Source organism: Scyliorhinus torazame, chromosome 20, assembly GCF_047496885.1.
Source record: "Scyliorhinus torazame isolate Kashiwa2021f chromosome 20, sScyTor2.1, whole genome shotgun sequence".
In the NCBI taxonomy this organism is placed as follows: domain Eukaryota; kingdom Metazoa; phylum Chordata; class Chondrichthyes; order Carcharhiniformes; family Scyliorhinidae; genus Scyliorhinus; species Scyliorhinus torazame.
In genome coordinates this window covers 5,716,224-6,869,656 of record NC_092726.1, presented here as the reverse complement: position 1 = coordinate 6,869,656, position 1,153,433 = coordinate 5,716,224, and the positions used below count along the sequence as shown (strand labels likewise).

At 50.9% G+C, this 1,153,433-nt stretch overlaps 5 protein-coding genes across 7 annotated transcripts; 3 read left to right on the top strand and 2 right to left on the bottom strand.

The window, feature by feature from the left end:
* Positions 1 to 196,549: 196,549 nt before the first annotated feature.
* Positions 196,550 to 205,439, top strand: LOC140396729 (nodal homolog). Of its 2 annotated transcripts, none has more exons than XM_072485476.1 (3): positions 196,550 to 196,883; positions 201,613 to 202,406; positions 205,169 to 205,439. In XM_072485476.1, the coding sequence occupies exons 1-3, from the start codon at positions 196,781 to 196,783 to the stop codon at positions 205,319 to 205,321; spliced, it is 1,050 nt and encodes a 349-aa protein (XP_072341577.1). In that variant the 5' UTR covers positions 196,550 to 196,780; the 3' UTR covers positions 205,322 to 205,439. The 2 variants fall into 2 exon arrangements, with proteins under 2 accessions (XP_072341577.1, XP_072341576.1); XM_072485475.1 differs by lacking the exon at positions 196,550 to 196,883 and adding an exon at positions 199,443 to 199,792.
* A 31,733-nt stretch (positions 205,440 to 237,172) lies between these two features.
* On the bottom strand, positions 237,173 to 254,697 carry LOC140396835 (eukaryotic translation initiation factor 4E-binding protein 1-like). Its single transcript, XM_072485592.1, has 3 exons — positions 254,416 to 254,697; positions 241,649 to 241,822; positions 237,173 to 237,614 (listed from the first exon to the last, which is right to left on the bottom strand). Exons 1-3 carry the CDS (start codon positions 254,546 to 254,548, stop codon positions 237,583 to 237,585), a joined length of 339 nt encoding a protein of 112 aa, XP_072341693.1. The 5' UTR covers positions 254,549 to 254,697; the 3' UTR covers positions 237,173 to 237,582.
* A 13,746-nt stretch (positions 254,698 to 268,443) lies between these two features.
* On the bottom strand, positions 268,444 to 329,212 carry LOC140396834 (rho-related BTB domain-containing protein 2-like). 2 transcript variants are annotated; one of them, XM_072485590.1, is made up of 10 exons: positions 329,033 to 329,212; positions 316,416 to 316,617; positions 311,168 to 311,271; positions 309,312 to 309,497; positions 304,063 to 305,054; positions 298,894 to 299,012; positions 290,248 to 290,398; positions 287,081 to 287,169; positions 278,045 to 278,150; positions 268,444 to 275,588 (listed from the first exon to the last, which is right to left on the bottom strand). In XM_072485590.1, exons 2-10 carry the CDS (start codon positions 316,605 to 316,607, stop codon positions 275,395 to 275,397), a joined length of 2,133 nt encoding a protein of 710 aa, XP_072341691.1. In that variant the 5' UTR covers positions 316,608 to 316,617; positions 329,033 to 329,212; the 3' UTR covers positions 268,444 to 275,394. The 2 variants fall into 2 exon arrangements, with proteins under 2 accessions (XP_072341691.1, XP_072341692.1); XM_072485591.1 differs by lacking the exon at positions 329,033 to 329,212 and adding an exon at positions 316,847 to 317,055.
* A 21,839-nt stretch (positions 329,213 to 351,051) lies between these two features.
* On the top strand, positions 351,052 to 997,509 carry LOC140396833 (phosphatidylethanolamine-binding protein 4). Its single transcript, XM_072485589.1, has 7 exons — positions 351,052 to 351,395; positions 396,945 to 397,076; positions 424,346 to 424,478; positions 565,426 to 565,524; positions 765,267 to 765,312; positions 791,696 to 791,812; positions 995,327 to 997,509. Exons 1-7 carry the CDS (start codon positions 351,304 to 351,306, stop codon positions 995,416 to 995,418), a joined length of 711 nt encoding a protein of 236 aa, XP_072341690.1. The 5' UTR covers positions 351,052 to 351,303; the 3' UTR covers positions 995,419 to 997,509.
* Positions 997,510 to 1,127,488: 129,979 nt separating this feature from the next.
* Positions 1,127,489 to 1,131,409, top strand: egr3 (early growth response 3). Its single transcript, XM_072485587.1, has 2 exons — positions 1,127,489 to 1,127,976; positions 1,128,975 to 1,131,409. The coding sequence occupies exons 1-2, from the start codon at positions 1,127,811 to 1,127,813 to the stop codon at positions 1,129,964 to 1,129,966; spliced, it is 1,158 nt and encodes a 385-aa protein (XP_072341688.1). The 5' UTR covers positions 1,127,489 to 1,127,810; the 3' UTR covers positions 1,129,967 to 1,131,409.
* The last annotated feature ends 22,024 nt before the right edge of the window (positions 1,131,410 to 1,153,433 follow it).

Sequence of the window (1,153,433 nt, the reverse complement as noted above, 5' to 3'; positions counted from 1 at the left end):
TCACACCCCCCAAACTAATCCCTCACATGTGCACAGATGGATCCCACCCTCAAACTAATCCCTCACATGTGCACAGTCCGATCCCACCCGCAAACTAAGCCGTCAGATGTGCACAGTCCGATCCCACCCCCCAAACTAATCCCTCACATGTGCATAGTCCGATCCCACCCCCAAACTAACCCCTCCCATGTGCACAGTCCGATCCCACCCCCGAAACTAATCCCTCACATGTGCACAGTCCGATTCCACCCTCAAACAAATCTCTCACATGTGCACAGTCCGATCCCACCCAACAAACTAATCCCTCACATGTGCACAGTCCGATCCCACCCCCAAACTAATCCGTCAGATGTGCACAGTCCGATCCCACCCCCCAAACTAACCCCTCACATGTGCACAGTCCGATCCAACCCCCAAACTAATCCGTCAGATGTGCACAGTCCGATCCCACCCCCCAAACTAACCCCTCACATGTGCACAGTCCGATCCCACCCACCAAACTAACCCCTCACAGGTGCACAGTCCGATCCCACCCCCAAGATTATCACTCACATGTGCACAGTCCGATCCCACCCCCAAACTAATCCCTCACATGTGCACAGTCCGATCCCACCCCCAAACTAATCCCTCACATGTGCACAGTCCGATCCCACGCCTCAAAATAATCCCTCACATTTGCACAGTCCGATCCCACCCGCAAACTAATTCCTCGCATGTGCATAGTCCGATCCCACCTCCAAACTAACCCCTCACATGTGCACAGTCCGATCCCACCCCTCAAACTAATCCCTCACATGTGCACAGTCCGATCCCACCCCTCAAACTAACCCCTCACATGTGCACAGTCCGATCCCACCCCCAAACTAACCCCTCACATGTACACAGTCCGATCCCACCCCCAAACTAATCCCTCACATGTGCACAGTCCGAAGCCACCCCCAAACTAACCACTCACATGTGCACAGTCCGATCCCACCCCCAAACGAATCCCTCAGATGTGCACAGTCCGATCACACCCCCCAAATTAATCCCTCACATGTGCACAGATGGATCCCACCCTCAAACTAATCCCTCACATGTGCACAGTCCGATCCCACCCTCAAACATTTCTCTCACATGTGCACAGTCCGATCCCACCCCCAAACTAATCCCTCGCATGTGCACAGTCCGATCCCACCCTCAAACTAATCCCTCACATGTGCACAGTCCGATCCCACCCTCAAACTAACCCCGCACATGTGCATAGTCCGATCCCACCCCAAACTAACCCCTCACATGTGCACAGTCCGAAACCCCCCAAACTAACCCCTCACATGTGCACAGTCCGATCCCTCCCCTCAAACTAATCCCTCAGATGTCCACAGTCCAATCCCGCCCCCCAAACTAACCCCTCACATGTGCACAGCCCGATTCCACCCTCAAACTAACGTCTCAGATGTGCACAGTCCGGTCCCACCCCCAAACTAATCTCTCACATGTGCACAGTCCGATCCCACCCCCAAACTAACCCCTCACATGTGCACAGCCCGATCCCACCACGCAAACTAATCCCTCACATGTGCACAGTCCGATCCCATCCCCAAACTAACTCCTTACATGTGCACAGTCCGATCCCCCCCCAAACTAATCCCTCACATGTGCACAGTCCGATCCACACCCAAACTAACCCCTCACATGTGCACAGTCCGATCGTACCCACAAACTAACCCCTCACAGGTGCACAGTCCGATCCCACCCCCGAACTAACGCCTCAGATATGCACAGTCCGATCCCACTGCCAAACTAATCCCTCACATGTGCACAGTCCAATCCCACCCCCCAAACTAACCCCTCACATGTGCACAGCCCGATTCCACCCTCAAACTAACACCTCACATGTGCACAGTCCGATCCCACCCCCAAACTAATCCCTGACATGTGCACAGTCCGATCCCACCCCCTCAAACTAACCCCTCACATGTGCACAGTCCGATCCCACCCTCAAACTAACCCCGCACATGTGCAGAGTCCGATCCCCCCCAAACTAACCCCCCACATGTGCACAGTCCGATCCCCCCCCGAACTAACCCCTCACATGTGCACAGTCCGATCCCACCCCTCAAACTAACCCCGCACATGTGCACAGTCCGATCCCCCCCAAACTAACCCCCCACATGTGCACAGTCCAATTCCACCCCCAAACTAATTCCTCACATGTGCACAGTCCGATCCCACCCCCAAACTAATCTCTCACATGTGCACAGTCCGATCCCACCCCTCAAACTAATCCCTCACATGTGCACAGTCCGATCCCACCCCCCAAACTAACCCCTCACATGTGCACAGCCCGATTCCACGCTCAAACTAACCCCTCACATGTGCACAGTCCGATCCCACCCCCAAACTAATCCCTGACATGCGCACAGTCTAATCCCACCCCCCCAAACTAATCCCTCACATATGCACAGTCCGATCCCACCCCCAAACTAATCCCTGACATGCGCACAGTCTAATCCCACCCCCCCGAACTAACCCCTCACATGTGCACAGTCCGATCGCACCCCTCAAACTAATCCCTCACATGTGCACAGTCCGATCCCACCCCCAAACTAATCCCTCACATGTGCACAGTCCGATCCCTCCCCCCAAACTAACCCCTCACATGTGCACAGTCCGATCCCACCCTCAAACTAACCCCTCACATGTGCACAGTCCGATCCCACCCTCAAAATAACCCCGCACATGTGCACAGTCCGATCCCACCCCTCATACTAACCCCTCAAATGTGCACAGTCCGATCCCACCCTCAAACTAACCCCGCACATGTGCACAGTCCAATCCCCCCCAAACTAACCCCCCACATGTGCACAGTCCGATCCCACCCCCAAACTAATCCCTCACATGTGCACAGTCCGATCCCCCCCCAAACTAACCCCTCACATGTGCACAGTCCGATCCCACTACCAAACTAATCTCTCACATGTGCACAGTCCGATCCCACCATAAAACTAACCCCGCACATGTGCACAGTCCGATCCCACTCCTCATACTAACCCCTCACATGTGCACAGTCCGATCCCACCCTCAAACTAACCCCGCACATGTGCACAGTCCGATCCCCCCCAAACTAACCCCCCACATGTGCACAGTCCGATCCCACCCCCAAAGTAATCCCTCACATGTGCACAGTCCGATCCCCCCCAAACTAACCCCTCACATGTGCACAGTCCGATACCACCACCAAACTAATCTCTCACATGTGCACAGTCCGATCCCACCCCTCAAACTAATCCCTCACATGTGCACAGTCCGATCCCACCCCTCAAACTAATCCCTCACATGTGCACAGTCCAATCCCACCCACCAAACTAACCCCTCACATGTGCACAGCCCAATTCCACCCTCAAACTGACCCCTCACATGTGCACAGTCCGATCCCACCACCAAACTAATCTCTCACATGTGCACAGTCCGATCCCACCCCTCAAACTAATCCCTCACATGTGCACAGTCCAATCCCACCCACCAAACTAATCTCTCACATGTGCACAGTCCAATCCCACCCCCCAAACTAACCCCTCACATGTGCACAGTCCGATCCCACCCTCAAACTAACCCCGCACATGTGCAGAGTCCGATCCCACCCCTCAAACTAATCCCTCACATGTGCACAGTCCGATCCCAGCCCCGAACTAATCCCTGACATGTGCACAGTCCAATCCCACCCCCCAAACTAACCCCTAACATGTGCACAGACCGATCCCACACCCAAACTAACCCCTCACATGTGCACAGTCCGATCCCACCCCCAAACTAACCCCTCACATGTGCACAGTCCGATCCCACCCCTCAAACTAATCCCTCACATGTGCACAGTCCGATCCCACCCCCCAAACTAACCCCTCACATGTGCACAGTCCGATCCCACCCACCAAACTAACCCCTCACAGGTGCACAGTCCGATCCCACCCCCAAGATTATCACTCACATGTGCACAGTCCGATCCCACCCCCAAACTAATCCCTCACATGTGCACAGTCCGATGCCACCCCCAAACTAATCCCTGACATGTGCACAGTCCAATCCCACCCCCCAAACTAACCCCTCACATGTGCACAGCCCGGTTCCTCCCTCAAACTAACCCCTCACATGTGCGCAGTCCGATCCCACCCTCAAACTAACGTCTCAGATGTGCACAGTCCGATGCCACCCCCAAAATAATCCCTCACATGTGCACAGTCCGATCCCACCCCCAAACTAATCCCTCACATTTGCACAGTCCGATCCCACCCCCAAACTAATCCCTGACATGTGCACAGTCCAATCCCACACCCCAAACTAACCCCTCACATGTGCACAGTCCGATCACACCACCAAACTAATCCCTCACATGTGCACAGCCCGATCCCACTCCAAACAAATCTCTCACATGTGCACAGTCCAATCCCACCCCCAAACAAATCTCTCAAATGTGCACAGTCCGATCCCACCCCCAAACTAATCCCTCAGATGTGCACAGTCCGATCCAACCCCCAAACTAATCCCTCACATGTGCACAGCCCGATTCCACCCTCAAACTCACCCCTCACATGTGCACAGTTCGATCCCACCCCCAAACAAATCTCTCACATGTGCACAGACCGATCCCAACCTCAAACTATCCCCTCACATGTGCACAGTCCGACCCCAACCCCAAACAAATCTCTCACATGTGCACAGTCCGATCCCAACCCCAAACTAATCTCTCACATGTGCACAGTCCGATCGCACCCACAAACTAACCCGTCACATGTGCACAGTCCGATCCCACCCCCAAACTAACCCCTTACATGTGCACAGTCCGATCCCAACCCCAAACTAATCTCTCACATGTGCACAGTCCGATCGCACCCACAAACTAACCCGTCACATGTGCACAGTCCGATCCCACCCCCAAACTAACCCCTTACATGTGCACAGTCCGATCCCACCCCCAAACTAACCCCTCACATGTGTACAGCCCGATCCCACTCCCAAACAAATCTCTCACATGTGCACAGACCGATCCCACCCTCAAACTAACCTCTCACATGTGCACAGTCCGATCCCAACCCCAAACAAATCTCTCACATGTGCACAGTCCGTTCCCACACTCCAACTAACCCCTCCCATGTGCACAGACCGATCCCACCCTCAAACTAACCTCTCACATGTGCACGGTCCGATCCCACCCCCAAACAAATCTCTCACATGTGCACAGTCCGATTACACCCCCAAACTAATCCCTCACATGTGCACAGCCCGATCCCACTCCAAACAAATCTCTCACATGTGCACAGTCCAATCCCACCCCCAAACAAATCTCTCAAATGTGCACAGTCCGATCCCACCCTCAAACTAACCCTGCACATGTGCACAGTCCGATCCCCCCCAAACTAACCCCCCACATGTGCACAGTCCGATCCCACCCCCAAACTAATCCCTCACATGTGCACAGTCCGATCGCCCCCCAAACTAACCCCTCACATGTGCACAGTCTGATCCCACCCCAAACTAATCTCTCACATGTGCACAGTCCGATCCCACCCCTCAAACTAATCCCTCACATGTGCACAGTCCAATCCCACCCCCCAAACTAACCCCTCACATGTGCACAGTCCGATCCCGCCCCCAAACTAATCACTCACATGTGCACAGGCCGATCCCACCCCCAAACTAACCCCTCACATGTGCACAGTCCGATCCCACCCCCCAAACTAATCCCTCACATGTGCACAGTCCGATCCCACCCTCAAACAAATCCCTCACATGTGCACAGTCCGATCCCACCCTCAAACATATCTCTCACATGTGCACACTCCGATCCCTCCCACCAAACTAACCCCTCACATGTGCACAGTCCGATCCCACCCCCAAAATAATCCCTCACATGTGCACAGTCCAATCCCACCCCCAAACTAATCCCTCACATGTACACAGTCCGATCCCACCCACAAACTAACCCCTCACATGTGCAGAGTCCGATCCCACCCCTCAAACTAATCCCTCACATGTGTACAGTCCGATCCCACCCCCAAACTAACCCCTCCCATGTGCACAGTCCGTTCCCATCCCTCAAACTAATCCCTCCCATGTGCACAGTCCGATCCCACCCTCAAACTAATCCCTCACATGTGCACAGTCCGATCCCACCCACAATCTAATCCATCATATGTGCATAGTCCGATCCCACCCGCAAACTAATCCCTCACATGTGCATAGTCCGATCCCACCCCCAAACTAACGCCTCAGATGTGCACAGTCCGATCCCCCCAAACTAACACCCCACATGTGCACAGTCCGATCCCACCCCCAAACTAATTCCTCACATGTGCACAGTCCGATCCCCCCCAAACTAACCCCTCACATGTGCACAGTCCGATCCCACCCCCAAACTAACCCCTCACATGTGCACAGTCCGATCCCCCCCAAACTAATCCCTCACATGTGCAGTCCAATCCCACCCCCCAAACTAACCCCTCAGATGTGCACATTCCGAACCCACCCCTCAAACTAACCCCTCACATGTGCACAGTCCGATCCCCCCCAAACTAACATCCCACATGTGCACAGTCCGATCCCCCCCCAAACTAACCCCTCACATGTGCACAGTCCGATCCCACCCCTCAAACTAATCCCTCACATGTGCACAGTCCGATCCCACCCCACAAACTAACCCCTCACATGTGCACAGTCTGATCCCACCCCCAAACTAATCCCTCACATGTGCACATTCCGATCGCACCCACAAACTAACCCGTCACATGTGCACAGTCCAATCCCACACCCAAACTAACCCCTCACATGTGCACAGTCCGATCCCACCTCCAAACTAATCCCTCACATGTGCACAGTCCGATCCCACCCCCAAACTAACCCCTCACATGTGCACAGTCCGATCCCACCCCCAAACTAACCCCTCACATGTGCACAGTCCGATCCCACCCCCAAACTAACCCCTCACATGTGCACAGTCCGATCCCACCCCCAAACTAATCCCTCACATGTGCACAGTCCAATCCCACCCCCAAACTAACCCCTCACATGTGCACAGTCCGATCCCACCCCCAAACTAATCCCTCACATGTGCACAGTCCGATCCGACCCCCAAACTAATCCCTCACATGTGCACAGCCCGATTCCACGCTCAAACTAACCTCTCACATGTGCACAGTCCGATCCCACCCTCAAACTAACGTCTCACATGTGCACAGTCCGATCCCACACCCAAACTAATCCCTGACATGTGCACAGTCCGATCCCACCCTCAAACTAACCCCGCACATGTGCACAGTCCGATCCCACCCTCAAACTAACCTCTCACATGTGCACAGTCCGATCCCACCCTCAAACTAACGTCTCACATGTGCACAGTCCAATCCCACCCCCAAACTAATCCCTCACATGTGCACAGTCCGATCCCACCCTCAAACTAACCCCGCACATGTGCACAGTCCGAACCCCCCCAAACTAACCCCTCACATGTGCACAGTCCGATCCCACCCCTCAAACTAATGCCTCACATGTGCACAGTCCGATCCCACCCTCTAACAAATCTCTCACATGTGTACAGTACGATCCCACCCTCAAACTAACCCCTCACATGTGCACAGCCCGATTCCACCCTCAAACTAACCCCTCACATGTGTACAGTCCGACCCCACCCTCAAACTAACGTCTCAGATGTGCACAGTCCGATCCCACACCCAAACTAATCCCTCACATGTGCACAGTCCGATCCCACCCCCAAACTAATCCCTGACATGTGCACAGACCGATCCCACCCCCCAAACTAACCCCTCACGTGCACAGTCCGATCCCACCCCTCAAACTAATATCTCACATGTGCACAGTCCGATCCCACCCTCAAACAAATCTCTCACATGTGTACAGTACGATCCCACCCCCAAACTAATCCCTCACATGTGCACAGTCCAATCCCAACCCCCAAACTAACCCCTCACATGTGCACAGCCCGATCCCACCCACAAACTAACCCCTCACATGTGCACAGTCCAATCCCACCCCCAAACTAATCCCTCAAATGTGCACAGTCCGATCCCACCCCCAAACTAACCCCTCACATGTGCACAGCCCGATCCCACCACCTAAACTAATCCCTCACATGTGCACAGTCCGATCCCACCCCCAAACTAACCCCTTACATGTGCACAGTCCGATCCAACCCCAAACTAATCACTCACATGTGCACAGTCCGATCGCATCCACAAACTAACCCCTCACAGGTGCACCGTCCGATCCCACCCCCAAACTAATCCCTCACATTTGCACAGACCGATCCCACCTCCAAACTAATCCGTCAGATGTGCACAGTCCGATCCCACCCCCCAAACTAACCCCTTATATGTGCACAGTCCGATCCCACCCCCAAACTAAGCCGTCAGATGTGCACAGTCCGATCCCACCCCCCAAACTAATCCCTCACATGTGCATAGTCCGATCCCACCCCCAAACTAACCCCTCCCATGTGCACAGTCCGATCCCACCCCCGAAACTAATCCCTCACATGTGCACAGTCCGATTCCACCCTCAAACAAATCTCTCACATGTGCACAGTCCGATCCCACCCAACAAACTAATCCCTCACATGTGCACAGTCCGATCCCACCCCCAAACTAATCCGTCAGATGTGCACAGTCCGATCCCACCCCCCAAACTAACCCCTCACATGTGCACAGTCCGATCCAACCCCCAAACTAATCCGTCAGATGTGCACAGTCCGATCCCACCCCCCAAACTAACCCCTCACATGTGCACAGTCCGATCCCACCCACCAAACTAACCCCTCACAGGTGCACAGTCCGATCCCACCCCCAAGATTATCACTCACATGTGCACAGTCCGATCCCACCCCCAAACTAATCCCTCACATGTGCACAGTCCGATCCCACCCCCAAACTAATCCCTCACATGTGCACAGTCCGATCCCACGCCTCAAACTAATCCCTCACATTTGCACAGTCCGATCCCACCCGCAAACTAATTCCTCACATGTGCATAGTCCGATCCCACCTCCAAACTAACCCCTCACATGTGCACAGTCCGATCCCACCCCTCAAACTAATCCCTCACATGTGCACAGTCCGATCCCACCCCCAAACTAACCCCTCACATGTACACAGTCCGATCCCACCCCCAAACTAATCCCTCACATGTGCACAGTCCGATCCCACCCCCAAACTAATCGCTCACATTTGCACAGTCCGATCCCACCCCTCAAACTAATCCCTCACGTGTGCACAGTCCAATCCCACCCCCCAAACTAATCCCTCAGATGTGCACAGTCGGATCCCTCCCCTCAAACTAATCCCTCACATGTGCACAGCCCGATTCCACCCCTCAAACTAACCCCTCACATGTGCACAGTCCGATCCCATCCTCAAACAAATCTCTCACATGTGCACAGACCGATCCCACCCCCAAACTAATCCCTCACATGTGCTCAGTCCGAAGCCACCCCCAAACTAACCACTCACATGTGCACAGTCCGATCCCACCCCCAAACGAATCCCTCAGATGTGCACAGTCCGATCACACCCCCCAAACTAATCCCTCACATGTGCACAGATGGATCCCACCCTCAAACTAATCCCTCACATGTGCACAGTCCGATCCCACCCTCAAACATTTCTCTCACATGTGCACAGTCCGATCCCACCCCCAAACTAATCCCTCGCATGTGCACAGTCCGATCCCACCCTCAAACTAATCCCTCACATGTGCACAGTCCGATCCCACCCTCAAACTAACCCCGCACATGTGCACAGTCCGAAACCCCCCAAACTAACCCCTCACATGTGCACAGTCCGATCCCTCCCCTCAAACTAATCCCTCAGATGTCCACAGTCCAATCCCGCCCCCCAAACTAACCCCTCAAATGTGCACAGCCCGATTCCACCCTCAAACTAACCCCTCACATGTGCACAGTGCGATCCCACCCCCAAACTAACCCCTCACATGTGCACAGTCCGATCCCACCCCCAAACTAACCCCTCACATGTGCACAGTCCGATCCCACACCCTCAAACTAACGTCTCAGATGTGCACAGTCCGATCCCACCCCCAAACTAACCCCTCACATGTACACAGTCCGATCCCACCCCCAAACTAATCCCTCACATGTGCACAGTCCGATCCGACCCCCAAACTAATCGCTCACATTTGCACAGTCCGATCCCACCCCTCAAACTAATCCCTCACGTGTGCACAGTCCAATCCCACCCCCCAAACTAATGCCTCAGATGTGCACAGTCGGATCCCTCCCCTCAAACTAATCCCTCACATGTGCACAGCCCGATTCCACCCCTCAAACTAACCCCTCACATGTGCACAGTCCGATCCCATCCCCAAACAAAACTCTCACATGTGCACAGTCCGATCCCACCCCCAAACTAATCCCTCACATGTGCACAGTCCGAAGCCACCCCCAAACTAACCACTCACATGTGCACAGTCCGATCCCACCCCCAAACGAATCCCTCAGATGTGCACAGTCCGATCACACCCCCCAAACTAATCCCTCACATGTGCACAGATGGATCCCACCCTCAAACTAATCCCTCACATGTGCACAGTCCGATCCCACCCTCAAACTAAGCCGTCAGATGTGCACAGTCCGATCCCACCCCCCAAACTAATCCCTCGCATGTGCATAGTCCGATCCCACCCCCAAACTAACCCCTCCCATGTGCACAGTCCGATCCCACCCCCGAAACTAATCCCTCACATGTGCACAGTCCGATTCCACCCTCAAACAAATCTCTCACATGTGCACAGTCCGATCCCACCCAACAAACTAATCCCTCACATGTGCGCAGTCCGATCCCACCCCCAAACTAATCCGTCAGATGTGCACAGTCCGATCCCACCCCCCAAACTAACCCCTCACATGTGCACAGTCCGATCCAACCCCCAAACTAATCCGTCAGATGTGCACAGTCCGATCCCACCCCCCAAACTAACCTCTCACATGTGCACAGTCCGATCCCACCCACCAAACTAACCCCTCACAGGTGCACAGTCCGATCCCACCCCCAAGATTATCACTCACATGTGCACAGTCCGATCCCACCCCCAAACTAATCCCTCACATGTGCACAGTCCGATCCCACCCCCAAACTAATCCCTCACATGTGCACAGTCCGATCCCACGCCTCAAAATAATCCCTCACATTTGCACAGTCCGATCCCACCCGCAAACTAATTCCTCGCATGTGCATAGTCCGATCCCACCTCCAAACTAACCCCTCACATGTGCACAGTCCGATCCCACCCCTCAAACTAATCCCTCACATGTGCACAGTCCGATCCCACCCCTCAAACTAACCCCTCACATGTGCACAGTCCGATCCCACCCCCAAACTAACCCCTCACATGTACACAGTCCGATCCCACCCCCAAACTAATCCCTCACATGTGCACAGTCCGATCCCACACCCAAACTAATCGCTCACATTTGCACAGTCCGATCCCACCCCTCAAACTAATCCCTCACGTGTGCACAGTCCAATCCCACCCCCCAAACTAATCCCTCAGATGTGCACAGTCGGATCCCTCCCCTCAAACTAACCCCTCACGTGTGCACAGTCCGATCCCATCCCCAAACAAAACTCTCACATGTGCACAGTCCGATCCCACCCCCAAACTAATCCCTCACATGTGCACAGTCCGAAGCCACCCCCAAACTAACCACTCACATGTGCACAGTCCGATCCCACCCCCAAACGAATCCCTCAGATGTGCACAGTCCGAACACACCCCCCAAACTAATCCCTCACATGTGCACAGATGGATCCCACCCTCAAACTAATCCCTCACATGTGCACAGTCCGATCCCACCCTCAAACATTTCTCTCACATGTGCACAGTCCGATCCCACCCCCAAACTAATCCCTCGCATGTGCACAGTCCGATCCCACCCTCAAACTAATCCCTCACATGTGCACAGTCCGATCCCACCCTCAAACTAACCCCGCACATGTGCATAGTCCGATCCCACCCCAAACTAACCCCTCACATGTGCACAGTCCGAAACCCCCCAAACTAACCCCTCACATGTCCACAGTCCAATCCGGCCCCCCAAACTAACCCCTCACATGTGCACAGCCCGATTCCACCCTCAAACTAACGTCTCAGATGTGCACAGTCCGGTACCACCCCCAAACTAATCTCTCACATGTGCACAGTCCGATCCCACCCCCAAACTAACCCCTCACATGTGCACAGCCCGATCCCACCACCCAAACTAATCCCTCACATGTGCACAGTCCGATCCCATCCCCAAACTAACCCCTTACATGTGCACAGTCCGATCCCCCCCCAAACTAATCCCTCACATGTGCACAGTCCGATCCACACCCAAACTAACCCCTCACATGTGCACAGTCCGATCGTACCCACAAACTAACCCCTCACAGGTGCACAGTCCGATCCCACCCCCGAACTAACGCCTCAAATATGCACAGTCCGATCCCACTGCCAAACTAATCCCTCACATGTGCACAGTCCAATCCCACCCCCCAAACTAACCCCTCACATGTGCACAGCCCGATTCCACCCTCAAACTAACACCTCACATGTGCACAGTCCGATCCCACCCCCAAACTAATCCCTGACATGTGCACAGTCCGATCCCACCCCCTCAAACTAACCCCTCACATGTGCACAGTCCGATCCCACCCTCAAACTAACCCCGCACATGTGCAGAGTCCGATCCCCCCCAAACTAACCCCCCACATGTGCACAGTCCGATCCCCCCCCGAACTAACCCCTCACATGTGCACAGTCCGATCCCACCCCTCAAACTAACCCCGCACATGTGCACAGTCCGATCCCCCCCAAACTAACCCCCCACATGTGCACAGTCCAATTCCACCCCCAAACTAATTCCTCACATGTGCACAGTCCGATCCCACCACCAAACTAATCTCTCACATGTGCACAGTCCGATCCCACCCCTCAAACTAATCCCTCACATGTGCACAGTCCGATCCCACCCCCCAAACTAACCCCTCACATGTGCACAGCCCGATTCCACGCTCAAACTAACCCCTCACATGTGCACAGTCCGATCCCACCCCCAAACTAATCCCTGACATGCGCACAGTCTAATCCCACCCCCCCAAACTAATCCCTCACATGTGCACAGTCCGATCCCACCCCCAAACTAATCCCTGACATGCGCACAGTCTAATCCCACCCCCCCGAACTAACCCCTCACATGTGCACAGTCCGATCGCACCCCTCAAACTAATCCCTCACATGTGCACAGTCCGATCCCACCCCCAAACTAATCCCTCACATGTGCACAGTCCGATCCCTCCCCCCAAACTAACCCCTCACATGTGCACAGTCCGATCCCACCCTCAAACTAACCCCTCACATGTGCACAGTCCGATCCCACCCTCAAAATAACCCCGCACATGTGCACAGTCCGATCCCACCCCTCATACTAACCCCTCAAATGTGCACAGTCCGATCCCACCCTCAAACTAACCCCGCACATGTGCACAGTCCAATCCCCCCCAAACTAACCCCCCACATGTGCACAGTCCGATCCCACCCCCAAACTAATCCCTCACATGTGCACAGTCCGATCCCCCCCCAAACTAACCCCTCACATGTGCACAGTCCGATCCCACTACCAAACTAATCTCTCACATGTGCACAGTCCGATCCCACCATCAAACTAACCCCGCACATGTGCACAGTCCGATCCCACTCCTCATACTAACCCCTCACATGTGCACAGTCCGATCCCACCCTCAAACTAACCCCGCACATGTGCACAGTCCGATCCCCCCCAAACTAACCCCCCACCTGTGCACAGTCCGATCCCACCCCCAAAGTAATCCCTCACATGTGCACAGTCCGATCCCCCCCAAACTAACCCCTCACATGTGCACAGTCCGATCCCACCACCAAACTAATCTCTCACATGTGCACAGTCCGATCCCACCCCTCAAACTAATCCCTCACATGTGCACAGTCCGATCCCACCCCTCAAACTAATCCCTCACATGTGCACAGTCCAATCCCACCCCCCAAACTAACCCCTCACATGTGCACAGTCCGATCCCACCCTCAAACTAACCCCGCACATGTGCACAGTCCGATCCCACCCCTCAAACTAATCCCTCACATGTGCACGGTCCGATCCCAGCCCCAAACTAATCCCTGACATGTGCACAGTCCAATCCCACCCCCCAAACTAACCCCTCACATGTGCACAGTCCGATCCCACCCTCAAACTAACCCCGCACATGTGCAGAGTCCGATCCCACCCCTCAAACTAATCCCTCACATGTGCACAGTCCGATCCCAGCCCCGAACTAATCCCTGACATGTGCACAGTCCAATCCCACCCCCCAAACTAACCCCTAACATGTGCACAGACCGATCCCACACCCAAACTAACCCCTCACATGTGCACAGTCCGATCCCACCCCCAAACTAACCCCTCACATGTGCACAGTCCGATCCCACCCCTCAAACTAATCCCTCACATGTGCACAGTCCGATCCCACCCCCCAAACTAACCCCTCACATGTGCACAGTCCGATCCCACCCACCAAACTAACCCCTCACAGGTGCACAGTCCGATCCCACCCCCAAGATTATCACTCACATGTGCACAGTCCGATCCCACCCCCAAACTAATCCCTCACATGTGCACAGTCCAATGCCACCCCCAAACTAATCCCTGACATGTGCACAGTCCAATCCCACCCCCCAAACTAACCCCTCACATGTGCACAGCCCGGTTCCTCCCTCAAACTAACCCCTCACATGTGCGCAGTCCGATCCCACCCTCAAACTAACGTCTCAGATGTGCACAGTCCGATGCCACCCCCAAAATAATTCCTCACATGTGCACAGTCCGATCCCACCCCCAAACTAATCCCTCACATTTGCACAGTCCGATCCCACCCCCAAACTAATCCCTGACATGTGCACAGTCCAATCCCACCCCCCAAACTAACCCCTCACATGTGCACAGTCCGATCCCACCCTCAAACTAACCCCGCACATGTGCACAGTCCGTTCCCACCCCTCAAACTAATCCCTCACATGTGCACAGTCCGATCCCACGCCCAAACTAATCCCTGACATGTGCACAGTCCAATCCCACCCCCACACTAATTTCTCACATTTGCACAGTCCGATCCCACCCTCAAACTAATCCCTCACGTGTGCACAGTCCAATCCCACCCCCAAACTAATCCCTCAGATGTGCACAGTCCGATCCCACCCCTCAAACTAATCCCTCACATGTGCACAGCCCAATTCCACCCCCAAAACTAACCCCTCACTTGTGCACAGTCTGATCCCACCCCCAAACTAACCCCTCACATGTGCACAGTCCGATCCCACCCCCAAACTATCCCCTCACATGTGCACAGTCTGATCCCACCCCAAACTAATCTCTCACATGTGCACAGTCCGATCCCACTGCCAAACTAATCCCTCAGATGTGCACAGTCTGATCCCACCCCAAACTAATCCCTGACATGTGTACAGTCCGATCCCATCCCCCAAACCAATCCCTCAGATGTGCACAGTCCGTTCCCACCACTCAAACTTATCCCTCACATGTGCACAGTCCAATCCCACCCCCCAAACTAACCCCTCACATGTGCACAGTCCGATCCCACCCTCAAACTAACCCCTCACATGTGCACAGCCCGATTCCACCCTCAAACTAACCCATCACATGTGCACAGTCCAATTCGACCCTCAAACTAACGTATCACATGTGCACAGTCCGATCCCACCCCCAAACTAATCCCTCACATGTGCACAGTCCGATCCCACCCCCAAACAAATCCCTGACATGTGCACAGTCCAATCCCCCCCCAAACTAACCCCTCACATGTGCACAGTCCGATCCCACCATCAAACTAATCTCTCACATGTGCACAGTCCGATCCCACCCTTCAAACTAATCCCTCACATGTGCACAGTCCAATCCCACCCACCAAACTAACCCCGCACATGTGCACAGTCCGATCCCCCCCAAACTAACACCCCACATGTGCACAGTCCGATCCCCCCCCAAACTAACCCCGCACATGTGCACAGTCCGATGCCACCCCAAACTAATCCCTCACATGTGCACAGTCCGATCCCACCCCCAAATTAATCCCTGACATGTGCACAGTCCAATCCCAACCCCCAAACTAACCCCTCACATGTGCACAGTCCGATCCCACCCTCAAACTAACCCCGCACATGTGCACAGTCCGATCCCACCCCTCAAACTAATCCCTCACATGTGCACAGACCGATCCCAGCCCCAAACTAATCCCTGACATGTGCATAGTCCAATCCCACACCCCAAACTAACCCCTCACATGTGCACAGCCAGATTCCACCCTCAAACTTACCCCTCACATGTGCACAGTCCGATCCCACCCTCAAACTAACGTCTCAGATGTGCACAGAACGATCCCACCCCCAAACTAATCCCTCACATGTGCACAGTCCGATCCCACCCCCGAACTAACCCCGTACATGTGCACAGTCCGATCCCACCCTCAAACTAACCCCTCACATGTGCACAGTCCGATCCCACCCCCAAACTAACCCCTCACATGTGCACAGTTCGATCCCACCCTCAAACTAATCTCTCACATTTGCACAGTCCGATCCCACCCCCACACTAATTTCTCACATTTACACAGTCCGATCTAACCCTCAAACTAATCCCTCACGTGTGCACAGTCCGATCCCACCCCCAAACTGACCCCTCACATGTGCACAGTCCGAACCCCCCCAAACTAACCCCTCACATGTGCACAGTCCGATCCCACCCTCCAAACTAATTCCTCAGATGTGCACAGCCCAATTCACCCCCCAAACTAACCCCTCAGTTGTGCACAGTCTGATCCCACCCCGAAACAAATCTCTCACATGTGCACAGTCCGATCCCACCCCAAAATAACCCCTCACATGTGCACAGTCCGATTCCACCCCCAAACAAATCTCTCACATGTGCACAGTCGGATCCCACCCCAAAATAACCCCTCACATGTGCACAGTCCGATCCCACTCCCAAACTATCCCCTCACATGTGCACAGTCCGATCCCACCCCAAACTAATCCCTCACATGTGCACAGTCCAATCCCACTGCCAAACTAATCTCTCACATGTGCACAGTCCGATCCCATCCCCCAAACTAATCCCTCAGATGTGCACAGTCCGTTCCCACCACTAAAACGTATCCCTCACATGTGCACAGTCCAAACCCGCCCCCCAAACTAACCCCTCACACGTGCACAGTCCGATCCCACCCCCAAACTAATCCCTGACATGTGCACAGTCCAATCCCACCCTCAAACTAATGTCTCACATGTGCACCGTCCGATCCCACCCCCAAACTAATCCCTCACATGTGCACAGTCCGATCCCCCCCAAACTAACCCCTCACATGTGCGCAGTCCGATCCCACACTCAAACTAATCCCTGACATGTGCACATCCAATCCCACCCCCCAAACTAACCCCTCACATGTGCACAGTCCGATCCCACCCTCAAACTAACCCCTCACATTTGCACAGTCCGATCCCACCCCCCAAACTAACCCCTCACATGTGCACAGCCCGATTCCACCCTCAAACTAACCCCTCACATGTGCACAGTCCGATCCCACCCTCAAACTAACGTCTCAGATGTGCACAGTCCGATCCCACCCTCAATCTAACCCCTCACATGTGCACAGTCCGATCCCACCCACAAACTAATCCCTCACATGTGCACAGTCCGATCCCACCCACAAACAAACCCCTCACATGTGCACAGCCCGATTCCACCCTCAAACGAACCCCTCACATGTGCACAGTCCGATCCCACCCACAAACTAATCCCTCACATGTGCACAGTCCGATCCCACCCCCAAACTAACCCCTTGCATGTGCAGTCCGATCCCACGCCCAAACTAATCCCTCACATGTGCACCGTCCGATCCGACCCCCAAACTAACCCCTCACATGTGCACAGTCCGATCGCACCCACAAACTAACCCGTCACATGTGCACAGTCCAATCCCACACCCAAACTAACCACTCACATGCGCACAGTCCAATCCCACCCCCAAACTAATCCCTCACATGTGCACAGTCCGATCCGACCCCCAAACTAACCCATCACATGTCCACAGTCCGATCCCACCCCTCAAACTATTCCCTCACATGTGCACAGTCCGATCCCACCCCCAAACTAATCCCTCACATGTGCACAGTCCGATCCCAACCCCAAACTAACCCCTCACATGTGCACAGTCCGATCCCGCCCCCAAACTAACCCCTCACATTTCCACAGTCCGATTCCACCCCCAAACTAATCCCTCACATGTGCACAGACCGATCCCACCGCCAAACTAACCCCTCACATGTGCACAGTCCGATCCCACCCCCAAACTAATCCCTGACATGTGCACAGTCCGATCCCACCCCCAAACTAACCCCTCACATGTGCACAGTCCGATCCCACCCCCAAACTAATCCCTCACATGTGCACAGACCGATCCCACCCCCAAACTAACCGCTCACATGTGCACAGTCCGATCCCACCCCCAAACTAATCCCTCACATGTGCACAGACCGATCCCACCCCCAAACTAATCCCTCACATGTGCACAAACCGATCCCACCCCCAAATTAACCCATCACATGTGGACAGTCCGATTCCACCCCCAAACGAATCCCTCACATGTGCACAGTCCGATCCCACCCCTCAAACTAATCCCTCACGTGTGCACAGTCCGATCCCACCCGCTAAACTAAGCCCTCACATGTGCACAGGCCGATCCCACCCCCAAACTAACCCCTCACATGTGCACAGTCCGATCCCACCCCCCAAACAAATCCCTCACATGTGCACAGTCCGATCCCACCCTCAAACTAATCCCTCACATGTGCACAGTCCGATCCCACCCCCAAACTAACCCGTCACATGTGCACAGTCCTATCCCACCCCCAAACTAATCCCTCACATGTGCACAGTCCGATCCCACCCCTCAAACTAATCCCTCACATGTGCACAGTCCGATCCCACCCCCAAACTAACCCCTCCCATGTGCACAGTCCGTTCCCATCCCTCAAACTAATCCCTCACATGTGCATAGTCCGATCCCATACCCAAAATAATCCATCATGTGCACAGTCCAATCCGACCCACCAAACTAACGCCTCAGATGTGCACAGTCCGATCCCACCCCCAAACTAATCCCTCACATGTGCACAGACCGATACCACCCCCACACTAATCTCTCACATTTGCACAGTCCGATCCCACCCTCAAACTAATCCCTCACGTGTGCACAGTCCGAGCCCACCCCCCAAACTAATCCCGCAGATGTGCACAGTCCGATCCCACCCCTCAAACTAATCACTCACATGTGCACAGCCCAATTCCACCCCCCAAACTAACCCCTCACATGTGCACAGTCCGATCCCACCCCCAAACTAATCCCTGACATGTGCACAGTCCAATCCCACCCCCCAAAGTAGCCCCTCACATGTGCACAGTCCGATCCCACCCTCAAACTAATCCCTCACATGTGCACAGTCCGATCCCCCCCAAACTAACACCCCACATGTGCACAGTCCGATCCCCCCCCAAACTAACCCCTCACATGTGCACAGTCCGATCCCACCCTCAAACTAACCCCGCACATGTGCACAGTCCGATCCCCCCCAAACTAACCCCCCACATGTGCACAGTCCGATCCCACCCCCAAACAAATCCCTCACATGTGCACAGTCCAATCCCCCCCCAACATAACCCCTCACGTGTGCACAGTCCGATCCCACCCCAAACTAATCCCTCACATGTGCACAGTCCAATTCCACCCCCCAAACTAACCCCTCACATGTGCACAGTCCAATCCCACCCCCAAACTAACCCCTCACTTGTGCACAGTCCGATCCCACCCCCAAACAAATCTCTCACATGTGCACAGTCCGATCCCACCCCCAAACTAATCCCTCACATGTGCACAGTCCAATCCCACCCCCAAACTAACCCCTCACATGTGCACAGTCCGATCCCACCCTCAAACTATTCCCTCACATTTCCACAGTCCGATCCCACCCCCCAAACTAATCCCTCACATGTGCACAGACCGATCCCACCCCCAAACTAACCCCTCACATGTGCACAGTCCGTTTCCACCCCCAAACTAACCCCTCACATGTGCACAGTCCGATCCCACCCCCCAAACTTATCCCTCACATGTGCACAGACCGATCCCACCCCCAAACTAACCCCTCACATTTCCACAGTCCGATCCCACCCCCAAACTAATCCCTCACATGTGCACAGACCGATCCCACCCCCAAACTAACCCCTCACATGTGCACAGTCCGATCCCACCCCCAAACTAACCCCTGACATGTGCACAGTCCGATCCCACCCACAAACTAACCCCTCACATGTGCACAGTCCGATCCCACCCCCAAACTAATCCCTCACATGTGCACAGACCGATCCCACCCCCAAAATAACCCCTCACATGTGCACAGTCCGATCCCCCCTCATACAAATCCCTGACATGTGCACAGTCCGATCCCACCCCCAAACTAACCCCTCACATGTGCACAGTCCGATCCCCCCTCAAACTAACCCCTGACATGTGCACAGTCCGATCCCACCCACAAACTAAGCCCCCACATTTCCACAGTCCGATCCCACCACCCAAACTAATCCCTCACATGTGCACAGACCGATCCCACCCCCAAACTAACCCATCACATGTGCACAGTCCGATTCCACCCCCAAACGAATCCCTCACATGTGCACAGTCCGATCCCACCCCCCAAACTAACCCCTCACATGTGCACAGGCCGATCCCACCCCCAAACTAACCCCTCACATGTGCACAGTCCGATCCCACCCCCCAAACAAATCACTCACATGTGCGCAGTCCGATCCCACCCTCAAACATATCACTCACATGTGCACAGCCCGATCCCACCCACCAAACTAACCCCTCACATGTGCACAGTCCGATCCCTCCCACGAAACTAACCCCTCACATGTGCACAGTCCGATCCCACCCCCAAAATAATCCCTCACATGTGCACAGTCCGATCCCACCCCCAAACTAATCCCTCACATGTGCACAGTCCGATCCCATCCCCAAACTAACCCCTCACATGTGCACAGTCCGATCCCAGCCTCAAACTAATCCCTCACATGTGCACAGTCCGATCCCACCCACAATCTAATCCATCACATGTGCATAGTTCGATCCCACCCGCAAACTAATCCCTCACATGTGCACAGTCCGATCCCACCCACAATCTAATCCATCACATGTGCATAGTTCGATCCCACCCGCAAACTAATCCCTCACATGTGCAGAGTCCGATCCCACCCCCAAACTAATCCCTCACATGTGCACAGTCCGATCCCACCTCCAAACTAACCCCTGACATGTGCACAGTCCGATCCCACCCACAAACTAACGCCTCAGATGTTCACAGTCCAATCCGACCCCCCAAACTAACGCCTCAGATGTGCACAGTCCGATCCCACCCCCACACTAATCTCTCACATTTGCACAGTCCGATCCCACCCTCAAACTAATCCCTCACGTGTGCACAGTCGGAGCCCACTCCCCAAACTAATCCCTCAGATGTGCACAGTCCGATCCCACCCCTCAAACGAATCCCTCACATGTGCACAGTCCAATTCCACCCCCCAAACTAACCCCTCACATGTGCACAGTCCGATCCCACCCCCAAACGAATCTCTCACATGTGCACAGTCCGATCCCACCCTCAAACTAATCCCTCACATGTGCACAGTCCGATCCCACCCCCAAACTCACCCCTCACATGTGCACAGTCCGATCCCACCCCCCAAACAAATCACTCACATGTGCGCAGTCCGATCCCACCCTCAAACATATCACTCACATGTGCACAGCCCGATCCCACCCACCAAACTAACCCCTCACATGTGCACAGTCCGATCCCTCCCACGAAACTAACCCCTCACATGTGCACAGTCCGATCCCACCCCCAAAATAATCCCTCACATGTGCACAGTCCGATCCCACCCCCAAACTAATCCCTCACATGTGCACAGTCCGATCCCATCCCCAAACTAACCCCTCACATGTGCACAGTCCGATCCCACCCCTCAAACTAATCCCTCACATGTGCACAGTCCGATCCCAGCCTCAAACTAATCCCTCACATGTGCACAGTCCGATCCCACCCACAATCTAATCCATCACATGTGCATAGTTCGATCCCACCCGCAAACTAATCCCTCACATGTGCACAGTCCGATCCCACCCACAATCTAATCCATCACATGTGCATAGTTCGATCCCACCCGCAAACTAATCCCTCACATGTGCACAGTCTTATCCCACCCCCAAACTAACCCCTGACATGTGCACAGTCCGATCCCACCCACAAACTAACGCCTCAGATGTTCACAGTCCAATCCGACCCCCCAAACTAACGCCTCAGATGTGCACAGTCCGATCCCACCCCCACACTAATCTCTCACATTTGCACAGTCCGATCCCACCCCCAAACTAATCCCTCAGATGTGCACAGTCCGATCCCACCCCTCAAACGAATCCCTCACATGTGCACAGCCCAATTCCACCCCCCAAACTAACCCCTCACATGTGCACAGTCCGATCCCACCCCCAAACGAATCTCTCACATGTGCACAGTCCGATCCCACCCTCAAACTAATCCCTCACATGTGCACAGTCCGATCCCACCCCCAAACTAACCCCTCACATGTGCACAGTCCGATCCCACCCCCAAACTAATCCCTCACATGTGCACAGTCCGATCCCACCCCTCAAACTAATCCCTCACATGTGCTCCGTCCGATCCCACCCCCAAACTAAGACCTCACATGTGCACAGTCCGATCCCACCCCCCAAACTAATCCCTCACATGTGCACAGACCGATCCCACCCCCAAACTAACCCCTCACATGTGCACAGTCCGATCCCAGCCCCAACATAACCCCTCACGTGTGCACAGTCCGATCCCACCCCAAACTCATCTCTCACATGTGCACAGTCCGATCCCACCCCTCAAACTAATCCCTCACATGTGCACAGTCCAATCCCACCCCCAAACTAACCCCTCACATGTGCACAGCCCGATTCCACCCTCAAACTAACCCCTCACATGTGCACAGTCCGATCCCACCCCCAAACTAATCCCTCACATGTGCACAGACCGATTCCACCCCCAAACTAACCCCTCACATGTGCACAGTTGGATCCCACCCCCAAACTATTCCCTCACATTTCCACAGTCCGATCCCACCCCCCAAACGAATCCCTCACATGTGCACAGTCCGGTCCCACCCACAAACTAACCCCTCACATGTGCACAGTACGATCCCACCCCCAAACTAATCCCTCACATGTGCACAGTCCGATCCCAACCCCAAACTAACCCCTCCCATGTGCACAGTCCGTTCCCATCCCTCAAACTAATCCCTCCCATATGCACAGTCCGATCCCACCCTCAATCTAATCCATCACATGTGCATAGTCCGATCCCACCCGCAAACTAATCCCTCACATGTGCATATTCCGATCACATACCCAAAATAATCCCTCATGTGCACAGTCCAATCCCACCCCCTAAACTAACGCCTCAGATCTGCACAGTCCGATCCCACCCCCAAACTAATCCCTCACATGTGCACAGTCCGATCCCACCCTCAAACTAATCCCTCACATGTGCACAGTCCGATCCCACCCCAAAACAAATCCCTCACATGTGCACAGTCCGATCCCACACCCAAACTAACCCCTCACATGTGCGCAGTCCGATCCCACCCCCAAACTAATCCCTCACATGTGCACAGTCCGATCCCACCCTCAAACTAATCCCTCACATGTGCACAGTCCGATCCCACCCTCAAACTAATCCCTCACATGTGCACATTCCGATCCCACCCCCAAACAAATCCCTCACATGTGCACAGTCCGATCCCACCCTCAAACTAATCCCTCACATGTGCACATTCCGATCCCACCCCCAAACAAATCCCTCACATGTGCACAGTCCGATCCCACCCACAAACCAGTCCCTCACATGTGCACAGTCCGATCCCACCCCCACACTAATCTCTCACATTTGCACAGTCCGATCCCACCCTCAAACGAATCCCTCACGTGTGCACAGTCCGATCCCACCCCCCAAACTAATCCCTCAGAAGTGCACAGTCCGATCCCACCCCCAAACAAATCTCTCACTTGTGCACAGTCCGATCCCACCCCAAACTAATCCCTCACATGTGCACAGTCCAATCCCACCCCCAAACTAACCCCTCACATGTGCACAGTCCGATCCCACCCTCAAACTATTCCCTCACATTTCCACAGTCCGATCCCACCCCACAAACTAATCCCTCACATGTGCACAGACCGATCCCACCCCCAAACTAACCCCTCACATGTGCACATTCCGTTTCCACCCCCAAACTAACCCGTCACATGTGCACAGTCTAATCCCACCCCCTAACAAATCTCTTACATGTGCACAGACCAATCCCACCCCCAAACAAACCCCTCACATGTGAACAGTCCGATCCCACCCCCCAAACTAATCCCTCACATGTGCACAGACCGATCCCACCCCCAAACTAACCCCTCACATGTGCACAGTCCGATGCCAGCCCCAAACTAACCCCTCACATGTGCACAGTCCGATCCCAGCCCCAAACTAACCCCTCACATTTCCACAGTCCGATCCCACCCCCCAAACTAATCCCTCACATGTGCACAGACCGATCCCACCCCCAAACTAACCCATTACATTTCCACAGTCCGATCCCACCCCCAAACTAATCCCTCACATGTGCACAGACCGATCCCACCCCCAAACTAACCCCTCACATGTGCACAGTCCGATCCCACCCCCAAACTAACCCCTGACATGTGCACAGTCCGATCCCACCCACAAACTAACCCCTCACATGTGCACAGTCCGATCCCACCCCCAAACTAATCCCTCACATGTGCACAGACCGATCCCACCCCCAAACTAACCCCTCACATTTCCACAGTCCGATCCCACCCCTCAAACTAATCCCTCACATGTGCACAGTCCGATCCCACCCCAAACTAATCCCTCACATGTGCACAGACCGATCCCACCCCGAAACTAACCCCTCACATGTGCACAGTCCGATCCCACCCCCAAACTAATCCCTCACATGTGCACAGACCGATTCCACCCCCAAACTAACCCCTCACATGTGCACAGTTGGATCCCACCCCCAAACTATTCCCTCACATTTCCACAGTCCGATCCCACCCCCCAAACGAATCCCTCACATGTGCACAGTCCGGTCCCACCCACAAACTAACCCCTCACATGTGCACAGACGGATCCCACCCTCAAACTAACAAATCACATGTGCACAGTACGATTCCAACCCCAAACTAACCCCTCACATGTGCACAGTCCGATCCCACCCCCAAACAAATCCCTCACATGTGCACAGTCCGATCCCACCCTCAAACTAATCCCTCACATGTGCACAGTCCGATCCCACCCCCAAACAAATCCCTCACATGTGCACAGTCCGATCCCACCCCCAAACAAATCCCTCACATGTGCACAGTCCGATCCCACCCCCAAACTAATCCCTCACATGTGCACAGTCCGATCCCACCCCCAAACTAAACCCTCCCATGTGCACAGTCCTGTCCCACCCCTCAAACTAACCCCTCACATGTGCACAGTCAGTTCCCATCCCTCAAACTTATCCCTCCCATGTGCACAGTCCGATCCCATACCCAAAATAATCCATCATGTGCACAGTCCAATCCGACCCCCCAAACTAACGCCTCAGATGTGCACAGTCCGATCCCACCCCCAAACTAATCCCTCACATGTGCACAGACCGATCCCACCCCCACACTAATCTCTCACATTTGCACAGTCCGATCCCACCCTCAAACTAATCCCTCACGTGTGCACAGACCGAGCCCACCCCCCAAACTAATCCCTCAGATGTGCACAGTCCGATCCCACCTCTCAAACTAATCCCTCACATGTGCACAGCCCAATTCCTACCCCCCAAACTAACCCCTCACTTGTGCACAGTCCGATCCCACCCTCAAACTAACCCCTCACATGTGCACCGTCCGATCCCACCCCCAAACTAAGCCCTCATATGTGCACAGTCCGATCCCACCCCCCAAACTAATCCCTCACATGTGTACAGACCGATCCCACCCACAAACTAATCCCTCACATGTGCACAGTCCGATCCCCCCCAAACTAATCCCTCACATGTGCACAGTCCGATCCCACCCCTCAAACTAATCCCTCACATGTGCACCGTCCGATCCCACCCCCAAATAAAGCCCTCACATGTGCACAGTCCGATCCCACCCCCCAAACTAATCCCTCACATGTGCACAGACCGATCCCACCCTAAAACTAACCCCTCACATATGCACAGCCCGATCCCAGCCCCAAACTAATCCCTCACATGTGCACAGTCCGATCCCACCCCCAAACTAACCCCTGACATGTGCACAGTCCGATTCCACCCCCAAACTAACCCCTCACATGTGCACAGTCCGATCCCACCCCCAAACTAATCCCTCACATGTGCACAGACCGATCCCACCCCCAAACTAACCCCTCACATGTGCACAGTCCGATCCCACCCCCAAACTAATCTCTCACATGTGCACAGTCCGATCCCGCCCCCAAACTAATCCCTCACATTTCCACAGTCCGATCCCACCCCCCAAACTAATCCCTCACATGTGCACAGACCGATCCCACCCCCAAACTAATCCCTCACATTTGCAGAGTCCGATCCCACCCCAAACTAATCTCTCACTTGTGCACAGTCCGATCCCACCCCCGAACTAACGCCTCAGATATGCACAGTCCGATCCCACTGCCATACTAATCCCTCACATGTGCACAGTCCAATCCCACCCCCCAAACTAACCCCTCACATGTGCACAGCCCGATTTCACACTCAAACTAACACCTCACATGTGCACAGTCCGATCCCACCCTCAAACTAATCCCTCAAATGTGCACAGTCCGATCCCACCCCCCAAACTAATCCCTGACATGTGCACAGTCCAATCCCACCCCCCAAACTAACCCCTCACATGTGCACAGTCCGATCCCACCCTCAAACTAACCCCGCACATGTGCAGAGTCCGATCCCCCCCAAACTAACCCCCCACATGTGCACAGGCCGATCCCACCCCCAAACTAACCCCTCACATGTGCACAGTCCGATCCCACCCTCAAACTAACCCCGCACATGTGCAGAGTCCGATCCCCCCCAAACTAACCCCCCACATGTGCACAGTCCGATCCCCCCCGAACTAACCCCTCACATGTGCACAGTCTGATCGCACCCCTCAAACTAATCCCTCACATGTGCACAGTCCGATCCCACCCTCAAATTAACCCCGCACATGTGCACAGTCCGATCCCACCCTGAAACTAACCCCGCACATGTGCACAGTCCGATCCCCCCCAAACTAACCCCCCACATGTGCACAGTCCGATCCCACCCCCAAACTAATCCCTCACATGTGCACAGTCCGATCCCCCCCCAAACTAACCCCTCACATGTGCACAGTCCGATCCCACCACCAAACTAATCTCTCACATGTGCACAGTCCGATCCCACCCTCAAACTAACCCCGCACATGTGCACAGTCCGATCCCACCCCCCAAACTAATCCCTCACATGTGCACAGACCGATCCCACCCCCAAACTAACCCCTCACATTTGCAGAGTCCGATCCCACCCCAAACTAATCTCTCACTTGTGCACAGTCCGATCCCACCCCCGAACTAACGCCTCAGATATGCACAGTCCGATCCCACTGCCAAACTAATCCCTCACATGTGCACAGTCCAATCCCACCCCCCAAACTAACCCCTCACATGTGCACAGCCCGATTCCACACTCAAACTAACACCTCACATGTGCACAGTCCGATCCCACCCTCAAACTAATCCCTCAAATGTGCACAGTCCGATCCCACCCCCCAAACTAATCCCTGACATGTGCACAGTCCAATCCCACCCCCCAAACTAACCCCTCACATGTGCACAGTCCGATCCCATCCTCAAACTAACCCCGCACATGTGCAGAGTCCGATCCCCCCCAAACTAACCCCCCACATGTGCACAGGCCGATCCCACCCCCAAACTAACCCCTCACATGTGCACAGTCCGATCCCACCCTCAAACTAACCCCGCACATGTGCAGAGTCCGATCCCCCCCAAACTAACCCCCCACATGTGCACAGTCCGATCCCACCCCCAAACTAATCCCTCACATGTGCACAGCCCGATTCCACCCTCAAACTAACCCCGCACATGTGCACAGTCCGATCCCACCCCTCAAACTAATCCCTCACATGTGCACAGTCCAATCCCACCCCCCAAAGTAACCCCTCACATGTGCACAGTCCGATCCCACCCTCAAACTTACCCCGCCCATGTGCACAGTCCGATCCCCCCCAAACTAACCCCCCACATGTGCACAGTCCGATCCCCCCCGAACTAACCCCTCACATGTGCACAGTCTGATCGCACCCCTCAAACTAATCCCTCACATGTGCACAGTCCGATCCCACCCTCAAATTAACCCCGCACATGTGCACAGTCCGATCCCACCCTGAAACTAACCCCGCACATGTGCACAGTCCGATCCCCCCCAAACTAACCCCCCACATGTGCACAGTCCGATCCCCCCCAAACTAATCCCTCACATGTGCACAGCCCGATCCCACCCCCAAACTAATCCCTCACATGTGCACAGTCCGATCCCCCCCCAAACTAACCCCTCACATGTGCACAGTCCGATCCCACCACCAAACTAATCTCTCACATGTGCACAGTCCGATCCCACCCTCAAACTAACCCCGCACATGTGCACAGTCCGATCCCACCCCTCATACTAACCCCTCACATGTGCACAGTCCGATCCCACCCTCAAACTAACCCCGCACATGTGCACAGTCCGATCCCCCCAAACTAACCCCCCACATGTGCACAGTCCGATCCCACCCCCAAACTAATCCCTCACATGTGCACAGTCCGATCCCCCCCAAACTAACCCCTCACATGTGCACAGTCCGATCCCACCACCAAACTAATCTCTCACATGTGCACAGTCCGATCCCACCCCTCAAACTAATCCCTCACATGTGCACAGTCCAATCCCACCCACCAAACTAACCCCTCACATGTGCACAGCCCAATTCCACCCTCAAACTAACCCCTCACATGTGCACAGTCCGATCCCACCCTCAAAGTAACGTCTCAGATGTGCACAGTCCGATCCCACCCCCAAACTAACCCCACAAATGTGCACAGTCCGATCCCACCCTCAAACTAACCCCGCACATGTGCACAGTCCGATCCCACCCCTCAAACTAATCACTCACATGTGCATGGTCCGATCCCAGCCCCAAACTAATCCCTCACATGTGCACAGTCCAATCCCACCCCCCAAACTAACCCCTCACATGTGCACAGTCTGATCCCACCCTCAGACTAACCCCGCACATGTGCAGAGTCCGAGCCCACCCCTCAAACTAATCCCTCACATGTGCACAGTCCGATCCCAGCCCCGAACTAATCCCTCACAAGTGCACAGCCCGATTCCACCCTCAAACTAACCCCTCACATGTGCACAGTCCGATCCCACCCCCAAACTATTCCCTCACATGTGCACAGTCCGATCCCACCCCCAAACTAACCCCGCAAATGTGCACAGTCCAATCCCACCCCTCAAACTAATCCCTCACATGTGCACAGTTCAATCCCACCCCCAAACTAACCCCTCACATGTGCACAGCCCGGTTCCACCCTCAAACTAACCCCTCACATGTGCGCAGTCCGATCCCACCCTCAAACTAACGTCTCAGATGTGCACAGTCCGATCCCACCCCCAAGCTAACCCCTCACATGTGCACAGTCCGATCCCACCCCCAAACTAACCCCTCACATGTGCACAGCCCGGTTCCACCCCCAAACTAATCCCTCACATTTGCACAGTCCGATCCCACCCCCACACTAATTTCTCACATTTGCACAGTCCGTTCCCACCCCCAAACTAATCCCTAACATGTGCACAGTCCGATCCCACGCCCAAACTAATCCCTGACATGTGCACAGTCCAATCCCAACCCCACACTAATTTCTCACATTTGCACGGTCCGATCCCACCCTCAAACTAATCCCTCACGTGTGCACAGTCCAATCCCACCCCCAAACTAACCCCTCACATGTGCACAGCCCAATTCCACCCCCCAAACTAACCCCTCCCTTGTGCACAGTCCGATCCCACCCCCAAACTAACCCCTCACATGTGCACAGTCCGATCCCACCCCCAAACTATCCCCTCACATGTGCACAGTCCGATCCCACATCAAACTAATCTCTCACATGTGCACAGTCCGATCCCACTGCCAAACTAATCCCTCACATGTGCACAGTCCGATCCCATCACCCAAACTAATCCCTCAGATGTGCACAGTCCGTTCCCACCACTCAAACTTATCCCTAACATGTGCACAGTCCAATCCCACCCCCCAAACTAAACCCTCACATATGCACAGTCCGATCCCACCCCCAAACTAACCCCTCTCATGTGCACAGACCGATCCCACCCCCAAACTAATCCCTCACATGTGCACAGCCCGATTCCACCCTCAAACTAACCCCTCTCATGTGCACAGTCCAATTCCACCCTCAAACTAACGTATCACATGTGCACAGTCCGATCCCACCCCCAAACAAATCCCTGACATGTGCACAGTCCAATCCCCCCCAAAACTAACCCCTCACATGTGCACAGTCCGATCCCACCACCAAACTAATCTCTCACATGTGCACAGTCCGATCCCATCCCCCAAACTAATCCCTCACATGTGCACAGTCTGATCCCACCCACCAAACTAACCCCGCACATGTGCACAGTCTGATCCCACCCCCAAACTAACAGCCCGCATGTGCACAGTCCGATCCCCCCCCCAAACTAACCCCTCACATGTGCACAGTCCGATCCCACCCCCAAACTAATCCCTCACATGTGCACAGTCCGATCCCACCCCCAAACTAATCCCTGACATGTGCATAGTCCAATCACAGCCCCCAAACTAACCCCTCACATGTGCACAGCCAGATTCCACCCTCAAACTAACCCCTCACATGTGCACAGTCCGATCCCACCCTCAAACTAACGTCTCAGATGTGCACAGAACGATCCCACCCCCAAACTAATCCCTCACATGTGCACAGTCCGATCCCACCCCCGAACTAACCCCACACATGTGCACAGTCCGATCCCACCCCTCAAACTAATCACTCACATGTGCACAGTCCGATCCCACCCCCAAACTAATCCATGACATGTGCACAGTCCGATCCCCCCCCAAACTAATCCCTCAGAAGTGCACAGTCCAATCCCACCCCCCAAACTAACCCCTCACATGTGCACAGTCCGGTCCCACCCTCAAACTAACCCCTCACATGTGCACAGTCCGATCCCACCCCCAAACTAATCCCTCACATGTGCACAGTCCGATCCCACCCTCAAACTAATCTCTCACATTTGCACAGTCCGATCCCACCCTCAAACTAACCCCTCACATGTGCACAGTCCGATCCCACCCCCAATCTAATCCTTCACATGTGCACAGTCCGATCCCACCCTCAAACTAATCTCTCACATTTGCACAGTCCGATCCCACCCTCAAACTAACCCCTCACATGTGCACAGTCCGATCCCACCCCCAAACTAATCCTTCACATTTGCACAGTCCGATCCCACCCCCGAACTAACCCCACACATGTGCACAGTCCGATCCCACCCCTCAAACTAATCACTCACATGTGCACAGTCCGATCCCACCCCCAAACTAATCCATGACATGTGCACAGTCCGATCCCCCCCCAAACTAATCCCTCACATGTGCACAGTCCGATCCCACCCTCAAACTAACCCCGCACATGTGCACAGTCCGAACCCCCCAAAACTAACACCCCACATGTGCACAGTCCGATCCCACCCTCAAACTAATCCCTCACATGTGCACAGTCCGATCCCACCCTCAAACTAACCACTCACATGTGCACAGTCCGATCCCACCCTCAAATTAACCCCTCACATGTGCACAGTCCGTTCCCATCCCTCAAACTAATCCCTCACATGTGCACAGTCCGATCCCACCCTCAAACTAACCCCTCACATGTGCACAGTCCGATCCCACCCTCAAACTAATCCCTCACATGTGCACAGTCCAATCCCACCCCCCAAACTAATCCCTCAGAGGTGCACAGTCCGATCCCACCCCTCAAACTAACCCCTCGCATGTGCACAGCCCGGTCCCACCCCCCAAACTAACCCCTCACATGTGCACAGTCCGATCCCACCCCCAAACGAATCCCTCAGATGTGTACAGTCCGATCCCACCCCCAAATTAATCCCTGACATGTGCACAGTCCAATCCCACCCCCCAAACTAACCCCTCACATATGCACAGTCCGATCCCACCCTCAAACTAACCCCGCACATGTGCACAGTCCGAACCCCCCCAAACTAACACCCCACATGTGCACAGTCCGATCCCACCCTCAAACTAATCCCTCACATGTGCACAGTCCGAACCCCCCCAAACTAACCACTCACATGTGCACAGTCCGATCCCACCCTCAAACTAACCCCTCACATGTGCACAGCCCGATTCCACCCTCAAACTAACCCCTCATGTGCACAGTCCGATCCCACACCCAAACTAATCCCTCACATTGCACAGTCCGATCCCACCCCCAAACTAACCCGTCACATGTGCACAGTCCGATCCCACACCCAAACTAACCCCTCACATGTGCACAGTCCGATCCCACCCCCAAACTAATCCCTCACATGTGCACAGTCCGATCCCACCCCCAAACTAACCCCTTACATGTGCATAGTCCGATCTCCCCCCCAAACTAATCCCTCACATGTGCACAGTCCGATCCCACGCCCAAACTAACCCCTCACATGTGCACAGTCCGATCCCACCCTCAAACTAATCTCTCACATTTGCACAGTCCGATCCCACCCTCAAACTAACCCCTCACATGTGCACAGTCCGATCCCACCCCCAAACTAATCCTTCACATTTGCACAGTCCGATCCCACCCCCGAACTAACCCCACACATGTGCACAGTCCGATCCCACCCCTCAAACTAATCACTCACATGTGCACAGTCCGATCCCACCCCCAAACTAATCCACGACATGTGCACAGTCCGATCCCCCCCCAAACTAATCCCTCACATGTGCACAGTCCGATCCCACCCTCAAACTAACCCCGCACATGTGCACAGTCCGAACCCCCCAAAACTAACACCCCACATGTGCACAGTCCGATCCCACCCTCAAACTAATCCCTCACATGTGCACAGTCCGATCCCACCCTCAAACTAACCCCTCACATGTGCACAGTCCGATCCCACCCTCAAATTAACCCCTCACATGTGCACAGTCCGTTCCCATCCCTCAAACTAATCCCTCACATGTGCACAGTCCGATCCCACCCTCAAACTAACCCCTCACATGTGCACAGTCCGATCCCACCCTCAAACTAATCCCTCACATGTGCACAGTCCAATCCCACCCCCCAAACTAATCCCTCAGAGGTGCACAGTCCGATCCCACCCCTCAAACTAACCCCTCGCATGTGCACAGCCCGGTCCCACCCCCCAAACTAACCCCTCACATGTGCACAGTCCGATCCCACCCCCAAACGAATCCCTCAGATGTGTACAGTCCGATCCCACCCCCAAATTAATCCCTGACATGTGCACAGTCCAATCCCACCCCCCAAACTAACCCCTCACATATGCACAGTCCGATCCCACCCTCTAACTAACCCCGCACATGTGCACAGTCCGAACCCCCCCAAACTAACACCCCACATGTGCACAGTCCGATCCCCCCCCAAACTAATCCCTCACATGTGCACAGTCCGATCCCACCCTCAAACTAACCCCGCACATGTGCACAGTCCGAACCCCCCAAAACTAACACCCCACATGTGCACAGTCCGATCCCACCCTCAAACTAATCCCTCACATGTGCACAGTCCGATCCCACCCTCAAACTAACCCCTCACATGTGCACAGTCCGATCCCACCCTCAAATTAACCCCTCACATGTGCACAGTCCGTTCCCATCCCTCAAACTAATCCCTCACATGTGCACAGTCCGATCCCACCCTCAAACTAACCCCTCACATGTGCACAGTCCGATCCCACCCTCAAACTAATCCCTCACATGTGCACAGTCCAATCCCACCCCCCAAACTAATCCCTCAGAGGTGCACAGTCCGATCCCACCCCTCAAACTAACCCCTCGCATGTGCACAGCCCGGTCCCACCCCCCAAACTAACCCCTCACATGTGCACAGTCCGATCCCACCCCCAAACGAATCCCTCAGATGTGTACAGTCCGATCCCACCCCCAAATTAATCCCTGACATGTGCACAGTCCAATCCCACCCCCCAAACTAACCCCTCACATATGCACAGTCCGATCCCACCCTCAAACTAACCCCGCACATGTGCACAGTCCGAACCCCCCCAAACTAACACCCCACATGTGCACAGTCCGATCCCACCCTCAAACTAATCCCTCACATGTGCACAGTCCGAACCCCCCCAAACTAACCACTCACATGTGCACAGTCCGATCCCACCCTCAAACTAACCCCTCACATGTGCACAGCCCGATTCCACCCTCAAACTAACCCCTCACATGTGCACAGTCCGATCCCACACCCAAACTAATCCCTCACATTGCACAGTCCGATCCCACCCCCAAACTAACCCGTCACATGTGCACAGTCCGATCCCACACCCAAACTAACCCCTCACATGTGCACAGTCCGATCCCACCCCCAAACTAATCCCTCACATGTGCACAGTCCGATCCCACCCCCAAACTAACCCCTTACATGTGCATAGTCCGATCTCCCCCTCAAACTAATCCCTCACATGTGCACAGTCCGATCCCACGCCCAAACTAACCCCTCACATGTGCACAGTCCGATCGCACCCCCCAAACTAATCCCTCACATGTGCACAGTCCGATCCCACACCCAAACTAATCCCTCACATGTGCACAGTCCGATCCCACCCCTCAAACTAATCCCTCACATGTGCACAGTCCGGTCCCACACCCAAACTAATCCCTCACATGTGCACAGTCCGATCGCACCCACAAACTAACCCGTCACATGTGCACTGTCCGATCCCACACCCAAACTAACCCCTCACATGTGCACAGTCCGATCCCACCCCCAAACTAACCCCTTACATGTGCACAGTCCGATCCTCCCCCAAACTAATCCCTCACATGTGCACAGTCCGATCCCACCCCCAAACTAATCCCTCACATGTGCACAGTCCGATCGCACCCACAAACTAACCCGTCACATGTGCACAGTCCGATCCCACACCCAAACTAACGCCTCACATGTGCACAGTCCGATCCCACCCCCAAACTAACCCCTTACATGTGCACAGTCCGATCCCCCCCCAAACTAATCCCTCACATGTGCACAGTCCGATCCCAACCCCACACTAATTTCTCACATTTGCAAAGTCCGATCCCACCCTCAAACTAATCCCTCACGTGTGCACAGTCCAATCCCACCCCCAAACTAACCCCTCACATGTGCACAGCCCAATTCCACCCCCCAAACTAACCCCTCCCTTGTGCACAGTCCGATCCCACCCCCAAACTAACCCCTCACATGTGCACAGTCCGATCCCACACCCAAACTATCCCCTCACATGTGCACAGTCCGATCCCACCCCAAACTAATCTCTCACATGTGCACAGTCCGATCCCACTGCCAAACTAATCCCTCACATGTGCACAGTCCGATCCCATCACCCAAACTAATCCCTCAGATGTGCACAGTCCGTTCCCACCACTCAAACTTATCCCTCACATGTGCACAGTCCAATCCCACCCCCCAAACTAAACCCTCACATATGCACAGTCCGATCCCACCCCCAAACTAACCCCTCTCATGTGCACAGACCGATCCCACCCCCAAACTAATCCCTCACATGTGCACAGCCCGATTCCACCCTCAAACTAACCCCTCTCATGTGCACAGTCCAATTCCACCCTCAAACTAACGTATCACATGTGCACAGTCCGATCCCACCCCCAAACAAATCCCTGACATGTGCACAGTCCAATCCCCCCCAAAACTAACCCCTCACATGTGCACAGTCCGATCCCACCACCAAACTAATCTCTCACATGTGCGCAGTCCGATCCCATCCCCCAAACTAATCCCTCACATGTGCACAGTCTGATCCCACCCACCAAACTAACCCCGCACATGTGCACAGTCTGATCCCACCCCCAAACTAACAGCCCGCATGTGCACAGTCCGATCCCCCCCCCAAACTAACCCCTCACATGTGCACAGTCCGATCCCACCCCCAAACTAATCCCTCACATGTGCACAGTCCGATCCCACCCCCAAACTAATCCCTGACATGTGCATAGTCCAATCACAGCCCCCAAACTAACCCCTCACATGTGCACAGCCAGATTCCACCCTCAAACTAACCCCTCACATGTGTACAGTCCGATCCCACCCTCAAACTAACGTCTCAGATGTGCACAGAACGATCCCACCCCCAAACTAATCCCTCACATGTGCACAGTCCGATCCCACCCCCGAACTAACCCCACACATGTGCACAGTCCGATCCCACCCCTCAAACTAATCACTCACATGTGCACAGTCCGATCCCACCCCCAAACTAATCCATGACATGTGCACAGTCCGATCCCCCCCCAAACTAATCCCTCAGAAGTGCACAGTCCAATCCCACCCCCCAAACTAACCCCTCACATGTGCACAGTCCGGTCCCACCCTCAAACTAACCCCTCACATGTGCACAGTCCGATCCCACCCCCAAACTAATCCCTCACATGTGCACAGTCCGATCCCACCCTCAAACTAATCTCTCACATTTGCACAGTCCGATCCCACCCTCAAACTAACCCCTCACATGTGCACAGTCCGATCCCACCCCCAAACTAATCCTTCACATGTGCACAGTCCGATCCCACCCTCAAACTAATCTCTCACATTTGCACAGTCCGATCCCACCCTCAAACTAACCCCTCACATGTGCACAGTCCGATCCCACCCCCAAACTAATCCTTCACATTTGCACAGTCCGATCCCACCCCCGAACTAACCCCACACATGTGCACAGTCCGATCCCACCCCTCAAACTAATCACTCACATGTGCACAGTCCGATCCCACCCCCAAACTAATCCATGACATGTGCACAGTCCGATCCCCCCCAAACTAATCCCTCACATGTGCACAGTCCGATCCCACCCTCAAACTAACCCCGCACATGTGCACAGTCCGAACCCCCCAAAACTAACACCCCACATGTGCACAGTCCGATCCCACCCTCAAACTAATCCCTCACATGTGCACAGTCCGATCCCACCCTCAAACTAACCCCTCACATGTGCACAGTCCGATCCCACCCTCAAATTAACCCCTCACATGTGCACAGTCCGTTCCCATCCCTCAAACTAATCCCTCACATGTGCACAGTCCGATCCCACCCTCAAACTAACCCCTCACATGTGCACAGTCCGATCCCACCCTCAAACTAATCCCTCACATGTGCACAGTCCAATCCCACCCCCCAAACTAATCCCTCAGAGGTGCACAGTCCGATCCCACCCCTCAAACTAACCCCTCGCATGTGCACAGCCCGGTCCCACCCCCCAAACTAACCCCTCACATGTGCACAGTCCGATCCCACCCCCAAACGAATCCCTCAGATGTGTACAGTCCGATCCCACCCCCAAATTAATCCCTGACATGTGCACAGTCCAATCCCACCCCCCAAACTAACCCCTCACATATGCACAGTCCGATCCCACCCTCAAACTAACCCCGCACATGTGCACAGTCCGAACCCCCCCAAACTAACACCCCACATGTGCACAGTCCGATCCCACCCTCAAACTAATCCCTCACATGTGCACAGTCCGAACCCCCCCAAACTAACCACTCACATGTGCACAGTCCGATCCCACCCTCAAACTAACCCCTCACATGTGCACAGCCCGATTCCACCCTCAAACTAACCCCTCACATGTGCACAGTCCGATCCCACACCCAAACTAATCCCTCACATTGCACAGTCCGATCCCACCCCCAAACTAACCCGTCACATGTGCACAGTCCGATCCCACACCCAAACTAACCCCTCACATGTGCACAGTCCGATCCCACCCCCAAACTAATCCCTCACATGTGCACAGTCCGATCCCACCCCCAAACTAACCCCTTACATGTGCATAGTCCGATCTCCCCCCCAAACTAATCCCTCACATGTGCACAGTCCGATCCCACGCCCAAACTAACCCCTCACATGTGCACAGTCCGATCGCACCCCCCAAACTAATCCCTCACATGTGCACAGTCCGATCCCACACCCAAACTAATCCCTCACATGTGCACAGTCCGATCCCACCCCTCAAACTAATCCCTCACATGTGCACAGTCCGATCCCACACCCAAACTAATCCCTCACATGTGCACAGTCCGATCGCACCCACAAACTAACCCGTCACATGTGCACAGTCCGATCCCACACCCAAACTAACCCCTCACATGTGCACAGTCCGATCCCACCCCCAAACTAACCCCTTACATGTGCACAGTCCGATCCTCCCCCAAACTAATCCCTCACATGTGCACAGTCCGATCCCACCCCCAAACTAATCCCTCACATGTGCACAGTCCGATCGCACCCACAAACTAACCCGTCACATGTGCACAGTCCGATCCCACACCCAAACTAACGCCTCACATGTGCACAGTCCGATCCCACCCCCAAACTAACCCCTTACATGTGCACAGTCCGATCCCCCCCCAAACTAATCCCTCACATGTGCACAGTCCGATCCCACCTCCAAACTAATCTCTCACATGTGCACAGTCCTATCCCACCCCCAAACTAACCCCTCACATGTGCACAGTCCGATCCCCCCCCAAACTAATCCCTCACATGTGCACAGTCCGATCCCACCCCCAAACTAATCCCTCACATGTGCACAGTCCGATCCCACCCTCAAACAAATCTCTCACATGTGCACAGTCCAATCCCACCCTCAAACTAACGCCTCACATGTGCACAGTCCGATCCCACCCCCAAACTAATCCCTCACATGTGCACAGTCCGATCCCACCCGCAAACTAATCCAGCACATGTGCACAGTCCGATCACGTACCCAAAATAATCCATCATGTGCACAGTTCGATCCCACCCCCCAAACTAATCCCTCATATGTGCACAGTCCGATCCCACCCCCCAAACTAACCCCTCACATGTGCACAGTCCGATCCCACCCCAAACTAATCCCTCACATGTGCACAGTCCGATCCCACCCGCAAACTAATCCCTCACATGTACACAGTCCGATCCCACCCCCAAATTAATCCCTGACATGTGCATAGTCCAATCCCACCCCCCAAACTAACCCCTCACATATGCACAGTCCGATCCCACCCTCAAACTAACCCCGCAGATGTGCACAGTCCGAATCCCCCCAAACTAACACCCCACATGTGCACAGTCCGATCCCACCCTCAAACTAATCCCTCACATGTGCACAGTCCGAACCACCCCAAACTAACCACTCACATGTGCACAGTCCGATCCCACCCTCAAACTAACCCCTCACATGTGCACAGCCCGATTCCACCCTCAAACTAACCCCTCACATGTGCACAGTCCGATCCCACACCCAAACTAATCCCTCACATTGCACAGTCCGATCCCACCCCCAAACTAACCCGTCACATGTGCACAGTCCGATCCCACACCCAAAGTAACCCCTCACATGTGCACAGTCCGATCCCACCCCCAAACTAATCCCTCACATGTGCACAGTCCGATCCCACCCCCAAACTAACCCCTTACATGTGCATAGTCCGATCTCCCCCCCAAACTAATCCCTCACATGTGCACAGTCCGATCCCACGCCCAAACTAACCCCTCACATGTGCACCGTCCATTCCGACCACCAAACTAACCCCTCACATGTGCACAGTCCGATCCCACCCCCAAACTAATCCCTCACATGTGCACAGTCTGATCCCACACTCAAACTAACCCCTCACATGTGCAGCGTCCATTCCGACCACCAAACTAACCCCTCACATGTGCACAGCCCGATCCCACCCCCCAAACTAATCCCTCACATGTGCACAGTCCGATCCCGCACCTAAAAACTAATCCCTCACATGTGCACAGTCCGATCGCACCCACAAACTAACCCCTCACATGTGCACAGTCCGATCGCACCCACAAACTAACCCGTCACATGTGAACAGTCCGATCCCACACCGAAACTAACCCCTCACATGTGCACAGTCCGATCCCACCCCCAAACTAACCCCTTACATGTGCACAGTCCGATCCCCCCCCAAACTAATCCCTCACATGTGCACAGTCCGATCCCACCCCCAAACTAATCCCTCACATGTGCGCAGTCCGATCGCACCCACAAACTAACCCGTCACATGTGCACAGTCCGATCCCGCACCCAAACTAACCCCTCACATGTGCACAGTCCGATCCCACCCCCAAACTAACCCCTTACATGTGCACAGTCGGATCCCCCCCAAACTAATCCCTCACATGTGCACAGTCCGATCCCACCTCCAAACTATTCTCTCACATGTGCACCGTCCTATCCCACCCCCAAACTAATCCCTCACATGTGCACAGTCCGATCCCACCCTCAAACTAACCCCTCACATGTGCACAGTCCGATCCCACCCTCAAACTAATCCCTCACATGTGCACAGTCCAATCCCACCCCCCAAACTAATCCCTCAGAGGTGCACAGTCCGATCCCACCCCTCAAACTAACCCCTCGCATGTGCACAGCCCGGTCCCACCCCCCAAACTAACCCCTCACATGTGCACAGTCCGATCCCACCCCCAAACGAATCCCTCAGATGTGTACAGTCCGATCCCACCCCCAAATTAATCCCTGACATGTGCACAGTCCAATCCCACCCCCAAACTAACCCCTCACATATGCACAGTCCGATCCCACCCTCAAACTAACCCCGCACATGTGCACAGTCCGAACCCCCCCAAACTAACACCCCACATGTGCACAGTCCGATCCCACCCTCAAACTAATCCCTCACATGTGCACAGTCCGAACCCCCCCAAACTAACCACTCACATGTGCACAGTCCGATCCCACCCTCAAACTAACCCCTCACATGTGCACAGCCCGATTCCACCCTCAAACTAACCCCTCACATGTGCACAGTCCGATCCCACACCCAAACTAATCCCTCACATTGCACAGTCCGATCCCACCCCCAAACTAACCCGTCACATGTGCACAGTCCGATCCCACACCCAAACTAACCCCTCACATGTGCACAGTCCGATCCCACCCCCAAACTAATCCCTCACATGTGCACAGTCCGATCCCACCCCCAAACTAACCCCTTACATGTGCATAGTCCGATCTCCCCCCCAAACTAATCCCTCACATGTGCACAGTCCGATCCCACGCCCAAACTAACCCCTCACATGTGCACAGTCCGATCGCACCCCCCAAACTAATCCCTCACATGTGCACAGTCCGATCCCACACCCAATCTAATCCCTCACATGTGCACAGTCCGATCCCACCCCTCAAACTAATCCCTCACATGTGCACAGTCCGATCCCACACCCAAACTAATCCCTCACATGTGCACAGTCCGATCGCACCCACAAACTAACCCGTCACATGTGCACAGTCCGATCCCACACCCAAACTAACCCCTCACATGTGCACAGTCCGATCCCACCCCCAAACTAACCCCTTACATGTGCACAGTCCGATCCTCCCCCAAACTAATCCCTCACATGTGCACAGTCCGATCCCACCCCCAAACTAATCCCTCACATGTGCACAGTCCGATCGCACCCACAAACTAACCCGTCACATGTGCACAGTCCGATCCCACACCCAAACTAACGCCTCACATGTGCACAGTCCGATCCCACCCCCAAACTAACCCCTTACATGTGCACAGTCCGATCCCCCCCCAAACTAATCCCTCACATGTGCACAGTCCGATCCCACCTCCAAACTAATCTCTCACATGTGCACAGTCCTATCCCACCCCCAAACTAACCCCTCACATGTGCACAGTCCGATCCCCCCCCAAACTAATCCCTCACATGTGCACAGTCTGATCCCACCCCCAAACTAATCCCTCACATGTGCACAGTCCGATCCCACCCTCAAACAAATCTCTCACATGTGCACAGTCCAATCCCACCCTCAAACTAACGCCTCACATGTGCACAGTCCGATCCCACCCCCAAACTAATCCCTCACATGTGCACAGTCCGATCCCACCCGCAAACTAATCCAGCACATGTGCACAGTCCGATCACGTACCCAAAATAATCCATCATGTGCACAGTTCGATCCCACCCCCCAAACTAATCCCTCATATGTGCACAGTCCGATCCCACCCCCCAAACTAACCCCTCACATGTGCACAGTCCGATCCCACCCCAAACTAATCCCTCACATGTGCACAGTCCGATCCCACCCGCAAACTAATCCCTCACATGTACACAGTCCGATCCCACCCCCAAATTAATCCCTGACATGTGCACAGTCCAATCCCACCCCCCAAACTAACCCCTCACATATGCACAGTCCGATCCCACCCTCAAACTAACCCCGCAGATGTGCACAGTCCGAATCCCCCCAAACTAACACCCCACATGTGCACAGTCCGATCCCACCCTCAAACTAATCCCTCACATGTGCACAGTCCGAACCCCCCCAAACTAACCACTCACATGTGCACAGTCCGATCCCACCCTCAAACTAACCCCTCACATGTGCACAGCCCGATTCCACCCTCAAACTAACCCCTCACATGTGCACAGTCCGATCCCACACCCAAACTAATCCCTCACATTGCACAGTCCGATCCCACCCCCAAACTAACCCGTCACATGTGCACAGTCCGATCCCACACCCAAAGTAACCCCTCACATGTGCACAGTCCGATCCCACCCCCAAACTAATCCCTCACATGTGCACAGTCCGATCCCACCCCCAAACTAACCCCTTACATGTGCATAGTCCGATCTCCCCCCCAAACTAATCCCTCACATGTGCACAGTCCGATCCCACGCCCAAACTAACCCCTCACATGTGCACCGTCCATTCCGACCACCAAACTAACCCCTCACATGTGCACAGTCCGATCCCACCCCCAAACTAATCCCTCACATGTGCACAGTCTGATCCCACACTCAAACTAACCCCTCACATGTGCACCGTCCATTCCGACCACCAAACTAACCCCTCACATGTGCACAGCCCGATCCCACCCCCCAAACTAATCCCTCACATGTGCACAGTCCGATCCCGCACCTAAAAACTAATCCCTCACATGTGCACAGTCCGATCGCACCCACAAACTAACCCCTCACATGTGCACAGTCCGATCGCACCCACAAACTAACCCGTCACATGTGCACAGTCCGATCCCACACCCAAACTAACCCCTCACATGTGCACAGTCCGATCCCACCCCCAAACTAACCCCTTACATGTGCACAGTCCGATCCCCCCCCAAACTAATCCCTCACATGTGCACAGTCCGATCCCACCCCCAAACTAATCCCTCACATGTGCGCAGTCCGATCGCACCCACAAACTAACCCGTCACATGTGCACAGTCCGATCCCGCACCCAAACTAACCCCTCACATGTGCACAGTCCGATCCCACCCCCAAACTAACCCCTTACATGTGCACAGTCGGATCCCCCCCAAACTAATCCCTCACATGTGCACAGTCCGATCCCACCTCCAAACTATTCTCTCATATGTGCACCGTCCTATCCCACCCCCAAACTAATCCCTCACATGTGCACAGCCCGATTCCACCCTCAAACTAACCCCTCACATGTGCACAGTCCGATCCCACACCCAAACTAATCCCTCACATTGCACAGTCCGATCCCACCCCCAAACTAACCCGTCACATGTGCACAGTCCGATCCCACACCCAAACTAACCCCTCACATGTGCACAGTCCGATCCCACCCCCAAACTAATCCCTCACATGTGCATAGTCCGATCTCCCCCCCAAACTAATCCCTCACATGTGCACAGTCCGATCCCACGCCCAAACTAACTCCTCACATGTGCACAGTCCGATCCCACCCCCCAAACTAACCCCTCACATGTGCACAGTCCGATCACGCCCCTAAAAACTAATCCCTCACATGTGCACAGTCCGATCGCACCCACAAACTAACCCGTCACATGTGCACAGTCCGATCCCACACCCAAACTAACCCCTCACATGTGCACAGTCCGATCCCACCCCCAAACTAACTCCTTACATGTGCATAGTCCGATCTCCCCCCCAAACTAATCCCTCACATGTGCACAGTCCGATCACGTACCCAAAATAATCCATCATGTGCACAGTTCGATCCCACCCCCCAAACTAATCCCTCATATGTGCACAGTCCGATCCCACCCCCCAAACTAACCCCTCACATGTGCACAGTCCGATCCCACCCCAAACTAATCCCTCACATGTGCACAGTCCGATCCCACCCGCAAACTAATCCCTCACATGTACACAGTCCGATCCCACCCCCAAATTAATCCCTGACATGTGCACAGTCCAATCCCACCCCCCAAACTAACCCCTCACATATGCACAGTCCGATCCCACCCTCAAACTAACCCCGCAGATGTGCACAGTCCGAATCCCCCCAAACTAACACCCCACATGTGCACAGTCCGATCCCACCCTCAAACTAATCCCTCACATGTGCACAGTCCGAACCCCCCCAAACTAACCACTCACATGTGCACAGTCCGATCCCACCCTCAAACTAACCCCTCACATGTGCACAGCCCGATTCCACCCTCAAACTAACCCCTCACATGTGCACAGTCCGATCCCACACCCAAACTAATCCCTCACATTGCACAGTCCGATCCCACCCCCAAACTAACCCGTCACATGTGCACAGTCCGATCCCACACCCAAAGTAACCCCTCACATGTGCACAGTCCGATCCCACCCCCAAACTAATCCCTCACATGTGCACAGTCCGATCCCACCCCCAAACTAACCCCTTACATGTGCATAGTCCGATCTCCCCCCCAAACTAATCCCTCACATGTGCACAGTCCGATCCCACGCCCAAACTAACCCCTCACATGTGCACCGTCCATTCCGACCACCAAACTAACCCCTCACATGTGCACAGTCCGATCCCACCCCCAAACTAATCCCTCACATGTGCACAGTCTGATCCCACACTCAAACTAACCCCTCACATGTGCACCGTCCATTCCGACCACCAAACTAACCCCTCACATGTGCACAGCCCGATCCCACCCCCCAAACTAATCCCTCACATGTGCACAGTCCGATCCCGCACCTAAAAACTAATCCCTCACATGTGCACAGTCCGATCGCACCCACAAACTAACCCCTCACATGTGCACAGTCCGATCGCACCCACAAACTAACCCGTCACATGTGCACAGTCCGATCCCACACCCAAACTAACCCCTCACATGTGCACAGTCCGATCCCACCCCCAAACTAACCCCTTACATGTGCACAGTCCGATCCCCCCCCAAACTAATCCCTCACATGTGCACAGTCCGATCCCACCCCCAAACTAATCCCTCACATGTGCGCAGTCCGATCGCACCCACAAACTAACCCGTCACATGTGCACAGTCCGATCCCGCACCCAAACTAACCCCTCACATGTGCACAGTCCGATCCCACCCCCAAACTAACCCCTTACATGTGCACAGTCGGATCCCCCCCAAACTAATCCCTCACATGTGCACAGTCCGATCCCACCTCCAAACTATTCTCTCATATGTGCACCGTCCTATCCCACCCCCAAACTAATCCCTCACATGTGCACAGCCCGATTCCACCCTCAAACTAACCCCTCACATGTGCACAGTCCGATCCCACACCCAAACTAATCCCTCACATTGCACAGTCCGATCCCACCCCCAAACTAACCCGTCACATGTGCACAGTCCGATCCCACACCCAAACTAACCCCTCACATGTGCACAGTCCGATCCCACCCCCAAACTAATCCCTCACATGTGCATAGTCCGATCTCCCCCCCAAACTAATCCCTCACATGTGCACAGTCCGATCCCACGCCCAAACTAACTCCTCACATGTGCACAGTCCGATCCCACCCCCCAAACTAACCCCTCACATGTGCACAGTCCGATCACGCCCCTAAAAACTAATCCCTCACATGTGCACAGTCCGATCGCACCCACAAACTAACCCGTCACATGTGCACAGTCCGATCCCACACCCAAACTAACCCCTCACATGTGCACAGTCCGATCCCACCCCCAAACTAACTCCTTACATGTGCATAGTCCGATCTCCCCCCCAAACTAATCCCTCACATGTGCACAGTCCGATCCCACGCCCAAACTAACCCCTCACATGTGCACAGTCCGATCCCACCCCCCAAACTAACCCCTCACATGTGCACAGTCCGATCACGCCCCTAAAAACTAATCCCGCACATGTGCACAGTCCGATCGCACCCACAAACTAACCCGTCACATGTGCACAGTCCGATCCCACACCCAAACTAACCCCTCACATGTGCACAGTCCGATCCCACCCCCAAACTAACCCCTTACATGTGCACAGTCCGATCCTCCCCCAAACTAATCCCTCACATGTGCACAGTCCGATCCCACCCCCAAACTAACCCCTCACATGTGCACAGTCTGATCCCACCCCCAAACTAATCCCTCACATGTGCACAGTCCGATCGCACCCACAAACTAACCCGTCACATGTGCACAGTCCGATCCCACACCCAAACTAACGCCTCACATGTGCACAGTCCGATCCCACCCCCAAACTAACCCCTTACATGTGCACAGTCCGATCCCCCCCCAACTAATCCCTCACATGTGCACAGTCCGATCCCACCTCCAAACTAATCTCTCACATGTGCACAGTCCTATCCCACCCCCAAACTAACCCCTCACATGTGCACAGTCCGATCCCCCCCAAACTAATCCCTCACGTGTGCACAGTCCTATCCCACCCCCAAACTAATCCCTCACATGTGCACAGTCCGATCCCACCCTCAAACAAGTCTCTCACATGTGCACAGTCCAATCCCACCCTCAAACTAACGCCTCACATGTGCACAGTCCGATCCCACCCGCAAACTAATCCAGCACATGTGCACAGTCCGATCATGTACCCAAAATAATCCATCATGTGCACAGTTCGATCCCACCCCCCAAACTAATCCCTCATATGTGCACAGTCCGATCCCACCCCCCAAACTAACCCCTCACATGTGCACAGTCCGATCCCACCCCAAACTAATCCCTGACATGTGCACAGTCCGATCCCACCCGCAAACTAATCCCTCACATGTACACAGTCCGATCCCACCCCCAAACTAATCCCTCACATGTACACAGTCCGATCCCACCCCCAAACTAATCTCTCACATTTGCACAGTCCGATCCCACCCCCAAACTAATCCCTCACGTGTGCAGTCCAATCCCACCCCCCAAACTAATCCCTCAGAGGTGCACAGTCCGATCCCAACCCCAAACTAATCTCTCACATGTGCACAGTCCGATCCCACACCCAAACTAACCCCGCACATGTGCACAGTCCGATCCCACGCCTCAAACTAATCCCTCACATTTGCACAGTCCGATCTCACCTCCAAACTAACGCCGCGCATGTGCACAGTCCGATCCCACCCCCAAACTAACCCCTCACATGTGCACCGTCCGATCCCACCTCCAAACTAACCCCGCACATGTGCACAGTCCGATTCCACCTCCAAACTAATCCCTCACATGTGCACAGTCCGATCACACTACTCAAACTAATCCCTCACATGTGCACAGTCCGATCCCACCCGCAAACTAATCCAGCACATGTGCACAGTCCGATCCCACACCCCAAACTAACCCCTCACATGTACACAGTCCGATCCCACCCCCAAACTAATCCCTCACAGGTGCACAGTCCAATCCCACCCCCAAACTAACCCCTTACATGTGCATAGTCCGATCTCCCCCTCAAACTAATCCCTCACATGTGCACAGTCCGATCCCACCCTCAAACTAACCCCTCACATGTGCACAGTCCGATCCCACCCTCAAACTAACCCCTCACATGTGCACAGTCCGTTCCCATCCCTCAAACTAATCCCTCACATGTGCACAGTCCGATCCCACCCTCAAACTAATCCCTCACATGTGCACAGTCCGATCCCACCCTCAAACTAACCCCTCACATGTGCACAGTCCGATCCCACCCTCAAACTAATCTCTCACATGTGCACAGTCCGATCCCACCCCCAAACGAATCCCTCACATGTGTACAGTCCGATCCCACCCCCAAATTAATCCCTGACATGTGCACAGTCCAATCCCACCCCCCAAACTAACCCCTCACATATGCACAGTCCGATCCCACCCTCAAACTAACCCCGCACATGTGCACAGTCCGAATCCCCCCAAACTAACACCCCACATGTGCACAGTCCGATCCCACCCTCAAACTAATCCCTCACATGTGCACAGTCCGAACCCCCCCAAACTAACCACTCACATGTGCACAGTCCGATCCCACGCTCAAACTAACCCCTCACATGTGCACAGCCCGATTCCACCCTCAAACTAACCCCTCACATGTGCACAGTCCGATCCCACACCCAAACTAATCCCTCACATTGCACAGTCCGATCCCACCCCCAAACTAACCCGTCACATGTGCACAGTCCGATCCCACACCCAAAGTAACCCCTCACATGTGCACAGTCCGATCCCACCCCCAAACTAATCCCTCACATGTGCACAGTCCGATCCCACCCCCAAACTAACCCCTTACATGTGCATAGTCCGATCTCCCCCCCAAACTAATCCCTCACATGTGCACAGTCCGATCCCACGCCCAAACTAACCCCTCACATGTGCACCGTCCATTCCGACCACCAAACTAACCCCTCACATGTGCACAGTTCGATCCCACCCCCCAAACTAATCCCTCATATGTGCACAGTCCGATCCCACCCTCAAACTAACCCCTCACATGTGCACCGTCCATTCCGACCACCAAACTAACCCCTCACATGTGCACAGCCCGATCCCACCCCCCAAACTAATCCCTCACATGTGCACAGTCCGATCGCACCCACAAACTAACCCCTCACATGTGCACAGTCCGATCGCACCCACAAACTAACCCGTCACATGTGCACAGTTCGATCCCACACCCAAACTAACCCCTCACATGTGCACAGTCCGATCCCACCCCCAAACTAACCCCTTACATGTGCACAGTCCGATCCCCCCCCAAACTATTCCCTCACATGTGCACAGTCCGATCCCACCCCCAAACTAATCCCTCACATGTGCACAGTCCGATCGCACCCACAAACTAACCCGTCACATGTGCACAGTCCGATCCCACCCCCCAAACTAACCCCTTACATGTGCACAGTCCGATCCCCCCCCAAACTAATCCCTCACATGTGCACAGTCCGATCCCACCCCCAAACTAATCCCTCACATGTGCACAGTCCGATCGCACACCCAAACTAACCCCTCACATGTGCACAGTCCGATCCCACCCCCAAACTAACCCCTTACATGTGCACAGTCGGATCCCCCCCAAACTAATCCCTCACATGTGCACAGTCCGATCCCACCTCCAAACTATTCTCTCACATGTGCACCGTCCTATCCCACCCCCAAACTAATCCCTCACATGTGCACAGTCCGATCCCACCCTCAAACAAATCTCTCACATGTGCACAGTCCAATCCCACCCTCAAACTAACGCCTCACATGTGCTCAGTCCGATCCCACCCCCAAACTAATCCCTCACATGTGCACAGTCCGATCCCACCCGCAAACTAATCCAGCACATGTGCACAGTCCGATCACGTACCCAAAATAATCCATCATGTGCACAGTCCGATCCCACCCCCCAAACTAATCCCTCATATGTGCACAGTCCGATCCCACCCACCAAACTAACCCCTCACATGTGCACAGTCCGATCCCACCCCAAACTAATCGCTCACATGTGCACAGTCCGATCCCACCCGCAAACTAATCCCTCACATGTACACAGTCCGATCCCACCCGCAAACTAATCTCTCACATTTGCACAGTCCGATCCCACCCCTCAAACTAATCCCTCACGTGTGCACAGACCGATCCCACCCCCCAAACTAATCCCTCAGAGGTGCAGAGTCCGATCCCAACCCCAAACTAATCTCTCACATGTGCACAGTCCGATCCCACACCCAAACTAACCCCGCACATGTGCACAGTCCGATTCCACGCCTCAAACTAATCCCTCACATTTGCACAGTCCGATCCCACCTCCAAACTAACGCCGCACATGTGCACAGTCCGATCCCACGCCTCAAACTAATCCCTCACAATTGCACAGTCCGATCCCACCTCCAAACTAACCCCGCACATGTGCACAGTCCGATCCCACCTCCAAACTAATCCCTCACATGTGCACAGTCCGATCCCACTACTCAAACTAATCCCTCACATGTGCACAGTCCGATCCCACCCCCAAACTAATCCCTCACATGTGCACAGTCCGATCACATACCCAAAATAATCCCTCATGTGCACAGTCCGATCCCACCCCCCAAACTAACCCCTCACATGTGCACAGTCCGATCCCACGCCTCAAACTAATCCCTCACATTTGCACAGTCCGATCCCACCCGCAAACTAATTCCTCACATGTGCATAGTCCGATCCCACCTCCAAACTAACCCCTCACATGTGCACAGTCCGATCCCACCCCTCAAACTAATCCCTCACATGTGCACAGTCCGATCCCACCCCTCAAACTAACCCCTCACATGTGCACAGTCCAATCCCACCCCCAAACTAACCCCTCACATGTACACAGTCCGATCCCACCCCCAAACTAATCCCTCACATGTGCACAGTCCGATCCCACCCCCAAACTAATCGCTCACATTTGCACAGTCCGATCCCACCCCTCAAACTAATCCCTCACATGTGCACAGTCCGATCCCACCCCCAAACTAATCGCTCACATTTGCACAGTCCGATCCCACCCCTCAAACTAACCCCTCACATGTACACAGTCCGATCCCACCCCCAAACTAATCCCTCACATGTGCACAGTCCGATCCCACCCCCAAACTAATCCCTCACGTGTGCACAGTCCAATCCCACCCCCCAAACTAATCCCTCAGATGTGCACAGTCGGATCCCTCCCCTCAAACTAATCCCTCACATGTGCACAGCCCGATTCCACCCCTCAAACTAACCCCTCACATGTGCACAGTCCGATCCCATCCCCAAACAAAACTCTCACATGTGCACAGTCCGATCCCACCCCCAAACTAATCCCTCACATGTGCACAGTCCGAAGCCACCCCCAAACTAACCACTCACATGTGCACAGTCCGATCCCACCCCCAAACGAATCCCTCAGATGTGCACAGTCCGATCACACCCCCCAAACTAATCCCTCACATGTGCACAGATGGATCCCACCCTCAAACTAATCCCTCACATGTGCACAGTCCGATCCCACCCTCAAACTAAGCCGTCAGATGTGCACAGTCCGATCCCACCCCCCAAACTAATCCCTCGCATGTGCATAGTCCGATCCCACCCCCAAACTAACCCCTCCCATGTGCACAGTCCGATCCCACCCCCGAAACTAATCCCTCACATGTGCACAGTCCGATTCCACCCTCAAACAAATCTCTCACATGTGCACAGTCCGATCCCACCCAACAAACTAATCCCTCACATGTGCACAGTCCGATCCCACCCCCAAACTAATCCGTCAGATGTGCACAGTCCGATCCCACCCCCCAAACTAACCCCTCACATGTGCACAGTCCGATCCAACCCCCAAACTAATCCGTCAGATGTGCACAGTCCGATCCCACCCCCCAAACTAACCCCTCACATGTGCACAGTCCGATCCCACCCACCAAACTAACCCCTCACAGGTGCACAGTCCGATCCCACCCCCAAGATTATCACTCACATGTGCACAGTCCGATCCCACCCCCAAACTAATCCCTCACATGTGCACAGTCCGATCCCACCCCCAAACTAATCCCTCACATGTGCACAGTCCGATCCCACGTCTCAAAATAATCCCTCACATTTGCACAGTCCGATCCCACCCGCAAACTAATTCCTCGCATGTGCATAGTCCGATCCCACCTCCAAACTAAGCCCTCACATGTGCACAGTCCGATCCCACCCCTCAAACTAATCCCTCACATGTGCACAGTCCGATCCCACCCCTCAAACTAACCCCTCACATGTGCACAGTCCGATCCCACCCCCAAACTAACCCCTCACATGTACACAGTCCGATCCCACCCCCAAACTAATCCCTCACATGTGCACAGTCCGATCCCACACCCAAACTAATCGCTCACATTTGCACAGTCCGATCCCACCCCTCAAACTAATCCCTCACGTGTGCACAGTCCAATCCCACCCCCCAAACTAATCCCTCAGATGTGCACAGTCGGATCCCTCCCCTCAAACTAACCCCTCACATGTGCACAGCCCGATTCCACCCCTCAAACTAACCCCTCACGTGTGCACAGTCCGATCCCATCCCCAAACAAAACTCTCACATGTGCACAGTCCGATCCCACCCCCAAACTAATCCCTCACATGTGCACAGTCCGAAGCCACCCCCAAACTAACCACTCACATGTGCACAGTCCGATCCCACCCCCAAACGAATCCCTCAGATGTGCACAGTCCGATCACACCCCCCAAACTAATCCCTCACATGTGCACAGATGGATCCCACCCTCAAACTAATCCCTCACATGTGCACAGTCCGATCCCACCCTCAAACATTTCTCTCACATGTGCTCAGTCCGATCCCACCCCCAAACTAATCCCTCGCATGTGCACAGTCCGATCCCACCCTCAAACTAATCCCTCACATGTGCACAGTCCGATCCCACCCTCAAACTAACCCCGCACATGTGCATAGTCCGATCCCACCCCAAACTAACCCCTCACATGTGCACAGTCCGAAACCCCCCAAACTAACCCCTCACATGTGCACAGTCCGATCCCTCCCCTCAAACTAACGTCTCAGATGTGCACAGTCCGGTCCCACCCCCAAACTAATCTCTCACATGTGCACAGTCCGATCCCACCCCCAAACTAACCCCTCACATGTGCACAGCCCGATCCCACCACCCAAACTAATCCCTCACATGTGCACAGTCCGATCCCATCCCCAAACTAACCCCTTACATGTGCACAGTCCGATCCCCCCCCAAACTAATCCCTCACATGTGCACAGTCCGATCCACACCCAAACTAACCCCTCACATGTGCACAGTCCGATCGTACCCACAAACTAACCCCTCACAGGTGCACAGTCCGATCCCACCCCCGAACTAACGCCTCAGATATGCACAGTCCGATCCCACTGCCAAACTAATCCCTCACATGTGCACAGTCCAATCCCACCCCCCAAACTAACCCCTCACATGTGCACAGCCCGATTCCACCCTCAAACTAACACCTCACATGTGCACAGTCCGATCCCACCCCCAAACTAATCCCTGACATGTGCACAGTCCGATCCCACCCCCTCAAACTAACCCCTCACATGTGCACAGTCCGATCCCACCCTCAAACTAACCCCGCACATGTGCAGAGTCCGATCCCCCCCAAACTAACCCCCCACATGTGCACAGTCCGATCCCCCCCCGAACTAACCCCTCACATGTGCACAGTCCGATCCCACCCCTCAAACTAACCCCGCACATGTGCACAGTCCGATCCCCCCCAAACTAACCCCCCACATGTGCACAGTCCAATTCCACCCCCAAACTAATTCCTCACATGTGCACAGTCCGATCCCACCCCCAAACTAATCTCTCACATGTGCACAGTCCGATCCCACCCCTCAAACTAATCCCTCACATGTGCACAGTCCGATCCCACCCCCCAAACTAACCCCTCACATGTGCACAGCCCGATTCCACGCTCAAACTAACCCCTCACATGTGCACAGTCCGATCCCACCCCCAAACTAATCCCTGACATGCGCACAGTCTAATCCCACCCCCCCAAACTAATCCCTCACATGTGCACAGTCCGATCCCACCCCCAAACTAATCCCTGACATGCGCACAGTCTAATCCCACCCCCCCGAACTAACCCCTCACATGTGCACAGTCCGATCGCACCCCTCAAACTAATCCCTCACATGTGCACAGTCCGATCCCACCCCCAAACTAATCCCTCACATGTGCACAGTCCGATCCCTCCCCCCAAACTAACCCCTCACATGTGCACAGTCCGATCCCACCCTCAAACTAACCCCTCACATGTGCACAGTCCGATCCCACCCTCAAAATAACCCCGCACATGTGCACAGTCCGATCCCACCCCTCATACTAACCCCTCAAATGTGCACAGTCCGATCCCACCCTCAAACTAACCCCGCACATGTGCACAGTCCAATCCCCCCCAAACTAACCCCCCACATGTGCACAGTCCGATCCCACCCCCAAACTAATCCCTCACATGTGCACAGTCCGATCCCCCCCCAAACTAACCCCTCACATGTGCACAGTCCGATCCCACTACCAAACTAATCTCTCACATGTGCACAGTCCGATCCCACCATCAAACTAACCCCGCACATGTGCACAGTCCGATCCCACTCCTCATACTAACCCCTCACATGTGCACAGTCCGATCCCACCCTCAAACTAACCCCGCACATGTGCACAGTCCGATCCCCCCCAAACTAACCCCCCACATGTGCACAGTCCGATCCCACCCCCAAAGTAATCCCTCACATGTGCACAGTCCGATCCCCCCAAACTAACCCCTCACATGTGCACAGTCCGATCCCACCACCAAACTAATCTCTCACATGTGCACAGTCCGATCCCACCCCTCAAACTAATCCCTCACATGTGCACAGTCCGATCCCACCCCTCAAACTAATCCCTCACATGTGCACAGTCCAATCCCACCCACCAAACTAACCCCTCACATGTGCACAGCCCAATTCCACCCTCAAACTGACCCCTCACATGTGCACAGTCCGATCCCACCACCAAACTAATCTCTCACATGTGCACAGTCCGATCCCAACCCTCAAACTAATCCCTCACATGTGCACAGTCCAATCCCACCCACCAAACTAATCTCTCACATGTGCACAGTCCGATCCCACCCCTCAAACTAACCCCTCACATGTGCACAGCCCAATTCCACCCTCAAACTGACCCCTCACATGTGCACAGTCGGATCCCACCCTCAAACTAACGTCTCAGATGTGCACAGTCCGATCCCACCCCCAAACTAATCCCTCACATGTGCACAGTCCGATCCTACCCCCAAACTAATCCCTGACATGTGCACAGTCCAATCCCACCCCCCAAACTAACCCCTCACATGTGCACAGTCCGATCCCACCCTCAAACTAACCCCGCACATGTGCACAGTCCGATCCCACCCCCAAACTAATCCCTCACATGTGCACGGTCCGATCCCAGCCCCAAACTAATCCCTGACATGTGCACAGTCCAATCCCACCCCCCAAACTAACCCCTAACATGTGCACAGACCGATCCCACACCCAAACTAACCCCTCACATGTGCACAGTCCGATCCCACCCCCAAACTAACCCCTCACATGTGCACAGTCCGATCCCACCCCTCAAACTAATCCCTCACATGTGCACAGTCCGATCCCACCCCCCAAACTAACCCCTCACATGTGCACAGTCCGATCCCACCCACCAAACTAACCCCTCACAGGTGCACAGTCCGATCCCACCCCCAAGATTATCACTCACATGTGCACAGTCCGATCCCACCCCCAAACTAATCCCTCACATGTGCACAGTCCGATGCCACCCCCAAACTAATCCCTGACATGTGCACAGTCCAATCCCACCCCCCAAACTAACCCCTCACATGTGCACAGCCCGGTTCCTCCCTCAAACTAACCCCTCACATGTGCGCAGTCCGATCCCACCCTCAAACTAACGTCTCAGATGTGCACAGTCCGATGCCACCCCCAAAATAATCCCTCACATGTGCACAGTCCGATCCCACCCCCAAACTAATCCCTCACATTTGCACAGTCCGATCCCACCCCCAAACTAATCCCTGACATGTGCACAGTCCAATCCCACCCCCCAAACTAACCCCTCACATGTGCACAGTCCGATCCCACCCTCAAACTAACCCCGCACATGTGCACAGTCCGTTCCCACCCCTCAAACTAATCCCTCACATGTGCACAGTCCGATCCCACGCCCAAACTAATCCCTGACATGTGCACAGTCCAATCCCACCCCCACACTAATTTCTCACATTTGCACAGTCCGATCCCACCCTCAAACTAATCCCTCACGTGTGCACAGTCCAATCCCACCCCCAAACTAATCCCTCAGATGTGCACAGTCCGATCCCACCCCTCAAACTAATCCCTCACATGTGCACAGCCCAATTCCACCCCCAAAACTAACCCCTCACTTGTGCACAGTCTGATCCCACCCCCAAACTAACCCCTCACATGTGCACAGTCCGATCCCACCCCCAAACTATCCCCTCACATGTGCACAGTCCGATCCCACCCCAAACTAATCTCTCACATGTGCACAGTCCGATCCCACTGCCAAACTAATCCCTCACATGTGTACAGTCCGATCCCATCCCCCAAACTAATCCCTCAGATGTGCACAGTCCGTTCCCACCACTCAAACTTATCCCTCACATGTGCACAGTCCAATCCCACCCGCCAAACTAACCCCTCACATGTGCACAGTCCGATCCCACCCTCAAACTAACCCCTCACATGTGCACAGCCCGATTCCACCCTCAAACTAACCCATCACATGTGCACAGTCCAATTCGACCCTCAAACTAACGTATCACATGTGCACAGTCCGATCCCACCCCCAAACTAATCCCTCACATGTGCACAGTCCGATCCCACCCCCAAACAAATCCCTGACATGTGCACAGTCCAATCCCCCCCAAACTAACCCCTCACATGTGCACAGTCCGATCCCACCATCAAACTAATCTCTCACATGTGCACAGTCCGATCCCACCCTTCAAACTAATCCCTCACATGTGCACAGTCCAATCCCACCCACCAAACTAACCCCGCACATGTGCACAGTCCGATCCCACCCTCAAACTAACGTCTCAGATGTGCACAGTCCGATCCCACCCTTCAAACTAATCCCTCACATGTGCACAGTCCAATCCCACCCACCAAACTAACCCCGCACATGTGCACAGTCCGATCCCCCCCAAACTAACACCCCACATGTGCACAGTCCGATCCCCCCCAAACTAACCCCGCACATGTGCACAGTCCGATGCCACCCCCAAACTAATCCCTCACATGTGCACAGTCCGATCCCACCCCCAAACTAATCCCTGACATGTGCACAGTCCAATCCCAACCCCCAAACTAACCCCTCACATGTGCACAGTCCGATCCCACCCTCAAACTAACCCCGCACATGTGCACAGTCCGATCCCACCCCTCAAACTAATCCCTCACATGTGCACAGACCGATCCCAGCCCCAAACTAATCCCTGACATGTGCATAGTTCAATCCCACACCCCAAACTAACCCCTCACATGTGCACAGCCAGATTCCACCCTCAAACTTACCCCTCACATGTGCACAGTCCGATCCCACCCTCAAACTAACGTCTCAGATGTGCACAGAACGATCCCACCCCCAAACTAATCCCTCACATGTGCACAGTCCGATCCCACCCCCGAACTAACCCCGTACATGTGCACAGTCCGATCCCACCCTCAAACTAACCCCTCACATGTGCACAGTCCGATCCCACCCCCAAACTAACCCCTCACATGTGCACAGTTCGCTCCCACCCTCAAACTAATCTCTCACATTTGCACAGTCCGATCCCACCCCCACACTAATTTCTCACATTTACACAGTCCGATCTAACCCTCAAACTAATCCCTCACGTGTGCACAGTCCGATCCCACCCCCAAACTGACCCCTCACATGTGCACAGTCCGAACCCCCCCAAACTAACCCCTCACATGTGCACAGTCCGATCCCACCCTCCAAACTAATTCCTCAGATGTGCACAGCCCAATTCACCCCCCAAACTAACCCCTCAGTTGTGCACAGTCTGATCCCACCCCGAAACAAATCTCTCACATGTGCACAGTCCGATCCCACCCCAAAATAACCCCTCACATGTGCACAGTCCGATTCCACCCGCAAACAAATCTCTCACATGTCCACAGTCGGATCCCACCCCAAAATAACCCCTCACATGTGCACAGTCCGATCCCACTCCCAAACTATCCCCTCACATGTGCACAGTCCGATCCCACCCCAAATTAATCCCTCACATGTGCACAGTCCGATCCCACTCCCAAACTATCCCCTCACATGTGCACAGTCCGATCCCACCCCAAACTAATCCCTCACATGTGCACAGTCCAATCCCACTGCCAAACTAATCTCTCACATGTGCACAGTCCGATCCCATCCCCCAAACTAATGCCTCAGATGTGCACAGTCAATTCCCACCACTAAAACGTATCCCTCACATGTGCACAGTCCAACCCCGCCCCCCAAACTAACCCCTCACACGTGCACAGTCCGATCCCACCCCCAAACTAATCCCTGACATGTGCACAGGCCAATCCCACCCTCAAACTAATGTCTCACATGTGCACCGTCCGATCCCACCCCCAAACTAATCCCTCACATGTGCACAGTCCGATCCCCCCCAAACTAACCCCTCACATGTGCGCAGTCCGATCCCACACTCAAACTAATCCCTGACATGTGCACATCCAATCCCACCCCCCAAACTAACCCCTCACATGTGCACAGTCCGATCCCACCCTCAAACTAACCCCTCACATGTGCACAGTCCGATCCCACCCCCCAAACTAACCCCTCACATGTGCACAGCCCGATTCCACCCTCAAACTAACCCCTCACATGTGCACAGTCCGATCCCACCCTCAAACTAACGTCTCAGATGTGCACAGTCCGATCCCACCCTCAATCTAACCCCTCACATGTGCACAGTCCGATCCCACCCACAAACTAATCCCTCACATGTGCACAGTCCGATCCCACCCACAAACAAACCCCTCACATGTGCACAGCCCGATTCCACCCTCAAACGAACCCCTCACATGTGCACAGTCCGATCCCACCCACAAACTAATCCCTCACATGTGCACAGTCCGATCCCACCCCCAAACTAACCCCTTGCATGTGCAGTCCGATCCCACGCCCAAACTAATCCCTCACATGTGCACCGTCCGATCCGACCCCCAAACTAACCCCTCACATGTGCACAGTCCGATCGCACCCACAAACTAACCCCTCACATGTGCACATTCCAATCGCACCCGCAAACTAACCCGTCACATGTGCACAGTCCAATCCCACACCCAAACTAACCACTCACATGCGCACAGTCCAATCCCACCCCCAAACTAATCCCTCACATGTGCACAGTCCGATCCGACCCCCAAACTAACCCATCACATGTGCACAGTCCGATCCCACCCCTCAAACTATTCCCTCACATGTGCACAGTCCGATCCCACCCCCAAACTAATCCCTCACATGTGCACAGTCCGATCCCAACCCCAAACTAATCTCTCACATGTGCACAGTCCGATCCCACCCCCAAACTAACCCCTCCCATGTGCACAGTCCGATCCCACCCCCAAACTAATCCCTGACATGTGCACAGTCCGATCCCACCCCCAAACTAACCCCTCACATGTGCACAGTCCGATCCCACCCCCAAACTAATCCCTCACATGTGCACAGACCGATCCCACCCCCAAACTAACCGCTCACATGTGCACAGTCCGATCCCACCCCCAAACTAATCCCTCACATGTGCACAGACCGATCCCACCCCCAAACTAATCCCTCACATGTGCACAGTCCGATCCCACCCTCAAACTAATCCCTCACATGTGCACAGACCGATCCCACCCCCAAATTAACCCATCACATGTGGACAGTCCGATCCCACCCCCAAATTAATCCCTCACATTTCCACAGTCCGATTCCACCCCCAAACTAATCCCTCACATGTGCACAGACCGATCCCACCGCCAAACTAACCCCTCACATGTGCACAGTCCGATTCCACCCCCAAACTAATCCCTGACATGTGCACAGTCCGATCCCACCCCCAAACTAACCCCTCACATGTGCACAGTCCGATCCCACCCCCAAACTAATCCCTCACATGTGCACAGACCGATCCCACCCCCAAACTAACCGCTCACATGTGCACAGTCCGATCCCACCCCCAAACTAATCCCTCACATGTGCACAGACCGATCCCACCCCCAAACTAATCCCTCACATGTGCACAGTCCGATCCCACCCTCAAACTAATCCCTCACATGTGCACAGACCGATCCCACCCCCAAATTAACCCATCACATGTGGACAGTCCGATTCCACCCCCAAACGAATCCCTCACATGTGCACAGTCCGATCCCACCCCTCAAACTAATCCCTCACGTGTGCACAGTCCGATCCCACCCGCTAAACTAAGCCCTCACATGTGCACAGGCCGATCCCACCCCCAAACTAACCCCTCACATGTGCACAGTCCGATCCCACCCCCCAAACAAATCCCTCACATGTGCACAGTCCGATCCCACCCTCAAACTAATCCCTCACATGTGCACAGTCCGATCCCACCCCCAAACTAACCCGTCACATGTGCACAGTCCTATCCCACCCCCAAACTAATCCCTCACATGTGCACAGTCCGATCCCACCCCTCAAACTAATCCCTCACATGTGCACAGTCCGATCCCACCCCCAAACTAACCCCTCCCATGTGCACAGTCCGTTCCCATCCCTCAAACTAATCCCTCACATGTGCATAGTCCGATCCCATACCCAAAATAATCCATCATGTGCACAGTCCAATCCGACCCACCAAACTAACGCCTCAGATGTGCACAGTCCGATCCCACCCCCAAACTAATCCCTCACATGTGCACAGACCGATACCACCCCCACACTAATCTCTCACATTTGCACAGTCCGATCCCACCCTCAAACTAATCCCTCACGTGTGCACAGTCCGAGCCCACCCCCCAAACTAATCCCGCAGATGTGCACAGTCCGATCCCACCCCTCAAACTAATCACTCACATGTGCACAGCCCAATTCCACCCCCCAAACTAACCCCTCACATGTGCACAGTCCGATCCCACCCCCAAACTAATCCCTGACATGTGCACAGTCCAATCCCACCCCCCAAAGTAGCCCCTCACATGTGCACAGTCCGATCCCACCCTCAAACTAATCCCTCACATGTGCACAGTCCGATCCCCCCCAAACTAACACCCCACATGTGCACAGTCCGATCCCCCCCCAAACTAACCCCTCACATGTGCACAGTCCGATCACACCCTCAAACTAACCCCGCACATGTGCACAGTCCGATCCCCCCCAAACTAACCCCCCACATGTGCACAGTCCGATCCCACCCCCAAACAAATCCCTCACATGTGCACAGTCCAATCCCCCCCCAACATAACCCCTCACGTGTGCACAGTCCGATCCCACCCCAAACTAATCCCTCACATGTGCACAGTCCAATTCCACCCCCCAAACTAACCCCTCACATGTGCACAGTCCAATCCCACCCCCAAACTAACCCCTCACTTGTGCACAGTCCGATCCCACCCCCAAACAAATCTCTCACATGTGCACAGTCCGATCCCACCCCCAAACTAATCCCTCACATGTGCACAGTCCAATCCCACCCCCAAACTAACCCCTCACATGTGCACAGTCCGATCCCACCCTCAAACTATTCCCTCACATTTCCACAGTCCGATCCCACCCCCCAAACTAATCCCTCACATGTACACAGACCGATCCCACCCCCAAACTAACCCCTCACATGTGCACAGTCCGTTTCCACCCCCAAACTAACCCCTCACATGTGCACAGTCCGATCCCACCCCCCAAACTTATCCCTCACATGTGCACAGACCGATCCCACCCCCAAACTAACCCCTCACATTTCCACAGTCCGATCCCACCCCCAAACTAATCCCTCACATGTGCACAGACCGATCCCACCCCCAAACTAACCCCTCACATGTGCACAGTCCGATCCCACCCCCAAACTAACCCCTGACATGTGCACAGTCCGATCCCACCCACAAACTAACCCCTCACATGTGCACAGTCCGATCCCACCCCCAAACTAATCCCTCACATGTGCACAGACCGATCCCACCCCCAAAATAACCCCTCACATGTGCACAGTCCGATCCCCCCTCAAACAAATCCCTGACATTTGCACAGTCCGATCCCACCCCCAAACTAACCCCTCACATGTGCACAGTCCGATCCCCCCTCAAACTAACCCCTGACATGTGCACAGTCCGATCCCACCCACAAACTAAGCCCCCACATTTCCACAGTCCGATCCCACCCCCCAAACTAATCCCTCACATGTGCACAGACCGATCCCACCCCCAAACTAACCCATCACATGTGCACAGTCCGATTCCACCCCCAAACGAATCCCTCACATGTGCACAGTCCGATCCCACCCCCCAAACTAACCCCTCACATGTGCACAGGCCGATCCCACCCCCAAACTAACCCCTCACATGTGCACAGTCCGATCCCACCCCCCAAACAAATCACTCACATGTGCGCAGTCCGATCCCACCCTCAAACATATCACTCACATGTGCACAGCCCGATCCCACCCACCAAACTAACCCCTCACATGTGCACAGTCCGATCCCTCCCACGAAACTAACCCCTCACATGTGCACAGTCCGATCCCACCCCCAAAATAATCCCTCACATGTGCACAGTCCGATCCCACCCCCAAACTAATCCCTCACATGTGCACAGTCCGATCCCATCCCCAAACTAACCCCTCACATGTGCACAGTCCGATCCCAGCCTCAAACTAATCCCTCACATGTGCACAGTCCGATCCCACCCACAATCTAATCCATCACATGTGCATAGTTCGATCCCACCCGCAAACTAATCCCTCACATGTGCACAGTCCGATCCCACCCACAATCTAATCCATCACATGTGCATAGTTCGATCCCACCCGCAAACTAATCCCTCACATGTGCAGAGTCCGATCCCACCCCCAAACTAATCCCTCACATGTGCACAGTCCGATCCCACCTCCAAACTAACCCCTGACATGTGCACAGTCCGATCCCACCCACAAACTAACGCCTCAGATGTTCACAGTCCAATCCGACCCCCCAAACTAACGCCTCAGATGTGCACAGTCCGATCCCACCCCCACACTAATCTCTCACATTTGCACAGTCCGATCCCACCCTCAAACTAATCCCTCACGTGTGCACAGTCGGAGCCCACTCCCCAAACTAATCCCTCAGATGTGCACAGTCCGATCCCACCCCTCAAACGAATCCCTCACATGTGCACAGCCCAATTCCACCCCCCAAACTAACCCCTCACATGTGCACAGTCCGATCCCACCACCAAACGAATCTCTCACATGTGCACAGTCCGATCCCACCCTCAAACTAATCCCTCACATGTGCACAGTCCGATCCCACCCTCAAACTAACCCCTCACATGTGCACAGTCCGATCCCACCCCCCGATCCCACCCCCCAAACAAATCACTCACATGTGCACAGCCCGATCCCACCCACCAAACTAACCCCTCACATGTGCACAGTCCGATCCCTCCCACGAAACTAACCCCTCACATGTGCACAGTCCGATCCCTCCCCCAAACTAATCCCTCACATGTGCACAGTCCGATCCCATCCCCAAACTAACCCCTCACATGTGCACAGTCCGATCCCAGCCTCAAACTAATCCCTCACATGTGCACAGTCCGATCCCACCCACAATCTAATCCATCACATGTGCATAGTTCGATCCCACCCGCAAACTAATCCCTCACATGTGCACAGTCCGATCCCACCCACAATCTAATCCATCACATGTGCATAGTTCGATCCCACCCGCAAACTAATCCCTCACATGTGCACAGTCCGATCCCACCCCCAAACTAATCCCTCACATGTGCACAGTCCGATCCCACCCCCAAACTAACCCCTGACATGTGCACAGTGCGATCCCACCCACAAACTAACGCCTCAGATGTTCACAGTCCAATCCGACCCCCCAAACTAACGCCTCAGTTGTGCACAGTCCGATCCCACCCCCACACTAATCTCTCACATTTGCACAGTCCGATCCCACCCTCAAACTAATCCCTCACGTGTGCACAGTCGGAGCCCACCCCCCAAACTAATCCCTCAGATGTGCACAGTCCGATCCCACCCCTCAAACGAATCCCTCACATGTGCACAGCCCAATTCCACCCCCCAAACTAACCCCTCACATGTGCACAGTCCGATCCCACCCCCAAACGAATCTCTCACATGTGCACAGTCCGATCCCACCCTCAAACTAATCCCTCACATGTGCACAGTCCGATCCCACCCCCAAACTAACCCCTCACATGTGCACAGTCCGATCCCACCCCCAAACTAATCCCTCACATGTGCACAGTCCGATCCCACCCCTCAAACTAATCCCTCACATGTGCTCCGTCCGATCCCGCCCCCAAACTAAGACCTCACATGTGCACAGTCCGATCCCACCCCCCAAACTAATCCCTCACATGTGCACAGTCCGATCCCACCCCCAAACGAATCTCTCACATGTGCACAGTCCGATCCCACCCCCAAACTAATCCCTCACATGTGCACAGTCCGATCCCACCCCTCAAACTAATGCCTCACATGTGCTCCGTCCGATCCCACCCCCAAACTAACCCCTCACATGTGCACAGTCCGATCCCACCCCCAAACTAATCCCTCACATGTGCACAGTCCGATCCCACCCCTCAAACTAATCCCTCACATGTGCTCCGTCCGATCCCACCCCCAAACTAAGACCTCACATGTGCACAGTCCGATCCCACCCCCCAAACTAATCCCTCACATGTGCACAGACCGATCCCACCCCCAAACTAACCCCTCACATGTGCACAGTCCGATCCCAGCCCCAACATAACCCCTCACGTGTGCACAGTCCGATCCCACCCCAAACTCATCTCTCACATGTGCACAGTCCGATCCCACCCCTCAAACTAATCCCTCACATGTGCACAGTCCAATCCCACCCCCAAACTAACCCCTCACATGTGCACAGCCCGATTCCACCCTCAAACTAACCCCTCACATGTGCACAGTCCGATCCCAGCCTCAAACTAAAGTCTCAGATGTGCACAGTACGATCCCACCCCCAAACTAATCCCTCACATGTGCACAGTCCGATCCCAACCCCAAACTAACCCCTCCCATGTGCACAGTCCGTTCCCATCCCTCAAACTAATCCCTCCCATATGCACAGTCCGATCCCACCCTCAATCTAATCCATCACATGTGCATAGTCCGATCCCACCCGCAAACTAATCCCTCACATGTGCATATTCCGATCACATACCCAAAATAATCCCTCATGTGCACAGTCCAATCCCACCCCCTAAACTAACGCCTCAGATCTGCACAGTCCGATCCCACCCCCAAACTAATCCCTCACATGTGCACAGTCCGATCCCACCCTCAAACTAATCCCTCACATGTGCACAGTCCGATCCCACCCCCAAACAAATCCCTCACATGTGCACAGTCCGATCCCACACCCAAACTAACCCCTCACATGTGCACAGTCCGATCCCACCCCCAAACTAATCCCTCACATGTGCACAGTCCGATCCCACCCTCAAACTAATCCCTCACATGTGCACAGTCCGATCCCACCCTCAAACTAATCCCTCACATGTGCACATTCCGATCCCACCCCCAAACAAATCCCTCACATGTGCACAGTCCGATCCCACCCTCAAACTAATCCCTCACATGTGCACATTCCGATCCCACCCCCAAACAAATCCCTCACATGTGCACAGTCCGATCCCACCCCCAAACCAGTCCCTCACATGTGCACAGTCCGATCCCACCCCCACACTAATCTCTCACATTTGCACAGTCCGATCCCACCCTCAAACGAATCCCTCACGTGTGCACAGTCCGATCCCACCCCCCAAACTAATCCCTCACAAGTGCACAGTCCGATCCCACCCCCACACTAATCTCTCACATTTGCACAGTCCGATCCCACCCTCAAACGAATCCCTCACATGCGCACAGTCCGATCCCACCCCCAAACTAACCCCTCACTTGTGCACAGTCCGATCCCACCCCCAAACAAATCTCTCACTTGTGCACAGTCCGATCCCACCCCAAACTAATCCCTCACATGTGCACAGTCCAATCCCACCCCCAAACTAACCCCTCACATGTGCACAGTCCGATCCCACCCTCAAACTATTCCCTCACATTTCCACAGTCCGATCCCACCCCACAAACTAATCCCTCACATGTGCACAGACCGATCCCACCCCCAAACTAACCCCTCACATGTGCACAGTCCGTTTCCACCCCCAAACTAACCCCTCACATGTGCACAGTCTAATCCCACCCCCTAACAAATCTCTTACATGTGCACAGACCAATCCCACCCCCAAACAAACCCCTCACATGTGAACAGTCCGATCCCACCCCCCAAACTAATCCCTCACATGTGCACAGACCGATCCCACCCCCAAACTAACCCCTCACATGTGCACAGTCCGATGCCAGCCCCAAACTAACCCCTCACATGTGCACAGTCCGATCCCAGCCCCAAACTAACCCCTCACATTTCCACAGTCCGATCCCACCCCCCAAACTAATCCCTCACATGTGCACAGACCGATCCCACCCCCAAACTAACCCATTACATTTCCACAGTCCGATCCCACCCCCAAACTAATCCCTCACATGTGCACAGACCGATCCCACCCCCAAACTAACCCCTCACATGTGCACAGTCCGATCCCACCCCCAAACTAACCCCTGACATGTGCACAGTCCGATCCCACCCACAAACTAACCCCTCACATGTGCACAGTCCGATCCCACCCCCAAACTAATCCCTCACATGTGCACAGACCGATCCCACCCCCAAACTAACCCCTCACATTTCCACAGTCCGATCCCACCCCTCAAACTAATCCCTCACATGTGCACAGTCCGATCCCACACCAAACTAATCCCTCACATGTGCACAGACCGATCCCACCCCCAAACTAACCCCTCACATGTGCACAGTCCGATCCCACCCCCAAACTAATCCCTCACATGTGCACAGACCGATTCCACCCCCAAACTAACCCCTCACATGTGCACAGTTGGATCCCACCCCCAAACTATTCCCTCACATTTCCACAGTCCGATCCCACCCCCCAAACGAATCCCTCACATGTGCACAGTCCGGTCCCACCCACAAACTAACCCCTCACATGTGCACAGACGGATCCCACCCTCAAACTAACAAATCACATGTGCACAGTACGATTCCAACCCCAAACTAACCCCTCACATGTGCACAGTCCGATCCCACCCCCAAACAAATCCCTCACATGTGCACAGTCCGATCCCACCCTCAAACTAATCCCTCACATGTGCACAGTCCGATCCCACCCCCAAACAAATCCCTCACATGTGCACAGTCCGATCCCACCCCCAAACAAATCCCTCACATGTGCACAGTCCGATCCCACCCCCAAACTAATCCCTCACATGTGCACAGTCCGATCCCACCCCCAAACTAAACCCTCCCATGTGCACAGTCCTGTCCCACCCCTCAAACTAACCCCTCACATGTGCACAGTCAGTTCCCATCCCTCAAACTTATCCCTCCCATGTGCACAGTCCGATCCCATACCCAAAATAATCCATCATGTGCACAGTCCAATCCGACCCCCCAAACTAACGCCTCAGATGTGCACAGTCCGATCCCACCCCCAAAATAATCCCTCACATGTGCACAGACCGATCCCACCCCCACACTAATCTCTCACATTTGCACAGTCCGATCCCACCCTCAAACTAATCCCTCACGTGTGCACAGACCGAGCCCACCCCCCAAACTAATCCCTCAGATGTGCACAGTCCGATCCCACCTCTCAAACTAATCCCTCACATGTGCACAGCCCAACTCCTACCCCCCAAACTAACCCCTCACTTGTGCACAGTCCGATCCCACCCTCAAACTAACCCCTCACATGTGCACCGTCCGATCCCACCCCCAAACTAAGCCCTCATATGTGCACAGTCCGATCCCACCCCCCAAACTAATCCCTCACATGTGTACAGACCGATCCCACCCACAAACTAATCCCTCACATGTGCACAGTCCGATCCCCCCCAAACTAATCCCTCACATGTGCACAGTCCGATCCCACCCCTCAAACTAATCCCTCACATGTGCACCGTCCGATCCCACCCCCAAATAAAGCCCTCACATGTGCACAGTCCGATCCCACCCCCCAAACTAATCCCTCACATGTGCACAGACCGATCCCACCCTAAAACTAACCCCTCACATATGCACAGCCCGATCCCAGCCCCAAACTAATCCCTCACATGTGCACAGTCCGATCCCACCCCCAAACTAACCCCTGACATGTGCACAGTCCGATTCCACCCCCAAACTAACCCCTCACATGTGCACAGTCCGATCCCACCCCCAAACTAATCCCTCACATGTGCACAGACCGATCCCACCCCCAAACTAACCCCTCACATGTGCACAGTCCGATCCCACCCCCAAACTAATCTCTCACATGTGCACAGTCCGATCCCGCCCCCAAACTAATCCCTCACATTTCCACAGTCCGATCCCACCCCCAAACTAATCCCTGACATGCGCACAGTCTAATCCCACCCCCCCGAACTAACCCCTCACATGTGCACAGTCCGATCGCACCCCTCAAACTAATCCCTCACATGTGCACAGTCCGATCCCACCCCCAAACTAATCCCTCACATGTGCACAGTCCGATCCCTCCCCCCAAACTAACCCCTCACATGTGCACAGTCCGATCCCACCCTCAAACTAACCCCTCACATGTGCACAGTCCGATCCCACCCTCAAAATAACCCCGCACATGTGCACAGTCCGATCCCACCCCTCATACTAACCCCTCAAATGTGCACAGTCCGATCCCACCCTCAAACTAACCCCGCACATGTGCACAGTCCAATCCCCCCCAAACTAACCCCCCACATGTGCACAGTCCGATCCCACCCCCAAACTAATCCCTCACATGTGCACAGTCCGATCCCCCCCCAAACTAACCCCTCACATGTGCACAGTCCGATCCCACTACCAAACTAATCTCTCACATGTGCACAGTCCGATCCCACCATCAAACTAACCCCGCACATGTGCACAGTCCGATCCCACTCCTCATACTAACCCCTCACATGTGCACAGTCCGATCCCACCCTCAAACTAACCCCGCACATGTGCACAGTCCGATCCCCCCCAAACTAACCCCCCACATGTGCACAGTCCGATCCCACCCCCAAAGTAATCCCTCACATGTGCACAGTCCGATCCCCCCAAACTAACCCCTCACATGTGCACAGTCCGATCCCACCACCAAACTAATCTCTCACATGTGCACAGTCCGATCCCACCCCTCAAACTAATCCCTCACATGTGCACAGTCCGATCCCACCCCTCAAACTAATCCCTCACATGTGCACAGTCCAATCCCACCCACCAAACTAACCCCTCACATGTGCACAGCCCAATTCCACCCTCAAACTGACCCCTCACATGTGCACAGTCCGATCCCACCACCAAACTAATCTCTCACATGTGCACAGTCCGATCCCAACCCTCAAACTAATCCCTCACATGTGCACAGTCCAATCCCACCCACCAAACTAATCTCTCACATGTGCACAGTCCGATCCCACCCCTCAAACTAACCCCTCACATGTGCACAGCCCAATTCCACCCTCAAACTGACCCCTCACATGTGCACAGTCGGATCCCACCCTCAAACTAACGTCTCAGATGTGCACAGTCCGATCCCACCCCCAAACTAATCCCTCACATGTGCACAGTCCGATCCTACCCCCAAACTAATCCCTGACATGTGCACAGTCCAATCCCACCCCCCAAACTAACCCCTCACATGTGCACAGTCCGATCCCACCCTCAAACTAACCCCGCACATGTGCACAGTCCGATCCCACCCCCAAACTAATCCCTCACATGTGCACGGTCCGATCCCAGCCCCAAACTAATCCCTGACATGTGCACAGTCCAATCCCACCCCCCAAACTAACCCCTAACATGTGCACAGACCGATCCCACACCCAAACTAACCCCTCACATGTGCACAGTCCGATCCCACCCCCAAACTAACCCCTCACATGTGCACAGTCCGATCCCACCCCTCAAACTAATCCCTCACATGTGCACAGTCCGATCCCACCCCCCAAACTAACCCCTCACATGTGCACAGTCCGATCCCACCCACCAAACTAACCCCTCACAGGTGCACAGTCCGATCCCACCCCCAAGATTATCACTCACATGTGCACAGTCCGATCCCACCCCCAAACTAATCCCTCACATGTGCACAGTCCGATGCCACCCCCAAACTAATCCCTGACATGTGCACAGTCCAATCCCACCCCCCAAACTAACCCCTCACATGTGCACAGCCCGGTTCCTCCCTCAAACTAACCCCTCACATGTGCGCAGTCCGATCCCACCCTCAAACTAACGTCTCAGATGTGCACAGTCCGATGCCACCCCCAAAATAATCCCTCACATGTGCACAGTCCGATCCCACCCCCAAACTAATCCCTCACATTTGCACAGTCCGATCCCACCCCCAAACTAATCCCTGACATGTGCACAGTCCAATCCCACCCCCCAAACTAACCCCTCACATGTGCACAGTCCGATCCCACCCTCAAACTAACCCCGCACATGTGCACAGTCCGTTCCCACCCCTCAAACTAATCCCTCACATGTGCACAGTCCGATCCCACGCCCAAACTAATCCCTGACATGTGCACAGTCCAATCCCACCCCCACACTAATTTCTCACATTTGCACAGTCCGATCCCACCCTCAAACTAATCCCTCACGTGTGCACAGTCCAATCCCACCCCCAAACTAATCCCTCAGATGTGCACAGTCCGATCCCACCCCTCAAACTAATCCCTCACATGTGCACAGCCCAATTCCACCCCCAAAACTAACCCCTCACTTGTGCACAGTCTGATCCCACCCCCAAACTAACCCCTCACATGTGCACAGTCCGATCCCACCCCCAAACTATCCCCTCACATGTGCACAGTCCGATCCCACCCCAAACTAATCTCTCACATGTGCACAGTCCGATCCCACTGCCAAACTAATCCCTCACATGTGTACAGTCCGATCCCATCCCCCAAACTAATCCCTCAGATGTGCACAGTCCGTTCCCACCACTCAAACTTATCCCTCACATGTGCACAGTCCAATCCCACCCGCCAAACTAACCCCTCACATGTGCACAGTCCGATCCCACCCTCAAACTAACCCCTCACATGTGCACAGCCCGATTCCACCCTCAAACTAACCCATCACATGTGCACAGTCCAATTCGACCCTCAAACTAACGTATCACATGTGCACAGTCCGATCCCACCCCCAAACTAATCCCTCACATGTGCACAGTCCGATCCCACCCCCAAACAAATCCCTGACATGTGCACAGTCCAATCCCCCCCAAACTAACCCCTCACATGTGCACAGTCCGATCCCACCATCAAACTAATCTCTCACATGTGCACAGTCCGATCCCACCCTTCAAACTAATCCCTCACATGTGCACAGTCCAATCCCACCCACCAAACTAACCCCGCACATGTGCACAGTCCGATCCCACCCTCAAACTAACGTCTCAGATGTGCACAGTCCGATCCCACCCTTCAAACTAATCCCTCACATGTGCACAGTCCAATCCCACCCACCAAACTAACCCCGCACATGTGCACAGTCCGATCCCCCCCAAACTAACACCCCACATGTGCACAGTCCGATCCCCCCCAAACTAACCCCGCACATGTGCACAGTCCGATGCCACCCCCAAACTAATCCCTCACATGTGCACAGTCCGATCCCACCCCCAAACTAATCCCTGACATGTGCACAGTCCAATCCCAACCCCCAAACTAACCCCTCACATGTGCACAGTCCGATCCCACCCTCAAACTAACCCCGCACATGTGCACAGTCCGATCCCACCCCTCAAACTAATCCCTCACATGTGCACAGACCGATCCCAGCCCCAAACTAATCCCTGACATGTGCATAGTTCAATCCCACACCCCAAACTAACCCCTCACATGTGCACAGCCAGATTCCACCCTCAAACTTACCCCTCACATGTGCACAGTCCGATCCCACCCTCAAACTAACGTCTCAGATGTGCACAGAACGATCCCACCCCCAAACTAATCCCTCACATGTGCACAGTCCGATCCCACCCCCGAACTAACCCCGTACATGTGCACAGTCCGATCCCACCCTCAAACTAACCCCTCACATGTGCACAGTCCGATCCCACCCCCAAACTAACCCCTCACATGTGCACAGTTCGCTCCCACCCTCAAACTAATCTCTCACATTTGCACAGTCCGATCCCACCCCCACACTAATTTCTCACATTTACACAGTCCGATCTAACCCTCAAACTAATCCCTCACGTGTGCACAGTCCGATCCCACCCCCAAACTGACCCCTCACATGTGCACAGTCCGAACCCCCCCAAACTAACCCCTCACATGTGCACAGTCCGATCCCACCCTCCAAACTAATTCCTCAGATGTGCACAGCCCAATTCACCCCCCAAACTAACCCCTCAGTTGTGCACAGTCTGATCCCACCCCGAAACAAATCTCTCACATGTGCACAGTCCGATCCCACCCCAAAATAACCCCTCACATGTGCACAGTCCGATTCCACCCGCAAACAAATCTCTCACATGTCCACAGTCGGATCCCACCCCAAAATAACCCCTCACATGTGCACAGTCCGATCCCACTCCCAAACTATCCCCTCACATGTGCACAGTCCGATCCCACCCCAAATTAATCCCTCACATGTGCACAGTCCGATCCCACTCCCAAACTATCCCCTCACATGTGCACAGTCCGATCCCACCCCAAACTAATCCCTCACATGTGCACAGTCCAATCCCACTGCCAAACTAATCTCTCACATGTGCACAGTCCGATCCCATCCCCCAAACTAATGCCTCAGATGTGCACAGTCAATTCCCACCACTAAAACGTATCCCTCACATGTGCACAGTCCAACCCCGCCCCCCAAACTAACCCCTCACACGTGCACAGTCCGATCCCACCCCCAAACTAATCCCTGACATGTGCACAGGCCAATCCCACCCTCAAACTAATGTCTCACATGTGCACCGTCCGATCCCACCCCCAAACTAATCCCTCACATGTGCACAGTCCGATCCCCCCCAAACTAACCCCTCACATGTGCGCAGTCCGATCCCACACTCAAACTAATCCCTGACATGTGCACATCCAATCCCACCCCCCAAACTAACCCCTCACATGTGCACAGTCCGATCCCACCCTCAAACTAACCCCTCACATGTGCACAGTCCGATCCCACCCCCCAAACTAACCCCTCACATGTGCACAGCCCGATTCCACCCTCAAACTAACCCCTCACATGTGCACAGTCCGATCCCACCCTCAAACTAACGTCTCAGATGTGCACAGTCCGATCCCACCCTCAATCTAACCCCTCACATGTGCACAGTCCGATCCCACCCACAAACTAATCCCTCACATGTGCACAGTCCGATCCCACCCACAAACAAACCCCTCACATGTGCACAGCCCGATTCCACCCTCAAACGAACCCCTCACATGTGCACAGTCCGATCCCACCCACAAACTAATCCCTCACATGTGCACAGTCCGATCCCACCCCCAAACTAACCCCTTGCATGTGCAGTCCGATCCCACGCCCAAACTAATCCCTCACATGTGCACCGTCCGATCCGACCCCCAAACTAACCCCTCACATGTGCACAGTCCGATCGCACCCACAAACTAACCCCTCACATGTGCACATTCCAATCGCACCCGCAAACTAACCCGTCACATGTGCACAGTCCAATCCCACACCCAAACTAACCACTCACATGCGCACAGTCCAATCCCACCCCCAAACTAATCCCTCACATGTGCACAGTCCGATCCGACCCCCAAACTAACCCATCACATGTGCACAGTCCGATCCCACCCCTCAAACTATTCCCTCACATGTGCACAGTCCGATCCCACCCCCAAACTAATCCCTCACATGTGCACAGTCCGATCCCAACCCCAAACTAATCTCTCACATGTGCACAGTCCGATCCCACCCCCAAACTAACCCCTCCCATGTGCACAGTCCGATCCCACCCCCAAACTAATCCCTGACATGTGCACAGTCCGATCCCACCCCCAAACTAACCCCTCACATGTGCACAGTCCGATCCCACCCCCAAACTAATCCCTCACATGTGCACAGACCGATCCCACCCCCAAACTAACCGCTCACATGTGCACAGTCCGATCCCACCCCCAAACTAATCCCTCACATGTGCACAGACCGATCCCACCCCCAAACTAATCCCTCACATGTGCACAGTCCGATCCCACCCTCAAACTAATCCCTCACATGTGCACAGACCGATCCCACCCCCAAATTAACCCATCACATGTGGACAGTCCGATCCCACCCCCAAATTAATCCCTCACATTTCCACAGTCCGATTCCACCCCCAAACTAATCCCTCACATGTGCACAGACCGATCCCACCGCCAAACTAACCCCTCACATGTGCACAGTCCGATTCCACCCCCAAACTAATCCCTGACATGTGCACAGTCCGATCCCACCCCCAAACTAACCCCTCACATGTGCACAGTCCGATCCCACCCCCAAACTAATCCCTCACATGTGCACAGACCGATCCCACCCCCAAACTAACCGCTCACATGTGCACAGTCCGATCCCACCCCCAAACTAATCCCTCACATGTGCACAGACCGATCCCACCCCCAAACTAATCCCTCACATGTGCACAGTCCGATCCCACCCTCAAACTAATCCCTCACATGTGCACAGACCGATCCCACCCCCAAATTAACCCATCACATGTGGACAGTCCGATTCCACCCCCAAACGAATCCCTCACATGTGCACAGTCCGATCCCACCCCTCAAACTAATCCCTCACGTGTGCACAGTCCGATCCCACCCGCTAAACTAAGCCCTCACATGTGCACAGGCCGATCCCACCCCCAAACTAACCCCTCACATGTGCACAGTCCGATCCCACCCCCCAAACAAATCCCTCACATGTGCACAGTCCGATCCCACCCTCAAACTAATCCCTCACATGTGCACAGTCCGATCCCACCCCCAAACTAACCCGTCACATGTGCACAGTCCTATCCCACCCCCAAACTAATCCCTCACATGTGCACAGTCCGATCCCACCCCTCAAACTAATCCCTCACATGTGCACAGTCCGATCCCACCCCCAAACTAACCCCTCCCATGTGCACAGTCCGTTCCCATCCCTCAAACTAATCCCTCACATGTGCATAGTCCGATCCCATACCCAAAATAATCCATCATGTGCACAGTCCAATCCGACCCACCAAACTAACGCCTCAGATGTGCACAGTCCGATCCCACCCCCAAACTAATCCCTCACATGTGCACAGACCGATACCACCCCCACACTAATCTCTCACATTTGCACAGTCCGATCCCACCCTCAAACTAATCCCTCACGTGTGCACAGTCCGAGCCCACCCCCCAAACTAATCCCGCAGATGTGCACAGTCCGATCCCACCCCTCAAACTAATCACTCACATGTGCACAGCCCAATTCCACCCCCCAAACTAACCCCTCACATGTGCACAGTCCGATCCCACCCCCAAACTAATCCCTGACATGTGCACAGTCCAATCCCACCCCCCAAAGTAGCCCCTCACATGTGCACAGTCCGATCCCACCCTCAAACTAATCCCTCACATGTGCACAGTCCGATCCCCCCCAAACTAACACCCCACATGTGCACAGTCCGATCCCCCCCCAAACTAACCCCTCACATGTGCACAGTCCGATCACACCCTCAAACTAACCCCGCACATGTGCACAGTCCGATCCCCCCCAAACTAACCCCCCACATGTGCACAGTCCGATCCCACCCCCAAACAAATCCCTCACATGTGCACAGTCCAATCCCCCCCCAACATAACCCCTCACGTGTGCACAGTCCGATCCCACCCCAAACTAATCCCTCACATGTGCACAGTCCAATTCCACCCCCCAAACTAACCCCTCACATGTGCACAGTCCAATCCCACCCCCAAACTAACCCCTCACTTGTGCACAGTCCGATCCCACCCCCAAACAAATCTCTCACATGTGCACAGTCCGATCCCACCCCCAAACTAATCCCTCACATGTGCACAGTCCAATCCCACCCCCAAACTAACCCCTCACATGTGCACAGTCCGATCCCACCCTCAAACTATTCCCTCACATTTCCACAGTCCGATCCCACCCCCCAAACTAATCCCTCACATGTACACAGACCGATCCCACCCCCAAACTAACCCCTCACATGTGCACAGTCCGTTTCCACCCCCAAACTAACCCCTCACATGTGCACAGTCCGATCCCACCCCCCAAACTTATCCCTCACATGTGCACAGACCGATCCCACCCCCAAACTAACCCCTCACATTTCCACAGTCCGATCCCACCCCCAAACTAATCCCTCACATGTGCACAGACCGATCCCACCCCCAAACTAACCCCTCACATGTGCACAGTCCGATCCCACCCCCAAACTAACCCCTGACATGTGCACAGTCCGATCCCACCCACAAACTAACCCCTCACATGTGCACAGTCCGATCCCACCCCCAAACTAATCCCTCACATGTGCACAGACCGATCCCACCCCCAAAATAACCCCTCACATGTGCACAGTCCGATCCCCCCTCAAACAAATCCCTGACATTTGCACAGTCCGATCCCACCCCCAAACTAACCCCTCACATGTGCACAGTCCGATCCCCCCTCAAACTAACCCCTGACATGTGCACAGTCCGATCCCACCCACAAACTAAGCCCCCACATTTCCACAGTCCGATCCCACCCCCCAAACTAATCCCTCACATGTGCACAGACCGATCCCACCCCCAAACTAACCCATCACATGTGCACAGTCCGATTCCACCCCCAAACGAATCCCTCACATGTGCACAGTCCGATCCCACCCCCCAAACTAACCCCTCACATGTGCACAGGCCGATCCCACCCCCAAACTAACCCCTCACATGTGCACAGTCCGATCCCACCCCCCAAACAAATCACTCACATGTGCGCAGTCCGATCCCACCCTCAAACATATCACTCACATGTGCACAGCCCGATCCCACCCACCAAACTAACCCCTCACATGTGCACAGTCCGATCCCTCCCACGAAACTAACCCCTCACATGTGCACAGTCCGATCCCACCCCCAAAATAATCCCTCACATGTGCACAGTCCGATCCCACCCCCAAACTAATCCCTCACATGTGCACAGTCCGATCCCATCCCCAAACTAACCCCTCACATGTGCACAGTCCGATCCCAGCCTCAAACTAATCCCTCACATGTGCACAGTCCGATCCCACCCACAATCTAATCCATCACATGTGCATAGTTCGATCCCACCCGCAAACTAATCCCTCACATGTGCACAGTCCGATCCCACCCACAATCTAATCCATCACATGTGCATAGTTCGATCCCACCCGCAAACTAATCCCTCACATGTGCAGAGTCCGATCCCACCCCCAAACTAATCCCTCACATGTGCACAGTCCGATCCCACCTCCAAACTAACCCCTGACATGTGCACAGTCCGATCCCACCCACAAACTAACGCCTCAGATGTTCACAGTCCAATCCGACCCCCCAAACTAACGCCTCAGATGTGCACAGTCCGATCCCACCCCCACACTAATCTCTCACATTTGCACAGTCCGATCCCACCCTCAAACTAATCCCTCACGTGTGCACAGTCGGAGCCCACTCCCCAAACTAATCCCTCAGATGTGCACAGTCCGATCCCACCCCTCAAACGAATCCCTCACATGTGCACAGCCCAATTCCACCCCCCAAACTAACCCCTCACATGTGCACAGTCCGATCCCACCACCAAACGAATCTCTCACATGTGCACAGTCCGATCCCACCCTCAAACTAATCCCTCACATGTGCACAGTCCGATCCCACCCTCAAACTAACCCCTCACATGTGCACAGTCCGATCCCACCCCCCGATCCCACCCCCCAAACAAATCACTCACATGTGCACAGCCCGATCCCACCCACCAAACTAACCCCTCACATGTGCACAGTCCGATCCCTCCCACGAAACTAACCCCTCACATGTGCACAGTCCGATCCCTCCCCCAAACTAATCCCTCACATGTGCACAGTCCGATCCCATCCCCAAACTAACCCCTCACATGTGCACAGTCCGATCCCAGCCTCAAACTAATCCCTCACATGTGCACAGTCCGATCCCACCCACAATCTAATCCATCACATGTGCATAGTTCGATCCCACCCGCAAACTAATCCCTCACATGTGCACAGTCCGATCCCACCCACAATCTAATCCATCACATGTGCATAGTTCGATCCCACCCGCAAACTAATCCCTCACATGTGCACAGTCCGATCCCACCCCCAAACTAATCCCTCACATGTGCACAGTCCGATCCCACCCCCAAACTAACCCCTGACATGTGCACAGTGCGATCCCACCCACAAACTAACGCCTCAGATGTTCACAGTCCAATCCGACCCCCCAAACTAACGCCTCAGTTGTGCACAGTCCGATCCCACCCCCACACTAATCTCTCACATTTGCACAGTCCGATCCCACCCTCAAACTAATCCCTCACGTGTGCACAGTCGGAGCCCACCCCCCAAACTAATCCCTCAGATGTGCACAGTCCGATCCCACCCCTCAAACGAATCCCTCACATGTGCACAGCCCAATTCCACCCCCCAAACTAACCCCTCACATGTGCACAGTCCGATCCCACCCCCAAACGAATCTCTCACATGTGCACAGTCCGATCCCACCCTCAAACTAATCCCTCACATGTGCACAGTCCGATCCCACCCCCAAACTAACCCCTCACATGTGCACAGTCCGATCCCACCCCCAAACTAATCCCTCACATGTGCACAGTCCGATCCCACCCCTCAAACTAATCCCTCACATGTGCTCCGTCCGATCCCGCCCCCAAACTAAGACCTCACATGTGCACAGTCCGATCCCACCCCCCAAACTAATCCCTCACATGTGCACAGTCCGATCCCACCCCCAAACGAATCTCTCACATGTGCACAGTCCGATCCCACCCCCAAACTAATCCCTCACATGTGCACAGTCCGATCCCACCCCTCAAACTAATGCCTCACATGTGCTCCGTCCGATCCCACCCCCAAACTAACCCCTCACATGTGCACAGTCCGATCCCACCCCCAAACTAATCCCTCACATGTGCACAGTCCGATCCCACCCCTCAAACTAATCCCTCACATGTGCTCCGTCCGATCCCACCCCCAAACTAAGACCTCACATGTGCACAGTCCGATCCCACCCCCCAAACTAATCCCTCACATGTGCACAGACCGATCCCACCCCCAAACTAACCCCTCACATGTGCACAGTCCGATCCCAGCCCCAACATAACCCCTCACGTGTGCACAGTCCGATCCCACCCCAAACTCATCTCTCACATGTGCACAGTCCGATCCCACCCCTCAAACTAATCCCTCACATGTGCACAGTCCAATCCCACCCCCAAACTAACCCCTCACATGTGCACAGCCCGATTCCACCCTCAAACTAACCCCTCACATGTGCACAGTCCGATCCCAGCCTCAAACTAAAGTCTCAGATGTGCACAGTACGATCCCACCCCCAAACTAATCCCTCACATGTGCACAGTCCGATCCCAACCCCAAACTAACCCCTCCCATGTGCACAGTCCGTTCCCATCCCTCAAACTAATCCCTCCCATATGCACAGTCCGATCCCACCCTCAATCTAATCCATCACATGTGCATAGTCCGATCCCACCCGCAAACTAATCCCTCACATGTGCATATTCCGATCACATACCCAAAATAATCCCTCATGTGCACAGTCCAATCCCACCCCCTAAACTAACGCCTCAGATCTGCACAGTCCGATCCCACCCCCAAACTAATCCCTCACATGTGCACAGTCCGATCCCACCCTCAAACTAATCCCTCACATGTGCACAGTCCGATCCCACCCCCAAACAAATCCCTCACATGTGCACAGTCCGATCCCACACCCAAACTAACCCCTCACATGTGCACAGTCCGATCCCACCCCCAAACTAATCCCTCACATGTGCACAGTCCGATCCCACCCTCAAACTAATCCCTCACATGTGCACAGTCCGATCCCACCCTCAAACTAATCCCTCACATGTGCACATTCCGATCCCACCCCCAAACAAATCCCTCACATGTGCACAGTCCGATCCCACCCTCAAACTAATCCCTCACATGTGCACATTCCGATCCCACCCCCAAACAAATCCCTCACATGTGCACAGTCCGATCCCACCCCCAAACCAGTCCCTCACATGTGCACAGTCCGATCCCACCCCCACACTAATCTCTCACATTTGCACAGTCCGATCCCACCCTCAAACGAATCCCTCACGTGTGCACAGTCCGATCCCACCCCCCAAACTAATCCCTCACAAGTGCACAGTCCGATCCCACCCCCACACTAATCTCTCACATTTGCACAGTCCGATCCCACCCTCAAACGAATCCCTCACATGCGCACAGTCCGATCCCACCCCCAAACTAACCCCTCACTTGTGCACAGTCCGATCCCACCCCCAAACAAATCTCTCACTTGTGCACAGTCCGATCCCACCCCAAACTAATCCCTCACATGTGCACAGTCCAATCCCACCCCCAAACTAACCCCTCACATGTGCACAGTCCGATCCCACCCTCAAACTATTCCCTCACATTTCCACAGTCCGATCCCACCCCACAAACTAATCCCTCACATGTGCACAGACCGATCCCACCCCCAAACTAACCCCTCACATGTGCACAGTCCGTTTCCACCCCCAAACTAACCCCTCACATGTGCACAGTCTAATCCCACCCCCTAACAAATCTCTTACATGTGCACAGACCAATCCCACCCCCAAACAAACCCCTCACATGTGAACAGTCCGATCCCACCCCCCAAACTAATCCCTCACATGTGCACAGACCGATCCCACCCCCAAACTAACCCCTCACATGTGCACAGTCCGATGCCAGCCCCAAACTAACCCCTCACATGTGCACAGTCCGATCCCAGCCCCAAACTAACCCCTCACATTTCCACAGTCCGATCCCACCCCCCAAACTAATCCCTCACATGTGCACAGACCGATCCCACCCCCAAACTAACCCATTACATTTCCACAGTCCGATCCCACCCCCAAACTAATCCCTCACATGTGCACAGACCGATCCCACCCCCAAACTAACCCCTCACATGTGCACAGTCCGATCCCACCCCCAAACTAACCCCTGACATGTGCACAGTCCGATCCCACCCACAAACTAACCCCTCACATGTGCACAGTCCGATCCCACCCCCAAACTAATCCCTCACATGTGCACAGACCGATCCCACCCCCAAACTAACCCCTCACATTTCCACAGTCCGATCCCACCCCTCAAACTAATCCCTCACATGTGCACAGTCCGATCCCACACCAAACTAATCCCTCACATGTGCACAGACCGATCCCACCCCCAAACTAACCCCTCACATGTGCACAGTCCGATCCCACCCCCAAACTAATCCCTCACATGTGCACAGACCGATTCCACCCCCAAACTAACCCCTCACATGTGCACAGTTGGATCCCACCCCCAAACTATTCCCTCACATTTCCACAGTCCGATCCCACCCCCCAAACGAATCCCTCACATGTGCACAGTCCGGTCCCACCCACAAACTAACCCCTCACATGTGCACAGACGGATCCCACCCTCAAACTAACAAATCACATGTGCACAGTACGATTCCAACCCCAAACTAACCCCTCACATGTGCACAGTCCGATCCCACCCCCAAACAAATCCCTCACATGTGCACAGTCCGATCCCACCCTCAAACTAATCCCTCACATGTGCACAGTCCGATCCCACCCCCAAACAAATCCCTCACATGTGCACAGTCCGATCCCACCCCCAAACAAATCCCTCACATGTGCACAGTCCGATCCCACCCCCAAACTAATCCCTCACATGTGCACAGTCCGATCCCACCCCCAAACTAAACCCTCCCATGTGCACAGTCCTGTCCCACCCCTCAAACTAACCCCTCACATGTGCACAGTCAGTTCCCATCCCTCAAACTTATCCCTCCCATGTGCACAGTCCGATCCCATACCCAAAATAATCCATCATGTGCACAGTCCAATCCGACCCCCCAAACTAACGCCTCAGATGTGCACAGTCCGATCCCACCCCCAAAATAATCCCTCACATGTGCACAGACCGATCCCACCCCCACACTAATCTCTCACATTTGCACAGTCCGATCCCACCCTCAAACTAATCCCTCACGTGTGCACAGACCGAGCCCACCCCCCAAACTAATCCCTCAGATGTGCACAGTCCGATCCCACCTCTCAAACTAATCCCTCACATGTGCACAGCCCAACTCCTACCCCCCAAACTAACCCCTCACTTGTGCACAGTCCGATCCCACCCTCAAACTAACCCCTCACATGTGCACCGTCCGATCCCACCCCCAAACTAAGCCCTCATATGTGCACAGTCCGATCCCACCCCCCAAACTAATCCCTCACATGTGTACAGACCGATCCCACCCACAAACTAATCCCTCACATGTGCACAGTCCGATCCCCCCCAAACTAATCCCTCACATGTGCACAGTCCGATCCCACCCCTCAAACTAATCCCTCACATGTGCACCGTCCGATCCCACCCCCAAATAAAGCCCTCACATGTGCACAGTCCGATCCCACCCCCCAAACTAATCCCTCACATGTGCACAGACCGATCCCACCCTAAAACTAACCCCTCACATATGCACAGCCCGATCCCAGCCCCAAACTAATCCCTCACATGTGCACAGTCCGATCCCACCCCCAAACTAACCCCTGACATGTGCACAGTCCGATTCCACCCCCAAACTAACCCCTCACATGTGCACAGTCCGATCCCACCCCCAAACTAATCCCTCACATGTGCACAGACCGATCCCACCCCCAAACTAACCCCTCACATGTGCACAGTCCGATCCCACCCCCAAACTAATCTCTCACATGTGCACAGTCCGATCCCGCCCCCAAACTAATCCCTCACATTTCCACAGTCCGATCCCACCCCCCAAACTAATCCCTCACATGTGCACAGACCGATCCCACCCCCAAACTAACCCCTCACATTTGCAGAGTCCGATCCCACCCCAAACTAATCTCTCACTTGTGCACAGTCCGATCCCACCCCCGAACTAACGCCTCAGATATGCACAGTCCGATCCCACTGCCAAACTAATCCCTCACATGTGCACAGTCCAATCCCACCCCCCAAACTAACCCCTCACATGTGCACAGCCCGATTTCACACTCAAACTAACACCTCACATGTGCACAGTCCGATCCCACCCTCAAACTAATCCCTCAAATGTGCACAGTCCGATCCCACCCCCCAAACTAATCCCTGACATGTGCACAGTCCAATCCCACCCCCCAAACTAACCCCTCACATGTGCACAGTCCGATCCCACCCTCAAACTATCCCCGCACATGTGCAGAGTCCGATCCCCCCCAAACTAACCCCCCACATGTGCACAGTCCGATCCCACCCCCAAACTAATCCCTCACGTGTGCACAGTCCGATCCCACCCCCAAACTAACCCCCCACATGTGCACAGTCCGATCCCACCCCCAAACTAACCCCTCACATGTGCACAGTCCGATCCCACCCCTCAAACTAATCCCTCACATGTGCACAGTCCAATCCCACCCCCCAAAGTAACCCCTCACATGTGCACAGTCCGATCCCACCCTCAAACTTACCCCGCCCATGTGCACAGTCCGATCCCCCCCAAACTAACCCCCCACATGTGCACAGTCCGATCCCCCCCGAACTAACCCCTCACATGTGCACAGTCTGATCGCACCCCTCAAACTAATCCCTCACATGTGCACAGTCCGATCCCACCCTCAAATTAACCCCGCACATGTGCACAGTCCGATCCCACCCTGAAACTAACCCCGCACATGTGCACAGTCCGATGCCCCCCAAACTAACCCCCCACATGTGCACAGTCCGATCCCACCCCCAAACTAATCCCTCACATGTGCACAGTCCGATCCCCCCCCAAACTAACCCCTCACATGTGCACAGTCCGATCCCACCACCAAACTAATCTCTCACATGTGCACAGTCCGATCCCACCCTCAAACTAATCCCGCACATGTGCACAGTCCGATCCCACCCCCCAAACTAATCCCTCACATGTGCACAGACCGATCCCACCCCCAAACTAACCCCTCACATTTGCAGAGTCCGATCCCACCCCAAACTAATCTCTCACTTGTGCACAGTCCGATCCCACCCCCGAACTAACGCCTCAGATATGCACAGTCCGATCCCACTGCCAAACTAATCCCTCACATGTGCACAGTCCAATCCCACCCCCCAAACTAACCCCTCACATGTGCACAGCCCGATTCCACACTCAAACTAACACCTCACATGTGCACAGTCCGATCCCACCCTCAAACTAATCCCTCAAATGTGCACAGTCCGATCCCACCCCCCAAACTAATCCCTGACATGTGCACAGTCCAATCCCACCCCCCAAACTAACCCCTCACATGTGCACAGTCCGATCCCACCCTCAAACTAACCCCGCACATGTGCAGAGTCCGATCCCCCCCAAACTAACCCCCCACATGTGCACAGGCCGATCCCACCCCCAAACTAACCCCTCACATGTGCACAGTCCGATCCCACCCTCAAACTAACCCCGCACATGTGCAGAGTACGATCCCCCCCAAACTAACCCCCCACATGTGCACAGTCCGATCCCACCCCCAAACTAATCCCTCACATGTGCACAGCCCGATTCCACCCTCAAACTAACCCCGCACATGTGCACAGTCCGATCCCACCCCTCAAACTAATCCCTCACATGTGCACAGTCCAATCCCACCCCCCAAAGTAACCCCTCACATGTGCACAGTCCGATCCCACCCTCAAACTTACCCCGCCCATGTGCACAGTCCGATCCCCCCCAAACTAACCCCCCACATGTGCACAGTCCGATCCCCCCCGAACTAACCCCTCACATGTGCACAGTCTGATCGCACCCCTCAAACTAATCCCTCACATGTGCACAGTCCGATCCCACCCTCAAATTAACCCCGCACATGTGCACAGTCCGATCCCACCCTGAAACTAACCCCGCACATGTGCACAGTCCGATCCCCCCCAAACTAACCCCCCACATGTGCACAGTCCGATCCCCCCCCAAACTAATCCCTCACATGTGCACAGCCCGATCCCACCCCCAAACTAATCCCTCACATGTGCACAGTCCGATCCCCCCCCAAACTAACCCCTCACATGTGCACAGTCCGATCCCACCACCAAACTAATCTCTCACATGTGCACAGTCCGATCCCACCCTCAAACTAACCCCGCACATGTGCACAGTCCGATCCCACCCCTCATACTAACCCCTCACATGTGCACAGTCCGATCCCACCCTCAAACTAACCCCGCACATGTGCACAGTCCGATCCCCCCAAACTAACCCCCCACATGTGCACAGTCCGATCCCACCCCCAAACTAATCCCTCACATGTGCACAGTCCGATCCCCCCCAAACTAACCCCTCACATGTGCACAGTCCGATCCCACCACCAAACTAATCTCTCACATGTGCACAGTCCAATCCCACCCCTCAAACTAATCCCTCACATGTGCACAGTCCAATCCCACCCACCAAACTAACCCCTCACATGTGCACAGCCCAATTCCACCCTCAAACTAACCCCTCACATGTGCACAGTCCGATCCCACCCTCAAAGTAACGTCTCAGATGTGCACAGTCCGATCCCACCCCCAAACTAACCCCACACATGTGCACAGTCCGATCCCACCCCCAAGCTAACCCCTCACATGTGCACAGTCCGATCCCACCCCCAAACTAACCCCTCACATGTGCACAGCCCGGTTCCACCCCCAAACTAATCCCTCACATTTGCACAGTCCGATCCCACCCCCAAACTAATCCCTCACATGTGCACAGTCCGATCCCACGCCCAAACTAATCCCTGACATGTGCACAGTCCAATCCCAACCCCACACTAATTTCTCACATTTGCACAGTCCGATCCCACCCTCAAACTAATCCCTCACGTGTGCACAGTCCAATTCCACCCCCCAAACTAACCCCTCCCTTGTGCACAGTCCGATCCCACCCCCAAACTAACCCCTCACATGTGCACAGTCCGATCCCACCCCCAAACTATCCCCTCACATGTGCACAGTCCGATCCCACCCCAAACTAATCTCTCACATGTGCACAGTCCGATCCCACTGCCAAACTAATCCCTCACATGTGCACAGTCCGATCCCATCACCCAAACTAATCCCTCAGATGTGCACAGTCCGTTCCCACCACTCAAACTTATCCCTCACATGTGCACAGTCCAATCCCACCCCCCAAACTAAACCCTCACATATGCACAGTCCGATCCCACCCCCAAACTAACCCCTCTCATGTGCACAGACCGATCCCACCCCCAAACTAATCCCTCACATGTGCACAGCCCGATTCCACCCTCAAACTAACCCCTCTCATGTGCACAGTCCAATTCCACCCTCAAACTAACGTATCACATGTGCACAGTCCGATCCCACCCCCAAACAAATCCCTGACATGTGCACAGTCCAATCCCCCCCAAAACTAACCCCTCACATGTGCACAGTCCGATCCCACCACCAAACTAATCTCTCACATGTGCACAGTCCGATCCCATCCCCCAAACTAATCCCTCACATGTGCACAGTCTGATCCCACCCACCAAACTAACCCCGCACATGTGCACAGTCTGATCCCACCCCCAAACTAACAGCCCGCATGTGCACAGTCCGATCCCCCCCCCAAACTAACGCCTCACATGTGCACAGTCCGATCCCACCCCCAAACTAATCCCTCACATGTGCACAGCCCGATCCCACCCCCAAACTAATCCCTGACATGTGCATCGTCCAATCACAGCCCCCAAACTAACCCCTCACATGTGCACAGCCAGATTCCACCCTCAAACTAACCCCTCACATGTGCACAGTCCGATCCCACCCTCAAACTAACGTCTCAGATGTGCACAGAACGATCCCACCCCCAAACTAATCCCTCACATGTGCACAGTCCGATCCCACCCCCAAACTAACCCCACACATGTGCACAGTCCGATCCCACCCCTCAAATAATCACTCACATGTGCACAGTCCGATCCCACCCCCAAACTAATCCATGACATGTGCACAGTCCGATCCCCCCCCAAACTAATCCCTCAGAAGTGCACAGTCCAATCCCACCCCCCAAACTAACCCCTCACATGTGCACAGTCCGGTCCCACCCTCAAACTAACCCCTCACATGTGCACAGTCCGATCCCACCCCCAAACTAATCCCTCACATGTGCACAGTCCGATCCCACCCTCAAACTAATCTCTCACATTTGCACAGTCCGATCCCACCCTCAAACTAACCCCTCACATGTGCACAGTCCGATCCCACCCCCAAACTAATCCTTCACATGTGCACAGTCCGATCCCACCCTCAAACTAATCTCTCACATTTGCACAGTCCGATCCCACCCTCAAACTAACCCCTCACATGTGCACAGTCCGATCCCACCCCCAAACTAATCCTTCACATTTGCACAGTCCGATCCCACCCCCGAACTAACCCCACACATGTGCACAGTCCGATCCCACCCCTCAAACTAATCACTCACATGTGCACAGTCCGATCCCACCCCCAAACTAATCCATGACATGTGCACAGTCCGATCCCCCCCCAAACTAATCCCTCACATGTGCACAGTCCGATCCCACCCTCAAACTAACCCCGCACATGTGCACAGTCCGATCCCACCCCCAAACTAATCCCTCACATGTGCACAGTCCGATCCCACCCTCAAACTAATCTCTCACATTTGCACAGTCCGATCCCACCCTCAAACTAACCCCTCACATGTGCACAGTCCGATCCCACCCCCAAACTAATCCTTCACATGTGCACAGTCCGATCCCACCCTCAAACTAATCTCTCACATTTGCACAGTCCGATCCCACCCCTCAAACTAATCACTCACATGTGCACAGTCCGATCCCACCCCCAAACTAATCCATGACATGTGCACAGTCCGATCCCACCCTCAAACTAATCCCTCACATGTGCACAGTCCGATCCCACCCTCAAACTAACCCCTCACATGTGCACAGTCCGATCCCACCCTCAAATTAACCCCTCACATGTGCACAGTCCGTTCCCATCCCTCAAACTAATCCCTCACATGTGCACAGTCCGATCCCACCCTCAAACTAACCCCTCACATGTGCACAGTCCGATCCCACCCTCAAACTAATCCCTCACATGTGCACAGTCCAATCCCACCCCCCAAACTAATCCCTCAGAGGTGCACAGTCCGATCCCACCCCTCAAACTAACCCCTCGCATGTGCACAGCCCGGTCCCACCCCCCAAACTAACCCCTCACATGTGCACAGTCCGATCCCACCCCCAAACGAATCCCTCAGATGTGTACAGTCCGATCCCACCCCCAAATTAATCCCTGACATGTGCACAGTCCAATCCCACCCCCCAAACTAACCCCTCACATATGCACAGTCCGATCCCACCCTCAAACTAACCCCGCACATGTGCACAGTCCGAACCCCCCCAAACTAACACCCCACATGTGCACAGTCCGATCCCACCCTCAAACTAATCCCTCACATGTGCACAGTCCGAACCCCCCCAAACTAACCACTCACATGTGCACAGTCCGTTCCCACCCTCAAACTAACCCCTCACATGTGCACAGCCCGATTCCACCCTCAAACTAACCCCTCACATGTGCACAGTCCGATCCCACACCCAAACTAATCCCTCACATTGCACAGTCCGATCCCACCCCCAAACTAACCCGTCACATGTGCACAGTCCGATCCCACACCCAAACTAACCCCTCACATGTGCACAGTCCGATCCCACCCCCAAACTAATCCCTCACATGTGCACAGTCCGATCCCACCCCCAAACTAACCCCTTACATGTGCATAGTCCGATCTCCCCCCCAAACTAATCCCTCACATGTGCACAGTCCGATCCCACGCCCAAACTAACCCCTCACATGTGCACTGTCCGATCGCACCCCCCAAACTAATCCCTCACATGTGCACAGTCCGATCCCACACCCAAACTAATCCCTCACATGTGCACAGTCCGATCGCACCCACAAACTAACCCGTCACATGTGCACAGTCCGATCCCACACCCAAACTAACCCCTCACATGTGCACAGTCCGATCCCACCCCCAAACTAACCCCTTACATGTGCACAGTCCGATCCTCCCCCAAACTAATCCCTCACATGTGCACAGTCCGATCCCACCCCCAAACTAATCCCTCACATGTGCACAGTCCGATCGCACCCACAAACTAACCCGTCACATGTGCACAGTCCGATCCCACACCCAAACTAACGCCTCACATGTGCACAGTCCGATCCCACCCCCAAACTAACCCCTTACATGTGCACAGTCCGATCCCCCCCCAAACTAATCCCTCACATGTGCACAGTCCGATCCCACCTTCAAACTAATCTCTCACATGTGCACAGTCCTATCCCACCCCCAAACTAACCCCTCACATGTGCACAGTCCAATCCCCCCCCAAACTAATCCCTCACATGTGCACAGTCCGATCCCACCCCCAAACTAATCCCTCACATGTGCACAGTCCGATCCCACCCTCAAACAAATCTCTCACATGTGCACAGTCAAATCCCACCCTCAAACTAACGCCTCACATGTGCACAGTCCGATCCCACCCCCAAACTAATCCCTCACATGTGCACAGTCCGATCCCACCCGCAAACTAATCCAGCACATGTGCACAGTCCGATCACGTACCCAAAATAATCCATCATGTGCACAGTTCGATCCCACCCCCCAAACTAATCCCTCATATGTGCACAGTCCGATCCCACCCCCCAAACTAACCCCTCACATGTGCACAGTCCCATCCCACCCCAAACTAATCCCTCACATGTGCACAGTCCGATCCCACCCGCAAACTAATCCCTCACATGTACACAGTCCGATCCCACCGCCAAATTAATCCCTGACATGTGCACAGTCCAATCCCACCCCCCAAACTAACCCCTCACATATGAACAGTCCGATCCCACCCTCAAACTAACCCCGCAGATGTGCACAGTCCGAATCCCCCCAAACTAACACCCCACATGTGCACAGTCCGATCCCACCCTCAAACTAATCCCTCACATGTGCACAGTCCGAACCCCCCCAAACTAACCACTCACATGTGCACAGTCCGATCCCACCCTCAAACTAACCCCTCACATGTGCACAGCCCGATTCCACCCTCAAACTAACCCCTCACATGTGCACAGTCCGATCCCACACCCAAACTAATCCCTCACATTGCACAGTCCGATCCCACCCCCAAACTAACCCGTCACATGTGCACAGTCCGATCCCACACCCAAAGTAACCCCTCACATGTGCACAGTCCGATCCCACCCCCAAACTAATCCCTCACATGTGCACAGTCCGATCCCACCCCCAAACTAACCCCTTACATGTGCATAGTCCGATCTCCCCCCCAAACTAATCCCTCACATGTGCACAGTCCGATCCCACGCCCAAACTAACCCCTCACATGTGCACCGTCCATTCCGACCACCAAACTAACCCCTCACATGTGCACAGTCCGATCCCACCCCCAAACTAATCCCTCACATGTGCACAGTCTGATCCCACACTCAAACTAACCCCTCACATGTGCACCGTCCATTCCGACCACCAAACTAACCCCTCACATGTGCACAGCCCGATCCCACCCCCCAAACTAATCCCTCACATGTGCACAGTCCGATCCCGCACCTAAAAACTATTCCCTCACATGTGCACAGTCCGATCGCACCCACAAACTAACCCCTCACATGTGCACAGTCCGATCGCACCCACAAACTAACCCGTCACATGTGAACAGTCCGATCCCACACCCAAACTAACCCCTCACATGTGCACAGTCCGATCCCACCCCCAAACTAACCCCTTACATGTGCACAGTCCGATCCCCCCCCAAACTAATCCCTCACATGTGCACAGCCCGATCCCACCCCCAAACTAATCCCTCACATGTGCGCAGTCCGATCGCACCCACAAACTAACCCGTCACATGTGCACAGTCCGATCCCGCACCCAAACTAACCCCTCACATGTGCACAGTCCGATCCCACCCACAAACTAACCCCTTACATGTGCACAGTCGGATCCCCCCCAAACTAATCCCTCACATGTGCACAGTCCGATCCCACCTCCAAACTATTCTCTCACATGTGCACCGTCCTATCCCACCCCCAAACTAATCCCTCACATGTGCACAGTCCGATCCCACCCTCAAACTAACCCCTCACATGTGCACAGTCCGATCCCACCCTCAAACTAATCCCTCACATGTGCACAGTCCAATCCCACCCCCCAAACTAATCCCTCAGAGGTGCACAGTCCGATCCCACCCCTCAAACTAACCCCTCGCATGTGCACAGCCCGGTCCCACCCCCCAAACTAACCCCTCACATGTGCACAGTCCGATCCCACCCCCAAACGAATCCCTCAGATGTGTACAGTCCGATCCCACCCCCAAATTAATCCCTGACATGTGCACAGTCCAATCCCACCCCCCAAACTAACCCCTCACATATGCACAGTCCGATCCCACCCTCAAACTAACCCCGCACATGTGCACAGTCCGAACACCCCCAAACTAACACCCCACATGTGCACAGTCCGATCCCACCCTCAAACTAATCCCTCACATGTGCACAGTCCGAACCCCCCCAAACTAACCACTCACATGTGCACAGTCCGATCCCACCCTCAAACTAACCCCTCACATGTGCACAGCCCGATTCCACCCTCAAACTAACCCCTCACATGTGCACAGTCCGATCCCACACCCAAACTAATCCCTCACATTGCACAGTCCGATCCCACCCCCAAACTAACCCGTCACATGTGCACAGTCCGATCCCACACCCAAACTAACCCCTCACATGTGCACAGTCCGATCCCACCCCCAAACTAATCCCTCACATGTGCACAGTCCGATCCCACCCCCAAACTAACCCCTTACATGTGCATAGTCCGATCTCCCCCCCAAACTAATCCCTCACATGTGCACAGTCCGATCCCACGCCCAAACTAACCCCTCACATGTGCACAGTCCGATCGCACCCCCCAAACTAATCCCTCACATGTGCACAGTCCGATCCCACACCCAAACTAATCCCTCACATGTGCACTGTCCGATCCCACCCCTCAAACTAATCCCTCACATGTGCACAGTCCGATCCCACACCCAAACTAATCCCTCACATGTGCACAGTCCGATCGCACCCACAAACTAACCCGTCACATGTGCACAGTCCGATCCCACACCCAAACTAACCCCTCACATGTGCACAGTCCGATCCCACCCCCAAACTAACCCCTTACATGTGCACAGTCCGATCCTCCCCCAAACTAATCCCTCACATGTGCACAGTCCGATCCCACCCCCAAACTAATCCCTCACATGTGCACAGTCCGATCGCACCCACAAACTAACCCGTCACATGTGCACAGTCCGATCCCACACCCAAACTAACGCCTCACATGTGCACAGTCCGATCCCACCCCCAAACTAACCCCTTACATGTGCACAGTCCGATCCCCCCCCAAACTAATCCCTCACATGTGCACAGTCCGATCCCACCTCCAAACTAATCTCTCACATGTGCACAGTCCTATCCCACCCCCAAACTAACCCCTCACATGTGCACAGTCCGATCCCCCCCCAAACTAATCCCTCACATGTGCACAGTCCGATCCCACCCTCAAACAAATCTCTCACATGTGCACAGTCCAATCCCACCCTCAAACTAACGCCTCACATGTGCACAGTCCGATCCCACCCCCAAACTAATCCCTCACATGTGCACAGTCCGATCCCACCCGCAAACTAATCCAGCACATGTGCACAGTCCGATCACGTACCCAAAATAATCCATCATGTGCACAGTTCGATCCCACCCCCCAAACTAATCCCTCATATGTGCACAGTCCGATCCCACCCCCCAAACTAACCCCTCACATGTGCACAGTCCGATCCCACCCCAAACTAATCCCTCACATGTGCACAGTCCGATCCCACCCGCAAACTAATCCCTCACATGTACACAGTCCGATCCCACCCCCAAATTAATCCCTGACATGTGCACAGTCCAATCCCACCCCCCAAACTAACCCCTCACATATGCGCAGTCCGATCCCACCCTCAAACTAACCCCGCAGATGTGCACAGTCCGAATCCCCCCAAACTAACACCCCACATGTGCACAGTCCGATCCCACCCTCAAACTAATCCCTCACATGTGCACAGTCCGAACCCCCCCAAACTAACCACTCACATGTGCACAGTCCGATCCCACCCTCAAACTAACCCCTCACCTGTGCACAGCCCGATTCCACCCTCAAACTAACCCCTCACATGTGCACAGTCCGATCCCACACCCAAACTAATCCCTCACATTGCACAGTCCGATCCCACCCCCAAACTAACCCGTCACATGTGCACAGTCCGATCCCACACCCAAAGTAACCCCTCACATGTGCACAGTCCGATCCCACCCCCAAACTAATCCCTCACATGTGCACAGTCCGATCCCACCCCCAAACTAACCCCTTACATGTGCATAGTCCGATCTCCCCCCCAAACTAATCCCTCACATGTGCACAGTCCGATCCCACGCCCAAACTAACCCCTCACATGTGCACCGTCCATTCCGACCACCAAACTAACCCCTCACATGTGCACAGTCCGATCCCACCCCCAAACTAATCCCTCACATGTGCACAGTCTGATCCCACACTCAAACTAACCCCTCACATGTGCACCGTCCATTCCGACCACCAAACTAACCCCTCACATGTGCACAGCCCGATCCCACCCCCCAAACTAATCCCTCACATGTGCACAGTCCGATCCCGCACCTAAAAACTAATCCCTCACATGTGCACAGTCCGATCGCACCCACAAACTAACCCCTCACATGTGCACAGTCCGATCGCACCCACAAACTAACCCGTCACATGTGCACAGTCCGATCCCACACCCAAACTAACCCCTCACATGTGCACAGTCCGATCCCACCCCCAAACTAACCCCTTACATGTGCACAGTCCGATCCCCCCCCAAACTAATCCCTCACATGTGCACAGTCCGATCCCACCCCCAAACTAATCCCTCACATGTGCGCAGTCCGATCGCACCCACAAACTAACCCGTCACATGTGCACAGTCCGATCCCGCACCCAAACTAACCCCTCACATGTGCACAGTCCGATCCCACCCCCAAACTAACCCCTTACATGTGCACAGTCGGATCCCCCCCAAACTAATCCCTCACATGTGCACAGTCCGGTCCCACCTCCAAACTATTCTCTCACATGTGCACCGTCCTATACCACCCCCAAAATAATCCCTCACATGTGCACAGCCCGATTCCACCCTCAAACTAACCCCTCACATGTGCACAGTCCGATCCCACACCCAAACTAATCCCTCACATTGCACAGTCCGATCCCACCCCCAAACTAACCCGTCACATGTGCACAGTCCGATCCCACACCCAAACTAACCCCTCACATGTGCACAGTCCGATCCCACCCCCAAACTAATCCCTCACATGTGCATAGTCCGATCTCCCCCCCAAACTAATCCCTCACATGTGCACAGTCCGATCCCACGCCCAAACTAACTCCTCACATGTGCACAGTCCGATCCCACCCCCCAAACTAACCCCTCACATGTGCACAGTCCGATCACGCCCCTAAAAACTAATCCCTCACATGTGCACAGTCCGATCGCACCCACAAACTAACCCGTCACATGTGCACAGTCCGATCCCACACCCAAACTAACCCCTCACATGTGCACAGTCCGATCCCACCCCCAAACTAACCCCTTACATGTGCATAGTCCGATCTCCCCCCCAAACTAATCCCTCACATGTGCACAGTCCGATCCCACGCCCAAACTAACCCCTCACATGTGCACAGTCCGATCCCACCCCCCAAACTAACCCCTCACATGTGCACAGTCCGATCACGCCCCTAAAAACTAATCCCGCACATGTGCACAGTCCGATCGCACCCACAAACTAACCCGTCACATGTGCACAGTCCGATCCCACACCCAAACTAACCCCTCACATGTGCACAGTCCGATCCCACCCCCAAACTAAACTAACCCCTTACATGTGCACAGTCCGATCCTCCCCCAAACTAATCCCTCACATGTGCACAGTCCGATCCCACCCCCAAACTAACCCCTCACATGTGCACAGTCTGATCCCACCCCCAAACTAACCCCTCACATGTGCACAGTCCGATCCCACCCCCAAACTAATCCCTCACATGTGCACAGTCCGATCGCACCCACAAACTAACCCGTCACATGTGCACAGTCCGATCCCACACCCAAACTAACCCCTCACATGTGCACAGTCCTATCCCACCCCCAAACTAACCCCTCACATGTGCACAGTCCGATCCCCCCCAAACTAATCCCTCACGTGTGCACAGTCCTATCCCACCCCCAAACTAATCCCTCACATGTGCACAGTCCGATCCCACCCTCAAACAAATCTCTCACATGTGCACAGTCCAATCCCACCCTCAAACTAACGCCTCACATGTGCACAGTCCGATCCCACCCGCAAACTAATCCAGCACATGTGCACAGTCCGATCATGTACCCAAAATAATCCATCATGTGCACAGTTCGATCCCACCCCCCAAACTAATCCCTCATATGTGCACAGTCCGATCCCACCCCCCAAACTAACCCCTCACATGTGCACAGTCCGATCCCACCCCAAACTAATCCCTGACATGTGCACAGTCCGATCCCACCCGCAAACTAATCCCTCACATGTACACAGTCCGATCCCACCCCCAAACTAATCCCTCACATGTACACAGTCCGATCCCACCCCCAAACTAATCACTCACATTTGCACAGTCCGATCCCACCCCCAAACTAATCCCTCACGTGTGCAGTCCAATCCCACCCCCCAAACTAATCCCTCAGAGGTGCACAGTCCGATCCGAACCCCAAACTAATCTCTCACATGTGCACAGTCCGATCCCACACCCAAACTAACCCCGCACATGTGCACAGTCCGATCCCACGCCTCAAACTAATCCCTCACATTTGCACAGTCCGATCTCACCTCCAAACTAACGCCGCGCATGTGCACAGTCCGATCCCACGCCTCAAACTAATCCCTCACAATTGCACAGTCCGATCCCACCTCCAAACTAACCCCGCACATGTGCACAGTCCGATTCCACCTCCAAACTAATCCCTCACATGTGCACAGTCCGATCACACTACTCAAACTAATCCCTCACATGTGCACAGTCCGATCCCACCCGCAAACTAATCCAGCACATGTGCACAGTCCGATCCCACACCCCAAACTAACCCCTCACATGTACACAGTCCGATCCCACCTCCAAACTAATCCCTCACAGGTGCACAGTCCAATCCCACCCCCAAACTAACCCCTTACATGTGCATAGTCCGATCTCCCCCTCAAACTAATCCCTCACATGTGCACAGTCCGATCCCACCCTCAAACTAACCCCTCACATGTGCACAGTCCGATCCCACCCTCAAACTAACCCCTCACATGTGCACAGTCCGTTCCCATCCCTCAAACTAATCCCTCACATGTGCACAGTCCGATCCCACCCTCAAACTAATCCCTCACATGTGCACAGTCCGATCCCACCCTCAAACTAACCCCTCACATGTGCACAGTCCGATCCCACCCTCAAACTAATCTCTCACATGTGCACAGTCCGATCCCACCCCCAAACGAATCCCTCAGATGTGTACAGTCCGATCCCACCCCCAAATTAATCCCTGACATGTGCACAGTCCAATCCCACCCCCCAAACTAACCCCTCACATATGCACAGTCCGATCCCACCCTCAAACTAACCCCGCACATGTGCACAGTCCGAATCCCCCCAAACTAACACCCCACATGTGCACAGTCCGATCCCACCCTCAAACTAATCCCTCACATGTGCACAGTCCGAACCCCCCCAAACTAACCACTCACATGTGCACAGTCCGATCCCACGCTCAAACTAACCCCTCACATGTGCACAGCCCGATTCCACCCTCAAACTAACCCCTCACATGTGCACAGTCCGATCCCACACCCAAACTAATCCCTCACATTGCACAGTCCGATCCCACCCCCAAACTAACCCGTCACATGTGCACAGTCCGATCCCACACCCAAAGTAACCCCTCACATGTGCACAGTCCGATCCCACCCCCAAACTAATCCCTCACATGTGCACAGTCCGATCCCACCCCCAAACTAACCCCTTACATGTGCATAGTCCGATCTCCCCCCCAAACTAATCCCTCACATGTGCACAGTCCGATCCCACGCCCAAACTAACCCCTCACATGTGCACCGTCCATTCCGACCACCAAACTAACCCCTCACATGTGCACAGTCCGATCCCACCCCCAAACTAATCCCTCACATGTGCACAGTCTGATCCCACACTCAAACTAACCCCTCACATGTGCACCGTCCATTCCGACCACCAAACTAACCCCTCACATGTGCACAGCCCGATCCCACCCCCCCAAACTAATCCCTCACATGTGCACAGTCCGATCGCACCCACAAACTAACCCCTCACATGTGCACAGTCCGATCGCACCCACAAACTAACCCGTCACATGTGCACAGTTCGATCCCACACCCAAACTAACCCCTCACATGTGCACAGTCCGATCCCACCCCCAAACTAACCCCTTACATGTGCACAGTCCGATCCCCCCCCAAACTAATCCCTCACATGTGCACAGTCCGATCCCACCCCCAAACTAATCCCTCACATGTGCACAGTCCGATCGCACCCACAAACTAACCCGTCACATGTGCACAGTCCGATCCCACCCCCCAAACTAACCCCTTACATGTGCACAGTCCGATCCCCCCCCAAACTAATCCCTCACATGTGCACAGTCCGATCCCACCCCCAAACTAATCCCTCACATGTGCACAGTCCGATCGCACACCCAAACTAACCCCTCACATGTGCACAGTCCGATCCCACCCCCAAACTAACCCCTTACATGTGCACAGTCGGATCCCCCCCAAACTAATCCCTCACATGTGAACAGTCCGATCCCACCTCCAAACTATTCTCTCACATGTGCACCGTCCTATCCCACCCCCAAACTAATCCCTCACATGTGCACAGTCCGATCCCACCCTCAAACAAATCTCTCACATGTGCACAGTCCAATCCCACCCTCAAACTAACGCCTCACATGTGCTCAGTCCGATCCCACCCCCAAACTAATCCCTCACATGTGCACAGTCCGATCCCACCCGCAAACTAATCCAGCACATGTGCACAGTCCGATCACGTACCCAAAATAATCCATCATGTGCACAGTCCGATCCCACCCCCCAAACTAATCCCTCATATGTGCACAGTCCGATCCCACCCACCAAACTAACCCCTCACATGTGCACAGTCCGATCCCACCCCAAACTAATCGCTCACATGTGCACAGTCCGATCCCACCCGCAAACTAATCCCTCACATGTACACAGTCCGATCCCACCCGCAAACTAATCTCTCACATTTGCACAGTCCGATCCCACCCCTCAAACTAATCCCTCACGTGTGCACAGACCGATCCCACCCCCCAAACTAATCCCTCAGAGGTGCAGAGTCCGATCCCAACCCCAAATTAATCTCTCACATGTGCACAGTCCGATCCCACACCCAAACTAACCCCGCACATGTGCACAGTCCGATTCCACGCCTCAAACTAATCCCTCACATTTGCACAGTCCGATCCCACCTCCAAACTAACGCCGCACATGTGCACAGTCCGATCCCACGCCTCAAACTAATCCCTCACAATTGCACAGTCCGATCCCACCTCCAAACTAACCCCGCACATGTGCACAGTCCGATCCCACCTCCAAACTAATCCCTCACATGTGCACAGTCCGATCCCACTACTCAAACTAATCCCTCACATGTGCACAGTCCGATCCCACCCCCAAACTAATCCCTCACATGTGCACAGTCCGATCACATACCAAAAATAATCCCTCATGTGCACAGTCCGATCCCACCCCCCAAACTAACCCCTCACATGTACACAGTCCGATCCCACCCCCAAACTAATCCCTCACATGTGCACAGTCCGATCCCACCCCCAAACTAATCTCTCACATTTGCACAGTCCGATCCCACCCTCAAACTAATCCCTCATGGGTGCACAGTCCTATCCCACCCCCCAAACTAACCCTTCACATGTGCACAGTCCGATCCCACCCCCCAAACTAATCCCTCAGAGGTGCACAGTCCTATCCCACCCCTCAAACTAATCCCTCACATGTGCACAGCCCGATTCCACCCCTCAAACTAACCCCCCACATGTGCACAGTCCGATCCCACCCCCAAACAAATCTCTCACATGTGCACAGTCCGATCCCACCACCAAACTAATCCCTCACATGTAAACAGTCCGATGCCACCCCCAAACTAACCCCTCACATGTGCACAGTCCGATCCCACCCCCAAACGAATCCCTCAGATGTGTACAGTCCGATCCCACCCCCAAACTAATCCCTGACATGTGCACAGTCCGATCCCCCCCAAACTAACCCCTCACATGTGCACAGTCCGATCCCACCCTCAAACTAACCCCGCACATGTGCACAGTCCGAATCCCCCCAAACTAACACCCCACATGTGCACAGTCCGATCCCACCCTCAAACAAATCCCTCACATGTGCACAGTCCGAACCCCCCGAAACTAACCACTCACATGTGCACAGTCCGATCCCACCCCACAAACTAATCCCTCACATGTGCACAGTCCAATACCACCCCCCAAACTAACCCCTCACATGTGCACAGTCCGATCCCACCCTCAAACTAACGTCTCAGATGTGCACAGTCCGATCCCACCCCCAAACTAACCCCTCACATGTGCACAGTCCGATCGCACACATAAACTAACCCGTCACATGTGCACAGTCCAATCCCACACCCAAACTAACCCCTCACATGTGCACAGTCCGATCCCACCCCCAAACTAACCCCTCACACGTGCACAGTCCGATCCGACCCCCAAACTAATCCCTCACATGTGCACAGTCCGATCCCACCCCAAACTAATCCCTCACATGTGCACAGTCCGATCCCACCCCCAAACTAACCTCTCACATGTGCACAGTCCGATCCCACCCGCAAACTAACCCCCCACATGTGCACAGTCCGATCCCACCCCAAAACTAATCCCTTACATGTGCACAGTCCGATCCCACCCGCAAACTAATCCCTCACATGTGCACAGTCCGATCGCACCCACAAACTAACCCGTCACATGTGCACAGTCCGATCCCACATCCAAACAAATCTCTCACATGTGCACAGTCCGATCCCACCCCCAAACTAATCCCTCACGTGTGCACAGTCCGATCCCACCCTCAAACTAATCCCTCAAATGGGCACAGTCCGATCCCACCCTCAAACTAATCCCTCATGGGTGCACAGTCCTATCCCACCCCTCAAACTAATCCCTCACATGTGCACAGTCCAATCCCACCCACAAACTAACCCGTCACATGTGCACAGTCCGATCCCACACCCAAACTAACCCCTTATATGTGCACAGTCCAATCCCACCCGCAAACTAACCCGTCACATGTGCACAGCCCGATCCCACCCCCACACTAATCTCTCACATGTGCACAGTCCGATCCGACCCGCAAACTAATCTCTCACATGTGCACAGTCCGATCCCACCCCCAAACTTATCCCTCAGATGTGCACAGTCCGATCCCACACCTCAAACTAATCCCTCACATGTGCACAGTCCGATCCCACCCTCAAACTAATCCTTCACATGTGCACAGGCCGATCCCACCCTCAAACTATCCCCTCACATGTGCACAGTCCGATCCTATCCCTCAAACTAATCCCTCACATGTGCACAGTCCGATCCCACCCCCAAACTAATCCCTCACATGTGCACAGTCCGATCCCACCCCAAACAAATCTCTCACACGTGCACAGTCCAATCCCACCCTCAAACTAATCCCTCACATGTGCACAGTCAGGTCCCACCCAACAAACTAAACCCTCACATGTGCACAGTCCGATCCCACCCCCAAACATATCTCTCACATGTGCACAGTCAGATCCCACCCAACAAACTAAACCCTCACATGTGCACAGTCCGATCCCACCCCCAAACATATCTCTCACATGTGCACAGTCAGATCCCACCCAACAAACTAAACCCTCACATGTGCACAGTCCGATCCCACCCCCAAACATATCTCTCACATGTGCACAGTCAGAACCCACCCATCAAACTCACCCCTCACATGTGCACAGTCCGATCCCACCCCCAAACAAATCACTCACATGTGCACAGTCCGATCCCACCCAACAAACTAAACCCTCACATGTGCACAGTCCGATCCCACCCCCCAATCTAACCCCTCACATGTGCACAGTCCGATCCCACCCCCAAGCTAACACCTCACATGTGCACAGTCCGATCCCACCCGCAAACTAATCCCTCACATGTGCACAGTCCGATCCCACCCTCAAACTAATCCCTCACATGTGCACAGTCCGATCCCACCCCCAAACTAATCCCTCACATATGCACAGTCCGATCCCACCCGCAAACTAATCCCTCACATGTGCACAGTCCGATCCCACACCCCAAACTAACACCTCACATGTGAACAGTCCGATCCCAACCCCAAACTAATCCCTCACATGTGCACAGTCCGATCCCACCCCTCAAATTTATCCCTCACATGTGCACAGTCCGATCCCACCCCCAAACTAACACCTCACATGTGCACAGTCCGATCCCACCCCTCAAACTAATGCCTCACATGTGCACAGTCCGATCCCACCCTCAAACTAATCCCTCACATGTGCACAGTCCGATCCCACACCCAAACTAATCCCTCACATGTGCACAGTCCGATCCCACCCCCAAACTATCCTCTCACATGTGCACAGTCCGATCACACCCGCAAACTAATCCCTCACATGTGCACAGTCCGATCCCACCGCAAACTAATCCTTCATATGTGCACAGTCCGATCCAACCCCCAAACTAATCCCTCACATGTGCACAGTCCGATCCCACCCCCAAACTAACCCCTCACATGTGCACAGACCGATCCCAATCCCAAACTAATCCCTCACATGGGCACAGTCCGATCCCACCCTCAAACTAATCCTTCACATGTGCACAGGCCGATCCCACCCTCAAACTAATCCTTCACATGTGCACAGGCCGATCCCACCCTCAAACTATCCCCTCACATGTGCACAGTCCGATCCCACCCCCAAACATATCTCTCACATGTGCACAGTCAGAACCCACCCATCAAACTCACCCCTCACATGTGCACATTCCGATCCCACCCCCAAACATATCTCTCACCTGTGCACAGTCCGATCCCACCCAACAAACTAAACCCTCACATGTGCACAGTCCGATCCCACCCCCAAACAAATCACTCACATGTGCACAGTCCGATCCCACCCAACAAACTAAACCCTCACATGTGCACAGTCCGATCCCACCCCCCAATCTAACCCCTCACATGTGCACAGTCCGATCCCACCCCCAAGCTAACCCCTCACATGTGCACAGTCCGATCCCACCCCCCAAACTAATCCCTCACATGTGCACAGTCCGATCCCACCCGCAAACTAATCCCTCACATGTGCACAGTCCGATCCCACCCCCAAACTAATCCCTCACATGTGCACAGTCCGATCCCACGCCCCAAACTAATCCCTCACATGTGCACAGTCCGATCCCACCCGCAAACTAATCCCTCACATGTGCACAGTCCGATCCCACACCCCAAACTAACACCTCACATGTGCACAGTCCGATCCCACCCCCAAACTAACCCCTCACATGTGCACAGTCCGATCCCTCCCCTCAAATTTATCCCTCACATGTGCACAGTCCGATCCCACCCCCAAACTAACACCTCACATGTGCACAGTCCGATCCCACCCTCAAACTAATCCCTCACATGTGCACAGTTCGATCCCACACCCAAACTAATCCCTCACATGTGGACAGTCCGATCCCACCCCCAAACTAATCCTTCACATGTGCACTGGCCGATCCCTCCCCCAAACTATCCTCTCACATGTGCACAGTCCGATCACACCCGCAAACTAATCCCTCACATGTGCACAGTCCGATCCCACCGCAAACTAATCCTTCATATGTGCACAGTCCGATCCAACCCCCAAACTAATCCCTCACATGTGCACAGTCCGATCCCACCCCCAAACTAACCCCTCACATGTGCACAGACCGATCCCAAACCCAAACTAATCCCTCACATGTGCACAGTCCGATCCCACCCTCAAACTAATCCTTCACATGTGCACAGGACGATCCCACCCTCAAACTAATCCTTCACATGTGCACAGGCCGATCCCACCCCCAAACTAACCCCGCACATGTGCACAGTCCGATCCCACCCCCAAACTAATCCCTCACATGTGCACAGTCCGATCCCACCCCAAACAAATCTCTCACACGTGCACAGTCCAATCCCACCCTCAAACTAATCCCTCACATGTGCACAGTCAGATCCCACCCAACAAACTAAACCCTCACATGTGCACAGTCCGATCCCACCCCCAAACTAATGCCTCACATATGCATAGTCCGATCCCACCCGCAAACTAATCCCTCACATGTGCACAGTCCGATCCCACACCCCAAACTAACACCTCACATGTGAACAGTCCGATCCCAACCCCAAACTAATCCCTCACATGTGCAAAGTCCGATCCCACCCCTCAAATTTATCCCTCACATGTGCACAGTCCGATCCCACCCCCAAACTAACACCTCACATGTGCACAGTCCGATCCCACCCTTCAAACTAATGCCTCACATGTGCACAGTCCGATCCCACCCTCAAACTAATCCCTCACATGTGCACAGTCCGATCCCACACGCAAACTAATCCCTCACATGTGCACAGTCCGATCCCACCCCCAAACTATCCTCTCACATGTGCACAGTCCGATCACACCCGCAAACTAATCCCTCACATGTGCACAGTCCGATCCCACCGCAAACTAATCCTTCATGTGTGCACAGTCCGATCCAACCCCCAAACTAATCCCTCACATGTGCACAGTCCGATCCCACCCCCAAACTAACCCCTCACATGTGCACAGACCGATCCCAATCCCAAACTAATCCCTCACATGGGCACAGTCCGATCCCACCCTCAAACTAATCCTTCACATGTGCACAGGCCGATCCCACCCTCAAACTAATCCTTCACATGTGCACAGGCCGATCCCACCCTCAAACTATCCCCTCACATGTGCACAGTCCGATCCCACCCCCAAACATATCTCTCACATGTGCACAGTCAGAACCCACCCATCAAACTCACCCCTCACATGTGCACATTCCGATCCCACCCCCAAACATATCTCTCACCTGTGCACAGTCCGATCCCACCCAACAAACTAAACCCTCACATGTGCACAGTCCGATCCCACCCCCAAACAAATCACTCACATGTGCACAGTCCGATCCCACCCAACAAACTAAACCCTCACATGTGCACAGTCCGATCCCACCCCCCAATCTAACCCCTCACATGTGCACAGTCCGATCCCACCCCCAAGCTAACCCCTCACATGTGCACAGTCCGATCCCACCCCCCAAACTAATCCCTCACATGTGCACAGTCCGATCCCACCCGCAAACTAATCCCTCACATGTGACAGTCCGATCCCACCCCCAAACTAATCCCTCACATGTGCACAGTCCGATCCCACCCCCCAAACTAATCCCTCACATGTGCACAGTCCGATCCCACCCGCAAACTAATCCCTCACATGTGCACAGTCCGATCCCACACCCCAAACTAACACCTCACATGTGCACAGTCCGATCCCACCCCCAAACTAACCCCTCACATGTGCACAGTCCGATCCCACCCCTCAAATTTATCCCTCACATGTGCACAGTCCGATCCCACCCCCAAACTAACACCTCACATGTGCACAGTCCGATCCCACCCTCAAACTAATCCCTCACATGTGCACAGTTCGATCCCACACCCAAACTAATCCCTCACATGTGGACAGTCCGATCCCACCCCCAAACTAATCCTTCACATGTGCACTGGCCGATCCCTCCCCCAAACTATCCTCTCACATGTGCACAGTCCGATCACGCCCGCAAACTAATCCCTCACATGTGCACAGTCCGATCCCACCGCAAACTAATCCTTCATATGTGCACAGTCCGATCCAACCCCCAAACTAATCCCTCACATGTGCACAGTCCGATCCCACCCCCAAACTAACCCCTCACATGTGCACAGACCGATCCCAAACCCAAACTAATCCCTCACATGTGCACAGTCCGATCCCACCCTCAAACTAATCCTTCACATGTGCACAGGCCGATCCCACCCTCAAACTAATCCTTCACATGTGTACAGGCCGATCCCACCCCCAAACTAACCCCGCACATGTGCACAGTCCGATCCCACCCCCAAACTAATCCCTCACATGTGCACAGTCCGATCCCACCCCAAACAAATCTCTCACACGTGCACAGTCCAATCCCACCCTCAAACTAATCCCTCACATGTGCACAGTCAGATCCCACCCAACAAACTAAACCCTCACATGTGCACAGTCCGATCCCACCCCCAAACATATCTCTCACATGTGCACAGTCAGATCGCACCCAACAAACTAAACCCTCACATGTGCACAGTCCGATCCCACCCCCAAACATATCTCTCACATGTGCACAGTCAGATCCCACCCATCAAACTCACCCCTCACATGTGCACAGTCCGATCCCACCCCCAAACATATCTCTCACCTGTGCACAGTCCGATCCCACCCAAGAAACTAAACCCTCACATGTGCACATTCCGATCCCACCCCCCAATCTAACCCCTCACATGTGCACAGTCCGATCCCACCCCCAAGCTAACCCCTCACAGGTGCACAGTCCGATCCCACCCCCCAAACTAATCCCTCACATGTGCACAGTCCGATCCCACCCGCAAACTAATCCCTCACATGTGCACAGTCCGATCCCACCCCCAAACTAATCCCTCACATGTGCACAGTCCGATCCCACCCCCCAAACTAATCCCTCACATGTGCACAGTCCGATCCCACCCGCAAACTAATCCCTCACATGTGCACAGTCCGATCCCACACCCCAAACTAACACCTCACATGTGAACAGTCCGATCCCAACCCCAAACTAATCCCTCACATGTGCACAGTCCGATCCCACCCCTCAAATTTATCCCTCACATGTGCACAGTCCGATCCCACCCCCAAACTAACACCTCACATGTGCACAGTCCGATCCCACCCCTCAAACTAATCCCTCACATGTGCACAGTCCGATCCCACCCTCAAACTAATCCCTCACATGTGCACAGTCCGATCCCACACCCAAACGAGTCCCTCACATGTGCACAGTCCGATCCCACCCCCAAACTAATCCTTCACATGTGCACTGGCCGATCCCTCCCCCAAACTATCCTCTCACATGTGCACAGTCCGATCCCACCCGCAAACTAATCCCTCACATGTGCACAGTCCGATCCCACCGCAAACTAATCCTTCATATGTGCACAGTCCGATCCAACCCCCAAACTAATCCCTCACATGTGCACAGTCCGATCCCACCCGCAAACTAACCCCTCACATGTGCACAGTCCGATCCCACCCCCAAACTAATGCCTCACATGTGCACAGTCCGATCCCAACTCCAAACTAAACCCTCACATGTGCACAGTCCGATCCCACCCCCAAACTAATCCTTCACATGTGCACAGGCCGATCCCACCCCCAAACTATCCCCTCACATGTGCACAGTCCGATCCTACCCCTCAAACTAATCCCTCACATGTGCACAATCCGATCCCACCCCCAAACTAACTCCTCACATGTGCACAGTCCGATCCCACACCCCAAACTAACACCTCACATGTGAACAGTCCGATCCCAACCCCAAACTAATCCCTCACATGTGCACAGTCCGATCCCACCCCTCACATTTATCCCTCACATGTGAACAGTCCGATCCCACCCCCAAACTAATCCCTCACATGTGCACAGTCCGATCCCACCCCCAAACTAATCTCTCACATTTGCACAGTCCGATCCCACCCTCAAACTAATCCCTCATGGGTGCACAGTCCGATCCCACCCCCAAACAAATCTCTCACATGTGCACAGTCCGATCCCACCACCAAACTAATCCCTCACATGTACACAGTCCGATGCCACCCCCAAACTAACCCCTCACATGTGCACAGTCCGATCCCTCTCCCCAAACGAATCCCTCAGATGTGTACAGTCCGATCCCACCCCCAAACTAATCCCTGACATGTGCACAGTCCGATCCCCCCCAAACTAACCCCTCACATGTGCACAGTCCGATCCCACCCTCAAACTAACCCCGCACATGTGCACAGTCCGAATCCCCCCAAACTAACACCCCACATGTGCACAGTCCGATCCCACCCTCAAACTAATCACTCACATGTGCACAGTCCGAACCCCCCGAAACTAACCACTCACATGTGCACAGTCCGATCCCACCCCTCAAACTAATCCCTCACATGTGCACCGTCCGATCCCACCCCCAAACTAACCCCTGACATGTGCACAGTCCGATCCCACCCTCAAACTAACGTCTCAGATGTGCACAGTCCGATCCCACCCCCAAACTAACCCCTCACATGTGCACAGTCCGATCGCACCCATAAACTAACCCGTCACATGTGCACAGTCCGATCCCACACCCAAACTAACCCCTCACAAGTGCACAGTCCGATCCCACCCCCAAACTAACCCCTCACACGTGCACAGTCCGATCCGACCCCCAAACTAATCCCTCACATGTGCACAGTCCGATCCCACCCCCAAAATAATCCCTCACATGTGCACAGACCGATCCCACCCCCAAACTAACCTCTCACATGTGCACAGTCCGATCCCACCCGCAAACTAACGCCCCACATGTGCACAGTCCGATCCCACCCCCAAACTAACCCCTTACATGTGCACAGTCCGATCCCACCCGCAAACTAATCCCTCACATGTGCACAGTCCGATCGCACCCACAAACTAACCCGTCACATGTGCACAGTCCGATCCCACACCCAAACTAACCCCTCACATGTGCACAGTCCGATCCCACCCCCAAACAAACCCCTCACACGTGCACAGTCCGATCCCACCCCCAAACTAATCCCTCACATTTGCACAGTCCGATCCCACCTCTAAACTAACCCCGCACATGTGCACAGTCCGATCCCACCCATCAAACTAATCCCTCACATGTGCACAGTCCGATCCCACTACTCAAACTAATCCCTCACATGTGCACAGTCCGATCCCACCCGCAAACTAATCCAGCACATGTGCACAGTCCGATCACATACCCAAAATAATCCCTCATGTGCACAGTCCGATCCCACCCCCCAAACTAACCCCTCACAGGTACACAGTCCGATCCCACCCCCAAACTAATCGCTCACATGTGCACAGCCCGATCCCACCCCCACACTAATCTCTCACATGTGCACAGCCCGATCCCACCCTCAAACTAATCTCTCACATGTGCACAGTCCGATCCCACCCCCAAACAAATCTCTCACATGTGCACAGTCCGATCCCACCCCCAAACTAACCCCTCACATGTGCACAGTCCGATCCCACCCCCAAACAAACCCCTCACACGTGCACAGTCCGAACCCACCCCCAAACTAATCCCTCACATTTGCACAGTCCGATCCCACCTCTAAACTAACCCCGCACATGTGCACAGTCCGATCCCACCCATCAAACTAATCCCTCACATGTGCACAGTCCGATCCCACTACTCAAACTAATCCCTCACATGTGCACAGTCCGATCCCACCCGCAAACTAATCCAGCACATGTGCACAGTCCGATCACATACCCAAAATAATCCCTCATGTGCACAGTCCGATCCCACCCCCCAAACTAACCCCTCACAGGTACACAGTCCGATCCCACCCCCAAACTAATCGCTCACATGTGCACAGCCCGATCCCACCCCCACACTAATCTCTCACATGTGCACAGCCCGATCCCACCCCCAAACTAATCTCTCACATGTGCACAGTCCGATCCCACCCCCAAACAAATCTCTCACATGTGCACAGTCCGATCCCACCCCCAAACTAATCCCTCACGTGTGCACAGTCCGATCCCACCCGCAAACTAATCCCTCACGTGTGCACAGTCCGATCCCACCCTCAAACTAATCCCTCAAATGTGCACAGTCCGATCCCACCCTCAAACTAATCCCTCATGGGTGCACAGTCCTATCCCACCCCTCAAACTAACCCCTCACATGTGCACAGTCCGATCCCACCCCCAAACATATCTCTCACCTGTGCACAGTCCGATCCAACCCAACAAACTAAACCCTCACATGTGCACAGTCCGATCCCACCCCCAAACAAATCACTCACATGTGCACAGTCCGATCCCACCCAACAAACTAAACCCTCACATGTGCACAGTCCGATCCCACCCCCCAATCTAACCCCTCACATGTGCACAGTCCGATCCCACCCCCAAGCTAACCCCTCACATGTGCACAGTCCGATCCCACCCCCAAGCTAACCCCTCAAATGTGCACAGTCCGATCCCACCCCCAAACTAATCCCTCACATGTGCACAGTCCGATCCCACCCGCAAACTAATCCCTCACATGTGCACAGTCCGATCCCAGCCACAAACTATTCCCTCACATGTGCACAGTCCGATCCCACCCCCCAAACTAATCCCTCACATGTGCACAGTCCGATCCCACCCGCAAACTAATCCCTCACATGTGCACAGTCCGATCCCACACCCCAAACTAACACCTCACATGTGAACAGTCCGATCCCAACCCCAAACTAATCCCTCACACGTGCACAGTCCGATCCCACCCCTCAAATTTATCCCTCACATGTGCACAGTCCGATCCCACCCCCAAACTAACACCTCACATGTGCACAGTCCGATCCCACCCCTCAAACTAATCCCTCACATGTGCACAGTCCGATCCCACCCTCAAACTAATCCCTCACATGTGCACAGTCCGATCCCACCCTCAAACTAATCCCTCAAATATGCACAGTCCGATCCCACCCTCAAACTAATCCCTCATGGGTGCACAGTCCTATCCCACCCCTCAAACTAATCCCTCACATGTGCACAGTCCAATCCCACCCACAAACTAACCCGTCACATGTGCACAGTCCGATCCCACACCCAAACTAACCCCTTATATGTGCACAGTCCAATCCCACCCACAAACTAACCCGTCACATGTGCACAGCCCGATCCCACCCCCACACTAATCTCTCACATGTGCACAGTCCGATCCGACCCGCAAACTAATCTCTCACATGTGCACAGTCCGATCCCACCCCCAAACTTATCCCTCAGATGTGCACAGTCCGATCCCACCCCTCAAACTAATCCCTCACATGTGCCCAGTTCGATCCCACCCTCAAACTAATCCTTCACATGTGCACAGGCCGATCCCACCCTCAAACTACCCCCTCACATGTGCACAGTCCGATCCTACCCCTCAAACTAATCCCTCACATGTGCACAGTCCGATCCCACCCCAAACTAATCCCTCACATGTGCACAGTCCGATCCCACCCCAAACAAATCTCTCACACGTGCACAGTCCAATCCCACCCTCAAACTAATCCCTCACATGTGCACAGTAAGATCCCACCCAACAAACTAAACCCTCACATGTGCACAGTCCGATCGCACCCCCAAACATATCTCTCACATGTGCACAGTCAGATCCCACCCAACAAACTAAACCCTCACATGTGCACAGTCCGATCCCACCCCCAAACATATCTCTCACATGTGCACAGTCAGATCCCACCCATCAAACTAACCCCTCACATGTGCACAGTCCGATCCCACCCCCAAACATATCTCTCACCTGTGCACAGTCCGATCCCACCCAACAAACTAAACCCTCACATGTGCACAGTCCGATCCCACCCCAAACTATTCCCTCACATGTGCACAGTCCGATCCCACCCCCCAAACTAATCCCTCACATGTGCACAGTCCGATCCCACCCGCAAACTAATCCCTCACATGTGCACAGTCCGATCCCACACCCCAAACTAACACCTCACATGTGAACAGTCCGATCCCAACCCCAAACTAATCCCTCACATGTGCACAGTCCGATCCCACCCCTCAAATTTATCCCTCACATGTGCACAGTCCGATCCCACCCCCAAACTAACACCTCACATGTGCACAGTCCGATCCCACCCCTCAAACTAATCCCTCACATGTGCACAGTCCGATCCCACCCTCAAACTAATCCCTCACATGTGCACAGTCCGATCCCACACCCAAACTAATCCCTCACATGTGCACAGTCCGATCCCCCCCCAAACTAACACCTCACATGTGAACAGTCCGATCCCAACCCCAAACTAATCCCTCACATGTGCACAGTCCGATCCCACCCCTCAAATTTATCCCTCACATGTGCACAGTCCGATCCCACCCCCAAACTAATCCTTCATATGTGCACAGTCCGATCCCACCCCCAAACTAATCCCTCACATGTGCACAGTCCGATCCCACCCCCAAACTAACCCCTCACATGTGCACAGTCCGATCCCAATCCCAAACTAATCCCTCACATGGGCACAGTCCGATCCCACCCTCAAACTAATCCTTCACATGTGCACAGGCCGATCCCACCCCCAAACTATCCCCTCACATGTGCACAGTCCGATTCCAACCCCAAACTAATCCCTCACATGTGCACAGGCCGATCCCACCCCCAAACTAATGCCTCACATGTGCACAGTCCGATCCCAACTCCAAACTAAACCCTCACATGTGCACAGTCCGATCCCACCCCCAAACTAATCCTTCATATGTGCACAGTCCGATCCCACCCCGAAACTAATCCCTCACATGTGCACAGTCCGATCCCACCCCCAAACTAACCTCTCACATGTGCACAGTCCGATCCCACACGCAAACTAACCCCTCACATGTGCACAGTCCGATCCCACCCCCAAACTAACCCCTTACATGTGCACAGTCCGATCCCACCCGCAAACTAATCCCTCACATGTGCACAGTCCGATCGCACCCACAAACTAACCCGTCACATGTGCACAGTCCGATCCCACACCCAAACTAACCCCTCACATGTGCACAGTCCGATCCCACCCCCAAACAAACCCCTCACACGTGCACAGTCCGATCCCACCCCCAAACTAATCCCTCACAATTGCACAGTCCGATCCCACCTCTAAACTAACCCCGCACATGTGCACAGTCCGATCCCACCCATCAAACTAATCCCTCACATGTGCACAGTCCGATCCCACTACTCAAACTAATCCCTCACATGTGCACAGTCCGATCCCACCCGCAAACTAATCCAGCACATGTGCACAGTCCGATCACATACCCAAAATACTCCCTCATGTGCACAGTCCGATCCCACCCCCCAAACTAACCCCTCACAGGTACACAGTCCTATCCCACCCCCAAACTAATCCCTCACATGTGCACAGCCCGATCCCACCCCCACACTAATCTCTCACATGTGCACAGCCCGATCCCACCCCCAAACTAATCTCTCACATGTGCACAGTCCGATCCCACCCCCAAACTAATCTCTCACATTTGCACAGTCCGATCCCACCCTCAAACTAATCCCTCATGGGTGCACAGTCCGATCCCACCCCCAAACAAATCTCTCACATGTGCACAGTCCGATCCCACCACCAAACTAATCCCTCACATGTACACAGTCCGATGCCACCCCCAAACTAACCCCTCACATGTGCACAGTCCGATCCCTCTCCCCAAACGAATCCCTCAGATGTGTACAGTCCGATCCCACCCCCAAACTAATCCCTGACATGTGCACAGTCCGATCCCCCCCAAACTAACCCCTCACATGTGCACAGTCCGATCCCACCCTCAAACTAACCCCGCACATGTGCACAGTCCGAATCCCCCCAAACTAACACCCCACATGTGCACAGTCCGATCCCACCCTCAAACTAATCACTCACATGTGCACAGTCCGAACCCCCCGAAACTAACCACTCACATGTGCACAGTCCGATCCCACCCCTCAAACTAATCCCTCACATGTGCACCGTCCGATCCCACCCCCAAACTAACCCCTGACATGTGCACAGTCCGATCCCACCCTCAAACTAACGTCTCAGATGTGCACAGTCCGATCCCACCCCCAAACTAACCCCTCACATGTGCACAGTCCGATCGCACCCATAAACTAACCCGTCACATGTGCACAGTCCGATCCCACACCCAAACTAACCCCTCACAAGTGCACAGTCCGATCCCACCCCCAAACTAACCCCTCACACGTGCACAGTCCGATCCGACCCCCAAACTAATCCCTCACATGTGCACAGTCCGATCCCACCCCCAAAATAATCCCTCACATGTGCACAGACCGATCCCACCCCCAAACTAACCTCTCACATGTGCACAGTCCGATCCCACCCGCAAACTAACGCCCCACATGTGCACAGTCCGATCCCACCCCCAAACTAACCCCTTACATGTGCACAGTCCGATCCCACCCGCAAACTAATCCCTCACATGTGCACAGTCCGATCGCACCCACAAACTAACCCGTCACATGTGCACAGTCCGATCCCACACCCAAACTAACCCCTCACATGTGCACAGTCCGATCCCACCCCCAAACAAACCCCTCACACGTGCACAGTCCGATCCCACCCCCAAACTAATCCCTCACATTTGCACAGTCCGATCCCACCTCTAAACTAACCCCGCACATGTGCACAGTCCGATCCCACCCATCAAACTAATCCCTCACATGTGCACAGTCCGATCCCACTACTCAAACTAATCCCTCACATGTGCACAGTCCGATCCCACCCGCAAACTAATCCAGCACATGTGCACAGTCCGATCACATACCCAAAATAATCCCTCATGTGCACAGTCCGATCCCACCCCCCAAACTAACCCCTCACAGGTACACAGTCCGATCCCACCCCCAAACTAATCGCTCACATGTGCACAGCCCGATCCCACCCCCACACTAATCTCTCACATGTGCACAGCCCGATCCCACCCTCAAACTAATCTCTCACATGTGCACAGTCCGATCCCACCCCCAAACAAATCTCTCACATGTGCACAGTCCGATCCCACCCCCAAACTAACCCCTCACATGTGCACAGTCCGATCCCACCCCCAAACAAACCCCTCACACGTGCACAGTCCGAACCCACCCCCAAACTAATCCCTCACATTTGCACAGTCCGATCCCACCTCTAAACTAACCCCGCACATGTGCACAGTCCGATCCCACCCATCAAACTAATCCCTCACATGTGCACAGTCCGATCCCACTACTCAAACTAATCCCTCACATGTGCACAGTCCGATCCCACCCGCAAACTAATCCAGCACATGTGCACAGTCCGATCACATACCCAAAATAATCCCTCATGTGCACAGTCCGATCCCACCCCCCAAACTAACCCCTCACAGGTACACAGTCCGATCCCACCCCCAAACTAATCGCTCACATGTGCACAGCCCGATCCCACCCCCACACTAATCTCTCACATGTGCACAGCCCGATCCCACCCCCAAACTAATCTCTCACATGTGCACAGTCCGATCCCACCCCCAAACAAATCTCTCACATGTGCACAGTCCGATCCCACCCCCAAACTAATCCCTCACGTGTGCACAGTCCGATCCCACCCGCAAACTAATCCCTCACGTGTGCACAGTCCGATCCCACCCTCAAACTAATCCCTCAAATGTGCACAGTCCGATCCCACCCTCAAACTAATCCCTCATGGGTGCACAGTCCTATCCCACCCCTCAAACTAACCCCTCACATGTGCACAGTCCGATCCCACCCCCAAACATATCTCTCACCTGTGCACAGTCCGATCCAACCCAACAAACTAAACCCTCACATGTGCACAGTCCGATCCCACCCCCAAACAAATCACTCACATGTGCACAGTCCGATCCCACCCAACAAACTAAACCCTCACATGTGCACAGTCCGATCCCACCCCCCAATCTAACCCCTCACATGTGCACAGTCCGATCCCACCCCCAAGCTAACCCCTCACATGTGCACAGTCCGATCCCACCCCCAAGCTAACCCCTCAAATGTGCACAGTCCGATCCCACCCCCAAACTAATCCCTCACATGTGCACAGTCCGATCCCACCCGCAAACTAATCCCTCACATGTGCACAGTCCGATCCCAGCCACAAACTATTCCCTCACATGTGCACAGTCCGATCCCACCCCCCAAACTAATCCCTCACATGTGCACAGTCCGATCCCACCCGCAAACTAATCCCTCACATGTGCACAGTCCGATCCCACACCCCAAACTAACACCTCACATGTGAACAGTCCGATCCCAACCCCAAACTAATCCCTCACACGTGCACAGTCCGATCCCACCCCTCAAATTTATCCCTCACATGTGCACAGTCCGATCCCACCCCCAAACTAACACCTCACATGTGCACAGTCCGATCCCACCCCTCAAACTAATCCCTCACATGTGCACAGTCCGATCCCACCCTCAAACTAATCCCTCACATGTGCACAGTCCGATCCCACCCTCAAACTAATCCCTCAAATATGCACAGTCCGATCCCACCCTCAAACTAATCCCTCATGGGTGCACAGTCCTATCCCACCCCTCAAACTAATCCCTCACATGTGCACAGTCCAATCCCACCCACAAACTAACCCGTCACATGTGCACAGTCCGATCCCACACCCAAACTAACCCCTTATATGTGCACAGTCCAATCCCACCCACAAACTAACCCGTCACATGTGCACAGCCCGATCCCACCCCCACACTAATCTCTCACATGTGCACAGTCCGATCCGACCCGCAAACTAATCTCTCACATGTGCACAGTCCGATCCCACCCCCAAACTTATCCCTCAGATGTGCACAGTCCGATCCCACCCCTCAAACTAATCCCTCACATGTGCCCAGTTCGATCCCACCCTCAAACTAATCCTTCACATGTGCACAGGCCGATCCCACCCTCAAACTACCCCCTCACATGTGCACAGTCCGATCCTACCCCTCAAACTAATCCCTCACATGTGCACAGTCCGATCCCACCCCAAACTAATCCCTCACATGTGCACAGTCCGATCCCACCCCAAACAAATCTCTCACACGTGCACAGTCCAATCCCACCCTCAAACTAATCCCTCACATGTGCACAGTAAGATCCCACCCAACAAACTAAACCCTCACATGTGCACAGTCCGATCGCACCCCCAAACATATCTCTCACATGTGCACAGTCAGATCCCACCCAACAAACTAAACCCTCACATGTGCACAGTCCGATCCCACCCCCAAACATATCTCTCACATGTGCACAGTCAGATCCCACCCATCAAACTAACCCCTCACATGTGCACAGTCCGATCCCACCCCCAAACATATCTCTCACCTGTGCACAGTCCGATCCCACCCAACAAACTAAACCCTCACATGTGCACAGTTCGATCCCACCCCAAACTATTCCCTCACATGTGCACAGTCCGATCCCACCCCCCAAACTAATCCCTCACATGTGCACAGTCCGATCCCACCCGCAAACTAATCCCTCACATGTGCACAGTCCGATCCCACACCCCAAACTAACACCTCACATGTGAACAGTCCGATCCCAACCCCAAACTAATCCCTCACATGTGCACAGTCCGATCCCACCCCTCAAATTTATCCCTCACATGTGCACAGTCCGATCCCACCCCCAAACTAACACCTCACATGTGCACAGTCCGATCCCACCCCTCAAACTAATCCCTCACATGTGCACAGTCCGATCCCACCCTCAAACTAATCCCTCACATGTGCACAGTCCGATCCCACACCCAAACTAATCCCTCACATGTGCACAGTCCGATCCCCCCCCAAACTAACACCTCACATGTGAACAGTCCGATCCCAACCCCAAACTAATCCCTCACATGTGCACAGTCCGATCCCACCCCTCAAATTTATCCCTCACATGTGCACAGTCCGATCCCACCCCCAAACTAATCCTTCATATGTGCACAGTCCGATCCCACCCCCAAACTAATCCCTCACATGTGCACAGTCCGATCCCACCCCCAAACTAACCCCTCACATGTGCACAGTCCGATCCCAATCCCAAACTAATCCCTCACATGGGCACAGTCCGATCCCACCCTCAAACTAATCCTTCACATGTGCACAGGCCGATCCCACCCCCAAACTATCCCCTCACATGTGCACAGTCCGATTCCAACCCCAAACTAATCCCTCACATGTGCACAGGCCGATCCCACCCCCAAACTAATGCCTCACATGTGCACAGTCCGATCCCAACTCCAAACTAAACCCTCACATGTGCACAGTCCGATCCCACCCCCAAACTAATCCTTCATATGTGCACAGTCCGATCCCACCCCGAAACTAATCCCTCACATGTGCACAGTCCGATCCCACCCCCAAACTAACCTCTCACATGTGCACAGTCCGATCCCACACGCAAACTAACCCCTCACATGTGCACAGTCCGATCCCACCCCCAAACTAACCCCTTACATGTGCACAGTCCGATCCCACCCGCAAACTAATCCCTCACATGTGCACAGTCCGATCGCACCCACAAACTAACCCGTCACATGTGCACAGTCCGATCCCACACCCAAACTAACCCCTCACATGTGCACAGTCCGATCCCACCCCCAAACAAACCCCTCACACGTGCACAGTCCGATCCCACCCCCAAACTAATCCCTCACAATTGCACAGTCCGATCCCACCTCTAAACTAACCCCGCACATGTGCACAGTCCGATCCCACCCTCAAACTAATCCCTCACATGTGCACAGTCCGATCCCACACGCAAACTAATCCCTCACATGTGCACAGTCCGATCCCACCCCCAAACTATCCTCTCACATGTGCACAGTCCGATCACACCCGCAAACTAATCCCTCACATGTGCACAGTCCGATCCCACCGCAAACTAATCCTTCATGTGTGCACAGTCCGATCCAACCCCCAAACTAATCCCTCACATGTGCACAGTCCGATCCCACCCCCAAACTAACCCCTCACATGTGCACAGACCGATCCCAATCCCAAACTAATCCCTCACATGGGCACAGTCCGATCCCACCCTCAAACTAATCCTTCACATGTGCACAGGCCGATCCCACCCTCAAACTAATCCTTCACATGTGCACAGGCCGATCCCACCCTCAAACTATCCCCTCACATGTGCACAGTCCGATCCCACCCCCAAACATATCTCTCACATGTGCACAGTCAGAACCCACCCATCAAACTCACCCCTCACATGTGCACATTCCGATCCCACCCCCAAACATATCTCTCACCTGTGCACAGTCCGATCCCACCCAACAAACTAAACCCTCACATGTGCACAGTCCGATCCCACCCCCAAACAAATCACTCACATGTGCACAGTCCGATCCCACCCAACAAACTAAACCCTCACATGTGCACAGTCCGATCCCACCCCCCAATCTAACCCCTCACATGTGCACAGTCCGATCCCACCCCCAAGCTAACCCCTCACATGTGCACAGTCCGATCCCACCCCCCAAACTAATCCCTCACATGTGCACAGTCCGATCCCACCCGCAAACTAATCCCTCACATGTGCACAGTCCGATCCCACCCCCAAACTAATCCCTCACATGTGCACAGTCCGATCCCACCCCCCAAACTAATCCCTCACATGTGCACAGTCCGATCCCACCCGCAAACTAATCCCTCACATGTGCACAGTCCGATCCCACACCCCAAACTAACACCTCACATGTGCACAGTCCGATCCCACCCCCAAACTAACCCCTCACATGTGCACAGTCCGATCCCACCCCTCAAATTTATCCCTCACATGTGCACAGTCCGATCCCACCCCCAAACTAACACCTCACATGTGCACAGTCCGATCCCACCCTCAAACTAATCCCTCACATGTGCACAGTTCGATCCCACACCCAAACTAATCCCTCACATGTGGACAGTCCGATCCCACCCCCAAACTAATCCTTCACATGTGCACTGGCCGATCCCTCCCCCAAACTATCCTCTCACATGTGCACAGTCCGATCACGCCCGCAAACTAATCCCTCACATGTGCACAGTCCGATCCCACCGCAAACTAATCCTTCATATGTGCACAGTCCGATCCAACCCCCAAACTAATCCCTCACATGTGCACAGTCCGATCCCACCCCCAAACTAACCCCTCACATGTGCACAGACCGATCCCAAACCCAAACTAATCCCTCACATGTGCACAGTCCGATCCCACCCTCAAACTAATCCTTCACATGTGCACAGGCCGATCCCACCCTCAAACTAATCCTTCACATGTGTACAGGCCGATCCCACCCCCAAACTAACCCCGCACATGTGCACAGTCCGATCCCACCCCCAAACTAATCCCTCACATGTGCACAGTCCGATCCCACCCCAAACAAATCTCTCACACGTGCACAGTCCAATCCCACCCTCAAACTAATCCCTCACATGTGCACAGTCAGATCCCACCCAACAAACTAAACCCTCACATGTGCACAGTCCGATCCCACCCCCAAACATATCTCTCACATGTGCACAGTCAGATCGAACCCAACAAACTAAACCCTCACATGTGCACAGTCCGATCCCACCCCCAAACATATCTCTCACATGTGCACAGTCAGATCCCACCCATCAAACTCACCCCTCACATGTGCACAGTCCGATCCCACCCCCAAACATATCTCTCACCTGTGCACAGTCCGATCCCACCCAAGAAACTAAACCCTCACATGTGCACATTCCGATCCCACCCCCCAATCTAACCCCTCACATGTGCACAGTCCGATCCCACCCCCAAGCTAACCCCTCACAGGTGCACAGTCCGATCCCACCCCCCAAACTAATCCCTCACATGTGCACAGTCCGATCCCACCCGCAAACTAATCCCTCACATGTGCACAGTCCGATCCCACCCCCAAACTAATCCCTCACATGTGCACAGTCCGATCCCACCCCCCAAACTAATCCCTCACATGTGCACAGTCCGATCCCACCCGCAAACTAATCCCTCACATGTGCACAGTCCGATCCCACACCCCAAACTAACACCTCACATGTGAACAGTCCGATCCCAACCCCAAACTAATCCCTCACATGTGCACAGTCCGATCCCACCCCTCAAATTTATCCCTCACATGTGCACAGTCCGATCCCACCCCCAAACTAACACCTCACATGTGCACAGTCCGATCCCACCCCTCAAACTAATCCCTCACATGTGCACAGTCCGATCCCACCCTCAAACTAATCCCTCACATGTGCACAGTCCGATCCCACACCCAAACGAGTCCCTCACATGTGCACAGTCCGATCCCACCCCCAAACTAATCCTTCACATGTGCACTTGCCGATCCCTCCCCCAAACTATCCTCTCACATGTGCACAGTCCGATCCCACCCGCAAACTAATCCCTCACATGTGCACAGTCCGATCCCACCGCAAACTAATCCTTCATATGTGCACAGTCCGATCCAACCCCCAAACTAATCCCTCACATGTGCACAGTCCGATCCCACCCGCAAACTAACCCCTCACATGTGCACAGTCCGATCCCACCCCCAAACTAATGCCTCACATGTGCACAGTCCGATCCCAACTCCAAACTAAACCCTCACATGTGCACAGTCCGATCCCACCCCCAAACTAATCCTTCACATGTGCACAGGCCGATCCCACCCCCAAACTATCCCCTCACATGTGCACAGTCCGATCCTACCCCTCAAACTAATCCCTCACATGTGCACAATCCGATCCCACCCCCAAACTAACTCCTCACATGTGCACAGTCCGATCCCACACCCCAAACTAACACCTCACATGTGAACAGTCCGATCCCAACCCCAAACTAATCCCTCACATGTGCACAGTCCGATCCCACCCCTCACATTTATCCCTCACATGTGAACAGTCCGATCCCACCCCCAAACTAATCCCTCACATGTGCACAGTCCGATCCCACCCCCAAACTAATCTCTCACATTTGCACAGTCCGATCCCACCCTCAAACTAATCCCTCATGGGTGCACAGTCCGATCCCACCCCCAAACAAATCTCTCACATGTGCACAGTCCGATCCCACCACCAAACTAATCCCTCACATGTACACAGTCCGATGCCACCCCCAAACTAACCCCTCACATGTGCACAGTCCGATCCCTCTCCCCAAACGAATCCCTCAGATGTGTACAGTCCGATCCCACCCCCAAACTAATCCCTGACATGTGCACAGTCCGATCCCCCCCAAACTAACCCCTCACATGTGCACAGTCCGATCCCACCCTCAAACTAACCCCGCACATGTGCACAGTCCGAATCCCCCCAAACTAACACCCCACATGTGCACAGTCCGATCCCACCCTCAAACTAATCACTCACATGTGCACAGTCCGAACCCCCCGAAACTAACCACTCACATGTGCACAGTCCGATCCCACCCCTCAAACTAATCCCTCACATGTGCACCGTCCGATCCCACCCCCAAACTAACCCCTGACATGTGCACAGTCCGATCCCACCCTCAAACTAACGTCTCAGATGTGCACAGTCCGATCCCACCCCCAAACTAACCCCTCACATGTGCACAGTCCGATCGCACCCATAAACTAACCCGTCACATGTGCACAGTCCGATCCCACACCCAAACTAACCCCTCACAAGTGCACAGTCCGATCCCACCCCCAAACTAACCCCTCACACGTGCACAGTCCGATCCGACCCCCAAACTAATCCCTCACATGTGCACAGTCCGATCCCACCCCCAAAATAATCCCTCACATGTGCACAGACCGATCCCACCCCCAAACTAACCTCTCACATGTGCACAGTCCGATCCCACCCGCAAACTAACGCCCCACATGTGCACAGTCCGATCCCACCCCCAAACTAACCCCTTACATGTGCACAGTCCGATCCCACCCGCAAACTAATCCCTCACATGTGCACAGTCCGATCGCACCCACAAACTAACCCGTCACATGTGCACAGTCCGATCCCACACCCAAACTAACCCCTCACATGTGCACAGTCCGATCCCACCCCCAAACAAACCCCTCACACGTGCACAGTCCGATCCCACCCCCAAACTAATCCCTCACATTTGCACAGTCCGATCCCACCTCTAAACTAACCCCGCACATGTGCACAGTCCGATCCCACCCATCAAACTAATCCCTCACATGTGCACAGTCCGATCCCACTACTCAAACTAATCCCTCACATGTGCACAGTCCGATCCCACCCGCAAACTAATCCAGCACATGTGCACAGTCCGATCACATACCCAAAATAATCCCTCATGTGCACAGTCCGATCCCACCCCCCAAACTAACCCCTCACAGGTACACAGTCCGATCCCACCCCCAAACTAATCGCTCACATGTGCACAGCCCGATCCCACCCCCACACTAATCTCTCACATGTGCACAGCCCGATCCCACCCTCAAACTAATCTCTCACATGTGCACAGTCCGATCCCACCCCCAAACAAATCTCTCACATGTGCACAGTCCGATCCCACCCCCAAACTAACCCCTCACATGTGCACAGTCCGATCCCACCCCCAAACAAACCCCTCACACGTGCACAGTCCGAACCCACCCCCAAACTAATCCCTCACATTTGCACAGTCCGATCCCACCTCTAAACTAACCCCGCACATGTGCACAGTCCGATCCCACCCATCAAACTAATCCCTCACATGTGCACAGTCCGATCCCACTACTCAAACTAATCCCTCACATGTGCACAGTCCGATCCCACCCGCAAACTAATCCAGCACATGTGCACAGTCCGATCACATACCCAAAATAATCCCTCATGTGCACAGTCCGATCCCACCCCCCAAACTAACCCCTCACAGGTACACAGTCCGATCCCACCCCCAAACTAATCGCTCACATGTGCACAGCCCGATCCCACCCCCACACTAATCTCTCACATGTGCACAGCCCGATCCCACCCCCAAACTAATCTCTCACATGTGCACAGTCCGATCCCACCCCCAAACAAATCTCTCACATGTGCACAGTCCGATCCCACCCCCAAACTAATCCCTCACGTGTGCACAGTCCGATCCCACCCGCAAACTAATCCCTCACGTGTGCACAGTCCGATCCCACCCTCAAACTAATCCCTCAAATGTGCACAGTCCGATCCCACCCTCAAACTAATCCCTCATGGGTGCACAGTCCTATCCCACCCCTCAAACTAACCCCTCACATGTGCACAGTCCGATCCCACCCCCAAACATATCTCTCACCTGTGCACAGTCCGATCCAACCCAACAAACTAAACCCTCACATGTGCACAGTCCGATCCCACCCCCAAACAAATCACTCACATGTGCACAGTCCGATCCCACCCAACAAACTAAACCCTCACATGTGCACAGTCCGATCCCACCCCCCAATCTAACCCCTCACATGTGCACAGTCCGATCCCACCCCCAAGCTAACCCCTCACATGTGCACAGTCCGATCCCACCCCCAAGCTAACCCCTCAAATGTGCACAGTCCGATCCCACCCCCAAACTAATCCCTCACATGTGCACAGTCCGATCCCACCCGCAAACTAATCCCTCACATGTGCACAGTCCGATCCCAGCCACAAACTATTCCCTCACATGTGCACAGTCCGATCCCACCCCCCAAACTAATCCCTCACATGTGCACAGTCCGATCCCACCCGCAAACTAATCCCTCACATGTGCACAGTCCGATCCCACACCCCAAACTAACACCTCACATGTGAACAGTCCGATCCCAACCCCAAACTAATCCCTCACACGTGCACAGTCCGATCCCACCCCTCAAATTTATCCCTCACATGTGCACAGTCCGATCCCACCCCCAAACTAACACCTCACATGTGCACAGTCCGATCCCACCCCTCAAACTAATCCCTCACATGTGCACAGTCCGATCCCACCCTCAAACTAATCCCTCACATGTGCACAGTCCGATCCCACCCTCAAACTAATCCCTCAAATATGCACAGTCCGATCCCACCCTCAAACTAATCCCTCATGGGTGCACAGTCCTATCCCACCCCTCAAACTAATCCCTCACATGTGCACAGTCCAATCCCACCCACAAACTAACCCGTCACATGTGCACAGTCCGATCCCACACCCAAACTAACCCCTTATATGTGCACAGTCCAATCCCACCCACAAACTAACCCGTCACATGTGCACAGCCCGATCCCACCCCCACACTAATCTCTCACATGTGCACAGTCCGATCCGACCCGCAAACTAATCTCTCACATGTGCACAGTCCGATCCCACCCCCAAACTTATCCCTCAGATGTGCACAGTCCGATCCCACCCCTCAAACTAATCCCTCACATGTGCCCAGTTCGATCCCACCCTCAAACTAATCCTTCACATGTGCACAGGCCGATCCCACCCTCAAACTACCCCCTCACATGTGCACAGTCCGATCCTACCCCTCAAACTAATCCCTCACATGTGCACAGTCCGATCCCACCCCAAACTAATCCCTCACATGTGCACAGTCCGATCCCACCCCAAACAAATCTCTCACACGTGCACAGTCCAATCCCACCCTCAAACTAATCCCTCACATGTGCACAGTAAGATCCCACCCAACAAACTAAACCCTCACATGTGCACAGTCCGATCGCACCCCCAAACATATCTCTCACATGTGCACAGTCAGATCCCACCCAACAAACTAAACCCTCACATGTGCACAGTCCGATCCCACCCCCAAACATATCTCTCACATGTGCACAGTCAGATCCCACCCATCAAACTAACCCCTCACATGTGCACAGTCCGATCCCACCCCCAAACATATCTCTCACCTGTGCACAGTCCGATCCCACCCAACAAACTAAACCCTCACATGTGCACAGTCCGATCCCACCCCAAACTATTCCCTCACATGTGCACAGTCCGATCCCACCCCCCAAACTAATCCCTCACATGTGCACAGTCCGATCCCACCCGCAAACTAATCCCTCACATGTGCACAGTCCGATCCCACACCCCAAACTAACACCTCACATGTGAACAGTCCGATCCCAACCCCAAACTAATCCCTCACATGTGCACAGTCCGATCCCACCCCTCAAATTTATCCCTCACATGTGCACAGTCCGATCCCACCCCCAAACTAACACCTCACATGTGCACAGTCCGATCCCACCCCTCAAACTAATCCCTCACATGTGCACAGTCCGATCCCACCCTCAAACTAATCCCTCACATGTGCACAGTCCGATCCCACACCCAAACTAATCCCTCACATGTGCACAGTCCGATCCCCCCCCAAACTAACACCTCACATGTGAACAGTCCGATCCCAACCCCAAACTAATCCCTCACATGTGCACAGTCCGATCCCACCCCTCAAATTTATCCCTCACATGTGCACAGTCCGATCCCACCCCCAAACTAATCCTTCATATGTGCACAGTCCGATCCCACCCCCAAACTAATCCCTCACATGTGCACAGTCCGATCCCACCCCCAAACTAACCCCTCACATGTGCACAGTCCGATCCCAATCCCAAACTAATCCCTCACATGGGCACAGTCCGATCCCACCCTCAAACTAATCCTTCACATGTGCACAGGCCGATCCCACCCCCAAACTATCCCCTCACATGTGCACAGTCCGATTCCAACCCCAAACTAATCCCTCACATGTGCACAGGCCGATCCCACCCCCAAACTAATGCCTCACATGTGCACAGTCCGATCCCAACTCCAAACTAAACCCTCACATGTGCACAGTCCGATCCCACCCCCAAACTAATCCTTCATATGTGCACAGTCCGATCCCACCCCGAAACTAATCCCTCACATGTGCACAGTCCGATCCCACCCCCAAACTAACCTCTCACATGTGCACAGTCCGATCCCACACGCAAACTAACCCCTCACATGTGCACAGTCCGATCCCACCCCCAAACTAACCCCTTACATGTGCACAGTCCGATCCCACCCGCAAACTAATCCCTCACATGTGCACAGTCCGATCGCACCCACAAACTAACCCGTCACATGTGCACAGTCCGATCCCACACCCAAACTAACCCCTCACATGTGCACAGTCCGATCCCACCCCCAAACAAACCCCTCACACGTGCACAGTCCGATCCCACCCCCAAACTAATCCCTCACAATTGCACAGTCCGATCCCACCTCTAAACTAACCCCGCACATGTGCACAGTCCGATCCCACCCATCAAACTAATCCCTCACATGTGCACAGTCCGATCCCACTACTCAAACTAATCCCTCACATGTGCACAGTCCGATCCCACCCGCAAACTAATCCAGCACATGTGCACAGTCCGATCACATACCCAAAATACTCCCTCATGTGCACAGTCCGATCCCACCCCCCAAACTAACCCCTCACAGGTACACAGTCCTATCCCACCCCCAAACTAATCCCTCACATGTGCACAGCCCGATCCCACCCCCACACTAATCTCTCACATGTGCACAGCCCGATCCCACCCCCAAACTAATCTCTCACATGTGCACAGTCCGATCCCACCCCCAAACTAATCTCTCACATTTGCACAGTCCGATCCCACCCTCAAACTAATCCCTCATGGGTGCACAGTCCGATCCCACCCCCAAACAAATCTCTCACATGTGCACAGTCCGATCCCACCACCAAACTAATCCCTCACATGTACACAGTCCGATGCCACCCCCAAACTAACCCCTCACATGTGCACAGTCCGATCCCTCTCCCCAAACGAATCCCTCAGATGTGTACAGTCCGATCCCACCCCCAAACTAATCCCTGACATGTGCACAGTCCGATCCCCCCCAAACTAACCCCTCACATGTGCACAGTCCGATCCCACCCTCAAACTAACCCCGCACATGTGCACAGTCCGAATCCCCCCAAACTAACACCCCACATGTGCACAGTCCGATCCCACCCTCAAACTAATCACTCACATGTGCACAGTCCGAACCCCCCGAAACTAACCACTCACATGTGCACAGTCCGATCCCACCCCTCAAACTAATCCCTCACATGTGCACCGTCCGATCCCACCCCCAAACTAACCCCTGACATGTGCACAGTCCGATCCCACCCTCAAACTAACGTCTCAGATGTGCACAGTCCGATCCCACCCCCAAACTAACCCCTCACATGTGCACAGTCCGATCGCACCCATAAACTAACCCGTCACATGTGCACAGTCCGATCCCACACCCAAACTAACCCCTCACAAGTGCACAGTCCGATCCCACCCCCAAACTAACCCCTCACACGTGCACAGTCCGATCCGACCCCCAAACTAATCCCTCACATGTGCACAGTCCGATCCCACCCCCAAAATAATCCCTCACATGTGCACAGACCGATCCCACCCCCAAACTAACCTCTCACATGTGCACAGTCCGATCCCACCCGCAAACTAACGCCCCACATGTGCACAGTCCGATCCCACCCCCAAACTAACCCCTTACATGTGCACAGTCCGATCCCACCCGCAAACTAATCCCTCACATGTGCACAGTCCGATCGCACCCACAAACTAACCCGTCACATGTGCACAGTCCGATCCCACACCCAAACTAACCCCTCACATGTGCACAGTCCGATCCCACCCCCAAACAAACCCCTCACACGTGCACAGTCCGATCCCACCCCCAAACTAATCCCTCACATTTGCACAGTCCGATCCCACCTCTAAACTAACCCCGCACATGTGCACAGTCCGATCCCACCCATCAAACTAATCCCTCACATGTGCACAGTCCGATCCCACTACTCAAACTAATCCCTCACATGTGCACAGTCCGATCCCACCCGCAAACTAATCCAGCACATGTGCACAGTCCGATCACATACCCAAAATAATCCCTCATGTGCACAGTCCGATCCCACCCCCCAAACTAACCCCTCACAGGTACACAGTCCGATCCCACCCCCAAACTAATCGCTCACATGTGCACAGCCCGATCCCACCCCCACACTAATCTCTCACATGTGCACAGCCCGATCCCACCCTCAAACTAATCTCTCACATGTGCACAGTCCGATCCCACCCCCAAACAAATCTCTCACATGTGCACAGTCCGATCCCACCCCCAAACTAACCCCTCACATGTGCACAGTCCGATCCCACCCCCAAACAAACCCCTCACACGTGCACAGTCCGAACCCACCCCCAAACTAATCCCTCACATTTGCACAGTCCGATCCCACCTCTAAACTAACCCCGCACATGTGCACAGTCCGATCCCACCCATCAAACTAATCCCTCACATGTGCACAGTCCGATCCCACTACTCAAACTAATCCCTCACATGTGCACAGTCCGATCCCACCCGCAAACTAATCCAGCACATGTGCACAGTCCGATCACATACCCAAAATAATCCCTCATGTGCACAGTCCGATCCCACCCCCCAAACTAACCCCTCACAGGTACACAGTCCGATCCCACCCCCAAACTAATCGCTCACATGTGCACAGCCCGATCCCACCCCCACACTAATCTCTCACATGTGCACAGCCCGATCCCACCCCCAAACTAATCTCTCACATGTGCACAGTCCGATCCCACCCCCAAACAAATCTCTCACATGTGCACAGTCCGATCCCACCCCCAAACTAATCCCTCACGTGTGCACAGTCCGATCCCACCCGCAAACTAATCCCTCACGTGTGCACAGTCCGATCCCACCCTCAAACTAATCCCTCAAATGTGCACAGTCCGATCCCACCCTCAAACTAATCCCTCATGGGTGCACAGTCCTATCCCACCCCTCAAACTAACCCCTCACATGTGCACAGTCCGATCCCACCCCCAAACATATCTCTCACCTGTGCACAGTCCGATCCAACCCAACAAACTAAACCCTCACATGTGCACAGTCCGATCCCACCCCCAAACAAATCACTCACATGTGCACAGTCCGATCCCACCCAACAAACTAAACCCTCACATGTGCACAGTCCGATCCCACCCCCCAATCTAACCCCTCACATGTGCACAGTCCGATCCCACCCCCAAGCTAACCCCTCACATGTGCACAGTCCGATCCCACCCCCAAGCTAACCCCTCAAATGTGCACAGTCCGATCCCACCCCCAAACTAATCCCTCACATGTGCACAGTCCGATCCCACCCGCAAACTAATCCCTCACATGTGCACAGTCCGATCCCAGCCACAAACTATTCCCTCACATGTGCACAGTCCGATCCCACCCCCCAAACTAATCCCTCACATGTGCACAGTCCGATCCCACCCGCAAACTAATCCCTCACATGTGCACAGTCCGATCCCACACCCCAAACTAACACCTCACATGTGAACAGTCCGATCCCAACCCCAAACTAATCCCTCACACGTGCACAGTCCGATCCCACCCCTCAAATTTATCCCTCACATGTGCACAGTCCGATCCCACCCCCAAACTAACACCTCACATGTGCACAGTCCGATCCCACCCCTCAAACTAATCCCTCACATGTGCACAGTCCGATCCCACCCTCAAACTAATCCCTCACATGTGCACAGTCCGATCCCACCCTCAAACTAATCCCTCAAATATGCACAGTCCGATCCCACCCTCAAACTAATCCCTCATGGGTGCACAGTCCTATCCCACCCCTCAAACTAATCCCTCACATGTGCACAGTCCAATCCCACCCACAAACTAACCCGTCACATGTGCACAGTCCGATCCCACACCCAAACTAACCCCTTATATGTGCACAGTCCAATCCCACCCACAAACTAACCCGTCACATGTGCACAGCCCGATCCCACCCCCACACTAATCTCTCACATGTGCACAGTCCGATCCGACCCGCAAACTAATCTCTCACATGTGCACAGTCCGATCCCACCCCCAAACTTATCCCTCAGATGTGCACAGTCCGATCCCACCCCTCAAACTAATCCCTCACATGTGCCCAGTTCGATCCCACCCTCAAACTAATCCTTCACATGTGCACAGGCCGATCCCACCCTCAAACTACCCCCTCACATGTGCACAGTCCGATCCTACCCCTCAAACTAATCCCTCACATGTGCACAGTCCGATCCCACCCCAAACTAATCCCTCACATGTGCACAGTCCGATCCCACCCCAAACAAACTCTCACACGTGCACAGTCCAATCCCACCCTCAAACTAATCCCTCACATGTGCACAGTAAGATCCCACCCAACAAACTAAACCCTCACATGTGCACAGTCCGATCGCACCCCCAAACATATCTCTCACATGTGCACAGTCAGATCCCACCCAACAAACTAAACCCTCACATGTGCACAGTCCGATCCCACCCCCAAACATATCTCTCACATGTGCACAGTCAGATCCCACCCATCAAACTAACCCCTCACATGTGCACAGTCCGATCCCACCCCCAAACATATCTCTCACCTGTGCACAGTCCGATCCCACCCAACAAACTAAACCCTCACATGTGCACAGTCCGATCCCACCCCAAACTATTCCCTCACATGTGCACAGTCCGATCCCACCCCCCAAACTAATCCCTCACATGTGCACAGTCCGATCCCACCCGCAAACTAATCCCTCACATGTGCACAGTCCGATCCCACACCCCAAACTAACACCTCACATGTGAACAGTCCGATCCCAACCCCAAACTAATCCCTCACATGTGCACAGTCCGATCCCACCCCTCAAATTTATCCCTCACATGTGCACAGTCCGATCCCACCCCCAAACTAACACCTCACATGTGCACAGTCCGATCCCACCCCTCAAACTAATCCCTCACATGTGCACAGTCCGATCCCACCCTCAAACTAATCCCTCACATGTGCACAGTCCGATCCCACACCCAAACTAATCCCTCACATGTGCACAGTCCGATCCCCCCCCAAACTAACACCTCACATGTGAACAGTCCGATCCCAACCCCAAACTAATCCCTCACATGTGCACAGTCCGATCCCACCCCTCAAATTTATCCCTCACATGTGCACAGTCCGATCCCACCCCCAAACTAATCCTTCATATGTGCACAGTCCGATCCCACCCCCAAACTAATCCCTCACATGTGCACAGTCCGATCCCACCCCCAAACTAACCCCTCACATGTGCACAGTCCGATCCCAATCCCAAACTAATCCCTCACATGGGCACAGTCCGATCCCACCCTCAAACTAATCCTTCACATGTGCACAGGCCGATCCCACCCCCAAACTATCCCCTCACATGTGCACAGTCCGATTCCAACCCCAAACTAATCCCTCACATGTGCACAGGCCGATCCCACCCCCAAACTAATGCCTCACATGTGCACAGTCCGATCCCAACTCCAAACTAAACCCTCACATGTGCACAGTCCGATCCCACCCCCAAACTAATCCTTCATATGTGCACAGTCCGATCCCACCCCGAAACTAATCCCTCACATGTGCACAGTCCGATCCCACCCCCAAACTAACCTCTCACATGTGCACAGTCCGATCCCACACGCAAACTAACCCCTCACATGTGCACAGTCCGATCCCACCCCCAAACTAACCCCTTACATGTGCACAGTCCGATCCCACCCGCAAACTAATCCCTCACATGTGCACAGTCCGATCGCACCCACAAACTAACCCGTCACATGTGCACAGTCCGATCCCACACCCAAACTAACCCCTCACATGTGCACAGTCCGATCCCACCCCCAAACAAACCCCTCACACGTGCACAGTCCGATCCCACCCCCAAACTAATCCCTCACAATTGCACAGTCCGATCCCACCTCTAAACTAACCCCGCACATGTGCACAGTCCGATCCCACCCATCAAACTAATCCCTCACATGTGCACAGTCCGATCCCACTACTCAAACTAATCCCTCACATGTGCACAGTCCGATCCCACCCGCAAACTAATCCAGCACATGTGCACAGTCCGATCACACACCCAAAATACTCCCTCATGTGCACAGTCCGATCCCACCCCCCAAACTAACCCCTCACAGGTACACAGTCCTATCCCACCCCCAAACTAATCCCTCACATGTGCACAGCCCGATCCCACCCCCACACTAATCTCTCACATGTGCACAGCCCGATCCCACCCCCAAACTAATCTCTCACATGTGCACAGTCCGATCCCACCCCCAAACAAATCTCTCACATGTGCACAGTCCGATCCCACCCCCAAACTAATCCCTCACGTGTGCACAGTCCGATCCCACCCTCAAACTAATCCCTCAAATGTGCACAGTCCGATCCCACCCTCAAACTAATCCCTCATGGGTGCACAGTCCTATCCCACCCCTCAAACTAATCCCTCACATGTGCACAGTCCAATCCCACCCACAAACTAACCCGTCACATGTGCACAGTCCGATCCCACACCCAAACTAACCCCTTATATGTGCACAGTCCAATCCCACCCACAAACTAACCCGTCACATGTGCACAGCCCGATCCCACCCCCACACTAATCTCTCACATGTGCACAGTCCGATCCGACCCGCAAACTAATCTCTCACATGTGCACAGTCCGATCCCACCCCCAAACTTATCCCTCAGATGTGCACAGTCCGATCCCACCCCTCAAACTAATCCCTCACATGTGCACAGTCCGATCCCACACTCAAACTAATCCTTCACATGTGCACAGGCCGATCCCACCCTCAAACTAACCCCTCACATGTGCACAGTCCGATCCTACCCCTCAAACTAATCCCTCACATGTGCACAGTCCGATCCCACCCCCAAACTAATCCCTCACATGTGCACAGTCCGATCCCACCCCAAACAAATCTCTCACACGTGCACAGTCCAATCCCACCCTCAAACTAATCCCTCACATGTGCACAGTCAGATCCCACCCAACAAACCACACCCTCACATGTGCACAGTCCGATCCCACCCCCAAACATATCTCTCACATGTGCACAGTCAGATCCCACCCAACAAACTAAAACCTCACATGTGCACAGTCCGATCCCACCCCCAAACATATCTCTCACATGTGCACAGTCAGATCCCACCCATCAAACTCACCCCTCACATGTGCACAGTCCGATCCCACCCCCAAACATATCTCTCACCTGTGCACAGTCCGATCCCACCCAACAAACTAAACCCTCACATGTGCACAGTCCGATCCCACCCCCCAATCTAACCCCTCACATGTGCACAGTCCGATCGCACCCCCAAGCTAACCCCTCACATGTGCACAGTCCGATCCCACCCCCCAAACTAATCCCTCACATGTGCACAGTCCGATCCCACCCGCAAACTAATCCCTCACATGTGCACAGTCCGATCCCACCCCCAAACTAATCCCTCACATGTGCACAGTCCGATCCCACCCCCCAAACTAATCCCTCACATGTGCACAGTCCGATCCCACCCGCAAACTAATCCCTCACATGTGCACAGTCCGATCCCACACCCCAAACTAACACCTCACATGTGAACAGTCCGATCCCAACCCCAAACTAATCCCTCACATGTGCACAGTCCGATCCCACCCCTCAAATTTATCCCTCAGATGTGCACAGTCCGATCCCACCCCCAAACTAACACCTCACATGTGCACAGTCCGATCCCACCCCTCAAACTAATCCCTCACATGTGCACAGTCCGATCCCACCCTCAAACTAATCCCTCACATGTGCACAGTCCGATCCCACACCCAAACTAATCCCTCACATGTGCACAGTCCGATCCCACCCCAAACTAATCCTTCACATGTGCACTGGCCGATGCCACCCCCAAACTATCCTCTCACATGTGCACAGTCCGATCCCACCCGCAAACTAATCCCTCACATGTGCACAGTCCGATCCCACCGCAAACTAATCCTTCATATGTGCACAGTCCGATCCCACCCCCAAACTAATCCCTCACATGTGCACAGTCCGATCCCACCCCCAAACTAACCCCTCACATGTGCACAGTCCGATCCCAATCCCAAACTAATCCCTCATATGGGCACAGTCCGATCCCACCCTCAAACTAATCCTTCACATGTGCACAGGCCGATCCCACCCCCAAACTATCCCCTCACATGTGCACAGTCCGATTCCAACCCCAAACTAATCCCTCACATGTGCACAGCCCGATCCCACCCCCAAACTAATGCCTCACATGTGCACGGTCCGATCCCAACTCCAAACTAAACCCTCACATGTGCACAGTCCGATCCCACCCCCAAACTAATCCTTCACATGTGCACAGGCCGATCCCACCCCCAAACTATCCCCTCACATGTGCACAGTCCGATCCTACCCCTCAAACTAATCCCTCACATGTGCACAATCCGATCCCACCCCCAAACTAACTCCTCACATGTGCACAGTCCGATCCCACACCCCAAACTAACACCTCACATGTGAACAGTCCGATCCCAACCCCAAACTAATCCCTCACATGTGCACAGTCCGATCCCACCCCTCACATTTATCCCTCACATGTGCACAGTCCGATCCCACCCTCAAACTAACACCTCACATGTGCACAGTCCGATCCCACCCCTCAAACTAATCCCTCACATGTGCACAGTCCGATCCCACCCTCAAACTAACCTCTCACATGTGCACAGTCCGATCCCACACGCAAACTAATCCCTCACATGTGCACAGTCCGATCCCCCCCCAAACTAACACCTCACATGTGAACAGTCCGATCCCAACCCCAAACTAATCCCTCACATGTGCACAGTCCGATCCCACCCCTCAAATTTATCCCTCACATGTGCACAGTCCGATCCCACCCCCAAACTAATCCTTCATATGTGCACAGTCCGATCCCACCCCCAAACTAATCCCTCACATGTGCACAGTCCGATCCCACCCCCAAACTAACCCCTCACATGTGCACAGTCCGATCCCAATCCCAAACTAATCCCTCACATGGGCACAGTCCGATCCCACCCTCAAACTAATCCTTCACATGTGCACAGGCCGATCCCACCCCCAAACTATCCCCTCACATGTGCACAGTCCGATTCCAACCCCAAACTAATCCCTCACATGTGCACAGGCCGATCCCACCCCCAAACTAATGCCTCACATGTGCACAGTCCGATCCCAACTCCAAACTAAACCCTCACATGTGCACAGTCCGATCCCACCCCCAAACTAATCCTTCATATGTGCACAGTCCGATCCCACCCCGAAACTAATCCCTCACATGTGCACAGTCCGATCCCACCCCCAAACTAACCTCTCACATGTGCACAGTCCGATCCCACACGCAAACTAACCCCTCACATGTGCACAGTCCGATCCCACCCCCAAACTAACCCCTTACATGTGCACAGTCCGATCCCACCCGCAAACTAATCCCTCACATGTGCACAGTCCGATCGCACCCACAAACTAACCCGTCACATGTGCACAGTCCGATCCCACACCCAAACTAACCCCTCACATGTGCACAGTCCGATCCCACCCCCAAACAAACCCCTCACACGTGCACAGTCCGATCCCACCCCCAAACTAATCCCTCACAATTGCACAGTCCGATCCCACCTCTAAACTAACCCCGCACATGTGCACAGTCCGATCCCACCCATCAAACTAATCCCTCACATGTGCACAGTCCGATCCCACTACTCAAACTAATCCCTCACATGTGCACAGTCCGATCCCACCCGCAAACTAATCCAGCACATGTGCACAGTCCGATCACACACCCAAAATACTCCCTCATGTGCACAGTCCGATCCCACCCCCCAAACTAACCCCTCACAGGTACACAGTCCTATCCCACCCCCAAACTAATCCCTCACATGTGCACAGCCCGATCCCACCCCCACACTAATCTCTCACATGTGCACAGCCCGATCCCACCCCCAAACTAATCTCTCACATGTGCACAGTCCGATCCCACCCCCAAACAAATCTCTCACATGTGCACAGTCCGATCCCACCCCCAAACTAATCCCTCACGTGTGCACAGTCCGATCCCACCCTCAAACTAATCCCTCAAATGTGCACAGTCCGATCCCACCCTCAAACTAATCCCTCATGGGTGCACAGTCCTATCCCACCCCTCAAACTAATCCCTCACATGTGCACAGTCCAATCCCACCCACAAACTAACCCGTCACATGTGCACAGTCCGATCCCACACCCAAACTAACCCCTTATATGTGCACAGTCCAATCCCACCCACAAACTAACCCGTCACATGTGCACAGCCCGATCCCACCCCCACACTAATCTCTCACATGTGCACAGTCCGATCCGACCCGCAAACTAATCTCTCACATGTGCACAGTCCGATCCCACCCCCAAACTTATCCCTCAGATGTGCACAGTCCGATCCCACCCCTCAAACTAATCCCTCACATGTGCACAGTCCGATCCCACACTCAAACTAATCCTTCACATGTGCACAGGCCGATCCCACCCTCAAACTAACCCCTCACATGTGCACAGTCCGATCCTACCCCTCAAACTAATCCCTCACATGTGCACAGTCCGATCCCACCCCCAAACTAATCCCTCACATGTGCACAGTCCGATCCCACCCCAAACAAATCTCTCACACGTGCACAGTCCAATCCCACCCTCAAACTAATCCCTCACATGTGCACAGTCAGATCCCACCCAACAAACCACACCCTCACATGTGCACAGTCCGATCCCACCCCCAAACATATCTCTCACATGTGCACAGTCAGATCCCACCCAACAAACTAAAACCTCACATGTGCACAGTCCGATCCCACCCCCAAACATATCTCTCACATGTGCACAGTCAGATCCCACCCATCAAACTCACCCCTCACATGTGCACAGTCCGATCCCACCCCCAAACATATCTCTCACCTGTGCACAGTCCGATCCCACCCAACAAACTAAACCCTCACATGTGCACAGTCCGATCCCACCCCCCAATCTAACCCCTCACATGTGCACAGTCCGATCGCACCCCCAAGCTAACCCCTCACATGTGCACAGTCCGATCCCACCCCCCAAACTAATCCCTCACATGTGCACAGTCCGATCCCACCCGCAAACTAATCCCTCACATGTGCACAGTCCGATCCCACCCCCAAACTAATCCCTCACATGTGCACAGTCCGATCCCACCCCCCAAACTAATCCCTCACATGTGCACAGTCCGATCCCACCCGCAAACTAATCCCTCACATGTGCACAGTCCGATCCCACACCCCAAACTAACACCTCACATGTGAACAGTCCGATCCCAACCCCAAACTAATCCCTCACATGTGCACAGTCCGATCCCACCCCTCAAATTTATCCCTCAGATGTGCACAGTCCGATCCCACCCCCAAACTAACACCTCACATGTGCACAGTCCGATCCCACCCCTCAAACTAATCCCTCACATGTGCACAGTCCGATCCCACCCTCAAACTAATCCCTCACATGTGCACAGTCCGATCCCACACCCAAACTAATCCCTCACATGTGCACAGTCCGATCCCACCCCAAACTAATCCTTCACATGTGCACTGGCCGATGCCACCCCCAAACTATCCTCTCACATGTGCACAGTCCGATCCCACCCGCAAACTAATCCCTCACATGTGCACAGTCCGATCCCACCGCAAACTAATCCTTCATATGTGCACAGTCCGATCCCACCCCCAAACTAATCCCTCACATGTGCACAGTCCGATCCCACCCCCAAACTAACCCCTCACATGTGCACAGTCCGATCCCAATCCCAAACTAATCCCTCATATGGGCACAGTCCGATCCCACCCTCAAACTAATCCTTCACATGTGCACAGGCCGATCCCACCCCCAAACTATCCCCTCACATGTGCACAGTCCGATTCCAACCCCAAACTAATCCCTCACATGTGCACAGCCCGATCCCACCCCCAAACTAATGCCTCACATGTGCACGGTCCGATCCCAACTCCAAACTAAACCCTCACATGTGCACAGTCCGATCCCACCCCCAAACTAATCCTTCACATGTGCACAGGCCGATCCCACCCCCAAACTATCCCCTCACATGTGCACAGTCCGATCCTACCCCTCAAACTAATCCCTCACATGTGCACAATCCGATCCCACCCCCAAACTAACTCCTCACATGTGCACAGTCCGATCCCACACCCCAAACTAACACCTCACATGTGAACAGTCCGATCCCAACCCCAAACTAATCCCTCACATGTGCACAGTCCGATCCCACCCCTCACATTTATCCCTCACATGTGCACAGTCCGATCCCACCCTCAAACTAACACCTCACATGTGCACAGTCCGATCCCACCCCTCAAACTAATCCCTCACATGTGCACAGTCCGATCCCACCCTCAAACTAATCCCTCACATGTGCACAGTCCGATCCCACACCCAAACTAACCCCTCACATGTGCACAGTCCGATCCCACCCCTCAAATTAATCCCTCACACGTGCACATTCCGATTCCACCCCCAAACTAAAACCTCACATGTGCACAGTCCGATCCCACCCCTCAAACTAATCCCGCACATGTGCACAGTCCGATCCCACCCTCAAACTAATCCCTCACATGTGCACAGTCCGATCCGACCCACAATCTAATCCATCACATGTGCATAGTCCGATCCCACCCGCAACTAATCCCTCACATGTGCACAGCACGAACCCACCCCCAAACTAATCCCTCACGTGCACAGTCCGATCCCACCCCCAAACTAATCCGTCACATGTGCACAGGCCAGTCCCACCCCCAAACTATCCCCTCACATGTGCACAGTCCGATCCTACCCCTCAAACTAATCCCTCACATGTGCACAGTCCGAACCCACCCCCAAACTATCCCCTCACATGTGCACAGTCCGATCCCATCCCCAAACAAATCTCTCACATGTGCACAGAACAATCACAACCCCCAAACTAATCCCTCAGAGGTGCACAGTCCGATCCTACCCCTCAAATTAATCCCTCACATGTGCACAGACCGATCCCACCCTCAAACTAACCCCTCACATGTGCACAGTCCGATCCCCCCCAAACTAATCCCTCACATGTGCACAGTCCGATCCTACCCCCAAACATATCTCTCACATGTGCACATTCCGATCCCACCCCCAAACTATCCCCTCACATGTGCACAGTCCGATCCCACCCCTCAAACTAATCCCTCACATGTGCACAGCCCGATTCCACCCCTCAAACTAACCCCTCACATGTGCACAGTTCGATCCCACCCAAACTAATCCCTCACATGTGCACAGTCCGATCCTACCCCCAAACATATCTCTCACATGTGCACAGTCCAATCCCACCCTGAAACAAATCTCTCACATCTGCACAGTCCGATCCCTCCCCCAAACATATCTCTCACATGTGCACAGTCAGATCCCACCCATCAAACTAACCCCTCACATGTGCACAGTCCGATCCCACCACCAAACATATCTCTCACCTGTGCACAGTCCGATCCCACCCAACAAACTAAACCCTCACATGTGCACAGTCCGATACCACCCCCAAACTAATCCCTCACATTTCCACAGTCCAATCCCACCCACAAACTAACCCGTCACATGTGCACAGTCCGATCCCACACCCAAACTAACCCCTTATATGTGCACAGTCCGATCCCACCCCCAAACTAATCCCTCACATTTCCACAGTCCGATCCCACCCCCAAACTAACCCGTCACTTGTGCACAGTCCGATCCCACCCCCAAACTAACCCCTCACATGTGCACAGTCCGATCGCACCCCCCAATCTAACCCCTCACATGTGCACAGTCCGATCCCACACCCAAGCTAACCCCTCACATGTGCACAGTCCGATCCCCCCCCCAAACTAACCCCTCACATGTGCACAGTCCGATCCCACCCTCAAACTAATCCCTCACATGTGCACAGTCCGATCCCACCAGCAAACTAATCCCTCACATGTGCACAGTCCGATCCCACCCGCAAACTAATCCCTCACATGTGCACAGTCCGATCCCACCCCCAAACTAATCCATCACATGTGCACAGTTCGATCCCACCCCCAAACTAACCCCTCACATGTGCACAGTCCGATCCCAACCCCAAACTAATCCCTCACATGTGCACAGTCCGATCCCACCCCGAAACTAATCCTTCACATGGGCACAGGCCGATCCCACCCCCAAACTATCCCCTCACATGTGCACAGTCCGATTCCAACCCCAAACTAATCCCTCACATGTGCACATGCCGATCCCACCCCCAAACTAACCCGTCACATGTGCACAGTCCGATCCCACGCCCAAACTAACCCCTTATATGTGCACAGTCCGATCCCACACCCAAACTAACCCCTAATATGTGCACAGTCCGATCCCACCCCCAAACTAATCCCTCACATTTCCACAGTCCGATCCCACCCACAAACTAATCCCTCACATGTGCACAGTTCGATCCCACCCCCAAACTAATCTCTCACATGTGCACAGTCCGATCCCACCCCCAAACTAACCCGTCACATGTGCACAGTCCGATCCCACACCCAAACTAACCCCTTATATGTGCACAGTCCGATCCGACCCCCAAACTAATCCCTCACATGTGCACAGTCCGATCCCACCCACAAACTAATCCCTCACATGTGCATAGTTCGATCCCACCCCCAAACTAATCCCTCACATTTCCACAGTCCGATCCCACCCACAAACTAATCCCTCACATGTGCATAGTTCGATCCCACCCCCAAACTAATCTCTCACATGTGCACAGTCCGATCCCACCCCCAAACTTATCCCTCAGATGTGCACAGTCCGATCCCACCCTCAAACTAATCCCTCACATGTGCACAGTCCGATCCCACCCCCAAACTAATCCCTCACATGTGCACAGTCCGATCCCACCCAAACAAATCTCTCACATCTGCACAGTCCGATCCCACCCAACAAACTAAACCCTCACATGTGCACAGTCCGATCCCACCCACAAACATATCTCTCACATGTGCACAGTCAGATCCCACCCAACAAACTAACCCCTCACATGTGCACAGTCCGATCCCACCCCCAAACATATCTCTCACCTGTGCACAGTCCGATCCCACCCCCAAAACTAATCCCTCACATGTGCACAGTCCGATCCCACCCTCAAACTAACGCCTCACATGTGCACAATCTGATCCCACCCCCAAACTAATCCCTCACATGTGCACAGTCCGATCCCACCCACCAAACTAACCCCTCACATGTGCACAGTCCGATCGCACCCCCCAATCTAACCCCTCACATGTGCACAGTCCGATCCCACACCCAAGCTAACCCCTCACATGTGCACAGTCCGATCCCACCCCCCAAACTAATCCCTCACATGTGCACAGTCCGATCCCACCCTCAAACTAATCCCTCACATGTGCACAGTCCGATCCCACCAGCAAACTAATCCCTCACATGTGCACAGTCCGATCCCACCCGCAAACTAATCCCTCACATGTGCACAGTCCGATCCCAACTAAACCCTCACATGTGCACAGTCCGATCCCACCCCCAAACTAATCCTTCACATGTGCACAGGCCGATCCCACCCCCAAACTATCCCCTCACATGTGCACAGTCCGATCCCACCCCCAAACTAATTCCTCACATGTGCACAGTCCGATCCCACACCCCAAACTAACACCTCACATGTGCACAGTGCGATCCCACACCCCAAACTAACACCTCACATGTGAACAGTCCGATCCCAACCCCAAACTATTCCCTCACATGTGCACAGTCCGATCCCACACACAAACTAACCCCTCACATGTGCACAGTCCGATCCCACCCCTCAAACTAATCCCTCACATGTGCACAGCCCGATTCCACCCCTCAAACTAACCCCTCACATGTGCACAGTCCGATCCCACCCAAACTAATCCCTCACATGTGCACAGTCCGATCCCACCCCGAAACTAATCCTTCACATGGGCACAGGCCGATCCCACCCCCAAACTATCCCCTCACATGTGCACAGTCCGATTCCAACCCCAAACTAATCCCTCACATGTGCACATGCCGATCCCACCCCCAAACTAACACCTCACATGTGAACAGTCCGATCCCAACCCCAAACTATTCCCTCACATGTGCACAGTCCGATCCCACACACAAACTAACCCCTCACATGTGCCCAGTTTGATCCCACCCCTCAAATTAATCCCTCACATGTGCACAGTCCGATCCCAGCCCCAAAGTAACCCCTCACATTTCCACAGTCCGATCCCCCCCAAACTAATCCCTCACATGTGCACAGTCCGATCCTACCCCCAAACATATCTCTCACATGTGCACAGTCCGATCCCACCCCCAAACTATCCCCTCACATGTGCACAGTCCGATCCCACCCCTCAAACTAATCCCTCACATGTGCACAGCCCGATTCCACCCCTCAAACTAACCCCTCACATGTGCACAGTCCGATCCCACCCAAACTAATCCCTCACATGTGCACAGTCCGATCCCACCCCGAAACTAATCCTTCACATGGGCACAGGCCGATCCCACCCCCAAACTATCCCCTCACATGTGCACAGTCCGATTCCAACCCCAAACTAATCCCTCACATGTGCACATGCCGATCCCACCCCCAAACTAACCCGTCACATGTGCACAGTCCGATCCCACGCCCAAACTAACCCCTTATATGTGCACAGTCCGATCCCACCCCCAAACTAACCCCTAATATGTGCACAGTCCGATCCCACCCCCAAACTAATCCCTCACATTTCCACAGTCCGATCCCACCCACAAACTAACCCCTCACATGTGCACAGTCCGATCCCACCCTCAAACTAATCCCTCACATGTGCACAGTCCGATCCCACCAGCAAACTAATCCCTCACATGTGCACAGTCCGATCCCACCCGCAAACTAATCCCTCACATGTGCACAGTCCGATCCCAACTAAACCCTCACATGTGCACAGTCCGATCCCACCCCCAAACTAATCCTTCACATGTGCACAGGCCGATCCCACCCCCAAACTATCCCCTCACATGTGCACAGTCCGATCCCACCCCCAAACTAATTCCTCACATGTGCACAGTCCGATCCCACACCCCAAACTAACACCTCACATGTGCACAGTGCGATCCCACACCCCAAACTAACACCTCACATGTGAACAGTCCGATCCCAACCCCAAACTATTCCCTCACATGTGCACAGTCCGATCCCACACACAAACTAACCCCTCACATGTGCCCAGTCCGATCCCACCCCTCAAATTAATCCCTCACATGTGCACAGTCCGATCCCAGCCCCAAAGTAACCCCTCACATTTCCACAGTCCGATGCCCCCCAAACTAATCCCTCACATGTGCACAGTCCGATCCTACCCCCAAACATATCTCTCACATGTGCACAGTCCGATCCCACCCCCAAACTATCCCCTCACATGTGCACAGTCCGATCCCACCCCTCAAACTAATCCCTCACATGTGCACAGCCCGATTCCACCCCTCAAACTAACCCCTCACATGTGCACAGTCCGATCCCACCCAAACTAATCCCTCACATGTGCACAGTCCGATCCCACCCCGAAACTAATCCTTCACATGGGCACAGGCCGATCCCACCCCCAAACTATCCCCTCACATGTGCACAGTCCGATTCCAACCCCAAACTAATCCCTCACATGTGCACATGCCGATCCCACCCCCAAACTAACACCTCACATGTGAACAGTCCGATCCCAACCCCAAACTATTCCCTCACATGTGCACAGTCCGATCCCACACACAAACTAACCCCTCACATGTGCCCAGTTTGATCCCACCCCTCAAATTAATCCCTCACATGTGCACAGTCCGATCCCAGCCCCAAAGTAACCCCTCACATTTCCACAGTCCGATCCCCCCCAAACTAATCCCTCACATGTGCACAGTCCGATCCTACCCCCAAACATATCTCTCACATGTGCACAGTCCGATCCCACCCCCAAACTATCCCCTCACATGTGCACAGTCCGATCCCACCCCTCAAACTAATCCCTCACATGTGCACAGCCCGATTCCACCCCTCAAACTAACCCCTCACATGTGCACAATCCGATCCCACCCAAACTAATCCCTCACATGTGCACAGTCCGATCCCACCCCGAAACTAATCCTTCACATGGGCACAGGCCGATCCCACCCCCAAACTATCCCCTCACATGTGCACAGTCCGATTCCAACCCCAAACTAATCCCTCACATGTGCACATGCCGATCCCACCCCCAAACTAACCCGTCACATGTGCACAGTCCGATCCCACGCCCAAACTAACCCCTTATATGTGCACAGTCCGATCCCACCCCCAAACTAACCCCTAATATGTGCACAGTCCGATCCCACCCCCAAACTAATCCCTCACATTTCCACAGTCCGATCCCACCCACAAACTAACCCCTCACATGTGCACAGTCCGATCCCACCCCCAAACTAACCCGTCACATGTGCACAGTCCGATCCCACACCCAAACTAACCCCTTATATGTGCACAGTCCGGTCCGACCCCCAAACTAATCCCTCACATGTGCACAGTTCGATCCCACCCCCAAACTAATCTCTCTCATGTGCACAGTCCGATCCCTCCCCCAAACTTATCCCTCAGATGTGCACAGTCCGATCCCACCCTCAAACTAATCCCTCACATGTGCACAGTCCGATCCCACCCCCAAACTAATCCCTCACATGTGCACAGTCCGATCCCACCCCAAACAAATCTCTCACATCTGCACAGTCCGATCCCACCCAACAAACTAAACCCTCACATGTGCACAGTCCGATCCCACCCACAAACATATCTCTCACATGTGCACAGTCAGATCCCACCCAACAAACTAACCCCTCACATGTGCACAGTCCGATCCCACCCCCAAACATATCTCTCACCTGTGCACAGTCCGATCCCACCCACAAAACTAATCCCTCACATGTGCACAGTCCGATCCCACCCTCAAACTAACGCCTCACATGTGCACAATCTGATCCCACCCCCAAACTAATCCCTCACATGTGCACAGTCCGATCCCACCCACCAAACTAATCTCTCACATGTGCACAGTCCGATCCCACCCCCAAACTAACCCCTCACATGTGCACAGTCCGATCGCACCTCCCAATCTAACCCCTCACATGTGCACAGTCCGATCCCACACCCAAGCTAACCCCTCACATGTGCACAGTCCGATCCCACCCCCCAAACTAATCCCTCACATGTGCACAGTCCGATCCCACCCGCAAACTAATCCCTCACATGTGCACAGTCCGATCCCACCAGCAAACTAATCCCTCACATGTGCACAGTCCGATCCCACCCGCAAACTAATCCCTCACATGTGCACAGTCCGATCCCACCCCAAACTAATCCCTCACATGTGCACAGTTCGATCCCACCCCCAAACTAACCCCTCACATGTGCACATCCGATCCCAACCCCAAACTAATCCCTCACATGTGCACAGTCCGATCCCACCCCGAAACTAATCCTTCACATGTGCACAGGCCAATCCCACCCCCAAACTATCCCCTCACATGTGCACAGTCCGATTCCAACCCCAAACTAATCACTCACATGTGCACATGCCGATCCCACCCCCAAACTAATCCCTCACATGTGCACAGTCCGATCCCAACTCCAAACTAAACCCACACATGTGCACAGTCCGATCCCACCCCCAAACTAATCCTTCACATGTGCACAGGCCGATCCCACCCCCAAACTATCCCCTCACATGTGCACAGTCCGATCCCACCCCCAAACTAATTCCTCACATGTGCACAGTCCGATCCCACGCCCCAAACTAACACCTCACATGTGCACAGTGCGATCCCACACCCCAAACTAACACCTCACATGTGAACAGTCCGATCCCAACCCCAAACTATTCCCTCACATGTGCACAGTCCGATCCCACACCCAAACTAACCCCTCACATGTGCCCAGTCCGATCCCACCCCTCAAATTAATCCCTCACATGTGCACAGTCCGATCCCAGCCCCAAACTAACCCCTCACATTTCCACAGTCCGATCCCCCCCAAACTAATCCCTCACATGTGCACAGTCCGATCCTACCCCCAAACATATCTCTCACATGTGCACAGTCCGATCCCACCCCCAAACTATCCCCTCACATGTGCACAGTCCGATCCCACCCCTCAAACTAATCCCTCACATGTGCACAGCCCGATTCCACCCCTCAAACTAACCCCTCACATGTGCACAGTCCGATCCCACCCCCAAACATATCTCTCACATGTGCACAGTCAGATCCCACCCATCAAACTAACCCCTCACATGTGCACAGTCCGATCCCACCACCAAACATATCTCTCACCTGTGCACAGTCCGATCCCACCCAACAAACTAAACCCTCACATGTGCACAGTCCGATCCCACCCCCAAACTAATCCCTCACATTTCCACAGTCCAATCCCACCCACAAACTAACCCGTCACATGTGCACAGTCCGATCCCACACCCAAACTAACCCCTTATATGTGCTCAGTCCGATCCCACCCCCAAACTAATCCCTCACATTTCCACAGTCCGATCCCACCCACAAACTAACCCCTCACATGTGCACAGTCCGATCCCACCCCCAAACTAATCCATCACATGTGCACAGTCCGATCGCACCCCCCAATCTAACCCCTCACATGTGCACAGTCCGATCCCACACCCAAGCTAACCCCTCACATGTGCACAGTCCGGTCCCCCCCCCAAACTAACCCCTCACATGTGCACAGTCCGATCCCACCCTCAAACTAATCCCTCACATGTGCACAGTCCGATCCCACCAGCAAACTAATCCCTCACATGTGCACAGTCCGATCCCACCCGCAAACTAATCCCTCACATGTGCACAGTCCGATCCCACCCCCAAACTAATCCCTCACATGTGCACAGTTCGATCCCACCCCCAAACTAACCCCTCACATGTGCACAGTCCGATCCCAACCCCAAACTAATCCCTCACATGTGCACAGTCCGATCCCACCCCGAAACTAATCCCTCACATGTGCACAGTCCGATTCCAACCCCAAACTAATCCCTCACATGTGCACATGCCGATCCCACCCCCAAACTAACCCGTCACATGTGCACAGTCCGATCCCACGCCCAAACTAACCCCTTATATGTGCACAGTCCGATCCCACACCCAAACTAACCCCTAATATGTGCACAGTCCGATCCCACCCCCAAACTAATCCCTCACATTTCCACAGTCCGATCCCACCCACAAACTAACCCCTCACATGTGCACAGTCCGATCCCACCCCCAAACTAACCCGTCACATGTGCACAGTCCGATCCCACACCCAAACTAACCCCTCACATGTGCACAGTCCGGTCCCCCCCCCAAACTAACCCCTCACATGTGCACAGTCCGATCCCACCCTCAAACTAATCCCTCACATGTGCACAGTCCGATCCCACCAGCAAACTAATCCCTCACATGTGCACAGTCCGATCCCACCCGCAAACTAATCCCTCACATGTGCACAGTCCGATCCCACCCCCAAACTAATCCCTCACATGTGCACAGTTCGATCCCACCCCCAAACTAACCCCTCACATGTGCACAGTCCGATCCCACCCCGAAACTAATCCTTCACATGGGCACAGGCCGATCCCACCCCCAAACTATCCCCTCACATGTGCACAGTCCGATTCCAACCCCAAACTAATCCCTCACATGTGCACATGCCGATCCCACCCCCAAACTAACCCGTCACATGTGCACAGTCCGATCCCACGCCCAAACTAACCCCTTATATGTGCACAGTCCGATCCCACACCCAAACTAACCCCTAATATGTGCACAGTCCGATCCCACCCCCAAACTAATCCCTCACATTTCCACAGTCCGATCCCACCCACAAACTAACCCCTCACATGTGCACAGTCCGATCCCACCCCCAAACTAACCCGTCACATGTGCACAGTCCGATCCCACACCCAAACTAACCCCTTATATGTGCACAGTCCGATCCGACCCCCAAACTAATCCCTCACATGTGCACAGTTCGATCCCACCCCCAAACTAATCTCTCACATGTGCACAGTCCGATCCGACCCCCAAACTAATCCCTCACATGTGCACAGTCCGATCCCACCCTCAAACTAATCCCTCACATGTGCACAGTCCGATCCAACCCCCAAACTAATCCCTCACATGTGCACAGTCCGATCCCACCCCAAACAAATCTCTCACATCTGCACAGTCCGATCCCACCCAACAAACTAAACCGTCACATGTGCACAGTCCGATCCCACCCACAAACATATCTCTCACATGTGCACAGTCAGATCCCACCCAACAAACTAACCCCTCACATGTGCACAGTCCGATCCCACCCCCAAACATATCTCTCACCTGTGCACAGTCCGATCCCACCCCCAAAACTAATCCCTCACATGTGCACAGTCCGATCCCACCCTCAAACTAACGCCTCACATGTGCACAATCTGATCCCACCCCCAAACTAATCCCTCACATGTGCACAGTCCGATCCCACCCTCCAAACTAATCTCTCACATGTGCACAGTCCGATCCCACCCCCAAACTAACCCCTCACATGTGCACAGTCCGATCGCACCCCCCAATCTAACCCCTCACATGTGCACAGTCCGATCCCACACCCAAGCTAACCCCTCACATGTGCACAGTCCGATCCCACCCCCCAAACTAATCCCTCACATGTGCACAGTCCGATCCCACCCTCAAACTAATCCCTCACATGTGCACAGTCCGATCCCACCAGCAAACTAATCCCTCACATGTGCACAGTCCGATCCCACCCGCAAACTAATCCCTCACATGTGCACAGTCCGATCCCACCCCCAAACTAATCCCTCACATGTGCACAGTTCGATCCCACCCCCAAACTAACCCCTCACATGTGCACATCCGATCCCAACCCCAAACTAATCCCTCACATGTGCACAGTCCGATCCCACCCCGAAACTAATCCTTCACATGTGCACAGGCCGATCCCACCCCCAAACTATCCCCTCACATGTGCACAGTCCGATTCCAACCCCAAACTAATCCCTCACATGTGCACATGCCGATCCCACCCCCAAACTAATCCCTCACATGTGCACAGTCCGATCCCAACTCCAAACTAAACCCTCACATGTGCACAGTCCGATCCCACCCCAAAACTAACCCCTCACATGTGCACAGTCCGATCCCACCCCCAAACTAATCCTTCACATGTGCACAGGCCGATCCCACCCCCAAACTATCCCCTCACATGTGCACAGTCCGATCCCACCCCCAAACTAATTCCTCACATGTGCACAGTCCGATCCCACACCCGAAACTAACACCTCACATGTGCACAGTGCGATCCCACACCCCAAACTAACACCTCACATGTGAACAGTCCGATCCCAACCCCAAACTATTCCCTCACATGTGCACAGTCCGATCCCACACTCAAACTAACCCCTCACATGTGCCCAGTCCGATCCCACCCCTCAAATTAATCCCTCACATGTGCACAGTCCGATCCCTGGCACAAACTAACACCTCACATGTGCACAGTCCGATCCCACCCCTCAAACTAATCCCGCACATGTGCACAGTCCGATCCCACCCTCAAACTAATACCTCACATGTGCACAGTCCGTTCCCACACCCAAACTAACCCCTCACATGTGCACAGTCCGATCCCACCCCTCAAATTAATCCCTCACATGTGCACAGTCCGATTCCACCCCCAAACTAACACCTCACATGTGCACAGTCCGATCCCACCCCTCAAACTAATCCCTCACATGTGCACAGTCCGATCCCACCCTCAAACTAATCCCTCACATGTGCACAGTCCGATCCGACCCACAATCTAATCCATCACATGTGCATAGTCCGATCCCACCCGCAAACTAATCCCTCACATGTGCACAGCCCGATCCCACCCCCAAACTAATCCCTCACATGTGCACAGTCCGATTCCACCCCCAAACTAAACCTTCACATGTGCACAGGCCGGTCCCACCCCCAAACTATCCCCTTACATGTGCACAGTCCAATCCTACCCCTCAAACTAATCCCTCACATGTGCACAGTCCGATCCCACCCTCAAACTATCCCCTCACATGTGCACAGTCCGATCCCACCCCCAAACAAATCTCTCACATGTGCACAGTCTGTTCCCACCCCCAAACTAACCCCTCACATGTGCACAGTCCGATCCCACCCTCAAACTATCCCCTCACATGTGCACAGTCCGATCCCACCCCCAAACTAATCCCTCACATGTGCACAGTCTGATCCCACCCCCAAACTAACCCCTCACATGTGCACAGTCCGTTCCCATCCCTCAAACTAATCCCTCCCATGTGCACAGTCCGATCCCACCCCCAAACTAATCCCTCACATGTGCACAGTCCGTTCCCATCCCTCAAACTAACCCCTCCCATGTGCACAGTCTGATCCCACCCCCAAACTAACCCCTCACATGTGCACAGTCCGTTCCCATCCCTCAAACTAATCCCTCCCATGTGCACAGTCCGATCCCACCCTCAAACTAATCCCTCACATGTGCACAGTCCGATCCCACCCACAATCTAATCCATCACATGTGCACAGTCCGATCCCACCCCCAAACTAACCCCTCACATGTGCACAGTCCGATCCCACCTGCAAACTAACCCCTCACTTGTGCACAGTCCGTTCCCATCCCTCAAACTAATCCCTCCCATGTGCACAGTCCGATCCCACCCCCAAACTAACCCCTCACATGTGCACAGTCCGATCCCACCTGCAAACTAACCCCTCACTTGTGCACAGTCCGTTCCCATCCCTCAAACTAACCCCTCACATGTGCACAGTCCGATCCCACCTGCAAACTAACCCCTCACTTGTGCACAGTCCGTTCCCATCCCTCAAACTAATCCCTCACATGTGCACAGTCCGATCCCACCCACAATCTAATCCATCACATGTGCACAGTCCGATCCCACCCCCAAACTAACCCCTCACATGTGCACAGTCCGATCCCACCTGCAAACTAACCCCTCACTTGTGCACAGTCCGTTCCCATCCCTCAACCTAATCCCTCACATGTGCACAGTCCGATCCCACCCACAATCTATCCATCACATGTGCACAGTCCGATCCCACCCTCAAACTAACCCCTCACATGTGCACAGTCCGATCCCACCCCCCAAACTAACGCCTCAGATGTGCACAGTCCGATCCCACCCCCAAACTAATCCCTCACATGTGCACAGTCCGATCGCACCCACAAACTAACCCCTCACATGTGCACAGTCCGATCCCACCCCCAAACTAATCCCTCACATGTGCACAGCCCGATCCCACCCCCAAACTAATCCCTCACATGTGCACAGTCCGATCCCACCCCCAAACTAATCCCTCACATGTGCACAGTCCGATCCCACCCCCACACTAATCCCCAGATGTGCACAGTCCGATCCCACCCCCAAACTAACCCCTGACATGCGCACAGCCCAATTCCACCCCCCAAACTAATCCCTCACATGTGCACAGTCCGATCCCACCCGCAAACTAATCCCTCACATGTGCACAGTCCGATCCCAACTAAACCCTCACATGTGCACAGTCCGATCCCACCCCCAAACTAATCCTTCACATGTGCACAGGCCGATCCCACCCCCAAACTATCCCCTCACATGTGCACAGTCCGATCCCACCCCCAAACTAATTCCTCACATGTGCACAGTCCGATCCCACACCCCAAACTAACACCTCACATGTGCACAGTGAGATCCCACACCCCAAACTAACACCTCACATGTGAACAGTCCGATCCCAACCCCAAACTATTCCCTCACATGTGCACAGTCCGATCCCACACACAAACTAACCCCTCACATGTGCCCAGTCCGATCCCACCCCTCAAATTAATCCCTCACATGTGCACAGTCCGATCCCAGCCCCAAAGTAACCCCTCACATTTCCACAGTCCGATCCCCCCCAAACTAATCCCTCACATGTGCACAGTCCGATCCTACCCCCAAACATATCTCTCACATGTGCACAGTCCGATCCCACCCCCAAACTATCCCCTCACATGTGCACAGTCCGATCCCACCCCTCAAACTAATCCCTCACATGTGCACAGCCCGATTCCACCCCTCAAACTAACCCCTCACATGTGCACAGTCCGATCCCACCCAAACTAATCCCTCACATGTGCACAGTCCGATCCCACTCCGAAACTAATCCTTCACATGGGCACAGGCCGATCCCACCCCCAAACTATCCCCTCACATGTGCACAGTCCGATTCCAACCCCAAACTAATCCCTCACATGTGCACATGCCGATCCCACCCCCAAACTAACCCGTCACATGTGCACAGTCCGATCCCACGCCCAAACTAACCCCTTATATGTGCACAGTCCGATCCCACCCCCAAACTAACCCCTAATATGTGCACAGTCCGATCCCACCCCCAAACTAATCCCTCACATTTCCACAGTCCGATCCCACCCACAAACTAACCCCTCACATGTGCACAGTCCGATCCCACCCCCAAACTAACCCGTCACATGTGCACAGTCCGATCCCACACCCAAACTAACCCCTTATATGTGCACAGTCCGGTCCGACCCCCAAACTAATCCCTCACATGTGCACAGTTCGATCCCACCCCCAAACTAATCTCTCTCATGTGCACAGTCCGATCCCTCCCCCAAACTTATCCCTCAGATGTGCACAGTCCGATCCCACCCTCAAACTAATCCCTCACATGTGCACAGTCCGATCCCACCCCCAAACTAATCCCTCACATGTGCACAGTCCGATCCCACCCCAAACAAATCTCTCACATCTGCACAGTCCGATCCCACCCAACAAACTAAACCCTCACATGTGCACAGTCCGATCCCACCCACAAACATATCTCTCACATGTGCACAGTCAGATCCCACCCAACAAACTAACCCCTCACATGTGCACAGTCCGATCCCACCCCCAAACATATCTCTCACCTGTGCACAGTCCGATCCCACCCACAAAACTAATCCCTCACATGTGCACAGTCCGATCCCACCCTCAAACTAACGCCTCACATGTGCACAATCTGATCCCACCCCCAAACTAATCCCTCACATGTGCACAGTCCGATCCCACCCACCAAACTAATCTCTCACATGTGCACAGTCCGATCCCACCCCCAAACTAACCCCTCACATGTGCACAGTCCGATCGCACCTCCCAATCTAACCCCTCACATGTGCACAGTCCGATCCCACACCCAAGCTAACCCCTCACATGTGCACAATCCGATCCCACCCCCCAAACTAATCCCTCACATGTGCACAGTCCGATCCCACCCGCAAACTAATCCCTCACATGTGCACAGTCCGATCCCACCAGCAAACTAATCCCTCACATGTGCACAGTCCGATCCCACCCGCAAACTAATCCCTCACATGTGCACAGTCCGATCCCACCCCAAACTAATCCCTCACATGTGCACAGTTCGATCCCACCCCCAAACTAACCCCTCACATGTGCACATCCGATCCCAACCCCAAACTAATCCCTCACATGTGCACAGTCCGATCCCACCCCGAAACTAATCCTTCACATGTGCACAGGCCGATCCCACCCCCAAACTATCCCCTCACATGTGCACAGTCCGATTCCAACCCCAAACTAATCACTCACATGTGCACATGCCGATCCCACCCCCAAACTAATCCCTCACATGTGCACAGTCCGATCCCAACTCCAAACTAAACCCTCACATGTGCACAGTCCGATCCCACCCCCAAACTAATCCTTCACATGTGCACAGGCCGATCCCACCCCCAAACTATCCCCTCACATGTGCACAGTCCGATCCCACCCCCAAACTAATTCCTCACATGTGCACAGTCCGATCCCACACCCCAAACTAACACCTCACATGTGCACAGTGCGATCCCACACCCCAAACTAACACCTCACATGTGAACAGTCCGATCCCAACCCCAAACTATTCCCTCACATGTGCACAGTCCGATCCCACACCCAAACTAACCCCTCACATGTGCCCAGTCCGATCCCACCCCTCAAATTAATCCCTCACATGTGCACAGTCCGATCCCAGCCCCAAACTAACCCCTCACATTTCCACAGTCCGATCCCCCCCAAACTAATCCCTCACATGTGCACAGTCCGATCCTACCCCCAAACATATCTCTCACATGTGCACAGTCCGATCCCACCCCCAAACTATCCCCTCACATGTGCACAGTCCGATCCCACCCCTCAAACTAATCCCTCACATGTGCACAGCCCGATTCCACCCCTCAAACTAACCCCTCACATGTGCACAGTCCGATCCCACCCAAACTAATCCCTCACATGTGCACAGTCCGATCCTACCCCCAAACATATCTCTCACATGTGCACAGTCCAATCCCATCCTGAAACAAATCTCTCACATCTGCACAGTCCGATCCCACCCCCAAACATATCTCTCACATGTGCACAGTCAGATCCCACCCATCAAACTAACCCCTCACATGTGCACAGTCCGATCCCACCACCAAACATATCTCTCACCTGTGCACAGTCCGATCCCACCCAACAAACTAAACCCTCACATGTGCACAGTCCGATCCCACCCCCAAACTAATCCCTCACATTTCCACAGTCCAATCCCACCCACAAACTAACCCGTCACATGTGCACAGTCCGATCCCACACCCAAACTAACCCCTTATATGTGCTCAGTCCGATCCCACCCCCAAACTAATCCCTCACATTTCCACAGTCCGATCCCACCCACAAACTAACCCCTCACATGTGCACAGTCCGATCCCACCCCCAAACTAATCCATCACATGTGCACAGTCCGATCGCACCCCCCAATCTAACCCCTCACATGTGCACAGTCCGATCCCACACCCAAGCTAACCCCTCACATGTGCACAGTCCGGTCCCCCCCCCAAACTAACCCCTCACATGTGCACAGTCCGATCCCACCCTCAAACTAATCCCTCACATGTGCACAGTCCGATCCCACCAGCAAACTAATCCCTCACATGTGCACAGTCCGATCCCACCCGCAAACTAATCCCTCACATGTGCACAGTCCGATCCCACCCCCAAACTAATCCCTCACATGTGCACAGTTCGATCCCACCCCCAAACTAACCCCTCACATGTGCACAGTCCGATCCCAACCCCAAACTAATCCCTCACATGTGCACAGTCCGATCCCACCCCGAAACTAATCCTTCACATGGGCACAGGCCGATCCCACCCCCAAACTATCCCCTCACATGTGCACAGTCCGATTCCAACCCCAAACTAATCCCTCACATGTGCACATGCCGATCCCACCCCCAAACTAACCCGTCACATGTGCACAGTCCGATCCCACGCCCAAACTAACCCCTTATATGTGCACAGTCCGATCCCACACCCAAACTAACCCCTAATATGTGCACAGTCCGATCCCACCCCCAAACTAATCCCTCACATTTCCACAGTCCGATCCCACCCACAAACTAACCCCTCACATGTGCACAGTCCGATCCCACCCCCAAACTAACCCGTCACATGTGCACAGTCCGATCCCACACCCAAACTAACCCCTCACATGTGCACAGTCCGGTCCCCCCCCCAAACTAACCCCTCACATGTGCACAGTCCGATCCCACCCTCAAACTAATCCCTCACATGTGCACAGTCCGATCCCACCAGCAAACTAATCCCTCACATGTGCACAGTCCGATCCCACCCGCAAACTAATCCCTCACATGTGCACAGTCCGATCCCACCCCCAAACTAATCCCTCACATGTGCACAGTTCGATCCCACCCCCAAACTAACCCCTCACATGTGCACAGTCCGATCCCAACCCCAAACTAATCCCTCACATGTGCACAGTCCGATCCCACCCCGAAACTAATCCTTCACATGGGCACAGGCCGATCCCACCCCCAAACTATCCCCTCACATGTGCACAGTCCGATTCCAACCCCAAACTAATCCCTCACATGTGCACATGCCGATCCCACCCCCAAACTAACCCGTCACATGTGCACAGTCCGATCCCACGCCCAAACTAACCCCTTATATGTGCACAGTCCGATCCCACACCCAAACTAACCCCTAATATGTGCACAGTCCGATCCCACCCCCAAACTAATCCCTCACATTTCCACAGTCCGATCCCACCCACAAACTAACCCCTCACATGTGCACAGTCCGATCCCACCCCCAAACTAACCCGTCACATGTGCACAGTCCGATCCCACACCCAAACTAACCCCTTATATGTGCACAGTCCGATCCGACCCCCAAACTAATCCCTCACATGTGCACAGTTCGATCCCACCCCCAAACTAATCTCTCACATGTGCACAGTCCGATCCGACCCCCAAACTAATCCCTCACATGTGCACAGTCCGATCCCACCCTCAAACTAATCCCTCACATGTGCACAGTCCGATCCAACCCCCAAACTAATCCCTCACATGTGCACAGTCCGATCCCACCCCAAACAAATCTCTCACATCTGCACAGTCCGATCCCACCCAACAAACTAAACTGTCACATGTGCACAGTCCGATCCCACCCACAAACATATCTCTCACATGTGCACAGTCAGATCCCACCCAACAAACTAACCCCTCACATGTGCACAGTCCGATCCCACCCCCAAACATATCTCTCACCTGTGCACAGTCCGATCCCACCCACAAAACTAATCGCTCACATGTGCACAGTCCGATCCCACCCTCAAACTAACGCCTCACATGTGCACAATCTGATCCCACCCCCCAAACTAATCCCTCACATGTGCACAGTCCGATCCCACCCTCCAAACTAATCTCTCACATGTGCACAGTCCGATCCCACCCCCAAACTAACCCCTCACATGTGCACAGTCCGATCGCACCCCCCAATCTAACCCCTCACATGTGCACAGTCCGATCCCACACCCAAGCTAAGCCCTCACATGTGCACAGTCCGATCCCACCCCCAAACTAATCCCTCACATGTGCACAGTCCGATCCCACCCTCAAACTAATCCCTCACATGTGCACAGTCCGATCCCACCAGCAAACTAATCCCTCACATGTGCACAGTCCGATCCCACCCGCAAACTAATCCCTCACATGTGCACAGTCCGATCCCACCCCCAAACTAATCCCTCACATGTGCACAGTTCGATCCCACCCCCAAACTAACCCCTCACATGTGCACATCCGATCCCAACCCCAAACTAATCCCTCACATGTGCACAGTCCGATCCCACCCCGAAACTAATCCTTCACATGTGCACAGGCCGATCCCACCCCCAAACTATCCCCTCACATGTGCACAGTCCGATTCCAACCCCAAACTAATCCCTCACATGTGCACATGCCGATCCCACCCCCAAACGAATCCCTCACATGTGCACAGTCCGATCCCAACTCCAAACTAAACCCTCACATGTGCACAGTCCGATCCCACCCCAAAACTAACCCCTCACATGTGCACAGTCCGATCCCACCCCCAAACTAATCCTTCACATGTGCACAGGCCGATCCCACCCCCAAACTATCCCCTCACATGTGCACAGTCCGATCCCACCCCCAAACTAATTCCTCACATGTGCACAGTCCGATCCCACACCCCAAACTAACACCTCACATGTGCACAGTGCGATCCCACACCCCAAACTAACACCTCACATGTGAACAGTCCGATCCCAACCCCAAACTATTCCCTCACATGTGCACAGTCCGATCCCACACTCAAACTAACCCCTCACATGTGCCCAGTCCGATCCCACCCCTCAAATTAATCCCTCACATGTGCACAGTCCGATCCCTGGCACAAACTAACACCTCACATGTGCACAGTCCGATCCCACCCCTCAAACTAATCCCGCACATGTGCACAGTCCGATCCCACCCTCAAACTAATACCTCACATGTGCACAGTCCGTTCCCACACCCAAACTAACCCCTCACATGTGCACAGTCCGATCCCACCCCTCAAATTAATCCCTCACATGTGCACAGTCCGATTCCACCCCCAAACTAACACCTCACATGTGCACAGTCCGATCCCACCCCTCAAACTAATCCCTCACATGTGCACAGTCCGATCCCACCCTCAAACTAATCCCTCACATGTGCACAGTCCGATCCGACCCACAATCTAATCCATCACATGTGCATAGTCCGATCCCACCCGCAAACTAATCCCTCACATGTGCACAGCCCGATCCCACCCCCAAACTAATCCCTCACATGTGCACAGTCCGATTCCACCCCCAAACTAAACCTTCACATGTGCACAGGCCGGTCCCACCCCCAAACTATCCCCTTACATGTGCACAGTCCAATCCTACCCCTCAAACTAATCCCTCACATGTGCACAGTCCGATCCCACCCTCAAACTATCCCCTCACATGTGCACAGTCCGATCCCACCCCCAAACAAATCTCTCACATGTGCACAGTCTGTTCCCACCCCCAAACTAACCCCTCACATGTGCACAGTCCGATCCCACCCTCAAACTATCCCCTCACATGTGCACAGTCCGATCCCACCCCCAAACTAATCCCTCACATGTGCACAGTCTGATCCCACCCCCAAACTAACCCCTCACATGTGCACAGTCCGTTCCCATCCCTCAAACTAATCCCTCCCATGTGCACAGTCCGATCCCACCCCCAAACTAATCCCTCACATGTGCACAGTCCGTTCCCATCCCTCAAACTAACCCCTCCCATGTGCACAGTCTGATCCCACCCCCAAACTAACCCCTCACATGTGCACAGTCCGTTCCCATCCCTCAAACTAATCCCTCCCATGTGCACAGTCCGATCCCACCCTCAAACTAATCCCTCACATGTGCACAGTCCGATCCCACCCACAATCTAATCCATCACATGTGCACAGTCCGATCCCACCCCTCAAACTAATCCCGCACATGTGCACAGTCCGATCCCACCCTCAAACTAATACCTCACATGTGCACAGTCCGTTCCCACACCCAAACTAACCCCTCACATGTGCACAGTCCGATCCCACCCCTCAAATTAATCCCTCACATGTGCACAGTCCGATTCCACCCCCAAACTAACACCTCACATGTGCACAGTCCGATCCCACCCCTCAAACTAATCCCTCACATGTGCACAGTCCGATCCCACCCTCAAACTAATCCCTCACATGTGCACAGTCCGATCCGACCCACAATCTAATCCATCACATGTGCATAGTCCGATCCCACCCGCAAACTAATCCCTCACATGTGCACAGCCCGATCCCACCCCCAAACTAATCCCTCACATGTGCACAGTCCGATTCCACCCCCAAACTAAACCTTCACATGTGCACAGGCCGGTCCCACCCCCAAACTATCCCCTTACATGTGCACAGTCCAATCCTACCCCTCAAACTAATCCCTCACATGTGCACAGTCCGATCCCACCCTCAAACTATCCCCTCACATGTGCACAGTCCGATCCCACCCCCAAACAAATCTCTCACATGTGCACAGTCTGTTCCCACCCCCAAACTAACCCCTCACATGTGCACAGTCCGATCCCACCCTCAAACTATCCCCTCACATGTGCACAGTCCGATCCCACCCCCAAACTAATCCCTCACATGTGCACAGTCTGATCCCACCCCCAAACTAACCCCTCACATGTGCACAGTCCGTTCCCATCCCTCAAACTAATCCCTCCCATGTGCACAGTCCGATCCCACCCCCAAACTAATCCCTCACATGTGCACAGTCCGTTCCCATCCCTCAAACTAACCCCTCCCATGTGCACAGTCTGATCCCACCCCCAAACTAACCCCTCACATGTGCACAGTCCGTTCCCATCCCTCAAACTAATCCCTCCCATGTGCACAGTCCGATCCCACCCTCAAACTAATCCCTCACATGTGCACAGTCCGATCCCACCCACAATCTAATCCATCACATGTGCACAGTCCGATCCCACCCCCAAACTAACCCCTCACATGTGCACAGTCCGATCCCACCTGCAAACTAACCCCTCACTTGTGCACAGTCCGTTCCCATCCCTCAAACTAATCCCTCCCATGTGCACAGTCCGATCCCACCCCCAAACTAACCCCTCACATGTGCACAGTCCGATCCCACCTGCAAACTAACCCCTCACTTGTGCACAGTCCGTTCCCATCCCTCAAACTAACCCCTCACATGTGCACAGTCCGATCCCACCTGCAAACTAACCCCTCACTTGTGCACAGTCCGTTCCCATCCCTCAAACTAATCCCTCACATGTGCACAGTCCGATCCCACCCACAATCTAATCCATCACATGTGCACAGTCCGATCCCACCCCCAAACTAACCCCTCACATGTGCACAGTCCGATCCCACCTGCAAACTAACCCCTCACTTGTGCACAGTCCGTTCCCATCCCTCAAACTAATCCCTCACATGTGCACAGTCCGATCCCACCCACAATCTATCCATCACATGTGCACAGTCCGATCCCACCCTCAAACTAACCCCTCACATGTGCACAGTCCGATCCCACCCCCCAAACTAACGCGTCAGATGTGCACAGTCCGATCCCACCCCCAAACTAATCCCTCACATGTGCACAGTCCGATCGCACCCACAAACTAACCCCTCACATGTGCACAGTCCGATCCCACCCCCAAACTAATCCCTCACATGTGCACAGCCCGATCCCACCCCCAAACTAATCCCTCACATGTGCACAGTCCGATCCCACCCCCAAACTAATCCCTCACATGTGCACAGTCCGATCCCACCCCCACACTAATCCCTCAGATGTGCACAGTCCGATCCCACCCCCAAACTAACCCCTGACATGCGCACAGCCCAATTCCACCCCCCAAACTAATCCCTCACTTGTGCACAGTCCGATCCCACACCCAAACAAATCTCTCACATGTGCACAGTCCGATCCCCCCCCCAAGTTCACCCCTCACATGTGCACAGTCCGATCCCCCCCCAAACAAATCTCTCACATGTGCACAGTCCGATCCCACCCCAAACTAATCCCTCACATGTGCACAGCCCGATCCCACCCCTCAAACTAATCCCTCACATGTGCACAGTCCGCTCACCCCCCAAACTAATCCCTCACATGTGCACAGTCCGATCCCACCCCAAACTAATCCTTCACATGTGCACAGTCAGATCCCACCCATCAAACTAATCCCTCACATGTGCACAGCCCGATCCCACCACCAAACATATCTCTCACCTGTGCACAGTCCGATCCCACCCAACAAACTAAACCCTCACATGTGCACAGTCCGATCCCACCCCCAAACTAATCCCTCACATGTGCACAGTCCGTTCCCCCCCCAAACTAATCCCTCACATGTGCACAGTCCGATCCCACACCCAAACTAACCCCTTATATGTGCACAGTCCGTTCCCACCCCCAAACTAACCCGTCACATGTGCACAGTCCGATCCCACACCCAAACTAACCCCTTATATGTGCACAGTCCGTTCCCACCCCCAAACTAACCCGTCACATGTGCACAGTCCGATCCCACACCCAAACTAACCCCTCACATGTGCACAGTCCGATCCGACCCCCAAACTAATCCCTCACATGTGCACAGTTCGATCCCACCCCCAAACTAATCTCTCACATGTGCACAGTCCGATCCCACCCTCAAACTAATCCCTCACATGTGCACAGTCCGATCCCACCCCCAAACTAATCCCTCACATGTGCACAGTCAGATCCCACCCAACAAACTAACCCCTCACATGTGCACAGTCCGATCCCACCCTCAAACTAATCCCTCACATGTGCACAGTCCGATCCCACCCTCAAACTAATCCCTCACATGTGCACAGTCAGATCCCACCCAACAAACTAACCCCTCACACGTGCACAGTCCGATCCCACCCACCAAACTAATCTCTCACATGTGCACAGTCCGATCCCACCCTCAAACTAATCCCTCACATGTGCAGAGTCCGATCCCACCCACAAACATATCTCTCACCTGTGCACAGTCCGATCCCACCCCCAAAACTAATCCCTCACATGTGCACAGCCCGATCCCACCCTCAAACTAACGCCTCACATGTGCACAATCTGATCCCACCCCCAAACTAATCCCTCACACGTGCACAGTCCGATCCCACCCACCAAACTAATCTCTCACATGTGCACAGTCCGATCCCACATCCAAACTAATCCCTCACATGTGCACAGTCCGATCGCACCCCCCAATCTAACCCCTCACATGTGCACAGTCCGATCCCACACCCAAGCTAACCCCTCACATGTGCACAGTCCGATCCCACCCCCCAAACTAATCCCTCACATGTGCACAGTCCGATCCCACCCTCAAACTAATCCCTCACATGTGCACAGTCCGATCCCACCAGCAAACTAATCCCTCACATGTGCACAGTCCGATCCCACCCGCAAACTAATCCCTCACATGTGCACAGTCCGATCACACCCCCAAACTAATCCCTCACATGTGCACAGTTCGATCCCACCCACAAACTAACCCCTCACATGTGCACAGTCCGATCCCAACCCCAAACTAATCCCTCACATGTGCACAGTCCGATCCCACTCCGAAACTAATCCTTCACATGTGCACAGGCCGATCCCACCCCCAAACGATCCCCTCACATGTGCACAGTCCGATTCCAACCCCAAACTAATCCCTCACATGTGCACATGCCGATCCCACCCCCAAACTAATCCCTCACGTGTGCACAGTCCGATCCCAACTCCAAACTAAACCCTCACATGTGCACAGTCCGATCCCACTCCCAAACTAATCCTTCACATGTGCACAGGCCGATCCCACCCCCAAACTATCCCCTCACATGTGCACAGTCCGATCCCACACCCCAACCTAACACCTCACATGTGCACAGTGCGATCCCACACCCCAAACTAACACCTCACATGTGAACAGTCCGATCCCAACCCCAAACTATTCCCTCACATGTGCACAGTCCGATCCCACACCCAAACTAACCCCTCACATGTGCACAGTCCGATCCCACCCCTCAAATTAATCCCTCACATGTGCACAGTCCGATCCCACGCACAAACTAACACCTCACATGTGCACAGTCCGATCCCACTCCTCAAACTAATCCCTCACATGTGCACAGTCCGATCCCACCCTCAAACTAATCCCTCACATGTGCACAGTCCGATCCCACACCCAAACTAACCCCTCACATGTGCACAGTCCGATCCCACCCCTCAAATTAATCCCTCACATGTGCACAGTCCGATTCCACCCCCAAACTAACACCTCACATGTGCACAGTCCGATCCCACCCCTCAAACTAATCCCTCACATGTGCACAGTCCGATCCCACCCTCAAACTATCCACTCACATGTGCACAGTCCGATCCCACCCCCAAACAAATTTCTCACATGTGCACAGTCTGTTCCCATCCCTCAAACTAATCCCTCCCATGTGCACAGTCCGATCCCACCCCCAAACTAATCCCTCACATGTGCACAGTCCGTTCCCATCCCTCAAACTAACCCCTCCCATGTGCACAGTCTGATCCCACCCCCAAACTAACCCCTCCCATGTGCACAGTCCGTTCCCATCCCTCAAACTAATCCCTCCCATGTGCACAGTCCGATCCCACCCTCAAACTAATCCCTCACATGTGCACAGTCCGATCCCACCCTCAAACTAACCCCTCACATGTGCACAGTCCGATCCCACCTGCAAACTAACCCCTCACATGTGCACAGTCCGATCCCACCTGCAAACTAATCCCTCACATGTGCATAGACCGATCCCATACCCAAAATAATCCCTCATGTGCACAGTCCAATCCGACCCCCCAAACTAACGCCTCAGATGTGCACAGTCCGATCCCACCCCCAAACTAATCCCTCACATGTGCACAGCCCGATCCCACCCCCAAACTAATCCCTCACATGTGCACAGTCCGATCCCACCCCCAAACTAATCCCTCACATGTGCACAGTCCGATCCCACCCCCAAACTAACCCCTCAGATGTGCACAGTCCGATCCCACCCCCAAACTAACCCCTCAGATGTGCACAGTCCGATCCCACCCCCAAACTAATCCCTCACATGTGCACAGCCCAATTCCACCCCCCAAACTAATCCCTCACGTGTGCACAGTCCGATCCCACCCCCAAACTAATCCCTCAGATGTGCACAGTCCGATCCCACCCCCAAACTAATCCCTCACATGTGCACAGTCCGATCCCACCCCAAACTAATCCCTCACATGTGCACAGCCCGATTCCACCCCCCAAACTAATCCCTCACTTGTGCACAGTCCGATCATCCCCCAAACAAATCTCTCACATGTGCACAGTCCGATCCCACCCCAAACTAATCCCTCACATGTGCACAGTCCGATCCCCCCCCAAACTAATCCCTCACATGTGCACAGTCCGATCCCACCCCAAACTAATCCCTCACATGTGCACAGCCCGATCCCACCCCTCAAACTAATCCCTCACATGTGCACAGTCCGATCACCCCCCAAACTAATCCCTCACATGTGCACAGTCCGATCCCACCCCCAAACTAACCCCTCACATGTGCACAGTCTGATCCCACCCCAAACTAATCCCTCACATGTGCACAGTCCGATCCCACCCCAAACTAATCCCTCACATGTGCACAGCCCGATCCCACCCCTCAAACTAACCCCTCACATGTGCACAGTCCGATCCCACCCCCAAACTAACCCCTCACATGTGCACAGTCCGATCCCACCCTCAAATTAATCCCTCACATGTGCACAGTCCGATCCCACCCCCAAACTAATCCCTCACATGTGCACAGTCCGATCCCACACCCAAACTAATCCCTGACATGTGCACAGTCCAATCCCACCCCCCAAACTAATCCCTCACATGTGCACAGTCCGATCCCCCCCAAACTAACACCCCACATGTGCACAGTCCGATCCCACCCCCCAAACTCATCCCTCACATGTGCACAGCCCGATCCCCCCCCAAACTAATCCCTTACATGTGCACAGTCCGATCCCACCCCCAAACTAACCCCTCACATGTGCACAGTCCGATCCCACCCGCAAACTAACCCCTCACATGTGCACAGTCCGATCCCCCCCAAACTAACACCCCACATGTGCACAGCCCGATCCCACCCCTCAAACTAATCCCTCACATGTGCACAGTCCGATCCCACCCCCAAACTAACCCCTCACATGTGCACAGTCCGATCCCAGCCTCGAACTAACCCCTCACATGTGCACAGTCCGATCCCCCCCAAACTAATCCCTCACATGTGCACAGCCCGATCCCCCCCCAAACAAATCCCTTACATGTGCACAGTCCGATCCCAGCCTCAAACTAACCCCTCACATGTGCACAGTCCGATCCCCCCCAAACTAATCCCTCACATGTGCATAGTCCGATCCCACCCCCAAACTAATCCCTCACATGCGCACAGTCCGATCCCACCCCCACACTAATCCCTCACATGAGCACAGCCCGATCCCACCCCCAAACTAATCCCTCACATGTGCACAGTCCGATCCCACCCCCAAACTAATCCCTCACATGAGCACAGCCCGATCCCACCCCCAAACTAATCCCTCACATGTGCATAGTCCGATCCCACCCCCAAACTAATCCCTCACATGTGCACAGTCCGATCCAACCCCCAAACTATCCCCTCACATGTGCACAGTCCGATCCTACCCCTCAAACTAATCCCTCACATGTGCACAGTCCGATCCCACCCACAAACTAATTCCTCACATGTGCACAGTCCGATCCCACACCCCAAACTAATACCTCACATGTGCACAGTCCGATCCCACACCCCAAACTAACACCTCACATGTGAACAGTCCGATCCCAACCCCAAACTATTCCCTCACATGTGCACAGTCCGATCCCACACCCAAACTAACGCCTCACATGTGCACAGTCTGATCCCACCCCCAAACTAATCCCTCACATGTGCACAGTCCGATCCCACCCACCAAACTAATCTCTCACATGTGCACAGTCCGATCCCACCCCCAAACTAACCCCTCACATGTGCACAGTCAGATCCCACCCCCCAATCTAACCCCTCACATGTGCACAGTCCGATCCCACCCCCCAAACTAATCCCTCACATGTGCACAGTCCGATCCCACCCTCAAACTAATCCCTCACGTGTGCACAGTCCGATCCCACCCACAAACTAATCCCTCACATGTGCACAGTCCGATCCCACCCGCAAACTAATCCCTCACATGTGCACAGTCCGATCCCACCCCCAAACTAATCCCTCACATGTGCACAGTTCGATCCCACCCCCAAACTAACCCCTCACATGTGCACAGTCCGATCCCAACCCCAAACTAATCCCTCACATGTGCACAGTCCGATCCCACCCCGAAACTAATCCTTCACATGTGCACAGGCCGATCCCACCCCCAAACTATCTCCTCACATGTGCACAGTCCGATTCCAACCCCAAACTAATCCCTCACATGTGCACAGGCCGATCCCACCCCCAAACTAATCCCTCACATGTGCACAGTCCGATCCCAACTCCAAACTAAACCCTCACATGTGCACAGTCCGATCCCACCCCCAAACTAATCCTTCACATGTGCACAGGCCGATCCCACCCCCAAACTATCCCCTCACATGTGCACAGTCCGATCCTACCCCTCAAACTAATCCCTCACATGTGCACAGTCCGATCCCACCCATAAAATAATTCCTCACATGTGCACAGTCCGATCCCACACCCCAAACTAACACCTCACATGTGCACAGTCCGATCCCACACCCCAAACTAACACCTCACATGTGAACAGTCCGATCCCAACCCCAAACTATTCCCTCACATGTGCACAGTCCGATCCCACACCCAAACTAACCCCTCACATGTGCACAGTCCGATCCCACCCCCAAACTAATCCCTCACATGTGCACAGTCCGATCCCACCCCCAAAATAATCCCTCACATGTACACAGTCCGATCCCACCCCCAAACTAATCCCTCACATGTGCACAGTCCGATCCCACCCCCGAACTAACCCCTCACATGTGCACTGTACGATCCCACCCCTCAAACTAATCCGTCACATGTGCACAGTCCGATCCCACCCCCAAACTAACCCCTCCCATGTGCACGGTGCGATCCCACCCCCAAACTAACCCCTCACATGTGCACAGTCCGTTCCCATCCCTCAAACTAATCCCTCCCATGTGCACAGTCCGATCCCACCCTCAAACTAATCCCTCACATGTGCACAGTCGGATCCCACCCACAATCTAATCCATCACATGTGCACAGTCCGATCCCACCTGCAAACTAATCCCTCACATGTGCATAGTCCGATCCCACCTGCAAACTAACGCCTCAGATGTGCACAGTCCGATCCCACCCCCAAACGAATCCCTCACATGAGCACAGCCCGATCCCACCCCCAAACTAATCCCTCACATGAGCACAGCCCGATCCCACCCCCAAACTAATCCCTCACATGTGCACAGTCCGATCCCACCCCCAAACTAATCCCTCACATGAGCACAGCCCGATCCCACCCCCAAACTAATCCCTCACATGTGCATAGTCCGATCCCACCCCCAAACTAATCCCTCACATGCGCACAGTCCGATCCCACCCCCACACTAATCCCTCACATGAGCACAGCCCGATCCCACCCCCAAACTAATCCCTCACATGTGCACAGTCCGATCCCAGCCCCAAACTAATCCCTCACATGAGCACAGCCCGATCCCACCCCCAAACTAATCCCTCACATGTGCATAGTCCGATCCCACCCCCAAACTAATCCCTCACATGCGCACAGTCCGATCCCACCCCCACACTAATCTCTCACGTGTGCAGTCCGATCCCACCCCCAAACTAAACCCTCACATGTGCACAGTCCGATCCCACCCCCAAACTAACCCCTCACATGTGCACAGTCCGATCCCACACCCAAACAAATCTCTCACATGTGCACAGTCCGATCCCCCCCCGAAGCTCACCCCTCACATGTGCACAGTCCAATCCCACCCCCAAACTAAACCCTCACATGTGCACAGTCCGATCCCACCCCCAAACTAACCCCTCACATGTGCACAGTCCGATCCCACCCCCAAACTAACCCCTCAAATGTGCACAGTCCGATCCCACCCCCAAACTAATCCCTCACATGTGCACAGTCCGATCCGACCCCCAAACTAATCCCTCAGATGTGCACAGTCCGATCCCACCCTCAAACTAATCCCTCACATGTGCACAGTCCCATCCCATCCCCAAACTAATCCCTCACATGTGCACAGTCCGATCCCACCCCCAAACTTATCCCTCAGATGTGCACAGTCCGATCCCACCCTCAAACTAACCCCTCACATGTGCACAGTCCGATCCCACCCCCAAACTAACACCTCACATGTGCACAGTCCGATCCCACCCCTCAAACTAATCCCTCACATGTGCACAGGCCGATCCCCCCACAAACTAATCCCTCACATGTGCACAGTCTGATCCCATCCCCCAAACTAATCCCTCATATGTGCACAGTCCGATCCCACCCCCAAACTAATCCCTCACATGTGCACAGTCCGATCCCCCCCGAAACTAATCCCTCAAATGTGCACAGTCCGATCCCACCCCCAAACTAATCCCTCACATGTGCACAGTCCGATCCCCCCCGAAACTAATCCCTCACATGTGCACAGTCCGATCCCACCCTCAAACTAATCCCTCACATGTGCGCAGTCCGATCCCACCCCCAAACTAATCCCTCACGTGTGCACAGTCCGATCCCCCCGAAACTAATCCCTCACATGTGCACAGTCCGATCCCACCCCCAAACTAATCCCTCACGTGTGCACAGTCCGATCCCCCCCGAAACTAATCCCTCACATGTGCACAGTCCGATCCCACCCTCAAACTAATCCCTCACATGTGCACAGTCCGATCCCACCCCCCAAACTAATCCCTCAGATGTGCACAGTCCGATCCCACTCGCAAACTAACCCCTCACATGTGCACCGTCCGATCCCACCCCAAACTAATCCCTCACATGTGCACAGTCCGATCCCACCCCCCAAACTAATCCCTCAGATGTGCACAGTCCGATCCCACCCTCAAACTAACATCCCACATGTGCACAGTCCGATCCCACCCCAAATAATCTCTCACATGTGCACAGTCCGATCCCACCCCCAAACTAATCTCTCAAATGTGCACAGTCCGATCCCACCCCCAAACTAATCCCTCACATGTGCACAGTCCGATCCCACCCCAAACTAATCCCTCACATGTGCACAGTCCGATCCCACCCCCCAAACTAATCCCTCAGATGTGCACAGTCCGATCCCACCCCCAAACTAACATCCCACATGTGCACAGTCCGATCCCACCCTCAAACTAACCCCTCACATGTGCACCGTCCGATCCCACCCCAAACAAATCTCTCACGTGCACAGTCCGATCCCACCCCCAAACTAATCCCTCAGATGTGCACAGTCCGATCCCACCCCCAAACTAATCCCTCAGATGTGCACAGTCCGATCCCACCCCCAAACTAACATCCCACATGTGCACAGTCCGATCCCACCCTCAAACTAACCCCTCACATGTGCACCGTCCGATCCCACCCCAAACTAATCCCTCACATGTGCACAGTCCGATCCCACCCCCAAACTAATCCCTCACATGTGCACAGTCCGATCCCACCCCCCAAACTAATCCCTCAGATGTGCACAGTCCGATCCCACCCCCAAACTAACATCCCACATGTGCACAGTCCGATCCCACCCTCAAACTAACCCCTCACATGTGCACCGTCCGATCCCACCCCAAACAAATCTCTCACATGTGCACAGTCCGATCCCACCCTCAAACTAATCCCTCACATGTGCACAGTCCGATCCCACCCCCAAACTAATCCCTCACATGTGCACAGTCCGATCCCGCCCCCAAACTAATCCCTCACATGTGCACAGTCCGATCCCACCCGCAAACTAACCCCTCACATGTGCACAGTCTGATCCCACCCACCCGCCAAACTAATCCCACACATGTGCACAGTCCGATCCCACCCCCAAACTAATCTCTCACATGTGCACAGTCCGATCCCACCCCCAAACTAACCCCTCATGTGTGCACAGTACGATCACACCCCTCAAACTAATCCCTCACATGTGCACAGTCCCATCCCACCCCCAAACTAACCACTTGCATGTGCACAGTCCGATCCCACCCTCAAACAAATCTCTCAAATGTGCACAGTCCGATCCCACCCACCAAACTAACCCCTCACATGTGCATAGTCCGATCCCACCCCCAAACTAATCCCTCACATGTGCACAGTCCGATCCCAACCACAAACTACTCCCTCACGTGTGCACAGTCCGATCCCACACCCAAACTAACCCCGCACATGTGCACAGTCCGATCCCAACCCCAAACTAACCCCTCACATTCGCACAGTCCAATCCCACCTCCAAACTAACCCCTCACATGTGCACAGTCCGATCCCACCCCTCAAACTAATCCCTCACATGTGCACAGTCCGATCCCACCCGCAAACTAATCCAGCACATGTGCACAGTCCGATCCCACCCCAAAATAATCCCTCATGTGCAGAGTCCGATCCCACCCCTCAAACTAACCCCTCACATGTACACAGTCCGATCCCACCCCCAAACTAATCCCTCACATGTGCACAGTCCCATCCCACCCCCAAACTAATCCCTCACATGTGCACAGTCCGATCCCACCCCTCAAACTAACCCCTCACATGTACACATTCCGATCACCCCCCCAAACTAATCCCTCACATGTGCACAGTCCGATACCACCCCCAAACTAATCCCTCATGGGTGCACAGTCCGATCCCACCCCTCAAACTAACCCTTCACATGTGCACAGTCCGATCCCACCCACAAACAAATCTCTCACATGTGCACAGTCCAATCCCACCCACAAACTAATCCCTCAGAGGTGCACAGTCCGATCCCACCCCCAAACTAATCCCTCACATGTGCACAGTCCGATCCCACCCCCAAACATATCTCTCACATGTGCACAGTCCGATCCCACCCTCAAAAATATCTCTCACATGTGCACAGTCCGATCCCACCCCTCAAACTAATCCCTCACATGTTCACAGCCCGATTCCACCTACCAAACTAACCCCTCACATGTGCACAGTCCGATCCCCCCCAAACTAATCCCTCACATGTGCACAATCCGATCCCACCCACAAACATATCTCTCACATGTGCACAGTCCGATCCCACCCTCAAACATATCTCTCACATGTGCACAGTCCGATCCCACCCCCAAAGTAATCCCTCACATGTGCACAGTCCGATCCCACCCACAATCTAATCCATCACATGTGCACAGTCCGATCCCACCCTCAAACTAGCCCCTCTTATGTGCACAGTCCGATCCCACCTGCAAACTAACCCCTCACATGTGCACAGTCCGTTCCCATCCCTCAAACTAATCCCTCCCATGTGCACAGTCCGATCCCACCCTCAAACTAATCCCTCACATGTGCACAGTCCGATCCCACCCACAATCTAATCCATCACATGTGCACAGTCCGATCCCACCCTCAAACTAATCCCTCACATGTGCACAGCCCGATCCCACCCCCAAACTAATCCCTCACATGTGCACAGCCCGATCCCACCCCCAAACTAATCCCTCACATGTGCACAGTCCGATCCCACCCCCACACTAATCTCTCACGTGTGCAGTCCAATCCCACCCCACAAACTAATGCCTCAGATGTGCACAGTCCGATCCCACCCCCAAACTAACCCCTCACATGTGCACAGCCCAATTCCACCCCCCAAACTAATCCCTCACTTGTGCACAGTCCGATCCCACACCCAAACAAATCTCTCACATGTGCACAGTCCGATCCCCCCCCCAAGTTCACCCCTCACATGTGCACAGTCCGATCCCCCCGCAAACAAATCTCTCACATGTGCACAGTCCGATCCCACCTCAAACTAATCCCTCACATGTGCACAGCCCGATCCCACCCCTCAAACTAATCCCTCACATGTGCACAGTCCGATCACCCCCCAAACTAATCCCTCACATGTGCACAGTCCGATCCCCCCCCCAAACTAATCCCTCACATGTGCACAGTCCGTTCCCCCCCCAAACTAATCCCTCACATGTGCACAGTCCGATCCCCCCCCAAACTAATCCCTCACATGTGAACAGTCCGATCCCCCCCCCAAACTAATCCCTCACATGTGCACAGCCCGATTCCCCCCCAAACTAACCCCTCACATGTGCACAGTCCGATCTCCCCCAAACTAACACCTCACATGTGCACAGTCCGATCCCACCCTCAAACTAATCCCTCACATGTGCACAGTCCGATCCCACCCCCAAACTAATCCCTCACATGTGCACAGTCCGATCCCACACCCAAACTAATCCCTGACATGTGCACAGCCCGATCCCACCCTCAAACTAATCCCTCACATGTGCACAGTCCGATCCCACCCGCAAACTAATCCCTCACATGTGCACAGTCCAATCCCACCCCCCAAACTAACCCCTCACATGTGCACAGTCCGATCCCACCCCAAACTAACCCCTCACATGTGCACAGTCCGATCCCACCCGCAAACTAACCCCTCACGTGTGCACAGTCCGATCCCCCCCAAACTAACACCCCACATGTGCACAGTCCGATCCCACCCCCCAAACTCATCCTTCACGTGCACAGCCCGATCCCCCCCCAAACTAATCCCTTACATGTGCACAGTCCGATCCCACCGCCCAAACTAACCCCTCACATGTGCACAGTCCGATCCCACCCGCAAACTAACCCCTCACATGTGCACAGTCCGATCCCCCCCAAACTAACACCCCACATGTGCACAGCCCGATCCCACCCCTCAAACTAATCCCTCACATGTGCACAGTCCGATCCCACCCCTCAAACTAATCCCTCACATGTGCACAGTCCGATCCCACCCTCAAACTAACCCCTCACATGTGCACAGTCCGATCCCCCCCAAACTAATCCCTCACATGTGCACAGCCCGATCCCACCCCCAAACTAATCCCTCACATGTGCACAGTCCGATCCCACCCTCAAACTAACCCCGCACATGTGCACAGTCCGATCCCACCCCTCAAAATAATCCCTCACATGTGCACAGCCCGATCCCACCCCCAAACTAATCCCTCACATGTGCACAGTCCGATCCCACCCTCAAACTAACCCCGCACATGTGCACAGTCCGATCCCACCCCTCAAAATAATCCCTCACATGTGCACAGTCCGATCCCACCCCTCAAACTAATCCCTCACATGTGCACAGTCCGATCCCACCCTCAAAATAACCCCTCACATGTGCACCGTCCGATCCCACCCCAAACAAACCTCTCACATGTGCACAGTCCGATCCCACCCCAAACTAATCCCTCACATGTGCACAGTCCGATCCCCCCCAAACTAACCCCCCACATGTGCACAGTCCGATCCCACCCCAAACAAACCTCTCACATGTGCACAGTCCGATCCCACCCCAAACTAATCCCTCACATGTGCACAGTCCGATCCCCCCCAAACTAACCCCCCACATGTGCACAGTCCGATCCCACCCCAAACAAACCTCTCACATGTGCACAGTCCGATCCCACCCCAAACTAATCCCTCACATGTGCACAGTCCGATCCCCCCCAAACTAACCCCCCACATGTGCACAGTCCGATCCCACCCTGAAACTAATCCCTCACATGTGCACAGTCCGTTCCCACCCCTCAAACAAATCCCTCACATGTGCACAGTCCGATCGCACCCCTCAAACTAATCCCTCATGTGCACAGTCCGATCCCACCCACAAACTAACGCCTCAGATGTGCACAGTCCGATCCCACCCCCAAACTAATCCCTCACATGTGCACAGTCTGATCCCACCCCCAAACTAATCCCTCAAATGTGCACAGTCCGATCCCACCCCCAAACTAATCCCTCACATGTGCACAGTGCGATCCCACCCCCCAAACTAATCCCTCAGATGTGCACAGTCCGATCCCACCCTCAAACTAACCCCTCACATGTGCACCGTCCAATCCCACCCCAAACAAATCTCTCACGTGCACAGTCCGATCCCACCCCCATACTAATCCCTCAGATGTGCACAGTCCGATCCCACCCCCCAAACTAATCCCTCAGATGTGCACAGTCCGATCCCACCCCCAAACTAACATCCCACATGTGCACAGTCCGATCCCACCCCAAACTATTCCCTCACATGTGCACAGTCCGATCCCACCCCCAATCTAACCCCTCACATGTGCACCGTCCGATCCCACCCCAAATTATTCCCTCACATGTGCACAGTCCGATCCCACCCCCAAACTAATCCCTCACATGTGCACAGTCCGATCCCACCCCCAAACTAACATCCCACATGTGCACAGTCCGATCCCACCCTCAAACTAACCCCTCACATGTGCACCGTCCGATCCCACCCCAAACAAATCTCTCACATGTGCACAGTCCGATCCCACCCCCCAAACTAATCCCTCAGATGTGCACAGTCCGATCCCACCCCCAAACTAACATCCCACATGTGCACAGTCCGATCCCACCCTCAAACTAACCCCTCACATGTGCACCGTCCGATCCCACCCCAAACAAATCTCTCACATGTGCACAGTCCGATCCCACCCTCAAACTAATCCCTCACATGTGCATAGCCCGATCCCACCCCAAATAATCTCTCACATGTGCATAGTCCGATCCCACCCCAAACTAATCCCTCACATGTGCACAGTCCGATCCCACCCCAAACTAATCTCTCACATGTGCACAGTCCGATCCCGCCCCCAAACTAATCCCTCACATGTGCACAGTCCGATCCCACCCGCAAACTAACCCCTCACATGTGCACAGTCTGATCCCACCCACCCGCCAAACTAATCCCACACATGTGCACAGTCCGATCCCACCCCCAAACTAATCTCTCACATGTGCACAGTCCGATCCCACCCCAAACTAACCCCTCATGTGTGCACAGTACGATCACACCCCTCAAACTAATCCCTCACATGTGCACAGTCCGATCCCACCCGCAAACTAATCCAGCACATGTGCACAGTCCGATCACATACCCAAAATAATCCCTCATGTGCACAGTCCGATCCCACCCCCCAAACTAACCCCTCACATGTACACAGTCCGATCCCACCCCCAAACTAATCCCTCACATGTGCACAGTCCGATCCCACCCCCAAACTAATCCCTCACATGTGCACAGTCCGATCCCACACCTCAAACTAACCCCTCACATTTCCACATTCCGATCACCCCCCCAAACTAATCCCTCACATGTGCACAGTCCGATCCCACCCCCAAACTAATCCCTCATGGGTGCACAGTCCGATCCCACCCCTCAAACTAACCCTTCACATGTGCACAGTCCGATCCCACCCCCAAACAAATCTCTCACATGTGCACAGTCCAATCCCTCCCCCCAAACTAACCCCTCACATGTGCACAGTCCGATCCCACCCCCAAACTAATCCCTCAGAGGTGCACAGTCCGATCCCACCCCCAAACTAACCCCTCACATGTGCACAGTCCGATCACCCCCAAACTAATCCCTCACATGTGCACAGTCCGATCCCACCCCCAAACAGATCTCTCACATGTGCACAGTCCGATCCCACCCTCAAACATATCTCTCACATGTGCACAGTCCGATCCCACCACCCAAACTAATCCCTCACATGTTCACAGCCCGATTCCACCCCCCAAACTAACCCCTCACATGTGCACAGTCTGATCCCACCCTCAAACATATCTCTCACATGTGCACAGTCCGATCCCACCCCCAAAGTAATCCCTCACATGTGCACAGTCCGATCCCACCCCCAAAATAATCACTCACATATGCACAGTCCGATCCCACCCACAAACTAATCCCTCACATGTGCACAGTCCGATCCCACCCCCGAACTCACCCCTCACATGTGCACAGTCCGATCCCACCCCTCAAACTAATCCGTCATATGTGCACAGTCCGATCCCACCCCCAAACTAACCCCTCCCATGTGCACAGTCCAATCCCACCCCCAAACTAACCCCTCACAAGTGCACAGTCCGATCCCACCCCCAAACTAATCCCTCACATGTGCACAGTCCGATCCCACCCCCAAACTAACCCCTCACATGTGCACAGCCCAATTCCACCCCCCAAACTAATCCCTCACTTGTGCACAGTCCGATCCCACACCCAAACAAATCTCTCACATGTGCACAGTCCGATCCCCCCCCCAAGTTCACCCCTCACATGTGCACAGTCCGATCCCCCCCCAAACAAATCTCTCACATGTGCACAGTCCGATCCCACCTCAAACTAATCCCTCACATGTGCACAGCCCGATCCCACCCCTCAAACTAATCCCTCACATGTGCACAGTCCGATCACCCCCCAAACTAATCCCTCACATGTGCACAGTCCGATCCCCCCCCCCAAACTAATCCCTCACATGTGCACAGTCCGTTCCCCCCCCAAACTAATCCCTCACATGTGCACAGTCCGATCCCCCCCCAAACTAATCCCTCACATGTGAACAGTCCGATCCCCCCCCCAAACTAATCCCTCACATGTGCACAGCCCGATTCCCCCCCAAACTAACCCCTCACATGTGCACAGTCCGATCTCCCCCAAACTAACACCTCACATGTGCACAGTCCGATCCCACCCTCAAACTAATCCCTCACATGTGCACAGTCCGATCCCACCCCCAAACTAATCCCTCACATGTGCACAGTCCGATCCCACACCCAAACTAATCCCTGACATGTGCACAGCCCGATCCCACCCTCAAACTAATCCCTCACATGTGCACAGTCCGATCCCACCCGCAAACTAATCCCTCACATGTGCACAGTCCAATCCCACCCCCCAAACTAACCCCTCACATGTGCACAGTCCGATCCCACCCCAAACTAACCCCTCACATGTGCACAGTCCGATCCCACCCGCAAACTAACCCCTCACGTGTGCACAGTCCGATCCCCCCCAAACTAACACCCCACATGTGCACAGTCCGATCCCACCCCCCAAACTCATCCTTCACGTGCACAGCCCGATCCCCCCCCAAACTAATCCCTTACATGTGCACAGTCCGATCCCACCCCCCAAACTAACCCCTCACATGTGCACAGTCCGATCCCACCCGCAAACTAAACCCTCACATGTGCACAGTCCGATCCCCCCCAAACTAACACCCCACATGTGCACAGCCCGATCCCACCCCTCAAACTAATCCCTCACATGTGCACAGTCCGATCCCACCCCTCAAACTAATCCCTCACATGTGCACAGTCCGATCCCACCCTCAAACTAACCCCTCACATGTGCACAGTCCGATCCCCCCCAAACTAATCCCTCACATGTGCACAGCCCGATCCCACCCCCAAACTAATCCCTCACATGTGCACAGTCCGATCCCACCCTCAAACTAACCCCGCACATGTGCACAGTCCGATCCCACCCCTCAAAATAATCCCTCACATGTGCACAGCCCGATCCCACCCCCAAACTAATCCCTCACATGTGCACATTCCGATCCCACCCTCAAACTAACCCCGCACATGTGCACAGTCCGATCCCACCCCTCAAAATAAACCCTCACATGTGCACAGTCCGATCCCACCCCTCAAACTAATCCCTCACATGTGCACAGTCCGATCCCACCCTCAAAATAACCCCTCACATGTGCACCGTCCGATCCCACCCCAAACAAACCTCTCACATGTGCACAGTCCGATCCCACCCCAAACTAATCCCTCACATGTGCACAGTCCGATCCCCCCCAAACTAACCCCCGACATGTGCACAGTCCGATCCCACCCCAAACAAACCTCTCACATGTGCACAGTCCGATCCCACCCCAAACTAATCCCTCACATGTGCACAGTCCGATCCCCCCCAAACTAACCCCCCACATGTGCACAGTCCGATCCCACCCCAAACAAACCTCTCACATGTGCACAGTCCGATCCCACCCCAAACTAATCCCTCACATGTGCACAGTCCGATCCCCCCCAAACTAACCCCCCACATGTGCACAGTCCGATCCCACCCTGAAACTAATCCCTCACATGTGCACAGTCCGTTCCCACCCCTCAAACAAATCCCTCACATGTGCACAGTCCGATCGCACCCCTCAAACTAATCCCTCATGTGCACAGTCCGATCCCACCCACAAACTAACGCCTCAGATGTGCACAGTCCGATCCCACCCCCAAACTAATCCCTCACATGTGCACAGTCCGATCCCACCCCCAAACTAATCCCTCAAATGTGCACAGTCCGATCCCACCCCCAAACTAATCCCTCACATGTGCACAGTGCGATCCCACCCCCCAAACTAATCCCTCAGATGTGCACAGTCCGATCCCACCCTCAAACTAACCCCTCACATGTGCACCGTCCAATCCCACCCCAAACAAATCTCTCACGTGCACAGTCCGATCCCACCCCCATACTAATCCCTCAGATGTGCACAGTCCGATCCCACCCCCCAAACTAATCCCTCAGATGTGCACAGTCCGATCCCACCCCCAAACTAACATCCCACATGTGCACAGTCCGATCCCACCCCAAACTATTCCCTCACATGTGCACAGTCCGATCCCACCCCCAATCTAACCCCTCACATGTGCACCGTCCGATCCCACCCCAAATTATTCCCTCACATGTGCACAGTCCGATCCCACCCCCAAACTAATCCCTCACATGTGCACAGTCCGATCCCACCCCCAAACTAACATCCCACATGTGCACAGTCCGATCCCACCCTCAAACTAACCCCTCACATGTGCACCGTCCGATCCCACCCCAAACAAATCTCTCACATGTGCACAGTCCGATCCCACCCCCCAAACTAATCCCTCAGATGTGCACAGTCCGATCCCACCCCCAAACTAACATCCCACATGTGCACAGTCCGATCCCACCCTCAAACTAACCCCTCACATGTGCACCGTCCGATCCCACCCCAAACAAATCTCTCACATGTGCACAGTCCGATCCCACCCTCAAACTAATCCCTCACATGTGCATAGCCCGATCCCACCCCAAATAATCTCTCACATGTGCATAGTCCGATCCCACCCCAAACTAATCCCTCACATGTGCACAGTCCGATCCCACCCCAAACTAATCTCTCACATGTGCACAGTCCGATCCCGCCCCCAAACTAATCCCTCACATGTGCACAGTCCGATCCCACCCGCAAACTAACCCCTCACATGTGCACAGTCTGATCCCACCCACCCGCCAAACTAATCCCACACATGTGCACAGTCCGATCCCACCCCCAAACTAATCTCTCACATGTGCACAGTCCGATCCCACCCCAAACTAACCCCTCATGTGTGCACAGTACGATCACACCCCTCAAACTAATCCCTCACATGTGCACAGTCCGATCCCACCCGCAAACTAATCCAGCACATGTGCACAGTCCGATCACATACCCAAAATAATCCCTCATGTGCACAGTCCGATCCCACCCCCCAAACTAACCCCTCACATGTACACAGTCCGATCCCACCCCCAAACTAATCCCTCACATGTGCACAGTCCGATCCCACCCCCAAACTAATCCCTCACATGTGCACAGTCCGATCCCACACCTCAAACTAACCCCTCACATTTCCACATTCCGATCACCCCCCCAAACTAATCCCTCACATGTGCACAGTCCGATCCCACCCCCAAACTAATCCCTCATGGGTGCACAGTCCGATCCCACCCCTCAAACTAACCCTTCACATGTGCACAGTCCGATCCCACCCCCAAACAAATCTCTCACATGTGCACAGTCCAATCCCTCCCCCCAAACTAACCCCTCACATGTGCACAGTCCGATCCCACCCCCAAACTAATCCCTCAGAGGTGCACAGTCCGATCCCACCCCCAAACTAACCCCTCACATGTGCACAGTCCGATCACCCCCAAACTAATCCCTCACATGTGCACAGTCCGATCCCACCCCCAAACAGATCTCTCACATGTGCACAGTCCGATCCCACCCTCAAACATATCTCTCACATGTGCACAGTCCGATCCCACCACCCAAACTAATCCCTCACATGTTCACAGCCCGATTCCACCCCCCAAACTAACCCCTCACATGTGCACAGTCTGATCCCACCCTCAAACATATCTCTCACATGTGCACAGTCCGATCCCACCCCCAAAGTAATCCCTCACATGTGCACAGTCCGATCCCACCCCCAAAATAATCACTCACATATGCACAGTCCGATCCCACCACAAACTAATCCCTCACATGTGCACAGTCCGATCCCACCCCCGAACTCACCCCTCACATGTGCACAGTCCGATCCCACCCCTCAAACTAATCCGTCACATGTGCACAGTCCGATCCCACCCCCAAACTAACCCCTCCCATGTGCACAGTCCAACCCCACCCCCAAACTAACCCCTCACATGTGCACAGTCCGTTCCCATCCCTCAAACTAATCCCTCCCATGTGCACAGTCTGATCCCACCCTCAAACTAATCCCTCACATGTGCACAGTCCGATCCCACCCACAATCTAATCCATCACATGTGCACAGTCCGATTCACCTGCAAACTAATCCCTCACATGTGCACAGTCCGATCCCACCCCAAACTAATCCCTCACATGTGCACAGTCCGATCCCACCTGCAAACTAATCCCTCACATGTGCACAGTCCGATCCCACCTGCAAACTAATCCCTCACATGTGCATAGACCGATCCCACCCCCAAACTAATCCCTCACATGTGCATAGACCGATCCCATACCCAAAATAATCCCTCACGTGCACAGTCCAATCCGACCCCCCAACCTAACGCCTCAGATGTGCACAGCCCGATCCCACCCCCAAACTAATCCCTCACATGTGCACAGTCCGATCCCACCCCCCAAACTAACCCCTCACATGTGCACAGTCCGATCCTACCCCCAAACTAACCCCTCACATGTGCACAGTCCGATCCCACCCCCAAACTAACCCGTCACATGTGCACAGTCCGATCCGACCCCCAAACTAATCCCTCACATGTGCACAGTCCGATCCCACCCCCAAACTTATCCCTCAGATGTGCACAGTCCGATCCCACCCTCAAACTAATCCCTCACATGTGCACAGTCCCATCCCATCCCCAAACTAATCCCTCACATGTGCACAGTTCGATCCCACCCCCAAACTAATCTCTCACATGTGCACAGTCCGATCCCATCCCCAAACTTATCCCTCAGATGTGCACAGTCCGATCCCACCCTCAAACTAATCCCTCACATGTGCACAGTCCGATCCCACCCCCAAACAAATCTCTCACATCTGCACAGTCCGATCCCACCCAACAAACTAAACCCTCACATGTGCACAGTCCGATCCCACCCCCAAACATATCTCTCACATGTGCACAGTCAGATCCCACCCAACAAACTAACCCCTCACATGTGCACATTCCGATCCCACCCCCAAACATATCTCTCACCTGTGCACAGTCCGATCCCACCCCCCAAACTAATCCCTCACATGTGCACAGTCCGATCCCACCCTCAAACTAACGCCGCACATGTGCACAGTCTGATCCCACCCCCAAACTAAACCCTCACATGTGCACAGTCCGATCCCACCCACCAAACCAATCTCTCACATGTGCACAGTCTGATCCCACCCCCAAACTAATCCCTCACATGTGCACAGTCCGATCCCACCCCAAAACTAATCCCTCACATGTGCACAGTCCGATCCCACCCCAAAACTAATCCCTCACATGTGCACAGTCCGATCCCACCCACCAAACCAATCTCTCACATGTGCACAGTCCGATCCCACCCCCCAAACTAATCCCTCAGATGTGCACAGTCCGATCCCACCCCCAAACTAACATCCCACATGTGCACAGTCCGATCCCACCCTCAAACTAACCCCTCACATGTGCACCGTCCGATCCCACCCCAAACAAATCTCTCACATGTGCACAGTCCGATCCCACCCTCAAACTAATCCCTCACATGTGCATAGCCCGATCCCACCCCAAATAATCTCTCACATGTGCATAGTCCGATCCCACCCCAAACTAATCCCTCACATGTGCACAGTCCGATCCCACCCCCAAACTAATCTCTCACATGTGCACAGTCCGATCCCGCCCCCAAACTAATCACTCACATGTGCACAGTCCGATCCCACCCGCAAACTAACCCCTCACATGTGCACAGTCTGATCCCACCCACCCGCCAAACTAATCCCACACATGTGCACAGTCCGATCCCACCCCCAAACTAATCTCTCACATGTGCACAGTCCGATCCCCCCCCAAACTAACCCCTCATGTGTGCACAGTACGATCACACCCCTCAAACTAATCTCTCACATGTGCACAGTCCGATCCCACCCGCAAACTAATCCAGCACATGTGCACAGTCCGATCACATACCCAAAATAATTCCTCATGTGCACAGTCCGATCCCACCCCCCAAACTAACCCCTCACATGTACACAGTCCGATCCCACCCCCAAACTAATCCCTCACATGTGCACAGTCCGATCCCACCTCCAAACTAATCCCTCACATGTGCACAGTCCAATCCCACCCCTCAAACTAACCCCTCACATGTCCACATTCTGATCACCCCCCCAAACTAATCCCTCACATGTGCACAGTCCGATCCCACCCCCAAACTAATCCCTCATGGGTGCACAGTCCGATCCCACCCCTCAAACTAACCCTTCACATGTGCACAGTCCGATCCCACCCCCAAACTAATCCCTCAGAGGTGCACAGTCCGATCCCACCCCCAAACTAACCCCTCACATGTGCACAGTCCGATCACCCCCAAACTAATCCCTCACATGTGCACAGTCCGATCCCACCCCCAAACAGATCTCTCACATGTGCACAGTCCGATCCCACCCTCAAACATATCTCTCACATGTGCACAGTCCGATCCCACCACTCAAACTAATCCCTCACATGTTCACAGCCCGATTCCACCCCCCAAACTAACCCCTCACATGTGCACAGTCCGATCCCACCCTCAAACATATCTCTCACATGTGCACAGTCCGATCCCACCCCAAAAGTAATCCCTCACATGTGCACAGACCGATCCCACCCCCAAAATAATCACTCACATATGCACAGTCCGATCCCACCCACAAACTAATCCCTCACATGTGCACAGTCCGATCCCACCCCCGAACTCACCCCTCACATGTGCACAGTCCGATCCCACCCCTCAAACTAATCCGTCACATGTGCACAGTCCGATCCCACCCCCAAACTAACCCCTCCCATGTGCACAGTCCAATCCCACCCCCAAACTAACCCCTCACATGTGCACAGTCCGTTCCCATCCCTCAAACTAATCCCTCCCATGTGCACAGTCTGATCCCACCCTCAAACTAATCCCTCACATGTGCACAGTCCGATCCCACCCACAATCTAATCCATCACATGTGCACAGTCCGATTCACCTGCAAACTAATCCCTCACATGTGCACAGTCCGATCCCACCCCAAACTAATCCCTCACATGTGCACAGTCCGATCCCACCTGCAAACTAATCCCTCACATGTGCACAGTCCGATCCCACCTGCAAACTAATCCCTCACATGTGCATAGACCGATCCCATACCCAAAATAATCCCTCACGTGCACAGTCCAATCCGACCCCCCAACCTAACGCCTCAGATGTGCACAGTCCGATCCCACCCCCAAACTAATCCCTCAGATGTGCACAGCCCGATCCCACCCACCGAACTAATCCCTCAGATGTGCACAGTCCGATCCCACCCCCAAACTAACCCCTCACATGTGCACAGCCCAATTCCACCCCCCAAACTAACCCCTCACTTGTGCACAGACCGATCCCACACCCAAACAAATCTCTCACATGTGCACAGCCCAATTCCACCCCCCAAACTAACCCCTCACATGTGCACAGTCCGATCCCCCCCCAAACAAATCTCTCACATGTGCACAGTCCGATCCGACCCCCAAACTAATCCCTCACATGTGCACAGTCCGATCCCACCACCAAACTAACCCCTCACATGTGCAGAGTCCGATCCCACCCCCAAACTAACCCCTCACCTGTGCACAGTCCGATCCCATCACCTCAAACTAACCCCTCACATGTGCACAGTCCGATCCCACCCTGAAACTAACCCCTCACATGTGCACAGCCCGATTCCACCCCTCAAACTAATCCCTCACATGTGCACAGTCCGATCCCACCCCCCAAACTAACCCCTCACATGTGCACAGTCCGATCCCACCCTGAAACTAACCCCTCACATGTGCACAGCCCGATTCCACCCCTCAAACTAATCCCTCACATGTGCACAGTCCGATCCCACCCACCAAACTAACCCCTCACATGTGCACAGTCCGTTCCCACCCTGAAACTAACCCCTCACATGTGCACAGTCCGATCCCACCCCCTCAAACTAACCCCTCACATGTGCACAGTCCGATCCCACCCCCTCAAACTAACCCCTCACATGTGCACAGTCCGATTCCACCCTGAAACTAACCACTCACATGTGCACAGCCCGATTCCACCCCTCAAACTAACCCCTCACATGTGCACAGTCCGATCCCACCCTGAAACTAACCACTCACATGTGCACAGCCCGATTCCACCCCTCAAACGAACCCCTCACATGTGCACAGTCCGATCCCATCCCCTCAAACTAACCCCTCACATGTGCACAGTCCGATCCCACCCCCAAACTAACCCCTCACATGTGCACAGCCCGATTCCACCCCTCAAACGAACCCCTCACATGTGCACAGTCTGATCCCACCCCCCAAACTAACCCCTCACATGTGCACAGTCCGATCCTACCCCCAAACTAACCCCTCACATGTGCACAGTCCGATCCCACCCCCAAACTAACCCGTCACATGTGCACAGACCGATCCCACCCCCAAACTAATCCCTCACATGTGCACAGTCCGATCCGACCCCCAAACTAATCCCTCAGATGTGCACAGTCCGATCCCACCCTCAAACTAATCCCTCACATGTGCACAGTCCCATCCCATCCCCAAACTAATCCCTCACATGTGCACAGTCCGATCCCACCCCCAAACTTATCCCTCAGATGTGCACAGTCCGATCCCACCCTCAAACTAATCCCTCACATGTGCACAGTCCCATCCCATCCCCAAACTAATCCCTCACATGTGCACAGTTCGATCCCACCCCCAAACTAATCTCTCACATGTGCACAGTCCGATCCCAGCCCCAAACTTATCCCTCAGATGTGCACAGTCCGATCCCACCCTCAAACTAATCCCTCACATGTGCACAGTCCGATCCACCCCCAAACAAATCTCTCACATCTGCACAGTCCGATCCCACCCAACAAACTAAACCCTCACATGTGCACAGTCCGATCCCACCCCCAAACATATCTCTCACATGTGCACAGTCAGATCCCACCCAACAAACTAACCCCTCACATGTGCACAGTCCGATCCCACCCCCAAACATATCTCTCACCTGTGCACAGTCCGATCCCACCCCCCAAACTAATTCCTCACATGTGCACAGTCCGATCCCACCCTCAAACTAACGCCGCACATGTGCACAGTCTGATCCCACCCCCAAACTAATCCCTCACATGTGCACAGTCCGATCCCACCCACCAAACCAATCTCTCACATGTGCACAGTCTGATCCCACCCCCAAACTAATCCCTCACATGTGCACAGTCCGATCCCACCCCAAAACTAATCCCTCACATGTGCACAGTCCGATCCCACCCCAAAACTAATCCATCACATGTGCACAGTCCGATCCCACCCACCAAACTAATCTCTCACATGTGCACAGTCTGATCCCACCCCCAAACTAATCCCTCACATGTGCACAGTCCGATCCCACCCCCAAACTAATCCCTCACATGTGCACAGTCCGATCCCACCCCCAAACTAATCCCTCACATGTGCACAGTCCGATCGCACCCCCCAATCTAACCCGTCACATGTGCACAGTCCGATCCCACCCCCAAACTAACCCCTCACATGTGCACAGTCCGATCCCACCCCCAAACTAATCCCTCACATGTGCACAGTCCGATCCCACCCCCAAACTAATCCCTCACATGTGCACAGTCCGATCGCACCCCCCAATCTAACCCGTCACATGTGCACAGTCCGATCCCACCCCCAAACTAACCCCTCACATGTGCACAGTCCGATCGCACCCCCCAATCTAACCCCTCACATGTGCACAGTCCGATCCCACCCGCAAACTAATCCCTCACATGTGCACAGTCCGATCCCACCCTCAAACTAACCCCGCACATGTGCACAGTCCGATCCCACCCCCAAACTAATCCCTCACATGTGCACAGTTCGATCCCACCCCCAAACTAACCCCTCACATGTGGACAGTCCGATCCCACCCAACAAACTAATCCCTCACATGTGCACAGTACGATCCCACCCCCAAACTAACCCCTCACATGTGCACAGTCCGATCCCAACCCCAAACTAATCCCTCACATGTGCACAGTCCGATCCCACCCTGAAACTAATCCTTCACATGTGCACAGGCCGATCCCACCCCCAAACTATCCCCTCACATGTGCACAGTCCGATTCCAACCCCAAACTAACCCGTCACATGTGCACAGGCCGATCCCACCCCCAAACTAATCCCTCACATGTGCACAATCCGATCCCAACTCCAAACCAAATCCTCACATGTGCACAGTCCGATCCCACCCCCAAACTAATCCTTCACATGTGCACAGGCCGATCCCATCCACAAACTATCCCCTCACATGTGCACAGTCCGATCGCACCCCCAATCTAACCCCTCACATGTGCACAGTCCGATCCCACCCCCAAGCTAACCCCTCACATGTGCACAGTGCGATCCCACACCCCAAACTAACACCTCACATGTGAACAGTCCGATCCCAACCCCAAACTATTCCCTCACATGTGCACAGTCCGATCCCACACCCAAACTAACCCCTCACATGTGCACAGTCCGATCCCACCCCTCAAATTAATCCCTCACATGTGCACAGTCCGATCCCACCCACAAACTAACACCTCACATGTGCACAGTCCGATCCCACCCCTCAAACTAATCCCTCACATGTGCACAGTCCGATCCCACCCTCAAACTAATCCCTCACATGTGCACAGTCCGATCCCACCCCTCAAATTAATCCCTCACATGTGCACAGTCCGATTCCACCCCCAAACTAACACCTCACATGTGCACAGTGCGATCCCACCCCTCAAACTAATCCCTCACATGTGCACAGTCCGATCCCACCCCTCAAATTAATCCCTCACATGTGCACAATCCGATTCCACCCCCAAACTAACACCTCACATGTCCACAGTCCGATCCTACCCCTCAAACTAATCCCTCACATGTGCACAGTCCAATCCCACCTTCAAACTAATCCCTCACATGTGCACAGTCCGATCCGACCCACAATCTAATCCATCACATGTGCATAGTCCGATCCCACCCGCAAACTAATCCCTCACATGTGCACAGCCCGATCCCACCCCCAAACTAATCCCTCACATGTGCACAGTCCGATCCCACCCCCAAACTAATCCTTCACATGTGCACAGGCCGGTCCCACCCCCAAACTATCCCCTCACATGTGCACAGTCCGATCCTACCCCTCAAACTAATCCCTCACATGTGCACAGTCCGATCCCACCCTCAAACTATCCCCTCACATGTGCACAGTCCGATCCCACCCCCAAACAAATCTCTCACATGTGCACAGTCTGTTCCCATCCCTCAAACTAATCCCTCCCATGTGCACAGTCCGATCCCACCCCCAAACTATCCCCTCACATGTGCACAGTCCGATCCCACCCCCAAACAAATCTCTCACATGTGCACAGTCTGTTCCCATCCCTCAAACTAACCCCTCCCATGTGCACAGTCCGATCCCACCCCCAAACCCACCCCTCACATGTGCACAGTCCGATCCCACTCCTCAAACTAATCCCTCACATGTGCACAGTCCGATCCCACACCCAAACTAACCCCTCACATGTGCAGTCCGATCCCACCCCTCAAATTAATCCCTCACATGTGCACAGTCCGATCCCACCCCCAAACTAACACCTCACATGTGCACAGTCCGATCCCACCCGCAAACTAATCCCTCACATGTGCACAGTCCGATTCCACCCTCAAACTAATCCCTCACATGTGCACAGTCCGATGCGACCCACAATCTAATCCATCACATGTGCACAGTCCGATCTCACCCCCAAATTAACCCCTCACATGTGCACAGTCCGATCCCACCCCCAAACTAACCCCCCACTTGTGCACAGTCCGATCCCACCCGCAAACTAATGCCTCACATGGGCACAGTCCGATCCCAGCCCCCAAACTAATCCCTCACATGTGCACAGTCCGATCCCACCCCCAAACTAATCCCTCACATGTGCACAGTTTGATCCCACCCCCCAAACTAACCCCTCACATGTGCACAGTCCAATCCCACCCCCAAATTAATCCCTCACATGTGCACAGTCCGATCCCACCGCCAAACAATTCCCTCACATGTGCACAGTTTGTTCCCACCCCCCAAACTAACCCCTCACATGTGCACAGTCCAATCCCACCCCCAAATTAATCCCTCACATGTGCACAGTCCGATCCCACCACCAAACAAATCCCTCACATGTGCACAGTCCGATCCCCCCCCAAACTAACCCCTCACATGTGCACAGTCCGATCCCACCCCCAAACTAACCCCTCACATGTGCACAGTCCGATCCCACCCCCAAACTAATCCCTCACATGTGCACAGTCCGATCCCACCCCCAAACTAACCCCTCACATGTGCACAGTCTGATCCCACCCCCAAACTAATCCCTCACATGTGCACAGTCCGATCCCACCCCTCAAACTAATCCCTCACATGTGCACCGTCCGATCCCACCCTCAAACTAATCCCTCACATGTGCACAGTCTGATCCCACCCCCAAACTAACCCCTCACATGTGCACAGTCCAATCCCACCCCCAAACTAACCCCTCTCATGTGCACAGTCCGATCCCACCCCCAAACTAATCCCTCACATGTGCACAGTCCGATCCCACCCCCAAACTAACCCCTCAGATGTGCACAGTCTGATCCCATACCCAAAGTAACCCCTCACATGTGCACAATCCGATTCCACCCCCAAACTAACACCTCACATGTCCACAGTCCGATCCTACCCCTCAAACTAATCCCTCACATGTGCACAGTCCAATCCCACCCTCAAACTAATCCCTCACATGTGCACAGTCCGATCCGACCCACAATCTAATCCATCACATGTGCATAGTCCGATCCCACCCGCAAACTAATCCCTCACATGTGCACAGCCCGATCCCACCCCCAAACTAATCCCTCACATGTGCACAGTCCGATCCCACCCCCAAACTAATCCTTCACATGTGCACAGGCCGGTCCCACCCCCAAACTATCCCCTCACATGTGCACAGTCCGATCCTACCCCTCAAACTAATCCCTCACATGTGCACAGTCCGATCCCACCCTCAAACTATCCCCTCACATGTGCACAGTCCGATCCCACCCCCAAACAAATCTCTCACATGTGCACAGTCTGTTCCCATCCCTCAAACTAATCCCTCCCATGTGCACAGTCCGATCCCACCCCCAAACTATCCCCTCACATGTGCACAGTCCGATCCCACCCCCAAACAAATCTCTCACATGTGCACAGTCTGTTCCCATCCCTCAAACTAACCCCTCCCATGTGCACAGTCCGATCCCACCCCCAAACCCACCCCTCACATGTGCACAGTCCGATCCCACCCCTCAAACTAATCCCTCACATGTGCACAGTCCGATCCCACACCCAAACTAACCCCTCACATGTGCAGTCCGATCCCACCCCTCAAATTAATCCCTCACATGTGCACAGTCCGATCCCACCACCAAACTAACACCTCACATGTGCACAGTCCGATCCCACCCGCAAACTAATCCCTCACATGTGCACAGTCCGATCCCACCCCTCAAACTAATCCCTCACATGTGCACAGTCCGATCCCACACCCAAACTAACCCCTCACATGTGCAGTCCGATCCCACCCCTCAAATTAATCCCTCACATGTGCACAGTCCGATCCCACCCCCAAACTAATCCCTCACATGTGCACAGTCCGATCCCACCCGCAAACTAATCCCTCACATGTGCACAGTCCGATCCCACCCCCAAACTAATCCCTCACATGTGCACAGTCCGATCCCACCCGCAAACTAATCCCTCACATGTGCACAGTCCGATTCCACCCTCAAACTAACCCCTCACATGTGCACAGTCCGATCTCACCCCCAAATTAACCCCTCACATGTGCACAGTCCGATCCCACCCCCAAACTAACCCCCCACTTGTGCACAGTCCGATCCTACCCCTCAAACTAATCCCTCACATGTGCACAGTCCGATCCCACCCTCAAACTATCCCCTCACATGTGCACAGTACGATCCCACCCCCAAACAAATCTCTCACATGTGCACAGTCTGTTCCCATCCCTCAAACTAATCCCTCCCATGTGCACAGTCCGATCCCACCCCCAAACTAATCCCTCCCATGTGCACAGTCCGATCCCACCCCTCAAACTAATCCCTCCCATGTGCACAGTCCGATCCCACCCTTCAAACTAATCCCTCACATGTGCACAGTCCGATCCCACACCCAAACTAACCCCTCACATGTGCTGTCCGATCCCACCCCTCAAATTAATCCCTCACATGTGCACAGTTCGATCCCACCACCAAACTAACACCTCACATGTGCACAGTCCGATCCCACCCGCAAACTAATCCCTCACATGTGCACAGTCCGATCCCACCCCTCAAACTAATCCCTCACATGTGCACAGTCCGATCCCACACCCAAACTAACCCCTCACATGTGCAGTCCGATCCCACCCCTCAAATTAATCCCTCACATGTGCACAGTCCGATCCCACCCCCAAACTAACACCTCACATGTGCACAGTCCGATCCCACCCGCAAACTAATCCCTCACATGTGCACAGTCCGATTCCACCCTCAAACTAATCCCTCACATGTGCACAGTCCGATGCGACCCACAATCTAATCCATCACATGTGCACAGTCCGATCTCACCCCCAAATTAACCCCTCACATGTGCACAGTCCGATCCCACCCCCAAACTAACCCCCCACTTGTGCACAGTCCGATCCCACCCGCAAACTAATGCCTCACATGGGCACAGTCCGATCCCAGCCCCCAAACTAATCCCTCACATGTGCACAGTCCGATCCCACCCCCAAACTAATCCCTCACATGTGCACAGTTTGATCCCACCCCCCAAACTAACCCCTCACATGTCCACAGTCCAATCCCACCCCCAAATTAATCCCTCACATGTGCACAGTCCGATCCCACCGCCAAACAATTCCCTCACATGTGCACAGTTTGATCCCACCCCCCAAACTAACCCCTCACATGTGCACAGTCCAATCCCACCCCCAAATTAATCCCTCACATGTGCACAGTCCGATCCCACCACCAAACAAATCCCTCACATGTGCACAGTCCGATCCCCCCCCAAACTAACCCCTCACATGTGCACAGTCCGATCCCACCCCCAAACTAACCCCTCACATGTGCACAGTCTGATCCCACCCCCAAACTAATCCCTCACATGTGCACAGTCCGATCCCACCCCCAAACTAACCCCTCACATGTGCACAGTCTGATCCCACCCCCAAACTAATCCCTCACATGTGCACAGTCCGATCCCACCCTCAAACTAATCCCTCACATGTGCACAGTCCGATCCCACCCCCAAACTAACCCCTCAGATGTGCACAGTCTGATCCCCCCCCAAACTAACCCCTCACATGTGCACAGTCCGATCCCACCCCCCAAACTAACCCCTCACATGTGCACAGTCCGATCCCACCCCTCAAACTAACCCCTCACATGTGCACAGTCCGATCCCACCCCCCAAACTAACCCCTCACATGTGCACAGTCCGATCCCACCCCTCAAACTAACCCCTCACATGTGCACAGTCCGATCCCCCCCCCAAACTAATCTCTCACATGTGCACAGACCGATCCCACCCCCCAAACTAACCCCTCACATGTGCACAGTCCGATCCCACCCCCCAAACTAACCCCTCACATGTGCACAGTCCGATCCCACCCCCCAAACTAACCCCTCACATGTGCACAGTCCGATCCCACCCCTCAAACTAACCCCTCACATGTGCACAGTCCGATCCCACCCTCAAACTAATTCCTCACATGTGTACAGTCCGATCCCACCCTCAAACTAACCCCTCACATGTGCACAGTCCGATCCCACCCCCAAACTAACCCCTCACATGTGCACAGTCCGATCACACCCCAAACTAATCCCTCACATGTGCACAGTCCGATCCCACCCCCCAAACTAACCCCTCACATGTGCACAGTCCGATCCCACCCCTCAAAATAACCCCTCACATGTGCACAGTCCGATCCCACCCCTCAAACTAACCCCTCACATGTGCACAGTCCGATCCCAAGCAAGCTGGACAGCTGGTGTGTCCTGTTCAACAACGTTTCTTTCGGTGCCATATCTCCTGACCAGCCACCCCCCCCCCACCACCCCAACCCCGCCCCAGCTCACACTCTTTCGTAAAACTGGGATTGAGGACGAAGGAATCCCCCCCCCCATTACCCCCACCCCCCCCCCCTCCACTGCACCCACCCACCTTCTGTTTCCTTCTCCCCTCCATACCCACTCAGAATTCCACATGCATGGGGCAGCACGGCGGCACAGTGGTTAGCACTGTTGCTTCACAGTGCCAGGGTCCCGGGTTCAATCCCCGGCTTGGGTCACTGTCTGCGGAGTCTGCACGTTCCCCCCGTGTCTGCGTGGGTTTCCTCCGGGTGCTCCGGTTTCCTCCCACAAGTCCCGAAAGACGTGCTGTTAGGTGAATTGGACATTCTGAATTCTCCCTCCGTGTACCCGAACAGGCGCCGGAATGTGGCGACTGGGGGCTTTTCACAGTAACTTCATTGCAGTGTTAATGTAAGGATGCTTGTGACATTAAAGATTATTTTAAAAATTATTAAAACGATGTCTTTCCATTTTTCCTGGAATATTAAGGTCCCAACGCACACTTCCTGAGACCTGAAAGAGACATTGTGGCGGTGACGTTCGACCTGGGCCAGGAGGCCAGGCCGTGTCCTATCTCATGGCATCTCCATTGCAGTAACCCACCCCAATGTTCGGTGCCTTTCGGACTGAGTGTCAGCTGGGGTTCAGAACTGGCAGCAACAATAATATCTCATGTTGATATTTCACTAAATTTCTGAAGCACTTGTCATGAATACTGAGCATCTCAAAGCACTGTGCACGCCCGATGAAGGGCCGTTGAAGTACAGCCACTGATATCGAACATTTAGTTGGACAAAATGTGCAAAGAAATGAAATGAAAATGAAAATCGCTTATTGTCACAAGTAGGCTTCAAATGAAGTTCCTGTGAAAAGCCCCTAGTCGCCACATTCCTGCGCCTGTTCGGGGAGGCTGGTACGGGAATTGAACCGTGCTGCTGGCCTGCCTTGGTCTGCTTTCAAAGCCAGCGATTTAGCCCAGTGTGCTAAACCATTATTCAAGAGAGTTTAACACTGAGTCACATGAGGCGATATTAGAAGAGCTGACAAAATGCTCGCTCAAACAGGCGGTTTGAAGGAATGTAGCAGAAGGAAAGAGCGGTGGAGAGTCAGAGGGGTTCGCGGAACAAATCCCAGTGCTTTGGAAACAATGCAGTTGATACACAAACACACACACACACACAAACAAACACACACACACACAAACAAACACACACACACACATATGCACAAACACATACACAAACAAGTACACACACATATGCACAAACACACACATACGCAAACAAACAGACAAACAAGCACAGACACAAACACATGCATGCACACACAAACACGCACACAACCACACACGTATACAAGCACACACATATGCAAACACATGTAAACACACACACATCCAAGTTCTGATGAAAGGTCATTGACCACAATGCTAACTCTGTTTCTCTCTCTGACCTGCTAAGTATTTGCAGTATCTCCTATTCTTGGTCCGGATTCTCCCAGTCACGTGTTCCTCGGCAGCGTGCCGTTCGCTGGCGGCGGGATCCTCTGTTCCCACCACCTGTCAAAATGATAGTTCCCATTGAGGTCACCCCCACGCTGCCGGGAAACCCACGGGCGGGGTGTGTACTGCCGGTGGGAAAAGGGAATCCCGAAGGCCGGAGAATTCAAGCCCTAACTTCAGATCTCCAGCACCTGCAGCGCGTGGCTTTTGCAATGGCAAGCAGGACCGGGAAGGTATGTGGAAATGTGAAAGAATGGGCAGTACGGTGGTTAGCGCTGCTGCCTCACAGCTCCAGGGGCCCGGGTTCGATTTCCGGCTTGGGTCACTGTCTGCGCGGAGTCTGCACGTCCTCCCCGTGTCTGCGTGGGTTTCCTCCGAGCGCTCCGGTTTCCCCCCACAAGTCCCGAAATACGTGCAGGTGAGGTGGATTGGCCGTGATGAATTGTCCCTTCGTGTCCAAAAAGGACAAGTAGGTGTGTGGGTCTGGGCAAGACTCTCTTTCAGAAGGTCGGTGTCGACCCAATGGGCCAAATTACCTCCTTCTGCACTGCAGCGATTCTGTGATTCTGAATTGGGTGTGGGAATGATGATCTGAGTCCAGACTCAACAGGGTACTGGAAAAGGGGCATTTCCAGCATTCGGCTCTCGGAATGAGCAGCTCAGCATTACAGGCTTTTATCTCCCCTGCCAGTGGTGCCTGTTAAAATGACAATTGTGTCAGGTCTGAATTTTCACTCTTTCTTGTGGGAATCGCTGTTCCTGCTGTTCACCAGATGGTGGCAGCGGGTAACCTGGCTTCAAAGAAATGGTGCATTTTGACGGCAACTTTCGGAACTTCAGCGTGTCCCCAGAGTGCTTCACAGGCAGTGAAACAATGTCTGAGGCGCGGTCGATGTATATTTGTGTATGTTTAGATGTTTTTGGTCTGTTCCTGTCGCTGTGTGTGTGCCTGTATGCATGTGTGTGTGAAAACACTGTACGAGGACAGAATTGGACCCCCCCCCCCCTCACCACCCCAGCAAACACCCAGTCAGCTGCCAGCCCAAAGACAAAGAGACCAAAATTAAGGGTATCGACTCCCAACAATAACTGGCATTTACACAGTGTCTTCGACATCATCAAACAGCATTACACAGCAAATTGCAAAGCAAAAAATTGGCACTGCGCCTCAGAAGGAGATGCCTGGACGGGTGGCCAAAACTTTGACCCAACGTGCAGATCTTACTGGGAGTCTTAAAAGAGATGAACGGGATAAAGAGTTTTGGGTAGGGAATCCCAGAGCCTGAGGGATTTAGAGTGAGCTTCTTGGGGGATATTGCTCAGAGGAAGTGTATTGGAATAAACATGCCTCAACATAAATGAGCAGACCGGATTGACTCACCGATTGTGAGTGACAATGGCAGCAGAGGATGGTGGTTTGAGCTCGGGGATCGACTGCTGTGCAACAAGTGGACCGTCGCTGACAAATTAAGTGACGGAAATGGCAGAAGGACGGTGGGAAGTTGCAAGTTTTGACTGTCCACCCCAGTTTTTTCTGACTCTGAATGTGATCAGCAATGGAAAACTGGAGCTGCCACACGGATCCGGGGGATTCCTTACCCCGAAAGAAGCAAGGTGTGGAATGGGCACTCTCGTTACCATCCACAAGTCAGCAGTCAGGTATTCTCTGGGTGGAAGGTGGATGTCTGGATTAAGAAGGGGGACTGGACCTTCTATCACAATCTTTGGGTGGGGTTTCACAAAAAGCTCGAGTTGTTGGAAGGATACGAAGCCTCGGTAATGTTCCATAGATTTAGGAAATAGGAGGATCATTTCATGGAAGAATCTGTCAGGGATTTTGATAAATAGAATTCCTACAGGGCATGAGTCTGGGAGAGCAACGAGCAAGGCCCACTCCCCTGCCCGGCCCCGTAACCCCACAACCCATCAATGCAGCACACCCCTGCACAGTAAAGCAGCAATTTAGCATGGCATGCCTTGTAATACCATTGATTTTTTGTAGAAACGTGTTGTGAACTGTTTGACTAATCAGAGTATCCACCCCCCTCCCCGGACGTTGGTACTGAGGGGAGGGCACCCTGTTTCTCCAACGGGAAATTAGTCTTTGTACCCTTTGGCCTTGTGTATCTTTTTCACTGTTTAGATAAGGAGATATGGCCAATCCCCCTGACCTGCACATCTCTGGACTGGAGCCCCCCCTGCTGAGCTAGAGCGCCCCCTGCACCCGGAGGAACCCCCACGCCGACACGGGGAGAACGTGCAGACTCCGCACAGTGACCCAAGCCGGGATCGAACCCGCGTTGTCGGCGCTGCGAGGCAGCAGTGCTAACCACTATGCCACCGCGCCGCCCTCCAGACTACAGAGATTTGCACTTGCACAGCAGGAGGCGCCCCAGCACAGCAGGGGGCGCCCCAGCACAGCAGGGGGCGCCCCAGCACAGCAGGGGGCGCTCCAGCACAGCAGGGGGCACCCCAGCACAGCAGGGGGCGCTCTAGCTCAGCAGCTTGGGAGGCCAAGATAATAAGGAGTTGTAGAAACACATTAGCTGCTGAGATATTAACATTGGTAGATGCACTGGTTTTCTTGTCCAATATAGAAACAAAGAAAACAGGAGCAGGGGCAGGCCATTCGGCCCTTTGAACCTGCTCTGCCATTCACTATGATCATGGCTGATCAGGTGGCGCAGTGGTTAGCACTGCTGCCTCACAGCGCCGAGGTCCCAGATTCGATCCCGGCTCCCGGTCACTGTCCGTGTGGAGTTTGCACATTCTCCCCGCGTCTGCGTGGGTCTCACCCCCACAACACAAAGATGTGCAGGGTAGGTGGATTGGCCGCGCTAAATTACCCCTTAATTGGTAAAACGAATTGGGTACTCTAAATTTAACAAAAATTGATCATGGCTAATCATCCAGTTGATTTACCTAATCCCACTCTCCCCCACCCCATACCCTTTGACCCCCCTCTCCCTAAGTGCTGTATCTAACTACTTCTTGAAAACATACAATGTTTGGTCCTCAACTGCTTGAAGACACCTTTTGTGGATGAGCATGGACTGCTGAAGCAACACCACTTCCCCACACATGAGTGAGCCATGAGGGGCTTTGACAACATTGACAGGAAGGCAGTCCCTGTTAAAGCACTGGACTGGGTCTCTGAAACCCCCATTGGGGGGGGGGGGGTGCAGCTATTTCCTCGTCCCACTGCTGACTGGGGGAATTCTATAGTGTGGCTGACCTCAGCTCCAACACAGAGAGCTGAGTGGATAATTAAATGAAGCCTCCTGCTATTGAAGCCATTAGCAGTTAGTTTGCAGTGCTGTTTTCAATGGGAGGCGGTGATTGACTGATCTGAAATCTACCCCGACCCCCCTCCTCTTCCAGCAAGTGTCTGGGCTGGGACCTGCAATCCACTCTGCACCATTCCAAAATTCTGTCCCCTCCCCCGGCAGTTTTGTGGCTCGAGAGGAAAAAGGTCACTCCCGGTTTCCCAATGTCACACCGTTTCAATCTCTTGTCCAATGCAATGTGTGTGTATCTGTGAATGTCACATCAGAGAGAAACGTTCAGAGGGAAAGGGGAAACCGGTTGTCTGGGACGGGATTATCCACTCGGTTGAATGAGGGGCTCCTTTTTTTTGTAAATTTCTCTGATGTGATGCAAAGCTGATGTGATCACAGCCCCAACATAGGCGAGGGGACAGCCTGTGAATCTCTCTCTCTCTCTCTCTCTGTCCCTCTCCAGCACTCTGGGCTCAGAGATCCTGAATAATCAGGGTTGGGAACGGGGAGCCCCAGGTCAATATCACCCCCACACACCCCACAAAAAGAAACATTTCCACAGTGATTAAAGTCACACGCCTCTCATCTCACGCCCTGCTCTCTGCAATTTCGCTCGGAATGGTTCCCAGGTCCAATTTGGAGGTCGACTTTTTTACGGGGGGGGGGATTTCTCAGGAAATCCTCTCCCTGGAGGATTCCTTCTTGATCCCAGGCTCTCCCACATTGAATGATTTCCTCTCCCAGTGAGGGGGAGCTTTGTTTTGTTGTCTGTTTACTGGGAGGGAGATATTTATTGGGGGGGGGGGTAAATATTGGGGAGTTTCTGTGATAAGGGATGTGTTGCATTCAGATTGGGGACACCCACCCTGAGCCTGTGGTGTGTGTATTGAGGTCTGTGCCTATCAGGGGCCAGTGGGGAGGCGGAGAGATGAGAGGGACAGTTGTGGTGGATATAAAGAGCAGCCCTGTCACTCTCGCAGTCCAGTGTCTTGCCCACTGCTATCAGCCTCTCGATGATGTCTGGCTGGGTCTCAGCCAGGGCGCCTGCCCTGCTCACGGTGCTCCTCTGTGCCTCTGTCCGGGGGGCACCGAGTTGGGAGAGGAGCCGGCCAGGGGAGCGCCCCCCCGCAGGAGCACAGGAGGATCCCAGCAGCCGGGGGCCCGGCTGGTACCCTGTGTACATGATCCAGCTGTACCGGGCAGTGACAGGCAGAGGAGCCAGGGACATCTCTGACCCCCAGCAGGCAGCCATCCAGCAGGCGGATGAAGTGGTCAGTCTCCGAGCCAGAGGTAAGGCCAGTGGTCCCTGTGACACTCTGTGTGCTTCCCTCCCCCCCCCCCCCCCCCCCCCCCCCCCAACCCTGCAGGGGTCCTGAGTTTGTTACAAGGGGGGAGGCATACCTTTACAGTGAGGGGCAGGAGGTTTGGAGGGGAACATAGAGTTTACAGTGCAGAAGGAGGCCACTCAGCCCATGGAGTCCGCCTCTTACTTCAGCCCACACCTCCAACCTATCCCCAGAACCCAGTCACCCCCACCTCACCTTTTTGGACACTGAGGGGCAATTTAACACGGCCACTTCACCTAACCTGCACATCTTTGGACTGTGGGAGGAAACCCGGGGAGAGCGTGCAGACTCCGCACAGTCACCCGAGGCCGGAATTGAACCCGGGTCCACGGAGCTGTGAGGCAGCAGTGCTCACCACCCCGGTAAAGGATGCGAGGAAAACCCTTTTCACCCAGAGTGGGGGGTGGGGGTCTGGGACTCGCTGCCTGAGAGGGGGGTGGAGGCGGAGACCCTCAGAACATTTAAGAAGCATTTAGACGTTCACTTGCGATGCCAGGGCAGACACGGCTCTGGGGAGCGTGGTGGTCAGCTCCGCTGCCGCGGCAACTCTTCTACCTGCCTGACCGGTCGCACTGCTCTTTTAGTGGAATGTTTGCATCCTGTGAGCACTGCCAGGGTCACAGCCTGGATGGTGGGCAGCGCCAGTATAAATCTGGCGGGCACTCGCACCCCGAATCATTCTCAAATCTGTCCAGAGACCCATTCAAAAGTGAGAGTGAGACCAGAGCTGAGCAGAGGAACAAGAGGCCATTCAGCCCCTCCAGACTGTTCTGCCATGATGTTGGATTCCCCCCCCCCCTCCCGATAGAGTCAATTATTTACCAATCGCTTACCTTCTCATGGCCTGTCGAGCACCTCGGTCCCATCATCCCCCCCCCCACCCTTCACGACTCAGTTTATCCAACCCTGCCCGCACCTTTAAAGCCCCGGGACAATAAATTGAACCCACGCTGATGTGAAAGGTATGACTGATTTCCAGCCATTTCAGTTCTGACATCTCTCATCGGCTGATTTGCATTGGGTGAGGCAGCTTCAAGGAGCTCTCCATTCTCCCGTCCATCGGCTCAATTTCCACCCCCCCCCCCCTCATCTTCCTCCGTCGCTGGTTCTTTAATGTTGACCATTCACCTGACCGCCCACCTGGATGGGGAGGCCAGTCCTGGCGGAAGAATAATAATAATAACAAACGCTTATTGTCACGAGTAGGCTTCAAGTGAAGTTTCTGTGAAAAGCCCCTAGTCGCCACATTCCGGCGCCTGTTCGGGGAGGCCGGTACGGGAATTGAACCCGCGCTGCTGGCCTTGTTCTGCATTACAAGCCAGCTGTTTAGCCCACTGTGCTAAACCAGCCCCTGCAGGTTAATTCTGGGCCCGGGTTGTAAGTCCCTCCTCTGTGGGGGGGGGGGCAGTTCTGTTGCGGGCTAATTGCCTGGGATTGGGTGTAATAAGGTAGCGGTCGACTCTGTCACCTTCATGAGATGGCAGGAAGTGACCGAGGATGACCTTTTGAGACCATAAGGCGTAGGAGCAGAAGTAGGCCATTCAGCCCATCGAGTCTGCTCCGCCATTCAACGAGATCATGACTGGCCTGTTGAACCCATCGCTCTGTTCATCCCACTTGGGGTATTGCAGGATAAGGAGTTTCAGAGCTTCGATCACAACGTTGGGATATGGGTCCAAGCATGACGAGTCTTCCAAGGGGCCAGCAGAGGCTGAAAGGGCTCCTCCTGTCCTGTTGCTAACTCTCACACTTTCCCTCTGTCAGGCTGGAATCACAGTGGAGACAGTTGGGTCATTGACTTCGACATGACCTCCATCGCTCACCGTGCCTCGGTGCAGTTTGCCGAGCTCCGGATCCAGCTGCCCCCGTTCTCCGCCTGTCGCAACACCACGGTTCTCATCAACCACAGCCACGGCTACCGATGCGGCGGCAGCAGGACGTGCCAGGGTCGCTCGCCTCTCGGTTCCTTCACCGCCAACCCTTCCGCCGCCGGCTCGAACTGGAGGGTATTCAACATCACTGCCCTCCTCAACAGCTGGCTGAGCCAGGAGTCCCCTCCGCACGAGGTGCCCGGGAGGCAGGATCTCCGCCCACCCCCTTCCGGAGGCTGCCAGGAGGGTGAGGGGCACCAGCAGCGCCTGCGGGAGAGGTTCGCCAAGCTGGCAGTGGGCAGCCGGAGGCAGCCCCTTCACGGCAGCGCAGAGCAAATCATGATGGTGGTGTTTTTCAGGAGGAACAGGACGGAGGCAGGAGGGATCTCCTCCACCCTCATGAGGACCGTGGGACGCTCAAAGTTCCAAGCGGCGGCCAGGGGCGGCGAGGATGCCAACAGCAAGAGGCACAAACGAAACAGGAAGGAAAGACTGACTATGGGCAACAGTACCGCAGGGGGCGACCAGTCCCTGTGTCGACGGATGGACATGGACGTCAACTTTGACCAGATCGGCTGGGGAGGATGGGTCATCTATCCCAAAACCTTCAATGCCTACAGGTGTGGGGGAGAATGCCCCTCACCCTTGGACGAGACTTTCATGCCAACCAACCATGCCTACATGCAGGTGAGAAAGAAGAGGCTTCCCTGTCGGAGAGTTTCACCCACAATTATTAGAAAGGAGGTCGATTTCAGGGGCAATTGCGATTTTGACCCTGTGAACTGGACAATGTCAAGTCAGCTGACATTAACACATGTCATAATTAACCCTCGCGAAATATTTGGCCCGACCACTGTGAAAATGAAACTAATGTCACCGGACTAACACTGCTCGGGTGTTAGAAATAACTTAGTAATTTGGAGACCATTCCTTGGATGGGGTCCGGAATGCGCTGGCCGCAAGTCGGGTGGAGGCAGGTTCAAGCGAGGCGCTCAGGAGAGCATTCATTTGAATAGAAACTGGGTGTAGGGGTGTGGGGAAAAGACAGGGGAGTGGCACTAAGTCATGATGCTCATTCAGAGAGGCAGGGCAGACACGATGGGCAGGAAAACCTCCTTCGGCACCGTAACAATTCCGTGGTTTGTTTTAAAATGAAGGTTAAGGAGGATGATCTCTGCCTTCCCACATTCCCATGTCTCTTCACATTTTGATGCTTTACATTAACGTTTGCTGATAAATGATTCCTCCAACCTCTGTTTCGGAATCTCACACACTCCAAAAGGTTCAGACACCTCACCTCCAACCCCTCACAGCACCCGTTTCACTTTGCGTTGCACCTTGCCCCCGAATGCAATCATTTGTTGCTGGCTGGAGTTTAGGGTGCATTGGCAGCTTGAGGGCGAGGTGATCCCTCACCTTGATCACTGAATGCTCCTGTGCCTGAAGCTCGGAGAGGCGAGCAGAGCTGACAGGGAGGAGTCCTTCCCTGGACTGGGCTACATGTACCTCCAGCTGGTGTCTCTGTCCTCCTCGAGTGGCCGAGTCACCGAGTTGTCCCAAACTGCTGCCAACGGTTCACCACCGCCCGAGGTTGGGCAATAAATGCTGGACCCTCCAGCAATGCCATGAAAGATACTTTTTCAAATGTTCCTGAGTGATACTGCTTCACTCATTGTCTGTCCAGTGACTCCAAACCTTACCCCGGCTCCCAGTGACGATTAAGGGTGGAGGAAGTCATCCAGCCCATGGTTTAGGTGTAAACATTCCCACCTGGGAGATTATTCCAAACTTTCGCCAATCTGCCAATGACCAGCTCCTCCTCCATCTCCAATTTGGAACCATTTCCCCAACAATTTAATTGCAGATGCGCAAGTCATGCAAACCAGATGTATTTCTCACTCCGGGATCTGGCACAGGCCCGTGAGAAATTGGATCCATGATTCTATTTCTGGGGTTAGGGAGCTGGAATCACCTCTGTGTAGATCATCTCGTCAACAGATGTCAATCTCCCAGAATCACAAATTAAGCCCGGGATCTATCTCAACTTCATCCTGTCCATCGCATTCATTCACAGGACTTGTGTGTCGCTGGGCTAGGTCAGCAGATTTACCCCATCCCTTATTGCCCCTTGAGAAGGTGGAGGTGAGCCGCCGCCTTGGCCCGCGAGTCCATGTGTAGGTACACCCACTGTGCTGCTGGGGAGGGAGTTCCAGGAGTTTGACCCAGCGACAGTGAAGGAAAGGCCAATATATTTCCAAGTCAGCTTCTGGTCTCCGCCGCGGCCTTCCTCGCCAATCTGAGACCCACCGCTGCAGCTCTTGCACCTGAAGCCTTTCACATTCCCTGAACCTGGCTGCCCCCAACGCTCTGCCGTCTGCTTGTCCATTCTTCACCCGCCATCAACTCGCAACCTGGCCAAGACTGGTATCCTGCCCCACACAAAGCCCTGCTTTGCTCCTCGTCTGCCGTTGTCCCCCACAGCCATGCCCGACCTTTGTTCAACAGTCCAACGCGGCCCGACAATCTTTCCAAACACTCCGATCTTCACATTCCCCGCTCTGGTGCTTCCTCAGCACACCTCTGCCCCAACACCAGCCTTGTCTTCCCTCGATCCCTTCGCTGGGATTTTATTCATGAATCTCTTTCCGCCCCACCCCGCCAATCCATACCCGCCTCTCGCTCCTCCCCCCTCAAAACGCACCTCTTCAATCAAACTCCTACTCTCGCTGTCCCGCTCCCTCACTACTTTGTCAATGGTACAACACTGGCAAAGGCCATTTGGTCCATCCCACTCGTGCTGGCCGTTTGAAAGAGCTATACCGTGATCGGCACTTCTCCCCCACCCCTCTGACTTTCCCCCCTATCGTTGCGACATTTCCTTTTTCAGAATGTTTATCCATTCCATTTGAAAGTCACAACTCATCTGATACCACCACCTTTTCCCGGCCTGAACTACACAATGTGTACAATTAAAAGTAAACACATTTCCCCAACGTCCCTCTGGTTATTTTGCCGATGACCTGAAACCTATCCTCCCCGGCTCCTTTTTTTTCTTTCTTTTAAAAAAAAATTAAGAGTGCCCAATTCATTTTTTCCAATTCAGGGGCAATTCGCCTGCACATCTTTGGGTTGTGGGGGCGAGACCCACGCAGACACAAGGAGAACGTGCAAACTCCACACAGACAGTGACCCAGAGCCGGGATCGAGCCCGGGTCCTCGGCGCCGTGAGGCAGCAGTGCTAACCCACTGTCCCACCGTGCCGCCCCTAGGTTTTTGGTCATTCTGAACACCCCGAGTAAATCTCCCGCTGGAAGGAAGTGTCTTCTCGGGGGTTTGCGCTGACTGTCTCGTCGCTCGATCCCGACTGCTGCTTGCCACCTTTCACATTCTGCCCTCGGTGCCACAGTGACTTGTTCTGACTCTCTCTCTCTCTCTTTTTAAAATTGCAGAGTTTGATGAAGTCCCTGCAGCCGGAACGTGTGCCCTGCACCTCGTGTGTGCCAGTGAGGATGAGCCCCTTGTCCATGCTCTACTACAAGGACTGGGAGGTGGTTCTCAGTCATCACAAGGACATGATTGTGGAGGAGTGTGGCTGTCATTGATCGAAGCCCCAGAACGGAAGCACCCCTCTTTTGAAATGTCATGTAAAGTAAATAATTAAATGCAGTATATAGACTATAAAATGATATATTTTTATATAAATGTTGAATAAAGGTGGCATAAAACTGTATCGAGTGGACCACTGCTCATCAATAAGTCAGGTTTGATCCCGGCCCCGGGTCACTGTCCGTGTGGAGTTTGCACATTCTCCCCGTGTCTGCGTGGGTCTCACTCCGACAACCCAGAGATGTGCAGGGTAGGTGGACTGGCCACGCTAAATTGCCCCTTAATTGGAACAAAATAATTGGGTACTCTAAATTTAAAACAATCAGTGAGTCAGCATATAGAACATAGAAAAATACAGCACAGAACAGGCCCTTCGGCCCACGATGTTGTGCCGAACCTTTGTCCTAGATTAATCATAGATTATCATTGAATTTACAGTGCAGAAGGAGGCCATTCGGCCCATCGAGTCTGCACCGGCTCTTGGAAAGAGCACCCTACCCAAGGTCAACCCCTCCACCCTATCCCCATAACCCAGTAACCCCACCCCAAAACTAAGGGCAATTTTGGACACTAAGGGCAATTTATCATGGCCAATCCACCGAACCTGCACATCTTTGGTCTAATGATGACCATGAAACCATTGTTGATTGTCGTAAAAAGCCATCTGGTTCACTGATGTCCTTCAGGGAAGGAAATCTGCCGTCCTTACACCGACCTGGAAAACTCACTCGCACACACTCGCCTCGGACACGAGGGAACGTCACACGTCTTGGGGCGAGAACATATTGGCATCTGTTGTGCCCATCAAATTGGCACTGTGAGATCTCTCATCGCCGATGGCTGCTCGGTGACACCGCAGAGTCCGAGCGAATCAGGTTGTGGGTTAGAGCAGGCCCAGCGATCACAGTTAATGATTGGGTTCCCCGTCTGCGGTCTCAGACTGGCAGAGGTCGGAGTGCTCTGGACTGGCGGGGAGGAAAGGGGCAGGAAGAGGCCAGCTGAACTTGCGCTCAAGGTGAGAACATGCCAGAGCTGAAGCCTCCCAGGGCCGAACAGCCTGCTGCTGTCGACTAGCTGCACTGGCCCCCGGAGAGCTCTTGGTTGGGGTTGGGGAGAGTTGATCGGTCAGGCTAGAGAAAATGAGGATGTGGAGCGAGTTGCTGTTCCCACCAGTGACTGAGCCACCGTGCCAACTCCGAACCCTGCCATTCGAATGTTCTCCCGGCGAGCTTCCCTTCTCCCACCCTCAGTCTGCACACTGCGGATTATCCACCAGGTCCCAGGCAGCAATTCCTAGGTCTTTACTCACCGGCTCTGCATCCCTTGCCCCCCGCAGGAAAAACACATCAAGTTGAAAACTCTCATTGCAACAGTGCAAGGACAACACTGAACTGGTTGGAAAGTGGTTCATGGGGCATTCCCTGAGGTTGTGAAAGGTTAAAATGCGTGCATCTCTGTCTTTGCCCCCTCCCCTTCTCACTGACCTCTCCTTTCTCCCTCTGATTCTGACACCCTCTGCCTCTCTTCGCCCCAAAGCCATGTCTTCAACCACCAAGACCTCATCTGCATTCCCTTTAAGAGCCTCCCTCAAACCCGTTCCAGCATCAACTCAAAGGACCAAATGGCATCCACCTCGACTCCATCACCACGTTATGTTGCTTGGGTCGGTGTCCATTTTTCTTCTTGGAACCTGGGGCTATTTTTACTGATGTTAAAGGAGCCATAGGCAAGTTTTAAATTATTCGTGGGAAGCTTTTCAGAAGCAGTGTCCCTCAGTCGGATCAGAAAGAGTTGGTTGAGGAGCTCCAGGTCGTTAATGTGCGAGCAGGTGGTGTCTGCTCCGACCACTTGCTCCAGGGGTCAGCCGTGATGGTCATGTGCCAGGGGTCATGTCCTTTGCCCCCTCCCTGGCCCGTCTGCTTCTCCGGGGAGAGCGTGTTTGTTTAGCTGGAACAACAGGAATCCCTGAAAAGGGACCGAATCGAATTCCTTGAGAAAAAGAAAAGCCCCAGGCGGTTATTCCCGGGAAGGTGCCCGTGGTGGGAAAGGGGGAGGTAAAACGTTCCGTTGTACACGTGTCTGCGTACGCCAATACGCGGGATGCACATGCGCGTCGTTGCCTGCACCATCTCAGAATGTCCCAAGCGTCTCCAGACAGCTGAGTACTTTTTGAACGGCCGTCACTGTTGCCAGGCAGAAAATGTGGCAGCTCAATGAGTTGCACAGCAAGATCCCACAGCAGTAACGTGATCGTGACCATGTTCACGGCTTGGTGCCAGTCAGGGGATGCCCAAGGTGAGGGCACGGCTGACTTGAAGCTGCTTTCTCAATGCCCCGGTGCCTCTCTGGAACTGACTGGGAGGAAGTGCGCGCGATGTCAGTGAGGAACGATGCCCTGCTGTACTGGAGTGGCTGTGTGAGGAGAAGGTGTGGGGAGAGTCAGCATTGAACAGTTAATGGCAGTGGAGAGGTTGCCATCATCGTAGTTGGACTTGTCACAGCTCCCCCCCCCCGCTTTGCTGTCAGGTACAGCGCAGCGCTCGGCACTGCGGGATTCCAGCTTTTGGGAATGATCGGATTCACTCTATAGGAGCTCCCATTCCTCCTCCACCCCTCAACAGCACTGCCGCAGCAGTGTCAAAGTCAGGCGTATCCAAGTCCTCGACAGCCTGGCCAAAAGTCTCTCCTTGCCAGCGAAGGGCAACGTAGGACACCGGGTCGCTGTCCGTGCGGAGTCTGCACGTTCTCCCCGTGTCTGCGTGGGTCTCCTCCGGGTGCTCCGGTTTCCTCCCACAGTCCAGAGACGTGCAGGTTAGGTGGGGTTATGGGATCTGGGCTTGGGGCAAGGGAGTGGGCCCAGGTGGGAGGCTTGATGGCCCACAAGGCCTCCTTTGGCACTGGAGAGGTTTTATGGTTTCTATAGCATTTCATCATATCACATCGCTCTGCCTGAGCCCGGACAACCCAGTTATCTGTGTTAAAGGGCAGGGCAACCCAGTCCCCCATTCAAGTTAACTTGCATCAGACACCTCAGTGAGAACTAACAGCTGTGAGTGAGGGAGAACTGAGAAGGGATCAGTGTGACTATCTCTTTTTCTGTCTGCTGATCAGTGTCCTGCGGAGAGGTAACACTTCCATTCGCTGCTTGTGTCTCTTCCCCTGTACGCTGACCGCTTCAGGAACCCTGCATAATGACAGCGACAAAGACCCCACTCTGCTTTGCATCTGGGACTGTCTGCCCCACAGAGAAATGGTGCTTTATGTCGGAGATACACGTCCAGCCATTAGCCTCTGAAAGGGGAGACCTGGTCCTCGGGGGGTGTCACTGAGGTCGAGAGTGGAGGTGATGTCAGCAAATGTGTGGACGACTGCGTGCCAAAGAAAGCAGTACGTGCGTTCCCCAACCGGAAACCATGGCTCAATCGCGAGACTGACTCCCTACTGAAATGAAATGAAATGAAAATCGCTTATTGTCACAAGTAGGCTTCAAATGAAGTTACTGTGAAAAGCCCCTAGTCGCCACATTCCGGTGCCTGTTAGCAGAGGCTGTTACGGGAATTGAACCGTGCTGCTGGCCTGCCTTGGTCTGCTTTCAAAGCCAGCGATTTGGCCCTGTGCTAAACAGCCCTGAAGGACAGATCTGAGGTGTTCAAGTCAGACGACCCTGACCTACACAAGAAATCCAGGTACGACCTCCGCAAAGCCATCCGGAATGCCAAGAGAGAATATCAAACCAAGCTGGAGTCACAGACAGACTCTCGGCGGTTGTGGCAAGGACTAAACAACATAACGGGCTACAAAGCGAAGCCGAACAGTATCTCTGACAGCAGCGCACCCCTCCCCGATGAACTCAATGCATTCTACGCTCGGTTCGAGCAGGTAACCAACAATCCGCTGGCGAGTGCCCCAGCAGCCCATAATTCACTCATACCCACCATCACAGCTTCCGAAGTCAGATTGGCCTTCCTGAAAGTGAACCCTCGGAAGGCGACGGACCCAGACGGGATCCCTGGTCGTGCACTCAGAGCCTGCGCGGACCAGCTGGCAGAGGTATTCACGGTCATCTTTAACCTGTCCCTACTCCACTCCGAGATCCCCACCTGCTTCAAGAAGACCACCATCATACCGGTGCCAAAGAAGAACCAGGCAACGTGCCTCAATGAATACCGTCCCGTGGCCCTGACTTCAGTCGTAATGAAGTGCTTCGAGAGGTTGATCATGAAGCGCATCACCTCCATACTCCCAGAACGCCTTGATCCACTGCAATTCGCATACCGCTGCAACCGGTACACATCAGACACCATTTCCCTGGCCCGACATTCATCCCTAGAGCATCTCGAAAACAAGGACTCCTACATTAGACTCCTATTTATTAACTACAGCTCCGCTTCAACACCATAATCCCAGCCAAGCTCATATCAAAGCTCCAAAACCTAGGACTTCGCTCCCCACTCTGCAACTGGATCCTCGGGCTTCTGACCAACAGACCACAATCAGTAAGAATGAACAACAACAGCTCCTCCACAATAGTCCTCAACACCGGGGCCCCGCAAGGCTGCGTACTTAGCCCCCTACTCTACTCCCTGTACACACACGACTGCGTGGCAAAACTTGGTTCCATCTCCATCTACAAGTTTGCTGACGATACGGCCATATTGGGCCGGATCTCGAATAACGATGAGTCCGAATACAGGAGGGAGATAGAGAACCTAGTGGAGTGGTGTAGCGACAACAATCTCTCCCTCAATGCCAGCAAAACTAAAGAGCTGGTAATTGACTTCAGGAAGCAAAGTACTGTACACACCCCTGTCAGCATCAACGGGACCGAGGTGGAGATAGTTAGCAGTTTCAAATTCCTAGGGGTGCACATCTCCAAAAATCTGTCCTGGTCCACCCACGTCGACGCTACCACCAAGAAAGCACAACAGCGCCTATACTTCCTCAGGAAACAAAGGAAATTCGGCATGTCCACATTGACTCTTACCAACTTTTACAGATGCACCATAGAAAGCATCCTATCAGGCTGCAACACAGCCTGGTATGGCAACTGCTCGGCCCTGGACCGCAAGAAACTTCAGAGAGTCGTGAACACAGCCCAGTCCATCACACGAACCTGCCTCTCATCCATTGACTCCATCTACACCTCCCGCTGCCTGGGGAAAGCGGGCAGCATAATCAAAGACCCCTCCCCACCCAGCTTACTCACTCTTCCAACTTCTTCCATCGGGCAGGAGATACAGAAGTCTGAGAACACGCACGAACAGACTCAAAAACAGCTTCTTCCCCACTGTCACCAGACTCCTAAATGACCCTCTTATGGACGGACCTCATTAACACTACACCCTGTCTGCTTCATCCGATGCCGGTGTTTATGTAGTTACATTGTATACCTTGTGTTGCCCTATTATGTATTTTCTTTTATTCCCTTTTCTTCCCATGTACTTAATGATCTGTTGAGCTGCTCGCAGAAAAATACTTTTCCCTGTACCTCGGTACGCGTGACAGTAAACAAATCCAATCCAATCCAATTCAATGTGAGGGTTGGAGGGTCGGCTTTACTCTGCAATCCCACCCGTCCTCAGTCCAATATCTCCTTCTGTGGCTCAGTGGAAAATTGTTATTGCAGAAGCCCCCATGAAGCGGGTTGGGAATGTGGTGCAGCTTCAGTGGCAGAATTCGTCAATCCGGATGCACCTGGATGTGTTTGCTAAAGCGTGGGTATGTGTGTGTGTGTGTGTGTGTGCGCCTACCTGTGAGACATCTGTACGTGGGACATGGGTGGCTACATGTGTCAGTGTGGGCCAGTGATTGTGCGTTAGTGTGAGTGCTGGCATGGGCATGCCTATGTGTGGTTGTGTGTAAGTGCAAATGTGTGTGACGGATAGCGGTCCGATAAAACGTTTCCCTTTCCTGTTTCTGCCCACAGGCTGGAAACACGGCCGACCTCTTTCCTAAGAACCACAGAATTCCTACAGTGCAGGAGGGGGCCATTCGGCCCATTGAGTCTGCACCGGCCCTCTGAAAGAGCACCCTACCACTTCCCCGCCCCTATCCCCGTAATCCCGCCTAACCTGCGCATCTTTGGACTGTGGGAGGAAACCAGAGCACCCGGGGGAAACCCACGCAGACACGGGGAGAAGGTGCAGACCCCCGCACGGACAGTCACACCCACTTGAGGGGGCATCACATTCCATCTGAAAGGTGGCCCCTCTGACAGCGCCGCTCTCTCCCTCAGCACTGTCGCGGAGCGACAGCAACATTTCACGCTCAAGCACCTTGAGCGGGATTTGGAGTCAGGGCCCTCTGACGTCAGGGCTGGAGTGTGACCCACTGAGCCCACTAACGTCTCTTGTGACTGTGTCCAGCTGCCGTGAACTGTCTCACGTTGAGGCGGGGGGGGGGGGGGGGGGAGGCGACGGACCGTGCAATCCCAAACAACTGCCTCCCCCCACACGCAACCTGGCAGCATTGATCAAATGGTGTGCAGACAGTTCCGGCTTCATTTGGAGCCCGTCCCCAAATCCAGAAGGATTGTGCGTCGACCCTTCAACCGTTTGCGACCAGGAGGCTGTGGACTCGAACCCTGATTCCGGAATGCAGCACCTGCCCAGTTTGACACTTGTGCTCAGCACTGAGGCTCCATTGGTCCATTCAGATCCTGCAGAAGATCTCAAAGCGGCAATCAATGATGAGCATCCAAGTTCCCTGAATCCAAACATACTGTCTGACTTGCTGATTGCCCGTGCTCAGCGCAGGCAACTCATGGGGTTTGAAACAAGTTGTTTTCAAACAACTTTGCACCCGTTGTATGGCGGGAGAGGATAGTTTCAAAATAAAAGCAAATTACCGCGGACGCTGGAATCTGAAACCAAAAGAGAAAACGCTGGAAAATCTCAGCAGGTCTGGCAGTCTCTGTGGGGAGAGAAAAGAGCGACCGTTTCGAGTCCAGCTCTGACAAAGGGTCACCTGGACTCGAAACGCGAGCTCTTCTCTCTCCTTACAGATGGTGCCAGGCCTGCTGAGGTTTTCCCAGCATTTTCTCGTTTGGTTTGAGGAACCTTTCTCACCTTGATTGAAATGGAACCGGCATTTCCAACCAGACTATTCGGCATGATTCAGTCCTCAACATGTGTGGACAGACACCAAGAGGTGAGAGTGAGCAAGGTATTGATCGCCTGCACCATTTCGTTGTGTTACTGTTACAAATGCACATTGGAGCCATTTACTGTCTTCAGGGGGATACATAAATGCAATTTGTTGTTGCTCTGAATAAACCTTGTGTTCACTGTGGAAATGACGACTTATTTGAGCTGTCGGGCTCTGAGCGCCTCCCTCCCCATTGCCCCCCTTGCCGTCCCTTTCACCACCCTTTGAACCCACCCTTCAACCCTACCATTCACTCACTCCCCTGCAACTTGCCCTTCCTCACTACCCCGTCCCATTGCCTTGCACCCTCGCCCTGTCATCTCTTTCACCAACTCCCCCCTCTCTCCCCATAATCCGGTGTCAATCCCAAACTAATCCCACTTCCCACTCTCTCCCCATCGCCCTGTGTTAATCCCCAAACGAGTCCCACTGCTTCAACTATTTATTCTGTTTTCCCCAGACATCCGGCCTCTGGTTTATCCGACCCTCTTGTGTCAGCGAATGACAGATAACCCTTGACTTCACTCCCCGATGGGCGCCTGTGTCACCCACTCTCCGATCAGCCTGCCCCAGATCCCCCTGTCGAGACACTTGATCATTCGAAATCTCTGCCCAAGTCTCCCCTGCCACCTTGTCCCTTCCTTCACCTTGTTTTTCCCATCACTGGCAGTGTTGCAAGTTGGGATGGAATGAGCAGGTCGGTGATTCTCTGACGCTGGGAGAATTCCCCCTCTATTTTTACATTGTGAAGCCGCACTGATGGACCAGCTCCGACACTCTGCACCTGTCTGCTCACACTCGGTGCGGGGGGGGTCCCTCGGAGTGAACACTCTGTGAGCCCTTCAATCCCTGGCAGCATTGAACACAATCTTGTTTTCAACTCTGCCACACATCACAAGCCCATTCCTCAATAGCAGCGACGAAAGCATTCAACCAAAGCCAGTCGGGGTATAAACATCCCTTTCAGCTCTGCTCCCAAGCCAGACACCTATTTATTTGTTCAGCCTAATGAAGATTAGTTCAATCCACATCAGCATCTGCAGGAGTAGCTGCCACTTGCCCTCTGTGTGTTTGCCGCCTGCGTCTGTTTTTGTTACAAGATCAGCAGCAACATTTTAAATTCTCGATCCGTGCCTTTGTCACCTCCAGGCTCGTCCATTCCCAGCTGGCCGGCACTCCCACCCTCCACAGACCTCAGCTCGTCCGAACCTCCCCTGATTCAGACCAAATGCCTGACAACCACCACCTCCTGAGCTCGCAGACCTCCCAAAGCCTCAAAGTTGAAATGTTCTTGCCAGTAAAAAGCGAGAGAAGAGAAAGCTCTGTGTCTCTTCTGCACCTTCATAGAGTCGCTACAGTGCAGAAGGAGGCCATTCAGTCCATCGAGTCTGCACCAGCCCTTGGAAAGAGCGCCCTGCTTGAGCCCCACGCCTCCACCCTATCCCTGTAACCGTGCCGAACCTTTAGACACTAAGGGGCAATTTAGCGTGGCCAGTCCGCCTAACCTGACATCTTTGGACTGTGGAAGGAAAGCCACGCAGATAGCTGCAGCCGGAATCAAACCTGGGTCCCTGGCGCTGTGAGGCAGCAGTGCTAACCACTGTGCCAACGTGCAGCCCTCAGGATGACCGTGGGCGCCTTTTTAAAAAATTTATAAAGGCAATTTTATTGAGGTATTTTTGGCATATAAAACAAAGACCTTGTATAGTACCGTACACAAGCAAGTGACGCAGAGTACAGGCCACAATTCCGTTCTCACAAGGACCTGCCTAAACCCCCCCCGCTGACGATTAATTCTCCGCGAAGAAGTCAATGAATGGCTGCCACCGCCGGGAGAACCCCGATAGTGAACCTCTCGAGGCGAACTTAACTTTCTCCAGACCGAGAAAGCTCGCCATGTCCGATAGCCATTCTTCGGTCTTCGGGGGCTTTGAGTCCCTCCGTGCCAACAGTATTCGGCGCCGGGCTACCAGGGAAGCAAAGGACATCACCAGCAACCCGGGGGGGGGGGGGGGGGGGGGGGGGAGGGGGACATCCTGTGAGGGGGGGGAGGAGGGGGGAGGAGGGCTTGCCTGGGGGGGGGGGGGGGACATCCTGTGAGGGGGGGGGGAGGAGGGGTTGCCTGGGGGGGGGGGGGTTTGAGCAAGAGAAAACATGAAGGATTTGGGAAACTGGCACGTGCGGGAGAGAGCCAGTGTACAAAGCTATGTAACATATCGTTTTACCACGTATATATCTTGCTGTGTGCGATTTCTTGCTATTTTGTTACGAGGCGGAGGGGGGTTATTGTTTGTAAGGGTGAAAAATTGTGTTCAAAAACTTTAATAAATATATATATTTTTTTAAAATGGAAGTAAAGGCCAGAACGTCGGCCTCCTTCTACTCCTGGACTCCCGGGTCCTCCGAAACCCCAAAGATTGCCACCTCCGGGCTCATTACCACCCCAGTTTTCAAAGCCCTGGTCGTGATGTCCGCGAATCCCTGCCAGTAACCCCCTGAGTCTAGGGCACGACCAGAACATGCGAATCTAGCGCACTTGTCCTCCAGCCCGAAGAATCTGCTCATCCGGGGCCCGGTGCACAACCTTAAACTGGATCAGGCTGAGCCTGGCGCATGTTGCGGTCGTGTTTTCTCTGCTCAGGGCTTCCACCCAGATACCGTCCTCCAGCTCCCCGCCCCCCCCGAGCTCCTCCTCCCACTTAAGCTTCAGGTCCTCGATCTGCGTATCCTCAGCTCCCATTAGCTCTTTGTAAATATCTGAGACTCTACCCTCACCTACCTCTCCCCTAGACACTACCCTGTCCTGCCTCCCCTTCAGCGGGAGGCGTGGGAAGGACGGCACCAGTCTGCGTACAAAATCCCGCACCTGTAAGTATCTAAAGTCACGTGGGCACTTTTGAGCTGCAGTTCATTTCTGCACAGCAAGCTCCCACAGACAGCAATGTGATCACAGGCAGATCATCTCAGAAAGATTGAGGGCTAAATATTGGTCCAGGAGATGCGTTCTTCTTCGAAATACTGGGAGGGAACTTTTGCATCCACCTGAATGTATGTTGGGATCCCTCGGTTTAACACCTCATTCAAGCCATGGGAACCTGCTACGGTGCAGCACTTCATCCATGTGCTCAAGACCCCCTGAGGCGGGACTTGATCCGACAACCTTTCAACGGGATGAGGCTGCGACCGGGTTACAGCTGTCACCCCAAAGTACCTGACCAGGGATGTGGGTGTCACTGAGCAATCCCCATTCATTTCCCATCACAGGGAATCACATCCAATTCTCAGTCTTACACCATGAGCATGGAGCTCCAGAACTCCAGAACTTCCCGTACCAGCCTCCGCGAACAGGTGCCAGAATGTGGCAACTAGGGGCTTTTCACAGTAACTTCATTTGAAGCCTACTTGTGACGAGAAGTGATTTTCATTTTCATTTCAACTCCCACTCATTCACATCGCAGTGATTGAAATGAAACTGCAGGTTTCTCGATTTGTGAAAGATCCAAGCTCATTCCACAGCAAGGGCAATGGCCATTCTGCCCATTGATACCGGGTTCAGAAAGAATGCTGCCACTCCCCTCACTATCCAACAGGTGCTTGGTGCAGGGTGTGGTTGGGGTGCGGAGTGCGCTGTCTGGAGGTATGCTGGAGGCAGGTTCCATCGAGACATTCAGGAGGGTGTGATATCGGGCAGCACGGTGGCGCAGTGGTTAGCCCTGCTGCCTCACGGCGCTGAGGTCCCAGGTTCGATCCTGTCCCTGGGTCACTGTCCGTGTGGAGTTTGCACATTCTCCCCGTGTCTGCGTGGGTTTCGCCCCCACAACCCAAAGATGTGCAGGTCAGGTGGATTGGCCACGCTAAATTGCCCCTTAATTGGAAAAAAAGAATTGGGTACTCTAAATTTATTAAAATGATCATGACCCTCCCTGTGTTTGCGTGGGTTTCGCCCCCACAACCCAAAGATGTGCAGGGTAGGTGGATTGACCACGTTAAATTGCCCCTCAATTGTAAAAAAATGAATTGGGTACTCTAAATTTATTAGAAAAAAAAGGAGGGTGTGAGATGATTGCTTGAATATAGGCAATGAGCAGGGGTTGGGGGCACAATGTCATTGTGCTGGTTGCTGGAAAGCTGGTGCAGACACAATGCGCTGTAACAATTGTGTGGTATGACATGTATTGCAGTTAGCTTTGAAAGTTCCTCTTGAATCTGTTGCTCCTGCCCTTTCAGGCAGACACAACAATTCACTTTGTTTTAAAAAGAAAAGTCCTTGCCAGCTGGCTGATATCTGTGTCCTTTGCTCACTGGTCCTCCCGTCAGTGAAGGCATTTTCTCCCCAGTCACTCGAATCAAGACCCTTGCATCATTCTGAGCCGGTCTTGTTAAACCTCCCCTCGTCTGGGTGTCCTTTTCATTGTGAATTGCTTCCATTCTAACTCCACAGCAGGTAGCACAAAGTGGGGATGATTACAGGCTCCATTTCTGTCTGCTGTGTGGAGATCTCCTGTCCTGGATTAACCGTTGTGACTCATTGGATGGAGTTTCAGCGACTGACACCCAACAGCTCGTCCCCAGGAGAGAAGGTAGTACGTGACAGGTTCCGTAACAAACACCCCCCCGCATGTCACTCGTTGAAATATGTGTGGCTAACACAACAAGAACCACACTCCTGTATGCTTCACCCGATGCCGGTGTCTATGTAGTTACATTGTGTACCTTGTGTTGCCCTATTATGTATTTTCTTTTCTTTGCATGTACCTTGGTACACGTGACAATAAACAAGACACTCAAACATACTTATGTTTACACCGCACCTTTGAGATGTTGCACGATAAAGCTGAGCATGACATGGAGTGCGATCACATGAGGAGCATGTGAAAGGGGAAGAGTGAGGCGGGGAGGCGCCACCCACGGGGCAGGGTGGGGGGGGAGGGGGTAGGACCAGAGGGTACGGTCACAGAATAATGGGGCGCTTATTTCAGATGGATTTGAGGAAGGATTTCTTCTCTCCAAGAGCAGTGCATCTTCGGAATTCTTTGCCCCAGGAAGCTATGGAGGCCGAGTCCTTGAACATTTTACGAGGCCGAGATCGATGGGTTTTAAAATCGGTCGGGGAATTGAGGGTCACAGAGAGAAGGCACGAGAGGGGGCTTGGTGACCGTTCGATCAGCCATGATCTTCTTAAATGGCGGAGCAGGCTTTTCACAGTAACTTCATTTCAGTGTCAATGTCAGCCTACTTGTGACACTAATAAAGATGATCAGATGATTATTATTATTAAATGGGTGTTGACAAGACACATGTTGAGCTCAGCCCAACAGGATGTGAAGATCAGGAGGATTTGCAAAACAGAACGTTCTCCAGAGTGAGTTATCAGTGCCGGGGAACGTGGTATGTTATGTCTTAGATATCCAGTGTCAACATGAGGCACAGGGAGTGACAGTGAGGAGCAAAACAAAGCTCCCACTTCTGTCATCTAACTTTAGGTTGGCAGTGCTGTCGCCATCAATCTGCCATTCTCCCCATTTGCTTCTCTCGGGCTGATTTTACAGTCTGTCCCTGCCCCAGAGGATTCCTACACCCTCAACCCACACAGATCCCGAAAGCCAGCGGGTACAGGAAGCTTTCCTGCCTTCGGTCTGTGCTGCATTAAAGATTTAGAGTACCCAAATCATTCTTTCCAACGAAGGGGCAATTTAGCGTGGCCAATCTTTGGGTCGTGGGGGCGGAACCGGGGAGAATGTGCAAACTCCACACGGACAGTGACCCAGAGCCGGGATCGAACCCGGGACCTCGGCGCCGCGAGGCCGCAGTGCTCACCGCAGATCTTAAAGTAGAGGGCTGCTCCCCAACCCACAGCCCATCGTAAAAGAGAGACGTGCGTTTATACAGAGTGTCTCGCGATCAACGGTAGCCGTGAAGTTTGATGGAGAATGAAGCAGTTTCCAATTTGTGCACATGTTCCCCACCAAGAGCTGTGTGGTATCGAGCAGTGATGTTAGTGGGGGGATACTGGGGATACGTAACCGCACTGTTTTTCTTTAAAATAGTGGCAGGGTACCTCCAGCGGAGAGAGCAGAGCGTGGGCTGGACTCTGTGTCTCCCCAGCCGCCTGTTTCCCGGCAATGCGCCACTCGCTGGCGGGGAGATTCACCACTGCCTGCCGCTTGTCTATGGGATTGCCCAATGCAGCCAACTCACTCCGTCGAGAAACCTGCAGGCAGGGCTGCACCCACAGCGGGAAACGAAAATCCCAAAGGCCGGAGTATTCCGGCCAGTATCCCATATGCATCTCCAAGAGCGCGGCATCGACACTCAAGTCCTGGATTGGGGGCTTTGCGACCCCCAACGTCCTGACAGAGGTCACAATGCCACCCACTGAGCTCAGCTGACCCCTAATGGAAGAGTGGCCAAACTAAAAGCACCTCATTGGCCCGCAAAGTTCTTTCAGACACCCTGAAGTTGTGAAATCTCTATTTCTCTTTCACCCATCAACATAATAACAATAATAATCTTTATTATTGTCACAAGTAGGCGTACATTAACACTGCAATGAAGTTACTGTGAAAAGCCCCTAGTCGCCACGTTCCGGCGCCTGTTCGGGTACACAGAGGGAGAATTCAGAATGTCCAATTCACCTAACAGCACGTCTTTCGGGACTTGTGGGAGAAAACCAGAGCGCCCGGAGGAAACCCACGCAGACACGGGGAGAACGTGCCGTCTCCGCACAGACAGTGACCCAGCAGGGAATCGAAGCTGGGACCCTGGAGCTGTGAAGCCACAGTGCTAGCCACTGTGCCACCATGCCGCCTTCGAATAGAAAAGGCTGGAGGTTATGGGAACATGGCGGCGCTGCGCTAATATCTTTGGACTGCCGTCCAGAGACCCAGGCCCACACTCCAGGGACATTGGAATTCAAGTAATAAATCTGGAATATAAAACTAGGGTTCGGGTTAGGTGAACGTGAAACTATCACCGATTGAAAAATACACCTAGTTCACTCATGTCCCTTCAGGTCCTTACCCGGTCTGGCCTACACGTGACTCCAGACCCACAGCAATGTGGTTGACTCTGAACTGCTCCCTCTGAAATTGCCCAGCAGGTCCAGGGCACCAGGGATGGGCATCAAATGCTGGTCTTGCCAGCGATGCCCCCATCCCATCAAAGAATGAAGAATGCAGCTATCCCAAAAACCTTTCCTCAGCCAACAAAGTCAAGATTTAACATCTTACAAAGGTTTGCTTGGCAGCAACTGTGTGCAGTCATGTGGGAGGATGGATTCGAGGGGGTGTCTCTCTCTCTCTCTCTCTCTGTCTGTCTGTCTGTCTCTCTCTCTGTCTGTCTCTCTCTCTCTGTCTCTTTCTGTCTCTCTCTCTCTCTCTCTGTCTCTTTCTGTCTCTCTCTCTGGCTCTGTCTCTCTCTCTCTCTCTCTGTCTGTCTGTCTCTCTCTCTCTCTATCTGTCTCTCTCTCTCTGTCTCTTTCTGTCTCTCTCTCTCTCTCTCTGTCTCTTTCTGTCTCTCTCTCTGGCTCTGTCTCTCTCTCTCTGTCTCTCTCTCTCTGTCTCTCTCTGTCTGTCTCTGTCTGTCTCTCTCTGTCTGTTTCTCTCTGTCTGTCTCTCTCTCTCTGTCTCTCTCTCTTTGTCTCTCTCTCTGTCTCCCTCTGTGTGTCTCTCTCTCTGTCTCTCTCACGGTCTCTCTCTCTCTGTCTCTCTCTCTCGGTCTCTCTCTCTCTCTGTCTCTCTCTCGCTCTCTCTGTCTCTCTCTCTCTCTGTCTCTCTCACGGTCTCTCTCTCTCTGTCTCTCTCTCTCTCGGTCTCTCTCTCTCTCGGTCTCTCTCTCTCTCTGTCTCTCTCTCGCTCTCTCTGTCTCTCTCTCTCTCTGTCTCTCTCTCTCTCACTCTCTTGGTCTCTCTGTGTCTGTCTCTCTCTCTGTCTCCCTCTGTGTCTCTCTCTCTCAGTCTCCCTCTGTGTCTCTCGTTCTGTCTCCCTCTGTGTGTCTCTCTCTCTGTCCCCCTCGGTCTCGCTCTCTCCTTGTCACAATATGATACACTGTCAGTCCAGGTCCATGGCTCAAAGTCTGAATGTGAGTCAAACATGACTGTTCAAGGGCAGCGCGGTGGCGCAGTGGGTTAGCACTGCTGCCTCACGGCGTCGACGTCCCAGGTTCGATCCCGGCTCTGGGTCACTGACCGTGTGGAGTTTGCACATTCTCCCCGTGTTTGCGTGGGTCTCACCCCCACAACCCAAAGATGTGCAGTGTAGGTGGATTGACCACGCTAAATTGCCCCTTAATTGGAAAAAATGAAATGGGTACTCTAAATTTATTTTTAAAAACATCAGCGTTCAGCGGCTGTGCGAAAGCTGCAATATAAACGGGGCTCAGCGGAGGCTGTCCATCTGAATCCCAGCGGTTAGAGCAGCAAGAGATCGAGAGAGGGAATGGGAAAGGGCAGTTTGACTGGAGAAATCGGATCAGAGGTGTCAAAGCCAGCAGCACCTTCAGAGACCTCACATCGCCCTGCTGCCAGCCAGCAGCGGAGGGAGATGTTCACTCAGCCTGGTTCAGGCTGATTAGCTCCAATCCACATCTTCAGACCATCAGCGAATAAACAAATGTCTCAGATTCTCCCACAGCAGCAAGAAGCCAAATGAGGCAGGCAAAAGATAACAACCTGCTCAGCCCAGGCCAAATATTCAGGCGGCAAACAAGGCCAGGGACCATTCGGGGACAATGTGGAACGAGCGCACAATCTCTGTACAATCTATCGACAGTGGGATAAGCCAGCACCTTCTGCCTTTCATTGGCGATTTACACAGTCGTTCACATTTAATTACCCGCTTTCACGTTAATCCACCGATTACTCCAGGTATTGTGAAAACACTCGGCAAATGTCTCCTCACTGGTCAGTCGGTTTGAGGGCGAGAGTGAACAGTGTTGTGTCTTATGCCTCAGAAATAATGCGTTCCAGGTTATGCGCCTGAAGAGGAGTTGTATTCGACAGGGCGGCACGGGGGCACAGTGGTTCGCACTCACAGCGCTGAGGAACCGGGTTCGATCCCAACCCCGGGTCACTGTCTGTGCGGAGTCTGCACGTTCTCCCCGTGCCTGCGTGGGTTTCCTCCGGGTGCTCCGGTTTCCTCCCACAGTCCAAAGATGTGCAGGTGAGGTGGATTGGCCACGATAAATTGCCCCTTGGTGGGGTTACAGGGATAGGGTGAGGGATTGGGCCTAGGTGGGGTCTTCTTTCGGAGGGCCAGTGCAGACTCAATGGGCCGAATGGCCTCCGTCTGCACTGTAGGGATTCTATGATTCTGCTGTTTTAAAACATCTCCTCTGAGACTTCCAGTTGCTTGCCTGCCGATAAATTTCTTTCTCTGCCACCTCCTCCAGGCTGAACTAATCATCAGGGAGCAGTCGAGGGCCAAACATAATCGAACGCCGAACAGTTGAGCGACAAATAGCAGCAGTTTACCGACAAAATGTTTCTGGCCTGGGTGAGTTTGAAAACTCACCGTTTGCATGTCTTTACTGGGCCCGACCCGGTATCCTCCGGCTCTTCCGTGAGTGAGTTTGATATCTTGCTCTGTCCAAGGGGGTGTCTTGTGTTGACAGCTACTCGTCACATTGCGATTGGGGCACGTGTGCCATATTCATAGAATTCCTATCGTGCAGAAGGAGGCCATTCGGCCCATTGAGTCAGCACCGACCCCCCCCCCCCCCCCCCCGTCCTATCCCCTTAATCCCACCTAAGGTGCACATCTTTGGACTGCGGGAGGAGACCGGAGCACCCGGAGGAAACCCGCGCAGACACGGGGAGGATATGCAGACTCCACACGGATAGTGACCAGGGGTCGGGATCGAACCCGGGTCCTCGGCGCTGTGAGGCAGCAGTGCTAACCGCTGCGCCACCGTGTCGCCCCAACAGGAACAAACATAAGCAGCGTTTGAGAGCTGGGGAGGGAATCCCGGAGCCCCCTCCCCCCCACGTCGGAAGCAGGGAGTCCAGCTGACTTGGGTGCATTTAAAATCCCATGATGTATCAAAGACGAGGAGGGGAGTTCCCCTGGTGTCACCACCAATACCTGTCCCTCAACTGACACAGCAGAGACTATCAGGTAACTTTGCTGATTGCGGGATCTTGCTGTGTAATCCGTTGACTGTAAACCTCTTTGAAAGAGTCTGAGCTTGTCAAGGCGGCTGGATAAATACAGGCCGGGCTGTCCTGGTCTAACTCAGAGCCTCGAGCAATGTGTCAGGAGGATGGCATTGGCCAAAGTAATAGCTGCCAGGTCTGCCCTTCTCTGGGCGTGCAGCCGAACATTGCGTTCAGTGAATGTTCAGGGGAGGAGAGAAAGGACGCAGCCACCAGCAGAGGGCAGCTGGACGCCATTCTTCAGCAGGAGCCGTTCCAGTCATTCGAGCCACACTGTTTGTACAAAGCAAAAGAATCTGCCTTCCCCAATCACCACATGCTTCTTGTCAATAGACACCTTGGGCGGATTCTCCGTCTCTGAGACTAAGCGTTGACACCAACGTGGACTGGAATGCTGGAAAAACTGGTGCCCTACCTGCGCCGTTTCCGCTACCATTGAGGGGCGAGTGTCACCGGAACACAATCGATGGCTGCGGCAATGTTGTTCCGTGCCTGTCCACACCCTGACCCCACCTCCTGGCCACCCGCCGCCACTCCCCCCAGCCCTGGCAGAAGCCTCCCCGGCCAGCGGCTCGACTGTCAGCGAACGAGAGCGATGTTGGACACTTTCCGTGACCCCCCCCCCCCATCTCCCTCTCCCACAGCAGCCACGGTACCAGTTTCACCATTTTTTAAAAAGCACAAGCGAGCCGCGCCGCCGGGAACTCGGCCCATCGGAGGCGCAGAATGGCGGAGGCCCCGGAGAATACCGGGTCGGGCCCGCTAATGGCAGGCAAACGGTGCCCACAGTACGTGCGGAGTGAAATGCACTGAGGCTGCTATCGAGGTGACGGAGAAGCACGATTTGGCATCAAAGCAGCGCCTGCTGCAATTATGGCGGGGGGCGCTATTCTCCGCCCAAACGCATTTCCCGATTTCGGCTTCGGCTAACGGAGAATCCTACCTCTTGTTTCGCACACCCTGTCTGGCAGGAATGGCTACAGCCGCTTCACCCGTGGTCCATGATCACTTTGACACATCAGGTACAAAGATGCACGGCGCGTCCCTGTGAAAATCCTTGTGAGTGAATAAACGCGGGTTTAGCCAGATAGACAACGACTGCGCCGGTGGCTCCGGTGATGTGCACACACAGTAAGTCCCCATCAGGAGGACCAGGATGCCAGTCCCTGTCCAGGCCGGCTTTTCCATAGCCCGCTGGCCAAGCCTCCGCCCACGAGCAGGAAATCTCATATTCCACGGGTTGCACGGGGAGATCAAATAGGATATTCACCAAAGAGAAGGAATTGGTGGATGTCGAGTCTGGAGAAGGGTGTGCAGATAGCCTGGGTCACATTGAGATCCAAAAAGACGAGGTGTTGGGCGTCTTGAAAAATATTACGGTAGATAAGTTATCAAAGAGCTTATTGGTGTTGGTCTGGTTACTGCACTGAAAAGCCCACGAGGACACCCAGGTCGAAAGCGTTATAGACGTCTACAGCACAGAAAAGGCCCTCCAGACCATCGCTTCACAACCACTTAACTATTCTAACCCCGTTTCCCAGCGCTTGGCCTTGCCTGCCCTGGGACCGCACATCTAAATACTTCTTCATGTTCTGAGGGTCTCTGCCTCCACCCCCCTTTCAGGCAGCGAGTCCCAGACTCCCACCCCCCACTCTGGGTAAAAAGGTTTTTCCTCACATCCCCTCTAACCCTCCTGCCCCTCACCTTAAATCTCTGCCCCCTGGTCATTGATCCCTCCACCAAGGGGAAACATTTCTTCCTGTCTACTCAATCTGTGCCCCTGATAATTTTATGCATCTCAATCCTGTCGCCCCTCAGTCTCCTCTGCTCCGAGGAAAACAACCCCAGTCTATCCAATCTCTGTTCATAGCTAAAACTCTCCAGCCCCGGCAACGTCCTGGTAACTCTCCTCTGCACCCTTTCCAGTGGCTATCACATCCTTCCAGGTCTCGTTGCACATTCCCCTCTCTGAATCTATCGCCATTCAATTAATGATCTGCCTTCCTGTTTTTGCTACCAAAGTGGATCGCCTCACATTTATCCACATTTTACAGCATCTGCCTTTCATTTGCCCACTCACTCAACTTGTCCAAATCACACTGAAGCATCTCTGCATCCTCCTCACAGCTCACCCTCCCAGACAGCTTGGTGTCACCAGCAAATCTGGAGATATTACATTTTGTTCCCTCATCTAAATCATTAATATATAGTGAATAGCTGGGGTCCCCCGGCACTGATTCCTGCGGTACCCAACTAGTCAATGCCTGCCATTTTGAAAATGTCCCGTTAATTCCTACTCTTGGTTTCCTGTCTGCCAACCAGTTTCTATTCATTTCAATACACTACCTCCAATCCTTTAATTTTACACGCTAATCTCTTATACAGTTTAAGGTGGTGACTCGGGCCCGGATGAGTGGGTTTAACCGGAGGTAGTGGACAGGTACGAGAGGTGTTGGGAAGGGGGCAGGTGAACCACACCCACATATTTTTGGGGGGGTGAGGAGTCGGAGAAGTGTTTAGGACCCAATTGAGGATTGGAGGAGCTGAGACGAAGCTGGACCCTATGGTGACGATCTTTGGGTGTGGGAGGTGCCGGAGTTGCTGGAGGGGCAGGAGGGCCGATGTCATGGCCTTGGCCCCACTGATTGCCCGGCGATGGGAAATTGGAGGTCGCCAAGTCACCGTGGGTCGCAGCGTGGCTGGGAGACTTGTGCGAGCTGGGCAGGGGGGTGGGGGGGGGGGAGAGAAAGAGAGAGAGAGAGAGGAGGAGGGCTTCGGAGGAGGTAAGGTGGAGGCCGTACATGACCATATTTGAGGAGCTGTTTGTCACGGGGGGGGGGGGGGGGGGGGAAGAGAAGAGGGAAGGGTCGGGGGAGTAAACGGGGAAAATGTACAAACTCTGTTGGATGTTAAACTTGTGTTATTATGTTGAACATGTTTGGAATAAAATACATTTAACAGAAAACAATTGAAATTTCTGAACTGTATGTTCCATGTTAACTATTCATTCTTCAGGGCAGCACGGCGGCACAGTGGTTAGCACTGCGGCCTCACGGCGCCGAGGTCCCAGGTTCGATCCCGGCTCTGGGTCACTGTCCGTGTGGAGTTTGCACATTCTCCCCGTGTTTGCGTGGGTTTCGCCCCCACAACCCAAAAGTGTGCAAGCTAGGTGGATTGGCCACGTTAAATTGCCCTTAATTGGAAAAAAATGAATTGGGGTCTCTAAATTTTAAAAAGAAAAAAAAAGAAAACTATTCATTCTTAGAAAATACCCCAAGTCTTTGACTGTTCAATAATTACAGTCACCAGGTTTGTAAGTTTAATTAATTTTTATGAATAACAATAACTATAATTAAATATGATGTGGAGATGCCAGCATTGGACTGGGGTGGGCACAGGAAGACGTTTTACAACACCAGGTTAAAGTCCAACAGGTTTGTTTCGAATCACAAGCTTTCGGAGCGCTGCTCCTTCATCAGATGAATCCTTTAACCTGGTGTTGTAAGACTTCTTACTGTGAATAAATAGCCAGCAAATACAACAGGTTAACTATTATCTAATTCCTACCCCCCCCCCACCCTCTCTTTAACTCACCCCTACCCTCTACACACACAGGATAGACAAACACAGAGGGGAAAGAGGGGTGTGAATAAAAATAAAAAGAATAGAAGTCCCCGTTGGCGGTTTTTGCTTCCAGGCTGTAATGGGTTTCGCTTTAGATTCAACAAGGTCTCAAAAACGTCTCTGCAGGTTCGGAAAACAGCAGTCAGGCAGTGGAGAAAGAGGGAGACTGGAGTTTACAGTCTCTTCTCTCTGCTTCCAGGACCCGACTGTCCCCTCCTGGGTTCTCTGATAACCACCCAACGCGGGGAGGACCAATCACCGCCTGTCGCCGGGCAGAATACAGTCTTTGGCCAATCCATTGGCTACCTGCCAACAAATCAAACTGAATCGCTCTGATCTCTCGGGTGCCATAAAGTCTGAGTTCTTCTGTTCTAAATCTCCAATAGCACAGTGCGCTATTTTGCAACTTTTGAGTTCCTCACTTCCTCTGCTCGACTGAAAGGTACATGTCCATTAAACATGGATCAAAAATTAGAATAACAAACTAAAAGAAATGGTAAATGAGGGAATCAACAGGAAGGGTCCTTAAACTGTACACAATATTCCAGCTGAGGTCTAACTAGTGTCTTGTATACGTTCAGCATGGCCCCCTTGCTCCAGTACTCTATGCCCCTATGAATAAAGCCCAGAATACAAAAAACTTTATTAACTGTTCTCCCCACCTGTCCTGCCACCTTCAGTGATCTGTGCACATCTGCACGCATGTCCCTCTGCTCCTGCATCTCCTTTAAGAACTTTACCCGTTATTTTATATTGTCTCTCCATCTTCTTCTGCCAAAATGCATCACCTCCCACTTCTCCGCATTGAACTTCATTCGCCCCCTATCTGCCCACCCCAACAACTTGTCTCTGTCCTCGTCACAGTTTACAATACTTACAAGTTTTGCATCATCCTCAAAACTTTGAAAGCCCCCCGCACTCCAAGATCTAGCTCATTAATATATATCAGTGAAAACAATGGTCCTTTTTGGTGTTGCTACAGGGTGTACGTTGACTTGGAGAATTCCCTGCTCTTTAAGACAATTCAATCTGAACATGCAGCAAAGGCCTCACTGGATCCGTCCGGATGTATATTCTCCTTTCCGTCTGCCCTCTGCATTTTCCACATGGAGCTGAAAACCCCATGTGATCGGGCTTGCAGGATTTGGGGAGGGGTGGGGCGGTGGTAACATTCTGTGCGTTGATCCCTGCCCAGGCAGCGGAGATGGGTCTCCAATCATCTCAGATATGTCTGCCACTGGACAAAGGCCTTGCTCCGTCTGCACCGTGCGGCAGCTGCTGTGCAATGGCCACCTTCCATTACCCACGCCCACGGGCATCTTCCACCCCCTTAGAATGAACTTCGTAGGGGCATCGGAATTAGGGGCAGAAGTTGGCAGTTCGGTCCTTGGAGCCTGCTCCGCCATCCAATCAGATCAGGGGTGATCTCGTCCTGGTCTCAAATCCACCTCCCCACCTGGTCCCCATATCCCTGGAACCGTTTCATATCAGAAATATATCGATGTCCTTCTTGAAACAATTTAATGACGTGCTGTTAGGTGAATTGGACATTCTGAATTCTCCCTCGGTGTACCCGAACTGGCGCCGGAATGTGGCGACTAGGGGCTTTTCACAGTAACTTCATTGCAGTGTGAATGTAAGCCTACTTGTGACAAGAAAGATTATGATTCAGATTCCAACGCACTGTGGGGCGGCGAACTTTGAGACCTGGAATATCAGGACTCTCGCGGACAGTCCCTGCAGCGGCCGACCAGGAAGTCGCACCGCCAAACCAGCCCGGGAACTCGGGCGCTACGACACCCGCCCCACCTTTGCCAGAGTGGAGGAAAGTCACCCTGTCTGGAGGGACTGGCTAAGAAATTTCCAACTGGTTGTAAAGCATTCTGTGCCAGCCTTACATATACGAAGTAACTCAGTCCAGATTTTCACCATTAAACAGCCTCTGCACTTCACTAACTACTCAATTGGCTGCGAAGCAGTTTGAGACGTCCCGAATGTTGTGAAACCTGGCAAATAAATGCAAATGCTCTCCTTCTGTGAGCACAGTTTTGTCCCTCCCTTCCCCTGCTGTCTTGCACACAGCAGGCCCCCCCTTTTATGTGAGGCTTTTCGTTAATTGTTGCAGCAGCATCTTCCAAGTTGAATGTTCAAACGCATGAGTCGCAAATCTGCAGGGCTGCTTCAAGCGTGGAAACAGCTCCTCAAATACTCGTTCGAAACAAATTATTTTGACACACGTGGGCTCGTCTGAAGTCGCAAGCCAGGCCCTCCGAGCAGCGCTTCTGGTAGCGCAGCGTCAGGATGGTTCAGCCACACTGCGAGAGAACAATCTCCCCAAACATCTCTGATCTGGTTCATGCTGCTCAGAATCATCGGAAGGCACAACAGGAAACGTTGCAGTGCACGGACAGCACGTCGCACACCAATACAGGCAGAATGCAAGACAGGAAACGATAAAAAATAAAATAAGCCAAACACTGCCCGCAATGATAAATCTCCCTGCTGCTTTCCACGTGGACACGAGCTGCTCCAGCACGGCACTGCTGTTTTATCAGAATGACTGCATCAAACCATAGAATACATCAGCGCACCCCTTCAGGGGAACTTGCTGCAAAGTCAACTTTACAAACGGTCCTTCAGAGTTCAAGGAATTTGGCAGATTAGAAACTCTTTTGTGAATTTTGGCCGCGAGTCAAAATAATATTTTTTTCAGAAAATGTTGCACCCGCAGTGTGACAGAATGCAAAGCCTGCAATGTGTTGAAAGTCGACAGATATACCAGGTCAGCATGTGCTCATGTTGGCACAGAGCCACTTTGTGTGCCCAGAATGGGGGATTTGAATGTGAGGGAAATGTAAGAGACCCTGGAGTTGTGGGCTTATTTTAACTGTTCTAACTTTTTATTATAACGGGGCAATTTAGCGCGGCCAATCCACCCACCCTGAACATCTTTGGGCTGTGGGGCTGAGACCCGCGCAGACACGGGGAGATTGTGCAAACTCCGCACGGACAGTGACCCAGGGCCGGGATTGAACCTGGGACCTCGGCGCAGTGAGGCAGCAGTGCTAACCACTGTTTAAAATTTCTTTTTTTTTTGTTAAGCATTTTATTGAGGTATTTTTGATATTGTAACAACAAAATAAACAATGTACATGAAACTATAAACAGTGCAAAAGCCGTCGTCCTCCCTTCCAGGTCCCACCTTTATTAACCCCTACTCGAAGCTAAACTACCCCCCCCCCCCCCCCCCCTTCTGCTGACGATTAATTTTTCACGAAGAAGTCGACGAACGGTTGCCACCTCCGGGCGAACCCTAACAGTGACCTTGAGGCGAACTTGATTTTCTCCAAACAGAGAAAGCTAGCCATGTCCGATAGCCAGGTCTCCGACTTCGGGGCTTTGAGTCCCTCCAAGCTAATGGTATCCGTCTCCGGGCTACCAGGGAAGCAAAGGCCAGAACGTCTGCCTCTTTCCCCTCCTGGATTCCCGGGTCTTCCGACACCCCGAAGATCGCCACCTCTGGACTCGGTGCCACCCTTGTTTTTAACACCGTGGACATGACATCTGCAAACCCCTGCCAGAATCCCCTAAGCTTCGGACATGTCCAGAACATGTGGACATGGTTCGCTGGTCCTCCCGCACACTTTGCACACCTGTCTTCCACCCCAAAGAATCTGCTCATCCGGGCCACTGTCACGCGGGCCCGATGAACAACCTTGAATTGTATCAGGCTGAGCTTGACACATGACATGGACGCGTTGACTCTACTCAACGCGTCTGCCCATAGACCATCCTCTATCTCTCCTCCCAGCACCTCCTCCCACTTGCACTTCAGCTCCTCGGTCTGCTTCTCCTCTGACCCCATAAGTTCCTTGTAAATGTCAGAGACGCTCTCTTCGCCGACCCACCCTCTGGAAACTACCCTGTCCTGAATCCCCCTCAGCGGTAGGAGTGGGAAGGTTGACACCTGTTTACGTAGGAAGTCCCGCACCTGCAGATACCGGAATTTGTTTCCCCTCGCCAACCCAAACTTCTCCTCCAGCGCCCTCATACTCGGAAAGCTCCCCTCTCTGAACATATCCCCCATCCTCTCAATTCCCGCTCTCTGCCATATCCAGAACCACCCCCATCAATACTTCCCGGGGCAAACCGGTGATTATTACAGATTGGGGACCAGACCGATGCTCCCTCTGCTCCCACCTGTCTCCTCCATTGCCCTCAGACTCTCAGGGCCACCACCACCACGGGGCTGGTGGAGTATCGTGCCTGCGGGAACAGCAGAGGCGCCGTTACCAATGCCCCCAGACTGGTGCCCTTGCATGAAGCCGCCTCCTTAAGCTCCCATGCCGACCCCTCCCCCACCACCCACTTCCTGATCATGGCTATATTCGCCGCCCAGTAATAGTTACTAAAATCTGGCAGCGCCAGCCTGCCCTCTCCCCGACTCCGCTCAAGCATCACCTTCCTTACTCGCGGGGTCTTGCCCGCCCAGACGAAGCCAGTGATCACTTTGTTGACCCGTTTTAAAAAGGACCGCGGAATAAAGATGGGGGACACTGAAATACAAACAGGAATCTCGGGAGGACCGTCATCTTCACCGTCTGCACCCTCCCAGCCAGAGACAATGGAAGCGCGTCCCATCTCTGAAAATCGTCCTTCGTTTGGTTTACTAGTCGGGTCAGATTTAATTTATGCAGCCGGTCCCATTCCCGCACCACTTGAATGCCTCGGTACCGAAAGCTTCCCCCTACTAATCTAAACAGCAGCTCCCCCAATTGCCTCTCCTGTCGCCTCGGCTGGACCACAAACATCTCACTTTTCCCCATATTTAGCTTATACCCCGAAAACCGGCCAAATTCCCCTCGAATCCTCATGATTTCTTCCATCCCCTCTATTGGGTCCGATACACACAGAAGCAGGTCGTCTGCATACAGCGAGACTGTGCTCCTATCCCCCACCCTTCCACCCCCGGACCAGCCCTTGAGGCTCTCAGGCCAATTGGCAACGGCTCCATAGCTAGCGCGAACAACAGTGGGGAGAGGGGGCATCCGTCTCGTCCCCTGGTACAGTCTAAAATAGTCCGATGTTGTCCTATTCGTCCGTACACCTGCCACAGGAGCCTGATACAGCAACCTGACCGCGTCAATAAAGCCCCGCCCAAATCCGAACCGTCCCAGTACCTCCCACAGATAATCCCATTCTACCCGATCAAAAGCCTTTTCTGCGATCACTACCTCCATCTCCCTACCTTCCGGGGGCACCATGATCACGTTTAACAACCTTCTTACATTGGCCACCAACTGCCTACCCTTAACAAACCCCGTCTGGTCCTCCCCAATAACGTCCGGAACACAATCCTCAATCCTGGAGGACAAATTTTGGGCCAGCAATTTAGCATCCACATTCAACAGGGATATCGGCCTGTAGGACCCACACAGCTCCGGGTTCTTGTCCCGCTTCAGAATCAGCGAAATCATGGCCTGTGACCTTGTCGGGGGCAGCACCCCTCTTTACCTTGCCTCATTGAACATCCTCATCAACACCAGCCCCAATATCCCAGAGAACATTTTATAAAACTCCACTGGGTACCCGTCCGGCCCCGGGGCTTTACCCGACTGCAAGGCCTTCAGACCCTCCACTACCTCTTCCAACCCGATAGGGGCCCCCAGCCCTTCTACCAGCTCCTCGTCCACCTTTGGGAAATTCCGCCTTCTTCACCCCTGCTGAATCTCCAACCAGGTTCCCATCTCCGTCATTTACTTTCCCTATCTCCCTGGCTGCCTCCCTCTTCCTAAGCTGCTGTGCAAGCATTCTGCTGGCCTTCTCTCCATGCTCATAGATCGCCCCCCTCGCCTTTCTCAGCTGCTCCACCGCCCTCCCTGTGGTTAAAAAGCCGAACTCCGCTTGTAGCCTCCGCCGTTCCCTTAAATAACCCTGCCTCTGGGGTCTCCGCATACCTCCTATCGATCTGTAACACCTCCTTTACCAGTCGGTCCATCTCTGCCCTGTCCCCCTTCTCCCTATGGGCCCGTATCGAGATCAGCTCCCCTCTGACCACCGCCTTCAGTGCTTCCCAGACCACGGCTGGTGAAATTTCACCCGTGTCGCTGACCTGCAGATAGTTCTGAATACATTTCCTCAGCCGCCCGCACACCCCTTCGTCAGCCAAAAGTCCCACATCTAACCTCCAGTGCGGGCGCTGGTTACTGTCTTTACTAACCTGCAGGTCAACCAAATGCGGGGCATGGTCTGAGATTGTGATCGCCGAGTACCCCGTGCCCACCACCCATGCCAGTAAGGCCCTGCTCAAAATAAAGAAATCAATCCGGGAATACACTTTATACATGTGTGAGTAGAAGAACTCCTTCACCCTCGGCTGCCCAAATCTCCATGGATCCACCCCCACCTACTCCATGAACTCTTTTAGTTCCCTTGCCATTGCTGGCACCCTGCCCGTTTTCGAGCTTGACCGGTCCAAGCCAGGGTCAATAACTGTGTTGAAGTCCCCTCCCATGACCAACCTGTGCGAGTCCAGGTCCGGTATCTTCCCCAGCATCCTCTTTATAAACTCCACATCATCACAATTTGGTGCATACACATTTACTAATACCAGCTGCTCCCCCTCCAGCTTCCCACTGACCATAATGTACCAATCTCCCACATCCAAGACTATTCTACCCGCCTCAAACACCACCCGCTGATTGATCAAGATCGCCACCCCTCTCGTCTTTGAATCCAGTCCCGAGTGAAAGACCTGACTGACCCAGCCTGTCCTCAATCTAATCTGGTCAGTTACTCTTAAGTGCGTCTCCTGCAACATTACCACATCCGCCTTCAGTCCCCTAAGATGGGCGAACATACGTATCCTCTTGACCGGCCCATTTAACCCTCGAACATTCCAGGTGATCAGCCTAGTTGAGGGGCTCATTGTCCCCCCCCCCCGCCCTTCATCGGTCCGCCCCCCAGGCAGCCTCCGACCCAACCTCCTCTCTGTCCCTCTCCCCCCCCCCCCACCCCCCGCCCGCCAGTAACAACACTCTGTAACCCAACCCCTTTAATAAACCCAACATATGCACACCCCCTACTGTGCTTCCATGAGCTAGCCCGCCCAGTTAGCTTGGTGGCCCCCATCCCTGGCGCCGGATAGTCTCCCACCTATTGTTTCCTCCCCACCGCTCATACAAACATACTCCAATAACAAACAATCCCAACACAATTGCCCGACAGAAAAACACCAAGATCTAACCAAGCACACCTCCATCCCCCAACAGTGCAAATGAAAACCTTAACTTACTCAGCTCTAACGCTGGTCTCAAATCAATGGAAAAGGCATTACAGACAGCTTCCACAAAACGAAAAAGAGAAACCTTTTTTGAAAAAAAAGAACAGAAAAACAAAAAACAAGAACGTTGCAGCAAAGGTCAAAAGTTCTCAGTCCAACACCAGTCCTTTCCTTTTCGCTAAGTCCAGCGCGTCCTCAGGCGACTCAAAATAAAAGTGCTGTTCCTCCTGCGTGACCATACAACAGTCTGAATTTCACTTTTTTCTTAAAAGGATCGACCTAATCTGGTTGAAGCTGCTCTTCTCCTGGCCACCTCCACACTCAGGTCTTGGTCAACCCGCAGGATACTGTTGGCCCACTTACAGTTCTGTCTGCTTGGCCCATTGTAGAATACGCTCCATATCCACCATTGCCCTCGGGGGCGGGGGGGGGGGGGGGTCTCCAATTCGCGGCTTCCTGAGTGCTCTGTGAGCCCTGTCCACCTCCAAGGGTCGGGAGAATGCCCCATCCCCCAGCAGCTTCTCAAACATGTCTGCGATGTATGCCCCAGCGCCCGCTCCTTCGGACCCCTCCGGGAGCCCAACAATTCTCAAGTTCTGCCGGCGGACCTACTCTCTAGGTCCTCCACCTTCTCCAGAAGCTCCTTCTGCTGGTCTCCCAGCATCCCCACCTCCAACTCCACCGCAGTTTGATGTTCCTCCTGCTCAGCCAGCGCCTTCTCTACCTTCTGGGTCGCCCGATCTTGGGCGTCCAATCTAAGCTCCAGCCGCTCACTTGACTGTTTTATTGGATCCAAGCAGACCCGTTTCTGCTTAGCAAAGCCTTCCTGAATAACTTGCATCAGCTGCTCCGCTGACCGCTGGGTCGACAAACCAGAGGCCCGGTCCTCCGCCATGCTGTCTCCCGCTGCAGCTTCAGCCCAAGCCTTCTCTGTCTTTCTATTTCTGCCTTTACAAGTACTTCTAGTCCTTCTCTCCATGCACCGATGTGGGAATTCAGTACACAATTGCCTCGGTCATCAGTTTTACAATTCAAGTCCGGTAGAAAATCAGGAGAAAAGATCCAAAAGTCCGACCAGAGCGGGAGCCACCAAATGTGTGACTTACTCCTTCATAGCCACCTCCAAGATTGACTGTTTAAAATTTCTGACCACTGCCCCTACCCCTGCCATTGACGATCTTGCTGATAGTCACAGTGCTGAGGCCCAACTCGACACTGCACCATTGCTTTGGTATACCTCACACCATCCCACATGCTGAACAGCAAGGGCAACAAATGCTTCCCCTGTATTCCATACTCCAGTCCATAACACCTGTACCAACGCATCAAGAGGTGTCAATTTTCCCTTGCGCAGGAACAGTGGGCAGCATAGTGATTTGGGTAGCACAGTGGTTAGCACAGTTGCTTCACAGCGCCAGGGCCCCGGGTTCAATTCCGGCCTCGGGTCACTGTCTGTGTGGAGTCTGCACGTTCTCCCCGTGTCTGCGTGGGTTTCCGGTTTCCTCCCACAGTCTAAAGATGCGCAGGTTGGGTGGGGTTACGGGGATAGAGTGGGGGATTGGGCTCAGGTGGGGGGCTCCTTTTGGAGGGCTGATGTCGACTCGATGGGCTGAATGGCCTCCTTCTGCACTGTCGGAATTGTATGAACGGATGCTTGAAGCTGGGAAAAATCTTGAGTCTCAGAAACTCTTGCCATCAATAAACTTACAGGGGTGCAGGGATAGATTTGGGGAATGAGATTGCCCTGAAGTGGCAAACTCGATGTGTACGAATGGCCTCCGCCTGTGACATTAATACTCTCTGATCTGATTAACTGACATGTTTTCGCACTGCTCCAGCAGCTTCCGGGACTCCTGATCACTGTTCGTCCCCACTTCAATGTCAGACAAAGAAACAGAGTGGTGACGGTGAAATGTTTATATCGCGAGCTCTGCTGCGTCGTTACTCATCTCTTCCCAAACATGGAACACAAGCAAAAAATCCCACTGATCAATACCCAGCTCCACTTCGAAAGATTTGTTTTGGGACACTGCGGCCAACTTGGGCATTGCCGTTATCACGGGGGTGGAGTATAACCAAGGATTGAACATGGAATCTCCCGCATCTTAGTACATCAGCATGCTCCGCATTCAGCTTCTGAACTGTGATGAGGGGACACATCTTACATCAGTAGACTGTGCATTTGGAGTGTGACCATGATCTTGAATGCTCAATTTTCTCTCCGTTTCACAGCCTGGAGGTGTACTTCACAGAATCCCTCCGGAGCAGAAAGAGGCCATTTGGTGCATCGAGGCTGCACCGTCCCCTGCCCTATACCCGGAACCCCGCCTAAGCTGCACATCTTTGTAGGCGAAGACGCAATTTTATCACCGCCAATCCATCCAACCAGCAAATTTTTGGGTTGTGGGAGGAAACCCGACAGTGTGGGGGGGGGGGGGGGGGGGGGGGGGGGGGGGAGTGCAAACTCCACGTAGACAGTGACCCGAGGCCGGGATTGAACCCGGGTCCCTGGCTCTGTGAGGCAAGGTGCTAACCACTCTGCCACCGTTAGGGTAGCATGGTAGCACAAGTGATTAGCACTGTGGCTTCACAGCGCCAGGTTCGATTCCCGGCTTGGGTCAGTGTCTGCGCGGAGTCTGCACGTTCTCCCCGTGTGGGCGTGGGTTTCCTCCGGGTGCTCCGGTTTCCTCCCACAGTCCAAAGACGTGCAAGTTAGGTGGATTGGCCATGATAAATTGCCCTTCGTGACCAAAAAGGTTAGGAGCGGTTATTGGGTTACGGGGATAGGGCTTAAGTGGGTCGGTGCAGACTCGATGGGCCGAATGGCCTCCTTCTACACTGTATGTTCTATGTTCTAGTTCAAACTGTCCCTCCACTTCTGCACTGGCCCAGTATACTGAGCGGCACTGCTGTCAACAGTATCACTGGAGAAATTTAGCCCTGGTTGAAAAGCACACAAAATATTTCAGAATGGAGCTCGGGAGAGATAGTTCGAACTGACAAATCACACCGAGATTATTCAGTTAGCCAGAGTAACCTTTTGGCATTGTGGCAACGCTCGTATCCGAGTCAGAAGGTTTGAAACCCGCCCCAGGCCGTCCGGCCGACTAAAGGCCGCCTCCAAATTCTGGGACGACATCCAACAGGACGCGGTGGTCTAGTTGGTTTGGGTGGCTCGACCTGGTTGTATGGGTGGTGGGAGCGGATAAATCCTCCGTGCCATGACAGGACTGGCCAATGTCTTAGCTGGTATGAAGTCAGTTCATCGACGTCAGCCTGCTCATCGGACTGCAGATCCCTTCCGCACTCCGAGCTGTTTCTCTCAGAGGGAAGAACAAATACATGTCCTGGCTGGATTATTCTGGAGCATAGAGTCGGTCAGATTACCCCAACACTTGAGAAGCTAATCTCAGAGTTGGGGGGCAAAGTCAGGAAGATACGGTCACGGGGCAGCAAAGGTCAGTCGCCCCCTACAACAAGGGGTAAGGGTCAGTTTTAACTCCCATCAGCCCTGTTTGTCTTAATTAGCATGTGTACAATGGACGAGAGCGATAGACGACAGAAGTACGTGACTGTCAGACCCTGAATGAGACGACATTCTGGTAATGTTGTGAATTGTTTTGAGGCCAGACACGACGACTTGAAGCGACTTCATTTTGCTTTATTTTTTTTGATTCTCTCTCTCTCTCCCACCAAGAATTACATGTCTGAAAAGTGAACCTTTAGCTTCGATCACCAAAAGCGTACAAATTTTGAAACCGGATTAAACAGATTAAGAACCCGAGAGGGCCCCCCCCCCCGCCCTCTCGACAATGCCCATCACCAACTCGATCAGTCTACCACGTACATGCGGCACTTTGACTTTTCACAGCAGGAGGTGTCGTCGGTAGCCAGGTCGAAGAGGATGGACTCAGTCACTGGCAGGAAATGTTTGCAGTATTTTGTTTTTGAAAGTAGAGCTGGTGGCTTGGAGAAGACACCTGGGCTGACCGTCGAGCCCAGCTGGAGGTCCAGGGTCGAAGTTCCTCACTCTGGAGGAAACTACGAGGCGCGACTTAAATGTCCATCTCAAATTGGGCGTCGTCTCCTGTTAAGGCAAAACAAGAACGGTGTTCAGCGACCTGCTCATTACGGCAAGGTTGAGCATCAATCAGAGAAAACAGGAGCAGGAGGAGGCCATTCGGCCCTTCCAGCCAGCGCCACCATTCATTATGATCATGGCTGATCATTCAAACCAGTAGCCTGTTCCCGCTTTTACCCCATATCCTCAGACTGTGACCCCATGGTTCTGGACCCCGCCCCCCCCCCCTCCCACCATCGGGAACATCCTTCCTGCATCTGCCCTCTCCAGTCCTGTGAGAATTTTAGGTTTCTGTAAGATCCCCCTCGCATTCTTCTGAACTCCAGCGAATACAATCCTAACCGACTCAATCTCTCCTCGTACGTCAGTCCCGTCACCCCCGGAATCAGCCTGGTAAACCTTCACTGCATTCACTCTCGGACTAGAACATCCATCCTCAGGTAAGGAGACCACAACTGGACACACTATTCCACGCGTGGCCTCACCAAGGCCCTGTGTAATTGCAGCAAGACATCCCTGCTCCTGTACTCGAATCCTCTCGCTGTGAAGGCCAACATACCATTTACCTTCTTTACCACCTGCTGCACCTGCACGCTTACCTTCAGCGACTGGTCTACGAGGACACCCAGGTCTCGGTGCACATTCCCCTCTCTCAATCTATCGCCATTCAGATAATAGTCTGCCTTCCCGTTTTTGCTACCAAAGTCGACAATTTCACATTTACCCACATGATACCGCATCTGCCATTCATTTGCCCTCTCACTCAACTTGTCCAAATCATACTGAATCATCTCTGCATCCTCCTCACAGCTCACCCTTCTAACCAGCTTCCTGTCATCTGTAAATTTGGAGATATTACATTTAGTTCCCTCATCTAAATCATTAATATATCGTGGCATGGTTAACACTGCTGCCACACGGCGCCAAGGACTCGGGTTCGATCCCAGCCCCGGGTCACTGTCCGTGTGGAGTTTGCACATTTTTGCTCTGTCTGCGTGGGTCTCACCCCCACAACCCAAAGATGTGGAGGGGAGGTGGATTGGCCATGCTAAATGACCTCTTAATTGGAATTTTAAATATATATATATATATATATATATATATATCGTGAATAGCTGGGGTCCCAGCACTGATTACTGTGGTACTCCACTAGTCTCTGCTTGCCATTTGGAAAAGACCGGTTTATTCGTACTCCTGGTTTCCTGTCTGCAACCAGTTTTCTATCCACCTCAATACACTGTCCCCAAACCCAAACCCATGCATTTTAATTTTACACGCTAATCATGTGTGTGGGACTTTATCGAAAGCCTTCTGAAAATCTAAATAAACCACATCCACTGGCTCTCTCTCGTCAACTCTGCTAGTTACGCACGGTGGCGCAGTGGTTAGGACTGCGGCCTACGGCACTGAGGAGCCAGCTTCGATCCGGCTCCGGGTCACTGCCTGTGTGGAGATTACACATTCTCCCCGTGTCTGCGTGGGTTTCACCCCCACAACCCAAAGATGTGCAGAGTAGGTGGATTGGCCGCGCTAAATTGGCCTTTCACTGGAAAAAAACCAATTGGGTAATGTCAATTTAAAAAAATAAAAAAAAACTCTGCTAGTTACATCCTTGATGAATTGCAGGAAATTTGTCAGGCATGATTTCCCCATCATAAATCCACGCCGACTCGGTCCGATCCTGCCACTGTTTTCCAGTTGCTCTGCTATTAAATCTTTTATAATGGACTCTAGAATTTTCCCCACTACCGACAGGCTTACTGATCTGTAATCCCCGTTTTCTCTCTACCTCCCTTTTTATTTTATTTTTTTAAAACGCATTTTGTTCAAACGTGTATCGAAGTAGGTTACAGCAAATAAACACCCCGGGAAACATTCTTCCCAACAATCAACTGTACAGTTTGTACAGATTTTTCTCCTTTTTCACCCCATCCCCATCACCCCCCCCACCCGCGACAAACAGCTCCTCAATCACGGTCACAAACATCGCCCACCTTTTCTCAAACTCCCCCTTCTCTAACCGCAGGAAGTCGTACAGGTCACCCTTTTTAAACAGTGGGGTTACATTAGCTACCCTCTAATCTGTAGGAAAGGCCCCAGAGTCTATAGAATCCCGGAAGATGACCATTAACACATCCACCATTTCTCGGCCCACTTCCTTAAATTCTCTGGGATGTAGATTATCAGGCCCTGGGGACTTATCAGCCTTCAATCCCAACAACTTCCCCAACACCATTTCCTACGTTTATTGATTTCCTTCAGTTCCGTCCTCTCACTAAACCCTCTGGTCCTCAACATTTCTGGTGTATTAGTTGCGTCCTCCATTGTGAAGACAGAACCAAAGTATGTATCGAGTTGGTTAACCATTTCTTTGTCCCCAGTTATAAATTTCTGTTTCTGACATTTGTCTTCACCAGTCTTCATCTCTTCAGACACTTTTAGAAACATTTTAGTCAGTTTTGGTGTTCCCCACCAGCTTACTCTCATACCCTATTTTCTCATTCTGAATCAACCCTTTTGTCCTCCTTTGCTGAATTCTAAACTGCTCCCAATCCTCAGGGCTGCTGTTTTCCCTGGCCAATTTGTATGCCTCCTCCTTGGATCTAATACTATCTCTAATTTCCCTCATGGCTCCCTTGTGAGTCATGCTTTGGCCAGCTCCCCCTGTTTTATTTTGGGGCGAGACAGGAATGAACAACTGTTGCCCCATGTGCTCTTTGAATGTTTGCTATTGACTATTCACCACCATCCCTTCAGGTAACGTTCCCCAATCTGTCATAGCCACCTCATGCCTCAGATCATCCTGGTCTCCTTTATTTATATTCAGGATACCAGTCTCAGAATCAACCACATCGCTCTCCACCTTGATGAAGAATTCTATCGTATTATGGTCTCATATTATGGTCGTTCATCCCCAAAGGGACCTCGCACAACTAGATTGCCAATTATTCCTTTCTCATTGCACAATACCCAGTCTAGGATGGCCGGTTTTCTTTTTTTTTGGTAAATTTGGAGTAGCCAATTATTTTTCTTTTCCAATTAAGGGGCAATTTAGCGTGGCCAATCCACCGAACCTGCACATCTTTAGATTGTAGGGGTGAAACCCACGCAGACAGGGGGAGAATGTGCAAACTCCACACGGACAGTGACCCGGGGCCGGGATCGAACCTGGGACCTCGGCGCCGTGAGGCCACAGTGCTAACCACTGCGCAACATGCCGCCCCGATGGCCTGTTTTCGAGTAGGTTCCTCAACATATTGGTCCAGAAAACCATCCGGTATACAATCCTGGAATTCCACCACTAAAGTATTCTGACTAATTTGAATTGCCCAATCTATATGCAGATTAAAGATATAATATGCTGGGAACAAATAAGGTGGCTCATTGGACCAGGTATAAGGTAGCACAACACAGTAAGATCCCGTGTTTCTCACATGCACAGGTTTTACTGGATGGTCAACAGGATTGAGATTACCACCTTCATTCGCCCATTAATACTGAAGCCAAGAGTCATGCCCTCGCTGATTTCCCATGTATAAAGCAGTTTCCGTCCCAATCCTCCTCAACTCCCCAATGGCCAACGTTTAAGGGGAGGATAAAAAGAGCACTTGCAGACTCGCCTTGACATACAACTGAATTGGCATCAATGACTGGGAGGAAGCTCTTACCAATTGTTCAAAATGTACATAACACAAAGCCTGAAGGAGGAGGCAGAACAACAGCACAGAAGAAAAGGGAGCAACTGCTGCATTGCGGATCCCACTACCCCGCAGGGCGTCCCACCCCATATATCCAAAGATCCCTGGGTCGTGAATCGGCCAGTTCAGTCACCTGAAAACCCATGGCAGAACCCCGAGTCAGCATTATTCTCGATTCTCGGAAGGTGACAGAGGCGCGGATCAAAGTGGATACTCTGGTTTGGACAAACTACATCCATGATGGCACTCCGGGTGTTAAGTGGACAACACAAACTAACGCCCGTCTCCTCCGCTGTGTGCCCCGCGCTCCAATCGCACCGACACTCTGGCTCCGTGACTTACCGCCAGCTGCCTTCCCCTCGTGGCTGATAATGTGATTTGTCGCTGGCTTCACCTTCTCTGCTGTATTCGGGCTTGTGACACCCGGAATGTTTGGAAGGTCACGCGGAGGAGTCCGAGCAACAGAGGAATTGCGGCAATCCATGAGGAATTTGCGGTCATAAATAATCCGGGTGCCTGCAACATAAAAGCAATGCAGTGATGAGAAGAGGAGGGAGTAAACGCTGTTTATTAAAGTGGCGACGGTTTTACAGACCTGGATCATGTTTAGTCAGGTTGTGCTGCCATGACAGGAGGTTGTTTTTAAACTATTTCCGTCCACAGGAAAGCAGTAACCTTCCAGACTCGCTGCCGTGGCAGACTGAGAATGAGGGAATATTCATCAGTTCCCGAAATGCCGTACGTGTTTGAAAATTGACTCGTTCTCTCCAAGACACAGAACTTGAAATGCTTCAATTAGCACCTCAACCTCTTTGTGATCCTGTGCTCAACTCCCTACCTCCAGTGGCCACGTTACTTTTCTGTTGCCTCTTCTCTACTCTTTCAATCTTTCTTCAAGTGTCTGACTCTTGTGGGAACCTTACCCCGCAGGTCGGGACCACACACACACACACACACACACACAAGAGGGAACTATGTCACGGGATGAATAGAGAGTCAGATATCTGAAAGGCAAGGCTGGTTAATGTTAAGTAATGAGTTAAGAGACATTGCAATCAGTTGTCTCATTTATGTTAAGTATCCATTAATTGACACTGATATGTAAAGGGGCTTCAGGTGGCCTCTGTCAGGTGATGTACAGTTAGAGTTTTGGGCAAAGGCTGTTGGAAGGAAATAAATGTGTGTTTGTGAAAAAGGAACAGAACCTTAGACTCTTCATATCACAGCAACTAAAACGTCTAACAGTTAATACTGCCCCATAAACACAAATCAAGCACCCTGTTTCCAGCGATGACGCAGGAGAAGTTTTCTTTTGAGGTTCCTCACTAGGCCAGGCATGCATTCTCTCACAGACACCCGCTTCGCCAGTGTTATCAGCTGAGGATACAAAGCGTTTTTAAAAGATTCATGGGAAGGATACGCCGCTGGCTAGGCGAGCATTTGCTCATCTCTAATTACCCTGGTGGACTGCTTTCGCGAATGGCTGCAGTCCGTGTGGTGTAGGTACACCCACAGCGCTCTCGCGAGAGATTTTGACGGAGCAACGATGAAGGAACAGGGATGGAGGGCAGGATCTTCCGCTCTCACTGCGGACAGGTTTGTAAGTAAGAACAGCATGTAATTAGGTGGAATAGTTTCCAGACGCCCCTCCACCAAGTGACGCCCTTCTGTGCCCAATGAACGACCACTAATGGCCTCATTGTGCCATCACTGCTATTAAACCGGGATGCCCACTTGCCACCTCCGGTAGTGGTGGTGGGAGGGGTCACACTGAGGTACAACCCCTGCCCTTGCTGCCCCTACACCGCTCTCCCAGAGACACCCCAGTCTCCCCTGCACTGACCTGTGGCCAGAGTGGTTGGCCTCTGGTTAGCTGACAGCTCTGGGTAATGTGGGGGTCTCGATTCCGGGGGAAGGCTCGTTGATAGCCACACCCCGGCCTGAGTGACCTGAAATGAGGCAGCACTGGTCTCTCCAGTCCAGCGGCCAATGGGGCTCCGCCCTTCGTTCCAAGGCAGGATGGTGTGGGGCTCGGGAGGAATACTTGCAGGTGGTGACGGTCTCACACCCCTGCTGGGCCTTGCGCTTCTAGGTAGCAAGTCTGGAAGGTGAAAGAACTTCAGTGAGCTGCTGCAGTGTGCCTTGTGTACTGGACACACTGCTACTGTGCACTGCTGGTGGAGAGAGTGCATGCTTAAGGTGGTGAACGGGGTGCCAATCAAGCGGGGCTTTGTCCTGGATGGTGTTGAACTTCTTGAGTGTTGTTGGAGCTTGTAGATGATGGATAGGCTTCAGGGGAGTCAGGAGCTTAAGTTACTTACCACAGAATTCCAGGCCTCTGAATTGCTCTGGTAGCCACAGAATGAATATCGTTGATCCATTTAACTACCTGCTCAATAGTGGCCCCAGGGCTTTGATGGTGGGGGATTTGAAAAAAGAGTGAAGCAGGTGGTTAAGACTCTCTCTCCTGTTGGAGATGGTCAATGTCTGGATACATGCCCACAAAAGACCCTCGTCACTTCACAATCCAAGCCTAAATGTTGTCCAGATCTTGATGCCGTACAGACAATATAGTTTCAAAGTTTTCCACAAACAGGAACGCGATTCCTCTTTCTCACGGAACCCATCTGCTTTCAAATCCTCAATCAGCTGCAGCCATACAGCACGATCTGCTTCTAGCTGTACTCTCAGTAACATGTAGAAAGTAACATTCTGCCAAATGCAATGCTGCACGATCAAGGCCTTTTGCAGCATAACAATTTCCGCTATGGAGTCCACTGATGGGTAATGATCTTTGGTATGACACAGGATTACTTTAGGCTGGAAGATAAATGTGAGACAAAGTATGCCTGGAGCTGCTTGTTCACGCGAGGCATTTTTCCCCGTCCAGGAAGGTGGAAAATGAATGCCTGTGCAACACATTACTTTTCAGAGGCTGTGTATGTTCCACTTTGTCCATCTCCTGAGGTTCGGCTCCGCTAGTCCATAAGGTGGGTGTGAGAGGTAAACTGCGTGTAGAGTGGCAGGTGGAGTGCTTGGCCGGGAAGGGGGCAGGGGCAGTGGGAGGGAGGACCTTACGATCACTCCCGTTATCAGCATGGATGACTGTGTACAATGCACCCAATCCCTTCTCACTCTGTCCTCAGGATTTTGGAGCACGTTTGGATATAGGACAGTGAGCGATTCACACGGGCGAGGAACGGGGCCGAATTCTGATCTAAAAAGCCACTTGCAGCACGTGTCCAATCAGCCAGTGATGAGGTCTGTTCCATATGCTCATTAAGATTTGGTGTCCGGGATCCAAGAGCTATTTGAAAACTGGGCACCCATTCAAACTAATGTTGAACCAAAAAACTCAAGGTTACCAGAAACATTATCAACTTGAAGGTAATATTCAAAGACATCACTTAACCTCTTATGGAAAAGGAGGAATATTTCTCTGAACGAGTTGATCATCCCAAGATCGCGAGACGTCCTCCAAAAAGTTTTCACTGGAAATTGAGCAGTCTCCCATCTTAGTGTTGTCGATGCTGTAAAGTTGCAGATCCTGGTCTCATTCATTCTCCACCTGGAGGAAGCCCATTTAAACCTGCTCAGTCTGTGCCAATACTTGGCCAGAACACACCGAGGTCACAAAGGCAGCGTTTATTGTGGGACTGTCAGCACCTGGAGGAGACAGACCTCGAATGGTCACGTCTGACAAGAAAAGGGCTCACACGTGAGTGAAGAACATCATGGAGGAATCACAAGCCAACTGGTGATTAAGCTTCTGTACAGGTGGTGGAATTCCCCAGCTTTAACGTTTTGTTTGTGGCTAACTAACGTGCGCGCTCTCTGGAAGTACGCTAGCTGAAACAGTACAAATAAAACTGCTGCTTTTAATTGGTGTTAAACTCAACAAAACACACCCAATAGGATGGCCGGAAGGGGTGATTTAGCTTCATATAATCTGAGTGTGTGCGTGTCACTGGGGTGTGATATTATTGCTCCATTAAGGGGTTCCTTTGGAAAAGAAAACACTGTGGAAGCTGCTGAAATCAATCCATTGGACTGGAAATTCCTCAGGTCAGGCAGCCATCTACGCAGAGACAAACTGATGGAATGATTTGTCAGCAACCTCCGAGCTCGCGTCTCCACCCAGGATAATGCTGTCTCTCCAAGCGGCCCAGGATGAAAAGGCCGGGCACGCAAATCAGATGCGTGGCCGTGGCTGATTGAGAATGAGGGAACAGCCATAGAATCCCTACGGTGCAGAAGGAGGCCATTCAGCCCATCAAATCTGCCATCGCCCCCTTCAAAAGAGCCTAATCCCCGACTCTATTCCTGCAACCCCCCCACAAAAGGGGCAATTTAGCACAACCAATCCACCTAACCTGCATTTCTTTGGACACGCAAACACGGGGAGAACGTGCAGACTCCGCACAGACAGTGACCCGAGGCTGGAATCGAACCCAGGTCCCCGGTGCGGTGAGGCAGCTGTGCTAACCACTGTGTCACCCCAGTAAGATGGAGGCTGATCAAGACAAAGGCCAAACTCATAAACACACAGACCCGAGGAAGGATGCGAACTCCGTGTGAATTGTCCATCGAACAACATTCGTCAGGGGTGATGTGAAACTTGATAATCAAGTGTGCTCTCGAGCACCTTGACCTGTGTTCTCTTGTTGAAATGCTCACAGCATTTTCTGAATGAACTCCAAACACTAAGAATCATAGTGGTTCCCAGGACTGTATGTACCTGTTTAACCAAACACCTTCAATCTGTGACTTCACATTCTCGACCCGTACGCCAATGGCGACAGTTTCCCCCTCGACTCTGTCCAGACTCTGAATGAATTGGAATGCTTTTCTGCAATCTCCCCATAATGCTCTCTTCTGAGAACAGTCCCATCGTCTCCAATACTGAAGACCCTCATTCCTGAACTGGACACAAACCTCCAGCTCAGCCATCTTTCCAGACTTTACCACATTCAAGGCCATCGCCATGGGTCCACCTGTTACACTTGCCCGTGTCCCCTCAAATCCTCTCTTTATCCTCCTCACAGATCCTTCATCCTCGTTCCAAGCTGTGTCTCAGATCTCCAAATTCTGTAATTGTGTCATACGCACCCAAATCCAGGTTATTCACAGAGTGATGAAGAAAAGCGGTGGCCCCCAGGGCAGCACGGTGGCGCAGTGGTTAGCGCTGCTGCCTAACACGCTGAGGGCCCGGGTTCCACCCCGGCCCCCGGTCAGTCAGCGTGGAGAGTTTTGTCGGAGTCAGCTCACAAACTGCTGCATTTATTGATTTCAATGTCACACTTTGCATTGGTGGGATTCATCCAGTGCCACAACTACTGCACGAAGCAGGACTGCTGGACGGCGTTTCACGATGGGAGCTGCACTTTGTTGCCGCTGGGTGACACCCAACAAGGTTCTCCAAAAACACATGGAGCATCCCGTGGGCCACAAGCGGCAGGAAGGTCACCTGGAAACCTGCTGTATTCTCCGGGGCCCCCACTGCTACGTTTGCGGGCAGGCCAAGCACCCCCAGTAGCGCTGCCCGGCCCGCGCATCCACCTGCAAGGTATGCGGTAAAAAGGGCCACTTCGTGGTGGTATGCCAGGCCTGTGCGTCCGGCCACCACAAACCTCTCCACGGTCCCCTTGCGGCCAGCGGGCGCCACCATTTTCCTACTCCAGGGCCACGTGCGGCCCGCGGGCGCCGCCATCCTGTCCCGCGGACATCACGTTCAATGGACGTGTGCCGCCATTTTGTGCACCCCGGCCATGTGCGACCAATGGGAGCCGCCATCTTGGATGGACTCCCAGGACCCCAGCTCGGCTGACCGCACACCGCCCAAAGAGAACACTCAACTGCTGAGATTAGCCTCGGTGACCCTGGATCAGTCCCGGCCTCGAACACTCAACTGCTACAACAACAGTACTAATCAACGGGCCCGTGACGTCCTCCTTAATCGACTCTGGGAGCACGGAGAGCTTCATACACCCTGACAAGGTAAGGTGCTGTTCTCTCCTCATCCACCCCGTTAATCAAAAGATCTCCCTGGTCTCCGGTTCCCACTCAGTAGAGATAAAGGGGTTTTATGTAGCAAACCTCACAGTCCAGGGAAGGGAGTTTAAAAATTACCGGCTCTACGTCCTTTCGCACTTCTGTGCGGCCACACTCCTAGGTTTAATCTCCAAAGTCTAACTTTCAAATTCAGCGGCCCTATACCCCCCCCCTCACTGTCTGCGGCCTCGCGACCCTCAAGGTCGATCCGCCTTCCCTGTTTGCAAACCTCACCCCGGATTGCAAACCCGTCGCCACCAGGAGCAGACGGTACAGTGCCCAGGATCGGATCTTTATTAGGTCAGAGGTCCAAAGGCTACTGAGGGAAGGAGTCATTGAAGCTAGCAACAGACCCTGGAGAGCTCAAGTACTGGTGGTAAAGACCAGGGAGAAGCATAGGATGGTCATCGACTACAGTCAGACCATCAACAGGTTTACGCAGCTGGATGCGTACCCTCTCCCCCGCATATCCGACCTGGTAAACAGGATCGCGCATTACAAGGTCTTCTCCACGGTGGATCTTAAGTCCGCCTACCACCAGCTCCCCATCCGCACTAGTGACTGCAAATACACTGCCTTCGAGGCAGACGGCGGCTCTACCACTTTCTCTTACTATGCCCAGTGGGTTTCCAACTATGCGGACAAGGCCCGTCCCCTGCTCCAATCCACAGCTTTCCCCCTGTCGATAGAGGCCCGCCAGGCCTTCAGCCGCATCAAAGCAGAGATTGCAAAGGCCACGATGCACGCCATCGACTAGTTCCTCCCCTTCCAGGTCAAGAGCGACGTGTCTTGACGTAGCTCTGGCGGCCACCCTCAACCAAGCGGGCAGACCCGTGGCCTTCTTCTCACGCACCCTCCACGCTTCTGAAATCCGCCACTCCTCAGTCGAAAAGGAGGCCCAGGCCATAGTAGAAGCTGTGCAACATTGGAGGCATTACCTGGCCGGCAGGAGATTCACTCTCCTCACTGACCAACAGTCGGTTGCTTTCATGTTCGATAATGCACAGCGGGGCAAGATAAAGAAAACAATAAGATCTTGCGGTGGAGGATCGAACTCTCCACCTACAACTACGAGATCTTGTATCGTCCCGGGAAGCTAAACGAGCCTCCAGGTGCCCTGTCCCGCGGCATATGCCAACGCACAAGTGGACCGCCTCCGAGCCCTCCACGACGACCTCTGCCACCCAGGGGGTCACTCGCTTTTTCCACTTTATCAAGACCCGCAACCTGCCCTACTCCATCGGAGGAGGTCAGGACAGCCACCAGGTACTGCCAAATCTGCGCGGAGTGCAAACCGCACTTCTACCGGCCAGAGAAAGCGCACCTGATAAAGGCTTCCCGTCCCTTTAAACGCTTCAAAGACCCCTCCCCTCCACTGACCGCAACACGTACTTCCTGAACGTGATTGACGAGTACTCCCTGTTCCCATTCGCCATCCCCTGCCCCGACATGACCGCAACCACTGTCATCAAGGCCCTCCATAGCATCTTTGCACTGTTCGGGTTCCCCGCTTACATACATAGTGATAGGGGGTCCTGCTTTATGAGCGACGAACTGCGTCAATTCCTGCTCAGCAAGGGCATCACCTCGAGCAGGACGACCAGCTACAACCCCCGGGGTAACGGACAGGTAGAGAGGGAGAACGGAATGGTCTGGAAGAATGTCCTGCTGGCACAACGGTCCAGGAATCCCCCAGTTTCCCGCTGGCAGGAAGTCCTCCCGGATGCCCTCCACTCCATCTGGTCACTGCTTTGTACCACAACCAACCAGACACCTCACGAACGTCTCCTTGTTTCCCCAGGAACTCCTCCTCTGGGACCTCGCTCCAGACCTGGCTGGCAGTTCCCTGACCCATCTTGCTCCGAAAACACGTGCGGGCGCACAAGTCGGACCCGTTGGTCGAGAGGGTCCATCTTCTCCACGCTAACCCCCAGTACGGCGTACCCCGACGGCCGACAAGGTACGGTCTCCCTACGAGACCTGGCGACCGCCGGAGCCCCACGCACACCCCAGCCACCAGTCCCACCCTCCCTCCCATCAGTGCACCTTACAGGAGGATCGGTCCTTCCGCCGGCCCCGTCTAGTCCCCCCCCCACCCACCGATGCACCCCACAGATGCTCCCTTCCCAGGTCAATCGTTTTCCTACCAGCACCGTCTAGGGGTGTCGAAGCTGACACAGAGATCGAGGCCACGCTCCCGGAGTTACCATGTTGTAATATCAGGCCACCACCCCCGCCGGACTCTTTTTTAATAGGGGGTGAATGTGGTAGTCTGTGTAGAGGTATTACGGTACCTGGTAATGCTGGAACACCATTGGTAGATATTGTCTGTTTCCTATTGGTCAAGCTGTAAAGTAACTCCGCCCTGCAAGCGGGGTATAAGAGCCCGTGCCGCCCCAGCAGCTTTCATTCTGTACCCGAGCTGCTGGGGGAAACATCTAGCTTATTAAAGCCTTCAGTTGGACTACAACCTCGCTTTAGTGGTCATTGATCGTGCATGACCTCTGCAGCTATTCCACAGTCACGGCGCAATGGCACAGTGGTTTGCACGGTTGTCTCACAGAGCTGGGGACCTGGGTTTGATTCCAGCCTCCGGTGACTGTCTGTATGGAGTTGCACTTTCTCCCCGTGGGTTTCCTCCCACAAGTCCCAAAAGACGTGCTGTTAGGTGAATTGGACATTCTGAATTCTCCGTGTACACGAACAGGCGCCGGAGTGTGGCGACTAGGGGCTTTTCACAGTAACTTCATTGCACTGTTAATGTAAGCCTACTTATGACAATAATAAAGATTACTGTTATGATGATGGCCTGCTTGTCTCGGAGTCAGAAGGTTGTGGGCTCCAAGGACTGAGCTGACATTCTCGTGCCAGGATGTAAGGGAGTGCTGCACTCTCAGTGGTGGTGTCCTTTGGTGTGAGGCATGAAAGCTGCCTGCCATTCAGATACGAGTAGAAGATCTCATGGCAACTATCTCCCCACAGTGACGTGATCAATATTGTATCCCTGAATCAACATCCCGAGGGTAGGCTCTCCATGTCGCTGTCTACGGAAACTCGCAGTGCGCTGTTTTTGTGAAGTTGCAACAGGAAGCTCACTTCAAGAAGCAGATGAACTGCAATGAAGCCACACCAAGTTCTCATATGCCTGACGGGTACAACATCACCTTGCACAGCAGGGAGAGAGAATGCGCTGAAGCTCATTTCAAATTGCCTGCTCCCCAAAAGATCTGGAGCAACACGTTGCACCCGAAATGCTTTTGGTTTACCCTTACAAGGAGTTCAGAGAGAGAAACAGAAGCGAGACAGAGTAGCAAGTATTTACAAAATGTCAGGTTACGGGCAAGGCCGACAGGGTTCAGTTGCGAATCAGCGAGCGAACACAATGCACCAGAGGCACAAACCGAGTGAAGATGTGCCTCACAGGAACAGACCCTGTTCTGGCAGCAGCTGTGAAAGCACTGTGGTGAAAATGACAGCGTCCACCACAGCTGGCTCGGGTCAGCTCTCAGCACTGGACCCAGTGGCCACTACTCCTCCTCCCCCCCCCCCCCCGCCAGATCCCACCCCGAGCCATCACAGCACAACAGGAGGCGCTAAATAATTCAACTCCGCACCCAACACAAACAAACTGACGGGCGACCAGGGGGGGGGGGGGGGAAATCTCAAACCACATTCAATTTCTGCGTCTGTTGTTTGAAATGCCAAAACAGTTTTCGGATCAAACTAATAAAATAACACAAGAGCGACAACTGATTTGAGGATTAAAATTTCCCAGGATTCACCCTCATTGATGCTGCATAGACCTGCGGATGTTGGAACTGGTCATCACACCTGGTATCAGCAGGACAGAGAGAACGCAGAAAACGTGGTACAATGCTACCCTCTGTGAGAGAACATAAGAACTAGGAGCAGGAGTGGGCCATCTGGCCCCTCGAGCCTGCTCCACCATTCAATGAGATCATGGCTGATCTTTTGTGGACTCAGCTCCACTTTCCGGCCCGAACACCATAACCCTTAATCCCTTTATTCTTCAAAAAACTATCTATCTTTATCTTAAAAACATTTAATGAAGGAGCCTCTACTGCTTCACTGGGCAAGGAATTCCATAGATTCACAACCCTTTGGGTGAAGAAGTTCCTCCTAAACTCAGTCCTAAATCTACTTCCCCTTATTTTGAGGCTATGCCCCCTAGTTCTGCTTTCAGGAAAGGGAGAGGACATGAAAATATTTCTGCAAGCGTACAGGAAACTAGTTAATTCTGGGTGACAATCTATTCTCAGATTGTGAGCAGTTATAGGAGGTGGTTCTTGCGGTTCTACGCAACCCTCACAGTTATTGTACTGCCTCGTGATCAATTTCCCCGAGATGTCAGGTTGTATTTTTGAATCCAGCCACCAAAGTGAGACGTAATATGATTTTTGGCACGGTTTAAAAATTGTCACGTTCTGTTTGGAAAAGCTCGATGATCTGTTGAAATTTCACCCCAACACCCAGGCAGGGCAGCTTTGCTCCTGGGACCCTACATCCTGACACCACTCACACTGGCACCAATACTACTACTGATTGCATCATGTTGCCGGCAGCAGCAAACAGCCAGTCCCGAAACTGCCACCAACACTGGGGGAAGGGTGGGCGGTCAGTGGGGGAAACAATAGGGGAGGGAAATAAATGGGAGGAGGGGGAGAAAATCAGTGGAGGGGGGGTCTCAGTGGAGGGGGGTCTCGGTGGAGGAGGGGGGTCTCGGTGGAGATGGGGGTATCCCGGTGGAGGAGGGGGTGTCCCGGTGGAGGAGGGGGTGTCCCGGTGGAGGAGGGGGGGGTCCCGGTGGAGGAGGGGGGGTCCCGGTGGAGGAGGGGGGGGTCCCGGTGGAGGAGAGGGGGGTCCCGGTGGAGGAGGGGGGGTCCCGGTGGAGGAGGGGGGGTCCCGGTGGAGGAGGGGGGGTCCCGGTGGAGGAGGGGGGGTCCCGGTGGAGGAGGGGGGGTCCCGGTGGAGGAGGGGGGGCCCCGGTGGAGGAGGGGGGGTCCCGGTGGAGGATGGGGGGGTCCCGGTGGAGGATGGGGGGGTCCCGGTGGAGGATGGGGGGGGTCCCGGTGGAGGAGGGGGGGTCCCCGGTGGAGGAGGGGGGGTCCCCGGTGGAGGTGGGGGGGTCCCGGTGGAGGGTGGGGGGTCCTGGTGGTGGAGGGGGGGTCCCAGTGGAGGGGGGGTCTCATTGAGGGGGGTTCCCAGTAGACGGGGCTCTCATTGAGGGGGGGCTCTCAGTGAGGAGGGGGGCTCTCAGTGGAGGGGGGGGCTCTCAGTGGAGGGGGGGGGCTCTCAGTGGAGGGGGGGGCTCTCAGTGGAGGGGGGGGCTCTCAGTGGAGGGGGGGGCTCTCAGTGAGGGGGGGGGCTCTCAGTGAGGGGGGGGGCTCTCAGTGAGGGGGGGGGCTCTCAGTGAGGGGGGGGCTCTCAGTGAGGGGGGGGCTCTCAGTGAGGGGGGGGCTCTCAGTGAGGGGGGGGCTCTCAGTGAGGGGGGGGCTCTCAGTGAGGGGGGGGCTCTCAGTGAGGGGGGGGCTCTCAGTGAGGGGGGGCTCTCAGTGAGGGGGGGCTCTCAGTGAGGGGGGCTCTCAGTGAGGGGGGGGCTCTCAGTGAGGGAGGGGGGGCTCTCAGTGAGGGAGGGGGGGCTCTCAGTGAGGGAGGGGGGGCTCTCAGTGAGGGAGGGGGGCTCTCAGTGAGGGAGGGGGGGCTCTCAGTGAGGGAGGGGGGGCTCTCAGTGAGGGAGGGGGGGCTCTCAGTGAGGGAGGGGGGCTCTCAGTGAGGGAGGGGGGGCTCTCAGTGAGGGAGGGGGGGCTCTCAGTGAGGGAGGGGGGGCTCTCAGTGAGGGAGGGGGGGCTCTCAGTGAGGGAGGGGGGGCTCTCAGTGAGGGAGGGGGGGCTCTCAGTGAGGGAGGGGGGCTCTCAGTGAGGGAGGGGGGGCTCTCAGTGAGGGAGGGGGGGCTCTCAGTGAGGGAGGGGGGGCTCTCAGTGAGGGAGGGGGGGGCTCAGTGAGGGAGGGGGGCTCTCAGTGAGGGAGGGGGGCTCTCAGTGAGGGAGGGGGGCTCTCAGTGAGGGAGGGGGGCTCTCAGTGAGGGAGGGGGGGCTCTCAGTGAGGGAGGGGGGGCTCTCAGTGAGGGAGGGGGGGGCTCTCAGTGAGGGGGGGGCTCTCAGTGAGGGGGGGGGCTCTCAGTGAGGGGGGGGGCTCTCAGTGAGGGGGGGGCTCTCAGTGAGGGGGGGGGCTCTCAGTGAGGGGGGGGCTCTCAGTGAGGGGGGGGGCTCTCAGTGAGGGGGGGGGCTCTCAGTGAGGGGGGGGGCTCTCAGTGAGGGGGGGGGCTCTCAGTGAGGGGGGGGGGCTCTCAGTGAGGGGGGGGGGCTCTCAGTGAGGGGGGGGGCTCTCAGTGAGGGGGGGCTCTCAGTGAGGGGGGGGCTCTCAGTGAGGGGGGGGCTCTCAGTGAGGGGGGGGGGCTCTCAGTGAGGGGGGGGCTCTCAGTGAGGGGGGGGCTCTCAGTGAGGGGGGGGGCTCTCAGTGAGGGAGGGGGGCTCTCAGTGAGGGGGGGGGCTCTCAGTGAGGGGGGGGGCTCTCAGTGAGGGGGGGGGCTCTCAGTGAGGGGGGGGGCTCTCAGTGAGGGGGGGGCTCTCAGTGAGGGGGGGGGCTCTCAGTGAGGGGGGGGCTCTCAGTGAGGGGGGGGGCTCTCAGTGAGGGGGGGGCTCTCAGTGAGGGGGGGGGCTCTCAGTGAGGGGGGGGCTCTCAGTGAGGGGGGGGGCTCTCAGTGAGGGGGGGGGCTCTCAGTGAGGGGGGGGGCTCTCAGTGAGGGAGGGGGGCTCTCAGTGAGGGGGGGGGGGCTCTCAGTGAGGGGGGGGGGCTCTCAGTGAGGGGGGGGGCTCTCAGTGAGGGGGGGGGCTCTCAGTGAGGGGGGGGGGGGCTCTCAGTGAGGGGGGGGCTCTCAGTGAGGGGGGGGCTCTCAGTGAGGGGGGGGGCTCTCAGTGAGGGGGGGGGGGCTCTCAGTGAGGGGGGGGGGCTCTCTCCCCCTCCCCCCCGGGCCTTACCTCCTGGCGTGGTGCTGAACAGGGTGCCCCCGGGGGTGCTGCTGTAATCCTGCGGCAGCTGCGCCGAGTCGCTGACGGTCACCCTGCGGCTGGGAATGGCGCGGCTCTGGGTTGTGTGAGCCGGGCCCGACATGCTGGCAGCGGAGGAACGGGGCCCGCACCTCTCTCCGTGTCTGCGGGCAGTCACTCAGCCCCAGCCCGGCGCACACCCACTGCAGGCCCCAGCCGCGCCGCCAACAACAACAACATCCGCTCGGCTCGGCCCGCCTCCCGCCGCCTCGGCAGCCCAACGTTCCGGAAACAGCCGAGCGCCCCGACCCGGCAGCGCATCATCCTCGGGATCCCAACTCAGGCCCCGCCCACCGGAACGTCATCCTCGGCCGGGCCCCGGAAACAGCCGATAGCTCGCCGCTCCGGCACCGCCCCCCAGAACGTCATCCTCGGCCGGGCTCCCCGAGAAGTCGCCGCCCCGGCCCCGCCCCCTAAACGTCATCCTCGGCAGCGCCCCCGACGCACGACCCAGAGACCCGCTCAGGCCCCGACGCTCCCAGAACGTCACCCTCGGCCACGCTCCGGAAACAGCCGAGAGACCTTCGGAGGCGCCGCTCTCTCCTTCGGGGCGCCGCCGCTCGCCCCGGCCCCGCCCCCGGGAACGTCATCCACGTCACCCCCACCACCCCGACCCACACGGCAGCGCGTCATCGCACTCCCGGGAGTGAGAGGGGAGCCCGAGGTGCCAGCGGACGCCGCCCCCTTTGCCCGATAGTGACGTCAGATCGTCCGGAAAGAGCCGAGCGCCTCCCTTACCTGTCCCAGCCAGGCCTGGGCAGTCAGCAGCCACCTGGGCGCCTGTCCTCCATTTTGAACCCTTGTGCTCCCTGCACTGCCAGCTTCTATTTCACTTTCAAACAGGCCTTAGTTCAGCTATTAACAGCTGCCCTGGACCCATACTAAATTAGAAACACCGCAGATGCTGGAAATCTGAGATAAAAACAGAAAATGCCGCATAAACCTGCCTCCCCTGGAACCATCTTTTGTCTCCTCACTCCAAACCTTGGCCAACCCACCCCTTTGCCTTTCCATTCCCCTGACATCTTCACCTCCCTCCACCCCAGGGACCCATCCCTCACCTTCCCCTTTGTTCCACTTGACCCTCACACGGCCTCAAGTCCAACATATCTCTCTACCTGTTCTCAGCCTCGGAGAACCGTCATCCTGGCCTCCAAACGTTAACTCAATCTCTCCTCAGATGCTGCCAGGCCTCATTTGATTTGATTTGATTTATTGTCACATGTACCGAAGTACAGTGAAAAGTATTTTTCTGCGGCCAAGGGAACGTACAGAGTAGACAAAACATTGACAAATGGTACACCGACAAACAGTGATTGGTTACAGTGCAGAACAAGGGGCCAAACAAAGCAAATACATGAGCAAGAGCAGCATAGGGCGTTGTGAATAGTGTTCTTACAGGGAACAGATCAGTCCGAGGGGGGAGTCGTTGAGGAGTCTTGAAGCTGTGGGGCCTGCTGAGTATTTCCAGCACTTTGGCTTCTTTTTAATCTCAGCCGCCGCTCTTGGTCTTCCTGCTCACCGCGTTTGTCGTGTTGGGTGTTCCGATACACAAACGAACCAACACGGTTGTAGATGGTACAACTCTGTTTTATTGTTCTGTACAATAATAACTATTAACTTCAGTCTGTGGTTCGTACTTCATCAGCTACCCTGTGGACCCAGCCTAGCACTATCTTAGTGAGGCACTCAGCACATGGTGTATGTCTGAGTGGCGCGCTGTGAGCTCTGTGCTATCTCCTGGTAGAGTGAGCAGGAACTGTGGTGTTCCCTGTTTTATAGTGCGTGTGCTCTCACTGGTGATTGGCTGCGATGTGTGTGTGTTGGTTGGTCCAACTACCTGTCCATCAGTGTGTGTGTGATTGCACCATGATATGTTAATATGGATATCATGACATCCCCCCGTTTTCACAAGGAATATGTGCCTACATGGTAATAAATATTGGTGTGTACTGAGTGCAGCTGAATGTGTGTGCAATATTTACAACATGTACATGAGGCTAAACTATATACAGAGGAAGGTGTCAGGTGCAACAGAGCAATGAGGTTGGACCACGAACAAAACAAGTGCAAACAGCAAACATCGAAAGAGAACTCCTGGAACGATAAGAAAGAAACTCGTTAACATTATTGTAAAACAATTCAGTGAGTCCAATGTGCAAACAGGATCATAAGTCCAGTCTATTAGGTGGGCGACGAATTCGGGTTGACCGCCTCAAGGGTGGGTCAGGATCCACCGGCTGAGGAACGGGCCTGGCCACGGGAGAGAGAGCAATAGGCAGAGTGGCAGGAAGCTCCACGAAGTCGACATCAGGGACAACAGGAGGACGTCACACCGATGCTTGATCACGTTGCGAGCGCGGAAGCAGCCAAAGGGCCCACCGATTGCGCCAGCGAATGGATCCATCAGGCAGGCGAACCAGGAACGAGCGGGGAGCCACGCGGCGGAGAACCTCGGCGGTCGCCGACCAGCCACCCTCCGGTAGGTGTATGCAGACGGTGTCTCCAGGCGCCAGGGCAGAAAGATCAGTTGCCCGAACGTCATGTGCCACCTTCTGCTGAGCACGCTGCTGTCGCCTCCTTTGCAGTACTGAAGCATGGTCGGGTTTAGGAACATGAATGGACGGCACAGTGGTCCTGAGGGTGCGACCCATCAACAGCTGGGCTGGCGAGAGGCCCGTGGACAGTGGGGCCGAGCGATAGGCCAGCAGGGCTAAACAGAATTCAGATCCGGCATCAGCAGCCTTGCAGAGGAGCCGCTTCACGATATGGACTCCTTTTTCCGCCTTGCCATTGGACTGGGGATGCAGAGGGCTGGACGTCACATGTGTGAAGTCGTATGAAGCGGCAAAAGACCATTCTTGGTTCGCAAAACAGGGCCCGTTGTCCGACATGACGGTGAGCGGAATCCCAAGGCGAGCGAAGGTTTCTTTGCATGCTCTGATGACAGCTGATGTCAAGTCGTGCAGGCGTATGACCGCCGGATAATTTGAAAAATAGTCAATTATAATGACGTAGTCCCGGCCGAGCGCATGAAAGAGGTCCACGCCCACCTTCGCCCAGGGGGACGTGACCAACTCATGGGGCTGAAGTGTCTCAGGGGGTTGCGCCGGCTGAAACCTTTGGCAGGTGGGGCAGTTGAGCACCATGTTAGCGATGTCGTCGCTGATGCCCGGCCAGTACACAGCCTCTCGGGCCCTCCCTCTGCACTTCTCAACTCCGAGATGGCCTTCGTGCAGTTGTTCGAGGACAAGCCGGTGCATGCTGTGTGGGATCACAATCCGGTCCAACTTCAGGAGGACACCATCAACGACGGCCAAGTCGTCCCGGACATTGTAGAATTGTGGGCACTGCCCTTTGAGCCACCCTCCCGTCATGTGGTGCATCACACGTTGTAGAAGGGGGTCAGCCGCAGTCTCACGGCGAATGTGGGCCAGACGTGCATCAGTAGCCGGCAGATTGGCCGATGTGAAGGCTACTTGTGCGTCGACCTGACAAACGAACCCCTCCGATTCGGGCGGTGTGCTCACTGCTCTGGACAGAGCATCCGCGATGATGAGGTCCCGGGGTGTAGACAAGTTGGAAGTCGTACCTCCGGAGCTTGAGCAGAATGCGCTGGAATTCCGTTGTCTTCTTGACCAGGTGGCGAAGAGCCGTTGTTTGGGAGGCAAGGTTGGGAATAAACTTCCCCAGGAAGTTGTCCATCCCAAGAAAGCGTAGCACTGCCTTCTTGTCTGCCGGCTGCGGCATGGCTGCGATAGCTGCCACTTTGTCTGCATCCGGCCGCACCCCTGACCGGGATATGTGGTCCCCCAGAAACTTTAGCTCAGTCTGGCCAAAAGAGCACTTGGCTCGGTTGAGGCGCAGGCCCTGATCCCGTATCCGAGCAAAGACACGCTGGAGACGACTGATGTGCTCCTGCGGTGTGGTGGACCAGATGATAACGTCGTCAACATCGACTCGTACCCCTTCGATTCCCTCCATCATCTGTTCCATGATGCGATGAAACACCTTGGATGCCGAGATGATGCCAAACGGCATCCTATTGTAGCAGTATCTGCCAAAGGGAGTATTTAAAGCGCACAGCCTCTTGCTGGACTGATCCAGCTGAATCCGTCAAAAATCCTTTGAGGCATCACGCTTGGTGAAAATTTTAGCCCGGGCCATTTCGCTCGTGATTTCTTCCCGTTTGGGTATGGGGTCGTGTTCCCTCATGATGTTATTGTTCAGGTCTTTCGGGTCGATGCAGATCCGGAGCTCGCCGGAGGGCTTTTTTTTTTTTTACACACACCATGGAGCTGACCCATGGCGTTGGCTCCGTGACCCGGGAAAGCACTCCTTGGTCCTGCAGGTCCTGCAGCTGCTGCTTGAGGCGGTCCTTGAGTGGTGCTGGGACCCTGCGAGGTGCGTGAGTGACCGGGGTGGCGTCCGGTTTGAGCCGTATTCTGTAAGTGTAGGGCAGTGTGCCCATGCCCTCGAAAACCTGGTTGTGCGCGAGGAGCGAGTGGAGCTGCGCCCTAAAGTCTGCATCCGGGAAATCGGACGTGCCTTCTGGAGACAGAGTGTGTACCCGCTGAACGAGGTGGAGGATCTGGCATGCCTGTGCGCCTAACAGAGAGTCCTTCGAGGATCCAACTATCTCAAAAGACAGTGTGGCTGTATGTGAATTGTGTGCAAGGCCCCCATGGCCGGGATAACGTTCCCGTTGTCATCAACCAGCTGACAGCGGGATGGCCGAATCGGTGGTCTGACCTTCAAGGTGTGGAAGTCTGACCGTGCAATGAGATTGGCGGAGGCACCAGTGTCCAGACGGAATGTGATTGGTGATCGGTTGACTGTTCGGGTGGCACACCATTCATCGCCCGGATTAATGCTGTGCACTGGCATCGGCTGGTGGGTCCGACTTGGGGACATCCGGTTCTTGTCTATTACCGCAACGCGGAAGGGTTCCCGGTCGTCGGTATCACCGGTCAGCACGTCGTCAGGGTATGACTCGGTGTATGGGGGCTGAATGGCCCGCACGTCCCTGCGAGGCTGGCGGAATTGCTTTGGCCGGACATTGCCACTAAGTGTGCGGATCCACAGTTGCCGCACGTCGTGACGTCATGGCGTTCGTTGCGCCACCGCGCATGCGCGGTGCGGCCTGCGCGTCACGTCCCTCTGCGTCAACGTCCCCTCTTTTGGCGCGTACAAGCGCGGGAGGCCTCGGAAAGCACACAAAATGGCCGCCCTCGTCCGGGCCGCGAGGAACCCGATCGACAGGACCCGCTCGGGCTCGTAGGACCCCTGCCGTGCCGATTCGGCCGCCTGGGATTGGGAGTACCGGCTGGTCGTATTTTCGTGGAGGACGCAGGTCTCGATGGCGGTGGCTAGGGTGAGGCGATTTATTTTGAGGAGCTGCTGGCGTAGAGTGTCCGAGGTGACCCCAAAAACTATCTGATCCCGAATCATGGAGCCGGAGGTGGCCTCATAGCCGCAGGACTGCGCGAGGATACGGAGGTGTGTCAAATAAGATTGAAAAGGCTCATCCTTACCCTGCAGGCGCTGCTGGAAGAGGTACCTCTCGAAGCTCTCATAAACTTCCATATTAAAGTGTTCCTCAAATTTTAGCAGGACCGTCTTGTACTTCGTCTTGTCCTTGCCTTCCGCGAATGCCAGGGAGTTGTAGATGTGGATGGCATGTTGCCCCGCCGTGGAGAGGAGGAGGGCGATTTTCCTGGTGTCCGATGCATTCTCCCTGTCTGTGGCTTCTAGGAAGAGCTGGAAGCGCTGTTTAAACAGCTTCCAGTTGACGCCGAGATTTCCAGCGATTCGGAGCGGCTGCGGCGGGCTGATGGTGTCCATGGCGCAGGATGGCGGGTTTCTGAAGAGGTGCAGGTAGGTCTCACAGTCGCTGGCGAGTTTCCAGTCCTGGTATCATGTTGTGTTGGGTGTTCCGATACACAAACGAACCAACGCGGTTGTAGATGGTACAACTCTGTTTTATTATTCTGTACAATAACAACTGTTAACTTCTGGCTTGGGTTCGTGCTTCACCAGCTAACCTGTGGACCCAGCCCTAGCTTAGAGAGGCACTCAGCACATGGTGTATGTCTGAGTGGCGCGCTGTGAGCTCTGTGCTCTGAGCTATCTCCTGGTAGAATGAGCGGGAACTGTGGTGTTCCTGTTTTATAGTGTGTGTGCTCTCACTGGTGATTAGCTGTGATGTTGTGTGTGTGTTGGTTGGTCCAACTACCTGTCCATCAGAATGTGTGTGATTGCACCATGATATGTCAATGTGGATATCATGACAGCGTTGTGTGTTCAGGAGACGTTAGGCCCACAGCGCTCGATTTCACTCTTTGTTTGATCAACCCAAATCCAGTCTTTCGCCATCATCTGTCCCTCACCGGTTTGAAGATTCAAGCAACATTCCATTTGAACATTCAATGGACTCTGCTTCAACTTAAAATGAGGGAACAATTGGGAATAAATTACACGAGCAATAATTAACCGGGGAAATTGCGCTAACCACTAATTACTGGGAATTGTTGTATGAAGGGTTAATAGCTATAATGCTCAGAGTTGTGTCAGGTCACCGAGTCTGAGGGAGGCCCACCGCTGATTTAGCGCTGGGGAGAATCCCAAAGGGTGTGATTTAGATTAGCATATTTAAATCCTCATTGTTGGTTTTAAGCCGGATTATTTCTGCTTCCTGGGTTCTCCGAACTTCAGGGGCAGTAGGGACCCGGTGCAAATCATTACCGGTTTCCAAAAAATGGAAACTAGTCGCGATGGCCACTTCCGGGGGCTTGGAGGCCACCGACACCCCCCTGGGTGGTCGGGGAAATGGCTGGGTTTTGCCATGGCACTGTCCCGTGGCATTATGGCATTGCCAACCAGGTTTGCACTGCGAGGTTGGCATTGTCAAATTGGCTCTGCCCGGGTGACATTATCAAGGGCGGGGTTTGAATGGAATATGCCTTAGGCAGCCCCATTGCGGGGGATCACTCACTTGGGGGTGGGGGGGGAAGCGGGAGGGGCTGATGACAATGCCGATGAGGATGGATGGAGAGGCAGGTCACGCTCATGTTTCATCATCCAGCAGGAATCTCACCGGTTCTCCTGATGGAGACAACACTTGGAAATCACTTGCGGGGAATTGCGCCCTCTCTGTGGTAGTGAGCAGGAACTGCTTCGAGCTTCCCGGTGCTCAGCCCAGCAAGGCCAGCGACGCTGTTGAACGTTAATTGGTCCTCTTAACAAGGCTCCACGGGCTTCTCGCCGCAAATGGATGTTCGCCAGCTGATTTGCCGGGACTGCTGCTTGCCAGCCCCCCCGCTAACAAGGTCGAGCAGCACTTTAGCAGCTCTCCAGCCAACCCCAGCCAGCTCGCATCAATGGCACCCAGGAGGCTCCCCCCAAAATTCGGGGATGCTGATCTGGCCAGGCTACCAGGCGCAGTGGAGGCCAGGAGGGATGTCCCGTTCCCCCGAGAGTTGCAGAGGGTCAGCTGCAGGCAGCCAGTGCTCCCTGGGCCGAGGTGGCAGCGGCCGTAAGCGGCGGGAATGTGACCAGGAGGACAGGCCGCTAGTGCCGGAAAAAGGCCAATGGCCTACACTGGGCAGCACGAGTCAGTAGACAAGAACCCCCGTCCCCAATGAGACCTGTCCGCCCTATGCAAGGATCCACCCCCAACTCTCCTTCCACCCCCTTCCCCCCCGCCCCCCCCCCACCCACCCCCTGTTCAAATCCACCATACCCTTCCTTCATATCCCTCCCCACCACTGTGAACCACACGGATGGCTAACGATGCCCTCTCTGCAGCACAATGAGCGGGAGAGGGCCCAGATTGGCGGTGGGCATCAGAATCCTCACCTCCTTTGAGGAGCGGGCCCGAGAGGCGACTGGTGTGGCCGAGGACAGGGCATTCACCAACGCGGAGACTGGGACACAATCTGATGAGGATCACACCGCTGCTGACGTACATCAGGTGGAGGCAGGAGGCAGGAGCAGCCCCCCCCCCCCCAGGCCAGACAGCAGTCGGAGGTCTGCTGGACCCCAGGGCCCAGCTGGGCCCCAGCCTGATGCGGAGCCAGGGGAAGTGGGTTACCCGGAGCTGATGGAGACGTTAGGCAACAGCCAGAGCATTCAGAGGGAGATGTCGGCGACACCCCAGCAGATCCATAGCCGATTGGAGGAATCCCAGAGACTAGGGGCGCAGGAGATGGCGCGAGCAATGAGTGGCACCGAGGCCAATGCTGCTCGGGCGGCGACCGCTGGGCAGAGCCTGGTGCACGACACCAGAAAGAAAGAAGAAAAACGCTCATTGTCACGAGTAGGCTTCAAATGAAGTTACTGTGAAAAGCTCCTAGTCGCCACATTCCGGCGCCTGTTCGGGGAGGCTGGTACGGGAATCGAACCGTGCTGCAGGCCTGCCTCGGTCTGCTTTCAAAGCCAGCGATTTAGCCCGGTGCTAAAGCAGCCGCTAAACCAACCACCATGCACCATCAGTGGAAGAAGGTACACAAGGCGTCAGACAGTCGGTGACGGCCATGGCGGAGGATCTCGGCAGAATGTCCGACTCGCTGGGAACATGGCCCGGTACCAGGCTGACCTTGCTGACGTTCTGCGGGACATGTCCCGCTCTCCGATGGGCATAGCTGCGGAGCTTGTCCTGATCGCGGGTGCGCATTGCCAAGGCGCACGGCCCAGTCACTGAGGACCATCGTCAAGGGCGTCGACGCCATGGTGCAGGGATTAGGGGGCCGCCAGGGCTGGCAGTGCCAGCTGACGCAGGGGCAGCTGGGGTTCGAACCAGCTACCCCTCCATCCCAAGGTGAACCCGAGAGGCACCGATCGGGAGGAGAGGGCGCTTGGTGCCAACCCGGACCCGTCCCATGGGAGTGGCGATGGTAGCCACCAGCTCCCCCAAGTTCCACCCCTCTGACGATGCCGCGTCTAGCAGCCAGCATCCAGAAGAGGGCGGCACCCACCACGGGCACCGCCCGGGGCATCGAAGGCCACGGCATGAGGTAAGCAGCTGGCTGCCTCCACCTCAGATGTGAATCCTGGGGACACACCTAGACGTAGTGGTAGAGCTAGGGGGGCAAAGCACTGGGGGGGGGGGGGGGGGGGCGGACCATTGGGAGGGTGGGGAATTGTCAAACACAATAAACACCATTTTGCATAATCCAGACGATGCCTCTGTCACTTTCATCGCAATGCGGGCCAACCTCCGAAACCTTGGCCCACCTCTCCAGGCATCCCCCTCCCGCTGGCATTCACTCACCCTGGCAGTTCCCCGTGGGACGCACCATCCCATGGGTGTTCGGATGTTGGCTGCTGCTCGTGTGCTGTTGCCTCCCGCAGTGTCCAAGCATCAAGTTGGGATTGGGACGCTGGCCAGTGGCTCCCACATGCTACATGGCCCGCCCACCCACTGCAATCCACTTGGCATCTGTGAAGTCCTCACTTAACCGCGCTTGCCAATCTCCTGTTAGCAATCGCCTTCAGCCGCATGGCCAGAGGCCTCGGCAGTCGGTGGGGGTTATGGGTGGTCGTCGGGGCAGACTGACAGGGACAAAGGTTGCCCCCGGAACGGATACACACGATCCAGGGTTTGGCATGGCGGTGTCGGGAGCGGTTGCCCCCAGGCGACTCCCCCCACTCTCCCATGGCAGCCACCAGCCCCAGAGGAGGGTCGCCCACCCTCCGCCGAGCACGGAGGTAGCAAGCCCAGCACCCCCGGGCTCTTTGCCTGTGAGCAAAGATGGCTCCTCCCCTCCTCGGCTCCCCGCAGAGAAGCCCTTCCGCCAGGTTAATGGAATTGAAAAGGAGTACGAATCGGCGCCAGTGTGACCACTCACTGGGGAGGCCGCTGAATGATGGGAGGCCATTGGATATGGGGTCTCTCTCTCTGTGGCTGGATGGAAATGGGACTCAAGTGGTGAAAATTGGTTTCTTGCCACGCTGCGGTGGAATCCTGATTTCGCCCACGGGAGCAGGCCGGCTGCATCGCAAACTGTTTGGCGCTGGGCACGGTTCTTGTTTTCGGCCTCTCCCGCTATTCAGCGGCCTCGTGTCTCAGAGCGAGCGCGCAACGCGGGCGGGGAATTGCGCCCTTATAAATCTGTGAGAATTCCACCCCATCTGTCTCCAAAACCGAGAGAACACTGGTTCTGGAAGTAACCCCGTGCTCGTCTATCCCTGTACATGGTGGTACGTAGTTAATAAACATTTTGAAGTTTCTGGAAGCCTTCTTCATGTCGAGTGTGTGAAACACACCCTGGCAGCGGGCGGGGGGGGGGGGGGGGGGGCGGGGGCGGTCACATGATGGGAGCGTGGGAGCACCTGCGTTCTGGTAAGCTCCGGCTCTGATCATCTTTTAATCCTTTACCCTTGCGCACTTTTCTCGGGACAGCTGTGTCATGATGGGTAGACTATCATCTGTATACAGTACGAGTAGATGATCATCATCTGTTTGCGTGTTGTAAGTTACCTGTTTCACTGCTGTAGTTTTAGCATCCGACCAGCAGGTGGTGCGCGTATGCGGGCATGTGAACACCATGTGTTCCAGGTCCAGGTGTTTGGAAGGAGTTGATAGCAGTCACATATTTGAGTCGCTCTGTCGTATCTTCACGTAAGTTAGTGTTAGACCATTATTTCCAACTGTATTAATCTTGGACATTCCAGCAATCCTTTAGAGTTGTGTTAGCATTAAATAGTTTTGTCGTAAAACAAAGTCTAATCTTCTTTGTTGACATGACCACATCAAGATTCAACATCAGCATAATCAAAGAACATTGAGCACGTTCCCTGGTGAGGACCTACCTTCGGTTCGTCAGCATCCTGCTGCATGGTGTGTCGCATGTCCTGACGGATTCGGGAGGAAGGGGTTGGGCAAGGAGCGTCCGGTTCTGGTGGGAAATGAGAGGCGAGTTCCCGACTGAGTTTGATGGCTGCCTGACGTGTTTTAGTCATCCTGATTTGGAGGCGGGGCAGGTTCGATGGAGCACAGAGTCTTCCCAGGATGTGTTTCCCAGAAGGAACGTCCCAAAGCTCCAGGAAGCCACAGCACCGGACCTGGCCCAGCCCAGCACCCTCCGACACACAAAAGGTCAGCACACCCCAAAACCTGTACTCCAGCCGCTCCCGCACCTCGATCATAGCCAGGGCAGTGTACCTCTCCCACTGAACAGCACACGGCTCACCCAGGTGAAGAGGGAAAAAAATCCTCTTCAGGAACAAGTGATCAAAATTGGCCGAGGAGGGGCAGCAGGGTGGCGCGGTGGGCTAGACGTGCAGCCTCACAGCGCCGAGGTCCCAGGTTCGATCCCGGCTCTGGGTCACTGTCCGTGTGGAGTTTGCACATTCTTCCCGTGTCTGCGTGGGTTTCGCCCCCACAATCCAAAGATGTGCAGGGCAGGTGGATTGGCCACGCTAAATTCCCCCTTAATTGGAAAAAATGAATTGGGTACTCTAAATTTATTTTTTATTAATTTCTTTAAAAATTGGCCGAGGAAATACTAACAAATCAATCCAGGATGATAAATCCTGGTTTGGGGATTTAATGTCCTTTTTGCATTTGGAGAAATTAAATTTACCATTCGGGGTCCTGTTGAGAGATTTTTTAATAATCTTTACCAGTGTCACAAGTAAGCTTACCTTAACACTGCAATGAAGTGACTGTGAAAATCCTTCTGACTGAGATGGCAATTGTTAATCTCCTTTTTCAAAGGCTGAGGGGGATTTTGGGGATAATTCAAGTTATTTGCTTTTTGGGAACTTTTTTATGTTGTTCTTCCATTTGCAATAATTCTTGTTCTATACAGTGCATGTTTTGCATTGAAAATGTGCCACGTTATTTGTGAAGAAAAATGTTAAAAACCTAATAAAAATACAGTTGAAGGTAGTCACATGTTGTTCAGACACGGTCAAAGCACCTTTTCATTCCTCATGGTGGTTCTCAGCAAGATGTTCTATCATTGGAGCGTTAAGCATTTAATCTGCAACGTCACTGGGCTAGTGGTCTACAGACCCGAGTAATGCTCCTGGGTCCTAATCCATCACAGCAGATGGTGTCACTTCAATTGAACAAAAAAAAAACCTGCAATTAAAAGATGACCATGAAACCATTGTCGATTGTTGACAAAGTGCCCTCTTCACCAATGTAAAGGGGAGGAAATCTGCCATCCTTACCTGTTCTGACCTACATGTGACTCCAGACCCACAGTGACGTGGTTGACTCTTACAATGCCCTCTGTAACCAGACCTGGGTGTCCTCCTACACCAGTCACTGAAGGTAAGCGTGCAGGTGCAGCAGGCGGTAAAGAAGGTAAATGGTATGTTGGCCTTCAGAGCGCGAGGATTCGAGTACAGGAGCAGGGATGTCTTGCTGCAATGATCCAGGCCCTGGGTGAGCTCCAACCTCCCTGGCTGCAAGCATTGCGTTCCCGTTGCCTCAGTCTTCTGCGCATCCCATCTCCGTTGGGCAGTGCCGCAGTCTTCACCTGCGTGCAATTACACAGGGCCTTGGTGAGGCCGCACCTGGAGTATTGTGGGCAGATTTGGTCTCCTTACCTGAGGAAGGATGTTCTTGCTCCGGAGGGAGCACAGCGAAGGTTTACCAGGCTGATTCCTGGGATGGCGGGACTGTCATTTGGGGAGAGATTGAGTCAGTTAGGATTGTTCTCGCTGGAGTGCAGAAGAATGAGGGGGGATCTCATAGAAACCTATAAAATTCTCACAGGACTGGACCGGTAGATGCAGGAAGGATGTTCCCAATGGTGGGGGGGGGGGGGTCCAGAGACAGGGGTCACAGTCTGAGGATACGGGGAATACCATTTAGGACAGAGAGGAAGATAAATTTCTTCACCCAGCGAGTGGTCGGCCTGTGGAATTCACTACCACAGGAAGCAGTTGAGGCCAAAACATTGCATGTTTTCAGGAAGCAGTTAGATACGGCACTTGGGGCGAAGGGGATCAAAGGATATGGGGGAAAGCAGGAACAGGTTACCGGATTGGATGATTAACCATGATCATAATGAAATGGCGGAGCAGGCTCGAAGGGCCGAATGGCCTCCTCCTGCTCTCTATGTTTCTATGAAATGGCCGAGCAAGCGGCTCGATTCAAGGGTATTCAGTGATGGGCGATAAGCGCTGACCCAGCTAGCGACGCCCACATCCCAGGAATGAATGAATGAATAAATTAAAATGTTGCAGTTGAATTGAATCTACGTCCTGCAGGCCAAGATTTCCAGATTCCTGCAATTAGGTACACGTGTAGGTCATTTCAAGGATAATTGATCAGTTACAGACTGGCAAGGACATGGGAATTAGCAGAGGTCTTGAGAAAAGACTGATCAAGTCCGTGACTGGGAGTGTCCGGACGCAAGGGGCTGACACGTGACCTAACATGGGGAATAATGGGAACTCGTCCACACAAAATCAGTCGGAAGCTTGGAGATGTTCATTTCACTCCAACATTTAAAAAACAAAATTCCAATTAAGGGGCAATTTAGCGTGGCCAATCCACCTACCCTGCACATCTGTGTGTTCTGGGGGCGAAACCCACGCAGACATGGGGAGAATGTGCAAACTCCACACGGACAGTGACCCAGAGCCGGGATCGAACCCGGGTCCTGAGCGCCGTGAGGCAGCAGTGCTAACCACTGCGCCACCGTGCCGCCCTCTTCCCACTCCAATATTTAGAGCCCAAACTGTGGAATGCTCGGAAAGTGGATAAATTTGTATTTGGGAAGGGCTGTGAAGAGACTTGGCATCCAGGGGCTGCGGAAACGACTCTGTTCTTCAGGAAGAGCAGGGAGAATGTGTGTCCCCCACGCAGCTCCCAGGGGCACTCAAGTGACGACCACTCAAAAAGCCCCAGAGCTGCCCCCGAATCGGTCTGTCGGGCAGGGACACTGGAAAATCAAACACTGTGAATGTGGTTTAAAAATGATTAGCAGGAAGCAGGGGTTAATTCCAATTCCTTTTTTTTAATACATGACTATTGCACGTGCCACATACTCCACTTCCTCCTCTCCTCATCAACACATCAGCAACACCACCAAACAGGTACAAAAATATTTTCTCCGCGTTGAAAATATCTAACAGCAATTGTCAATTGAGGATAAGAAAAGACAACACACGGGTTCATCTCGTCACTACATCAAGCAGTTATCCAACATATAAATATACAGTGATAAGGTAGAAATGGACAGGTTGCACAGCCAGAGCTGGGCAGCACTGGTGGAATACAAGTATCCAGCACTTTAGAATTCTCGGAGGACCTGAAGGCGGGCTGAGAGCCAACAACAACTTAAGGGGGCACCTGCGACGGGAAACGCCTCGTCGGTTTCACCCCGCCCACATCTGCAGCCCTTCTCCAATTCCCGGCATTCCCCAATTTCCACCGTTCCACCTTGGCTGCCGCGCCCTTCACTGCCCGGGTTCCGAAGACAGGGAACCGCGTCGCCCCCCCCCGGACCTCCCTGCCCCTCTCTCCTCTCGGATGTTTCCGCAAAGCCACCTCGTCGGCCGAGGTCGCCTGTCCTGCTCCATGTCAAATTCCCCACGCTCCTGCTCCTGCCAAGCCCCCTTTGTTCTAAGTTGTAGGCACTATATAAATGCAAGGTGATGTTGCCTGTATTTCCGCTCCATTAAAGTGGAGGGTGGGGGGAGTAATATTGGACCGTGTGTGAAACCAGTAAAATGAATGTCCACAGGACCCTGGAAGTTTCCCATGCAGAGAGAGAGAGAGAGAGAGTTCTGTTCCATTTAGCTCCCCAGTCAGAATGTTCATGCTGGTACAAATTTCTCATCCTCAAACTCAATGTCGATTCGGGACCTGTGGCTCAAGTTTGAGAAGTCGAACTGGCAGCAGCGGTCATGATGTTCTGTCCCCGGGGAGGGGTGGGGCGGGGGGAGGGGGGGGTGAAGGGTTCTCAGAATATATACTTTAATATATATATATATATATATACTCCCCTCAAGGCACTTGCCAATGGCAGGGTTACAGCTCAGCAGCTTCTCTTTTATGCCTTTGAGAGCCTCGACGGCAAACCGGGGGCTATTTGACTGCAGAGGCTGCACACCCAGGCCTGTCCTCCTCCAATCAGCCCTCCCTGACCACACACATTAAATTTAAAAAAAATAAAATAAATAAATTGACAGTACCCAATTCATTTTTTCCAATTAAGGGGCAATTTAGCGTGGCCAATCCACCTAGCCTGCACATCTTTGTGTTGTGGGGGCGAGACCCACGCAAACACGGGGAGAATGTGCAAACTCCACACGGACAGTGACCCAGAGCCGGGATCGAACCCGGGACCTCGGCGTCGTTTGGCCACAGTGCTAACCCACTGCACCACCGTGCTGCCCTCCGACCACACGGAATATAACAGGTGGCATCGCCCGAGGTACTGAGGGTAATTGTTGACCATCCCCCCCCCCCTCACTCCAACAAACTGGTGCACTGGGTGAGGTTTGCCAACTCAACACATACTTCAGGATCACACCAGGTGTGCCCCCATGTTCCAGAATGGTGCAGCAGGGTCGAGGGCCCGCTCCCGGGACTTACATTCGGCAGGGCCGCTTGGTTTGCATCGACGCTGTGGTCCGGGTGCGATTGTCCGGCTCGGGGACAAGCGAATGCTTTTCCAGGACACGCACTGTGGAGTTGAGAAGATTGACAAGCGATCTCGTTGAGGCTTGTCAGACAGGGAATGGGATGGACTGCAGAGCCGCTGAGGAAGAATGTGGCGAGAGAGCCCTGCACCCAAATCACAGCAGAATTACGACAAACACCGTCACCTGTTTGGCGGCTGGCACCCCAGGGCCAGATCCTCCCTGGCCGAGGGACTAATGTACTTGCTGCCTCTGCTGTGATGATCGCTCTTGCCTCACTGCTCCCCATTCATGGTTAAACCACAACTCTGTGCTCAGTGGCAGACGGGGCTATGCGGGCAGTACTGGTCAGTGGGCAGCAGATAGCTTTCTTCCATCCCCCAGGACAAAGCCAAGCCCACTCAGTGCTGGCTGGAGCCCGTGAGCGACACCCAGTGGAGGAGCAATGTTACAGCAGTGGAGTTTTTAAAACAAACATTCTGTCCAGGAGCATGACCCCCAACAACACTGTGTGATGTCCCCGGGCAATATCCTCTCTCAGCCAGAGAGAGAGAGCTGGGACAAATGTGTTGCTCAGATAATTGTACAGCTTAGGAGGAGACCATTCTGCCCAACCTGCCTGTGCTGGCCCTTGGGAAAGGAATTATGCATTTAGCTTCACCCCCCCCCCCCCCTTTCCTCGTAGCCTAGACCTGACCACCTCCATTTGGGTCCACTTCCACCCCCCCCTCCACATTCTCACACTACAACAACTGACTCCCTCACATCCTCCTGTCTCCTCTGCTCTTCATCCTAACAGCTGGAATGAAAGACCTGTTTGTTGGACTTTGCTGGCCCTTGACAAAGTGTGCACCGAAGTGTCGAGGTGTTTGCGCTCCTTGCTAAGTCCGCCTTAACGACAGAGGCGTTCTCCCACCAGATAGGGAAACACCAAAAAATAAAAACGTTTTGTGGTCCTGGGCACACATTTTCTCTCGACTAAACGTCACTGGGGCCCTTTACTAACACGTCGGAGAAGATTGGATCCCTTGTAAAAATCTAATTTCAACAGTTTCAACCCCCCCCCCCCCCCCGCCCCTCCCCGTCTTATCCCCACAACCCTCGATTCCCTCACTGATTAAAAATTGAAAATACGAATCTCTCTCCCGTAAGATGTCGTCGACACTCGAGGGTCACAACTGGGAATTGGAGATGTGAAAATGGGAGATCGACAGGTTCTGTAAGGCAACAACATTCAGAGATATGGAAGCAAAATGGACAGGTGGCCAGCTTCAATGCAGCTCAGGCATAGTCAAACCGAATCGTGAGATAGTCGTTGGGGGCTGAATGGCCTACCCCTTGTCTCAATGTTTCTCAAGGCACAAAGCAGTGCGTACATGAGAACTACTGCAGCTGGATTGTTATGTGTTGTGCCTGGATCAGTGACGACGCAGGAAGCAACTGCTCCGGTTGTTATGAGGAGGTAATTTAAACCTAACCCACAGCATTGAGATGAACGCCCAGTGTCGCTCTGCACTGATAATAATAATCTTTATTAGTGCCACACGTAGGCTTACACAGCAATGAAGTTACTGTGAAAAGCCCCTAGTCGCCACATTCCGGCGCCTGTTCGGGTACACAGAGGGAGAATTCAGAATGTCCAATTCACCTAACAGTACGTCTTTCGGGACTTGTGGGAGGAAACCGGAGCACCCGGAGGAAACCCACGCAGACACGGGGAGAAGGTGCAGATTCCGCACAGTCAGTGACCCAAGCCGGGAATCGAACCCGGGACCCTGGCGCTGTGAAGCAACAGTGCGACCCACTGTGCTACCGTGCCGCCCTCAATGTAAGAGTGTCTTCAATGCAAGAGGGAAATAAACCAGCAGTGCACCCAATCCTGTCAATCTCTCGGGAGGCGAGGGGAGGTTCAAATTGGGCCCCCATTTCCAATACACTTGCATTGCAAGCTAAGCTGATATAAGTTAGCTCTTGCATGTGGTTTATTGAAGGGCCCATACTCTGCATGTTTCTGAAATCTGTTCCAAGAATTCCGAACTCAGAAACGGTCCACCACCGTAACGATTGTATAATGGCAATGCCTTTCATTCACGGCAGGTATTCCCTTGACATGTCGCCATGGGTGCACTCAGCAAAATGCTTCTGCACCTTGCATTTTCCATCTCAGGTTGCAAGTCGTGAATTGCGCGTGGCAGGGGTAAAGCTAAGGGGTAAAGGATCAGGTAGGGTCCTTGCAAGCTGCTCGAAATGAACCATTCTCCAGAAGTATGCATAGTTCCAGCGTCTTCCAGCCCCACACCGCCTGATCTCGGAGAGACCTCACCAGATTGCCCATGCTGACACACCCCGGGGGTTACTGCAACAGTACCAGTCCAGGCCTCCTTCCTCAGTCCATCCAAAGTCATCAATTTATCCCGTCCACCACAATCACTCTTCAGACTTTTCCAGTCTGTCCTTAAAGTAAGTGAAGTCGCCCGAGTCCCAGATGAAGCAATTGCAAATCACAAACATTCCACAACAGTTTTGAAGCGTTCTGTGTCTTTAAGCTAGAGAGGGTTTTGAAAACACCTGCGTGCAAGGATTCCAGATTCCGGTGTATTTACACAAGGCTCTCGACATTCCCGGGAGAAAACCTATCAATTGACAACATTTAAAATATTTTCACAATCACTTTGCTGGTCAACTCAATCACTTTCTGTGCAATAACCACCCGAGACAGGACTCCCTATTTGGGTAAAGAAATCTCACTCCGAACCCACAAGGGGGACAGACAGCCACGCTTCAGGTTCTGACAATGACCACGTTAAAGGGACCGAGTGTTCCGTCTGGAATATTTACAGCCCACAGACTCCGCAGCATCAGCTGATACTCCCCAGATCCCAGGCTTCCCGCCATTGGGAAAATTGCAACAGCTCACAATCAGCTTTGTTGGGCACTCTGCTCTCACATAACTATTTCGCGAGATACGGGGACACTTTGACTTGCAGATTCGACGGGCCGAATGGGCTCCTTCTGCACTGCAGGGATTCCTTTTTTTTTGAATAAGGTATTTTATTCCAAACTTGTTCAACATAATGACACAACCTTAACATCCAACAGAGTATACAGTTTATACATTACCCTCATTTACCTACCCGGCCCTCCCAACAAACAGCTCCTCAAATATAGTCACGTACGGCCTCCTTCGCCCCCCTCAGGACAAATCTGATTTTCTCCAACCTGAATAACTCGTACAGAGCTCCCAGCCATGCCGTGACCCCCCCCGGTGGCGTAGCCGACCTCCAATTGAAAAGTTTCCACCGCTGGGCAATTAGAGAGGCGAAGGCCACAACATCGGCCCCTCCCCTCCAGCAGCTCTGCCACCTCCCACACCCAAAGATCGGCACCAATGGGGGTCCAGCTTCACCTCAAACCCTACAATCCTCGATATGTTCCTGAACACCACCTCCCAAAGGTTCACCAACTCCTCACCCCCCCCACCCCCAAAAATAAATGGGCATGGTTCACCTGCCATGGCGTAGTGGTATTGTCACTGGACTAGTTAACCAGAGAGCCAGAGTGATGCTCTGGGGTACCCAGGTTCAAACCCCCCCCCCACCCTGCAGATAGTGAAATCTGAATTCAATAAAAATCTGGAATTAAAAGTCTAATGATGACCATGAAACCATTGTCGATTGTCACAAAAGCCCACCTGGTTCACCAATGTCCTTTCGGGAAGGAAATCTGCCGTCCTTACCCGGTCTGGCCTACATGTGACTGCAGTCCCACAGCAACGTGGTTGACTCTTAATTGCCTCCTTCAAGGGCAATTAGGGATGGGCAATAAATGCTGGCCCAGCCTGCGACGCACACGTCCCATGAACGATTTAAAAAAAACCCAGCTCCCCCTCCAACACCGGTTGGACGCCCGGTTTTGTTGCATTAGACACTCAGAACCAGTGCAGTACTTCCCAAAGGCTCCCAGCACCAATGCATCACCCACTGCGCAAGCACAAGGAAGGCACAGATGGTACATGGGCTAGCCACTGGCCATTCATTTCTTTGCTTTACATATATATATTTTGCTATACTTAAGCTTCAAATTTAAAGCTATCCCATGCCCACAATTGGTTACATGACTTTCCCCATCACAAGCTGGGAAAAATTAACGCCTTCCAGATTCCATTTGATTCCCAATTGGCCGGACCTGTAGAAGACCCTTGCGACAGGTCATGAAGCAACGTTCAATACCTGCGACTGCGTGGCCAATATCGGCGGAGGCCCCTTCGCTTTTTTTTTTTTTCTGCTGTTGTGGCAGTCTCCCCGGCCTGTCCTCCAGGACGTGTCCCGTGCCGTCGATGTCAGTGCAGTTCAGTCACGGTGGCAGCCCTGGGGAACCGAAAATGCGTTCTTTGCGGTTCGGTCTCGCCATTTTTGTAAAAAGGAACACCCGCAAAAAAAAAAAGAGGCCGAGCCTGCAAAAATGGAGAGCTTCCTCCGCGCTGCCAGGGAAGAAAATCCTCCGCGTCGTGTGTCCGTGCGTCACCTCAGCGCACCTCCTCTCGGAATACTGTCATGGACAAAGGGAGAAGCCATTCTCCTGATGAAGACCTGTTCACTGATAAACGTCCAGCTCAGGTATTGTTCGTCCTCCTTTGAAATACAAAATATCTACATTTTGTGCACGAGTTCAGTGTGCAGAGTATAAATTCCAAATTCAGCAACTGCTTTCCAAATCAAGTGGACGCGCTCACATCGGTGACTGACACGCGGGAGCAGAACAAGTATTTTGGTGGTAAATTTCCAGTGGATGAAACCCTGATTTTCTCCCCCGCCCCCCTCTCTATTTTCGACACTCGGTATCAGCTGGAGGTATCAATGGCGTGGACCATCGAATCGGTGTCCAAATAGGAACCCTGGAACGTACCAGGTTTTACTCAAACTGCTTCAGCCACAGCAGGATCCATGCAAAGGCATATCTCGACCTGAACCAGCGCTGTGGCCAATAGCCATGGGGGGGGGGGGGGGGGGGAAGAAAGAGGGGGTCCAGCTTGGGTCTATTGATGCCCCACCTGTACGGTTTTGTGTCAGTGCGCGCGCGCGCAACAGAGCGAGGTGAGCACTGGCCGTCGGAAAATGAAAGCTCGCTTCGGTTTTCAGGATTTTGCCGCTCCACACCACTCTGGCCCGCTGGCCATGAAAACCCACAGCAGGGGGATTCAGCCGGCCCGGGACCGGCGCCTCCAGACTGCGGCCCGCCCGGGTTACCCGGCTGGTTATTGGTGTCGTTGAAAAAGGGGGTCCTGCAATCCACGGCGCGCCTTCAAACCACAGTCGAGGACGACGAGGCGGTTGGTGGCGAGCTGGAGTTCCAGAAAAACCACTTGCGCTTGAGCTGCCGCTTCTGACACAAGTAATCCTCTTTGTCACGCTCCTTCCTGGCCCGCCGGTAATGGTCATCCTCTTTCAGGAACCAGACCGGAGGCCAGCGGTGCTTCTCAAAGTAGTCCTGGTTTCCTGAAAGGGACATGTCAACAAGAGCATTAATGTTGTGTTCTGACCTCAATGATTGGAACTAACCCCTCCGACTTGCCCAGGACAATTCCCCATCAGTTGATAAAATAAATTAGATTTCCGTAACGCCTATCATGACCTCCGGACATTCCATTACCACCAATAAAATACAACTAGAGCGCACAGGAAGATCCCACCCAGACAAGGTTTAATAATATTGGTCATACCACAGGTGAGAAGGCATCTGCTCTTTTTCTGGATGGTTGCCGTTGGCTCTTTCGCACCCACCAGAGAGGGCAGACGTGGTCTGATCCAGTCCTTCAGCTGGCTGGGCCTTGAACCGTGGAATTCACTCCCTCAATCTCTCCATCTCTTACTACTCCTCTATCCCTGGCTCAAAGATGGTCCGCTCTCTGATCAAACGCTTCCTCACCTGTCGTCATATTCCCTTGTGTGGCCCGCAGCCAAATGCTGTCAGGGTGGCCTTTTCTTTAGAAACACGAGGTTACAGGCGCGATCTATATTGAATTTTTGTTTTGACGCGCCATACGCATTTCTCTTGCTCAGGCACCTGGTGTCTTTCTTTCTGTCAATTAGTTTCCTGGTGTGTCTCGCACTCTCCCCCTCGGCCGCAGTCGAATGTCACCCAGCCAGACATAAACAATGCTATTAAAAAAGTAATCATTAACCGGAGTGCAATTCAGAGACATTAATTGCCATATGAACACTGAGTGAATTCAGGACACAAGTGTTCAGTTTTGAAGGCAGGTTGGGTGGAGTGACTTGGAGCGTGGAAGATTGTACAATGACCTGATCGAAGTATTTAAAACATTAAAAGGATTGCACGAATCGATGCAGAGAAATTTATTCCCCCGTTGGTGGGCATGATCGAAATAAAGGGACAAAGTGGGAGCTATTTCGGGGGCAATTACTTCCGCTCCTCTGTCTTATGGTCTTATCTATGGAGAGAGAGCGGGTAAATGGATTTGAAATCAGCCATGATTGAATGGTGGAGTGGACTCGATGGGCCGAATGGCTTTACTTCCGCTCCTATGTCTTATGGTCTTATCTATGGAGAGAGAGCGGGTAAATGGAGTTGAAATCAGCCATGATTGAATGGTGGAGTGGACTCGATGGGCCGAATGGCTTTACTTCCGCTCCTATGTCTTATGGTCTTAAATCAGGAATCATTTCCTCGAGCATAAGTTTGCAGAAATCTAGTAGTAATAATCTTTATTATTGTCACAAGTAGGCTTACATTAACACTGCAATGAAGTTACTGTGAAAAGACCCTAGTTGCCACATTCCGGCGCCTGTTCGGGGACACAGAGGGAGAATTCAGAATGTCCAATTCACCTAACAGCACATCTTTCAGGACTTGTGGGAGGAAACCGGAGCGCCTGGAGGAAACCCACGCAGACATGGGGAGAACGTGCAGACTCCGCACAGACAGTGACCCAAGCCGGGAATCGAACCTGGGACCCTGGAGCTGTGAAGCAACAGTGCTCGCCACTGTGCGACCATGCTGCCCTGTGAGGCCTCATCCAACCTCTCATCCCATCCCATCTACCAATTGAAGGGCAGGGTTATTTCCCGCCCCCCTGCGAGTGTTCTAGTCAATATTAACCCCTTAACCAAACAGATTACCTGCTCGCTATCACATCTGCGGAATCTTGCTGTGCGTAAATTGAGCACTGCATTTCCGACATTAAGGCAGTGAATATAATTCACAGGCTTTCCACTGCTTCAGGCCACCCTGAGGTCTTGAGAGACACAAATGCAATTTTCTTTTCCACAAAACCTCCAGGGTCCCAAAGTCACTATGTGTCAGCGGAGAAAAGGCGAGCATTTTAGTCACTCACTGCCATCAGCTTCCCTCCTGGTTCAATGTTAAAGGACCAAGGGTGGCCAGGTGCAGAGGTTGTGCATTGCATGGGAGGCCTGGACTCCAAGCAGTGCACCTGAGCCCGGTACAAGCAAATGCTCTATTCCCTTCTCTCCAGCAGTCAACATCACAGTATGTATTCAAACGGTCTGGTAATCTTAAATGTCAGGGGAAGAATGGGACATTCGGCACCTTTACCGTCAAAGGAAACAGCCAACAATGTTCCCCAAAAGTGAAATAAACACCAGCTATGAACTCATCGATTCATACAGCAGAGCAGACCGCCACGTATTCAGCCCATCGCGCCCCTGCTCGCTCGCGGAATGAGCTCCCGTTAGTCCCACTTCCCTGCTCTTTTCCCATTGCCCTTTTTAAACCGAGATCCGATTCTCTTTTCAAATTTAGTGTTGGATCTTCCTCTCCCGCCCTTTCAGGTAACGCATTCCAGACCACAACCACTCACGGCAAAAAGTGAGGCGTCGAGTGCATCTGCCGGACATTCCAATGGCTGGAGTGGGAAGGTGAGGCCCATTGTGTGGGCGCTGTTGAATGAGAAAGGGTAGCGGAGACCTACCTGGAGACTTGGCCTTCATTTCCCTGGGAAACTTGCGACACACGTTGTTGTAGTTTGTACAGATGTGATGCAGGCACCATTCAGATAGTTGATGGGCACAGTGGAACTGCACAAAGAAAACAAGAGATATGTTTAAGCGTATTGTTGCTGTCCGTTAAATCGACTGCTTAATGAACCTTACCGCCAATTGCAGGGCCTCATCTGTATTAAAGCCCCCCCCACAAGGTCCGCCCAACACTTGGCCAAATCCATAGCTGCCCACACGTGCCTGGCAATGTGGTGGATTGGATTTCCCCCAGTTTCAACCTCACCCAACCCTCATCCCTCAGCAGCAGAAGGCGGCAGGGCAAGGAAGCTGTCGGGCAATTCTCCCAAACATAACTGCGAAATGTGAGCCAGAGTTCAAAAGTATTTGTTCCTCTATTTAATTGGGAAGTTACCTGTGCAGGCTGGTGGGCAGGGTTAAGAGCCGAGTTCGGCCTTCCTCCACTGCAAATACATCTGGGTGGTGGGACATCATATCTGTGCCCCACCATTTGCCTATCCTTTTGGTAAAAGGGATTCCTAATCCCTTGTTTTAGTCATGAGACATTCAATCGCTTCAAAATCTCTGCAACTTCCCAAAGAGGTCAGCTTCATTTCATTGGAACCTCGTGACACTTTTTTTCCTTCATGATGGCCGTGGTGATGTGCATCACTGTAAATACATGTAAGCTAGACAGACACTAGAGGGAGCACCAGAAACATCACACACACACACTCAACCAATAGATAAGTTAGATAGGAGGCGACCAATGGACATTCACGATACACAAGGAGGTGACACGACCACAGGGGGGCATTACACCAACCCATACATAAAGGACACCACACACATGATCTGCCCCCCCTTTGGCCAGTGGAGACAGTCAATGAGGAGAGGCACAGGGTTGATCCATTATCACACCCACCACGTGGAAGACAGCAGCTGGTTAGTCAGTTAGGTAGCTACAATAGGATTAGCAGTAGTGTCGAACTCAAGTTAGAAAAGTGGACATAGTGTAAATAAATGAGTTGACATTATTTACACGTCTCGACCTTCCTTGACAAATGCACCACAAGGAAGCCGCTTATGTTACAAAGGAAACATAACAAAACAATGGCAAGGCCAGCATTTGTTGCCCATGCCTAGTTGTCCCTTGAGACGGTGGTGGTGAGCTGTGTTCTTGACCCTCTGCAGTCCATGAGGTGTAGGTACACCCACTGTGCTGTTAGGGAGGGAGCTCCAGGATGTTGCCCCAGCGACAGTGAAGGAACGGCCGATATATTTCCAAGTCAGGGGGGTGAGTGACTTGGAGGGGAACCTCCAGGTGGTGGGCGTCCCAGGTATCTGCCGCCCTTCCTGTCGAAGGAACGTCCGTGAGTTGCTGCAGTGCATCTTGCAGATGGTACACTCGGCTGCCGCTGTTCCTTGGTGGCGGTGGGAGTGAAGGTTTACGGATGGGGTGACAATCGAACTTTTGAGTGTTGTTGGAGCTGCACTCATCCAGGCAAGTGGAGAGTATTCCATCACACTCCTGACCTGTGCCTCGTAGATGCGGACAGGCATTTGAAGACAGGAGCGGAGTTACCCGCCTCGGAATTTCCAGCCTCTGACCTTCTGTTGTAGCGACTGTATTTTATAGCTAGTCCACTTCGGTTTCTAGTCAATGTGAATTCCCAGGATGTTGATTATGGGGATTTAGCAAAGATAATGCCATGGAATGTCATGGGAAGGCTAGATTGTCTCTTGTTGGAGATGGTCATTGCCTGACTCGTGTGAGGCAACAATGTCACTTAAATAAGGAGGAATTACTTCACTCATAGGGTCGTAAATTTGTGGAATTCTCCAGCCCACAGTGTTGTGGATGCCCGAACAGTGAACAAATGCGAGGAGAGAGAGATGGGTTTTTAATTAGTCGAGGGATGAAGGGTTATGAGGAGCGGGCAGGATTGTGGACGAGATCAGCCATGATCGCAGTGAATTGCGAATTCCTGCTCCTCGTTCTTACGTAACTTTCGTCAGCCCAAGCCTAGATATTGTCCAGGTCTTGCTGCATTTGGGCAGGGGCTGCTTTTAAGCATCGGAGTCGCGGATGGTGCTGAACATTGTGCGACCAGCAGCGAACATCCCACTTCTGACTTTACGACGGAGCAGACTGCCTTCCCGTAACCTCAACCATGTTCCTTGCTGCTCGGTACGAGTGGAACCAGTGGCGAATTTCCCCAAATTCCCACTGACCGCAATTTTGCCAGGGCCCTGGTGCCGTACACGGTCAGATGTCACTTCCACCTCGCCTGTTGAGTTCAGTTCTTCTTCTGTGACCAGTGGACACTGCATGGCCTGGGGTGCATTCATACCCCCAGGTTTAATTTATTGATTTTGTTTTTGTTCAATGAAAAAAAAAGGAGATTATAAAATGGGAATCTGCCCCTCAAATTCTGGTTGCACGTCTGCCCCATACTCCTGGCCATGTGCCACCCGGTGTGGAATGGGGCTGGCTAAGTTGGTCATGGGCAGCAGACCGTGGAGGGGCGGGTCTCTGACCCCCCCCCTCCAGAGCTATGTTCACACCTGGGTGCCCCGGGAGAGTGAGCACATGACGTCTACCAGCATGCTCCAGGGTCTTCTGTCACCTGCGTGTGCCACGGGGGCTGGACTGCGTCATCAGACCCCAGAAAGACAAGATTGGTTACCTTTGAAGTGTTGCCTTTTTGCAAGAGTGGCCCCTTTAAGGGGCTGTCAATTGGTTAATTGATTAATTTGTTTTGTTCGATTGGTGTACTGAAAAAGAGTATGAAAATACATCTTCATTTAAATTTGCTCAGTTCACTTCAAAGATTTGTTTTTGTCACAGGTAGCCCTTTGAGGGGCAACCAACTAGTTAACTAGTTTACTTGATAAAACCAGACCCTGGTGTGTTGGTCGATACGGGAAGGCAGCACGGTAACACAGTGGTTAGCACTGTTGCTTCACAGTTCCAGGGTCCCAGGTTCGATACCCCGCTCGGTCTCTGTCTGTGCGGAGTCTGCACGCTCTCCCCGTGTCTGCGTGGGTTTCCTCCGGGTGCTCCGGTTTCCTCCCACAAGTCCAAAGGTGTGCAGGTTAGGTGGATTGGCCGTGCTAAATTGTCCTTTAGTGTCCAAAAGGTTAGGTGGGGTTACGGGCATAGGATGGAGGCATGTCCTGAAGTAGGGTGCTGTTTCCAAGGGCCGGTGCAGACTCAATGGGCCGAATGGCCTCCTTCCGCCCTGTAAATTCTATGATTCCATAATGTAAGCCTACCTGTGACAATAAAGATTATTATTAAAAAATTATACACATGGTTGGGGACTGCATTCTGAGGAGAAGCCTGTTAACAAGAAAAGGATCCGGTTCTAATTTCATTCTTTACAATCTGGCTTGGTTCCAACAAACATTGACAGCAGAGATTGAACTAGGATTCTTTTTTTCAGACTGGAGGCTGTAAATTTGAGTAGAAGGACTGAAAGCAAGTGGGAGTTAGCAGAGTATGATTCCCCATCTAGTGTCTCGGAATCATGGCTGATATTTTTCTCATCCCCATTCTCCTGCCTTCTCCCCATAACCCCTGACCCCCTTATTAACCAAGAACCTATCTATCTCTGTCTTAAAGACACTCAGTGATTTGGCCTCCACAGCCTTCTGCAACAAAGACTTCCACAGATTCCCCACCCTCTGGCTGAAGGAATTCCTCCTCGTCTCTGTTTTGAACATAAACCTGGCACTGTTGCTTCCGGACAAAAGCAGGATCATGTGCAAAGCATTTTGCGAGCTGGAGGTTTGCCAGTTGGACGCTGATTGAAGTTTCGGAATCCTACTTGGTTGCATGGTTAAATTCCTGGGAAAGATCATCCATTGAGTGCATCTTGAGGCAGAGCCAGCCTCTGATCATCTCGAAAAGTAATGTTAATTAGGCAGAAGAATGCGGCTTCTGTACGGCGTGGAAACTCAGTGTTCAGTTCTTGCCTTCAAATTGCTGGGTGGCGTTGAAGTGTCAGCCACGGAGAATGAATGTGTGGCCAGGAGGGAATCTGCCAAGAATGGGTTTGGAGACATGTGAAAATATAAATCTTGCAGTGGTGAACCACAGCAGCTTAAAGAGCTTTGAGGAAAGGGGCGGTGGGAATGAAATCATGTGCTGACTGAGATTCTGCCCAAGATCTCGGTGCAATCAGGCAGAATGCAAGGCCAAATCTGCCCGGCGTGGACAGTCCACCGGAAGGGTTTCCTTCAAATGGTTGGCGGCTGTCGTCCTCGTCCATGAAGTGAAATCGCAATACACCTTCTGCGCTGTGCAAAGATTCCCGCCCCTTCAACGGGACGACAATTAGCTCTACTTTTTAAAAAAAAATGCCCGACCTGCAAGAAGGACACCGTTGAATGTAGGAGTCTCTTGGGGGAGATCCATGAGCCTTCTCGAGTCGTTTAAGATGGTCAGAGATAAAAGGTTAATCCTGGGGCTTTTGCGTGCTGCAAAAGAGTATCAGACTGGAAAGGTCTGTGATGATAACATCCAATTTACAGTGCAGAAGGAGGCCATTTGGCCCATCAAGTCTGCACTGGCCTTTGGAAAGAGCACCCTACCCAAGCCCACGCCATCGCTACATTCCCCGGAACCCAGGAATCTCACCAAACCATTTTGGACACTAAGGGCAATTTAGCATGGCCAATCTACCTAACCTGCACGTCTTTGGACTGTGGGAGGAAACCGGAGCACCCGGAGGAAACCCACGCAGAGACGGGAAGAACGTGCAGACTCCGCACAGACAGTGACCCAAGCCGGGGATCGAACCTGGGACCCTGGCGCTGTGAAGCAATTGTGCTAACCACTGTGCTACCGTGCTGCCCTGACTATCTGTATATAGTCAGGCTAGTGAAGGGTTAATAATTACATCCATGTGTAAATCAAACACTACAGGACATTACTACTTCTCTGAATTTAAGACAGCCTCTTGGGGAATCCTGGGACAAGCTGAGACGAACATGGTGAGAGCAGATTGAAAGTTGATTCGAGATGTATAGCACGAGGTCAAGTCACAGTGTAGATAGAATATTGAACACTGTAATACAGATTCAATATCATTTGTTATCATATAACTCAGTAGAGAGCGCAAACTTCATTTAATTAATAGTGTAATAATAAATGAGTTTGTTTCAATCTTTTGATTGGTGTATTCTTTGTCAACAATACATCAGGTCATTCTGGAAGAAAGGACGAAGAACACAACATATTATCAGTCGTGGTAAGATAACAAGGTCCAGTTAAAGTGATCGGAAGACAGCGATTGTCCAACATGACAGTCAGTCTTCGGTTACTTCCATCTCGGTTAATTGGGTTGCATCATCGGCTTTCAGAATGTCGCAGGTGATGAGGCCTCCTGAACCTCACAGAGTCGTACGTTTGGCCGATCGGAGGACCACAATCAGCTCAACAGTACGGCGGGGGTGGCGATAGGCAAAGTGATTGGGTTATTTTACACACAGGGCAAATGCCGAAAGTTGGTACGAGGATAACGTCCATACCAGAGGCCAGAGTTGGATTCAGCTTTGTGATAGGATATTGGATACAGGACGATGCGGGAACACAAAGAGAAACCCTGATGATGAATAAATTACAGGCTCATTCTGGAGGCTTACAAGTACGCACTTCTATCCAGCCAGCCAAATCAATCTTCGGGTCGACCGTGTCAGTCGTGAGGATAGTTTAAAAAAAACTTTTGAAATCTAGTGTACCCAATTCATTTTTTCCAATTAAGGGGCAATTTAGCGTGGCCAATCCACCTACCCTGCACATCTTTGGGTTGTGGGGGCGAAACGGGGAGAATGTGCAAACTCCACACGGACAGTGACCCAGAGCTGGGATCGAACCTGGGACCTCGGCGCGGTGCGGCAGCAGTGCTAACCCACTGCGCCACCCTGCCGCCCTAGTCGTGGGGGTAGTTGACCGTCAGGACGTGACAGACAGCGACACCGCTGACCTGAAACATCCAGGCCTTCTTTGTCATAATGGGCTGGATGGAATGGGAATCTTGGCTGATGTATCCTCGCTTCCCTCGCCAGCACTGTTCACTGGATCCAAGGGAGATGGTGAAGAATGAAGAAAAAAATTAGAAGATAAGTTGATATGAGAGTTGGACAGTTGGAAGGAATTTGAAGTGCTAGATAAGGAATAGCCAGCCTTATCAGACAGGTGGATATGTGCAGAATAAGTACTTCCAGATAATAATCATCTTTATTATTGTCACAAGTAGGCTTGCATTATCACTGTAATGAAGTCACTCTCAAAATCCCCTAGTCGCCACATTCCGGCACCTGTTTGGGTACACGGAGGGAGAATTCAGAATGTCCATTTCACTGAACAGCATGTCGTTCGGGACTTGTGGGAGGAAACCGGAGCACCCGGAGGAAACCCACGCAGACACGGGGAGAACGTGCAGACTCCGCACAGACAGTGACCCAAGCCGGGAATCGAACTCGGGACCCTGCGCTGTGAAGAAACAGTGCTAACCATTGTGCTACCCTGCCGCCCAAGGGTACCAGGGAAAAGCGAGACTTGTAGCATAGGTTTCACAGATCAAAATGTTCGCGTGGTCTTGCCCCCGGCTCAAAGACCCAAGTTGAACCTTTTCACAGCTACAGATGTGTGGGTCTGCAAGTTCACCCAAATAAAAAGGTGCACTTTTGCCGGGTCAGAAGTTGAAGTGTTTTTAAACCAGCTGAAGAAGCGAGTGAGGTCTAAGGGAAGGCGTGGAAATGAAACTCGATGTGTTTAGGGATTGAATGATGCGTCGAGAATGTGGCGTTGGACATGACCGTGTATCAAGGTCAGCTGCACTCAGCTGAAAACAGACGCAGCAATGCTCTCCTGCTGTCAAGAAGTGGAACTCACGGGCATCTTTATGATGCATGCTGATGATGTTCTCTTGGAGGGTTCTGCACAACCCGAGCAATTTCTTACGGACCAGTCAAGAGGGGAATTTAAGATTGGAAGTCACGTTCCGAGGCCTTTAAATACATGGGCTTCGGCACTAATCACAGTCGATGAGGAGTGACCTGAATCGACCATCACATCTAGAACGTGTCAATTGAAAACCAATATATCAGACCAGGTGGTCACAAAAGATGATCTTAAGAAGTTTGAAATATATCATCGCGGTCCTTTTTGGTGGCTTCCCACGTCAACATTCTGGATGCTTATTCGAGTACAGCTGGGTTTACATACTCTTCCTGGCTGGAAATGGAGGAGGTTGTCCCTTGGCCGAGGGAGCCAAGAAAATTCACACGGGTATTTAAAAGTACTGCAGCTGCAGAAATTCTGGTTCTGGTACAAGTAAATGATGTGATTTTTACTTGCGAAAACATCTTGAAGGAAATGAGATACAAGGCGAATTTGGAGACACTGCCCCATTGAATGTTCTGTGGACAACTGTTCAACGTGGGGTCATGCACATTTGACAAAAGGACATTAAGTTGAAGATTGACCTTGGCAGCATTAAGGGGATGCTGGAGAGGCAGGACATGGCCAAATTAAAGCGGGTGATGCGAGTCAACAACAGCCGGATTTTTCTGACGAGGAATACTCGCTCGCACAGGAAGTAGGGATAAGAGGGGCATCTGTACGTGCAAGAAGATGGGAAAACCTTTGAGTTGCTTTCTTTTCAATTCTATCTCTTTTGAATGATTGTGTGAATTTCAAATTTAAAGGCAAGATTAAGAATTTGTTTGTGTTATATTCATTCAATAGGAAACAAACAGGTCGGGGGGAGGGGTGGCCTTCACTTATGTATCCAAAGGACTTGGAAAAAGGGACTGCTGAACATGGGGCGTTGGGAGAGGGAGGAGGCAGATGCGTAATGTTGCGTTCCGCAAATAAACCTACTAAATTGAAAATAATCTGCCTCAGTTCATTTTCCACCATCTCCCTTGGATTTGCTGAGCGGTTCGGGTTGTTGGGGGGGGGGGGGGATTAGACAGGACTCCGATTCTATCCAGCCACTCTCACGAAGAAGAACACCTGGTCAGAGGGGTCATTGTCTGTCACGATCCTCACAACTTACACTGTCGATACTGGAATTGATTCGGCTGATTGGATAGAAGTGGGTACTTGTGAAAATCTGTCTTCGAATGAGCCTGCGGGCAGAAGCTATTTTCCTTTGTTACCAGTCTAATTCAACACTGATCATTGCTCCCTGCATTGATAGTTTACAGATTAAGAGACAGTTTAAACACTCTTCACTTTATACTTGGTTCAGCATTTGTTTAACCTGGTTAATTGGAGTATGTCTAAACAGACTCTGAGCCCTGCTTTCCCGCTGGGTTACGACGCACTCTGAAGACAGCTGCACTAAGACAGTGTTCAACATACGACACTACCAAGCTTCCGAACTCGATGTCTGCGACATACGTGCAGTATTCGGTTCCGTGTTGAAGGTCATGGAAGCTGATGGTCGCGAAAGGGGACCTCCTTTTAAAAAAAAAAAAAAAATCATCTTTATTGTCGCAAGTAGGCTTACATGAACACCGCAATGAAGTTACTGTGAAAAGCCCCTAGTCGCCACACTCCGGCGCCTGTTCGGGTACACAGAGGGAGGATTCAGAATGTCCAATTCACCTAACAGCACGTCTTTCGGGACTTGTGGGAGGAAACCGGAGTACCCAGAGGAAACCCAGGCAGACCCGGGGAGAACGTGCAGACTCCGCACAGACAGTCACCCAAGCTGGGAATCGAACCTGGGACCCTGGAGCTGTGAAGCAACTGTGCTAACCACCGTGCTACCGTGCTCAAACCTATCATTCGTGTCGAATTGAAGGTAGAAAGCGGAATGATTCCAGCATGCATTTAAGATGCTGCAACATCGCCGTGATCTCCATGTTTGCAGCAAACTTGCAAAATCAAGTTTTGAGCAGCAAGGGCAAGTAACATTTTCATTTCAACGATCACAAACCAGTTCACGTTACCCTTTGAATCGCTCTCTCTCTCTCTTTGTCTCTCTTACCTGAGCCATTTCCAGTAACAGGAGAACGTCCCCGTCTATGTCCACACCCAGGTGAGTTGCCTCGATCAGCCCCATGGCCGTGTACTGCTCTGTAAGAAACCAAAATCACTCCAATCATTTCGTTATTCACAGTTAGCGGTTCTCAAAGCTCTGCCAACAAACGCTGCATTCATCTGCTGCCTACCACAGAGGAAACCCCAAAAAGCACCTCGGGCAGGTCGGAGGGCAAGGAAAATGTCACGATGTAAAGAAGCAGAGATTCGGTAACCCGTAAATTTGGTCGAGAATAAGGCCTGGACGTGGGAGAGGGAGGGAAAGGAACGGAGGGTTTAAGAGAGGGAATTCAGGGATGGGGAGGACCCATAGCCAGATAACCTTGTCATAAAGTTCTCGAAACGGATACAGACGGCAATTTGTGGAGCGCTGTATTCAGTGTGGCTTGTTAGCAGATAAATAACCCCGTCTGCTATCAGCTGCACTGATATTTCACACACAGTACCAATATGCTCACGAGATCCTGATGACAATTCCGGTTATGGTCCAAAACAGAGAATGCTGGGAATGCTCTGCAGGCCCTCTGACAATCGAGTGAAAGGCCGTGTCTGCCGTCCGTCTCTTCGCAATTCTCTGACGGACTTCCGAGTCGCCCATTAGCGCCCGGGTAGCACAGCTGGGCAGCAGAAGCTTTGACCCAAACAGTCAGGACACTCGAGAGCCTTTTGCTCCTGCAGGGCACTGATAATTGTAATTTTGTTGGGAAAGTTTCCCCTAACGTTTGAATGGACACCGTTTTCCGATGGAACCAGAATGCTCAGAAGGATGCCGTACAGCCCCTGGTGGATTCCCAACATAGTGAGTCCCATTCCTCTGCTCCTCCTTCAGAACTTTGTAAATGTATCCTTTTCTTCAAGTCCACATGCAGTTGTGAAAGGTGACCTTTCTTTGTTGCGGTGGGTGTGAACGGAGTTGGTGGCGGCCAGCATTTGTTGTCCATCCCCAATTGTCCTCGGCTGTTTCCGAGGGGGGCAGTGAACAGTCGAACACGTTGCTGTGGGCCTGGAGTCACGTGTTGGCCAGACCGGTTCAGGACGGCAGATTTCCCTCCCGGAGCTCGAGGAGGTAAGGACCCCGCTGGACGAGACATGGGAAAAGGGGAAGAGGAGTTGGGCGTGGAGATAGGGGGAAGGACTCTGGACTGAAGCACTGCACAGGGCGAACTCCACCTCCACGTGTGTCGTTGATAATATGGTTGTTATAGCCGACCACTCGGACTTGTTAACATGAAAATCAATAAAAATACTTCCAAAAAAAGATTGTATTCGCTGGGGTTCAGAAGAATGAGGGGGGGGGGGGGGCGGTCATAGAAACCTATAAAATTCCTACAGGACTGGACAGGGTAGATGCAGGAAGGATGTTCCCGATGGTGGGGGGGGGGGGGGGGGGTGTCCAGAACCAGGGGTCACAGTCTGAGGAGACGGGGGAGACCATTTAGGACAGAGAGGGGGAGACATTTCTTCACCCAGCGAGTGGTGAGCCTGTGAAATTCACTACCACAGGAAGCAGTTGAGGCCAAAACATTGCACGTGTTCAAGAAGCAGTCAGATGTGGCACTTGAGGTGAAGGGGATGAAAGGATATGGGGGGAGGCGGGATTAGGCTATTGAGTTGGGTGATCCAGCCACGATCAGAATGAATGGTGGAGCGGGCTCGAAGGGCCGAATGGCCTCCCCCTGCTCCTATTTTCTCTGTTCCCTGGCTTCGCAATGGTCACTGTCTTGAATTGTCACCACACGTTTTAACGACGTCTGTGCTGTGGATGTTGGACAAGAGTTGTGCCACCCATTGCCTCCCCTGTGATCCAATGTTCTTGAGCATTGAAGTTAACCCCACTGGCGCCTATTGCTTTGCCTAACGGGCCAGTCGTCAAGAGTGCTGTCCACTTCCTCTCGTGTGCCGAGGGCTTGAGAAATCTATCTGCTCTGCAACAGTCTCCAGAGACTGCACCTGGGCTCTTCCTCCTGTCCACGTATGTGTGTTGCTGGAGTTTATTCGGGCTGGTGAAGCTACTGCACCAGTGATGTGTGAAATTAATGTTCTCCACAGTTTCCTGCAGGCTTATCAGGCATGGTTTGTCAATGGGACAGGGATACTGTTACAGTGGAGTCATTGGCTTTTCTGCTTCCTGGAGACCAGAAGTAGATGAGTGTTTTTCCAAAGCCCCAGGGAACATGGGTGGTAGTTCGAGGCTGCGTTCATTCAGGCTTTGGGCAATGTTGGAGAGGGTGAAGATGGACAGCATTTAACCGGAGCACATCAGAACCACAGGCTACTGCTGTCGTGGGCCAAGATGCAAAGATCAGACGAGTAGTCTTTCTCGTAGGTGGCGTAAGATATAGGAGCAGAATTAGGCCACTCGGCCCATCGAGTCTGCTCCGCCATTCAATCATGGCTATTGTTTTCTCATCCCCATTCTCCTGCCTTCCCCCCATAACCCCGGATCCCCTGGCACGGAATGTGTCAGGCTGCTTTGCATTGTTCGCAAGTCTTGGGTCAGGTGTGGAGGCCCATTCGGACGGTTATTTTCCAAAGTGTTGGTGTACCCCGTCCTCACGCATGTTGGCTGCTGAGGTCACTGATGCAGATGATTGGCTGTGCTGCAAGCTGTCTGGGGAGGTCGGACCACAGGTCATTGCGAGGCCTGGAGACATTTGGAAAGGTCAGCGTAGCTATTTCAGAGATGGAGAGGGGTGGGGGGGGCGCTTTGTATTTTCTGTCTTCTGCATCGTTGAGGCTTGACGTCTTGCAGGTGACCAGGCCCAATGTCTTGCCTGACCTCTGCTTGCAGTGGGTTGGTATTTGGAAGTGTGGGCTCGACGGCTACACTGGTCAATTGTGTCCACGTTCTCGTCAGGGAATTTGTTTGCAAGGAGCTCATGTTTCGGCCAGGACAGACCTTCATCTGCTCACTCCTCGTCGGTGGCCCCACTTCTTGGCTTCCTTCTCCCCGAAAGAATCAACTTTCTTGTGGGTTTTTAAATCGGGCAAAAGCATTACATTTGTTAAAAACAACTAATAATCTTTACTCCCCCTCCAGGTTTTTTGGCACTGTGAACATTACATTGAGTTGTCGGAGCACAAGGTAAAGAATGATGAGGTCACAAATCTTACCTGTTAATGCGACCAGGTGGGGTAGACACAGGCGGTTCGCCAGCACAATCAGTTCCATGGAATCCAGATCTGGGCTGGAACAGAACTGCCCAGTGTACAGGTATTCCAGCACAGCTTGCATACAACTCTTGTATGTGTTTGGAAAGTACACCTGTTTGAAAGGCAAAGCAGAATTGGTCTTTGTTATGCTCCTTGTATTGTTCTCCAAGGTAGCCAAAGTCGGAGTGTCGATAAAGAACAGAAAGCTATGGCTGTTTAAATCAAAACTAGTTTATTTTACACTACTTAAATTGGTCCGCACATTCTACTGAGTAACAGTTAACAAAATAATAGGAATGAATCTCTGATACAGTAATTAATTATCTCTCTAATATATAGCCTACCCTCTAACTCAACTTCACACTATCCTTCGACATCAACTCAAGTGTAGAAGATTTTGGCTTAGACGGGCAGCACGGGCTTGGAGGGCCGAAGGGTCTGTTCTTGTGCTGTACTTTTCTTTGTCCTTTGTTCCCACAGTTTCTCCCAGAATGCCGAGAGACGCAGCCTTTTATAAGACGACTCCGTGATGCCATCTAGTGTTGACATGTCCGAACACCACCTTGTTAACGCTTTACGCTCCTTAGATTAGCCATATCATTCCAGTCTTGTCTCGGCATTCTGTGCGATAACACCAATATCGCGCCCTGAACTGCCGCCGAAAGTGACCGTGACTCATTTTTCACCTTCCCTCCGGCCTGGGAGAAGTGGTTTGTTCTCTGGTGCCTTGCAGCTGAGAAATCTGTCCCTCGCAGACTCAGCGGCGTGTCAATGACAGCCCAGTCTTCGGGCCCCGAGTGGCAAGATTGCACATTTGAGCTTCGCCACACAGACTTGGGTGCAAGTTGACTCCAAGGCAGAGTCTACCCGAGGCTGAAGTGCTGGCTTTGAAATGAGACGTTAATTTGAGACTTTGGTCTGCTAAATGCGGGAGGTCCAATGTCACCACTTCAAAAAAAAGTGGAACAGGAGAGTTCTGTCCGGTGCCCAGGTCAATCTTAATCCCCGAATCTACATTGTGAAAACAGATGACCTGGCTGTTATCGCGTGGCTGCTTGCGACGGCTTGCTGAGTGCAAATTAGTTGCTTTGATTTCAGCATTATAACAGTGACTACACTTCAGAAAGTACTTCACTGGCTGTGAAGAGCTTTGGGCATGTCCCGAGTCTGTGGAAAATGCTTGAGAAATACATGTTGTTTCTTTCTGGTCTGTGAACGCCACAACAAGAACCCTCTCGGGGCCGAAAGGCTGCTGCAGATGCCAGTGAAGAATCTGATGCGAGAGCAGAAGCCAGAAAACAGGGCGAAAACAATGTGTTACTTACTTTGATATCCCGCACAAACACACAATCATTTGTTACACGTGCAGTGTGCTCAGCTGTTTATTAACCTTCCGAAGAAGGTTACTGAGCCCAGAGTCACCTTGTGAGCATCGCAAACATGACACAGCACTCAAGGCCGTTTGACCCCTGCGTCCCTGTCCTGGCTCTTGGGCAGAGCTCTCTTCTTCACCGCCCTCGCCTGCTCTCTCCCGCAGGTCGCAGGTGAACAAGCACTGGGCCCCGTGCCACAGATAGTTCCAACCCGGGCAGGCAGGCTGACTGAAGGCGTCATATGTTGGCTTGTCAAGACTCCAGGGTGGCCCTGGGCTCCCCAGGAACCCAAGTCAAATCTCGGAGATACTTATGCCAGCCACTCAGTGGGGGGAAAGGAAAAGGCTTTTTTTGCTCCATCGCTGTCAAGGTCATTGGAGGTGGGAGAGAGGCTGGTTGGCTGTGATCCAATCAGGTAACAGAGTCTGGTCACTCTGCGAACGGCAATGGAGGCTCCTCAGAGGTGGCCAGTGACAGGAGGATGCGGGGGGGGGGGGGGGGGGGGGGGCGGGCATTTGAACTCAACAGGTGGACGGTGGACGCCACTGCTGTCTCCCAGCGCCAGGTTTGATTCCCCGCTGGGTCGCTGTCTGTGCGGAGTCTGCACGTTCTCCCCGTGTCTGCGTGGGTTTCCTCCAGATGCTCCGGTTTCCTCCCACAGTCCAAAGGGCGGGTCAGGTGGATTGGTCATGCCCCTCTTAGTGTCCAAAGGTTAGGTGAGGTGGGGCTACTGGGTGAAGGGGATAGGGTGGGGGCCTGACCAGAGGGAGGGTTTCCTTTCAGAGGGTAGGTGCAGACTCGGATAGGCCGAATGGCCTCCTTCTGCACTGTCATGATTCTATGAACATCCAGCAACAGACAGGAGGTGGTGTGCAGCGTCCATACGGCCGTTGCGGAGTTCAATTGTGTGCACAAGCAATGTGTTGGGGACAGCTGACAATTCAAGGGCGAAACAGAGACAATTGCAACTCTTGCATCAGTGAAATCACATCCCACACTTTCTAAAAGTGGCTCCTCTGTGACGCACAATGCAACGAGAGTGTGTGTGTTTCGTGCTGCCCAGGAGTTGACACTGGCACACCATAGACGCCAAGGGGTAGCTGGCAAATAGAAAGGCTGGTTAACATGTCGAATGTCCTGGGACCTTCACAAGGTGCTCAGAGGAGCAAGTGGAAGGATCCCTCACTGCTGTTTCACCAAGTCGAAATGTCCCCTCGACATGCGCGGTTAAAAGCGAAACTCCAAAATACTTCAAAAACCATCCTGCAGTTTTCAGTAAACAAACGCCCATCCCTCTCCTTGCTGGGTGCCCGGGAGGGGCTTGTGTAAAGTCTCACGATGGTGATCCTGATTTTGTGTCGCACACAACATCATCCCTTTATATTTAAATTGTAATAAAATAGGATCTTTGTTGCTGCATCGTCAGTTCTATAAATAGCATCATAACCTTCAGACAATCAACACAGCACTTCATAAAACATGGAAGATCAAACTCTGCAGGCTCCCTCTCCTAATATCCCTCTTAATTACTGCCCAGAGATAAGGAAAAGCACTCCACATCCTGCAGGCAGCATCAGTTCTGACATCATCTGCACATTAAGCCCTCGGTGATTGAACTGCCTCCTGTCTGATTAATAAAATAAAACAAGATTTATGTTTCCATTTTCACTCCATCTCGGGTCCAAACACACGTACTGCGGGCAAAGGACTGACGCATTGAGCCACTGTCAAACAAAGACAGCTAACACCGGGCAGCAAGGAATCTTCAGCTGCCCCCTCCTACCCACGCGTCCTAAACCTCAGCAGTACACAATCTGACCCCAACTTCATTTTTAAACATGTCCTGCACCAACATCTTCCCTCCGCTCACAGGAGGAAAACAGGTTGCCTGATCGGGTGCCTCGTGGCTGTCAGGGGGAATCTTGGCGTACACAAACTGGCTGCCAGATTTCCTGCGGGAGTGCAGCGTTGACACTGGTATCATTGGCTGTGCCCTGCTTCGAGGGGTCCTGGTGGATTTCTCCCGTCCGTTTCGCAGCAAGTCTTCACTCGTAAACCTCGACGTTTGCCATGGGGGCCAACAGTGCTCTTTTGAGACATCTTAATCTTAATAATAATCTTTATTGTCACAAGTAGGCTTACATTAACACTTAATGAAGTTACTGTGAAAAGCCCCTAGTGTCCACACTCCGGCGCCTGTTCGGGTACACAGAGGGAGAATTCAGAATGTCCAAATCACCTAACAGCACGTCTTTCGGGGCTTGTGGGAGGAAACCGGAGCACCCGGAGGAAACCCACGCAGACACGGGGAGAACGTGCAGACTCCGCTCAGCCAGTGACCCAAGCCGGGAATCGAACCCGAGACCCTGGCGCTGTGAAGCAACAGTGCTAACCACTGTGCGACCGTGCGGCCCATTTAGAACTCTAATTTGCAACATTGTATTTGTATAGATCTCATTGTATTGGTCACTATAGGGATGGTGAAATAGATAGACAGTGCAATTGATAATCCATCCTGTCGTCCTCTTTGCGGCTCTTTGGTAACACAACGCTGGTTTCATCATTCTTTGCTGGGTGCCCTTCGCGCCGTTAGCCCTTCTCAAGGCTGGGGACCAGCACCCATGTGAGCTGGCTTGCCTGCACCACGTTGCTGGGTTCCTTCATAGTCAACAAGTGCCACACAGGGGCGTCCACCCAGGGAATGTCCATTCAATGCTGCATCCATCCCCAGGACAGGTTTGAGACGTCTGCTCAAGGGCTTTGAATTTTCTGCTGTCCACGTTTGCTTCATGCTCTCCACGACAGTGCAGACGGAGGCCATTCGGCCCTTTCAGTCTACACCCGCCCGCTGAAAGGGCACCCTACCTAGGCCCACTCCTCCACCCTCTCCCTGTAACCCCACCCAACCTGCACATCTTTGTGATGCTGAGGGACAATCGTACATGCCAATCCACCCGACACGGGTGTGAACGTGCAAACTCTACCCGAGGCCGGAATCGAACCCGGGTCCCTGACGCTGTGAGGCCGCAGGCACTCCAGTGTGTTTCTACAGCCGCCTGATGTGCAAGCAGCTTTCAGAACGGATCGGTGAACTGCTGCACACGGCATCCGGAACATTTACCCCACTCCGACCCGCCGCCGTGCAACATCCCTCACATGTACATTTCTCTCCTTGCCTCTGTGTGGCCTTTCATTGCCACACTGTGCCAGCTGGATGCGGCGCCAAGGTACCTCAGCAAAGTCAACCCAGGGAAATAGGATGGAGCATCACACAACGGTCCACAATCTGCTCTGCTCACTCCCAATTAGATTTGGAGGTAGGTGGGCACTTTGGTGATAGTGGCCACAATTCGATTGCGTTTACTTTCGTGATGGAAAGGGATAGGTAGAGACCGCAGGGCAAGAGTTACATCTGGGGGAAAGGCAATTATGATGCGATGAGGCAAGACTTAGGATGCATCGGATGGAGAGGAAAACTGCAGGGGATGGGCACAATGGAAATGTGGAGCTTGTTCAAGGAACAGCTACTGCGTGTCCTTGATAAGTATGTACCTGTCAGGCAGGGAGGAAGTGGTCGAGCGAGGGAACCGTGGTTTACTAAAGCAGTCGAAACACTTGTCAAGAGGAAGAAGGAGGCTTATGTAAAGATGAGACATGAAGGTTCAGTTAGGGCGCTCGAGAGTTACAAGTTAGCTAGGAAGGACCTAAAGAGAGAGCTAAGAAGAGCCAGGAGGGGACATGAGAAGTCTTTGGCAGGTAGGATCAAGGATAACCCTAAAGCTTTCTATCGATATGTCAGGAATAAAAGAATGACTAGGGTAAGAGTGGGGCCAGTCAAGGACAGTAGTGGGAAGTTGTGCTTGGAGTCCGACGAGATAGGAGAGGTGCTAAATGAATATTTTTCATCAGTATTCACACAGGAAAAAGACAAGATTCAGGCTACTAGACTAGAAGGGCTGGAGGTTCATAAGGAGGAGGTGTCAGCAATTCTGGAAAGTGTGAAAATAGATAAGTCCCCTGGGCCGGATGGGATTTATCCTAGGATTCTCTGGGAAGCTAGGGAGGAGATTGCTGAGCCTTTGGCTTTGATCTTTAAGTCATCTTTGTCTACAGGAATAGTGCCAGAAGACTGGAGGATAGCAAATGTTGTCCCCTTGTTCAAGAAGGGGAGTAGAGACAACCCCGGTAACTATAGACCAGTGAGCCTTACTTCTGTTGTGGGCAAAATCTTGGAAAAGTTTATCAGAGATAGGGTGTATAATCATCTGGAAAGGAATAATTTGATTAGAGATAGTCAACACGGTTTTGTGAAGGGTAGGTCGTGCGTCACAAACCTTATTGAGTTCTTTGAGAAGGTGACCAAACAGGTGGATGAGGGTAAAGCAGTTGATGTGGTGCATATGGATTTCAGTAAAGCGTTTGATAAGGTTCCCCACGGTAGGCTACTGCAGAAAATACGGAGGCATGGGATTCAGGGCGATTCAGCAGTTTGGATCAGAAATTGGCTAGCTGGAAGAAGACAAAGGATGGTGGTTGATGGGAAGTGTCCAGTTACTAGTGGTGTACCACAAGGATCTGTTTTGGGGCCACTGCTGTTTGTAATTTTTATAAATGACCTGGAGGAGGGCGTAGAAGGATGGGTGAGTAAATTTGCAGATGACACTAAAGTCGGTGGAGTTGTGGACAGTGCGGAAGGATGTTATAAGTTACAGAGGGACAGAGATAAACTGCAGCGCTGGGCTGAGAGGTGGCAAATGGAGTTTAATGCAGAAAAGTGTGAGGTGATTCATTTTGGAAGGAATAACAGGAAGACAGAGTACTGGGCTAATGGTAAGATTCTTGGCAATGTGGATGAGTAGAGCGATCTTGGTGTCCATGTACATAGATCCCTTAAAGTTGCCACCCAGGTTGAGAGGGTTGTTAAGAAGGCGTACGGTGTGTTAGCTTTTATTGGTAGAGGGACTGAGTTTCGGAGCCATGAGGTCATGTTGCAGCTGCACAAAACTCTGGTGCGGCCGCATTTGGAGTATTGCGTGCAATTCTGGTCGCCGCATTATAGGAAGGATGTGGAAGCATTGGAAAGGGTGCAGAGGAGATTTACCAGAATGTTGCCTGGTATGGAGGGAAGATCTTATGAGGGAAGGCTGAGGGACTTGAGGCTGTTTTCGTTAGAGAGAAGAAGGTTAAGAGGTGACTTAATTGAGGCATACAAGATGATCAGAGGATTAAATAGGGTGGACAGTGAGAGCCTTTTTCCTCAGATGGTAATGTCCAGCACGAGGGGACATAACTTTAAATTGAGGGGAGATAGATATAGGACAGATGTCAGAGGTAGGTTCTTTACTCAGAGAGTAGTAAGGGTGTGGAATGCCCTGCCTGCAACAGTAGTGATCTCGCCAACACGAAGGGCATTCAAATGGTCATTGGAGAGACATATGGACGATAAGGGAATAGTGTCGATGGGCTTTAGAGTGGTTTCACAGGTCGGCGCAACATCGAGGGCCGAAGGGCCTGTACTGCGCTGTAATGTTCGATGTTCTAATTGTCCGAGAGTCAAGAAGCATGGCGGAAAGGTCAACATGCAGGACAACACGGAGTTGGCAAAGAGCCGGGCTTTTGCTTCAAGGCTGGGCTGCAATGTGTTGCAAGAAAGGCTTTGCACGATTTTGAGGCCCCGATTTTTAAAAAAATGTTATTTAGGGTGCGTCTTGGTTACCAAGACTAAACTGGAGGGTGGGGGGGAGGAGCATGCTTTTGGCCTAATTTACAGCTCCGAAGAGACGCGAGGGCAACGTCTTGAAGCATGATGACTACAGGAGCAATCAACAAGAGTGGAAGGAGGGTTCGTGGAGGCAGGTAGCGACCGAGTGACGGAAGGGACAATGATCTCGGTACTTCCCTCCTCCAAAAATAGGCCTCTTCAAGTATTACTCAAGGACAGAGATTGTACTTTCTGGAGAAACAGACCAGAAGAACAATGGAATCGGTTATCAATTATTTTAGAGTGGCAAACTACTGCCCCGTGCCCTGGTACAGAATCCATTCCTTTTGAGTCACGGCAAAGAAAGAAAAATCCTTTGTCACCCATTGGAATTGGTGTGAAGAATTACACATTTCTTTTGTGGTTATGGATTTAGAGATCAAGGGAGTACCCTGTGCAGGATGTGAGACATGTTCCTTTGATACAAAATAGTGAAGAGGTGGGACTTTTGCAGAGAGCAAGTGGCCAGCCGACTGCTGGAGTTTTAACGCAGCCTCAGCATTTCAGGCTGTGAGCATCCCTCAGCTTGACTGAGCCCAGGTTGCCTCTGCACTGCAGGGTGAAATGCAGCACTGGAGATGAAAAGAACAGTACATTGTCCACAATATCTACTATGACAGATGGACGACGTTGCTGGATGTGGATCTGTGGACATCCACCATCAGCAACGAGTAACCAGTGACTTATTGTTGCACAAGATCCTCCATCCTCTTTCGCAGTTTAACCTTGCTGCGTTCACCATTATCAGTGGCCACCCTCTCGTCCCTTCCACGCCAGAATGTGGCGACTGGGGACTTTTCACAGTAACTTCATTGAAGCCAACTTGTGACAATAAGCGATTATTATTATGTCAGCGCTAAACTTGGTGACCACTGTGCGCTTCGGATAATTGGTATCTGTAAACTATCCGGAGGTTTCCTGCAGAGTTAGTGAATGACCATGACACCTGGGGGGTGCCTGGCTGCTCTGTGGTATCCGGTTGCCCAGCCCAGGACAGTGAGGCTAACAGGATCCACCCCAATGTCCTTTCTCCCACGGGGTCGGTGGTTTGCCCCATCATGGTGGAGTCTTTTCCGAATGGTGTGGCGATTGGTGGAGAGAAAGAGGGAGTCTGTGAAAACGGAACTCTCTTTTTGGATGTGGGTGGAAGTCATTACCCACTGGTCAGACTCGATCAGCCGGCTGAAATTCAAATCAGCATCTCACTGTGAAGACGTCAATCAGACAACCTGACCAGGGAGCGATCATGTTCAGCTTGGAAGCCGAGAGGGTCACAAACTCCGTGCTTCTGGAAACTCCTGCAGGTGGATCGGAACTTTGTGAGGTGGTGCAACGCTGGGCGAGAGCAGCATTTTATTACAAATGAACTCTCACAAAGTCGAGGTCAACCCCTTTGTCCTCTGCTCTGCCCATACAACAGGGGCCCAGAATAAGTGGGCTTATCTCAACCTCGGGCCGTGGCCGCTTCCTTACCTCTTTGGTCGAGCTCTCCACGAACGGGCCTCCGAACATCGCGGCCATCCAGTCACAGCTGGAAATCAGCAAGGGTTTGTGCGCACAGATCGTCCCATCGTCCAGCTTGAAGACCACATCTGTTGTGAAACACGAAGAGGGAGGGGTTCCCGTCACAAATTGAAGATGTTAACATGATCAAGCGGCCGAGTCATCAGCTGCACAACTTCAGAGGCTAAAATCACACATGATGTGGAGATGCCGGCGTTGGACTGGGGTGAGCACAGTAAGAAGTCTGACCACACCAGGTTAAAGTCCAACAGGTCCGTTTCGAATCACTAGCTTTCGGAGCACTGCTCCTTCACCGGAGTGTCATGTGAGAGTACCTTTAAGAACTGGGTGTTTATCGGTGATGTCAGAGTGTGGGTGGAGCTGGGCTGTCTGTCAGATTTTACTTTCGCTTTGGGCTGTTTGCTGCAGGGTGTGTTTAGTTTGGTTTTAGGTTTGGAGACGCTGCAGTCACAGCAAGCTGTGTGTGAATCTCTGCAAGCTAAAGAATGTTCATTTGGTGATTTCAAAGTGGTAACTGCTCTCAGTAGAGAAGTTAAACCTGATATCTTTCTGTAAAAAAGGTTCTTTTTGTCTTATGGATGTTGCAAGGAAAGATTAAGAATTACTTATAGAGTACTGTATTCTTTGGGGGATTTATTGGTGTTGATAGTTGTTAAGATGTTTACTGTGGGTTTATAAAGTGTGAACTGGTTTCATAAATAAACATTGTTTTAATTTAAAAGTACTTTAACTCTCTGGTGCATCACACCTGTAGAGTGGGCCGTGGGCTCCCCATAACCACAATTCCTCAAAAGTCGTGGGTCAGGTGACCTCCATGATACACTTTGGGGTTCTCTAAACCCTGGCCCATAACATGAGGAAGGAGCAATGCTCCGAAAGCTAGTGATTCGAAACAAACCTGTTGGACTTTAACCTGGTGTTGTAAGACTTCTTACTAAAATTATACATGCAGAAATGTGCCCCTTTCAGCTGTTGCCATGGAGACATCATTGTGAACTGGGTTGGCCAGACAGACATGCAACTATTGACAGCTTTCCCTCGATCTCTCAGTCAATGAGGATGATGTTGAGCATCAGGCCTGTGATGGTTAGTGAGAAATGTCAGGATTTGGGGAGATGGAGGGGTGGCATGGCTGGCACAGCGGTTAGCACTGCTGCCTCAGCGGCAGGGACCCGGGTGACTGCCCGCGTGGAGTTTGCACGTTCTCCCGCGTGTCTGCGTGGGTTTCCTCCGGGTGCTCCCGTTTCCTCCCACGGTCCAAAGATGTGCAGGTTAGGTGGATTGGCCAAGATTAATTGAATTGACCCTCATTGTTCAGGGTTTTGCGGGTTAGGTGGGGTTGTGGGGATAGGGCGGGAGTTTGGTTAGGGGGCTCTTTCAGGGGGTCGGGGCAGACCCTAAGGGCCGAATGGCCTCCTCCTGCACTGGAGGGATTTTATGACTGTATGTTGGCCAAATAACAAACAGAGGCCTTTCAAATGAACCAACTGAAGCAAGAGCTGGCAGAGGACATAAAATGAATTGGTCACTGCCCACTGAATTTCGGGCTAAAATTCTTCCGAACGGAGGTGCACAGCTTGGCAGTCAATTTCTCATCATGGCCAGAGTGTGAAATGTTTCTCTGTTCCCCCCCGTACAGTCTTCCATCAAAGCTCTGTTCTCAACCATTGACATTCCTCTCAAAGGTCACTCTCTCTCTCTGCTGTAATTGAAAGCTCCTCAAGCGGGCAGGGTTGTGAAGAAATCTTCAAGTGCTCGATTTCTTTACACTTTTTCCTAATCCAGCCAATAGCGGCCCCCTCCTCCAGAATCAGTTTTCCACCTCCTGACACCCTTCCACCCACGGGGGGGGCGGGCGGTGTCCCCCACCCCAGGATTCCCCCCTCGCTGAATATCTGCACCTCGCTGACGTGACGTCAAGTCGGCAAGGTTTGCAACTGCTTTTTAAAAGCGGGATTCAGTCGAGGTGATCCCCTCCGGGAGCGCAAAGTTAAGTGTCAGCATGCCCGGGCGGACCCCCTGGCACACGTTGGCACAGTTCCAGCCCGGCAGTGCGGACCTGTACCATGGGGAAGCTTGGTGGCAGTATCCAGTCATGTGTGGTGTTGGGTGGAGTTGTGGATAGTAAGGAGGGCTGTTTGTCGGCTGCAAAGAGACATAGATAGGATGCAGAGCTGGGCAAACGAGGAGCAACCCTTTGAACGGTGTTGAGAATCTGTTCACCCAAGCCTGCAGCTCTCGGAGCCCCATGGCCGTGGTCTTGTGTGTTGATCGTGCAGACTGTTTTCCAGCCAAGGACATGTCAGGGAATAAAGAGACCACTCCGATGTTCCAATTACATTCACTCGCACATCCGCCATCTGCTACCTGTGCAGCGCGTCACAATCCAATGTAAACAGGTTGTCTCAACGTCCTGGTTAATTCTCAGTTGTTCAAGTGAAACTAACACCCCACCCCCAATGAAGCCACTGAATTATTCATCACGTCTCATGTCAATTCAATCAACTGTTTCTCAGCTGCTCCTCGTCATTCCGATCACAGCCCTTTGCGGCCACTTGGGATTTATGAATACCGAATTACAGATACATGTTTGGCAGCGACGGTGAATGTTGGCACCCACCAAGGCGAGGGACCCTAGTGCCGGGGAACAAAACATTTTGGACAGGTCAAAGGCTGGGAATCCTATGGCAAGTCACTCCCCTCCTAACCTCCCGAAGCCTGTGCACTCACCTGGGTGAGCGCAGCTCCAACAACACTCGTGAAGCTCAACACCATCCAGGACAAAGCTGGATTTACAAGGCTCAAATCTACTGAAATAGGTGGGAAAGCAGGCAGTGATGATTTTACAGATGGATATAGAGAGGCTAAGAGAATCAGACAAAATTTGGTAGATGGAGTTTCATGTGGATAAGTGTGAGGTTATCCATTTTTGGCCAAAAACATCGAAAGGCAAATTATCTGAATGGAAAGTAGATTCAAAATGCATCTGGGCAGAGGGATCTGGGCGTCTTTGTTCATGAATCGCAGAAAGTCGGGATGCAGGTACAGCGTGTAATGAAAAAGGCAAATGCAATGTCAGCATTGATTGCAGAAGGGCTGGAGTATAAAAGTAGGGAAGTGTTGTTGCAATTGTATAGTGTGTTGGTGAGACCACATCTGGAGTTATTTCAGGAAGGACCTGGTGGCATTGGGGGGGCAGTTCAGAGGAGGTTCACCAGATTGATTCCAGGGATGAAAGGGTTGATGTGAGAGGAGAGATTAAACAGTTTGTGTTTGTACTCACTGGAGTTTAGAAAGGTGAGAGGTGATCTGATCGAGGTGTATAAAATACTAAAAGGGATTGATAAACTAACCATAGACCAAACGTTCCCCCTTGTCGGGAAATGCAGAACAAGAGGTCCCGGATATAAGCTGAGAGGCGGTAGATTTAAAACCGAGATGAGGAGGAACTACTTCTCGCAGAGGGTAGTGAATTTGTGGAACTCGCTGCTCCATAGTGCGGTGGAATCTGGGTCATTAAATGTGTTTCAAGGAGGAGTTAGATATATTTCTGATTTTAAAAATGGGTAAAGGGATCTGGGCAACAGGTGGGGAGTGGATTTGAGACCCGGAAGAGATTAGCCACGATCTGACTGAATGACAGAGCAGGCTCCAAGGGCTGAATTTCCCACTTCTGTTACTAATTCCTATGTTCCTAAGTCAGGAGTGTGATGGAATACTCCCCACTTGCCTGGATGAGTGCAGCTCCAACAACACTCAAGAAGCTCAACACCATCCAGGACAAAGCAGCCCCGCTTGATTGCTCCCCGCTTCCACAAACATTCACTCCCTCCACCAACGACGCACAGCGGCAGCCGTGTGTACCATCTACAAGATGCACTGCAGCAACTCACCAAGGTTCCTTAGGCAGCACCACAACCACTACCATCGACAAGGACAAGAGCAGCAGATACCTGGGAACCCCACCACCTGGAGGTTCGCCTCCGAGTCACTCACCACCCTGACTTGGAAATATATCGGCCGTTCCTTCACTGTCGCTGGGGCAACATCCTGGAACTCCCTCCCTAACAGCACAGTGGCTGGTACTTACAGCTCAGGGACTGCAGAGGTTCAAGAAGGCAGCTTACCACCACCTTCTGAAGGGCAGCTAAGGATGGGCAACAAATTCTGGCTCACCAGCAATGCCCACATTTGTGTCATGGAAGTGGCCCTTTAAGAAAGGTTTATGTCTTGTCACATAGCTTCAGTGATGCCATTGTGTGGGTGGAACTGGGCTGTGGCTCTGAGATTTTACTTTCGCTTTGAATTTGGACTGGTTTGAACTGCACAGGTTGAAAGAAGTGTCTCTCTATCTTCATTGTAAAAGCTGCTTCCGGACTGCTTGGTAACTTGAAAGAGATAATTTGCGTTCTGGAAGGAATTCAAATCTGCTGTTTGAAAAGGGGAACAGAGTATCAATAACAAGTCTTATACCAGTGAGAGTGCCGTGTGCTGGGCCACGCCTTTGAAAAGGGGTTTCTGGTTTTACTTGGATTTTGTTATTGAATTGGAACAGTTAAGGGGGAATTCATTAAAGGTGAATTCCTTTACATTACTGTAGCTGTGTGGGGGGTCTTTATGTTTGCAGTTGATAAAAATTCTTGCCTTGCGTTTATACAGATGTTAACTAAATTCTTAGAATAAAGCTTGTTTTTTTGATTAAAAGCGCCGAAGATGTTTGTTGGAACACCTGAAGGGCAGGTTCTTCTGCTCATCATCGCCAAAATTTTTAAACCCTGGCCCATGACACTCGTAAATGAATAAAATAAAAAAAATTGGATGCAAGAGTGCCTCCCTCATGTTTACCGTCTCAGTTACTGGCGATACCCATCTCCTGGTCAATATTCCCCAAGCTATTGTCTCCAGCACCGGAGAGACAGGTCACTTGGTATCTCAAATTTGTAACCCTCGGCTGTTATTAAACAAAATAGTGTTCCTCCGCTGAGGTCAGAAACCGAAATGCAGTTTTACTCGTATAAACCCACATCATTTGCCTCTGGAGGTGTGTGCACTGCGTCACCAGGGCTTGTGAATAAATGGTCATTTCAGAGACCGTCTAGCTAAAGACATTTAGCTTACCGGAGAAGGTCCCTTTAGCAAGGCATTCTTTCACACGGTTTGCCCTCCTCACGTGAAATGCTTTGGTAATCTCTTGGTTCATGAAGGCCTCGTTGTTCAAAATATTGGCCACCATCATGCGCAAATCGAAAACCTCCAGTAGCTCTGCAATGTGGGCGATCTGCATCAGCTCCTTCTCGTTCTCATCCAGCTGGCCCGTGTACAAGTACCGCATGACGGCACTGAACGCACCGGGGTGAACAGAGTAGTCCATCCTGACCACCGTCATCAGCCGATTGTTGAACGTGATAGGATCCTCTGCCATCTCTTCCTGGATGCTGATGAAAGCTCGGCTCCACGAAGACAGGATCTTCCCCCGTTTAAACCAAGCCTTCGCTCTTGCACTGCTGTCGCAGGCGTTAAGTTTCAAGATGCCGTCACTCGTGGAGGCTCGGAGATTGGATAACTGTTGGGCGGTCAGAACGTCATCTGTGCTTTCGCTGACGTCAAAACTGGCAGCTCTCATCAAATATTCCCTGCCCTGCCTGTCGCTGTGACTCACTGCTCTTTCGCTCCCAGGATCCGCTTCTTCACTGAGGTCCATCAGAAACAAGTCGTAAAATTTAGAGGAGGAGGTAGACAAATAAATCTTGTGGGCGTAGATTTTGATCTTGTCCTGAAGCACTAAGATGACGTCCGCACAAAGGGGATTGGCCAGCAAGTGGGCGGGGTGCTCTTCGTTGGTTTTGGGGGGGTGTGGGACAGTGATGATGGGGGGTGGTGGTTTGGGGGGCAGGAACGGGGCCTGGAGTAAAGGCTTTTGGACGTTCCTCAGGTGCGACTTCCAGAACTGGAGGTGTCGCCTGGAAATCAAGGCGGCTCTGATGGCATTGTCGAAGACGTCCTTGATGCCAAACTGGGCCACCACGCTGGTCTCGTAATAGGGGATACCCAGTTCTTTGGCGACCTCACGACCCTTCTCAGGGGGCAAAATCTCGTTGTGTTTTATCGGCCTGTGAATGCACAAAAACATTGCGTAAGTTGGGTACAGCCACTTAAAAACTGCCACATGTGCATTTACATCACCCCGCTTTCTGTAACGGCTTTCTTGTCAAGATGCAGTTTGGAAAGCTGCTTGGAAACGTCATACCATAATGTTTGGTATATTTTAGAGCACTTAAATGATGGATTATATCTAGAATTTGCAACAGGAATAAGATATTCAATTTTAAAGAGTTCACATATTAATGCAAGAAATTGGTAGAGTTTTGTATTTTATATCTGTTGCACTATTAGAATATAGAATATAGAACAACAGTGCAGAAGGAGGCCATTCGGCCCATTGAGTCTGCACCGACCCACTTAAGCCCTCACTTCCACCCTATCCCCGTAACCCAATGACCCCATCTAACCTTTTTGGTCACTAAGGGCAATTTAGCGTGGCCAATCCACCTAACCTGCACGTCTTTGGACAGCGGGAGGAAACCGGAGGAAACCCACGCAGACACGGGGAGAACGTGCAGACTCCGCACAGACAGTGACCCAGCGGGGAATCGAACCTGGGACCCTGGCGCTGTGAAGCCACAATGCTATCCACTTGTGCTACCCACTAAATATTAAAAATGCCGGAATTCATATAACATATATCTGTTGTAGTAATAGTTAAACAATCTGGGTTAAGGTTTTCAGACAGTGTGGCTGCAGAAGGTGCAATTAAGATGCCGTAAAAGATCATCATTCATTCCAACCATGTATACTTTTTACCTGTGTCGGGTAAATGAAATTTTGTTGACAGAAATAAGATTTCCTGGGATTTAGATAGTTGAGGGGGTTATGGTTAGCATCAGTCAGGTGGACATAACCAAGTTAGTGAGATGGGGATGATGTAATGAATGAGAGGAATCAGGGCTGTGGTGGGTAGTTTAGTTTTAATTTTGCTGGGAGCTTGAGCTGAGCAGCAGCTTTCGCAAAAGGCTGTCAAGTTTGCACATTCTCCCCGTGTCAGTGCGTGGGTCTCACCCCCACAACGCAAAGATGTGCAGAGTAAGTGGATTGGCCACGCTAAATTGCCCCTTAATTGGAAAAAATTATTTGGGTACATTAAATTTATAAAAGAAAAAGGAGTACAACAAGTATCCCGGTGTATTTACAAGTGGGTTTTGATCCGAGATGGATTTTGCTCGACTGGAAATAGAGAAGGAATCAGTTGGAAGTTGAAGTGTCTCCCTATATTGTTAAGAATTATTTAATTGTTAATTGCTATTTCTGTTATGCTAATGTAGTTTAATCCGGTGTTAATAATACAGTATCCAACTCTTACTTTTTTTCAATTAAGGGATAATTTAGTGTGGCCAATCGACCTACCCGGAACATCTTTGGGTTGTGGGGGTGAGACCCACACAGACACGGGGAGAATGTGCAAACTCCACACGGACAGTGACCCAGGGCTGGGATCCGGGTCCTCAGCGCCGAGAGGCAGCAGTGCTAACCCACTGCGCCGCCCACATCTGGAATAATAATAAAATATGTTTTAAAATAACACATAAATCAGGGGAATCAGCCCTGGAGCGAAGTCGCCTGTCAGATTAAAAATAAAGTGTTCAGCGGTCTTGTCTGGCATCGGAACAAATGTTGGGGTTTGTTCCGGACACTTAACAATATTGTCAACAAGACACAGCCTCAGCGGATCTGCATTACCGTTGATGATATTTTGATGCAGCGAGACAGGTATACCGACAGAACCCATCCCTTCGATCTCAAACGAGAAAGTTAAAAAAAATAACCCACAACACAGATCGAGTCATTGGGAATTTTAGTGGAGAGCCACATAGGCCTGTAGCTCCAAGCAATCGGAATATATAGCTCCCAAATGAGAGACCGAAGGTCTCGGAGTCACCAGTGCCTTCAACCTGCTCTGCCAGGACTTCATCGGCTTGGTGGTTGGAGGGTTAGCCAGCTGGAAAAGCTTTGAAGAGGGAGAAAAACGTCTTATGCAATGCGTGGACATAATCGAAAAGTGGGATTGGTGCTGGTCGGTGAGAAGTCTACGGGGCAAGGATTGGGCGGTCGTGCGAACAGGTATGGGCGGCACGGTGGTTAGCACTGATGCTTCACAGCGCCAGGGTCCCAGGTTGGATTCCCGGCTTGGGTCACTGTCTGTGCGGAGTCTGCACGTTCTCCCCGTGTCTGCGTGGGTTACCTCCGGGCGCTCCGGTTTCCCCCCACAAGTCCCAAAAGACGAACTTGTTAGGTGAACTGGACATTCGGAATTCTCCCTCTATGTACCCGAACAGGAGCCGGAATGTGGCGACTAGGGGCTTTTCACAGTAACCTCATTGCAGTGTTAATGTAAGCCTACTTGTGACACGAATAAAGATTATCATAAATTCACTGTGATTCTCTTCCCGCACCTAGTGGTGCGCTAAGGTAGATTTTCGTCTGTTTCCATAACTAATACTTCCCAGGTCTCTGGTCTGTTGCCAGGGGCCTATATCTGGAGGGGGGCCATCCCACATCAAGCCTGGCTGATCAGGACTGTCTCCCGCTCTTACCGCCAGCCATTGGCGTATTTGACAGGATTTGTAGATTGACGCAACCTGTTTGGTCGTACCTTCCTTGGCCACCAAGTCCTGGGGTGGGACTCGAACCGTGAGTTTCTGCTTCAGAGGCAGGGACACTGCCTACTTCGCCACGAGACCTTCAATATCTAAACGTCTGCCCATTGTTACTGTTCCCCTCCACAAACAATATTTGCACCAGTTGAGTTGACTGCAATGGGTGAGAAGTTACTGCCCAAGACCCATTTGCACAGCTCCAACTGAACCATGGCCAGCTTCTGTTTGGCTGGAAGTTGGTGAACGTATCTTTGTGACGAGCATTGGCATTGAGAAAGGCTTTGAATGACTTTGACAGCAGTGCGAGACAGTCAATACTCCCTCACCGCTCTCAGAATTCATCCGTCATCCACAATCACTTTTGAAACAAACATTAAGCCAATGCTTTTAAGAAACTTTCATTGACAGTACATTACTTGATTCAATTGGGAGCCTATTGCATGCTAGCCTGTGGGAGGGTGGTGGGACTGGGGCAGTGGGAGCAGGGGGCATATATCTACTGACATTTGTTTCCATTTTAAATTTTTTTAATTCATTTTGGTTCATGGACCCATATTGGGAATGTGGTTCAAGCAGAAGATTGCAAATGGAAGCAGCCTGGTTATCAGGACAATGTGTTCCCAGCTTTTATGTTTGGAGAGGAGGCCAGATTCTTTGGCACCGAGTGAATCTCAGGAACCGGTTTTGGAGGAAGTCGGTTCTGGTGGGTTGGTCAGGGTCAGTTTTCTGCCTGACAACGGTCAGTGATTGCTTCTCGCGTGATGTTTGTGAACTGGGCAGAAATGATTAGACCTTGGACGAGAAAGGGACAGTCTCTCTCCCCGGCTTGCTGAAGTAAAGAACTGCTTTATTGTTCTCAGGTCAGCGAGTACCTGACACATCCTTGCTGTACACCTGGAATTATCCTGAATCTACAGTGAAGGTTGACAACCTTGCCAGAGAAAACCATCTCAATCCTGGAAGGCAGAAGTGATGGACAGACAGACGGATGGAGGTAGTTAGGAAGGGGGGGGCGTTGGGAAACGGATAGTCAGTTACAATATTTTCCCGTTTCATTAAAATACTGTACATACTAAAAGGTGTTACCTGGTGACTGAGTTTATTGGGCTCGGGTTTTTAAAATAAATCTAACGTTTTCCTGTGTTGTGATTCCGGGTCGAGTGGGGCTGGAATTAACTGAGCACTGGCCCGGGGGGGGGGGGGGGGCGTGACCCATTATTCTAATGATCCAAATCAAAACAATAGCAAATGAAGGCGGCTGCCCATCTGACGTGTTGCCCATTTCTCCCTCCACTGACTTTCTCCTCGCCGACTCACAATGGGCTCCTGGTGCACTGGCAATCACCCAATGAACCACACCCAGGTAGGCCGTCTTCACCTGTGATCCAGCACAGCAAGTTCAGCCAGTCGCTGAAGGGTGGGGCGGGTACAGCCTCGCCTAACTCTGCCTTCACCCAAGCTCCGTGAGGTTTCCTTCCCTCAACACAGCCGAGGATTATTGCAGCGACCATTCTGACGGAGGTGAGCAAGGCTGCCTGATCCCGAATGGATTGGAAAACGGTTGGAAATTCTCACTTTCATCCTCAATTCTTCCTGCGCAGTGCCTGCAGGCTGCGCCGTCGCACTTGACCTGAAAGTAGACACGGGGGACCTCACCTTGCCAGGGGTCTTCTTGCACGATTCACTGCTTCCAAGTCGGTGTACCGCAGGTCCAGCTGGCAGCCGACCAAAATGACGGGCGCCCGGGGGCAGAAATGTTTAATCTCCTGGTACCACATGGTCTTCACATGGTGCAGGGAGTTGGGGTTAGCAATGGAGAAGCAGAGCACAACCACGTCAGACCTGAGCAAGAGAGAGAGAGAGAGAGAGACAAGACATGAACTCATTACAATTACAGATGAAACTGGGGCTGGTGTACAGTAACATAACCTTTCTGTAGTTTTTCAGATTGATGTGTACGACGCTTCAGGAGCTGGATTGCATCACCTCGGACACACAGAACAGCTACAGGACATTCATCTCCCGGGTCCATGCGAAACCTCCTCCCACCCTATTCGTATATCATAGAAACATAGAGAACAGGAGCAGGAGGAGGCCATTCGGCCCTTCCAGCCAGCTTCGTCATTCATTACGATGACTGATTATCCAACCCGGTAACCTGTTCCTGCTTTCCTCCCCATAGCCTTTGATCCCTTTCATCCAAGTGCCGTATCTCACTCCTTCTTGAAAACATGCACTGCTTTGGCCTCAACTGCTTCCTATGGTCGGGAAGTCCGGGAATTCCACAGGCCCACCACTCTCTGGGTGAAGAAATTTCTCCTCCTCTCTGTCCTAAATGGTCTCCCCCGTATCCTCAGACTGTGACCCCTGTCTCTGGACACCCCTCCACCACCAGGGGCTGGTTTAGCACACTGGGCTAAAGAGCTGGCTTTGAAAGCAGACCCAGGCAGGCCAGCAGCACGGTTCAATTCCCGTACCAGCCTCCCCGAACAGGCGCCGGAATGTGGCGACTAGGGGCTTTTCACAGTAACTTCATTTGAAGCCTACTTGTGACAGTAAGCGATTTTCATTTCATTTTTTTCCCCCATTTTTTTCCCCCATCGGGAACATCCTTCGTCCATCTACCCTGTCCAGTCCTGAACGAATTTTGTAGGTTTCTACCAGATGCCGCTCATCGTTCTAAACTCCAGTGAATATAATCCTGAGCAACTCTATCTCTCCAAACGGGTCAGTCCCACCACCCCTGGAATCAGTCTGTACAATTTAATCTAATCAATCTCCTCCTTTCTCCTGATTGCATTTAGCTCGCCTCCCCTTAAATGTATCAATGATTTGCTGAATTTTTTTTTTTAATTGAGGCCTGGAAGAGCAGCTGTGTACAGTGAAGGAGGTGAATGTTGTTTGCACAAGGATTAAATCAATGCAGCTTTAGCCTCTGTGTTTGTCAGTAAGTTACACGAGTCAATGAAATCGCTGATGGTTTCAATGAAAACACCCAAAAATAAAATTCAAGTGACTAAACTTGTCACAGAGGAACATCCGCTGGATGCTTGTTCTCAGGTGATGAGACTGGCCGGGTTTTCAGAATACGCAGCAGTGTCCTTTCCAGAGGTAAAGGTCAGCGAGCAGTACAGCTGAACGATACCCCAGGGATGCTGCATTGTACCGAGAATAGCCTGTCCCAGCTGAGCGCTGCCATGGCCCACATTCACCACAATCAGACTCTCCCCTTCCAGTTTTGTTCAAGAGATACCCAATCAGTGAAATGCATTTCAGCTCTGCGCAGTCTCCTTATCCCCAGTTCACAACCGTTCTCTCTGAAAATAAGCCTGGCAGGGTATGACAAGACAGATCTTTACAAAGACCTCGGATTTCTCATGCCCCCGGCTGTCTCGCTAATATTCCCCCCCCGCTCCCCCCCGGCAGTTGCTCGAGTTGCAAATCTGGGGAAGGGGCATTTCCCCGCTCAAACGCACCCGAGAGTGAGCTGTTCATCTTTTACATTGCTGTACCTGCCATAGGCAAACCGCCTGTCCTTGTGGTGATCACCAAATGTATCCCAGAGCCGCAATGACACACTCACGTCGTCGACGACATCGCGCGAACGCTCCAGAACCTATGAAAAGAAAAGCCAACAGATGAAGTAGTTTTATGCAAAGCAAATGCACTGGCTTAAAAAAGTGTATCCCCCCACCCCCCCACAAAAGCCCCCCATCTCCGTATCAAGTGTGTTGTAGTGGGTAAGGCTGAACGAGAGCGAGGCTCTTCAGTTGATTTGACACTCAAACCCTCTGCCCAGTGTTGAGTGAAGCTCACATTGAACTACATTGTCGAAACAGTGAGTACAGTGGAGGGGGGGAAAAAGCGGTGCCTAAAAGTGCATAACAATCAGCTTGCACCTCGAAGACTTCATCCATTCTGGTCCCTCAGACACGAGGAACATATTACGAAGTGGGAACAGTGCGGGGAAGTGCGATGTGGCTAATTTCTCACGTGACAAGGACGGAGGTGCCAGGTAAGTATAGCAGTCCATGCTCTTATGGACACGTGGAAGATGTGACGACTGGATTACTTTCAGAATATTGCATTCTGAGTATTGGGCAATTTAAGGGTTAAAAGCCTAGAATTGGAGTATGTTTGACCGCAGTGGTCACGTTTAAAAAAAAAAATAATTCTGTTTGTCAGGGCCTGGGTGCTTTTTGCAGCCGGAAGGTGCAATTGACAAAGACTTGTCTTTGTCAGTCTGGGCTAATGGACTTGTGGTTTGTTTGGGATGTCCCTGGGGAGTTAACATGCTTTGCAGTCTGCAGAGATCATTTGGTTTTTCAGCTTGGGGGAGACGAGGCCATTGTTGGAGCCGAGGAAGGCAGAGAGACACGTTGATAAGCTTCAGAGAGGCAGTTTCTGGAGAAAGCGGTGGAGAGAAGAATTGAATTCTGATCTGCCTGATGCCGAGGCCACAATTCTCCCACAGTGAGACGCATTGAGTGCTACATGTTTATTTTCTTGTTGTTTAATGGGAAATTGAGTAGTAGTGGTTAAGGGGTAATTATAAGTTCTTCTCAGGTGTGAAATTAAAAAGTTTGTTTCAGAAATACCCAAGTCCTTTTCCTTTGTGCAATCTCACCTGGAGGGAATCATTCTTTGCGCACAGTCTGACAAATAAACTAAAATATTGGGGTTTCGGCCCAGTATCCGAGCCATTGTTGGGGTCTGGTCTGGGGTCGGAATAAAGACAGTGAAGGAAATGGACAATGTTCTTCTTGAACATAACCTTAAGTTGAATTGAAAGAGTACAACAAGAGAATCTAACTTTAAACTGCTGAAAAAGGTACATCAGGAATTGGTGATGGGAAATTTTACATGTTTAACTCTGAATAATCTCCATAGAAAGTAGGGTTTGTCAACAGTGTTCACCTCCCTGAGTAAATAAAGCACGGCGTCTTCATAGAGGCTAGCTTGGGCTTGTTGTAAGGATGCCAACAACATCTGCTTTAACTGGAGAGTTGAAGAGAATGCGGAATATCCATCAATTAATATCAGAAGTGGAACCTTCATCTTCCCAGACCTCTTGGCGAGCACCCAGCAGTTATGCTTGGTGGCCAATATGTCATTTTTAAAAGAGGCGAAGCCCGATGTTCCATGAAAAAAAACTTGCATTTAAATAGTGCCATGATATGCAAACATGCAACCAATGGACACTCAGAATAGGACAGAACCAATGGGCAGTCAGGACACTCCGAGGTGGCATCGCCACAAGGGGGCATGACATCAACACTATAAAAGGGATGAGGCACTCACACCCTGCCTCTTTCCACAGACAGACATCTAGAGAGTTAGACAGGGTTGATCAGCAGCATCACGCCCCAGCACGTGGCTTAGAGCAAGCTGCTACAGTTAGACTGAGTTACTGCAGTTAGATTAGCAGCGAGTCGAACTCATTTGAGAACGGTGTTAATAGTTCAATAAACACGTTGAACTCATTTCAGAGGCTGGAGCATCCTTTAGTTAAGACTGCATCAAGTAGCAGCCTGTGTTATCCGAAGCAGCAGAACACAACAAAGAGCACCTCAAATGACCTTGGGACCTCACAAAGTGAGGGCAGCCAATAATGTAGTTTTGGAGTGGAGTTGTTGGTATCCTTCCATCTATGATGAATGATAGGTACGTGGCAAACAATCCATTTAGGTGGGGTGCAGTGAGCGTAATCACTGATCTTTTTTGAAAATTAAGTGTACCCAATTCATTTTTTCCAATTAGGGGGCAATTTAGCGTGGCCAATCCACCTACCCTGCACATCTTTGGGTTGTCGGGGCGAGACCCACGCCAACACAGGGAGAATGTGCAAACTCCACACAGACAGTGACCCAGAATCGAACCTGGGACCTCGGCGCGGTGAGGCCGCGGTGCTAACCCACTGCGCCACCGCGCTGTCCTTTACTGATCTAATACAGGAAAAGCAGCAGTCAATCTGGGCACAGCAAGCTCCCACACAAACAGCAGTGCGATCAGGTTCGGGCGATCCGTCCTGTTGGCCAGTGTTGTGTTTCCTTCAACTCTTCAAACACAAACTCACCAATTACTCAAGTGGACTGTTAAGTTGCATTGCGAGTTATTTATTCAGAGATGGTAGTGGTATATACACATTGCTGGAGAGCTCTTACTAGTAGGCCTTGTTCGGTCAGCTGACAGATTCCAACGGCTGTATCACATGACACATGACATTGCGTCCTGTCTTGATGATGTATGCAGGTGGACATTCCCACTGAAGGACATCCTGCAACAGCGGAGAGATGAACATTGGCCGGGCCACGACACTCGGGAAACCTCTCTGCGAAATAGGACCGCGGCGTCTCTTACATCCACCACAGAGGGCAGGCGGGTCTTCGACATCCCCGCTGGAAGGTGGCCTGTCCGACAGTCCAACAGTCCAGCAGCACCTGTCGATCAGTGTAGGTTACGTGCCCCATTCTCCAGGCTGGGCCTCGAACCCAGAAACCTCTGACGGGGGCAAAGCCGTCCCCGACTTGACACACACCTCGAATAATATTCTCTCCAGTTGCATTTTGCCACACCGCTCTCTTTCATGTCCCAGTGACAAAAACAATCTTTCATGCTGAATGATTTTCAGCGTCGCACAGATTTATTACGCTTATAAATAAAACCCGAACACAAACCTGCCCATGTGACTGATAACAAGTTGAAGTGAATCATTTTACCATCAACAAAATCAAATTCAGCAGATCAGGCAGATCTGTGGGGAGGGGGAGATAATTAGCATTCCTGCTGGGGATTTGGGTCCGATTTGGTAAATTGAGGGCTGTTTAGCACAGGGCTAAATCGCTGGCTTTTAAAGCAGACCAAGGCAGGCCAGCAGCACGGTTCAATTCCCGTAACAGCCTCCCCGAACAGGCGCCGGAATGTGGCGACTAGGGGCTTTTCACAGTAACTTCATTTGAAGCCTACTTGTGACGATAAGCAATTTTCATTTCATTTCATTTCAAATTGAGACACAGGACTTTGGAACGGTGTAACCGAAAGGTCGAGAGTTCAGATCGCGCCACGGCTAAACTCAATTTACCAAATCGGACCCAAATCCCCAGCAGGAATGCTAATTATCTCCCCCTCCCCACAGATCTGCCTGATCTGCTGAATATTTCCAACATGTTCCGTGTTACACTCACTGGGAGGTTAAGCACCTGCAAAATAACCATCAACAACTTGTATTCCTCCAGCAACTTTTGTATAAATAATTAGCAAAAGATGGGAAAGTGAACTGAATGAGAGAAAGCTTTTTCAATGCAGCGAGTGGCGAGCGTCTGGAATGCTCCGCCTGCAAGAGCGTGGTGGAGGCTGGTTCAATCGAGGCGTTCAAGAGGAAATTCGGAAGGATGTGTGCGCAGGGTGATGTGGAGAGAAGGTGGGGGAGATGGCACTGGGCGAGCTGTGCATTCAGAGAGCCCTTGCAATCCCTTTGCGCCGCAACAATTCGGTGACAAAGCAGCCCACGCGGCGCTTCACAGAGCATCCCCCAACAAAATGGGACCGCGAGGCAAGATGACCCAAACCTTGATCGAACAGGAGGTGGTTATTGAGCGTCTGAAAGAAAGAAAGTGAGGCTGGGAGATGAAGAGGTATCGGAGGGAGGGGGCGGGGAAAGAGGGAGTTCCAGACCGGAGGGAAGCTTTTGTAAAATCCCAATTGGCTGACCAATGTCGTCCATGGGACAGGAACCAGCCAGTCCTATCTACTCTGCATTTCCATACATGATCCACTCTGACTGCCCGAGGGTGACGGGATACAGCCTTACAGACATTCCAAGAAGCAATAAAATGAAATTCCAGGAACACTCAAGATGCAAGCATAAATCGCACTCTTAGTTTCTTTTGGAACGTAATGTCATCCTCAATTAATTCAGGATGAAGGACATTTTCTTTCCATCTCAATTACGTGAATTGTCCACCAGTAATAAATCTATCCCAAATAAAGACTGGTTCTGGGGTTTTCCTTCATCAACCTAACTCTATTAAATATTAGAAAGCGTACGAACATACTAATTAGGCCATTCCGCCCCTCCTGCCAGCTATTCAATAAGATCATGGCTGATCGAACTGTGGCGTCAACTCCACTTTCCTCTCTCACCCCTATACCCTCTGACCCCCTCGTCAACAAAGGATCTGTCGAATTCAGCCTGAAAAATATTCAGTGACCGTGCGTCCCATTCTGCTAAACTCCAATGGATACAGACCCAATCGGTCTGTCGAATGATATGGGACAGAGGGATTCTGTCATTCAGGGTCATTCAGCTTGTAGCAGACACAAGAGAACATATGGGCTGCTGCCCCGTGACCAGAAAATGCTGGAAATACTCATCAGGCCGGGCAGCATCTGTGGAGACGCAGTTAGCATCTCAGAGATGGTTGGCCGATTGGCAGAAGTGAAGGATGTTACGGGCGTTTGCGGGTTCAGGGGCAGGGCAAAGTAGCAGGGGTGGGGGGGGGGGGGAATCTCAAAAGGCCTTCGATAATTCAGGAGCGGCCAAATGACAACGGGGACGATGGTGCAAGACGGAGAGGAGAGTGGTGAAGGAAGAAGTGGAGAAATGAGAGGCGGGTCTGGGGTAGCTACAAATGGCGAGAGCAGAATTATTGCTGCAGCAACAGAAATTGCTGAGGCGTATCCATGTTCAGACATCGTAAAGTGCTGGGATTAACGATGCGGTGCTGTAGTGCACCAGAGTAAAGTGCATGTGCTACTCACCTCTTGGCACACACGGTACTGGTCAATGGCCCAGACTGTTGGTACATGAGTGGCCAGGAGCTGGTATTGGGTCAGGGTAGCGTTGCACGCTCGTGCACAGATCAGCCTGGTCTTCCCCACTGCGTTGTCACCCACGACCACACACTTGATGGTTTCTACGTTTGGTCTTTCGTAGTCCATATTTGTATCCATCAACCATGGGCTAGACGGGAGAAAGAGAAGGAGCACATTGAAAAATAGGGGCACAAACTGGAAAATAAAGTTTCAGACTGTGCGTCGCTTTATTCCCGCTGGAGAACTACGCTCACAGCACGGAACGGCCATTCGGCACACCACGCCTGTGCCAGCCCTTGGCAGGAGTCATGCAAAAATAAATCTCCCCCCCCCCCCAGGCTTTGTCCACATAAACCTCTCGAGATGAACACACAAACCTGCAGTAAATTGTGACACGGAGTGCTCCAAGAATGAACCGGAAATTGATATCCGAAAAATAAAATCCATCTCCGAAAACGAGCACAGTTGAATTGTCTTGCACACAGAATGTTTCTCAAAGCTCAAATACAGTTCAGCTGCTACCCAGGTTTCAATGTCACACCACGTGTTATCTTTTATTTAGACCACACGAGACAGAGATTTCCACTGTCAGCCTGTGAACCCTCTGCATTCTGGTAATATTGCCAAAGAGGCGTATCTTTTTGTAATTTTTATAAATTTGAAGTGCCCTATTCGCTTTCTTGTTCCAATTAAAGGGCAATTTAGCGTGGCCAATCCACCTCCCCTGCACGTCTTTGTGTTGTGGGGGGTTAGACCCACGCAGGCACGGGAGAATGTGCAAATTCCACACGGACTGGGATCCGCGGCCGGGATCGAACCTGGGACCTCGGCGCCGTGAGGCAGCAGTGCTGACCCACTGCGCCACCTCCCAAGGAGGAGGTGTTACATTGGTACGAAGCTCAGCCTGCAATTAAAATTCAACTTCTAACGTACGGTGCACACTGCTTTCTCTCTCTCTGTGCCTGAAACTTCGGAAAGTGGAATGTTCCACACAGCACTGTAATCTGAGATGCCAGCTGGCATTTATAAATAGCACAAGCATTCACCAAGGGTTCAAGTATTATGTATATACGAGTGAATATTTCTCCAAATCCAATGTTTTCCCCCACACCAGCTCCATCACTGACGATGCAGCTGCAATCTTCCGCCTGTTCAATTTAACGCTTGAAGGATTGTATCCGGAGGACTGCAGAAACGGGAGGAATGGCCCAGCCCGGAATATGGTGCAGTGATCACAGTCCATCAATCAAATCCAGGCCTTGACTATATCGACAGGCTAACCCGACAAGCAGGCTCTTGTTCAAGTGCACACTTCCAGCGGGTGGCTCAAGATTGAGGAGGGGGACCGGTGGGGGAGCTGGAACGGTCTTTCCCATTCCCTTGGATCAGGCACGTTTGGGCAAATGCTCAGTGCCGCGATCGCAGGGATCGAAACTGGGACCTCTTCAGGTCATTGGATAAGCTCAGTGAGCCACGGTGGAAAGCCGTCGCCCATAGGCCGATCGTATTGACCACTCATTTGAACGCTCAACATGTCGGCCAGTTCTGGCAGCTGGGATCACGGCAGCATAGTGGTCAGCACAATTGCGGGTGCTGTGGGTCCCAGGTTCGATTCCTGGCTTGGGTCACTGTCTGTGCGGAGTCTGCACGTCCTCCCAGTGTCTGCGTGGGTTTCCTCCAGGTACTCCCGGTTTCCTCCCACAAGTCCAAAGATGTGCAGGTTAGGTGGATTGGCCGTGATAAATTGCCCTTAGTGTCCAAAATTGCCCTTAGTGTTGGGTGGGGTCACTGGGTTATGGGGATAGGGTGGAGGTGTTGACCTTGGGTAGGGTGCTCTTTCCAAGAGCCAGTGCAGACTCGATGGGCCGAATGGCCTCCTTCTGCACTGTAAATTCTATGATCACGTTTGGTGCAGGGATCATTGAGGTCAGTCTGGGGATCACGTTGTTGCTTCTGTAGGGTTTAGCCGTGGCCCAGAGGTAGCCAGAATGGGGAGGGTGGCCTCAGTGGGAGAGCCAATGAGACGGGGTGAAACAGCTTTGAGGTGGAAGGAAAGCCCTGGTTTCTCTCCGATTCCTGAGACGCAGTCAGCAGGTTTTTACACCAGCCATCTATTCTTCATGACACTAAATGCAAAGCAGAACGCTGAAGTCAAGTCCAAACTGGCCGATGGTCTATTTATAGGCACAGTGAGGACTCGGTAATCTGGAGTGCTGTCGGAATTGTTCTGCACATCACACGTAGCAGATCGAATTTCAGGCAGGCAAGACTCCCAGGGTTTTAGCTGTGACATTCGCCATTGTCAGATGACATGACGAAGGGCACAGTGAGCATGGCGCTGCCTGCACAACGCCAGGCGGCAGTGGTTTCTGCTCAAGCACGTGGCATTTTTTATAACATCGATCCAACATCGCAACGCCATCCAGCTCGGTGACAACTGAGCCCGCCTTGCGGGGGCCACAAGGAGGTTTTAGCTTGCAGCCATGGATGGTGACGATGGAGTCGCCAACTCTCCTTCCATCACCCGGCTGACCAGGGATCTCTGCTGCTCTTACCGTCCGCCACAGACGGGTGGCGAAAGGATTTGTGGGCTGACCCTCTCAACCCGTTTGGCCACGTCATTGAGCTCACGTTACCGGGGCCATCCAGTCCTGGAGAGGGGATCGAACCCGGAATTTCTGGTCCGCTGCAGCATTGGGCCCCCGATCCAGATGAGGAACAGGGAAACGGAGCAACAGGAGGAGACCACTCAGCCCCTCTCGCCTCTCGCTCGCCATTCAGCGAGGCTGCGGCTGTTCCGTAATACCCACTCTCGTCCCATCTCCCTTCAGATCTTCGGAAAACAAAAATCCAAAGATTCAAAGTTGCAATCGACGTGGCATCAATTCCCATTTGTCGGAGTGGGTTCCAAACTTCAACCACGCTGTGTGTGCAGGAGGTGCTCCCTCACTCCACCCCAGAGGGGCTTGGCTTCAACTTTTAACTTCTGCCCCCATTGGCCTTCGACTCACCAGCAAGTAGAAACGCCTTCTCCCCGTTTACCCCATTTTCTCCCCTTCATACCTTGAAATCTTGGACCAAATGTTAAAATCCCAGTTGATAATAAAACTGGATGGGAAGATCCCAGTATGGAACCCTGGCTCAAACTTTCTCTTTCTTTATAAAACGTGGAGGAACAGTGTCACTGGGCTGCTAATTAGTCTCAACTGCTTTTACACAAACTCCGATCCATAGATATTTCAACTCGCGTTCCACGGGTTGTAGCAAAATCTCACAAACTTCAGATATCTTTCTGGCATCTCAAGTCTCCTTCTCAGTTTAGTCTGTCTTGACTGAATAATTCACTGTTCTGGTACCTTTAACCTCAGACGTCTTGGAAACTTCTCTCCATTTACCCATTTCTTCACCTTCAGGTCTCTAGTTTCCTTAAGTCACTGCTCTTCAGATCTCTACACTTCAGAGTATCCAATTTTATTCTCTCCCAATTAAGGGGCAATTTAGCGTGGCTAACTCACCTACCCTGCACACTGTTTGGGTTGTGGGGGTGAGACCCACGCAGACACTGGAAGAATATGCAAACTCCACACGGACAGCGACCCGGGGCCAGGATCGAACCCAGGTCCTCAACGCTGTGAGGCAGCAGTGCTAACCACTGCGCCACCGTGCTGCCCACTACACTTATCTCCTTAACCCACTACTCCATGGTGTGGCTGGGCTTCTAGCACAGCTGAGTGATGTTCCTTCTCCCCCTTTCTAAACCAACTGCTTCTAACAGAGCTGTGACTGTGTGTGCAAAGAGAGCCTTCTCTCTCACGACCTATCTCCAACTGCAATCGAATTAGCTACACTAAACCTTAAAAACTCCTCGATCTTACAAGGCCCCAGTTGCTGAGCAGCACCCACATGCCTATTCCTTTAATTTATTCTTCACACCGCAGCCCTCTCTAACCAGAACAGAAACACAGTTAGAACCTACCAACCCCAAACATACAAACATCTCTTCCAGCATGAATCTAAGGACAGGTTTTTGCCCCTCCCCCTCCGGCACAGAAACATTAAATTAAACCCACTTAAAACTGCATCTTATTTCCAATTTCCTCACATCAAATCACCCACTCCCGTTTTACATTCCAGGAGACTACAACCCAAGCTGGTGGCCTTGGAGACCATGGGTCATTCTCGCAAACCTCTGCTACGCTTGCTCCAAGGGCCAATTTATCCTTCCGACTTCAACTAAGTGCCAAGGAGAAGCCATACTGTACGTTCTCCACAGGGAAAGGGAGAAACTGAAATCACCCTCACCGCTACAGCCACAGGGAACTGGATGAATTCAGGAGTGTGGCCAGAAGCACCTCGTAGGGAACCTATCTGCGCCACCGTGCTGCCCTCAAAAACTGTTCCACTTCTAACATTCCCCACTTCTAGGGCAGCACGGTGACGCAGTGGGTTAGCACTGCTGCCTCACGGCGCCGAGTTCCCAGGTTCGATCCCGGCTCTGGGTCACTGTCCGTGTGGAGTTTGCACGTTCTCCCCGTGTCTGCGTGGGTTTCGCCCCCACAACCCAAAAGATGTGCAGGGTAGGTGGATTGGCCACGCTAAATTGCCCCTTCATTGGAAAAAAAATGAATTGGGTACTCTAAATTTATTTTTTAAAAAGATTTTTTTGAAAAAAGAAACATTCCCCACTTCTTACAAAAGATGCCAACCTTGAAGATCTTATCTCTGTGTACACAGGTGATGTCTATTTTTAAAAAAATATTTTCCAGTGTCTGCACAGTAGTGTGTGTGCCGGGTCAAGGGGAAAAGGGAAAGCTACACTTGCATGAAAGCTTTTCCATGGATATCAAGTTGAAAATATTGATCACACTCCGACTCACAGTGCTGCACAGAGCGAAGGCCGATGCTCAAAACACTTCCAAGACAAATTCAGACAGTTCACTTTCCCCAGATGAAATAAGGAAGGGCATTTTCACCAGACACAGCGGATCAGAGTTATCAAGGTGCAGAAAACGGAAGGAGGCCTGTGCGAAACAAACACCGGAAAAGATCTCTTGGGTCAATGGCCTGCCTGTGTGCTGTAAATTCAAGGTGATTCTGTCTAAAACAGGAAAGGCCCTGATCGTCTGCTGTGGTGAACAGGTGAACTCAAATACCTCTCTTTACTATTTTATCAGAGGTTTTTCATTCTGACCAATGAAAGTCTCTGCTGCAGTATTTTGAGGCGAGAGTACCTTTGTGTTTGTCTGGGAGGATCAGACGGTGCAATTTCAAAGCTTGGTTAAAGAATACTGAAAGATGACTCACTCCGCTGAAGACTTTGCTTTCTAAACTACACATCGCTCTTGAATCTCCTGATTTTTGCTGAACAGTTATATTCGATTGGGCAGCTCATTGAAGATGGACATTGGTTAGCACAGTGGTTAGCACTGCTGCCTCGCAGCGCCAGGGACCCGGGTTCAATTCCGGCCTCGGGTCACTCTCGGTGCGGAGTCTGCACGTTCTCCCCGGGTCTGCGTGGGTTTCCTCCGGGTGCTTTGGTTTCGAAAGTTGTGCAGGTTAGGTGGATTGTCCACGATGAAGGTGTCCAGCGGTTAGGTTGGGTTACGGGGATAGGGCGGGGGAATCGAGCCTCGGCAGGGCGCTCTTTCAGAGAGTCGGTGTAGACTCGATGGGCCGGATGGCGTCCTTCTGCACTGTCAGGATTCTAGGATCCAGAAACAGAGGCTTTCTTCGAATCGGTCGAACTAATAATTAGCCGTGTCAGATGATGTTAGAGCGTGGAAATCCATTTGATATTTTACAAGCAGCATTTATCGTTTCTGATTCCGGTTTACTTCACCAATATTCCTGGGTTTTTTTCAAATCCTAAAACACAGGAATAAACAGTCGACAATGTAAAAATACACCTGTATGGGAGCAGTGTGCAGCATGCGCTAGCAAAGTTAGGTCGCCTTTGTGTAACTTCAGTCGAGGACATCACATGGCTTGCTGGTGGGGTGTAGGTTGTCTATTGTGCTGCATTTCAAATGGGTGGAGGAGGCTGATGGTGAGAGAGCCTCCTTTGCCTGCCCCGCGTTGGTCAAACACTTATGCTTCAGAGTTATAATTGGCATTATTTCTTGTGGCAGATTATTAAAGTACTGGATGATGGAGTTTTGTGGATGACACAAAGAAAACCGGTGCAGTTTAAGAAGATAGCCAGCTGTGGTGGTTGGATCATAAGCATCTCTCCCAGTTTCACCGGGAACACAACAGGCGAAGGTGGCTTTGTGAGAAGTATTTAACGTTTCCAGAATGGTGGACAGAAGCCAAGTATATTTGCAGCTCCATGCTTGTGGGTGGAGAAGGAGCACACTGTGGTGCCAATTAGTAATGCCAGCTGTCAAGTCCCCGACTTCATCTCTTTAGCATTTCTACTCTTGAAGCCCACACATCGGGTGCAGGACAACTGTGATTCGGTGATGGATGAGGCCGGATTTGCAAAGTACACAAAGACTTGACAGGCCCCGATTTTGATTTCTGTCCCAGTTATCAAAACAGCCATCCATCACGTCGAACCTCACAGATCCGAGGTTCAGTGCGTCGCACTCTCCCGGGGCAGCCGGCAAGTTCCAATCTCACTCCGGGACCCGAGCACAAACATTCAAGACTGATACTCTCATGCAGCACTGTGGGAGTACTGTCAGGGGTGCTTGCTTCAGGGTCAGGCATTCCTCTGGGACAAGAATAAAAGACCTCCTGACAATATTTCAAAGGAGAGCGAGGTTGTTATCCCCCGTGTCCTGGTTATTATTCAAAGCGGCACAGTAGCACAGTGGTTAGAACTGTTGCTTCACAGCTCCAGGGTCCCGGGTTTGATTCCCGGCTTGGGTCACTGTCTGTCCGGAGTCTGCACGTTCTCCCCGTGTCTGTGTGGGTTTCCTCCGAGTGCTCCAGTTTCCTCCCACAAGTCCTGAAATCAGCCATGATTGAATGGTGGAGTGGACTCGATGGGCCGAATGGCCTTACTTCTGCTCCTATGTCTTATGGTCTTAAAGACGTGCTGTTGGGTAATTTGGACATTCTGAATTCTCCCTCTGTGTACCCAAACAGGCGCCGGAATGTGGCGACGAGGGGATTTTCACAGTAACTTCATTGCAGTGTTAATGTAAGCCTACTTGTGACACTAACAAAGATTATTATTACCAGGACTTTGGCAGTTCTGTTGGTCACAGAAGGCACTATGCAAATGTAAGACATTTTCTAATTTCTTTCTACGAGTTGATTGATGTGGCTAAATTAAACTCTAATAAACAACAATGCAAATTTATGTCCAACAGTACTTTGAAAAATAGCAAGTGTGGCACTCCGCTATAAAGAACCGTCTTCAAAAATCATTAAGTTTACAGATCGTGCCATCTGCCCTAGACATGATTTAGCTATGCACATTTGTTCTCCACCTCAACTGTTGAATTACACGTCTAATTTATAATAGAACATCTGATGAGCAAGGTGTCACTGGCTGTGAAACTATCTTTGTCTAATGTGCCATTCTATTTTTAGGGAGCGTGCCAGGCGACAAAGACACACACACCAAAATAAAAATCCAAGGATCCAGAGCATGTGGGAGCAGTCTCACTCAGCGTCGCCGCAGCGAGCTGTCTCAGAACATCTGCTAAGAGCTGTTAATAGCTTGTCTGTGCTCCCCGTCCACCATCCAGCATTCTTACTGAACCACTGCACATCAACTGCGAATTACGGGAGAGCTGTTTATCACACGCGAGAGAGACATGTGAACAGACTTTAAAATGAGTTACTTTTCCCAGGTGCAAGATATTTTCAAGCTTGGTGAACCCAAACTGTCAAAGTGTGTGTGGGCCACCGATTTAAGAATTTCCTCTGTGTAACAGGTCCTCAGGGGGAGTGTTCCTCCGGGGGCTCCGGTTTCCTCCCACAGTCCAAAGATATGCAAGTTAGGTGGATTGGCCATGATAAATTGCCCTTAAATGTCCAAAAAAGGTTAGGTGGGGTTACTGGGTTATGGGAATAAGGTGGAGATTTGGGATTAAGTCGGGTGCTCTTTCAAAGGGCTGGTGCAGACTCGATGGGCCGAATGGCCTTCTGCACTGTAAATTCTACGATTCTATGCCCACACTCGCTTTTGACGTCAGTATACATATTAGTGTACACTCTATCACCATTTACACAGCAACTTGATCAATGTGCATCTCACCGCATTACGGAAGAAAATATTTACACTGGGACACGTAAGGAGATACAAGCTCAGATGACCAAAGGCGTGCTTAATGAGTTGGTTTGAAGGAGCGTCTGAGAGGTTGAAAGCATGGCAAACAGGCAAGGAGGTTTAGGGTAAAAGCAAATTACTGCGGAGGCTGGAATCTGAAACAAAAGAGAAAATGCTGGAAAATCTCAGCAGATCTGGCAGCATCTGTCGGGAGAGAAAAGAGCTATTGTTTCGAGTCCGATGACTCCTTGTCAAAGCTAATGGACTGAGAAAGTGGGAAATATTTATTCTGTGGAGTGAGAATGAAAGATGAGTCAGTTAATTCCAGAGCTTAGGGACCAGGCATCGAAAAGGCCAGCCACCCATGGTCCAGCGATTAAAAGCACGAGTGCTTCGGAGACCTGAACGGGATGAGCGCAGATGCCTGAGAACGGTGGGGCTGTGGGGCGCACTGCTGCCTCACGGCGCTGAGGACCCGGGTTCGATCCCGGCCCTGGGTCACTGTCCGTGTGGAGTTTTCACATCCTCCACGTGGGTCTCACCCCCACAACACAGAAATGTGCAAGGGAGGTGGATTGGCCGCGCTAAATTGCCCCTTCATTGGGGAAAAAATAAATGAATTGGGCACTCTAAATTTAAGAAAAGAACTGTGGGGCGGGAGGAGATTCCAAAGATAGGGAGGGGGGCAAGGCCACAGGTTGATATTGTTTACAATTGGAGTTTTTAATTCCAGGTGGTGCTTGACCCGCCGCTAATGCTGGTCAGTGAGCTCAGGGGTAACGGGACGTGATGCAAGTGAAGACATGGGCAGCAACAGCTTGTGCAGAGTGGAGTGCGGGGGTTCAGCAAGGAGTTAGCTTAAGATGACCCCTACATTGAGAGAAAATGAGCACAATTGCTGATCTGACATTTAAAAATCCTCGATCTTCACCGACTGATCTTGGGCAGGAGCAACGTTCCGGCAACAGTGGTTGAACAAATGAAATGTAAGCACCTCCCCGCCAGAAAATAGCCCGTTCCTGTCAACATACAGTTTCAAACTAACTTGTTTCAACTCTGACCTACCAGAAGCAGGTCGATCATATCCAGGTCTCAAATAACTTCAAACTTATTCAATCTCGCCTCGAGGATTATGGAGGAGAATTAAAAATCAAACAGGGAAGGGATCAAAGCTGGAGTTAATGTTTTGAGTCCAATATAATTAGTCTCCGGGACCCCGGATAAGAAGAATTTTGGACTGGAAACATTACCCGTTTGCTCCCCACAGATGCTGCCAGACCTGCTGTGTTTATCTGGCACCTTGTGGGGATTTTTCCTCACATTTCCAGCATCCGCTATGTTGCTTTTTTTTTACTTCTATCAAAACTGGACACTTCCTCGTCTGCCCGCTGTTCTCTGTTCTGGTTTGTGCATTCACCTCATTAAATTAATGGTTCACATAAATATTGTGCATGTTATAACTCAAAATCGAGTTATTAACGACTATCTCATCTTCCTGCTGCAAACATTGAGTAACATGTGGTGGAAACGAACAACACCACAGCAAACTGAGCAAGTTTTAAATGGCTCAGCTTCACTGAAAACAGGTTGCATGGTCATGTATCCCATCTCTGTGTGTGGGACCTTGCTATGCTCAAATTGGACACTTTTGCAATGTCGCACAGGTGAGTACACTTCGAAAGTACTTCATTGGCTGTGGAGTGCTTTGGTCATGAAGCTGCTATTCAAGTCAAACTTCTTTCACTTCCTTAACCTGAAGATTGTCGAGTTTGATAACCCGCAAGAATCTTATGGGGTGGCAGCAATTAACTTCTCCATGAAGCCGGCAGAATACGAGCTCCCCCGTTAATGAGGCTGGGGACCTCTCAACAATCCATAATTGTGATATATGAAGCCGGCCTATTGAGCAGAGGCAAGGCTCACCCAGTCTGAAGACCCGCACATCCAAACATAGGAACAGCTTCTTCCCCCCAGCTACTAGACTCCTCAATTACTCCCCCTCGGACTGATCTGTTCCCTGTAAGAACACTATTCACAACGCCCTATGCTGCTCTTGCTCATGTATTTGCTTTGTTTGGCCCCTTGTTCCGCACTGTAACCAATCATTATTTGTCAATGTTCTCTGTCGATTACTCTTTTTTTGTCTACTGTGTACGTACTGTGTACGTTCCCTTTGCCGCAGAAAAATACTTTTCACTGTACTTTGGTTCATGTGACAAAAAAAATCAAATGATCTGCCGTGCGATATATATATTGTAAATACACTAAGTTTCTTTGAACTACTTGGTGTGGACTCCTCCGTGGCCTTATAAAGCCACGTGAGCCACATTAGACACTTCATCCACCCAAAGGAAGGCTACTTGGTAATTATTTCCACGTCATTCTTCAATTAAATCACAACAGTGAATTAGACTACAGAATGCACGCATAAGATCCCCTTCATGATAGAATCCTTCCGCCCTTACTTGCATGTTACTCCAATCCCACGCTACCCGGTTGCCTCTTAACTACTTTCAGGGTTGAACACAATGTCAATGTGTTCGTCTAAGGGCAGTTGGCGAATGTGTGCGGATACGGTGGAAAAACAGGATCAGAATTGACGGTTCTCTTGCTAATTGTTGTGCCTCCTGATACTCAAGGTACTCGAGTATTGAGCCACACAGACAGTGGCCACGAGACTGAAGTGGGGTTCCACCATTCAGTTAGATCATGGCTCGTTTGCACCTTAACTCCATCCATCCACATTGCTTCCGTATAACCCTTCTCTTTCCAGCTCTCAGACGCAAGTCGAATTGGTGCCGCCCGAACTTGGACCAGAACTTGTGTACAAAGCCTAATCTGCGAGGGTTACTGATTTGCTGAATTTTACAATGGATGTTTTGTGTTCCAGCCCGTGAATAATTACATGTTGAGTCATTTACTAAAACTGTTCTGACTAATGTCTGAAATCTGCAAATAGTAATAAAGAAACAGTTCCGTCAACTGTTTTGTTTTGTGTCTGGCTCTCGTGGTTTCACAATGGAAATATTTATCCACTTTGCCATAGTTTTTAAAAGTTGAAATCCATGTCAAAAATATATTCAACTGCAAATAACCAGGAAGCACAAGTGCCATTGGCAAGTACAGAATCAGCTGGGGAGGGAGTGATGTGGTGCTGAGATGCCACTGAATCAGTAATCCAAAAGCTCAGGCCTTGGGGAGCATGGGTTCAAATCCCACTTCTGCAGCTCGTGCACTTTAAATTTAACTCAAAGTTAACCTCAGAAATGTTGCCATCAAACCATCATGGATTTTCATTGGAAAAAAAAATCTGAGCAAGCAATCTGCTGGCCTTATGGTGGCTGGCCTGCAGATCCACAGCAACGTGGCTGCATGGTGGCCCAGTGGCTAGCACTGCTGCTTCACGGCGCCGAGGGCCCAGATTCGATCCCGGCCCCGGGTCACTGTCTGTGTGGAATTTGCACATTCTTCCCATGTCTGCACGGGTCCCATCCCCACACAACACAAAAGATGATTTGTGGATGATTAAGTGGATTGGCCACGCTAAATTGCCCCTTAATTGGAAAAAAGTGAATTGGGTACTCTAAATTTTTTTTAAAAAGACTCTTACCTGCCCCTTCAAGGGTAATTAGGGATGGGTAACAAATGCCAACCCACGGAGCGACACCCATGTCGCACGAAAGAATAGAAAAAGTTACTCTCGCCCTGATGAACTTTGTCTCTTATCTCTATTAACACCACAGGTGATTGCACTGACCCGTCACCGGTTAGATTGGGTCTCTGAAATGCATAATTCATAATCTAATCTGCAGATACAATCCTTTCGTGCACACATTAAAAATGAAAACGTTTCATCTCTTTGCGAAGAGTTGCGTTCATTACTAACCCCTCGCACGAACTGTATAATAAAGTGGTGGCCGAGCAAGGCTGGCTGACACAGGGGGAGGGGGGATATTCGGCCACAGCAGGGCACACATGGCTGTGAGGGTGGGGAGAGAGGGGGTGAGGGGTGACTCACTCTCCCTCCCGCACTGATGCTGGGCGAGGCGACAAGGCTGGGGAGCTGACACCACATGTCCCCCAGCCAGAGTGTGCACACAGCTCCCTCTCCTCCCTCTCTCTGCTCCGCTCTGTCTGCACCAGGAGGAGGGGGAAGAGAGTCCACATCCCCAATGCCTGTTACCAGGACAACCAGCTCCATTGAGACACTGATGAACCAGGACAGGGGGGGGGATGAAACGCCCCTTTCCAAAGACAGAAGCTGGGGAAGAGGGGAGGGGTGGGGGGATATATAAATGCAGAGCTGCCCGCGCCTCGGAAACTGAAAGACACAACGTACCGTGCAGAATGGTGGAAGCTGCCTGAATGAGGAAGTGTCTCCTCTCCTCAATGTATCGCAGTCACTGTATCCACCCGGACAGAGTATCCATCACCGCTACACCAGCGGGGCTGCCCGCAGGAACACAGCGCCTGGCTGCTGGATGTGGGGGTGGGGGTACTGCCCGTGCCCCCTGGCCGTGCCCCCTGCACGCTGCCCCTCTCCCCCGCTCTCAGCAGCCCTCACGCTGCACCCACCGCCCGCTTCATTCATAAAAATAACAAAGCTGCTGCAGCGAGCCCGGCTGGGAGGGGGCCCGCCTCCTCCCACCGCCCCCATTGGCCGCCGCCCGCCCCGCCCCGCGCTGCGTCACAATGCCCCCTCTCGATCGATTGGTCGGCCGCCACGCCCATCTGCTGACGTCGAGCGACGGCGGAAGGGCCAGGCCCCGCCCCCTGGGTTCACATGCTTCTTGTTTCACATTCCGCTGTGTGCCAGACTCAGCAGCTGGGAGAGGCTGCAGGCACATCCCATCCTCCCTCCCTCATCCCTCCCTCATCCCTCCCTCCCTCCTCCCTCCCTCCTCCCTCCCTCCCTCATCCATCTCTCCCTCCCTCATCCATCCCTCCCTCCCTCATCCCTCCCTCCCTCATCCATCTCTCCCTCCCTCATCCATCCCTCCCTCCCTCATCCCTCCTCACTCCCTCCCTCAGCAGCTGGGAGAGGCTGCAGACACATCCCATCCTCCCTCCGTCATCCCTCCCTCCCTTATCCCTCCCTCCCTCATCCATCCCTCCCTCCCTCATCCATCCATCCCTCCCTCCCTCATCCCTCCTCACTCCCTCCCTCAGCAGCTAGGAGAGGCTGCAGAGACATCCCTCCCTCCCTCACCCCTCCTCACTCCTTCCCTCCCTGCCTCCCTCATTACTCCCTCAATCCCTCCATACTCTCCCTCTCCTCCCTCCCTCCCTCCTCCCCACCTCCTTGTTGGCAGACATGAGAGCCAGCAGGACCCTCCACATTGCCAAACTACAGAGAAGCAGCTTTCTCTTCTGTCTCTCTCATTCCCCACCCCCCATCCCAGCTCTTCTTCAAGTCCAGCCCCTGCTTTTTCTTCACACACACACTCGCCGCCTGTTGAGTTCCAGACCTCACAGCCAAGAGCTGTGACAATGGGCTTCAAGCGTCAATGCGGACAACTGGTCAGCTTGTTTGGATAAAACCTGGATGTTGGAACTGGAGATACAGCTGCAGAGGGGATTGAGACAGGGGTCTCCGGTGTACCCCCCCCCCCCCCCCCCTTTACACTGGCGGTAGAGCCCTTGGCCATTGCACTGCAATAATAACAATTGTTTATTGTCACAAGTAGGCTTCAATGAACTTACTGTGAAAAGCCCCAAGTCGCCACATTCCGGCGCCTGTTCGGGGAGGCTGGTACGGGAGTTGAACCAGCATTACAAGCCAGCTGTTTAGCCCACTGTGCCACACCAGCCTCAATAAGATGGGATGGAGGGAGGGAGGAGGGGGGGGGGGGGGGAGGAGGGGGGGGGGGAGGGGGGGGAGGGAGGGAGGGGGGGAGGGAGGGAGGGAGGGGGAGCACGGGATTTCCCTGTATGCTGACGACCTTTTGTTGTATATTTCCAACCCAGTTTCCCCATGGAGGATATAATGGGGGTGCTCAGGCGATGTATCTTCGGGAGACAAGTTGAATTTGGAGAAGCGCCAGTGCCTTTTGGTCTCCCCGTCAGGGAGCTGGTTTAGGGGCATTGCCGTTTTGTGTGGCGACCACTCACCTCGGGGATCTGGGGGTGCAGGTGGCTCGAGATTGGGCCCGGCTCACGAGCCTGGAGGCCCAGGTCAACCTCGTGTGCGAGGGTGGGGTTAACACAATTAAAGGGGGTGGACAGGACACCCCTGGCGAGGTCAAGGTTGAGCCGGTTGTTTGGCGGGGTGGAGGACACTTGCGAGCGGAGAGGGAGGGGCCCAGCCAACCATGTCCACATGTTCTCGTCCTGGGGTCTTTATTCAGCACCATGTCGACGATCGTGTACTTGGATTTGCAGCCCAGTCCCCTGGGGGCCATATTTGAGGTGTGGGAGCTGCGGGTGGGGGGTGGGGGCGGGGGGGGGGGGGGGGGGGGGGTGCGGTGGATGTGTCAGCCTTCGCCTCGCTGATCGCTCGCAGGCGAATCCTGTTGGGGTGGAAGTCAGCCTCTCCGCCTTGTGCCTCAGTGAGGCGGGGGGTCCTGATAGAGTTCCTGTATCTTGAGAGGGTGAAGTTCACCTCGAGGAGGGGTGATTGGGGGGTTTCTGTTTAAAGCGTTCCTCACCACCACCTGCTGAAGGAGGTGGAGTTTGGGAGGGGGGCAGGGATGGAGGGTGTTCTGTTTTGAGTCATATATGTATTGGTTGGTAGAGTGGGGTGGAATCTTTTTGCTTTGTGTTTTGTCTTGAGTACAAAATGTCAAAATGTTAAAAAACAAATAAAAGTACTTTTTTAAAACCTAAATGTTGTGCCTCTTGCGAAAGTGTGAGATGTGTGATTCATGGAATCCACAGAAGCCCTACAGTGTAGAAAGAGGCCATTCAGCCCATCGAGCCTGGCCTCACCCTCTGAACGAATACCCTACCCAGGCGCACTCCCCCACTATCCCCGCTTCCCAACTAATCTTTAAACACTAAAGGGGCAATTGATTATGGCCAATCCACCTAACCTGCACACCTTTGGACTGTGGGAGGAAACCGGAGCACTCGGAGGAAACCCACGCAGACACGGGGAGAACGTGCAGACTCCACATCAAAGCCGGGGCCCTGGTGCTGTGAGGCAGCAGTGCTAACCACTATGACGCTGTGCCGTGAGTTTGTGGAAGAGTCCTGTTGAGATGGTTTTTAAGGCCCCGCCTTCTCAACCTCACCCCTCGCCTGAGGTGTGCTGACCCTCCGGTTAGATCATCACCGGTCAGCTCTCCCCCTCAAAGGGGAAAGCAGCCTGTGGTCATCCGGGACTATTGTTGGAGGTTCCTGGTTATATATGTTTCAGTAAGATTAGGGAGGGTGGTAAAAGAGGTGGGGGGTGGCATTGTTAATTAGAGATAGTGTAACCGCTGCAGAAAGGCAGTTCGAGGAGTATCACCCTATTGAGGTAGTATGGGTTGAAGTCAGAAATAGGAAAGGAGCAGTCACCTTGTTAGGAGTTTTCTTTCGGCCCCCCAATAGTAGCAGAGATGTGGAGGAACAGATTGGGAAACAGATTTTGGAAAGGTGCAGAAGTCACAGGGTAGTAGTCATGGGTGACTTCAACTTCCCAAATATTGAGTGGAAACTCTTTAGATCAAATAGCTTGGATGGGGTGGTGTTTGTGCAGTGTGTCCAGGAAGCTTTTCTAACACAGTATGTAGATTGTCCGACCAGAGGAGGGGCAATATTGGATTTAGTACTTGGTAATGAACCAGGGCAAGTGATAGATTTGTTAGTGGGGGGAGCATTTTGGAGATAGTGACCACAATTCTGTGACTTTCGTAACGGAGAGGGATAGGTTCGTGCAACAGGGCAAGGTTTACAATTGGGGGAAGGGTAAATACGATGCTGTCAGACAAGAATTGAAGTGCATAAGTTGGGAACATAGGCTGTCAGGGAAGGACACAAGTGAAATGTGGAACTTGTTCAAGGAACAGATACTACGTGTCCTTGATATGTATATCCCTGTCAGGCAGGGAAGAGATGGTCAAGTGAGGGAACCATGGTTGACAAGAGAGGTTGAATGTCTTGTTACGAGGAAGAAGGAGACTTATGTAAGGCTGAGGAAACAAGGTTCAGACAGGGCATTGGAGGGATACAAGATAGCCAGGAGGGAACTGAAGAAAGGGATTAGGAGAGCTAAGAGAGGGCATGAACAATCTTGGGCAGGTAGGATCAAGGAAAACCCCAAGGCCTTTTTAAAAAAAATAATTTTTATTAAAGGTTTTCATAACATATCAATAACAAAATGAGAAAAAAAAGAACCCAACAGGGTTAAGTACAAAACACAGTCCAGAAAAGCAACCCTCCATACCCCCCTCCCCCCGTACATAAATAATAAATTAACATTAACACCCCGACTTAACACAACAGGTAGATACACCCCCTCAAACCCTTCAGTGTAAGTAACAAAAAGAATAATAAAGTTGTTATAACCTGCCTACTTACCACTGGCTGGGGACTAATGACTATCCCACAATAATCCTGTGGGAGTATGAGCTTCCCCAATGAGGGGGGTGGAGAAACCACTAGTAAACTCCTAGTATAAATAAAGCTGGCCAGTTCAGGAACCAGCAGGAAGGAGAAGGTAGCAAGGGAAGTTACTGCTACTGTTATGTATATATGTTATAGTAAATAAATGTTATTACTTTGTATCCTTAAAACTCGTGCTGGATTCTTCGTGGCCCTTACAAAACTGGCGACGAGGGTTAAAGTGAACAGCTGTCTACACTGCTGAAGCCACCTCCCTGGATTTTTGTTGGATACAGGTTGGAAGTTGTTTTCTATTAAACCATGCCTCTGTACAGACGTTTGGATGTTTTTGATGCTGCGCTGGAAAGCTGGAACCAGTACACACAACGGATGTGGTACTATTTCCGGGCAAACAATATCACCGAAAACGAGCGCCAGGTGGTCATATTGCTCACCGCCTGTGGCCCGCATACGTTTGGGGTGATTAGGAGCCTTACGTACCCAGCTGCGCCGGACACCAAAACGTTTGATGAACTTGTGAATATAGTGGGGCAACATTTTAACCCAACCCCGTCCACGATAGTCCAGCGTTACCGGTTTAATACCGCTGAGAGGACCCCTGGAGAATCCCTTGCCGATTTTCTATCCAGGCTACGCAGGATTGCGGAGTACTGTGACTATGGTGAGACCTTGTCAGAAATGTTACGCGACCGTTTGGTTTGCGGTATTAACAATGCGGCCACCCAGAGAAAGTTGTTAGCGGAGCCAACATTGACTTTTCAACAGGCCATTCAAATAGTCTTGTCCCGAGAGAGCGCAGAGCGAGGAGTACAGGAGCTACAGGGAATGGAAGTGCATGCCTTGGGGCGCAACCCCTTCCGTCCGAAAACGCCCCCCCACACTCCTGCGGTACCTTGGGCGAGGCAACGACCAGACCGACGCCAGTGGCTGTCGGACATTCCTCCCCGAAGGGAGCCTTCTCCAGAGCCAATGGATGAGGACCCATGTCCATGTCAGACTTGTAGGCGCCGGCCCCGTCGCGGACGGCGGTCCTGGGGACGCCAGAGGCGCCGTCGTTCCGACCGAAACTGGGACCAGCCCAGGGGCCATAACTGGGACCAGCCCAGGGGCCGTACCTTCCATGTGGATGAACCTGCGGCGACCACTCCTGAGGACGTGGAGACGGAGGACGACTGCCTGCAGCTGCATTGTGTGGCAGCTCCCCGTGTGGCCCCCATTAAGATGACAGTACGGGTCAATGGCCACCCGTTTGAGATGGAGTTGGACACTGGCGCAGCGGTCTCTGTGATCGCCCAGAGGACATTCGACCGCATCAAGCAGGGTATACAGACCCTTACATTAACCGACTCACAGGCCAGGTTAGCCACCTACATGGGAGAACCACTGGACATTGCAGGAACTACAATGACCCCTGTTGTTTATGGACGCCAGGAGGGCGTTTCCCACTTATCGTGGTGCGCGGCCATGGGCCCAGCCTGTTGGGTCGGGACTGGTTGCGCCATTTGCGGTTGCAATGGCAGCACATCTTCCAAACAGTTTCTGGAGGGTTGACTGAGGTGCTCGGACGATACCCAGATGTATTCCAGCCTGGATTGGGGAAAATAAAAGGGGCCATGACCCATATCCAAGTCGAACCAGGAGCCACGCCGCACTATTTCCGGGCGCGCCCAGTGCCTTACGCCTTGCTCAAGAAGGTAGAAGGGGAGCTCACTCGTTTGGAGAGTTTGGGTATTATCAGGCCCGTCCGTTTTGCTGACTGGGCAGCACCAATTGTACCTGTAATGAAGCCAGATGTCACAGTTCGCTTGTGTGGCGACTATAAACTTACAGTGAATACGGTTTCCCGACTCGACCGATATCCAATGCCTCGCATAGAGGATCTCTACGCGAAACTTGCAGGTGGACTCTCGTTCACAAAATTAGATATGAGTCACGCCTATCTGCAGTTGGAGCTGGACCCTGCCTCCCGACCATATGTAACGATTAACACACACCGGGGCCTGTATGAATATACACGATTGCCCTTTGGAGTATCCTCTGCCTGCGCAATTTTTCAACGTGTTATGGAGGGCATTTTGAGAGGTTTACCACGTGTCGCTGTCTACTTAGATGACGTTTTGATTACAGGGACGTCGGAACAGGAACATTTGGAAAATCTGGAGGCTGTCCTTAGACGCCTTTCGGAGGCTGGAGCCCGTTTACGTCGCACAAAGTGCGTATTTCAGGCAAAGGAAGTAGTCTACCTAGGTTATCGGGTGGACCGCGAAGGTTTGCACCCCGTCGCAGAGAAGGTGCGTGCGATTCAACAGGCCCCCGCCCCGACTGACACTTCGCATCTTCGTTCTTTTCTCGGTCTCGTAAACTATTCCGGGAAGTTCCTCCCCAATCTGGCAACTACGCTGGCCCCCTTACACCTGCTGCTAAAGAAAAATCACACCTGGGTTTGGGGTCAGCCGCAAGAAACCGCTTTCCGGCGGGTAAAGCAACAATTGTCGTCGTCTGGGTTACTAACCCACTATGATCCTGGAAAGCCTTTGCTCGTCACATGTGATGCATCCCCGTATGGTATTGGGGCCGTCCTGTCCCACAAGATGGAGAACGGGGCCGAGCGACCGATAGCTTTCGCCTCCCGCACATTGACTGCAGCGGAGAAAAAGTACGCGCAGACCGAGAAGGAGGGCCTGGCAGTGGTTTTTGCGGTGAAACGCTTCCACCAGTACGTGTACGGCTGCCATTTCACTATCGTGATTGATCATAAGCCCCTGCTGGGACTTTTCAGAGAGGCTAAGCCAATACCGCCCATTGCTTCTGCCCGGATCCATCTCTGGGCTTTGTTGCTTGCTGCATACGAGTATTCTCTGGAGCACAAACCAGGTACGCAGATAGCAAATGCCGGCGCACTGAGCCGATTGCCTTTATCGACCGGCCCCATGTCGACCCCCACGACCGGTGAGGTGGTTGCAACCCTAACTTTTATGGACACCTTGCCTGTCACGGCATCACAGATCCATGAGTGGACTCAGACGGAGCCAGTCCTGTCAAAGGTTTGGCACATAGTCCTGTATGGTGGGCAGCATAGACAGCTCCCAGGCGAGTTGCAGGCTTTTTCCTCCAAGCTGTCAGAATTCAGCGTGGAAGACGGCATCCTCTTGTGGGGGACGCGTGTGATTGTCCCGGAAAAAGGCCAGGAGCTGATACTAACAGACTTACACAATGGGCATCCAGGCGTGACGAAAATGAAAATGTTGGCCGGGAGTTATGTCTGGTGGCCAGGCCTCGACACCGACATTGAGAAGGTGGCCCAAAACTGCTCCATTTGCCAGGAGCATCAGAAGCTTCCGCCGGCCGCGCCCCTACATCACTGGGAATGGCCAGGGCGGCCTTGGGCACGCTTACATGCAGATTTTGCAGGCCCTTTTCAAGGATCCATGTTCCTTCTATTAATTGATGCCCAGTCTAAATGGCTAGAGGTGTATAAGATGCAGGGGACAACGTCCTGCGCAACAATTGAAAAGATGCGTTTATCGTTGAGTACGCATGGCCTCCCCGAGGTGCTGGTCACGGATAACGGCACTCCATTCACGAGTGAGGAGTTTGCGAGGTTCACGAAGATGAACGGCATCCGCCATATCCGCACTGCCCCTTACCACCCGGCTTCAAATGGGTTGGTAGAGTGCGCAGTGCAGACATTCAAAAGAGGCCTAAAGAAGCAGTCTTCCGGATCAATGGACACGAGACTGGCTCGCTTTTTGTTTACGTACAGGACCACCCCCCAAGCAGTGACTGGGGTAGCTCCCGCAGAACTCCTAATGGGCCGGAGACTTTGCACCCGCCTTAGTATGGTTTTCCCGGACATTGGCGCAAAAGTATGCCGCACACAAGAACGGCAGGGACAGGGATTTTCTCGGCATCGGCCGATTCGGCAGTTTACACCCGGTGACCCAGTGTTCGTTCGGAATTTTGCTGGTGGTGCCCAATGGGTTCCTGGTGTAATCTTTCGCCAAATGGGCCCTCTATCTTACCAAGTGCAAATCCAGGGTCGTCTCCAGCGCAAACATGTAGACCACGTTCGGTCCAGAAGACTATCCCCTCAAAAGATTCCCCGCCCCCGGAGCTCATTTCTACAGCCGCAGAGACAATGGAAGGTAGTCCTCACAATCTTCCACTGGTGCCTCACTCGAAGCCTGTGCAGGTCGTTACGGGACCGAATGGAGATAGAGACGCTGACATGACGGAGGCAGCAGACTCTGACTCCGAGATGGAGACACAGGATGCATCAGAGGGGGAATCCTCGGGTCCACGGGCCGTGGATGTACAACCGTTGCGCCGTTCATCACGGAAGCGCCGGTCTCCGTCTCGTTACACGCCGCCTGATCCAGCGCCGCGTGCAAATGGTGTCCGGCCTGCGGCCAAACCAGTCCGACGCCCTCCTTCGCCAGGGTCTTCGGTGGATTCCTTGGACTTTGGGGGGAGGGATGTTATAACCTACCTACTTACCATTGGCTGGGGACTAATGACTATCCCACAATCCTGTGGGAGTATGAGCTTCCCCAATGAGGGGGTTGGAGAAACCACTAGTAAACTCCTCGTATAAATAAAGCTGGCCAGTTCAGGAACCAGCAGGAAGGAGTACGTAGCAAGGGAAGTTACTGCTACTGTTATGTATATATGTTATAGTAAATAAATGTTATTACTTTGTATCCTTAAAACTCGTGCTGGATTCTTCGTGGCCCTTACAAAAAAAGTAAATCCCCCCCTCCCCGAGCTGCTGCTGCCATTGACCAATGTCTATCGTTCTGCCAGGAAGTCGAAGAACGGTTGCCACCACCTAACGAACCCTTGTACCGACCCTCTCAAGGCGAATTTCACCCTCTCCAATTTAATGAACCCCACCATATTGCTGATCCAGGATTCCACGCTTGGGGCCTCGTATCTTTCCACTGAAGGAGAATCCTTCGCCGGGCTACCAGGGACGCAAAGGCCAGAATTCCGGCCTCTTTCGCCTCTGCACTCCCGGCTCCTCTGCCACCCCAAATATTGCAAGCCCCCAGCCCGGTTTGACCCTGGATCCTACCACCCTCGACACCGTCCTCGCCACTCCCTTCCAAAATTCCTCCTGCACTGGGCATGCCCAGAACATATGGGTGTGGTTTGCTGGGCTCCCTGAGCACCTAACACACCTGTCCTCACCCCCAAAAAACCGGCTCATCCTTGTCCCGGTCATGTGTGCCCTGTGCAGCACCTTAAACTGTATGAGGCTGAGCCTCGCGCACGATGAGGAAGAGTTCACCCTCCCTAGGGCATCTGCCCACATCCCTTCCTCAATCTCCTCTCCCAACTCCTCCTCCCACTTACCCTTTACCTCCACCACCGAGGCCTCCTCCTCCTCCTGCATCACCTGGCAAGTTTCAGAGATCTTCCCCACTCCCACCCACCCCCCCGAGAGCACCCTGTCCTGTACTGTGTGTGGCAGTAGCCATGGGAATTCCACCACCTGCCGCCTGGCAAACGCCCTTACCTGTAAGTACCTGAAGGTGTTCCCCGGGGGGGGAGCCTGTACTTCTCCTCCAGCTCACCCAAGCTCGCGAACTTCCCGTCCACAAAATGTGGAGGAGCAGAGAGATCTTGGGGTCTATGTTCATACATCTTTGAAAGTTGCCACTCAAGTGGATAGAGCTGTGAAGAAGGCCTATGGTGTACTCGCGTTCATTAACAGAGGGATTGAATTTAAGAGCCGTGAGGTGATGATGCAACTGTACAAAACCCTGGTAAGACCACATTTGGAGTACTGTGTACAGTTCTGGTCGCCTCATTTTAGGAAGGATGTGGAAGCTTTGGAAAAGGTGCAAAGGAGATTTACCAGGATGTTGCCTGGAATGGAGAGTAGGTCTTACGAGGAAAGGTTGAGGGTGCTGGGCCTTTTCTCATTAGAACGGAGAAGGATGAGGGGCGACTTGATAGAGGTTTATAAGATGATCAGGGGAATAGATAGAGTAGACAGTCAGAGACTTTTTCCCGGGTGGAACAAACCATTACAAGGGGACATAAATTTAAGGTGAATGGTGGAAGATATAGGGGGGATGTCAGAGGTAGGTTCTTTACCCAGAGAGTAGTGGGGGCATGGAATGCACTGCCTGTGGAAGTAGTTGAGTCGGAAACATTAGGGACCTTCAAGCGGCTATTGGATAGGTACATGGATTACGGTAGAATGATGGGGTGTAGATTAATTTGTTCTTAAACTAGGACAAAAGTTCGGCACAACATCGTGGGCCGAAGGGCTTGTTCTGTGCTGTATTTTTCTATGTTCTATGTACTATGTTCTCTGGTGACTTTACCTTTCCTTTATATTAGCACACCAGAGGTGTCAATGAGTGACGGTGTGGCTTTACTCGAGTTGAATTTTATTTTTCCGCTGGCCTCTTGTTTGTCTCGCCGTGAATCAATGCTATTCAAAATCTTCCTGAGTAATTTACATGACCATTTCAAGTCCATTAGAGATATAAAAATGACTTGATTAAGTGAGCAGCCCAATTCAAATTTCAAGGACATTGGGTAGCACGGTAGCACAGTGGTTAGCACAGTTGCTTCACCGCTCCAGTGTCCCAGGTACGATTCCCGGCTTGGGTCACTGTCTGTGCGGAGTCTGCACGTTTTCCCCGTGTCTGCGTGGGTTTCTCCGGTGCTCCGGTTTCCTCCCACAGTCCAAAGACGTGCAGGTTAGGTGGATTGGTCATGATAAATTGCCCTTCGTGTCCAAAAAGGGAAGGTGGGGTTACTGGATTAGTGTAATAGGGTGGAGGCGTGAGTTTAAGTAGCGTCCTCTTTCCAAGAGCCGGTGCAGACTCGATGGGCTGAATGGCCTCCTTCTGCACTGTAAATTCTATGATTTCTATGACATAGCCGAATGTGCACGTTTTGTGATAGGTGAGGCGACTGTCTCTGCATCTAATATGCCCCAATTCCTTTGAACGGAGGGCTACATGACAAAAATCAAATACTTCTAAACTCTATTGGAAATCTGAAAATGAAACAGTGTCGAATGAAACTCAATGGCACATCAATGCCATTGAATCGCAATATTAATATCCTGGGGTTACCATTGATCAGAAACTGAACTGGACTAGCCACATCAATACTGTGGCTACCAGGGCAGGTCAAAGGCTTTGGGAGGGCGGGCGGGGGGGGGGGGGGGGGGGGGGGGGGGGGGGGTCACCTCCTGACCCACCCCAAAGCCTGTCCACCATCTACAAGGCACAAGTCAGGAATGTGATGGAATACTCTCCACTTGCCTGGATGAGCGCAGCTCCAACAATATTCAAGAAGCTCGACAACATCCAGGACAAAACAACCCACTTGATTGCTCCCCCTTCCACAAACATTCACTCCCTCCACCACCGACGCACAGTGGCAGCCGTGTGCACCATCTACAAGATGCACTGCAGGAACTCACCAAGGATCCTTAGACAGTACCTTCCAAACCCACGACCACTACCATCTAGAAGGACAAGGGTAGCAGATACCTGGGAACCCCACCACCTGGAGGTTCCCCTCCAAATCACTCACCACCCCGACTTGGAAATATAACGGCCGTTCCTTCACTGTCGCTGGGTCAAAATCCTGGGACACCCTCCCAACAGCACAGTGGGTGTACCTACACCACATGGACCGCAGCGGTTCAAGAAATCAGCTCACCACCTCCTCCTCAAGGGGCAATTAAGGATAGGCAGTGAATGGTGGGTATTTCGCGATGCTCAAATCCCGACAATGAATTTATAAAATGACCCAACTCTGAGGTCAGGTCATGATTGAAGATTGTCTCGCACTGTTAGGAATTGTAATTTGCATGTTTGCTGTGTTTAAAATAGGAACACCAAGCAGCACGGAAGATATTGGCACAGCTTAGTCAAGGATGTCTGTTTCAAGGAGCGTTTCACAGGAATGAGAGTCAGGGAGGTTTTTGCGAAGGCCTTTACGAGCTTAGGCCCCAGGTTGTTGAAGGCAGCACCACCAGTGGTAGCTTGGTGGAAACCAGTGATGTGCAAGAGGCCAGAATTGGAGGACTGCAGAGATCTTGGAGGATTGAAGGGGCTGGAAGAGATTGGGAGGAATGTCAGGAAACAAATATGAATTCATTATAAATCTTGTTCAATTGGAACTGCTTGAAAGATTCCCCGATCTCCTTGCAATTTTGAAAAAAATAATTTTATTCATTCAACACCTTCCACAACATCAGCATGTCCCTTTACAGCCAATGAAGTACTTTTTGTACTTTTGTAATTACTGTTTTAATGCAGGAAATGCAACATCCAATTTACACACAGGAAACTTCGACAGACAACCGGATAATTATCAGCGAATCTGCCTTTTACTAATGCTGATTAAGGGACAAACAGATTAACATTTCATCTGAATGATGTCACATCCATCCGGGCAGCACTCCCTCAGTACTGCGCTGGGATGTCAGTGCAGATGTGTGCGCTCCAGCCTCTGGCAGGGAGTTTGAAACACTGACTTTCAGATTGAGAAGTGAGAGAATCAACTGGACCGTCATCTCTTCAGCCATCAGTTTTCCTGCTGACGGAGCAGCAGGATCACCATCCACATGTCAAAACTCCAGTTTGGAATTTGCAAGAATGGAGACCTGTGAGCTGGGTGCACGGACACAAATCGAGTTTAGTAAAATAGTGTCAGGCCACTTCAAGAGAGCAGCACGGCAGTGCAGCTGGTGACGTCTACTGTGGTGCAAAGCAGACCAGTTCAGAACTGCTTCAACTAAATGTTCACGCTCGTGAACAGTTGCCTGTCTCAGCACCTCTTTTGTTTTTAAAAAATATTTTTTTTGATAACTTTTTCATTTGGACAGCGTGGTATAACAATATCAGGTAAAACGGACACCTTAGGTGACAATATAAAAAGAACAGAGTCAATAGTTAAGAATACATCCGAACCTAACCCCCGCACCCCCCCCCAACAATAAACTAACAGCCCTCTCAGCAACTGACGGTGACTAACTCTTTGGAAAACCAAATGAATGGCTGGCAGTCAGGTCGAATCCCTCTGCTGACCGCCTAACAGTGCCCTTGACCTTCTCCACATGTAACAATTCCGAGACACTGGGTGGAGGAGGCGACCTCCACCCAAGCAGATCTGCCTCTGGGCTATTGACGAGGCAAAAGCGAGGGCATCCTCCTTCACCCCCTGTCTGCAGCACCACCAGTCTGATAACCCCAATGGCCACCAGAGGACCAGGCTCCAGTTCAAGGTTAAGATTCTCGGACATGGTGTTAAAGGTGGAGACCCGGCAGCGGAACAACTTTGGGAGATGAGCAGAACATGCGGGTATGATTTAGCTGGCCCCCCCGAGAACGCCACTCACACCTGTCGTCCACCCCCGAAAATAACCACACATGCTCGCCCTGGCTGACAAGCCCCATGCTCCACCTTGAACTGGCCCCGACTGAGCAAGGCACTGGAGGACGCAGAGTTTATTTACCCTGCAAAGAACAAAGAACATACAGTGCAGAAGGAGGCCATTCGGCCCATCGAGGCTGCACCGACCCACATTAAGCCCTCACTTCCACCCCATCCCCATAACCCAATAACCCCTCCTTACCTTTTTGGTCACTAAGGGCAATTTATCATGGCCAATCCACCTAAACTGTACGTCTTTGGACTGTGGGAGGAAACCGGAGCACCGAGAGGAAACCCACACAGACACGGGGAGAACGTGCAGACTCCACACAGACAGTGACCCAGCGGGGAATCGAACCTGGGACTGGTGCTGTGAAGCCACAGTGCTATCCACTTGTGCTACCTCACTCCGCATCTCCTCACCCAGAATAGGACCCAATTGGAACACAGTTCAGGTTCCCCCCTCAAGATTAGTTGATGCCACTTCCGGGTGCGGTGATGCACTGCTAAGCCACACGTTTCGGCATCTCCCGTTCCAACGGGCTTTTGGGCTCTTATCGGGAGCCCCAACGGAATTTTTTTTCGACCTAACCCAGTGTGGGGTGACGAAGGAAGGAGTCCCCCCGGGTGTGTATGGAAACGAGCGGCGGTAGTGGCCAGATTACGAAGGATCCTTTGGAGCAGCGGCAGAGAAGAGAAGGGAGAAGCAAGATGGCGGTGGATGGAGCCCAGACGGCATGGGGCCCGGACCAGCAGGAATTTCTCCGACGATGTGTGGAGGAACTCAAGAAAGAGGTGCTGGCGCCGATGCTACTGGCAATCGAGGGACTGAAGGAAACACAAAAGGTCCAGGCGATGGAGCTCCGTGGAGTGAAGGCAAAGGCAGCCGAGAATGAAGATGAGATACAGGGCCTGGGGGTAAAAACGGAGACACACGAGGCACTACACAAGAGGTGCATAGAAAGGCTGGAAGCCCTGGAGAACAGCTCGAGGAGGAAAAACCTATGGATTCTAGGTCTCCCCGAAGAAGCAGAGGGAGCTGATGTTGGGGCTTATGTGAGCACGATGCTCCACACGCTAATGGGAGCTGAGGCCCCAACGGGCCCCCTGGAAGTGGAGGGAGCGTACCGGGTCCTCGTGAGAAGACCAAAGGCAGGTGAAACACCAAGAGCAATAGTGGTGAAGTTCCATCGCTACAGGGACAGAGAGATGGTCCTGAGCTGGGCCAAGAAGGCACGGAGTAGCAAATGGGAGAATGCGGTGATACGTGTGTATCAGGACTGGAGTACGGAGGTGGCGAGAAGGAGGGCGAGCTTTAACCGGGCCAAGGCGGTGCTCCATAGGAAGAAAATTAAATTTGGGATGCTGCAGCCGGCGCGACTGTGGGTCACGCATCAGGGCAAACACCACTACTCCGAGACGGCGGAGGAGGCATGGACATTCATCCAAGAAGAGAAACTGGACTCGATTTGAGAGTTTGATGTTTGGAGAGAAGCAGCGAGGTGGTGGTACAGGAATGTAAAGTGGGGAAAGGGGAGGGCTATTGTACAGCAATGTTGGGCGGGGAATTTCTCTCCCCCCGATGGGGGGGACACGAAGAAATGTGGGCGCCGGTGGGAAAAGGGACAGGGAAGGGGAATGAGGGAACTGCGCCATAGGGGGCGGGGCCGAGAGGAAAGCGCGGGTATTTTCCCGCGCTATGGAAATTAGAGCGGGAAAACAGGCGCAGGAAGGAAGGGAGCCCCACACGCAGGGAGGTCAAAGAGTGAACGGGGGAAGCCGAGGTCAGCCAGAGTTAGCTGACTTCCGGAACCAATATGGGGGAGTAACCAAGCTAGAGGGGGATCTAGCAGGGGGGGGGGGATTAACTGGGTTGCTGCTGCTGAGTGCAAGGGGGAGCTGGTAAGAGATGAGGTGATCGGGGCGGGAAGGCGCCGCCTGGGGGACAGGCGGTGTGCGCGGGACCTGGATGATGAGATGGCCTAAAAAAGGGGATGGCTAGTCGACAAGGGGGGGGGGGGTGAATGGCCCCCCAATCCGGCTGATCACGTGGAATGTGAGAGGCTTAAATGGGCCGACTAAGAGGGCATGGGTGTTTGCGCACTTAAAGAGACTGAAGGCGGACGTAGTCATGCTCCAGGAGACACACCTGAAGGTGGCGGATCAGGTTAGATTAAGAAAAGGATGGGTGGGACAGGTATTCCACTCAGGGTTGGACGCGAAAAACAGAGGGGTGGCAATATTGGTGGGGAAACGTGTATCGTTCGAGGCTAAGAACATAGTGGTGGACAGTGGGGGCAGATATGTGATGGCGAGTGGCAGACTGCAGGGCGAGGCGGTGGTGCTGGTGAATGTATATGCCCCGAACTGGCATGACGCGGGATTCATGAAGCGAATGCTGGGACGCATCCCGGACCTGGAGGTGGGAAGCTTGGTAATGGGGGGGGATTTTAACACAGTGCTGGGTCCAGGGCTAGACCGGTCCAGATCCAGGACCGGGAGAAGGCCGGCAGCGGCCAAGGTGCTTCAGGGATTTATGGAACAAATGGGGGGAGTGGATCCGTGGAGATTCGCCAGGCCGATGGCTAAAGAGTTCTCTTTCTTCTCCCACGTCCATAAGGTATACTCCCAGATAGACTTTTTCGTTTTGGGAAGGGCACTGATCCCGAAAGTGGCAGGAACGGAGTACTCGGCCATAGCCGTTTCAGACCATGCCCCGCATTGGGTGGATCTGGAACTAGGAGAGGAAAGGGAGCAGCGCCCACTCTGGTGACTAGATATGGGACTACTGGCGGATGAGGGGGTCTGCGGAAGGGTGAGGGGGTGTATTGAGCGATACCTGGAGGTCAACGACGATGGGGAGGTTCAGGTGGGGGTATTATGGGAAGCGCTGAAGGCGGTGGTTAGAGGAGAGCTGATCTCCATCAGAGCCCACAAGGGGAAACAAGAGGGCAAAGAAAGAGAGAGATTAGTGGGGGAAATTTTGAGGGTGGATAAAAAATATGCGGAGGCCCCAGACGAAGGGCTATACAGAGAAAGACGAAGACTACAGACGGAGTTTGACCTGCTGACCACGGGAAAGGCAGAGGCACAGTGGAGGAAGGCACAGGGGATGCAATATGAGTATGGGGAAAAGGCGAGCCGGCAGTTGGCCCACCAACTTCGGAAGAGGATGGCGGCGAGAGAGATCGGGGGAGTTTGGGACGAAACGGGAAATATGGAGCAGAGAGCAGGGAAAGTGAACGAGGTGTTCAAGACCTTTTATGAGAGGCTATATAAGTCCCAACCCCCGGGGGGAAAAGAAGGAATGTTACACTTTCTGGACCAGCTAAGGTTCCCGAAGGTGAAGGGGCAGGAGGTGGCAGGTCTGGGGGTGCCAATCGAGGTGGATGAGGTGATTAAAGGACTGGGGAACATGCAGGCAGGGAAGGCCCCGGGACCAGACGGGTTTCCGGTGGAATTCTACAGGAAGTATATGGATCTGTTGGCCCCGCTCTTGGCGAGAACCTTTAATGAGGCTAAGGAAAGGGGGATGCTACCCCCGACAATGTCGGAGGCGACGATATCGCTAATCCTGAAACGAGATAAAGACCCGCTGCAATGCGGGTCATACAGGCCTATCTCACTCCTAAACGTAGATGCCAAACTGCTGGCAAAAGTGATGGCGACAAGGATAGAGGATTGTGTCCCAGGGGTGGTGCATGATGATCAGACAGGGTTTGTAAAGGGGAGACAACTGAATGTTAATGTACGAAGGTTGCTGGGGGTGATGATGACGCCCCAACCGGAGGGGGAGGCAGAGATAGTGGCGGCGATGGATGCAGAGAAGTCATTCGATAGGGTGGAGTGGGACTATCTGTGGGAGGTGCTGAAGAGGTTTGGGTTCGGTGAGGGGTTTATTAGATGGGTCAGACTCTTATATGGGGCCCCGGTGGCAAGCGTAGTTACAAACCGGCAAAGATCGGGGTATTTTCGGCTACATAGGGGTACAAGACAAGGGTGTCCCCTGTCCCCGTTACTGTTCGCGTTGGCAATTGAACCACTGGCCATAGCGCTGAGGGATTCTAAGAAGTGGAGGGGGGTGCTTAGAGGGGGAGAGGAGCACCGAATGTTGCTCTACGCAGATGATCTACTGCTATATATTGCGGACCCGGTAGAGGGGATGCCAGAGGTAATGCAGATACTGAGTGAGTTTGGAGAGTTCTCGGGATACAAACTAAATATGGGGAAGAGCGAGCTTTTTGTAATGCACCCCGGGGAACAGGGCAGGGGGATAGATGCTCTGCCGCTGAGGAGAGTGGTAAGGAACTTCCGATACCTGGGGATCCAGGTGGCCAGGAACTGGGGAACCCTGCATAGACTTAACCTGACGCGACTGGTGGAGCAGATGGAGGAGGACTTTAAGAGGTGGGATATGGTGCCCCTGTCATTGGCGGGCAGAGTGCAGGCAGTTAAAATGGTGGTCCTCCCGAGGTTTCTTCTCGTGTTTCAGTGCCTCCCCATTCTGATCACAAAGGCCCTTTTTTAAAAAAATAGATAGGAGCATTACGAGCTTTGTGTGGGCAGGAAAGACCCCGAGAGTAAAGAGGGGGTTCCTCCTGCAGCGCAGTAGGGACAGGGGGGGACTGGCGCTGCCGAGTTTGAGCGACTACTACTGGGCCGCCAATGTGTCGATGGTCTGTACGTGGATGAGGGAGGAAGAGGGAGCAGCGTGGAAGAAGCTGGAGATGGCGTCCTGTCAGGGAACGAGCCTAAAAGCGCTGGTGACGGCGCCGCTGCTGTTCTCCCTGAAAAGGTACACCACAAACCCAGTGGTCGTGGCAACCTTGAGGATCTGGGGGCAGTGGAGGCGACACAGGGGAGTGACGGGTGCCTCGGTGTGGTCCCCGATAAGGAATAACCACAGGTTTGTCCCAGGGAGGATGGATGGGGGGTTCCAGTGTTGGCAGCGAGCAGGAATTAGGAAGCTGAGGGGCCTGTTTATAGACGGGACGTTTGCAAGTCTGGGAGTGCTAGAAGAAAAATATAAGTTGCCCCCAGGGAACGCCTTCCGGTATATGCAAGTGAGGGCATTTACGAGGCAACAGGTGAGGGAATTTCCGCAGCTCCCGACGCAGGGGGATCCAAGACAGAGTGATTTCTGGGGCATGGGTTGGAGAGGGCAAAGTGTCCGAAATATACCGGGAGATGAGGGACGAGGGGGAGGCGATGATAGAGGGGCTGAAGGGAAAATGGGAAGAAGAGCTGGGGGAAGAGATCAAGGAGGGGCTATGGGCGGATGCCCTAAGTAGGGTAAATTCCTCGTCCTCGTGTGCCAGGCTTAGCCTGATTCAATTTAAGGTTCTACATAGAGCACATATGACGGGAGCAAGACTGAGCAGGTTTTTCGGGGTCGAGGACAGGTGTGGGAGGTGCTCAGGAAGCTCGGCGAACCACACACACATGTTTTGGTCATGTCCGGCACTGCACGAGTTCTGGGGGTGTGTGGCAAGGGTAATTTCAAAGGTGGTGAAGGTCCGGGTCAAGCCAGGCTGGGGGTTAGCTATATTTGGGGTTGCAGAAGAACCGGGAGTGCAGGAGGCGAAAGAGGCCGACATTCTGGCCTTTGCGTCCCTAGTAGCCTGGCGTAGGATTCTACTCATGTGGAAGGAAGCGAAACCCCCGGGCGTGGAGGCCTGGATAAAAGACATGGCAGGGTTCATAAGACTGGAACAAATAGAATTTGCGTTGAGAGGATCGGCTCAGGGGTTCTCCAGCCGGTGGCAACCGTTCCTTGACTATCTCGCGGAACGATAATGAAAAGATAGAAATGACAGCAGCAGCAACCCAGGGGGGAGGGGGCGGGGAGCACTATTTTGTGTTTTTGCTATTTGTTTTTCTCTTCTAGTTTTTGTTGTAATCTCATTACATTATTTAAATAATGTTTTAATGTATAATCCCTTGTTAAGTTTTAAAAACGGAAAGATTTTTGTTTGAAAAATTTCAATAAAATAAATTAAAAAAAAAAAGATTAGTTGATGCGAGTCCAAGTCAGGAATGGAGACCAGGGGCGAAATTCGCCGACCGGCGCCAAAAACTGCGCAAATCAGTCTGGCATCGCTCCGCCCCAAAGGTGCGGAATCCTCCGCATCTTGAGCGGCCGAGTCCTAACCTTGAGGGGCTAGGCCCGCGCCGGACGGATTTCTGCCCCGCCAGCTGGCGGAAAAGGCCTTTGGTGCCCCTCCGCTGGCGCGGAAATGACATTGCCGGGCGGCGCATGCGCGGGAGCGTTAGCGGCTGCTCACGGAATCCCCGCGCATGCGCAGTGGGGGGGGGTCTCTTCCGCCTCCGCCATGGTGGAGACCATGGCGAAGGCGGAAGGAAAAGAGTGCCCCCACGGCACAGGCCCGCCCGCGATTGGTGGGCCCCGATCGCGGGCCAGGCCACCCTGGGGGCACCCCCCGGGGCCAGATTGCCCTGCGCCCCCCTCAAGACCCCGGAGCACGCCCGCACCGCCTTGTTCCGCCGGTAAGAGAGGTGGTTTAATCCACGCCGGCGGGACAGGCATTCTAGCAGGGGGACTTCGGCCCATCCGGGCCGGAGAATCGCCGGGGGGGGGGGGGGCCCGCCAACCGGCGCGGCACGATTCCCGCCCCCGCCGAATCTCCGGTGCCGGAGAATTCGGCAACCGGCGGGGGCGGGATTCACGCCAGCCCCCGGCGATTCTCCGAACCGGCGGGGGGTCGGAGAATCTCGCCCCAGAAACCTGTTAACGAATCCCGTATCACCCCAATTTGGTGCATAGACATTAACTGGGACCAGCAAGGTGCCTGTCAAAGACATTCTGACAATCTAATATCTACTATTAGGATCCGCCACAAACTAAGCAGCCAAAAATGGAACCCCTTATGTAGGTACCTTATACAATTGATCTGCTGGGATTTTATGCCAAAATATCCCCAGAAACTGGACAGAAACGGCCAAAAATGAAGTAGCCCGGTGGAGCCACCTTCTGTGTGACAAACCCAGCAGCTTTTTTTCAACATGCCAGTTCAGCCTATGTTTGAAGACTGCATGTATTTCCCAAGCCATGTCAAAATGATTCCAGTACTGCAATTGGACCCTGATCACACTGCGCCAATTTTGAGTAATGTGTCAACAGCAGCTAAACTTTGAAACTTTACTGTGGGGCAGGCTGAGTCACAGGTCTAATCTGGTCAAAGGCACGTGCAGAACTGTCTTCACACAGAGAATAACAGCTGAGAGAAGGGGATAGTGCGGACACAGACCTTGGAGTTATTCAAAAAGCAGCTTGATGCTGTGATGAGGAGATTTCAGTTGATTGGTTTGAATGTCCTCCTTAATCAGTACTTTGAAAGTATATTCGTGGGAATCTGGTTGTCTCGAAGAAGACCATTATTTATCGTCCTCCGTCAATAATTTTTATTATTGTCACGATTAGGCTTACATTAACATTGCAATGAAGTTACTGAGAAAATCCCTGAGTCGCCACACTCTGGCGCCTGTTCGGGTACACGGAGGGAGATTTCAGAATCTCCAATTCACCGAACGGCACGTCTTTCGGGACTTGTGGGAGGAAACCGGAGCACCCGGAGGAAACCCACGCAGACACTGGAAGAACGTGCAGACTCTGCACAGACAGTGACCCAAGCCGGGAATCGAACCCGGGACCATGGAGCTGTGAAGCAACAGTGCTAACCACTGTGCCACCCATTAACTGCCTGAAGAAGGTGACAGTGGGCCTTCTTCTTGAACGGTTGGTCGCAACTTGATGCATTTGAGTGGTTCGCTCGGTCACTTCAGAGGGGAGTTACGAGTCGACCACATTGTTTGAAGTCAGCTTTACATCGCTAAGGACAACAAGTTTCCTGTGCAAAAAGCCAAGCCTTATTTTTATGCCGTTTCTGAATTGCAAAACTACCCTCGGGCACAATTTACAGCTTGCCACTGGGACACAAAACCAGCATTGCCTTGCAACATATCTCTCCCTATCTTCCTTTTCCCCGAAACATTTACTGGGATCAGCAAGACTGCTTCGCTTAAGGGACAAACACAGGTGCGAGAGAAATGCTGGGTCAGGATAACACGTCAACCTCATTGCTCTGGTCGCAGCATTATTACATCGACCGGGATTACAGAGAGAAGTCACCAAAAAGTGGAAAAACACAAGGAATGGAGCAAATATATAACAGGAAAGACACTGAAAGACTGTAAAGAACTCAACTTTCATAATCCCCCAAAACATTTCACAGCGAATGAAAAACTATTTAAAGTGTGCTGACTGTAGTAATGAGGGGGGATACGGTCTCCAAATTGCACAGTGGTTAATAATTAGATAATCCCTTCACTAATGTTGTCTGGTGCCAGGAATATAACTCCGAGCTTGTCCTCGAACAGTTCAAGTAAATTGTCCACACCTTTCCGGGAGGGCAAATGGGTCTTCGTGTAAGCTTTCACCTGGATGATTACAGCTGAGGCGTCAGCAATAGATTCTGTCCTCAAGTGTCTGGAATTGGAACTGAACCTTGGGTCCCGTTGGCTCAGTATCAGTGCAGCCTTGGGTATCAAGGAAATAAAATGAGATTACTCTGCTGGATGTCCGTCTCTCTTGGGTCAGGCAGACTGACTCCCTGTGACAATGATTCATGATCTATGGAGACCAAAGTTGACAACTTCATTAAAATGGCTCCAGTTGCTCTGGGTCACATCAGTGCCACGCCACAGCAGAGCAGGCAAAATGGAAGGTATGTGATTTAACATTGGGCGCATTTTGATCACGGTAAAACCTGTAGTGCTGATAATATTTTACCAAGATGGATGTTGGGTGAATTTGTCAGGGATCGAACATCCTGATTTTCATGCATGTTCTGATCTCACCAAACAAGTTAGGGGCAGCAAGTGCCAATTCCAATCGGGTTTGCAGAGAACATTGGGTGCCGTGCTGGCAATAACGAGAACATGACAACAGTACCTGGAAAGCAGGGAAAAGCACTGGAAGACTCAGCCAATTTATGGACCATTGGTTTGAGCCCTGCAAAGAGGAATAGAGTCAATGTGCAAAGGTTCTGGGTGAAGACTCGGAGAAAGTGAAGTTTCAAGAACCTGGCGTTGGAGGTGGCAGAAGCTGGAAGTGTGGGATTGGAAATTAATCAATGGATAAACTCTGGTTGGACGAACTGGGAGAGGTTCAGTGCAGCGTCGTGCGATGGAAAAGTATCGCTGACACTGAAAGGACGAACTGCAGTGAGGGCAGCAGTGCCGTCTCGTGCAGAAACCTAGATTAGATCAAGAAGAGAGGAACAACAACTGGACACCGATGAGATGTGAATGCTGAGATGGATATGTGGAGTAACATGGGAGAAGTCGAAAGAAGAAGAGAGAGATTCTGGGAGAATTCTCTGAAGAGTTCTTTGCAAGTCTTCCTTTTTAAGTTTTAGGATAGAACAACAAAGGAAAGTAACAGATGGGTTAAAGTGGGAAGGATCCATGGTACGTTTCCCTGAACAATTGGGTCTTTTTCTCTAATATAAAAGCAAAATACTGAAAATTCTGGAAATACTTGGCAGCATCTGTGGAGAGAGAAACAGAGTTAATGTTCTGAATCCAACACGACTCTTCATCAGAGCTGTTTAGTGGTGAGTGGTTAGCACTGCTTCCTCACAGTGCCGGGGACCTGGGTCCAATTCCAGCATCGGGTTGTTGTGTTGGGTGCCCTGCTACACAGACGGACCAACACGGTTGTGAATGGTACAACTCAGTTTTATTACTAACATTTATTTACAGTGATAAACTGGTTATTGAGGTTCGATCATAACCCTTGAATCTGTGGACCTATTCCTAATACTATCTTGGAGTTGCACTCAGCACATGGTGTATGTCTGAGTGGCTTGTAATGAGCTCTGTGCCCTGAGCTGTCTCCTGCTGGAATGCGCGGGAAGTGTTGTGTTCCCTGTTTTATAGTGTGTATGCTCTTGCCTGTGATTGGCTGTGGTGTTGTGTGTGTATTGATGTCCGTTGATCTGTCCATCAGTGTGTATGTGTGTTTGCACCATGATGTTTACCTGAATATCATGACACGGGTGACTGCCCGTGCAGAGTCTGCATGTTCTCCCCGTGTCTGCGTGGGTTTGCTCCGGGTGCTCCGGTTTCCTCCCACAGTCCAAAGATGGATTGGACATGATCAATTGTTGCTTAGTGTCCATATGTATGAAGGTGAGATGGGGTTACAGGGATAGGGTGGGGGAGTGGACCTAGGTAACTTAGGTGCTCTTTCAAAGGGTCGGTTCAGACATGACGGGCCGGATGGCCTCCTTCTGTGCTGCAGGAATTCGGTGGTTCTATTAGCTGAAAGCATCTTCTCTACTGAGTAGCACTACACTGCGTATACTTCACCCGATGTCGATGTATTTACATTGTGTATCTAGCGTATGCCCTATGTTTTTCATGTACGGAACGATCTGTCTGGACTGTACGCAGAACAATGCTTTTCACTGTAGCTCGGTACACATGACAATAAATCTAATCCAAATCTAGGTAGCTCGATGTTTCTGCATCAGTAAATATATTTTTAAAAAATATATATTTTATTCAAATTTTTCGGCCAAACAAAACAGTACAAAGGTTTTTCCCCTTTTTACAACAATAAAACAATATATACCGTTTTTAACAAATAAATAAATAATATATAAACTAAATGGCAACTGCTATAACAAAAATAATAACTCTCCAAAAATAAAATCAAGCAATCCCATATACATAACCAAGTACAAATATCTATACAAAAACACCCCTGAGGACCCACCCGCCCCCCCCCCCTCCCCTCCCCCCTGGGTTGCTGCTGTTACCTTCCCATTTCCTTTATCGTTCTGCGAGGTAGTTAATGAACGGTCGCCACCGCCTGGTGAACCCTTGAGCCGAACCCCTTAGTGCGAACTTTATCCGTTCTAGTTTTATAAACCCTGCCATGTCGTTTATCCATGTCTCCACGCCCGGGGGTTTGGCTTCCTTCCACATAAGCAATATCCTTCGCCGGGCTACTAGGGACGCAAAGGCCAAAACATCAGCCTCTCTCGCCTCCTGCACTCCCGGCTCTTCTGCAGCCCCAAATATAGCCAACCCCCAGCCTGGCTCGACCCGGACCCCTACCGCCTTCGAAAGCACATTCGCCACCCCCACCCAGAACCCCTGCAGTGCCGGGCATGACCAAAACATGTGGGTGTGGTTTGCTGGGCTCCTCGAGCATCTCCCACACCAATCCTCTGCCCCGAGAAATTTACTGAGCCTTGCTCCGGTCATATGCGCCCTGTGCAAAACCTTGAATTGTATCAGGCTAAGCCTGGCACACGAGGACGAAGAGTTTACCCTACGTAGGGCATCTGCCCACAGTCCCTTTTCAATCTCTTCCCCCAGCTCTTCTTCCCATTTTCCCTTCAGCTCATCCACCATGATCTCCCCCTCGTCTCTCATTTCCCTGTATATATCCGACACCCTACCATCCCCCACCCATGTCCCTGAGATCACTCTATCCTGAATCTCCTGCGTCGGGAGCTGCGGGAATTCCCTCCCCTGTTGCCTCGCAAAAGCCCTCAGTTACATGTACCGAAATGCATTCCCTTGGGGCAACCCATATTTTTCCGTCAGCGCTCCCAGACTCGCAAACGTCCCGTCTACGAACAGATCTCTCAGTTGCACAACCCCAGCTCTCTGCCATGCTCTAAATCCCCCATCTATTCTCCCCGGGACAAACCTATGATTATTCCTTATCGGGGACCGCACCGAGGCTCCCGTCATTCCCCTATGCCGCCTCCACTGCCCCCAAATTTTCAGTGTTGCCACCACCACTGGACTTGTGGTGTATTTCTTCGGGGAGAACGGCAATGGCGCCGTCGCCAGTGCTTGTAGGCTGGTTCCTTTGCAGGACGCCATCTCCAATCTCTTCCACGCCGCTCCCTCCCCTTCTCCCATCCACTTACACACCATTGAGATATTAGCGGCCCAATAGTACTCACTTAAGCTTGGTAGTGCTAGTCCCCCCCTATCCCTGCTACGCTGCAAAAACCCCCTCCTCACTCTCGGGGTCTTCCCAGCCCACACAAAACTCATGACACTTTTCTCGATTTTCTTGAAAAAAGCCTTCGTGACCATCACCGGGAGGCACTGAAACACAAAAAGGAATCTCGGGAGGACCACCATTTTGACCGCCTGCAGCCTACCCACTAGTGACAGGGGCACCATGTCCCATCTCTTAAAATCCTCCTCCATCTGTTCCACCAATCGTGTTAGATTTAGCCTTTGGAAGGTTCCCCAACTCCTGGCTATCTGAATCCCTAAGTACCAGAAATCTCTTGTTACCTTCCTCAGCGGTAAATCATCTATTCCCCTACTCTGCTCCCCCGGGTGCACCATAAACAACTCACTCTTCCCCATATTCAGTTTGTAGCCCAAGAATTCCCCAAACTCCCTGAGTGTCTGCATTATCTCAGGCATCCCCTCCACTGGGTCCGCAACATACAGCAATAAATCATCTGCATACAATGATACCCGGTGCTCTTCTCCTCCCCTGAGTACTCCCCTCCACTTCCTGGAGCCCTTCAATGCTATGGCCAGGGGCTCAATTGCCAATGCAAACAGTAACGGAGACAGGGGACACCCCTGCCTCGTCCCTCTATAAAGTCGGAAGTAGTCAGACCTCTGCCTGTTCGTGGTCACATTTGCCACCGGGGCGTCAGTAAATATCTGATGTTCATACTGTGACCTGGAGGCAAGATGGCGTTTCCACTGGACTGTCAACGTTTCTATTTTTTTTTTTAAAAGGGAGGGATACTTTGGACAGGACTCCTGCCTTCTTATTCTCCTTTTCAAGACATGTTACTGTGGGCCAGAAATGTTGTCTTGGAGAGGTACTGAGGCGGATTCGAGTGGCAGGGTTGAACTCTCTGCTCACTCTGCAAGCCATGCAGATGGCCTTGTCGTACCCATCAAGTCCAGCGAAGCGGTTGCGAAGAACAGCAACAACAGCTTTGACGAAGAGTCATCTAAATTCGAAGCGTCAGCTCCCTTCTCTCTCCACAGGCCCTGTCAGACCTGCTGAGATTGTCCAGCATTTCCAGTTTTTGTTGCAACGGCAATGTTGTGATTCATTTGTTTCGGTCCATGATTGCAAGACGGAAGTTTAGGCTCACAGAAGGGGGGTGCGGAGAGGCGGGTAGATATACGTGTGGAATGTAAGTACAGACACGAATCAGCTGGGATAATGGCCCGTTTCTGTGCTGTGAATTCCATGGGATTTGCAAGCCACGATCAGAATCAACAGGTGAGCATTTCTTTGGTTGAACACGACAAGTCCAAAGCAGAGCAGATCTTGGGAAAGGCAAATTCAGGCAATTTATCACAAACTTAGCAGAAGAGACCTTGCCATTTCAGGCGACTTTTAAAAATTCAGCAGCAAAGCAGCCACTTGGAGCAGAGCCAGGTTTCCACTTTGCCACTCAGCTGCAGGGAATAGCAATTTCAACAGTTCCGATTGAGCCCGGGTGTAATAGGAGACCACTTGCTCATCCTTAAGTGGACAATTAACAGTTTCGATCTAATGCTGAACTCACCTTAAATTCAGAATTAGATATTGTGCAAATTAACCATTCCAAATCCGGTGAAGTTGGAGGAAAGTGGCGTTGAATCATAAAGCTCATGTGGTGGCCCGGTAGCACTGCGGTTAGCACTGTTGCTTCACAGCTCCAGGGTCCCAGGTTCGATTCCCGGCTTGGGTCACTGTCTGGGCGGGGTCTGCGCGTTCTCCCCGTGTCTGCGTGGGTTTCCTCCGGGCGCTCCGGTTTCCTCCCACAAGTCCCGAAGGACCTGCTGTGAGGTGAATTGGACATTCTGAATCCTCCCTCTGTGTACCCGAACAGGTGCCGGAGTGTGGCGACTAGGGGCTTTTCACAGTAACTTCATTGCAGTGTAATGTAAGCTGACTTGTGACACGAATAAAGATTATTAGATTATTATTATGTCCATAATCAATGGCGTGCGTGTTATAAGGGTACATTTCCACAGGAACTGATAAGAACGTCTATTCACGCTCTGTCAACCTCCAGCACAAAGAAGATTGTTTCCAAAAAGTTATCCTCAAAGACCTCTGCATGCTTTGCAGAATCTGGTAGTTATGCATTATCAGCCGGGGTTATCTGTCTTGCAGTCAGCTGTAGCACTATGTCTGACATGTGGGCAAGCTTCGGGGAATGTATTACATTTCCTCTTGGCTTTCTTTTCTGTTAAGCTGCATTTCTTGCAAATTATTTTCCCTTTCCTTGCATTTTATTCCTGAAAGGAGGGACAAGAAAACATTCATTTACATGCTCCCTTTAACAACCCATTCACCTGACTGCTACAGGAGCCTCCCCCCCCCCCCCCCGCACCCGCTCCCCCCCCCCCCCCCACACGCGCCCCCCCCCCCCCCCCCCCCCCAAAGTGTAGTCACCGCTGTTGTTGGGAAAATCATGGGCCGGATTCTCCCAAAGTGGGACCATGTCCCCAAGCCGACGTAAGAACGCTGGAGTTTTACTCTGGAGTTTCCTGGAGGAAAGATCAGCCGATTCACTGGCCTGCAGTGGGCTGGCAGAGACCCAGAGTGATTCACGCAGCCTTAGCTGCGGATAGGGGCCCCCGCACCTCTGGTTTTGAGTCCGCGCACGGCGGTGGCCTCCAGCGGCCGCTCTGAGCGTCATGGCGGACTCAGGCCGCGGAGGCAGATTGAAAACGTAGACCCCGCCCCCCCCCCCCCCCCCCCCCAATCGGCCGCGCCGACTGAGTCCGCAGCCGCCACCCGAGGATCCCGACCGGCAATAGGTGGTTAGTCCCACCCGTTCGGGAACTCGGCCGGCCGAGAGCGGAGGATCGCTGGGCGGGCCTCTGGCAATGGGCCCACGGCCGTGCGGAATACTCCGCGATCACGCCGGGGTCCCGGAGAGTCGCTGCGGGGCTGCGGAGTATCCAGCCCCATAGCTTTCGAAATTATATTTTTATTTTTGAAATATGGAAAGACATTGCACCACCATTTGGATGCGGACCTGGAGGGGTTTTTTGAAGAAGGGTCGGACTGGGGGCAAGTCTGACCTTTCCTTTTTGAGAGTAATCACCTGACCAGCATTGTACTTGAGGGGGGAAAAGCTATTTGCTCCTTTCGAACCACAGTCACTTTAATTCAGTGGTGGGCATCCTGCACGTCCGGGGCCCCCCCTGCGTTCTGAGTGGGGCCCACGAAACACATTGTTGACCGTTCTCCACGCGCAGGGTTGCCCCATTCTGCTGATTCCCGTCCGGTTTTGACAAAACATTGAATTCTTTACTCGTCAGTCTGGCCTCAATAAAACTCGAGATGGATTTGTAGGCATGGTATTATTTATTTTTAACCAACTTGCAAGTCTGACTCGCTTCTCAGGGACGCAGAACCAGTCTCCTGGACCCCTTGGAAATGAATGAGGTCCGAGACAAAGGGATCTCTGCAAATACATTCAAATAGCATCAAGTTTCATATACACGATTCCCATAGGTCATCCTATACCCCTCCTGACCTGGCCATACATCCTAATTGGCTCACTTCTCATTCCTTTGCATTCCTTAACCCTGGGCCTCTTGTTACCCAGCATCCTTTTCTCCTCCTCCACCAGGCACCCCTCCCCCTTCCTTGCTATGCTTTCTGAAATCCCTTGTCTGTGAACTCACTACTATTAGACTGATCACATCCACATTACTGTAACTAATATTTGAACTTCCTATTTTATATCACATTCGTTTGTTCAATTCCTCAGTTTGACGGAAGTGACTGGCACGTAAAGCGAGGGCGAGTAAAGTGAGGTGCGTGCTGATTGCTCACAACATTGACTGTGAGAGCCGTGCGCTCCCTCTGCGTCCAAAGTGGAAATATCTATTCTGTTTTTACCATTTGAAGTTGATGACGGTTCTATTAATATGTAAACGATTCAGGATTTTCCATAACTCGTTGTGAAAAATTGTTGGCGTGTGTTAAATATATTTAATCTTTTTCATGGGGTCATGGCCTGTGAATGAGCCCGATTTTATAGAATGATAGAATCATAGAATTTACAGTGCAGAAGGAGGCCAATCTTGTGGCCCACTGAGATGAAGGAGGGTCACTCATTAGCCTAGATTGCCTCTTACTGCTGTAACTGATGGGGAAAAACTTGCAACGGTTAGTAATTTACTGGAAAACACATGGGAGAGACAAACTTTAAGTTTTGAACCGATGGTTCGTGTGTTTTGGGAGTAAGCTGAGAAGGAAAGCTATCCAAGCCTGCATTTGGAAACCGGCAAAGCTGAGACCAGAAGAATTGATCCTGCTCAATACTCTCCTCCATGCCAAAGCTCTGTTGGTGAGAACCTCTCGTCATTGGCCAGCTTTTCACATGAGGGAACTCTAGATCGACAACGTCGAAACCTTGCAAACATTATCCTTCATGTCGTAAAGCCTATCCTCGAAAGTCCACCTCTGCAGATACCCGATTGGTTTGTCCTTTGTTTGTTTGTGTGTGTGTCTGTTTGTGTGCACGCGAGCTGCGGTCTGATTTATCAAAGGGATAGTTATACGTCCAGAGTATAATCGTGCATGGACCAGTTCTTGCATCTTGTTTTGAAAATAATAAAGTTTTGTTTGATAATTGAACAATCCTTTTGAGTTTATCGAAAGAAACCTGCTTAAAGTCTCTGTTATTCTGGACCTAGCAGAGGCGAAGGTAAACAATTGGCCATTTTCGACAGTGAATCAAACTTTTAAATCAATGGTGTGACTGGCGGAGCAGTGGGGTTACAGCATCTGTACACTCCTCCCATCCCAGTCATAACGGCGTAATGTTGGCATTGTAATGTGCTGCTATTGTCCACACGGGGAATTGTGGTGCATTGAGTGAGTGACGCACGAGTCAATCCGACTTCACATGTGCGCAAAATAAAAAGGGGTTTAATAACCTGACGCTCAAACCTCTCCTGAAACAAACCCAACGCTTGCTCAGGATGAAATGCTGAATAGTTCTGCATTCTCACCACAACAACATCCCACAACAGTCATACAGGAGCACCTGTTAAATCAATCATTTTATTCCTCGCAAGCTTTATTAAGCAGCCAGGAAACATGTTCCATTAAATCTCACATCATGCATGTTTTTAACCTGTAAATATTAATATATTTGTAGTTTTTTGGTTTTAAGTGCACGCAGGTTATTATTCTACTGCACATCAACTATGCAGCTAATGCACTGTTGCCTCACGGCACCGAGGTCCCGGGTTTGATCCCGGCCCCAAGTCACTGTCCATGTGGAGTTTGCACATTCTCCCCGTGTTTGCGTGGGTTTCGTCCCCACAACCCAAAGATGTGCAGGGTGGTGGATTGGCCTCGCTAAATTGCCCCTTAATTGGAAAAAATGAATTGGGTACTCTATATTTAACGAAAAACTAATGCAGCTAATATAGGATGTACTGATGTATTTTGGTGCAGATTATGGTACATTTCTGAACTTTCAAATGAATGGTGTGTTGCAACCATCCAATCAGATGAGCATGTCTGCAAATATAGAGATCGAGGAAGAGCTCTCTCAGGATTACAGCAGTCAAGCAGTTAATGGTGCCGACAAACAGTTTGTAAATGTGTGTCAGAGCATGTGAAGCCACGTCATCGATTGACCTCTGCTCAGTACATTGCAGGTAGATGCACAGTGAGCAGTGGAACTCAAGAGGGCAAAACTAATCAAGTCACTGTCTCTGCAACTTAAATAACCTGTACGTCTGATAGATTATACTTCCAGGTTCAATGTGCTCTCCAGACAATACATGATGCTTGAGGAAGTAAAAGTGAGTGTGAAGCTGGGGAAGTTAGTGCATGTTGTTGCAACTGGAAAAACAATTACTAAATTCCACTGTCTACCCAAATTCTTTTTGTTCAGTCTCATTTTCCCTTTTCTCAGCAGCCAACGTGTGAGTGATGCGATCCGCTCCTAGCTCATTGATCCAGGAGTTATGTTCTGTTTTAAGTCAGTGGTAAATGAATAAGGAAGGTCCAGGCATCAAACGTCAGCATACTTTCCTCAGAGAAATGTCTGACCCCGAACCATTAGCATTTCCTGTCTCCACCCTGATGCCTTGGCAAAAAAGGTGGATTCATTCTATGGGGAAATATTGACGCGCACTATTCAATTTTGTCTCCCTCCAGCATGAACAACAGGATACACCCACCAACTCACTGTAGTCTCTGAGGTGTAAGCTCCGAAACCACTAGCCTGCACCACCGAGAAGCCCCAGACGAATAAGAGTATCAGGCTGAATGGGGAACACCATCACCCCCACGTTCCACACAGGACAATACACCAATGTGACTTGGACATGTTACCGTCAACCCTTTATCCATGCAGTGTCAAAATTCCAGAACTCCTCTCCCAACAGCACTCTTCAAGCACTTCTATCACTCAGACGTAAGCATTCAAATCCTTCCACAAGTGTGACACCGGGAATTGAACACAATACTCACTTGAGTTTTTAAAGAAGGTTGATCATAGTTTCCTTGCTTATAACAATAGCAATAATCTTTATCAGTGTCACAAGTAGGCTTACATTCACACTGCAATGAAGTTACTGTGAAGAGCCCCCAGTCGCCACACTCCGGCGCCTGTTCGGGTACACAGAGGGAGAATTCAGAATGCCCAATTCACCCAACACGCACGTCTTTCGAGACTTTGTGGGAGGAAACCGGAGCACCCGGAGGAAACCCACGCAGACACGGGGAGAGCGTGCAGACTCCGCACGGACAGTGACCCAAGCCGGGAATCGAGCCCGGGTCCCTGGCGCGGTGAAGCAACAGTGCTAACCACTGTGCTACCGTGCCACCCTGTTTTGTGCAAAGTGATTTGCTAAGGTTGAAGTGGGCAGCATTGAGTGCCCCCCCCCCCCCCCCCCCCCGCACTATAAGTCCCTGTGTGTCCTTGCAATTGAGATGTACAGTTTCATTGAGATCACCTGCTTACAGTGCCGACAAGGAAATTAACACTAACTGCCTCGGCCTCTGGCAGTGTGCCCCTGTCAGCTGAACTCCAGCTGTTGTGTCAGCAGCAGAGATTGTTGACTGTGACCCGTGCAGTGCACCGCTCAGTCGCAGGGGGCACTGAGCAGCCAAGATGGAAGAGCGAATACTCCGCCTCGGCACTGCAGAGGGACCTGCAGCAGCCCGACAGGGAAACAAAGCAGAATTGGAAAGGGAAGAGGAGACTCATTCGGTACTGAGCTGAAATCCGATGACAAACCTGGCGCAGGCACGCTGCAGCTATCCCCAGCCAATTAATGGATTAGTGCCTGAGATTCCTGGAAAGATGCGCGGCATCAAATAAATCTGGAAAGGAAGAGCCATTCCTTGGTTCCTTTCCAAAGTAGACCAATTAACTTTCTGGGGAAAAGAAATGTCCCCGCCCGCCCCGCGCAAGCTCAAAGGAGAGACGTGTTTCGAAACGTTGATTTCTCCGTCCTTCGATGAAAGGAAAGGGGTTTACTTCGAATGGAGAAGTTTCTTGGTTGGCCGGTGTGAGTCCTGATTCTCAAAGCGGACACGAGGAAGAACCTTTTCACACGGCCACTGTGCAGGTACAGGTGTGGGATGCACTGTCTGGAAGTGCGGCAGAGGCAGGTTCAATCGAAGCATTCCAGAGGGCTTGAGACCATTATTTGAACAGAAACGATGTGTAAAGTAAAGTCATGATGCCCGTTTGCACAGCCGATACTTATCCAATGGGACAACTGTCCTCCTCCCCTGCCATTTACAGCCGTGCGTTTCTGTCACTCCCTGGATCCACAGGTGTCTCCTGAACTCCTGAGCATATTTATTCGTGATGAATCTTGTGATTTTGGAACTTACCCACAGTTCAATAGAACTACTCGATCAAAACTCCTTCATTACTGGCGGGTAGCACTGCTGCCTCACCGCGCCAGGGACCCGGGTTCGTGTCCGACCCCGGGCGACTGTCTGTGCGGAGTCTGCACGTTCACCCCCGTGTGCGCGTGGGTTTCCTCCTGGTGCTCCGGTTTCCTCCCACGGTCCGAAGACGTGCAGGTTAGGTGGGGTTACCGGATTGGGCGTGAGAGTGGACCCAGGTAGGGTGCTCCTTCGGTGGGTTGGCGCACACTCGATGGGCCGAATGGACTCCTTCTGCGCTGCAGGAATTCTGTGATTGAAAGAAATGTCTGTTTGATCACCCCTCAGTTTACTCTTTCGCAGAGAGACAAAACACCAACCCAGCGACCAAGGTTAACATCCACCCGGAGGGAAATGTGGAATTCTGGATGGAAACTTGTCGTTTGAGTGGAATAAATATCCTGTTGTTCCAACTTTGAGATGTGGGTTGAAATTAAGCTGATAATAATTACATTTTAATCTTGCTGTGCTGCGGTGAAAGTCCGAGTCTAGGTGTGGCCCATGCTGAGTGCAAGAGCACACTACTGGACTGAACTGGACTGCTTAGGAAGCAGATGGTTGTCGTGTTGGGTGTTCTGGTCCACAAACAGGTCAACACGGCTGGAGATGGTGTAACTCTATTTTATTAACAACTCAACTGTAATGACAGACTGTAAGCTTGGGTACGTGCATTACCAGCTTATCTGTAGACCCTGTCCTATCACTATCTGGGTGAGGCACTCAGCACATGGTGAATGTCTGAGAGGCAGGCTGTGAGCTCTGTGCTCCGAGCTGGCTGCTACTAGAATGAGCGGGAACTCTGGTGTCCCCTGTCTTTATAGTGCATGCTCTCTCACTGGTGATTGGCTGCGATGTTGTGTATGCTGGTTGGTCCCACTGTATGTCCGTCAGTGTGTGTGTGATTGCACCATGATGTGCTGATGTATATCATGATAATGATGACTGCTGTGAGCAATGGACCTGTCACGCTGGCACGTCCAGTGAGCTCATTGGAAGTTACACGGAGAGGCAAGTTGCAAAGGGAGGTGTGCAGGTAAATTAGATATAACCTCTGTCGAGGGAAGGAGTGTTTCACACTCATTGTGGATGCAGAAGCCCTTTCAGTCTCCGGGATTGACCTTCCACACCCTGATTAGTACAAGAAAAAGCTCTCCGTACAAAAAAACCCCAGAGGAAGCCTTGGAGAATCACAGTGCATAGAAGGCCCATTTGGCCCATTGTCTCTGTTCCAGTTCTTTGAAAGATCTTTCCAATTAGTCTCACTTCTTTCACTTTCCCCATAGCCCTGTCAACTTTTCCACTTCCACTGTTACAGTGACAGGGTCATAGAGGGCTACGACAAAGAAGAGGCCCTTCTGCCCATCTCGCCTGCACCAGTCAAAAACAACCGTCGACCTGTTCTTTTTTAAAAATAATTTCGAGTACCCAATTATTTTTTTTCCAATTAAGGGGCAATTTGGCGCGGCCAATCCACCTAACCTGCACACCTTTGGGTTGTGGGGGTGAAACCCACGCAGACACGGGGGGAATGTGCAAACTCCACACGGACAGTGGCCCAGGGCTGGGATTCGAACCCGGGTCCTCAGCGCCGTAGTCCCAGTGCTAACCACTGCGCCACGTGCTGCTCGTCTAACTATTCTAACCCCATTTCCCAGCACTTGGCCCACAGCCTTGTCTGCCCTGGGATCGCAAATGAATATCTGAATACTTCTTAAATGTCCTCTGCCTCCACCGCCCTTTCAGGCAGCGAGTCCCAGACTCCCACCCCCCCTGGGTGAAAAGGTTTTCCTTCACATTCCCTCTAAACCTCCTGCCCCTCACCTTAAATCTCTGCCCCCTGGACACTGATCCCTCCACTAAGGGGAAACGTTTCTTCCTGTCTACTCTGTCTATGCCCCTCATAGTTTTAATGATACGATTCAATTTTTAAAGTTCCGATCAAATCAGCACCCACCTCTCTTTTGGGGACATTTCACTCCACAAGAAGGAGAATGTGCTGTTTGCACCTTTTTCTTTTGCCCAAATTGGGGAAGGACAGCGTGGCCTCGAGCAGAGCCAAGATGCTACAGAACCATTTCCCAACCACAGCAGTTGGGTTTGAATGGCACAAGACTTTGAAAGGGTAAACATTGGCAGAGGAAAGGAGTGCACGTTTGTCACCAGGCCTTGCAGGACCTTTTAAACAGCTTCTATTGACTGGTGCACATGGTTCTGCTGAAGCCAAGCGAACTGTCCCTGGTGCCGGTTTGAGCGATGTCAGGGTGCTGTCAGGTGCTGCCTTCTGCTGTGACACAGTCTGTGGGCCTGAGGTTCAGCTTGGACACCGGGTGTGCTTCGGGCTGGCAGGAGACCTGGTCTCCTTCACCCCCCCCGGGTCTCTGCAACATACTGCTGGTCCAGTTTCTGCCTGGTATGTGGTGAGCTGTGGAGGAAGAGGGCCTCTGGGAGGGTCACCTGGGAGGGTGCCTTGATCAACCATCATCGGACCCTGACATGCTCCTTTCTGTCTGGTGGGGAGGATTAAAGTCACCCCCTTGAATTCTCAAAAGCCCGGTCCCGGGGCAGAGGAGTAATGCGGAGATGTTGGATGAATCAAGAGCAGTTATGGAGCGACCAAAGTCCTTACGTTGCATCCGATTATCTGTTGGTAGATAAATAAGCAGATGTGGCGAAACCAGGTTTTGTTCAAAGGATTTCTGGGGTAAATTCCTTAAGCCGTCAGGTGATAAAGGCGTCAGTTGCAACTTGCAGATTGAACATGTTCCTTGCTGAAGGCAAGATGCCGCCATGATTTGCTGGTTCCAACAAACGTACTTGGGGAATTTGGGAACGATTGGATAAATTTACCCGAGTGCCTTTTGCTTGCGTCTCTCTCCTTCTTTCTCACTGCACCCATGCCCTCTTCATTCAGTCGGCGACCCCCTTCCCAGGAATTGTGGACGGATTTCCTCTGGGATTGATGTCCAATACTGAATGGAGACCCATAGGTTTTGCCTTGGCACAATGTCCAACATTCCTGCATCTAATTTCCCAGAACAAAAGTTATACTCCCCAAGTCTTTTTTTTTTGCGAAAGGTCTCATTTTTCTGCTGTGTAAAATAATTCTGCTGACAGAAGTGAAAAGAATAATTGCAAATCCATGAATCAAAGGCTTAATTGATCTCTGCCCACCATACTCTGGTGATCAGATTTTCCAGAGAACAAAATAAAATGATCCAGTTGGCTGATTGCTTTATGTTAATTAAGATATAAATTCAGAATAAACCAGAACTCCGCACAGTTGGCACCATAAACGCTGAGATCAGCATTAAGGAATGAAACCAGCAGCTCAGCAATAACTAACCCATTAGCTGTCCTTGGAAGAGTAAGGCATTACAGAGAATAAACATCAAAGGGAAATGTAGCTTTTATTGATGGGTTTGGAACCGCCAGCCCAGCTGACCTTCCCCACCCCTCCCAAACCCCATAGTCATCCCGCTCTCCTCAATCAGGGAGGAATCAGTGTTGAGGAAGGATGTGGTGACATTGGAGGCAGTGCAGAGGAGATTCACCAGATTGATTCCGGGGATGGAAGGGGTTGACGTATGAGGAAAGATTAAACAGTTTGGGCTCAGAATAATGAGAGGGGACAGGCAGCACAGTAGCACAGTGGTTAGCACTGTTGCTTCACAGCGCCAGTGTCCCAGGTTCCATTCCCGGTGTTGCTCTTTTTAGCCGTAGTTTATTAGCTCTGATTATGTCACCTTTGCTCACGAGTCGCCAGGTATCTTTCTGATACCGCCACGTGGTTCAAGCTCGAGTTATGATTAATAAGTCAGCACACCGCTTAGTAAGATTGAAATCAACGGTCATTTATTATGTACAGCAACAAATACTTACACAATAATCCTACAAGCTATATCAAAACCTACCACTACTGGCCAATACATAACTTTTGGGGATGGCCCACCAGGTCAGGGAAACGAATGGCTTATCAAATTGGATCTGGCCTGCAGGATTCAAAAGGCTGATACGGGTCGATGGCTAGGAGTCTCTATCGGGTAGCGATCGCTGGAGTCAAACTTACTGTTTCTGGTCGATGTTCTTGCGAAGGTTGCGAGCAGGAGAAGAAGGGAGAGAGAGAGCGATCTGAACTTGGCCCCTCAATTTATAGGGCCCAGGGGCTTCCCGCCTCTCTGGGCGGCCCTTGACCCTGAGTCCCAAGTGATTGGACTTGTTCCCAATCACTCGGTTCGATATGTTCCAATAATGGGGCATTCCTTGATCGGGGGGTGGTTGCCCACCTTTCTTTGTGTTAGCCTCTCTTGGTGCCGAGAGGTCTGGAGTAGCTTTACAATGTTAATGTATAGCAATTGTTCCCGGGGATGGCTGTTCACTATGCAGATGGCTGGATTGTTGTGATGTTAATGGCTGCATGATTTGATCTGTCTGGCTTCCCCCAGAGGCGAATACACTGTTTTACCTGCAGCCGTCCGTTTGAGTCCTGTTGGCTGATTTTCCCATCAGCCTCTGCCGTTCGCCATTTTGGATCGGGGATTTGACCAATTTAATCGGGAAGCACCCATTTTACGTGGCTACACCGGCTTGGGTCACAGTCTGTGCACAGGCGACACCTTTTCCCCGTGTCTGCATGGGTTTCCTCCGGGTGCTCCGGTTTCCTCCCACAAGTCCCGAAAGACGTGCTTGTTAGGTGAATTGGACATTCTGAATTCTCCCTCTGTGTACCCGAATAGGTGCCGGAATGTGGCGACTAGGGGATTTTCACAGTAACTTCATTGCAGTGTTAATGTAAGCCTACTTATGACATTATCTAATCAAGGTGCATAAAATACTAAATGGGATTGATAAAGTAAACGTAGACCAAATGTTCCCCCTTGTGGGGCAATCTAGAACCAGAAGTCATCTTGAGAGGCGGGAGATTTATGACTGAGATGAGGAGGAACTACTTCTCGCAAAGGGTGGTGAGTTTGTGGAACTCGCTGCTCCATAGTGCGGTGGAATCTGGGTCATTAAACGGTTTCAAGAAGTAGATCGATATATTTCTGATTTTAAAAATGGGTAAAAGGGATATGGGGAACAGGTGGGGAGGTGGATTTGAGACCAGGAAGATATCAGCCAGGATCTGATTGAGTGGCAGAGCAGAGCCGAAGGGCTGAATTGCCGACTTCTGCTCCTATCTTCCTAGACACCTCTAAGCACAATATCAACAACCCTCCTCACTTCAATTACAAGTTGAAGTAGCATGGCTCAAAAACCTTTCCGCAGAACCTGATCCCATTTCCTCGAGAACCCGATTCCAGATGGTAAAATTCAACTTGCTAGCTCGTCTTGCACCCAGAGCTTTGGAGGTCCCATGCCATCTTTGACACTGAATTCCACAGACATTTACGCATCATTCCCCGATGGCAAATGGTTGAATTCTGCCTAAGGAAATTAAGAAGTAGTCCTGACGCCTAAAGATTGGCAAATCCGGATGCAAGAACTGTGATTTGTTATGGGCCAGGGTTTAGAGAACCCCAAAGTGTATCATGGAGTTCACCTGACCCACAACTTTTAATAGATTGTGGTACGGGGAGCACACGGCCCACTCTACAGGTGTGGGACAGCAGAAATGGAAAGGTATTTTTTAAAGCAAAACAATGTTTATTCTATGAACTCAAGTTAATCTTTTTAAAACAAATAGTGAACTTCTTAGCAACCATTAATTCAAATACAACCCCCAAAGAATGCAACACTGAGTAATCCTTAATAATTTCCCAAACAACATCCAGAAGACAAAAGAAACACCTTTTAACAGAAGCACATCAGGTTTACATTCACCACTGAGAGCATTTATAATTTTGAATTCACCAAATGATTAAGAGATAGTCTTTTGATGGCAGAGAGAACAGCAGTACACCTGCTTTGTCTGGCTTCAGCTCCAATACTGAAAATGAAACTAAAACACACCCTGCAGCCAACAGCCTAAAACGAAAGTAAAAATCTGACAGACAGCCCAGCTCCACTCACTCTCTGACATCACTGCAGTAATAAACACCTATTTCTTAAAGGTACTCTCACATGACAGAACAAGACTTGAAACAAGCTCGAAGTAGCAAAGCAGGAAGACACGATACACTCCAGACCTGAGCTGTGTCAATGGAATCAAATATCTCCCCACAGTAAAGAGGGGAAACTGTCTGGAGTGCTACAACTTGTATCCCTTTATAGTCAGAGACACTATTGCCACAGACAGGATTTATGTGTTTCCTTTCACTGTCCATGATCAAGTTATTTATGAAGGTCCCGCCATCTCAACCCTGTCCCTCACCTGAGGTGTGGTGACCCTCAGGTTAAATCACCACTGGTCAGCTATCCCCCTCAAAGGGGAAACAGCCTATGGCCACCCAGGACCATGGAGACTTTGCACTGAACAGTATGGTTGTCTGAGAGGGATCTGTGTTTTCTGACCCTCAGAGTGATTGTTTCAATTGTATGCATCCCGCATCAAGCTTCTTTTGTGAGTTTTAAAATAAAGAAGGTTATTAATTACCATCAGCTGACCCGGGTGTTTGAAGCAGATCATCCCACTTACTCCTCTTGTGACATGGTACAAATTAAGTAATGGCATGATGGGAAAACTGCTCAATGGGAAGACTGGTCAAAAGGTTTGATACAGTATAAGAAAGGCTGTAACTACTCATTCCAGCTCCCCAGGCCCAGGTAAAGAATGCTGCCCGACCCATTTTCAGAGCTGTATGGCCGTAGGCCAACTCTGCATAACTTGAAGTCTGAAAAGATCAGCGAAGGTCGAGCCATTCGAAAACACCGTACCTCGGCAACTCCTGATAAAACGAACTCGTCATAACCCAGGGCCGTAGGAATTTAAAACAAGATAAGTTCAGGAAGAAACAAGTCTATTCTGACCTTTCAATGTTCCCTCCAAGGACTAAATAATGGTATGAGTGATATGACCAAACATGGTCTGGTCTATGCTTCCGTTCAAACTCCTGACTATACTGTTGTCACATAATCTTGATAATGATAATGTATAAATATTGAGCTCATTCTCCGCGAAAGCACGGAACTTATGAAAGACTCAGCAGTTTTGTTGACTGCTCTCTGACTTCAGGTTTCAGCCATTACTGCATGCAGTTGTTTTCAAAAATAAACCTTGTTATTCTGTCTTAACGAGTGTGTTGAATCTTTCTACTACAGAAGCGGGAAAATATTGACTTTGACAATCTCACACATGCAGAAATTGGATGTGTATGAAGGTAAAACAAGATGGTGACAGTTTATAATTACCTTTGTCTCTCATGTGGCAGGCCTGTGGTTTCTTAGATGATATTGGTGCTTGAGTTGAAGTGAAGGTCTTGCAAAGCAGAAAATTATCAGCAAGATGCGAAGCTTCTTGTTGTTGAATTTCCAGCGGGTTGGTTCTCAGGTGAACTTATAGTTTTTCCAGGTCGGAGGGAGTCATTCCCCCACCTTCAAGGTACTGCAGTTTATTACCTTGGCTGCTTGAGTGACCTGTGAGGGGTATGGTGATTTCCAGGGGGAGCTCTGTCTGTACAACACCTTCTGCTGTGTTGAAAACAAACAGAAAGTATGGCTGCCTTCTCACCTGACTTGTAGTTGTTCATCTTTTCCAAATAAGGTGGGTGGTTCAGTCAATCATACATCCTGTGTTGTGGATTTCGCACCTTGAGAGTTTGAGACAGCCAGTGTTTTTGTATTTAAAAGATCCATTTTGAATTACTTTCAGGGAAGGCATTGACACAACAGCAGTCTGTGTCCTCTTTTTTTTCATTATGGAATGTGGGCGTCACTGGTTAGGCCAGCATTTATTGCCCACCCCTAGTTGCCCTTAAGAAGATGGTGCTGAGTGGACTTCATTAACCCCTGCAGTCCCTGAGATGTAGGTACACCCACAGTGCTGTTAGGGAGGGTGTACCAAGATTTTGACCCAGCGACAGTGAAGGAACGGCCGATATATTTCCAAGTCAGGGTGGTGAGTGTCTTGGAGAGAAACCTCCAGGTGGTGGTGTTCATAGGTATCTGCTGCCCTTGTCCTTCTAGATGGTGGTGGTTGTAGGTTTGGAAGGTGCTGTCTCGGAGTCTTGGTGAGTTCCTGCAGTGCATCTTGTAGATGGTACACACGCTGCCGCTGTGTGTCGGTGGGGGAGGGAGTGAATGTTTGTGGAAGGGGAGCAATCAAGCGGGGCTGCTTTGTCCTGGATGGTGTCGAGCTTCTTGAGTGTTGTTGGAGCTGCGCTCATCCAGGCAAGTGGAGAGTATTCCATCACACTCCTGACTTGCGTTCTTGAGGATGGTGGACGGGCTCTGGGGTGTCAGGTGAGTTACTCGCTGCAGCATTCAAAGCCTCTGACTTGCTCTGGTAGCCACAGTATTAATGTGTCTGGGTCCAGTTCAGTTTCTGATCAATGGTAACCCCCAGGATGTTGACTGTGGGGGTTTCAGCGATGGTAATGCCATTGAATGTCAAGGGGCGATGGTTAGATCCTCGCTAGTAGGATTTGGTCATTGCCTGGCACTTATGTGGCGTGAATGTAACTTGCCATTTGTCAGTCCGAGCCTGGATATTGTCCAGGTCTTGCTGCGTTTGGACAGGGACTGCTTCATTATCGGAGGAGTCGCGAATGTTGCTGAACATTGTGCAATCGTCCGCAAACATCCCCACTTCTGACTTTAAAAATAAATAAATTTAGAATACCCAATTATTTTTTTCCAATGAAGGGGCAATTTAGCGAGGCCAATCCACCTACCTTGCACATCTTTGGGTTTGGGGGGCGAAACCCACGCAGACACGGGGAGAATGTGCAAACTCCACACGGACAGTGACCTGGGGCCGGGATTGAACCTGGGAGCTAACCACTGTGCCACTGTGCTGCCCGCCCCACTTCTGACCTTCTGATGGAAAGCGGGTCATTGACGAAACAGCTGAAGATGGTTGGGCCTAGGACATACCCGAAGGAACTCCTGCAGGGATGTCCTGCAGCGGAGATGATTGACCTCCAACCACCACAACCATCTTCATTTGTGCCGGGTATGACTCCAACCAGCGGAGAGTTTTCCCAATGATTCCTGTTGACTCCAGATTCCCGAGGGTCCATACTGGCTCAATTGCTGCCTTGATGTCGAGGGCAGTCGCTCTCACCCCACCTGTCTTGGGACAAGGGACTGGTTTCAGTCCGCAAGAGGTCAGGCGATCCCTGGGCGGCCAGCTTTTTGTGGTTGGTTGTTCTTAAAATATGAAAATGAGTTTGAAGTCAGAATACACTGGGACGTGACAAGAACCAAATTCTCTCTCCAGGGTGGGGGGGGGGGGGGGGGGGGGGTCGCGGGGGGAGAGGGACGGTGGGGACAGGAGCAGAGCGACAGAGGACCGACCCTGTAATAGAGCAGGAACCATTCGAACCAATGAGGCCAGACAGGTAAAGGTTTTCCTTTCGTGCTCCAAGGCATTTTAAAACCAAACATGTTGAGTACTTTGCAATGTTCCAAGTACAGATCGCGTAAAGCATTCATGCGGCTGTGTGACGAGGCATCTTTAGTGCGCAGTGTTGTGTTGCAGCATTTAGCTCCCTCTGTTTGTGCACCTATAGCTTTGGCTTCACTAGCAATGTGCGGACTCTCTATGATTTGTCTTTATGGTTCTGCTTGCCTTTAAGTATTTTTTTTAACCTCATCAATTTTCTCCTTTCAGTCTCCCTCCCTGCCTCCCAAAGTGCTGACTCCTCGCTGGCAGACGGTTCCAAGGCTGCTGTGTATCTCTGCTGCCTTGCCCAAACAGCAATGACTTATTGAAATGCCTTGACAGGACTGCAGGATGATCGAACCATGCGTGTTTGGGGCAGTTACTTTCATTGTCGGAAATTCTGACTCGTCACTTCACGTTGACTGTCCATTGACTCTGTCTACACCTCCCGCTGCCTGGGGAAAGCGGGCAGCATAATCAAAGACCCCTCCCACCCGGCTTACTCACTCTTCCAACTTCTTCCATCGGGCAGGAGGTACAGAAGTCTGAGAACACGCACGAACAGACTCAAAAACAGCTTCTTCCCCGCTGTTACCAGACTCCTAAATGGCCCTCGTATGGACTGACCTGATTTTTTCACACATCCTCGCTATTCAGTAGTACTACACTCAACAAAAAACAAAGAACAATCCAGCACAGGAACAGGCCCTTCAGCCCTCCAAGCCTGTACCGGTCATGATACCACCCTTGGCCAGAACCCTCAGCACTTCCTTGTGCCGTATCCCTCTAGACCCATCCTATCCATGTGTTTGTCAAGATGCCTTTTGAACACCGTTAATGTATCTGCTTCCCCAACCTCCCCTGGCAACGCGTTCCAGGCACTCACCACCCTCTGTGTAAAAAACCTGCCTCGCACATCTCCTCTAAACTTTGCCCCACGGACCTTAAACCGATGCCCCCTGGTGACTGACCCCTCCACCCTGGGAAAGAGTGCCTGCCCATCCACTCTGTCCATGCCCCTCACAATCTTGTAGACCTGTATATATGTATTTACATTGTGTATTTATGTATGTCCTCTGTTTTATCATGTACGGAACGACCTGTCTGGACTGTACGCAGAACAATACTTTTCACTCTACCTCGGTACACATGACAATAAGACAAATCCAAATCCATCAGTTGGTATTTTCCAATTGACGTTGTTCTAACGTAGGAGGTAACTGGGTTCCTATTCACGTTGAAATAACAGCAATCTGGAAGGTGAGCTGTTGTTCCCCGATGGCGCAATGTGCATGCACATGGATTCAGTCTCAGCCTTACAGAACAGCAGTAATACAGGTTCAATCCCTGCTCCGTGTTGAATTAGCTTATTTGAGGGGATTGGCTGCAGAACCAGAGATGACATGGGAAGAGACATTTTACACAGTGAGTGTTTTTGATTTGGGATGTGCTGCGTGATTGGATGGAGGAAGTAGATTTAATACCAGCTTTCCGAAGGGACTTGACTGAATGCATTGAAGGAGACATAAATTGCAGGGATGTCATTGGAAAGCTGGGGCTAACTGGATTGCTCGGGAAAAGGGCTGGCACAGTTTTGAAAGGCCGAATGTCTTCTTTCCCTGCTCTTCTGTTGCATGATTCTGTGATTGCGGCGAGGGTTGGGGGGGGCGGTTCGTTGGTCTTGGTGTCTCCACAAAGTTGCGGAGGGGAGGGGCGGTATAATCAATCTGAGTCCCTGCTCATAATCCTCAAATGGTTGGGACATTGATGGACGTGGAATGCTCAGCGTGGACAGTGTCAAGCAGAACTGAGCTGTCCCACATGGCTGGGGAACACGTCAACACATAACTCAGCCACGAAGAGCAGCAACTTAGATAAGGCACCTGAAACATGTGGCTATTCAACTCGAAATGTGTTGAGTAAGGGACCTGAACGGGGAATGCGCGGCTGAGGGCTCACGTAGCACCGCTCTGTACGGTGGGGAGCTCGCTCGCCAGAACTCCCCTAATGTCGCAAGAGATCGGGACACCATTTTTAATGTCCAAAGATGTGCAGGTTAGGTGGATTGGCCATGATAAATTGCCCTTAGTGTCCAAAATTGCCCTTAGTGCTGGGTGGGGTTACTGGGTTATGGGGATAGGGTGGAGGTGTTGACCTTGGGTAGGGTGCTCTTTCCAAGAGCCGGTGCAGACTCGAGGGGCCGAATGGCCTCCTTCTGCACTGTAAATTCTATGATAGTCTATGAAACCATTTTTAACTGGTGTCCCGATCTGTGAGGCCCCCGAAACAACCCCTCAACCTGTCCCCCCCCCAGCCTGAATGCAATACGGGAGGGTCCTCGGCCCCTCCCCAACATCACGCCGGGAAACCCCAGCCGGATGGCGCGCGTGCAAATAAATTCCAGCCTTGCACCCTGGCAATGCCCATGCCAGCGCCACCGGGGCACCTTGAAATTGCCAGGCTGGCACCCAGGTGGCACTGCCATGTGCCTGGGTGGCACCAGCAGTGCCAGGGTACCACCCTGCCCAAAGGGCATGCAGCTGGGGGTCTCCGACCCCCTGGGAGACCCCCACCAATGCCACTTTGCTTCCACACTCTGCGAGTGACTGCCTGAGAACTCCTGGTCAGTCGCGCTGCGGGGCTGCTGGTTTGTATCTGGAGAGGCGGGATGGCTGAGGAAGAAATGGGGCCTCCCTACTTTGAATGATAAGAATTCAAGGGTTGCAGCCTGCCCCTGGTGCACACTCGGCCACAATCTGTGACCCCCACAGTCAGCGCTGTGGAGAGTTGCTTTTGTTCAGAATTCTGTTCTCACTGCCTCTCTGGTGATGACCACATCCGGCTGCCACCAATGTCCTGATCTTGATTGTCTCCAGGACACCTTGCAATATGTTTTATTCTGAAAGTAGGTTACACAAAGCTCAAGGTAGCAGCAAAGCTCAAGTAGCCCCTGTCTGTTCCCAGTTATCTTTCCCAGGTCATGACATCCAAGGCTATTGCAATGACCACACACCCTTGCGTTAAAATCTGCCAATAGGTAAAGATGTTCTGCCTTAGGGATTCTGCTGATAGCAGCATCATGTTGCCCCCAATAGCAGAGCACAGCATTGGAACATTGATATTCATGAGGTTAACTAGCCCTTGCTTGAGTTGAGAGGCAGATGGAGAGAACGCACATTCGGAACCATTTGTGTGTGTGTGTGTGGGGGGGGGGTTCTCGCATCAAGAGTGAGTTCCTCACAGCGAAGCCGGCACCGTGTTCATGTGTTTGCTCCAAATTCTTCCCCTATTTCTCTTTCGATGATCTGCTCTCGACGAACCTGGTCTCTTTTCGGGAAGCCATGTCCATGGTCGAGCGGTCAAGTTCCATGTCAGTGTGCCCAGAGCTGGGAGTTTGTCTCACGAGTACCAGCATGTCTCCACGTTCCAGTGGCCCAGCGCACTGCGGGGGCCAAAGCTCCTCTGAGTTCCCCTGTGTGTGTTTCCTGAGGAGTCACTGCTGAGCACACACACACAGCACAATTGTTTATCCTGCAGGGCAGCCTTTTGAGAGTATACTCTTCCTCAATGCTAATGCTTTTTTTTCTGCACCTGTTGGTATTTTGTTGGAATGGACCCATTGGGTCTCCATGTGGTTTATGGAGTTTTGAACAGGTATCATTTATCTTTCCAATAAAATTTGCAGAGATCATTGTCAGGTTGAGAGTTAATGCAATTGGCAGAATGACACTTCTTAACGGTTCACATTCTCGAAATAAACAAATGAATGTTTTGTGCGGAAACGCTCCTGCCATCTTCTGCAACTCCAATCAAGTGAAATAACCCTTTTTTTTTTGCAAGAGAAGTTTCAGTCTGAAGTTAATCGTTTATATTCGTCTGAATGTTGTACACAGCAGAGGAAATTATTCCTTGATTTGCAAGAGTGCAGAGGAACAGATTATTATCCGCTTTGTACTGCGAATTTAATACTTTCAGGTGCAACATCCAACAGACAGATGCTGTGCGCAGCTCCCTCTGTGTTGCCCTGACAACCCAGAATTTTGTTTTCAACCATGGGAATATATTTTTAGTAACTGAACTTATACTTAGGTTGCTTAGAATCAGTCTCAGAAGCGAAGGCCAAATCAACAGCAATTTTCTTGTCTTCCCCAATCGTTACTATTTCCTTTGTTACAAATGTGAAGTTCAGATTGCTGCTACGTTTTAAACTGTCTCTTTAAGTTAAGGTAAAATGGAAACTCAAGTGATCTGTTTTTAGTTCTGCCTGACCAGATTTGGTTGCCGTGGGAATGGTGGGGCCCAAGATAATGGTTACTGAGGGTAAGGTGCAGAATGTTCACACCTGAAAAGAATCCTGTTGATGTAAATCCAGCAAGGTAACTTGGAGTGCTTGGTTCTTCAGAGTGCATTTTTTTCAATTTGGAACAATCTGAAGAAAGATAGGCAAACCGGTGAGGAAAAGGTGCAATATTGCTGTAACCATTCAAATAAAAGAATGTTTATTGACATAAAAATGCACAACAAGAAAGACCACAATACAAAACGAATGTGCACTTACCATCATAGAATTTACAGTGCAGAAGGAGGCCATTCGGCCCATCAAGTCTGCACCGGCTCTTGGAAAGAGCACCCTACCCAAGGTGAACACCTCCACCCTATTCCCATAACCCAGTAACCCCACCTGACACAAGGGGCAATTTTGGACACCAAGGGGAATTTATCATGGCCAATCCACCTAACCTGCACATCTTTGGACTGTGGGAGGAAACCGGAGCACCCGGAGGAAACCCACGCAGACACGGGGAGGATGTGCAGACTCCGCACAGGCAGTGACCCAAACCGGGAATCGAACCTGGGACCCTGGAGCTGTGAAGCAATTGTGCTAACCACTATGCTACCGTGCTGCCCTTAACTAGAATAATGACCACACTCAAACACACAATATTCTGGAATTAATCCCATTCCCGTCTCCGTATGTTCCTGCACACTGACAGAAGTCCCTCGTCCCAAATCAGCCATGCCATCCCGTATAACTCTACGAGCTAGATCCAGCACACAGTTACCACCCATGAGTTCATCTTTAAGTTGAGGCAGCCTTTCCTTGGTTCAGCGTAGTTTGTTCCCGAGGTTGCCAAGTTAGCAGCGTCTCGCCCAGAATTCTGCTCTCTGGGCGGGATTCTCTGTCCCGCCAACCGGCCAATGGGATTTCCCATTGTGGGTAGCCCCGCCCCGTAGGGAAATCCCGGGGCATGGGTGCACTGCCAGCACAAAGCCAGCGGAGAATCCGTCCCCTTGTCTTTCCAGCTGCACCGTGGCTATGATTGTGCCTGTTTGCCAGCTGCTTTTCTTCATCCTCCTCTCCAATTCTCCACCTGTCAGTACAGAGCTACCCACCGACAGATGTACCATATTTTCTGCTTGATCCCCTGCTATCTAAACAACTTGCCGTAGAAGCCAGGCTTTTAGCACAGATGTGTGAACTGTATTCTTTCGCCTCCACATTGAATTACTCTCATCTGCAGGTTTAACACTCCCAACTGCACTACAGCAAATATCTGTTTACCCTGATTCTAAGCATATCAGAACCGCTCCAGACAGCTGCACTCTTATCAATTCCTCTTCCATCTCATTCTTCCGACTTCACTTTGTCAAATTCTTCACTCTTTAGTTTAAAAAAGCATCTTGACAAATTGAAGAGCACCTGTGGCCGACTGCCCATTTTGAGATTTTGGACAGAAAGCGAGCAAGAAAAGGGCAGCACGGTGGCGCAGTGGTTAGCACCGTTCCGTCAGGGCGCCGTGGACCCGGGTTCGTTCCCGGCCCTGGGACACCATCCGTGTGGAGTTTGCACATCTTCCCCGTGTCTGCGTGGGTCTCACCCCCACAACCTAACAAGATGTGCAGGGCAGGTGGATTGACCACGGTAAATTGCCCCTTAATTGGAAAAAATACAATTGGGCACTCAAAATTTATTTCAAAAAATTATTTTTATTTTTTTTAAATTTAGAGTACCCAATTCATTTTTTCCAATTAAGGGGCAATTTAGCGTGGCCAATCCACCTGCCCTGCACATCTTTGGGTTGTGGGAGTGAGATGGTTCAGCCCCGTCCCTTTTTCCGAAATAAGTCTCCAGCTTCAATCCTGATGTTGTTTGTTAATTCGCCATGGTGGGAATGCCACAAGTGAGCATTGCAGCCAGGAGGCTGGGCAAGATTCAGAATGATGACCTCTCCTGCCCGATATTGAAAGGAGTGCGTCACTGGACGCCAGGCGAGGGCAGGAGCAGGCTGAATTGTGGACAATCGCACACTTGGTCGAAATGGCTGCTGTATTGAAAGGGAACGTCACACGAGTTCCTGTTTTCAGGAGAGCAATGTGGCAGGAGAGGCGAAAGTTAAACAAGAACTCAGATGGTTTCTGGCATGCGACCTAGGTTTGGGGAGCCTGAATGCCATAAAGTATCATTGAGAATGCACTCCAGTCAACATTTTAGATTTCTAATTGCCTGGAACTGAGTACAACAATCAGAAATAGGTATCTCCATAAATTAACCTGACATTAGACACTGGGTTCCAGTTTTAAATAAGATGGATGCTTTATATTATAGCTTCAGCAGCCAAGAGGGATACTGTTTGTAGGTTTCCTTCTGCCAAGTCAGCGCTCTTCGTATTCTGACCAATTCAAATCCCACCAACATTTCTGTTACATTAAACACTTGGCAAAAGCGACTAACTACTTTCCTGACTGTGTCAAACATCCAAAAGGTTTTAATTTGATATGAGCTGGACTGTGAACTGGGATAGAGTTCACACTGTTGTATTGATTTCCAAGTGACCTGTTCTTAATCCGGTTCCTAACTTTGATTACCAGCTCACTGAATTTGCCTGCAGCTTTTTCAACAGTTGTTTCCATTCCAAAGCCTGTCCCCCGATAGATAGGCCCAGGGTGCCAGTCCAGGATATTCCCCAACATTTCTGCATGGTATTGACACATTCCTCAAGCACACTTAAATCCTGCAAACCAAAGCCTGTGTCGGCATCAGTGCCGAGGTTTAAGAATTAATCTTTTGTTCTGGCGAATACATGGAAGGTTCACCGTATTTTACTGTTCTTTCTGCTAGGCAGAAGATAACAGAGATCAATACATACGGGCAAAATTACTTGACCAGTTATATTAACAGGTTAAATAATGGGTAGATACTGAGAGGTTACAATTTTTTTTTTTTTAAATTTAGTGTACCCAATTAATTCATTTTTTTCCAATTATGGGGCAATTTAGCGTGGCCAATCCACCTAGCCTGCACATCTTTGGGTTGTGGGGGCGAAACCCACGCAAACACGGGGAGAATGTGCAAACTCCACACGGACGGTGACCCAGAGCCGGGATCGAACCTGGGACCTCGGCGCCGTGAGGCAGCAGGGCTAACCCACTGCACCACCGTGCTGCCCTGACGTTACAATTTTTAAAGGGCTGAATGGGCTATATTTATTTAATAAGGTGGTAAGAAGCAAGACTTTGAAATGATTAAGGGCTGTGTTTTGGTCGAGCTTCCCAACCTTCTGCAAGGGTAATGAAGATCACGGTCAGAGTCAGGGGCAGGGATCGCAACACTGGGAGTTCCCACAGGACAGGCGCCATTGGAACTTGATCGGTGGAGGCCAAGGCACCAAGTGGCCCGCATGGAGTTGCATAAGGTTGGCTACCTTGCTGAGAGGACTGAGGGGGCATCAATTGGGGTCATGTATATGGGTGGGCACACATGAGCACTCTGGCCGACATGGGTATCCAGGCACCAGAGACGTGTCCACAAAACCTCCACCTGACAGGTAAGGCACTCTGACCCTGTAAATAACTCTGATGTGAAGGAGCTGAGCATTTGAAAACGCAGTCAGGAGTGATCCCAGCTTAACTGCTTGCATTGCAAACCAGAGAAAGCGAAGAACTCTCTATTCAGAGGGAGTTGCACTCTACTAACATTGTGATAATGCTCTTCAAATGCTGGAATATATCTTTCCTTCTGGAAGAAAATACAGTTTTTTCCCCTCAGATCAGAAAAGGAAATAGATTGGCAAAAAGGGTTTTCTTTAACAGAGGGCCAAGACTAGAAATCATTTTTTGACAACATTACAAAATGAAAGCTTCATATACGTGAATTGTCTTGTTTCTGGTTTGGAGGAGGTAGTACATTACTGAAACTAACAATTTGCCACCTGTATTAAAACAGTGCATTAAGCGATATTGCAGAAACGTGCTTGTATTACAGCAATTAGTAGACCCCAATTTATTACCTCATTCAAGTTCCTCAGTGGATAGCTCACTCTCGGCAAACGGTAATTGTCATTGCTTTTGATGTGTAACTTGGTTAGTTCTGAAGATGAAGGCCCCATTTTTTTGCCTCAGTAGTGAGGTGCCCTCTTCTTACTCTTCAAACAGAATCAAGACAAGAAGCGTTATGCTGAGTGTAAAGTCTCAGGCAAGCGACCACTCGGGAGTAATGTCTGCAGAAATATTCGGTTTTATTCAGGTTGCCATGCACTCCTCCTGCATCCCGAAGGCTCTCCTGCACCTGGCATACACTTGGGAACAGTGGGGTTAGTCCCACCCCCTCACCTGGCTAGATCGTATTCAGGTGAGGCCACAGAGACTGTTGCAGATCCCTGGCCTCCTGTAGGGTGATAGCACTGAGGAACCACCATAGGTTGCTTGCCAATTTTGTACTGTTCTAGATACATAGATCCATGGAAGATCCATGGAAATAGCCTAATCCTGCTTTCTCCCCATAACCTTTGATCCCATTCTCCCCAAGTTCTGTATCCAGCCGTCTCTTGAATATATTCAAAGTTTGGCATCAACTACTTCCTGTGGTAATGAATTCCACAGGCTCACCACTCTTTGGGTGAAGTAATGTCTCCTCATCTCTGTCCGAAATGGTTTACCCAGAATCCTCAGACTGCGACCCCTGGTTCTGGACACACCCACCATTGGGAACATCTTCCCTGCATCTACCCTGTCCAGTCCTGTTAGAATTTTATAAGTCTCCATGAGAACCCCCCTCATTCTTCTGAACTCCAGCGAGATCAATCCCAACCTAGTCAATCTCTCCTCGTATGGAATCAGTCTGGTAAACCTCCCTCGAGAGCAAGAACATCCTTCCTCAGAAAAGGAGACCAAAACTGCACACATTGTTCTAGGTGTAGCCTCACCAAAGCCCTGTATAATTGCAACAACACATCCCTATTCCTGTACTCAAAAACCTCTCTCAATGAAGGCCAACATACCATTAGCCTTCTTTACCGCCTGCTGCACCTGCCTGCTTACCTTCAGCGACTGGTGCACAAGGACACCCAGGTCCCACTGCACACTCCCCTCTCCCAATTTACAACCATTCAGGTAGTAATCTGCCTTCCTGTTTTTGCTTCCAAAGTGAATAACCTCACACTTATCCAAATTATACTGCATCTGCCATTGATTTGCCCAATCGCCCAACCTGTACAGATTCCTGCATCCTCGTCACAGTTCACTGTCCCACCCAACTTGGTATCATCTGCAAACTTTGAAATGTTACATTTTGTTCCCTCATCCAAATCATTGATATATATTGTGAATAGCTGGGGTCCCAGCACCGATCCCTGTGGCAACCCACTAGTCACTGCCTGCCAATTTGAAAAGGACCCATTAATTCTGCCTTTCGCATCAAATTTAATTATTTTCGTGTTCCTTTTCTTGTTTGCCACTTTTTACTCTCTCTTAATCTAAATTCTTTATCTCTCTCTCTCTCTCTTTACGCCTGATTTCAATTCACTTGAAACCCATTTACTTGCAGAGTTGGAACTGGGCCCGTTCCTGTCTTTCTGCCCCTCATCTGCCGTAAATTCACCTCTCCTCGTTCCTCCTCCGTCTCAGTTTTTCTGCTGGTTGTTTTTTTCTTGGTGAAGGACACACACTGCTTGCCCCATTCTTCACCAGGATACTCTGCTATCTTCATTGCCCAGTTACCAACTTGCACTCTACGGGCAAAAATGTTCTCAGCTGAAGGTTTCAATGGAGCGGCCCTTGAAATGCTCTGACCGTGCATGTTTTGTGTCCAAGTTAGCTCTGGTGAGCTCATGCCATGCTCCAACTTCGCTCTGGTGGACTGCAAATATCAATAGATTAGGCTCAAGGATGCAGCATCGCTGGCTTCATTAAATTTTATTGAAGTGAAGGGAAAGGGGACTCAGCCGGCCCATTGTGGAAATGGCTCCGGCTCATTTGTGTTGACCAGGAGATCTAAAGCTGGAGACCTACTAGATTGAGATTTCGGGGCGATTGCATATCGCTCAGTTATTCCCCCTGGTGAGCTCGATGTGTCCCTACCATGACTTTACCTGTTGTCCACACATGCTTGACTCAGCAAAGGATTCGCCACAAGCAATGAGCGCCTCAGTGCAGGAGCTTTGAAGCCCTATAACACTACCTTCACTGTTGCTGCAGCTGAGATAGGCTGACCGCGCGCAAAAGTCAGGCTGCACCACAGCACCTTTCTGATCTGCCTGGCTCAATAGCACACTGCGCAATCTCCCCTGCTGAGCCTGATATTGGGACCACATTTTCAATCAGTGCAAATTCACCCGTTATGTCACATTGATCCAGGGAGAAAGATAAATCTGGGCGGCATGATGGCGCAGTGGTTAGCACTGCTGCCTCACGGCGCCGAGCACCCGGGTTCGATCCCAGCCCTGGGTCACTGTCCGTGTGGAGTTTGCACATTCTCCCCGTGTCTGCATGGGTCTCACCCCCACAACTGAAAAAGATGTGCAGGGTAGGTGGATTGGCCACGCTAAATTGCTCCTTAATTAGAAAAAAAAAATTGGATACTCTAAACTTATACAAAGATAATAAATCTGATTAAAAGCATGTTAAAAGGTACGTGATGCAAGACTCCTTGAATTATGTCGAGGAGTTAAGCGAGAAAACAAAGTCAGTCGGAAATGGACGCTTGCTACATCAGAATGGGAGGACAAGCAAGAGTGTGTATTCTTTGAAAAATGACACAAAAGCAGCTCAGTGATCTTTCACTGCACAAGCTGAGTGTGAGGTTTATCGTCAGAATGCAAATCCCATTCAACACAGATGAGCCAATTCAGAATTGGTCTACTTAGACGAACAGTTTCTGTCTGAAATAAAAGGCTACAAAAAACACATTCAGAGAGATACTTTTAAAGTGTGCTGGTCTCTGAATACTACACTATAATTTCAGGTGTAGTTCTTGAAATAGAACCTAATGTGTGGCGCATTTTGCTGAACGTTTGGAAGGAAGAATTAGTCTGAAAGCAATTTTAGCTTTTTGAATCAAGGGGATGTAATCTCCAGTACAATGATAATGCAAACCTTTTCAACAGAGCTGCGGGCATTTCTTAGAGAGGCAAGGGTTCATCAGCAATCTTCCTTTAAAACACCTAAATCCCTTCAATTTCCCTGATTATGTTATTTCATAACAGTAATCCTACCCTTTGCCCCCATTTGCAACGGAATCCCGTCTTGCGGACAATGCTGAATTTCACATTCTCAAATAAGTTAAGTACTATTGAAGGATTTAAATGGCTTTTTGGGTTCTGGGCATCAGAGAGAGGGTGTAATCTCTCTCATACAACGGAGTCGAGGCCTGATATTTACATTCAAATTTATGATCGCGCGGTTCCTGACGTTGAACGTTGGGATGCCTGTTGTATCACTGGTGGGATTGTTGGCATGGACAATCACGTCGCGCCTTCACCTTGCCGTGAAATGCGATTTGAGCCTCTCGTGGGATTTTGCGCTCCTGTCCCCATTTGTGTCCAATAAGAACGGGAGTGTAAAATCCTGGTCTGTCCATTCTTCGAAGACATGAACCTTCAGGTCTTCCCCCTACCAACAGGTAAAAGGAAGAGGCGATAAGTGCTGAGCGTGTTAGTGACGCTCATGAATGAATGAGAAAAGGCATCTGGGGCGGGATTCTGTGATCCTGAGGCTAAGTGTTGACGCCGTCGGAAACGCCCTCGCGTTTCTTGACGGCGTCAACACGGCCTCAGGATCAGCAATTCTGTCCCCTACAGGGGGCCAGCACGGCACTGGAGCGGCCCACGCCGGTCCAGTTGCTGATCCCGGCGTGAACTGGTGGGGTCTGCGCATGCGCAGTGGCACTGGCGCCAACGCGCGCATGCGCAGTGGCTCCCTTCAACACGCTGGCCACGACGCAACATGGGGCAGGGCTACTGGGGCTGGCACGGAAGGGGACCCCTAGCCAGAGAGGCCGGCCCGCCAATCGGTGGGCCCCGATCACGGGCCAGCCCCCCCCCCCAGGTTCGGCGGACCCCCCCATTTTTTACGATGGCCGCTCGGCCCATCCCGGGTCGAGTATCGGCGGAGGGGCTGCATAGAGCGGCCCCCGGCCGGCGGTGCGCCAACCATGCCGGCGTCAATGGTGCCGATTCTCCGCTCTGTGGAGAATCGCATGTCGGCGGCGGGGCGGTGTGGCGCGATTTGCGCCGGTCGCGGGGATTCTTCGGCCTGGCCGCGGGCTGAGAGAATCCCGCCCCTGGTACTTCCTCAAATGCAAGGAAAATAAGCTATGTGACCTGTCCGCAACTATTCTCCCAGAAAACCCATTCCCGTTGCTGATACACCTTGGGAGAAGACGTGCATGTCAAAGAGTAAAATGTTAATAACAGTGGAGAAGCAGAGAGATTTGAGGGTTTGGAAATGCACAAGTTGGAAAAGCCTTTTTGGAAGATCGAGCTGAAAAGTAAAATACATTAGATACTTTCACAAATAGGGTTATAAAATCATTGAGTCACAGAATTTACAGCGCAGAAGGAGTCTATTTTGCCCATTGAGTCTACACAGACACGCAGTGAAACTTGCAACTGTGGAAGGAAGACACATTAAAAATGCAAAGTCCTGAAACAATGGCTGCCACAGGCAGACCCACCCAAAACCTCTTGAAAATACACAAAGGGTGAAGTATTTCAAGGCAAGATATTAATAATAATAAATTCAATTCAATTCGTAACATCTGGAATTGTAAACCAGTCTCTGTAATGTTGACAATTTCAACTGCCAAGGATTGTTTTAAAAGCCCAACTGGTTCATTCAGGGAAGGAAATTGGCCCTCCTTACCCAGCCTGGCCCACACGTGACTCCAGACCCACAGCAATGTGGCTGATTTTCTGAAATGGCTGAGCAAGCTGCTCAGTTCGAGGCGATTCATGGGGCAACAAACACTGACCCTGCCAGCGACATCCACATCCCAGGAATTCATACATTACATTTTTCCTTGAGACATTTGTAGGGGATGAAAAATTGGAGCATACATAGTTCTTTTGATGCTGGAGCTGATTGTGATTGAGCGGACTGTGTGACTGTTCAGGATGCAAGTTCCTTCAAAGCAACCTCTGTGACAGGGTGGTGAGGACAGTGTCTTCTTTTCGGTGATCCAACGACAATCTGTTCCGAATTGAGATGAGCATTGTGTTCCAGTGAGGAACAGCTGTTAAAACGTAGTTCCGCGACGGTGCAGTGCATCAAGTGGCTTTGTTACATCTGACTGGCCTTCAAACTCATTTTTCTTGTGAGTGAGGAGACTAAACGATGTAATCCCTTTTTTCCCCCTCAGCTTTATTGGTGAGCCAAAGATTCCGGAGTGATATCGTTCCGTGCACAAGCTATCTTCGACAGATTGTGCATTAACAACCTGGAAGGCGTGAAATGTCTCCTCAGCCGTGTCAATTCTGTCTTAATCCCAGGTGTTAATCTGAGCTCCTTAAAATTTTAAACGCTCAGCTCTGATGGACCTGCCGACTGGATATGAATCCGGTACATGATTGTGCAAAGGAAGGGTTATAACAATTCCACGTGGGAAGGAACAAATTAACTATCATTGACCCTGCCTTCAGTCAAGTGCCAGCTAACTTAACAGACAACACGTTCTGCCTGCAACTGGTCTGTGGCGCTCATTTAGGAATTTGTTGACTTTCACAGATGTCCCCTGATCCTGTCCTCTTCAAACTAAATTTCAATCATTAATCCACCTTCCCATGTAGGACAGATAGTTACGCCTTCACTAAATGGAACCCAGGGGTCCGGGGGTCCCCTGTTTACGAGCTCCCGAGGGTCGGCCACTCCAGCCGTACCCTTTTGCTTCCGTCTCTGCTGCCCCCTGGTACTAGAATGCGCCAGGGGGAATGCTTGGTGTTGGCCGGGCCTGCTTCACCCGCTGTGATCACCTCCTTGTGTGCCCCAACTTCGGCGGGCGATAAGGGGGGGATAAAGGCTAGGCCGTCTGCCCCCTCTCCACGTGAAGAGCTCTGGCTGTTCCGACACCCCGAAGACCGCCACTTGCGGGCACAGCTCCACCCTCACCCGCACAACCTTGGTCAACGCCTCCAAAAAGGCTGTCCAGTACCCGACGAGTCTAGGGCATGACGAGAACACGTGGGTGTGGTTGGCTGGGCCTCCCTGGCACTGTTCACACTTGTCCTCCTACTCCGGGAAGAACCCGCTCATTGTGCTCTGGTTAGGCGCCACCCTGTGCACCATCCTCATTAAACTCAGCCCTGCCCATGTGGAAGTGAAGTTTGCCCTTTGTAATGCTTCGATCCAGAGTCCTTCCCCTATCTCTCTTCCTCCCACTGCTCCCGTGTCTCGTCAAGTGGTGACCGTACCTCCTCCAGTAACCGTCCATACATGTCCCCTGCGATCAGGTGTCTGTCCAGTAGGAAGTGTGGGGAACGTCTCTGTCTCCCTGAGGAGGACGATTCTTATCTGTACACATCGAAGCCCGTTCCCTTTCAAGAAGTGGGGCTTGTTCATGGGTTCCCCCATGATCACGACTCTGCTGTCATGTAGAGGTCCGCTACCGTCAGTACCCCTTCGTCCTGTCTCCACCTTTTAAAGGACGTGTCCACAGTCGTGGGGGTGAATTTGTGGTTTGTGCAGATGGGGGCCATGGTGGACATTGCGGCCAGACTGAAGTGGTGTCTCATTAGGTTTCACAACTTCAGCGTGGCCTCTACCACTGGCCATGACCAGTGCTCGGAGTGATATCCCCGTGCACAAACTCTCCTCCATTTTAACACATTCTGCTCCCGGCTCCTTTACCCATCCCCGTACTCTCTCTGTGGTGGTTGCCCAGTGCTAGAACAGGAGGTTCGGGAGGGCCAGATCCCCCATGTTCCTCTTTCTTTGCATTACACTCTTTCTGAACCTTGGGTTCTTCCCCCGCCCCCCACTCCAGCACACAAACGCCATGACTAATATGTTTATTTTGGTGCAGGAGGACTTGGGGATGAAGATCGGGAGGGATCTCAACAGGAAGGGAGAGTGGAAGTGAGTCCCACCTCCTCAGGTCTCTCTTTACCTCCTCCATGAGACTCACTAGATTCCATTTGCGGATCCGATTCCAGATGTGGGCTATTTGGATCCCCAGGTATCTGACTCTGGTTTGGGCCACTTTGAATGGCAAGTTCCCCAGCTCTGCACCCCCTTCCCCGCCCCAGTAGGTTAATGAGGAAGATCTCGCTCTTGGCCAGGCTACTTTTGTAACCTGAGAAGGCTCCGATCTCCCGAAGGAGTTCCATTATTTCTCCCATGCTGGCGAGGGGGTTTGAGACGTAGAGGAGTAGGTCATCCACAGAGACTCTATCCTCTCTGTCTCCCCTTTGAATGCCTCTCCACCCCTTCGCTGCTCTGAGAGCGATGGCCAGTGGCTCAATGCAACGGGGACAATGGGCATCCTGCGCCGTGCCTCTGTGCAGCCAGACATTTGCAGAGCTGGTGGTGTTTGTCCGTACGCTCGTCATGGGAGATGAACCCTAGCCCAAAGCCAAACTGTTCCAGTACCTCCATGAGGTACCTCCATCCAACTCTGTCGAAGGTCTTCCCTGCGTCTAGGGAGATGATCACTTCTGGTGTCTCCTCCCCGGGCTGGGTCACGATCACGTTCAGCAGGCGCCTGATGCTCGCCGTTAGATGTCTGCCCTTGACAAAGCCCTTCTGACCATCCGCAACTACCTCTGGCACGCAACTTTCCACTCGTCTCGTCAGAGCCTTCGCCAGAACCTTGGCGTCCGCGTTTCGGAGAGAGATGGGTCTGTATGACAGCACTCCGCGGGTCTCTGTCTTTTTCAGGGATCAGTGATATCGAGGCCTGTGCCAACGTGGGTGGCAGGATCCCTCTCGATAGCGAGTCATTGAACATCTCCCGCAGGTACAGAGCCAATGCTGTGGCGAATTATTTGCAGACCCGGTGCCTTCCCCAACTGCATGGGATTGATGCTCTCCATGACTTACCCCAGTTGTATTAGTAATTCCAGTCCCTGTTTCCTATCCTCCCCCACAACTGGCATGTCCAGCCTGTCGAGGAACCTTTCAATCTTTGAGCCACTCTCCGGTACCTCGGAGGTGTGCAGCTCTTGGATGTCAGTCACAAAGGCCTCATTAATCTTGTGTGGTACTTTCACCTGTGCTATTTCCCTCGTGGCTGCCTGCTTTCTCAGCTGGTGAGCCAGCAGGCGACTGGCCTTGTCCCCATGTCCAGAGAGGTACACCGGGTGTGCCTGGCGGAATTGGTGTTCTGCTTTCCCGGTGGAGATCAGGTCAAATTCCATTTGTAATATTTTTCCTCTCCGCTAGTAGTGCCACGATCCGGGGGGGGGGGGGGGGGGGGGGGGGGGGGCGGGTGGAGTATAGTTCTACATTTTAATGGACTCATAACCGAGCCCATTAAGGATGGATAAGGTTGCCTTTGAAGAAGCGAAACAAAGGTTCACTGGATTAAGACCTGCCATTTCCTTTACAAGGAATGGTTGGACAGGCTAGGCCTGTGTCCGCTGGTGCTTAGGAGAGCAAGAGGCGGACGTGGAGAGGACATTTCATCTTGTGGAAAAATCGAGAACTGGGGATAAAAAAAAGGGATCACCTGTTCAAAATGGAGGTGTGCCGAAATCTTTACACTCAGAGGGTTGTGAGTCTTTGGAACTCTCTTCCTGATAAGGCAGTGGAAGCGGACTCTTTGAAGATTTTTACGGCAGAGGTGGGCAGATTCTCTGTAAACAGGGGGGAGAAAGGAAGGGTGGGGTGGGTGGGATGCAGATTCCAGTCGACTATCAGGTCAGCCATGATCTTATTAAGTGACGGAGCAGGCTCGAGGGGCTGGATGGCCTTCCCCTGCCCCTTGCTTGTAGAAGTGGGTCCTCCCGTCAGGGGAGAGTGAGAAGGAGCAAGCCTTGCACTCATATCTGTGAAACCGTGGCTGCGGTTGAGATCGCAACCGGGGCTCCTCCCCTGAAACCCCCTTACCCCTCTTCCCCACCTCACCCCCACATCGTGTCCACGTGGGTCTCACCCCCACAGCCCGAAAGTCGCGCAAGGGTAGGTGGATCGGCCGCGCAAAATTGGAAAAGAAAGGCACCCCCCCCCAACCCTCCTTGGAGGGTCTCAGCTGGGAGAGGGCAGGAGGAGGCCATTCGGCCCATCGAACGCCTGCCTCCATGGGGGAAAAGGCTGTCAGAGCTCTGAGGAGGGCGGGGGGGGGGGGGGGGAGGGGTGTATCCGGCTTGCCCCTCAGGGAGGAGCTGACCACGGCCCACAGGACATCTGAGGTGTGGGGGGGGGGGAATGGGGCGTTCTGGTGGGGTTCCAGTCCTCCCCAAGAAGGGTGGTCTGGCAGGCCTGGAGGCCCCTCCTCCCCCCGACCTCCTGCTCAGCCTCGGGGAGGGGCAGGGGGCGTGGCCATCTGACGTCAGCCGCCGACGTCAGATGAAGCCTGGGCCAATGGGAGGGCGGGGGAGGAGGTGCGCTGCGGTTGGCAGTTGGCTGGGGCGCGTGCGCGGGAGCGGCTCGAGCGGCCGGCGCCCGCTTCCAGGTCCCGATTTTCACTTGAAAACAACTGCGGGCCTGTTGCGGGCCGGGCAAGTCCTTGCGGGGGGAGGGCGTTTGACCAGTCCTGAGGTAAAATCAACTTTGTTTTATTTGGGAGGGCGGGGGCGCGCGGCAATAATAAAGCGCGCCTTTTTTCCCCTTTTCTGCGCCGCCAGCCAGTTGTTGTTGCCTCTCAGGTCGTGCCTCGTTGCTGTCAATTGCACTTTTCTTTTGCACGACCAGGGGTATAAAAACAAATCAAGGAGGCCAGTTAGTTGCTTCACAACCTGGGTGGGGTGGGGAATAAAGAAAGGAAAAGATCCCTCTCACTGGACAGCCAGTTTGGTGAAGGCGGGATTTTTATATGTTTATTTATTCACTCATTCATTCCGCCACATTCCGAGCGGCCGACTTGTCAAGTCTGTTTGTTTCCCTCTCTGTGAAAATTCAACATCCAATGATGGGCTGTTTCCTTTTTCTCCCCGCCTCTCCTTGCACTTGAAAAGTGTACAGCAACTCCGGTGAGCGGGACTTCAACTTGTCGTCAGAAGTAGACTTTCTGTTTTTTGGTGGGCGTGAGGAAGCTGTGGCTCAGCCCAGGCTGAGTTGAGGGTGGGGTTGCGGACGGGTCAGTTATTCCCGTCCCGAGCGCCCTCCGCTGGGAGCAGGCTACTCGGCGCGCTCACAAGGCTTGCGTTTTGCCCCTCCCTCCATCCCTCCTTGGACTGCAGGGCAGATTGGAGGAGTCCCTACGCCTTTTGTCTGAAGAGGAGGTGCTGGCAGTCCGAGGCAGCCAGACCAATACTGCGAATTTGGCATCCACAGTGGAGACCTTGGCGCAGGACATGCATTCCTTTGTGGGGCGATGTCCATTCCCTGGTGCTCAAAGTTCTGCCCTCTGACCTTACTACCCCACACAGCCACTGCGGGCTAATTTTGTCAATCTGCTCTCCATCCAGATCATCCCTCCCAGTGCTGATGCAGGCAGTGGGTGAGCTATGATTGTCCCATTCCAATCTCCACCCCCCCCTCGAGTGTTCATTACTTGCCTTCCTTGAGCTCATTATAGATTGATTAGGTCGACATCATGGCCTTTGGCAGAAACCTAGCTGAGATGCGATGTCTGCTTCTCTGTCAGTGAAGCCTGCCTGCTAGGCTAGATCTTCCAGCACATGTCTTGCACAGACTGTCATTGTGTCTCTCAACACCAAATGACCCCTTGGTCTGTCCCTTCTTCTGGCACTTTTTCCTCCTTCGAGCGCCCTCTCGCCTGTCATTTACAATTCTTGTTCTCTGTCTCCCACCAATGTCTGCAAAACATTTTCCCACGAAGGTAACTTTACTGATTTCCTCTCTCAGCCTTTGCACTAAGCAAACTCTCATCCTTGCTGATATCAACCTCCTTCTCAATTCAACATGCTCTCTTCTCTTGAGCTGTTATCTTCCTATTTTTGCTCCCTCCATATAAATTCCTGAACCATGCACAGGACCATCTTCCTGACTTTGCTAGCCACATCATCTTGCTACTTCCATTGTGTTAATCACACATAAGGCCATTTCTATTCGCTGCCTTGCATTGATCTTCATCCACACCCCCATCCCCTCCTCACCATACTTCCTCATGTGTTTGTCTCAAGAAAAATCTTCCTAATTTATTTCCAACTGTCTATTTCAAAATTCCAACTGTATAGCTTTTGGCCTCCCATTCACCAGAAAATTAATGCAACTGCTGATCTGCTCTACTGTATTACCATGCACATGCTTGCTGCCCTGGTGTGAAAACCAAACTCTCACACCATTACGGTACTCGTTACTGCTTTCTGGAGTCCAAAGGACGCACATTGAACTTACATAGGGACAACTTCTCTCCACGGTGTGATATTATTTATCCTTTTCTGTAATGTCAGTGATCAGAGGATGCAGATTGAAAATAATCAGCACAAAAACCTGGATGAGATGAAACTTCTTCCACTCTGAATATTTTTGATCTGAAATGCAGATCTGGAATGTACTATCAGGGGATCAACCCTGGTTCAATGAAGAGTACAGGAGAGCATGCCAGAAAAAACATCAGGCATACCGAAAAATGACGTGTCGATCTGGTGAAGCTATAGTACAGGACTACTTGCCAAACAGCATAAGCAGCAAGTAATAGACAGAGCTAAGCAATTCCACAACTGACGGATCCAATCTAAGCTCTGCAGTCCTGCCACATTCAACCGTGAATGGTGGTGGGGAATTAAACAACTGACTGGAGGAGGAGGCGCCACAAATAGCCCCGTCCTCCATGATGGAGGAGCCCAGCACATTAGTGCAAAAGACAAGGCTGAGACATTCGCAATAATCTTCAGCCAGAAGTGCCAAGTGGATAATTCATCTCCGTCTCCTCCGGAGGTCCCCAGCATCACAGATGTCAGTCTGCAGCCAATACGATATCAAGAAATGGCTGAAGGCGCTGGATCCTGCAAGGCTATGGGGCCCTGACAATATTCCAGCAATAGTACTGAAAAGTTGTGCTCCAAAACTTGCCCTACCACTAGTCAAGCTGTTCCAGTACAGCTACAACACTGGCATCTACCCTGCGATGTGGAAAATTGCCCAGGTGTGTCCTGTACACAAAAGCAGGACAAATCCAACCCAGCCAATTACCGCCTTATCAATCTACTCTCCATCATCAGCAAAGTGATAGCATCAACAGTGCTATCAAGCGGCACTTACTCAGCAATATTCTTCTCAAGGACACTCAGTTTGGGTTTCGCCAAGTTCATTCAGTTCCTGACCTCATTGCAGCCTTGGTTCAAACATGGACAAAAGAGCTGAATGCCAGGGGTGAGGTGAGAGTAACTGTCCTTGACATCAAGGCAGCATTTGACCGGGTTTGGCATCAAGGAGCCCGAGCTAAGCTGGAGTCAATGGGAATCATTGGGGGAAACTCTCCACTGGTTGGAGTCATACCTGGTACAAAGGAAGATGGTTGTGGTGGTTGGAGGTCAATCATCTCCGCTGCAGGACATCACTGCAGGAGTTCCTCAGGGTATGTCCCAGGCCCAACCATCTTCAGCTGCTTCATAAATGACCTCCTTTCCATCAGAAGGTCAGAAGTGGGGATGTTTGCGGACGATTGCACAATGTTCAGCACCATTCGTGACTCCTCAGATATGAAGCAGTCCATGTCCAAACGCAGCAAGACCTGGACAATATCCAGGCTTGGTCTGACAAGTGACAAGTAATATTTACGCCAAATCAATATCAGGTAATGACCAACAATTGGCATTCAATTGACCATCACCATCGCTGAATCCCCCACAATCAACACTCCTGGGGGTTACCATTGATCAGATACTGAACTGGACCCAGCCACATTAATACTGTGGCTACCAGGGCAGGTCAGAGGCTGGGAATCCTGCGGCGAGTAACACACCTCCTGATCCCCCCCCCCCCCCCCCCAAGCCTGTCCACAATCTACAAGGCACAAGTCAGGAGTGTGATGGAATAGTTCACACTCACCTGGATGAGTGCAGCTCCAACAACACTCAAGAAACTCGACACCATCCATGACAAAGCAACCCGTTTGATTGGGAGCTCCCCCTTCCACAAACATTCACTCTCTCCACCACCGACAAACAGTGACAGCCGTGTGTACCATCTACAAGATGCACTGCAGTAACTCACCAAGGTTCCTAAGGCAGCACCTTCCAAACCCACGAACACTACCATTGAGAAGAATAACAGATAGCTGGGAACGTCACCACCTCGAGGTTCCCCTCCAAGTCACTCACCACCCTGACTTGGAAATATATCGGCCGTTCCTTCCCTGTCACTGGATCAAAATCTTGGAACTCCCTCCCGAACATCACAGTGGATGTACCTACACCTACCTCATGGACTGTAGCGGTTCAAGAAGGCAACTCACCACCACCTTCCCAAGGGCAATTAGGGATGTGCAATAAATGCTGGCCTAACCAGCGACACCCACATCCCGTAAATGAATTTAAAAAAAAATATTTTAAGAGTAACTTTTGAAAAGGAATTTGGTATATTTATGAAAAGGAAAAAGACGATGGGCAAGACTGGGAATGTAGAATTTATTTGGCAACTCTTTCAATGGCATACGATTAATGGGCTGTAAGATTCTTTGTAAATTGTTTCTGGATGGATGAATTAAAATCAATCAAATGACCTTTTTCATCTGTAATTATTTTCCAATAGTTCCCATATTTTTCACTGTATATTTCAAATGTAGACAACCAAGTGTACAAATCTTTCAAAATAATTTAATTTACAGGCAGTATAGGATAAAGAACAGTATTGTCTTGCTGTCAACGAAGAGAGTCTCGTGGTTTCATAAGCTCCCAAGGGTGGATATTGGGCAATTAATCCAGTTATTTAAACGACAGCGAAGGTGATTAGAGCTTGTTGGAGCACGCAATTCCCCAGTTCACTGTTAATTAACCAAATCTGTACTGTCGGGATCAACACTGCTTAATCTGGTGAAGTAGCTGGAATGTGTGGTCATGGCCCTGAAAGAAATTGATTCGCAGAAACCAAGATTGGGAGTGATAATTTGAGGGAAACATTCGAGAGGTATGATGTGCGTACATCTACGAGCAACATGCAAAAAGAATCAACCGAGTATAATTTGAGGGGACACTGAAACGGAGGGATGTGATGAGCTGTTGACAGGGGGGACGAAATTAACTTTAACTGACATCGGGAAGAGAATGACTTTGGGGCATGGCTTGTTACCACGCAAATTATGATATCACCCTGCAGTTGAAGTGAAATTAGGTTCAATGTTGGCAAATTGCACGGTGTACTATGACCTCAGGACAAATGATCTGATGAAATATGTGAACTGTCACTGCTCAATACGAAGCTTGTCAACTAGCATGTGGGAATTAAAAAAAAAAAGAATGAAACACCAAGGAGCGAGCAGGACACACGAGTGCAGCAATGGCGGGCAAGACGGAGAATCACTAAACTTCCGATTTTTATTGGAACGCGGTGGAATAACATCAGGGTACAGCCGGAGGCAGCTGCAACAAGAACAGATGACTCTCAAAATTGACCCTGGTGGTTTCTTTGGAGCACTTAAATGGTCTGGAGAAATTTAGCCGGAGAACCAGCCTCTGTGTGCTCTACCAATGCAGGTGCAATCAGTAATGCTTAACGTTTTTTTTTTTGATTTTCCCAATTCAGGGGCAATTTAGCGTGGCCAATCCACTTACCCTGCACATCTGCGGATTGTGGGAGTGAGACCCACGCAGACACGAGAATGTGTAAACTCCACACGGACGTTGACCTGGGGCCAGGATCGAACGTGGGTCCTCGGCGCCGTGAGGCAGCAGGGCTAACCACTGTGCCACCGTGATGCCCAGAAGTAATGCTGAACTATGATTAAATTTCTGTGCACGAGACAGCCATCCAGGCGTTGTTTGGCAGAGAGCTCCACAAGTAAAATGTGAAGCTTTGCTGATGGTAGTCCACGCCAACTGTTTGGAATGATACAGGATATTGAAATGCAACTACATCAGCTCTTGTGTTCCTGGCATAACTGCGGTACTGCTGCAGTCATGATCTTGAAGAAGACTGTCAGAATGTGTCTCAGAGGTTACAGTGGACAAACTATGCCAACTTAATCTGAACCAATGGTCTGAATTGCTCCGGACTGTAATGAGTCCACAAGTAAAAGATGGGTTCCATGTAGCCTGCCCCATCTCTTACGCCACTCACGTTTCCAGGTGTGATGGAATTCCCACTCTTCTGCTGGAATTTGGTGAAGAATATCAGTCAGTTGCCAATGCGACTCTGCTCAAATGTTGTGTTACTCGTCAAGTCATTGCTTCAGAAGAATCTGCATTATAATACCCCTGCAACTCAAGATAATCTGTGCGACGTTCTTTGCCATTTTCGACTTTATATCTTTCAGGTATCCACAGAAGAAATAAGATGGTGGTAGCAGCACCAGGAATATCATCGCGGATTTTCATGCTCTCTAACCCTTATCCTTGCCAGCTGTGAAAGTAGTCAAGAGGTGCTAGGGAGAGAAGAACAACTGATTACATAGGGTTGTATCTATCCAATTCAGATACCTCAACCAGCTCCTTAATCAAAGTTTAACCAGATATCTTTATTTATGAGGAGAACAAAGTAAGACACAGATATAATGCAACACACTTTATTAAATATAGTTGATCCATAAATTATCCTCTATATATATATATATATACCCAGGATTCGACTGTACTACCTGCAAAGTTGGTTTGATATGCTGTAGATCTGATCCCTGAGTCCCTCTGGTTCCTCTGTGAAGGTGATTCTCGTTGGCTGTTTCTTCCTTGCTGGCCTCCTTCCTTGTCTCGTCTGCTCTTGGTGCCCGCCCCCCCCCCCCCTTGTCTCGTCTGCTCTTGGTGCCCCCCCCCCCCCCCCCGTCGGATATTCTGCAGGCTTCTTGCTGGAGCGGATTGTGGTTTTAATTTAAAGTGCCCAATTCTTTAATTTAGGATATCCAATTTAATCAGCCTGAAAACTAGGCCCTGATTATACTCCCACAATAGTAACACCTCAGCGGATGGATGTCAGTGACTCACTTTGATTATCTTGTGTGCATTACCCTGGCGCATGTTACTGAGCATGCTGGTATATTACTACTGCTGGTATTACAATGTTGGACAATATTTACCCCAGTAACCCTCAAAAGGGCCAGCAGAAAGAAACATGGAATTCCCAGCTTCTTTTCATTTTTCAACAAATCAATTTTTCATAACTCAGTCAATCAGTGGATGAATTTCCGTATCCATTTTAAAAGTTTTTGATTTTCCTGGTTATTAAGTCCATTTAGACTAAGAGTCAAATTTTAGACCCCAATATTCACAGGTGATAGTCCGTACTTGCAATGAACATCTTTAAAAGTACAGAAACTACATCATGTTTCACAAGTACTCAGAGTGAATGTATTGTTTTATTTTTCAGCATGAAGTGGCCTGCGACTCTTGTTCTTCTGATTGGACTGGACCTTATTTTTCACCAGCAAGTAGATTCTTCGATGATTGATGAAGAATCTGTGTGTGTTATTGAAAAAATTAGTGACAGCAGTATTTGCAGGCAAGTGAGAGTGAAATCGAGATGGAGTAACCCTGAGGTTTTATCATGTAATTGGCTGCTGAAATGGGCTTACACCCATCTTCTGGACATCTGGGAATCGCAATGCAGGGAGAAGGAATTGATTCAAAGCAGTACTCGCACAGCTTATAATCGCGTTACACTGGTGACTTTTTGATTGAAAGACATATTTGTAATAGAGATGTAGAGTTCGCTGAAGAGCCGGTGAAGAGTTATTACATTGCAGTGCAGGCTCTTCACAATTAACTCAACGGTTTCATTTTGATGTTGTTCCTTTTCATCAAATTTTTTTTTTAAATTTAGAGTACCCAATTCATTTTTTCCAATTAAGGGGCAATTTAGCGTGTTCAATCCACCTACCTTGCACATCTTTGGGTTGTGGGGGCGAAACCCACGCAAACATGGGGAGAATTTACAAATTTCACACGGACAGTGACCCAGAGCCGGGATCGAACCTGGGACCTCGGCGCCGTGAGACTGCAGTGCTACCACTGCGCCACCGTGCTGCCCTTTAATCAAATTTTCATCTGTCCGTGCTTCTTCTTCCATTCTTTATTTTATACTTCTCATTCGATATTTTTGAATGAACAAGGGGCAATCACAAAATAAACCGAATGAAGAATCAGTGTCAGACATCGCTCATTGTCAAATTCTGGTTAAAGCAATTAGTGCATGAGAACAATGAGGACAATGAACGTTGCAAGTCAGAATGACATGGGGCACCATTCACCGGCCTCATCGTGCCCGACTTGGTGTCAGGATGGCCTCCTGCGAGATTTGCAATGCTCAAAACGTCTTGCGCGATTTAACAAAATCTCATGAGGTGTTGCAATCTGGATCTCATTCTCACTGGGTGAGATCCAGACGGGCATATTTAAAGATTCATAATGGTCATTTAAGTATACATTTAAATATACGTTTGATGGCTTCACGCGGGGCCCAGTATTCACTAACCGCCCTGGGAAACTTGCCAGGGCGTCATTTAGCACAGAACGTGGATTAGTCATAACGGACAGGGCAGAGTGGTATACTGTGGCACTGCCGGTCTGGCACCATGGCACTGCCAGTCTGGCACCATGGCACTACCACTCAGTCACCCTGACAGTGCCACCCTGGTGCTGCCAGTGTGCCCAAGTGCCAGGATGTCAATGCCAAGGTGCCCAAGTGTCACGTTGACTGTGACAGGCGTTGGGCCCATTAGAGGTGAGGTGGGGGGCTCAAGGACCCTGGCAGAGGTAAGTGGGGTGAAATAGGGTGGGGGTCCTGAGGCTGCAGGGGGGCACAGAGTTGGGGGGACTGAAAGATCGGGGCTGCCTTTAAAAATGACAGCCCAATCCGTGATTACATATCCAGTGCAGGAAATGACTAAACTAGTGGCCTCAACGGGGAGTTCCTCATTGAGGCCAAATAAAACTGAAGGGCAGTTGAATGCAGTGCTGAAAAACAGCCCGCTAAACACGCCGTTCAGCTGACTTTAACTCAAGTCCTCTGAATTGCGTCCGTGGTAATTCAGAGATGATATGTGCAGGATAGGGATGGAGTAAATATAAGTATAATCTGATATCATATTATATGATATAAATGAACCCTTTCAATTTGGACAAGATACTTTTCTCCCTTTCTTTGATTTGGCCAAAGTGAAAGAGATAGACAAATGACATTGCATGAGGTCTGATTTCTTCTTTTAAAAAAAAATATTTCATTAGATTTTCAATAAATAACAAATAACACAACAAAGGAAACAAAAAGCAAAGCAAAACGGATACAGAACAAGAGTTATTGCGAAACATAGGAAAAAGCAAATAACTTCAACGCTATACCTTAAATCCCTATCACCTGACGGTGTCTAAGTAATAATAATCTTCTATTAGTGTCACAAGTAGGCTTACATTAACACTGCAATGAAGTTACTGTGAAAATCTCCTAGTCGCCACATTCCGGCGCCTGCTCGGATACACTGAGGGAGAATTCAGAATGTCCAATACTTTCGGGACTTGTGGGAGGAAACTGGAGCACCCGGAGGAAACCCACGCAGACACTGGGAGAACGCACAGACAGTGACCCAAGCCGGGAATCGAACCTGGTACCCGAGAGCAGTGAAGCAACTGTGCTATCCAGAGTACAGACAATCAAAATGAATGTGCTGCCATGATTCCTTTTCCTGTTTAGGTCCCTCTGATCTTGATCCCCACGGCCTTCTTCACCAAGGTAGACAAACTAGTCCTTGCATTTGTGTGTGTGTGGGGGGGGGGATTGGCGGAGAGAACCCGAGGATCCGTGAAAGTGATACCAAGAAAGAGGAATATGGGGAGGCCTGCCCATCCGAATCTCCTATCACTGGACGGCTGACGCCAAAGGATTCGGGGGTGGATCAAAGAGTCGGAGGCAGAATGGTAAGACCTCCTGCACTGGGACTACCCTCTGAGCACTGGCCATAGCCCATTCCCATTTCCCCCAGCCACGTACTCCGGAATTCTGGTGGTGGTGGTCACGTTGAGGACGTGGAATCAACTCGGGCACCATTTCAATCTGGGTGCAATGTGCACTATGGCCCCCCCACCTGCAACAACCATAAATACACCCCTGCAACAATGGACGGCTCCTTTAAAAGGTGGAATCAAGGCAAAGGGTACTGACGGAAGGAGACCGATACATAAACGGAAGTGTAGTGACCCTGTGTGGTGGAACTAAAGGACAAGCTCCAGCTCCCGAAAGGGAATAAGCTCTGGTACATTTATCAATGACCTCCCTCCGCAAGGAGACCACAACGTTCCCCCAGCTACCTGGACACACACTACTGGATCGACTTCTAAGATCGGACCAACTAGGGGACGGTAACTGCGCTGATGTGTACGGATAACTGCTAGAGAAGGTAAGACTCTGCTGGACGGGACGTAGGAGAAGTGTGAAGAGGAGTTAGGCATCGAGGTAGGGGAAGGACTCTGCATTGAAGCACTACATAGGGTGAACTCCACCTCCTCATGCACAGGCTGAGCCTAATGCAGCGAAAGGTAGTGCACAGTACATACTTGACCAAAACAAGCATGAGCGGGTTCTTCCCGGTGTGGAGGACAAATGTGAACAGTGCCCGGGAGGACCGGTAACGACACCCACGTGTTCTGGTCCTGTCCCAAACCAGAGCAAGGCTACCGAGAGAAAGAAAAACCCATGGGTTCGCCTTGGTGGCCTCAAACACACCCCTGTTATGTTTTAATACCAGGGGGCAACATGTAGATAGTTGAACAGTCCGGTTACGGGAACCGATTACTGGGAGCCCAATGTTAATATGTCTCGTATCTGCATATTTGTTTCCTGTGGGTACAATCTACCTGCCGCATTGTGCTGTCACTCGAGTGCAATGCAGCCGGTAGATCCTGGGAGAGCCCTCCCACGGGATTCCCAACAGCTTTCATGCCTCGTGGAATCTAACCAAGTCCTGCAATGCATCAGAATCAGAATTCTGCCCAAAAGGGACGTGGCCAAACGGCATGCGCCTAAGTAAGATTTAAACCTACTTAGACAAGCTTACCCGGGATCTACCAGCCTCCCCAGCGAAGCTGCAGATGAGCGGCATTCAGTAAGGTTCCACACAAACGTGGACCATACTGAACAGCACCTGAGGATGAGGGGGGTCTCCTGGGCCATCAGAGGCTCCTGGGTGGTCAGGTATACTGTAGGGTGGCTCCCAGGCCCTCCCCCTTAAATGCAGGAACCTTAGCACTGCCCAGATGGCACCTTGGCATTGCCTGGGTGGTGCTGCCAAACTGGCAGGAGCACTGCCAGGATGCCAAGATGGCAGTCTTTGGGTGCCCAGGTACTACGGTAGCACTACCAAGGGTTAGAGCTCAAGGGAGGCCATGTCCATGAAAGGAGGGTGGAGAGGGGTTTGAAGGGTATGAGGTGCAGGGAGGTCAATAGGGGCCTCTGGGAGGTTGGGGGTCCTGGAGGAGCGGTCCTAAAAGGGAGAGTGGCGAGGAGGGCCCCCAGGGACCCCATAGCCAGCTGTCCTCATTTGGGGGGGAATCTGGGGTAGTGCCCATGTGTATGTGTGGGGAGGTGACATTGCCCATGGGTGGAGGTGTGGGGGACCCACAAGCTCATTTAGAGATCGGGGTGAAGTGGTAAATAACTTATTCACACCAAAGAGTTGAGTCAAGTCAATTTATTGCCAAAAGCTTTTGGGAGAAATCCAGGCACTTCACAGTGCTCGTGGTCACCTTCTCAATTGTACAACGGCAGTTAGCCTCTTTTATACATGTGTACACTTGGTTAGTTCTTCATTAGCTTGGGGGTTACATACACGATCCATTAGGCCCCCCTAGCAATAATTAGCTTCCAATCACATTCCTCTGAGTCCATCCGTTAACTAACGTCCACAACTCCTTGTCCACAATTACAAGGATAACAGGTGTCTCAATAGTTAACGGTCAGTTTGTCAGAAACAGAATGACTCAGCAATTAATCGGAACGTGGCAGATGTCAGTAGTCAGTTAGAGAATGACTCGCCAGTAACCGTACTTATCAGGTCATTGCAGAATTAGATTGTCATGGTGAGTAAGCTAGTATAGAATGACTCAGCAGTCCACACTATTGCAGGCATAAGCTAATAATTAAACATAATAAAACAGATTCTGAATGAATAAATGAATAACCTCTAATGTAAATTTCCCTTAACAGGGGCTTCGTTTCAAAACGGTTTGATGTCGGAGTTCAACTCCTCAGTGCCCAAAAAAGTGACTACGGGTCATTGATTAGCGGTGGGGAACACGCCGGCAGAGCCGCAGGGGAAACTCCCTGAAAAACCCGGCACAGATGAACTGAGAAATTTTTCAGCTAAATTCCACCCGATGTGTTCATACCTGTTTATTCCCCCCCTCTTTTTTTCCTGTTTTCCTCGCAATGTTGTTGGAAATAAATGCAAAAACAAATAAAAATATTTGAAAATAAAAAATGTTGTGGGCACTGTTTCCGCATTCTAAGAGAGGAAACCAACACCGGGTTTGAGGAGAATCTAGCAGGAGAAAAGAGCAATGGTGCAATAACTATGGTTGGGAGAGTGGATTTTGTGCAAGAACAGGCCTCCATTTGGCCTCACATTGAACCGGGATCGCTGATCCACAATAGGATTTTTTGGATATTGGGACCCAGTAATAAAACAATAAGTGGAACGCTGTAGATCTGGGATTCTTGCCTGCCCAGATGAAAGTGGATATCAATGTATTAACCTTTGTAGCCATGTAAAATGGCTAACTCCCGATTAGAATGGCCAAACCCCGATTTAAAATGGCGAACGGAAGAGGCTGATGGGAAAATCAGCCAACAGGACTCAAACAGACAGCTGCAGGTAAAACAGTGTATTTGCCTCTGGGGAAGCCAGACCAAACCGATACCTGCAGCCATCAACATCACAACACCCCAGCCATCTGCATATAAAGTAGCAATCCCGGGAACAATATGCTACAAATTAGTAACACAAAGCCGACCCAGACTTTTTGGCGCCAGCAGGAGCTGACACAAAGAGAGGTAAACGACCACCCCTTGATCAAAGAATCGCTCCAGCATTGGAGAATATCGAACCAAGTGATTGGGACCAAGTCCAATCACTTGGAACAGGTACAAGGTCCGCCCCGGGAGGCGGGAAGCCCCTGGGGACTATAAGAATAGGGGCCAAGTTCAAAACGACCCTTCTTCCCTTCTTTTCCCGCCGGCTGCACCCTTCTTCACTCTCTCCAACAACAGCCGAACGAAACGTAAGTCTTACTCCAACGATCGCTACCAGATAGACACTCCTGACTATCGACCTGTAACAGCTTTGAATCCCACAGGCTCAGAACCCATACGAAAGGCCATTCATTTCCCTGACCTGGTGGGCCATTTCCAAAGTTAAGTATTGGCCTGTTGTAGGAAGTAGCTTAGAGGTAGAATTAATGTATAAGTATTGATTGCTGTATATAATAAATGAGCGTTGATTTAACGGTGTGTTGGATTATTAATCATTACTCGGACTTGAACCACGTGGCAGTATCAGAAAGATACCTGGCGACTCGAGCAAAAGTGACAGAATAAGAGCAATTAAACTAAGGCTAAAACGAGCAACACCTTGATAAAAACGGAATTGGGCAGGAAACTGGGGAGGTATTGAAAGAAAAAGAAATCTGGGGTGTATGGTCATTTTTATTGTGTGAATCACACCAGCCAAGGAGGGAGGAAGATTATCCCATCTCTGTCGGTCTGTTCTAATATTGTTGATCAGGCTGGAATAATTTAATACATGGAGTGAGGCCCAATTGCGCCAAATGGTAATAACGAAAAGAAAAACCGAGGCTATGGTAAAGAGCGAACGGTAGAAATCCCTCCTATGTGACTCCTATATATCAAGAATGCAACCACACAAAAGACACAAAATGTGCCCACACAATATGCCTTAGATCAAATTAAACAGAGCCAAAATTGTGCTTCTGGACAAAGGAGTTTGCATCTCCTGACGAGACAAAAAATAGGTTGTGATCTACCGGCCGCGTTAAGTTCGAGCAAGCGTGCTACATGGCCAGTAGGTCCCAGGAGAGGCCCCCACGGGCTTCCCGGCAGCTTTTACATCTCACGGGACAGGCCCAAGTCCCGCAAAGTGCTGAATCAGAATCCCGCCCAAAAGAGGCATGACCAAATCATGCGTGCCCGTGTAGGTTTTACACCCAAAAAGGCCAGCTTACCCAGTATCTACCAGCCTCCCCAATGAGGCTGCAGCCGGGCGCTGTTCAGCACTGATCCACACAAACGTGGACCAGGCGGAACGGCAGCCGGGGGTTCTCCCAGGCCATTGGGGTCCAATAGGTGGCCAGGGATAGTGCAGGGTGGCTCACACACATGTCCTCCCTTGGAACGTGGGCACCTTGGCACTGCCCACCTGGAATCTTGGCACTGCCATCCTGGCATTGCCATGGGTGTCAGTGTGGCACGGCCAAGGATGAGGGCCTGAGGGGGGCCATTGTAATGAAAGGAGGGTGGAGAGGGTGTATGAAGAGCAGATAAGTCGGGGACTCGGAGGTTAGGGAGGGAGGGAAGAAGGGTTCCTGTTAGGGGTGTGGTGGAACCTGAAGAAGGCCCCCCCCCCCACCCCCCCAAGGATGCCGTAGTGGGGTGGCCTCACTTGGGGGGTTGTGGTGTCGTACCCATCTGTACGGGGATGACATTGCCCATGGATAGGGGGACCCACAAGCTCACTTGGATATCTGGGCACCTTTTCAAAACGGTGGCTCAGTGTCTGAGTTCAGCTCTGCATTGCTGAAAAAATTGTAAGTGTGGTCTAAACCAGTGTGAAACAATCAGGGCACAAAAAGTGACGAAAGCGTCATATGATGGCGGTGGGGAGCTCGCTAGCAGAGCTGGCGGGAAACTCTGTAAAACCCACCACAAATAGACTGAGAATTCTTTCCGTTAAATTCCGTCCATAGCCTTTTTCACGGAATGTTACATGAATGCGGGCCAGATAAAGATCTCACTTCGTTAAAGGTGACCCTTTGCCAGGTCTGCATTTGTGTCCAGGTATAATTTGATAGAGTGACGTTCCCAGGTAAAATCCCAGTGCTCATTTGTCCATTGTAGCACCAGCTCCTCCTTAAAGCTGTGAAACCTTGGATCTCCAGAATGAGGCTTGGGTCGAAGCAAATGGTGGGTGGAGGGGGCGGTGGTGGTGCGGGGGGGGAGGGGAGGGGAGGGGGGGTGGGGAAGGAGAGACAGAGAGAATAGAAGTACTTCACTCACCATTTTATGGAACAGGTCTGAGAAATAATGAGTAGGGTGTGGCCTTCAGTAACCACACAACACAAACATTTTGTCTTCTGGATCTGTTCTCCAGGTCATTAAGCTTGGATGTTACTGTCCTGTTATCCTCAATCACAGCGGCAAGTTCGAATTTCGAGGATGTGATCCTATCACTGTGGTCAGACAATGCAGTCTCCACGCCCTGGATCGTGGCTCCTTGTGTCTCAACGGTCTGGGTGGTGATCCCGAGAGCTGATCTAAAGGGGCCAAGACCTCGTCGTTCGATCTTTTAAGATCCAAAGTCAAGCACTGTCAATACATCTCGAACTCAACTGCCAGAATTCTGCTGAGTGTTTCAGCCGTTCGTGGAGTGTCAGGAGAAGAATCTGCCTCCGCCATCTTACTTCCAGTTGATCTGTGGGAGACTTCAGCGTCTGAGTCTGCCCCTGACATTTGGGCCGATTTCTTGCCGGCTCTGCTCCCTTGGGCATCGCAGAGATGAGGGAACTCTACCTAATAAATTTACAGGTTATTGCAGCATGTTAGGCCAGTTAGCTTAACTTCGGTAGTAGGGAAGATGCTGGAATCTATCATCAAGGAAGAAATAGCGAGGCATCTGGATGGAAATTGTCCCATTGGACAGACGCAGCATGGGTTCATAAAGGGCAGGTCGTGCCTAACTAATTTGGTGGAATTTTTTGAGGACATTACCAGTGCGGTAGATAACGGAGCCAATGGATGTAGTATATCTGGATTTCCAGAAGCTTTTGACACGGTGCCACACAAAAGGTTGCTGCATAAAGTAAGGATGCATGGCGTTAAGGGTAAAGTAATAGCATGGAAGGGGAATTGGTTAACTAATAGAAAGCAAAGAGTGGGGATTAATGGGTGTTTCTCTGGTTGGCAATCAGTAGCTAGTGGTGTCCCTCAGGGCTCAGTGTTGGGCCCACAATTGTTCACAATTTATATAACTGATTTGGAGTTGGGGACCAAATGCAGTGTGACCAAGTTTGCAGACGGCACTAAGATGAGTGGTAAAGCAAAAAGTGCAGAGGATATTGGTAGTCTGCAAAGGGATTTGGACAGTTTACATGAATGGGCTAGGGTCTGGCAGATGGAATACAATGTTGACAAATGTGAGGTTATCCATTTTGGTAGGAATAACAACAAAAGGGATTATTGTCTAAATGATAAAGTATTAAAACATGCTGCTGTGCAGAGGGTCCTAGTGCATGAGTCGCAAAAGGTTGGTTTACAGGTGCAACAGGTGATTAAGAAGGCGAACAAAGTTTTGTCCTTCATTGCTAGAGGGATGGAGTTTAAAAACAGGGAGGTTATGTGGCAACTGTATAAGGTGTTAGGCCACACCTGGAGTATTATGTTCAGTTTAGGTCTTCTTACCTGAGAACGGACGTATTGGCGCTGGAGGGTGTGCAGAGGAGATTCACTCGGTTAATTCCAGAGTTGAGGGGGTTGGATTATGAGGAGAGTTGAGTAGACTGGCACTGCACTCGTTGGAATTTAGAAGGCTGCGGGGGGGGATCTTATAGAAACATATAAAATTATGAAGGGAATAGACAGGATAGATGCGGGCAGTTGTTTCCACTGGCGGGTGAAAGCAGAACTAGGGGCACAGCCTCAAAGTAAGGGGAAGTAGATTTAGGACTGAGTTTAGGAGGAACTTCTTCACCCAAAGGGTTGTGAATCTATGGAATTCCTTGCCCAGTGAAGCAGTTGAGGCTCCTTCATTAAATGTTTTTAAGATAAAGATAGATAGTTTTTTGAAGAATAAAGGGATTAAGGGTTATGGTGTTCGGGCCGGAAAGTGGAGCTGAGTCCACAAAAGATCAGCCATGATCTCATTGAATGGTGGAGCAGGCTCGAGGGGCCAGATGGCCGACACCTGCTCCTGGTTCTTAGATTCGTAAGTTGAAGACCCATGGCACCAGGAATAAAGGTAGAATGGTCAGATTTTCAATGGTAGCCACGTTGTGTGCATCTCCCCGCCCTCATCATGCCACCGGAGGTTCTCATTCTTAAACTGACCGTTATTAGTGAATTCAAAATATCTGGGTGACTCGTGCCAACTTCTTTCTATTCCGTTTTACAATCTCATGGCACAGTAAAATACTGGAACAGAGTCCTGGCTGCCACTCAGCAAGATCTGGGCATGGCCATTCTCCAGTCAAGAAATGAGCAACAGTGCGACAGAGTAAGCGAGCCTTGGTTTGTACTTAAACTAACCAAAAACAAAAGTGTGGTGAAAAAAGAAGCAAAGTGATGATAGATGAGATAAAGCTTTAAAAATGGCATGTGGGTTTGCAGGGGAGTGCAAAAGGGAGTGAGAGGAGACGCCACGTGCGAGACACAGTGAGCTCTGCTTGAATGGAACGATGTGTCTTGTGGACGACAGTCAGTGTTGCAGAGATATCACCGAAATACAACACCCACAACATCACTGCTCTTTCATACAACAATAACTCCGGATTTATTTATTTTGTTCCAGATCGCTGTTTCTAAAGCTTGCTGAAGACTCAATTCTATGGATAACTGATATTTCTAAATATTGTGAATGGGATCCATAATTTGCGGTTTTCATTTTCAGCCAGTCTGTGGGAGAGTGAATGATAACAATGTGGAGATGATTGGTTAATATTTTGATGTCGCGTCACATTTCTCATTGCAGTGCCAGCTCTGATGTATTGTGAAATTGTCCAAGTCTTGGAAAAATACTTGTTTGTTTACATATATTAAGTGCTGAGTAATGCGGAGCACTAACTACTGACAAACCCACTGCATGTACTTTTGGGAAGATGAGGCAAACGAAAGAAGCTCAAAAACAAGCCATTCGGCCCATCAAATTGACACTGGCGTTTTTCTCCAGATGAGCCTGTCTTCTGTAACCCTTGAATATTTCTCTTGATCATTTCTATTGGTCATTGACTTCAGGAAGAAAAGTACTGTCCACACCCCTGTTAGCATCAACGGGGTTGAGGCGGACATGGTTAGCAGTTTCAAATTCCTAGGGGTACACATCACCAAAAATCTGTCCTGGTCCACCCACGTCGACGCTACCACCAAGAAAGCACAACAGCGCCTGTACTTCCTCAGAAAACTAAGGAAATTCAGCATGTCCACATTAACTCGGAACTAACTTTTACAGATGCACCATAGAAAGCATCCTATCTGCCTGCATCACAGCCTGGTATGGCAATTGCTCGGCCCAAGACCGCAAGAAACTTCAGAGAGCCATGAACACCGCCCAGCCCATCACACGAACTCGCCTCCCATCCATTGACTCCATCTACACCTCCCGCTGCCTGGGGAAAGTGGGAAGCATAATCAAAGACCCCTCCCACCCTGCTTACTCTTCCAACTTTTTCTATCAGGCAGGAGATACAGAAGTCTGAGAACACGCACAGACAGACTCAAAAGCAGCTTCTTCCCCACTGTTACCAGACTCCTAAATGACCCTCTTATGGACTGACCTGATTAATACTACACTCATGTATGCTTCACCCGATGTCGGTGTTATGTAGTTACATTGTGTACCTTGTGTTGCCCGATTATGTATTTTCTTTTCTTTTCATGTACTTAATATCTGTTGAGCTGCTCGCAGAAATATACTTTTCACTGTACCTCGGTACATGTGACAATAAACAAAATCCAATCCATTTTGTTGCCGATCTTTAAATTTGTGCCCCCTCGTTGCTGCCTCCCTGGCAAATGAGCGCAAATCTTACTGTAATTGACCTTGCAACGTTTCATAATCCAATCAAGCAGACTTGGGTGGAAGTGGCTGAGAACGGAGCAGCAGGATTCTGCTCTCTCCAACCTGAGACAGTGCCCCAAGCAGTTCAAGGACCACGGGGGGTAGTAAAGGTGAGTGGCAGACCCCACATATTTCCCAGCATTCTCCTGCACAACACTCTTCGGACCAACACACCTTGCTGCTCCTCTTTCTTCAGGAACCTCCTCAGATGCGGCTCTGTACAGCGAATACTTCCTCTCACCCTCAACTTTGTGCTATCTCACAACCATGCCTCGCAATCTTTCTCCAGAAATATTACATTTGCCTTTTTCCCACAAGCTCACACGAAAGGGAGAGGCACTTAACTGTCAGCGTGGGGGTAAAGGAGGGAGATCGACCGGGGCAAGGAGATGAAGAATGGAAGGGGTCCTCTAGTGAGAAGCACCTTGATGACAGTGTTGATGCAAAACCATCTGGTCCACCAGGCAGAAAATCTTCAACCCGCTGGAAAGCCTGAAGCCTCCTGAGGCATTCAAGGCAGCTGATCCTCTCTTTGCTTCTGGACCCTGGATTGGGAGTCTTTTCCCCTTTAAGCTGGATCTCTGTGTCCATTCCCCCTGTCCTGCACCCATGCCCCGGTGAAGACTAATAGCAGAGATGTGAAAATCAAAGTTGAGTGAAATCCAGGACAGGTGAAATTACTTCCAAGAAGCCAGTGCTCACCTGTCAAACAGCAAGAGCACATTCTGAGAAGAAGTGCTATGATCAGGGGCTTCTTACCAAAGCATAGCTATGTTTCTGTTTTAGGCTTCTCAACCTGTTGGTTTCACTGAAGTGACACTCTCTCCTGTGCTCTCACCTCACTGACCCTGGTGGGCTCTACTCAGCTCGGTAACCCGTGTGCTGGCCAAGTTCAGCCTGAATGCTGGATTAAATATGAGCTCATTGCCTTTTAGCATATTTTTTTTTTAAAATAATATTTTATTGAAAATTTTTGGTCAACCAACACAGTACATTGTGCATCCTTTACACAACATTATAACAATACAGATAATAATGACCTTTTTTATTTAAACAACAACAAATAAATAAATATTCAATAACAAAAAATAAAAACTAGCCCTAATTGGCAACTGCCTTGTCTCAGGCCACCCCCCCCCCCCCCCACCCCCCACCCCCCAAGTCCTGGGCTGCTGCTGCTGCCTTCTTTGTTCTCCCCTATCTATCTTTCCGCAAGATATTCGACGAACGGTTGCCACCGCCTAGTAAACCCTTGAGCCGACCCCCTTAGGACGAACTTAATCCGCTCTAACTTTATGAACCCCGCCATATCATTTATCCAGGTCTCCACCCCCGGGGGCTTGGCTTCTTTCCACATTAGCAATATTCTGCGCCGGGCTACTAGGGACGCAAAGGCCAAAACATCGGCCTCTTTCGCCTCCTGCACTCCCGGCTCTTGTGCAACCCCAAATATAGCCAACCCCCAGCTTGGTTCGACCCGGACTCCTACTACTTTCGAAAGCACCTTTGTCACCCCCATCCAAAACCCCTGTAGTGCCGGTCATGACCAAAACATATGGGTATGATTCGCTGGGCTTCTCGAGCACCTCGCACACCTATCCTCCACCCCAAAAAATTTACTGAGCCGTGTTCCAGTCATATGTGCCCTGTGTAATACCTTAAACTGAATCAGGCTTAGCCTGGCGCACGAGGACGACGAGTTTACCCTGTTTAGGGCATCTGCCCACATCCCCTCCTCAATCTCCTCCCCTAGCTCTTCTTCCCATTTCCCTTTTAGTTCGTCCATCATAGTCTCCCCTTCGTCTCTCATTTCCCTATATATATCCGACACCTTACCGTCCCCCACCCATTTCTTTGAGATGACTCTGTCCTGCACCTCTTGTGTCGGGAGCTGCGGGAATTCCCTCACCTGCTGCCTCGCAAAAGCCCTCAATTGCATGTACCTGAATGCATTCCCTTGGGGCAACCCATATTTCTCGGTCAGCGCTCCCAGACTCGCAAACTTCCCATCCACAAATAGATCTTTCAATTGCGTTATACCTGCTCTTTGCCACATTCCATATCCCCCATCCATTCCCCCCGGGGCAAACCTATGGTTGTTTCTTATCGGGGACCCCCCCAGTGCTCCGGTCTTTCCCCTATGTCGTCTCCACTGTCCCCAAATCTTCAGTGTAGCTACCACCACCGGACTCGTGGTATAGTTCCTTGGTGAGAACGGCAATGGGGCTGTCACCATAGCCTGCAGGCTGGTCCCCCTACAGGACGCCCTCTCTAATCTCTTCCACGCCGCTCCTTCCTCCTCTCCCATCCACTTACTCACCATTGAAATATTAGCGGCCCAATAATACTCACTTAGGCTCGGTAGTGCCAGCCCCCCCCTATCCCTACTACGCTGTAAGAATCCCTTCCTCACTCTCGGAGTCTTCCCGGCCCAAACAAAACCCATAATACTCTTTTCTATCCTTTTGAAAAAAGCCTTCGTGATCACCACCGGGAGACACTGAAACACAAAAAGGAATCTCGGGAGGACCACCATCTTAACTGCCTGCACCCTCCCTGCCATTGACAATGCTACCATGTCCCATCTCTTGAAATCTTCCTCCATCTGTTCCACCAACCGCGTCAAATTTAGCCTGTGCAATGTGCCCCAATTCTTAGCTATCTGGATCCCCAGGTAACGAAAGTCTCTTGTTACCTTCCTCAACGGTAGGTCTTCTATTTCTCTACTCTGCTCCCCTGGATGCACCACAAACAGCTCACTCTTTCCCATGTTCAATTTATACCCTGAAAAATCCCCAAACTCCCCAAGTATCCGCATTATTTCTGGCATCCCCTCCGCTGGATCCGCCACATATAGTAGCAGATCATCCGCATATAAAGATACCCGGTGTTCTTCTCCTCCCCTAAGTATTCCCCTCCATCCCTTGGAACCTCTCAGCGCTATCGCCAGGGGCTCAATCGCCAGTGCAAACAGTAATGGGGACAGAGGACATCCCTGCCTTGTCCCTCTATGGAGCCGAAAATATGCCGATCCCCGTCCATTCGTGACCACACTCGCCACTGGGGCCCTATACAACAGCTGCACCCATCTAACATACCACTCTCCGAACCCAAATCTCCTCAACACCTCCCACAGATAATCCCACTCCACTCTATCAAATGCTTTCTCGGCATCCATCGCCACTACTATCTCCGTTTCACCCTCTGGTGGGGCCATCATCATTACCCCTAACAACCTCCGTATGTTCGTGTTCAGCTGTCTCCCCTTCACAAACCCAGTTTGGTCCTCATGAACCACCCCCGGGACACATTCCTCTATTCTCATTGCCATTACCTTGGCCAAGACATTGGCATCTACATTGAGGAGGGAGATTGGTCTGTAGGACCCGCATTGTAGCGGATCCGTTTCCTTCTTTAAAAGAAGCGATATCGTTGCTTCTGACATAGTCGGGGGCAGTTGTCCCCTTTCCTTTGCCTCGTTGAAGGTCCTCGTCAGTAGCGGGGCGAGCAAGTCCAAATATTTTCTGTAAAATTCAACTGGGAATCCGTCCGGTCCCGGGGCCTTTCCCGTCTGCATGTTCCTAATTCCTTTCACCACTTCTTCTACCGTGATCTGTGCTCCCAATCCCATCCTTTCCTGCTCTTCCACCTTGGGAATTTCCAGCCGATCCAAAAACTCCATCATTCTCTCCCTCCCATCCGGGGGTTGAGCTTCATACAATTTTTTATAAAATGTCTTAAACACTTAATTCACTCTCTCCGCTCCCCGCTCCGTCTCTCCATCTTCGTCTCTCACCCCCCCTATTTCCCTCGCTGCTCCCCTTTTCCTCAATTGGTGTGCCAGAAATCTGCTCGCCTTCTCTCCATATTCATACTGTACACCCTGCGCCTTCCTCCATTGTGCCTCTGCAGTGCCTGTGGTCAGCAAGTCAAATTCCACATGCAGCCTTTGCCTTTCCCTATACAGTCCCTCCTCCGGTGCTTCCGCATACTGTCTGTCCACCCTCAAAAGTTCTTGCAACAACCGCTCCCGTTCCTTACTCTCCTGCTTCCCTTTATGTGTCCTTATTGATATCAGCTCCCCCCTAACCACCGCCTTCAACGCCTCCCAGACCACTCCCACCTGAACCTCCCCATTGTCATTGAGTTCCAAGTACTTTTCAATGCATCCCCTCACCCTTAAGCACACCCCCTCATCCGCCATTAGTCCCATATCCATTCTCCAGGGTGGACGCCCTCTTGTTTCCTCCCCTATCTCCAAGTCTACCCAGTGTTGGGCATGATCCGAAATGGCTATAGCCGTATATTCCGTTCCCCTCACCCTCGGGATCAATGCCCTACCCAACACAAAAAAGTCTATGCGTGAATAGACTTTATGGACATAGGAGAAAAACGAGAACTCCTTACTCCTAGGTCTACTGAATCTCCACGGGTCCACCCCTCCCATCTGCTCCATAAAATCCTTAAGCACCTTGGCTGCTGCCGGCCTCCTACCAGTCCTGGACTTCGACCTATCCAGCCTTGGTTCCAACACCGTGTTAAAGTCTCCCCCCATTATCAGCTTTCCGGTCTCTAGGTCTGGGATGCGTCCTAGCATTCGCCTCATAAAATTGGCATCGTCCCAATTCGGGGCATACACGTTTACCAACACCACCATCTCTCCCTGTAATTTGCCACTCACCATCACGTATCTGCCCCCGTTATCCGCCACTATAGTCTTTGCCTCGAACATTACCCGCTTCCCCACTAATATAGCCACCCCCCTGTTTTTCGCATCCAGCCCCGAATGGAACACCTGCCCTACCCATCCTTTGCGCAACCTAACCTGATCTATCAGTTTCAGGTGCGTTTCCTGTAACATGACCACATCTGCTTTAAGTTTCTTAAGGTGTGCGAGTACTCGTGCCCTCTTTATCGGCCCGTTAAGCCCCCTCACGTTCCACGTGATCAGCCGAGTTGGGGGGCTTCCCACCCCCCCCCCCTTGCCGGTTAGCCATCATCTTTTTCCAGCTTCTCGCCCAGTTCCCACGCGGCTGTATTTCTCCCAGACGGTGCCCCCCCGCCCATCCTTTCCCGCACCCACTCCCCCCTTTCCCCAGCAGCAGCAACCCAGTAATTCCCCCCTCCCCCCCCCCCCCCCGCTAGACCCCCCGCTAGCGTAATTACTCCCCCCATGTTGCTCCCAGAAGTCAGCAAACTCTGGCTGACCTCGGCTTCCCCCCGTGATCACGGCTCGCCCCGTGCGGCGCCCCCTCCTTCCTGCTTCTCTATTCCCGCCATAATTATCATAGCGCGGGAACCAAGCCCGCGCCTCTCCCTCGGCCCCGCCTCCCATGGCCAACGCCCCATCTCCTCTCCCTCCCCACCTCCCCCATCACCACCTGTGGGAGAAAGAAAAGTTACCATACCGCAGGATTAATCATACAATCCCTCTTCGCCCCCCCCCCCCCCCCCCCCCACTCGTCCCACCACTTTGTCCAAACGTTCATTTTCGTAGTCCAATCATTCCAATTTTTCTTCTACAATAAAAGTCCACGCTTCATCCGCCGTCTCAAAGTAGTGGTGCCTCCCTTGATATGTGACCCACAGTCTTGCCGGTTGCAGCATTCCAAACTTTATCTTTTTTTTGTGAAGTACCGCTTTGGCCCGATTAAAGCTCGCCCTCCTTCTCGCCACCTCCGCACTCCAATCTTGATAGACGCGGATCACCGCGTTCTCCCATTTACTACACCGAGTTTTCTTCGCCCATCTAAGGACCATTTCTCTATCCTTAAAACGGAGAAATCTCACCACTATGGCTCTGGGAGCTTCTCCTGCACCATAACTCGGTATGCTCCCTCCACCTCCAACGGACCCGTCGGGGCCTCCACTCCCATTAACGAGTGCAGCATCGTGCTCACATATGCCCCGACGTCCGCCCCCTCCACACCTTCAGGAAGGCCAAGAATCCTCAAGTTGTTCCTCCTTGCGTTATTTTCCAGTGCCTCCAACCTCTCCACAGATCGTTTCTGGTGTGCCTCCTGTATCTCCGACTTCACCACCAGGCCCTGTATGTCGTTTTCATTCTCTGCTGCTTTCGCCTTCACGACCCGAAGCTCCTGCTCCTGGGTCTTTTGTTCCTCTTTCAGCCCTTCAATCGCCTGTAGTATCGGGGCCAACAACTCTTTCTTCATTTCCTTTTTTATCTCCTCCACGCAGCGTTTCAAAAACTCTTGTTGTTCAGGGCCCCATATGAAACTGCCACTTTCCGACGCCATCTTGGTTTCTGCTTGCCTTCCTTACCGTTGTTCCAAAGGATCCGCTGCAATCCGGCCACTTTCCTCTCCTTTTTCCATCCGTGTCCAGGGGGAACACCCTTCTGGTTTACCGCACGGTGTTTTCAGCCGTTAAAATTGCCGTTGGGGCTCCTATCAAGAGCCCAAAAGTCCGTTTCACAGGGAGCTGCCGAAACGTGCGACTCAGCTGGTCATCGCCGCACCCGGAAGTCCCTTTTAGCATATTTTAATGATGTACCCAACATTAGCACAGGAGGTGACACACAAGTTGTGATAACCTGTTGGGGACCAGATGGATGGGAGCAAGGCGTGGTGCACAGGTAGCGCTTGGAGACAAAGAACAAAGAAAAGGACGGCATAGGAACAGGCCCTTCGGCCCTCCAAGCCTGCGCCGACCATGCTGCCCGTCTAAACTACAATCTTCTACACTTCCTGGGTCCGTATCCCTCTATTCCCATCTTATTCATGTATTTGTCAAGATGCCCCTTAAACGTCACTATCGTCCCTGCTCCCACCACCTCCTCCGGCAGCGGGTTCCAGGCACCCATACCCTCTGTGTAAAAAAACTTGCCTTGTACATCTCCTCTAAACCTTGCCCTTCGCACCTTAAATCTATGTCCCCCTTGTAATTGACCCCTTTAACCTGGGAAAAATCCTCTGACTATCCACTCTGTCTCTGCCCCTCAAAATTTTGTAGACCTCTATCAAGTCGCCCCTCGACCTCTGTCGTTCCAGTGAGAACAAACCGAGTTTATTCAACCTCTCCTCATAGCTAATGCCCTACATACCAGGCAATTTACCTGGTAAATCTCTTCTGCACCCTCTCCAAAGCCGCCTCATCCTTCTGGTAGTGTGGCGACCAGAATTGAACACCATGCTCCAAGTATGGCCTAACTAAGGTTCTATACAGCCGCAACATGACTTGCCAATTCTTATACTCAATGCCCCGGCCAATGAAGGCAAGCATGCCATGTGCCTTCTTGACTACCTTCTCCACCTGTGTTGCCACTTTCATCGACCTGTGGACCTGGACACCGAGATCTCTCTGACTGTCAATACTCTTGAGGGTTCTACCATTCACTGGAAATTCTCTACCTGTATTAGACCTTCCAAAATGCATTACCTCACATTTGTCCGGATTAAACTCCATCTGCCATCTCTCCACCCAAGTCTCCAAACGATCTAAATCCTGCTGTATCCTCTGACAGTCCTCATCGCTATCCGCAATTCCACTGACCTTTGTGTCGTCCGCAAACTTACTAATCAGACCGGTTACATTTTCCTCCAAATCATTTATATATACTACAAACAGCAAAGGTCCCAGCACTGATCCCTGCGGAACACCGCTAGTCACAGCCCTCCAATCAGAAAAGCACCCTTCCATTGTTACTCTCCACCTAGCCAGTTCTGTATCCATCTTGCCAGCTCACCTCTGACCCCGGTGACTTCACCTTTTGTACCAGTCTGCCATGAGGGACCTTGTCAAAGGCGTCCTTTGTTTTGGGTGAGCTCTGCTATTCCCCTGCTTCACCTGCAGTGGGGCTGAGCTTCTGATGAGTGAACTGAGGAGTGGCAGCACCTGGTGTGCCACTGATTGAGCTTGGCCATGCCCATCCCATTGATGGGTCAGCTGGGGTTGAGGGTTTCCAAAGGGGTGGCCTGTGTGGGATCCCAAATGACCAGAGGCTCTGTGAACCTTTACAGGACAAATTGAGCAGTCAGCAGAGTGAACAGCCAGGGGCATGTAACTTGTACCAAATGGGTGAGTTTAAAACACAGACTGCAGCAAGGTGGTCTGAGCCAGGCCACCCCGATCCTGAGGGGGACACCCAGAATCCACAGAGCTTTCACCAAGTCGCTCCCCGCTGCTCCCCCTAGCTCTGGCAGATACCCCACAGCAACTGCTACAATTCTGAACACTTCTTCAAACTTTGTTTACCTTTTCTCTCCCCCTCCCTCAGCAGCCATGGAGTCCAGTTCCCGTTTGTAAACTCTTGTAGTAAACCGCATCCGCGTGACCTCCGCCTGAGAGAGGCAGAGCATCGCTGAGGCATTGGTCATACTGTGTTGAATGCACTGATGACATGTAAATGAATGTAAATGTCGGTTTTGCATGCCAGCGCGGGGCGCAAACCTCACTATCGCTACCAGCGAGGAACTCCCGGAGCATGGCGTTCGATTCGGGGCTGGGCCCGGAACTCGATTTTGTCCAGAAGCTCGATTCTTCGCCTGAATTCGGTTCGCATTTGCGACATCGCGAGGCATTCATTTCTGCCAAGAAACTGCCCTACAATGAGTCAGAAACGGGTCCAGCTGTCCCTTGCAGGAATTCCACGAATTGGCATCCATCGTACAAGTCGGCATTCTGTTCCCGAGGCTTTTATCCTGATCGATGTTCAACTGACGTTTAATCCTCCACAGATTTACCAACCCAGAAGTGTAAATCTGACCATAAGGTTGTGACCCCAGTCCTTCTGTGGCTGGTTGGGAGACGTTGCCTTCTTGGATGTGAACCACTCATTTTGCCTTTGTCTAAACCCAAATTCCTGCAGTAGCTAATTTGTGCCACAGGGTGGTACAGATGTGCTGTGTATTTCTACATTCACAAAGCACCTCTGGCACCAGCTGGCACAAAACAAACAGGAAATTTTACTTGCACAGAAGTTTTTCAAACTGACAATTTGTTATAATTCACGGCTGATTGTTTTCACTCTGGGTAAAGCATGAACATTTGCTTTTGGCTCCTGCTCTATGTTCAGCAAGAAATTAATAATGTAGCAATCAGGAAAGGTCGTTCAATTTAGAATCTTCACCTGCTCTTGGCTGTTAGATTGAGTTTCCTTAATCCCTGTTGAATAATAAATCTGTTCATTTTTGACTTCTGACACAGGTTTATATTCACTGCATTGGGCAGTTGTCTGTTCGCTGGATACCCCTAACTTTTTAAAAATAAATTTAGAGTACCCAATTCATTTTTTCCAATTAACGTGGCCAATCCACCTACCCTGCACATCTTTAGGTTGTGGGGGCGAAACCCACGCAAACATGAGGAGAATGTGCAAACTCCACACGGACAGTGACCCAGAATCGAACCTGGGACCTCGACGCCGTGAGGCAGCAGGGCTAACCCACTGTGCCACCGTGCTGCCCTGGTTACCCCTAACTTAATAATAATAATCGCTTATTGTCACGAGTAGGCTTCAATGAATTTACTGTGAAAAGCCCCGAGTCGCCACATTCCGGCGCCTGTTCGGTGAGGCCGGTATGGGAAGTGAACCCACGCTGCTGCCTTATTCTGCATTACAAGCCAGCTACTTAGCCCACTGTGCTAAGCCAGCCCCTAACTTGTTTCAGTTCGGGTTTTTATAATCCTGTTGCGACCCTGATGGGAGAAGTGTGCAGTTGAACTCGCCCCACTGCTCCACAGGTTGCACCAATAATCTCAAAGTTTGATTCTTTAACCAAATTGGCCAATTGTTTTCTTCGCTGCTATTACCCAGAATAAAAGAGACTTCAACCAGGCTTCTTGCAATAAACAACAAAGGTATTAGTTCAGTATAAAACCAGTCTTGACTTCCGGTGACGGCCATGAGCTGAGTGGTCGCACGGAAGGTGGCTCTCGCCTGGAAAACTCTTTTTGGACCTTTCTGACCCGAAGAACTGACACCAAACTAGCAAAAAGCCAAACCAACCAACCCCGCCGCCCCACCAGATTGCGGATGCCGAATATTTTATTTGTACGTTGTAAAAGAAAAACCAGTCTTGTCAAATAGAAAGGCAAAGTTTATTAACATAAGTATGAAATATGAAAGTATACCAATTACTCTTTCGAGAAACCCTAAATTCCTGCGCCCCCCCCCCCCCCCCCCCCACACACACACACACACTCACACACAACTAAAAACTGAGGAATTCTGCCAGAGGTTGAAAGCCGTGATTGAAGGGAAAAGGAAAGATAGTGGACCTTGAAATGCCGTTTGGGTGTAGAGTTCGCTCATCTGCAACACCATCAATGACTTGTGCACTGCTTTTCATCAGGCTCGAGGAGCACGTGCAGCTCCTCTATTCCAGCATGTAGAGCAACTTGTATTCACTGGCAGCTGACTGGCTCTGGACTGCAAAAAGGCTGCTGTCTGGTTTTCACAAGCAGTTCGTGTCATGTTCTGTAGACTGGCCGAAGTGAATGATGTACTACAGACCATATAGTTTAAAATAATTTATTGTCGAACAACTGAGTGATAAGATAACTAGGATGAATTGAATAATAAATGACTAACACCGGGCAGCACGTGTGAAGTAATGGGTTAAGAGACATTGCAATTAGTTGTCTCATTTATGTTAAGTATCCATTAATTGACACTGATATGTAAAGGGGCTTCAGGTGGCCTCTGTCAGGTGGTGTGTTGTTAAGCGTTTTGTGCAGAGGCTGTGGAAGTGAAATAAATGGTGTTTGGAGTGATGATTGCTGTGTAAATGTGAAGGGTTGAAAGATACAACTTTTCCAGATCAAACCAAGGGGTGAGTGAGAAAAGAGAAAAAAAAAAAGGGATATATGGCTGAACCGAGGATAAAGGTGGCTGGATATGACTATCCTCCCTTATTTTCTGAAAGGGAATCGTACGACCAATGGAGAAGTGCAGTAGTTATGTGGACTAAGGTAACTGCTTTGGGAAAGAAAAAACAAGGTATGGCATTGGCTCTTTCTCTACCATATGGCAGTAAAATCCGAAACAAAGAGCTTTCTGAGCTGGAATTGGAAGAGTTAGACTCAGAAGAAGGTCTGGAGACTTTATTACATTAAAGGATAAGATTTATGAGAAAGGTGACTTGTTAAGTGCGTATGAAGCATGGTCGGATTTTGATGAGTTCTGGAAAATGGATGATATCTCCATGGAAGACTATATGATGGAATTTGGCAGACTATAAAAAGGCTGCAGAAACACAATCTGGAATTTCCACAGTCTGTGTTGGCCTTTAAATTACTTGACTGTGCTAGAGTGAGCAACATGGATAGGCTCCTGTTTTTGACAGGAGTTCAGTTTACTGATAAGGATATCTTATTCGAACAGACGACAAAAGCTTTACAAAAGTTTCTGGGGAAACATTCGATTCCGATGGCTCTGATGACCCAGATAGGTCAGCCTGCAATAAGGCAGAATATGGAAGATACACTAGTAACAGGATGGTGAAATCGTATGGCTACGAACGGCTCAAGACTATAGACAGAGACCGAGACAAGGAAATTATGAAGACAGAAACCCAGTTAGAATCTACAATAGGAAGATGATCCCCAGAAATGCACAGGGCATGATAAATCGATGTTTTCGATGTGACTCTCAATACCATTATGCTTTCAACTGTCCAACTCGTTATGATAGAGTGTTTGAAGCGACACATGACACGGAAGAGTCAGAAGAGGAAAAAGATAGTGACCAGAAAGAAGGCATTGTCCTATTGACAAGCAGTTTTACGCCGGTAATGAGGGTGTTGGTTGCAGAATCCTTCAACTATGCTGTATTGGACAGTGGCTGCACATCTACTGTGTGTGGAATTGACTGGTTAAAATGTTACTGGACTCTTTGAATGCTGAAAATCGTAACAAGGTTGAGGAATTTGAAAGTTCCACAAGTTTCAGGTTTGGGGATGATAATTCTCTGAAGTCGCTGAAAAGAGTGGTGATCCCTTGCAATATTGCCGGAGTGAATCATTTCATTAGCACGGATGTTGTATCAAGTGAGATACCTTTGCTTCTGAGCAGACCGTCGATGAAGAAAGCACACATGAAACTGGATATGGAACAGGATAAGGCAACAGTTTTTGGAAAGACGGTGGACTTACAATTTACACAGTCGGGACACTATTGTATTCCATTACTGACAAATAATTTTTCAAGTAGAGTGGTTAAGGATGTGTTAATGGCAGTTGAAAATGGGACTTTAGCTGATAAAAAGCTTGTGGTATTAAAACTGCATAGGCAATTTGCACATCCGTCTCCTCGGAGGCTGAAAAATGTATTAAAGGATGCAGGGGTAAGGGTTGACGACTATACTAAACTGATAGAACAGGTTAGTGACCGCTGTGAAGTTTGTAGGAAGTACAGAAGGACACCAGCACGACCGATAGTAACCCTACCTTTGGCCAGGGATTTTAACGACATTGTGGCCATGGACCTTAAGATCTGGGATAAAGCAAATAATATATTTATTTTGCATTTTGTAGATTTAGCAACCAGATTTAGTCAATCAACGATTGTACGAAGTAAAGAAAAGAGAGTAATTCTAGATCAAATCGTGGAAAAATGGATAGGGACAGGAATGGGTCCACCGGCAAAATTCCTTACGGACAATGGGGGAGAATTTGCTAATGATGAGTTTCGGGATATGTGTGAAAACATGAATATCAGAGTTATGAATACGGCTGCAGAAAGCCCATTTAGTAATGGTGTCTGTGAAACAAATCATGCTGTCATCGATGACATGCTTCGGAAGATTTTGGCAGATCGACCAAATTGCAGGCTAAATTCAGCTTTAGCAAGGGCAGTACATGCAGAGAATTCATTGCAGATGGTTGGGGGCTATAGTCCTTATCAATTAGTGTCTGGTAGAAATCCTAAAATCCTAAAATTCCGTCCATTTTGGATGACCAGCCTCCAGCTTGGGAAGGGACTACAATTAGCTCTGGTTTTGCTGAACATTTAAATGCAATAGAAACACTTTTTTGGAAGCAGAAGTCTCTGAAAGAATTCGCAGAGCTTTAAAACATAACGTACGACCATCAGATGCTGTTTTTCAGCAAGGAGGCATGGTGTACTATAAGAGAGACAATTCAAATGAATGGAAAGGCCCAGGGACGATCATAGGCATAGATGGCAAAACAATTATTTTGCAACATGATAATCAAACTGTTAGGGTCCATTCATCAAGGATAATGGGTACAGATTACAAATTTTCTAATTTAGACAGAGCAGACAGACATGACGAGGAAACAGAGTCATCTGGTACGCATGTGTTACAGAACTATGAGGACCAATTAACTGATATAGACAGGGTTTCTGTGGAGGAACACAACACTTCTGGTGTATTAGAAAAGGCCATTTTTCTGAAAGGGCAACTGCCAAAAGTCGGTGCAAAAGTGACATACTTGCCTGGGATATTATTTGGAGCACCTGGAGGAAACCCACGCACACACGGGGAGAACGTGCAAACTCTACACAGACAGTGACCCAAGCCGGGAATCAAAACTGGGACCCTGGAACTGTGAAGCAATTGTGCGAATCACTATGCTACCGTGCTGCCCACGGAACTGTTGCTTCTTTCAGAGCCATGAACAGCTATGTGACCTTCGTATACAGTTCACCAGGGTTAAGAGTCTGCGGAGTCTGCAAGTTCTCCTCGTGCCTGCATGGGTTTCCTCCGTGTGCTCCGGTTTCCTCCCACAGTCCAAAGATGTGCAGGTTAGGTGGACTGGCCATGATAAATTGCCCCTTAGTGTCCAAAAAGGATAGGTGGGGTTACTGGGTTATGGGGATAGGGTGGAAGCATGGGTTTAAGTAGGGTGCTCTTTCCAAGGCCCGGTGCAGACTCGATGGGCCGAATGGCCTCCTGCACTGTAAATTCTATGAAATTCTATGAATTCCATGAACACATTTCCAGTTTCTTTGAAATTGATTCATTACCTTTTCTTGTAGATGGAGGTTTCTTCCAAGAAAAAGGGATCAGGTTTCCTGCATTAACCTTTTAAGAACAGTGGGCGCGAATTCCCCAAACATCTCTAAGTTAATTTGTGGCGGATTTTTCAGGGAATTCCCACCGGCTCTGCTGGCGAGTTCCTCAGCACTATTCAATGAAAGTCAGTCACCTTATTGGCCTCTGGGGAGTTTCTCACCGGTTTAGCCCAAACTTAGAATTTCTTTTCACACTGGGGAGCAGAAGATCGGGCCGCCATTTTGAAAGGGTTCCCCGATCTCTCAGTGAACTTGTGGGTCCTTCACACTCCCCACCCATGGGCAATGTCACCCCCACAGACATGGACACTACTGCACACCCCCCAAGTGAGGACACCCCGCTATGGGGTCCCTCGGGGTCCCCCCTCTTCAGGCCCCACCAAGCCCCTTTACAGCACCCCCTCCATTCCAGGACCCCCGCCCATCAATCCACCAACCTCCCAGAGGCCCTACTTACCTGCTCTGCATTCCCCAATCCTTCAAACCCGCCCTCCACCTTCATTTAATGGGCATGGCCCCCCTTGCCCCCTTGTCCTTGCCAGAGCCTGCCTGGCACCCAGGCAGTACTCCCGCCAGCTTGGCAGTGCCTTCTGGACACATTGGCAGTGGCAGGGTGGTAGTGCCAAGGGGAGGGCCACAGAGCCACCCTGCAGTGACCCTGACCACCCAGGAGTCTCCGATGGCCCGGGAAACCCCCGGGTGCCATACTGCCTCGTCCACATTTGTGTGGACCAGCACTGATCGGCACCCGGCTGCAGCCTCACTGGTGAGGCCAGAGAATCGGCGGAGGCTGGTGGATCCCGGGCAGGTCGGCGGTGAGCCGGTTTACGACCTACCTCTGGGAGTGGTGTTTGTTCATGCCCATTTGGGGCAGAGTTCCGACTCTGACGTCTCGCGGGACTTCGGAGGCTGTTGGGAGGCTTGCTGGAGGCCTCTCCCGAGATTCTCCGGCCGTGTTGAGCTCTTGCTCGAGTGCAACGCGACAGGGGAATCGCACCCAGTGTCGTTTAAAACACAAATTCTTCCAGAATGTTCATTGTTGTTGAAAATCAACCAAAGTGTTTGTGGCAGTTTATGATCAGGTGAACAGAGATAGGGGCAGCGAGGACTTGGCATGATTTGAAAAAAATTGAGAATTTTAAAATGGAAGTGTTGGCAAACCAGAGACCAATGTCGGTCAACAAGGTGTGTTATTGAGGGCATGGGCAGCTAGCAGAGTTCAGAATGTCCTGTTTATGGAAGTATTGCACTCCAATATTCGCATTGATTTTCTGCTCAGGTTTTGGTGTGAGCTTTGAACCTATTGCCTGGGAACCAAGCTGACCCTGACTTTGTAGTCGCTGATAGCCCAAGTGTACCGTATTCTGGCAGCCGTTCAGCATTTGCAAGCTGGGAGGGCAAGTATTGGAACGCTTATGATAACGTGAGAGCAACATTGGGCAGCTTATTCCTTAATTGGAAATCTTGGCTGGGATTACAATGCTGTAGGCAATTTGTGCTATTCCCAATGTGACCTGGCTGCAACGAGCGATATTTTCAGACCAAAGATCAAATGTGGATTCCTCCATGTGCGTTTATGCATTAAGCCGTTGGTGTGATCCCCACTGTGACAGGACTGCTGATTAAAGCAAACAATTGCATTTTTTCTGAATTAAAATTTTTGAAGAATTCCATAATTTTGCAGCAGGGTGTTCATAAGATGGTTCTCTTTTATTTGCAGAGGCGAGCTCCTTGTGATTTATCCAGATTTGGGAAATGCAGCCTGCGCTGTAATCCCAAGGTGCCACCAGTTCCGAAGGCTGCTGAGCAAAGAATGGGGAAAACCACGTGTTAAATTTGTTCAGGCTAAGAAGGTACATGATAACAATAAAAAAGCAGCATTGCATGTTTTGCTTATGGGTGAGATTTTATCGAAACTCTGAGGGAACTTGCGTTTTCGAGGGTTGTTCTGCCAGTTTGATGCAAGGTAACACTTTCTTGAAATGAGAATGGAAAAGTATGACATGGAAACAGGGGTTGGAGAATTGAACCAGTTGGCTATGCTTGGATTAAAATAACCCCTCAGAATAGGAAGTATTTCAGTTCGCAACAGTGGATTCTAATTTACAGTAAGCCTTGTCTTTAATATACCACAGAGTGGTGCAATTGTCTTCAAAATGTACAGGAATTATTTTCTGTTTGCCTGTCGACAATCACAAAGCATGATGTTTTCTTTTACAGTCGTAGTTCATTATCTGCCTTACAGACACAATTTAAATCATACCTTATTGCATTAATTAAACATTTCTAACCAAAAGATTCATTTAATAGCTGGCACTGGAGGGTGTGCAGAGGAGATTCACTAGGTTAATCCCAGAGCTGAAGGGGTTGGATTACGAGGAGAGGTTGAGTAGACTGGGACTGTACTCGTTGGAAATTAGAAGGATGCAGGGGGATCTTATAGAAACATATAAGATTATGAAGGGAGTAGATAGGATAGATGCGGGCAGGTTGTTTCCACTGGCGGGTGAAAGCAGAACTAGGGGGCATCGCCTCAAAATAAGGGGAAATAGATTTCGGACTGAGTTTAGGAGGAACTTCTTCACCCAAAGGGTTGTGAATCTATGGAATTCCTTACCCAGTGAACCAGTAGAGGCTCTTTCATTAAATGTTTTTAAGATAAAGATAGATAGTTTTTTGAAGAATAAAGGGATTAAGGGTTATGGTGTTACATAAGTCCACAAAAGATCAGCCATGATCTCATTGAATGGTGGAGCAGGCTCGAGGGGCCAGATGGCCGACTCCTGCTCCTAGTTCTTATGTTCTTATTGTCCTGCTTCGAGGCTGGATCCCCCCCCCCCCTCCCCGGGCCATTGACCATACTTTGTGGTGTTCATTCAAGTTGATGTTTCACCTCTGGGCTAAAGCTTTTGGGCTGAGCTGATACTGGAGCCAGGCTTGGGGTTTTACGGGAAAGGCAGGCTAAATCAGAGGCAACGCACGTTGGGAGATCTCTTTGCTTGATATATTGCTGAGATGGGGTGCAGTACTGGTCTTGGGAAGTCAAGAATATTCTGGTTTATGGTGCTGAAGGAGTGCTAGGTCCTAGAACAAGGGCTGTAGAAGCCAAAGAACGGGGCTGAGCCAGCGTCAGAAGAAAGTTTTAAAACGATGTTGGATAGAGTGTTAGACTGACGATGCAGTGGATATTTTCCTTCTGGTTGCCGTCCATGTAAAGCACTGTTCTCATGATTTGGCCCTTGCTGCAACCTTTCATATATTGACAAAGAGTCATCCAGACTCAAAACGTTAGCTTGGTTCTCTCTCTCCACAGACGCTGCCAGACCTGCCGAGATTGTCCAGCATTTTCTGTTTTTGTTTCCGATTCCAGCATCCGCAGTAATTTGCTTTTATCTTTCATATATTATCAGTGACCAATCAGTTGGAAGGAAGTGGACAGGCTCATGGTGATTTATTATTTATTTATATACTAGAATATTAACAAACATCAACTGAAATGTATATTCCATTAACCCTGGAGTGATATGAACGCATCAGTTTAAAATTAACAGCTGTGGAAGCCAATTTACTTCCCCAAATTATTTTTCAAAATACAGGGAATGATAGATAAATGTATAGGAGGGGAAGATTACAAGGGAAACAATGCAACAGTAGATGGCAATAGAATAACTGAGATTCACTTGTGTGCATCTGAGCGCACTGACATTATTTCTTTGCAACTCACTTTCCTATCTGTTGTTCTCTAGATTATGTTTAGATTCCCTTCACTAATCATCTGCAGATTATTATTCAATAAACCTGTACGAAGAATGTAACAACCTTGTATGAATGCAATTAAGCAGATAAGGCATGGAGCAAGTTAATGTCAGCTGCAGAGGAAAAAATTTTTTTTGTCATGTGACATTGGCCTGTCTTCTGAATAATAATAGAGATCAGGGAGTGATTTCTCAAACTTTAATTTAAACTCTGGATTCAAATTACTGTTTAAGTTTGACTCTGAAAGTTTATGATGGCTTCTGAATATAGTAAATAGAACAATGTGTTTTAATCGTTTGCAAGAAGCCATTAACTTTTTAACAAAAAATACATTTTAGATTGAACCTCCAAATGAAATTGTTTTTGGACCCCTGTAGTTGTCCTCTGGTTTTTTTTTTAATGACTATTTTATGGGATTTATTTTAACTCCCTGTGCAGCATGTTGTGTTTATTGAATGCTTCTAAAAGTCTAGAGTTTCACTTGGTAGATGTGAAATTGCAAATAGGTGATTATTACTTGACTCAATCATTGTTGTTTGGCTCATCTGCACTACCTTCGGGGTGCTTCATGTGTTCTTCAGTAAGGTGATTAAACTAATACGTGAAGATGTACCTTCGTGAAGACAATAGCATAAGTCTGGGTGGAGTGCCACCATATATGACTGTCAGATGCAACATGTAACAACCATTTTTCTTGCAACTTCATTTGATTTGTTAATCGTTGCGCAGTAACATTCGACAGCCAAAATAAATAAGCACATTTCCTAGTGTGGCCCTTTGAGACAAATACCGAAGGATGTCAGATCACACCAAACCACACACAATCAAACATGAGTCATGCCACAGTTGTAACTTTGTATAACAATGGAAAAAGATTTTTTTTAAAGTTCACAGAAGAGAGGTTTTTATCGTATTTGAAATGATTGCATAGAAACATACAAAGAAAATAGAAGCAGGAGGAGGCCATTCGGCCCTTCGAGCCTGCTGCACCATTCATTATGAACATGGCTGATCATCAAGTTCAATACCCTGATCGCGCCTTCACCCCCATATCCCTTGATCCCTTTAGCCTCAAGAGCTGTATCTAACTCCTTCTTGAAATTACACAATGTTTTGGACTCATCTACTTTCTGTGGTAGTGAATTCCACAGATTCACCGCTCTCTGGGTGAAGAAATTTCTCCTCACCTCAGTCCTAAAAGATTCACCCTTTATCCTCAAACTATGACCCCTAGTTCTCTGGACTCCTCCACCAACGGGAACATTCTTTCTGAATCTACCCTGTCTAATCCTGTTACAATGTTACAAGTTTCTATGGATCCCCTCTCACTCTTCTAAACTCCAATGAATAAAATCCTCACCGACTTAGTCTCTCTCCATATGACAGTCCCGCCATCCCATGGAATCAGTCTGGTAAATGTTCACTGCACTTCCTCCATAGCAAGAACATCCTTCCTCAGATAAGGACACCAAAACTGCACACAATAATCTAGATGTGGCCTCACAAATGCCCTATACAATTGTAGTAAAACATCCCTATTCCTATACTCAAAACCTCTCGCTATGAAGGCCAACATGTAATTTGCCTTCTTTCCTGCCTGCTGTACCTGCACGAGGAAATGAAATGAAATGAAAATCGCTTATTGTCACAAGTAGGCTTCAAATGAAGTTACTGTGAAAAGCCCCTAGTCGCCACATTCCGGCGAGGCTGTTACGGGAATTGAACCGTGCTGCTGGCCTGACTTGATCTGCTTTCAAAGCCAGCGATTTAGCCCTGTGCTCAACAGCCCCTTACATAGGGGATACAAAGGTCTCTCAATTTACACCCGTTCAGAGAGAGCTGTTAATAGAAGTATACAGTATCCTGTACTTTATTGGTCGGGACATTGAATAAAATAACAGGTTATGCTGAACTTATAAAAGTCAGTAGTTAGACTTCAGCTGGAATTTTATGTACAGTTTTGGGGTGACACACTATCGGAAGGATGTGAATGCATTGGAGAGAGTGCAGAAGACGTTTATCAGAATGGTTCCAGGGAAACTTCACTTAGGAGGATAGATTGGAGAGGTTGGGACTGTTCTCTTTGGAGAGAAGAAGGCTCAGAGGAGATTTGATAGAGGTGTTCAAAATCATGAGGAGGCTGGACAGAGTGGAGAGTGAGCAACTGTTCCCGCTCAGAAAAGGATCAAGAATGAAAGAGCACATATTTAAAGTGATTGGCAAAAGAAGCAAATGTGATGTGAGAAAATAACGTTTTCACACAGTGAGTGGTTCGGGTCGGGAATACACTGCCAGGAAGTGTGGTGGAGGGAGGTTCAATTGAGGCAAGACTGGCAGATCATATCAAACTGCATGTCCTTTCTGCGGTTTGCAATGGGTAAAATACAGACCACATCCAACCAGCCTGTGCTTGCAAAACACAGTGTCCAACATCAGATGTGAATCCGCGATTGGGCAACGTTTGCTAAATAATGTTCAGTGTGCTAAAAATTATACTGACAACCAATTTAAGATCACCTATTGGGCCTGCAGTATGGTGCATTTGCATGCACTGGAAGTTATGTATATTAATGCGTAAGGCCCTGTCCTTTGCAGACAGGAAGTTACGCATATTAATACGTAGGGCCCTGTTCTTTGCAGACAGAAAGTACATGTGCACACATTGCACCTGTTTCAGCTAAACCAAATAAGTGAGAGCCATTCGCTGGTTGATTCCACAGGGCAATGCCTTGACCAATCAGAGGCAAATTTCTTGGTTTAAATTTCAAACAATGCCGTTATTTGTCTGTCACCATCAACTCCATGCGCACTCGGTGAAAAGCTTCGACAAAATGTCTTTTTTCAGTGACGCAATTGCGTCATTTTGAGCATATTATTGGAGCGATTTCTGGATTGTGCTCAAAGTGAATGGAGCCTCTGCCTGAATATGTGAAGAAATTTTTGCCAATCAACGTGATAGGCTCTTCAGACAGATGCTTTGGTCTGTGTGGAAATAGCTTGTTAACCATTTCAGCTTTGTTTCACAATCTTTTTCACTTCATCAGATGTTCGGCTGAAGCACCTTTTTGTGGTCAATCTGACCAGTGCTTTGCCTTCAGTGTACCAGTTGCTTCATCAGGTGCTAATGCTCAAACTTTTATAATGTTTTAGGAAAGCACAGAACTGAAGTGCCAGCTGATGTTTTCCTCTGTTGATGATGCCGGAATGGTATCAGTTGTGGTTAACGTGGTTGCATGGCGATGGGAAGGAACAAAATCTTTTTCCGATATTTTCCCATTTTATTTTGATCTTTCTTGGACTTTTATCCACGGAGAAGGCAAAATTGGTGGAGGGAAGAGTTCTGCACAAAGCGATTAGTTAGCTGAAGGAGAATAAAACAAATTTGGGCAACAGATGTATTTTTTCTTGTGGGAATGTGCTATCTACATAAGTAGCCAAAATGGCCATATGTTTCCCAGTAGGTTGCACAAGAGGTTATTCTTAGTGTGAGGTTGAACAGTTAATGTTGGTAGACTGTTCAGTTGCGGAGAGGTTTAATAGCAAAGGCTAATGATATTCTCACCAAATGTCCATAAATCCCCACTTTCCAGCAGGCATCACAGGATAGTGATTTTTTTTCTCCTTTCTTTAGCACAGATAAACTAACACAATCTGATCCGACCCATGGTTGCTTTGGCTGATACCTGCTAACTCAACAGAGGCCAGTCATTGAACATCAGCAGATCTGCTGGCCAGAAGGAGTTCAGTTCTGATGGCAGCACATTTGTTCTAAGCAGTTGGCTACTCCCATGTCGCTCTTCATTGAAGCTCCACTAATTATGCCAATTTTAAACAGAATTGAAGGCCAACAACAATACCTGCCAGGAATTGTTTTTGTGAAGGTGGACTATTTCATTCATCTTTTTGTAATTTACTGTAGAGTTCTGGCTGTTAAATTCGATGCTCCATTCTCGTGTTTATATAAAGGAGAAACAAGTCGAAAGAAGAGATGTTGGAGAGAGACAATTACGCCAGAGATGGATTGCATTATCCAAGTAGCCATAGTTACAGGACCGGGTACACTTATTGGTAAAATTAGCAAAGAAGAGTAATTGGAAAAAAGAACAAAGGTTGGAAGTTGAAACAGTGTCTTCCATGACCTCACATTGTCCAAAGTGTTTTACAGCCAACAAAGTACATTTGGAATGTGGTGACAGTTGTAATGTTGCACATATCACAATTAATTTGCAAGCAGGAATCTCACAAAAACACAATGTGATGATGACCAGCTAATCTGTGTCTGTGATGTTGATTGAGGGATAAGGATTGGCTAGGACACCAGGAATTACTGCCCTGCTGTTCTTCAAAATAGTGATTGGGATCCGTTCCCACAAAATTGTTTTCATGGCAGACTAATATTAGTGAGGTGCTCAGTGTCAGAAACCGTGCAGGCTCCTTACAGATCTGCAGCTCCCAGTCCCTCTGTTTCCATCCCCTCTCCTTGGAAGAGGCTATGATGACTTGACTGATTAAGTATTGCTTTCTGCACGCCAGCTGACTCTAATTCACTGTTGAACTGCTTCAGTAGATTTCGGAGCTCAAGGCAAGATTGTTCTCATTTAAGCAATCAGCTTAGAGTGTCTGGCAGATGGAATTCCACCGTTCGGATGGTGGTCAGCCCCACAGCCGCTGTATGTGTGGTCAGTTTCTTTGCTTGATTTATGAATATTGCCCAGCAAAACGAAAAAAAAAATTGGTGAAAGAAAATACAAAAGTTACAGTTCAAGTAAATTTATAATATTTTGCACTTAAGCAGTTAGTACAGTATCAAATGATAGATCACTCGAGTGCTTTCCTAAGTGTCTGTGATGTATGGTCATATTATCTGCAAAACTGTTGTTACATGATTTTTCTTTATTGCTAGTGTTGGTGGCAGTCAGTAAAACAGATTACTTTTTAGGTCAAATCGATATGTATTTTATTTACTGAGTTTTCAAGCACACTGTCTACGAAACACACTTTCACACTATATGAAAACACACTGTTGCCTCTCTCCAGAGCATTGCCGACCGTTTCAAAAAGAGCACGTGAGTTTTCTTTAACTACAGATGCTTCCTTTGAATCTGTGTCAGAACTTTTGCAGATTTTGCTGAAACGGTGTTGCAAGTCACGCAAATGATGCGCTGCGGATTGAAGTGCCAGTTAGTTTATTGAAACTCGCAGAAATGAGAGGGTGGTGCTTATCTGAAATTCTGAGAGGTTTCCTGAAGTGGCAAACTGAGCCAGAAATCTAAATTATAACAGCCTCCAATAGAAATTAGGGAGATCTTGGACTTTTTATCAAGTGATCAAAATCAGGGCTGCAAACAGAGTTCCCAATTATTTTTTTCCAATTAAGGGGCAATTTAGCGTGGTTGTACAAATGTGTTGTGAACTGTTTTAATAATCAGAGTATCCTACCCCTCCTCCCCGTACGTTGGTACTGAGGTGAGGGTACCCTGTTTCTCCAACACAAAATTAGTGTTTGTACCGTTTGGTCTTGTATATATATTTTTTACTGTTTTAATAAAAAGAAATGGCCAATCCACTACCCTGCACATCTTTTAGGGTTGTGAGACCCACGCAGACACGGGGAGAATGTGCAAATTCCACACGGACAGTGACCCGGAGCCGGGTTTGAACCTGGGACCTCAGCGCCGTGAGGCAGCAGTGCTAACCACTGTGCCGCCATGCCGCCCCGCAAACTTCTTCATATCATGTTAAAGCTTTTGTTTGCTTAAACTCTTTGCAACAATCAAATTCGCACTTCGTGCCATTTTGTGGGTCATCCGGGGAGTTAAGTATGTTGCCAAAGTGACTCGACGTCAGCATCTCCCATTAGAAGCTCCACCATGAGAAGGATCCTGAAATATGTTTGGAATTTTGAATATACTCCAGCAACAGGGAATTTAAGAAAAAAGATTGCCTGTTCAATATTTTGTATTTCTCAATTTCTTTCTAGATAGCCAATAAAAAGTACGAGACATGAAAATGTTATATATGCATTATAATATTCACAGGAGTTCCGAGAAGGCTTAAACACACGGGTTTATTTTGTCAAAGAAGAAGAAGGCCGCAATGCGGCGTGCATTATATCAGTCCCAACCGGGATCACCCAAAGTGTCGGTTTCAACCCTGGGCAACTTTTAACTGCCTGGTTCGACGAGCCCTGGCTGTTAGGCCTCTGCCCCTCAGCACGGGAGCCTGTATTCCATGAGCTCCATGGGGGGATCAATTGGGTCATCCCTGTGGGTCTCGTGGGGGTTATTACATGCACATACTCCCTGTTGACAGTTTTTCCCATTTTATAATGGAAATTGTCTCCCTATATTTGTCACATCGTAAGTATATCCTTCTTACCAGTGGTGGGGGTGCAAAAACAAAGTCATGTGGAGAGACATAACAAATGTTTGAAGTAGGAAGATATGGGATCCTTAACTTTACAAGCAGATGTGTGAAAGTTCTGCGCAACCTTCATAAATCATTGCTTAACCCCAGCTGGAATGTTGTGTCGAATTCTGGATACTTCACTTTCGGAAGAAAAGCAGGACCTGAAAGAGGGTGCAGAAGGAATTTATCAGTATGTTGGTAAGGATGCAGGGCATCAGTTAGATGGAGAGACGATGGGGTTATTCTTCTTTGATCAGCCAAAGTCAAATTCAATAGAGATGTTCAAAATCATGAATGGTTTTAATGGAGAAAAAAAGATGTAACTGCTTCCGGTGCCAGAGGGTTGGTCGCCAGTTGTCATAGATTTGAGGTAACGGGTGAAAGAACCAGTGGTGAGATGGTAAAAACTTTGACTCGCCGTATTTTACTGGTCCGGACCACACTGCCTGAAAGGATGATCGAAGCAGAATCATTCGCAACTTTTAAAAGAGAATTGGATAAGGAATTAAAAAGGAGAAATTTGGAGGGCGATGGGGAAGGGGCGGTAAAATTAGACTCTTTGGGTAGTCCTTTCAGAGAGCCAACACAGGCACATGGATTGAATGGCTTCCTTTTCTGCTGTGTCATTACAGTCATTATTGCACAATGTGATGCAATCCATAGTTTCAAAGCTTGTATTTTTGAGCCAGTATTGCGTGCAATTCTGGTCGCCGCATTATAGGAAGGATGTGGAAGCATTGGAAAGGGTGCAGAGGAGATTTACCAGAATGTTGCCTGGTATGGAGGGAAGATCTTATGAGGGAAGGCTGAGGGACTTGAGGCTGTTTTCGTTAGAGAGAAGAAGGTTAAGAGGTGACTTAATTGAGGCATGCAAGATGATCAGAGGATTGGATCGGGTGGACAGTGAGAGCCTTTTTCCTCGGATGGTGATGTCTAGCACGAGGGGACATAGCTTTAAATTGAGGGGAGATAGATATAAGACAGATGTCAGAGGTAGGTTCTTTACTCAGAGAGTAGTAAGGGCGTGGAATGCCCTGCCTGCAACAGTAGTGGTCTCGCCAACACTAAGGGCATTTGATTGGTCATTGGATAGACATATGGACGATAAGGGAATAGTGCAGATGGGCTTTAAGAGTGGTTTCACAGGTCGGCGCAACATCGAGGGCCGAAGGGCCTGTACTGCGCTGTAATGTTCTATGTTCTATATCCTCATTGAAAAGAGAAACCAAAAAGGTCAACTGATAAAGAAAATGGACAGTTCCAGTTTCTCAGAAGACAGACTGGAACAAAACCTGGGGAGACCGAAGCTGGTCTGGATAGATTGTGTCCCAGGAGCTGTGGGAAGTGAGGGAGGAGATTGCAGGGGCTCTGACCCAAATATTTAATTCCTCTCTGGCCTCAGGGGAGGTGCCAGAGGACTGGAGAACCGCTAATGTGGTTCCACTATTTAAGAAAGGTTGTTGAGACAAGCCAGGCAACTACAGACCTGTGAGTCTCAAGTAATAATAATAATCTTTATTAGTGCCACAAGTAGGCTTACATTAACACTGCAATGAAGTTACTGTGAAAATCCCCGAGTCACCACACTCCGGTGCCTGTTCGGGTACACAGAGTGGGAATTCAGAATGTCCAATTCACCTATCAAGCATGTCTTTTGGGACTTGTGGGAGGACACCGGAGTGCCAGGAGGAAACCGGTGCAGACACAGGGAGAACATGCAGACTCCTCACAGACCCAACCCGGGAATCGAACCTGGGACCCTGGCACTGTGCAGCAACAGTTCTACCCACTATGCTACCCTGTGCCGTGAAACCCATTGGGCCTTGTTTAGTGGACTATTTAACACTTGATACTGGTGACGACCTCACCAGGTCAAGCGTCAGGAAGCTTGCGACAGTTCCCGCACTTGGAAACCTTTCCATTAAATTGCGTCCATTATTGTATCCTTTGTCTTTACCTTTCCAAATCTCCACTCATGTGAACTCTGCCCCTACCCACCCCAAACTATTTTGTTAAAAGCCGTCTGTACAGTCATAGTTATGTGATTCGCCAGTACACTGGTCTCAGTGTGGTTCAGGTGAATGCTATCCCAATGGTACAGCTTCTTCTCCCTCAGTACAGTTGCCAGTGCCCCATGAATTGAAAGCGATTTCTCCCACACTAGTCTTTGACCTCCGTCAAAAGAATCTTAGCCCTACCTATGACATTGGTACCACGCGCGAACCACGACAACCGTGGTTCCTTCCCCTTCTGCTCCAAGTTTCCCTCCAGCTCTGAGGAGATATTTTTACCCCTTCCATCGGGCGAGTAACACAGCCTTTAGGATCATGCTATCTACGAAATATACTGTCCCATGCTACTGCAACAGTAAAAAAAAAAAGAAATGTAATGGATTGAATCGCTTGCAGACCATGCATTCTTGTGATTGTGACTCAAGTGTGTTTGTCATCATTTTCAGATCATTGTATTTGATGAATTTGGTCGACCATCATGTGAGATTTATATGATCTGTTGTCAGATGTGTAAACCAGCGCTTGTAAACCATCGAAATATATTCATATTTTTATCCTGCTGACTATAATGGGTTGTTTCAGTTTGTGTGACCGAGAGGCTGCTCTTCCACGTGGCAAGATTTTGCCCTGGTTGTCATTTTCTGCTTCAAAATATAGGTTCCCAGTTTCATGGAATCAGACTGGTGATTGGATGAAGTAGTCACCTGGTAACACAGCTGCATGTACTGATGAAAGTGAAAGGTTAGAGAGAGTATATTACTTGGAAGATAGTGCGAGTAAATGAGTTATGGGACATTCACTATGTAGCACCGGCAATGAAATCACTGCTGGTAAAACGTATTGTTGCTCGTCAATTAGGTTACTGAAAATTTCTTCGATTCCCAGTTTTATTGAGGTAAATGATGAGCCATTCACTGACTGTGAAATTATTTTCTTTAGTTGTTTCCAGCATTTTGACTTTAACTATAAAGAATACCTCTTAACTAATAACTTCAAGATCTATGGATTATCTTGTTGAGATCCTCCATGCTTCATCAGTTGTCCATTGATAAAATACTAGAATCCATCAACAGCAAATATTGTTACAAAGTAGAGCGTGATTGTATTTAAGAAATGAAGTACTTGTATCCACATCGTGATTTTCATGATGCCTGAAAGAGCTGCAGCCAATTAAGTATTTTTCAAGCATATTTGCTGTTCCACCTGGAAATGGAGGGACAGAATTGAACCAAGTAAGGTGTTGGAAACAGCAATACGGAAGTGACCAGACCTGTTTGTTTATGTAGCGTTGGCCAAGTCTTAGATACTAAGCAACTCCTTTGCTGATCTTTGAAGTCATCCCATGCAGCAGATACATCCCCCCAAAGAGAGCCCAGGGGCTCACTTTAACATCTCATTACAAACACATCCTTCTTTGGCAGTGCAGCACTCTTCTGGAGCTGCCTTGAGTGTCAATCTGGATAGGTTGCTTACGTTTCTGGAGTGGGACTTCAATCCATAACCTTTGATTTCTGCAGATGTTAGCAGGAGTTACACTGAACACCCAAGTACAGTGCTTCCCAAACTTTATCTTGATGTGATCCCATTTTAAGACCACAAACTTCTAGTGAGGTAGGGAGAGATTTCAGTTCTGAGGCGGGGCCGGGGGGGGGGGGGGTGGATGACTTCAGTTCTTCAGCTAATAGCTTTAGTTCTTGGCTGGAGGGGGTTGGGAAACAGGAGTTGAGCAGAGGAATTAATGACAAAGCAGCATTTTTCCAAAAGTTCAAACACTTACCGGTTTTCCTCTGCAGCATCAGTTGGGCTCAGACCACCGTCGAATCGACACCGTCCACATTAAAGAAAAATGGAAGCATTTAAAGGGGGTCTCACAGCTGTCAGGAATCAGTCATAAGCTTCACCGCAGCCATTGCTGCCTCAGAGCTTGAGGCGGCAAAATCTCATCTCATTGTGATGTTCTGCTTGCCAAGCAAGAAACCTGATGATACAGTTGAGGTTGCAATTTAAAGACTGATGCCATGCAGCTGGATATCAGAGAAGAATAGAATCAAGAGGATGAAGAGCAGGAAAAGACTATGGATGAGAAGGGAGAATGTAATATTACAAAAGAAGAAGAGAAAGCATATGGGATGATGAAAATCTTTGTGGTGTTGTCATCTAGCATCATTGTTTTACATGCCCTGTCAGCAGTTGTCCAAGTCAGTCGGGCTTGAAATTCTTCAAACGAACAGCTGTAGACTTTGGTGTCAACTGCCAAATGGCTGTACATCTCTTCATCGATTGTTCCCAGATGGCCGTTAAGGCACCCACTGTTAGGCAGGCAGATTAATCAATGGGAAGGATTTCTCTGCTTTCTCCGCTCATTTGGTCTGCAATCACAACAAGAGCTTCCTCCACATGCATTCTTTAATAGCTTAATGCTGTTGCTTCCAGGGTCGTCAGAGGTTCTCCCCTGCCGGCGTGATGTCAAGTCGGCAAGAATCACTACTGGTTTGAAAAAATGAAAAGTGGAGACCTCTCTGTGCCCAATAGGTCCTGAAGTTCCTTTTCCCCATAGGACCATAAGACATCGGAGCAGAATTAGGCCATTTGGCCCATCAAGTCTGCTCCGCCATTCAATCATGGCTGATACTTTTCTCATCCCCATTCTCCTGCCTTCTCCCCATAACCCCTGATCCCCTTTTTAATCAAGAACCTATCTATCTCTGTCTTAAAGATACTCAGTGAATTGGCCTCCACAGCCTTCTGCAACAAAGACTTCCACAGATCCATCATTCTCTGGTTGAAGGCATTCCTCCTCATCTCTGTTTTGCGGGATCATCCCTTCAGTCTGAAGCTGTGCCCTTGGTTCTAGTGGAAACATCCTCTCCATGTCCACTCTATCCAGGCCTCGCAGTATCCTGCAAGTTTCGATTAGATCCCCCCTCATCCTTCTAAACTCCCAACGAGTACGGACCCAGAGTCCTCAACCGTTCCTCATACGACAAGTTCTTCATTCCAAGGATCATTCTTGTGAACCTCCTCTGGACCCTTTTCAAGGTCAGCACATCCTTCCTTCGATACGGGGCCAAAAACTGCTCACAATACTCCAAATGGGGTCTGACCAGAGCCTTGTACAGCCTCAGAAGTACATTTCTGCTCTGTCTTCTAGCCCTCTCGACATGAATGCTAACGTTGCATTGGCCTTCCTATCTGTCGACTGAACCTGCACGTTAACCTTAAGTGAATCTTGAACTAGGACTCCTCAGTCCCTTTGTACTTCTGATTTCCACAGCCTTTTCCAATTTAGAAATAGTCTATGCCTCCATTATTCCTACCAAAGTGCATTACCCACACTTTTGGACAGCAAGAAGTCTTTCAACACCAGGTTAAAGTCCAACAGGTTTGAATTGAATCACTAGCTTTCGGAGCGCTGCTCCATTCTCAGGTGAATGAAGAGGTGGGTTCCAGAAACATTTATATGGACAAAGTCAAAGATGCAATACGATACTTTGAATGAGAGTCTTTGCAGGTAACTAAGTCGTTGCAGGTCCAGATGGAGCAGGTTAAAGAGGTGTGAATTGTATCAAGCCAGGACAGTTGGTAGGATTTCGCAGGCCAGATGGTGGGGGGTGAATGTAATGTAACATGAATCCAAGGTCCTGGTTGAGGCCGTACTCATGTGTGCGGAACGTGGCTCTAAGTTTCTGCTCGACGATTTTTTGTTGCCCGGCGTCCTGAAGGCCGCCTTGGAGAACGCTTACCCGGAGATCAGAGGCTGAATACCCTTGACTGCTGAAGTGTTCCTCGACTGGAAGGGAACATTCCTGCCTGGCGATTGTCGCGCGATGTCCGTTCATCCGTTGTCACAGCGTCTGCATGGTCTCGCCAATGTACCACGCTTCGGGCATCCTTTCTTGCAGCATATGAGGTAGAGTTCCACATACTTTTGGAGGTGAATATAGCCCCTGGGTAGTGAGGGACATTGCGGGGAAGTGCCTTGGCACAGCTCCCTGGCACATAGTATTTTTTACACTTGCAATCATCTAGAAGTGCAGAACCTACAGCACAGAAACTGGTCGTTCAGTCCAACTGTGCGTGAGTTAATGGTCCACATGGGTCTCCTTCCATCCTACATCTTCTCACCTTCTATCCATTTCACTGTGTGCCAACCAGGTTGGTGCAGCCAGATTGGCACTACCAGGTTGATATGCCGGGAAGGGGGGGGGTGGTGCAGGTCACCCGGATGCCTGCGTGGTGTAGGGGAGTGAAGCAACATTGAATGGTGGGGGGGGACAAAGGCATGGTTTCCCCTCTGTCTTCTAGGATTGGGGGTGTTTCCCTTGTCTGCTGGGGTCCAGACGTCCCTGGAGGGGCGGTATTTATTTTGACTTTGAGATCGGGGCACCCTTCAAAACGTGCACCCCAATCTCTGTGGAATGGGTCTCAGCGGGCGTTATCAGGACCGCCCCGCCAGAGCGACGGCAAAATATGGCACCCTGTGTTTTTCTAACAAGGTGACAGAAGGTCTGGAGTGAAAATCGGGCTGTGTTTCCGGGATTTTCAATCAGAATCCGTCCAATATCTGTTTAATAAATGCCTTAGTTTTGAAATTGACAAAAAAGTTGGTCATCTTTTAGGGAGTATTTTTTATTGTTTGCTATCTGGAGGTGGAAATATTTACTGTTGACCTAGTTGCCTGTTACTCTGGCTTCAAAGCCTGCTAGGATTTGGCAAAGCCTCCAGTTGTCATCACTCCCTTTAGAAGGAGGAGAAATGCAGCCCCCACACACCTCTTGCAGGCGACGATTTCTTCTTCTGTCTTTGTGCATTCGGCAGAGAAGAGGCTTGTCATTTGCGGAGATCCCACATGCCAACCCACGCAGGATCTCCCAGACAATTCAGCAACAAACGCTGACCTCTTTGAAACAGAGCTATTTTACAAAGGGGATCTCTTGTGAGGTATGGATGGAGTGCAAAATGTTTTATTCTAACTGCTGCTTTTAAGCAGACCACAGTGCATTCATATTAAATTTTATATTACTTTGCCGATGAAGGCTATAGCTTTATATTGCAAATTACAGATCTGATCTCCTTGATGATCTCCAGAATTAGTGTTTGAAATGAGTAATAGAGTATATGTGTGCACTCAGCCCGTGTGTCTGTTTTTAATACCATTCGCCCTGGTTCACAAAGATTGTTTGACTCTGTCATGTTGATTTCATAATGCCGTGGAGGAACAGAAGGCAGCTGCCAGGATGGAGGGTCAGCTGCCCAACAGGCTGAGAAGGAGGGGGTGCCAAGGAGGTGCCTCATGTGTACCGGCAGCGCCTGTCATTCAAGGACCTGCCGGACTGGGCATGCCGTCGAAGACTCTGGCTGAGCTGTGACACAGTGCGACATATCTGCCAGATGATGGCACACCTGGCACCGCGGGTGTATGGGGGAGGACACTTGCTCCCGATGGCCGTCAAGGTGACGATTGCCCAGAATGTCTGTGCCACGGGGTGCTTCCAGGCTTTGAGTGAGGACCTGTCTAGGGTCTCACAGACCTCGGTGCACAGATGCATCCTCGCCGTCACATCGACCCTATATGCCCGGGCGGCTCAATACATCCCAGCAGGATGCCCGGGCAGTGGGGTTCGCCACCATCACTGACATGTGCCAGATCCAGGGGGTGATCGACGGGATGCATGTCTTCCGACGAGCACCTGCAGATGACAGGCCACTCGACACAAACCGAAAGGGGTTCCACTTGATGAATGTGCTGCTGGTGTGTGTGGTAGTATGCATTAGGAGTCATGTGGGACTGTGAAGCCATGATGTCATTGGCTGACAGATCCCGGGTCCTGGTTGGACGTTGACCTCTAGCTCCGCCCTGAAGGCGGAGTATAAGTACCTGGAGCCCTCCCCCGCAGGTAGTCTACTACTGAACTGTGGGGGAAACAGTCACGCTTAATAAAGCCTCATCGACTTCACTCTATTCGTCTCTCGGAGCCTTTGTGCGCTACAATTTATTAAGCGTGCCTAAAAAGGACTATGGAGCTCAGGATCATCACGGAATGCCTGAGGATCAGCCCCCACGCAGTGAACGCGGCAGCAGCTTTCAAGCATTGGCAGACTTGTTTCGAGGCCTACCTCAGAACGGCCACCGGCCGGGTCACAGAAGACCAAAAACTACAGGTCCTGCACTCGAGGTTAAGCACGGAGATTTTCTCTTTCATCGAAGACGCAGAGGATTTCCAGACGGCGTTCGCAGCACTGAAAAGTCTCTATGTCCGCCCAGTAAACCAGATCTACGCTCGTTATCAACTCGCAACGAGACGGCAAAGTCCCGGAGAATCGATAGATGAATTCTACGCCGCGCTACTAATTTTGGGACGAGCCTGCAGCTGCCCGTCGGTGAACGCAAATGAACACACGGACATGTTAATGCGCGATGCTTTTGTGGCAGGTATGAACTCCTCCCAAATCCGCCAAAGACTTCTAGAAAAAGAGTCGCTAGGACTCTCAGAGGCATGGGCCCTAGCAGCCTCCCCAGACGTGGCCGCGCGTAATACCCGCGCCTACGGCCCCGACCGCGCGGCAGCCCATTGGGCTCCGTACGTTCCCGTTGCGACAAACCCCCCCCCCCCCCCCCCTGGACACCCCAAACATCAAGTCGCACCGGGGGCGCCCGCTGCTATTTCTGCGGCCAGGCGAAACACCCCCGGCAGCGCTGCCCGGCCCGCGCAGCTATCTGCAAGAGCTGCGGGAAAAAGGACCATTTCGCGGTTGTGTGCCGGTCCCGCGAGGTCGCCGCTGTCCCGGGAGAACAGGGAGCCCTGCACGCCGCTTACGCTCCCCAACCCCCCCCAGCGCCCCATGTACGACCCGCAGGCGCAGCCACTCTGGGTCCCGACCACCGCGGTCCCGGGTGAACAGGGAGCCCTGCACGCCGCTTACGCTCCCCAACCCCCCCCCCCCCCGCGCCCCATGTATGACCCGCCGGCGCTACCACTTTGGGTCCCGACCACCGCTCTCCCCGGAGAAGAGGGAGTTCTGCGCGGCTCTAACGCCCCCAAACCCCCCCCCCCGCCCCACGTATGACCCGCCGGCGCTACCAATTTGGGTCCCGACCACCGCTGTCCCCAGAGATGAGGGAGCCCCGTGCATTCCTAACGCTCCCCAACCCCCCCAGCGCCCCATGTGCGACCCGCAGACGCCGCCCTTTTGGGTCCCGGCCACCACGAGGGGAGGAAGGGCGCCGCCATCTTGGACCACCCCAGACCTGTACGACGCATGGGGGCGGCCATTTTGTCCATCCCCGCCGCCATCTTGTGACCCCCCAGCCATGTGCGATGCATGGGGGCAGCCATTTTGTTCATCCCCGAAGCCATCTTGGACGGCAACAACGGACCCCAGTGTCGACGGCTCCACGGGGTTCGAAGAAGACGCTCCACTACTACAACCACGTCTCGCTTCAATAACGCTGGACCAAGCTCGGCCCCGGACACTCCAGACGACGACGACAACGGTGCTGATAAATGGGCACGAGACACCATGCCTAGTCGACTCCGGGAGCACGGAGAGCTTTATCCACCCCGACACAGTAAGACGCTGTTCCTTGACCACCTATCCCAGCGCACAAAAGGTTTCCCTAGCTGCAGGATCCCACTCCGTACAGATCAAAGGTTTCTGCATAGTTACCCTAACGGTGCAGGGGAGGGAGTTCAAAAACTACAGGCTCCACGTCCTTCCCCAACTCTGCGCCCCCACATTACTGGGATTAGACTTCCAGTGCAATTAACAGAGCCTAACCTTCAAATTCGGCGGCCCAATACCCCCACTCACTATCTGCGGCCTTGCAACCCTCAAGGTGCAACCCCCGTCCTTGTTTGCGAACCTCACCCCGGATTGCAAACCCGTCGCCACTAGGAGCAGACGGTACAGCGCCCAGGACCGGACCTTCATTCGGTCCGAAGTCCAACGGCTACTAAAGGAAGGCATAATCCAGGCCAGCAATAGTCCCTGGAGAGCACAGGTGGTAGTAGTGAAGACAGGGGAGAAGCAAAGGATGGTCATAGACTATAGCCAGACCATCAACAGGTACACACAACTAGACGCGTACCCTCTCCCCCGCATATCCGACATGGTCAATCGGATTGCCCAATATAAAGTCTTCTCCACCGTGGACCTCAAGTCCGCCTACCATCAGCTCCCCATCCGCCCAAGTGACCGCAAGTACACAGCCTTCGAGGCAGACGGGCGATTATACCATTTCCTAAGGGTCCCATTTGGCGTCACAAACGGGGTCTCGGTCTTCCAACGAGAGATGGACCGAATGGTTGATCAACACGGGTTGCGGGCCACGTTCCCGTATCTCGACAATGTAACCATCTGCGGCCACGACCAGCAGGACCACGACGCCAACCTCCAAAAATTCCTCAAGACCGCTAAAGCCTTGAACCTCACGTACAACGAGGACAAGTGCGTTTTTAGCACCAACCGGCTAGCTATCCTGGGCTACGTAGTGCGCAATGGGATAATAGGCCCCGATCCCGAACGTATGCGCGCCCTCATGGAATTTCCCCTCCCGCACTGCTCAAAAGCCCTGAAACGCTGCCTGGGGTTCTTTTCATACTACGCCCAGTGGGTCCCCCAGTACGCAGACAAGGCCCGCCCTCTAATACAGACCACGACCTTCCCTCTGTCGACAGAGGCTTGCCAGGCCTTCAGCCGCATCAAAGCGGATATCGCAAAGGCCACGATGCGCGCCATCGACGAGTCCCTCCCCTTCCAGGTCGAGAGCGACGCCTCCGACGTAGCTCTAGCGGCCACCCTTAACCAAGCGGGCAGACCCGTGGCCTTTTTCTCCCGAACCCTCCACGCTTCAGAAATCCGCCACTCCTCAGTGGAAAAGGAAGCCCAAGCCATAGTGGAAGCTGTGCGACATTGGAGGCATTACCTGGCCGGCAGGAGATTCACTCTCCTCACCGACCAACGGTCGGTAGCCTTCATGTTCGATAATGCACAGCGGGGCAAAATCAAAAACGACAAGATCTTAAGGTGGAGGATCGAGCTCTCCACCTTCAACTACGAGATCTTGTATCGTCCCGGAAAGCTGAACGAGCCGTCCGATGCCCTATCCCGCGGCACATGTGCCAACGCACAAATTAACCGCCTCCAAACCCTCCACGAGGACCTCTGCCACCCGGGGGTCACTCGGTTTTTCCACTTTATCAAGTCCCGCAACCTCCCATACTCCTTAGAGGAGGTCCGTACAGTCACAAAGAACTGCCACATCTGCGCAGAGTGCAAACCGCATTTCTTCAGGCCGGATGGTGCGCACCTGATTAAGGCTTCCCGCCCCTTTGAACGCCTTAGTCTGGACTTCAAAGGACCCCTCCCCTCCACCGACCGCAACATATACTTCCTTAATGTGGTGGACGAGTACTCCCGCTTCCCATTCGCCATCCCCTGTTCTGACATGACCGCGGCCACAGTCATTAAAGCCCTGAACACCATATTCACACTGTTCGGTTGCCCCGCATACGTCCACAGCGACAGGGGGTCCTCTTTTTTGAGTGACGAGCTGCGCCAGTTCCTGCTCAGCAACGGGATAGCCTCGAGCAGGACGACCAGCTACACCCCCGGGGGAACGGGCAAGTAGAGAGGGAGAACGGCATGGTCTGGAAGACCGTCCTACTGGCCCTACGGTCCAGGGACCTCCCAGTTTCCCGGTGGCAGGAGGTCCTTCCGGACGCCCTCCACTCCATCCGGTCACTACTGTGTACTAGCACTAATCAAACGCCTCATGAGCGCCTCCTTGTCTTCCCCAGGAAGTCCTCCTCTGGAACGTCGCTGCCGACCTGGCTGGCGGCCCCAGGACCCATCTTGCTCCGAAAGCACGTGCGGGCGCACAAGTCGGACCCGTTGGTCGAAAGGGTTCACCTCCTTCACGCGAACCCGCAGTACGCCTACGTGGAGTACTCCGACGGCCGACAGGACACGGTCTCTCTGCGAGATCTGGCGCCCGCCGGCAACACACGCACCACCCCGACACCAATCACCCAACCCCCCCCCCTTCCTGCCACCGCCGCATCCCGCGACCGCCCCCTTCCCAGGAGGATCAGTCCTCCTCCCAGGCCCGACCAGGAATAAAGCCCAAGCTGAAACCGTAAGGCTCCCGGAGACGACAACACCAGAACAAGCACCACCACCACCGGGGCCGAGGCGATCGACACGGACGACCAGACCGCCCGACCGACTCGTGGCGTCGATCTAACAGTACAATGTGGACTTTTAATGAGAACATTTTGTCTTTTCCTGACGATTGCTGTAAATAGTTGAAACAACAAAAAAAAACCTTGTACATACTGTTATATTGAAAGTTTTCCTCCCAGGACCAGCCTTGTAAACCCTTACCACCATGCGAAGCATCACCCCGCCGGGTTCATTTTTAACAAGGGGTGAATGTGGTAGTATGCATTAGGGGTCATGTGGGACTGTGAAGCCATGATGTCATTGGCTGACAGATCCCGGGTCCTGGTTGGACATTGACCTCTAGCTCCGCCCTGAAGGCGGAGTATAAGTACCTGGAGCCCTCCCCCGCAGGTAGTCTACTACTGAACTGCGGGGGAAACAGTCACGCTTAATAAAGCCTCATCGACTTCACTCTATTTGTCTCTTGGAGCCTTTGTGCGCTACAGTGTGTGACCATGATCTGCGCATCATACGCGTCTGCGTCCGATACCTGGGCGGTGTGCATGACGGCTTCATCCTGGTACAATCGACAATTCCTGGCATGTTCAAGACGCACATGCAACGACCAGGAGCATGATTGAGTGGTGCGTCAGCCTCCTTAAGATGCGGTTCAGGCACTTGGACCGCTCTGGAGCGACCTCCTAGCATGATGCTGAAAGGCTAGCCCGCATCGTGGTGGCCTGCTGTGAAAAATGACAGTGTTAGACAGTCCGACACATGCAGCACAGGGGGTGGGTTGCTGGTGGCCTCAGTGGCCAGGAGACCCAGCCACAGCGGCCGGTACCGGTACTGGCATGTGGTGCAGGGTGGGGGTTCAGCCGCCGTCCGGCTTGTGCGGGGATGTGGAGTAGGGTTACAAGTGTGTAAGTGTGTGGGACAGGGGTTGGTGTCAGGGGCAGTGCTGCCTACTCACCCTGGCCGCCCTGAGGAGGTCGTGCAGTTTTTTCCGACTGCGGGTTGGTCCAGACAGTGTTGCTGGTGCCACCTTCGCCCAGGCACGACGAATGGCGGCGGCAGGCAGCCTCCTTCCCGGGCCAGGGTACAGGATGACCTGCCTCTCCTCCACCGCATCCAGGAGGGTCTCCAGCTTGGCTTTGGTAAAGCGTGGTGCCACGCGTTTTGCTGCCATCTTGTTGGCTGGGCATGTCTGTGTGTGTGTGGGTGAAGTGTGTCTATGCGGCTGCAGCTTGTCAGCCTCCTGGGTGTCAAATGCGAAACTGGCGAATCTCACACCATTTCCCATTAGAATCGATGTGTTCCATGTGAGCTGGTGCGAGCCCCTTAACAGTAGCTGAATCGGTCCAGGTGTGACACCAGTTTTACTTTAGTTGAACTCCACGAATCCTGCGATGGCGTCAACACTTAGTCTCAGCCATGGAGAGTACAGCCCAACATATTTGCTCAGTAAATGCTGGCCTCTTCAAACAGATGCATTAACAGAAATTTGCACCCGCATATATTTTTGGGTAAACTACAAACCAAATGACAAAAACCTCAGATTCAATTCCCAGTGTGTGCTGAACGAGTTGATCTCAGCCTGGGATGCAGAAGGAGTATGACAGTGTTTTTTCCTGCCCTGGGTTAATGAGAAGGAAATGGACTGGAGTTCTTGCTCTTGATCACTATCTGGAGCTTGTGTGTACCTGGATACTGGATTGAGAGCAGAATCAATGAGGATCTGTGAATTGAATTGTCTTGCAACTCTTGTTCTCAAGGATTTTACATGAATAATGGTCACCCAGTTGAGGGACTGAAAGATGTCCGTTCACATTGGAACCAGACTGCAGTAGGATGACGGTGTTTTTGAGAGAAGAAGGAGGGCGACAAACGAAGGAAAAAGAACTCCAAACAGTTATGTTTGAGGCACCATTGAGACCGTCAATTGCAAGAGACTTCAGTAGTGCTTCAAAAATTATGTTTGCGTTTATCTTAGAGTATTTTGGGAACCAGATAAGCAATTTATCTTGTATCATTAGTTTTGGTTGTTAATTTAGAAGGGAAGAATTCAGCAGATTTACAGTTGTGGCAGTGGGAATGGAGATTGCAGTGGAAATAAAATGTTGAGAAACTAATGAGATCTCTGAATTAAACAAGGAAAATTTGTGCTTTTGATGAAATGGCTTAATACAACTGGGATCTGCACTGTCCAGTTGTTATTTGTAATTATTGAGAAAAGAAGGTTTCTTGTTTATTAATGACAATAGTCTTCCCCTTCAGGTCAGATATTTCACTCGAAAGCATTTATAGTCTTGGTTTGCAGTAGCAAGGGTTATCAAATGCATTTGTTTCAGGAAAGCAAATTATTTTGCAATTGCGGTAATTACACCCATTTCTGGGGAATACAGAACTCTCCTAAACTGTATGTATTTAAAATTTGATCAGAATGTCCAGAAAATGAGAATTGTGTTTCCAATAAGGAATTCAGGAGCAGCCTCTTCATCCAGAAGGCAGTTAGAATGTGGAACTTGCCCTCTAACATGGCAAAAGAACTTGGCACATTCATTGATCAGATGGGGGCAGTGGACCCGTGGAGATTCTCGCACAGCGGCGTTAGCACCGATATCCCTTCCATCCTAAAATGCCTCCTCAGCTGATTCCATATCTTCACCGTGGACTGCACCACTGGGCTCCCTGAATACCTACTCGGAGCCATTGGCCATGCTGCCGTCACCATAACCCTCAAACTAGACGCCTTGCAAGATTCCTCCTCCATCCTAACCCACTCGACCCCTTCTTTCCACCACCGCCGCACCTTGTCCACATTCGCCGCCCAATAATCATGAAGCAGGTTCAGCAACGCCAACCCCCCCGCTGCCTCTGTAGCAGGCTCCTTCCAAATCTCGGCACCTTACCCGCTCATACAAAGTCCGAGATGATCGTGTCCACTTTCCGAAAAAAGGCCCAAAGATCAGGAGAGCCTGAAAGATAAACAAGAACCCTGGCAGAATATTCATTTTGACGAGTATATTACAAACAACTGGAACGGGGAGGTCTCACCAATTACAATCATCTGCTCCTGGATAAATTTGCCTGTAAAGACTGACTCTGAAGAAAATTCTGCTGACCTAACTGTGCAGGTCACAAAGTCACAGCTTGCTTGAAAGCTTTTGCCTTTTTAGTGTTCAAGAATTTCTGCACAGAAGTTGAGGTTAAAGCTCCAGCACTGAAACAGGTTTTCCTCGAAACAGCCAATTTAAACCTCCAAAAAAGTAGCAACACTTGGCATCCACAGAAGAATCAGTGCTTTCCCAAAGAGGCATAGATAGCAATTCATTCTGTGGTGACTCTCATGGGCAGCATGGTAGCATAGTCGACTGTGAGCTTGTTGACTCACAGCGCCAGGGTCCCGGGTTCGATTCCCGGCTTGGGTCACTGTCTGTGTGGAGTCTGCACGTTCTCCCCGTGTCTGCGTGGGTTTCCTCCGGATGCTCCGGTTTCCTCCCACAAGTCCCGAAAGACGTGCTTGTTAGGTGAATTGGACATTCTGAATTCTTCCTCTGTGTACCTGAACAGGCGCTGGAGTCTGGCGACTAGGGGATTTGCACAGTAACTTCATTACAGTGTTAATGTAAGCCTACTTGTGACAATAATAAATATTATTTATTATTATTATCTCTTCTTTGTGGGCAGCAAATAACACTCTGAAGCATTCAAGAAGGATATGAGCCTCAGATTTGTATTCAGAAAGAGGAACCCTTCATTTGAACTTGAGAACATCTGGCTCATATTCCTCATATTTCTGTTTCTTCGGAGCAAAAAATTAAAAGATCCTGGAACTCCCTCCCTAATTGCACTCTAGGTATACCTCCACCACATGGACTCCAATGGTTCAAGAAGGTCACTACTGCTACCTTCAAGAGGGCAATTAGGGATGGACAATAAATGTTGGCCTAGCCAGCGACGTCCACATCCCATGAATGAATTTGAAAACTACACTACATTGCTGTTTTCAGCCGATAGCTAGCTTGTGTCACTTGACAATGCAAGCTATACCTACTCTTTCATTAAAATTCAAAATGTGTTGGACTTCCAGTGATGGAGATGTGCTGAGTGGTAGCAGAAAAGGTGGCTCTCCTCCATGAAAAGAGACCACTAAACGTGTTAAGACCAGGAAAGGTGACTCTCCTCTTGGAACTCATAAAATTCACACTTTTAGTGCAAAAATAGGCGACCAAATCTGTTGGACTTTAACCTGTGTTGTGAGACTTATTACTATGCTCACCCCAGTCCAACACCTGCATCTCCACATCATGACTAAACCTGTTGACTGAGGAGCTACTAAAACGCAGGGATGCCATCAAGTTCAAAATGATAGCAACAGTGAAGATGGCGGTTGTGGACGCCCTGGTCCCCTTCAAGGTGGCATGAGGAAAGGCAGAGGTTGGAGGCACAAGAGACGACAATCCAGGAACCGGAGAACGCAGCGATTGGCCAGAGTGACCGAATCCCCTCTTTGGAGACAGAAATGGCAAGGTTGTTGCCGACACAAGAGACATTGAAGGGGAAGGTTGAGCACCAGGAGAAACGGTTGTGCTGCCAAAACCTCTGTATCGGAGATCTGCTGGAGAGTCTTGAGGGCAGGAACTCCACGAAATATGTGGCCCAGATGCCGGGTAATCTGGGTGTGAGGGAGAGCTTTCCAAAACCGCCTAAGATAAACAGAGCGCACAGGTCACTCAGGCCAAAGCCTAAAGCGGGAGAACAACTAAGGGCAGTCATCGCGAAACTTCACCGGTACCAGGATTGGGAGAATATTCTAAACTGGACAAGGCACACACGGTCCTGCCATTGGGAAGGTCACTTGATCCAGGTATACCAGGACGTTGGGGCAGTCCTGGACAAGTTCCACGCTGAATTTAATGCAGCCCTTTACAAGAGTGGGGTGTGGTTTGGAATGCCACGGCAGAAAGAGCATGGGGATGGGTCAAGGAACCGGTAAGGGGGGGGGGGGGGGAGAGAGGGAGGGGAGTGCAGAGGGGGGAGGGGAGTGCAGAGGGGGAAGGGAAGGAGGAGGGAAGCAGGGAGTGGGAGGGACTGAGTGGGGGGGGAGGGTGAGTGGGGGAGGGGAATGGAGGGGGAGGGGGTGAGGGGGAGAGGGGGGTAGGGGGAGAGAGGGAAGGGAGAGGGGAGGGGATAGTTGAGGGGGTGAATACACAAGTGGAATGCGAGGAACAGGCTGGAGGGACAAAAGCCGCAGAGGGCGGGCTCGCAGGCAAACTAAAGTCCAAACCAAACCAAACTGTACACAAGTGTCTGTAAAAACGTGTCTTGGCCATGTTGAAGAATATCAAATATTTAGGAAAAGTGCGCCTGTTGAAGTGGGGGGGTAACGGCTGCAGTCATTGTGGGGATGATCCTCTTGTGGATATATCTGTTGGTTTAGCGTTGTTTTGTAAATTGTTGGATGCAAAATATGAAAATTCAATTAAAATATTTTCCAACGAAAATTTGAAATGTTCCTTGAATAGTAAACTCCCTCGTTCCCTTCTACAAGTGAATTATTAAAAATATATATTTATTAATTAATGATGTGGAACACATTATTGTTCATAGAATCGCAGAATCCTTACAGCGCAGAATGAGACAATTCGGCCCATTGAGTCTGCACTGACCCTCTGAAAGAGCACTCTACCTGGGCCACACCCCACCCTATCCCCATAACCTCACCTAAACTTTGGACACTAAGGGGCAATTTAGCATGGCCAATCCACCTAACCTGCGCATATTTGGACCATCCTGTACTGTCTTTGGTGTTGTGGGGAGAAATTATCCCTTCGATAGTGTACCAAGTTCAAACAACTTGCGATTAAACATCAACAATAAACAACGTAGACATTTTTGGACTTCATTTCGTTTGTGATAACTCGGGTTGCCTTTACGCACATAACAGAAATGAAAGACAGAATTTCTTTGTCCCTTGTACTTTCTCAGCTTCATTTACCTAAACTCTTCTGCCCATTGTGATCTCTTATTACATCACAGTATTTTACAACACTGAACTAAAACTTGATTCATTTGCATTCATATTTTTGCAATGCCCACCAACGCAGGCTGTCATGATCCATTTTATGAAGGGCATATTCTTCCTGACACCTCCAGCTAAACCTGCTCTTCCAACATGATCTCAATTTAGAACTGTGCAACCGAGGTTCACATGCATTCCAGCTGTTACATGATTGGAATCATAACGATATTGAGTTTTAATGCTTTTCCAAAGTATTACACTGCTCAAGTGCATTCATGAAAATAAAGGACGCCCTTTGACCACATCTGAAATTCACCTTGAATATTTTTTGATCAAATCTGTAATCTCGCAATGATTTTGTGCTTAGTCATATATGTGAATTAAGAATGCAAAGTGCACATCTTCGGCATATGCTCAATCATTCTACATTGGCTGTGGCCCTGTTTGCTGTTTATCTATTGGAAAACAATTAGATCGTGTTATGATCAATAACAGCAGCCGGCATGTTTATTTAGCACCTTTGTTAACAATACGACCTACTTACTGTGGACTAATAAAACATTCCAAGGCCCTTCACAGGAGCATTATAAACGCGAATAGGACTCTGAGCCACAAAAGGAGGTAGTAGGGTCTGATAATCATAATCTCAGTTAAAGACGTCCATTTAAAGACTTTGGTGGTGGCATGTGAGGAGAGGTCGCTCACTGGGCAGCTCCCACCAGGATCGTGTTTGAAAGTCCTTTCCCCCCCCTGGGTTTTGAGCAGAAAGCACTTGTATGGAATATACAGGATTCCTGAGCCGTTCCATTGCTGAAAAAAGGGAACAAACAACCCGCAGAAGGTAATTTGTCGACCGATTCAGAGGCATCGCGCAGCTCCTCCGTGGAAAAAATGGCGGAGGCTGCGTCGCAACGGCGATTTCCCCGATAACAGCGGATATGCTCGGCAGTGTGCTGGCAAAGGAATTCGACGTCCACTTTGACTGAGTGGAAATTGGTGTCAGAGAACTCACGAAAGTCATTCGAGGAGGCCCTGTGCCCTATCAGGTTGAGACTGGACAAGACTGCCAAGGCATGCTGGGGATAGAGGGCCCGAGTACAACTAGAGTCTGGAGCAAGGACTGTCGAGGCATGGTGAACAGCTTGCTTTGTTGGAAGCTGAGATGGAAGTGGTGGCCGAAGGACACAAGAGGTTGAAGTCCAAAGTCGACAATCTCAAGAATTGTTCGAGGAGGCAGAACCATGGGGTTTTCTGAGGGGATAGAGGATCCGAGTACGACTACGTATCTTTCACAGATGTTTGGGAGAAGGTGATCTTGGTCCTCTCTGGAGTTAGACAGGGCCCATCGGACCCTTCGTCAGAAATCTCTTCCGACCAAACCGCCACGTGCAGTCGTCGTCTGCTTTCATAGTTTCCAGGCAACCCTTAACAATACTTGGCTTTGTATGAATAGAGCCGGCCAGTAAGTCACTGACTGGAGAAGACGCTGTCGGGAACTCCTGGAGTTGGAAATAACAGTAATTGTAAGAAAAGGAGGTTTTTGTTTCGACCTACTTACTGTGGACTCATTGTTGTCCTTACAAAAGCAGCCATCTTGAGTGGACCTTGGGCCCGTATTTCTTGAGTCGGTACTTGACAACCCCTTGTGGTGGAAATGACTGACTCAGGGATGAGGAGGGGTGGAGGGTGGTGAGAGACCCCCAATTCAATTGTTTACCTGGAATGTAAGGGAGTTGGGTGGCCCGATAAAAAGGTTGAGAGTTCTTGCTCACCTAAAGAATCTAAGTGCTGGTGTGATGTTTTTGCAAGAAACTCACTTCGGGTAAAGGATCAGTGAGGAGCTGAAGGAAATTAGTGTTAGGAAAGAAATGTTTTGGGAGAAATTAATGAGATTAAAGGTGGTCAAATCTCCAGGGCCTGATAATCTTCATCCCAGAGTACTTAAGGAAGTGACCCCCAAAATAGTCGATCCATTGGTGGCCATTTTCCAAAATTCTTTGGACTCTGGAATGGTTCCTCCGGATTGGAGTGTAGCGAATGTAATCCCGCGATTTAAAAAGGGAGGTAGAGGAAAACAGGGAACTATAGACCAGTGAGCCTAACTTCGGTAGTGAGGAAGCTGCTGGAGTCCATTATCAAGAATTTCATAGCACAGCATTTGGAAAGTAGTCAGACAAAGTCAGCATGGATTTACAAAGGAAAATCATGCTGGACAAATCTACTAGAATTCTGTGAAGATGCGACTGGTAGAGTTGAACAAGGAGAACCGGTGGATGTGGTTCATTTAGACTTTCAGAAGGCTTTCGACAAGGTCTCATACAGCAGATGTAAAGTTAACCACATGGTATTGCGGGTAGTCTTGAGTTGGATAGAAAGCTGGTTAGCAGACAGGAAGCAAAACTTTGGAATAAATGGGGTCTTTTACTGATTGGCAGGCAGTGGCTCATAATAATAATAATCTTTGTTGTCACAAGTAGTCTTACATTAACACTGCAATGAAGCTACTGTGAAAATCCCCCAGTCACCACATTCCGGCGCCTGTTCGGGTACACAGAGGGAGAATTCAGAATGTCCAGATTACCGAACAGCACATCTTTCGGGACTTGTGGGAGGGAACCGGAGCACCTGGAGGAAACCCATGAACACAGAGGGAGAACGTGCAGAATCCGCACAGACAGTGACCCAAGCCGAGAATCGAACCTGGGACCCTGGCGCGGTGAAGCAACAGTGCTAACCACTGTGCTACCTTGCTGCCCCGCCTCTGGGGTGCTGCAGGGATCTGTGCTAGGACCCCAGCTGTTCACATTGTGTGCACATCACCGACAATCTGTCCTGGTCCACTCACGTCGATGCTACGACCAAGAGCATCCTATCTGGCTGTAGCTCAGCCTGGTATGGCAACTGCTCGGCCCAGGACCACAAGAAACTTCAGAGAGTCGTGAACACAGCCCAGTCCATCACACAAACCCGCCTCCCATCCATTGACTCTGCAACTCCCACTGCCTCGGGAAAGCGGCAACATAATCAAAGACCCCTCCCACCTGGCTTACTCGCTCTTCCAACTTCTTCTATCGGGCAGGAGATACAAAAGTCTGAGAACACGCACTAACAGATTCAATAACAGCTTCTTCCCCGCTGTCACCAGACTCCTAAACGACCCTCTTAAGGAGTGATCTGATCTCACACATCTTCTCTACTGAGTAGTACTACACTCCTGTAAGCTTCACCCGATGTATGTGTCTATGTATTTACATTGTGTATTTATGTATGTTCTATGTTTTATTTCTCAAGTATGGAATGATCTGTCTGGACTGTACACAGAACAATACTCGGTACATGATACAATCAAATCCAGTCCAGTATATATTAATGGTTTGGACGACGGAATTAAATGTGATTTCTCCAAATTGGCACATGCTATACGGTTGGCTGGGAGGGTGAGCTGTGAGGAGATGCTTCAGCGGGATATGCACAGGCTGAATGAGTGGGTACATGCAGGGCAGATGTAGTATAATGTAGATAAATGTGAGGTTATCCCCTTCAGGACCAAAAATAGGAAGATAGATTATTATTTGAATAGGTGTAAATTGAGAGCGGTGGACACTCAGCGAGACCTTGGTGTCCGCGTGCATCAGCCGCTGAAAGTAAGCGCTCAGGTACAGCAGGCAGTAAAGAAGGCAAATGGTATGTTGCCTTCATAGCGAGAGGATTTGAGTATAGGAATAGCGATGTTTCACCTGGAGTATTGCGTGCAGTTTTGGTATCCTTATCTGAGGGAGGATGTTCTTGCAATGGAGGGAGTGCAGCGAAGGTTTACCAGGCTGATTCCCGAGATGCTGGACGGGCATATGAGGACAGACTAAAACAGTTAGGTTTTCTTCTTTGGAATTTAGAAGAGTGAGAGGGAATCTCATAGAAACCGATAAAATTCTCACAGGACTATACAGGGTAGATTCAGAAACTAATCCAGAACTAGGGGCCATAGTTTGAGGATAAGGACTGAGGTGAGGAGAAATTTCTTCACCCAGAGACGGTGAATCTGTGGAATTCGCTACCACAGAAAATAGTTGAGGCCAAATCGTTATGTAATTTCAAGAAGGAATTACATAAAGCTTTTGTGACTTCTTCCTATTGTGAAGGTCCGTTCTACATTGGGTGCGGTGGGCGGAACATTCGGCAATCGTAACCTTGGTCCATGCATCACATTTTGTGGGCTTGGTCTTGGCAGCGGATCCGAGTGAATGCCCGCAGTGGAGGTTGGATGTAGCGCTGTTAGCAAACAAAGGGTTTTGTCAGCGCATGTCCACGACCATTGAGGAGTATGTGAGGTTCACGAGGAACAGTTCTGTCTCTCCCTCCACGCTGTGGGAAGACCGTAAGCAGTTGTTAGAGGGAAAGTAATCTCCTATAAAGTGCATTTAGATAAGACGGTGAGGGTGGAATCAGCAGTGACTGGTGGGTACGATGGACAATATTTGTGTGATCCTATCCCGGAGTTGCTCGCGAACAGCAAGCAACTACAAACGTTGTTTGACCTGTTGTCCACAGGGAAGATGTGAGCCAGCTTCAGCACCCGAGGGGAGTATGGAGAGAAAGCCAGCTGTTTTTAGCGCACCAGTTGAGCCGTCAGGTGGCTTCCCAGGAGATTATACAGGTTAAGAACGCGTGCGGCAGCTTGGTTTTCACCCTGAGTGAAGTCAGTGCGGCTTTTGAGGCATTTTACAGGAGTCTCAGGGTAGATTATATAGGGTCAGAGCACCCAGGGAATGGTTCGACCATGTCTGCGTTCGTAAATGGGCTGTCCTTTCCATTGGTGGAGAGAGGGAGAGACAGGAGGTGTTCGAGGTCCCGGTGAGTCACGAGGAAGCACTGAGGGCATTGGGCTGATGCAAATGGGTAAAGCCATCAGCCCTGATTCTGATGGATTTCCCATTGAAATTTACAAGAAATCTGCCAGCCAGTCAATGCCATTAATGATAGACATTGTCATAATATACACCAGTATATCATGGTGCAGACGCACACTGATGGACACACAGTGGGACCAATCAACATACACAACACCACAGCCAATCACCAGTGAGAGCACACGCACTATAAAGACAGGGGACATCAGCGTTCCCGCTCACTCGAGTAGCAGCTAGCTAGGGCACAGAGCTCACAACCTGCAACACAGACATTCACCATGTGCTGAGTGCATCAACTGGTTAGGACAAGGCAAAGGTCTTTAGTTAAAGCTGCTATCGTCTTTACCCACAGTTCAAGTATGTTTAAATAGTTAACCTTTTAATAAAATAGTGTTGCACTATTTCAAGTGTTGGTGACCTGTATGTGATCCAGAACACCCAACACATCATGATACCAGGAGTGGTTGCATACTAGCACTTCTTAGACCTGCCTGCAAGTGATCTGCCTTCTGCCAGCATTCCGTCATTCTGCAACATGGACAACATCAGCCCGCCGCCGCCACTCTGCATCGCCGGCAACCTTGGGGCCAACTGGAAGATTTTCAAACAGCCCTTCCAGCTCTACCTCGAAGCCACTGACAGGGAGGGCGCCTCGGACACCAGAAAGATTGTTCTTCTCCTCTCCATGGCCGGGGACCTTGCCATCCATATTTTCAACTCTCTCACTTTTGCAGATGATGAAGACAAGACGAAGTTCAAGATGGTTCTCCTCAAATTTGACACTCACTGCAGCAGAGAGGTGAATGAAAGTTTTGAACGTGTTCCAGCAGCGTTTGCAGGGTAAGGACGAACCTTTCCAATCCTTTTTAACGCACCTCCGCATCCTTGCACAATCTTGCAGCTACGGGCCCACCTCCGACTCCATGATACGCGACCAGATCGTTTTCGGTGTTCAGTTGGACCCCCTACGTCAGCAGCTCCTCAAAGTAAAGCAACTCACCCTAGCGACTGCCATCGAGACCTGTGTCCTACATGAAAATGCCACCAGTCGGTACTCCCATATACAAGCGGCTGAAATGACGCGGCAAGGTCCCCACGAGGCGGAACGGGTGCAAGTGATTGAACACCTCCAGGGCCTCAGCATGGATGAGGGTGGCCATTTCACGCGCTTTTCGCGGACTCCCGCACCAAACGAGGGGTCGGCGACATGGAGGAACGTAATGCGCAGGCGCGCACCAAGCAGGACCGCATCGCGCATGCGCAGTGGCGCAACGAACGTGCTGACGTCACGACATGCGGCAACTGTGGCTCCGCCCATTTAAAGCGGCAATGCCCTGCAAAATCTCGACAATGCCTACGATGATGAAGACTTGGCCACTATGCTGCCTGCTATTGAGCAGCTCAGCCTTCCAATTCATATCGCTTCAGCCAGCCTCGCAGGAATGTTCGGGCAATTCAACCCACGGTCACTGAGTCCGATTCCGACCTCCCACACAGCAGTGACACCGAGGACCCGAAGGCGCCTTTTCGAGTCGGTGTCGTAACGAAAAGCAGGCTGTCCCCGAAGCAAAGACACCAGCCGCTGTCGGTATACAGCATCGATCCAGACGAAGAGTGGTGTGCCACCCTGACGGTCAACCGGTCCCAAATATGATTCCGCCTGGACACTGGTGCCTCCGCCAATCTCATGGCATGGTCTGCTTTCCAAAGCCTTTGTGTCGAACCCACCATTCTCCCATCGGCCTGCCAGCTATTGGACTACAATGGCAACATCATTCCTGCTACCGGCTCATGCCAACTTGAAGTGACGCACAAGTCATGAAAAGCCATCCTTTCGAGATCGTGAGCTCCTGAAGGACTCTCTGCTTGGTGCACAGGCGTGCAAATTGCTAAACCTCGCTCACTCTCTCTCTCCTGATGACACATCTGCTTTCCAGGATGCTGACTTCAGGACGCAACTCAACGCCATCATCGACCAGCACCACGACATCTTCGAAGGCACGGGCACGCTCCCATAGATGTACAAGATCATACTCAAACCGAACGCCACGCCTGTGGTGCATGCACCTCGCAGAGTCCCAGCACCCCTCAAGGATCGCATCAAGCAGCAGCTGCAGGACCTCCAAGACCAAGGAGTGATCTCCAGAGTTACGGAACCAACCGACTGGGTCAGTTCCATGGTGTGCGTAAAGAAGCCTTCCGGCAAGTTCGGAATCTGCATTGATCCAAAGGATGTTAATCGCAACATAATGAGGGAGCATTACCCAATCCCCAAGCGCGAAGAGATCACATGCGAGATGGCTCGGGCCAAGCTCTTCACCAAACTTGACACCTCAAAAGGATTCTGGCAAATTCAACTAGACAGATCCAGCAGGAAACTGTGTACCTTTCACACCCCTTTTGGCAGATATTGTTACAACAGGATGCCGTTTGGGATCATATCGGCATTAGAAGTATTCCACAGGATCATGGAACAAATGATGGAAGGCATTGAAGGTGTTCGCGTCTATGTTGACGACATAATCATTTGGTCCACCACCCCGCAGGAGCATATCAGTCGCCTCCAGCGCGTGTTCAAACGCATACGGGAGCAGGGCCTACGCCTAAACAGAGCCAAATGCTCCTTCGGCCAGACGGAACACAAGTTCCTCGGGGACCACATCTCCCAGTTGGGTGTGCGGCCGGATGCGGACAAGGTGGCTGCCATCACAGCCGTGAAAAAGCCAGAGGACAAGAAGGCGGTCCTCCGATTTCTGGGCATGGTCAACTTCCTAGGGAAGTTCATCCCTAACCTTGCCTCTCATGCCACAGCTCTCAGGAACCTGGTCAGGAAGACGACAGACTTCCAATGGCTTCCTGCCCTCGGGTGCGAATGGAGAGAACGTAAAACCAAACTTACCACGGCCCCGGTATTGGCCTTTTTTGATCCAGTGAAAGAGACAAAAATTTCGACCGATGCTAGCCAATCTGGCATTGGGGCAGTGCTCCTGCAATGCGATGAGGCCTCATCATGGGCCCCCGGTGCATATGCGTCACGCGCCATGACCCCCACGGAACAGCACGACGCGCAGATAGAAAAGGAGTGCCTGGGCCTGTTGACCGGTATCGTCAAATTTCATGATTATGTGTACGGTCTTCCCGAATTCACCGTCGAGACCGACCATCGCCCGCTGGTCAATATAATACAAAAAGACTTGAACGACATGACGCCTCGCCTCCAGCGCATTCTGCCCGAACTCTGGCGATACGACTTGCAGCTCGTATACACCCCGGGCAAAAGCCTGATCATAGCCAACGCTCTGTCCAGGGCAGTCAACACCCCGTGTGACCCAGCGGGATTCGTCTGCAAGGTTGATGGCCATGTGGCCTTCGTGGCCTCCAATCTACCGGCCACGGATGAACGCCTCGTCCAAATTCGCCGCGAGACTGCGGCTGACCCTTTGCTACAGGTGTCATGCGCCACCTAACAGACGGGTGGCCCGCAGTTCGACAACATCAGAGACGATCTGGCGGTAGTCGATGGTGTCCTCCTGAAGCTGGACCGCATTGTTATCCCCCACAGCATGCGCCAGCTCGTCTTGGAACAGCTACACGAGGGCCATCTTGGCGTGGAGAAGTGCCGCCGACGGACCCGAGAGACAGTGTACTGGCCCGGCATCAATGACGACATCGCCAACACAGTGCTCAACTGCCCCACCTGTCAGCGGTTCCAGCCGGCCCAACCACGTGAGACCCTACAGCCCCATGAGTTGGTCACGTCCCCTTGGTCCAAGGTCGGCATCGACCTGTTCCACGTGCTGGGCAGGGACTATGTTCTGATTGTAGACTATTTTTCAAACTACCCGGAGGTGGTACGTTTGCACGACATCACATCGTCTGCAGTCATCCGTGCCTGTAAGGACACATTTGCTTGTCACAGCATCCCACTCACTGTGATGTCGGACAATGGCCCCTGCTTCGCAAGCCAGGAATGGTCCAACTTTGCCAGGAGGTACAACTTTGTGCATGTGACATCCAGTCCCCTGTACCCCCAATCCAATGGCAAAGCGGAGAAGGGTGTCCACATAGTCAAACGGCTCCTCTGCAAGGCTGCCGATGCGGGATCCGACTTCTACCTCGCCCTGCTGGCCTATCGTTCAGCCCCACTGTCCACTGGCCTGTCGCCAGCCCAGCTGCTCATGGGTCGCACCCTGAGGACGACGGTGCCGTCCATTCACGTCCCAGACCTCGACCACGTTCCGGTCCTTCAATGAATGCAACTGTCTCGTGCACAGCACAAGGCAGCTCATGACGCCCGTGCAGCTGATCTCCCTGCTCCGGCTCCAGATGACAACGTCCGCATCCATCTTCCGGATGGTGGCTGGTCTGCAACTGCTGCGGTTCTTCTGCAGGTGGCCCCCCGCTCGTTCCTGGTTCGTCTACCGGATGGCTCCATTCTGCGCTGTAATCGGCGTGCCCTTCGTCTCGTTCCGCGCTCGCTACGTGATCCTCCGCCAGTGCCATGCCCTCCTGTTGTCCCTGACCTGGACTATGCAGAGATTCCGGTTACTCTGCATCCTCCTCACTCTGACGCAGTCCAGCCCGCTCCTCAGCTGGTGGCTCCTGACCCACCCTTGAGGCGGTCAACCAGAATTTGTCGCCCACCTCAGAGACTTGATTTGTAAACTTTGCACTCATGGACTCTCTGGTCTGTTCTGTTCTTCCGTTTAATCGTTCAAGTGGTTTGTATATAGTGTTCATCTTGTTATTTGTGTGACACACTGTTTTTTTCTGCACCAGGCACCTTCCCATGTAAATAGCTTAGTTTTAGGTACATAGTCCTGTAAATATTTCGCACACACGTAGTCAGGAACATTCACCACACACTATTTATTGTCACGCAGGCACATTTTTTTATATAAAAGGGGGGAATGTCATAATATACACCAGTATATCATGGTGCAGACACACACTGATGGACACACAGTGGGACCAATCAACATACACAACACCGCAGCCAATCACCAGTGAGAGCACACGCACTATAAAGACAGAGGGCATCAGAGTTCCTGCTCATTCGAGTAGCAGCTAGCTAGGAGCACAGAGCTCACAGCCTGCAACACAGACATTCACCATGTGCTGAGTGCATCAACTGGTTAGGACAAGGCAAAGGTCTTTAGTTAAACTGGTCTCGTATTTACCCACAGTTCAAGTATGTTTAAATAGTTAATCTTTTAATAAAATAGTGTTGCACTACTTCAAATGTTGGTGACCTGTATGTGATCCAGAACACCCAACACATCAGACATGTTTAATGATTTCTTATCACGGAGTCCCTTGCCTGCAACACTCTCACAGGCCTCTCTCTATCAGATTGGATTGCATTTGTTTATTGTCACGCGTACCGAGGTACAGTGAAAAGTATTTTTCTGCGAGCAGCTCCTCAGATCATTAAGTACATGGGAAGAAAAGGAAATAAAAGAAAATACATAATAGGGCAACACAAGGTATTCAATGTAACGACAGAAGCACTGGCATCGGATGAAGCATACAGGGTGTAGTGTTAATGAAATCAGTCCATAAGAGGGTCATTTAGGAGTCTGGTGACAGTGGGGAAGAAGCTGTTTTTGAGTCTGTTCGTGCGTATTCTCAGACTTCTGTATCTCCTGCCCGATGGAAGAAGTTGGAAGAGTGAGTAAGCCGGGTGGGAGGGATCTTTGATTATGCTGCTTGCTTTCCCCAGGCAGCGGGAGGTGTAGATGGAGTCAATGGATGGGAGGCAGGTTCGTGTGATGGACTGGACGGTGTTCACGATTCTCTGAAGTTTCTTGCTGTCCTGGGCCGAGCAGTTGTCATACCAGGCTGTAATGCAGCCCGATAGGATGCTTTCTATGGTGCATCTGTAAAAGTTGGTAAGGGTTAATGTGGACATGCCAAATTTCCTTAGTTTCCTGAAGAAGTATAGGTGCTGTTGTGCTGTCTTGCTGGTAGCGTCGACGTGTGTGGACCAGGACAGATTTTTGGAGATGTGCACCCCAAGGAATTTGAAACTGCTGACCATCTCCACCTCTGCCCCGTTGATGCGGACAGGAGTGTGTACAGTACTTTGCTTCCTGAAGTCAATGGCCAGCTCTTTAGTTTTGCTGGCATTGAGGGAGAGATTGTTGTCTCTGCACCACTCCACTAGGTTCTCTATCTCCCTCCTGTATTCTGATTCGTCGTTATTTGAGATCCGGCCCACTATGGTCGTATCGTCATCAAACTTGTAGATGGAGTCGGAACCACATTTTGCCACGCAGTCGTGTGTGTACAGGGAGTAGAGTAGGGGGCTAAGTACGCAGCCTTGCAGAGCTCCGGTATTGAGGACTATTGTGGAGGAGGTGTTGTTGTTCATTCTTACTGATTGTGGTCTGTTGGTCAGAAAATCGAGGATCCATTTGCAGAGTGGGGAGCCAATTCCTAGGTTTTGGAGCTTTGATATGAGCTTGGCTGAGATTATGGTGTTGAAGGCGGAGCTGTAGTCAATAAATAGGAGTCTGATGTAGGAGTCCTTGTTGTCGAAATGCTCTAGTGATGAGTGTAGGGCCTGGGAAATGGCGTCTGCTGTGGACCGGTGGCGATGGTATGCGAATTGCAGTGGATCAAGGCGTTCTGGGAGTATGGAGGTGATGCGCTTCATGATCAACCTCTCAAAGCACTTCATTACGACTGAAGTCAGGGCCACTGGACGGTAGTCATTGAGGCACGTTGCCTGGTTCTTCTTTGGCACCGGTATGATGGTGGTCTTCTTGAAGCAGGTGTGGACCTCGGAGTGGAGTAGGGACAGGTCAAAGATGTCTGCGAACACCTCTGCCAGCTGGTCCGCGCAGGCTCTGAGTGCTCGACCAGGGATTCCTTCCGGGACCCTCGCCTTCCGAGGGTTCACTTTCAGAAAGGCCGATCTGACTTCGGAAGCTGTGATGGTGGGTATGGGTGAGTTATGGGCCACTGGGGCACTCGACAGCTGATTGTTGGTTACCTGCTCGAACTGAGCATAGAATGCATTGAGTTCATTGGGGAGTGGTGCGCTGCTGCTAGAGATACTGTTCGGCTTCGCTTTGTAGCCCATTATGTTGTTTAGTCTTGCCACAATCGCCGAGAGTCTGTCTGTGACTCTAGCTTGGTTTGATATTCTCTCTTGGCATTCTGGATGGCTTTGCGGGGGTCGTACCTGGATTTCTTGTATATGTCAGGGTCGTCTGACTTGAACGCCTCAGATCTGTCCTTCAGTAGGGAGTCAATCTTGCGATTGAGCCATGGTTTCCGGTTGGGGAATGTACGTACTGCTTTCTTTGGCACGCAGTCGTCCACACATTTGCTGATGAAGTCTGTGACGGTGGTGGCATACTCATTTAAATTGGTATCTGAGTTCTTAAATATGGACGAGTCCACTGTCTCTAAGCAGTCACGTAAGAGCTCTTCTGTTTCCTCGGACCAGCACTGCACAACCTTCTTAGCTGGATTCTCTTGCTTGAGTTTCTGCTTGTATGCCGGGAGAAGGAGCACCGTCTTATAGTCTGATTTCCCAAAGTGCGGTTGGGGGATGGAATGGTAGGCGCCCATGATTTTTGAGTAGCAGTGGTCAAGAGTGTTGTCGCCCCAGGTGGGACAGGAGATGTGCTGGTGGAATTTTGGCAGTACACTCTTGAGGTTGGCCTTGTTGACGTCTCCGGCCACGATGAACAAGGCCTCCGGATATTCTGTTTCGTAGTTGTTTTTAACTGTGTATAGTTCGTCCAGCGCCTTCCTCACTTCTGCCTGAGGTGGGATATAGACCACTGTGATAACGGCTGAAGTGAACTCACGTGGAAGATAGTATGGGCGGCACTTCACGTTCAGGTGTTCCAGGTCCGGGGAGCAGTAGGTTGCCAGACTCGCCACATCCAAGCACCAGGAGGAGTTGATGAGGAGGCACACCCCTCCACTCTCCATGAGGAGATGGAAGGGCAGGGGATTGAAAACTGGTGATGTGCATGTTGACAGTTAACACTTGGGAAAAGATTTTATTTTTAACTAATATAGTCAAGCAATTAAAATTTGAACAGCGATTACTGCTGTTGATTGCACAAGGGGCAATACACTTTGACCAAATCTTCTGTCACTAAATAATTAATTTAATTTTAGCTGCTTTCAAACCAAATGTCGATGGCATTAAAATTTTTGCATGCAGACTGTTGGGCTGCCTGAAACGTTGTCATGTCTGACAAATTCTTGTTTCAATTCAAACATTGCGTGAAAGCTATTGGGATAAAGTTCCTGGTCCTGCCCACTGCGGGAATCATCACGGGAGGGATAGAAAATTTGACGGACCTTTTAAAGGTCCGTTGACCTCGGGCAGCAACTTCCGATTTTGGGGCAGGTGTGGCCGTAAATTCCCGCCCATAGTCATTCAACAAAATCTGGCACCACGAACAACAAGACTGCCATTTGCCTGACCTCAACCCGTAATGCTCTTTCCAGAAACTGGTCAGCATTTCCACAGAAGCAGTCTCAGGTTTTCTTTCCTTCTTTCCTGTACCCCTGCATTCTAGATTCTCCAACCTTGTTAGTTGGAGATAAATGTGCTGTGAACTGAGCAATTTGCTGCTCAAGAGATCTTGGTGGGAGCTCATTGGAATGTGTCAACAGAAAAGTGCTCTTGACTATTAACTGAGAAATTTTCCAGTGAACATCCTGATGTCAAAAGGATGAAGGGTATTCTCTCCTCCATTCACTATTCTTTTGAATAAAAATGTAGATGTGAGTATGAAGCAACACTTCCTGCTTTATGCTCTAATTTTTTGCCGAAATTCTCAGCCAGAAGAAAATAGAGCACACTTTTCCATAATCCTGGTTAAATCTATCTTTCAGTGACTTGAAGTGAAAGTCCAGAGAACCTTTAAAAGACAATTGGCCTGGTCTTATTCTTCAGTGAAGTTGGTTTGCTGACTAACGGAACAAGTTGAAAATATGGAGAAGCATTGTAGATGGAAAGATAAAATGGAGCTCAACTACATCAAGAAAAATAAGGCAAATATTTTACACCATCTTTTTCCTCATCTCTTCAGTTTGTTTATTTTATTAACCAGTTGACCTGGGAGCAGCCAATAGGACTCTCCAAGGCAATCATCAGTTTGATATTGACCATTCTATTCCATTCTAGGAGGAGCACTTGGAGTGGAATGAAATGGGCTTTTCCCCATCTAGATTCTCCATTCCGATAATCAGGTGATTGCAAAATGGTAGAGCCATAAACTGGAAAATTCTGAAAGTGGGTAGTTTCAGAAGTCACACACAGGACTGCCTGTTTGCAAAATATTACCACTCAGGCCTCAGAGTTACCCTTGTCATTGGCCAGAATTAAGTTTTCTGCATTCTGGTTTACATCTTTGTGAATGTAACTTCCTCAAATTAGTTCCAGACGTTCTGAAGTAGCAATTCTTGCTGAATTGAAAAGTCTTTGTGTAATCTCCATAGAAGGTTAAAGCGATTCTAGATTGCAGAGATTTGATGCTAGGAGAAATTTGAGAAGGTAGGGTCGCAGTGTTGGTGGGTATGTTCAGTATCAGTGCAAGTGTTGGCTGATGAGCATCCAGGTTTTAAGACCGAGCATCGTTTATTCACTTGTCAGCCTGATTCACCAGTGCAAGCAAGATCAGAATACGTTGTTTCCTCGATACACCCTGATTATAACACAAAATGTTGTGGCACAGTTTAAATTTCTTACTTCAGTTGTTGTCTGAGAGACTATTTTAATGGAATTTTGCGTGTGTTCATGCCACAGATGTCGGGGCTAGAAATCATGCCAAGTTGGTAGGTGGCGCTATCCAGAAAAGTCGTGATGAGAGAAGTCTGCTTTCAATGTTGTACAAGTGTGAAATACATGGAAGAAATCTGCAGGGACAGCTATGGGGCAGAGAGGGTGTGAGGGATGTGGAGTAAACTCTGTGGGTACTAATGGTTCTTGATGAATATTGTAAAGAACTCACCTAGTTTCTCAAAAAATAGTGAGAATTAATTAATGCATGGCAAAAGCCAAAGTGCCTGGTATGAGCACAGCAGATGCAGTGCAATGCAAATTCTTAACATAATGAATGTTGATGCTATACTGTGGCATCTTGAGATGATTAAAGCTCTATCTTCTATTTTAGCATTATATGCCAAACCATTAGATATAACCATAATAGAATTCAGTCCTTTTTGGAATGTGATTCATCATGCGACTCTGTGTATCCAGAAGCTGTGACTAATGGCAACAGCGTTTGAAATGCGCACAAAATATGACAACAAGTTGTGAAAAACCTTGCCAAAGGTTGCCCCAGCTGCAAAGATGGTGGCAGATTACCACAAATGCCACAAGCTTATGTCTTGCAGAGAAGTCTCTTAAATGATTGCCATGATGTGGAGATGCCGGCGTTGGACTGGGGTGAGCACAGTACGAAGTCTTACAACACCAGGTTAAAGTCCAACAGGTTTGTTTCGATGTCACTAGCTTTCGGAGCGCTGCTCCTTCCTCAGGTGAATGCAGAGGTCTGTTCCAGAAACACATATATAGACAAATTCAAAGATGCCAAACAATGCTTGGAATGCGAGCATTAGCAGGTGATTAAATCTTTACAGATCCAGAGATGGGGTAACCCCAGGTTAAAGAGGTGTGAATTGTACCAAGCCAGGACAGTTGGTAGGATTTCGCAGGCCAGATGGTGGGGGATGAATGTAATGTGACATGAATCCCAGGTCCCGGTTGATGCCGCACTCATGTGTGCGGAACTTGGCTATAAGTTTCTGCTCGGCGATTCTGCGTTGTCGCGGGTCCTGAATGCCGCCTTGGAGAACGCTTACCCAGAGATCAGAGGCTGAATGCCCTTGACTGCTGAAGTGTTCCCCGACTGGAAGGGAACATTCCTACCTGGTGATTGTTGCGCGATGTCCGTTCATTCGTTGTCGCAGCGTCTGCATGGTCTCGCCAATGTACCACGCTTCGGGACATCCTTTCCTGCAGCGTATGAGGTAGACAACGTTGGCCGAGTCACACGAGTACGTACCACGTACCTGGTGGGTGGTGTTCTCACGTGTAATAGTGGTATCCATGTCGATGATCTGGCACGTCTTGCAGAGATTGCCATGACAGGGTTGTGTGGTGTCGTGGTCACTGTTCTGAAGACTGGGTAGTTTGCTGCAAACAATGGTTCATTTGAGGTTGCGCGGTTGTTTGAAGGCAAGTAGTGGGGGTGTGGGGATGACCTTGGCAAGGTGTTCATCGTCATCAATGACGTGTTGAAGGCTGTGAAGAAGATGACGTAGTTTCTCCGCTCCGGGGAAGTACTGGACGACGAAGGGTATTCTGTCGGTTGTGTCCCATGTTTGTCTTCTGAGGAGGTCGGTCCGGTTTTTCGCTGTGGCGCGTTGGAACTGTCGATCGATGAGTCGAGTGCCATATCCCGTTCGTACGAGGGCATCTTTCAACGTCTGTAGATGTCTGTTACGCTCCTCCTCGTCTGAGCAGATCCTGTGTATACGGAGCGCTTATCCATAGGGGATGGCTTCTTTAATGTGTTTAGGGTGGAAGCTGGAGAAATGGAGCATCATGAGGTTATCCGTGGGTTTGCGGTAAAGCGAAGTGCTGAGGTGACCGTCCTTGATGGAGACGAGTGTGTCCAAGAAGGCAACTGATTTTGGAGAGTAGTCCATGGTGAGTCTGATGGCCATCCGTGCTCTCAAGACCAACCGCAGCATCGTCATCAAACCAGCAGACAAAGGAGGGGCCACTGTCGTACTGAACAGAACGGACTACTGCAAAGAAGTATACCGACAACTGAACAACCAAGAACACTACAGACAGTTACCCACAGATCCGACCAAGGAACACATCCGCCAACTTAACAGACTGATCAAGACCTTGGATCCAGATCTTCAGAGCACCCTACGTGCTCTCATCCCCCGCATTGGAGATCTCTACTGCCTCCCGAAAATACATAAGGCCAACACACCAGGCCGCCCTATCGTTTCAGGCAATGGGACCCTGTGTGAGAACCTCTCTGGCTACATCGAGGGCATCTTGAAACCCATCGTACAAGGTACACCCAGCTTCTGTCGCGACACGACGGACTTCCTACAGAAACTCAGCACCCATGGACCAGTTGAACCAGGAACATTCCTCGTCACAATGGACGTCTCGGCACTCTACACCAGCATCCCCCATGACGACGGCATTGCTGCAACAGCCTCAGTACTCAACACCGACAACTGCCAATCTCCAGATGCAATTCTGCAACTCATCCGCTTCATTCTGGATCACAACGTCTTCACCTTCGACAACAAGATCTTCATCCAGACGCACGGAACAGCCATGGGGACCAAATTCGCACCCCAATACGCCAACATCTTCATGCACAAGTTTGAACAGGACCTACTCACCGCACAGGACCTTCAACCGACGTTATACACCAGATGCATCGATGACATTTTTTTCCTTTGGACCCACGGCGAAGAATCACTGAAACTACTACACAATTACATTAATAAGTTCCACCCAACCATCAGACTCACCATGGACTACTCTCCAAAATCAGTTGCCTTCTTGGACACACTCGTCTCCATCAAGGACGGTCACCTCAGCACTTCGCTTTACCGCAAACCCACGGATAACCTCATGATGCTCCATTTCTCCAGCTTCCACCCTAAACACATTAAAGAAGCCATCCCCTATGGATAAGCGCTCCGTATACACAGGATCTGCTCAGACGAGGAGGAGCGTAACAGACATCTACAGACGTTGAAAGATGCCCTCGTACGAACGGGATATGGCACTCGACTCATCGATCGACAGTTCCAACGCGCCACAGCGAAAAACCGGACCGACCTCCTCAGAAGACAAACATGGGACACAACCGACAGAATACCCTTCGTCGTCCAGTACTTCCCCGGAGCGGAGAAACTACGTCATCTTCTTCACAGCCTTCAACACATCATTGATGACGATGAACATCTTGCCAAGGTCATCCCCACACCCCCACTACTTGCCTTCAAACAACCGCGCAACCTCAAACGAACCATTGTTTGCAGCAAACTACCCAGTCTTCAGAACAGTGACCACGACACCACACAACCCTGTCATGGCAATCTCTGCAAGACGTGCCAGATCATCGACATGGATACCACTATTACACGTGAGAACACCACCCACCAGGTACGTGGTACGTACTCGTGCGACTCGGCCAACGTTGTCTACCTCATACGCTGCAGGAAAGGATGTCCCGAAGCGTGGTACATTGGCGAGACCATGCAGACGCTGCGACAACGAATGAACGGACATCGCGCAACAATCACCAGGCAGGAATGTTCCCTTCCAGTCGGGGAACACTTCAGCAGTCAAGGGCATTCAGCCTCTGATCTCCGGGTAAGCGTTCTCCAAGGCGGCCTTCAGGACCCGTGACAACGCAGAATCGCCGAGCAGAAACTTATAGCCAAGTTCCGCACACATGAGTGCGGCCTCAACCGGGACCTGGGATTCATGTCACATTACATTCATCCCCCACCATCTGGCCTGCGAAATCCTACCAACTGCCCTGGCTTGATACAATTCACACCTCTTTAACCTGGCGCTACCCCATCTCTGGATCTGTAAAGATTTAATCACCTGCTAATGCTCGCATTCCTAGCATTGTTTGGCATCTTTGAATTTGTCTATATATGTGTTTCTGGAACAGACCTCTTCATTCACCTGAGGAAGGAGCAGCGCTCCGAAAGCTAGTGACATCGAAACAAACCTGTTGGACTTTAACCTGGTGTTGTAAGACTTCGTACTGTCTTAACTGATTGTGATGATAGGTCCACTATCATCTGTATATAATATGAGTATTTCATCATCACTGTAAATTCTATGATCTATGACCTGCATGACCGTATTCCAAGTAATATGTTTTACTATTGTAGTTCTACCATCCGACCAGCAGGGGGGGGGGGCGAGTACAGGTTCCCGGGACCCGGGATGCACCATGTGTTCCTTCAGAAGGTGTTTATAATTAGAGTTGATAGCAGTCATCCATTAGAGCAGCTCTGTTGTATCTTAGTGTTAGACATTTATTTCCAATTGTATTCATCTTAGACATTTTAGTTATTCGTTAATATAGTGTTAGTAATAAATAGCTTTGTTTATAAAAAAGTCTAATGTTCTTTGTTCACATCAGCCCAATCAAAGAACATTACAATGATACCATACCAAAAGCTATCTCAAAGATTAGGTAGGCAATGAAAACCTGCTAGCCAGTTTGCAGGTGGTGGGACCCACAAAATTCCATGGGTGGCATTGTTGCCTGCCTCCAACCTATTGTCATGTGACAGTACCTTTACGAAATGGGTGTTTATAAATGGGTGTGTATATAAATATCTGTAGTGAGAGTACCTTTAAGAAATGGGTGTTTACTACTTCAGTGATGTCAGAGAGTGGGTGGAGCTGGGCTGTCTGTCAGTTTTTTACTTTCATTTTTGAGCAGGCTCCAGGGTTTTAGTTTCATTTTCAGAGCCGGATAGCTGCAGTCACAGCCAGAAGGTGTCTGAATCTTTCTCTGTAATCTAAAGACTGTAAATCGATCCTGGTGATTTAAAACTAATAACAGTAATGACTTAAACCTAATGTGCTTCTGTTAAAAGGGGTTTTAAGTCTTATGGGTGGTAAAAGGAAAGCTTTAAGAATTACTTAGTGTTGTATTCTTTGGGGGTTGTATTTGAATTAATGGTTGCTAAGATGTTCACTGTATGTTTTAAAAGAGGTTAACTTGATTTCACAGAATAAACATTGTTTTGCTTTAAAAAATACTTTTCCATTTCTGCTGTCCCACACCTGAAGAGTGGGCCGTGTGCTCTCCATACCACAATCTATTAAAAGTTGTGGGTCAGGTGAACCCCATGATACACTTTGGGGTTCTCTCAACCCTGGCCCATAACACTATCCACAATTTTACAGCGGGTGGGAGAGTTGCCCTCGCCTCAATTGAGGCACGTAAGTGGTGTAAAGGTCCTTCCTGATTATTCCCTGTTTATTCCTTTATTTCCCCTTACTTTTATTTTGCTGTTATTATTTTAATCGAAGGATGGTTATTGGACCTGTCACTTTAAGTCAAGCAGCCTGTATCTTTATTCAGGCAGTCAAATCCAGAAGTTACAGGAGAGATCACTTGCTGGTTTAAATAGGAGTTGCAGACCTTTCAGCACCAGCGACAGAGATGGGGGTGGGGCACCGTTTGATTGATTGGCCGGTGGCCATATTAATTGGCCCAAAAGGCTGTTCTCTGCCTGGTAACAGGTGGTGATTGGACCCTATCCCACTGGAATGCTTTTCTGAGTCCCATGGCTTTAGTTCTGATTCTGGCAGCATTAAAGCAGGATCCAGCTCACCGTCTCCAGAAACGCAAGTTTCTGCTAACTCTCACCAGAAAGGCTGATGTAAACCGATTATCTCTCTCTCTCCAGGAGGCCTGTGAGTGCTGCGTTTTCTAAACCAGTGTTTTTCAAAGTGAGGGTCATGACCCGCGGGTGTTGAAAAATGGGTTGCCAAAAATGATCCCCAAAGATCGCTTGACCTTTTTTCCCATTTTCTCTCTGGGTAAATTTTTGTTGCCCGAAACTGATCCTATTCAAAGAAAAATGTGCACATTCACAAACTTAAATTTAATACATAGTGAAAACACAAATACAGTGGGCAAGATTCTCCGGCTACGTTCCCGTAGACAAAATCAGGATCTCGACGTAGGGTGGTTAGAAACCAATTATCACCACTTAAGCCCCATTTCCAGCGACCCCATATCCAACGGTCTCCCGTCATTCAGCAAGTGGCACTGATTAGTCCTCCCTTTGAAAAAGGTGAACCTGGCGGAAGGGCTTCTGTGGGGAGCCAAGGAGGTGAGTAGCCTTCTTTGCTCACAGGCAAGGGGCCTGGGGTTGCTGGGATTGCCACCTCAGTGCTCGGTAGGGGGTTACAGACCCTCGGCTGGGGTGGGGTCCCTCTGCAGGGGTGGGCTGCCATGGTGGGGGGGGGAGATGCTGGAGAGGGCAGCCACTCATTGTACCACCATGCCGAACCCTGGATCGTGTTTATCCATTCTGGGGGCAACCCATCTGCCCCAGCGATCACCCATACCCCCCCACCAACTACCGAGGCCTCTGGCTGCGCGATTAATGGATAGGTGAGCACTTCACACATGCTTAGTGGACTCCCATGGGTGGGCGGACCATGTAGCATATGCGCCCCATTGCCTAGCATCTCAATCACACTTTGATATTTGGACACTGTAGCTTGAACAATGCAGAAGGCAACACCATGCACGCAACATCCGAATACCCAGGGGATGGGGCACAGTTCTGGGGAGATACCCACAGCCAGAGGATGGAGCCCTGGCTGTCCCATGGTCTGCCCTCAGCGATGCTCCTCAGTCACTGGGACATGCTCTGCAGCACCTCAGCCATGTTCATCAAGCCAAGCTGAGCAGCGTCCCAGTTGTGCCCATCTGAGAGTGAGTCATGTCCTGCAGAACCTCATCAAGGTCGGACTGGTGCTGGGTCACATCCCCCAGTGAGGCGGTCATTCTGCTGAGGCCCTCAGCGATGGCTGTCACCGACAAACCGAGGCCTTGGACACCTTCGCTCATGGTGCCAATGTCGTGCATCAGGCTCTCCACTCCGGGTGGAGCCTGGTGGTTCCTCACCTCTGCGGCACCCCGGTCCCCTCAAGGGCCCGCGCCTCAAAGGATTCATATGTCCAGCACTCCACCGCCAGTCTGAGCCCTCTCCCGCCAATTGTGGCAGAGATTTTCCTGAGGAAATGCAGAGAGGGCATCGTTAGTCACACACGTGGTTCACAGTGATGGGGAGGGGTGTGTGAAGGTGGGGTGCGGGGGGATAGGGGGGGGGAGGGAGGGCTGGGGGTCATATGGAGAGTTGTGGGGTGGATGCTCCTGGGGGGATTGGGGGGGGGCGTTGGTGTCTACTCACTCGTGCTGCCCGATGTAGGTCGTAGACCTTTCTGCACTGCTGGCCAGTCCTCTTGGTCATCCTACTTGAGCTTAGAGCCGCCACCTCATCCCAGGCAGCACTGGCTGCCTTGTGGCTTACCCTCTGGGACCCCCGGGGTACAGGATATCCCTCCTGGCCTCCACCTCGTCCAGCAGCCTCCCCAGGTCAGTTTCCCCGAATCTTGGGACTGGTCTCCTGGGCGCCATTGTTGTGAGCTGGCTGGCTGAGCAAGTGCAGCCTCAGTGCTGCTCATTCTAGTTAGCTGGGGGCTGGTGAGCGCGGCCCCAGTGAATCAGCTGGTGAGCCGCTATTTGCGGTGAGAAGCCCATGAGGCCTTGTTAAGTTGCAGGCCTGGCCGAGTGCCAGGAAGCTCACGGCAATTCCCGTTCGCTATCACAGTTAGAAATATTTCGGGAGAAATTGCGCCCAATGTTTGATTATGAAATGTAATGTTTGGAATGGCTATGGGATCAACTCTGGTGTAATGTTACATATTGGTCTGGGTCTGTCCTGTTTATAGCACGCATTTTGTATAAGGCGGCATGACATGACAATGAAGGCCACTCAGACGATGACAGAGCCAGCATGAGAACTTTTGATGTGGCGTAAAACCTTAGTACTGCCTCATACAATTCACGTTACGTGCACTTTATGAAAAGAAAAGGTAAGAATTGGGAGAAGGGTCAATTTTTAAATGTTCAGTGAATCCCATTTAGATTGTGACTGAAGCAGCAGTACTGCCACTTCCCTGATCAGTGGACGCTGCCCGAGTCTCAAATTTCCCGCCATGAAGGCAAGCTTTGGCTTCAGAGTTTGAAGAGCATCATATTTATCTTACAATCCGACTCATTCTATTTCCCCCCGTGTGCATTGAACGATTCTGCTGCAAGAATCAATTTAAAATGAGATGGCGCCTGAAAAATGTGGATGGCGAATGCACAGTAACTGAGTGTAATGTCTGATTTTGGACATTTATTTTGAATGTATAAGCTGACGAGAGGAATAAGATTCAACTTATCTATGTTGAGACAGCGCACGCAGATCGGCGAATGTGTTTGGGTAGGTGGGATGGCACAAGGCGTGTCAAATCCTCAGACTGATTAAGCAGCCTTTGGTACTTTGGAGCCCAGAGTTAAATCTCAGGTTCGAGTTGTAAACGTCCGATTGGACAAAGGAAGTGATTTCAGTGTAAGGGATATGAAAGTTGTTTGTTGGTGAGTGAAATTTACAATATACAAGGTGGAATTATTTTGTTGCCATGCAACATCTTGGATTTAAGTATGCAGAACTGAATGCAATTTACTGTCGTAAGCAAGGAAGATCAATTGTATTAATTTTAAGTGCATGATGCACGATCAATGACCACTAAAGCGAGGTTGTAGTCCAACTGAAGGCTTTAATTAGCTGCATGTTTCCCCCAGCAGCTCAGGTACAGAATGAAGGCTGCTGGGGCGGCATGGGTTCTTATACCTTGCCTAGCAGGGCGGAGCTACCATACATCCTAACCAATAGGAAGCATACAGTTTCCACCAATGGTGCTCCAGCCTATCAGGTACCATAATACCTATAATACCACATTCACCCCCTGTTAAAAAAGAGTCCGGCGGGGGTGGTGGCCTGATACTACAAACATGGCAACGTGGTAGAATTAGTTATGGAGGTACCGCAATACCTCCGTACAGTGTTTTGTAACTATTTACATTTCTGACAGCTATGACATTTGATGGTTTACATTTACAGTTTACAGTTTACAGTTCACAATTTAAAATGAAGCAGTCAGTCGATCGGGGGCCCTGGTCGTCCTCTGTGATCGTCGGAGCTTCGGCGGTGACTCCGGTGGAGGCGCGGGTGTCTGTGACTCTGGGAGCGTGGCTTCGATCTCCATGGCAGCTACGGCACCCCTAGTCGGCGCTGGTGGGGAAAACGGTTGACCTGGGAAGGGAGCGCCTGCGGGGAGCGTCGGTGGGTGGGGGGGCCTAGACGGGGCCGGCGGAAGGACCGATCCTCCTGTAAGGTGCTGCGGTGGAGGGGAGGGTGGGACTGGTGGCTGGGGTGTGCGTGGGGTTCCGGCGGGCGCCAGGTCTCGTAGGGAGACCGTATCTTTTCGGCCATCGGGGTATGCCACGTAGGCATACTGGGGGTTAGCATGGAGCAGATGGACCCTCTCAACCAACGGGTCCGACTTGTGCGTCCGCACGTGTTTTCGGAGCAGGATGGGTCCGGGTGCTGCCAGCCAGGTCGGGAGCAAGGTCCCAGAGGAGGACTTCCTGGGAAAGACAAAGAGACGTTCGTGAGGTGTCTGGTTGGTGGTCGTACAAAGCAGTGACCGGATGGGGTGGAGGGCATCCGGGAGGACTTCCTGCCAGCGGGAGACTGGGAGGTTCCTGGACCGTAGGGCCAGTAGGACGGTCTTCCAGACCGTTCCGTTCTCCCTGTCTACCTGTCCGTTACCCCGGGGGTTGTTACTGGTCGTCCTGCTCGAGGTGATGCCCTTGCTGAGCAGGAATTAACGCAGTTCGTCGCTCATAAGGAGGACCCCCTATCACTATGTATGTAAGCGGGGAACCTGAACAGTGCAAAGATGCTATGGAGGGCCTTGATGACGGTGGTTGCGGTCATGTCGGGGCAGGGGATGGCGAATGGGAACCGGGAGTAGTCATCAATCATGTTCAGGAAGTACGTGTTGCGGTCGGTGAAGTGTAGGGGGCCTTTGAAGTCCATGCTGAGGCGTTCAAAGGGACGGGAAGCCTTTATCAGGTGCGCTTTCTCTGGTCGGTAGAAGTGCGGTTTGCACTCCACGCAGATTTGGCAGTCCCTGGTGGCTGTCCTGACCTGCTCGATGGAGTAGGGCAGGTTGCGGGTCTTGATAAAATGGGAAAAGCGAGTGACCCCTGGGTGGCAGAGGTCCTCGTGGAGGGCTTGGAGGCGGTCCACTTCTGCGGTGGCACATGTGCCGCGGACAGGGCATCAGGAGGCTCATTTAGCTTCCCGGGACGATACAAGATCTCGTAGTTGTAGGTGGAGAGTTCGATCCTCCACCGCAAGATCTTGTCGTTTTTTATCTTGCCCCACTTTGCATTATCAAACATGAAAGCAACTGATCGTTGGTCCGTGACGAGAGTGAATCTCCTGCCGGCCAGGTAAAGCCAGTGTCGCACAGCTTCTATTATGGCCTGGGCCTCCTTTTCGACTGAGGAGTGTCGGATTTTGGAAGCATGGAGAGTACGAGAGAAGAAGGTCACGGGTCTACCGCTTGGTTGAGGGTGGCCGCCAGAGCTACATTGGACGCATCGCTCTCGACCTGGAAGGAGAGGGACTCGTCGATGGCGTGCATCGTGGCCTTTGCAATGTCTGCTTTGATGCGACTGAAGGCTTGGCGGGCCTCTATCGACAGGGGAAAAGCTGTGGATTGGATCAGGGGACGTGCCTTGTCCGCATAGTTGGGGACCCACTGAGCGTAGTAGCTGAAAAACCCTAGGCAACGCTTCAGGGCCTTGGAGCAGTGAGGGAGGGGGAACTCCATAAGGGGGTGCATGCGTTCAGGGCCGGGGCCTATAACTCCATTTCGCACTACGTAGCCGAGGATGGCTAGGCGGTCGGTGCTAAACACGCATTTATCCTTGTTGTATGTAAGGTTAAGGATTTTTGCGGTCTGGAGGAATTTTCGGAGGTTGGTGTCCTGGTCCTGCTGGTCGTAGCCGCAGATGGTGACATTATCGAGATACGGTAATGTTGCCCTTAAACCGTACCGGTCAACCATTTGGTCCATCTCGCGCTGGAAGACCGAGACCCCGTTGGTGACACCGAAGGGAACCCTTAAGAAGTGGTAGAGCCGCCCTTCTGCCTCGAAGTCAGTGTATTTGCGGTCACTAGTGCGGATGGGGAGCTGGTTGTAGGCGGTCTGAGATCCACGTGGATAAGACCTTGTAATGCGCGATCCTGTGTACCAGGTCGGATATGCGGGGGAAAGGGTACGCATCCAGCTGCGTAAACCTGTTGATGGTCTGACTGTAGTCGATGACCATCCTATGCTTCTCCTAGGTCTTTACCACCACTACTTGAGCTCTCCAGGGGCTGTTACTGGCTTCAATGACCCCTTCCTTCAGTAGCCTTTGGACCTCCGACCGAATAAAGATCCGGTCCTGGGCACTGTACCGTCTGCTCCTGGTGACGACGGGTTTGCAATCCAGGGTGAGGTTCGCAAACAGGGAAGGCGGGTCGACCTTAAGGGTCGCGAGGCCGCAGACAGTGAGGGGGGTATAGGGCCGCCGAATTTGAAGGTTAGACTTTGGAGGTTACACTGGAAGTCTAAACCGAGGAGTGTAGCCGCGCAGAGGTGGGGAAGGAAGTAGAGATGGAAATTTTTGAACTCCCTTCCCTGGACTGTGAGGTTTGCGACACAAAACACCTTTTTCTCCACTGAGTGTGAACCGGAGGCCAGGGAGATGCTTTGATTAACGGGGTGGATGAGGAGAGAACAGCGCCTTACCTTGTTAGGGTGTATGAAGCTCTCCGTGCTCCCAGAGTCGATTAGGCAGGACGTCTCGTGCCCGTTGATGAATACGGTCGTTGTAGCAGTTGAGAGTGTTCAAGGCCGGGACTGATCCAGGGTCACCGAGGCTAATCTCAGCAGTTGAGAGTTCTCTTTGGGCGGTGCGTGGTCAGCCGAGCTAGGGTCCTGGGGGTTCATCCAAGATGGCGGCTCCCATTGGTCGCACATGGCTGGGGGTGCACAAAATGGCGGCGCCCATCCCTCCAACGTGGCGTCCGCGGAACAAGATGGCGGCGCCCAGGTCCGCACGTGGCCCTGGAATAGGAAGCTGGCGGCGACCGCTGGCCGCACGGGGACTGTGGAGAAGTTTGTGGTTGCGGTCCGCATTCGCCGCCGGAGACCGCGGCAACCGCACGGGCCTGACATACCCCCACAAAGTGGCCCTTTTTGCCGCATCCCTTGCAAGTGGATGGGCAGCGCTGGCGGGGGTGCTTGGCCTGCCCGCAAAAGTAGCAGCGGGGCCCCCCGGGGTTGCCAGGCCGCCTTGCAGCGCAGGCCAGTGGGGGGATGGGGGAAGTCTTGGGGTCGGCCGCGGAGGAGTTCCACGCTGCCCAGGAGGCTGCCGTGCGGTCGGGAACGTAAGCGCGGGCATTCCTGGAGGCCACGTCTAGGGAGCCTGCAAGGGCCCGTGCCTCCCTGAGACCCAGAGTGGCTTTTTCTAACAGTCGCTGGCGGATTTGTGAGGATAGCATACCTGCCACGAAAACGTCCCGGACTAAGAGTTCAGCGTGTTTACTCGCCGAAACGTGCGGGCAGCTGCAGCTTCTTCCCAACACCAGGAGTGCACGGTAGAATTCTTCCAGCGATTCCCCAGGGGTTTGTCGCCTTGTTGCAAGCAGGTGCCAGGCGTAGACCTGGTTTACCAGGCGAATATAGTGTCCTTTTAGCAGCTCTATTGCTGCATCGAAGTCTTCCGCTTCCTCAATGAGGGTGTACATCTCCAGGATCACCCTTGAATGCAGGACTTGCAGTTTCTGATCTCCCGTGGGTGTGTTTTCGGCCGTCCCGAGATACCCTTTAAAGTACGCCAGCCAGTGCTTGAAGATTGCCGCTGAGTTCGCCGCGTGGGGGCTAAGTTGCAGACACTCCGGCTTAATTCGGAGCTCCATCCTTTCTTCTTAAAAAACTAGCTTATTAAATTGATGCACGATCAATGACCACTAAAGCGAGGTTGTAGTCCAACTGAAGGCTTTAATAAACTAGATATTTCCCCCAGCAGCTCGGGTACAGAATGAAAGCTGCTGGGGCGGCACGGGTTCTTATACCCCGCCTAGCAGGGTGGAGGTACCATACATCCTAACCAATAGGAAGCATACAGTTTCCACCAATGGTGCTCCAGCCTATCAGGTACCGTAATACCTATAATACCACAGTGCATAAAAATGAAGACAGGCTCACCTAAGTAGGAAGGAAATATGGTGTGCGCCCGACGACAAGCCATTTGGTAAAAGTCGGTCACCGGGAAAAAAGTTTGAAATACACTGTTCTAAACGACAGAGAACCTGAATGAATGAGTGAATCTACAGAGAAGACCATTGCAGAATATAAGCAAATTATTTAATCTGCAAGTTTGCTGTGGTGAAAGGTGTGCTGAAACCATCATCTGAAACAATGACTTCTTCCTTCTTTCACATCGCAATCTTCCCAAAAGGGAACAAAGTCCTCGAGCGAACACGTTTAGCCGCGTGTCTCCTGGCACTGGCGGTGCCGAGAAACACATGGCTTTTCAAACGACTTGCTTTGAATAAGGGGCCTAAACGGGGAACACGCGGCTAAGGCCACACTTAGCCCCATACTTTACAATGGGGAGCTCCGCACGCCGGAACCCTCCGTTGTAGCGAGAGATCGGGACACTTTTTAAATCCCCGAAAAAATCCCCGACCTCCCCCTGAAGGCAACATAGGAAAGTCCCCCCCCCGACTCACACGGCAGGCAACCCCAGCCTGATCGCACACATGCAAAAAATGCCAGCCCGTGGCACCTTGGCAGTGCCCCTACCAGCTGGAAGTGCCACCTGGGCACCTTGGCAGTGCCAGGCTGGCACCCAGGTGGCACTTCCAGGGTACCCAGGTGTCACTAGCAGGGCCAGGGCACCAGGCTGCCAAAGGGCATGCAGCTGGGGGCCTCCGATCCCAATGGAGACCACCACGAGCGGAGTTTGGTCCCCATTTGTGGGGACCTGTACCAAACGGCGCTCACCCGAGGTCCCGAGGCAAAAGGATTATATCCCAAGGCCTCAGGTGCCTCGGGAATCTGCATATTGGAGTGAGGCTTACCGCCTTGCTCTAATGAGCAGATTTGCTAAAAACTGATCCTGCCCATTGTGGGTGGGAATCCCCTTGCAACGTCTCTCGAGATTGCGTTGAATCTCATGAGGCATTGCGAGCAGGGTAGATCACGGGAGCGGGGTCTCCCGGCTTGCATCGGCTATACTGCGCCGTGACAAGCTGCTTTTCCAGCGCATTGTGGCTGGACGATCACATCCATGATTTTACTCCTTCCCACCCGTACATGGTGGAGGCAGGTTTAAGTGGGGATTAGGAATTAGCTTATAGTTAGCCCATTGTATTTGCTGCATATTTCATTATAATTCCTGTTATAAATAAACATGTTTACATTTGGCAAGGGGATGTGGAGATTCTTGGCACACCACCTTGCGCAGGCCTCAAGTTAGAGGTTTGGGGTGTGGGGGAGTGCCTCCAATCGGAGCATCTCCCTCCTGGTCCTGTAGATAGGTGGGACAACAGCAGTGATCACCGCTCCCGATTTTGCTGCTGTGGCTACAGAGTGTTGCTAACTTTTGGTTGGTTCAATTGGCTCTGTTTGAAAACCTTTGCTCTCGAGTCGCCAGGTATCTTTATGATACCGCACGAGGTTCAAGTTCAAGTAATGATCAATAACTCAATACACCAATTAGTAAGATTCAAATCAAAGCACATTTATTATACACAGTAATCGCTACTCATGCATAAATTCTACTTCTAAGCTACTTCTACAACTAACAGGCCTATACTTAGCTTCGGACTGGCCCACCAGGTCAGGGGAACAAATGGCCTTTCGTTCGGGTTCTGAGTCTGCGGGATTTGAAGTTGGTATGGACTGGTAGCTAGGAGCGCCTATCTCGTAGCGAGCGTTGACTTAAGACTTACTGGATCTCGGCGGCAGCTGCACCGGTCACTGTCAAGGGCTGGTTCGCATTGCTGAGTGACCCGGTCAAGAAGGACGATTTGAACTTGGGGGCTTAACTTTATAGTCCCTAGGGGCTTCCCGCCTTTCGCGGCGGACCCTGTACCTGGTTCCAAGTGATTGGACTTTGTTCCAATCGCTTGGTTCGATTTCTCCAATACTGGAGCAGTTCCCTGATCGATGGGCGGTCTTGAGGTGTCCGTTAACCTCTTTTGTGTTGGCTCCTGCTGGCGCCGGGGAGTCTGGTTTGGCTTTGTTTATCCCAAATGTTTTGATTGTACCTGGGGATCGCTCATCAGTATGTAGATGGCTGCTACATTATTATGCAGATGGCTGCTTGTATCGACGCTGTCTGGGCTTTTGCAGAGTTTAATACACAGTAACTTGCACCTGCTAGTTTCTGCCTCTGTTGGCTGAATTTCCCTGCAGCCTTTGCTGTTCTCCATTTTGCGTCGGGAGTTGGCCAACCCAGGTGGCTACAAGAGCTGCCAGCAATCTGGTACCCCCAAATGCGGGGCAAAGTCTCGGCTCCAGCCAGCTTACACTCCTCGAAGTATTAAATGGCAGCGGCCGGTAGCCATTTGACGGGGATGCGTATCCTGCACGCACTTTGTATGATAAAATTCTGCCCACTATTCAATGTAGATAGGGTTACAGACATCCATGAACGTGGTGGTAACTGTGTTGGTTGTCCCTGATGTAACCTTCATGTCCAAGTTGTAATATGGTGAATTTCTAATTATTCCTTCAAATGCTTCACCTATTAGTTACATCATGCGAATGAATCTATATGATTCTGCTTTATTCCCCCTTTTTAAAAATTGGACTTTGTTTCGCCTCCATCCAATTGAAGGAATAGGTTCTGCTCCAATAGACTGGGATAAAGGCATGCAGCAGGCATAGCACCTGCCTCATCTCCCGAGCGATCTGCAGACCCCATAACCTGATCTACTGTTGGGTTTGTTAATCTTTCTGAAACAACATCCTCATCTATTTTAATGTTAGTAATTTTATTGTTAACACAATTTAATACAATTAAAATCTCCATGGACGCTGAGTCTTTGACCCACTTGGATTATCTATCGATATGAAGTAAGTATTAATCAAGGGCTCAAGGAAAACATTAAATAAATTACTCATTTATATTACCTGCATTTTTCCCCTTGGCTTGCTGGCAGTGTTAGGGCCCAAGTAGTGCAGCTTTAACACCGTGAGCCCAAGACCAGAGCCAATGCCAATCTTCTTTTTACCCTGTAGGTCTAATTGCTATCTAATAGCAAACGCATCAGAAGCATTGCGAGTTAATGATTTACAGCACAGTAGTTAAAACACTCCATCCCCCAAACATGTGAGTGTGTGTGTGTGTTTATGGGCTCACACTACGGAGTAATCATTGGAAATTTATTAAATTGGTTTTGCTGAATTTTCTCATTGGCTAACGAAAATTTCCATGACAATGATCAGACGTCCTGCTGTGATTGGCCATTGCTATGGGAACTTGTAGTTAGACAATCAGAAAATGTGCTGACACGTGCAAAGCAGATTTAACCCTGTCCCACTCCGGCAGATGAAAACTTCCATCAGGCAACTATGCGCAGTTGCTATGGTTAGTTTTCAGCTGTCACCATTTCATCTTGACTTTGGGAACCAACTATGTACAATGATGGTTGATACTTCATGTACTTTAATCATAATTTGGCTGGTGCAATGAAATCATTTTTGTCTGTTTGTTGTGAGCCTGCAACGATCATTTAGTGAATCAGAAAATTCGTATTGTCAATGGAACAGAGGATTAAAATTATTTTTGTTAGCCCTGTTTGTCATATTCAATGTCCAAGCTTGTTTGGACAACTTCTGCTGTCAAGGTATGCTATGCCAACTGTGAGGATGGACTTGGGACTCACGTTTCCCCTGTATGGAATTTTGGGTTCAGGCAGTGTCACAGTGATTTGCCAAAGTTTGGAACTTTGCCAATTGGAGAAATACTTCACCAAACAAAACTAGATAAAAGCAGATAAAAATATGAAAACCTTCTCAAATGTATGAATATGTTTTTGGTAACTCCTTCTGATCTCTCCCATCACGGTTCAACTTCAATTTTCTTTACGCCTGTTTGCAAAGCACTTGTGTTCATTTATGAATAAAATGTGTGCAATCATGGTATGAGTGCGTCCCAAAGTGCTTTCCAACCAGTGAAGTACTTCTGACATGCTACTGCTGTAATGTCAGAAAACGTAGCAGCTATTTTATGATCTAGCAGGTGGTACCTACTGTGCTAACTAAATCCTAAAGGGAAACTTGGCAAGCTATCACAACGGTTTTCAATTTATATTCTATTACGCAAAGATATCTGTGCTGAAGTCAGGAGTCAGAAATTCCAATAATGCTTTTGGAGATTTTGAATAGTAAATTAAAACATTTATTAATATAATAAAAGAAAGCTGAAACACCCAAGATTACAGTTACATAGCTAAAATTAGTCTTACGGATATTTCCACAAAAAGCACTGTTGCTATTGGGAGGATGTGTCACAGGCTCCTTTCTCTCTCGCTCCCCTGCAGAGGATTCCAAGAGCTTTGGAATAAAACCTTGCTTTCTGGAACAGACACTGCTCTGGGGTGGCATTTGATAAGGTTCCACACAGAAGGCTACTTAATAAGATAAGAGCCCATGATGTTGGGGTGTTGGGGGTAGTATATGCGCATGGATAGAGGATTGGTTAACTGATGGAAGACAGAGAGTTGGGATAGGAGGGGCATTTTCAGGGTGGCAACCTGCAACTAGTTTAGTGCCACAGTGATCAGTCCTGGAGGCACAATAATTTACAATATATATTAATGACGTGGACGAGGGAAGTGAACGTATGGTTGTCAAGTTTGTAGTTGACACAAAAATAGATGGGAAGGCAAGTGGTGAGGATGATACAAAGAGCCTACAAATGGATATGGACAGGTTAAGTGAGTGGGCAAAACCTCGGCAGAGGGAATATACTGTTGGGAAGATGTGTATTTTGGTAGGAAGAATAGCAGAGCTAGATATTACTTAAATGGAGAAAAACTGCAGAAAACTGCAACACAGAGGAATTTAGAGGTCCTCATGCATAAATCACAAAAAGGTGGCATGCAAGGTCAGCGGGTAATAGGGAAGTTAAATGGAATGGTGGCCTTTATTTTGAAAGGAATGGAGTCTAAAAATAAGCAAGTCTTGCTAAAAGAGGCAGTCCAGAGAAGGTTCACTCAGTTGATCCCGAGTATGCAGAGATTTTTTTTTGATGAGGGGAGGTTAAAATGATTCGACGTGTACTCACTGGAGTTTAGAAGAATGAGAGGTGACCTTATTGAGGCATATAGGATTCTCAGGGGTCATGACAGGGTAGATGTTTCCCTTTGTGGGGAGTCTAGGACCATAGGGCATTATCTCAAAGTAAGGGGTCACCCATTTAAGACTGAGATGAGGAGAAGTTTCTTCCTTCAGAGGTTAGTGAATCTGTGGAATTCTTTACTGCACAGGGTTTTAGCGGCTGGGTCGGCAAGTATATTCAAGACTAAAATAGACATTTTTAATCAGTGAGGGAATCAAGGTTTATGCGGATAAGGTGGGAAAATGGAGTTGAGGATTATCATATGGGATCAGTCATAATCTCACTGTTGGAGCAGACTTGATGGGCCTACTCTTATGTCTCATGTTTGAAGACTGCTTCACTTTTGCTTTTTTCACAGTTATGTCCCAGCACAGCATTGACTTCAGTATGGCCACTCCTCGAGCATAGCTTCCATCCTCTCTTTAAATATATTTTTTCTCAATTTTTAAACACATTGGGCGGGATTCTCCGACCCCCCCGCCGGGTTGGAGAATCGCCGGGGGCTGCCGTGAATCCCGCCCCCGCCGGTTGCCGAAGTCTCCGGTACCGGATATTCGGCGGGGGCGGGAATCGGGCCGCGCCGGTTGGCGGGCCCCCCCGCTGGATTCTCATGCCCGGATGGGCCGAAGTCCCGCTGATAAATTGCCTGTCCCGCCGGTGTGGATTAAACCACCTTTTGAACGGCGGGACAAGGCGGCGTGGGCGGGCTCCGGGGTCCTGGGGGGGGCGCGGGGCGATCTGGCCCCGGGGTGCCCCCACGGTGGCCTGGCCCGCGATCGGGGCCTACCGATCCGCGGGCGGGCCTGTGCCGTGAGGGCACTCTTTCCCTTCCGCCTCCGCCACGGTTTCCACCATGGCGGAGGCGGAAGAGACTCCCTCCAATGCGCATGCGCGGGAAACTGTCAGCGGCCGCTGACGCTCCCGCGCATGCGCCGCCCCGATATGTAATTTCCGCGCCAGCTGGCGGGGCAACAAAGGCCGTTTCCGCCAGCAGGCGGGGCGGAAATCCCTCCGGCGTCGGCCTAGCCCCTCAATGTTGGGGCTCGGCCCCCAAAGATGCGGCGCGATGCCCGTCTGATTGGCGCCGTTTTGGGCGCCAGTCGGCGGACATCGCGCCGTTTGGGGAGAATTTCGCCCATTGTTTGCAACATTTCTTTGAACTTAAATGTTTTCAAATAAAGTTTGTTCGTTTCTCCATTTCACCCACTCTTGGGTGCAACGGCAACCTACCCCAAGTTTACTTATGACCTTTCCTTAACTGGTAAAACCCTGTCGTTCCCTTGGAAAGTTGACATTTAAAAATCTAAATTCTTATTTATCTCCTTATGCAAATGTCTACCTATTTTGTGTTTACTTGCAGAACATTTCACTTCGGTCATCTCCACTTTGAGGGGCTACACCTAGCCCCTTTGATGGTCTCAATTCCATGGACAGTCAGGCCCCTTCTTAATTAAATTTGTCACATACACAGGCATACACAATATCCTCAAAAATATTAAAAGAAGAACCTTTCTATCACGCAGTCCTCTGTTTTTCACCTGCCACCTTCCCCCTAGCCCTCTCCCACATACTCGCCTACGATGGATTTGGACCTGGTATACAAAATGAGATCCAGGATTTAAATTGGCCATTTTGGCTAAAATGCTGGAAGCTGTTTGCCTCCATTGTCTTTTCTGTGGTGATGTTGGAGGGACCAGGTTGTTTTAGAGGTTGCTTCTAACCACGATTTGCACCAGACACAACAACAAACCATGTACACAGGGTCTGGCAGGTCTCAAACAGACCAAGCAATATTCCCGTTCATGACTGATAGCACTTTAGAGAAATGTTTCTTCTGATTTCAATGGACAATATTGTGTGCCCTTCAATCTGCTAGGGACAGTTGACGGACAATGCTGTTAATCAGGTTTAAAAGATGACCCCGGTGACAGCTATCTAGCGAGTAGTCGTACAGGCAGTGGCTCCTGCCAGTGCACTTTGTTTTCCGCCCTGTTCGACCAGATTTTGTGTGGTGTTTGGGGGAGAAGTTGAGTGATTTAATGGGATAAGGTTTCCAGATAAAAGAAATGCTCAACAAGCATAACACAAGGCAGACGGTGGCAACAAATCATCGTCGGTCTCAGAAGCCCCTCGAGCTTCGTCAGTGTAGAAACTGGCAGAGGCTCCTGCTGTGACTCAGGCCACTCCCTGGACGGCTGAGATGCTGGCAGGCTTTTTGGCGGAGGAATTCAAGAAGCAGCATCAGGTGATCTCTCAGGACCTTACTAAAGCAATGGAAGGGGTTCCTGCCCCTATCTCTGTGGCCTGAGATAAGACCAATAAGAAGGTAAAGGAGCAAGGCACAGTGATACGAGGGGTGGAGGTGGCACTCACGAACCAGAGTGACCAGATTGTTTCCCCAGAGGCGGAGATGGCGCTGCTGGCTGACGGGAATAAAGCGTCGAAGGCCAAGGTGGATGATCTGTAAAACCACTTAAACGGCAACATTTGGGACTCGTTGGGCTGCTGAAGGGTCTGGAGGGCCAAAATCCGACGGACAACATGTCTAAGACTTTTGGGAAGATGGTGCTACCCCCTTCAAATTGAAGGAGTAGATTGTGACCATATCTTTGTCTTTGTTCTGGTCTTCTGGGGGATTTGGTGGCCATCTTGGGTGGACCTGGTATTGGCACTCAATGAGTTGTTGCTGGATTATCTCACATGGCGGGAATGGTTGACTCAGGATCATGGAGTTGGGGTGTAGGAGGCCCCCTGTCCAGTTGGTCGCTTGGAAGGGAAAGGGGTTAAATGGCCCAGTAAAGAGATCACGGGTGTTTGTTCTCCTGAAGACTTTGAAGGCTGATGTGATGTTTTTACAAGAGACTAATTTGTGGATCTAGAACCAAACAAGGTTACGGAAGGGCTGAGTGGGAGAGGTATAACATTCAGCTTTTGATGGTAGAGCCAGGGGGCTACAGTGTTGGTCAACAAGAGGGTATCTTTTTAACCTGCTAAAATACTGGCGAACCCAGCGGGTGGTATGTGATTGCCAGTGGGTCATTCGCGGGTATGTCAGTGGTCCTAGTTAACGTGTATGCATCAAACTGGGATGATACGGTAGCACAGATGTGGGCAGCACGGTAGCACAAATGGCTAGCACTGTGGTTTCACAGCGCCAGGGTCCCAGGTTCGATTCCCCGCTGGGTCACTGTCTGTGTGGAGTCTGCACGTTCACCCTGCGTGGGTTTCTTCTGGATGCTCTGGTTTCCTCCCACAGTCCAAAGACATGCAGGTTAGGTGGATTGGCCCTGATAAATTGCCCTTAGTGGCCAAAAAAAAAAGGTTAGGAGGGGTTATTGGGTTATGGGGATAGGGTGGAAGTGAGAGCTTAAGTGGGTCGGTGCAGACTTAATGGGCCGAATGGCCTCCTTCTGCACTGTATGTTCCATGTTCAATACGGCATTTATGAACAAGGTGCTGGCTAATTCCCCAATCCCACGTGCTTTAATTCTGCACACGAACCTCCTTTGTGGGACTTTATGAAAAGCTTTCTGAAAAACCAAGTACACCATATCCACTGGTTCATCCTTATCTATTCTACTAGTTACATCTTCAAATAACTCCATTCGGTAGGATAAAGTCGGTTTGTTCTCACTGGGTCAATGGAGTTTGAGGGACGACCAGATAGAAGTCTGCAAAATTATTCTTGTTATTTAAAAAAAAAATTTAGAGTGCCCAGTTCATTTTTTCCAATTAAGGGGCAATTTAGCGTGGCTAATCCACCTACCCTGCACATCTTTGGGTTGTGGGAGTGAGACTCACACAGACACGGGGAGAATGTGCGAACTCCACACGGACAGTGACCCGGAGCCGGGATCGAACCTGGGACCTGAGCAGCAGTGCGAATCAGTGCATCACCATGCTGCCCTAGAAGTCGACAAATGAGGGGCATGGACAGAGTGGATAGTCAGAAGCTTTTCCCCAGGGTGGAAGAGTCAATTGCAGGGGATATAGGTTTAAGGTGCGAGGGGCAAAGTTTAGAGGAAATGTGCGAGGGACATATGTTTATACAGAGGGTAGTGGGTGCCTGGTACTCGCTGCCGGAGGAGGTGGTGGAAGCAGGGACGATAGTGAAGTTTAAGGGGCACCCTGACAAATACATGAATAGGATGGGAATAGAGGGATAAGGGGCCTGCAAGTGCCAAAGATTTGTTTTATTTTTTAAAAACTTTAAAATTTAGAGTACCCAATTATTGTTTCCAATTAAGGGGCAATTTAGTGTAGCCAATCCACCTAGCCTGCACATGGGTTGGGGGGTTGAAACCCACGCAGACACGGAAAGAATGGGCAAACACCAGACAGTCAGTGACCTGGGGCCCGGGTCGAACCTGGGTCCTCAGCACCGTAGGCAGCAGTGCTAACCAGTATGGCAATGTGCCGCCCAGTGTCGAAGAATTTAGTTCAGACCGGCAGAATGGTCGGCGTCAGACTTGGAGGGCCGAAGGGCCTGTTGCTGTACTGTACTTTTATTTGTTCTTTTGTTCTTTGTTCTATTCCGTATCTGTATTCATATCATAGAATCATAGAACTTACAATGTAGAAGGAGGCCATTCGGCCCATCGAGTCTGCCTCGACCCTTGGAAAGAGCACCCTACCCAAGCCCATACCTCCACCCTATGCCCACACCTCCACCTTATCCCCGTAACCCCACCTCACCTAACATCAACTCATTCTGGGTGGGGGACTTCAATTGCATTTTGGACCCTTGGTTGGCCAGGTTGAGTTCTAAGTCTCTGAGTCCATCAGGGGTAGAGATGACAATATTGGTCTTCATGGAACAGATGTGGGGGGTACATTTATGTATCTGAGGGATAAGGAGTGGAGATTTATGTACCTGAGGGATAAGGAGTTTTATTTTTTTCTCATGTCTATTGGGTTAACTCTCAGATTGACTTATTTGTGGTGGGTTGGTCTCTTCTTCCTGGGGTGGGGTACTGTTATAACCTGCCTGCTTACCATTGGCTGGGGACTAATGACAATCCCACAATCCTGTGGGAGTATGAGCTTCCCCAATGAGGGGGGCGGAAAAATCATTAGCAGACTCTCTGTATGAATAAAGCTGGCCAGTTTGGAACCAGCAGGAAGGAGTAAGCAGCAAGCGAGGTTGCTGCTGTTGTGTATATATATGTTATAGTAAATAAATGTTATTTCTTTGTATCCTTGAAACTCGTGCTGGATTCTTCGTGGCCCTCACAAAACTGGCGACGAGGGTTAACGTGAATAGCTGTCTACACTGCTGAAGCCACCTCCCTGGATTTTTGTTGGATACAGGTTGGAAGTTGTTTTCTATTCCACCATGCCTCTGTACGGACGTTTGGATGTTTTTGATGCTGCGCTGGAAAGCTGGAACCAGTATGCACAACGGATGCGTGACTATTTCCGGGCAAACAATATCACCGAAAATGAGCGCCACCGAAAATTGCTCACCGCCTGCGGCCCGCATACGTTTGGGGTAATTAGGAGCCTTACGTACCCAGCTGCGTCGGACACCAAAATGTTTGATGAACTTGTGAATTTAGTGGAGCAGCATTTTAACCCAACCCTATCCACGATAGTCCAACGTTACCAGTTTAATACCGCTGAGATGACCCCAGGAGAATCCCTTGCCGACTTTCTATCCAGGCTACACAGGATTGTGACAATGGTGAGACCTTGTCAGAAATGTTATTCGACCGTTTGGTTTGCGGTATTAACAATGCGGCCACCCAGAGAAAGTTAGCTCAGCCAACATTGACTTCATGTTATTTCTTTATATCTTTGAAACTCGTGCTGGATTCTTCGTGGCCCTCACAAAAGGTACGATGCGCTTGTTATTTTGGATCATGCTCCGCATTTTGTGGACTTGATATTGGAGCCAGGCCCCTCTCAATGACCCTCATGGGCACGGCGTTGCTGGCAGTCATGGGATTCTGTGAACTTATATCCTCTACCATTGGGGAATACATTGAGTTCAAACGGAATGAGGCAGTTTTGCTGTGGGAGGCTCGGAAGGCCGTGAATAGGTGGGGAGATAATCTCCATGAAGGTGCATAAGGATAAATCTAGAAGGGTGGGGAGACAGAGGCCGGTGAATTCCATCCTGTAGGTGGACCGCCAATACTTGATGGCCCTGATACCGGAGATATTGGCAAGTGGGAAGAAATTGCAGTCGGAATTTGAGCTGTTTTCAATGGACAAGGCGGTTAACCAGCTGCCACGTTTGAGGCGGACCTTTTATGAATAGGGGAAGGCCAAACATCTTTTAGCGTACCAGCTGAGGTGGTAAGCTGCCTCCTGAGAGATAGTGTAGATAAGGGATTCGGGTGACGGGTCGATTTCTGCCCTCGAGAAGGTTTATGCAATGTTTGAAGCCTTTTATCATGAGTTACACAATTCAGAGCCTCCAGAGAAGAGATTGTCAATGGTGCAGTTTTTGGACAGGTTGTCCTTCCCAGTGGTGAAGCAGGGAGTATGGAGGAGTTGGAGTCAGTGTTGGGACTGGAGGAGGTCCTGATCGAATTCGATAAAAAAATTACGGGTCAGTGATCCCACGTTGCTGGACATGTTCAATGATTCCTTGTCCCATGGGAGGGGGGTAGGGGGGGGTTAGCCGGGGTTGGGGGGGGGGGTTAATGCCGGTCACGTCGGCGCAGGGATTGATTTTCCTGATCCTGAAGAAGGACAATGATCCTATGGAGTGTAGGTCATACCGACCTATTTCATTGTTGAATGCTGAGGCTTAATTTGGCGAAGGTGTTGGCAGTGCGCAATGTGTGTGTGTGTGGGGGAGGGGGGGGGGGGGGAGGGGGGAGCATCAGGTGTGATCTGCTGTCTGCTTCTGTATATCTCGGGTCCACTCTCCAATGTAGAGGAGATAATGACGTTTCTTCGGAGTTTTGGCTTCTTCTCTGGGTAGAAGCTGAGTCTGGACACTAGTGCATACTTTCTGTTAAATCCCAGAGGCTGGAGATCTGGGGCGAAATTCTCCGGTATCGGCGCAATGTCCTCCGACTGGCGCCCAAAATGGCGCAAATCAGTCGGGCATTGCGCCGCCCCAAAGGTGCGGAATGCTCCGCATCTTTGGGGGCCGCGCCCCAACCTTAAGGGGCTAGGCCCGCGCCGGCCGAATTTCCGCCCCGCCAGCTGGCGGAAAAGGCCTTTGGTGCCCCGCCAGCTGGTGCGGAAATGACATCTCCGGGCTGCGCATGAGCGGGAGCGTTAGCGTCCCCTGACGGCATTCCCGCGCATGCGCAGTGGAGGGAGTCTCTTCCGCCTCCGCCATGGTGGAGACCGTGGCAAAGGCGGAAGGGAAAGAGGGCCCCCACGGCATAGGCCCGCCCACGGATCGGTGGGCCCCGATCGCGGGCCAGACCACCGTGGGGGCACCCCCCGGGGCCAGATTGCCCAGCGTCCCCCCCAGGACCCCGGAGCCCGCCCACGCCGCCTTGTCCCGCCGGTAAGGTAGGTGGTTTAATCTTTGCCGGCGGGACAGGCATTTTAGCGGCGGGACTTCGGCCCATTCGGGCCGGAGAACTGCGGGGGGGGGCCCGCCAACCGGCGCGGCGCGATTCCTGCCCCCGCCGAATATCCGGTGCCGGAGAATTCAGCAACCGGCGGGGGGTCGGAGAATCTCGCCCCTTATCTGGGAAAGTTGCCATTTCGCCTGGCCAGGACTAGCTTCTGTTATCTGGGAATCCGGGTGGCCCACGATTGGGCTTCGCTTCACAAACTTAACTTTGCTAGTCTGGTGAATAGGCTTAAGGCTAACTTGAAAAAGTGCGACCACCTCCCTCTGATCTTGGGGGGCAGGGTGCAGATTGTAAAAATGAATGTCCTCCCAAGGGTTTTGTTTTTGTTTCAGTGTCTCCCAATTTTTCTCCACAAATCTTGCTTTGGTAGGGCCAATAAAATGGTATCCTCCTTTATTTGGGCAGGAAGCCCCCACGGATTCGTGGGATGTTTTTACAGAGAGAAAGGCAGTTGGGGCGCTTGGCGCTACCTAATTTGTTATTTTATTATTGGGATACTGTAATGACCTCCAATTGGCATTATTGGTTGGCCAATTGGAGTATGAGCTCCCTCAATGATATCTCATTGAGGGGGCCCATATAAGCACCTGTGTCGGTTTTGTGAGGCAGTTGTAAGTTGACTGGAATGCTAGCAGCACTGTTTGGAGATGCTCTTGGATATAATTATTGCAAATAAGTACTGGTGTAGTGACGGTACCCCTGCCTCCTGTGGATTATTACAGATACAATTATTTAGAAGGCACAGGGGTGGCTTAAGCATCTAGTTTTTGCGGGTGGACAGGTTGTTCTTGTTGTTTGTGTGACGAGATAAGACAGCAAGGATAGGGGGGATGGGGAGGGCAACAGTCAGGGTGCCTGCTCTTTGGAACCTGTTATACTATTATTGGGTGGCTGAGAAGGTACGAGGCTGGAGTAGGGAGACGGAGGCTTTGTGGGTGAGGATGGAGGCAGGCTGTGGTAAGATGTCAGAGTTACAGGCACTGGCAATGCAGCTTTCCAGCTTGCTCCATGCAAGTACTCTGTGAGTTCGGTGGTGGTGGCCACGCTGAAAATATAGAGGCAATTTCAGCACAACGTGTCATTTACAAGGTTATATATTCCTCGATGATCTGTTACACCTCTTCGCTGACTTGGAGATATTCTTTTAAAATCAGTTTTCAAATAAAATGCTGCTGCAAAAGCCTTTGACAAGTTACCAGGTAATTTCTCTCACAACATTACCACTTTACCATTTCCTAATGCACTAATTCATTCTGTTGCATAATTCTGGCAACTCTGTTGATGTCTTGTCTCAATAACTGTTCCTCATGTGATATCACAGTGGAGCTTCATCCTAACTTTGTCTTTTCAGCCTGAGTGTCATTTGATAACTGTCAGAATTAGGAATCCTTGTCATCCCCTTGGATAGGATGTTAAACTAAAGCCTGGCCTGCCTGTTAAAGTGCATGTTCAAGATCCGCAGAGGCTTTTGTGCTCTTGAAATTGCAGAAGTGGGTTAACATTTCCTACTCGTGACATTATCAGTTTAAAACAGAAGGTTGAAAGTTATTATTGCACAGGGCCACATTTTTCAGAACAAAAGCGCGACCTGGCATACCTACTGTAATAAAACCACTTTCACAGCTGGCAGATTGCTGCAGTTGATGCTAATTGGTGTAGCCATGTGACACATTTGTTCATTTAATTTGTCATGTGAGTAGAGTGCCAAAGCTGGCAATGTATCCAACAGTCAGACAGCTTATTCCAGTGTTGCAACTCAACCAGTGAGAATATATTCCCCAAAAAATTGAATTGGTGTTTATTCACAGATTTTCTGATGAGGACATTCTGATGACCATATGTGATTTAAACCTTGTCAACAACTGTCCTTGAGGCATATACTGCAAATCTATTCCTCCCTTTCCCTCCCTTTCTTAAAATTTTATGTTGAAATTTAATTATTCAAAGCAAGAGTTTCCCGCTGTTCTTTGAAGCACACCAAGCTGTTGCTGATATTTCTAATCTAATTTCTCTAAGATATTGGTGGAGTTACAATAAAGTCTGGAAGCTCCAGGGCTTCATGCTTTCTCTTTGGCTTGAGGATGACAATTCCTGGTGCAGCCTGACATTTTTCTGCCTTTCCTCCACATTGAACTCACTCTCACTCCTTCAATCTGAATCTAACTCTTATTCTGACTTCAGTTTGATTTGTCTGAGAATTTCAAACATCCTTCTTCTCCCGCCCCGCCAGGAGAATTTGATTCAAAACACTGCAATTTAAGAACTTACTTGGGACAATAATATATGAAACTTCACTTTTGCTGTCCTTAAGTCTTAAACAATCAATCTGCAATTTTTAAAATTTCTTGAGAAGGAAGCAGCTAGAGGATTTATCATTGAATATTTACCAAGTTATAGTGGGAATATTATCAAAAATAATAATCTTAAGGGTTCAGCTTTCACAAGCCATTTAGAAAAATGCGTGTCACTAGCTGACTCTGCTTGCTTTTCAAAGACACAATTCTTACAGTGTTGCTTTTCATTTATTATCAAATTAACAGCTGAAAGCACATTATGTTTTAAATTAATTGGCATAATCATCTTTTATAAGAAGTGCGGCATATATTTTCTTTCTCATGAACAGATAAGACAGAACTAAAGTAATGATTGAAACAGCTTTCTGCTGCTCTTCTGTTGTCCTTTGTAATTGATTGCAGTGAGAAGCTCAGACTTTCAGCACTCCCAATACAGATTCAGTTAACGTTCAGTTGCAAGACAGCTGCCAATCTGGCTTTTACGAACAATGCATGTTCCCTCAGTGGGAACAACTGGTTTAAAGCAACCTTCTGCTATAAATTCTCCACGCTGAATATTTGGTGATCTTTTAATAGATTTCCTTTCATCGCTATTCTATTTTTCTGTGATTTCTTTCAAAGAGCGTACCAATTGTGTGTGACAGGGGTGATTTTCTGCTCCCATGCTGTGGCAACGCAAGTGTGTGCCTTCTGCCGATTGGTGAGGGCGAAATCAGAGGCAGACCCGTTACACGAGAAACATGTTAGCTGCATGCTCTGGGCGCAACTGAAGGTGTTGCACCCTCTCTGCTGGAATACAGTCCTGTGAAGAGTTGTGGACCTCGGGTTGAAATTCTGTGGGTGCTGTGCAGACACGTGTTGATTCCCTCAGGGAAGCTGATGGGCGGCATTGAATTCATTACAGAACACCATGCAGGCTGTACAGGTAATGCCTGCCCCTGCGGGATCAATGCAGCCTGCAGAGTGCCGCTTGAGAGAATTTCTCCCCTGTTGTGATTTGCATAATTTCAATGGACTCAATGAATTGATGGTGCGAAGAAAGTGGGATTACTTTGCAAGTTTATCTCTGTCAAATGCCTATCCAATTTCCTTTTGAAATTACTGATTGTCTCCATTTCCACCACCTTTGGAGGCAATAGGTTTGGACAGGTTTTGTGAGGGCCTCAAAGAATCCAGCACGAGTTTGTAGAATAGAAAGAAAGACATTTATTTACAATTACATATATATATATTCAACAGCAGCAGTGCTCCCTTGCTGCTCACTCCTCTCTAGCTGGTTCCATACTGGCCAGCTCTATTTATGCAGGGACTCTGCGAATGATTTCTCTGCCCCCACCCCCCTCATTGGGGAAGCTCATACTCCCACAGGATTGTGGGATTGTCATTAGTCCCCAGCCAGTGGTAAGCAGGCAGGTTATAACACATGGCATGCCCTCCTGCACTGGTCAATCAAATAGCAGCTTTCCTCCATTTCCGATACCTCCATAATTTAGAAAGAAAAGGAAAATGAATTTTTCTCAGGTTCTTCTGTCCATCCATATAGATGTTGTCTATATGGACTTCAGTAAGGCCTTTGACAAGGTCCCTCATGGTAGACTAGTACAAAAGGTGAAGTCACACGGGATCAGGGGTGAGCTGGCAAGGTGGATACAGAACTGGCTAGGCCATAGAAGGCAGAGAGTAGCAATGGAAGGATGCTTTTCTCATTGGAGGGCTGTGACCAGTGGTGTTCCACAGGGATCAGTGCTGGGACCTTTGCTCTTTGTAGTATATATAAATGATTTGGAGGAAAATGTAACTGGTCTGATTAGTAAGTTTGCAGACGACACAAAGGTTGGTGGAATTGCGGATAGCGATGAGGACTGTCGGAGGATACAGCAGGATTTAGATTGTTTGGAGACTTGGGCGGAGAGATGGCAGATGGAGTTTAATCCGGAAAAATGTGAGGTAATGCATTTTTGAAGGTCTAATGCAGGTAGGGAATATACAGTGAATGGTAGAACCCTCAAGAGTATTGAAAGTCAAAGAGATCTAGGAGTACAGGTCCACAGGTCATTGAAAGGGGCAACACAGGTGGAGAAGGTAGTCAAGAAGGCATACAGCATGCTTGCCTTCATTGGCCGGGGCATTGAGTATAAGAATTGGCAAGTCATGTTGCAGCTGTATAGAACCTTAGTTAGGCTACACTTGGAGTATAGTGTTCAATTCTGGTCGCCACACTACCAGAAGGATGTGGAGGCTTTAGAGGGTGCAGAAGAGATTTACCAGAATGTTGCCTGGTATGGAGGGCATTAGCTATGAGGAGCGGTTGAATAAACTCGGTTTGTTCTCACTGGAACGAAGGAGGTTGAGGGGAGACCTGATAGAGGTATACAAAATTGAGGGGCATAGACAGAGTGGATAGTCAGAGGCTTTTCCCCAGGGTAGAGGGGTCAATTACTAGGGGGCATAGGTTTAAGGTGAGAGGGGCAAGGTTTAGAGTAGATGTACGAGGCAAGTTTTTTACGCAGAGGGTAGTGGGTGCCTGGAACTCGCTACCGGAGGAGGTGGTGGAAGCAGGGACGATAGTGACATTTAAGGGGCATCTTGACAAATACATGAATAGGATGGGAATAGAGGGATACGGACCCAGAAAGTGTAGAAGATTGTAGTTTAGTCGGGCAGCATGGTCGGCACGGGCTTGGAGGGCCGAAGGGCCTGTTCCTGTGCTGTACATTTCTTTGTTCTTTGTTCTTTGTTGTTCTTTTAATATTTTTGCCTGGGTTTCTGCCAGGAGTGTCCAGTTGATGACAGTACGTCTTCACGTCACTTAAACTCACTTAAATTTGTTTCACTTTAACATCATTAATCTGATGGCAGTGGGCTAGATTTTCTGTTTGGTAGACTATGTCCTCCCTTCGGAAATGGATCGTGTGGAATTCGCTTTCCCACTTGGAACGCCTTGTAGTTAAAATTCAGGTCATGCAAAAGGACCAGCCCACATGAAACATAAGTGATTCCTGGCCCTGCTGCCGTCTAATTTGCTGGGACATGACCGAGACAGTGAGGGATACGTCTCACTCACAGAGGGACATGTGCCAGTCTCAGTTTTCCATGGCTGAAGGCATTGAGACCATGACCCAGCCAAGGGCAGGCCTCTGGGACTGTGCCTCTGGAGCTCCCTTCCGCCTCTCCTTGTCTCGTGGAGTCACCCGGAGACCAGCAAGCACGCCGAGGGAGTACAATGTGATGTACCCCCTGTGCCAGTGTCACCTGCAGGGCAGAAGGTGGAACACCTTAACCCTTCCGAAACCTCCCCACGTGACACTGACACATCTCATGGGCAGCGGGCAGGACAGGGTGACACTGCACCTTTGACACCCGCAGGTCGGTTGGGCACATCCAGGTCCAGGCCCTCCAGAGGACGGCCGCCAAGAGCATCACCGGCCAGAGGAGGAGACATGCAGCAGGCCGCCTCCAGTTTTGATGTGCCGTCTGGGGACCAATCCCTTTTTTGCTCAATGAAACAGTCTCTGTCCGATCACGAATCTCGCTTCTGGCGTCGGGGAGCGGAGAATCCAGCCAGTATCTGTTTAATGTTGGCAGTTTCACCTCAGTGTCATTTACCGCACACTACCTCTTCTGTTGCTTGCCTGCTCACATGACCTTTCCCGCAGTGCTCCCTTTTCCGCTGCCGGCCTTGCCTCCAGGTATTGCTCCCGGGCCTTGCTGCCCCAGCATTGCTACCATGCATTGTTTCCCACTCTTGCTTCTCGGCCCCACCCTGTGGTCTCACCTCCCTCCCTCTGCTCTTCCTTCCTTCCTTGGGGTTTGTTCTTGGGGTTCATGGCTCCGCTTCTGGGATCTGCTGCTGGCTTCACTCCTGGCTCAATTGCTGAAGTCGAACAGATGTTGGTTAGCACACCAGTCACAACTTCAGCTGCTACCCGCACCAGCAAGTCTCTGCCACTAATTGGAGCCTGGTAAATCTAAAACAGGAGTTCCCAAACGTTAACAACCACTGGACCCCTTTCATGAAAATGTCAAAATCTCACAAACCCCATTCCTCAAAATAAATATTTTCCAGGGATTGTCTCTCATTAACATTAAGAGCAGCAATGACATATTGCCGTGTTAGTTTGCGTGTTCCCTATACGTGATACCACCACAACTGTTAAATCAACCAGAGTACAAATTTTATTTTACCAGCATCATGCAATATTATTAATTTGACAGGAAAATATCCCAGTGGTTATTTATATAATATTTTTCTTAAACGTTTTCATCAGAACAAAATAGTATAACAATATAATACAGATCGGATGCTTCAAGTTATGACGTAACAAGAACACAATCAACAACACATCCAATCCCCCCGCCCCCCCCCCCCCCCCCCCGCATTAAACTAAACGAAACCTTTCACAACTGACGGTGACTAATTCATTAAAAGATGACATGAATGGCTGCCATCGAAGGTAAAACCTTCCCCCTAACAGTGGGCGAAATTCTCCGTTATCGGCGGAAAGTCCGCCGATCGGCGCAAAAAACGGCGCAAATCCGACTTACGTCACGTCGGAAAAATGGGTCGATAGTCTCCGGCCCGAAATGGGCTAGCAGCGACGTAACGGGATCCGCGCTTGCGCAGTGGTTCACGCCGTGCAGCGTCATACGCGCTGCACGGCGTGACGGCTCATAAGGCCGCGCTGCTCCCCTCCCACCCGACCGGAACACCCGACCGCAACACCCGACTGGATGGCTGGCCGTCGCTCAGCCCCGAGGTTCGAGTCACGCGATGTGGAGGCGCTCCTGGACGCGGTGGAGCAGAGGAGGGACGCCCTGTATCCCGGGCACGGCCGCAGAGTTGCCCCACGCCACAGCCGGCGTCTGTGGAGGGAAGTGGCAGAGGCCGTCACCGCTGTGGCCCTGACACCACGGACAGGCACCCAGTGCCACAAGAAGGTGAACGACCTCGTCAGAGCAGGCAGGGTGAGCCTCCCCCATATCCCCCCCTCCCCATATCCCCCCTCCCCATATTCCCCCCCTCCCCCATATCCCCCCTCCCCCATATCCCCCCTTCCCCCATATCCCTCCTTCCCCCATATCCCCCCTTCCCCCATATCCCCCCTTCCCCCATATCCCCCCTTCCCCCATATCCCCCCTTCCCCCATATCCCCCCTCCCCCATATCCCCCCCTCCCCCATATCCATCCTCCCCCATATCCCCAAGTGAATATAGCCCTAACCTTAACCTCTGCAATGCACGCGCAACCGATGGCGTGCATTCATATACCTGCCTAACAGTGTTGCCTTTTACCCCTGCCACCCCCCCGCCCCACCCACAGGAGAAGCGCGCACACAACAATAGGGAGCATGTGAGGACTGGAGGAGGCCCCGCTGATGAGAGGCCACTGACCGTACATGAGGAAAGGGCCCTGGAACTGGCTGGTGGACCTGAGGATCGGGCGGTTGCTGATGCAGAGGTCGGGGGCGTAGTAGCAAGTGAGCCACCGACAGCCCGTCCCCATATCCCCCCTCCCCTATATCCCCCTCCCCCATATCACCTGATCACTGCCTGATGTCTAACCATGCATGCTTCATTGTGTATCGCAGGACCAAACGTCCAGGCACCCATCCCTGCAGATGCAGACCGCCCGCAGGATGCCCCTCGGAGACCACAGGAGACGGAGAGACCCGGACCCTCCAGCATGCGACGCCCGCAGGATGCCCCTCGGAGACCACAGGAGACGGAGAGACCCGGACCCTCCAGCATGCAACGCCCGCAGGATGCCCCTCGGAGACCACGGGAGACGGAGAGACCCGGACCCTCCAGCATGCGACGCCCGCAGGATGCCCCTCGGAGACCACGGGAGACGGAGAGACCCGGACCCTCCAGCATGCGACGCCCGCAGGATGCCCCTCGGAGACCACAGGAGACGGAGAGACCTGGAGCAACAGGGAGACGACACCCCCGTCACGTGCGGGAGCGACCACCCAGCGATGAGGGGGGCAGCCACAGGCCCCCGTCACATCCGAGCCAGGACACCACTACCCAGGACACCACTACCCAGGACACCACTACCCAGGACACCCCTACCCGGGACAGCACTACCCAGGACACCCCTACCCGGGACAGCACTACCCAGGAAGACGAAATACCGGACAGTGAGTCAGAGTGGATGGGTGGAGACGAACCCCCACCCCAAAGTGCCATGGACTCAGAGTGGGACGAAGAGCACGACACAACGCCACTGCTGTCACCAACACCCTCCACCATCGCAGAAACACTCACCACGGTTGGGCACTTTAGTGATGAGGCGTCTGGTACAATCACTGGTGCGCACAACACAGCCGTCCCGGTACAGCAGGTGGAGGTAGGAGCAGCAGAGGAGCCTGGCGGTCGGAGGGCAGCCCAGCCCAAGCGAACATCTGCCGCCCAGATGGATCCCGGGTTCCTGCAGTTACCACACCCACACATAGATCCGATGCAACCACCGACCCGGAGACGAGCGAAGAGAGTGACGGGCGGCTTGCGGCGGCTGCGGTCGCAGGTGGAGGAGTCCACCCGCGTCCAGGAGCTGGGAGTGGTGCCAGTCATGCGTGCCACCCAGGCTGACACCGCACGGGTGGCGTCTGCGGTGGAGGCAATGGGTGCAACGGTGTCAGACATGGGGAACGGTTTGCGAGGCCTGGGGCCTTCCATGCAGGCGGCGTCTGTGGCCCAGGAAATGGCTGCCCTCTCACAGGAGGCCATGAGCCAGTGCCAGCGCCAGATGGCAGAGGCGCTCAACGCCATAGCCCAGTCTCAGCAGGCCATGGCCCAGTCTCAGCAGGCCATGGCCCAGTCTCAGCAGGCCATGGCCCAGTCTCTGCAGGCCATCGCTGAGGGCATCGGCGCCAGTGGCCATGTGCGAGCTGGCGTCGCACTGTCACAGACAGGGTTTGCCAACCCCTGGGCTCCATGGCTGCATACCTGCAGACCCCTGTCGATACCAGCACGGGCCTCCAGGACTGGCAGTGCCAGATGTCGGGGGGGCGTCGGATGGCCAGTCCGTTCGCATCCTCCACCCATGTAGAGGCCTGGGGGCCATCGGGCACCCCGAGGGAGGAGGAGGTGGTGTGGTCCGTCCCGGCTCCCGCTGTAGGGGAGGTCCCGGTACACCGCGACACCTCTGACTCCCCCCTCTTCCGTCCCAGGTGCATCGGGTGGGCAACGGGCAGGACAGGCTGGCAGCTCGCCATCCCAGTCGCCCGGGCCGCAGCCTGGCCCATCTAGGCCAGGACGCCCCAGGAAACGGCCGCCAAAGGGATCCAGTGTCAGAGGGCAGGAATCACAGGAGTCCACCTCCAGTTCTGCTGTACCGTCTGGGGAACCACGTAGACGTAGTCAAAGGGCCCGTAAGGCCAAACAATTAGACACTGAGTAAGTTCGCACGGGTGCAGGGCACAGATGAGTTTTAGGGGCTAGGGCACGTGCATGAACTCCTTTCGTTATTAAAGTCAATATTACACCTACCGAAGCTGCCTTTGTGCTCTGTCCAAAGTGTGCGGGGGTGTCATGTACATTTTTTTTTATTAAATATTTTATTGAAAATTTTTGGTCAACCAACACAGTACATTGTGCATCCTTTACACAATATTATAACAACACAAATAACAATGACCTATTTTATAAACAAAAAATGAATAAATAATAAATAACAAAAATGAAAACTAGCCCTAATTGGCAACTGCCTTGTCACAAGTAACACTCTCCAAAAATATAATTTAACAGTCCAATATATAATTATCTGTAGCAACAACCTTTTCATACTATACAGTATATATTAACAACCCTGAGAATCCTTCTGGTTCCTCCCCCCCCCCCCCCCGATCCTGGGCTGCTGCTGCTGCCTTCTTTTTCCCATTCCGTCTATCTTTCTGCGAGGTATTCGACGAACGGTTGCCACCGCCTGGTGAACCCTTGAGCCGACCCCCTTAGGACGAACTTAATCCGCTCTAGCTTTATAAACCCCGCCATGTCATTTATCCAGGTCTCCACCCCCGGGTGCTTGGCTTCTTTCCACGTTAGCAATATCCTGTGCCGGGCTACTAGGGACGCAAAGGCCAAAACATCGGCCTCTCTCGCCTCCTGCACTCCCGGCTCTTGTGCAACCCCAAATATAGCCAACCCCCAGCTTGGTTCGACCCGGACTCCTACTACTTTTGAAAGCACCTTTGTCACCCCCATCCAAAACCTCTGTAGTGCCGGGCATGACCAAAACATATGGGTATGATTCGCTGGGCTTCTCGAGCACCTCGCACACCTATCCTCCACCCCAAAACATTTACTGAGCCGTGCTCCAGTCATATGTGCCCTGCGTAATACCTTAAACTGAATCAGGCTTAGCCTGGCACACGAGGACGACGAGTTTACCCTGCTTAGGGCATCTGCCCACAGCCCCTCCTCGATCTCCTCCCCCAGCTCTTCTTCCCATTTCCCTTTTAGTTCATCTACCATAGTCTCCCCTTCGTCCCTCATTTCCCTATATATATCTGACACCTTACCACCCCCCACCCATGTCTTTGAGATCACTCTGTCCTGCACCTCTTGTGTCGGGAGCTGCGGGAATTCCCTCACCTGTTGCCTCGCAAAAGCCCTCAGTTGCATATACCTGAATGCATTCCCTTGGGGCAACCCATATTTCTCGGTCAGCGCTCCCAGACTCGCGAACTTCCCATCCACAAACAGATCTTTCAGTTGCGTTATTCCTGCTCTTTGCCACATTCCATATCCCCCATCCATTCCCCCCGGGGCAAACCTATGGTTGTTTCTTATCGGGGACCCCCCCAAGGCTCCAGTCTTTCCCCTATGCCGTCTCCACTGTCCCCAAATCTTCAGTGTAGCCACCACCACCGGGCTTGTGGTGTAGTTCCTCGGTGAGAACGGCAATGGGGCTGTCACCATAGCCTGTAGGCTAGTCCCCCTACAGGACGCCCTCTCTAATCTCTTCCACGCCGCTCCCTCCTCCTCTCCCATCCACTTACTCACCATTGAAATATTAGCGGCCCAATAATACTCACTTAGGCTCGGTAGTGCCAGCCCCCCCCTATCCCTGCTACGCTGTAAGAATCCCTTCCTCACTCTCGGGGTCTTCCCGGCCCACACAAAACCCATGATGCTCTTTTCAATCCTTTTAAAAAAAGCCTTCGTGATCACCACCGGGAGGCACTGAAACACAAAGAGGAATCTCGGGAGGACCACCATCTTAACCGCCTGCACCCTCCCTGCCATTGACAGGGATACCATATCCCATCTCTTGAAATCCTCCTCCATCTGTTCCACCAACCGCGTTAAATTTAACCTATGCAATGTGCCCCAATTCTTAGCTATCTGGATCCCCAGGTAACGAAAGTCCCTTGTTACCTTCCTCAACGGTAGGTCCTCTATTTCTCTACTCTGCTCCCCTGGATGCACCACAAACAACTCACTTTTCCCCATGTTCAATTTATACCCTGAAAAATCCCCAAACTCCCCAAGTATCCGCATTATTTCTGGCATCCCCTCCGCCGGGTCCGCCACGTATAGTAGCAAATCGTCCGCATACAAAGATACCCGGTGCTCTTCTCCTCCCCTAAGTACTCCCCTCCACTTCTTGGAACCCCTCAACGCTATCGCCAGGGGCTCAATCGCCAGTGCAAACAATAATGGGGACAGAGGGCATCCCTGCCTTGTCCCTCTATGGAGCCGAAAATATGCAGATCCCCGTCCATTCGTGACCACGCTCGCCACTGGGGCCCTATACAACAGCTGCACCCATCTAACATACCCCTCTCCAAAACCAAATCTCCTCAACACCTCCCACAAATAATCCCACTCCACTCTATCAAATGCTTTCTCGGCATCCATCGCCACTACTATCTCCGTTTCTCCCTCTGGTGGGGCCATCATCATTACCCCTAACAACCTCCGTATATTCGTGTTCAGCTGTCTCCCCTTCACAAACCCAGTTTGGTCCTCGTGGACCACCCCCGGGACACATTCCTCTATTCTCATTGCCATTACCTTGGCCAGGACCTTGGCATCTACATTTAGGAGGGAAATAGGTCTATAGGACCCGCATTGTAGCGGGTCCTTTTCCTTCTTTAAGAGAAGCGATATTGTTGCTTCAGACATAGTCGGGGGCAGTTGTCCCCTTTCCTTTGCCTCATTAAAGGTCCTCGTCAGTACCGGGGCGAGCAAGTCCACATATTTTCTATAGAATTCGACTGGGAATCCATCCGGTCCCGGGGCCTTTCCCGCCTGCATGCTCCTAATTCCTTTCACCACTTCTTCTACCTCGATCTGTGCTCCCAGTCACCTTGGGAAATTCCAGCCGATCCAAGAAGCCCATCATTCTCTCCCTCCCATCCGGGGGTTGAGCTTCATATAATTTTTAATAAAATGTCTTGAACACTCCATTCACTCTCTCCGCTCCCCGCTCCATCTCTCCTTCCTCATCCCTCACTCCCCCTATTTCCCTCGCTGCTCCCCTTTTCCTCAATTGGTGTGCCAGCAACCTGCTCGCCTTCTCCCCATATTCGTACTGTACACCCTGTGCCTTCCTCCATTGTGCCTCTGCAGTGCCTGTAGTCAGCAAGTCAAATTCTACATGTAGCCTTTGCCTTTCCCTGTACAGTCCCTCCTCCGGTGCTTCCGCATATTGTCTGTCCACCCTCAAAAGTTCTTGAGGCAACCGCTCCCGTTCCTTACTCTCCTGCTTCCCTTTATGTGCCCTTGTTGATATCAGCTCCCCTCTAACCACCGCCTTCAACGCCTCCCAGACCACTCCCACCTGGACCTCCCCATTATCATTGAGTTCCAAGTACTTTTCAATGCACCCCCTCACCCTTAGACACACACCCTCATCTGCCATTAGTCCCATGTCCATTCTCCAGGGTGGGCGCCCTCCTGTTTCCTCCCCTATCTCCAAGTCCACCCAGTGTGGAGCGTGATCCGAAATGGCTATAGCCGTATACTCCGTTCCCCTCACCTTCGGGATCAATGCCCTACCCAGCACAAAAAAGTCTATTCGCGAGTAGACTTTATGGACATAGGAGAAAAACGAGAACTCCTTACTCCTAGGTCTGCTAAATCTCCACGGGTCTACACCTCCCATCTGCTCCATAAAATCTTTAAGTACCTTGGCTGCTGCCGGCCTCCTTCCAGTCCTGGACTTCGACCTATCCAGCCCTGGTTCCAACACCGTATTAAAATCTCCCCCCATTATCAGCTTTCCCATCTCTAGGTCCAGAATGCGTCCTAGCATCCGCCTCATAAAATTGGCATCATCCCAGTTCGGGGCATATACGTTTACCAAAACCACCGTCTCCCCCTGTAGTTTGCCACTCACCATCACGTATCTGCCCCCGTTATCCGCCACTATAGTCTTTGCCTCGAACATTACCCGCTTCCCCACTAATATAGCCAACCCCCTGTTTTTCGCATCTAGCCCCGAATGGAACACCTGCCCCACCCATCCTTTGCGTAGCCTAACCTGGTCTATCAGTTTCAGGTGCGTTTCCTGTAACATAACCACATCTGCCTTAAGTTTCTTAAGGTGTGCGAGTACCCGTGCCCTCTTTATCGGCCCGTTCAGCCCTCTCACGTTCCACGTGATCAGCCGAGTTGGGGGGCTTCCTACCCCCCCCCTTGTCGATTAGCCATCACCTTTTTCCAGCTCCTCACCCGGTTCCCACGCAGCTGTATCTCCCCCAGGCGGTGCCCCCCCGCCCATCCTCTCCCATACCAGCTCCCCCCTCTGCCCAGCAGCAGCAACCCAGTAATTCCCCCCTCCCACCCCCCCCGCTAGATCCCCGGCTAGCGTAATTACTCCCCCCCATGTTGCTCCCAGAAGTCAGCAAACTCTGGCTGACCTCGGCTTCCCCCCGTGACCTCGGCTCGCACCGTGCGACGCCCCCTCCTTCCTGCTTCTCTATTCCCGCCATGATTATCATAGCGCGGGAACCAAGCCCGCGCTTCTCCCTTGGCCCCGCCCCCAATGGCCAACGCCCCATCTCCTCCACCTCCCCTCCTCCCCCATCACCACCTGTGGGAGAGAGAAAAGTTACCACATCGCAGGATTAGTACATAAAACCCCTCTTTGCCCCCCACATTCGCCCCACCACTTTGTTCGAACGTTCTTTTTAATAACCCGCTCATTCCAGTTTTTCTTCCACAATAAAAGTCCACGCTTCATCCGCCGTCTCAAAGTAGTGGTGCCTCCCTCGATATGTGACCCACAGTCTTGCCGGTTGCAGCATTCCAAATTTTATCTTCTTTTTATGAAGCACCGCCTTGGCCCGATTAAAGCTCGCCCTCCTTCTCGCCACCTCCGCACTCCAGTCTTGATAAACGCGGATCACCGCGTTCTCCCATTTACTGCTCCGAGTTTTCTTCGCCCATCTAAGGACCATTTCTCTATCCTTAAAACGGAGGAATCTCACCACTATGGCTCTGGGAATTTCTCCTGCTCTCGGTCCTCGCGCCATCACTCGGTATGCTCCCTCCACCTCCAACGGACCCGCCGGGGCCTCCGCTCCCATTAACGAGTGCAGCATCGTGCTCACATATGCCCCGACGTCCGCTCCCTCCACACCTTCAGGAAGACCAAGAATCCTCAGGTTGTTCCTCCTTGCGTTGTTTTCCAGTGCCTCCAACCTTTCCACACATCGTTTCTGATGTGCCTCCTGCGTCTCCGTCTTCACCACCAGGCCCTGTATATCGTCCTCATTCTCGGCTGCCTTTGCCTTCACGACCCGAAGCTCCCGCTCCTGGGTCTTTTGTTCCTCCTTTAGCCCTTCGATCGCCTGTAGTATCGGGGCCAACAGCTCTTTCTTCATTTCCTTTTTGATCTCTTCCACACAGCATTTCAAGAACTCTTGTTGTTCAGGGCCCCATGTTAAACTGCCACCTTCCGACGCCATCTTGGTTTTTGCTTGCCTTCCTTGCCGCTGTTCTAAAGGATCCACTGCAATCTGGCCACTCTCTCCTCCTTTTTCCATCCGTATACAGGGGGGATTCCCTTCTGGTTTACCGCACAGTGTTTTTAGTCGTCAAAATTGCCGTTGGGGCTCCTATCAAGAGCCCAAAAGTCCGTTTCACAGGGAGCTGCCGAAACGTGCGACTCAGCTGATCATCGCCGCACCCGGAAGTCGGGTGTCATGTACATTGAGCGCAAGTGTGTGTGTGTGAGGGGTTGTCTTACCTCAGCCCCAGGTGAGTCTGCCCCCTTCCCCCTGGGCCGCCATCAACATCCCCCGGGCAGTGGAGGGGACCGTGCGCTGCAGTGTCACAGCCGCATGCAGGGATGGTCTGGGTGGATGGTGGTACTGTGGCCATGGGTCAGACATAGTCCAACGATGGAGAGCCAGGAGCTCATCGCAGGGCAGGTTGTCATCATCCTCCATGGCCTGCGATAGACACGCGTCCACCCGCAACTGTGTGAGCCCGGCCCGTTGTGCCGCAGGTGGATCGGCAATGGGGGGGGGGGGGGGGGGGGGGGGGGTGGTGTGCATGCGGGTGGGGTGGGTGGGGTTGGGGAGGGGGGTGAGGGTGGTCGGCTGTTGCCATGGTGTGCGGTCTGTGGCCATACTACCCGATTCCCACGCCCATCTAGTCAGTGAAGCGGGCGTCTATCAGTCTGTCCCGTGCCCGCTGGGCCAGCCGGTAACGGTGGACAGCCACCCGCCTGTGTCTACCCCGTCTGCCCTGACCATTGCCCCCATCCCCCTCATCTGGGGAGGACTGCGCCCCTTCCTGCTGCTCCTCCACTCCGCCCTCCTCTGCCTGCGGCACATCGCCCCTCTGCTGGGCTATGTTGTGCAGGACGCAGCACACCACAATGATGCGGCTGACCCTATCTGACCGATACTGGAGGGCGCCCCCAGAGAGGTCCAGGCACCTGAAACGCATCTTCAGCACGCCAAAGCACCTCTCGATCACTCCCCTTGTCGCTACATGGGCATCATTGTAGCGGTTCTCCGTCTCATTGCGTGGCCTCCGTATAGGCGTCATCAGCCACAATCGCAATGGGTAGCCCCTGTCGCCCAGCAACCAGCCCCTCAGCCGGGGATGGCGTCCCTCGTACATGCCGGGGATGGATGACCGCGACAACACGAATGAGTCGTGTACACTGCCTGGGTGACGGGCGCAGACGTGCAGGATCATCATGCAGTGGTCGCAGACCACCTGTACGTTCATCGAATAGGTCCCCTTCCTATTAGTGAACACGGCCCTGTTATCTGCAGGTGGCCGCACGGCGACGTGCATCCCATCGATCGCGCCCTGGACCATGGGGAACCCGGCCACGGCAGAGAAGCCCACGGCCCGGGCATCTTGGCTGGCCCGGTCCACGGGGAAGCGGATGTAGCGGTGCGCCATGGCATATAGGGCATCTGTCACTGCCCGGATGCACCGATGCACCGATGTCTGCGATATGCCGGACAGGTCGCCACTCGGTGCCTGGAACGACCCCGTTGCATAAAAGTTCAGGGCCACCGTAACCTTGACGGACACGGGGAGAGGGTGTCCCCCGCCAGTGCCACGCGGTGACAGGTGTGCCAGCAGGTGGCAGATGTGTGCCACGGTTTCCCGGCTCATCCGGAGTCTCCTCCTGCATTCCCGGTCCGTGAGGTCCTGGTATGACTGCCGGGGCCGGTACACACGGGGCGCCCTCGGGTGCCTCCGTTGCCGTGGGGCTGCGACGTCCTCCTCCCCCTCCTCGTCCTGTCGGTCAGGTGTCCCTCCAGCCTGGGCGGCTGCCGCCTGCCCCTCTGCGGCAGCCTGCGCCGCCTCTCTGGCACGCTCCTCCTCCTCCTCCTCCTCCTCCTCATCCAGGGCAACATAGACATGAGCGGCTGCCACCACGGCGGCCAACATCGCTGGATGATCTGAAAACGTGATGGCCTGGTGGGGGGGGAGGGGAACGACGACATGTCATCATTGCCCATATCCCCTCCTCCCCCCAGCCAGGTGGCATGGACCGCATAGGTCCAACTGTTGGAGGCTGGCACCTGCCAGGTGGACCAACTCACTTGCCCTCCCATCCCCCTCCTCGGCACGGACCCCCCCCAACCTCCACCCCAGCACGGACCCCCCCCCCCCAATCTCCACCCCGGCACGGACCCCCCCCAACCTCCACCCCAGCATGGACCCCCCCCAACCTCCACCCTGGCACGGACCCCCCCCCCCCCCCCAACCCCCAACCTCCACCCCAGCACGGCCCCCCCCCCCCAACCTCCACCCCGGCACGGACCCCCCCCCCATCCCCCTCCCCGGCACGGACCCCCCTCCCGGCACTCCCCCGGAGCCCAGCCTACTCTAACCAACCCCCCCCGCCGCACACACACACACACAACCCGAGACACACCTCACGCAATCAGACTGCGGCCACGCCATTTCCTGCCCAGAGCCAACCCCCCAGGCCGTCACTCACCTCCACGCTGGTCGGCGTGAGCCTGGAGCACCGGGTCACGCCGATGAAAAGGAGGTTTGATTCACGTCGACGTGAACGGTCATCACGTCGACGGGACTTCGGCCCATCCGGAAGGGAGAATATCGGCAGGCCGAAAATCGGCTGCCTTGCGCAGACCCGTGACATTCTCCGCGGCAGCGGCGCCATTAACGCCCCGCCGACTTTTCTCCCTTCGGAGACTTCGGCGGGGGCGGGGGCGGGATTCACGGCGGCCAACGGCCATTCTCCGACCCTCTGGGGGGTCGGAGAATGACGCCCAGAGTTCTTGACTTTCTCCAAATCCCATGAGGTCCCCCAACCTGGCCGAGGCACTGGGTGGAGTAGGAGACCGTCACCCAAGCAGAACCCGCCTCCGGGTTATTAACGAGGCAAAGGCGAGGGCATCTGCCTTCACCCACGTCTGCAGTACCTGCGAGTCAGATACCCCGAAAATGGCCGCCAGCAGACAAGGCCATTAAGAATCTCTGACATAGTGTTAAAGAAGGAGACCCAAAAGCTTTGTTAAAGAAGGAGACCCAAAAGCTTAACAACTTGGGAGATGGCCAGAACATAGGCGTCTGATTAGCCAGCCCCCCCCCGTTGTCCACCTCCGCAAAAAAAACACTCACCCTTGCCTTGGTCAGATGAGCCCTGTGCACCACCTTAAACTGGATCAAACTAAGCTGAGCACAGGACGACGTGGAGTTGACCCTATGAAGAGCCTCGCTCCACACCTCCTCATTCAGAATAGGACCCAATTCACCCTCTCGTTTTAGAACATAGAACGATACAGCGCAGTACAGGCCCTTCGGCTCACGATGTTGCACCGAAACAAAAACCATCTAACCTACACTATGCCATTATCATCCATATGTTTATCCAATAAACTTTTAAATGCCCTCAATGTTGGCGAGTTCACTACTGTTGCAGGTAGGGCATTCCACGGCCTCACTACTCTTTGCGTAAAGAACCTACCTCTGACCTCTGTCCCATATCTATTACCCCTCAGTTTAAAGCTATGTCCCCTCGTGCCAGCCATTTCCATCCGCGGGAGAAGGCTCTCACTGTCCACCCTATCTAACCCCCTGATCATTTTGTATGCCTCTATTAAGTCTCCTCTTAACCTTCTTCTCTCCAACGAAAATAACCTCAAGTCCATCAGCCTTTCCTCATAAGATTTTCCCTCCATACCAGGCAACATCCTGGTAAATCTCCTCTGCACCCGCTCCAAAGCCTCCACGTCCTTCCTATAATGAGGTGACCAGAACTGTACGCAATACTATAAATGCGGCCGTACCAGAGTTTTGTACAGCTGCAACATGACCTCCTGACTCCGGAACTCAATCCCTCTACCAATAAAGGCCAACACTCCATAGGCCTTCTTCACAACCCTATCAACCTGGGTGGCAACTTTCAGGGATCTATGTACATGGACACCTAGATCCCTCTGCTCATCCACACTTCCAAGAACTTTACCATTAGCCAAATATTCCGCATTCCTGTTATTCCTTCCAAAGTGAATCACCTCACACTTCTCGACATTAAACTCCATTTGCCACCTCTCAGCCCAGCTCTGCAGCTTATCTATATCCCTCTGTAACCTGCTACATCCTTCCACACTGTCGACAACACCACCGACTTTAGTGTCGTCTGCAAATTTACTCACCCACCCTTCTGCGCCTTCCTCTAGGTCATTGATAAAATGACAAACAGCAACGGCCCCAGAACAGATCCTTGTGGTACGCCACTTGTAACTGAACTCCATTCTGAACATTTCCCATCAACCACCACCCTCTGTCTTCTTTCAGCTAGCCAATTTCTGATCCACATCTCTAAATCACCCTCAATCCCCAGCCTCCGTATTTTCTGCAATAGCCTACCGTGGGGAACGTTATCAAACGCTTTACTGAAATCCATATACACCACATCAACTGCTCTACCCTCGTCTACCTGTTCAGTCACCTTCTCAAAGAACTCGATAAGGTTTGTGAGGCATGACCTACCCTTCACAAAGCCATGCTGACTATCCCTGATCATATTATTCCTATCTAGATGATTATAAATCTTGTCTCTTATAATCCCCTCCAAGACTTTGACGAATGTGATATAAAATAGTTACTTTAGAGATATTAGTTAATGTAATGTAGAAGATAGGCCAGTTTAATTCTGGTTAGTTCACAGACAAAGGATTTCAGACCGCATGGAAAAGCAGGAAGAGGTGTGTCCACCAAAGTGATGCTGAGTAATAGGGGCCAGAGGAAGTGATTGGAAGTGAGCCAATCAGAATAGATCAAACAGGTCAGGAGGGACATAGGATGACCTATGGGCGTCGAGTATGTGAAACTTGATGCCATTTGAATGTGTCAGTACAGAGCTCTTTGTCTTAAAGCCTCACTTGATTCCGGAGGTACAGAGAGCAGAGGTGATCTGTATTACTGTGAACTGAGAAAGACTTGCAAGTCTAATAAAATAACTAATGCTGTACCTGCAAATCCATCTCGACTTTTATTGAGGCCAGACTGACGGGTAAAGAAACTGAGGATTTAACAACTTTACCCACTACAGACGTGAGGCTCACCGGTCTATAGTTGCCGGGGTTGTCTCTGCTCCCCTTTTTGAACAAAGTGACCACATTTGCTATCCTCCAGTCCTCTGGCACTATTCCTGTAGCCAATGATGACATAAAAATCAAAGCCAAAGGTCCAGCAATCTCTTCCCTGGCCTCCCAGAGAATCCTAGGATAAATCCCATCAGGCCCCGGGGACTTATCTATTTTCAGCCTGTCCAGAATTGTCAACACCTCTTCCCTACGTACCTCAATGCCATCTATTCTAATAGCCTGGGTCTCAGCATTCTCCTCCACAACATTATCTTTTTCCTGAGTGAATACTGACGAAAAATATTCATTTAGTATCTCTCCTATCTCTTCAGACTCCACACACAACTTCCCATCCCTGTCCTTGACTGGTCCTACTCTTTCCCCAGTCATTCGCTTATTCCTGACATACCTATAAAAAGCTTTTGGGTTTTCCTTGATCCTACCTGCCAAATACTTCTCATGTCCCCTCCTTGCTCGTCTTAGCTCTCTCTTTAGATCCTTCCTCGCTACCTTGTAACTATCCATCGCCCCAACTGAAACTTCACACCTCATCTTCACATAGGCCTCCTTCTTCCTCTTAACAAGAGATTCCATTTCTTTGGTAAACCACGGTTCCCTCGCTTCTACGCCTTCCTCCTTGCCTGACCAGTACATACTTATCAAGAACACGCAGTAGCTGATCCTTGAACAAGCTCCACTTATCCAGTGTGCCCAACACTTGCAGCCTACTTCTCCACCTTATCCCCCCCAAGTCACGTCTAATGGCATCATAATTGCCCTTCCCCCAGCTATAACTCTTGCCCTGCGGTGTATACTTATCCCTTTCCATCATTAACGTAAACGTCACCGAATTATGGTCACTGTCCCCAAAGTGCTCTCCTACCTCCAAATCCAACACCTGGCCAGGTTCATTACCCAAAACCAAATCCAACGTGGCCTCGCCTCTTGTTGGCCTGTCAACATATTGTGTCAGGAAACCCTCCTGCACACACTGTACAAAAAACGACCCATCTAATGTACTCGAACTATATCTTTTCCAGTCAATATTTGGAAAGTTAAAGTCTCCCATAATAACTACCCTGTTACTTTCGCTCTTATCCAGGATCATCCTCGCCATCCTTTCCTCTAAATCCCTAGAACTATTAGGAGGCCTATAAAAAACTCCCAACAGGGTGACCTCTCCTTTCCTGTTTCTAACTTCAGCCCATACTACCTCGGAAGAAGAGTCCCCATCTAGCATCCTCTCCGCCACCGTAATACTGCTCTTGACTAGCAGCGCCACACCTCCCCCTCTTTTGCCTCCTTCTCTGAGCTTACTAAAACACCTAAACCCCGGAACCTGCAACATCCATTCCTGTCCCTGCTCTATCCATGTCTCCGAAATGGCCACAACATCGAAGTCCCAGGTACCAACCCATGCTGCCAGTTCCCCTACCTTGTTTCGTATACTCCTGGCATTGAAGTAGACATACTTCAAACCACCTACCTGGACACTGGCCCCCTCCTGCGACGTCAAATCTGTGCTCCTGACCTCGATTCTCTCATTCTCCCTTACCCTAAAACTACAATCCAGGTTCCCATGCCCCTGCTGCATTAGTTTAAACCCCCCCATTTTATCATCATCTCCCACTCCACTGATATGATCTGACCATAAATACCCAAAATACTCTCCCCACCAGACTCAGCCAAAGCTAAGATCCTGTTCAACAGGGAAGATGGTGGTGCCAGGAGAAAATAAGGACTGACGTTCCCCAAAAAACTTTGAATCTGCAACTATTCAAACAAATTGGTCACAGGAAGTTGAAATTTTACCGACAGTTCCTTAAGACTGCCAAACCTTCCCTCCACGAACAAGTCCCCAAAACACTCAGACCCTTCCTGTCCCATGTCCAAAACGTTGAGTCTTAAGCCCACTGGCACAAAGAGATGATTACTACAGATTGGGGTCAATAGCGACTTGGAGCTAAATTTAAAGTGCTGTCTGAACTGCTGCCACCCCTCAGGGTGGATACCGCCACCAGATTTAAAGAACATCTCACAGGAGAGAATGGGAGCAAGGCAGTCCCTAAAGCACCCAAACTAGAGGCCCTACAAAAACCCACGTCCAGTTGCCTCCAAGTGGAATTCGGATCATGAAGCCACCCCAGCACTTCCTCAATATTGGCAGCCCAATATTAAAATAACCCGTTGGGTAAATCTAAACCACCTGACTGTCTATCCCTCTGAAGAAATGCCCTATGGCTCCTTGGGGTCTTGCTCACCCACTGACTTGTTAACTCACGCAAAAAAGGATTCAGGGAGAAAAGTGGGGCGAGACAGAAAAATAAATAAAAACCTCGGAGAACATTCATTTTCTCAAGGACAGGGGGAGGTTACCCTACTTATGCAAGTCAGACTTGACCCCATTCACCAGACTAGCATCATTTAATTTATGGAGCGGGGCCCAATTGTGGGCCACCAGTTTTCCATATAACAAAAGCTGGATCTGGCCAGGTGAAAAGACAACAGCCCAGATAGCCTCCCCTCCCTGGGGGGTTAACTGGAAAGTATACACTCTTGTCCAAATTCAATTTATACCCAGAGAAGGAGCCAAACCTCCCAAATAGCGTCATTATCTCATCCACAGTGAAAACTGGGTCCGCAATATAAAGAAACAGACTCTCTTTGTGCAAGGACACCCTATGCTCCCACCCTCCCCGACTTATCCTCTTCCATTTACTGGAGAAATGCTCCAACCAGTGGTTCAGTTGCTAAAGCTAATAGAAGAGGAGACAATGGACATCCCTGTCTCGTACCCCTATTCAACGGAAAATGCCCCGACTTCAGTCCATTTTTGCAGTCACAAGCAGTGGGGCCCTCCACATCAAGCAAATCCAAGAAATAAAGTTTTGCCCAAAATCAAACCTCCTAAGGATCTCAAAGAGATAGAATCATAGAATCTCTAAGTGCAGAAGGAGGCCGTTCATCTCATCGAGTCTGCACCGGCCCTCGGAAAGAGTACCCTACCTAGATCCATGCCTCGACCCGACCCTATTCACGTAAGCCAGTAGCTCCACCTCACCTTTTGGACACTAAGGGCAATTTATCATGGCCAATCCACCTAACCTGCACATCTTTGGACTGTGGGAGGAAACTGGAGCACCCAGAGGGCACCCATATGGACACGGGGAGAACGTGCAAACCCCACACACACAGTCACCGAAGGATGGAACTGAACCCGGGTCTCTGGTACTGTGAGGCAGCGGTGCTAACCATTGGGCCACCGCGCCGCCACACTCCTCACTCCACCCTATCCAATGCTTTTTTGGCATCCATGGACAAAATTACCCCTGGCTAAGACGCAAGAGAGGGGGAAAGGAAAATATTTAACAGCCAGCGTATATTGGCCCACAATTGCCAATCCCTAACAATGCCTGACTGGTCTTATGCGATGAACTCTGGAATGCTGGGCTAAACCGCAGTGGCAGCATCTTTACGAGCAATTTAACCTCTGCATTCAAAGGCTAAATGGGTCGAAACGACCCACGTTCTACATGGTCCTTGTCTTTCTTCAGGATCAGAAAAATAAGAGGCCTGTGCCTGTGTAATGGGCAACAAACCCGGGACAAGGAGTCATTGAACATTTACAATATTAAAGGAATCAATTGACCTGCAAACTTCTTGTAAAACTCAATGGGGAATCCAACAGCGCTGGGAGCTTTTCCCGCCTGCATTAGCCCAATACAGTTCATAGTTTCCTCATGGCCCAACGGAGAATACAATTCCTCCTGCCTCTCTCTGTCCATCAATGTGGAGGATAACCCATCCAAATTCTCTGCCATGGACGAACCCTCCTCGGGTGCTCCGATCTACAGACATCCCTTTAGAACGTTTCGAAAGCTGCATTGACTTTAGACGGGATGGAAACCAAATTTCCATCCAAGTACCTTATCTGTACAATCTCCCGGGAAGCAGCCTGATAAGCTTCAGTTGATAAGTGTTATAACCTGCCTACTTACGATTGGCTGGGGACTAATGACTATCCCACAATCCTATGGGAGTATGAACTTCCCCAATGAGGGGGGGCGGAGAAACTCCTAGTATAAATAAGCTGGCCAGTTCAGGAACCAGCAGGAAGGAGAAGGTAGCAAGGGAAGTTACTGCTACTGTTATGTATATATTGTTATAGTAAATAAACGTTATTATTTTGTATCCTTAAAACTCGTGCTGGATTCTTCGTGGCCCTTACAAAACTGGCGACGAAGGTAAAAATGAATAGCTGTCTACACTGCTGAAGCCACCTCCCTGGATTTTTGTTGGATACAGGTTGGAAGTTGTTTTCTATTATACCATGCCTCTGTAAGGACGTTTGGATGTTTTTGATGCTGCGCTGGAAAGCTGGAACCAGTACACACAACGGATGCGTTACTATTTCCGGGCAAACAATATCACTGAAAACGAGCGCTAGGTGGTCATATTGCTCACTGCCTGCGGGCCGCATACGTTTGGGGTGATTAGGAGCCTTACGTACCCAGCTGCGCCGGACACCAAAACGTTTGACGAACTTGTGAGTATAGTGGGGCAACACTTTAACCCAACCCCGTCCACGATAGTCCAGCGTTACCGGTTTAATACCGCTGAGAGGACCCCTGGAGAATCCCTTGCCGATTTTTTTATCCAGGTTACGCGGGATTGCGGAATACTGTGACTATGGTGAGACCTTGTCAGAAATGTTACGCGACCGTTTGGTTTGCGGTATTAACAATGCAGCAACCCAGAGAAAGTTGTTAGCTGAGCCAACATTGACTTTTCAACAGGCCATTCAAATAGTCTTGTCCCGAGAGAGCGCAGAGCGAGGAGTACAGGAGCTACAGGGAATGGAAGTGCATGCCTTGGGGCGCAACCCTTTCCGCCCAAAAACGTCCCCCCGCACTCCTGCGGTACCTTGGGCGAGGCAACGACCGGACCGACGCCAGTGGCCATCGGACATTCCTCCCCGAAGGGAGCCTTCTCCAGAGCCAATGGATGAGGAGCCATTTCCGTGTCAGACTTGTAGGCGCCGACCCCGTCGCGGACGGCGGTCCTGGGGACGCCAGAGGCGCCGTCGTACCGACCGAAACTGGGACCAGCCCAGGGGCCGTAACTGGGACCAGCCCAGAGGCCGTACCTTCCATGTGGATGAACCTGCGGCGACCACTCCTGAGGACGTGGAGACGGAGGATGACTGCCTGCAGCTGCATTGTGTGGCAGCTCCCCGTGTGGCCCCCATTAAGGTGACAGTACGGGTCAATGGCCACCCGCTGGAGATGGAGTTGGATACTGGCGCAGCGGTCTCCGTGATCGCCCAGAGGACATTCGACCGCATCAAGCAGGGTATACAGACCCTTACATTAACTGACTCACAGGCCAGGTTGGCCACCTACACGGGGGAACCACTGGACATTGCAGGAACTACAATGACCCCTGTTGTCTATGGACGCCAGGAGGGGCATTTCCCACTTATCGTAGTGCGTGGCCATGGGCCCAGCCTGTTGGGTCGGGACTGGTTGCGCCATTTGCGGTTGCAATGGCAGCACATCCTCCAAACAGTTTCTGGAGCGTTGACTGAGGTGCTAGGACGATACCCAGAGGTATTCCAGCCTGGTTTGGGGAAAATAAAAGGGGCCGTAGCCCGTACCCAAGTTGAACCAGGAGCCACGCCGCGCTATTTCCGGGCGCGCCCAGTGCCTTACGCTTTGCTCGAGAAGGTAGAAGGGGAGCTCACTCGTTTGGAGAGTTTTGGTATTATCAGGCCCGTCCGTTTTGCTGACTGGGCAGCACCAATTGTACCAGTAATGAAGCCAGATGCCACAGTTTGCTTGTGTGGCGACTATAAACTTACAGTGAATACAGTTTCCCGACTCGACCGATACCCAATGCCTCGCATAGAGGATCTCTACGCGAAACTTGCAGGTGGACTCTCATTCACAAAATTAGATATGAGTCACGCCTACCTGCAGTTGGAGCTGGACCCTGCCTCCCGACCATATGTAACAATTAACACACACTGGGGCCTGTATGAATATACACGGTTGCCCTTTGGAGTATCCTCTGCCTGCGCAATTTTTCAACGTGTTAAGGAGGGCATTTTGAGAGGTTTACCACGTGTGGCTGTCTACTTCGATGACTTGTTGATTACAGGGACGTCGGAGCAAGAGCATTTGGAAAATCTGGAGGCTGTCCTTAGACGCCTTTCGGAGGCTGGAGTCCGTTTACGTCACACAAAGTGCGTATTTCAGGCAAAAGAAGTAGTCTACCTAGGTTATCGGGTGGACCGCGAGGGTCTGCACCCCGTCGCAGAGAAGGTGCGTGCAATTCAACATGCCCCCACCCCGACTGACACTTCGCATCTTCGTTCTTTTCTCGGTCTCGTAAACTATTACGGGAAGTTCCTCCCCAATCTGGCAACTACGCTGGCCCCCTTGCACCTGCTGCTAAAGAAAAATCACACCTGGGTTTGGGGTCAGCCGCAAGAAACCGCTTTCCGGCGGGTAAAGCAACAATTGTTGTCGTCTGGGTTACTAACCCACTATGATCCTGGAAAGCCTTTGCTCGTCACATGTGATGCATCCCCGTATGGTATTGGGGCTGTCCTGTCCCACAAGATGGAGAACGGGGCCGAGCGACCGATAGCTTTCGTCTCCCGCACATTGACTGCAGCGGAGAAAAAGTACGTGCAGGTGGAGAAGGAGGGCCTGGCAGTGGTTTTCGCGGTGAAACGCTTCCACCAGTATGTGTACGGCCGCCATTTCACTATCGTGACTGATCATAAGCCCCTGCTGGGACTCTTCAGAGAGGATAAGCCAATACCGCCCATTGCTTCTGCACGGATCCAGCGCTGGGCTTTGTTGCTTGCTGCATATGAGTATTCTCTGGAGCCCAAACCAGGTACGCAGATAGCAAATGCCGACGCACTGAGCCGATTGCCTTTATCGACCAGCCCCATGTTGACCCCCACGACCGGTGAGGTGGTTGCAACCCTAAATTTTATGGACACCTTGCCTGTCACGGCATCACAGATCCGTGAGTGGACCCAGACGGAGCCAGTCTTGTCAAAGGTTCGGCACATAGTCCTGTACGGTGGGCAGCATAGACAGCTCCCAGGCGAGTTGCGGGCATTTTTCTCCAAGCTGTCAGAGTTCAGCGTGGAAGACGGCATCCTCTTGTGGGGACGCGTGTGGTTGTCCCGGAAAAAGGCCAGGAGCTGATATTATCAGACTTGCACAATGGGCATCCGGGCGTGACCAAGATGAAAATGTTGGCCCGGAGTTATGTCTGGTGGCCAGGCCTCGACACCGACATTGAGAAGGTGGCCCAAAACTACTCCATTTGCCAGGAGCATCAGAAGCTTCCGCCGGCCGCGCCCCTACATCACTGGGAATGGCCAGGGCGGCCTTGGGCACGCTTACATCCAGATTTCGCAGGCCCTTTTAAGGGATCCATGTTCCTTCTACTAATTGACGCCCAGTCCAAATGGCTGGAGGTGCATAAGATGCAGGGGACAACGTCCTGCGCAACAATTGAAAAGATGCGTTTATCATTTAGTACGCATGGCCTCCCCGAGGTGCTGGTCACGGATAATGGCACTCCATTCACGAGTGAGGAGTTTGCTAGGTTTACAAAGATGAACGGCATCTGCCATATCCGCACTGCCCCTTACCACCCGGCTTCAAATGGGTTGGCAGAGCGTGCAGTGCAAACATTCAAAAGAGGCCTAAAGAAGCAGTCTTCCGGATCAATGGACACGAGACTGGCTCGCTTTTTGTTTACGTACAGGACCACCCCCCAGGCAGTGACTGGGGTAGCTCCCGCAGAACTCCTAATGGGCCGAAGACTTTGCACCCACCTTAGTATAGTCTTCCCGGACATTGGCGCAAAAGTACGCCGCATACAAGAACGGCAGGGACAGGGATTGTCTCGGCATCGTCCGATTCGGCAGTTTGCGCCCGGTGACCCAGTATTCGTGCGGAATTTTGCTGGTGGTGCCCAATGGGTTCCTGGTGTAATCTTTCGCCAAACGGGCCCTATATCTTACCAAGTGCAAGCCCAGGGTCGTCTCCAGCGAAAACATGTAGACCACGTCCGGTCCAGAAGATCATCCCCTCAAAAGATTCCCCGCCCCCGGAGCTCATTTCAACAGCCGCAAAGACCAGAGACAAGGGAAGGTAGTCCTCAAAATCTTCCACTGGTGCCTCACTCGAAGCCTGCGCAGGTCGTTACGGGACCGAATGGAGATAGAGACGCTGATATGACGGAGGCAGCAGACTCTGACTCCGAGATGGAGACACAGGATGCATCAGAGGGGGAATCCTCGGGTCCACAGGCCGTGGATGTACAACCGCGCCGTTCATCACGGAAGCACCGGTCTCCTTCTCGTTACACGCCGCCTGATCCAGCGCCGCGTGCAAATGGCGTCCGGCCTGCGGCCAAACGAGTTCGACGCCTTCCTTCGCCAGGGTCTTCGGTGGATTCCTTGGACTTTGGGGGGGAGGGATGTTATAACCTGCCTACTTACGATTGGCTGGGGACTAATGACTATCCCACAATCCTCTGGGAGTATGAACTTCCCCAATGAGGGGGGCGGAGAAACTCCTAGTATAAATAAGCTGGCCAGTTCAGGAACCAGCAGGAAGGAGAAGGTAGCAAGGGAAATTACTGCTACTGTTATGTATATATTGTTATGGTAAATAAACGTTATTATTTTGTATCCTTAAAACTTGTGCTGGATTCTTTGTGGCCCTTACAAAAATAAGCTAATAGGCAACTTTACCTCTTTAATAACTTACCTTGCAGGAGAAGCGGCCTTCAGATTTTCGGCGGGAGCAGTGGCCAGGATTCTGTCGGGAAGGTAAGTTTAACCTTCAAAAACGTACCTTGCAGGAACAAAGAACAAACAAAGAACAAAGAAATGTACAGCACAGGAACAGGCCCTTCGGCCCTCCAAGCCCGTGCCGACCATACTGCCCGACTAAACTACAATCTTCTACACCTCCTGGGTCCGTATCCTTCTATTCCCATCCTATTCATATATTTGTCAAGATGCCCCTTAAATGTCCCTATCGTCCCTGCTTCCACTACCTCCTCCGGTAGTGAGTTCCAGGCACCCACTACCCTCTGCGTAAAAAACTTGCCTCGTACATCTACTCTAAACCTTGCCCCTCTCACCTTAAACCTATGCCCCCTAGTAATTGACCCCTCTACCCTGGGGAAAAGCCTCTGACTATCCACTCTGTCTATGCCCCATATAATTTTGTATACCTCTATCAGGTCGCCCCTCAACCTCCTTTGTTCCAGTGAGAACAAACCGAGTTTATTCAATCGCTCCTCATAGCTTATGCCCTCCATACCAGGCAACATTCTGGTAAATCTCTTCTGCACCCTCTCTAAAGCCTCCACATCCTTCTGGTAGTGTGGCGACCAGAATTGAACACTATACTCCAAGTGTGGCCTAACTAAGGTTCTATACAGCTGCAACATGACTTGCCAATTCTTATACTCAATGCCCCGGCCAATGAAGGCAAGCATGCCGTATGCCTTCTTGACTACCTTCTCCACCTGTGTTGCCCCTTTCAATGACCTGTGGACCTGTACTCCTAGATCTCTTTGACTTTCAATACTCTTGAGGGTTCTACCATTCACTGTATATTCCCTACCTGCATTAGCCCTTCCAAAATGCATTACCTCACATTTCTCCGGATTAAACTCCATCTGCCATCTCTCCGCCCAAGTCTCCAGACAATCTAAATCCTGCTGTATCCTCCGACAGTCCTCATCGCTATCCGCAATTCCACCAACCTTTGTGTCGTCTGCAAACTTACTAATCAGACCAGTTACATTTTCCTCCAAATCATTTATATATACTACAAAGAGCAAAGGTCCCAGCACTGATCCCTGTGGAACACCACTGGTCACAGCCCTCCAATTCAAAAAGCATCCCTCCATTGCTACCCTCTGCCTTCTATGGCCTAGCCAGTTCTGTATCCACCTTGCCAGTTCACCCCTGATCCCGTGTGACTTCACCTTTTGTACTAGTCTACCATGAGGGACCTTGTCAAAGGCCTTACTGAAGTCCATATAGACAACATCTACTGCCCTACCTGCATCAATCATCTTAGTGACTTCCTCGAAAAACTCTATCAAGTTAGGAGAAGCGGCCTTCAGATTTTCGGCAGGAGCAGTGGCCAGTGGTCTGTCGGGAAGGCAAGTTTGCCTCTTTAAAAACTTACCTTTGGAGCTGCAGGAAGTCGGCCGTGGGGATTCTGGGAAGATTTGTTAATACCTGTATATAAGTTGGGCGGTTGCTAAACCCGAGACTTTACATTTGTAGTGTCTCCCACCCTTCCACCTCCTCTAACCTAAGGGGTTGAGTGAATATCAGGTAAGCTCTTCCTTTCTTTTTCTTGTTTTATCGAGAGGGGATAATAATGTATAATCATCTGGAAAGGAATAATTTGATTAGAGATAGTCAACACGGTTTTGTGAAGGGTAGGTCGTGCCTCACAAACCTTATTGAGTTCTTTGAGAAGGTGACCAAACAGGTGGACGAGGGTAAAGTAGTTGATGTGGTGTATATGGATTTCAGTAAAGCGTTTGATAAGGTTCCTCACGGTAGGCTTTTGCAGAAAATACGGAGGCATGGGATTCAGGGTGATTTAGCAGTTTGGATCAGTAATTGGCTAGCTGGAAGAAGACAAAGGGTGGTGGTTGATGGGAAATATTCAGCCTGGAGTCCAGTTACTAGTGGTGTACCACAAGGATCTGCTTTGGGGCCACTGCTGTTTGTCTTTTTATAAATGACCTGGAGGAGGGCGTAGAAGGATGGGTGTGTAAATTTGCAGATGACACTAAAGTCGGAGGAGTTGTGGACAGTGCGGAAGGATGTTACAAGTTACAGAGGGACATAGAGAAGCTGCAGAGCTGGGCTGAGAGGTGGAAAATTGAGTTTAATGCAGAAAAGTGTGAGGTGATTCATTTTGGAAGGAATAACAGGAACGCAGAGTACTGGGCTAATGGTAAGATTCTTGGTAGTGTGGATGAGCAGAGAGATCTCGGTGTCCATGTACATAGATCCCTGAAAGTTGCCACCCAGGTTGAGAGGATTGTTAAGAAGGCGTACGGTGTGGTAGCTTTTATTGGTAGAGGGATTGAGTTTCGGAGCCTTGAGGTCATGTTGCAGCTGTACAAAACTCTGGTGCAGCCGCATTTGGAGTATTGCGTGCAATTCTGGTCGCCGCATTATAGGAAGGTTGTGGAAGCATTGGAAAGGGTGCAGAGGAGATTTACCAGGATGTTGCCTGGTATGGAGGGAAGATCTTATGAGGGAAGGCTGAGGGACTTGAGGCTGTTTTCGTTAGAGAGAAGAAGGTTAAGAGGTGACTTAATTGAGGCATGCAAGATGATCAGAGGATTGGATAGGGTGGACAGTGAGAGCCCTTTTCCTCGGATGGTGATGTCTAGCACGAGGGGACATAGCTTTAAATTGAGGGGAGATAGATACAAGACAGATGTCAGAGGTAGGTTCTTTACTCAGAGAGTAGTAAGGACGTGGAATGCCCTGCCTGCAACAGTAGTGGACTCGCCAACATTAAGGGCATTTAAATGGTCATTGGATAAACATATGGACGATAAGGGAATAGTGTAGATTGGCTTTAGAGTGGTTTCACAGGTCGGTGCAACATCGAGGGCCGAAGGGCCTGTACTGCGCTGTAATATTCTATGTTCTATGTTCCCCATGCTCATTAAATGCCATCTTTAGTGTCACAGTTGCCTCACCGCCTTACCTGTTGATAGCAAATCAAACCATGTAGCTTTTTCCTACTCGCAGGTAACCCCGGGGTAGGAGGAAGCGAGTCCTGATGGTCCACGTCAAATATGGAGTCCACCAGCCTCTGCCGCTCCACCCTCTCAGTGCTTTTCACGTGTGCTTTGTGGGAAATTATCTCCCCCGAATGACCACTTTAAGGGTTCCTCACAGCGTAGACGGCATGATAGACTCACTTTTGTTAAATTTGATATTCTCCTCAATGTTGGAGGACATACGTTCGCAAAATCCTTCGTCTGCCAACAGTGCCGTGTCCACCCTCCATGGCGGGCGTTGGGAGGAACCACAAATTTAACATTGCTTTCACATTGATACCTATGGGAACTGATGAATTACTAAAGTCATATCACTTAAAGTTGCTATTTTCGCAAACACAACACAAATTGAAACGAGGCTTCCTGCAATCCAGAATTCCCGGAGACTTCAGGACAATTGCGGAGACTTGCCAAACCTTCCGAAAACTTGGCATTTTCTGTTGCCGATCAGCACCTTGTTGCTGCTTCTTTATCTATACCTCAGTCGTGCTGAGTATTTAATACGATGTTTCCTGACCGTCTCTGAGTATCTCAACGCCTTGGTGTGGATATTCCTCGGATGATGTTTCCTGCAAGGGAAGTGAGTCATACTGTGTGATGTGAGATGGTTGTCCCTGCAGCCTCTGACTCTGCCGTATCTATGGAAACAAAATATGAAGAAGCATTTTTTTGCTTTCAGCAACCCAAGCCTTGTAAAAATTTCACTGGCAGTGTGGCTTGTATGTGAATTTGAATGATGAGGCGAATCAAGCCTAGCTGGAAATCAACCAGTATTTGGAGCTAGAACTCTAGTTTCTGCTCTCCAGAAATGCCAGGAATGGAGCGAAAATCCAAATGTAATGACAGGGAGACAGGAATACTAACACTGAGCCAGTGGTCGCGCAGTCCAGATGCAAACTGATTGAGCAGATTGTCAAGTGGATTGGTGCTGTAACCCTTCACCTCTTCACCCAAAGATGGGAATGCTGCCATCAAGCTGAAGGTTATCTCCTAGCTTACGGCAGTGGGTTCTAGCTTGAACTCATTGTTTTGTGTCATTGGGATAGAAGATGATTCATTTCAAATCAAAATGTGTAACAATGTCCGCTAAATAGCTGAAAACAAGACCAATTAGGAAGATTTCCAGAATCAAAATAAATATCACACCACATCGTAGCCAATTTCTCCCAAGCCAGAATTTGTGGTGAGCAATGTAAAATTAGTGTTGCAAAATTATTTATTTCAACACTCTTCACCTCGATTGTATGAAAATCACAATTGTATTAAAATTTTTAGATATGACACAGCACATCAGACACCTAGAGTGAAAAACAATTGTCAGATAACTTGAGAGTCATCACCAAAAATTAATAAAAGTATCAATGCAGTTTGATTACATTTAAACGTGATAAAAATATCTTCTGCAAGTTGAACAAGATCATCCTCTTCGTCTGCTATTTAGGTGGCTTGCCTTCACAGCTCCAATTTATTGTGTTCTATTTGTACCCATCTGCTGTTAGAATATTACAGTTAAGAGCATTTGAGAACTGCACATGAACAATTATTTCTTCACATCAGATCCACTATCTTTCCACCAGCTAAGTGTATCTTGATATTTTTGTGGACACATCAGAATGCGATTCTCAAAGCTAATGCATGAACAGGAACACACTGATTGCGCTCAGGCACTAAACAGATGAAAGGTAGCAATTTTCCGATAACTGTTGCTCGACTTGTGTATGGCTGGCAAGATAGGTACACTGGAAACTGGGTGTAGTGTGCTTTGTGTAACAAAAGAGCAATATTGGAGATCAGGACAAACTGGTGATGGAAATCTACCTTCAATTACTGCATGGTTCACAGAACCATGTAGATTGGTCATGTATGTGTGATGCTAATTTGTGTCAGGCAAGGGTGTTGAGGATTATGGAACAACGTTGGATGGATGAAGTTGACACAGATCAACCATGATCCTATTGAATGGAGGAATGCTCCAGGGGCTGAATGATCTGATCCTGTTCCTTTGCTCACATACTAGTTTGTACTTGCGTGTGTTATGTTCTGTATGTTTCAGCCATAAATGATCTGAAAGCCATTACAAATTTCCCTGATGCGCTTTTAATGTAATTTTCAATTACATGCATCGAAAATAACTTTTCTGAGGTAACAGATTTTGATATTGGAGAGAGTTTTGTCAAAGGGACAGTTTCAAAAATATTTCTATGTCAAAGCATATTTCAACAATCTTAATTGCTTAAGCAACTGTGCCTTCAACACACTGCTTGCCGAAGCAATTTTGGTTGTCAAATGAAATTAGAATATTTGACACAGGTATAGCAGAATGTAGTGCAGCTTAGCAACACAATAAACATTCGCTCATCATGATTTTAACCTCCTACATCTTCCTTGTATCTTGTATCAAAAAGAACAATGGGCGGGATTTTCCGACCCCCCGCTGGGTCGGAGAATCGCTGGGGAGGCAGCGTGAATCCCGCCCCCGCCAGCTGCCGTATTATCCGGCGCCGGGGTTTTGGCGGGGGTGTGAATCGCATCCCACCGGTTGGCAGCCGCTGGCAGCGGTCCCCCCTGCGATTCTCCGGCCCGCGATGGGCCGAGTGGCCGCCGGTTTCCGGCGGGTCCCGCCGTCGTAAATCACAACAGGTCCTTACTGACGGGATCTGGCTCCACGGGCGGCCTGCAGCGTCCTCGGGGGGGCGCGGGGGGATCTGGCCCCGAGGGTTGCCCCACGGTTTCCTGGCCCACGATCGGGGCCCACCGATCCGCGGGCAGGCCTGTGCCGTGGGGGCACTCTTTCCCTCCGCACCGGCCGCTCTCAACCTCCGCCATGGCCAGTGCGGAGAAGAACCCTCCTGTGCATGTGCTAAGATGACGGCAGCACACGCTGGTGCTCCCGCGCATGTGCCAACTCGCGCCGACCGGCGGAGGCCCTTCTGCGCCGGTTGGCATGGCGCCAAGCCCTTCCGCGCCAACTGGCGAGGCGCCAAACACGGTGGATTCCGCACCTTCAGGGCAACCCGACGCCGGAGTGGTTCACGCTACTCCTCGGCGCCGGAGTGGCCCACCCCGCCGGTTCGGGGAGAATCCCGCCCGTTATCTGGACTGCCTCCTATGAAGAATTTAATAATAATCTTTAATGTCACAAGTAGGGTTACATTAACACTGCAATGAAGTTACTGTGAAAATCCCCGAGTTGCCACATTCCGGCGCCTGTTCAGGTACACAGAGGGAGAATTCAGAATATCCAAATTACCTAACAGCACGTCTTTCGGGACTTGTGGGAGGAAACCGGAGCACCCGGAGGAAACCCACGCAGACACGGGAGAACGTGCAGACTCCGCACAGACAGTGACCCAAGCCGGGAATCGAACCTGGTACCCTGGCGCTGTGAAGCGACAGTGCTAACCACTGTGCTACTGTGCCGCATGGTTAGTGTTGACCAGGTGGACTTGATAGCAGGTGAACTGGCAAACGTTTATGGATCTTCAAAAATAATATTCGAAATAAAATCCTTTTTGGAGTTTGCAATTATAAATTATTGTGATGGGCTTCCCTTGGCATCAAGGCAATGTTTGAGTGAGTGTGGCATCAAGAAGCTCCAGTAAATTGTAAGTTGGTGCAACTCAGAGGGAAATCTCTCCACTGTCTGCAGTCATATCTAGAACTCGGGAAGATGATTCTGTTTGTTGGAGACCTGTCATCTCAACCCCAGGATATTGTTGCAGGTATTCGTCAAGGTAGTGTCCACGGTCTAAACATCTTCAGTTGCTTCATCGACTACCCTCCCTCCATCCCAAGATCAGAAATGTTCACTCATGCTTGCACAGTGTTGACCCTGGTCCGCAGAGTCTCTGGATTCCTAGTCCAGTGGCAATACCACTATGCCATGAATGTATGAAGGGTAGCAAAATTATAAGGAAGTTAAGGCTGTTTCAAGGAGGAGAATGTGGTGATATGCATCACTGTAAATACACAAGAGATTAATGTAAATACACTAAGACTAAGTAAACACTAGAGGGAGCACCAGAGACATCATGACATGCAGACATACAGCTAATGAACACATAGACTAGGACACGACCAATGGGCAGTCAAGACACCCAGAGGTGACACTACCACAAGGGGGCAACCCCATATAAAAGGACAGGGCACACATGCTCTTTCTCTTTCCACAGGCGACACTTGGAGAGAAGTACAGGGGCAGATCAGAAACATCACACCCACCGCATGGCTTAGAGCAGACTGGTTAGTGAGATTGAGTTACTATAGCAAGATTAGCAGGAGAGTCAAACTCAAGTAGGAGAATTGTTAACTGTTCAATACATGTGTTAAACCTATCTCCAAGTCTGAACCTTCCTTTGTCAGAGCATACATCAAGGAAGCAGCTTATGCTACATGAAGAAGCATAACACAACAGAGAATAGTTGTCAAGTGTGGCATTAAGAGCCGAAGAAGGTGGAGTGAAATGTCATGGAGAAAGTGGAGGCAGGTGCTAGGGCTTTTGGTAGTGCGGGCTCGGCAAAGAATGAAGCCATTTTGGAGACAGGAGTCCTCGCTCCGTAATTCTCAAGTTATTAAATCTTCTACATTGGAACCAAGTCCATCGGGCCATGCTCTTGGCATTATTTTGTTCTCCAACCTGTGCCCACTGCTGCTTAGCAGTATGCCATGTCTCCCCGATGTGTAGTGGGAAGAGAATGTCATTCCTGATCACCTCTTCCACCAGGACATGCTTTGTAATATTGGAAGAACGAAAGCCTCTGGAAGCATCTGCATCTCCTGAACTGCCTTCAGCCAAAATGCACCTCCCCATTAAGTTGTTTGTGCTACCATTAAATGGTGATGGGGACACCACAATATTGAAGCCTTTGAGTGGGTGAGCTCCCAATCAGCTGCGGACCGAACACTGGTCACCCTTAAATTTAATGATGACAGAGGTCCTGTACCAACTTACCAGTCTGGTCCTGACCACATGATTCGACATTTGTGGAGTATATTTGCCTTTTATGGGAAGGATGGAATGAAGATTTAAAAATAAAATAAAACAAAGGCTCAGTCTTCAGTTTAAAAAGAAATGACTGCTCTGTACAGGATGAACATGCAAAGTTCTGAAAAACGAAGGAGAGGATTTGGCAGGCCGGTGCACAATCTACTTTCTTTCCTTCTCAAAAAGTGATTTCTTTGTTGGATTGTTTGGCTGCAAGTGAAATCATTGGGCAAATAAGTAAGATTGAAATTCTATATCTGAACGAAATCAATCTTTTCAAATGACCCTAAAGCAGTGACTTTCTCTGAACTTATCTTTAACTAGGCACAGGGAGGTGAGGGGGCTTCCTGTGAAAAGGAGAAAGTGCACGGTGAAATGGTTGCACTGTGACACTGTTCAGTGTGAGGTGCATGGAAATGCTTAAACTTGTTAACTTTAATGACAGAAATGGAACTGGCTGAATTTTGCCCTCCAAATTCAATTACAGTTTCCTGTCAGAGGAAGTTCTAACTTACTCCAACCTGTCCCCCAGTGACTCGGGTCTCGATCCATCCAAATAACCTATATGCCACAATATTATATATTGGTTGAATTAATCCTTTGAGAGATGGGTTTTCTTCAGTGGTTTGACGCTGACCTGCTTCTCTCTCTCTACATGCTGTTTGAATGCAGTAATTTTTCTCCTGATAGAGAAGTGTATGGCTGAGACATTTTCTCCCATTCACACCATTTACAAATTGGATGGCAGATATGCAGGATATAGCACGATGATCTTAATTTGGTTCCTTGCTTTTGTTAGTTGAAATGCACAATTCTCTTCCATGGATTAACATTTTGTGACATAATATAACAATTGCCTAAGAATTAAGCGACTGAAGGCATCTTTCTAATAATAATCTTTATTGTCACAAGTAGTCTTACATTAACACTGCAATGAAGTTACTGTGAAAAGCCCCTCGTCGCCACATTCCAGTGCCTGTTCGGGTACACTGAGGGAGAATTCAGAATGTCCAATTCACCTAACAGCACGTCTTTCAGGGACTTGTGAAAAGAAACCGGAGCACCTGGAGGAAACCCACGCAGACACGGGGAGAAGGGTGCAGACTCCACACAGACAGTGACCCAAGCCAGGAATTGAACCTGGGACCCTGGCGCTCTTAAGCAACAGTGCTATTTAAAACTCAGGTCCATTTCTTCATCAAATATTTTGATTAATGACCCTCTTCTCTTAATCGTATTTTTTCACTTGCAATGTACTTGAGGGACAACTCTACAGATTTTTCTTCTTCGACATCAAAGAGAAGGAATTTGGGGCTGAAGCTGCTAAAGACAGATATAGTCCTGGACGAAGTGAGATTGTGATCTTGCTGGAGGTCATGCAAATCTGAGATTACTGAGAATGGGGGAATGTGAGTGACCTGAAATAAGATTGGTATAAAGCTTACAACGCAGAAGAACAATATTAAGTAGGGTAAATGCTTTGAGGAAAACTGATATTATGTTTTCAGTCAGCTTTCTTCCTTCAGAACCATTCCAATTTTTTGTTTATGATTCATTTGTTAACTCAAGAACTTTTGACTGAAAATCGAAGAAGCAAGATGGACATTGTGACTGCCCAAAATAATTTTTCCCAGAACCCTATTTATCCAGCACTGTAGAGTGTAGTTATTTGTAAAATCTTAAGGAAGAAAGTTTCAGCAAGGAAGGCAGGGAACTACTTCATCACTCTGGTGTGATGTCTTGGAGACCTTTGGAGGAGGGAGTGGTGCGGGGAAGGCTTTATGGGAGCCTCCTAATCAAAGAATTTAGATGTTCTCAGGACGTCCCTGGTCCTCCTGCCACCTGTCTTCCATCCTCTTGGTCCTCCTCGGGCTTATCCTCCGCTGCCTCCTGAGGATCTTATAGAAACCTATTAATTTGTAACAGGGATAGACAGAAGAGATGCAAGAGGGATGTTCAGATGGTGGGGGTGTCCGGAACCAGGGGTCACAGTCTGAGGATATGAGTTATACCATTTATGACTGGGATAAGGAGAAATTTATTCACCCACATCGGCCTGTGGAATTCGTACCACAGAAAGCAGTTGAGGCCAAAACACTGTATATTTTCTGGAAGCAGTTAGATTTAGCACTTGGGATGAAGGAGATCAAAGGATATGGGGGAAGGTGGAATGAGGCCATTGAGTTGGATGATCAGCCACGAACATAATGAATGGCAGAACTGGCTTGAAGGGCCGATTGGCCTCCTCCTGCTCCTATTTTCTATGTTTATATCCCAGCAGTCTGATGTGGTCCTTGAAGACCCTGGGGATCTCCGATGTAGCTATCATGCAGGCTTCCTGGGTAGCAGGCATACACGTGCGTGATGTTGAGGCGGTGTTCGCACACGCGTTGGGCATTCAGGGAGTGGAATCTCTTTCAGTTGATGAAGGGCACACCCTCATAACATGATGTTCTTAAGGCAACATGCGTTCCGTCGATGACCCCCGGATCTGAGGCATCCCCGCGATGGTGGTGAGTCCTGCAGCCCTGGCATCTAGGTGGGCCTGGACTAGGTGGACGTGGATAGAGTCGGAGGCCGAGGCGCACAGCGCACCCGTCACCACTTGAATGCACTTGTGGGCTGAGAATTGAGAAATGTCACACAAGTGCCCACTTGAACCCTGAAATGACCCAGAAACGAAAATGTTCAGGGCTGCCATGAGCTTCAAGGCCACCGGGAGCAGCCTGCTCTTCCATGAGGTGCCAGGTCCACAAGGTCGTGGCAGAGGTGCTACACTGTCTCCTTGGTCAACCGGCGTTCAACAGCTCGTTGAAGGACAATTGGGTTGCATACACCCGGGGTCTCCTTCTCCACTGTCTTCCGCCCTCCTCTTCCTTGGCGTGATGGATGGCCGGGACTGAGCCTGACCAGCAGCCACCTGTTGTTCTGGTCCAGGCACCAGCCTAGGTTGGCCTTGTCGGAGGCGGCGATATCTGTCCACCTCCAGTTCAGTAATCAGGATGATTGTTCGTTCCACTGGCTCCATCTCGATACAAGTCAGTAATCTCGGAGGAATGGGAGAAAGAGAGGGAGAGAGCGAGAGACAGTCAGTTAGGTCATCCATCCCGTGACACTTAAATCTTCCCAACACCTTCATGATCCCAGAGACTGACATCCCTACACCGTCTCCATGGCTAGCACCACCTCTATTAGCTGCTACCCATGACACATCATTGCTTCAATGGCTATAGTCACTGCCCAGGCCCCTTCATTGTCACCAATGTGTGCTCCCATCTGGTTGTTCCCTCCCTTCACATCAGCAGCAGTGGCGTCCAACATATGTTGCTGCACACGCACGCCCATGGGAACCTTTAGGGATCCTGGATTCCCCCAGCCAGGTGGTTGTTTCTGAGACGTGTTATCCACTCCCTCCCGATGTCCGCCAGCCAACCCTTCAACCCCTCAGGATTCAGCCCCTATCCCTGACTTGGAGAATGAAGGTAACTGAGAGTGTTGATGGATAAATGATAATGTCCAATTGATTAGATGAGTGTGAATCTCAGGAATGTAAGAAGGCAGAGAAGGGCACCACTAATAGGCACCAAGGATACTCAGGGTTGAATACCCCGCGCTCTTGTTGCTGTCACGCCTTTACACTGCAAATACCTGGGCAGTCACTGCTTGACCTAAAGCCGAACGATTCTGCCGAGCTCGCTGGTGTTTAGCCTGAAAATTGAACAGTGGCTGCGGGATGGTGACCATTCTGGGCAAAATCCGGATCACTTTGGCGTGAAGGCCCGGGAAGGTTGCAACTGATTCATGTCCGGCACAAATCATGTTTTAGACCTCACGTTAGATTCCCCCAACATAATGGGATTTGCGCCGGGCGTAACGCAGCCGGAAAATCACCCTCATAATGTACCTAATTGCAGAATCCATGGAAGATCAAGATTACATTTCTGTAATATTGGAATACTGTTCAATAAAAATTAATTTCTGTCTGGCATGATTACCATGAAAATAATCTTTTCGGTTTCAAAAGACAAACTGCTTCGAGGCTACAGTTCTATTTTATGCCATTATTTGAGCCCGTTAATTCAATTATTACCTATACTTCATTACCTAAACATTTGACTTCTTAAATACTTTCTCCCTACATAATCTCCAATTTGCAAAGTTTTGCCACCCACATAATTATTCAATATGATATTCACCTGTACTTTAGAAGAAATAAACTCAAATAAAATTTTAGCTTCCGAGTATCATTTTTTAAACTGCTCCATTTTCAAAATAGCCATATACTCATCATTTTTCCTTTTATTCCTGATAATTATAGCACATCTGGTATATATCTGGTGTGTTGCACCGTTCAACACAGGTGCTGTGGAAGTAAGCTAATTATACTATTACTGTCTGTTGTCAATGTAAATGTTCAAATAGGTTTAATGAGTGAATTTTGGCACCACAGTTATTTTGTGGATGATTGCGTATATATCCAGAAAGATTTTAGTTCTCCAAAAGAACACCGTGGGCTACCGTGGGCAGCACGGTAGCATTGTGGATAGCACAATTGCTTCATAGCTCCAGGGTCCCAGGTTCGATTCCGGCTTGGGTCACTGTCTGTGCGGAGTCTGCACATCCTCCCCGTGTGTGCGTGGGTTTCCTCCGGGTACTCCGGTTTCATCCCACAGTCCAAAGATGTGCAGGTTAGGGGGATTGGTCATGATAAATTGCCCTTAGTGTCCAAAATTGCCCTTAGTGTTGGGTAGGGATACTGGGTTATGGGGGTGGAGGTGTTGACCTTGGGTAGGGTGCTCGTCCCAAGAGCTGGTGCAGACTCGATGGGCCGAATGGCCTCCTTCTGCACTGTAAATTCAATGATAGTCTATGAAAGTTTAAATTTCACAAGTCCGCATTCAAATGCACTTATGGTTATTGTGTTTGAAAACTTTCTTGTACCAACTGTAAAGATGTGATAATAGACTGAGTGGCTTAGAAATTGAGAAGCCCTGCAACTGTTTCACATGGTACACAGTGCCTAAGAGTCAATACTGTGAGTGTGCACACTGTCCATTTCCATGACAAAAGTGTATGCCTGTCATATTGGGTCAGGCTGCTCAAGTGGGTGTCCAAAACATTCACTCCAAACTGGTGTTGGGCCTCCCTGATTTACATGTGGAATGAGCCAAGCATCAATTTCAGGTCCTTTCGAGGCATTAATTTGTGTCAGTTTTTTCAGACATTCCACAATTGAGCCAGTGACCCTTATGTTATTTGGTTTTTGAGGCAAAGTGCCCTGTCCATCACCTGAGACCTTTGTGAGTATGTAGGCAACTGTTCAGGTCTGTCTGCATCTGGAAGATTCTGCTGCAAGCTGAAAAATAAACTACAGACGTTTGAGTTTTGAATGAGCTGCTGGCTGGGTATGTCATCTCTGTGAATTTTCTCTCTGCCTTTGATGTGCTCTTGCTTTTGAAGACGGCTGCATTGTTTTTTATAATAATAATCTTTATTATTATCACAAGTAGGCTTACATTAACACGGCAATGAAGTTACTGTGAAAACCCCCTAGTCGCCACATTCCAGCGCCTGTTCGGGTACACAGAGGGAGAATTCAGAATGTCCAATTCATCTTACAGCACGTCTTTCGGGACTTGTGAGAGGAAACCGGAGCACCCGGAGGAAACCCTCGCAGACACGGTTAGAACGTGCAGACTCCCCATAGACAGTGACCCAAGCTGGGAATCGAACCCAGGACCCTGGAGCTGTGAAGCAACGGTGGTAACCACTGTGTTACCGTGCCGCCCTATTTGGTTGTGCCAGGTGCTGTGATCCTGGGTGAACTCGCAGGACTTCAATATCAAAACTCCCCAGCAAAGTCTTCAGTGTATCCTGGTAGCTCTTTCTTTGACAGCGATGGGAGTGTATCCCAGACATGAGCTCTCCATAGAAGATTCATGTTTGTCAATCAGGCATTCTAACCACATGACCAGCCCAATTCAATTGTGACTGTCTCAGTATGGCGTGGATGCTTGGCACACTATGTCGGGTAAGCACCTCAATATCTGGGTTTGCACTGCCATCTGATCTTCAGGAGCTTCCAAAGGGAGCGCAAGTGAAAGTGGTTGACACTGGTACACAATCTAAGTCTCACATCCGTAGAGAAAAGTGGGCAGACTTACTTTACTTTGTTCCAGATTGATGTTTGAAGTTTACTGAAGGCTTTGGCAATTCTTGCCTGCAGCTCCTCATCAACAGAGACAGCACAAGAGAGTGTGCTGCCAAGTTAAGTGAACTTAGCTGCTGCTTGTAGGTTCTGGTCATGGCCAGAAATTTTGGGTTCGAGATCGGGTTTTTCTGGAGGAGGCTAGTTGAGAAACTACTTCAGTTTTCTTTATGCTGATCAGAAGGTGAAAGTTGTCACATGGATTGGAAAACAAGTCCCTTGCGATGTTGCGCGTCCCGTTCTGACCTGACAGCTGGTACACAGTCATCGACAAACCAGAAATTGCGAAGTGTGTCCTTGCAGATCTTACTTTTGGCCTAGAATCATCTCAGATTGAGGAACTTTCTGTCCATGTGAAATCTAAATTTGATGCCACGGTCACCATCATGAAAGGCATTGGAGAGCACAGCAGAGAGAAACATGCTGAAGATGATTGGTGCCAGCACAGAGCCCTGCTTAACTCTCTTAATGATTAGAAATGGGTCAGAAGACTCATTCTAATCCAGGTTATGTGTAAACATGCTGCTGTGGAACTGTAACCATTATGGTGTGAGTTTCTCAAGGCTGCCATGGCTGACTGTGTTGAAGGCCGTGGTCAGGTCGATATTGTAGAGGCCCATGCTCTGTTTTTGGCATTTCTCCTGGAGCTAACTGCGAATGCCATATCCCCGATCTTTCCTGAAACCACACTGACTCTCTGGCAGCAGATCTTGGTGTCAGCACTCAGTGTTTTGGAAGGATTCTGGAGAAGATTTTGCCAGTGATGAAGAGGAGTGAAATGGGTGTGAGGGAGGGGTTGCAGGCAGACTAGCTGCACTCTTTGAAATGGCTTGTTCTGTATTGATCCTCACCGTTACTCAGCTCTTACCTTTGTCTACAAGTGCCTGTTAACATGTGGCCGTGGGCACATCTGGTAAACAGCTTTGGCAGCCACGTGAGGGTGGCGGTTGGGTCTCCTACCAACTGCAACTTTGGGATTTGTCTGCCCTGACATGAAATGAACAATTCTGTCGGATTGAGTTTCAAGTTTACTGGAAATTTATTTTCCTCTAATTTGAGTTCAGATTCAGAACAATGTATTGATCTCAGACGGACATTTAAAGTGTTATAACCCCCATGGGGGAAAGAATCATTTATCTCCCTGTGGGAGTCATGGAATACGAGCTCCCGAAGGAGGGGGCTGAGGCTGACCATCTGGGCCTCGTTAAGGTAGGGGATAAAAGCAATCCCAACTCAGGGCCTGATCAGACCTATCTTCACAGTGAGGTCTGCATTGGAGTGAGATGCTGTGCTCAACATATAATTGTAAATATGGAAATAAATTCAACTTCCTTCCCTACCGCTTCCTTATGAGTTATTATACCAACAGAGCAGTGAACAGTACTGCCAATACTATCATTGTTACCAGTGATGTACCTTTAAGAAACCCGTGTGTGCGTGGGTTTCCTCCGGGTGCCCCGGTTTCCTCCCACAGTCCAAAGATGTGCAGGTTAGGTGGATTGGCTATGCTAAATTGCCCTTAGTGTCCAAAATTGTCCTTGGTGTTGGGTGGGGTTACTGGGTTATGGGGATAGGGTGGAGGTGTGGTCTATGGTAGGGTGCTCTTTCCAAGAGCCGGTGCAGACTTGATGGGCCAAATGGCCTCCTTCGGCACTGTAAATTCTATGAATTGCCCACTGGTTGATGACTGAATGACCAAGGAAGGCGCGTTCATAAAGTGACCAAACAGGTTGAGAATAAACCTGCAAATCCTTCCAATCCACATGCCAATGGCAGGTGGGAAGAGCAGGAGAGATTCCTGGTCAGCCATGTTATGGAATGAATGTTGAAGCCTCTCCACCAGCAGTATCCTTGGCTCGAGGCTACAACATGCATGGAAAAGTGCACGTTGCCACGGCAACCCGACTCCCTGAGTGAACTGTAGCACCATTGCCATAATTGAGATGAATGTTAGTTGTGATGTTTTTGAATTCTGACTAATTTAAATTCACTAAAGTGGAGAGCATGATTTGGAAGTTTACTTTATCTCTTGGTAATCTCATTTGAAAGCACATTAACCGAGGGTGATCAAAATACGAGCCGATCTCAATCCTGTCCTAAATTTGTATGTATCCATTCGAAAACTATACCCCTTTCCTGTGTTTTTTTTTGGAAGTCTTATTTTCCATAATCTTTAACTGGGAAGTCAGAATTGTCTTGGATGTAAATTTCGATGTGGGGTGATTCTGAATGCCACTGAGCAATCATTCATTATTGTCCATGAAGTACGATGGACAATCTTAATTTTTCCTTCTCCCTGTATCCCGAATGGAACTGTCTCCTGCTGAGCAGCAGCGAATTTGAGAAAGGACAAGTCACATGTCTGAGCTACACAGGCTTCTGGGTTGCAAGTAACTTTGTGGCTTTAGGAGCTTTGTTGCTGAGCAGTTACAAAATACTACACATCTCCTTCCTGCATGCTTTTGAAAGGCAACATGACAATTTATAGCAAGATTTAAAATGTCATCCAGGTATGTGGAATTTTGAGAAGTGTTGTAATATAATAATTTTCATTTAAAGGTTATTTAAGTTTGATTACGCCACTCCGATTGTTGACGCTCACGTTGCAATAAGTCAGGTCAAACAAAGTATGAGGAAATCAGTAATGGTTTGATTTCTGAACAGATGAATTTGACCTAGAATTAAGAAGTAGATCATTTGAAAGGAATAATGCAACTTTAACCAAACCCATCTTCAATCCAGATGGAGCCCAGTCACTGAAATTGAGCTTATTAAATGAGGCACGTTCACTATTTTTGGTTACTATGGAGACCATTTGCAGAACAAGGTCTTGTCATATAATCCTATTAGAGGTGATATTTTTAAGGCTTTAGGGACTTAATTTGGTAAATTTGTGCTTAATTGGAAGTGTCCTCCATAATTAGCGTTTTAGCAGGGAATAAATTACTATTTGGAAAGTGATAAAATTTTATATTGTACACCGCAATGCAATTATCTGGGAATTGTATTGAATTCTGGAGAAAAAGCATAATTTCAGTCGTACAGTAGTTTTAGAAGTTGTGCTAGGAACACACTTGTTTAATTTAATAAAAATGACTCCGTTTGGACATTAATAAGCCAAACAGTTTTAGGTCTCTATCTGTCAACTTTGGAGTTTAGATTTTTCCCCATACCCTGTCCAAACATTGCTTGCCCTGAAATAGAAAGGGAAAATGTGCCTGTCCAACTTGTTGCAGATGCAATTTCCACCAAAGCGCCAACCTCCATTGTTTGTAGTACGCAGAAAGAACGTTTAGATGAGGGACACCCCAGTAGGGAGTTCCAATAATGCCTGGGCCAGTTTTGAACAGGAAATGGGAACCAGTTCTAAACCGCTGTTCCAGGAGCAGGTGCCAGAAATACTGGTGATAGGGCCAGTAACACTGACAGAGCAGTTAGAACTGGTAAGGGAGGCGGTGGTGTAGAGGGATTGCCACTGAACTAGTAATTCAGAGACTCAGAGTAATGTTCTGGGAACTCTCGAATTTGACGACCCCCCCCCCCCCCCCCCCCCCCCCCCAACGTCTGATTGAATCTGAATTCAATAAAACATTTTGAGTTGAAAGTCTTATGATGGCCATGAAACCATTGCTGATTGTCGTAAAAGTTCACCTGATTCCTTTAGGGAAGAAAATCTGCTGACCGTCCCTGGTCTGGCCCACATGTGACTCCAGATCCACAGCAATGTGGTTCACTCTTTACTGCCATCTGAAATGGCCTCAGTTGTATCAAACCGCTAAAAGGTCTAAAAGGAATGAAGCTGGAAGACCATCCAGTGTCGACCTGGGCACCGGAAATTACAACGGCAAACTCAACTACGCCAACCCTGCAAAGTCCTCCTGAAAATTTGTGCCAAAGTTAGGAGATCTGTTTCACAGACTAGTCATGGAACTGCCTGGCATAGTCATACTTACAGAGGCACACCTTACACATAATATCCCACACATCACCATCACCATCCCTAGGTATGCCCTGTCCCAGCTCCAGGACAGACCCAGACAAGGTGGCGGCACATTTGTGCACAGTCATGAGAGAGTTGCCCTGGGACTCCTCAACATCGACACCGATCCCATGGAGTTTCAAGCCAAACATCTTCAAGGAAATCTCCTGCTGATTACCACGTACAGTCCACCATCAGTTGATGAATCAGTACTCCTCCATGTTGCACAGCACTTTGAGGAACATTGAGGGTGGCAACGGAACAGAAATTACTTTGGATGGGGGCCTTAAATGTCCATCACCAAGAGAGGCGAGGTTGCACCTGTACAGATCGAGCTGGCCGAGTCCTAGAGGAGATGACTGCTATACTGGGTCTGCACCAGGTGGTGAGGGAACCAAGAAGAGGGCAAAATACACTTGACCTCATCTTCACCAACATGCGTGCCGTAGATGTATCTGTCCATGACAGTATCAATAGGAGTGACCACTGGACTGTCCTTGTGGCAATGAATTCTCATCTGTAAGTTGAGGATACTTGTGTGGCACTATCACCATGATAGATGGGATAGATTTTGAACAAACCTAGCAACCCGAATGTCAATCATGAGGTGCTGTGGACCATCAGCAGCAGCAGAATTGTATTAAACTACAATCTGTAACCTCACAGTCCAGCATGCCCCCCATTATACCATTAACACCAAGCCAGGGCATCAACCTTGGTTCAATGAAGAATGCAAGAGGGCATGCCAGGAACAGCACCAGGTACACCGATAAATGAGGTATCATCCTGTTGAAGCTCCAACTCAGAAAAAGCAGCAAGCGAGAGACAGAGCTAAGTGATTCCACAATTAATGGATCAGATCTAATGCAGTCCTACCACACCCAGCTGTGAATGGTGGTAGATAATTAAACAACTCACTGAAGGAGGACGTTCTACAAATATTCCCACCTTCAATAATGGAGGAAAACCGGCACACAGTACAAAAGGTAAGGCTGAAATATTTAAACAATCGTCGGGCAGAAGTGCTGAGTGAATGATTCATCTTGGCCTCCTCCAGAGGTGCTCAGAACCCAGATATTAGTTTTCAGCCAGTTTGATTCACTCCATATGATATTAAGAAATGGCTGAAGGTACTGGACACGGCAAAGGCTATGGGCCCTGACAATAGTACTGAAGACTTGTGCTCCAGACTTGCCGCATCCCTAGCCAAGCTGTTCCAGTACAACTACAACACTGGTACCTACCCAGCAATGTGGAAGATTGCCCAGATATGTCCTGTACACAAGAAACAGGCCAAATCCAATCCGACCAATTACCATCGTAACAGTCCGTTCTGGATCATCAGGAACAATTCGAGATGGGCAATGCTGGGCTCACCAGCAACATCCCTTGAATGAATTTCAAAAAACAAATGATAAAACAGCTGCCAGAAAAACTGCTGATATTCCGAGTATTTGTCTGAACTGGTTATTGTCCCAGTTTATCCGGTCGGGTCTTTATTGTTGGTGAATTTATACATCTTGCTTATGCATTTATTTACTGGTGGCAAAGGTGCGGGTGAGCATCAACTGATGACAGAAACTAGGAGCATGCAGTTGCCTTCCAATGATGTATTTGTGTGGATAAAAGAACTCAAAATTTACCGTGGCACAGTGGCGCAGTGGTTAGCACTGCTGCCTCACGGCACCGAGGACCCGGGTTCGATCCCAGCCTCGGGTCACTGTCCGTGTGGAGTTTGCACATTCTCCCCGTGTCTGTGTGGGGCTCACCCCCACGACCCAAAGATGTGCAGGGCAGGAGGATTGGCCACGCTAAATTGACCCTTTATTGGAAAAAAATAATTGGGTACTCCAAATTTGAACCCCCCCCCCCCAATAAACTCAAGATTCACAACTGCAGATTTGGAGGCGATGTCAGTCAAAACACTCAGAATAAAAGTTTGCACAAAAAACGGCAAATTTTATTGTCAAAAAAAGGCAATCGTACATAATTAAAGTCAAGAGTTGAAAAAATATTTGTGTTTATTGAAGTTAGCATTTCTACACTGTATAAGAAATGGATGAAACGGTTCTAATTTACATATTGTTCCTTTTTGGCACCCCTGCTTTGCCCCCCCCCCCCCCCCCCTTTTCAATGTCTCCGGGTCCTATCCTTTCACCTTAGATTGTTTATTTTGATGTTTGTGTTATTCTTATAGCTTTGTGAGGGGCCCTCGTGTCGGTCTCTCCCTGGGCTCCCCTTTGGCGTTTCCTTGGGTGCCCCACCCCCCTCGTCCCTGTCTGCTTTCTGTGGCCCTGGTGGTTCCTGTGTGTCCCCCACCCAACACCCCCGTTTTATCCGTTGTTGGCATCGAACAGGTCTTGGAACAGGCTGATGATCCACTCTTTGGATTTGTTTACTGTCACGTGGACCGAGGTACAGTGAAAAGTATTTTTCTGCGAGCAACTCAACAGATCATTAAGTAAATGAGAAGAAAAGGGAACAATAGAAAATACATAATAGGGCGTACTGCAAGGTATGCAATGTAACTACATAAGCACTGGTATTGGGTGAAGCACACAGGGTGTAGTGTTAATGAGGTCAGTCCATAAGAGGGTCGTTTAGGAGTCGTAACAGCGGGGAAGAAGCTGTTTTTGAGTCTGTTCGTGCGTGTTCTCAGACTTTTGTATCTCCTGCCCAATGGAAGAAGTTGGAAGAGTGAGTCAGCCAGGTGGGAGGGGTCATTGATTATGCTGCCCGCTTTCCCCAGGCAGCGGGAGGTGTAGATGGAGTCAATGGATGGGAGGCAGATTTGTGTGATGGACTGGGCTGTGATCACGACTCTCTGAAGTTTCTTGCGTTCCTGGGCTGAGCAATTGCCATACCAGGCTGTGATGCAGCCTGAGAGGATGCTTTCTATGGTGCATCTGTAAAAGTTGGTGAGAGTTAATTTGGACATGCTGAATTTCCTTAGTTTCCTGAGGAAGTATAGGCGCTGTTGTGCTTTCTTGGTGGTAGAGTCGACGTGGGTAGACCAGGACAGATTTTTGGAGATGTGCACCCCTAGGAATTTGAAACTGCTAACCATCTCAACCTCTGCCCCGTTGATGCTGACAGGGGTGTGTACAGTACTTTGCTTCCTGAAGTCAATGACCGGTTCTTTAGTTTTGCTGGCATTGCGGGAGAGATTGTTGTCGCTGCACCACTCCACTAGGTTCTCTATCTCCCTCCTCTATTCTGACTCATTGTTATTTTAGATCCGGCCCACTATGGTCGTATCGTCAGCAAACTTGTAGATGGAGTTGGAACCAAGTTTTGCCACACAGTCGTGTTTGTACAGGGAGTAAAGTAGGGGGCTAAGTACGCAGCCTTGCGGGGCCCCGGTTTTGAGGACTATTGTGGAGGAGGTGTTGTTGTTCATTCTTACTGATTGTGGTCTGTGGGTCAGAAAGTCGAGGATCCAGTTGCAGAGTGCGGAGCCAAGTCCTAGGTTTTGGAGTTTTGATATGAGCTTGGCTGGGATTATGGTGTTGAAGGCGGAGCTGTAGTCAATAAATAGGAGTCTGATGTAGGAGTCCTTGTCGAGATGCTCTAAGGATGAGTGTAGCACTAGGGAAATGGCGTCTGCTGTGGACCGGTGGCGATGGTATGCGAATTGCAGTGGATCAAGGCGTTCTGGGAGTATGGAGGTGATGCGCTTCATGACCAACCTCTCGAAGCACTTCATTACGACTGAAGTCAGGGCCACTGGTCGGTAGTCATTGAGGCACGTTGCCTGGTTCTTCTTTGGCACCGGTATGATGGTGGTCTTATTGAAGCAGGTGGGGATCTTGAATTGGAGTAGGGAAGGTTAAAGATGTCCGCAAACACCTTTGCCAGCTGGTCCGCGCAGGCTCTGAGTGCACGACCAGAGATCCTATCAGGGCCCGTCGCCTTCCGAGGGTTCACTTTCAGAAAGGCCAATCTGACTTCGGAAGCTGTGATGGTGGGTATGGGTGAGTTATGGGCTGCTGGGACACAGACAGCAGATTGTTGCTTTCCTGCTCGAACCAAGCATAGAATGCATTGAGTTCATCGGGGAGGGGTGCGCTGCTGCCAGAGACACTGCTCGGCTTCGCTTTGTAGCCCGTTATGTTGTTTAGTCCTTGCCACAACCGCCGAGAGTCTGTCTGTGACTCTAGCTTGGTTTGATATTCTCTCTTGGCATTCCGGATGGCTTTGCGGAGGTCGTACCTGGATTTCTTGTATAGGCCAGGGTCGTCTGACTTAAACGCCTCAGACCTGTCCTTCAGTAGGGAGTCAATCTCGCGATTGAGCCATGGTTTCCGGTTGGGGAACTTACGTACTGCTTTCTTTGGCACGCAGTCGTCCACACATTTGCTGATGAAGTCTGTGACGGTGGTGGCATACTCATTTAAGTTGGTCGCTGAGTTCTTAAAAATGGACCAGTCCACTGTCTCTAAGCAGTCACGTAAGAGCTCTTCTGTTTCCTCGGACCAGCACTGCACGACCTTCTTAGCTGGATTCTCCCGCTTGAGTTTCTGCTTGTATGCCGGGAGAGGGAGCACCGTCTTATGGTCTGATTTCCCAAAGTGCGGTCGGGGGATGGAACGGTAGGAGTCCTTGATTTTTGAGTAGCAGTGGTCAAGAGTGTTGTCGCCCCTGGTGGGACAGGAGATGTGCTGGTGGAATTTTGGCAGTACACTCTTGAGGTTGGCCTTGTTGAAGTCTCCGGCCACGATGAACAAGGCCTCCGGGTGTTCTGTTTCGTAGTTGTTTATAACTGTGTACAGTTCGTCCAGCGCCTTCCTCATTTCTGCTTGGGGTGGGATGTAGACCACTGTGATAATGGCTGAAGTGAACTCATGCGGAAGAAGTTAAGTAAAAAGTGAATCTGTTGGGGAAAGCTCGCATAAAGTCGCCATGCTCCGTCGCCATCTTCTGCTGGGTCTTTGAGGAAGGCTTCTTCCGACCCTCGGATGATGTACTTGACCTTCTTCATATGGAGACATCAGCCAGCCAGTCTGCAGTTGTGGGTGGTGCTGCTAATCGCCAGCGAGCAGGATTCTCTGGAGGGTGATTAACGAAGCAAAGGCAAGGGCATCGGTCCTCTTGCCCTTATGTAGTTCTGGCTGGTCCAATACCCTGAAGACTGCCATTCTCAGGCACAGCCCCACCTTCACCCCCCCGAATCTCGGGCATCGCCTTGAAGAAGGCTGTCCAGAACCCAACAAGTCTGGGGCAGGCCCAGAACTTGTGGGTGTGGTCGGCCGGGCCTCCCTTGCACCGTTCACATTTTTCCTCCACCTCCGGGAAGAACCTGCTCATCCGGGTTCTCGTCAGGTGTGCTCTGTCCACCACTTTAAGCTGTATTAGGCTTAGCCTTGCGCAGGAGAAGGTGGAGTTGGCCCTGTTCAGTGCTTCGCTTCAGAGTCCCCATCCTACCTCCGCCTCTAAGTCTTCCTCTCATTTCTCCCTGGTTCGATCCAGTGGAGAGCGTGTCTTTTCTAAAAGTCATCCCTATATGTCCCCACAGTTCCCCTTTTCCAGACTATCCGCTTCCATTAGCTCCTCCAACATTGAATCTCTCGGGGCCCGAGGGTACCTTGTCATTTCCTTGTGAAAAAGTGTTTGATTTGTAAATGTCGGAGTTCCTGACCATTCGGTAGTTCCAGTCCCTCTGTCAGCTCTTCTGAGGTCGCAAGTCTGTCTGTGTAGAAGTCCCTAACCGCTAGTGTTCCCCCTCCACCTCCCCTGTCCTGTGTCCACCACTTAAAGGTGGAGTCTAGCATGGCTGGTGGAAACCTGTGGTAGCTGCAGATGAGGGCCATGGTGGACACCTCGGTTAAACTGAAGTTCTAGGTTCTTAGTGTTGCTATTACCACTGGGCTAGTTGAGTGTTTTGTTGGCTGTGGTGAACCACTGTAATAGGAGATGTAAGGTAGGACCTGCACTACAGGTTCGCCGGTAGCTCCTGCTGGCTGGCTCCGCCCACAGAGAACTGTATAAATATGCATGCCCTCCAGTGCCCTGCCATTTCGCCAGCTGCAGCAGGAGGCCACGCATCGGACTGTAATAAAGCCATAGTTGTGCAATTGATCGTGCATCATTGGCGGGGGTGGGAGTGTTGTTGTGGCGGGGGCTCAGTGGGTCGTTCCCATGCAGGAGAACTCTTTCATCCTCACCATTCCATGTTTGCTTCCTTTACCCATCCCCTCACTCTCTCATCCTTGGCTGCCCAGTGGTAGTTTTGGAAGCTTGAGAGGGCCAGGCCTCCCATGCTTTTTCTCCTTTGCAGTGTTGTTTTAGAGATTCTTAGATTTCCTCCCCCCACCCCCCTACACAAACGGCACAATCATTTTGACTATTTTTGGTAAAAGGCCTTGGGATGAAGATCGGTATGGATCCAAACAGGAAGAGGAATTTGGACAGTATGTTCATCTTGATCGTCAGCACCCTTCCCGCCAGGTCTCTGTAGGTCCTTTTCAACTTCCTCCGCCAGACTAGTCTGATTCCACTTGTGGACCTGTGTCCTGCCGTGGCTATCTGGATCCCCAGGTGGCAGAATTTGTTTTGGGCCTAGCAATATTGGCCTTGGTGCCACATTGCTGCTGCTATCTCCTGCACCGGTAGCCTGTGGGACCTGCTGGAGTGTAGCTGATATATCCTTCTGAATAACCCGCTTCCCCCTAACGTCTCCATTAGCTGCAGATAAACCTGTTCCTGAGGCTCAGCATCAGGCTGGAACCCAGCTGGGTCCTGGAGTCAAACAGCCCTCCGACTGCTGTCGCACCTGGGCGTTCCTGCCTCCACTTGATGTGCATCCTCAACTGTGTGGTACTCAGCGGATTGTGCCCCAGAAGCCTGTCCACTGACTGCCCACTGAGGTGTGTGTATCTACGCTGGTGGAGGGTGGGGATGACAGCTGTAACGCATCGACTGTGGCAGCGTCGGTGATCTGGGAGGCAGTGGAGGGGCCACCCTGGATGGCTGGAGGGCCTGTGGGCGAATGAACACATGGTCAGTGGAGGGATGGGTCAGTGTGTATGGCATTAACAACTCACGTTTGACAGTCCTTCCGGGCTGGGCCCAGTGGTTCTTCACCTCTTCGGCATGTGCCAACCTCCACATTGGTGATTGCTCTGTCCTCAGCCACCCCTGTAACCTCCAGGGCCCGTTCCGCGAAGGTCATGAGGATTCTTATGTCTGGCATCCCTCTGCCAATCTGGGACCGCTTCTGACGATCATAGGAGAGCTCCTGCACGGACAGGGAGAGTGCATCGTTAACCACACGTGTGGTTCACATTGGTGGAGGGCAGGGTTGGGGGGGGGTTGGAGGGGGGGGGTGAAAGGAGGGTTGGGGTGATGGGAGAGCTGGGGTGAAGGGGGCGGTGAAGAGTGGGTTGGAGTGATCGATGGAGCGAGGGGGACTGGTTGCATTGTGGGGGAGATGGAGGGAATGTAGGTCAACTCACCCTTACTGCCCAGTGAAGGTTGTTGACCTTCTTGCAGATCTCCTCCTGGTCACCCTTCCCGAGCTGACGGCCACTGTCACTTCATCCAAGACGGCACTTGCTGCCCTGTGGCTCACCCTCTGGTACCCATAGGGGAACAGGACATCCTTCCTGACCTCCACCGCATCAAGACGTCTCCCCAGGCCTGCGTCTTCAAACCTTGGGGCCGGTCGACTTGGCTCCCTGGCTTTCAGCTGAGTGGGGTTGTCTGTGGAAGAGGTGTTTTAAGTGCTGCTCAACCTTGTTATTGGGGCACTGGCAAGTGTGGTCCCGGCGAAATGGCTGGTGAACCTGCATTTGCGGCATGAGGCCTCATTAAGTGGACCAATTAACATTGAATAGCGTTCCCGCATTGCCAGGCCGAGCTACCACTCAACATCATTGATGAGTACTCACGTTTCCCTTTCGCCCTCCTGTGCCCTGACATGACCTCTGCCGCAGTCATCAAGGCCCTGCACGGCCTCTTCACCTTGTTCGGTTTCCCCACTTACATCCGTTACGATCGGGGTTCCTCCTTCATGAGTGATGAGCTGCATCAGTTCCTGCTTAGCAAGGGCATCGCCTCAAGCAGGACTACCAGCTACAACCCCAGGGGAAATGGACAGGTGGAGAGGGAGAAAGCGACGGTCTGGAAGGCCGTCCTTCTTGCCCTACGGTCTAGAAGTCTCCCTGTCTCCTGCTGGCAGGAGGTCCTTCCCGATGTGCTCCACTCCATCCGGTCGCTCCTGTGTAGCGCCACCAATGTGATCCCTCATGAGAGGATGTTTTGTCTTCCCCAGGAAGTCCACCTCAGGGGTCTCGCTCCCGTCGTGGCTGACGGTTCCAGGGCCCGTCCTCTTCCGGAAGCATGTGAGGAGTCACAAGTCGGATCCCCTGGTCGAACGGGTCCTTCTCCTCCATGCTAACCTCCAATATGCCTACGTGGCACACCATGACGTGCGGGATGACACAGTCTCCCTTTGGGACTTGGCACCCGCAGGTTCCCCAGCGACCATCACCATTACCCCGACTCTACACCGTCTCCCTCTGTTGCTACTCACGACCCTACACCGTCTCCCTCCGTTGCTATTTATCCGGAAGACGAGACGCTCCTGGATACGCAGGCCTCAACACTTCATCCGACACCAGTGTCCTCACCACAGCCGGGACTGAGGCGATCACAGCGGAAGGTCAGAGCCCCCGACAGACTCGATCTCTAATTCAACCCGTCCATTTCACCCCCGCTGGACTTTTTTAACAGGGGGTGAATGTGGTGAACCACTGTATTATATTGTATATACTGTTCTTACTGATGGTACTGACTGTTCTTACTGTTTGATACATGTCTGGGTTTGTCCTTGCTGGCTCCACCCATCGGGCTCAAGAATAAAGGTAGCTAACCTCCAGCCCTGCCCTCATTCTGGGACCGGCTGCCAGCAGGTGTCTTTTAGCTGATTAAAGCCACAGTTTACTCTTCTGACTCTCGTCTGTCAACATTGATGGTACATCACGCTGAAAATAAACACTCCCACCATCCCTGCGTACCCAGAGGACCCCTCCCCCCGCACATGTATCGGGGTGACCCCACCATGGAGGTATCAGGAGCACTTGCTCCCCTGCCCCCCCCTCCCCCGTACAACCACAGAAGCATTGGGGGCTCTCCTCCTCTCCCCACCCCCTCCCCCCCAACACACTAGTATCGAGGGCTTCTCACCCCCGCACGCCCCCCCCCCCCCCCAACCCTCACAGATGTATTGGGACGCTCCCCATCCGTGCCCCTTCCCTCCTCTTGCCCCAACACACACAATGGGGATCCCCAGAGGAACCACCCCGGCACTGCCAGGGATGTGCCAACCTGTGTCAGCGGGCATGTCCTTTTTCCCTCTGAGGACTATACTTGCCGCCTCCAGCAGGTTCCCCTCAAACTGTTTCCTGTTTTTATATACCTGATGTAAACCTCGCCGAAGTGACATCATGTCCGTGTGGAATGAATATTCAGTGAGGGGGCATCATGTCGGTGGGAAGCCCTTCAATGAGATTGTAATTTATTAAAATGTAATGAAATGAGGCTCTCACCCTTTCTGGGCAAGAACCTGGGAAAGGGGCAGGGAAAATGGGGAAATGAGATCTTGCTGGTGAGAATCACGTTCCCCGACTCTTTTGCGGGGGGGGGGTTTGAGCCCAAGTTGGCGTTTACAGCGACGGCCAACGCAGGCTCAAAATCACCCCCATCATTTAAGGTCATGGAGTTGGAGGTAAACCCACAATCATCTGAGGCAAGGGTGCTGCCTATACAGAACCATATCCTGTTACATTGGTCCTATGTTATCAGATGATGCAGAATAATGGATTATTATTTTGCACCCCTTCTTTAGTTATGTTGCAGGCTTTGTTTCACATATTGTACCCCATATTCTACCTCATAACCTGCACCAGGACCACTTCGCAAATAAGTAATAATCTAATTTTGTCTTGAATTTTGTTTTTTTGTGTTATTTGTCATCAGCATACTACTGTCTATTCTTGATAGTTTCAAATGCATTTGACTGTGGAGGAGATTAAATTGAGTAAAATGATTCAGAACAGACTGTACTGTACTTTAGCTAATAGTCTACTAACTAACCAAAGTAGAAATGAGAAAAAGGCTAAACTTTTTTGTTTAAGTTCTGAATTTGAACAAAATGGTCTTATTCATTTTTTGTATAATCGTGCTTTAAAATATTTACTGGACTGTTCTTTGCAAAATGCGCTTCAAATGTGAATAAAGTTAAACTGCTGCGACTTAGGATTTCGTGAAACTCACTCTTTAAAAAAAATCAATGCCTTCTATCCCACCTCCCCCCAAAGAATATCCTGGCTGTACAGCACTTTTCTTTAATGACCTAAACCTCTGTGCTTGAGTAACTCAAATTATAATGGCTCATTTAAGGGAAATATCTTGCCTTTGCTTGCTGTCTCTTTATAGGTTTCTCTGTCTGAGGTCAGGAACTCAACTAATAGACCATTTCAGCCAAGAACTAGTGTTTGAGAGAGAAAAAACTCAGATTTTCTCTTTTGAAAAAGTAGCAACCCATTTTTGCCCCAAACAATGAGTCTCACTTAACTCAGGGATTCACAGTACATTAACTTTTTTCCACCTCATTATTTCTTCCATTGAAAGCAATGGGAGGTCATGATCTAAGTTTTAGATGCTGCGAGACATAGATGAAGTTGATGTAAGCACTCTACTCGATTTGGCCTGTGTCAATAGAGGAAACGGGATTTAAATTAACAGGTTTCAAACAAGACCAGAGATCAGAAAAATGACCTGAAGTTAGGTGAGACAGAAAGTATGGGGGTAGGAAGTTGCAAGGGATGTGGACAGTTAAGTGATTAGAAAATAACTGGGCCAAGATGGAGTTCACTCTGGGCAAGTGTGAGGTCGTCCACATTGGACCCGAGAAGGCAGAGTACTTTCAAATAGTGTGAGAAATTAAGGACTATAGAGGAACAAAGACTTGCAAGTCCAGTTTCACACATCAAAGCTTGTAGACAGGTATAAAAAGCAATCAAAAAGGCTAATGAATGTTTGCCTTCGTCTCCAGGGGGTTTGTATACAATATAGAGTGAAGTTGTGCTTCAGTTGTAGAGTCTTGGTCAGACTCCATTTGGAAGATTGAGTTCTCTTTTGGGCACTTCACCTCAGGGAGGATATGCGACCTTGGAAGGTGTGCAGAGCAGATTCACCAGACAAATGAAATGAATTTACGTTATGAGGACAAATTGAATAAACCTGACTTGCATTCCCTTGTGTATAAAAAATTGTGGAGTGATTTGATTGAGGTATTTAAAATGTTAAAAGGATTTGAAAGGGCAGCGGTGGAGAAATTGTTTCCTCTGGTCAGGAAACAATGGAACATAGTCTTAAAATTAGAGCTTGATTCAGCAACAAAACCAAAGCATTTTTATCAGAAGAGGCAATAACAGAGGCAAAAAGAGGCGGCAACACTCACTTCCAAAAGGCTATGGAGATTAAGATAATTGGTGCACACAGGAATGAGACAAGTAGGTTTTTCAAGCTGATCAAGGTATTTGGAGCAAAGGTGGGTGAAGGAACTTGAGGTGCAAATCAACCATGATGAAATTGAAACCTAGACCATGCCTGATGGGCTGAATGGCTTACAGCTGTTCCCATGCAATTTTTTTCCTGGTCATGGATCTACAAAATAGACTGTCAGCGAATACAATTGAAGCTGTGCCAGTTAACCCTTTTCAGAGAGAGCCACATAATTATTTATGCTTGTGTGCAGGATTTCAGCCAGAAGGACACGAGAGAAGACTGATACTATCCTTGAGAGTTTGTTTGAAAAAGCACTTTTGCCATTTTATTTAAGACTCTTCCTCACCCACCCTCCTCTTCCCATCTGTTTCACCTGCCCCCCATGTTCATCATGAGTGAATTGTGGCTGTAGTATGCACAGTCTACAGAAGGTATGTAACTCAGCAGATTTGTTTCCGAAGTCGCTTTCCTGTGACCTCTCCAACCCAGAAGAACAAGAGGAGCAATGCCACGGGAACATTGATTTACAATCAACCATCATCATGACTTCCACATACTGCTTCTGATCAGTATTGTATTCCCAGACATTGCAGATGCACCATTCGCCAAGGCTTTGTTAGAGGAAGATCATGTCTCACTTGCTAGTTTTTTGAGGGAGTAACAAGGAGGATTGATGGGGGTGGTGCAGTAGTAATTGTCCACATGGATTTCAGTAAGGAATTTGACAAGGTCCGACATGGCAGGTGGTGAGAAAAATTAGATCTCGTAAGACACATGGGAAGGTGGCAGGGTGAATCCAAAATTGACAGGAAACAAAACAAATCAATGCATGTTTTGTGAATGGAAAACAGTTTCCAGTGGAGTTCCGCTGTTCGGTGTTGGAGCCTTTGCTGTTGTTGTAAATGTTAATGATTTAGTCTTAAATGTGGGTGGCATAATTGGGAAACTTGCAGAGCACACAAAAACTGGCCTTGTAGTTGATAGTGAAGAGGATGGACGGGATCCTCCAGTCCCCCAGCTGCATGTTTCTCAGCAGCAGTGGGCGGCGTGCCATTCGCTGGTGGCGGGATTCTCTGCTACCGTCGCTGTCAATGGGAATACCCATTGTAGCCACCCCACACTGCCGAGAAACCCACGGGTGGGTGGGGGCACTGCCAGCGGGACCAGCAAGACGCCGGAGAATTCTTGCTGATAGCTGTCAACTCCAGAATTATGATCAATGGTTTGGTTGGGTGGGCAGAGAGGTGGCAAATGGAATTCAATGTGGAAAAGTGTGAGTTAATGCATTTGGGAAGGGCAAACAATGCAACGGGATAATCAATAAAGGGGAAAATATTGAGAAGGGCTGAGGAAGTGAGAAATCTTGGAGTACATGTCCACAGGTTTCTGAAGGTGGCAGGACAGGTGGACACCATGGTAAAGAAAGCACATTGGGCGATTGAATACAAAGGTAGGGGTGCAGTGATGGAACTGTATAAAACACTGGTCAGGCCACAGCTGGGGTTTTGTGTTCTGATCACTACGTTACAGGAAAGACATAATTGCTGTGGAGAGAATTAAGAGGCGATTTCCAAGAATGTTGCTGGGGTTTCAAAAATTGCAACTATGAGGAGAGTTTAGATAGGCTCGGATTGTTTCCTTAATGGGCTGAATGGCCTCTTTCAGCACCATAATTTTTCTGTGGTTCTGTGGACGGCAGCAGTTCAGGGAGAAGGCTCACCGCCACCACTTGACGCCAATGAGGAAAAGACAACAAATACTAAATCTTCCCAATGTCACCCACAACCTGACAGCGAACATAAAAACGAAAGAATTGGGAGATCAAGGCTTCTGGGAGAGTTGGTGGTTGGTCATGTATGTCTGTGACGAGCAGCAGATCAGCATTAAATAATGACTTCGGAGAGATGAGTTAATGGGATGCAATTGGGTCCCTTGACTATTTATTCAGAACTTGCATCTGAAGATTTATTGACTTGGGTGGAGCTCATGATAACTTTGATTGCACATGATTTGCATAAAGAACAGGCTTGATATATTTAGCACATTTTCTCTCTCATATTTCATTGCAGCTTTAAACCTGGAAATAAGTCACTTCCTGTTTATAACAAAATGGCAACTCCACATCAAGTTCAAAACATGTCTAAGTTGTTCGACTGTTAGGCATGAAACAATCCATAAATTGTACATGATTTTTGACACATCAGAGAATACTGCGAAGGGCAGTTTTCATTTTTATGTAGAGTTCTTCCAAAAGTCCAAACTGAGAGTGCTTAATTAATCTGCGATTAATTGCGCACAGTGCATGCAGAGAGGATCCCAGTCTTGTCTCGTCCTGTTACTAGAAAAGTGGCAAAGCTGACACTGTTTTATGTCAAATGATCAACTCATCATATGGTTTAGCAGATTGCCGGCAGTCAGTCATTAATACTGTGAAGTTTTACTCACACAATATGTTGTGCCCACAAAATGTTTAGACTTCATGCAACACAAATCTATACCAGTAAAATGTGTGCTGTTATCTCACCAGCAGGAAGACATTCTTGTTCTCAACTGAATGTGTGTTGTTGTACAAAAAATTGTACTCTTGGCCTTTCAGTCGTTGCAGCATAAAATCATTCCTGTGACCAACAAAAGGCTGTTGGGACAGGCAAAGAGTTTCTTTTAGCCTGAATTAGTGTGCTTTTTTTGCATGAAAATCATTTGCATGTATTGTGATGAATGTAAGAACTTGTATTTTGCATCTGGTGCAGTAGGGTTTTTAAAAGACTGGGATAAGGTATAAATTTGTTGCAGTAATATTATTAAAGAACCTAAGTTAAGGTACCCAGACTGTGTGTCTGCCAAAGCTGTAATTAAGAAGTTGTAAAAGTTGCGTGCATTTGCTTGTTTACATATAGAAGACTAACGGGACGTTGTTCCGATCGCTGGAGATTCCCTGGATAGTAGATAATTTATGAGAGGTTGTATTTAGTCCAAGCTAAGCAGGTCATGTGACATCTTAGTGGGATACAGAGATGTAATTAATACGAGGAGCAAAGCTACTGTCTGTAGTTTTTGGCAGTTTGCCACAGGATTTGAGTCTGACGAGACAGAACGATTTTAGATTGTACAGCAGGTTTTCCAAATGCTGCGAGGTTGAGCAGGAATGTACTGGTTCTGCTCCTGAAAGGGTCTCTCTCTCTCCAAAGGTCTAAATAACTAAGCAAGTAATCTATTTGTTAACTTTATTAATAAGTGGCATTTGAACTGCATTGGATTGCTTAATTGGAGTGAGGAGCAGGAATAGATAGTAAGTTGAAGTTGTTCCTTCTGTTTAAGAACTGCTTAACTGATAATTGCAAAGCTATTTCTTTGATGTTAATGTTGTTAATTCTGTGTTTAAATTAAAGTTTGTTTTAACATAAATGATACCTATTGGTCAGATCAATGACTCCTTGGGTGAAGCATCCTTTCATCACAGTTTTACAAATTTAAAATAATTGTTTGGGTTTCTTGTGCGGCGTCCTAACAAATGCTGGGGTCTGGTCCGCTATCCTAACAGTGCTGTGTATGAACAAAGTGCAAAAAAAGAAACAGACATCCCAAGTTTGACTTTTGAAAATGAATAGATGTGCAAACTTTAATGTGCACACTGAACACTTGTATGCTGTACATGTCGCTACCATGCATGCATCAGCAAGATTCCAGTCCATAGGTCTGCTAGATGTACACAGTTGTTTCCTTGGCCGGGATGCTTTGTTTGGCTGTAAAAGTGCTCCCACTATCAGAGAATCACAGCAAGTTCAAGCTGCCGCTGGGAGCCCCGGCGAGGAGCGATTCACAGTACGTAAATGGCTAACTGGATGTGTCATGTAAATGGATTTGTGGGGTCGGGATTAGTTTTGAGAGGCTGACAAGCCAGAGCAGCTATTAAACAGTCAGCAGGATGTCGGAAAAGACCTGTTCCTAGTTTTCTGAATGCTGACAACCAGAGGATGCTGGATACCTTTGAGGAGAAGAGAGGCCCCCTCTTCCCTAGTGTGGGGCAGAGACGGAAGCCGGGTATAGTGAAATAAGCCTGGGAGGTGGTGGCAGAAACAATGAGGGCTGGCAGCCTCACCAAAAGGATCCGCATGCAATGCCGGAAAAGTTGAATAACCTCATATGAGCAGTTTGAGTCAGGAACCACAAGTGGCATCACTCGCATTCTTGACCCCTCATATCTGCCTCCTCATTGCCTCGGTCATGTCCCTCTGTGACTGACATGTCACAGAGCTCCATGGTTGAGGGCATCGATGTCATAGTTCAGACGAGGTCGGGCTTCCGGGCCTGGTAGGACCAGGTGAAGGTGAGGCCACCGGAGCCTCATCGTGGTTTCCCTTCTGTCCATTGAGTAACCCGGGGGGCCAGCAAGCATCCGAAGGAGGAGGAAGGGGTGGGGCCTATGCTGGCCCCTTCCACAGGGGAGGTGCTGAAAACCCCCCCCCCCCGGCCGGTGGGCAGAACATGGAGACACGTCGTCACCTGTGATACTCAAGCATCAGTCAGGCCCAGGCGCTCCAGAGCACAGCGGACAAGGGCATCACAGGGCATAGGGCAGGACAAGCAGCAGGTTGCCTGCACTCCTGGTGTGCTGTCTGGGGCAATAACTAGGAGTGGCAGAGCACGACAAGTAAGAAAGATAGAGAACAATTAAGTTGGCATGGGTGTAGTTGATCTTAGATAGTCGGGTGAAGGGGGCTCGTGTTGTAATCACACTATTTAAATATTTTTTTCCCAGCAGTCCGATCTTCCACTAATCTCAGTTCCACAGGTGAGCAGGAAGGGCTGGGTATTGGGCAGCGGCCGGGTTGTGGTGGTGGTGGAGGGGGGGTTGGTTCTCAGGGTGGCTCAGACATATTAATGTCCCACGTGCACGCACCCTCACCGCAAAGTAGCTTGCCATGGGAGCCGCTGTATGCGACTGCCTCGTAAGACAGAATCCACAGTTAATGAGCCCCAACATGTTCACCATTACCCCCCCCCCCGACCCACACACACACACACATCTCCTGATATTGCCAACCCAGGCCCAACACCTTGATATGATGTTGAGATGGCCCTTGAAGTGACGAGGGGAACTGTGGTTGTTGGAAAGGCAGCACGGTAGCACGTGGATAGCACTGTGGCTTCACAGCTCCAGGGTCCAGGTTCAATTCCCTGCTGGGTCACTGTCTGTGCGGAGTCTGCATGTTCTCCCCGTGTCTGCATGGGTTTCCACTAGGTGCTCCGGTTTCCTCCCACAGTCCAAAGATGTGCAGGTTTGGTGGATTGGCCATGCTAAATTGCCCTTAGTGACCAAAAAGGTTAGGAGGGGTTATTGGGTTCCGGGGATAGGGTGGAAGTGAGGGCTTAAGTGGGTTGGTGCAGACTCGGTGGGCCGAATGGTCTCCTTCTGCACTGTATGTTCTACGTTCTAAGGGGTGAAAGGCTAAGGGAGAGGGAAGGTGGCGGGATGTGGAGACGAGGGCCGCAGAGCTGCCAGTGTTTTGGCCTCCTAACCAGGAGATGATCAGGTTGTCCTGAGTGCGACGGGACAAGTTCAGCGGCCTGCCGAGCCAGGTGCGGGTCCTCGCCTGGCTTCGCCTGGACACCATCCTCATCCGACAAGGCTTGCCGTTCTTCCCCCTCTTCCAGCTTGTCACACTGCTGCTGTGTGATGTTGTTCAGGATGCAGCAGGCCACCAAGATGCACGCGGCCCTCTGGGGCTATATTGGTGCGCCCCACCAGAGCGGACCAGGCAGTGGAAGCACATCTTTAGGAAGCTGGTGCACCGCCCGAGGAAGTTCCTGGTTGCTGAGTAAGCATCGCTATAACAGTTCTTGGCCTCAGTCTGGGGCCTTTCCACAGGTGTTTTCAGCCATGACCTAAGAGGGTAGGCCTTGTTGTAAATTATGGGTTATGAGACATTCCAATTAGTTGTCTCATTTATGTTAAGTATCCAATAATTGACACTGATATGTAAAGGGGCTTCAGGTGGCCTTTGTGTCAGGTGATGTGATGTTAGAGGTTTGTGCAGAGTCTGTTGAAGTAAATTAAAGGTGTTTGTGGAAAAGGAGCAGAACCTTTGACTCTTTATACAACAGCAGCTAAACGTCTAACACTTGTCACCCACTAGCCATCCTCTTACTGGAGGGAGAGCCTCAAAAGTGCCCCGAACCTCCGAGTATCGCAGGACGTAAGCATTGTGCATGTTGCCTGGGTATCACCAACTGCACCTTTAGGGAGTGGGAGTCCTTCCTTTGAAGGTCACCCCATGTCAAGCCAGTACTCTGAGGGTGACATGCGTGCTATCAATAACTCCCTGGACCTGAGGCATTCCAGCCATGGCAGCACGGGCATCCTGGTGGACTTGGTCCAGGTTGAAGTGAATGTAGGTTGCTGCCTGGGCGCAAAGGGCATCCATCACATCGGATGCACTTGTGCACGGACGATTGCGAGATCCCGCACAAGCTTCCAGTCGAGCTCTGGAACGAGCCAGAGGCATCGAAGGTTCGGGCAGGTGACGGCTACTGGGAGTTGTCGTCCTCCTGACCCTGACGGTGCCAGGTGCACCACCATCTTGCACAGGCGTCATGTTGTTGATTCCCAAATTTCTTTCTCTGTCAGTCTGGCCTCAATAAAAGTTGAGATGGATTCGCACGTAAAAAGAAGTTATTTATTTAGCTTGCAAGCTTGATTCATTTCATAGAAATATAAGAGACATCCAGTTTCCTATATCCCAGAAAGCGAATGAACAAAGAAACAAAGGGATCTCTGCAAATCAATTCAAATGGTATCAAGTTTCACATACTCGACGCCCATAGGTCAGCCTATATCCCTCCTGACCTGTTTGATCTATTCTGATTGGCTCACTTCCAATCCCTTTCTCTGGCCCCTATCAATGCAGCATCACTCTCATAGACACACCTCTTCCTGCTTTTTCCATGCGGTCTCAAATCCCTTTGTCCCTAACTGCCAGAATCAAAGTGGCTTATTTCTACATTACATTAACTAGTATCTCTAAAGTAACTATTTTATATCACATTCATCATTCCCTCCTTTTATCATTCCATGATAACCGAACTATCCAATCCATAGATACGGTTCCTCATCTAAAAGATCCGTCGCTGCATTTCCAATTCCTGTCTTAGCCCCCCTTCATCTGCCTCACCCTCATGGATTTTAACAGTTAAATTTTTTTTCGGTGATTGGGGCGGTGATCTGATCCAGTGCACCCCGCATTCTACCCATCACACATTTAAGGATGGCCAGGCCCACAAAGATGCAGCCGATAGCTACCACTAGATACATGGCCATATTTATCAACCAGTCCTTCCATCCTCCAAATCCCCAGTTACCCCAAGAGCCAGGATCCTGCATCCCGTCCAAGTGATCCCGTATGCGATCCATAAATTTAGTGATGTTAGCGGTCAAGTCCTGAACTCCCATGATACACTTGCCCTGTACTATGGCGCATACCCCACCCTCACGGGCCAGAAGATAGTCAAGAGCATACCGGTTCTGCATTGCAAACAACCGTAGCTGAGACAACTCCTTGGTTATTGCCCCGAGGGCTCCCAAGGTTTCATTTCCCAAGATGGTAAGGCCGCAAATAAAATAATTCCGATCACTGACAGCCAAGGAACCCCCCACACCTCCCAGTTTATCCAACTTTGAAATGCCATTCGGGCCGCCCAGCAATGCGGAAAGCCCTAGTCCCAACAGTGATATAAGAGACATTCGCCCAGCCACAGAGGAGCTGGAGGCTGGCGTTCAATGGAACGCAAGTGGTGCTGTAACAAATGCATTGGCCAGACGCCTGGGTGATATGGCACCTCCTGTCCGTACAGGTGGGAAACAGACATGTTATATTTGTGTCCACCTCTACCAGCAAACAGCCATATCCTTCACTGCTGAAGCAATTCTCGTACGACCGGGAATCCCTATTGGGAGTGAAGTGGCTAGGTATGTACGCCCTCCACCGTCGCAGCCTATCGTACTGTGAATGGGAATTATCCCGAGGAAGGGCAAGGCAAATAGCCGGTGGTGCTGAACCCGGATCGTAAGGAAGAGTGACCTGATCGGGCAGTGGTTCGGAATGCTGACAATGAACCACCGTTTGGGGAGTGCCCCAAAGCGGTGAAACAGAAAATAACCTAGACACCGCTGCGGGGTTTGGGTAGCAGACAACCCGTCCCTGGCCATACAGACGGTGGTAAATCTGGTAGAAGAGATTCATACTACCCGGGTTTTCCTCAGTTTGGCCTTTAATTAACTTAAGTGTATCTCCCGGTAACCTACGTTCTAGCTGTACTTCCCTTCTCATACGTCCCGTCCTCTCTCTAGTCCCTTTCTCTTTCTCATAGCCTCTTCCTACACTCTTCTGACAGCCTGATTTTACCTTTATTGTACCACTCTTAACACATCCAAAATCAAATTTACATGTATTCCGAAAACAAGGCAATGTCCATATAATGTTCCCTTCCCATTGCCGGGACCGGTGCAACTGCTTCATGACTCCTGCATTCTCCTTAACTTTGATGACCTTCCATGAGTCGATACCATGTCCTCGTATATGGGGGCAGCGAAGAACATCACCTTTGCATAGGTGATGTATCCTTGTAGATTGGTTGGGGCTACACAGATAGATAATATTCCCCTTTTCCATGTCCATCGCCAATAACACGCCAAGCGAAGGGAGGCCAAATATCAGACAGACGATGCGTAGCCACTCCATCATGCTCCACACCTGTAAAATAGCACTTCTTTTCCCGTGACTGTGGCTGTAACCTTGACTGGCCATTCGGTCTCAAGTAATGGCCGGTATTTGTCCTCCAACTCCCTGTTTCGTCCAGTTCTGTCATAGGTCAGGGTAACGTGATGCAGTGACTGTTCAACGTCTAACGTCCACCACTGGGGGGTGATAGAAATATAGCACTGTTGTCTCATCCTCCTCTTCGCTGATCCACCCACCCAAAGTCACTATATTGGGGCTCCTGCTGGTAAACTACCATTTCTGCTGCTTGTTGGGGTCGCAGATCATCCTTTTTCATTACATACTCAGTCTTAACCTTTGTAACTGAGCCTCCTTCTTGGCCTACACCCTCCTTCCAGTAAAATCTGACTGCCCTTGCCATCTGGGAAGGGTCGTTCTCTGTCCAATTCATGTTATTACATTTCACAGCAGTAACCACAGAAGGTGGTAGGCAATGCATTAACATAGCACAGTATTGAGGGGAATTCTGACCATTTTGATACAGCAAATCGCCTGACTGCCCCCGGTAGATTTCATTAAAACGCTCCAGAAATTCCCCTGGCTCTTCAGTTTTCCTAGGTTTTAGGTCTAAGATAACAGAAAGATTTATGGGCCTTTGAAATGTGCTATTCAACGCATTCAAGATCTGTGTCCTTTTCTCTATTTGCTCTTTTTTTTTAAACTTAAAAATGTTTGAAAATTCAAATTGAATTACTGCAACTTGCAAGCTTAGCTCTGATCTCAACTCAGAACTAAATTTACAATTTGCTTAACACAAACTTGTATAACATTTACAACTTAATTATTTCTTTATCTTAACAATTTTTCTTTTAACAAGTTTTTTTTTCTTTTACATACACATAAGTATTAGCAAAATCAACTATCATCTCCAGATTGACACTTTTTAAAATGGTGTCCATGATCTTCTTTAAGTTTCTATTAATCTCCAGATAAAATTAGATAAACCTTATTTCAAGTAAGTAAAACTTAAGATTCTGGCAATTTCAATCAATTGCTTTCGAAAATAATAACTTTTATCAAAGAGGTGGAGAAACCCACTGGTTTCCTTTAATTAATTCAAAACGTAACTTTGCTGGTGTTCACTGACTCAAAGGAAAGGTATCCGATTACACTACGGCTGCTGCTGTTATCTCAAAGCCTGAGTGAGAAGCACTGTCTGTTTTCAACTTCGCCTGCTGCTGTTAACCCTTTGAGAGACTTCTGCTTCAACCAATATGCAGCATTCCTCACAATCTCAACTAGACCTCGGAACTGCGTTTTTCGCCAATACAGTCCAAGGAGACAATTTTAGCTTAATCAACTATATATTTAAAACACTCACACATAGAGTTGAACCATCTTCAGATTTAAAAACAGTTATACTGGACTGAACCTTCATCTACTGAAGTCCCATCAGCCCCTGAACCCATATAATAGACTGAACCTTCATTACTGAAGTCACATCAGCCCCTGAACCCATATAATAGACTGAACCTTCATTACTGAAGTCCCATCAGCCTCTGAACCCTTATACTTGGAATTGAATCATCATTTGAGATGTCCCATCAACCCAAAACCCTAACCCAAGCCGAAACAACAATTTGAAATCCCATCAATTAAATTGCTAATCCCCAGACTGACCTGTGATTTCGTCGAGGCGGTCTTTCTGTGCCAACCGCGAGTGACCAGACTAATCAGACAATAAGAAGAGGGGAACAATCAATGCGCGGTCGTTTTCCAGTTCTACATTGAGGGCCCTTTGTTCCCCATCCTCCTGTTCATAATCAGTCTAATTCTGATTTCGCAGTTGGATCAGGATCGCCCTGAGAAATCCCGGTTTTCGGCACCAAATGTTGATTCCCAAATTTCTTTCTCTGTCAGTCTGGCCTCAATAAAAGTTGAGATGGATTCGCACGTAAAAAGAAGTTATTTATTTAGCTTGCAAGCTTGATTCATTTCATAAAAATATAAGAGACATCCAGTTTCCTATATCCCAGAAAGCGAATGAACAAAGAAACAAAGGGATCTCTGCAAATCAATTCAAATGGTATCAAGTTTCACATACTCGACGCCCATAGGTCAGCCTATATCCCTCCTGACCTGTTTGATCTATTCTGATTGGCTCACTTCCAATCCCTTTCTCTGGCCCCTATCAATGCAGCATCACTCTCATAGACACACCTCTTCCTGCTTTTTCCATGCGGTCTCAAATCCCTTTGTCCCTAACTGCCAGAATCAAAGTGGCTTATTTCTACATTACATTAACTAATATCTCTAAAGTAACTATTTTATATCACATTCGTCAATGTGGCCTCCTTGAGCTGGAGGGGTCTCCACAGGACCAGGAGACCTCCGAGCATTTCCAGGATACTGCCAGCAGTAAACAGTCTCAACAATCATGAACATGTAAGTCACATCCATAAGGTGGATTGAAATGCTTCTAGAGCTGCAAGCCAGAATAATGAGAAAACCTTCCTTACCACCTCGCTCTCCCGCAAAGGCCATGGCGCCTGGGCCCTGTTTCTAAAGGCTTGCAACAAATCACGGCCACATGGCTCCCGGATGTTAAGCAGATTCAAATTGATTAAGATCACCTTTTTGTATGTCCCTGCCGGGGTGGGGCAGATAGCATGCTGCAGTTGGCAGCAGAGGAGCAGAGAATGGCAGTGAGTCTGGCACCTGGCACAGAGCCCGTGGTTCAGATAATGCTCCATTCTCCAGCCGATCGGGATTGCCGATCTCAGCAGCAGGGAATGAAGAATTCTAGCCCATACCACCATATTCTTCTTTTGGAAAACAAAGCGAGGTTGTGAAAGGATTAGCAGTCTGACAGGCCACAACATTAATCGCCTGTCAGACCATATTCATCCCAGTACTTGGTGGTTAGTCCTATATGGCAGGAAGGTTCTATTGGTTTTTACAAATCACACAATGAGGTTGGGGTACAGGCACGAGTACTCGATTGGCTGTCCGTGCCGAATTTAGAATCTCCACTCACTGGGAGTTCTGACTCAAAGACCGGGATACTACCACAAAGGCAAAGTATTTCTTCACCTTTCCCTCAAACCTTTGAAGCTGGGGACAATGAACATTTCAAAAGTAAGATTAATAGATTTCCATTAGGAAAGTGTATTCAGAGATATGGAATGAAGCAGGGTTCATGGAAATAAGGTCACCCATAATCCAATTAATTTTTTCCAACTAAGGGGCAATTTAGATTGACCTACCCGGCACATCTTTGGGTTGTGGGGGTGAAACCCACGCAAACACGGGGAGAATGTGCAAACTCCACGCGGACCGTGACCCAGAGCCGGGATTGAACCTGGGACCTCGACGCCGTGAGGCAGAAGTGCTAACCACTGTGCTGCCCAAGAGACTGAGCTAGTATGCTGTGTTCTGGGATCGAGGACAAAACTCAGCCCAGAATGATGCATTTAAAATGCTCGGCTCCGAACTGCAGAGATTCTGTGTGAAATAAGTTCAGATATTCTTGTTGAAATCTAAATGTATCTCCAGCACAAATTGCCAATCTATCAGTCAAACCAATTGTTAAAATGGTTAGTGCGAAAAATTGTTACTTAGAAAATTGGGATGTGTTCTTTTGGGTTTAGGGCTGAATAAGATTTTATGTATTTTCCAAGTTTCTTGGGAGAATCCTACACAACCGATTACATCAGCCCTAATCCCGATGCTTCAGCACTGCTCCAGAGCAAGCAATGGGAGTAATGCATTTGGGATGTTTGCCTGCACCGTCAGACAACATCCTCTTGAATAGATCAGGAGGTGTGTGATGTGTAATTTGCTGGAGGATTAATAACCCCAGCCTGGATTGCTTGGCGCTAAATTGGCAACATTTCACATCTCTGGCATTAACTCTTGCTTTGAGGAACATCAAAATATAATATTTTCCAAGTTGATTTTATCACAACAAGGTTTTCTAAAGAAACCTTGCAATTCCAAGTTGTTGGCATTCTCAAAGGTTTGTAAATGTTCTTGATTCATTTCAAGATAATCAAGTGGTATTTCACGGTCTAAGATGGTGTGGTTAATTGGCGATTTATTCAGTGCTCCCATATGACCAATTATATTGGATTACTCATGGAATCATGATGGATCAACTGATAATGAGACATGAAAACTATCATAAAGAATAACTGCAGACCGAATAGTTAAATGCCTGATCAGGTGGTTACTAGCCGTGTCTTCGGGCAGAACCTAATTGAACTCAGGTCATGTTTTGCAATTCCACCTGCTGCTGGAAGAATAATGGTTGTTTTACATTCACTGCTGCTTGCTGCATTTTCAACAGATTTATTTCACCTGAATCAATGTCTCCCTCAACAACCTTGGGAAAGAAAGAAAATACATCTTTCTCTTCCACACACAGGTGGAGAGTGAACAAGAGAAGGGTGATGTGATTAAGTAAGCCTTTGAATGTTCAGAACTACTAGGAACATGAAGAGAATCAGAGAAGGGAAAAAATGTACTGATGTTGCACTCGCACTCAATACAGTCCTTGCTTTTCAGCTTGAAGGCTTGCCAAGTGCAAGATAGACATTTTATCACTATGTGAAAGGAAGGAAGAGATGACATGATCCGATTTGAATCACAGGTTCCTTGACTGTTCCTGAAACCTGATTTAAATGCAAACTCCACGTTTTTGTTTCTGTTCATTGGACATGTCACTGAATTTCAATAGTTTTGGCAAAATGTTGGTTGTCAATCACGGTGAGAGACCCAGTTGAACACGAACAGTAAAAGCACAACTTTGGGCGTTTGCAGGCCTCACTTTAACATATTGAACAAAAATATAAATCTCAACCAAAGAAGGAGCATTTGTTTTCGAAAAAAAAAATTGTCGTAACCAAGAATGAATGTCCTTCAGATCTTTGCAAACAGCAAAACATTGTAAGCTCCTTAATTTCAGAAATAATTTTCTTTTGGACAAACAGCAGCAGATTTGGCACTTGATCAGAGGGAACTTTGCAGAACCGCTTTTTCAAGGATTGTCATACTGATCCTGGGAGGAAATGAGATGATCCGTCAGAAAACCAACATGTTTATTTCTCCATCTTCTGGAGAATTTAGATATTGAATTTTGACGGGTACAGGTTGAGAGAGAGTGAAATTATGGGTTCAGCTGCCAACCTGGACTGCAAATTCACAGGCTTTATTTGTAACCGTAGGGTAGGATTCCCTGGTCCCCCCAGCTGCGTCACTTGGTGGCGTGCCTTTCGCTGGTGGTGGGATTCTATCTTCCCGCCGCTTGTCAATAGAATTTCCCATTGTAAATGCCCCCCGCTGCCAGGAAACCCACGGCAGTGGGGGGTGCGCTGCCGATGGGAAAAGTGAATCGCTCCGACTGGAGAATTCTGGCAGCCATGTCTGCAATTAACGGCTGTGAGCAAATTGCAAAATATAAATTTCCAAATATCTGCACCCATTTATTTTCTGTGAATTTGGCTGCAAGGAAAAAGCTTGCTTTGCAATTATATTTTAAAACAAAAACTCTGCTTATTGATTATGCAAGATTTTCTGCGCATCCCGCCGTGTGTTTTCAGCAACGGAGGCAGCCAGCCAGCGGGATCTTCTGGTCTCGCAGTTGTCAATGGGATTTCCCGTTGAATGCGCCCCTTGTCACCGGGACCCCGGAGGCGTGGGGACGGAAGATCCCGCCGGCATGAACAGCCGGTAAATTCCAGCAGTGCGGTCCTGCCAGAGCAGAATTGCACCTGATTGTGTTTGCATAAGGAAGCGATTCCTCATCCTATGCCATTAAATTTATGCATGCCGAGTATTGTGAAGGATTCACTTGGCAATCCCATTATTGGGCCACCATTTAGAATGGAAAGCCCAATAGTGAGGTCCTGCAGCTGCAGTAGCAGTAGTAATTCTCATCCATGTGATTCCCGGAGCGGAGAATCATGTGGGCCCGGAGAATATGGTGCCCGGCCTGCGAAGTAGATGCAAATGGGTCTTGATGACCCATTTGCATCTTCCCGCCGGTGTGGACCTTGATCCTAATCATAATCCAGCAGGGATCTGGAGCATTGGGTGAAGTCCCATTTTCTTCACTTCTCTGTTACCTGCGGCACGAGATGGAGAATTTCGCCCCTGATCCATTCTGATAGCTTTCAAAGTTGCATGGTTGTGCTGTAGTGATTGATGGTGTGTTGGTGCATGGTAATGCTTCTAATTGTGTCCACCATATTTATCTAACAGGACATGAACTACGTGTTAATAATGGTGGATTCTGATGCCCCGAGCAAGGAAAATCCAATATACCGTTTCTGGAGACATTGGTTGGTGACCAACATCCTTGTAAGTGGTGTCTGATCATAACGTATTCACAATGTAGAGTTCCATGTTTTTGAAAAATGCTTTGAGGTTTGTTTTTGTAATTGTGCTTTAACTAAACTGTTTGCAGCAGCTTGATGTCTCCATTAGTGAAGTACAGCTGTCCCAACCAGCAGCCACAATTTCTTATCTCCGTGTTCCCCGTTCCGTACGATGTATTTAGCTCATGTAAAACAAGTGAGATCTCCTTCAACGTTCCTGTTAATGAACCTGATAGAAATAATGGTTGTTAATATTCTCATAATCAGGTGATTATACTAAGATGCTCTTCGGCAAGGCATCACAGCTGTGATTTTAATTCTGGAAAGGGAAGGACATTTATTTATATAGCGAATGCAAAGTCCCTAAGCCAAGCAATTTCTTTCAGGGTGCTGTGTTTAGTGAGGATAGGCCTTTGCGATGTCTGTGTGTTGGACATTCATCTATGATGTGGTGCACAGTTTGCTCTCTCCCAGAGACACTCAGGCACACACTATAAGACCATAAGACCATAAGACATAGGAGCGGAAGTAAGGCCATTCGGCCCATCGAGTCCACTCCACCATTCAATCATGGCTGATTTCAACTCCATTTACCCGCTCTCTCTCCATAGCCCTTAATTCCTCGAGAAATCAAGAATTTATCAACTTCTGTCTTAAAGACACTCAACGTCCCGGCCTCCACTGCCTTCTGAGGCAATGAATTCCACAGACCCACCACTCTCTGGCTGAAGAAATTTCTCCTCATCTCTGTTCTAAAGTGACTCCCTTTTATTCTAAGGCTTTGCCTCTGGGTCCTAGTCTCCCCTGCTAATGGAAACAACTTCCCTACGTCCACCCTAAGCCATTCATTATCTTGTAAGTTTCTATTAGATCTCCCCTCAACCTCCTAAACTCCAATGAATATAATCCCAGGATCCTCAGACGTTCATCATATGTTAGGCCTACCATTCCTGGGATCATCCGTGTGAATCTCCGCTGGACCCGCTCCAGTGCCAGTATGTCCTTCCTGAGGTGTGGGGCCCAAAATTGCTCACAGTATTCTAAATGGGGCCTAACTAATGCTTTATAAAACTTCAGAAGTACATCCCTGCTTTTATATTCCAAGCCTCTAGAGATGAATGACAACATTGCATTTGCTTTCTTAATTACGGACTCAACCTGCAAGTTTACCTTTAGAGAATCCTGGACTAGGACTCCCAAGTCCCTTTGCACTTCAGCATTATGAATTTTGTCACTAGAAAATAGTCCATGCCTCTATTCTTGTTTCCAAAGTGCAAGACCTCGCACTTGCCCACGTTGAATTTCATCAGCCATTTCTTGGACCACTCTCCTAAACTGTCTAAATCTTTCTGCAGCCTCCCCACCTCCTCAATCCTACCTGCGCCTCCACCTATCTTGTATCATCGGCAAACTTAGCCAGAATGCCCCCAGTCCCGTCATCTAGATCGTTAATATATAAAGAGAACAGCTGTGGCCCCAACACTGAACCCTGCGGGACACCACTCGTCACCGGTTGCCATTCCGTAAAAGAACTTTTTATCCCAACTCTCTGCTTTCTGCCTGACAGCCAATCGTCAATCCATGTTAGTACCTTGCCTCGAATACCATGGGCCCTTATTTTACTCAGCAGTCTCCCGTGAGGCACCTTATCAAAGGCCTTTTGGAAGTCAAGATAGATAACATCCTTTGGCTCTCCTTGGTCTAACCTATTTGTTATCTCTTCCAAGAACTCTAACAGGTTTGTCAGGCACAACCTCTCCTTACTAAATCCATGCTGACTTGTCCTAATCCAACCCTGCACTTCCAAGAATTTAGAAATCTCATCCTTAACGATGGATTCTAGAATCTTGCCAACAACCGAGGTTAGGCTAATTGGCCTATAATTTTCCATCTTTTTTCTTGTTCCCTTCTTGAACAGGGGGGTTACAACAGCGATTTTCCAATCCTCTGGGACTTTCCCTGACTCCAGTGACTTTTGAAAGATCATAACTAACGCCTCCATTATTTCTTCAGCTATCTCCTTTAGAACTCTAGGATGTAGCCCATCTGGGCCCAGAGATTTATCAATTTTTAGACCTCTTAGTTTCTCTTGCACTTTCTCCTTTGTGATGGCTACCATATTCAACTCTGCCCCCTGACTCTCCTGAATTGTTGGGATATTACTCATGTCTTCTACTGTGAAGACTGACGCAAAGTACTTATTTAGTGATGCGCAATCAATTACTCTCAAGACAAGGTGAGTCATAACTAATAGGCTTTAATCTGCTAGAACAGCAGCTTCGATACAGAAAGTGAAGGCTGCTGGGACGGCACCGGTTCTTATACTCCGCCTCTCTGGGCGGAGCTATGTACATCAGCCAATGGTTACTCCTGGGTCTAACCAATGGTCATCCACTTCTCAGGTACCGCAATACCTGGTATTACCACATTCATCCCCTGTTAAAAAAGAACCCGGCGGAGTGATGGCCAGCATTAATAGTCGCCTTTCGCATGGTATGACCAGGTATGGAGGTACCATGATGTCGAGGGTAGCAACAAAGTGTTCATGGTGCAGCAATCAGTCGATCGGGTGGCCTGGTCGTCCTTCTGGAACGTCTGGACTTCGGCGGTGATTCTGATGGGGGTCCCGGCGGTTGCGACTCTGGGAACGTGATGTCGCCCTCCCAGGCAGCTTCGTCACCCCTAGGCGGCGCTGTTGGGGCGAAAGGTGGACAGGGGGGAGGAAGGCGCCTGTAGGGGGCGTCGGTGTGTGTTCGGGCCTAGGCAGGGGCGGCGGGAGTACTGACCCTCCAGTTAGGTGCTGTGGGGAGGGTGGGGGTGGGGGCAATGGTGCGGGTGCGCGTGGGGATCCGGCGGGCGCCAAGTCCCGAAGGGAGACCAGGCCTTGGCGGCCGTCGGGGAACGCTACGTAGGCGTACTGGGGGTTGGTTGCAGCAGGTGGACCCTCAAGACCAACGGGTCCGGCTTGTGCGCCCTCACATGTTTCTGAAGAAGGACGGGTCCGGGTGTCGCTAGCCAGGTTGGGAGCGAGGCCCCGGAGGAGGACTTCCTGGGGAAAACAAGGAGACGTTCGTGAGGTGTCTGGTTCGAGGTTGTACAGAGCAGTGACCGGATGGAGTGAAGGGCCGCCGGGAGGACTTCCTGCCAGCGGGAGACTGGGAGATTCCTGGACCGTAGGGCCAGCAGGACGGTCTTCCAGACCGTTCCGTTCTCCCTCTCTACCTGCCCGTTTCCCCAGGGGTTGTAACTTGTCGTCCTGCTCGAGGCGATGCCCTTGCTGAGCAGGAATTGACGCAGTTCGTCGCTCAGAAAGGAGGACCCCCTGTCACTGTGAATGTATGCGGGGAAACCGAACAGTGTAAAAATACCCTGGAGGGCCTTGATGACGGTGGTCGTGGTCATGTCCGGGCAGGGGATGGCGAATGGGAACCGGGAGTACTCGTCAATCATGTTTAGGAAGTACGTGTTGCGGTCGGTGGAGGGGAGGGGGCATTTGAAATCCATGCTGAGGCGTTCAAAGGGACGGGAAGCCTTTATTAGGTGCGCCCTCTCTGGCCGGTAGAAGTGCGGCTTGCACTCCGCGCAGATTTGGCAGTCCCTGGTGACGGTCCTGACCTCCTCGATGGAGTAGGGCAGGTTGCGGGTCTTGATAAAATGAAAGAAACGAGTGACCCCCGGGTGGCAGAGGTCCTCGAAGAGGGATCGGATGCGGTCTACTTGTGCAGTGGCACAAGTGTCGTGGGACAGGGCATCAGGAGGCTCGTTCAGCTTCCCCGGACGGTACAAGATCTCGCAATTGTAGATGGAGAGTTCTATCCTCTACCGCAAGATCTTGTCGTTCTTAATCTTGCTCCGCTGCGCATTATCGAACATGAAGGCAATCGACCGTTGGTCCGTGAGGAGAGTGAATCTCCTGCCGGCCAGGTAATGCCTCCAGTGTCGCACAGCTTCTACTATGGCCTGGGCCCCCTTTTTGACCGAGGAGTGGCGAATTACGGAAGCATGGAGAGTGCGGGAGAAGAAAGCCACGGGCCTGCCTGCTTGGTTGAGGGTGGCCGCCAGAGCTACGTCGGACGCATCGATCTCGACCTGGAAGGGGAGGGACTTGTCGATGGCGCGCATCGTGGCTTTTGCAATGTCTGCTTTGATGCGGCTGAAGGCCTGGCGGGCCTCCGTCGACAGGGGGAAGGTTGTGGACTGGATCAGGGGTCGGGCTTTGTCTGCGTAATTGGGGACCCACTGTGCATAATAGCTGAAGAACCCGAGGGCCTTGGGGCAGTGGGGGAGGGGGACCTCCATGAGGGGGCGCATGCGCTCTGGGTCGGGGCCTATGACTCCACTTCGCACTACGTAGCCTAGAATGGCTAGACGGTCGGTGCTAAACACGCATTTATCCTTATTGTATGTCAGATTAAGGATTTTCGCGGTCTGGAGAAATTTGCAGAGGTTGGTGTCGTGGTCCTGCTGGTCATGGCCGTAGATGGTGACGTTATCCAGATACGGGAACGTTGCACGTAAGCCGTACCGGTCAACCATTCGGTCCATCTCTCGTTGGAAGACCGAGACCCGTTCTTGACACCGAAGGGAACCCTTAAAAAGTGATAGAGCCGCCCGTCTGCTTCGAAGGCAGTGTACTGGTGGTCACCATTACGGAGGGGTAGCTGGTGGTAGGCAGAATTGAGATCCACCGTGGAGAAAACCTTGTATTGCGCGATCCTGTTCACCAGGTCGGCTATACGGGGGAGAGGGTCTGCATCCAGCTGCGTAAACCTGTTGATGGTCTGGCTGTAGTCAATGACCATCCTATGTTTCTCCCCGGTCTTTACCACCACTACTTGAGCTGTCCAGGGACTGTTGCTCGCTTCGATGACCCCCTTCCCTCAGCAGCCTCTGGACCTCCGACCTGATAAAGGTCCGGTCCTGGGCACTGTACCGTCTGCTCCTGGTGGTGACGGGTTTGCAATCCGGGGTGAGGTTCGCAAACAGGGAAGGCGGGTCAACCGCAGACATTAAGGGGGGGAATAGGGCCACCGAATTTAAAAGTCAGGCTTTGCAGATTGCACTGGAAATCCAGCCCAAGGAGGGTGGCTGCGCAGAGGTGCGGCAGGACGTACAGGCGGAAATTGTGGAATTCCCTGCCTTGGACAGTGAGGTTCGCTCGGCAGAACCCCTTTATCTCCACCGCGTGTGACCCGGAGGCCAGGGAGATCCTTTGATTTACGGGATGGGTGACAAGAGAACAGAGCCTTACCGTGTCAGGGTGAACAAAGCTTTCCGTGCTCCCAGAGTCGATCAGGCACGACGTCTCGTGGCCATTGATGGAGATCGTCGTTGTAGCTTTCGCCAGCGTCCGGGGCCGACTCTGGTCCAGAGTCACCGAGGCCTGCTGCAGTAATGGAGAGTTCTGGTCGGGCAGCATGTAGTCGGCTGTGCTGGGGGCCTGGGGCACCATACAAGATGGCGTCACCCATGGGTCGCACATGGTGTCTGGGGGTGAGGAAGATGGCGGCGGCGAGGGACAAAATGGCGGTGCCCACCCGCCCAGCGTGGTGTCCGGGGGCCAAAATGGCCATGCCCGCGGGTCGCACGTGGCCTGAGGATAGGGGGGTGGCGGTGAGCGCTGGGCGGTCGGGGCCTGAAAGGGGCGTTGCCGACAGGCGCTAGAGACCGCGGCCACAGCGCGGGCTTGGCAGACCCCCACATAGTGGCCCTTCTTGCCGCACCCTTTGCAGGTGGCGGTGCGGGCCGGGCAGCGTGGGCAGGGATGATTCGCCAGCCCGCAGAAGAAACAGCGGTGTCCGGCGGCGTTAGCGGGCCGTCTCGCCGCGCAGGCTTGCGAGGTCAGGGGCTGCCGCTACGGAGTGCCACGCAGCCCAGGGGGCCGCCGCGCGATCGGGAGCAAAGGACAGCGCGGTTTTATATGCAACGTCCATGGACCCTGCCAGGTCCCGTGCATCTGCAAGTCCCAGTGTGTCCATTTCTAGGAGCCTTCGGCGGATATCGGGGGAGGTCATACCTGCCACAAAAGCATCCCTGATCAAAGGTTCCGTGTGCTCGTTCCCCCAAACTGGCGGGCAGCCACAGTTTCGTCCCAGCACCAGCACTGCCCGGTAGAAGTCTTCCAACGTTTCCTCGGGGCTTTGCCTCCTAGTTGCCAGCATTTGCCGAGCGTAGACCTGGTTCACAGGGCGGATATAATGTCCTTCTAGCAGCTCGATCGCGGCAGCATAATTCGCCGCCTCCTCGATAAGAGGGTAGATCCCAAGGCTGACCCGTGAGCGTAGGAGGTGCATCTTTTGTCCTTCCGTGGGGGTGTCGGCGGCCGTGTCGAGGTAGCCCTTAAAGCACGCCAGCCAATGTTTGAAAATAGCAGCAGAGTTGTCCGCGTGGGGGCTGAGCTGAAGGCACTCCGGTTTGATACGGAGATCCATCCTTTCAACTGAAGTTGTAGCAGATTAAATTGATGCGCAATCAATTACTCTCAAGACAAGGTGAGTCATAACTAATTGGCTTTAATCTGCTAGAACTCTTCCCCAGCAGCTCCGATACAGAAAGTGAAGGCTGCTGGGACGGCACTGGTTCTTATACGCCGCCTCTCTGGGCGGAGCTATGTACATCAGCCAATGGTAGACTCCTGTGTCTAACCAATGGTCATCCACCTCTCAGGTACCGCAATACCTGGTATTACCACATTTAGTTCCTCAGCTATTTCCTTGTCTCCCATCACTAGATTACCAGCGTCATTTTGGAGAGGCCCAATGTCTACTTTTGCCTCCCGTTTGTTTTTAATGTATTTAAAGAAACTTTTACTATCATTCCTAATATTACTGGCTAGCCTACCTTCATATTTGATCGTCTCCTTCCTTATTTCTCTCTTTGTTATCCTCTGTCTGTTTTTGTAGCCTTCCCAATCTTCTGACTTTCCACTACTCTTTGCCACATTATAGGCTTTCTCTTTTGCTTTGATGCTTTCCCTGATTACTTTTGTCAGCCATGGCTGCCTAATCCCCCCTCTGATAACCTTTCTTTTCTTTGGGATGAACCTCTGTACTGTGTCCTCAGTTACTCCCAGAAACTCCTGCCATTGCTGTTCTACTGTCTTTCCCACTAGGCTCTGCTCCCAGTCGATTTTCGTCAGTTCCTCCCTCATGCCCCTGTAGTTACCTTTATTTAACTGTAACACCTTTACATCTGATTCTACCTTCTTTCTTTCAAATTGCAGACTGAATTCTATCATATTATGATCACTGCCTCCTAAGTGTTCCCTTCCTTTAAGATCTTTTGTCAAGTCTGGCTCATTACATAACACTAAGTCCAGAATGGCCTGTTCCCTCGTGGGCTCCATCACAAGCTGTTCCAAAAAGCCCTCCTGTAAACATTCAATGAATTCCCTTTCTTTGGGTCCACTGGCAACATTATTTCCCCAGTCCACCTGCATATTGAAGTCCCCCATGATCACTGTGACCTTGCCTTTCTGACATGCACTTTCTATTTCGTGGTGCATTTTGTGCCCCTGGTCCTGACCACTGTTAGGAGGCCTGTACAGAACTCCCATTATGTTTTTTTTGCCTAATTCCCCATCTGTGGAGTGTGGCCAAGCCAGGGATGTGGCTGGTCCTGAATCCGTTAAGGGTAGCCATGATGTGGAGATGCCGGCGTTGGACTGGGGTGAGCACAGTAAGAAGTCTTACAACACCAGGTTAAAGTCCAACAGGTTTGTTTCAAATCACTAGCTTTCGGAGCACTGCTCCTTCCTCAAGTGAATGAAGAGGTATGTTCCAGAAACATATATATAGACAAAGTCAAAGATGCCAGACAATGCTTTGAATGCGAGCATTTGCAGGTAATTAAGTCTTACAGCCAGTACAGTTGGTAGGATTTCACAAGCCTAGACCACTCGGGCACCAACCTAGACCCCTAGGAAGGAGCGAATACCTGACAATCGAGGACCAATGACGCTGGAGTGGTTCGCTCCATTTTTCACGCCGGCGTCAGAACTTGGCCGTGGGATTGGAGAATCCCGGCCCATTGGTGTACAGGTTGAACAGGGTTGGAGCCACCAGTGAGTCTTGAGGGAGTTCATTGGTTTGTCTGTTCCATGTACTTTTTGCCCACCCGAGATGAACTCTGAATCTTCAATTATTTAACAGTATTCCGATGCTTTTAATCACCTGGGGGGAGGGCCCGCGACAGCTTCAGGAGGAGACTAGTGTGCCAAATGGTGTTGTAGACAGATGTGAGGTCAAGGTTCACAGTACCTGTCTTCACGTTTTTTTAACGTAGGCAGTGAGGCCAAATTTCTGCCTCCTGTGCTCTGGTCTTGGTGGAAACCAGTTTGGTCGACAAGAAGGACGTGTGTCTTTAAGAATATGTGCTGAGTAATGTGGCGTTCAAGGATTTTATATGGACCGACAGGAGAGCGATTGGACAGTAGCCAGCTACAAGTATGGGGCCTTTTCTGGGTTTTGGTATGGCGATGACTTTTGCTGTCCGCCATTTCTTTGAAATGGTGTTTGAATTTATGACGATCTTGTAAACCCGGGTGAGCCAGGCAAGAGAACGCGTTGGGCTCCATGTGATTCTGGGGTGATATTGTCATATTCTGCTGCCTTATCACACTTCAAGTCTGCTTCTTTAGCTCTGCAACCTCAAAGGGGGCTGGGCTGATGTCTTCTCTGTTTTTCAAAGTTCCTTTCAGCTTTGGGACATTGATGAGGATTCCTTGTGTGGACTCCTCTCATGAATCTTCTTTTGGAATTTAATCTGCTGGTAGGATTTTTAGATTCCTGAGGCAAGCCTGGGTACTGGCAGGGAATGCAACGTTAACGCTGAGTTCTCAGACTGGGTTTTTGGATTTGCAAAGAAAAATACAGCGCAGGAACAGGCCCTTCGACCCTCCAAGCCTGTACCGGTCATGATACCACCCTGGCCCAAAACCCTCAGCACTTCCTAGTGCTGTATCCGTCTATACCCTGTCATAATATACATCTATGTATATAATGGAGTGCAGACAGGCAGTGATTGACACACAGATGACCAGTAAGCTCACAGAAAAGAGCAGCCAATCATCAGACAGGACACGACCACTATAAAGCCAGAGGGCACCAGTATTCCCACTCTCTCGGGACCCAGCTTCTGAGACAGTCAGAGTTCGTGAGCTGGCCAGTGCAAACACCATGTGGTAGCTAGTAAGTCTGGTTAGGCTAGTATCAGGTCTCCAGTCAGGTCAGCATAGTGTCAACCCACCGTTGAACATGTACAATAGTTTAGATGTTAAATCAAATCGTGTTGCATCTTATCAAGTGTTGGAGGTCTGTCTCTCGCTACACTGTATCAAGTGCAGTCCACATCGACCCAGCCTACCCAACACATCATACCCATCCTACCCATATATTTGTCAAGATGGATTTTGAACGCCGTTAATGTATTTGCTTCCACAACCTTCCCTGGCAATGCATTCCAGGCACTCACCGCCCTCTGTAAAAAAAACCTGCCTCACACATTTCCTCACATTGCCCCATGGACCTTAAACCTAAGCCCCCTGGTGACTGATCCCTCCACCCTGGAAAAGAGTGCCTGCCCATCCACTCTATCCATGCCCCTCATAATCTTGTAGACCTCTATCAGGTCGCCCCTCAACCTCCGTCATTCTAATTGAAAACAGTCCGAGTCTATTCAGCCTCTCTGCATAGCTAACACACTGCAGACCAGGCAACATCCTGGTAAACCTCCTCTGCACCCTCGCCAAAGCCTCCACATCCTTCTGGTAGTGTGGTGACCAGAATTGTGCGCAATATTCCAAGTGCCTCACCAAGGTTCTATGCAATGGATTGCTGAGTGACAATTGGAAATAAACAATCACTCTGTGCTGTGCAGTAGGGGGGTTTAGGAATGTAATTGGTAGATCTGTTCCATGTTTCCTTCTCCTGTACTGAAATCCCTTACCTTGATGAACATGTAAAATGACAATTCATTGACTAACATATAATTTGCAAAAGATTGACTTAACAGATTGAAATTTGCCTGTCATCAGCCTCAATTGGATTGGGAAACTGCAAGTGACTGCAGAGAGGCATTGGGTAGAATCTTCCCTTAAAGGTTACCAATTTACTAGTTGTGGTAGTCACCACTAGTAGTATTACACGTATTACGATAAGGCCCGTATAATAGAGGTACATGGGTAAAGCCCTGCCTGCTGGCTCCGCCCAGTAGGCGGGGTATAAATGTGTGTGCTCGCCGGTGCTGCAGCCATTCTGGTTCCAGCTACAGGAGGCACAACATCTTTGCTCAATAAAGCCTCGATTATTCTACCTAGAGCCCCGCACCCACGCACACAGATAGAGCCCCGCTCCCACACACACACCTAGAGCCCCGCACCCACACACACATAGAGCCCCGCTCCCACACACACACCTAGAGCCCCGCACCCACACACACATAGAGCCCCGCTTCCTCACACACACACAGAGCCCCACTCCCACATACACATAGAACCCCGCTCCCACACGCACACACAGAGCCCTGCTCCCACACGCACATAGAGCCCCGCTCCCTCACACACACATAGAACCCCGCTCCCACACGCACACACAGAGCCCTGCTCCCACACACACATAGAGCCCCGCTCCCTCACACACACATAGAGCCCCGCTCCCACATGCACACACAGAGCCCCGCTCCCACACACACACAGAGCCCTGCTCCCACACACACAGAGCCCTGCTCCCACACACACACACAGAGCCCCGCACCCACACACACATAGAGCCCCGCTCCCTCACACACACACAGAGCCCCGCTCCCAGACACACATAGAGCCCCGCTCCCTCACACACACATAGAGCCCCGCTCCCTCACACACACAGAGCCCCGCTCCCAGACACACATAGAGCCCCGCTCCCTCACACACACATAGAGCCCCGCTCCCACACGCACACACAGAGCCCCGCTCCCACACACACACAGAGCCCTGCTCCCACACACACATAGAGCCCCGCTCCCACACACACATAGAACCCCGCTCCCACACACACACAGAGCCCTGCTCCCACACACACATAGAGCCCCGCTCCCTCACACACACACAGAGCCCCGCTCCCAGACACACATAGAGCCCCGCTCCCACACACACACATAGAGCCCCGCACCCACACACACATAGAGCCCCGCACCCACACTCTCGTCTTTGTGGTAATTGATAGTGCATCACAAGTTGCATTTGATAGTGCTGATGGCCTCCTTGGCACTGTTGGCCTTGAGGGGCCAGCAGAAAGAGTGGCAGCAACACCATGAAAATTCCCTGTGTGGGTATGCAGTGGATACCATTTGCACAAGAGCTATGTGAGCAAAGGTACTAGTCTTCTTAAAGTGGTAATGGCATGCCTTCTGCTTCGCACTGCAGTTTAATGTCAGCTTAATAAAAGGCCTTACATGATTTGTGACTCAGACCACCCTTTGTGAAACTGCTGTGTTCGATTTCCGGGTTCATGACAAAGCATTGGGCCCGTCTGCTGGAAACATTTCACTCCATTTTCACCATCGGGGTTAATTGCTTTTTCAGTGTCTTAATTGGCTACCTGAAGCTCCTGGGAAAATGCATCAAACCAGAAACATTTTAATTTAAAAAAAAATTTAGATTACCCAATTATTTTTTCCAATTAAGGGGCAATTTAGCGTGGCCAATCCACCTACTCTACACATTTTTGGGTTGTGGGGGCGAAACCCATGCAGACACGGGGAGAATGTGCAAACTCCACACGGACAGTGATCCAGAGCCGGGATCGAACATGGGACCTCAGTGCGCGAGGCAGCTGTGCTAACCACTAGGCCACCGTGCTGCCGTTTCAAGCCAGAAACAAATGCGTAGCTGGCCCGATGTGGATCAAACCAATTTCCTCCCATTGCAGCTACCCCCTGCCCACAGATTCCAATGGCGCATCTGTGATTGAGAACTCACTGTTGGTGAAATTCTGGGTCTAGGTGTCCAGTGAGAACCATCCTCAGAATGTGTTTTTAATAATCTGAGTTGGAAAATATTGAAGTGAAATCGATGAAGGTAAAATGTATTTTCTATTTTAAAAAGTAATTAATTCAATGTATTTCATTAATGTATTCAAAAAAGGAACATATTGAACATATGGCCATTTCTATTCCTGTGAATATTTGCTCTGAAAGTTACTATAATATGATAATAATTTCATAGAAATATCCTGTACATATTGTGTTTACAACACTATCTATGTCTGTTACCACACCTGAAACTTTGGAGCGAATCAAAAGATTAACATATAATGAGTTAGAATTCTGGAACCAAAAGAAATGTTTTTTTTGTAGAGCTTCTTCTTGCATTGAGGGTTATAATGTTTCTTAACATCTTGTAGCTGCTGTGAATCTCTGGCCAGGATTTTACCAGCAGGATTAAATCCCAATTTGGGAACAAATGTGGGTCCTGAGCTGCAGCGGAAACACAATGACTATTTTCCTGGTGCCAGCCACTTTCAGCCCTTACAGCGCATCAAGAGAGGTGACTGCTGCCGACGCTCCAAGGAGAACAAGAGGGCAGCCCAGCCTTGGGGCAGACTTGAAGGGGAGCAAGAAAAATCAGACATACAGGCAAGATCTGTTGGTGGGAGAGGTAATCTCTGTGAGGCTGGCAGCCCCGCCATGTGATATGGGGACGGGGCAGAGGGTGCGGCAGCTGAATCACATTTGTTCCTGCCGCTGGTAAAAAGATCCAGAGCTCTGCCAACATGGCAGGTGGATGTGGGGGGCACGATGACAACCTTGAGTTGGGGTGCTGGGAAGTTGGGGGGGGAGGGGGGGCGGGTCTCAAGATTCTCTTCCTGCGCTGGTGAGCGGAGCCCGATCGTGCAGTAAATGGGACTAAGTGCAGCCTTATACTTGAGCATCACGCATGATCTCCGCTTGTGGAGACCAGTACCCGAGCGAAGCCTCGCCTTTGTAGCCGGTGACTCCCGGCAGCCGGGCGAATATGGCCTCAAACGGGCTGCGCATATTTAAATGAGCCTAATGGATCGCTTAAATATGATTATCTGGATCATGCCCAGCGAGGGTGTGATCCAGACCACGCCGGGCGTAGCGAATCAGGTGACTCGTGATAGACTTGGCGCACGGCGTGAAATCTCTTTTGGGCCTTTGCTTCGTCAAGTCGAATTTTGTTTCAGACAACAGTGTGAAATTGTGGTATCAATCAGCTGCAAAGGTAAATATTGGTTTAATCTTCGTGACTCTCATTTTTTGGGGGGCAATGTCGCGTGGCCAATCCAACTTTGGGTTGTGGGGTTGAGACCCACGCAGACACGGGGAGAATGTGCAAACTCCACGTGGACAGTGACCCAGAGCCCGGATCAAACCCGGGTCCTCAGCACCGTGAGGCAGCTGTGCTAACCATCGTGCTGCCTGACTCTCATGAATATTGGCAGCATTTCTGGTGGTGGTCAGCACTTTCTAACTGCTGAGCTTCATATCACTGAAGTGCTATAAACTTGAATTTCATCGTTATTAACCCATGCATTTCACTGTAAAACAGGGGTGCATCATAATACGAGTGACACTAATGAAGATTATTATTATTATATATCCTTTCAAAATTTGGCTGGGGTAGGTAACTGGTATTCTTTCATCACCTTTCTTGAACTATTTTAACAATGTATTCCAGAATACATTTAATCATTGACTAACAATTTTTAACATTCACAGTTGTTTATCCTGGAAGATTTCAAAAGAATTCTGATTTATTTCTGAGCAGAAACTCGATTTTCCTGCAGGCAGTTTGACTCCAGCATCAGTGCAGTCAGCAGACTACACATTGAGACTCATTTAAAACAATCCTTTGTATCCAAGCAACAGAGATCACACCAGGAATGTGACATCAAAGGTGCTCTGGCATGCTGTCTATCTGCCTTTGAGATACAGAATCCCCTTCTTTGGGAGTCATGCACAATATATCTATATATATGCAAATAAACCTTGAGGTCGGTGATGCAGATATTAGAAGGACAAGGATTTGTGACCATAATTACTCTACACAGTGAAGTATTTTAGTCTGAGTCATTGGGAGAGCCAACAAGCTGAGGCGAGGCATTCACTCACAAGGTCAAAAAATGATGATCCCCTAAAATTGTTGATACACAGATCAGCGTAGTTCAGTTAGAATTGACAAGTTGAGAGAAAGTCACGTGCCAATGTCCCTAACCAAGAAATGTCAACTGGTCTGCAAATTCTGGGGTGATTAACTGCAACGGTGGAGTAAGACATGGACTGAAATAAACCCTTGAAGCGAAAGCAACAAAAAAAAAGTTGCAGGGGAGAGAGCAGACATGCACCCCAACATTGTGGCTGAATTCAAACCTAAGTTCAAGAGTGAAAATGCAGTTTTCCAATCCGACAGCAACAAGTTTTATTTATGTTACACCGTTAACATATAAAATGCCCCAAGCAAAGTTTGATATCAAGCCAATTTGGGTATTACTCGGCTGATGGCCAAAAACTTGGTCGTAGACAAAAGGTTTAAGGAGTGTCTTCAAGGAGGAGAGTGAGGCAGAGAGAGTTTCGGGAGAGAATGCCAAAGCTTAGGGCCCAGGCAATTGCAAGCACAGCCAGCAATAGAGGAGCGATTGAAATCGAAGATTCTCAAGAGAGTGGAATTCGATATTTTGAAGTATTGTTTGGCGGGAGGCGATGACAGAAATAGAGAGAGGTGACGCCATTGGGGAATTTGAATACAAGGATGAGAATTTTTAAATTTAGGCATTGCTTGACCAGGACTGAACAGCACTTTTGCAAGTAAGGATGCAAGAACAGGGTTTTGCCATGACCTCAAGCTTATAGAGGGAAGAATATCAGACGTGGCCAGGAATTCATCAGAATAATCAAGTCTGGAGTTAAGAAAGACTGGGAAAAGGGTTTCAGCGACAGATCAGCTGAGGCAAGAGCTGAGGTTTGCAATGTTACGGACATGGAAAGAAGCCATCTTTGTGACGGTGGAGATTTGTGGTCGTAAACCCATCTCAGAGTCCATAAGACAGAGGAGCAGAATTAGGCCACTCGGCCCATCAAGTCTGCTCCGCCATTCAATCATGGCTGCTATGTTTCTCATCCTCATTCTCCTGCCTTCTCCCCATAACCCTTGATCCCCTTATTGATCAAGAACCTATCTATCGCAACTATTACACCAAGATTGCAAACATTCTGCTTCAGTGTTAAGTAATTGTGAAGGAAAGGGATGGAATCTTGTAAGGAAATAGAGTTTGCAACGGTGCACTGAAGATGTTGGTTTCCATAGGCGCGATTCTTCCAAAACATGACTGAGGATCATTTTGGATGAGTTTGGCAGGGTGTTTCCCACAGTGTTTTGAGTGAGATCCAGACCAGTATTCAGCCACACTGGATCATTTTTTGGGGGTCTTGGGGATTTTCTCCAAGGTCTATCCCTCACATGAAAAATTTCCAGCAGTCGAGAGCTAAACTTCCCAGTGAGACTGGCTCCTCAGTGTTTCAGCTGCCCCCACCATCCCACCTTTTCAGGAACCTCCCAACACCCCCTCCCCCCAACCTTTATGATGCCATCTGAAAACCCCCCACCCTTCACTCCCACACCCATCATAACCCCCTTCACCTCCCTTTCGTGGGCATGGCCCCTCCCCCCAGTGTCAGTGCCAGCTTGGAATCCAGGAAGTGCCAACCTGACACCCTGACAGTGCAAACCTGGGGTGCCGAGGTGCTAGGGGAAGTGTCAGTGTACTGCCCTGCCCTGCCCCGGCCATCCGGGGAGCTCCAATGGCTTCCTCGACTCCCGGAGTGGCCATTACGCCTAGTTTCTGCTTTATGCCTGGTCTCTGCTTGTGGAGACCAGTCTTGTGGGCCAGGGTTTAGAAAACTCCAAAGTATATCATGGAGTTCACCTGACCCATAACTGTTCATAGTTTTTGGTTATGAGGAGCATAGGGACCGACCTTTCAGGTTTTATTCAACAGAGGCCTTAAAGCACTTTTAATCAAAAACAAAGTTTATTCTACGGATTCATTTAACATTTCTATAAACGTACACAGTAAGCATCTTTATCAACTACAAACATAAATGCCCCACACAGCTACAGTACTCTATGTATAACCCTTAATAGGTTCCCTTTCAACTGTTTCAATTTGCTAACATCATCCAATAAACCAGAAAAACACTTTTACCCAAAACAGTAGGTTTGAATTCTTTCCAGAACACAGTTATCACTTTTAAATTATCAAGTGATCTGCACACCTTTTAACATGCAGAGAGAGACACACAAGAGAAACCTTCTTTGTCTGAATCCAGCTTCCAACTGTGTAAACCGAATGTAAAACTCAGAGCCACAGCCAGCTCCCAGCTTAAAACAAAAGTACAACCCAGAGCCACAGCCCAGCTCCACCCACACAATGACCAATGACATCACTGAAGACTTTTGAAAATACACACATTTCTTAAAGGGACACTCCCATGACACCAGGACTAATCGGCACCTGGGTGTGGCTTCGCTGGTGCGGACAGTGTGGACAGTGACTCCCGGGCACCGAGACAGTTTGCCTCAAATTGGCCATACTTATTTATTTATTTATATAAATTTAGAGTCGACATTTATTTTTCCAATTAAGGGGCAATTTTTGCATGGCCAATCCACCAACCGTGCACATCTTTTGGGTTGTGGGGGTGAGACCCATGTCGACATGGGGAGAATGTGCAAATTTCACACGGACAGTGATGTGGGGCCGGGATTGAACCCGGGCCCTCAGTGCCGTGAGGCAGCAGTGCTAACCACTGCGCCGCCCTTTGTAAAAATAAATTTAGAGTACCCAATTCAATTGTTTTCCAATTAAGGGGCAATTTTAGCGTGGCCAATCCACCTACCCTGCACATCTTCGGGTTGTGGGGGTGAGACCCACGCAGACACGGGGAGAATGTGCAAACTCCACACGGACAGTGACCCAGAGCCGGGATCGAACCTGGGACCTTGGCGCCGTGAGGCAGCAGCGCTAACCGCTAGGCCAACGTGTCGCCCCCCTTTTTGTGAATAATTTTTATCATTGTCACAATTAGGCTTACATTAACACTGCAATGAAGTTACTGTGAAAAACCTCTAGTCGCCACACTCCGGTGCCTGTTTGGGTACACAGAGGGAGAACTCAGAATGTCCATTTCACCTAACAGCCCGTCTTTCGGGACTTGTGGGAGGAAACCGGAGCCCCCGGAGGAAACCCACACAGACACGGGGAGAATGTGCAAACTCCACACGGACAGTGACCCAGAGCCGGGATCGAACCTGGGACCTTGGCGCCGTGAGGCAGCAGCGCTAACCGCTAGGTCAACGTGTCGCCCCCCTTTTTGTGAATAATTTTTATCATTGTCACAATTAGGCTTACATTAACACTGCAATGAAGTTACTGTGAAAAACCCCTAGTCGCCACACTCCGGTGCCTGTTTGGGTACACAGAGGGAGAACTCAGAATGTCCATTTCACCTAACAGCCCGTCTTTCGGGACTTGTGGGAGGAAACCGGAGCCCCCGGAGGAAACCCACGCAGACACGGGGAGAATGTGCAGACTCCACAGACAGTGACCCAAGCCGGGAATCGAACCCGGGACTCTGGCGCTGTGAAGCAACAGTGCTAACCTGCACTAGCGTGCTGTGCTAATACACTACACTGCTGTGCTACCATGCTGCAAAAATACTGCAGATGCTGGAAGTCTGAAATAAAAGCAGGAAGTGCAGGAAAAACATGGCAAGTCTTGCAGCTGGCTCTGAAGAAAGAGCCACATTGAATCGCCAACTTGTCAGGTCTGTCCCTTCATGAAGAACACCTTTTAGTGCTTGGTTCCTTTTCAAAGGTACTGCGGGCCTGTGGCACAACTTCGAGTTTGTAATTGTTTTATTTGAACTCCGTGATCCCTTTTTTCTCTCCCCCACTTAGACTTGCATCTTACAAGTAATAAGTGGCCTCCTTATTCTTCCTCAAGTAAAATCCTACCTCACATTTATCACATTTAATGTTTTGCTGAATTAAATTAAAACAACTGAGTAAACAATGTTCAGACATTTCCATAATGTTGCCTTTGGAAGACACTGAAATATTTGTAAAAAAAAATATGCTCTTGAACAGATGTTTTATATTTTTAATGAAGCTGTGGAGAGATGTTATGTGGAGAATGTGAAAATGAAATGATTAGACACCATTTGGATATATATTTGTAACTTTAAGGAGCTGTCGGGAATTGGGTTATTTACAATTTAGAAGTTATGCTTAAAATGCCTTATTTTTGCCTCCACTGCAGTGCAGGATTGTTATGTCCGTACCAGTCCTGCGGTGTAATTTTGCTTGTGTACGGATCATATGACTATGAGACCATCTCCTCTGGTTCTGCCCATTCAAAACACCCACCTACACTATCATTTCCTAGCAGTCAACATAAAACTCACCATCATCACAAGTGGCCTGTTTCTGTCCCTCGCTACAAACCTTTCAGCTGGAGGAAAAGAAGCGAAAACCTCGGAAGTTACTTTGTACCGATATACTTGGGGCTGAATTTTCCCCTGAAGATGGGAATGGAGGCTGGTAGAGCCCTAAAAACTGGACAGCTTTTCAATATCAAGGTACAGATCTGGCATAAGCAGTACCAGCTTAAAGGTTTGGAGCGAGGGACAGAAACAGGCCACTTGTGATGATGGTGAGTTTTCTGTTGACTGCTAGGAAATGATAGTGTAGGTGGGTGTTTTGAATGGGCAGAACCAGAGGAGATGGTCTCACAGTCATATGATCCGTACACAAGCAAAATTTCAGAGATTCGGGAAAGACCGGATGGGCTTCTGACTTCTTCCCCAAATCCTTGTGGAACCATTATTTCAACTTGTTTCTGCCCCACTGAACTTATTTCTTCCTAACTTGACTCTATTTTTTGTCCCCCCCCCACCTACATTCATGATTTTTTGCACACCCTCTGTCATTTCAACAATTTTCAGCATCTTGGCTCTAAGGGCCTCTTCTTGATGAACTTCCAATCCCTCCACACATCCATCCTCCACCAGGATGGTCTGAGGGTTTGCAATTTCTTCCATAAATAGAGGCCTGATCAGACCATCATCCTCTTCCTGCTGGCTGAACCTGTTCTCTCATTGAACAATGTCTCCTTCAACTTGTCTCACTTCCTCCAAATAAAAGGGTGGCTACGGGTACCCACATGTGCCCTGGTAACGCTTGTCTATACCCTTGTGGGGTATGTGGAACATTCCTTGTTTCAGTCTTACCCGAGCCCCCTCGCACAGCTTCTTTGCCGGCATGTCAATGATTTTATCCATTCCTCTTCCTGCTTTCATTCAGAACTGGAGAAATAAATACACTTTGCTTCCAATTTCCAATTACCAACACGTGGTACATCTCAGACACATCCCTTCCCTTCCTAACGTCTCTGTCTCTATTTCTGGGCATAAACACTCCACCAATATTCATTATAAGCCCACCGATACCCACAGCTACTTCACCTTCTGCACCTCACCTCCTGTCAGGGTTCCATTCCATTCCCACAGTTTCTTCACCGTGTCTGTTCTGATGATGCTCCCTTCTGCTGCAGCACTTCCAATGTGTCTTCCTTTTTCCTCAGCTGAGGATTCTCCCCAAATTTGTTGACAGGGCCCTCAACTCTGTCCGACCCAGTTACCACATTTCTGCCTCCATCCCTTCCCAGAACTATGATCGGGTTCCCCTTGTCCTCACTTTGCACCCCATGAACCTCCACATTCGAAGAATTATCTTCCGCCATCATACTCCAGTATGATGCACCCACCAAACACATCCTCCCCTCTCCTCCTTGGTCAGCATTGCAAAGGACCATTCCTTCCGTGTTACCATGGGCCACTCCTCCACCACCCTATTACCTGATATCCTTCCCAATCAATCACAGGAGGTGGAACACCTGCCCCTTTACCACCTCCCTCTTCACTGTAAAAGGCTCCAAACACACCTTCCAGGTGAAACAGCAACTTGTGGGGAGACTGGGTTATCACTTTGTTGAATATCTCTGTCAGTCTGCAATTATGACCCTCACCTTCCAGATGCTTAACATTTCAATTCACCACCATGTTGTGTTCACATTGGTTCCCTGGGCCTGCTGCAATATTCCACTGAAGCCAAACGCAAGCTTGAGGAACAGCACCTCATCCTCCGATGAGGCGTTTTACAGCTTTCTGGACATTGGGTTCAACAATTTCAGACCATGAACTCTGTCCTCCATTTTATCTTTTGTTGCCCCCCCAGTGCCAGTCTGTATCTTGTTCTCAAGTTTTACTTTCAGACAACGCTGATCCTTATTCTGCTATTAATACCTACTCTGGACCAAATGCTTTGCTCTTTACTCCGATCATTCCCACTCTTTTTTGCCTTTTCTTGCATGACATCTTTGTAATTTAATCATCTCCGCCCTCTATCCTATCCCTGACCTTCTCTTTTTGCTCCACCTGACCATCCCTTTTTTCAACAACATGAAACCCACTGGTGCCTTTCTTCAGTTCTGAAGAAGAGTCATATTGGACTCGAAATGTTACTCACTGACAAGGACAAAGGTTGAGTAGACCATTGAACTTCTGAAGATGCGATTCCAGCATCTGAACTGGTGTGATGGTGCCTCCAATACTCTCCTGCAATGTCTGCTGTACTCTTCATTGCATGGTGTGGACCTTGAGGACAATGAGGCTCTGGAAGGAAACAGCTCATTGGTGGATGAGTAGGAGTAGAGGCGAGCGAGGAGCAGGAAACACAGGTAGAGTGAGATGACATGGAACAGGGAGGTGGCCTACTCTTGCCATCGTTTTGGGAAGAGGATCTCTGTCCCCTTTCTCGGTACCTGCAACATTAGATCCAGGTTAAGATTGGTGAAGCGAGGGATTGCCCTGCCGCTGGTACCTGGCCTCAAGCTTCCCTGTGACATCTCACTTCCCTCTGGTGCAATGGGTGGCTTTCGCAGAATCCAAAGATTTCTCCCTTGGGACAATCAGCAGCCTCAGTGATAGCTGCAATGGAATGAGACACATGCTTGATCTGACTCACCTTCATTCCCATCCTCACTTGCTCTAAGTGGACAGGAAACACTTTCTATATTAATTAAGGGCTCACTCCTGCGAATGTCTGAACGTTCATCAGTTTCCCACTGGAGATAGGTTTCTGACTCAAAAACACACCCAGCTCCTGTTTCTTGCCTCTATGGTGAAAATTCAACCCGTAAGAGAGTTGTGCACAATTTTCCTATCATACCATACTGAGGACATAGTGGAGAAGGTGGATCACGAATCATATCAAAACTGGAGAAGTTCTAACTGTGAAGACTTGGGCGCGATCCGCCGGCCATGTATGCCTGAATGGGAGCGTGGCGTGGCCGGCAGAAGTCTCCCACATGCTTCCCAGTAGCCAGTACTATCCAGACCTATCCAGACCTCGTGATGCATCAGGATCAGGATCCCGCCCATAATGGGTGTGACCAAGGCGCCACTCGCTCTTCTGGATCTATCCGGCTCGCCATGCCTCGCGAGATGTGACGCGATCTGGCGAGACATCGCGATGTGAATTCCACCCATCGCGGGCGGGATAATTTTCTGGCAAATCTGCATATTAGAGTGAGACAGCTAGTCTCACCAAAATATGTGTTCCTGAGATCTAACCAAGGATCTAACTCCCTCGCCTTGGAGACCTTGGGCGAGCGCTGTTCAGTGCTGGTTTCCTCAAATGGAGAACTTTTGGAGGTTTCCCTGGGGATTGGAGGCTGCCAGGTGCAAGCCTTCTGGGCATAGTGGTACCCTGACACTGCTTGTGCCACCTGAGCACCCTGGCAGTGCTACTTGGGTGCCAACCTGGCACTGCCAAGGCACCTAGGTGGCATTGTCAAAGTGCCAAGCTAGAATTTTCTGCGCAGTGGTGATCGGGCCTGGGTGTGCCCTGCATGGGTGTGGGGTGGTGTGGGGGAGGGGGAGGGGTGGGGGATGTCTGGGGAAGTCCCCTATAGTTATTTGGGGGTGGGTTCGGGGCTCGTGTCGGGGCTCGAAAGATCGGGGCGCCATTTCTAAATTTCTGAGGTGTTCCAGCGAGCAGAGCTCCTCAATGCAGAAAACCGGGCGAAGTGTGGCCACGTCCAGATGTTCCTTACTGAGGCCCCAGATCTACCCGAATGGGTGTTAGATAGCTGGGTGTTTCTCAGCGCCCCGAGTGCCAGAAAAACCCGGCTAATCTCACGCTATGGGACTCTGTCCTCATTCTGGTATATCGTGCCCTCAGCGTCTGCTTTCTCTAAAAGTAAAGACTGAGGAATGAGGTAATAGAAACCTTCAAAACTCTGAGGGGGTCAGTCAGGGTAGACTAAAACATGTTTCAGTGTGGTCGATGGTGAAAAGTGAGAGGAAGGGTGGTTCAAAACCTGGGATCATAAATATATTGTGATAGGAAGAGAAGTAAGTACACGAGAGAAAAAAGATAGGGTTATATGCTGATAAGGTTACAAAGGATTACAGAGAATATACAGCATAGAATGGGACCATTTGGCTTTGCCTTTCGGCGCTGTTATCTATGCTCCACTTGAGCCTCTTCCAATGTTTTCCCATCAGAATCATTATCGTAACCATCTCTTCCCTTCTCCCTCACATACTTTGTTTGATTAGATGGTGAGATGAAGTAGGGTGAGGGGAATCTCTTGTGGAGGATAAATGCCAGGATAGTTGAGCCAGGACAAATGGATTATTTGTGTGCTGCAAACTGCTTGTCGACTTTTTTCAATTTCTGCCATCTGAAACTTAAATGTGGTTTAAGTGGAAAATCATAGAATCACAACAGTGCAGATAGAGGCCATTTGGCTCCTCAGGCCTCTGAGGAAGCACAGACCCATCCTTCTCTGTAACCCAGTAACCCCTCCTAACCTTTGGGACACTAAGAGACAATTGATCATGGCCAATCCATCTAACCCGCACATCTTTGGACTGTGGGAGGAAATCGGAGCACCCGGAGGAAACCCATGCAGACAGTCACGCAAAGCCAGAATCAAACCTGGGTCCTTGACGCTGCGAGACAGCGGTGCTAACCACTGTGCCACCGTGCTGACGAATGTTGCCATTTGTTCTCTATTTATGCCACCATACATAGTAGTCCCTAAAACCAGCAATGACTGCTGGCACGTGGCAAAGCTATAGAAGAACTACTGTGGAGCTTCTGTTTTCTGATGATTGCACCTTTCTGGCACACACGGAGGAGACAATGTAGCTGTTTTAACAATTAACTTAACTGAAGTAAGTGCCATTCAATCACGGCCCCGAGGAAGGTACAGCTCACCACAGACTAGCAGCAATCTCAATGCAGTAGAACAGTTTATTCATCTGGGCATCAATATCTCAATGACCACTTAGATGAGCCTTCTCGTGATCTTTGCCTGTGAAGAATCAGCCATCATCACGCCACCACACAACTGCTTGTCCACTGCATCACAAAGCACAGTGTTACTTTTCTCCTGTTGTGGAAGTGCTATTTGTGTCTTTGGATTCTTCAATCTTTTGCAAATTTCTAACAGGGTTGTGCTGACTGTTCTATCTCCAGTAAAGTCAAGGCACTGCAAAGCTTTACAATTTGGAAAAGCAGAAAAAGTTCCAGTGTTATGAGCATAATTCATTGAATGTGCTGCTAACTGAATTCCCAAGTTTCATGCGTGTAGAGTAAACATTACTATATTATAAGTGATACAGATGTTCTTGTTTTTACTATCATGAATAATTACAGGCCATATAGCAATGATTAGTACAGAACAATCTGGTTTAAATACTTGATACACAGATGTTAATTTGAACAGTTTTTAATGCCTATTCGGCTGTGAATTTGTGCTGTGCAGCTAAACAAACAATTTATAAAAAGATTTCTAATTTAGTGCTGTACATGCAAAGAGGAACCATTAACCACATGCTGAAGTCCCAAAAGGAGGATCAGTGCACAAGGAACTGGGCATTTCGGAAAGTTTATACGTTTAAAGGTGAAAGACAACTGTGGGCTTCAAATAGCAACATGACTGCGAGAATGATGGTGGGATCTCTGTCTTCAGTCTGATGCCAGCTCTTGCATGGGAGGCTTTTACTGCATACCGTGTGGCACAAAACCAAGCCATTTGGCCCAATAAATCCACACCCATGCTTCAGTTCCAAACTAGCCTTTTCCTACCATTCTTCACCTCGCCCAACAAATATACCCTTCTATTCCTTTCTCCCACAAATACCTATCTAGCTTTTCTTTAAATCCGTCGGTGCTTGTTGTCTCAACCACTCCTTATAGTAGTGAGTTTCACATTCTGATCAATCTCTGGATAAAGACATTGGGCTGGATGCTCCATTATTGAGACTGTCCTCACGCCGGCGTAAAAACGGTGGTGTTTTACTCCTGAGATTCCTATAAAAACTTTAAACAAATTCAATGCCCTGCAGGCGGCTAGCAGGGACCCGGAGTGAATATCGCAGCTTTTGCTGCGGATACGGGCCCCTGCACTTCCGGGTTAGAGGCTGCGCATGTGCACGGCGGTGGCCTCCAGCGGCTGCACCGTGCTCCATGACGGACTGGGACTGCGGAGCCAGACTGAAGAAAGAGACCCTCCGATCAGCCGATCACCTGAGCCTCAACCCCTGCATATTAAATCCCCGGCCGCCTATAAATCCCCCCCCGCCCCTCGGTCTCCGATCCACTTGACCCTGACCAGGGTGGCCGCAGACTGAGTCTGCAGCTGCCACGCGAGCATCCCGACTGACGATAGGTGGTCAGTTCCATGCCGTCAGAAACTCAGCTGGTCGGGAGCCCATTACCTATTGGATTCATTTGTGGCTATCTTACATTTAAAAAGACCATTTGAGGAGTCAGCTGACTTGCGGAAGTGCAATGGGGGGAGTAAACCAGCTAGGATGGGTCCTAGCCGGGGGGGGGGGGGGGAATCGAGTTGCTGCTGCTAAGATCAAGGAGGAGCTGGAGCGAGTGGGGTGGGTCGAGACGGGGGTATGCCGCTGTGGGGAACGGGCTGGGTGTGGGGTGCGTGGCTGACCGAGGAGGGGTCATGGCTAGTCGGCGGGGGAAGGGGGGGGGGGCGGGTAGCCCCCTGATCCGGCTGATAACCTGGAATGTAAGGGGACTGAATGGGCCGGTTAAGCGGGCTCGTGTGTTCGCGCACCTGAAGGGGCTCAAGATGGATGTGGTCATGCTCCAGGAGACACACCTGAAGGTGGCAGACCAGGTAAGACTGAGGAAAGGGTGGGTAGGTCAGGTGTTTCACTCGGGGCTAGATGCCAAAAATCGAGGGGTGGCGATCTTGGTGGGAAAGAAGGTGTTATTCGAGATGTCGAGCATTGTGGCAGATAATGGCGGTAGGTACGTAATGGTAAGTGGTAAGTTGCAGGGAGAGAGGGTGGTACTGGTCAATGTGTATGCTCCGAACTGGGACGATGCGGGTTTTATGCGGCGTATGTTGGGTCGGATCCCAGACTTGGAAGTGGGGGGCCTGATAATGGGGGGAGACTTTAACACGGTGTTGGAACCTGCACTGGATCGCTCCAGGTCTAGGACGGGTAGGAAGCCGGCGGCGGCTAGAGTGCTGAGGGGATTTATGGACCAGATGGGAGGGGTGGACCCTTGGAGATTTGCAAGGCTGGGGGCTAGGGAATTTTCATTCTTCTCACATGTCCATAAGGATTATTCTCGAATCGACTTTTTCATTTTGAGTAGGGCGCTGATAGCGAGAGTAGAGGATACTGAGTATTCGGCAATAGCCATTTTGGACCACGCCCCGCATTGGGTGGACTTGGAGATGGGGGAGGAGAGGGACCAGCGCCCGCTGTGGCGCTTGGAGGTGGGGCTGTTGGCGGACGAGGAAGTGAGCGAGCGGGTCCGAGTAAGTATAGAGAGGTACTTGTAGACCAACGACAACGGGGAGGTCCGAGTGGGGATGGTATGGGAGGCACTGAAGGCGGTGGTGGGTGGAGAGCTGATCTCCATCAGGGCCCACAAGGAGCGGAGGGAGCGGGGTGAGAGGGAGAGGCTGGTGGGGGAGATGGTGAGGGTAGACAGGAGGTATGCGGAAGAACCTGAGGAAGGATTGTTGAGGAAGAGGCGCAGCCTCCAGGCCGAATTTGACCTGGTGACCACCAGGAAGGCGGAGGTGCAGTGGAGGAAGGCCCAGGGGGCGGTCTACGAGTATGGGGAGAAGGCAAGCCGGATGCTGGCGCATCAGCTTCGGAAGCGGGACGCAGCTAGGGAGATCGGGGGAGTTAAGGACAGGGGAGGGAGCGTGGTGCGGAGTGGGGTTGGCATCAACGGGGTCTTCAGGGACTTCTATGAGGAATTGTACCGATCCGAGCCCCCACGGGAGGAGGGAGGGATGGGCCGCTTCCTGGACCAATTGAGGTTTCCAAAGGTGGAAGAGGGACTGGTGGCGGGACTGGGGGCCCCGATTGGGCTGGAGGAGCTGATCAAAGGGATAGGAAGCATGCAGGCGGGGAAGGCACCGGGGCCGGATGGTTTCCCGGTCGAGTTCTATAAAAAATATATGGACCTGTTGGGCCCGCTGTTAATTAGGACCTTCAATGAGGCAAGGGAGGGGGGGGGGCTTTACCCCCGACGATGTCCCGGGCACTGATCTTGGCGGGACAAGGATCCCCTGCAATGTGGGTCTTACAGACCGATTTCCTTGCTAAATGTAGATGCCAAGGTGCTGGCGAAGGTCTTAGCCACGAGGATTGAGGATTGTGTGCCGCAGATCATCCATGAAGACCAGACGGGGTTTGTGAAGGGGAGACAGTTGAACACGAATGTGCGGAGGCTTTTGAACATTATCATGATGCCGGCGAGGGAGGGGGAGGTGGAGATAGTGGTGGCGATGGACGCTGAGAAAGCCTTAGATAGGGTAGAGTGGGGGTACCTGTGGGAGGTGCTGAAGAGGTTCGGGTTTGGGGAGGGGTTTGTCAGGTGGGTTAGGCTGTTGTATGAGGTCCTGATGGCAAGTGTGGCCACAAATAGGAGGAGGTCCGAGTACTTTCTGTTGCACCGAGGGACGAGACAGGGGTGTCCCCTGTCCCCCCCTGCTCTTCGCACTGGCGATTGAAACCCTGGCTATGGCACTGAGAGAGTCGAGGAACTGGAGGGGGTTGGTGCGGGGTGGGGAGGAGCATAGGGTGTCGCTTTATGCGGACGACCTGCTGCTGTATGTGGCGGACCCGGTGGGAGGAATGCCAGAGGTAATGAGGATCCTTAGGGAATTCGGGTACTTTTCGGGGTACAAGCTCAATATGGGGAAGAGCGAGCTGTTCGTAGTTCAGCTAGGGGACCAGGAGAGGGGGATTGGCGAGCTCCCACTAAAAAGGGCGGAGCGGAGCTTCAGATATTTGGGGGTCCAGGTGGCCAGGAGCTGGGGGGGCCCTGCATAGGCTTAACTTTACAAGGCTGGTGGAGCAAATGGAGGAGGAGTTCAAGAGGTGGGACGCGTTGCCGCTGTCCTTGGCGGGTAGGGTGCAGTCAATCAAAATGACGGTGCTCCCAAGGTTTTTGTTCCTGTTCCAGTGCCTCCCCGTGTTTATCCCGAAGGCTTTTTTCAGGCGGGTTAACAGGAGTATAATGGGGTTTGTGTGGGCGCGAGGGACTCCGAGGGTGAGAAGGGTGTTCCTGGAGCGGAGTAGAGATAGGGGGGGGGCTGGCGCTGCCCAACCTCTGAGGGTACTACTGGGCCGCCAATGTGACAATGGTGCGCAAGTGGGTGATGGAGGGGGAGGGGGCTGCATGGAAGAGGCTGGAGATGGCATCCTGTGTGGGTACGAGTCTGGGGGCGCTGGCAACGGCGCTGCTGCCGCTCCCTCCAAGGAGGTATACCACGAGCCCGGTGGTGGTGGCAGCCCTCAAAATGTGGGGGCAGTGGAGGCGGCATAGGGGGGAAGTTAGGGCCTCGGCGTGGACCCCATTACGGGGGAACCACCGGTTCGCCCCAGGAAGAACAGGTGGAGGGTTTCAGGGTGGCACAGGGCAGGGATACGAAAGTTGGGGGACCTGTTTGTGGACGGGATGTTCACGAGCTTGGGTGAGCTGGAGGAGACGTACGGGCTCCCCCCCGGGAAACACCTTCAGGTACTTCCAGGTAAGGGCGTTTGCCAGACGGCAGGTGGTGGAATTCCCACGGCTACTGCCACACACAGTACAGGACAGGGTGCTCTCGGGGGGGTGGGTGGGAGTGGGGAAGATCTCGGAAACTTACCAGGTGATGCAGGAGGAGGAGGAGGCCTCGGTGGTGGAGTTGAAAGGTAAGTGGGAGCAGGAGTTGGGAGAGGAGATCGAAGAGGGGATGTGGGCAGATGCCCGAGGGAGGGTGAACTCTTCCTCTTCATGCGCGAGGCTCAGCCTCATACAGTTTAAGGTGCTGCACAGGGCACACATGACCGGGACAAGGATGAGCAGGTTCTTTGGGGGTGAGGACAGGTGTGTTAGGTGCTCAGGGAGCCCAGCAAATCACACCCATATGTTCTGGGCATGTCCAGCGCTGGAGGAATTTTGGAAGGGCGTAGCGAGGACGGTGTCGAGGGTGGTAGGATCCAGGGTCAAGCCGGGCTGGGGGCTCACAATATTTGGGGTGGCAGAGGAGCCGGGAGTGCAGGAGGTGAAAGAGGCCGGAATTCTGGCCTTTGCGTCCCTGGTAGCCCGGCGAAGGATTCTCCTTCAGTGGAAAGATGCGAGGCCCCCAAGCGTGGAATCCTGAATCAGCGATATGGCAGGGTTCATTAAATTGGAGAGGGTGAAATTCGCCTTGAGAGGGTCGGTACAAGGGTTCTTTAGGCGGTGGCAACCGTTCTTAGACTTCCTGGCAGAACGATAGACATTGGTCAATGGCAGCAGCAGCTCGGGGGGGACGGGGGGGGTTTACTTTATTTTTGTTTATGTTATTTACACTGGAGGGTCTGAGGGGGTGTATACACCTGTTGTCTTAAGTCGGGGTGTTAATGTTAATTTATTATTTAGGTGAGGGGGGGAGGGGTTTGGGGGGTTGCTTTTTTAGATTGTGTTTTGTACTTAACCCTGCTGGGTTCTTTTTTCTTTCTCATTTGTTATTGATATTTTATGAAAACCTTTAATAAAAATTATTTAAAAAAAAAAGAAAGACCATTTGGACTGATTGGGCTATCTCTGTGCTGCAAAATCACGTAACCAGGTAATAAAACTATACAACAATTCAGAATGAAGTCTCATGCTTGTCATAAGTGGCACCTTTTGCAAGATTTTATTTTCTATATTATATCTGTCTGAATATATCATATCTATGGAATTTCGTGACATGTGGAGTTATAGCAAATTCATCAACAAAATCACATTTATCCTCAATTAACTGCAGCATTAATTTAGACAGTCTAATATTTTAGGAACACTAAATGATAGAAAAATATAGGTGCAGCTGAATGAGCTTATGTCAGGGCAATCGCAAACATGTAATTACAATATTATGAAGTTTTAATTTTGGTCATGTCCTGCAGAATGGTTTTCTCTTTCAAAGGCTCACAAAGTAATCTGGGTAAGGTAACCTTTCCCAGAGCCTTGAACTGACTTTTCCACCTTCATTTATTTCAAAATAGTTGTGGTCACCTACGGGCACTGAGAGGCGGTCCATTTTTTTAGTGAGCCTGAGCTTGAAAATGTTTGTGAATCAACGTCATTTGATTGTTTTTTTTCTTTTGGGTGACCTGGTTGTTGAGTATTGCACATTGAATTTTCCTGATCGAAGCCTGTTTTTGCTGCACCTAATGACAATGGCAATGAATAAGATGATATGACTGAATATTAAAGAGGGGGCTCAGAATAAAGAATGGTGTTTGATGAGTCATCTTTCTTACATAACACTTTATTAAAGCTCATTGTTGAAGACAGCAGGCATATTGCATAAAGAAACTACAGTAGACAGGTAGCACTGTCATATGACTGAAATCACAACTGGGTTTTTGGCAAATATATTCTTCAAGCCTGATATTTTATTCAGCTGGTTACATTCAATGACTGATGATGAGCATCAGGCTCTGGTTGCGCCAATTATGCAATTAAAAAAGAGTGCCAGCAACAGAAATAGTCCACAGATATCGGGATGAACTATCTAATCTACTTTGATGAAAAGAAATTGAGCTAAACTGGATTTGGTCTGATGTGTTTGGCTCCTAAATTGAACAGCTCACCGTAGTTCTGGTTTAGGATGACAATTTGTTCCAATCAAGGTGAGACACACATCAGTTAGGTCCAATTTGATAAGTACACCAGAGCAGCCAAAATGCAAATTGTTGAATCGTAATCTCAGCCTAGTCTGAATGTCAATCATGATCTTCCTAACACTTGGAAACCATGCCAGAGTCTGTGAATGCAGCTTGAAGCATGGTTTTCCAGGTTTTCATCGCGGTCAGGCTGTGATGGTAAACAGGCTTTGACAAAGAGTCATCGGACTCAAAACGTTCGCTCTTTTCTCTCCTTATTGATTGTAGTCTGGAGGTCCCCCAAGAGATTGGCAAACCTTGGAGATGCGTAGAATCACTGATAGTAACTTCTGCATTCCTGCATGAGTTTGGCATGGGTGTGCTGCTGACGTTGCTGTCAGTTTCAGTGGGGTAATAGCAACAGTTTTGCTGTCATTGTCACTGCAAAATTCAGGCCTGTGTCTCGCTGTATGCTTTTCATGCTCTGGGAGTGAATGGTGCAGACATTGTGACAATAGTGGAAGTGTATTCAATTTCTCAGCACTGACATTCCTTACCTTGATGAGCACAAGAATTTGTCTGAATTTGATTTGTGGACTCGGTGGACTTTAGGGTTGATTTAAGATTTTAACTTTGCAAACACTTTGATAAGTGTTTCATTTACACTTATTTGAAATATTTCTATCTCTTTTTGAGCGTATCATTTTCAGTTTGCTACCTCTCCCTCCCCTCACATTTACTTACGATCAGCTGTATAATTCTGGAGTAGATCTGTTCATGCAAAATTCCATACACACATCATTCACTTCACATAAATTGGCAGTGAAATATCAGCATGTTGAATGCTTAGATATGACTATGATTCGCACTTAGATATGACTTAGATAAAAATGTGGGGCAGGATTCTCCGCAGAGCAGAGAATCGGCGCCATTGGGGCCGGCGTGGTCGGCGCGGCGCTGGTCGGGGGCCGCTCTACATGGCCTCCCCGTGATTCTCCAGCCCGAATGGGCCGAGAGGCTGTAAAAAAAAAAACTGAGTCCCACCGGCGCCGTTCTAACCTGCTCTGAGCCGGCCGGACCTTGGCGTTGAAGGCTCGGGTGGCGGCCTGTAGGGGGGAGGCCTCCGATGTGGCCTGGCCCGCGATCGAGACCCACCGATTGGCGGGCCAGCCTCTCTGTCTTCCGGCCTCCTTTGTTCCCTGCCGGCATCTGTGCTCCTGCGCCATGTTGGGTCGGAGCCGGTGCGGACAAGGGAGACATCGCGCACGCGTGGAAACTGAGCTGGTGCGACTGCGCATGCACGGGTTCGCGCCAGACCCACTGCGCATGTCGCATCCACCGGCGCCTATTCCACGCCCGGATCAGCAGTTGGAGAGGCGTGAACCGCTCCAGCGCCCTGCTGGCCCCCTGTAGGGACCAGAACTGCTGATGCTGGGGCCGTGTTGACGCCGTCGAGAAACGCCGTCGAGGGCGTTTGTGACGGCATCAATGTTTAGCCCCAGGATCAGAGAATCCCGCCCGTGATGTCTCCACGGTTTTGTTGAAACTGGAACACGATGAAGACAAGAATTCGGAGCAGGATTCGGCCCTCAAGTCTGCTCTGCTATTCGATGAGATCATGGCTGATATAATTATGACTTCAACACAATTTTCCTGTCTATCCCCACAGAACCCTTGACTCCCTTGCTGATCAAAGATCTATAATTTAGTCAAGAACATCTTCAGTGACCCAGTCTCCTCTGCTCTCTGGGGAAGACAGTTCTACAGACTGTCATAATATCCACTCATGTCTCTAATGAGATGCAGACAGGCAGTGATTGACACAGAGGGTGACCAGTAAGCATACAACACAGCACAGCCAATCACCAGACAGGCCACTACCACTATGAAGCTAGAGGGCACTAGGTTTCCTGCTCTCTTGGGACCCAGCTACTGAGACAGTCAGTCCACGAGCTAGCAAGCACAAACACCATGCGGTAGCTAGTAAGTCTGGTCAGGCTATTACAAGGTCACTAGTCAGATCAGTATAGTGTCGACCCACAGCTGAATATGTACAGCAGTTCATCTAGTTGAATAAATTAGTGTTGGATCTTCTCCTGTGTTAGACGTTTGTTTCTAACTTCCCTGCATCGAGTGCAGTCCACATCGAACCAACCTGCCTAACACATCATGGTACCAGAGTGATATTGATCTTGACGGACCTGCCTCGAGTGAATCAGCATTGACCAGCAAGCAGCCATCCAGCGAAATGGAAAACATCCAGCCTCCTCCGCAACTCCGCATCTCTGGTACTTCGGCGCCAACTGGAAGATCTTCAAGCAAAAGTTCCTCTTGTACATCAAGGGCTCCGAACTCGAGGCAGCATCGGATGCCAGGAAGATCGTACTATTTCTCTCCACTGCGGGAGACCACGCCATCCATATCTACAACTCGCTTACGTTCGCTGACGGCGAAGATAAAACAAAATTCAAAGCAGTCCTGCTGAAGTTCGACAGCCACTGCGACATTAAGGTGAATGAGAGCTTTGAATGGTACATCTTCCAGCAGAGGGTTCAGGGTAAGGATGAACCTTTTCAGTCCTTCTTGACCCATCTCCGCATCCTAACGCAGTCATGTAACTATGACTCGACGGCTGATTCCATGATCCGGGATCGGATCATTTTCGGGGTCCACTCCGTCTCCCTGCGGCAGTAGCTCCTTAAAATTGAAAGTTGACCCTCTCTGTCGCTATCGAGACGTGTGTTGTCCATGAGCATGCCAAGAATCGTTACTCCCACATCAGGGTGGCAGAAACTGCAAAGCTGGCCTCCCACGAGGCAGAAAGGGTGCAGGCCATTGCACAGATGCAGGGCCTGAGCATCGAGGAGAGTGGCCGTTTTGCGCGCTTTTCTCAGATCCCTGCGCATGCATGTCACGACCGAGTGGACGACGGGACTGATAACCCGACTGCGCATGTGCGTACGCCGGTCGACCCCACTGCGCATGCGCGATGGCGCACGGATCGCTCTGCCCACTTAAAGTGGCAATGTCCGGCAAGAGGACGCCGATGTCTCCAGTGTGGCAAGCTTGGCCACTACACAGCCCTCTGCGGATCCGCTCCACTGCTCAGCAGCCAGCGATCCCAGCTGCGGCGCAGAAGTATCCGCTCAATACAACAAAGCATGCCAGATTCTGATCCCGACAGCCCAACGGACCCTAATGCTGACTGCCTCAAGTCTCCATATCGGGTGGGCATCCCACCTCTCCACGTGCACAAAGACTGAATCTGTAGACTTAACTTTTGTAAATTTTTGTGACTGAATCCATCGACTTAACTCTTGTAAATATTGCTTAGTTTGCCATGTACCTGCTCTATCGACACCTTCCCATGTATTTACGTTTGTTCAATCACCGTTTGTATATCGTCAGGGTATATATATATATGTACACACCTCAGTATTTATTTAACTGAAAAAAAAGGGGGGGGGAGATGTCATAATATCCACTCATGCATATAATGAGATGCAGACAGGTAGTGATTGACACACAGGATGTCCAGTAAGCATACAACACAGCACAGCCAATCACCAGACAGGACACTACCACTATGAAGCTAGAGGGCACTAGGTTTCCTGCTCTCTCGGGACCCAGCTACTGAGACAGTCAGTCCACGAGCTAGCAAGCACAAACACCATGCGGTAGCAAGTAAGTCTGGTCAGGCTATTACAAGGTCACTAGTCAGATCAGTATAGTGTCGACCCACAGCTGAATATGTACAGCAGTTCATCTAGTTGAATAAATTAGTGTTGGATCTTCTCCTGTGTTAGACATCTGTTTCTAACTTCCCTGCATCGAGTGCAGTCCACATCGAACCAACCTGCCTAACACATCACAGACTCATTTCAATCTTAAATGGGAAACTCCTAATTTTTAAACTGTGTCCCCTGCAGGCAACACAGCCATCTGGCATGTTTTTAACTGCAGAGAACTGTCTATCCCCCTGATTATACTGTCCCCTACTACTGCTACTTTGCTGTTTACTCCCCCAACTTATTCAGGCTCCCTGCATTAAGGTGCCACAGTCAATTCATTCGTTCATCTTACAGCCCCTGCTCTCGTCCACACAAGTTGCAAGAACCTCAAACCTGTGGGACAAATGCAAGCGCTGTGGCTCCTCCTGTTCTACTTTCTCCATCCCCATACCTGCCTCATTCGCAGTCATCCCCTCCTGCACCTGACCATGAACCCAATCTGAAGAGCCCAGTTGAAGGGGTGTGGCCACCTTTTGGAACAAAGTGTGAAGGAATCTTTCCCCTCCCTGATGTGTAACAGGGTCCAATGCTCAGCCTCCAGCTCATGAACTCAGCTGGAGGAATTCCTCAAGTTCAGATGTGGTTGCCATGGATCACAGTGGTGTCCACCAGTCCCATATTCGACAACTACAACACAGCACATGCCCTGTCGTCGTCGTTTGTTTCAATTTAAAAATGAAATTTTATCAATTTTAATTACCCTGCGCGGCAGGGTGGCACCCAGCTGGCATTGCCAGGGTGCCTGTGTGGCACCGCCAACTCTGCTAAGCATCGCCTGATGTGACTCCAAAGCCCCCCACTGGCATGACAGCTGTGGATGAAGACAGTGGGCTGCGAAGGCGCAGGATTCATTGATGTCTGTTTTCTCTTGGCTTTCTGTTTTTGTTCACCTCTTCCAAGGCCGCTCAGAACAGTTAGCTTCCAGTGGTCAAGGCCGTTGGCAACTCTCTCCTTGTTGTCTCAGTGTCCACATCTGAGGCTGAGGTTTTGTGGCAGCAGCATCCCACATAGATCCAGCAAGTTTGGTTTTGACCGTTGCTGCTGTTTTCTTCAGGTGGCCGTGGCTGAGCCAGCGCAGGTGCTATTGGCTCAGTACACATGAATTGAATTAACATGCTCCAGGACCAAAATTGGTGATCTTGACCTGCCAAGAGATGCTGAGGATATCCCGGAGGCAGCAAAGGTGTTAACGGTGGTCTGGTCCGGTGTTTTCAGAGACCTAATGTTACAGGAATAGCAGCAGTACTCGCTCACCTGGGTGAAGAGAGGAAGGAAAAAAAAAACCCTGAGGGAAGAACCCGGTTGTACCGAGGAGGAGGGTGTCTTGAAGATTCTTCTTCTCTTCGGTGATGGGGTCTCCAGGGCTGGAGCTGGCACTCAGTATAAATGGGGGAGGTGCACTGACCTGGATGTGGTTGGGCCTGCTTGGTGCGTGTGTGTTGTGTGCTGGAGGTCCTTGGGCATTGCGTTGGGAGGTGCTGGGCTGGGCTAGGTCTTGTGCTGTGTCTGGTATCCTGTTGGACCCTGGGACTTGGGATGTCTCTTCTTCAAGGTGCCTTTTAGGGATGTCCTGAGAGGTTTTCCTTCGGTGCACCGAGACCTGGGGTTGAGCTGAGTCCTGTATTTTGGGTGATATCCTGTTGCCCCCTGGGGAATGGGGGAGCGGGGGTGATTGATGTGCACTCGGGAAATATGGAACCAGGACCTGATGTTATCCTATATTTCACTTTTGGTCCAGCTCTTTGTCCTCTCCGTTTTTCTTGGGAGATCCTGGAGGTTTGACCGTATTCCGAACATGTTGCTGCTGGCCCTTGTGTACAGATGTATGGAATGATGTTAGTCCTGTACTGGGCCTGAGATTGGGGTTATGTTGCATTGTGTGGTATATATGTAACCCCTTTAGAACTAGGTTTTTTGTGTATTTCCTTTGTTATCTTTCTTTTGTAAGGATGGGTGTAAAGAATCCGTGATTGGTTCCTGCATGGGTGTAGACGGGTTTGGTATCCTTGGATAAGAAGCGGTGATGTGCCATTGGAGCCTTTGGCACTGCTAGAGTTGAGAGAGAGATGTATTCAGGACGGCACTGTGGCACAATGCTTAGCACTGCTGCCTCACAGCGCCAGGGACCCAGGTTCAATTCTGACCTTGGGTGTGGCGTTTTCACTTTCTGCCCATGTCTGCGTGGGCTTCCTCCAGGTGCTCTGGTTGCCTCCCACAGTCCAAAGACGTGCAGGTCAGGTGGATTGGCCATGATCATTTGCTCCTTGGAGTCCAAAGGTGAGGTGGGGTTATGGGACCGGGGGGGGGGGGGGGGGGGGGGGGGGGTGGACCTGGGTAGGATGCTCTTTCAGAGGGTTGGTGCAGACTCGATGGGCCAAATGGCCATCTTTTGCACTATAGGTATTCTGTGATATTATATGATATTGGTGCGTGCCTGAATGTGGCGCAGAGAATCTATCCTGAACTCTCATGATGTTTGCGGGCAGACGCTGTGTGGGAGGGTGTGCTCCATTTCACCATGTTTTCATGGCTTCATCCTGTTTCTCCCTTGGCCTCTGGTGGGGCTTATAGAGACATCCAGCTCTGTCTAATGATTGTTTTGAGCCAGTTATAATGTTGTTCTCCTGTCCCACTCTGTACTCGTGTATGATTCCTTGCTTACTGCAATGTATTTTCTTTTGTAATTTTGTTGGTTGCTGGCAAAAATGTGAAACCCGAATAAATATACTTGAACAAAAAATGGTACTTTGGGGTGCAGATTTTACAAGACTCTAACAGTAAGCTTGCATTGTAAAATTACTGCTCCTAAATTGCTGCTCACTGCCGATTGTAACAGGCATTTCTTGAGCACAGATTGAGATTGTGGAATGCAAGCCTCATTAACAATGAATATTGCACAGTTCTGATGCAAAAAGTGTGTTCATGAGGGAACACTAAATGCAGATACAATGACAGCATAGGGATATTGTCCAATATTGAGATGATTATGTACCTGTAGTCATAGACCCCATCACACAATCCTAAATATGTCAGAGGAGCTCTGGATTCGCCACCTGCACTTGATAAAAAGAGTCCCTTGGAGCTGCACCATCTGTTGTAGGATATTGCAGACAACATCTTGAACAGGATCTGCACTTCCTCTGGTAGTGAAAGTTACAGCAACTGCATTCCTTAATGATAAGGCAGCCTATTGTGCTTCAAAACATTTGAAGGGAAAGCAACTTGGGGAGGGATTTTAATGTTAAGCCACCAATGCTACCGTGGTGATGGTAAGATGGAAGATGGTTGCATAGCTAAGAATTTTCTGTACGGCAAGGTAGCTGGAGCCAGAAAATCAATAGGATGCCCAAAGCTCTGTTTCAATGATGCTTGCACTTATGATGAATGTTAGCCGTTTTAGTTGCTGTGATATGAAGAGTCAAAAGTTCTTGTTCCTTTTCACCAAACACCATTTATTTCACTTCCACAGCCTCTGCACAAAACTCTTAACAACACACCACCTGACAGAGGCCACCTGAAGCCCCTTTACATATCAGTGTCAATTAATGGATACTTAACATAAATGAGACAACTAATTGCAATGTCTCTTAACCCATTACTTAACAATGAAGACCCGAAGCATTGATTCTCTCACCTGGGAGCTACGAGCTCCCAACAAAGGAAAATGACAATGTGACCTGTGGGCCAGCGGGTGCCACCGTGATCAGTGACTGTGCCAGCTTGACAACAGGTGACAACACAGAAAGTAACAAGCCACTGTGGTATTATAGGTATTACGGTACCTGCTAGGCTAAAGCACCATTGGTGGAAACTGTATGCTTTCTATTGGTTAGAATGTATGATAGCTTCGCCCTGCTAGGCAGTGTTTAAGAACCTGTGCTGCCCCAGCAGCCTTCATTCTGTACCTGAGCTGCTGGGGGAAACATCTAGCTTATTAAAGCCTTCAGTTGGACTGCAACCTCGCTTTAGTGGTCATTGATCGTGCATCAATTTAATAAGCTAGTTTTTTAAGAAGAAAGGATGGAGCTCCGAATTAAGCCGGAGTGTCTGCAACTTAGCCCCCACGCGGCAAACTCAGCGGCAATCTTGAAGCACTGGCTGGCGTGCTTTAAAGGGTATCTCGGGACGGCCGAAAATGCACCCACGGGAGAACAGAAACTGCACGTCCTGCACTCAAGGGTGAGCCCAGAGATTTACACCCTCATCGAGGAAGCGGAAGACTTCGATGCAGCAATTGAGCTGCTAAAGGGACACTATATTCGCCCGGTAAACCAGGTCTACGCCCGGCACCTGCTTGCAACAAGGCGACAAACCTCTGGGGAATCGCTGGAGGAATTCTACCGTGCACCCCTGGTGTTGGGGAGAAGCTGCAGCTGCCCGCAGGTTTCAGCGAGCGAACACACGGAACTCTTAGTCCAGGACGCTTTCGTGGCAGGTATGCTATCTTCACAAATCTGCTAGCGTCTGTTAGAAAAGGACACCCTGGGTCTCAGGGAGGCACGGGCCCTTGCAGGCTCCCTGGACGTGGCCTCCAGGAACGCCCGCGCTTACGTTCCCAACCGCGCGGCAGCCCCCTGGGCAGCGTGGAACCCCTCCACGGCTGACCCCGAGACTTCCCCCGTTCCACCACAGGCCTGCGCTGCAAGGCGGCCTGGCAACCCCGAGGGGCCCCGCTGCTACAATTGCGGGCAGGCCAAGCACCCCCGCCAGCGCTGCCCGGCCCGCGCATCCACCTGCAAGGGATGCGGCAAAAAGGGTCATTTCGTGGGGGTATGCCAGGCCCGTGCGGTTGCTGCGGTCTCCGGCGGCGAATGCGGACCGCCACCACAAACCACTCCATGGTCCCCGTGCGGCCAGCGGTCGCCGCCATCTTCATATTCCAGGGCCACGTGCAGATCCCGGTACCACCATCTTGTTCTCCGGACGCCACGTTGGAGGGATGGGCGCCGCCATTTTGTGCACCCCCAGCCATGTGCGACCAATGGGAGCCGCCATCTTGGATGAACACCCATGACCCCAGCTCGGCTGACCACGCACTGCCTGAAGAGAACTCTCAACTGCTGCGATTAGCCTCGGCGACTCTGGATCAGTCTCGGCCTCGAACACTCTCAACTGTTACGACGACCGTATTCATCAGCGGGCACGAGACGTCCTGCCTAATCGACTCTGGGAGCAGGGAGAGCTTCATACACCCTAACAGGGTAAGGCGCTGTTCTCTCCTCATCCACCCCATTAATCAAAAAATCTCCCTGGCTTCCGTTTCACACTCAGTGGAGATAAAGGGGTTTTGTGTCGCAAACCTCACAGTCCAGGGAAGGGAGTTCAAAAATTTCCGTCTCTACGTCCTTCCCCACCTCTGCGCAGCTACACTCCCGGGTTTAGACTTCCAGTGTAACCTTCAAAGTCTGACCTTCAAATTCGGCGGCCCTATACCCCCCTTACTGTCTGCGGCCTCGCGACCCTTAAGGTCGACCCGCCTTCCCTGTTTGCGAACCTCACCCCGGATTGCAAACCCGTCACCACCAGGCGCAGACGCTACTGTGCCCAGGACCGGATCTTGATTAGGTCAGAGGTCCAAAGGCTACTGAGGGAAGGGGTCATTGAAGCCAGTAACACCCCTGGAGAGCTCAAGTAGTGGTGGTAAAGACCGGGGAAAGCATAGGATGGTCATCGACTACAGTCAGACCATCAACAGGTTTACGCAGCTGGACGCGTACCCTCTCCCCCGCATATCCGACCTGGTAAACAGGATCGCACATTATAAGGTGTTCCCCACGGTGGATGTCAAGTCCGCCTACCACCAGCTCCCCATCCATACTAGTGAACGCAAATACACTGCCTTCGAGGCAGATGGGCGGCTCTATCACTTCTTAAGGGTTCCCTTCGGTGTCACCAACGGGGTCTCGGTCTTTCAGCGCGAGCTGGACCGAATGGTTGACCAGTACAGTTTCCAGGCAACATTCCCATATCTCGATAATGTCACCATCTGCGGCCATGACCAGCAGGACCACGACACCATCCTCCAAAAATTTCTCCAGACCACTAAAATCCTTAACCTTACATACAACAAGGATAAATGCGTGTTTAACACCGACCGCCTCGCCATCCTCGGCTACGTAGTGCGAAATTGAGTTATAGGCCCCGACCCTGAACGCATGCGCCCCCTTATGGAGTTCCCCCTCCCTCACTGCTCCAAGGCCCTGAAACGTTGCCTAGGACTTTTTAGCTACTACGCCAAGTGGGTCCCCAACTACGCGGACAAGGCTCGTTCCCTGATCCAATCCACAGCTTTTCCCCTGTCGATAGAGGCCCGCCAGGCCTTCAGCCGCTTCAAAGCAGACATTGCAAAGGCCATGATGCACACCATCGACGAGTCCCTCCACTTCCAGGCCGAGAGCGTTGCGTCCGACATAGCTCTGGCAGCCACCCTCAACCAAGCGGGCAGACCCGTGGCCTTCTTCTCTCGTACCCTCCATGCTTTCGAAATCACTCCTCAGTCGAAAAGGAGGCCCAGGCCACAGTAGAAGCTGTGCGACATTGGAGGCATTGCCTGGCCGGCAGGAGATTCACTCTCCTCACGGACCAACGGTTGGTTGCTTTCATGTTTGATAATGCACAGCGAGGCAAGATAAAAAATGACAAGATCTTGCGGTGGAGGATTGAACTCTCCACCTACAACTACAAGATGTTGTATCGTCCCGGGAAGCTAAACGAGCCTCCTGACGCCCTGTCCCGTGGCACATGTGCCACCGCACAAGTGGACCACCTCCGAGCCCTCCATGAGGACCTCTGCCACCCGGGGGTCACTCGCTTTTTCCATTTTGTCAAGATCCGCAACCTGCCCTACTCCGTCGAGGCGGTCAGGACAGCCACCAGGGACTGTCAAATCTGCGCGGAGTGCAAACCGCACATCTACCGACCAGAGAAAGCGCACCTGATAATGGCGTCCCGTCCCTTTGAACGACTCAGCATGGACTTCAAAGGCCCCTCCCCTCCACCGACCGCAACACGTACTTCCTGAACGTGATTGATGAGTACTCCTGGTTCCCATTCGCCATCCCCTGCCCCGACATGACCGCAACCACCGTCATCAAGGCCCTTCATAGCATCTTTGCACTGTTCGGGTTCCAGACACAGTGACAGGTGGCCCTCCTTTATGAGCAACGAACTGCGTCAATTCCTGCTGAGCAAGGGCATCGCCTCAAGCAGGACGACCAGTTACAACCCCCGGGGTAACGGACAGGTAGAGAGGAAGAACGGAACGGTCTGGAAGACGGTCCTACTGGCACAACGGTCCAGGAACCTCCCAGTCTCCCGCTGGCAAGAAGTCCTCCCGGATGCCCTCCTCTCCATCCGGTCATTGCTTTGTACGACCACCAATCAGACACCCCACGAATGTCTCCTTGTCTTCCCTGGGAAGTCCTGCTCTGGACCTCGCTCCCGACCTGGCCGTCAGCACCCGGACCCATCCTGCTCCGAAAACACGTGCGGGCGCACAAGTTGGACCCGTTGGTCGAGAGGGTCCATCTGCTCCATGCTAAACCCCAGTACACCTACTTGGCGTACCCCGACGGCCGACAAGATACGGTCTCCCTACGGGACCTGGCGCCCGCCGGAACCCCACGCACATTCTAGCCACCAGTCCCACCCTCCCCTCCACCGCAGCACCTTACAGGAGGATCGGTACTTCCGCCGGCCCCGTCTAGGCCCCCCCACCCACCAATGCCCCCCCAGGTGCTCCCTTCCCAGGTCAACCGTTTTCCCCACCAGCGCCGTCTAGGGGTGCTGAAGCTGCCATGGAGATCGAAGCCACGCTCCCGGAGTCACAGACGCCCGAGCCTCCACCGGAGTCACCACCGAAGCTCCGACGATCACAGAGGACGACCAGGGCCCCCGATCGACTGATTGCTTCATTTTAATTGTAAACTGTAAATATAAACCATCAAATGTACATGGCTATCAGAATTGTAAATAGTTACTAAACACTGTAACTAATTATACCACGTTGCCATGTTTTGTAGTTTCAGGCCACCATCCCCGCCGGACTCTTTTTTAACAGGGGGTGAATGTGGTATTATAGGTATTACGGTACCTGATTGCCTAAAGCACCATTGGTGGAAACTGTATGCTTTCTATTGGTTCGAATGTATGAGAGCTCTGCCCCGCTAGGCGGGGTATAAGAACACGTGCCGCCCCAGCAGCCTCCATTCTGTACCTGAGCTGCTGGGGGAAACATCTAGCTTATTAAAGCCTTCAGTTGGACTACAACCTCACTTTAGTGGTCATTGATCGTGCATCAGCCACAATGACACCTGGAAATCACTGCGCCTGTGGCAGAACATACCTTTCACAGATTGGTGTCTCTTCAGCCATCAACAAAAGCGCACCACATGAGGCTACCCCATCCCCAGTGGCTCTGATTTGCTGTTTCGGCCACCATCTCACGAAAATGGAAGAATGCCGACAACAATAAGGTTACTGTCTGTCTACACGGATTCTGGCCAAACCCACCAACTGCTGAAATGTGTCTCTGGATGATACCAACCATTTAGGAATGTGAACCGCCAAGGGAAAGCATTATTATGAGAGAAGAATTTGAAGCGTGTTTTTGGGAGGGGAGTTTGTACACCCGTGTGACAATCATCTGGGGCGATTCTGAGGAGCAAACCACAGACACTAACTTGGGTTCAGAGCAGAGTGTGCATTTGACCATAGACATTTTGTGTGTTTAAAAGGGACTTTTTGTGTTAATGAGACCATAGTAGGTAAAGATGTACTTTGTAATCCTTGTTAATCTGTAAGTCTGTGTGCAGTTGATAAACTGAGGTGGGAAGGAAAGGCGTATTATATTATAAGTGCAGTAACTCCAAAGGAAACTGTCAGAAAAGTAACTGGATTTATTGACAGATATACAAGTCATTCTTGTACCTCACTCCCAGTGCAGAACCTACTGGGATAGATCTGACCAGCCCCAGGTGATGGGTCTTCACCCCGACCTGGGGAGCTCGTATTCAATAAGCCCCATTGGGAGATCAGTAATTGTTGTCTCAAGATATCTTTTTGCCCCCCCCCCTCTTGATCCAATGCCTTTTCAACTGTCTGTGACTTCACTGAACAGTAATCTGTTCTTGTTCCCAGTCTCCTCTGTTCTGTGCTGGACTTTAGACAACCATTACTCCATAGTATGGCTTTTCTTCCCACAAGACTGAAAGGGATGTTCCCCCTTTAGCCTCCTAAAACCAACTGTTTCAAGCAGAGCTGCCTTCTCCCTTTCTCCAGGGCTGGGTTCTCCCATTCCCAGTTCACTCCGTCACCACTGCCAACAAGAACAGAGAATTTGGCACTCAGCGTGACTGGAGAATCCCACCGGCATAAACAGGAGTAGAATTCCAGCTCACATCTCCATCTGGCTTTCACATCTTTCCAATTAGATACAAAGGAAATCCCTTTGTGCTGGAAACAGACCTGTTGCTGAGCAACGACATCTGCTATTTATTCTTCATGCCATAGCCCTCTCTAAGTATAATAGAGACACAGTTGGAACTTAACCAACTCATAGAAACACCTTTGTCCAGCATAAATCTTTTATTTATTTATTAAGTTTTTAAAATAAAATGAGAGTACCCAATCCATTTTTTCCAATTAAGGGGCAATTTAGCGTGGCCAATCCACCTACCCTGCACATCTTTGGGTTGTGGGGGTGAAACCTACGCAAACACGGGGAGAATGTGCAAACTCCACACGGACAGTGACCCAGAGCCAGGATTGAACCCGGTGCCGTGAGGCAGCAGGGCTAACCCACTGCGCCACCGTGCTGCCCCACCCAACATAAATCTAACTATAGGTTTTATCCTCTAGGCACAGAAACGTTAAATGAAGCACACTTATTTCTCATTTTTACCCAACAAATATAAATCCCTTAAAAATATGTTTAGTTTGGTCACAGTTGTACTTCTGCTTTCCACAAGATCGTAGTCTCTTAGTCATATGACCTGGCATCACGGTTACATCAGTATCAGGTGTCCCTTTGTTGCACATGTATGTTGCTTTCCCATTGCTGCCACAGTAGGTGATGACCAACATAATTCCATTGTTGTCATTTGGCTCAGAATTGGGTCTTAATTTCTCTTTGGAGTTTGAACCTACAGGTAAGTCCTGTTTTAACAAAATGGGTCAGGGTCGAGTTCATTCCGTAAAAAAGGACTTTCCTTAAAAGAGGTACTGTGTAGTTCAGCTGCTCACTTCTGCACCAGTCTGAATGCAGTTCGGCTACCAGTCTATGGGAGTCTGCCCTTTTTGAATTCTGGTGCAAATTCCACAGTACTGCCAATGATAAACAACGCATCTGCTGTAAAACAAATGGCAAACCGTGCTGCTCACGCCCGCTATCAATGTCCCCAGTTTCAAACAACTGGAATTTACCTCCACTGCCTAAGTTTAAAGCGGCAATCCAAAGTAATGAACAGTTATCAACCATAAAATACTGCAGAAGTTTTAATGGCTTTAGAATAAATTATTTGTGGGGGTTGCAAAAGGAGAAGGCAAGAAGAAGAGAGGGGGAATGTTGACTCACATTACTTCTGTGCGCCTTGTAGCAGCTGATTATCGAACCAGGCCAAAATGCCATTCACCCCAAACCGGCATTTCCGGTAAATTGGTATGACGGAAATTCAGGGTTTTCTTGCAATAGTTCAAGTGCACCAGTGCAATCATGACTAAATTGGCTAACAATTTTCTTGGTTTAAGTTGCAGAGGCTGAAAACATAAAACTGCTTTGTGCTTTAGTTTGAAGAAAACTCTTGTGATGTGCTTTATTGATTTCTGAAAAGAATTCAGTAGTTGAGTCAGAAAAATGCATTGACCACACATCTTTCCAATTCAATTGTATAATTGCACAAAATATTTTCAGAAGCAATGAGGGAGGTGACAGGAGTGCAGCGATAATAAATGTTGGGACTAATGTACTGTACAACTCTCAATCTCTCCATAATTATGTCTGCAGGCTTGTTGTGTCATCCACTAATTGCTGAGTCTTTACAATAATGTGTTCTGGAGACAAATGCTCTGTGTTTGTAATGTTCCTGTTGACACCACCCGATCAATACCCATTGACTACAGTGTCACTGTTCTACCGGCTCCGTTTCGAAATGGAAAATTATTTGATCGGAATAAACCATATCAAAAGATGATTTATCCAATAGATTCAGCATATAATATTGGAAATGAGGAATAAGACTATAATTTAAACTGTGCCTGAGTTAATGGGCGCGATCTACCAGCCTCGTCGCGCAGGGTGTGTAAACGAGCTGGCCAGTTAGATTGCAGATGAGGCCAAAATCGGGAACGACTGGCCCGCTTCCGATGGCAAGATCCAGATCACGCTGCGGTGTGGCAAGAAACCAATTAAGCCCATACCGTTAACGGGAAGGACACCCTATCAAATGGTCGTCCGTGATCCAACCGCCTCCCCAGCGAGTGATCACGCGGGCACCGATCACCTATTTGAAAACGTGAAGCCAGCGGAATGGCTGCCATGGGGATCCTAGGAGATGAGTAGCTATCTTTGAAATCGGGCAGTCAGCCATAACATGGGTATAACATAGTATACCCATAACAGGGGCAGCTCCAGCTGTTGCCTGTCTTCCTACCAAACGCCCCTGTGACAGAGCCCTGTCTGTGGTAATATGGTGAATAACTCCCACTGACTGTGGAGGCCGCTGGTCGCACAGCTGAAGGCTATTGCTAATAGGGAATTGGCAATTATTGTAATGTGAGCACTTCACAGCTCCCAAGTGGATTCCCGAGGGTTGGCGTGCCATGCAGTAGGTGGTTGTTACAGCCTAGCTGTGAGGCCCGGACACTTAGCCTGAACGCCAGAGGCACCAACACCAAATTAGTAGCAGCCAACATTCTAACACCCATGAACTGGGCCACGGTATTAGGAAATTCCCACGGCCAGAGGGTCTGTGTGTGGACCGGGGTGGAAACCATAGCTGATTGTCAGTCTCCCACTCTCTCCAATTCCTTACAGATATCACATTATGGATGATATTGTGAACCCCACGGAAGTTTCCCTCGCAGTGCTGCTGGCAGACCAGGTGGCCAGACGCCGGAGAAGGTCGCGGCAGCAGCCTCACCAGAGGCCCGAGGCAGTGGCCCATGCGCAGGGACCCGCCCTACACCCTGAGGACCTGGGTGTATAGGCTTCGCTGGGCCTTTGAACTGATGTTGGACAGCATGTGCCCATGTGCCACAGGAGGCTCCTTGTGGACATGGCACCACGTGGTGGAGGAGGTTACCCGCTCCTGGTGGCTGTCAAGGTCACCGGAGCCCTGAACTTCTACGCCTGAGGATCATTCGAGGGCTCGAGCGGGGACTTGCGGCATAGCCCAATCAACAGCCCACAAGTGCATCCGTTTGCCTGCGCAGCTGACGGGATGAACTTTGACCTGGACCAAGCCGAACAGGATGTCTGGGCAGCAGGATTCTCCACCATCACCGGGATGACCAGGCCCAGGGAGTAATTGATGGCACGCATGTCACATTGTGCGCACCGGGTGATCTGGGAGTGCCCTTCATTAACAAGAACGGGTTCCGACTTGTGTGTGGCCAGCACCGGAAGATCACGCACGTGTGTGCACACTTCCCAGGGAGTGTGTACGACAGCTACATCCTGGGGAAGTCGGAGATCACTGGCATTTTTGAGGGACACCCCTCTTGGGGGATAAGGGATACTTGCTAATGACGCCAGTGCGAAGGCCGGTGACCGGTGATACAACGAGGCCCGCGTGGCCAACTGTGCTGTCATTAGGCGGTGCATCGGACTGCTTTAGATGTGGTTCTGATGCCTCGACCGCGCTGCAGTACGCCCGCTTTGTGGTGGTCAACTTGGCACTGCAGCTGGTGACGCGTTGGAGGTGGAGAAGGAGTTGGACCAGGAAGGGCTGGGGGAGGAGGAGGCGCCCGGGGAGGACGCGAAAAACCAGCTGGGGGGATGGATGACACGCAGTGGGTCAGGCATCCTCAGGGGGCCAACGAGGTGCTCATTCTCACCCGCTTCTCAAAGGACGTGACTTTGCACATCATCGCACCCCCTCTCCCCATCCCATCCACTGTCCCCGCATGACCTTGCCCACCAACCCCCCACTCCCAGCCCACCATTCCCCATCAGCTTGTTCCACTCTCCCAGGGTCTGTGTTACATCACTCCAGGTTGATGGGCCTGTGTCGGCATGGTCAGCGGTCAATCTACAAGGCAGGAAGGGGAGGGTGTGGGGTGCAGGTCTGGTAGCAGAGAACCCAGAGAACTTGGGCCTGGGGAGGGCAACTGGGGGAGCGGGAGACCGGAAGGCTGGTCCGCAGTGCGGAATAACTTGACGGAGGCTTCACATGTTTGGATGTAACCTGTTTTAATCTGTACAAGTACAATAGTGACCCCATCTGTCCCTAGTTTCTGATGGTACCACCCCACTTCCATGCCATTTCAGTGATCCTCAATGTGCTTTGTCCTCCGTGCTCTACCGCTACATCTAGGTGTGTCCCCAGGATGCACACCAGACATGGGCAGCCTCTGCTGCTTACCGCATCCTGTGACCTCTGATGCCTCTGGCAGGTGTCCTTTAGAGGGCCTGGAGGTGGAGGTCCCCATGCCTCGCTGTGACACCCTGTTCCGTATGCTTACCCCGGGACATGTCATTGTCAGGAGGGGTGGACTCGGGAGAGCTGGCGACCGCCATCATCTCCCTGTTAGGAGGCTCCGGGTCGACCTCCAGTACTCCCTCCTCCCAATCGATGTCTGTAGGGCCCAGGGGGGTCAACATGGGTCGGAGGGGCAACTGGATTGAGCTCCGATGTCCCTGGCTCTGCCAACCTTGGCGGCTCAATGTTTGCACCATGGTGCCGAGGCCCTCAGCGATGTCCATCTGAGACTGGGACATGGTCCTCAGTGACCGGGGCATGCTCTGGAGCACCTCAGCAATGTCCATCTGAGACTGGGACATGCTGTCGAGGCCCTCAGCCATGGCCACCACTGACTGAGCAATGCCTTGACACCACAACTCATGCTGTTGACGTCGTGCTCCATGCTTTCCACTGTGGTCACTACCCTAGCAGTGTTGGCCTCGATGTCATGCATTGCTGGCGCCTGTCGCCTTTGTGATGACTGCGATAGAGTGTCACTGGCACCCCACTCTGAATCTCACGGGCCGCACCCTAGAGTCTGAATCAGCTCGAGATAACGTGGTCCAGAGGCTCGACATTTGACTGGGACCCAGCCGGGTCCTGCTGTCCCCCCCCCGGAGGTTCCTGCCTCCATCTGATGTGCATCTGCATCAGCAACTGTGTGGTGCTCACCAGATCGTGCCCCAGAAGCTTGTCCATGACCTTCGCCACCGAGGTGTGTGTCTCTGCGCTGGTGGAGGGTGGGGATGACAGCTGTGATGTTCTCCAAGGTATTCTCTTGGGAGATGGGAGGGCCGACACCGCCAGCTGGGGATCCTATGGGAGAAGGCACATGTGGTCAGTGAGAGGGAGGGATCATTACGCTGGCATGAACAACTCACGTATGATCCGTAGCTCAATGTCGGTGACCAATTTGTGCTCGGCCACCCCGCAACCCCGTTCCTCGTAAGGGGGTGATGACCCTGAGGTCCTGCAACCCTTTGCCCATCTGTGCCCTTTCCCGTCGATTGTGCGCCAATTTCTCCTGTGGGGACATGGGGGCATCGTGAGCCAAACACTCCATGCATTGCGAGTGGGGGGGATTGGTGGTAGAGAGCAGGGGGTGGGTGGGAAGATGGGGATGGTGGGGAACAAGTGTGGTCACCACTGCTGGGCATGGGTGGGGTGCGCTGAGGCACGAGTGTGGTATTGTGCTGGGGGGGGGGCGGGTGAGAGCCAGGCGCAGAGCCGCCGAGGGGATGGTCTGGGGATGGCAGGCGGGACCGGTACCAAGGGGCCGATTCCAACTCACCCGGTGGAGGCTGTTGATCTTCTTGTGGCACTGGGTTGTGGTCCTATTGGCGACACGTCCCGATCTGACGGCTTTTGCCACTGCCTCCTAGGTGGCACTGGCTGACCTGTGGCTGACTCATCGACCCCCTCTGGGGAATAGGGTATCCCTCTTGGACTCGACTGCATCCATGAGCCTGGCCTGGTCGGCATCCCCGAATCGCGGAGCTGGTCTGCAGGGTGGCATGGCTGCGTGCCGTGGCTCTGCAGGATTGGTTTAAATGCTGTCCCCCCTTGTTAGCGGGGAGCTGCCGGGTGCGATCCCAGTGAATCAGCTGGCGGGATTGTCATTTGCGGCGTAAAGCCCGTGGGACATCATTGGATACCGGTGACTGCCTCGCTGGGTCGGCCATCGGGAAACACCCGGTGGATCCCACTCACCACCACACTTATAACAAATTCAGTCAGATCGCACCAATATGTTTGTGAAGTGATCTGATTCTCTGAAATCTGAAGCACAGCCTTTTGCTTGCTCAAAACGTGTGGGATATTTTTCTGTTGTCCCCAATTTTCTTTCTTCCTCTTCTGACTCACAGTGAGATACGATTTGCCGTCATTAACTGCTGTCACGTATCTCACCCAAGAGGCCAATATTTAATTATGTGTTCAGATATTGAGTGGTGGCGGGCTGTTTGGGCCATTGCAACCAAGCTTGATGCTGATGTTCTGATGTGCACACTTTTTCCAGCAGGTGTCACCAAATCTCGCTTAAAAATGCAAATCCTGGTTGATTTATTTTTGCTCAGGGTGCTTATACAGCACCCTGACTTTGATGGTATAACGTAACCCACCTGTGCCAGGTTTTATTCCTGGGGATCTTTGGGCTCCATGGAGCGTGTAAAGCAATGCTGTTGAGATAGGATTTATAATTTGGGTTCTGGTTCATTCTGAACCTATCAAGACACATTTCTGAGCATCCGTGCTTGACCGTATACAGAGTGCACTCTTCTTCCTTGCTTGTCCGAGTCTTGCACAGCCTGACTTCAGCTTGCTCAGGTGCCCAATTGAAAGTATTAGTGCCTTTTATTCAGCCAATTCCACACGAATGTCCACCTTAAAATATGATGTGGAGATGCTGGCGTTGGACTGGGGTGAGCACAGTAAGAAGTCTTACAACACCAGGTTAAAGTCCAACAGATTTGTTTCGAATCACGAGCTTTCGGAGCACTGCTCCTTCCTTGTGGAAGGAGGAAGGAGCAATGCTCCGAAAGCTAGTGATTCGAATCAGACCTATTGGACTTTAACCTGGTGTTGCAAGACTTCTTACTGTGCTCACCTTAAAATAGTTTGCATTTACACAAAAGCAGCTGCATAGTTGTAGCCTAAATATAACTGATTAAAGAAGAAGAGAAATGATCATGTTAACTAGACTGTGAAGCTGTCAGAATGTTCAGAACTGAGCATTGTAATAGTACAGAATCCGTTAGCACAACAATTTTCAGATGGTCTATTAACCGTATGTTTTGTAGGTGAAATTAAAAATTAAAAAGACAGTTGTATGTGCAGTGACAAATTTTACATCTGTACGAACTCCCATTCTAAATGTGCAACAAAAGCTTGCATTTATATTGGGCCTAAAACAGCTAAAGGCACTTCACAGGAACATAATCAGACAAAAACTGACAATAAACCAATTAAAGAAACATTAGGACAAGTGGGCAGTACGGTAGCATAGTGGCTAGCACTGTGGCCTCACAGCACCAGGGTCCCAGGTTCGATTCCCCGCTAGTTCTATGAAGAGTCTGCACGTTCACCCCCGTGTCTGCGTGGGTTTCCTCCGGGTGCTCCGGCTTCCTCCCACAGTCCAAAGATGTGCAGGTTAGGTGGATTCCCCATGCTAAATTGCCCTTAGTGCCCAAAAAGGTTAGGAGGGGTTATTGGGTTAGGGGGATAGGGTGGACATGAGGGCTTAAGTGGGTCGGTGCAGACTCCTTCTGCACTCTATGTTCTATGTCCGTGACCAGTGTTATTAGCTCTGAACACAAACATTCCAAACACTACAATAATGATCGATAATCTAATCAAAGAAGTTCTTTGAAGAATAAAAGGATTCCAGGAGAGCTCTTCATTCACATGTTACCTGCTGACCAACATTGCCCCCTCAAACTACGATATCACATAAGAACATAAGAAAATAAGAACTAGGAACAGGAGTAGGCCATCTGGCCCCTCGAGCCTGCTCCACCATTCAATGAGATCATGGCTGATCTTTTGTGGATTCAGCTCCACTTTCCGGCCCGAACACCATAACCCTTAATCCCTTTATTCTTCAAAAAACTATCTATCTTTATCTTAAAAACATTTAATGAAGGAGCCTCTACTGCTTCACTGGGCAAGGAATTCCATAGATTCACAACCCTTTGGGTGAAGAAGTTCCTCCTAAACTCAGTCCTAAATCTATTTCCCCTTATTTTGAGGCTATGCCCCCTAGTTCTGCTTTCACCCGCCAGTGGAAACAACCTGCCCGCATCTATCCTATCTATTCCCTTCATAATATTATATGTTTCTATAAAATCCCCCCTCATCCTTCTAAATTCCAACGAGTACAGTCCCAGTCTACTCAACCTCTCCTCGTAATCCAACCCTTTCAGGTCTGGGATTAAACTAGTGAATCTCCTCTGCACACCCTCCAGTGCCAGTACGTCCTTTCTCAAGTAAGGAGACCAAAACTGAACACTATACTCCAGGTGTGGCCTCACTAACACCATATACAATTGCAGCATAACCTCCCTAGTCTTAAACTCCATCCCTCTAGCAATGAAGGACAAAATTCCATTTGCCTTCTTAATCACCTGTTGCACCTGTCAACCAACTTTTTGCGACTCATGCACTAGGACACCCAGGTCTCTCTGCACAGCAGCATGTTTTAATATTTTATCATTTTCATAATAATCCCTTTTGCTGTTAATCCTACCAAAATGGATAATCTCACATTTGTCAACATTGTATTCCATCTGCCAGACCCTAGCCCATTCACTTAGCCTATCCAAATCCCTCTGCAGACTTCCAGTATCCTCTGCACTTTTTGCTTTACCACTTATCTTAGTGTCGTCTGCAAACGTTGACACATTGCCCTTGGTCCCCAACTCCAAATCATCTATGTAAATTGTGAACAGTTGTGGGCCCAACACTGATCCCTGAGGGACACCACTAGCTACTGATTGCCAACCAGAGAAACACCCATTAATCCCCACTCTTTGCTTTCTATTAATTAACCAATCCTCTATCCATGCTACTACGCTCCCCTTAATGCCATGCATCTTTATCTTATGCAGTAACCTTTTGTGTGGCACCTTGTCAAAGGCTTTCTGGAAATCCAGATATACCACATCCATTGGCTCCCCGTTATCTACCGCACTGTTAATGTCCTCAAAAAATTCCACTAACTTAGTTAAGCACGACCTGCCCTTTATGAACCCATGCTGCGTCTGCCCAATGGGACAATTTCCATCCAGATGCCTCGCTATTTCTTCCTTGATGATAGATTCCAGCATCTTCCCTACTACCGAAGTTAAGCTCACTGGCCTATAATTACCCGCTTTCTGCCTTCCTTTTTTAAACAGTGGTGTCACGTTTGCTAATTTCCAATCCGCTGGGACCACCCCAGAGTCTAGTGAATTTTGGTAAATTATCACTAGTGCATTTGCAATTTCCCTAGCCATCTCTTTTAGCACTCTGGGATGCATTCCATCAGGGCCAGGAGACTTGTCTACCTTTAGCCCCATTAGCTTGCCCATCACTACTTCCTTGGTGATATCAATCCTCTCAAGGTCCTCACCTGTCATAGCCTCATTTCCATCAGTCACTGGCATGTTATTTGTGTCTTCCACTGTGAAGACCGACCCAAAAAGCCTGTTCAGTTCCTCAGCCATTTCCTCATCTCCCATTATTAAATCTCCCTTCTCATCCTCTAAAGGACCAATATTTACCTTAGCCACTCTTTTTTGTTTTATGTATTTGTAGAAACTTTTACTATCGGTTTTTATATTCTGAGCAAGTTTACTCTCATAATCTATCTTACTCTTCTTTATAGCTTTTTTAGTAGCTTTCTGTTGCCCCCTAAAGATGTCCCAGTCCTCTAGTCTCCCACTGATCTTTGCTACTTTGTATGTTTTTTCCTTCAATTTGATACCCTCCCTTATTTCCTTAGATATCCACGGTCGATTTTCCCTCATTTTACCGTCCTTCCTTTTTGTTGGTATAAACCTTTGCTGAGCACTGTGAAAAATCACTTGGAAGGTTCTCCACTGGTCCTCAACTGTTTCACCATAAAGTCTTTACTCCCAGTCTACCTTAGCTAGTTCTTCTCTCATCCCATTGTAATCGCCTTTGTTTAAGCACAAAACACTAGTGCTTGATTTTACCTTCTCACCCTCCATCTGTATTTTAAATTCCACCATATTGTGATCGCTCCTTCCGAGAGGATCCCTAACTATGTGATCCTGAATCAATCCTGTCTCATTACACAGGACCAGATCTAGGACTGCTTGATCCCTCGTAGGTTCCATTACATACTGTTCTAGGAAACTATCGCGGATACATTCTATAAACTCCTCCTCAAGGCTGCCTTGACCAACCTGGTTAAACCAATCGACATGTAGATTAAAATCCCCCATGATAACTGCTGTACCATTTCTACCTGCATCAGTTATTTCTTTGTTTATTGCCTGCCCCACCATAATGTTACTATTTGGTGGCCTAAAGACTACTCCTATCAGTGACTTTTTCGCCTTCCTATTCCTGATTTCCACCAAAATGGATTCAACCTTATCCTCCATAGCACCGATGTCATCCCTTACTGTTGCCCGGATGTCATCCTTAAATAACAGAGCTGCACCACCTCCCTTACCATCCACTCTGTCCTTCCGAAAAGTTTGATACCCTCGGATATTTAACTCCCAGTCGTGACCATCCTTTAACCATGTTTCAGTAAAGGCCACTAAATCATACTCATTCACGATGATTTGCACCATCAACTCATTTACCTTATTCCGAATACTACGAGCATTCAGGTAAAGTACACTTATGTTGGCTTTTTTACCTCTGTTCTGAATCTTAACACCTCGATCAGTAACCTCTCCTAAGTTATAGTTCCTCTTAACCTTTCTCCTAATTTTCCTTGTCGTTGAACCCATACCTTCATGTAACAACCTGCCGCGTCGCTTACCATTAATGTTTTCATTTCCCGTTTTATTCCTTTTAGTATTCCTGGTCCTATTCACTGAGCTCCCCTCAGTCACTGCACCTTGTACTGTTGCCCTTTTTGATTTTTGACTATGGCTTCTCTGCCTTACACTTTCCCCCTTACTGCCTTTTGTTTCTGTCCCTGTTTTACTACCTTCCAACTTCCTGCATCGGTTCCCATCCCCATGCCACATTAGTTTAAACTCTCCCCAACAGCTCTAGCAAACACCCCCCCTAGGACATCGGTTCCAGTCCTGCCCAGGTGCAGACCGTCCGGTTTGTACTGGTCCCACCTCCCCCAGAACCGGTTCCAATGTCCCAGGGATTTGAATCCCTCCCTCTTGCACCATCTCTCGAGCCACGCATTCATCCTATCTATCCTAACATTCCTACTCTGACTAGCTCATGGCACTGGTAGCAATCCTGAGATTACTACCTTTGAGGTCCTACATTTTAGTTTAACTCCAAACTCCCTAAATTCAGCTTGTAGGACCTCGTCCCGTTTTTTACCTATATCGTTGGTGCCTATGTGCACCACGACAGCTGGCTGTTCACCCTCCCCCCCTAGAATGTCCTGCAACTGCTCCGAGACATCCTTGACCCTTGCACCAGGGAGACAACATACCATCCTGGAGTCTCGATTGCGTCCGCAGAACCGCCTGTCTATTCCTCTTACAATTGAGTCCCCTATCATTATAGCCCTGCCATTCTTCTTCCTGCCCAGCTGCGCAGCAGAGCCAGCCATGGTGCCATGAACCTGGCTGCTCCTGCCTTCCCCTGGTGAGCCATCTCCCTCAACAGTATCCAAAGCGGTATATCTGATTTGCAGGGAGATGACCGCAGAGGACACCTGCACTGCCTTCCTACTCTTGTTCTGGCTTTTGGTCACCCATTTTCTATCTCCCTCAGTACCTTTCACCTGCGGTGTGACCAACTCGCTAAACGTGCTATCCATGACGTCCTCAGCATCGCGGATGACCCAAAGTGAGTCCATCCGCAGCTCCAGAGCCGTCAAGCGATCTAACAGGAGCTGCAACTGGACACACTTCTTGCACGTGAAGGAGCCAGGGACAGTGGACGTGTCCCTGAGCTCCCACATCGCACACGAGGAGCATGACACTGGTCTGAGATCTCCTGCCATGTCTTAAACCTTCAGTTAACTTCAACAATTACAATTTACCAAAACAAATTAAATAAATAAATAAACAACGAAGAAAAAAATATATCAATATACCAATGAAAGAAAAAGAAAACAGAAACACTACTTACCAGTCACTGACCTCGAGCCTTCCTCTTGATCTTCACAGCGGTTGTTCTTTTTTAGTTAGAGGAGGGGGTAGGGCGGGAAACACTGAAGAAGTGTTTCGGGTTTAAGTATCACTTGACAACAGCTCCTCCACAAACTACCTTCAAATTAGGGTGACCACGACGGAGGTATGCAAATTTCCATTGCAACACCAATCAGCAGCTCCGCTCTACTGCCCTCTGCTGGATGCTTGTCTTCACTCGAACTGCTAGGGTCTCTAGCTCAGGTACACCTTCAATTTAGGGTGACCACCACGGAGCTATGCAAATTTTCCTTGCAACACGAATCAGCAGCTCCGCTCTACTGCCCTCTGCTGGATGCTTGTCTTCTCTCGAACAGCTAAGGTCTCTAGCTCAGGTACACCTTCAATTTAGGGTGACCACGACGGAGGTATGCAAATTTCCCTTGCAACACCAATCAGCAGCTCCGCTCTACTGCCTCCATACACCATGCCTTGCGATGATGTCTTCAAAACTACTTACATATGCAGTATATTAATATGTCCAACTACATGCACAACATAGCCACATCACGACTGTGACTAAAAGCTCGGTCAAAGTGCTAAATTTTGAGGAGTGTCCACTCGGAGGCAAGAGGGGTGTAGGGAGGGAATTTCAGCGCTCCAGGGCCAAGCAGCTGTCTGATAAAGGCATGAAGGTGGGATGGAAGAAATGGGAAATGCATAAGAGAAGAGAAATTAAGGAACAGAGATTTCTTTGAGATCTGTCGGAGGTTACAGAGATAGGGAGGAGGAGAGAGGCTATGGTCGGGGGATTTGAACAAGGGGAGAAAAATGTGAAGGTCAAGAGGCAACTGAGCCAGGAGCCCATGTCGGTCAACGAGCACAGTGGGTGATGAAAATAATTTGGTATTCATTAAGATAAGGGCAGCAGAGTTTAAAATTAAATTATGTAATGTAAAAGATGGAATGCTAATCAGAAGAACATTGGAATGGTTGATTCTGGAGGCAATAAAAGCCTGAATGAGGGTTACAGGAGCAGATGGGCTGAGGTGGAGATGAATAATACCAGAGGTGGAGGTGAAAGGTGTTGGTTGTGGGTAGGATATGGGATCAGAAGCTCCACTTGGTCAAATGGAATGCTGAGGTTTTGAACAGTTGACTTTAGCCTGAGACAGAGGCCAGGATGGAGTGGGTGGCTGGGGAACCGGATTTATGGTGGGATTTTCTGGCCGTTCCCGCTGGTGGAATCTTCGGTTCCGCCTATGGTGACCGTCAGCGGAAGGCACGAGTGATGGAAAGTCCTGTTGACAGCGACGAGACTGAAAGATCCCGCTGCCGGCCAATTCCAGGCCACTCTGCGGCTGCAAAACATATTTTTAATAAATTTATAGTACCCAATTCATTTTTTCCAATTAAGGAGCAATTTAGCGTGGTCAATCCACCTACCCTGCACATCTTTGAGTTGTGGGGGCGAAACCCATGCAAACATGGGGACTTTGTACAAACTCCACACGTCCGTTGTGCTCACCCTAACTTGAAGGTGGTTTGTGGAGGAGCTGTTGTCAAGTGACACATAAACCCGAAACACTTCTTCAGTGTTTCCCTGCCTACACCAAAAAAAAACAACCGCTGTAAAGATAAAGAGGAAGGCTCGAGGGCAGGTAGAAGTAGAAAGAAGTTGAACCGTGACGTCACAGCCTGCAGGTGAGGGATTGGCTGGTGACTGGTAAGTACTTTTTCTTTTATTTTCCCTCCGGTGTTATCGTGTGGGGCGCAGAGGTTGCTGAGTGAGTGCTTGCTGAGAAGGGGAGTGAATAATAGGTAAGCTCTTTCTTTCTTTTTCATTTTTTATCTAGAGGGGATGGTAGGGAAGGCAGTGCAATGTTCCTCCTGCAGAATGTTTGAGGTGAGGGACGCCGTCAGTGTCCCTGCTGATTTCATCTGTGGGAAGTGCACCAATCTCCAGCTCCTCAGAAACTGTGTTAGGGAACTGGAGCTGGAGCTGGATGAACTTTGGATCATTCGGGAGGCAGTGGTGGTCATAGATAGAAGCTTCAGGGATGTAGTTACTCCGAAGAATAAAGATAGATGGGTGACGGTGAGAAGGGCTGGGAGGAAGCAGTCAGTACAGGGATCCCCTGTGGTCATTCCCCTTAGTAACAAGTATACCGCTTTGGATACTGTTGGGGGGGATGATTTACCAGGGGTAAGCCATGGGGTGCAGGTCTCTGGCACAGAGTCTGTCCCTGTTGCTCAGAATGGAAGGGATAGAGGAGTAGAGTATTAGTCATTGGAGACTCCATAGTTAGGGGGATAGATAGGAGATTCTGTGGGAACGAGAGTTGGTGTGTTGCCTCCCAGGTGCCAGGGTGCGTGATGTCTTGGATCGTGTTTTCGGGACCCTTAAGGGGGAGGGAGAGCAGCCCCAAGTCGTGGTCCACATCGGTACCAACGACATAGGTAGGAAAAGGGATAGGGATGTAAGGCAGGAATTCAGGGAACTAGGGTGGAAACGTAGATCTAGGACAAACAGAGTTATTATCTCTGGGTTGTTACCCGTGACACGTGCTAGCGAGACGAGGAATACGGAGAGAGAGGAGTTGAACACGTGGCTACAGGGATGGTGCAGGAGGGAGGTTTTCTGATTTCTGGATAATTGGGGCTCATTCTGGGGTCAGTGGGACCTCTACAAATGGGATGGTCTACACCTGGACCAGAGGAGTACCAGTATCCTGGGGGGGAAATTTGCTAATGCTCTTCGGGAGGGTTTAAACTAGTTCAGCAGGGACTTGGGAACCTGAATTGTAGCTCCAGTATACAGGAGGTTGAGAGTAGTGAGGTCATGACTAAGGTTTCAAAGTTGCAGGAGTGTGCCGGCAGGCAGGACGGTGCTTTAAAGTGTGTCTTCTTCAATGCCTGGAGCATCCGGAATAAGGTGGGTGAACCTGCGGCATGGGTTGGTACCTGGGACTTCGATGTTGTGGCCATTTCGGAGACATGGATAGAGCAGGGACAGGAATGGTTGTTGCAGGTACCGGAGTTTAGATATTTCAGTAAGCTCAGGGTAGGTGGTAAAAGAGGGGGAGGGGTGGCATTGTTAGTCAAGGACAGTATTACGGTGGCAAAAAGGACGTTTGATAACGACTTGTCTACTGAGGTCGTATGGGCTGAGGTTAGAAACAGGAAAGGAGAGGTCACTCTGTTAGGGGGTTTCTATAGGCCTCCGAAAAGTTCCAGAGATGTAGAGGAAAGGATTGCAAAGATGTTTCTGAATAGGAGCGAAAGCAACAGTGTAGTTGTTATGGGGGACTTTAACTTTCCAAATATTGACTGGAAACACTATAGTTCGAGTACTTTAGATGGGTCCATTTTTGTCCAATGTGTGCAGGAGAGTTTCCTGACACAGTATGTAGATAGGCCAACGAGAGGCGAGGCCATATTGGATTTGGTACTGGGTAATGAACCAGGACAGGTGTTAGATTTGGAGGTAGGTAAGCACTTTGGTGATAGTGACCACAATTCGATTACGTTTACTTTAGTGATGGAAAGGGATAGGTATATACCTCAGGGCAAGAGTTACATCTGGGGGAAAGGCAATTATGATGCGATGAGGCAAGACTTTGGATGCATCGGATCGAGAGGAAAACTGCAAGGGATGGGCACAATGGAAATGTGGAGCTTGTTCAAGGAACAGCTACTGCGCGTCCTTGATAAGTATGTACCTGTCAGGCAGGGAGGAAGTGGAGGAAGGGAACCATGGTTTACTAAAGCAGTCGAAACACTTGTCAAGAGGAAGAAGGAGGCTTATGTAAAGATGAGACACGAAGGTTCAGTTAGGGTGCTCGAGAGTTACAAGTTAGCTAGGAAGGACCTAAAAAGAGAGCTAAGAAGAGCCAAGAGGGGACATGAGAAGTCTTTGGCAGGTAGGATCAAGGATAACCCTAAAGCTTTCTATAGATATGTCAGGAATAAAAGAATGACTAGGGTAAGAGTAGGGCCAGTCAAGGACAGTAGTGGGAAGTTGTGCGTGGAGTCCGAGGAGATAGGAGAGGTGCTAAATGAATATTTTTCGTCAGTATTCACACAGGAAAAAGACAATGTTGTTGAGGAGAATACTGAGATTCAGGCTACTAGACTAGAAAGGCTTGATGTTCATAAGGAGGAGGTGTTAGCAATTTTGGAAAGTGTGAAAATAGATAAGTCCCCTGGGCCGGATGAGATTTATCCTAGGATTCTCTGGGAAGCTAGGGAGGAGATTGCTGAGCCTTTGGCTTTGCTCTTTAAGTCAGCTTTGTCTCCAGGAATAGTGCCAGAAGACTGGAGGATAGCAAATGTTGTCCCCTTGTTCAAGAAGGGGAGTAGCGACAATCCCAGTAACTATAGACCAGTGAGCCTTACTTCTGTTGTGGGCAAAATCTTGGAAAGGTTTATAAGAGATAGGATGTATAATCATCTGGAAAGGAATAATTTGATTTGAGATAGTCAACACGGTTTTGTGAAGGGTAGGTCGTGCCTCACAAACCTTAGTGAGTTCTTTGAGAAGGTGACCAAACAAGTGGATGATGGTAAAGCAGTTGATGTGATGTATATGGATTTCAGTAAAGCGTTTGATAAGGTTCCCCACGGTAGGCTACTGCAGATAATACGGAGGCATGGGATTCAGGGTGATTTAGCAGTTTGGATCAGAAATTGACTAGCTGGAAGAAGACAAAGGGTGGTGGTTGATGGGAAATGTTCAAACTGGAATCCAGTTACTAGTGGTGTACTACAAGGATCTGTTTTGGGGCCACTGCTGTTTGTCATTTTTATAAATGACATGGAGGAGGGAGTAGAAGGATGGGTGAGTAAATTTGCAGATGACACTAAAGTCGGTGGAGTTGTGGACAGTGCGGAAGGATGTTACAAGTTACAGAGGGACATAGATAAGCTGCAGCGCTGGGCTGAGAGGTGGCAAATGGAGTTTAATGCAGAAAAGTGTGAGGTGATTCATTTTGGAAGGAATAAGAGGAAGACAGAGTATTGGGCTAATGGTAAGATTCTTGGCAGTGTGGATGAGCAGAGAGATCTCGGTGTCCATGTACATAGATCCCTGAAAGTTGCCACCCAGATTGAGAGGGTTGTTAAGAAGGCGTACGGTGTGTTAGCTTTTATTGGTAGAGGGATTGAGTTTCGGAGCCTTGAGGTCATGTTGCAGCTGTACAAAACTCTGGTGCGGCCGCATTTGGAGTATTGCGTGCAATTCTGGTCGCCGCATTATAGGAAGGATGTGGAAGCATTGGAAAGGGTGCAGAGGAGATTTACCAGAATGTTGCCTGGTATGGAGGGAAGATCTTATGAGGAAAGGCTGAGGGACTTGAGGCTGTTTTTGTTAGAGAGAAGAAGGTTAAGAGGTGACTTAATTAAGGCATACAAGATGATCAGAGGATTGGTTAGGGTGGACAGTGACAGCCTTTTTCCTCGGATGGTGATGTCTAGCACAAGGGGACATAGCTTTAAATTGAGGGGAGATAGATATAGGACAGATGTCAGAGGTAGATTCTCAGAGAGTAGTAAGGGTGTGGAATGCCCTGCCTGCAACAGTAGTGGACTCGCCAACACTAAGGGCATTCAAATGGTCATTGGATAGACATATGGACGATAAGGGAATAGTGTAGATGGGCTTTAGAGTGGTTTCACATGTCGGCGCAACATCGAGGGTCGAAGGGCCTGTACTGCGCTGTAATGTTCTATGTTCTATGTTCGACACGGACAATGACCCAGAGCCGGGATCGAACCTGGGACCTCGGCGCAGTGAGGCAGCAGTGCTAACCACTGCCCCACCGTGCTGCCCTTGCAGCTACAAAACATAATAATATAATAATCTTTCGTGTCACAAGTAGGCTTACATTAACACTGCAATGAAGTTACTGTGAAAAGCCCCTCATCGCCACATTCCAGTGCATGTTCGGGTACACAGAGGGAAAATTCAGGATGTCCAACTCACCTAACAGCACGACTTTCGGGACTTGTGGGAGGAAACCGGAGCACCCGGAGGAAACCCACGCAGACACGGGGAGAACATGCAGACTCCGCACAGACAGTGACCCAAGCCGGGAATCGAACCTGGGACCCTGGCGCTGTGAAGTAACAGTGGTAACCACTGTGCTACCGAGCTGCCCATGCCGCAAGATGTGTTGAGGGGGCGGGGGGCAGAAAATTCTGCCTCACGGCTTTACTCTCCCTGACGTTGAATTGGAGGCGATTTTCGCTTATCCAGGAGTAGATTTGGGAAATGCAGCCTGACAAAATCGATGCAGTGGAGGACGGGAGATAATAATGAGGTTTAGCTGAGTATTACCAGCTGACCATACGTGTAGAAACTGATATGTGTTCAGGTGATGTTGCCAAGTGCACTATGTAGGTGAGAAAGAGAAGTGAAATTCCAGAGGTAATGACATGTGGCAGGAAGGAAACCCATTGTGGGATATTCTTTGTGTCTGGGTAAAGGGAAGTGGGACCTGGCAAGGGCAGCTCTACTCAGCTGGACAATGCAGAAAAAGCACCAGAGGAAGAGTATGTGATCAACTGTCTCAAAGGCTGCAGATTGGTCAAGAAAGATGAGGAGGGATTGTGTCCCAAGGTAGCGGCCATATAAAAAAGCTATTTGTGTCTGGTTAGGGCTGCTAAGGGCAGAAGCCTGATGGAGAGGATTTGACATGGAGTTAGGGAAAAGTTGGGCAGGGGTTTGAGAGATGACAACATGTTTTCAACAGTTTCTGGGATGGAAGGGATGTTGGAGATGGATCGCTAGCTTACAATGATAGTGGTCAAGGGTGATTTTTTTTTAAGCATAAGGTGATGACGGTTAATTTGAAAACAAGCAACAGAAAAATTTGAACGAGAGGGGACTGCATACAGCATCAGCTGGCACAGTGATCAGGAAGGGAAATTGGCTGTCAGCAGTTCTGTAGTAACAGGAACAAGAGAACAGCAGCTAGGTCTACTGGAGAGGGTGTGATTGGAAAGAGCATAAGAGGAAATGGGGAGAGAAGCTTGAGAAAGATGAGAGTTGAGGGAAGGGAACAGAGAGGAAAGTTTGGCACAGCGGGCCAAGAGAAAACAGGATATGCAAAAGACAATTGATTGGATGCTCTCCATCCTAGTGACTAAGAAGCCTTTGAGCTCCTCAGTTGTTATTGGAGATGTGGGATGGGTGGGAGTTTCAGCAGTAGGGGGATGCAGGTGGCAGTAAAGAAAAGAAGTAGGGTGTTATCATGGCATTCTCCGATGATCCTGGAGAATGGGAAAAGCTTCAAAAAGGAGAGCAGGACCTGATGGTTCTGAATGTGGTCCGTCCACATCTGGTGCCTAGTTGTGCGCAGTAACTACAAATCTGCACACATTACATTTAAGGGAACAGAGATTAGGTAGCAAGGGATCAGGGAGGGAGAGAGTGTGAGTTGACTGAGAGTAGGAGCGTCCATTTATACTGACAACTGCCTGTGCAAAAATCGCAAAGCAATTTTCATCTGTCTAAGTTCTTCACTTCATTGTTTTCATCTCAGCAACCAAAGTAATGGCAGACTGAACATTTATTTAACACTTAAAATGTAGCTTAGTTACATCTTTTAAACATATTTTTCCCCAAGGAGGAGAAGGGTCATGGCTACTCAAGGGTCTGAAAAATGTGATTATGATGGCAAAATAGGTTGTAGTCAAATGATCTGATCACTATCCCTCAGAGGTTATCTCAGATTCTTGGTCTGCATTTTATGGCCTTTGAGTTCTGCTACCTGACCACTGGATGAGTACATGGGCTTCACTCTTCATTTTGACAAATATAGCAGCTGTGTTAACTGGACTCTTTCGGTTAGCTTGCGTACTTGGAGGGCTTATTCATTTTGCACAAAAAGTTTTGTTTCTCAAAGCTGGATACCTGTGAATGTGTGTCTGGGAAAAGCAGAATGTTTGCACATGTGCTTTCCCCCCCCCCCCCCCCCCCCCTTTCCTTTTCCAAATAGCCACATGTCAGGAACTGAAAGATTTCACATTTCTTCAAACAGAATGTAGGCTGTTATCATTTTTATATTTATACCTTCTGTATATCAGTACGTTGAATTCATCACAATATGTGTTACATTCCAACACTTCTTTGTTTATTCAGGGACTTCATCAAACGTGTTAAAAGTTACACGTTCAATATCTAGCTGAATTAACACACTTCCAAGTGTTGACACATGACTGAGCAGAACAGGCAGGATTCTCGTGAGCTGTATTGGGTTCTTAGCCTTACTGACTGAGATTCAATTGATTAGCAGCCTAATTAAACATTCAAGGTGAGCTAATTAATCCCTTAATAATTAGGGCGCATAGAACGTCAGTGTGAGCTGTCTGCAGGGATGCTTTTAAAAAATGTTGCTTACCCCCTCCACCAGGTTTTAGTTTCAACTTTTTTACAAACAAAATAGATGCGTGTTATTTGAGGTACATCAGTTTTGTCTGTTAAATAGTGCGTGACAGCCTTATATTTGACAAAGTTGTAGTTTTCTATTTGCTTGACATTCACAAGCCTGTTTTGAATAGTTAAGAGAAGGCTGGATACAATCTTGGCCAAACATCAAGAAGGTCTGAACATATTTCTGGTTTTCTTTGAAATTTATCAGCATTTAGTTTAGAAATGCTTCTCTCACCGAAGTAAATACTTTTTTCTTGTATTTCTATCATTATCTCACAGCGCATTTGCTTGTTTTTTTACTAATTGGCATATCTAAGTGCAGACGATTGAAAATGGATCATTATCTGTCACTTTGCTAATTAACAAGTGATGAACCAAAACTAATATTGGATAAATAGGAATTCTGGGTTTGTTCACTGACGGATTGCTGTAGTTTTAACCCAGAGCCTCCAGCTCGTATATTAATGCCCAGTTTCATAGCAACAGAGCTGATGTGACATGTGCTGTATGCAAAATATGCCAGATCAGATTGTCATTGCATGTTGGCAGGGGCATTGGTTAAGACTGAGTGAATAGGTTGAATTCTACTGTGCTACCTTTTGTTGCAGGATATCATTGATATTTTGGCAATCATAATTCTGCCATTCAATCCATCTGTAATTAGTGCCCCTGGTTTTTAGTGACTGAGTAAGTCAAATTCCATTTTTATTGCGTTTGTGATTGAGGCAATGTGATGCATGTTTGAAGGATTTTATAGAATTTTCTATGACAACCATGAACCAATGGTCTGTGATTTAAGAAAAAAATTAGAGTATCCAAGCCTTTTCCTTTCCCAATTAAGGAGCAATTTAGCGTGGCCAATCCACCTCCCCTGCACATCTTTTGGGTTGTGGAGGTGATACCCACGCAGACACGGGGAGAATGTGCAAACTCCACACGGACAGTGACCCGGGGCCGGAATCGAACCCAGGTCCTTGGCGCCATGAAGCAGCAGTGCTAACCACTGAGCCACCGTGCTGCCCTTTGGTCTGTGATTGTTAATAGTGTATTTCTTCTTAAAATCTGATGAGATATTAAATTGATACGGTGACATTTTCTGCTGGGAAAGGGGGTTGCCAGTTAATATTTGTAAATCAATGTCATAATGATGAACATTTTTCATATCCAACTACAAGAGTATGGCGCAATGTACATCAGAGCTCCCCCTACATTTGTCACAAGAATTGCAATGAATTTGAAATTCACGAGGAAACCACATTCTGTATTATTCTACAACGTCAGTTTTTCCATTTCACATCCTTGACACACTGCTGGAGTTAAACATAGAATTTACAGTGCAGAAGTGGGCCATTCGGCCCATCGAGTCTGCGCCGGCTCTTAGAAAGAGCACCCAGCCCCTCCAACCTATCCCCATAACCCAGCAACCCCACCCAACACTAAGGGCAATTTTGGACAAGGGCAATTTATCACGGCCAATCCACCCAACCTGCACATCTTTGGACTGTGGGAGGAAACCGGAGCACCCGGAGGAAACCCGCGCAGACACGGGGAGAACATGCAGACTCCGCACAGACAGTGACCCGAGCCGGGAATCGAACCCGGGACCCTGGAGCTGTAAAGCAATTGTGCTAACCACTATGCTACCATGCAAAATATGCTACTTTGAGAATAGTGTTGGCATTGGTTTCAAATTGGTGACTTATCCATATTAGTCATTTTTTTGTGACTTTTTCCTAATACTCTTTGAATTTTCGCACTTTGGACATTGTGCGTTCTTTCCACCATTCTCAGTTTTGGAAATAGCGCTGAGACGTACCAATATAAAAGCCATCGGAATTTTCACAAGGAAGTTAATCAGCCCACTGTGTCTGCCGGCTATAAAATCTATTCAGTCTAAGTTCTTTGTCCATTATCTTGGAGGTTATGACACTTAGGTGCATGTTTAAGTACTTTTAAATGCAATGAGTAGTTCCGTCACCCTTTCAGGTGGTGAGTTTCACCAAGGACTGGCCTTGGAAAGGTTATGGCTGACCAGTAGGGGAAGGGAGGTGGGGCGCCCCCCTGACTAGGCTGGTCACGTGGAACGTTTGCGGGCTAAATGGGCCGGTCAAAAGGAGCCGTGTGTTCGCACACTTGAGGCAACTCAAGGCGGACATGGCCGTGTTGCAGGAGACACACTTGGAGGTGGGGGATCAGGTTATGTTGAGGAAGGGATGGGTCGGACATGTGTTCCATTCGGGATTAGACTTTAAAACGAGGGGGGGGGGGGGGTGGCAATCCTGGTCAATAAAAGGGTGGCATTCGAGATGGGGAATATAGAGGAAGACCCGGGGTGTAGATTCATCATGATCAGTGGGAAGCTGGAGGGAATGGCAGTGGTGCTGGTGAATATATATGCCCCAAACTGGGATGATGTTGAGTTCATTAGGAGGGTGCTAGGGAAGATCCTGGACCGAGATTCACATTGACTGATTATGGGGGAGACTTTAACACGGTCCTGGATCCGAGACTGGACCGGTCGAGTCCCAGATCCGGAAAGGTGGCAGCTATGGCAAAAGAGCTACGGGGTTTTATGGAGCACATGGAAGGGGTGGACCCGTGGAGATTTGGGAGGCCAAGGAGTAAGGAGTTTTCATTTTACTCCCATTTGCATAAGGTGTACTCTCGGACATATTTCTTTGTGCTGGACAAAACGCTGTTGGCTGAGGTGGTGGACACTGAATATTCAGCAATTGTGGTGTCAGACCACGCCACCATGGGTAGACCTGCAAGTGAGCAAAGGAAAGGCCCAGCAGCCGCAATGAAGATTAGGTGTAGGGCTGCTAGCGGAGGACGAGGTGTCTGTGCGGGTGAGGTAGGCCATTCAGGGATACATAAGGATCAATAATATGGGTGAGATTTTGGCAGGGGTGGTGTGTGGGAGGCACTGAAGGCGGTTATTCATAGAATTTACAGTGCAGAAGGAGGCCATTCGGCCCATCAAGTCTGCACCGGCTCTTAGGAAAGAGCACCCTACCCAAGGTCAACATCTCCACCCTATCCACATAACCCAGTAACCCCACCCAACACTAAGGGCAATTTTGGACGCTAAGGTCAATTTATCATGGCCAATCCACCTAACCTGCACATCTTTGGACTGTGGGAGGAAACCGGAGCACCCGGAGGAAACCCACGCACACATGTGGAGGATGTGCAGACTCCGCACAGACAGTGACCCAAGCCGGAATCGAACCTGGGACCCTGGAGCTGTGAAGCAATTGTGCTATCCACAATGCTACCGTGCTGCCCATTAATTATCGAGGGGAACTCATTTTGATTCGGGCCCATAATAAGAAGGCTGAATGGGCGGAGTTGGACAGGCTGGTAGGCAAACTTTTACAGGTGGACAGGAGGTGCGCGGCGTCTCCGGATGAGGGGCGTCCGAATTTTATTAATTATTACTGGGCAGTGAATATATCGATGGTTAGGAAGTGGGTAGCGGGGTGGGGTCGGTGTGGGAGCGAGTGGAGGCGGCATCGTGTAAGGGTACGAGTTTGGAGGCTTTGTTAACGGCACCTCTGCCGTTCTCGCCAACTCGGTACTCCACAAGCCCAATGGTAGTGGCAGACCTGAGGGTGTGGGGGGCAATGGAGGCAGCACATGAGACTGGAGGGAGCATTGGTGTGGTCACCGATCTGTGACAACCACCGTTTTGTTGCGGGAGGGTCTGAATGGGGGCTTTAGGAGGTGGCAGCGGGCAGGGATTGAGAAATTTGGTGATTTTGGCACCTACCGGACTTTGTTCGGAGGCAGGTCCCTCGCTTCCCTCGCCTCCCACTCAGGGACTACAGGATAAGGTGTTGTCTAAAACAGGGGTTGGGGAGGAGAGGGTCTCAGAAATGTATAAGGAATTGATGGAGTGGGAAGGGGTCCTAATCGGGGAGGTGAAGAGGAAGTGGGAGGAGGAGCTGGGAGGGGAGGTGGAAGTCGGGTTATGGAAAAAGGCCCTGAGGAGAGTCACTGCATCCTCGTCGTGTGCCAGGCTCAGCCTGATCCAGTTCAAGGTGGTCCACAGGGCCCGTATGACTGTGGCCCGGGTGAGTAAGGTTTTGGAGGAGGTGGAGGACAGGTGTGGGCGGTGCGGGGGAAGCCCAGCGAATCATGCACATATGTTTTGGCCGTGTCCGAAGCTGAGGGGATTTTGGCAGGAATTAGCAGACGTCATGTTAGACGTCCTGGAAGGGAGGGTGACTCCGAGTCCAGAGGTGGCAATATTTTTAGTGCCGGGAGATCCGGGAGCCCAGGAGGGGAGAGAGGCCGACGTTTTGGCCTTTGCCTCCCTGGTGGCCTGGAGATGGATTTTGCTGGGATGGAGGGACTCAGAGACTCCAAAGTCAGGGGTGTGGGTCAGCAACATGGCAGGGTTCCTTAGGCTAGTGAAGATTAAATTCGCCTCAAGAGGTTCAATTCAGGGGTTCGCTCGGAGGTGGCAGCCATTCATCGACTTCTTCAAGGAAAGCTGACCGTCAGCAGAAGGTGGGGGGGGGGGGGGGGGAAAGAGGGGGAGGGGAGGCAATCTAATATACGGGCAGTCAGGAGGTCGGGCTAGGGGGTGTGTGTTATTGTGACGTTGTTGCGGGTGTCGGACTGCTCTGCTGTTTCGAATGTTTAAATGTTAAAATTATAAATGCTTCAATAAAATGATTTCTGATAAAAAAAGGTTGTGAGTTTCAGGCAGACCCCCACCACCACCTGGGCGAAAGTATTTCTCCTCAACTCCCTTCAAACCCTTATACCAATTGCTTTAAATCTATGCCTGCTGATTATTGACCTCTTGGCGAAGGGAAATAGGTCGGTACCATCTCTTTCAACTGAGCCCCTCCTGATTTTATACATCTCAATCAAATCTCCCTTAACCTCCTCTGTTCTAAAGAAAACTATGAATAATTTTAAATATATATATATCGACGTGTATAATAGCTATGAGGAAAGAATGGATAGACTGGGGTTGTTTTCTGCAGTAGGAAGTCATTACCTTGCTGTGACAGGGAAATCGCAATGAAAATAGCCACCAATTGTGGTCAGACAGCATTGTTGCAAAAGAAAAAGAAGCTTCTCTGCCAGTGTCAAAAACCTCTCTTCGCACCAATCGGTCGGCATTGCCACAATGAGATGTCAGGTTTATGGCATTGTCATAGATTATGTTTCTTCATACATCATCAAAGCTCAGAGAGGCCGAGCTTTGAAAACCCAGAGTTTTGTCTTTCATATTTTCTCCCCTCAATTTGATTTGGCCCTTTTTATCATCTTCAAATAATGCCCAGTTAATTTATTTGAATCAATATTTTCCACTTTTCCTATCCTCCACAGATTGGTAGATTTTACCTATTAATGTTTTAATTAAGGAACTGGAGGCATGTGTATTCCAGTTCCTTCTCATTATTGCATTCCTTCTCTGTCAATGACATGAAGGGTGAACCGGAATCTTCAGGTTTCGGATGTCTCCTTTTTTCAAAGGGTAGTGCAGGCTGAAATATGCCTTCAATATTCTAAAGAGTTGCACAAGGAAAAGGATGACTTTTTTGAACAGTCCATGCGAGAGTTGGACCTTTCATAGGTTATCAACCAATCCACAGTTAGGGAGGAGACAGACTAGAAAATGCAGACTCCTGAAATACCCATTAGTAAACATCTATCGGAGTAATGGAATAGCATCTCCAGTGTGGCAAGTTGTGAAATTCAATCCAGTTAATCTGCTGATATATGGCATGGTCCTGGACAAATAGTTGTGGAAGCTGTTAGTTTGCTACAAAAATTCATGCCCTGCAGGGGAGGAAAGCAGCTAATGTGTGCTTTGAGCTCCAGTGAAGTTCAATCTGTACCCCCAATTGGCAACAACCCATAGCTGGTTGCGGGGAGGGGATCACTACTTTGATCGGAGTTCCAAAACTCGAAAGCTGTGTCGTCAATTCAATAAATTCATCATTGGTCTTCCAGACTTTACCTGACCGTGTTATACCTCAGCTAAGATGTGCAAAGATGAACCTGGCGAGTACTTTGAAAGCTGCTGCTTGGGAGGGCAAAATATTTGGTGGGATGCATTATCCTTAAATGCTGCTTCATTCTCTTTTCCTTTATCCTTGACGAAACCCAGGGGGAACCCAGCCACGCTAGAAAGATTGCTGCGGGAGCTGTTTGGAGGCAGAGTACCTGTGGGTTCTGTCCTCAGTTGCTGACCTGAAGAAGTATTTTCCAGAACTTGATATTACAGCCCCATAAAAACGGCCGGCAATTTCAGGACCATCTTCCACAGAGAACAGAAATAGTTCCATCAGACTTCAGCATGCAACAGCCTGCTCCGTTTTCTGCAATTAATGGCGATAAATTTTCCCCTCAAATTGAACCTTCTTTTCCTTCAGCTCACTCCCACTCCACGAAAACTGTATAAGCTCATTGAAGAGAAATGTTGCAAAAGTGCAAGGTTGGAAGATTAGTGGAAGGTTAGTGCTGAATAGATAGGCCGGGAGTTTCCGCTCCTGTTCATGTCACAACAGCAGGAGGGGTAGATAGATTTCATAGAATTTACAGTGCAGAAGGAGGCCATTCGGCCCATTGAGTCTGCACCGGCTCTTGGAAAGAGCACCCTACCCAAGGTCAACACCTCCACCCTATCCCCATACCCAGTAACCCCACCCAACACTAAGGGAAATTTTGGACACTAAGGGCAATTTATCATGGCCAATCCACCGAACCTGCACATCTTTGGACTGTGGGAGGAAACCGGAGCACCCGGACGAAACCCACGCACACACGTGGAGGATGTGCAGACTCCGCACAGACAGTGACCCAATCCGGGAATCAAACCTCGGACCCTGGAGCTGTGAAGCAATTGTGCTAACCGTGCTGCCCGTAAGATAGGGCGTCATTGTGGAAGTTTGCCCTGATAACCTCTCCCCCCATCCGTGGCTGACTGTGCTTTCTGCCCTTCAACATCGGGAACCTTGTTAGAACACTTATTACACAATGGGCCTCTCTTTCTCAGGCTATCATCATACCTCCCCCCTCGTCAAAAAATTTATCCATGCTGACATGCTGTCAGAATGGCGTGAATCAAGACTGGCTTCAAAAGACATGCACCCGGCGAGCACAAATTGGAGAGGAGGTGTATGGTAGAAGCCTAAGAAACAGGGGACATGTTCTCTGATGGATGTGGCAGGGCTGGAACCTCACTTGGTTTGCCGTCATTGACTTCACCATCAGCACTGCAGCACTTCCCAATCAGCTGGATGGCTCTGTCCTTGAAGCCTTGACTTCTGGCATCCCTCCGCCCATCTGGGATCTCTCCCTCTTGTGTGTCACTTTGCCCTGCATGAAAACATACGGAGAGAGTGTAATCAGGACGTGTGCCAGATTGGATAACAAGGATGCTTGGCATGTGTGGATGGTGAGTGGGACCAGCAAGGTGGTAAGTAAGTAAATAATCTTTATTGTCACAAGTAGGCTTGCATTAACACTGCAATGAAGTTACTGTGAAAATCCCCTAGTCGCCACATTCAGGCACCTGTTCGGGTACACAGGGAGAATTCAGAATTCTCAGCTGGTACGGGAATTGAACCTGCGCTGCTGGCCTTGTTCTGCATCACAAACCAGCTGTCTAGCCTACTGAGCTAAACCAGCCCTGCAGGGAAAATGAAGATAAGTTTGGGAAAGCCAGTGGTAGTGTCTCTTGAGTTGGCAGTGAATGAGAGAGAATTACAGAATCATAGAAGCCCGACTCAACATCCGGTGGCAACATGTAGGTGGAGGTTGCACGTTGTCGGAAGTGGCTCCCGCTAGTCCTCGGTTTTTGGCCCTTTTCACCCAGTTTGTGGTGGGAACTTGTGTGTAAACATATCCTAACAGAGTTGTGGGCACTAGAAGATGTTGAAATCCCAAAGAAAGAATACTGGGAGAAAGGGAACGAGGACTAGTCTGCCAGAGAGCCAGGGAGCACCATAGTTGAAGTTACGAATGAACGCCGTGTCATCAGGTGCGAAGTGTCGAAGAGGTCGACATCGAACTGGGCAATGCCATTGCAAATCTTGGTTACAGCACACCTTTGCACTGATGTCTGGTAGAATCAGACTCAAGTCGTGAACAAAGTCTATGATCCATTAACATCTCAGTGCGGGCTGGCTCCCCAGTTACTGCATGGGGCTGGTCCTGTATGAGAACACTGCTGCCTCACAGCACCAGGGACCCAGGTTCAATTCCGACCTCGGGTGACTGTCTGTGTGGAATTTGCACATTCTTCCCGTGCCTGCGTGGGTTTCCTCCCACAGTCCAAAGATGTGCAGGTTAGGTAGATTGGCCATGCTAAATTGCCCCAAGGCAGGGTTAGAAGGATAGGGTGGGGGAATGGGCCGAGGTAGGGTTCTCTTTCAGGGGTTTTTGCAGACCCGATGGACCTTCTGCACTGTAGGGATTCTAAGATCACCCCAAATGAATGCAGTCCACAGAACATCAATAGTATGACTGCCTGTCACTCGTTCCCCGTGATATTGTTGACCTGGAAGAAATGCATTCATTCAGCGTATTGGATCGTATACCTTGTGTTGCCATATGTATTTTTCTTTTCTTTTCATGTTCTAAGTGATCTGTTTGAGCTGCTCGCAGAAAAATTCTTTTCACTGTATCTCGGTACACGTGACAATAAACAAATCCAAATCCAGTCTTCAACACCGGTGTCAAATGCATCGAACACGGGCAATGCCACACGCACTCTATATTGAATGAATTGAAGAAACCCACATGGGTCTTTCAGGTAGCAGCCCTCGATGCGGTGTTCCCTGGTTATCGACATATTTGCATAGTGCTGCTAGTAGCAGTTGTTGTGTTGGGCGCTCTGGATCCGTGGAACACGTACAGGCCACCAACACTTAAAATAGTGCAACACTATTTTATTAAGTCAGAAACTGTTTAACATACTTTCACTGTGGGTTAACACAATATTAGATTGAACTAAAGACCTATGCCTTGTCCTAACCAGTCTATGCACTCAGCACATGATGAAGATCTGTGCTGCAGGCTGTGAGCTCTGTCCTACTAGGAAGCTGCAACTCGAATGAGTGTGAACTCTGATGCCCCCTGTCTTTATAGTGCGTGTGCTCTAGCTGGTGATTGGCTGTGGTGTTGTGTGTGTTGATTGGTCCTACTGTGTGTCCATCAGTGGGTGTGTCTGCACCATGATATACTGGTGTATATTATGACAGCAGTATCACGGGAATGAAATTTTTAACCCCCACCCCCACCCCAGGAATGTGCTTTCGGTAAAATTTTGAATCCAAATGAGCATTGGGAAATATATGTTTCATGAATAATGCATTGGATATCTGGCACAGAAACAGATCATTTGGCCCAACCAATCCACATCCATCCTTCCTTATTTGAATATCATTGTAACCCCGAATCCCTTTTCCCTCACATACTTCTCGAGCCTCCCCTTAAATAAAACTAAATTATTCCCTTTAACCACTCCCTGGGGTAGCGAGTTCCACTTTCTCAACACTCATTGGGTGCAAAATGTCCCTTCTCAATTTTTTATTGGATTTCTTGGTCACTATCTTGGATTGATGGGCCGACTTATGCTCTTCTCCAAGAGGAAGCATTCTCGCTGTGTCGTTTTAAATATCTCGATCGAGTCCCCCATCAGAAACACCAACTGTTTTCTTTCACTGTTGCTGTTGCAGGCACTGTCTTCAACCAAACATTCCCTTCCATCCTCGCCTAACCTTTAGATTCAGCCGAAAAGGCATTTCACTACAACTATAGTTTCAAAGGTTCTGTGATGGTGCTGAAAATCTGCTAACTGCAAAGTGTCCCTGTGTGCGTGAGAGCTGTCATCTTATTCACTGGTTTGTAAATTAAGCAGTAGCTTGAATTTTTCAGCTAGCTAATTTAGGGATTGGTCAAAAACTCCATGGCGATGGGTCTGGTTAAGCGTCAGTTTTTAGCCTTTTGAATTTTAAAATTATTTTCCTCTGACACATCTGCTGCCTGTTCGTGAAGTCTTCAAAGGAGCGAAGGGTGTCAGTTCAATAAATTGTATCAAGCCAATTTAAATCTATTAAATAATTGGCAGTCTGTTGCTTCAATTGTTCAAGGACTTTCAATTGACCTCGTGTTGCACAGTATTTCTCCATTCATACGAACAAAGTTTTTATTTGTTTTTAACTCTAATTCGTTAAATCAGGTCTCTGCCTACGCAGATTAGTCTACAGTGCTCCACTGTAACAGGGCAAATAAACTGATAACTAATCAGCATTGCACTAGCTACAACAAGAGAAATATTAGATGTCTAGGCAATTGAGTGTCTCAACATGTTTAATTAAAATTTGGCTTTCTTGGATGTTAATCTCAATGTGGTGAAGGGCACAGTCTTGACACCTGTGCCACTGGGTGCGATTCAACCGGAAAATATCTAAGTGTCATTTTGGGTGAGTTTGGCATTTTGGGTGAGATCCACACCGCTATTCAACCATACCTTGGGAAGTTCCTCCCCACTCAAGCCCACATTTGGAAATGTTTTCAACACTGGGAAGCTGAACTTTCTGGTGAGACCCGCTCCTCAGAGATGGGACGCCGCTTTGAAAAGGTTCACCGATCTCTAAATGAGCTGGAGGGTCTCCCACACTCCCCACTCCTGGGCAATTCACCCCCCTCCCCGCTCATATGGGCATTACCCCGTGCCCCGCTATGGGGATGCCGGGGGGGACCACATTTTCAGGCCTCCCCACCACCCCTTATGGCCCACCCTTTTCAGGACCCCCACTGTTAGAACCTCTCCAACCATTATGAGGCCCATTCATATCCGCTCTTCACTCCCCCTCCCAACCCCCCCCAGCCTGCATAGCCCCCTCATCCCTCGTTTCATGGGCATGGCCCTCCTCAGGTCCCGACCCTTGGCAGTGCCACCCTAGCACCTGGGCATGCTTGCACTGCCACACAGATACCCTAGCAGTGTCCCTGTCAGCCTTGCAGTGCCATCTGTGCTCCTGGGCATTGTCACAGCAGCAGTGCCAAGGTGCCCTGGTGTTAGAGGGAGAGCCACCCTACTCATCCCAAACCACCCAGGGTCTCTAATGGCCTGGGAAAGCCCCCAAGTGCTGTTACCCCTGGTCTATGGTTGTGTGGACCAGTACTAAATGGCGCCAGGCCCAGGCCTCACTGGAGAGGCCGTTAGTTCCCGGGCGCTGGGAGAATCCGGCGCAGACATAAATAAAGAAGCCTAATGGCTCATTTAAATACGCTGATCTGGATCTCGCCCAATGAGGGTGATATCTAGATGTAATCTCACTGGATAGCGAATCTTGTGAAAGGCCTCGTGTGAGATTCAATGGCTGCGTCATGTCGGGCATTATGAGGCCGGTAAATCGCACCTGTACATTTTGAAACTCAACATGAATGGGCACAAATTGGGGAAGCATCTTTTAACAGGTCAGTGGGACAAGACAGCATTAGAAATGGATGTTCTGTGGCTGAGCACTCGAAGTATAATCTCTGTTGTGTCTGTGCAAGATTATTTTACATTGTCAACAAACACACAATGAATGTTCCATAGCGTGGACATTGTTTACTTCAGTGAGCAAAAAAACATTCCTTAAACTCCATTTCCATCTCGAGTTGAAGTTAAGGAAGGCCTGATGACAAGGGCCAACACAAAATATGGTGAGTCGTCGACAGCAACACAGGCAACGTTGACTAACTATCTATTATTTTCAGACAAGTTATTGTGTCACTTGCTACATGTACAAGTAAGTAACATTCAAATTTCTGCCAACAACAGATTTTTGTTTGAACCATCATGTTGTTTTGAGCGTGACAACAGAATAATACAGAAATTCGCCCATGGCAAATATTGCAATGTAAATGGTTCTCTCGAATGACAAACATGTTTTGCCCAGCAGCTGGTAAAATTTTAGATGTCCGATTTCTTTCCCATGTTGCAGACCACTGAAAAATGTCCTGAGGGTCAATGGCTTTAGCCCAACAAGGATTGTGTACTCATTTTTTTGTGGCTTTCTGTGGCTTGGATGAAGTGCACTATCATTTAGCTTTGGTCCAGTACCAGTTCACATTTACATGAGAAGCAGTGGTAAACAATTGATCACCGGTCTGAGTGGTCTCATTGGATAATGGGCATTACATGTTGATTCTAATTCATTTCCATGACCTAAGCACATTGAGGTTAAACAGAGAATGGAAAAGAAGAGAGAATAGTTACAGATTTGACTGAAAAAAAAAAACTATTTTGGGCTTTCTGTGGCGTAACATAGGGGAAGATGTGCACGAGGTGGCTGTCGCTGGAGCACTGAAGCTTCTCGGAGCTCAACGGCAAGTAAGATGGTTGAGTCAGATTCTTTCTCTCTGGCCACTCTACTTATGGCCGAGATTCTCACCAACATCTTGGCGAGAGAGTTTGAGAAGCATCGACAAAGCATGTCGGAGGGCCTGATAACATTAATCGATAAGGCCTTGGCCTCCATTGTGCGGTTCTGGGAAAAACTAAGGAGACCATCCAAGTCCAGGGAGCCATGGTCAAGGGTATGGAGGTGGCTTTATCGGTCCACAGTGATTGGATTGCTGCGCTGGAGTCCGATCTGATTTCGATACCTGATGTTCAATAAAATATCTGGAATTAAAAATCGAATGATGACCATGAAACCGTTGTCGATTGTCGCGAAAAACCATCTGGTTCACAAATATTCTTTCGGGAAGGAAATCTGCTATTCTTACTGGTCTGGCCTACATGTGACTCCAGAATCACAGCAATGTGGTTGACTCTTAACTGTCCTCTGAAATGGCCTAGCAAGCCACTCAGTTGTATTCAACCGTTACAAAATCAGGAAAAAGGAATGCAACCGGATGGACCACCCGGCATTGGCCCAACCCTGTCGACCCTGCAAAGTCCTCCTTACTAACATCTGGGGGCTTGTGCCAAAGTTGGGAGAGCAACAGCCTGACATAGTTATACTCACAGAATCATACCTTACAGACAATATCCCAGACACCATGATCACCATTCCTGGGTATGTCCTGTCTCACCGGCAGGGCAGACCCAACTGAGATGATGGCACAGTGGTATACAGTCGGGAGGGAGGTGCCCTGGGAGTCCTCAACATTGAGTCAGGACCCCATGAAGTCTCATGGCTTCAGGTTAAGCATGGGCAAGGAAACCACCTGCTGATTACCATGTATCACAATCAGCTGATGAATCAGTACTCCTCCATGTTGAACACCAGTTGGAGGAAGCACTGAGGGTGGCAAGGGCGCAGGATATACTCTGGGTGGGGGGGACTTCAATGTCTATCACCAAGTGTGTCTCAGTAGTACCACCACAGACCGAGCAGACTGGATCCTAGACTGGGACTGCAGTAGATGGTGAGGGAACCAACAAGAGGGAAAAACATACTTGACCTCATCCTCACCAACCTGCCTGCTGCTGATCCATCTGTCCATGACAGTATTGGTAGAAGTGACTACTGCACAGGTGGAGACAAAGCCCCGACATCTCATTGAGGAAACCCTCCATCATGTTGTGTGGCAGTACCACCGTGTGAAATGGGATCGACTTCGAACAGATCGAGCAGTTCAAGACTGGGCATCCACGAGGCTGTGGGCCATCAGCAGCAGCAGAATTGTATCCACCACAATCTGCAACCTCATGGCCCGGCATGTCCCCCACTCTACCATCACTATCAAGCCAGGAGATCAACCCTGGTTCAATGAAGAGTGCAGGAGCATCACCAGGCATACAAAAAATGAGGTGTCGACCTGGTGAAGCTACAAGACAGGACTACTTGTGTGCCAAACAGCATAAGCAGCAAGTAACAGACAGAGCGAAGCGATTCCACAATGAACCCATCATAGAATCATAGAATTTATAGTGCAGATGGAGGCCATTCGGCCCATTGAGTCTGCAGCGGCTCTTGGAAAGAGCACCCTACCCAAGCCCACACCACCACCCTATCCCCATAACCCAGTAACCCCACCCAGTACTGAGGGCAATTTTGGACACGAAGGGCAATTTAGCTTGGCCAATCCACCTAACCTGCACATCTTTGGACTGTGGGAGGAAACCGGAGCACCCGGAGGAAACCCACGCACATACGGGGAGAACCTGCAGACTCCGCACAGACAGTGACCCAAGCCGGGAATCGAACCTGGGACCCTGGAGCTGTGAAGCAATTGTGCTAACCACTATGCTACCGTGCTGCTCACAGATCTAAGTTCTGCAGTCCTGCCACACCCAGCCGTGAATGGTGATGGACAATTAAACAGCTCACTGGAGGAGGAAGCTCCACAAATATCCCCATTGTGGATCATGAAGGAGCCCAGCTCATATGTGTAAAAGACAAGGCTGAGGCATTCGCAACAATCTTCAGCCGGAAGTTCCGAGTGGATGATCCATCTCAGTCTGCTCTGGAGTCCCCAGCATCACAGATGTCAGTCTTCAGCCAATACAATTCACTCCACGTGATATCAAGAAATGGCTGAAGGCATTGGATACTGCAAAGGTTGCAGTCCCTGACAATATTCCGGCAATAGTACTGAAGGCTTGTGCTCCAGAACTTGCCGCACCCCTAGCCAAGCTGTTCCAGTACAGCTCCAACACTGACATCAACCCGGCAATGTGGAAAATTGCACAGGAAACAGGACAAATCCAACACAGCCAATTACCGCCCTATCAGTCTACTCTCCAACATCAGAAAAGTGATGGAAGGAGTCATCAACAGTGTTCTCAAGCGGCATGTACTCAGCAATAACCTGCTCACGGACGCTCAGTTTGGATTCCGTCAGGGTCACTTGGCTCCTGACCTCATTACAGCCTTAGTTCAAACATGGACAAAAGAGCTGAATGCCAGGGGTGAGGTGAGAGTGACTGCCCTTGACACCAAGGCAGCATTTGACCGAGTGTGGCATCAAGGAGCCTGAGCTAAGCTGGAGTCAATGGGAATCATTGGGGAAACTCTCTGCTGGTCGGAGTCATACCCGGCACAAAGGAAGATGGTTGTGGTGGTTGGCGGTCAATCATCTCAGCTCCAGGACATCACTGCAGGAGTTCTTCAGGGTAGTGTCCTCGGCCCAAACATCTTTGGCTGCTTCATCAATGTCCTGCCTTCCATCATAAAGTCAGAAGTGGGGATGTTCGCAGATGACTGCACAATGTTCAGCACCATTCGCAACTCCTCAGATAATGAAGCCGTCCCTGTCCAAATGCAGCAAGACCTGGACAATATCCAGACTTGGACTGACAAGTGTCAAGTTACATTTGTGCCACACAAGTGCAAGGCAATGACCATCTCTTTCCTACAAGAGAAGATCTAACCATCACCCCTTGACATTCAATGGCATTACCATTGCTGAATCTCCCACAATTAACATCCTGGGGGTTACCATTGATCAGAAGCTGAACTGGACCCAGCCACATTAATACTGTGGCTACCAGGGCAGGTCAGAGGCTAGGAATCCTACGGCGAGTAACTCACCTCCTGCCACCCCCAAACCTGCCCACCATCTACAAGGCACAAGTCAGGAGTGTGATGGAATACTCTCCGCTTACCTGGATGAGTGCAGCTCCAACAACACTCAAGAAGATCGAAACCATCCAGGATAAAGCAGCATTTTTGATTGCTCCCCCTTCCACAAATATTCAAACCCTCCACCAGCAATGAACAGCAGCAGCCGTGTGTACCATCTACAAGATGCACTGCAGTAACTCACCAAGGTTCCTGAGACAGCACCTTCCAAACCCACGACCACTACCATCTAGAAGGACAAGAGCAGAAGATACCTGGGAACCCCACCACCTGGAGGTTCACCTCTAAGTCACTCACCACCCTGACTTGGAAATATATCGGGCGTTCCTTCACTGTCGCTGGGGCAACATCCTTCCTAACAGCACTGTGGGTGTGCCTACACCTCAGGGACTGCAGTGGTTCAAGAAGGCAGCTCACCACCACCATCTGTGGATGGGTAATAAATGCTGGCCTAACCAGCAAAGCCCACATCCCGTAAATGAAGTGATAAAAAAACAAGTATACCGATGTGAGCCAAGAAAACAGGTCCAGGAGGCAGAACGTCCGGATTGTGGAGTTTGTAATTGAGGGCCATACCCCCACGGAATACTTCTTGGACATGTTCTTCAAGATGGTGGGTGAGGGTGGATTCACTTCCCCACCTAAAATGGACTGGGTGCATCGTTCACTTTGGCCAAAGCTTCGACCTGAAGGAACTCGAAAATGGACTGAGGAGAGCTAGGAGGGGGCATGAAAAAGCCCTGGTGGGAAGGATTAGGGAAAACCCCAAGGCGTTCCACACTTGTGTGAGAAATAAGAGGATGATCAGAGTGAGAGTCGGGCCGGTCAGGGATAGTGGAGGGAACTTGTGCCGAGAGTCTGAGGAGATTGGGGAGGTCCTAAATGAATATTTTGCTTCAGTATTCACTGGAGAGAGGGACCTTGCTGCTCATGAGAACAGTGTGAACCAGGTTAATAGACTTGAACAGGTTGATATTAAGAAGGAGGATGTGCTGGAAATTTAGAAAAGCATCAGGATAGATAAGTCCCCTGGGCCTGACATACCCAAGGTTACTACGGGAAGTGAGGGAGGAGATTGCTGCGCCGTTGGCGATGATCTTTGCGTCCTCACTCTCCACTGGAGTAGTACTGGATGATTGGAGGAAGGCGAATGCTGTTCCCCTGTCCAAGAAAGGGAATAGGGAAATCTCTGGGAATTTCAGACTCATCAGTCCTACATCGGTGGTGAGCAAAATATTGGAAAGAATTCTGAGAGATAAGATTTATGATTATTTTGAAAAACATAGCTTGATTAAAGATAGTCAGCATGGCTTTGTGAGGGGCAGGTCATGCCTCACAAGCCTCATTGAATTCTTTGAGGATGTGACGAGACACATTGATGAAGGTCGGGCAGTGGATGTGGTGTATATGGATTTCAGTAAGACATTTGATAAGCTTCCCTATGGTAGGCTCATTCAGAAAGTTAGGGGGCATGGTATGCAGGGAAATTTGGCTGTCTGGATACAGAATTGGCTGGCCGAAGGAAGACAGCGAGTGGTAGTGGATGGAAAGAATTCTGCCTGGAGTTCAGTGACCTGTGGTGTCCCGCAAGGATCTGTTCTGGGACCTCTGCTCTTTGTGGTTTTTATAAATGACTTGGATGAGGAAGTGGAAGGGTGGGTTAGTACGTTTGCCGATGACATGAAGGTTGGGGGATTTGTAGATAGTGTTGAGGGTTGTTGCAGGTGTCATGTAAGAGTACCTTTAAGAAAAGGGTGTTTTTAAATGGGTGTGTATATAAATATCTGTAGTGACAATACCTTTAAGAAATGGCTGTTTATTATTGCAGTGATGTCAGAGAGTGGGTGGAGCTGGGCTATCTGTCAGCTTTTTACTTTCGCTTTCGGCTTTTGCTGCAGGATGGGGTTGGTTTCATTTTAGTTTTGTAGAAGCTGCAATCACAGCAGGATGGGTGAGAATCTCTGCAAGCTTATGAATGTCTATTTGCTGATTTCAACATAGTAACTGTTCTCAGGAGTGAGGTTGAGCCTGATGTCTTTCTGTTTTAAAGGTTTTTTAAGCCTTATGGATGTTAAAAGGACAGCTTAAGCATTACGTAGTGTTGTATTCTTTGGGGGTTGTATTAGAATTAATGGTTGCTAAAATGTTCACTGTATGTTTTAAAAAGGTTAACTTGAGTTCATAGAATAAACATTGTTTTGCTTTAAAAAATACTTTTCCATTTCTGCTGTACCACACCTGTAGAGTGGGTCGTTTGCTCCCCATATCACAATCTATTAAAAGTTGTGGGTCAGGTGAACTCCATGATACACTTTGGGGTTCTCTAAACCCGGCCCATAACACAGGTTACAACAGTTACAACAGGACATTGACAGAATGCAGAGCTGGGCTGAGAAGTGGCAGATGGAGTTCAACCTTGATGAATGTGAAGTGATTCATTTTGGAAGGTCGAATTTGAATGCTGAATACAGGGTTAAAGGCAGGATTCTTGGAAATGTGGAGGAACAGAGGGATCTTGGGGTCCACGTGCATTGATCCCTCAAAGCTGCCACCCAGGTTGATAGGGTTGTTAAGAAGGCATATGGTGTGTTGGCTTTCATTAACAGGGGATTGAGTTTAAGAGCCACGAGGTTTTGCTGCAGCTTTATAAAACCCTGGTTAGACCACACTTGGAATATTGTGTCCAGTTCTGGTCGCCTCATTATAGGAAGGATGTGGATGCTTTGGAGAGGGTACAGAGGAGATTTACAAGGACGTTGCCTAGACTGGAGGGCATGTCTTATGAAGAAAGGTTGAGGGAGCTAGGGCTTTTCTCACTGGAGCGAAGAAGGCAGAGAAGTAACTTGATAGAAGTGTACAAGGTGATGAGAGGCATGGATAGAGTGGATAGCCAGAGACTTTTTCCCAGGGCGGAAATGGCTGTCACGAGGGGACATAATTTTAAGGTGATTGGAGGAAGGTATAGGGCAGATGTCAGAGGTAGGTTCTTTACACAGAGAGTGGTGGGTGTGTGGAATGCACTGCCAACAGAGGTGGTGGAGTCAGAGTCATTAGGGACATTTAAGCGACTCTTGGACAGGCACATGGACAGCAGTAAATTGAAGGGGTGGAGGTTTGGTTGATCTTAGATTAGGATAAATGGTCGGCACAACATCGTGGGCTGAAGGGCCTGGACTGTGCTGCACTGTTCTATGTTCTATGTTCTATCCACCGCGTGCGGTGATTGTGCGATTTCACAGTAAAAAGGAAAAAGACCCGTTAATTCCTACTCTGTGTTTCCTGTCTGCCAACCACTTTTCTAACCATTTCAAAACACTACCCCTAATCCCATGCACTTTAATTTTTAAAATAATAATCTTTATTGTCACAAGTAGGCGTACATTAACACTGCAGTGAAGTTACTGTGAAAATCCTCTCGTTGCCACATTCCAGCGCCTGTTCGGGTACACAGAGGGAGAATTCAGAATGTCCAATTCACCTAACAAGCACGTCTTCATGACCTGTGGGAGGAAACCGGAGCACCCGGAGGAAACCCACGCAGACACGGGGAGAGTGTCCAGACTCCGCACAGACAGTGACCCAAGCGGGAATCGAACCCGGGACTCTGGCGCTGTGAAGCAACAGTGCTAACCATTGTGCTACCGTGCCGTCACTAATCTCTAAAGTTAGACTTTGCGGAAAGCCTTCTGATAGTCCAAATAAACTACTTCCACTGGCTCCCTCTCATCAACACTACTCGTTACAACCTTGAAGAATCCAGGAGATTTGTCAAGCATAGCTTCCCCTTTATAAATCCATGCTGAGCCTGTCCAATCCTGACACTGTTTTCTGAGTGCTGAGTTATAACACCTTTGCGAATGGATTCTGGAACTTTCCCCACTGCTGATGTCAGGCTGACTGGTCTATAATTCCCTGTTTTCTCTCTACCTCCCTTTTTAAATAGTGGAGTTACATTTTCTAATCCTGCTTTTTTCACAGTCTGTTCCCTCCTTCCTTGCTGTTAGTTTGCCAGTGTAACTCAGTCAGGCTCCCATTCCTGCTCTGTTTGGACACTTGAACCACTTTTAGAAAATGTTGTTGTGTCTGAGTCTGGACCACAGATTACTGCTTCAGAGCGAGAGTTTTAGCAAACTAACCACCTGATTGGAAAATGGGCAAATATCCTTGTTGAATGTTGTTTTGGGTGGGAAATCAGCTGTTTAACCCTTTTTTTAGGCTTAGGGATTGCTTTCCTGCCTACTTAAATCTCTTGACCCTGTTCTGAAGAAACGCAGGTTGGGAAATTTTGCAGAGCCGATTGTGAGTGCAGAACATTCAACAAGAATAATTGCTCATTTTCGAATCAGGTGGTTAGCTTGCTAAAAGGTCCCTCTCTCGCTATGAAGCAGTAATCCATTGTGGTCTTAGAAATGAGAATAATCAATAAATAATTGACTGGGTTCAGAAGGGTACTTTGGTCGAACTAAAACAGGAGTTTGTGAAAGGTATATCAAGTGATGTTCACCTTGAAACTTGGGTTGTGCTGATTCCCAAACATGAAGGATACCACCATGGTGACAGATCAGCAGCCCTGGACAATCGAACAAGCTGCAATAAACTTTAGAAATAAGACTTCAGGCTCCAATATTTTCATGAATAATGCTGAGGGAGATAAGTAGAATTTATTTTAAGCATTCAGAACTTTCACAAACACACTGTACTTGCTGGTTAGTCACAGTGTTCCCTTGTGTTAATTTTTGGATGATGATTTCACAGCCTTAAAGTAAGCTGTGTTTAGGAGTAAGTCATTACTCAGGGAAGCCCTTTATCTTGTTCCCAAGGTGATGGCTAGTTAATTCGTGTTCTAATGATTTGTCATTGGGATGAGCCAGGAACTCCCTCCTCCACCCCACACACCTACTCCCACACAGACACATTCATGCTGCATAACTAATTGGATTTCCTGCCACCTACGTGGTATAGCCTTCTCCTTCTGTTCACTGCCTGACACCCCTTTGGCATCGTTATTTTAGAAATGTCATCAAATGTTTGAAAACCAGCAAAACCTAGAAGCAGCCAACTCCAGCTTCCTAAAGTTAACAAATGGTATTGTTCCATTTACCCTTTGCGAACCAAAGTACAGCCTTTTGAAAAGGGGTGTTTCAAACTATGACAGGATGATTTTAAATATTGTGGGTCTTGAGAACAAAATGCTTCATGTGGGGGTGGTGCGATCAGGCATAATTGGCCTTTCAATAATGCTGAATATAGGCTGTAAATCATGGTATTGATTTAATACTGACATTTACAGTGCCTGTTTTTGTGGAAGAAATCCTTTATAGGTTTTCACATAATATTCAGACACTAATAAAACTAAAATTTTTGGTTTCCATCCGCCAGTAATATTATTGTAGAAGTAGATTATCTGCATTACTCATGAGGATTTTAATTTTGCGTTGAAGAGTCGGACTGATGCAAGTGGAGGGGAAAGGCTTGTGTAGCATGTTTAGCTAGTCATGAGAAGTTTCTGTTCATAACCTTGGAGAAACTTTGCACTCACGTAACAGTCGGGTCTTCTCAATGGAAGGGGCAGATCTGTAAATTGCAGAACCTATTGCTGAATGAATTAATGCATTGTTAGGCCAGACAGCCTGTTCGAATGCAACATTATTTAATTGTTGGAATGTGCCAGTTTAACATTATCGAGAGGTGCGTTTTCAAGCGAAGCCAAGGTGGCTGGCATCATTTCGTGTGGTTGAAACTCAACTGGGTTTTGGAGTGACTCACTTAGTGAAACAGCTTCAAGAAGGCATCCGGCAGCCCTTTAATGCAACTCGGGATAGACAATAAATGCCAGTGTTGTCAACTCACATCCCAGGAATGAATTTTTAAAAAAAAATTGTTCAACTTGGCTTGCAGCTGGAACTTGAACATCCGATTTCTGAGCAAGGTTGTCTTAAAGGAAAGTGGATTGAGAGGGAACATGATCCAGGTCTTTGCAGTGTTGGACAGGAGAGATGCCTTCTATGGAATTAGGATATTTAATTTGGACTGAGAACAGAAAAATAAAGGAAACTGGTTCTGCGAAGACTCGAGATGACCATAGTGGTATTGAAATTGTTGTTGGTAGATAGAGTAGATACCCACCCAGTGTAATTGACACTTGGTCAAGAAGACAGTGGGCAAGTCAAGGCTTTTGGGGTAAATGTAAATGGAGGCCAACAAATAATTCATGAAACTTTGTTGTCTCTAAGCTGCACAGACCAAGTAAACGTTGGCCATGCAAAGGAATAGTCCGGTCTGCAGAGTGAGGATATGGGGACGAACAGTTACTGTGGAGTCCTGCTTGATTGAAACTGAGAAATTATGCAGTATTGTTACTTTGGAAGTTACATGAGCAGAATAATTGGACCCAAATCTATGTGCCTTTCAAAAAATAGTCAATAGAGAAATATCAAAAACATGTTGAGGATGGCACGGTGACGCAGTGGTTAGCACTGCTGCCTCATGGCATCGAGAACCAGGGTTCAGTCCCGGCCCCGGGTCACTGTCTGTATGGAGTTTGCACATTCTCCCTGTGTCTGCGTGGGTCTCATCCCCACAACCCAAAGATGTAGGGTAGGTGGATTGGCCACGCTAAATTGCCGCTTTAAAAGGGAAAAAAAATGAATTGGGTACTCAAATTTTTTTTTTTAAATGTTGAGGTTTACCGTTCATCCCTCACCAAACTATTCAAACAACTACAGCACTGGTAGTTATTTACTGTAAATCGCCAACAAACAACAGCATTTACTCACGAATATCCTGCTCACGGATTGTGTCCAGAAACTCAAATCATCATAGAATTTACAGTGCAGAAGGAGGCCATTTGCCCCATCAAGTCTGCACCAGGTCTTGGAAAGAGCACCCTACCCAAGGTCAACTCCTCCACCCTATCCCCATAACCCAGTAACCCCACCCAACACTAAGGGCAATTTTGGACACTAAGGGCAATTGATCATGGCCAATCCACCGAACCTGCACATCTTTGGACTGTGGGAGGAAACCGGAGCACCCGGAGGAAACCCACGCAGACACGGGGAGAACGTGCAGACTCCACACAGACAGTGACCCAAGCCGGGAATCGAACCTGGGACCCTGGAGCTGTGAAGCAATTGTGCTAACCACCATGCTACCATGCTGCCCAAATACTTACCTGTGGTTCATAGGTTGACCTCCTGCACATGCGCCAACCAGGAAATGGCCGCGCAAGCGCAGTTTGGTCAAGGACTGGTCGTGTGCGCCTGTGCAAAGAGAGAGAAAATAGTGTGAATACGTAGGCCAGCTGATTTGGAAGGGAGCACCATTGTAAGAATGTGTCCCAGGGAGCAGAACACGGAAGGATATAGGGAGAAGATCCCAAATCAGAGAGGGGGGGACAGGTAATTCCAGATAAAGGAGGAAGATAGGCCCTTGAACCATTGCAGTAAATGCTGGAACAGCCACAGTACTGTTAGGAAGGGAGTTCCAAGTGAAGGAAGAATGGTATATTTCCAAGTCAGGATGATGTGTGGTGTGGTTGGAAACCTGTAGGTGGCACTGTTTCCATGCATCTGCTGCCCTTGTCCGTTTTGGTGTTGGAGGTTGCAGATTTGGAAAGTGCCATCAAAAGAGCCTTGGTGATGTTCTGCAGTGCATATTGTAGATGATACATACTGCTGCCAATGTGCGTCGGTGGTGCAGGGACTGAATGATGACCGTGGTGGATGGACTGCCATTCAAGCGGGCTGCTTTGACAGCTTCTGAGCTTTGTTGCAGCTGCACTCATGCAGGGACGTGGAGAGTAGTCCATCACATTCCTGACTTGTGCCTTGTAGATGGTGGACTTATTCTGGGGATTCAGGAATTGAGTTATTCTCCACAGCCTCCAATCTGCTGAAAATAGCTGAGCTGAGGACAAAACCCTGCAATGATAGACCTCCAAAACCACAACTATCTTCCTTTTGTGCTGGGTATAACTCCAGCCACTGGAGAGTTTTCCTCCTGATTCCCATTGACTTCAGTTTTGCTCGGGCTCCTTGATGCCGCATTGAGTCAGATGTTTCCCTGATGTCAGGGAGGGGCAGTAACTCTAGCTTCACCTCTTTAGTTCAGCTCTTGGTCTATGTTTGGACCAAGACTGCACCAAGGGCAGGAGTTGAGTGACACTGGCAGAACCCAAACTGACTGTCAGTAAGCAGATTATTGCTGCGGATGTGACGTTTGATAGCACAATTGATGGCACTTTCCATCATTTTGCTGATGCTTGTGAGTGGACTGAAGGGGCGGTAATTGGCCAGGTGCATTTGGTCTGCTTTTTGTGTACAGAAATACCTGCGCAATTTGACATGTTGGGTAAATGCCAGTGTTGTAGCTATTCTGGAAGACCTGGCTTGGGGTGTGGTTCGTTCTGGAGCACAAGTCTGAGAGGAATGTTGTCAGGTCCCATAGCTTTTGCAGTAGTATCCAGCGCCTTCAGCCGTTTCTTGATATCACCTGGAGTGACTCAAATTGGCTGAAATTTGACATTCGTGACACTGGGGACCTCCTCAGGAGGAGATGCATCATCCACTTGGCACTTATGGCTGAAAATTGTCGCAAATACTTTTGCCTCGTCTTTTGCACCAAGGCAAAAACCTTTCTTCATTGAAAGCGTTTATTGACTTTGTTCAGTCCCATGGTTCTCCTCTCCCCTCCAGTGTACCAGCTGTCCCCCATTTATACTCTTCTGAGTAAGATCAAATTAACAAAACAGCAAATAGCTACTGAAGGGGCTCTGTAAAAGAGACAAAAATCTTAACGGAGATTTATTGAATCAAAACAAAATATGGTTTTAGGGTGCTCACCAGTCGTGGAACGTTCTCTCTTTAAGAAAACAGTAATTGATAAATGAGACAAAAATGACAGTTGTATCAACCTTGATGGGACACTGCAACAAAAATAGAATGTCAAAAGGAAACTTAATTGATTCAAATTAAAATATAATTCTTAGGAATGATGATGCACCCTGACCCCCGCGATTCCCAACTTTTCTGTGTGCTGAAAGTACTTTACACCACAGCTGATGTGAATGCTGAGCAAGCCAGAGCTCACCTGCAAATCTGTCTCGGGTGATCGTAATTTTTTTAAATTGTAGAAACACAGAGAGAAAACTACCGAACACAAAAGCACAGGACTCCAGTGATAACTTTTAAAATGCGAAGACTTAAAATGTAGATTAAAAGAAAGCACGGTGGCACAGTGGTTTGCACTGCTGCCTCACAACGCCAGGGTCCCGTGTTCGATTCCAATTTTGGGTGACTGTCTGTGTGAAGTTTGCATGTTCTCCCAATGTCTGCGTGGGTTTCTTCCATGTCTCGGGTTTCGTCCCATAGTTGAAAGATGTGTGCAGGTTAGTGGATTGACCAAGCTAAATTGTCCCTTTGTGTCCAAAGCCGTGTATGTTAGGTGGGGTTACGGGTGATAGGTCAGGGGAGTGGGCTTAGGTAGGGTACTCTTTCAGAGGGTTAGTGCAGATTTGATGGCCCGAATGGCCTCCTTCTGCACAGTAGGAATTCTATTCTATGGTTTTTATTCTATTCTATTCTAAAGATAAAATTTAAATGCACAAGATAAAAGATACACAATTGGAAAGAGGCCTCAAAAATAACCCCCAAAATGCTTTATCAAAGGTCTTCAATAAAACTATCTTTTTTGCACAAGGTCATATAGATTCAACATAAAATCTAGTAAGTATTACACAAACTGAGAAGTACAATCCATACCTTCCCAGAACAAGTCCTCGCTGATACGGTTTTTCCAAAGGGATTAGAAAAAGGGTTTCTCAGGTCAAATGTTCTCCTGGTGCAAAACGGAGTTGTTTTCTTCAATTGAAGGACTTTCACAGCTTTTCAGCTCCAGGACACAGGAGTTGGCTTTCAGTGGGACATTCCCCCCCCCCTCCTCCCACCCCCCTCCTCCCACCCCAAAGCTAACTCCAGCTGAAAACCCATTTTCATAAATATCTTTTTAGCATTTTCATCTCAGTTCTCCATTGCCTTTAAATATCCCTTTGAATAAATATTAAAACCTTCCTATTTCACTTCCATTTTGGGTCAATAAAATAGAAACCACCTGTCCCGTTTACCTGCAAATCTCCTGGAAAATGCAAATGTTCTTTTAGATCTGTGAACTCCTTTGAACTGCAACAGCTGCAAATCAATTTCAAAACCTATCCCCCAATGCAAATTTCAGATCTGCTCTGTTTCCTTGTAAGTTAAGACTCACCATAAGGCCTCAATACAAAATGCAAGAAGATAACACCTTCAGTCTTTCATCCCTTAGATTCTGCAGATAATCTGACTCCATCAACCTCATCTTTGATTCACCCACACAGACACAGTTTACTGTTGCCTACACAGAATATATACATAATGACAGAAAAATATACACATATCATATAGTATCTTAACAATACAATTAACATACCATTAACAAGTTAAAGGAGGAAAAAGAGCAGAGTAATAAGATTAGAAAATGAGGTGTGGCATGGTGATGAAGCCAATGGCTGCAGTTGTATTTCTGGTTGGCATATGGTAGATAACCAGGCCAAGATATTTCAGTAAGTGGCAAGGTATCGCCACCATGTATTGCTGCTTTGATGTGCCTTTCTCAGAGGCTTCACAGCAGCAGGGACAGTCAGAGGGCAGAGGAGCAGTGATGGGTTGACGTAGGAGGAATCAGAGGCAGAGCAGCCAAGAGAGGAATGCCCTGATTAGGGTGCAGAAATGGGTGAAGATAGGAGAGAAATGTCAAGTGGAGTCAAGAGATGGGAAAAGGTGAAAGAAAGGGAGGAAATCATTCACAAAATGGGTGTTTGACTTCTTGTCAAATTAAATCGACCGTTTGAAACATTTGTTGACTCATCATAATCACTGGGCTGTCTTCGTCGTTGGTTAAATTTGAAACTTGGTGCTGCTGTGATAAAAGCTCTGCGATAATTTCTCATGCCTATTTTCAGTGAGGAGAAAAGCTGTGCTGAAACCCCAGGTCATTTTACACGAGCATGTCAGTCAGTGGATAGTTCAGCACAAGAGTGCATTGTGCACCCGTTTGCAAATGTGCATATTGTAAAGGTCTGCGTTTATTATCAACTGTCAGAACAGTTCAACTGAGATCCCTTTTCATTGCAGTTTCTGCTTGTGGTTGCTTCTGACAAATAGCCCGAGGTAAAAATAAAACTAAAATAGCTACAATTTATTTGTCTCTTGACAATGCTTAAAATTAACAAGATACATACAAATTTTCTGCAGTTGGTTATTAAATTAAATTAAATTAAATTAAATTAAATTAATGACCAATTTGCTGTGAATCCAGTTATTGGAATATGAGCTGGAACTCTGTACATTTCTGATATTTATTAGATTCCTGTTCTCTCTCATTTTTCACCTCTTTAGAAGCTCTTTTTATTGTTGTCTCAGGTATCCAAATGGTGGAAATCTGAATTCTGGAATTTTCTCTCCAAAAACCCCAGGGTGCTTGGTAAATTGAAATTTTCAAGATCAAAATTAATGGATAATTATTCATGGGGGTGTTGCAGGGAATTTGGAGTAAAGGTGTGTTAATGGAGTTGAGGTGCAGGTCATTTTAAGATTACATTCCCTCATGAGGAAATAGTTGTTCGCGTAGTTAAATCAATTTATGATGTTAAAAAAACTCAGTTATATTACCTTGATACTGTCCACCTTCTGCTATTGAGAAACATTTGGATGGATGCGAATTTGATTTGCATGAATATGAACCCATTAACATGTACTTAGCGTGGTTAACATTGAATCTTCCCACCCACCAGACCCGACATCACGCCAGCGTGAATTGCGACAGCTTTTTAAAAACGGGAACCAGGCGCCATGACCTCCTAGAGGGAGGAACGAGGTGAGCACCACTATCCCCAGTGAGCGTACCAACTGAGGTTATTCATGAAGGTCCCGCTTTCTCAACCTGGCTGTTGGTGGGATCTTCTGGACCCGCTTCCATCATTGGGGTTTCCAGTTGTATGCAACTCCCCCCGATTGAAGGAAACACCAAACAATTATAGGCCAGTTAGTCTTACGTCAGTGGTGTGCAAATTAGTTGATTGATTGACATTTATTGTCACATGTACCGAAGTACAGTGAAAAGTATGTTTCTGCAGTCGAGGAACGTACACAGTACGTACATAGTAGACAAAATAATAATGGGCAGAGTACATTGACAATGGTGCATCAACAAACAGTGATTGGTTACAGTGTGGAACAAGGGGCCAAACAAGAGTGTCATGAATAGTGTTCTTACAGGCAACAGATCAGTCCGAGGGGGAATCATTGAGGAGTCTAGTAACTGTGGGGAAGAAGCTCTTCCTATGTCTGGATGTCCGGGTCTTCAGATTTCTGTATATTCTGCCTGATGGAAGGGTCTGGAAGAGGGCAAACCCTGGGTGTGAGGGGTCTCTGACAATGCTGTCTGCCTTTCTGAGGCAGCGGGAGGTGTAGACAGAATCACTGGGAGACTTGTGTGAAGCGTTGGGCTGAGTCCACCACACTCTGTAGTTTCTTGCGACCTTGGGCCGAGCAGTTGCCAGACCAAGCTGTAACGCAGCCGAATAGGATGCTCTCTCTGGCACATCTGTAGAAGTTGGTGAGAGTCGAGACAGACATGCCGAATTTCTTTAGCTTCCCTAGGAAGTAGAGACATTGTTGAGCTTCCTTGACTGTTGCATCAACGTGAGTGGACCAGGACTGACTGTTGGTGATGGTGACCCCCAGGAACTTAAAGCTACCGACGATCTCCACTTCGGAGCTATTGATGTAGAATCAATCCTGAGAAATAGGATTGACTGTCACATGGAAAGGCATGGGCTCGTCAAAGATAGTCAGCATGGATTTGTTCAAGGAAAGTTTTGCCTCACAAATTTGATTGAATTCTTTGAGGAAGTGACAAGAAGGGTTGATGAAGGTAGTGTGGTGGATGTTGTATACATGGATTTAGCAAGGCGTTTGACAAGGTCAAATGGCAGATTGGTCAATAAAGTAAAACTACATGGGATACAGGGCAATGCGGCAAAGTGGATAAAAAGTTAGTTTGGTAACAGGAAACAAAGGGTAATGGTCGATGGCTGCCCTTGCAAATGGAAAGCTGGTGTTCCACAGGACTCGGTGTTGGGACCCTTCCTGTTGTCTTATATATTGACGATTTGGACGTGAATGTGGGGGCACGATTAGGAAATTTGCAGATGACACAAAGATTGATCGAGTGTTGGATAGTGTAGAGGATAGCTATAATCTCCAAATCATATAGCTGGGTTGGTGTAGTGGGCGATAAAGTGACAGATGGAATTTAACACAGAGAAGCGTGAGGCCATGCATTTGGGCAGGCTGAACAGTTGTAGGGAGTACACAATAAATGGGAATATACTAAGAGAGTAGATGAAGTGAGCGATCTTAGGATACAAGTACACAGAACCCTAAAGTCAGCAAGGTTGTAAACTGACAAGGTTGTAAAGCAAGCACATGGAATGTTCTCCTTCATTGGCAGAGATATATAATATAAAAGTAAGGATATAATGTTGGAATTGTATAAAACACTGGTGAGGCCACAACTGGAGTATTGTGTGCAGTTCTGGTCACCACATTACGGAGGAAGTTTACAAAAATGTTGCCAGGGCTAGAAAAGTGTAGCTATGGGGAGAGACTGGATAGGTTGGGGTTATTTTCCTGTGAACAAGAAGGCTGAGGAGTGGCTTAATTGAGGTTTACAAAATTATGTGGGGGAGAGTTGGAGTGGACAGGATAAAATTGTTTCCCTTGATGGAGAATTCTCTTTGCTGCACATTGAGAACAGAACAAAAGAGAACACTGGCGATGAGGATCGAGGCAAGAGAAAAATGACGACAAGGATTGGGACAAGAGAAAATTGGTGAGGCACTAAAATTGTCGACGAAGAAAACAATAATTGCAATGAGAGTGGAGGAGAAGATTGTTGGGACTGGATTCAAACGTTGAAATGAAATGAAATGAAAATCACGTATTGCCACAAGTAGGCTTCAAATGAAGTTACTTTGAAAAGCTCCTAGTTTTCACATTCCGGCGCCTGTTCGGGGAGGCTGGTATGGGAATTGAACCCATGCTACTGGCCTGCCTTGGTCTGCTTTAAAAGCCAGCTATTTAGCCCTGAGCTAAACCAGCCCCGTTGATCGAAGGAATGCCGATGCAGAAAAGTTTGAAATCTAAACAAAGCACAACCATGAATAAGCAGAACAAATGTTTCAAAAACTTGCTTGCCGTTGGAAATGGGTAGACTTTAGCCTGCGGGGACCGCACACGTAGAGAAATGAAACGGGATCCGAAACGGGGATTCAAAAGTCTTTCTGATTCTGTGGGAGCTGCTACTCAAATAAGACAGACCAAAGTCCAGGCAAAAGAAAAAAAAGTATTATAAGAACAGAAGAACATAAGAACTAGGAGCAGGAGTAGGCCATCTGGCCCCTTGAGCCTGCTCCACCATTCAATGAGATCATGGCTGATCTTTTGTGGACTCAGCTCCACTTTCTGGCCTGAAGACCATAACCCTTAATCCCTTTATTCTTCAAAAAACTATCTATCTTTATCTTAAAAACATTTAATGAAGGAACCTCTACTGCTTCACTGGGCAAGGAATTCCCTTTGGGTGAAGAAGTTCCTCCTAAACTCAGTCCTAAATCTACTTCCCCTTATTTTGAGGCTGTTCCCCTAGTTCTGCTTTCACCCGCCAGTGGAAACAACCTGCCCGCATCTATCCTATCTATTCCCTTCATAATTTTATATGTTTCTAGAAGATCCCCCCTGATCCTTCTAAATTCCAACGAGTACAGTCCCAGTCTACTCAACCTCTCCTCGTAATCCAACCCCTTCAGCTCTGGGATTAACCTAGTGAATCTCCTCTGCACACCTTCCAGTGCCAGTACGTCCTTTCTCAAGTAAGGAGACCAAAACTGAACACAATACTCCAGGTGTGGCCTCACTAACATCTTATACAATTGCAGCATAACCTCCCTAGTCTTAAACTCCATCCCTCTAGCAATGAAGGACAAATTTCCATTTGCCTTCTTAATCACCTGTTGCACCTGTAAACCAACTTTTTGCAACTTATGCACTAGCACACCCAGGTCTCTTTGCACAGCAGCATGTTTCAATATTTTATCATTTAAATAATAATCCCTTTTGCTGTTATTCCTACCAAAATGGATAACCTCACATTTGTCAACATTGTATTCCATCTGCCAGACCCTAACCCATTCACTTAACCAACCCAAATCCCTCTGCAGACCTCCAGTATCCTCTGCACTTTTTGCTTTACCACTCATCTTAGTGTCGTCTGCAAACTTGGACACATTGCCCTTGGTCCCCAACTCCAAATCATCTATGTAAATTGTGAACAATTGTGGGCCCAACACTGATCCCTGAGGGACACCACTAGCTACTGATTGCCAACCAGAGAAACACCCATTAATCCCCACTCTTTGCTTTCTATTAATTAACCAATCCTCTATCCATGCTACTACTTTCCCCTTAATGCCATGCATCTTTATCTTATGCAGCAACCTTTTGTGTGGCACCTTGTCAAAGGCTTTCTGGAAATCCAGATATACCACATCCATTGGCTCCCCGTTATCTACCGCACTGTTAATGTCCTCAAAAAATTCCACTAAATTAGTTCAGTACGATCTGCCCTTTATGAGCCCATGCTGCGTCTTTCCAATGGGACAATTTCCATCCAGATGCCTCGCTATTTCTTCCTTGATGATAGATTCCAGCATCTTCCCTAGTACCGAAGTTAAGCTCACTGCCTATAATTACCCGCTTTCTGCATACCTCTTTTTTTAAACAGTGGTGTCAAGTTTGCTAATTTCCAATCCGCCGGGACCACCCCAGAGTCTAGTGAATTTTGGCAAATTATCACTAGTGCATTTGCAATTTCCCTAGCCATCTCTTTTAGCACTCTGGGATGCATTCCAGCACGGTCAGGAGACTTGTCTACCTTTAGCCCCATTAGCTTGCCCATCACTACATCCTTAGTGATAACAATCCTCTCAAGGTCCTCACCTGTCAGAGCCTCATTTCCATCAGTCACTGGCATGTTATTTGTGTCTTCCACTGTGAAGACCGACCCAAAAAACCTGTTCAGTTCCTCAGCCATTTCCTCATCTCCCATTATTAAATCTCCCTTCTCATCCTCTAAAGGACTAACATTTACCTTTGCCACTCTTTTTTGTTTGATATATTTGTAGAAACTTTTACTATCTGTTTTTATATTCTGAGCAAGTTTCCTCTTATAATCTATCTTACTCTTCTTTATAGCTTTTTTAGTAGCTTTCTGTTGCCCCCTAAAGATTTCCCAGTCCTCTAGTCTCCCACTAATCTTTGCTACTTTGTATGCTTTTTCCTTCAATTTGATACTCTCCCTTATTTCCTTAGATATCCACGGTCGATTTTCCCTCTTTCTACCGTCCTTTCTTTTTGTTGGTATAAACCTTTGCTGAGCACTGTGAAAAATCGCTTCGAAGGTTCTCCACTGTTCCTCAACTGTTTCACCATAAAGTCTTTGCTCCCAGTTGCATTGTGGATAAGGAGACCACTTGTTTCAGACATAAAAAAGAAACGGAAGGGAGGAAGGTTGAAGAATGGAGTCGGTATTTGAAATGGAGGGAAAAGGTGATGTCATGCCTGCATTTGATGACGACGATGAGAATTGGAACTCCCATGAAGAGAAGTTTCAACTTTATCTCATAGCTAATCAAACATCGGAGGACCTAAAGGTTGCAGCATTTCTCAGTTCGGCAGGGTGTAAAACATTTTATGCTACTGATGGAAACCGCCCAAAACAAGTGTGCAAGTTGTCGATGTGCACAAGTTGGACACTCGGGGGAATGCTGGAGTAGAGAAAATAAGTGCAAGAACAATGGCAAAAAAAGCCATATTGCCAAAGCATGTTGGTCACGGAAAACTTCACCAACATCTAAGATGTGTAAGAGGAAGAAAATATTTAAGCCAACAAGCTGATAGACGAAGTTCAAGACCCCTTGGCATACGATGCACCTGAACAATTTCAAGAGTTGAAACGCGGCGTCTTGTCAGAACATGGCGATCAACAATGTTTCTGGGCATTCCCAAAACTTCATGATAACAAAGTCAAAATGGAAGTGGTTATGGGTGTGATTGTATCACTGATACCAGAGACAGTCTATAACCAGAGTTAGAACACCTGCCATTAAAAACCATCAAATATTATCCTATGGACGTACACAAAAGTGGTCGTACCACTAAAAGGATGCATTATGGACTCCCCCTTCACCTCCCCTTTCATGGGCTTGGCCCCCTCAGGCCCGGACCTTGGCAGTGCCAACCTGGTATCTGGGCAGCATCCATGACACATTGGCACCCCGGCAGGCTGATGGTGCTGGAATGCCAGGTTGGCACTGCCAGGGTGACCAGGTGCCAGGGGGAGTGCCAGGGTACTGCCCTGCCCTATCCCAACCACCCGGAGTGTTCCAATGCCCTCAGAGACTCCAGGAGTGGCCATCACACCTGGTCTCTGCTTACTGAGACTAGTACTAATAGGCATCCGGATGAGGCATCACTGTAGGGCCGCTGACTCACAAGAGCCGGGAAAATGCTGCCTCAAACTTGCCGTGCATATTTAAATGAGCCTTCTCGCTCATTTAAATATCATTACCGTGCCAGGTCATGGGTCGAGTGCTTCGCCCCCATTTTGGGCCTCTTCCGCGATGCTTCCAGTGCAACAGGGTTGGTGCCTGGTGCAACGCGGTGGAAAAATAGTGTGCAAAATATTTGCACGATCAGAGCAAGTCGTAATTGAAAATGGAATTCAGTTCACTTCCAAAGAGTTCGAAGACTACTTCAAAGGAAATGGTATATAGCACATAACGTCGAAAAATGGATTGGCCAAGCATTTCGTACAGCCACTTAAACACTCAATGAAAGCATCAAAAGATCAAGATACATTGTCAAGACGAGTGAATATCTTCTCAATACCATACTGCAGCACTGCACACGCAACGACACAGAGTTCACCAGCAATGCTGCTTTTGAAAAGGGAGATAAGGGCAAAGTTTAACCTTTCGATATCACCAATACTTCAGAGATTATCAAACAGCGACAAAAAGTATAGACTGCTGGGAGAGAACAAAACTCTAAAATGGAGAGCATTCACTGAAGGAAAAGCGAGTGCTAGCAAGGAGCTCCGGAGTTAGGCTGCCAACAGGAAATTGGAACCTGCAGTTATCATAGCAAAAACAGGTCCAATGTCATTCATTGTGCAGATGGATGAAAGAGTTTGGCCACGTCATACTGACCAATTACCAGCCGCACAAAGTGAAATCGCTGAAACCTCCGAAGAAATATTCTGGTCAGAAAATCTAAGCGTTGATAGTTTTGAACAGAGACTAATTCAGGTTCTTTTTCTGAGGAATCTTCAACAACAATAGAGACGGATGCTGAAGTAACTTCACAGGAAGTATTACCAACAGAAGAAAAAGAAGACACTGAAAAGGTCTTGTGTAGCCAGGTTCCAGAACATCGAGTACAGCCCAAAATAAATGTCTACCTGAGAGACTGTCTTGTGAAGTTGTATATGTGTAGAAAGATAATGGTGCAAAGTGAAGTACAATTGGATCTGCTGTTTAAACATGAGGGAAAGTTGTTGTTTGTGGTAAAGAAGTAAAGGGGGAGCGGTGTTATATATTTAAGTTATATATTCCTGCTGGTGGAATGTCACGTGATCTGTAGTGACGGCAGCAGAGCATTTGTGCAGGCTTTCGTTCTCTATCTTGGTATTGAAGGAGCAACATCTCCTAATAAACCTTGCATCTTGTGTGGCACCTCCACACCTTTTCTCTTTGCAGACCTTTGAGAACATAACAGAATGGGTGAAATTTTACAGCCCTGTTGCGGCGGGGGGCAGAGTTGTAAGATGTGGTGAGCCGTACAAAAGCCCATTGACTTGGACAGAACTGGAAAACCCGCCAGCGAGAGAGGCTGTAAAATTCTGCAAAATATTTCAGGTCGGTAACCCTTCGTCAGACCTGGAATGCTGAGAGATGTAATGCTATTGAATGATATGATGTATGGAAATAATCAAACTGCGAGGAGCATGCTCCACACTGAGTGATATTAGGCTGGAGTGAAGGATTGCACCAGAATGAGTATGTACTGCCACTGCTTCAGGAAGAACTATATTGGTGACTTGAGGCAGGTCCATCACCTTGTGACAGCAGCTTTATGAGTTGCCTTCCTTGCCAGGGAGAGGGGAAAAGTGGTCAGTTGGATCAATCACTTCTTTTCTCGCATGAGAATGGGAAACGCAGGCAATACAAAGCAAGCCTAATAGCAGATGCAAAAGGAAAAGAAAGGTTCAGGCTTCAGGTGGAAGCTCATTGTTTACAACTGAGTGACGATGGTGAGCTATGCCAACAGCTGTGACAATGGACCCCAATACCATTCTCAACCTGCAGATGTGAAAGGTTTGTTGTGATATGGTACTTCAGCATGCACCCATGAGATGAACTGAAAAATGTACCTGATGAAATGTATTGAAAAATAATGTTACCTGTCATTTTACAGCAGAAAATAATATAAATGGTAAACCACAGCAAACTGAGTTTATACACTAACGAGGTATCACCTGGGGGAAAGCCTCAGATGCTTTTTAATTCTAACTACTTGGCTTGTACTTCATTAACATCTGTATTATTCCGCACCTGCTATTCCAGAAATCGTGGGAAAGATCTTCTGGCTGTTCACGCCGGCGGTATCTTCCAGTCCTGCCGACGGTGCACCGCCGCTGCCCGTTTCCCAGCGACCTGGGGTGAATTCAACCAGAAGATCCCACCGCAATGGTGCCCAATGGTGAGCAGCCGGGAAGCGCGCCACAGGAAGGCCAGAAAAGCTCGCCCTGCTTAACTGCTAATTGGAGACAACATGCACGCATTAAGTATTGTGCAGCAAACAGGAGAGTTTGTTTGTCAGAGGAAAGTTGTTGGTTCTGAGTGCAGCAACTGAGTGCCTGATACAAATACCAATTTTAACTGGCCTCACATTACCTTTCGCTTTTGTTTGACTGAACCAAAACTGAAAAGGCGATATTTTCAATGCTGGTGTTTGTGCTCCCTGCTTTGTTCACTAGCTTAATCGTTTGACTTATTTTCTTGCCATATGCGTCATCTTTTCATCATTAGCAATTAAATCAAGGAAAAAAAATCATATTTTTGCAACTGTGTGGAGGGAAACGAGGTTGTTGCACGAGCTATGGCTAAATCTGGAGAATTTAATTGGGTAGCTTTTGAATAAGTTAAAATCTTGCTTTGGTTTATCAGAGATTCCCAAATTGTCTTGTGAATGGAAATAGGAGATAACTCTCCTATCAGGATGATGTACCCCAATAATGGGCCATATAATTGGGCAACATGATTATTCATTTTTCATTAAATGAATAGTGAAAGAAAGTAGGAGAGGGAACAAGGGCAAAATAAATTGAATGTTGCGTCAGTGAGATTGCTCAGACATTTCCACATCTTCCCTAATTCCTGATTCTCACACTGGACAGTTCAAAAACACACGCATGACAAAATGCTGGGTTTAGCTGGAACCATGCTGAAGTCCAGCCTCAACCAGAGCCTGGACAAAGCTAATTGCGTGTCAGAATGTGACATTTCTGTGCGTATTTGGATCTTCCTCCTATCTGACTTGAATGCAACTCAGGAATCATTCTAACGGTGAGAGATGGGACATTTAAGCTGCTGGTATTCTAAGGGACCAGAACCCAAAAGGTAGAATAATTCAGTTTTACAAATAATTCCAAGGACAGCTAATGGCATCGATATAAGATTTGTTTTCAGCTGTAATCAGCCCTACTTTTCCAAGAAGGACACTCTGATTCATTCCAAGCATTCTGCGCACAACACTGGACTATTGCTGACTTACCTTTCCTGTATTGGATAACCTGGTGAGTGCCTGTAATGCCTGTCCATCAAACATGAAACTGTCCACACTTAATCTTCCTTGTGCTGCATCACCTGAGACTCTTTGTTGAGATCGTTCAGGAGAAAATGATAAATAGATAAAATAAATGTTTGCTGCCAATGCTTCTACCTTGAATCCTGACCTTTCCATTTTTGCTCGTCCAACCGTGTCACATTGTACCATCTATTCAAAACCAATTGGTTCCACTTTCTCATTTGATTCCAACTCATCTTCGTCGCCACCAACAAACCTTCTGTTGCATTCATCAGAGGCAGCTCCAAAACTAAGAAAAATAATCTTTTGAAGTCCAAAGTTTCCTTATGCTTCAGCAAGTACCAATCCCTTTCCAGAAAGTTCAGCAAGTGCTGAAACATGTCTATCCCATGCTTCTAATCATATAAATTTATAATCCTAAGTACAAAATCAATGCTGTTGTCAAATATTTTAAATTATGCAATACTCTTTTTTACATTGGAAAATTACAAAACCGGTGCCATATCATAGATTTATTACATGAAAGTATTACATTAAAGTAGGAAGAGCCAAAAAGGCAAGGAAAATGCCAATTAATCTAACTAGGAGACTATTGTCCAATATTTAATGTAAATTTATTTCCAATGTAAAATGCCCAACGTTGATTCCATTTGAGAACCAAAGTGCCAAACCCTTCTCTGACGGCTGGTTGGCAATGGGTGATGAAAGTATAATGGTAAAACTTTGAAGAACAAAAAGTTAAGATAAGTTTGTTCAGACAATCTGTCTGAACATCTTGTGAAAAACCTATACTCATTACGAAGAGTGGAAATGTTTACACACACACAAATATTAATTAATATCTTCGGTCTAAACTCTGAAGGAAATGTTCCAGACCAAATTTAAAAACATGAGAATTTGTAGTCATTACCAGAAATAGAAACAGAAGCAAAATTCCAATTAACAGCTGGTTATCCAATTCCATTGCATAATTAAGTAACATTTTTTTATACTCCTAGATTTATTTGTTGAAAATAAATTTCAATTTGGCACCACTGTTGAAAAAGAACTGCTGATTGATTGGGTTCCTTCAAGGTAATTCATCTCAAAACATTACAGCCTTGTTTCAAATGTGATGAATGTAGGATTTTAGATATATTGTATTAGAAGTATTTGGTGAATTTAGGGTAAAAAGCCTGAAAGTGTTTGACTGCTGCAGCTTTTAAAAGAATCTTGGTTTGAAACACAACAAAGCTTTTAGGAGCCTGAGGTGCATTAACCAGTGTAAAAGCTTGGGCAAATGCAATTTTGTTTTGATTTTGGGTATTCCCTGAGGAGTTAATTAGTTTTCAGCTTGGTGAGATGATGTCATTGTTGGGTGGAGCTAAGGTACCAGGAATTTTGGGAAAGCATTTTCAATTGAGTTCTGATCTGGCTGAAGGTATGCACAGTGAAACAGTTCTGGTCTCATTGTTAGTTAGTCAAAAGAGATTAATTGTATTGAAAGCAGTGCAGACTTGTCTGAGGACATGGGCGCTGAAGCAAGCCAGTTGAAAACAGCTTTATTTTTTCAGAAAATATTTTATAGAAGCATTTGTAATTTTCACAATTTAACATATTGACATTTCTAAAACAACCAACGCATAAAATACCCTCTAAAATATCAACACAAAATAAACCACGTACCCCACGTCTCCCGCCCTATCCCCAATTTCCCATATACTAAATTGCCTGTCATTATTTAACATTACCATGCCTCTTATTTTCCTTCCCCCCACCCCCACCACCTTTTTCCCTTCCCCCTTCCTGCTGACGTTCAGTTTTTGTTAAAGAAATCGATGAACGACCGCCAACTCCGGGCGAATCCCTGTATTGATCCTCTTAGAGCGAACTTGATTTTTTCCAGACTGAGAAACTCTACCATATCGCTGACCCACACTCCTGATTCCGGGCGCTCCGAGTCCCTCCATCTCAGCAAGATCCGTCTCCGGGCCACCAGGGCCTCCCTCCCCCCTTTGCCCCCGGATCTTCCGACACCCCAAATATTGCTAATTCTAGACTCGGAGTTACCCTGCCTTCCAGGAAATCCAACATAACATCTGCAAATCCCTGCCAGAATTCCCTAAGTTTCGGACATGCCCAAAACATATGAACATGGTTGGCCAGGCTACCCCCACACTGCCCACATCTGTCCTCCACCTCCTCGAAGAACCTACTCATCCGAGCTACCGTCATGTGGGCCCTGTGGACTACCTTGACCTGAATCAAGCTGAGTCTAGCACAGGACGAGGACGCATTTACCCTTTTCAAGGCTTTTTCCCACAGTTCAGTTTCCAGCTCCCCTCCCAACTCCTCTTCCCACTTCCTCTTCACCTCTCTGATAGGGGCCCCTTCCCACTCTAACAATTCCCTGTATATGTCTGAAACCTTCCCACCTCCAAGCCCTGTTTTTGACAGCACTTTATCCTGTAGACCCTCAGGGGGAGGCGAGGAAACCTTGGGACCTGTCTCCGTACAAAGTCCCACAGTTGAAGATACTGAAACCCGTTCCTACCCGGCAAATCAAACTCCTCCTCTAATGTCTCCAAGGTCGGGAAGCCCTCCTGGATGAATAGATCCCCAAACCTCTCAATCCTTGCCCACTGCCATACCTTAAAACCCCCATCCAGCCCCCCGGGACAAACCGGTGATTGTCACAGATCGGTGACCACACTGACGCCCCCTCCAGTCTCATATGAAAAATGAAAATGAAATGAAAATCGCTTATTGTCACAAGTAGGCTTCAAATGAAGTTACTGTGAAAAGCCCCTAGTCGCCACATTCCGGCGCCTGTTAGCGGAGGCTGTTACGGGAATCGAACCATGCTGCTGGCATGCCTTGATCTGCTTTCAAAGCCAGCGATTTAGCCCTGTGCTAAACAGCCCCTGCTGCCCCACACCCTCAGGGCTGCCACCACCACAGGACTGTGGAGTACTGAGCCGGCGAGGACGGCTGGGGCGCCGTCAGTAAAGCCTCCAGACTCGTACCTTTGCAGGATGCTGCCTCCATCCGCTCCCAGACCGACCCCTCCCCCACTCCCCACTTCCTGACCATCAATATGTTGGCAGCCCAGTAATAGTTAATAAAGTTCGGGAGCGCCAGTCCCCCTTCCCCGCGGGCCCGTTCCAGGAGTGTCCTCTTTACTCTCGGGGTTTTGCCCGCCCATATAAACCTCAATATCGCCACATTCATACTTCTGAAAAAAGCCTTTGGGACAAAAATTGGGAGACACTGAAAAAAGAAAAGCAGTCTCGGAAGGACCGTCATCTTCACCATGTGAACCCTCCCCGCCAGCGTCAGTGGGAGCATGTCCCATCTACAAAAATCCCTTCTCATTTGATCCACTGCTTTGCACAAATTTAACTTGTGAAGCTGCCCCCAATCCTTGGCCACATGAATCCCCAGATACCTAAAACTCGAAAACAGCTTTTTAAGACAACCAGCCAGAGTTTCTGCAAGGGTTCGGACCGGAGTCAGACCTGTTTTGCAGAGCAGTGTCACAAGATCTCTTTTTCGAAGAATAACTCTGTAAAGCAAGTATTCCTCTGTGCCAATGGTATTTAATGTGGATTGAGAGCTGAGATCATCTATTTTCTTGTTTAGTGAGAATAAAGATAGCAAGTAAGGGTATTTTATTCACTGTGGTGAGTAGTATTGTTTAAGGCAGGGGTCTTCAAACACAGGGCGCGGACAGGTTTCGGGAGGTTCACGGTGCTCCCGATCGCAGGAAGAATGGCCAACGGCTGTGACCGCCTTCTAATAATGCTGGCTGTGATGGACATCTCAGATGGCTGGCTATCGTGCGCATGCGTGCTGGATCAAGCAATGTGCAGACCTGGATCCCAGCGGGGTGGAACGCCTCCTCCTGACATCAGCTTGGTGTCCAGGGACAGTTTTTTCTGCAAATGATGGAGCCTTCCCACCACAAGCAGCGGCCCAGTACAGGTTATGTGCCTGTAAGCTAACGTCACATGTTCTGGCCGCGAGGGAGATTCATCCATTTTGCAGCTTCTAGCTGTGCTGATCTGAACTTCTGGGCTCTGATGATCAACACTTGAAGAAGAAGGTGAAAACAGGAACAAAGCGACATTAAGATGATTATTTGTTGTGTGGGTTATTAATTCTACCACTGCAAGTCAGGTTTCAAAGTTCATGTGTGTTACATGTGGGAAAGCACAGGCAAATTAAAGTTTAAATCCATCAACACTTCGAAGATATTTGTAGACTCGGCATGGCGAGTTCGAGGACAAACCTCTTTATTTTTTTGAGCGGATGCAGTGAGATCTTAAATCATCAGTTGAAGTCATTATCAGAAATGTAACATTGAATAACAAACCAAGTGACATCGTAGGACCAAGCAGGCTCACCTGTCACATTAAAGATAAGTTAAAATAGTTGGTCCCAAAGGTTGGTCGGCGTAGATCGCAAAGGTCAGCAGACGTGGAACACAAAAGTTGGCTGGTATAGGTCCTGAAGGTTGGTAAAAATGGGACCCGGGCAAAAAAGTTTGACAAACACTGGTTTAAAGGGTAAGCTATTTACGGGTGTGATGTGAAAGATATTAATACTGTGTTAGTCATAATGTTTTGTTCTAAAATAACACATCCCGATTTCTTCATGCAGTCGCTCCTGGAGCGAAGTATCCTTTCCTCATAGCCTTACAAAATTAAAATAAAATATTGAGGTTTCGGTCCAGTTTCCCAGCCATGCTGGGGTCTGGTCTGGGATCGTAATATGAACATGGACAAAAGAGCTGAATTGAATAGGCATGGTGACTGCTCATGACATCAAAGCAGCATTTGACATCAGGGAACCCGAGCAAAATTGAAGTGATTGGGAATCAGAATGAAAACTCTCCACTGGTTGAAGCTATACTGAACACGAGGGCTGTAAAGTTATTTGGGCATTGTTGGCTAGGTCAGCATTTATTACCCACTCTTAATTGCCCCTTGAGAAAATGGCGTTGAGCTGCCTTCTTGAACCTTTGCCGTCCATGTGGTGCTGGTACATTCACAGTGCTGTTAGGGACGGAGTTCCAGAACACTGACTCAGCAAGTGTGAAGGCACGGCCACATGTTTCGCAGTCAGAATGGTGAGTGGCTTGGAGGGGAATTTTCAGGTTACGGTGTTCCCATATGTCTGCTGCCCTTGACCTTCTAGATAGTCGTGATCTGGATTTGGAATGTGTTCTCAAAGAAGACTTGGTTCCTGCAGTGCATCTTGCTGCCACTGCTGTCACAGGCAGTGAAGGGATTGAATATTTGTGGATGGAATGCGAATCAAACGGACTGCTTTATCCTGGATTCCAGCCCAGTCTCAGATTTGGGGAGTCAGGAAGTTGAGTTACTTGTCAAAGGTTCCCAGCCTCAGATTTGCTCTTGTCGCAACAGTATTTATATGGCTGGTCCAGTTCAGTTTCTGATCAGTGGTAGCCCCAAGGATGTTATAGTGGAGAACACAGCTATGGTAATGCCAATGAATGTCAAGGGGCAAAGGTTAGATTTCCTGGAGGTGGGCAGTGCCTGGCACTTGTGTAACCCAAACGCTACCTTCCCCCACTGCCCCATGATGTCTCCAAAGGAGTTGGATCCCTTTTGACACTGATGGCTCCTTTGCTCAATGGCTGGTGTGACATAGTTCAGGAGATGTCATCACATGACCCTCCACTGCTCCTCCCCTAAACTCCTGCCATTGGTCACCCAACATGTCAACACGGAGCCGTGCCTACCCATGGCTTTTCCATGTGGCTCAGTTTTGACTTTCGAAAATCTGGTCACTCTATTCCCAACAGCACTGTGCGTGTACCTACATCCCATGAACAGGAACAGTTCAACAGCTCATTACCACCTCAAGGACAATTAGGGAGGCAAGAAATGCTGGCCTTGTAGATGACGCTCACACCTGAACGAATACAAAGAATGTTTGTTTTTTCCCGCATGACTCTTTTTTTATTGAAACTGTTTTCTGCTTGTCAAGGTAAATGATGCTGATGTTGAGGAATAGAAAGCTTCCCATTTGGAGAATCCTGTGCCAGAGACCTCCAGGTGACTTACAGCCTTGTCAGCTGCAGCATATATTGGGTTGATTCGAACCCAATAATATTCCTCAGCCCAAACCTCAGCAGATCAACCTCCCCTGCCTGAGCCTGACATTTGCTTCTATTTCCCACATTCTGTTGTGAAATTCCAAGTTCTGCCCTCATGGGAACAGTAGAAGGCTATTTGCTCCCTTGAGCCACAGCTGATCTGTATCTCAACTCCACTCACTGCCAAATGGCTCATTTCGATTAGATTCTGGATTGACACAAGACTTACAGTCCTTAGACAGAAGGGCCTTTGTTAAATCAGTTTGTACTATTTTGAACAAAATTCCAGAGACGGAAAAATGCACGACTGCATTTTCCCAACATCATTGTCATAAAACCGTTAAGGAAAGGGACCCTCTTGTGAAAATCAAGCTGTGGGGGATCAACCCACACTGATAGAAAGCAAAAGAGGCTTGCAATCATGTACTCGGGATATCTCGAAGCACTTTACAGCTAATTAGGTATTTTTAAAGTGTTGTCTCTGTTGTCATGTGAAAAGATATCTCACCCCTTTCTTCCATAAGTGGCACCTGAGGATCCATATACATATGAGTCTAAATCTAAAGTGTTTGTTGTCTTAACAAGAGACTTTGAAACTAATCTAGAGTGTCAGGTTCAAAATTATGAGCGTGGTGATTTAGGTTTTCATGAAATTTGAGCCATTCCTGAAATCCCTGCTCCCTGTTTTATTGGTAAAACATCTGTTGATAGTATAAAGATATAAGTACTTCTGTCACTGCCATGAAGTGATTCTAAAATTCGCTTACAATTATCAAGCCATTGTTCTGTAAAGTTGTCAGGCAAAAAGACAACAACATGAAATCAGCAGCATGATGACAAGGGAATTAGGTTCAGGTTTACTGATGAACTGCAGGTCGTTTGGAAAGGCCAAAGTCATGACAGGATCATCGAGCAGCTGTCAGGACCTTCCAAACGGTCGCCACGCTGTCACCCGTCACCCAGGCCCGTCTCAACGAATACCGAGGACAGGATACTGTAAGGCCAGTGGTCGGGGCCTCCAACCCACCCCTGGCCTTGAAGACCAGGTCCAATGGGCGGAATTCTCAGATTCTGGGGCTAGGTGTTGATGCTGTTGTAAACAGCATTTCACAAATGCATCAAGATGCCCTCAGGAGCAATAATTCCGAGACCCACGCCGCTCCGGCTGCCGATATCGGCGTCAAATGGGCGGCGCGGATCTGCGCATGCGCGCTGCGACCGGCACCGATGCGCGCATGCGCAGTGCGACGTACGTGATTGCACGCATGCGCGGTGGCTCCCTTCTCTGCGCCGGCCCCGACGCAACATGGCGTAGGGCTACAGGGGCCGGCACGGAGCAAAAGAGGCCCCCAGCCTGAGAGGCCAGCCCGCCGATCGGTAGGCCCCGATCGCGGGTCAAGCCACAGCGGAGGCCCCCCCGTCCCCTGGGGTCAGATCCTCCCCTCCCCCACCAGGCTGCCCCCGGAGAAATGCACGCCGAGGTCCCGCCGGGTATGACCACACGTGGACGGCGCCGGTGGGACTCGGATTTTTTTTGCGGCCGCTCAGCCCGTCCGGGGCGGGGGGGGGGGGTGCTACCGGCGCCATCCGGAGAATCCCACCCAGTGTACGTCGTCAAACCTGGGACGCCCAGCCTTCAAATCCAAATAGGAACACACCTCCCACTCCTCGCAAGAGACCGGGTGCAGAAACAGTTCTTCTCTGGCCCCTGCTCCCCAAATCAGCCAGGAGAGACAACACGCCATGCAGCAGGATTTCCAAGGACTGAAGTCGGGCTCCCAACAGGAAAGGTACTCTATTGAGTACCAGGATTCTCTCCTGTGCTTCCACTATTTTCTCAAGGATATTTCGCAGTTCATTAAAGTGAGCAGCAGAAACCTGCACCGTGGAGCTGAAATCATCACCCAAAACATCATTCAGAATGGCAGCCATCATCTTGATGCTGACAGCACCGCCGAGGTGTAGGCCCACTCACCAACAAAATCACCATTGCAGGCTGGGTCCCACCCCAACCTTCTCCGACTGCCTCAATCAAAACACGATTGATTTAATTCAGCTCCTCATTACTAAACTCTGGACAAGATCATCCAAGGGCAAAGTACAAGATATATATCCCCCAAAAATTCATTATGGGATGTGCATCAGGATAAAATAGAAAGGATTAAAAGACAAGCAGTCACTCCTGCTCTCACAGCACGTGACCCCCTTGATTATTAATTTGAAATAAGCATTCCTTCAAATTTTAGAGAAATATTTATGGATACAGGAAGTGATACAGGGCGGCATGGCCGCATAGAGGTTAGCACTGTTGCTTCACAGCGACAGGGTCCCAGGTTCGATTCCCGGCTTGGGTCACTGTCTGTGCGGAGTCTGCACGTTCTCCCCATGTCTGCGTGGGTTTCCTCCGGGTGCTCCAGTTTCCTCCCACAAGTCCCGAAAGACGTGCTGTTAGGTGAGTTGGACATCCTGAATTCTCCCTCCGTGTACCTGATGCACAATACTCTTGAGACGACGAGGAGTCATATCGATTCAGCTTTAATCAGATAGAACTGTACCCAGCAGCGATGTTACAGAAGTGAAGGCTGCTGGGATGGCATCGGTTCTTATACCCCGCCTCTCAGGGCGGGGCTATGTACATTACCCAATGGTAGACCCTGCGGTCTAGCCAATGGTCATTCACCTCTCAGGTACTGCAATACCTGGTATTACCACATTCACCCCCTGTTAAAAAAGGAGCCAGCGGGGTGATGGCCAGTGTTACTGTCGCCTTTGCATGGTAGGACCAGGTATTGCAGGTACCATGCTGTCGATGGTTACAGAGAAAGTTCTTGTGTTGTTTATTTTTTTCATGGTGCTGCAATCAGACGATCGGGTGGCCTGGTCGTCCTACTGGAGCGTCTAAGTTTCGGCGGCGATCCTGGTGAGGGCCCCGGCGGTTGTGACTCCGGGAACGTGGTGTCTTCCTCCCAGGCAGTTTCGTCACCCCTGGGCAGCGCTGTAAGGGCGTAAAATGGGCGGGGGGGGGCGCCTGTAGGGGGCGTCGGTGCCTGTTCGGCACTGGGTCGGGGTTCTGGCGGCAGTACTGACCCTCCGGCACTGGGTCGGGGGGGGTGGGGGGCAGCGGCGCGGGCGCACATGGGGCTCCGGCGGGCACCAGGTCCCGAAGGGAGACCATATCTTGGCGTCCGTCGGGGAACGCTACGTAGGCGTACTGGGGGTTGGCATGCAGCAGGTGGACCCTCTCGACCAACGGGTCCAACTTGTGCGCCCTCGCATGTTTCCGCAGCAGGACGGGTCCGGGTGTCGCTAGCCAGGTTGGGAGCGAGGTCCCAGAGGAGGACTTCCTGGGGAAAACAAGGAGACGTTCGTGAGGTGTCTGGTTTGTGGTAGTACATAGCAGGGACCGAATGGAGTGAAGGGCCACTGGGAGGACTTCTTGCCAGCGGGAAACTGGGAGATTCCTGGACCGAAGGGCCAGCAGGACGGTCTTCCAGACCGTTCCATTCTCCCTTTCTACCTGCCCGTTACCCCAGGGGTTGTAGCTGGTCGTCCTGCTCGAGGCGATGCCTTTGCTAAGCAGGAACTGGCGCAGCTCGTCGCTCATAAAGGAGGACCCCCTATCACTGTGGATGTATGCGGGGAAACCGAACAGTGTAAAAATACTTTGGAGGGCTTTGATGACGGTGGTTGTGGTCATGTCTGGGCAGGGGATGGCGAATGGGAACCGGGAGTACTCGTCAATCACGTTCAGGAAGTACGTGTTGCGGTCGTGGAGGGGAGGGGGCCTTTGAAGTCCATGCTGAGGCGTTCAAAGGGATGGGAAGCCTTTATCAAATGCGCCCTCTCTGGTCGGTAGAAGTGTGGTTTGCACTCCGCGCAGATTCGGCAGTCCCTGGTGACTGTCCAGACCTCCTCGATGGAGTACGGCAGGTTTTGCGAATTAACGAAATGGAAGAACTGGGTGACTCCCGGGTGGCAGAGGTCCTCGTGGAGGGCTCGGAGGCGGTCTACTTGTGCAGTGGCACAAGTGTCGTGGGACAGGGCATCAGGAGGCTCGTTCAGCTTCCCGGGACGGAACAAGATCTCATAATTGTAGATGGAGAGTTCGATCCTCCACCGCAAGATCTTGTTGTTTTTTATCTTGCCCCGCTGCGCATTATAGAACATGAAGGCCACCGACCTTTGGTCCGTGAGGAGAGTGAATCTCCTGCCGACCAGGTAATGCCTTCAGTGCCGCACAGCTTCAACTATGGCCTGGGCCTCCTTTTCGACCGAGGAATGGCGAATTTCGGGGGCACGGAGAGTGCGGGAGAAGAAAGCCACGGGCCTGCCCGCTTGGTTGAGGGTGTCGGCCAGAGCTACGTCGGACGCGTCGCTCTCGACCTGGAAGGGGAGGGACTCGTCGATGGCGCGCATCGTGGCTTTTGCGATGTCCGCTTTGATGTGGCAGAAGGCCTGGCAGGCCTCCGTCGACATGGGGAAGGTTGTGGATTGGATCAGGGGTCGAACCTTGTCGGCATAATTACGGACCCATTTTGCATAGTAGCTAAAGAAGCCTAGGCAGCGCTTTAGGGCCTTGGGGCAGTGAGGGAGGGGGCGCATGCGTTCAGGGTCGGGGCCTATGACTCCATTTCGCACTATGTAGCCTAGGATGGCTAGACGGTCAGTGCTAAACACGCACTTCTCCTTATTGTAGGTCAGATTTAGGAGGTGCGCGGTCTGGAGAAATTTACGGAGGTTGGTGTCGTGGTCCTGCTGGTCATGGCCGCAGATGGTGACGTTGTCAAGATACGGGAACGTTGCGTGTAATCCGTACCAGTCAACCATTCGGTCCATCTCACGCTGGAAGACCGAGACCCCGTTTGTGACATCGAAGGGAACCCTTAAAGAGTGGTAGAGCCGCCCATCTGCTTCGAAGGCAGTGTACTGGCGGTCACTATTACGGAGGGGTAGCTGGTGGTAGGCAGAATTGAGATCCACCGTGGAGAAGACCTTGTATTGCGCAATCCTATTTACCAGGTCGGCAATATGGGGGAAGAGGGTACGCGTCCAGTTGCGTAAACTGGTTGATGGTCTGGCTATAGTCGATGACCATCCTATGTTTCTCCCCGGTCTTTACCACCACGACTTGAGCCCTCCAGGGGCTGTTGCTTGCTTCGATGACCCCTTCCTTCAGCAGCCTTTGGACCTCGGGCTTGATGAAGGTTTTGGTCCTGGGCGCTATACCGTCTGCTCCCGGTGGCGACGGGTTTGCAATCCGGGGTGAGGTTCGCAAACAGGGAAGGCGGGTCGACCTTAAGGGTCGCGAGGCCGCAAACAGTAAGGGGGGGGGGGTATAGGGCCGCCAAATATAAAGGTCAGGCTTTGTAGGTGGCACTGGAAATCCAGTCCCAGAAGGGTGGCTGCGCAGAGATGCGGCAGCATGTATAGGTGGAGATTACGGAATTCCCTGCCTTGGACGATGAGGTTCGCGAGGCAGAACCCTTTTATCTGCACCGCATGTGACCCGGAGGCCAGGGAGATCCTTTGTTGGATGGGATAGGTGACCAGAGAACAGCGACGCTGCCTGGAGGGACAAGGGCTGCGGTGCGCGTTGGGCTGGCGGGGCTGGGAAGAAGGAGTGCGGTGGGCCTCGGACAGTCGGGACTTGGAAAAACGGTTGTAGTTGAACAGCAGGGGCCTGGAAAAACGGCTGTGTGTGCTCGCTGGATACCGCGGCCACCGTGCGGGCTAGGCAGACCGCAGCATAGTGGCCTTTTTTGCCGCACCCTTTGCAGGTGACGGTGCGAGCCGGGCAGGGCGTTTTTGTACGCCACGTCCATGGACCCTGCCAGGGCCCGGGCCTCGGTGAGGCCCAGTGTGTCCATTTCGAGGAGCCTTTGGCGGATGTCGGGGGAAACCAGACCTGCCACGAAAGCGTCTCGGATTAAAAGTTCAGTGTGCTCGTTCCCCGTCACCGCTGGGCAGCCGCAGTTTTGGCCCAGCACTATCAGTGCCCGGTAGAAGTCTTCGAGTGTCTCATCTGGGCTCTGCCGTCTCGTTGCCAGCAGGTGACGGGCGTAGACCTTGTTCAGTGGACGAATGTAATGTCCTTCCAGCAGTTCCATGGCTTTATCGTAGTTCGCCGCCCCTTCGATCAGGGGGTAGATCGCCGGGCTGACCCGCGAGCGTACGAGGTGTATCTTCTGCCTTTCCGTGGGGGTGTCGGCAGCCGTATTGAGGTAGCTCTGAAAACACGCCAGCCAATGCTTAAAAATCGCGGCGGAGCTTTCCGCGTGAGGGCTGAGCTGAAGGCACGTCTGCTTGATGCGGAGGTCCATCCTTCAAAAGTACTTATCTGATTAAATTGATGCACAATCAATACTCTTGAGACGACGAGGAGTCATATCGATTCAGCTTTAATCAGATAGAACTGTACCCAGCAGCGATGTTACAGAAGTGAAGGCTGCTGGGATGGCATTGGTTCTTATACCCCGCCTCTCAGGGCGGGGCTATGTACATTACCCAATGGTAGACCCTGCGGTCTAGCCAATGGTCATTCACCTCTCAGGTACTGCAATACCTGGTATTACCACAGTACCCGAACAGGCGCCGGAATATGGCGACTAGGGGCTTTTCACAGTAACTTCATTGCAGTGTGAATGTAAGCCTACTTGTGACAATAAAGATTATTGTTATTATATAAATCTTTGAAGCTACTTATGTGCCAGTCTAGATGGGTTTAATTAATGATGTGCATTAAATGTATATTGGGTAGGATTCCAATCTTACAGTCAGATGATTGCAGTTTTGCATCTCAAGGGTCCATAATACTGACTTGTCAAAGTCAATGTGATCTGAAATGGTCACTATTTTTCAATGATAACCCAAGTTGAAGGGCTAAAGGACACTGAGCTTAATTTGTGTGGGGGGTGTTTGTGGGGTTGGGAGTGGGTGTGGGGGGGTTGGTGGTGGTTGGGGGTGTGTGGGGGTTTGGGGGGTGTGGGGGTGGGGAGATGGTGGGGGGATGTGGTGGTGGGGGGGTGGTGGAGGACCCCTCAGAGGGGTTGGGTTGGGCTTGGTTGGGGGGCTGAAGCGTTCCAGGTCGGTGGTCATCCCTGGGCTGGGGGGGGGGGAGGGGCTTTGTTTCTGGGAGGCCTTCAAGCCATCTTTAAATATTGCGGAAACCCATAACAGGGGTAACTATAGCTGCTGCCTGTCTGTCCTACCAATGACTTCCTGCAGTGAGCCTTGCTCTTGGTTCTATGCTGATCATCACTTTAACTGCCTTTGACCACAACCAGCCCCTAGCTTCACAGCTGAAGGCTATTGCTGATGGAGAATTGACCTTGTTAGTCGTGAGAACACTTTCTAGCTGCAGGTTGTGTTTTCTGCTTGCCTGCTGCCTTTTCTCCTTGGAATTCCTGGCCGATGTCTGGATGAAAAGAAGGAAGAAAGAAGGTAGTTGCCTTTTGGTCTCTTGTATCTGGGGTGCAGCAAGGGGAGGATTTTGACGGTCTGAGGATGTAGGAGGACAATCTCGAGCAGTCTGTGGGTGTTTTTAAAGGTCTGTTTTGTGCTTTGACTGTGTATTCTGTTCTGGACTTGTGGGTCACCTGTTAATGCCCCCTGTGTTCCCATGGCCTGGTCCTCAGACAGGGCGATGATGGAAGATCAGACGGCAATACTGCAGGAGAGGTGGGGTGACAGCCCAACTCGACTGCACAGCTCAAGAGTTTGAGTGAGGACACTTTAATGGACCACTTGTGACTTTTTATGTTAAGTAGTTCTACTGCTCCCATTATGGGAGCCATGCAGGTCGCTGGTGTTCCTTGTTTTCCTTTTACATTGCGTTTGATCGATATTTGTTGGGCGGGTTTGAATTGTCTGAAACCATGTAACTGCGATTTATTTGGGGGGGGGCAATCATTTTTGCACCGTTGGCAGTGTGTTGCTTTATCTTTGTCTGGCAGCTGTGTGCTTGTCTGCTGTGACCCTTCCCGCTTCTACGGCCTGGTCCCTTTCAAATTATCAATGCTGGAGAAGGGGTGGGGTGTTCTCTTTCCTTCCTCTGCTGTGCCCCGTGTCGGCATGACCTTTTCCGGTGGCCTGTTCTGCTCTTTCTCACGCACGCATGTGCAGTCATTCACGCATAAACTCTATGCACGCACACACTAACCGATGTGCACGCACTGAAGTTCACACACATACTTTCCCGTACCTGCATTGGGTGCCTTTCCACCAACCGGGTCTGCTGGGGGGCAGGGGGTGGGGAGGTGCGCTTCCTCGGCAGCTGGTGGTGTTGTTCCTTTGTTTTTGTCCTTAATGTACAGCTGGTGACTTAGTTGTCTCCCTGCCTGTTTTGTGTTCTCTTTCGGTGGTTGTTCTGTAGTTGGTTTGGTTTATAATGTGCTGGACTTGTTCTGGGCTGAACTGTGCCCCTCTTGGGTGGGGTGGAATGTTTTTCTCTCTCCCCTCCACTGTGCTCCATGTTGGAGTGGCCTTTTCCGGTGGGCAGAGCTGATGTGCCCTTCCACTGATGTAGCTTGGGGGAGGCCGGGGGGGGCTCGAGTGTGTTCTAGGTGCCAAGTGATTGATGCCCTCATCGTATTATTTTCTGTATTGTGATACTGTCGATAAACTAGACTATTTTCAGGTTGTGTTTTCTGCTTGTAGGCGCAAAAGCCTCTGGCTGGAAAGAAGGACAAATCTTTATAAGATACCTGGGTCCTGGAACACGGGGCTCAGGGGGAGGTTTGAGTCCAGAAGGCAATCCAGTTTGAAGCAAGACGACGCTGCGGGACCAGGTGCAAGATCTGCAGCACCGGCAGGTCCGACAACCCAAATGTATCCCCCAGGGGACTCGCTCCCAAGTCCAAGGGCAAGCTCACCAACATGGTGCTGAAAAAAATACTTTCAAAATATCTCCAACTTCGGGAAGACGAGAACACATGTACACGGATGGTCAGACCTCTCCCACACCGCTCGCAAGTACCCCCGCCCCCTCGAACAACCGGCTCATGCTTGACCTCGTCAGGTGAGCCCTGTGCACCCTTAACTGTATTAATCCCTATCGCGCACACATGATTGAGGCAACACTTCACACCACCACAACCCTCCTCGCACTTGGCCTTAATCCCCCTCCAACAACATGTCTCCTCCCCCAGAATCCTCCCATAAATTGCCAAGTTGACCCCCTTCCCCATCACCGACAACAACCCCTCCAACAGCGAGGTTCAAGGTGTGTTTCCTTGTTGTTTAATGGTTAGTGTAATATGAGGAATGTTACGTAGTTGATTCTCAAACTTTGTTCCTGTTGACCGTTTAATAAACAAAATATTCTCAAGTGGCTTCACGTTGGTACACGCTAGTGACGGCCCAAGATGTACAGGCGTCGTTGGTCCTTCGAGGATATGACGGACAGCATGTGCCGCAGGGGATTATATTTCAGCAATGATACAGTGCGGCAGCTGTGCCACATCCTCGTGGAGGACAAGGACACATGCTCCCGGTAGCCGTAAATGTCACTGCAGCCCTGAACTTCGATCCAACTGGATCATTCCAGGGCTCAAGTTGGATGGCCTGTCACAAGCTACAGCCCACAAATGCATCCATGAGGTCCTGGATGCCCTGTATGCCCGGGCATCAGACTTTTATCAACTTTGAGCTGGACCAGTGTCACCAAGATGCCCAGGTTGCAGGATTCTCCGCCATCACTGGGATGCTCCAGATCCATGGAGTAATTGATGGCACGCATGTCGCCTTGCGCACACCAAGGCATCAGGGAGTGCCCTTCATGAACAGGAAGTGGTTCCATTCCCTGAATGTTCAACTCGTGTGCGACCACCACCCACGTATCATGCATGTGTACGTGCACGCTTCCCTGGGAGCGTGCATGATAGCTTATCCTGAGATCCCTGGGGATTCAAGGATGACGCATGACTCTTGGGGGATAAGGGTTATCAGCTGAGGGCCTGGCTGATGATGCCAGTGCATAGGCCACTGACCGAGGTGGAGATCTGATATAATAAGGCCCATGCTGTCACCCGTGCTGTCATTTAAGAGGTGCATCGGACTACTCAAAATGCAGTTCCGATGCCTGGACCATTCTGGTGGTACACCCCCAGAGGCCTCCCGCTTTGTGCTGGTCTGCTCTGCTCTCCACGACCTGGCGCAGCAGCAGGGCGACATGCTGGAGGAGGAGGATAACAAGCCTGGGAAGGAGCGCAGGAGCTGGAGGATGGAGGACAGGTGGCAGCAAGGGTCCAGCATGCCCGGAGGACCAGGGAGGCTCTCTCCCTCACCCGACTCGCTAGGGTGAGGCTTCATCTATCAGCTCGCCCCGCACCCCCTAACCATCCATTCTTTTTTCCCCGCCCATTTTCCTCCACTCTCCTCCCTGACTACCCCACCCCCAAGGGTGTGTATGATATTACCGCAGGGTGATGAGCGTGTGTTGGAACTATAGCGGGTCAATATACAAGGCATCTCTGGTGCTCTTCAGTTTATGTCAAAGTCTGACTTCCTGCTGACAGCACGCTCACACCATCCTCTGAATGTGGTCTGCGTTAGGGTGTTTGATCTTGGGACCATTGTGCCTGGATGGTTGGGGGGGTGGGGGGAGCGGAGGGTGCCAGTGGTTGGGGTGCATGGGGAGGCAGCATGCTGATTCCCGTGCCCTGTGGCATTTGACCCCCTTGGAGGAACAAGATGCTCTGTCTCGCATTGACGACGTCAATAAGCCTTCCCCAAAGCAAGGGGCAAATTTGCGCGCTGTCATGCTTGTGTAGTGACTGAGTGAGTGGTGAGGGAGGATTTAAAAGCAGCCCCCCCTTGTTTGTGTCGAGACTCTGAGACGCAAAGCTGGCGATCCAGACGACCAGTCACGGCGAGAAGTTCGTGGGGGCTCATTTGTGGCCGTTAAATGCAGGCCACGATATCACTAACCAGAGAGACACCCTGCCATTCGCTTCCAAAATGACAACTAGAAATGTTTCCGTTAATTCGTGCACACTGTCTTGACAAAACTAATGGCCGAGCAGCACAATTTGGCCAGCAATTTGTGATAGCCTATAAATCACACAGCATGTATTGCTGACCAATTTATAGTTTTAAAAAAAAACCCTGGTAGCAGACACTGTAATTTGTCCAGCAATTTCTGGACCTTTTTTTGCTGATCTTAAATTCTGCGTCTTCCTGAACTGAGAAAGATGATGGTCAGTCACCAAGTTCTCAGTGGCTGTTGTTGATGTCTCTCTATCACTGACCATGAGGGAATATACTTCGACAGAACATAAAAACACTAATGGAGCACATACAGATTTCATTTGCTGGAGGGAATTTGAATGCCAATCCTTCTGATTAGGAGTGCTCCACCATTTGGGCTAGTTGACTCTGCTGCTATTCCAACTATCTCCCAAAGGCGGGAAACAAAACAAAACTAATCGTATCATTTATGAACACGTGCAAGGGTTGTGAAACTGCCTAAAAATTATATACAATTGTCTGTAATTTCTCCCTTTCTCAGGATTCTGCTTCTGCCAAAATAGGTGCACATGAATTTTGTTCTTAAAAGGGACAGCCGCGTACAAGCTGTGGGAGGGGCACAAATAGGGAGGGCCCTATTTAGCACAGGGCTAAATAGCTGGCTTTTAAAGCAGACCAAGGCAGGCCAGCAGCACGGTTCAATTCCCGTACCAGCCTCCCCGAACAGGCGCCGGAATGTGGCGACTAGGGGCTTTTCACAGTAACTTCATTTGAAGCCTACTTGTGACAATAAGCGATTTTCATTTTAATCTCTCGAGCCATATTGTTCCTTGTATTATGTTGCCGACATGTAGCTGTAATTTTGCACGTGAAATAGTTAATTGACTTTTTTTTTTTGAGCCAGACACGAAATGACACAAGAATTGTCAGACTTTGATTGTACGTGCCAGAGCAAATATCTATCCACCTGCTTATTTGACGAATGTAAAAAAAATGTGTTGCAAGTACCAAATATTAGCTATTATTGCCTGTCTTAAAGTCTTTAACTTCAGATTGTTTTTTGGCTTTCATTTACAAGACTGAGAGCTGTTGTGACGTTCTTCTATTGAAGAGTACATATTTGGTCAGTTGACTCATGCCTGTTCCAGAGGCCAGTGATATTACCACAGTGGTCAGCACCGCTGCCTCACAACTCAAGGACCCGGGTTCAATTCCGGCCTCGGGTGACTGTGTGCGGAGTTTGCACTTTCTCCCCGTGTCGGTGTGGGTTTCCTCCGGGTGCTCCCGTTTCCACCCAAAGTCCAAATATGTGCAGGTTACGTGGGTTGGCCATGATAAATTGTCCTTTAGTGTCCAGAAGGTTATGTGGGGTCACTGGGTTATGGGGATAGGGTGGAGGTGTGCCTTTTCCAAGGGCCAGTGCTGAAAATTAGAGTCACCACTTTCATATCATGGTACTCAAATAGACCAAAGAAAGAAGAAATCATTTGCATTCATCGTAGAATATCTTGAAGCATTTTACCACAAGGCTCCCAAAACAACAAATGAAGAGCCAGATCATCTGTTTTTGGTGAAATTGTTGAGGAAGAAGTATTCACCAAAACAATGCAATAACTCCCGGTTCCACTTTAACTCGTGTTTTTGTGTCCACCTGAGCAGGCAGTTGAGAATTTCATTGGCCACCTTGTTTGAAAGGCAGCACAACAGAAAATACAGCATTCCCTCAGTGCTGCGCTGAAGTGTCAGCCTTGATGGTGTGCCCAATTATAATCTATGACCACCAACCATTCAGCAATAATAAACTGCACCTGGACTCCCAAGTTCCATTTGATAACAGCTACTGTCAAAATTGCACTTTTGCTTTGATCACTATTTAGAATGAAACACAGGATAAAGCTATGTTAAGTGGACCCCCTACATGTTAATTACTGGTTTTATACAGCAATTTCTAATCGTACCATCAAAGATAAATACATGTGGGCTGGTACGATGAAAATTCAGGAACTCCTCGGTTTTCTATTGTGGGAGAAGCATCACATAAGGCCAAGGCACTTTAAAATAAGCACAAGCAAATGGAAGGGAGAGTTGTCACAGCCACTTTATCTGTCTCCTTGGTGCTAGTTCAGACATTGTGAGTGTGTGTGGGTTTTCTGACTGCTTTCTCAGTTTGCATAGTGGGTGACAAGGGAGAAAGAATTGAAAATTAATAAATGCCTTGCAAGAACAGTTACTCGGCTAAATTTCTACCTCGCGATACTGCAAATGCGAACTGCGATCAGGTGGTTAATCGGGTGTCCAGTCAAAATCAAGGTCCGCGCCCGGCACCGAATTGGACGCCTTTGAGAGTCCCTACCTCCACCTGATGTGTGACGTGTGCATCAGATGGTGACCTAGGAGCCTCTTTACTAAACGTTCCCACCGAGGGAATTGCTCCGGAAATCTGGCCCCCGACGGGAACGCGAACCGCACGCAGTTCAGTCCCAGAGCCAACACTTTAGTCTCCCAGACGCAGACTTTTGCCCACTGTGCTTAATTTTCCTGGTATTCTCTTTGCCCTCTTAACTTAATGGCAGTGTTAAAATTAGGAGCCCACATGAGAAAATTACAAGTGTATTGCAAACCTGTTTGTTCCCCTTCCAGTGGTGGAACGTACTCGTGCTCTCAAACGTTACACACTTCGTTGTCAAACTGATTGTACTGCAGCCATTGAATTAAATAGCCCATGACTACAATTTAAAACCTGAAACTGCATTGGGTGTGAATGCATTCCTTTGAATAATAATATTTGGAAACCAACACAAAGGACTATGATTTCAAAAAATATATTTGCTTTCTGGATTAAGAGACAGTCATGCTGAATTTATTACCCATCCCTGTTAGCCACCAAATGGTGATGGTCGACCTTCTACTTAAATCGCTGCAACATTATTTTGCTGGTGCCCCATTAAGGTGTTAGGTCGAGAATTTCAGGATACTGATGACCAAGAGATGATGGTGGAACAGGCATGCCAATGGTGTGTGACCTGGAGGGGAATTTGGACATGCTGTCAACCTCCAACTGCAGTTGTAATTCTTTTTTGCGGTAAAGGTTGTCAGGGATGGCGGTGTTACCAGGTAACCTGAGTGAGGTTTTGAAAGGCATCGTGTAAATCATGCAAACAGTGCGTCAGTGATGGAGGCAGGTGGAAATTGAGTCTAGTGGTGAGAGCGGAATATGATTGTGGGCTGCTTTGTTAAGGATGGTGTCAGGCTTCTTAAGTGGTGTTGCAACTGCCTTCATCCAGGTGAGTGAGGAATATTTCAATACATTCCTGGCTTGAACATAGCCTCTGCCCTGCTCTTGTAGCTTTACAGCTGGTTCAGTTCTGCTTCTGGTTAATGAGGGTTACTAAGAGTTGATTCCCTGTCACTGGGTGTCATTGAAGATTAGGGGCAGGATTCTCTGAAAACTGGCGCGATGTCCGGGACCCGGCACCAAAAATGGCGCGGATCACTCCGGCGTCGGGCCCCCCAAACAACGCAAATTCTCCGGCCCTGAATGGGCTAGCAGCGGCGTGACGCCATTCCGACGTGGACAGTGACACCGTGCGGCGACATTGACGCCGCATGGCGTGACGGCTCAAAAGTCGTGCCCCCCCGCCCCGGAAGACCCGACAAGGTGGCCACCCGCCGCGCAGCCCCGAGTTCCAGGACCGCGACATCGAGGCGCTCCTGGACGCAGTGGAGGAGAAGAGGGAGTCCCTGTATCCCGGACACGGCCGCAGGGTCGCCCCACGCCTCAGCCGGCGTCTGTGGAGGGAGGTGGCAGAGGCCGTCAGCGCTGTGGCTCTGACACCACGGACAGGCACCCAGTGCCACAAGAAGGTGAACGACCGCATCAGGGCAGCCAGGGTGAGTCCCCCCCCCCCTTCCCCCCCCCCCCCCCCCTGCCCGATGTGCGGCACACCCCCAGGAGAAACCAACCCGAACCCTAACCTCTGCACTATATGCGCAACCGATGGCGTGCATTCATATACCAGTCTAAAACTGTTGCCTTTTACCCCTGCCACCCACCCGCCCCCCAAAGAAGAAGTGCGCACACAACAATAGGGAGCATGAGAGGACTGGAGGGGGCCCAGCTGATGAGAGGCCACTCACTGTACATGAGGAAAGGGCCCTGGAACTGGCTGGCGGACCTGACGACCGGGAGGTTGCTGATGCAGAGGTCGGGGGCCCACCAGCAAGTGAGCCACCGACAGCCCATCCCCATATCCCCCCTCCCCGATATCCCCCTCCCCCATATCACCTGATCACTGCCTACGTGTCTAACCATGCATGCTTCATTGTGTATCGCAGGAGCAAACGTCGAGGCATCCATCCCCGCAGATGCCGACCGCCCGCAGGGTGCCCCAGAGCGACCACGGGATACGGAGAGACCCGGACCCTCTGGCTCGCGACACCCGCAGGATGCCGCAGGGCGACCACGGGAGACAGAGACCTGGAGCAATAGGGAGACGACGCCCCCGTCTCGTGCGGGTGCGGCGACGCAGGCGTGTGCCACCCAGCGACGAGGTGGGCAGCCATGAAACCACTACCCAGGACACCCCTACTCAGGAGACCCCGACCCAGGAAACTGAAATACAGGACAGTGACACAGAGTGGATGGGTGGAGACTAACCGCCACCCCAAAGTACCATGAACTCCGAGTAGGACGATGCGCACGACACAACGCCACTGCTGTCTCCAACACCCTCCACCATTGCAGAGACACTCACCTCGGTTGGGCACTTTAGTGATGAAGCGTCTGATACACTCACTGGTGTGCACAACACAGTCGTCCCGTCACAGGTGGAGGGAGGAGCGGCCGGGAGGTTGGAGGGCAGCCCGGCGCAAGCAAACATCTGCCGCCCAGATGGATCCCGGGTTCCTGGAGTTACCACACCCACCCATAGCCCCGATGCAACCACCGAACCTGGGACGAGCGAAGCGGGTGACGGCCGGCTTGCAGCGGCTGCATTCACAAGTGGTGGAGTGCACCCGTGTCCAAGAGCCGGTCATGCGCGCCACCCAGGCCGATACCGCATGGGTGGTGTCCGCGGTGGAGGCAATGGGTGCGACGGTGTCAGACATGGGGAGTGGTTTGCGAGGTCTGGGGCTTTCCGTGCAGGCGGCGTATGTGGCCCAGGACATGGCTGCCCTCTCACAGGAGGCCATGAGCCAGCTCCAGCGGCAGATGGCAGAGGCGCTCAACGCCGTGGCCCTGTCTCAGCAGGCCATCGCTGAGGGCATCGGCGCCATTGCCCATGTGCTAGCCGGCGTCGCACAGTCACAGACAGGGATGGCCAACTCCCTGAGCTCCATGGCTGCAAACCGTTGTCGATACCAGCACGGGCCTCCAGGCCTGCAGCGCCAGGTGTTGGAGAGGCGTTGAATGGCCGGTCCGTTCGCACCCCCGACCCATGTAGAGGCCTGGGGGCCATCGGGCACCCTGCGGGAGGAGTTGCTGGCGCCCGTCCCTGGTCCCCCTGTAGGGGAGGTCCAGGAACACTGCAGCACCTCGGACCCCCCCCCCCCCTTCCCAGGTGCATTGGGTGGGGAGCGGGCAGGTTAGGCTGGCAGCTTGCCATCCCAGTCGCACGGGCCGCAGCCTGGCCCATCTAGGTCAGGACGCCCGAGGAAACGGCCGCCAAAGGGATCCTGAGTCAGAGGGCAGGAATCGCAGGAGTCCACCTCCAGTTCTGCTGTACCGTCTGGGGAAACACCTAGGCATAGTCAAAGGGCCCGTAAGGCCAAACAATGAGACACTGAGTAAGTTGGCACGGGTGCAGGGCACAGACGAGTTTTAGGGGCTAGGGCACGTGTATGCACTGTTTGTTATTAAAATCACTTTCACACGACAGAAGCTGCCTTTGTGCTGTGTCCGAAGCGTGCGGGGGTGTCATGTACGTTGAGCGCCAGTGTGTGTGTAAGGGGTGGTCTTAATGTCGGCCTCAGGTGAGTCTGCCCCCTTCCCCCTGGGCCGCCCTCCCCATCCTACTGGGCAGAGGACGGGACCGAATGCTGCAGAGTCACAGCCGCATGCAGGGATGGTCCGGGTGGATGGTGGTACTGTGGCCATGGGTCAGTCATCATCCAACGATGTGGAGCCAAGAGCTCATTGCAGGGCGGGTTGTCATCATCCTCCATGGCCTGCAATAGACACGCTTCCACCGGCGCCCGTGAGAGCCCGGCCGCAGGTGGATCTGCAATGGAGGGGTGATGTGCATGCGGTTGAGGGTGCTGGGTGGGTGGATGGGTGGGGGTGGGTGAGTGTATTCGGGTGTTGCCATGGTGTGTGGTATGTGGTCATACTCGCCAATCCCCCCCCCCCCCCCCCCCCCCCGTCGCCGGCACTCATATCCCTCCCATCCCCGGCTCCCCCCCCCCGCCGCGCGCGCACACGCCCACACACGCCTCTCCCCCACACACAGGCTGTAGCCATGCCATCACCTCTCCTGCAGCCACCCCCCAGGCCTTGACCTACTTTCACGCTGGACGGCGTCAACCATCAACACTGGTTGACGCCGTTATCAAGGTGTTTTGATTTACGCCGACGTGACCATCCGGTCGGGAAAATATGGGCAGCCCCAGAGTCCATTGTCTCCTGCCCGCCCCTGCCGAGGCGGGCGGCGCGATTGTCGCCCCACCGACTTTTCACCCTTCGGAGAATTCGGTGGGGGCGGGATTCACGCCAGCCCCCGGCGATTCTCCGACCCGACGGGGGGGGGGTTGGAGAATCCAGTCCCAGGTGTCTACTGCTGTGCTTTCGTTTGTTTGAGAAATTTGCACCTTAAGTAATAAGAATGTGACATGCCCCTTGCCATTCCAAACCTGGATACTTGGCAGATCCTGTGTTGGCTGGCTTTGGCTGCTTCATCAGAAGAGGAGCTGTGAATAAAGCATGAACACCAAGAAATGATCAGTGAAAAGGCTTGTTCCTGACCATACAGAGAGAAGGTTATTGATAACACAGCTTGAAGATGGAACATGGCCGTGAGAACTCCTGCATAAAGATCCTAGGGCTCTGATAATTGGTTTTCGACCAATACAACTGTCTTGGTAGCAATTTTGACTGCAGCCATTGGATACTTTTCTATTGGTCCTCACTGATCTTAGTTTTGCGAAAGCTGTTTGATGTTACACCTGGTCAAATGCTGCTCTGATCTAAAAAGACTGTTTATCTCCGCAGTCCTCTGACTTTTGGTTACTGCAAAAATTTTCAAATCAAGGCTGCGATGAGGCCTGGAGTTGATTTTCTTTTTGGAGGAGCTCATACTAAGCATTGATGAGCAAGTAATTGGTGAGGAGGTGTTGCCTGATAGCACTATTAAAGTCTCCCTCCAGGGTATACTGCTGATTAGGAGGAACCTGACAGGACGCTAATGAGAAGGGTTAGATGTATTTTGTCTTTTCTGGTTAGTCTTACCTGGGCAATTTGCCACATTGTTGGATAGATATCAGTGCCATAGTTATACTGAAGCAACTTCAGACTAAACTTTAGGGTTGATCAGGAGCACACATTTAGTTGACAAAAATAAAGTACTGCAGATTTTGGACATCTGAATTAGAAACAGATAATACTGGTGTTATAACCCGCACGAGACCAATGCGGTTAGAGCAGTCCTGTTTAATACATGCTTCCCCGCTGAGAGGCGGGGAGCCCCTGGACAGGGTAAGGGACTTTTATAGACAAGTCAGCCAGACTTGGAACCAACATCTCAGACCGGCTGCGATCTGAAGAGTATTGTACTTATTCTTACTTTGCAATAAAACTAGTTTCTCTGTATCCACTCGCCTTGGACCTGTCTGTGATCATTAAACTGGCGACAAGAATAAAAGTGAAGCTACAGGCGATGCGGCTGACCGCAAGGAAACTTCAGAGAGTCGTGAACACCGCCCAGTCCATCACACGAACCTGCCTCCCATCCATTGAGTCCATCTACACCTCCCGCTGCCTGGGGAAAGCGGGCAGCATAATCAAAGACCCCTCCCACCCACTTACTCACTCTTCCAACTTCTTCCATCGGGAAGGAGATACAGAAGTCTGAGAACACGCACGAACAGACTCAAAAACAACTTCTTCCCCACTGTCACCAGACTCCTAAATGACCCTCTTATGGACTGACTTCATTAACACTACACCCTGAATGCTTCATCCGATGCCGGTGCTTATGTAGTTACATTGTGTACCTTGTGTTGCCCTATTATGTATTTTCTTTCCTTTTTATGTACTTAATGATCTGTTGAGCTGCTCGCAGAAAAATACTTTTCACTGCACCTCGGTACACGTGACAATAAACATAATCAAAATCCAACAAACAAAGAAAAGTACAGCACAGGAACAGGCCCAAGACTGTGCCGTTCATAATGCCCTAACTTAAAAAAAAAAAACGTCTGCCCTTACTCGGTCCGTATCCCTCTATTTCCTCCCTATTCATGTATCCACCCAGATGTTGCTAATGTGCTGCTTCCCCCACATCCTCTGGCAGTGCGTTCCAGGCACCCACCACCTTCTGCGTGAAAAACATACCCTGCACATTTCCCTGAAACTTTTCCCCTCTCACCTTGAACCTGTGCCCTCTTGTAATTAAAACTTCCACCCTTGGAAAAAGCCTCTGACGACCACCCTGTCTATGCCTCTCATAATTTTGTAGACCTGGATCAGTTTCCACTCAGCCTCCATCTTTTCAGTGAAAACAATCCCAGTTTATTCAACCTCTCCACATAGCCAATGCCCTCAAGACCAGGCAATATCCTGGTAAACCTTCTTTGCACTCTCCCCAAAACTCCCACGTCATTCCAATAATCTGGTGACCAGAACTGCATGCAATACTCCAAATGAAAATCGCTTATTGTCACAAGCAGACTTCAATGAAGTTACTGTGAAAAGCCCCTTGTCGCCACATTCCGACGCCTGTTCGGGGAGGCTGGTACTGAGGGGGGCGGAGAAATCATTAGCAGACTCCCTGTATAAAGAAAGCTGGCCAGTTTGGAACCAGCAGGAAGGAGTGAGCAGCAAGCGAAGTTGCTGCTGTTGTGTGTATATATTTATGTTATTGTCAATAAATGCTATTTCTTTGAATCCTTGAAACTCGTGCTGGATTCTTCGTGGCCCTCGCAAAACTGCCGACGAGGGTTAAAGTGAATAGCTGTCTACACTGCTGAAGCCACCTCCCTGGATTTTTGTTGGATACAGGTTGGAAGTTGTTTTCTATTACACCATGCCTCTGTGCGGACGTTTGGATGTTTTTGATGCTGCGCTGGAAAGTTGGAACCAGTACACACAACGGATGCGTTACTATTTCTGGGCAAACACTATCACCGAAAACGAACGCCAGGTGGTCATATTGCTCACCGCCTGCGGCCCGCATATGTTTGGGGTGATTAGGAGCCTTGCGTACCCAGCTGCGCCGGATACCAAAACGTTTGATGAACTTGTGAATTTAGTGGGACAACATTTTAACCCAACCCCGTCCACGATAGTCCAACGTTACCGGTGTAATACCGCTGAGAGGACCCCAGGAGAATCCCTTGCTGACTTTCTATCCAGGCTACGCAGGATTGCGGAGTACTGTGACTATGGTGAGACCTTGTCAGAAATGTTAGGCGACCGTTTGGTTTGCGGTATTAACAATGCGGCCACTCAGAGTAAGTTGTTAGCTCAGCCAACATTGACTTTTCAACAGGCCATTCAAATAGTATTGTCCCGAGAGAGCGCAGAACGAGGAGTGCAGGAGATACAGGGAATGGAAGTGCATGCCTTGGGGCGCAACCCTTTCCGTCCGAAAACGACCCCCGCACTCCTGCGGTACCTTGGGCGAGACAACGTCCAGATCGACGCCGGTGGCCGTCGGACAGTCCTCCCCGAAGGGAGCCTTCTCCAGAACCAATGGATGAGGAGCCATGTCCGTGTCAGACTTGTAGGTGCCGACCCCGTCACGGACGCCAGTCCTGGGGCGCCAGAGGCGCCGTCGTTCTGACCGAAACTGGGACCAGCCCAGGGGCCGTAACTTCCATGTGGATGAACCTGCGGCGACTACTCCTGAGGACGTGGAGACGAAGGACGACTGCCTGCAGCTGCATTGTGTGGCAGCTCCCCATGTGGCCCCCATTAAGGTGACAGTACGGGTCAATGGTCACCCGCTTGAGATGGAGTTGGACACTGGCGCAGCGGTCTCCGTGATCGCCCAGAGGACATTCGACCGCATCAAGCAGGGTATACAGACCCTTACATTAACCGACTCACAGGCCAGGTTGGCCACCTACATGGGAGAACCACTGGACATTGCAGGAACTACGATGACCCCTGTTGTTTATGGACGCCAGGCGGGGCGTTTCCCACTTATCGTGGTGCACGGCCATGGGCCCAGCCTGTTGGGTCGGGACTGGTTGCGCCATTTGCGCTTGCAGTGGCAGCACATCCTCCAAACAGTTTCTGGAGGGTTGACTGAGGTGCTAGGACGTTACCCAGATGTATTCCAGCCCGGTTTGGGGAAAATAAAAGGGGCCGTAGCCCGTATCCAAGTCGAACCAGGAGCCACGCCGCGCTATTTCCGGGCGTGCCCGGTGCCTTACGCCTTGCTCGAGAAGGTAGAAGGGGAGTTCACTCGTTTGGAAATTTTGTGTATTATCAGGCCCGTCCGTTTCGCTGACTGGGCAGCACCAATTGTACCTGTAATGAAGCCAGATGCCACAGTTCGCTTGTGCGGCGACTATAAACTTAGTGAATACGGCTTCCCGACTCGACCGATATCCAATGCCTTGCATAGAGGATCTCTACGCAAAGCTTGCAGGTGGACTCTCGTTCACAAAAAATTAGATATGAGTCACGCCTGCCTCCAGTTGGAGCTGGACCCTGCCTCCTGACCATATGTAACGATTAATACACCGGGGGCTTGTATGAATATACACATTTGCCCTTTGGAGTATCCTCTGCCTGCGCTATTTTTCAACGCGTTATGGAGTGCATTTTGAGAGGTTTACCGCGTGTCACTGTCTACCTAGATGACGTTTTGATCACCGGGATGTCGCAACAGGAACATGTGGAAAATCTGGAGCCTGTCCTTCGATGCTTTTCGGAGGCTGGAGTCCGTTTACGTCGCACTTTCGTCTTTCAGGCGAAGGAAATAGTCTACCTGGGTTATCAGGTGGACCGCGAAGGTTTACACCCCGCCGCAGAGAAGGTGCGCAAATTCAACAGGCGCCCGTCTCGACTGACACTTCGCATCTTCGTTCTTTTCTCGGCCTCATAAACTATTACGGGAAGTTCCTCCCCAATCTGGCAACTACGCTGGCCCCGTTGCATCTTCTGCTAAAGAAAAATCACGGTTTGGGGTCAGCCGCAAGAAACCGCTTTCTGGCGGGTAAAACAACAATTGTCGTCGTCTGGGTTACTAACCCACTATGATCCTGGAAAGCCTTTGCTCGTCACATGTGATGCATCCCCGTATGGTATTGGGGCCATCCTGTCCCACAAGATGGAGAATGGGGCCGAGCGGCCGATAGCTTTCGCCTCCCGCACATTGACTGCAGCGGAAAAAAAGTATGCGCAGATCGAGAAGGAGGGCCTGGCAGTGGTCTTTGCGGTGAAACGTTTACACCAGTACGTGTATGGCCGCCACTTCACTATCCTAACTGATCATAAGCCTCTGCTGGGACTTTTCAGAGAGGATAAGCCAATACCGCCCATTGCTTCCGCACGGATCCAGCGCTGGGCTTTGTTGCATACGAGTATTCTCTGGAGCACAAACCAGGAACGCAGATGCTGACGCACTGAGCCAATTGCCTTTATCGACCGGCCCCATGTCGACCCCCGCGACCGGTGAGGTGGTTGCAACCCTAAATTTTATGGACATCTTGCCTGTCACGGTATCACAGATACGTGAGTGGACCCAGACCGAGCCAGTCCTGTCAAAGGTTCGACACATAGTCCTGTATGGTGGGCAGCATAGACCGCTCCGAGGCGAGTTGCGGGCATTTTCCTCCAAGCTGTCAGAATTCAGCGAGGAAGACGGCATCCTCTTGTGGGGGACGCGTGTGATTGTCCCGGAAAAAGGCCAGGAGCTGATACTAACAGACTTGCACAATGGGCATCCAGGTGTGACCAAAATGAAAATGTTGGCCCGGAGTTATGTCCGGTGGCCAGGCCTCGACACCGTCATTGAGAAGGTGGCCCAAAACTGCTCTATTTGTCAGGAGCATCAGAAGCTTCCGCTGGCCACGCCCCTACATCACTGGGAATGGACGCGCTTGCATGTGGATTTCGCCGGCCCTTTTCAAGGATCCATGTTCCTTTTATTAATCAACGCCCAGTCTAAATGGCTAGAGGTGCATAAAATGCGAGGCACAATGTCCTGCGCAACAATTGAGAAGATGCGTTTGTCTTTTAGTACACATGGCCTCCCAGAGGTGCTGGTCACTGATAACGGCACTCCATTCACCAGTGAGGAGTTTGTGAGGTTCATGAAGATGAACGGCATACGCCATATCCACACTGCCCCCTACCAGCCGGCTTCAAATCGGTTGGCAGAGCGTGCAGTGCAGACATTCAAACAAGGGCAAAAGAAGCAGTCTTCCGGGTCAATGGACACGAGACTGGCTCGCTTTTTGTTTTTGTATAGGACCACTCCCCATGCGGTGACTGGGGTAGCTCCCGCAGAACTACAAATGGGCTGGAGACTTCGCACCCGCCTTAGTATGGTTTTCCTGGACATTGGCGCAAAAGTACGCTGCACACAACGGCAGGGACAGGGTTTTTCTCGGCCTCGGCCGATTCGGCAGTTTGCGCCCGGTGACCCAGTGTTCGTTCACAATTTTGCTGGTGGTGCCCAGTGGGTCCCTGGCGTAATCTTTCGCCAAACGGGCCCTATATCTTGCCAGGTGCAAGCCCAGGGTCGTCTCCAGTGCAAACATGTAGACCACGTTCGGTCCAGAAGACTATCCCTTCCAAAGATTCCCCGCCCCCGGAGCTCATTTCTACAGCCGCAGAGACCAGAGACAATGGAAAGTAGTCCTCACAATCTTCCACTGGTGCCTCACTCAAAGCCTGCGCAGGTCGTTACAGAACCAAATGGAGAGATAGACGCTGACATGATGGAGGCAGCAGACTCTGACTCCGAGATAGAGACATAGGACGCATCAGAGGGGGAATCCTCGGGCCCACGGGCCGTGGATGTACAACCGATACGCCGTTCATCACGGAAGCACCGGTCTCCGTCTCGTTACACGCCGCCCGATCCAGCGCCTCGTGCAAATAGTGTCCGGCCTGCGGCAAAATGAGTGCGACGCCCTCCTTCGCCAGGGTCTTCGGTGGATTCCTTGGACTTCGGGGGGGGGAGGGATGTTATAACCTGCCTGCTTGCCATTGGCTGGGGACTAATGACAATCCCACAATCCTGTGGGAGTATGAGCTTCCCCAATGAGGGGGACGGAGAAATCATTAGCAGACTCCCTGTATAAAGAAAGCTGGCCAGTTTGGAACCAGGAAGAAGGAGTGAGCAGCAAGTGAGGTTTCTGCTGTTGTGTATACATACTCGTGCTGGATTCTTCGTGGCCCTCACAAAAGCAAACATCTGATAAAATTCAAACTGCGATACAACAACTTACTCTGCAGGACACGGAGGTGAGGTTACCAACATATACGGATGTACCATTCCCCATTGCGGGGACCACGATTGACAAAATACAAATTTCTTTACCCGTCAGTCTGGCCTCAATAAAAGTCGAGATGGATTTGCAGGTACAGCATTAGTTATTTTATTTGGCTTGCAAGCCTGATTCATTTCACAGAGGTATAAGACACATCCAGTCTCCTACACCCCGGAAAGCGAATGAACAAAGAGACAAAGGGATTTCTGCAAATCAATTCAAATGGTATCAAGTTTCACATACACGATTCCCATAGGTCATTCTATACCCCTCCTGACCTGGTCATACATTCTGAGTATTCTCTGGAGCACAAACCAGGAACGCAGATAGCGAATGCTGACGCACTGAGCCGATTGCCTTTATCGACCGGCCCCATGTCGACCCCCACGACTGGTGAGGTGGTTGCAACCCTAAATTTTATGGACATCTTGCCTGTCACGGTATCACAGATACGTGAGTGGACCCAGACGGAGCCAGTCCTGTCAAAGGTTCAACACATAGTCCTGTATGGTGGGCAGCATAGACAGCTCCCAGGCGAGTTGCGGGCATTTTCCTCCAAGCTGTCAGAATTCAGCGAGGAAGACGGCATCCTCTTGTGGGGGACGCGTGTGATTGTCCCGGAAAAAGGCCAGGAGCTGATACTAACAGACTTGCACAATGGGCATCCAGGTGTGACCAAAATGAAAATGTTGGCCCGGAGTTATGTCTGGTGGCCAGGCCTCGACACCGACATTGAGAAGGTGGCCCAAAACTGCTCCATTTGTCAGGAGCATCAGAAGCTTCCGCTGGCCGCGCCCCTACATCACTGGGAATGGCCAGGGTGGCCTTGGACGCGCTTGCATGTGGATTTCGCCGGCCCTTTTCAAGGATCCATGTTCCTTTTATTAATCAACGCCCAGTCTAAATGGCTAGAGGTGCATAAAATGCTAGGCACAATGTCCTGCGCAACAATTGAGAAGATGCGTTTGTCTTTTAGTACACATGGCCTCCCAGAGGTGCTGGTCACTGATAACGGCACTCCATTCACCAGTGAGGAGTTTGTGAGGTTCATGAAGATGAACGGCATACGCCATATCCACACTGCCCCCTACCAGCCGGCTTCAAATCGGTTGGCAGAGCGTGCAGTGCAGACATTCAAACAAGGGCAAAGGAAGCAGTCTTCCAGGTCAATGGACACGAGACTGGCTCGCTTTTTGTTTTTGTATAGGACCACTCCCCATGCGGTGACTGGGGTAGCTCCCGCAGAACTACAAATGGGCTGGAGACTTCGCACCCGCCTTAGTATGGTTTTCCTGGACATTGGCGCAAAAGTACGCTGCACACAACGGCAGGGACAGGGTTTTTCTCGGCCTCGGCCGATTCGGCAGTTTGCGCCCGGTGACCCAGTGTTCGTTCACAATTTTGCTGGTGGTGCCCAGTGGGTCCCTGGCGTAATCTTTCGCCAAACGGGCCCTATATCTTGCCAGGTGCAAGCCCAGGGTCGTCTCCAGTGCAAACATGTAGACCACGTTCGGTCCAGAAAACTATCCCTTCCAAAGATTCCCCGCCCCCGGAGCTCATTTCTACAGCCGCAGAGACCAGAGACAATGGAAAGTAGTCCTCACAATCTTCCACTGGTGCCTCACTCAAAGCCTGCGCAGGTCGTTACAGAACCAAATGGAGAGATAGACGCTGACATGATGGAGGCAGCAGACTCTGACTCCGAGATAGAGACATAGGACGCATCAGAGGGGGAATCCTCGGGCCCACGGGCTGTGGATGTACAACCGTTACGCCGTTCATCACGGAAGCACCGGTCTCCGTCTCGTTACACGCCGCCCGATCCAGCGCCTCGTGCAAATAGTGTCCGGCCTGCGGCAAAATGAGTGCGACGCCCTCCTTCGCCAGGGTCTTCGGTGGATTCCTTGGACTTCGGGGGGGAGGGATGTTATAACCTGCCTGCTTACCATTGGCTGGGGACTAATGACAATCCCACAATCCTGTGGGAGTATGAGCTTCCCCAATGAGGGGGACGGAGAAATTATTAGCAGACTCCCTGTATAAAGAAAGCTGGCCAGTTTGGAACCAGGAGGAAGGAGTGAGCAGCAAGTGAGGTTGCTGTTGTTGTGTATACATACTCGTGCTGGATTCTTCGTGGCCCTCACAAAAGCAAACATCTGATAAAATTCAAACTGCGATACAACAACTTACTCTGCAGGACACGGAAGTGAGGTTACCAACATATACGGATGTACCATTCCCCATTGCGGGGACCACAATTGACAAAATACAAATTTCTTTACCCGTCAGTCTGGCCTCAATAAAAGTCGAGATGGATTTGCAGGTACAGCATTAGTTATTTTATTTGGCTTGCAAGCCTGATTCATTTCACAGAGGTATAAGACACATCCAGTCTCCTACACCCCGGAAAGCGAATGAACAAAGAGACAAAGGGATTTCTGCAAATCAATTCAAATGGTATCAAGTTTCACATACACGATTCCCATAGGTCATTCTATACCCCTCCTGACCTGGTCATACATTCTGAGTATTCTCTGGAGCACAAACCAGGAACGCAGATAGCGAATGCTGACGCACTGAGCCGATTGCCTTTATCGACCGGCCCCATGTCGACCCCCACGACTGGTGAGGTGGTTGCAACCCTAAATTTTATGGACATCTTGCCTGTCACGGTATCACAGATACGTGAGTGGACCCAGACGGAGCCAGTCCTGTCAAAGGTTCAACACATAGTCCTGTATGGTGGGCAGCATAGACAGCTCCCAGGCGAGTTGCGGGCATTTTCCTCCAAGCTGTCAGAATTCAGCGAGGAAGACGGCATCCTCTTGTGGGGGACGCGTGTGATTGTCCCGGAAAAAGGCCAGGAGCTGATACTAACAGACTTGCACAATGGGCATCCAGGTGTGACCAAAATGAAAATGTTGGCCCGGAGTTATGTCTGGTGGCCAGGCCTCGACACCGACATTGAGAAGGTGGCCCAAAACTGCTCCATTTGTCAGGAGCATCAGAAGCTTCCGCTGGCCGCGCCCCTACATCACTGGGAATGGCCAGGGTGGCCTTGGACGCGCTTGCATGTGGATTTCGCCGGCCCTTTTCAAGGATCCATGTTCCTTTTATTAATCAACGCCCAGTCTAAATGGCTAGAGGTGCATAAAATGCTAGGCACAATGTCCTGCGCAACAATTGAGAAGATGCGTTTGTCTTTTAGTACACATGGCCTCCCAGAGGTGCTGGTCACTGATAACGGCACTCCATTCACCAGTGAGGAGTTTGTGAGGTTCATGAAGATGAACGGCATACGCCATATCCACACTGCCCCCTACCAGCCGGCTTCAAATCGGTTGGCAGAGCGTGCAGTGCAGACATTCAAACAAGGGCAAAGGAAGCAGTCTTCCAGGTCAATGGACACGAGACTGGCTCGCTTTTTGTTTTTGTATAGGACCACTCCCCATGCGGTGACTGGGGTAGCTCCCGCAGAACTACAAATGGGCTGGAGACTTCGCACCCGCCTTAGTATGGTTTTCCTGGACATTGGCGCAAAAGTACGCTGCACACAACGGCAGGGACAGGGTTTTTCTCGGCCTCGGCCGATTCGGCAGTTTGCGCCCGGTGACCCAGTGTTCGTTCACAATTTTGCTGGTGGTGCCCAGTGGGTCCCTGGCGTAATCTTTCGCCAAACGGGCCCTATATCTTGCCAGGTGCAAGCCCAGGGTCGTCTCCAGTGCAAACATGTAGACCACGTTCGGTCCAGAAAACTATCCCTTCCAAAGATTCCCCGCCCCCGGAGCTCATTTCTACAGCCGCAGAGACCAGAGACAATGGAAAGTAGTCCTCACAATCTTCCACTGGTGCCTCACTCAAAGCCTGCGCAGGTCGTTACAGAACCAAATGGAGAGATAGACGCTGACATGATGGAGGCAGCAGACTCTGACTCCGAGATAGAGACATAGGACGCATCAGAGGGGGAATCCTCGGGCCCACGGGCTGTGGATGTACAACCGTTACGCCGTTCATCACGGAAGCACCGGTCTCCGTCTCGTTACACGCCGCCCGATCCAGCGCCTCGTGCAAATAGTGTCCGGCCTGCGGCAAAATGAGTGCGACGCCCTCCTTCGCCAGGGTCTTCGGTGGATTCCTTGGACTTCGGGGGGGAGGGATGTTATAACCTGCCTGCTTACCATTGGCTGGGGACTAATGACAATCCCACAATCCTGTGGGAGTATGAGCTTCCCCAATGAGGGGGACGGAGAAATTATTAGCAGACTCCCTGTATAAAGAAAGCTGGCCAGTTTGGAACCAGGAGGAAGGAGTGAGCAGCAAGTGAGGTTGCTGTTGTTGTGTATACATACTCGTGCTGGATTCTTCGTGGCCCTCACAAAAGCAAACATCTGATAAAATTCAAACTGCGATACAACAACTTACTCTGCAGGACACGGAAGTGAGGTTACCAACATATACGGATGTACCATTCCCCATTGCGGGGACCACAATTGACAAAATACAAATTTCTTTACCCGTCAGTCTGGCCTCAATAAAAGTCGAGATGGATTTGCAGGTACAGCATTAGTTATTTTATTTGGCTTGCAAGCCTGATTCATTTCACAGAGGTATAAGACACATCCAGTCTCCTACACCCCGGAAAGCGAATGAACAAAGAGACAAAGGGATTTCTGCAAATCAATTCAAATGGTATCAAGTTTCACATACACGATTCCCATAGGTCATTCTATACCCCTCCTGACCTGGTCATACATTCTGAGTATTCTCTGGAGCACAAACCAGGAACGCAGATAGCGAATGCTGACGCACTGAGCCGATTGCCTTTATCGACCGGCCCCATGTCGACCCCCACGACTGGTGAGGTGGTTGCAACCCTAAATTTTATGGACATCTTGCCTGTCACGGTATCACAGATACGTGAGTGGACCCAGACGGAGCCAGTCCTGTCAAAGGTTCAACACATAGTCCTGTATGGTGGGCAGCATAGACAGCTCCCAGGCGAGTTGCGGGCATTTTCCTCCAAGCTGTCAGAATTCAGCGAGGAAGACGGCATCCTCTTGTGGGGGACGCGTGTGATTGTCCCGGAAAAAGGCCAGGAGCTGATACTAACAGACTTGCACAATGGGCATCCAGGTGTGACCAAAATGAAAATGTTGGCCCGGAGTTATGTCTGGTGGCCAGGCCTCGACACCGACATTGAGAAGGTGGCCCAAAACTGCTCCATTTGTCAGGAGCATCAGAAGCTTCCGCTGGCCGCGCCCCTACATCACTGGGAATGGCCAGGGTGGCCTTGGACGCGCTTGCATGTGGATTTCGCCGGCCCTTTTCAAGGATCCATGTTCCTTTTATTAATCAACGCCCAGTCTAAATGGCTAGAGGTGCATAAAATGCGAGGCACAATGTCCTGCGCAACAATTGAGAAGATGCGTTTGTCTTTTAGTACACATGGCCTCCCAGAGGTGCTGGTCACTGATAACGGCACTCCATTCACCAGTGAGGAGTTTGTGAGGTTCATGAAGATGAACGGCATACGCCATATCCACACTGCCCCCTACCAGCCGGCTTCAAATCGGTTGGCAGAGCGTGCAGTGCAGACATTCAAACAAGGGCAAAAGAAGCAGTCTTCCGGGTCAATGGACACGAGACTGGCTCGCTTTTTGTTTTTGTATAGGACCACTCCCCATGCGGTGACTGGGGTAGCTCCCGCAGAACTACAAATGGGCTGGAGACTTCGCACCCGCCTTAGTATGGTTTTCCTGGACATTGGCGCAAAAGTACGCTGCACACAACGGCAGGGACAGGGTTTTTCTCGGCCTCGGCCGATTCGGCAGTTTGCGCCCGGTGACCCAGTGTTCGTTCACAATTTTGCTGGTGGTGCCCAGTGGGTCCCTGGCGTAATCTTTCGCCAAACGGGCCCTATATCTTGCCAGGTGCAAGCCCAGGGTCGTCTCCAGTGCAAACATGTAGACCACGTTCGGTCCAGAAGACTATCCCTTCCAAAGATTCCCCGCCCCCGGAGCTCATTTCTACAGCCGCAGAGACCAGAGACAATGGAAAGTAGTCCTCACAATCTTCCACTGGTGCCTCACTCAAAGCCTGCGCAGGTCGTTACAGAACCAAATGGAGAGATAGACGCTGACATGATGGAGGCAGCAGACTCTGACTCCGAGATAGAGACATAGGACGCATCAGAGGGGGAATCCTCGGGCCCACGGGCCGTGGATGTACAACCGATACGCCGTTCATCACGGAAGCACCGGTCTCCGTCTCGTTACACGCCGCCCGATCCAGCGCCTCGTGCAAATAGTGTCCGGCCTGCGGCAAAATGAGTGCGACGCCCTCCTTCGCCAGGGTCTTCGGTGGATTCCTTGGACTTCGGGGGGGGGAGGGATGTTATAACCTGCCTGCTTGCCATTGGCTGGGGACTAATGACAATCCCACAATCCTGTGGGAGTATGAGCTTCCCCAATGAGGGGGACGGAGAAATCATTAGCAGACTCCCTGTATAAAGAAAGCTGGCCAGTTTGGAACCAGGAAGAAGGAGTGAGCAGCAAGTGAGGTTTCTGCTGTTGTGTATACATACTCGTGCTGGATTCTTCGTGGCCCTCACAAAAGCAAACATCTGATAAAATTCAAACTGCGATACAACAACTTACTCTGCAGGACACGGAGGTGAGGTTACCAACATATACGGATGTACCATTCCCCATTGCGGGGACCACGATTGACAAAATACAAATTTCTTTACCCGTCAGTCTGGCCTCAATAAAAGTCGAGATGGATTTGCAGGTACAGCATTAGTTATTTTATTTGGCTTGCAAGCCTGATTCATTTCACAGAGGTATAAGACACATCCAGTCTCCTACACCCCGGAAAGCGAATGAACAAAGAGACAAAGGGATTTCTGCAAATCAATTCAAATGGTATCAAGTTTCACATACACGATTCCCATAGGTCATTCTATACCCCTCCTGACCTGGTCATACATTCTGAGTATTCTCTGGAGCACAAACCAGGAACGCAGATAGCGAATGCTGACGCACTGAGCCGATTGCCTTTATCGACCGGCCCCATGTCGACCCCCACGACTGGTGAGGTGGTTGCAACCCTAAATTTTATGGACATCTTGCCTGTCACGGTATCACAGATACGTGAGTGGACCCAGACGGAGCCAGTCCTGTCAAAGGTTCAACACATAGTCCTGTATGGTGGGCAGCATAGACAGCTCCCAGGCGAGTTGCGGGCATTTTCCTCCAAGCTGTCAGAATTCAGCGAGGAAGACGGCATCCTCTTGTGGGGGACGCGTGTGATTGTCCCGGAAAAAGGCCAGGAGCTGATACTAACAGACTTGCACAATGGGCATCCAGGTGTGACCAAAATGAAAATGTTGGCCCGGAGTTATGTCTGGTGGCCAGGCCTCGACACCGACATTGAGAAGGTGGCCCAAAACTGCTCCATTTGTCAGGAGCATCAGAAGCTTCCGCTGGCCGCGCCCCTACATCACTGGGAATGGCCAGGGTGGCCTTGGACGCGCTTGCATGTGGATTTCGCCGGCCCTTTTCAAGGATCCATGTTCCTTTTATTAATCAACGCCCAGTCTAAATGGCTAGAGGTGCATAAAATGCTAGGCACAATGTCCTGCGCAACAATTGAGAAGATGCGTTTGTCTTTTAGTACACATGGCCTCCCAGAGGTGCTGGTCACTGATAACGGCACTCCATTCACCAGTGAGGAGTTTGTGAGGTTCATGAAGATGAACGGCATACGCCATATCCACACTGCCCCCTACCAGCCGGCTTCAAATCGGTTGGCAGAGCGTGCAGTGCAGACATTCAAACAAGGGCAAAAGAAGCAGTCTTCCAGGTCAATGGACACGAGACTGGCTCGCTTTTTGTTTTTGTATAGGACCACTCCCCATGCGGTGACTGGGGTAGCTCCCGCAGAACTACAAATGGGCTGGAGACTTCGCACCCGCCTTAGTATGGTTTTCCTGGACATTGGCGCAAAAGTACGCTGCACACAACGGCAGGGACAGGGTTTTTCTCGGCCTCGGCCGATTCGGCAGTTTGCGCCCGGTGACCCAGTGTTCGTTCACAATTTTGCTGGTGGTGCCCAGTGGGTCCCTGGCGTAATCTTTCGCCAAACGGGCCCTATATCTTGCCAGGTGCAAGCCCAGGGTCGTCTCCAGTGCAAACATGTAGACCACGTTCGGTCCAGAAAACTATCCCTTCCAAAGATTCCCCGCCCCCGGAGCTCATTTCTACAGCCGCAGAGACCAGAGACAATGGAAAGTAGTCCTCACAATCTTCCACTGGTGCCTCACTCAAAGCCTGCGCAGGTCGTTACAGAACCAAATGGAGAGATAGACGCTGACATGATGGAGGCAGCAGACTCTGACTCCGAGATAGAGACATAGGACGCATCAGAGGGGGAATCCTCGGGCCCACGGGCTGTGGATGTACAACCGTTACGCCGTTCATCACGGAAGCACCGGTCTCCGTCTCGTTACACGCCGCCCGATCCAGCGCCTCGTGCAAATAGTGTCCGGCCTGCGGCAAAATGAGTGCGACGCCCTCCTTCGCCAGGGTCTTCGGTGGATTCCTTGGACTTCGGGGGGGAGGGATGTTATAACCTGCCTGCTTACCATTGGCTGGGGACTAATGACAATCCCACAATCCTGTGGGAGTATGAGCTTCCCCAATGAGGGGGACGGAGAAATTATTAGCAGACTCCCTGTATAAAGAAAGCTGGCCAGTTTGGAACCAGGAGGAAGGAGTGAGCAGCAAGTGAGGTTGCTGTTGTTGTGTATACATACTCGTGCTGGATTCTTCGTGGCCCTCACAAAAGCAAACATCTGATAAAATTCAAACTGCGATACAACAACTTACTCTGCAGGACACGGAAGTGAGGTTACCAACATATACGGATGTACCATTCCCCATTGCGGGGACCACAATTGACAAAATACAAATTTCTTTACCCGTCAGTCTGGCCTCAATAAAAGTCGAGATGGATTTGCAGGTACAGCATTAGTTATTTTATTTGGCTTGCAAGCCTGATTCATTTCACAGAGGTATAAGACACATCCAGTCTCCTACACCCCGGAAAGCGAATGAACAAAGAGACAAAGGGATTTCTGCAAATCAATTCAAATGGTATCAAGTTTCACATACACGATTCCCATAGGTCATTCTATACCCCTCCTGACCTGGTCATACATTCTGAGTATTCTCTGGAGCACAAACCAGGAACGCAGATAGCGAATGCTGACGCACTGAGCCGATTGCCTTTATCGACCGGCCCCATGTCGACCCCCACGACTGGTGAGGTGGTTGCAACCCTAAATTTTATGGACATCTTGCCTGTCACGGTATCACAGATACGTGAGTGGACCCAGACGGAGCCAGTCCTGTCAAAGGTTCAACACATAGTCCTGTATGGTGGGCAGCATAGACAGCTCCCAGGCGAGTTGCGGGCATTTTCCTCCAAGCTGTCAGAATTCAGCGAGGAAGACGGCATCCTCTTGTGGGGGACGCGTGTGATTGTCCCGGAAAAAGGCCAGGAGCTGATACTAACAGACTTGCACAATGGGCATCCAGGTGTGACCAAAATGAAAATGTTGGCCCGGAGTTATGTCTGGTGGCCAGGCCTCGACACCGACATTGAGAAGGTGGCCCAAAACTGCTCCATTTGTCAGGAGCATCAGAAGCTTCCGCTGGCCGCGCCCCTACATCACTGGGAATGGCCAGGGTGGCCTTGGACGCGCTTGCATGTGGATTTCGCCGGCCCTTTTCAAGGATCCATGTTCCTTTTATTAATCACCGCCCAGTCTAAATGGCTAGAGGTGCATAAAATGCGAGGCACAATGTCCTGCGCAACAATTGAGAAGATGCGTTTGTCTTTTAGTACACATGGCCTCCCAGAGGTGCTGGTCACTGATAACGGCACTCCATTCACCAGTGAGGAGTTTGTGAGGTTCATGAAGATGAACGGCATACGCCATATCCACACTGCCCCCTACCAGCCGGCTTCAAATCGGTTGGCAGAGCGTGCAGTGCAGACATTCAAACAAGGGCAAAAGAAGCAGTCTTCCGGGTCAATGGACACGAGACTGGCTCGCTTTTTGTTTTTGTATAGGACCACTCCCCATGCGGTGACTGGGGTAGCTCCCGCAGAACTACAAATGGGCTGGAGACTTCGCACCCGCCTTAGTATGGTTTTCCTGGACATTGGCGCAAAAGTACGCTGCACACAACGGCAGGGACAGGGTTTTTCTCGGCCTCGGCCGATTCGGCAGTTTGCGCCCGGTGACCCAGTGTTCGTTCACAATTTTGCTGGTGGTGCCCAGTGGGTCCCTGGCGTAATCTTTCGCCAAACGGGCCCTATATCTTGCCAGGTGCAAGCCCAGGGTCGTCTCCAGTGCAAACATGTAGACCACGTTCGGTCCAGAAGACTATCCCTTCCAAAGATTCCCCGCCCCCGGAGCTCATTTCTACAGCCGCAGAGACCAGAGACAATGGAAAGTAGTCCTCACAATCTTCCACTGGTGCCTCACTCAAAGCCTGCGCAGGTCGTTACAGAACCAAATGGAGAGATAGACGCTGACATGATGGAGGCAGCAGACTCTGACTCCGAGATAGAGACATAGGACGCATCAGAGGGGGAATCCTCGGGCCCACGGGCCGTGGATGTACAACCGATACGCCGTTCATCACGGAAGCACCGGTCTCCGTCTCGTTACACGCCGCCCGATCCAGCGCCTCGTGCAAATAGTGTCCTGCCTGCGGCAAAATGAGTGCGACGCCCTCCTTCGCCAGGGTCTTCGGTGGATTCCTTGGACTTCGGGGGGGGGAGGGATGTTATAACCTGCCTGCTTGCCATTGGCTGGGGACTAATGACAATCCCACAATCCTGTGGGAGTATGAGCTTCCCCAATGAGGGGGACGGAGAAATCATTAGCAGACTCCCTGTATAAAGAAAGCTGGCCAGTTTGGAACCAGGAAGAAGGAGTGAGCAGCAAGTGAGGTTTCTGCTGTTGTGTATACATACTCGTGCTGGATTCTTCGTGGCCCTCACAAAAGCAAACATCTGATAAAATTCAAACTGCGATACAACAACTTACTCTGCAGGACACGGAGGTGAGGTTACCAACATATACGGATGTACCATTCCCCATTGCGGGGACCACGATTGACAAAATACAAATTTCTTTACCCGTCAGTCTGGCCTCAATAAAAGTCGAGATGGATTTGCAGGTACAGCATTAGTTATTTTATTTGGCTTGCAAGCCTGATTCATTTCACAGAGGTATAAGACACATCCAGTCTCCTACACCCCGGAAAGCGAATGAACAAAGAGACAAAGGGATTTCTGCAAATCAATTCAAATGGTATCAAGTTTCACATACACGATTCCCATAGGTCATTCTATACCCCTCCTGACCTGGTCATACATTCTGAGTATTCTCTGGAGCACAAACCAGGAACGCAGATAGCGAATGCTGACGCACTGAGCCGATTGCCTTTATCGACCGGCCCCATGTCGACCCCCACGACTGGTGAGGTGGTTGCAACCCTAAATTTTATGGACATCTTGCCTGTCACGGTATCACAGATACGTGAGTGGACCCAGACGGAGCCAGTCCTGTCAAAGGTTCAACACATAGTCCTGTATGGTGGGCAGCATAGACAGCTCCCAGGCGAGTTGCGGGCATTTTCCTCCAAGCTGTCAGAATTCAGCGAGGAAGACGGCATCCTCTTGTGGGGGACGCGTGTGATTGTCCCGGAAAAAGGCCAGGAGCTGATACTAACAGACTTGCACAATGGGCATCCAGGTGTGACCAAAATGAAAATGTTGGCCCGGAGTTATGTCTGGTGGCCAGGCCTCGACACCGACATTGAGAAGGTGGCCCAAAACTGCTCCATTTGTCAGGAGCATCAGAAGCTTCCGCTGGCCGCGCCCCTACATCACTGGGAATGGCCAGGGTGGCCTTGGACGCGCTTGCATGTGGATTTCGCCGGCCCTTTTCAAGGATCCATGTTCCTTTTATTAATCAACGCCCAGTCTAAATGGCTAGAGGTGCATAAAATGCTAGGCACAATGTCCTGCGCAACAATTGAGAAGATGCGTTTGTCTTTTAGTACACATGGCCTCCCAGAGGTGCTGGTCACTGATAACGGCACTCCATTCACCAGTGAGGAGTTTGTGAGGTTCATGAAGATGAACGGCATACGCCATATCCACACTGCCCCCTACCAGCCGGCTTCAAATCGGTTGGCAGAGCGTGCAGTGCAGACATTCAAACAAGGGCAAAAGAAGCAGTCTTCCAGGTCAATGGACACGAGACTGGCTCGCTTTTTGTTTTTGTATAGGACCACTCCCCATGCGGTGACTGGGGTAGCTCCCGCAGAACTACAAATGGGCTGGAGACTTCGCACCCGCCTTAGTATGGTTTTCCTGGACATTGGCGCAAAAGTACGCTGCACACAACGGCAGGGACAGGGTTTTTCTCGGCCTCGGCCGATTCGGCAGTTTGCGCCCGGTGACCCAGTGTTCGTTCACAATTTTGCTGGTGGTGCCCAGTGGGTCCCTGGCGTAATCTTTCGCCAAACGGGCCCTATATCTTGCCAGGTGCAAGCCCAGGGTCGTCTCCAGTGCAAACATGTAGACCACGTTCGGTCCAGAAAACTATCCCTTCCAAAGATTCCCCGCCCCCGGAGCTCATTTCTACAGCCGCAGAGACCAGAGACAATGGAAAGTAGTCCTCACAATCTTCCACTGGTGCCTCACTCAAAGCCTGCGCAGGTCGTTACAGAACCAAATGGAGAGATAGACGCTGACATGATGGAGGCAGCAGACTCTGACTCCGAGATAGAGACATAGGACGCATCAGAGGGGGAATCCTCGGGCCCACGGGCTGTGGATGTACAACCGTTACGCCGTTCATCACGGAAGCACCGGTCTCCGTCTCGTTACACGCCGCCCGATCCAGCGCCTCGTGCAAATAGTGTCCGGCCTGCGGCAAAATGAGTGCGACGCCCTCCTTCGCCAGGGTCTTCGGTGGATTCCTTGGACTTCGGGGGGGAGGGATGTTATAACCTGCCTGCTTACCATTGGCTGGGGACTAATGACAATCCCACAATCCTGTGGGAGTATGAGCTTCCCCAATGAGGGGGACGGAGAAATTATTAGCAGACTCCCTGTATAAAGAAAGCTGGCCAGTTTGGAACCAGGAGGAAGGAGTGAGCAGCAAGTGAGGTTGCTGTTGTTGTGTATACATACTCGTGCTGGATTCTTCGTGGCCCTCACAAAAGCAAACATCTGATAAAATTCAAACTGCGATACAACAACTTACTCTGCAGGACACGGAAGTGAGGTTACCAACATATACGGATGTACCATTCCCCATTGCGGGGACCACAATTGACAAAATACAAATTTCTTTACCCGTCAGTCTGGCCTCAATAAAAGTCGAGATGGATTTGCAGGTACAGCATTAGTTATTTTATTTGGCTTGCAAGCCTGATTCATTTCACAGAGGCATAAGACACATCCAGTCTCCTACACCCCGGAAAGCGAATGAACAAAGAGACAAAGGGATTTCTGCAAATCAATTCAAATGGTATCAAGTTTCACATACACGATTCCCATAGGTCATCCTATACCCCTCCTGACCTGGTCATACATTCTGATTGGCTCTCTTCCAATCCCTTCCTGTGGCCCCTATTACCCAGCATCCTTTTCTCCTCCTTTGGTGGACACACCTCCTCCTTGCTTTGCCATGCGGTCTGAAATCCTTTGTCTGTGAACTCACCAGAATGAGACTGGCCTATCTCTACATTACAGTAACTAATATCTCTAAGGTAACTATTTTATATCACATTCGTCATTCCCTCCTTTTTATCATTCCATGATAACCGAACTATCCAATCCACAGCTACGGTCCCTCATCTAAAAAGATCCGTCACTGCATTTCCAATTCCTGTAGTTGCCCCCTTCATCCGCTGCACCCTCATGGATTTTGACAGCCAAGATTTTAGGGGCGTTGATCTGTTCCAGTGTACCCCGCATTCTACCCATCATACATTTAAGGATGGCTGGGCCCACAAAGATGCAGCCAATAGCCACTGCTAAATACATGGCCATATTTATCAACCCAGTCCTTCCAACCTCCAAATCCCCAGTTACCCCAAGAGCCAGGATCCTGCATTCCGTCCAGGTGATCCCGTATGTGATCCATAAATTTAGTGAAGTTAGCGGTTAAGTCTTGAACTCCCATGATACACTTGCCCTGTACTATGGCGCATACCCCACCCTCACGGGCCAGAAGATAGTCAAGAGCATACCGGTTCTGCATTGCAAACAACCGCAGCTGAGACAATTCCTTGGTTATTGCCCCGAGGGCTCCCGGGTTTCGGCACCAAATGACAAAATACAAATTTCTTTACCCGTCAGTCTGGCCTCAATAAAAGTCGAGATGGATTTGCAGGTACAGCATTAGTTATTTTATTTGGCTTGCAAGCCTGATTCATTTCACAGAGGCATAAGACACATCCAGTCACCTACACCCCGGAAAGCGAATGAACAAAGAGACAAAGGGATTTCTGCAAATCAATTCAAATGGTATCAAGTTTCACATACACGATTCCCATAGGTCATCCTATACCCCTCCTGACCTGGTCATACATTCTGATTGGCTCACTTCCAATCCCTTCCTCTGGCCCCTATTACCCAGCATCCTTTTCTCCTCCTTTGGTGGACACACCTCCTCCTTGCTTTGCCATGCGGTCTGAAATCCTTTGTCTGTGAACTCACCAGAATGAGACTGGCCTATCTCTACATTACAGTAACTAATATCTCTAAAGTAACTATTTTATATCACATTCGTCATGATAACCCCAGTGATTTACGTTCGCAGTCGGTAAGACTCCCATTGATTGTAGTGAAGGGACACGGCACTAACCTTTTGGGCCGCGACTGGTTGCAGGACCTCCACCTGAACTGGCAACAAATCTTTCAGATGGGGACTGGTGGCCTTTACGAGATGTTGGAGAAATACCCTGAGGTTTTCCAGCCTGGATTGGGGACAATTAAGGGACTATTAGCGTTCCGCACCCCCTTTTCCGCACTTTCTCTCGATAGCGAAATCTGCACAGCTTGCTGAAGGTCTAAATGGCGAAGATACAGGTGGATCCGGGATGCACAGCCAAAATATTTTCGGGCCCGCCCAGTTCCTCATGCGTGCTTGGCAAACGTCGAAGCTGAATTGAGCCGGCTGGAGGGCCTCGGAATTATTTGGCCGGTGCGATTCGCTGATTGGGCAGCACCAGTGGTTCCCGTGCTTAAACCAGACAAAACAGTTAGTTAGCCTCTATGGTGACTACAAGCTGACAGTAAGTAGGGTTTCCAGGCTGGACAGATACCCAATGCCTCGCATCAAAGACTTGTGCGCAAAACTGGTTGGCGGTGATTAATTCACGGAGCTCGACATTAGCCATGCATAACTACAGCTCGAACTGGACCCTTACTTGCAACAGTATGTCACTATCAATACCTTCAGGTATATACTAGGCTGCCCTTTGGTGTATCATCAGCTTGTGCAATTTTCCTGAAGGTCATGGAGAATATATTGAGAGCATTGCCACATCTGGCAGTTTATCTCAATGACATTTTGGTCACTGGGATGTCAGGACAAGAAGACTTGAGCAATTTGGCCGAGGTTCTCTGCCGCTTCGCGAAGATGGGCATTTGCCTAAAAAGGGAAAAATGTGCGTTCCACATAAAGGAGGTAGTTTATCTGGGCTACAGTGAAGACCGGGAGGGACTGCACCCTGTCGTGGAGAAAGTGAAGGCTATCCAACAAGCTGCTACACCAGAGACTCCTACTAAATTGCTTCCTCCCAAGGGTTAGTAAACTACTGTAGGAAGTTCACCCTTGGTCCCGTGACTATATTTTCCCCTCTACACCACTTACTAAAAGGAAAACGGGAGTGGGCTTGGAGAGCACAACAAGAAGAAGTGTTTCCTGAAGTCAAAAAGCAGTTGACCTCCTCAGGCTTGCTCACGCATTACGACCCTGCCAAACCATTCATAGTCACATCTGATACCTCGCTACGGCATTGCCGCTGGTTTGTCACACCGCATGGACCATGGCGGAGAGAGGCTGGTTGTGTTTGCCTCCAGGACGTTGGCCTTGGCAGACCGCAAATGTGCACCGATTGAGAAAAAGTGATTGCCCGTCGTATTTGCCGTGAGAAAACTTCACCAGTACGTGTATGGTCATCGGTTCATGACCTTTAGGGCTGCTGCTGGAGATTTTCAAAGAAGACAAAGCAATCCTGCCCATCGCCTCCGCGAGGATACGGAGATGGGCCCTATTACAGGTCCATACAGAGACGGGGCCCCATTACAGGTCCATACGGAGACGGGCCCCATTACAGGTCCATACGGAGACGGGCCCCATTACAGGTCCATACGGAGACGGGCCCCATTACAGGTCCATACGGTGACGGGCCCCATTACAGGTCCATACGGAGACGGGCCCCATTACAGGTCCATACGGAGACGGGCCCCATTACAGGTCCATACGGAGACGGGCCCCATTACAGGTCCATACGGTGACGGGCCCCATTACAGGTCCATACGGAGACGGGCCCCATTACAGGTCCATACGGAGACGGGCCCCATTACAGGTCCATACGGAGACGGGCCCCATTACAGGTCCATACGGAGACGGGCCCCATTACAGGTCCATACGGAGACGGGCCCCATTACAGGTCCATACGGAGACGGGCCCCATTACAGGTCCATTCGGAGACGGGCCCCATTACAGGTCCATTCGGAGACGGGCCCCATTACAGGTCCATACGGAGACGGGCCCCATTACAGGTCCATACGGAGACGGGCCCCATTACAGGTCCATACGGAGACGGGCCCCATTACAGGTCCATACGGAGACGGGCCCTATTACAGGTCCATACAGAGACGGGCCCTATTACAGGTCCATACGGAGACGGGCCCGATTACAGGTCCATACGGAGACGGGCCCGATTACAGGTCCATACGGAGACGGGCCCTATTACAGGTCCATACGGAGACGGGCCCTATTACAGGTCCATACGGAGACGGGCCCTATTACAGGTCCATACTGAGACGGGCCCCATTACAGGTCCATATAGGGGTGGGCCCCATTACAGGTCCATAGAGGGATGGGCCCTATTACAGGTGGCTATGAGCATTTGTTCAAGCATCGAGCAGGTACCCAAATCGCAAATGTGGATGCATTAAGCAGACTGCCATTGCCGACATGCCCTCTGTCTCCTCCCAGGTTCAATGAAGTAGTAGCCAGGCTAGATTTTATGGACATGCTGCCAGTTACGGGGTCCCAGATTTGGGAGTTGACACAGACGGAGAACCCATTCAGCAGCCTCTAACGGTACCTCCACCGCACCCTTCAGTGCGGAAACAGCGTTCGCCGTCCTGGTATGCGCCTCCTGGTCCAGCCAGGAGGCACAAGAGTGCAGCCACAAGCAAAAAGACACAGACATACTCCACCATCATCGGAAGAGACTTTGGGGGGAGGGAATTTATAACCCGCACGAAACCTACAGGGTTGGAGCGATTAGTCTCCCCGTGAGCCTCATTGAATATGAGCTCCCATGGACAGGGGAATAGACATTGATATAAAAGTCAGCCAGACTTTGAACCGACGACATCTCAGACCGGCTGGGATCTGAAGAATATTGTACATATTATTACTTTGCAATGAAACTAGTTTCTCTGTATCCACTAGCCTCAGACCCCTCTGTGGTCACTAAAGCTGGGAATACTCACAGGTTGTCCCACACCTGTGGAGAGAAACAGAGTTAACCTTTAAGTTTGTGAACACTGAAAGGTTAACTCTGTTTCTCTCCACAGGTGCGAGACAACCTGTGAGTATTCAGGTTTATCAGGACTGAGGAAAGTTGGGAAGAGTTTTGAGCAGGTGGAAGCGGAGAGGGTGTGGCAGACGAAATGCAAGTGGAGTTCTCGATGTGGTAGCGGGCAGGAGAAATTAAATGACAAAAGGCTTCATGGTGGATATTGAAGAAATAAAAGGTAGGCCCAGATTTGGTGTGAATGATTGCAATGCAACCGTTTGAATGCACCATGAAGGCGTCGAGAGATAAACAAGACAAAATTAAACCAGCAAAAAAAAAGGAAATAAAACATTGAAATGAAAGCAACAGGAGCCTCAGTCCAATAAGCATGGCGCAAGATGAATATGAGAATTGAACTCCTGGATAAAGTGGCGCAGGTAAAATCGGAAGTTTTAATGAGAGTACTACAGGTTCATTCTGGTGGATGAAGTAACTTGAGCTGACTAGCTCTTTAGAATGATTAGAACATACAGTGCAGAAGGAGGCCATTCAGCCCATCGAGTCTGCACCGACCCACTTAAGCCCTCACTTCCACCCTATCACCGTAACCCAACAACCGCTCCTAACCTTTTTGGTCACTAAGGGCAATTGATCACGGCCAATCCACCTAACCTGCACATCTTTGGACTATGGGAGGAAACCGGAGCACCCAGAGGAAACCCACGCACACACGAGGGGATCATACAGACTCTGCAGACTGCTGCTAAAGGGGCAGCTCGGTAGCACAAGTGGATAGCACTGTGGCTTCACAGCGCCAGGGACCCGGGTTCGATTCCCACCTTGGGTCACTGTCTGTGTCGGAGGCTGCACGTTCTCCCCGTGTCCACGTGGGTTTCCTCCGGGTGCTCCGGTTTCCTCCCACACTTGAAAGACGTGCAGGTTAGGTGGATTGGCCATGCTAAATTGTCCTTTTATTGACCAAAAAGGTTAGGAGGGGTTATTGGGTTACGAGGATAGGGTGGAAGTGAGGGCTTAAGTGTGTCAGTGCAGACTCGATGGGCTGAATGGCCTTCTGCACTGTAGGTTCTGTGTTCTAGCTGGCCTCATCTGTAACTGTCCTGACACTTTGTGCATTAGCAGTTGAGGGAAGTGGAAAAGACTACCAGATTCAGTATATCGCAATAAAACAGAAAGTGCTGGAAAAACGTTGGTCTGGCATCATCTGTGGCGAGAGAAGCTGAGTTTGTGTTTCAAGTCCAATAGGACTCTTCATTGGAACCTGTTCACTTGCGATTTCACCAGTTGGGAATAGCCTTTGAAGCAATTCTCTTGTTCTTGTCAATTTACTAATCCCAAGCTGCTTGTCACCATTTGTTGACAATGTGAGGCCACCATGAGATTTTGTTTTTTCTTGTCTCCCGCCTAAAGAAAGAGCACGTACAGCACTCCCCACACACACATCCGTGCAGATCATTGTCATGCCAGAGGAGATAGAGGAGTATTTTAAATGCTTGCAGGAAGTGGAAGACTTGGGAGTTCAGTTAAATAATTGAAAATGGCATGATAGGTTATTAATGGTGTTAAAGTATGTAGGATGCTTGGATTTATACATGGAGGCATAGAGAGCAAAAGCAAGTAAGTTGTGCTAAAACGTTTAAATATCACTGTCTAGATCTTAACTGAAACAACATGTCCAATTTTGGGCACCACACGCTAGGAAAGATGTCAAGGCCTCTGAGAAGTTCAGGGAAAACGTATGAGAATGATACCCGAGATGAGGGACTTCTGTTGTGTGGAGAGACTACAGAAGCTGTATTTTCTTCCTTCGCACAAAGATGGATAACTGGAGATTGCTCAGTATTGGGTGGATTTGATGGTCCTTCTGCACTGTATGTTCTATATTATGGTCCAAAATGCCCTGCAAAAAAGTTTAAAAAAAAAAAAAAAAAAAAAAATTAATATAAATTTAAGAGTACCCAATTCATTTTTTCCAATAAAGGGACAATTTAGCGTAGCCAGTCTACCTACCCTGCACATCTTTGGATTGCAGGGGTGAAACCCGCGCAAACACGGGGGGAATGTGCAAACGCCACACGGACAGTGACCCAGAGCCGGGATCGAACCTGGGACCTCGGCGCCGTGAGGCAACAGGGCTAACCCACTGCGCCACCGTGCGGCCCACACTGCGAAAAAGTTGACGGAAGAAGATAATAACTTAGCAAAGGGAATTGGGTGTGTACTTAACCAGGAATAATTGGCAGGGCTGTGTGGAAAGAGCAGGGGTGTGGGAGTAATTGAGTCGCTCTTTCAAAGCGATGGAACGGGCACAATAAGTCAAATAGAGTCTATCTGTGCTGTAAGATTCTGTAGTGTAAATTTTAACCTAACAAACTCATCTGGAAACTATTGGTTCACGTCCTCTGCCCCATTTCACTGTCCATTAAATTAATTTTTTTATTTTAAGAATTTTAAAAATCAATTTAATGGACCCAATTAATTTTTTTCCAATTAAGGGGCAATTTAGCGTGGCCAATCCACCTAGCCTGCACACTTTTGGGTTGTGGGGATGAAACCCACGCAAACACGGGGGGAATGTGCAAACTCCACATGGACAGTGACCCAGAGTCGGGATTGAACCTGGGACCTCGGCGCCGTGAGGCAGCAGTGCTAACCACTGTGCCACCATGCTGCCCTAACTGTCCATTAAATTGACATGGATTCCATTTATCAGTTTTCATTTTCCATCCGTGCACTGTGTGCGCTGATGAAATGCAGTAACCACAATTGAGTGAAAGGTAATTGGGGCACAGCAGCTTCCTGCAGACTAATGCCATCGACAAACAACAAAGCGACCATCCAGATCTACTCGTGTGACGAAAACAGTCTTGCTAAGTAATAATCATGGTAGAATTGTGATTGCAAAAAAATTCCTGGATTTTCTAATGCCCCTTTGCTTTCCTAAATATTTTAATATATTAATCTTAATTGGTTTCGACCTGTCTTTAACGTTTTGGGACCGAGGCAGTGTGTTCAAGGTATTAAAAGCTGAAATAAAGTTCTGCTGACCAATTATTTTGAAATATTCTTTGGTTCTAGAAAGGAATAATAGAATATTTAATCATTAAATCATCATTACATGTAAAACACTCAAACACTCTGGTTGAGTGTATTTTCAGATTTGTGCGTTAGCTTGATGTCACACTGAACAATGCTCAGATTACTCAGTTAATTTCTTCACACTAGCTACAAATTAGTTGCTTTGTTAGTTCTGTCAAAACATAACCATATATTTAAATGTTAAAATGAAATGGAAGGGCAAGACTCTGAACTGACAAATTCCAAATTTATGCACCACATGAACCTCCTCCCACCTTACGACAACTAACCCAATCAACATATCCTTCTATTCCTTTCTCTCTTGTGTTCTTAATCTCGTTTCCCTTGAAATGCATCAATGCTGTTTCCCTCAAAAGTTCCATGTGGTGGGATTTTCCGTTCCTTCCTTAGTCAAATGGCAATTTGCATGGTTCGTCGGTGCCTCCGCCAGGGAATCGGTGGCGGGGATGAGATTTGATGGGAAGGGCCAGAAAATCCCATCCACATTCTCTGGGTCCAGTCTATTAACCCTCTTCATAGAAATTCATAACAAAGACCTCAAAGATTTCACCTCTCAACCCTCCTTCATTCAGAGAAAAGATCCCCAGGCTGTCCAACTTTTCCTGATTATGGATATCCGTCCAATTCCTTTTTCCTGCTTTCTCTGGCATGTTAATGTTATCGGGAGAATCCCTGCAGTGCAGAAGGAGGCCATTCGGCCCATCGAATTTGCACCAACCCTCTGAAAGAACACCCTATCTGGGCCCAATCCCCCGTCTTATCCCCACCTAACCTCTGGGCACCAAGGGGCAATTTAGCGTGGCAATCCACCTAACCCGCACATCGTTGGACTGTGGGAGGAAACCGGAGCACCCGGAGGAAACCCACGCAGACACGGGGGAGATCGTGCAGACTCCATACAGACAGTGACCCAAGGCTGGAATCGAACCTGGGACCCTGGATCTGTGAGGCCGCGGTGCTAACCACTGAGCCAGTGTGCCACTCCCATAATGTTATGTAGTATTGAACCAGAACTGAGCATAGTGTTCCAGATGGTCTCCAAAAAGGATCCGTGAAAGGTTAAACAATTTCTCTGCTTTTGAATTCTATTCCTTTAAAATGCACCCCTGTGATTTGTTTCCAATCTTTATGATTTTGTTCACCTACATTACTGCTTTTAGCGATGTGCGTTTCTGTACCGAAATTCTCTTTGTTCCTCTCTTCCATTTAAACTCTGATAAAAGTAAAACTACGTTTAAACATGTGAAAATTATTGTCAACCAAAGGAGAGCTGCAATGGTAGAGGTACCAATTTGTGGAAGAGAATTAAACCCTGGGCAGAATTCTCCTCTTTGGGGACAGACACCAGTGTTGCCGCTGGGACTGAATTGTGTGCGATTTGCATTCCCATTAGGGGCGCTGGCCGCAAAGCGAGTCAGGACATGCAAATTGACCAGCACTCGGCCAGGGCGAAATTCCTGATCCAGTGGGCGTTCTAACCGCTGAGGCAGACTTAGCGTTAAAGAGCCTGGCAGCAAGAGCTGTTTTTAAGCACTCCAATTATCACACACTCAATGCAGCCATGAAGATGGCTCACAAAAGTCTCCCCCCCTCCCCCCAAGGCTTCAGCAATGGAGGTCTGAGCCAAGCCACCCCAATCCCAACGGGGGACCTGACACCAAGTCATTCCACACTACTGCCCCCGGCCAGGCAGCCCCCCCCCCCCCCCCCCCAACAAGCCTCTTGCTCCCCCTTCCCATCCATGGCACCCAAGCCCCGCTTGTCAATACTTGCACTAATTCGCGTTTGTGAGACTTCCACCTAAGTGGAGCATCGTAGAAGGGTGGAACATACTGTGTTCAAGCCACTAATGGGATTTAAATCCACGGAATTGAGCATTTTGAATCGATCTGCTGACGCAGGGTGCAAGGATCTATATCGCCACCAGTGGGGAACCATGGTGTCGGAATCGGTACTGGGTGCAAACCTCGATTTTTTTCAATTTTGCACGATCCTCCGCCCAATCGCTATTCGTGTTTCCGGCATTGCAAAACTGAGAATTCAACCCCTGCCTGCCTGTTTAGTGAACTTAACAGATCCAAGAGCGTGATTAAAGGACAGTAAGAAGTCTGACAACACCAGGTTAAAGTCCAACAGGTTGGTTTCAAATCACAAGCTTTCGGAGCGCTGCTCCTTCCTCAGGTGACCTTCAGGTGACCTCTTTCACCTGATGAAGGAGCTGTGCTCCGAAAGCTTGTGATTTGAAACCAACCTGTTGGACTTTAACCTGGTGTTGTCAGACTTCTTACTCTGCTCACCCCAGTCCAACGCCGGCATCTCCACATCATGATTAAAAGGAATGCAGGGAATTTGCCTGGCGTTTGGACCAACATTTATCAACCAACTAAGATTGCAAGAACATGATGAACTGCCATTTTTCTTTGATGTTTTGGAACCTTGGAACCTATCAATTAATTAAAAAAAAAATTTAGGGACAATTTAGAGTGTCCAAATCCACCGACCTTGCACATCTTTGGGTTGTGGGCTACCTATAAATTAGCTGGGATTCCCTCCCTCGATTTCTCCGTTACCTCTTTAACCAAGGTTAGGGTCATTTGACCTCAAATGTCCTTTGGCTCGGTGTCATAATTTGTCACTGAATGCTCCTGTGAAGCCCCTTATTATTACAAAGAACAAAGAAACGTCCAGCACAGGAACAGGCCCTACCGCCCTCCAAGCCCGTGCCGACCATGCTGCCCGTCTAAACTAAAATCTACACTTCCTGGGTCCATATCCCTCTATTCCCATCCTATTCATGTATTTGTCAAGATGCCCCTTAAATGTCACTATCGTCCCTGCTTCCACCACCTCCTCCGGCAGCAAGTTCCAGGCACCCACTACCCTCTGTGTAAAAGAATCTTGACTCGTACATCTCCTCTAACCTTGCCCCTCTCACCTTAAACCTATGCCCCCGAGTAATTGACCCCTCTACCCTGGGAAAAAGCCTCTGACTATCCACTCTGTCTCTGCCTCTCATAATTTTGTAGACCTCTCTCAGGTCGTCCCTCAACCTCCATCGTTCCAGTGAGAACAAACCGAGTTTATTCAACCTCTCCTCATAACTAATGCCCTCCATACCAGGCAATATCCTGGTAAATCTCTTCTGCACACTCTCTAAAGTCTCCACACCCTTCTGGTAGTGTGCGACCAGAATTGAACACTATACTCCAAGTGTGGCCTAACTAAGGTTCTATACAGCGGCAACATGACTTACCAATTCTTATACTCAATGCCCCGGCCAATGAAGGCAAGCATGCCGTATGCCTTCTTGACTACCTTCTCCAACTGTGTTGCCCCTTTCAGTGACCTGTGGACCTGCACACCTAGATTACCTACACCACAATGATGTTTACACTTCAAAAAAAGTGATTAATTGGTGATGAAATATTTTGAGACATCGAGAGAGTGTGAAATATGCTGCATTTCCGCTAGCTTGTTGATCAAGAAGGAATATTCCTAATCTATTTTGTGAAATAATAAATGTATTTCATTGACACATTTAGCACCACAGATAGTGAAGAGAGGAAGCGATCCTCGAATTGGCTTATTCACTCCGTTCCAATTTTTAGGTGGGCAGGGGCTGAAGCGGGCAACAAACTGTTCTTTACTCAGCTGTGATTTTAGCTTCTGGGTTGTACCTGCACAGTCTGAGGCCATTTCCTGCTGAGAAACAGCAGGAGTTTCAGTCTTTGTTGCTCCCATTCTATATCTTCCCCAGTTGTAATTTCAACTCCAAATTATTTTCTATTCCATCTCTCATAATTGCTGGAACTGTTAATCTAAACCTCCTGCCCCCTAACTGCCCCAAAACAGTAATTAAGATGTCTTATTTAGTTTGTTCTCTCTTTCCATTAGCTCCCACTTTGCGTTTCAAGCTGGGAAGAAGTTTTGAAACTTGAGTCTGCATTGGGTAAGAATTGGTGGGGGGGGGGGATTTAGCTCAGTTGGCTAGATATCTGATTCATGACGCAAAGCGAGGCCAACAGCTCGGGTTAAATCACCACCAGTCAGCTCTCCCCCTCAAAGGGGGGATTAAAATCTGTATATGACTGAGGTAACAGATAGACTTGTCACTGGTCCCAGGAGCCTAAGATGTCTGAATGAACATACATTTGTAATAATTGCAGTGTTAATTCTCACAGCCTAATATTGGATCAGTTAAGACCTGGCTACTTAAAAAATTTATTTTTAAATGAATTTAGAGTCGCCAATTATTTTTCTTTTCCAATTAATGGGCAATTTAGCGTGGCCAATTCACCTAACATGCACATCTTCGGGTTGAGGGGGTGAAACCCACGCAGACATGGGGAGAATGTGCAAACTCCACACGCACAGTGACCTAGGGTCGGGATTCGAACCCGGGTCCTCAGTGCCGCAGTCACAGTGCTAACCACTGTGCCACATGCCACCTAGACCTGGCTACTTCGACAAATAAAGTGTTGTCCCTGAACCGTAGGCAATAATTTTGACTTGATTGGTCTGGTGTGAAATGGACGTACGCAGTTGGGCTGTCCATTTGGCACCCCACCTTATTTGGCTCTCATTTCAGCTCCATGGAAGATTGAGCGGGGTGCAAAATGGCCAGCTGATCTTGACTCGATTTACCCAAAAGATTGGAAAAGACCAAGTTGGTTACGGTTCTCACTTTATCATTTCCTCCTCAGGTGTGAACTCTTAACCCTTAAAAAAGGGGAAAGAATACAACAATCTTCTCTTGGTATCCATCGAAGGGGGCTTGTCACCAGACTTGCTGAATGGAAGAGGGAGAACTACTTTTTAAAATCTAGTGCTGCTCGACCAGAAAACAGATACATTAAAATCCAAAATATTATGTTCTTCTTAAGTAACGGTGCATTGCAGAATGTATTTTCATTGATCTTTTCCCTGCCCTGACTGATCCTCATCCATCCACCCACCACCCCTTGTCCAGGCTAAACCCTTTTCCTCCTCCTGCCTTCTGCTCACTGTATAATTTATCATTTACTTGGAAAGCCACAAGGAAAGGAAACAATGATTCATGCTCAATGACTCAGAGCACAAAGAATGAACAAGATTTATCTCTGAGATGTTAGTTCTGCTTGTTTGACTTTCATTCTATGCATTTTGGTAAATAAGGAATATACATCACAATCAAAGCAACATTGTGTTGGTTTGTTTCACTTGCGGCCTGTAAAGCTGCACTCACTTCCTCATAAGGGAATAACTTATTTTTCACAGTGTTGGTCATTTAACAGAAATATTTACTTGACCTAAATTCACATAGGTATTGCGCTCGCCTGCAGCAGAATTTCTGCTGTTAAATGGCCTTGGAGAATTTCATGCTGTCATTTAATTTTTTTAACTGGGTGTGTGTTGAGGGTGCTTGATTAAAAAGTAAATTTGCAGAAGGGGACTGGCATGGTTGTGGCCTAATAAAGACCAACAAAGAAAATTATGGTAGATGTAGAATATATGCCCTGGTAATGAATTTTATTTTTCTGATCCTTTCAATTCTCAGATAGGGAAGTGTAATCAGATGACCCACAATACATAAATCACTATTTTTCATGCTAACATCCTGAAGAGGTTTGTGGAAGGCATTTCTCTGAGCCAACTAGTGTTATTGGCTTGTCTTGTGCATTGTTGTATGAATTACTTCCTTTATTTGAATGCAGATGTTTAACATGCCTATATTCTTTAATGATACAGCAGGGTATAGTAAGTAGCTGTTGATTATGTTTGTATTCTACAAGTCTATTTCTTGATTGTTCTTGTAAAGTTGGAACACATAACATTCTAATTTGCCCTCAGGGCATTAAGATTTAGCCATATATCCAGACAGGTAAGGATGGTGTGTTCGCTTCCCTGAAATAAATTAGTGAACCAGTTAGGATTCAACATCAACCTGGTGCTAGCCGACAAATAGCCAATCAACTTGTTCACTGAGTAATTCACCATGGTTTCTTTTGGTTTTCTATTGTACAAAATACTACTTTGAATACCTCGCACTGTTTTCAGGTTTACCGGTTAATAGATTGGCCAAGTTTTGTGTCACATTCTTCGAAAGCCAGCCTGCCTTAAGTTTAAAACTTTAATTGGGGTTCTTTGTTCTGCTCCTCAAATTTCACACTACATTTGGCCATATTTTGCAGATATTCCCGTACTGTCAGGTTTGTAACTAGTTCCAGCTTGCTAGTTTTACAAAATCTGCTGTGGCTTGGTCCCCTGTTGGTTTTAAAATCCTGTTGCACAAAAGCTTCCTGAATGCACTCTGGACATTTGCTGTCTTTACAATTTGTGCTACTTTGCTTCTCCAAATTTTAGTGAAAATTATAACCACTTTGCTTTTGCTGCACGCTTCTCTCACCTCCAGATTAATGGCGCCACTCCGAGTATTACTACTGTCAGGAGGTCTGCATAAACTACCACTCGGGTCTTGCAACCTTTGCTATTCCTTAATCCCAGTCAAAGTGATTCCACTGCTCGCTTATCCCTTCTGTTATCCTTTCTTTCAATTCCTGCTATCGTGTATTTTATCAATTTTGCACCATTTCTTTCCCAGCGTTAATTTTCTTCCTGAAGACCTTACCCTGGAATATTCAGCTCCTAAACATGCCCAACCTTTAGCCAGATCAATGTAATTGTGACCCCGTCATACCCTTGAAGCTAAATTTGTGTTTCTTATTCTCTTATTCCTAATGCTCTGTACATTTTGTACAGAACTGTTGGTTAACAGTCCCCATCACTGCCCATTTGTCCTTATGTTGTTTGCTCATAGTTTTTGATTTATAATACCTTTTTCTTCATTTACAACACTCATATTTTTTTAAAATCTATGTCACAGGTATTTTAATTTTTACTTCCCAGACTGTATTTTTTTCTGAACCTGAAGTACTTATTTTATCATGAACAATTTGTGGAGTCTACCTTTCCCTTCTCCTCTTTTCTTTAAGGTTACTAACCTGCTCACTGACACTCAGTTTGGGTTTCGCAATGGCCACTCGACTCCTGACCTCATTACAGCCTTGGTGCAAACATGGACCAAAAGAGCTGAAGAGGTGAGGTGAGTGTGACTGCCCTTGACATCAAGGCAGCATTTGACCGAACGTGGCATCAAGGAGCCAAGGTAAAACTGGAATCGATGAGAATTGGGGGGAAACCTCCATTAGTTGGAGTCATACCTAGCACAAAGGAAGATATTTGGCATTGTTGGAGGTCCGTCATCTCCGTCCCAGGCCATCAGGACTTCATTGCAGTGGTGTTCTCGGCCCAACCATCTTCAACTATTTCACCAGTGACCTCCTCATAAGTGGACATTTGGCTGATGATTCCAGCCACGTGTTTCTCGGCGGCACGCTGTTAGGTGGTGGTGGGATCCTGTCTTCCTGCTGCATCTCAGTGGGATTTCCCACTGTAGCCACCCCGTGCTGCCGGGGAACCTGTGGATGGGGGTGCACTGTCGGTGGGAAAAATGAATCGCAACGACCGGGGAATTCTGGCCACAATGTTTTACATCATTTGTGCCACCTCAGATATTGAAGCAGTCTATCCCCGATGCAGCAAGACCTGGACAACTGTCAGGCTTGGGTTGATAAGTGATAAGCCACATTCCTGCCACAGAAGTGCCAGGCAATGACCATGCCGAACAAGAGAAAATCTCCCCATCTCCCCTTGACATTAAATGGCAGTACCATTACTGAGTCAACATTCTAGGGTTCCCATTGATCAGATGCTGAGCTGGTCCAGCCACATAAACACTGAGTTTACAAGAGCAAGTCAGAGACTGGGAATTTTGTGGCGAGTAACTCGCCTCCTGACTCCCCAAAGAATGTCTGCCATCTGCAAGTCAGGAGTGTAATGGAATACTTTCCATTGGCCTGGATGAGTGCAGCTCTAATAACACTCAAAAAGTTTGACACCATCTAGGACAAAGCAGGCTGCTTGCCCTCATCCACACCCTTCACCATCCACACCCTTCACCACAAGATGCACTGCAGCAACTTTAACAAGGCTCCTTTGACAGCATTTTCCAAACCCATGACCTCTCCTACCTCGAAGGACAAGGGCAGTAGAGGCATGGGACCACAATGTTCCCCTCCAAGTCACACAGCATCCTGACTTGGAACTGTATCGCCAAGGTCAAAATCACTGGAACTCACTGCCAGTTCAAGTGCAACCTGCCCCAGTGGTATAACTTCTTCCTTTCCCAGTGCACAGGCCAGAGTCTATTGCTGCACCAGACTTTCAGCCATGGATTTGCATCCCTGATCTTTGTATCTCTATTCCTAATAGGATGTCCAGAGGATTCCTGTCCAATCATTTAATTTAACTTCTTGCTTCTGACACTTGCCCAACTGGACCTCCTCTGCTGAACATAGCCGAAACAGGACGAACAAAATTGAAAACTCTAGTTTGCCTGGTTGTTAAATTCTGTTCCAACTACCCATCCATCCAGGAAATGTTTGAGATAATTTGTCTAGAAATGCTTCCCTGCTGTCTTGTCTCTGTTTACAGCAGAACTTTGGAGCATGGCCTCTGTCCAGCTGGGAAGAGACTGGTTTCTATTCCTACTTTTGTGTTTCATTTTGGTACAGATTGATGTGACATGAATTTAGTACTGCTTTAGATAAAGCTCGATACACTAGTTAATCCTGATCTACATGGAGGAACTATGTAGCGCAGGTTTTGCCATTGGACCACCAGGCCCCACTTGGAGGATAGGCTGCCAATCTATAACTGCAGTTGTTGTAGCCAATCGCTGCCCAACTGGCTAGGGGAATGAGGGGAAGACCGGAGTGAGGGTGGACCCTCTGTATAAGTAGCCAAATGAGCCGCCTTATCAACCAAAGACAAAGAATGCACTCCTCGTTTGATCAGATCAAAAGTCCCCTGTGCCACTAGAGAAACAGCCGCTCCCTTATCCTGCTCCATTTGGAGCATATGACCGTTCACTTGTATCGGAACATGAATAGAGGCCACAGGGGCACTGCCAAACAGAACAGCTATATCTCCGCCTCATCCCTGCCTCGTCTGGGTCATCCAGATGTAAGGGCCTCGACAGGGGCAACTGGAGCACTGGCCCTCCTGCTGCCTGCGGGTACGCCTAGACCGGCACCCACAGGTCGCACATAGGCCAGAACTCCCTTCAGCCGAGTCCAGGGACTTTGCACTTCCTGGCGGCCGGCTCTTCCCCAGAGGCCAGAGTCACAATGGTGTTCAGTCCGGGCCGCGGGGGGATGCGGGGCAACACCCCAAAGCATTCACCTCCATCCCTTGTACCACTTGGACGCCATGTTCCATGCCGTGTTCTGCACTTTCTTGTGACTGAGAGATCTGTCCCGCCTGCTGACAAGTTAGGGAGACTTCGCCAAAAGTTTTTTTCTGAGTTTCCTTATTATTAATTCTGCAGACCAAACAATCGCAGAGCATATAGGATGAAACAGTTCCATACTCACAAAAGGCGGCTATCTTCCGTAGCTGAGATCCGAACCTGGTACCGGACTCATCGGTGGATCTCTCCGCTATATTAAACTGATATCTTTGATCGATTATCAACGGGGTTGGGTTAAACTGTTGCACCACAAGTGTCACGAGCTGGTCGAATGATCACTTATCCGACGTCGCCAGGTACGTGGGACTCCGGATCATCCTGACCAATGGGGTCTACAGGCTGTCAACAGTATAACTGTCTGCTGCTCGTTTTTTGTGATCTTGTTGGCCCGGAAAAAATAACGGATTAATTCAGCGCATTGCATCCAGTCTTCAACACGGTGTCAAATGCATCTAACTGCCCAAACAGAGGCATGGTGAATCAAAGAAATCCAAACCTGGGTCCAGAAAATCAGACAAGTGGCACAGCTGCGTAGGTCGCAGCATCGACAGCAAATCAGCTTACTCCTCATCGCCAGTTTAATCAGGACATGGGGAGTATACACCGAGTAAAATAAGAAACTTTTTTTTACATGAACAATATGTACACTACCCGGTAGAACTCGACAGGGTTCCTATTCTGGTTGGTGCCTTACTGGCCGACTTGTTGTACATTGGTTAATTGAGATGTCCCCCCCTAGTGGAGGAGCTTGTAATCAGACAGAAGGACGCGGAAGACGAGCATTCCCGCCCCATAGGTTTCGTGAAGGATATTACACCTGGCAGCTTTGTTAATATGAAGAGGTATAACTCCATGAATGTTCAAATTATTTGTGACTACAGGACCCAGGACGACAGATCTATATGAGGTAACCAGGCAGCTCCCAAGATTTCTACATACTGAGACCTCACAGGTGCTAAGGCTGTTTGCGGATCCAGCTCACCTTGACGGATGGTTGCTGCGTGACAAGGGGTTTCCTTTGAAAAGGTAGCAGAGGCACGTGAGGACTAATGAGACCAGCAGCAAATATTATGCATCCCCAGTTACTTGTGGAGAAGATGATGTTTGACCTGCTTGAACTGCTGCAGTCTGTGTGGTTAAGGTGCTCCCGCAATGCTGTTAGTCAATCGCTGCCATGTCTCCACAAGCCGGTGGTGGTGGAGAGGACAACAGGTCTGCTGAAAATTAGGTTCCAATGCCAGGACCTTTCCAGGGGCTTCCTGCAATATACGCTGGAGAAAGTGTCGCTCATCGTTATCTGCTGTGCACTGCTTAATTGTGCTGTCGCTCGGAGGCCAGGAGGACACGAAAGCAGGTACACCTGCCCCAGAGGAGGAGCCCAATGATGACTCCAATGCAAAGCCCGGACAGGCAAATTGCGAGGACAAAGAGGCTGAAATGAGGAACCTTCAGGGAGGCAGGGACACCAGGAAGCTCTTAATTCAGCTCGGTTACCTTTCATCTGAGACCATGGACACTGCATCTTTTCCAAATATCTCGTGCATAACCATGCCATGAGCCCAGTGTGACAGTACTGCCTCAGTAATAACGTTTGCTGCCTCAAACATTTTTCACCAGGCACTGAGACAAACACCCATTGAATACACAGGATACTCGGGGCTTGTGAGCATTTTTCTTTATGGTATTTAAATGAAAAATACAAAGAATATCGAATATGAACTGATTTATGCATGTGATATTTACTAAGAAACATAAGTTACCTGTTCAAAACCTATTGCTGTGCTCACTGTGTCTTACGTTTATGTTTGCGCATGCTACGTCTTGGTGCCCCTTGCTCGCTAACAGCAGCATTAGTTGCTGACTGTGGTGTCTTGTTGTAGATGACGTTGGCGGCTGTCCTCCAGCCGGCGGGTCTGAGTAGGCTCCGCCTGAGAGGGAATTCTTAGCGACATGGCTGGGCACTCCTCAGTCATTGTAGATTTCATGTTGCCCACCAACGTTTCAGTATCTGCACTGGTGCTTGGTGCTGAGAGAGGGTGTACCACAGCTGCATCTGCCATGGGTGCCTGCATTGCTGGCAATGGAGGGTCAATGGCTTCTTGACTAACTCTGGAGGATGACTCCTCTGAGGTATGAAAACAATCGGTCAGCTCTATTAGTCATGTCACAGTGTCAATGCCTGCGATATGCGGCTGGGTGTGACTGATATCAATGGTATCCCAGTGACTTAGTGATTGGTGTATCACTGAAGTCCTTATGCGGGATGGGACACCCAAATGTTGTTTTCTCTCTCCGCCTGTTTTGTTCTGCCTGTTTCGTTCTGCCCACTGGGGCCATTCTTCCTGAAATATGCCAGCCTCTCTCTAACCTGAGGATTTTCCGCCTAGTTTGTTTTCGAGCTCCAGGGCTCCCAGCTCATGACTGGTGAGGGTTCTCAGGGTTGCCACCCCACTACCAGTGGCAGATCTCTCAGCATTGTTTCGACTACGTTTGTCCTGTAAGCTCCATTCAGTACTCAACCCTCTACCTCCAGCACCATACCATGCTGTTCCCCACTTCCTGTTTCAACCCAGTGAGGCATGTGGACGTTCCCAACCCCTTTGTGCACCTCACGCTCTGATGGACCCAGGGCTTCAGATCATCCCTGCAACCTCAATACACACGGACAGAGGTGTGTTCTGAGACTCCCTGATTCCTTAATCTGCGAATGAGACGAGGGACTGACATCCTTCCTCCGTTCCCAACACTGGACAATGCTCAGAGCTCACCCTTCCTCAGCACAGAAGATCATTTCAACCTTTTGTGGCATTATATACATGTGCGCCGGACCCAGGTTGTGCCTGCTGATCTCAGCTGCCACCTCTGCACAGGCCTTCTTGGAAAGGTTGGGAGGCCTCCTCCTTCCATCCCGCGGCATCAGGATGTCCCTCCTGGCTGTCACCGCCTTGACAAGGACGCACAGACAGTCATCAGAAAACCTGGGGGCTGATTGCCCATTTGAAGTGCACTCCCACCTGTAGTGTCTTCTTTATGCTGCTGCCACCACGATGCAGACCTCCCTCTGCCTCCTCCAGCGGCATCTTGGGAGCTTCCATTAAATTTCATGACAGGCAGCCACTGGACCCCGCGCCTGCCACGCTCCCAGCCCGCCGGCGTTGCTGACCCTATCCGGACGCGTTTCACACTGGCTGGCACTTAAGTGGCCAGCCAGCAAAATATCGCATTTGTTGATTGTTCTTGGGCAGATATAGGAAAGGGGGGCAGCTCCCTGAACTGCCAAACGTGCGTGGAAAACTCTTGCCCAAAGGTCAAGAATACAAATTGTTGTTGATTTCACCTGAAGCCAACATAATTTTCTGCTGTTGTGTAGTTTGGATGAATCTCCATGCTTTCCTCACTTGGAAATAAAAGATCCCGAAAAATAATAGAAGAGTGTGGCATACAGGATACCTGTGCCATATGAAACACACACTGAGAAGGAGAGAAGCCAGAGGCAGGATGAAAACATTACAGCACTGTCCTCTCTTGCATCGGTCCTTGTAAGCATGGCACGGGTGGTGGTGCATGAGTTGGGGACTGGAGGTGACATGCGTTTCAAAGCAAAAGTAGCTGTTTTTACACCCGAGCTGCCTTATAATAGAATTAAGGAAAAACAATGACGAGGTTGTGGTTTATTTCAATCACTCATGTGAGAGTAATTTAATTGCATATGTTCAGAACCTAATTTAAAAGCGTAAATGGGATGTATAACAGGGCATTTCCAGTTTCCATTGCAAAGCCATACATTAATTAGGAGTGGTAGGTCAGTGGAATGTGTTAACAGTCTGGTAGACAATTGTGCTTTGTGGGCAGTTGCAGATGAATACTTAGAGATGCAGGTGGCATGCATACAGTTATTAAACTAATAGGCATTACAGAGGTGGAATCCGTGGACTCGGCCATCATGCCTTAATAATATTACCATGCCTCATTATACTTGTCTTTATATGCAATTAAAAGTCAAATTCCCCAAAACTGAGCTCATTTTTAACATTGGTTGCGGCTTTCTCAGTTTTCCCCATCATTGTTTAGTTCTTTAACCCCTTGAATACAGAAGTCAATTACATATGAACATGTATCACATTCAAATCCCATTCGCACAAATTCAGGAGACTGGCAAAGTCATTCTAAATCTCTTAACTATTTGGGGTTTTTAATCTCCGCAATCCTTCAACCAATTATGCGCGAAGTAGGTGAGACTAGGGCTGTAATTCTCCAGGCCCATTCATTGCGGACGCAAATTCCATAATGGCCGCTAAATCCCCAAAAGGGCAAGAACCTGATTTGAATGCATTGTAATATCTATGGCGAGGTTTAAGTCAGATGTTCCGGCCTCATTGAATTCCCCCCCCCGCTTCCCGGCCATTGCCATGTTACACAAATCACTACTGCTTTTTTAAAATGTGGATCAGGTGCCATGAACTCTGAGAGGGAGGAAGGAGGTGAGGAACCCTTTTCATCTTGTACCAGGGAGCACAAGGGGAAAGCAACTGCTGGACAGGTGCAGAGGAGGGATCGTTCAAAAGTACTGGGGGTTGGGCTGGGGTCCAGGTTGGTCTGTGTTGCCTTGAAGCCTGGTGTGTGTCTGTTTTAAAACTCCTTCACAGTCCAGAGCTATTCTGCAACCTGTCTTAAAAGCTGGTCAAAGCCCAGGGCAATCCTGTTGTCAGAGCACGTCAAAGTTCAGAGTGGATGAAAATTCTCTTTCTTTATACAGCTGCTGACTGCCTTCCAGTCAAAGGTTTTTCTTACCCCCAGCTGCTGACTGCCCTCAGAGATTCTAGTAACAGGCTTCTTGTCTGAAAACATTTTCACCGCCAGCCACCAATCTTCAGCCTATGTGCCAAAGCAGTGAGAATGAGCTCGCACATGGCAATTGCTAATGACCTGGGCCGACTGGGGGAGCAGGGCTCATGATGCGGGGGAAGGGAGTGATGAGATTTGGGTCACCAGCCGAAGGGGCTGGCTACATGAGACCAGAGAGAGAAGGCAGGACAGTAATGATCAAGCCGGGGGAGGGGGGAGAAATTGAGGAGCGCTATTGCAGTCTTTGTCAGAGATAATGCAGTGGCTTCCCAGTAGTGTAAAAGCATGACAATAATTGGATCAGGGGATGACAAAGCCTGAGTATTAACGGTACCTATTAGTGTTGCCTTTCTCTGCCTCAGAGAGAGTAGTTATGCCCCCTAACATTCCTGAGAGTCTTGCTCGTCCAACTAATTGGCCATCATCATTTCGCCCTCAACAATGCCAGAAGCCACAGTCCATCCACAGCTACAAAGTGATGAAGCAGTTTCACCCCAACATCAGCAACTCCTCCAAGGCCTTGAGCATCATGAACTCGTCAACGGCATCTTTGAGCCCACTGCAGGTGAGGCTTCCCGCCTGGCCAATACTGCTTCCGGAGTGCTGGCCAAGCACACCGTGTCGGAGGAGACAAAGGCAGTGATCATACACCAGCTCCATGTAAATCTGTTTACACTGTTCTGGAAAGCTAATCAAAGTAAAGGTGAAAGGTTGAAATCTTAAATGTCAAGGGATGAAGGTTGGGTGCAGGGCATTAGGAGGGATAGTGTTGAGCCTTCCAGTTGCGACCACACATGTTTTGGGGATCCAATTGCCCTCCAGCTTCACATGGGCGTGCATATGCCTCAGCAAATGACAGACCCACTGTTGCTGAAATGTAGGGATAGAATAACAAAACCCAAGCCCAGAGGTGACTAAAGGGGTGAGGGCTGTGACTGTAGCTGGTGAAGTGATGATGTGGGATGGGCAGCAAAGAATTGAGATAGTGCTGGCCACTGCAGACTGTAGGATTGTCAACTTTTAGGACCAGGAGGACAATGGATGTTGACAGAGTTTGAAGATAATAGAATAGACCACTGCCTTTCTCTCTTTCTCCCATCCCTCCCAGATTACTGACTTGTTTGGGGACGAATTGGCCATTATTCTGATAACAATGCTGGAGGCAGACAGGCTTCACAGACTCAGTGAAGCACACCCCAGGGAGGAACTGAGCCAGGAGAACAGGGGTGCCGGGTAGGCTCAAGGGCCGGCTGCCCATCTAGCCGATGAGGGGGATCAAAGGCCTGGGAGGAGGTGACCTCCGGTCTAGAGGACCCGCAGTCCTTCCTGAAGCTGTCAGATACCATGTGCCACAGGAGATGCTGTCTCAACAAGGTTGGCCTCCTTGCCTTGCACCGCAGCACCATACGATGTTACCATTTGGTTGGTCTTCTGCAACACCAACCAAATGGGAGCCAGGGTCTCTTCCATCAACTTGTGGAGGTCCCCGATACCACCCGCCTTTGCTTCTCGGAATTCGCTGCAAGGTGCCAGTCAGCATCTCGGCCGTTAATGGAGTGGCCGGAATCACAGAAGCTGCCTCCACCATTTTCTCCACGATGAGCCCCGGGAAGCCTCCAATTCACTTGACGAATTGTCGTTACCAGGCTTTCTCCCCCCCCCCCCCCCCCCCCTTCCGCCCTCTCCTCCCGGTCTTCCTGGGTATATCCCCAATGTAGATACCTTATTTTCTTAAAGAAGTGGCTTTTTGAACAGAAATACTCACAGAAACTGAGTGAAAAGGGCTAAAAGAAACTATACCAGCAGGAGCCTCCTCGTGCGTGTCTTCCCCCTACATACCGCCACTGGAAGGCGGGTTAGTGCAGACTCAATGGGCCAAATGATGACCTTCTGCACTGTAGGTATTCTATAGTTCTATGGTACTAGTGAAATATCAATTAAACCCTAACTACTGGTGCCTAACTTCACCTGTGCCCATTTGGTGCATCTAGACCTCCTTCGTCTTACGAGGCCCACCACTACGTCTTGGTGGATCCCCAGGATGCACATCAGAAGTGGAGGCCGCCTACTGCCTTCCACGCCCTGTAGACTGAGATGTCCTTGGTGGGCATCTTCTGGAGGGCCTGGACCTGGAGGGACCCAGCCGAGTTTCAGGTGTCACTGGTGTTGCCATTTCACCCTGTTGTGCCCGCTGCCCTGAGATGCACAGTTGTCAGGAAGGGGGCATTCATAAGGGCTGGAGACTGCCGGACTAAGTTGATGTTAGGCCCCGTGATGGACTCCAGTGCTCCCTCATCCCTCTGGGTGCTCGTGGGATTTGGGTGACTCCATGGGACGGAGTGCAGCTTGAATGAGCTCCAGAAGCCTCTGCGTCACCTGCCCCTGCCCGTCCTGGAGGCCTGCCATTGTCTGAACTATGGTGTTGAAGCCCTCAGCGATGCACCTCTGTATTTGGACCAAGCTCTGGAGCTCCTCAACAATAGACTTCTGTGTCTGGCCCATGCTCTTGGGGCTCTCAGCCATGGTCCTCCGAGATGGAACCATGCCTTGGGCTCTGCTACTCATGGCTCTGATGTCTTCCCCCAGACTTTCCACAGTGGTTGCCACCCTTGCAGTACTGGCCTAGGTGCCACGCAATGCCTTCTGCAATTGAAAGTTTTTGGATTCCTCCAGTCTGGCTTGCAGTTGCAAGAAGGTCGCTGACAGCCTCTCCTGAATTTCCTGATGCTGCCTTGCAGCCCTTACAGCTGAGGGAGGAACTTGTCCAGAGGCACAGCACCTGGCTGGGACATAGCTGAATCCAGAGACCCATCAGACCTCTAACTGCCCGATGCCTGGGACATTCCTGTCTCCACCTGATGTGTGTCAGAAGTGGTGCTCACCAGATAGTGACCCAAAAGCCTCTCCGCTAAATCCGCCCACCAAGATACTTCTCTCTGCGATAATGGATGGTGTGAGTGATAGCTGTTATGCTTATTCAGTGTCTTCCTCAGAGATTTTATCTGAGGTGTTGGCCAGGGTTGCTGGAGTGTAGGGTGGGGGTGGGGTGGGGTTTCTGCTTGTTGATGGCCCGGCCTCATCGGATGGTCGTCCTGAAAGACAAGGGTCATGGTTTCAGTAAATGGTATGCACACAGCTCTTATGGGCACTTAGCAACTCATTTGAGACAGATAATCTGGATGAAGATGCAATGGATCCTCACTTCTCTGATTCAGACCAACCTCACTGTAGGTGACGGCATGCTCCTGGCCCTCCCCTGTGAGCTCCACGGCCCTTTCCTTTAATAAGTGTGAATTCAGAGCTCGGGAATGCCCCTGCCTGTCTTCTCCCTTTCCCTTCTATTATGGACTATCTTTTCTTGCTGGAACACAAAGGGGACATTGTGAGCTGGACACTTGTCGGGTCGGGGTCGAGGACAACTGGCATTCATGGGCACCACGCAGAGACAGCAAGGGGCTGTGATGAGGAGTGTTGGAGGGTTTGAGGATGATACTGAGAGGTCAGGTGTTGGGAGTGTTCCTTTAAGAAATGTTTTTGTCTTTATCACGTGGCTTCATTGATGTCATTGTGTGCGTGGAGCTGGGCTGTGGCTCTGAGTTTTTACTTTCATTTTGGGTTTGAACTGGTTTGTGATGCACAGGTTGAAAACAAGTTTTTCTCTATCTTAATTTTAAAAACTGTTTCCAGACTGCTTGATAACTTAAAAATATAATTCAAACCTTCTGTTTGGAAAGGGGAATAAGAGTATCAATAACCAGTCTTATACCGGTCAGAGTGCTGTGTGCTGGACCTTTGAAAAGGGGGTTCTAGTTTTTACTTGGATCTTGTTCTTAAATGGGAACAGTAAAGGGGGATTCATTAAGGGTTATACATAGATCAATGTAGCTGTTTGGGGTATTTATGTTTGTAGTTGATAAAAATGATTACTGCGTGTTTATATAAAAATGTTAATTAAATTCGTAGAATAAAGCTTGTTTTTTGATTAAAAGCACTGAAGACTTCTGTTGAATAACCCCTGAAAGGCAGGCCCTTGTGCTCATCGTAACCAAAATCAACAAACAGTTGTAGGTCAGGTGAACTCCATGATTTACTTTGGAGTTTTCTAAACCCTGGCCCATAACAGGAGGTTGCAAGGAGAGAGGTGGTAACTTACCCTTGCAGCTCAGTGGTGTTCTTTGGTCTTCTTCCAACATTAGACGCAGAGCTTCCTGGTCATGCTGATTGCACTGACAGCCACTGCCACAGACTCCCAGGTGGTATTGGTGGCCCTGCTGCTGGCCCTTTGCCCCCTTCAGGGGAACAGGATGCCGCGTCTCTCATTCACAGCGTCAAGAAGCCTGTCCAGGTCGCCATCCCCAAAGCGAGGAGCAGGACTGCGCTCTGCCTTGCTTGTGAGTTGACTGGGAGTGAGTGGTGAGGGAGCGCTTAAACGCAGCTCCCCCTTGTTAGCGGTGATGTGCTGAGGCGCAATTCTGGCGAGGGAGCCAGTGATGGCGGGAGGCTCGTGGGGGCTCATTTAGGTGCCGTTAAATATGGGCTGCAATCTCACCAGCGTGGCCAATCATGCTCAAAATGACACATGGAAATTATTCTGTTCAATCGCGCCCATAAAGTATGTTTGGAAAACTGCAGCAGAAATGCAATGGAGAAATTGTAACGGCATATATATTATAGAACAGAAAATGTCAATAATTTAACATACTCTGGAGTTTTGAGTGATTAGAAGAATTTCTTTGATAACAGAGCTCTGCTCTTTTCTGTCACCAGATGTCTGTCGAGGATATATATTTCCAATGTTAAAGTAAAACAATTTCAGGCAGCTATCAACTGCATATTTCTGTTTTATCTTATTGGTAAACTAGAACTCAATCTTTAATTCGCCAAAAAGTGGGATATTTGTCCCAATCTGTATCAACTATAAAAACACAAAGAAAAAGTTTATATTTTGTATCCTTCAAAACAAAGCCATCATTTTGAAAAGGTTCTCTTTTTCAAGTGTGCTTTGATGAATCTGTTTTCATTGTTTTGTTGAAGCATTTCAGAAACTGAATCACACAGTTGCAGTTCCTCCTTTTACAAGGAGCACGTCAAATTAATAATCTTAGAGTACATTTCAGCATATCTTACTTTTTCATTTCAGTGCACAGAAGCTCGTGAGTTTTCATGTTAGCACTGGAACGCCAACGACAAACATGCACATGAGATAGGCGCACTATTTATATCTTGCTCGATAAATGGATGCAGCTTGGCTGTCACCAAAATCATTTCTCCGAAACACAGAATCTTCCATCATCAACATAGCTTCTCCTACCTTCAAGCACATAGTATTCACTGTCATGGTATTCATCCAATTAACTTTGTCACTATGCCCTGTGCTGCCATGGAAACACGGCCAAGCTACTTGGTGTAGGTGTGTGTGTGTGTGTGTCTGTGTGTGTGTGTGTGTTCAATCGTGAGTTGGTGCAGATCCAAAATGGCAGGAATGGCGGAATATTGTTTTGGATTTTATTTTTGTTAAAGCATATTTAAAAGTAATAACATTTGTTTCCTGGTGATTATTATTTGTAAAATTGCCCTCTTGGTGATCTGCATTTTACGATCTCTCAGGATTATCTTTTAATGAGACTTAAAAAATGCATAGCAATTTAAATGAAATAATTGGAGTTTAATACTGGATAAAAATATCAAGCAGAAGGGTTCAGCATTCCAAAGCTATCGTAAGAATATCTGCATTGGTAAATTGAGCTGGGGAAATAAATCCATGTGTAATTCTTCTTGGATTATGAGGTTGGATTTACAACAGTTTGAATTGGCTGAGAAAGTCTCTAATTACCCTTCTCAGTTGAAAGCACTTTTAAAATATTTCCCAAACCTTCATTGATCTGTGACGTTGTAACGTCTTGCATCAATAGCTGTGAAATTAAGCAGTTCACAGGTGATGCTAGAGAATAGGTTAATTTGTAAGAATGCAGGACTGATTCTCACACCTCATGCCAGTGATTAACTCAAAGATATATCTTTATCTATGTACACCACGCTTAAGTTAAAGCAACTTAGATAACATTCTGTTATTCCAATATTTCAAGTGTGAATCAAGGACCTGTGCATCCAATATGGTAAGTGGCATGTGACCATCCTGAGTCTATATATTGTCTATCCACCAGATTGGATCAGCTGACTCCATAGGCTTCTGGGGTATGTGTCATAACTTCGACCATCTCTTAGCAAAAACAAGCTCGGCGTTTGGCAGGTTCACGAACAGACTTTAGTATTTAGTATAACAGCATAGTATTTGTCTCAGACCGAAGATCAAAGTCGACAAGCAGTGGTTCCGATATCACTTTGTTATGGGTGCGAGACCTGGACAACTTCACAGCATCACGGAAAGCAATGGGAAGGATTCCATCTTCATGGACTGAGCTCTATTTGCAGCATAAGGTGGCAGAACAAAATCCCCAACACTGAGTGCTGCAGATCTGGCATTGAGAACATGCTCACCAGAGCTCAGCTTCACTGGGCCATTCATGTGGTTTGCATGGAAGATTCCTGCATACCAAAGGTAGTACTTTCCAGCCAGATGAGCACAGGAACCCGCACCACACGATGCTCCACATTTAGAAATAAAGATTATCTGAAAACCAGCCTCGGCGCTTGCAAGTTGGAGACACAAACCTGGGGGTATCCAAATGGAGAAGTCTCTGTCATCCAAGCAATTTTGATGTTTGAGGAAAGAGTAAACTACCTCTGTGACAAGTGAGCGCAGCGCAAAGCCAATGTCCCCATCCCCATCTTTCCAGCACTAACTTCAATTGCAGTCTTTACAATTGGTTGTACAATTCGGGACTTGGCCGAATGTCACACAGGAAACAACAATATCAACCTACACCGTAAACCATTTTTTTTGCTCTTGCTGAGCACTTATCCGTCAAAGCAACAAGGGAATCCATCGTTAAGAGAGCTCATCACAATAAAGTAAGAACTGTACATTGGTTTTAAAACCTTTTCATGAAATTCACCTAACTTTCCACATTATAAACATACCTCGAAAATTATTGTGCGCCCTCGATCAAAAGTAATTAGTTTAGAACGGGCATAAAGAGCACGTAAATGGCAACAAAGCTGCTTCCTGTTTAGAATTAAAATTCTTCGCAGTAGTAAGTATATTTGGGGGAAAGTACTTGACAGTATGCAAACTGAGGGTAGACATCACATTTTGGATCTCAATGTGGAGTGTCTGGTGTTAATGACCATTCACCAGCTAAACCGGTCATCCATCAAGACTCACAGAAAATAGTTTTAAAAAGCCCTGATCGGGCAGCCCGGTGGCACAGTGGTTAGCACTGCTGCCTCACGGCGCCGAGGATCCGGGTTCGATCACGGCTCCGGGTCACTGCCTGTGTGGAGTTTGCACATTCTACCCGTGTCTGCGTGGGTTTCGCCCCCACAACCCAAAGGTGTGGAGGCCAGGTAAATTGGCTACGCTAAATTGCTCCTTAATTGGACAAAATGAGACGGGTACTCTAAAATTTAAAAAAAAAAGCCTTGATCAAGAATTGAGTGGGGCAAAAGGAAGGTGAATTTATCGAAATACACAAAATTCCAAATTAATGTCAACATGTTTTCTGAAAAAACATGTTGCTGTTTGCGATGTTTTACATTATATTTATGCCATTCTGACTCGAAACATTTAGTTCTGAAAGAGAACAACAATTGTACTGCAAATTCCTGTGAACAGTACTTTTTCTGGATATAGGGGAATCCCTCCACCATTACAGAAACAATTATTCTGAGCACATTTATACTTGAAGTATATTGAATTAATGCCATCAGATTTTTCACCACCTACATTTAAAATGTAATACATTTCTTTAGTCTCCATGTTTACTTTTGACTCGAGGCTGCAGATTAGCAAGTTAGATAACAAAATTGAAATATGAAAAATGCATCTTGGCCAATATGGTACCTTCCCATTTATGGCAATATTCTTTGGTACCTGCCCTTGCATGGAATTTGGGCCCTTTATTTTTTTGTTGTTGCTTATGTGGTACTGCAGGGAATTAATTTCCAGTTGTCGGGACAATGAGAGTTTGATTCAGTTCCTATTCAGCAGATGCCTTTGGACAGCTATAATACATGGGTGCAGTAATACACAGCCAGGGGTGCCAAAGCCAAATTTTAACATAAAAACAACGAACAAAGAAAAGTACAGCACAGGAACAGACCCTTCGGCCCTCCAAGCCTGCGCCGGCCCTGCTGCCCGTCTAAACTAAAATCTTCTCCACTTTGGGGTCCGTATCCCACTATTCACATCCGATTCATGTATTTGTCAAGATGCCCCTTAAATGTCACTATCATCCCTGCTTCCACCACCTCCTCCGGCAGCGAGTTCCAGGCACCCACTACCCTCTGTAAAAAAAAAAAAAAAAACTTGCCTCGTACATCTCCTCTAAACCTTGCCCCTCGCACCTTAAACTGATGCCCCCTAGTAATTAACCCCTCTACCCTGGGGAAAAAGTCTCTGACTATCCACTCTGTCAATGCCCCTCATAATTTTGTAGACCTCTATCAGGTCGCCCCTCAACCTCCTTCTTCCAGTGAGAACAAACCAAGTTTATTCAACCTTCCCTCATAGCTAATGCCCTCCATACCAGGCTACATCCTGGTAAATCTCTTCTGCACCCTCTCTAAAGCCTCCACATCCTTCTAGTAGTGTGGCAACCAGAATTGAACACTGTACTCCAAGTGTGGCCTGTTGCTGATTTTCTCCTTGGTTCAATTGCTCTGTTTTATTACCTTTGCTCTCGAGTCGCCAGGTATCATTATGATACCGCCACGAGGTTCAAGTCCGAGTAATGATCAATAACCCAATACACCGATTAGTAAGATTCAAATCAAAGCACATTTATTCTACACAGTAATCGCTACTCATGCACAAATTCTACGTCTAAGCTATTTCTACAACTAACAGGCCTATGCTTAACTTCGGACTGGCCCACCAGGTCAGGGGAACAAATGGCCTTTTGTTCGGGTTCTGAGTCTGCAGGATTCGAAGTTGGTACGGATTGGTAGCTAGGAGCGTCTATCTCTTAGCGAGCGTTGAATTAAGACTTGCGTTGTTTGGGAGTCACTACACCGGTCACGGTCAATGTTGGTTCGTGTTGCTGGGTGACCCGGGCAGGATGCAGAGGTGAAGAGAGAGCGATTTGAACTTGGGGCTCAACTCTTATAGTCCCCGCCTTTCGGGGCGGACCCTGTACCTGGTCCCAAGTGACTGGACTTTGTCCCAATCGCTTGGTTCGATTTTCTCCAATACTGGGGCGGTTCCCTGATCGATGGGCGGTCTTGAGGTACTCGTTCACCTGCTTTGTGTTGGCTCCTGCTGGCGCCGAGGAGTCTGGCTTTGCTTTGTGTGTCCAAAATGTTACTTATTGTTCCCGGGGATTGCTCCTCAGTATGCAGATGGCTGCTACTTTGTTATGCTGATGGCCGCTGGTATCGATGTTGTCTGGCCTTTGCAGAGGTAAATACACAGCAAACCTGCAGCTACTGGTTTCTGTCTATGTTGGCTGACTTTCCCATCAGCCTTTGCCGTTCGCCATTTTAAATCGGGAGTTGGCCAATTTAGATGGCTACAGGCCTAACTAAGGTTCTATACAGCTGCAACATGACTTGCCAATTTTAATACTCAATGCCCGGCCAATGAAGGCAAGCATGCCGTATGCCTTCTTGACGACCTTCTCCACCTGTGTTGCCACTTTCATTGACCTGTGGACCTGTACACCAAGATCTCTCTGACTGTCAATACTCTTGAGGGTTCTACCATTCACTGTATATTCCCTTCCCTCTGACATGAGGGACCTTGTCAAAGGCCTTACTGAAGTCCATATAGACAACATCCACTGCCCTACCTGCATCAATCATCTTTGTGACCTCCTCGAAAAACTCTAGCAAGTTCGTGAGACACGACCTCCCTTTCACAAAACCGTGCTGCCTCTCGCTAATACGACCACTTGCTTCCAAATGGGAGTAGATCCTGTCTCGAAGAATTCTCTCCAGTAATTTCCCTACCACTGACGTAAGGCTCACCGGCCTGTAGTTCCCTGGATTAAAGGGCCACAGTATAGGGTAGAGTGACTAAGGAGAGCTAAGTGAATAGGCCCAGTAATACTAAAAGGAATAAAACGGGAAGTAGAAACATAAATGAATGAAAATCGCTTATTGTCACAAGTAGGCTTCAAACGAAGTTACTGTGAAAAGCCCCTAGTCGCCACATTCCGGCGCCTGTTTGGGGAGGCTGGTACGGGAATTGAACCGTGCTGGCCTGCCTTGGACTCCTCATCCTTTCAAAGCCAGCGATTTAGCCCAGTGTGCTAAACCAGCCCCTGCTATGAAGATATGAGTTCAACGATGAGGAAAATTAGGAGAAAAGTTAAAAGGAAAAATAACTTAGGAGAGGTTACTGATAGAGGCGGTATAAAAGCTAATATAAGGGTACTTTACCTGAATGCTCGTAGTATTCGGAATAAGGTAAATGAGTTGATGGTGCAAATCATCGTGAATGACTATGATTTAATAGCCATTGCTGAAACATGGTTAAAGGATGCTCACGACTGGGAGTTAAAAATCCAATGGTATAAAACTATTCAAAAAGGACAGAGTGGATGGTAAAGGAGATGGTGTCGCTTTGTTATTTAAGGATGACATCCGGGCAGTAGTTTTTAAAAAAGATTTTATTGCCGTTTCTCACATTTATAAACAGTTGTATATGTACATTACATTTTTCTTGCCCGCACTAACTTACTTTATTGACATCCAGGCAGTAGTGAGGGAGGGATGACATCGGTGCTATGGAGGATAAGGTTGAATCCATTTGGGTGGAAATCAAGAATAGTAAGGCGAAAAAGTCACTGATAGGAGTAGTCTATAGGCCACCAAATAGTGACATTACTGTAGGGCGGGAAATAAACAAAGAAATAAAGATGCATGTCGAAATGGTACAGCGGTTATCATGGTTTTTTTAAATCTACATGTTAATTGGTTTAACCAGGTAGGTTAATGCAGCCTTGAGGAGGAGTTTATAGAAGGTGTCTTCCCACAGTACGGCTATAATCCCCTTAACCAGTAATGCTACTCCCCAACCCCTTTTACATCTCCCTCTATCTCTCCTGAAACATCTGTATTCTCCAACATTCAGTGGTCAATCCTGTCCTTCCTTTAACCATGTTTCTGTGACAGTCACAACATCGTAATTCCAAGTACTAATCAGTGCTCCAAGTTCATCTGCCTTACCCGCTGCACTTCTGGCGTAGAAACAAATACACTTCAAACCACTGCGTTTGAGCAGACAGGGCGATGTTGGTCTATTATTTTTGTTCTCGGGCAGCACGGTGGCACAGTGATTAGCATTACTGCCTCATGGCCCCGAGGTCCCAGGTTCGATCTCGTCTCTGGGTCACTGTCCGTGTGGAGTTTGCACATTCTTCCCATGTTTGCATGGGTTTCATCCCCACAACCCAAAGATGTGCAGGGTAGATGGATTGGCCACGCTAAATTACCCTTTAATTGGATAAAAATGAATTGGGTACACTTAATTTATTTAAGAAAAAGTTATTTTTGTTCTCTACTTCGCTTTCATTTATTCCACCTTCTAAGCCAATGCTCTGGTTCCCACCCACAGCCATACCAGTTTAAATCCTCCCGAGTGACTCCAGCAAACCTCCCAGCCAGGATATTGGTGCTCCTCCAGTTTGGATGCAATCCACCCTTCTTGTGCACGTCTCACCTGCCCCGGAAGAGATTCCAATGGCCCAGAAATCTGAAACCCACCCTCCCCCTCCATCCGACACCACCAGTTTATCCACTTTTTAACTTCCTGCCTCACTCCTTGAACTCCTTTTGCAGGAACTCATCACACTTCCTGATTTTTCTCGTCAAAATAATGACACTTTTTGTCATTTAGTTCGGAAAATTACACCCATTGAATTTGAATTGATGTGAATTGTATTCACACATATAAGCTTGACCCCAAAGAACTGGGGGCAACGTGGGAAACCCCATTGACAAGCAGCGGGAGTAGAGAATGCAGCCGCCAGCGGACGGCGCAGAGCCGAGAAACATGTGGCTGGGGGTCCAGAGAACCCAGCCCTTCTATTTGGGGCACGTCTCAGTGTAAATCTACCACAGTACATTGCAACTTCAAAATAATTTCTCTTACTCTGTTTTGACCCCAGTAAACCAGAAGAAAATATAATGGAAATTGAAAGAGGAAGTGTTTTTTAAAATTGGGATTTGCAGGAACATTGGCATAATTAATGGCATAACATACAGGTGTACTTCATTTGTTTCTGTTTTTGTTCTTGCCCTTAATGTTTGAGTTACTTGCAACTTTCCTCTCTTTCTTGCAATGTTATTTTCTGCCCGGCATCTAATTATGTTGTGCTAGGAAGCGAGAACAGATAGCTGATGACATTCACTCCTTTTCAATGCTTCCACACAGGTGAGGTGCCTCAGGTTAGGAACTCAGCAACTTGAACCATCTACACAGGTCTGGATGCAACATTCTTTGTGCCCCAGACAATGAAATAAACTTACAGCTCTGTATGTTTTAATCAGACTACTATTTTTTGCAATGTTTAGCGATGGAGACTTGTTAGCAAAATAGAAGCCCATGCGATTGAAGGGACAGTGGCAGCATGGAAACAACTTTGGCAAAGGGACAGAGCCCTGAGCAGCAATGAATGGCTATTCGGAGACAAATATAGATTGGTAGTCCCTGCGAGGTATTCAGACCTCTATCCTAAATGATATATATTAATCACCTGCGTACTTGGATATACAGGAGATAATTCCAAAATTTACAGCAAATGCAGAACTGAATAAACAACCAAGATGATAGTTCCAGACTTCAGGTTTGACTGGATAGACTGGTAAAATGGGCAGTCACGTGGCAAATGAAGGCCATTAGACCATTTTGGCCATCAAGTCTGTTCCACTATTCAATGAGGTCATGACTGATCTGATGTGATAATCCTCAACTCCACCGTCCTACAGTATCCCCATAACCGTTTATTGCCTTACTAATTAGAAATCTGTCTCTCTCGGCCTTGAACATACTTACTGACCCAACCTCTACTGTTCTCTGCGGTAAAGAATTCCTCCTCATCTCTGTCTTAAATGGGTGACCTCTAACTCTGAAATTATGCCCTAGGTCCTAGACTGTCCCACAAGGGAAAACAACCTCTCTGCACTCTTGTCAAGCCCCCTGAGAATCCTATATGTCTCAATAAGGTCGCCTCTCATTCTTCTCCAATGAATACGACCTACTTAACCTCGGCTCAGAGGAAAATCCCTCCACACCCACGACTGAGTGAACCATCCTGGACTGCCTGAAAAAATGTAGAACGTGTGGCATGGTATAGGAAGAATGAAGAGAGGTACTAAATGCACAGTTTTAAAGGGAGTGCTGGAATAGAGAGCTGCAGGCGTATGTACAAAGATTGTTGACTACAGCCGGTCAAGAGGTGTGCCTAAAAACCATCATATAGGACCCTTGTCTTCATTAAGAGAGGAATGGAGTGCAAAAGCAAATAAGTTATACATAAATCACTTGTTATGTTTAAGCGACACTGTTGTCCTCCGTTCTTGGCACAACACGTTAGGAGGAAGGGTGACATGCTTGGGCAAGGGTGCAGAGTAGATCTACTAACATGGAGTCACATGAGGGACTTTAGTTATCTGGAGAGACGAAAGGAGCTGGAGTTATTTTGTTTAGAGCTAAGAAGGTTGAGCAGATGTTCTGGAGGTACTCAAAATCATGAAGGGTTTTGGTGGACCACTTAATTTTTAAAAATATATATATTTATTGAAGTTTTTTAACACCATTTTTCTCCCTTACAAACAATAACACCCCCCCTCGGAACAAAAAAAAACGAGAAATCGCACAGAGCAAGATATGTACATAGCAAAATGATATATTTACACAGCTTTGTACACTGCCCCTCACCCGTACGTGGCAGTTTCCCCAACCCTTCATGTTATCTCTTGCTCATCCACCCTCCCAGGCAGTCTCCCCCCCCCAACCCCCACCTACCAGGACTCCTCTCCCCCCCCCCCCCCCCCCCCCCCCAAGGTTGATCCTGCTGCTGACCGACCTTCCTCTAACGCTCCGCGAGATAGTCTAGGAACGGTTGCCACCGCTTGTAGAACCCCTGCGCAGACCCTCTCAAGGCAAACTTAATCCTCTCCAACTTTATGAACCCAGCCATATCATTTATCCAGGCCTCCAGGCTGGGGGGCTTCGCCTCCTTCGACATTAGCAAGATCCTTCGCCGGTCTACTAGGGACGCAAAGGCCAGAATGCCGGCCTCTTTCGCCTCCTGCACTCCCGGTTCGTCCACTACTCCAAATATTGCTAGCCCCTAGCTTGGCTTGACCCGGACTTTCACCACCTGAGATATTGCTCCCGCCACTCCTCTCCAGAACCCCTCCAGTGCCGGGCATGACCAAAACATATGGACATGGTTCGCCGGGCTCCCTGAGCACCTTCCACATCTGTCCTCCACCCCAAAGAACCTACTCAACCTCGCCCCCGTCAAGTGCGCTCTGTGGACCACCTTAAATTGTATCAGGCTGAGCCTGGCACACGAGGAGGAGGAATTAACCCTACCTTGGGCATCAGCCCACAGACCTTCCTCGATCTCCTCCCCCAGCTCCTCCTCCCATTTACCCTTCAACTCTTCTACCAGCGCTTCCCCCTCTTCTTTCAACTCCTGGTGTATTTCCAACACCTTGCCCTCCCCGACCCATACACCCGAGATCACCCTATCTTGAACTTCTTGTGCCGGGAGCAACGGGAATTCCCTCACCTGTCGCCTCACAAAAGCCCTCACCTGCATATATCTAAAGGCATTTCCCGGGGGTAACTCAAACTTCTCCTCCAGTGCCCCTAGGCTCGCAAACGTCCCGTTGATGAACAGGTCCCCCATTCTTCCAATCCCCGCCCGATGCCAGCTCTGGAACCCCCCCCGTCCATCTTCCCCGGGACAAACCGGTGGTTACCCCTGATCGGGTACCACACCGATGCTCCCATTGCACCCGGTGCCGTCTCCACTGGCCCCAGATCCTTAGTGTTGCCGCCACCACCGGTCTCGTGGTATACTTTGTCGGCAAGAGCGGCAGCGGTGCCGTCACCAACGCCCCCAGGCTCGTTTCTTTACAGGACGCCATCTCCATCCTCTTCCATGCCGCCCCCTCTCCCTCCATAACCCACTTGCGGATCATCGCCACATTTGCTGCCCAGTAGTAGCTCCCCAGGTTTGGCAGCGCCAACCCTTCTCGGTCCCTACTGCGTTCCAGGAACCCTCTCCTTCCTCTCGGGGTCTTATTCGCCCACACAAACCCCATAATACTCCTGCCTACTCTCTTAAAAAAGGCCTTAGTGACCACGATGGGAAGGCACTGAAACACAAACAGAAACCTTGGAAGGACCACCATTTTGACCGACTGCACTCTACCCGCCAGCGAGAGCGGTAACATGTCCCATCTTTTGAAATCCTCCTCCATTTGCTCCAGCAACCTCGTCAGATTCAGTTTATGTAGGGTCCCCCAACTCCTGGCTATCTGGATCCCCAGATACCGAAAGCTCCTCTCCGCCCTCCTCAGCGGTAGGTCCCCTATCCCTCTTTCTTGGTCCCCCGCCTGTAATACAAAGAGCTCACTCTTCGCTACATTGAGCTTATAGCCCGAAAACTCCCCAAACTCCCTTAGAGTCTGCATGACCTCCACCATCCCCTCCATTGGATCCGCCACGTACAGCAACAGGTCATCCGCATATAGCGACACCCGATGCTCTTCTCCCCCTCGGACCACCCCCCTCCATTTATTAGACTCCCTCAATGACATGGCCAATGGTTCGATCGCCAATGCGAACAACAGGGGGGACAGGGGGCACCCCTGCCTCGTCCCTCGGTACAGTCAAAAGTACTCCGACCTCCGCCAGTTCGTTACTACACTCGCCATCGGGGCTCTGTAAAGGAGCTTAACCCAATTGATAAACCCTACCCCGAACCCAAACCTACGCAGCACCTTCAGAGGTACTCCCACTCTACTCGGTCAAAGTCCTTCTCCGCGTCCATAGCTGCCACTATCTCCGCCTCTCCCTCCTCCGATGGCATCATTATCATGTTTAAGAGCCGCTGCACATTGGTGTTTAGTTGCCTGCCCTTTACAAATCCCGTCTGGTCCTCGTGGATTACCCCAGGGACACAGTCCTCGATCCTCGTGGCCAGCACTTTTGCCAGCAACTTTGCATCCACATTGAGGAGCGAGATCGGCCTGTACGATCCATATTGCAGTGGGTCCTTGTCCCGCTTTAGGATCAAATAAATTGTCGCTCCCGACATTGTCGGGGGCAGGGTCCCCTCCTCTCTTGCCTCATTAAAGGTCCTCACCAGTAGCGGGGCCAACAGGTCTGCGTACTTCCTGTAGAACTCCACCGGGAATTCGTCCGGTCCCGGGTCCTTCCCCGCCTGCATGCTCCCCAAACCCTTGCTCAGCTCCTCCAACCCAATTGGTTACCCCAAACCAGCCACCTCTTGCTCCTCCACCCTCGGGAATCTCAGCTGATCTAGGAATCGTCTCATCCCCTCTTTCCCCCGCTGGGGGCTGGGAGTCCTTGAATACCTCGTTCATTTTCGTTGCACTCCGAACCGTGGCTCCCCTTCCATCTTTGACTCCCCCTATTTCCCTCGCTGCCATCCGCTTACGGAGCTGGTGTGCCAGCATCCGACTAGCCTTTTCCCCATACTCGTAGGTTGCCCCCTGTGCTTTCCTCCACTGTGCCTCCACCTTCTCTGTGTTCAACAGGTCAAACTCCGTCTGGAGCCGTCGTCTTTCCCCAAGTAATCTCTCCTCCGGGGCCTCTGCGTATCTCCTGTCCACACTCAAAATCTCCCCCACTAACATCTCCCTTTCCATACCCTCTGTCTTCTCCCTATGAGCCCTAATGGAAATGAGCTCTCCCCTGATCACCGCCTTCAACGTCTCTCATACCACCCCCACCTGCACCTCCCCGTTGTCGTTGGCCTCCAAGTACCTTTTGATACACACCCTCACCTTCCCACACACCACCTCGTCCGCCAGCAGTCCCACATCCAGCCGCCACAACGGGCGTTGGTCCCTCTCCTCTCCCAGCTCCAGTTCCACCCAGTGCGGGGCATGGTCCGAAACGGCTATAGCCGAATACTCCGTCCCCTCTATCCTCGGGATGAGCGCCCTACCCAGAAGAAAGAAATTATCCGGGAGTAGGCTTTGTGTACATGGGAGAAGAAAGAAAATTCCCTGGCCTGCGGCCTTGCAAACCGCCATGGGTCCACTCCCCCCATCTGATCCATAAACCCCCTAAGTACCTTGGCCGCCGCCGGCCTCTTTCCAGTCCTTGATTTAGAGCGGTCCAGTGCTGGATCCAACACTGTATTGAAGTCCCCTCCCATTATCAGGCCTCCTATCTCCAGGTCCGGAATGTGCCCCAACATGCGCTTCATGAATCCTGCATCAACCCAGTTCGGGGCGTATACGTTTACCAACACCACCCACGTCCCTTGCAGCCTACCGCTCACCATTACATATCGCCCTCCATTGTCCGCTACAATAGTCTTGGCCTCAAATAACACCCGCTTTCCTACCAATATTGCCACCCCTCTATTCTTCGCTTCCAGTCCCGAGTGGAATACCTGTCCTACCCATCCCTTTCTTAGCCTGACCTGGTCCGCCACCTTCAGGTGTGTCTCTTGGAGCATGGCCACGTCCGCCTTCAGTCCCTTTAAGTGCGCGAACACTCGAGCCCTCTTCACCGGCCCATTCAGGCCCCTCACATTCCACGTTATCAGCCGGATTGGAGGGGCTCTCACCACCCTCTCCCGCCGACTAGCCATCTCCTTTTCTGGGCCAGTCCCGTGTCCACGCCTCCCTCACCCTCCAGTCCCCCAGAGGGGGGACCCCCGTCCCGACCACCTCTTCTGTGTCCCATTCCCTTTCGGCCAGTGCAGCAGCAACCCTTCCCCCCCCCCCCCCCCGCTAGACCCCTGTCTAGCTTTTTTGCTCCCCCCATGTCACTCCCGTAAGTCAGCTGACGCCTGCTGACCCTGGCTACCCCCGCCGTCCCATTGACCTCCCCGCGTGGGAGTCTCCCAATCCATATGCATTCCTTCGTTCCCCTTCCCGCCTTTCTTCCCGCGTGCGGGAAAACACCCCGCGCTTTCCAAAGCCCGCTCCGCCCCCTCTGGCGCAGCTCCTGTCGCGGCCTTGTCTCTCTCCACCAGCCCATGTAACATTTCCTGCGCGTGATTGACCCCCTATATACAACAACCATCACACATCAAACCCCAAAACATCCCCCCCACCCTCACAAACCCTCAGTTAGAGTCCAACTTTTCGGCTTGTACAAAGGTTCACGCCTCTTCAGGCGTTTCGAAGTAATAGTGTTGGCCCTTGTATGTGACCCACAGTCACACTGGCTGCAGCATTCCAAATTTCACTTCTTTCCGGTACAACGCCGCTTTGGCCCGGTTGAAACCCGCTCTCCGCTTTGCAACCTCCGTGCTCCAGTCGGGGTATTTTTGGATTTCTGCATTGTCCCACTTACTGCTCCGCTCCTTCTTGGCCCATCTCAGGACCCACTCTCTGTCCATGAACTGGTGGAACCTCACCACCATCGCCCTTGGCAGCTCATTTGCCTGGGGCTTCTTCGCCAGCACCCGATGTGCCCCGTCCAACTCCAGCGGCCTCGAAGGGGCCTTCATGCCCATCATCGCCTCGAGCATCATGCTTGCTATACCCCGGCATCAGCCCCCTCTACTCCCTCAGGGAGACCCAGGATTCGCAGATTCTTTCTCCTCGACCTGTTCTCCAGGTCTTCGAGTCTTCCCGCCCACCTCTTGTGTAGCGCCTCGTTCTGCTCTACTCTCACCCCCAGGCCCACGAGCTCGTCCTCGTTCTGACTGACTCTTTTCTGTACCTCCTGGATCTTAGCTTCGTGGGCCTTCTGGGTGATCCCGGGTCCTTCAATTGCCGAAAGCATAGGCGCCAACATCTCCTTGCGCATCTCCTCGCGCTGCTCCTCGAAGCAGCGCTTGATGAACTCCTGCAGCTCCCCTTTGTCCCTGGCCGCCGCCATTTTGTTTTCTTTCCCTCGCTTCTCCCGTTGCTCCAGTGCCACTCCTTTGGCCGTTACACTTCTGGTCCGTTTCATAGAAGTTGGAGGGGGACCTCTCTCTTCCCTTCCCCACGGGTTGCGTCAAAAAAAAAAAAAAAAAAAGTTCCGTTGGGGCTCCTCTAACGAGCCCGAAAGTCCGTGGTAGCGGGAGCTGCCGAATCGTGCGGCTTAGCTCCGCATAGCCGCAACCGGAAGTCGAGAGGGAATCCTTTTGGCAGTGTTCACTTCACCAGTCTGCCCCAAAACGTCTATGGAAACTCCTGAAAAAGGTCTGAGAGTCGGTTCCAGACGGGAGCTGCCGAATGAGCGACCTACTCCTCCATGGCCGCCACCGGAAGCCTCGTCCCTGCTTCTTCAATGGCCTTGGTAGATCTTTTCACAGTTGTTCCCTCTGCTGCTAGAATTCACCTTTGATAGATACCCTCAAGTCAGATTGCAGCTTTAAGCTTACCCTTCCCCCGCCTGCATGCTGGAAGAGGCTTTTGTCTATTCCTGCAGCTCAAGCCAAATCTTTTACTGTTTCTGCCGGGTCTGGCAGCCAAAAGACACAACATTCCTGGGGGACACTGTCAGGGGAATGCTGTAGTCTTCTTCCCACACCGGCAAATGTCAAACAAATGCCGTGGGGGCCCTGTAAAAGAGCCCAAAAGTCTGTTCCAAGCGGGAGCTACCGAATATGCGACCTAGCTCTGCAGAGCCGCACCCGGAAGTCGGTGGACCACTTAATTAAGGAGAAACAATTTCTAGTGGCAGAAGGTTTGTAAACGGAAGACAAAATTTGAAGTGGCAAAAAGTCCGAGGCGACTTGAAGAATTTATTTGTTTACACAGCAGATTGATATGAAATGCACTGTCTAAAGGTGGAAGCAGAATTCGTAGGAACTGTTCATGAGATAATTGGATAAATACTTGTTGGGAGAAGCATTTCTAGAGCTGTGGCAAAAGTGCAGGGGTTGGAATTAATGGAAAACTCTTATCAAAGAGTGGGCCGAGCCATGATGGATCGAATGGCCACTTTTGTGCTGTATCATTACATATTCTAATAAAGCCATTATTAATAACAATTGGTGTGCGGCCAGAGGAATCCTGCCATGATAAGCTGTGGAGCCCTTGTGCAGGCTGTCGAAAGGAAGAACTTTTATTGATACAATCTTTCACAACCTCACGCTGTAGAAAAGCCATTAACGATTAAATACTTTTGTAGTGCAGTCACTGTTGTAGTCACACAACAACCAATTTGTGCACAGCAATCCCCCACAAACAACAATGTGAAATGGGCTGGATGATCTGTTTTAGTGATTTTGGTTGAGAGATAAATGTTGGCCAGGACACTGAGGCGAACCTGCCTGCTATTCTTTTACATCCATCTGAATGAAAGGGCAGACTGGGTTCTTGTGTAATGTTTCATCTGGAGGATGGCACCTCCTGCAGTGCTGCAATCCCTCAGGACTGTTTTGGGAGTGCCAGCTTAGATTTTGTGCTCCAGATTCTCTCGTGGGGCTTGGAGCCACCAGCTTCGAACACGGATGAGAGTGCTGCCTCTCACCTTGTTGTCAGATGGTACGGAATTACGCAAGACAGGGTGGAGTTCTGAGAGATTAAACTGGAAGTAAATATCTAGCGCAACAAGTTTGCCGAGTCTGACAGAGGCTTGAGTTCACAGATTTCAGCCATGATTGTCGCCCAGTTCATTAGCTGAAGATCTCCAGCTGAGGAGAGTTGGAATGATGAATCGCGTTGGTGAAATCTGCTTGGTTGATGCAGCACTATATATATTTGCTGAGGGAAAATGAAATGGGATATGATTAAAGCTATTCATCTTGATATTCTCTGGCTTTTAACTTTGCACTTTTATTGCAGTAAGCTTTTAAAACACGAATGTACATTGTTCGAAGAAAGATCCAACGACTTATGGAGAGAATTTTGCTGGGTGAAGTGCACTCCATTTTATTGTGAGAGGTCGTTTGATACTTCAGTTTATTCACGTTTATCGAAGCAGCTATTTTGTGAATTGTCTCTTCAGCAAAGAAGTAGAATGCTATGTTATCAGCAACTTCTTTTGACTTTTCTATCTTGTAGTTTTTAACCTTCCCTTTGGGCCAAGGATGTGAAACTTTTTCCAAAAGTCCGCGTATCCATCCAATTTAATTTCTTTGCTGGTCAAAACTGGTCACAATTCTGATCGCAACCGAGCTTTGGTGATGAGAATGCTGCATTTTCTCCCTATGCTCGGCTTGCAGCTGAAAGCCAGCGCAGCTCAATATCCCTTCTCAGCTGGTTAGCAGCACCTTCGCAGCCGTTTCCATTTACTGCGAGACATACAGTCAGTTTGGTGGTATGCTGATGAATTTGGCAGAATCATCTCCCCAATTCTTGTGACGTGACAAATCTTTCTGCTTTCACAAAACATTGCGCCTTTGTCTGCATTTGAAGGTTTTTGGGCTAGAGGGTTTAGGGGGCGAGGGTGAAGTCAAGAGGCACAGATGATCCTATTAGTCTTTTGGTTCTTCTATCTGCGCTCCACTGATGTTCATGGCTTTACGGGATGTGTTTTGCCTTTTTCTCCCAGTATTGCATTATACTGGCATAGTATGGATGAGCTTAAAATTAAGGTATTGTGATTGTTCCTCGAGAAACTTGACCTTTATTTACTTGAACTTATTTCTGATAGTCACAGACAACATGTGTTTTGAGTGGAAACCCTTCTGAAGGGAAAGGAATTGTGTGTAGAAGCCAATCGTGCTGCAAGGGTGACATCCTGAAGTTTAGGAATCGTGCCCAGAGAAATAATGCATTGCCTTTTCAACAACATGTTGCTCATCTTCATTTATATATCTCTGACCTAGATGACCTCGCATAATGCCAGCCTGTACAGCTAAGACCACCATGCCAAGGAATGTGGGCAGCGTGGTAGCATTGTGGATAGCACAATTGCTTCACAGCTCCAGGGTCCCAGGTTCGATTCCCGGCTTGGGTCACTGTCTGTGCGGAGTCTGCACGTCCTCCCCGTGTCTGCGCGGGTTTCCTCCGGGTGCTCCGGTTTCCTCCCACAGTCCAAAGATGTGCAGGTTAGGTGGATTGGCCATGATAAATTACCCTTCGTGTCCAAAATTGCCCTTAGTGTTGGGTGGGGTTACTGGGTTATGGGGATAGGGTTGAAGTGTTGACCTTGGGTAGAGTGCTCTTTCCAAGAGCCGGTGCCGACTCGATGGGCCGAATGGCCTCCTTCTGCACTGTAAATCCTATGAATAACAGCAGAAGCTCTGTGACAGAAGGAATGGAGCCAACACGCCACCATTTAAAACCAGTTCCTCATCACAGATCCCACAGCCCGTCACCCGGCTTCAAACTGCCACACCAACATCGGGCACTTCTCAACCTTTTCCGCACTGACCAAGGCCTTTGTGCAGCAAATCAGCACAAGTGGGGTCTTGCAGGGAACCGGGAAAGCAACTGCGATGCACCCCAATCAATGACTCACATCTGACAAAATTCAGCGGAGAGCACAAAGAACTCCATTTAACCACAATTGCCTGGCAGGGTGTCCACACGCACTAAACAAAACAGCTGATCTTAGATGAGGTGAATACCCACTGTCAGATATCACACTGCCTTGCCTGACTTGGGTCTGGGGCGTCTGTTTCAGATCTCCCACTCAAAATAATTGAAGACATCTCATCATGAAGCAGTTGCATGATTGTGCTGAAGTTTCTTGGATATCCAAATCCCATGGACACAATTCACAGAGTCTCTGAATTTACTGAGTCAAATGCTTTGGTCAGGTCGATAAAAGCAATGAAGAGTTCCTGATGTTGTTCTTGAGGGTTGTCTGGGAATCCATCCACTGGAAGGTGTAAATCCACACTGTGTCTTTGGGAGGACACCCTCAGCCACACAAAGTAGACAATTCAAGATCATGTACATCAGGACTTTCTCCGCTATGGACCAGAGGGGAATACTTTTCACAGCGTGAAGCATCTCCCTTCTTGAATATAGTTTCAATTGTCGCATTACGTGGGAGGGTCTTTGAAGGCATCGGCTGGAAAACCATCAAAGTCACAGGCTTTGTTGTTTGTCATCCATTTGATTGCTTGCTGCAGCTCTTGTATTGATGGTCGGTCACCCATGACTTCTACTACACTGGGTACTGGTACCGGGGATAGCCTGGAGCTGCTACTGTGAATTTATAGTTGTTCTTGCCAGCGTTGACAAATGACGTTTTCATCCTTACGAAAGGAGAAACCATCCTGTTAGAGAAGGGGATTTTGTCGATTTGACCCTTGGCCTAGAGATGACCTTGGTAGCTTCAGAAAAGCCTTGTCTGTCATGACGGTCAGTATGCTGTTGAATCTCTTGGGATTTCTCTTCCCACGACTTGTCCTTTATCTTCCAGGTTTGTCTTTTGAGTGCCAACCAAGCTTTGGAATGCTGCCGTCTTTACTTGTGACCTTGGGTTCTTCTATGAAGGCCACTCGCTTTTGTTTCTGCATCGTTTTCGACGAACCTGTCCTGATGCCGACAATGCCGGGACCCAATGGTCAGGGCACAGGAGTCTAGTTGAGATAACCTAATTGGATTCCACTGTTCTGAAATGGATTTGGATGTGGAACGATTTTACAGCTTGGTTGTGCGCTGCGTTTGGAATTCCTCTCTTTGGTGGAGCTGCTTTAGGGCTGTGACATTGACCTCCTTCCCCTTGGACTTTTGATTCTTGCAGTGATGTCAATTTGGAGTCTTGACAGTTCACCTGATACAGTTGGGGTTCTGCTTTCCAGACAGCCACTCTGAGATAATCCATGGGTGCGACAACATTGAACATTCAAAGTTGCAAAATTTAGATCTTTCTTTCTTTGACCACAAAAGATCGTGATCCCACAGGGTTTAGTTCTCCAGCCAGGAGAAAGTGGGACAGCCTATTTAACAGGCACTTTTTCCAGCTCTTTGCCCATTTGCGGGGTGAGCAGAGGCTATCCTGGAGGACCACTCATTCACAAATGCTGCTGCCCAAAGACACCTCTTTCCCAACACTGGTGTTCCGTGACCTTTGGATGCGTCACCTAAGCAGATTCTTGAGTCGTGATTCACAGCTCTGTCCCCATCACCAACTTTCCAAATCTCCCTTCCATGCCTCTAAAGCCCGACCTTCAACACGCTCATCCGCTTCAATGCCCTCTGAGTACTTAATTTGTTGACAACACTCAGCAGGTCAGGAAGCATTTGCCAAGAGAATCATAGTTAATGTTTCAGGTTGTTGACTCTTCAATGTTTGCGCTGATTTTTAACCTGATTACTTAGTTAATATGTGAATTTTAGAGAGAGCCACTGCATGAATGAAATATATTAATATCCCTGGCTAAGTCCCGTGGTAAGCATCCTTGGCATCCTATTTGAGCTGGAGTTTTGGTTTTGTTCCACATATGATCCACTGTCATTCCAATGTTCTAACAGCTGTGTTGAAATTGCTTGTTTTTTGCCTGGTTAAATTTTCTTTTTTGTTTTTTAAATTTAGGTTCCCAATTCATTTTTTTCCAATTAGGGACAATTTAGCGTGGCCAATCCACCTACCCTGCACATCTTCGGGTTGTGGGGGTGAAACCCACGCAAACACTGAGAGTGTGCAAACTCCACACGGACAGTGACCCAGAGCTGGGATCGAACCTGGGACCTCAGAGCCGTGAGGCAGCAGTGCTAACCACTTGGTCACCGTGCTGCCCCCTGGTAAAGTTTTCACAGGTTGCCATGCCACTATTTTGTCCTGTTTCACATTCCATCCATCATCTTCATTTTAAGATCGCTGTAACTGTTTTGGAAAGTTTTTGTTTGGGCTTCAGGATGTGCAAAGCCAAAGTAAATTTTTTTCTCTTTCACAGTACATCGCTGGTGTGCCATGGCAAACAAATCATCATTGATTCTCGAATTGGACATTTGAACCTGAATTCTCCGTCATCGGGATTCTGTGTTCCCGCCAGCAGCTCACCCCTACCCTTGGGTTTCCAGGTGGCGTGAGGTGGCGACAATGGGATATCCCATTGACAAATGGCGGGAACAGAGAATCCCGCCACCAGTGAATGGGGTGCCGCCGAGAAACACAAGGCTAGGGGACTGGAGAATCCAGCCATTAATGTTTTACTTTGTTATGTCGTTCAACCTATTTGTACCAAGCTTGAATGCATGCAAATCTGTGTTCTATACAAGGTTTGGTGCATTCCTTTTTCTCATGAGCCCTAACTAGCACATAGCATCATAACAATGCAGCTTAATAGAAATGACGACGAGCTTTCCCTTCAGTGTTCCAGAAGCATACCATTCAAGTTTCGCCCCCAAAAAACAATGGTCTCTTCAGGTGTTCTGCCAGAGCTTAAGTCCTACATGGCACACTTGTCAAAGTTATAAAGCTATTTGTTCACCCTCCATAACAGAGGAAAAACCTCCTAATGGTGATATTTGTGGTTCGTGTTTGTTTGTGTATGTAAAGTGTGTAGATATTGTTCAGAAATTGGAATTTTTAACGTAAAATGAAATTGCAACTTTTCGGATTTGTACCTGTGATTCAATTCTTGTGTCAGTCGTGATGATAGAATCAGGAGGTTTTAGAAGGAGAACGGACCTTGATTACATACCTATTATACTGTAGCCATCTGGGATGGCCACTTCCAGAATACAAAATGGACACTCGCAAAGAATGTAGGGAACTGTGGACAAAGGTAGGAAAACAAGCAGGCACAGAGCCTGTATGCATATTGGAGAAACAGCTCCCAGACAGAATTGAAACTATAGGTAAATTAGCATATTGATGGCCCATCTCCGGGAACAAAGGAAAGACACAGAAGCAACCGATACTGTTTCAGACATCCTGGCGCCACTTCCCCAACCGAAAGCACAAACAAAGCAAGGCCAACGGCCACCAAAGACACGCCCAGCCATCAGGGCACCCGCACCTTTATTGGTCAAGATCAATACCAATGATCGAGAAGCGGCCCAATTAATTGGGGCCAAGTTTAAGGCCCGCCTAAAAGCGGGCGAAGCCACTCCGGGTATAAGAAGGAACCCCCACAAGAGAATCGCTCTCTTGGATTTGGCTCTCAAAGTGGAGAGACCCATCCACCAGCCGCACCAGAAGCAAGTAAGTCCAAGGTCAACACTCGCTGCCAGACAGACGACCTTAGCTGTTCTCTTGTACCACTTCAAACCCAACAACCTCAGATCTGAACAACGGCCATTGTTCCTCTGGCTGAGTGGGCGCCCAAAGCTAAGTATAGGCGTTAGCATTAGAGATAGTTTAGTTTGTAGTACTTTGTGCATGAGTAGATATTACTGTGTGTGTAAATACATAGTATTGACTTTGACCTAACTGACTGGTGTATTGGCTCTTTGATTAGTATTCGGGTTTGAACCTTGTGGTGGTATCGAGACATACCTGGCGACTCTAAAGCAAACATAATTAGGATTAAGGAAGGCAACCATATTGACCGCCATATTCATAATCAGAGAAACAGAGCAACAATACTTTGCCAAAAGTTGTTAAAAATATATTAGATGTGCTGAACATCAACCCTGTATTGCTAGCCAACAGCTATGGGGCACATCCTCCAGATTCCTGTTTTTAAAAAGGAGGGCTAATCGACGCCCACGCGACCACTTGCCAGGGAGGCTGTTCAATCACGAAGGCCATTTGATCGGGGGTCGCACCTGTTAATTGTATGGAGATTGGGCTTAAGTGGTGATTATTGGTTTCTCACCACCGCTAAGGTGGGATCCTGATTTCGGCAACGGGAGTGAGCCGGTTAGACCACAAACAGACCGGTTCTCGATTTTGGCGCCTCTTGCGATTTAACGCCTCATCGCTCTCTCGCTTAAACGCAATGCAGCCATTAAATCGCACCCATTGTGTTTAGCTTTAGTAAGGTGATAGGGTTAATAGGAGGAGCCAGGGGCTGAAGCAGTCAGGTGTTGAGTTTCAGTTCAATTTACATTGGGGATATCACCAGACGAGCAGCTTTTTGCCAAATGCTGGGAAGCTAAACAATAGTTTGACACAGGCAAGAATGTGCAGGCTGGTTCCTGAAGGACCTCTCTCTCAAAGCGGTTTATCCAAGACATCTCTTTATAGCAAATATTCTTTGGTTATCTAACTGTATTTAAAAGTGGATTTTGACCTGAGGTGGGTTTTACTTGATTGGAGATAAAAGATAGCAGTTAGGAGTTCGTGTTTCCTTGTCATTGTTAAGCATTGTTTAACGGGTAGATGTAAACTATTTCTTTGAATGATGTTCAAGTTATTTTAATCCTGTGGTAGTCATAAAGTTTATTTTAAAAACATATTCCTATTTGTGTCTGGAATTACTCCTGGAGTCTAGTAACCTTTCCTCACAGTCTTACAAATTAAATTAAATATTGGAGTTTCTGTCCGGTATCCGAGCAATTGTTGGAATTTGGTCTGGAATCGTAATAGCATTAATTGAATCATTATCACTGCTCTCTGGACTGGATTTGAACTCATTCATCTGATAAAAGAACAATCTTGCAAATAACCGATGTATTTCTGTACAGTGAACTTCACTGTATGTAACCTGAGAAATGTGATACAGAATTTCTGTCGAAATGATAGGAGCGTTAACTTTCCACCCCAGGCTATCCAGTTTCGGTTCTTTCCCTGCAGAATTCTTTTTAAGGGTAATGTGCAACATTATACATGCCCAGAGATTGAGACCAACATAAACATGTGTATGCTTCAATAAGGAGAAACATTTCAGCCAACAAATAATTGTTGTCAACATTTGGAGATGAGTTCTCCATGCTCTCAAAATGACATTGCTGTGTGTGCTAGTGTGGTGCAGTTAAACAGATCAAATAGTTTCATTCAGGTAGCAGACAGAGGAAAATCATACAAACACACAAAGAATTTACTCCCACTTCCTTAAAGATGGCAAAGTGTCAGGTTCTGACTGAAAACCAGCGTGCTTCTTCCCAGAAAAACAGCCAGGTTTTCACTCCAGATCGTCTGACACTTTGTCAAAAAAAAACAGTTAAAAACAAAGAACCCCATAGACACAGGAGAACCCCCCCCCCCCCCCCTCCCCTCCACAAATAAGAGGAAATCCATCACGGACACGGTGAACCCCACCACTCATGGATAAGGGGAGCCCCACCCCATCCCCAATGGAGGACCCCAGAGGGCACTGCTAGGGTGCTGGATGGCCGTGTTCCTCTTCCCCTGCCTCCCCGCGGGGGCTGTGCTTTCCTGTGCGCCCCCAGTGGGTTCCCTTCGCCTGGTTCACGTCATAAAAAGGAGCTGTAAACCTTGCCAATGTGTAATGTGAGGGGATGATACGGAGAGGAAGCCTGTTGATGAGATTATAATTTATTGAAATGAGTCGGGAACCTTGTTACATCACTGGTGAGAGGCGGCAAAAATGAGTAATCGAGTTCTCGCCGGCGCGATTCCTGTTACTGACTCGTGGGATTGTGCGTCTGACGCTGGAGGAAAGTGTTAACCAATTCTTGATGAGCAGTCTGTCAGATGGAGAGGCAGTTGACCACTTGTTAGCTCTGTGATGAACTTAAATTCTGACTGTCTTTTCAGAAATAGCTTCTATGTGCCAAGTGAATCAATAGAGGTGTGCATGGAAATGTTTCAGGGATTTAAATATGATGGCTAGTTAGCATGTTTTTTGAGCGCAGGATCAATTTGATAATGTGTGATTGTGTAAAATGAGTGATGGTGAATCAATATCTGCCTTGCATCTCTCCCGATGCTCAATGAAGTCACAGAATCACCGAAAAATACAGTGCAGAAAAGGTCCTTCGGACTACCGAATCTGCACCGCCACATGCAAGGCGCCTGACCTGCCAATCCTCATCCCATTTGCCAGCACTTGACCCAGAGCCTCGAATGTTAAGGTGTGCCAAGTGCTCATCCAGGTACTTTTTAAAGGATGTTAGGCAACCCGCCTCTACTACCCTCCCAGGAAGTGCATTCCAGACCATCATCACTCTCTGGGTAAAAAGGTTTTTCCTCAAATCTCCACTGAACCTTCTGCCCCTCACCTTGAACTTGTCATGTGAGAGTACCTTTAAGAAATGGGTGTTTATTACTGTAGTGATGTCAAAGAGTGGGTGGAGCTGGGCTGTCTGTCAGCTTTTTACTTTTGTTTTAGGCTGTTTGCTGCAGTGTTTTAGTTTTGTTTTCGGTGTTGGAGCTGAAGCCAGACAGAGCAGGTGTACTGTTGATCTCTCTGCCATGAAAAGACTATCTCTTGATCACTTGGTGAATTCAGAATTATAAATGTTCTCAGTAGTGAATGTAAACCTAATGTGCTTCTGTTAAAAGGCGTTTCTTTTGTCTTCTGGATGTTGTTTGGGAAGTTATTAAGGATTACTTCGTGTAGTATTCTTTGGGGATTGTATTTGAATTGATGGTTACTAAGATGTTCACTCTGTTTTAAAAAGGGAAACTTGAGTTCATAGACTAAACATTGTTTTATTTTAAAAAATACTTTTCCATTTCTGCTCCACCACACCTGTAGAGTGGGCCGTGTGCTCCCCATACCACAATCTATTAAAAGTCGTGGGTCAGGTGAACTCCATGTTACACTTTGGGGTTCTCTAAACCCTGGCCCATAACAAACTCGTGTACCCTCGTAACCGACCCTTCAACTATGGGGAACAGCTGCTCCCTATTCACCCTGTCCATGCTCCTCATAATCTTGTCCACCTCGATCAGGTCACCCTCCGTCTTCTCTGCTCCAGAGAAAGCAGCCCAAGTCTATCCACCACTCTTCATAACTTACGTTCCATCCCAGGCAACATCCTGGTGAAACACCTCTTCACCCACTCCAGTCCAATCACATCCTCCCTATAATGCGGCGACCAGGACTGCACACAGTACTCCAGCTGTGCTCCCACCAATGTTCAAGTTAACTCCAACATGACTTCCTTGCTTTTGTAATCTGTGCCACGATTGATGAGGCAAGTGTACCATATGCCTTTTTCACTACCCTATTAATCTGCCCTTCTGCCTTCAGAGATCTATTTACAAACACGCCACAGTCTTTTTGTTGCTCAGGACTCCCCAGTGTGGTACCATTCATTAAATATTTTGTTGTCAAATTGCTCCTTCCAAAGTGTAACACCTCATACTTTTCAGCATTAAATTCTATCTGACCATCCCGTCCATATCTTTCTGAAACCCAAGACCCTCAGCCTCACTGTTAGCCACCCAGCCTATCCCTGTATCATCCACAAACTTACTGATCCTGCCCCCCACATAGTTACCCAAGTCATTTTTATAAATGACGAATCATAGGGGACCCAGCACAGATCCCTTTGGAAAGCCACTGGACACTGGTTTCCAGACACTAAACCAGCCGTCTATCATCACCCTTTGTTTCCTACAGCCAACTTTGAATCCACCTCATCATGTTTCCCTGTATCCCATGTACATTTGCCTTCTTAATAAATCTCCCATGTGGGACCTTGTCAAATGCTTTGCTGAAATCCATGTAACCTACATCAACTGCACTACCCTCATCTACACACTTAGTCACGTATTCAAAAGATTCAATCAAATTTGTTCGGCATGACCTCGCTCTGACAAAGCCATGTTGACTATTCCTGATCAAACTTTGCCTCTCCAAGTGGAGGTTGATTCTCTCCTTCAGACTGTTCTCCATTAGTTTGCACATCACTGATGTGAGACTCACTGGCCTTAGTTCCCGGGCTTATCATGACAGCCTTTCTGAAACAGTGGGACCACATTTGCGGTTCTCCAGTCCCTTGGCACCTCTCCCGTGGCCAGAGAAGAATTAAAAATTTGGATCAGGGCCCCTGCAATCTCCTCCTTCGCCTCCCACAACAACCTGGGACACAATTTGTCCGCACCTGGAGATTTCTCCACTTTGAAGCCTCCAAAACCTTGTCCCTCCCTCTGACAACTTGCTCAATAACCTCACAGTCTCTCTCTCCGAGTTCCATATCTGCCTCCTCATTATCTTGGGTGAAGACAGATGTGAAATATTAATTTAACACCCTACCAATGTCCTCTGGCTCCACCTACAGATCCCCTCCTTGGTCCCGAATAGGCCCTGCTTTTTCCTTAGTTATCTTTTTCCCATTGATATACTTGTAGAATATCTTGGGATTTTCCCTACTTTTACCAGCTAGAAATTTCCCATATCACCTCTTTGCTCTCCTAATACTTTCTTCAGCTCCATTCTGCACTTTCTGTACTCCACTAACGCCTCTGTTAATTTGCTCCCGTTGTACTTATTGAAAGCCTCTCTCTTCCTTCTCATTGTATCCTGAATATCTCTGTCATCCATGGTTCTCTGGGATTGTTACTCCCTTCTATTACCTGAGAGGGAACATGTTGGACCTGTACCCTTCCCATTTCCTCTTTGAACACCTACCATTGCTCTTCTGTAGATCCCCCCCATCAGTAACTTGTTAATCTACTGTGGCCAAATCCTACATTATTTTACTAAAGTCTGCTCTCCCCTAATCCAAGACCTTTTCCTGCAATTTGTCTCTTGTGATCGCTATCACTAAAATACTCCCCCACCGTCACATCAAAAACCTGTCGGGCTTCATTCCCCACAATTAGGTTGAGCACTGCACCACCCCTTGTTGGACCCCCCACAGTTGAGCTGAAAAGTTCTCCTGTATACATTTTACAAACTCTGTTCCATTTAAGCCCTAAACACAATGACTATCTCAGTTAATGTTGGGCAAGTTGCAATCATCCCTATAATTACCCTATTGTTGTTCGCTCCTCAATTTCCCACTGACTGTCTGGGGGTCTATAATAAACACGTAGCAATGTGGCTGTCCCTTGTTTATTCCGAAGCTCTACCCAAAAATCTTCATTTAATGCCACCCCAAAGATCTCATCTCTCCTTAACTAATAGTGCAATGGCTTCCTCTCTTTTGTCCTCTCCCTTGTCCCTCCTGAAGGTTCTGTATCCCAGGATGTTAAACTGCCAATCCTGCCACTCCCTCAACCATCTCTCCGTGATGGCTACAGTGGCCCAGGAATCTAAAACCCTCCCTCCTGTGCCAACTCTTAAGTCATTGAGAATAAAAGTCCAACGAGATGTAAAATGGGCTGCCAATTCACCAACACCAACCATGTCGGTGTCACCATCGCTGCTCAGCACGATGGGCTCCTGGCTGTGGCTGTAGCTATGGCTGGGAACAGGGGACACCAGAAGGTTCCGGATGCTGTTGCTGGTGCCGCTGACCGTCTCTGCCACCTGCGCTCAGGCATGGCGAACGGCGGCAACTGCAGCGTCCTTCCCGGGCTGGTATACAGGGTGGCCTGCCTCTCCTCCATCGCATCCAGGAAGGTCTCGAGCTTGGTGTCCCTAAATCTCGGGGCCGTTCTCCTTGCTGCCATCTTGTTGGCTGTGCTGGTGTGTGTGTGGGGAGTCAAGTGTGTCTTTGCGGCTGCAGCTTTTCAGCCTCCTGGGTGTCAATCACAAAGCCAGCAAATCCGGCATTGTTTCTCTTAGGAATCGATGTGTTCCACGTGACGCTGGTGTTCGTCCCTTAGCAGTTGCTGAATCGGTCCAGGTGCGGCGCCAGTTTTGCTGTCGTGGAAGTCCACCAATTCTGCTCCAGCGTCAACACTTAGTCTCAGGAACGTGGAATCCCGCCGTATTTATTTTGTGGGATATCGGTGGCTGCCTCATTATCCATTCAAATCAGGGGTTTGGATTTAAATCCAGAGCAGCTCCATTCTCGTTTTAAGGATTTGATGTGGATTAAGTAGGGCAGACTCAAACCAGAAACCAGTTTCCCAGTGTTACGATTGGGACAGTACGGTGTGAGATATAATGAATTTAGCAGTGGTAATTGGGGTTGGTGTCAGGCTCTTCGCTGAGGCAGGGAAGAGGGAGTTTTACTCTGCAGCTGTTCTCAACCCTTCTGACTGTCTTTGTAATGAGCCAGAGCAACAAGCCTTTATTCTCAGAGCCTGATCCAGGGTTAGCAAATTCAGTCTTCGATTGTGGGGAAAAATCTGAATAACTGCCTGGATATTTAATGTTTGTAGCTGCCGAATACTATGTTTTAAGAATATCTCTTCTCCTTCCTATTTTTCATGAACAGGGTGAAGATCTACAGGCTGGAATGATTCAAGGCACAGTACTCTCAGGTAAACTTACATTGATCACCAATCCCTTTATGTGTGCTTTCCACCCCCATCACAGCCACTCACCCCGATGTATACACCCTCAGCTGAGAGTATGGGCTGGCACAAACACTCCTCCAGTCCGATGACACAAGTATTGCTCAGTGACTTAGTCAGAAGAGGAGGTGTGCTTATTAATTCTCACAGAATAAAGAGAATATCTAAGGCTGTTCACACTGATCTTAAAGGTATATCTCCCACTGGTATTTTTTTCCTGTTACAGGTACCCTTGGGTCACTTCTCCTTGCCTGCAGTCTTCCTGAATGTCTTCTTTTACAGATGCATAAAACTAAAAACAAATTCAGTGACTCATACAAAGCACAATTGTATCTGGAAAGGTGAAATTAAGCACACTGAAAATGCCTTTTTCCAATACCCCAAAAATTCAACAAAACAAATATTCCTGAAACACACTCTCGAAGTGCCGGTACAAATGCTGCAACTGGGTATTAACTATTAGTTTAACATTAACCTGAGGCGCAAAGTGTCTGATCCGCCTGCCCTCCAGGCCTCCACCACAGAGGGTGGCAACAAAGAAACCAGCTCCTCGATTTACGGAGGGAACCCTCACCCGCATGCTGTGGTGGAGAAGCGGGCAACAATGTACCCTCAGGCTGGCAGGAGGCCCTCCAGCAAGGTACCGAATCCCACCTGGGAGACAGTGACAGTGCTGGTCAGCCCATGCAGCCTGACCAAGAGGACGGGAGAGCAGTTTCAGGATGAATGGCCTAAATGATAAGTAAGAGGAAGTGTCCCTGTCTCTTCTTGGCACTCCGCCCTACTGTAACCCCCAGAATATCACCTGGAGCCCACAAGCTGCCACCTCGCAGGTTCTCAGCACCCCACCTCCCAGCATCATCCTCAAATGCCCCCGCCGACACTCCTCGTCAGAACCCCTTCCTGCTTCGGCACAGTGTGCACACATGCCAGCCGTCGAGCTCACACTGTCCGGATTTGTGCCCCTGCAAGTGAAGACAGCCCACAACCGGAGAGAGAGAGAAAACGGGAGGTGGAATGCCCACTCTGAGGATCCTGACTCCATTCGAGAAGAGGGCCAGAGCTCGCAGGGAGGGGTAGAAGCAGGCCTGCACTCAGAGCAAGGTTGACGTGCGGAAGAAAATCGAGAGGCCACTGCATTTCTTCCAGATGATCAGTCTCCAGTGAGTGCTCTGTTATCTAAATTCCTGACCGGGCAATATTCTAAAGCTATGTACCTTGCCCAGCAGGAAATCAACTAAAGAGCCTGTCAATCAACAGTGCTCCACCGCACACCCTCGAAGGCACTACGGAGGAGGACACGGATGAAGTATCAGAACCCGCAGCATCCACCATTGCAGAGACATACACCTCGGTGGACGGCCTCAGTAGGCAGGCTTCTGGATCACTTTCTGGTGAGCACTACACTGCTTCTGATGAACATCAGGCAGAGGCAGGAAGGTCCCAGGGACTGGAAAGTCGGAGGTCTGCTGTATCCCAGGATGCAGCTGCTTTAAATGCAGAGGCAGAGCCAGGAATGCCAGGAGGGGAGTGTCAGTAACGTTCCTGCGACTGCATGGCTGAATGGTGGAGTCCCAAAGTCTCCTGTTGCCAGCGATGCGTGGCATCCAGACCAACACTGCAAGGGTGGTGTCCACAGTGGAAAGACTGGGGCACGACGTCAGGTCCACGACTGCTGAACTCCAAAGCATGGATCAGTCCCTGAGGACCAAGGCTGAGGAGCTGCAACACCATGGTTCAGACAATGGTGAGCCTCGAGCACTGGCAGTGCCGGTGATGTTGAGGTTTCTGGAGCTCACTCCAGCTGCCTTTCCATCCCATGGGTAACCCAGGGCCCCACAAACACCTGGAAGGAAGAGGAGCTGCTGGAACAGCTGAGCCTTCCACCCAGGAGAGCCTAGGAATCGCCAGCCCTTCTGAATCCCCGCGATCCTGGTACATCTCCAGGGCAGCAGGCTGAACAGAGTGATGCAGCAACACCAATGCCACCTGAGAGTCCGGAGGAACCTACCAAGGGCTTCTCAGGTAACAGGGTATTGAAGGCAGCAGGCTGCCTCCACTTCTGATTAGCATCCTGAGAATACATATTGATGTAGTGGGAGAGTTTGCAAGGCTAAGGAAGTGTAGAGGCACAAATAGCTAGGGGTCCTTCTTAGATGACCCGCACATGCAATCACATATAAACCTTTTGTTATTCATAACTTTTAAGTTCTCACTGTCATCAACCCTCCTCCCAGTGGTAGAGCGTTTTGTCCCATCTCGACACAGCTCTTCTCAAAGTCAGGCGAGCAGTTAGGCCTTTCTAACAGGAAGCAAATCTGTTCTGGAAAGCAAGTATTGCTCTGTGCCATTGGGGATGCAGGATGGATTGAGAGCTGTATGGTTTTCCTTTATTGTTTAATTGGGAATAGAGATAATAATTAAGGGTATTGTATTTCTTGCATTCAGTAGTATTGTTTACGGGCTAATTGTAAGCTATTTTTGAGTGTAAGGTTGAAGATTTTAATACTGTGTTAGTAATAAAGTTTAGTTTTAAAAATACCAAATCCCTATTTCTTTGCGCAATCATTCCTGGAGCGAATCATTCTTTCCGCACAGTCTTACAAAATAAACTAAAATATAGGTGGCTCGGTCCAGAATTATAGCCACTGTTGCGATCGTAATAGAGGTAGGAGCCCATGAGATCCAGGGCAATTTGGCAAATTGTGTCCAGTGGTGTATCGGTGCTGGGTGCCTTGTTGTTTGTAGTATACATTAGTGATCTAGACATGAATGTAGGGGGTATGATCAGCAAGTTCACTGATGATTGGAAAACTGGTGGTGTGGTAAATCGCGCAGAGGAATGCCCTCGATTGCAGGATGATCTATACGGACTGGTCAGGTGGGCACTTTAGGAGGACTAACGAGGCAAGGGAATACACAATAAACGGTAGGACACCAGGAGGTACAGAGAACCAGAGGGACCTTAGGCTGCATGTCCAAAGATCCCTGAAGGCAGCAGGACAGGTAGATAAGGTGGTTCGAAAGGCATATGGGCTACTTTCCTATATTAACCGGGGAGCTGAAGAGAAGAGCAGGGAGGTTATCATGGAGCTGTGTAAAACGGGTGTTTGGCCCCAGCTGGAGAACTGTGTGCAGATCTGGCCGCCACACTGTAGAAAGGGTGTGATTGCACGAGAAAGAGTGTAGGGGAGATTGACGAGGATGTTTCCTGGACTGGAGCGTATGTCCAGCTATGAAGAGAGGCTGGATCGGCTGGGGTTATTCTCCTTGGAGCAGAGAAGGCTGAGTGGGGACCTGATTGAGGGTTAGAAAATTCTGACAAACATCGATAGGGTTGATGGGAAGACCTTTTGCCCTGAGTAGAGTGGGAAATAATGAGGGAGCATGGATTTAATGTAAGGGGCAGGAGATTTAGAAAGACGTTCAGAAAAATCCATTTCACCCAGAGGGTGGTGGGAATCATGAACTCGCTGGCTGGAAGGGGGTAAAAGGCGGGAACACTCACAACATTTAAGAAGCATTTAGAGGAGCAGTTGAAACGCCGCAGCAAACAAGGCTACAGGCCAAGTGCTGGAAAATGGGATTAGAGTGAGGTGTTGATGGCTGGCACAGACACAATGGGCCGAGGGCCTCTTTCTGTGCTGCAAAAACTCTGTGACTGACTCGATGACACTCAAAGTGAAAATAACATAATTCAAAGGTGACGAAGGGGTCTAGTACTTCCACCAGATCCTCATCTACCCTCAGAAACCTCAACTGATCCGGAAACCTCAACTGATCCAAAAACTGCCTCATCCCCTCCACCCCAACTGGGAGTTCCGACTCGTATAATTTACTGTAGATGTCCTTAAACACCTTGTTCACCCCCGCTGGGTCCAGGACAGTATTCCCGCCTCTACTCTTTACTTTACCTATCTCCCTGGCCGCCTCCCTTTTCCTGAGCTGGTGCGCCAACATTCTGCTTGCCTTTTCCCCGTACTCGTAAATCGCCCCCCATGTCTTCCTCAACTGTTCCACCACTTTCCCTGTGGTCAACAGCCTAAACTCCGCCTGTAACCTCCGCCGCTCCCTCAGTACCTTGCGTCCGGGGCCTCCGTGTATCTCCTGTCCACCTGGAGTATCTCCTCCACTAATCTATCCCTCTCAGCCCGTTCCACCTTTTCTCTGTGGGCCCGTATCAAGATTAATTCCTCTGACCACTGCATTCAGAGCTTCCCAACTGGTCGCTGTGGAGACCTCCCCCGTATCATTTGTTTCCAGGTAGTTCTGGATGGACTTGTTAACCCGCCCACAGATCGCTTCGTCCACGAGCAACCCCACATCCAGTATCCACAGCAGGCATTGCCCTTCCTCCACACTAGCCAGTAGATCCACCCAATGCGGGGCATGATCTGACACTGCGATTGCCGAGTGCTCAGTATCCACCACCCCCGGTATTAGCGCCCTGCTCAGAACAAAAAAGTCGATGGGAGAGTATACCTTGTGGACATGTGAGAAAAAGGAAATCTCTTTCGCCCTTGGCCGTGCAAACCTCCATGGGTCTACTCCCCTCATCTGTTCCATAAACCCCTTCAATTCCTTTGCTGCAGCCGGCCTCCTCCCTGTCCTGGATTTTGACGGTCCAATTCCGGGTCAATAACTGTGTTAAAGTCTCCTCCCATGATCAGGTTATGTGACTCTTAGTCTGGGATCTTACTTAAAACCTGCCTAATAAATTCCACATCGTCCCAATTCGGAGCATATATGTTCACGAGTACCACTCGCACCCCCTCCAGCTTCCCATTCACCATTATGTATCTACCCCCCTTGTCTGACACGATTCTCCCTACCTCGAATGCCACTCATTTATTGATCGAGATCGCTACCCCCTGGTCTTTGAGTCCAGCCCTGAGTGGAACACTTGGCTGACCCACCCCTTTCTCAATCTCGTCTGGTCTGTAACCTTTAGGTGAGCCACGTCCGCCTTCAGCCCCCTCAAATGCGCAAACATACGAGCCTTCTTGACCGGCCCACTCAGCACTCTGACGTTCCATTTAATCAGCCTGGGTGGGGGGCTTCCAGCTCCCCCCCCCCCACCCAGCCGACTAGCCATCACCCTTTTTAGGCCAGCCTCTAGCTCGCGTCCTCCGCCTCCTTCAGCAGGGGCTTGGGAACCTGAATTGTAGCTCCAGTATACAGGAGGTTGAGAGTAGTGAGGTCATGAGTAAGGTTTCAAAGTTGCAGGAGTGTACTGGCAGGCAGGAAGGGGGTTTAAAGTATGTCTTCTTCAATGCCAGGAGCATCCGGAATAAGGTGGGTGAACTTGCGGCATGGGTTGGTACCTGGGACTTCGATGTTGTGGCCATTTCGGAGACATGGATAGAGCAGGGACAGGAATGGTTGTTGCAGGTGCCGGGGTTTAGATATTTCAGGAAGCTCCGGGAAGGTGGTAAAAGAGGGGGAGGGGTGGCATTGTTAGTCAAGGACAGTATTACGGTGGCAGAAAGGACGTTTGATGAGGACTCGTCTACTGAGGTAGTATGGGCTGAGGTTAGAAACAGGAAAGGAGAGGTCACCCTGTTAGGGGTTTTCTATAGGCCTCCGAAAAGTTCCAGAGATGTAGAGGAAAGGATTGCAAAGATGATTCTTGATAGGAGCGAAAGCAACAGGGTAGTTGTTCTGGGGGACTTTAACTTTCCAAATATTGACTGGAAACGCGATAGTTCGAGTACTTTAGATGGGTCTGTTTTTGTCCAATGTGTGCAGGAGGGTTTCCTGACACAGTACGTAGATAGGCCAACGAGAGGCGAGGCCGTATTGGATTTGGTACTGGGTAATGAACCAGGACAGGTGTTGGATTTGGAGGTAGATAAGCACTTTGGTGATAGTGACCACAATTCGATTACGTTTACTTCAGTGATGGAAAAGGATAGGTATATACCGCAGGGCAAGAGTTATATCTGGGGGAAAGGCAATTATGATGCGATGAGGCAAGACTTAGGATGCATCGGATGGAGAGGAAAACAGCAGGGGATGGGCACAATGGAAATGTGGAGCTTGTTCAAGGAACCGCTACTGCGTGTCCTTGATAAGTATGTACCTGTCAGGTAGGGAGGAAGTGGTCGAGCAAGGGAACCGTGGTTTACTAAGGCAGTCAAAACACTTGTCAAGAGGAAGAAGGAGGCTTATGTAAAGATGAGACATGAAGGTTCAGTTAGGGCACTCGAGAGTTACAAGTTAGCTAGGAATGACCTAAAGAGAGAGCTAAGAAGACCCAGGAGGGGCATGAGAAGTCTTTGGCAGGTAGGATCAAGGATAACCCTAAAGCTTTCTATAGATATGTCAGGAATAACAGAATGACGAGGGTAAGAGTAGGGCCAGTCAAGGACAGTAGTGGGAAGTTGTGCTTGGAGTCCGAGGAGATAGGAGAGGTGCTAAATGAATATTTTTCATCAGTATTCACACAGGAAAAAGACAATGTTGTAGAGGAGAATACTGAGATTCAGGCTACTAGACTAGAAGGGCTTGAGGTTCATGAGGAGGAGGTGTTAACTATTCTGGAAAGTGTGAAAATAGATAAGTCCCCTGGGCCGGATGGGATTTATCCTAGGATTCTCTGGGAAGCTAGGGAGGAGATTGCTGAGCCTTTGGCTTTGATCTTTAAGTCAGCTTTGTCTACAGGAATAGTGCCAGAAGACTGGAGGATAGCAAATGTTGTTCCCTTGTTCAAGAAGGGGAGTAGAGACAATCCCGGTAACTATAGACCAGTGAGCCTTACTTCTGTTGTGGGCAAAATCTTGGAAAGGTTAATCAGAGATAGGGTCTATAATCATCTGGAAAGGAATAATTTGATCAGACATAGTCAACACGGTTTTGTGAAGGGTAGGTCGTGCCTCACAAACCTTATTGAGTTCTTTGAGAAGGTGACTAAACAGGTGGATGAGGGTAAAACAGCTGATGTGGGGTATATGGATTTCAGTAAAGCGTTTGATAAGGTTCCCCACGGTAGGCTACTGCAGATAATACGGAGGCATGGGATTCAGGGTGATTTAGCCGTTTGGATCAGAAATTGGCTAGCTGGAAGAAGACAAAGGGTGGTGGTTGTTGGGTAGTGTTCAGGCTGGAGTCTAGTTACTAGTTGTGTACCACAAGGATCTGTTTTGGGGCCACTGCTGTTTGTCATTTTTATAAATGACCTGGAGGAGGGCGTAGAAGGATGGGTGAGTAAATCTGCAGATGACACTAAAGTTGGTGGAGTTGTGGACAGTGCGGAAGGATGTTACAAGTTACAGAGGGACATAGATAAGCTGCAGTGCTGGGCTGAGAGGTGGCAAATGGAGTTTAATGCAGAAAAGTGTGAGGTGATTCATTTTGGAAGGAATAACAGGAAGACAGAGTACTGGGCTAATGGTAAGATTCTTGGTAGTGTGGATGAGCAGAGAGATCTTCATGTCCATGTACATAGATCCCTGAAAGTTGCCACATAGGTTGAGAGGGTTGTTAAGAAGGCGTACGGTGTGTTAGCTTTTATTAGTAGAGGGATTGAGTTTCGGAGCCATGAGGTCATGTTGCAGCTGTACAGAACTCTGGTGCGGCCGCATTTGGAGTATTGCGTGCAATTCTGGTCGCCGCATTATAGGAAGGATGTGGAAGCATTGGAAAGGGTGCAGAGGAGATTTACCAGAATGTTGCCTGGTATGGAGGGAAGATCTTATGAGGAAAGGCTGAGGGACCTGAGACTGTTTTCGTTAGAGAGAAGAAGGTTAAGAGGTAACTTAATTGAGGCATACAAGATGATCAGAGGATTGGATAGGGTGGACAGTGAGAGCCTTTTTCCTCGGATGGTGATGTCAAGCACGAGGGGACATAGCTTTAAATTGAGGGGAGATAGATACAAGACAGATGACAGAGGTAGGTTCTTTACTCAGAGAGTAGTAAGGGTGTGGAATGCCCTGCCTGCAACAGTAGTGGACTCGCCAACACTAAGGGCATTCAAATGGTCATTGGATAGACATATGGACGATAAGGGAATAGTGTAGATGGGCTTTAGAGTGGTTTCACAGGTCGGCACAACATCGAGGGCTGAAGGGCCTGTACTGCGCTGTAATGTTCTATGTTCCTTGAGCCCCCCCTCGGGCATTTGGGTTCCCAACCTCCCATTTGTACCCTGTCTGCACTGCCCACAGGACTTGTCTGGTTTATCCTCTATATTTGACTCCATCTTCTTACCCATTGTACTCTTCCAAATTAGTTTAAACCCTGCCAAGTAGCATGAACAAACCTCCCTGCCAGGATATTTTTCCCCCTTCAATTCAGGTGCAATCCATCCCACTTATTCGGGTCCCATCTGCCCCAGAAGCAATCCCAATGATCCAAATATCTGAAGCCCTCCCTCCTGCACCATCCCTCTAGCCACACGCGTATCTGACCTATCACTCGCCCGTGGCACAGGAAGTAGTCCCAATATCGCAACATGAGAGGTTCTGTTTTTTTAACCTTCTGCCTAACTCCCGAAATTCATGTTGCAGGACCTCATCCCTCTTTCTACCTACATTGGATTGGGTTCTGTTTCTTGTCACGTGTACCGAATTACATGAAAAGTAATTTTCTGCAAGCAGCTCAACAGATCATTAAGTACATGAAAAGAAAAGGAAATAAAAGAAAATTCATAATCGGGCAACACAAGGTAGACAATGTAACTACATAACACCGACATCGGGTGAAGCAAACAGGGTGTAGTGTTAATGACGTCAGTCCATAAGAGGGTCATTTAGGAGTCTGGTAACAGTGGGGAAGAAGCTGTTTTTGGGTCTGCTCGTGCATGTTCTCAGACTTTTGTATCTCCTGCCCGATGGAAGAAGTTGGAAGAGTAAGTGGGTGGGAGGGGTGTTATATAATGGCAAATGTAACTGTATTCACCCAATCAGCTGTTTTATTTTCCTTAGGAAATATAAACTTGCAGTACGCTTTCTTTGTCTTTTTAGCCACCTGGTTCTGCTTTCTGATTCACTTTTCCTTTATTCCTTTATCCTCCCAGCTTCGTTCCCTCACTGTTATCTTGTTCAGTCATTTAAGTTTCAGCTATTTAAAGAGGGTCCCTAATGTCGGTTACTCACCAACCGATCAGCTTACTGCTTTCCTGTGACGTCAGTCTTGAACTTGTTTCGAACTTGCCTGAACAGCCCCTGAACCTCGAGAAGGTCCAGCTGCTCTCTGCTCCCGAATGTGATCAGACAAGCATTGTATCAAGACAAACATAAATGACATGGAAATAGTATTTTGTGTCCTGTTTCATTCAAGAAACTCGGGGAGAACTCATGTTGTGCAATAACAGAATCAGTTTGTTGGCAATCCCTTTGATTACACTTTCAGAGAAAACTAATTCATTTGTTACAAAATAGACTACAGAAGTTTATACCAAATGCAGTTTTGGTCTCGCACTGGCTTCCCAGTCTGCAGTCAGGATCCCACCTCCAGATAGCGAAACTGCTCTCCAGAGCCTCCAAGAACCGTGAGCCTGATGGACTAGCCCTGCCCCCTCCCCCAAATCCTGCATTTGCAAAATTCACCCAGAGATGGAACTGGCACGCAGGCCTGCAGGTACCGCTCTCCTGTGATCTTAGCATGAGCAGTCCAGCGTTTGAATGTAGGCCTGACAAATCTGTGTAGGGAGAACAGAGTTAATGTCTCAAGTCATTCTTTGGGGCCTGCTGAGATTTTCCAGCCTTTTCTGTTTTTGTTTCAGATTCGAGCATCCACAATAATTTTCTCATGGCTTAGTGTTTGAATGTTTCTGATTTGACTTTGCTGTAGAAACCAAACCAACTGAATTTTGAAAACATGCAAAATCTTTTAGATGGAAGGGAAAGTTCAGGGGAGAGTAAGGAAAAAGGCTCAGGCCTTCTTGAGGGTGCCAGTTGAAGTGGGTGGACAGAGTGTTTAGGTGAAGTGAGTGAGTGGAACAAGTGAGAATGGATATTGGGGTCAAAATAGAAGTAGTGATGGGAATGAGGGGATGGATGGAAGATGACGTGAAAGGGTGAGGCTACGCAATGCAAGGGGACACCTTTTAAATGACTCCCCAGCATTTGTCCCAAGTCCAGTCGGGGGATTGGCTGCCAAGAAGACAGCACCAAGATTTTAGGAGGGAGCCCTTACCAAACCATCAATGGTGTGTAGCAGAGGCATGACAGTATCTACCCACGTTCCCACAGATAGTCATCAACCAAGGTCACCACCCCTGCCTGGGAGGCAGTAGCCACAATTGTGAGTGCCAGCTCACTGCATAAGAACATGGCAACAGTGCCAGAAGAAGATGAATGATCTACTTAGTGCAGGCAGGGTAGGTCTGGCCCCGGATCTGCACCCCTTCACACAACCTTCACACCTCCACGGTACCCTCTTACCCAGCCACCTCACAGATCCCAATCCCAAGAAGATAAACTGCTCCTCACAATCTTGTTTCCACTCACGATCCACATGTGACAGACTTCATCATCCTGGCAGGACTCCTGCTTACACTCACCAAATCTGTCTCATTGCAGGACAGGTTAGAGCACAACTGATGTGAGTGAGCACAGCCTGCCTGAGTCATGCCCAAGCTGCCTCATGCCCTTTGAGGAGAGAGCCCTTGAGCTGGCAGGCGAGGAGCAGGACCAAACCTGTGCAGAGGGTGAGTTGGGGGCAGCCGACAAAAGTGAGAACAGTCAAGACATGCAGAGAGTTGAACCTCTCTGGGTCCCCCCTGTCCTCTCCGCTGCCCCCTCTGCAGCTGGCACTCTGAATGGTCAAGGCAACCTGAGCGCTCATCTCCAGTATCTCTTTCAGAGGTGAGGCCGCCAGGTTCCTGTATTTATACAGCTGTTGTAAATCATGCCAGCCTGATGTCACAACCAGTGACTGATGGATATTCAGTGAGTGGGGCAGTCCCGGAGGGAGGACTCGCGAATGATACTCTTGTGTCTTAAAATGATGTTCCCGGCCTTCTGCAGTGGATATCCCACCACGCTGCCATTGAGGGGCTCTCGCATTTTTCAATTCCCCTCAAATTTTCGGCCCGTATCTCACTGACCGCAGGCTCAAAATTGCCCCTATTTCCTTGAAGAAAATTACATTTTCTTGAAGTGATTCTCATTTCATGAGTGGAATTACTTTTATTATGAACAGAATGTGAGACGTGGAGAATCATGTGCCTCCGTGATTTGTAACAAAAACTCAAATCTCCTTCATTTCCCCCCGAGTTATTGAACTCCATCCCGCTGTGATGCCTATTGTTGTACAATAAGACACCCTGCCCGATACAGTCTTTACAGCCCATCAGAATAACAGCGCTCAGGCTGAAACTTCATCAGGAGATTGCTACTGGTGACATTTGCAAACAACGAGAGTGACACAGCTTGCAAACCTACTTCAACATATGGAGTGGTGTTTATTTTTAAAAATGACGTTCACAAAAGCAGTTGCATTTTTAAACCAAGACAAGAGATTTCTGCTCTCAATAAATTTACCAGTGAGGAGTGTAACAATGATAGGTTAAAAGCTAATTTGGCTTTGTCTAACAAGGACGCCATGTGAGATAGCTAACTAAGCACAGATCAGCAGTTCAACCTGGGACCCTCCTGGTTCCCTCAGTACCACACCCACCCTGTGTCACAGTCACCCACAACGTGACAAAAAGGGTCAAAATTTCTCTTTGAATATTAGCTCTGGGATGTGAAAATTGCATTTCGCCCATTTAATCGGGGAAAGGGGGCAAAAATATTCCATCGATAAGATGCTGCTTCGTTCCTTTCGCCCTACAATGGAAGAATAAAGGAAGGACGTTTTCATTCTTCATTTTATATCATCGCTATTTATGTGTATATAATCTACAGAAAAATGTTAAACGCACGATAAAATGAGATAGCAAACTTGTCTAAAACGTCGATTCTGTCTTTTAAATTAGTTATTTGACATTTGATCTCAATACAAGAAATGGATATCTGTACCGAATGCAGCTGCCAGGAAAATGTGCTATTGTGCAGCAATAACTTCAATGAAATACAGCAACATTCTTGAATTTCATTGAAATATGCTATCTGATTTGTTTGAATTACATTTGTAAGAGCGTATTGTCGGAGTTTCAGCACATTGTGCCCTTGCCAATGTAAGCTTGCTATGGAGCTATCTACTCACCCTAGCCCTTTTCCCAAACTCTTTCAGATTTTTATTCTTTTAACTGTATCTCTAATTCACTTTCAATTGCTGCGATTAACTCCACTTGAACGGCCACTTGCATTGCACGCTTTAATGACCCTTGAATGAAAGGAACTCACCTCTCCTTTTATGTTTCTCACATCAATCCTGAATTGATACCCTTGTTATCTTCCTAAACTCCATCTGACAGGAACACTGAGTATCAGTGGTATACCAAATCAACAACTTGCAATATCGTTCTGTCAACACAATAAAAGTCATCTACCACTCCTTGCTCATTTCCATTGGGTCCTTGTTCATCAGTATATTGATGCCAAAATCTTTGTTATTGTTTTCCAGTTTCTCCTCAGTCTTTCCCCTTTTTACTTTTTGGGGAGCGCTCCCCCCCCCCCCCCCCCCCCGCCTTCTCCAGTCCTTCATTGTTTGATTTTCCACCTCTGGTCCACTGTGTGCTTCCCTTTCCTACCAATCCATCCGTTTGGGGAAAGGCGTAATTTCTCTGACAGTCTGGAACTCACCAATAATGGTGTGTTTCCGCACCCCCCCCCCTTCCCGGGCACTCCACCGTACCCACGCAGGACACCCTGGGCCTGATCCCCGTCACAGAGAAAATGCCCGATTGGCACCTTGACACTCCCAGCCTGACGCCCTGCCATTTCCCCTGCCAGTACCATATGGACACCTCGGCAATGCTAGGCTGACACCCAGGTGACACTGCCAGGCTGGCACCAGGAGTATCAGGATGCCACCCTGCCCAGAGAGTCACCATGAGGGCCTCTGATCTCCTGGGAGCACCCACAGCCTCCCTCCCCCCGGGGTCCATTCCATTTGACCCTTGTTTGTGGAGACCAGCACTGAATGGCACTCGCCCAAGGTCTCCTAACGCAATGTGATCCCAACACCTCAATGGTATAGAGTTAGACTAGTTGTCTCGCTCCAATATGCAGATTTGCAAAATAATGATCCTGCCCACAATCGGCGGTATTCCGATTGCGATGTCTCACGAGATTGCACTAGATCTCGGGAGGCGTAGCGAGTCGGGTGGATCCCAAAAGAGGGATTTCCCAGCTTTCAGCAGCCGAGCTGTGGCTGCCTTTTGGGCGCAGTGTGGCCGGTAGATCGCGTTCAATGCCTGTCTTGTTTTTGACATTGATGCTTCTATGTTTAAAAAAAAAAAAAATGCCCCCAAAAGTTCCCTTTGCCTGTCTTGTGGCATTTTCTGCCTATAATCCTGCTTGTAAAGTCCGTGCATCTATGTTTCTTAACCTCGCTCCTTTTTGTCTCCTTGAGAATTCCACCATTTGGGCTATATTCCCACCTTTTACCTCCAAGAATCTGCTTCAGATTTATTCATGTTGAATTGCCTTTACCAAATAAAGCCATTTTCGAACCTGTCAGCTGTTAGACGGTTTAGTTGCTGTGAAATGAAGAGTCTAAAGTTCTTGTTCCTTTTCACCAAACACCATTTATTTCACTTCCACAGCCTCTGCACAAAACTCCTAACAACACACCACCTGACAGAGGCCACCTGAAGCCCCTTTACATATCAGTGTCAATTAATGGATACTTAACATAAATGACATAACTAATTGCAATGTCTCTTCACCCATTACTTAACATCAGCAACTTTGAGCACTTGGAGGCATTCTTCTCCATAGTTTGCTATGCCATCTAATTTGGTAGTGTTTGCAAACAAGCCCTCTGTGCTCATACCCTATTCTTTTATATACCTCAAGGGGTCCCAACACGAATCCCAGGGAACACTGCTAGTTGCAATAATCCAATTGAAGTTACAATGACAAAGAACATGACAAACAATCAAAAGCACAAATTAACTTCACCCCATCCAACGTTAAAATAAACCCCTTACTAACTGACAGTGACTAGCTCTTTAAAAAAGGAAATGAATGGCTGCCATCTTGGGTAGAATCCCCCCTAATTGTGTACTTGTCCTTCTCCAAATTTAAGAATGACATGAGGTCACTCAAACAAGCTAAGGCACTGGACGGAGTAGGAGACCGTCACCCAGGCAGATCTCGTCTCCGGGCTATTAACTAGGCAAAGGCAAGGACATCAGGCTTCACCCCCCCCCCCCCCCCCCTCTGCAGCACCGGCGAGTCGGCTACCCCGAAAATGGCCACCAGTGGACACAGCTCTAGATCGACAGCCTCCCAATACAGGCGCCGGAATGTGGCGACTAGGGGCTTTTCACAGTAACTTCATTGAAGCCTCCTTGTGACAATAAGCGATTTTCATTCATTTCGTTCACATGAAGTATCTCTGACGTGGTGCGAATAAAAGAGACCACCGCCGCAAACAACACTCACACCTGTCCTCCACCCCAGAGAAAAAAACGTTGATCTTCCAACTTAGCCAGATGAGTCCCCGTGCACCATCTTGAACTAGATCAGACTAAGTCGAGCACATGAGGACGTAGCGTTGACCCTGTGAAGAGTCTCTCTCCACACCTCATCAACCAGAACAGGACCCAATTCATGCTCCCATTTCACAGTTACCTCATTCGATGGTGCCGACTCCACTGATGAGATCCGGCATTATACGCACAAAATAATCCCCCCCGCTCCAACATGGAGGAGCGTGGTGCCAATGGGAAACAGGGAAGAGTCTTGTGCGAACAGTCACAAATCTGAAAGTATCTAAAAAGATTGGAACCAGGGAGTTGAAATTTCTCTGCCAGCTCCTTAAAGCTGGCAAACCTTCCTTCCACGAACAAGTCCCAAAAACCTCTCCAAAACTTTCCTCTCCCATGACCTAACTGTCCACTGGCAAAAAGAGGTGATTATTCCAGATAGGGGCCAACAACAAAATGGAAGTGAAGTTAAAATGCTGTCTGAACTGCTTCCAGATTCTCAGGGTGGTCACCCCGACCGGATTTGAGGAAAATTGTGCTGGAGAGAACGGTAGGGATGCAGTTACTAATACACCCAGACTAGAACCTTCATAGGAACTCACCTCCATTTGACCCCATATGGAATGTGGAACGCTAAGCTACCTCAGTACCTTCTCAATATTGGCGACCCAATAATAAATTGTAAGGCCAAACCTCCTGATTGCCTATTTCTCTGAAGGGACGTCGTAAATCTCCTTGGAATCTTATCCACCCAAACAAAAGAGGAGACTAATTTATTCATTCTGACAAAGAAGGGCTTCGGGAGAAAAGTGGGGAGACATTGAAAAAGAAATAAAAATCTCGGGAGCACATTCACTTAACAGTGTGGACCCTGCCCACCAAGGACTGTAAGTCAGATTTGACCCCATTCACCAGACTAGTCTGATTTCATTGATGAAATGAGGCCCTATCGTGGGCCTTCTGGATTCCCAGATAATGAAAGCTAGTTGCAGCAAGGCGAAAAGGTAACATCCCCAGATGGGCTCCACGCCCTATGGGGGTAAATCGGGAAGTATTCGCTCTTATCCAAATTCAACTTATACTCAGAGAAGGAGCGAAAACTCCTAAGTAGCTTCATTATCTCATCCACAGTGGATATGGGGTCCGTAATATAAAGAAGCAGATCATCCGTATATGCTCCTTATGCTCCAGCCCTCCCCGATTTATTCCCCTCCATTTACTGAAGGATCAAAGCGCTATGGCCAGTGGTTCTATTGCCAGAGTAAATAGAGGCGGAGACAATAGACATCCCTGCCTCGTGTCCCTATTCAACGGAAAGTAGCCTGAATTCAAAGCTTCAAAATTAGCTGCTAGTTTCCTCCTTATTTGGCTGGAAACGACACCATGGGCCGAATGGCCTCTTTCTGTGCTGTGACCGTCCTATGGTTTAGTGACTTATGAGTTCATGGATGTTGAGGGAAAGCTGCCATCACCAAGATGAGAAAGGAGAAGTCTTCTGAAGAAAGAACTATTGAATTCTGTTTTCCAATATTAGACTGATGTATTTCTTTCCATTGAAAGCCAGAAAAACATTGGATGTGATTTAATGGGAAAAGAGTCCCATTGTGGGTGGGATAGTGGGGTGTTTCAAGCACCGGGAACGACCGCGCTATGTTGTTTTTCTGGGTCTTGGCGGGCAGTGCCAAGGAGCCTGGGTGGCATCAGTGCCAGTGTGCCATCCTGCCTCGACGTCAACCACCCAGGGGCCTCTGATTGCCTGGGAGACCCCTCCCTTTGTGGCAACCGGTGCTAAATGGTTGCGGTCTTCTCAGCAAGGGTATTTGATCCCAGGCGCTGGGTGACCCAGCATAAACATGATAAACATGACAGATCCCGTCAGATCTCGCGAGGCTTGGCGAGCAGGTAAATCTTGCGAGAGGCTCTGGGTGTGACGTGGCTATTGGATCGCGTCCTTTGCATCTCTTGAGCTCTTTCTAGAATTATTTTAGTTGATTGTAAAGCTTCCTTGATGTGTAAGGTCAACGTCTTTTTATCTCCCTGCCTTCACTTTTCAGACATTTTATCCTTCCGTTTTCTGCACTACATCATTTGCCATTCTCATCGTCACATTTAAATCTTGCTTGCTGGTGTCCTTATTGAATGGAATCGGGCTGATCCAAATATTTTTGCTGTTATGGTGAGACATAGCAGCCTTTCTTCATGGGGCTGGTTATGTTGCCGCGTTCCTTGGCTAGAAAAGCACATCCCTCATGTGGAACAGTGCTGGGTAGCTTTGTGAAAAGCTGATCATTGCACTTTCGAAACTCAATCATTTTTCTTTGAGCGTTTCTTAAAAATGTTAAATTAGTACCATGTATACACATGACAAGCTTAACCGCAAGATACCCAGCAGGAAACTATATCATCGTGAAGCTCCTTTATGAGCTCCATTATTTTCAAGACACCTCTATGTAAAGATATTCAGGAGTTGACAGAACATCAGTCCCTGCCAGCAGTAGATGCTCTCTCAAAGGAAGGGGATGGCTGAATTGAGGAAAAAACAGCCTTGATGCTGTTGATGGCATTAGCCTATCTAAACAAATGGCTGGTAATGAGTTCTCATTTAATGAGCTGAGGAATGATTCAGTCATGAAGTCACAAACTCCGTTTTGCCAGTCCCAGTGGACTGGAGGGGTCACCCTCAGCAACTTGTGAAAAGCTGGGTTGCCGGAGAGCGGAAACATAATTAAAGAAATCAAAATAATGAAGCTCTGAACATTGATTTACCTGCAAATAAAATGAAGTTATTTCCTTCCTTCTGAAAAATGTAAGAAAGAAATTCCTGAGACTGTTCAAAACTGTCAAATATTTTAAGCCATTTTTTTCCACAGTGCTATTTGCAGATTATGAGCTAGATTCTCCGTTGGGGAGATGATGTTCTCCCACCGGAGCTGAATTGCAACCGGTTTACGAACCCCCGGGAGTGCAAACCGGTAAGCAATTCGGTGTTCTTTGCCATGTAAATATATGCATAGTGTGGATTATGAGGGATTCCCAGGGAATATGGTTCAAGATGGCAGCCCGATAGCGAGGTCCTGCGGCTGGCCAACACCCCTGCCATATCGCAATTCAACCCCGAATCTCCCGTACCCCTCTCCGCACCACGCAGCAGCACCCCCCACCTCCAGATTGCCTGGGACCCACCCATACCCCAATTACCAGGTGACCCAACCCACTCCACCCTCTCCTGGACCTCTATAATAGGGAGAATCCCCACAGTGGCCCTTGTAATAAAGGGGCCTCCCACAGGAACCCCCTGCCCACAATGCCCTTCCCATCCCACAGATCCTCCCTCCACACAGAGCGCCCCCCCTCTCCCCCCCCAGAAGAGATCCCTGTCTGAAGATAGACAGCAGCCCAGACGGGGCAGTGAGAGGATTTACAGCTGTAACACTTACCTTGAAGCTCCACATATCCATTCCTCGAAGGAGAACAGCTGTGGTCGGCACCTGGTTCTCACAAATCCAGCGTTGGACCACGGTGGGTTGCACGCCTTGTCTAAGGAACGATTTCTGTAGAAATCGAGATACAGATGTCCCTGGTTGGCCGTACTCCGATGCAGACTCTTGTTTCTTCAGGTGTGATGCACGATCAGTGACCACTAAAGCGAGTTTGTAGTCCAACTGAAGGCTTTAATAAGCTAGATGTTTCTCCCAGCAGCTCAGGTACAGAATGAAGGCTGCTGGGGCGGCACGGGTTCTTATACCCCGCCTAGCAGGGCAGAGCTATCATACATCCTAACCAATAGAAAGCATACAGTTTCCACCAATGGGGCTTTACCCTATCAGGTACCGTAATACCTATAATACCACATTCACCCCCTGTTAAAAAAGAGTCCGGCGGGGTGGTGGCCTGAAACTACAAAACATGGCAACGTAGTATAATTAGTTACAGTGTTTAGTAACTATTTACAATTCTGATAGCTATGTACATTTGATGGTTTATATTTACAATTAAAATGAAGCAATCAGTCGATTGGGGGCCCTGGCCGTCCTCCGTGATCGTCGGAGCTTCGGTGGTGACTCCAGTGGAGGCTCGGGCGTCTGTGAATCCGGGAGCGTGGCTTCGATCTCCATGGCAGCTTCGGCACTCCTAGACGGCGCTGGTGGGGAAAACGGTTGACCTGGGAAGGGAGCGCCTGCGGGGGGCGTCGGGGGTCTAGACGGGGCCGGCGGAAGGACCGATCCTCCTGTAAGGTGCTGCGGTGGAGGGTAGGGTGGGACTGGTGGCTGGGATGTGCGTGGAGTTCCGGCGGGGGCAAGGTCCTGCAGGGAGACCGTTTCTTGTCAGCCACGTAGGCGGACTGGGGCAGATGGACCCTCTCGACCAACGGGTCCGACTTGTGCACCCGCACGTGTTTTCGGAGCAGGATGGGTCTGGGTGATGCCAGCCAGGTCGGGAGCGAGGTCCCAGAGGAGGACTTCCTAGGGAAGACAAGGAGACGTTCGTGGGGTGTCTGATTGGTGGTCGTACAAAGCAGTGACTGGATGGAGTGGAGGGCATCCGGAAGGACCTCTTGCCAGCGGGAGACTGGGAGGTCCCTGGACCGTAGGGCCAGTAGGATGGTCTTCCAGACCGTTCCGTTCTCCCTCTCTACCTGTCCGTTACCCCGGGGGTTGTAACTGGTCGTCCTGCTCGAGGCGATGCCCTTGCTGAGCAGGAATTGACGCAGTTCGTCGCTCATAAAGGAGGACCCCCTGTCATTATGTATGTAAGCGGGGAACCCGAACAGTGCAAAGATGCTATGGAGGGCCTTGATGATGGTGGTTGCGGTCATGTCGGGGCAGGGAATGGGAACCGGGAATACTCGTACTTCCTGAACATGATTGATGTGTGCGGTCGGTGGAGGGGAGGGGGCCTTTGAAGTCCATGCTGAGGCATTCAAAGGGACGGGAAGCCTTTATCAGGTGGGCTTTCTCTGGCCGGTAAAAGTGCGGTTTGCACTCCGCGCAGATTTGGCAGGCCCTGGTGGCTGCCCTGACCTGCTCGATGGAGTAGGGCAGGTTGCGGGTCTTGACGAAATGGAAAAAGCGAGTGACCCCCGGGTGGCAGAGGTCCTCGTGGAGGGCTCGGAGGCGGTCCACTTGTGAGTTGGCACATGCCGTGGGACAGGGCATCAGGAGGCTCGTTTAGCTTCCCGGGACGATACAAGATCTTGTAGTTGTAGGTGGAGAGTTCTATCCTCCACCGCAAGATCTTGTCGTTTTTTTATCTTGCCCCGCTGTGCATTATCAAACTTGAAAGCAACCGACCGTTGGTCCGTGAGGAGAGTGAATCGCCTGCCGGCCAGGTAATGCCTCCAATGTCACACAGCTTCTCCTATGGCCTGGGCCTCCTTTTCGACTGAGGAGTGGTGGATTTCGGAAGCATGGAGGGTACAAGAAAAGAAGGCCACGGGTCTGCCCGCTTGGTTGAGGGTGGCCGCCAGAGCTACATCGGACGTATCGCTCTCGACCTGGAAGGGGAGGGACACGTCGATGGCGTGCATCGTGGCCTTTGCAATGTCTGCTTTGATGCGGCTGAAAGCCTGGCGGGCCTCTATCGACAGGGGAAAAGCTGTCGATTGGATCAGGGGACGGGCCTTGTCCGCGTAGTTGGGGACCCACTGGGCGCAGTAGCTGAAAAACGCTTGGCAACGTTTCAGGGCCTTGGAGCAGTGAAGGAGGGAGAACTCCATAAGTGTTCAGGGTCGGGGCCTATAACTCTATTTCGCACTACGTAGGCGAGGATGGCGAGGCGGTCGGTGCTAAACACGCATTTATCCTTGTTGTATGTAAGGTTAAGGATTTTAGCGGTCTGGAGAAATTTTCAGAGGTTGGTGTCGTGGTCCTGCTGGTCATGGCCGCAGATGGTGACATTATCCAGATACGGGAATGTTGCCCACTACTTGAGCTCTCCAGGGGCTGCTACTGGCTTCAATGACCCCCTTCCCTCAGTAGCCTTTGGACCTCTGACCTAATAAAGATCCGGTCCTGGGCACTGTAGTGTCTGCTCCTGGTGGCGAAGGGTTTGCAATCCGGGGTGAGGTTCGCAAACAGGGAAGGCGGGTCGACCTTAAGGGTTGCGAGGCCGCAGACAGTAAGGGGGGGTATAGGTCCGCCGAATTTGAAGGTCAGACTTTGAAGGTTACACTGGAAGTCTAAACCCAGGAGTGTAGCTGCGCAGAGGTGGGGAAGGACGTAGAGACGGAAATTTTTGAACTCCCTTCCCTGGACTGTGAGGTTTGCTGCACAAAACCCCTTTATCTCCACTGAGTGTGAACCGGAGGCCAGGGAGAATTTTTGATTAATGGGGTGGAGGAGGAGAGAACAGCGCCTTACCCTGTCAGGGTGTATGAAGCTCTCCGTGCTCCCAGAGTCGATTAGGCAGGACGTCTCGTGCCCGCTGATGAATACGGTCATCGTAGCAGTTGAGAGTGTTCGAGGCCGAGACTGATCCAGAGTCGCCGAGGCTAATCGCAGCAGTTGAGAGTTCTCTTCAGGCAGTGCGTGGTCAGCCGAGCTGGGGTCATGGGTGTTCATCCAAGATGGCGGCTCCCATTGGTCGCACATGGCCGGGGGATGCACAAAATGGCGGCGCCCATCCCTCCAACGTGGCGTCCGCGGAACAAGATGGTGGCGCCCGGGGTCTGCTCGTGGCCCTAGAATATGAAGATGACAGCGACCGCTGGCCGCACGGGGCCCGTGGAGATGTTTGTGGTTGCGGTCCACATTCGCCGCCGGAGACCTGACATACCCCCACGAAATGGTCCATTTTGCCGCATCGCTTGCAGGTGGATGCGCGGGCTGGGCAGCGCTGGCGGGGGTGCTTGGCCTGCCCGCAAAAATAGCAACGGGGCCCTCGGGGTTGCCAGGCCACCTTGCAGCGCAGGCCTGTGAGGGAATGGGGGAAGTCTAGGGGTCGGCCGCGGAGGGGTTCCACGCTGCCCAGGGGGCTGCCGCGCAGTCGGGAACTTAAGCACAGGCGTTCCTGGAGGCCATGTCCAGGGAGCCTGCAAGGGCCCGGGCCTCCCTGTGACCCAGGGTGTCCTTTTCTAACAGACGCTGGCGGATTTGTGAAGATAGCATACCTGCTACGAAAGCGTCCCGGACTAAGAGTTCCGTGTGTTCGCTCGCCGAAACCTGCGGGCAGCTGCAGCTTCTCCCCAACACCAGGTGTGCATGGTAGAATTCCTCCAGGGGTTTGTCGCCTTGTTGCAAGCAGGTGCCGGGCGTAGACCTGGTTTACCGGGCGAATATAGTGTCCTTTTAGCAGCTCTATTGCTGCATCGAAGTCTTCCGCTTCCTTGATGAGGGTGTAAATCTCCAGGCTCACCCTTGAGTGCAGGACGTGCAGTTTCTGTTCTCCCGTGGGTGCGTTTTCGGCCGTCCCGAGATACCCTTTAAAGCACGCCAGCCGGTGCTTAAAGATTGCCGCTGAGTTCGCCGCGTGGGGGCTAAGTTGCAGACACTCCGGCTTGATTCGGCGCTCCATCCTTTCTTCTTAAAAAACTAGCTTATTAAATTGATGCACGATCAATGACCATTAAAGCGAGGTTGTAGTCCAACTGAAGGCTTTAATAAGCTAGATGTTTACCCCAGCAGCTCAGGTACAGAATGAAGGCTGCTGGGGCAGCACGGGTTCTTATACCCCGCCTAGCAGGGCGGAGCTATCATACATTCTAACCAATAGAAAGCATACAGTTTCCACCAATGGTGCTTTAGCCTATCATAATACCTATAATACCACAAGGTGGTCCCTGTGTTTGCGCGGGATCTTCGCCTCGACTGTAACCCTATACGATACAGGCCCTGTTTTCTCCAGTACGACCTCTGGGAACCAGAGTGCAGCACCTCCGAAGTTGAGGGCAAAAATTGTGGCCGCCATTTGAAAGTTCCGCCCTGGCATCCTGTGGTCATGATTCTCTTGTTGCGAGTCTTGACGAGGGCGTCGACACAATGGTGGCAGAGCCAGCTGACGAAGAGGCAGCCGGGGCTTAAACCAACTGCCCCTCCACCCCGAGGTGAACCCCGGGGCCCTGTGGGCACCGAGCGGGAGGAGAGGGCCCTGGGTGCCAATGTGGACCCGTCCCATGGGGTGGGGATGGTGTTACTGCATGGCGGATTACAGGGACCTCCCACAGGGACGCCCTGCCTACAAGCCCCCCCCCTCCCCCACAGAGATAGCAGGCTAAGAGTGGAGTTGAGGAGTTTCACTCAGAGGTGGTGGGTGTGTGGAACTCACTGCTTGAAGTGTGGTAAGTCAGAAACTCTTGTAACATTAAAAAAATTATTTAGAAATTCACTTGCGCTGTCATAACCTCCAGGGCTATGGGCCGAGCGCTGGATAATGAGAATAGTGTAGTCAGACCTTTGTTGCCCGTCATGGACACGATGGGCCGAACAGCTGTGCTGTAAAATGTCTTATGAACCTATCAGAAGTATTTTAACCTTTTCTTGACTGGCAGACAGCCAGATTGAGAGGCAGGAGCCAGTGATAAATCCAGGCAAACAAGAAGATTGGTGGTGCTATGGGTCCAGACTGGGAGAAGGGGACGGAGAATGAGATTGTGGGTCGAGGGTTAAGATGGTGGATGGAGATATCAAGTAATCCAAGATTTGCTTGCCATGCCGGAAGAAAGGATTCCTCCTTCTGGCCCACAAGCAATGCTGGAAATGCAATTAGTTGCTGGAGTTGACAGCTCTCTCCATTGAGCTGACGGTTTTGGGATACTTGGGAAATTAGGCCCGCGGTTGTTAAGTTTAAATGGATGCTAAGATCTGAGTTGTGTCGTCTAATTAACATATTAAAATCACTGACTCGCCTCACTGAGGTTATTCCTCAACATTGCTGCATCAAATTAACTTTGTCTTCCTGGAAAGGGATTGCTGAAGAGGCATTTGAGGTTTGCAGTTTGAAAAACTCAAACCGCAGTAAGATTTTGATGAGCTGGCATGCATTGGAATTAAGTGGTGTTGGTTAATTGAAGGTGCTAGTTAACAGAGAGTTCCATTTACCAGTGGAGTTCAGCGCAATACTTGTAGTGTTAATGTGCAAGTATTCAAAGTAAAGAACAGAATTGTTTCCACTTGTAAATTTCCAACAGTACATTAAAATATCAACTGCATTTCAATAATACAGTGTAGAGGTTGCTTCCTGTTGGTAAAGGGATGATTTGAGGAATATCCAAAATTCCGGTCTGCCAGGAATTCCGGTTGGTAAGAGAGCCAGACACTGGCATTAATTCTCCGGCTGTTCACGCTGGCAGGATCTTCCTGTTCTACCGACGGCGCACCCCCATCGCTGCGGGTCTCATGGTGGCGAGCGGTGCATTCAACGGGAAATCCCATTCTGCCGCTGGCCATTTGCAGGCGGTGTCTGCAAAGCATGCGGCAGGTTGCGCGGAAAGTCCCGTCCAAAGTTTACTGTGTTCACTTCAGCTGTTTAATTTAACAATCAAAGAAAACACTAAAGTTATTCCAGAGTTTGTCAATCGCCGCTAGGGCCCAAATGTTGATGGAGCATTCCTGGCTCAGGGTGCAAATAATTTGTAAGATCAATCCAACTTGTCTGGGAAAAAAAACCAATGGCTTACAATTGCAGTTGGTAACATGAGATGTTACAAACTAAACCATTTGCATAACATTTCTTTCCTATTTTAGAGGAGGCATTAACCTATTTAAATATTTGGCAGAATATCTTGTTATGTTAGTGAACTCGGGATGTTCTACGAAGATTCAGTGGGATAATATTGAAGCAATAATTTCTAGATCAATATTACTCAGTTTCGATTTATATCTTCAACAGGTAATGGTTCACCGAGTGTTAGAAAATGATATCTTTTTACCAGGAAATAGACTTTTAATTCATCCAGTTGGAATCCATCAATCATATTCTGCCTTTACAGGTCATGTTGTCCATGTTTAGCTCCCCTCGCACTATAACTTGTGAGGTCCCATTATTATTATTGCCAGGGAATGTCAGCAGAAACTAAACAAACCACTCATTTTTATCGAAGACACTATGTGAAATCACAGATCAATGCTCTCATTCGACCTATTTAAATACTCAAATGTCATATTCACCCGGCACTCAAGACACAACATGCGAGACCTCGCCAGGGCATCGTTTAGTACTGGTCCACACAAGTGTGAACGGGGCCTTGGGGGTGGGGGGGGGGTCTCGCAGGGCACTCAAAATCACCGAGTGGCCAGGGACAGTGCAGGGTGGTACCCTGGCACTCTGGCACTTGGCACCTTGGCACTGGCAGCCTAGCGCCCTGGCAGTGTCGCCCAGGTACCCTGACAGTGCCAACCTGGCATTATCAGTGCCGGGGGTCGGGTCTGGGGGGCCTTGCCAATTGGAAGGCGCGAGGGAGGGTTCCCAGGAGCCTCTACAAGGGGGGGGGGGTCGATAAGGCGGGTCGGGGTGCCTGAAAGAGGGGTTGGAAAGATCTTGGCTGCCAATAAACTGCACCCAACAGCAGACTTTAACATTTGTCCACTGATTCGTGCCTTTGGCAATGTTTTACTTCTTCTGGAGCTCCCTTCAAATCTCCCACAGTTTGTGTCTCAATCCTATCCACCCCCATCTGATTTTTCTTCCTGTTCTTCTGTTTTTACCCCCCCCATTCCTCCTTGTGTTGTTTCCAGGACAAGGCTGCTGGGTCCTTATTTCCAGTGTCCAAACTTGACTATCTTTCTCTCTCGAACTGTACTGAGCAGCTCTGGCTTTCTGAACTGCTATTCGTGATCGAACCCACTTTATTGCCTTTCAGTCGATCCAATTGATTCTGAGCGTCCTCCGTCAAACCAGCATTTCTTTCTTCGGAGTCTAACTTGCACATACAGGATGCAATTCTCCACACTAGTGACTGTACTCGTTGGGGTTTTTTTCAGCTTCATGCTGATGCTTTTGGACTTCCAGACTCTATTTCATTCAGTAGTCCCGCCTCTCGCTAATCTAACCTGGATTTCATCCTTGGATGGATCTTTGGTGTTCATCTTCGAGTCAAGATCCTAAATTTGTCCACTGCCTCTGACTTAATGCTTGCCATTTCACGCATAACATTGGTCTTTGCCCATTTATGTTCAGTCTTTTGACTCGGCCTTCCATAGACTCGAGCTTTTCCTTTCTTCTGACTTTTGAGTAAGATGTCAGCTGCAGACCTGTGATTCAGTATGCTGCAAAATATCACTCTTTGTGTTTCAGGTAGGTATTTATATCTGCGGTGTTTTCCGGTTCGCACAATTGTCGTCAGAGGCATTCTAGCGTCATTCTACAATCCAGAAAATTCTGAAATCCAGAAATGACTTTGTTCCGAGCATTCCAGAGTGGAGAGGTTACACTGTAACCGCAGATGAAGGGACCGGGTTCAGATGCAGTGGGTTACATACTGCTCCTTTAAATCAAGAGAATCCAATCTAATTCTTTCTCCCGTCAGCTCTGTTTGCATCAACCAAGTTAAATTTAAATTCAGTCAAGTTGTGGTCCTGAGCTAAATGGACAGGATTCAGGTGTGACTGGAGTTTTCATTTTGCAATCTGTGTGGTTGGAGTTTCAGCACATATCCATTTAAAAATGCTGCACCACTCGACCCGAACTTTAATGCTGATTACTGCAGAATGCCAGAGTAAATGTAATACAAATTTGATAGAGTTGATGTGCTTGATAAATACATCTAATTTTAAAAAAATAAGTCGTGTGATTGCTTCCTCAGTAAAGGACCCCTTAATGTGAAAACGTTGGTATTTATGACTTTAATTTTGTTTCATTGCATTACAGAGTACAGGCCACCCACCCCACCATCTGGCACAGGGTACCACCGCTACCAGTTCTTCCTTTATGAGCAGCCAGATGATACCGTGATCTCACTGAATAAACAGGAGACTAAATCCTTTGGTAAGACTACAAAAAATTAAGTATGGAGAACATTTCTTTTCTCAGCTGTTCGGTTTTAACTGTGAATTTCTTTCAAATTCCAAATATTGATATTTAAGTCTTTATGCATCTCTCACAGATGCACAAGCAAGTGTGTTTTACTGTTCTGACGGGATCTTCATGCAATAATAGGACAGCTTAGCTGTGACATGTAGTCTGATCGGGAAGCTGACACTCGATCCTTCTGGCACTTTTATGTTGTACTGATGCCACCAATAATAGACAAACCTCACTGGCAGTGCATAAATGTGAATGAGTCTGATGATTGAGGATTTTTGGCATATTGGCTTCTAAATATTGGGACAAAATTAAGCATTAAAAGCTTGGGGGTATAGCGTTTGGTCATGATTTTAAAAAGGATTTTATTTTGCTTCGAGGGAATCGCAGGTGAAATTGAACCCGAGGAATTGAATTGACTGGGGAGGTCCCTGGGGAGTCGATGTGCTTTTTCAGCCTGCAGAAATAGTTTGTTTTTCAGCTTGGGGAGCTGAGGTCATTGCTGGGCGGAGCCCAGGAAAGCAGAGAGGCAGTGAATTTGGAGAAGCTTTGAGAGAGAGAGCAGCTGAATTCTGATCTGCTTGACTCTGAGACCACACTTCTTCCCAAGTAGTTTACAAAATAAAGTAATGATATTTTGAAGCAGAGTAGTCTTGTCTAAGGACAAGAAAGAGGCAGAATCAACCTTGTGGAAGCAACGATTTGAAGCGAGTCTGAAGAGGTTCCAACCGGAGCCCAATCTGTTTTATAAAGCAAGTATTGCTCTATGCCTTGCAAATTTGAATCTGGATTAAGAGCTGTATGTTTCTTTCCTTGTTGTTTAATGAGAAATTGGCAAGTTGTGTTAAAAGGGTAATTATGAGCTGTTCTTTGTGGGTGGGAAGTGAAGAACTTTAATATTGTATTCATAATAAAGTTATGTTTTAGAAATACCAAAGCTCTATTTTATCATGCAATCACTCCTGGAGCGAATCATTCTTTCCGCACGGATAAACTAAAATAGTGGGGTTTCAGACCAGCATCCCAGCCACTGTTGGGGTCTGGACTGGGATCGAAATAATGAGGCAATGCAGTTGTGTCCGCAGACTCTTAGAGCAACATCATAGGATGGGCTTATGCCTAACCTTTGTAAAAAGAAAGATGTTCAATATGTTTGTTATTCGTCAGGCTAATTCAGTGTCTTGCATTTACCTTATGGATAGGTGGAGTATGTAAGAGAAGAATCATGCTTGAGATAGTTGCACTTTATCCCCACTAACATGTTTCACTTCAGGATTGTATTGGTCCTAAAATGAATATTAAAAGCAAGTTTATAAGTGGAAGTAAGAGAAATGTCACATCCCGACTAAGATAACCCAACAGTTTTATAAAGTAATTTATTTTGTACACCTGACATCCACACTTCTTCCATCGGGCAGGAGATACAGAAGTCTGAGAACACACACGAACAGATTCAAAAACAGCTTCTTCCCCGCTGTTACCAGACTCCTAAATGACCCTCTTATGGACAGACCTGATTAATACTACACTCCTGTATGCTTCACCTGATGCCGGTGTCTATGTATTTACCTTGCGGAACATGTGTTGCCCTATTATGTATTTTCTTTTAATTTTCTTTTATTTTCGTGTACCTAATGATCTGTTTGAGCTGCTCGCAGAAAAATACTTTTCCCTGTACCTCGGTACACGTGAAAATAAACAAACCCAATCCAATCCAACAAGATCTAAGTAGCTGCCCTCAAAGTTTAGCTTGACAAGGATATCTAGATTTTATCCCATTTTGATGATAAAAGTGTAGATGTGAAATTGTTATTATGTATTGAGTTTTAGCACTGTTCCGTAGCAATATGGTGCGGGTTGGGCATCCAAATTATATAACAAACAATCAGAAATTATTTGAATCACTACCAAGCTCATGTCGTACTGTACTAAATCACCATAATAATGATTGATTATTATGCAGCACGGTAGCATTGTGGATAGCACAATTGCTTCACAGCTCCAGGGTCCCAGGTTCGATTCCGGCTTGGGTCACTGTCTGTGCGGAGTCTGCACATCCTCCCCGTGTGTGCGTGGGTTTCCTCCCACAGTCCAAAGATGTGAAGGTTAGGTGGATTGGCCATGATAAATTGCCCTTAGTGTCCAAAATTGCCCTTGGTGTTGGGTGGGGTTGCTGGGTTATGTGGATAGGGTGAAGGTGTTGACCTTGGGTAGGGTGCTCTTTCCAAGAGCCGGTGCAGACTTGATGGGCCGAATGGCCTGCTTCTGCACTGTAAATCCTATGAAATCTATGACGGTATGGGTCACAAAGGGAAGAACTAGAATCGAGTATATGATCTCAATTTTCGGTCAGGCCGTTTACAAATTTCTCACAAGCATGTTTCACCTAACGCAACAGTGTGCTGAAAAGGTTATTCAGAATGATTGGACTTAAGGCTATGATTGTAAAATGTTCAGGTCTTTGCACCAAACTCACACGTCTACTGAGTGGTGCAGTAATTCATGGCAATTGTTTGTTGTTGCTGGATCAGTCTCCCCATAAACAAGGAGTAAGCCTGGAATGCATTATTGTCTGCTTCTTGACCAAGGAACAGTGCACATGAAGGCAATGCAAAGCCTATTTTCAGATGGAATGAATACCTTCACCTCCATTGAACATATGGTCATTATTCTCTGTTATTTGTACACGTGGACTTTGCTTCACATCAACCATAACGACATGAACACTGTTCTGGGCAGGAAGAGCTTTTAATTTGTAGCAATAATAATCTTTATTATTGTCACAAGAAGGCTTATATAACTCTGCAATGAAGTTACTGTGAAAATCCCCTCGTCGCTACACTCCGGCACCTGTTCAGGTCCACAGAGGGAGAATTCAGAATGTCCAACAGCACGTTTTTCGGGACTTGTGGGAGGAAACCGGAGCACCCAGAGGAAAGCCACTCGGGCACGAGGAGAACATGCAGACTCCGCACAGACAGTGACCCAAGCCGGGAATCGAACCCGAGTTCCTGACGCTGTGAAGTAACTGTGCTAACCACTGTGCTACTGTGCCGCCCTGTATTGGAAGACAATATTGGACAGTATTGAAGGACAAAACTGTGTTGGAAGACAGTCAGCTTTTACTCACAGTTAACATTCGAAAACACATTTACAAGAACTGTATGGTTGCCGCAGAAAGGTTACCTGCTGAACAAACGAGGAAACCACTTATTTTTCCCATTCAACTGTCATCTTAACTGCAGGAGGGTGATGCAGCTAAGATAGATTTGATAAAGGTTAACTTGCATATTTGAAAAGTGTGACTGCCAGGTCATTTTATTGAAACGGATCTCCTTCACATTACTGCGTACATGTCACAAAATAATTCATAGTTCCAATTTTGTTTATTTAGTGAAAATGGTAGAAGATCTCTGTTAGACTTGGCAAATTTTGTCTTGCACAGAGCATTGCAGATAAATGAAAAAAGAACAAAAGGACAGTATGCTGAATTTGAAACCCTGATTTTGCATGTCCAGTTTGGATGATAGACACAACGATATTAACTGACTTAGTTTAGCAGTTTCCCCCACCCTCTTCCAAGGCCAACAATCCTTCCCCAAGTCCATTGCTTAACTGCGGGTCACAGCAATGAGAACAACATCTGACCATTGCCATTCCTCCCGCAGCCCTGTCTTCTCCCAGCTAGATAGAGACCCAATATCTGGGGCTTATTGAACATTCCCAATCCTGGGCAGATAAACTTGCAATTGTGCTCCGGAGGATAGTGTGAAAACATCAACACTTTTAAGCCTTAGGCTGGGGAAATACATCAGTTCCCGAATTCATCATCTCTCCCAATTAAATTCCTATTGAGTTAGAAACACAGTGGAACATGACGAATTAGATTGGAGAGACATAACAAGGCAATGCCTGTTGTCCACTGATTGTGAAGTGCAAATGGTGATGAGAAGTCAGCCTGTGACTAGTTGGAGAGAATATTCTTCTCAATTGCCAAGGAGTCAATACCAAGTGATTAGGAAAACAAAGGAAATGGAAGAAAAATGTCCAAAAAAATCTAAAATAATGGATAACAGATTAAAAAATAGAAAGCAGAATGGCGATGAGACAATGGAGACCTTAGATGATAGCAAAAAACAGCTGATCAGACAGGATGTAGCTAAGACAGTGAGGCCCAATAACACCCTAGCTAGAATGCTGAATATCTGGCCTGCATGACTAGCTGTGCCTCTGAACAAACTGTTCCAGTGCGGTTACAATGTGGAAAATTGCCCAGGTGTGTGCTGTTCACAATAAGCAGGGCAAATGTAATCTGGCCAGTTACTACCCATCAGCCTCTTCTCATTCATCAGCAAAGTGATGGAAGGGGTCACTGACAGTACAATCTGGTAGCACTTGCTGACTGATGCTCAGTTTGAGTTCTGCTTGGACCACTTGGCTCCAGACTTCATTACAGCCCTGGTCCATACCTGGACCAAAGAGCCAAATTCCAGAGGCGAGGTAAGGGTGGGTGCGCTTTGCCCAGGACATTGCTGCAGGAATTCCTCAGAGCCATGTCCGAGGCCCAACCATCTTCAGCTGCTTAATTCGTGATGCTCCCTCCATCATGAGACTGGAAGTGGAGATGTTTCCTGAGCATTGCATGGTTCAGAGTTCCATTTGCAATCCCTCAGATAATGAAGCTCTCTGTGCCGACATGTGGCAAAACCTGAACAGCGTTCAGATTTACACTGATGAGTGACAGTAACTCTCAGAACATCACTACCTTCAATGAGAGTGTTCATCATTGAATTCCCACCATCAACCCCATTGTTGAGCCTGGGTTTACTGTGGAAGCTTTACTGACCCAGCCCCATCGAGTGTGGCTCCAAGAGTAGGATCAGAGAACATCGAACATCACAGCGCAGTACAGGCCCTTCGGCCCTCGATGTTGCACCGACCTGTGAAACCACTCTAAAGCCCATTTACACTATTCCCTTATCGTCCATATGTCTATCCAATGACCATTTGAATGCCCTTAGTGTTGGCGAGTCCACGACTGTTGCAGGCAGGGCATTCCACGCCCTTACTACTCTCTGAGTAAAGAACCTACCTCTGACATCTGTCCTATATCTATCTCCCCTCAATTTAAAGCTATGTCCCTTCGTGCTAGACATCACCATCCGAGGAAAGAGGCTCTCACTGTCCACCCTATCTAATCCTCTGATCATCTTGTATGCCTCAATTAAGTCACCTCTTAACCTTCTTCTCTCTAACGAAAACAGCCTTAAGTCCCCCAGCCTTTCCTCATAAGATCTTCCTCTATACCAGGCAACATTCTGGTAAATCTCCTCTGCACCCTTTCCAATGCCTCCACATCCTTCCTATAATGCGGCGACCAGAATTGCACGCAATACTTCAAATGCGGCCACACCAGAGTTTTGTACAGCTGCAACATGACCTCATGGCTCCGAAACTCAATCCCTCTACCAATAAAAGCTAACACACCGTACGCCTTCTTAACAACCCTCTCAACCTGGGTGGCAACTTTCAGGGATCTATGTACATGGACACCGAGATCTCTCTGCTCATCCACACTGCCAAGACTCTTACCATTAGCGTAGTACTCAGTCTTCCTGTTATTCCTTCCAAAATGAATCACCTCACGCTTTTCTGCATTAAACTCCATTTGCCACCTCTCAGCCCAGCGCTGCAGCTTATCTATGTCCCTCTGTAACTTGTAACATCCTTCCGCACTGTCCACAACTCCACCGACTTTAGTGTCATCTGCAAATTTACTCACCCATCCTTCTACGCCCTCCTCCAGGTCATTTATAAAAATGACAAACAGCAGTGGCCCCAAAACAGATCCTTGTGGTACACCACTAGTAACTGGACTACAGTCGGAACATTTCCCATCAACCACCACCCTTTGTCTTCTTCCAGATAGCCAATTTCTGATCCAAACTGCTAAATCACCCTGAATTCCATGCCTCCGTATTTTCTGCAGTAGCCTACCGTGGGGAACCTAATCAAACGCTTTACTGAATTCCATATACACCACATCAACTGCTTTACCCTCATCCACCTGTTTGGTCACCCTCTCAAAGAAATCAATAAGGTTTGTGAGGCACGACCTACCCTTCACAAAACCGTGTTGACTATCTCTAATCAAATTATTCCTTTCCAGATGATTATGTATCCTGTCTCTTATAAACCTTTCCAAGATTTTGCCCACAACAGAAGTAAGGCTCACTGGTCAATAGTTACCGGGGTTGTCTCTACTCCCCTTCTTGAACAAGGGGACAACATTTGTTATCCTCCAGTCTTCTGGCACTATTCCTGTTGACAAAGATGACTTAAAGATCAAAGCCAAAGGCTCAGCAATCTCCTCCCTTGCTTCCAAGAGAATCCTAGGATAAATCCCATCCGGCCCAGGGGGTTATCTATTTTCACACTTTCCGGAATTGCTAATACCCCTCCTCCTTATGAACCTCAAGCCCTTCTAGTCTAGTAGCCTGTATCTCAGTTTTCTCCTCGACAACATTGTCTTTTTCCTGTGTGAATACTGACGAAAAATATTCATTTAGCACCTCTCCTATTTCCTCGGACTCCACGCACAACTTCCCACTACTGTCCTTGACTGGCCCTACTCTTACCCTAGTCATTCTTTTATTCCTGACATATCCATAGAAAGCTTTAGGGTTATCCTTGATCCTACCTGCCAAAGACTTCTCATGTCCCCTCCTGGCTCTTCTTAGCTCTGTCTTTAGGTCCTTCCTAGCTAACTTGTAACGCTCGAGGACCCTAACTGAACCTTCATGTCTCATCTTTACATAAGCCTCCTTCTTCCTCTTGCCAAGTGTTTCGACTTGTTTTTAGTAAACCACAGTTCCCTTGCTCGACCACTTCCTCCCTGCCTGACAGGTACACACTTTTCAAGGACACGCAGTAGCTGTTCCTTGCACAAGCTCCACATTTCCATTGTGCCCATCCCCTGCAGTTTTCCTCTCCATCCGATGCATCTTGCCTCATCGCATCATAATTGCCTTTCCCCCAGATATAACTGCGGTATATACCTTTCCCTTTCGATCACTAAAGTAAACGTAATCTACACACTGTGTCAGGAAACCCTCCTACACACATTGGACAAAAACGGACCCATCTAAAGTACTCAAACTATAGCGTTTCCAGTCAATATTCGGAAAGTTAAAGTCCCCCATAACAACTACCCTGCTGCTTTTGCTCCGATCCAGAATCATCTCTGCAATCCTTTCCTCTAAATCTCTGGAACTTTTCGGAGGCCTATAGAAAACCCCTAACAGGGTGACCTCTCCTTTCCTGTTTCTAACCTCAGCCCGTATTACCTCAGTAGATGAGTCCTCATCAAACGTCCTTTCTGCCACCCTAATACTGTCCTTGACTAACAACGCCACCCCTGGCACTCTGGTGGAACTCGGTCTCTCCCCGTGGCATTGTCAGCCTGACACCCTGGGACAACCGGTCAAAATGGTGCCCCAATTAGCGAGGAGCCTTTCCTGCGGCTGAACCTCAGCTCAGTGCGGCCTCAGGGGAGCGAATCTCCCCGAGGCCAAAACAAAAGACGTTGAATAGCGAGATGGTTCTCAGGGCTGCAGGTGACAAGAAAAACCCGCTAAATTTGCCATTCAGTGGGATTTAACACAAGCCCGATGAATCATTTAAGCAAGGTGCATTGGAGGTGGTTCAGAGAAGGTTTACGAGACTGATATCTGGAAGAACCTACCTCTGATATTTGTATTATATCTATCCCCTCAATTTAAAGGTATGTCCCCTCGTGCTAGACATCACCACCCGAGGAAAAAGGCTCTCACTGTCTACCCTACCTGATCCTCTGATCATCTTGTATGCCTCAATTAAGTCACCTCTTAACACTCTTCTCTCTAACGAAAACAGCCTCAGGTCCCTCAGCCTTTCCTCATAAGATCTTCCCTCCATACCAGGCAACATTCTGGTAAATCTCCTCTGCACCCTTTCCAATGCTTCCACATCCTTCCTATAATGCGGCGACCAGAATTGCACATAATACTCCAAATGCGGCCGCACCAGAGTTTTGTACAGCTGCAACATGACCTCATGGCTCAGAAACTCAATCCCTCTACCAATAAAAGCTAACACACCGTACGCCTTCTTAACAACCCCCTCAACGTGGGTGGCAACTTTCAGGGATCTATGTACATGGACACCGAGATCTCTCTGCTCATCCACACTGCCAAGAATGTTACCATTAGCCCAGTACTCTGTCTTCCTGTTATTCCTTCCAAAATGAATCACCTCACACTTTTCTGCATTAAACTCCATTTGCCACCTCTCAGCCCAGCGCTGCAGCCTTCCGCACTGTCCACAACTCCACCGACTTTAGTCACCCATCCTTCTACGCCCTCCTCCAGGTCTTTTATAAAAATGACAAAACAGCAGTGGCCCCAAAACAGATCCTTGTGGTACACCACTAGTAACTGGACTCCAGTCTGAACACTTCCCATCAACCACCACCCTTTGTTTTCTGACAGCTAGCCAATTTCTGATCCAAACTGCTAAATCACCCTGAATCCCATGCCTCCGTATTTTCTGCAGTAGCCTATCGTGGGGAACCTTATCAAACGCTTTACTGAAATCCATATACACCACATCAGCTGTTTTACCCTCATCCACCTGTTTGGTCACCTTCTCAAAGAACTCTAAGGTTTGTGAGGCACGACCTACCCTTCACAAAACCGTGTTGACTATCTCTAATCAAATTATTCCTTTCCAGATGATTATACATCCGATCTCTTATAAACCTTTCCAGGATTTTGCCCACAACAGAAGTAAGGCTCACTGGTCTATCCTTACCGGGGTTGTCTCTACTCCCCTTCTTGAACAAGGGGACAACATTTGCTATCCTCCAGTCTTCTGGCACTATTCCTGTAGACAAAGCTGACTTAAAGATCAAAGCCAAAGGCTCAGCAATTTCCTCCCTAGCTTCCCAGAAAATCCTAGGATAAATCCCATCCGGCCCAGGGGGTTATCTATTTTCACACTTTCCAGAATTGCTAACACCTCCTCCTTACGAACCTCAAGCCCTTCTAGTCTAGTAGCCTAAATCTCAGTATTCTCCTCGACAGCATTTGTCTTTTTCCTGTGTGAAAACTGACGAAAAATATTCATTTAGCACCTCTCCTATCTCCTTGGACACCAAGCACAACTTCCCGCTACTGTCCTTGACTGGCCCTACTCTTATCCTAGTCATTCGTTTATTCCTGACATATCTATAGAAAGCTTTAGGGTTATCCTTGATCCTACCGGCCAAAGACTTCTCATGTCCCCTCCTGGCTCTTCTTAGCTCTCTCTTTATGTCCTTCCTAGCAATCTTGTAACTCTCGAGCGCCCTAACTGAACCTTCATGTCTCATCTTTACATAAGCCTCCTTCTTCCTCTTGACAAGTGTTTCGACTGCTTTAGTAAACCATGTTTCCCTTGCTCGACCACTTCCTCCCTGCCTGACAGGCACATACTTATCAAGGACACGCAGTAGCTGTTCCTTGAACAAGCTCCACATTTCCATTGTGCCCATCCCCTGCAGTTTTCCTCTCCATCTGACGCATCCTAAGTCTTGCCTCATCGCATCATAATTGCCTTTCCCCTAGATATAACTCTTGCCCTGCGGTACATACCTATCCCTTTCCATCACTAAAGTAAACAAAATGGAATTGTGGTCACTATCACCAAAGTGCTCACCTACATCCAAATCTAACACCTGTCCTGGTTCATTACCCAGTACCAAATCCAATATGGCCTCGCCTCCCGTTGGCCTATCTACATACTGGGCGAAATTCTCCTACCCGCCCCGCCACATTTCTGCCCCGACCGGCCGGCGGGAGTCTCCGTAACACCGGCCGGTCAATGGGGTTTCCCATTGTGGGGCAGCCCCACGCTGTCGGGAAACCCCCGGGCGCCGGCAAAACGGAGACTCCCGCCGGCGGAGAATGACGCCCACTGTGTCAGGAAACCCTCCTGCACACATTGGACAAAAACAGACCCATCTAAAGTACTCGAACTATAGCGTTTCCAGTCAATATTTGGAAAGTTAAAGTCCCCCATAACAACTACCCTGTTGTTTTCGCTCCTATCCAGAATCATCTTTGCAATCCTTTCCTCTACATCTCTGGAACCTTTCAGAGGCCTATAGAAAACCCCGAACAGGGTGACTTCTCCTTTCCTGTTTCTAACCTCAGCCCATATTACCTCAGTAGTCGAGTCCTCATCAAACGTCCTTTCTGCCACCGTTATACTATCCTTGACTAGCAATGCCACTCCTCCCCCTCTTTTGCCACCTTCCCTGAGCTTACTGAAATATCTAAACCCCAGCACCTGCAACGACCATTCCTGTCCCTGCTCTATCCATGTCTCCGAAATGGTCACAACATCGAAGTCCCAGGTACCAATCCATGCCGCACGTTCACCCACCTTATTCCGGATGCTCCTGGCATTGAAGAGGACACACGTTAACCACCTTCCTGCCTGCCGGTACACTCCTGTAACTTTGAAACCTTTACTCATGACCTCACTACTCTCAACCTCCTGTCTACTGGAGCTACAATTCAGGTTCCCAAGCCCCTGCTGTACTAGTTTAAACCCTCCCGAAGAGGATTAGCAAATTTCCCCCCCCCCAGGATATTTGTACCCCTCTGGTCCAGGTGTAGACCATCCCGTTTGTAGAGGTCCCACCGACCCTAGAATGAGCCCCAATTATCCAGAAATCTGAAACCCTCCCTCCTGCACCATCCCTGTAGCCACGTGTTCAACTCCTCTCTCTCCCTATTCCTCGTCTCGCTATCACGTGGCACGGGTAACAACCCAGAGATAATAACTCTGTCCTAGATCTAAGTTTCCACCCTAACTCCCTGAATTCCTGCCTGACATCCCTATCCCTTTTCCTACCTATGTCGTTGGTACCTATGTGGACCACGACTTGGGGCTGCTCCCCCTCCCCCTTAAGGATCCCGAAAACACGATCCGAGACATCACGCACCCTGGCACCTGGGAGGCAACACACTAACCGCGAGTCTCTCTCGTTCCCACAGAATCTCCTATCTATCCCCCTAACTATGGAGTCTCCAATGACTAATGCTCTACTCCTCTCCCCCCTTCCCTTCTGACCAACAGGGACAGACTCCGTGCCAGAGACCTGCACCCCATGGCTTACCCCTGGTAAGTCCCCCCCCCCCAACAGTATCCAAAGCGGTATACTTGTTACTCAGGGGAACGACCACAGGGGATCCCTGTACTGACTGCTTCCTCCCAGCCCCTCTCACCATCACCCATCTATTGTTATCCTTCGGAGTAACTACATCCCTGAAGCTTCTATCTATGACCAACTCTGCCTCCCGAATGATCCGAAGTTCATCCAGCTCCAGTTCCGTAACCCGGTTTCTGAGGAGCTGGAGATGGGTGCACTTCCCACAGATGAAATCAGCAGGGACACTGACGGCGTCCCTCACCTCAAACATTCTGTAGGAGGAACATTGTACTACCTTCCCTGCCGTCCCCTCTAGATAAAAAAAGAAAAAGAAAGAAAGAGCTTAACTGTTATTCACTCCCCTTCTCAGCAAGCACTCACTCAGCAACCTCTGCTCCCCGCACGATAACACCAGCCAATGAACTTATTGTTTTGCTGTGATGTCACTCCTGAATTGTTTTTTAATTTCAGCCTGCTGTCCAGAGGTGTCCCTCTCAGCTCGCGCGCTTTATAAATCTTTGCTCCGACTCGCAGCTCCTGCTCTTTTTAAATCTCTGCTCCGACTCACAGCTCCCGCGCTTTTTAAATCTCTGCTCCGACTCGCAGCTCCCGCTCTTTTTAAATCTTTGCTCCGACTCGCAGCTCCTGCTCTTTTTAAATCTCCTCTCAGACTCGCAGCTCCTGCTCTTTTTAAATCTCCGCTCCGACTTGCAGCTCCCGCGCTTTTTAAATCTCCGCTCCCACTCGCAGCTCCTGCTCTTTTTAAATCTCTACTCCGACTCGCAGCTCCCGTGCTTTTTAAATCTCCGCTCCGACTCTCAGCTCTCGCTCTTTTTAAATTTCCGCTCCGACTCGCAGCTCCCGCTCTTTTTAAATCTCCGCTCCGAGTCGCAGCTCCTGCTCTTTTTAAATCTCCTCTCCGACTCGCAGCTCCTGCTCTTTTTAAATCTCCGCTCCGACTCGCAGCTCCCGCTCTTTTTAAATCTCCGCTCCGACTCGCAGCTCCTGCGCTTTTTAAATCCCCGCTCTGACTCGCAGCTCCGGCGCTTTTAAAATCTCAGCTCCTGCTCTTTTTAAATCTCCGCTCCGACTCGCAGCTCCCGCGCTTTTTAAATCTCCGCTCCGACTCGCAGCTCCTGCTCTTTTTAAATCTCTGCTCCGACTCGCAGCTCCTGCTCTTTTTAAATCTCCGCTCCGACTCGCAGCTCCTGCTCTTTTTAAATCTCCGTTCCGACTCGCAGCTCCCGCGTTTTTAAATCTCCGCTCCGACTCGCAGCTCCTGCTCTTTTTAAATCTCCGTTCCGACTCGCAGCTCCCGCGCTTTTTAAATCTCCGCTCCGACTCGCAGCTCCCGCGCTTTTTAAATCTCCGCTCCGACTCGCAGCTCCCGCGCTTTTTAAATCTCCGCTGCGACTCGCAGCTCCCGCGCTTTTTAAATCTCTGCTCCGACTCGCAGCTCCCGCGCTTTTTAAATCTCCGCTCTGACTCACAGCTCCTGCTCTTTTTAAATCTCTGCTCCGACTCACAGCTCCCGCGCTTTTTAAATCTCCGCTCCGACTCGCAGCTCCTGCTCTTTTTAAATCTCCGCTCCGTCTCGCAGCTCCTGCTATTTTTAAATCTCCGCTCCGACTCGCAGCTCCTGCTCTTTTTAAATCTCCACTCCGACTCGCAGCTCCTGCTCTTTTTAAATCTCTACTCCGACTCACAGCTCCCGCTCTTTTTAAATCTCTGCTCCGACTCACAGCTCCCGCGCTTTTTAAATCTCCGCTCCGATTCGCAGCTCCTGCTCTTTTTAAATCTCCGCTCCGACTCGCAGTTCCTGCGCTTTTTAAATCCCCGCTCTGACGCGCATCTCCGGCGCTTTTAAAATCTCAGCTCCTGCTCTTTTTAAATCTCCGCTCCGACTCGCAGCTCCTGCTCTTTTTAAATCTCCGCTCCGACTCGCAGCTCCCGCGCTTTTTAAATCACTGCTCCGACCACAGCTCCCGCGCTTTTTAAATCTCCGCTGCGACTCGCAGCTCCTGCGCTTTTTAAATCTCTGCTCCGACTCGCAGCTCCCGCGCTTTTTAAATCTCCGCTGCGACTCACAGCTCCTGCTCTTTTTAAATCTCTGCTCCGACTCACAGCTCCCGCGCTTTTTAAATCTCCGCTCCGACTCACAGCTCCTGCTCTTTTTAAATCTCCGCTCCGTCTCGCAGCTCCCGCTCTTTTTAAATCTCCGCTCCGACTCGCAGCTCCTGCTCTTTTTAAATCTCTACTCCGACTCGCAGCTCCCGCTCTTTTTAAATCTCTGCTCCGACTCACAGCTCCCGCGCTTTTTAAATCTCCGCTCCGATTCGCAGCTCCTGCTCATTTTAAATCTCCGCTCCGACTCGCAGCTCCCGCGCTTTTTAAATCTCCGCTGCGACTCGCAGCTCCCGCGCTTTTTAAATCTCTGCTCCGACTCGCAGCTCCCGCGCTTTTTAAATCTCCGCTGTGACTCACAGCTCCTGCTCTTTTTAAATCTCTGCTCCGACCACAGCTCCCGCGCTTTTTAAATCTCCGCTCTGACTCACAGCTCCTGCTCTTTTTAAATCTCTGCTCCGACTCACAGCTCCCGCGCTTTTTAAATCTCCGCTCCGACTCGCAGCTCCTGCTCTTTTTAAATCTCCGCTCCGTCTCGCAGCTCCTGCTCTTTTTAAATCTCCGCTCCGACTCGCAGCTCCTGCTCTTTTTAAATCTCCACTCCGACTCGCAGCTCCTGCTCTTTTTAAATCTCTACTCCGACTCGCAGCTCCCGCTCTTTTTAAATCTCTGCTCCGACTCACAGCTCCCGCGCTTTTTAAATCTCCGCTCCGATTCGCAGCTCCTGCTCTTTTTAAATCTCCGCTCCGACTCGCAGTTCCTGCGCTTTTTAAATCCCCGCTCTGACGCGCATCTCCGGCGCTTTTAAAATCTCAGCTCCTGCTCTTTTTAAATCTCCGCTCCGACTCGCAGCTCCTGCTCTTTTTAAATCTCCGCTCCGACTCGCAGCTCCCGCGCTTTTTAAATCTCTGCTCCGACCACAGCTCCCGCGCTTTTTAAATCTCCGCTGCGACTCGCAGCTCCTGCGCTTTTTAAATCTCTGCTCCGACTCGCAGCTCCTGCGCTTTTTAAATCTCCGCTCTGACTCACAGCTCCTGCTCTTTTAAAATCTCTGCTCCGACCACAGCTCCCGCGCTTTTTAAATCTCCGCTCTGACTCACAGCTCCTGCTCTTTTTAAATCTCTGCTCCGACTCACAGCTCCCGCGCTTTTTAAATCTCCGCTCCGACTCACAGCTCCTGCTCTTTTTAAATCTCCGCTCCGTCTCGCAGCTCCCGCTCTTTTTAAATCTCCGCTCCGACTCGCAGCTCCTGCTCTTTTTAAATCTCCACTCCGACTCGCAGCTCCTGCTCTTTTTAAATCTCTACTCCGACTCGCAGCTCCCGCTCTTTTTAAATCTCTGCTCCGACTCACAGCTCCCGCGCTTTTTAAATCTCCGCTCCGATTCGCAGCTCCTGCTCATTTTAAATCTCCGCTCCGACTCGCAGCTCCTGCTCTTTTTAAATCTCCGCTCCGACTCGCAGCTCCTGCTCTTTTTAAATCTCCACTCCGACTCGCAGCTCCCGCGCTTTTTACATCTCCGCTCTGACTCACAGCTCCTGCTCTTTTTAAATCTCCGCTCCGACTCGCAGCTCCGGCTCTTTTTAAATCTCCGCTCCGACTCGCAGCTCCTGCTCTTTTTAAATCTCCGCTCCGACTCACAGCTCCTGCTCTTTTTAAATCTCCGCTCCGACTTGCAGCTCCCGCTCTTTTTAAATCTCCGCTCCGACTCGCAGCTCCCGCTCTTTTTAAATCTCTGCTCCGACCACAGCTCCTGCTCTTTTTAAATCTCCGCTCCGACTCGCAGCTCCTGCTCTTTTTAAATCTCCACTCTGACTCTCAGCTCCCGCGCTTTTTAAATCTCCGCTCTGACTCTCAGCTCCCGCACTTTTTAAATCTCCCTAGTAATTCGGCAGTAAATGACTGACCTCCTTACTTGCCAACAATTTTTCAACACCGACAAGGCACAAATGAGGAGTGTGTTGCTTGGATGAGTGCAGCTCCAACATTGCTCAAGGAGCTTAATGCCATCCAGGACTAAGCAGCCTGCTTGATCAGCACCTAATCCACTATTTTAAACATCCACACCATCTACCAACCGGTGCTCCATGGAAGCAATGTGTAACAGTTACAAGATGCACTGCAGCAACGCACCAAGGTTCCTTCAACAGCACCTTCCAAACATGCAGCTTCCACCAGTTAGAAGGACAAGGGTAGCAGATGCATGGGAACACCAGCACCTGCAGATTCCCAACCAAACCACACACCATCCCTCCATGGAAGTTTATCACTGTTCCTTCATTGTCACTGGGTCAAACCTCCACTTCCACTTTATAGCACTGTGGGAGTACTTTCATCACACGGACTCGAGCAGTTTAAGAAAGCAGCTCGCTACCATTTTTTCGAGGGCAATTAGGGATGCACAATAAATGGCAGCCCTGCCGAACATACCTTCATCCGATTTATGAATAAATAATAATTCCCCTGAAAAACTGGCACTTTCTCCAATGATAACTAGTTTTAAAAGTAGAAGATTAATTCCTGTCGTTATAACAGTTTTCCAGCTACCAAAATTGTGTAACTAAAGTTTCATCACAATGGCTCTGATATCAGTCAGTATTACTCAAGTTTGAGTTTAAACAATGACAGAATACATAATAACATGTATTTAAACATACATACTGAACACCGCTATGTGCTTTCCAGTGGGATAGTTTTTATTTGCACTTAGGAGTCTGACTATAACTCATTCACAACTTCTTTGATCTGAATTATGAATACAGCCTTTCTCTTGGTAATTAGATTTTAAAAATTCATGAGCAGGCATTCAATACTTTACACACATTCTGAATCAAAGTTATCATTTCTTGTTTGGAATTTGATTAAGTCAATTATTAACACATCCTCCATCTCAGAGGTTACCTTTCAGTAACTACTATTTTCCAATTAAGCTATTTCCTGAAAAAAAAAACCTTGACTTCCTTTGATGCTTTTGCAATTCCTTGTGTTCCTTTTTAATGTTTTTTTCAACATTCAGTGTTGATGACATGAATGGTGAGGATTGGTTTGAAGGATTTATTGTACTGACTGTATTAGAAAGGTGAATTAGCAAGAGAAGTTTGTTGAGATATTCTGGATTAATTAAAGGAGAGGGGGAAGAGGTGCTTCTGGTGTCTCTCAAAATCATTTTACAAAAGGTTGTTTCATATAGCTCCTTCTTGGAGAATATACTTGCATTTCTATAGCTTCAAATACCGCCTGCAGAGACATACCATGCTATATCTCCTGACAGATAAAGATCTGCTTGGGTGTCACACATTATCTGTTAGGTGTTCTGCAGCTGGCAGTTGTTGAGGAATGCCGAGACCTCAAATGTATTGCTTCTGAATGTTAATACTGGCAGTGAAATTTGTGTCAAAGGCTCAGTACTTATTGGGATAATCTCTTAATTGATAGAGAAACATAAACAGGCTATTCACCTCCTCAAGCCTGTCCTGTCATTCAGTTAGATCAGGACTTCTTTGTACAGAACTACATTTACCTATCTTTGCTCCATTAATCTTCCCTTAAAAAATCTGTCAGTCTGAGTTGTGACAATTTCCCAAACCCTGGAGTAGACAAGATTTCCACTGATCTTTGTGTGACTAATCCCCATCATCCCTATCACCATCCTGGAGGTTACGATTGACCAGAAACTCAACTGGACTAGCCATATAAATTCTGTGACCACAAGAGCAGGTCAGAGGCTGGGAATCGTGCAGAGAGTATATCATCACCTAACTCCCTAAAGCCTGTCTAAAAGGCACAAGTCTGGAGTGTGATGGAATACTCTCCACTTGCCTGGATGAGTGTGTCATAATATACACCAGTATATCATGGTGCAGACACACACACACACACTGATGGACACACAGTGGGACCAATCAACATACACAACTCCGCAGCCAATCACCAGTGAGAGCACACGCACTATAAAGACAGGGGACGGGAGAGTTCCCGCTCATTCTAGTAGCAGCCAGCTCGGAGCACAGAGCTCACAGCCTGCAACACAGACATTCACCATGTGCTGAGTGCATCACCTGGTTAGGACTAGGCAAGGGTCAACAGTTAAAGCTTGTCTTGCATTTACCCACAGTTCAAGTATGTTAATATAGTTAACCTTGTAATAAAATAGAGTTGCACCACTTCCAGTGTTGGTGACCTGTTTGTGATCCAGAACACCCAACACATCAGAGTGCAGCTCCAACAACACTCAAGAAGCTCAACACCATCCAGGACAAAGCAGCCTCGCTTGATTGGCACCCGATTCACAAACATTCACTCCCTCCACCACTGATGAACAGTGACAGCCGTGTGTACCATCTACAAAATGTACTGCATAACTCACCAAGGTTCCTTAGACAGCACTTTCCAAACCCATGATTGCCACCATCTAGAAAGCCAAGGTCAACAGACTCATGGGAAAACCGCCAGCTGGAGGTTCCCCTCCAAATCATTCACCATCCTGACTTGGAAATATATCGCCGTTCCTTCACTGTCACTGGGTGAAAATCCTGGAACTCCCTCCGTAACAGCACAGTGGGTGTACCCAAAGCGATTGAAGAGAGCGGCTCACCACCACCTTCTCGAGGGTAACTAGGGATGGGCAATAGTCAGTGATTCCCACATCTGGAAATCAATTTTTAAAAAGCTCCAGTTTCAACGTTGTTCCAGAAACCCTTGGGTGGAATTTTCAGTTTCTGAGGATAAATGCGATGGTGGGCGGTTTTGCTCGTGCCCACCCTATTGGCAGGAATGACGGGAACATGCGCCTGTTTTCGCACTTAGAAGCTTGTTATTTATGCACAGGCAAGTATCAGGCCGAATCACCTGGCGGGTCAGGTGCTGATTTGTCTGCCCGCAGTCAGCTGGCGAGGTCAAACGTTCAGATACTAAACAACAGTCCAGCACATACATCTATCTCTCTCTCCAGTCTACCTGTCTTCAGGTGACTCTCACAGATGTTTGGCAGTGGGAAGAGCAAGGCTTGCAGATTCAAAATGAAGGCAGCACCCTGCTTCACTCGCCAGGGCCTGGAGGTCTAGATCTGAGGAGTGCAGTTGCATAGCTATGTCCTGTATCGGGAAGCACACCAACCTCGTGCCTGTGACCTAGGAGTCCTTCACTGAGCAGGTCAGCACAGGTCGCAGCTGTGCCCGGAGCGCCATCTCATGCAGGAAGAGGATGAATGATCTCATCTGCTCCAGCAGAATAAGCCATCCTTCAACTGCCTCCATATCAAACTCGTTACAGCATCAAGGACCCGAATGGCTAATTTCTTCAGGGATCTCCCACATCCATTAAAGATGGAAACATAACAGCTCTCATTTGCTCACGGAGTCTTTCATATCATCACCGCCATCCCATCTGTCATGTTGCTCACACTCCATCCCCTGGCTCTTCTGGGGAGAGCTCACAACACACATGCATCTCACCCAATCTCTGCTCCATCCCTTCTCACCACGTGCCTTTCTTTGGTCTTATATACAGGCCAGGCTGGCACACAACAGGCAATAAAGATCACAGACTGGGGGAGGGACAATCGGCAGCATTGCCCTCATTCGAGGAAGTTGCAACAAAACTGGCTGGGGAGGATAGGGATCGCACTTGTGGGAAATGAGATCAGCCTGTCCCAGCAACCAAGTGCGGATCACAGTCCATCATCTCATCAAATCCTGACAATCACTTGTCAACTGAAACTCTATTCTCTATTTTCGAGGCACCCTCAATAATTCTGGATTCCGTAGTTGTTGTAGTGGACATGCCTTCCCTCCCCACAACCCATCACCTGTTATATGTCCATGCCCAACGTGGACCTCTTCCCACCCCATTTAAAGGCTGTGTACACGGTCACCTTGAAGACTTGCCTCAAGAAATGGAACATAGACGTCTATGACTAGGAGACCTTTGCTCAAAAGAGACCTATTAGGAGGAACCTCCTGATTGAAGGGTCACAGTTCTTCAAGAACACCCGGTGGTGAGAGGATGCCCGGAAAAGGAGCCTGAGAAAGGAAGACCCGCGACCGAGCGTCCACGGACTGAACCCATCTTTTGGTTTCTCCTGCCAAGTGAGTGATTGAAGGTGCGGCACTAGGATTTGGCTCTGCAGCCATGAAAGGACCCACAGAACCCGTGACCAGTGCACGGAATATCTTAGATGGACAATCATACCCATTAGCCAGTGATCCTTTAGTTCCTTTAATGGAATAACAGCCTCATGACAAACCAAAGTTTAAAAAAAAAAAAAATCTGCCTTTCAGTTTATTTGCATTTTAAACATATTTATAAACGCTAAACACGAATAACATAAAACATTAATCCACCAAATAAATGTCTCCCAATGCCTCCTGCCTCTGTTTGATTATCCTAGATCCAAAAATAAAAGCGCAAATAAAAAGGTGTAAGAACGTACCAAATATTGGGCAAGATGACCAGGTTAGCGCAGTACCTGCATTTTCCGTTCCGTAGCTCCATCACAGGGCATGGCTACAAGCAGGGGGGAAAAAAGCCGGCCGGGAAGAATTACTTGCGCTCTTTAATTTCCAACCCCCTTTACAATAATACCAACTTAACTTGGCACTTGCCCCCAGTCACATCCTCCTTTGTTGCTTTATCAAAAGTATTCAAGAAAGCAGAAACCAAAAAAAAGGTCATATTTTCTTTCAATGTTTGGGTATCAGATGGTTCCTGTTGTTAACACTCCGATTTCAGAGATGAAAATGGCAAAGTAAAATCAGTTCAACATCAAGCTTCTCAGCAACGTGTTGAAAACTTATGTACGTGATATTTATTTCACAGATTGTGCAATCCTAAAAAGACTGGTGCACATTTTACCAGATTTAACGATAGCCAAGAACAGGCATTTTCCTCAAACCTGTCTTTTTGCTAGTGAAAGAAATTGAAAACTGACAGTCACAGAAACTATGACAACCAATCAGGTTAAAATAGAAGTCCAGTTTATATTTATAAAGCACGATTACTCTCCCAATGCAATTGTTGACATCTGTTAATTTCAGTTCATTAATTTCCACCTATTTATTATTTTCCTAATTGTCTATTGTCTTGTCTTGATGTATGTCGGCTCTCTAATCATTCCTTATTTTCCTCATCAAAATGTTTAACTTATTTTCTCTCCTCACATGTCAAATTCTCTAATATTTGTGGAAAACAAATGAAGTGCCCTATTTTTCCAGTGGCCATTTAAATTATCTCTAGTATTCGTGTTCTTGTTGCATCTTGGTAACATAAGAACATAAAAACTAGGAGCAGGAGTAGGCCACCTGGCCCCTCGAGCCTGCTCCATCATTCAATGAGATCATGGCTGATCTTTTGTGGACTCAGCTCCACTTCCCGGCCCGAACACCATAACCCTTAATCCCTTTATTCTTCAAAAAACTATCTATCTTTATCTTAAAAACATTTAATGAAGGAGCCTCTACTGCTTCACTGGGCAAGGAATTCCATAGATTCACAACCCTTTGGGTGAAGAAGTTTCTCCTAAACTCAGTCCTAAATCTACTTCCCCTTATTTTGAGGCTATACCCCCTAGTTCTGCTTTCACCCGCCAGTGTAAACAACTTGCCTGCATCTATCCCGTCTATTCCCTTCATAATCTTATATGTTTCTATAAGATCCCCCCTCATCCTTCTAAATTCCAATGAGTACAGTCCCAGTCTACTCAACCTCTCCTCGTAATCCAACCCCTTCAGCTCTGGGATTAACCTAGTGAATCTCCTAAGCACACCCTCCAGTGCCAGTACGTCCTTTCTCAAGTAAGGAGACAAAACTGAACACAATACTCCAGGTGTGGCCTCACTAACACCTTATACAATTGCAGCAGAACCTCCCTAGTCTTAAACTCCATCCCTCTAGCAATGAAGGACAAAATTCCATTTGCCTTCTTAATCACCTGTTGCACCTGAAAACCAACTTTCTGCGACTCATGCACTAGCACACCCAGGTCTCTCTGCACAGCAGCATGTTTTAATATTTTATCATTTAAATAATAATCCCTTTTGCTGTTATTCCTACTAAAATGGATAACCTCACATTTGTCAACATTGTATTCCATCTGCCAGACCCTAGCCCATTCACTTAGTCTATCCAAATCCCTCTGCAGACTTCCAGTACCCTCTGCACTTTTTGCTTTACCACTTATCTTAGTGTCGTCTGCAAACTTGGACACATTGCCCTTGGTCCCCAACTCCAAATCATCCATGTAAATTGTGACAGTTGTGGGCCCAACACTGATCCCTGAGGGACACCACTAGCTACTGATTGCCAACCAATGTAACCTTCTCTGTTTGCCTTTGATTCTCATCCAGTCAAGAAGATACTATATAATGTTGAGAAACCATGCTTCATGGTAAGTTGAAGTACGGAAATAGATTGAGGGTGGCAGTTCCTGTTAGTTTTTATGTTATGTTGTGACCGTCAGGCAAGGCGGTGTTGAATGGCTTCCTTCTTCCCACTCCTCTTTTGACCACAACAGATGTTTTCAAATTCAGTGAGTGTTGAACTGTTTATGTGCTGTGACTCTGAAAGACACACAAGTTTAAAAAAAAAAAAAATCAAATATAGGATCGTAGTTTTTATTGTACTTAACCTGGCCAAAGAAAAATAATAAAATGGCTCCGACTTTCTGGCAGTCACACACACACACTCGAAATTCACACCTGCAAATAGATTATGAAATGGGAGGCTAGATTAAGTAGATCATGCCATTTAGTAATATTAAAGAGGTATAAGGCTCTTGAAGGTTGTTTACTTAGTTGACTTCCGGTTGAACTCAGAGGTCCTGGTACCTTCGGTGTCGAGGCAATTTAAAGATGTAGACAAACAATTTACCTGTTCTTCTGAAGACAGCAGTGCTGGCTTGATTTAAAAAAATCTTTGTCTGAGGCACATGGATAGCGAAAATCAGCAGATATTTCAAAACTTGCAAGTTGGATGCCGAGAGAGAAAGGGAATCCACCTCTGGGTCTGGTACCTTCAGCATCTCAGCAACCCGTTCCCTTCCGCTGAGCAAACAGATGCTCAGACACATAAAAGGGCTGTCTTATCACATGGCCCTCTCCGACCTCCCAGTCACCCACATATGGGCATGGAGAGTGTATTCCAATTGTAACTTGATCAGATTATGGCTGGAAACCCCTCTACTAGCCATTGTTCAAGTGATTATGCCGAATGGTTTGATTCCATCCACTTGAATATCCAAATGATTGTCTGGACAATTTGCTAATGAAATAGGAGATGGACACCTTTCAGACTCTTTCAAGGCAATTGTTCCTGGTGCGACCTTACCGACAGGTTGTCTCCATTTCAGTAGTTTTGGAATGTAGAAGGTACAGTAATAGAAATGTGCCGCCATCTTTGACTATCACCCGAAGTCACTGCAATGCAGCATTATTGTCTTGTTAATTAATTAGCGGTTTCCATCCAGTACATTCAAAAATCAATGTTTTAAAAAATGTTTTTATTAAGATTTTTATAATTTTAACGGTTTTCTAGAGAAAAGAAACAGTGAACAACACACACACATAACCAACAACCAAACCCAGCCAACATGGCTTAGATACACAATGCCCCAATCCCAATTCCCCACTGACCATTTTGCACCTCACTCAACCTCCAATGCCTCTCTCCTTTCTTCAAATATCAGTTTTTTACACAAAGCATTGTTTCACAGCAACATCAGCAAGGTTAGAAACAAGATAGACAAAAAGAGAGCTCTGATTGTAATATTTGGAGGGTCCGCAGGAAGCATTTAAATGAGTGACAAGATTCGGATTTTTCTTTTCTTATTTAGTTTTATTTAGAACAGAATCTAAAGACTGTATCAAAAATTAACTATGGCTGGGAATTTCTTCAGTACTTCTCTGTGGTTATGCTGTAACTTTTGTCATAAGTGGAGACTATGGCTGTGATTCAGCGGACGAAGGTTCAGGTCCGCTTTAGGGTGCCACCGTGCCCTGCTCCTGAACACTGGGTGTCTCCCCAGGTGCCATTACGACTGGCCCACGTTTGTGGAAACCAGTTCTAAACGGGGCCGTGGCGAGGTCTCCCAGGTGCGGCCATTAGATCCCAGGCGCCTAGAGAATCCCGCGAGCGAATATTTAAATGAACCGACTGATGCATTTAAAAATGCAGATCAGTATCATTCCCATCGAGGGCAACATCCAGCTCGCCACATCTCGAGACGTCGTTGAATCTCGCAAGGCATTTTGAATGTCGCAAATCTCACGAGATTCACCGGCCTCGTCTCCACACCAAGTCGGGTGCGACAAAGCCGCCGAATCGCAGCCGTGATTTTTATTTACTGCGATGTGTTAAAATAGTTTGTGCAGCTAAAGGATTCTGGACTGAAGGAATAGAGTAGGCACAAAGATGGGACAGGCTAATAGGCCTTTTATCCCATTTTTATATGTACAGCACCTGAAAGTATTTTCCAAAGCACTGTGGAAACATTTGATTCTTCCAACAATCACTTCAATTGTATCAACAGAAAATTATGACATTTATTAATTTAGTAACTTAGCTAAATTTCTGCTTTTGTGAGTCATTTGTCATACATCTCGTCAGTGATGCAGAATATTTTCTGCCTCCCAGAATGTGAGGCAATGTACTGAACTGCTGTATGTTTGCTACGTAGTGAGATTGGGATTAATTAGAACGAGGCTGTGTTAACTCAGTATGATAGAGAGTAACAGATTCAGGTTTACGTTTGTTGAGAAACTGGCATCAAGCCCGTTCAAAAAGTAAAGGATATTGGAAGGAGCCCAGACGAAAACAAGATCATTTACAAGATAAATCAGTCTGAAGTGTGACAGAGAATCAGGAAATGACAGGTGTAAAATGAGCTTTCCCACAAATGCAGACAGTTGTTTTGGCTCAGGAATGTTTACAATATATGTGTAACTTCATGAATTCGGGAGCTAATGAAGGGAAAATCATCAGAGAAAGTGGCCAAATTCCAAACATGCACTCCGAGCAAGAAAAAACTTTGAAATTGGAGCACATTTGCACCGTATTATATATGTGGAGTAGATAGATGCATATTTTGAATAAAGAAGCAGTTGTGTCAGTTAGGATACACTCTCAAATCCTGAGTGAGACAACTGATGAAATGGCTGAAGATCTGGTGTGATTGCTGCCAAAAGACAATGCTGTAAACTCTTGTGTGTTTGTGAGCTTGTGCTTGTGACAATGTTCACACAATTTCTTAACTCTTTGGTTTCTCTAAAGTATTTATTTGAAGGAAAATCTTCAGACTTTTGTGTGCTGGACAATAAACTCTATGGGCGAGATTCTCCACTCCCGGTTGGGAGAATCGCCTGGGCCGCCAAAATTTCCTGGGGTGCCGGTCCGACGCCCCACCGCGATTCTCCCAAGCGGCGGGAACGGCCCCGTCGAGTTCCGCGGGCCGCAGGCCGGAGAATCGCCGGAGACACCCAAAATGGCGATTCTCCGGCACCCCCGCTATTCTCAGGCCCGGATGGGCCGAGCGGCCAGGCCAAAACGGGCGGGTTCCCCCTGGCGGAGTCCACACCTGGTCGCTGCCATCAGGAACAGCGCGGGAACGCTGGGAGGGGCGGCCTGCCGGGGTGGGGGGGGGGACCTCAAATGTGGGATGGCCCGCGATCGGTGCCCACCGATCGTCGGGCCGTCCTCTCTGAAGGAGGACCTCCTTCCTTCCGTGGCCCCGCAAGATCCGTCCGCCATCTTCTTGCGGGGTGGACTCTGAGAGGACGGCAACCACGCATGCGCGGTTATGCGGCGCCGGCCGCGTCATGTATGCGGCGCCGCCTTTACACGGCGACAAGGCCTGGCGCGTGTAGATGATGCGGTCCCGATCCTAGCCCATTATCGGGCCCTGAATCGGTCGGGATGGGGGCCGTTTCGCGCCGTCGTGAACCTCAACGGCATTCACGACGGCGTGGGCACTTCGGCGCGGGAGTGCAGAATCCCGCCCGATGACTATAACTCTAGTATTCGTGTTTGAAATATTCCTCACCAAGTACACCCACGTGCCTCAATTGGGACACTGAATGACTTTTTTCCCAGACGCAGGTGAACAAGCAAAAGGCTGCTTCTGCCAATTTTCAACCGCTCCCGATGGAGAAACACCACCACGCCTGTCAAGCGCCTTCACCAGTTGTCCCTGCTGAGATTGAGATTTGCCCCTGTGGGGAATCGTCTGCCAAAGGTGGCCACTTCACAATCGGGGAGCTGGAGCCAAGACCACCTTGATCGCAAAAATTACATTGCTGAAGCTCCTGCCTTGGAAATTCAGCGATGAGCACCTGAATTAGAACCACAAACAAGCGAGGATTCAAAGAAACTGTGGCTTCAGAAATTAGAGATGCAGCATCACCTATGTATTTACTAGAATGGGAGGCCACCATTGTCAAGGCAGATAATAAAAGGGAATATAATTTATCTCTGAGAGAACAGCTAGTTATGGACATTTCATTGCAATCACTAGTATTATGTGTTGCTGTTATTATACTTGTAAGAAGGAGATTACTCTTTATGGAATAGGTGAGCTGTGGTCTCATCTTGTGCTGAATTTGCTCTGCCTAATGAAGAAACTACCCCAGCTATCGTAGGCGATGAACATTGAGAGAATGTCAGTTGATTTAATCACTGCAATAAATAGCCTTGTCAAAAATTTTAGAAATAGATTTTGCAGATCGTCTTGGTGTGAGCTAATCGAGAGTGATGCCCACACAAAGTGACACTCTGACTTTAAATGTAAAGGTGCATGCTGCATTTTGCACTAACCGTGTGTAACAAGTTATGCCAATGAACAGTGCAGTATTCCCCAGTAAATAGCAACATTTCAGCTGGGCTTCTTTCGTTTAGTCGGCTTTTAAAAAATTATTTTCCCTCATTTTAGTTCTGCAGCCAAACTGCTACTATCGCAAATCTGCAACCACCCATCTGATTTTGTCAGAGCACCTATTTCAGCTCTTCCCCTTGATGAGGGAATGACACTTCCAGCTCTCCAGCCAGCCCAGCCTAGAATGCAATGCCACACATATCCTTGCTTCAGACTAGTCTTTGTAAAGTTGAACAGGCTGGCGTACTTCTGTCTAAAAATGCGAAGGCTGAGAAGTGACCGAATGGAGCTCCTAAAAATATAAATGATTTCAATAGGATAGATGAGGAGAAGATCGGCGTGAACTAACTAAAAGGAAATAGTGACTTCCAGTTGCGGCTATGCGGAGCTAAGCCGCACGATTCGGCAGCTCCCGCTATCATGGACTTTCGGGCTCTTTAGAGGACCCCCAACGGAATTTTTTTTGAAGGCGACCCGTGGGGAAGGGAAGAGCGAGGTCCCCCTTCAACTTTTATGGACCGGACCAGAAGTGAAACGGCCAAAAAAGCGGCATTGGAGCAATGGGAGAAGCGAGGGAAAAAAAGCAAAATGGCGGCGGCCGGGGACAAAGCGGAGTGCGGGCCGGAGCTGCAGGAGTTCATCAAGCGCTGCTTCGAGGAGCTGCGGAAGGAGATGCTGGCGCCTATGTTGTCGGCGATCGAAGGACTAGGGAGGACCCAGAAGGCCCACGAGGTAAAGATCCAGGAGGTGCAGAAAAGAGTCAGTGAGAATGAGAACGAGATCTTGGGCCTGGCGGTGAGAGTGGAGCAGCACGAGGCGCCACACAAGAGGTGGGCGGGAAGATTCGAAGACCTGGCTAACATGTTGAGGAGAAAGAACCTGCGGATCCTGGGTCTCCCTGAGGAGTGGAGGGGGCCGATGCCGGGGCATACGCGAGCACGATGCTCGAGGCGATGATGGGCACGGAGGCCCCTTCGAGGCCGCTGGAGCTGGATGGGGCACACCGGGTGCTGGCGAGGAGGCCCAAGGCAAACGAGCCGCCAAGGGCGATGGTGGTGAGGTTTCACCGTTTCACGGACAGAGAGAGGGTCTTGAAATGGGCCAAGAAGGAGCGGAGCAGCAGGTGGGACAATGCGGAGATCCGAATATACCCGGACTGGAGCACGGAGGTTGCAAAGAGGAGAGCGGGTTTCAACCGGGCCAAGGCGGTGTTGCACCGGAAAGGAGTGAGATTCGGAATGCTGCAGCCAGCGCGATTGTGGGTCACACACCAGGATCAGCACCATTATTTTGAAACGCCTGGAGAGGCGTGGATCTTTATTCAAACTGAAAAGTTGGACTCAAACTGAGGGTTTGTGAGGGTGGGGGGGATGTTTGATGGGTGTTGTATGTAGGGGGGCCAATCACGCGCAGGAAATGTTACATGGGCTGGGGGAGAGAGACAAGGCCACGACAGGAGCTGCGCCAGAGGGGACGGGGCAGTCTTAGGAAAGCGCGGGTTTTTTCCCATGCTCAGGAAGAAAGGCGGGAGGGGGAATGGAGGAACGCACACTGATTGGGTGTCGTTTGAGGCCAAGACTATCGTAGTGGACAACGGAGGGCGATATGTGATGGTGAGCGGTAAGTTGCAGGGGACGTGGGTGGTGTTGGTAAATGTATACGCCCCGAACTGGGATTATGCCGGATTCATGAAGCGCATGTTGGGGTGCATTCCGGACCTGGAGATAGGAGGCCTGATAATGGGTGGGGATTTCAATACGGTGCTGGACCCAGCACTGGACTGCTCCAGATCGATGACTGGAAAGAGGCCGGCGGCGGCCAAGGTGCTTAGGGGGTTTATGGATCAGATGGGGGGAGTGGACCCGTGGAGGTTTGCCAGGCCGCAGGCCAGGGAATTTTATTTTTTCTCCCATGTGCACAAAGCCTACTCCCGGATAGATTTTTTTTGTTCTGGGCAGGGCGCTGATTCCGAAAGTGGAGGGAACGGAGTATTCGGCCATAGCCGTTTCAGATCACGCCCCGCACTGGGTGGAACTGGAGCTGGGAGAGGAGAGGGACCAACGCCCACTGTGGCGGCTGGATGTGGGACTGCTGGCAGATGAGGTGGTGTGTGGGAAGGTGAGGGGGTGCATCGAAAGGTCCCTGAGGCCAACGACAACGGGGAGGTGCGGGTGCGGGTGGTATGGGAGGCGCTGAGGCGGTGATCGGGGGAGAGCTAATCTCCATCAGGGCTCATAGGGAGAAGATAGAGGGCATGGAAAGGGAGAGGTTACTGGGGGAGATTTTAAGAGTGGACAGGAGATACGTAGAGGACCCTGAGGTGGGATTACTTGGGGAAAGACGACGTCTCCAGACGGAGTTTGATCTGTTGACCACAGGGAAGGCAGAGGCACAGTGGAGGAAGGCGCAGGGGGCGACCTACGAGTATGGGGAGAAGGCGAGTCGGATGCTGGCACACCAGCTCCGTAAGAGGATGGCAGCGAGGGAAATAGGGGGAGTCAAGGATGGAAGGGGAGCCATGGTGCGGAGTGCGACGAAAATAAGCGAGGCATTCAAGGCCTTCTATGAGGAGCTGTACAGATCCCAGCCCCCAGCGGGGGAAGAGGGGATGAGACGATTCCTAGACCAATTGAGATTCCCGAGGGTGGAGGAGCAAGAGGTGGCTGGTTTGGGGGCACCAATTGGGTTGGAGGAGCTGAGCAAGGGTTTGGGGAGTATGCAGGCAGGGAAGGCCCTGGGACCGGATGGGTTCCCGGTGGAGTTCTGCAGGAAGTACGTAGACCTGTTGGCCCCGATACTAGTGAGGATCTTTAATGAGGCAAGGGAGGAAGGGACCCTGCCCCCGACAATGTTGGAGGCGACGATTTCTTTGATCCCAAAGCGGGACAAGGACCCACTGCAATGTGGATCGTACAGGCCGATCTCGCTCCTCGATGTGGCTGCAAAGTTGCTGGCAAAAGTGCTGGCTACGAGGATCGAGGACTGTGTCCCGGGGGTAATCCACGAGGACCAGACAGGATTTGTAAAGGGCAGGCAACTAAACACCAATGTGCGGCGGCTCTTAAACGTGATAATGATGCCATCGGAGGAGAGAGAGGCGGAGATAGTGGCAGCTATGGACGCGGAGAAGGCCTTTGACCGAGTAGAGTGGGAGTACCTTTGGGAAGTGCTGCGTAAGTTCGGGTTCGGGGGAGAGTTTATTAGTTGGGTTGAGCTCCTTTATAGAGCCCAGGTGGCGAGTGTAATGACGAATCGGCGGAGGTCGGAGTACTTTCGGCTGTACCGTGGGACGAGGCACAGGTGCCCCCTGTCCCCCCTGTTGTTTGCATTAGCAATTGAGCCTTTGGCCATGGCATTAAGGGAGTCTAGGAAATGGAGGGGGGTGGTCCGAGGGGGAGAAGAGCATCGGATGTCGCTTTATGCGGATGACCTGTTGTAGTGGAAGGGATGGTGGAGGTCATGCAGACTCTAAGGGAGTTTGGGGATTTTTCGGGCGAAAAGCTCAATGTAGGGAAGAGTGAGCTCTTTGTAGTACAGGCAGGGGACCAAGAAAGGGGGATAGGCGATCTACCGCTGAGGAGGGCGGAGGGGAGCTTTCGGTACCTGGGGATCCAGATAGCCAGGAGTTGGGGGGGCCCTACATAAACTGAATCTGACGAGATTGGTGGAGCAGATGGAGGAGGACTTCAAAAGATGGGACATGTTACCGCTCTCGCTAGCGGGTAGAGTGCAGTCGGTCAAAATGGTGGTCCTTCCGAGGTTCCTTTTTGTGTTTCAGTGCCTTCCCATCGTGATCACCAAGGCCTTTTTTAAGAGAGTAGGCAGGAGTATTATGGGGTTTGTGTGGGCGAATAGGACCCCGAGGGTATGGAGGGGGTTTCTGGAACGCAGTAGGGACCGAGGAGGGTTGGCGCTGCCGAACCTAGGGAGCTACTACTGGGCAGCAAATGTGGCGATGACCCGCAAGTGGGTGATGGAGGGAGAGGGGGTCCCCGATCAGGGGTAACCACCGGTTTGTCCCGGGGAGGATGGATGGGGGATTTCAGAGCTGGCATCGGGCGGGGATTAGAAGAATGGGGGGACCTGTTCATTGATGGGACGTTTGCGAGCCGAGTGGCACTAGAGGAGAAATTTGGGATACCCCCGGGAAATGCTTTTAGATATATGCAGGTGAGGGAGTTCCCGTTGCTCCCAGCACAGGAAATTCAAGACCGGGTGATCTCGGGTGTATGGGTCGGGGAGGGCAAGGCGTCGGCAATATACCAGGAGATGAAAGAAGAGGGGGCAGCACTGGTAGAGGAGCTGAAGGATAAATGGGAGGAGGAGCTGGGGGAGGAAATTGAGGAGGGTTATGGGCTGATGCCCTCGTTAGGGTTAATTCCTCTTCCTCGTGTGCCAGGCTCAGGCCTGATACAATTTAAGGTGGTTCACAGAGCGCACTTGACGGGGGCGAGGTTGAGTAGGTTCTTTGGGGTAGAGGACAGATGTGGAAGGTGCTCAGGGAGCCCGGCGAACCATGTCCATATGTTTTGGTCATGCCCGGCACTGGAGGGGTTCTGGAGAGGAGTGGCGGGAGCAATATCTCAGGTGGTGAAAGTCCTGGTCAAGCCAAGCGGGGGGCTCGCAATATTTGGAGTAGTGGATGAGCTGGGAGTGCAGGAGGCGAAAGAGGCCGGTATTCTGGCCTTTGCGTCCCTAGTAGCCCGGCGAAGGATCTTGCTAATGTGGAAGGAGGCGAAGTCCCCCAGCGTGGAGGCCTGGATAAACGACATGGCTGGGTTCATTAAACTGGAGAGGATAAAGTTTGCCTTGAGAGGGTCTGCGCAGGGGTTCTACAGGTGGTGGCAGCCGTTCCTAGACTATCTCGTGGAGCATTAGAGGAAGGTCGGTCAGCAGCAGCAGCAACCTTGGGGGGGGCGGGGGGGGGGGGGGGGGGGGTTTGCCTGGGGGGTGGTTGAGCAAGAGAACACATGAAGGATTTGGGAAACTGGCATGTACGGGAGAGAGCCAGTGTACAAAGCTATGTAACATATCGTTTTACCATGTATATATCTTGCTATTTGCGATTTCTTGCTATTTTGTTACGGGGGTGGGGGGGGGGGGGGGGGGGGGGGGGGTTATTGTTTGTAAGGGTGAAAAATCGTGTTAAAATTTTTTTTTAAAATAAAATAAAAGGAAATAGTCCATTCTGGGTGGGATTAGCGGGATAGTTCCAGGTGCATATCGCGGCAGGAATGACCCCACTATCTAATGGCAGTTTCTTTAGTATTGCCCTGGCGGGGAAGCCCCTTCCACCCCATTGCCACACTTAGTGTCACTTCCTGCGCTGAGGAACTCCGGCGAACGGAGCTCCTCAGTGCAGGAAGAGATCTCAATGCCATTTTTAAATGGTGCCCTAAGCTCTTGAACCCCCCCCCCCCCCACCCCCAACGCATCACCCGGACCCTCCCCAACGCTCCAGTTTACCCCTTGGGGGTCACAAAAAACGTCTTCACTTCAAGAGTATTAAAAATGGGAACTTAAGACCACCTGAAGTAGGTGTATAACACAGGTGCATTTAAGGTACGTCCACAGGATTGCATGAAGGAGACAGGAATGGAAGGCTACCTTAATATGGTTAGATGAAAAGGGATCTAGGGCGAGATTCTCCGACCCCCCGCCGGGTCGGAGTATCGCCGAGGGCTGGCGTGAATCCCGCCCCCGCCGGTTGCCGAATTCTCCGGCACCGGATATTCGGCGGGGGCGGAATCATGCCGCGCCGGTTGGCGACCCCCCCCCCCCGCGATTCTCCGGCCCGGGTGGGCCGAAGTCCCGCTGCTAAAATGCCTGTCCCGCCGGAGTAGATTAAACCACCTACCTTACCGGCGGGGCAAGGCGGCGCGGGCGGGCTCCGGGGTCCTGGGGGGGGGGGCGGGGCGATGTGGCCCCGGGGGGTGCCCCCACGGTGGCCTGGCCCGCGATCGGGGCCCACCAATTGCGGGCAGGCCTGTGCCGTGGGGGCGCTCTTTTCCTTCCGCCATCGCCACGGTCTCCACCATGGTGGAGGCGGAAGAGACTCCCTCCACAGTGCATGCGCGGGGATGCCGTCAGCGGCCGCTAACGCTCCCGTGCATGCGCCGCCCGGAGATGTCATTTCCGCGCTAGCTGGCGGGGCACCAAAGGCCTTTTCCGCCAGCTGGCGGGGCGGAAATTCGTCCGGCGCGGGCCTAGCCCCTTAAGGTTGGGGCTCGGCCCCCCAAGATGCGGAGCATTCCGCACCTTTGGGGCGGCGCGATGCCCGACTGATTTGCGCCGTTTTGGGCGCCAGTCGGCGGACATCGTGCCGATACCGGAGACTTTCGCCCCTGATGTCTGATGCATAAAAAACTGGATGGATAAATTGGACGGAATGACCGTTACTGTACTGTAAGTTCTACGTAATGGTGTTCCCTATCGGTCATTACTGAGCATCAATTTAAAACTTTCTGTTATGTCTGGTAATTGTTCTTTTCGATTGGTGGCTACAATGGGAACACTTGTCACTGAAAGTAAATGATGATCCCAGCATGCTGTAATAAAAAGATTTTAATTTGTGAAATTAGATCACTGTTAATATCATCTTGCAAATATGACATTTAAGCTCTGAAAATATGCTGTTACTGCTCGAAGGGACTGAAAAATCAGATGCATTCATCAGAAAAAATGCCTTCATTATGGAGGAAGAGGATTTTGCATTAACATTGCTGAATTGTATCTTGTACCCTTAATTCAATGTTATTCATGGTTCTAAATTTCAGTGGCGCCTGCATATAACCTGAAAGATGTTGCATAAGAAAATTGTAGAGCAAATTTGAATGGTTGTACAAAAGTAGTTACAATGAGCGTTGCTGGGTACACTATCAAGCAAGAACAGCAGGAGTGAGTCAGTTACATTATTCACAGAAGTGCTTTCACCTTTGTTAAAATTAATACCATTTTGATTTATTGCTTTAGAATATCTCTCCTGTTCTTCTTGCCCATCTTCAAGTCCTTTTCAACCTGCCTGCAATGTTGTCTCTCTCACCTGTGTTTCTCTTTCAGGTGCTGATCGACCTGCTGTGTTTTTACTGTATTGCTGGTCTTTAAGTTGTGATTTTCTGTGCCTCTCTCCTTGTCCTTTCGCTTTGAATTATGGATTGTCAGAAAAAGATAACATTTTGTAATAAATTCCATATTCTATAAAAATGGGAGTCATTGGAAATATTGCAATATAATGCAATATATTGGAGAGCATTATAATGAGGCCCTACTGCTAAAATTCTTTAAAATGTTGATATTTCATAAATTAGTTTTGTCTCATGCCACAGTGATCCCAAGTGGGTTAAAACCCACACCTCCTTGTTCGTTATTGTCTAATTTGGAGGTAGGTTGTGATACTATGCCAATCTCTTTAATGCATTCACAGACCTGTTTTCAAATGCCTTGTTTCCATAGAAACATGATTTACATGATTCCTTCTCGGGCAATGGTATATCTCTTCAGTAAAATTCCTCTGTGTCCTCAGACAACATGCAATATTTGCAAATGGCTTTGTAAACTTCTAGCATTGGGCACATTTGCCTTGTGGAAGACCCTCTGCGGATATTCAGTTTGGGATCCAGGGCTCTTCATTTAACCCAACAGCGATACTAAATATTATGTACTTAATCTGCTGTCAAATCAGATGTGAGTTTTACTACCGACTTACGTGGCAATTTAAAAAAAAATTACCATCTTCGTTGAGACTGATAACTTGTTCAAAATGTTTGCAACTTCCAGTTAATAGCTGAAAGAATGATACAACAGGATTTCACATTTTAAAAAAAATACGGTAACAAATGACTAAAAATAACTATTGACGAAACACTTTTCTCTCTGTCGGCAACTTATACTTTAAATTACACAAAGAATCCTCTATGTAACATTTAACGCAACAAAAAAAGCAATGCCGCAGTTCTACTTCACTGTCCGCCCTCCACAGAGTCACAGTTTACATAAGAACCGTAAGAAGTCTTACAACACCAGGTTAAAGTTCAACAGGTTTGTTTCAAACACTAGCTTTCGGAGCACTGCTCCTTCCTTGGGTGAATCACCTGAAGTGAATCACCTGAGGAAGGAGCCGTGCTCCGAAAGCTAGCGTGTTGTAAGACTTCTTACTGTGCTCACCCCAGTCCAACACCTGCCTACATCTCCACTTCATACACAAGAACCAGTTCAATACACCCTCAGCTTCCAACTGGTCTGCCTCTCACGGTTTCAGGCAAGTGGCAAAATCGAGTCAACGCTAAAAGGTGCTTCCCTCAGCTTCTGTGGAAGTTTTGAATTGATCATCAACAGTAAGCCCTATTCCGGCAAATCTTTAACCAGCTGGCCGCAGCACACTGAATTTTCTGGATCCCTTAAATTTCCAAGACTTGCGATAACTGGCCTGCTTTTACTATGAGCTATCAGCATCATTGAGAATAAAATTTTACTTTGGCAACTTAACTTTCTGCAGTGTGAGAGAAATGCCTTAAAATCAATTTGTTGCAGAAAAAAGGCCATGGATTGCAAGCCAAAGATAAAGCATAAAAGCTGGGAAGAGGGAATGGTTGAAGAGAAAAGTTTTGAGGCATTTCATGCATTCTGGTTGGCAGCCCTCCTTCTCTGCCTCTGTGAGACCTCACTCCCCCTCCATTCTGCGCACATGCCTGGAGTTGACAAGCCTACTCTCTGCGAGCACCACTGCTCTGGCCCAGGTGTGAGAATGTCACACCTTGCCCAACAGGTTCCTAAACTTGGACCCTTGTTCCTACAGCAACTAAACTTAGCTGATCAGCAAGCAGCATTTTGAACAACTCACAAGAGCCCCTTCATTCCCTAAAATTAAACATACAAGTTAAACAGAACACAATAAACCTCAATATTGCAACAATGAAAGACAATTGAATGAGATGAAAGAAGAGCACAAATAGAGGTAAAAAGTGAGTGACCTGACTGGCTGAGGAGCCCAGGTTATTGCGAGAGATGCACTATCCTATCACTACCTCCAACTTGTTTCATAAATGTTAAGGAATGTAAGAAACCCTCGAGCCTGATCATTTAATTAGATCTCTGTATTTTGCCTCTGTCATTCTTTTTATTTTTTTTATTTTTTTATTTTTTAAATTTGGAGTACCCAATTAATACTCCAGTTTCCAACTAAACCTGCTTTGTTTTTTAAGCACAATGAGTGAATCAAATGTCTCCTGATGCATTTAGGAAAATAATGACATCTCAAGAGTTCCTCTCCTACCCTTTGTACCAAATGGCAATAATGTTTTCTGATGATGCTCAACTCCTTGCATCATTCCAGTCTTGAACTGGATACACCTCCAGCTGTTGTTTGTCAGTGATTCAGTTCGTAAAAGTCATAACTTCAGCACACCAATACAATTCAAATTCCATTCACTGCCATTCTCGAAGTAGGTTACAAAAAAGGTAGGCTATAATTTAAACAGGGTATTTAGTTTCGTGGACATAGATATTTTCCGAACTGCTTTCCCTCACAATAATTGCCATATCTTTACTATTGGCACGTTGGGAATAAAATTTTACCACGGCAATTTAAATTTCTGCAGCGACCAAGAGATATCTGTTGTGCTCTGTGTTTGTTGTCTAGCAAGGAATCTACAGAACTGCTGGTGACTTGTCCAAACCAGGATCTTTATTAATGTGCATGTGGTAAGGCAACGATCAGGTACAGAGCAGGTTATCACAGAATTTCTTCTTTTTAAAAAAATTTAGAGTACCCAATTCATTTTTTCCAATTAAGGGGCAATTTAGCATGGCCAATCCACCTAGCCAATCACTTTGGAGCATCCGTGATGCTGAGGAGGTCGTGGATAGCACGTTCAGTGAGTTGATCACACCGCAGATTAGGATTGGTGAGGGAGACAGGGAATGGGCGACCAAAAGGCAGAGAAAGAGCAGGAAGGCAGTGCAGGTGTCCCCTGCGGTCATCTCCCTCCAAAACAGGTATACCGTTTTGGATACTGTTGGGGGAGATGACTCACCAGGGGAAGGCAGTAGTAGCCAGGCTCATGGCACCGTGGCTGGCTCTGCTGCAGAGAAGGGCAGGAAAAAGACTGGCAGGGCTATAGTCATAGGGGATTCAATTGTAAGGCGAGTAGACAGGCGTTTCTGTGGTCGAAAACGAGACTCGCGAATGGTATGTTGCCCCCCGGGTGCACGGGTCAGGGATGTCTCAGATCGGCTGCAGAACATACTGAAGGGGGAGGGCGAACAGCCAGTTGTCGTGGTGCATATAGGCACCAACGATATAGGTAAAAAACGGATGAGGTCCTACAATCAGAATTTAGGGAGTTAGGAGATAAATTTAAAAAGTAGGACCTCAAAGGTAGTACTCTCAGGATTGCTACCAGTGCCACGAGACAGTCGGAGTAGAAATTCAAGAATAGTCAGAATGAATACGCGGCTTGAGAGATGGTGCAGGAGGGAGGGGTTCAGATTTCTGGGACATTGAACCAGTTCTACACCTGGGCAGGACTGGAACCAATGTCCTAGGGGGTGCTTTTGCTAACATTGTTGGGGAGGTTTTAAACTAATGTGGCAGAGGGATGGGAACCAGATTAGGAAGTTAGAGGTCAGTAAAGAGGCAGCAACTAAAGCCAGTAGGTACTAGATAATAAACTCAATGTGACTAAGGGGAAGAGTAGACAGGGAAGAGATGATGAACGCAAAGGGACAGGTGGTCTGAGGTGAATTGTTTGAATGCGAGAAGTGTAGCAGGTAAGGCAGATGAATTTAGGGCTTGGATTATTACCTGGGAATATGAAGTTTTGGTATTACTGAGACTTGGTTGAGGGAAGGGCAAGACTGGCAACTAAATATCCCAGGGTATAGATGCTTCAGGAGGGATAGTGAGGGAGGTAAAAGGGGTGGAGGAGTTGGATTACTGGTCAGAGATGATATCACAGCTGTGAGTAAGGAGGGCACGATGGAGGATTCGAGCACTGAGGCAATATGGGTAGAGCTAAGAAATAGGAAGGGTGCACTAACATTGTTGGGACTTTACTACAGGCCTCCCAAAAGCGACCGTGAAGAGAGGTACAAATATGTAGACCGATTATAGAAAAATGTAGGAACAATAGGGTGGTCATGATGGGAGATTTTAACTTCCCCAACATTGAATGGGACTCATGTAGTGTTGGAGGGGTAGATGGAGCAGAATTTGTAAGGAGCATTCAGGAGTTTTTTTAGAGCAGTATGTAAACAGTCCAACTGGGGAAGGGGCCATACTGGACCTGGTATTGGGGAATGATCCTGGCCAGGTGGTTGAAGTTTCAGTCGGTGATTACTTTGGAAATAATGATCACAATTACTTAAGTTTTAGAATACTCATGGACAAAGACAAGAGTGGTCCTAAAGGAAGAGTGCTAAATTGGGGAAAGGCCAAGTTTAACAAAATTCGGCAGGAGCTAGGGAATGTGGATTGGGAGCAGCTCTTTAAGGGTAAATCCACATTTGAAATGTGGGAGTCTTTTATGGAAAGGTTGATTAGAGTGCAGGACAGACATGTCCCTGTGAAAATGAGGGATAGAAATGGCAAGATTAGGGAACCATGGATGACGGGTGAAATTGTGAGACTAGCTCAGATGAAAAAGGAAGCATACATAAGATCTAGGCGACTTAAAACTGATGAAGCTCAGGAGGAATATCGGGAAAGTAGGACAAATCTCAAAACACACAATAAAGAGGGCTAAAAGGGGTCATGAAATACCTTTGGCTAACAGGGTTAAGGAAAATCCCAAAGTCTTTTATTCGTAGATAAGGAGCAAGAGGGTAACTAGAGAAAGGATTGGCCCACTCAAAGACAAAAGAGGGAATTTATGCATGGAGTCAGAGGAAATGGGTGAGATTCTTAATGAGTACTTTGCATCGGTATTCACCAAGGAGAGGGACATGACGGATGTTGAGGCTAGGGAAGGATGTTTAAATACCCTAGGTCAAGTCGACACAAGGAAGGGGGAAGTTTTTGGTATTCTAAAAGGCATTAAGGTGGACAAGTCCCCAGGTCCGGATGGGATCTATCCCAGGTTACTGAGGGAAGCGAGGGACGAAATAGCTGGGGCCTCAACAGATATCTTTGCAGCATCCTTGAGCACGGGTGAGGTCCTGGAGGACTGGAGAATTGCTAATGTTGTCCCTTTTCTTTAAGAAGCGTAGCAGGGATAATCCAGGGAATTATAGATCTGTGAGCTTGACGTCAGTGGTAGGCAAACTGTTGGAGAAGATACTGAGGGATAGGATCTATTCACATTTGGAAGAAAATAGACTTATCAGTGATAGGCAGCATGGTTTTGTGCAGGGAAGGTCATGTCTTACAAACCTAATAGAATTCTTTGAGGAAGTGACAAAGTTAATTGATGAGGGAAGGGCTGTAGATGTCATATCCATGGACTTCAGTAAGGCGTTTGATAAGGTTTCCCAAGGCAGGTTGATGGAAAAAGTGAAGTCGTATAGGGTTCAGGGTGTACTAGCTAGATGGATAAAGAACTGGCTGGGCAACAGGAGACAGAGAGTAGTGGTGGAAGGGAGTGTCTCAAAATGGAGAAAGGTGACTAGTGGTGTTCCACAGGGATCCGTGCTCGGACCACTGTTGTTGGTGATACACATAAATGATCTGGGCGAAGGTATAGATGGTCTGATTAGCAAGTTTGCAGATGATACTAAGATTGGTGGAGTTGCAGATAGCGAGGAGGACTGTCCGAGAATACAGCAAAATATAGATAGATTGGAGTGTTGGACAGAGAAATGGCAGATGGAGTTCAATCCAGGCAAATGCGAGGTGATGCATTTTGGAAGATCTAATTCAAGAGCGGACTATACGGTCAATGGAAGAGTCCTGGGGAAAATTGATGGACAGAGAGATCTGGGAGTTCAGGTCAATTGTACCCTGCGTGCAGTTCTGGTCGCCACATTACCAGAAGGATGTGGATGCTTTAGAGAGGGTGCAGAGGAGGTTCACCAGGATGTTGCCTGGTATGGAGGGTGCTAGCTATGAAGAAAGATTGAGTAGATTAGGATTGTTTTCATTGGAAAGGCGGAGGTTGAGGGGGACCTGATTGAGATCTACAAAATTATGAGAGGTATGGACAGGGTGGATAGCAACAAGCTTTTTCCAAGAGTGGGGGTGTCAATTACAAGGGGTCACGATTTCAAGGTGAGAGGGGGAAAGTTTGAGGGAGATGTGCGTGGAAAGGTTTTTTACACAGAGGGTGGTGGGTGCCTGGAACGCTTTGCCAGCGGAGGTGGTAGAGGCGGGCACGGTAGCATCATTCAAGATGCATCTAGACAGATATATGAACGGGCAGGGAACAGAGGGAAGTAGATCCTTGGAAAATAGGCGACGGGTTTAGATAAAGTGTAGCCACCTAAAATTGCTGATTCCCGATTAATTTGGCCAAAACCCGATATAAAATGGCTAACCTAAAAGGTTGATGGGAAAAGCAGCCAACAGGACACAAACGGACAGCTGCAGACAGAATAGCTTATTCGGCTCTGGGGAAGTCGGCCCAGATCGATACCTGCGACCATTAGCAGCACATCAACACAGACATCTGCAGTTTAATCGGCTATCCCGGGGAACAATTGCAACAAATTAGCAATTGAATGCCGATCCAGACCTCTCGGCGCCAGCAGTGGCCGAGACAAAGAAAGGTGAACGACCCCCCGCCCCCGATCAAGGAATCGCCCAATTATTGGAGCATATCGAACCCAGTGATTGGGACCAAGTCCAATCACTTGGGACCAGGGTCAAGGTACGCCCCGAGAAGCGGGAAGCCCCTGGGAACTATAAGAGTAAGGGGCCAAGTTCAGATCGACCTCTCTCTCCCTTCTTCTCCTGCTCGCAACCTTCGCAAGACCCATCGACAAGAAACCGTAAGTTTGACTCCAGCGATCGCTACCCGATAGGGACTCCTAGCCATCGACCCATATCAGCCTTTTGAATCCCGCAGGCCAGACCCAATTCGATAAGCCATTTGTTTCCCTGACCTGGTGGGCCATTCCCAGAAGTTAAGTATTGGCCAATAGTGGTAGGTAGTGATATAGAAAGTAGGATTATTGTGTAAGTATTTATTGCTGTACATAATAAATGACCGTTGATTTCAATCTTACTCAGCGGTGTGCTGTCTTATTAATCATAACTAGAGCTTGAACCACGTGGCGATATCACAAAGATACCTGGCGACTCGTGAGCAAAGGTGACATAATTAGAGCTAATAAAACTAAGGCTAATAAGAGCAACAAAGGGATCTGGATCGGCGCAGGCTGGGAGGGCCGAAGGGCCTGTTCCTGCGCTGTAATTTTCTTTGTTCTTTGTTCTTGTTCTAGTCTGCACATCTTTGTGTTGTGGGGGCGAAACCCACACAAATACGGGGAGAATGTGCAAACTCCACACAGACAGTGACTCAGAGCCGGGATCGAACCTGGGACCTCAGCGTCGTGAGGCAGCAATGCTAACCACTGTGCCACCGTGCTGCCCAGATCACAGAATTTCTTTAGACTCCCCTGGGACTACGCCTATGCACGACTGTCCCCGTGTACGTCTTACAACCTTCTGAGGATGGCTGGATGTGCCCTGACTCCACCTGCTGGTGGGTGGTCACACTGCTGAGTACATGCAATATTATCTACAGGCACATCACTCCGATACCTTAAAGCAATTTGTAGTAGAAAGAAGGCCATGGATTCCAAGCCGAAGATAAAACAGAAAAGTTGGGAAGAGGGAAAAGTTGAAGAGTTTTGAGGAATATGGGGCAACAAATGCCTGCGGCACACACATCTATGAAAGAAAAATTTGATCAGATAATCTGTTTCAGTGTCCACTCAGATTGTGGAATTCCAGCATTGAAAGCAGCCACAGAGGGCTCAATGGTTCTTGTACTATCAGTACAGTGCAATTTATTAGGTATGCATACTGTATGTTGTAACATCAGGGGCGAAATTCTCCGGTATCGGCGCGATGTCCGCCGACTGGCGCCCCAAACGGCGCAAATCAGTCGGGCATCGCGCCGCCCCAAAGGTGCGGAATCCTCCATATCTTGGGGGGCCGAGCCCAAACCTTAAGAGGCTAGGCCCGCCCCGGACTAATTTCTGCCCCGCCAGCTGGCGGAAAAGGCCTTTGGTGCCCTGCCAGCTGGCGCGGAAATGACACCTCCGGGCGGCGCATGCGCGGGAGCGTTAGCGGCTGCTCACGGCATCCCCACGCATGCGCTGTGGAGGGAGTCTCTTCCGCCTCCGCCATGGTGGAGATCGTGGCGAAGGCGGAAGGAAAAGAGTGCCCTCACGGCACAGTCCCGCCCGTGGATCGTTGGGCCCCGATCGTGGGCCAGGCCACCGTGGGGGCACCCCCCGGGGCCAGATCGCCCCGCGCCCCCCCAGGACCCTGGAGCCCGCCCGCGCCGCCTTGTCCCGCCGGTAAGGTAGGTGGTTTAATCTACGCCGGTGGGACAGGCATTCTATCAGCGGGACTTCGGGCCGGAGAATCCCGGGGGGGGGGCGCCGCCAACCGGCGCAGCGCGATTCCCGCCCCCGCCGAATATCCGGTGCCGGAGAATTCGGCAACCGGCGGGGCGGGATTCCCGCCAGCCCCCGGCGATTCTCCGACCCGGCGGGGGCGGGAATCTTCAACACTCTGTCCAAAGTTTCTCAGCTCTTTATTTTCTCGGAGGTTTTGCCTGATTTTTTTGCAAGCTCCCTGATAATGTGCGCCTGTGCTCGACAAGGGGCCTTTGCTGGAATAGATGGTATTTTCTGATTTAGGAATTCCAACATTCTCATTGGAGACATGAAGAAATTCATGCCTTGCTTGCTTGAAGCTAAGATTTCACTTTTCTAATAAATTTCGAACCAAATAAAAGAGGAAAGAAGGGAAGGCAAAGTGGCTTTCCTTGCCCACCCTGCAGTCTCAATCCCATTGCAAGTAAGCTCTTTGAAGACGAGCGGCAGCCTCTATTAATGAAAAAAATTCTCAGAAAAGGTCAGTTTCTTTCCTGAGCATCGTGTGGTTTTGGTAAAATCCCTGTATGGTGATATAAAAAGCATTCATATGATTAATGGATAAGAGTTCTGTAATACTCCTCTTTCCCACCACCACCCCCTCCCTCAGCAGCACTTTTGAAGATGTTTGTGTGACTCAGAGAGAGATCATTAATGATTACCACCATGCATGTACACAGGCTTATCATTACCATTTATCTGTGTGATGTTGACACTTTGACTGTTTTAACTCTTCACAACTGGCAATATGTTCACAATGCACTTTTTCAGCAAAATAATTTTGTCTTCCTTTTAATATTTTGTGAGAGCTGAATCCCATGTGGGGTATACACTTGGGGATGCCGAGGCTGTTTATAACCTGATTTGTATGAGGCAGAATGAACACAGTGACATTGTGCTTATTTGTCAGAGGGAAAACTGGCACTCTATAAATTCCCTGTGCATTTACCTATATTGGATTCACACATCACCGATTTGAGAGTATTTTGTTGCAGGAATAATTAGCATTTGCTAGGTTACAGTGATTGGAAATGAACACTTCAAAAAAAATCACAATAAATAAAAGCATAAAATGAAACTGATGCGGAACAATTATTAATACCGCAAAGCATGCCCAGCAGTGTCCCCTCATAAATGGTTCATGTATTTCTATAATACACAAGTGTGCCACAGTCTCTGTTTCCAGTTGTTAACCTGCAAGTGATTTGTTGGTGTCTTCAAACTTGGGTTTGCACCAGTGTTAATTTTCAAATGTATTAACTTTTGTGAACTATTTCCACTGAAAAAGTTTTTAGCTGATGTTTATTCAAAGAAATATTAATGGATTAAAGTAAAAGAGAATTCCAAGGAGATTGAATGGTCGAACTACAGGTGGCAATTTATGACCAAAGCGAGCAAAGATGAAAGCTGATTTGGGACTGGATATAAAATTTTGCAGTTGATGGGTGTGGGCCACTCTGTCGGCTGACACTGGAATCTGGAAACGCGATTGGGTGGAGAATCCGTTTTGACGCCAAAATCATTGTGGCCACCGGTTTCACATCAATTCACAATTCCCCGGTGCCCCGACAGCGGCGTCAATGCGTTCCACTCCACATGTACAGTAAGCGGCGTTGGCATATCATTAGTGGGCCTGACCCAGTATTCCCCAGGGCCTCCGCGATTCTCCGCCTCCACCGATGGGAATATACAAAAACTTCTCTCTGACTGTTGATCAAAGCCAGCTCAAGAGATCACATAAAGGGTTTCTTTGTTCTCAGCATCCACTTGGTTACTGTCCAGCTCCCGCTTGAAGGCAGAGAATCAGCACCCACTGCCCCAGTTGGCATCACATTCTAGAGGCTCACCGCTCTAGGAAAAGAAGAACCATCCAGCATATATTCCGATTCTGTGTGGTTTGCTTGCATTTCTTATTGGTGCAAGGGCTGAAAAGCAGAGGTCATCAGATTGGCATGAATTGTACACGAGCCAACAGCAACATGAGGCAAGGTTCTTTCTCAGTGACTGGTTAGGTGGAATGCACGGGGTGGGATTTTCTGGCCCCACCCACCACCAGTGGATTTCTGGCTGGCCCGCCACATCACATGCTGTGGATCTCCCCTGAATGGCCAGAAAAACCCAGCTACTGCCCGTGACCATGATATGACAAATTAACTTATGGCTTTGAGATGGTAATTGGATAAGCGCCTGAAGAGAAAAAGTTTGCAAGGCTATTGGCAAAGTGCAGTGAGCTGGAATGAATGTGACAGAGCCAATGGCCACCGCCTGTGCTGTGACCATTATGTAATTCTACCATTTTCTTTGGTCCTCCTCAACCTGTCAAACTGAAATCATAGAATTATAGAATTTACAGTGCAGAAGGAGGCCATTCGGCCCATCGAGTGTGCACCGGCTCTTGGAAAGAGCACCCTACCCAAGCCCACACCCCCACCCTATCCCCATAACCCAGTAACCCCACTCAACCAACACTAAGGGCAATTTTTGGACACTTGAGGGCAATTTATCATGGCCAATCCACCTAACCTACACATCTTTGGACTGTGGGAGGAAACTGGAGCACCCGGAGGAAACCCACGCACACAGAACGCACAGACAGTGACCTAGCCGGGAATCGAACCTGGGACCCTGGAGCTATGAAGCAATTGCGCGAACCACTATGCTACCATGCTGCCCTGAAATAATTGCCGGAATTCTCCCATGTCGAACTAAGTCCTATGGCAGGGCTGGGAACGGGGAGTGTTTCCCGCTGCAGAGTCCAACAGGACAACATTCCATGTCTTCTGGCCCCAACCTCATTTATTATGCATCCGGGGGTTTCACACCCTATTCCATCGTGGGGCGGGCTTGATTGTGCACATCCCATCGACAACCCTGGGTGCCGCATTTAAAAGGCACCCAACATCATTGAAGAAAGTATGGAATCTCCAGAAAAATGATGAGGCCAGAAGGTGAACTTCCTTGTTGACGCTGAAGATGGAAAATCCATCTCATCGATGCTCCCCCCACCTAGTGCGGTAATGTTCCAGGGTCCAGGGTTGCTGGTGGCCTCCACCCCAAACTTCAGAGACAACCCCAAGAAATATTATACTAAGTCCCAACTCTGCATGTCACGTTGTTCCAGGCAAGTTCTGAACCAGCAACCACCCCCCAGCAAACACAACATTTTTAGAGGGTTTTTCAGAGTATTTTCTAGCCTCCCACTCTCCCTCCACAACCATTGCGCCCAAGCCTCGCTTGTCAATACTTGCACTAATTCCCACCGTGAGACTTCCGCCTTAGAGGGGTGAAGCATCGGGAAAGGGTGGAGCACACCGTGTCCAAGCCATTATTGAGATTTCAATCCATATAATTGACGGTTTTGCATGGATCCGCGGGGCGGTAGCATTGATATTGCCGCCAGCGAGGCAGAGAATCCTGCCCAATACAAAACAATTTTGACATTCAGCACATTCTCCATTTGTCTGGCACAAGGAATAGAAAACACGGGGTGGGATTTTCTGACTTCACCCACCACCAGTGGATTTCTGGCTGGCCCGCCACATCCCACACTGGGATGTGATAGGCAGATGACTAACAGACATGATGGGCTGGATTCTCTGCCGTTGGGATGCTCCATTTTGCCGGCAGCCCCCGGGGGTTTCCTGACGGTGTGGAGCTGCCCCACAATAGGAAACCCCATTGACCAGCCGGCAAAATGGAGTATCCCGCCGGCGGACTGAACGAGAAATCTGGCGTGACGGGACGGAGAATCCAGCCCAACCTGTGTGTTTAAATAACTTTTAAAATATGCCGCTCAAGCAATATGTGGAAATTAGTGAAGGTTTAGAAACAAAATGATTCTGTAATCTACTCATTGGTGTATTCAGCATACTGTTCCATTCAACATTCATTTTGCAAAAATAAATTTGGAGTACCCAATTTTTTTTTCCAATTAAAGGGCAATTTAGCGTGGCCAATCCACCTACCCTGCACATCTTTGGGTTGTGGGGGTGGGACCCACGCAGTCACGGGGAGAATGTGCAAACTCCACACGGACAGTGACCCGGGGTCGGGATTGTACCTGGGTCCTCGGCGCCGTGAGGCAGCAGTGCTAACCACTGCGCCACCGCGCCGCCCACCATGCAACATTCACGAACAGATGTTAAAAAGGTGTGAGCAACAGCTTGACGATGTACTTGAAATTGTGCCTTCTTTACAGAGGACACAGATATTCCTTTTGTTTGTGAGCAATTCCTTCCTCTGCTGTTTTAAAGGAGGCATTCACCTATTTCACATAAAATTGTCAACACTTGAGGTATGAATGTGTTCAGTCACTGTCTGCTTGTATCCCATGGAACTATTTCAGGACCTGCATGAAATTCCAAGACATTGGTCGTCAGCTGTGCCCTAGAATCAAATAGGATTCCCTTTGCTACTCCCACTCAGAACCTTCGGCACAGAACATTATTGCGTGGTGACACAGTAATTTTTCACAACATTCTTATTGGATAATAGGGGATCATGATACAACACTCTCAAGCATGATAATTCTGTGAATTTCGCAACAACTGAAGGCTTCTTGGTCGTTTGAAAATTCAGTAACTGAAGACGGAATGCTTTAGACGTTTCTTGGTCACTGAGTTAGTGCTGCGCATTTTTGGTGGATGGGAAGAAAGCAGAGATATAAGCAAAAAAATATATTTCTGCAAATTGCAGGGATTCGGGAATAAAACCCCAGAGATACGTGGTATCAACTGAAAAGAAAAAACTCAGTTCAACATTTTGAGTGGGACTTTCTTTAGAACTGATGTGCACATGTATCAAAAGTGAACTGTTCTTTCTTCATTTAATTTAATTTAACAAAGCCGATTTTATTACCCGTTGACAATGACGCCAAGGTAGGGATTTCACAGTCATAATTCTGCAGCAATGTTTCAAAGTCAACACTTATTTCTCAATTGTCAGCATGACGGTTTTTTCATGTGAGATGCAGTCCAAGTGTATTATTGAGGGCCGCATATGTGAGTCTGGGGCATTTTATTTTCCCAGTAATTGCTGATGAAGTTTGTGTTAACAGAGCAATTGAACCAAATGACCTACCTCAATGCTGTGAATTCTGTGTCAATTCTATGCTTGTAAACATGCAGGTGCAGCAGGCGGTAAAGAAGGCTAATAATATGTTGGCCTTCATTGCGAGAGGTTTCGAGTACAGGAGGACCTAATGTGATCCACCCGCTTACGCATTACTCAATCCTGAACTTGTATTTGATAGGAAACTGGCCTTGTCTGGTGGATTATGGGCATGGTGGAGATCCTGCGAGAGAATGGATGTTTGGTCAGTGATAGCGAAGGATCATTTTGCCTGACGTGAACAACTCACTTGAGACAGGCCATCTGGGTGAACGGGCAGTGGTTCCTCACCTCTGTGGTGCAGGCCAACCTCTCTGTTGGTGACTGCTCTCTCCTCGGAGGAACCCGCGATTTCCAGGATTGGTTCCTCATAGGGAGTGAGGACTTGGATCTCTGGTACTCTGACCCCTTCCCATTTATTAAGGGCTATCTTCTCCTACGGAGCCAAAGAGAGGACTTTATGAGCCGCACACTTGATGGTTAGGGGCGGTCTATTGTAGGTTGCATGTGTGGGCACCGCAACTGGACATGAATGGGTTGTGCTGGTGGATGCCAGGCGGTTCTGAGGGACAAGCACGAAGATCGCATGTGGGGAGGAGTCAGCATTTATTGCCTATCTCTGAGGGCATTTCAGAGTCAACCACATGGCTGTGGATCTGGAGTCACACGTTGGCCAGACCAGGTTTCCTTCCCTCAAGGACGTTAGTGAACCAGTTTTTACGACAATTAACAATGGTTTCATGATCAACTTCAGATTTATTTTTATTATTGATTTCAAATTTCACCATCTGCTATGATGGGATTCGAACCTGTGTCCCCAAAGCATGACTCTGGACTTCTTGTAATCTCTGGGTTACTAGTCCAGCGACAATACCACTATGCCACTGTCTCCCTTGATGCTTGAAGAGCGGTGTTAACTTATCCTTGAAGCTTGGTGGAGATCTTCTTCCGATATTAGACGCTGGTCTTCCTGGTCATGCTCCCCCCACTGACAGCCACTGCCACTGCCTCCAGGAGGCAATGGTGGCCCTGCTGTTGGCTCTCCGACGCCCTCGGGGCAACAGGGTGCCCCTTCTCACATCGACAGCATCGGGAAGCCTATCCAGGTTGGCGCCCCTACAGCTTAAACGCAGTTCTCCCTTGGTGGCGGTGATACACTCAGGCGCAACTCTGGCGAATCAGACGGCGGGCAACCAGTGATGGCGAGACGCTCAGGGCGGGGGGGGGGGGGGGGGCTCATATTCAGCACTAAGTGCCGTTAAATATGGGCCGTGATCTCGCCAATGCGGCCATCAAGAAACACTTTGCCAATCATGCCCAAAATGACACTTCGATTTTTCCGTTAAATCGCTCCCTTAGTGTCCCAAACAGCGAATCCTGTCCGAATTGTTTACAAATTGTTTCTGCTCATCAAGAAACACAGGCAGTTTCTGACATTTCCCTGCATTTGGCTGAGTTGCTTACTGTCTCTCACAGAGAAACTTCACTTGAAACAAATTTAAAATAATAATTGTAACAAAACCAACAACAATGGTAAATAAGCAGATGGGACTTGATCGTGGTTTATGGCCCATGGGAATAAACCAATTGTTATCTACTTTGCTCCATCTGAGAAGCAAGTAACATCACATGAGCGTGTTTTATTTCACAGAAACATCTGCTGGAAGAATGTTTTAATGGTACCCAGTTCCCAACTGATATGGTGCCAAGAGCAGCAGCGTTATCTTTTACTGATTCCAATTATTGGTTGTACTTGTTGAAGTAACGAACTCCAGTGCTGGGAAATAGAAAGTTTTTCTTCCCAACCTTTTGGCTGGGAGTGATGACATTGGACGCTGCGCGATTAGATGTTAAATATGTACACGGCAACATTTTCTTCCATGTCCCATCCTTTTCCCGACCCACATTGTGAAATGTCGGCCGGGTCTGCTGGGATTTGTGCACAGCAGGGGGAAATAACTGAGACCAAAACATTGATAATGCCGCCCTCAGTCACTCTTCTGACTTGGCTGGTCAACGTGGCCCAGTTGGCAGGACTCTTACCCTTTAGGTTCAAATCCATGAACTCTTCAAACACCAACAGGTGTTTGTTCTTACATTTTGCTTTCACCTTCGATGTCTCGATTGACAAAATAAAAGGCTTGGCTGTAGTCTGACCTACTGACATATTAAAATCAGGAGCAGGATCCCCACGAGCCTGCTCCACCACTCAGTCAGATCGTGGCTGATTTGATTACAACCTCACCCCCACAATGCTGCCCACCTCCAATTTCACTCCCTCGTTAATCAAGAATCTGTCTGCCTCTGTCTTTAAAATGTTCACTGCCTTTTGAGGAAGGGTTCTAAAGATTCACGACCCTCCAAGAAAAACATTCTCCTCATCTGTCTTAAATAAGCAACCCCTTATTTTTAAACAGTGACCCCCTAGTTCTAGATTATCCGACAGGACGAAACATCCTTTCCATGTCCACCTTGTAAAGACCCCTCAGAATCTGGCAGTAAATTAAATCAACTTGTTTGCAGTCTGTTGTGGGTGGGCATCTCGGAACACAAGACGAACCTTCACGCGGAGTAATACAAGTTGACATTGAGTTTAGAGAGGTTACCGACATGCCTGGCATGAGGTCCAAGTTGTGCACTTGCCTGGGCAGAGTGGAGCCCACTGGCCTCTGTGGAGCTTTTGCTCAAGGCTAATTTTTTGGAGAATCCAGAGGCAGGTTTACCATTCTTCCAGCCATGTTATTCCTGCTGTGCAAGTCTTTGATGCTGACCATGAATGCAATGAATAAAAACAGCAACCATTTCCCAACCCTGGAATATCTGAGTCTGATCTGGACATAAATTGAGTGCAAGTGTAAATGATGAAATAAAATAATGACTTTCATACTGTGGGTTAAAATAGTGAGCTGGACAGAAGCTCAAATAGACCTCTTTAAAATTATTGAAGGAAATCAGCAGGGCAGAAAGAAAATATTTTGACTTGCAGGGTGGCCAAAACTGGTCTCTAATAACTCCAACGCAGGATTCAGGAGAAACCTCTTTACCAGAGAATGATTACAATGCTGAACGTGCTACCTCGGGAGCAGCAGAAGCAAATAACGTGGATGCTTCGAAGGGAAAGCTGGATAAGCACATAATGGAGAAAGGAGTAGGATGAAATGATAATGGGGTTAAATAAAGGAGAGTGGGTGAGGGTCCGTGAAGAGCATAAATGACAGCAGAGACCAATTGGAACAAATGGCCTGTTCCTTGTGCTGTACACTCAATGTTGTTTGATTCCATTAAGAAAAAAAGCCATTGAATCTTTGAAAACTTTGCTATTTAAACCATTTGGTAAAGCCTGCAGTTTAATCAGTGAAAACCAGTGTCCCAAAGCTATTTTAGGCTATTTCTGGAGACACTTAAAATGAGGGGTTTTCACAGGCAGTAACTGACACTTTTGTCTCATTTATTACACACGTTACTTCACATTTGAAGGGACTGGAAAAGCTGTGATTGTTCTCTTTGCAGCAGAACAGAAAAGATCAGGGGGAGGTTTAATCGAGATGTTCAATAATTATGAAGTGCTTTAATAGAGGAATTAGGGAGAAACCGGGAAGGGTCAGTAAGTAGGCCGTGATAAATTGTTATAATTTCCAGTGCTCTGTCAGAAATGATGGCGCAAACAAATTCAGTGTTAACTTTCAAAAGGAATTTTAATCCATAAAGTAGAAACATTTCCAGGACTTTGGGGAAAGGGAAGGGGACTGGTGGGAGTAATAACGGCCATGATTCTCCAGTTGTTGCGATTCACCTTTGGCACCAGCTGCGCACCCCCGTCAGGGGGTTTCCCAGAGGCGTGGGTCGGTTTCAGTGGGAAATCCCATTGACAAGCGACGGGTAGATCAAATCCCACTGTCAGTGAAACGGCGAGCGCTGCCGGGAAACAGACGGCTGGGGGAGCCAGAGAATCCAGCCCAGTGTAATCTTTTCAAAGCCCCAGGACAGACACGACGGGTGAAATGGCCTCCATAGAAGGATCCAAAGAATCACTACTATCCAGTCGGCCGATCCAAGTCTGCACCGGTCCTCCGAAAGAGCACTCTGCCTAGGCCCACGCCCCTGACCTATCCCCGTAACCCCACGCATTGACTCTGGCCGATCCACCTGAGCCTCCTTTGGCGCTGTGAGATTCTGTGAAATGCAGGAATTTTCTCATTGACATGTGGCCAAATAAGCCATGAGATTAAAAGATGTAACATTTTCTCAGAACACACCATCTTGATTATAATACTTGCCCAACTGTGTGCTTTATCTCCTAAATTCCTTTGTTGTGTATATTGATACAGATGTTTTGTACAGCTGGAATGTAACTTGAGCTTTTCCCCGTCATGTGCACAGTGGTTTGGTCGTGCAGAACTTGAGTATTGCTGAAAAATAGATTTTGTCAAAGCTTTTTGCCTTGCACTTACTAATCGCAAGAATGCTAATGTCAGGGGAAACAACAACTTTATACTGTAAGGGAACTGGATGCTGATTGGTTGACAAGTGGATGCCTGATTGGTCGAAGCATTGCCATGGAGAATGCATCTCACCGACAGTTCAAACAATACTTTCATTGTGCTCCATCGGGGGATAATCTCAGTTTCATGGTCATTACTGCTGGAGCTTTGACAAGGACTTCCGAAACACACCGGGTTACTTTCTGTGACACCTTTTTATCAAGACTTCACCAACGTTTGAACAACATTTATTGTGAAAATAATTCTCTGTGTCACTAAAAGGAATAAAAGCTGTGACAGAAATCTTTGGATCCTCACTGTCTTAAGGTGATGTCCCGGAGGACTGGAGAATAGCCAATGTTGTTCCTCTGTTTAAGAAGGGTAGCAAGGATAATCCAGGGAACTACAGGCCGGAGAGCCTTACGCCAGTGGTAGGGAAATTACTGGAGAGAATTCTTCGAGACAGGATCTACTCCCATTTGGAAGCAAATGGACGTATTAGTGAGAGGCAGCACGGTTTTGTGAAGGGGAGGTCGTGTCTCACTAACTTGATAGAGTTTTTCGAAGAGGTCACAAAGATGATTGATGCAGGTAGAGCAGTGGATTTTGTCTATATGGACTTCAGTAAGGCCTTTGACAAGGTCCCTCATGGCAGACTGGTACAAAAGGTGATCAGGGGTGAGCTGGCAAGGTGGATACAGAACTGGCTAGGTCATAGAAGGCAGAGAGTAGCAATGGAAGGGTGCTTTTCTAATTGGAGGGTTGTGACTAGTGGTGCTCCGCAGGGATCAGTGCTGGGACCTTTGCTGTTCGAAGTATATATAAATGATTTGGAGGAAAATGTAACTGGTCTGATTAGTAAGTTTGCAGACGACACAAAGGTTGGTGGAATTCCGGATAGCGATGAGGACTGTCAGAGGAAACAGCAGGATTTAGATTGTTTGGAGACTTGGGCGGAGCGGTGGCAGATGGAGTTTAATCCGGACAAATGTGAGGTAATGCATTTTGGAAGGTCTAATGCAGGTAGGGAATATACACTGAATGGGAGAACCCTCAAGAGTATTGAAAGTCAGAGAGATCTAGGTGTACAGGTCCACAGGACACTGAAAGGGGCAACACAGGTGGAGAAGGTAGTCAAGAAGGCATACGGCATGCTTGCCTTCATTGGCCGGGGCATTGAGTATAAGAATTGGCAAGTCATGTTGCAGCTGTATAGAACCTTAGTTAGGCCACACTTGGAGTATAGTGTTCAATTCTGGTCGCCACAGTACTAGAAGGATGTGGAGACTTTAGAGAGGGTGCAGAAGAGATTTACCAGGATGTTGCCTGGTATGGAGGGCATTAGCTATGAGGAGCGGTTGAAGAAACTCGGTTTGTTCTCACTGGAACGACGGAGTTTGAGGGGCGACCTGATAGAGGTCTACAAAATTATGAGGGGCATAGACAGAGTGAATTGTCGGAGGCTTTTCCCCAGGGTAGAGGGGTCAATTACTAGGGGGCATAGGTTTAAGGTGCGAGGGGCAAGGTTTAGAGTAGATGTATGAGGCACGTTTTTTTACACAGAGGGTAGTGGGTGCCTGGAACTTGCTGCCAGAGGAGGTGGTGGAAGGAGGGACGATAGTAACATTTAAGGGGCACCTTGACAAATACATGAATAGGATGGGAATAGAGGGATACGGACCCAGGAAGTGTAGTAGATTGTAGTTTAGTCGGGCAGCATGGTCGGCCCGGCTTGGAGGGCCGAAGGGCCTGTTCCTGTGCTGTACTTTTCTTTGTTCTTTGTACTCCACTTTCTTACACCTTATTGGAGTCACCAAGAGAAAGGGAGTGCTTGTTCATGGACATCTCGCTAGATATCTCCCTTTGCCTCTATGACAAGTGGGAGGAGGGCATGACACCACGCAGAGTAACACCTGATTGCTGCAAGAGAGAAGGGCATGATAGTACAGGATGTCTTCCCTTCTCTGGACCTGCACCACAAGGGTCTCCAGTACTTCATCTGAGAACATGCACGCCTTCCCTTGGTCCCTGAACCATCCTACAATCTGCCGCTGTGCACCAGCCAGACTTCAATGGAAAGGAATGTGAGGAACTCGCATAGAAAATAGGCTGGGTTTGTTTTCTTTGGGGCAGAGGTGGCTGACGGGAGAATTAATTGAGGTGTGTAAAATTATAAAGGATTGGAAGAACCTACTTCCATGAGCAGAGAGGACAGTAACCAGGGGGCATAGATGCAAAGTAATTGGTGGAAGGACTCGAGTGTGTTTGGAAAGTAACCTTTCCACCTAGAGGATTGTGGGAGTCTGCAACTCGCTGCCTGAAAGGGTGCTCGTGGGAAATGCTCGCCGCATTTCAAAATCACTTGGTCATGCATTTAAAATGCCATAACTTACAAGGCTACAGACCAAGAACTGGAAGGTGGGAGTAAACTGGATAGTTCTCTTTTTTCAGCCAGCATTGACACCAAGGGCCATAGAACCTCCCTTCTGTGCCATAAAGTTTTCTATTTTTCAGTCGTAATCCCCGCGAGAACCAAGGGGAAACCATCATCGATCTCCCCGTGGGACTCATGGGGCGTCATTCTCCGACCCCCCCCGCCGGGTCGGAGATTCGCCGGGGGCTGGCGTGAATCCCGCCCCCGCTGGTTGCCGAAGTCCCCGGCACCGGATATTCGGCGGGGGCGGGAATCGGGCAGCGCCGGTTGGCGGGCCCCCCCGCTGGATTCTCCGGCCCGGATGGGCCGAAGTCCCGCCGATAAATTGCCTGTTCCGCCGGTGTGGATTAAACCACCTTTTGAACGGCAGGACAAGGCGGCGTGGGCGGGATCCGGGGTCCTGGGGGGGGCGCGGGGCGATCTGGCCCCGGGGAGTGCCCCCACGGTGGCCTGGCCCGCGATCGGGGCCCACCGATCCGCGGGCGGGCCTGTGCCGTGGGGGCACTCTTTCCCTTCCGCCTCCGCCACGGTCTCCACCATGGCGGAGGCGGAAGAGACTCCCTCCACTGAGCATGCGTGGGAAACTGTCAGCGGCCGCTGACGCTCCCGCGCATGCGCCGCCCGGAGATGTCATTTCCGCGCCAGCTGGTGGGGCAACAAAGGCCGTTTCTGCCAGCTGGCGGGGCGGAAATTCCTCCGGCGTCGGCCTAGCCCCTCAATGCTGGGGCTCGGCCCCCAAAAATGCGGAACATTCCGCACCTTTGGGGCGGCGCGATGCCCATCTGATTGGCGCCGTTTTGGGCGCCAGTCGGCGGACATCGCGCTGTTTCGGGAGAATTTCGCCCCTGGAGTATGGGGTTCCCAAAGAGGGGACAGAGGCCACCCACCTGGGGCTCGTTATGTACTAAGATGAAAGCCGGCCCAAAGCAGGGCCTGGAGTGGTCAATTCTCCCAGCAAGACCTTACTTTGAGTTGCTAAAGTTTCCACATTACTCCACAAAAATTGCATCTAATCAGTACTGTTGCGCTGAACTTACAGGTGTCTGTTTAGCACTTCCAGGAAATTTCAAACTGTGACAGTCAGCAATGAGAACCGAATTGGTGTGCTGTATCTAGACTTTCAGGGAGTCTAGACTTATTCGCGCTGCATCCTGTTTTCACTCCGACAAAAGTGACCCCCAGAATCTTGACATTTTTAGAAAAAATTGAATGTTTTTTTTTGGATTCAAATTTTAGGTAAGAATTTTCCTGGAATACCTTTCTCAATATTGCTTGAAATTATTCTGAGGATGTCATAGATGTTACAGCAACGTTGTTAAATGCTAACACGGTCTGATCAGTAAATATAGAATGTGGGCATTGGTGAGTGCTGACAGGTTAATAATGCATGGACTCTGTTCCATTCTGTCAAACTCTCCTTTTCAAAGGTGGGGAAATCCCCATTGAAACAAGTTTGGAAAGTGATCATCGGTTGTGCACACACAGAAGTAAAAATACTTGCTGATGCCTTTTCTGCAGCAGCGGGATTTTCTGTAACCGCAACTGGAGGTGGCAGCCTTTTGTGAGAGGTGGTGTAGGATCAATACTCTCTGTTTCATCGTCCCAGGGTCAGCTGATTACCTCGAGCCACAAAGATATCTGGCACAAATGTTCACTCGGTTCTGCACAAGGGCCGACTGCAGTTTCCCTCAACAATTGTCGCAGTCATTGTTTCAGAATCCTGTGTGGGTGAATTGAAGATACTGCACTTTGAGCTATTTATGCCGACTCCATTGAAAAGCGTCTTGCCACTGACAACCCTTCAGAAATTATTCAACAATTTGTGATTGTTAATCAATTTTTTGTTCTGGTTTGGAAATGTAAATGCGAGGGATTGATTGGTGACAGGGAATTATCACAAGTATTGAATTTAGCAAGCACTGATTGTCGATGACGTCATTGGATGTACCGTTTTCAGAAGTTGTACTGAGCCTGATTGCGTGAGAGAACTAACTTGGCATTGACGGTGAATGCTGAAACATCCTTCAATTGATGGCCCTGAATGCATCCACTACAAGCATAAGTATGCCTCTTGTTTGTCCTTTCCCAGTATGTTGAAGGGCTCAATTTGGTCTGGAACTGTGCACATGGCTTCTTGTCTGGCATTTATTGGGCCTTATTAATCCAATTAGCAGCCCCCTAGGCCAATATCTGCTCTAATGTTCATTTTGCTTCTTATGGGTTCTTCAATTTAAGAAATGTTGAAAAACAGAAGCAAAGAAAGGAATATGAATAATGATCACAAGGTCCCATGATAGCAAGATCATTGTAATGGATAGATTCTGGGCAAAAGAAGCATGGAGCCTCTAGCAATGGCTACATGCTCTGTTTCCATGGTTACCTGTAGATTGTCTCAAATTATAACCTAAATATAATTGAATTGATTTGGAATTATTGTTGGAGCCCAGATAAATACTTGTCTCTGTTCTTTAATATATCAGACATTACATCAATTGGTAAAATTACCTATCATTTCAGGTATCCTAAGAAACTTCCACAAGCTTTCTGAATTATGCTCACGTGCTTTTTTCACCGGGAGTTGGCTGTTGTCCTGACTCCTGACAGGAATGGTATTTAACGTAGTTAGATAAAGAAAAGTAGGAAATAAATAAGAGACAAACTTTGAGGCAGTATTTTTAAAGTACAGCTATTTGCAAATCAGGCAGAAAGTATATCAATACACATCTCTCCCCAGTTAGAATAGATTTGGAGATATTTGGGAGAAGGGATAGTTGGGGATTGTGACTGGTTAAATATGTCCGTTTATGCAATATGAGTGACCAGGGTTTCTGGAGCTTAGTGAATTAAATTACTGAATTTCGAAGGCATTGTGAAGTCAACTGAGCTCCCACGAGACTGTAAAATCATGTTGTGTGGACCATCATTGGCCGAGGCTTTAGATCTGAGTTCCACTTTGTCTGTGTGTGTGTAAAGAGATAAGAGAAAAATCCAGGAGCATGAGGCTCAATATTTGGGGGCCTGTTCAAGTTCATCCCAATTTAGATTACAAAATAGCAGAAAGCAATTCCGACCCCCTCTCAGGCCCAGAGATCAAACATTGTGATTTTTACTGTAGTTCTTATTTCTACCACTTGGCGGCACTAAAGTGCTATAGAAACACAATGCACATGAGCAACAACTAGTGGCTGAAACAGATCAGTACAACTGTACAATATAATTCAAATCTTGTTTGCTATCTTTGGCACGAGATGTACGAAGAAATGGAAACACTTGAAGAAGTCAAAGACTAAATAGAAAAGAAATGTAAAAGACAAGTTTACTTCCTGGTCTGTGCTGGTCTCTGCTACTGCAGGGCCAAGGACACAATAGCGATGCAAGGGAGGATCGCACTCAGTTGCTGTGTTCCTTTGTCCAGATATCATTGGGGGACTCCTGTGGGAAAGTCTGCATGTGGAGATGCTAAGTGAGGATACAGCCCACCGGCCTGCCAACAAGCAACTGCTTGGACTCACATTTGGGAGAATGGCTGTTCAAATAAATAGTGGAGCACGATTATATCAATGGAATAAACTCTGGCATAGTTCACTGTTTATATTTGTGACAGATACACAATGATAAGAAAATAAATTCCTGTGCTTGGAAATTGGGGAAGAAAATATCAAAGCAAACAAAAGGACTAACAAGAATTCAAGCAAAAAATTACAAGTCTCAAAACTTTGTCTTACTTAAATTTTATCACTACCAGCTACTTTCAACTGTAAGAGTAGACTTCTTTATTGGCAACCGAGCAACTAAAACTGGTGCAGTCTGTGTGAGCCTTTCAAACTCTACCAACTAGAAGGACAAGGGCAACAGACACATGGGATCACCACCTCTGCAGGTTCCGCTAAATGTCGCACCGCCATCATGACTCGGAACTCAATCATGTTCCTCCACTTGTCGCTTTCCCCCCCCTTCCAAACAACACGGTGGGAGTGCCTACACCAAATTAACTGCAGCGGCTCAAGAACATGGCTCACCACCACCTCATGGTCATTTGGGACAGGTAATAAATGCTGGCCTGGCAAGTGATGTTTACATTCCAGCAATAAATAATAAAACAAATCTGTTGTGGTATGATCATGCAAATTAGCTTGCACTCTCTTGAGGAAAATGCGATGGGCGGGATTCTGCGGCCTCATTCGCCCAGTGACCGGAGAACACCGCCTGAAGTCTCGCCCGTGGCGTCCTTGTAGCGGGCGGGGCAGGAGATTACAGCCCGACATTTCTAATCTGCAACTTTCAGGTTGGTTATCTGAGATTGGAAACTTATTTGGGATCATTTATAATAATAATCTTTATTGTCACAAGTAGGCTTACATTAACACTGCAATGAAGTTACTGTGAAAACCCCCTCGTTGCCACATTCCGGCGCCTGTTCGGGTACACAGAGGGAGAATTCAGAATGTCCAATTCACCTAACAACACGTCTTTCGGGACTTGTGGGGGGAAACCGGAGCACCCGGAGGAAACCCACGCAGCCGTGGTGAAGCAACAGTGCTGCCTTTGATATTGAACGGCAGTTTAAACGGGGGAATCGACCCACCCATTTTGCAGCTCTGCTGATTTTCACAGTTGTATGAGTCATTAATTAGCGACCTGTCATATCTCACCCAAGTCCCATTCTTCCATCATCCCTGTGTTCACTGACCGAGATTGGCTCCCAGTCAAGCAACATCTTGAGTTTAAAGAAAAAATGCTGGAAAATCTCAGCAAGTCTGGCAGCATCTGTAGGGAGAGAAAAGAGGTAACTTTTTGAGTCCAATGACTCTGTCAAAACTTTGACAAAGAGTCATCGGACTCGAAACGTTAGCTCTTTTCTCTCCCTACAGATGCTGCCAGATCTGCTGAGATTTTCCAGCATTTTCTCTTTCGTTTCAGATTCCAGCATCCGCAGTAATTTGCTTTTATCTTGAGTTTAAAATTCCCATCCTTTGTTTTCAAGTCCCTCCATGGCCATTTGTCCTTCCCTATCTCTGTAATCAGCCCCACGCCCTCCAATCTATCTTCACACCTCTAAATCTGGCCTCTTGAGCATCGTCAATTGTAATTGCTCCAACATTGATGCCTTCAGTTGCATCGTCCCCAAGCTCTGGAATTCCATTCTGACAATTCCGTTTCTCAATCTCACTTTGCTCTTGTAAGACATTCCATAAAACCTACCTCTTTAACTCGGCTTTTGGTCATCTGATCTCATGGGCGCGATTTAATGGAAATGAAAGAGTCCCGTGTAGAGTGCGTTTTGCTTGGTATCACCCGACGCTCTGACACTTTCCCATTTATTTTGAAAACGCCGCCCTCAGTGTTTAGATGATGGAGTAGAGAAGTGGGAGAGCTGGGGGTAACGCAATGAGCTTCTGGTGACTTGCTTAAGTAGCCATGCTGCACTCAAACTTTGATTTTAATACTGATGGGGTGTGGTCTGGGGGGCAGTCAGAGATTGTGGGACAGTGTTGCCGGACAATTAAATTTGTTCTTTATGTATTTTTGGGATATCAATATAAAGGTAAGCATTATTTTCCGTGCCTTGTAACCAGAAGTCATCGACTGGAAGAGGAAGAGGAGTTATATGGCAGCAAGAACAGGTAGGGCATGGCAGGTTTTCAACCCTGACACATCTCGTGGAAATCATGGGCGAAATTCTCCGGTATCGGCACGATGTCCGCCGACTGGCGCCCAAAATGGCGCAAATCAGTCGGGCATCGCGCCGCCCCAAAGGTGCGGAATGCTCCGCATCTTTGGGGGCAGAGCCCCAACCTTGAGGGGCTAGGCCGGCGCCGGACGAATTTCCACCCTGCCAGCTGGCAGAAAAGGCCTTTGGTGCCCCGCCAGCTGGCGCGGAAATGACATCTCCGGGCGGCGCATGCGCGGGAGCGTCAGCGGCCACTGACGGCATTCCCGCACATGCGCAGTGGAGGGAGTCTCTTCCGCCTCCGCCATGGTGGAGACCGTGGCGAAGGCGGAAGGGAAAGAGTGCCCCCACGGCACAGGCCCGCCCGCGGATCGGTGGGCCCCGATCGCGGGCCAGGCCACCGTGGGGGCAACCCCCAGGGCCAGTCGCTCCGCGTCCCCCCCCCAGGACCCCGGAGCCCGCCCGCACCGCCTTGTCCCGCCTTGTTACACCGGCGGGACAGGCATTTTCGCGGCGGGACTTCGGCCTATCCGGGCCGGAGAATGGCGGGGGGGGACCCGCCAACCGGCGCGGCCCGATTCCCACCCCCGCCGAATATCCGGTGGTGGAGAATTCGGCAACCGGCGGGGGCGGGATTCACGCCAGCCCCCGGCGATTCTCCGACCCGGCGGGGGGTCGGAGAATCTCGCCCCTGGTCTGAGAGCCTGCATGGGTTAGATTCATGCCGCAGAGACATTAATTAGCTACCTGTAGTGCAATGCAGGGGAGTGCTGCATTGCTGAAGGTTCTATCTTACAGATGGGAAACCAAAGCTCCCTCTGCTCTGTTGGGTAGACGTACATGATCCCAGATCTTGTTAGCTGCCACAGTTTCTTCATTTGGAACCAGGGTCCCGATTGTAAAACTCTTAATTGGTTGTCCTGAGATCACGAAAGGTGCTTTATAAATGGAAGGAATCTCATAAACAAATGAGGTTTGAATTCACTTATTTTTTTCAGCTATCTTCAAATTTTTCATAGAATCATAGAATTTACAGTGCAGAAGGAGGCCATTCGGCCCATCGAGTGTGCACCGGCTCTTGGAAAGAGCACCCTACCCAAGCCCACACCTCCACCCTATCCCCATAACCCAGTGACCCCACCCAACACTAAGGGCAATTTTGAACACTAAGGGCAATTTTTCATGGTCAATCCGCCTAACCTGCACGTCTTTGGACTGTGGAGGAAACCGGAGCACCCGGAGGAAACCCACGCACACATGGGGAGGATGTGCAGATTCCGCACAGACAGTGACCCAAGCCGGGAATCGAACCTGGGACCCTGGAGCTGTGAAGCAATTGTGCTATCCACAAGGCTACCGTGCTGCCCCAAGCGACGGATCCACTCCGGCTTTCCCAAACATTGCACCAAAGCACTTCTGCTTTCCGGGCCGTAATTCTTCAGCGATTCGCTGTTCTCGCCGGCAGCGCCTCCCCACCCACGACTGCCTCGGCGGCATGGGGTTGCTTCAATGGAAAATCCCATTGACAAGTAGCGGGTGTAGAGAATCCCGCCGTAAGCGAACGGCACGCTACCGAGGAATACGCGGCTGGAGAATCAGAGAATCCCGCCGTCAGCGAACGGCACGCTGCCGAGGAATACGCGTCTGGGGAATCAGAGAATCCCGCCGTCAGCGAACGTCACGCTGCCGAGGAATACGCAGCTGGAGAATCAGAGAATCCCACCGTCAGCGAACGGCACGCTGCCGAGAAATACGCGGCTGGGGAATCAGAGAATCCCGCCGTCAGCGAACGGCACGCTATCGAGGAATACACGGCTGGAGAATCAGAGAATCCCGCCGTCAGCGAACGGCACGCTGCTGAGGAATACGCGGCTGGGGAATCAGAGAATCCCGCCGTCAGCGAACGGCACGCTGCCGAGGAATACGCGGCTGGGGAATCAGAGAATCTCGCCGTCAGCGAACGGCACGCTGCCGAGGAATACGCAGCTGGAGAATCAGAGAATCCCGCCGTCAGCGAACGGCACGCTGCCGAGGAATACGCGACTGGGGACGGGAGAATCCCACCGTCAGCGAACGGCACGCTGCCGAGGAATACGCGGCTGGGGAATCTGAGAATCCCGCCGTCAGCGAACGGCACGCTGCCGAGGAATACGCGGCTGGGGAATCAGAGAATCCCGCCGTCAGCGAACGGCACGCTGCCGAGGAATACGCAGCTGGAGACGGGAGAATCCCGCCGTCAGCGAACGGCACGCTGCCGAGGAATACGCAGCTGGAGAATCAGAGAATCCCGCCGTCAGCGAACGGCACGCTGCCGAGGAATACGCGGCTGTGGACGGGAGAATCCCGCCGTCAGCGAACAGCACGCTGCCAAGGAATACGCGGCTGGGGAATCAGAGAATCCCGCTGTCAGCGAACGGCACGCTGCCGAGGAATACGCGGCTGGGTACAGGAGAATCCCGCCGTCGGTGAACGGCACGCTGCCGAGGAATACGCAGCTGGAGACGGGAGAATCCCGCAGTCAGTGAACGGCACGCTGCCGAGGAATACGCGGCTGGGGACGGGAGAATCCCGCCGTCAGCGCACGGCACGCTGCCGAGGAATACGCAGCTGGAGACGGGAGAATCCCGCCGTCAGCGAACGGCACGCTGCCGATGAATACGCAGCTGGAGAATCAAAGAATCCCGCCGTCAGTGAACGGCACGCTGCCGAGGAATACGCGGCTGGGGAATCAGAGAATTATGCCGTCAGCGAACGGCACGCTGCCGAGGAATACGCGGCTGGAGACGGGAGAATCCCACCGTCAGCGAACGGCACTCTGCCGAGGAATACGCGGCTGGGGAATCAGAGAATCCCGCCGTCAGCGAACGGCACGCTGCCGAGGCATACGCAGCTGGAGAATCAGAGAATCCCGCCGTCAGCGAACGGCACGCTGCCGAGGAATATGCGGCTGGAGACGGGAAAATCCCGCTGTCAGTGAACGGCACGCTGCCGAGGAATACTCAGCTGGAGACGGGAGAATCCCGCCGTCAGCGAACGGCACGCTGCCGAGGAATACGCGGCTGGAGACGGGAGAATCCCGCCGTCAGTGAACGGCACGCTGCCGAGGAATACGCGGCTGGGGAATCAGAGAATCCCGCTGTCAGCGAACGGCACGCTGCCGAGGAATACGCAGCTGGAGAATCAGAGAATCCCGCCGTCAGCGAACGGCACGCTGCCGAGGAATATGCGGCTGGAGACGGGAAAATCCCGCTGTCAGTGAACGGCACGCTGCCGAGGAATACTCAGCTGGAGACGGGAGAATCCCGCCGTCAGCGAACGGCACGCTGCCGAGGAATACGCGGCTGGAGACGGGAGAATCCCGCCGTCAGTGAACGGCACGCTGCCGAGGAATACGCAGCTGGAGAATCAGAGAATCCCGCCGTCAGCGAACGGCACGCTGCCGAGGAATACGCGGCTGGAGACGGGGGAATCCCGCCGTCAGCGAACGGCATGCTGCCGAGGAATACGCGGCTGGGGACAGGAGAATCCCGCCGTCAGTGAACGGCACGCTGCCGAGGAATACGCGGCTGGGGACAGGAGAATCCCGCCGTCAGCGAACGGCACGCTGCCGAGGAATACGCAGCTGGAGACGGGAGAATCCCGCTGTCAGCGAACGGCACGCTGCCGATGAATACGCGGCTGGAGACGGGAGAATCCCGCCGTCAGCGCACAGCACGCTGCCGAGGAATACGCGGCTGGGGACGGGAGAATCCCGCCGTCAGCGAACGGCACGCTGCCGAGGAATACGCAGCTGGAGAATCAGAGAATCCCGCCGTCAGCGAACGGCACGCTGCCGAGGAATACGCAGCTGGAGACGGGAGAATCCCGCCGTCAGCGAACGGCACGCTGCCGAGGAATACGCGGCTGGGGACGGGAGAATCCCGCGGTCAGCGAACGGCACGCTGCTGAGGAATACGCGGCTGGGGAATCAGAGAATCCCGCCGTCAGCGAACGGCACGCTGCCGAGGAATACGCGGCTGGGGAATCAGAGAATCTCGCCGTCAGCGAACGGCACGCTGCCGAGGAATACGCAGCTGGAGAATCAGAGAATCCCGGCGTCAGCGAACGGCACGCTGCCGAGGAATACGCGACTGGGGACGGGAGAATCCCACCGTCAGTGAACGGCACGCTGCCGAGGAATACGCGGCTGGGGAATCAGAGAATCCCGCCGTCAGCGAACGGCACGCTGCCGAGGAATACGCAGCTGGGGACGGGAGAATCCCGCCGTCAGCGAACGGCACGCTGCCGAGGAATACGCAGCTGGAGAATCAGAGAATCCCGCCGTCAGCGAACGGCACGCTGCCGAGGAATACGCGGCTGTGGACGGGAGAATCCCGCTGTCAGCGAACGGCACGCTGCCGAGGAATACGCGGCTGGGTACAGGAGAATCCCGCCGTCAGTGAACGGCACGCTGCCGAGGAATACGCAGCTGGGGACGGGAGAATCCCGCCGTCAGCGAACGGCACGCTGCCGAGGAATACGCGGCTGGAGACGGGAGAATCCCGCCGTCAGTGAACGGCACGCTGCCGAGGAATACGCGGCTGGGGAATCAGAGAATCCCGCTGTCAGCGAACGGCACGCTGCCGAGGAATACGCAGCTGGAGAATCAGAGAATCCCGCCGTCAGCGAACGGCACGCTGCCGAGGAATATGCGGCTGGAGACGGGAAAATCCCGCTGTCAGTGAACGGCACGCTGCCGAGGAATACTCAGCTGGAGACGGGAGAATCCCGCCGTCAGCGAACGGCACGCTGCCGAGGAATACGCGGCTGGAGACGGGAGAATCCCGCCGTCAGTGAACGGCACGCTGCCGAGGAATACGCAGCTGGAGAATCAGAGAATCCCGCCGTCAGCGAACGGCACGCTGCCGAGGAATACGCGGCTGGAGACGGGGGAATCCCGCCGTCAGCGAACGGCATGCTGCCGAGGAATACGCGGCTGGGGACAGGAGAATCCCGCCGTCAGTGAACGGCACGCTGCCGAGGAATACGCGGCTGGGGACAGGAGAATCCCGCCGTCAGCGAACGGCACGCTGCCGAGGAATACGCAGCTGGAGACGGGAGAATCCCGCTGTCAGCGAACGGCACGCTGCCGATGAATACGCGGCTGGAGACGGGAGAATCCCGCCGTCAGCGCACAGCACGCTGCCGAGGAATACGCGGCTGGGGACGGGAGAATCCCGCCGTCAGCGAACGGCACGCTGCCGAGGAATACGCAGCTGGAGAATCAGAGAATCCCGCCGTCAGCGAACGGCACGCTGCCGAGGAATACGCAGCTGGAGACGGGAGAATCCCGCCGTCAGCGAACGGCACGCTGCCGAGGAATACGCGGCTGGGGACGGGAGAATCCCGCGGTCAGCGAACGGCACGCTGCTGAGGAATACGCGGCTGGGGAATCAGAGAATCCCGCCGTCAGCGAACGGCACGCTGCCGAGGAATACGCGGCTGGGGAATCAGAGAATCTCGCCGTCAGCGAACGGCACGCTGCCGAGGAATACGCAGCTGGAGAATCAGAGAATCCCGGCGTCAGCGAACGGCACGCTGCCGAGGAATACGCGACTGGGGACGGGAGAATCCCACCGTCAGCGAACGGCACGCTGCCGAGGAATACGCGGCTGGGGAATCAGAGAATCCCGCCGTCAGCGAACGGCACGCTGCCGAGGAATACGCAGCTGGGGACGGGAGAATCCCGCCGTCAGCGAACGGCACGCTGCCGAGGAATACGCAGCTGGAGAATCAGAGAATCCCGCCGTCAGCGAACGGCACGCTGCCGAGGAATACGCGGCTGTGGACGGGAGAATCCCGCTGTCAGCGAACGGCACGCTGCCGAGGAATACGCGGCTGGGTACAGGAGAATCCCGCCGTCAGTGAACGGCACGCTGCCGAGGAATACGCAGCTGGGGACGGGAGAATCCCGCCGTCAGCGCACGGCACGCTGCCGAGGAATACGCAGCTGGAGACGGGAGAATCCCGCCGTCAGCGAACGGCACGCTGCCGATGAATACGCAGCTGGAGAATCAGAGAATCCCGCCGTCAGTGAACGGCACGCTGCCGAGGAATACGCGGCTGGGGAATCAGAGAATTATGCCGTCAGCGAACGGCACGCTGCCGAGGAATACGCGGCTGGAGACGGGAGAATCCCACCGTCAGCGAACGGCACTCTGCCGAGGAATACGCGGCAGGGGAATCAGAGAATCCCGCCGTCAGCGAACGGCACGCTGCCGAGGCATACGCGGCTGGGGAATCAGAGAATCCCGCTGTCAGCGAACGGCACGCTGCCGAGGAATACGCAGCTGGAGAATCAGAGAATCCCGCCGTCAGCGAACGGCACGCTGCCGAGGAATATGCGGCTGGAGACGGGAAAGTCCCGCTGTCAGTGAACGGCACGCTGCCGAGGAATACTCAGCTGGAGACGGGAGAATCCCGCCGTCAGCGAACGGCACGCTGCCGAGGAATACGCGGCTGGAGACGGGAGAATCCCGCCGTCAGTGAACGGCACGCTGCCGAGGAATACGCAGCTGGAGAATCAGAGAATCCCGCCGTCAACGAACGGCACGCTGCCGAGGAATACGCGGCTGGGGACGGGAGAATCCCGCCGTCAGCGAACGGCACGCAGCCGAGGAATACGCAGCTGGAGACGGGAGAATCCCGCTGTCAGCGAACGGCACGCTGCCGAGGAATACGCGGCTGGGGACAGGAGAATCCCGCCGTCAGCGAACGGCACGCTGCCGAGGAATACGCAGCTGGAGACGGGAGAATCCCGCTGTCAGCGAACGGCACGCTGCCGATGAATACGCGGCTGGAGACGGGAGAATCCCGCCGTCAGCGCACAGCACGCTGCCGAGGAATACGCGGCTGGGGACGGGAGAATCCCGCCGTCAGCGAACGGCACGCTGCCGAGGAATACGCAGCTGGAGAATCAGAGAATCCCGCCGTCAGCGAACGGCACGCTGCCGAGGAATACGCAGCTGGAGACGGGAGAATCCCGCCGTCAGCGAATGGCACGCTGCCGAGGAATACGCGGCTGGGGACGGGAGAAACCCGCGGTCAGCGAACGGCACGCTGCCGAGGAATGCGCAGCTGGGGACGGGAGAATCCCGCCGTCACGCACGGCACGCTGCCGAGGAATACGAAGCTGGAGACGGGAGAATCCCGCCGTCAGAGAACGGCACGCTGCCGAGGAATACGCGGCTGGGGAATCAGAGAATCCCGCCGTCAGTAAACGGCACGCTGCCGAGGAATATGCGGCTGGAGACGGGAAAATCCCGCTGTCAGTGAACGGCACGCTGCCGAGGAATACTCAGCTGGAGACGGGTGAATCCCGCCGTCAGCGAACGGCACGCTGTCGAGGAATACGGGGCTGGGGACGGGAGAATCCCGCCGTCAGCGAACGGCACGCTGCCGAGGAATACGCGGCTGGGGAATCAATCCCGCCATCAGCGAACGGCACGCTGCCGAGGAATATGCGGCTGGAGACGGGAAAATCCCGCTGTCAGTGAACGGCACGCTGCCGAGGAATACTCAGCTGGAGACGGGTGAATCCCGCCGTCAGCGAACGGCACGCTGTCGAGGAATACGGGGCTGGGGACGGGAGAATCCCGCCGTCAGCGAACGGCACGCTGCCGAGGAATACGCGGCTGGAGACGGGAGAATCCCGCTGTCAGCGAACGGCACGCTGCCGAGGAATATGCGGCTGGAGACGGGAGAATCCCACTGTCAGCGAACGGCACGCTGCCGAGGAATACGCGGCTGGGGACAGGAGAATCCCGCTGTCAGCGAACGGCACGCTGCCGAGGAATACGCGGCTGGGGACAGGAGAATCCCGCTGTCAGCGAACGGCACGCTGCCGAGGAATACGCGGCTGGGGACGGGAGAATCCCGCCGTCAGCGAACGGCACGCTGCCGAGGAATACGCGGCTGGGGACAGGAGAATCCCGCTGTCAGCGAACGGCACGCTGCCGAGGAATACGCGGCTGGGGCCGGGAGAATCCCGCCGTCAGCGAACGGCACGCTGCCGAGGAAGACGCAGCTGGAGAATCAGAGAATCCCGCCGTCAGCGAATGGCACGCTGCCGAGGAATACGCGGCTGGGGCCGGGAGAATCCCGCCGTCAGCGAACGGCACGCTGCCGAGGAATACGCAGCTGGGGACGGGAGAATCCCGCTGTCAGCGAACGGCACGCTGCCGAGGAATACGCGGCTGGGGAATCAGAGAATCCCGCCGTCAGCGAACGGCACGCTGCCGAGGAATACGCGGCTGGGGAATCAGAATCCCGCCGTCAGCGAACGGCACGCTGCCGAGGAATACGCGGCTGGGGAATCAGAATCCCGCCGTCAGCGAACGGCACGCTGCCGAGGAATACGCGGCTGGGGAATCAGAGAATCCCGCCATCAGCGAACGGCACGCTACCGAGGAATACGCGGCTGGGGAATCAGAGAATCCCGCTGTCAGCGAACGGCACGCTGCCGAGGAATACGCGGCTGGTGACGGGAGAATCCCGCCGTCAGCGAACGGCACGCTGCCGAGGAATACGCGGCTGGATACGGGAGAATCCCGCTGTCAGTGAACGGCACGCTGCCGAAGAATACGCGGCTGGGGACGGGTGAATCCCGCCGTCAGCGAACGGCACGCTGCCGAGGAATACGCGGCTGGGGACGGGAGAATCCCGCCATCAGCGAACGGCACGCTGCCGAGGAATACGCGGCTGGGGACAGGAGAATCCCGCCGTCAGCGAACGGCAGGCTCCCGAGGAATACGCAGCTGGAGACTGGAGAATCCCGCCGTCAGCGAACGGCACGCTACCGAGGAATACGCGGCTGGGGAATCAGAGAATCCCGCTGTCAGCTAACGGCACGCTGCCAAGGAATACGCGGCTGGGGATTGGAGAATCCCGCCGTCGGCGAACGGCACGCTGCCGAGGAATGCGCAGCTGCAGATGGGAGAATCCCGCCGTCAGCGAACGGCACGCTGCCGAGGAATACGCGGTTGGGGAATCAGAGAATCCCGCCGTCAGCGAACGGCACGCTACCGAGGAGTACGCAGCTGGAGACGGGAGAATCCCACCTTCAGCGAACGGCACGCTGCCGAGGAATCCGCGGCTGGGGAATCAGAGAATCCCGCCGTCAGCGAACGGCACGCTGCCGAGGAATACGCGGCTGGGGAATCAGAGAATCCCGCTGTCAGCGAATGGCACGCTGCCGAGGAATACGCAGCTGGTGAATCAGAGAATCCCGCCGTCAGCGAACGGCACGCTGCCGAGGAATATGCGGCTGGAGACGGGAAAAGCCCGCTGTCAGTGAACGGCACGCTGCCGAGGAATACTCAGCTGGAGACGGGAGAATCCCGCCGTCAGCGAACGGCACGCTGCCGAGGAATACGCGGCTGGGGAATCAATCCCGCCATCAGCGAACGGCACGCTGCCGAGGAATATGCGGCTGGAGACGGGAAAATCCCGCTGTCAGTGAACGGCACGCTGCCGAGGAATACTCAGCTGGAGACGGGTGAATCCCGCCGTCAGCGAACGGCACGCTGTCGAGGAATACGGGGCTGGGGACGGGAGAATCCCGCCGTCAGCGAACGGCACGCTGCCGAGGAATACGCGGCTGGAGACGGGAGAATCCCGCTGTCAGCGAACGGCACGCTGCCGAGGAATATGCGGCTGGAGACGGGAGAATCCCACTGTCAGCGAACGGCACGCTGCCGAGGAATACGCGGCTGGGGACAGGAGAATCCCGCTGTCAGCGAACGGCACGCTGCCGAGGAATACGCGGCTGGGGACAGGAGAATCCCGCTGTCAGCGAACGGCACGCTGCCGAGGAATACGCGGCTGTGGACGGGAGAATCCCGCCGTCAGCGAACGGCACGCTGCCGAGGAATACGCGGCTGGGGACAGGAGAATCCCGCTGTCAGCGAACGGCACGCTGCCGAGGAATACGCGGCTGGGGCCGGGAGAATCCCGCCGTCAGCGAACGGCACGCTGCCGAGGAAGACGCAGCTGGAGAATCAGAGAATCCCGCCGTCAGCGAATGGCACGCTGCCGAGGAATACGCGGCTGGGGCCGGGAGAATCCCGCCGTCAGCGAACGGCACGCTGCCGAGGAATACGCAGCTGGGGACGGGAGAATCCCGCTGTCAGCGAACGGCACGCTGCCGAGGAATACGCGGCTGGGGAATCAGAGAATCCCGCCGTCAGCGAACGGCACGCTGCCGAGGAATACGCGGCTGGGGAATCAGAATCCCGCCGTCAGCGAACGGCACGCTGCCGAGGAATACGCGGCTGGGGAATCAGAATCCCGCCGTCAGCGAACGGCACGCTGCCGAGGAATACGCGGCTGGGGAATCAGAGAATCCCGCCATCAGCGAACGGCACGCTACCGAGGAATACGCGGCTGGGGAATCAGAGAATCCCGCTGTCAGCGAACGGCACGCTGCCGAGGAATACGCGGCTGGTGACGGGAGAATCCCGCCGTCAGCGAACGGCACGCTGCCGAGGAATACGCGGCTGGATACGGGAGAATCCCGCTGTCAGTGAACGGCACGCTGCCGAAGAATACGCGGCTGGGGACGGGTGAATCCCGCCGTCAGCGAACGGCACGCTGCCGAGGAATACGCGGCTGGGGACGGGAGAATCCCGCCATCAGCGAACGGCACGCTGCCGAGGAATACGCGGCTGGGGACAGGAGAATCCCGCCGTCAGCGAACGGCAGGCTCCCGAGGAATACGCAGCTGGAGACTGGAGAATCCCGCCGTCAGCGAACGGCACGCTACCGAGGAATACGCGGCTGGGGAATCAGAGAATCCCGCTGTCAGCTAACGGCACGCTGCCAAGGAATACGCGGCTGGGGATTGGAGAATCCCGCCGTCGGCGAACGGCACGCTGCCGAGGAATGCGCAGCTGCAGATGGGAGAATCCCGCCGTCAGCGAACGGCACGCTGCCGAGGAATACGCGGTTGGGGAATCAGAGAATCCCGCCGTCAGCGAACGGCACGCTACCGAGGAGTACGCAGCTGGAGACGGGAGAATCCCACCTTCAGCGAACGGCACGCTGCCGAGGAATCCGCGGCTGGGGAATCAGAGAATCCCGCCGTCAGCGAACGGCACGCTGCCGAGGAATACGCGGCTGGGGAATCAGAGAATCCCGCTGTCAGCGAATGGCACGCTGCCGAGGAATACGCAGCTGGTGAATCAGAGAATCCCGCCGTCAGCGAACGGCACGCTGCCGAGGAATATGCGGCTGGAGACGGGAAAAGCCCGCTGTCAGTGAACGGCACGCTGCCGAGGAATACTCAGCTGGAGACGGGAGAATCCCGCCGTCAGCGAACGGCACGCTGCCGAGGAATACGCGGCTGGAGACGGGAGAATCCCGCCGTCAGTGAACGACACGCTGCCGAGGAATACGCAGCTGGAGAATCAGAGAATCCCGCCGTCAGCGAACGGCACGCTGCCGAGGAATACGCGGCTGGGGACAGGAGAATCCCGCCGTCAGCGAACGGCACGCAGCCGAGGAATGCGCAGCTGGAGACGGGAGAATCCCGCCGTCAGCGAACGGCACGCAGCCGAGGAATACGCAGCTGGAGACGGGAGAATCCCGCTGTCAGCGAACGGCACGCTGCCGAGGAATACGCGGCTGGGGACAGGAGAATCCCGCTGTCAGCGAACGGCACGCTGCCGAGGAATACGCGGCTGGGGCCGGGAGAATCCCGCCATCAGCGAACGGCACGCTGCCGAGGAAGATGCAGCTGGAGAATCAGAGAATCCCGCCGTCAGCGAATGGCACGCTGCCGAGGAATACGCGGCTGGGGACGGGAGAATCCCGCTGTCAGCGAACGGCACGCTGCCGAGGAATATGCGGCTGGGGAATCAGAGAATCCCGCCGTCAGCAAACGGCACGCTGCCGAGGAATACGCGGCTGGGGAATCACAATCCCGGCGTCAGCGAACGGCACGCTGCCGAGGAATACGCGGCTGGAGACAGGAGAATACCGCCGTCAGCGAACGGCACGCTGCCGAGGAATACGCGGCTGGGGAATCAGAGAATCCCGCCATCAGCGAACGGCACGCTACCGAGGAATACGCGGCTGGGGAATCAGAGAATCCCGCTGTCAGTGAACGGCACGCTGCCGAGGAATACGCGGCTGGGGATGGGAGCATCCCGCCGTCAGCGAACGGCACGCTGCCGAGGAATACGCGGCTGGATACGGGAGAATCCCGCTGTCAGCGAACGGCACGCTGCCGAAGATTACGCGGCTGGGGACGGGAGAATCCCGCCGTCAGCGAACGGCACGCTGCCGAGGAATACGCGGCTGGGGACGGGAGAATCCCGCCATCAGCGAACGGCACGCTGCCGAGGAATACGCGGCTGGGGACAGGAGAATCCCGCCGTCAGCGAACGGCAGGCTCCCGAGGAATACGCAGCTGGAGACTGGAGAATCCCGCCATCAGCGAACGGCACGCTACCAAGGAATACGCGGCTGGGGAATCAGAGAATCCCGCTGTCGGCGAACGGCACGCTGCCGAGGAATACGCGGCTGGGGACGGGAGAATCCCGCCGTCGGCGAACGGCACGCTGCCGAGGAATACGCGGCTGGAGATGGGAGAATCCCGCTGTCAGCGAACGGCATGCTGCCGAGGAATACGCAGCTGCAGACGGGAGAATCCCGCCGTCAGCGAACGGCACGCTGCCGAGGAATACGCGGTTGGGGAATCAGAGAATCCCGCCGTCAGCGAACGGCACGCTGCCGAGGAGTACGCAGCTGGAGACGGGAGAATCGCACCTTCAGCGAACGGCACGCTGCCGAGGAATACGCGGCTGGGGAATCAGAGAATCCCGCCGTCAGCGAACGGCACGCTGCCGAGGAATACGCGGCTGGGGACGGGAGAATCCCGCCGTCGGCGAACGGCACGCTGCCGAGGAATAGGCGGCTGGAGATGGGAGAATCCCGCTGTCAGCGAACGGCATGCTGCCGAGGAATACGCAGCTGCAGACGGGAGAATCCCGCCGTCAGCGAACGGCACGCTGCCGAGGAATACGCGGTTGGGGAATCAGAGAATCCCGCCGTCAGCGAACGGCACGCTGCCGAGGAGTACGCAGCTGGAGACGGGAGAATCCCGCCGTCGGCGAACGGCACGCTGCCGAGGAATACGCGGCTGGAGATGGGAGAATCCCGCTGTCAGCGAACGGCATGCTGCCGAGGAATACGCGGCTGCAGACGGGAGAATCCCGCCGTCAGCGAACGGCACGCTGCCGAGGAATACGCGGTTGGGGAATCAGAGAATCCCGCCGTCAGCGAACGGCACGCTGCCGAGGAGTACGCAGCTGGAGACGGGAGAATCGCACCTTCAGCGAACGGCACGCTGCCGAGGAATACGCGGCTGGGGAATCAGAGAATCCCGCCGTCAGCGAACGGCACGCTGCCGAGGAATACGCGGCTGGGGACGGGAGAATCCCGCCGTCGGCGAACGGCACGCTGCCGAGGAATAGGCAGCTGGAGATGGGAGAATCCCGCTGTCAGCGAACGGCATGCTGCCGAGGAATACGCAGCTGCAGACGGGAGAATCCCGCCGTCAGCCAACGGCACGCTGCCGAGGAATACGCGGTTGGGGAATCAGAGAATCCCGCCGTCAGCGAACGGCACGCTGCCGAGGAGTACGCAGCTGGTGACGGGAGAATCCCACCTTCAGCGAACGGCACGCTACCGATGAATACGCGGCTGGGGAATCAGAGAATCCCGCCGTCAGCGAACGGCACGCTGCCGAGGAATACGCGGCTGGGGAATCAGAGAATCCCGCTGTCAGCGAATGGCATGCTGCCGAGGAATACGCAGCTGGTGAATCAGAGAATCCCGCCGTCAGCGAACGGCACGCTGCCGAGGAATATGCGGCTGGAGACGGGAAAATCCCGCTGTCAGTGAACGGCACGCTGCCGAGGAATACTCAGCTGGAGACGGGAGAATCCCGCCGTCAGCGAACGGCACGCTACCGAGGAATACGCGGCTGGAGACGGGAGAATCCCGCCGTCAGTGAACGACACGCTGCCGAGGAATACGCAGCTGGAGAATCAGAGAATCCCGCCGTCAGCGAACGGCACGCTGCCGAGGAATACGCGCTGGGGACGGGAGAATCCCGCCGTCAGCGAACGGCACGCAGCCGAGGAATACGCAGCTGGAGACGGGAGAATCCTGCTGTCAGCGAACGGCACGCTGCCGATGAATACGCGGCTGGAGACGGGAGAATCCCGCCGTCAGCGCACGGCACGCTGCCGAGGAATACGCGGCTGGGGACGGGAGAATCCCGCCGTCAGCGAACGGCACGCTGCCGAGGAATACGCAGCTGGAGACGGGAGAATCCCGCCGTCAGCGAACGGCACGCTGCCGAGGAATACGCAGCTGGAGAATCAGAGAATCCCGCCGTCAGCGAACGGCACGCTGCCGAGGAATACGCAGCTGGAGACGGGAGAATCCCGCCGTCAGCGAACGGCACGCTGCCGAGCAATACGCGGCTGGGGACGGGAGAATCCCGCCGTCAGCGAACGGCACGCTGCCAAGGAATACGCGGCTGGGGAATCAGAGAATCCCGCTGTGAGCGAATGGCACGCTGCCGAGGAATACGCGGCTGGAGACGGGAGAATCCCGCCGTCAGCGAACGGCACGCTGCCGAGGAATACGCGGCTGAGGACGGGAGAATCCCGCCGTCAGCGAACGGCACGCTGCCGAGGAATACGCAGCTGGAGACGGGAGAATCCCGCTGTCAGCGAACGGCACGCTGCCGAGGAATACGCGGCTGGAGACGGGAGAATCCCGCTGTCAGCGAACGGCACGCTGCCGAGGTATACGCCGCTGGGGACAGGAGAATCCCGCTGTCAGCGAACGGCACGCTGCCGAGGAATACGTGGTTGGGGACAGGAGAATCCCGCCGTCAGCGAACGGCACGCTGCCGAGGAATACGCGGCTGGGGACGGGAGAATCCCGCCGTCAGCGAACGGCACGCTGCCGAGGAATACGCGGCTGGGGAATCTGAGAATCCCGCCGTCAGCGAACGGCACGCTGCCGAGGAATACGCGGCTGGAGACAGGAGAATACAGCCTTCAGCGAACGGCACGCTACCGAGGAATACGCGGCTGGGGAATCAGAGAATCCCGCCGTCAGCGAACGGCACGCTACCGAGGAATAGGCTGCTGGGGAATCAGAGAATCCCGCTTTCAGCGAACGGCACGCTGCCGAGGAATACGCGGCTGGGGACGGGGGAATCCCGCCGTCAGCGAACGGCACGCTGCCGAGGAATACGCGGCTGGGGACGGGAGAACCCCGCCGTCAGCGAACGGCACGCTGCCGAGGAATACGCGGCTGGGGAATCAGAGAATCCCGCTGTGAGCGAACGGCACGCTGCCGAGGAATACGCGGCTGGAGATGGGAGAATCCCGCTGTCAGCGAACGGCACGCTGCCGAGGAATACGCAGCTGCAGACGGGAGAATCCCGCCGTCAGCGAACGGCACGCTGCCGAGGAATACGCAGCTGGAGACGGGAAAATCCCGCCGTCAGCGAACGGCACGCTGCCGAGGAATACGCAGCTGGAGACGGGAGAATCCCGCTGTCAGCGAATGGCACGCTGCCGAGGAATACGCGGCTGGGGAATCAGAGAATCCCGCCGTCAGCGAATGGCACGCTGCCGAGGAATACGCAGCTGGAGACGGGAAAATCCCGCCGTCAGCGAACAGCACGCTGCCGAGGAATACGCAGCTGGAGAATCAGAGAATCCCGCCGTCAACGAACAGCACGCTGCCGAGGAATACGCGGCTGGGGACGGGAGAATCCCGCCGTCAGCGAACGGCACGCTGCCGATGAATACGCAGCTGGAGAATCAGAGAATCCCGCTGTCAGCGAACGGCACGCTACCGAGGAATACGCGGCTGGGGACGGGAGAATCCCGCCGTCAGCGAACGGGACGCTGCCGAGGAATACTCAGCTGGAGACGGGAGAATCCCGCCATCAGCGAACAGCACGCTGCCGAGGAATACGCGGCTGGGGACGGGAGAGTCCCCCAGTCAGCGAACGGCACGCTACTGAGGAATATGCGGCTGGGGCATCAGACAATCCCGCTGTCAGCGAACGGCACGATGCCGAGGAATACGCGGCTGGGGTCGGGAGAATCCCGCTGTCAGCGAACGGCACGCTGCCGAGGAATACGCAGCTGGAGACGGGAGAATCCCGCCGTCAGCGAACGGCACGCTGCCGAGGAATACGCGGCTGGGGAATCAGAGAATCCCGCCGTCAGCGAACGGCACGCTGCCGAGGAATACGCAGCTGGGGACGGGAGAATCCCGCCGTCAGCGAACGGCACGCTGCCGAGGAATACGCAGCTGGAGAATCAGAGTATCACGCCGTCAGCGAATGGCACGCTGCCGAGGAATACGCGGCTGGAGACTGGAGAATCCCGCCGTCAGCGAACGGCACGCTGCCGATGAATACGTAACTGGAGACTGGAGAATCCCGCCGTCAGCGAACGGCACGCTGCCGAGGAATACGCGGCTGGGGACAGGAGAATCCCACCGTCAGCGAACGGCACGCTGCCGAGGAATACGCAGCTGGAAACGGGAGAATCCCGCCGTCAGCGAACGGCACGCTGCCGAGGAATACGCAGCTGGAGACAGGAGAATCCCGCCGTCAGCGAACGGCATGCTACCGAGGAATTCGCGGCTGGGGAATCAGAGAATCCCGCCTCAGCGAATGGCACGCTACCGAGGAATACGCAGCTGGAGACGGGAGAATCCCGCTGTCAGCGAACGGCACGCTGCCGAGGAATACGCGGCTGGGGACGGGAGAATCCCGCTGTCAGCGAACGGCACGCTGCCGAGGAATACGCGGCTGGGGACAGGAGAATCCCGCCGTCAGTGAACGGCACGCTGCCGAGGAATACACGGCTGGGGAATCAGAGAATCCCGCCGTCAGCGAACGGCACGCTGCCGAGGAATACGCGGCTGTGGACGGGAGAATCCCGCTGTCAGCGAACGGCACGCTGCCGAGGAATACGCAGCTGGAGACGGGAGAATCCCGCCGTCAGCGAACGGTACGCTGCCGAGGAATACGCAGCTGGGGAATCAGAGAATCCCGCCGTCGGCGAACGGCATGCTGCCGAGGAATACGCGGCTGGGGAATCAGAGAATCCCGCCGTCAGCGAACGGCACGCTGCCGAGGAATACGCGGCTGTGGACGGGAGAATCCCGCTGTCAGCGAACGGCACGCTGCCGAGGAATACGCAGCTGGAGACGGGAGAATCCCGCCGTCAGCGAACGGTACGCTGCCGAGGAATACGCAGCTGGGGAATCAGAGAATCCCGCCGTCGGCGAACGGCATGCTGCCGAGGAATACGCGGCTGGGGAATCAGAGAATCCCGCCGGCGGTCAGCGAACGGCACGCTGCCGAGGAATACGCGGCTGGGGACGGGAGAATCCCGCCGTCAGCGAACGGCACGCTGCCGAGGAATACGCGGCTGGGGAATCAGAGAATCCCGCCGTCAGCGAACGGCACGCTGCCGAGGAATACGCAGCTGGGGACGGGAGAATCCCGCCGTCAGCGAACGGCACGCTGCCGAGGAATACGCGGCTGGAGACGGGAGAATGCCGCCGTCAGCGAACGACACGCTGCCGAGGAATACGCGGCTGGGGAATCAGAATCCCGCCGTCAGCGAACGGCATGCTGCTGAGGAATACGCAGCTGGGGGATCAGAGAATCCCCGCCGTCAGCGAACGGCACGCTTCCGAGGAATACACAGCTGGAGACGGGAGAATTCCCCCGTCAGCGAACGGCACGCTGCCGAGGAATAGGCAGCTGGAGAATCCCGCCGTCAGCGAACGGCACGCTGCCGAGGAATACACAGCTGGAGACGGGAGAATCCCGCCGTCAGCGAACGGCACGCTGCCGAGGAATACACAGCTGGAGACGGGAGAATCCCGCCGTCAGCGAACGGCACGCTGCCGAGGAATACGCAGCTGGAGAATCCCGCCGTCAGCGAACGGCACGCTGCCGAGGAATACGCGGCTGGAGACGGGAGAATCCCGCCGTCAGCGAACGGCACGTTGCCGAGGAATACGCGGCTGGAGACGGGAGAATCCCGCCGTCAGCGAACGGCATGCTGCCGAGGAATATGCAGCTGGGGACGGGAGAATCACGCCGTCAGCGAACGGCACGCTGCCGAGGAATACGCGGCTGGGGACGGGAGAATCCCGCCGTCAGCGAACGGCACGCTGCCGAGGAATACGCGGCTGGGGACGGGAGAATCCCGCCGTCAGCGGACGGCACGCTGCCGAGGAATACGCGGCTGCGAACGGCAGAATCCCGCAGTCAGCGAACGGCACGCTGCCGAGGAATACGCAGCTGGAGACGGGAGAATCCCACCGTCAGCAAACGGCACGCTGCCGAGGAATACGCAGCTGGGGACGGGAGAATCCCGCCGTCAGCGAACGGCACGCTGCCGAGGAATACGCGTCTGGGGACAGTTGAATCCCGCCGTCAGTGAACGGCACGCTGCCGAGGAATACGCAGCTGGGGACGGGAGAATCTCGCCGTCACGCACGGCACGCTGCCGAGGAATACGCAGCTGGAGACGGGAGAATCCCGCCGTCAGAGAACGGCACGCTGCCGAGGAATACGCGGCTGGGGAATCAGAGAATCCCGCCGTCAGTGAACGGCACGCTGCCGAGGAATACGCGGCTGGAGACGGGGGAATCCCGCCGTCGGCGAACGGCACGCTGCCGAGGAATACGCGGCTGGGGACAGGAGAATCCCGCTGTCAGTGAACGGCACGCTGCCGAGGAATACGCGGCTGGGGTCGGGAGAATCCGGCTGTCAGTGAACGGCACGCTGCCGAGGAATACGCGTCTGGGGACAGGAGAATCCCGCCGTCAGCGAACGGCACGTTACCGAGGAATACGCGGCTGGAGACGGGAGAATCCCGCCGTCAGCGAACGGCACGCTGCCGAGGAATACGCGGCTGGAGACGGGAGAATCCCGCCGTCAGTGAACGGCACGCTGCCGAGGAATACAAGTCTGGGGACAGGAGAATCCCGCTGTCAGCGAACGGCACGCTGCCGAGGAATACGCGGCTGGGGTCAGGAGAATCCCGCTGTCAGCGAACGGCACGCTGCCGAGGAATACGCAGCTGGAGACGGGAGAATCCCACCGTCAGCAAACGGCACGCTGCCGAGGAATACGCGGCTGGGGATGGGAGAATCCCGCCGTCAGCGAACGGCACGCTGCCGAGGAATACGCAGCTGGAGACGGGAGAATCCCACCGTCAGCAAACGGCACGCTGCCGTGGAATACACAGCTGGAGATGGGAGAATCCTGCCGTCAGCTAACGGCACGCTGCCGAGGAATACGCAGCTGGAGACAGGAGAATCCCGCCATCAGCGAACGGCACGCTGCTGAGGAATACGCGGCTGGGGAATCAGAGAATCCCGCCGTCAGCGAACGGCACGCTGCCGAGGAATACGCGGCTGGGGACGGGAGAATCCCGCCGTCAGCTAACGGCACGCTGCCGAGGAATACGCAGCTGGAGACGGGAGAATCCCGCCGTCAGCGAACGGCACGCTGCTGAGGAATACGCGGCTGGGGAATCAGAGAATCCCGCTGTCAGCGAACGGCACGCTGCCGAGGAATACGCAGCTGGAGACGGGAGAATCCCACCGTCAGCGAACGGCACGCTGCCGAGGAATACGCAGCTGGAGACGGGAGAATCCCGCCGTCAGCGAACGGCACGCTGCCGATGAATACGCGGCTGGAGACGGGAGAATCCCGCCGTCAGCGAACGGCACGCTGCCGAGGAATACGCGGCTGGGGAATCAGAGAATCCCGCTGTCAGCGAACGGCACGCTGCCGAGGAATACGCAGCTGGAGACAGGAGAATCCCGCCGTCAGCGAACGGCACGCTGCCGAGGAATACGCAGCTGGAGACGGGAGAATCCCGCCGGCGGTCAGCGAACGGCACGCTGCCGAGGAATACGCGGCTGGGGACGGGAGAATCCCGCTGTCAGCGAACGGCACGCTGCCGAGGAATACGCAGCTGGAAACGGGAGAATCCCGCCGTCAGCGAACGGCACGCTGCCGAGGAATACGCAACTGGAGACGGGAGAATCCCGCCGTCAGCGAACGGCATGCTACCGAGGAATTCGCGGCTGGGGAATCAGAGAATCCCGCCTCAGCGAATGGCACGCTACCGAGGAATACGCGGCTGGGGATGGGAGAATCCCACCATCAGCGAACGGCACGCTGCCGATGAATACGCAGCTGGAGACGGGAGAATCCCGCTGTCAGCGAACGGCACGCTACCGAGGAATACGCGGCTGGGGACAGGAGAATCCCGCCGTCGGTGAACGGCACGCTGCCGAGGAATACACGGCTGGGGAATCAGAGAATCCCGCTGTCAGCGAACGGCACGCTGCCGAGGAATACGCAGCTGGAGACGGGAGAATCCCGCCGTCAGCGAACGGCACGCTGCCGAGGAATACGCGGCTGGGGAATCAGAGAATCCCGCCGTCAGCGAACGGCACGCTGCCGAGGAATACGCGGCTGTGGACGGGAGAATCCCGCTGTCAGCGAACGGCACGCTGCCGAGGAATACGCAGCTGGAGACGGGAGAATCCCGCCGTCAGCGAACGGTACGCTGCCGAGGAATACGCAGCTGGGGAATCAGAGAATCCCGCCGTCGGCGAACGGCACGCTGCCTAGGAATACGCGGCTGGGGAATCAGAGAATCCCGCCGGCGGTCAGCGAACGGCACGCTGCCGAGGAATACGCGGCTGGGGACGGGAGAATCCCGCCGTCAGCGAACGGAACGCTGCCGAGGAATACGCGGCTGGGGAATCAGAGAATCCCGCCGTCAGCGAACGGCACGCTGCCGAGGAATACGCAGCTGGGGACGGGAGAATCCCGCCGTCAGCGAACTGCACGCTGCCGAGGAATACGCAGCTGGAAACGGGAGAATCCCGCCGTCAGCGAACGGCACGCTGCCGAGGAATACGCAGCTGGAGACAGGAGAATCCCGCCGTCAGCGAACGGCATGCTACCGAGGAATTCGCGGCTGGGGAATCAGAGAATCCCGCCTCAGCGAATGGCACGCTACCGAGGAATACGCAGCTGGAGACGGGAGAATCCCGCTGTCAGCGAACGGCACGCTGCCGAGGAATACGCGGCTGGGGACGGGAGAATCCCGCTGTCAGCGAACGGCACGCTGCCGAGGAATACGCGGCTGGGGACAGGAGAATCCCGCCGTCAGTGAACGGCACGCTGCCGAGGAATACACGGCTGGGGAATCAGAGAATCCCGCCGTCAGCGAACGGCACGCTGCCGAGGAATACGCGGCTGTGGACGGGAGAATCCCGCTGTCAGCGAACGGCACGCTGCCGAGGAATACGCAGCTGGAGACGGGAGAATCCCGCCGTCAGCGAACGGTACGCTGCCGAGGAATACGCAGCTGGGGAATCAGAGAATCCCGCCGTCGGCGAACGGCATGCTGCCGAGGAATACGCGGCTGGGGAATCAGAGAATCCCGCCGGCGGTCAGCGAACGGCACGCTGCCGAGGAATACGCGGCTGGGGACGGGAGAATCCCGCCGTCAGCGAACGGCACGCTGCCGAGGAATACGCGGCTGGGGAATCAGAGAATCCCGCCGTCAGCGAACGGCACGCTGCCGAGGAATACGCAGCTGGGGACGGGAGAATCCCGCCGTCAGCGAACGGCACGCTGCCGAGGAATACGCGGCTGGAGACGGGAGAATGCCGCCGTCAGCGAACGACACGCTGCCGAGGAATACGCGGCTGGGGAATCAGAATCCCGCCGTCAGCGAACGGCATGCTGCTGAGGAATACGCAGCTGGGGGATCAGAGAATCCCCGCCGTCAGCGAACGGCACGCTTCCGAGGAATACACAGCTGGAGACGGGAGAATTCCCCCGTCAGCGAACGGCACGCTGCCGAGGAATAGGCAGCTGGAGAATCCCGCCGTCAGCGAACGGCACGCTGCCGAGGAATACGCGGCTGGGGACGGGAGAATCCCGCCGTCAGCGAACGGCACGCTGCCGAGGAATACACAGCTGGAGACGGGAGAATCCCGCCGTCAGCGAACGGCACGCTGCCGAGGAATACGCAGCTGGAGAATCCCGCCGTCAGCGAACGGCACGCTGCCGAGGAATACGCGGCTGGAGACGGGAGAATCCCGCCGTCAGCGAACGGCACGTTGCCGAGGAATACGCGGCTGGAGACGGGAGAATCCCGCCGTCAGCGAACGGCATGCTGCCGAGGAATATGCAGCTGGGGACGGGAGAATCACGCCGTCAGCGAACGGCACGCTGCCGAGGAATACGCGGCCGGGGACGGGAGAATCCCGCCGTCAGCGAACGGCACGCTGCCGAGGAATACGCGGCTGGGGACGGGAGAATCCCGCCGTCAGCGGACGGCACGCTGCCGAGGAATACGCGGCTGGGAACGGCAGAATCCCGCAGTCAGCGAACGGCACGCTGCCGAGGAATACGCAGCTAGAGACGGGAGAATCCCACCGTCAGCAAACGGCACGCTGCCGAGGAATACGCAGCTGGGGACGGGAGAATCCCGCCGTCAGCGAACGGCACGCTGCCGAGGAATACGCGTCTGGGGACAGTTGAATCCCGCCGTCAGTGAACGGCACGCTGCCGAGGAATACGCAGCTGGGGACGGGAGAATCTCGCCGTCACGCACGGCACGCTGCCGAGGAATACGCAGCTGGAGACGGGAGAATCCCGCGGTCAGAGAACGGCACGCTGCCGAGGAATACGCAGCTGGGGACGGGAGAATCTCGCCGTCAGCGAACGGCACGCTGCCGAGGAATACGCGGCTGGGGTCGGGAGAATCCCGCTGTCAGCGAACGGCACGCTGCCGAGGAATACGCAGCTGGAGACGGGAGAATCCCACCGTCAGCAAACGGCACGCTGCCGAGGAATACGCGGCTGGGGATGGGAGAATCCCGCCGTCAGCGAACGGCACGCTGCCGAGGAATACGCAGCTGGAAACGGGAGAATCCCACCGTCAGCAAACGGCACGCTGCCGAGGAATACACAGCTGGAGATGGGAGAATCCTGCCGTCAGCTAACGGCACGCTGCCGAGGAATACGCAGCTGGAGACAGGAGAATCCCGCCATCAGCGAACGGCACGCTGCTGAGGAATACGCGGCTGGGGAATCAGAGAATCCCGCCGTCAGCGAACGGCACGCTGCCGAGGAATACGCGGCTGGGGACGGGAGAATCCCGCCGTCAGCTAACGGCACGCTGCCGAGGAATACGCAGCTGGAGACGGGAGAATCCCGCCGTCAGCGAACGGCACGCTGCTGAGGAATACGCGGCTGGGGAATCAGAGAATCCCGCTGTCAGCGAACGGCACGCTGCCGAGGAATACGCAGCTGGAGACGGGAGAATCCCACCGTCAGCGAACGGCACGCTGCCGAGGAATACGCAGCTGGAGACGGGAGAATCCCGCCGTCAGCGAACGGCACGCTGCCGATGAATACGCGGCTGGAGACGGGAGAATCCCGCCGTCAGCGAACGGCACGCTGCCGAGGAATACGCGGCTGGGGAATCAGAGAATCCCGCTGTCAGCGAACGGCACGCTGCCGAGGAATACGCAGCTGGAGACAGGAGAATCCCGCCGTCAGCGAACGGCACGCTGCCGAGGAATACGCAGCTGGAGACGGGAGAATCCCGCCGGCGGTCAGCGAACGGCACGCTGCCGAGGAATACGCGGCTGGGGACGGGAGAATCCCGCCGTCAGCGAACGGCACGCTGCCGAGGAATACGCAGCTGGAAACGGGAGAATCCCGCCGTCAGCGAACGGCACGCTGCCGAGGAATACGCAACTGGAGACGGGAGAATCCCGCCGTCAGCGAACGGCATGCTACCGAGGAATTCGCGGCTGGGGAATCAGAGAATCCCGCCTCAGCGAATGGCACGCTACCGAGGAATACGCGGCTGGGGATGGGAGAATCCCACCATCAGCGAACGGCACGCTGCCGATGAATACGCAGCTGGAGACGGGAGAATCCCGCTGTCAGCGAACGGCACGCTACCGAGGAATACGCGGCTGGGGACAGGAGAATCCCGCCGTCGGTGAACGGCACGCTGCCGAGGAATACACGGCTGGGGAATCAGAGAATCCCGCTGTCAGCGAACGGCACGCTGCCGAGGAATACGCAGCTGGAGACGGGAGAATCCCGCCGTCAGCGAACGGCACGCTGCCGAGGAATACGCGGCTGGGAAATCAGAGAATCCCGCCGTCAGCGAACGGCACGCCGACGAGGAATACGCGGCTGTGGACGGGAGAATCCCGCTGTCAGCGAACGGCACGCTGCCGAGGAATACGCAGCTGGAGACGGGAGAATCCCGCCGTCAGCGAACGGTACGCTGCCGAGGAATACGCAGCTGGGGAATCAGAGAATCCCGCCGTCGGCGAACGGCACGCTGCCTAGGAATACGCGGCTGGGGAATCAGAGAATCCCGCCGGCGGTCAGCGAACGGCACGCTGCCGAGGAATACGCGGCTGGGGACGGGAGAATCCCGCCGTCAGCGAACGGAACGCTGCCGAGGAATACGCGGCTGGGGAATCAGAGAATCCCGCCGTCAGCGAACGGCACGCTGCCGAGGAATACGCAGCTGGGGACGGGAGAATCCCGCCGTCAGCGAACTGCACGCTGCCGAGGAATACGCGGCTGGAGACGGGAGAATGCCGCCGTCAGCGAACGGCACGCTGCCGAGGAATACGCGGCTGGGGAATCAGAATCCCGCCGTCAGCGAACGGCATGCTGCTGAGGAATACGCAGCTGGGGGATCAGAGAATCCCCGCCGTCAGCGAACGGCACGCTGCCGAGGAATACGCAGCTGGAGACGGGAGAATCCCGCCGTCAGCGAACGGCACGCTGCCGAGGAATACGCGGCTGGGAAATCAGAGAATCCCGCCGTCAGCGAACGGCACGCCGACGAGGAATACGCGGCTGTGGACGGGAGAATCCCGCTGTCAGCGAACGGCACGCTGCCGAGGAATACGCAGCTGGAGACGGGAGAATCCCGTCGTCAGCGAACGGTACGCTGCCGAGGAATACGCAGCTGGGGAATCAGAGAATCCCGCCGTCGGCGAACGGCACGCTGCCTAGGAATACGCGGCTGGGGAATCAGAGAATCCCGCCGGCGGTCAGCGAACGGCACGCTGCCGAGGAATACGCGGCTGGGGACGGGAGAATCCCGCCGTCAGCGAACGGAACGCTGCCGAGGAATACGCGGCTGGGGAATCAGAGAATCCCGCCGTCAGCGAACGGCACGCTGCCGAGGAATACGCAGCTGGGGACGGGAGAATCCCGCCGTCAGCGAACTGCACGCTGCCGAGGAATACGCGGCTGGAGACGGGAGAATGCCGCCGTCAGCGAACGGCACGCTGCCGAGGAATACGCGGCTGGGGAATCAGAATCCCGCCGTCAGCGAACGGCATGCTGCTGAGGAATACGCAGCTGGGGGATCAGAGAATCCCCGCCGTCAGCGAACGGCACGCTTCCGAGGAATACACAGCTGGAGACGGGAGAATTCCCCCGTCATAGAACGGCACGCTGCCGAGGAATACGCAGCTGGAGAATCCCGCCGTCTGCGAACGGCACGCTGCCGAGGAATACGCGGCTGGAGACGGGAGAATCCCGCCGTCAGCGAACGGCATGCTGCCGAGGAATACGCAGCTGGGGACGGGAGAATTACGCCGTCAGCGAACGGCACGCTGCCGAGGAATACGCGGCCGGGGACGGGAGAATCCCGCCGTCAGCGAACGGCACGCTGCCGAGGAATACGCGGCTGGAGACAGGAGAATCCCGCCGTCAGCGAACGGCACGATGCCGAGGAATACGCAGCTGGAGACGGGAGAATCCCGCCGTCAGCGAACGGCACGATGCCGAGGAATACGCAGCTGGAGACGGGAGAATCCCACCGTCAGCGAACGGCACGATGCCGAGGAATACGCAGCTGGAGACGGGAGAATCCCGCCGTCAGCGAACGGCACGCTGCCGATGAATACGCGGCTGGAGACGGGAGATTCCCGCCGTCAGCGAACGGCACGCTGCCGAGGAATACGCGGCTGGCGAATCAGAGACTCCCGCTGTCAGCGAACGGCACGCTGCCGAGGAATACGCAGCTGGAGACAGGAGAATCCCGCCGTCAGCGAACGGCACGCTGCCGAGGAATACGCAGCTGGAGACGGGAGAATCCCGCCGGCGGTCAGCGAACGGCACGCTGCCGAGGAATACGCGGCTGGGGACGGGAGAATCCCGCCGTCAGCGAACGGCACGCTGCCGAGGAATACGCGTCTGGGGACAGGAGAATCCCGCCGTCAGTGAACGGCACGCTGCCGAGGAATACGCAGCTGGGGACGGGAGAATCCCGCCGTCACGCACGGCACGCTGCCGAGGAATACGCAGCTGGAGACGGGAGAATCCCGCCGTCAGAGAACGGCACGCTGCCGAGGAATACGCAGCTGGAGAATCAGAGAATCCCGCCGTCAGCGGACGGCACGCTGCCGAGGAATACGCGGCTGGGAACGGCAGAATCCCGCAGTCAGCGAACGGCACACTGCCGAGGAATACGCAGCTGGAGACGGGAGAATCCCACCGTCAGCAAACGGCACGCTGCCGAGGAATACGCGGCTGGGGATGGGAGAATCCCGCCGTCAGCGAACGGCACGCTGCCGAGGAATACGCAGCTGGGGACGGGACAATCCCGCCGTCACCGAACGGCACGCTGCCGAGGAATACGCGTCTGGGGACAGGAGAATCCCGCCGTCAGTGAACGGCACGCTGCCGAGGAATACGCAGCTGGGGACGGGAGAATCCCGCCGTCACGCACGGCACGCTGCCGAGGAATACGCAGCTGGAGACGGGAGAATCCCGCCGTCAGAGAACGGCACGCTGCCGAGGAATACGCGGCTGGGGAATCAGAGAATCCCGCCGTCAGTGAACGGCACGCTGCCGAGGAATACGCAGCTGGAGAATCAGAGAATCCCGCCGTCAGCGAACGGCACGCTGCCGAGGAATACGCGGCTGGAGACGGGGGAATCCCGCCGTCAGCGAACGGCACGCTGCCGAGGAATACGCGGCTGGAGACGGGAGAATCCCGCCGTCAGTGAACGGCACGCTGCCGTGGAATACGCGTCTGGGGACAGGAGAATCCCGCTGTCAGCGAACGGCACGCTGCCGAGGAATACGCGGCTGGGGTCGGCAGAATCCCGCTGTCAGCGAACGGCACGCTGCCGAGGAATACGCAGCTGGAGACGGGAGAATCCCACCGTCAGCGAACGGCACGCTGCCGAGGAATACGCGGCTGGGGATGGGAGAATCCCGCCGTCAGCGAACGGCACGCTGCCGAGGAATACGCAGCTGGAGACGGGAGAATCCCGCCGTCAGCTAACGGCACGCTGCCGAGGAATACGCAGCTGGAGACAGGAGAATCCCGCCGTCAGCGAACGGCACGCTGCCGAGGAATACGCAGCTGGAGTCGGGAGAATCCCGCCGTCAGTGAACGGCACGCTGCCGAGGAATACGCGGCTGGGGAATCAGAGAATCCCGCTGTCAGCGAACGGCACGCTGCCGATGAATACGCGGCTGGAGACGGGAGAATCCCGCCGTCAGCGAACGGCACGCTGCCGAGGAATACGCGGCTGGGGAATCAGAGAATCCCGCTGTCAGCGAACGGCACGCTGCCGAGGAATACGCGGCTGGAGACGGGAGAATCCCGCCGTCAGCGAACGGCACGCTGCCGAGGAATACGCAGCTGGAGACGGGAGAATCCCGCCGTCAGCTAACGGCACGCTGCCGAGGAATACGCAGCTGGAGACAGGAGAATCCCGCCGTCAGCGAACGGCACGCTGCCGAGGAATACGCAGCTGGAGACGGGAGAATCCCGCCGTCAGTGAACGGCACGCTGCCGAGGAATACGCGGCTGGGGAATCAGAGAATCCCGCCGTCAGCGACCGGCACGCTGCCGATGAATACGCGGCTGGAGACGGGAGAATCCCGCCGTCAGCGAACGGCACGCTGCCGAGGAATACGCGGCTGGGGAATCAGAGAATCCCGCTGTCAGCGAACGGCACGCTGCCGAGGAATACACAGCTGGAGACAGGAGAATCCCGCCGTCAGCGAACGGCACGCTGCCGAGGAATACGCAGCTGGAGACGGGAGAATCCCACCGTCAGCGAACGGCACGCTGCCGAGGAATACGCAGCTGGAGACGGGAGAATCCCGCCGTCAGCGAACGGCACGCTGCCGATGAATACGCGGCTGGAGACGGGAGAATCCCGCCGTCAGCGAACGGCACGCTGCCGAGGAATACGCGGCTGGGGAATCAGAGAATCCCGCTGTCAGCGAACGGCACGCTGCCGAGGAATACGCAGCTGGAGACAGGAGAATCCCGCCGTCAGCGAACGGCACGCTGCCGAGGAATACGCAGCTGGAGACGGGAGAATCCCGCCGGCGATCAGCGAACGGCACGCTGCCGAGGAATGCGCGGCTGGGGACGGGAGAATCCCGCCGTCAGCGAACGGCACGCTGCCGAGGAATACGCGTCTGGGGACAGGAGAATCCCGCCGTCAGTGAACGGCACGCTGCCGAGGAATACGCAGCTGGGGACGGGAGAATCCCGCCGTCACGCACGGCACGCTGCCGAGGAATACGCAGCTGGAGACGGGAGAATCCCGCCGTCAGAGAACGGCACGCTGCCGAGGAATACGCGGCTGGGGAATCAGAGAATCCCGCCGTCAGTGAACGGCACGCTGCCGAGGAATACGCAGCTGGGGAATCAGAGAATCCCGCCGTCAGTGAACGGCACGCTGCCGAGGAATACGCGGCTGGAGACGGGAGAATCCCGCCGTCAGCGAACGGCACGCTGCCGAGGAATACGCGGCTGGAGACGGGGGAATCCCGCCGTCAGCGAACGGCACGCTGCCGAGGAATACGCGGCTGGGGACGGGAGAATCCCGCCGTCAGCGAACGGCACGCTGCCGAGGAATACGCGGCTGGGGAATCAGAGAATCCCGCTGTCAGCGAACGGCACGCTGCCGAGGAATACGCGGCTGGAAACGGGAGAATCCCGCCGTCAGCGAACGGCACGCTGCCGAGGAATACGCGGCTGGAGACGGGAGAATCCCGCCGTCAGTGAACGGCACGCTGCCGAGGAATACACGTCTGGGGACAGGAGAATCCCGCTGTCAGCGAACGGCACGCTGCCGAGGAATACGCGGCTGGGGTCGGCAGAATCCCGCTGTCAGCGAACGGCACGCTGCCGAGGAATACGCAGCTGGAGACGGGAGAATCCCACCGTCAGCGAACGGCACGCTGCCGAGGAATACGCGGCTGGGGATGGGAGAATCCCGCCGTCAGCGAACGGCACGCTGCCGAGGAATACGCAGCTGGAGACGGGAGAATCCCGCCGTCAGCTAACGGCACGCTGCCGAGGAATACGCAGCTGGAGACAGGAGAATCCCGCCGTCAGCGAACGGCACGCTGCCGAGGAATACGCAGCTGGAGTCGGGAGAATCCCGCCGTCAGTGAACGGCACGCTGCCGAGGAATACGCGGCTGGGGAATCAGAGAATCCCGCTGTCAGCGAACGGCACGCTGCCGATGAATACGCGGCTGGAGACGGGAGAATCCCGCCGTCAGCGAACGGCACGCTGCCGAGGAATACGCGGCTGGGGAATCAGAGAATCCCGCTGTCAGCGAACGGCACGCTGCCGAGGAATACGCAGCTGGAGACAGGAGAATCCCGCCGTCAGCGAACGGCACGCTGCCGAGGAATACGCAGCTGGAGACGGGTGAATCCCGCCGGCGGTCAGCGAACGGCACGCTGCCGAGGAATCCGCGGCTGGGGACGGGAGAATCCCGCCGTCACCGAACGGCACGCTGCCGAGGAATACGCGTCTGGGGACAGGAGAATCCCGCCGTCAGTGAACGGCACGCTGCCGAGGAATACGCAGCTGGGGACGGGAGAATCCCGCCGTCACGCACGGCACGCTGCCGAGGAATACGCAGCTGGAGACGGGAGAATCCCGCCGTCAGAGAACGGCACGCTGCCGAGGAATACGCGGCTGGGGAATCAGAGAATCCCGCTGTCAGCGAACGGCACGCTGCCGAGGAATACGCGTCTGGGGACAGGAGAATCCCGCCGTCAGCGAACGGCACGCTACCGAGGAATACGCGGCTGGAGACGGGAGAATCCCGCCGTCAGCGAACGGCACGCTGCCGAGGAATACGCGGCTGGAGACGGGAGAATCCCGCCGTCAGTGAACGGCACGCTGCCGAGGAATACGCGTCTGGGGACAGGAGAATCCCGCTGTCAGCGAACGGCACGCTGCCGAGGAATACGCGGCTGGGGTCGGGAGAATCCCGCTGTCAGCGAACGGCACGCTGCCGAGGAATGCGCGGCCGGGGAATCAGAGAATACCGCCGTCTGTGAACGGCACGCTGCCGAGGAATACGCGGCCGGGGAATCAGAGAATCCCGCCGTCAGCGAACGGCACGCTGCCGAGGAATACGCGGCTGGGGAATCAGAGAATACCGCCGTCTGTGAACAGCACGCTGCCGAGGAATACGCGGCTGGGGACGGGAGAATCCCGCCGTCAGCGAACGGCACGCTGCCGAGGAATACGCGGCTGGGGACTGGAGAATCCCGCCGTCATTGAACGGCACGCTGCCGAGGAATACGCGGCTGGGGACGGGAGAATCCCGCCGTCAGTGAACGGCACGCTGCCGAGGAATACGCGGCTGGAGACGGGAGAATCCCGCCGTCAGCGAACGGCATGCTGCCGAGGAATACGCAGCTGGGGACGGGAGAATCACGCCGTCAGCGAACGGCACGCTGCCGAGGAATACGCGGCTGGAGACGGGAGAATCCCGCCGTCAGCGAACGGCACGTTGCCGAGGAATACGCGGCTGGAGACGGGAGAATCCCGCCGTCAGCGAACGGCATGCTGCCGAGGAATACGCAGCTGGGGACGGGAGAATCACGCCGTCAGCGAACGGCACGCTGCCGAGGAATACGCGGCCGGGGACGGGAGAATCCCGCCGTCAGCGAACGTCACGCTGCCGAGGAATACGCGGCTGGGGATGGGAGAATCCCGCCGTCAGCGAACGGCACGCTGCCGAGGAATACGCAGCTGGAGACGGGAGAATCCCACCGTCAGCAAACGGCACGCTGCCGAGGAATACGCGGCTGGGGATGGGAGAATCCCGCCGTCAGCGAACGGCACGCTGCCGAGGAATACGCAGCTGGAGACGGGAGAATCCCACCGTCAGCGAACGGCACGCTGCCGAGGAATACGCGGCTGGGGAATCAGAGAATCCCGCTGTCAGCGAACGGCACGCTGCCGAGGAATACGCAGCTGGAGACGGGAGAATCCCACCGTCAGCGAACGGCACGCTGCCGATGAATACGCGGCTGGAGACGGGAGAATCCCGCCGTCAGCGAACTGCACGCTGCCGAGGAATACGCGGCTGCGGAATCAGAGAATCCCGCTGTCAGCGAACGGCACGCTGCCGAGGAATACGCAGCTGGAGACAGGAGAATCCCGCCGTCAGCGAACAGCACGCTGCCGAGGAATACGCAGCTGGAGACGGGAGAATCCCGCCGGCGGTCAGCGAACGGCACGCTGCCGAGGAATACGCGGCTGGGGACGGGAGAATCCCGCCGTCAGCGAACGGCACGCTGCCGAGGAATACGCGTCTGGGGACAGGAGAATCCCGCCGTCAGTGAACGGCACGCTGCCGAGGAATACGCAGCTGGGGACGGGAGAATCCCGCCGTCACGCACGGCACGCTGCCGAGGAATACGCAGCTGGAGACGGGAGAATCCCGCCGTCAGAGAACGGCACGCTGCCGAGGAATACGCGGCTGGGTATTCAGAGAATCCCGCCGTCAGTGAACGGCACGGTGCCGAGGAATACGCAGCTGGAGAATCAGAGAATCCCGCCGTCAGCGGACGGCACGCTGCCGAGGAATACGCGGCTGGGAACGGCAGAATCCCGCAGTCAGCGAACGGCACACTGCCGAGGAATACGCAGCTGGAGACGGGAGAATCCCACCGTCAGCAAACGGCACGCTGCCGAGGAATACGCGGCTGGGGATGGGAGAATCCCGCCGTCAGCGAACGGCACGCTGCCGAGGAATACGCAGCTGGGGACGGGACAATCCCGCCGTCAGCGAACGGCATGCTGCCGAGGAATACGCGTCTGGGGACAGGAGAATCCCGCCGTCAGTGAACGGCACGCTGCCGAGGAATACGCAGCTGGGGACGGGAGAATCCCGCCGTCACGCACGGCACGCTGCCGAGGAATACGCAGCTGGAGACGGGAGAATCCCGCCGTCAGAGAACGGCACGCTGCCGAGGAATACGCGGCTGGGGAATCAGAGAATCCCGCCGTCAGTGAACGGCACGCTGCCGAGGAATACGCGGCTGGAGACGGGGGAATCCCGCCGTCAGCGAACGGCACGCTGCCGAGGAATACGCGGCTGGGGTCGGGAGAATCCCGCTGTCAGTGAACGGCACGCTGCCGAGGAATACGCGTCTGGGGACAGGAGAATCCCGCCGTCAGCGAACGGCACGCTACCGAGGAATACGCGGCTGGAGACGGGAGAATCCCGCCGTCAGCGAACGGCACGCTGCCGAGGAATACGCGGCTGGAGACGGGAGAATCCCGCCGTCAGTGAACGGCACGCTGCCGAGGAATACACGTCTGGGGACAGGAGAATCCCGCTGTCAGCGAACGGCACGCTGCCGAGGAATACGCGGCTGGGGTCGGCAGAATCCCGCTGTCAGCGAACGGCACGCTGCCGAGGAATGCGCGGCCGGGGAATCAGAGAATACCGCCGTCTGTGAACGGCACGCTGCCGAGGAATACGCGGCCGGGGAATCAGAGAATCCCGCCGTCAGCGAACGGCACGCTGCCGAGGAATACGCGGCTGGGGAATCAGAGAATACCGCCGTCTGTGAACAGCACGCTGCCGAGGAATACGCGGCTGGGGACGGGAGAATCCCGCCGTCAGCGAACGGCACGCTGCCGAGGAATACGCGGCTGGGGACTGGAGAATCCCGCCGTCATTGAACGGCACGCTGCCGAGGAATACGCGGCTGGGGACGGGAGAATCACGCCGTCAGTGAACGGCACGCTGCCGAGGAATACGCGGCTGGGGACGGGAGAATCCCGCCGTCAGTGAACGGCACGCTGCCGAGGAATACGCGGCTGGAGACGGGAGAATCCCGCCGTCAGCGAACGGCATGCTGCCGAGGAATACGCAGCTGGGGACGGGAGAATCACGCCGTCAGCGAACGGCACGCTGCCGAGGAATACGCGGCTGGAGACGGGAGAATCCCGCCGTCAGCGAACGGCACGTTGCCGAGGAATACGCGACTGGAGACGGGAGAATCCCGCCGTCAGCGAACGGCATGCTGCCGAGGAATACGCAGCTGGGGACGGGAGAATCACGCCGTCAGCGAACGGCACGCTGCCGAGGAATACGCGGCCGGGGACGGGAGAATCCCGCCGTCAGCGAACGTCACGCTGCCGAGGAATACGCGGCTGGGGACGGGAGAATCCCGCCGTCAGCGGACGGCACGCTGCCGAGGAATACGCGGCTGGGAACGGCTGAATCCCGCAGTCAGCGAACGGCACGCTGCCGAGGAATACGCAGCTGGAGACGGGAGAATCCCACCGTCAGCAAACGGCACGCTGCCGAGGAATACGCGGCTGGGGATGGGAGAATCCCGCCGTCAGCGAACGGCACGCTGCCGAGGAATACGCAGCTGGAGACGGGAGAATCCCACCGTCAGCGAACGGCACGCTGCCGAGGAATACGCGGCTGGGGAATCAGAGAATCCCGCTGTCAGCGAACGGCACGCTGCCGAGGAATAGGCTGCTGGGGAATCAGAGAATCCCGCCGTCAGCGAACGGCACTCTGCCGATGAATACGCGGCTGGAGACGGGAGAATCCCGCCGTCAGCGAACGGCACGCTGCCGAGGAATACGCGGCTGCGGAATCAGAGAATCCCGCCGTCAGCGAACAGCACGCTGCCGAGGAATACGCAGCTGGAGACGGGAGAATCCCGCCGTCAGCGAACGGCACGCTGCCGAGGAATACGCGTCTGGGGACAGGAGAATCCCGCCGTCAGTGAACGGCACGCTGCCGAGGAATACGCAGCTGGGGACGGGAGAATCCCGCCGTCACGCACGGCACGCTGCCGAGGAATACGCAGCTGGAGACGGGAGAATCCCGCCGTCAGAGAACGGCACGCTGCCGAGGAATACGCGGCTGGGGAATCAGAGAATCCCGCCGTCAGCGAACGGCACGCTGCCGAGGAATACGCGGCTGGGGAATCAGAGAATCCCGCCGTCAGTGAACGGCACGGTGCCGAGGAATACGCAGCTGGAGAATCAGAGAATCCCGCCGTCAGCGGACGGCACGCTGCCGAGGAATACGCGTCTGGGGACAGGAGAATCCCGCTGTCAGCGAACGGCACGCTGCCGAGGAATACGCGGCTGGGGTCGGGAGAATCCCGCTGTCAGCGAACGGCACGCTGCCGAGGAATGCGCGGCCGGGGAATCAGAGAATACCGCCGTCTGTGAACGGCACGCTGCCGAGGAATACGCGGCCGGGGAATCAGAGAATCCCACCGTCAGCGAACGGCACGCTGCCGAGGAATACGCGGCTGGGGAATCAGAGAATACCGCCGTCTGTGAACAGCACGCTGCCGAGGAATACGCGGCTGGGGACGGGAGAATCCCGCCGTCAGCGAACGGCACGCTGCCGAGGAATACGCGGCTGGGGACTGGAGAATCCCGCCGTCATTGAACGGCACGCTGCCGAGGAATACGCGGCTGGGGACGGGAGAATCCCGCCGTGAGTGAACGGCACGCTGCCGAGGAATACGCGGCTGGAGACGGGAGAATCCCGCCGTCAGCGAACGGAATGCTGCCGAGGAATACGCAGCTGGGGACGGGAGAATCACGCCGTCAGCGAACGGCACGCTGCCGAGGAATACGCGGCTGGAGACGGGAGAATCCCGCCGTCAGCGAACGGCACGTTGCCGAGGAATACGCGGCTGGAGACGGGAGAATCCCGCCGTCAGCGAACGGCATGCTGCCGAGGAATACGCAGCTGGGGACGGGAGAATCACGCCGTCAGCGAACGGCACGCTGCCGAGGAATACGCGGCCGGGGACGGGAGAATCCCGCCGTCAGCGAACGTCACGCTGCCGAGGAATACGCGGCTGGGGACGGGAGAATCCCGCCGTCAGCGGACGGCACGCTGCCGAGGAATACGCGGCTGGGAACGGCTGAATCCCGCAGTCAGCGAACGGCACGCTGCCGAGGAATACGCAGCTGGAGACGGGAGAATCCCACCGTCAGCAAACGGCACGCTGCCGAGGAATACGCGGCTGGGGATGGGAGAATCCCGCCGTCAGCGAACGGCACGCTGCCGAGGAATACGCAGCTGGAGACGGGAGAATCCCACCGTCAGCGAACGGCACGCTGCCGAGGAATACGCGGCTGGGGAATCAGAGAATCCCGCTGTCAGCGAACGGCACGCTGCCGAGGAATACGCAGCTGCAGACGGGAGAATCCCACCGTCAGCGAACGGCACGCTGCCGATGAATACGCGGCTGGAGACGGGAGAATCCCGCCGTCAGCGAACTGCACGCTGCCGAGGAATACGCGGCTGCGGAATCAGAGAATCCCGCTGTCAGCGAACGGCACGCTGCCGAGGAATACGCAGCTGGAGACAGGAGAATCCCGCCGTCAGCGAACAGCACGCTGCCGAGGAATACGCAGCTGGAGACGGGAGAATCCCGCCGGCGGTCAGCGAACGGCACGCTGCCGAGGAATACGCGGCTGGGGACGGGAGAATCCCGCCGTCAGCGAACGGCACGCTGCCGAGGAATACGCGTCTGGGGACAGGAGAATCCCGCCGTCAGTGAACGGCACGCTGCCGAGGAATACGCAGCTGGGGACGGGAGAATCCCGCCGTCACGCACGGCACGCTGCCGAGGAATACGCAGCTGGAGACGGGAGAATCCCGCCGTCAGAGAACGGCACGCTGCCGAGGAATACGCGGCTGGGTATTCAGAGAATCCCGCCGTCAGTGAACGGCACGGTGCCGAGGAATACGCAGCTGGAGAATCAGAGAATCCCGCCGTCAGCGGACGGCACGCTGCCGAGGAATACGCGGCTGGGAACGGCAGAATCCCGCAGTCAGCGAACGGCACACTGCCGAGGAATACGCAGCTGGAGACGGGAGAATCCCACCGTCAGCAAACGGCACGCTGCCGAGGAATACGCGGCTGGGGATGGGAGAATCCCGCCGTCAGCGAACGGCACGCTGCCGAGGAATACGCAGCTGGGGACGGGACAATCCCGCCGTCAGCGAACGGCATGCTGCCGAGGAATACGCGTCTGGGGACAGGAGAATCCTGCCGTCAGTGAACGGCACGCTGCCGAGGAATACGCAGCTGGGGACGGGAGAATCCCGCCGTCACGCACGGCACGCTGCCGAGGAATACGCAGCTGGAGACGGGAGAATCCCGCCGTCAGAGAACGGCACGCTGCCGAGGAATACGCGGCTGGGGAATCAGAGAATCCCGCCGTCAGTGAACGGCACGCTGCCGAGGAATACGCGGCTGGAGACGGGGGAATCCCGCCGTCAGCGAACGGCACGCTGCCGAGGAATACGCGGCTGGGGTCGGGAGAATCCCGCTGTCAGTGAACGGCACGCTGCCGAGGAATACGCGTCTGGGGACAGGAGAATCCCGCCGTCAGCGAACGGCACGCTACCGAGGAATACGCGGCTGGAGACGGGAGAATCCCGCCGTCAGCGAACGGCACGCTGCCGAGGAATACGCGGCTGGAGACGGGAGAATCCCGCCGTCAGTGAACGGCACGCTGCCGAGGAATACACGTCTGGGGACAGGAGAATCCCGCTGTCAGCGAACGGCACGCTGCCGAGGAATACGCGGCTGGGGTCGGCAGAATCCCGCTGTCAGCGAACGGCACGCTGCCGAGGAATGCGCGGCCGGGGAATCAGAGAATACCGCCGTCTGTGAACGGCACGCTGCCGAGGAATACGCGGCCGGGGAATCAGAGAATCCCGCCGTCAGCGAACGGCACGCTGCCGAGGAATACGCGGCTGGGGAATCAGAGAATACCGCCGTCTGTGAACAGCACGCTGCCGAGGAATACGCGGCTGGGGACGGGAGAATCCCGCCGTCAGCGAACGGCACGCTGCCGAGGAATACGCGGCTGGGGACTGGAGAATCCCGCCGTCATTGAACGGCACGCTGCCGAGGAATACGCGGCTGGGGACGGGAGAATCACGCCGTCAGTGAACGGCACGCTGCCGAGGAATACGCGGCTGGGGACGGGAGAATCCCGCCGTCAGTGAACGGCACGCTGCCGAGGAATACGCGGCTGGAGACGGGAGAATCCCGCCGTCAGCGAACGGCATGCTGCCGAGGAATACGCAGCTGGGGACGGGAGAATCACGCCGTCAGCGAACGGCACGCTGCCGAGGAATACGCGGCTGGAGACGGGAGAATCCCGCCGTCAGCGAACGGCACGTTGCCGAGGAATACGCGACTGGAGACGGGAGAATCCCGCCGTCAGCGAACGGCATGCTGCCGAGGAATACGCAGCTGGGGACGGGAGAATTACGCCGTCAGCGAACGGCACGCTGCCGAGGAATACGCGGCCGGGGACGGGAGAATCCCGCCGTCAGCGAACGTCACGCTGCCGAGGAATACGCGGCTGGGGACGGGAGAATCCCGCCGTCAGCGGACGGCACGCTGCCGAGGAATACGCGGCTGGGAACGGCTGAATCCCGCAGTCAGCGAACGGCACGCTGCCGAGGAATACGCAGCTGGAGACGGGAGAATCCCACCGTCAGCAAACGGCACGCTGCCGAGGAATACGCGGCTGGGGATGGGAGAATCCCGCCGTCAGCGAACGGCACGCTGCCGAGGAATACGCAGCTGGAGACGGGAGAATCCCACCGTCAGCGAACGGCACGCTGCCGAGGAATACGCGGCTGGGGAATCAGAGAATCCCGCTGTCAGCGAACGGCACGCTGCCGAGGAATAGGCTGCTGGGGAATCAGAGAATCCCGCCGTCAGCGAACGGCACTCTGCCGATGAATACGCGGCTGGAGACGGGAGAATCCCGCCGTCAGCGAACGGCACGCTGCCGAGGAATACGCGGCTGCGGAATCAGAGAATCCCGCCGTCAGCGAACAGCACGCTGCCGAGGAATACGCAGCTGGAGACGGGAGAATCCCGCCGTCAGCGAACGGCACGCTGCCGAGGAATACGCGTCTGGGGACAGGAGAATCCCGCCGTCAGTGAACGGCACGCTGCCGAGGAATACGCAGCTGGGGACGGGAGAATCCCGCCGTCACGCACGGCACGCTGCCGAGGAATACGCAGCTGGAGACGGGAGAATCCCGCCGTCAGAGAACGGCACGCTGCCGAGGAATACGCGGCTGGGGAATCAGAGAATCCCGCCGTCAGCGAACGGCACGCTGCCGAGGAATACGCGGCTGGGGAATCAGAGAATCCCGCCGTCAGTGAACGGCACGGTGCCGAGGAATACGCAGCTGGAGAATCAGAGAATCCCGCCGTCAGCGGACGGCACGCTGCCGAGGAATACGCGGCTGGGAACGGCAGAATCCCGCAGTCAGCGAACGGCACACTGCCGAGGAATACGCAGCTGGAGACGGGAGAATCCCACCGTCAGCAAACGGCCCGCTGCCGAGGAATACGCGGCTGGGGATGGCAGAATCCCGCCGTCAGCGAACGGCACGCTGCCGAGGAATACGCAGCTGGGGACGGGACAATCCCGCCGTCAGCGAACGGCATGCTGCCGAGGAATACGCGTCTGGGGACAGGAGAATCCCGCCGTCAGTGAACGGCACGCTGCCGAGGAATACGCAGCTGGGGACGGGAGAATCCCGCCGTCACGCACGGCACGCTGCCGAGGAATACGCAGCTGGAGACGGGAGAATCCCGCCGTCAGAGAACGGCACGCTGCCGAGGAATACGCGGCTGGGGAATCAGAGAATCCCGCCGTCAGTGAACGGCACGCTGCCGAGGAATACGCGGCTGGAGACGGGGGAATCCCGCCGTCAGCGAACGGCACGCTGCCGAGGAATACGCGGCTGGGGTCGGGAGAATCCCGCTGTCAGTGAACGGCACGCTGCCGAGGAATACGAGTCTGGGGACAGGAGAATCCCGCCGTCAGCGAACGGCACGGTACCGAGGAATACGCGGCTGGAGACGGGAGAATCCCGCCGTCAGCGAACGGCACGCTGCCGAGGAATATGCGGCTGGAGACGGGAGAATCCCGCCGTCAGTGAACGGCACGCTGCCGAGGAATACACGTCTGGGGACAGGAGAATCCCGCTGTCAGCGAACGGCACGCTGCCGAGGAATACGCGGCTGGGGTCGGCAGAATCCCGCTGTCAGCGAACGGCACGCTGCCGAGGAATACGCAGCTGGAGACGGGAGAATCACACCGTCAGCAAACGGCACGCTGCCGAGGAATACGCGGCTGGGGATGGGAGAATCCCGCCGTCAGCGAACGGCACGCTGCCAAGGAATACGCAGCTGGAGACGGGAGAATCCCGCCGTCAGCTAACGGCACGCTGCCGAGGAATACGCAGCTGGAGACAGGAGAATCCCGCCGTCAGCGAACGGCACGCTGCCGAGGAATACGCAGCTGGAGTCGGGAGAATCCCGCCGTCAGTGAACGGCACGCTGCCGAGGAATACGCGGCTGGGGAATCAGAGAATCCCGCTGTCAGCGAACGGCACGCTGCGGATGAATACGCGGCTGGAGACGGGAGAATCCCGCCGTCAGCGAACGGCACGCTGCCGAGGAATCCGCGGCTGGGGACGGGAGAATCCCGCCGTCACCGAACGGCACGCTGCCGAGGAATACGCGTCTGGGGACAGGAGAATCCCGCCGTCAGTGAACGGCACGCTGCCGAGGAATACGCAGCTGGGGACGGGAGAATCCCGCCGTCAGCGAACGGCACGCTACCGAGGAATACGCAGCTGGAGACGGGAGAATCCCGCTGTCAGCGAACGGCACGCTGCCGAGGAATACGCGGCTGGGGAATCAGAGAATCCCGCCGTCAGCGAACGGCACGCTACCGAGGAATACGCGGCTGGAGACGGGAGAATCCCGCCGTCAGCGAACGGCACGCTGCCGAGGAATACGCGGCTGGAGACGGGAGAATCCCGCCGTCAGTGAACGGCACGCTGCCGAGGAATACGCGTCTGGGGACAGGAGAATCCCGCTGTCAGCGAACGGCACGCTGCCGAGGAATACGCGGCTGGGGTCGGGAGAATCCCGCTGTCAGCGAACGGCACGCTGCCGAGGAATGCGCGGCCGGGGAATCAGAGAATACCGCCGTCTGTGAACGGCACGCTGCCGAGGAATACGCGGCCGGGGAATCAGAGAATCCCGCCATCATCGAACGGCACGCTGCCGAGGAATACGCGGCTGGGGAATCAGAGAATACCGCCGTCTGTGAACAGCACGCTGCCGAGGAATACGCGGCTGGGGACGGGAGAATCCCGCCGTCAGCGAACGGCACGCTGCCGAGGAATACGCGGCTGGGGACTGGAGAATCCCGCCGTCATTGAACGGCACGCTGCCGAGGAATACGCGGCTGTGGACGGGAGAATCCCGCCGTCAGTGAACGGCACGCTGCCGTGGAATACGCGGCTGGAGACGGGAGAATCCCGCCGTCAGCGAACGGCATGCTGCCGAGGAATACGCAGCTGGGGACGGGAGAATCACGCCGTCAGCGAACGGCACGCTGCCGAGGAATACGCGGCTGGAGACGGGAGAATCCCGCCGTCAGCGAACGGCATGCCTCCGAGGAATACGCAGCTGGGGACGGGAGAATCACGCCGTCAGCGAACGGCACGCTGCCGAGGAATACGCGGCCGGGGACGGGAGAATCCCGCCGTCAGCGAACGTCACGCTGCCGAGGAATAGCGGCTGGGGACGGGAGAATCCCGCCGTCAGCGGACGGCACGCTGCCGAGGAATACGCGGCTGGGAACGGCTGAATCCCGCAGTCAGCGAACGGCACGCTGCCGAGGAATACGCAGCTGGAGACGGGAGAATCCCACCGTCAGCAAACGGCACGCTGCCGAGGAATACGCGGCTGGGGATGGGAGAATCCCGCCGTCAGCGAACGGCACGCTGCCGAGGAATACGCAGCTGGAGACGGGAGAATCCCACCGTCAGCGAACGGCACGCTGCCGAGGAATACGCGGCTGGGGAATCAGAGAATCCCGCTGTCAGCGAACGGCACGCTACCGAGGAATACGCAGCTGGAGACGGGAGAATCCCGCCGTCAGCGAACGGCACGCTGCCGAGGAATACGCGGCTGCGGAATCAGAGAATCCCGCTGTCAGCGAACGGCACGCTGCCGAGGAATACGCAGCTGGAGACAGGAGAATCCCGCCGTCAGCGAACAGCACGCTGCCGAGGAATACGCAGCTGGAGACGGGAGAATCCCGCCGGCGGTCAGCGAACGGCACGCTGCCGAGGAATACGCGGCTGGGGACGGGAGAATCCCGCCGTCAGCGAACGGCACGCTGCCGAGGAATACGCGTCTGGGGACAGGAGAATCCCGCCGTCAGTGAACGGCACGCTGCCGAGGAATACGCAGCTGGGGACGGGAGAATCCCGCCGTCACGCACGGCACGCTGCCGAGGAATACGCAGCTGGAGACGGGAGAATCCCGCCGTCAGAGAACGGCACGCTGCCGAGGAATACGCGGCTGGGGAATCAGAGAATCCCGCCGTCAGTGAACGGCACGGTGCCGAGGAATACGCAGCTGGAGAATCAGAGAATCCCGCCGTCAGCGGACGGCACGCTGCCGAGGAATACGCGGCTGGGAACGGCAGAATCCCGCCGTCAGCGAACGGCACGCTGCCGAGGAATACGCAGCTGGAGACGGGAGAATCCCGCCGTCAGTGAACGGCACGCTGCCGAGGAATACGCAGCTGGAGAATCAGAGAATCCCGCCGTCAGCGGACGGCACGCTGCCGAGGAATACGCGGCTGGGAACGGCAGAATCCCGCCGTCAGCGAACGGCATGCTGCCGAGGAATACTCGTCTGGGGACAGGAGAATCCCGCCGTCAGTGAACGGCACGCTGCCGAGGAATACGCAGCTGGGGACGGGAGAATCCCGCCGTCACGCACGGCACGCTGCCGAGGAATACGCAGCTGGAGACGGGAGAATCCCGCCGTCAGAGAACGGCACGCTGCCGAGGAATACGCGGCTGGGGAATCAGAGAATCCCGCCGTCAGTGAACGGCACGCTGCCGAGGAATACGCAGCTGGAGAATCAGAGAATCCCGCCGTCAGCGAACGGCACGCTGCCGAGGAATACGCGGCTGGGGTCGGGAGAATCCCGCTGTCAGTGAACGGCACGCTGCCGAGGAATACGCGTCTGGGGACAGGAGAATCCCGCCGTCAGCGAACGGCACGCTACCGAGGAATACGCGGCTGGAGACTGGAGAATCCCGCCGTCAGCGAACGGCACGTTGCCGAGGAATACGCGGCTGGAGACGGGAGAATCCCGCCGTCAGCGAACGGCATGCTGCCGAGGAATACGCGGCTGGAGACGGGAGAATCCCGCCATCAGTGAACGGCACGCTGCCGAGGAATACGCAGCTGGGAACGGGAGAATCCCGCCGTCACGCACGGCACGCTGCCGAGGAATACGCAACTGGAGACGGGAGAATCCCGCCGTCAGAGAACGGCACGCTGCCGAGGAATACGCGGCTGGGTATTCAGAGAATCCCGCCGTCAGTGAACGGCACGGTGCCGAGGAATACGCAGCTGGAGAATCAGAGAATCCCGCCGTCAGCGGACGGCACGCTGCCGAGGAATACGCGGCTGGGAACGGCAGAATCCCGCAGTCAGCGAACGGCACACTGCCGAGGAATACGCAGCTGGAGACGGGAGAATCCCACCGTCAGCAAACGGCACGCTGCCGAGGAATACGCGGCTGGGGATGGGAGAATCCCGCCGTCAGCGAACGGCACGCTGCCGAGGAATACGCAGCTGGGGACGGGACAATCCCGCCGTCAGCGAACGGCATGCTGCCGAGGAATACGCGTCTGGGGACAGGAGAATCCCGCCGTCAGTGAACGGCACGCTGCCGAGGAATACGCAGCTGGGGACGGGAGAATCCCGCCGTCACGCACGGCACGCTGCCGAGGAATACGCAGCTGGAGACGGGAGAATCCCGCCGTCAGAGAACGGCACGCTGCCGAGGAATACGCGGCTGGGGAATCAGAGAATCCCGCCGTCAGTGAACGGCACGCTGCCGAGGAATACGCGGCTGGAGACGGGGGAATCCCGCCGTCAGCGAACGGCACGCTGCCGAGGAATACGCGGCTGGGGTCGGGAGAATCCCGCTGTCAGTGAACGGCACGCTGCCGAGGAATACGCGTCTGGGGACAGGAGAATCCCGCCGTCAGCGAACGGCACGCTACCGAGGAATACGCGGCTGGAGACGGGAGAATCCCGCCGTCAGCGAACGGCACGCTGCCGAGGAATACGCGGCTGGAGACGGGAGAATCCCGCCGTCAGTGAACGGCACGCTGCCGAGGAATACACGTCTGGGGACAGGAGAATCCCGCTGTCAGCGAACGGCACGCTGCCGAGGAATACGCGGCTGGGGTCGGCAGAATCCCGCTGTCAGCGAACGGCACGCTGCCGAGGAATGCGCGGCCGGGGAATCAGAGAATACCGCCGTCTGTGAACGGCACGCTGCCGAGGAATACGCGGCCGGGGAATCAGAGAATCCCGCCGTCAGCTAACGGCACGCTGCCGAGGAATACGCGGCTGGGGAATCAGAGAATACCGCCGTCTGTGAACAGCACGCTGCCGAGGAATACGCGGCTGGGGACGGGAGAATCCCGCCGTCAGCGAACGGCACGCTGCCGAGGAATACGCGGCTGGGGACTGGAGAATCCCGCCGTCATTGAACGGCACGCTGCCGAGGAATACGCGGCTGGGGACGGGAGAATCACGCCGTCAGTGAACGGCATGCTGCCGAGGAATACGCGGCTGGGGACGGGAGAATCCCGCCGTCAGTGAACGGCACGCTGCCGAGGAATACGCGGCTGGAGACGGGAGAATCCCGCCGTCAGCGAACGGCATGCTGCCGAGGAATACGCAGCTGGGGACGGGAGAATCACGCCGTCAGCGAACGGCACGCTGCCGAGGAATACGCGGCTGGAGACGGGAGAATCCCGCCGTCAGCGAACGGCACGTTGCCGAGGAATACGCGACTGGAGACGGGAGAATCCCGCCGTCAGCGAACGGCATGCTGCCGAGGAATACGCAGCTGGGGACGGGAGAATTACGCCGTCAGCGAACGGCACGCTGCCGAGGAATACGCGGCCGGGGACGGGAGAATCCCGCCGTCAGCGAACGTCACGCTGCCGAGGAATACGCGGCTGGGGACGGGAGAATCCCGCCGTCAGCGGACGGCACGCTGCCGAGGAATACGCGGCTGGGAACGGCTGAATCCCGCAGTCAGCGAACGGCACGCTGCCGAGGAATACGCAGCTGGAGACGGGAGAATCCCACCGTCAGCAAACGGCACGCTGCCGAGGAATACGCGGCTGGGGATGGGAGAATCCCGCCGTCAGCGAACGGCACGCTGCCGAGGAATACGCAGCTGGAGACGGGAGAATCCCACCGTCAGCGAACGGCACGCTGCCGAGGAATACGCGGCTGGGGAATCAGAGAATCCCGCTGTCAGCGAACGGCACGCTGCCGAGGAATAGGCTGCTGGGGAATCAGAGAATCCCGCCGTCAGCGAACGGCACTCTGCCGATGAATACGCGGCTGGAGACGGGAGAATCCCGCCGTCAGCGAACGGCACGCTGCCGAGGAATACGCGGCTGCGGAATCAGAGAATCCCGCCGTCAGCGAACAGCACGCTGCCGAGGAATACGCAGCTGGGGACGGGAGAATCCCGCCGTCACGCACGGCACGCTGCCGAGGAATACGCAGCTGGAGACGGGAGAATCCCGCCGTCAGAGAACGGCACGCTGCCGAGGAATACGCGGCTGGGGAATCAGAGAATCCCGCCGTCAGCGAACGGCACGCTGCCGAGGAATACGCGGCTGGGGAACCAGAGAATCCCGCCGTCAGTGAACGGCACGGTGCCGAGGAATACGCAGCTGGAGAATCAGAGAATCCCGCCGTCAGCGGACGGCACGCTGCCGAGGAATACGCGGCTGGGAACGGCAGAATCCCGCAGTCAGCGAACGGCACACTGCCGAGGAATACGCAGCTGGAGACGGGAGAATCCCACCGTCAGCAAACGGCACGCTGCCGAGGAATACGCGGCTGGGGATGGGAGAATCCCGCCGTCAGCGAACGGCACGCTGCCGAGGAATACGCAGCTGGGGACGGGACAATCCCGCCGTCAGCGAACGGCATGCTGCCGAGGAATACGCGTCTGGGGACAGGAGAATCCTGCCGTCAGTGAACGGCACGCTGCCGAGGAATACGCAGCTGGGGACGGGAGAATCCCGCCGTCACGCACGGCACGCTGCCGAGGAATACGCAGCTGGAGACGGGAGAATCCCGCCGTCAGAGAACGGCACGCTGCCGAGGAATACGCGGCTGGGGAATCAGAGAATCCCGCCGTCAGTGAACGGCACGCTGCCGAGGAATACGCGGCTGGAGACGGGGGAATCCCGCCGTCAGCGAACGGCACGCTGCCGAGGAATACGCGGCTGGGGTCGGGAGAATCCCGCTGTCAGTGAACGGCACGCTGCCGAGGAATACGAGTCTGGGGACAGGAGAATCCCGCCGTCAGCGAACGGCACGGTACCGAGGAATACGCGGCTGGAGACGGGAGAATCCCGCCGTCAGCGAACGGCACGCTGCCGAGGAATATGCGGCTGGAGACGGGAGAATCCCGCCGTCAGTGAACGGCACGCTGCCGAGGAATACACGTCTGGGGACAGGAGAATCCCGCTGTCAGCGAACGGCACGCTGCCGAGGAATACGCGGCTGGGGTCGGCAGAATCCCGCTGTCAGCGAACGGCACGCTGCCGAGGAATACGCAGCTGGAGACGGGAGAATCACACCGTCAGCAAACGGCACGCTGCCGAGGAATACGCGGCTGGGGATGGGAGAATCCCGCCGTCAGCGAACGGCACGCTGCCAAGGAATACGCAGCTGGAGACGGGAGAATCCCGCCGTCAGCTAACGGCACGCTGCCGAGGAATACGCAGCTGGAGACAGGAGAATCCCGCCGTCAGCGAACGGCACGCTGCCGAGGAATACGCAGCTGGAGTCGGGAGAATCCCGCCGTCAGTGAACGGCACGCTGCCGAGGAATACGCGGCTGGGGAATCAGAGAATCCCGCTGTCAGCGAACGGCACGCTGCGGATGAATACGCGGCTGGAGACGGGAGAATCCCGCCGTCAGCGAACGGCACGCTGCCGAGGAATACGCGGCTGGGGAATCAGAGAATCCCGCTGTCAGCGAACGGCACGCTGCCGAGGAATACGCAGCTGGAGACAGGAGAATCCCGCCGTCAGCGAACGGCACGCTGCCGAGGAATACGCAGCTGGAGACGGGTGAATCCCGCCGGCGGTCAGCGAACGGCACGCTGCCGAGGAATCCGCGGCTGGGGACGGGAGAATCCCGCCGTCACCGAACGGCACGCTGCCGAGGAATACGCGTCTGGGGACAGGAGAATCCCGCCGTCAGTGAACGGCACGCTGCCGAGGAATACGCAGCTGGGGACGGGAGAATCCCGCCGTCACGCACGGCACGCTGCCGAGGAATACGCAGCTGGAGACGGGAGAATCCCGCCGTCAGAGAACGGCACGCTGCCGAGGAATACGCGGCTGGGGAATCAGAGAATCCCGCTGTCAGCGAACGGCACGCTGCCGAGGAATACGCGTCTGGGGACAGGAGAATCCCGCCGTCAGCGAACGGCACGCTACCGAGGAATACGCAGCTGGAGACGGGAGAATCCCGCTGTCAGCGAACGGCACGCTGCCGAGGAATACGCGGCTGGGGAATCAGAGAATCCCGCCGTCAGCGAACGGCACGCTACCGAGGAATACGCGGCTGGAGACGGGAGAATCCCGCCGTCAGCGAACGGCACGCTGCCGAGGAATACGCGGCTGGAGACGGGAGAATCCCGCCGTCAGTGAACGGCACGCTGCCGAGGAATACGCGTCTGGGGACAGGAGAATCCCGCTGTCAGCGAACGGCACGCTGCCGAGGAATACGCGGCTGGGGTCGGGAGAATCCCGCTGTCAGCGAACGGCACGCTGCCGAGGAATGCGCGGCCGGGGAATCAGAGAATACCGCCGTCTGTGAACGGCACGCTGCCGAGGAATACGCGGCCGGGGAATCAGAGAATCCCGCCATCAGCGAACGGCACGCTGCCGAGGAATACGCGGCTGGGGAATCAGAGAATACCGCCGTCTGTGAACAGCACGCTGCCGAGGAATACGCGGCTGGGGACGGGAGAATCCCGCCGTCAGCGAACGGCACGCTGCCGAGGAATACGCGGCTGGGGACTGGAGAATCCCGCCGTCATTGAACGGCACGCTGCCGAGGAATACGCGGCTGTGGACGGGAGAATCCCGCCGTCAGTGAACGGCACGCTGCCGTGGAATACGCGGCTGGAGACGGGAGAATCCCGCCGTCAGCGAACGGCATGCTGCCGAGGAATACGCAGCTGGGGACGGGAGAATCACGCCGTCAGCGAACGGCACGCTGCCGAGGAATACGCGGCTGGAGACGGGAGAATCCCGCCGTCAGCGAACGGCACGTTGCCGAGGAATACGCGGCTGGAGACGGGAGAATCCCGCCGTCAGCGAACGGCATGCCTCCGAGGAATACGCAGCTGGGGACGGGAGAATCACGCCGTCAGCGAACGGCACGCTGCCGAGGAATACGCGGCCGGGGACGGGAGAATCCCGCCGTCAGCGAACGTCACGCTGCCGAGGAATAGCGGCTGGGGACGGGAGAATCCCGCCGTCAGCGGACGGCACGCTGCCGAGGAATACGCGGCTGGGAACGGCTGAATCCCGCAGTCAGCGAACGGCACGCTGCCGAGGAATACGCAGCTGGAGACGGGAGAATCCCACCGTCAGCAAACGGCACGCTGCCGAGGAATACGCGGCTGGGGATGGGAGAATCCCGCCGTCAGCGAACGGCACGCTGCCGAGGAATACGCAGCTGGAGACGGGAGAATCCCACCGTCAGCGAACGGCACGCTGCCGAGGAATACGCGGCTGGGGAATCAGAGAATCCCGCTGTCAGCGAACGGCACGCTACCGAGGAATACGCAGCTGGAGACGGGAGAATCCCGCCGTCAGCGAACGGCACGCTGCCGAGGAATACGCGGCTGCGGAATCAGAGAATCCCGCTGTCAGCGAACGGCACGCTGCCGAGGAATACGCAGCTGGAGACAGGAGAATCCCGCCGTCAGCGAACAGCACGCTGCCGAGGAATACGCAGCTGGAGACGGGAGAATCCCGCCGGCGGTCAGCGAACGGCACGCTGCCGAGGAATACGCGTCTGGGGACAGGAGAATCCCGCCGTCAGTGAACGGCACGCTGCCGAGGAATACGCAGCTGGGGACGGGAGAATCCCGCCGTCACGCACGGCACGCTGCCGAGGAATACGCAGCTGGAGACGGGAGAATCCCGCCGTCAGAGAACGGCACGCTGCCGAGGAATACGCGGCTGGGGAATCAGAGAATCCCGCCGTCAGTGAACGGCACGGTGCCGAGGAATACGCAGCTGGAGAATCAGAGAATCCCGCCGTCAGCGGACGGCACGCTGCCGAGGAATACGCGGCTGGGAACGGCAGAATCCCGCCGTCAGCGAACGGCACGCTGCCGAGGAATACGCAGCTGGAGACGGGAGAATCCCGCCGTCAGTGAACGGCACGCTGCCGAGGAATACGCGGCTGGGGATGGGAGAATCCCGCCGTCAGCGAACGGCACGCTGCCCAGGAATACGCAGCTGGGGACGGGACAATCCCGCCGTCAGCGAACGGCATGCTGCCGAGGAATACGCGTCTGGGGACAGGAGAATCCCGCCGTCAGTGAACGGCACGCTGCCGAGGAATACGCAGCTGGGGACGGGAGAATCCCGCCGTCACGCACGGCACGCTGCCGAGGAATACGCAGCTGGAGACGGGAGAATCCCGCCGTCAGAGAACGGCACGCTGCCGAGGAATACGCGGCTGGGGAATCAGAGAATCCCGCCGTCAGTGAACGGCACGCTGCCGAGGAATACGCAGCTGGAGAATCAGAGAATCCCGCCGTCAGCGAACGGCACGCTGCCGAGGAATACGCGGCTGGGGTCGGGAGAATCCCGCTGTCAGTGAACGGCACGCTGCCGAGGAATACGCGTCTGGGGACAGGAGAATCCCGCCGTCAGCGAACGGCACGCTACCGAGGAATACGCGGCTGGAGACTGGAGAATCCCGCCGTCAGCGAACGGCACGTTGCCGAGGAATACGCGGCTGGAGACGGGAGAATCCCGCCGTCAGCGAACGGCATGCTGCCGAGGAATACGCGGCTGGAGACGGGAGAATCCCGCCGTCAGCGAACGGCACGCTGCCGAGGAATACGCGGCCGGGGACGGGAGAATCCCGCCGTCAGCGAACGGCACGCTGCCGAGGAATACGCGGCTGGGGACGGGAGAATCCCGCCGTCAGCGGACGGCACGCTGCCGAGGAATACGCGGCTGGGGAATCAGAGAATCCCGCCGTCAGTGAACGGCACGGTGCCGAGGAATACGCAGCTGGAGAATCAGAGAATCCCGCCGTCAGCGGACGGCACGCTGCCGAGGAATACGCGGCTGGGAACGGCAGAATCCCGCCGTCAGCGAACGGCACGCTGCCGAGGAATACGCAGCTGGAGACGGGAGAATCCCGCCGTCAGCGAACGGCACGCTGCCGAGGAATACGCAGCTGGAGACGGGAGAATCCCACCGTCAGCGAACGGCACGCTGCCGAGGAATACGCGGCTGGGGAATCAGAGAATCCCGCTGTCAGCGAACGGCACGCTGCCCGAGGAATACGCAGCTGGAGACGGGAGAATCCCGCCGTCAGCGAACGGCACGCTGCCGAGGAATACGCGGCTGGGGAATCAGAGAATCCCGCTGTCAGCGAACGGCACGCTGCCGAGGAATACGCAGCTGGAGACAGGAGAATCCCGCCGTCAGTGAACGGCACGCTGCCGAGGAATACGCAGCTGGGGACGGGAGAATCCCGCCGGCGGTCAGCGAACGGCACGCTGCCGAGGAATACGCGGCTGGGGACGGGAGAATCCCGCCGTCAGCGAACGGCACGCTGCCGAGGAATACGCGTCTGGGGACAGGAGAATCCCGCCGTCAGTGAACGGCACGCTGCCGAGGAATACGCAGCTGGGGACGGGAGAATCCCGCCGTCACGCACGGCACGCTGCCGAGGAATACGCAGCTGGAGACGGGAGAATCCCGCCGTCAGAGAACGGCACGCTGCCGAGGAATACGCGGCTGGGGAATCAGAGAATCCCGCCGTCAGTGAACGGCACGCTGCCGAGGAATACGCAGCTGGAGAATCAGAGAATCCCGCCGTCAGCGAACGGCACGCTGCCGAGGAATACACGGCTGGAGACGGGGGAATCCCGCCGTCAGCGAACGGCATGCTGCCGAGGAATGCGCGGCTGGGGTCGGGAGAATCCCGCTGTCAGTGAACAGCACGCTGCCGAGGAATACGCGTCTGGGGACAGGAGAATCCCGCCGTCAGCGAACGGCACGCTACCGAGGAATACGCGGCTGGAGACGGGAGAATCCCGCCGTCAGCGAACGGCACACTGCCGAGGAATACGCGGCTGGAGACGGGAGAATCCCGCCGTCAGTGAACGGCACGCTGCCGAGGAATACACGTCTGGGGACAGGAGAATCCCGCTGTCAGCGAACGGCACGCTGCCGAGGAATACGCGGCTGGGGTCGGGAGAATCCCGCTGTCAGCGAACGGCACGCTGCCGAGGAATACGCGGCCGGGGAATCAGAGAATCCCGCCGTCAGCGAACGGCACGCTGCTGAGGAATACGCGGCTGGGGAATCAGAGAATCCCGCCGTCAGCGAACGGCACGCTGCCGAGGAATACGCGGCTGGGGACGGGAGAATCCCGCCGTCAGCGAACGGCACGCTGCCGAGGAATACGCGGCTGGGGACTGGAGAATCCCGCCGTCATTGAACGGCACGCTGCCGAGGAATACGCGGCTGGGGACGGGAGAATCCCGCCGTCAGTGAACGGCACGCTGCCGAGGAATACGCGGCTGGAGACGGGAGAATCCCGCCGTCAGCGAACGGCATGCAGCCGAGGAATACGCGGCTGGGGAATCAGAGAATACCGCCGTCTGTGAACAGCACGCTGCCGAGGAATACGCGGCTGGGGACGGGAGAATCCCGCCGTCAGTGAACGGCACGCTGCCGAGGAATATGCGGCTGGGGACGGGAGAATCCCGCCGTCAGCGAACGGCACGCTGCCGAGGAATACGCGGCTGGGGACTGGAGAATCCCGCCGTCATTGAACGGCACGCTGCCGAGGAATACGCGGCTGGGGACGGGAGAATCCCGCCGTCAGTGAACGGCACGCTGCCGAGGAATACGCGGCTGGAGACGGGAGAATCCCGCCGTCAGCGAACGGCATGCAGCCGAGGAATACGCGGCTGGGGAATCAGAGAATACCGCCGTCTGTGAACAGCACGCTGCCGAGGAATACGCGGCTGGGGACGGGAGAATCCCGCCGTCAGTGAACGGCACGCTGCCGAGGAATATGCGGCTGGGGACGGGAGAATCCCGCCGTCAGTGAACGGCACGCTGCCGAGGAATACGCGGCTGGAGACGGGAGAATCCCGCCGTCAGTGAACGGCACGCTGCCGAGGAATGCGCGGCCGGGGAATCAGAGAATACCGCTGTCTGTGAACAGCACGCTGCCGAGGAATACGCAGCTGGGGACGGGAGAATCCCGCCATCAGTGAACGGCACGCTGCCGAGGAATACGCAGCTGGGGACGGGAGAATCCCGCCGTCAGCGAACGGCACGCTGCCGAGGAATATGCGGCTGGAGACGGGAGAATCTGTCTCTGATTATCGAATGTTTTTGACTCTGAATGTGTGGAAGCAATTGGACTTGTTATTTAGCATCTTGTAAGAATTCAAGAATTGGCCACCACCAAGTTTAGTAACTAATTAGCCAATCAGGCAACATGAGGCCGGAAAACCCACCCTCCCTTTGAATGAGTTTGCTACTCCCTCCCTCCCCCCTTAATTCTCTTATTACCATATTCAAACAAACGTTAAACCATTTACAATAAAACAGTAAAGACGTTATTTAAGACAGTCGATCAGCAGCTGAGTCGGGGGATCCCTCTGCCTCTGGGAGTGACGTAGTTCAGCAGGTGGTGTCACCACAGTCCAGGTGGCTTTGTTTTGACTTTCAGAAATTGCACTCTCACCTTTGGAAAGTGCATCGGTGCCTCTTAATTCTTCAGTTCCCGCAGGAGCATTACTTGTCCCTTCCTCAGGTCAGGTTGACTTGCTTCTGTATTTCTTCAATTAGCAATAACGTTATAATTGGAGCAGACCGTCCCACTAGTTCTCGACCTGGCACCCCTTTCTTCTCAAATGGTCGAAACGCTTTTTTAGGATTTTATCCAGAACTTCCACCTCATATGACACCGGGCCCATTCTGGCCATGACAACACCTGGGACCCAACACACCAGAGGAAAAAACAATTCTTATTTCCCCTTTCACTGGTGTTCCATTTTAACTTTACAAGACCAGTTCAGACCAGTATTTTTAGTCCCCCTTAATACAGGGTGCGATTTCCCGGCTGCGTTGCACAATAATCGGAATGGGATGCAGCCGATAAATCCCAGTAGATGCTTCTTCCGAGATTCCCGATGGTCACTACGCCACAGTGGGCGGGACCCAGTCTTGCACAGTTAATTGTGTTTAAAAACCCGCTTCACCTTACTGACGCCAAATTGAGTGCCACCTGCATCTATTGGCCTCACCGAGGAGACCCCAGTGGTGCCGTTTAGCACTGGTCCCCCCCAAACGGACAGGCGGAGCAGCGCTTGGGGTGGGATCTCCCAGGCGATCGCAGGTCCCTGGGTAGTCGGCTTCTGGCCAGGCTGACACCCAGGAAGTTTTGGTGCCACCAAGCACCTTGGCACTGCCAGCTTGTCACCTTGGCAGTGCCACCAAGGTACCACCCTGGCACTTCCAGGGTACCCAGGTAACACTGCTAGGCTGGCAGTGCCAAAGTGGCAGGCTGTCATTTTGCCCATGATGGGGATTGGCGCTCGGGGGGGGGGGGGGGGGGGTGCCCTGCCGATATGTGCTGGGGTTCTGGGGGGCTCGAGGACCTCCCAACAGGTGAGGTGGGGGTTGGGGGGTCAGGTTGGTGGTTGAGAGATTGGGGCGTCGGAGCTCCTCGATGCAGGATATACGGCTAAGTGTGGCCTCGGCTAGATATTCCTGCCAGGAACCAAACTTTCTTTGCACGTACTAGATCATCTACTTTGAATGTCCTCTCAATTCTTGTTGAATTGTCATCCTTCTTTTGAACAACCCAGTCCACAGATGCCACCCATCAGCAACTCGACAGGAATAACTCCAGTGTCATCAGTGAATGAGAAAACGTGCCAATTTTGTCTGCAGAGATTCTGGTGGTTGCTTTTTCATGGCTGCCTTGAAGATTTGTACAGCCCTCTCAGAAAGCCCATGCGATGAAGCGGGGTAAGGCATGGTTCGTATATGTTTAATGACATTAGTTACAACTTGCTCTGTCACTCCTCGCTGGTATATGCTGTTCCATTGTCGGAAACCAACCCCTCCGGCAACCCATGGGTGGCAAAGCTGTACCTTACATTTTCCACTGTTACAAAAGAAGTCCAGCCATTTTGAGTGCATGTGCACGATAAGCAGGAACACTGTACCCACAAACGGGCCCATAAGGTCCACATGAAGTCTCACCCATGGCCAACCCGGCCATTCACAGAGGTGCAACAGGGCTGTGGATGGTTACTTTTGTTGGACCTGGCATTGGTCGCACTGCTTAACCATGCTCTCCCATGTCTGCATCTACCCCAGGCCAGCAAACGTAACTGTGAACCGGCACTTTCATCATGGATATACCTGGGTGGGCACGTACAACTTCCTGCCAAGCATGGGGACAACCAAGCTCGCTTCCCACAGAAGCCACCTTCACAACTCAGCTCATCCTTCCTTGTTTGGAAAGGTTTTAGCTGTTCAGACATTCCATCGTAACGCCAGCCATGAAGAATCATCCCATGTGGTTTAATTTGGACAATATTGGATCTCTTTGAGTCCAGTACTTGATTTGCTGCCCAGACACAGCTAAGGAGTGGGGAAAATTCAAGGCTGCGATAATTTGTTATGGCACTGCGTGGCGCACCTTCCGGCAACGGGGGACACCTCAAGGTCTGCATTTGGGATATGTGTCCCTTGCTGCTTTGGAAGGTGTATTCATCGTCAGCCAACAGTGAAACCCAACCCTGCCTCCTTGAAGATGCTATCAGACGGATTGCCTTATCTTCTCTAAGCAAGGGTTTATTCTTAAAATGCCTGCCATAAACATAGTGGTGGAAATTCTTTACCCTGAAAATATGACCAAACGCTGGCCGCGCGATTCTATCACCGCAATGCACCCAGCGCCACAATGCACCCAGCGCCACACCTCACCCAGCGCCACAATGCACCCAGCTCCGCAAGGCACCCAGCGCCGCAATGCACCCAGCGCCGCAATGCACCCAGCGCCACACCTCACCCAGCGCCACAATGCACCCAGCTCCGCAAGGCACCCAGCACCGCAATGCACCCAGCGCCGCAATGCACCCAGCGCCGCAATGCACCCAGCGCCGCACCTCACCCAGCGCCACAATGCACCCAGCTCCGCAAGGCACCCAGCGCCGCAATGCACCCAGCGCCGCAATGCACCCAGCGCCACACCTCACCCAGCGCCACAATGCACCCAGCTCCGCAAGGCACCCAGCACCGCAAGGCACCCAGCACCGCAATGCACCCAGCGCCACACCTCACCCAGCGCCACAATGCACCCAGCTCCGCAAGGCACCCAGCTCCGCAAGGCACCCAGCACCGCAATGCACCCAGCACCGCAATGCACCCAGCGCCGCAATGCACCCAGCGCCGCACCTCACCCAGCGCCGCAATGCACCCAGCGCCGCAATGCACCCAGCGCCGCAATGCACCCAGCGCCGCAATGCACCCAGCGCCGCAATGCACCCAGTTCCGCACTGCACCCAGCGCCGCAATGAACCCAGCGCCACAATGCACCCAGCGCCACACCTCACCCAGCACCGCAATGCACCCAGCGCCGCACTGCACCCAGCGCCGCAATGCACCCAGCGCCGCAATGCACCCAGCACCGCAATGCACCCAGCACCGCAATGCACCCAGCACCGCAATGCACCCAGCGCCACACCTCACCCAGCACCGCAATGCACCCAGCGCCACAATGCACCCAGCGCCACAATGCACCCAGCGCCACACCTCACCCAGCGCCGCAATGCACCCAGCACCGCAATGCACCCAGCGCCACAATGCACCCAGCACCGCAATGCACCCAGCGCCACACCTCACCCAGCACCGCAATGCACCCAGCGCCACACCTCACCCAGCGCCACAATGCACCCAGCACCGCAATGCACCCAGCACCGCAATGCACCCAGCGCCGCAATGCACCCAGCACCGCAATGCACCCAGCGCCACAATGCACCCAGCGCCGCAATGCACCCAGCACCGCAATGCACCCAGCGCCGCAATGCACCCAGCGCCACAATGCACCCAGCGCCGCAATGCACCCAGCACCGCAATGCACCCAGCGCCACACCTCACCCAGCACCGCAATGCACCCAGCACCGCAATGCACCCAGCGCCGCAATGCACCCAGCACCGCAATGCACCCAGCGCCACACCTCACCCAGCACCGCAATGCACCCAGCACCGCAATGCACCCAGCGCCACAATGCACCCAGCGCCACAATGCACCCAGCGCCACAATGCACCCAGCACCGCAATGCACCCAGCACCGCAATGCACCCAGCGCCGCACCTCACCCAGCGCCGCAATGCACCCAGCGCCACACCTCACCCAGCGCCACAATGCACCCAGCTCCGCACTGCACCCAGCGCCGCACTGCACCCAGCGCCACAATGCACCCAGCGCCGCAACGCACCCAGCGCCGCAATGCACCCAGCGCCGCAATGCACCCAGCGCCACAATGCACCCAGCGCCGCAATGCACCCAGCACCGCACCTCACCCAGCGCCACACCTCACCCAGCGCCGCACTGCACCCAGCTCCGCACTGCACCCAGCGCCGCACCTCACCCAGCACCGCACTGCACCCAGCACCGCACTGCACCCAGCGCCACAATGCACCCAGCGCCGCAATGCACCCAGCACCGCAATGCACCCAGCACCGCAATGCACCCAGCACCGCAATGCACCCAGCGCCACACCTCACCCAGCACCGCAATGCACCCAGCGCCACACCTCACCCAGCGCCGCAACTCGCCCAGCACCGCAATGCACCCAGCTCCGCACTGCACCCAGCACCGCAATGCACCCAGCACCGCAACTCGCCCAGCACCGCAATGCACCCAGCACCGCAATGCACCCAGCGCCACAATGCACCCAGCGCCACAATGCACCCAGCGCCACAATGCACCCAGCACCGCAATGCACCCAGCACCGCAATGCACCCAGCGCCGCACCTCACCCAGCGCCGCAATGCACCCAGCGCCACACCTCACCCAGCGCCACAATGCACCCAGCTCCGCACTGCACCCAGCGCCGCACTGCACCCAGCGCCACAATGCACCCAGCGCCGCAACGCACCCAGCGCCACAATGCACCCAGCGCCGCAATGCACCCAGCACCGCACCTCACCCAGCGCCACACCTCACCCAGCGCCGCACTGCACCCAGCTCCGCACTGCACCCAGCGCCGCACCTCACCCAGCACCGCACTGCACCCAGCACCGCACTGCACCCAGCGCCACAATGCACCCAGCGCCGCAATGCACCCAGCACCGCAATGCACCCAGCACCGCAATGCACCCAGCACCGCAATGCACCCAGCACCGCAATGCACCCAGCGCCACAATGCACCCAGCGCCGCAATGCACCCAGCGCCACACCTCACCCAGCACCGCAATGCACCCAGCGCCACACCTCACCCAGCACCGCAATGCACCCAGCGCCACACCTCACCCAGCGCCGCAACTCGCCCAGCACCGCAATGCACCCAGCTCCGCACTGCACCCAGCACCGCAATGCACCCAGCACCGCAACTCGCCCAGCACCGCAATGCACCCAGCACCGCAATGCACCCAGCACCGCAATGCACCCAGCGCCGCACCTCACCCAGCACCGCAATGCACCCAGCACCGCAATGCACCCAGCACCGCAATGCACCCAGCTCCGCACTGCACCCAGCGCCGCACCTCACCCAGCACCGCAATGCACCCAGCACCGCAATGCACCCAGCACCGCAATGCACCCAGCGCCGCACCTCACCCAGCACCGCAATGCACCCAGCACCGCAATGCACCCAGCGCCACAATGCACCCAGCGCCACAATGCACCCAGCGCCGCAATGCACCCAGCTCCGCACTGCACCCAGCGCCGCAATGCACCCAGCGCCGCACCTCACCCAGCACCGCAATGCACCCAGCACCGCAACTCGCCCAGCACCGCAATGCACCCAGCACCGCAATGCACCCAGCGCCGCACCTCACCCAGCACCGCAACGCACCCAGCGCCACACTGCACCCAGCGCCGCAATGTACCCAGCGCCGCAACTCGCCCAGCACCGCAACGCACCCAGCACCGCAACGCACCCAGCGCCGCAATGCACCCAGCACCGCAATGCACCCAGCACCGCAACTCGCCCAGCACCGCACTGCACCCAGCGCCGCACTGCACCCAGCACCGCACCTCACCCAGCACCGCACCTCACCCAGCGCCGCAATGCACCCAGCACCGCAATGCACCCAGCACCGCAACTCGCCCAGCACCGCACTGCACCCAGCGCCGCACCTCACCCAGCGCCGCACCTCACCCAGCGCCACAATGCACCCAGCACCGCACTGCACCCAGCGCCGCACCTCACCCAGCGCCGCACCTCACCCAGCGCCGCACTGCACCCAGCGCCACACCTCACCCAGCACCGCAATGCACCCAGCTCCGCACTGCACCCAGCGCCGCACCTCACCCAGCGCCGCAATGCACCCAGCGCCACACCTCACCCAGCACCGCAATGCACCCAGCACCGCAACTCGCCCAGCACCGCACTGCACCCAGCACCGCAACGCACCCAGCGCCGCAATGCACCCAGCACCGCAATGCACCCAGCACCGCAACGCACCCAGCTCCGCACTGCACCCAGCGCCGCACCTCACCCAGCGCCGCAATGCACCCAGCGCCGCACCTCACCCAGCGCCGCAATGCACCCAGCGCCACACCTCACCCAGCACCGCAATGCACCCAGCACCGCAATGCACCCAGCGCCGCACCTCACCCAGCACCGCAATGCACCCAGCACCGCAATGCACCCAGCGCCGCACCTCACCCAGCACCGCAATGCACCCAGCACCGCAATGCACCCAGCGCCGCACCTCACCCAGCACCGCAATGCACCCAGCACCGCAATGCACCCAGCGCCGCACCTCACCCAGCACCGCAATGTACCCAGCGCCACAATGCACCCAGCACCGCAACTCGCCCAGCACCGCACTGCACCCAGCACCGCAATGCACCCAGCGCCGCACTGCACCCAGCACCGCAATGCACCCAGCGCCGCAATGCACCCAGCGCCAATCTGGGCACACCGGATGCATCGGTCAGAAGCCCAAATTGGGCTTCGCACCGGGCGTGAAACTTCGCGTGAATCACCCGGCCCGTGATGCCTGGCACTATCTGGCTCATTTAAATATGTGCAGCCTATTTGAGGCCGCATTCTCCCGGAGCCCGGGAGTCACCGGCCACACCAACAGGAGCTCACATGGGTGCAGATTAGTACTGGTTTCCACAAGTGATCAGGCATGATGGCCACTCCAGGGGTCTCTGAGGCTAGTGCAGTTTCCTGGGTGGTCAGGGACAGGGCAGGGCAGGAGCTTGGCTCTCCTCCTGGCACCCTTGCAGTGTCAACCTGTTACTGCCAAGGTGCCCAGTTGGCAGTGCCAGGGGCACTGTCTGGATGCTAGGCTGGCAGTGCCAGGGCTCCCGGGTGCTAGGTTGACACTGCCAAGGGTAGGGGCCTAAAGGGGGGCCTAGTCCATGAAAGTGGGTTATGAAGGGGGAGGTTTTGAGGGGTGAAAGGAGGGTTCTGAAAGGGGGGTGGTCTTTAAAGATGGTATGTGGGCCTGAAAGGGGTGCACATTTGGATCCAAAGTTGGCTCCTGTTGCCCTGCGCTCACTTGTCCATCGGTGAGTGTCCAATGTTAACAGAAAGGGGTTCCACTCCCTGAACATACAGCTCATGTGCGGCCACCACATGAAGACCATGGACGTGTGTGCACGCTTCCCTGGGAGTGGCCATGACAGCTATATCTCCCACTCCCTTTGAGGATCATCCCAGGATGGGCGGCTGGCTCTTGGGGGATAAGGGGTACCCGCTGAGGACCAGGCTAATGAGGCCAGTGTGGAGGCCGGAGGTCGAAGTGGAGACCGGAACAATGAGGCCACCCGGACTGTGATTGAGCGATGCATCGGACTCCTCAAGATGCGGTTCTGATGGCCAGTGGTTAGCACTGCTGCCTTAAGCTCCAGGCACCCGGTTCAATTCCGGCCTCGGGTGACTGTCTGTGTGGAGTCTGCACATTGTCCCTGTGTCTGCGTGGGTTTCCTCCGGGTGCTGGGTTACTGGAATAGGATAGAGCTGTGGGCTTTTGTAGGGTGCTCTTTCCAAGGGACAGTGCAGACTCGATGGGCCGAATGGCTTCCTGCTCTGTAAATTCTATGATGCCTCAACTGCTCTCCAGTACACCCCCCTGGAGAGTTACCCGCTTTGTGATGGTCTGCTATGCCCTCCACAACCTCCCACAGTAGTAGGGCGACGAGCTGGAGGTTGGGGATGAGGGACATGTGGCCAACTCTGCGGAGGTGGAGGACGAGGATGATGAGGAGGTGCTGGATCAGCAGGAACCGGAGGACCAGCTGGAGGCTGCAGGACAGGCGACAGCGGCGAGGGTCCGGTAAGCCCGGAGGACCAGGGAGGCCCTCATACCCGCCCGATTCACTTAGGACATGGCCTCGTCCATCATCGCTACTTTCTCCACTCCAATTTCCCATACTCCCAGGGTATGTGTTACATCACTCCAGGGTGCTGCAATCATCAGTGAGCGGGTCACCGAGGGCAGCGGGGTGATGATAACCCACAGAGAGCTGTGCGGCTGTGCTCCTCAATCAGTGCCATAGTCTGACCCCTGCTTGTCTGCTAAGTGCTTGCTCACACCCATCACCTGCACGCGGTGTGTCGGGGTGGGGTAAATGCGTGGAGAGATGGGCCAAGGGTTCGGAGGTCCGCCCGCATTACGGAAGAATGTGACAGAGACATCATCCTGGTTGGACACAAAGGTGTTGATTGTGTTTAACAATTCCCCACTCTCCCAATGATGCCGCACCATCATGTCAACACCCTTGGCGATGCTCCTCAGTGACTGGGGTATGCTCTGCAGCGCCTCGACCATCCCCATTTGAAAGCGGGACATGTCCTGCAGAACCTCATCAAGGTCAGCTTCCTACTGGGTCACATCCCCCAGCAAGGTGGATATTCTGTCGAGACCTTCAGCCGTGGCCTTCACCAACTGCACAGCGCCTTAGACACCTTCACTAATGGTGCCAACGTCATGCACTAGCTCTCCACTGTGGTCACCAGCCCAGCAGTGTTGACCTCGGTGCCACGCATTGCCAGCAGCATCTCCTGCGCCCATAGCCTCCGGGACTCCTCCAATCGGCCATGGATCTGTTGGAGTGTCGCTGACATCTACCTCTGAATGTCCTGACCATTCCCTGTCATCTCTATCAGCTGCAGGATTACCTGTTCCATAGGCTCAGCATCAGGCTGGGACCCAGCTGGGTCTTGGGATCCAGCAGACCTCTGACTGCTGTCTTGCCTGTGCGTTGCTGCCTCCACCTGATGTACATCAGCAGCAGTGTTGTGCTCACCAGATTGTGCCCCAGAAGCCTGACCACTAACATGTCCCACCGAGATGTGCGTATCTGCACTGGTGGAGGGTGGGCATGACAGCTGTGCTGCGACTATAACAGTTGCATCCTCAGAGCTCTCCTCCAAGGTGTTCCAGCCGTAGGCTGGAGGACCTGCGGGAGAATGGACATGTGGTCAGTGGGAGGGATGGGTCAGTCAGTGAGGAAATAACAACTCACATGTGACAGGTCCCCCGGGTGGAGTCCGGTGGTTCCTCACCTCTGCGGCGTCCGCCAGCCTCCGCATTGGTGACCGCTCTGTCCTCGGCCACCCCAATCTCCTCCAGGGCCCGTTCCTCAAAGGAGTCCGGCACCCCACTGCCAGTCTGGGCCCTCTCCCGCCGATTGTGCAACAGCTTTTCCTGAGGAGACATGGAGGGGGCATCGTTTGCCACACATGGTGGGAGGGGAGTGTGAAGGAAGAGTTGGGGATGTTTGAAGGGAGAGGGGTGTGGAGGGAGGGTTGGGAGTTGCATGGAGAGTTGAGGGGGGGGGGGGGGGTTGGTGGCGGGGGGAGTTGGTGGTGGTATTCGTGTTGGCTGACTCGTGCTGCCCAGTGTAGGTCGTTGACCATTTTCCTGCACTGGAGGACAGTCCTCCTGGTCACACTCCCGGTGTATACAGCCGCCACCACCTTGTCTCAGGCAGCTCTGTGGCTGACCCCCCAGGACCCTTGGGGGAACAGGACATCCCTCCTGGCCTCCACCGCGTCTAGGAACATCCCCAGATCGGTATCCCCGAATCTCGGGACCGGTCTCCTGGGCGCCATTGTTGCGAGCTGCCTGGGGCTAAGTGCTGCCCGACCTTGTTAGTGGGGGGCTGCCGAGCGCGGTGCCAGTGAATCAGCTGGTGAGAATCATTTGCGGCGAGAAGCTCATTAAGTGGGCCAATTAACATTGAAAAGCATTGCCAGCCTCGCTGGGCCGTGCGCGGGAAGCTCGCGGCAGTTCCCGCTCACTACCACACTTAGAAACCTTTCCCGAGAATCACGCCCATGGGCCATAGATTCAAGCTCAGTGACAGAAGGATTAGAGGGGACATGAGGAAAAGCTTTTTTATGCAGAAGGTGCTGGAATAACACAAACCTGCTAATTGATTCCATACATTCATGTTCCAGCCATTCAGTAACACACATCTTTCATCCTGACAGTCAGGAGATATCCTTTCTATCCTGTTGTAACATAATAAACTAACTTGTGCGCAGTGCCTTTTAAGATATCTCTAGCCTTATATTGCAAAGGAAGCCTTTGTCTATTGTTCCGTCTCCCATCAGGAAGATAATGACAGATAGGGGAAATAATTAATTGTTATTCTGGTGCAAAGTAATTATCTCTGGGTTTACCTAACAGAACGTAAACTGGAACTGAAACATCTGTTTACGTTGAATTCACTTCCTGGTATTTATTTTCCATCAAATTAAGTCTTTTTTTCAGAATTTCTAAATTCAACTTTCCATTCTCAAACGTTTCCTATCTGTGGCTGAAGTTTGAATTGACGCTTCATGGAACATGTCTGTCGTGTACAAGTATTTTTGAGATGTGAAACCAGAAATGCTGATCTGTTTGCTTAGCAGGTTAAAATAAATGACTCATTGCTTTATCGTATCACCAAATGACAGCAAACAATATTCAGTTCCTGATAGAAATCTGAGCAGGAAATGCTTTTTTAGAAAGGAATAAATGTAGAGCATGCAATATACAGTGCAAACCGTGTCTGCACGGATTCAGTCATCGCGGAGACCTGAATGTTTGACAAACCTTTCTGTGGTTTTACTGCGGTAATGTGGGACTGCAAGAACAAAGAACAAAGAAAATTACTGCACAGGAACAGGCCCTTCGGCCCTCCCAGCCTGCGCCGATCCAGATCCTTTATCTAAACCTGTCACCTATTTTCCAAGGATCTACTTCCCTCTGTTCCCCGCCCGTTCATTTTTCTGCCTAGATGCATCTTAAAGAAGTGCACAAGACAATCAGTTACACTTCACATTTTAATAATGTGCCTGCATGTGATGGGCAGCCTATTCATTTTGGGCTCGTCAGACTTTTCTCTATCAACGGGACAGATTGTGCCATGGTTGTGATCCTTTTTATTCCTCCTTACATGGGCTTCATAGTTAACCATAATTGCAAGTATTTGGGGGGGGATCGGCTGAAGGTGGCATGCCTCATTTTCCCCTAGCACTGGAAGCCCCACCAGCTTTTGAGGCACACTTGAAACTTTTTTTGTTATTTTGAAAGTCTGAAAGCTGGTACAGGATTAGATTTTTGATTGATTGAACAAAGAATTGTATCGAGTAACCTGGGATCCTTAATGGATTTGTTCATCCTCCTGTTTTGAGCGTAGCTCCCAAACTGAGTGCAGGATCCATACATTTTCCTTTATCATCGCATACAGAGTATGTGTGGTCGAAATACAGTAATTCATGCCGATTCTGTTCTGATTCCATTTCACAGCTCCTGAGAGTGATGTCATCCAGAATGACTGTGTAGCAGACCAGATAGAGACATTAATAACCAACTGGAAATGAGGTGACAGGACTCCACTTCTGAGTCCTGACCTCAACTCTATGTGTAACCCTGGATGAAATTATAACAGCGACTGAGGAAGGTGCCGCTCCAGATTTAATGGGTGGATTGTCACTTGCCCATGGGGGCGAGATTGGGTGCAGGCTTGCTTTGAAAATAGTGCTTTTGGATGGCTTTTGGTGTCTTTCAATGCGAAGAAAAAAATCTCACTGAAAATTAGATGTTCGAATGTGAGCGCAAATTTGTCCTCGCTCGAGGAGAGCATGTCAAGTGCCTTGTGGGTTTCTGTTTTGCCCTTATATGTACCGTGAGGTTGCTGGCCCCCTCTCTCTCTCTCTCTTTCTTACCCGCTCCAATCTGGAAGGCAACCTACTCATTGCCTGTCTGTCTTTGAGCATTGTACCCTGGAGCCAGTTCTTGTGTTCAGCGTTACTAATACTGAGCTTGCCCCAACCCATGAAGACGGAGCTGTACATTTTAAACTATCCTCGCATCAGCAACCCAAAACTACTCCAAGTGTCAAATTCCCAACCTCGGGTTGAAAGTCCAACCCGAGGAATCACCTCTGGCGCAAGAGTTAGCCGAGTTAGAACATAGAACATAGCAAAATACAGCACAGAACAGACCCTTCGGCCCATGATGTTGTGCCGAACCTTTGTCCTAGATTAATCATAGATTATCATAGAATTTACAGTGCAGAAGGAGGCCATTTGGCCCAGCGAGTCTGCACCAGCTCTTGGAAAGAGCACCCTACCCAAGGTCCACACCTCCACCCTATCCCCATAACCCAGTAACCCCACCCAACACTAAGGGCAATTTTGGTCACTAAGGGCAATTTATCACGGTCAATCCACCTAACCTGCACATCTTTGGACTGTGGGACTGTGGGAGGAAACCGGAGCACCCGGAGGAACCCCTCGCACACACGGAGAGGATGTGCAGACGCCGCACAGACAGTGACCCAAGCCGGAATCGAACCTCGAACCCTGGAGCTGTGAAGCAATTGTGCTATCCACAATGCTACCGTGCTGCCCTTAAGAACAAATTAATCTATACTATATCATTCTACCGTAATCCATGTACCTATCCAATAGCTGCTTGAAGGTCTCTAATGTTTCCGACTCAACTACTTCCACAGGCAGTGTATTCCATGCCCCCACTACTCTCTGGGTAAAGAACCTACCTCTGATATCCCTCCTATATCTTCCACCTTTCACCTTAAATTTATGTCCCCTTGTAATGGTTTGTTCCACCCGGGGAAAAAGTCTCTGACTGTCTACTCTATCTATTCCCCTGATCATCTTATAAACCTCTATCAAACCTCTATCATCCTTCTCCGCTCTAATGAGAAAAGGCCTAGCACCCTCAAACTTTCCTCGTAAGACCTACTCTCCATTCCAGGTAACATCCTGGTAAATCTCCTTTGCACCTTTTCCAAAGCTCCCACATCCTTCTTCACAGCTCTATCCACTTGAGTTCACAGAGCTGATTTGAACAGTCTGTATTCCAAAAGGTGTCTTTTCTTGTCACTTCACAATATTCCATGAGTTACTTGGCTCTTTGTGACCATTAGGTTTCTGGATCTTTTGTTGAGATAAGAGTTTGTTACGTTTTGCCAGTGGCCTAAGTTTCCTGATGAGCATTCAATGTCTTATCTTATTCAATGTCATTTAAAAGAGTTCCATTTGCTGAAAGGCACAATGTAGCTGGATGGCTGTGTGACTGGACTGACAACCCAGAGGCATGCATGGTGACTCTCCCGACAGCCCAGTGGTGGAGGAGCAAGCAGGAGCCAATCATCACACACATTTAAAAGCGTTTATTCGCAGCAACGCTAATACAAACATGCAGCTCCTGAACTCAAACCCCAGTTTCAGTTTGTTCCTATTTATAGGAACCCAAATGAATCCCTCGCTTAAAACCCATCACCTGCATTCACTTTGACAACGCTAATATGCAACAAACATATTGGTACTAACGACATAGGCAGGAAGGGGCATGAGGTCCTGCAGCAGGAGTTCAGGGAGCTAGGCAGAAAGTTAAAAGACAGGACCTCGAGGGTTGTAATCTCGGGATTACTCCCTGTGCCACGTGCCAGTGAGGCTAGAAATAGGAAGATAGAGCAGACAAACACGTGGCTAAACAGCTGGTGTAGGAGGGAGGGTTTCTGTTATCTGGACCACTGGGAGCTCTTCCGGGGCAGGTGTGACCTGTATAAGATGGACGGGTTGCATCTAAACCGGAGAGGCATAAATATCCTGGCCGCGAGGTTTGCTAGTGTCACACGGGAGGGTTTAAACTAGTATGGCAGGGGGGTGGGCACGGGAGCAATAGGTCAGAAGGTGAGAGCATTGAGGGAGAACTAGGGAATAGGGACAGTGTGGCTCTGAGGCAGCGCAGACGGGGAGAAGTTGCTGAACACAGCGGGTCTGGTGGCCTGAAGTGCATATGTTTTAATGCAAGGAGCATTACGGGTAAGGCAGATGAACTTAGAGCTTGGATTACTACTTGGAACTATGATGTTGTTGCCATTACAGAGACCTGGTTGAGGGAAGGGCAGGATTGGCAGCTAAACGTTCCAGGATTTAGATGTTTCAGGCGGGATAGAGGGGGATGTAAAAGGGGAGGCGGAGTTGCGCTACTTGTTCAGGAGAGTATCACAGCTATACAGCGAGAGGACACCTCAGAGGGCAGTGAGGCTATATGGGTAGAGATCAGGAATAAGAAGGGTGCAGTCACAATGTTGGGGGTATACTACAGGCCTCCCAACAGCCAGCGGGAGATAGAGGAGCAGATAGGTAGACAGATTTTGGAAAAGAGTAAAAACAACAGGGTTGTGGTGATGGGAGACTTCAACTTCCCCAATATTGACTGGGACTCACTTAGTGCCAGGGGCTTAGACGGGGCAGAGTTTGTAAGGAGCATCCAGGAGGGCTTCTTAAAACAATATGTAAACAGTCCAACTAGGGAAGGGGCGGTACTGGACCTGGTATTGGGGAATGAGCCCGGCCAGGTGGTAGATGTTTCAGTAGGGGAGCATTTCGGTAACAGTGACCACAATTCAGTAAGTTTTAAAGTACTGGTGGACAAGGATAAGAGTGGTCCGAGGATGAATGTGCTAAATTGGGGGAAGGCTAATTATAACAATATTAGGCGGGAACTGAAGAACATAGATTGGGGGCGGATGTTTGAGGGCAAATCAACATCTGACATGTGGGAGGCTTTCAAGTGTCAGTTGAAAGGAATACAGGACAGGCATGTTCCTGTGAGGAAGAAAGATAAATACGGCAATTTTCGGGAACCTTGGATGACGAGTGATATTGTAGGCCTCGTCAAAAAGAAAAAGGAGGCATTTGTCAGGGCTAAAAGGCTGGGAACAGACGAAGCCTGTGTGGCATATAAGGAAAGTAGGAAGGAACTTAAGCAAGGAGTCAGGAGGGCTAGAAGGGGTCATGAAAAGTCATTGGCAAATAGGGTTAAGGAAAATCCCAAGGCTTTTTACACTTACATAAAAAGCAAGAGGGTAGCCAGGGAAAGGGTTGGCCCACTGAAGGATAGGCAAGGGAATCTATGTGTGGAGCCAGAGGAAATGGGCGAGGTACTAAATGAATACTTTGCATCAGTATTCACCAAAGAGAAGGAATTGGTAGATGTTGAGTCTGGAGAAGGGGGTGTAGATAGCCTGGGTCACATTGTGATCCAAAAAGACGAGGTGTTGGGTGTCTTAAAAAATATTAAGGTAGATAAGTCCCCAGGGCCGGATGGGATCTACCCCAGAATACTGAAGGAGGCTGGAGAGGAAATTGCTGAGGCCTTGACAGAAATCTTTGGATCCTCGCTGTCTTCAGGGGATGTCCCGGAGGACTGGAGAATAGCCAATGTTGTTCCTCTGTTTAAGAAGGGTGGCAGGGATAATCCCGGGAACTACAGGCCGGTGAGCCTTACTTCAGTGGTAGGGAAATTACTGGAGAGAATTCTTCGAGACAGGATCTACTCCCATTTGGAAGCAAATGGACGTATTAGTGAGAGGCAGCACGGTTTTGTGAAGGGGAGGTCGTGTCTCACTAACTTGATAGAGTTTTTCGAGGAGGTCACTAAGATGATTGATGCAGGTAGGGCAGTAGATGTTGTCTATATGGACTTCAGTAAGGCCTTTGACAAGGTCCCTCATGGTAGACTAGTACAAAAGGTGAAGTCACACGGGATCAGGGGTGAACTGGCAAGGTGGATACAGAACTGGCTAGGCCATAGAAGGCAGAGGGTAGCAATGGAGGGATGCTTTTCTAATTGGAGGGCTGTGACCAGTGGTGTTCCACAGGGATCAGTGCTGGGACCTTTGCTCTTTGTAGTATATATAAATGATTTGGAGGAAAATGTAACTGGTCTGATTAGTAAGTTTGCAGACGACACAAAGGTTGGTGGAATTGCGGATAGCGATGAGGACTGTCTGAGGATACAGCAGGATTTAGATTGTCTGGAGACTTGGGCGGAGAGATGGCAGATGGAGTTTAACCTGGACAAATGTGAGGTAATGCATTTTGGAAGGGCTAATGCAGGTAGGGAATATACAGTGAATGGTAGAACCCTCAAGAGTATTGAAAGTCAAAGAGATCTAGGAGTACAGGTCCACAGATCACTGAAAGGGGCTACACAGGTGGAGAAGGTAGTCAAGAAGGCATACGGCATGCTTGCCTTCATTGGCCGGGGCATTGAGTATAAGAATTGGCAAGTCATGTTGCAGCTGTATAGAACCTTAGTTAGGCCACACTTGGAGTATAGTGTTCAATTCTGGTCGCCACACTACCAGAAGGATGTGGAGGCTTTAGAGAGGGTGCAGAAGAGATTTACCAGAATGTTGCCTGGTATGGAGGGCATAAGCTATGAGGAGCGATTGAATAAACTCGGTTTGTTCTCACTGGAACGAAGGAGGTTGAGGGGCGACCTGATAGAGGTATACAAAATTATGAGGGGCATAGACAGAGTGGATAGTCAGAGGCTTTTCCCCAGGGTAGAGGGGTCAATTACTAGGGGGCATAGGTTTAAGGTGAGAGGGGCAAAGTTTAGAGTAGATGTACGAGGCAAGTTTTTTACGCAGAGGGTAGTGGGTGCCTGGAACTCACTACCGGAGGAGGTAGTGGAGGCAGGGACGATAGGGACATTTAAGGGGCATCTTGACAAATATATGAATAGGATGGGAATAGAAGGATACGGACCCAGGAAGTGTAGAAGATTGTAGTTTAGTCGGGCAGTATGGTCGGCGCGGGCTTGGAGGGCCGAAGGGCCTGTTCCTGTGCTGTACATTTCTTTGTTCTTTGTTCTTTGTTCTTAAACACGGACCGATGACCCAGAGATGTGAGTTAAAATGCTACGAGCAATGGTGTCTTTGGACTGGACTGTCCTCAAACCTGACTGGTTCATTGATGTCATTTAGGGAAGTCTTTTGTCCTTACCCAGTTTGGACCATATGGTTCAATCACCAACCAGCTTACCACTGCTCCTTCAACAGCACCTGTGACCTCTACCACTTTGACACGGAGAGCGGAGAGCGGTGGTTGTATTGTCACTGGATCAGTATTCCAGAAATCAGGATAATGCTCTGGGGTCCCGTGTTCACAATTTTAGTAAAAAGACTGGAAGTAAAAGTCCAATGGTTACCGTGAAACTATGGGCGGCAACGTAGCACAGTGGTTAGCACAGTTGCTTCACAGCTCCAGGGACCCGGGTTCGATTCCCGGCTTGGGTCACTGTCTGTGCGGAGTCTGCACGTTCTCCCCGTGTCTGCGTGGGTTTCCTCCGGGTGCTCCGGTTTCCTCCCACAGTCCAAAGACGTGCAGGTTAGGTCAGGCACTTTCAAAGTGGGGGTTGTGACCTGCGGGTGGGCCACATGCGGTTGTCGGAAAGGTCGCGGAGCCGTCTGTCGCGCCGTTCCCGATCGCGGGAATTTACACGCAACAGCCTCAGCAGCCGGCTTTTAACAATGCCGGCTGCGAGCAGCTTTAAAAATGCGTGCCCGCTCATCAGTGCGCATGTCTGGACCCAGCACGAGAAGCACCGCCTCCTCCTGACGTCGGAGCGCTGACCCAGGAGATTTATTTTTAAATTCATTGCACTCTTCCTGCCTGAAGCAAGGCAGCGAACAGGTCACGTGCCCCGAGCGCTGACGTCACATGCTTTGGGCGCGATTATGAATCCTCCATTTTGTCAGCAGCAAACAAGTAAATGAGGACCAAGCAGGCTCACCTCTCATATGAAAGGTAAGAGAAAATGGTGGGTCAAGAATGGCGATCGGCGTGGGTCGCGAAGGTCGGCCGGCGTGGGTCACCAAGGTCAGCCGGCATGGGTCCCGTAAGGTCGGCCGGCGTGGGTCGCGAAGGTCGGCCGGCGTGGATCGCGAAGGTCGGCCGGCGTGGGTCACCAAGGTCAGCCGGCATGGGTCCCGAAGGTCGGCCGGCATGGGTCGCGAAGGTCGGCCGGCGTGGATCGCGAAGGTCGGCCGGCGTGGGTCGCGAAGGTCGGCCGGCGTGGGTCACCAAGGTCAGCCGGCATGGGTCCCGAAGGTCGGCCGGCGTGGGTCGCGAAGGTCGGCCGGCGTGGATCGCGAAGGTCGGCCGGCGTGGATCGCGAAGGTCGGCCGGCGTGGGTCACCAAGGTCAGCCGGCATGGGTCCCGAAGGTCGGCCGGCGTGGGTCGCGAAGGTCGGCCGGTGTGGATCGCGAAGGTCGGCCGGCGTGGGTCGCGAAGGTCGGCCGGCGTGGGTCACCAAGGTCAGCCGGCATGGGTCCCCGGAAATAAAGTTTGGAAAACACTGGGTTGGGTGGATTGTCCATGATAAATTGCCCTTAGTATCCAAAGAGGTTGAGTGGGGTTGCTGGGTTACAGGGAGAGTGGGCCAGTGCAGACTCGATGGGTCGAATGGCCTCCTTCTGCACTGTAAATTCTACCATACTATGATACTTTGACTGCATGGATTAAAAATGTAGCTCAGCAATGCTCTCCGAACGACAATCAGAGATGGACAATAAATGCTGACCAAGCCAGTGACCCTCACATTCCATGCAAGTGTCAAAAATAAAGCGTAGCAATGTAATTGACTTTTAACTTCCCTGGAAAATGGCCCAGCAAGTCACTCAGTTATATCATATCCTGACACAAATCTGAATCACCACATGGACTGCAGTGGGCCAAGAAGGCAGCTCGAGGGCAATTAGGACCAATAATGAGGACATTTTAAACAATGCAAACTGATGTTTAGTAGATCAGTAATTAAGTGAAGGTGATTGTTACTGCAAACATTTTTGGTGCAAGCTGGCAAAATAGGTTGCAGTATTTCCTTCAGGACCTCTCTGATATATTTAGTACAAAAACAGGAAGAAAATGAATGAGCGTAGATATTTCACAACTTGTTTGGTGTGAAATGGTTCCTATCTGTGTAATAGCTTCAAAAGGTCTTATTCAGCAGTCAAGACACCATGCATTGAAGCATTATGAAATTATGAACATATGGGCTGGTCATTCAGCCCCTCAATCCCTGTTCTATCATTGCATCAGATGACAGGTGATACATATTTCAACTCTATTCACCTGCTTTTGTTCCGTATCTGTGCCTGTGCTTCTTGATCGACATCCGCTCCTGGCCCATCAAAGCCTCTCTGGCTTTTTGTGTATCGCCATTTTCTTTGCCCATCTCTGGCAGCCATGCCTGGGATCTAGGATCTAGAATTCCCTCTCTAAGTCTTTCGGCTTCACCTCAACGTTAAATTTAAATTTAATTAGTATTCCAACTATTCCTCAAGATACAGGGGAAATCTTCAGAGGTCCTGAGAACAAAACAAAGGTTTATTTGCCAAACAAAAGTACAGGCTGCAATGTGACACACAGCACACACATCTCAGCCGGCACTGCCCATCACGCCAGGCCCAATCCATGCTGGCTTTGAAGCGCAAGATTTACCAGCCCCCAGCACTGATAGGCCTCCACCCCTCAGCGGGGGAGCTCATATTCCACAAGCCTCATGGGGAGATCAAGTGGGTCGTATCTGTGGGTCTCATGAGGGTAATTACAGTACAAATTGCACAGCTTCCTTTCCTTTTCAGACCTCATGACTGCAGACACCTCCGTTCCTTTTGGGCTGCTGGCAAAGATCCAACTTTGTTCCCACAACCTTCCAAGCTAACTGTCCTAACTGCTTTCTGCCAGAAGGCTCCATGAGGACCACTTTAGATTTTTTCCACTTGCTGCAAGCCAGAGCAAATCATTCAGCTGTTTTTCCCTCATGAAATCAGAACTGAGGTAAATGGATGTTTGAAAACCGTCAAATTCCAAACAAAAATAGAGAGGGTGTGTTAGTCTTCACGTTCTTTGATCTCTTTGCTCTTTCGGACTTCTTCCATCCGCTTTTCCTTCCCTTGTAGGCGCTCCAATTTGGCTGCTAGTTGAGCCTCACGATTCTCTTTATTAGCTTCCTAACCCTAATGCAGGCCTAACCGATTATCACCTACTGTTGGCTCCTTCAATCCGGTGAGATACAGGGCTCTGCTCCGTGATGCTGGAATCGTGAGCGGGCATCAGCCGAATATCGAGTCTGGCGCCGAGGCACACAACCGACCACAGTGACTCGCCGGCAGCGTCAATGCGCTCCGCGGCCCATGCTGCCATCGGCATGCATAACCTGCATCTGGTTTGGCCCGGTATTCTCCGGACCTCTGCGATGCCCCGGCAGGCGGAAGTGACTTGTGGTTTACTTGTGGTATTTAATAACGGGGACCGGGCACCGTGTCTGCTGAGGGACAGAGAGAGGAGGGAGGAAAAGTTCCCAAAAGTGCAATGATGGTCTGACAGTTGTGTCGTTGGCTGGGGCGGGGAGGGGGGGGGCGGGGGGCGCGGTGGGTGTTCTGTCAGGGCTGGGGGAAGTAGTGGGTCCGACTCGGTGACAGGCCGTGAGTTTGTGGTGTCTCCCCCTCTCTGCCCGGGATCGGGGTGACTGGGCACTGACCGACATTGCCGCAGCCTGCATGGCAGTCATTCTGCTGCGCTTTCCGCCGACTTCCCACTGTGTCCTGTACATGTGTGAAGCCCCACCGGTCGTACAGGTGTTCCCCCGGCCACCTCGGTGGGACCCCTCAGACCCCAGCTGACCCATCAATGGGACGGGCGCAGCGCTCCTCTGTTCACTCATCGGAAGTGCTGCCCGGCTACGGGTGTAGCAGAGCGCACCCTGGATAGCGGATGTATGCACTGTGGCTCCCTGGCACACTGCCCCTCTCAGGGCAGAAGCCCCACCAGTGACACTATCAGCCAGACCACCATGCAGGACCACCAGATTTCCAACCTGGTTTCAACAGCCCATGCCGCACACCGAACCCACAGCACACAACGGCTACAGTCTCAACAGGTGCCCACCACCCCTCACCCAGCCCAATCCATGGGCACTGTCTGTACACACGCCACCAAGCATGGAGGCGATCGGTGGCACGCGGTGACCACGCACCCCATGACCCGTGCCACCTTGCGGGCGGGTTATCACATACACAACCCAAGGAGGACACCCACGTACACCCTTCAGGGGGGTTCAGGACAGGGGTCACAGAGCGTATCGCTGGCATGGGTAGCGGCAGCCATCGGTACCCCTGCGGATAGGGTCGGGTGATGGGGTCAGAAGCTCCCTGGCGCCAGGCACTGATGGGGCCAGGGGTGTGGTATAAAAAGCAAGGTGTCAGCCGGAACGCCGGACGGGTGGGGATTGGGATGAGGGGAGTGGGAGGTATTCGGTGGCTGGGGCTTCAGTGCAACCCAGGGTCAGCGTGTGGCCTATTGTACTGGACGGGAACGGGGAGTACACACCAGGCTAACATATCTGCCCTTTTCCCCCAGCAGAGAATGGACTTAGGAATTCAGCCAGCAATGGTTGCCTTCTGCCGAGCCGCAGCAGCCCTTGCAGACACATTGAGGCCACACGCACAGGCGCCGATATCGGAGAATCCCGTCCCTGATCTCTCGCTACAATGGGACGTTCCGGCGAGGCGAGTTCCCCATTGTAAAAAACGGGGCTATGTGCGGTCGCACATTCCCCATGCAGACCCTTTGTTCAACGTGAGTCATGTGTTTCTTGGCACTCGCTAGGCGATTTAGTGGTCTAGGTGTTGACTCCGGGACTGAATCGGGAGTGTTCCTTGGTCCAGATTGGGATGCCAGACCCGGAACCATTCAGAATGTGCTAATGGGCCAGCACTCGTGCCACATAGAACTTTAAAAAAAAATATTAAGTACCCAATTAGTTTTTTTCCAATTAAGGGGCAATCTAGCGTGGCCAACCCACCTACCCTGCACATCTTTGGGTTGTGGGGGCGAAACCCACGCAGACACGGGGAGAGTGTGCAAACTCCACACGGACAGTGGCCCAGGGCCGGGATCGAACCTGGGACCTCGGCGCCATAGGCAACAGTGCTAACCACTGCGCCACGTGCCGCCTATACCACATAGAACAAATCCAATTCCAACTCTCGACATGGTGGGATTTCCTGGGGTTGGCAGTGGCACTGGAGAGCGTGACAAGCCGAAGCTGCATAAACGCACTCCACTCCCCAGGCACTTTCATTCGAGCCAAGAAGATGCACCCTGGAGAGCGGCCCCGAGGGTCATAAATGTAGAGCTGAACACCATGCTGGACGCCTTGGAGGAGCCAAGGTCCCTCTGGGACTGTACCACACCCCTCTGTCACTGGCTCATGTCAGCCAGGCCAATGCTCTCTGCGCCCGAAGCCAGGGCCCGTTTTGACTGGGTCGCACTCTGGAGCGCTGCAACAATGATCATGTGGCCCTGGTACAAGGAGGTTCCTATCTCCACCTGATGTGCGCAGCATGTGTGCCGTGTGCACCAGATAGTGCCCCACGAGCCCCTTTACCATCATGACCCACCGAGGTGGGCGTCTCTGCAGATGGCAGCAGTAACGAAAAGTCGTGTCGTCCCCGGACTTGTGCTCCGGGTGTTTCGGGGTTGCAGCTGGGGGCGAGAGACACTCCGGCCTCATGGAAGATGATCCTGCAAGACAAACGATAAGACACATGGTGAGATCACGGGTGGGCGTGGTGTGGGGGAAAAGGCTGACTCACCTAGCATAGGAACATGGCAATGCATTGGGGGCTCACTTGGTTGCCCCATGCCGACCTCCTCCTGGACGATTTCCCACTGCCCAGCTCCACCACCCTCTGCTCCACGATGCTGGGGATCCGGCAGGCCCCCTCCTGTCCTCTCCCTGTGGTTGTGGCCCGTTTTCTCCTGGCGGTGGGGGGGGGGGGGGGGGGGGGGGGGGGGGACGACAGATAATGCGCAGTGTGAGACAATCGGACACAGGTTGCACAGGGGGTCTGCATTTGGTGGCCTGTGCGGGCAGTAAAGGTGCAGGGTGGGGGCAAGGGGGCTGCCAGTGGCTGGGGTTCGATTTCCCTCTGGGATGGGGTGTGATTGGGGAGGGTGGGTGGCCTGGGTGAGTCATCACCTACGTCGAGAGTGATGCCAGGGGCACGTAGGTGATGACTCACTTAGGCAGCCCTGAATGCAGCTTCTTTAGGCACTACTCGCCAGTCATTGTGGGGCCCATGGCGCCCACCACGCCTGCCACCTCCGCCCAGGCCCGGTTGCCCTCGGTGGTTGTCAGCCTTCTTCCTACCCCGGGGAACAGGATATTCCTTTGCCAGTTTGTGACCTGTCCCAAGTGTTCTGATCTGATGATAAGTAATTTGCATGACAGCAGGGGAGGTCTTGTGTTAAATGTAACAGTGTTACTAACACAAAGGTAGCAAAGTGCAGGTATATTGTAAATCAATTCCAAAGTGCCTTAAGTATTTGAGTCGAAAATATGCACAAACTATGACCCTACCGTTGAGCTATATAAGCACTAGCAAGGAGTAAATTAAGTTAGAATTGGAGACAGATGAGAGCTCATGGAACAGTCTGCCATACCGTTTGGGAAGTTAAGAGTCAGCCACATTGCTGAGGTCTGGAGTTGCAGAAAGGTGAGGGGTTACAACAGATTTTCTTCTCTGCAGGACGTCAGTGAGCCCGATGGGTTTTACAATAATATGGACGTTTCATCGTCACATCGCAGCTTCTTTTCCTATTCGAGATTTGTTGAGTTAACTGAATTTAAATTTCCCATCTACTGTGCATCTGCCTCTGGATCACTTGTTGAGGCCTGTGGATTAGGAGTCCAGTAACTTAGAATTATAGAATCTCTACAGTGCAGAAGGTGGCCATTCGGCCCATCGAGTCTGCACTGACCCTCTGAAAGAGCACCCCACCTAGGCCCACTCCCCCGTAACCCCACTAACCTTTGAGCACTAAGGGACAATTTTATCATGGCCAATCAACCAAACCTGCACATCTTTGGACTGTGGGAGGAAACCGGAGCACCCGGAGGAAACCCACGCAGACACTGGGAGAGCGTGCAGACTCCACACAGACAGTCATCCGAGGCCGGAATTGAACCCAGGTCCCTGGAGCTGTGAGGCAGCAGAGTTAACCTGGGTCCCTGGCACTGTGAGACAGCAGTATTGACCACTGTGCCGCCCCAGCATAACCTCTACACTACCATGTCAGGTATCTAAACGCATTAGGTGTTCAGATACTGACATCTTCAAGTGCATACATGAAAAAAAGAGATTGCGTTTTTGTCACTCCTTTCACTAAGGATGTCCCAAAGCACTTTGTGTCAATTAAGTACTTTTGAAGCGTGATGATTGTTAAAATGCAGAACATTAGCTTTCAGTGCAATTGGCAGAGATCAAAACTATTTTGTTTTGATAGTCAATTCTGAATAAAATCTGATTGACAAATTTGCAGAAGAGGCCCAGCCTGGAAACAGTGGTAGGATTGGACATTTATGCGTTCACTATTCAACTTTACCGAATGATGCAAAAAAAGTACTTTCTCTTTCCAAAGACTCAAAACATTTTTCATGTTGTGCAGGTTATTAATTTTGGAAAGCTTTACGTTGCCAATTACCTTTTCCTTGCACTTTACTTCAGTATTTCTTACACATATTTCATCAAGACATGGAAATGGAGGTTCTTGGCAGCAGGAATCTGTTCCATTCCCTCCCGAATGTATCTTGAAGTAATTTAGTGTTGGGTATCACACCAGCTGTATTCAACAGAGCTCTCTCCATACAATCAGCTGATGGGTGGGTGGTGGTGGAGCTGCATTTGTAAGCAGCTGTTGGGAACAAGCTCGGTCAGATTGCTTGTGCAAAGTGGTTATTTAAATTCGGAAAGATTTGTTTCGTCTTACATCGGAGAGACAAAATGGACTGGAGAAAGGGGCCAGCTCAGCTGTGGAAATAGAGGACGTGCAACGGCTGAGAATGTAAAGACCTGCAGAAAATGAGAAAGAGAGAGACTGATGAGCTGGTACACAAAAATGGACAAGAGAGTGCACAGGACTCCAAGACAGGAAGGCACAGAGAGACATGCTTTTAAACTTGGAGGTAAGGAAAACAAATTGTTAATTCTGCAATAATATAATTCGAATGGTATTTGTAACCCTTGATTCTGTGAATAACTTCAAACTTTCAGATAGAGTGAGGATTCAGTTTTTGCAACTGTCTTTCCATGATAAACACAGCTCGTGAATAGCTCTACAATGACTTATTGGTGCAACACCAAATGTTATCGACAAGTACCCGAGGGGATAAGCTAGTTCCCTTTATTTTGATTTGATTAAAATTGACATGACAACAGCTTCATCCTTTATTTCTAAAAAAATAATTAAAGAATGGCTTCACACATTTTTACCCAATTTCCTGGAATCTTTCACTTGAGGATATCATTCTTTTTGAAGGTTGATTTCGTTTGCTGAAAATCAAACCGCCATTTAAAATGTCAACATATTTCATGTGACTGCAGGAAAAGGTTGACATATGAACGTAAAGTTGGCATTTCACCACAGGCATGTGTTCAGAAACATGAGCTAAGTCAGAGTGTGTTTGGGGGTTAGTTTAGTTAAAAATTTGAGAGAAGGAAGAGAGACTAATGGACACAAACATTAGCTTTGTTGTGATTGTATTAGGACATAAAATTATGGGGGCGATTCTCCGCCCGCATTGTGCCCGGGCACATCCCGCTATTCCGGGAGAGTAGTTGGAGAGCCTCTGAACGGGGTTCATGCCGGGCGTGAATGGAGCGTGATGCTCCCGGCCCGCAGCACCAGACGCAGTCCAGAGCATTTAAATATGCTTTCAAGGCGGAGTCTCCTTGCTCCCAGGATTGGCCTGCACACCCCACCCCACAGACACAGCTGAGGCCAGCAGGAATCATGACTGGTCTCCACCACAAGAGACCGGTTATGATGACCAAGCTCTGAGGCCATGAAGGGGGGATTCAGGGTGGGCAAGAAGTGAAGGGGGGCATTCGGCAACCCCTTAAGAGGGATGTCTCACTTGGGAAGGGGGCGGGGAGCAAGGCTGGTTCCAATGACTTTGGGGTGGGGGGGTTCTGATGCTGTCTCAAAGTGGGTAGAATCTGAAGGGAAACCCTTTGGGAGGTTCCCGATGCCTGGCGAAGGCGGGTGGGAGGCCTGCACTCTCACTTTGAGGTTGCACCCCGATCTCTGTGAGGCAGGGCTTCCCGTGCCTTCAGGTCCCACGCATCACTTTTTTGGCTCAAAACAAATGACTAAGTCTGTGAGAATTGCAATTAGAATCACGCTGGAACAGCCGACGGAATTCGCACTGGTTTTCCCGCCGAATTGACACTTAGAGCGGGAGTATCCGGCCTCCCACGTGCTTCTCAACGGCGTGCCGTTCACTGGCAGTGAGATTCTCTGCTCCTGCCACTGTCAATGGGGTTTCCCATTGAAGCCACCCCATGCTGCCAGGAAACCCATGGACAGGGGTGTGCTGCCGCTGGGACCAGAGAATTCCGGCCTCAGTCATTGAGGGAATATTCTCCCTATATCTGAGATGTTGGTAATACAACAGTTGTGATAATACAGCTGATATTAGCATTCCCAGTTTTACTCCTTCTTGGGTTTGGCTGCATTTTTGGAGCAAATTGCTTACACCTTCTCCGATATGTGGTAGGGTGGATAATCTGGGAGATTTTGAGGAAGGGGGTTAACGAGTAAAGTGAGAGCAAAGTGGAAGTGATTTCAGCTGGTCGTAATTCGAGTGTATTAGCACAGCCTGCCCACTATCATTCCAAATCAGAGGGGAAAGGTTCATCAGCCGTATGACAATAAAAATAGTTCAATAAAAAATGATGTGTAAACCTTCAAAGCTGTTGTATCAGTGAAGTTCGGCTCCTCAATAAAATAGAAGTAGCGTGTAATATGAATTGTATTGACCACAGTGAGGGGTGTTTGAAGATATGAGAAATGACAGATTTTAAGGAAAGTCTCCGTTGTAGGGCTACATTCTTTGGAAGCTTCCCCCCCCCCCCCCCCATTCTTTGGAAGCTTTGGCCTGACGTGAATTTTGTTGACAGGCTCCATTTATAATTTAATTTAATTTAACTGCTTTAATTGTTATTTGGAGATTTTGGAAATGTCACTGCAATGGTGCCTTATTCATAAGATATACTGAGCTTGTTGTGGGGGGGGTTTAAGAAATAGTTTTTTATTTTTCCAGTTGAAGGAAAACATACGGGAGCAAAGCATGCACACCTCCAAAGTGAAAAAAGCAATGTGGTAGTGTAACAAGACAGTTGGCCATTAACTGATTGTAAATAATGGATGCCAAGAATTTCTATCACATGTTACGGACCCTTAGAGAGTCAGAGAATCAGGGAATAAATTATATCTGTTTAAATCTCATGGTTGAGATTCACTGCATAAAGAGGATGGGACATCCCGTGGACTAAGCAGGAACTGATCAAATGTAATGGAACAACCCCTGGGATTTTATCTTTACACCCACCAAGTAAAATAATTCACTTCTGAAGATTTATCTAAAGTTAGTTGGGTCTTGTGAAGATTTTGCTATCTTGATAAGCTAGGTAACTAAATTCAAAAGAAATCTCAGCTATAACAGTGAATGGTCTGAGCATTTGAAACAGTGACACTTTTGAGACTCGCATGTCTTACTTTGCTGATTTTATTTTCATGCACATTGAAGTGTAACATCACAAATCTCCTCTTCAGATGATGTATTGATACAATTGTATAACACTAACGTGCTATTTTTATTCCTTTTCAAGTCTCTGACTAACCCTCCTTCCTCCCTCCAGTTAATTTGTGTGGGGTGGTCTCAAACACACCTTCTCCACCACCTTCAGTGCTTTTCCTGATTGGGTGGTTCGAGATTTAGGCAGGCAGCACACATTCCACCCCCAAAGGAATGCCTTGCTGACTCACCATGAGAACCATGAGCAGATGAAACTAACTCGCCCCCTCTCTTATCTTCAACCCGCCTCCCCCCCCCCCCCCCCCCCCCCACACACACACACACACACACACTGCCCCTCCCTTCACTGCCCTGGAGGATAATTAAATACTCACTGTCTGAGCTGTACTTGAAAAATAATGCAGAGAAATGTACAAATTAATGTTATACATCTATAAATGAAAAGAAGTATTGAATAGAAAAAGCATAACACCGGGATAGAACATAGAACATAGAACAATACAGCGCAGTACAGGCCCTTCGGCCCACGATGTTGCTCCGAAACAAAAGCCATCTAACCTACACTATGCCATTATCATCCATATGTTTATCGAATAAACTTTTAAATGCCCTCAATGTTGGCGAGTTCACTACTGTAGCAGGTAGGGCATTCCACGGCCTCACTACTCTTTGCGTAAAGAACCTACCTCTGACCTCTGTCCTATATCTATTACCCCTCAGTTTAAAGTTATGTCCCCTCGTGCCAGCCATATCCATCCGCGGGAGAAGGCTCTCACTGTCCACCCTATCCAACCCCCTGATCATTTTGTATGCCTCTATTAAGTCTCCTCTTAACCTTCTTCTCTCCAACGAAAACAACCTCAAGTCCATCAGCCTTTCCTCATAAGATTTTCCCTCCATACCAGGCAACATCCTGGTAAATCTCCTCTGCACCCGCTCCAAAGCCTCCACGTCCTTCCTATAATGCGGTGACCAGAACTGTACGCAATACTCCAAATGCGGCCGGACCAGAGTTCTGTACAGCTGCAACATGACCTCCCGACTCCGGAACTCAATCCCTCTACCAATAAAGGCCAACACTCCATAGGCCTTCTTCACAACCCTATCAACCTGGGTGGCAACTTTCAGGGATCTATGTACATGGACACCTAGATCCCTCTGCTCATCCACACTTTCAAGAACTTTACCATTAGCCAAATATTCCGCATTCCTGTTATTCCTTCCAAAGTGAATCACCTCACACTTCTCTACATTAAACTCCATTTGCCACCTCTCAGCCCAGCTCTGCAGCTTATCTATATCCCTCTGTAACCTGCTACATCCTTCCACACTATCGACAACACCACCGACTTTAGTATCGTCTGCAAATTTACTCACCCACCCTTCTGCGCCTTCCTCTAGGTCATTGATAAAAATGACAAACAGCAACGGCCCCAGAACAGATCCTTGTGGTACTCCACTTGTGACTGTACTCCATTCTGAACATTTCCCATCAACCACCACCCTCTGTCTTCTTTCAGCTAGCCAATTTCTGATCCACATCTCTAAATCACCCTCAATCCCCAGCCTCCGTATTTTTTGCAATAGCCTACCGTGGGGAACCTTATCAAACGCTTTGCTGAAATCCATATACACCACATCAACTGCTCTACCCTCGTCTACCTGTTCAGTCACCTTCTCAAAGAACTCAATAAGGTTTGTGAGGCATGACCTACCCTTCACAAAGCCATGCTGACTATCCCTGATCATATTATTCCTATCTAGATGATTATAAATCTTGTCTCTTATAATCCCCTCCAAGACTTTACCCACTACAGACGTGAGGCTCACCAGTCTATAGTTGCCGGGGTTGTCTCTGCTCCCCTTTTTGAACAAAGGGACCACATTTGCTGTCCTCCAGTCCTCTGGCACTATTCCTGTAGCCAATGATGACATAAAAATCAAAGCCAATGGTCCAGCAATCTCTTCCCTGGCCTCCCAGAGAATCCTAGGATAAATCCCATCAGGTTCCAGGGACTTATCTATTTTCAGCCTGTCCAGAATTGCCAACACCTCTTCCCTACGTACCTCAATGCCATCTATTCTATTAGCCTGGGGCTCAGCATTCTCCTCCACAACATTATCTTTTTCCTGAGTGAATACTGATGAAAAATATTCATTTAGTATCTCGCCTATCTCTTCAGACTCCACACACAATTTCCCATCCCTGTCCTTGACTGGTCCTACTCTTTCCCTAGTCATTCGCTTATTCCTGACATACCTATAGAAAGCTTTTGGGTTTTCCTTGATCCTTCCTGCCAAATACTTCTCATGTCCCCTCCTTGCTCGTCTTAGCTCTCTCATTAGATCCTTCCTCGCTACCTTGTAACTATCCATCGCCCCAACCGAAACTTCACACTTCATCTTCACATAGGCCACCTTCTTCCTCTTAACAAGAGATTCCACTTCCTTGGTAAACCACGGTTCCCTCCCTCGTGGTTTCCTCTCCACCAGAATTTATTGGTGAGGGTCTTCCCAGACGTCCGCGGGTCGACTTCCTGATCCCGCCTAAAAAACTAATTTAAAAAAAAAAGAAAAATTCTCAGCTCCTGCTGAAATTGACTAACCAGCCAGCTGTTCTCCCGCCGCCGAAATCGACTGGCCTGCCCCTGCAAAGACAAGTGCTTTTAAAGGTTGACTTACCTCCCAGCAACCTCTTTCCGCAATGCTCCCGCTGAAACTCATGGGATAAATGAGTAAAACACAAATAAATAAGAAGAAAGTATTGCATTTATGTTGTGCCTTGTGTGTCAAATGGCATTCCAAAGTGGTTTGCAACCAATGATGTAACCAATAATGTCAGAATTAATGTGGAAAGAAAAGGGAAAAGATAAAGAAGAAAGCAAATAAAAGAGATTGTAAATAAACTAGACATGAGTTAAAATAACAAATAAAGTTGAATTAATGTAGCACCTTTATTTTCGTAAAGGACATCACAGGGAAATTGTAAAACAAAATTTGATACAACTGCAGATGAGGAGATACTAACCTTGGGCAGTTAGGTTTGAATGAACGTCCGAAGGAAGGAGCGGTAGGGAAGCAGAGAGGTTTTAGAGAGGGAACTCCAGCTCTCTTGGGCCTTGGCAGCTGAAAGAGCATAGCCACCAACGGCGACAGATTAAAATGGAGAACGTGCAAGAGGCCAGAATTGGGGACAGCGGACTTTTCCGAGTGTTGTGGAAAATAACAAAATTTAAATGAGGGAAAACTATCGAAAAAATACGGCTTGGAAAGATTTCAGAACATAACTCCAAATGTGTGAGCATCTCTCCAGAAATAAATTTCAGACAAATCGCCAGCAGCAGGGCTAGTTAGCTCCTGGGGATAGACGACGAAATTAGGATGAAGACCAAGTGCAATCTGGCAGTGTTCATGCGAAGCCACGAGGAGTATTCCTGTCCCTCCCGGCTCCGCAAGGGAATGAGTACAAAAAAAGGTACCTCCCTTCTCTTCGGCAGCCTCCAGCAGCTGAGGATCAGGGTCAGACTGCTGTAAAACTGGATCAATAAAGCAGCATATTCATGGCGGCGATCAGGCTCAATTTGCTGTGCCCCAAAATTGGTTCCTGTTGCCCTCATTTTATGCCTGGAAAAGACGTGCGACAAAGATTCATTTCCATTCCCCATCCCTGCTGTCCTTAACAGTATCTTACATTCTCTGATTAAAATTTTTATGCCTGTGAACTGCAAATTCTTTTGTGAGAACACAGATTTTTGGGGGGCAAATTGCCTCTATAGTGTGAGATGTCTCTTACGCTTTTCAGTTTGTGATATCACGCGTCTATTGTTTATTAACAATACTCCATTCACTTGTGTAACGGGCACATTTTTCATGAAGGAATAGAGAATAACTTTGTATGTCTTTTATACCAGACCGCCGGTGGTCAGAAATAAACTGCTAGCTATGTAGGAGGTTCATCACTGATGCTGGATGTGTAACTAAAGACGGTCCACATTTGTAATTTACCTTGCCAGTCCTTCATATAAAGTGGTGAATAGGAATTGTTGGATGTCAGCATACTGTATGCAGAACAGTATCTGGTATAGGAGGCAAAAAATATTTCCTTACTCTGTCAATAATGTAAGCTCATTGGCTGAGACACTCTCCATAGGTACATGGAAGTTTTAAATCTCAACATTAACCCCTTTCGGACCTATTTTCTCACATTTTCACAGTTCAAATCTACTCAGATTCCATCACTGGCTGTTTTCAGGTCAGTAATAACTGCTCCCTGTGGAAGGAGGTGTTGGTACATGACATCAGGTAATTGCCCCCATTTCAGCAGGATTGCTTTTCTAAAACAAAATCGAATTCAACAATTTTTCCTGATCTTATTTTGCTTCACCCCATCACACCTTCTCAACCTTGTGACAAGTTGTTGAAAGTCCATGAAAGAGGCATGGATCCTTGGCACAATTTTGTTCACCATTAGGAATAAGAAAGCATGAAAATGTTGGTGTCCCTGTGAGATCCTCTTCAATCCTGCAAACCATACTAAAGTCAGTATTGCTAACGCTCCAACTCCAATTAATCCAGGCACTCCAGAACATGTGGGGGTGGCAATTTCAAGACACGTTGCTTGCTACAAACTGTTGGAATCGGACCATCTGATGTTGACCTTAAATGCAAAATTCGAACTCAGTCCAGATGAAAATAGAATTTGTTACAGTCGCACACGGACTATTTAGTCTGAAGTCTTCCATTAGTACCGCACTATGTGGTGGTGTTCTATTTCTGTTTTCATCACTTTACCTTGCACGTAGGGGTGTGATTGCCCTGTTAGCACTAAATTCCAAGGCAGTTTCCAGTTGATAGCTGGTGTCACTTGAAGTAGATATGAGCCACAGGAATTCAATTGAATGAACACTAGAGAGCAGAAACCGAGGGAAAGGTGGCAAGGTGACATTCTGACACCCCGCTCCTCATCATCCATAATTATTTGTGATGTCATTTGTTTTGTCAATTCATTGAAATGTTTTTTAATTTCTTGATTCAAATTGTATGTACCAGCACTGGCGTGAAACTCTGGTCACTTTCAGTCAATAGGTCCACCATTTGTCCAGGGAAATTTGTGCTCACTCAGTGGAAATAGATATCCTTGCTGCAATGTTGTGTTTTACAGGAGCTCTCTGAGTTTAATGTCACAACCGTTGCTGTCGCAGAGCTGTTGCCTGCTTGTGTACGTGATTTATTTTCAGTCAATATGAATCAAAAAGTGTTTGACTGTCATGAGCATCATCATCCCTATATTACAGCTTGACTGTCAACACTCCACATGACTCTCCCCTGACCCTAATCTCAAACTGGGGCAGCAGTTGCTGCTGTTCCACTGTTCGAGTGGAACTTCTGCCAGATTCCAGGCTCCTGCATAAATTCCAGCAAATGAATATGTGAACGTCAGGCAAGTACTAGGTTGATTTTGAGAGTTGAGTCCCCACACAGGAATAATAGGCGGGCAACATTGAGGGATAAGATGACCAATTTATAAAGAATCAGTGCCTTCATGAGAGACAGGTTGCAGAAAATGTCTGAAGGTGGAGGAGAGAATTGTAAACGTGGCGCGATTTAACGCACAAAAAACAGAGGCTTTCACGCCGAGATTAACCCTGCTATCAAATGGGACTCTTTTTCTGGCCTGGGTCGGGAACGCCTCATCAAGGCTGCATATACCTCGTCAGTACAGGAGGAGATCAGGGTGCCATTTCTCTCAATCCCCCCTTGGACACCACACCGCGGTCTCCAGAACCCCCTCCCCCCACTGCCCCAACCTCCCTCTCAGGGGGTCCTTGAGCCCCCTGTCACCCCACCTCTTCAGGCCAGGGCACCTCTCAGAACCGATCCCTGTCACGGGCAACCTGGCACCCAGGCATTGCTGACCACCTCGTCAGGTCGCCAAATCGCACGCGACAAGGCCGTTAATGCCCATGACGTAATGTTATCTCTATCGTACCACAATAATGCACTTCAACCTCAACAAATACCCTTCTCCAAACCATTTTCCACTTGTCACACCCACTGTTTAAACGCAACTGCTGATTTGTGCAAAAGCAGGGACTTCTTTCTTTACATATGTAACTGCTGTCCATGGATGTGTAACCCATGCAGGCAACAGAAACAGCAGTCTTCTCATCCAACCTTTTGGATTCTCTCAAACTCTAACCTCTGGGGTTTAATGACCAATGTGCTCACTCGCTGCACCATCCAGTCAGTATTTTTACATCTTTTTACAATGATTTGTTTCAAAATGCAGTTTGTTTCGGCAAATATAGATGTGGGGATACTGTCTGGTGCGAATACCCTCAAATGTAAGTTATAATTGCTGTAATGAAAAATGTGAGGGATATTAATGGAGGACAAATATGAACATAAAACTAATTAAGACATCTTTGTGTTTGAAAGTTGAAAGATTAATAGGCTCATTTAGTTTGGTTTTGAACGTGTTTCACAGTGCTGAAGAATGACAATCGTAATGTTTGGAGGTTAGTTCGGAGAAGATTTGGCAGTTGGCAGGGATCAGTTTGTTTTTAAAAAAAAACCTTGTTCTCATCAAGTTGAGTTCAGCAGTGCAGAGATTCGGAAATCCCCCAACGAGCCGGCACTGCAGCATCTGACTGGAGCTGCCAATACTGGTGTCTGAGAGCGTGAGTCATCCTGGCAAAGATGTGTGTGTGTGCAGCACTGATCTGCTTATTGCATGGTGACTAAGAAGGAGCTGCCCGGAGTAAGAGAAGCAGAAGTCAGTGAAGACAGAAAATGTCACAAGTAGGTAGCTGTAATTTAACAGGATACCATGGACACAACTGTGTGTTTTTAAGACACCTCCACAAAATCCGGTGCAATATTGTTGAGCACAGAAATAATTAAGTTCAAGCCCAATTGTTGTCGAGGTAAGCATCCACTTTCAGGATGTAGTTTAAAACTGATGTGCGTACGCCTGCACGTATAATTTCAATATTTACAGGTTTCTAAACACCTTCCTTGCCTCAACAATAGCTTTCAAAATTTGCATTTTCCGGTGTTTTCGACTCTATTGCTGAAGTGGACTTGAAACATAATTATAAGCGGTGGCTTTTCCTCCTAAATCTTCCTGCAGGGTTGCAGTTGCAGGCACCCTGTTCACCATCCAGTGTCTTCATGTGTGGGCATCATTCAGCTTAGCCAGCAAGTGTGAGAAGTCTCATCTGCCAGGGCCAATCCCCACAAAAGTCTTTTTTGGCTGTGTTGAGTGAAATAGCCCTGGGTTAAGATCAGAATCCTTTTGAAGTCTCCAAGAAACTCAGAAGGTTCCAAAATTGCAGCCAGACATCGTTTACCTTTACTCAGCTGTTGGCAGCTGCCATCTTGTGTTCCAAATGCTTGTGGAATTATGAGGTCCTTGTAGCTAAACCTGAATGTGTGCTGATCTCTTTCACAGTTTGCGGTGTTGTGTGCTCTGATTTGTCTGTTGGTGTGTCCATCATGATGTGTGTGTTTGAATATCATGACATCCCCCCTTTTTACAAAGATATGTGCCTAAGTGGTAATAAATATGATCGCGTCGTGAGTGCATCTAAGAGTGTGTGTGTGTTGTGTACAGCATGTGCATATGACGTAACTATTTACATGGGGCGATGTCGGGTGCGCCACATGAACAAGGTTGTACCATAACAGAACATGAATGCGAACGAGAGAAAAAAACTTGAACAGTGGTCCAGTCAGACGATATCTGGAACGATAAACAACAACAGGTTATCATATAAAATTGTGTAACTTGTTAGACATATGAACGGTGTTATAAGTCCAGTCTAATGGGCTTGCGACGAGTTCGGGTTGACCGCCTCAAGGGTGAGTCAAGAACCACCGGCTGATGTGCAAGCGTGGCCATGGGTGGCGATGGAGAGGGCGTGATCTGCGGCAGCTCCACAAAGTCATCCTCGGAAGCCTGTTGAGGATCTGGCGTGTGCGTACTGTGTGGCTGCGAGCGTGGAAGTCGGCGAAGGGCGCGCCGATTGCGGCGACGCACTGAACCATCCGGCATGCGAAACAGGAACGAGCGGGGAGCCACATGTCGGAGGACTTCGGCCGGTGCTGACCAGCCACCATACGGTTGATGGACGCGTACTTTGTCTCCGGAGGACAGGGGGGGGCAGGTCCGTCGCTCGTGTGTCGTACTGACTTTTCTGGCGATCACGCTGCATTTGCATGTTCCGAAGAACCGTCTCATGGTCTGTTGTTGGTGCCAGGATGGACAGTACCGTCGTCCTGAGGGAGCGCTGCGCTGGCGAGAGACCCGTGGATAGCGGGACCGATCGATAGGCCAGCAAGGCGAGGTTAAAGTCCGATCCGGCAGCAGCCGCCTTGCACAGGAGCCGCTTGGCAATGTGGACGCCCTTTTCAGCCTTCCCGTTCGACTGTGGATGTAGAGGGCTGGATGTCACATGAGTGAAACCATATGCTGCGGCAAAGGACGACCATTCACGGCTGGCGAAGCAGGGTCCATTGTCTGACATGACAGTCCTTGGAATGCCATGGCGAGCAAATGTTTCCTTGCAGGCCCCAATGACTGCGGACGACGTCAGATCATGGAGAGGCATGACTTCCGGGTAGTTTGAGAAGTAGTCTATAATAACGATGTGATCTCTGCCGAGCGCGTGAAATAGGTCAACACCCACCTTCGCCCAGGGGGACGTCACCAACTCGTGTGGTAGAAGTGTCTCCGGAGGTTGCGCCGGCTGAAACCTCTGACAGGTTGTGCAATTGAGCATCATGTTGGCTATGTCTTCATTAATACCCGGCCAATATACCGCCTCTCGGGCCCTTCGTCTGCATTTTTCGACGCCCAAGTGGCCTTCGTGTAGTTGATTAAGAATCATCTGGCGCATGCTGTGCGGAATAACGATCCTGTCTAATTTCATAAGGACCCCGTCTATGTTGGTAAGGTCATCTCGCACATTATAAAACTGGGGGCACTGCCCTTTGAGCCACCCTTCCGTCATGTGGCGCATCACTCGCTGCAGAAGGGGGTCAGTCGCCGTCTCTGCGCGTATGTGGGCCAGACTTGGATCATCAGCTGGCAGATTTGCTGCTGTCAGAGTCACGTGTGCCTCAATTTGACGCATGAACCCCTCCGCATCTGGTGGTGTGCTCACTGCTCGGGAGAGCGTGTCCGCCACGATGAGATCCTTCCCCGGAGTGTAGATCAGTTCGAAATCATACCTCCTGAATTTAAGTAAGATGCGCTGAAGGCGAGGGGTCATGTCGTTCAGGTCTTTGTTAATGATGTTGACCAGGGGGCGGTGGTCAGTTTCAACCGTAAATCGTGGCAGGCCATACACATAGTCGTGGAACTTGTCCAGTCCAGTTAACAAGCCCAGGCATTCTTTTTCTATTTGCCCGTAGCGCTGTTCGGTAGGGGTCATGGCTCGTGAGGCATATGCAACCGGGGCCCATGACGACGTGCTGTCTTTTTGCAGGAGTACCGCTCCAATACCAGATTGGCTGGCGTCTGTTGAGATCTTTGTAGGGCGAGTCGTGTCAAAGAACGCCAGCACTGGTGCCGTGACCAGTTTGTGCTTGAGCTCCTCCCATTCCAGCTGATGCGATTGCTGCCAGTGGAATTCTGTTGATTTTTTTACGAGATGGCACATATTCGTTGTATGAGAAGCCAGGTTGGGAATGAACTTCCCAAGGAAGTTGACCATGCCCAGGAATCTTAGGACAGCCTTCTTGTCAGCCGGCCGTGGCATGGCTGTGATGGCGCTAACTTTGTCTGCATCGGGACGGACCCCTGATCGTGAGATGTGGTCCCCGAGGAATTTCAGCTCAGTCTGGCCGAAGGCACACTTGGCGCGGTTGAGACGCAGGCCATTTTGTCGTATGCGGGTGAAGACACGTCGTAGACGATGCATGTGTTCCTGCGGAGTGGTGGACCAAATGATGATATCGTCCACATATACACGTACCCCTTTGATGCCTTCCATCATCTGCTCCATAATGCGGTGGAAAACTTCAGATGCTGAAATGATGCCGAATGGCATCCGGTTGTAGCAGAATCTGCCAAAAGGGGTGTTGAACGTGCATAACCTTCGGCTGGCCGGGTCCAATTGGATCTGCCAAAATCCTTTGGACGCATCCAATTTGGTAAATATTTTGGCTTGCGCCATCTCGCTGGTGAGGTCCTCTCGTTTCGGGATGGGATAGTGTTCCCGCATGATGTTGTTATTCAGATCTTTAGGATCTATACATATGCGGAGCTCGCCAGAGGGCTTCTTTACACAGACCATGGAGCTGACCCATGGCGTGGGCTCCGTGACCCTGGATAGGACCCCTTGGTCCTGAAGATCCTGCAGCTGCAACTTGAGGCGGTCTTTGAGTGGCGCAGGAACCCTGCGAGGTGCGTGAACGACAGGGATGGCGTCCGGTTTGAGTCGAATCTTGTACGTGTATGGCAATGTCCCCATGCCTTCAAAAACCTCCTGGTTGTGAGCAAGGAGGGAATGGAGATTTGCGTGGAACTCAGCATCCGGGAAGTCGGATATCTCATCTGGAGAGAGAGACATAATGCGCTGTACCAGGTGAAGGACCTTACACGCCTGTGCGCCCAGTAACGAGTCTTTTGATGAGCCGACAACTTCGAAGGGGAGTGTGGCCGTGTGCATCTTGTGAGTTATCTGTAGCTGGCAAGATCCTATGGACGGGATGACGTTCCCGTTATAATCAACCATCTTGAGCCGGGATGGCGTGATGGGTGGTTTGACCTTCATGGCCTGGAATGCAGAATATGCAATCAGGTTGGCGGATGCGCCGGTGTCCAGACGGAAGGTGACGCGCGATCGGTTTAGCGTCAGGGTGGCACACCACTCATCGGCTGGATTGATGGCATTGACCTTGTTGACATCGATGACGGAAACGCGGAAGGCATCCTGGTCATCTGCATCACTTAACTGGAAGTCTTGATGCGTGGGCTGGACGGTCCTGACTTGTCTGCGAGATTGTCGGGGATGTGCAGGATCCATGGGTTGAGCCGAACGACAGTGGGCAGCATAGTGGCCCATCTTGCCACATCTGAGGCACTGTCGGTTTTTAGCAGGACATTGCCCTTTTAAGTGTACAGCTCCACAATTGCCGCACGTCATGACGTCACGGCGTTCGTTGCGCCACTGCGCATGCGCAGTGCGATCTTGCGGTGAGCGCGCCTGCGCAGTGCGTCCCTCGATGTGGCCGTCATTTTTGGCGCGCACCAGCGCGGGAGACCGCGAAAAGCGCGGGAAGCGGCCGCTGTCGTCCGGGCCGTGGGTCGGGAAGTAATCAACGGCCTGGATGCGTTCGGCGTCGTGGGTGGCCTGGCTTGCCAATTCGACGGCTGGGGACCCCCTCTGTGCCAACTCGGACGCCTGAAATCGGGCAAAACGGCAGGTTGCATTCTCGTGGAGGACACAGGTTTCCACAGCAGACAATAAGGTGAGGCTTTTTATTTTAAGAAGCTGCTGGCGTAGGCTACTAGAGGCAACGCCAAAAACAATCTGGTCCCTGATCATGGACTCTGTGGTGCTGCCGTAACCGCAGGACTGCGCTAGAATTCGGAAGTGCGTCAAAAAGTGTTGAAAAAGCTCCTCCTTACCTTGCAGGTGTTGCTGAAAGAGGTATCTTTCAAACCTTTCATTCACTTCAACCTTAAAGTGCTGGTCCAGTTTGAGGATGACCGTGTCATACTTGGATTGGTTTTCGCCTTCTTCGAACACCAGTGAGTTGAAGACGTCGAGGGCGTGCTGACCTGCATAGAAGAGGAGCATTGCAATCTTCGTTTCATCCGAGGCACTCTGTATTTCGTTGGCTCGGATGTACAGGTCAAATCGCTGCCTGAAGAGCTTCCAATTGGTACCTAGGTTCCCCGCGACTTGCAACGGCTGCGGTTTGTCGGTGCGGTCCATGTCCAGAATGGCAGGTTAGTTGGCAGGTATCGATCCACTCCTGTACCATGTGGTGTTGGGCGTTCTGACACACAGATGAGCCAACACGGTTGTATATGGTACAACGCTATTTTATTTAAACTTTCTATGTACAGTTTTGTCTTGATACTCTGCACGTGGGGATTCCCTGTTTGTGATCTTGTAACAGGTCTTGTCCGTGTCTTTGTCCCCAGACCTACTGTCCACTAGGTGTCGTGCTCGTGCTTTTATGTGGTTGGTGTCCTTGTGTGTGATTGGTTGTGGTGTGGTGTGTCCATCATGATGTGTGTGTTTGAATATCATGACACCAGTCAGGTCAAATAAAAACCCCAGGCTTCAACAATGGATCAGAGTTGTTTTTTCACATATTTTTGAAGGTGACAGGACAGGTGAATGAAGCATATAGATCCGAGACATTATAAATAGAGCTAGAATAGAGCTACCTGTATGAAACAATAGTTTGGCCATAGCTGGAATATTGTTCCCATATACTTTGGGAAGGATGTGAAGCCAAGATGAGGGAAAGCTTGCTCACACAGAGAGTGGTTGGTATTTGGGATGCACTGTTAGATTGTCCTGATGGGCAGTCTTGGTATTTGATGTGCAAGAAAGCAGGTGTGGATTTTCATTCTGCTGCCTTGTCCAGATAAGATCCGACTTGGTCTACTGAAACAATCCAATTCTGCCTGAATCTCTGATCTCACGATGAAGTAGCAGCCACAGTAATGGCTGAAATAGTCTGTGTAAATTGGACCTTCACATGAAGCGTCCCCAACCCGCAGTCTGCTCCATGGAAATTCCAGCGACTTTTTTCCCCAGGGGTGGGTTCAGAACGCAGAAATAAAATCCTGCCCATGCTGCTCACGTGACCAGGTCGGATCTTTGGCCTTGAGGTATCCTCCATCTGAGTATCGCCAGCACTATGATCATTGCAATGAGTAGATTTATGGACCCAGATTTCCGGTGTGTCAGGCCAACTCGGGAGCCCTTCCGAAATGGCAGGCTTCACCCAGTTCCGGGCTTTCCTGCCCCAAGTCCCGTTCCATTGCAGGGGTGGGCAGTTTGAACACCACCCCCATCCCAGCAATTTTAGGCCACTTCAGTAAATGAACATGGTTCACAACCTCTCGTGGACCACAGGGAACCCCAGTTCCAAGTGGGGAAGTAAAAAACAACAATGGCCCACTCCTGGAATTCCTTCATTGACACATTTTTAAATAAAAGAGTCTTTTTTCTGTTTTGGTTGTCAGATACTGGGCTGGAATCTCCGGTTTCTCAGCCACGTGCCACACGCTGGTGGTGAGATTCTACCTGTCAGCCACTTGTCAATGGGATTTCCCATTAAAGCCACGCCACTCCATCGGGAAACCCGCAGCGATGCGTTTTCAGTGGGAAAAGTGAATGACGACGACTGGAGAATTCTGGCCACTGTCTACGTGTCTTTCCTGCATTGAGTGATTGTGGTTGCATCTTTAAAAGTGAAAACAACATTCAGCAGCTGTCAGAGGATAAAAAAGATCCTGGGTGGGATTCTCCGTCAGCCGACTCGCCTGATCGCGATTGGGTGGAGAATCGGTTCCGACGCCGAAATTGCAGCGGGCGCCGATTTGATGCCAAATCGCGATTCTTCGTCGCCTCGACAGGGGCACCAATGCGGTCTGGAACGCAGGTACAGTAAACATCTTTTACATATCATTAGTGGGCTTCACCCGGAATTCTCTGGGGCCTCTGCGATTCTCCGCCTCCGATGGGCCGAGTTCCCGACAGCGCGGCTCACTTGTGCCTTTCAAATCCGTGAAACTGGAGCCGTTGCTGACGAGGGAGAGAGAGAGAATAAGACACGGAGAGATGCAGCTGTGGGCTGCCGGACCGGATACTGGCTGGGGTGGGGGAGGGCCCTGCCGGGGGGGTGGGGGGGGGGTGATGGGGGAATGGGCCCAGTGGTCGCGGTGAACCCACACTGGACTGGGGCAGTGTCCAGGCATGGACCGTCATTACCGCAGCAGAGGGGCGAAGTGCTGGAGGAGCAGGATGAAGCCCAGGTCTCCGACGAGGAAGATCTGGGGGGAGGGCGGGACATGGGGCCCAGGCAGGCACAGGAAGCCGCACGGTGTGTGTGCCATGGCCAACGCACCTGGGACGCTCCATTCGCCTCCAGGTTGACCGACTAGGGGAAGGGGGGAGGGGGAACTGAGGTGCACGGGCACCGTATCCCTCCCGCCCGGGGCACCCGCTCGCCCCCTCTGTGGTACATACCCACTGCACTACAGGGTGCAGGTCTTGGGTTGGCAGTAACACTGGGTCTGGTCCATGGGACAGAGGACGATGACAGCCCGCTCTGCGATGGAAGTCCAGTGCTCCGCATCATTTGACAATGTCTGACTCCTGCCCACATTAGCACTTTCTAACCTGGGTGATCCCTGCATGCAAACTGGCCATTCTATCACATTGACGGTATTGGGGATGGTCGCCGGGGGAGGAGGGGGATAGAGCAGGAGGCCAGGCCACCTACAATATCCACCCATACCCCTCCCCCTACACCCCCTCTGGCCAACCCAGACCAGCCCACCCTCACACCCATCTGACAGAGCGCCGAGGCAGGTCATGCAGAGTCATGCCCTAGCCCCTATGACTAAACTGTGCCCTGCACCTGTGCCAACTTAACTAGTGTGTAACTTTCTGGCCTCTGGGACCTAACGCTATGTCTAGGTGGATGCCCTGAAAGTACATCAGGCATGGAGGCAGCCTGCTGTGATTCATGCTCTGCGACCTGGGCCCCGTCGGAGGCCATCTTCTGGAGCGACCTGGCCTGCATGTGTCCGGCTATCCAGGTGGCATGGTGCCCTGTTCTGCCCACTGCCCACCAGATGCGCCAGGGATAGGGGGGGGGGAGCGGGAATCCGAGATGCTGCAGTGTTCTGGTACCCCCCTGCAGGAGTAACCAGAACAGGCCCCATCACTCCTCCTCTTCCTAATGACACCTGGGCTATGAGGAGCGGTTCAATACACTCGGTTTGTTCTCACTGGAACGAAGGAGGTTGAGGGGAGACCTGATAGAGGTCTTCAAAATAATGAAGGGCATCGACAGAGTGGATAGTCAGAGGCTTTTCCCCAGGGTAGAGGGGTCAATTACTAGGGGGCATAGGTTTAAGGTGCGAGGGGCAAGGTTTAGAGTAGATGTACGAGGCAAGTTTTTTACGCAGAGGGTAGTGGGTGCCTGGAACTCGTTACCGGAGGAGGTGGTGGAAGCAGGGACGATCATGACATTTAAGGGGCATCTTGACAAATACATGAATAGGATGGGAATAGAGGGATACGGACCCAGGAAGTGTAGAAGATTGTAGTTTAGTCGGGCAGCATGGTCGGCACGGGCTTGGAGGGCCGAAGGGCCTGTTCCTGCGCTGTACTTTTCTTTGTTCTTTGTAGTCCCTGGCTCTGTGACTGCATCTCCCCAATCCGTTACAGAAGCCGAAACCCGTCTGGACGGCAGCTAGTTCCTGGAGTCGGTCCACCCTCTGACCGTCCGCCCCCTCTGGAGTTCCAATTTCCACCTGATGTACCGGATTAACTGTGGGGTGCACACCAGAGAGTGGCCCAGGAGCCTCTTCACTAAATTGCCCAACCGAGATGAGTGATTCTGGGATGGTGGAGTGTTTTGGAGACAGCTGTGAGGGGAAATCTGTGCCATCCTCGGACTCGAGTTCTGGGGTGTCCAGAGTCTCGGGTTGAGGGCTATTGGGGGGGGGGGCTCTGGCTGGATGCGGGGACACCGGATGGACCCGCCCCATCACTGGCAAGTCCAGGCACAGCAGATGGCAGTGGCTGGCAGCCTCCTTCCTGGGCCGGGGGACACGGTTAACCGCCTCTCCTCCACCGTGTCCAGGAGGGTCTCCAGGTCAGTGTTGGTGAATCCTGGGGCCTCTCTCCTCAGGAATGGAGAATCCAGCCCAGATATCTGTGAAGTGCATTGATTGACAGGCCATCTGATGTAGCTTAAATATAACCATCTGTTTTTGCAATTATAATAGTCTCCATATCTGTGAGCTGGAATGGTTTGTTACAGCAGCTATGGCCATTATGAATGCTTGACGTGAGTTTCAATGGGTCCAGAACCACTAATCTCATCATGAGGCTATATAGAAATTTTGATTGACAATCTTAAACTGTTGTCGAAGGATTATTTTTCTTTGATGTGGTTAGCGATAGATGTTTGTTTTTATAACAGTTTGACCACCTGAGATTCATAAAGTTTGGAATGTCAATTTTTGAAGGAGAATTTTTTCAGTATGGTGTGTTTGAATGTGATAAGATTGGTAGAAGTTGATTTGGTTTTAATGTCCACTCCAGAGACATTCTGAGGTCTGTAGATGGGCTTTAGAGTGGTTTCACAGGTCGGTGCAACATCGAGGGCCGAAGGGCCTGTACTGCGCTGTTATGTTCTATGTTCTAATACTCAGAAATACTCAGATTGGTTTTGGAGGAAATTTGGCGATTGTGGGGGACGGGGTTATGAGAGAGAATGGGATTATGAGGGGACAGTTAGTGAGGGTTTGATGGACTGGCATTCATTATTGAAGTTGGGAAGGAGTCCTGGCAAAGGGAGACGAGCAAACCAGCCTACAATCCACCTGGCTCTGTTGTTGCTTCAGGTGTGCCTCCAGAGACGGCTGGCCTGACTTGATGCAGCATCTCCCTCCATGAGACTAAAATATCGTGGCGGGGGCCCTCGATAGGTCTGCCTGTTCGGGAAATTCTACAACCCTACCTTTCCACGTGTCCTCCACAAAAACCTGGTCTATATTCTCTCGTGTGGAGACAGTCACTACGCAGAAAAGTGTTCAGCCTCAGGTACGGATTGCAAGTGGAGCAGGTCAGTCCTTGTGAAACTCGACGTACTGCGTCAGTTTTACTACTCACAACTATCCAAGCTGTCACGGTACTTGGCCAATCAGAAGCCTTGCACATACTTCCCAATAATTGTTATTATGAATCATTGTGGAGCTTTCGAGCTGCAGAATCATTCCGTCTTCAGGAGGAGTGGCAGATTGGTTGCTTCAACACAGCTCTCCAGCAGCAATGCAAACAATTGGGAGTTTGATGTGGAGCAGCGACTTTCTTGTTCATGTTAAACTTCCAAAACAAAACTAAATGCAAGAAGTTAAACTTTTTAAAAAAATATTTTTATTCTCCATTTTCACATTTTCTTCCAAATTTACACCCCGCCAACAAACAGTAACGAATACGATGTCAATGCCCTTATTAACAACATCGGTCCCACCCCAAACAACAGCCCGCATGACAATATAAGCATCAAATAAAACAAAATCTCCCAAGGAAAAAAAAAAAGAAACGGGAATCAGGAATCGCCTATGGTCACCATTGACATATACAGTCCACCCCCCAACCCCCCACCCCCTGACAGCCATGAATTATAGACCCCCCCCCCCCCCCACACACACACACACCCCTCCCAGACTCCTCCCCTCCACTTCCTCTTGTAAACTCCTCCCGCCAGACTCGGTTCCTTCCCCCAACTTTTCACCCTGGCTACACTCACCGAAACCTGATCTGCCAGGCTCCGATAGCCGCAGCCCCTCCCCCCACCTCACTCTCTGATGCACGATCAATGACCACTAAAGCGAGGTTGTAGTCCAACTGAAGGCTTTAATAAGCTACATGTTTCCCCCAGCAGCTCAGGTACAGAATGAGGGCTGCTGGGGTGGCAAGGGTTCTTATACCCCGCCTATCAGGGTGGAGCTATTATACACTCTAGCCAATAGCAAGCATACAGGTTCTACCAATGGTGCTTTAGCCTCTCAGGTACCGTAATACCTATAATACCACATTCACTCCCTGTTAAACAAAGAGTGAGGCGGGGGTGGTGGCCTGAAACTACAAAACATGGCAACGTAGTATAATTAGTTATGGAGGTACCGTAATACCTCCGTACAGTGTTTAGTAACTATTTACAAGTCTGGTAGCTATGTACATTTGATGGTTTATATTTACAGTTTACAATTAAAATGAAGCAATCAGTCGATCGGGGGCCCTGTTCGTCCTCTTTGATCGTTGGAGCTTCGGTGGTGACTCCGGTGGAGGCTCGGGCGTCTGTGACTCCGGGAGCGTGGCTTCGATCTCCATGGCAGCTTCGGCACCCCTAGACGGCGCTGGTGGGGAAAACGGTTGACCTGGGAAGGGAGCGCCTGCGGGGGGCGTTGGTGGGTGGGGGGGGCCTAGACGGGGGCAGCGGAAGGACCGATCCTCCTGTAAGGTGCTGTGTGGAGGGGAGGGTGGGACTGGTGGCTGGAATGTGCGTGGAGTTCCGGCGGACGCCCGGTCCTGTAGAGAGACCGTATATTGTCAGCCATCGGGGTACGCCACATAGGCGTACTGGGGGTTAGCATGGAGCAGATGGACCCTCTCGACCAACGGGTCCAACTTGTGCTCCGTGTTTTCGGAGCAGGATGGGTCCGGGTGCTGCCAGCCAGGTCGGGAGCGAGGTCCCAGAGGAGGACTTCCTAGGGAAGACCAGGAGACGTTTGTGAGATGTCTGATTGGTGGTTGTACAAAGTAGTGACCGGATGGAGTGGAGGGCATCTGGGAGGACTTCTTGCCAGCGGGAGACTGGGAGGTTCCTGGACCGTAGGGCCAGTAGGATGGTCTTCCAGACCATTCCGTTCTCCCTCTCTACCTGTCCGTTACCCCGGGGGCTGTAACTGGTCGTCCTGCTCGAGGCGATGCCCTTGCTGAGCAGGAATTGACGCAATTCGTCACTGTGTATGTAAGCCGGGAAACGGAACAGTGCAAAAATGCAATGGAGGGCCTTGATGACGGTGGTGGCGGTCATGTCGGGGCAGGGGATGGCAAATGGGAACCGGGAGTACTCGTCAATCACGTTCAGGAAGTACGTGTTGCGGTCGGTGGAGGGGAGGGGGCCTTTGAAGTCCATGCTGAGGCGTTCAAAGGGACGGGAAGCCTTTATCAGGTGCGCTTTCTCTGGCCGGTAGAAGTGCGGTTTGCACTCCGCGCAGATTTGGCAGTCCCTGGTGGCAGTCCTGACCTCCTCGATGGAGTAGGGCAGGTTTCGGGTCTTGACGAAATGGAAAATGCGAGTGACCCCCGGGTGGCAGAGGTCCTCGTGGAGGGCTCGGAGGCGGTCCACTTGTGCGGTGGCACATGTGCTGCGGGACAGGGCGTCAGGAAGCTCGTTTAGCTTCCCGGGACGATACAAGATCTCATAGTTGTAGGTGGAGAGTTCTATCCTCCACCGCAAGATCTTGTCGTTTTTTATTTGCCCCGCTGTGCATTATTGAACATGAAAGCAACCGACCGTTGGTCAGTGAGGAGAGTGAATCTCCTGCCGGCCAGGTAATGCCTCCAATGTTGCACAGCTTCTACTATGGCCTGGGCCTCCTTTTCGACTGAGTGGCGGATTTCGGAAGCATGGAGTGTACGGGAGAAGAAGGCCACGGGTCTGCCCGCTTGGTTGAGGGTAGCCACCAGAGCTATGTCGAACGCATCGCTCTCAACCTGGAAGGCGAGGGACTCGTCGATGGCGTGCATCGTGGCCTTTGCAATGTCTGCTTTGATGTGGCTGAAGGCCTGGCGGGCCTCTGTCGACAGGGGAAAAGCTGTGGATTGGATCAGCGGATGTGCCTTGTCCGCATAGTTGGGGACCCACTGAGCGTAGTAGCTAAAAAAAACCCGAGGCAGCGTTTCAGGGCCTTGGAGCAGTGAGGGAGGGGGAACTCCATATGGGGGGGCGCATGCATTCAGGGTCGGGGCCTATAACTCCATTTTGCACTACATAGCCGAGAATGGCTAGACGGTCGGTGCTAAACACGCATTTATCCTTGTTGTATGTTAGGTTAAGGATTTTAGCGGTCTGGAGGAATTTTCGGAGGTTGGTGTCGTGGTCCTGCTGGTCATGGCCGCAGATGGTGACATTATCGAGATACGGGAATGTTGCCCGTAAACCGTACCGGTCAACCATTCGGTCCATCTCGCGCTGAAAGACCGAGACCCCGTTCGTGACGCCAGAGGGAACCCTTAAGAAGTGATAGAGACGCCCGTCTGCCTCAAAGGCAGTGTATTTGCGGTCACTAGTGCGGATGGGGAGCTGGTGGTAAGCGGACTTGAGATCCACCGTGGAGAAGACCTTATAATGCGCGATCCTGTTTACCAGGGGGAGAGGGTACGCGTCCAGTTGCGTAAACCTGTTGATGGTCTGACTGCAGTCGATGACCATCCTATGCTTCTCCCCGGTCTTTACCACCACTACTTGAGCTCTCCAGGGGCTGTTACTGGCTTCAATGACCCCTTCCCTCAGTAGCTTTTGGACCTCTGACCTAATAAGGATCCGGTCCTGGCACTGTAGCATCTGCTCCTGGTGGCGACGGATTTGCAATCCGGGGTGAGGTTCGCAAACAGGGAAGGCGGGTCGACCTTGAGGGTCGCGAGGCAGCAGACAGTCAGGGGGGGGCATAGGGCCGCCAAATTTGAAGGTCAGATTTTGAAGGTTACACTGGAAGTCTAAACCCAGGAGTGTGGCCGCGCAGAGGTGGGCAAGGATGTAGAGATGGAAATTTTTGAACTCCCTTCCCTGGACTGTGAGGTTTGCTACACAAAACCCCTTTATCTCCACTGAGTGGGAACCGGAGGCCAGTGATATTTTTTGATTAACAGGGTGAATGAGGAGGGAACCGCGCCTTACCGTGTCAGGGTGTATGAAGCTCTCCGTGCTCCCAGAGTCAATTAGGCAGGGCATCTCGTGCCCGTTGATGAAAACGGTTGTCGTAGCGGTTGAGAGTGTTCGAGGTTGAGACTGATCCAGGGTCACCGAGGCCAATCGCAGTGGTTGGGAATTCTGTTCAGGCAGTGTGTGGTCGGCCGAGTTGGGGTCCTGGGGGTTCTTCCAAGATGGCGTCTCCCATTGGTAGCACATGGCCGGGGGTGCACAAAATGGTGGCGCCCATCCCTCGAGCGTGGCGTCCGCGGAACAAGATGGCGGCGCCCGGGGTCCGCACGTGGCCCTGGGATATGGGGGTGGCGGCGACCGCTGGCCGCACGGGGCCCGTGGAGAAGTTTGTGGTGGCGGTCCACATTCGCCGCTGGAGACCGCGGCCACCGCTTGGGCCTGACATACCCCCACGAAATGGCCCTTTTTGCCGCATCCCTTGCAAGTGGATGCGCGGGCCGGGCAGCGCTGGCGGGGGTGCTTTGCCTGCCCGCAAAAGTAGCAGCGGGGCCCCTCGGGGTTGCCAGGCTACCTTGCAGCGCAGGCCTGTGGGGGAACGGGGGAAGTCTCGGGGTCGGCCGCTGCGGGGTTCACGCTGCCCAGGGGGCTGCCGTGCGGTCGGGAACGTAGGCGCAGGCGTTCCTGGAGGCCACGTCCAGGGAGCCTGCAAGGGCCCGTGCCTCCCTGAGACCCAGGATGTCCTTCTCTAACAGGCGCTGGCGGATTTGTGACGAAAGCATACCTGCCACGAAACGACCCGGACTAAGAGTTCCGTCTGTTCGCTCGCCGAAACTTGCGGGCAGCCGCAGCTTCTTCCCAGCACCAGGAGTGCGCGGTAGAATTCCTCCAGTGATTCCCCAGAGGTTTGTCGCCTTGTTGAAAGCAGGTGCTGGGCATAGACCTGGTTTACCGGGCGAATATAGTGTCCCTTTAGCAGCTCAATTGCTGCATCGAAGTCTTCCGCTTCCTCGATGAGGGTGTAAATCTCCGGGCTCACCCTTGAGTGCAGGACGTGCAGTTTCTGCTCTCCCGTGGGTGTGTTTTCGGCCGTCCCGAGATACCCTTTAAAGCACGCCAGCCAGTGCTTAAAGATTGCCGCTGAGTTCGCCGCGTGGGGGCTAAGTTGCAGACACTCCGGCTTAATTCGGAGCTCCATCCTTTCTTCTTAAAAAACTAGCTTATTAAATTGATGCACGATCAATGACCACTAAAGCGAGGTTGCAGTCCAACTGAAGGCTTTAATCAGCTAGATGTTTCCCCCAGCAGCTCAGGTACAGAATGGGGGCGGCACAGGTTCTTATACCCCGCCTAGCAGGGCGGAGCTATTATACACTCTAGCCAATAGCAAGCATACAGGTTCTACCAATGGTGCTTTAGCCTCTCTGGTACCGTAATACCTATAATACCGCACTCCCGTTCACTGGCCGGCTTAAATCGGCCAGCGCCCGGGTCTCCTTCCCCCTTGCCCGGTCCCAGGAAAACCAAGAAATCCCCTTTAGCACACAACCCCAGCATACACACCCAAGCCCTAAAGAACCATCATTGCAAATGAAAGTCCCAACTCCTCCCTTGTCCAAATATACAGTGTCGACTCATTTAGTACATACACCAACATGCAGTGAAAAATAAAGTTACATGAGGCTACATCGGTACAAGACCCGCTCTCAGTCCCATTTCTCAATTCTGCCACTGTCCTTCTGCCTTCGCAAACACCTCCGCCGCTTCCGCCGTCTCAAAATAAAAGTCCTTGGATTTGGAAGTCACCCTCAACTTAGCTGGATACGCTATGCCGCACTGCACCTTGCTGATGTACAGCGCCTTCCTCACCCGGCTGGAGGCAGCCCGCCTCCTCGCCAGCTCCACCGTAAAGTCCTGGTATATGCGTATACCAGCTCCAGCCCACTGCACCACCCGCTTCTGCTTTGCCCAGCACAGGACTTTCTCCTTCACGCTGTACCTACGCAAACACACAGTTACTACTCTTGGCGGTTCACTCGCCTTTGGTACAGGCCTCCACGACCGATGAGCCTGATCCAGTTCATATCGAGAGGGATCGTCCCCCTCCCCCAATAGCTCCGCCAACATCGCGGCAAAATACTCCATCGGCCTCGGGCCTTCCACCCCTTCTGGTGAGACTCAAGATCCTCAGATTCTGTCGCCTGGATCTGTTTTCCAGGTTTTCCATTTTGGCTCGCACACCCTTGTTGGTCTCTGTCACCTGTCATGATATTCAAACACACACATCATGATAGACAGACCAACAGACCAATTAGCACACATAACACGACAGCCAACCACAGACAAGGGCAGACACAGTATAAGACAAGAAACACGACACCTGGTGGGCAGTCCATCTGGAGACAAGGACAAGGACAGGACCTGATTAACAAGACACTCACACCGTCACCACGTGCTGAGTACCAAGACAGATCTGTAAATAACAAGTTGGAATAAAACTGCGTTGTACCAATCGCAACCGTGTTGGTTCATCTGTACCTCAGAGCACCCAACCCCACATCACCCTCCGCAGCTCCTTCCCCATCGAGGTGAGTTGATCACTGTGCTGCGATAATGCCTCTTCCACTTCCTTCAGTGTCTCACCTTGCTCCCGCACCTCCGCCGCTGCGCTTGATACCGCCGCCTTCACCGGGGCAATCACCTCCTCCACCAGCACTTTCAATACCGCCCCCATCTCCTTCTTCATCGCTTCCATGTGCTTTGTGAACTGTTATTCAAGTTCCACGGCCATCACCGTGGTCATTTCTTCTGCTGTGAGCAATGCGGCCTCCCCTGGTGTTCCAGCCTCCGCTTTCCTTACAGTTCCTGCGCTGACTTTTCCACTCACCGGCAGTCTTTCATTAACCCCCTTTTTTCACGGCCGTTTTTTTCCCCAAACTTGGACATTTCTCCTCCCAGCCTCCGTTGCCCCTGGGACCGGGTGTTAAATACCCGAAAATTCTATTCTCGAGCGGGAGCCCTCCAGTGTGCGGCTACCTCCCGCCCGCCGTCACTGGAAGTCTCGCATGAAGTTAAACCTGAGGTTTTTAATTGTCAATGTTTTGTCATAATTAATGCTGAACCATTTTTGTTTCGTTCACCACCTAGTTATTTCCTTTATTTGATTGTTCCTATTATCTCCGAGCACTACGTCACTCAAAATTCACTGCATTGATCAGTCAGACAAAACCGGCTTACATCTCTGTAGTTGCTTAATTGCATGTCTCTGGTCCCTAAATGTTTCACATACAATCAATGACTTTGACAAAGAGTGATTATTGTGAAACAAGTGAATGCATTTTGCGGACATGAAATATCAGTTCATTTTTCTGATGAAGTTTAAAAGAAGGAAATACCTTGCAGCACCTTACACAATCTAAGGACATCCCCAAAGCACTTTCCAGCCAATTAAATACTTTTAAAGTGTTGCTACTGTTATACTGGGAATGCAGCCACCAATTTGCACACAGCAATGTCCCACAAACAACAAGGTGATGGCGACCATCTCATCTGTTTCAGGGATACATTTTTGCCAAGACACTGGGGAGAACTTCCTTGTTGTTCATCAATTAGTGCCTTGGGATATTTTATCTTCACCTGAGGGGGCACACCGGAGCCTCACATGCAAATGTGACATTCTCACATCCGAAAGCTGCCATCTCTGTCATGATATTCAAACACACACATCATGATGGACACACTAACAGGCAAATCAGAGTACACAACACCACAACCAATCACAGACAAGAACACCAACCACATAAAAAGCACGAGCACGACACCTGGAGGTCAGTAGGTCTGGGGAGAAGGAAGCATGAAAGAGCTGTTGAAACACCACAAGCAGGGAGCCCCCCACGTGCAGAGTGCAAAGACCAAGTTGTAAATAGTGAGTTTAAATAAACAAGTGTTGTACCATATGCAACTGTGTTGGCTCTTCTGTGTGTTAGAACACCCAACACCACATGGTACAGGAGTGGATCGATACCTGCCTACCAACCTGCCATTCTGGACATGGACCACACCGGCAAACCGCAGCCGATGCAAGTCACGGGGAACCTAGGCACCAACTGGAAGCTCTACAGGCAGCGATTTGACCTGTACATCCGTGCCACCGAAAAACAGAATGTCTCGGATGATTCGAAGATTGCAATGCTCCTCTTCTACGCAGGCCCCCACCCAAATGATGTCTTTAATTCACTGGTGTTCGAGGAAGGCGAAAACCAGGCCAAATATGACACGGTCATCCTCAAAATGGACCAGCACTTTCAAACTGAAGTAAACGAAACTTTCGAAAGATACATCTTTCAGCAACGCCTGCAAGGTAAGGAGGAGCTTTTTCAACCCTTTTTGACGCACCTCCGGATTCTAGCGCAGTCCTGCGGTTACGGCACCACCACAGAGTCCATGATCAGGGACCAGATTGTTTTTGGCGTTGCCTCCAGTGGCCTACGCCAGCAGCTTCTTAAAATAAAGAGCCTCACCTTAGCGTCTGCTGTGGAAGCCTGTGTCCTCCATGAAAATGCGACCTGCCGTTTTGCCCGATTTCAGGCGTCCGAGTTGGCACGGAGGGGGTCCCCAGCCGTCGAATCGGCAAGCCAGGCCGCCCACGACGTTGAACGCATCCAGGCCGTCGATTTCTTCCCGCCCCACGGCCCGGACGACAGCGGCCGCTTCCCGCGCTTTTCGCGGTCTCCCGCGCAGGTGCGCGCCAAGAATAACGGCCACAACGAGGGACGCACTGCGCAGGCGCGCCCACCGCAAGATCGCACTGCGCATGCGCAGTGGCGCAACGAACGCCGTGACGTCATGACGTGCAGCAAGTGTGGAGGTCTACACTTAAAAGGGCAATGTCCTGCAAAATACCAACAGTGCAACAGATGTGCCATGATAGGCCACTACGCAGCCCGCTGTCGTGCGGCTCAACCCATGGATCCGGCGCATCCTCGACAACCTCGCACACGAGTCAGGACCGTCCAGCCCACGCATCAAGACTTCCAGTTAAGTGATGCAGATGACCAGGATGACTTCAGAGTTGCCGTCATTGATGTCAACAAGGTCAATGCCATCAATCCAGACGATGAGTGGTGTGCCACCCTGACGGTCAACCGATCGCGCGTCGCCTTCCGTCTGGACACCGGCGCATCCGCCAACCTGATTGCTTACTCTGCAGTCCAGGCCATGAAGGTCAAACCACTCATCACACCATCCCGGCTTAAGATGGTTGACTATAACGGGAACGTTATCCCGTCCGCAGGATCTTGCCAGCTACAGGTGACTCACAAGGGGTACACGGCCACACTCCCCTTCGAAGTTGTGGGCTCATCAAAGGACTCGTTACTGGGCGCACAAGCGTGTAAGGTCCTTCACCTGGTACAGCGCATCATGTCTCTCTCTCCAGATGAGATATCCGACTTCCCGGATGCTGAGTTCCACGCGAATCTCCATTCCCTCCTCGCTCACAACCAGGAGGTTTTTGAAGGCATGGGGACATTGCCACACACGTACAAGATTCGACTCAGACCGGACGCCATCCCTGTCGTTCACGCACCTCGCAGGGTTCCTGCGCCTCTCAAAGACCGCCTCAAGGCACAACTGCAGATTCTTCAGGACCAAGGGGTCCTATCCAAGGTCACGGAGCCCACGCCATGGGTCAGCTCCATGGTCTGTGTAAAGAAGCCCTCTGGCGAGCTCCGTATATGTATAGATCCAAAAGATCTGAACAACAACATCATGCGGGAACACTATCCCATCCCAAAACGAGAAGACCTCACCAGCGAGATGGCGCGAGCCAACATATTCACTAAATTGGATGCGTCCAAAGGATTCTGGCAGATCCAACTGGACCCGGCCAGCCGAAGACTATGCACATTCAACACCCCTTTTGGCAGATTCTGCTACAACCGGATGCCATTCGGCATCATTTCGGCATCTGAAGTATTCCACCGCATTATGGAGCAGATGATGGAAGGCATCGAAGGGGTACGTGTATATGTGGACGATATCATCATTTGGTCCACCACTCCGCAGGAACACATGCATCGTCTTCGACGTGTCTTCACCCGCATACGGCAAAATGGCCTGCGTCTCAACCGTGCGAAGTGTGCTTTCGGCCAGACGGAGCTGAAATTCCTCGGGGACCACATCTCAAGGTCCGGGGTCCGTCCCGATGCAGACAAGGTTAGCGCCATCACAGCCATGCCACGACCGGCTGACAAGAAGGCTGTCTTAAGATTCCTGGGCATGGTCAACTTCCTTGGGAAGTTCATTCCCAACCTGGCTTCTCATACAACAAACATGCGCCATCTCGTAAAAAAATCGACGGAATTCAACTGGCACCAGTCGCATCAGCAGGAATGGGAGGAGCTCAAGCACAAACTGGTCACGGCACCAGTGCTGGCCTTCTTTGACGCGACTCGCCCTACAAAGATCTCAACAGACGCCAGCCAATCTGGTATTGGAGCGGTACTCCTGCAAAAAGACAGCACGTCATCATGGGCCCCGGTTGCGTATGCCTCACGAGCCATGACCCCTACCGAACAGCGCTACGCGCAAATCGAAAAAGAATGCCTGGGCTTGTTAACTGGACTGGACAAGTTCCACGACTATGTGTATGGCCTGCCACGATTCACGGTCGAAACTGACCACCGCCCCCTGGTCAACATCATTAACAAAGACCTGAACGACATGACTCCTCGCCTCCAGCGCATCTTACTCAAACTCAGGAGGTACGATTTTGAACTGATCTACACTCCGGGGAAGGAACTCATAGTGGCGGACACTCTTTCCCGAGCAGTGAGCACACCACCAGATGCGGAGGGGTTCGTGCGTCAAATTGAGGCACACGTGACTCTGACAGCAGCAAATATGCCAGCTGATGATCCTTGTCTGGCCCACATACGCGCAGAGACGGCGACTGACCCTCTGCTGCAGCGAGTGATGCGCCACATGACGGAAGGGTGGCTAAAAGGGCAGTGCCCCCAGTTTTACAATGTGCGAGATGATCTCACCAATATAGACGGGGTCCTTATGAAATCGCATAGGATCGTCATTCCACACAGTGTGCGCCAGATGATTCTTCGTCAACTACACGAAGGCCACCTGGGTGTCGAAAAATGCAGACGAAGGGCCCGGGCGGCGGTATATTGGCCGGGTATTAATGAAGACATAGCCAACATGGTGCTCAACTGCACAACCTGTCAGAGGTTTCAGCCGGCGCAACCTCCGGAAACACTTCTACCACACGAGATGGTGACGTCCCCCTGGGCGAAGGTGGGTGTTGACCTATTTCACGCGCTCGGCAGAGATTACATTGTTATTATAGACTACTTCTCAAACTACCCGGAAGTCATGCCTCTCCATGATCTGACGTCGTCCGCAGTCATTGGGGCCTGCAAGGAAACGTTTGCTCGCCATGGCATTCCAAGGACTGTCATGTCAGACAATGGACCTTGTTTTGCCAGCCGTGAATGGTCGTCCTTTGCCGCAGCATATGGTTTCACTCATGTGACATCCAGCCCTCTGCATCCACAATCGAACGGGAAGGCTGAAAAGGGTGTCCACATCGCAAAGCGGCTCCTGTGCAAGGCGGCTGATGCCGGATCGGACTTTAACCTTGCCTTGCTGGCCTATCGATCGGCCCCGTTATCCACGGGCCTCTCGCCAGCGCAGCTACTAATGGGTCGCTCCCTCAGGACGACGGTACCTTCCGTCCTGGCACCGACAACAGACCATGAGGCGGTTCTTCGGGACATGCAACTGCAGCGTGATCGCCAGAAAGGTCGGTACGACACACGAGCGACGGACCTGCCCCCCCTGTCCTCCGGAGACAAAGTACGCGTCCATCAACCGTATGGTGGCTGGTCAGCACCGGCCGAAGTCCTCCGACAAGTGGCTCCCCGCTCGTTCCTGGTTCGCATGCCGGATGGTTCCGTGCGTCGCCGCAATCGGCGCGCCCTTCGCCGACTTCCACGTTCACAGCCACACAACACGCCAGATCCTCAACAGGCTTCCGAGGATGACTTTGTGGAGCTGCCGCACATCACGCCCTTTCCATCGCCACCCATGGCCATGCCTGCACAGCAGCCGGTGGTTCTTGATCCACCCTTAAGGCGGTCAACCCGAATTCGTCGCAAACCCATTAGAATGGACTTATAATACAGTTCATATGTTTAATAAGTTGGACAATTTTACATGATAACCTGTTGTTGTTTATCGTTCCAGATGTCGTCTGACTGGACAACTGTTCAAAATTTTTTTCTTCTTCTCTCGTTCGAATTTCTGTTATGTTATGGTACAACTGGATTCATGTGACGCACTCGACATCGCCCCATGTACATAGTTCCGTCATAGACACATGCTGCACACGACACACACACACTCTTAGATGCACTCACGTCACGATCATATTTATTACCACGTAGGCACATATCTTTGTAAAAAGGGGGGATGTCATGATATTCAAACACACACATCATGATGGACACACTAACAGGCAAATCAGAGTACACAACACCACAACCAATCACAGACAAGAACACCAACCACATAAAAAGCACGAGCACGACACCTGGAGGTCAGTAGGTCTGGGGAGAAGGAAGCATGAAAGAGCTGTTGAAACACCACAAGCAGGGAGCCCCCCACGTGCAGAGTGCAAAGACCAAGTTGTAAATAGTGAGTTTAAATAAACAAGTGTTGTACCATATGCAACTGTGTTGGCTCTTCTGTGTGTTAGAACACCCAACACCACAATCTCCAGCAATCTTTATTCCTGCACGAGATTCTGTGCTCACTTCTCGAGGGGAACCACTCACCAACTGACTAAGAAGCACAAGTGCTATCCACTTAGCAAAGGCTGCCCAGGCAACGAGATGTGGTGTTCTTATATGAACGCCCTCACGTGATTTTTATAAAGGCCCTTATTTAATGAGTGCGATTTGACCAAAACATTTCGGTGTCCAGTTTCGGGCGAGTTTGACGGGGTGTTTTGCGGCGGGTGCAATGTCGAGATTGACCCCACTAATGGGCAATTAACCCCACTAACGGGTAATTAACCCCACTAACGGGCAATTAACCCCACTAACGGGCAATTAACCCCACTAAAGGGCAATTAACCCCACTGGAGGGCAATTAACCCCACTAAAGGGAGTTTCTCCCCATCAAGGCCACACTTAGCTCCTCAAGGCAGGAGCGGTTCCTCACAAATCGGAGCGCCATTTTGAACTGCTGCCCTGATATCTACACCACCCCCCCCCCCCACTTCTTTCAGGGCCCCCGCTTTCAGGAGTCTTCCCCCCGCCCCCCGAAACTTTTTTGTCCCCTCACCCCCCCCTCACTGATGGCCTCTTTGAATGGCAAAGTTAGCTTTCCTGATTTCTCAAAAATGGACTATCACACAATTCCGTACTCAATTCAGTGCTCCTCGGTGCCTACTGTGCACACGAACGAGAAGTTGTGAAGATTTTCATATGCGGATGGGTTTCCCTGAAAATAAAAGCAGCCAACTTAAAGGCATCATGTCTGCTTGACCCGGGACCGAAACATCATCAAACAATGTTTCCAGAATGGAGGTTCAAGCCAAATCCCAATAACAACAGTAACTGTGTTCCAGCTCTATGACATTAACACGAAGTGCACCCTGAACATGAACTTCTGTGTTAATACTGGATGACTTAACTCCACTTCAGTCAACCTGGAGTGAAGCTGAACCACTCCGTAACCTTCTGCGTCCACCTAAAGAAGGCAGCCACCAAGGTGAAGAAGGGTCAATCTAGTCAAGAGACCCAGGCACAAATTCGACAGCATCAACATCAGTGCTTCGGACACCAATGATGGCCCTTGACTACTCTCTAGCCAAGCTCAGTATCCTGGACCAGAAGAAGGCATACTTGAGCTATTGATGTCTAACTGAACATAGCAATGGGGTGTTTTGTTGCAACTCTCAAGTCACCCAGAACACATATATTGCCTGTGCTGTCGAGCATTATTCCCCCATCCACATATCGCCCACTCGGGTCTCAGAAGTGTCCCTCAACAATTGTTTTATTGATTATTTTGTGGAATCTGGCTGTTGCTGACAAGGCTAGCATTTGTTGTCCATCCCTAATTTCCTTGAACTGATTGGCCTGTTTGGCACTTGACGGCAGTTAAGTATTAAGAGCATTACATACGAGTTTGCATGTCGGCCAAACGAGGTAAGGATGGAACATTTCCTTTCCTAAAGGACATTCGTGAAGCATGGTGTTTTCATGATATTCAATGACAGTTTCATAGCACCATTACTGAGACTAGCTTTCAATTCCAGATTTAATGAATGAACCTCTGTCTCCAGAGCAATTAGCCTGGGCCTCTGGCTTTCCACTATTCCACCGACTCCCCCAAGAGCTTGAAGATGCTTCAGCCTTTTTGGTTTAGTAGGATTCCAGATCAGAACCCCAACTTTTTTAAATTTGTAAAACTGTGCAGAAAGGATGCTTCAACCCAGGAGTGATGACCCTGACCAATAGGTATCATATCTTCAAAAAAACTTTAATTCAAACACAGAACTAACCACATTAGCGTTAAACAAATAGCTTTACAATTAACAGTTAAACAGTTCTCAATGAAAGGAAACCCTTGAACTTACTTTCTACACCTGCCACTAATTCCAATTCACAAAGCCAATACAGTTCAAATGCCACTTATAAATAAAGTTAACAAAACAGGTTACTTGTTTATCTGTGCAGACTTTGGAGAGAGCTCCTTTCAAGAGCAACTCCAGTACGCGTCTGCTTAACCTAACAACATTTGGCAAAACTGCTGAGATTTATAAGAAGGGGCAGAGAATACAAAAGCCAGCAGGCTATTTTAAAACTTTTCAAAACACCGGTCCTGCCTCAGCTGGAGTATTACATCCAGTTCTAGGTACCACACTTGAATAAGGATGAGGAGGCATAAGAGGGTGCAGAAAAGGTTCACAAGAATGGTTCTAGTGATGAGGAACTTCAGTTATGTAGTTAGATTGGAGAAGCTGGGACTGTTCTCCTTGGACAAGAGAAAGTTGAGAGGAGATTTGATAGAGGTGTTCAAAATTCTGAGCGGTCTGGATGGAATAAACAGAGACAAATTGTTCCCATTGAGGGGAAGGATTGAGAACCAGGTGATTAGCAAACAAAGCAATGGCGACAGGAAGTAACCTATTTTTACGCAGCGAGTGGTTAGGATCCGGAATGCACTGGGGACTGTGGTGGAAGCAGATTCAGCTGTGGCTTTTAAAAGTGAATTGGATTATTATCTGAAGAAGAAATATTTGCTGGGCTATGGCGAAAAGGCAAGGATGTGGGATTAGGTGAGTTGATCTTGCAGAGAGCCAGCTGGCACAGGGACATCAGGTCGAATAGCTTCCTTCTGCGCTGTAATAATTGTATGATTCTACTTTCAAAGGCATTCTCAAAATCAACCTCTTCACTGGATCTTCCAACAGTTCTCTAAACCAGCTCCCAAGCTGCAGCTCAGTGACTAGTCCCTCTTTTGATTCAAGATGTCTTGCTACATCAAAAGCTGGCACATTAGTGCTGTTGAATGGCAAGGCATGCTGTACAACTATGCCATTGACTATTTTCGCACAAGGTGGAAGTCAGGACGATAGCAAGATCTGGGGCAGGATTCTCCATTTGGGAGAATTGAGTGTTGCCACTGGGACTGAATTGCATGCGGTTTGTGTTCCCATTGGGGCGCTATTCTGGAAGTGAGTCAGGAGATGCCAGCTCTCTGCTAACGTGAATTTTGAGTAATTCCCAGCCCAGCGGGCACTCTAACCACTGGGTCTGGAGTTAGCGCCAAATAACCTGACAGCTGGAGCTGTTTTTCAGTGGTCCACTTACCACACACTCACTGCAGCTACCAAGATGGCTCACAGTGAACCTGGGCCCCGAAGTAGGGAGTCAAAGGTGGACCCACAGCTGCATGCCAGTGAAGAGAGGGTAGGTCAAAGACTCAAGCCTGCCCTTCTGACCACTGCCTTGGAGATGGTGGCAGGGCCAGTCAGCGCTGCCAGCCACACCAGGAGGAGACAGCTGGTGATCCAGAGGGCTGGGAGTCACTGGTGAACCCTCTGCCCTGAGAGGAGCAACAAACCAGGAAGGGTTCCAAAATCCATGGTGCAGGTGTCATCTGGTTGGGTAAGCTCTGCTGATCCCCTGCAAGAGGGCAGCGCTTCTAAGGAGTGCCAACACCTGGTGGGCCCCATATTGCGCTTGGCCACACCATTCCCCTTGATAAGACAGCTGGGGTATGAGGGTGTCCAGAGGGTTGGCCTGGGTGGGCTCCCAGATGACCAGAGGCTCTCTGAGCATTCAAAGGACACATGCTGCACTAAGCAGAGTGAACAGCTAGGGGCCTGAATGGAGCACCAGAGGAGTGCATTTAAAAGACAGACTGCAGCAATGCGGTCTGAGCCAGGCCACACCAATCCCAAAGGGGACACTCCGAGTCAATGGACGGTGTAAAACCATTCCACGCTGCTACTGCCCACGGCACAGGCAGCCCCCCCCGCCCCCCAACAAGCCCGACAATGTTTCAGGGTTTTTCACTTTTTTTCAGCCTCCCATTCCTCCTCTGCAACCATGATGCCCAGCCCCCCCTTGCAAATCCTTGCACTAATTTGCCCCCACGAGACTTCCGCCTAAGCATCGCCGAATGGTGGGGCATACTGTGTCCAAGCCGCTAATGACATTAAAATCCATGCAAATAACGGTTTTGCGTGGATCCACCGGTACAGGGCCCAAACCTTGATTTTTCGATTTCACGTGATCCCCTTCCCGACTATGATTCGCGCTTCTGGCATTGTGAGGCAGAGAATTCAGCCCCTGGAGTAAGCCCTTCAGCTCATTGGGTCAGTTCAGCCGTTAAGTTAAGATTATATTCATTCGGGTTATATTCATTGGGGTTCAGAAGGGTGAGAGGGGATCTCATAGAAGCTTACAAAATTCTAACAGGGGATCCAGACTAGGGGTCATAGTTTGAGGATAAGGGACTGAGGTGAGGAGGAATTTCTTCACCCAGAGAGCGGTGAATCTGTGGAATTCACGACCACAGAAAGTAGTTGAGGCCAAAACGCTGTGTAATTTCAAGCAGGAGTTAGATATAGCTCTTGGGGCTAAAGGGGGTAAAATTTAGAGTGCCCAATTCATTTTTTTTTTTCCAATTAAGGGGCAATTTTAGCGTGACCAATTCACCTACCCGCACATCTTTTGGGTTGTGGGGGTGAAACCCACGCAAACACGGGGAGAATGTGCAAACTCCACACGGACAGTGACCCAGATCCGGGATTGAACCTGGGACCTCGGTACCGTGAGGCAACAGGGCTAACCCACTGCGCCATCGTGCTGCCCAGGGTATTGAACTTGATGATCAGCCATGATCATAATGAATGGTGGAGCAGGCTCGAAGGGCCCTCTCCTGCTCCTATTTTCTGTTTTTCAAGTGAAATCATGGCTCTGTCTTAACTTCATCAACCTGCCTTCATTCTGTAACCCTGAATTCTTTAAGAAAAAGTTATCAAAGCTATCAATCACATCACTGGCATGATTAAAATTCAAACTAACATTGGAGATTATCGCAGTCAGCTTTTTCCTGCTTGCCTTTGATCAAATATTTTAGATTTTAAACTAATAATGACAATCATTCACAAAATTGTGATGGTAAAAGGTTTATTTCACATCATAAACACCCAGGTGACCAAACCAGTAACGGTCGGTAGGGACACGATACATAGAGAAGGAAAACACTTGAAAATTAAATAAATTTCCTGAGTCAATCTACCAGGGGCATTGCAATGTATTAGCCAATTAATTATAGGCCTGTTATTATTCCAGTGTTCATTTAATCTGATCCTGTCCTTATCCCGAGAATTGTCTGAAAAATGTCACTTGATATAATTGGTCTGAAATGGTTGCAACGCAAAAAGTATTTCAGTAAGTTCTCTGTCATTTCTATTTTTCACCACCTCTCTCCTCTTGCAATGATGTCAATGACAGTGGGGGGGGGTCAAAGAAGATGTGGAGGGAAGAAAGCACATCCGGCTGTTCAAAAATAACCTTTTCTCAGTGAGTTTAATCTGATGAAACAGAGCTCACCAGTTACTCAGCTAGTTAGTGTGTCATTGGACCTCAGAAAGCAGGAAGCTCCTCGGTGGATGTCCTATTTCTTTTGAAATTGCTGCATTGGGACCTGATGATTGCCTCTTGGACACAGACTTCAGAAAGAAGAATAGTCTCACAGTTTTCTGCTTTCAATCATTATTGAGCAATCTCCAAATATTATAACTCAAACTAGAGACACCTCATTTACAAAACAACAAGGAAATACTTTTCCATAAAGAGTGCAGTGGAAATTTCAACTCACTTTTCCAAAATGCCGTGCATGTTCGAACAATCAAAATTCTCAAGATATTTTTTTCAAGTTTTTCAAACCTTTTTCAACGTTTTTTTTTTGTTGCATCAGCGTATCAAGAGATAGCTCAAAGGCAAAGTAAATATATCGGGCGGGATTCTCCGACCCTGGGCCGGGTCGGAGAATCATCGGGGAGGGGCGCGATTCACGTGACGCTGCTCCGATGCCGGTCTGCCGATTCTCCGGTCACCGTGCATCCTGCGGGAAGCAGCCTGGGGGAGGGGGAGGGGGATCCGACCCCGGGGGGGCTTCCACCATGGCCTGGCCCGCGATCGGGGCCTACTGATCGGCGGGTTGGCTTCTCCTGGTGGGGGCCTATGTTCCTCCGCGCCGGGCCCCTGTAGTTCTCCGCCATGTTGCGTCGGGGTCGGCGCGGAGAAGGAGACTAGCATGCATGCGCCCGTTTGACGCCAGTATTGGCAGCTGGAGCTGTGTGAGTCGTTCTAGTTCCATGCTGGCCCCCTGTTGGGCGCAGGATCACTGCTCCGAGGGGCCTGTTGACGCCGTCGTTTACAACGGCGTCAACACTTCACCTCAGGATCAGAGAATCCCGCCCCCCATCTTTGATCCAAAGGAATGACAGAACAGACATAAGGGGAGAAATACAATTGACAGAACATGAATGGGTCTCATGTTTCCATGCTACAAAGACATTGGGGGTTGTTTAAGGAGCACCTGCTGCGAGTGATGAATTGTTTTGTCCCACTGAGACGAGGAAGGAATGGTAAGTTGAAGGACCCTTGGATGACAAGAGAAGTGGAGCTCCTAGTCAAGAGGAAGAAGGAAGCTTACGTCAGGTTGAGGAAGCAAGGATCTGACTCGGCTCTAGAGGGTCCCAAGGTAGCCAGGAAGGAACTCAAAAATAGAATTAGGAGAGCTAGAAGGGGGCATGAAAAAGCCCTGGCGGGAAGGATTAGGGAAAACCCCAAGGCTAGGGATTCTCTGGGAAGCTAGGGTGGAGATTGCTGAGCCTTTGGCCTTGATCTTTAAGTCATCTTTGTCTACAGGAATAGTGCCAGAAGACTGGAGGATCGCAAATCTTGTCCCCTTGTTCAAGAAGGGGAGTAGAGACAACGCCGGTAACTATCGACCAGTGAGCCTTACTTCTGTTGTGGGCAAAATCTTGGAAAAGTTTATAAGAGATAGGGTGTATAATCATCTGGAAAGGAATAATTTGATTAGAGATAGTCAACACGGTTTTGTGATGGGTAGGTTGTGCCTCACAAACCTTATTGAGTTCTTTGAGAAGGTGATCAAACAGGTGGATGAGGGTAAAGCAGTTGATGTGGTGTATATGGATTTCAGTAAAGGTTTGATAAGGTTCCCCATGGTAGGCTACTGCAGAAAATACGGAGGCATGGGATTCAGGGTGATTTTGCAGTTTGGATCAGAAATTGGCTAGCTGGAAGAAGGCAAAGGGTGGTGGTTGATGGGAAATGTTCAGACTGGAGTCCAGTTACTAGTGGTGTACCACAAGGATCTGTTTTGGGGCCACTGCTGTTTGTCATTTTTATAAATGACCTGGAGGAGGGCGTAGAAGGATGGGTGAGTAAATTTGCAGATGACACTAAAGTCGGTGGTGTTGAGGACAGTGCGGAAGGGTGTTACAAGTTACAGAGGGACATAGATAAGCTGCAGCGCTGGGCTGAGAGGTGGCAAATGGAGTTTAATGCAGAAAAGTGTGAGGTGATTCATTTTGGAAGGAATAACAGGAAGACAGAGTACTGGGCTAATGGTAACATTCTTGGCAGTGTGGATGAGCAGAGAGATCTCGGTGTCCATGTACATAGATCCCTGAAAGTTGCCACCCAGGTTGAGAGGGTTGTTAAGAAGGCGTATGGTGTGTTAGCTTTTATTGGTAGAGGGATTGAGTTTCGGAGCCATGAGGTCATGTTGCAGCTGTACAAAACTCTGGTGCGGCCGCATTTGGAGTATTGCGTGCGATTCTGGTCGCCGCATTATGGGAAGGATGTGGAAGCATTGGAAAGGGTGCAGAGGAGATTTACCAGAATGTTGCCTGGTATGGAGGGAAGATCTTATGAGGAAAGGCTGAGGGACTTGAGGCTGTTTTCGTTAGAGAGGAGAAGGTTAAGAGGTGACTTAATTGAGGCATACAAGATGATCAGAGGATTGGATAGGGTGGACAGTGAGAGCCTTTTTCCTCGGATGGTGATGTCTCGCATGAGGGGACATAGCTTTAAATTGAGGGGAGATAGATATAGGACAGATGTCAGAGGTAGGTTCTTTACTCAAAGAGTAGTAAGGGCATGGAATGCCCTGCCTGCAACAGTAGTGGACTCGCCAACACTAAGGGCATTCAAATGGTCATTGGATAGACAGATGGACGATAAGGGAATAGTGTAGATGGGCTAGAGTGGTTTCACAGGTCAGTGCAAGATCGAGTGCCGAAGGGCCTGTACTGCGCTGCTATGTTCTAAGGCGTTCGACACTTACGTGAGAAATAAGAGGATGATCAGAGTGAGAGTAGGGCCGATCAGGGATAGTGGAGGGAACGTGTGCCTAGAGTCTGAGGAGGTAGGGGAGGCCCGAAATGAATATTTTGCTTCAGTATTCACTAGAGAGAGGGACATTATTGCTAGTGAGAACAGCGTGAACCAGGCTCAAATAGGTTGATATTAAGAAAGAGGATGTGCTGGAAATTTTGAAAAGCAAAAGGATCGATAGGTTCCCTAGGCCTGACGGGATATACCCAAGGTTACTACGAGAAGCGAGGGATTAGATTGCTGCGCCGTTGGCGATGATCTTTGCGTCCTCACTCTCCACTGGAGTAGTACTGGATGGTTGGAGGAAGGTGAATGTTGTTCCCCTGTTCAAGAAAGGGAATAGGGAAATCCCTGGGAATTACAGACCCATCAGTCTTACATCGGTGGTGAGCAAAATATTGGAAAGGATTCTGGGAGATAGGATTTATGATTATTTAGAAAAACATAGTTTGATTAAAGATAGTTAGCATGGCTTTGTGAGGGGCAGGTCATGCCTCACAAGCCTCATTGAATTCTTTTGAGGGTGTGACGAGACACATTGATGAAGGATGGGCAGTGGATATGATGTATATGGATTTCAGTAAGGCATTTGATAAGGTTCCTCATGGTAGGCTCCTTCAGAAAATTAGGGGGCATGGGATACAGGGAAATTTGGCTGTCTGGATACAGAATTGGCTGGTCGAAAGAAGACAGCAAGTGGTAGTGGATGGAAAGTATTCCGCTGGAGGTCGGTGACCAGTGGTGTCCAGCAAGGATCTGTTCTGGGACCTCTGCTCTTTGTGGTTTTTATAAATGATTTGGATGAGGAAGTGGAAGGGTGGGTTCGTAAGTTTGCCGATGACACGAAGGTTGGTGGAGTTGTAGATAGTGTTGAGGTCTGTTGCAGGTGACAACAGGACATTGACAGGATGCAGAGCTGGGCTGAGAAGTGGCAGATGGAGTTCAACCTCGATAAATGTGAAGTGATTCATTTTGGAAGGTTGAATTTTTTCTTTTCTTTTGAGTCCCCAATTCATTTTTTCCAATTAAGGGGCAACTTAGCGTGGCCAATCCACCTACCCTGCACATCTTTGGGTTGTGGGGGCAAAACCCACACAAACACTGGGAGAATGTGCAAACTCCACACAGACAGTGACCCAGAGCCGGAATCGAACCTGGGACCTCGGCGCCGTGAAGCAGCAATGTTAGGAAGGTCGAATTTGAAGGCTGAATACAGGATTAAAGGCAGGATTCTTGGAAGTGTGGGGGAACAGAGGGATCTTGGGGTCCACGGACATAGATCACTCAAAGTTGCCACCCAGGTTGATAGGGTTGTGAAGAAGGCCTATGGTGTGTTGGCTTTCATTAATAGGGGGATTGAGTTTAAGAGCCGTGAGGTTTTGCTGCAGCTTTATAAAACCCCAGTGAGACCACACTTGGAATATTGTCTCCAGTTCTGGTTGCCTCATTATAGGAAGGATGTGGATGCTTTGGAGAGGGTGCAGAGGAGATTTACCAGCATGCTGCCTGGACTGGAGGGTATGTCTTATGAAGAAAGGTTGAGGGAGTTTGGGCTTTTCTCACTGGAGTGAAGAAGGAAGAGAGGTGATTTGATAGAGGTGTACAAGGTGATGAGAGGCATGGATAGAGTGGATAGCCAGAGACTTTCCCCCAGGGTGGAAATGGCTGTCACGAGGGGACATAATTTTAAGGAGATTGGAGGAAGGTATCGGGGAGATGTCAGAGGTAAGTTCTTTACACCGAGGCTGGTGGGTGTGTGGAATGCACGGCCAGCAGAGGTGGTGGAGTCAGAGTCATTCGGGACATTTAAGCGACTCTCAGACAGGCACATGGACAGCAGTAAATTGAAGGGGTGTAGGTTAGGTTGATCTTAGATTAGGATAAATGGTCGGCACAACATAGTGGGCCGAAGGGCCTGTACTGTGCTGGACTGTTCTATGTTCTATGATATCTGCAGCCAAACTGTTGTCATTGGGTTGGCACTACCAATGGAAAGCACTGAATTCTTACTGCTTCACACTAAAATATACAACATTTGAGCTATCAACTGTAAAGCAAAAGAAAACATATTGCAACCCAATTTCATTACAAAGCTCAGAATATCCTTGATGGTGACCTGCAGGTTCTGTTGTCTTGTGGGACCACCACTTAGTGCTTTGACCCTGTGCCTTACGGGGTATCAGATGCCATCTCCTCAAGCCATGTGGGATACGTGTTTTTGAGCTGCTGGTTAGAAGGAATTGTGAGAAGGCTGCTGGGTACTGTGAATAGGGCATGCACCTTGAGTATGGCTGCCTGTTCTTGTGAGGCCTGCTTTTCACCTGTGAAGTGGTACCTTTCAGTGACGCTCCTAGTGACACTCAGAGGGACACCATCTCCACTTTATATGAACATAACCCCCTCTTAAAGTGGAAAAATTGTATCCCTGAGTTATTTTTGCACAACTGAATCTGACTGCCACACCTCTGTGGCAGAATTACAGACCTTGGTTTTTCCCAGACAATTTAAACAATAATTCTGTGTAAATTATGTCGATCCAATTAACTGTCGTATACCAGGGGTCAGAAATAAAATAGTGACTATTTAAATTGACTTGTCAGTGATGAAAATAATTTGCAGCCTGGATTGAATGTACAGCTACTTACAATAGGACAATCCTGTCCTCGTCAATCAAAAGAACAATACTGCTAATTAATTCAGGGAAGTGATTTTATCTTCACATCAGACGCAATCTGATATTTATGCAAGTCAAAGGAGAAACCCAAACTTTGCAACTTTTATACCAAAGATAGTGAATTCTGGTATCAGCTGCAGCATAAAGGCTGGTAAGACTGAAATAGCATCACATGGCATTCTTTTCCTTCCATGATACGATCACTCTGTCTCAAGGTCTTGAATGTGGACTGTAGAACACTTGTCAGTGTAAAGATGATTCAGAAACTGGGGGGAAAAACACAAACTAAACCATATAAATGAGAAAATGTCAGATTTGCAGTGACTTTAAGGCGATAAATTAATCTTGGTGTGTGGATGATATTTATAACTGCCTCACAATTTCTTTCCATGGTCTGTGGTGGCTTTGAAAGCAGACCAAGGCAGGCCAGCAGCACGGTTAAATTCCCGTCCCAGCCTCCCCGAACAGGCGCCGGAATGTGGCGACTGGGGGCTTTTCACAGTAACTTCATTTGAAGCCTACTTGTGACAATAAGTGATTTTCCTCAGAACGAGCAGCAATTTGTATTTGTTGTGGAATCCTTGTCTTTGCTCAAATTGCTGATTTGGAATTTCGGCCATTGCTTAACGTGCATTTGGAAAAGGTGGAAACAAGAACAGTCTTTACACCCTTTAATATTTCAATTGCTTCCAAGGAACCTCATAAATGTAATTCTACATTGCTCTAAATACTTAGATGTGGTGAAAGACTGATGCCAAAAATACACCATAATTTGGTGCAACAGAAAAGCAAATTCTCTTGGTTCTTTTGTTTCACAGTCTGATTTATCCCAGAGACCTGGAAAGATTCTCTTGGTTGCCGGTCGGCACACATGGATGAACAAATAACCAAAAGAAGAGTTATTCCCCTGTATGTTTCAGAAATGGAATGGCGATTGAACATTCATGATTATCGGCCACACAATGTGCCTTTTATTTCTTGTTATTCACTGCTGGCAAGCAAGGTTTTTCACTAACAATGCCACTCAGAAAATCAGCGCAGGTACATCAAAATTAACCTTCAGATTATTTTGAACCGTGCTCCAGAATCTCATTTGCGACTTGATAGGTTTGACTGATATTAGGGGTGCCACATGAGCAAAATGACTTAAATCTTCCAACTCATGCGGAATATTAAACAATCAACAAATGCATTTTTGATCACCTATAGCATTTTTGATCACTATAGTTACTAACACAATTGTGCCTGATGCTCATTAATTCAGGACTAAAATTAGAAGTGGTGGGGGTGGTGGGGATAGCAGGGTGAATTCAGTCGCCACCTGAACAAAATGATCTTTGCAAATCGCTATGTCATCCCATGTACACAGACCCTATTGTGATATGAGTACGTGCTTATTAGCATAATGGTATTTCAGCTCAGTAGAATGTTCTTTCCTGGTGGTCAGGTCACAGAGCAACCTTTTGTACATTCAATGCACTGGTAATATACTGAACTACTTGAATTGGTACAGCTTATTTCACAGCCTCAGGCTGTACCAAAACATTTAACAGCTGTTTTTAGAGATAAACATGGTGGCTCACCTGTGTACGATACCAAAATCATTGCAATGCCTGACCATAATTGGTGTTGATAGAGGGATTAAATTAATATTGGGAAAAAAATCCCTGTTCTTCTTTGTGTCTGATTAAGTAGTGCAAGCCGTAATTTAGTGTTTCAACCAAAATAGGCCAGTCTTGGCCAGGCTTCAGCTAAGAAAACTGTCCGCTTCAAGAAGAAAGATAATCCTCAGATCAACACATTCCTTGCTGCTGTCCCAAAAAGGATCCAGGAGTTCCCCAACATCCTGAATCAGGCTTTTTCAGACAACAACACACAAGTGCAGTGGCAATATCTGTGCGACACATCTGTAACGCTGCACGCACAACATGGCAAAAGAGATCAGAGGAATGCTGAAACCAAAAGAGAAAATGCTGTAAAATCTCTGCAGGTCTGGCAGCATCTGTAAGGAAAGAAAAGAGCTAATGTTTTGAGTCCAGGTGACCCTTTGTCAATGTTGACTGGTTTTGAGGTTTATTGGACTGAAATGGAGCAGTTAGTGCAACCAATATGAGAGCCCTCATGAATTTCAAATAGGTCCTCAGCCAAAAAAACCTAGGTGGTAAATTTCAAAGCTGCCGGAATCAAGTCTCAGTGGACTGCTCGGCACTACGTGAATCAATACTCGTTAAAGCCCGGAATTCTGGAGGGATGCATGAAGGAATCGAGTAAGCAACAGGCCCAGCAACAACCAACTCAGCCCCCTTAAAGACAAACACAGGGATGATCATCACTGAACCTTGCAAGCAGATGGAAAGGTGGGTGGAGAACCATCTCCATCTATGCAACAGAGACCATCACTAAAGAAACTCTCAGCTCCATTCTAGACTTCCCTTTCATGGAGGAACTGGACAGCGAGTCCACCATAGTAGAGTTCAGCAAGGCCATTGGCCATCTTGCCAGTAGTAAAGCCCCAGGAATCAATGGCATGCCACTAGAAATCATCAGAGGTAGAAAACCGGCAATGTTGCAGCATCTACTAAAGCTTGTGTCTCTACTGGAAGGAAAGATTTGTGCCTCAAGACAGGTGTGTTGCAAAAATAGTCATCCTATACAAAAACAAAGGGGAACACAGTGACAGTAAAATTTCCTGATGAATCTCCTTGTTAGATATTGGAGGGAGATCTTTGTTCATGATGCTCTGGCTGTATTGAAGACCCTGGCATTGTATAAGAACATAAGAACTAGGAACAGGAGTAGACCATCAGGCCCCTCGAGCCTGCTCCGCCATTTAATGAGATCATGGCTGATCTTTGTGGACTCAGCTCCACTCTCCGGCCCGTACACCATATCCCCGAATCCCTTTATTCTTTAGAAGGGTATCTATCTTTTTCTTAAAAACGTTTAAAGAAAGAGCCTCAACTGCTTCACTGGGCAAGGAATTCCAGAGATTCACAACCCTTTGGGTGAAGAAGTTCCTCCTACACTCCGTCCTAAATCTACTTCCCCTTATTTTGAGGCTATGCCCCCTAGTTCTGCTTTCCCCGACCAGTGGAAACAACCTGCCCGCATCTATCCTATCCTATCTATTCCCTTTATAATTTTATATGTTTCAATAAGATCCCCCCACATCCTTCTAAACTCCAATGAGTACAGTCCCAGTCTACTCAACCTCTCGTCCTCTCATACATTTACCCCAAGTCTTATTGCAGTTTCAGAGCTGGCAGATCAATGGTTGACCTGATTTTCTTACTTCAGCAGTCACTGGAGAAGTGCTGCGAACAGTGCAGACTACTTCACATTGCCTTCAGACTTCACCAAGGCCTTCGATCTTGTTCGCAGAGACTGCTCCTTAAATTGCTGGACAAATTGGGGTCCCAGGCATGATTACTTCTTTGCATGAAGACATGCAAAGTTTCAACAGTTGCAATGAAGCAACATCAGACACTTTTAGCAGATGAGCAATGGGGTAAAGCAGGGCTGCATCCTGACACCAATTCTGTTTGGCATATTTTTCTTCATGCTTTTATTCTACACTTTTGACCACACAAATGAGGATGCCTCCTGGCATGCTAAAGCCAAAGGCATGCTGTTCAACTTGGCAAAACTGCGCGCCAAGACATCTTCAGGAGTTGAAGTTTTCTGACTACGCACTGAAATTCCAGACTGAAGATTCACTTGCGGTGGATCAGTTCTCCAAGGCCTGCAAGGTGTTTGCACTGACGGACAGCATCAGGAAGACCAAGGTTAGGGGCCAGGATGGAGAGATGCATCCTCCATTAACACCGACAACTTCACTGGAGATCATTGCAGAGTAGACGGTCAACATCAGAAACATGATGCTGATGCAATAATGATGCCGCCACACATGATTGAGAAGAGAGCCCTGGAAGGAGGAGGAACTCAAACCTCGTGTAGCAATCCAAATGTAGAAATACTCGCGATAAATAAAGAGTCATGATTTTAAAAAACTACAGACTTGAGCAGCATGCTTGGGTAAATCCTCCCGTCCAGAGCCTGACCGCGCAACACAACAGTCATCAACAATTTAACATTTCTTAGATCATCAGTTAGGAACATAGTAACTGGAGAAGGCCATTCAGCCCCTCGAGCCTGCTTCACCATTCAATGAGATCATGGCTGATCTGTGGCCAAACTCCATATACCTGCCATGGGCCCATATCCCTTAATACCTTTACTTTATTTTTAAATGTTTCCAATTAAGGGGCAATTTAGCACAGCCAAGCCACCTAGCTTGCACAGCTTTGGGTGGTGGGGGTGAGACCCACGCAGACACGGGGAGAATGTGCAAACTCCACATGGACAGTGACCCAGACCGGGATTGAACCCGGGACCTCAGCGCCTGATGCAGCAGTGCTAGCCACTGTGTTGCCCTAATACCTTAACTTAACGACTTCCGGGTGCGGCGATGGCCAGCTAAGTCGCACGTTTCGGCAGCTCCCGGTGGAACGGACTTTAGGGCTCTTGATAGGAGCCCCAACGGCAATTTTAACGGCTAAAAACACCATGCGGTAAACCAGAAGGGTGTTCCCCCTGGACACGGATGGAAAAAGGAGAGGAAAGTGGCCGGATTGCAGCGGATCCTTTGGAACAACGGCAAGGAAGGCAAGCAGAAACCAAGATGGCGTCGGAAGGTGGCAGTCTCATATGGGGCCCTGAACAACAAGAGTTCTTGAAACGCTGCGTGGAGGAGATAAAAAAGGAAATGAAGAAAGAGTTGTTGGCCCCGATATTACAGGCGATTGAAGGGCTGAGAGAGGAACAAAAGACCCAGGAGCAGGAGCTTCGGGTCGTGAAGGCGAAAGCAGCAGAGAATGAGAACGATATACAGGGCCTGGTGGTGAAGTCGGAGATACAGGAGGCACACCAGAAACGATCTGTGGAGAGGTTGGAGGCACTGGAAAATAACGCAAGGAGGAACAACTTGAGGATTCTTGGCCTTCCTGAAGGTGTGGAGGGGGCGGACGTCGGGGCATATGTGAGCACGATGCTGCACTCGTTAATGGGAGCGGAGGCCCCGACGGGTCCGTTGGAGGTGGAGGGAGCATACCGAGTTATGGTGCGAGGATGGAGAGCAGGAGAAACTCCCACAGCCATAGTGGTGAGATTCCTCCGTTTTAAGGATAGAGAAATGGTCCTTAGATGGGCGAAGAAAACTCGGTGTAGTAAATGGGAGAACGCGGTGATCCGCGTTTATCAAGATTGGAGTGCGGAGGTGGCGAGAAGGAGGGCGAGCTTTAATCGGGCCAAAGCGGTACTTCACAAAAAGAAGATAAAATTTGGAATGCTGCAACCGGCAAGACTGTGGGTCACATATCAAGGGAGGCACCACTACTTTGAGACGGCGGATGAAGCGTGGACTTTTATTGTAGAAGAAAAATTGGAATGAGTGGATCATGAAAATGAACGTTTGGACAAAGTGGTGGGGCGAATGGGGGGGGGGCGAAGAAGGGTTTTATGTTTTAATCCTGCGGTATGGTAACTTTTCTCTCTCCCACAGGTGGTGATGGGGGGAGGTGGGGAGGGAGAGGAGATGGGGCGTTGGCCATGGGAGGCGGGGCCGAGGGAGAGGCGCGGGCTTGGTTCCCGCGCTATGATAATTATGGCGGGAACAGAGAAGCAGGAAGGAGGGGGCGTCGCACGGTGCGAGCCGTGATCACGGGGGAAAGCCGAGGTCAGCCAGAGTTTGCTGACTTCTGGGAGCAACATGGGGGGAGTAATTACGCTAGTGGGGGGTCTAACGGGGGGGGGGGGGGGGGAGGGGGGAATTACTGGGTTGCTGCTGCTGGGGAAAGGGGGGAGTGGGTACGGGAAAGGATGGGCGGGGGGGCACCGTCTGGGAGAGATACAGCTGCGTGGGAACTGGGTGAGAAGCTGGAAAAAGATGATGGCTAACCGGCAAGGGGGGGGGGTGGGAAGCCCCCCAACTCGGCTGATCACGTGGAACGTGAGGGGGCTTAACGGGCCGATAAAGAGGGCACGAGTACTCGCACACCTTAAGAAACTTAAAGCAGATGTGGTTATGTTACAGGAAACGCACCTGAAACTGATAGACCAGGTTAGGTTGCGCAAAGGATGGGTGGGGCAGGTGTTCCATTTGGGGCTGGATGCGAAAAACAGGGGGGTGGCTATATTAGTGGGGAAGCGGGTAATGTTCGAGGCAAAGACTATAGTGGCGGATAACGGGGGCAGATACGTGATGGTGAGTGGCAAATTACAGGGAGAGATGGTGGTTTTGGTAAACGTGTATGCCCCGAACTGGGACGATGCCAACTTTATGAGGCGAATGCTAGGACGCATCCCGGACCTAGAGACGGGAAAGCTGATAATGGGGGGAGATTTTAACACGGTGTTGGAACCAAGGCTGGATAGGTCGAAGTCCAGGACTGGTAGGAGGCCGGCAGCAGCCAAGGTGCTTAAGGATTTTATGGAGCAGATGGGAGGGGTGGACCCGTGGAGATTCAGTAGACCTAGGAGTAAGGAGTTCTCGTTTTTCTCCTATGTCCATAAAGTCTATTCACGCATAGACTTTTTTGTGTTGGGTAGGCCCGAGGGTGAGGGGAACGGAATATACGGCTATAGCCATTTCGGATCATGCCCCACACTGGGTAGACTTGGAGATAGGGGAGGAAACAAGAGGGCGCCCACCCTGGAGAATGGACATGGGACTAATGGCAGATGAGGGGGTGTGCCTAAGGGTGAGGGGATGCATCGAAAAGTACTTGGAACTCAATGACAATGGGGAGGTTCAGGTGGGAGTGGTCTGGGAGACGTTGAAGGCGGTGGTGAGGGGGGAGCTGATATCAATAAGGACACATAAAGGGAAGCAGGAGAGTAAGGAACGGGAGCGGTTGCTGCAAGAACTTTTAAGGGTGGACAGACAATATGCGGAAGCACCGGAGGAGGGACTGTACAGGGAAAGGCAAAGGCTGCATGTGGAATTTGACTTGCTGACTACAGGCACTGCAGAGGCACAATGGAGGAAGGCGCAGGGTGTACAGTATGAATATGGAGAGAAGGTGAGCAGATTGCTGGCACACCAATTGAGGAAAAGGGGAGCAGCGAGGGAAATAGGGGGGGTGAGGGACGAGGAAGGAGAGACGGAGCGGGGAGCGGAGAGAGTGAATGAAGTGTTCAAGACATTTTATAAAAAATTGTATGAAGCTCAACCCCCGGATGGGAGGGAGAGAATGATGGATTTTTTGGATCGGCTGGAAATTCCCAAGGTGGAAGAGCAGGAAAGGGTGGGACTGGGAGCACAGATCACGGTAGAAGAAGTGGTGAAAGGAATTAGGAACATGCAGACGGGAAAGGCCCCGGGACCGGACGGATTCCCAGTTGAATTTTACAGAAAATATTTGGACTTGCTCGCCCCGCTACCAATTTCCCTCCTAAATGTGGATGCCAAGGTCCTGGCCAAGGTAATGGCAATGAGAATAGAGGAATGTGTCCCGGGGGTGGTTCATGAGGACCAAACGGGGTTTGTGAAGGGGAGACAGCTGAACACGAATATACGGAGGCTGTTAGGGGTAATGATGATGGCCCCACCAGAGGGTGAAACGGAGATAGTAGTGGCGATGGATGCCGAGAAAGCATTTGATAGAGTGGAATGGTATTATCTGTGGGAGGTGTTGAGGAGATTCGGGTTTGGAGAGGGGTATGTTAGATGGGTGCAGCTGTTGTATAGGGCCCCAGTGGCGAGTGTGGTCACGAATGGACGGGGATCGGCATATTTTCGGCTCCATAGAGGGACAAGGCAGGGATGTCCTCTGTCCCCATTACTGTTTGCACTGGCGATTGAGCCCCTGGCGATAGCGCTGAGAGGTTCCAGGAGATGGAGGGGAATACTTAGGGGAGGAGAAGAACACCGGGTATCTTTATATGCGGATGATCTGCTACTATATGTGGCGGATCCAGCGGAGGGGATGCCAGAAATAATGCGGATACTTGGGGAGTTTGGGGATTTTTCAGGGTATAAATTGAACATGGGGAAGAGTGAGCTGTTTGTGGTGCATCCAGGGGAGCAGAGTAGAGAAATAGAAGACCTACCGTTGAGGAAGGTAACAAGAGACTTTCGTTACCTGGGGATCCAGATAGCTAAGAATTGGGGCACATTGCACAGGCTAAATTTGACGCGGTTGGTGGAACAGATGGAGGAAGATTTCAAGAGATGGGATATGGTAGCATTGTCAATGGCAGGGAGGGTGCAGGCGGTTAAGATGGTGGTCCTCCCGAGATTCCTCTTTGTGTTTCAGTGCCTCCCGGTGGTGATCACGAAGGCTTTTTTCAAAAGGATAGAAAAGAGTATCATGGGTTTTGTTTGGGCCGGGAAGACTCCGAGAGTGAGGAAGGGATTCTTACAGCGTAGTAGGGATAGGGGGGGGCTGGCACTACCGAGCCTAAGTGAGTATTATTGGGCCGCTAATATTTCAATGGTGAGTAAGTGGATGGGAGAGGAGGAAGGAGCGGCGTGGAAGAGATTAGAGAGGGCGTCCTGTAGGGGGACCAGCCTGCAGGCTATGGTGACAGCCCCATTGCCATTCTCACCAAGGAACTATACCACGAGTCCGGTGGTGGTAGCTACACTGAAGATTTGGGGACAGTGGAGACGACATAGGGGAAAGACCGGAGCATTGGGGGGGGTCCCCGATAAGAAACAACCATAGGTTTGCCCCGGGGGGAATGGATGGGGGATATGGAATGTGGCAAAGAGCAGGAATAACGCAATTGAAAGATCTATTTGTGGATGGGAAGTTTGCGAGTCTGGGAGCGCTGACTGAGAAATATGGGTTGCCCCAAGGGAATGCATTTAGGTACATGCAATTGAGGGCTTTTGCGAGGCAACAGGTGAGGGAATTCCCGCAGCTCCCGACACAAGAGGTGCAGGACAGAGTCATCTCAAAGAAATGGGTGGGGGATGGTAAGGTGTCGGATATATATAGGGAAATGAGGGACGAAGGGGAGACTATGGTGGACGAACTAAAAGGGAAATGGGAAGAAGAGCTAGGGGAGGAGATTGAGGAGGGGCTGTGGGCAGATGCCCTAAACAGGGTAAACTCGTCGTCCTCGTGCGCCAGGCTAAGCCTGATTCAGTTTAAGGTATTACACAGGGCACATATGACTGGAACACGGCTCAATAAATGTTTTGGGGTGGAGGATAGGTGTGCGAGGTGCTCGAGAAGCCCAGCGAATCATACCCATATGTTCTGGTCATGCCCGGCACTACAGGGATGGGGGGGGGGGGGGTGGGGGGGGGTGGTATAGCCTGTGACAAGGCAGTTGCCAATTAGGGCTAGTTTTCATTTTTGTTATTTAATATTTATTTATTTGTTGTTTTTTGTTGATATAAAAAAGGTCATTATTATCTGTATTGTTACAATGTTGTGTAAAGGATGCACAATGTACTGTGTTGGTTGACCAAAAATTTTCAATAAAATATTTATTAAAAAAAAAAAATACCTTAACTTAACAAAAATTTAACTAACTCACATTTAAAATTAATAACTAACAATCACTAGCAACCTATCCTTCAATGTCAAAATCAGCACAGAATTGCCAAGGTCATGACAGTCAGGTCAGTTAGGAGTGGACCAACAGCAATCTAACCAAAAGTACAAAGCTTCCTATGCACCAGGTTTGTGTTCTCAGCACCCTCCTTTCGAGCAGCAAAGCATGGACAACACATACAAGCAAAGAAAAGCAACCACCTTAGGCGAATAGTGGCCATTACTTGGCAAGACAGAGTACTGAATATGGAGGCACACCAGCGCACAGGGGTCCTCCAGTGGCAACTGCATTGGCTAGACGGTGTGAGCCAAATGGACGACAGCCACATCCCCAAAGACATGCTCTTCGGTGAGCTTGCTATCGTCATTAGAACAAAATAATAACCTATTTGTGCCATACAAGGATGTCTGTGAGACCTTGAGTTGACCAGGATTGGAGCTGATTGATAGGAAGTCCTTGCTGCTGACCAGAGTGCCTGGAGGCAAGCAGACTGGAAGGATGTGGAAAAAGCAGAAGGAAAAGGAAGTGACCGGATCGTGGAAAGGTGAGCCTGCTGGACGTCAGTCGACCTCGGGCCGATGCTATTAATCTATGTCAGTTGCGGGGGATGCCATTCAAGAACTGGCCACAAAAGATGATGTTCAATCCAGAAGTGACAGTCCATATCTCTAAAAATGGGTAGATGCCATGGTCCCATGGTGCTTCTCCCAAAAGACAGCACCTGTGGCAATGCAGTACTCCCTGAATACTGCAGTGACATTGTGCTCGGGTCCTGGTGTGAATCTTGAAAGCATTCCTTCTGACCTGGAGTGAGAGGGCTCCAACTGTTCAGCTCCTGACTTGAAATGTTGGTGCAGACTTCCACCCCGCCTGGATCCAAACTGCTCCTGAAGGTAAACCGCGCCAGTTCAGCCTCGGCAACGGATTGGGAAAGAGGAGGCAGACTGGAGCACGACTTGGAGTTTTGGGCAGAAGGCGAATATCCATGGCATATCTGGTCCCAACGGAAATTACAATGAATACTGGAATTCTGAAATAAGAGCAGGAAATACTAAACCTGCTCAGCAGGTTTGTGGAGAAAGAAACAGAGTTAACATCACGCGTCAACAACCTTTTGTCAGAACTGTGGGAAACTATAGATGTGGCAGGTTTTCAGCAAATCCTGAGGATAGGAATTTGAGAGCAAAAAGGAAGGTTTGTGACAGTGAGATGATGGTGGTGATTGGAGTAATAAAGAAAGGATAGTCTCAAGGCAATGTAAATTGGAACACCAGAACCGTCACCCTGCTTCAATACCAGTGCTTCCCATATGTCTTCCATTTTCCTCAGCCAAGGATTCCCATCCACCATGGTTGACAGTGCATTCCATTTCTTGCAACTCTGCTTTGACATTTCCCTGGCAGAATGATAGATTGGGTACCCCTTGTCCTCGCTTTCCACCCCACCAGCCTCTGATGTACCCTGTAAAATTGCCTGCAATCAAGATATGGATTTATTTAATTTCACCAGCATCACTGCTGTGCAGTTTAGAAGGTCACATCCAAGAGAAAAGTTATCTTTGCATGAAAACTCTGCAGAGTGCACAAGTGTGTTCATTGACCTTAAGGATTAAAAACTTTGTGAAAAATTTACTTACATTTTTAAAGAATGCATGTCCGCTGTCCAATCCCAGCTCAGGCATGGTTGTGGAATTTTGTGTAACAGAGTCGATCAATGGAATCGTACCATATTCGGCCTACCGCGTCTGCCGTTGCTTCGAAAGAGCTATCCAATTAGTTCCATTTCCTTGCTCTTTCCACATAAACCTGGAATCTTTCCTTTTCAAACACACGTAATTTCCCTTTGGAAATTAATATTGAATCTGCTTCCAGCAATGCATTCCAGATCATAACCTTCACACGTCACCTCGGAGTATGTAAGATCACGTGAGAGTTGGACAATGGCTTTTTCATATTTTTTGCAACAGAGAATAAGGGGAAACCGCTTACCTATCTGAAACTGTTGCTAGGAGATGTGCCTCTTCTGCTACGATCAGGTGTTCAAAAGGTGCCCCAGCTCAGCTCGTGAATCTAAACCCATCACCATAGCAGTGGAGGGGAATCTCCTAGCAACTGCATCAACTGCAGATAAACTGACTTTTTATAGATATTCTGATCTAATTTTGTCAGCTGGATTTTGTTTTTTAACTGTTCCTTTTCTTTGTTTCAATCGGGCCCATTTTATTTCTCAAGAGTAGGGATTAGGTGGCGACGATTTGAGTGGAAGTCGAGCTTATTTAACCTGTGTCAGACACCGAGCTTTTTTACCCGTTTGGGCTGCTGTTTGCTTTAGAATTTGGAACCCTGCGTAATACTGCACATTTTGTCACCATCTGCAAAGTACAAGTTAGGAGTGTGATGAAAACTGTCGGTGATGAGCTTCTTTGCAGTTTACCTTGAAAAGGTTAATCATTAAAGGATAAAGATGCCAAGTCAGAATCCTTCAATATTTGACAGATGAGCATTAAAGACAAGATACAGAATTGTCTTTATAACTTTTATAGAATTGTACAGTACAGAAGGAGATTATTCATCCCATCTTTCCTGTGCTGAATCTTAATATTTTACATTTACACAGGATTATTTGAATGCCAAATGGTATGGGCAGCAATGTGTGGCAGGGTAGCACAGTGGTTAGCACTGTTGCTTCACAGCGCCAGGGTCTCAGGTTTGATTCCCGGCTTGGGTCACTGTCTGTGTGGAGTCTGCATGTTCTCCCCGTGTCTGCGTGGGGTTCCTCCGGGTGCTCCGGTTTCCCCCCACAAGTCCCGAAAGACGACTGTTAGGTAATTTGGACATTCTGAATTCTCCCTCCATGTACCCGAACAGGTGCTGGAGTGTGGTGACTAGGGGATTTTCACAGTAACTTCATTGCAGTGTTAATGTAAGCCTACTTGTGACACTAATAAAGATTATAAAATAAAAACAGCAGATGCAACATGAGCTGGACAGAGTTAAGCGATACCACAAGCAACTGATCAAATCTAAACTCTGCTGTTCTACCACATCCAGTCGTGAATGGTGGTGGACAATTAAATAACTAACAGGGGGAAGAGGACAGTCTTCAGCCAATCCATTCACTCTTCACGATATGAAATAGCATCAGAAGGCGCAGGATACTGCAACGGCTATGGGCCCAGACAACATCCAGGCATTTGTACTGAACACTTGTGCTCCACAACGAGCCACACACCTAGCCAAGCTGTTGCAGGACAGGTACAACATTGGCATCTACCCAACAATGTCGAAGATTGGTATGTCCTGGACACAAAAAGCAGAACATATCCAATCTGGCCAATTACCACCCTTTCACTCTCCTCTTAATCATCAGCAAAGTGATGGAAGGTGCTGATAACAGTGCTATCAAACGGTAATTACTCAGCAATAACCTGCTCACTGATGCGCAGATTGGATTCCACCAAGGCCATTGAACCCTCAGTGCAGCATTGGTCCAAACAGAGACAAAAGAGCTGAACTTGATTGGAGGTGTAAATGACTGCCCTTGACCTCAAGGCAACCTTTGACCGTGTACAGCATTTCAGTGAAATTAGTGGGAATCGGAGATAAAATTCCACTGTTGGAGTCATACCTAGCACAAGGAAGATGGTTATGGTTGTTGGAGGCCAATCATCTTATTCCCAGTATGTTACTGCGATGTAGTTTTCCAGGACCAACCACTGTTTTATTAATGATTTTCCCTTCATCATCAGGTCAGAAGTCGGGATGTTCACTGATGTTTGCACAATGTTCAGCAACATTTGCAACTCTTCAGATGAAGCAGTCCATTCCAAAATACAGCAAGATCTGTGCAACATTGAAGCTTGGGCTGATAAGAGGCAAGTAAGATTCGTGCCACACAAGTGCTGGGTAATGACCGTCTCCAACTAGAGATAATCTAACCATCGCCCCTTGATATTCAGTAGCATTACCATCACTGAATCCCCCATTATCAACATCCTGGGGGTTACCATTAACCAGAAATTTAACTGGCCTAGCCATATAAATACTGTGTGACTGGAAGAGCCAGTCAGAGGCTGGAACCCTCTTCCTAACTCCCCAAAGCCAGTCCACAATCTACATGGCATGTCAGGTGTGTACTGGAATACTCTCCACTTGGATGATTGACTGCAGCTCCATCAACAATCAAGAAACTAAACTCCATCCAGGACAAAGCAATTGCTGGATTTGGCACTCCATCCACCACCTTAAGCATTAATCCCTCCACCATTGGCACACAGTGGCAGCAGTGTGTATTGCAGCGACTGAGCAAGGCTCCTTCGACAGTGTCTTCCAAACCTGCGATCGCTACAACAATTGAAGGGAAAGGGCAGCAGGCATATGGAAATACTATCACTGTCAAGTTCCCCTCTTAATTTAATTAAGGTGCACACCATCTTAATTTGGAACTATATCGCTGTACCCTTCTCAGCAGCACTGTGGGTGTACCTGCATCAGATGGACTGCAGCCGTTTAACAAGCCAGCTCACCACCACTTCTCAAGGGAAATTCAGGATGGGTAACAGATGCTGGTCTTGCCAGTGGCACCCTTCAACACCATAACCCCAGCCAAGCTCATATCAAAGCTCCAAAACCTAGGACTTGGCTCTTCACTCTGCAAATAGATCCTCGACTTTCTGACCCACAGACCACAATCAGTAAGAATGAACAACAACACCTCCTCCACAATAGTCCTCAATACCGGGGCCCCGCAAGGCTGCATACTCTACTCCCAGTACACACACGACTGCGTGGCAAAATTTGGTTCCAACTCCATCTGCAAGTTTGCTGACGATACGACCGATCTCGAATAACGACGAGTCAGAATAGAGGAGGGAGATAGAGAACCTAGTGGAGTGGTGTAGCGACAACAAACTCTCCCTCAATGCCAGCAAAACTAAAGAGCTGGTCATTGACTTCAGGAAGCAAAGTACCGTACACGCCTCTGTCAGCATCAACGGGGCCAAAGTGAAGGTGGTTAGCAGTTTCAAATTCCATCTGTCCTGGTCCACCCACATCGACGCTACCACCAAGAAAGCACAACAGCGCCTATAATTCTTCAGGAAACTAAGGAAATTCGGCATGTCCACATTAACTCTTACCAACATTTACAGATGCACCATAGAAAGCATCCTATCTGGCTGCACCACAGACTGGGATGGCAACTGCTCGGCCCAGGACCGCAAGAAACTTCAGAGAGTCATGAACACAGCCCAGTCCATCACACGAACCTGCCTCTCATCCATTGACTCCATCTACACCTCCCGCTGCCTGAGGAAAGCGGGCAGCATAATCAAAGACTCCTCCCACCCGGCTTACTCACTCTTCCAACTTATTCCATCGGGCAGGAGATACAGAAGTCTGAGAACACGCACGAACAGACTTTAGCACAGGGCTGAATCGCTGGCTTTTAAGGCAGGCCAGCAGCACGGTTCAATTCCCGTACCAGCCTCCCCGAACAGGCGTCGGAATGTGGCGACTAGGAGCTTTTCACAGTAACTTCATTTGAAGCCTACTTGTGACAAGCGATTTTCATTTCATTTCATTTTCATTTCATTCCATTTCATTTCTTCCCCGCTGATACCAGACTCCTAAATGACCCTATTATGGACTGACCTCATTAACGCTACACCCCTGTATGCTTCATCCGATGCCGGTGTTTACGTAGTTACATTGTGTACCTTCTGCTGCCCTATTATGTATTTTCTTTTATGTATTTTCTTCTATTTCCTTTTCTTTTTCATATACTTAATGATCTGTTGAGCTGCTCGCAGAAAAATACTTTTCACTATACCTCGGTACACGTGACAATAAACAAATCCAATCCAATCCCATGTCCCATAAAAGAATAAGAAGAGATGTTTCATTCAGATTCAGAATCTCAACAATAAAGGATGCTATGCCAAGGAGCCTTAGAAGGGAAGATTCTTTTCACATTGCTCTAAATTTCCAAATGGAAGTTTGACATCAACAAGAGGCCCCAAAAGGTATTTTAACAAAGGTGAGGATGGGACATCAGGACGTGAATTGCCTCAAGCTGCTCAGTGGTCCTCTTTGTAACATACCCTGCAGTGGACTTAGGAGTGCAGCAATGCATCCTCTGTAGAAAACTCATGCTGTTTGGGTCGGAGGAGATGATTAAAAAGTAACTTACTAAAGGCAACAAAGAATGATTTTCCCCCCAAACACAGCCATTTATTTTAAGATGATGCAGTGGCATTCTCCACAGGTTGGGCTCCAGGGGGGTGAAGTGCCGCTTTAGACTCGGCACTGAGAGACTGCACACCAACCAGTTTCACACTCCCTGCACAAGTAGCCTGAAGAAGAAGCCAGCAGAGATCTCAGCGTGGGTTGACTGCTCAACTTTCCTGACTCTCTCATGGAGACTTAAAGCGAGGAGGCATAAATCAAATTAACTGTAGAAAATGGATGGGGAGAAAAAGAATTCACCTCCACAGTAAAAGGGCAGATTTCTCACAGCAAAGTGGAAAATGACTGTGTAACCATTGCATTTGAGCTGAGTGGTGTGCAGCATATAAAATATACAAAACACAAAGCAAGATGTACCTTGTAGGCACCTTGAAAATATTCTGGTTAGAGTTGCAATGGTGAGAGTGACATCTCCTTTTTCCATTTATGAATTTGTGAAACACAGTATATGATTTCAGGCTATCAGTGTCTGACCTCAGGGAGGAATCACAAGACACATCGAGCTAGGGTACCTCCAAAAACATACTGTACTTTATTGGACAAAGAATGAAATAGCATGGCAAACAGCAACCCAGTGGGTAAAAAGGCTTGAACAGCGACTGCATCCTAATTCTCACCACTTAATCCCTGCATTAACAAATATAGAATTGGGGCCAATTGTCAGTGAGAAAGGCAACAGTAAACACAAAATCCGCTCAGAAAATGAGATTAAATAAAAATGTGTACTTGCACAGAACAAAGATATAAGAATGCCAGAAACAAACGGGGAAGAGATCCAGTTCACAGAAAGCCTATGCTGAACGCAGAAACCCTTGAAGGAATTTTTAATAAAATATGAGTTTGCATTTATTTAATACCTTTAACAAAGAAAAATGTTCCATGTTTTTCAAACTGGAGGCCTGTGACCAGCGGTGTGCCTCAGGGATCAGTGCTGGGTCCCCTGTTATTTGTTATTTATATTAATGATTTGGATGAGAATTTAGAAGGCATTGTTAGTAAGTTTGCAGATGACACCAAGATTGGTGGTACAGTGGATAGTGAAGAAGGTTATCTCGGATTGCAACGGGATCTTGACCAATTGGGCCAGTGGGCCGATGAATGGCAGATGGAGTTTAATTTGGATAAATGTGAGGTTATGCATTTTGGTAGATCAAATCAGGGCAGGGCCTACTCAGTTAATGGTAGGGAGTTGGGGAGAGTTACAGAACAATGAGATCTCGCGGTACAGGTTTGTAGCTCCTTGAAGGTGGAGTCGCAGGTGGACAGGGGGTGAAGAAAGCATTCAGCATGCTCGGTTTTATTGGTCAGAATATTGAATACAGGAGTTGGGACGTCTTGTTGAAGTTGTACAAGACATTCGTGAGGCCACACCTGGGATACTGTGTATCGTTCTGGTCACACTATTTTAGAAAGGATATTGTTAAACTAGAAAGAGTGCAGAAAAGATTTACTAGGATGCTTCCGGCCCTTGATGATTTGAGTTCTAAGGAAAGGCTGGATAGACTAGGACTGTTTTCCCTGGAGTGTAGGAGGCTTAGGGGTGATCTTATAGAGGTCTATAAAATAATGAAGGGCATAGATAAAGTAGATAGTCAACACCTTTTCCCAAAGGTAGCAGAGTTCAGAACTAGAGGGCATAGGTTTAAGGTGAGAGGGGAGAGATACAAAAGGGTCCAGAAGGGCAATTATTTCACACAGTGGGTGGAAAGTGTCTGGAATGAGCTGCCAGAGGCAGTAGTAGAGGCGGGGACAATTTTGTCCTTTAAAAAGAATTTTGACAGTTATATGGGTAAGATGGGTATAGAGGGATATGGGTCAAATGCGGGCAAATGGGACTAGCTTAGTGGGACAGGCGGCATGGACAAGTTGGGCCGAAGGGTCTGTTTCCATGCTGTCAAAGCTCTATGACAATGACTCTATGATAGTGTTTTTCAAACTTTTTTTGCCGGGACCCACATTTACCAACCGCGGACCTTCGGGACCCATGCCGGCCGACCTTCACGAGGCATGCCAGCTGACGTTAGCAACCCATGCCAGATGACCTTCGTCACATACCATTATTGCGTACCTTTAATGTGGCAGATGGGCCTGCTTGGTCCTCACGATATCTCTTGCTTCGTCGTTCAATGTTACATTTCAGCTAAGGACTTCAGCTGTCGATTTACGTTCTTGCTGCATGCTTTGAAAAAGATCAAGAGGTTTGTCCTTGTGCTCGCCATGCTTAGTCTTCGAATGCCTTTGAAGATTTGAGGTTTTTCAACTTGTCAGCACTTCCCTGCATATAACACACATGGGCTTTGCATCCTGATTTGCATTGGCACAATTAGCACCATACCTCAGGAGATCATCTTTACACTGCTTTGTTCCTGATTTCACTTTCTTCTCAATTGTTTGTTCACCAGAGGCTTTGGAGCCCGGAATACAGTTTGCACCAGCACTGCCTTGTCCTACCGTGGACTCTCCTGTGAAACTCTCTCCAGCAGATTTAATTGTGAGATCGTGTTTTCTTTGTATCTCTGGCCCTCTCTACCTTATTGCAAAATGACCCATCTTCAGTTCTTCTCACAGTCCTGTTGCTTGATTGCTGGCAGCTACATAACGGAGGAATCTCATCTCTATGATTTTGCAGCCAAAGCATTGACGTGCCGGCCACGCGACCTTCTCTCTGCCGCTGCCTCTGCCGCAAAGACTCATTGTTCATATTTAAAGGCCAGTCGCGGCCGACATTCTTTTTTTCACTTTCCAAATTGATGACTTTACTGCTCAAAAGTAAATTAACTTCAGTTGAACATGTGCAGCCTGACATTTACACACAAACTTTGTTTTAAATATATTCCCATTTCTTTAGAAATGTAACCAACTATAAAAAAAAGTACAATCTTGTTTTTACTTTACAAACTACAACTTTAGGGGAGATGAAGTAACTTGTCAAACACACACAATGTCACACTATCTCTTACTGGTTCCACTGCACTGCACTATCCAAACATCCAAGTCACCTTGTTGCTCCATTCTCACCAAAAGCTCGGACTTCCTGCTTTCCAGAGTGTGTCAGCACAAAGTGATGATTGTAGGTTTTTTCAAGTGTTCACATAGGTCAGCCCTATTGACTGGCCTCGGTTAATCAGTATTCCGACAAGCCTGGCCTGGCTTCCTCTCCCTATACCCACCCCAGTCACAGCCCACTTCCCGACCAGTACTTACTGTCGTTGGAGTGCAAACAGACGTTGTGCTGGCCAATGAACGGATTGACCAAGTAGCCACAGGCTGCATACTGCCGATTAATGGCGGGGATGAGCCGAGCATCACGCAAAGGACGAGCACCAGAGCGAAGCTCCAAGCTGGGGCCACCACTGTTAGCATCGCGTCCACGTGGACACCCGTCAACACCCCCCACCCCCCCCAACACTCTGCGCATGGTGACCAGCACACGGCCTAGCCTCGCACCGCCCGCTCCCTCAAACACCGCAACCAATCGGGTACTGTAGTTGGGAACTTCTTCCCGCGGTCGGGAACGACACAAATGATCGCTCCAAAACCCTCCCAACACCCACCCGCGGCCCACATGCGGGTCGCGACCTTGAGTTTGAAAAGACATGCTCTATGACACTGCACAATCAGACACAAATGGGCTCAAAGCCATCAAGGAGATATTAAGACAGGTGACGTGAAGCTTGGTTAAAGAGCTGTATTTTAAGGCATGTCTTAAAGAAGAGGGGTGAGATCTAATAGAGGAATTGTGTGGTCTTGACAACTGAAGTTCAGTGGTGGGGAGAATGAGGGTTCAGGGTTGAAAAAAGGGCAAAGGCAGAGCAGCCGCGAGATCAGGGTGAGCTTCAGGTGTGGAAGCAGGTAACAGAGACACAATGGATGAAGTCATAAGAAGAATTCATATTCAAGGCATTTGAGGATTGTGTAGGGCTCTGAGATTGTAAATACTGTGATTCACTCTGAATGGGATAGAATCAAAGGCAAATGGAGTTTGTGGTCAGGCTAAAAATTACACTTCTGATTTCCCTATATTTAATCAGAGGAAATCTTGGATATTGGAGCAACAGTCTGACAAGCTGGAAGCATCGAAAGGATCAAAGGAGACGAGGGAGAGCCAGATCTTGGTGTTATCAGCTGTTTGCATCAGATGTAGCCAGAGGTGAAGAAGAGGGATTCGAGGTTAACTTTGTTGATAATGGTATGAGGGCAGGAAGAGAAGCCATTGCCGATGATGCTCTAGCTTCGCTCCCAGAGCTAAGAGTGGAACCAAACAAGGACAATCCCACTAAATTGAGCAATGAAGGACTGGTGATAGAGGAGAATTATGTGATCATTTCTGTCAATCGTGTCAAAGCGATAATGCAGTACTTAGTACACGAATTGTCCCAAGCTAGGTTCACTGGTCCCAAATGGAGCAGAAGCCTTTTGCCACAGTTACCATCTGTAAACTCAGCTGACTTGTCTTTCTTAATATATATTAAACCCCCCCTCCCCCCATCTTATCCACCTTTCCTTAACCTTTCTCCTCTTTGCTTCCCCCTTCCCCTCCCCTCACATCTACAGTTCACCCTCTGATGTTAGTTTCCCTGCTGTTTGACCTTTCACATCTTTTGTTCTCTCTGGGGACTGCCATTAGCACTCTTTCCCCTTGGTTTCTGGGGCCATTAGCACCCGGTTTCCCTGGGTTTCTGTGGCTATGACTCATCTTTCATTCTCACTCCACAGTATAAATATTTCCCACTTTCTCTGTTAGCTTTGACAAAGAGTCATCGGACTCGAAACATTAGCTCTTTTCTCTCCCTACAGATGCTGACAGACCTGCTGAGATTTTCCAGCATTTTCTCTTTCGTATCAGATTCCAGCATCTGCAGTAATTTGCTTTTAACTCCGCTGACGTCAGGTCAAATTTCTGGATGCCGTCCATTTGCTGTGCCTGAAAAGAATGGGTATGACACTGGGCTCGGTCCATTTCTCTTGGTCCAGTTAGAGAGCCAAACTGCTTGCCTTTGGACTGTCAGAACCATGTCTAATAGCAGATTGGTTAAGTACAATAGGGAAAGCCTGCTGTCTAAAACAGCTGTTAGACCCTTGAGAATGCTAGCAAAGGACCAAAGACTGTTTTCAGGCTCAAACAGGGAATGTGTTTGTCCTGAACACAGCAGGCATTGGATCAGGATTAGCTGATCTCGATGTCACCTCACCAGCGACACTGCAGGAAGTGTTCACAATAAAATGTTGTTGTACGCCATCAATCCTGCCCAGTGCAAACCTGTGGTTATTGCAAATCGGGGTCCAGGCCGACGCACCCTCCACCTTGTACCTCCTCCATTGCCCCCAGATCCTCAGTGCCGCCACCACCACCGGGCTAGTGGAGTAATGGGCCGGCGAGAACGGCAGGGGTGCCATTATCAGTGCTCCCAAACTGATGCCTTTGCATGACGCCGCCTCCATCCGCTCCCATGCCGGCCCCTCCACACCACCTACTTCCTAATCATCGCTATATTCGCCGCCCAGTAGTAGTTGCAGACGTTTGGCAGCGCCAACCCACCCTCCCCCCAACTGCACTCCACCGAACAGGTGCCGGAATGTGGCGACTAGGGGCTTTTCACAGTAACTTCATTGAAGCCTACTTGTGACAATAAGCGATTTTCATTTCATTTTCTTCACTCGTGGGGTTTTATTCGCCCATACAAAGCCCAAAATAATCTTATTCACCCGCTCAAAAAAGGCTGTAGTGATGAAGATGGGGAGGCACCGGAAGTCAAACAAACATCTGGGGAGGACTGTAATTTTCACGGTCTGTCCCCTCCCCGCCAGCAAAAGCAAATCCTATCTTTTAAAGTCCCCCTCCATTTGCTCTACCGGACGGGTTAGGTTGAGCTTGTGTAATGTCTCCCATTTCCGAGCCACCTGTATTCCCAGGTAGCGAAAGGTCCTCTCTATCATCCTGAGCGGCAGCTCCTTCTGTCTCCTCTCCTGCCCCCTTGCCTGGATCACGAACAATTCACTTTTTCCCATGTTCAATTCATACCCCGAAAACCTGCCAAATTCCCCCAAGATCTGCAGAACCTTCCCCAACCCCTCCACAGGGTCCGAGATGTACAAGAGCAGATCGTCCGCATACAGCGAAACCCGGTGCTTCACCCCGCCCCCCGAACTAGCCCTGCCAATTCCTTGACGCTCTCAGCGCCATGGCCAGCGGCTCTATAGCCAGAGCGAACAGCAACGGGGAGAGGGGGCACCCCTGCCTCGTCCCTCGGTGTAGCTTAAAGTACCCCGACCTCAGCCGGTGCGTGCACACGCTTGCTACCGGCACCTGGTAGAGCAACCGCACCCAGTCAATAAAGCCCTCACCAAACCCAAACCTTCCCAGCGTCTCCCATAGATATTCCCACTCCACCCGGTCAAAGGTCTTCTCCGCGTCCATCGCCACCACCACCTCCGCCTCCTCTCCTTCTGAGGGCATCATAATTACATTTAAAAGCCTCCGGACGTTAGCATTGAGCTGTCTGCCCTTAACAAATCCAGTTTGGTCCTCCCTTATCACCCCGGGACACAGTCTTCTATTCTGGTGGCCAAAATCTTAGCCAGCAGCTTGGCATCTACGTTCAATAGCGATATCGGCCTCTCTGGCCCACATTGCTCCGGGTCCTTCTCTTGTTTAAGAATGAGTGAAATCAAGGCCTGCAACATCATTTGGGGGGAGGATCCCCCTCTCTCTGGCCTGGTTAAAGGTCCTCATCAGCAGCGGGCACAATACCTCTGAGAACTTGTAAAATTCTACTGGGTAACCGTCTGGCCCCGGAGCCTTGCCTGACTGCATGCCCTCCAGTCCTTTAACAATTTCCTCTGCCTCAATCGGGGCCTCCAGCCCCTCGACCAGGTCCTCCTCCACCCTCGGAAACCTCAAGTGATCCAGGAACTGCCTCATCCCTTCTGCTCCAGCCGGGGGTTCCGACTCATATAATTCGCTATAAATTTCTTTTAAAATGTCGTTCACCCCCCCTGGGTCCAAGACCATGTTACCCTCCCTATTCCTTACTCTCCCAATCTTCTTGGCCGCCTCTCTCTTCCTAAGCTGGTACGCCAGCATTTAAAAACACTTCTTAACGTGGGACCAAGGGGCGCAAGAGTGCTCTTCCAGCTCTGTGACAAATGCGTGGGCTACTGCTGGCCACTGCTCAGCCCCTTTTGATTCCCTCTCCCCCATGCACCTCCTCCACCACTGACACACCTTAGACCTTCAGCTGGAACAATAATGTTGAGTGAGGTAGGTTCCAGGTCTCGTGTCAGATTTATAATCGATACGAGGGTCGAAATGGACAAGAACCCAGTCGATCCCTTGTTCACTACTTGTAGCAAGATTATAAAGATGTACAGAAAGAATGTATTTCAATTCCACAAACAGCAATTGTAAGAAACCTGCCAATCATTGACAAACAGATAAGGATATGTTACATATAGTGTGAAGAATACAAGATAAAAAAATACAAGGTGGAAATTACACAGGTTGTCACAAGCATTGCTTTTCAATTTTTTCTGAAATCCAAGAGTACATTATCCCTGAATTATTCACTCTTGTCTGGAAATTCTTTTATACTTATAGCTTATGAACCTTCCAAATCTGCATACACAAACCTGATACAAGCAAATATTTACAAATCCCTCAGTCTGCTCGTTCTGATATAACCATGCATATATATATATATATACATATATATACAGGCACGTTGCACGCCTCAATAGATTACAGGTAATAGGATTCTATTGCAGTGTGTTAACATCAGCTCGATTTACACCAACGCTGCTTTATTTTTTTGGTTTAGGCTCTTGGGACTTGGATTCATTTGTGTCCAGGTTCAACCTGGGAAGCCCGGTGGCGTCAACCCAACTGATGACCCAGCACTTTGAAGACTGAAAGACAGAAAAGCTCAGCGTCGAAAGCTTTCAAAGAGCAACTTCAGCTTTGCATTACATTGGACTACCAGAAAAACTGCTTTGCTGCTTCGCTGACTGATACCAAGGCATGATGAGATGGATTTTTATTTTGTTTGCCTTCACAGGTCTTACAAAAACAAACATAATAAGGGATAACCCCTGTCTGTATCATGAGTGGAACTGAACCCTGAGAATTGAAAATATTCCATTGGCAATAATGGGAAGAGCTCAGTATAAATAATAAATGGCAACTGTTAAATCTATGATATCTAGATAGCTTTACTTCATCTCTTTTTATCAGCACTGTGCGAAGAAAGTAGATTGCGGTCTCTTTCAGAGATTTTTGAATCAAACAGGTCTCCTGTGGTCGGGCAGCTCTTCTGGCCAAATGTTTGTCCTATTTTTAAGAATCCCAGTGAAAAGAGCTTGAGTGTCAGGGGGCAGTCCTCACTTGATTCCGATCCAAGGCTCAATTCTGAGCATTTAATTCTGCTCTAATAGGTCTGGCCTTTGGTAATTTAGCTGTGATGTATTATTAGATTGCAAGGAAGTTGCAATGTCACGACGGTGTTTTGGGGAGAGGAAAGGGGTTAGGGCAAGACACAAAACAAAATCTGAATCACCCAAAATTACTCCCGAAATTTGAGAAGTGGCAAGCAGGTTCTTGGTTTTACTGTGTTCGTTTTATTGTGTTGGGTTTGGTTGTGCAATGAGTTCACTATTCAGACTGAGCACTATGGATGTGGATTTTCCTGTCTTTTCACCATAAAGTATTTATGATAATATTATCGCCTCACGACAAATGGCTAATTACATAGAATTGCAGAATTATTACACAGCAATGCCCTTCTTATCTATCCGTGAACCAAGGTGCCCCCCCCCACCCCCCCACCCCACCCCATGCCTGAGCGGATTCTCTTTATACGTGCTCTCAGTCCTTAATCAAATAATTTCCTTTACCAGTGTATGAACCAACCATGAATAAGGAAGACAATTTACCCTACCTCAGTGAATCAATTGAGAAGGACCCCACAGTTCTCCTGTTATGACATCTAATTTAGCTTCAAGCACCGCATCCATCCTACTTAGATCTGGATTCCTTTAGCTGATCATCCTTTAGGTGAAGAAGGTTTTCATGTCAATTCTCGTGCAATTACTGTCACAATTTAAAAATAAACTGGATTTATCTCTTCCATTCCCTTGACCGTGCTGCACCTTCATAAGATCACCTTCAAGATGCCTCCATCCTAGGATCAAATGTTGATGTGGGTGGCACAGTGGTGCAGTGGTTAGCACTGCTGCCGCACGGTGCTGAGGACCCTGGTTCGATCCCAGCCCCGGGTCACTGTCCGTGTGGAGTTTGCACCCATGCAACCCAAAGATGTGCAGGGTAGGTGGATTGGTCACTCTAAATTGCCCCTTAATTGGAAAATAAAAATTGGATACTCTAAATTTATTTTTAAAAGGATCAAAAGCTGACATTACTCCCTTCTTGAGCAACATTCGCACATTTCAGTTCTTTTTTCCAGCCAAAAATTTGCTTCTTTGTGACTCTGGGCTCATGATTAACCGGCTTGAGTCTCAGTGATGGGTTATCTCCAGACTCAGTCACATGATGGGTGCCTGAACTGGGAGTGCCACACTGCCTCCTGTTTCTTCGACCAGTTCAATAATCAAATTTGAAAGTTCTTTTCTTAAGGAAAGATGGATTTGAGGCTGTGCAAAGAGTTAGCCATTTGTTTTACAAATCACAATTTTCTCATCCGAAGACTAACTATTTTGAATGTTGAGTGACAATTGAGCATCATTTCTTTTCCAAGTGTTAAAATTTAGGGATTAAATTAAGATTGATGAGTTTTGAATTATCCATTGGCTTGAATTAATTTTTGTGAAAAGGTTGACAGAGGAAAACTGTGCTATCAATATCCTATCTAGTGTATCAAACACTGAACCGCTGTTCGCTTTATCCTCATCACAGCATTTCATTTTAATTCACCTTTTTCCTTCTGTGTCTCTTTCTGCAGTTTGAGAATCACAACAATAAATAAAATGCAACTTGACAAAGTGAAAATGTATCAAACATGTTCATCGTAAAGTCTTAACTAAATCTTCTCTGCATTTGCCATTCCATGACCTAGATATTTACTTCTGAATTAGCTTGGTTTATTGGTGGGACTTGAACATTGCATGTGATGTAACTTGTATTTGATCTTTCAACATATTATGAAGTGCATCAAAGACAAAGAACTCTTTCATCTCTCTGTTAAATTTATATTTAACATTTGTATCCCCATAGAGACCACCATTTGAAATCTCTACTTCTGGATTTTCAATATGATTGCTGATAAGGCCAATCTTCTAGCGTGTAAAGCCATACGAATCCCAATGTATATATTGACCATTGAAGGTAGGCCTGCAGCAGACAATAATGGAGACCCCATTTGTGAATTTCTCAACTGGCATGTGGAGGAAAGGAGAGTGTGTTAACTATAGGCGCCATTCAGCAGCCTCGTCACACCCGCCTTGGTGTCGGGGCAAGGCTGTTGACTCTCGCAAGACGTTGGGATCTGGATCTCGCTCTCATTAAGCTCATGTAAATCTGAGTTTGAGGTATTCTGATACCCGGGACCTAACGGTAGCACCGGGGAGACCTCGCTATGGTGCCGTTTAGTGCTGGTTTCCACAAACATGGACCAGTCATAATGACACCTGGGGGTCTTCCTGGCCATTAGAGACTCCTGTGTGATCGGGGACAGGGCAGGGTGGTACCCAGGCACCTTGGCACAGCCGGCTTGGCACCCTGCTGCCCTGGCACCACCAGGGTGCCCAGATGGTGGCTCTGCCATGGTGGCAGTTCCTGGTTACCAGGTGGGTGCTGCCAGGGATGGGGCCTTGGCCCAGGAGGAGGGGGGGGGAATAGGTGATCCTGGGGGCCTCCCTGTGGTTTTAGGGGGAGAGGGGTGTCGAAAACAGGAGGGAGGGGGGAGCTGAAAGACGGGTGGGGGAAAAGATCGGGTCGCCTTCCAAAATGGAGTCCCAATCTGTGGGGAGCCTTTCCCGCTAGGCCAAGTGCGGCCTTGGCGGGGAGAACCTCCCTGAGTTCAATAAATACCCTGGCAAAGTGCCATTGAACAGTGGGGCCTTTCTCAGCTCGGCAGCCCAAAACCAGACATAGAATCTTTACGATTGAATCACGCCCTATAGCTACGATTGTTCAATGTGATCCTACGATTAGTCAGCACCTGTTCAATAACTGGAATACCCACATAGTTACACAAACAGTCAATTCAAGACAACAAGTGGAGCTCGTACATTTACACTTGTGGGAAGCAGTATACATTCACAGGCACGAAACCGTTCTCTTCAAACAAAAGGAATATCTTCAAGCCTTGCACCTTTTATAAATTACTCTCTCCATGGCAATGCCTTAGCCAATCAGCGTTGGATCTGCCGACCAATCAGCACTCTTTTCTCATGTGGTATAACTTGTTGCGATAGTTTGAAATTTGTCGTTCTTGCTCTCGCCCTGATGGGAGCATGATGACAAGATTGAACAATGTGACCCTCTTTTCCGCAGTGTTCAAGATCAGTAATCACCAACTCCATCAAACAGCATTTTTAAAAAACAGCTATTTGTTTATCGATATCTCACCACACAGTCTGAATCAAGAGTGGTTGAGGACTCGCTGTGCCAACCCCCGAGGCTCATTCTGTATCTGCACAAATGGTCTGAGAAACTTACCCTTGTGTTTTAAAACGGATCAGACACACTGGCCTTCGGAGGGTGTGGGGAAGGCCAAAAACAACAAAGAATCTGGCAAGGCCAGAGATATGGAATTGTCGCTAAACTTAAGGGCAGAACCTTATTCACATTTTTTAGTCTTGTTTCATGTGCAACAGCTGGCAAAATTCACAGCCTGGCTGATGGAGAGCTGGAGGCTGTAACCAAGGCAGGTGGGAGGCTCTTGGATATGGACCCCTGTGACCGAGGTTTGGGGGTAAGTGAGTGTGACCAGGAGGGAGGAGCGAAGACCATAATCAGCAGGGGTGGGAAGAGAGGTGGTGTCATTAGGGGCTAGAAGACAGGTGATTGGGTCTGCGAGAGGCCGAAGGACCTTTTGAGGAGCTGGAGGCAGCAACGCTGCTCCACCTAGCCCACAAAGAGTGCTGAAAACAGTAAAACTGGCACTTCGGTACCTCCCCTTCATCGTTTGCTTTCTGGGTCCATGGGAAACCAGAACAGCAGCTTGTCAATTGAAGACCAATCTACCAATTGCACTGTGGAAGCCAAATTTAAATACGTTTATTAATTTTTAATTCATTAATGTACTGGTGAAACATTCAGCTTTGCGATAAAAGCATGGGGCACGTGTCAGGCATAACTCCTTAGCCACCCCACCCCACCCATCATGAAGGGTTCATACCGAGGCCATTGTTTGACTCCCATTTGTGGGTACCCCAACACGATGTGCTGCTGGTTACATTATTGGCAACAGCGCTGGGTTAGTATACCAATGTGGTTTGAGTTCCTGCAAAACAAAATCAAGAGAGTTAAAGGGCACATTTTCCTTGTGGGCAGATTTGAAATTTTCATATCTTGTGGGTTGATGTTTCTGCCTGACACAGCAGTGTTCAGGCTGCAAGAAGTATCGTTTACAAGTTGCAGAAGTTTATTAGTTACGAAACAGTCGACAGGCATATTTGTGCATTTATAGAAACTGCAAGGAATGCAGGAAAGGCAGTTACTATGTTGGTTTCAAAGGAAAATTAATCCCTCTACTCAGAAAATTCACTGGGGCAGGAGAGAAAGCTTTCCTCCTGCATTAGGTTCAGATCTGTATACCTCGGGAACAGAGTTGGTGTTCATTCAAATCAACTTGGGAAGGAAGAATATGGAGAATGGGCAATAAGTTAGAGTAGATAGCACCTGCTGAGGACCCGGTGCTAGCAACAAGCACACCCAAGGCTGTTTTCTCTTGGCCTGCCAAGCAGGAAGCTGATAAAGTTACCTGGTTCGATTTTTGGTCCAAAAGCACACACAGATTGCAATCCCCAAAGAAACGGTGGTAGGAAAAACTTTGCAAGGCAGCAGATGTGAAATATCTGACAATGGTACTTTCCTCACCCTTTGTACCGCTAAATACATCTAATATTCCCCAGATAGTTGGATTAGACTGCGAAGAGCAACCATTGAGGAGCTTCCAGTAGAAGAGAAAGGTGCCAGACCTCTTGCCAGGGACCACCATGGGAGATTCCGATCCAATGGATATACAGCACCATCCTTTATTGTCATCAGGTCTAACTTCCGCATCCTTCCACCACTTCCCACTTTTCCCCAAAAGGGGAAAAAAGTGTGTCTGAAGATATACTAAAAAAACAGAGTCAAAGACCCAGAACTCTGTCCCCTAACAGCATTGTGGGAACACCTTCAACAGACAGACCTGAGCTGTTCAAGACGGCAGCTCACCACCACCTGCTCAAGGGCAATGAGAGATGGGGAAAAAATGCTGGCCTTCTCGCGTCTCAAGAATGAATAAATTAAAAGATTTCAAAACCCCTGCTTGATTACTTTTGTCATTCCCTTCATTAGCACTGCAGAAGCCGCAGCCCTTGTCCCTGTCCAACAGGTACCAGATTCTTGCTCCTTTTGTGGACGAGAAAGGGGACTGCAGGAAGGATGAGCAAACTGACGACGACACAGTGGTTCAGGGAGCCTTCAAGTGGGGGGAGAAAAGACATATGTAATCGTAGTTGGGGATAGTATAGTCAGGGGAATAGGCTCTGTTCTCTGCAACAGAATGGAGAGTCTCAAAGGCTGTGTCACCTGCCCAGTGCAAGGGTTCAGGATATCTGCACTGGACAGGAGAGGAACCTGGGAAGGGGAGGATCAAGTGACCAATGTCCATATTTATCCCAATCAAAAAGAGAGATTCCATGAGAAAGAGGCAAAATCCATGGTGAATAAAGGAGGTCTAGGATAATGTTAAATTGAAAAACAGAATATACAAAGTGACAAGGGATATTGGTAGACCAGAGGACTGGGAGGTTTTTAGAATCCAGCCAAGGACTAAAAAGCTCATAAGAAGGGAGAAAGTGAATTTTGAGAGGAAACCTGCATGCTGTATAAAAACAAACAGTAAGAAGTCTTACAACACCAGGTTAAAGTCCAATAGGTTTATTTGGAATCACTAACTTTCGGAGCACAGCTCCTTCATCAGGTGAGCCCCTTTGTCATGCTCCACAGGTAACATATTTTCTTCGCTCACCTGAGGAAGTAGCAGTGCTCCGAAAGCTAGTGATTCAAAACAAACCTGTTGGACTTTAACCTGGTGGTGTAAGTCTTCTTACTGTGCCCACCGCAGCCCAAGCCAGCACCTCCACATCATCAAAACAAACAGGAAGAGTTTCTGTGGATATATAAATAAGGAAGCGAACGTGAAAGTAAATGTGGGATCTCTACTGAATGAGGCTGATGAATTAATAACAGCAAACCAAGAAATGGTGGATATGCTAAATAATATTTTTGCATCAGGCTTCACTGTGGAAGATATTGCAAATATCCCTACAATGTCAGAAAGGCTGATTTCAAATATGGGAGAACTTACAAAAATCCCAATCACAAGAGATAGACTATTAGAGAAACTCAAGGGGCTAAAGGTGGACAAGTTTCCAGGACCCGATGGACTGCATGCTAGGATTTTAATAGAAGTGACTGCAGAGATAGTGGAGCCATTGGTCGAAAAGTTTTGTAACTCACTAAATTCCCGCAGGGTACCAGAAGATTAGAAAACAGCCAATATGACTCCCTTGTTCAAAAAGGGAGAAAGGCAGAAGGCAGGGTTTGACATCTATTATTGGCAAGTTGCTGGAGTCAATCGTTTGATAAGGTGCCGCACAAGAGGTAGTGCGTAAAATAAAAGGCCATGGAATTGGAGCAAGTGTGTTAGCATGGATTGAAAACTGTCTGTCACATAAAAAACAGAGTGTTGGAACAAATGGGTCCTTTTGAGAGTGGAAAGATGTAACTAGTGGTGTACCGCAAGGATCAGTTCATGGCCCACAGTTGTTCGCTATTTACATTGATGACCTGGAGGAAGGAATAAAATATACAAAGTGGATGGAAGGCCATGTTGTGATGAGGATATTGTGACTCTGCAAAGAGATATTGATATCTTTGTTCTTTATTCTTTGATAGATTGGATGACTGGGCAAAAACCTGGCAAATGGAGTTTAATGTGGGGAAGTGTGAGGTCATGCACTTCGGTCGGAGTAATCAAAAGGCAGATTATTATCTAAATGGAGAGAGAGACTGCAGAAGAGTGAAATCAGAGGGATCTAGGTGTTCCAATGCATGAATCACAAAATGCTAGCAGGCAGGTCCAACAAGCAGTTAAGAAGGCAAATGGCATTTTGGCCTTTATTGCAAAGGGATTGGAGTTTAAAATGGTGATGTTTTGATGAGGCTTCACCTGGAATACTGCATATAGTTTGGTCTCCTTTTCTAAAAATAGGATATAGTAACAATAGGATATAGGCAGTCCAAAGAAGACTTACCAGGTTAATTCCTGGGATGAGTTTAATAATAATAATCTTTATTGTCACAAGTAGGCTTACATTAACAGTGTAATGAAGTTACCTATCAAGAGGGACTAAATAGTCTGGGTCTGTATTTCTTGGAGTTTAGAAGAGTGAAGGGTGACCTTATTCAAACATATGAGACCCTGAGAGGGTTTAACATGGTAGATGCTGAGATGTTTTCACCAGTGGGAGACTCTTGAACAAGGGGACATAGCGACAAGATAATGGGCCGGTCATTTAAAACTGAGACGGGTAGAAATTTATTTTGGCAGAGGGCGGTGGACCTCTGGAATTCTCTACCCTGGAGCATGATCATTAGAAGTATTTAAAGTGGAGATGGATAAATATTTGCGAGATCAACCATGATCATTCTGAATGGCGGGGCAGGTTGGAAGGGTTGGTGGCCGACTCCTTCTATTTCTTGCGTTCTTGCATTAGAATTTAAAATAGGACAAGTTGTAAAACGGTGACCACTCTAATCCCATCAGTTACCTGCCCTGCAGGTTGGGTTAAGATTCCCTGCGACAATGAGCTGAATTTTATTCAGTAGTGTTGAAAATCAAATCTAGGGCCCGATTCAATGAGTTAAAATCAGAGGGTGCTAACTGCGGGGTTTTTCTCAGCGCTGACCAGCCCTCTATCGAACAAGACTCTACTTGTTTTCTGGCCTCGGTCAGGAATGCCCTTATCTCATTTCCTGCACTGACAATCTCCCGACCTCCCTCGGCATCCCCACCGTGGCCTCCAGACCCGTTCACTGCCTCAATTGACCTCTTAGGAGGTCCTCAAGCCGTTGCCCCCCGCCCTCACCCCACCTCTGAACGGCAGGGCACCCCTCGGCCTGATTCCTGGCATGAGAAACCTTGGCACCCAGGCACCTTGGCACTGCCAGCCTGGCACCCTGGCAGGCAGTGCCCTGCCAACCTAGCAGTGCCACCTGGGCACCCTGGCAGGGGCTCTTCTCTTGTCAGAGAGAAGAACTGCCTATTATTTGCCAAGGCAGAAAAAGAAGCCGGGAGCGGTACATTTTTAAGCCATCATATCCAATGAAGTACAAAGAAACAACCGAGTCACTGGTTGCAAATCAAGTTTCAAATGTAGATTTCACGAGATTTAAACATGGCTTTAGTTCAATAAATATTTGAAATCAGCTTCAAAAGTATGCCATTAGCTTTGGGATTTCCTTTTGTCTCGGTCATTGGAATTAAGTGGGATTGGGTGTCAGATGGAAGTATGTGTCACCTAGATTTCAGAACCACTTTGCTCTCACTTTAAGGATCGTGTGATAAAGTGGTCACGACATTAGCTGAACACCACACACAAGCAGCTCTGAGACGGAGCTTTTCTACAGTGTAACTGATGTGGTGCCAAAGAGCTGAGTAGTCACTATGAGACTGCTGCTGGTGCCAGCAGATTGGAATTACTCGCACATTTGCAGCAATTGGAGACGATTGATCTTATCATACATCTTCGCATTAACTTTCCGTTAGGTACAAGCACAGTCTGAAAATTCGGCCTGGGGAAACACCGAACCCGTATTAAAATAGCCTACCAAGAGAAAATCCCTAGCACAGTAGTGGCGCATCCTAGCTATTAGTGTCAACCATAGTGCACTGTGACAGTGGTGAATTAGAGAAATGCTGTTTATAATTTCTCAGAAGTAAACAAATGTGACCAATTGCTTCAAATATAGACTGTGACCTTTCAGATATTAGTAATGTGGGAATTTTCAGAGTTCACAGTATTTGAGGTTGCGTTTCATACATGATGCTGCAGTGACTGGCACGGGATGACAACATCATAGGATTTGCAGCTTGCATTGGCACTTGGGGGATTTTATAAAGTCAGAGTTTTACAGCACAGAAAAGAGGCCCGTTAACCCATGCGGCACCTTATCAAAAGCCTTACTGAAGTCCATGTAGGCTACATCAACTGCACTTCATCTATACACCTGGTCAGCTCCTTGTAAAATTCAATCAAATTTGTCAGACATGATTCCCCCCCCCTGACAAAGCCATGTTGACGATCCTTGATTAATATGGCTCCACACAGAAGTTGCCACTTTATTTCCTAATGCCCGACTCTTTCCCAGGCTACCCTCTTGCCCTTCATATACTTTCCTTGGAATTTTCATTTATTTTGTCCGCCAGTGTTTTTTCATGCCTCCTTTCAATGAGGTTCCATTTTCTAAGCCAGCTAGATTGAGGCCACTGTGGAAATTCACCTCACATTCTACCAAGTTGGCCGCCCAGGCTGCAGCCAGTGTACTACTGCAGCACAAACATTACTCGTGATAGGATACTGGACTAGACCCCAACATTTGCCAGGAGACTGGACCAGATCCCAAACAATTTTTATTAATTTGTAAAACTGAGAGGAAAGGATTCTCAACCCCAGGAGTGATGACTCTGACCAAAAGGTATCCTTTATGTTAAAACAAACTTTAATTCAAACACAGAAATTCACCACATTATCAAAGAAAATAACTTTACAATTGAAACGGTTCTTAAACACGCCGAAAAATTGACATCTTACTATCGATACCTGTTACGAACCCCAATTAAGCAACTCAATATCGATCAAATGCCACTTATAAATAAAGTTAACAAACAAGCAAAGTACTTGCTAAGTTGTTTAACTGGAGCTGGTTTAGCACAGTGGGCTAAACAGCCGGATTGTAATGCAGAACAAGGCCAGCAGCGCAGGTTCAATTACCGTACCGGCCTCCCCGAACAGGTGCCGGAATGTGGCGTCTAGGGGTTTTTCACAGTAACTTTATTGAAGCCTACTTGTGACAATAAGCAATTATTATTATTATTGGAGTCTTCTGGGGAGAGAGAGACCTTTCAGGAGCAGGACCACTACACTTTTGCACAACGTAGCAGCATTTGACAAATCACTGTTCAACTTAAAATCCTTCTGTCTTGTCAGACAAACTCTAATCCTGTGGTAAACTGCAAAACTATGGGACCTAGCAGCATTTGTATTTCTGAACCTCCCAATCTTCGTTCCCAAGTCATTTATTAAGAAGGTCAATGGGCTGATCTCTGGGTTTGTGTGGGCGGGGAAGACACGGGGGGGGGGGGTGACACGGGGGAGTGGGGGGGGGCTGCCGTTGCCGAATATGATGAACTATTATAGGGTGGCAAATATCACTATGGTTAGTAAATGGGCAGTGGGAGAGGGATCGGTGGGGGGGGGGGGGGTGCGGGTGGAGGTGGCATCGTGTAGGGGTACGTGTTTGAGGGCTTTGTTGTCAGCGCCTTTATCGTTATCGTCGGCCGGGTACTCCGTGGGCCTAGTGGTGGCGGCGGCCCTAAGGGAGCAATGGAGTCAGCATTTGGGGATGGAGAGTGCCTTGGTGTGGGCACCGATTTGTAATGACCGTAGGTTTGCACAAGTGGGGCTGGATGTGAGGTTTAGGGGATGGCGGCAGGCAGGGATTGAACACTTTGGCGACATGTTTATACAGGGCAAATTTGCAGGGTTGGAGGACTTGGAGGAAGTGCATAAATTGCCCCTGGGGAAAGGCTTTAGGTACCTGCAGGTTCGAGACTTTGTCAGGAGAGAGGTGTCATCCTTTCCTGTTTTGCCGCCCTCGGGGTTGCAGGACAAGGTGCTGTCGAAGGCGAAATAGGGGAGGGGGAGGTGTCAGATGTCTGTAAGCAGTTGATGAAGTGGGAGGGAGTCCTGGTAGGGGATATTAAGCGTAAATGGGAGGAGGAGCTGGAATGGGAGGTGGGGGCTGAGATTAGGGCGGAGGCCTTGCGGAGGGTGAACGCGTCCTCATTAAGTTTAAAGTGGTACATAGGGCCCATATGACCTTGACGAGGATGGGTGGGTTATTTGCGGGGGTAGAGGAAGGTGTGGGCAGTGTGCAGGGGCAACAGAGAATCACATCCACATGTTGTGGGTGTGCCCAAGACTGAGGGTGTTCTAGCAGGGCTCCTCGGATGTAACGTCCGAGGTGTGTGTGGAGGTGGTTCCGAGTCCAGAGGTGGTGATATACGGGGTGTTGGAAGACCCGGGAGTCCAGGGGGTGAGAGAGGCTGATGTTTTAGCCTGTGCCTCCCTGATAGCTTGGAGACGGATTTTACTAGGGTGGCGGGACACAGCCGCCGAAAACGGGAGTGTGGGTGAGCGACCTGGAAGAATACCCGAGCTGGATAAGGTTACGTTTGCTTTGAGGGGGTCAGCAGAGGGGTTCACCCAGAGATGGAAGCCGTTTATTAATATCTTTAAGGATATTTTGAGCAGTCAGCAAGGGCGGGGTGGGGGGAATAAGGGATTGGGATAAGGGGGTTAAAATGAGGAAGGCCGGAAGCGAGGTGGTGTGGGTGTCAGGGGAACAGGTGGGGTGTGTTTGTTACTTGTTAATTGAATTGTTCTGTTGTTCTGCTGATTCTTTTTATCTCTAAAAATGCCTTGAATAGAAATATTTTTTTAAAAACCCATCTGGTTCACTAGGGAAGGAAATCTGTTGTCCTTTCCTGGTCAGGTCCACCTGTGACTCCAGACCCAGAGCAACATGGTTAACTCGGAACTGCCCCCTCATGGGCAATTAGAAATGGGAAATAAATGCTGGCACAGCCTGCGATGCCCATGTCCCACATAAGAATAAAAACAAAATCTCTGCTTTTACGACTTCTTAATTATTGCTTTAGCAAAAACAGTCTGGATACCTTAACCTAAGGTCTTGAATAACATTACTGCAACAGATATATACCTGAGCCCAGGGTTTTAAAACATTACTGCAACAGATATAAAATATAATACATAACAAATTCTACTCTCATCAGACTGGACTGAACTTTCTGTCACCTGTGATGGCCTGTATTACCAGTCTCAGCATTTTGTGCCCCTCTTATCTTTAAACAAAAATAACTTGTAAGATAACAAAATGTCATCAGATAAAAAGATTTTATTTTAAATGTCATCTAGCCAGATTGGGTCACTTTGTGCTGTGAGTGTGACATCAGTGAAAAATCTCAAATCGACAAATAATTAAAAAAATTATGCCTAATTTAAGTCCAATAATTTGAACAAGCATAATTTCATAAAAGCAAAATACTGCGGATGCTGGAAATATGGAATAAAGCCACAAACTGCTGGATAAACTTGGCGGGTCTGGCAGCTCCTGTGGAGAGAAAAACACAGTTAACATTTCGAACCCACAATGAACCTTCTACAGAAGAATAGTTTTATGACAGCTTTGTGGATTTCTTACTAAATTTACATATTCGGTGACTTTGGTCCACCTCTGTTGATTCCTCTTCTGTGACGCAAGACTGTTATCAGTTTGCTCTTTGCGCACCCTCACTTGTTGTGGAGACTGCCCTCTATTGCATCAGCACAGACATAAAGAGGCATTTTCAACACTGCTACGCTAGCAAAAGCCAAGTGTTAGAATCGACTAGGATATTTGCCAACCAATATCCTACACCAATCCCTCCATTTTCTGCTTAACCTGCTCGTTTTATTATTTTTTTTAAGGGATTGGGGCCTTCTGGCCAGGCAGGCTTCAGTTGCCCATCCCTAATTGCCCCTGAGAAGATGGTGCAGCCTTTTTGAGTCAGGATAGTCCATCTGGTGCAGGTAATCTCACAGTGCTGTCCGAGAGGGAGCTCCAGGAGAGTGTGTGCCTCGGTGGTGGTGTTCCCATGCACCTGCTGCTCTTCTCCTTCCAGGCGGTCGGGTTTGAAAGCGATGTGAGTCGCTGAATGCATCTTGTAGACGCCGCTGACGGTGTCAGTGGCAGAGGTAGTAAATATTTGTTCAAGGCAAATCTCAGTCATGGTGACGGTTAAGCAATCGAGTTGCCGATAAAAACCCACCTGGTTCACTAATGTCCTTCAGGGAAGGAAACCTGCCAACCTTACCCGTCTGGCCCACATGTGACTCCAGACCCACAGCAATATGGTTGACTCTGAACTGCCCTCTGAAATGGTCCAGCCAGCCATTTAGTTGCAGCAAACTACTACAGAAAGGTCAAAAAGTATCATTGGGATGACTGTAATTTTAAACCGGTGGCTTGAGAAGAGATGCAGCACGCGAAAATAGCATTGCTTCGGATAAGGTTTTCTATACTGTTTTGTACTCTCTCCTTATGGTGTTCGGGAGGGTAAATGTGCTTCATGAACCCAGGGCGACTATTTCTTCAGTATTCGGGCAGCACGGTAGCATTGTGGTTAGCACAGTTGCTTCACAGCTCCAGGGTCCCAGGTTCGATTCCGGCTTGGGTCACTGTCTGTGCGGAGTCTGCACATCCTCCCCGTGTCTGCGTGGGTTTCCTCCGGGTGCTCCGGTTTCCTCCCACAGTTCAAAGGTGTGCAGGTTAGGTGGATTGGCCGTGATAAATTGCCCTTAGTGTCCAAAATTGCCCTTAGTGTCGGGTGGGGTTGATGGGTTGTGGGGATAGGGTGGAGGTGATGACCTTGGGTAGGGTGCTCTTTCCAAGACCCGGTGCAGACTCGATGGGCCGAGTGGCCTCCTTCTGCACTGTAAATTCTATGAAAAATTCTATGATATTGGTCACCTTCCCAAATGTCCATTCTCACTTGGCAGCCAGCTGCCATTTCCCACCTGTTTTGAGCTTCAGAATGGACTGACAGTTCTGCAAAGTATTTGAATGTCATCACATTGATATGACTTGGGAACACCTTGCAATCTATCCCCTTGGACTTGGAACTTGCGCACAAAGAAGCTCAGTGATCTGATCCAGCCTGCTAAGGTAATACACCGAGTGGTATTGTCAGCATAGCCCCACGACACTTCACTGTCATAGCATCTGTGAAGATGCATTGTGGGATGAAGACTCTCACTGAACCGCAGATTTGCACATTTTCATATTCTGTCAGCTGATGAGGCTGCCCTTGATATCAATGGGCTGAGGGACTGACCAAGTTGTTCGGAGACCAAAGCCTTACACCCATCCGATTAATTAGCTATCACCTTCACTCAGTCCACATCACAGCCACTCTGCTTCATTGAGCAAAGACTCTTTTGTAATTACACAGCATTGCTCCCACCTACAATGTTCTCAGTTCCCTCTTTCAACTTCTGACCAATGCCTGGGCCCATTGACACTCGAGGAAGAGGAGTTCATTGCAAATGGAGTTACACCACTACTCCCATTAACATGTGCAAGCACCAGTTCAGAAATTGAAACCCCAGAGACTTTACATACTGACCAAAAGGGGTCTGGACTTGGTATTCACCGAGCATGTGGTCATTGAGCAATGGCTGGAAAGATAAGGGTGGCTCAGGGCAAGGCAATAGGGGTCCCTGGTTGGAGAACTGCAGGTGAGGAGTTTTGGACCTGTGCAGATGTGTGTGGCAAGTCTTCCTCTGCATGGCTCTCCTGTACCTTCTCAGCCCCTGAGTTTCCTGGACTCTCGCCTCTTCCTCCTTTTCCTACTCTCCCCCCCCCCCCCCCCCTTGTCATCTTGTTTCTCTTCCGCTTTGTCCACATCCTCTTTTTCCATCTCCTCCAGCCACAACCGTGTAAATAACAATCGGAAGTTAGAAGACCCTTTGCCTAATCACCATGCCACTATCACAATCCATTACTGCCAGTTTCACCAGCAGAAATGTTGCAAAAAACCCCAAATCATCACGAGTAGTCAATACAAAATGGCCAACAATTTAGTTGAGAGCTGCTGATGATCCGTTTAACTATCATTGTAACATTGCCAGACAATCCTCGTCCACGATTTGTGTAACTGATTTCAAATTGGCAACTGGGATGACAGAACCATTGAAAAGGGTCTTTGGGTCACTCAGCATCAGACTTTTAATATTAAAAGATGCCTGATCCAAACAAACTAAAAGAAGCAGTTCAAAATGGCAACAGGCACGTTTTGTCCACAAAACAGACCCGAATGATCGGCACCTGACTTTCAGTACAGGAGCACTGATGTTTTGAATGCAAGACAAGCATTCCCAGGTTCACGGTTGTATTGATGGCCCTCAGAAGGCAGAATTCTTTTGTATTATCAGCTCAATACAACAGCAGTCTCAGAGCCCAGCAGCTGAGGGATCCCTTGAGCTCGCCTTCCTGCCAGTGTGCTGCCGTTCCTCTGCTGCCACCTGGACTTGGCCCTGATTGCTGATGTGTGCTGCACTCAGTGCTTCTTCCTGAAAGCCTAAATTGGAATTCCCCAGCGTGGGTATTCCTGGGCTGTTGCTTGCTGCAGGTGCAGGGAGTGTCAGCGTGTGCTGCACTGTCGCCCCTCTGGGCATTCAGCTGCGGTGGCTCTTCAGGGACAAGAATGGAAACACAAGAGGAACAAGCATTGCAACAATAGCAGCGCAGCACTAACTTATAACACATGGGACTCTCCGGGACCTGCCGTGCTCAGCTGAGAGGTTGTGCCACATCCCAGCTCCTCTTGTTGTCTGGGTGGGTAGTTCCAGCCCCTGTCCATATGTGGGAAGACACGTATCAATCAAAGGCTCATGACAGAACAAGGTCTCTTTTAGTTTCCCTGCTCCTTCGGCTCTTCAAATACTGGGGTGTCACCTGTTGACAGAAAGTGGCTTTTCTCCAAATGGCACGGTGAGGCTTGAAGACTGACCTTCGGAATCCAGCCCTGCATGGGCTCACCGAGAAGATGAAAACTGTAACAATAAAACAAAGACAAACATTTACTCCAGCTACGGTATGACATTACTTTCAGAGTGGCATGGTTCTCCAGCACAGATCAAGGGGCCTGTCTCCCATATGATGCTGACCCTGCAGCCAGGAATATGGCCAGGGTCAGTTGGTGATCTTGACAGGGTGACAGAGCTGGCTGCTTCACTGCTGCAGGTGAAGTGATTGAATGAAAAACCCACAGGTATGATATTGCGAACTGAAGGCAGATTGGGTCACCTGGCCGCGTGCAGTGATTCCAGTTTCCCAGGTTTTGGGGGGGGGGGGGGGGCACGGGGAGACTAAGACCTCACACTGTATCTGTACGTTGGATAGGATGCCTCACCTAGTTGAAAAGCCACAAGGGAGATACAGCAAGAGCTGACCATCCACCAGTGGGCAGTAGTGTTCCAAAAGACAGTGAGCTGACAGAGCTGCCCACTGCATTCAGAATGACCCATTCCCGCCCACCGGCCTGCAAAGCTGTAATCCTACCTGGTGTCCTGACCACCTGGGTCCAGAAAGGCTGGCCCAGGTTCAGGGGCAGATTTCCCACCTGCTGATGGGACAATCCATCGCACCGAGTGGAAGTAACTGGAACACCCCTGTGGAGCGAGCCCTGAAGCCGGACTATAAACCGGAGTCACCGACACATGCCAACATCCCGCTGAAATACCCAAATCTACTGACAATCAGCCTCATAACAGTCCCTGGGTCTGAACGGTTGGACCCACAGGTTACCAAGGTGGCCAGGGGGGGGAAGTGAAGCTGCACCAGAACCGCACAGCCCTATGATCAAAAGACCAGGCACTCACAGAATGAGATCGGCATCGGATAAGACAAAATGTTTTCAATTCTGAAAACTCCAAAACGAGGGGGTCACTCATGAGGAATCCAATCAGGAATTCAGGAGAAATGTCCTAACCCCACACAGTGTTGAGAATTTGATCATTAGTTAAGACAATGAGCACGGATGAATTTCAGGGGATAACGCAGTGGAAAAGGGATAGAAGGCAATGCTGGCATAGTGAGATGAAGAGGGGTCGAAGGAGACTCATGTGAGGCACAAACACCAGAGTGAAGCACTGTCCTTCCTGAACTCCACTACTTCCCTGTGCCCTGGTGAATCAATGCCCTTGTTTTCAGTAACATTGGGTGAGATTCTCCGACCCCCCGCCAGGTCGGAGAATCGCCGGGGGCTGGCGTGAATCCCACCCCCGCCGGTTGCCGAATTCTCCGGCACTGGATATTCAGCATGGGTGGGAATCGCGCCGCGCCGGTTGGCGGCCCCCACCCTGGCGATTCTCCGGCCCCGATGGGCCGAAGTCCCGCTGCTGGAATGCCTGTCCCGCCGTCGAGAATCTTACCGGCGGGACAAGGTGGTGCGGGTGTGCTCCGGGGTCCTGGGGGGGGCGCGGGGCGATCTGGCCCCAGGGGGGTGCCCCCACGGTGGCCTGGCCCGCGATCGTGGCCCACCGATCCACGGGCGGGCCTGTGCTGTGGGGGCACTCTTTTTCTTCCGCCTTCACCATGGTCTTCACTATAGCGGAGGCGGAAGAGACCCCTCCACTGCGCATGTGCGGGGATGCCGTGAGCGGCCGCTGACGCTCCCGCGCATGCGCCGCACGGCAAAGTCATTTCCGCGCCAGCTGGCGGGGCACCAAAGGATTTTCCTGCCAGCTGGCGGGGCGGAAATCAGTCCGGCGTGGGCCTAGCCCCTCAAGGTGAGGGCTCGGCCCCTCAAGATGCGGAGAATTCCGCACCTTTGGGGCGGCGTGATGCCGGACTGATTGGCGCCGTTTTTGGCGCCGGTTGGCGGACATCGCGCCGATTGCGGAGAATCCCGCCCCTTCATGTCTTTGATAGCTTACTGATGGAACCATAGAGTCCCTACAGTGCAGAAGGAAGCCATCAAGTCTGCACCGGCCCTTTGAAAGAGCACGCTATCTAAGCCCACTCCCCCAGCCTATCTCCGTAACCTGCACATCTTTGGACTGTGCGAGGAAACCGGAGCACCCGGAGAAACCCCATGCAGACACGGGGAAAATGTGCAAACTCCACTCAGTCACCCGAAGCTCGAATTGAACCCGGTTCCCTGACGCTGTGAGGTAGCAGTGCTAACTCTGTGGCGTCACCCTCTCTGGTGTTCTCTCTCTGTAAGTCTAACCTTATACCCTCCACCCCTCGGAAGCCAGTTGATGCCTGCTCCTTCCATACCCGCAGTGGATGCCACCTTTTCCATGACTCGGCAAACCTCTCCCAAAACCAGTTGAACCATGCGTTAATTTCTCTATCCCCCCCAATGTCCCTCCTTTTCCTGTCCATGTCTACCATCCCCCTGGAAGGCTCTCTAAAACATTCCTGTTCTCGGGAGTGTTGTGTGTTGCAATTGCTCCTCATTGTGTACAAAAGATCAGCCCATCTTAACCTTCTTGCTTGTCCCTATTTTCAAAGGGCCTCATGGCTCTTCAGCTCTTCAGTCTGTTGGCAGCTTCATTTGTGGCAAAACTGTTTTGTTTGACATGGAATACCCAGCAATGGTGAAACACACATTAGCATTCATCTGTCTTTCTGAGGAGCCTGAGGAGACAGTAATAGTCTGATCATGCATCCTGGCAGGGATCTTAACCACGTCTATTGAGATTACTACACTCCTCCAGATTGTTTGCAAGCCCGGTTGCAACTCCCACTGGCTTTCCTAATCCCGATAGTTTATCTCGTTCTCAAGCATCCCACCTCCTGCAGCCATACTTCCTACAGAAATAAACAAGTCTCACACTTTATTCATTCCTGTGTATTGCACTGTAAATTCTATGTTTTTCCATGTATGTTATCTCCAGATACCCCCGCCGCCGCCACCCCTCCTAATGTTGCTTTGAGAGGCGTACATTTTCAATTTGATTTTACAGCAGCTGCTGGCAATGTGAACAATTCTGTGGCTATGGGAAAGGTACATCAATGAGCATTGGGTCCAGATTCACACCATTCCTTTTTATTTCCCCGTGTTTATCTTCTCCCGTTTCAGATATTGCTCACGGTTTTTAACTCACTCAGGGTATGTGGCCGCCTCGGGCAAGGCCAGCGATTTATTACCCATCCCCAATTGAGAAGAAGGCAATGGTGAGCACCCTTCCTGGAAATAACCGAGCCTCTTGCTACCGAAGCAAAATACTGTGGACTCTGGACATCTGGGGAAACTCAGCAGGTCTGGACGCATCTCTGGAGAGAGAGAAACCGAGAGAACGGGCAAGAATTCTCCTGCTGGCGTCTGAACCCTGCTGTCAATCTCAGTGGAGGTCAGGAGCACATGCTGGGCTGCAACAGTGGCTACCGTCAACCCAGTTAGAAAACCTGAGCCGACCCCACTGCGGCCATTTTCAGGTGGAGTGGCGTCATTGCGTGGCCAACTGTCTGACATCGGGGTCTCACCTCCAATCGTGGGATTTATAGGAGCAGTCAGGCAGCATGCCCCGGCAAGAGGGAGGAGGGAGCGCTGTGTTTGTGGAGGGCAGGGATATTTTCTGTTGGAGCGGCCCAGTCAGGGGCCCCACCTGCACTGAGCCTACTGAGTGCATAGGACAACCCGCACTGCTGGTAGATCACCAGCAGCAGCAGCTTGACATCACTCAAGTGGCCATCCAGGTGGGAAGACCGTCATGGAGATGATAATAATCTTTATTAGTGTCACAAGTAGGCTTACATGAACTCTGCAATGAAGTTACTGTGAAAATCCCCTAGTCACCACATTCTGGCGCCTGTTCGGGTACACAGAGGGAGAATGCAGAATCTCCAATTCACCTAACAAGCACGTCTTTCTGGACTTGTGGGAGGAAACCGGAGCAACCGGAGGAAACCCCCACAGACACGGGGAGAGCAGACAGTGACCCAGGCTGGGAATCAAACCCAGGTCCCTGGCGCTGTGAAACAACAGTGCTAACCACTGTGCTACCCTGCCGTGTGTATATTTCCTGCCCTTGACTTAATCAAAAGGAGTTGGGAAGGTGACGAGCACTCTCGCCCTTCTCTTCACTTCTGATTTTTAAGGCACCCCGATCCATGACTCCCAGCCCACTCCCAAGGACAGAATCAGATTCTACACGCTCTGTGGAAAACTGCCTGGCAATGTGATTTTCCCCACATCAACCAATTAATGTCCAGAAGGCAGGTTTCCTGTCCAATGAAGCTTGGCATATGGACTCTCAAACCTGGAAGTCAAGTGCGAGGTCTTCCTGCTTGAAATCAGCAGCAGGATGCCAAGGCAGGCTAGTGAGGAGAAGGGAGCTGTAAAAGAGAGGAGGCCTCCGTCCAATGTCCTCAAAGCCATCTCTGTTGGCGAAGGGCCCTTGTGACAGAGCGGCCTGTAGCTGTGGCTGATGGGCAGATTGGGCAATTTCCCTACCAATCGTGCCTGGAGACCTTTACTGAGGTTAATTACACGCACATAATTATGTTATGTAACTATCCTCCACTCACTGCATTTTACTGAAGATGTAAGCCTGTATTTCTTGATATCCATGAGTTCCGTTTGTTGCAGCTTGTGTAGACTCTGTTCAAGGACTCTTTGCTTCGTAAATAGACCCTGTTTGCTGTTAAATAGACTTCATAGAGGTCTCAATCTGGATCACATCTGTGCAGCACACATTTGGCTCCTTACTTTGAAGAGTCACATGGATGTTCAATTCCCGTACCAGCCTCGCCGAACAGGCGCCGGAATGTGGCGACTAGGGGCTTTTCACAGTAACTTCATTTGAAGCCTACTTGTGACAATAAGCGATTTTCATTTCATTTTTTCATGTCTGGGGTTGACAATTCGTGTGACACCAGGCGAGAAAATTCAGAAAAGATCAATGGGAAATGTTTAGCTGGTCTATCGAGACTGTCCCACACACTCATAAAACAGAAATCCCCTCACCACAAGCAGCTGTGGGGGAGGGGAAGACATGGCAACATCCAAGGTCAATTCTAGATGAAAATCCTGGAAACCTCGCCCCTAGATTTGACGGCCTTTGACCCAAAAGCAACGCGGTAAGGGAAATCTATAATTCTCTGAAATATCTGAGGAACCTGGGGTGGGATTCTCTGACCCTGAGGCTAAGTGCTGAGTGATGCACAATCAATTACTCTCGAGACAAGGAGAGTCATAAGTAATAGGCTTTAATCAGCTAGAACTGTACCCAGCAGCTTCGATACAGAAAGTGAAGGCTGCTGGGACGACATTGGTTCTTATACGCCACCTCTCAGGGCGGAGATATGTACGTTAGCCAATGGTAGACTCCTAGGTCTAGCCAATGGTCATCCACCTCTCAGGTACTGCAATACCTGGTATTACAACATTCACCCCCTGTTAAAAAGAACCCGGCGGGGTGATGGCCAGCCTTAATGTTGCCTTTTGCATGGTAGGACCAGGTATGGAGGTACCGTGATGTCGAGGGTAACAGAAGAAGTGTTTATGGTGCAGCAATCAGACGATCGGGTGGCCGGGTCGTCCTTCTGGAGCATCTGGGCTTCGGCGATGATCCTGGTGGGGGCCCCGGCGGTTGTGGCTCCGGGAACGTGGTGTCTTCCTCCCAGGCAGCTTCTTCACCCCAAGGCGGCGCTGTTGGGGCGAAAAGTGGGCAGGGGGAGGGGCACCTGTAGGGGGCGTCGGTGCCTGTTCGGCGCTGGGTAGGGGCGGCGGCAGTACTGACCCTCCGGACTGGTGCTGCGGGGAGGGTGGGGGAGGGGGAAATGGTGCGGGTGCGCGTGGGGCTCCGGCGGGTGCCAGGTACTGAAGGGAGATCGTGTCTTGGCGGCCGTCGGGGAACACTACGTAGGCGTACTGGGGTTGGCATGCAGCAGGTGGACCCTCGACCAACGGGTCCGACTTGTGCGCCCTCATATGTTTCCGCAGCAGGACGGGTCCGGGTGTCGCTAGCCAGGTTGGGAGCGAGGTCCCGGAGGAGGACTTCCTGGGGAAAACAAGGAGACGTTTGTGAGGTGTCTGGTTTGTGGTAGTACAGAGCAGCGACCGGATGGAGTGAAGGGCCACTGGAAGGACCTCTTGCCATCGGGAGACTGGGAGATTCCTGGACCGAAGGGCCAGCAGGACGGTCTTCCAGACCTTTCCGTTCTCCCTTTCTACCTGCCCGTTTCCCCGGGGGTTGTAACTGGTCGTCCTGCTGGAGGCGATGCCTTTGCTGAGCAGGAATTGACGCAGTTCAGCGCTCATAAAGGAGGACCCCCTATCACTGTGAATGTATGCGGGGAAACCGAACAGTGTAAAAATACCCTGGAGGGCCTTGATGACGGTGGTCGTGGTCATGTCCGGGCAGGGGATGGCGAATGTGAACCGGGAGTATTCGTCAATCACGTTCAGGAAGTAGGTGTTGCGGTCGGTGGAGGGGAGGGGCCCTTGAAATCCATGCTGAGGCACTCAAAGGGACAGGAAGCCTTTATCAGATGTGCTCTCTCTGGCCGGTAGAAGTGCGGTTTGCACTCCGCGCAGATTCGGCAGTCCCTGGTGACTGTCCTGACCTCCTCGATGGAGTAGGGCAGGTTGCGGGTCTTAATGAAATGAGTGACCCCCGGGTGACAGAGGTCCTCGTGGAGGGCTCGGTGGCGGTCCACTTGCGCGGTGGCACAAGTGCCGCGGGACAGGGCATCAGGAGGCTCGTTCAGCTTCCCGGGACGGTACAAGATCTCGTAATTGTAGGTGGAGAGTTCTATCTTCCACCATAAGATCTTGTCGTCCTTAATCTTGCCCCGCTGCGCATTATCGAACATGAAGGCAACCGACCGTTGGTCCGTGAGGAGAGTGAATCTCCTGCTGGCCTCCAGTGTCGCACAGCTTCTACTATGGCCTGGACCTCCTTTTCGACCGAGGAGTGGCAAATTTCGGAAGCATGTAGAGTGCGGGAGAAGAAAGCCACAGGTCTGCCCACTTGGTTGAGGGTGGCCGCCAGAGCTACGTTGGAGGCGTCGCTCTCGACCTGGAAGGGGAGGGACTCGTTGATGGCGCGCATCGTGGCTTTTGCGATGTCCGCTTTGATGCGGCAGAAGGCCTGGCGGGCCTCCGTCGACAGGGGGAAGGTTGTGGACTGGATCAGGGGTCGAGCCTTGTCTGCGTAATTAGGGACCCATTGTGCATAATAGCGAAAGAAGCCGAGTCAGCGCTTTAGGGCCTTGGGGCAGTGAGGGAGGGGGAACTCCATGAGGGAGAGCATGCGTTCAGGGTAGGGGCCTATGACTCCATTTCGCACTACGTAGCCTAGGATGGCTAGACGGTTGGTGCTAAACACGCATTTATCCTTATTGTAGGTCAGATTAAGGATATTCGCGGTCTGGAGAAATTTTTGGAGGTTGGTGTCGTGGTCTTGCTGGTCATGGCCGCAGATGGTGACGTTATCAAGATACGGGAACGTTGCGCGTAAGCCGTACCGGTCAACCATTCGGTCTATCTCACGTTGGAAGACCGAGACCCCGTTCGTGACACCGAAGGGAACCCTTAAAAAGTGATAGAGCCGCCCATCTGCTTCGAAGGCAGTGTACTGGTGGTCACCATGACGGAGGGGCAGCTGGTGGTAGGCAGAATTGAGATCCACCGTGGAGAAAACCTTGTACTGCGCAATCCTGTTTACCAGGTAGGCTATACGGGGGAGAGGGTACGCGTCCAGTTACGTAAACCTGTTGATGGTCTGGCTATAGTCGATGACCATCCTATGTTTCTCCCCGGTCTTTACCACCACTACTTGAGCCCTCCAGGGGCTGTTGCTTGCTTCGATGACCCCTTCCTTCAGCAGCCTTTGGACCTCTGACCTCATGAAGGTCCGGTCCTGGGCACTGTACCGTCTGCTCCTGGTGGCGACGGGTTTGCAATCCGGGGTGAGGTTCGCAAACAGGGAAGGCGGGTCGACCTTAAGAGTCGTGAGGCTGCAGACAGTAAGGGGGGTATAGGGCCGCCAAATTTAAAGGTCAGGCTTTGTAGGTGGCACTGGAAATCCAGCCCAAGAAGAGTGGCTGCGCAGAGGTGCGGCAGAACGTACAGGCGGGTGGCGGTGCGGGCCGGGCAGAAGAAGCAGTGTTGGCCGGCGGTGAAAACGGGCCGTCTTGCCGCGCAGGCCTGCGGGGTTAGTGGGAAAGTCTGGGGGGCTGCCACGACGGGGTGCCACGCAGCCCAGGGGGGCGCCGTGCATCCGGGAGCAAAAGCCAGTGCGGTTTTGTACGCAACGTCCATGGACCCTGCCAGGGCCCGTGCCACAGTGAGGCCCAGTGTGTCCATTTCAAGGAGCCTTCTGCGGATGTCGGGGGAAGTCATACCTGCCATGAAGGCATCCCGAATTAAAAGTTCCGTGTGCTCGTTCCCCGTAACTGCTGGGCAGCCACAGTTTCGGCCCAGCACTAGTAGTGCCCGATAGAAGTCTTCCAGTGTTTCTTTCGGGTTCTGCCTTCTAATTGCCAGCCGGTATCGGGCGTAGACCTGGTTCAGAGGACGGATGTAATGTCCTTCTAGCAGCTCCATAGCTGCAGCATAGTTCGCCGCCTCTTCGATCAGAGGGTAGATCGCAGGGCTGACCCGCGAGCGTAGAAGGTGCATTTTCTGCCTTTCCGTGGGGGTATCGGCGGCCGTGTCGAGGTAGCCCTTAGAACACGCCAGCCAATGCTTGAAAATAGCAGCGGAGTTGTCTGCGTGGGGCTGAGCTGAAGGCACTCCGGCTTGATGCAGAGGTCCATCCTTTCAGAAGTAATAGCTGATTAAATTGATGCACAATCAATTACTCTCGAGACAAGGCGAGTCATAACAAATAGGCTTTAATCAGCTAGAACTGTACCCAGCAGCTTCGATACAGAAAGTGAAGGCTGCTGGGATGGCATTGGTTCTTATACCCCGCCTCTCAGGGCGGAGCTATGTACATTAGCCAATGGTAGACTCCTAGGTCTAGCCAATGGTCATCCACCTCTCAGGTACTGCAATAACTGGTATTACCACATTCACCCCCTGTTAAAAAGAGCCCAGCGGGGTGATGGCCAGCGTAACTGTCGCCTTTTGCATGCTCGGACCCTCCCCTCTCCCCCACACAGGCCACCCCCGGATCCTCCTACGCTGAGGTCCCATCGGGTAAGACCAGGTTAGAACGGCGCCGGTGGGGCTCGGGTTTGTTTGTACGGCCGCTTGGCCCATCCTGGACGGAGAATCGCTGAGGGGGCTCCATAGAGCGGCCCCCGACCAGCGCCGTGCCGACTGCTCCGGCGCTAACGGCGCCGATCCTCCGCTCTCTGGGGAATCGCGTCCCGGCGGCATGGTGTCATTGGCGCCGGTCACGGTGATTCTCCGGCCCGGCCCCGGGGTGAGAGAACCCTGCCCCTGTTTTTTAAGAATGTTTAACAGGGACTTTTAAAGGTTTGCCTCAATAGTAAAGAGATCAATTGTAATTTTTTTGGGATAAGTAAGGAATATTGGTTTCTGTGACCTGGTGACCCTAGACCTGGAAGCAGTACCAAGAGGACTAAAGTTAAGACCAGAAGCCCTGTGGCTGACTGGCACAAAGAAGAGCTGGAGGCAGAAGGCAGCCAGCACACAAAGATGCTGACAACAAGACGTGCTTCAGCAGAGCACAGTTATCAAACTCTTGGTGTGTTTAGGAGCAAGTAGAACACGCAGCAAGAATGTCAGTTTTCTATTTTGGCAGCGAAGGGAAGAATAGAATTCCAGAAACTCTTGAGCAACAATGATGGAAGCGAACTGAAAGGACTGAATGGCGATAGGAGTGTGTGAGCAGCTGAGGCATGCCCAAGAGTTTGTATCAAGAGCACCAGGTCGTGTTGGTTGGTCAGTTGAAAAGGAACTCTGGACGCCACCGGGACTGATGTGACCGAGTGCCAGTGGGTTCGTAGGCGTGTGCCCTGTCGGTGTTAAGCTGGTAGAATACAGCTGCCGGTGAAGGTACTCGAGGGCCTGACGGATTGAGTGGGAAAGTGAGAGATCGCACGTACCAGAGGCTGAGTGAGAGAAGCTTGAAACTGCACACGTTGCCACATGCCTGCCCGCGTGCGCACGGTTGTGCAAGATGTATCTTTGATGTATTGACAATTGGAAGCAAAATTGACCTTTTTACTTGAAGCATCATTTGCCTGCCAATTCATGTTTAACTTGCATTGGTTGTGGTTCATGTTAAAGCAATGTGAAACCTTGTCGGCAGTCTCTTCATTTTGCAGATCATTCAATAAATGTTGTTGTTTTGGTTTGGGGATCGTAACAGGAAGGGCGATGAACATTCGTGCAGGAGATCATGCTTACATTCCAATTCCTGGTCTGGAATTATCCAGCCGTTCACTCCGCTGGGATTCTGTGGGCCCGCTGGCAGCGCACCCCCTGCCGCGGGCTTCTGGGGGCGGGGGGGGGGGGGCGTGGGGTGGCTTTAAAGGGAATTCCCACTGACAGCGGCGGGACCAGACAGTCCTGCCGCCAGCGAATGCCGCGCCGGCGAGAAGCACGCAGCTGGGAGGCCGGGGAATCCCTTTTTTATTGGTTTTGGGAGGGGGAAAGTTCTACCTTTTCTAATACCCCCAATCCTAACCTTAAACAAGGTTTCAGCAGGGCAGTGAATCGTTCAACCCATCGTGTTTGTTGCCAAAGTCCAGACATAGTCCAACCCCAAGATCTCCCCTCTGCTTCAAGCAGATCATTGATCCTCAGCCATATTGTGCTTTCCATGTCCTCTGCATTTCGAAAAGACTTCACAGTCAGTGGGTTGCCCTGAAATTAAAAGTCGGCCAGGGTGGCGGCCAAGATCGCAATAAGGTGAAGGGCCAATTAATTTACATTTGGGGAAGTTGGGTGAGAGGTGAGTGTTGGCCAGGACTCCCCGCTCTTCTCCAAATAGTGCCGTGTGGGATCTTGTCTGCCCAGCTGAGAGTTTGTCCAACGTGCTGTCCATGTAACTGAGGAGGCAGCCTACATTACATCTCCGAATGCTGAACTTGAACCCACGGCTTTCTGATTGAGAGACGAGAATGGTAAGACTGAGCGAAGGCTGATACTTTGCATGAAGGCATGCTACCTCAAGGATTCCTCATGACAAACAATCTTACACTCCTGCCAAAATAGGCTTTTCTCCCCCCAAAGCTCCCTCCACACTCTGGTGGTGACAGGAAAAGATGTACACATCTGCCTGGTTAGCAGCAGCTGCACTTCCTCTCCACTGCCAAAGGTACTCGATTGAAAACGGGCTGAATTTTCCTCACGCACAAAGTTTCAAATCCAGGTAGAAATATTCTTTTCGGCTGAGCCCCATTTCTTTTTAGGAGGTAAACAAGAGGTTTGCAGCTATTTTTTAGGCAAATCGGGGAGATTTGTGTAATCGGTGGACTGGTTGGGTTACAAACTGTTCCTCGCCTGCTCAGTCTTTGAAGCAACTGAGGCCTGAGCACTGCTGCCAGGACTGTGGTGCAGCTTTGCACCTGTGTAACTGGGCTCAGGGGAAGGGAATATATCTTGCACCCAACCCTGCCCGCCCCTTATCACCACATACACGCATACCTGCCCTCCTGCATGCAAACTGTGGCCCTGTGCTACTAGCACCCTCCCACGGGTGCACACCCAATACTTGCATTTCTGGGCCGCTAATCTGATGAGGCCGTTTTTTTTTTGATTGGTCGTAGAAATTAAAGATTGGGTCAGGTAGCAAACACAAATGGCACAAAGGTTGAGACAAACATCAATGGCTGGAAGTCACTGCTGTCGGGGATTACAGTGAGATGTGGGGGTGGCTGACCACTGAGCCACACACGGGCCCCAGAGGCCAGCAGACTGGATTACAGTGGAGTCGTGGGCCTGGGACTCCGAGAGGAATCACGTATGATTCAGCTTCCATTCTCCTGCTTGCACCCTCCCCTCCCCACTCCACCAAAGGCTGCTAGATCCAACCTACAAGACCTTTTCCAGTTCATATACCACCAGGTGGATGCTTGCACTCCGTCTCCCAGGAGTTCTCCATCATGACAATTTCCACATTCTGGTGCCCTCCCCCAGCATTTGAAAGTCCCAAAACTGCCTTCCCATTTTGCCCTTGGATCCCAGGGCAGCCCTCAGTGCTCCCAGATCTTGGAATCTCTCTCTTCAACATTCCTGAGTCCCAACTCCTAGTGAGTCTGGATCCCGGCACCAACTGTTGAGTTCTCTGAACTGCAGGGCCCCCATCTCATAGCTCAGCTCTGGAATCTCGTCAGATTATTGCTCGATTTTGAGCCCCATTTCGTTATTATCAGAGCTGAAGGCTGCCCCAGTGCTGAGGAATTAGTGTCCCAGTTCAGGCAGATGGAGATAAGAAACTTTACTCTTACAAACCATCACAACACTGATGTGTTGGGTGTTCTGGATCACAAACAGGTCACCAACACTGGAAGTGGTGCAACTCTATTTTATTATAAGGTTAACTATATTAACATACTTGAACTGTGGGTAAATGCAATACAAGCTTTAACTGATGTCCTAACCAGGTGATGCACTCAGCACATGGTGAATGTCTGTGTTGCAGGCTGTGAGCTCTGTGCTCTGAGCTGGCTGCTACTAGAATGAGCGGGAACTCTCCTGTCCCCTGTCTTTATAGTGCGTGTGCTCTCACTGGTGATTGGCTGTGGTGTTGTGTATGCTGATTGGTCCCATTGCATGTCCATCAGTGTGTGTCTGCACCATGATATACTGGTGTATATTATGACAAACACCATGAGTGACACCCGAGAAGGCTTGTTGAGAACAAGTTGTAACCCAACGGAGCTCTGATAAATATTGTAAATAGGCTAAAGATCAGAGGCAGATAGATTGGCAACATCCCTGTGAGAACATGAAGCTTTCCAATGGTTCACAATCAGCCAAAAAAATGAGAAAGGACAAGCTCTTGTCAAGTTTCCAATTCACAAAACCCTCTTCTCATGCATGAAATGAGCCTGAAACTATTTCAACTTCTGCTGAGATGACCATTCACTTCAGTGAAATCAAATGATTTCATTCAGGATAAAAAGTCATCAATAAGCTAAGCGCAGAGAGTCAGATTTGCAAGACATAAGTCTGGCGTTGGTGTGTAACCAATTTGCTTCCAAGTGGGCCAGAAAGCCATGACAACTGTTCTGTGTTTGTGTCACTCGTGAGTCATCAGTTGTTCCCACTTGTGGAAGAATTTCTAATGCAAACAGCTAAGGGTCACACACTGCCCCGCATTTAACATTACAAAAGAGGAAGAAATAATTCACAGGGTGAAAAAAAAAGTTCATTATCCACCTTGTTCTGATCCCTGTAACTCGAGTTAATTACGGTGTCGGTGGAGTTTGATGGTGATTTCACTTCCTCATCCTGGTCAGCAGGTTTTATAACCCAACCTGGCACTCACTTCAGCCCACAACATGAGTCAATCCTCACAAGTACACCAAAATAGTTTTTAACAGCCTTTGTAAGAGTTGAGGGGGCCGAATCGAAGCTGCACTCCTTGCCAATGCCAGATGCTTCTGCAACCGGGACAGAGCCAGAGAGTAGCAGGGCCACGGCAGCACTGAAACACAAAGCAGTTTGAAAGTCGGGACGTTGAGAGATCAGAATCCCAGTGTAAGTTCTGAAGAAGGCGGGGTGACAGGTGAGCCGAACATGTTGAGGGATAGGAGGCAAGGAGCAGAGCTTTGACTCCACCATTGGGAGTCCAGCCGGAAGAACATGAATAGTCGAGCTTGGAGCCACAAATTGATGTGTGAGGATTCTGGCATCAAGGCCAACGACAGATCCAACATTTCACAGCTGGTGGGGGTAGGGTGGTGTAAGGGTTCAGAATGCCGAGGCCTGGCTCAGCCTGTGACAGTGGCTGGGGAAGAGGAAGGAAATGGTGACAAGGAGACACAGGTTGTGGCCAGGGCTGAAAATGGCCTCGATCCTCATAATGCTTCACTGGAGGAATCTGCGGTTCATCCAAGACTACAAACCAGAGAACCAGCGTGACAAGGAAGAGGGAACATAGGTAGAGCTGGTTGATCAGCTTGCACATGGAAGCAGACCATCTACAGACCATGTTAGCACTGGGAAAAAATGGAGGTAAGGCAGGGGAGTAGGCCAAGGATCCATCTTGGGTGGACACCAGAGATCACAGTGTGGTGCAGGAGACATTCCCGAAGATGCTGGGGCAGATGAAAGCAAAGAAAGTGCCATGAGGCTCAACAGTGGTGGCTAGGCTTCAGAGGAGGATGTTGTAATCGGCAGCATCAAAGGCTGTAAAGACCTTGAGGAAAATGAGGTGCTAAAAACTTGAGACCATCACAAAGGACGTCATTTGTGACTTTAGTTGAGGCGGTGTGTGACAATGTTGGGGGTTGGGGGCAGGGTGAGTACAATACCTGAGCAGAGGGGCTATTTCAAAAATCAGTGGTCGGCAATTTAATGGAAATGGAGCCAAGCGATAAGCTCTGGTTTTGATGAACCTGAAGACGTCTTGAGGGGAGAGGAGAAACTCGAGAGGGAAATTGTTTAAAGCTCAGGCAGAGGGTGTGCAGGAGGAGATTACATTTGGTGAACTCTGCAAATCAGGACACAATAGAGACAGCAGAATGTACGGTCTTCACCTTAGTCAATGAGCTCCTTATTGCTGCAGCTCCGGGAGGTGGGTGGGAAGGAGAGCGGGGTTGCAGGAGATGGTTAGTCATGGAGGAAAGAGACTTAATGTCATTGTTCCTCTCCCCAACCATGCTGGAGTAGTCAGGAATGATAGTACTTGATCTGAGATGGATCTGGTGCTGGGTGTATGGCTGAACTTGGAGTGTTAATCTAATGTTGCCCTTGGATTTGATGGATGTAAATGGAGGTCATACGAGGAGGAATGGCCAGGAGAGGGGAAAGTAATCAGAGTGAGGTAAAGGAACAGATTGACAGTTGCAGAACTGCCCGTTGCCTGGGCGAAGAAATTTCCCGCAGCAGTTTTAGCCTGGGATTTTCCAATGGGGTGCATGGTTTCATCCCTCCGATACATTCCTGCCGCACTCCTGGCTGGGGGCCCTGGGTTGGCAGTATCAGCGGGTATGGTCCATGGAATGGACGTTGATGACAAGCTGCTCTGCGACGAGCTCTGGTGCTCCGCAGCTGATGCCAACATCTGACTCCTGCCCATGGTAGCACTTTCTACCGTCCACCTGAGTGATCCCTGTATGCGAGCTGGCCATTCCATCACACGGTCCCATCGTATTCCTGGGGTGATGGAGGTGGGGACGGTCAGGGGAGGGGGGGGGAGGGGGAGCCCTAGACACCCACAACGTCCGCCATTCCCACCCTGCTTTCTGGCCAGCCTAGACCAGCCCATCCTTCACACCCGTCTGACAGAGCACCAAGGCAGGTTGTAACAGTGATAACAGGTGTGAACAATATATACCTATACCTCTCCTAGCCCCGATAACTACCTCACCTGCAGGAGTCACCGGATCGGGCCCCATCAACTCCTCCTCCCTCGGGGTGCCATAGGCCCCAAGGCTACTCTATGGGACGGGGATGCGAGCAGAGCTATCCGCTGAGGCTCCGCCGCCACCTGGCGCTGCCAGTCCTGCAGGCCCGCTCTGGTCTCGACCAGGGTCTCATGCTCGCAGCCATAGAGCACAGAGAGTGGACCATCTGCACCTGGGACTGCGCCACATCACCCATTTACTTTGCCACCACCTTTTGGGTCTCTGCCACATCAGCCTCTGGGACTGGGCCACCTCCCTCTGTCTCTGTGCCACGTCGGCCTGTGCGTGATCAATGCTGCCGACGTTCCCAGCCATGGTCTGCCGTGACTGGGCCACTCTCAGAAGTGCCGCTGCTATTTCCAGGTGGCTCTGGCACATGGTTTCCTGTGAGGCGGTAACCCTGTCCTGGGCCTCAGCCAGCACCTGCACAGAATGCTGATCCATAGCCAAAACCGTCGGCCCCAAACACAAAACCTGCGAATCCGGCACCGTTTCCCATTGGAGTGATTGTGTTCCACGTGGCGCCGGTGCTAGCCCCTTAACAGTAGCGGAATCGGTCCAGGTGCGGTGCCGACTTTGCTGCCGTGGAACTCCGTGAATCCTGCATTGGCATCAACTCTTCGTCTGAGAAATGGAGAATCCCGCCCTGAAGCTTCACTTTTGAAGGAGCAGTACAAAATTAGCAACCAATGACCCGGCAGACCTCCAAAGCAGATCGATATGCAGGTAAAATGGCACAAACCCTCAGTTATAACCACCAGAATGAATCCTCCAAGCAGTACCTGTCTCAGGGATTTGTTTCAGGGTCCAATCAACTCAATAGAATAACAGAAATTAACTTTGGGACAAATTAAAAGGGGCCACTCCATCACAGGGTTATCTGATTGGCGCTTTCTCTGCCACATTCACATGAAGGGCAATTAATTATGGCCGATTTGATAAGGGCCAGAGTTTTACAGGGATGGTGCGCATCTAACCCGGAAGCACGTGTAATCGTGTGAGAAGTGTCAGGGGCAGGCCCCAAAGCCTTCGCGCATTTGCGCGATCTTCCAGTCGTCAGGCACACATGGGAGCCGGAAGCATGCTCACCGACAATCAGCCAGCTAGGGCAATTAAAAGGGCAATCGACTGGAGTTTGACGGTGCCCGTGTGGTTTTTATGCCCTCACATTTTATCACTATTGTCTTCAAAGTGCTGGATAAGGGGGAAGAGCATTAACTCTGTGAGATGCTACGAGTTCAGGTGAGGGTTTGCTGTTGCTTTAGTCTTGAGATGTCAGATCTTTTCCTCTGTTTTCTTCTAAAGTATTTGCTTTGTTTGCTTTGTCCTGGGGACTCTTTTGTTTTGTCAATTATATTGGGCGTGTCCGCCCATTGCAGCCTTCAGTGCGCAGGGCAGAGTCATCTGCATTTCAGTGGATGGGTCCACATGACTCAGATTCACCGTGGTGCACTGCGCTTTGCATAACCTGGCACTGGCATGGGGGCCACTCGAAGATGTGGCAGCCCCACACACCTCAGACAAAGACTCTGCAGGTGGATTTGATGAGGAGCAGGGGCAGGCGCGAGGCGGGGCTGAGGAGGCAGCCTTGATGGACCTACAGGGGCACCAGAGAGGCCTTGATTCAATGTTTCTTCAGCTAAGCTGCCAAGGCTTGCTTTCCTTCTCAGTCCAAGGGCACTGCCTCCTTCACACACCTTTAGGAGAATGCAATGCCATGACTCCTATGTCACCCACAACCTCTGTAATAAAGTTGCTGACCCTGCGCCTATGGAAAACATGGATCCAGCATTGAAACAACATCTTCATTGACATTTTTCAGATACAAGCAAGAGCAAAACACAGTTACACAAAAATAATAGATTGCACTAATAAAAATGAACGAATGTCACCCCATCCTGTGCTCACGGTGCCTTACACTTGCAAGTGTACAGCTGATGGGTTGGCTGGGGCCAGACGGCATCCAGGGGGGGTGCCCTGGAGGGGACACCTATCCGACCCGGGACACTAAGTTCACAGTGGGCTGTTAGCGGTGTGCGCAGCTGCATGGATGCTTTGCCGGCTGCGGCAATGGTGTTCCGTACCCATCCACCCCGACCCCACAGCCCTTCTCCTGGCCACCCACCGCTACTCCCCCCCCACCCCCCCCCCCCCCACCCCAGCACTGGCAGAAACCCCCGGCCAGAGGCACAACTGTCGGCGATGTTGGACACTTTCTGTTCCCCCTCTCTCGCCCTCAGCAGCCACGACGGCGGTATCACGATTTTTAAAAACACAACCGCACTGCGCCGCCGGGAACTCAGCCCATCGGAAGCAGAGCATCGTGCAGGCCCCGGAGAATACCGGGTCGGGCCCGCTAATGACATGCAAACGGTGCTTCCTGTACGTGCGAACTGGACTGCTTTGATGCCGCTGTCGAGGTGAAGGAGATTTAGTATCAAATCGGCAGCCCGCCGTGATTTTAGCGTCGGAACCTATTCTCCGCCCAATCTCATTTTGTGATTTCAGCACCCGTTGTCTTTACCCAGTTTGGCCTACATGTGACTCCAGACTCACAGCAATGCGGTTGACTCTTAACTGTCCTCTGAAATGACCCAGCAAGCTGCTCAGTTCAAAGGAAAATGAGTGAATGGCACTAAATGCTGGGCTTGCGCTTTTCACGCACCTGCCTGAACTAAGATTTTCCAATCAGTCCCCCTAATCAGGGCCGGGATTCTCCGAGCTGCCGCGCCAAGATCGTGGTCGGTGCGGGGGCGGAGAATGGGGTCTCAGACCCGTGACCGGACAATCGGCGCCAGTCGCATGCTCACGGTCGACGCGGCGCTGGTGGCCCCCGCGGCGATTCTCCGTGGTCGACCGGGCCGCGTTCCCGCCGAGTTCTGCCACCGTGGTTCCCGTATGGTTTCACCCGGCGGGGGCTCGCGGCCGCGGTGACCGTCCTGGTGGGGGAGGTGATCAGACTCCACGACGGCCAGACCCGCGATCGTGGGCTACCGATCGGCGGGCACGCGCGATCTGGGGGGGGGCCTACCTTCTTCCGGAGTCGGGAGTGATTCGCGCCTGATTTCCGGCAGGTGTGGGGACATAGCCCCATTTCCAGAGAATCCTGGCCCAGGTTCCCCTACATTGAAACAGGTTGAATATTCTTCAAGAGTACTTCATTGGTCGCAGATTTCTTTGGCAAATTTCCGACACCACAGCGATTCAAGAAGGCAGCTCACCACTACCTTCGCAAGGGCAATTAGGGATGGCCCACATCCCAAGAATGTATTTTTTAAAAAAAGTAATGAAAAATGCTGCATGTTTGCAAATTGCTAATTCTTTTGCAACAAGCTGACACATTTATTAATGCGTGGGCGAATTATCAGTGACAGTTTGGGAAGAACATTTTGGTCCCATTAAAAGTAAAATGGCCCTTGGGTCGATGTCAATTTACCATCTGGGCATAAAACTGGAGATGCTGATTGGCCGCTGGCTGCAGAGTCGTCTGCCGTGTCCAGGCGGGATTGTTGAAAATCCACCCCTCCCGTGTGGGTAATTTTAACGTTGAACAGGTTACCTGGCCATTGCAGTTTACAGGAGCTCACTGTGCGCAAACCGCCTGCAATTGTAACAATGAAGTCTTCAATGGGTAACCCAGTGCTTGTAAAGGGCCCTTCCTGGGACCCTCTGAGGTAATGAGAGTCTTTCCTCTGATGGAGGGAAGGTCATGAAGCATCTCTGCCAACTTGGTCCATAATTTATTTTATAAACGTGGACTTTACACAAATGTTTACTTCTATTGGAGAAGGAACGTTCATTGAGTGATGAATGGTGGAAGTCCTGAGCTCGAGGGTGGACTCCGAACACGGTATTCCCCACCCCCGCTTCCCCACTAGGAGACTGAGGTGATGTCGGAGCATCTGTGGTGAGCAAGATGTGGCTTCTGCTGCTGTGGTCCATGAGGTTGTTACATGTGATACGAGATTTACATGAACCATTGCACACACAGACCTCACCTAGGACTGTTCCTTTAAAAAGGGGAACAGCAGCGGCGGAAGATGCTGCCAGTGGGGCTCCAAATGCCACATGTTTGATATAAGCCTGCACTGTATCTAATTTCCTCACCGTTGAAGGAACATTTGTAGTTTGCAGTCTGTTTCGGATTTAGCGCAGGGACTGAAACTGGTGGCTGATTAGTGGCGGCCAGCCATATGGATAATTCCTTTAAAGATACATCAAAGCTGCAAAGTAGCAGAGGTTAGGAACTGGCAGAGAGTTTTAATAGAAAGCACTTTAGCTACACGTGTCCTGTGGAGGACCACACATCAGTGAAAGTGATTAATTACCAAGTGTCCTAAGAAGCATATAATAGTGTAGTTACAAAAACCTAACTCGGCCAACTTCCTGCTCCAGACTGCACTCATCATGAAAGCGTGCCTTATTACAAGGAAGGAAGTTTGCATTCAGAAATAAAGGAAGTCTGCAATGCAACACACCACAGCTTGGGGGGGGGGGGGGCAATGGAGGAAACAAAGCATGTGTGTAATCAGCGTTAAAAAAAGAAAGGGGAGGAAGCAACCACTTAATTTCTGCAAATTATTCACTTGATGACCTTTAAGAAGTCACCCTGACCAACCTCTAATATGTATTAATCTTTTGGAGATGGCGAGAATGCCCACCCGGCCCTCAAATTATAAAGACATTCTGCTTCTTCCCCACCCTCTTACTTAGTTCCTCTTCATACCCCCCGCCCCCTCCTTGGTACCCCCTCGCTACACTCTCTACCTGCGTCAGCAGAAAGCTAAACTCCAGTCCACATTGTGTCATATTGTCAGTGATACTGTCAGCAAACACTTCAAGATATGGCAGTCGTGGCAGGTGGCTGGGGCTGGGGAGGCCACGGGGAGTGGTGAGGTATATGCTTGGGAATTGTAGGATTAGGGTTCCCTGTCTTCACCCGGTGAACTTGTTGATTGTGGCAAATCTGCATCCTTCAGAAATCAGAACAGAACAAATGATCAAAGTGAACTTTCTCCTGTATAGCAGTCTAACATGGTAGCTCGCAAGTCTGTGAAATCCAACAGTTTTCCTCTCATCGTTTATAGTTGCAAACTGATGTGGTGGATCCATTGGACAAATTCACCATTATATTCATTCATAACGTGCAACTTCCATGCAAGGGACAGGACAAACCTCCGGCCCCTGGGTCACTCGATACCCATTTGCCACCGACTGTATTTATTTGGGCTCAGTTAGCATGAGGGGTAATCCATATCACTCTGAAGTCTCTTTGCCCTGGACTGGATGCTTCACGGGAGAGTAGGAACATGTTCTGGACAACATTCCTCCCTCACCCAACACCACGAAAAACAGATGAACCGTTGTTTCATCACATTCAGTCATGGGAACGTGTACTCAAAATGGCTGTTGCATTCGCCTGCATAAAAATCTTTCTGGCACTACAAAGCCTGTCATTCTCCATGAATGATCTCTCTGCTCAAGGCAAGGAAAGGCGCTCTACAAATGCATCATGACCAATATTCCTCCATCTCGTAGATATTCAACTCATTGCCGGTTGTGGCACCTTTACTGTGCACAAACCAGCAGTTTCCAGCAATGTTACTATTCCTGGAGAATTATTATTGAGCTGAAGCACTTTGATGTGTCTCTTTGAGCGGTGACAATGTGTTAAATGAAAGCAAGTCTCTTTTGATTTTAATCGTGTTGTCAGATTGGCCAACCAAAACTCAGATCTAGATTTTGAAAACATTTGCATCCTTGTTTACAAATCTCCCCATGGCCTGGTTTTCTCTCTCTCCCTGACTCAGCTTACAGTCCTCCAAGATATCTGTGCTCCTCCCAATTCTGGGCTGTTGCAAACTGCAAATCTTCATGGCTCCAGCATTAGCGGCCCTGTCTTCAGCTGCCTGATTTTAAAGTTCTGGAACTTCCCCCTCTGAACATTTACACCTTTTCCTCCACCTTTTAAATCTGACTTTCCTTTGGTCATCTGTCTCAAAGTTCCTTCTGTGGCTTGGAGTGAAATATTGTTCGATACAAGTCACCGTGAAACGCCAGGACATTTCACCACATTAGCAGCACTGAATAAATCCAACTTTCTGCCGTTCCAGTCATTTTTAATAATTTCAATTAATTCCGCTTCGATATTGTCCTTCACCCAAGAGGTGGCAACAGCTCTTTGGCTGCTGTCAAAGGCAGTCTGGTTTGGTTGAGAGGATGCGTCCTTTAATATAAATATAATGCTGAAGCTGGAATCTGAAACACAAAATACTGGACAATCTGAGCAGGTCTGACAGCGTCTGGGCAGAGATCAGAGCTAACGTTTCGGGTCTGGATGACTCTTCGTCAGAACTGGAAAGAGGATGAAATTCATCCTGTTGTGATTGGGGGCTTGGTGGAGCAGGGGAAATGGACAGAGGGCCAGCAATAGGTGGAGGCTGGGGAGAGATTGACAGATGTCGTGGAGAAACAGTCAAAGGGAGTGTAAATGGTGGTGTCCGTGGCTGGCGGTGGCACATTAACAGATCAGAATGAGTTAACGGCAAAAACAAAGGGAAGCGATGGCCTGGGCGGGGTGGGGAAGGGAAAAACAAAATGGAAAACAGGGTGAAAAGGGGGATGGAAAAGTTAATCAATGGAAGAAATTAAAATAAATTGATAGAAATAAAAATGGGGTGAAGGTGAGAGTTTACAGTGTAAAGTTGTTGAACTCAAAAATGGAAGGCTGTAATGTGCCGAATCAAGGTGAGGGGTGGGGTTCTCCATTTAAGTGTTGACGCCAGGAATTAATTTTGAGTGTTCGCCGGTCCTGATGGGGACGTCAGTCCCGGAGCCATTCAGGACAGGCTAATGGGCCGACATTCACGCCACATGGAACTAGTGCAATTCCAACTGATGCCGGCGACAGATTCACTGGGGTCTGGATTGACACTGGACAGCCTGACAGGCCGGAGCTGCGTGTAAAAACTTTGCTCCCCACAAATTGTCACCCCAGCCCAGAGGATGGCACCTCACAGAGCAGCAGCACACTCCGCGGACATTGCTGGACCCTGTGGAGAAGAGGCAGAACACCCTGTTCCCCGGGATGGTAAGGAGGTGGCACAGGCGGTGAGCACCGTGGGCCGGCCAGCAATGCCACAAGAAGCTCCTTAGGGCAGCCCAGATGAGTCACCACCTCTGTGCTGCTGCCCCCTGCACCCCCCCCCCCCTCACCCCTCCCTCGTGGCCCCCAGCAGTCGGATGGGTAGGCAATGCTGCGTGAGGATGGGCAACCCCCCTAGGCCAGCCAGGGTGTGTCACCACCTCTGGGCCCCTGGCACCACCTTTTTTTTTGCAAAAAAAAGCAAATTACTGCGGATGCTGGAATCTGAAATCAAAAAGAAAATGCAGGAAAATCTCAGCAGGACTGGCAGCATCTGTAAGGAGAGAAAAGAGCTGACGTTTCGAGTCCAGCTCTGACAAAGGGTCACCAGGACTCCGAACGTTAACTCTTGTCTCTCCTGCCAGACCTGCTGAGGTTTTCCAGCATTTTCTTTTTGATCTCACCGTGTGTCTTGTCTTTTGTCTTGCACGATCATCTGCCGAAGAGGCCGGACTGTCCAGTGTCCCTCTTCCCCAGTGTCTGCGGTGGAAGCCTTGGGTGTGAGGGTCACAGCCATCGGTCAGGTTGTCCAAGGCCTGGGGCACAGTGTGTGGGCGGTGGCTGAGACACAGGATAGGGCTGCCATGTACCAGGGCCAAATGGACATTGCCACAACGGGCCATGGCTCCGAGTCCCTGATCGAGATGAGAGCGGGCCTCCAGGACTGGCAGATGACGGTAGAACCCCTGGAACTCATTCTGGCCACACCCCTGTCCCAAGGGGTAGCCTGGAAGCCATCGCGCACCCCGAGGGAGGAGGAGGAGATGGGGCCCATCCCACAGGGGAGGTGCAGGAACACCGCAGCACCTCAGAATCTGTCCCATCTGACACTGGCACATCTCAAACGATCGTCACACTCCCCTCTGATATCTGCTCTCACTGTCAAGGAAGGCTCTACAAAGATTATCCTGGGAACATGCTGACTGTCGGGCCAAACATTTTGTCCGGTTGTCTCAAAGACAAGATGAAGCATAACAAAGTCCTCTTTTGCGATTTTCTGAATTTCCTTGTTCTCAGCAAAATGCTTTCTTCAGGGCTTGGCTGTATGGGCAGTCATGGGTAACCATTAACGATTGATTGCTCTTCCTTGATTAGTACTGTCCTTCTCGTAGGTCTGAACCCTATTAATTTCCCACGGGCAGAATTGGGTGGCACTACATCACCTGTGACACTCGAAGGTCGGCCAGGCTCATCGAGGCCTGGTTGCTCCTCCCTCCCGGCCCATTTACAGCCGGCTCCCCAGCCTCACAGGCAGGCTCCTGCTCCCCTGGGGCTGGCTCCTGTTTTCCAGGGTCCTCCAGCACCTGTGCGTGCAGCCTCAATGCATCCGCAGGAGCTGCTGAGGCCCCACAGAAGGCGACTATTCCTGGCTGAACACCAAAGTCCATTCCCTGCAGGGTGAAAAGGTATATTAGCATGGTGACTACTCCGGTGCCCATCCAGGGCCAACAGGGTATACGGTGGCCTTGGGTTGCACTGCAGCTCCAGCCCCCGCATGTCCCCACTTCCCAGTCCCAGCCCCCACCCCTTGGCCATTCCCCCCGACACCTTGCCTTACATACCGTACCCGGGCCCCATCGGTGCCTGGCACCGGAGATTCTTTAACCCCACCACCCTTAGCTGTTGGCAGGGGTACCAGTGGCTGGCACTACCCATGTCAGCGATACGCTCTGCATCCCCTGTCATGTGTCCTGGGCAGGATGGAGGGGAGCTAGGACGCAGTAGGGCAGGGCTTGGAGACAGCTGGTGGTCCTGTCGAGTGGGCGAGCTGATAGTGTCCCCGGTGAGGCCTCTGCCCTGAGAGGGGCAGTGTGCCAGGGAGGGTGCCAAAGGCCACGGTGCATGTGTCCGCTGTCCGGGGTGCGCTCTGCTCTTCTCCTGCTGCCCCTGCGTGGGGTTGTGCTTCTGATGAGTGACATGATGAGTGCCAGCACCTGGTGTGCCACTGGGTGAGCATGGCAAACTTGTCCCATTGATGGGTCAGCTGGGGATTGAGGGTTCCCGGTGGATGGCCTGGGGGGGGGCAGCCATACGACCGGTGATGCTCTGCACATTTACAGGACACAGTGGGCAGTCGGCGGGTGCATAGCCAGATCGCTGCCTTGCAGGCTGCGGCAATGCTGGTCCATGCCTGGCCACCCCGATCCCGGGAAGGGGCACTCCAAACTCACAGCCTGTCTCCGGGTCGGTCCCCGCGACTTCCCCTGGCCCAGGTAGACACCCCCAGCGAGCAGCACAACTGGCAGTCCACCATTGCGATTTTGGAAACTTTCCTTACCTCCTCTCTGTGTCCCTCAGCAGCCACGCCACCCACTCCCTGTTTCTGAATACCACAAGTGAACCGCGCTGGCAACACTTCCGCTTGGTTGGGGCAGAGCATCGCGGAAGCCTGGAGAATACTCGGCCAAACCTGGCAATGATCTGCTAACTCATACAAATGCCACCAGGACATGGCGGGCGGTTCAGCACTTGGCGCCAACGCCGATTCTCCGCCCGATTACAGTTCGCGATTCTGGCGTCGCGAAGTATAGAATCCAGACCAAGGTGTTTGGTGGTTGCATTGGACTTCACTGTGACATTGCAGCAGGCCAAGGATGGACATGTGGACATGTGAGCAGAACGGTGAGCTGAAATGGCAAGTGACAGAAACGTCTGGGTCCTGCTTACAGACTGAACGAAGGTCTTCTGCAAAGCGGTCACCCAGTCTGTCTTTAGACTCCTGAGTGTAAAGTAGACCACATTGGGAGCAGCGAATGCAATCGCCCAGATTGAAGGAGGTGCAAGTTAGGTGCTGCTTCACCTGCGTTTAGACCTTCGGACGATGAGCATGCAGGAGGTAAAGGGGCAGGTGTGGCACTTTCTGCAATTGCATGGGATGGTGCCGCGGAAAGGGGGTGAGGTGTTGGGGAATATGGAGGGGTGGACCGGAGGGAACGGTCCCTGTGGAATGTTGGCAGGGGAGGGTGAGGGGAAGATGTGTTTGGTTGTGGCATCATGCTGGAGGATAGTTCTTTGAATGCGGAGGCTGGGTGGGGTGAAGAGTGAGGACAAAGGGCACCCTATCCTGGTTCTGGAAGGGAGGGGAAGGGGTGAGGGTAGAGGTGCGGGTGGTGGGTCAGACACGGTTGAGAGCACTGTCAACCACAGTAGATGGCTGTGGTGGCTCGCGACACGCACACTGGAAGCTTCCTGTGACTGACAAAGAGGTTTATTGGTGAAAGGTAAACGTAGTTGAATAACAGGCACCAAACACTTTGCAGCAGGTCTTAACACCTGGGCGCCAGGGTCCACACTGCCCGGGGCCCTGCTCCCCGAGCCCCGCGCAAACTCCTTATTGGCCGGGGTTCGGGCACTCCCTTGCGATTGGCCCCGAGTCGGTCATGTGCTCAGTGGAACCCGCCCTCTCAAAGGGGTCGCGGTGCCACAGTCAGGAAACCACGACTAAGGAAGGCATTTCAGCAGCACCGTTTTGGAAAGTGGCATCATTGGAACAGATGTGACTGAGGCGAAAGAACTGGGAGGACGGGATGGAGCCCCTCACAGGATGTGGGGTGAGAAGAGGTGTGGTTGAGGGTGCATTCTTTACCGGCCTGCCTCAGCTCAAAACCAGTGAAACCAGCTGCTGGAGGAGCAGAGGGGAGCAAACAGAATTGAAGGCAGCAAGCAACATTGGCATTTAATTTCTCCTCTGGCAAATAAGCTGTGATGAATGATATCTGGAGACATATGTACCTTTAATGCGTAGGCCCCTTTAAGACCGGGTTTGGAACCCTGGGGGACTCCGCCTCCGGCTCCGCCCCCAGGAAGCTGTATATAAGGTTACGTTCAGTAGGCAGCGTGCAGCGAGCACACTCCTCGGCAGCTGTCTGGTTTTCTGGTTATTAAAGCCTTTGTATTATCAAACTCCTCTCCGGAGTCGTAATTGAGGGTATCTCATAAGCTGATGCTGCACTGCTGCTCCTTAACATTTCATTAAGTCACACCATGTTTCCAAGTCCTGAACTGCTATGAAGATGCAACTCGAGTGAAATATTTTACATCAATTAATATCAACTCATTAGTTTGGATGATTAATTGCTTCTTCCTCCATTTCAATTTGAATTAACCCAATTTCACAAAAGGTAACGGAACATTAAAGGAGATCTAAGAACATCAATGTTTACCTGTGGGAATCTTGTACACTTCAGATTCAATGAGCAGAGGCTGTCGCAGTTAACAGCTTGAGTCTCCAGCAGGGGAGCATCTGACTCTTCATTGTTCCTTCACGGTGCCTTTCTGTTCAGTAGCCCAGATATTTAGGGGCATTTGTTTTACGGGATGCTGAGGAGGCTGGCCCATCAGTCCCTGAACTTGATTTATAGGTCTGAGGATCCCTGATATTGGACCTTTAATTTCATGCACTTCACTTCCTTAGGGAATGATTGAGAAAACCCCCCAGCAAGGAGTGAAACATGTCAGGCTACAGGGCTGGGAGATAAGGAATGGAGTTTGCACGTCCAGTCAGGGAACATTGTGAACTAATTAATTAATAATCTTTATTGTCACAAGTAGGCTTACATTAACACTGCAATGAAGTTACTGTGAAAAGCCCCTAGTTGCCACATTCCGGCTCCTGTTCGGGTACACTGAGGGCGAATTCAAAATGTCCAATTCACCAAACAGCACGTCCTTCGGGACTTGTGGGAGGAAACCGGAGCACCCGGAGGAAACCCACGCAGACACGGGGAGAAGGTGCAGACTCCGCACAGACAGTGACCCAAGCCGGGAATCGAACCCGGGACCCCGGGATAATCGCTGCCATGACTCGGGGAGGGGTGGTGCAGGAGAGGGTGATCACAGGAGCAGCCAGGAGGGAGGTTGGACACCTCTGCATTCTGCTCTTTTATTTAGGTTGGTTGGTTTGTGATCCCTGGGTCTTGATTTCTCTGTGTGCGGCCCAGAATACGCCAGCTGCTCAGGGCTAGCACAACCTTGGTGAGGAGAACTGCAAGGGTGGACAAGTATTCCTATTTCCCCATTTTGCATTTTTTTCCTTCTGGGCAGACATGGGGCTGGAGCGCTGAAGGCAGGGTCTGCATCCGCAAGTCAGCGGCTTTCGTATTTCCGGTCCCATCTTCGGAACTCACCCGACAATATGTCCATTGGGGTTAATCAAGGTAAAGTGGGTGGGTGGGGGGGGGGGGGGGGGGGGTGGGAGGGGGGGGGTGCGGTGTTGGTTTCAGGCCTTCATCCTGTCCAATGAGTGCTGGAGGATGGAACATCCGGCCTCTTAAGGTCATAGGTTGTGACTCAGGACAAGGTCATGGCCAAACTTTCTAGCTCCCTCTGGCACAGGACAGTATCAGTGGACACAGAAGGTGAAGGATTGAGTGAGTGGATTGGAGCTGTCTGCAGGCTGTGAAGGTGAGTGCAGTGGTGAGCAGCAGGTTGTGTGATGCCACTGATGTTTCCACAGGCTGCCTGGAATGAGCCTGTTGTGAAGAGGTTGAGCGTGGCAATAACCTCCATCAAGTGCCCCCGTACGCAGTTGGCAATCTCTCCCCTGCGAGCCTGTCTCAGAGTGATGTGACCATGGCTCTTGACAGTTCTCCATAACCTGAGTCATCTCCTGCATTGTGTCTCTGACCATTGCAGACAGCTCAGTCTCTGCCTCCAGGCTACAGGGGCTCCATGAGACCTTTCATGCCTCCGCTGAGGCTCTCTGACTGGCTCCAGACCCGAATGTTCTGTCGCTTCTCTGTCCCCTTCACGCACCACCAGTGCACCCCGCACCTTCTGCTCTGCCCTGCGTCCTCTCACCCTCACCCTCATCAGAGGTTGTGACTCACGCTGAGACCACAATGCCCATTTGTCGCAGATAGTTTTGGACCTTGTCAGATGCGTAGGAACAAAGGGCGAGATTCTCCGACCCCCGCCGGGCCGGAGAATCGCCGGGGGGGGGGGGGGGAGCGTGAATCCCGCCCCCCGCCGGCTGCCGAATTCCCCGTTGCAGGGGTTTGGGGGGGGGGGGCGGGAATCGCGGGGGGATCTGGCCCCGGGTGGTGCCCCCACGGTGGCCTGGCCCACCGATCCGCGGGCGGGCCTGTGCCATGGGTGTCATAATATACCCCAGTATATCATGGTGCAGACACACGCTGATGGACACACAGTGGGACCATTCAACGTACACAACACCGCAGCCAATCACCAGTGAGAGCACACGCACTATAAAGACAGGGGACATCAGCGTTCCCGCTCATTCGAGTAGCAGCTCGCTAGGAGCACAGAGCTTACAGCCTGCAACACAGACATTCACCATGTGCTGAGTGCATCGACTGGTTAGGACAAGGCAAAGGTCTTTAGTTAAAGCTGGTATCGTATTTACCCACAGTTCAAGTATGTTTAAATCGTTAACCTTTTAATAAAATAATGTTGCACTACTTCAAATGTTGGTGACCTGTATGTGATCCAGAACACCCAACACATCAGTGGGGGCACTCTTTCCCTCCGCACCGGCTGCTGTGGACCTCCGCCATGGCCGGTGCGGAGACAAATCCCCTTGAGCATGTGCTGGGATGACGCCAGCTCACGCTGGCGCTCCCACGCATGTGCCAACTTGCGCCGCCCAGCGGAGGCCCTTTGACGCCGGCTGGCACGGCGCCAACCCCGCCGCCGCCAGCCTAGCCCCTGAAGGTGCGGAGGATTCCGCGCCTTCCGAGTGGTGCAACGCCGGAGTGGCTGACGCCACTCCTCGCCGCCGGGACCGCCCATCCCGCCGGGTAGGGGAGAATCCCGCCCAAAATCTCTCACTCAGCAGAGTGTCCCGCAGTCAAGAAAAGGCATTTACCTGAAATGATTTTAGGATGCTTAGTCTGTTTATTGAAATGTGCCCTACCTGCTATCACCATGTACTAAGTGCTAAGCTGAGATTCTGTGCTCAGCTACATGTTTTAAACTCATCCCAACAAGCTCACCATGAAACAGTGGGGGCGAAATTCTCCATTATCGGCGGAAAGTCCGCCGATCGGCGCAAAAAACGGCGCAAATCCCACTTGCGTCACGTCATAAAAATAGGCCGATAGTCTGCGGCCCGAAATGGGCTAGCAGCGACGTAACGGGATCCGCGCTTGCGCAGTGGTTCACGCCGTGCAGCGTCATACGCGCTGCACGGCGTGACGGCTCATAAGGCCGCGCAGCTCCCCCCACCCGACCGGAACAGCCGACCGCAACACCCGACTTGATGGCTGGCCGTCGCTCAGCCCCGAGGTTCGAGTCACGCGATGTGGAGGCGCTCCTGGACGCGGTGGAGCAGAGGAGGGACGCCCTGTATCCCGGGCACGGCCGCAGAGTTGCCCCACGCCACAGCCGGCGTCTGTGGAGGGAAGTGGCAGAGGCCGTCACCCGCTGTGGCCCTGACACCACGGACAGGCACCCAGTGCCACAAGAAGGTGAACGACCTCGTCAGAGCAGGCAGGGTGAGCCTCCCCATATCCCCCCTCCCCATATCCCCCCTCCCCCATATCCCCCCTCCCCCATATCCCCCCCCATATCCCCCCTCCCCCCTCCCCCATATCCCCCTCCCCCATATCCCCCCTCCCCATATCCCCCCTCCCCCATATCCCCCCTCCCCCATATCCCCCCTCCCCCCATATCCCCCCTCCCCCATATCCCCCCTCCCCCATATCACCCTCCCCCATATCCCCCCTCCCCCATATCCCCCCTCCCCCATATCCCCCCTCCCCCATATCCCCCTCCCCCATATCCCCCCCATATCCCCCTCCCCCAAATCCCCCCTCCCCCATATCCCCCCTCCCCCATATCCCCCCTCCCCCATATCCCCCCTCCCCCATATCCCCAAGTGAATCCAGCCCTAACCTTAACCTCTGCAATGCACGCGCAACCGATGGCGTGCATTCATATACCTGCCTAACACTGTTGCCTTTTACCCCTGCCACCACCCCCCGCCCCCCCCACAGGAGAAGCGCGCACACAACAATAGGGAGCATGTGAGGACTGGAGGAGGGCCCGCTGATGAGAGGCCACTGACCGTACACGAGGAAAGGGCCCTGGAACTGGCTGGCGGACCTGAGGACCGGGAGGTTGCTGATGCAGAGGTCGGGGGCCCACGAGCAAGTGAGCCACCAACAGCCCGTCCCCCATATCCCCCCTCCCCTATATCCCCCTCCCCTGTATCACCTGATCACTGCCTGATGTCTAACCATGCATGCTTTATTGTGTATCGCAGGACCAAACGTCCAGGCACCCAGCCCCGCAGATGCACACCGCCCGCAGAATGCCCCTCGGAGACCACAGGAGACGGAGAGACCCGCACCCTCCAGCATGCGACGCCCGCAGGATGCCCCTCGCACACCACGGGAGACGGAGAGACCCGGACCCTCCAGCATGCGACGCCCGCAGGATGCCCCTCGCACACCACGGGAGACGGAGAGACCCGGACCCTCCAGCATGCGACGCCCGCAGGATGCCCCTCGCACACCACGGGAGACGGAGAGACCCGGACCCTCCAGCATGCGACGCCCGCAGGATGCCCCTCGGAGACCACAGGAGACGGAGAGACCCGCACCCTCCAGCATGCGACGCCCGCAGGATGCCCCTCGCACACCACGGGAGACGGAGAGACCCGGACCCTCCAGCATGCGACGCCCGCAGGATGCCCCTCGGAGACCACAGGAGACGGAGAGACCCGCACCCTCCAGCATGCGACGCCCGCAGGATGCCCCTCGCACACCACGGGAGACGGAGAGACCTGGAGCAACAGGGAGACGACACCTCCGTCACGTGCGGGAGCGACCACCCAGCGATGAGGGGGGCAGCCACAGGCCCCCGTCACATCCGAGCCAGGACACCACTACCCAGGACACCACTATCCAGGACACCCCTACCCGGGAAACCACTACCCAGGACACCCCTACCCGGGACACCACTACCCAGGACACCCCTACCCGGGACAGCACTACCCAGGACATCCCTACCCGGGAAGACGAAATACCGGACAGTGACTCAGAGTGGATGGGTGGAGACGAACCCCCACCCCAAAGTGCCATGGAGTCAGAGTGGGACGAAGAGCACGACACAACGCCACTGCTGTCACCAACACCCTCCACCATCGCAGAAACACTCACCACGGTTAGGCACTTTAGTGATGAGGCGTCTGGTACACTCACTGGTGCGCACAACACAGCCGTCCCGGTACAGCAGGTGGAGGTAGGAGCAGCAGAGGGACCGGGCGGTCGGAGGGCAGCCCAGGCCAAGCGAACATCTGCCGCCCAGATGGATCCCGGGTTCCTGCAGTTACCACACCCACACATAGATCCGATGCAACCACCGACACGGAGACGAGCGAATAGGGTGATGGGTGGCTTGCGGCGGCTGCGGTCGCAGGTGGAGGAGTCCACCCGCGTCCAGGAGCTGGGAGTGGTCCCGGTCATGCGTGCCACCCAGGCTGACACCGCACGGGTGGCGTCCGCGGTGGAGGCAATGGGTGCGACGGTGTCAGACATGGGGAACGGTTTGCGAGGCCTGGGGCCTTCCGTGCAGGCAGCGTCTGTGGCCCAGGAAATGGCTGCCCTCTCACAGGAGGCCATGAGCCAGGGCCAGCGCCAGATGGCAGAGGCGCTCAACGCCATAGCCCAGTCTCAGCAGGCCATGGCCCAGTCTCAGCAGGCCATAGCCCAGTCTCTGCAGGCCATGGCCCAGTCTCTGCAGGCCATGGCCCAGTCTCAGCAGGCCATGGCCCAGTCTCAGCAGGCCATGGCCCAGTCTCAGCAGGCCATCGCTGAGGGCATCGGCGCCAGTGGCCATGTGCGAGCCGGCATCGCACTGTCACAGACAGGGTTTGACAACCCCCTGGGCTCCATGGCTGCAAACCTGCAGACCCCTGTCGATACCAGCACGGGCCTCCAGGACTGGCAGCGCCAGATGTCGGGGGCGCGTCGGATGGCCAGTCCGTTCGCATCCCCCACCCATGTCGAGGCCTGGGGGCCATCGGGCACCCCGAGGGAGGAGGAGGTGGTGTGGTCCGTCCCGGCTCCCTCTGCAGGGGAGGTCCCGGTACACCGCGACACCTCGGACTCCCCCCCTTCCGTCCCAGGTGCATCGGGTGGGCAACGGGCAGGACAGGCTGGCAGCTCGCCATCCCAGTCGCCCGGGCTGCAGCCTGGCCCATCTAGGCCATGACGCCCCAGGAAACGGCCGCCAAAGGGATCCAGTGTCAGAGGGCAGGAATCACAGGAGCCCACCTCCAGTTCTGCTGTACCGTCTGGGGAACCACGTAGACGTAGTCAAAGGGCCCGTAAGGCCAAACAATTAGACACTGAGTAAGTTGGCACGGGTGCAGGGCACAGATGAGTTTTAGGGGCTAGGGCACGTGCATGAACTCCTTTGGTTATTAAAGTCAATGTTACACCTACCGAAGCTGCCTTTGTGCTCTGTCCAAAGTGTGCGGGGGTGTCATGTACGTTGAGCGCAAGTGTGTGTGTGAGAGGTGGTCTTACCTCAGCCCCAGGTGAGTCTGCCCCCTTCCCCCTGGGCCGCCATCAACATCCCCCGGGCAGAGGACGGGACCGTGCGCTGCAGTGTCACAGCCGCATGCAGGGATGGTCCGGGTGGATGGTGGTACTGTGGCCATGGGTCAGACATAGTCCAACGATGTAGAGCCAGGAGCTCATCGGAGGCGGGTTGTCATCATCCTCCATGGCCTGCGATAGACACGCGTCCACCCGCAACTGGGTGAGCCCGGCCCGTTGTGCCGCCGGTGGATCGGCAATTGGGGGGTGGTGGTGTGCATGCGGGTGGGGTGTGTGGGGTTGGGGAGGGGGGTGAGGGTGCTGGGTGGGTGGATGGGTGGGGGGTGTGGGTGGTCGGCTGTTGCCATGGTGTGCGGTCTGTGGCCATACTACCCGATTCCCACGCCCATCTAGTCAGTGAAGCGGGCGTCTATCAGTCTGTCCCGTGCCCGCTGGGCCAGCCGGTAATGGTGGACCGCCACCCGCCTGTGTCTACCCCGTCTGCCCTGACCATTGCCCCCATCCCCCTCATCTGGGGAGGACTGCGCCTCTTCCTGCTGCTCCTCCACTCCGCCCTCCTCTGCCTTCGGCACATCGCCCCTCTGCTGGGCTATGTTGTGCAGGACGCAGCACACCACAATGATGCGGCCGACCCTATCTGACCGATACTGGAGGGCGCCCCCAGAGAGGTCCAGGCACCTGAAACGCATCTTCAGCACGCCAAAGCACCTCTCGATCACTCCCCTTGTCGCTACATGGGCATCATTGTAGCGGTTCTCCGCCTCATTGCGTGGCCTCCGTATAGGCGTCATCAGCCACGATCGCAATGGGTAGCCCCTGTCGCCCAGCAACCAGCCCCTCAGCCGGGGATGGCGTCCCTCGTACATGCCGGGGATGGATGACCGCGACAACACGAATGAGTTGTGTACACTGCCTGGGTGACGGGCGCAGACGTGCAGGATCATCATGCGGTGGTCGCAGACCACCTGTACGTTCATCGAATAGGTCCCCTTCCTATTAGTGAACACAGCCCTGTTCTCTGCAGGTGGCCGCACGGCGACGTGCATCCCATCGATCGCGCCCTGGACAATGGGGAACCCGGCAACGGCAGAGAAGCCCACGGCCCGGGCATCTTGGCTGGCCCGGTCCACGGGGAAGCGGATGTAGCGGTGCGCCATGGCATAAAGGGCATCTGTCACTGCCCGGATGCACCGATGCACCGATGTCTGCGATATGCCGGACAGGTCCCCACTCGGTGCCTGGAATGACCCCGTTGCATAAACGTTCAGGGCCACCGTAACCTTGACGGACACGGGGAGAGGGTGTCCCCCGCCAGTGCCACGCGGTGACAGGTGTGCCAGCAGGTGGCAGATGTGTGCCACGGTTTCCCGGCTCATCCGGAGTCTCCTCCTGCATTCCCGGTCCGTGAGGTCCTGGTATGACTGCCGGGGCCGGTACACACGGGGCGCCCTCGGGTGCCTCCGTTGCCGTGGGGCCGCAACGTCCTCCTCCCCCTCCTCGTCCTGTCGGTCAGGTGTCCCTCCAGCCTAGGCGGCTGCTGCCTGCCCCTCTGCAGCAGCCTGCGCCGCCTCTCTGGCACGCTCCTCCTCCTCCTCATCCAGGGCAACATAGACATGAGCGGCTGCCACCACGGCGGCCAACATCGCTGGATGGTCTGAAAACATGACGGCCTGGTGGGGGGGGAGGGGAACGACGACATGTCATCATTGCCCAAATCCCCTCCTCCCCCCAGCCAGGTGGCATGGACCGCATGGGTCCAACTGTTGGAGGCTGGCACCTGGCCAGGTGGACCAACTCATTTGCCCTCCTATCACCCACCCCGGCACGGACCCCACCCCCAACCTCCACCCCAGCACGGACCCCACCCCCAACCTCCACCCCAGCACGGACCCCCCCCAACCTTCACCCCAGCACGGACCCCCCCCCCAAACCTCCACCCGGCACGGACCCCCTCCCCAACCCCCAACCTCCACCCCAGCACGGACCCCCCCCCAACCTCCACCCCAGCACGGACCCCCCCCAATCTCCACCCCGGCACGGAACCCCCCCCAACCCCCAACCTCCACCCCAGCACGGACCTCCCCCCAACCTCCACCCCAGCTCAGACCCCCCCCAACCTCCACCCCGGCACGGACCCCCTCCCAATCCCCAACCTCCACCCCAGCACGGACCCCCCCCAACCTCCACCCCAGCAGGGACCCCCCCAATCTCCACCCCGGCACGGACCCCCCCCAACCCCCAACCTCCACCCCAGCATGGACCCCCCCCCCAACCTCCACCCCAGCACGGACCCTCCCCCCCAACGTCCACCCCAGCACGGACCCCCCCCCAACCTCCACCCCAGCACGGACCCCCCCCCCAACCACCACCCCGGCACGGACCCCCTCCCCAACCCCCAACCTCCACCCCAGCACGGACCCCCTCCCCAACCCCCAACCTCCACCCCAGCATGGACCCCCCCCAACCTCCACCCCAGCACGGACCCCCCCCAACCTCCACCCCGGCACGGAGCCCCTCCCCAACCCCCAACCTCCACCCCAGCACGGACCCCCTCCCCAACCCCCAACCTCCTCCCCAGCACGGACCCCCCCCCAACCTCCACCCCAGCACGGACCCCCCCCCCAATCTCCACCCCGGCACGGACCCCCCCCCACCCCCAACCTCCACCCCAGCATGGACCCCCCCCCCCAACCTCCACCCCAGCACGGACCCCCCCCCCAACCTCCACCCCAGCATGGACCCCCCCCCACCTCCACCCCAGCACGGACCCCCCCCCCCAACCACCACCCCGGCACGGACCCCCTCCCCAACCCCCAACCTCCACCCCAGCACGGACCCCCTCCCCAACCCCCAACCTCCACCCCAGCACGGACCCCCCCCAACCTCCACCCCAGCACGGACCCCCCCCCAACCTCCACCCCGGCACGGACCCCCTCCCCAACCCCCAACCTCCACCCCAGCACGGACCCCCTCCCCAACCCCCAACCTCCACCCCAGCACGGACCCCCCCCAACCTCCACCCCAGCACGGACCCCCCCCCCCAACCTCCACCCCGGCACGGACCCCCTCCCCAACCCCCAACCTCCACCCCAGCACGGACCCCCCCCCCAACCTCCACCCCGGCACGGACCCCCTCCCCAACCCCCAACCTCCACCCCGGCACGGACCACCCCCCAACCCCCAACCTCCACCCCAGCACGGACCCCCCCCCCAACCTCCACCCCAGCACGGACCCCCCCAACCCCCAACCTCCACCCCAGCACGGACCCCCCCAACCTCCACCCCAGCACGGACCCCCCCCCCCAACCTCCACCCCAGCACGGACCCCCCCCCAACCTCCACCCCAGCACGGACCCCCCCCCCAACCTCCACCCCGGCACGGACCCCCTCCCCAACCCCCAACCTCCACCCCAGCACGGACCCCCTACCCAACCCCCAACCTCCACCCCAGCACGGACCCCCCCCAACCTCCACCCCAGCACGGACCCCCCCCCCAACCTCCACCCCGGCACGGACCCCCCCCCAACCCCCAACCTCCACCCCAGCACGGACCCCCCCCAACCTCCACCCCAGCACGGACCCCCCCCCCAACCTCCACCCCAGCACGGACCCCCTCCCGGCACTCCCCGGAGCCTAGCCTACTCTAACCACCACCCCCCCCCGCCGCACACACACACACACACAAGCCGAGACACACCTCTCCTCACGCAATCAGTCTGCGGCAACGCCATTTCCTGCCCAGAGCCAACCCCCCAGGCCGTCACTCACCTCCTCGCTGGTCGGCGTGAGCCTGGAGCACCGGGTCACGCCGATGAAAAGGAGGTTTAATTCACGTCGACGTGAACGGTCATCACGTCGACGGGACTTCGGCCCATCCGGAAGGGAGAATATCGGCAGGCCGAAAATCGGCTGCCTTGCGCAGACCCGTGACATTCTCCGCGGCAGCGGCGCCATTGACGCCCCGCCGACTTTTCTCCCTTCGGAGACTTCGGCGGGGGCGGGATTCACGGCGGCCAACGGCCATTCTCCGACCCGGCGGGGGGTCGGAGAATGACGCCCTGGGTTCCCAACATGGCGTGATTCTGACTCTCATGGTGAATTATTGCCTTCAGAGTATTTAACAGCAGTCAATTGGGCAGTTAATTGAGATTACTATATATATATATATATACAGCATGGGTGGAGTTCTGATTTTTAAGCCTGCCTGCATACCATAACATTCAAAACTGGTGTGATGACGTTAGAAATGCCACCCAATGGGACATCTCCAGATGTGGAAATTGCTCCCATTTTGGAAGCATATTATCCAGCCCCTAGTTTGCATATGCAAAGTCTTCGAGATCTGCTTCAGGCCAGAGTAACGATGGCAACAACAACAGTATTCATTCTTGTAGCGCCTTTAGCAGAGTAAAATATATCAAGAGATTGCACAAGAGCATTATCAATCAGAAATTGACACCGAACCATATGATGAGATCATAGTATAGTTGATCAAAAGCTTGATCAAAGAGGTAGGTTTTAAGAAGTGTCTTAAAGGAGTAGAGAGGCAAAAGAGTTTAGGGAGGGAATTCCAGAGCTCCGGGCCCGGGAAGTTGAAGGCACAGCTGGTGCAAGCGTTAAAACTGGGAATGCTGAAGAGACCTGAATTGGAGGAGCCACAGAAATATGGAAGCAATTCCGGAAAGAGAGAGGGGCGAAGCCATGGAGGAATTTGAAGACAAGGATGAGCACCTTAAATATGAAGCTTTACCAGACTGAGAGTCACACTGGGCCAGCGTGCACAGGGTTGATGGGTGAATGGCACTTGGTGCAAGTTGGGACACAGAGATCTGGAGATATTCAGGTTCATGGAAGGTGTGCGAGGCTGGCGAGGAGCTCACTTTGGAACAGTCGAATGTGGGGGAACAAAGGTGTGTGGATGGGGATAAAGGATTCCTCTTGATTGTCCTTACGCAAACTGACAAAGAGCACAGTTCTGGGGAGTCGAGGGGAAGTGGAATAAGGTGAGTTACTCTTGCAGAGAAGCAACATGACCTTGTGAGACCAAAGGTCTCCCTCTGTGCTGTAAGCATACGTTGGATTGCAGTCAGTGCAGCTTTTGAAAAATGGGTACTGTCAGCTACCATACCTGGACCCATGTCTTATTCTATTTGGTGTATTCCCCCCGCTCCCACATCACCCTGAGAGAGGACCAGGTGGTAACTCCTCAGAGCATGAAAGGGCCCTGAACTCATCTGCATTCCAATTTTATCCCACCTATGACCCTGTGAGGAAGCAGCTCACCTAACTTAGCGGTGACATGACCAAGATCAGCAACCCACTGTGTGGGCAACGACAGGGTACTGTCCCTCATTGTATTAATCATGTCACAACACAGTCGTATGACTCACTGCATGACTTTACTAAAAGAGAAAGTGTGATTACCAACAGACGTATCTGGGGTGGAGGTGAATCAGTTGTCAGATGTTGGAAAAGCAGTACAAATGCAATTCAGCCAAAGTTGATATTGTTATGTGGGCTGTGAAAGGTAGAAGGGCCATGTGAGTTCTGTGTTCAGGCGAAGGGACAGTGCGCACATTCTGCAGAGTAACTTACAAAGTTTCTGCAGGCACCCACGAGTTCCAGGTCTCTCCTGCCCCAGCACCCACACAGGCAAGCGAGCACACCAATCTGCTTTGTGTTTGCAATTAATCTCTCAGTTTCCTGGAAAATGGCAGTCCACGTTGTTTCTGTTTCAGTGACACCCAATGCGCCTTCACTCAGGGGACGCCACAAGCTTTGAAAAAAAAAAAAAATCCTTGAGTCGATTGGCATAAAACTACAGAGCGGGCATTAAAATAAAGCACAGGTCCTGACATTTGTTTTTTATCATTCTGTTTTTTTTTAAACAAGAAAGATGACTGAGTTCTAAATGTGGAAATCTTTTACTGCTAATTATGTTCAAAGATCAAGGAAATACGTAACTTTTAAGAGGAAGTGGGCAGCTGAGCCATTGACCACAGACTGTAATGGAACAGTGCTGGTTGAAGAATGATTCTGGTTCTATTTCTGTCAGGTACAATTCTTATTGATTTCTAATAGATCCGACTGTAATGTTTCCTTTGATCAGAGATTGGCATTAAACATTTGCATTAATTTCCATTGCATGAAAGTCACTGTAAACACAACTCACAACCAATTTCCACTTCAATGGCCCTTCTCATTATAAGTTCTGCTAATGTTGCAGTAGTAGCATAAAAGTATTTTTGAAAGAAGAAATAATTTTATTTGCATGGTATCTTTCACGACCTCACAATGTCCTGAAGTATTTTGACTCAGTTAAGTACTTGATGAAGTGTAGTCATTGTTGTCAAGTCGGAGTATACCGAGTATTGTTGCATGAATGTACAGAAATGAACGCATAGGAGAAATATTCCAAAACGTTCTTCCATTGGGCGCATAGGCTCAGATTTGGCATGATAAAGACAAAAGCTCCGACTGACAAATATCGCTTTGCCGAAATTGGACTCACGACGTGCAGTTCACGATTGGTGGGATTGCAAAATGCACCAGCAGGCGTGGGGCTGGGTTCTCCGATTTTGAGCCGATGTCCAGAGGAAGCGTCTGGTCTTACGACAAAAATGTTGTCGCCTCCCCCGCACCGATGCTCCACCCGGTGGAGGGATAGCAGCCGTGCCACGTAAAGCCCCCGACTTTACCAGCAGATACGGATGTAGAATGGCGGGGTCCTGTAGAACCCCGCCTGCGGCGAACGCGCATGGACCCGGCCTGCCGGATAGTGCCCCCCTGTAACCCCCTCGACACCCCCGGACCACCACCACCAGTCCCCCAGCCCCCACCGAAGCACCCCGCCAGTGCAATGGCTCCCTCGCCCCCTCCCCGCCTGACTGTGGTGGCGCTAGGCACAGTCCGCAGCTGCCACGGCAGGGTCACGGAAGTTGAGAGGCCACATGTCCCGCGCCGTTGGGAAATCGGCCCATCGGGGCCGGAGCATCGGGGAGGGCCTCAGGTGATGTCCTGAGGGGGCGGAGCATCTGGAAAACAGCGCCGCCCCCCCGATTCTGGCGTAAAACCGTGATTCTCCGGCCGATCGCCGAACGCGATTTCGGCATCGGCAATCGGAGAATCCTGTCTGTGGACTCTTCTGTTTTAGTGTGCGACCTGTGACGGTAAAATGGGGCACACAGTTCTCCCCTCCATCTGAGCACATTGTCCCGCTGTCTCAGTTAGGGCACCTCGCCGACATTTTTACCCATTTCCTCAGAGCAGGCCCCAAGGTGGCGAGCTTGAGTTGCGTGGCACAGCCCCCACCACAGGGCATCCCGGGCAAAGATTGCAATGAGGAGGGCTCAGACTGGCAGCGTCTGACAACCCCTTGATGCTTGATCAATAACTCCAGAAGCGAGATTGGAGACAATTGAAGGCTTTATTACACGAGATGTCTCCCCCAGCAGCGCAGGTACAGAAGGCAGCTGCTGGGGAGACAGGGGCTCTTATACTCCGCCTTACTGGGCGGAACCAGCAGGCAGGCTTCACCAATGAAAACAGTACCTTCTACACCAATGATCTTACAGCATTACAGGGTACCGTAATACCTCTAATACCGATGACCACACCCCTGTCACTTCAATTCCAAGGTTCCTCATCAGGAGTTGAAGGCTGGAACGCCATAGCTACCGGGAAGCCCAGCAGGAGAGGGCCACAGGATTATAACCTGCCAAAATTAAAGAATTCCTTTTGTAACAGATCACGGACAGAATGGTTATGTTCACAAACGTGAGAGTAATGTGTGGTAATAGGGTTGAGAGAATGACAGCGGGGGTAGTGTGGAGTAGCCAACAATCCTTTATTTTAAAATTCCTGGTTGTATAACATTCACTAGCTATTAACTTACCTGAAGTTGAGTGTAACATCTGATTTACCCAGAGTTTTAACTCCATTATTCAAATAGTCCTTTACATGTTTACACATCACACACTGAATATAACTGTGTTGTGGACACAAACCCTGGCAACACAGAAAAAGTGAAAGCTTTACCCCATATTTGTGTTTTCATTTTCTCAAAAAGCAGCAGTACAAAACTTGCAGAACAGGCCCCGACTGGTGTCCTTTGGCTCATGAAAGATGCTCCAGGATTAGAGCTGTGAGCTGGTCAAAGAGGGAGACATTTGGAGTGAGAAGGAAAGTTTGCACCAGCCCCCTGGAGGCGGTCTCGCCCTCACTCTGAACCTGTCTCCCTGCGATCTCTGACGACTGCGGTTGGGCTCATGGTGATGTGTGGAGCTGGGCTGCAACATTGGATGACTAAGGATCCTCTGCTCAGCTGTTGAGAAACTGAGGTTTTGAGACAATATCTTAGAGACAGTTGGAGGACATGCCAGGGTTCACTGTTGAGCATAAGTCAGTTCAATATAATAATCATCTTTATTATTGTCACAAGTAGGCTTACAATGGGACTGCAATGAAGTTACTGTGAAAAGCCCCTAGCCGCCACATTCCGGTGCCTGTTCGGGTACACAGAGGGAGAATTCAGAATGTCCAATTCACCTAACAGCACGTCTTTCGGGACTTGTGGGAGGAAACCGGAGCGCCCGGAGGAAACCCACGCAGACATGGGGAGGACGTGCAGACTCCGCACAGACAGTGACCCAAGCCACGAATCGAACCTGGGACCCTGGCGCTGTGAAGCCTTGGTGCTAACCACGGTGCTACCCTGCCGCCCAACTACATTCAGAATCTCCTCTCCCAGCCCAGCAACAGTTCAGGGCAAGAAAGCAAGTAGGCAATTTCAAGACCTATGCCTCTGTGCCTGGTGACAAACGCAGTCATCTCTGGGGCCTCGACATGGGCTCCAGATGATCTTTAAAAAATGGGCTGGTGCGACATTGTCAAACTGCATAGAAGTGGAGCTACCATTCTCAATTGTCGCAGATTACCAGCACCATCTCCTGTCTCCTTTGGCGGATGTAACCCGAGCAGCATGAGCACAGTGGTGATCCCCGCCACGTGCCTGCACGCCCCCACACCTTCCTACTGCCCCCACTGACCCCAGGTTTGTTCGGTTAACAGGAGTAGCAATCCCAGGACAAATCGCAAGCTCTCAGTACGAGAGCACCTTTCAGTCTAGCCTTGTCACAGCACCAATCGCCACAATTTGCAACCAATCGCGAGTAAAACGATAGCCCGGCGGGCTGTTTTAGGATTTGCATGAAGCCCTCCAAATAATGCAAGTCTGTTCAGCCTTGCTGCATTGTATGGTTACAAAAGAAACCACAAGGTTTGAGGAGTTAAATGGAATTCAGTCCGCAGCACCCATGGCTGTTTGTGTCAGCTAAAGACTTATCACAGTGCAGAGCCTGTGGCGGTTTTGACAAGTATCTGCACACTAGAGAAGTAGGAAAAACAAGAGTCAATGATGCAGGAAGTTGTGTGAAATCTCATTGATTGTTGTTTACCATGTGATTGTATCTATGACGTGGCGACCGAAGTGGTTGAAGTTTTTATTTTCCTCCATTACTATTTCTGTTCAACTTGTCACAGCCTCAGTTCCTTTTTCCATTCATGGTTTTAGAAACTATCCTACCACCAGATGTATGTGGCGAGTGAAGTGTGTCAAGTCACTGACTGTTATGTCAACTTTCGTTCTTCATTCATGGGTGGCACTTACCCCGTGATACTTTTCAAACTTGGTCACATACGTTTTGGGATGATGTGGCCTTGCAGAAGACATGATCATGGTCCCACACAAATTTGGGTGGCTCGATAATCATATGTTAATGATTTGTTAAGATATACAAGTGGAGTTTGTGTAAGCCGTGTTGGATGGGGTTCGTTACTGGGGGAGGGGGGGGGGGGGGAATGTTGGTTGTATTGTTTTGTTCTTGTTGAAATCTTATGTTTCAAAATTGCTAAAATTATAAATGCCTCAATAAAATATTTTCTAAAAAAAATATACAAGTGGACGGCATTGTTTAATTCAGTTCTTCAAGCACCGAAAACCAAGTCACACTCTGCGCAGAGGTTGCAGATGTTGCGGGAGGGGGGGGGGGGGGGCGGGGAGGAAGGAGGCGCGGGAGGGGGGGGGGGGGGGTTCGAGGAGGACTTTCTTGTGAACCTGCCCCTGGGACAGGCCAAGCTTCCCATATACAGGTCCAGGCAGTGACCATTCGAGGTGGCCTTCCAGCCTGACTGTCTGTCCCTCTTCCGCAGCCACGTTCACAGCCCAGTGCCCTTAGAGAGTGAGCACGCAGTGTCCGCCAGCATGGTCAAGGCCTTTCGTGCCGAGTGGGCACGGCGGGGACTGGGGAGTTTTATCAACCTCTTTGATCACCTTTTGTTTTGATTTTTTTAATGTCATTTATGATCTGTTTATTTTGTTGCAATTCCCCATTAAGGGACTGCCTTTTGTTTTGTTCCTCAATTTGTTGATTTTAGTTTATTTGTATAAAACGAGACTGCAAGCCATAGTGTTCCATCCTGCTGAGTGACATTGGTGGTAGGAGTTCTCAATGGAGGGCTCTTCCAATCAGCTAAGGCTGAGTGTGCACGTTTTCCAATTGGCCATTAAAATGCATGGCCCACTGAGGATGGGCATGTTGTACACCGGTGGGGGAGAACATGACAAACAGCAACACCCTATTATTTACGTAGCACCGATGTAGTGAAATGTAGTGAAACATCCCAGGGTGCTTCAACAGGAGTATTGTAAAACCAAGTATGCCACTGTTAGAACCTGCCTGCTTACCATTGGCTGGGGACTAATGACAATCCCACAATCCTGTGGGAGTATGTGCTTCCCCAATGAGAGGGGTGGCGGAGAAATCATTAGCAGACTCCCTGTGTAAATAAAGCTGGCCAGTTTGGAACCAGCAGGAAGGAGTGAGAAGCAAGCGAGGTTGCTGCTGTTGTGTATATATAAGTTATTGTAAATACATGTTGTTTCTTTGTATCCTTGAAACTCGTGCTGGATTCTTCGTGGCCCTCACAAAACTGGCGATGAGGGTTAAAGTGAATAGCTGTCTACACTGCTGAAGCCACCTCCCTGGATTTTTGTTGGATACAGGTTGGAAGTTGTTTTCTGGTACACCATGCCTCTGTACGGACGTTTGGATGTTTTTGATGCTGCGCTGGAAAGCTGGAACCAGTACGCACAACGGATGCGTTACTATTTCCGGGCAAACAATATCACCGAAAACGAGCGCCACCGAAAATTGCTCATATTGCTCACCGCCTGCGGCCCGCATACGTTTGGGTGATTAGGAGCCTTACGTACCCAGCTGCGCCGGACACCAAAACGTTTGATGAACTTGTGAATTTGGTGGGGCAGCATTTTAACCCAACCCCGTCCACGATAGTCCAGCGTTACCGGTTTAACACCGCTGAGAGGACCCCAGGAGAATCCCTTGCCGACTTTCTATCCAGGCTACGCAGGATTGCGGAGTACTGTGACTATGGTGAGACCTTGTCAGAAATGTTACGCGACCGTTTGGTTTGCGGTATTAACAATGCGGCCACCCAGAGAAAGTTGTTAGCTCAGCCAACATTGACTTTTAAACGGGCCATTCAAATAGTATTGTCCCGAGAGAACGCAGAACGAGGAGTGCAGGAGATACAGGGAATGGAAGTGCATACCTTGGGGCGCAACCCCTTTCGTCCGAAAACGTCCTCCTGCGGTACCTTGGGTGAGACGACGTCCGGATCGACGCCAGTGGCCGCCGGACATTCCTCCCCGAAGGGAGCCTTCTCCAGAACCAACTTCTCCATGTCCGTGTCAGACTTGTAGGCGCCGACCCCGTCGCGGACGCCGGTCCTGGGGGCGCCAGAGACGCCGTCGTTATGACCGAAACTGGGACCAGCACAGGGGCCATACCTTCCATGTGGATGAACCTGCGGCGACTACTCCTGAGGACGTGGTGACGGAGGATGACTGCCTGCAGCTGCATTGTGTGGCAGCTCCCCGTGTGGCCCCCATTAAGGTGACAGTACGGATCAATGGTCACCCGCTTGAGATGGAGTTGGACACTGGCGCAGCGGTCTCTGTGGTCGCCCAGAGGACATTCGACCGCATCAAGCAAGGTATACAGACCCTTACATTAACCGACACACAGGCCAGGTTGGCCACCTACACGGGGGAACCATTGGACATCGCAGGAACTATGATGACCCCTGTTGTTTATGGATGCCAGGAGGGGCGTTTCCCACTTATCGTGGTGCGCGGCCATGGGCCCAGCCTGTTGGGTCGGGACTGGTTGCGCCATTTGCGGTTGCAATGGCAGCACATCCTCCAAACAATCTCTGGAGGGTTGACTGAGGTGCTAGGTCGATACCCAGATGTATTCCAGCCCGGTTTGGGGAAAATAAAAGGGGCCATAGCTCGTATCCAAGGCGAACCAGGAGCCACGCCGCGCTATTTCCAGGCTCGCCCGGTGCCTTACTCCTTGCTCGAGAATGTAGAAGTTTGGAAACTTTGGGTATTATCAGGCCCGTCCATTTCGCTGACTGGGCAGCACCAATTGTACCTGTAATGAAGCCAGATGCCACAGTTCGCTTGTGCGGCGACTATAAACTTGCAGTGAATACGGCTTCCCGACTCGACCGATATCCAATGCCTCGCATAGAGGATCTCTACACAAAGCTTGCAGGTGGACTCTCGTTCACAAAATTAGATACGAGTCTCGCCTACCTACAGTTGGAGCTGGACCCTGCCTCCCGACCATATGTAACGATTAATACACACCGGGGCCTGTATGAATATACACGTTTGCCATTTGGAGTATCCTCTGCCTGCGTTATTTTTCAATGCGTTATGGAGGGCATTTTGAGAAGTTTACCGCATGTCGCTATCTACTTAGATGACGTTTTGATCACAGGGACGTCGGAGCAGGAACATTTGGAAAATCTGGAGGCTGTCCTTAGATGCTTTTCGGAGGCTGGAGTCCGTTTACGTCGCACAAAGTGCGTCTTTCAGGCGAAGGAAGTAGTCTACCCTGGGTTATCGGGTGGACCGCGAAGGTTTGCACCCCGTCGCAGAGAAGGTGCGTGCGATTCAACAGGCCCCCGCCCTGACTGACACTTTGCACCTTTGTTCTTTTTGCGACCTCGAGAACTATTACGGGAAGTTCCTCCCCAATCTGGCAACTACGCTGGCCCCGTTGCATCTTCTGCTAAAGAAAAATCACACCTGGGTTTGGGGGTCAGCCGCAAGAAACCGCTTTCTGGCGGGTAAAACAACAATTGTCGTCGTCTGGGTTACTAACCCACTATGATCCTGGAAAGCCTTTGCTCGTCACATGTGATGCATCCCCGTATGGTATTGGGGCCGTCCTGTCCCACAAGATGGAGAACGGGGCCGAGTGGCCGATAGCGTTCACCTCCCGCACATTGACTGCAGCGGAGGAAAAGTACGCGCAGATCGAGAAGGAGGGCCTGGCAGTGGTTTTTGCGGTGAAACGCTTCCACCAGTACGTGTATGGCCGCCACTTCACTATCGTGACTGATCATAAGCCTCTGCTGGGACTTTTCAGAGAGGTTAAGCCAATACCGCCCATTGCTTCCGCACGGATCCAGCGCTGGGCTTTGTTGCTTGCTGCATACGAGTATTCTCTGGAGCACAAACCAGGAACGCAGATAGCGAATGCCGACGCACTGAGCCGATTGCCTTTATCGACCGGCCCCATGTCGACCCCCACGACCGGTGAGGTGGTTGCAACCCTAAATTTTATGGACACCTTGCCTGTCACGGCATCACAGATCCGTGAGTGGACCCAGATGGAGCCAGTCCTGTCAAAGGTTCGGCACATAGTCCTGTATGGTGGGTAGCATAGACAGCTCCCAGGCGAGGTGCGGGCATTTTCCTCCAAGCTGTCAGAATTCAGCGTGGAAGACAGCATCCTCTTGTGGGGGACGTGTGTGATTGTCCCAGAAAAAGGACAGGACCTGATACTAAGAGACTTGCACAATAGGCATCCAAGTGTGACCAAAATGAAAATGTTGGCCCGGAGTTATGTTTGGTGGCCAGGCCTCGACGCCGACATTGAGAAGTTGGCCCAAAACTGCTCCATTTGTCAGGAGCATCAGAAGCTTCTGCCGGCCATGCCCCTACGTCACTGGGAATGGCCAGGGCGGCCTTGGGCGCGCTTGCATGCGGATTTCGCCGGCCCTTTTCAAGGATCCATGTTCCTTTTATTAATCGACGCCCAGTCTAAATAGCTAGAGGTGCATAAGATGCTAGGCACAACGTCCTGCGTAACAACTGAGAAGATGCGTTTGTCTTTTAGTACGCATGGCCTCCCCGAGGTGCTGATCACGGATAACGGCACTCCATTCACCAGTGAGGAGTTTGCGAGGTTCATGAAGATGAACGGCATACGCCATATCCGCACTGCCCCTTACCACCCAGCTTCAAATGGGTTGGCAGAGCGCGCAGTGCAGACATTCAAACGAGGCCTAAAGAAGCAGTCTTCCGGGTCAATGGACACGAGACTGGCTCACTTTTTCTTTTTGTATAGGACCACCCCCCATGCGGTGACTGGGGTAGCTCCCGCAGAACTCCTAATGGGCCGGAGACTTCGCACCCGCATTAGTATGGTTTTCCCGGACATTGGCGCAAAAGTACGTCGCACACAAGAACGGCAGGGACAGGGTTTTTCTTGGCATCGGCCGATTCGGCAGTTTGCGCCCGGTGACCCAGTGTTCGTTCGCAATTTTGCTGGTGGTGCCCAGTGGGTCCCTGGCGTAACCTTTCGCCAAACTGGCCCTATATCTTACCAGGTGCAAGCCCAGGGTCGTCTCCAGCGCAAACATGTAGACCACGTTCGGTCCAGAAGACTATCCCTTCCAAAGATTCCCCGCCCCCGGAGCTCATTTCTACAGCCGCAGAGACCAGAGACAATGGAAAGTAGTCCTCACAATCTTCCTCTGGTGCCTTACTCAAAGCCTGCGCAGGTCGTTCCAGAACCACGCGAAGATAGAGACGCCGAGATGACAGAGGCAGCAGTCTCTGACTCTGAGATGGAGACACAGGACGCATCAGAGGGGGAATCCTCGGGTCCACGGGCCGTGGATGTACAACCGTTACGCCGTTCATCACGGAAGCGCCGGTCTCCGTCTCGTTACACGCCGCCCGATCCAGCGCCTCGTGCAAATGGTGTCCGGCCTGCGGCAAAACGAGTCCGACGCCCTCCTTCACCAGGGTCTTCGGTGGATTCCTTGGACTTTGGGGGGAGGGATGTTATAACCTGCCTGCTTACCATTGGCTGGGGACTAATGACAATCCCACAATCCTGTGGGAGTATGACCTTCCCCAATGAGGGTGGCGGAGAAATCATTAGCAGACTCCCTGTATGAATAAAGCTGGCCAGTTTGGAACCAGCAGGAAGGAGTAAGCAGCAAGCGAGGTTGATGCTGTTGTGTATATATATATATGTTATTGGAAATAAATGTTATTTCTTTGTATCCTTGAAACTCGTGCTGGATTCTTCGTGTCCCTCACAAAAGCCACATAAAGAAATACTACGTCATATGACCAAAAGCTTGGTCTAAGAGGTTAGTTTAGTTTCGGCAACAGCCATTCACTGGCTCATTCCTCCAGAGCAATGCCTCACCAATCAGAATAAACCTGCCTTATTTGAATTTAAATAATTTTTGAAAGTTAACTGTCAGTAATCAGTTGATGAGTTCTGCATTCCAACGCCTATTTCAACCAGAGTCCACTTGCCGAGCAACCAGCACTCTCCTCTCATGCAGTATAAATTGTTGTTACCTTTGCAATTTGATATTCTTGCGAATTGTGATGGGTGCAAGATAAAACGCTTTGACAGCATGTCTCCTTGTCTGTCAGCCATACTCAAGTTCTGAGCTACCAAATAAGAAATGGTGCAATTTAGTGACAAGGGGCGGGGTTTTCTGGCCCCACCCTCTCGCCTTCAGGATCATTCAGTCCTGCCAAAAATCACAACATCGAGTCCAGCCTCAATGGGGCTGGAGAATCCCAGCCAAGACCCTCCACCTTCGGGTAGCTTCTTGGCTGGAATGCCATGCTGAACACTGAGGGAGGGAAAATACTCACAGATATACTGGTGAGGAATCAAGTGATGTTTGCAAGGAGCATTCACCAGCAAATTACAGACTGGCTTTGCAGAATATTCCCATCTTTGCACAAGTGCTGGCTGAGGTGAGAAAAACGACATGCAGCTCATTGGCTGCACAGCTGGCTTTTCCCACCACATAATCCAGTATTTGGTGCAAAGGAAATCTGCAGGGTGGGGCAGGGCCAGAAAAAGCTGGGAACGCTGGGAACACAGAGTTGAAGGCCCCCCCCCCCCACCCCGGGGCTATACTTACCTGCCCTCCCCCAACTGGTTCCTTTCTCCTGGTTCATCCTTTGCAAAACCTGTTGTCAACCTTGCTGACGCATCATCACATCAGCGAGGGCTAATTCCTACGATCCTTCCCCACGATCTGGTGGGGAAGCCAGCCAATTATGTTTAAATTAATGGGGGCGGCACGGTGGCGCAGTGGTTAGCACTACTGCATCACGGCGCCGAGGTCCGGGTTCAATCCCGGCCCCGGGTCACTGTTTCTGTGGACTTTACACATTCTCCCCATGTCTGCGTGGGTTTCGCCCCCCACGACCCAAAGATGTGCAGGGTCGGTGGATTGGCCGCGCTAAATTGCCCCTTAATTGGAAAAAGAAAAACATTGATTTTTAAAAATGTTTAAATGAATGAAAGCGAGGTTCCCGACCTTCCTGAGTGAGAAATCCATTACGTCACTGGCAAGAGGCAAGGAAAATCAGAAAATGAGATCTCAGCCAGTGAGATTCCCGTTTTTCACTCTTGCGGGATTTTGCAACTGCACCGTCATTTGCTCCCGTGGCAAATGCAGGTGCAAATGGTGGCAAGGGCGTAAAATCCTGACCACTTATTCCAATAATTTCAAACCAAAGGAAAGTTGAATCAGTGGCGCTGTGATTCTCCAGCAGGGACAGCCTGCAAGAATCACCCTCTGAATCACCTGGGAGTAAATCAGCCAGTCAATGACATGGGGCTGGTTTAGCTCACTGGGCTAAATCGTTGGCTTTTAAAGCAGGCCAGCAGCACGGTTCAATTCCCGTACCAGCCTCCCTGAACAGGCGCCGGAATGTGGCGACTAGGGGCTTTTCACAGTAACTTCATTGACGCCTACTCGTGACAATAAGCGATTTTCATTTCATTATATTGGATCATCCAATGGGCATTTCTGGATGCTTCAGTCTTACTCTTTGCATTGCATTGCAAATCTTTGACAGCGTTCATGAGTTGTGTCATGATAGAGTCAGTGAAGGTTGCATTTTACTCTGTGAAGCCTCCGATGACACGCATGGCTTGCTCAGGATGAAAGGATCACACTCCCCAAGGACATGTGTGTTCATTTTTCTATAACTTTCGGGGATCACATTTCAGAGAAATGTTGATGGAATAGATGTGTCGAAGCATTGTTGAGCTGCAGACATGTATCCAGGTAGTGATACTCCGGGCCTTAGGGAACTCAGCAATACTGAAACCTTTCATCAGCATCTCCAACTACTCGTTCCTCTTGTCAATTGTGACATAAAGAGAGGTAGGTAGGCATGCATTTATGAAGCACCTTTCATAACTTTGGGCCATCCAAAATGCTTTACACAATCACAGAACCTTTACAGTGCAGAAGAAGCCATTTGGCCCATCAAGTGTGTACTGATTCTCTGAAAGAGCATTCTGCCTAATCCCGAAAACCTGCAGATCGCAATCCAATCCCTTTTTGGATATCGTAATCGAACGTCCTTCCACCACCCTCTCAGGAAGTTCATTCCAGACTCCAAGCGCCCTCTGGATTAAAGCGTATTTCCTCCCATCACTCCTACCCCTTTTGTCCATTATTTTGAAACAGTGCCCTCTCGTTCTTGATGTCGCCTTGACAATAAATACAGACCATAAATGTTGTTTTTGAAGTGTAGCTCCAGTTGTGGGGAGCCATTTCGCCCACTTGGCTAAATGACCAGTTTGTGGATCAGGTTAATGAGAACAATATTCTGGCTGAGGGAAATCGTTGCCCTATCCTTAGGAAAGAAACTACCCTCCTTGCCATGGTTTAGCAAAGAATTTCCACCGTTCTGCCCTTGGACTGAGCAGTCACTGGTGTCGGTGCAGGAAATACGGCAGCCACTTTGTGCACAGCAAGCTCCCGCAAACAGCAATGATATCATGACTGGCCTATCTATCTTTTGGTGAGGGTTGTCATATAGATTTCATGATGGTTGAGCGCTTCTCGAGACAGCTTCATGAATGGAGCCATACAAAATGACTCCTGGGATGCTCCGTGAATTAGCAAAGGAGGAATCCTTTCCCGTGTTCTATTCAAACAAATTACGATGTCAAAGGATAGCATGGCAAGTGAAGCACACCGCAGAAACTCAGTCGGCGGCTCCGCAACGGAGCCTTTCCGAGCAGCATGTGCAGAAGTGAGCCCTCCTTCACAATTTTGCTCAAAGAATAATTCCATGATTTCATGATAAAGCAGCGCCTGGCAATGCTCTCCAGCTTTCAATGAGCAACATCCCCACAGGGATGGCGAGGCTGCGGTGCCCTGTCCCATCTGACCCATCCTTGATAAAGTGTATCACTAATTTTGAAACTTCTACAACATATCCAAAGTGTAATGGCCACCGAGTTATTTGCAGTGCAGGAGGAGCAGATGGTTGCTAGTACTCGTGTTGTGCAGGGGATCGCTGCCTCTCAAGGGTCTCCTCAAAGATATTGCACTGACTGGGAGCCGATTGCACTCTCATAACATTGCTTCTGCCCCTGTTCATGTACAGTGCAGCATCTTATTTTGCTTCTTATTGCACAGCTAGGAAAACGTGCAAACATAAATATTTCCTGCTGCTGTTTTGGAGGTGTTTCGCGTCAAAAGAGTTTCTGAAAACTCATGAAGAAAAAATGATTTGGAAATATTTCCAAATCCAACCGCCTGCTCGAAAGCTCCGAGACGCCAGTTACACAGATCCATTCAGGGGGGGAGTTTGCTTTAAATTTAAATTCTAGCTTCTAAATTCTTATGCTCACCATGCTGTTAGTTTCTGAAAGTGGGAGCTTATTAGCACTGATATAAAAGTTTAGTGAGTGTGGGGCTGTCCAAAAAGGAGGGAGGACCCAGTGAGGTGTACCGGGCCTCGGGTAGGTAATGTTGTTTGCTGAATCAAGAGACTTTGAAGAAACTCTTCGGACTCCCCTCGCTTTATTAAATACACATAACGGACTTTTCCCTTTACCCCTTGGCATCTTTGGTGAGCAATGATTGAAAATGAACAATTGATGATATTAAGTGCCATTGGCAAAGAGAGTTCAAAACTTCGGGCACTCCTTTTGTCTGAAGACATGTTTACTAATTTCAACCCTGAAAAGTCCGGCGCTCATTTTTGAACCATGCCTTATTTGAGTTAGACTCCCTGGGCGCGATTCTCCGCTCCCGCGACTAAGTGCTCACGCCGTTGTGAACGCCGTCGAGGTTCACAACGGCGCGGAACGGCCCCGATCTCGACCGATTCAGGGCCTGAAAATGGGCTAGGATCGGGGCCGCGAGAAACTCGGGAGGGCCTGTCGCTAAAGCAGCGTCGTCAGCGCTCGCCGGGCATTGGCGCCACATAAAAGTGGCGCCGCATCATCTGCCGCATAACTGGCGCCAACCCGTGCATGCGCGGTTGCCGTCCTCCCCGAGGCCGCCCCGCAAGAAGATGTCGGATGGATCTTGCGGGGCGGTGGAGGAAAAGCGGTCCACCTTCAGAGAGGCTGGCCCGCCGATCGGTGGGCACCGATCGCAGGCCAGACCCCTTTTGAGTGCAACCCTGATGAAAGAACCCCCCTCGCCCCCCCACAGGCCGCCCCCCCAGCGTTCCCGCGCTGTTCCCGCCGGCAGCGACCAGGTGTGGATGGCGCCGGCGGGAAGCTGTCGTTTTGGGCAGGCCGCTCAGCCCATCCGGGCCGGAGAATAGCGGGTGTAGCGGAGAATCATTTTGGGTGTCTCGGGCGATTCTCTGGCCTGCGCCGCGCAGAACTCGACGGGGCCGTTCCCGCCGTTTGGATGCATCGCGGGAGGCCGTCGGACTGGCGTCGCGGGGAAGAATGGCGCGCCAGGTGATTCTCCAAACCGGCGCGGGAGAATCGCGCCCCCTTACTTGCAGAACTAGATCCCCCCCCCAGTTTTACTGTTCAGTTTCCCCATGGGCGTGTTGGGCCAAATGGACAAAGGAACCGCTTCAGAGAGCCGGTACAAGCCCGAAGGGCCGATTGGCCTCCTGTGCTCCAAAACACAATGGTCCTGAAGACCCCACCGGCCTCAACCATTCACAGCCATGACTGAGGATAGAAAATGCATCCACAGGCTAGATTCTGAGGCATCTCAACAATTAGAAAGAAGTGTTTGAATTGAATTGAAAAGTTTTTTTAAATTCTGGAAACCTGAAGCTCTTCGTGATCTCTTTGCATTGATGTGCTTTGTGTTAGTTGATTTTGGTGCTCTTCTCTAACATTGGTGTGAAATGTGCAGCCTTTTCCAACATGCCATCATTTCACTCAGAAACGCTGTTGTTCCCGTGCAGGTGTACAATTTAATAAACAGTCAACATTGAGTACTCACAGGTGACTCTGTGAATGTACAAAGTGCTGTAGTCAAGAGATATATACTTATCAGGATAACGGCCCTATTAAAAAAAAGTCAGCGCAGAATCAGGGAATAGAATACAGCCTCATTTTCTGGAAATCCCACCTCAGAAAGAGATTTAATTTTTTAAAAAGGACACATTAGCTCAGATTGTCTTCATCACTTGGAAGCTCCCCGCCCCCCCCCCCCCCACCCCCCCCCCCCACCCCACCCAACATTGTTGAGACTTAAACTCTCCATTGTTAAGTGATCAGAGTTTCCTGCATGTTGCCTTCCTGACAAGACTCTTTGTTACTTACTACAATTAGAGGTAGCTTGTCAGAAAAGCTGAAGGGATTCCATGTGTTGTGCGGTTACAATAAAGGAAGCTTCTTAAAGAAGATGAGAGAGCCTGGTTAGGAGCCTCAGTGCTGGTGCAATATTGTATCCGTAAATTCTGGCTCCGCTAAGTAAGAACAGCTGGAGGAACAGATGTTGCACCACTGGAGTTCCTGCCATTACTTACATACCCTTAATTTGAAAACAAAATGTTTCCTTTATGTAAATGCTTTTTAATTACACTGGATAATTTTTTTCCCCAATATCTGTAGTTTACCACAGCGGAGAGAGAAATTATTTTTCACTGCAGTGAAACATAATGTTTGATGTACGATCCCTATTCACCATAGAAACTTAGCCCAGAAATCAATTGGGAACAAGAAGATTTTAGATTACTTCGACAAACCTTTTCTCTTTTTGACTGACACCAACCAGTCCACCACAATGTTGGGATTGATAAAAGAGGGCAGTAGCAGCGACATGGGGCTGCATTCTCCAATCCCACCCAGCCGTGTGTTTCTGGGCGGCGCTGGGATTCTATACTCCCGCTGCTTGTCAGTGGGATTTCCCATTGAAGCCTCCCCACGCTGCCGGGAAACCCCACGGGCCGGGGGGGGTGTTGCCGGCGGGAACAGGGAATGGCAACGGCTGGAGAATTGCGGCCATGGTTGTCATGATATACATCAGCGTATCATGGTGCAGCCATACACACACACACACACACTGATGGACATTCAGTAGGACCAACCAGCTTACACATCGCAGCCAATCACCAGTGAGAGCACACGCACTATAAAGACAGGGGACACCAGAGTTCCCACTCATTCTAGCACCATCCAGCTCAGAGCACAGAGCCCACAGCCTGCCTCTCAGACATTCACCATGTGCTGAGTGCCTCACCCAGATAGTGATAGGACAGGGTCTACAGATAAGCTGGTAATGCACGTACCCAAGCTTACAGTCTGTCATTACAGTTGAGTTGTTAATAAAATAGAGTTACACCATCTCCAGCCGTGTTGACCTGTTTGTGGACCAGAACACCCAACACGACAATGGTGTCGAATCTCAGAGCTCCAAAGGAGAGTCAAACCGACTCCAAACGTCCGTTTCTCCCCCAGCACACGCTGCCACACCGGCTGAGTTTTTCCAGCACTTCTGCTTTTCTGCTTTCCGATTTCCAGCATCCGCAGTGTTTCGCTTTTCAGATTAAATCTTCGTGTTTCATTTGGACTGGTTTAAAAATAGGAACAGAAGCAGGAGTGCTTCTGATTTGCCAGGTCCAAATTCTCAATTAGAACAAACATACTCCTCATGTGCTGGCTTGAAAGTTATATTATTCTATACCTGGGCTGGTTGGCAAGAAAGCACTCGTCACATTACGGCCAACGTGTGGTTTTCCCAATTCGACAGTGCAGCTTGCGTTGTTCCTCCGCTTTCTACCTCAGCACTTGGCACGCCATTCTCATGGAGAACTTTTCCTCTTCACGAGTGTAGCAGTAACCAGCCATTTATGCAGTGCCCTCAATTCAGTAAAACATCCCCAGCTGCACAACAGGAGCATGTTCGTGCACTCAGAAAGAATGGCAGCATCAAATCCAAATGTCCACACCTTTTCCCACCTTTTGAAAACGCCGTTCAACCCTTTGAATGAATAAAACCCTTTCAAATGGGAGCTGCTGGATTGAGTTATGATGGTGTTCCCTCTTTCCTCAGAAACTATAGGTCATTGATGGCAAGAATGGGCCAACCAACAAACACATGCCCCCTCTGCAGAAATAAGGGCAGGTTTTGGAGGAGAAGCAGCAAAGTTCTGACACCAGCAAGGAATGAAAATGCCAGGGTCATGAAGACCCTACTGCTCTGATGTTCCCAAAATTAAATAAACAACGATAAATAAACAAGACCACCTCAGCACCGCATGTGTACGGACACTTGACGCAAGACTGGTATTCCACTGGAGCTGTTTACAATGTACCAACAACACTGGATTTCTATGTTGCATTCAGCAGGGCCAATAGGTTTCCCGTTGTACTCTTGGTCAAGAACGGATTTATCTTCCATCCTGTTGCTCGGCTGACCCTTGAGTGCTGAAGGAGTGCTGCGTGGTCCAAGGTGCTGTGCCTTGGAAGAGATATCGAACATCTGTGCGTTTGAGTGGACATTTACTGTTGGGAAGCGTAATGATGTCCCAGCAAATGCTCTTCCTGCAACCAACACCACCATAAAAATAGATTAATTGTATCTTCGACTCATTGCTATTGTGGGATTTTGCTGCATTTGCCAGTGAAATGATGGAAAGGAGTGGAATGATTGATGATAGGAGCTCAGACAATATCACACAAAGTTCAATGGTGACCTTGAGAGATGTGGACAGGAGAGGTGCAGCAGAGATTTTTTTCCAGTTTCTATCATTCCGTCACATAACCTTGGCAGAGGGCCCCCATTTCACATGTCAACAACATTTCCACCAAGACCGCAGCGGCGAAGGCAAAGAAACCAGGAGGAAATTCACAGTGGATCCCTTTCACCCTTCTGCATTCACTCTTTTTCTGGCAATGGTCAAACCATTGCAACACAAAGCAAAAAAGTTTAAATTCAAGAACACTGCAACTTGATGCAATGTTTCTCTTACTTGACTAGCCTTTCTGTGGTTGAAGACTTGTTTTGATATCTGTTCAGCACAATGTTTCTAACCTCCAATGGAACACGAGAGCTGTACTTCCACACACATCGCTTCATAAACAGCCAAAGGGGAAAGAAAATTCAAAATGTTGTATCCTCAATCTTCTAAGCACCCTTTCTCCACACCTATCATTTTGGTGCTTGTTGGATCATGGAATAAGTAGTCAATGAATGCTGTTAGTGTCTCTCTAAGGCTTTGAGGGAAACATAATTCAAGTGGTTAAATCCAGCTCCTTCAACTGGTTTGGACATGACTGAATCGCGGGCGGCACAGTGGTTAGCACTGCTGCCTCACAGTGCCAGGGACCCGGGTTCAGTTCTGGCTTTGGGTGACTGTGTGGAGTTTGCACATTCTCCCCGTGTCTGTGTGGGTTTCATCTGGATGCTCTGGTTTCCTCTCCCAGATGTGCAGGTTAGGTTATACGGCCATGATGAATTGCCCCTTACTGTCCAAAGATGTGCAAGTCAGGTGGGCCTATGAGGATAGCGCAGGGTAGTGGGTCTAGGTGGGGTGCTCTTTTAGAGGGTCTGTGCAGAATCGATGGGCCAAATATCCTCCTTCTGCACTGTCGAGCTTCTATGAAATCGAAAGGACAACTTAGAAGAAGTATCTGTCATAATACCCACTCATGTATATAATGAGATGCAGACAGGCAGTGATTGACACACTTGATAACCAATGAACACACACGACACAGAACAACCAATCACCAGATAGGACACTACCACTATAAAACACACAAGGCATTAAGATTCTCCCTCTTCTCACAGGATACAACGACAGAGATAGAGTGCATAAGGCCATGAGCACCGTCTCCATGTGACAGAGAGCTAGTCTGGTCAAGCCAGTCCGAGGTTATCAGTTTAGATTAGTAGAGTGTCAACCCACAGCAGATTATGTACAGCAACCAGCAGGTTCAATAAAACAGTGTTGGACCATCTCCTGTGTCGGAAGCCTGTTTCTAGTCTCACTGCATCCAGTTGCAGTCAATGTTAAACCAACTCAGATAACATATCATGGTACCAGGGAACTATTAACTCTAACGAACCTACCTTGAGTGAATCTGCAACGACCAGCAAGCAACCATCCAGCGGCATGGAACAGATCCAGCCCCCTCCGCTATTTCGGATCTCCGGCAACCTCGGTGCCAACTGGAAGGTCTTCAAACAGAAGTTCCTCCTGTATATCGAGGCCTCCGACCTCGAGGCAGCATCGGATGCCAGGAAGATCGCGCTGTTCCTGTCGTCTGCGGGAGATCACGCCATCCACATATTTAACTTGCTCACGTTTGCCGATGGCAAAGACAAGACGAAGTTCAAGACAGTTCTGCTGAAATTCGACAGCCACTGTAAAGTCGAGGTGAATGAGGGCTTTGAACATCTTCCAACAGAGGCTTCAGGGTTAGGATGAACCTTTTCAGTCCTTCTTGACCCATCTCCGCCTCCTAGCGCAGTCATGTAATAATGACTCGACGGCTGATTCCATGATCCGGGATCAGTTCGTTTCCAGTCCAACTCCCTGCAGGAGCAGCTACTCAAAATCAAACAGCTGACCCTCTCCTTCACCATCGAAACGTGCGTTTTCCATGAGCATGCCAGAAATCGTCACTCCCGCTTCAGGGCGGCAGAAACTGCAAAACTGGCCTCCCACGAGGCAGAAAGGGTGCAGGCCATCGCAAAAATGCAAGGCCTGAGCATCGAGGAGAGTGGCCGCTTCGCACGCTTTCCCCGGGTCCCCGCGCATGCGCGCCATGACCGGGAGGACGATGAGGCCGAAGACCCTACTGCGCAGGTGCGAACGTCGGCCGACCGCACTGCGCATGCGCAACGGCGCACAGAACGCGCTGATGTCAGCGTCATGACGTGTCCAAATTGTGGCTCCGCCCATTTAAAGTGGCAATGTCCAGCCAAAGGCAGGCGATGTCTACAGTGTGGAAAGCCTGGGCATTACGCGGCCTTCTGCAGGTCCGCTCCACTGAGCAACAGCCAGCGATCCCCGCTGCAGCGCAGTCGTGTCCGCTGCATACAACAAGGCATGCAGGATTCTGATCCCGAAAGCCCGAAGGACCCCGATGCTGACTGCCTCGAGTCTCCATATCGTGTGGGCATCGTCACTACACGCGAGCTGGTCTCCACCGTGCCTGCAAACTGCCTTTCAGTCCTGAGTGTGGATCCTGACGACGAGTGGTGTGCCGTCATCACGGCCAACCAGTCTCGCATCCGATTTAAATTGGACATTGGCACGTCTGCGAATCTCATATCACAGTCAGACCTCGACAGCATTCAAAACCAAACTAGCATTCTTCCACCAGCCTGCCAGCTCCTTGACTACAATGGCAATGCCATAGCTGCCAGTGGGTCGTGTCAGCTAGGTGTCTCTCACAAGGCAAGCAAGGCAAAGTTAAGATTCAAGATCGTCCGGCCTGACAAGGCATACCTGCTCGGTGCTCGCGCATGCAAACTCCTAAATCTGGTCCAGCGGGTCCATGCCATGTCCTCGACACCTGCGACTGCCTCGCCCAATGCAAACCTACAGGCTGAGATAGATGACAATCTCACGCAATACCACAATGTGTTTGATGGGATGGGCAATCTCCCATATCGCTACAAGATATTACTGAAGCCGAATGGAACCCCAGTCATCCATGCACCAAGCCAGGTGCCGGCTCCTCTCAAGGATCGTCAGAAAACGCAGCTACGAGAGCTTCCAGACCAGGGCATCTGGGTTAGCTTCATGATCTGCGTCAAGCAACCCTCTGGTGAACTCCGCATTTGCACCGATCCCAAAGACCTGAGTCGCAACATCATGTGAGAGCACTACCCGATTCCAAAGCGAGAAGAATTAACCTGTGAGATGGCTCATGCCAAATTCTTCACCAAGCTGGACGCCTCATGTGGTTTCTGGCAGATATAGCTGGATGAATCCAGTAGGAAGCTGTGCACATTTAACACTCCGTTCCGCAGGTATTGCTACAACTGCATGCCTTTCGGTATCATTTCAGCTTCCGAAGTCTTTCATCGAATAATGGAGCTAATGATGGAGGGCATCGAGGGGGTACGAGTCTATGCGGACGACGTGATCATCTGGTCCATGACGCCCGAGGATCACATCGCTCGCCTCAGACAGGTTTTCCAGAGGATCCACGAAAATGGCCACCAGCTCAACAGGGCCAAATGCTGGTTTGATCAGTCCGCTATCAGGTTTCTGGGTGACCACATTTCACAGCAAGGTGTGTAACCTGACGCCGACAAGGTGCTGGCAATCAATGCCATGAAGACCCCAGAGGACAAAAAGGCGGTCCTATGTTTCCTTGGGATGGTAAATTTTCTCAGAAAATTCATTCCCAACATGGCATCCCACACCACGGCCCTCCGACATCTCGTTAAAAAGTCCAGTGTTCCAGTGGCTTCCCGCACATCAAGCGGAGTGGCTTTAGCTGAAGGCGAAGCTCACCACAGCCCCAGTACTGCCAAGATATCCACAGACGCAAGCCAGGACGGCATTGGGGCGGTGCTCCTCCAGCGAGACGACTCCTCGTCCTGGGCTCCAGTGGCATATGCCTCCAGGGCCATGACTCCGACCGATCAACGGTATGCCCAGATCGAAAAGGAGTGTCTGGGTCTCCTGACAGGAATAGTCCAGTTTCATGACTACGCATACGGTCTGCCGAGGTTCACGGTGGAAACAGACCACAGGCCCTTAGTCCACATAATCCAGAAGGATCTAAATGACATGACACCTCGGCTGCAGCGAATTCTTCTTCGTCTCCGCCGATATGACTTCAAACTCGTCTACACACCGGGTAAGGAGCTGATCATCGCGGATGCTCTATCCCGATCCATCACCACGCCATGTGAACAGGGCGACTTCATTCACCACATTGAGGCACAGGTGTAGTTGTGTGCCAGCAACCTCCCAGCCACTGATGAACGAGTTGTCCAAATACATGAAGAAACTGCCAAAGATCCTCTACTGCAGTGTGTGATGCAACACCTCACCCATGGCTGGCAAAAGGCGCAGTGCCCCCAGTTCTTCAACGTGAAGGACGAGTTAACGGTTGTTGAGGGGATCCTTCTTAAACTGGATAGCATCGTCATTCCCCAAAACATGCAAACCATGGTGCTCAGACAGATCCATGAGGGTCACTTTGGGGTCAAGAAATGTCGACGCAGAGCTCGGCAGGCAGTTTACTGGCCTGGCAATCAGCCAGGACATTGCCAACACGGTCCTCAACTGCACAACATGCCAGAAATTCCAACCATCCCAGCCCAAGGAAACACGGCAACAGCACGAGATCGTGACTTCTCTGTGGTCCAAGGTGGGGACAGACCTCTTTCACGCAAATGGGCGTGATTACGTGCCTTTAGTCGACTACTTCTCCAGTTACCCGGAAGTGGTGAACCTGTCGGACCTCACGTCCAAGTCAGTCATCAAAGCCTGCAAAGAGACGTTTGCCAGGCACAGGATACCACTCACAGTAATGAGTGACAACTGTCCATGTTTCTACAGCCACTTCAAGCATATCATATCCAGTCCTCATTACCCGCAATCAAACGGGAAGGCCGAGAAGGGGGTCCATATTGTCAAGCGGCTGCTTTGCAAGGCTGCAGACTCAGCCTCTGATTTTAACCTGGCGCTGTTGGCATACAGGGCAACCCCTCTGCCGACCGGTTTGTCTCCGGCGCAGCTGCTCATGAACCGCAACCTGAGGACGACTGTTCCAGCCATCCATGTTCCAGACCTTGACCACCTCACGGTGCTGCAGAAAGTGCAGCGATCCAGGGACCAGCAGAAGATCACGTATGATGCTCACGCCACTGATCTGCCTGCGCTGGCTCCAGAAGTTGTTGTTCGCGTCCAGTTGCCCGAGGGAGGCTGGTCAGCCCCAGCTATTGTCGTCAGTCAGCCCGCCCCCAGGTCTTTCGTTATTCAAATGGCTGATGGCTCCATTCTACGGCACAACAGGAGGGCGCTGCGCAAAGTTGCCTGCCCACCGCCTGGCCGCCCCTCTCCGCATGTCATCATGCTTCCTCCGGACATCTCGCACCACGAGGCCACCGATCTGGCAGCAATCTCGCCTGTCCAAGGTGCCGGCGTCCCCCCCCCTCCACTTCTGAGGCGATCAACAAGAATTCGTCGCCCACCGCAAAGACTGAATCTATAGACTTGAACCCTGTAAATTTTGTTCAGTTTGCTCTGTATCTGCACGATAGACACCTTCCCATGTACATATGTTCATTCACTTACCTCTTGTACAAGGTCATACATGTATATACAGCCACATTCCAAAATTTATTTCAAAAGGGGAGATGTCATGACATCCACTCATGTATATAATGAGATGCAGACAGGCAGTGATTGACACACAGGATAGCCAATGAACACACACGACACAGAACAACCAATCACCAGACAGGAGACTACCACTATAAAGCACGCAAGGCATTAAGACTCTCCCTCTTCTCACAGGATACAACGACAGAGATAGTCAGAGTGCACAAGGCCATGAGCACCGTCTCCATGTGACAGAGATCTAGTCTGGTCAAGCCAGTCCGAGGTTATCAGTTTAGATTAGTAGAGTGTCAACCCACAGCAGATTATGTACAGCAACCAGCAGGTTCAATAAAACAGTGTTGGGCCATCTCCTGTGTCAGAAGCCTGTTTCTAGTCTCACTGCATCCAGTTGCAGTCAATGTTGAACCAACTCAGATAACACATCAGAATCCATTTCCAGCTCAGTGGTCTGAAGTTCCTCAAAAACAGTCGCCTCAGATGGAAATCTTAACCTAAACTGGTTGCAACTTAGAAGATTCATTTTGTGTCAAAGTGTCCAACTATCAAAATGAAGACTAGTTGACTAATTTCTGGCATCTTTTTCAAACTTCTGATCAATGGCACTTATTTTTTTTTCTCTCAGAGGGTGGCATGACTTTATAACTCGCTGCCTGAGAAGGCAATGGAGGCGAGATCACTGGGTATCTTTAAAGTGGAGGTGGATAGATTCTTACTCGGCAAGGGGTCCAGGTTTACCAGGGGGGGAGATGGGGAATGTGGAACTCAACCCAAACAAATCAGCCATGAACTGATTGAATAGCGGAGAAGGCTCGAGGGACAGAATGTCCTCCTCTGTTCCTATTTCATCTGTTTGCATCTCAGCTGTACAGTTTCTCTGTCCATCTCAGATGTTCAAGGTGCCGTTATGCACTTGTCCATTACCAGTTCTCAAATAGTGTGATTTTTCTTATATGCCTTTGTGCGATTTGGACGTTTATTGACTCTCCCTAACTGCCCCTTGAGAAGGTGGTGGATGAGCCGCCTTCTTGAACTGCTGCAGTCCCTGTGGTGTAGGTACACCCACCGTGCTGTTAGAGAGGGAGTTCCAGGATTTTGTCCCAGCGACAGTGAAAGAACGGCCGATATATTTCCGACTCAGGGTGATGTCTGTGGCTTGGATGAAGATGAGAACCTGCAAATGGTGGTGGTCCCATGCATCTGCTGCCCTTGTCCTATTGAGCAGTAGAAGATGTAGGTAGATAGAGATACAAACAAGGATCACAGTACTCGTTGTTAGCAACTGACCATCATCTCGGGTGGCACAGTGGCGCAGTGGTTAGCACTGCAACCTCACAGCGCTAGGGATCCGGGTTCTATTTCAGTTTTGGGTGACAGGAATAGGGCGGGAGCACAGGATGCTCTTTCGGAGGGATGGTGCAGACCTGAATAGCTTCCTTCTGCACTGTAGTGATTCTATGATCATCACATTGTGATTTAGATCGTTTGGAGCCTTGGGCGGAGAGATGGCAGATGGAGTTTAATCTGGACAAATGTGAGGTAATGGTGTTTTGGTAGGTCTAATGCAGGTAGGGAATATACAGTGAATGGTAGAACCCTCAAGAGTATTGAAAGTCAGAGAGATCTAGGTGTACAGGTCCACAGATCACTGAAATGGGCAACACAGGTGGAGAAGGTAGTCAAGAAGGCATACGGCATGCTTGCCTTCATTGTCCGGGGCATTGAGTATAAGAATTGGCAAGTCATGTTGCAGCTGTATAGAACCTTAGTTAGGCCACACTTGGAGTATAGTGTTCAATTCTGGTCGCCACACTACCAGAAGGATGTGGAGGCTTTAGAGAGGGTGCAGAAGAGATTTACCAGGATGTTGCCTGGTGTGGAGGGCATTAGTTATGAAGAGCGGTTGAATAAATTCGGTTTGTTTTCACTAGAACGACGAAGGTTGAGGGGCGACCTGATAGAGGTATACAAAATAATGAGGGGCATAGACAGAGTGGATAGTCAGAGGCTTTTCCCCAGGGTAGAGGGGTCAATTACTAGGGGGCATAGGTTTAAGGTGCGAGGGGCATGGTTTAGAGGAGATGTACGAGGCAAGTTTTTTACACAGAGGGTAGTGGGTGCCTGGAACTCGCTACCGGAGAAGGTGGTGGAAGCAGGGACGATAGTGACATTTAAGGGGCAACTTGACAAATACATGAATAGGATGGGAATAGAGGGATACGGACCCAGGAAGTGTAGAAGATTTTAGTTTAGACAGGCAGCATGGTCGGCACGGGCTTGGAGGGCCGAAGGGCCTGTTCCTGTGCTGTACTTTTCTTTGTTCTTTGTTCTTTTATTGTAAAATACCACAGAAATATATACAAGACATACCGCACCTACTCGGTATGAATCAGCAGCTTTGTCTGCTGTGCACAGTGCCAGCAATCTATGATTATTTATTTTATTTTTCTCCACCAACCACAAGCATGTAAAGCTGTCGAAAACCATAAGTTTCAATCTGCAATCCACAGTGAGTTTCAGCTGAGGTTCATCGTCTCCATGTCTGTGAGATATGTAAGTTCGGATTGTGGTATTTTTAAAGGAAAGGCTTGCAGACCATGAAGGTACAAACAAACAAGAGCTTTATTGGAAAGGTGTTTACTCTCCAGGTCATTAGGATGGACTGCCCGTATACCCGGGCAAACGGCCGCTGACGTCACGTGATCAGACTCTTAAAGTGACCTTGTTGCAACTGAATACACGACAAAGATCATCCAGCATTTCTATTCCTGCAATGCAGTGATTCCTATTGAAATGAAATGAAATGAAAATCGCTTATTGTCACAAGTAGGCTTCAATGAAGTTACTGTGAAAAGCCCCTAGTCGCCACATTCCGGCGCCTGTTTGGGGAGGCTGGTACGGGAATTGAACCGTGCTGCTGGCCTGCCTTGGTCTGCTTTCAAAGCCAGCTATTTAGCCCAGTGTGCTAAACCAGCCCTCGTACTTGAATGGGCACCGGACAATGAAAGGATTGAGTTGGAGATGATGCCTCCAATGGTTGAGTCGCTGACTAACTCAGACTGAGGCACAAACACTGGTTACTTGGGCAAAGTATCAGAAGAAGTGGGAAAGCAGACCCCTGAATGGGTCCCTTCGGAAGTAAAAAAGGACCATGTTTGCTCGGTTTGAGCGGTTTAGCGAAAAGTAAGGATATCCCAGGCTCCCGAATTGATGCAGTTCTGTTCGAGCCTGTTGATTTCTGACACTCTTTGTGTATTTCTGTATTTGTGCGGTGCATTATTTCTCCTTCTGTCTTATTCCATTTTCTCTGAAAAGCAATTATCCCTTCCCCCAGCCCCCTTTTAAAAATATGCCCAGTTGGGTGCTTCAAACATGTGGCAAAGAAAAATCACCCTGGCACAACCTTCAAACCTGCAGCAAGCAGCCTCCAATTATCCATACCGCCCCCTCACACACATATCCTTACTTGCTCAGTGTTTACCTCCTGGTTTTTGGCAAAAGTGGTTCTGAACTGCGAATAAATTACTGAAGAAAAAATTTGATAAGGAGTGGTAAGCCCGCCCACAGGCTTATTACAGCCCCCAAATTGCACATTAAGTGTTGGAGAACATGACTCATCAAGCTCAAGGAATGACTTGGGCAGAACAGCAAGACAAATTAGAAAGTCTGGATTTATTTTAGTTCGCGTTTTCCCATAGTACTGGTAATTTACATATTCATATTGCACCAGCAAATGTAACAATGCAACCGCTGGGCAAACTGTGAACATCTGGTGTTGTCCTTATAAACATCAGCTCTGTCTCATGTCAATGGGCGGTCTGCGGGAGAGAGGGAAAGACTTGCATTTATATTGTGCTTTGCCTGACCAGCTGACACTTCCGAGTACTCTTTCCAAGTCTAGTCACTGGTCAGGATGTTCCTCCCCCAACCCCACACCACCCAAACCTGCTTTCCAGCGACGGTGCCATTGATGGATCTGCGGCATTTGGCGCTGTTTGCCAGCTGCGCTGCTGGGGAACCCATCCTTCGGGTGGGGGGTGGGGAGCAGGGGGTGGTCACCATCGGCAGGACCTCCCTCCGGTGGGAAGGTCTGGCAAATGCAGCCCACCGTCCTAATTTAGGAGACGCAACAGACAATTCTCGCACAGCACGTTCCCGCAAGCAGCAATGTCGTGTTGTAGGGATAAATATTGGCCAGGATGCAGAGGAGTACTCCCGCGCACCTCTTCAAAAGGCAGATGGGGCCTCAATTTCATGTCTCAACTGATGGATGGCACCTCCAACAGTGCAGTGCTCCGCCAGTATTGCCGCAGAGTGTCAGCCTAGATTTTTGTTCTCAGGTCTTTGATAAGGAGTGGCAAGTCCCCAAATTGCAATTGTACGAGAAATCTTGTGATTCAGAGGCAAGAGGGCAGGTAATTGAGCCGAGGCTGAAACACCAGAAGGCCTTTCAGTACCCACCATCCCACCTCCTTGAATCTGAATTTGTCTAAAACTGTACTGCCTGTAGCCTAACGTACACCATTCGCCCATCATTGTTCCTTGTCCACCAAAACCTTGAAACTAATATTCTCATCCTCGTGTCCAAATCTCTCCATGGCTTCATCCCTCTTTTTCTCTGTGACCTTCTGTAATCTTTAAACCTTCAAGATCTCTGTGTTCCCCTCCATTCTGCCCCTTGCAAATCCCCAATTTTAATCACTCCACCATTGACTACCTTGCCTTCACCGACCTGGCCCCGAAACCAGGCGTTACTCCATGAACCCCTCCGCCCTTCTTCATCTCTCTCATTTTGAAGAGGCTCCTCAAAACCAATCCCCTTTGGCAAATCTTTGTTATAAAAACACCCTGACCTGGTTTGATGTCAAATCTTGTTTGATAACATTGCTATGAGGTGCACTGGGATTTATCACTCGATTAGAGGTTCTCTGGAAATGCAGTTGGTTGTTCAGAACATACGTCCATCACACAAAGGGAGGAAGACCAACAGAATGGGTTATTAGTCATCAGCTGTTGGACAAAAGAGCTGATCTCCAGGGGTGAGGTGAGAGGGAATGCCCTTGACGTCAAGGCAGCATTTGGCCAAGTGTGGTTTCAAGGAGCTCTCAAAAATCTGGACTCATTGGATATGGGGGGGGGGGGGGGGGGGGGGGGGGGGAACTCTCCACTGTTGGAGTCATTCCTAACGCAAAGGAAGATGGTAGTGATTCTTCACAGTTCCAGGACATCACCAAAGGAGATTCGAAGGGCAGTGCCCTAGGCCCAGCCACCCTCAGCTGCTTTATCAATGACCTTCCTTCCATCATAAGGTCAAGAGCGGGCATGTACGCTGATGAGTGCACAATGTTAAAAAGCATTTGCGACTCCTCAGATACTGAAGCAGCCTCTGTCCAAATGCAGCAAGGAACAGACAATTAAAAAAAAAAGGCAAATTCGCCACTGCCCCAGTGACCATAGGCTGTTTTCCCCATTGTGGGGGAGAGCTGACTGGTGGTGATTTAATCTGAGAGTTGTCACACCTCAGGCAAGTGGTAAGGTTGAGAAGGCGGGGGTCTTCATGGATAACCTCAACACGTGCTGCTGGCCTCGCAAAGACAATATCCAGGCTCGGGCTGACCACTGGCGAGTTACATTTACACCACACAAGTGCCAGGCAATCACCATCTCCAACAAGAATGAATCTAACTATCGACCCTTGACATTCAATGGCGTTACCATCGCTGAATCCCCCACAGTCAACATCCTGGCAGTTATCATTGATCAGAAACTGAACTGGACTAGCTAAATAAATACTGAGAATACAGGAGCAGATCACGACAACGGGCAGTATTCTCCATCCCGCCACATCCGTTTTCTGATGCAGCGTGTGTCCACCGGCAGCAGAATCCTCCGTCCCGCCAGCTGGCCAATGGGGTTTCCCAATTGTGGACGCCCCGATGCCGTCGGGAAATCTGCGGGTGTGAGTGTGCTGCCTGAGAAACGGAGGATCATGCCAATGGAGAGTCCAGCCCAGGGAATCCTGTGCCGAGTAACTCACCTCCTATTTCCCCAAAGCCTGTCCACCATCTACAAGGCAAAAGTCAGGAGTGTGCTGGAATACTCTACTTGCATCTCCAACAATACTCAAGAAACTTGACACCATCCCACTTGATTGGCACCCCGTCCACAAACATTCACTCCCTCCACCACCAATGAAATGTGGCAGCCGTGTGCACCATCTACAAGATGCACTGCAGGAACTCACTAAGGCTACTTCAGCAGCACCTTCCAAACCTCTACCATCTGGGGACACCACAACATGGAAGTTCCCTCCGTAGTTCCGTCACTGTCTCTGGGTCAAAATCAGGGAACACCCTCCCTAACAGCACTGTGAGTGTACCTACACCATAAGACCATACAATATAGTAGCAGAATTAGGCCATTCGGCCCACCACATGGACTGCAGCAGTTGAAGAAAGCAGCTCACTACCAAATTCTCAAGGGCAATTAGAGATAGGCAATAAATGCTGGCCCAGCTAGCGATGCCCAGATGCAGGAAGTGAACAGGGAAACCAGGCTCACCTGGCCTGCATGCCATTCTGTCCTTTGCCCACAGCTCATTTCATTGCCATTTTGGGCTGGTCCCGGAACCTGTAGGATGATGATGCTGGTGTCAGATCTGGATTCTCCGATTCTCAGGCTGTGTCCTCATGCCGGCGTGAGAACAGCGGCGTTTTACGTCAAAATATTTGCCGCAAAACGCCCACTGATCCACCGTTTGGCTGGGGGCTTGCATGAAGGCAGCGTAGAGCACCGGGCTCCAGCTGCCGATACGGCCTGGACAATTGCCGGGTCGATGGCCACGCATGCGCACGGCGACAGTCTGCAGTGGCCGCGCCGTGCAACATGGCGCCGACCGCGCGCAGACCCGGCCTGCAAGATAGTGTCCCCTCTTTGGCCGGCTCGTGCCCCGGACCCCCCACCCCCCAACAGTGCCCCCAGCCCCTGACAAAATCCCCCCTGCCCCGGGAATCGGCCTTCCCCCGATTGTGGCCGCGCTGGACAGAGTCCGCAGCCGCCACGCCGAGTTCCCGACCGATGATAGCATCCGCGACCTACGCCGTCGGGAACTCGGCCGGTCGGGGGCGGAACATCGGGGGACGGTCTTGGGCAACGTCCTGAGGCCGTCGATACGGCGAGTGCTTTGGACGGGCCGGAGCATCGCGAAAGTGATGCCACCTCCGATTTCGTCAGAAACGGGTATTCTCTGGTCGATCGCTGAATGCGATTTCGCCGTCAGTGATTGGAGAATCCCGCCTCTCGTGTGTGCTTCATTGTATATTCTGCATTAGCCCTTTGACTGGGATGGGCAACAAATTCTGCCGTAGCCAGTGCTGCTCTGGGAAAGATCCACTCTGGTACAGGTCTGGTTGTGGTTACTTTCATGGCTATTCCTGTTACTGCTCTGATCTCCCCCCCCCCCCTCCCTCCCTACCCACTGTGCACCCCCCCCCCCCCCCCCGCCACCCCCCCCCCCCCCCCTCCCCACCCCCCCCCCAATCCCTTTGAGAACACTTCTGATTTTGCTTGTTATGGTGTGTTGCAGTATCTCAATTACCCTCAGTATAGATCTTAATCCCTTCAATGCAGGTCCTAATCCCCTCACTAATGGTCCTGGTGATACACACAGGCACTTACACTTTTAATCCAGGGCTCTGGAGAGCAGTGACAAACCCAACCATTCCCACTGATCTACTGCTTTGTTTTATTGTCCTTTAAATTGTTCACATTTCTCTGTCAAAAGCTTGCTTGACTAATCTTTAAACACAGATGTTAGTTTTACTTTTGCTAAACCAGCCCCAAACACTGAAAGGCCAAGGCAATGTTATACGCTTCTTCCTCTTTGGCGATTGGGTCTGTCAGTTTGCATAGCTTTACCACAGAAGCTTTCCATAATCTCATTATGTGTCACAACACTCTCCTGCTGATAGTTTCCCCAATGAATTGAGTTGGGCAGGGGCATTGCTGGAGGATGAGGCCTTACAACCGAACAAGACGAGACCCATGTAAGTCCGAGTTTTATGCAGCAAGAGCAGTCCCTGGTGTTAACTCTCAACTCCAGCTCTCATGCTGTTTCACCCAGTAATGTGGCTCCAACATTCGTACTTCCTAAACATCTTTTGTATGCGTTGACCCCTTCACATTATCTGCGTCCCAACCACCCCTCACCACCCTCCCCCTGGACCTTCTCCACAGTAATTTTCCCTCTGGTTCTACCTCTGAGAAAGCGGTATTGGTGTTGGATTACCATCTCGGCATGAAGCTGTTGACCTGATTATAGTGCGGAAAATAAATAATGGGTAACTTGGGGCGCTCGGAACGCCTTGCAAGATCTAACATGATCTCGTGAGATGTTACAATCTGGATCTTGCCCTCTGGTCACCCTGGCAGCCGGGTGCCAGCCTGGCACTGCTGGAGTGCGTGGGTGCCACTATCAGGCAGGCAGGGCAACTGGGGATTGGCAACAAATGCAACGCCCACAACCCCTAAAAATTCCTCGGGACAGTTTTTACAGGCCCACAATAACCATTTTGTGAATAGAATCATATTCCAGCAAATGACAGCTGATATTGGCCCCTGAGGTGTTGTTAGATTTTTTATAAATCACCAGGTGTGTCATCTTCAAGTCAACGTGAACCCATTGTGACCCAACTTGCTTCCTTGGAGATGTGAAGATGACTGTCTTCTGTCCAATGTATGATTTGGAATGAATTGAATGGTATATTCCAATGGCAAAAAACACGCTGAAGCTGCTCACTGGCTCCAAGTTCTACATTTGAGACACAAGAGTTGGGGGGCTGAGAGCTAAATGTTGGTCAGGACACTTGGGAGAACACCCCTGCTCCACGTGAAAGAGTACCACAGGAGACTTTAACAACTCATCTGAAAGACACCACTTCCAACAGTGTGGTGCCCCTTCAGTCCCGCACTGAAACTCCAGCCTGGATTGGACTCGGACAGGAGAGTGCTACCCCGAGCTGACCTGACCTGACCTGGAACGGAGGCAGCAAAGAATCGGGAGAATTAGCTTAAAACGCGATAAGCCATAAAAATATGGAAACAGTTAAAAATTCCAGAATTGCACAGCAGATCTACATTGGCAATTGCAATGAGTTAAAAATATTACATGTTCACTCACTTCCTGTTTTTATGTTTCACTCAGACCTTTTGGGCCAACGTTTTGAGTTTATAAACTTGGAGCCTACATGTGGACAATGATTAAGCAATATGATTAAGCATGGACAAGCCAGTCAAAGTCTTTTCAATTTTATCAATTCCCATTTTGTTCCCCAAATAACTAAACAGACAGATGTCCAAAAAACAGGGTTTTAAAAAGAAAAGATGTATTTCGCAACAACAGGGTGAAATTTATCCATTGTGATGCTGTTTTAATGCCTCCATTAATTACTTTACTTGTCAGGGCCAGCAGGCTCTTCCAGAATCCAGAGCTGAGGTGCTGTCAGCTGAATTTGGTCTGACACAGGGGGCGTCATTCTCCGACCCCCCGCCGGGTCGGAGAATGGCCGTTGGCCGCCGTGAATCCCGCCCCCGCCCCCGCCGAAGTCTCTGCTCCCGGAGATTGGGCGGGGGCGGGAATCCGGCCGCGCCGGTTGGCGGGACCCCCCGCTGGATTCTCCGGCCCGGATGGGCCGAAGTCCCGCCCAGGAATTGCCTGTCCCGCCGACGTAAATCAAACCTGGTATTTACCGGCGGGACCAGGCGGCGTGGGCGGGCTCTGGGGTCCTGGGGGGGGGCGCGGGGTGATCTGACCCCGGGGGGTGCCCCCACGGTGGCCTGGCCCGCGATCGGGGCCCACCGATCCGCGGGAGGGCTTGTGCCGTGGGGGCACTCTTTCCCTTCCGCCTCCGCTACGGCCTCCACCATGGCGGAGGCGGAAGAGGTTCTCCCCACTGCGCATGCGCGGGAAACTGACAGCGGCCCCTGACGCTCCCGCGCATGCGCTGGGAAACTGACAGCGGCCGCTGACGCTCCCGCGCATGCGCCGCATTTCCGCGCCAGCTGGCGGGGAAACAAACGCCATTTCCGCCAGCTGGCGGGGCGGAAATCCCTCCGGCGTCGGCCTAGCCCCTCAATGTTGGGGCTAGGCCGCCAAAGATGCGGAGCCTTCCGCACCTTTGGGCCGGCGCGATGCCCGTCTGATTGGTGCCGGCTTTGGCACCAGTCGGCGGACATCCCGCCGTTGGGGGAGAATTTCGCCCAGGATGTAGGTGTTGCTGGCAAAGTCAGAACAATACTTTTCACTGTACTTCGGTACACGTGACAACAGACCCAAACCCAAGCCATTTGTTGCAGTTACGTATCGGAGAACAGTGGTGAAGCACCATGTGAGTGTAGTTACGTCAGCAGTGAGGGTTTGCGCGGGCTTCAACTCTCCATCTTAGATTGTGTGAGCAACATCCTTAATAAAACCTCTCATTGTGTTTTTAAGAATTCAGAGTGCGGGCTCCCCCATACCCTTTCTCTCTGTGATGAAGTCGCCCACCCCTAATTGCCCTTGAACTGACTGGCTTTTTCGGCCATTTCAAAGGACAGTTTTTCAGACTCAGCCACAAGGCACACAGGTAAACCAGACCGGATAAGGGCGGCAGATTCCCTTCCCTAAAGGATTCTCGTGAACCAGAAGGGTTTTTGCAACAATCGATGATGACTCTCATGGTGACCAGAGGCGAGTTTTCAATTCCACAATTTTAAACTGAATCTAAATTCCTCCAGCTGCTACTCTGCATTCAAACCCATGTCCCCAGGTTCCCCAGAACCCAGGGCACTGGATTACTGGTCCAGTGTCATTCCCACTGCACCACCATCTCACCCTCGTTCGAGCCTTCAACAGGAGGCTGCATCTGTCACGATGGAACATTACAGCGCAGTACAGGCCCTTCGGCCCTCGATGGTTCTTCATCTGTCATGATGGAACAGTTTTCCTTCAGTTTACAGAAAATTCTGTTGAAAGATTTTTCAAAGTTGCTCGGAGAGGCACAATAGGGGAGATTTCAAAAGCCTCACTTGGGTAAAAGATATACTCAGTGTTTTTTCTTTGAACAGTGAAGAGTGAGTGTGAGAGAGAGAGAGAGAACCCAAAGAATAGATTGCGATAACACATGGGGCGAGATTCTCCGACCCCCCGCCGGGTCGGAGAATCGCCGGGGGCTGGCGTGAATCCCGCCCCCGCCGGTTGCCGAATTCTCCACCGCCAGTTGGCGGGCCCCCCCCCGCGATTCTCCGGCCCGGATGGGCCGAAGTCCTGCCGCTAAAATGCCTGTCCCGCCGGCGTAAATTAAACCACCTCTCTTACCGGCGGGACAAGGCGGCGCGAGCGGGCTCCGGGGTCCTGGGGGGGGGGGGCGCGGGGCGATCTGGCCCCGGGGGTGCCCCCACAGTGGCCTGGCCCACGATCGGGGCCCACCGATCCGCGGGCGGGCCTGTGCCATGGGGGCACTCTTTCCCTTCCGCCTTCGCCACAGTCTCCACCATGGTGGAGGCGGAAGAGACTCCCTCCACTGCGCATGCGCGGGAATGCCGTCAGCGGCCGCTGACGCTCCCGCGCATGCGCTGTATGGAGATGTTATTTCCGCGCTAGCTGGCGGGGCACCAAAGGCCTTTTCCGCCAGCTGGCGGGGCGGAAATGAGTCCGCCGCGGGCCTAGCCCCTCAAGGTTGGGGCTCGGCCCCCCAAGGTATGGAGGATTCCGCACCTTTGGGGCGGCGCGATGCCCGACTGATTTGCGCCATTTTGGGCGCCAGTCGGCGGACATCGTGCCGATACCAGAGAATTTCGCCCATGATTTGCAGCTTTTGTTTGAGAGAGATACCGGAGTCCGGGAGAAAGAGGGAGAGAGAGAGATGAAGGTAGAGGGATGTGTTTTTAGTCATGTAATAATGAGGAAAGAGTTGAATTCAGCTCACGACTGCACCTATATTTTGTTGCCAGTGGGAAGCCGTTCCATTCCTCATCCTAATTTGATTTCTTTTTAAGATGTCCAAAGATGTGCAGGTTAGGTGGATTGGCCATGATAAATTGCCCTTAGTGTCCAAAATTGCCCTTAGTGTTGGGTGGGGTTACTGGGTTATGGGGATAGGGTGGAGGTGTTGACCTTGGGTAGGGTGCTCTTTCCATGAGCCGGTGCAGTCTCGACAGGCCGAATGGCCTCCTTCTGCACTGTAAATTCTATGATAAGTTGAGTTTTGAAAGCAAGCAAATCTTCCCTGATGGAAACAGTAACTTCCGGTGGCACGATGTGAGGGGAAGATGCGCGTGAAATGGCTCCCGCTGGAAACCTGACCTTTCTACTCTTTCTCCCGGCGCCACGGGATTTTAACTCACCGAAAACAAAACCTGAAATTAACTGGGTAGACTTCCCTCATCTCTGCGATACACAGGAGACCCAAAGCCGGAAAAGAATCGGCCCAAATGTCGGCGGCAGACCCAGGCTCTGACCCACAGGTCAACGAGAGATAAGATGGCGGAGGCAGAGTCTTCTCCAGACACTCCACTAATGGCCAAAACACTCAGAAAAATATCGACAATGTTTGACTTTGGATCGAACGAGGAGGTTATTGGTCCCATTTGGGATCACCAGCCAGCCATCAAAACACAAGGAGCTACAATCCAGGGCATGGAGATTGCATCGTCTGCCCACAGTGATAGGATCACCTCCTTAGAGTCCGACCTTGCCACTGTGATTGAGTGACAGTGACATCCAAGCTGAATGACGGTCCAGAAGACAAAATATTCATGTTGTGTGGTTACTGGAGGGGGTTGAAGGCCGCAACCCTACTCAGTATTTCTCAGTCTTGTTCCACAAAATGGTGCATCAAAGCGTACTTCCATTCCCCCCCTCCGCAGAATTAGACCGAACCCACTGTTCCCTTCAACCCTAGCCTCGCTCTGGAGATCCTCCTCGTGCAGTAATCGCAAGGTTTCACAGCTTTTAGCAGAAAGAGTTGGTGCTTCGAGTGACAAAAGAGCACTGGGATTTTACATGGAAAGTCCACTCTATCAGATTATAGCAGGACCTAGCCAAGAAAAGGGCCGCTTTTGACAAAGTGTAATCTTCCCTGTATGAGAATCAGGATGATTTATCCAGCCCACCTTCATGTAACATCGTGTGAAAAAGACTATTCTTTTGTCTCACGGGAGATGCAGATTCCTTTGTCCAGAAGCACAATTTAGGCTGTTTAATCTGATCTATGGCTCGTTGTCTGGGCACTTTCATGTCTGTTGTTTGGGTGTATTCTTGCTGACCCTAATTGTATAATGAGGGATTTCTACTGTTCGCTCTTAAAATAACCTCATTTCTTTCTTTTTTTTGTTACTATTTGACGTGACTTTGGTGCCCTCGCAGCGCTCTAAATTAAACGGGTTTTAATCTCCAGTTGGGAGTCTCCCTGCTAACCAGGTGTGTTAGTGAACGGGAGTGAGAGTAAAGGGTCTCCTGCAGATCATAATAGTTTGCAAAATGAGCGGCAAGTTTGTGTCGAGTTGTGTTCTGTAGGTTTTAGGTTGAGTTGTTGGTCGGAAATCTCCAGTCGTTGCAATTCACTTTTCCTGCCGGCAACGTCCGGGTTTCGCGGCAGAGTGGAGGGGTTTCAATGTGAAACCCCATTGACAGGCGGCAGGAAGATAGAAGCCACCACCGGCGAATGGCGCGCAGCCGAGAAACAGACAGCCGGGGAACGGAGAATCCAGCCCATTGTTTACCACTGTACCATTTGCTTTTGGATGTGGTTATGCATGACTGTGATAATTGTGGCTGACCCAAACGGTCGATATATAATCATTTGTGTCACTATTCAACACCCCAGTGGTCAGGGTCAACCTCTATGCCCCTAATTGGGATGATAGGAATTTCATCAATTCTTTCTCTCTTCCCTCCCCAACCTCGACACACACCATCTTATTTTAGGAGGCGACCTGAACTGTGTTCTGGACTCAAATTTGGATCGATCAACAACCAAATCTGTTGTCCCATTAGGGGTGGCCCGGTCTTTGTCTTTCTTCATGGCTCAGATGGGAGGGGTAGACCCCTGCCCCTTTTTTGCATCCCAATGTCGGGGATTTCTCCTTTTTCTCTCATGTTCACCATGCGTACTCTCGCATTGATTTTTTAAATTCTAGATAGGGCTTTACTCTCATCAGTGGTGGTGGCCGAGTACTCAGCAATTGTAATCTCAGACCACTCCCCGTACTTTATTGATCTGTTGCTGGAGTCGTGTCCCCCTATTTCACTTCGCATTCATGTGCTAAAGATGAAGAAATTAGAACAAGAGAAGTTGGCGGAATCCATTTTAGAGGAGGATTGCCAGTATTCACTCGATCCCACTCCGGAATTTTCTGCAAGCAGACAAAGGTTGCAGACCCAGTTTGAGTTACTGACCACCAATAAGGCTGTACATCTGCCCCAGCGCTCCAGGGTACTTTCTACGAATATGGGGAGAAGTCCAGTCGTCTTTGAGCACACTGACCTAATTGCCCATTAGCCTCCCCGTGAGCTTCCCCAGAATCTCAACCCGGGTGGCAACCTGGTTTCCAACCCTCTCCAGGTCAATGAGGCTTTTACACCCCACAACTGTGACCTATATAAATCTGAGCCCCCTGCCGATAATTTGATCAATGCTGATTTTCTGGACAGCCTGCCCATCCCATCTGTCAAAACAGTTGACAGTGGCGAGCTGGACTCCCCGTTAACACACCAATGAGATTTTAAAATGCATTGGTCTCATGCAGGCTGGAAAGGCCTCTGGCCTGGATGGCTTTTATAAGAAATTCTCGAAACAACTTACATCTTTGCTGTTAGATATGTTCAACGACCCCCGGTCCTGCGGTTCATTCCCTCCAACCCTTAGTCAAGCCTCTATTTCCTTACTCGTTAAGAGGGGCAAGGACCCGACCGAGTGCGGTTCATACCGCTCCATCGTGCTCTTAAACGCAGATGTTAAGCTGCTCGCTAAGGTTCTAGCGTTCCGGTTGGAACCTTGCCTTCCAAGCATGATTTCAGAGGACCAGACAGACTTTGTAAAGGGCTGTCAGTTATCAGCTAATAGACGTCACCTTTTGAATGTGATACTTGCTCCCTCTCCTGCACCCGAGCCAGAGCTGAGAGTATCTCTAGATGCAGAGACAGCATTTGACAGGGTAGAATGGGACTATTTGTTTGAGATTCTTGGAAGATCTGGATTCAGCCAAAAATTTGTCTCATGGATTCATTTGCGATACAATGCCCCTACTGCCAGCGTTCACTCGAATACTTTATACTCGGACTACTTCACCTTGAATAGGGGCACGAGGCAAGACTGCCCTCTCTCTCCACTGTTATTCGCCCTGGCAATACAGCCTCTCTCTACAGCCTGGTGAGCTTCCAATCAATGGAGCGGGATTGATCAGGGTGGGACATATCTCTTTATGCAGATGACCTACTTTTCTATATTATACACCCAATTCCCTCCATCAATGGCATAATGAAGGCACTTAATACCTTCAGCTCCCCCCCGCACCGGCCCCGGGGAGACTGAAGCCCTTTTAGGTATGATACCTTTCCGCCTCTCCCGTTCATGTTTTTGTTACTTGGAGGTCAGGGTGGTTCACAATTGGGCCTCACTGCACAAATTGAATTATTCCAGTCTGATCAACAATGTTAGAACGGACCTACAGGGATGGAACAATCTGGAAACAGTAACATTTTAAACTCCTGTCCTTGTCTTCACTGGACCCTGTCTGTAACAACCACCTTTTCTCACCTTCAACCGCCTCAAGAACGCCACCGGCGAGCCGCGTGGAATGGAAAAATCCATTGACCTCGGGCGGGATTCTCCGGTTGCTGGGCAAACGCGGCCAGAGAACCCCGCCCATAGAGTTTAAGTCATTTGCTTTTTCCTATGTTACACAATGATTCTTGTTCTGTTCTGCAGTGCCATTAAAATGATGTGTGTCTTCTTTACCCCTGACTCTCCTGCCCTCAACACAGGGCCTCGTTGCACTGCAGTGTTCTCACTCGTCCTGAGTCAGTAGATTGGGCGAGAAAGGAGCAGCCTCATTTCCCAGTCAGGAATATAATCTGACTCAAGAAGCTGCACTCCAGGTGAACTATCAATAAACACAAGGACAAGAGGCTGGGTGGGGGGGGGATTGTTCTTTCCTCAGAGTTCCACAAAGACACAAGTAAATATATTCACCATGAGATTGCCACTCCATGAAACAATGGCCATTGTTGTAAAGCTCTGAACACTCAAAGCTGTGGTCTACTCTGCTGATTAAAGCAAAGGATGAGACCATAAGTGTATGAGACCATACCCACCTCCTTTCCCTTCTGGTGACGCATAGACTGACACTCTCACATTCTTAAAGGGAAAGTACACAATCTCCTGAGCAACTTTTCCCTCACCATCCTTTTTCTTTTGCCTCTCCCTGGAGATTAATTGGCTGGGGAGGAGGGAGTAGACAGTAACTCGACGCGATGTTCCAGCTGTCATCCATGTGTGACAGTTTCCAATGTTTAAATCTACGTGTTCAATCTAAATACTTGAACTGCGAATTATTTCCAGTTGAATGGGAGGTACTAATTTCATGGGCTGGATGAAATTAACCCTGCTTAACCCAGGGTCAGTTAACCTAACTGTTTCACCACCTAGGGCTTGGGCACGGTCAATTCCAGCCCCACCTGCCCTGGAGTCACAGCACAAGTGAATTAACCAATAATTCTTATCAAAATTCCCAGAGTCTTTGGCCCCTGGCTGCCCGATAATTACAGTCACCAGGTTTGTAAGTTTTAAAACAATTACTGTTTATTTATAACAGGAATGATGATGATGACGATGAAATATGCAGTAAACACAACTGGATAATGGCTAACTTTTAACTGTCCCACCCTCTGCTCACACAGGGCAGACAAACACAGAGCGGAGAAGGGGTGAAAATTAAAGGATGAAGGTCAAGGGTCTTTGTTTCCAATGGCGGTTCTTTAGCACACTTGTAGCATGCTGGTTGATCAAAGCCTCCAGTTTGCAGCTGGAAATGGTCTTCTTTACAGAGCCACTCATTCAGGGTCCCAGCAGGTTCCAACGTCTCATACTCACTAGCAGCAGGCTTTCTGGAAAGATGCTATATTTCTTACCAGACTGGCCCTTCAGCTCGCGGTTCATGTTCAGGCCAATATTTTTCTGTGGAGACACTTTATTCCACCTTGCTTTCAGCTCGTGGTTTGACTTCAAACCTTTTCAATCTCAAGAAAATGACACCCAGTCCTGTCCTGCTGGAGAGAGAGCCAGCCCTCACAGTGGCCTTCTGCAGAGCATTAGTTAGATCTTTTTGGAGAGAGTTAGGTTCCTCCATCAAGGCTGCAGAATCAAACATGTGCTCCCCAGCATATCTGTCCCTGTAACCTCGGGGGGTGTTGCATGTGCAAGATGTGTGGACGTCACATTTGAACTTGATTGGCGCGAATATCATTTGGAAGAACAGTAGTGACCTCAGGATGAATTTTAGATTTGCAAATGGCCGCCAACCTGGCGGTAAACCTCCTTTCGCAGTGTAAGCTCTGAATGTGCCTATTCTTACCTGCAGGCAATACACTTTGTGGCCTTATAGGGACAGGTGTTTATTGCCCTCCCGAATTGTCGCAAGAAGATGAAGGCTGGGCTTTATTCATCGACCAAAGGCAATGGAAATTAGAAATGGGAGATTGAAGTAAAGTGAATAATGATTTCCCGTCACCTATTCTAAACCATCTCACAAAGTCAGTATTACCTGAGTGTTTAAGACTTGGTTTCATTGTCCAGTTCATATTATATAAATCAAGTATCCTTTATCCGTGAATCCGAAATCCGAACCCACCCAGACACCACGCTTTCTTTGAAAGTCATTGACATTCAGTGCGGGACGTCCCTGGCCTGAGCTGACATGACCTCAGCCAACCTGAACTCCACCGACCACACGGTGCAGACTGTGTATTTCTCAACATCAACACTCTGAACCTGCTCCGACAGGCAGGATCACCGATGGCACCAGGAGTGGGAGATTATCACCGGTACCCTGTTGTCGTCGGCGATCCCTCAAAACCGAGGGTGACGTCCATCAGGTTTGGTGAGTCTCCAGATGGCTGAGGAGCCCAATCCTGGGTCAACAAGGTCTTCTGTAGGGAGGTGGGAGGGGGGGTGGATGTTGTTATGTTGGGGGGAGGGGGAAATTTCAGCCCCGGGGCAGCTTGCATCACCTTGCCTCTGCCGCTGCGTTCTACCTCTCTGTCAGGTAGCTGAGCCTCGAAGCGGCTTGCGCCTTCTGGACCAGGTGGAACCACGTACAATGCTTCACACCCTTCTCCTCCCGGTCAGTAGTGTCAATGCCTCCGTGCTTTGCAGCGGCCTTGAGTGTATCCGTATACCTTTTCGTTTGGCTACCCTTATAGAGCGTTGGCCAATGGAGAGCTGGGAGATGCGAAGCTGCCGAGGGCATCCAGACACGATGGCCCTTCCACTGGAGTTGGATCCACAGGAGTAGGTCTTCGATGTTGATGCTAGTGTCCTCCAGGAAGGTACTCTGTATCTATTATCCAGTGGTACATCTTACTGTTCCAGTCATTTTATTGACCTCAGACTATAGCTAGCTTAGGCCTCGGCCATTGGAATGTCAGTAGGCCCAGTCCTACATAGTCGCCGAAAAACAGAATGATCTGAAGCTGGAAACCCGATTGGCCTTGAGGGCTTCGGAGAATGGGGACTCGGCCTGCACCATATTTAAGCTGGTTGTATTACTGCCATGTTAGTGTTCATTTCAGCAACGTATATATTGAAACATAAACCCTTCTGGCATGAGAGGCTGTCACCTCCGTGGAGCCCTCCTCAGTACAAAGGTGAACGTGTGATGGTGGTCACCTCGGATGATCAGACTGCAATTTTATTTTTCCGTTAATTTCCACGTTGAAGCTGACCAAAGTCAGTCAATTCGCGATCAGATACCGGTGCAAGGTAGAGCCCGCGTTATCCTGACACCGCAATTTGTACTAATTCCAACCCTCTTGGATGGCACTGCAGTCTCCAGTAATTGAACTTGAGCTTGTGGGACATTACTGTGAGCAAGCCCGGGAGAAAAGCCTGAGGTGGCAACCATCTTTTTAATTGTTTAAAATAGGATTTTAGTTTTGATGTGTTATGTACTCTGGGATGACACCGGCTGCAACTGGATGCAGCTTTAACCAAAAGATACTCCAGACCTTGAAGTTAGTTCAATCTGATTTATTGAACCAGTATCACAGTTAGCACAGTTCTCTATGAGTTCGACTCTCTGCTAACCTAAGTGTGGTTACTCTGTCTGACTGAACCAAACTAGCTCTTAGCCACGTGCTGGAGGTGTGATACTGTACATACACCCTGACTCACTCTGTAGATGTTCATCAGTGGAAAGAGGCAGAGTGTGAGTGCCTCGTGCCTTTTATAGTGAGATACCACCCCTGAGTGTCCTGCCTGCTCATTGGTCATGTCCTGTTCTCTGTGTTCATTAGCTGCCTGTCTGTGCCTGTCTGTATATCATTAGCTGCATGTCTGCATATCATGACAAGTTTTACACCTCGGGCGAGGTTCGCTGTCCCGCCACACCCGTTTTCTGGCATGGCACGCAGGCAGCAGGACCCTCCGTCCCGGCAGCCGGCCAGTGGGGTTTCCAATTGTGGCCAACCCCACGCCGTCGGCAAATCCACGGGCGTGAGTGCGCTGCCGGCAAAGCAGAGGATCCCACCGACGGAGAATCCGGCTGCTTTTATTTCATTCCTCCCTTTCTGGATCAAACGTGCCAAATATTGTTCGTGGGGAGAGAAAGGCTGGTGACTTAGGGTGAACGGTCGTCCAGTTGGGTAAATGCTTTTCTGACTGGTTTGTGAAAGGAGGTGAAGTTTGGTCAGTTTGTTCTTTTGCTTAACACTTGAGGCCGAGGCAAATGCCTCCCCCCCCTCCCCCCGCTCCCCCGCCCCCCCACCCTCCCCCCACTCTCAGGTGGTCGTGAGAGAGGCCCAGGGTCGCTATTTCATAGGGAGGGAGGGGAGCTATTCTGCTGCTCCTCCCGACTCCATACGTAACCCCACCACCCAACTGACAATACTTTAAAAGTTGACCCAGTCAACCGGCATGTTGCTATCTGTGGGATCTTGCTGTGCGCAAATTGACTGCTGCGCTTCCCGCATTGCAAATGTGATTGCACGCCGAAGAGTAGACCGTCGCCTGAAAAGAGCTGTGGAACATCCTGAGGTCATGGAGGGGACTCTGGAACGGCATGATTTCCTTGTTTTTCTTCTCACACAGCTAATGAGCCATCCCTGCCCCTTTTAAAGCAACCCTGGTAGGTACAGTCACCATAATAGAGAGTACCAGAAACCTCTGCGGCCTGAGAAGTATCTATTGTTTAAAATCTCTCTGGAATAAAGCAGTCTCTTACCAGTCTATTCTTGGTCTGTTTACTCAGTCAGTCTAAACCCTTGGGACTGGCAATATGATGATCTTATATGAGAGCAGGGCCAGGTCTCCAGAACTCAGTTGCAGAACTTGTTTCAAGGGTGGGGTCAGCCCCCTCGGCATTTATTTCCAAACAATCTTCATTCGCTTTTTCCATATGACACACGTCGTCCTTTCCAATTTCCGGTGCAATTAAATTGTGAATGCAGTTGAATCCAATAACCTAAAATTTGGAAAGAGAGACAACAAACAAATGCTCCTTTCAATTGTCAGTCAATTATTTCTCCTTACCTTTATGGTTTTGACAATAGCCGCTCCTTATATAGCCAAACCTTGTTCTGAAAAGGGCAACTTTTATTTCATTTGCCTTTGACTGTACAAAACACAAACAATCACCAGGCATTACCTTCCCAAGATTAAGGGTCGATTGCTTTCTAGTTGGCTGAGAATGATTTGTTTCACAACTCCTGTAAACTGAGTGTTACGTTCCTTTCTACTGTTAGCACCACACAATATTTTTACTCTCACTCCCTCCCAACATGTTTTAATGTTACGGGAAATCCTTGTTCTCCCCAACCCGAGACAGTGCCCAGCAAGGGTTAAGGAACGGCGATATAAGTCAGGATGGTGTGTGGTTTGGAGAGGAACATCCAGGTTGTGGTGTTCCCACATATTTGCTGCCCATGTCTTTCGAGGTGGTAGAAGTTGTGGATTTGGGAGGTGCTGTCGAAGGATATTTGGTGAGTTCCTGCAGTGTAGACGGTACACACGGCTGCCGCTGTGTGTCAGTGGTGGATGGAGTGAATGTTTGTGGAAGGGGATGCAAACAAGCGGGGCTGCTTTGTCCTGGATGGTGTTGAGCTTCTTGAGTGTTGTTGGAGCTGCTCTCATCCAGGCAAGTGGAGAGTATTCCCTCACACTCCTGACTTGTGCCTTATGAATGATGGACAAGCTTTGGTAAAGTTAGGAGGTGAGTTACTCACTGCAAGATTCAGAGTCTCTGATTGTACATGGTGGTCCAGTTCAGTTTCTGCCCAATGGCAGCCCCCAGGATGTTGACAGTGGAGGTTCAATGATGGAGATGCCACTGAAGGTGATTTATACTCAAAGTAAATTATTTGGATGAAGGGACCAAAGGTATGGTTGCGAAATCTGCTGACGGCACAAAGATAAGTAGGAAAGTAAGTTGCAAATAAGGAGGCTACAAAGCGATATAGATGGGTTCAGTGAGTGAACTAAAGTCTGGAAATTAAGTATAATGGGGGCAAATGTGAAATTGTCCATTTTGGAAGGAAGTGTAAAAACGTAACTGATTATCTAAATGGTGAGAGATTCCAGAGCTCTGGGGCTGGATTCTCCAGGGGTTTCTTGGCGGCCAGCCATTCATTGGCGGTGGGATCCTCTGTTCCCGCCACTTGCCAATGGGATTTTCCATTGTAGCCACCCCACATCCCCGGAAAACCCACTGACGAGAGTATGCTGCCGGCAGGAACATAGAATCCCAACGGCGCAGAATTCCGGCGCTGAGATTGAGAGGAATCTGGGTGGCATGAATCAGAAAAGGTCAGTATAGAGGTATCAACGAGTAATTAGGAAAGCTAATAGAATGGCAGCACAGTGCCACAGTGGTTAGCACTGCTACCTCGCAGCGCCAGGGACCCGGGTTCAATTCCGACCTTGGGTGACTGTGTGGAGTTTCACTTTCTCCCAGTGTCTGTGTGGGTTTCCTCCCACAGTCCAAAGATGTGTAGGTTAGGTGGATTGGCCACCATAAAAAATTGACCCGTATATCAGGTGAGGGTGGGGATTGGGCCTGTGTGGAATGCTCTTTCAGAGGGCCAGTGCAGACACAACAAATGGCCTCCTTCTGCACTCTACGGATTGAAATGAAATGAAAATCGCTTATTGTCACAAGCAGGCTTCAAATGAAGTTACTGTGAAAAGCCCCTAGTCGCCACATTCCGGTGCCTGTTCGGGGAGGCTGGTACGGGAATTGAACCATGCTGCTGGCCTGCTTGTTCTGCCTTAAAAGCCAGCGATTTAGCCCTGTGCTAAACCAGCCCCTAAACTAGGATTCTATTCTATTCTGATGTTATTGTTTATTTTGAGGACAATTGATGAAAAAAGTAGCGAGGCCACGCTTCCGTTGTCCAGAGCATTGGTGAGACACATCTGTAGTATTGTGTACAGTATTGGGTTGGTCTCCTTATTTCAGGAAAGATGTAAATACATTAGCAGCAGTCCAGAGAAGGTTTACCGGACTAATACCAGGAATGGGTGAGTTGTCTTTTGAGGGAAGACTGGACAGGCCAGACTTGTGTACACTGGAGTTTAGAAAAGAAACTTTTCAGAGGGGTTGACAGGGTTCATAGGATCTAAGATATCGGAGCAGAATTAGGCCATTCGGCCCATCGAGTCTGCTCTGGCGTTGGGGAAAGGATGTTTCCTCTTCTGGGAGAAGCTGGAACCCGGGGTCACCGTTTAAAAATAAAGGGTCACTCATTTGAGACAGAAACGAGGGGAAATTATTTTTCACATGGCCTTGGGCCTGTGGAATTCTCATCCTCAAAGGGCAGGGCAAGCAGAGTCTTTGAATATTGAGGCGGAGCTGGATAGATTCTTGATTAACAAGGGGGTGAAAGGTTAACAGGGGTGAAAGGTTATTGGGGGCAGGCAGGAATATGGAGTTGATGTTAAAATCAGATCAGCCCTGATCATATTGAGTGACGGAGTAGGCTCGAGGGGCCGAGTGGTCCCGTCCTGTTCCTGAGACCTATGTTTATAATAAAGCAGATTGTGGGCAGATTTAATTGAGGTATACGATTGTGTCAGATTTAGATCAGGTAGACAACGGAAAGCTGTTCTCAGCTGATGGTACAAGCACCAGGGTATACAGGTGTAAGGTTTACAGTAAGAGATACAGTATTAGGGAATGGGGGGGGGGGGCTTGTGCTGCTGCTGGCTGTAATTACTCCTCTCAGCAGATCTGCTGTTATGGTGGGTCACACACGTCTCTCTTGTGCCGTCCTCACACATCCAGTGCAACCCGTCTGCAACCACTCTATGATGTCCATAACCTAACCGCACCTAGGTCACCCTCTCTTCCTGCAACTTGCTGTCCTCGAGTGTGCAGGAAATGGAGACGATCCCTGATTTCAAGAGGAAATTGGACTGACACTTGAGGGAAGGTAACTTGCAGGGTTGTGGGGATGGAGGAGGCAAGTGGAACTGACTGGATTGCTCTGCAGAGAGCCAGCAAGGATTCAGTGGGCAGAATGGCCTTCTTCTGTGGTGAATTGACTCTGACACACTCTTTCCCTGCCCCTGTAGCCACTTTGCATTAATGCACACCCTCAGTTCACCCAAATTTGCTCTATTTTGCACTCTTCCTTCTCTTATTGATGCCTTTGTCTGTCTTTGCCTCCCACTCTGCTCTGCATTAAACATAAAAAGGACATTTGATGGCTCATGCTGCCCCATTCTTCTCACTGTAAAGAGGAAAGGACAGAGCCAGCTTAAGTCCCCGAACCTCATCTGCAATGATTCTCGCCTTGTACCAAACTGCTACCCTGAAAGAGTCACCAGCTCGGGAGTTCAACTTACCATCTACTTATATTGTGTCTTCAGATCTTACAGTGCCTTGCAGTGCCCTCTTTCACGATGCAATTTGGATCACACAGCATGCAAAGGTACTGATTGCAGAGGATCAGATAGGCAGAGTGTACACCTTGCAAGTACTGTCCACTTGTACTTGCATCGAACAGTCTAACCATGCAGCATCAATGAAGACACGACTGGCAATCATTCAGCCCCATCTCACTGTCTTTAATTGTGGCTCCACAACAGCAGCGAGAAGTAATGAGGTGTGCCACCACCGACTTCAGGCCATAAGAAATAGGAACAGGAGTCCGCCATTCAATAGGATCATGGCTGATCCGACATTCCTCATGTCCACTTCCCTGCCTTTTCCCCTTACCCTTGATCCTTACTGCTCAAGAATCTATCTCTCTCAGCCTTAAATATACACAAGGCCTCGGCCCCACAGCTCTCTGTGGCACGTGTTCCAAAGATTCACAGTCCTCTGCGAGAGGAAATTCCTTCACATCTCAGTCTCTAATGGACTTGTGCACATCCTTCCCAAATCAAAAGCTCCCACCCCCGCTCAGTGCCCGCCTGCACCCGCCACCTCTGCAGCCTCTCGACCCTCACCCTCCAGGCCTGGATTCTAGAAATCCTCTGTCAGGTAGATTCAAGAGATCTCAATGCACTACCCATAAGAGCAAGGGATTTCATTCTGCTGTCCTGGTGAATATTTTTCATCCACTCTATTCTGAGACCTCTTACTTCCTACTTCCTTTTACAGTTCTTCCCAGCACTGTTTGTTTTCAGCTCGGTTTTCTCCCGAATTGTGAACCCAACATTTAGCATAAACCTGCTTTCTATGTTTGACTGTTAACCTCTGTCTCTTTTGGTTATTTCTCTTCAGAGTGTGCACCCACGCGCCTCACCCCACCCCCCCCCCCCTGCCCCCCGCCCTTCAGATTCTCCCTCATTACCCCTTTCATCAAAAAAAAACCCATAAGCCTGCCACCCTTGCAAACTCTAACCCCATCTCCAAATTCTCTCCCAACCCTCCTCGCGCTCCCCCTCCCTGTCCCCTCAGTCCTTCAATGTGTTGTCACCTCCCAAATCCATTTGCATTTTTCCTGCCGCTCCATGTTTGATCCCTTCAATCAGGTTTCCATCCCTACCACTGTGTTGAACTGTCTCTTATCAAAATCGCAAATGGCATCGATGTGCATCTGAGAAAGGTCATCCTTCTCGACCTGTCTGTGACCTTCTGGGCATTTGACCACATCATCTTCAATTGTTTCTCAAACATCTGTTCAACTGCTTCGCACTTATTCATTCCCGGGATGTGGGCGTCGCTGGCCAGCATTTATTGCCCATCCCCAATTGCCCCTTGAGAAGGTGGTGGTGAGCTGCCTTCTTTAACCGCTGCAGTCCATGTGGTGTAGGTACACCCACTGTGCTGTTAGGGAGGGAGTTCCAGGATGTTGCCCCAGCGACAGTGAAGGAACGGCCGACATATTTCCCAGTCAGGGTGGTGGGTGACGTGGAGGGGAACCTCCAGGTGGTGGGGTTCCCAGGTATCTGCTGCTCTTGTCCTTCTAGGTGGTGGAGGTTGTGGGTTTGGAAGGTGCTGCTGAAGTAGCCTTGGTGAGTTCCTGCCTCTGGTAGATGGTGCACACGGCTGCCACCTTTCATTGGTGGTGGAGGAAATGAATGTTTGTGGGTGAGTTGCCAATCAAGTAGGTTTTGGGGAGTTAGCAGGGAGTTACTCACACAGGATTCATTGGGCTAGATTCTCCGCCGGCGGGATTCTCTGCTGCGTTGGCAGTCCTCCCCCACCCTATCCTCGAAATCCCACCTTACCTGCAAATCTTTGGACTGTGGGAGGAAACCGGAACATACGGAGGAAGCCCACGCAGACACGGGGAGAACGTGCAGACTCCGCACAGACAGTCACCCGAGGCCAGAATTGAACCCAGGTCCCTGGCGCGGTGAGGCAGCAGTGCTAACCACTGTGCCATCGTGGCACCCCTCTATAATGTCACCCAACTTTTCTTCCCTCAACCCTCAGTTCCTTTGCTGCTGAAAGCCACACACGTGCCTTTGTTCCGTGTCTATTCCAGCACATTGCCAGCTGCTCTTCCTTATTCTACCCTCAGTAAACCTGACACCATCTAAACTCTGCTGTCCATGTCCCAACTCACATCAACCACGTTGACCCCTCAGCCCCGAGCTCGCTGACTTGTAGCGGCAGTTCCCAGATAAACGATGCCTCGATATTAAAACTCTGCTCCAGCCAGCGACACCCACGTCCCTTTTTTAAAAGGGTCTTTCTGCAATTTTCCTTCAGATTTGTTCCTTTACCTCTTCACTGCCATTTTGTGGCCTGCACCCAGCTCCTTTGTTTGTTCCATTTTCCAAGTCTATTAGAGTCTTTGAATGCTCAAATGCACCTTCAGTCCCATATCACCTCTCTGAGGTGACTTTAAATGCTTTTCTGCATTCGCTGCTGGCGCATGGAAAAGGATCACTGGCTGCACAGCCATAACTCCCAACCATGTGTAATCTCCAAATACTCCTCCCTCCGAGAAACATGAATCCGCCCTCGAGTCAACTACTGTCAAGAAAACATGAACATGTACTCACAAACAAATCAGCTTTTAACTCACAGCATACCTTCCTCTTCAATGTGAGGCTCGGTAACATAAATGTCTATCACTCTCGTGCATTGTCAGGGTAAATAAAAATATTGCAGAGGATCACTGACTCCAATGGTTGAGAATGGGAAATGAACGTTGAACTCTCATGCAATGTTAATGCTAAAACAGAGTGACAGCTGATTGAAGCCATGTTTCCACACACTATTGCCACTTCCGTAAACCAGGAAACCAGACCAACACAAAATGCATTCTGTTCAAAGTCATGTGCCGCTGAAGAGAAATTCATGCCTGGAAATCCCTTTCCCCTTTGTGTTCCTCCTTTACCTTTTCTCCCTACCTGAACAGGATCACTTCTTGCGGAGTCTCCTACTTTGTTTAAGTTGCTGATTGTCAAATCCCTTCCATGTTATCTCGACCCCCAAGCCAGTGGTCAAGTCTGAAACTGAATACTGTTACTTTCCTTGATGATAGGTTAATTTTCAGGATGCAGCATAATGTAAATCTATTTCCTCCCCACCCAGCCAACCCCAGGGTCTCAGCAGTCTCTCTTTCTACTCATTTGAGTAGAGGAGAAATAAACAAATCATGAAATGAACAAACCCTTAAAGGGTCACTGTGACTAAACCAAACTGACAACTCATAATTGAGGCCCTGCATGGAGCGGAAGAAAGGGAATGGCCTGTGCAAACCATCCGGTCGGAGACACAACGCAAAGGTATCACTCCAGGTGCTGAAGTCGAGAAGCCGCCACCAGCACAAATCTCTCATTCGTCACAACCCAGCAAAGGGGCTCTGGAACAAAAGACAAAAGTCTGAAAGGAAACTTTTTTTTTTGAAAAATATTTTATTGAGGCATTTATTTATTCACACAACAAGCACAATCACAAAACAGAACAAACCAACATGTCTGCAAATAACAACCGATTACCTAACATCCCCCCCCCCCCACTCCCAATTGCTGACATGTTAACTTTTCCCAAAGAAGTCAATAAATGGCTGCCACCTCCGGGCAAACCCCTCGGCAGACCCTCTCAAAGCAAACTTTATTTTTTCTAACCTGAGAATCTCTGCCAGGTCGCTCCCCCCCCCCCCCCCCCCATCCCCCCGTGCCCCTCCACTCCCACAATATCAGTCTCCGGGCTACCAGGGAGGCAGAGGCAAACACATCGGCCTCTTGCTCCCTGGACTCCCGGGTCTTCCGAAACACCAAAACCGCCACCTCTGGACTCGGGACCACTTCACCTTCAGAACATCTGACATGACGTTGGCAAACCCCAGTCAGAATCCCCCAAGCTTTGTACAAGCCCAAAACATATGGACATGATTGGCGGGCCCACCCACATACCACCCACACTTGTCTTCCATCCCTTCAAAGAACCTGCTCATCCTGGCCACCGTCTTATGTGCCCTGTGGACCACCTTAAACTGGATAAGGCTAAGCCGAGCGCACGGCAAGGATGCATTCACCCTCCTCCGGGCCTCCTCCCACAGTCCAGCCTTCACCTCCCTACCTAATTCCTCCTCCCACTTGCGCTTCACTACCCCTATTGGGCTTCCCTCCCAATCCACCAGCTCCTTCTAAATTTCTGACACCTTGGGCGAAATTCTCCGGTATCGACACGGTGTCCGCCGACCGGCACCAAAAACGGCGCAAATCAGTCGGGCATCGCGCCGCCCCAAAGGTGCGGAATCCTCCGCATCTTGAGCGGCCGAGCCCTAACCTTGAGGATCTAGGCCCGCGCCGGACTGATTTCTGCCCCGCCAGCTGGCGGGAAAGGCCTTTGGTGCCCCGCCAGCTGGCGCAAAACTGACTTTGCCGGGCAGTGCATGCGCGGGAGCGTCAGCGGCTGCTCACGGCATCCCCGCACATGCGCAGTGGAGGGGGTCTCTTCCGCCTCCGCCATGGTGGAGATCGTGGCGAAGGTGGAAGGATAAGAGTGCCCCCATGGCACAGGCCCGCCCGCGGATCGGTGGGCTCCGATCGTGGCCAGGCCACCGTGGGGGCACCCCCCGGGGCCAGATCGCCCCGCACCCCCCCCCCCAGCACCCTGGAGCCCGCCCGCGCCGCCTTGTCCCGCCGGTAAGAGAGGTGGTTTAATCCACGCCGGTGGGACAGGCATTCCAGCAGTGGGACTTCGGCCCATCCGGGCCAGATAATCGCAGGGGGGGGCCCGCCAACCGGCGTGGCGCAATTCCCGCCCCCGCCGAATATCCGGTGCTGGAGAATTCGGCAACCGGCGGGGGTGGGATTCACTCCAGCCCCCGGCGATTCTCCGACCCGGCGGGGGGTCAGAGAATCTCGCCCCTTCTCCGAAAAGAAACTTTTTTTTTAAATTTAGATTATCCAGTTCATTTTTTCCAATTAAGGGGCAATTTAGCGTGGCCAATCCACCTACCCTGCACATCTTTGGGTTGTGGGGGCGAAACCCACGCAGACGCGGGGAGAATGTGCAAACTCCACACGGACAGTGACCCGGAGCCAGGATCGAACCTGGGACCTCGGCGCCGTGAGGCTGCAGTGCTAACCACTGTGCCACCGTGCCGCCCTTCCAAAAGGAAACTTAACAAATCAACACAAAATGTAATTTTGGGAGCCATGACGCACTCCAGCTCTTGTGGTGCCAATCGGACATGGCCTTTCCAAGTGCTTAATGAAACAGTGTTGTTCACCTTTGTATCTTCACAAAGTAATGAACATACTATTGACAGTCTCTCCGTTCCTTTGTGATTTGTCCCAGCCCTCCTTCCCTTGTTTGTCTCTCAGTATCGTTGGCCACACAGCCTTGCAGATATGCCACTTTATTCGCCCTGTCATTGGTGGGCACACCTTCAGCCCCCTGTGGCACTAGCTCTGGAATGACCCGAAATCCCCTCACTCATGTGTCGCCTGAGGTTGCTGTCTCTGAGTGTCTGGAGTGGACCTCGGCTCTGTGACCCTCTGACTCACCACTGAGCCAGATCCACAAGAACAATAACTTGTTCCGAATGAATGAGAGGGAGCAGCTTCATCCTGACATCATCCTGGCGCGCAGTTTTCTATCGGCTTTGAAGAAGATCCGCTTTCAGAAAACAATAACGAGAAAATTGCTTCGTTTCTTCCACCACTGATCAGTTGTAAGGGGTGTGTTGAAAATTATATGTATCTCTTTTAGTTACTCTGAATAAAATCAAATTGTCAAACAGTTTTTGTGAGTATAATTCTACTGCAAAGTTTGACAGATCAGTCATTTATTTTAAGTGTTGACAATAATATAAGGTCACAATGCAGGAGGAGGGGGTGAAGATAGATTAACATAATCCTATGAAGAACTGAGAAAACAGTTCACATCCAACACATTTATTGAAGGTAACTAGCCAATAGTTTTAATTACGATTTTTAACTTGACATTAAAATTCAAAAAGAGTGGTCCTAATTAGTCCTCGGGAACCTTTTTTTGTTCCTCAGCGTAGCATTCAATGTTTGAAAGAACTCTGTTTAAATGGAGCTAATGGCGACATTGGGGAATTGACTCAGAGAGCCACAGAGCGTGACAGTGGATGAACTACATTTACAGTAAAATCGCCGATCTGCTCCATTGGTTTTATTGCCCAGAGCACAGGCAGTAACATTTGTGTTTGATCAGTGCCCACGAACCATTCACCGCAGCGTGCACGTGGGTTTACTAAATTAATCATTTCAATATCCACTTCAATAGTGATGATTATGTAAGTCATACTTTAACTGTTCGATGAAGCATTGGCGTTACTGGCAATTGGCTGAATGCTGATCCCTTTGCGCTAATGCGCACTAACAGATAGCTTAAGGACTGATACAATTGGCAGCAAGATGTTACCGAGGCACAGTAAAATCCCTCACTCCCAAACCAACCCAGCCACCCTACCCCAAAGTGTAATTTCTTCTCATGCTGAACTCCTCATTGGCGTTTCCATTGTGGGCGTGAGGCTTCAGTGATTCGAACATTATAAACCCTTATTTTTGTCACCAAATGATCGATGTTGCATTTGAATCATTTACCCAGCGCTGCTTATGTCAATGTATCTTTGCACCAGACGGTGAGAGTGAAATTGGCATTTATAGTTGCTGATATTCCTGGCATTAATAGAGGAAGGATGGATTGTTGTTAGATTATAAACTGCATCTTTATCTTCACGCAATGATTTTCAGGGGATACAGGGCATTATTTTAGAGGTTGCTGGTGATGCCATCTTTCAGGTGCCATGTGTAACTCTGCATCCCTGACTTCAAAATGCATATTCCTCAGCACTGCCTCTGCTCCTGCGCCATCTGTGTGCCGGAAGTTAGAGAAGGGAGTCGGAGCAGCTCCAGGGAAATTCTGGGCCATTCATGCATGGAGCGGCTTCCAAGAAGGCTGTGAGTGATCCTGGGATTGGGCTCCCAACAGTTGTGAGAAGCAACTTGCAGAGCTGAGCTTTCCCTCCTGAGGGCAAAGGCGGCAACAGGAAGGGATCAGGTTATTAAAATGTTCAGATGCAAAGCACGTCACAGCCTCAGAAGTCACCTGTCGCAAAGTCGGAAATGGTGGCAGCCATTGTATTGTACCGCAAACCCCTGAAAAAGGCAAGATAATGACCAGATCATCATTCTCGATGGGCCGAATGGCCTCCTTCTGCACTGTAAATTCTATGATTCTATCAGTTCTGCTACTGATGTCAGCGGAGTGATAAATATTGCCCATGACAATGGGGGATATCTGGAGTGCCAATGTAGATCAGATGCTCAGCTCTCTGCAGTGGGATTTGAACCCATAACCTTCTGATGCAAAGTGCAATCCACTGAAACATGGATGACTTTCTCATTCCCTCTTGGAGGATTGAATAAGTTGGACAAAACTATTACTCTGAAGGCAAAAGACTCCTGATTGAGGATATGTTTGGTGACCATAGTTGTGGGTCAAGGTTGAGTGATACAATTTTTTTGATTTGCCCACGGGATGCTGGTTGGGTCGGCATTTATTGCCCATCCCTAATTGTCCCTTGAGAAGGTGGTGGTGAGCTGCCTTCTTGAACTGTAGGTACACCCACAGTGCTGTTAGGGAGTTCCAGGATTTGACCCGGCGACAGTGAAGGAGCAGACAATATATTTCCAAGTCAGGATGGTGCGGGACTTATAATAATAATCTTTATTGTCACAAGTAGGCTTTCATTACACTGCAATGAAGTTACTGTGAAAAGCCCCTAGTCGCCACATTCTGGCGCCTGTTCAGGTACAGAGAGGGAGAATTCAGATTGTCCAATTCACCTAACAGCACGTCTTTCAGGACTTGTGGGAGGAAACCAGAGCCCCCGGAGGAAACCCACGCAGACACGGGGAGAACGTGCAGATTCCGCACAGACAGTGACCCAAACCGGGAATCGAATCTGGGACCCTGGCACTGTAAAGCAACAGTACTAACCACTGTGCCACCGTGCCGCCCACTACCTCCAGGTGGTGGTGTTTCCATGTATCTGCTGCCCTTGCCCGACTGCGTGGAAGAAGTTGTGTGTTTGAAAGTGCTGTTGAAGGAGCCATGGTGAGTTGCTGCCGATGGTACACACTGCTGCCACTGTGTGTGGATAGTGGAAGGAGTGAATGAGGTGCCAATCAAGCGGGTTGCTTTGCTCTGGATGCCCCAAGATCATATTCTGGTTCTCGTATAGCTGAGTGAGAAGCAAGGCCATTCACCATGGTTGTAGCTCCTGGTGCATAAAACACACGTGGTGTTCCTGCCATTGATGAATTCCGGGGGCTAAATGTTTGCAAGTTTTGATGTTTACATCAGCAGAGTTGTCAATCAGCTGAAGGAAGAACATTACAAGATCATCACTGCAGGTGGAGCAAGCTTTGCTGCTGGCTTTTCTCAGGAATGGTACGTGGGTTCCCACGGTTAGTTAACCTCGACAAAAAAAGGCACATTGCCCACTTAAGAAAGAAAAAAAGAGAACCTCAACTCAGTGATTGGATTTGTTTTGGCAAACTAGCCCTGACTGCACAGGGACTCCTGGCTGCTCGGGGGTTTGGTACAGTGTGCAATATTTATTTTGATAAATGGAAGCTTTCTATTTTTACAAAGTAATGCTATTTATCCAACTTTGTGCTATTCAGGACAGGATGCATGAAGGAAAATGGTTTACAGTGCGGGAGATCAGTCATCGACATAACCATACGTTGCACAGATGCAGTTTCACAGCGCGGCCCCAGGGAAAACATTTGCCCGAACATAGCTTCAACGGCATCCATTTCTGCCCCAATCTGTTAACTGTGTGTCAGCTGTGACTCAGTGCCACTCAGTCAGAGGGCTGAGGGCAAAACGCTCCCGTCCCAGAACTGAAATAATGCTGCACTGCCAGAGGTGCCGTCTTTCAGGTGAGACAGAAAACTGAGGTCCTTCTTCCCTCTCAGGTGGACACGTAAGACACCATTGTAAGATACTTGTCCTGGCCAGCATGTCTGAATCAGCCAAAGCTGATCTCTAAAGAAATCGCCTCATTGCAAGTTTTCTTTCTGTGGAGAATGTTGCAGACATGAAGATTATTAGTTATCGAAGAGTGATACCTACGAAGAAGTTGCATTAATATCGTGCCTTGCTCACTTGCAGTGTTACAAAACATTTCCCAGCTCATGATTTACTTTTTAAAATTGCAGTACTGTTGCAACAGAGGCAAACAGAGCAGCCAATTTGCACTCGGCACGTTCCCACAGCCACAAATGTGATTGGTTCTGGGGTACATAATGGCCAGGACCTGCCAGAGAATAAAAAGCACAGTAATGTAGGCACAGGAGCGAGCCATTCAGTCCCTTGAACCATGTGCACTGTTCAGCGAGATCATGGCCCATGTATCCAGAATTGGGGAGGCGGCAGTGTAGTGGTATTGTCACTGGACTACTGGTCCAGAGGCCCAGGGTAATTCTCTGGGGTCCTGGGTTCAAAGCCCACCCCGGCAGATGGTGAAATTTGAATTGAAATCTGGAATTAGAAGTCCAATGGTGACATGAAATCATTGTTGATTGTCACAAAAACCCATCTGGTTCACTAATGCCCCTTTAGGGAGGGAAATCTGTTGGCCTTACCCAGTCTGGCCTACATGTGACTCCAGACCTACTTGTGACTGCAAACCCACAGCAATGTGGTTGGCTCTTAAATGCCCTGTGAAAATGGCCTGGCAAACCACTCAGTACAAGGGCAATTAGGGATGGACAACGAATGCTGGCCCCTCCTGCGACGCCCACATCCCATAAACAAATTTTTAAAAAATCTGTCCCATAACCCTTAACGCCTCTGGATAAGAAAGATGTTTCAATCACAGACTTAAAATTAACAATTGATCGAGAATCAATTACCATTTGTGGAAGAGAATTTCAAACTTAGACCAGCATTTGTGTGTGGACGTGTTTCCGGACTTCACTCCAGAAAGGTCTGGCTCTCATTTTTAGGCAATGCCTCCTCATCAGAGACCCCCAACCAGTGAAAAGATTATCTCAAAGCTAACCTTGAAAATTATTCATCAGATCGTCCCTCAGACCTCTTAAATTCCGGAAATTACAACCTGGTTTATGTAATCTCTCCTTGTATTTTAACTCTCGGAGTTGAGGTAATACAGGAGAGGGTCGTTTACATCCAGGTAAGATGGAAGACAGAGTTTCTCGTTAACACATTATCTGAAAGCCAGCCACAGAGGTGGTGCAGCACTCCCTCAACACAGCACCAAAGTGCCAAATAAGATTATGGCCTTGTTTGTGCTGATGGGGAAAGCCAAAGGCCCACCCGATATTGGACCTCGGTCTGGCCTCAATTACCCTGCGGCTGATGAACTGGATGAACCTGATTGTGTCCTGAGCGGCTCTCCAGTGAAGGAAATTGCAATGTCACTGGTAGTTCCATTCATGTAACACCAGAGAAAGACTGTGGGGCAGCAGGTAGGAGGTGGTGGAGAGTGGGTGTGGGAGACTGTGAGAGAGCCGGTGGTGAAGAGTGGTGGGGGAGGGGGCTTGGGGGTGGGAGGGGGTGTTGGTGATATGGTGAATCGGGCAAAGAGAGGCAATCGTGTGCGGGGGCTGGCAAGTCTACAGAGATGCAGTGGAACCGGACAAGACCCTCAGTGATTCTCCAATTGCACACTGAGATCAGTATCGTTAACGAAATGCACTTTTTGATGGCGAACTGCTGCTGACCATTTAAGGACTGCCGATTAGGCCAAATGCAGACCATGCTTTCCAGAAAACAGGCTGCTCAGCACTGACTGGTTTTGGGGGGTGAGGGGCAGGGAGGGAATTGCCCAAGAGAGCATCAAAGAGATGTCAGACTTCTTATTTGCAGGTGCAGATTAAGAACACCTCATACCAATACTGGTGTGGAGCACTTCCAGCTAAAAATGCACCCCTGTGTGATGTCTGCCTGATTGGTCGTTTTAGTCTCCATTTCATGTCTGACTTTATGAACCAGATTTTCACTGAGTGGGGAAAATTCTGTGGATCTTTAAAAGTGACAGGTGGAACCCAGGAGCAGAATTCCAACCATCATTTCTCACAGGTCTAATTTTCTTTGTGGGGAAAGGGACAGAGCGTGAATCAAAAAGCTGGAAACCAAACTCAGCACAGCCGTTTGAATATAGAGCTGAGTTCGAACGGTGCTCATTTTGTCTGTTCAAAGGGCCTTATCCCACAGAATGGGAGTCATAAATTGATGGAGCATAAATGTTCTTGAAAGGTGGATAAGGTCTGTTTCCATGTCATGACCTGAAGCTTTTTAAAAAATCTCCATCCTGTACACATTAGAAATGGCTAAAGATGTCAGTAAGATTTTTTAAAATCTCTGCGGGGCTGCTTTGATTTCCTGGTGTAGGTTAGGAAAAATGAACATCTATCCCTGCAGTTTCAATGGTGCTCTTTGTTGGCCTTTCCCCAAGGGCTGTTATTCTGTCGTTATGAATGTTTTACTGATTTTTTAAAGTTAGTTACCTCAGTAAGGTTTTCTGAGTTCACAGTTTGATTATCAATTTAAAGAGGCAATTAACGGATGAGCTATCATTGATGTGGAGTCTTTACAAACGTTTGTTGGTTTTTAGCTTAACCATTTGAGGAAATTCAAAAGCTTTGAATGGATTTCATGAATAGGAGTTTTACACTATCAAATGGGGAAAAGTGAAAGTTTTATTACTTTGTTGGTAGATTTTTCTTTCATCTCCACATGGCTCCAGAGGTCTGCTCGTGGTGGGTACTGGGTGAGCGGTTATGGATGCAGCATTGGGTCAGATGGGGGGGATGAGTTGGCATTGAGGTGGTGTTGCATCTTGCACTTTAAAAGAATAGAACTCTGCGTTACGTGGATTGAAGATAACAATGAACAAAGGTTTATTTAAAATCTGTGAGCTGTACAAGGGCTGGAACTAGACTGCAGGAAAAAGCCTGTAAAGCAGCCGGTGACACCTCATGGCCCAACTCTTAAAGAGACATTGCAGCCTAGCAATAACAACCCATTTGGATTGTGTAGGCGATGGAGTAGTCTGAGCCAAAACAGTTGCAGCAAGTCACTTCTCGCTCGTGGTACAGCTGCATGCTGACAATATTTCACCTTATTTAACCAGGCATTTCTTTGAGTTATTTTCTCATCTCAAGATCTGTGACTATTGGTTTTGCTCTATAATGTCAGATGTCTCCTCTGGTCAGAGTAAGTCAGTGCCTCAGCTTCCTTTTCATTAATAGCAAAGCTGGGGAACTGTGTGCAGTCGGATGTGTGGTGTTGCGATATGTTGCTAAAAACCTGTTCAGGTGGCGATGTAGTGAACCTTGGTCCTTGGAAGCTTTCAGTGCATGCTTCTAGGACTGGACAACCTTTCTGCTAAACCAGTCGTGGATGGGTGATAAGGTACCCATTTTATAGATTGAGTACCACACCTCTTTAAGTAGTCTTCAAACCCCTGAGCCGTAAACTGTGGCCTGTTGTCGCTCACAATTTGTCCTGTTTTTCCAAACCTTGCAAAAATCTGGTTGAGTTTGTAGATAGTCTGTTCCACCATTATTAATTTCATAAGGACTACCTGCCACTTTGAGTGTGCGCCTACAATGGCCATGAACATGTACCCCTCGTATGGACCAGCGAAGTCAATATGTAGGCATTGCCAAGGTATTTTAGGCCACTCCCATGGATGCAATGGGGACAATAGTGGTGCGTTCCTTACCCATGCACATGACTGGCACAGTCCTGATTTTTCCTCTATCTGGGCTTTGATTCCTGGCCACCAAGGTAGTTCTGTGCAATTTCATTCATTTGAACGATACATGGGTAATTGTTCCAATACTCTTTGTCGCAAAATTGGAGGAATTATTCCTCTCATCGCCCACGACAGATATCTGCACTGTACTGCCAACTTGGGTCCCTTGGAAATGTACGGCTCAAATTCAGGGTGCGTTCCTGCTAATCTCCCTTTCAATACGATTTCCAGTACTTTCCCCATCGTGGGACTTGAGCTACAATAACTGGATCGTATTCTATCTGCTCACAGTAAAAGATATTGTCATAGGGCAGCACAGTGGCGCAGTGGGTAGCACTGCAGTCTCACGGCGCCGAGGTCCCAGGTTCGAATCCCAGCTCAGGGTCACTGTCCGTGTGGAGTTTGCACATTCTCCCCGTGTTTGCGTGGGTTTCGCCCCCACAGCACAAAAATGTGCAGGGTAGGTGGATTGGCCACGTCAAATTGCCCCTTAATTGGAAAAAATTAATTGGGTACTCTAAATTTATCAAAGAAAAAGATATTGTCATGGCTGGGTGGTATATTACCAGCAAGCAAAGGCAAACGCGACAATGCATTCAGCATTGGCATGACTCTGTGACTGTCGACATTTGATCTCATAAGAATGTGCGGATAGAATCAAAGACCATCATTGGAACTTACTTTCTGCAAATGAAGGAATACCTTTATGTGGCCTAAAAATAGCTGATAAGGGCATGGTCCATCAATAATGTGACGTGACGACCATATAGGTATTGGTGAAATTTTCTCACACCAGAAATAATACTCAGTGCCTCCTTCTCCAAATGAGCATAGTTTGATTCTGCACTTGTTAAAGTACGTGACCCAAAAGCTATTGGTCTTTCTTCCCCTGAAGGTAGTATGTGTGACACCACCGATCCAACGCCGTACAATGATGCATCACAGGCAAGTTGTATTGGTAACTTTGGGTTTAAATGTACAACACTTCTGATTCCTTCAGTGTGTCTTTAGCTGCCTGGTGTGCTTTTTTGCATTCTGGTGTCCATTGCCATTCTTGTTTCACGCATAACAACGTATGGCACTGTTTAAGTAGGTTTGCTAGATTCTGGGTGAATTTTCCACCGTAGTTAATTAACCCTGGGAATTACCTTAACTGTGTTACATTCGTTGGTCGTGGGGCCTCCATAATAGCCTCCATCTACTTAGCTGCCTTGTGTAAACCTTTGCTGTTGATGACATTGCCTAGATATTGGACACATGCTTGAAAGAAGTCACACTTATCTTTCCTGACACAAAGACCATGCACCTTAAGGCATGGTTTCTAAGTTTCATAAGTGTTCTTGTTCATTGGTGCTGGTAATTAGTATATCATCAAGGTAATACTACAACCCTTGGAAACCGCTGAGAATCTGGTCCATCGAAATAAAGCAGGTGCAGACGTGATTACAAAAGGTAACCTCTTATAGCGGAATAGGCCTTTGTGAGTGATGATGATTAGCAGGTGTTAAGATTCAGCTACAATATTAATTAAAAAATAAATAAAAATGTTTATTGTCACAAGTAGGCTTACATTAACACTGCAATGAAGTTACTGTGAAAAGCTCCTAGTTGTCACATTACGGCACCTGTTCGGGATTCTCAGCTAGCACGGGAATTGAACCCTCGCTGCTGGCCTTGTTCTGCATCACAAACCAGCTGTCGAGCCCACTGAGCTAAACCAATGCTAATTTGCATGTAAGTTGCGATAGGTCGATCTTGGTGAACTTCTGTCACCCTGCTAGGTCTGTGAACAAGTCCTCAATCAATGGTAAGAGGCATGGATCCACACATACAACTGGATTGATGGTTGATTTAAAATCTCTGCAAATATGAATTTTTCCATCCTGCTTTATTACAGGCATAATAGGGGTTGCCCAGTCACTAGTAGTGACGGGTTCGAAGACTCCACAAGTCTCATTAATCAGATTCTACCTTTGGACATATGGGACAGGGTACTATTCTAGCCTTCGGCTGGCTATTCTCCTTGATCTTTAAAGACACTTCAAAGACACCGGTTGGTATCATGACCAGTACAGGCTTGGAGGGCTGAAAGGCCTGTTCCTGTGCTGTATTGTTCTTGTTCTTTGTGCTTGGACACCTTTATGGACCTCAAAAACATTTTTATATTTTTCTAAGATGGTCTGTAAGTCCGTCTTTGAATCAGCTGAGCTGTTTACAGCACGCCAGTTCTGTCTGATATTTTCCAGCCAACAGCTGCCAAAGAGAACTGGAAGAATTTCTCGGACAATATGGAGTGGTAGCTCCACAGTTTGCCCATTTAACTCTACTTTAACCATGGTACATCCTCTTAGAGGTACTGTTTCCTTCGTGTAGGTCCTCGAGATGACATCTGCTGGGATCAAAGGTCGATGATTCAGCTTCCGTTCAAAGATGGCCTCGGGAATTAAGGAGACTACAGTCTACCATTTTCATTGGTTGTCCATTCAGTGTTGGATCTACCCAGAAAGGACGTAATTCACCCTGAACTGAGAGTACATTCAGCTTCAATTCTTCATCAGAATGAGATGACGTGTCTTCATCACGATTACTGTTCTTCCACATTGTGGATTTTCCTAGCTGGGTTTGTTTTGTTTCCTCCTGTAAATGTGTTCTGTGTTTTACTTCGAACATTCTTCACTGGGGAAACTGGTTTATTCCTGCAAGGGGACGCAGTTTAAAGATAAGAGGCCTCCCTTTTAAGGATAGAGATGAAGAGAATTTATTTTTGCCCAAAGGACCATTCGGAGTGTTGAATTATCTTCCCCAGAAAGTAGTTCAGGCTGGGTCTTTGAATTTATTTAGGGCAGAGTTAGATAGCTTCTTGATCGATGAGAGAGTCAAGGGTTATGGGGGGCAGACAAGAAAGTGGAGCTGAGACCACAGCCAGATCAGACAGGGTCTTATTGAATGGTGGGACAGGCTGAAAGGGCTGAATGGTCTCCTCCTGCTCCGAGATTCCGATGTTCCTCATGGTGGGGATCATTTGTTCACCTTGCTTAGAGACTTCCATAGGTAAGAGTGTGCAAGATGCTGTCTTGTTGAATTAGCAATGTCAACATGGTAAACTCGAACCAGGCAACCGTGACCTTTCTAGGGGGTGCTTATCTGTTTCACCAGCGAGAGAAGAGAAATAAACCCCTCCATGGCATCTGACACCATAAAACTGCTATTATTATTACCATTCAATAAGTGTAACCTCAACTGCTCCTTCCTGCAATGCCCCATCTCCCTTCCTTCAGAAACCTATGGACCTCTGTCCGGAATATACTCAGCAACAGCCCTCTGTGCGAGACAATTTCAAAGCTTCACAAACCCTCAGAGTGAAGAACCATCTCCTCACCTCAGTCCGAAATGGCTGACCTTCTTGTCCTGAGACTGATAATCTGATGATGAGCAGAAACTGAATGACCAGTTTCTGGTTTAATCAGGAGTTGAGCACAAAGGGGTAGTGGAAAATGAGCAAGCCACAGTGGGTGGCAATATCGGGGACAGTGACCACAATTGTGTGATTTATTATTATTGGGGAAAAGGCCAGAGATAAATCAGGAGTAAAAGTTTTAAAGTGGGGGAAGGCAAATTTAACAAAACTGAGAAGTGATTTGGCTGAGGTGGACTAGACAAGACTGGCGAAGGATATATCAAAAAACCAGCAGGAAGCACTAATAAGTGAGCTCTTTAGGGTAGAAAGCAGGCATGTCCCCTCCAAAAATAAGAATGATGCTGCCAAATCTAGACCCCCCCTGGTTGTGTGGAAACCAGGGGAAGCTGAAACAGAATAAGAAAGCTTCTGATTGTCACAAACAACTGAACACAGCAGGTAGCCTAGAGGAGTAAAAAAAGTGCAGGGACCAAGTCAAAAAATAAATAAGGAAATCAAGGAGAGGGTATGAAAAAATATTAGCAAGCAAGATTGAGGACAATCCAATGATGTTGTACCAATATATGAAGAGCAAAAGGATAGTTAAGGAAAAAATTAGACTGATCCGAGATGAGGGAGAGAATATGTGTGAAAATGTAGAGGTTATGGGAAGGATTTCAAACAAAATGTTTGTCTTCGTATTCACAAAAAGGATGATGCAGACATCGTAATCCAAGGGAAGCAGTATGAAATATTGGATAAAATAGTCATAATGTGAGAGGAAACATTAGAGAAGTTGGAATCCTTGAAAGTGGATAAGTCACCAGGGCAGAATGGATTGTTTCCCCGGATATTGAAGGAGATGAGATCGGAAATAGCAGATGTTCTGAGGTCTATTTTCCAATCTTCACCAAACACAGTGGTGGTGCCGGAGGACTAGACGAATGCAAATGTGATTACGTTGTTTAAAAAGGGTATGAAGGAAATGCCAAACAATTATAGGTGAGTCTTATTTGGGTGGTTGGCAAATTGTTAGAATCAATCCTGAGAGATCGGATAAACTGTCACTTAGAAAGGCATGGACTAGTCAGGAATAGTTAGCATGGCTTTGTTCAGGGAAGGTCATGCCTTACAAATTTTATTGAATTATTTGAGGAAGTGACAAGGAGGATCGATGAGGGTGGTGCAGTGGATGTTGTCTACATGGATTTCAGTAAGGCATTTGACAAAGTCCCACATGGCCGACTGGTCAAAAAGGTGAAAGCCCATGGGATACAAAGTAATGTGGCAAATTGGATCAAAAGTTGGCTTCGTAACAGGAAAGGGTAATGGTCGATGGCTGCCCTTGCGAATGGAAAGCTGTTTCAAGTGGGGTTCCGCAAGGCCCGGTGTTGGGACCCCTGCTGTTTGTTTTATATATTAACAATTTAGACTTGAACGTAGCATCACAATTGGGAAATTTGCAGACAAACAAAAATTGCCCATGTAGTGAACAGTATAGACGAGAGCTGTAGGCTCCAAAGTTAGATTTACAGGTGGGTGGAGTGGGCAGGAAAGAGGCAGATGCAGTTCAACTCTGATAAGTGTGAGGTAATGCATTTTGGGAGGTCAAACAGGAAAAGGGAATACACAATAAACGGGAATACACTGAAAGGGGTAGATGAAGTGAGATATCTTGGAGTGCAAGTGCACGGGTCCTAAAAGTAGCAGTACAGGCAGGTAAGTTGCAAAGAAGGCAAATGGAATGCTCCCCCTCATTGGCAGAGGTTTAGAATACAAAGCAAGGATATAATGATGGAACTGTATAAGACACTTGTGATGCCACAAGTATTGTGCACAGTTCTGGTCACCACATTACAGGAAGGTTGTAATTGGTCTGGAGAGCCTGCAGAGAAGATTTACCAGAATGTGGCCTGGCTGAGAATAATAATAATAATCTTTTATTGTCACAAGTAGGCTTGCATTAACACTGCAATGAAGTTACTGTGAAAAGCCCCCAGTCGCCACATTCCAGCGCCTGTCCGGGTACACAGAGGGAGAATTCAGAATTCTCAGCCGGTCTGGGAATTGAACCCCGCGCTGCTCGCCTTGTTCTGCATCACAAACCAGCTGTCTAGCCCACTGAGCTAAACCAGCCCTGTGCGGTATTGAATTGTAGCAACGAGGAGAGATTGGAGGTTGAGGTTGTTTTCCTTGGAACAGAGAAGGCTGAGGGGCGACAATTGAGGTAGACAAAATTGTGAGGGGTAGAGATAGAGTGGACAGGAGGAACCGGTTTCCCTCGGCAGAGAGCTCAAAAACCAGGGGTCATAGGTTAAAGGTGAGTGGATTAGAGGGGACATGAGGAAAAACATTTTTACACAGAGGGTGATGGGTGTCTGGAATTCGCTGCCCAAGTTGGTGGTGGAGGCAGAGACCCTGAACTCTTTTAAAAACTACCTGGATCTGCACCGTAAGTGCTGTAAACTGCAGGGCTACGGGCCCTGTGCAGGAAGGTGGGATGGGAAAGGTCACCTAGGTGTCTTTGGGTCGGTATGGACAAGATGGGCCAACCGGGCTCCTTCTGTGTTGTATCATTTCTATGGTTCTATTTCATGATCTAAACACGTTTCTGAACATGATTTGAGCCCGAAGATCGGATTGATGCCCTGAATGATCCCAGTGCCTGTCTTTTTTTGGGGGTATAATGTGCACAGAACAAGTGTGTGCATATCATTAAATTCATAATTGGTGCTTGGGTTGATCAAAACACCATGAACGTATTCAACACCCAAGAGAAGAGATGAGTAGAATGTTCACGGAAGGGAGCCTGTCCTGACATCACTGCTGCAGGTTTTTTTGGGAGAAATAATTTGTGGCTGATTACAGGGAAATTGCCCAGTATATATTATATACAGTTTGATGCCACTGAAAGCAGGTTGATTGCTTGAAATTATAGTTAATTTGTCTCTTCTTTTCCTTCTTTGAGGTTATGCTACACTTGGAATTCCTAATGCAACTCTGTCTTTGCTGGAAGAAAAAACAATGGCATGGCAATAATTTATCAATTGGTATTCATTCATTGAGCTAGAAAGTTATTGTTTCAGCTGTTCCATCGTACGTTTGACAGAAAATACTTTACATTCAGTTACTTTAAAGTGGTGATTCGGGCGGAAACTTTATGCAGGATAAAATTTTGGTTTGGGGAATTTAGCATTTTTAAGGCATGCATGAATCTCTTCGCCCTCTTGACAAAATAGAACCATCAACGATGTGACTCCTGCTCCACATTCTGTACCCTTTTCTGCTCCCGACCTGAACTGCAACTTTTCAGCAACTTTGCTTCCCATTCGCTTCCACCCTTCTCTGACCTTCACATGACCTGTCTCTGATTCTTCACTTCCTCAATTTCTCTGTCTCCATTCCTGGGGAATAGCCGCTTGAAGAATATTGTCTGCGAGGACACTGAACTCCACAGCTACCTCCTGTAATATGACGGGCTGGCACATATAGGGTTAATGTGGGACTGAGTACAGTACCGCCCATACAGTGATTAAGAGGGCACATGACCTGTACCCAGTGTACCCAGGGTCAGTCCAGCGCTGGACAGAGCAGTGTGAACCAGCCAGCATGGACACAGCCCCAGGTTTGTAGACTGAGAAACAGTTCTGAAAATTAACAAAGACTTGCAGTTAACCTACCTGAGGGCGGTGTGGTAGCACAATGGTTAGCACTGTTGCTTCACAGCTCCAGAGGTCCGGGTTCGATTTCCGGCTTGGATCACTGTCTGTGCGGAGTCTGCGAGGGTTTCCTCCGGGTGCCCCGGTTTCCTCCCACAAGTCCTGAAAGACGTGCTGTTGGGTGAATTGGACATTCTGAATTCTCCCTCTGTGTACCCGAACAGGCGCTGGAATGTGGCGACTAGGGGATTTTCACAGGAACTTCATTGCAGTGTTAATGTAAGCCTACTTCTGACACCAATAAGATTATTATTACCTATGACTTCTTCAGACTTTCAGAACTGTAGCCAATGGCCGACAGCACCACACAGCCAGTTTCCTGTAAGCATTCCATTCCATTCTGCCAGTTTCCCCATCTTTGTCACATATTCTGATGATGTAACCTTAAACAAGAATTCTCCCCCACCAATGGCTGATAGGCTCTCCTATCATGTCCATCCCATTCCCTGCACCTCTGCTCTCAATCCTGGCACAAAAGAAGATGGTTGTGGGTGTTGGAGGTCAATCACTGTGGCACAGTGGTTAGCACTGCTGCCTCACAGCGCCAGGGACCCGGATTCAATTCCAGCCTTTGGTGACTATGTGGAGCTTGCATGTTCTCCCCGTGTCTGCGTGGGTTTCCTCCTGATGCTCTAATTTCCTCCCACAGTCCAAGGATGTGAAGGATAGGTCAATTTGCTGATGTTAAATTGCACCTTAGGGCCCCTGGGTTAGGTGCGGTTACCTGGATAGGATGGAGGAGCAGGCCCAGGTAGGGTGCTCTTTCCGAGGGTCGGTGCAGACACAATGGGCTGAATGGCCTCCTTCTGCACTTTAGGGATTCTATTATTCTATCTCAGTACCAGGTTATCACTGCAAAAGGGTCCAAGGCCAAACCATCTTCAGCTGCTTCATCAATGACCTCCCTTCCATCATAAGGTCAGAAGTGGGGATTTTTGCGGACGACTGCACAATGTTCAGCACCATTCGCGACTCCTCAGATAATGAAGCAGTCCCTGTCCAAACGCAGCAAGACCTGGACAATATCCAGGGTGAGGCCAGAGTTTGCAGGTTCTCCCCGTGTCTGTGTGGGTTTCCTCCGGGTGATCTGGTTTCCTCCCACAGTCCAGAGATGTGCAGTTTAGGTGGATTGACTGTGGTCAATACATGGGAGTTAGGGGGATAGGGTGGGGTAGTGGGTCTAGATAGAGTATCTTTCAGAGGGTCAGTGCAGACTCGATAGGCCAAATGGCCTCCTTCTGCATTGTAGGGATTTTATGGTTCTAAGAGCAGGTCAGAGGCTAGGAATCCGACTGCGAGTAACTCACCTCCTGACCCCCCCCCCAATTCCTGTCCACCATCTACACGGCACAAGTCAGGAGTGTGAGGGAATACTCTCCACTTGACTGGATGAGCGCAGCTCCAACAACACTCAAGAAGCTCGACACCATCCAGGACAAAGCAGCCCCGCTTGATTGCTCCCCTTCCACAAACATTCACTCCCCCCCCCACCGACACACAGCGGCAGTGTGTGCACCATCTACAAGATGCACTGCAGTAAACTCACCAAGGTTCCTTCGGCAGCACCTTCCAAACCTGCAGCCACTACCACCACAAGGGCAGCAGATCCATGGGAACGCCACCACCTGGGAGTTCCCCAGCAATCCACTCACCATCCTGGCTTGGAAGTAAATCTCTGTCCGTTCACTGTCGCTGGGCCAAACACCCTAACAGCACACTGGGTGTACCTGCACCACATGGTCTGCAGCAGTTCAAAAAGGCAGCTCACCACCACCTTCTCAAGGGGCAATTGGGGATGGGCAATTAATTCTGGCCCAGGCAGTGACACCCACATCCCATAAATGTTTTTTTTAAACCCTTCCCCTCCCTTCCGGAACCATGATGGATTCGCCTTGTCCTCACCTCCAACACCACCAGCATCAGTGGTGAATGGATCGTCTGTCACCACTTCTGCCACCGGCAGCTTTGTGCCAGTCTGTGTTCCCTTCCCCTTCCAGCATTCTGAATGAACTGTTCCCTCTCCTCCATCACTCCAACAATTGTCCTTTCAATTGTCCACCTTGCTGCCACTCTGACCTCTCTGTCCTCGACCTGCCTCAGTGTTGAAAAGGATCTCAGTTTGCCCCTGTTCTCCTGTCCCCTGGAGTACCCCGACCTCTGCTGCCACCGGAGGAGTGTTTACGACCTGGTCCAAAGGGGAATTAATCAGCTTTGCTAAACCCTTCCAACACTTCCTGACTATTCCCCAAAGGAAAAAGAAATTGCGTGTAAACATATGAAACAAACAAAGTGCATTTCTCTCCTCGCCAGCATGTGCTGTTCCCCGGAACCGCAGCTGACAACCCCCCTCTCCCCCAGCGAACAGGCACTCCGAAGCCCAGGTCCTGCCTATGCCGGAGCCCACAGCTTCCTTCCCACATGGTGCTGGGACCCTGGGTGCCTGGAGCCCCCTGGGTTGAGTGCCATCGCTTGGCAAGGGGGGAGCTGCAGTCACACCCTCCTGTTAATTCACAATCAGTATTGCATTGAAAGATTGTCAGCTTCACTCTTTTATTTAGTCATGGTGTTCACTGCGGTAACGTAACCCCCCCTCCCCGCCCCCCCCCCCCCCGCCACACCCAACCCCCGCACAGACCCCCCCACCCCCCAAACCAGGCTCAGTGTCAGACTGGGTGTCGTCCTTTTAAGAGTGTGGCTGGCGGTGCGGGGCAGCTGGGTGCAGCCCACTCTCCCTCTCTCTCTCTCCGCAGGTATCTGCCAATCCTGCCCGGAGCCAGGACGTCATTCGGGGGAATCCCTTTTGTGTTCCGCAACGTATACGCCAGCTGCCCCCTTCTGCACTGCTCCCAGACACACACACACGCAGCCTCGGCCAAGATCAACACTGACTGCTGCCCTCTTCAGGCATCTGTCACCTTGTCCCTCCTCCCCGAGCTCACTCAGAGCTCACCCCCACACACAGAGCTCACACACACACACACACAGAGGTCTCTCACACACAACTCACACACATTCACAGAGCTCTCTCACTCACACAGAGCTCTCTCACACACACAACTCACACACACTCACAGAGCTCTCTCACTCACACAGAGCTCTCTCTCACACACAACTCACACACACTCACAGAGCTCTCTCACTCACACAGAGCTCTCTCACACACACAACTCACACACACTCACAGTGCTCTCTCACACACACAGAGCTCTCTCACACACACAGAGCTCTCTCACACACACAACTCACACACACTCACAGAGCTCTCTCTCACACACACAGAGGTCTCTCACACACAACTCACACACACTCACAGAGCTCTCTCACACACAGAGCTCTCTCACACACACAGAGCTCTCTCACACACACAACTCACACACACTCACAGAGCTCTCGCTCACACACACAGAGCTCTCACACACAACTCACACACACAGAGCTCTCTCACAAACACAGAGCTCTCACACACACAACTCACACACACTCACAGAGCTCTCTCTCGCACACACAGAGCTCTCTCTCACACACAGAGCTCACACACACACACACAGAGCTCACCCTTACACACAGAGCTCACACACACACAGAGCTCACACACAGAGCTCACACACACACACACAGAGCTCACCCTCACACACAGAGCTCACACACACACAACTCACACACACTCACAGAGCTCTCTCTCACACACACAGAGCTCACACACAAACACAGAGCTCACACACACACAGAGCTCACACACACACACAGAGCTCACACACACAGAGAGGTCGCACTCACACACACAGAGCTCACACACACACAGAGGTCTCACTCACACACACAACTCACACACACTCACAGAGCTCTCTCACTCACACAGAGCTCTCTCTCACACACAACTCACACACACACACAGAGCTCTCTCACACACACAACTCACACACACTCACAGAGCTCTCTCTCACACACACAGAGCTCTCTCACACACACAACTCACACACACACACAGAGCTCTCTCTCACACACAGAGCTCACACACACACACACAAAGCTCACCCTCACACACAGAGCTCACCCCCACACACAGAGCTCTCTCACTCACACACACAGAGCTCACACACACACAGAGGTCTCTCACACACACACAACTCACACACACACACACAGCTCTCTCACTCACACACACTCACAGAGCTCACACACACATAGAGGTCTCTCACACACACACAACTCACACACACACAGCGCTCTCTCACTCACACACACTCACAGAGCTCACACACACACAGAGGTCTCTCACACACACACAACTCACACACACACACACAGCTCTCTCACTCACACACACTCACAGAGCTCTCTCACACACACAGAGGTCTCACACACACAACTCACACACACTCACAGAGCTCTCTCTCACACACACAGAGGTCTCTCACACACACACAACTCACACACACACACACAGCTCTCTCACTCACACACACTCACAGAGCTCTCTCACACACACAGGTCTCTCTCACACACACAACTCACACACACACACAGCGCTCTCTCACTCACACACACTCACAGAGCTCTCTCACACACACAGAGGTCTCTCACACACACACAACTCACCCCCACACACAGAGCTCACACACAGCTCTCTCTCCCTTGGTCTGTCCACTGCCCAGCAACCCCTGAGGTGCTGCTCACCCAACTGGCGTCTCACAGTATCCCCTCCATGAGGACAGTGTCAATACCCCGCAGAGAGTAACATTCTCACTGAAAACCCCACACAGCCTCATTCTGTTGAGAGGTTACATTCTTGTAAACAGTGCCTGGAGAGAGAGTGGTGTAGTGGTGTGTGTATACAGCAACTGTGGACTGACTTGAAGCTGATGGGGCGGCGGGGGGGGGGGGGGGGGGGGGCTTGTTTCGGCTGCGATTATAATTGGAGATATATCTCGATATATCTGGATAAGGTTACAATTGATTTCGCTTTCAGGGAATGCAACCTGGAGTGGCCAACTCCAATACTGGGAAAGGGGAGGGGGCTGAAACATCCAAAGTGTCCAGCACAGACCGGATGGGCCGAATGCCCTCGTTCTGGGCTGTGTGATTCCCATTGAATGGTGCGCATTTCACTCTGCAGACTTGTCATTGCTTCCAGGTCGACAGCTCCGGAAACCTCGCCCCTGTTTCTCTCTCCCTCTCCCTCTCCTCTCCCTCACTCCCTCATTCTGTCTCCCCTCTCTCTCTCACTCCCTCTCTGTCTCTCCCTCTCTCTCTCACACCCTCTCTGTCTCTCCCTCTCTGTCTCTCCCTCTCTCTCCCTCATTCTCTCACTCTGTCCCTCCCTCTGTCCCTCCCTCACTCCGTCACTCCCTCTCTCCCCCACTCCCTCTCCCCTTCACTCTTTCTCTCCCTCTCTCTCTCTCCCTCTCCCTCTCTCCCTCTCCCTCATTCCCTCACTCCGTCACTCCCTCTGTCTCTCCCTCTAACTCACTTCATCACTCCCTCTCTCCCTCTCTGTCTCTCCCTCTCCCTCTCTGTCTCTCCCTCACTTCGTCACTCCCTCTCTCCCTCTCTGTCTCTCCCTCTCTCCCCCACTCCCTCTCTCCCTCACCCCCTCTCTCTGTCTCTCCCTGTCTGTCTCTCCCTCTCTCCCTCACTGTCTCTCCCTCACCCTGTCTCTCCCTCACTCTGTCTCTCCCTCACTTTGTCACTCCCTCTCTCCCTCACTCCCTATCTCCCTCACTCCTGCTCTCCCTCACTCCCTCTCTCCCTCATTGTCTCTCCCTCACTCTGTCTCTTCCTCACTCTGTCACTCCTACTCTCCCTCACTTCATCACGCCGTCTCTCCCTCACTCCCTCTCTCCTTCTCTGTCTCTCTGAGTGTGTGTGAATGTTTGTGTGTGTTTGAGTGGGAGTGTATGTGTGTGTTTGTGTGTGTTTGAGTGTGAGTGTGTGTGTGTTTGAGTGTGAGCGTGTGTGTGTTTGTGTGGGAGTGTATGTGTGTTTGTGTATGTGTGTGTTTGTGTGTGTTTGAGTGTGAGTGTTTGAGTGGGAGTGTATGTGTGTGTTTGATTGTGTTTGAGTGTGAGTGTATGTGTGTGTTTGTGTGTGTTTGAGTGTGAGTGTATGTGTGTGTTTGAGTGTAAGTGTATGTGTGTGTTTGACTGTGTTTGAGTGGGAGAGTTTGTGTGTGTTTGAGTGGGAGTGTTTGTGTGTGTTTGAGTGTGAGTGTATGTGTGTGTTTGAGTGTGAGTTTGAGTGGGAGTGTTTGTGTGTGTTTGAGTGAGTGTTTGTGTGTGTTTGAGTGTGAGTGTTTGTGTGTGTTTGAGTGTGAGTGTATGTGTGTGTTTGAGTGTGAGTGTTTGTGTGTGTTTGAGTGTGAGTGTTTGTGTGTGTTTGAGTGTGAGTGTTTGTGTGTGTTTGAGTGTGAGTGTTTGTGTGTGTTTGAGTGGGAGTGTATGTGTGTGTCTGAGTGTGAGTGTATGTGTGTGTTTGAGTGTGAGTGTTTGTGTGTGTTTGAGTGGGAGTGTATGTGTGTGTTTGAGTGTGAGTGTTTGTGTGTGTTTGAGTGGGAGTGTTTGTGTGTTTGAGTGGGAGTGTATCTGTGTGTTTGAGTGTGAGTGTTTGTGTGTGTTTGAGTGTGAGTGTATGTGTGTGTTTGAGTGTGAGTGGATGTGTGTGTTTGACTGTGTTTGAGTGGGAGTGTATGTGTGTGTTTGAGTGGGAGTGTATGTGTGTGTTTGAGTGGGAGTGTATGTGTGTGTTTGACTGTGTTTGAGTGTGAGTGTTTGTGTGTGTTTGAATGGGAGTGTATGTGAGTGTTTGAGTGTGAGTGTTTGTGTGTGTTTGAGTGGGAGTGTATGTGTGTGTTTGAGTGTGAGTGTATGTGTGTGTTTGAGTGGGAGTGTATGTGAGTGTTTGTGTGTGTTTGAGTGGGAGTGTATGTGTGTGTTTGAGTGTGAGTGTTTGTGTGTGTTTGAGTGGGAGTGTTTGTGTGTTTGAGTGGGAGTGTATCTGTGTGTTTGAGTGTGAGTGTTTGTGTGTGTTTGAGTGTGAGTGTATGTGTGTGTTTGAGTGTGTTTGAGTGTGAGTGTATGTGTGTGTTTGTGTGTGTTTGAGTGTGAGTGTATGTGTGTGTTTGAGTGTGAGTGTATGTGTGTGTTTGACTGTGTTTGAGTGGGAGTGTATGTGTGTGTTTGAGTGGGAGTGTATGTGTGTGTTTGAGTGGGAGTGTATGTGTGTGTTTCACTGTGTTTGAGTGGGAGTGTATGTGTGTGTTTGAGTGTGAGTGTATGTGTGTGTTTGATTGTGTTTGAGTGGGAGTGTATGTGTGTGTTTGAGTGGGAGTGTATGTGTGTGTTTGAGTGGGAGTGTATGTGTGTGTTTGACTGTGTTTGAGTGGGAGTGTATGTGTGTGTTTGAGTGTGAGTGTATGTGTGTGTTTGAGTGTGTTTGAGTGGGAGTGTATGTGTGTGTTTGAGTGTGAGTGTATGTGTGTGTTTGAGTGTGTTTGAGTGGGAGTGTATGTGTGTGTTTGAGTGTGTTTGAGTGGGAGTGTATGTGTGTGTTTGAGTGGGAGTGTATGTGTGTGTTTGAGTGGGAGTGTATGTGTGTGTTTGAGTGGGAGTGTATGTGTGTGTTTGAGTGTGTTTGAGTGGGAGTGTATGTGTGTGTTTGAGTGTGTTTGAGTGGGAGTGTATGTGTGTGTTTGAGTGTGTTTGAGTGGGAGTGTATGTGTGTGTTTGAGTGGGAGTGTATGTGTGTGTTTGAGTGTGTTTGAGTGGGAGTGTATGTGTGTGTTTGAGTGTGTTTGAGTGGGAGTGTATGTGTGTGTTTGAGTGTGTTTGAGTGGGAGTGTATGTGTGTGTTTGAGTGTGTTTGAGTGTGAGTGTATGTGTGTGTTTGAGTGGGAGTGTATGTGTGTGTTTGATTGTGTTTGAGTGGGAGTGTTTGTGTGTGTTTGAGTGTGAGTGTATGTGTGTGTTTGACTGTGTTTGAGTGTGAGTGTATGTGTGTGTTTGAGTGGGAGTGTATGTGTGTGTTTGATTGTGTTTGAGTGGGAGTGTTTGAGTGTGTTTGAGTGTGAGTGTATGTGTGTGTTTGATTGTGTTTGAGTGGGAGTGTTTGAGTGTGTTTGAGTGTGAGTGTATGTGTGTGTATGTGTGTGTTTGAGTGTGAGTGTATGTGTGTGTTTGAGTGTGTTTGAGTGGGAGTGTATGTGTGTGTTTGAGTGGGAGTGCATGTGTGCGCAGGAACTATTGATCTGTACTAATGAAATGGGAGAGGCCATAACAGCTTGGCATTTTAGAATCGGGGCAGGCAATTGCTGCATACACAGACCCGTATACCGCCACGCTTGCCAAGATAGGGCCTGTATCCATTTTCATCCCTACCAGGGATTGTATGGTATCAGACCTCATCCAGCGCTTCCCATTCCCTGGAAACGAGGTGCAGCCGGGGAATGGTGTGGAAAGCAATGAGACATCGATTTTAATAATACAGAAAAATCTGTTCAAAATTAGGAGACACCTTCAGACCAATGCCCCAACCAGCAGTATTGACTATTATCAAGCAGCAGTACTGACAAATGTCAATCAGAACTGACCATTGTCAACCAGCAATAATGACCTGTGCCAACCAACAATACTGAGCAGGCTGGGGTCTAAATGGTAAAAGGATAGCATTGTGCAATGACAGTCAGGAATCCTGTGGAGAGGTAGGGCTGTTTAGACATTGGGTACCAAGTTAAACACATCCAGAAACAAACAGTTGCGCCCATTAACCATAGAGCAGTTAAACTGGGAGCAAGTGAACCTCTGGCACATTGCAGGCCTGTACCCCACCTGTGGCTCTTGTCCATTTCCCACCAATCGCCACCTTCTCTCTCAGTGAAATGTATCATTGGTGTTTGGGAAGTGGATGGGCTGTTGTTCAATCTTTGAGAATTCAGGGGTTGGTGTGGGAGTGGGGCTGTGGGAGGGAGGGGGGGGGCTGGGCCTGCCTGCTGTGCTGTGGCCTGGGGGTAGAACAGAGACACCCTCGCCCAGCTGACTGGCAAACCGGAGACCGTGCCAAAGGGCACCCCAGTGAGCGTGTCAAAGCAGGCTCCAAACACGGGAGCGGGAAAGCAAAATGGCTTTAGCAAGCCGGGAGGGAGGGGGGGGGGGGGGGGATGAAGTTTGAACAACAAATTCTCACTTTCGAAGCAGGAAGTGGATTTTTTCACCATTATTTATTTTCCTACTTTACAATTTGAAACGAGAGACAGTGCCATTACGTCGCTGCTTTTTTCAGGATGTGGTTCCGACCAGACAGTATTTTCCACTTCAGAGACGGAACGACACACACACACCGGAAAATGGGCCAAATTTGGCCGGGGAGTGCCGTGACGCGGCTGCTGTGCCCTAATATGGAGTTCCAGTCTGCAGGCTGCTGCTGCGAGAAGCAGCTCTACACACACACACCCGGGCAGGGGGCTCCATCTGCACGCTGCCAGCCCCCTGCCAGCCTGCCCACCGCTGCAATGGGCAAGGTGGTCCTTTCTCAGGGAGCCCGTGCCCACCCCCAGCTCCCTGGGCAGCCCAGTGCCCACCAGCCCTGGGGGCTGTCTCTCTCTCTCCAGCCCCAATCTTCCACCCGCGACGTCACACAGCCCAACTCTTTGGATGTCCTTGTAAGGGCATCTACGTCACGGTGCTTTCCTTCCCGCCATATATATGCGGGAGGCAGCAGCGTTCTCCAGCACTTCAATATTGCCAATTGCACAGCCTCCGGGAGGAGAGGCTGCAAGAGGGGCGAGCAGCAAAGACATGCCTTTTCCTTCATAGCAACTCAGTGCATCTTCCGCCTCATCCTCATTGCAAGCGTTTGCCTGGAGAATTTAAAAATACAACAGCAACCCCACACAGGAGCAAAGGGGTTTCTCTCTCTCTATATATATATATATACACACAGAGATATCAAAGCGATGTGATCTGGGACTGCTATTCGTGTGTTGTTGGAAGAGGATCTCTCTCTCCCCCTCCCTCTCTCCGCTGCCTGTGCTCTGATATGACAGGCAAGCTGCTGGACAATATCCCGGTGGCAATGAGCACTTTGTTAAACCACCTGCAGGAGACCGGCTACCCCGACGATGAGATTGCTCCCGCCGGTCAGGCACCGATCAACCTTTTTAACTCGGACTCGGGCAGCGCGTACGGCGGCCAGATGGCTGGAGGTAAGACCTCTCTGACCGGTGCCAAGCTGTGGCTTCGCCTCTCACATGCCCGAAAGGGGTGCAGGTTGAATGTTGGTCTGGGGGGGGGGGGGGGGTGTACGCGCTGTAACAAGGACTGAGTGATCCCAGTGTATGTTCTGCGTAGAGGGGGTCAGCATGAATGCTCACTGATATCCAGATTGAAGTGATGTGCAGTTATATAGGCTCATGGGGTTGAACAATCTGCAATCAGTCTGGATACCTTGTCACTACTGCATACAGTTGGGTCAATGTGAGGTTTGCGTTGCAAATATGTCGCGCTTTGTATTGGTGACAATCTGCAGGCTTGGTAGCCAGAGAGAATGGAAACTGTTCAACAGAACAGGGCGCACTGTGTCCCTCAAAGCTGCATTTAAATAATTCCCATAATGTTGGTGCCGGATACTATTTATAAATTGTCATATATCACGGTGCGCCCGTGTGTCCGGCTGAAGTGACGGACTCCGAGCCTCCTGTGCGGTGTGACTGGAAGTTTGTGGCAGTAATGGTCTGTTTGGAAAACTGTCTCTCCCTCTGTGTCAGTGCAAAGCTTGCCATGCCGGAGCCTGCAGCCTGCCTCGCAGTTTGTGGGAGACATTCCGCCGGGCGGCCTGGGCTCCTTCACCGTGCTGACTGGCCAGGTTGCCGAGTAAATCAAAGGCTTTTTCCACAGTGACATATTTACACATTGGCAGGGTTGCTCGGGGTGGGTGTGTGGGAGCACCAGACACGCAGTGATTTTAGTGTGGTGCCACTTCCTGTAGGTGTGTGCACTCGCTGTTGTAACAAACACTGAAATGGCCGAGAATTGCCCGCTGCCAACTTCACTAGTATGTGTTAGGAGGGGGAGGTAAGTGTGTGTGTGTGTAAAGGAAGGCAATATCAATACAAGTGGATTTGAGGCACAGGGATGTGTGTGTTCAATGCGATTGTCATGACTGATATACTGATGGTGAACATTCTTATGTGCCCTTGCCTAGATGGACTGATGGAGGTTGGGATGGACAAAGGCAGCCAGGACCTCTCCTATCCACACACTTTCCAGCACTCCAGCCGCAGCCAGACTCTCACATACTTGGGCAAATTTGCCTTCGACTCGCCGCCTGGGCCACTTGGAGGCTCCAACTGGTGTCCGGAAAACATCATCAACTTGGCGGGCATCTTCGGAGTGTCTCACTCGCCGTCCAGCAGCAGCCAGCCCTCCACAGCCTGCAGCATGCTGCAGAGCCAGGGCGAGATGGAAGCCCTGTATCAGGGCCCAGCCTCCTACCCTCAGTGTGGCGAGATGTACCAGGAGCAGGTGTATCACAATGCAGCCACTCCCACTGCGAACCCCTACTCCAACCAGGACTACCACTCCAAGCCCAGCCAGGACAGTAACATCTTCTCAGTCATCCCGGATTATAACCTCTTCCAGCATCACAATGAGCTCAACTCCATGACAGAACACAAACATTTCCCAGCTTCTGTGGAGCCTGTCCGCATCCCGCCTCCTCTCACCCCCCTCACCACCATCAAGGCGTACACAGACTCCAAACAGATGCCCAACAACTTCAGCCCTCACCCCCACACCCTCACCCTCAAACCCATCCGGCCCAGGAAGTACCCCAACCGGCCCAGCAAGACCCCGGTCCACGAGCGACCCCACGCCTGCCCTGCCGAGGGCTGCGACCGCAGATTCTCCCGCTCCGACGAGCTGACCCGGCACCTGAGGATCCACACGGGCCACAAGCCCTTCCAGTGCCGCATCTGCATGAGGAGCTTCAGCCGCAGCGACCACCTGACCACCCACATCAGGACCCACACCGGCGAGAAGCCCTTCTCCTGCGACTTCTGCGGCCGCAAGTTCGCGCGCAGCGACGAGCGCAAGAGGCACGCCAAGATCCACCTGAAACAGAAAGAGAAGAAGGCGGAGAAGGTGCCGGCTCTGCCCTGCGCCAGCAGCAGTGCCCCGGTCACTACCTGTGCCTAGAGGCCAGCCAGCCTGCCTGTGCGGATAGGTGACAGGTTGAATTGCCCTCCAGCCCTCCTCAGCAGCACAGCATTGGCTGAGCACAGCTCCAAAGTGCAAGGGGACATCTTGCATCTTTTCCTGCGGGGTCCCAGCTCAGTGCTCCCCCTGTCCGGGCGCATCTGACCTGCCCCCAATTGGCGGAGGGGCCCGAGCGGGATGGCACAATTGGGTGAAGCTGCACTCGGCTCCTCTCTCTGGTGGACTTGCCTCTGTGCACAGTTTGATATGTGTGTGTGTGTGTGTGTGTGTGCAACCCTCCCGTCCATCGCTTAGTGCAATTTCGGCGGAATATTGAACAGTGTGGGAGAAGGACACCTCCCCCACGTCTCCCCTGCATGGCCAGGGGCCTGGCCGTGTCTCTGACTGTGCAATGGACAACACACAGGAGAGCCAAACCCCAAAGCCCAACCACTGAGAGACACTGGGCACATCCCCGGCAACCTGATTGTCAACCCATCAGATTTGAATGAATGTTTCCAACCCGCCAATGGATGGACACTTGCACTCCTGGCCCCCACCCCCACAAACACTGCTGTCTCTCAACTTTGCACAATCTGCTTTGGTTTTTGGTTCCTCGGCAGGGTCACCGCTCAAACCCAGGAGGGTCTTTCTTCATTATGAACGAGGAAGCCTGCCAGTACCTCGGTTTCTTTCTGGATAGACACTGGCGTGTCACAAGCTCCCAGGCAGACGCACAGAGGTGGTGGTGTCCTGCAACTTGATGCAGGCTCCTGGACATTGACGCTCTCTTTGACTTTTGTGTTTGTGTGTGTTTGCGGTTTTACACAGCCCAGCAAAGGCCACTGCCTCCAGCCATGCTCCAAGTGCAAGTCCCACGCCACTTGTACACTCTGAACTCCTGCACCTTGACTGAACTCTTCCGGTCATCACTTGCAAGCATGTTTACTGCACGTTCACCTTCCCTTCCAAACGGTGCACACAGAAGGTTTTCAGCTTTGCTGGCGAAATGTCACCCCCACCGCCACCCCCCACACACTTTTCGTCCCCCCCCCCCCCCCTCTCCAGTTTTTAATGTCTGCATGTAGACATTGTATGTCGGACATGGGATCAAAGTGGTTTGATATTTACAATCAAGAAGAAACCTGTGAGAAATGCTTTTTTCGGAAGATTTTTGCATACAGTATTTTGAACAGAGATGTATTATATTTTGTGGCTTTATTTTTAAGATTTCATGGTGCCTTATAATAAGGCACCTGCTTGATTTTGTGACGAGATGGTGATTTATTCACCGATGTTCTCATTGGCTTTTGTCTATTGTAATGCAGATACTGTCATTTAGTTAAAGTATAGGCATTCGACAGATACCTAATGTATTGTTGTACCATTTGCACTGTGGGCAAATGCTGAAAACATAAAAGATATTTGTGTTTGCTGAGAAAAGTTCCTCTTGTGTTTTCTTTCTGACCTCACTCCAGCCCACCGAGTCTCTCTCTCTCCTTCAATCCCTCTCTTTTTAGTCTGCTTTAGTCTGCTCGCCTGTACCTTTCCGACTGTCCCATACCCGCCCCCCCCCCCCCCCCTATGTTTGCAACAAGCTCCAGTTTCCATTCTTGGTGAAATAATGTGTGTGGAGCAGGGCGGGGGGGGGGGGGGGGGGGGGAGGTGACGGGCGAAGATGCTTGCTGGCCAGCACCAGGATATAAGATCAATCAAATGTTTGAATTGGGGAGAAACCTTTTTACCCAAGAGAGTAGTTAAAATATGGAATTGAGGGAAATAGTCCAACTGCGTTTCAGGTAGTCACACCAAGGAGTTGGATAAACAGAGTAAGGAGAAGGAGACAGAACGGCGTGCTGAGGGGTGAGAGGCAGGAGAGGGAACGTACTGGGGAGAGAAGTAGGCATCTGAACGGTCGAGCTGGGCTGAAAAAGCATTGGTGTCATTCTATGTAACATACCTTGCTTGCAGCTCAGGGGGAAGTCTGAGCAGTTGTGACCCTGCCGATTCTTTCAGTCTTCCCTTCGTTTACAAAAAGTACGGTTCATAGATATTGTGCAAAGGGGCATAACATCATAGATGTGAAAAAACACAAGTACTAATAATAATCTTTAATAATGATCTTTATTGTCACAAGTAGGCTTACATTAACATTGCAATGAAGTTACTGTGAAAAGCCCCGAGCGACAAAATACCCTCACTCAGGTAGTCCACTCGTCACATTGAAAACGATTTCAAACGAACTTACTAATTCAATAAATATTCTGACAATGTAAATAAAATATAGAGCGAGGATGGGGTGTTGGAAAATTTGGGTCAAGTACTCACAAATATTGCTCCAAAGATTTCCTCCACAAACCAATTCTACAACAGTTGTCGGAATATATATAAAGACCGCCGATTCAGCTCAACATTCATTCTGTAAATCAAAGAAAATCATCGACGAGAAACAAACAATCGCAAAGTTTATTTCGGCAAAGCTGAAACATAGCTACATAAAGTGAATGATAACATTCCCATTTTGGATGATGTCCTGTAATAATTCGGTCAGGCCTGTTAGTAAATTGAAATTATCCAAATAGTACTGATTCTAAGGATTCACAGTGAATGATTTAACCATTACAATGACTAATCATTGGCTTTAAAAACTTATTTAGTTCATGCCAAATAAAATGAACTGGAAAAATTAAACGATGAGTAACTGGGGCATTAAAGGGGGATTATTAATAATGTTCAAAAAGGGAAAGATAAAATATTAAACGCAAACATTAGAAAGTTCATTTGATTTCACATGACACTGAAGAACAATTTAATAAACACCAAATGCAAATCTTACAAGCCTTTAATTATTTACATAATTTCCCAACATAGTGTGGGCCTTGGGACACTTCAAATTGGTACCAATAATAAAAGGGGTATGTAATTTGAATTAGACTGGGGAAGTCAGGTAGGAATGCATAAATTCAGTCCTATCGATGCAATTAGTTTCGTTGTCATACATTATGAAGGCAGGAGTATTCTGTGCGGAAAATGGAAAATATTGCAGGTGAAAACATTTAGCTTCAGCCGAACAACAATGATGAAGCCCGTACGATAGTCTGCTTTGCTCTTCTTGCTTGTTAACACAGGCTCTTGGTGAACAGTCAGGCATTTAAGTCACCCACCTTTACCTTACTAAACCATGGACACCTCAGGTGCATTTTTGCACCATTGCGCAGTCGTACTGCACTGGTACCAGTGGAAACCGCATGCAAACCACGACAAAAGGACTGTGTCCCTCCCAAAGCAAAGGATTTAGTGTTTGAAGCACTTTTAAGCGTGCTTGCGAATCAAAGCCCAAGTGCCCACTTTGTTCCTTGTGCGTTATTTTTCCAAGTTAAGCACTAGTTCAATCTTCTATCTCACTCGAGGGTTCAGTTAAACCTTCATCTGACATCCCACAGAATCCCAGATGACTGAACCCCCCCCTGTTTCCGGTGCTGCTTCTATACAAGTGATGGCCCCACTCATCAAGTATGTTCCCTAATGGAACCCATCATAACATTTTATGAAAATTGCAAGGGAATATGTAGATTTTATGAATGCCGACCTAATTGTCGATGGGCAGAAGATAAGAACATGGAATTGTGAGAGAAGGCTGCTTATCCCATAGAAACTGGACCCTGCAATGTTCCAATTCATCCAAAAGCATTTTCAACAGTAATAAGTACTTTAATTGTGCTCTTTTACCTGGTTGATGACTGAAAATATTCATCAGTCCTTCCAGAGCGATATGCACCCCTCTAATACCTGATTTAAATATACTTGCACCAATTTAGTTTTATGCCTTTCAACCTTTCTTGGGTAAATCATCTTGAAATATTATTCTTCATTATATATTTGGAAAGATCACGCAATGCTCTCTGATCCTCAATGAGAGCCCGCTTTGTAGACAGTTTTGAGAATGGCTCCAGGGCAGTGGGAGTGGTACAAGTTAAACATTTTAAATCTTTCCTCATCGCACTCCCCTGTTACTCTTAGGATCAACCCTGTGCTTCTCTGCAGTACGTGGAAGTGAAATGACTAAAACGTTCCACCAAATATCGTGCGGCCATTGTATTACAAACCTTTATACTCCAGTGTTCTGTCTATATCCTCTGTATTCTATTTGCTATTTTATCTATCCTTGATGTTTCTACATTCAAAATAATCTAACTCACCTCCCCAAATTGTTTTGTCCAATGGACCACCTTCATTTCATTTTCCCATTTGGTTGCATAATTTATCGAAATCATTCCTGCTGGTCCTTCGGTATATTGTCTTTGTTGTACCGTCACTTCACTGTGAGACCGTGAGAACGAGTGAACATTAGGCTTTATTATCCAGGAACTTGCCTGCCAGAGTCGGCTGTACAAATGAGTGCCACCCACAGGTGGCCGGTCTATATATCCCCCCGGTGAGGGCGGAGCCAGAGGCGGAGCCCACCGGGGTTCCAGTACAGTACCTGGATGTAGACCAGGTCATTTCCAGGTCATAGATCATAGCACTACACAGACAGTTCATACTTCGGTGAATACATTCACCAGTCTTCCCACTGCTTCCTGCATCATTCTCTTGCTGAACCTCTCCACCTTTCCACCTCTCTCTCTTTCTCGAAGCTGCTGCTTAAAGTCAACCTCTTTGACCCAGTCTTGGGCTATCCCCCCCTAATATCTCCTTGTGTGCCTCCGTGGCAATTTCTCTTCCACTCCTTGGAGTGTTTTATTGTGTTGAGAGCACCATACCAGTGCAAGTCTGTACTGCTGTCATTTCCAACTGAACTAGCTGACAACTGAACACAGATCCACACAACCTGGGTTGGTAAAAGAGCGATCAGGGCTCTGAGGTATGCAATACCCCCAATCCAAAGCTTTCCCTGCAGTGCGACGGCACCTCGTATTGTTCCTTATTATTCATTCATTCCTTGGCTATTTCCAAATGTTACCCTTCACTTCAAAGACGTTTGGTTTTGCTGATTTCACGTTTCATGTGGGAACTCCTTGAGACTTAATTGAGAGAATTGTACATTTTATTTGTAACTCCAATTCGGGCAGAATTGTCGAGCAGGATCTCGGCCATCTTTTTCTTCTGAAGGTTTCGACTTGCAGATAGTCCGACTGATGAATGCTTGGAATGGTGTTTAATACATTATTAAGATTAAGTCTTTTCTAAACGCCAATACTATGCTTGGAGAAAATAACTTGCATTTATACAGCGTCTATCATTAGCACATGACCCGCCAAGTACACTTTACAACCAATGAAGTACTTTTGAAGTTTTGTCACTCTGATGATCTGGGAATGTTTGCCTGTGATGTTGTAATCTTTACTTCCAATCTTGTGGAATCATTTCGGTCCCCAGCAGTTCCCCAGAATGTTCTTTCCTGCACCTTGTAATCATACCAAAATCTCTATGCCAAGTGCCTCAAGGGATTTATTAGCCTTCAAGTCTCTAATTAATCAGGTACCTCCCTCACACTGATTTCAAAATTGTGGAGACGGAGGCTGTGTTTTCCTCCCTGGTTAACCCTTTTAGACAATAATTAACTCATTTTAGTCTTTCCTTCAATTTTCAATTGTTCCACCACTTTTACCATTTAGAATTATAACTTTCCCACTCTGATATTATCGTTCTGATATTACTGTGCACTGAAATTATCTCTCTAAACCTCCCTATCTCTCTCTCTCTCCAACTGTAGCATGCATTAGAACAAAAGAAATAGGAGCAGGAGTGTACCATTCAGCCCCTCAAACCTGTTTTGGCACAGTGCAGCACGGTGCAGCATGGTGGCACAGTGGTTAGCCCTGCTGCTTCTGAGCGCCAGGGACCCAGGATCAATTCTGGCCTAGGGTCACTGTCTGTGCGGAGTCTGCACTTTCTCCCCGTGTCTGCGTGGGTTTCCTCCGGGTGCTCCGGTTTCCTCCCACTGTCCAAAGATGTGTAGTTTAGGTGGATTGGCCATGATCAATTTCCCCTTAGTGTCCAAAGATGTGTGGGTTAGGTGGTGTTACCGGAATATGGAGTGAGCTTGGGTAGGGTGCTCTTTCAGAGGGTCAGTGCAGACTTGATGGGCCAAATGGCCTCCTTCTGCTCTGTAGGAATTGTCTGATTTCCCTTTCAATATTCAGGACACATGGGCAGCATGGTAGCACAGTGGCTAGCACTGTGGCTTCACAGCGCCAGGGTCCCGGGTTCGATTCCCCGCTGGGTCACTGTCTGTGCGGAGTCTGTACGTTCTCCCCGTGTCTGCGTGGAACACTCCTCCGGGTGTTCCAGTTCGGTGGATTGGCCATGTTAAATTGCCTTTGGTGATCAAAAAGGTTAGGAGGGGTTATTGTGCTCCGGGGATAGGGTGCAAGTGAGGGCTTAAGTGGGTCGGTGCAGACTCGATGGGCTGAATGTCCTCCTTCTGCACTGTATGTTCTATGTTGACACAGCTGATGTCAAGTGCCGTGTAATTCCAAACTCCAGAAGGGAAACTTGAGTCAACAGCCCTCAACTGTATTTTTGCAATTTAGTTTAATATGAAGAAAGTGTTGAAATCCAGATAACGATGCTCAAGACTTTTTGTGATAAAATAAATATTTAGTTTGAAATAAAATAAATAGCAATAAAGCTAACTAGAAGTCCACGTAACTAAAACAATTGCTACACACAGTGTCACTCAGTTAAACAGTTCCAGACAATCTTCACTTAACTACCTTCAGAGCTAACTCTCCACAAATTGTCCGATGATACCTTATAGATTTTAAAATATATTTCAAAAATCCAGTAACTGTTACCACACCAGGCAGCTACACCTCTTTGTGTTAGATCCTGAGGAAAAACAAACAGCTCGATTTTGAAGACTGACATTCTTCAAAGACACTTCGTTCTGGGAGTTAAACAGCTATTCCTTCTGTTGGCTTAAGTCTAAAACAGTTCCCTAAGGGCTGGTTTAGCACAGTGGGCTAAACAGCTGGTTTGTAATGCAGAACAAGACCAGCAGCGCGGGTTCAATTCCCTTACCAGCCTCCCCGAACAGGCGCCGGAAAGTGGTGACTAGGGGCTTTTCACAGTAACTTCATTGAAGCCTACTGGTGACAATAAGTGGTTATTATTATTACGCATAAGTGTACTCACCTCATTAAATACAATGTTTACCTTTGACCATCCTTATCTGACCTAACTTCTTTTGGGACTCAGATTTAATATCCATCATTATTTAATTTTAGCTATTACAGCGTCAAATCAAAGTACACTCACTTTATGACCCTTTGTTCACACGTCTCTTTCATACCTTGTATCTCTTCATTTGAACCCTGAACAGCCCATTCTAATCCATTCATGTTCTGCCCCCCATTGTTGCTAACTTGCCTTCAGTAAACATCTGTTTGCAGTGTTACTAAGCTCATCAACATCTCAAAGACACAAGTCCCATCAACACAACTACATTATCTCTGCCTTAATTAACTTACATTTTCTGACAGTTTAAAATGCATAACCAACAGAAAATATTCCAATTTCTAGGATTTCCCTGCTATTTTTGTGCCACCAATACTTTCCTGACGAATACGGCCAGAGCTGATCTGACTGTGACCTTAATTCAACTTTCTTTCCTGCTTCCCACAACTTTCCATGAATTCAACCTCTTTGACCAACTTTTGTTTGCCTGTCCAAACATCTTCTTCAGAGGCTCAGTGGCCACTCTTCTTGGATCTCAGTGAATTCTAGAACCACAAGAAATGAAAGTTCCAATTTGTCCACATATATTGTGGCTAATTCTTTTACGTACATGGACCCTTTTTCTTTTGTGACAGTGCATGTACAGCAGACAACTTTTGTGCAGCCCACACAGCTTCGGGCAAACTTCGACCGCAATCCTCCTTCCACATGCTTCCAGAGATTGAATTTTCCACCTTTCCCTGATGGACCCTGAAACCCTATTCCACTGTTACCAGATAGTGCTGCAAAACATGGTCCCTGACACTAATATCCTCCAAGTCACTCACCATCCAAGCTTGAGACTACATCGGCCGTTCCTTCATGGTCACTGAGTCGAAATCGGAACTCCCTCCCTAACAGCACTGTGGGTGTACCTACATGGACTGCAGTGGGTACAAGATGGCGGCTCAGCCCCACCTTCTCAAGGGAAGTTAGGGGTGGGCAATAAATGCTGGACTAGCCAGTGACGCCCGTACCCTGAGAAAGAATTTAATAAACTTACCAATATTAACACTCTTCTTTTTACACAGCAGCCGAGATCACGATGAAACCTGAAATGGAAGGTGGTCAAAGTGGAACCATTGAGGTTTCCGTACATTAATGGACAGAGCCATGAAATTCAGCCACTAAATAACCAGGACGAACCCTATTGCATAAAAATGGAACTTCATCTATGGATAATATCTTTCACATGATATAAACCCCTCTGTTACAAAACTGAGCCTCTGCCAACTCAACATGGGCAGCACAGACTGAAAATAATCACCCAAGAACCTCAATCAATGGACAGAAACAAAGTTTATTTCATTCAGAGGAGTCAGCACTTTGCAATCTCGTCTTGAAAAGTCATTACACTCTTCATGGCTATCATTCTTGTGCATCCAAGGTTTAATCCCTCCAGCACTGGCAGCCTGGCCTTGAGTTGTCTGGAAGCCACAGTCTGGCATTCCCTCTCCAAGCCTCGCTCCCTCTCACTGAAACCATGCCTCGCCCTGTCTGAATATATGGCTTCATGTCAAATATTGTTTGTCAAAACTCCTGCAAATCTGTGGGGTGTTTATCTCAGTTGAATGCGCTATCGAACATGCTCAGATCCCAGAGATAAATGCAGGTTGTTTCAGCACATGCTCCAAGTTGATGCTAGTTTGCAGAAAGATTTGTGAATAGTTAAGGAAGAGCAATAGTTGCCACAGAGGAACACAAGAACAGGAGGAGGCCATTCAGTTCCTTCCACCTTGTCTGCCATTGAGTTAGATTCTGCCCGCCCTGTCTCCATAATTCTTCAAACCCTTGCAGTGTGTAATAGGCAGCCAATTGGTGAAAATCAGCAGAAAACCACCTGGGCCAAGATCTCTGGGAGCCTGGGAAAAGCACACAGCTTCCTCAGTCATGTGAAATCGTCTCTTCTGGGCCTCCTTCAGCAGTGGCCGTCGTGTGGCCGGGTGGCCCAATGTGCCACTCAGGCGGCAGCGACAGTCCACCAACTCGTGTGGGACTGGAGTCACCTGCAGAGGGGAGACCAGCCCGGGAACGGCCAGGAGGCTTGGCTCAGTCAGCTGAGGGTGTGCGCCTGCACAAGCCAAGGTCAAACCCGCGAGCTGAGAGGGTCTGGAGATGTTTCGGCGCCCAACGTGTGGCTCAGGATGAAACCAGACCAGCCTCTGGTCTCTGGAGCAGAACAAAGGCCTGACGAGAGGGCTGGGGTTTGAGAAGGTGCAGAGTGAGGCAGGGAGAGAGAGAGCAAGAAAAGGGCTTGGGAGAGAGAGGGGGTGCTGTTCCAGGCAGCTGGCCAAGGTCTCACTGGGCAGAGGGAGGGGAGTCGATTGATGGATTGGATTGGATTTGTTTATTGTCACGTGTACCGAGGTACAGTGAAAAGTATTTTTCTGCGAGCAGCTCAACAGATCATTAAGTACATGGGAAGAAAAGAAAAGAAAAGAAAATACATAATAGGGCAACACAAGGTACACAATGTACATACATAGACACCGGCATCGGGTGAAGCATACAGGGTGTAGTGTTCATGAGGTCAGTCCATAAGAGGTCAGTCCATAAGAAGCTGTTTTTCAGTCTGTTCGTGCGTGTTCTCAGACTTCTGTATCTCCTGCCCGATGGAGGAAGTTGGAAGAGTGAGTAAGCTGGGTGGAGGGATCTTTGATTATGCTGCCCGCTTTCCCCAGGCAGCGGGAGGTGTAGATGGAGTCAATGGATGGGAGGCAGGTTCGTGTGATGGACTGGGCGGTGTTCACGGCTCTCTGAAGTTTCTTGCGGTCCTGGGCCGAGCAGTTGCCATACCAGGCTGTGATGCAGCCCGATAGGATGCTTTCTGTGGTGCACCTGTAAAAGTTGGTAAGGGTTAATGTGGACATGCCGAATTTGCTTAGTTTCCTGAGGAAGTATAGGCGCTGTTGTGCTTTCTTGGTGGTAGCGTCGACATGGGTCGACCAGGACAAATTTTTGGAGATGGCACCCCTAGGAATTTGAAACTGCTAACTATTGATAATACAAAGGCTTTAATTACCAGAAAACCAGACAGCTGCCGAGAAGTGTGCTGACTGCACGCTGCCTACTGAACGTAACCTTATATGCAGCTTCCTGGGGGCGGAGGCGGAGTCCCCCAGGGTTCCAAACCCAGCCTGAAAGGGGCCTCCGCGTCAAAGGTACATGTGTATACAGATATCATTCATCACACAGTGCGAAGCCAGTGAAACAGCTGTGAGACGGGAGTCCCCTATCGGCCCGGAACCCCCACACAAGGGAGGACAGCTTCCCCTCCCCAAGGCACATCTTTGTGTTGGGGTGGGGATTCATGGTGAAGGCCAGCATTTGTTGCCCGTCCGTCAGTCGATGCTGGAGGAGGAGCTGGTGAGCTGGTCAGAGCTCTGTTTTGGCACAGCGCAAGAACATCAATGGCTTGACTGACACCAACACCTTCAATTCTGAAATCCAGGTGCTCGCACCAAGAAAACCCATTTTGAAATCAGATCATTCTGCAATTGGAGAGAGCGGAGGGGGAAGAGGGGAAGAAATGGCATTCCCAGCGAGGTGCGCCGGAAGGGAAAGTATCTCGCTCCCATACTGGGAATTACTATCATTCTATTATTTCAAACTTGTTTCATGTGTTTTCCTTTCCCTTTGCCTGAACAAGAGGTGGAAATGATTTGAAAGTATCTAAAGGCTTTCATACTGTGTCATCGGATCAGTCATACAAACAAAGCGCAGATTAATGAGTCACTCATCCACTCACATATTGGCTCATGTGTACAGAACTGCAAGCTTTCCTCCAGTCTAATTCATACCACCAGAACCTTCAAACATATCACCATCTTCTCACAGGAGACAATGGGCTGGATTCTCCGGCTCGCGACGGCGGGATTGTGAATGGGGGAGAGATCGAGGCTTGCCCCCGGTGCCGATTCTGACGCCATGCTCCGGTCCCTCCCTGGCGTCGAAAACAAGGGGCGCGATCGGGCTGGGGAGTTTCTAAGTGTCATTTGTGGCGGGTTTCGATGGGAGTTTCCAGTCCCGATCAAACGACACTCAGTCAACTATTTGGGGCCTGGGAGCTTCTCGTCGGTTTAGCCCACAGTGGGAATTATTTTCATCACTGGGGAGCTGAACGTGCTGGACAGGCTAGACCGGCTCCTCAGAGATCCGAGCACCCTTTGAAAATGGCTAAGTGAGCTTGTGCCCCCCCCCCCACACACACACACTTCCTACACTCTCTCCACCCTCTTTTCATGGGTATGGCCCCCCTCAGGTCCTGCCCCTTGGCTGTGCACCCAGTCACCCTGGCACTTACACCCCGGCACCCTGCCAGTGATGCTGCCAGCTTTGCAATGCCACCCCGACAATGGCAGCACCAGTGGGGGCATGCAGAACTGGCATTTGCATGCATTGCTCCACCCCTCTCAGGCAGTGATTTCTGCAAGTATTTACAAACGGGACTGGGTGCCATGCCAAAACAACTCAATTACATCCCCTCAATTTTCTGTATCATCGGATCCCTAAAGTGCAGAAGGAGGCCATTCGGCCCATCAAGACTGCACCGATCCCCTAACGAGGCCCACTCCCCCACCCTATCCCGTAACCCCGTGCATTGATCATGGTCAATCCCCCTAACCTGCACATCCTTCGACAGTGGGAGGAATCCGGAGCATCCGGAGGAAACCCACACAGACACGGGGAGAAAGTGCAAACTCCACACGGTCACCCAAGGCTGGAATAGAACCCGGGTCCCTGGTGCTGTGAGGCAGTGGTGCTAACCACTGTGCTACCGTGCTGCCCATACTCGTGGAATGAGGGTAGGATTCCACCCACCCAGGGAGGGCAGGGAAGAATTTAAAATAAAGTGAGTGGTCTACCCAGCACCTTCCAACCTACTCCTGACCTAACTCCCATTGGGAGCCATTGGGTGACCACCTGCCCTTGGGCCTATTGAGGTCCTTCTTCTGTCTCCACCACCACAGCATGTGCGGCAGGGGAAGGTGGAGCCAAGACAGGCAGCTTGGCCGCTTACACTGACCAGGCTGCTGCTGCTGGGTCGGAAGAGGTGGGTTGTCTCCTTTCAGATGCACTGTGCCCATCGTGGTATGGTAGGAGACACTCCCGCTTCCCTCAAGACTACATCTCTCTTGGTCTCTGAGAGCCATCCTCCTATCCACCCCTGCCCGTCCGAGATCCCCGGGCTTACCGATAACCTGTGACCCAAGAGACTGGCGGACTGCCTGTGGCCACTAACTGATTCTGGGACTGCAGAGCCACCGGCCAATCAGACTGGGAAGGACTACCTCCCAGATCGAGCGGGGGGGGTGTTTGCAGACGTCCCACTCTAAATCAACGAAGGCCGTCCGCAGCTGAACATCGCTGTGGGGCAGTCAGGCTTTGGGCACGCGGACTGACGACAGGCCTATCAGCCAGGGAGGTGACCTCCTGTACAATCCAGCCCAGTGGAGAGAGATGATGCAAACCATTTGCATGATTTCACCTTGTCGTCTACATCAATGTTGTATTTACTCCAAGGCCAACATTTTTCCTGAGCAGTGGTACCCATTGTGGGCGGGGCCAAAGCTCTGCACAACATCATTTGATCACCTGTCTATTCTAGCCTTCTTCAGATCAAGGGCATTGTTTGAAAAGGTACCCTGTGGCTACAAATGATTATCTTTGGCCTCCCGAAATTCCCGTTCGCCTGATTTGCATACCCCTTCCCAGGTAATTTGAATTTCTTCACTGGCATGACCTCACTGACAAGTCTCCCTATTGTCAGGGACTTATGAATGGGTCTGTGTTCCCCAGCACACGATGGCCGACGTTTCCAAAAGTGATAGCTGCAGGGATGGTGGACATGCTGGCTGTGATTTTCCAAAATACCTCAGATTCGCCACTCTTCCCGGGAGATTGGGAGCTCGCAAATGTAACCCTGCGAATTGAGAGAAGAGGGAATTACAGGCCAGTTAGCCTGTTTAATTGTCAGGGAAATGCTGGAATCTATTATGACCGAAGCCTTAACAAAGCATTTAGAAACATGTAGAATGACAAGGAAAAGTCAACATGGGAAATCCTCTTTGGGAAATTTATGGCAGTTTTTTTGAAGATGCAACAAACAGGATAGATAAAGTGGATGTAATAGACTGGGATTTCTAAAAGACATTCAATAAGATCCCACATAGACGCTTAATATACAAAATAAGGACTCATGGAGTTGGGGGTGAGAGATTTGTATGGATAGAGGATTGGTTAATGGGCAGAGAGTTGGTATTACTGGGCCATTCTCAAGTTGTCAGGCTGTAACTGGTGAAGTGCCACGAGGATTAGTGCTGGGCCCTCAGCTATTCACAATCTATAGTCATGACTTGGAGGAAGAGACAGAGAGCAACATATCTAAATTTGCTGCCCCTACAAAGCTCGACGGGGAAGCAAACTTTGAGGACACAAGGAAGTTGAAAAAATATTAGATGAGTGGGCAATAAGGTGGCAGGTGGAGTACAATTACATAGAAACATTGGCAATAGAAGCAGGAGGAGGCCATTCAGCCCCTCAAGCCTGCTGCGCCATTCATTATGATCATGGCTGATTATCAGGTTCAATACCCTGATCCTTCCCTCCCCCCCTATCCTTTTATTCCTTTAGCCCCAAGAGCTGTATCTAATTACTTCTTGCAATTACACAACATTTTGACCTCACCTACTTTCTGTGTGAATTCCACAGATTCACCGCTCTCTGGGTGAAGAAATTTCTCCTCCCCTCAGTCCTAAAAGGTTTCCCTCTTATCATCAAACTATGACCCCTAGTCCTGGGCTTCCCCCACCATCGGGAACATTCTTTCTGAATCTACCCTGTCTAATCCTGTTCGAATTTTGTAAGCTTCTATGAAATCCCCTCTCACTCTTTTAAACTCCAATGAACATAATCCGAACCGACTCAGTCTTTCCTCATCTGACAGTCCCGCCATCCCAGGAATCATCCTGGTAAACCTTCGCTGCACTCCCCCCATAGCAAGAACATCCTTCCTCAGATAAGGACACCAAAACTGCCACAATACCCCAGGTATGGACTCACCAATGCCCTATACAATTGCAGTAAAACATCCCTATTCCTGTACCGAAGTGGAAAACCTCACATTTATCCACATTATACTGCATCTGCCATGCATGTACCCACTCACTCAGCTTGTTCAAATCTCGCTGAAGCATCTCTGCAGCCTCCTCACAGCTCACCCTCCCACCCAGCTTTACATCTTCTGCAAATTTGGAGATAATACATTTAGTTCCCTCGTCCAAGTCATTAATACATAATGTGAAGCTGAAGATGAACTGTGGTCAGGTTGGATGAGGAAGCTGGTCGAGGGGGATCAGAAGGTCCACTCCTGTTCTGGTTGCTCATGTTCCTATCATTACAATCCTGTTCGGGTAGAGTAACATTTTGTTCAAAGCAGACAGCGTTTGAAATCCCAGGTACTGACTCAGAGAATGAAGCTACGAGATCCCATGATTTTAAACAAACAAAATAAACTTTGCAAAGTCAGAAAAGTAAAACTATTTACAATATTTATACTCTAACGTTCAGAATTAACGTGCGATAAATTAGAATTCACACCAAACTGCGCCACAAACAGCAGATGTGACCAAGACAGTCATCAATCCACCCAGATGTCAGTATTTACAGTGAGTTGCACAATCTTGTGAAAATTCTGTCTCACTCGCGAGGGATTGCAAGCCTCCACTTTTGAAAATCTAGTCTCTAAAGTCCCTCAAAGCTGCTCTGAGGTGTACTGCCTCAATGACGGCAAAGCACCTGAACTTTCAATCTCTTCTCCAGAGACTGCCTTCCACGGGGTTTAGGAAGCTGCACTCCGGCATCTAATTCTTGGAACCATTCCAGCTCTTTCGCAACCCCTAGCTTCACTGATCTGGCGCAGTGGCTAGGTTTCTCCAAGTTCCAGTCTCCCGGTTGTACCGAGCTATCAACAACTCACAAGGCTTCTCCTGAGCCCGAACCCTGTCCTAAGCAGAGCCAGTGACTTTCTGCCACCTTCTTGGCTCCCTCAAATATCTCCCTCGCCTTCTTCCTGGAGTCTTCACTTTTGCTGCCTGGAGCCTCCTCTTATGCACCCCAACACACCCAGTCACCAGGGCGTTACCCTTCCCGCCGCCACAGGTCCCATGGTTGGATTTCCAAGCCGCCGTTGCCATGAGGATGATCTCCACCACGACCCTTAGATCTCAGAACACTGGGCTCACTGGGCCACAGCCTGTCACACTTGGCGCACGCAGTAGAACTTCCAGGGCATCCTGGGATTCATGGGCCTTGGTTTCTTCCCGAAGGGACAGCTTAGTTCACATTTCTTAATATTATGTCCTGAGTGAACAATGAATAAAAGGATTGCAGGTAACACCAATGACGAGGCCAGTGCTACGCCTTGAAGGAGCCAGCAATTTGTTGATGCCAGCCAATTGTGTGGCGTTTCTTTGTGCAGAACGAGACGCTCCACACATTGTGCACCTGCATTGTTAAATGAAGATAAAGGTGAATACCGTGGGTTATCACAATCGGCTGGCGCTCTATTCTTGTTGTGTCACAGATTGGTGGATTGTCAGGTTTGACTCAGTGACTAACACTCGGCTCTCTGCCTCAGCACGTCGTAGGCCAATGTTCCATTTCTGGGTCCTGAGCACACAATCTCAGCTGACCTCAGTGGGGTACCGAGGCAGTGCCACAGCATTCTAGCAGTGCTGTATTTGAGGTGAGGCCTTGAACTGAGAGCCCACCGGCCCTGCCATCGCCATTTTGAGGAAGAGCACGGGAGCTCTCCCCTGTGTTTGGGCCCTCAATCGAAGTCACAAAAACAGATCACCTGGTGATGATCAGGTTGTTGTTTGTGGGAGCTTGCTGTGCACAAACGGGCTTCTGTATTTCTGACATTGAAACACTGACTGCATTTCTAAAGGATGTAATTGGCTTCAAAGTGCTTTGAGGTCGCAAAAGATGCTTTCCTGTAAGATTCCTAGCCTTTGTATTTACCCTTCAGGTCGACACTTGCAACATGCTCTGTCATTCCAATTCGAACAGCTGATTGACATTCCTCGATTGTGTACTGAGTTGTATCCCCCTGAGTTCCTCCCTTCTTAGCATCTGACCGGGACGACCTGCTCTGGCAAAGCACCCCAGCCAGCTCGTGGAAAGGGAACACACCAGTTCACAGTTCAGGCATGCAGGGCTGAAACTCATACCTATCTGGAAATGTTACGCCCCCTTTGGCGAACTCTCTGCTCAAAGAGGAAACCGACGAGTGATCCGACCGAAGTCTTCAAAGTTACTTTTTTTAAAAAGGGTTTGGTGGGAGAGACTTTGAGAAGATGTTTCTGCTCGTGGGGAAGGCGAGGATGTGATGCCGTTAAAAAGAAGGTGGTCAGGAGCAATGCCAGCGGGGAGTTCAGCAGAAAGTCCCTTGGCAGAGAATGGCAAGAGTGTGGAATTCGGTGACACAGGGAGTGGCTGAGGTTTTAAGGAGAGGCTGGATAAACACATGAGGGAGAAAGGAATGGAAGGATAGGGTGCTGGGGGAGATGGAGAGGACTGAGAGGAATTCAGGTGGGGAACAGACCTCCGTAACGATCAGTTCTGCCATCCAGCCTGTTTCCATGTTATCCATCTCCTGTAAAAGGTAACGCACAACTAAACAGGGACACACATTTCTTTTTTTTAAAAAACGTTTTATTAAGGCATTTATGATTTTATAACAATAAACAATACAAATACAAAGATAAGGGACACACATTTCTGACACATCTTTTCACAGTCTCCGGGTGTCGCTAATTACTTTATCGATAAATTAATATTTTTCATTCCTTGTATCGTGGGAAGTGCAGCAGCCAACGGACAACGTTGTCATGTGGGTACAAAGAGACAGTAAACCTCTCGCAAAGCAAACAAAGCAAAACCTGGCTTGAACAGCATTGTTCCCTGATCAGGGATTGTGACTCAGTGTATTCCGATCAAACCTCAATAAACCAACTGTGAAGACTGCACTTTTACCATTCCGAAGTGTGACATCAAGACGTTTTTGGAAGATTGTCTCTTGTTTGCGCCCCCTCTCCCTCCTCACACTGTTGCGCATCCTGACGTGATCAATACTGGACAGTTCTCACCGTCCCTTCTCTGCTTGTTTCTCTACTCTTTTTATAAAATAAATTTAGAGTATCCAATTATTATTTTATTCCAATTAAGGGGAATTTATCTTGGCCAATCCACCCACGCTGCACATCTTTGGGTCGAGGGGGTGGCACCTACACAGACACGGGGAGAATGTGCAAACTCCACACGGACAGTGACCCAGGGCCGGGATCAAACCCGGCACCTCGGCGCCGTGAGGCAGCAGTGCTAACCACTGTGCCACCGTGCTGCCCCTTTGTTGCTCCACTCATTGTACTTAGTGTGTGTGTTTGAGTAGGATCATGGAAAAGCGGTGAATCTACAGCCCTGCCCACCGTTAGCCCGTTAAATCGGAAAACACAGTTACTTAAGGAATGCAGTCTCTCGCGATATCCCAGCGATCCTCACCCAGTTTAACATTTGGAAATGAGGAAGATCGAAAGAGGAGCACCAGTGACAAACACTCCTCAATGAATTGCCTCCTCAGCTAATTGCCTCAGCTCCAACCGAGGAAAAGGAGAAGCATTTGTCCCCAGGCGAGCAACGACGGTCAGGGGGAATACCCTCTATTCTCTCCAACCTTTCCTGTACAGTGTAATAAATTACAGCCTCCAGCCTCCTGTAAACCTGGGAGAGAAGGAATTCCTCTCCGATTCACCTTGTTGATGGAGGAGATTGCTTTGGTCCTGAATTCCCTGCTGCAGCAGCAACCCCACCCATCCTTCCCACCCCAGCTTCCTCTCTACAGAGGTGATCTCCACCCTGAATCAGAAACTGGCACAGCTCTTACCCAAAGGAATTCAGTGAATCAGTGCCCACCCAACAAGGGAGCAGCCTGTTCAGCCGTCGTCACTGGCATCCTTCCAATTATGATGGACCCTCAGTTAACCAAATCCATTGGTGATGACTTTGCTTCATATGGTGTAACTGTTCACTGAAGGGTCCAATTCATGAGAGACAGGTTCTACCACAATTGCCACATATGTGGTTATTTAGCAAGTGCCATTGTGGGTTGTTGCTGCATTTCTATTGGTACATGTTGCCAAGCTGCTGTAGCCATTAGCTACCATGTGTGATGAATGTAGGACATTTTCATATCGATTGTATTTTATACACCTCGATTGCAGTAATATGTTTCAAAATTCTGATTTAACTTACAGGCAGGCGGTGTGTCTGCAAATGGGGCAATTAAGATGTCATAAAAGTGAGATAATCATTAATTCCAACCATGTACTTGTTCACAGAATGATGCCTAATGGAACTTTGTTACGATTGCTGGAGATTCTCCAGAGAGTAGGTAATCTGAGACACTATGTTTTGTCATGTGGGAGTACCGTTATGAAATGGGTGTTTATTACTGCAGTGATGTCAGCGAGTGGGTGGAGCTGGACTGTCTGTCAGCTTTTTACTTTTGTTTTAGGCCGTTTGCTGCAGGGTGTGTTTTAGTTTCGTTTTCAGAGCCGGATAGCTGCAGTCACAGCCAGAAGGTGTATGACTCTCTCTCTGTAATCTAAAGACTGTAAATCGATCCTGGTGATTTAAAATGAATAACAGTCGTGACTTTAACCTGATGTGCTTCTCGTAAAAGGTGTTTTAAGTCTTGTGGATGTCAAAAGGAAAGCTTAAAGGATTACTTAGTGTTGTAGTCTTTGGGGGTTGTATTTGAATTGATGGTTGCTCAGATGTTCACTGGATGTTTTAAAAAGGGAAACTTGAGTTCATAGAATAAACATTGTTTTGCTTTAAAAAATACTTTTCCATTTCTGCTGTATCACACCTGTAGAGTGGGCCGTGTGTTCCCCATACCACAATCTATTAAAAGTTGTGGGTCAGGTGAACTCCATGATACACTTTGGGGTTCTCTAAACCCTTGCCCATAACAGTTTTGACTGAGGTAAGCAGGTCATGGGATCTGAGTGGGATAAAGATGATTTAGTTAATGGGAGGAGTCAGGTGTGTCTGTAGCTTTGAAGTTTGCTTTAGGTTTGGCAGTCTGCTAAGCGCTTTTAAGTTGAGCAGCAGTTTTGCCGAATGCTGTCAGGTTGAGCAGGAATCTGACAGAGACAGAAGGATTTGCAAGTCGTGCCTGAGAGGGTCTCTCTCTACTTCTCTGAAAGGAAATGTCGATACAAGCGTACAGCAAGTATTCCTGTGTTTGCTAACTTTATTTAACAGTGGCTTTTGACCTGCGGTGGGATTTGCCTAATTGAAGATATGTAAGGTAGAAGTTTGTTGTAAAAATAGCTGTTCGTTGAAAAGCTATTTTCTGTGATGTTAATGTGTTTAATTCTGTGTTAAGAATAAAGGTTTGTTTTCATGTAAAATATTTCTATTTGTGAGCGGATTCACTTCTGGAGCGAAGTATCCCTTCCTCTCAGTTTTACAAATTGAAAAAATTGTTGGCGTCTCGTCCGGTTTCCCGACATAAATTGGGGTCTGGTCCAGTAAGTCACCACATGATTGTGCATGCCAGCACACAGTGATGGTCCCATTTTCCCCTGTCGTTGGCTGGTTTCTTGCAGGTGCCAAAATTGATGGTTGGTTGGGGGGGGGGGGGGGGGGGGGGCCTTCAAGTCACGCTGACAAGTATCTTTGAAGGCAGACTTTTAGGTGTCCGACTGGGCTTCTGAGTCTGCTACCTCGCCAGACAGAAAATCCTTATGTATGTCGCTAATAGGATCCAAGTCAGTTTGCGAAACAGAAAAGCAAGATACTTTATTGAGGGAGCTTATTGACTTGTTCGGTCTCACAGCTCGCCTCCCACACAGCCCAGTGTCCCAGCTATCACCCACTTACATGTGCTCCAAGTACTGAAGTAAGAAAGGCTTGATAGCTGTGTGTCCCAACAATACAATGAATATACATTCACATTTGTCACCGTTATCCATTCTGTGAACTTGTCCGAGCCAGTCATTGCCAACATACTTGGCAGCTTTCTCCTTGAGGTGACTGACAGATTCATGATTTTGTCCTCCCATACGGTGGCCAGGTGAAAAGATGTCCAGTATACTCTGAGAAAAGAACCACGTCCTGGTGTCCAATCTGAACCTGTACTGAATAGATCCGTGAGTGTACATCGAGGATTTTACAATGCTTACAAAGGAGAAGCCTAGGAAAGACTGGAATCATGGAAAGGTCGCAACACCCGCCGTGTCTGTGCTGGCTTAATTCGTATTTGATCTTTTCCAGCCAAAGAAAGCCATATAGTCACCCAGCCAGGCCGCTAGGCCCGATGGCATTGCTCACCGCCACTCCAATAAAGTTCTTTGCCGGTCAATCAGGGAGAGACGAAGGCCACAACGTCAGCCTTCCTCCCCTAACTCGCCTATTTCCAGACCCCTGCCTTATCCCCCTCCCCCCTCCCCCTTCAGATAATGATCCAATTCTCTTTTGAAAGCCATGATTGAACTGACCTCCGCCACACTCTCCGTCGGCACACCAGATGCGAACCAGTCGCTCGTGTCACCCTTCCTGCTTTGGACAATCACCTTCAATCAGTGTCGTCTAGATCACCAGCTTCTACCAATGGGTAGGAACCTTCACAGCTCCTCCTCTCCTCCTCCTTTACAAAAGACAATCTCCTTCTCCAACCTATCCATGCAACTGAAGTAAGCGGGGCTGTCAATCATGGCGGATTGTCCCGGAATCTCCGGGAATTACAGATTGAACTCTTGGCGCCGGTGCGAACGACTTGGGCAAAAGAATAAGCGGAGCATTCAAAAACACGTGCTTGGTTTCCATTTCATCAGAGCCCTGTCACAGAATAGTGACAGTCCAGAATTATTCAATTGAGCGTCAAAGAGCTTGTCTCTTTACACTTGGCGCCACAACACGATGGTGGACAAGTCAGTCAATCGATCCAGGACAAAGCAACCTGCTTAAACTGCATCCCCGTCCAGCACCCTAAACATTCACCCCCTCCACCACCGACGCACAGCGGCAGCCCTGTGTGCCCTCTACAAGATCCACTGCAGCAACTCACCAAGGCGCCTCAATGGGACCTTCCAAACCCACAACCTCCAACTAACCTCGAGGGACAAGGGTAGCAGATGGATGGAAGCGGCACCACTTGCAAGTCCCTCCGAGACACGCACCACCCTGACCGGAAATATATCGTCGTTCATTCACTGTCATTTCAAAATCCTGGAACTCCCTCCCTGACAGCACTGTGGGTGTACCTACACCATAGGGACTGCAGTTGTTCAAGAAGGCAGCTCACTACCACCTTCTCAAGGGCAATTAGGGATGGGCAACGACTGCTGGCCTACCCACATGCGGAGAAATAAATTCGATCAAAAAATGAATGACTCGGGAGCTCAGAGGTGAGAGGTCATGTGATGAAACCTCGAGGAGGTTGTCCAATTGGAGTTGGGACCCCAAAGTCAGGATTGGGGGGGTTGGGGCGGGGGCCGGTTTGTGGTGCCACCAAGTTTTTACATATTGACACTTGATGAGAGGTCTGTACATCTCAGCGACTGGTCATCCCCCAACCCTCGCACCCCTCCCCAAACCCCCTGAAACCTCAGCCCCTCCCCCAAATCCCTGCACCCCTCCTAACACTCGCACACCCACTCCAGCCCCCAGAAAGAAAATGAGGGCCAATCCCTAAAGAAGCCGCCGGGAGGGGGAGTGGGGGGGGGGAGGGGACAGGGGAGGCGAGAATGAGGGGTCGCTTTAATATTGATGCAGTTGCAGAGGGAGTGGGTGTTGGGGGGGGAGGGGCAGGTGGTGGGTATTGGGGAGGGGTTTTGGGGGGGTGTTGGGGGTTGGGAGTTTGGGGGGTTTGGTGATACAAGGGGAATTTTGGGGGGGTCAGTGGGGTTTGGATGGGTCAGTTAGGATTTGGGGGTTTGGGGGGGCATTTGGGGGGATCAGAGAGGTTGGAGGTTTTGGGAGGGGTTTGGGGGAGTTTTAGGGGGGTTCGGGGTTCAGAGTATTGGGGTGTTTTGGGAGGTTTATTTGGTGGGGTTTTTGGGTGTTTAGTGGGGTGTTATTTGGGGTGTTTATTTTGGGGTATTTATTTGGGCTGTTTATTTGGGTGTTTATTTGGGGTGTTTATTTGGGGTGTTCATTTGGGGTGTTCATTTGGGGTGTTTATTTGGGGTGTTCATTTGGGGGTGTTTATTTGGGGTATTTATTTGCAGTGTTATTTGGGGTGTTTATTTGGGGTGGTTATTTGGGGTTGTTGTATGGGGGGTTTATTTGTATGTTTATTTGGGGTGTTTATTTGGGGGAGTTTATTTGGGGTGTTTATTTGAGTTTTTTATTTGGGGTGTTTATTTGAAATGTTTATTGGGTGGGTGTTTATTTGGGGTATTTATTTGGGGGCTTATTTGGGGTGTTTATTTGGGGTTTGTTTGGGGGGGGTGTTTGGGGGGGTTTATTTGGGGTTTGTTTGGGGGGTTTATTTGGGGGGTTTATTTGGGATGTTTATTTGGGGTGTTTATTTGGGGGGGTTTGTTTGGGGGAGAATGTTTTGGGTTATTTGGGGGGTATTTGGGGGTGTTAGGGGTTTATTTGGGGGGTTTCTTTGGGGCGGTTTATTTGGGGGGAGTTTGCGGGGTGCATTTGGGGGGTGTTTGGGGGGTTTATTTGGGGGGTGTTTGGGGGGTATGTTTGGGGTTTATTTGGGGTTTATTTGGGGGGTTTATTTGGGGTTTGTTTGGGGGGTGTTTGGGGGTTTATTTGGGGGGGTTTGTTTGCGGGGTTTATTTGGGGGATTTTGTTTGGGGGATTGATTGGGGGTTGTTTAGGGGGTTTATTTGGTGTGTTTATTTGGGGTGTTTATTTGGGATGTTTATTTGGGGTGTTTATTTGGGGTTTGTTTGGGGGGGGTGTTTGGGGGGTTTATTTGGGGTTTGTTTGGGGGGTTTATTTGAGGGGTTTATTTGGGGTGTTTATTTGGGAGGAGTTTGGGGTGTTTATTTGGGGGACGTTTGGGGGGTTCTTTGGGGGGTGTTTGGGGGGTTTGTTTGGGGTTTATTTGGTGGGTGTTTGGGGTTTATTTGGGGGTTTGTTTGGGGGGTGTTTTGGGGGGTTTATTTGGGGGGTTTGTTTGGGGGGTTTATTTGGGGGAGTTTGTTTGGGGGTG

Coding starts and splice junctions, on each gene's coding strand:
- LOC140396729 (XM_072485475.1), top strand. CDS start 199,516: ATGATGTCTGGCTGGGTCTCAGCCAGGGCGCCTGCCCTGCTCACGGTG. Junction 199,793..201,612: donor GGTCAGTCTCCGAGCCAGAG/GTAAGGCCAGTG, acceptor TCCCTCTGTCAG/GCTGGAATCACAGTGGAGAC. Junction 202,407..205,168: donor CCAACCATGCCTACATGCAG/GTGAGAAAGAAG, acceptor TTAAAATTGCAG/AGTTTGATGAAGTCCCTGCA.
- LOC140396835 (XM_072485592.1), bottom strand. CDS start 254,548: ATGTCGGGCCCGGCTCACACAACCCAGAGCCGCGCCATTCCCAGCCGC. Junction 241,823..254,415: donor GTTCAGCACCACGCCAGGAG/GTAAGGCCCGGG, acceptor TTTATGTTGCAG/GCACCCGGATTATTTATGAC. Junction 237,615..241,648: donor CGAGGGGAAGGCAGCTGGCG/GTAAGTCACGGA, acceptor TTGCCTTAACAG/GAGACGACGCCCAATTTGAG.
- LOC140396834 (XM_072485590.1), bottom strand. CDS start 316,607: ATGGATACAAATATGGACTACGAAAGACCAAACGTAGAAACCATCAAG. Junction 309,498..311,167: donor AGGCGGTTTGCCTATGGCAG/GTACAGCAATGT, acceptor TCTCTTGCTCAG/GTCTGACGTGGTTGTGCTCT. Junction 278,151..287,080: donor TGTTACTGGAAATGGCTCAG/GTAAGAGAGACA, acceptor TTCTTTGTGCAG/TTCCACTGTGCCCATCAACT.
- LOC140396833 (XM_072485589.1), top strand. CDS start 351,304: ATGGAGACCAAAGTTGACAACTTCATTAAAATGGCTCCAGTTGCTCTG. Junction 397,077..424,345: donor AGTGACAGCAGTATTTGCAG/GCAAGTGAGAGT, acceptor TTTTATTTGCAG/AGGCGAGCTCCTTGTGATTT. Junction 565,525..765,266: donor GGTTGGTGACCAACATCCTT/GTAAGTGGTGTC, acceptor TTTCATGAACAG/GGTGAAGATCTACAGGCTGG.
- egr3 (XM_072485587.1), top strand. CDS start 1,127,811: ATGACAGGCAAGCTGCTGGACAATATCCCGGTGGCAATGAGCACTTTG. Junction 1,127,977..1,128,974: donor CGGCGGCCAGATGGCTGGAG/GTAAGACCTCTC, acceptor GCCCTTGCCTAG/ATGGACTGATGGAGGTTGGG.